The sequence below is a fragment of the Candida jiufengensis genome (assembly GCF_024610255.1).
Source record: "Candida jiufengensis strain CBS 10846 chromosome Unknown scaffold2, whole genome shotgun sequence".
NCBI lineage: Eukaryota > Fungi > Ascomycota > Pichiomycetes > Serinales > Debaryomycetaceae > Lodderomyces > Lodderomyces jiufengensis.
The window spans coordinates 933,561-1,786,748 of NW_026261561.1; the positions used below are offsets into that span (position 1 = coordinate 933,561).

The window sequence follows — 853,188 nt, forward strand, 5'->3', positions numbered from 1 at the left end:
AAACTAGAACAGCCTATAACTATGTTGTGATGCTGTACGAACCACCGTAGCGTGCCCCGTCCATTTCAACACTCTCTGGATAAGCTGTAAATATTTGGTGATGGGTAAGACCTCAAAATTGAGTCACTTATGGTCAAATCCAAAATCCCTAAAAAAAGTTGGGACATTTTCAGTACTTGAGCACACCTGACCAAACAAGATTTAATTTTGAAGCTTCAATCTTGAACCTGGCAGTTAGGGATACTATTCTTTTATCTTTTCATAAAGTTTGGTGGTGAAGACCAATTATGATGTGCTCAAAATCGGATTCAAAAAAATTACTTTTTTGAGAGATATTTTTTTATCCCTCCAATCCACCCAAAACAGCTACGATCAAACTCAAAATTTGATATTATATCTAAAATCAAGTACTAAAACTGCCAGACTACTCAAAATAAAATTTGGAAATTTTGAAATAGTTGAATCATTGATGTTTCAAATTTTTTGCAGCTAATTTAGCGCAATCTTTTTAATGTTTGTTAACTTTCGTCTTTAAGTACTCAATTTTGAAGCTAAATTGCTCAAAATTTGAATGAGGTTTTCTTGCTCTAAAATTAATCTAATATTGGTTATTTGAGGTCAATTGAACCAGTGGTTGTGTCTTTACCTCTAGTTTAAGTTCAAACTTTTTAAAAATGAAGTTGCCAAAGAAAAAATACTATATACATCCGTAACGCAGTATATAACGTGTGTACTCTTGTTACACAAAAGTACATCTGTGCGTAAAATTTTTTCAAAAATCAAGGTGTGCTTTTTTAGGTAGGTGTTCTAAAGTAGAGCAGGTCACTCTAACTGAACTTGAAATTAATACATTAGGGTCTTATAATACTACAATCAATTTTTTAATTTTTTTTGATACTTTTTTATTTTATTTAAATATATTGATATTGATAACCTATAAAGAAAAACGCTATATTATTATTTTTCCTATTAGTAGAAACTAGTAACTAATAGTAAGAAATCTCACAATTTATTAGCTAGTTATTTTGAAACTTTAGCAACGTGTTCTAATAAATCAACAACTCTTGTTGAATAACCAAATTCATTATCATACCATGAAACTAATTTAACAAAAGTTGGTGATAATAAAATACCAGCTTTTTGATCAAAAATTGATGAATATGATGAACCTAAGAAATCAGTTGAAACAACAGCATCTTCAGTATAACCAACAATTCCTTTTAATTCACCTTCTGAAGCTTTTTTAATAGCTTTTGAAATTTCTTCATATGAAGTTGGTTTTTTTAATCTAACAGTTAAATCAACAACTGAAACATCAACAGTTGGAACTCTTAATGACATACCAGTTAATTTACCATTTAATTCTGGAATAACTTTACCAACAGCTTTAGCAGCACCAGTTGATGATGGAATAATGTTACCTGAAGCAGTTCTACCACCTCTCCAATCTTTATGTGATGGACCATCAACAGTTTTTTGAGTAGCAGTCATTGAATGAACAGTAGTCATTAAACCTTCTTCAATTCCAAAATTATCATTAACAATTTTAGCTAATGGAGCTAAACAATTAGTAGTACATGAAGCATTTGAAATAATATCTAAATCTGGAGTATATTTATCTTCATTAACACCAACAACAAACATTGGAGCATCTGATGATGGAGCAGTAATAATAACTTTTTTAGCACCACCTTCAATATGTTTTTTAGCACCTTCAATAGTAGTGAAAACACCAGTTGATTCAATTACATATTCAACACCATTTTTACCCCATGGAATTTCTGCAGGATCTTTATATTGGAAAACTTTAATTTTATGACCATCAATAATTAAATTATCACCTTCAGCTTTAACTTCACCTTGATAAGCACCATGAGTTGAATCATATTTAAACATATAAGCAGCATAATCTGGAGCAATAAATGGATCATTAATAGCAACTACATCAATATCTTTTCTTTGTAATGCAACTCTTAAGACTAAACGTCCAATTCTACCGAAACCGTTAATACCAATTTTAATAGCCATTTTAAATTATTATAATATATTTAATTTGAATAAATTAATTTAATTTGAATCAATTGAGTAAAAAATTAAAAATTTCAACAAAAAATTTCAATTGCAAAGCAAAAAAAGTAATTGTTGACAAAATAAGGAGTTTAAATATAAAAATTAAAATAATGAAATTGTTGATATATTTTTATTTACGTAATAAATTTTTGGTAGTTATTAATAATATTAATTTAAAACAGTTACTTAATAACTATTAATCATATGTAAAAAAGCTACCAGGTGAAACATTTTACATCTTTTCATTGGTTTGCTTTTTGTATTATATACACTCCTTTACTTATAAAATTATAAAACGTTAATTAATTACCTCCGGGTCAATACCATCCATTTTAAATTAGATTTATGAATGATTAAATTTATTTTAGTAATGTCAGCAGTTCTGTAAAAAGAGTATCTGGCAAATACTTAAGTTCTTATCCGTTAGTATTTCTCCTCACACTACAATTATGTTTGAATCATACCACGCTTTCTTACTGAAACTCAATTGCTCATTTATTTATTATTATTATACAAATCTATTTCTACTATTTCCAACGGTATTTTATAGTCCATTATTTCCGTTCTATATTAGCAAGTTTCAGATTTTAAGTGCACGTTTCAGAATTTTGCTCAATAGAATGTCTTCTTCAAATCTTTTTACTTATGTAAGTCAATTGATCGAGTAAATACTCAATTGAACTGTTTTAATCAGATTTCATGTTGTTACCGCTCATATGGAATTAATAATACTCTTGACAAACCAATTTGTGTCATATGATCTATTCATGTTTTCAATTTGTTAGCGTTTTAAAAATTTAGTACTTCATGCAGGATTGTAAGAAAAATTTATATAGATGGATATAATCTTATTTACATTGCAAATATGGCTAGTGCAAATATTATAAATTGTATAATCTCAAATCTACTTCTTTTCAAATCGACTTATCGGTAGTAAAACCTCACTGAATAAATCCGTTTTTAAGCCTTTGATATATGTTAATTAAATTGCTGTACTTAAATGCGGAGCAAAGATAAGAAATTGATTTTAACACTAATATTTTATGACATATAAGTAAGTTAGCAATTTCTCAACTATCTTTCTATTCATCAATTCTTCATTAACAATGTCATATAGATTAATTACCCTAAATTCAGGTAATGAAATTCCAAGCATTGGACTTGGTACTTACAATATCCCAAGATCAAAAACTACATCTATTGTATATGAAGGATTAAAAGTAGGTTATAGATCATTTGATACTGCAGTACTTTATGGAAACGAAGAAGAAGTTATAGCAGGTATATCTAAATACCTTAAAGAAAATCCAAAAGTCAAAAGATCAGATGTATTTTATACAACAAAATTATGGAATAATCAAGTTGGAAAACATGAAACCGCTAAAGCAATCAATACAATGATGGAACAAATTGGGGATTTGGAATATATAGATATGTTATTAATTCATTCCCCCTTACCTGGAAAACAAAAAAGATTAGAAGCTTGGAAAGTAATGCAAGATGCAGTTGCTTCAGGTAAAATAAAAAACATTGGTGTATCAAATTATGCTCCAAAGCATATTGAAGAATTATTAAATTGGTCAGAATTGAAAATAAAACCTGCTGTAAATCAAATTGAAATAAGTCCTTGGTGTATGAGAGATGAAATAGCTGATTGGTGCTTATCCAAAGATATTCAAGTTGAAGCATATGCTCCATTAACTCATGGATATCAATTACAAAAACAAGAACCTGAATTTGCTTCAATTATGAAAAAATATAATAAAAGTGCTGCTCAAATTTTAATAAAATGGTCATTACAAAAAGGTTATATACCTTTACCAAAAACTTCAACTCCTTCAAGATTAAAAGAAAATTTCGATGTTAATGACTTCGAATTGACTTCACACGAAATGGAAGTAATTAGTCAGCCAGATGTTCATGATCCAACAGATTGGGAATGTTTTGATGCTGCTTAAACCCTGAACACCTGTCACTAATTGCAAATTTGAAATGATTTGCTTGCACAAAGTTAATTATAGAAATGTAGAAAATATTGTTAAATATACATAACGGCTGAATTTTTGAAATTGCTGTCCTGAACTGAGTCTTTTCGATCATTACCTTCTTCTTTTGCCTACAAACAAGATAAGAAGCAGCTGGAACTTCAAGGTGGCCAGATTGTAATCCGGAGTGTATACTAAAAACATTTTGCATAAAGAATTGTAAAGTATCTATGATTAAAATAAGCACCAGATCAGAGCCATAATATTCAACTTGTGCCAAGAGATAATCTATTTTGTTGTTGACTAAAATTCAAACTAAAGATAATCATGCCATTAGTCGTTTAAACATTAAAACAAACCTTATTGTTGAAATTAATCCGAATTTATAATCTTAATACAATAGATCATTTAAGCTATAAAAATTCGTAAATTTCTTTATTTTGAATTCTATTGTTGTATCTGATAAGGGTGCAAATTATATGCAAATCGATGTTGCAACAAATCTCAACCAACCTAGCAATTTGGTTTAAGAAAAGTAACTTAAGTTCGTTTTAATATTTGAGTGGTTCTTCACTTAACCTCTCGACTGTTTGATGAGCAGCCAAGATCGGTTGTAAAAATGTAGAGGTGATAGAGCAATGTATAGCTTCTCGAAGCTACATTGACACAAAATGAAATCAAGAAATTTATGCGGCTATAAACTGATTAATTCTTGTGCTTTGTAGGATTAGAAACTTGAAAAAATAGAATCATAGCTGAAAACCATAAGGTTTCGCAGGGTGAATAATTCACAAAACTTACATACAAGAGATTATTGGAATTTTCTTGTTCAAATTCAAGGTTACTATCACTTTTTTCTTTATTAATTTTAAGGAAATGCTTGGCTAATTGTATAACCGATCTTTAATTCATATTAAACACAAGCTCTTTTGAATCAGTATAAAAAATTTAAAACTTGAAGTAACATCAATCGAAAAGACTCAAAGATGATTGTGTAACTGATTTCAAATATAGTTTAAAACACAAGTTTAAAATTGAGTGAAAACCACTATGATTTTCACTCTCTCTTAGCAGGATAGATTTTCTTGTTGACAATTCTAGTTTTTGAGTTACAAATGAAATAGCAAATTGTTGAAAAAAAAAAACCAAACCAAAAAAGTTTATGCGTATCAAAATGCGTTACACAAAACAAAACTAACAATAAAACGTCTGAAAAAGTTAGTAAATACGAGTGGTATAACAAAACAATCAAATTTCTCGTATAAGAAGGGTAGAAACAAAGAAGAATGAAATAAATTGTGATAAAGTAACAAATGAAAACTCCACTTTTACTGAGGAAACGGCTGTAGAATAGGAACCAAATTGTTCAATATTTCAAAAATAGTTTATCAAAATACTGAAATTTCATGAACGAATTTAAATTTTAATGAGAGAATAAACTTTGACTAAACATAAAACGTTCTGATAAACTTTAATAATACTAAAATCAAAAATCGATACTTTACTAAATAAATAGTCCGAAGTCCCTAATTCTATGGTCCTAGGTTTTTTACTGAATAATTAGTCCGAAATCCATAGTTTTGAGAAAGTCATAGTATTGATTCTTTAGATATCTTAACAATTTCAAGGTTAAAATTGCTTGCGCAGTAATATAAATATATTAAAGCAATAATTGCTAAATACAATAATCAAAATTTTCTAATTTTTTTATCATCGAGTATAATGCAAAAGGGGTTAAACAATCAACTATTTTCATCGAGAGACCAAAATTAATTAATTGAATAATGGGAAAGGCAAGGTACGCATGAAATTTTATAAAAGTAAACAAACTCAACAAAGAAATGGATGAAGAAAACCGCCTCAAAATAGGTTTCAGGTTACGTCTACAACTTTATTTTTAGTAATTTATATCTCTATGAAATCTACCATTATTGACTTGTAAACTATATAGATTTGAATGAAATTTTGCAACCAGAAATTCTCGATGTAATCAAGACTGCGAAAGTAATTCCAAATTGTGACTAGAGTAGACTCTCTTTTTCTTTCAGATACTGCTAATTTAAAGATTTTGGCGTAATATTGTAATTGACATTGTTGTTGCCTCTGAATTCCATGAATGCGCTCTTCATCAAAAGATCTACAAATACTTGGATTATCTAACCATTTAAAATTAATTTTCAAATTTTGCTACATCATAAAATTGGAGAATCAATTGAAACTGATATGAACGTTTTAATAATTTGCACATAAAAATAGGCGTCCAAACATGGTTGCAAATTCGAACCTACTTGAATGTGATAATCAGTTTTTCATTACAATTTGTGTTATAAAGCACGAATTGGTGTCCACAAAAAGATTTGGCACATGTCCAATAGATTTTTTTTATTGATGTACAAAACGCTAACTGTACGCAATGTTATCATATTCTAACGCACATACTACGCAAATTTGAATTTTGTGTATCTACTGGAGTTTTTTTTTTAGCCCCTCATAAAAGTTGTAATCTCTCATACATCATTCTATATTTGAATTTGAAGAATATAGATAAGCAATAAACTCGATGGGAGTTAATTAATACATCTTTTTATGGCTCATACTAATTTGCTTGGCTTATGGTTATGGTTTAGTTTTAGTTTTAAATTTAACCAAAGTTAAAGTCTAGGCTTTTTTAAATTTTCTTTTTTTTGTTATCAATTTGATCACGGCTAAAAAAATAAAATTTTATAGCCGTTTCAGAATATTTATCAAAACTTATGGATTTCTCATGATTGAATTCTCACCAAAACTACTAAAAAGTATCAGTGCTCAAGAACAATTGCTTTTACAGAATAAATGACCTCACTATCAAGTTGATTATACATAATGGTATGTTTGAACCATTTAAGCCCTTTTTTTAGATTTGTAAATTCTATTAAAATCTATTCATATAAAACATACACATATTAAAAAAAAAAGATATACACACTCATTAAATTTGAATTAAACGTCCACATTGAAAGAACACTATCAAGAATTGAAAAAAATTATTAAAAAACAATAAAGCAAAGTTTGAACCAGTAAATTCAAGCAACATAATAAAAAAAAAGTGTCCTAAAATCTCTCTAAAAATGGACTATTACTATTCATAAATGGATCATAATTACCAATTAAAACATCAAAATTATTTGCATTACCTAAATTATAACCCCCATTATTAAATTCTGATTTAATCAAAGTGTTACTGTTATTATTCACATCAAATTGATTTATAAGTCCATTATTCAACAAAATATTTTGATCATCATTATCGAATTGATTAAATCCATTAAAATCATTATTTGGTATATTTGTAGTTATAATTGAAGATGAAGAATTTGGTTGATTTAATATAGTATTAGATGTTGAGTTTTCTGGTGATATTAATTCTTCATTACTATTATGTCTTTTCTTCAACTCTATTGAATTCATTCTATTATGATTTGCATGAATAGGTTTATGAACGTGATTATTATTACTTACACTCTTTGTACCTTTCATTTGATTTTGTGATAACGAAGTTGATGAAGATCTACGAATTGTTGGTATTGATTTTGGATTATATGTAAATATTGATTGTGGAGGAGAATTTGCTGAATTAGCTGAATTTGGTTGTGATATTGAAGTAGAATTTGTTGATACTGAAATTGAATGATTTTCATATTTATTACTTAATGAAGTCATCGATGAATTTTTACTTATTGAAGTACTTCCATTATTTGAAAATAATGAAGCAGCCGTTGGAACATTATTTAATGAGCCATGATAATGATATCCTTGTTGAGAATCAAGTATAAAAGGTGGTGAAATTGATTCCGGATTTCTATTTGGACTATCACTTTCAACATCAGATAATGTAGGATCATTCGAACATATTGAATATTTACCATTTGAATTTTGTAAATAATTATTAAAATTATTTGAAAAACTTGATTGATCAAAAATTGGTGAAGTTGATTCTTCTTTTATTTTCTTGTTTCTCTTGGTATTGGAAGAAGTTGGTTTTAAATTTGGTGAATTATTTGAATCATTTGCTAAATTTTCAGTTTTATGATCAGCAAATAATTTCGAAGAACTTGATTTATTTTTATTGTTAAATTTTGCTGCAATATTTGCACCTTCTTCCCATTCGATTGGTAAATTGTTTAAAAGACCTTTTTCTTCAATAAGATAATTAACAACTTTATTTATAGGAATAACATCATAATCTTTTATATCATCTTCACTAGATGAATCTTCATTTTCTTCATAAGGGATTGTTTGATCTTTAATTATATTATCAATAACTGGTAAATAAGGTCTTGATAATTCAATTAAATTTTCAAACAGTTTACTTAAAATATCTAGTCTTGTTTCTAATAATTCAATATAACCTTGAGGATGATTTTTTTCTTTAATTTTTTTCTTTTCAGTGAATACACAAATTTTATTATCAATTAAACAACGATTACATGGTTTTTTACCATCACATTTGGTTTTTTTAATTCTACATGATGAACAAGCTCTAACGACCCTTTTCTTTTTTATGTGATTGGTAGTAGTTATTGAGGTATTAGATGTTGAAGAACAATTTGACGAATTAGTATGGCAATGCTCCTCTGATTGCATAATGAAATTAAATGATTAAGGTAAAATTAATGATTTAAAGTTTTCACGGGTATTTGATTCCGGATGCAAAATATCTTGATTTGTAATAATGAAATAAAATTTTTGGGGGGTTTTCTCTTATAGTTGAGTGAATAGATAACTTAAATAATAAATGAAAGTGAATAAAAATAAATAGTAATGATCGATAATGAATAGTTAATTAGTAATGAATAGGTGAATATGTAAATAATAAATGGTTAGTTTAAATATAAAAATGAAGATATAAAAAAAATTCTGAAATAATTTAATTGTTTTATATTTTTCTATATTTTTTTTTATTTAATTTTTTTTGTTTAAATTGTTTTAAAAAGTATGATGACGGACTTAAAAAAAATAATCTAAAATTCGGTAGTAAAAAAAAAAAAAAAAATTTAATGTCAAAAATTTTCTATTAATAAAATTTAAATCTAATACTAAAAATATTATGTAAAATGTACCAATATTAATAATAATATTTAGACTTATATTTTGTTCAAGTTAGATTTAATAACGTATTAATAGTATTATTAAATCTTTTTTTAATTATAATGAATAACAGATATATCAATAACGCCTTAACTTTTAACTTTTGAGTAAATGTTTAAGATGTCAAAGGTATAATTATGAATGACTTGAGGAATGATAAATTGAAAATCGAACTGAACTGAGATCTTTTTTTATTTTAGTGGATTGAATGCTAATTGTGATTTGAAGTGAATGCTGAATATGGAGTTTCAAAAATTTTGAGATCTTTGAATAAAATTTGGTAAATTAATGGATTATTTATAATCTCAAAATACTTCTTTATGAATGAATTTGATAAAATTAAAATTATATGTTTAATTACAATTTACATAAAGGATATTCTATTAATAATTTATTAATAACTAAAACATAAAATGATTTACAATAATTGAAATCTTAATTAATCTTAAATGTTTTTTTTAATTTTATTAAAAAATCTTTGATTTTAAATCAATAAAATAATTTAATAATATTATTAATAATATTCAAACTTTAAGCGCAATGAATATAAGTTACAAAAATAATTTACAATAAGTTTAGAATTAGAATTATTACTTTAAAAATTAATTTATGTACAAATTCAAAACAAGTAGAATATATAAAACTAAAATTTTCATACCATGGAATAAATCACAAAAAAAGCCTAGATTTTTTTATGAATATAACGAATATGTAAAATGAATTTCTCGAAACTTTAAATTATTACAAGCTTTTGTAACTTAGTCTACAGCTTATGAACGGCTAAAATTAGAAGTCAAAACCATTAAAAATTTCAAAATGAATTAAAGTAAAGAGCAAATGATCCTAATAGAAAAAGAAAAAACATATTATTTTTTGAACGTTTTATCGACTCAACTAGTCAATTTCTTATTAGACGAATCTTATATTTGAATTGGATGTTTTATGCGACTAATGCATTTATGCCAAAATATAATTTTAGTATGGAACCTTAATTAGATGGATTAGATCTAACGGAGTTGTGTCTAGAATACTGTAGAATGCCTTTACTTTGTTATTCATTAAGAGGTTTCACATTGAAGAGATCTCGAAAAAAAAAATGATCCTGTTATGAGAATTATTTTACAATCAGGATCATGTATAATTTTTCATACAACCTAAAACACAAAACTATAATATTCTAACTTAGGAGAAAAATAGTTATCTATTAATTAAACACCTTGAAAGCGTTTCTTTTCGACTTCAAACCATTTTACAAATTACATTAATTAAATATGTTTTAGTACATTAGTACAAGAATTTATTTTAAATCCGTTTACTTATTAATTAATCTTCAATCTTATCAATCTAAGCATAGATGATTAATAGATTTACTTCCTTGGTCTTTTGCTCCTATTGGTGTTAATTGTAAATTAATCACATGTTGGTCAATTCATACAATAGGAAGTAAAAGCTCTTATTTTGTTGTGTTTGCATCGCTTGAATCTACTTGTATCTCACAACTTTGAAAAGCTCCACTTTTAAGTACAATCTTTAAAGTAAGTGATTGACTGATGGCTTAATTTCTTATCTATTGATAAGCAATCAACTTATAAACGTCTCAGGTCATTTTTAAGGATAGGCAAATCATGTGATAGCTTATATTCTTAAGTCAATTTAAACCATAACCGAATACTTAGTTACGAGCTGAGAAAATTAAATAAGGATTGAAGAATAATTACCGATGATTTGAATGATTCATTTTAAAAGCTTGTGGCTATTTCTCAATAATGCATTAATTTTTTTCTACTGCTTATTTTTATAGTGGTTTTCTAATATTATAAGCTATAGTGGTTGCAAGATTAAATGATTGCGGTCATTTAAATAAGGCGAGTTGAAAACGATGTCAAGTTCTGAAGATTTTAGCAATTTTTTGATACAACATCTAAATCATTTTTTAAAATTTCAACTTCCAAGGGTTCCCCTAGTAAATTGGTGCAACGGAGATGTACGTTTTGTAAGGATGTAAGTTGCATAACAAGTCAAATCTATAAGCATTAAGGTTTTATTTTATTGCCTTTTAATTTTGTCCAGATAGCCATATATGGCTGTAATACACCAATGTACTTTTTTATGTGTAACAGGTGGGTATACTTAGTGTTTCAATGACTGCGATTGATAATATGCAAAAAGGTTTGAATACTTCAAGTATATTTGTGTCAATAAATTAATTTCTCCGAAATCTAAAAATTTTATCTATGTATGACACTAAAAAAGTCTAAAATTTATAGTGCTCATAGTTGAACTATTTGAGAAAAGAATTGAGGCTGGATTTTTGATTCAAATTAATTCAGATTAGCAAAAGCACAAAAGAGAGTGTAAATTTACATTGGTTGAAGTTTGTTACAATTCTGGACAGATTTACGAGATTTGTGTAAGGTTCAAACTTTTGATTGTGTAAGAAATGCAATCTCAAGTGGCTCGTTTCTGTAGTTTACAATCAAAACACAGGGCCCTATGTAGGATATAGCTATTCGCAGCTGAGATTTTAATTTATAAAATTGGATTGTGATTCTGTTCTCTCCAAAAAAACCTAGGGCCATAAAACTTCCTTTCAACAAGCTCGTTTAATTAGGTACTAAGTGCTTTAGAATTTACACCTAAAAATGCAAAAAGTTGCCCCAACTTCTTTAGCTCTCTGCGTTTTTCAGTTTTAAGAGAACTCCCACAAGTGAGCTTAAAAGTTAGTTGAATTGCCATATCGAGTTAGGTGTGAATTTAACTTTTGTTCTTCTTGAAACAGAAAGAGATAATACTGTATTTGCTGCTTTTGATTAAAGTCGCCTGACTGAGGATTTTGTGTTTGCATTCAGTTTTGAAACAAGTACGTGTCACAAAATAATCACTTTGTTATCAAATAAAGTATCATTCTATACTTTTCTGGATATTTCAATAGACTCAATTTCAATAAAGTTAAATTTTGGAAGTTGGTTTGTTCAAAAAACAGAATTGGGAAACTGCATTTTATGTTTTTTAAGTTTGGCCACCAGATACCGTTTTTACAGCTTTTGCAGATAAAATTTGTGTCGACATTCTTTTTTGGGACAAAAATAATTTACAAATATATAAAGTTCAAATTTTGATCATTTTTATCCCAAAACAACAAAAGATAAAAAAAGATATCCGACTAGGCCCTGCTTGCAATAAAGCTCAATTAAATTTTGCCAATTTGATACTAAACTCCTATCTTTTACGATATAAGGACCTTAAACAATTGGCTACTGAAAAAAACGTTTCTACATTTTCGTGAGTGCATGAGTCTCTTGCATAAAGCTTAGATCTAGTTAGGTTCACTATAAATGTGAATACATATCTCAACTCTTTATTTTGAATTTAAAATTGTCGTCCATTTCATCTCGACTATACATTCCTTAATAGGGTAAAAACTATAAATATCTAAAAATGATCAATGTTTTTGAGGATTTCCTCATGTCAACAATTTTAATGTTTATAATTAGAGTGTTATTTTTTTATGTTAGGCGGCTAAATGTTTATTCAATTATAATGTTAATAATTTTTTTTGTTAAATAATTTATCAATTATTGTATCACTTGTACATCAATTGAACTTTGTCTGTTATCTCGCTCATCAACAATAAAAGACAAAAAAAAGAAATTATAAAACCCTGTATTTTGTGCCTCTTGCTAAAATTGTAATAATACGACTTATCAACTTTTTACTAATCAGCTTTTTTTTTGGTTTTTACAATGTTTTATTGTGTTGGTTGTCAATTGAAACCTAGCAAAGTTACTTAATGATGTAAATTATTTTCTATAAATAGTTACATTTTGTTTTTGTTTTTAATTTGATTTTGTCCAACTATTATCTTTTTAGGTTGATTTTATAACAAATAAATTATTAAGGTTATATTACTAATTTGTCGTAAATTTTTTTCCTGTAATAAATTTGGGGGGTAATTTTTTAAATGCAAAAAATGTAAAACATTTAATGTTTCATTTTTATTATTATGAACGTACGGAAGTTGTTTTCAACGGAAATTTTTTGAGGTTGTTGAAATAGTTTTTAAATTTATCACACAAAATAGAGTTATACTGGGCTGATTAATTTGGTTTTTATTGATGAAAATATGGCTAATCTGTTTGACATTTTATTGGCTGGTTAAATGCTAAATTCTTGTTGGAAGATCTGATTTTTGCCCAATAATTTTGTCAATTAGTACATTATGCTCTAATTAACCTTATTTGATTATCCAGCTTACCAGGTATCTTTTCCCACTTCGATTTGCTTTGGTCTCATTCCAAAATTGTGGAGTTTATGTATAGGATTTGTATAGTTGTTGAATGAACAACAATGTTGAAATTATAATACTTTAGGTCTTACAGCAATCTGATTTTTATTTGCTATAATCTAGAACATTGAAATAATCTGTTTACTTCTGAGCTTCAATTAATAAACCAATAAGAAATATGTGCTGGTAATAATTTGCAAGTAAGTCTTTTGCTTTTATTATTGCTGGAGAGAACAAAATCAGCGCCTTGTGATTTTAAACAACCTTCTAGATTTGTAAAAACAATTTTGAGAATCAATAATTAGTTTGCAGCATAGCTGGTACGTTTGAATTTATGTACTTTACCTTAGTTCTTTTCCAATTACTCTCAATTATGACTTACTTTGTTTTAAATTGAATGTATTTACTAAGATTTGGAACACAAAACTGTAGGCTAATTATTACCCCTAAAATAAAATCAAATATATGTTTCTTGCAAACTCAAATTGCAAGTTAGTTGCAAGTGCACAACACAGATAAGGCGATCAAAGCTTTAGATTTTTACATTAATTAAACCTGTTTAATTAGGCTAATATTAAAAAGTGAAGTAACTTAAATAACTTTTAAATTAAATCCTTTGTGCAATTAATTAGATTAGATTTAGAAAAAAATCTAAAAAATCACCCATCAAAATCGAAATATAATAAAGTTTTAGTATAGATTAATTGTTAAATTTAGATACATTGTTTTAAAACCTTTTAAATCTTGAAAATAAAGGGTGAAAAGTTCTAGAAACATAAAGCAAATTAACTTTAAATAATAGGAATTTATAATGTAATTAAAAAATTTACAATTTTAGGGAGTAAAGATATATCCTGATTATTTTAGTCTATTATGCCGGCGTTATGATAATTTATCGTGTAATTCAACTAAATATGCAAGTAATTTAGCAATTAATATAATCAAAATTATGGTTTAGATTATATGAAAAAGGAAAAGATTTAATTTTAGTAAATTTTACATAAATTAAGATAATTTTAAAAATAAATTACCCCCGAATTTTAGTACAATTATAATAAAGAATTCGCTAAACTTCATAGTAAAAACTTTATTAAATTATACCGAAAATGAAATTATACCAGATCTGCATTGCATCCATAATCAAAATCTGTAGATTTTACCCCCGTAAGTTTACAATTGTTATTGTTATAAATGTAAAATGTGTAAAGTTTTAGTTGTCTAATATTATAATATGAGATTAACCCCTAATATACCAGAAAGCTATCGGAATTAGTTTTGTTGCCTAGCAAAACGTACCATACAAATACTAAGGCGTTAACTATGAAAGTTATGAACAACAATAGAACTATTAATAGATAACAATTAATGTTTCACAATTTGTTGAAAAAATCAGATGATTTTTTGCTAAGTTCTTGACGTAAGCTACCCTTTGTGGTGAAACATAATTGAGCTCTATTGTTTTAAGTAATTTTTGTTGGTTGTAAAGTGATAAACGTACCTTAAACTCGCTTAGATCTGGTTGTCATTTGCAACGAGCTAGAATCAAAATGGTTGCAAAATTAAAATTAAGGGGCCGAAGAGAGAGATTTTAAAATAATTTTGGAAAAAAGAAAAATCCCCTTTACGATATTTTGTGCTATTTATATTATGAACGAAAAAAAAAAATTTATAGAGTGGTTCATAACCTTGAATTGACAAAATGATATTAATTAAGATAATTATTTGTCTTTTTTGTAAAGAAGATTAAGATGTATTATAATTGACCAGAGTTATTATAATAATTAAAGTTTACTTTCATCATTAATTAATTACGAGATACAAATCTTAATTAGTACGTTTCGAAAAATACAAATCTGGATTTCACAAATTTGTTTCAAATATTTATTAATTTTGGACTTCTATTAATGGCTCAATAATATTAAGATAAGGTTACTGGTGGATGCCTAATTTCTCAAACATAAGGATATATAATACTGGAAACGTGTAATTTGTAGATTTTTGGAAGTATATGCCAATTTTGAAACTTTGTAACCTTATCTATTGTCAAATTTGACATTTTGTGGTGTAAATATACATTCATTAATCCATATATGATATATTTCCGGTTATTCTTTTTCTAGCAAGTCTTTAGTATTAGATTTTCTTTATTGTGTAAGAGAGAAGGAAGTAAAAAAGTAAATTTTCACGCGGAATTCGTTTTAAAATAGAACATTTTTTTGTAACTGAAAAAATAGTGCGGAAACCTTAACTTTATTAAATTAAACTTTTTCATTTATAGTTTTTATCAAAATGAAACTAACAATGAGATAATTATAGTATTAATAATTAGTATTTGGAATATGAAGTTAACCATGGCAACTGATATACCTCAAATATGAAAGAAACAAGTCCTCCAAATTTAATATTGGTCTTATTTAAAACAACACCCTTAATTATTTATCTCGACATATCCGTTTCTGTGATCCAATCTATAGATATTTTTGTACACATTTTTTTTCAAAAAAAAAAAAAAAAAAAAAAAAAAAACATGCTAATTTCCATATTATTTATTATTAGTTTATTATTACTTCTTATTAATTGGAACACAAAGTAAATAAAAAATTATTGAGGGAAAAATCAACTTTAATTTTTTTCAATTAAGAATAAGCGATCTTACTGTTAAAAAGAAAATCAATTTAATAAAGTGAATTAATTTATAGAATTGTAATAGTTTGTTAAAGTTTTATAGTTGATGTTTTGTAATTCAAATATATAATGAAAGATTATAAATACTCTTCAATTTGTTATCAATTCCAAATTCAATTATTTTTTAATTCAATCATTACTTAATATTCAATAATCATTAATTATAATTATAATACAAAACCTTCTCAAATAATAAATTATTTTAATATGTCAAACTTCACTAATACTACAGTTTTTATGTGCAATTTCAAAACTAATTTACCAAATGATCCAAAACAATCAGATCAACAAAATCAACAAAATCAATCTAATGAAGTTCAAGAATATTCATTATTGTTTATAAAAGTCGAAACTGATGAAGAAATTAAAAAATTTTTACATATTACTAAACATTAAATATTTATCCTTGCGGTTATACTTGTTCAAATTCAGAAAATTTCAATTTTTTGATTTTTACAATTTTCAATTCTACTGTGTAATTGTTTTAATTCATTTTCATTGATGTTATTGATGCTTTAACGAAATCATACTTCAGTTCTTGATCATAAATTTATTTGGTGTTGGTTCAATCAGGAAATTACAAACATCAAATATTTTTTTTTTTAATTTGCATAATTTATTAATATAGAGGTAAGCATTAATATACATACATTCCATAATTAATACACAATCGTGATAATAAATAAAAATTTGAAAATTTGTAGAATTTTAACTCTGAGATATTCTTCATTTATTCACTACCTGAACCTCGTGCAAATTTAAAATAAGCTTGAGCTTTAGAATAAAAATGAATTGTGGAGAGAGATTGGAAAAAATGCGTTTTTGCGATAGTTGATCAGTTTTTATTAAGTGGATTTTAAATTTTTAAAATTTGTAGTACCATTCCGAATCTAAAACTGTAACAAGTCCCACAAAAGTAATACTTTACTGTGAGATGTCAAGTTTGCTGGGTCTAATTAACCTGTCACGTAGCATTTATATTATACATTTGATTTTCATTACCGTCACTCGTGAAGATTTTCATGTAAATTTTTGACAAATACTTTCAAAAGTTGGGCTCTCTTTAATTGGATTTCTTGCGTTTCAGAATCGTACTATTTAGTTTGGAAGTCGAGCCCAAAGGCAGGAAAAAAAGAGGCTTTACCAAATCAACTGAAATAATTACTTCAGGAAAGTAATACTATATAATCATTAATTACTCTACTTCCACATTATTTACCTTTTATTTTTTTGTTTAATTTCTGCTTCTTTTATAGCATGTAGTTTTATAAAATTTGGATAATCTGGTCTATTTCCCATATAACCTAAAGACCAATCATAACTTACAGCATAAGCAAAAATAGATCCATTTTTATTAAAAGCAGTAGCAGATATAGTACCTGGTAATTCTGGAAATGATTTTAATCTTTGTTTTGCATCTTTATCCCAAAAACAAAAAGTACCATCTGAACCTGCAGTACTAAAAGTTCCAAATATTGGATGAAATGAAATAGCATTTACTGGGTATGCTTGTGATTCACCTGAATTTGAAGTTGTTCTTGAATTTGTAGTTGGTCCTGATTTTCTATGACATTTAAAAGAAAATCCAAATTTTTTTTGTTCTGTTTCCGTTATATATTGTATAGCACATCTTCCTTCTATTGATCCAATTGCAAATCCATTTGCTTGTGGATAACATGCTATTGTTCTTGTTTGCCATTTTAATGGTGATTGACTTGTTTTAAAAACTTGTTGAGGATTATTTAGATCAATTATACTTATATGTCTATCTGCACATCCAACAACTAATAATTTTTGTGATGAATCCATACAATAACATCTTTCTGGTAAATTTATGGTACTTATTGGATTAGGAGTTCTCATATCCCAATATTTTAATGTTTTATCCCATGATCCACTTGCAACTACTGGGGTGTTTGTTGGACCACACTCAACATATCTTACTGCTCTTACAGGTGCATCATGTTGACCTATTTGTTGTTGTTGTTGTGATGCAAGATCAAATATTTTTACTTGATTATCAGCACCACCAGATATAACTTTTGTTCCATCTGTTGACCAGCGTGCTGAAAAAACTGGTGCATTATGTTCATAAAGTGCTTTTCCTTGATTGTTTCCTGTGTTAGGGTCTATTTCATATATTCTTACTTTTTTATCCCAACTTGCAACTGCTAATAGATCTTGTTGTGGTGAAAATGATAAATCTTCAATTGAATCTTCGGGTGGATTATTTATTGTTATGTCATTGAGTAATTCTTGTCCTGTTGCCGCACTTGACGTACTCACCGTTGATGACGAGCTCCCAAGAAATGACATTATATTGTGGTTGTGTGCTATTCATGTATTGGTAGTATTTATTTTTTTTTTGTATCAGTTTTGATTATAGCGAGAGATTTCTTTCGTTTGTCTATAAATTATTTCAATTTTCAACAGTTATAAAAAGAGTTGCACCTAAACAAGTTATCATTACTGCAAAACCCCAAATCACCAAGAATAATCCACCATATTTACAAAATTTTTCTAAATTATTAAGTTGAGTTCTATTATTATCCAAAGGTTTCATTAATAAATAACCAAATAAACCTGGTAAAATAAATGAAATAGATGTTGAGCCCGTACTTCCTACTAACGCCAAAACTTTTGCTAATGATGTAACTGATAATGCAACTGTATAACTTAAAACAACTATAACTGTTGTAATTATATAAAATTTAGTATTTGTTAATGGAACAATTATTGGATCATGACCATCTGTATCGTGCGCACCTTCCATTGGAGTTGTTGAAATAAATGATGCTTCCATTAAACTATTTTCATTTATGGAACTTAAACTTTCAATATCTGAATTCATTGAAGAATATCCTGATTCAATACCTGGATTTTCTAATAACCTACTAAATTTTTTACCATGTCTAAATTTTGAAGATTCAGCACCATTGGTTAAAAAATGTATAACATGATTCACTGATCCTCTACATGGGTGACATTGTAATGGAAATGATAAACTGACCATTATCACGATACATAATCTTCCAATTAATGTACTTATTGAATCACGAGGATACATTGAAATAATATTGGCATTAACTTCATTACCATAGGTTAAGTAACCAAAAATGGCCACTATCAAATAAGCAAATAATGCAGTAACAATAGCATTACGTATAATAAGGTTTGATTGTCTAGTTTGTGATCCATCTTTTTCATCTGGTCTTAATTCATTAATTATTGCAAACATGTTTTGATGACATGTATATGCAAAAACAAACATGGGAAAAGAACTTAAAGTTTGTTTCCAATCAAGTGGACCAAACCAATCAATATGTTTAGCAGGTACTGGATTGAATTCAGTAGCTAAAAAACTTTCACCTTTTTCAATTCCCAACCCAATTTCAATATAACTTTCAATGACTAAACAAATTAAATATGCAACTGAAAATAATGCTAATATACTAGTATATTTCAAGCTACTTAATTTTTTTAAAAATGATAATGGTGCAACAATAAATACCATAAATATAGTAATCCAAAAATTTCTACTCATGAAAATTGAATCATTTTTAACTTCTAATGTTTCCATAATTTTAGGCATTAAATCTCCAATAACAACCAAATAAGAAATTCCAACACCAAAACATTTTATAGATATAGCTGAATCAAATACAATTGATAAATTTGGATAAGTCACTTGGGCTAAACTAAAATATGATACTGATCCTCTTTGTTTTGTATATCTTGCAACTTTATTTTGTAAATATAGACCAAATGCTGAAGTACATGCAGACCATACTATTAATATTGATCCAAATAATAATCCATTTGCCCTTAATCCATAAGGCATAGCCAATATTCCTGCACCAATTATGGTATTTAAAATATTTATACTTCCTGATTTAATTGTCGCTCTGGCCGCCATTGTTGAGGTAGTAATTGAGTTGAATCGTTTTGGTGGAAAGACTTTGACTAGTTATATATAGTTCTTTGTCTAGTTATATTTTATCTATTAAAAAATTGCAACATTTAAAAATAATCAATATTTTATTTTCATTTTGCTTTAATCTTAAAAAAAAAAATATAATTTGAAAAGATAAACAAAATTTAAATTTTCAAATTTCTTTTACATTTTTGTTAAAAATTGTTTTATTATTTAACTACACTAAGACTAAAATTATAATAATACTCAAGAATTATTCGCTAAATTTTTTTAATTATACTAAAAACATGTTGCAATATAAGAAATAATATATCATCTTAAGACTTTTTTGGTCTTTTCAAATCTTGGAGCGATGTCTAAATTCTGATCTCGTAAATTATTTTCAACAATAGCAATCATTGCAAAAAATTTATGGCGGGAATTTATTAAAAGCCGCCTCGTTGACACAATTTTTTCATGAACAAAAAAATTTTCATGAACAGTAGATTATATGATGCTTTGATGCATCATCATAGAAGAACAATTTCTTGTTGGTCTAGAAAGAATTTAGCTCTTTCTAATTTAAACAAAATTTATTAAACATACAATGTATTGAAAAAAAAAATGGGCCAAAAACATGATCATTTTAGAAAGCAATCGCATTTTGATCTCTGTTAGTAGTTCGGATTAGATCAAGGGCTATTGAAGCGCTTTATACAACTAACTTGAGCTGCAGAGACATGACTCATAGCTCAACAATACAATGTATTTAAGTTGCATGGCTATTAAAAGTAAGAAAAGCAAATTTTATATAAATTTGCATCAAAATCCTTTAAAATTCTGTACAACTTAAAACTGTCCAAACACTTCTGGCTTACAGACCATTACATTCAGTGCACTGAGGAAATGCTCGCGTTAAAATTTTTATTATAAAATTAATAAAAATTTGTTTTCAACAATTAGGAAATAGTCTAGTTGTCAACACAGGAGCTGTGGCTTAGTTGGTAAAGCATTTGATTCCAATTCGCCTTGAAATAGGTCGAACGATCAAAGGATCGCAAGTTCGAGTCTTGTCAGTTTCAAATTTTTAGAGAACCAGCCCGAGTGGTGGTTTGTATCTTATTTTTTTTTTTGATTTTTAAAAAAAAACTAACCTGAAACAATTCGAAATTTACAAAAAACTTGCTATTCACCATTACTTTTTTCCGTGAGGACTTTACTAAACACGTCTTGATCATTCTGATCGGCAAGTTCGAGTCTTGTCAGTTTCAAATTTTTAGAGAACCAGCCCGAGTGGTGGTTTGTATCTTATTTTTTTTTTGATTTTTAAAAAAAAACAATCTGAAACAATTCGAAACTTACAAAAAACTTGCTAATTACATTGCATTTAGTACTATACGAGCCTCAATGTAGGTCGAACCATCAATGGATTGCATGCTCGAGTCGCACCAGTTTCAAAGTTTCGAAGCAACCAGCTTGAGTGGTGGTTGATACATTAATTTTTTTTGGTTTTTAAGAAAAAAACAATCTGAAACAATTCGAAACTTACAAAAAACTTGCTATTCACCATTACTTTTTTTCCGTGAAGACTTTATAATCATGCCTTGATCATTCTGTTCCCTCAATTATAGAATTTGTGTAGAGACCATAGAATTACACATTTACCCATTATCTATTAATAGATATATGAGTTTATCAATCCAGTGAGGAATACCAGTTATTATTTAACTCTAAAACCACGACAAGAAGTATCTGAAACAAGATCTGATGAGATACAAGTCTTTAATATTTTAGGTGCTGTCCAATAAAGGTCAAATCAGAATTACAAAAGTTTGAATCAAGTATAAGTTAAGCTTCAGAAAGTAGAACTTGTAAGTAATTTGCTCTTACTCTAACTTCTAAAATTTATTGTGAAGAATTCAGGACGAAAAGACCATTATTTAGGCATTCATATTTTTGCCGTTAACTAAATAGACTTTTTAACGAAATGTCTAATTATTTATTCTTCTTCCTAAGATAAATAATCTTTATTAAAAAGAATAATGGATATGTCCCACTCCGGTAAGTGCCTTATTACATGCTACAACAGAAGTGTTGGACCTAATGCTGGTTATTCAGAAGTTTTAATGGCTATTGCTGACGTTGAACTTTCTATATATTTCTATATAACTTCGCTGCAAATTATTAACTGTGTACTTTTAGCTGTAGCAGCAAGTAATATAAATAGACATATACTAAAGATAAGTAATGGTTGCATATGACTTCTTCGTAGTCGTTATACGAGTTCAAATCTCCAGAAAAAGAAGGGTATTTGATAGTTGTCAACTATCTCAACATAATAATACTAATATACTCTACTACTATATAAATAACTTCTCATCTAAGTACATGATGACCAATCATGTAGCAGTCTGTATATTATTTGGTAGCGCCGTATATTACAATTAGAGCAAGCTATTTGATTTCACATTTTTTAATTATTTATTAAGTCAGCTAATGAATTAAAAGAATCCATAATCTGGAATAAGAGTTGTAAAAAAGATGATGAACAGAACATTGCACATTGTGTTAACACCAAGTTTCTCATATAATTAAACATATAAAATAATCTAGATCATAAATATTTATCATTAGTATATTTAAATAGATTCTATTAAATTTTATACGAAATAGAAAATAAGAGAAATAACACAAAAATTACAAACCTGTCTCGAAAAAAGCAATATTAATTAATAAGAATAATAATAATATTTTTTTTTTTTTTTTTCTACTAAACAATTCTAGAAACCTCAACTAAATCAGCTTCATTTCATTAAATTTTTGATAAATTCCATATTTAACAAATCATTTTTTAAAATTGGTGCTACGTCATTAATAAATCCAAATCTATATGCTATGGATTTTGCAGTTCTCAAATCAATGAATATGGTTTCAAGCTTAGTCATTTTTTTCAATGAAAAGTCGTAAAAATTTTTAATATCAGATTTTTCATAATCTTTCTTTCTTGATTTGAATAAAGTTGATTTATCATATTCATCACCAGCACATCTAATCAACGATCTCAAGCATACCTCATTTTGACTGGTTCTAGCAACATACAATTTATCACCCACTTTATGGTAAATACAACCTTGCAGTCTAACATAAGCAAATCTTCTTTTGATTGGATCAAAATTAGCAAAATCTTCACCATAACCATCAATTATAGCAATAGCAAAATTTTTCAAATCCGGTTCGAAAACCGGATAACACTTAGCTCTAGCAGCAGCAACCACAACATCTGATCTACCATTGGGAACCTCAGCTATATTTCCTATATAATCTAATGGGATAAGTAAATTTCCTTCACTTTTAAAGATCCTGCAAATACTATGATTTTTGGGTTTTTCCCAATTCCTGTATAAGGAATATGGGATATTCAATGCCTTAACAAATCCAGTGAAGTCAACAGCATCCTGGTTGAATTTTACTTGAAAGTCTGGCTTTCCAAATCCTTTAGTGAAAAAAAAACTCAACAAATTTTTAGATTCATTATATTCTAAGATCGCTGTTGCTGGTGTATCTGCTTCTGTTGGACTAGTTGAAGTACCAATGGGATTTATTTGTGTTTGTGGATCATCTTCATTAATAAGTGGCTGTGATAAAATTATATCAGCACCTTTAATTCCAAAAAACCTCAAAATGATTAATGCTGTTTGTGGTGGAACATATGTCCCATTGAATTGCTGTTCACCATCACCAATATAAGACCTTTTTTTAATCGTGCGAATAAAGTTACACATTTCATCACGATCCTCATAAACAATTTTTAATAATGTATTTACATTGATATGACCCAAACTATTTTTATATATGGTGAAGGATTTATAATTTTCATTTGATGCTTGAATTGTTGATGATACATTTGATGGAGCTAATTCATTATTATTATTTGTATTATTTGATAGAGCAGTTTTAACATTAGTTAATGAACCATTTGAAGGTAATTTCAAACCATTATTTGTTGATGATACATTTGATGGAGATAATGCATTATTATTATTTGTATTATTTGATGGAGCAGTTTTAACATTAGTTGATGATTCATTTGAAGGTGATTTCAAACCATTATTTGTTGATGATACATTTGATGGAGATAATGCATTATTATTATTTGTATTATTTGATGGAGCAGTTTTAACATTAATTGATGATTCATTTGAAAGGATTTTCATACCATTATTTGAAACATTGGATTTGCTTGATGCACTAACAATTGTATTATTTGCTGAGGCATCTGGTATTAATTTTTTACATCCACTTTTAATTAATGCATTGATTATATCATTTGAATTTTTTGATGAATTTTTATTTACAACTTCTACTTTTGTTGTTGATTCATTTGATGTTGTTGTTGATTCATTTGATGAATTTAATAATATATTTACTATGTCATGGTTTGTTAATGAATTTCTTGGGGAAACTGGTTTTACAAAAACAGTATATTTAAAAAAGGTTTCGTTTCTCCTTAATGATTTTTCTACTGCTGTTGGTTTAATCAGTTGATTCATTATTTGTGGTTTTTCAATGTTGATTTTTTCATCAAACTTACCTCGATTGATGTTGATAATTTCATTTGAAACTTCTGCTATTTTCCGACCTTCCATCTTGCCGCAAAGGCAATGGGGGTCAACTTCCAAATATGTGTTTAGTACAGTTTGTTTATTATCTTGACATATAATTTTTAATTTATCTTCTTTATGACCTGGGGAATTGGTTTCAAAGTTCACTGACATAATTAGGAACTCATGTGTTCCATTCTTAATTTCCCTGGATTTGGTTAATTTTGTTATATGATAAGCACGTTCTTTATCTAATGAGAAACCATCAATAGTTGCACAGTTTTGATGCCCATGATTAGTTATAAAAATTGCTGATGGACATATGAACAATGAAGCAAAAACCAAATTTTTATTCATATAAATTTTTTCTAAAGCTTCATTTGATAATAATTCATTTGGACTTAATGGGAAGCTGAATAATTTTTGGTGATATTGAAACTGGGTGACGTTATAGTCACCCATGATGATACACTCGTTTGGAAACTCACTGATAAATTTGAATAAATCAAAAAAAAATTTAAAATTATCGTTTGAGTGTGTACTCGAACATGGAGCATATACACTGACAATTAATAATTCAACTCCATTGATTTCAATTATTGCTGCTGAGATTCGTTCAATAAAATCTTTGTAGTTAGTTAAATCATTTTTTAAATTGTCAATGACGGTTGTATCTTTCACAACATCAATTTTTGATTTTTTATTAACTGGTGGTGGTATTTTATAATGATTCAAGTCTTTAAGTGTTTTAATTGGTTTAGTTGTTGATGTGGTGATTGACAATATGGTTTTATTTTCACCCAAGACCAATCTATTTTGAACCAGTTTAATTACTGGTAATGATGAATTTACCCCATCTGTGAGATTTAATTCTGTTAATGAGGCAATATCCGTCTTGAGAAATGCTGCAATTTTATCTCTGCTGGTGGTTTTATGGATGTTTTTGGTGCTAAATTCAATATCTGATGATTGATGATTTAATATACCTTTCAACACAATCATTTTAAATTCAATTGAAAAACATTAATTTGATAAATCAGTATACTTGAATTGGTTGTTTGGATGGAGGTTGAATCAATAAATGGTTTCAAAGGTGGTGGTGATGAAAGTATGAATTTAATGTGAGATGTATAATTAATTTTTTTTTGAATAAAATGCTCAAAATTTTTATCAACAGTTTCTAGAAATTTTGATGTTTTCTATTTTAGATAATTAAGAAGAGTATTCAATTATAGAGATTATAAGTATATTACAATGAACGGTGGGTAAATTAAAGACTAAATGTAAATTTCGTAAAGTGTATATAGATACCAGATAATTACAATAAGTTATGATGATACGATAAGTTATGATAATACAATTAGTTATGTAGATACGATAAGTTTTATAATCAGGTTGTGAATACTGTGTATTGAGGAAGTGATATTCTCTATAAAGCTCTTTTATTACAACCTTAAAAGGTTTTTTGAAAATTGGTTGCCAAATTGGTTATGAATAGTATATAAGTATAAAATCTTTTATATTGAAATAAATTGAAGTGGGGCCTACTTCTCCTGATGGTACAAGACCTTTATACATTGTTAGAGCGTCACAACTTATGATATTGATGGTTTAAGACCTCCATGTTTCGTTGTTGGGTTGTGAATATGGTGGATTAGTGTATTAAAAGTTATAAAAAATTATAGATAATTTTGGTGATAATATAATTTACGCGTAATATACATATGGTAGTGTAGATCTATATATGGTAGCGCGTTGCCGTGATATTGTTTCAGATTCTGGTTGAGTATGTACAATTTTAGAACGCGTTAAAGTATTGTTTTATGGTCAAGGAAAAGCTTTCGTTCTATTGTGATTATATTATGTATTTATAATTAAGTGGAACTATATTATCAAAAACTCCAGTTGTGTAGTATGATTTAATCTTTATGAGATTGATTTTATCATTTGTAGTTACTATCACTCAATTAGCAGGAGAGAGAGTTATGATCTACAATTGATTACGTAATAATAATTATCAAATTCAGGAAATCTGAAACACACTAGGTGATAATTGTAACTCATAAATTCAAAAAAGTAAGTTCATGCGATATTTTGAACAAATTTTTAATCTACTTTCTTTTAGTACATAATCATGCAAGATTTTGCTTGTTAACGTAGCTCAAGTATAAAAGATTCTTTATGGGAAAATGATATTGTAGAAAATGATCAAGATCATTCAAAAGTTTGAGTACCACTTTGTTTTAGGTAATGTTATATAGTGAGCATAAAATACACAAAATTTAAACAACGCTAAAAAGAAGTTGATTTATAAATATATAATCTCAATACTAATTATTTACTGGGATATATATACTAGAGGTAAATCCTTTTGGATTATCTTTAGTTTCATCTTTTTTTTCTTCGTTTTCTCATCAGTGGATGATCTAAAAAAGCTTGAGAGGCTGACATACTTAACTTAATTCTTAAATGTATTTATACTCTACTTATAATCTAGCTTCTGATTTAAATGGAGGATTAGCCAATGGTTGATAAACTTTATCAAATAATTTATCAGCTGGAACAGATCTACTGAAAAATGAATTATGATCAATATATTGTGGACCTAATTGATCTATTGAAGTAACTCCTAATAATCTCATACTTGATACTAATTCACTTTTTAAAAGTTGAATGGCTTTTTGAACCCCTTCAACTCCATAAGTTGACATAGCATATAAAAATGGTCTACCAATTCCAACACCTTTTGCACCAAGACAAAGTGCTTTTAAAATATCAGTACCTCTTCTTACACCACCATCAATAAAAACTTCAAAATTTTTATCTAAATTTTTTTCTTTTAATGCTGGCATGACTTCCATTAAAACTTCAAGTGGAGCTCTTGAAAAATCTAATTGTCTACCACCATGATTTGTTAAAACAATACCATGACATCCATATTGTGCTGCTAAGACTGCATCTTCTGCTGTTTGTATACCTTTCAATAAAATTGGTAATTTTGTAATTGTTTTAATCCAAACTAAATCCTCCCAATTTAAAGTTGGATCAATATATGAAGTAACTGCTACTGACACACCATGTGAACGATCATTATGTTCTCCACCTGCAACTTTAACATCTTGATCAATAGTTTTTGATCTCATATCTTTTTCACGATTACCTGCTTGTGGTGCATCAACTGTAATGAATATACCTTTACATCCTCTTTTCTCAACATTTTCAATCGTTCTTTTAGTTAATTCCCTATCTGAATTAACATATAATTGATACCATTGAGTTTGTCCATCAATTCGAGCATCTGCTAAATCATCGAATGGAATACTTGCTAAAGTACCAACCATTTGAACAACATCTTCTTTACCGGCAGCTCTTGTTAAATTCAATTCACCATCTGGATGACCTAACTTTCCAAACCCAGTTGCACTAATATAAAATGGAGCTGAAGTTCTTTTACCTAATAAAGTTGTCCAAGTTTCAATTTTTGAAACATCACGCATAACTCTAGGTTTAAAAAATAAACGATGATAACTTGCATGATTTTCTCTTAATGTTATTTCATCATCAGCACCTGTACTATAAAAATTCCAAGCAGTACTAGGTATAGTATTTCTTGCAACATATTCAAAATCATATAAATTATACATTTGTGAAAGATCTGGTTTATTTTTAATGTTGACTAAACGCTGTTCATCTTCAGGAGTTGTTGAATCATTTTCTTTGGTAAGTGACATTTTTCTGTATACTTTGCAGTGGTATTAACCTAATGATACTCAAATTTTTCAATTTCAAAATGGACAATTCATTTCATTTATATTCAAATTGGCTAACATTTCACCCCTTTGTCATCAAGCTTTTTAAGGGCAGTTCGGAATGATTTATAACAAATTAACAGAATACATATCTATTGAGTTAATTTTAGTTTGCTCTTAATTGTATGAATACTTAATTAAATAATTATTTAAGTCCAACGCTTAAAATTAATCTAGATTTTTTTGAAAAGTTTTGAAATTTAGCGTCAAAAACCGCTATTTACCTATCGGTTCCTGTATATGATTATCAGCAATTAAATTCTCTAAAACTTACGATACAACTTTTGGACAAAATGATTATGAGAAATGAGAAATTTCCAACACGTAATCAACGATGCGGATAGCAATATACCGGCTTATTACCCATGAAGGGTACATAAACGGTTTGACGGTGAAGAAATGTTTTCATGTTTTCATGTTTGAGATCGGATTTATATTTATTAAAACCTGCAACTTCAGGATTCTGTTAAAATTGTCATTCTAGCAACCATAACCTACAAATATTTTAAAACTGAATTTAAGGTACACTTTTTGTTTAGTATTTTTAAATCGACAAGAAAAATTTATTTACCATATTTTCACTAAATCTGAAACAAGAAAGTGAAACGTTCTTCTATTTACCCCATAATTTTTAAAATTTAACAAATACGTTTGATACTTTATTGCTAAATTGTGATTAAATTGAAAAAAGTTCTGAAACTGCCACGTGACACAAACCATATACTTTAGGAACTGAGATTAATATCTTTCGAAAATTGAACCGTTGAACTCTAAATTTCAATTTCAGCGATATCTGGTCATATACCGATTTTGAAGTTATTCTCTCAATCAAAAGCCGAAGACTTTGAGCAGACAAAGCCGTCTCAAAATCACTTCAGTTAGAAATGAGTTCATTAATTTTCATTAAATATTTGAGCATATAACTTGAGATTTATTTTGTTTTAAAAGGCATTCGAGAGTTTGCTGAAAATGCTTATCATAATTATTGACGGGATGCATTGCAAACGTCAATCTCTTGCTATTGCTATGATCTTTGATAAATTAGCCTTAATATGCAGAGCCACTTCCTCTTATCTACGAAAGGCCATATGTAAAGAACTTGTGCTACATTCAAGTACACTTAGTTTCACTACTTATTTTCGCTCTACACCCACTTTTTAGGCTGCAATTTTTTTTTAACGAATTTATTAATCCAAATTAGTTTTTGGAAAAGATATTGCTCAAAATCTTAGTTGTAATTCTTTTTCAGCAGTCATGATGATATGAGCTGCAAAAAAGTGGACCTTAATTTGAAGTGAAGTTTATTTTCTTATTGCCTGGACAACGCTACCAATCATTACATAAACCAATGATAGAGTGAGAAAAATTGATTATGAGTGAAAAAAAATAGACTAAAAGATATTACGAAAAGAAGCTAACAACTTCAAGATCATAATAAGCTTCATCATATTTAATCAACCTATACATTTACTGATATCCAAAAATGTTCAAAATAATTTTAAGAAGTTCCCACAAATCAATCAAATTAATACGTCACAATTCATCAACTCCATCTACATCCATAACTGCATCTTTATCAAAAGCTTCAATAGCTAGACCAGAAGCATCACAATTAAATGAAAAAGATTTAAAAAATAATGAATTTGCACAACAAGCTCCAAATAGAGACGTAACATGGTCACAAAGTCAAGAACCAAGAATAGAAGTTATATCAAAATTCCCATATAGATTCACTCAAAGAGATTTAGCACAACAACCAAGACCATATGCAGCTATTGATTTAATTGCAAAAGAACCAATAAAATATTTAAGTTATGAAGAAGGAAATATTGCTGTTTGTGATGGAAATAGAGGAGATACTTTACAAGGTCATCCAAAAGTATTTATTAATTTGGATCAACCAAAAGCATCAACTTGTGGATATTGTGGTTTAAGATATGCAAAAGAAGAATTTAAGGAAATAATTGAAGCTGGTGAAGCAAAATAAGAAATATTAATGACATAAAGAAATTTAAACTCAATTGTATTTGTTCTCTTTATTTGCATTTTAAACTTACAATGTAGATTTAAGATCAATTATTTATATGCTGTGAGCGTTGAATGGTACAAAAATTTGATTGATGTAAGCTGTACCCTTTGATTCAAAGTGGTTGCAAAATCAAGCCTTTAAACGACAACTTTGAATGGAACTGCGTTGAGATTACATGAATATGGAATGAGGGGAGAGAAAATCATTCTGCATTTTAAATGTTTAAATGTCCTTCTCTGTTCGATTTTGAATCATTCGATTTATTAAGATTATGGTATTGTTTCCTCTAAATTAAACTAAGTGAGATCTAAACATTTGTCAAATCTCTTATCTTAATATCTCACATGTATAATATGACAGAAATTTCCCCAGAAAAAAAATTAAATTTAGAAAAGAAGTTCTACAAAATAATTCTATTCATAAATTCTTTATTAGATCTATGTCAATTAAAAGTTTAGATCAAACAAGTTTTTATAATGAGAAAATTCAATCAACTACTACCAAAAACACAAGCGGATTTTCAAAATTTATACGACTGATATGTTTGGGTATTTGGTACTCCAGAAAACATTTAATATTTAGTTATGTTATAATTCCATTTGGTATAATAATTATATTAATGATTCTTTATGGTTTTAATTATCTTTTGACTGATATAGCAAAAGTTAAATTTCCAGGATCAGTTTTGGGGTTATTAATAAATTTAATTTGGTTATGTTTATTAACTATATTAACTGATTTAAAAGAATTTCCTGATGAATCCAAAACTAGAACCAGAATAAGATCTGGATCTACTTGGATTTTAACAAATTATTTAAGATTAATAAAACCTTCAATGAATTTTACATTAAAATGGATAAATGTATTTTTTATACCTTCATTTATAATATTACCATTATCAGATCCCATAACAATTATTGAAGTATTAAAAATTGCTGGAGTTTTCGTTGTTGGATTAATTGCATTAATTGTGGTGGATGTTTATTTTATAGAATTTTTGAAATTAGTGTTAGCTAAAACTGGAATATTTATAGAAGAAAAAGAAGTTCACGATAAGGATGAAAGTTATAGTAGTAGTGATATTGAAAATGATGTTGGTAAAACAAATGTGTTTAGTAGTATGAGAGATGATATAACTACAATTGATTTGCATAGTCTTAAACCTGTAAATATAGTTCAAACAGCACCGGCAGCAATACCAATTAATGAAAATCCATTTGATGAATCACTGAAGATAGTAGAACCAGAACCAATATACCCCAAGACACATCATGTTGGTGAAACGTATCCTTTACAACAAGTCAACACGTCACCAGAACTAAAATCAAAACATTATGAACAATTTGATACACCACCCACCAAAGTGTCAAAGCTCACTTTATTTGTAACAAATTATATTGATTGGATTTTGTATGGTACATTATTTATTGTATCATTACCTTTGTATTATATAAAATCAATTCATACATTATTACCATATCATATGGGTATAACAATTTTAGCATACTATATAGCATTACTAATACCACAAAAATGGCCACAAACTAAAAAATTTGCTCATCCAATCTTGGTTTCAACTGGTGAAATATTATTTATTTGTTTTATTGGATCGTTAATTTACCATCACAACCCAAAAGGTTTTTTAGAAGATTTAAAATATTACAAGACTGGTAAAAATTATATCAACTTGTTTAATGGTAAGGCAATGAATGATAATTCAAAATCAACAACAATGCCAAGTGATGATTTTACTTCAACTCCTCAATGGCCAGGTTGTGGTGATTTCTTATCTTCACTAATGGATGTTTCAATTGTTTCATTATCTTTACCATGCTATACTCATCGTCGTGACTTTATTAAAAATTCACCAATTTTAATTCCAACTCTTTTAGTTTCAGTTGCATTAACATTTTTTGTTTATCCATTAGTTGGTAAAGGTATACATTTAGCGCCACCTTATTCTATTGGATTCATAGGTAGATCTGTTACATTAGCTTTAGGTACACCATTAATGCAAATGTTAGGTGGTTCAATTCCATTAATGCTGGTTAGTACAATATTATCGGGAATTATAGGAGTTTTATTAAATGAACCAATTTTTAAGTTACTTAGAGTTTCTCAGAATGATTATTTGACAAGAGGAGCAACTTTAGGGATAAATGGGGGAGCAATAAGTACTGCTCATTTATTAACTGTTGATCCAAGAGCTGCTTCTATAAGTTCATTAAGTTTTTGTATATTTGGTGCAATTATGATTATAATGGCTGCGGTTGGTGCAGTAAGAGAATTAATAAACTCATGGGTTAATTAAATAGACAATTCTAGCATTAAGAGAATTATATAGAATAACAGACACTATTAAACTACAGTGTTGATGAATTTGATGAATTTGTAACTCTCTATTAAAAATGGCTGCAAAAAATTTGTACTATTGACGCGTCTGATAGATCAACCAAAAAATTAGTTTTGTTTCACAATTTATTTTTTCAATTTTTCTTAGAACTACAACAAATCAATTGTCAAAAAATGAATGTGGATAAAGATACAAGAGTTATTATACTACCTAAAACCGAAAAAGGACATCAATTTTATAAAATTATAAACTTGCCATTACCATCAGATCTTACCAAACTTAAATCATACCTAATATACGAAAATGATAACAAAATATATGAACTTAATATAATAAAGGGAGATAATTCATCAGTCACACTTAAAAATGGAGATGCAGTCAAATCAATAATAATAGAATCAACAACCGGAAATGGTGGAGTATTACAATCAGCTAATATTTTAATTGGATCTCCATTTAATTTCACATATTTATTAATTTCATTATTTGAGAAACATTATAAACAAATCAACGTATTTAAAACAGTTGAAGATATTAGAGACTCGTTGGTGAGTTTAGAAAACGATTGGATTTATGATATTAATTCAGAAGTATTCACAAATAGCTTGAGTGCTATATGTGATGAAATTGAAGAAAATGAAACTAAATTTTTCAAATATTCTAATGAGAAATGTATTGAATGGATTAATTCAAAGATTTTAAATTTACAAAAATATATACAATCATCTAATAATAATTCAATTTTATCAAAAATTAAATCTGAGTTAAATGATTCTACTCAAATTAATTATATAATTGATGAAAATTTAATAAATGAAATGTCATTATTATATTCAATTGATTATATATGTGATTCATATTTACCACAATTGAAACAACAAATAATATCACATTACAATTACAATTTCTTCAAAATGGAAACACATTTATCAGAACTCAAACAAAAGCAAAAAAATTTAGAAGTTATAGAATCAAATATGAATGAAATAAATATGATAACTGCTAATGCTAATGCTGCAAATAAGAAGAAGAAACAACCACCAAAGAAACAAGTTAAAAAAGTAGCAATAGGTAAAGGAGCATTAGATGGTTTTCTCAAAAAAGCTTAAATAATATATATATTAATTGTATTTACATGAACCACCTAAACTTATTTAATTTCTTTATTCTGATTATTTAAATTTTTATAAATTGATAATCCTTGAGCCATAAAACTTGAAATATCTCCAACATTAGAAGGTATAATTACAGTATTTGATTTTTGAGCTAATTTACCAAATTCTTTAATATATTCTTGAGCAACTTGTAAATTTACTGCATCTTCACCACCAGGAGTATTTTTTATAGCATCAGCAACGGATCTTAAACCTTGAGCTATTGCATCAGCTTTTAATTTAATTTTTGTTGCTTCACCTTCAGCTAAATTAATTTGTTCTTGTTTATTTGCTTCTGATTGTAATATAATACTTTGTTTTTCACCTTCACTTATATTTATTTTACTTTGTCTATTACCTTCAGATTCTAAAATTTCAGCTCTTTTAGATCTTTCTGCACTAACTTGTCTATGCATTGCTTCAACAACATTTTTGGGGGGATGAATATCTCTAATTTCATATCTTAAACATTCAACTCCCCAATTTTCATTTGCTGCTTCATTTATAACTCTATTTATATTATTATTTAAAGTTTGTCTTTCTTTTAATACTGAATCTAATGTCATATTACCAATTTCTGATCTCATTGTTGTTTGAGCTAATTGACTTATAGCAAATTGAAAATCTTCAACTCCATAACTTGCTTTGTAAGGATCAATTACTTTAACATATAATACACCATCAAGTTCTAAAGAAACATTATCTGATGTTATCGCACTTTGTGTTGGAATTTCAATTGCAGATTCCTTGAGGGATTGTACATAAGTTATTTTGTCAATAATTGGTATCAAAAAAGATAATCCAGGTGGTAAGATTCTATTGAATTTACCCATTCTTTCTATAATCCATGCTTGTTGTTGAGGTACAAATTTAATAATAGTGTTTGTAGGTAATGTTTTACTTTGAAAAAAATTAAGTGATTGTTGGCCCGGTGCAGATAATTGTGAGAATGTGGAAAAAGTACGTAAATGCCTTAATGAAGGCTTCATTGAATTTTGAACCGACTTAGATAACATGATGGTTGTAAAGGTAAAGAAAGTAGATTTGGCCACCAATTTTTTTTGCAAAAACTAAATTTCGCTATGGAACTAAATTTCAAACACAAAACCGCTATTATTGAAAAATCAAAAAATTAGCAGCACAAGTATCAAAAGAAGATCATCTTACAACTAAAAATGTCAAGATCAATAGAAATAACTTCAAATGAAAAGAATTTTCTACATACAGCCCTCAAGAATGGGATCAGACTATCATCAAGAAAATTCAATCAATTAAGAGATATTGAAATATATTTATCACCAACTGAATATGGATATGTTGAAGTAAGTTGGGGAAAATCCAAAATATCAGTAAAAGTAAGTGCTAAAATTGTAAAACCATATGAAGATAGACCATTTGAAGGGATATTCAATATAAATAATGAAATTAGTCCACAAGCTTCTTTAAGATTCGATACAACTCAAAAAACTCAACAAGATGAAATTTTAATATCAAGAATAATTGAAAAATCAATAAGGAAATCAAATAGTATAGATTTAGAAAATCTTTGTATTATAGCAGGTGAAAAAGTTTGGGAAATTACAGTTGATTTAAATTATTGGAATTATGATGGAAATTTTATTGATTTAGGTTGTTTTGCAACAATGTTAGCTTTAAATCATTTTAAAAAACCTGATATTACTATAAATCAAGATCAAATTATTATACATGATTTAAATGAAAGACAACCTATTTCGTTGAGTATATTACATAATCCTATATGTTTAACTTATTCATTTTTTAATTTAAATTCAAAAGAAATGAATATTAAAGGTGAAGAAATAACCAATACAAATAATATTGAAGAAGAGCAAAATGAAGAAGAAATATGTATATTAGATGCAGATGGACAAGAAGAAATGTTAAGAGATGGGTCATTAACTATAACATTAAATAAAAATAGAGAAATTTTACAATTAAGTAAAAATGGTGGATTACCAATAAATGCAGAAAAATTATTAGATTTATGTTTTCAAAGTATGAATCAAATAGATTATTTAACTGAATTGATTAAAACTAAGATAAAAGAAAATGAAGAACAAAGGTATAAAAATGAAAATTTTAAATTATTAGAATCAAGTGCATCAAGATAAGTAAAAAAAAATATACATTAATTGCTATAATTATTATTTATACAATATTATCATTATATTTATACCCACTTTCCTTATCATTACTATCATTATTATCATTATCGTTTGGTTGTTTTTCTAAGTCATTATCTAAATATTCATCTTCATCTGAAGAAGATGAAAGATTTTGATCATCTTTCTTTAGTATTAAATTCTCTATTTTATTACTATTATCATCATCCGTTATTATAATTCCATCATTACTTAATTTATTTAATAAATCAATTTCTATAGGAATATTTGAATCTTTTCTTGACCTTCTTTTAATATTTGAATTTTTCAAAAATTTAAGTAAATTAATTTTCTTATTTCCATTTGATTTTTCATCACTATCACCAGAATCAACTGATTTATATTTCCATGAATCAATAAATTTATCTAAATTGAAAAACCTTAATATTCCAGTTAAAATCCACATGAAAAATCCTCCTATTTTCCCAGTACATTTTTTAAAAAAATTTGATATTATAAATGAATAAAATAAATATTCAATAGCTAAAATGGTCATTGCAATACAAAATCCACCAATTACAGCCAAAACTAAATGATTTGCTAAACTTTTTATAAAAGTTGCATCACTCATATGCCAAGATGATCCAGGTGCAATTGCAAAAAATGAATTTTTATAACCTTTATAATTTTCTGGCATTAATATTCTTACTTTACCTGCTTCTGGTACTCCCCATCTTTTATATTGTTTCCATATAACTGATAAAAATAATGGACCTGTTGATATCATAATAGTAATATAAGGTACTAACCAATTTCTTTGATAATTTTCCAATGATTCTATAGCTTTTAAAAAGAATGGATGATTTGGTACACCTCCCATAACATCATTTGAAATACCAGTTGGAATAGTTTTACGTACAAATGCAGGTACTGTCAAAAGGGGATCTAATTTTCTTTCACATCCATCATCTAAATCAATATAAACTCCACCATAATGATATAAAGCAAAATATCTAATAGCATCAGCTCTTTGAATATTATAATTATAATTATCCCAAGTTTTTAAAAACCATGGAAATTCTTCACTTATAAATTCTCTTGCCATTTCATCAGTCCATAAAATATATTGATAATCTTCATGTAAATTTATACAAGCTTCTTGTCCTGCTTTCCATATATCAGGTATATTTTCTGATTTATAAGTTTGATGAATAATTTTAGGTATTATTATTGGTTTATCTAATTGTTTATTATCTGATGGTTTTAATTCAAAATCTAAAAATGCATCAGCAAATGTATCATCATGTAATAAAGTTATTAAATCAAATGATAAATATACAAGATAAACCACCAAAGCTACATGAGCCCATATTATATATTTTAATTCTTTTCTCATAATATTCAAATTATTATTATGATTATTGTATTATATTAAGTTGTATAATTTTGTAAATTATTAAATGTGAAGATTTATATTATATGCAAAAAAATTTAATATTAATGAATTGATTATATTGTTTTCATATATTATAATTATTAAACAGATATCAATTATTGAATTGAGATGAAATAGTTTGTTGAATGCAAATTGAAAAAAATAAAAAAAAAGTAATGTTTATATTATTGATTAGATTATAATGTATTTTGATTAAAGGATCGATTGATGTAGTTAAATGATATATAGATTTGATATTAAAAATTGAAAATTATTAATTGATTAATTGATAATGATGATTTGGTTGTCAAATAAATTAAATTTTATAAAATTTGGTTGTAAATAAAAATTGATATATAAATAATTTAATTAATATTGTCTTTAATTAAAAAAAAAAAATTGTTTATTTTGTATTGTGAAAATAAAAAAAAATTTTAATACCAAATGGATAAGATTATTCAATAAAATAATTTTATACTGAATATGAAGTTGAAAATTGATTTGATGTTGTAATTAAGAAATGTAATGCTGATAATAATAATATATATACAATTATCTTATGATATTTATTGAACTATATTGATCTTGTTGAACTTAATATTAAATGATGATAAATATCCAATTTTAAAATTTTAAGTTATTGAAAATTCTGTTGAGAAATAAATATAATTATTATTATATTTGAAATTTAATTTAATAAACTTGAATATTATAATTAATATTATATGAATGATTCCTTTCTTACCTGTTTATAAATATGTTTTGTAAAAATCAACTAATTGCAAATATGAAAGTAATTATATAAATCAATTGTAAATGAATAAATATGAACAAAAAATACTAATTTGTGTATTTGTTTACTTTGATTATTTGAATTATTCAATTTTATATTTATAACTCTTAAGATGTTTTTAACTTAAGGGTGTCTTTGTGTTGAAAATATTATTATTTGATTTTTAAATGATTTTTGATGCAATTTGTATTAAAATAATAAATATTTATTATTTATTATTTAAAAAAGAAATAAAGTAAAAGATTTAGATGAGAAGAAATATGAAATTGACAGCCTTTATAGAGCAATAATTAAAGATGACATTATCTATAAACTATATATTTTTGAAGATATTAAAAGCACGTTTTAAATGATCCTGTAAAGCTAAGAAATATTTATTGAATTTATTCATTATCATTACTGATATTTTAATTTTGATGTTAGTATATTTATATATTATAAAGTTATATTAACTTACTTACCTTGTATAATATAAACGTAGTGTTTATACCAATTGATTTATTAAATTATTTAAGAATAGCAAATCTTCCCCTATTTTTTTTTTTTTTTTTTTTTTTTTTTTTTTTTTTTTTTTTTTTTTTTTTTTTTTTTTTTTTTTTTTTTTTTTTTTTTNATTAATTTGAAACGATTGTGAATTAATTTTATCATGTACAATTCCATCAGGCAACCAGACAACCAACAAAATTAAGTGAATCTAGTATGAATTCATGATTTTTTTTCATATAGATAGAAATAAGAAAATTTTGACCGGTTACTATTACTACTTTTCAACATTTGAAAATAATTTATCACCGATAAAACAAGGATATATAAGCCTTGTTTATGAAAAATCACATATTTTCTAAAACCTGTTTTGAAAAATCAAACATTTTTTAAAATCTGTTCCTACTTTGAAACTGGGGAAAATAATTTTTTGAAGTTTTAATTCATTATCGAACTACATTGCCTTGATTTATTAAGAAATATTCGAAACGTAATTAATTAAATTTAATTTAATTTAATTTAATATGTCAATTTCTTAAATTTGTTTTATCAAGGATTAAATAAATTGTTCCCGTCATACATGATTAATAAATACATTATTCTTTTTGATATTTAAGTAAGAGAGCAAATATCTTGCTGATAACTAAAAAAGATTTAGTTTTTTATCTTCTTATTGAATTAACAAGTAAAATTATAAGAAACATAAGCAAGATATAAAGCGAGGGCTGTGTCGATCTAAAAAGAAATTAAATCTTTTGTTAGATCTAACGATAATAAATATTTTGGTTTGTAAACTTTGACCCTCAAAACCATTAAAATGTTTTATTTACAGCCCCGAAAATTAATTTTATCTGTAATGGAAATCTGCCAGTTTATTCATTGTGGTCTAAACAAGAATTAAATCTTGACCTGATAAGAAACTTGATCCAAACTTACTTAATGTATCCTATAATGTGAGTTTTCCTTACCAGTGAGAGCAAGATTAAGGTTTATCAAAGAGAACAATATGAAATTTCAAACAATCAATTGTTAATCGAGAGTCAGTAATTTGCATAATCTAAAATGTAATATATTTACGATTAATATTTCGATTATTTAATCGCTTTACTTGTTTAATTAATGAATGATTTTCTCCTATTTTTCAAAACCTCAAAACCGCAAAATTACGTATGCAAAGTAAATTTTTAACAATTAGCACTTTAATTAATTGCTTTAAAATTTATAGTATAATCTGTCAAATTTTTAAAGTACATTAACTTAAAATAGTCAAGACCAAGTAATTTAGTTTATTTGAGACCAAAAAAATTGAATTATAATTATCAAGGATATAGTATAATCGATTTATTTAGCTATTGATTTTTATCTTCATTATTATGTCTTCAAAGTAGTACAATATTGCTGGTTTACAATTGAGCCCTGACATTTTATTAATAAAAAAAATTTAGCTAGTCGTGAATCTTGTGACACAAAATTTGATACAATTGTTTTTCTAATTCTATTTCTTCGATTAAGCCAACTTCTTTTATAAATGTTAAAACTTTAAATTTAGCCGTTAACCGTTTGTATATGAAATGACATTTTCATTAAATGAGTATAAACAAAACTATGACAAACGAATTTAAGATAGCAAAAGAGAATCGTTCTTTTCGTCTACTAAATCGTATTATAATTGTCTTTATTTTAGTTGTTTTCAATTAGATTTCAAATTTTGACCAATTGCTTAACCAAATATTTACTCATTCGAATTAAATCTGTAAACAATTAACTTCGTATTTTATGCAATAATTAATTGTTACGACAAATCGTTCTGTCAAAAACGTAAACTAAGTTTTTGTTGTGTTTACAATTCATATTTTACTGTGTTTCAGATTAGAAAATTCACAAAATTCACGGTATTTTAGAGAAATTGTATGATCATAATATTTCGGTTGTAAATTCAATGAAAACGAATAATCAAATCATTCGGAATCTAAGTTTTAGTGACTGCTACTATTCTTCTTGTAGATATGTGGATGTGGTATTGTTAAACTTTTGGAAGAAGCTATTTACAATTCACGAGCATTGAAATTTATTACTGCAAATTTAAACGAATCAATCTCTTTCTTGAGATTTAAATTTTAAGTTATTGCAAAATTTTGCAAGAAAACAATATGAGCCTTCAGGAACAAGAAGCCAATCAAATTTTTAAGCTTGATACTTGTATCGAACCTAAAACTATCCACAATGCTACGAGCGATGTTTTAACAATGATCAATTAAAATTGTTAAATTGGAAAACTTAAGATAGGAAATTGGTCAACGATTATTATTTTCCAAATTTCATATTATGTAAGACTTATATTTCTCGAATTATAATGATCGTTATTTGTCCACCTAACCTTTTAGCTGATAATTTTTAAGCACTACTTGCAGAAGTCCATTAAAAAATATCAACTCAAACGATGAAATATCAAAATTTTTATGTTTATTAGGTCGATCTAAGTATAGAGATGTTTTACATTGTTATTACCTACAAAAATAATAGACCTATACAATATACAAATACAAAACTATTCAATAATTTATAGTTCAAATCATCAAATTTTTTTATCATTCAAAAGCTCAAACAAGAGAATTATTGAGTCATCCCCTTCAAATCATCTTCTGTTTTTGAACCCACGATTCTTATTAAATCTACCTTTAAATCCACCTCTATGATTATTATTATTAAATTTTCTATCTTTTAAAGAATTATCAACTAATCCAATTTCTCTTGCTAATGAAGTACCTAATTCAACTCCAAATTTTTCAACTCTTTTTAAATCCTTTTTAGCTTGTTCTACACCTGAATCATCACCAAATTTTTCAGCTCTTGAGATTTTTTTTTGTAATAATTCAATTGCTAATTGTTTTCTTTCTTCTGCTGTTAATACTTTTGGTTCTTCTTTTGGTTTCTCTTCTGATTCTTCATTTCGTTGTGATTGATTTTCTGATAATGTTGACTCTTCTTCTTTATTTTCACTTGATGTTGTTGTTTGTTCTGGTTGTTCAGTTGTTGTGGTGATTGATTCTTCTACTTTTGGTTGTTCAGAGGTTGTTGTTGTTGTTGAATTATCTGACTCTATTAATCTTGAAACTAAATCTGCTTTTTTCCCCTCAGTACTTAATCCTCTTTCTTTTAATATTTCTTTTAATTGAGCTACTGTTTGTGATGAATAATCCGACATGTTTGAAAGTATTGATTAATTTATTTTTATATAAAAGCTAGAAAACTTTAATTTTATTTCATGTTTATGATATTTCTACGTTGAAATTAATTTTTTTTTTTTCTTTCGTAATTTAATAAATTTTGTGTAATATTTAAGTTCGTGTTTATATTTATCACAACGATAAGATGAAGAAATGTGTAAACCTTGATACTCAAAAGAACTACAAGGAAACATAAATTCCAATTGAAGTCAATGTATATTGAATTGGTTAAATATCTTTAATATATCAAAGTTTAGCGAAGCAAGTTCATGCATTTGTTGCTTTGACATGGAATATGTTTCAGCCACGCGAAATGTGATCACACGTATCGAAGAACCAAATATTTTGAGCTAGGACAGCGAATATTGACCTATAAATGGTACTTCAATGTCCTTGCAGATTCTCGTAAGTCATTATTCTCAATTAGAAATAAAATCAATTGTACCCGCATTTGCTAAAAAATTTGAAGATGAGTTTAGCTTCATGAGATTGACTTTAAATTAAATTAAAGTTTAATCTTCTCCCTCAAGGTTCAGTGATCATATGTAATAAAAGCTTAGGAAGTGTGAACAAAACCAAACTAATCATACTCACCAATTTCCAAAAAGCTTATCAATTTGTTCTGAAGGATAGCTACTCGTTCTTTATAAATCCACATAAAAATTTTAATTACCTACTACAAAACAATTTTAAAATTAATAACCAATAATAATATCAACATCCCAAGATTCACAATAATCAACCCAATAAGAAAAAACCTAGTAGCAGGAAATACATCATTCATTAAAAAAATTTGAACTTGTAAATACCTATAGAATCCCATAACAAAAGTTAAAACACCCATTATAATACACATAGGAGCTAATGGTTTACCTAACCTTGTTATTAAATCAACAGTATCTTTATCATATAATGATGACATTGAATTTTGTTCATTAGTTAAACTTGTAGGTAATGGACTCGAGATATTTGAACAATTTGATTTTTCTTCTAATCTAAAAAATTGTAAAAAACCTATACCAAAAGTTATAAAAATTAATGATGTTCTTATCCATGCTAATAATGTTCTTTCATTAGCTAAATGGTCTCTTGCTACTGATCCTTTGTTTTCTATAATTATTTCCCATTTAAATAAATCTTTAGTTAATGTTGATGGTGTTTTTAGTTTTTGATGTGATTCTGGTTTTAAGTGTTGAGGTTGAGGTAGTTTTTCCTCTTGGTTTATGTTGTTTTCTTTTGATTCCATATTTAGTTTTTTGTTATATCAGTGGCATTGCTTAGGTGAAGGTTGTATATATATAGTTTAAAATGTTTAAAATGGCTTTTACTAATTGCTTGATAACGTTTGAAATAAAAATAATTTTTTTTGCAGATAATGTTAAGAGGTATTTCAATTTATTAATGTTACATTCTTTTACTTTTATCAAATCTAAACAATTTTATATTAAAAAGTTTAATAATACATTTATTTTAGAAATTACAGTTACATATCTATTTAAAATTAATCTTCCATTGCATCATCATCATCATTATTTTCATCACCAGTGTTTGTAAACATTAAAGTTTCTCCATTATCAATAATTTGCCATAATCCAACCCCATCATATTCAAACATACAATCATCTAATTGTTGTTGTGTAAAACCTTTAGCAATAACTCTATCTTTGATTAATTGCATAGATAAATGTTTTTTCAAATTTCCTGTTGAATCATCTATTGATAAATTTCTAATAATTTGGAAAATTTTTGAAGTGGTTGATTCATCATCTCTAATTTCTTCTTGATCTGAAAATAATGAAGATTTGGAAACTTCAATTAACCTTAAACTTTCATCAACATCTTCCATTGTTACTATATTTGAAAATTTTAATCTTGCTGATGCTTGTGATAATCTTAATATACCTAATAAAGTTCTTGGTGTAATATGACTGAATTTTTTAATTGAACCTTCATTTCTATGAGATTCTTTTCTCATATTTATATATGATTGTACAACATAATCTCCGACTTCTTTAGGAACTATTGGTCTATAAGTTCTTGCTTTTGATATATATTCTCTTATAGTTTTTGAATCAATTGGTTCAAAATCTTCTTCTCCATCTTCATTATTTATAAAATTTGGTTGTTTATTATGCATATGAACATATGTGACATGTCTTGCTAACATTTCATCATTTTCTCTATTCGGTTGATCTAATATTAAAAACATTATATCAAATCTTGATAATAATGCTGCTGGTAAATTAATATTTTCATGTGGTGATAATTTTGTATTATATCTACCATATAATGGATTTGCTGCTGCTAATATTGAAGTTCTTGCATTTAAAGTAGTTGTAATTCCAGCTTTTGAAATTGAAATAGTTTGTTGTTCCATAACTTCATGAATGGCAGTACGATCATTTTCTTCCATTTTATCAAACTCATCAATACAACATATACCATTATCTGCTAAAACCAATGCACCACCTTCTAAAATCATTTCATCAGTTATTGGATCTCTCATTACTGCAGCAGTTAAACCAACTCCTGAAGAACCTCTACCAGTAGTATAAACAGATCTCGGTGCAATTTTATTTATTGCTTTTAATAATTGTGATTTAGCTACACCTGGATCTCCCATAAGACAAACATTTATATCACCTCTAATTTTTAATCCATCACCAATTTCTTTTGTAACACCACCACAAAGTAACAACAATAAGATTTTTTTAACATCTAAATGTCCATAAATTTCTGGAGCTATTGATTTTGCTAATTGATTATATATATCGACATTTCCATATCTTAATTCCATAATATGAGAATCTACATTACCTGATAAATCCATTAATTCATATTGTTTCTTATGTTGTTTAACATATTGAGCTTCTAAATATGTTTCAGTTAATAAACCAGCTTTTAAAGCTCTATACCCAGTATATGGAGATGGCATAAATATACCACTTACATCAACAGTATCACCAGGATTCATTGATCTAACTAAATCTCCATTTACATGAATAGTTAAACTTCTTGGAATATGTCCCACAGGAACTTGATTTGACATTTCTTGAATTTTAACTTCTTGAAAACTTGAAAATTTTGAAGCTCTTGTTGACATAAATAATTGACCTTTATTATTATCTGCTGAACAAACTGGTGAATTACATACAGTTAAAGGAGTGAAAACTTTTGAATTAACTTCTTGAAAAATTTCATAACCACATTTATCACAAGTATATGCAATAACTAAAACACTTGGTTTAACATCACTTACTCTTGTAACTATACCTCTTACAGTAATGTAATGCCCAACAAATTTCCCCTTTGTTTGTCTAACTGATAAAGATTTATCATATTCTGATACTGGTGGCTTAAAATATAAACAATATCTTCTTGTTAATTTTGCAGGAAATAAATGTAAATCTGATGGATCTTCCATATCAACATATCCATCAATTGGTTGAGATAATCCATCTCTTAACATATTAAATTCTTCATTTGATTCTTGTTGAATTCTTTGGTTTCTTAATTTTCTTTGATTTAATATAACATCTAATACGTCATCATGATAACTTATATCTTTCGTTGGTTTTGGTATTAATTTATCAATAACATCACTAAATACTTCAATAAATCTATGAGTATTTTCCATTACAGTTTGAAATAAACTTCTCAGTTCTTGATATAATGAAGTTGATTCAGCATCATAATTTATTAAAAATTTTTTAAAATCTTCTAAATCAATATTTAATTTTGTTTCATCTCTATTTGCAATTTTTTGTAAAATTTTCATATATTTACCTTGATGTAAATTATTAATTTCTTCTTCTTCTATATTTATATCACCATCTTCATTTTCTTGTATTTCTTCAATATCTGTTGTTGATAAACTTTTATAATTTTGAATAAAATCTCGTATAATTTCTTTACAATCTTTATAATTTACTTTTAATTGAATTGATGGTAATACAGCAGCTGTAGTTGTTAATGTTGCCATTGCTGATGATTAGTGATATTAGTTAAACGAATGTATAAGAAAGTTTTTAAGATTAATGAATTGATGATTAAAGTAAATTAAATAAATTTCTGGTTGTAAAAAAAAAATAATATCTAATATTAACAAAAATCTTTAAAACTTCAAAGTACGCGACGCGTGTTTTTTAAATTTAATTTACGCAATTAATAATTAAACTTAAATAGGAAAATTAATTAATTTACTGAGAATATACAATTAGAAGTTTGTATAGTTTAATCAAGTTATGAAGATTAAAATAAGACTTAAAAAAATTAATTGCATTAAAACAAACTTATACAATTTATTATACATAACTTATACAAAATTAAACTGACATTAAATTGACTAATGCAAAAGCAGCAGATTTTTCTTCTTCATTTACATCATCATTTGATCTATTAGATTTATTATTATTATTATTATTATTGACAACATTATTGATATTACTTTTATTTATAGATTTTGTTAATCTTTGTTGTCTTAAAAATTCTGGTCCAATACTTTGCCAATCTTCTTCATCAGTATCACTATCTTCAATAACAGATTTATTTGATTGACCATTTATAATTTTTTCTTGATTTAAAGTTGATCTAACATGTGATTCATTAAATGATGATTTTCTTCTATTTCTATTTGCTTTTGCAATATCTTCATTGTGTATATAATTTGAATTTTGTGATGATTGATGATTTAGACTATTATTATTTCCTAATGAATTTATTGGTGAACTACTTAATGCAGGATTTGATGAATTTCTTCCTATATCATCTTTTGAATAACTAAAACTAATTGCTGGTGGTGGTGAATTTATTGATACAGTTGAATTTCTAGTTGATGAAGCAAGGTAATTATCTAGATTTTCTATTGAATTCAATCTTGATCTTGTTTGATTTAATATATGTTGCAGTGATGGATGATGATGATAATGATAATTTCTTAATGTAGAAGGTTTTGATATTGAATTTGATGGAACTGAAGAACTTGATTTTCTTCTTCTTGAAGATTTTGAATCATATGATGATGCTCCCGATGCTGATATCGGTGGCGGACTTAATTTAGTTGGTACTCTTTTGGCAAATTTTATAGGTGGTGATGATTTATTGGATCTTCTTTGATTTGCACCTAATTGAGTAGATCGTATTGATTCATCAAATGTAAACATTTCTTCATCTTCATTTTCTTCAAGTAATGCATTATCATCCTCTTCCTCTTCTTCGTCTTCTTCATCATCATCATCATCTGAATAACTTAATCTTTCATCTTGATCCATTTGTTCACTTAATCTTTGTCTTTCATCACCCAATAAATTCTCATCTTCTTCATCTGAATCTTCATCACTATCTGAAGCTATTGCATTATCAATGCTTTCGTTTGGTAATTTCAAATTATGTAGATTTTTAACTTGATTTGTTATTGATTCTCTTCTAAATTTATCTAGATTATTATTTGTAGGTGTAGTAGTATTACTATTTTTCTTTTTTGACCAACCTAATTTCAAATTTGTTTGATTTCTTAGATCATTTATATTTATCATTTTTTTATCTCCTTCTCCAAAAGAATGTGAATGAGATTTCTTGGTTTTCTTTTGATTATTTTCTGGATTTAATAATTGTTGTAACGGATTTTCAGATTTTAATTGATTTGATGTCTCTTGTTGTTCTGTACCTTCAGTTACTATATAATCACTATCAACTTTTCGAACTGCCCATTGACCCCAACCAATTTTTTCAAATACAACATTATTTATTGGATCAGTTTGTTCCATTGCTGCCATAATTAATCTTCTTTGTTTACTTAAACTTAATAATTCAAATGATGATACTTCTAATGATAATTGTGAAGTTATATGTCTTATTGGTAAAGGACCTTTTCTAATTAATAAATTAGCTAATCTTGTTGGAGTTATTTTAGATGCAACTTGAATACCTTCAGGAGAACTTGTTGATAAAATAGATTTTTTATTATTTGTATTATCAACATTCCCGTCTATTCCATTTATATTCTCATCATTTTCTGATATTAAAGAAGAAAGTGGTGGAGATAAATTTGTTTGATTTTGTAAATGATTTGCTTTAGTGATGCTTGGATTATTTAGTAATTCAGATTTAATTGGTGGTAATTGATTATATTGTTGTTGTTGTTGTTGTTGTTGTTGTAAATTGTGTGGATTAAATGGTAATTGTGGGGTATTTTTATTAATACTATGAAGTATATGATTATTATTATTATTACTTGGAATATTATTATAACCATTTGAAGATACATTGTCAGTATTATTAATATAATTTATAGATGGCATTTTATTAATATGAGATTGTTGTAAAATTTGTTGTTGTTGTTGTTGATTAGTGGGGTTTGAAAAATTATTAGTTGTGTTATGACTATTATTACTATTATTACTATTTTGAAATTTATTATTATTATTATTATTAATTGTATTAGTATTAGTATCAATTACTTGATTAATAATATTTGATAATGAAGTTGGAGAATTAGATGACATTTTATACATTGATATTTTGAAATGAAATTTTAAAAAATCAAAACGTAATTTAATATGTTTATAAATATTTTAAATTAAATTAATTTGTTGTGTGTTTATAAATTGTATTATTTTTTTTTAATTTAATTTTTAAATTTAATTTTATTTTTTTTATTTTTTTATTTTTTATTTTTTCTGTTGAAAAATTTGAAAAATTATTTGACTTTTATTTTAAATTTATTCTTATTAATAAATAAATAAATTTCAGTTGAAAAGATTGAGTAATTATTAAAATAATACCAACAATAATGAATAGATGTTATAAATTAATTAAAATCAATTAATAAATTACATAAAATTCTAATTAATTCTATATTTATAATTGTGTTTGATATTCTTTAATGTAAAAAGTTCTCAATTAATTTTTGAGTACAAGATTAATTTTAAAAATATGACTATGATTTTGTGAATCTAAATATTTGAAAAAAGTGAATAAATAAATAAATTTTGATAAGATAAATTAAAGAAAATAGTTTAATTTCAATTCAATTGAAGTAAATAATTAAATAATATTGGACACCTTAAGGAAATTCAATTAAGCTAAATTTATTGATATAATTATAATTATTTTAAACCTTGTGTTCTTTCTAACAAAATTAAAATTTACCTTTACTACTAAATAAAATTAAATGACTAATTTAATAATAATAACCAGTGTGTATAAGGATAAATGAATAAGAAATTATTAACTATTTTAGTTATTTCTTTATTTTTCTCGAACTTACTTTGACCTTTTTTTTGTTTGTGTGTCTTACAATTCTTAATCGGATTTGTTCTCGTATATTTCTCTTATGATTGCTTTTAATTAAAAGTATTGTATTATTTGTTGTGTGGTTTTTAAATATAATTTAATTTAATATTGCAAATGAATAATGTATTCAAAAAAGTCAACTGTTATTCAAGTTTTTGTAGTATTATTATTATAATTAATTTGTTTCTAAATTAAGTTATAATTGTTTGTATTTATTTTTTAATTTTCGTTGTCACTTTCTTTAAAAAATTATTTATTATAAATTGACAATTGCGTTTATATATATAGTACGTAGATAACAGGGTAATGACAAAATATTATCAAGAATTTAAGAATCATTGATAACTTCAATAATTAGAAGAAATATCAACCTGTCAAAGGTGGTACATTGATACTTCCTTATTGATGCAATAATATGATACCAAGAAGTGTATACGTATTATTTTTCTTACTCCTATAATTATAAATCTAACTAAAAGAATTAAATAATCTAACTAAAAATTTAAAAATTTTAGTAAGTAGTACAGCCTAACTAAGCCTAACTACCAACTATCAAAATATATATAAATTAAATGACCAATTTTTTAATTACTTTAAATGTCAAAAAACAATAGAGTCATTACCAAATTTTTCAAAGAGTTTGCAAAATTAATCTACCCAACTACTTTGAGGTTTGTTACATTACGACTATAAGATTAACTTATCTACTAAATTTTTATTGTCAACTTATGTCATTAAAAAATTAGTGAATTGATTTCCCCCTCCTTTTATATAATAATTTATTTTTTTTAAATTAAATTAAGGTTTATGGGGTAGTTAGGGGTGGTTCACGTGAATTATTTTAAGAAAAAATAAAAATCTCTTCATTTTACTATAATTTGTTTAGTCTATTAGATTATACAATGATAAGTTGTTTAATGAGATCATTGATACATCTACTATATAACATATATATATCTATATATATCGATTTAATTATTACATCTCTTTTACTTTAAAAGTCCATTTACCATTCTCAGAATTATAACTAATAAATTCCATATCTGGTAAATTTTTTAAATTTTCAACATGTTTTTGAATTAATTTAGTGTTTTTTGAATCTAATATTGGTAATTTATCTTGTTGATTTAATGGCCAACAATTATCTAATGTAATTTTTGCAGGTAAATTTAATCCTTCACCTAATTGAGGTTTTAAATCATCATCTGGATAAACTATACATGATTTTATATCAAATATTACTAAATTAAATAATTCTTTTAAATTTAAATATGTTGATAAATCTATTGGTTCTAAAAATTCAATTTCTCCATAATTTTTACGACCAATTTTGAAATTAGAAATTGATTTTAATTCTATTAATGATTTTTTTTCTAATTCTTTTATTGATGGAATAGTATAATAACCATCTTCATTATCATTTTCTTCATTTATTATTTCTTCTTCTTTTGTAATTATGGAAGTTGATTTTCCATTTTTATCTTTGACTTCTACAGTTTCTTTAATTTCATCAATTTCTTTATCTTTATCATCTATTGTTTTATTTAAATTGAATGATACTTGCTTAGTTTCGTTGTCTTTTGAATCACCTAAAAGTTTTGTTGTTGAATTATTATCATTATTTTTTGACATTACTAATTTTTTAAAATTATTATTTGGTTTAAAAATATCTGATGTAATTATTGCTGAATCAGTTATTGATGAAAATAATTTATTTGATTTTGTTTTAAAAATTTCATCTTGAATTTCTTCAATTGGTTTTTTTGAAGGTAATACAGTTATTTTAAATAATGGTGTAATTCTTTGTGATGTACTACCTAATGTAACTGGTTTTTTATTGGCTTTAGATTTATTTAATAAAGTAGCTTGTGGTTTATTAAAACCATTTGATTGTTGTTGTTGTTGTTGAGGGTTACTCGTAATTGATTGAAATAATGGATTACTTCCATATGGATCTTGTGAGTTTATATTAGCTAATGATTGAGTTTGTTGTTGTTGAGTCTTTTGCAAAAACAGTGGTTGTGATGAATTTTGATTTTGTTGAAATTGTTGATTTTGTTGTGAGTTCCCAAATAATCCACCACTTGATGATTGATTATTACCAAATAAACCTCCACTATTATTTTGTTGTTGATTAGTATTATTACCAAACAATCCTCCTGATGTTTGAGTGTTTTGTTGATTACCACCACCAAATAAACCACCAGATGTTGTTGCTGGTTTTGATCCGAATAATCCTCCAGTAGTAGATCCACCACCAAATGCATTTGTACCTTGTTGTTGTTGATTTGAACCACCAAATAATCCACCTCCTGTATTAGATTGCTGATTGTTAGCACCGAATAATCCTCCACCACTTGGAGCTGCAGGTTTTGAACCAAATAAACCACCAGTGCTCGATTGTTGATTGTTATTATTGCCAAATAATCCACCACCACTTGGAGCAGCTGGCTTAGATCCAAATAATCCTCCACTTGTACTAGATTGTTGGTTATTATTTCCAAATAAACCTCCACCTGTATTGGATTGTTGAGTATTACCAAATAAGCCACCACCACTTGGAGCTGCTGGTTTTGAACCAAATAATCCTCCTGATTGCTGATTTTGATTATTATTTCCAAATAATCCACCACCACTTGATTGATTTTGATTTTGATTTTGATTTTGTTGTCCAAATAATCCACCTCCAGAAGTTGAACCGAATCCTGTAGATGGTTTAGCCCCGAATCCTGTATTTTGTTGTTGTTGACCTCCACCAAATAATCCACCTCCTGTATTACCTGAACCAAATGCCCCAGTTCCTGTATTTGATTGTCCAAAACCTCCACTTGTATTACCACCAAAAGCATTATTTGTATTTGAAGAGCCAAATAAGCCACCACCTGGTTGCTGTTGTTGACTATTGTTTTGACCAAATGGTGATGATCCTGTTTGACCGAATCCACCAGTAGTAGATGAACCAAATCCTCCTGCGGTACCAGTACCAAAACCTCCTGGTTTTTGTTGACCAAATGCATTACTTGTGTTTGATGAACCAAATAATCCTCCACCACTAGTAGTATTTGAACCAAATGCATTTGTAGCAGGTTTATTAGCACCAAAAACATTACTTGTACTTGCACCAAATGGTGAAGATTGTTGTTGTTGAGTTGATCCAAATCCTGTTGAAGTTTGATTAGTTGAACCAAATGGTGATGCAGGTTTATTGAAACTTGAACCAAATGCTGAGCCAGCATTAGCAGTTGAACTTCCAAATGGTGAAGTATTATTTTGAGATCCAAATAACCCACCTGATTGTTGTTGTTGTTGTGGTTGTTGTTGATTTGATCCAAAACCAAATCCTCCGGATGTTCCAAATCCAGTTCCAGTTGCACCACCTGCTGGCGGAAATCTTCTACCTTGTTCATAATCTTTTAATCTTAATTCTTCAAATGAGAAATTTTGATATTCTGGCATACAACATATATTTTGGAAAACATTACTTATATTTGCTGAATCCTTTTCTGAGAATGGTGTGAATGGTTTAACAGCTGTACCTTCATTAACCTTGGAGTCTGTTGAGGTTGTACCAAATGCATTTGTTGTTGATGAGCCAAATGGTGATGAAGTTGTGTTATTTTGAGCTGGAGATCCAAATCCAAACCCAGTTGAAGTGGCGGGTTTTGCACCAAATATTCCTCCAGATGATGATGAGCCAAATCCCGTGTTGGTATTGCTTGCTCCTCCAAAAAGTGATGTCCCTTGTTGTTGTTGCTGTGCTGGTTGACCAAATGGTGAAGCTGATGTTGTTGTTGCATTATTTGATCCAAATAATCCTCCACTTCCTGTAGTATTATTATTACTTCCAAAAGCCAGTGTAGTTGTATTATTTCCACCTCCAAAAACATTATTCGAACCAAAAGTTGATGTTGGATTAGTTGTAGTGTTATTACCACCAAATAAACCTCCTCCTGTATTTGTATTACTTGATCCAAAAGGTGATGCATTGGTAGTATTTGTATTTGTATTTGCACCACCGCCAAACGGTGAATTGTTTGAAGTATTACTACCAAAACCACCAAATGCTGAGGAAGAACCACCAAACATTACAATTGATTAATTCTAAAAGAATGATTATGTGGTAAAGGAGTAGTTTACAAAATGATATAGTTGTCAAAATGAATATTACTTTGTTTTTTTTTGATAGAAATCATATATAAAAAAGGGAAAAAAATATTAGTTGTCAATTGGTAGTGACTTTATAAAATAATGTTAAGTCCTTAAATATTTACATTTCATAAACGATCAACTCTATATCAAGATCACTTAGAGGCAACTTTTCTCTTTTTAACCAATTTTGTAATGTCTCCTTGTTGTTTATCCTCTTTGGCTTTCTTTTTATTATTCTTTGTTTCAAATTTTTTCAAATGTTCAGCTCTTTCTTTTTCACCTAATTTTGATAATTCTTCTCTTTTCACTATATACTCCGAATCTTCTATTGATCTACCTTCTAGCCATTCTAGTAAATTAATTTCTTCTCCATATATGTCATCGTCGTCATCTTTTACAGGTGTTTCTAAAACAATGGGTATGCCTTTCAATCTTTCACAATTTGCAATTGCTCTGAATACGTCTAGACCCAAAAACCCATAACCTAATTTTTGATGTAAATCTCTATTTGCACCTAATGGAGCTTTTGAATCATTTAAATGTATAGCACTTAAATACTCTGGACCAATTAATTCATCAAAAGTTTTTAAAAACTCCAAGAGCTTTGTTTCATCTGTAATATCATAACCAGCTGCAAATGAATGGCAAGTATCTAAACAAACACCAACTCTTGACTTATTTTCAACCATTGCTATTACTTCTTTTATATCATTTAAGTCAGAACCTATAAGGTTTCCATGACCTGCCATATTTTCAATAACAATTTTAACAAATTCAGTTGCATCAATTGCTTTATTTATATTATTAGCTAATCTTTTCAAAGATTCTTTATGATCACCATCTAAACTTGAACCAGGATGAAAATTATATAATCCAATATTTAATAATTCACATCTTTTTAAATCATCTAAAAATGAATCATAAGCTTTTGCTTCTTTTTCTGGATCTGGATTACCTAAATTTATAAAATATGATCCATGTGGTAAAATATCTGTTCTTGAATTATATCCATGTAATGTACATAAATCATGGAATTTTTTTATATCATCAGGTTTTAAATCTGGTGATACCCATTTTCTTGGTGATTTTAAAAATAATGCAAAAGAATTAGCTCCTATATTCATTGCATTTGTGACTGACTTATAAATCCCTCCTGACATACCAACATGAGCTCCAAATTTGTATTGAGTAGCTAGGTTTCTCTCATATTTAAATGGTTTTTCTACCTTAACTTTTGGAGCTTTGCTAAACTAAATTAGTATTCTTGAATTGCATCAGTACTTCAACCTTATAAGTTGATAACATACACTTTTGGTGGCATTATATTATGGTCCAAATATTCTGAAACACGTCCTCAATATATCTTGCATTAAATCAAATTGTGGTAAAAAAGAAATAAAAGTCAAAAAAAATTTCATTACGCAACATTAAAGTTTCTGACATAAAACGAAATCTTTAAAAAAATCACAGTTCTATTAGATAAAGATAACTGATTATAAACCACATTGACAATATATGAATTACTTATCAATTTCTATAACGCATCTTTGACTAACCCACACACATATCAGAACCTGAAATGTCAACTATCACAAACACAAGACTCAGTATACTTCGATATATATCAGCATTTTTCATACCAGATATATCATTACATTCTCGTCAAAAATGGTTTTTAGGATTAATAAATTTATCAGCAGTTGTTATACTATGGGTCACTTCAAGTTTTTTAGTCAATGAAATGGTAGAAGATAATTCATATAGAAAACCATTTTTTATAACTTGGATAAATACAAGTTGTTTTACATTTTATATAATACCTTATTTAAGATTGAAAAAATTAAATATTTCAAGTTTTATTACAAATTTCAAAAATGATTATGAATATAGTAAATTACCTCAAAAAGATGAAGAAGGATTAATTAGACATTATGGGTCTGATGATAATTTATCTTCAACAATGACATCAATTGAAGAAAATAATACTATTATAACGAATGATGAATCACAAAATAATTCCTTAGATATAAATATTTATGAAACTTTCCAATTATCAATACAATTTATAATATTGTGGTTTCTGGCAAATTTAGTAACAAATGCTTCATTATCATATACATCAGTTGCATCACAAACTATATTGTCTTCTACATCTTCATTTTTTACATTAATAATTGGTTACTTGGTATCAGTTGAAAAAATTAATCAAAATAAAATAATGGGAATTTTATTAAGTTTTTCAGGTGTATTAATTGTTACAAAAGCTGACACATCTGATTCAAATCCAAATAATGGAGGTAAACATTTTTCACCATTGCTAATTCTATGGGGAAATTTGTTAGCATTATCTGGAGCATTAATATATGGAATATATACAATTTTATTAAAATTTAAAATATCAATACCAAATTCTAAGAAGGAAAAAAATTTAAATACTCATTTATTTTTTGGATTTGTTGGTTTAATATGTTTAGTTGGTTTTTGGCCAATTTTATTAATTTTACATTTTACAAATGTTGAAAAATTTGAGTTACCTTCACAAAGATTAATGACAATTTTTTTAATATTAAATGCAGCTATAACATTTGTAAGTGATTTTTGTTGGTGTAATGCAGTATTGTTAACTTCACCTTTAACTGTTACTGTTGGATTATCAATGACTATCCCATTAGCAATGATTGGAGATTGGGTTATAAAAGGGTTTAATTTGAATTTGTTATATATATTTGGTGCAGTAATTGTTACAACTGGATTTTTAATAATTAATAAAGATGAAGAAGAAGATTTTGTAGTAGATGAATAATTTAATAGATATATTTATTGTATAATTTTTTTTAGGCATTGATAACTAAGAAAAATTTTGGTTCTGTGACAAACCATTAGATAAGTCGCATATTATAAACCAGTTTGAAAAAAATCGAGATCTAATACGAATAAAAAGTACCAAATAAATGAAAATAATATCAGTAGTAACACTACTACTTTTTAGTCTAACACATTCATTAGCTAACAATTACGATCAATTAGATGAAACAATATCAATTTCAGAAAACAATATAATACAAATTCATAATGGTGATTTATCAATTATAGATTCATTTAAACCAAGACCATTTTATACATTATTATACCTAACATCATCAAATCCAAAACATGAATGTCAATTGTGTGCGGTATTAGGTCCAATGATCCACAAGTTATCTCAAGTATGGTACAAAGAAAATTATATATATAATAAAGACCTAGTGTTTGTTGAAGCAAATTTAAAAGATTTTTCAAATGCTAAAATATTCAATCATTTAAAATTAACTACAATACCTCATATTTGGCTAATACCTCCACAATTTAATGAATCTTCAACTTCAATATTGGATGATACTCATTATCAATTGAATCCACCACCACTTTCTGAAGATAAACAAATACTTGCATTAAATGAATTCTTAAATGAACAATTATCAAAACAAATTAAATTACCTCAAAGTTCAAGTGGTGATCAAGCTTTTAGTACATTTTTCAAAACTTTTTTGATTACTTTTTCAGTTATAGTACTTATTAAAAAGAAAGGTCCTTCATTTTTAACATCAACTAAAAAGAAAACCGTTATTTCCATAATATCAATACTATTTGTGATTTTATGTACATCAGGTTATCAATTCACATTACAAAATAAAGTTCCATTATTAACTAAGAACAAAGATGATAACTCATTAATCTTCATTAGTGGTGGAACTCATTATCAATACGCTGTAGAAATTGCTATAGTAAGTTTAAATTATTTAAGTTTATTTATATTTTTTATCAGTTTAATTAAATTAGGAGATTACAAAATTACTGATACTTCCATGATCAAAAATGAAAAATTAAGGATTTGGTTCATTATTTTAAATTCTTTAATTATTTATATATTGATAAGTTGTTTAACTAGTATCATATTGAGAAAAGATGGGAATTATCCTTATGCATTTACAGTGCTATTTTAAAATAATGAATAAATATGATCAATAGTGAATTTTAAAACGTAGTTGTAAGATTATTATGTAAATCCTCCAAAACATTTTCGTAAATTTCATTTTTCAAAATTTGCAGCTTTCGGTATACTTATTACACAAAATTAACCAAACGCGTCATATGCAAATATCAAAATATTATTAGATCTGATAATGATATTAAGAAACACTATAATCAAACAAATGACGAAACGACCACCGATAACTTCCTACTTTGGAACTTCAAGTGAGAATAATGCAAAGAAACAGAAGATACGGACGAAGGAAGATAGTGAAGGTGATACTGATTTATTAATAGAAAAATCAGATCAAGATAATAAGTTAAGAATTTTGAAAGATAATAAACCTGTTGAGATTACACTAGAGGAACTTAAATTTTGCAAGAACTTAAACTTTGATAAAGAAAATTGGATTAATACCTTAACTGTAGAACAAAAACTTTTATTAAATTTGGAAATAAATACATTAAATATAACATGGTTAGCACTAATACATAAAGAATTAACAAAACCATATTTTCAAAAATTAAAACAATTTTTAAATGTTGAATCATCCAAAAAGACCATATTTCCCAAACAAGAAGATATTTATTCTTGGTCAAACTTAACACCTGTAAATAAAGTAAAATGTCTAATATTAGGTCAAGATCCATATCATAATCATAATCAAGCTCATGGATTAGCATTTTCAGTATTAGAACCAAATAGACCACCACCTTCATTAATTAATATATATAAAACCTTAAAGATAGATTATCCAGATTATAAAGTCCCTAATTTTAAAGCGCTACTGGAACAAGGTAAACCAGGTGGTGGGAATTTAACAAATTGGTCCAAACAAGGTGTACTATTATTAAATACTATACTAACTGTTGAATCTCATAAAGCAAATAGTCATAAAAAAAAAGGTTGGGAAATATTTACTGAAAAATGTATTGAATTATTAATTAAATATTATATTGAACAAAATCAAGGATTTGTTATAATGGCTTGGGGATCACCAGCTCAAAAAAGTATAGAACCATTTAAAAAATTATTAGATCAAAATCAAAATAAATTTTTAATTTTACGTACTGTTCATCCATCCCCATTAAGTGCTAGACGAGGATTTTTCGAACTGAATGTATTTAAAAAATGTAATCAATGGCTAGTTGAAAATGGTAAAACAGAAATAGATTGGAATGTTTTATGATAGAAGTAAAATAATTTAGTATGTAATACAGGTTTGGTATCATTGTATAAAATTTCTAACGAATTCTAGAGAATATCTTTTAAACCTTAAGTATATATAATATATTAGTAAACTTGTCATATAAATTGAGTAATTTATTAATATCATAAAAAAATATCACAAAAGAAATAATTTAAAGTTTTTACAACCACTTTTTTCTATTTCGAGAATATTATATCAAAATGTCAAATCATAATCGTGCTAACGGTGTAGCTAAAAGAATGGATGATGATGCCGACAATGCTGAATATACTGATGATACCGCTCATAATGAATTGAGAAATACAGTTCCTATATCAGAACAAAATTATTATTAATATAAAAATCAAAACCAACATCAAAATAATATAAATCATTATAAATCTCGAGTTTTACCCCTTAATCCTTCAGGTCAATATGATGTAAATGATCAAAGCTCAAATCAAAACCATAGTTCACAACCACTTAATGTAACATTACCTTTTAATGAAGTTTTACAATTGAAAAAATCCAAAAGTTTATTAAATGATTTATCAAATACACATATTTTAATTGATGATAATAATAATAAAATTAATAAAATTAAAAAAAAATTAAATAATTATAATAAAAAATTAAATATTCTTCAAGAAAGAAATGAAAGATTATTAAGTCGTCAATTTCAAATTATTCAACAAGTTACTAATAATGAAAATAATAATGATCATAATTGAAAAATTCAAATGTTATTGATATTTTAATTTTTCCACTTCTTAATGTTTCATAAACTATATACTATAATTATAGCTAAATTTAATAAGATAGTAAGATAAAAAGTTTTTGTTTTATCAAAAAATTTGATTTTCTCAATTAAAGTCTCAAAAAATTACAAAAGTTTTAATATACTTTGTATGTTTTAGATTGTCCATTCTCATTTTATCCTGTTTTTATTTTAAAGTTCAATTCATACTTATACCACAATCCCTGGATATATATGGCAACCCTATTGTGTCATAGTTTGTAAATCATTATTATATCAGAAAATCTTGAATATTAATCTTAAGGGGGTATTTCATAAAGAAATGTTTTAAACTTGTACTTATACATATTAATCCATTTATTAATGTTTATTTTTATATTGTATATTTATTGCAGTACTTCCTTGAAAATCTTGTACTGCTTGTTTGAATAGATCTTGAATTTATGATTAATTTGAGTGGTTATATCAACTACATTTATTGTTTATAAATGATGTTAAAATTAATATAAAAATTTAATAAATTTGAGAGAGAAAGAGAGATATTTCTAAATCTTTAGTTATTACTATTATTATTGTTTCGTAATAGTAATATATTTTTGTGTAATAATTGTTTTTGTAAAAAAATGAGCTACCATATAGTTTTTTAAAGATTTTATTTATAATACGATATTAATAATTGATTTTAAATCTATATAAAATTTATATAAAAAATTAAAATGTTTAAATAATATATTAATAAATTTCATCTTTCTTCACGTTTTTTTATTTCTCTTTGATCAAGTAGTACATAGATTTATTGTATTATTTACTTTAAAAAACCTATCATTCAATCTTTAAGCTTTTTAAATATTGTTTTGCAACTACTAGAAGTACTAATATAATACATATAAAAAATAATAAAAATAATTAATTTAATTTTAATCAAAAAAAAAAAAACAACAAATTTCAAAATTTAATTTAAATTTTTTTGATCTTACTTTTTAATTTATTTTTATTTCTATCATTTATATATCCCCTTTTTTTCTTCAACAAATTTATTATAATTATTTACAACCATTTCATTACAATTATTTTCAATTTCAATTTCAATTTTAAATTTCATTTTCAACTTTAAAACATTATTTCAGTAGTATAATTTCAAATCATTTTTCACATTCATTTTCATTAATTACATAAATATACTCACGAATAACAATTAAATGACAAAATTAAATGATGATAATATAGATACTGATTCATCACTTCCTAAAGAATCATTAAAAGAAAGGCAAAATAAATTTTTATTAAAAATTGATGCAAAACATGAATATAAAAATGATAAAGATGATGCAACAAAAAGATTTCAATATTTATTAGGTTTAAGTTCTGTTTTTAGAAAATTTATTGATTTAAATGCATCAAAAGATCCTGAATTTAAAAGAAGAGTTAGAGAAATTGATAATCAAAGATCATTTAAAGAAAATAATACTAAAAAAAAGAAACAAAATAGTAGTAGAAGAAGAAAAACTGAAAAAGAAGAAGATGCAGAATTATTACAAGATGAAGAACATCAAGATGATGAAGAAAATCAACATACTATTATAACTGAATCACCTAGTTATATTCAAGAAGGAAAATTAAGAGAATATCAAATTCAAGGATTAAATTGGTTAATATCATTATATGAAAATAGATTAAGTGGAATATTAGCTGATGAAATGGGTTTAGGTAAAACTTTACAAACTATATCATTTTTAGGTTATTTAAGATATATTAAAAATATTGATGGACCATTTATTATAATTGTACCTAAATCAACTTTAGATAATTGGAGAAGAGAATTTGCAAAATGGACACCTGATGTAAATGTTGTTGTATTACAAGGTGATAAAGATCAAAGAAATGATATTATAAAAAATAGATTATATACTGCAAAATTTGATGTTTTAATTACTTCTTTTGAAATGGTATTAAGAGAAAAATCTTCATTAAAAAAATTTAAATGGGAATATATAATAGTTGATGAAGCTCATCGTATAAAAAATGAACAAAGTTCTTTATCACAAATTATAAGATTATTTTATTCAAGAAATAGATTATTAATTACTGGTACTCCTTTACAAAATAATTTACATGAATTATGGGCTTTATTAAATTTTTTATTACCTGATGTATTTGGAGATTCAGAACAATTTGATGAAACTTTTGATCAACAACAAAATAATAACTCGGAATTAAGTGAAAAACAAAAACAAGAACAACAAGATAAAGTTATACAAGAATTACATCAATTATTATCACCTTTCTTGTTAAGACGTGTTAAAGCAGATGTTGAAAAATCTCTTTTACCTAAAATTGAAACAAATATTTATACTGGTATGACAGATATGCAATATGAATGGTATAAAAAATTATTAGAAAAAGATATTGATGCAGTTAATGGAGTTGTTGGTAAAAGAGAAGGTAAAACAAGATTATTAAATATAGTTATGCAATTAAGGAAATGTTGTAACCATCCTTATTTATTTGATGGAGCAGAACCAGGTCCTCCTTATACAACTGATGAACATTTAATATTTAATTCTGGTAAAATGGTTATATTGGATAAAATGTTAAAAAAATTTAAAAGTGAAGGTTCAAGAGTATTGATTTTCTCACAAATGTCAAGAGTTTTAGATATTTTAGAAGATTATTGCTTTTTCAGGGAGTATGAATATTGTAGAATAGATGGTTCAACTTCACATGAAGATCGTATTGAAGCAATTGATGATTATAATGACCCAAATTCATCCAAGTTTTTATTTTTATTAACAACAAGAGCTGGTGGATTAGGTATAAATTTAACTTCAGCAGATATAGTTGTATTATATGATTCAGATTGGAATCCACAAGCTGATTTACAAGCAATGGATAGAGCTCATAGAATTGGACAAAAGAAACAAGTTAAAGTATTTAGATTTGTTACTGAGAATGCAATTGAAGAAAAAGTATTGGAAAGAGCAGCACAAAAATTAAGATTAGATCAATTAGTTATACAACAAGGTAGACAAACTAATGCCAATAATAACGTTGGTAATTCAAAAGATGATTTAATTGAAATGATTCAACATGGAGCTAAAAATGTATTTGAAAGTCAAAAACAAAAAAATAATCTTGATGATGATATTGAATCAATTTTACAAAAGGGAGCAGAAAAAACTCAAAAAATGAATGAGAAATTTAATAAATTAGGTTTAGAAGATTTACAAAATTTTACATCTGATGGTAGTGCATATCAATGGAATGGACAAGATTTTGCTAAAAAGGATAATAATAATAATAATTTCAGTTGGATAAACCCATCAAAAAGAGTTAGAAAAGAACAAACTTATTCAGTTGATAATTACTACAAGGATGTTTTATCAAAACCAAATGTTGTTGTTAAAGAAAAAGCCCCCAAACAAGTTGTAATAAAACCAAAACAACCAAAATTATATCAAGCACAAGATCATCAATTTATATCAAAAGAATTGGAAAAATTATTAGAAAGAGAACAATTAGCTTTTAAAAAGGAAATAAAGTTCCAATATTCAATAGATGATTTTGGGGATTCAGATGAAGAATTTTTAATGGAAGAAGATAAAGATGAATTAAGTAGAGAAGAAAAATTAAAAATTGAACAAGATAAAATTAAAAATGTTAAACCATTAACAGAAGAAGAAATTGAATATAAAAATAAATTATTTAAAGAAAGTTTTTTTTCATGGTCAAGACGTGATTTTACAAATTTTATTCATGCAACTGCAAAATATGGTAGAGATTCATATAATAAAATATCAAAAGCATTAGGTAATAAGACTAAAAAGGAAGTTTCAAAATATTCTAAAAAATTTTGGGAAAATTATAAATTAATAGAAGGTTATGAAAAATATTTAAATCAAATCGATATAATGGAAAAAAAAAGAGAAAAATTATTAAATCAACAAAAATTTTTATCAAATAAAATTGAATCATTAAAAGATCCAATAGAAGATTTAATAATTCAATATCCTCCAAATAATTCAAAAAGAGTTTATTCTAAAATTGAAGATAAATTTTTATTAAATTGTGTTTATAAATTTGGTCTTAATGATGAAAAATTATATGAAAAAATAAAACAAGAAATTTTAAATTCTGATATTTTCAAATTTGATTGGTATATACAGTCAAGAACAACTCAAGAAATAAGTAGAAGAATTAATACTTTATTATTAGCAATATCAAGAGAAATTGAAGGTCCAGTTTCAAAAAAGAGAAAATTAAATAATAATTTAAGTTCAAATAATAGTTCAAGAATTGGTTCAGTAGAGCCAAACAGTAATGGTAATGGTAATGGTAAATAATTTAAAAACAATTTTATCTTATATTTTATATAAACTAATTAGTAATACATTATAATTTTTTTTATTTTTTTAATAGTGATACAATTTTCAAAGTTTCTACTTATTTATTGTCATTATCTGAATGTTGATCAGTTGGTGGAGTAGATTCGCCACCTCTTAAACTTTCATCATCAAAATCATCATGAAAAGCATTAAATCTTTTATGATCATCAATATCCATATCATCAATAGTTGAAGGTGTCAGATTTTGAATAGTTGATGGAGTTGTAGAACCTGATTGTAATTCACCACCAAACTTATAATATTCAGGTCTAATCTCTTCTTCCACCGTGGAAATATAATAAGGAACTTTATTAGCAGTCCAACTAACAGACATTAAATCACTCATTTCATGTTTTTCAACACTTAATCTATCAAATACAGTATCAAAAGTTGCTTTATACCTTGGAGATATAAAATTTCTTAAACTTATAATTTTAGTTCCTGGTTTTAAATCTTTTAATAATCTACCAACTGAAGCATTTAATTCACCATCAAATAAATAATTATTTATAATTAAAATATCAGAATCTAAACAATCTTGTTGCACTGTTAAATTATTTACAAATGATTGTTTTAATGCAAATTTTAAATTCAATTTTTTAAGTCCCAATACGGCTAAATGTTTTTGAATTAAATTTTCTTGTAAATTGGTTAAATAAGAAGCATGTTCCATTAGTTCACAACCACCAGAAATACAAGCTCCAAATTCTAATGCTGCTTGTAAAGTTGTATTTCCTACACCTGAACCTAAATCATAAAATTTTTGTTGTGGTTTTAATTCAACTTTCTCTAAAACTTCACTTGTAAATGATGGTAATAATTCTCCATAAACTTCCGCAGTAAATGCTTTATATGATCTTAATTTTCTTGAATCTGTTGACACAACTCTTGCATAAACCCTTAATAATAATTGTTGCATTGTATATCTTGATATTGATTCCTTTGTAGTTAATCTTTTAAAAAAATCTGAATTAAATTTTGATGGTTTAGCATAAACTTTTTCAACATTAATTGGTCCAACTTTGATTTCAGGTAATTCTAAATTTTTCATGGAAATATCTAATTTTGGTTCAATTAATTCTTCATCTGTTATTTCTGTTTTAATAACTGGTTCAAAAATTGGACTATTCAGTTCATAACAAATTTCATTATAATATATCTCCAAGTCTAAATCCTCCTTTTTAGGTACTCTGATTTCAGTATTGTCCAAAATTTCCCTAGCTCCATGATTTAAATCTTTATTTTCTTTTAGAATTTTGGAAGCTGATGATTCATTTGGTGTTAGATATAACATTAATAAATTCCATTTATCAATGACATATAAAAATTCAGTAAAATCACTATTTTCAATTGATGATTCTAGTTGATGACAATATTCATTTATCTTATCTTTTAATACTTCTGAATGTGAAAAATATAATGCATAATGAATCATAAATAGTTTCATAATTTCATGAACTGGATCTAACTCATTATCTTTTGGTTCAGCTAAAACATACAGTTCGCAATGTTCTGGATATAATAAAAAACGAACTTTAACACTTTGTTCATAATTAACATCAATTGTCTTTTTATTAAAATGAGTCGGAAATGATATTGGTAAATCTCTATAACATTTTATATGTGTTCCAACAACTTGTGCAGCTAATTCATCGTCATATAAAATTGAATCATCTTCCGAAGTCATTGCATCTTTAATAGTTTCATTTGCCTCTAGGCTTCTGAAATTTAAAGCCGGTAGTTGTGGAGTTTCTCCGTATATGGATTCAGTAAATAATTGACGATCATATAATGGAACTAATGTATCTGAATTTAAATCTGGTGGATCAAATTTACTAATATAAATTTCTTCTTCTTCTTCTCCAAGTGTTTCTAATAAATCATCATCACGTGGTTCTGGGGTCTCTTCATCTTCCAATGTAAATTTAGATTTACTCTTTCTCTTCCTAGATTGTTTCCTTTTTTTATTTCTCTCTTTTAATAATGCTTCTTTTCTTATTCGTAATCTTGCTTGTGCTTTTAAATTTTGTCGAATCTTACTTCTTTTAAATAGTGGTTCTGTCAGTGGTTCAAAAAATACAGCTTGAGTACGTTTTCTCTTAGATCCTTCTTCAATTTTTTGTCTATCACCAACAACTGTTTGAAAATGTTCTAAACCTGCATTTAAATCACGAAGTTCACTGTGTAAAGTAATGGGTCTAGCACCACCTCCTGGAACTCTACCTCTTGCCCATGCATCTTTAGATTTTTGTATTCTATCCTGTTTTTTTTTAAGTTTTATCTGATAAGCTTTTCTTGTTAATTCTCTTCTAACAGGATCAACATCTTCTGTTGTTTTAGTCTTATATAAATATCTATCTAGTTTTCTTGCTTCTCCTTGAATATCATCTAATTCTTCAATTTTAAAATCACTTTGAGTGCTCCTTCTTGAACTTCTTTTTCTTGAAGAATCAACTTGTACAGCCATACCTTGTTCATAAATTAATCTTTCTAATGAATTTTTAAATCTAGGAGTTCTACCACTTGCATAAACTAAGGCGTTATAGTTGGTTCTAATAGTCTGCTCATCTCTTAAGGGAAATAATGGAAGTATTTCTTCAAATGATTTCTTTTCCAGAATTAATTCTTTAATTAAACTTTTTTCACCTCTTGTTATTGTTTTAGCAAGTGGAATGAATTCAGGTTGTTTTTTAATATACTCATATATATCTTCAATATTATAATCTGGAAAATAATAATTTAAATTTTCAGCTGTTAAATCATGAAGAAAACATTCTTCATACTTTGAACGTAAATATTTATTTTCTTTTAATAATTGTTCAAATGGTAAAATCTTCTTGTTTTTCGTTGTTGAGCCGTTGAGTTTTGAGGTTTGTGGTTTCTGAGATAATCCATTGTCAGAATTTAGTAGCATTTTAATTTTTATGACTATTTAATGAAGTTTAAGATTATATTATTATTTTGTAGAAATAGTTTCAAAATTGTTTTGATTTTAAATATTGAAAGCTGACTTAATGATGTGGATTTTGTGAACGTTTGACTTAAGTAAATGAAAATTTAATGTTAATAACTCATATGACTTAATAGTTTTTTCCTTATGACTTCAAATAAAAAAAAATTGGTTTAATTTGAAACTTGTTTATTCTATTTGGTTGTAAATTTTAAAATCTATTTAATTATTTTTATTTCATAATATATTATTATTATTCAATATTATGTTATTTAATAATATGATTTTGTACTCAAATTCTATTATATTAACAAATAATTCTATATACTAACGCGTTTCAATTTTTGTTGCTACCAAATTATTTATAAATATTTCATAATAATTTATTTAAAGTGAAATGAAATATTGTATTAAATTTATTTGGTGGTCGAATAGTTTAGTGTTATTCGATTCTAGTAAGTTTTAGGTATTGGTATATACTTTTTTTAAATATCAAACGTTTTGACTCATACCACTTTCATATAACTCTGCAAACTCGAAATTATTAAATTGAGTTTTTTAATAACTCTGTTGACCAACAACAATATCACCAAATGCCTGCAAATTTATTGACGTGAAAATTAAGTTGCTTATATCAAGAACAATTAAATAGCATCAAAACGTAAGCTAGTTAATCAAACTTGAAGTTTAAGTTTTAAATTAAAATTTTCATATTTTGAGGATTGTCGGAAAAATGAACATGACGACATTAACGTTTCAAGTCAAGTTATACTGAAGTATGCTTTCGAGATCAATTGGTCACATTAAGTGAATGGGAAACTTTTTACTTACCCTTATCTTACTTTTAAATTGCGTCAATAACTTTAATTAGTTTGATCCACTTTCGAAGTTTTTGATAATATTTCCAGAGTCGACAATTATAAATTTTAAACTAATTATATATCTTACTTCTAATCCAGAAAAATAGTAGAGAGGTGAGGGATTGACTCCGGAGAATATATAAAAACCTAGAAGTTGAAGAGTAACTCCGAGAGTGACATATTGAAACTGTCAAATAGCATGTTCATGGGTAAGTTTTGAATTTTATTATAATATACAAATAGATTGTGAGCTAAACAATCAAACTAAATTGCCTAGGAATTTAAAGACATGCAAACGTAATTGATGAAACTGGAAAAAAGTATTGAATTCAATCGATACGCAGCTTTTGTCTTGATCAAATGCAGTAGCAGAAAGAGGGGAAATGGATTGATTAATTTTCAACAATTAATTCATCACAGCCCCAATCTTCGTAAGATCCATCAGGTAAATATCTCCTTATAACCAATGGAATTTTTCTTTGAGCTAATTCTTTCATTGCAATTTGTAAAGGATCAGTTTCACCTTCAATATCCACCAAAACAGGAGCATTTAAAGAAATTTGTAAAGCTCTTGTCCCCAATATTCTTGCTCTTTCATATTTCGTCATATATGGTGTTGTTGTTCTTTTATCTTTTGGTATAGCTAATTCTTTTACAGTTTTTTTACGTGATTGTTGTTGTTGTTGTTGATGTTGTGCATCATCTGGTCCTAATCCTCCATTTATTATTGTTCTACCATCATCTGCTTTTAATTGTACATCACCTCCATTTGGTTCATCTATTTCATTATCTGAAAAATGATCTGGTGCATCAAAATCTTCATAGTTTTCTGCTACTTCATTAAATGCATTATCTTCATAATCTGACATAATTGATATTGGATTAATTCAATAGATTATTCAAATCATCATCTTGAGATATTTCAGTTTTAAATTTTGAAAATTTTGTGTAATGTGTTTTACAAGTGTTTGGTAGCGTTGGAAACGAATAAATATCATTAGAATACATTAAGTCTACGATTTTTTATATTAACGTTATATATTATACGCTTAATCCAGCTTATTGTCATAACTTACTCGCCCTAAACCCATTTAATCTAAATTTTAAGTCTTTATAAATTTTTGTATCTGGTTTCCAGTTTTCAAAAATTTCATACAATTCATGAATTTCAGTAAAGCCATTATTAATACCTCTTTCATTTTTCTTTTCATTATAATTTCTATTTGGCCAATTTTTTTCAATATTGAATAATAACCCCCTCAAACACCAAGGTAATATAAATGGATTTGTACCGATTTTACCAACATTATATTCTTTAATATATACTTGATTTGAAACTGGTAATTCACTATTATCAAAATCATCATAGTCAATTTTACCATCATGTGGGATAACTAAATCATCAGTATCCAATACAAATTTAATACCTAAATCATAAACTTTACCATCATTATAAATTTTGGAATGTCCACCACCAGTTAATGGACCTGCTAATGATGTACTTAATTCTTTTATAACATTATTATCAAAAAATCCCAAATTCAAAATTTGTGAACATAATGAAACTAGCTTCTCGATAAATGTTGGGGTTGCTGATGCATAATCTATATAACATGCTCTATAAATATTTGGATGGAAAATATGTGATGCTAATGCTGAATATAATGGTACCAATTGATCATTAATAGACCCAATGAAACAAATTTTGACATTGACATTTATTATTGTCCTTATAGATTCCTTATAAACTACTGATTGAGGTGAATCAAATTTGGTTAATTCAAACAACTCATTCAAAGAATCATGTTCAATAGCAGAATAAGCCTTCATGAAAAATGATTTATCAACACCATAGAATGGTCCATTATTGATACCAGCCATTCCCAACAAACCTATCCTTTTATGTATCGGATCTTTTAATATCCCTATTCTAATTAATCTTGCTAATAAAATTATTGATACAACACAACCTTGAGAATGAGAAGCAATGAAAATAAAATCTGCATTATTTAATTCAGATTCCCATTTTTGTAGTATTTCAGTGAAAAAATGTACTCTATCAAAAATTTTACCTTCTTTTTCCAATGCAATTTTCTGTATACTAACATCTGATTGATCTTCATTTATTAAATTGTTCTCAACACAATATCGTATAACTGCTTTTTCTGCTTCATTCGCAAATTTTAAAGATGTACCTTTTGGTGCTCCAATAATTGGACGTATCATTCTTGTTGGGAAAAATCCATGAACTCCGATAATTAAAACATTTTTGATTCTTTTTAATGGACCTGATTTATAATTGACAATTTCGGTGTTGATTGATTCATGTAAAGGTTTTCGTCTTTGATTTGAACTGTTTATTAACAAATTGCCCATTGCATCATTTGTAATTGAAATAGAATTTGGATCATTTTGATCTTCTTCATATTGTGACGGTAAATCAGTTCTTATTGGTGAATCTATGTCACGATAGTATTTATTGTAATTTGGTAAACATGCTCTTTTATCTTCTGGTAACAATGCTAATGATTTTCCATATAATTTATATGATCTTTCATAAAGTAACCCAAAATCTTGTTCAGCTTTATCGTTATCACTTTGACCGGAAGTCTCTGAATCTGAAATTGGACCTGCTGAGAATCCAAATTTACTGGAAATCTGATTCAAAAATTGCTTCCAGTTTTTCAAATCTGTCCTTATAGTTTGGTTTGAGTTATTCAGATTTGATGTTGAAGAAGAATGGAAAAGGTTATGACCTTCATTAGCCAATGGTAAACAAGTCTTCCAATCAGGTACAATTACATTTTCTCTTAAATTTTCATTTTTATGAGTATTTATTTGATTAAATTGAGCAGCTTTATCATGAGGTTTATATAAAACTGCATCATCGTGTTGTACTTCATCAGGAACTTTTTTAGAAAAGTTACCCAACTCTTCTTTTGTCGGTATTGATGGAGTGGAATTTAATATAGTATTTGGTGCATTAACAATTTTATTCTCTTTGCCACCATTTTTATTTTGATTTTGACTTTGACTTGACTCATCATTACTCTCATTTCCAGAATTTGAGTTTGCTTTAGTACTAGTATTTCCATTCCAAAGCCAACTTATTCCCTTCTTTGCACTTGTATCTCCATCTCCTCTTACATGATCATCAACTTCATCCCCATTATCATCGGGTACTATATCATCTTCATTTGTTTCTATATCTTCATCATTTTCATCTCTTCTTTCATCATCTTCATCTATATGTTCTTGTTGATCTTTCAAACTTGAATTAACAGTATCTTTCTTCCAATTAAGCCAATTACCTGAAGTCATTGATGCTAATGATGTTGTTGAAGTTCTATGTCCTAGTCTTGACAGTTTTGGATTAGCTGTATTATTTGAATTTCTTCTTTTAGTTGGAGAGGCGTTCAAAAATTCTTTTGCCTGCATTGGAGGTGTTTTTATGGATGGTGGTTTCGTTACTACTTGCTCTGGTTGTTTTGTCGTAGCATTATCATTAACTGCATTATCCTTAATATTACCATCAGCTTCAATATTGTTGTTATTATTATTCCAAAAATTAAACCATGTGTTGGAAGTAGATGACATATTATGAAATGCTTCTTTTAATATAAACTAATTCCGGATTAAAATCTGGTTATGATTGGTCTTAATGGTAATTTGATACGGAGGGATGTCTAATTAACTCGTAATAGTGGTAATGATGTATTATTAATCTTATCTTGATGAATATATTAATGAATGATCTATATTGCTAATAAATTAAATTGTTTAATACGTATGTTTAATTAAGTAACTAAATTAAGTAAATAACAATAATAATAATACATTAATTACCCCAGCAAAAATTAATTTTAAAACACAACAGAAAAAATATTATTCTTCTTCTACATACATTAAGAAATTTATTTATAATATGACATGTGAAACAAAATATTAAATTTTTCATAAACTTAACTAAAATAAAATCTATAATCTATTATCTTTCTATATTTACTTACTATCTTTAATCAATTTTCTATAAAATTCTAAAGTCTCTTCATTTGCACTAGATCCACCACAAACAATAATAATAATGATATCATCTTTCTGCAAATTTTTAAAATTTTCAATCAATAACTCTTGTTTATCAAATATAGTAGAAACAGAAGCTCCGCAAGCTGGCTCAGTTATTATTCCAAACTTATCATAAAGATCAATACTACCCTTTAACGCATCTAAATCATCAATTAATCCTAATTTTGTTGGGTGATTTTTATAATTTTCAAATGCTTTTGGTGATAAGTATGGTGAACCTAATGATGATGCTAATGTTTTGATAGAACTTAGAGTAATTGATTTATCTTGTTTGACTGTTTCATGGAAAGTAGGAGCTTGTTCTGTTTCTATAACTAAAACTGGAATATCTTGTTTTTGATTTTTCAACCCTTCAACTATACCATTATAAAGTCCTCCTCCACCAGCTGAACAAACAATTCCTTTAACATTATTTAAATTAGGTAATTGACCTTCTTCTATAATTTCATCAATTATTTTAGAATGACCTTTCCAAATTAATTCATGTTCGAATGGATGACAATATACTGGTAATTCATCTTCATTGATTGATTTCATTACAACTTCAGTTAAATATTTATCAGCTTCACCCCAATGATCACCATGTACTATAACATTAGCTCCTAATTTTTTCAATTTTTCAATAACTATATCTGTTGAAGTTTTAGGTAATACTACAGTACATTCAACATTATAATATTTTGCAGCATAAGCAGCTGCTAAACCTGCATTACCACCTGATGATGAAAAAACAATGACTTTTGATTTACCTAGTTTTTTAGCTTCTTCAATTTTTTTCTGTAACATGTACCCTATCCCCCTTAATTTGAAAGAACCTGATGGTTGTAAATATTCATTTTTGAAAAATATTCTACATGGTGGATTTGATAATTTGTCTGTAACTTCTACTAAAGTAGTTTTTACAGATGGTAGATTGGTAGTGGCGGTCGTCATTGATTATATTTACTCTTTGAGTAATAATTTGAGCTTGAATTTAATAGTTGATAAATCATTGATGCATTTTTACGAAGTTGAAACTGGAAATTTCATATTGATTACAAATTCAAGATATTTGATTCCGCACCTAAACTCCGTTATCTAATATCGCAAATATAATACTTAACTAGAAAGATCTTTTACTTAAACCTGGAGTAATCATTAAATATAAATAATGCCACCAAAGAAGAAAAAAGTCGGGTTTGAACCATCAAAAGAATTTGACACTATAGATCCAGATATTGAAGATGAGATTATAGAAGCATACACCGATTATTTGGGTGAAGAATCTACTGATTTATTGCTAAGTGATTTACCAACACTACTTGAAAATTTAAAAATACCATCAATATTCACACAAGATATTACAACAGCGATTGAGTACTTTTATCAATTTCTAAATGGTAAAAATGTTCAAATAAATTCATTAAATTCCAAACAAAATATAACAATAAGTTTACTAAAATCATACACAATCACTTCATCATCAATAACATCATCTAACGAACTACTAGATATGATAGATCTAGATAAACTCATTATAAATTTAAACAAATTAATCAAGTTTAGAAATAACGAATCACATATCAGAGCAAGCTGGAAATTATTCTCAGATTCATTCAATAAAAACCCAGATAAGTTCGTTCTCACATTACCAGAACTAAAACAAGTAAAGACAAATTTAAACCTAGATAATGATCCACAAACTAAAGCACCTCTCAATGATTTATTCTTGATAGATATGTTAGGATGTTGTCAAGAGGATCCTCGTGGAAATTTAATAAATTTTTCATTTGAAAAAAGAGGAGCTAGTGTTACAATAAAAGATTTTGCTGAAATTCTAGGTAGGATAGGAGAATATGATAAAACTGATTGATGATAATTAAAAAGTTCTGTTTAAAAATAAAAATATCAAACATAAATTTAGCCAGGTCTATAAAATTCAAATAGTTATACATATATATGTAGCAAAATATCCTAAAAGAAATGAAAGTCATGAAATGAAATAAATAAATAAATAGCACACTCTAATATAAAAGGTATCTAGTCTAATGATCAACATAAAACCAGATGATTGTAAAAAAAAACAAATAACGATTTTGAAAAATAGCAAAATAGCAAAAAAAGAACCTTGAGCTTAGGGTAAATAAGGTTAACACCCATTTAGTTGATGCTTAGGAAAGGTATAACCACCGTCTTCAAAAGAAGTCAAATTAACATTTGAATAAATATTTAAATGTTGTTCAATATAATCAGCAGTTGGATACTCAACAGGATCACAACCAACATTAATATTATTTGAAGGTTGATAAACTCGAACATAATCAATATTAAAAATTGCAGGAAAACTCAACGATGCCCAATCAATATATGCCCAATTATTTGATACACCTAAATTCATAATTATTGACATTGGTTCTTTTGATAAATATCTCCAACCTATATTACCATTAGGATGTAATGCTTGAGCATATGCTGTTAAAGTTGGATTTTTACCAACAAACCATCTTAAATAACCATCCAGGTCCCCATTTAAATATTCAAAGCCATATGATTGAAAATTATGTTCTTGATTCTCAAGTCTGTTTAATTGATACCACGTTTGATTTAATGTTGTTGTACCACTAATAGCTTGTTGAAAAGGTCCACCTGCATAAGTATTCATTGTTGTGACTGATGCATTATAAATCTCAATAAAATTATAATCTGGCATGTACCAAATATCCATAGGTGCAATTTGTAAAGATTGTGAAGCAACTCCATTATTTTCTTTAGCTTTTGTTGCATCAGTCATTATTTCAGCTTCAATTACATCAATTTCTGGAGCTCCTCTACCGACACCTCTATTTGGATGAGATTCTCCTTGACAAGTGCATGAATTTAATCTTTGACCTGGTAAATAAGATATTCCATCTGGTGATGATTGATTTGGTGTTATACCTGCATCACATGAATCATAACTATATGGCCAAACACCTTCTGTTGTTGCTAAATAACCAGGTCTTCCTAAATTTCCCATTGTCCATAAACCAGGCCATAAACCTGAAACTGTCCCATAATTTGGTAATCTTGCCGAAATTTCAATTCTACCTTGAGTAAAACACATTTTATTCCAACTTTGTACCATACCAGATCTATAAAATAAATTATGATTCTTAAAAGCATCCATTCTTAATACTAAAGTACCATTTGCAGTTGTGACAGCATCTGGATCGTACCATTCTAAATCTTTTGTAGCATCGTAATGTAAATCTGGAGCAGTGAAAAATTGATCATCACCATCATAAAAAGTTCTACCTTCTGCATTGAATTCATCACTAAATACCAATTGCCATTTATCACCGTTTTTTGAATCTATAGTTAATGCCCCTTCAGGGGTATCTGGATCAATTAAAGTTGTCCGTATAGCACTCAACATTGGATATGAATAATGAGTTAATATTTCATAAGTTTCTGGAACATATTTATGATCAGTAACTCCAGTGAAAGTTAAAGCTGGAAGTATAACAAATACAGCAACTGCAGCAATTATCAATAGTAAAAAACTTAGTATTCCTAAATAAGATCTACTATCACCATTTTTCAAATCATACCAAAATCTATTTTTATCATATATAATATCACGGATTGGATCTGGATTATGTAAATCATCATCAGGTTCTTTTTCATCTATATTTAATGGGAATGAAGATGCCGGATATCCTCCAAATGGACTAAAATCAGTATAATTTGAATCATAATTATTTTTTTTCGGTATTTCTGATTTTTGTTGAGGAATAGTTGATGGATAAATTACATTTGCAAATGGTGAATTTCTCTTTTCTTCTTCTTCAGTTAATGAGGTTGACGAATTGTTTAATGAATCTTGGATAATCGGATATCTATCATAAGCAGGTGGTTTGTTGATCTTTAAGTTGTCATTTCTAACTGGGTTATTTTGATATTTTTGATAATTTATGTTTGAAGAATTGAATTTGTTATATTTATTAGTTGATGAAGATCTAGTTCCAATTGGTGGTGTAAAATTTGAAGATGATGATTCTGAATTTAATAAATTTAAATTACTATCACTTGAAGAAAATTCGGTATAAGGTTTTCCATATTGATTATTTGAAGAATGATTATTTTGATTATAATTATAATTTGAAGAGGTCGATGATGGATATTCAAGTATACTATTTGAACTTGAACTATGATTTATATTATGATCAGATTGTAAATTCAGTTGTTCAGTAAATGGATCTATAATTGAATTTTCATTCGAATCATTTTGATCTGAATTATAATATTTATTTGTATTAGTTTTTGAAGTTAAATCTCTAGATCGATTATGTGACATTTTTTATGTTGTGGATTAATCGGTGGTTATAGTGTGAAGCTTGGTGATGGTTTATTGATATCTATTTATATATATATGTATCTTATGATATATAAAATTCAAAATATTAAATTGTAAAAAGGATGTATAAAGTAAACTTCTAGCAACTTATTATGGAAATGATGGAATAAAGATAATCTGTATTGAATATTATCTGTAGTATTAATAAATAATAAACAATTTAAAAGATTTGATGTATAATTGAAATAAAAAACTTCTAATAGATTCAATAATTGATTTTATAAAAAAGAATTGGTTGCTAAATAGAATTAAAGAAGAATATAAATTTTTGTAAATAGAGTAGTAGAAAATATTTATATATATTAAATTACTATGTATATTACTTACTGTACTATATTTAATATTATAAATAAGTATATAGTAAATATAAATAGTAACACAAATATTAATTTAGTACAAAATTAGAATAAACAATAATATTATAATAACACATAATATATTTTAATGTGGGGAGATGTAGATTGAATAGAATTAATTAATAGAATTACTCGAAGGTAATAAATACTTCTCGAGGTTTAATTGGGGATATTTAATTAATAATGAAATTAATTCAAGTATTTGTTCAATAATTATTGTTGACCAATTATGAAATTCAATTATTTTTACTTTTTTTGTATTGTTGAAAAATTTAAATTATAAGAAATTACTAAGTAAATAATATAGTTTAAAATTTACGAACTTTAAAATTTTAAATTATATTTTAGTGTATAAATGTAAAAAAAAAATACATAATAAACAAAGTAAATGACAGTGGCTATGGTTTAGTTGAAGATAAAATCAAGTTCAAGGTTTTGGGAGATAGTTAAAAACTTTGATGATTTGATGTACTATATTGACTTCGGACTATTCGAGATATAATATATTATTATTTTACTTCTCTCTTTACATTGCTACGGAAAATTTTATGAAGCTTTTCTTTTTTTTTTTTTGTATTATATTTTCCCCTGCATAACAAAATCATTAAGATTATTTTGTAGCTAATTTGATGGAAACTCCTTTTAAATTATATAGGAAAGGCTGTGTGGAATATAGAAATTATATATTTACTCAACTTTCAATTATATTTATAAGTCAGTCTTTGAGAACCAATGTAAGATAAACGAGAGAAAAATATCTTTGAACCCCTGATATTATTATATTCGTATTTACGAGATCTTTAGAAACTTTGTTGAGACAAGAAATCGATAAAAAATAAATTATTTTTTTCTTAATATTATATTATAAAATATCTGAAACAATCTCGGTAATTTTTTTAATTATTACATAATTCTGGGAATTTGAGTGAGACATTATTATACCTCAAAGATGAAAAGTTCGACACTAACCCAGAATTTTGATACTTCCATTGAGTGAAACCTACGGGCTACTTAAATCAATTTGGATAAATAATATCTATTTTGCACAAAATTTATATGATAATAATATTTTTAAGTTCACCTTCTCATAACAATTTGATGCAAAAATTATAAAATTCTGTTTCAATTTTTTTGTACTCGGAAGTCCTTTAGTAGGTTACTATTGTCGATATGAATCATCATCATTCGACTCTTACATATAAATCACTATAATTAACCGAGTGGCAAATGTCGGAGTTATTCTACCGAGAGTTTGCACATACAAATAATCATAGTCATTAGAAGCTGATAGAAATATAATGATGAGATGGTCATCTCATAATTGTAAATAGATCTGATGAAATTACATTATATAAAGACCTAGTAATTTCATCTAAAAAGTAAATAGTTTATATAGTTTTTTAATCAATTGTTTTTCACATTATATTTTATATTAAAAAGTCTAGTTTTACAAGTCATAAAACTATAGTTACTACTACTTCTAAAACTAGATTTTATCACTTAAATGAACTGTTGGAGAGAAATTTTAGTTGCAAAAAATTGTATTTTGTAATTTATGAGTAAAATGAAACTTAATTTGACTTAATCTTCTCGGCCAAAAGTTAAATTTTATGTCGAAAAATAATACACAATAGAGCTGACTATATAAGTACTATATAGTAACAAAAACCAGAATTGGAGAGTTGACCGAGTTGGTTAAGGTGACAGACTTAAGTAAAGAAGGTTCAAACCCTTCGATAAAGACTTAGTAATCTGTTGGTATGTCTACCGCGCGAGTTCGAATCTCGTACTCTTCAGTCTTGGAGTATATCTGATCTTTTTTTTTTATTTTAAAGTTTTTAGAAAACAACTCTATGACTCGACCATCAATTTAATTTTTTAGCATCTCATGACAATAACGTAGCTAAATAGAATCATACTGTGGGATTTCCTCCTATACGAAACTTTCATTAAGAGGTTTAAAATTCTCAGATATATTAGGATTTATCAAAATTTTTTTTTTTTTCTAGAATTCAATATTTGTATACGCGTCTTCAAATTAAACTACTATAAATTATCACCATCAATTATGTCACAATCAACAGAACCTGTCGGAGGTGTTGAAATATCGGATCAATATCTACCTTCAAACCTATCATTACCGTCATATATTCCATTACATCGTTCATTAGAACATGATTTTAATAGAGTATTTAGGAACACTTCTATTTCAAATAATGATCTAACTGAACAATCAATAAGACAACATAAACAAATAGCTTTTAAATATATTGATTATATTTTATCACAAGAGTTACTAGAATTTAATGAAGATACTTTATTTAATTTTTTAAACACTTATACAAATTTAGTTTTATCAAATAGAAAAATATCAAAGATCGATGAATTAAAGAATGATGATGTTTTAAAAATGTATATATCACCAGAAAAGGAATTGAATTTATCAACAATTTCACAATATCATGAATCAATTATTCCAGATGTTGAAGATTATATCAATGCAAAGAAGAGAGAAATTTTATATTCAAAAGTTAGAACAATTAAATTTTTTGAAAACGATGAATTTTATAAACTTTTGAGAGGTTTAACTTTTGTTATGAAAAAACCGGAAGATCCAATACCAGATGAAGAAGATGAAGAAGATGATTCATTAGGAGTAAGTGGTGGTAAAGTATCTTTAAAAGATCCAATTACATTAAATATTTTTAAAGATCCAGTTATTTCTATATGTCATCATACTTTTGAAAAACAAAGTATTCAAAGACAATTAATGGAAAATAGAAATCAATCTTTTATTTGTCCTATATCTGGTTGTGATCAACCTTTAAATTCTAATAGTTTTACTGTTGACAAATTAATGAAAGCTAGAGTCAAAGCCTTTTCCAGGATGGAAAAAAATAGCAATGACCAGTTGGATATAGTTACATAATCCAATTAAGGTTTAATGAATAATATCTTAGCTTACACAGATCTTCGGAATAAGTCATACTCTACAAGCTACTCTCCCCTTTGGTTTATTATCACAAAGGTTTCGTTTTGAAGTAGCAGCAAATATGCGCACACCATGAGGAGATGATCGAAGAAACCTATAAGCATCAATAATTCGTACCAGTCCTATCACAACAGCGTTCATCCTACTTGTAAAAGGCATTATAGGGGCACTTGACCCCGTATCGAAAAATCTTGAGTACCCCATAGACCTTAAAAATCAGCACCAACATTTATGCATAACTCATTGTTTGTTTACAGAGAAGTGAAACCAGATTGAAATTCATATTGAGAAAACCGACTGAAATCCACAATTTATAAAATCTTTAATTCCCCAGATTTACCTTCAAAATCCCACTGCCGACTGACGTTCCAACCTTCACCTAAGTTCGTGAATCAATATCAAACTATATGTACTTACCCACTGGGATGAATTAATCATCCATGAGAATTGAAAAATTGAAAATGTATCTAGAAAAATTAGAGATTCTGATCTAATTTATTATAAATGTTCTTGAAAACGTCATTTAAGCAACAACTTTTTTGTTCCCGCATTAATCCATAATCAATTTACGTATTACTTCAAGTTTTTTAAGTATATTTGAGAATTTGTGAACCTTTATTTTAAAAATTCTTGATTGATCTTCGTCTAACTTTTTTATCACAAAACTAATTTCTTTGTTTTTTGTTGTGTTTCAGATCAAATTATTATTTAGATCTGCGAGAGGTGTGTATAAAAGTAATTAAGTATTATTTGCTCGTAAGACCAATTTTTTTGATAAATTTGTTTAAAGAACTCTAAGAAGCTAAATTTTAGATTTACTGCTAGTTCAAATTAATTAAACTTCATGAATTAACGATACAATAGTGTTGAAATAGTCAAGCTATCGTAATATTACTTTAAACTCAAAATGTGTATATATACATGGGTCGAAGTCTGAAAATTTGTTTTTTTTTGTGTATAATTGCATGTGTAAAATTAATATATACGTTTTTCTTATTATTTAAAAATCTGAAACACCTAATTAATTAATTATAATTTCAATTATAGATAAATTATATATAGTATATTAATTAAACTTTTTAATCTATGAACAAAATTTAATTTATATAAATACCCTTGAAATCCCCCCCTTTCAACAATAATTTTCATACACCTAAATATTTCAAATTTAAGCAACCACTTTTCAAAACTTTCAAAATTTTACAACCTATAAATATTCAAATGATTGCAACAACTTTTAAAAAACCATCGGAGATGATTCCAATCACTGAATTGGATAATGACGCGTTGGAGAAGTTAGCTGCTGTTAGTATTCCAAAAGACTTCAATAGATTAACTGCTAAGGGATATATTAAAGAATTATTACGTTGTTTCAGTATTAATACCACCAATTATCAACAATTTAAGAAAAAGAACTGTCAAGTTGAAAAAGAATTAGATGAAATCATAATTAAGTTTTTAAATCAAACAACAGCTTACTTTATCAATTATTTTGAAACTGCTGATTATAATTTAAAAGATTTAATATTATTCAATAAGAATAGAGATTTTATTTTCATCAAAAATGAATTTATCAAATCAATCGAATTTATCAACTCAAAATGTTCAAGTGAATCTGGGTTTGAATTAGATTTAGTTAAAAACCATTTATTTAATATTGGGAATAATATGAAGAAATTTATTATCTTAAATCCTGAATTATCAAATTTATATTTTCAATATAAATCATTTTTACAACCATCACAAGAAGAATTAGAATTGAATCAAAATGGGAACGACAACAATGACACAAATGATATTCATGATTATGATAATGAAATTAATCAAAAGGCAAGATTTAAATCTTATGAAGCCAAAAAGAAATTAAAAATATTTTATAATTTTATTTACGAAGATTTTTTACTTTTTGAAGAAAGATTAAATAAAGGTGAATTAAGAAAGTTAAATGTGTATCAATTATATAAAATTTTGGGTATTGATATTTCTATCTATAAGAGAATTGCTAGAGAATAAATTTATGTGAATTTGTATATAAAATATAAATAGGTTGGAATTATCTGTTGCTAAATACAAGCAGATTTAAAGTATACTTAAAATTAGATTTCCATGAATTCTTCTCTCTCATATCCGTTTGTATGCATTACCATGATCTTTTATTTTCTTTTTGCAATAAAGTTTGTAAAATTCTTTTGAAATAAATAATTTGCCGCAAATTTGATTCTTCTTCAAACCTTAATTTGCAATTGAAGCGCCCATGAATTTCAGATTCGAAAATTGAGATCTGGAAAATGGAAGATATATTCTGGAACGTATCTGTGTTAAGTTTTTAATCAATTTTGCAAAAATTAAATTTTTGTCAATCGTATAAAACTTTATTCTCGATTTATAAGAGAGTTGCTAGAGCATAATCTTATGTGAATTTATATTTTAGATATAGATAAGTTAGATTTATCTGTTACTAGATATAAGCAAAATTAAAGTATACTCAAAATTAAATTTCCATAAATTCTTCACTCACATATCCGTTTGTATGCATCATTACCTTTTATTTTCATTTTGCAATATATTTTGTAAAAATTCTTTTTAAAAAAATTACCTCGCCCCAAATCCACTTCTTCTCCAAGCTTTAATTCGGAGTTGAAGCACTCATGAAATTCAGATTCAAAATTTTGAAATCGGGAAGTCATGGAGAATATTTCTTGGAACGTATTTGTGTCTATTTTTGATCAATTTTTTACTCAGCACAAAATATGCAGCAGAGAATTCAAAAAGTTAGTCAAAAAAAGTATTACGTTTACGGTCACACATCAGATAGTTTACACAGAATTAATTTGACTCAAAGGTAATGCGTTGCCATTAACATTCAAATTTATTATAATAAAAGTAAGAAGATCATCCTTTGACAAATACAACTTATTCTGAAAATAGGAAGAATTAATTCATAGTAGGTAATATCTATTTTTAGATATTAGAAAAATATTTTCTTTTGCACATTTTTTTTTTAAAATAAAATCCGGAAATAAACTTATGCTTAATCTACAATTTTGAGAGTCAATGTTAACTTCGTCTATTTAAATCAACTTCATATGCGTTTACATGAAATTTACAAATCTGACCTTCGAACCGCTAGCTTTAACTTTAAATTAAGAAAATGCTATGTATGCTATAAAAATAAGTACGTTTTAAAAAAATAAGCGAAAATAAAATAACAATTCTTCTTTGTATTACAATATCGAAACAGTTATGAGCTTTGCATGAACAAAAACAATTAAAAATTAAAGAGAACCCTTTCTTCTGCTATTAATTTTATTTAACGACATTTTAATATATATTACAAGCTCATTACTGGTATTTTGTGTAATTTCAACATGAAATTTCAATTTCTTTGGCCTCAGCACACTTTTCACAATTTAGGGATTTATAAGAAAACATCATATGAAATTGCAATCAGAAAGGCGTAAGTTTTTATTGCTGTGTTCCAATAATCGTATGATTTATTAAGTGTCTGTACTTGACCTCAAACGAATTGAAAATTAGTTCTTGGTAATAAGTATTTAGAATGAAAGTTTAATTTTTTTTAGTTCTGATTTAAAAGTAAATTAATCATTACAGTGTTAAACTAAATAAGCAATTTTTCCGCGGGTATTGGTTGCTAACTCAAAATTAACGGAGTTTTTAAAAGTAATGAAGATTTATAAAGAGGGGAGATTACTACACGATTTTAATGAAGAACTGAGAATAAGTTGATTTTAGATTTTGATTGACGTTTGCTCACATAAAATTAATCAAAAAAATTATTTAAGTTATTTCTAGTGCAGATTTAAACAAAATAATCTTGAGATTTAATAGAGGCGTAATGATGAGTAAACCTTAACGTAATTGGATTATAATCGCTACATGTACTCAAATTAGGTGTTTTATTACATGAACTTTAGAATATATTTGAAAATATTTTATTATCAGTGGTAGAGTATGAGTTTAAGTCTTTTTGCAGAGAAGGAAAAAAAAGGCATTACTAATAAAAACAAACTACTACTAAAAAATTAGCTATGATACATTTTAACACAAATGTTAATACTAAAACAAGACCACCAATAGATCCGCTCTGCTATAACTTGAAGATTAAAGCATGATAGTATGAAAATAACTGAATGTGAACTATTTTTACCGTTAATTAGTTAAATAAAAATATAACCATAATTTTAAACGGCATCAAGAAAATAATTTTAAAAAATCGAAATTAATAAAATTTACGAAAAAACCAATACATGAAACAGAATATAAATTATTATTTTAAATCTTTTTTTACTGGACATCAATTGGTGATTATGCAAACCAATCAAATTTTTCCAAGATCCTTCTGCTCTCGGATTGGCTAACCTACAATTAGCTTCTGTTGACTTAATTGATTTGCCAATTGATATTTGACATATTTCTTGAATTGTATTTTTCAATCCCTGAAAAGAGTATCATATAGATTAATTTATCTTATTAATAAAATAAAATAAAAAACTTTTTTTCTTTCGCTTAAAAAATCATATTGTTCATAAATAATATGATTCAATTTAATTACACAAAAATACAATAAAATGATATAATACTTAGAAACTTATAAGATTATTAATAATCAGATTTATATTGAGCTAAAAGTTATATTTAAATACATAGTAACAAAAACTTCAGGTTTAAATTAACAATTGTAATATATATTATCATACAATAAAGCCTATATTAATATCTAAGAAAGTTTAATATGTACACCATATAGAATAAATTATGGTCATGAGCACCAAACTTTTATTATTTGTTCGCTTCAGCTCTTTAACTTACTACAGTAATAAATTGTTTATTTTATAATAATTGTAAATCAATTCAAATACGAATATTGAAAATCAGAATTGATTGTTTGTGGAATACAACAATGTAAAAGACTTTTTTATCCTCATAAAATATTTTTCGGTAATTTTCAGGCTCCGTTTGACATGCGTGTTCTTTCAATTTTGAGCAAATTGAATATTTAAACTCAGATTTGCCCTTATTTAGTACATAGTTTTGTTATAAGCAATAATTTTTTTTCCAAAGCCAAAAATTCGTATCTTTTTCTTGTGAATTGAATTCAAAAATTTTTGCTAGTCAAATTATTCAATTGCATCAATTGACTTTATTCCGTTTTTTCAACTTAATTTCGTATTTTGCTGTTGCTATGTATATAATTTGTACATAGTTGATCGTTTTGTTTTCTATGAATAAAAGTTCAAAGTCCAAGATTCCAATAGAACTGTAACAAATTCTTCAAACTTTTTTTCAATGATTTAAAGTTTATATTTTAATTTTCGATAATGTCGTTACATTTTGAACCCTGAATTAAAAAATAAATTACCCTTTCATGCTTTTGTACTACATTTTAGAATATAAAAAGAAAGTCTAAACTTTTTAGTTCAAATCTTTACGGTTTTGATCTTTTTGATCTTTTTAATCTTTTTTCCGATGAAATCAATTTTGCACAGTATTTTGTGATTGAAAGATATTACTATTATTGCGTAATGAAAAATTTGTTATTGCTGCTCAATATATTCTTGGTTTTATTATGTAGTTTTTTTATATTATTATCCTTTATTGCAAATCCTTCACGTAAAAACAGACTTCGCAAATCAGTGAGTTTCTAACTAATTGTTTTTTATTTGTGAATTCTTCGATTGACATGATCTTCGAAATAATCCATTTTTAGAGCAACAAAATTGCAACTTTGTATCATATTCTTAAACAGAGATGTTAAGTTTTCGAGCCACGGAAATGTCAAGTGCTTTCCTCATGGATTTCAATTCAAAATTCACTAGAGGTGATTTCGTATTAAGAAATTTTACAGCTGAAACTGATTATGAGAAATGCGTTTCTTTCTTAAACGTTGAAATCGGTTTGTCATAGATATTGAATCACAACTTTTTTTTCATTAATCGAAAAATCAAAAGTTTGTGATCAGATTGATTCCAAAATGCCGTAGCATGCCAATGTTTGTATATTGCTGTATTTTAGGCTCAGTCAAAAACGAAAAACGCAACTCTATTTCTGAATTTAAACTTTGATTTCTTTAGACTTTTACATATGGAATGTTCTATTACTTAACAAATGTAAATACTATTTTTCATTTAAGTTCAAGTGAAAACGACATATTCTTTCGATATTTCATTGGAAAATCCCAAAAATTTTTTTTAGCTCAATTTAAGATGACTTGCTTAGTCGAAGTGCTTTACATAATCGAAGAATATTTAGTATTGTAGCAGAATCTTAAGAAAATTTAATAAATTAAACGTCAAAACTTAATTGTTTTGTGAAACTTTTGCAACCTTTTTTATATTTTCTGATAAAAAAACCCTTTTTTTCATTTTTTTTTTAAAAGTCCCTATTTTTAATATACAATTAATAAATTATCAATCAAATAAATAGAAATAATAGATGACAAATATATATAAAGAGATATTTTCAAATTAATTGAACCCTTTATAGTTGATTTAAAATTTTCTAATTTACTCTGTTTCATCTAATTCATTTACAACTATTTACATCAAAAATCAAAACGCTTTAAAAAATGCTACCACACATTTTTTTCGCGATTATTTCATTTTTGACATTATGTCAATCTGCTCAAGTTTCAAATATTTTCACAAGTTTTAATAGTTTAGTATGGCAAAATGCAGCTAATTATCCAGTTCAAGCCCCTAATAACCCTAGTTGGATAGCCACTCTAGGATGGAGTATTAAAGGAGCAAATGTTAAACCAGGTGACACTTTTACTTTACATATGCCTTGCGTATTTAAATTTACAACTAGTCAAAACTCAGTTAATTTAGTAGCTGGTGGTACAACTTATGCCACATGTCAATTTGCTCCTGGTGATTTAGTTGTTACTTACTCTGAATTACAATGTACTGCTAGTAATAGTGTTCAAGCTGGTAGAGATGCATATGGTACAGTTTCATTTCCTATTACATTTAACATTGGTGGTTCAGCAAATAGTGTTGATTTACAAGATTCAACTTGTTATACAGCTGGTACAAATACCGTTACTTTTACTGATGGAAATACTAAGTTATCAACTACTGCCACTTTTCAAGGAGGTTCAAGTGCTAATATTCAGCAAGGAAAAAGCACTGATGATATTGTTTTTGGTAACCGTGTTATTCCAACATTAAATAAACAACAAAACTATTTATTGGCCGGTAATTGTCCGAATGGTTATTCAAGTGGTACTTTGGGTATATCTGTGAATAACGCTCAACTTGATTGTTCATCAATTCATGCGGCTATTACAAATCAGTTGAATGCTTGGTTCCGTCCTGAAACTGCATCAAGTTTTTCATATACTCAAAGTTGTAGTGGATCATCATATCAAATTAGTTATAATAACATTCCAGCTGGTTATAGACCATATCTTGATGTTTTAATGAGTGTTTCAGTTGGTAGTTCTCCTTCCACTTCATATACAAATAATTATTATTGTTCTGGTGATTTTGTTCAAAGACGTAATTCTTATAGTGTTACTTGGGGCTCTTATTCAAATAATGATGCTGGTTCAAATGGTCAAGAAGTTTTCCTTACTACTTCAACTTGGTTAGAAACTACAACTAAAGTTACAACATTACCTTTTGATTCAAATACCCAAAGTACAAAAACTGTTGAAGTTATTGTTCCGTTAACTTCACAATATACAACTACATGGACAACAACAAATTCTGCAGGTTCAACTTTAACTGACTCAGGTGTCGTTACACAAATTGGTAGTTCTTTAAATACAATTTCTACTTTCCCACCTCCATTTACCACTGAATATACTACAACTTGGACTACTACAAAATCAGATGGCTCAAAAGAGACAGATTCAGGTATTGTTAGTCAATCAGCAAGTTCTTTAACAACAATTACAACTTTTCCACCTCCAATCCAAACCGAGTTCACTTCAACATGGACTACAACCAAATCAGATGGTTCAAAAGAGACCGATTCAGGTATTGTTTCACAATCAGGTAGTTCATTAACAACCATAACTACTTTCCCACCACCATTCACAACTGAATATACTACAACTTGGACAACTACAAAATCAGATGGAAGTACAGAAACCGATTCAGGTATTGTTTCACAATCAGGTAGTTCATTAACTACCATCACTACTTTCCCACCACCATTTACTACTGAATATACTACTACTTGGACAACTACAAAATCCGATGGTTCAAAAGAGACCGATTCAGGTATAGTAAGTCAATCAGGTAGTTCATTAACAACCATCACTACTTTCCCACCACCATTCACAACTGAATATACTACTACTTGGACAACTACAAAATCCGATGGTTCAAAAGAGACCGATTCAGGTATAGTAAGTCAATCAGGTAGTTCATTAACAACCATCACTACTTTCCCACCACCATTCACAACTGAATATACTACTACTTGGACAACTACAAAATCCGATGGTTCAAAAGAAACCGATTCAGGTATTGTTTCACAATCAGGTAGTTCATTAACAACCATCACTACTTTCCCACCACCATTCACAACTGAATATACTACAACTTGGACAACTACAAAATCAGATGGAAGTACAGAAACCGATTCAGGTATTGTTTCACAATCAGGTAGTTCAATAACTACCATCAGTACTTTCCCACCACCATTCACGACTGAATATACTACTACTTGGACAACTACAAAATCAGATGGTTCAAAAGAAACCGATTCAGGTATTGTTTCACAATCAGGTAGTTCATTAACTACCATCACTACTTTCCCACCACCATTTACTACTGAATATACAACTACTTGGACAACTACAAAATCCGATGGTTCAAAAGAAACCGATTCAGGTATTGTTTCACAATCAGGTAGTTCGTTAACAACCATCACTACTTTCCCACCACCATTTACTACTGAATATACAACTACTTGGACAACTACAAAATCCGATGGTTCAAAAGAGACCGATTCAGGTATAGTAAGTCAATCAGGTAGTTCATTAACTACCGTCACTACTTTCCCACCACCATTCACAACTGAATATACTACTACTTGGACAACTACAAAATCAGATGGAAGTACAGAAACCGATTCAGGTATAGTAAGTCAATCAGGTAGTTCATTAACAACCATCACTACTTTCCCACATCATTCATCATCATCTGAAGTTTCATCATTAATTAGCTCATCATCTGAAGTTTCATCATTAATTAGCCCATCATCTGAAGTTTCATCATTAATTAGCTCATCATCAACACCATTTACTACTGAATTCACTACTACTTGGACTACAACCAACTCAGATGGCTCAGTTGAAACCGAATCCGGAATAGTTTCAGAATCAAACTCATACTTTACTACCATTACCACTTTCCCACATCAATCATCATCATTTGAAGCTTCATCATTGACTAGTTCATCATCAGCACCATTTACTACTGAATTCACCACTACTTGGACAACTACAAAATCTGATGGAAGTAAAGAAACCGATTCTGGAGTAGTAAGTCAATCAGGAAGCTCATCAACTACCGTAACAACCTTTCCACCAGTTACGTCGGGTCCTATTGTTTGTAAAAGAGGGGATTTTGATTGTCAAAGTGAAAGTGGTTCCAGTAAACCAATTGTACCTTCTTTAACAGGTCCTTATCAAAATTCCACTATGTTTTCATCTAGTGCTTTATCATCAGCACCATTCACTACTGAGTTCACAACTACTTGGACTACAACCAACTCAGATGGCTCAGTTGAAACCGAATCTGGAATAGTTTCAGAATCGAATTCATACTTCACCACCATCACCACTTTCCCACATCGATCATCATCATCTGAAGTTTCATCATTAATTAGCTCATCATCTGAAGTTCCATCATTAATTAGCTCATCATCTGAGGTTTCATCATTAATTAGCTCATCATCTGAAGTTTCATCATTAATTAGCTCATCATCTGAAGTTTCATCATTAATTAGCTCATTATCTGAGGTTTCATCATTGATTAGCTCATCATCTGAAGTTTCATCATTGATTAGCTCATCATCTGAAGTTTCATCATTAATTAGCTCATCATCTAAAGTTTCATCATTAATTAGCTCATCATTTGAAGTTTCACCATTAATTAGCTCATCATCTGAGGTTTCATCTTTGATTAGCTCATCATCTGAAGTTTCATCATTAATTAGCTCATCATCAACACCGTTTACTACTGAATTCACAACTACTTGGACTACAACCAACTCAGATGGCTCAGTTGAAACAGAATCTGGAATAGTTTCAGAATCAAACTCATACTTCACCACCATCACCACTTTCCCACATCAATCATCATCATCTAAAGTTTCATCATTAATTAGCTCATCATCTGAAGTTTCATCATTAATTAGCTCATCATCAGCACCATTTACTACTGAATTCACTACTACTTGGACTACAACCAACTCAGATGGCTCATTTGAAACCGAATCCGGAATAGTTTCAGAATCAAACTCATACTTTACCACCATCACCACTTTCCCACATCGATCATCATCATCTGAAGTTTCATCATTAATTAGCTCATCATCTGAAGTTTCATCATTAATTAGCCCATCATCTGAAGTTTCATCATTAATTAGCTCATCATCAGCACCATTTACTACTGAATTCACTACTACTTGGACTACAACCAACTCAGATGGCTCATTTGAAACCGAATCCGGAATAGTTTCAGAATCAAACTCATACTTTACCACCATCACCACTTTCCCACATCAATCATCATCATCTAAAGTTTCATCATTAATTAGCTCATCATCTGAAGTTTCATCATTAATTAGCTCATCATCTGAAGTTTCATCATTAATTGGCTCATCATCAGCACCATTTACTACTGAATTCACAACTACTTGGACTACAACCAACTCAGATGGCTTAGTTGAAACCGAATCTGGAATAGTTTCAGAATCAAACTCATACTTCACCACCATCACCACTTTCCCACATCAATCATCATCATCTAAAGTTTCATCATTGACTAGTTCATCATCTGAAGTTTCATCATTAATTAGCTCATCATCTGAAGTTTCATCATTAATTGGCTCATCATCAGCACCATTTACTACTGAATTCACAACTACTTGGACTACAACCAACTCAGATGGCTTAGTTGAAACCGAATCTGGAATAGTTTCAGAATCAAACTCATACTTTACCACCATCACCACTTTCCCACATCAATCATCGATTGGCTTACCAACTTCAAGTGTAGCAAGTCAGTCAAAACCTCAATTAGGATCTAACGGCCTCACTTCAACTCCAGTTTATGCAACAATAACGAATGGAGCAAACAGCAGTGTTTATAATACTATAACGCCTACTGGTGTCAGCAACGGATCAAATGATAGCTATTCTACAACAACGTCTCAATCAACATCTCAATCAAGTGGTCAAGGATCTGATAATGGTCAAGGTTCAAACAATGGTCAAGGATCTAATAATGGTCAAGGTTCAAACAATGGTCAAGGATCTAATAATGGCCAAGGTTCAAACAATGGTCAAGGATCCAATAATGGTCAAGGATCTAATAATGGTCAAGGATCTAATAATGGTCAAGGATCTAATAATGGCCAAGGTTCAAACAATGGTCAAGGATCTAATAATGGTCAAGGATCTAATAACGGTCAAGGTTCAAACAATGGTCAAGGCTCTAATAATGGTCAAGGATCCAATAATGGTCAAGGATCTAATAATGGTCAAGGATCTAATAATGGCCAAGGTTCAAACAATGGTCAAGGATCTAACAATGGTCAAGGATCTAATTACGGTCAAGGTTCAAACAATGGTCAAGGCTCTAATAATGGTCAAGGATCCAATAATGGTCAAGGATCTAATAATGGTCAAGGATCCAATAACGGCCAAGGCTCTAATAATGGTCAAGGATCTAATAATGGTCAAGGATCTAATAATGGTCAAGGATCCAATAACGGCCAAGGCTCTAATAATGGTCAAGGATCTAATAATGGTCAAGGATCTAATAATGGTCAAGGATCTAATAATGGTCAAGGATCCAATAACGGCCAAGGCTCTAATAATGGTCAAGGATCTAACAATGGTCAAGGATCTAATAATGGTCAAGGTTCAAACAATGGTCAAGGATCTAATAATGGTCAAGGATCTAATAATGGTCAAGGATCCAATAACGGCCAAGGCTCTAATAATGGTCAAGGATCTAACACTGGTCAAGGATCTAATAATGGTCAAGGATCTAATAATGGTCAAGGATCTAACAATGGTCAAGGCTCAACCAATTCAGTTCTTACATCAGTAGCAGCTCAAGCATCCACTACAACTTTAGCTCACGCAACTTCAACTATCTCACTGATTTCAAATACATTATCTCCAGGACAAGGTTCTCCAAGTGTCACAACATATGAAGGTTCAGGATCAATTTCAAGAATCTCACCATTCATTGTCGGAATATTCACCATTTTATCAATTTTCTTTTAATGAATCAAAATTAAATCAGATTGTATAAATTTGCTTTTCTTCGTTATTATTTAGCAGCATTTCAGTCTTGCTTAAATTAAAGTGAATTTGGTTATACTCAATACTCCATAATTATAGAGAAATATGAATAGAGGTAAAGAGTATTGAGTATATCATTTTTCGTTTTTCAGAAATTACACATCAGCTTTTGTATATTTTTACTCATTTATTTCTTTTACGTATGTTATTTTTATTACTTTCGGTTATTAATATAGATATTTTTTCGTCACATTTGTAATCTCTAATATCTTTAAAAATTGCATCAAAAACCAAAAAAGACTGTAAACTATTTATTAACTTGATATGAACTAATAGAATTTTTGTTTATATATAAGCTATAAAAATTATTATAACTTTTCCGTTTTTGGTTGAAAGTAGAAAAGAAGCTATTTTTTTTCAGATTACGAAAAATTTACGAACAAATTTATGCAGGAATTCTTTGTCCTATTAAGGTTGGGCAATTTTCTGGAAAAACTTGTAACCAAAATTACTATTTCTTTTTTTTTTCAATACTTTATTTGTAAGTTTAAAGAGACCAAATTTAACAAATAGTAGAATTTAATATTGAAAGATTAATAAGATGACAAATTGTTTTATCAATTAAAAGAATTGAGGTCTTTACACTAATATAGATATATATAATATCTCTTAAATGAATGTTCTTATGTCGATGATAATAATTGAGATCTCATACCAATCTAATTTTATTAAAAATACCACTGACGGGCTCACAATGAATTGAAAGGGGTCTAAACGACTTTTATTTTTAAAATCTGAAAACGTTGACAATTTCAAAATCTGGGATTAGAAAACCAGGTTATGAACAAAACTTTGTATTTAATAAAATATTTTAAAATTTCTGCAAGTCTAAATATGATAATTCCATGTATTTAAAATTTGGACTTATGTAGATCTGCTAATACAATACAAGTACAAATTTAAAATTTTAGCCATACAATTGAAAAAGATAATACTTGATTTGAAGGTAAACTTAGTCCAAGGCTTCTATTTCGAATAAATATATGATGCATAAACTGTTATACTTCACTAAAGTTGATACTCTTTAATTTGAGAAGAAAAGCTGAAATGCTGGTTGTAAACAAATCCATGGTTGGAGAAACCACGGAACAATCAGTTCGAGGAAACCCCCTCTCGTATTTCATTTAATTTATTTCTCAAACCTTCAATCTGATCAAGTTAGTCGGAACGAACTAACAATCAACGGAAATAGTGTTTTTGGTTTATTAATTTTTCAATTCCAAAAACATGTATGAACGGCTCAATGAAACAATACGAGTCTCTCCAACTCTCCATAATTCGACTGCCTCCAAAATTTTGGATAATCATGCTATAAATTAACAGCTAAAGGAAAATTTATTAACAATTCTTTTTGTTTTGAAATGTATTGTTACTTAGTTCAATTTTTTGCTTGGAAAATGAAACAAAAGAGAATATCTATTCAAAGTTCATAACGGTTTAAACAACAAATTCTTAGTTTGTAACCTGAAATTTTAATATTAAGTTCTTCGAATTTCCCCTATAAAAATCAAAGTGCATTATACAATAGAGATGATGTAATTAGGATCAGAAACTCGAACGACCCCTATTGTGAAGTTTATTGGAATTGTGTTTTGATATCGTAATCATGATGCTTGGATAAATATAATCAAGACTAAATACTTTAAGCTTGCAACAAATTTAAACTATGTATGATTTCACATTATCATTTGATATATTTTCGGATAATTTTTCAAGAAAAAATAAGTCTAGTTTTTTTAGTTTTAAGTTTCCACTCCATTTTCTAGTGAGATTAAAAATTAATGTTTCGTACATTTTGTTTTAGTAAGAAAAATGTAAAAACCTACAAGACCTGTATATAATTACATTCTATACATTAGAGTCCAGAATATAATAAGTTACTGACTTATGTTAATATTTAAATTCAAACCCACCTGTATTCGTTTAAATCAGCTCCAAATTATCGAATAAAATATGTTTGTATTTAGCTTATCAATAGATAATAAATTGACAGTTAAAGCACGAAAAAGGATAATAGCTTTCCATACGCTTTTTTTTACGCTATAACAGGTGACTAATTATTTGATTAGAGGTCATGGATCTAGAGGGTGTTGAATGAACCAACTTTACGAACTTTCTTGATTGACTATCTTATATTTTACACATATAAATCTAGCGGCAATATAAATTATTTCTGTGTCGTGTCAGTTTACAAAAATTTCTGACTCTAATAACACACACATTTATTCAAATTCACCAAAAGTATTGCTAATACTATCGAATTCTTCAGTTCTTCAAGGTATATTATCCATTGCTGCCGTTAGTTTTGTTCACTACTATAATACTTTAAAATATCACTACCTTTAACCCGAATCTTTAAAGCAAATTCAGGTTTTCAATACCCATCAATTCTGTAGTAAATAATGAACCACTAATTCTGGAATCAATAGACCAGTTTGTAATCAAAATGTCTCAAATTAATCAAATGTCTCAAATGTCTCAGATCCAAAGAAAAAACTGTGGCCAAAAGATTAAAAAAAAAAAATCAGCGGTGTCCGCTCCGAATTTAGTTTTTTTTTCCTTCTTTTTTTTTTTCAGATTTTTTAATTTTTATGATTGGTTCAACATGTTTCATATTAAAACTAATCACAGTTTTGACAACATAAATCAAATCTATTATATCTTACAATTGTTAATTTGGCCAAAGACCCTTCTTAATATCTTAAACGCGAACTTTTGCTAAGGCTTGAGCCAAACTCATATATATAATCAATTATTGATTCTGAATAAAATTCCATTTGACGTACTTGTGCCACAAACGTTCTTATCTTAGCTTTTAACGATTTAGAAAAAACTTTAATTTCGTTCGTCGTATCGTGTTTGAACTGACATCTACAAATCTCCAAATCAATTTAATAAATCAATTGTTTTATTATTGAAAAAAAAGTAATCGTTACATACAAAATTTAATGCCTATACATCCCAATTATTTATTAACTTTTGAGAAATATTCTTTTGAGTCATTTGGAGTGGCTTTGATTGTTTCTGAACCTGGTTGCCAGTTTGCTGGACAAACTTCACCGTATTTTTCAGTAAATTGGAAAGCTTCGACTAATCTTAATGATTCATCAACTGATCTACCAACTGGTAAATCATTAATAGTAATTTGTCTTAAAATACCTTTTGGATCAATTAAAAAGATACCTCTTAAAGCAACACCTTCATCTTCAAGTAAAACACCATAATCTTTTGCTAATGAATGATTAGTATCAGCAACTAATGGAATATTTAATTTTCCTAAACCACCATCTTTTCTGGCAGCATTATTCCAAGCTAATAAAGTATATTCTGAATCAGTTGAAGCAAATAAAACTTCGGTATCTTTATCAGCAAATTTTTTGAAAGCATCTGAATAAGCAATAATTTCAGTTGGACAAACAAAAGTCCAAGCTAATGGGAAAAATGCTAAAAGTACCCATTTACCTTTGTATTGTTCTAATGAAACTTCTTCAAAAACACCATCAACGACAGCAGTTTTTGTAAATGAAGGAGCTGGTTTTTGAATTTGTGGAGCCATTTTATATGAATAATCTGAATAAGTAAAAGAAAATTGATCAATTGACTTAAAAAATAATGGAAAAGAAGTACTAAAAGAAAATTTCACAGATAGAAAAATTTGGAGGGGTGGGCAGATTAAGTCCCTTTTATATTTTTGAATTATTAAAATAATTATTTATTTATTACATTATAATATGTTCCATTATTATTAATTAAATTAGTATGTATAGAACATTACAGCTACCATTTGATGGTATCAAAATGTCGTTATTTCTATAGTTTATCAAATAGACGTGTTTTCTTAACTCAAGAAAATAAAAATGCTTAAGTTCATAGAAGATAGGATGATAAAACATATGAGTTATATGTAATTGGTGACGAAGTAGCTTTTAAGGATAGAGTTTTGGGTCCATTTAAATGGAACTGAATAAAGTATTCTTTAAAATATGAAGTTTTATTAACATTAATTTTTTTTCTTTCAATTTTGTATAATCATATGAATCTCGATTTATCAGATCATTATTAATATAAAAAAATTTAATAGCAGTTCCAGTGAGAAAAATTTAATTCTAGGGGTGGTTCAAAATATGATACTGAAAATTTAATATTACTAATATATATTATCTAATTTATAAATTCTTATCCTATTAATAAAAGTTATAGTGGTTCTAAAATTAATTTTGTAAAGTTTACATTTTAATGTAATTTAATTATGGCTTTTTATTATATTTCTAATAATTATTTATACTTTTTATAACAGCCGAGGGGATATATATGTTTCAAATTTCTTAAAATTTAAAATATAATTCTATAAACGTAACTACACATTTACGTATATCTGTTTCATCAACTTTATAAACTCGCATTAATAGATAAGGTAGAAGTGAATAGAATGATTTGATTGATGTAAGTTGTAACCCATTTAATCAATTTTAGGTTGATTAGAAGAACGTTACTGTATCAACTTATCTTGAAGGGAATATGCTGATCTATGTATTATATTACAATTTAGAGTCTATTATAAACTTCTCAATCTCTTCATTTAAATGTTTAGCTTCTTTTTCCATTTCTTCATTAGTTCGATTTTTTCTTGCATCATCATTTTGATCTAATTCACTTTTAGAATTTTCAGTTATATTTATAAATTTCAGTTTTCTTTCTTCGAATTGTTTATAATGTGCATCTAAATCATCAACTTCTAATTTATTATATATTGAATCTCCAAATCCATCAGTTTTATATCTCGGTATTATATGCGTATGTAAATGTGGTATCAGTTGACCAGATTCAGGTCCATCTTGTATTGCTATATTTAATGAATCAGCTTTATATATTTTTGATATAAATTTATGAACTAATTGTAATGTATTCATATAATCAATTGATTCATCTGGAGTTAAATCAGCAAATCTTAATACTGAAGTTCTTAATGGTACAACTAAAACATGACCAGGGACTAGTGGTTTAAGGTTAACTAATGCGTATGAAAATTTTGATTTATAAAATACTTGATTATTGACTATGAATTTGAAAAAATATATATCTTTACCTGGCATTTGTACAATTGATTGTTAGTTTTATGATTTTCTATCTCTGTTTGCTATATGTTTTCAGAATCAACTTTTCTAAAGATGTCTCGGACATATAATACTATTTTTTGACAAACATTTCAACTTCAAAATCAATCATAATAAACATTATTGCATTGACTACATTCTTAACAGATCCTAAAAGTCATATAAAATATAATTGTTTTATTCAATTCTTCAGCTGTTTAATTTTTAAATAAATTCATTTTAATTAAAAAATAAAAATCCAAAGATCCAAGTTTGGGGAATAGAAAACATTCTAATTCGATTAACTTATGGAAGCATTAGACGAAATACAATGGAAATCGCCTGAATTTATTCAGGAGAGAGGATTAAATACAAGTAATGTTTTAGAATATTTTGCACTTTCACCATTTTATGATCGTACTTCAAATAATCAAGTATTAATGATGCAATTTCAATATCAACAAATTCAATTACCTAATAACATGAATTTTTATCAATATTTTCAATCAAGATTATCTGAAATGACTGGGATTGAATTTGTTATTGCATTTGTTAAAGAGCCTGATTTTTGGATAATAAGAAAACAAAAAAGATTTAATCAACAACATACTTTTACTATACAAGATTATTATATAATTGGTGCAAATGTTTATCAAGCTCCTAAGATTTATGACGTTTTATCTGGAAGACTACTAGCTAATGTTTTATCGTTAAGACAATCGATAGATACACTAAATCAAATGACAAGCTATCATATATCAGATGGTGGTCATTCATTCAACAACTCATTACATGAAAAAAATAATACAAAAAATCAACCTCAAGCAATGAAACAGGTGACTACTTTATCTGATACTTTACCTATTACTACTGATACTCCAATTTCAATGACTGATAGCCCTACAATTGGACAACCACCAAGTGTAACTTCAAATACCCCCCAATTAACAACAAATACTATATCTAGTGCAGCCTTCGATTTGTTATTGAATGAAGTTACGAATGAAGCCAGCAATGAGATTTATTTGGATGATATACCATTATATGGTAAGGGTAGTACGATAGAGTTGTTGAATTTGAAAACTAATGTATAAATTTAATTTAGTAGAGGATTTTAATGAAAAATAATGAGAAACATTCACTTGTATACTGAGCAATAAAATTTTGATAGTAAACCTATTTAAAGTTCATCTTTTTCAACTTCAAGTTTATTTTCCCCACTTCTTAAAATCTTGATTTCTTTTGTAGGACGATCAGCACGTCCTGTTTTAACACCTTCAATCTTTTTAACAACATCCATACCTTCAGTAACTACACCAAAAACAACGTGTTTTCCATCTAACCAAGAAGTTGGGACGGTAGTAATAAAGAATTGTGAGCCATTCGTGTTACGACCAGCATTGGCCATTGATAATAAACCTGGACGATCATGTTTTACTTCAAAATTCTCATCATCAAATTTGTTTCCATAGATCTAAAATTTTTTGTTAGTATACCAATAAAGTGATCTGATTATTGCTAGATCAAAAAAACATACTGATTTGCCTCCAACTCCGGTACCATGAGTAAAATCACCACCTTGTAACATAAAATTTGGAATGACCCTATGGAAAATTGAACCTTGATAACCAAATCCTTTTTCACCAGTAGCTAAAGCTCTAAAATTTTCAACAGTTTTTGGAACTACATCACCAAATAATCCAATGGTAATACGACCGATTGACTCTCCATCTTCTTCAATATCAAAATAAATTTCTTTTGTAATTTCTGGAAGTTCTGGTAAATCTTTGGCAGCTTTGGTTTGACCAATGAAATAAAAAATTACTGATAAAAGTAAGACTACGGAGGTGATAAGTTTCATCATTTATAATCGATTCAACTGTCAATACTTCTTTAAATTCTGATTGATTCAAGTAAATGTACGAATAATTGGACCAAAATTCAGGTGTGAAAATAATGTGTTTAAGCTCGCATTCTTTAGTCAATGTTGAAAAATTAATGTGGAAGGTTCAAAAGCCGCTCCAAATTCTCAAAACAGAAGATTGTTTCACAAAAGTAGTGCATATTGTTCATGATTAATTAGCGAGAGATTATTAAAGTAATTTGGCTGCAAAATCTTCAAGACATAAATTTAAAATTTATTTGTTGTTAATTGAACTGGTAAAAAAATAAAACTAAATTAATTAATTAAACAAAAGCTAGTAAGGGATTTACAAGAAAGCTAGTGAGTACTCACCACGGTTGTTGGAATAGCTTCTACCCACTCAGGTAAATCTTCTTCCTTATCATCTCTACTCATACGTCCAAACAGAGCCCAATCATTAAGGAGCCAAAGATCGTCATCAGCATTTTGTCCAAGACGGGTTATCCAGCAACCGTACATTGGCATTCGGTGACTAGGTTTCATCCAATCAAATGTGGTTGCAACAGTTCCATCTGGACCATCAAGAAGGCATCCTACAACAGCGGTACCCCAGTCGAATGATGTTGATGGTTCGTCAGTCACGGTATTTGGTGTCCAGTACGGATCGCAAAGGTACCAATTAGTTCGTGGTACAGTTTGTCTATTTTCACAATAACTTGATCTATCAGTTATAATTTCAGCCGTAGTCTCACTTTCTGTAATTAATTCGGTGGCAGTGTCTGTTGGGGCAGGAGTGATAGCATTATTTGAATCTTCTGTGGTTGATTGTGTTTCGAATTTAATAGATGTTGATGGAGAAGGAAGTGGTGTTGAAGCTTCAGAAATAGTATTTGCTGGTAAAGTGTCATTGTAATCTCTTCTAAACCAAAAAGGAGCAGCATCAATCAAAGCAAAAGCAGCAGCAGCTATAACAGCGGAGGAGAATTTCATCTTTTTGTATTTTATTCTGATTTTGTAGATTTAGTAGTTTGGACTGATAGATGGAAAGGTTTTACTTTTCAATCAAAAGAATTTTAGTGGCTATTTATATTTGAGAATTCCAAGATTGCCATTTCTCATCGAAACTAGCTATTTCACTTATTTGCAAACAAGAATAGGGAATCTATAAGTTGTTCAATCAACTTCCCATTGTTATTCCACATTCAAAGACGTTGTCAATTAATACCTAGGTATAATGAGGTAATAAGTGCTATTTTATAGATCACAGAACTGTTGAGTTTCCACCAATTAAAAAAAGACTCAAGTAATTGATTCATGCTATCTAATTTTGGGGTGAGCTTTAACTTTTGCCAAAACACTCCTGTTAATTATGCTAATTTTGTAAAATTTTGGGCATGTACTTTTCATCTGTTGAGTTAAATTCACAAATACAATTGATCAAAGAAACTCCCTTTCATTATAAAAACCATTAAATTCTAGTATATGATTAAGTTTTTAGATCAATACCTTATTGTTTCAATGCCGTACATTTCTTTTTCTTTGATTGTTTTTCTATTGTTACTACAAACAAATTTATGCGCATAATTAAAACTAAATTAAAATTTACGAGAAAGTTTTCTATTGAATTATAATTTTTTAGAGATGTATTTACGAAAAAAATTGATCTACGCTTCAAAAGAATCTATGTGTAAAGTCAATTTTTCTATACTCTCAAAGTTGAATCATTTGATATTTTGATCGCAAGAAATTTGTAGCAATTAAAATCGTAACAAACCTGCAACATGTATAAATTTTTGATAGGTATCAATAAAGTTCTGATAGTATATTTTGTTTAAATTAATTAATTCAAATTTTTATAACTTTGTACATTAATTACAAAATTATTCAGTTACAAAAATTACAATTTACTGCTATAAACATTTTTGACCTCCGAAATATTTTCGAAAAACTTATCGCTCAATTACTTTGTCTGGTCATTAATTGACTACCTTTTAAATTTGCCAAATTTGATCAATCTTTTCACTGGATAGTAGCCCTGGTCGATTTGATCTAAAAATTGAACTAATTTAAGATCATAATTCAATATAAAAAATTTCAAATGTTGAAATTCCTCATCATAATTGATTATATGATCAATGATTTACCGAACCTTTTACAGCGCAATCAAAGACTTCATTTGTTGCAAATAAAAAAAAAAATGCTCACTCCATCTATTTTTTGTAACAAATAACTAATATTAATTCAAAATCTGCAGGCGCTTGGAGTAATGTTTTTCCTAATTATAAACATCAAATTTCACAACAAATTGAATAATTATATGTGACATAACTTAAATTTGAACGATTAATTCATTTTATAGGAATTGATAGAAATGACATGTTCTAGATTAACTAGGGGCGATACAAAACATTATGTTGTTCAATTTTCGTTACCATGGTGATCAGCAACATTATGTATTTGTTTCTATAAATTTGGTATACAATTATTGACGCTTTTTCTTAGCTCTATCCCATGATGTTGTCGCTTTTCTTTTCCTTGAAGTACCAGAACTTAAATTCTTATCGTTATTGCCATTAAACATGCTCCAATCTTCACCGGCAAATTGATTAGCCATATCTCTTTGCTTTTGTTTAAAAGATTTTTTAGTTTGAGTTGTTGGTAATCTTGTGAAATTACTTTCTTCATAATTTTGAATTTCTTGGTCCTTTTTACGATCATGAGAAGTTTTAACTCCACCTCTTCCATGACCCACAATAGTTGAACCAATACTTGCTTCAGCAGTAGGTAAATCACTTTGTTCCTGTAAATACTCCTCCATACTTTGTAATTTTTGATTTTTTTCAGGTTTTTCAGTTGAATCTTTGAATGATGATGGTGGTGCAATAGCTGAAATTTTTGGAGGTTTATATTTTTCATTTGAATCTGATTTGGAATCTTTTAAATCTGATTTTGGTGCTAATTTTGCTAATGCTGACGCATCTGGTCTAAATGCTAACTCATCATCCTCATCTTCAGAATCTATTTGTTCTTCACCCTTTTCATTTTCTTCTATCTCTTCCTCGTTTTCATTTTGTTTTCTTTGGTATGAGTCGTTTTCTTTATTATAAGCTTTGAGCAAATTTTCTATCTGATAATTAAGTTTTTTCTCTAACGGTTTTACACCTTTCTCCAAGGTTACTCTTTGAACTATGGAACGAGTTATTGCATCTGATCTTATATTTTCGGAGTCGTCATTTTCTAGTCTATCTAATTGACCTAGCACTATTAAAGCTAAATTGTTTATATATGAAGTTAATGATTGGTTTTTTAATGAGAGTAAGGAGATGCCTTCAAGTTCTGATTGGTTTGACTTTTGTTGTAAATTTTTTATAAGTTCTGGAGTTTCAACATTTGATTCTGAATTGATTAAATCTTGAACTGCAAGATTGGCTGATCTTGTTGACGTTATGATAGAGTTTAATATACTATCTATATTTGACATTTATGAAATAATTTTAGTTGATAAAGCTATTGGTGGTAATTATATATATATATTTTTTTTGATTCTTCTATAATAAATCAGATACGGTATAGATTCTTTTTTGTGTTACTGGATTTTTATATTATTAAGATGAGATTAAGTGAGAAAATGATTATTTAATAAGTCAAAGAAGTAATCAACCTTTTTTTTAACTAATCAACAAATTCAAACATACAAGATGCCTCAAAACGAATATATAGAGCAGCATATAAAACAACATGGTAGAAGGTTTGATCATGAAGAAAGAAAAAGAAAAAGAATAGCAAGAGAAGGTCATAAAGTCGCAAAAGATGCTCAAAATTTGAAAGGTTGGAAGGCTAAACAATTTGCTAAAAAGAGATATAGTGAAAAAGTATCTATGAAAAAGAAAATTAAAGCTCATCAAGAAAGTAAAGTTAAAGGTCCATCAACTCCAAAAGAAGATGATGGTGAAGCATTACCAACATATCTTTTAGATCGTCAAACAAACAATACAGCAAAGGCATTATCATCAAGTATTAAACAAAAAAGATTAGAAAAAGCTGATAAATTCTCAGTCCCATTACCCAAGGTAAGAGGTATATCAGAAGAAGAAATGTTCAAAGTTATAAAGACAGGTAAACAAAAGAACAAGAGTTGGAAAAGAATGATAACAAAACATACATTTGTTGGAGAAGGTTTTACTCGTAGACCCGTTAAAATGGAAAGAATTATACGTCCTGCAGCATTAAGACAGAAAAAGGCAAATGTAACACATCCAGAATTAGGAGTTACTGTATTTTTACCAATATTGGGAGTCAAGAAAAATCCTCAATCACCAATGTATACTCAATTAGGTGTATTAACAAAAGGTACCATAATAGAAGTAAATGTTTCTGAATTAGGTTTGGTAACAGCTGGTGGTAAAGTTGTTTGGGGTAAATATGCACAAATAACAAATGAACCAGATAGAGATGGTTGTGTGAATGCGGTATTATTGGTATAGTTTGAATAATTCAGTTCGATAAAGGATCTAATAAATTTTGATAATATTTTTTTTTATAAATTTACGTAAAATCATTTTCAAATAAGTCTAGACATAAAATTGTCTTTTTACCAATTGATCTAAGACCACAATTTAAAATTAGTTTGGCATTTTCTCTAATAACTTCCCATTGACTCGTCATTAGTCTTGTACCGATTAGAAAACAAAGTCCAGATATATTTTGTTTATTTGAAATTGACGGTAAAAGCTCACAATACTTGTTTATAATTTCATGATGTTTTGTACCTTGATACAAGTTAATATTAAATTCTTTGTGTAAATTTAACTTTCTCAAATTTGTCAAAAATTCTTGTTTGATCCGATTCAAATATTGATGACCATCCTCTGCACTTAATTGAACTAATTTTTCATACGTGGTAGGTTTTTCATTTTCAATTTCTTGATGTCTTGAACTTTCTAAACCACAAGTTATAAAACAATAACTCCATAGTATTAGAACAGCGATACTTACAGCAGCTGAACTATCATAATAATCTTTATTTGGTTCCCATTCTAATGCATCACCATTTTCATCTAATAATAATTGCCATAAGAATATATAACAGTAAATAATACCTCTAAAATTTTCCTTATTATTTTTGTTTGATGACCATAATTTATTCATTTTTTGTTGAACTATATAATGATCTTTCATTGTTGCACTTACACTTTGATTTGCTGGTGATCCTCCAAATATAGCAATATCATAATGATTGATTTCTGATAACCCGATAATTTGAGTTAAGTAAAAAATTGGTAATGGAACTTTGTTGTGAGATATACTATATGTTGAAATTTTGTCATTTATATGATGATTTTGATCTTTTCCTTGCATAACTTCAAAATTCCAATGATCAAAAGCTCTAATTAAAATATCTTTCCAAATTTTATTATTTGATGAGTTTGTAGTGGTTGCAATTAATGAAGAATTATTTTGAATTTCAACTTGTTGCATTTGATGCATTAATGATGTTAGACCAGCCAACATAATTTTTTGTATGAAAGGAGAAGTAGACTTCAAATCTTGAGTTTTATCTTGTTTTATTAATCTTTTAAGTGAAGTTAAAAAACTTTCAGTTTTAGATTTTTTACGACTTGCATTGTCTTGAATTTTTCTTTGCTTCTTTACAAGTCTTTTAAAGGATCCATTAATATCTTTTGATTCCCAAAGATGTTCATCATTACATGGTAAATTTAATAATTGTAATTGATAAAACAAAATTTGAGGATTATGTCTAAATTTGACATAGTCAATTATATCTAAGTAGAAAGTCATAAAAGTAGCTCTCTTCATAGACTCTGATTCTAGCCATTGATTGAATAATTCATGATCAAGTTCTTCAGATGAAGTACTTTTAACTTCATCTAATTCATTAACATCACTATCTTCTCCACCGCTTGATGAAATACTTGCACCTTTTTTCTGCATTGTTGCTGGATTTCCTCCCATGATAGGACTTCTTCTTAACAATTGTACTGTTGTTCCATGATGTAAATGAGCTCTTTCATGCATTCTTCGAGACAAGAAATTTTTCTCAACCCATTCCAACATATTCAATGATTGTAAAATCCAAACTTTGACTGGTGATTTGAAATCATCATGCATAAATAAAGCAAATCTTAAAGGTTTAGCCAACTGTAAACTTAAATTAAATTCATAAGATTTTTGATGCTTATAAGCTCTTTGTTTGGCAGTTTCTGGAAAACTATATTGAGCACCCACAATGATCATTGATATCAATAATAATGGATTTGCTGTTTTAGAATTAAATGAAGGTTTATGCAATATAGGAAATTCTGGATGGAAATGTCTCCAATACAGATTTAAGTAATACGAGAATTTGTTTTCTAGATCTCGACCATTATCTGGTAAGCTCAATCTTGAAATATTAATTTGCATTAATATATCATCAATTAAGGCAGAGTCCACAAAAAAATTAGGGTTTTTCTCCTTGTTGAAGTTTTCAGAATGATGTAAAAATTTGTTTTCTTCTGATGAAATTGTATCTGAAACAATGGCGTTGTTCTCACCACTAGATTCCATAGTTGTCGTAGGTGAGTTTGAAGTAGTAGTATTAAATGCTAAATATGGATGACTCGCTACATTTTCTTCATTTGTTGGTTGTAATTGTCGTCTATTATTTGTAAAAGCTTGATAGTTTGTAAAAAATAAATCATCTAACGGATTAACCTCTTGCAGGAAAACATTCGTATCAAGTCCGTTACTATTCGAGACTCCAATATGATCATGAATTAAATTTTGTTTTACATTAGAATTTAGGTTGGTGTTATAAGTTTGATGATATGAGGGCGAAAAGTCAGAGCCTCCATAAGGTGATGGAATTTGGGGCATTTGTTGAAAATTGGGTACTCCAGGTATCAAATTTTCTAGTTGATTGTTAGGTGGCGATCTAAAATTATCGTATTGTTGATGTTTTGATTGTGAATTTTGATTTGGTTGGTTGTCATTGAAAAGCCATGATATTATATCGTTTTGAGGTATTGTTGTTCCATAAGTTTTGAATAAAGATGACAAATCTGCCTGGTTTGTTAAGGAACCGTTATGAGTTGCCATTGGGTACCTTGGTGAAGATCCAACTGAAGAACTTGAGCCGTAATTTTGAGAATTTTGATTTTGCGGTGGGATTGGTAAATTTAAATTATTGTATGGCGATAATTGTGGTTGATTTGGATATGATACTGGTGGATATTGTATATTATTGTTATAAAGTGGTTGTTGTTGTTGTGGTGGTAAACGTGAGTGATTGTTATTTTCCGAGCTTGAGTCGTTGCTTACTAAAGACTGTTTTCTTTTCCTTTTGTTGGTAATAATATTGTTTTTGATAACTCCATTTGAGTCAGACTCCATGAGTTCATAATGTCTTTTGATGTGTCTTTCTTTCAAGTCTTTTCTTACAAAAGTTTTACCACATTTTGTTGATTCACCATTTGTTGTTACTTGGAAATCACAAACATAAACTTCCTTAGGTTCATGATTTAAATTATGCCTCGCTAAATGATCTGACCTACTGAAAACTTTATCACAATGTTGACAAGGAAATGTTCCTAATGATCTTTTCTTTTTCTTTATTGGTTTCTGTTCTTGATTTAGATCCGGGCCGTTGTTATTAGTATTTTTAGAGCCATTTGATTGATCTGAACTTGTTGGTGTCAGAAACATTAATGTTAGCTGTAAAGTGGAATGGGGTAAAAATAATTGACAACCAATTTAAATGATAATATATAATAATATTTTTAGTCTCAAAACCCTTTTACTACAAAATTATTTTTTTAGATCCAGTAACGATTTTTTTCTTAATGATAACAAGAAAAGGAGACCGGAAAAATTCAAAACTCTACAATTGACCTTATTTGAGAATCTATACGTTGAAATAACCTTCAGATAAATCAAAATATGAGATCTAAGCTTTGAAAGTTCCTTGAGTTATGTTTATTCAATACAAAACGTTTAAATTACATCTATGTTCAATATAATTCGGAGTACAAATTTGTGTAATATATATGCTACCAACAGATCTCGTAAGTGGCTTTCAATAGCTGCAAAAATTATAAAAATGTAAACTCTAATATAATGCCAGCACGTATATTACTTAAGAACTAAATATCTATAATTAATTATCCTAATTGCAACTTTTTAAAAATTTTTCATATAAAATATGATCTACAGGTAAGTACCTATTGATTTTTATAATATTAATGTCTTCATTAAATCTCAAACATTTCGGCGTATGAGTTAATGAGTCTAACAGTAAATTTGAATCTATGCTATTATTTCTTGAATTGTCATCATAAGCTGATAATTGTGAGTAAGGGGTGCTCAAGTCTTCTTCATCTTCTTTTTTTTCTTCATCATCATCATCATCATCATCATCATCATCATCATAGTAATTTGAAACATCTTTTGTAAAATACGATACAAATCTTCTATAATTTATTAAAAATCCATTTTGTAACATTATATGCTCAACTGATGCTGAGGACTTTCCTGCGTTATTAAAATAATCTAAGAAATATTCTTCCTCATAAAATTTATAATCATTTATATCTAATTTCCAAATTTTATAATATTTTTCATAAAACAATGGATTATCTAATAAACTTGATTTCTTGAAGATATTTTGATTTTGATTTAAAAAATTGTGGAAGTAATCAATTAAATTTTCTAGTCTCAATTCAACAAATTTTTCTATAAATATTGATCGTATTATATCTGATAATTCGTTTTTGAATTTATGATTTATTATTTTGTTTAAGAATTTTTCAATATTATTTTCATTTTGAATTATTGAATTAACTATATAATTTCTGATTTCAATATATGTTTTGTCATCATTTATTAAATCTTTTGGGAAATATTCATTGATCATATTCTCAATTTTATTATGACACAAATGTAAGGACATACAGTAGCTTACATCGTCTGATAATCTTCTTGTTAAACTTCCTCTTCTTAATGATGATTTTGGTAGGTCAGTGGGTATTAAAATAGGACTTGGTGGTTCATGTTCGTAGTCCATAAGACTTTCTTCACTATCTGACTCATAATCGTCTTCATCATCATCTTCAAATTGGTGTTTGTTATTGTAGTTATCTTTGCTATTGTTGATATCATTTCGGGAGATGTGACTTGTTGAGTTTAAATTTCTACTATCTTCTATTTCAAAATCATGTAGGTTTAAAGTACCTAACTGAATAGTTAAATTGACTCCATGAGTAATCAAAGTATTTGTATCTTTTAAATGATCATTATTGCAAGTTGAGAATGGGAATTTTGAATATCTCGATTTTTTAACTTTACTCTTAATCATTATTATTGAGGAAACATTAATTCAAAATTAACTCAGGAAAGTAGATTAAATTTGAAACCAAACAAAACTTTACCGACTTGAAACATGAGATTTACGTACTTATATATTTTATATATTTACATTTAGTATTGTATTTTGATTGTTTAGCACATACAATCCATATCTTACAAAATTTGGTAGCATTAAGATAGCACGTTTCAATTTTTGTGAAACGTGGTGAGGTTCAAACTAAAAATTTGAATCATAATACTCTATCAATTTCAATCTTAACCGAGACATTATAAATAAACGTTTAATCTAAGGTCTATTTTCGGGACTAAAAAATAGTTAATCTAGTGTGAAGCTTTAAATTTATTTTAAAAAGTTTACTAAAAAAATAATGTCATCAATCTTTTGATGTTTGTGATTTTTAACCAGTTGTGGTACAAGATTAAATAAAAAATTGTCAGAACTTATTAAGATAAGGAAATAACTTGGAATCGAGAGTTGCAGCCCCTTTAGAGATTCAAATCCTTCAAAAAATGATATTGGAAATCTGTTTTCTGTAATTTTGTTTTAGGATTTGTTGTATGAAAACGGAATTGAAAACACTATAGCTATCAGGACTGTATATAAGTAAAATATAATACATCAAAAATTTATTAAGATTAAGTTTCTTAGTAATTAAAATTCTGATTAATAATTCAACACATAGAACTTTTGGTCCATTTCATTTAAGTTGTAAATATGTTTTATCTGCGTTACTGCTTCAATATTACGATAAATCATAAATGAGTTTATCACAAGTATTCACAACATCACTAACGATTGTATTTAAATTTGATGTTACTTTTACTAATACAAACGCATAATAGTAATAAGATAAATTAACAGTAACAAAACACGTATAAAAAATAATCAAAATTTTTTTTCTCTCACTAAAAGAAATAAATAATAATAATACGAGGAAGATAGTAACATAGAATTTTCATATTTCTCAGATAGAGTTCTTGATCTCATTTATTTAATATTTAGTTCCCTAAGTTTGCACCATAAATACCAATACATCATATGCTAAATACTAGGAATATAAGATTAGTAGTTGCAGTTTTAGCTATACTTGGTATAATAACATTTTTTGCAACATCAAGAAATTCAATCGGAGAATCTATTCAAAGAGTTAATAAACCAGCTGCAAACAGTGATATTGAATTAGGAAAGTCTTCTAGTAATAACAATGAAATAATTGATGATATATCACAACAAGAACCAATACAACCACCACCACAAAAAGATGTTGAAGATGATGAAAGTAAAAATACTTTACAAGGTTCACCTCATGTAGGTACAAAAGCTCCATATGAAAAAGATGATAAACCTAAAAAAATTATAGCAGAAAAATTAACTCCAGAAAATAGTAATAATGAAATTTCAGGATCAAATGATGTACAAAAAATTACAACACCAAAACAATCAAATTTTAAAGGAGAAGCATGTAATGACGTTGATTATGTTATAATGATAGATGCAGGTAGTTCAGGTTCAAGAGTTCATGTTTATGAATTTAATACATGTGTACAACCTCCAAGAGTATTATCTGAAGAGTTTAAAATGCTTGAACCAGGTTTAAGTTCCTATGATACTGATACTGTAGGAGCTGCAAAATCATTAGATCCATTATTAGAAGTTGCATTACAAAAAGTTCCAAAAAATAAACAAAAATGTACACCAATTGCTGTGAAAGCAACTGCAGGTTTAAGATTATTAGGTGAAGCTAAATCTGAAGCTATATTACAAGAAGTTAAAAGACACTTATTGGAAAATTATCCATTTGCAGTTGTACCAGGTGATGGTATTTCCATTTTAGATGGTAAAGATGAAGGAGTTTATGCATGGGTCACTGCAAACTTTTTATTGGGAAACATTGGTAATAAAGATAAATTACCAACTGCTGCAGTATTTGATTTAGGTGGTGGATCTACACAAATTGTTTTTGAACCTGAATATAAAGATCAAATACCAGTAGAAGGAGAAACTAAGCATAAATTTTCATTTGGTGAACATGATTTTACTTTATATCAATTTAGTCATTTAGGTTATGGATTAATGCAAGGTAGAAATAAAATTAATAAATTAATATTGGAGAAACACTTGAAGAAAGATAATAGTTTAACTTCATATAAATCCAAAAAGGAAGCTAAAGAAGCAGTTGCAACTACTGATCTTTTAAATCCTTGTATTGCTCCTGAAGTTATTGCTAAAAATGTACAAGTCGAAGTAGCAGATGATGAAATTTATGTTGTTAATATGAAAGGTCCATCACAAGCTTCAGGTGGTTCACAATGTAGATTTTTAGCAGAACAAATATTAAATAAAGAAGCATCGTGTGATTCAAAACCTTGTTCATTCAATGGAGTTCATCAACCATCATTAACTCATGCATTTAATAAAAATTCAGATATGTTCATTTTTTCATTCTTTTATGATAGAACAACACCAATTGGTATGCCATCAAGTTTTACAGTTGAAGAATTAAGAGATTTAACAAAATCTGTATGTTCTGGTGAATCAATGTGGAAAGATTTCTTTTTAGATGATCATTTGGTAAATTTAAATGAAAATCCTCAATGGTGTTTAGATTTAAGTTTTATAACTGCTATGTTACATACTGGGTATGACATTCCTTTAAATAGAGAATTACGAACTGCTAAAAAGATTGATAATAATGAATTAGGTTGGTGTTTAGGTGCTTCATTACCATTATTAGATAAAACAAATCCATTATGGAAATGTAGAGATTAAAATCACAAGTAAAAATAGACATCTTGGTTAATAAATAATTTTCTTATTTTACGAATCTCTTTGGTTGGTATAAATTTTATTCCATGATTTATTAGATTAATAATTATAAATTTCTCATCAATTGAATCTCTTAGGTTGTAAAAAAGTTCTATCTCCATAAAAATTTGATTTATTTTATTATATTTCCGATCCGCATTTTTTTCATAAAGCAAAAAAAAAAAGTATTTGACTTGCCCTGAATCGTGATAAGATCCAATAGATTTTAGAAAACTTGATTACATTACTTAAAGTTCAAAATAAGAACTATATTATACAAGTTTTAATTACAGAAATTACTTATTTGAAGTTAGTTAAAACAGGATTAGTGGAAGTCAAGGTACAAAAATATTTTTAGCATTCAAATTTTGGTTGGCTTTTTGTCAAGAGTTCATAATCTTAAAGCCTTAAAAACTGACCATATATTCCATGTCGGATTATACTCAAAGCCAATTGACGGCACAATTGAAAAATATGAATACTGAAGATTCTATCAACGAAACTCCCCATGAAATGCAAGATGTTTTTAACAATGAACCTACACTAATTAAAACTAATTCACATTCACCACGTCATATTCCACCAGAACTACATCCATTAACAAAAATAGTATCACCATCAGAACCAATGGATCTACAGCAAATTCGTCAAGCACATCAAAATCAAAATGGGTTATCACATACAAGTTCATCATCATCAATATCATCATTAGCAACAGAGGTAATGAATCCACAAATTCCGTCACAACAACAATCACAACAAAATCTAATACAACCTCAACCTCAACATTCATCATTTCGTCGTAAAAATTCAATACAAAAATTTAATAGAAGTCAATTTAGTTTAAGTTCAATATCAACAAATCCAACTTCAACTCCTCTAAATGGATCAATAGATAATAGTACTTGTTGTTCACCTAAAGATATATTTGTAAGAGAACCACCAAGAATACATTCAAAATTATATTGTGAAGAAGTTGGAATGAACAACAAAACCGCAAAAGATGTCTTGTCGAGATTATCATCAGATGAATTAAGATCTGTGAAAACTCATACAGAATTGGCAGAAACTGCTAATGGAGTAAGAATGTTGGCAAAAAATTTATCAAGAGCTACTATACAATTAGATGTTAAAGCAGTTATGATTGTTACAAAAGCTCGTGATAATTCATTAATTTATTTAACAAGAGAAGTTGTTGAATGGTTATTTACAAAGCATGAAGGTATTACGGTTTATGTTGATTCAAAATTAGAAGATTCAAAAAGGTTTAATGCAAAAACTATAAAAGAAGAATATCCAACAGCTAATAAACATCTAAAGTATTGGAATAAAAAATTAACTTATAAATCTCCAGAATTATTTGATTTAGTAGTTACTTTAGGTGGTGATGGAACTGTATTATATGTTTCTAATTTATTTCAAAGAATTGTACCACCAGTATTATCATTTGCATTGGGAAGTTTGGGATTTTTAACAAATTTTAAATTTGATGAATATAAATCAAGAATGAATCATTGTATTGATTCTGGTGTAAAAGCAAATTTAAGAATGAGATTTACTTGTAGAGTTCATACTGCTGAAGGAAAATTAATTTGTGAACAACAAGTATTAAATGAAGTTGTTGTTGATAGAGGTCCTTCTCCATTTGTTACTCAATTAGAACTTTATGGTGATGGTAATTTATTAACTATTGCACAAGCTGATGGTTTAATTATTGCAACTCCTACAGGTTCAACTGCTTATTCCTTATCTGCAGGTGGTTCATTAGTTCATCCAGGAGTAAGTGCGATAAGTGTTACACCAATTTGTCCACATACTTTATCATTTAGACCAATATTATTACCTGATGGAATGTTTTTAAAAATTAAAGTCCCACTGAGTAGTAGATCTACTGCATGGTGTTCATTTGATGGTAGAGTAAGAACAGAATTAAAAAAAGGTTATTATGTAACTGTACAAGCATCACCATTCCCATTCCCAACAGTTATATCTTCTAAAACTGAATATATTGATTCAGTAAGTAGAAATTTACATTGGAATATAAGAGAACAACAAAAACCATTTAGTTCATATTTAAAACCAGAAACTCGTAAAATGATTGTTGAAAATCAAGATGAAAATGGAACAAATTTTAAAGCAAGTAAAGTTGATGATGAAGAAGAAGATTTTGATATAAATTATAGTGATCAAGATATTATAGAAATAAAATCATCAAATTCAGATGATTCTAAAGAAACAGAAGAATTATGTTATTTACCAGCAAATGGTGGTACTGCAACTCCTCAAACATTTCAACATTCAGATGATAGATGTTGTTATGCTCATCCTCATGCAAGAATTTCTTTAAATGGTTATAAGTAATTTATTTAATTAAGGTATATAATTTAAAAATAGTAATGACACACTCTTTTTTTTTGGTTAATTTCTTTTTTATTATGTAAGTAAATTATATACAGGATATTCTACATACATAGTTTAATTTAAAGGTGATTTTTAATAAAACAGAGAGAAGAGATTATTATTGAGTAAGTAAGTAATTTTTCACACACACAAAAATTCTTTCTCTTTAATAATTAACAATAATAAAAAATTATTTTACATACTTTATTAGAGTAAAGATTAATTTTTTTTTTTTTTATAAATTTTTTTTTTATACAAATTTCAAATTAAAACCAAAGTTTTTTAAAACAAATTTATTTATCAAATTATAATTGATTAATTACATTCAGATTTAGTGTATTTTTAAATTAATATTAATCATATTTCATTATATTCATTAACTTTTTTTAATAGATTACTTATAGATTTTTATCAAATATGTCAGACATTACTCAACAGATGAACAATTTAAATGTACAAGATAATAACCCATCTTATCAACAACAACAACAACAACAAAATGGTAGAAGACAATATGTACCACCTCATTTAAGAAATAGATCAGCACCTCCACAACAACAAGATGATGTACAATATGGAGGAGGATCACGTCGAGGTGGATATAATAATAATTCAAACGGCTACCAAAATTCAAGAGGTAATTATGGTAATTCATCTCCTAATTATAGAGGTAATAGTAATGGATTTTCAAGAGGTGGATCAAGAGGTGGTAGTTTTGGTTCAACTGGTGGTAGATTCCAAAGAACAACTCCAGGAGTTGGTAAATGGGTTGATGGTAAACATGAACCTGCTCCAAATAATGAAAGATTAGAATTAGAATTATTTGGTACTGCTGATGATTCACATTTTCAAAGTTCAGGTATTAATTTTGATAATTATGATGATATTCCAGTTGAAGCAAGTGGTGAAGGAGTACCAGAACCAATTACTCAATTTACTGCTCCTCCATTAGATGAATTATTAGTTGAAAATGTTAAATTATCAAGATTTACAAAACCAACTCCAGTTCAAAAATATTCAGTTCCAATTGTTGCTGCAGGTAGAGATTTAATGGCTTGTGCTCAAACTGGTTCAGGTAAAACTGGTGGATTTCTTTTTCCTGTATTATCTGAATCTTATATGAATGGACCAGCTCCAATTCCTGAATCAACTGGTGCTTTTTCATCTCATAAAGTATATCCAACTATTTTAGTTATGGCACCAACAAGAGAATTAGTTTCACAAATTTATGATGAAAGTAAAAAATTTGCTTATAGATCATGGGTACGTCCTTGTGTTGTTTATGGTGGTGCAGATATTGGTAATCAAATAAGACAATTAGATAGAGGTTGTGATTTATTAGTTGCTACTCCAGGTAGATTAAAAGATTTATTGGAAAGAGGAAGAGTTTCTTTAGCAAATATTAAATATTTAGTCCTTGATGAAGCTGATAGAATGTTAGATATGGGTTTTGAACCACAAATTAGACATATTGTTCAAGAATGTGATATGCCAAATGTCGAAGATAGACAAACACTTATGTTTTCAGCTACTTTCCCAAGAGATATTCAAATGTTAGCTCGTGATTTCTTAAAAGATTATATTTTCTTAAGTGTTGGTAGAGTTGGTTCAACTTCAGAAAATATTACTCAAAAAATTTTGTATGTTGAAGATGATGAGAAAAAATCAGTTATTTTGGACCTTTTAAATGCAGATCCTACTGGATTAACCATTGTATTCACTGAAACTAAAAGAATGGCTGATAATTTAGCTGATTTCTTATATGATCAAGGATTTCCAGCTACTGCTATTCATGGTGATAGATCACAATATGAAAGAGAAAAAGCTTTAGCTGCTTTTAAAAATGGTGCTGCACCAATTTTAGTTGCAACAGCAGTTGCTGCAAGAGGTTTAGATATTCCAAATGTTTCTCATGTTATAAATTATGATTTACCAAGTGATATTGATGATTATGTTCATAGAATCGGTCGTACTGGTCGTGCAGGTAACGTTGGTATTGCAACTGCATTCTTTAACAGAAACAATAAAAATGTTGTAAAAGGTTTAGTTGAATTATTAAGTGAAGCAAATCAAGAAGTTCCAGATTTTTTAACAAAAGTTGCAAGAGAAAGTGCATTTGGTAAAGTTGGAGGTAGTAGAGGAGGTGCAAGAGCTGGTGGTTTAGCTACAAGAGGTTCCAATAGAGATTTTAGAAGAACTGGTGGTAGTAGTGGTGCATCAAATTGGGGTAATAATTCTTCAAGTGGTTGGGGTAATTCTTCAAACAATGGTGGATGGGGTAATTCAAATAGTAATGGTTATTCAAATGGTGGAAATGATTTTGGTTCAAATTCACGTTCAAGTTTTAATGATAATTCAAGTTATGGTAACCCATCATCAACTTCAAATTCATGGTGGTAAAACTCCACCAAAGGAAAATAATAATGCAAACAAATTTTACTTGTTGCTGTATATTAGAATAAATAAAATAAAGAATAAAAAGTATATATATTTTAGTTAAATAGTCTTTTTTGGGGTTAAATTTTTTTGGGTTATTATTTTGGTGTATATTATATAAATTAATTATTAAAATTTTAAATTTTCATCTCGTTTATCTTTTATGATTCACCAAATCAATGGGGAAAAGAAATTTGAAAGTAATACTACTAGCGGGGTCGTTAATACTATCATTTATCTACCTTTTGCGATCGTATGGATCATCATCATCTTATAAAACGGAATATAATTCACCGAAATTACAACTATATAGAGAATTAGAAACACATAAAAATTGGAAAACAAAAGGTTTAAATTTTCAATCCAACTCTAAAAATCTAGTGGTACCCTCAAATAAAGTATCTGAACAATTATCAATATATTTCCCCTACGACATAAATTCAGATTTTCCCAAAATTATATGGCAAACTTGGAAAGTTGGATTAAATGATGAATCATTTCCCAAAAGATATAAAAATTATCAATTAACTTGGGATGAAAAAAATCCAAATTATAAACATTATATATTACCTGATGAACAATGTGACATAATGATTAATGAATTATACCAAGTGGTTCCTGATGTTGCAAAAGCATATAAAATTATGCCCAAATCAATTTTAAAAGCTGATTTTTTTAGGTACTTGATTCTTTTTGCAAGAGGTGGAGTTTATTCTGATATTGATACTGTTTCTTTGAAACCAATAGATACTTGGCCAAGTGCACAACGAGAAATATGGGGTAGATTCAATCCTGCTGGATTAGTGGTGGGAATAGAAGCTGATCCCGATAGGCCAGATTGGGCAGAATGGTATGCTCGAAGAATTCAATTTTGTCAATGGACAATTCAACTGAAAAAGGGTCATCCAATGTTAAGAGAGCTTATCTCTAGAATAACAGAATTAACATTAACAAGAGAAATCAAACATCAATTAACAAAAACTCTTGGAAAAGATGAAGGTGGTGATATAATGAATTGGACAGGTCCAGGAATTTTTACCGATTTTGTGTTTCAATATATGAATTTAATTTTACAATCTACTGAAAATACTGTTAAAAAGAAAACAGAACAAATTATTGATTGGAAATTATTTTCTGGTATGGAACAACCGATTGTGATTGATGATGTTTTAATTTTACCAATTACTTCTTTTAGTCCTGATGTTGAACAAATGGGTGCTAAGAGTTCTAATGACCCACTAGCATTGGTCAAACATATTTTCGCTGGTGTTTGGAAGAATCCAAAAATTACTCAATAGTTTTAAATGGTCAATTTGTCATGGCTGATGATGTTTATAGATTGTAATGAATTTAATAATTGAAAAAAATGATTTCGATATTGTAGCACTCTGATTTCGTTGTCTTGAGAAAATTATGAAAATATTACTACGTGAAATACAATTTACCTTGAAACGTTCTCTACTTTGTAGAAATCGCATCAAGACCTTTAGAAGGTTGTATTAGTTGAAGAGTTATTGTCTTCACACTGATTAGATTTTTGTTCTAGTATTTACTTTATGTGGGTAAAAAAGATTGATCCGGCTATCTCGTATTAATTAATTTATGCACAGCAGCTAAAAGTAACCCCTAAACCTCGAAACTAACATTGAATATCGTAGTTCGTATCTTCAATTTGATCTATTAAAGAAAATCATTTGAAAGCATGAATAACTAAACTCGCAAGTGTTGCTTGATTGTAGTTAAATCTGTTACATTTGTAAAATTGAATTCGAGAAAATTCCAGCGTTCAAGGGTAAGTGGTCAGTTGTTATTATATTGTTCTAACTTATCAAAGATACCACTAGACGCGTCAATTTAAACGATACTAATATATCCCAAAGCTCTTAACAAATGATTTGCAACTTGATAATTCGTATCAATCATTTTATCAAGCTCTGTTTCGTAAACTCATTAAATAAGGTTTTAAATTTAAATTTTTTAGTCCTTAATTTCAATTTGTTTCAGAATTTTAGCCACTTAAACCTTAATTTTACTCGAGATAAGAATTATCAAAAATATATGGCTTTCATTTGCTACAAATAAATCGTCCCAACAAGTACAATATACCTTATCTGGAAAAAATAGTTATTACAAGGTTCTTCAATATTCAGGCGCTTTTACGATCTTTCATGAAGTGTAGAACTTTTTAACATAAATTCATTTATCTAGCACTTTATTTCTGTGTTTTATATTACGTAATTATTTATTTACAATTTAATTTCTTTTGCATCACAATTGTTCGTAACATGTATAATAAATTAATATTAATTAATCTGAATTCAGCCTTACAATAAGTATAAAATATTTAGAAATCCCTTTTAAACAAGATCTAGAAAGTATAGAACAGCACTCATTATGTGGAAACATATAAAATTTGTCATACTAGCTGTTCTACTTATAATATCTACATATTATTTATTCATACTATATGGTTCATCAATACTACCTTACACAATAGAAATAGATTACGTACCTCCAAAATCAAAACTACTGGAATTATTAAAAACACATGAGAACTATAGAGTTGAAGGTTTAAATTTCCAATCAAATGCAAATAACCACATATATACAACAGGAGTTGTTTCAGAACAATTAGCTTCAATTTTCCCATACGATATAAATTCAGAAAATCCAAAAACTTTATGGCAAACATGGAAGGTTGGATTAGAAGATAAAGATTTTCCATATAAATATAAAGTTTATCATGATACTTGGGTTGAGAAAAATTCAGAATATGAATTTAATGTAGTAACCGATGAAAAATGTGATCAATTAGTGAGTGAATTATATAAAGATGTTCCAGATGTTGTAAAAGCGTATCATACAATGCCAAAAATCATTTTGAAAGCTGATTTTTTCAGATACTTAATTTTGTTTGCTAAAGGTGGTATTTATTCAGATTTAGATACAGTTTCACTAAAATCTGTCAAGGATTGGCCAAGTTCTCAACTGGAATACTTAGGTCAACCAAATAATCCTGGTTTAGTAGTTGGAGTCGAAGCTGATCCAGATAGAGAAGATTGGGCAGATTGGTATGCAAGAAGACTTCAATTTTGTCAATGGACAATCAAACTGAAAGTTGGACATCCAATGCTTAGGGAATTAATTTCAAAGATTACAACTATAACGTTGATTAGAGAACTGACTGGTACATTAAATGATATTTTAGATGGTAAGGACGAAGGTAATGATGTTATGAATTGGACAGGTCCAGGAATTTTTACAGATCATATCTTCCAATACATTAATATAATTTTACAACTGAAAAGTAACAATAAGAAACAAAAAGTTGAACAAATGATTGATAATAATTTCTTTATGAAATTGGAACAACCTGTGGTAATTGATGATACTATGATTTTACCAATCACTAGTTTCAGTCCAGTTGATTATATAATGGGTGCTAAGGGTACCAGTGACCCCATGAGCTTAGTTTTACACGTCTTTTCTGGTAGCTGGAAAGACTCTGATCATTCTCAACTGAACTCAGTGTCTACAACAACAGCATCAGAAGTTAATAGTTAATTTTAAAAAGTTTATATAATTTAAGAAATAATTTATTCATGCTCCAGTACTACTTTTACTCTTTTGAGACACCTATTACTATTGAGTCTCTTTAAAGTAGAAGCCATTCATTTCTTTAATTGTCCCTCGTGTCGTCAATGTTGTTTTTTGGCAAATTCTAGACTATTACGTTTTACCACATTTTTCTGCATATAGACAAATTCTTGCCCCACGCTATTCTTTATATATTTTGGAACAAAAACTCTTGAAAAGCCGTGTTGATAATGTTTCTTAAACTGAAGGGTTTATTTTCGGTAAAGATTGATTAGGACTTTACATGTAAGAGGTAATAATTTACAGTCAACTTCTTGTTTTCATCAAACTTTGTTTGTTTACGTTTTGTGGATTTTTCAAAATAAAGTTTTTAAACGTTTACTTTAAATTTACCAAAATGTGGTATGTTGACAACTTCCTCTTAAGAGCTATATGAGACGACATTCAAGGATTACAATATTATCAGTGCTACTACTTTCGCTATTTGCAACTATAGTTGTGCTATATGTATCTTCGTACTCAAAAAGCTTTTATAATATTCCTCCCAAGATAAAATTAGCACAAAAATTAGAATTAAATAAGAATTATAAAATTGAAGGACTAAATTTTCAATCAAATTCTGGTCAACAAGTGAAAACAACTAATAAAGTTCTGGAACAATTAGCTATACTATTTCCTTTTGATGAAAATTTACCAATTCCAAAAATTTTATGGCAAACTTGGAAAGTGGGTCTAGAAGATGAATCATTCCCAGAGAAGTATAAAATTTACCATCAAACTTGGACAGAAAAGAGTCCAGAATATGAATATAATGTTTTATCTGATAAAAAGTGTGCTCAACTAGTGAATGAATTATACAAAGATATACCTGATGTTATTAAAGCTTATCATGCAATGCCTAAAATTATATTAAAAGTTGATTTCTTTCGGTACTTGATATTATTTGCAAAAGGTGGGACCTATTCTGATATGGATACAGTTTCCCTAAAACCATTTAAGGATTGGCCGAGCTCTCAACTGGAGTATTTAGGGGAACCAATTAATCCTGGTTTAGTTGTTGGTATAGAAGCTGATCCAGATAGAGAAGATTGGGCAGATTGGTATGCAAGACGTGTTCAATTTTGTCAATGGACAATTCTACTGAAAAAAGGACATCCGATGCTAAGAGAACTAATTGCTAAAATTACAACTATAACATTAGCTAGAGAATTAGCTGGTCAATTAAATGAAGTTTTTGATAAAACAAATAATAAAAATGATGTATTAAACTGGACTGGTCCAGGAATATTCACAGATTTAGTATTTCGATACTTAAATTTGATGTTACAACTGAAAGAGGTGAAGGATAATGATAGAATTGAAGAGGTTGTTGGTATAGAATTTTTCACTCATATGGAACAACCTATCGTAATTGAAAATATTATGATTTTACCAATTACTTGTTTTAGCCCTAGTGATACTAAGATGGGAGCAAAAGGTCCAAATGACCCACTTAGTTTGCTAGATCACGGCTTTGATTCTTCGTGGAAAGAGCCTTGATTGGAACATAGAGGTATATCGCTAAAACGCATGTACTTATTGTTGTCAAATACCGGCATTACATTGTTCTTGTGTTTTTTGAAATTCAATATTTAGTCATTTATATAAACTTTATTTATAGAACAATATAACTAGGGCCATATACTGGATGACTGTTGCTTTCATTTGACTGTAGGATTCCTCGACTCTACTGTTGTCATCTTTGTACTTTTGTCGCATAAATTCAAATTCCAATTTTCCGAATTTTTGTTGTTCTCGAAAACTTACATCATCATTAAGAAATTTTGCATCAAAAGGCGCCAATTCAACATTTTTGTAAAACCATGTTTAAGAAATGAAATATGAATAATCAATATGCTGCAAATACATAGGGTAGCAGATATTGAAGGATAGTTACAATAACAGTATTATAACACAAACTATCAGTTTTGTTCGTTCAAGAAAATAAGAATTTAAGTAAAATCAATAAAGTACTTTTGTTTACACGGAACTCTGATCCCTTATTTTTAATCTTGAGGATTCCTTTGACAATTTCAGACTAAAACGGGCCGCTAACCAGTTTAACCGACTGAGAAAATTCAAGGTTTTAATCTGAAGGTGAATTTGCTTTTTTTTTTTTTAATTGCAAGATTACTTATCAATAAGATTTTGTGATACAATTTGAATTGAAATTCTTTATCTCTTTATCAAAAAAAACTATTCATTATATGCAGTACAAAAATTGGGTGCAAAACGAGAAAAAACAAAAAGATATAAAATGAACAATTTCTTTGTTTGATTAGACTTTTGAGTTTATCTTCAACACCAATGTCAACAGATCAATATCCTTGTGTCTTCAAAGTCGATTTAGATAAACCAGCTGAACATCAGCCATTTCATAACAGGTGGCACCCAGAAATTCCGTCCGTAGCGACAATTCAATGCGGATCTGTCTATACCCTAGAGACAATTGAATGGACTGGCGGACAAATTGGTAACACAGATGACGCTAAAGATGTAAAGACCGTTGATTTATCCCGAATCCACTATCTTCTGGGTCCATTTGAAATTGAAGGTGCAGAGGTTGACGATATCCTTGTGGTGGAGTTGATCGATATACAACCATTAAAGAGGCAACCTTTTTGTTACACTGGGGTGTTTGCAAAGGAGAATGGTGGTGGTTTTCTCTCGTCATTTTATCCAGAAGCTGCTAAAATTGTGTATGATATTGATGAAAACAATATTGCTACTTCAAGACATCTTCCCCACGTGAAATTTGACGGACTTATTCACCCTGGTATTGTTGGAGTTGCTCCATCTGCTGAACAATTAAAAGAGATCAATGAAAGAGAGTTAGAGTTGAAGAGAACAGCAAAAAACACGGAAGATGTTTCAGCAATTGGTCCATTAGTGAAAGGAGCCCATGCAGGTCAAGCTAAAGGTGAACTATTTGAAAGGATAGCAAGAGAAGGACTTAGAACCATTCCAGGACGTCCAGAGAACGCCGGTAATTGTGACGTGAAAAATATCACTGCTGGAAGTCGCACATATTTGAGAGTTAATGTCCCTGGAGCTAAATTATCATTAGGAGATGCACACTTTTCCATGCTGGACGGTGAAAGTTCTTTTTGTGGTGCAGGGGAGATGTCACTGATCATCACAATAAGGACTTCTTTGATCAAGAATGGTGTTGATAGGATGAAAATTACAAATCCAATTTTTTTACCTGGTAAATTACAAAAAGAATACCCATTGAACAGATATTTAACTTTTGAAGGTTTTTCAGTAGACGAAACTGGCGAACAAAAGTACTTATGTGCTAATACAGCTTTTAAACAAGCATGTATTAAAGCAATTGAATATTTGAGAAAATATGGATACAATGATTATCAAATTTATATGTTTTTATCTAGTGCGCCTTTAGAAGCACATATTGCCAGTATTGTTGATGTACCTAATGCTTGCTGTACCCTTGGAATTCCAATGGATATCTTTGATTTTGATATTAGTCCTGAAGCTGAGCCGGTAAAACTTGATATGGGAAATTGTGCATTTGTAACTGGTGCTGATCACGAGGTTACTTTTGATTTTGATAAATTGCTCAAAAAGACAAAGTTAAAAAACAAATAGACTCTCAAAATAGTATTAAATAGAATTAAGTATATGTCTGTTGTGCTTGAGTCTTTGTTTTGAAAGTTATCTTTTCTTTATTTTTCGATGTATTGTTGCAAAATAATTTTTCTCTTGTTGCAAAAAATAATTCTCAACTTTCTCGCAACTAAATATTTATTTAATCCAACTAATTTTCGTGCTTAAAAATTTAGTCTTTTAATCTTTATCATATCCACTTTCTTGAGGAACGTAATAGTAGAAGCACGCAAAGTCTTTGAATTTTTAGAAGTTGAGCAGTCAATTGCTGAATATGAACAAAATTCGAAAAAAGCTTAATCAGGTTAAATCAAAAATTCAATTGCATGATCAATTCGAGCTAAATTATAGAGTAAATGACCATCAATGAGCTCCATAATTCTTTCGTCAAAATTTGTCTTTTTGTGGTGCAGGGGAAATGTCACTGATCATCACAATAAGGACTTCTTTGATCAAGAATGGTGTTGATAGGATGAAAAATAGAGATCCAATTTATTTACCAGGTAAATTACAAAAAGAAAACTTATTGAGCAGTCTTTCTCACACTTGGGGGCATCTCAGTAGTAACGTGATTTGGTCAATATAATGCTTTCAAACTAGTCACAAATGTATCGAAATTGATAAGTATTTTCGTAGCAAAAAAATTCTGAAACACAAAATTGTTGCATAAAATTATTTTGAAACTAAAACTTTGCACTAGCAAAAATAAATAAAGACAGTCAAAATTGGACATTGAAATATTAGGTTAAATTAAAAATTTGATATTCGTTTACTTTATAACTCGATGGATTTAAATAAGATTAATTTCGAGCTTCTACGAGGAGTAACGGATGTTACGTATTTATAATATACTTATTTAGTCTAAATATATAAATACTAACTAACAATCACTAAAAAATCTAATTCAATTTAAGATCTTCCAATTTTGGACCTAAATATTCTGGTCCTTCATAAAGAATATTTTGATCAGGTTTATTTAAATCTTTTAAATCATGAACAGGACGTTCACCTTTAGCAGCAACACGAATAATCAAACGCGGATCTTCAGTCTCAAAGTCCAAAATACTTGAGTGTGATACAAGACTGTTATTGAACACGATCACTGTATCAGGTTTGTACAGAGCCTTTATCTGAAAGTCGTGACCATTACTAATATGTTGGAGAAGGAAGTCTAATAAAAAATCGCTTTCCTCTGCTTTAAGTCCCACGATATTTTTTGTGAACCCACTATTAACATATAATACTTTTTGACCTGATGTGGTGGTTCTAACAACTGGATGAATATTCTCAACTGGATGTCTCCTGACAACACCACCTTTAACAATTGCTTGATTAGCTTGATCAACAGCACTATGCACAGCATATAAATCACTTAATTTTTCTTTAAACAATGGAGATAAACGGTTATAAGCTTCTCTATTATCAATAAATAAAGTATCACCACCACCAGATTTTGGATTATTTGTAACAGCCAAGAAAGAAACAACAGTTGGATTTAATTCATAACTAACATCGGAATGAATTTGAACTAAACGATTTCTATTAGCAAAAGGATCATTAGTGGTGTTACCAGTAAGAACACTATGAACATCCGGAACATCTTTTGGAGCACCTGAAGCTGGATGAATATGAAGTTCACCATAATATCTAACATAATCTGTAAATTCTTTTGGACCTTTACTTATTAAGTCTTGATCTCTAAATACTAAAACCCCTCTTTGGGAAGCAAGATAAGCAAGTTCATCTTTACCAGCATCATTTAATTCACTCAATTGAATACCTTTGATTTCACTCCCAAATTTAGGTGAAAGATTTTCTATCTCGTATTTGGAACCTTTTGGAAATAAATTTGGTAAATTTTTATCAGCTTTTAAGGCTTTGTCGTGGTATTCAACAAATTCGTATGGTTCATATTTTTCATTTTTATTCCATGTTGGTAAATAAGGAATTGATTGTTCATTTAATTTAGCTTTTGTTGATTCAGATAATGTGATTTTTCCCTTCGGATCAACATGGAAATTGTTTCCACCAGTTAAAGCACTAGGTAAGTTTTTATAAGCAACAGGCATTTTCGTTGTGGTTGTTGAATGACATGGTAAAATTCAAGCATTTTATCAAGTATTTATATACTTTTAAATGTTGTAAATGTTGTGGCTGTAAGTTGAAATAATAGGTCCACAATGATATCTTATCTTGTTCTTATCAAGCACAATTGAAAGTAAATCAATGGATGTTAACTTTAATTGAGGAGCCACAACATTTTTAACCTTGACCCGAAAAAAAATTAACAATTGAAACTTTAAATATTGTTAATAAATCTGAAATGAATCTGAAATGAAAAGTAGATCTCGGAATTATTGAGTAAGACCAACGTTTGTAGTTTTAAGTTGATACCACAAAAAACTTACCAGATTCCGTTATAGGAACTTCGCGCACTCGCTTAATTCCGTCTAAACAGCCTCGTCTTATTTTAATGTAATTACACTATGAAACTGGATGATAATTAGTACTCCAACTCCTCAGTTAAGCTAATAATGAGGGAGCGTGAGAATGTTCTTATATGCTACGTTTGAATTTAGTTTATTTTGTCTCATTTAATCTTAATTAATCGTACTAGAAAGTCCTATAAATTCTAAACAGTGGTATTTTCTAATCCTTTTATATATTTACATTTTGTTCAATACTTGGGATTTCAAAATCATTTGCACCTATTTGTGATTTGTATAATAGCCTTTATCGACTACGATTTTCAATTATTTATGTTTTACCTGATTTATCATGATCCTCATATAACGCTGTAAATACTATTTGATGTAAAAAATTGTTAAATCCGGTAGTTTCAACATTTAAAAATTGAAATTTAGGGAATTTGAATTTATCATTTTTAATATTTTGACAGTTTAGAAAAAAAAAAAAATGTAATCTCCATGTTTTGGAATTAATGTAATTCCATTATATGTAAAATATTTATATCAATATGAAACATTATAATATCAGTCGATTCAATTGTTTTACTTTTAAATATTATTATTTAAAATTCTGAAACAAGTAAAAAATTATTATAATAATTCTCCTATATTATAATTCAGTAGTATTAATTCTCTTCAGTTAATAAATTAAATTTCTCGTTCAATTTGTTTCAAATCAAAATGTTGAAACAAACAATAGCAAAAATATTTTGAAACATTGAATTATAATAATTTATTATATTTCTCATATTTCCACTAATTAATTCTAGAAAGATTTCAAATTGACTTAGATATATATATTAAATGTTTCAAAACCTTTGAGTCCTCATTTTCAAAATTTGTCATCAATTGATTTAAAGATGATGACAACTCCCAAATCAAATGATTCATTTTTAAAATGGGATCCTGCTCAAGTTTCAACATATATTACATCACTAATAAAAGATCGACTGGTTGGATCTACTTTTTTGGATAACAATATTGATGGATCATTATTACCTTTTATTACAACTGAACATTTAAAAGAAATAGGAATACAACCGTTGAGGATACGACTACAGATTAAAAAGGGAATAAATGAATTGATAGCAAGTCATTACAAGAAATATCAACCTCATGAATTCAATGATCAAGAATATACATTAAGTCAGATTAATATAAATAATAATCACATATCATTAGAATCATTAAATTTATCAACAGTTTTAATTCAAGATCTGATTAAAAAGTTTAGTAAAGACCTCAAAAATCAAACTTATGGGATAGACTCACCCTTATCACCAAACCAAAGTGAAATGAAGAAATTAAATGATAACTTTGTAAAATTAAAAACCGATTTGATTCCCTTGATAAGGTTAATGAAAGATACAAAACCACTACCTACACCAACATTAGATCCAGGACCAGCATCATCAATTGATTCACCATTAAATAATTCCCCATTATATGAAGAAGAACCAGCGATATCAAGAAGTGGAAGTTTACAAAGAAATAACAGTAACAATAGAATTTCAACCAATGTATCAAGTCCATCATCAAATAGATTTTCTTCTGGAAGTTTACTATCTATGGGAACAGGTAAAATTATATCCCAATCAGTTTCAAAATATTCAGATGGTAAGAATTCATCAGATTTTAAATTACAAAAAGTTGATCTATCAAAAAATGCAAATAGTGAACCAGTAAGGCCAAAATTAAATGAATATCCATCAAGTGGAACTACTACAACTAGATCGAATCATAGTCCATATGGACAAGCACTACAACAACCTGCTCCGATAGCTGCAAATTCATCAAATGAACCATTGAAACAATTAAGAGCATCGACTGATGATTCATGTTTGAAAATTCTACAACAAGCAATGAAGAGACATCATATACCAAGAGATGATTGGTCTAAATATGTTTTAGTGATATGTTATGGAGATAAAGAAAGAATATTGAAATTAGCTGAAAAGCCGGTTGTGGTTTTTAAAGAATTACAAGAACTTGGTAAACATCCAGCTATAATGTTAAGACAATTAGCTGATACTTCGGCGGCAATAGAGAATTCAGATGGTTTATTTGAAGATTCAAGAATAGGTTCAGACATCCCCGGTGGAATGTTATAGATAAATAGTAATAAAATTATGTTAATAAGACAATCGGTATGTATTAGGGTTATAACCCTTCTGCTCTTCTGCTTGTGCTACCAATTTAGTGCTACAAATTTTTGTGTTACAATCACTTAGTGAAAAAAAAGTAGATATTCAAATTTCTTCTCACTTGAAACAAATCCTTTAACCAAAGTAACATAACAACCACATCAAAATGCCTCCAAAATTCGATCCATCTGAAGTTAAATTTTTATACTTAAGAGCAGTAGGTGGTGAAGTTGGTGCTTCATCAGCTTTAGCCCCAAAAATTGGTCCATTAGGTTTATCACCAAAAAAAGTTGGTGAAGATATTGCCAAAGCTACAAAAGATTTCAAAGGTATTAAAGTTACTGTTCAATTAAGAATCCAAAACAGACAAGCCACCGCATCAGTTGTCCCATCTGCTTCATCATTAGTCATCACAGCATTAAAAGAACCAGTAAGAGATAGAAAGAAAGAAAAAAATGTTAAACATTCAGGTAATATTCCATTAGAAGAAATTTTTGAAATTGCAAGAAAAATGCAAGATAAATCATTTGGTAAAAATTTAGCTTCAGTTTCAAAAGAAATTTTAGGTACTGCTCAATCAGTTGGATGTAGAGTTAATGGTAAAAACCCACATGATATAATCGATGCTATAAATGCAGGAGAAATTGATGTACCAGCAAATTAAGGAGATAAAAGAGGTTCAACTTTTAGTAAAGTGTTTAATAGGGTTTAATTAACGATATTCAAAATAGAGTTATTTTTTTTTGAGAAATATTTTGTAAGATTTATAAACATTGCATATTTGGAGAACTTGATTTGAAAATTAGAAGATGTTTGCCAACACTCTGGTGCCAGATCATATTTTGTTTGAAAGCATTTATGTCATATTTGGTTCCTATTTTGGAGCAAACTAAATTAAAACTAGCACATTACTCACCATTGTATCTTTTTAAGATTTTAATACTATAGGTATAATAGGTCCATTTCAATTGCTGACATCTTAAAGATACAAAAAAATAAAATTCAAATTCAAACTTCAAACTTCAAATGCAATGTTCTATTCATCAATGCAATCACTAGTGTACTCTACTTAGTCTGATCTATCTCTTTATCAGTTTATCGATAACAACTAAGAAATAATTATTTAGTTTGCATATGATAACCTAAAAAATTCCCCACTAAATTTAATTTTTCTGTTGAACTTGAAAGCAAAATCAATACAAATTAAGGGTAAACAATAGAATAAACAACAGCAAAATAGAATAGATATGTCAGATAGTGTTGGTATGTGTTTTAATTCAATAACACTATTCTTAAAATTTATATACTAACTTACAATTTGCGTAGACCGCGTTTTCATTAAGGCGATTGAAACGATAAGAGCTTTATCATCAAGGTCTAATTATGGATCATTACCAAGACCACCAGCAGAAAATCGTGTAAAATTGTATGGATTATATAAACAAGCAACGGAGGGAGATGTCAAAGGTTTAATGCCACGTCCAGTTGGATTTTCTGCCGAAGATGAAGGTGCTAAAAAGAAATGGGATGCTTGGAAACGTGAAGAAGGATTACCTAAAACTGAAGCTAAAAAGAGATATATATCATTCCTAATTGAAACAATGAAAATATATGCAAGTGGAACATTAGAAGCAAGAGAATTATTACATGAATTAGAATATCTTTGGGATCAAATTAAAGATTTACCAATATCCGATGATGAAAATGATCATCATATACAATTTCCTTCAAGTGCTCCACTGTTTAGTCAATTAGATAGGTTTTCAAATAGAACTCCAAGTATTGGTGGAGGAAATACTATAAGAGGTGGTACCCATACTGTTGCACTGAATCTTAACACAATTTATTCACATTCAAGAAGAAATACCTCATTATCGTTAAATGATTATGTACAACAACAAAGACAACAACAACAACAACAACAACAACATGAATTTGGAGGTCCAGGTTCATTACATTCATTACCACCAAGAACCAACAATGTAATTGAAGACTTCAAAAATTGGCAAGGTGAAGTAAATACCATCATAAATAGATTAACAAGAGAATTTGTTAATAGTAGGAAAGATCAACAAAATCAATATTATAGTGATAATGAATCGGAAGAACCATTAGATGAATATGAAATAACGAAAAGAAAAATTTTGCATATCCTAAAAGTTATTGGATTCAACGCTTTAAAATTTTTAAAGAATTTTGCTGTTAGTTTATTTACAATATTATTTATAGTATGGTTTTTTAAAAAAAATGTAATTGTTAAAAGAACATTAGTTAGACAACCAATGACAAATAATGGTAAACAAAAGAAAGAATTGATTATAAATATGGTCTTAAATACTGATGAAAATAAATGGTTTATCAGATTATTAAGTTTTATAAATAGTTTTGTTGGATTTGTTTAATAAAAGAGACAATTAGAAATAAAAATATATCTTAGGATATAGCTTTCTATTTTTGTGTAATAATAATTGTATTCTAATTTATTTTATATAGAGATGAGTGATAAATTATTTTTCTAATTTACAACCAAAAAATCAAACAAAATGGAGGTACATAGGTGTCGATTTGTTGATTATACTCCTCATACGATCACATCATTAGTGTTCTCTCAACCTTCAAACCCCGAAAAACCAATTTCATCGGATTTAAAATTAGCAGTTGGAAGAAGTAATGGTGATATTGAAATTTGGAACCCTAAATATAATTGGACACATGAGTTAACATTATTTGGATCAAAGGGAAGATCTATAGAAGGTTTATGTTGGATAAGTACCAAAGAAGAATCAAGATTATTTTCCATTGGTGGATCAACTTATATTACAGAATGGGACCTAAAAACAGGAAAACCTTTAATAAATTATGATTGTAACGCGGGGATTATTTGGTCAATAGATGTTAATGAATCTAATGATAAATTAGCAGTTGGCTGTGATGATGGATCAGTGGTGCTTGTTGACATTTCTGGAGGTGTTGGCTCCTTGGAATATGATATAATTTGTCAAAGACAAGATGCCAGAGTTTTAAGTATAAAATGGTGCAAAAATGATCAAGTTATTGGAGGATGTGCAGATGGAAGAATTAGAGTATGGAGTAATCTCAAAGAAACTAGAGGTAGAATTTTAAGTACTATGAGAGTAGATAAATCCAAAACTGAAAGTACTTTAGTTTGGTCATTAAATGTATTGAAAAATAAGAACCAATTAATAAGTGGAGATTCCACGGGTCATATTAAAATATGGGATTTAAAATTTCACACATTAATTCAAAGTTTTAAAATACATGATGCAGATATTCTTACAATTGTCAGTGATGTAAAAGAAAATAAATTTTTTTCAGCAGGTATTGATAGAAAAATTCATCAATTTGATCTATTAACCACAAAAACTAATTCCAAGTGGGTGCATAGTTATAATAGATTATTACATTCAAATGATATAAGAGCTATGGCTATAATGGAGTCAAAAAATTTTAATATCTTGGTAAGTGGTGGAGTAGAGAGAGCAATAATTATTCAAAATATACAACAATTTCATGATGGTAAATACAAGAAATTATTAATAAATCAACAAAAGAGTAATATTGTGTTGGTACCAGAAAGAAAATTGGTAATAATGTGGCAAGATCAAATGATTAAAATATGGAAAATTTTAGAAAGTGGTAAACATAAATTAATATCGAAATTAGTTTTGTCAGATGATGAAAATATAACTAGTGTTGATTTTAGTGGTAACCTAATAGCAGTTGCCAAAATGACATCAGTAAAATTTTACGAGTTAGACGTAGTCGATGAAGAGAATCATAAATATATGATCAACAAAATAAGAGATGAGAAATTTGATTCACTAATATCAGGAGCTAAAAAAGTTAAATTTATTGATGACACCAGAATTTTAATTTTAACAACAGATGAAGAGCTTTATGAATTCAAAATAGATACCGAAAATAGTCATATTGAATTAATTGATAAAATTGAATTAATTGAACAAAATACCTCAACTGACTTCAGTTCAAACATTAACAATTTAATTCTTACACCAGATCATAAAACTATCATAATATCAAGATTCAACGGATCTGTGGAATCCTACACTACAAAAGAATCTCACATCATAACAAAATTATCCTCATACCCACATTTAATAACTTGCCACAACAACGACCAATTACTAGTTTTAACTGATGAAAATAAAATACACGAGTTTAATATCAGTAGCGACGAGTTATTAACACCTTGGTCAAAACGTAATAGTGAATTTTTACCACGCCAATTTCTTGCTTTAGATGATAAACCACAGGGCATGTTTGTTGATGAAAATAAATTATGGATTTATGGTACCAATTTTTTAAGTTACTTTGATTTGACCAAAAATATACCAATTAACAAGCTTTATAAAAATATCAACAACACCAAGAAAAGAAATAGAGATGGATTAAGTGTTGATGAAATAGACACTGAAGAAATATCACAAGCTGAAATAAGTATGAAACAAAGCGAGATTGATAAATTAAGACAAACACTCGAAAATGAAGAACCGGAAGAGAAAGTATTTTGGATAACTGAAAAATATAGACCAATCATGAAAGTTGGATCATTCGGTTCTGGGGAATTAATAGTTATAGAAAGACCTTATTTTGCATTACCTACTACGCCTGCATTTAATTTATCAAAAATTAGAATATAATTTATATATTAATTATTATTATTTTAATCAATAGAATATAATTTTTATATTAGTTATTAATATTTAATCAATTTTTGGAACTACTCTAGCACCTTGAAAAAAGATTCTTGCAGCTGATCCATAACCCATAAGACATTTTTGTGGTGAATCACCATTTTTATCTTCACCTTTTAAACCCCAACCTTTACCATCACCAAACCATTGATGATATTTTTGATCATAAACTTGTTTGTATGTGTTATGAGGTTCAAAACTTTGAATATACATTCCATCTTTTGGATCTTTCATAAATTCATAAAACATTATAAGATGTCTTTTTATTTCTTCATAAATTCTTTGTGGTAATCCTTGTGGTACATCATTACCAACATATAATAAATAATCAGCTAATCCTTCAATTAATAATTGTACAAAATATGAAGAATCTCTCCAATACCTCAATTGATCTGGGAAATCTCTATCGTAAAAGAAAGAATTATGATTTATACTTGCTTCTGCTAAATCATTGGCAATATCTAACCATTTTTTATCTTTTGTAACTTTATATAAATGAGCAGCTGCTGATAATGTAGTTCCAGTATTATAAGACCATTTCGCATCATCTACTTTATCACCATCATCACCAACACCATCTCTAATTAATTTATCTGAAGGATCTTGTAATACTTTAATTTGCCAATCAATACATTTTGCAGCAAAATCAATATAAATTTGTGCTTCATCTGGAATATATTGAGAAATTTGTAAACATGCTTTAGCAACTTCTGCAGTAGTACATGAATTCAATAATGTCTTTGATACGTGCCAATGCATACCACCTTTTGTAACTGCATTTGGTTTATCATTCCAACCACCCATTAAAAATCTAACTAATTCTCTGCCTGAATCTAAAAATTGTTTATCACCAGTAACTTCATAAGCTGTTAATATAGCACTTGCAACTTGTGCATCATCATCATAATAAATGTCTTTATCAGTTCCACTATTTTCCGCAGCTGAATAACCTTTGATACTGTTATTTTTATATTTTTGAAATATGGCAACTGCTGGTGCAATTAATGGTTGCATTTCTGGATAAATTCTTGAAGCATCAACTATGGCTTGAACGCCTACAGATACTGCCCAAACAACAAATTTAGAATCATCATAACATCCACTACATTTTTGTCTTGCAATAAAAGTTTTTTGGTGAGGATTATAATATTCCATCCACATTGCTCTTGTGATATGATACCCTTCCAAATTAGGGTTTTGTAATGGTGGAAATGACATTTTTGGTTGTGGTGTTTGAAAAAGAAATTAATTGAAGAAACAAAAGTGAATCAAATTTCGTTATATGTCAATTGATAGTTGAAACAACTAAAGTAGCAATCGTAAAACTTTGTCATGAAATTTACCATGTGTTAGTTCTCCTTGTTTGCAGCAATTTGAAACGGGCCTGCATATAATTCCTTGTATCTAATTTTATAATTTTCTTGACATTATCTTATCTACAAAATAACTACTAACAAAAAAAAGGCACAGTTACTTAAGTAATACAATTCCTAGATGTGATCTTAAGATATTAAACTTCCATCTCTATTAATATATTAATGTTTTATCAACTGAATTAAAATCAAATATACAAGCTTATTATTAAATGTTCCTTTTATAAATCTATTTAGCGTTTTCTGGTTTTCTAGCAATGTATAACATCATTGGTGTAAATAATTTTTTACGACCTCCTTCAACTAAATTAACAGCAGCATCTTCTAATGCAAAAGTAACTTGTTTTGAACCTTTTGGTGCAACACCTAATTTTTCCATTAATCCAACTGCTTCAGTTGTAATTAATCTACCTAATCTTGAAGTTCTGAAAACGGTATATAAATCACCAATTGATTGACAATATTTTAAATCACCTGCTAAAGGATAATACCAAGGAATATCATCATCAACATCAGCTAAATCTTTTTCATATTCAACTTCAAAACCAACGTTCTTCAAAGCTTTTTCAGCAACTTCACGTTTATACATTTTTGGAATACCATCACCAACTTCAATACCATAAGCAATTTTACGATGTTCTTCATTATTTTCATCATAAGCATCAGTCATAACCCATTCATAAACACCAAATACTCCACCTGGTTTTAAAACTTTATAAATCTCAGAATAAACACCTTCTAATACTGGAGCATGAACAGTTGCTTCAATTGCATAAACTGCATCAAAAGTTTCTGGTTCAAAATCCATTTGCATAAAATCACCTTTGACATAAGATAATTTATGATCTAATTTATATTTTTTTGCATAAAAATTAGCTCTTTCAATTTGATAATCATTATTATTTAAACCAACAATTTCACAATCAGTAAATCTTGTAATTTCTCTACCTGGTCCACCAACACCACAACCAACATCTAAAACTTTCATATTTTCATTTAAATTCATTTTATGAGCTAAATAATGTTCATGTCTTGCAGTAGCTTGTCTAAAAGCTTCACCTTTATAATATCTTGAAAAATGAAATGAAGAACCCCAACCATATTCATAAAAATCAGTAACTAAATTATAATAATGATGAGTTAATTGAGAATAATCACCTAATCTTTTTGATTCATCATCTTTTGTAACACCACCATCCCAATGTTTAAAATAACCTTCATTTGCAACAGATGAAGCATCTTTTGATTTAGCCATTAAAGCTGCTAAACCAGTTTTTTTATATGATTCACCATGTAAAGCTTTTGTAAATTTTTCATCTCTATTGAAATCTTTTTCTGCTAATTGAACAGGTGACATTTTATGTTTTGAATATGTACTTGAATGAGTTGAATCTTTTAAATTTAAATGAGTAGAATTGAATCTATCTATTTATCTATCTATATATATATATATATTAATAATAAGGTATAAATTGTTGAAAAAGAACTTTTTGAAGTTTGAATTATTTAATAAACTTTCTCGAATATATTTGAAAAATATTATAATTAGTATTTACATATGCGCGTATTAAATGATAAAATTATATCATATTAAAATTAATTAAACGAAGTTATTCTATAAAACATACTTTTTGTGTAATAATCGTTTTTATAGTCTTTATTTTCATCGTATAAAAATTTAAAATATACAGAACAGATTTATACGAGATATTAAACTGATTTTTAAATATTACTTAATTATACTTCACATTTATCTTTTGTACAAAGGTCTTTACTTCAAATTATTTTTAACTTCATATGATAATTTATTGAAAAACAATAAATTAAAAAGAGAAGAAAAACAAACACAAGATTAAATCGAAAGATTCTTGCCTATTGTAAACGATCTCAATTTCAATTATGATACTTATATCTAAACGATACCATTCAAATCTAGATCTTATCTGTAAAACGAAAAATGACAAATCTCTTGTTTCTTATTGTTCGTTCAGATCCCTTGGGATTTCATTAATTTACAATCGTGTGATGAATAATCTGGGGTTCCAAATGTAAAAGGTAGAATAAACGAAGTAAACATAAACCTTAATTGGTAAAATTGTACCAAAATTGGTTGCAAAATAGGTTAGAAGAATAGCGTCTCTGACAACTTTTATTTTACTTTGTATAAATGAACAGATGAAGTTATAACACTCAAAGAAATCAAGTTATGTTTAAATACACCAAATTATAACCTTTTTAGACTGGGAAATATGAAATTTGATACATATCTTTGTCATTTATCTTATATCTTTATCGTTAAGTAATGAGGTAGGGATTTGAAAAATCGTGCGGCTTTTCAAGAGGGGTTACTTAACATTTTGATACTCATTTCAGTATATTATTTTGTGCGGCTCATTACTAGGGGCCATTTGACTATTTATTTCTTAATTACAATTTATTATGTAGATCAAATTTATTTTTTTTGTTTGTTTACATTTATTTAAGCATACCAAAATACTACAGTTACAACCAAATTTCAGAATTTCATCATTGACACATAATTAACACTAAAATTAATTACATCTTATCCCATTATTAATTTCTACTTTAAATGGACAAGACGTGTCGTACCTATAAATAAAATCAATATTATTGCTTCCACAAGATGAGTAGACCCCCAAAACCTACTCTTGTATCAATCAAGAAAACAACAGATGAAAAGGATATAAATATAGGGATGACTCACGTATTTACAGATTGTCAATTTTCAATGGCGGGCCATAAAAAATTACTAGTTATAATGAAAAGTTTATTTGATAGATCAATTGAAATAAATAAATTAGATTATTTCTCTTTGAGGTTTTGTCAACTACTAAATCATTCATTAAAAATTAAAAAAGGAGAGCATAATGGTGATAGAATTTGTAAGTTTATTGCTCATTTTATTAAATTATTATCAGATGAAGTTACAAGAATTGAATCGAAAGAAGAAGATAAAGAAGAAACAACAATCACGGAGGAAATTGACGATACAACCAAAGTAGAAGCAAATTCTGGATTCTCATTATACTTGATTAATCATTTATTACGAGGAATAGATGCATCAAATAAAATAGTAAGATATCGAGTTGTCCAATTGTTAGCAATGGTTATAAAATATATGGGTGATATAGATGTCAATGTTTTCAAACTTTTAATTATGTCGTTATCAAAACGTTTACATGATAGAGAATTACACATAAGAATGCAAGCTATAATTGCATTATCAAATTTTCAACATTATGATATAGAGTTTGAAGAAGATGAGAATGAAGATTCACAAAATAAAATTACGAACCACACCATAAGTGAATGGATGATGACTTGTTTACAATTAGATGATAGTGCAGAAGTTAGAAGAACTGCTATGTTGAACTCCGTCAAAAGTAAATACACCATCAATTTACTATTAGAAAGAGTCAAGGATATGAATAGTATTAATCGAAGACTTGTCTATTCAAAAGTCATTCCAGAATTGGGGAGTATGGGAAATTTAAGAAACAAACAAAAAGAAATTTTGCTACAATATGGATTAAATGATAGAGATTTAAATGTCTCGAATGCTGCCACCAAACTTCTATGTGAAGTATGGTTTGAATCATGTAATGAAGATATCAAACTATTTTTAGAACAATTAAATGTAACTAAAAGTAATATTGCTGAAAAGTCAATGCTACTATTGTTTAAAACAAAACCTGAATTACCAAAAACCATTGAAATAAATTCTAAATTCTGGAAATCATTAACTGTTGAAAGTTCATTTTTAATGAGAACTTTTTTCACACATTGTAACAGCAATAGATTATATGACCTAATTGAATCTAATTTCCCAGATCCCTTGGAGTTATCTGATACTTTACAAAAATATTTACAAATGCAGAAAAAAATTAAAATTAATCAAAAAGATCTTCATGAGATGTATGAAAAATATACAAAAGAAGTTAATGAAATCGAAAATGAATTATTTGTTTGTGAAAATACATTGACAAATATAAATTTAAAATTACACGGAACACAAAAGAAATTACAAGTAATAGAACATACAGAAGGTAAAAAGACATCTCAACAAAAAGCCGATAAAAAGCGTCTCAAAGCTGAAATAAAAACATTACAACAAGAATTTAGAGAAAATGAAGAAATTTTCAAAAAATGTCATCAACGTAAAGCAGTTAAATTAAATGGATCAACAGCAGATCGTGAAAAATATGAAGAATATTCAGAAACGATGAAAGATTTAAATTTTATTGCAAACCAACTTTTAATTATTTGCATTGATTTCGATTTTAGTGATGAAGTTGGTCGTAGAGCAATGCTTAATGTTATAAGATCTCAATTACGAGAAGAAAATTTTCAAGATGAAATTATAGTTAATGCTTTGAAAGTATTGAAAAAAATTTCAATTAATGAAAAAGATTTTGTTTCAATGACTGTTGAAATAATTACAGATATTAGAGATATGAATGAAGATGGTGAAAATATTGCTGAAGATTCATTTGCAGAAAATGATACAAGACCACCACCAATAAGACAAGGTGATCTTGATATGGATGAAATTGATGAAGAACTCGATAATTTGGATCTGGATCTGGATGAAGACAATGATGGATTAAATAAACGAAGAAAACTTGAAGAATCAATGCCAAATGATGATATTTTATTACGTTGTCTTAAACTTACAAAACATACATTAGAATTAATTGAAGATGATTTGAGTCATTATTTATCATTAAATTCATTATACACTGGTATTGTTCAATATGCAGTAACTAAAACAAATAATGCTTCAATATTTCTTACTGCTTTGAATTGTTTGGGATTATTTGCTTTGATTGAAGAATCAGTAGCAAAAGAAGCATTAATTACGTTTTTTAATGCTATTAAAACATCAGCTGATCAAGTTAAATTTGTTTCTATAGTTGGTATAATTGATATAATTTCAACATTTGGTATAAACATTATTGCAGTTGAGAAAAGATTTGGATTTTTAAGACTATTTTATAAATTATTATTAGATGAAAGTCCTAAATTACAAGCAATTATGGGTGAAGGTATTTCTAAATTATTTTTAGCAGATATTTTTAAAATTAAAACTATAAATGATATTAATCCTCAAGATTCAAGAATTGAAGAAGATGAAGAAGAAGAAGAACCAGAATCTGATGAATCAGAAAAAGAATTATTCATTGCTTTATTATTAAGTTATTTCAATACAACAAACGCATCAAATCATGAATTAAAACAAGTTTTAGCATTTTGTATACCCGTATATTGTTATTCACATCCAAATCATCAATTAGGTTTAGCTACAATATCGGGAGATTTAATATTAAAAGCTGCTGAATCAAATTCAATCAAACCAACAAAAATTTTATCACAATTATTAGATTGGTGTAATCCATTAAATTTAGTTCAATTAAAAGAAGAAGATCAAAAACATCAAATGTCACAAGTTTGGCAATCAATGTATCTCTTGGAGATATTTGATGCCAAAGAAGTTACGAAAGAATTTAAAAAATCAATAATCAATAGTATCTCCAAAATTCATATCACTAAAGAAATGGATAATGATATTTTAAAAAAATTATTAGATTTAATTAAAAATGCATTTCAAGATTTACAAAATAATTCAAATTATCAATTAGATTCATTAACTATGAAAAATCTACAAAATTTTTATGATTATGTTTTGTCTTGTATAACTACTGAGGATGAAGTAATTGTTGAGGAAGAAGTTGTGTGATTAATAAATATCGATCTTTGTATACGATTTATTTCTATTTTTGGTATCTCTATTTGTAACTTGTTCGATCTAAGATTTAGTAAAGATAACGATAAAGACGAAGGTGACGATCAAATTAAAGACGATGAAGACCAAATAAAAGAAGAAGTACTTAACACATTCACGTTACATTAACACTTAATTAAACAAAAAAAAAAAAAAAGAACTAAAATTATATATCACTTCTCAAGATTTATACCTTTCTAATAAATTATTAACATCTTTTGTATTTATAACAACTCCCTTTTCTGAACATTTTGCTTTATTTTTTAATTCATTACATAATCCATCAATATCCAACTCAGTATATTTTGGATGTGCAGTTATTCTATCCCATATTTCACTACATTTTAAAGTTGATTGTGGAGCAGGTACCATTTCATTTAAATCATCATCATCATCATTATTATTATTATCTTCTTTTGTGGTATCTTTAGTTATTGAAGATTCTCTTCTTTCGGGTATTGAATTTTTTATAAAATCATTAAAATTAAAATTTGTATTTATTTCTTCTTTAATCATTGGATCATATATTGATTCTTCTGTTGTTAATAAATCTATTGGATCTTTTGTTTTGTTATCTTTAGTTTCACCAAATGCTAATGAAACGTCAAAATTATCATTATTTAAAAAACTTAAAGGATCATCCATATCATTTTTATATTTATTATCTATTAAATTGAAATTAAATTCTCCCATATTATTGAAAAATGGATCATTATATTCATTTGAATTTGAATCTATTGTATAATTATTTTGAGTATTTGGTGATATATTTGAAAATGGTGAATTATAATTTGATGAATTTGTTGATGGGAATTTATTTACATCTATTGATCTTCTTTGTTGTTTTGGTATTGGATTTTGTTTTGTTCCACATGCTTCACCTAATTTACTACAAAATGGATCAATTTCTTCTTCATATGTATGAGTAAAATCTAAATTATTTTTAGCTGTAGGTAAATCCGATGATGTTGGTGAAACTAATATATTATCATTTAATGGAGTTGTTGATGAAGATGAACCAGAAACTAAATCCGGTACATTACCATCACCATTATTATCATTTCTTTGTTCTTGTTGCCTTATGAATTTTAAATTATCTTTTGACCAAGGTAATCCAAATGATACATTATTTGCTGATACTGATGAACGAGTTGAAGCTCTATCTGATATTGAATTTTTATTTGAATTTGAACTTGAATCATCAGTATTATGACGTTCATTACTTGGTGGAGATAAATCTATACTATTAGTATTAGTATTAGGGTTTGGATTACTTAAATGACCAACTTTTTTTGGTAAATTTAAATCCAGAAAATCAGTTGAACCTCTATATTTTGATAATTCAGCTTTTAATATATTAACTTGAGCTTTTAAAAAATCAGATTCTGTTGTTGCTTTAACATTTTCATCTTCTAATGATTTAACTTTATCTTCTAAATCTTTCATTTTACGTTCTTTTCTTTCTCTATAAGCTCTTTGTGCAGCTCTATTTTGAGCAGTTCTTTTTGATTTTGGTTCAGTATCTAAAGGTTTTCTACCAGGTTTTGTATGTAATTTTTTTGGATCATTATAATCTTCATCAGGAGAATCAAGTGGAGAGTTAATTATCTCCGAATAGTTACGTTTAACTTCAGCCATTTTTGTTATGTTGTTGATGTGGTGGTGATTGTGGTTGTGGTTGTTGAAATAATAAAATTTTGAAATATATATGGAGTTAAATCTTTAAGTTTTGCGAAATGCGGGATATTAATTATTTGATTGAAATTATATGTTATTCTTTAAATTAATTACAGTTTGAATTGAATGTTATTAAATATGATATATGATTATAAAAATTAATAATAGATTTAAGTAAATGAATCAAACTAATGAATCTTGAAAAGAAGAAAAGTTTAATATAAAATTTAAAATCTAAAATTTAAAATTATCGATTATAATAAAATGATGTTTTTGTTTAATATTTAATTTATTGTATAATAATAAAAACTATTAACTCATAATTTAAAACCAAAAAAAAAAGAAATTAATTAGTAATCACAATTTGTATATTTGTACCCTTAAATTAATTAATTGAATCTAAAATTTGTACTCTATAATATTCTATTGAAATAATAAAATACACTACCTTCTTTTTCACGTGAGTTGAATAATAAGGCTTTTTGTTTTTTTTTATAAATTTTCCCCTCATTTTGAAACTTTGTCATGAAACAATTTCATAGATTTTGAATTAATGACATTATGTCAATAAAAACATTTTTGATTTGTAAAATTCAAAACTCTTCACTTTTTACAACCTTTTCGACATCTTTAAGGAGGTTAATCTTTCCAAACCAAGCGTAATTAATTCATTTTGTCTCAATTGAGATCACTGACTAATATATTAATCAACCACTCACCTATTTTCTAGAACATCAGAAGGGACTATCAAGGTAAATAAGCAAGCACTCGAGAAAATTCCATAAAAAATCTAATGTACACTTATTGTAAGACTTCAATCATCTCAATCTGCAAGATTTCATCAAATATTTTCGTTACAAATAAATTGTTTCAAGAACAAAATAAATTTATAAAAAAAAGTGTTGCAAAAAATTAATTTTTCAAAATGCACGTTATTATTAAATTTTTCATTTTCTTGATTTCAGTAAAAGATAAGGTTCAAATTGAACTTACAACAGAAATAGATTATGTCAATTCCAGATCTAGGTATGTAATGAACTTTGTAATTTATTATAAGATTTGGATACTAACGAATTGACAGGGATATTACGACTAGAAGAAAATAATGAAGATTTAGTAGATATAACACTGGAGGTTTTTAATTCTTTACAACATATAAATGATAATAAAGTTGTCAAATCATCACTTTTTGAACTATTGGAAGGAACAAGGGCTTTGGAAGTACTCAACCCAAAACTAGATACTGGATTGATAGAATTAAAGAAAGAAGAAATTGAATTTGATTGTTCAAAACCTCAATCATCATCAACTATTATAAATATACAAAATAAATTATTACAATTTTTGGTCAATTGGCTTGAAAGTGATAGTCTTCCAGTAACTGTACTTAGTTGTAGATATGTTCAATGTATATTGGAGAATTATTTAAATAAAAAAAATTCAGTATGGGAACAATGTTCATTTGATCAACCAAAATTATCAAATACCACTTATGAAGAAGATACAAATTATTGGCTAGTCCATAAAGTATTGAAAACCTATGTCATGGGATTATGCAAATTTATTGGGTTTACTATCAATATTGCAAAAACTTTTCTATATGAAGAAGAAGATTTAACGACCAGAAATATGAATTTGAATTATTTATTTGACGTATCTCCTCAATTCATCATCGAGAGAATCAATCAAGCAATAGAATGGATTGTAAGTAATGATATTGAAAACTCATCTATTTTAATAAGTCAACTCAAAATTATATTATATTTGAATCAATTTGAAGCATGTATAACGACACAAGAAATAAATTTTATGAAGGAATCCAATGACGAGTCAGCAATATTCAACTTTTGTAATGACGCCATAGAAGAAATTGAGAATTTAAAAAATCACCTTTATAATGAATCAGATATACCGATTGGGGTATTTTCAAAATTTATTCAAGCAGATATGGATAACAATAGTATACCAACTGAGATACCATCCACTGAGTCCACCACCACTTTTAACCATATCAATGGAATTTCTGAAACAGTTTATCATTATACCAACCAAGCAAATAAGATAAAAACCATGACTCAATTAGAAGATTTCCTACTATATAATATAAAATTTCCAATCTCAAAGTTCTCAGTATTTTCTAGAGGATTATTTCAATTGTTCTTTATAAGAGATGATAAATCAATTTTTGGATCACCGACTATAGACCTTACAAGATTATGTCTTAACATTATTGGTAACGTTGTTGGTATAAATTCAATTTTACTCGGTCCGCTTGAAGGACAATTATCTCAAGTCAAAGAAACAACAAGACAAGAAATATTATCTCAGAGAGCAAATTCCATTCTAGATTTAGAAAGTGCTATATATAATAATCTTTGTATTTATGGAGCTAATCCATGTAGATCACAACAGTTAATTTCAAGAGGATTAATTATATGGGATACTTTACAAGTTGGATGGGAGACTTTTGAACTTCAAATGTTTCAAAATTTTAACGTAGGTGATCAATTAAGTAATGAAGAACCAGCATTAAGTGTTACATCATATATTTATTACCAAAAGACTGAAATGATGATTCAATTATTATTAGGAGGATTTGAATTAGATATATATAAATCATTTGAATTATTTCTTATTTATTGGTACTCTGATATATTATTGAGTAATTTATTAGATCATTTACAAAATAGGGTTAAACAAATTATATTGGGAAAAATGTATGACATAGAAGAAAGATTACCTAAAAAGATCAAAAAGCTTAAAGCAGGTCCCAAGAAGGAATCATTGAAAAAACAACTTCAACATAATCGAGACGTTTATTTACCAGGGATAATCAAGACATACCAATATCAAGAATATTTAGTGGAATCTTATCAAAATTTAAAATTATTAATACATTGTTTTATTAAATTTTTGACTGTTTTGTCAAGATTGAATCTACTTGATTTTTCAAAAGGTCCAATTAATAATTTAACATCAATGGAGCATTTATATTATTTAAGAATGAAACCCTGGTCTTCAATTGGTGTCCCACAATTCCCAAAATTTGAAGATTATTCAAGAGCATTAATCATCACTAATCCAATCGAAAATAATCATACTAATTTGATTAAAAGTTTTGAATTTTTAACTAGTATTAAGAATGATTTAAAAGAAGTAGAAAGTACAATTGAAAAACTGTTGAATTATATCAAAAGAAAAGACACAGATTTTATAGAAGGTTCTTTAATACATCAATGGTATGAACAATTAGCTGATACTTCAAAAGATTTAAGTGAAAATGTTAGTAAAATTGGGAAAATACTATCTACAAATAAAGATGATTTGACCCAAATCTCAAAAATTCATAAAGTTGTTGTTAATAAAGGAAAGCATAAATACTTTGTAAATATTGATATCATACCTAAATAGATTAATTACATGACTAATGATATAATATATTTTTCTTGTGTAATAGATAGCTTTCAACTCGACTCTAAAGATTGTGATAAAAAAAATATTATAGTTTCGCAACCAATCAAACAAAAAATATTTTTGTATTACGCTAACAAACAACATAAAAAAAAGCACAATCAATTAAATCAATCACTACATATTCAATTAATATCTCGTAACAATGTCCACATCTATATTCCGTTTCGCGAAAAACATATATAAAAGTGGGTTCAAAAGAGCAGCATGGCAATTACAAGTACATAATGATGTAAAAAGTGGTTGGTTAGTAGGTACAGATGATTTTGGTAATAAATTTTATGAAACTGATTCACCAGAAGAAATCCATTTAAGAACAAGATGGGTAGAATATAGTAGTTGGCATCCAGATATGTCTCAAGTTGAACCAGGTTGGCATTATTGGTTAGGGTATGGTACAAATACTCCTCCAAATACTTTACAAGGTTCTGAAAAAACTGTTAGAGCTTATCCATTACCTGCAAGACATAAACCTAATTTAACTAATACTCCTGGAGCTTATGTATGTTATAATACTGCTAAACCTAAATGTGAAGCTTGGACTCCTGAAGTAAAGGAAAGAGTATAGTGATTATGGATTAACGAACAATAAACGACGTTTAACTTTTTTTTTTAAATTCAAACGGAAATGGAGCTTACCATGGCCAATAATGTAGAACTCATGTTTAGTACTGATCTTTATTGAATTAATGAGGTCATATAAATTTATTTGTATTGGTTTCAGATTTTTGTCTCTATCTTAACAAAATTTTTTTTTTCAGATATCTGATATTATTTGGAACAACTTAAAATTTTACAACCAACTCCAACAGAATAGAATAAAAATGGCTGATTCTGGGAAACTTCCGAATTTAGCTTCTGATGCTGTACTCAAACAGTCCGTACCAGTTCCTGAAGATTTTCAAGAAGTTAAAGGTATAGATTATTCAAAAGATAATGCATATAATATGACTGCAAAAGATTTAATATCATCCATGTCAACTATGGGGTTTCAAGCAAGTTCATTATCACAAGCATGTAATATTATAGATCAAATGAGAAGTTGGAGAGGTAAACATAAATCAGAATTAGAAGAACATGAACAAACTGGAGAATTTGATGATGATGGATATCAAAAAACAACTATTTTCATGGGATATACTTCAAATTTAATATCTAGTGGATTAAGAGATACTTTAAGATATCTTGTACAACATAAAATGGTTAATGCTATTGTTGCAACAGCAGGTGGGATAGAAGAAGATTTAATAAAAGTTTTAGCACCAACTTATATGGGAGATTTCACATTACCAGGAAAAGGGTTAAGAGATCAAGGTATGAATAGAATTGGGAATTTATTAGTACCCAATGATAATTATTGTAAATTTGAAGAATGGATAGTACCTATTTTGGATAAAATTTTAGAAGAACAACAAGAAGAATTTGAAAAAGAAGGTGTCAATGGACTAGATGCAGATTCAAATGCTATTTGGACTCCATCAAAATTAATAGATCGATTAGGAAAAGAAATAAATGATGAATCATCTGTATTATATTGGGCCCATAAAAATCAAATACCAATTTTTTGTCCTGCATTAACTGATGGATCAATAGGTGATATGTTATTTTTCCATACTTTTAAATCATCACCACAACAAATTCGATTAGATATAGTAAAAGATATTCGTAAAATAAATTCAATGTCAATGTCAGCTTTTAAAGCAGGTATGATTATATTAGGTGGTGGATTAATTAAACATCATATATGTAATGCATGTTTAATGAGAAATGGAGCTGATTATGCTGTTTATATAAATACTGGTCAAGAATTTGATGGATCAGATGCTGGTGCAAGACCTGATGAAGCTATAAGTTGGGGTAAAATTAAAGCTGATGCTAAATCTGTAAAAGTTTATGCTGATGTTAGTTTAGTATTTCCTTTAATTGTTGCTGCTACTTTTGCTAGTGAAAGACCTGTAAATAAAAAATTAGATAATTCATTGTAAATATAGAGATTCATAACCTGGTTATACTATAAGACTCTGAGTTGCTGTAGAGTTTTAAGAAAATCTGAACCCAGTTCATGTTTTAGTTTAAATCCCACTAAATTTTCATGAACAAGGTATCATTATTCAAAAAGAAGTCAAAAAAACTTGCATTTGCTAAAAGAAAAAGAACTATCAAGTCCATCAATTTGATTGTTTATGAATTTGTAACCAGTAAAACTAAACCCTATTTTTGTGTAAGGTACTAAATAATAAAAATTTATTCCGCTTTAAGTTTCATTTTTTTCTTAATCGGATTTATTAACCGATAAACATTTTAATTTATTTTTTTATCAATTTGAGGTAACCACACAAAAATTGGAACAAACCATAATTTATATTTATCCAAAAGTTGTGCCGTTTCGATTGTTTGGTTATAGTATATATATTTGTGGCAAATCACTCTTTTTTATCAAATTTATTCATTCATTTTAATCATCATCAATCAAGTCATTTTTGCATTAATTCAAAATGTCTAATTTTACTATAGATGATATTCTTGCTGGTATATCAGATTCATTAAATAAATTACAAGAACAAAAAGATTTAAAATTTAAAGAAATTTCAAATGATTCAAAAACTTCAGAAGATACTACTAATAATTCAGATTTAAGTTCAAAATATACTAAAGAATTTTTTATTAAATATGCTGAAGATTATATTGAATTTACTTATAAAAATCCAACAATTTATCATGTAGTTGATTATTTTAAAACTCAACTTGAAAAAAATGGGTTTAAATATATTTCAGAAAAGGATTCATGGACCGATATAAAACCTGGGAAATATTTCACTACAAGGAATGGTTCATCACTTTCTGCTTTCGTAGTTGGGAAAGATTGGACACCATCAAAGGGAGTTGGTGCAATTGGATCACATATTGATTCATTAACAACAGTATTAAAACCAAATTCAACAAAAGCCAAAGTTGATGGATATGAATTATTAGGAGTTGCTCCATATGCTGGTACATTAGGTAGTGTTTGGTGGGATAGAGATTTAGGTATTGGTGGTAGGATTTTAATTAAAGATGAAAGAAATCAAATTACTCAACATTTAGTTGATTCAACTCCTAATCCAATAGCTCATATACCAACATTAGCTCCACATTTTGGTACACCAGCTCAAGGTTATTTTAATAAGGAAACTCAAGCTGTTCCAGTAATTGGATTTTCACAAGATTCAGGACCTGAACCAACTGAATCTGAAAAAAAAGCTCCATTATATGGAAAACATTCTTTAAAATTATTAAGATATATTGCAAAATTAGCTAATGTTAAAGTTGAACAAATATCACAATGGGATTTACAATTATATGATGTTCAAAAGGGAACTATAGGTGGATTAAATAAAGATTTTATTTTCGCACCAAGAATAGATGATAGAATTTGTTCATTTGTTGCATTACATTCATTAATTGAATCATCAAATGATAACACATTGAAAAGTGATTCATTTTCAGTAGTTTCTTTATATGATAATGAAGAAGTTGGAAGTTTATCAAGAGCAGGTGCAAAAGGTGGTATATTTGAATTAGTTATAGAAAGAATTTTATCAACAGAATATTTTAATCCTGAACAATTAGCAATATCAGATGAATTAAGACAAACTTATGCAAATACTATAGTATTATCAGCAGATGTAACTCATTTATTAAATCCAAATTTTCAAGAAGTTTATTTAGATCATCATAAACCATTACCAAATAAAGGTATAACTATAGAATTAGATCCTAATGGAAATTTAGCAACTGATTCTATTGGATTATCATTAATTGAAGCTACTGCTAAAAAAAATAATGATGAAGTTCAATATTTCCAAATTAGAAATGGTTCACCATCTGGTGGAACTATTGGTCCTTCAATATCCACTCAAACTGGTGCAAGAACTATTGATTTGGGTATACCTCAATTATCTATGCATTCTATAAGAGCTACTGTTGGATCTAAAGATGTTGGTTTGGGAATTAAATTTTTTAATGGATTTTTCAAAAATTGGAGATCTACTTATGATGATTATGTTGATTTATAAAACTAAAAAGAAAATTTTATATATTAGAAGACAATTAAAAGTTTAATTATTTCACGAAATGTCCTTAAATTGTAGAAAATAAAAAAAGTAATGATATTTGAAAAGTACGTGAGTAAGGTGTATATGTATTTTTAATTTTACACTTAATTAATATTCTATAAAATGATTCCTCTATTAGTTATTTGTTTAAGCAAATATAAATTAGTTTGTTTAATTAATTAGCATTTAATAATCTCATTTCATTTGATGAATCAACACTTAAGAATGGAATAATTCTTTTGAAATAAATGAATTCATTAAAATTATCATCAATAAAATTTAATGAATTATTTTTTAATGTATCACCACTTGAACCACTTTTACTATTGTTTGAAGAATTTAAATTTAAATTTGACATTGATGAAATGGTTTTTTGAGTTAAAAAAGTTTCAAATTTTTGATTATCTATTTCTATTCTGTTCTTTAGGAAATTTTTAAATTCTTGAATTATGTAATTTAATTCATTTATTGATTTTCCTAAATTGATCATTTGAATTAAATTTTTACCATCATTGGCGTTTGTGGTGTTGAATATTGAATTTTTCTGTTGTTGTTGTCGTTGTTGTTGTTTATTTAATTCCTCTTCATCTTGGGTAGTCAATTCTTCAATAAAAATCCCATCGTCATCTTCTTCGTTCAAATAAAATTTATGACCATATATATCTGAATTTACGAATAATGACATGTATGGTAATTGTGGATTATTTGGAAAGTTGGTGGTGGACATTTGTTGATGTTGTTGATTATAATGATGATACTGTGGATTATTACCATTAACATTGTTATAGTAGTGATGATGATAGTGTTGTTGTTGTTGTTGTTGTTGTTGATGAAAACCATTAAAATAACTTTGATTAACTAATGAATTTTTATAATTTATAATTTGATATTTTTCATTCATTGATTCATGACATACAATAATATCAAATTTAAAAACAGGTCTAATAATTTCTGGTGGTAATTTTGATAATTCAGGTGGTTGAATATTATAGTTTTGTTGTTGATTCTTTTGAGATGATAAATCACTATCATCTTTTAATTTTAATGTATCTATAGTTAAAATTGATGATGCCTCATCATAATCTTCTGATTTTACTGATGACGTTTCTGTTATTGACGTTGGAGTGGATTTGAATGACATTATACTTGGTGATGATGATCTTGATTTATATGATGATGTTGATAATGAACTTGATGATTCTGAATGTTTTATTGGTGGTTGTGGAAATTTATCTTGATTATTTTCTTCATCTGATAAGATTTTTAATAATTTACCAATTGAAGTCACTATTGAATTATTTTTCGGTGGTGGAGACGCAGTTGGTTGAGCACTACTAGTGTTGTTATTGTTGGTCTCATTAATTGGTGGAACTGTTGCACACGTATAAATAGCTTCATCAAACACTTCATATGGATGAGTTTTTCTTAATTCTGAGGATTTTAATGATGTAGCAGATAAATAAACTTCGGATTGACTATTCATTCCAGTAATTCCATCACCACTTATTGATAAATAATCATCTTTTGCACTAATTGGTAAAATGCTGAATTTCCTATTAACTAATGGATTATCAGGTTTGAAATTTAATTCTAATTTACCATTATTTGCAATTGTATAATTCAGTAAAATTTCAAATGATTGATCTAATTTGGATTGTAATTTTCTTGTAGTTTGAATTGAAAATGATGATTGATAGTTATTTATTCCGATAACTCTCCAAATTAATAATTTAATATAGTAGGATCTAACTAATGGGTTCCAATGAATGAAAAATTTCTCAAATTGTTCATCACTAATTAAGTAATTTATAAAATTTAATTTAAATGATTCTTCAATATTTGTAATCCATTTGTAATTAACATCATCAATTGAAGCATTTGTAGAATTTGATCTTGTACTATTACTAATAAATGAACTCAAAACATCCGGTATCATATCCCATACGTTGAATAAAAATGCAAAATTTTTTAATAAACTTTGAATATGATCACAATGGTTTATCATCATATAATTACAACTTAACCAAAACTCCCAATTTATTAAATATTGAACTTCATTATTACAAGAATTAAAATCAATATGATTCACAAATTCATTTAATATTCCCAAAATTATACCATTCTTGTTGAAATCATATATTGTTGTTTCTTTGGCAATTGATATGAAACACAAATCGATTATTTTAACTAAATTAGCACTTATATTATCCAAATTTTGATCTCTTGTTGCAACATATGTAATATCTCTGATAGTTTTAAAAATTTTAATGATGGAACTATAATACATATCACTTTGTTTGATGTTCAAATTAAAAGATGATATAATTTCTTTTGAATTTTTCATATTTGCAGTAATTCTTGTAACAGCTATTTTGAAAATTTGGTAGATATGACTGAAAATAATGCTAAAACCTGGACAAATTAACAAAAGATTGTTATCAACATTATCTATAAATTTTCTTCTTATAATCTCAACATAATGACGAAAGAATGAATTAAAAACATTTGAATCTGATCCACACCATCTTCTAACCCAATCACCATTTGGATTTTTGATTCCATCAACTGGATGTTTTGGTGGTGGAGTACAATTCATATAACATTTTTGACCTCTTGTTGTTAAATTTTGTAATCCTTTAAAATTCAATAAGTGATGTAAATGTTTGGGAAATTTGGATTTAACAATATTTAAATTTTCATTTTTTTCTTGTTGATTTATATCTGGTAATATTTTTAACGAATTTTCTAAATTAATTTGTTTAACATTTAATAAAAATAATAATGCATTTGAAACATTTGGAATTTTGAAAAAACTATATGCAAAGACTTTCCCAACAAATGCTGCCATTGAACCAGTCAATGTTTTTAAAGTCGACAATTTATCTATGCAATAGTCTAATGTTGTTGTAAGTAAAGTTTGATAATCATTTTGATCATCATATAAATGCCAATCTTCTCTTGAAATTATTCTTGAAACACATTCCAAGTATGCATTTCTATCACTTGCTGGTATATTTGTATAATGTATCAATTCTGAATGATTAATTGAAGATATAATATTTGGATTTGGTTTAGTTGAATTTATAGTATATTTTAAATTTCCTATTAATGAATTCCACCATTTGATTAATACAGCTAATATTACACTAGTTAAACTTTTATATATTTTAGAATCCTTGTTGAAAAATTGATCTAATTGATTAGTACTTCTTAAAAATGGAATTAATGAAGTTCTTAATAAATTACCTTTCAATATAGCTCCATTATTCAGATTATTTGTATTATATGTATGGTTATATTTTCTTGAATTAAATTTATTTAAAGCTAATTCCAATTTTTTATATCTTTTCAATAAAGTTTTAATTAATTTATCATTATTATTATTATTGTTAGTTGAATTTATTGTAGATAGAGAAGTTGAACTTTTCATTGAATTCAATGAAATAGGAGACGAACTAGATCTTGAAGTTCGAGATATTGGTAATGGTGGAGGAGGTGAACAATCTGTTAAACTTGGTGATGATCTTAATAGTTGAGTTGGCAGAATAGGAGTTGGTGGTGGAGGTGGAAATTTTGACTTTACTAATTTTGATGGTGGAGTTTTTTGATTAGTATTAGAATTATTATTAGATGAAATTTGGTTGTTATTTGATTTTTGATTTTGATCGTGATTTAATGTAATGTTATTATTATTATTATCATTTTTGTTTGTACTATTATTATTATTATTATAAGTATAATTTTTATAATTAAAATATTTTTTACTTGATTGAGTAGTGTAACTAGAATTGTTATTATTATTATTGACATTTGTAGATTGATTTATATTCTCTTTTTCATTGTTATTTGATGATGATGAGGAAGATGATTTTCTTCTAATACTTGCAGCTCTAGCAAGAACATTGGTCATATTTTAAATATCGTTTTAAAAAAACAAAGATGCAATTTGTAATATTGAAAATGCAATGCTTGAGGAAATAAAAATAACAAATGTAGTAAAATTGATAAAATAATTAATATGAATTATAAGACATAAAGTAGAATTTAATAAGTTTTTTGAATTATTGTTTTAATTGTATTAGGATAAATCAATGAATATTTAATAACATGAAAAAATTGAAAAAAATAAGGGTGTTGAATAAAACCCGGTGTCAAAAAAGTGTTTTTCTTTCTTAATACAATAAATTAGTAAATAACTGAAATTGAATAGTTTAATGATATTAATAACGAATATATATGAATTGAATTAAATAATGAGAAATGAATAAAAACTAATGAATGATATTAAAATATAAAATTGTCTGTTGTGGAATCAAAATTGAATTCAAAATTTGGTTGCCAAATTATTTTAATAATTCTTAAATATTAATTGAAATTAATTGTGTGTATAATAATAATACTTAATATATTAATAATTATTATTAATTATTATTTCCTTTTTAATGTTTGATTTACGGATGTTATATTTTATTTTTAATAGATCTTGAAAATTTGGATTAAATTTAATAAAGATCTGTTGAATGATACGATATTATATGAATTGATTGATTATTTAAATTTATATATAGATCTGATCTATCTTCGATATAAATGATTTTTAGTTAATTGATTAAACGAATGTGATTAATTTATTATTATTTAATATTAAGTAGATAAAGTTATATTTATAATTTAAAATTTAAAAGAATAAATATTATGATGAAACGATAAAAGTATTATTATTTTTTAAACGATTTTGTTTTCACTTTATAATAAACTATTGTTGAGTATGAATTGTATAATATCTATCAATTGAATGAATGATAAATTGAATATCTTATTATTTATATGTAATGATAAATTGATTGATTAAATAAAAATTTGATAGAAGATTATATTAGTATATATAAATATCAATAAATATTTAACAGCAATAATTGAATTGAAAAAAGTAGAAGAAAAAAAAAAAAATAAATTTAAAAATAAAAAAAATGTAAACAACAAAAAAATATAATTTTGTGTAATAAATTTTTTTTTTCATTCATAATATTTTTTACGATGAGAGAATTTTTAATCATAACTAAACCTCGAGATTAAAATTATATTTTAAATCATCATCATTTAATTGAATCTAAATTTAACAATTAATTCATCAATTCAATTAACTTAATGTGATTTCAATGAAATTCTAAACATATCCTCAAGATAATTATAATATCATATGTTAAATAATAATCTGTCAATATTAATAATAATAATTACACAAATAAATAATCAATTATTTTTCCGAGACTACAAATATAATTTTTATTTATTCGAGGATTTTGCAACTACACAAAAATCTTATTGAGTTAAGTTAATATACAAAATTTACTAATTCAAGAACAACTGTTTTTTTTCCTCGATTAAATTAATGATAAAATTAAATTATATTATATGAATTCTTATCAATTATAATTATTATCATATATAATTGACCAAGGTTTTACATAATTGCTTCAATTTGTGAATGCTCTTATGATAGATTGAATAATCATATCTTTAATTTAATTGAACCCCTTTCAATAATTTTATTTTTAGTAGTAAATTAATATTATAATAATATTAATATTTTTAATGTTTTATGAATTCGAGGAAAGTTTACAAATACTTACAAATAATATTTACATTGAATAGAACAATCAAATGTATAACGTACAAAATGCTTAAATATTATTATTATTATTATCTGTCTACTACTTTATCAATAAATTTCAGGAACAAATCTATAATTTATTATTTTAATTGTTTGCTAATCAAAATTTAATTGATAGATAAATTTCCATTTTGTTACCCAACAAATATTTAGATCTCACTAAATTTAAATTTTAATTGAAACTCAGGGTATTGATTAAAAAATCAAGTACTTCTATAAACTTATCAATAATAAGTCTAGATTGTTTTGTCTTTATGAGAATACCATTGGAAAATGAGTTTATTGAAAATGAATTTCAAATTCTAAAGAAAATAAAAATAAAAACAAGTATCCGAGATCTCCTTAATAAAATAAATATAAAAAAATTAATAAAAATATATTTTTAAATTTTTAATAAAATTTAAGCCAAAATATTAATTTAAAATCTACTACTACTAATCTAGTTTTGGAAAATTTTAAACCATTTTTAGATTTTTAAAATTTATTCTATTTTCAATTATTTTCTAAATTCTATGTATAGATTAGCTTAAGAATTAAAAGAATAAATTCAAGAAATAATAAAGCAAATTTAAGTTTTAAAATATAATGAATTAAATAGAACGTTTATTTAAATCTTGGCTTATTTGAATATGAATATGATAAAGTACAATTTACTAATAGTCAGTACACTTCTTTATTTTTTGAAGATATTTCAGATGATTCTTAAACAATTAGAAAAACCGACTACAAATGCTGAAATCACAAAGCAAAACTTAATTAAGATTGGGATAATTAATTTAATAAGTTATTTGACAACGTTTTACTCCTTAAAATGTCTTTAATTTAAATTACGAATGTTTCGTATCATATTACTTTATAATTAAAGAATTCGAAATTATAAAATCATTACACTGTCTTTTTTAATTGCTTTTTTTTGTATCACTTTGAACTGAATCATTGTTGATCTTTTCAATTTGATTAAACTTTTATCTTTCTGATTGTTTATGCAATTAATTAAACATTAATGGATATGAAATTGATATTTTAAATACTTGATTTGAAATCATGCATAAATATTTAAAAAAGTAAAGTTGAAGCAATTATTTGAAAAACGAATTCTCCACTTTTTAAAGTTATGAGAACTTAGAAAAATGATAAGCAATATTTAAAATGTTGAATAACCTTATGATTAAATTTGTTTATTAAGTTTTACATAATGAAATTGTCTATAAAAGTTCATATTACGAAAATTGTTGTGAAGTCAAAGATGACTTTATTATTTTTTACTTTTGCTTTTCTTCTTATTCTTTTTTTTATTTTTATTCTTCTTTGGTGATGAATTATTACTCGTTGTCGTTGATGTTGTGGTATCATCTTCAATATCTTCATCATTATCATCTTCTTCTATATCCTGTTGATTTTCATTGTCTTTATCGTCATTACCTTCGTTTGTATTGTCTCCCTTTATCTTATTGTCTTGTTCTACCTGTTCTTTTAAATTGTCTTTTGCATCATCTTTCAAACTAGTATCTGGATTTTCTTTTAAAGTGTTTATTGGTTCATCTTTTGACTTATTGTTTGCTTCATCTTTTGATTCATCATTTGCTTCATCTTTTGATTCATCTTTTGATTCATCATTTGCTTCATCTTTTGATTCATCATTTGCTTCATCATTTGCTTCATCTTTTACATCATCTTTTGCTTCCTTTTCAGCTATGTCGGTAGTAGAGACTGATGTTTGACCCTTTCCATCAATTTGTTCATTATCTTTCTTAGTTGACTCGGTATTAAATATGTTTTCATTTAATTTCGTACTTTCATCTTTAGGAACTTCATCTCTACTTTTTTCAACATTATTACTTATCATCCCACCAGCAAATTTATCAGTTCCATCTTCATTTTTAATCTTCGGAGTTAAATCAATACTTGGTTTCTTTAAATTTGGATCACTACCAATACTAAATTTTTTAGATTCTGTAACTATTCCACCAATAGCTTTTGATTCAGTGGAATTATTATCATTTAAATCATCATCATTATTTTCATTATTAACATATTGTGATCCTGACTGTGGTCTTATCATTAAATCTTCAATATTTAAATTTTTGGATTTAGCAAGTTCTTCATTTTTTTTAGTTGTCTCTGACTTTTCTGGTTCTGTTACAAATCCACCTATTGCTTTTGCCGTTGACTTTTGTGATTCGGTTGTTTCTTTTGATTCAGTTGATTCTTTTGGTTTAGTTCCTAACCCTCCCATAATATTTGCATTTGTTTTATCAAACTCATCTAAGTTTGCTTGATTAATTTCATTAGGTTTTTTTGAATTGTCATCATCTTCTTTTCTATCTTCTTTTTTATCTTTTTTATCTTCTTTACCTTCTTTATCTTCTTTTAATTCATTATCTTGTTGATCCAACTTCTTTGGTTCATTAACGATACCTCCCATAATTTCTGCTGACGTTTTTTCTTTATCATCATTTTTTAAATCAGTTATATTATTAATCTTTGACTCATCTTTAGCAACTTCATCTTCTTTTGGTGGTTTGTTTAAAGATTTCTCAGTTGATGATGATGTGGGTTTAGCTTTGTTATCCGATGTAGTGGTGTCATCGTCTTCATCCAATTTTTTTGGTTCATTTACTATGCCACCCATTGTTTTTGCAGAAGTCTTCTCTTTTTCATCACTTTTCGGATCCTTTACAACATTGGTTTTAGTTTCATTTTTAGCAACATCTTCCTCATTTGGTTGTTTTTGGATTGACTCTTCATCCTGACTTGAAACTTCTTTCGTTGACTCTTCATCCTGACTTGGAGCTTCTTTTTTGTCTACTATGACATAATCCCCCTTACTATCTACACTATCTTTCTCATTAGATTCATCAACATCCTCAAGGTCATTTTTGAATCCTTCTTTTGTACCGTCAAATTCTCTTGATTTCTGTTGTTCTCTTGTGATTGACATTTTACGATACATATCGTCCAATTTGTTTTTTTGATCATTTTGATCATTAACATTTGATTCTGGTTTCTCAACTGGTTTCTCTTTATCATTATCCTTAGCTGAGTCATTAGCTGAGTCATTGGCTGAGTCGTTGGCTGCTTCATCATTAATTTTCTTTTCGTTGACTTTTGGATCTACATCTAATGGATCAACTCCACTACTTCTTGTTGGACTACTTTTGTCTAGTTTTTTATCATCTTCCACAGGATCGTTTGGTTTATCTTCTGATTTTTCTTCAACATCTTCTGGACTTGCTTTTTCTTTATCGAAATCACCGTCTTTCTCAGCTTCTTTTAGATCGTAATTTTTATTTAAACCTTGCTCCTGCTTTTCACTGGGAGAAATTGACTCAGCTTCTTCCTTAATATCACCATCGCTTGATTTATCATTTTGATCTTCCTTTTGTTCTTTTTCTGATGCCTCCTTCAATTTCCTATCAATATCTGGTAATGTTGAATTTGCTTCAGCTTCAGTATATTCTTCAGTATTGGATGGTTCCTCATTCTCCTTTTCATTTTTTTCTTCATCTTTATCAACAGATTTGTCATCATCATCTATAGGATCAGCAGATTGGTTTTCCTCTTTTTGAATTTGATTTTGTAAAATTTCATCAATTTTTGGTAATGTAGATCTTCTTTCCTCTGGTGTATAATCATCATCCAAGTTGTCTTCAGACTTTTCTTTTGTATCCTCTTTTGAGCTCTCTTTCAGTTCATCTCCTGGCTCGGTTACCTCTTTTGCTTCTGCCTTTTCTTGAGGATTATCTTCTTTGATACTTTTAAAGACAGGTGTAGATGCATTTTCTTCGATATCTTTTGCTGAATCATCTTGAGACTGATTGTTTAATTTAGAATCATTTGCGGAACTTTCATCTTTCTCCTGAACATCATCTATTGACTGAGACGGTATGCTATTAACTGACTCAAGTTTTGATTCATTTTGAGTAGTACTTGATGAGTTGTTATTGGTCTCGTTCAACGACTTGACTTGATTTTCATCTTCTTTACTGGATTCTCCTTCCTTGTTAGCTTCAATTGATGTCTCGCCTTTAGTCTTTGGTGCATTGTCGGGCAAATTTTTCGAAAGTTCATTTGTTGATTGAGATTGAAGATTTGAAGTTAGTTCCTCCACTTGCTTTTTGAGACCTTCAATTTCTTTTTGCTTCTTACTTTCATCCAATTTGTCATCTGCCAATTTTGATTTCAAAATATCTATGTATTCTTTAATTGCATTATAAAGAGGGTCTGATGAAGATGAATGTTTAGATTTAGTTAGTGAATCAGACTGTTTTTGATTTGCTTCACCATCTTTGTCACCTATACTAGCCCTGCGATCATTTTCAATATTATCATCATCATCTGATGACATTAGCTCGTAATTCTTATGTGCATCAATGGAAGCGATTTCTGGAAAGTCATTATCCTCTTCCTTCAAACTTTCCACTAGTTCTCTTATCAGATTGTAAAAGCCTTCTTGAAACAGTAAATTTAATTCCAAATGTTTAATGCTTGACTTTTTAATATTTAAATGTTTTTCCAATTTCTCAATTTTACTTATTGCTGCAACATGTTTATTTTTCATATCATTCAATTCATTATTTAAAGTATTTTCAGATATTCTTAAATTTTCACAAATTTTCTCAACATCAATTATAACTTGTTTTGAATCATCTAAATCATTTGTGACTTTTATTAAGTCAGTATGCATATTATCATACGAATCTTTTAAGTCATCGTATTTTTTAGTATTCTTATTGTTTCTTGTTATTTGTTTTTTATGATCTATTTCCAAATCGTCATATTGTTGTACTTGATCATCGTTTATTTGTCTTAACTCTATTATGATTTTGTCTTTTTTATTCTCTGATTCATTAGTTGATTGTTTTTGTTTTGAATATTCTTTTTTAACATCTGCTAATGATTGTTGTAAATCAGCAATAATTGAATCTTTTTCGACAACTAATCTTTCAATTTCTGTATTTAAATTAAATTTATAATTTTTGGCAAGTTCAACCTCCTTGGTCTCTAATCTTACGACATCTTTTTTGAAACGTTCAATTTGTGGAGTGATTTGTTCGATTTGCTTATTCAATTTTGAAATTTTTTGTTTATTTATTGACTCAATATCTTTTAATTTTTGATGATTCTCATTTAATTCATCGAATTTTTCTTGTAATTCTTTATTTTGCTTTTGATTATCAGATTGATGTTGTGTCAATTCGTTCTTTGACAATTCAAATTGTTTTTTTAATGTTGATTGTTGCTCTTCTGATGATTTTTTAAGATTTTTCAATTGATTATTTAGTTCGGACTTTGTTGTAGTCAATTCATTTGATTTACTCTCATATAGCTTGTATAGTACGAATGTAATTGAACACGATATCAACGCAATGTAAATTGAAATTGACATATATTAATGTTTGAATTTGGCCTGGTGGTATTGTTTAATTTGGTTCAATATTCTCTTCCTAAATTATATTATACAGTAAAAAAAATCTTTTGTTCGAATATTAAATTATTCGAATTGTTAAGTTAACTAAAGCAATAATAAGAATTTTATTTATGAATCCTAGATCTATTTTGAAAATGTTAAATAACGGCAAATGAAGATACAAATTTAAAAATGATCATTGAATAATTCATGATTTGATTGACTTATAAATAATTTGTATTTTGCAATTTTCATGTCTTGAAAAATTATTTTTTACTGCCTTAAATGCAATGGAAATCCGTTTTATATAGGAAATAAATGTGAGACACTCTAGACTGTATATAATTTTGTCATAAGCATATAGTGAATAATAACTTAATAGGATGCAAAAGTGTCTCACATTTTTTTAGGTTGGTTTCACATATCCGCTTGATTGTTCCACATTTCCATTAATCAAATATACCAATAAGATACTCATTTTGAGAAAATTATGAAAATAAAAATATTTTTTACCTTGGATGCATGTTTGTACTTAATTTCCTTAATATGAGTCCACTAATGAAATGACCAAAAAACCACCAAAAATTTTAAAATATATTGTGTGTACGCATTTGCAAAGATATCAAGACTCTTCTTTATAAGTTAAACTGAATAGGTCATGCTAGATCTGTCAAATGTGAGCAAACTAATTGCCAACCAATGAATTTATAGCTACCAAATTGTGTTTCAAATGAACTGTAATTTTTTTTTTTTTCTTTATACAGTTTTATAAATCTTCTATATAACTTCATTCATTAAGTAGTACACAATATTTGAACGTATTAATATAATGAGAGTAAAATGCTATGGCATACCACATAAGTATATAATTTAAATGTTATGTTGGCTTTGAAATGGTGAAAATGATAATTTTAGATAAACTTCTTAAAGTAGCGATCTATATTGTAAAGAAATTTTTGAAAAGATCTTAAGCACGGAATAAATCGATGCAGTCTAGAATTGACAAAAGTTCATAACTTCGCTGACAAAGCTTCTATAATATGATTTTTCACAAAAATTTATATTCTTTAGCCCGAGTTTTTTCAGTTTTTAAATAATCAGCATCAATTTTTAAAAACTAGTCATCCAATTTGTAATCACTTGTTAGTTGGTTTCAAATTGAAGTAAATGATCAAGTAGTTTTTATTTTGAAAACTTCTTCTTTTAAAGTTTTTTTTCTACCTTATCACTTAAGGAAAGTAATTAAAGTGTATCAAAAATGAAACCCCTGATCTGTTTAGTAAAACAAACAATTGGGATTTCTGTAGTAAATGCTCAAAAGTTATACATTATATAGATACTTAGAATCAGGTTGTCCATCTTAGTGTGTACCAAAAATTAGTATATATTCATCTAGATACTATGAATATATTAATATATTTGTATCTTGTAGCATCATAAGACCAAATACCGCATTAAGTAATAAAAGTTAAAATATTAGAGAGTCATGTGACTTTATAGTTAATGTGCTGAAAAAAAAACTATTAAAGTTAAAGAGAGTTTTTTTATGTTCATGATAACAAATTATTATCGTTATAATTTATTTTTTACAACATTTTAGGATTTACCAACAAACTGAATTTAATCATTGTTACGAGATCAAATTCTTCAAAGTTTTTTTTCGAATCATTTTACGACCATAGCATCTACTAGCATATCTCATCTACAACTTTATTCTCGATAGCAATTATTTCAAATCACAATAAAAGTTCAAACACAAACATGGAAATTACCCCAGCAAATCGTTCATCAAGGTCAAGATCAAGATCAAGAACTAGAAATTCAACAGCAAACACAAGATCAACTTCAGCTACTCGTAGACCAAGCTTATCATCTACAAAGAGATCATTATCAAGTTCATCATTGAATAAATTAACAGTTACATCAACTCAAATTAATCATGATAGAAATATACCTTCAATACAAGTTATATTAGATAATTCATTACCTGCTGATTTTTTTAAACAAGATATAATAGCATTAACTAAAACTTTAAGAATAAGTAAATGGCATAAAAAAAATTTAGATATAAAATATTTAAAAGTAAATAGAATTTCAGGTGCATTAACAAATTCGATATATAAAGTAGAATATAATGATGTATTACAAGATATAGTATTACCTTCATTATTATTACGAGTTTATGGGAAAAATGTAGATGAATTAATAGATAGAGATCATGAATTATTAACCTTGATTAAATTATCACAAAAGAGAATTGGTCCAAGATTATTGGGGATTTTTACAAATGGTAGATTTGAACAATTTTTAGATGGATTTATAACATTAAATAAAGAACAAATTAGAGATGAAGTTATATCACAAATGTTTGGTAGAAGAATGAAAGATTTACATTATAAAATTGAATTAGATGAAGAGGATTATAGGCCAATGCCTACTTGTTGGAGATTAATTGAAAAATGGATGAAAATTTTTGAAAATGAATATTTACCTGGATATTTGGCTGCGGGAGTTGATCCAAAAGATATTTTCATGATGGAATTTGATGACTTAAAAGAAATTGTATTTAAGTACAAACATTGGTTATTTTCAAAATATGATGATGATGGATTTACATTAAATTATAAATTTTGTCATAATGATACTCAATATGGGAATTTATTATTATGTGAAACTTTTAAAGCTGAAGATATAATAGTTGATTCACCAACCACTACCACAAAAGTAAATGATATAACAATAAAATCAACATCAAATAAAAAGGATTCAAATTTAGTAGTTATAGATTTTGAATATTCAGGACCAAATTTCCCAGCATTTGATATAGTTAATCATTTTAGTGAATGGATGACAGATTATCATGATCCAGTAAGATCATATTTTTTGGATGAAAAAAAATATCCAACAAGATTACAACAATTAAATCTTTTAAAATCTTATATTGAATATGATTTTCAATTACCTTCATCAAATTTAAAAAGTTCAAAAAGTTCAATAAATTTATTAAATGATCCAAATCAAGATGCTTTAAATATTATTCAATATGAAATTGAAAAAATGTATAATGAATGTATATATTGGAGAGGTTCAGTACAAATTTATTGGTGTTTTTGGGGATTAATTCAAAACGGTCCAATAAAACCAAAATTACAAAAATCAGCTAGTGAAATTGGAGTTGATTCAACTTATAATATTACAGTTGATATTGAAAATTTAAATCTTGATGAAAATAATGGAGAAATTAAACAAAATGAAAATAATGATATTGAAATTGTTACTGAAGAAGCTATTACATCCAGTGATGATGATTTTGATTATTTAAAATATTCAAATCAGAAAATTTCCTTATTTTTAGGTGATGCTTTACAATTGGGATTATTAACAAAAAAAGAAATTTCTCCAAAATATATAGATTTAGTTAAATACTTAAATATTGATACAATAGGTATGGTATAGATTATAATAATACAATACTTTGCTAGAACAAACCTAGATAATCTAAATCTCTTTACAAAAAATAATCAAACAAATGCATTTGAACTATTTAACTCCTATAAAAAAACTAAAAATTATACAAAATTAAAACATTACAAGAAACAAATTAATAAAATTATTCACAATCTAAAACAAAATCAATTATCATCCTTTTTCTTCAGTATCTTCAAGAAATATAACCAAAAAAAATTCCAAATAATTAATTAATCAAAAGAATAAAATACCCAGTAAACCACTATGAACAAGAATTTATTATTATTGCTAATATTTATGACCATTAATATTACTACTATTATACTTATATTTTTTTTATTACTTTAATGAGTTGTATGTCCTCTATGATATTTAAGACCATTTAAATTTTTATAACGTTTATTACAAACATTACATTTATATGGTTTATCTTTTTCTAATGCAGGATTATCCATTGGATTATTTGAATCAGGATCTATAACACTAACTGTACCATCTGGGTTTTCTCTTAAAGTTTGTCCCTGATGACCATGACTTCTATGATATTTTAAACCATTTTGATTTTTATAACTTTTATCACATCCAATAACATTACATTTGAAAGGTTTATGTTCATCATCTTGATAATATAATTGACGTGCTGGATCATCTATATATCCTTCATCTTCTCCTGTATCCATTTCAATATCTCTATTAGGTGATCCTGATTGATTGTAGTTTTGTTGAGGTATTTGTTGATTATTATTATTATGATGTTGGTTCTGCTGAAGTTGTTGTTGTTGCGTCTGGTTATGTTGTTGTTGATTATGTTGATTATGTTGTTGATTATGTTGTTGATTATGTTGATTATGTATATTGAATTCATTATGATGATTATTATTATTATTATGATTATTATTTAAAAATACATCAGTTGTTGAAACAGTTTCCATAACATTATGAATATTATTATAATTATTTCTATTTCTATTATTATTTATTAAATGTTGACTTGTATCAACAGGAGGAGAAGCAGAAATATGACTTTCTTCATAATGTCTTAATAAATCGTGTAAAGTTGGTAATATTTCGCCACAACAATTATAATCTTTACAATAATCAGCTTCTAAATTTGGTAAATATGAAGTTTGTTGTTGTGGTGACATACTTGGATGTACTGTATTTCTAAATGAACCTCTCCTTGGATTTATTAAATTTTGATGTTGATGTAATTGTTGTTGTATATTTGGTTGATGAGGATTTAAAAAATTATTATTATTATTAATATTAATATTATTATTTGTAGTTGTAGACATAACTTCATCTTTCAACCATGATCCAATAGTAACAGAACCCCATGATATACCACCCATACCTTGAGAATGAGCCACTGATTCTCTTCTAAACCTACTATTATTAAAAATTGAAGGTCGATGATTGAATGTAATATCTATTGGTTGCGGCTGTATATTATTATTATCTTGTTGATAATTTGATGAATCTATTGGTATATTATTTGATTGATTATTATTATTATCAAATATTTTGGTATTAAACATGATGAATATTTGATATGGTTGATATGATATATATATTTATTAATGATTTATTTTTTGTATTATTAATTATTAGATATTTAAATATAATTTAAATTTATTTTATTTTTTTCCCTTAAATAAATTTATTAATGTAAATATAAATATTAAATAATATAATAATAAGTATTTAAATAGTAATTTATTATTAATATTATATTATTATAGTATGTTTTATATAAAGAGTATATCCTTGAATGTAGTGAATAAGTTGATGAATAAATATGAATATGAACTTATTTTATGAATAAACTTTTGTTTGAATGAACTGTTTAGTAAAGGATTATGGGGGTGTATAAATTTACTTATGTTTTGGAAAATATAAATGTATATAAAAATGATGTTGTAGTTGAGATTAAATTATATTAAAGTTTTGTAGAATGTTTTACTCTTGTTAATGGTAGTAAAAGTATTATGTATAATTAACTTGATCTTGTGAAAACTAAATATTTCTAATAAGTCTCCTTTCTTTCTTTCAACTCCAATCAAAAGGTATAAATGATATATTTCTATTGTTTCTTTGTATTTATAAGTTTGTGAAAAAAAAAAGGGAAACAAAAGACATTTAATTATTTTATATTATTCTAAATTATTTCATAATTTTCAAGTTTAATATTATACTATTATACAATTATTATGAAAGTACATAGAGATATATTTTATTTAAATATAATAAATTATTATATTCTTATTGTAAAAACAGTTCAATGTACATAAACTCATTGATACAATTCAACCACTATTGACGACCTTGTTAATTAACAACTCTAGTCTCATCACTAAAGTAATGGTTATCATTATGCCGAAATTAAAACTCAATAGTCGTTGTTAAAAAGTTAATTTGAATTCCTAGTATTATATAGTTCATTACAAGACATTATGTTAAATGTATTACATATACTTTATGTAAAGATCAATATTAACTTTGAACTCAAAACTCTATTTCTTATTAAACTACTCGCAAAATTTAAAACCTAACATCGACTGATATCTATAACTTGGAATGTATTATTCATATTCAAATTTGCAACTTGTCTTCATACTTCTTCTTTAGTCTAAGTATGATGTGAAGTTAAATGTCTCCGGGAAATTGCGAGACATCGAACTACAAATGAATAGAACCAAATTCAATTTCCCTTTTTATGAGAAGAGTCTGCTTTTACTTATTTATAAGTGATAATACTGTAGCTATAAGTCATAACACTGTAGCCAAATGAACTACCGCTCAACAGTGATGCTGTAATCGTAGACAGCATCGTCTTACATGTTTATATCTAGTATCAAAATAAAAGTAGCTCAAAACCATAAAAAAGTCGTATTTTGAAAAATATGAAATTTCACCGTTTTACCAAACTTACACTACCCTCCTCCTATTGTTTATTAAATTAATATCGTGCGATGATTTTATATTTTAGTACAAATTTAAATTTTGTCTCACTTGCGATTTAAATTTAACCGTCCGTAAAATTAAAAGCAATATTTCATAAATTTTTGGTGAGCTACATAACTACTTTTCTTTTTTTTATCACGGTTACCATGTTAACTTAGTCAGGTTGATATACATGATCATTAAAAAATTTCCAGTCTTTAAATGTATCAATGCCGTGTTTTTGTTTTAATATGTGGTACCTTCCGCTAAATTTTTAGTGCTTAATGTTTCTGAAACAATAATATTTAATTTATATACAGGAACCACTACAAAAATAAAAGACAAGAAATCAATATTGAGAATTTAAAGTTAATTGTTAATTCACAAACTTACTTTTAAAAATCTTAGAATTTTGTAAACCATCGCTTAGCTTGAGATTAAGTTACAAAATCAATTGCGTTTTAGTTTGTTTGGATGATTATAAATTAAAAAAATATATTTCCTAAATTTATTAATTTATATCATATACATTAATTAGCTATTAACTTTCTTTAAAGCGTTTTTCCATCAATTATGGTGAATTTATTCGGTAGAAGTTGTTGTTGATTCTGATGTTGTTGTTGTTTTGGGACGAATATATTGATAATGACGAGAATCAAACCCACCAGATTCAGAATTACCTCGACCACCTCTACCTCTTGAACCCCTGTATCCTCTTATATATCCTCTATTACCTCTTGTACCTCTACCTCTACCTCTTCCCCTACCTCTTGATGAAATTGATACATTTGATGATTCTGGTTCTTCAATATTGTCTGATGTTGTTGTCGTTGTAGTGGTGGTGTCTGTTTGTTCATTTAAATTTGAGTCTGATTCTTTTGGTATATCTGGTTTTTTCTGATCTGTTAATTGATGATTTTTTGAGGTTGCTCCATTATTTATAATCAGATCTGGTAATGCCGATTTTATTTCTGATGGTACCGTTGGTTTTGGAAAAGGTTCAAATTTGTCTCTTGAAGAGGTTGTAGCATCTGCAGATACCGGTCTTATTTTAATTTCTTCATAATCTGATTGATTGTGATTATTGTTGAGATTTTCGTTATTACCAAGTTGTATATTGATTGATGGTGTTGAAACCAGATGTAGTTGAGAATGTTGGTTTATGATTTTAGATTGTGGTTGTTGTTTACGGAATTTTCTTGGTATATCACTTTCCTCTACTTGTTCTTCAAATTCTGAGGACAAAAATGATTCTTCTGGTTTTGATGGTTTTGATGGTTGTGTGTCATCTTTTAAAGAAATTGGAATAGATTGGGTAGTAGTAGATTCTTTTAATTGTTGGGATTGATCTTGTTGTGCTGGTGATGGTTCTTCAACTGCCTGACTTGCAGAATGAGATTCAGATTGATATGATGAAAACCCACCTCTTCCTCTTCCTCTTCCTCGAGCCCTGAATGTACCTCTACCTCTACCTCGTCCTCTTGTTGTTGATGATGGTGTAGCTGAATCAGTATGATCATTATTTACAGAAAGGTGTTCAAATAATTTCTTGAAATCTGGTCTTTTTTGATTTAAGTCATCTTTCGGTTGTTGTTGTTGACTTTGTGACTGAGGTTTAGATTCTGATTTTGTTTTCAAATTTTGATATTGTTCTTGAGGCAGCTGTATTGGAAATTGTGATTGATTTGTTTGTTGTTGCTCTTCTGTTTCTTGTTGTTGAAGTTTCTTCTTTGCCTGTTCTTGTTTTATAAAATCACCTTCTTTTATAGTCAAATCTACATTTTTAGATGGTGGTGATGCAACAGTCTTCTTTTTTAATATGATTGGTGGTTTTATAGATGGTGTTGGTGGAGTGTTTTTCCCACCAGTTGGAGGATTTGAAACTAAATCTGTTCTTTCACTTAATAATTGTGCTAATGATTTCCCAGTACCATTTGATGTATATTGATTCTGAGGTTGTGGAGCTACCGTATAACCTGGGGATTGCTTTGGAGTTGGTTGTGCAAAATTTGATGGTTGTTGTTGTTGCTGTGGTGGTGGTGGTGGTGGTGGTGGTGGTGGTTGTTGTAGTTGCGTAGGATGTTGATGATCAACTGAAGTTCTTTTTAATATTGCAATAGATGGTTTTTTCTCGGTTGATGGTCTTCTTGTGTATAAAGATTGATTTCTATATTGAGGTGATCCACTTTCGTGAAATTGTTTTATGGTGTTTTCAATATCAATATTTGTATCATCTCCCAAAGTTTGTACAGTAGTTTGATTTAAATTTATAAGTCTTTTCTCAATTTCTTGTTGTTTTGATAATGTATCAACTGGTTTTGCTGCTCCAAATGGATTTGACTTCGATTTTAACTGTGTAGGAAAAATTGATTCATGATGTTCCTCGTGATGTTGTTGTTGAGGTCCAGAAGCTGATTGTAATCCATGAAAATGTTGTTTATGTGGTGGAAAAGATGAATCAAAAGATCTATTTCTTTGACGAGGTGATGTATGATATTTTTCTGGTGATCTTGGACCTCCAAATTGTTGATTCATTGGTGGTGGTGGTCCTCTATTTTGATGATGATAATTCCCCCCTCCATAACCATGACTTAAACCAGATTTTTGATCTAATTCATCTAATAATGCCATATGTCTTGGTTGTTTTTGATGTTGTTTTTGAGCAATAAAATCATGTTGAATTTGTTGAATTTCGTCATAATGGTCTTGATTAAATTGTATACAATTTTGAAAATCATTAAAATCTGCAATTTCAACAATAACTCTTCTATTTCCTTTATAGTACAAATCATGCCATTTCAACACTTTTGAAACATCTTGAGGAGATTCTAATTCAACAAATGCAACTCTTTTTATAACATGAGTTTCCAAGATATTTGATGATGGATCAGTTACTATTTTAAATTTTATAAAATTTGTAAATCTACTTTGAAATAAATCTTGTATAAATGCATCATTTGCCGTTATTGGTAAATTGAGTAATTTTACAATATATGGAGGTCCAAAGTTCCCACTTGGTCCATTGCTACCTCTTACAGAATCATCATAACCATATGATTTTTCAATGGGTACTGAAATTGAAGCCATATCTATATCCGTATCTGCCCAGGATCCACCAAAAGCTAAACTGACGTTAGTAATTGAGCAAAGTTTGGTTATTAAAATATGTTTACATACATTCGTCCTGGAAGAATTCTTGCAAACTCATCTTCTTAGGTGGTGCTATTATTTAAAAGTTAGTATTCATCTCAAAAAAAAAGAAAGCAGACGAAGATTGTCCCCTTATGTCATTGAATTCAATACATACCCATCTTGTAATTCCACTATTTATATATTTGCTGATGAGATAAAGTCTTGAATTTGATGATGTCTTTTTAATAATAAATTAATTGATTTTGATATCAATTTTAAAATGGTTTCCTTTTTCTTTATTTTGTTTTCTGGTTTTCTCTTTTCTCTTTTTTTTTTTTTTTAATTACATAATCTAAAATTTCTCTTTTAACTAAATTTAATTTTAATATTTGGTCTTAGTATTTAGATAAAAGAGAATAGGAGTTTATTAACGAGACCTTGTTTAACAAAGTGTTAATGATCAATTGCTTTGATAACAAGCACTCACAAAAAAGCGTTCACTTCGATTTGTAGATTAAAATGAGTGTTTCATAAATCCTTTGTAAAATGCTCAAAATCAGAAACAGCTCTAATATTAATATTATTTCATTGAACTAAATACGTTCTTGTTTGATTTTAGGTAATCTTTTTTCATTTTTTCTTTGAATCTTTGAAATAGTTTTCCATAACATAGCATACCCAATGAGTACTGAAGTTGTACTACTTATAATCCAAAATATTAATGTTCCTAACACGTAAAAGAAATAATAATATTTAACCAAGTAATATCTAAATCCAGTCCATTTTATTTCAAACCATGCGAAACTTTCATTATCATCTATTATATAATTTTGAATATTATTTAATAATAATTTATTGTAATCAAATTCCGTACTGGTTCCAACTAGATTTAAAATTTTATTGTTTTCTTGATTTAACTTATCACCCATTATCTCGAAAATATCTAATTCAATTTCATTATTTTTTTGAAAGTTTATTATATTTGAAGGTATATAATTTTTAAAACCATATGGAATAAATTGATTCTTATTTGAATAAACGGAAACTGGATCACAATCTAATATAAATGAATTTTTCAAAGTTGAATTGAAAATATAGTCTATTTTATTTATACATTTTGTATGTTGTAAATTTTTTGAACAGTATAAGTTCAATTTTATTTTGAAAATATATGGAGATTTATCATCAAATTTAAAATTTTCAAAATTTGAAGTACTTATTAAATTTGAAATTAAAATATTGTCATTTTCCTGATTGTAATTATCAAAAATATTATTATTATGTATTTCATTAAATTTCAAATTAATAAAAGGTGAATTTGATATAGGAATTAAAGTATTATAATATTTATTATATGTAATAAAACTTATTGGTAAAATTATGAAAATGGAAGATAATATAGTAGTAGTTATATATAGCCAATTTCGTGTTAGTTTTAATGGTAAGTAAATTCCAAATATTTGAAAATATTTATTCATTGAATCATTACTTGGTAAAAAATTTATAAATGGGAAAAATTTATAAATTAAATATGCTAATATACTTGTGATAATCAATTTGAATGGGTTAAATAAATGAATGTATTTGATACTAATAATTAGATCTCAGGAAATGAATGAATCAATTGAAGGTAGTTGTATAAAAGTATTACTCGTGTTGTTAATATATTTAATGAATTTATAAAGTAAATAAATAAATTATATTTTTGATCTCCATTTTAATATAATTTAGCCGCTTTTGTATAATTAGAAAAATAAGAATAGAGTGTGAAAAAATTAAGAAATTCTATTTAAGTACTAACCATAAAATACAACTAGTTATTTATTGTTATTAACCACAACTTCAAATCTCCTTGATGCTATCGTATAGGACAAAAGGATATAATGGTTATGGTATTCAATATTCACCTTTCTTTGATAATAAATTAGCAGTAGCAACAGCAGCAAATTATGGATTAGTTGGAAATGGTAGACTATATATTTTAAATATTGAACCAAATGGTTCTATAATTGATCAAATATCATGGGAAACTCAAGATGGATTGTTTGATTTATCATGGAGTGAAATTCATGAGAATCAATGCGTTGTTGCAAGTGGTGATGGTACTATAAAATTATTTGACATAACGGTTCCTAATTTCCCAATAATGCAATGGAAAGAACATCAAAGAGAAGTATTTTCTATAAATTGGAATTTAGTTGATAAAACTAATTTCATAACTGCAAGTTGGGATGGTACTATAAAAATTTGGTCACATCAAAGGCAAGAATCAATGTTAACTTTAAATCCTGGTGGAGTAGATCATACTACGAAAGTACAACCAAATACATCACAACAACTACCTCCATTACTGCATCAACAACAACATCAACTAAATCAACAACAAACAAGTACATCAAATTGTATATATTCAGCACAATTTTCACCACATTCACCATCAACAGTTGTATCATGTACAGGTGCATCACAAATTCAAATTTGGGATATACGATCACCACAACCTTTACAATTACATTTTGTATCACATAATGGATTAGAAACGTTATCAGTAGATTGGAATAAATATAAATCAACTATAATAGCTTCTGGCGGAACTGATAAATCAATAAGAATATGGGATTTAAGAATGATATCAAAATTAGATCAACCAATACCACAAAAACCAATGCCATCACATCATAAATTTGGTCCTTCCCCATTAAATGAATTTTTAGGTCATGAATTTGCAGTTAGAAAAGTTCAATGGTCACCTCATGATTCTAAAGAATTAATGAGTACTTCTTATGATATGACATCAAGAATTTGGAGAGATGAAAGTAATGAAAGAGCAAGATTTTTAAGTAGTAGAGGTGGTGGTCAAAGTAAAATATTTGGTGATCATAGAGAATTTGTTATTGGTTGTGATTATAGTTTATGGGGTGAACCTGGTTGGTGTGCAACTACTGGATGGGATGAAATGGTTTATATATGGGATTCAAAAAGACTATAACAGTTTTAAAAATTTAATAGAAGATAGTAGTTGGAATTCTTTTTAGCATTAATGGCATGAATGTATTACTAGATTTAATGGAGTAAGAATTATAAATTTGCGATATCTGAATAAGGAGAATTTCAATTCTGAAAATATGGGGTTTGCATATTTTTTTGGGTGCTCTCCAAAAGTAAGAAAACTTATCATAGTAACAGATTTATTCGGACTTTTAATATAGTTTTGTGAAAAGAGCAAAGAGAAGAAATTCAGAAGTGCGTTTAGCCAGTCAAATATAATCAAACGTTTACTATTTATAGTAAATTTTTAAAGTTAGGTTGATCAAAAACGTCTCTATCTTGTTGATCCCTCTATTGTATTTAATAAAATTAAACGTATATGTTTAAAGAATTTTATTATAATTACTAAAAAAAGATAATTTTGATTTTGTGTATTCTATTTGGTAGCACCCTTCTATTATAATAATAATACTGAGATTTCTTAAATAGTTTAAATTAAAAACAATCAAAAGTTTAAAATTTAATTTATTCTGCATAAAATAATAATTAATATTCTTAATTAGGTAATTTTCAAATATAATAAATTTAATACATGATTTAATACTGAAACAAGATTAATAAAATATATGATTAATGATGGATGATAGATGATACTAAGTTCATAATTCTTGTAACTTATATATTGTTTCAAGATTGTCATATCTTTGGCTTAAATTTTTTTGGAAAAACCATATAATTAATTTTCATTCAAATTAATTAATTATCTACTATATTTATAATTAAATTATGTCAATATCAACTACCTTAAATCTACCATATACTTTTAAAATTGATCCAAAAGTAACTAAAAATTCAGTACAAACTTATTATGAAACTTCTATTGGATTATGGAGAAATCATTTTAATGAAACAAATGGGGAGACATATAATATAATGGATAATTTAACTGTTTTACAAGCAAAATGTAATCAATTAAACCAATTATCAAATAATAGAAATAATCACATTGAATTAATAAATCCACTGATGCAAAATCAAATGATCAATATTATAATAAATGGTGATTCACAATATCAAACTGATATCAAATCTCAAATTTTATACAATTTCAACTCAATTATTTCCAAAACAATAACAATTGATAATTCTGAGTTTTTATTAATAAATGAGAAATTTATAAATCAAATGAATAAATTATGTGAAAGATACCAAGTTGAAGTTATTTTAAATAATGATAAATTATCATTTGATAACACAACTAAATCGGAAATTGCTTATTCATTACATATGATTGGAAATCAAGATAATGTTACAATTTCTGAAACATCATTAAAAATATTGATTGATCTGTATTTATCTAACTACAACATTGATTCATTTCAAATTCCATTGAGTTTAATTCCGTTAATTGGTGGAACAAATTTAAATAATTTTAAAAAAATTGCAAAACAAACAAATTCAATTATTTATATACCTGATTTATTACCAAATTTATATAATTCTGAAATTTTAACCAATAATTATGATATGTCAATTTGGATAACTTCAAAAAATTTAATTGATTTACTGTTAACTAAAACAATATTGGAAAAATTAAATAACAATAAAGTTTCATTAATTACTAAAAAAATTACAATGAATCAATCTAAAATTGATTTAATTATAATGAATAATCAAAAAGAACTTATCAATTTAATGTTGAAACATGGTACTTTCATGCAGTTTCCAAGTTTAGGTGAATCAAATAACTCAACTATCATAGTTCAAGGTAGTAAAGTTGAAACAATTGACGAATGTATAACTGAATTATGTTTAATTGCGGCTCAGTATTATACAATCACTGGAATAACAACTCATCAACAAGAAATTATTCAAATGTGTCAATATACTAAAACCTGTACTGTTACCACTAAAGACACTTCATTCAAAATTATTGGTCATAATAAGGAAATTAAACAATTACTTAACAAACTTGCACAATTTTCAACAAATTTAAATATACAATTAGAATTAACTAATGATCAAAAAGAATTTATAAGTGGTAAAAAAAATGGTAAATTAATAAAAATTTTAAATCAATTGAATAATATTCCAACAATTTATTTCACTCCTTATAATGAATTTAGTTTTAATATTGATATAAATACCTCATCAACTTATATTTTACCACAAGCTATTGAATTAATAGAATTGGAATTACCATCAGAATTAAAATTTAACATTCCTGAAGTATTCCATAAATCTATAATTGGTAATGGAGGTTCAATGATTCAATCAATAATGAAAAAATACAATGTATTTATTAAACTTTCATCAATCACTGCTGATGTTTCATCAAATTTAAATTTTTGTTTCCAAAGAAATTCAAATGTATTGATAAAATGTCCAAGAAAAAATATGTCAAATATTCCATTAGTCAAAAATGAAATTGATAATTTAGTTTCAAAATATTGTATTAACGAGGTACAACAACAAAATGTTACTTTATACTACAACATCAAGTTTCAAATTTTAAAAAATCAATATTTATCATTACTTAGCAATAACAAATTAAATTTAATTAATAATTTAGAATCTGAATATAATTCATTTATAGATTTCCCAAATTCAATTGATAATTTTGATTCAAATGTTTTAGAGTTCAACATTAAAGGATCAGAATTGAAAATTAAAAATTGTGCAAAAGCATTACAAGATTTATTACCACAATGTTATGAATTCAAATTCACTTCAAGTTTCAACAAATTTAATGAAGTATTTGGTATTAATAATCAAGAAGATTTTAAAAATCATATTTTAATACCATTTAAATTATTATTAGGCTACGATTTAATAGTCAATGAACATCCAATTGACAGTGGTTTATCATATCATCAAATTATATTATCCTATTACGACAATGAACCGATCACAAAATTAAATAACGCAATTGAATCATTAACTTATTGGTTAAGAAACAAAGGGTTTTCAGTAATAGAAATGTCAAACTACATATTCAATTCAATTTTAAACACATCATTATCATCACCAATTAAAATCCAAAGATTTACATCAAATTTAAATCAACAATCAATGCCATTACAATTAATCACAAATTTGAACAACGGATCTCCTATAAAAAACCAAGTCAATTTAGAAAGTTGTGGTTCAAATTCAGCAACAAAACATTATATCGTATCACCATCAAGACAACAATTGATGATGTCTTCTCCAATTAAAAATTACCAACAATCATATTATTCTAATGTATCACAACCTTCATCCCCACAAAAACAATTTTATTACAATTCTTCTTCACCAAGTACTGTTGATCAGTCATTTTTTAATTCACCTTCAAAATATCATCATCATCACTATTACCAAAACCAACAACAATTTTTAAATTCTCCTGTTAAATTAAAACCTTTTGATTATAATCAACAAGGAGTTAATAATTTTGTTTATAATGTTTAATGAGATTATGTATTTTTTACGTTGTATAGTATTACTAACTATTTATTAATGAGATATCGAATTATACCCATAGAATATAATTTTGTAGTCCTCACTTAATCTAGCATTTCTAGAAATTGTCTGAAAATGAGTCGTTTTTGGCTAAGAGATTTGAAGTTAAAAGTTGAGATTTGAAGTTAAAAATATGTGTGTTATAAAATCGTTATAAATAAAGAAAAAAGTTTCTTGTAACAATACAATTTTCTAGTTTAACAGGCTTCGAATTGAAAGATTGTGTTTGGACTTTTGTTAATTGCTTGAAAACGGATCTTGGAACTCGAGATATGTTTCCATAAAATAAGCTGAGATCTGAATAATTCTATTCTCAAAAAGAAGCACTTTATTCCTCGGCAGATTTGTAAAATAAGAAATAATTATGTTTCTCTTTGTAAAAATAGAATTTGTGTTTTCGGAGTTTTAGGTAAAATGCAGTTACAAAATATAATCGGATATTTTTGGAAATAATGTTATTAAATCGTTGCATTTTCTCTGAAAGAACTTGAAAGAAAAGCATGTATAAGCCACGAAAGATAATGTATCTAATTTTGCATAGCTCTATAATTGGCTCAAGTACTATTTTCAAGTAATCAATCACTATCGCTGATCTCAAAGTATCATTAGTATAGTACAATAAATATGAAACGTAAAAAAACCCAACAAGATTTTAAAATTTTGGTAGCATTATTTACCCATAAAAGCAATTTCCGAGCGCGATGCATCAAAACTTAAATTTTCAAGTTATTGCAAAATAAAATTAAACATCTTTAATTAAATAATTCTTATTATTTATGCAAGCATAATTATACATTTTTCTATACTCGATTAATAGAACACAAAATGTTTTAGATAAATTATATTTATAAATAATCAAATATTCATCACAAAAAAATTGAAAGTAATTTTCCATTTACTCATAAAGATACCATAAATATTCCATCAAAATGTTAATTAAATTTGGTTTACCAAACGTTGATGTTTGGAGTACATGGCCAAAATTAGATACTCCACTTCCACCAAGTCCTTTTCAAAATGAATTCTTAACAAAATTATATGAAATTAGTATGCATGGTTCAACACCATTAACAATTGCAATAATTTATTTCACTTCGGTTCATTATTTTAATAATGTTATTAAAAATAAACAAATTAAAAAATCATTACAATTGGAATCAGAATCTAAAAAAGATAATAAGCCAATACCGAAAAGATTACCAGCTGTTCCATCATCAATTTCTAAAACTTCCCTTTTCAAAGTTTTTGTTATTTTACATAATATATTTTTATGTGTATATTCAATATGGACTTTTATTGGAATGACAGCAACAATAGGTTCAATAATGAATAATTTTAAATTTGAATTAATTCCATCATTTTTTAAATCAACTAAAATAGAAAATTACAATTTAAAAAATCTTGAATTATTTTTCCAATCTGTTTGTGATTCCAAAAATGGATTATTTTCAAGATACTTTACCAAATCCCAAGGTTTACATAATTTAGAAATTTTGGGATTTTGGTTTTATATTTCTAAATTTTATGAAGTTATTGATACTATTATAATTTTATTAAAAGGTAGACCATCTTCATTGTTACAAAGTTATCATCATGCAGGTGCAATGTTGTGTATGTGGTCAGGTGTAAGATTTCAATCACCACCAATTTGGATATTCGTCGTTTTCAACTCATTTATTCATTCATTAATGTATTTTTATTTCACTTTATCATGTTTACATATAAGAGTTCCAACAGTTTTTAAAAAAATTTTAACTTCAATGCAAATTACTCAATTTGTAGTGGGTGGGTCGATAGCGGTCTTACATGCTTGTGTTTGGATAGTTGATACTAATCATATTGTTTCAAAAGATCATTTAAAATTGATGAATTGTATAAGTTCTCCTGATCAAGCTTTACCTCTTTTAATTAATATTGCTTATTTAACTCCATTAACTGCATTATTTGGTGCTTTTTATATTGAAAGTTATTTCAAAAAGAATAAATAAAACTGGGGTATTGAAACTTCAATTGCAGAACAAGCATTATCATGTCAAAAAAATTGTATCAAGTTTACTGGTTAATTTATCACAAAAATATATCACGCTTGGTAGAAAGTATACCGATATTTATTTAGTAGACAATGATAAAACAAAATAGAGAAGCAATTGGCAAATTTCATAGGTTTGTGCATAGATCAATAAATTTATTTAGACTAATACGTATATATATAATAGTAATTATTGAATACTGAACAGACAACTCTTTTTAACTCTGGATTTTAAATCTGAAGGGTCTACTACAAAAATAAACATAATATGTCAAGAATTAAAATAATATGACAATAAACCCCAAGATTTTAATCACAAAATTACTACACAATACAATTCTATTTAAAGCAAACTAAGAGATTAATTTACTTTGTCAATCTTAATAATGAATTAATATACGAATATTTATTTTAAGACACTATTTATTTCACTGTCTCGATTAATTATCAACATAAAATTATAAAGTGTCATATTGAGTTTACATATACCAAAACATTAAAACATTCCTTTAAATTTCGTACAAATAGTCTTGGAATAAATTACAATTTCCAAAATATTCATTTAAAAGATAATAATTATTTACATATATATATACAAATATAACCAATGAATAAACATAATGTCATATAATCCCCTTCTGAATAATAATCAAGACCCATTCAGTGATAATATACTAACAATTGAACAACCAATTGCAATACATCGAGATCCATTTGAAGAAGAAACTATAGTTGATCACAATTCTTCAAATGATGAATCACCACCACAAAATTTACTTGATTTAAATGGTAATAAAAATGGAAAGACTGGTAGTTCGAGTTCTGATGGACATAATGAATTACAATCTGAAGATGATGATGAATTCGATCCAATACAATTTAAACAATCAGAAGATAATGAACAAGAAGATATTGATGAATTTAATAGAAGTTCAACTGATGATTATGATGATGATACTGATGATTTTGGTAATCATTACAATTTAAATTTTAATAATAAACAATATACTTCACAACTAAGTTTTAAGGGGAATAAATTAGTTTATTTTACATCGGCTTTTGTTAGTTTATTTGTTAGTTTATTTGGATATGAACAAGGTGTATGTAGTGGAATTTTAGCATTTGATACTTTTAATAGATATTTTCATGATCCAAGTGCTGCTACTATTGGTGTTGTTATATCTATATTGGAAATTGGTGCAATGATAAGTTCAATTTTAGTTGCTAAAATATCTGATGGATTTGGAAGAAAAAGAACTATTTTGTTGGGAACTTTTATTTTTATGATTGGTGGAACTTTACAATCTTTTTGTCCTAATATGTTTGTATTTGCAATAGGAAGAGTATTTAGTGGTATTGGTGTTGGGATTTTATCCACTATTGTACCATCATATCAATGTGAAATTAGTCCGAGTGAAGAAAGAGGGAAATTAGTATGTGGAGAATTTACAGGTAATATAAGTGGATACGCTTTAAGTGTTTGGGTAGATTATTTTTGTTATTTTATTCAAGATATTAAAGATACTAGATCAAAACCTCATTCATTTTTAGCTAATTTAAGTTGGAGATTACCTTTATTTATTCAAGTTGTGTTAGCGTTTGTTTTATTTATTGGTGGATTTTTCATTGTTGAAAGTCCTCGTTGGTTATTAGATAATGATATGGATCAACAAGGGTTTAATGTATTAAGTTTATTATATGATTCTCATAAATCTACAAATAAACCTAAAATTGAATTTTTTATGATTAAAAATTCTATATTAAAAGAGAGGAAATTAACCCCCAAATCTGAAAGAACATGGAAACATTTATTTATGAATTATAAAAGAAGAATATTTGTTGCTTGTTCTTCATTAATTTTTGCTCAATTTAATGGTATTAATATTATTTCATATTATGCACCTATGGTATTTTTAGAAGCTGGGTTTAATCAATCTGGTGCTTTACTAATGACTGGTATTAATGGGATAATTTATTTATTATCTACTATACCACCTTGGTTCTTAGTTGATAAATGGGGTAGGAGACCAATATTAGTTACAAGTGGATTAGCAATGGGGGTATGTTTAGTTTTAGTTTCTGTTTTCATGCTTTTAAATAAAAGTTATACACCAATACTAGTTGCAATATTAGTTATTATATATAATGCATCATTTGGATTTGGATTTGGACCAATTCCATTTTTATTATCAGGAGAATCATATCCATTATCAGTTAGATCAAAAGGTGTCAGTCTTGCAGTTTCATGTAATTGGTTAAGTAATTTTATAGTTGGATTATTTGCACCAATTATGAGACAAAATATTAAATGGGCAATGTATTTATTCCCAGCTGGATCATGTATAATTAGTGTAATTTGTGTTATACTATTTTACCCCGAGACTAAAGGTATAGAATTAGAACAAATTGATGAAATTTTTAATGATTTTTATTCAATAAATCCTATAAATAGAGCAATGGGATCTTTCAAAAAAATCTTATTAAGAAGAAGGAAATTTAAATCTAAGAATAAGAAAAATAAAATAAAAGATAAACAAAGTAGAAGATTACATTCAAAATATAATAGATTAGATGGTGATGATAATTTAGTGCATGAAAGTAAAGATGATTTATTTTTAGATAGACATCATGGTATAAGAAGTGATGATGTTGAATTACAAGCATTAAATGATTTAGATTATGAGCAGGCTTCATAAATAACGTATAGAAAAGGTATTTAATAAAAAATGATTTGACTTTTAGCTTAATTAAAACTTTGAATGTTTTGACTTAATGCCAAATATCGGCTGTTCTGTACTCGTTGTAGTTAATATCTAGACTTTTTGCTAATTAATAATTTTTTGCAGCCAAATCAAGTAAAATATTAGCATTTTCTACACAAAATCGATATTGAGTACTCAAAATTTTAATATATACAACCGTAATTAGACAATAGTTTGCTAGTGTATGAATTTGAATATGATTAATAATGTCTCATGATGGAAAGAGAGTACTTTTACACCCTAAATTCATCTGCTTCTAAAAATAAACTTCTAATTACATTTTTTCACAAATAATTAATTTTTAGATCAAAAACTTTTAGCCCAGAATTAGCCTAAAACAAGTCTTTCGATTTGAGTTACTTTTTCCATATATTCGGCATTTGTTCATATTACGATTTATCCTTATTTTTTGTCTGGTTTGGCAATTTTTTGGTAAAAGGGATTTCAAGGATCAAGTAAAAAACTAATTGATGATCTTATTTAATTTAGTAAACGCTACAAACGTCTAAATCTAGAATGGTTCATCAATTACAATAAACGTGAACAGCATTGTAGTGTCACGAAGCTTTTTTTTAATTTTTAACAATTAAATAGTAAGACAATCCCAGAAAAAAAATTCGTGACAATGTTTTATAAATGTACTTAATCATTCATCATCGTACGCACACATCCGCTCTAAACAATTCTTCGCAGACAAAACTTCTTCTGCATTAAACTGAATAATCTGGAGCTATTGTCTAGCACTTAATAAAAAAAGAAAAATTTTTTCTATTATTTAACAGATCCAAATATTACCAAATTTAGAAATTATACCCGTTTAAACCTCAAAATTTTTTTTCTTACGAAATGTCTATTGCATCGTAGTACGAATTCCATCATCGAACGGATTTTCTGATTCGGTTGGTTCCGCTAAGTCTATTAGGACAAATTTTTCCTTTCGAAACAGTTGCTGTCTACGTGTAAAATTTGAAGGATTGATGATACATTTGGGGGATCTCACGCTTTTTAGAGATAAGAAATTGTATACAGTGAGTATTGCTAGATTCACTTGCTGAAAATGTCACGAATACGAAAAGCTCAAAATATAATGTACTTTTAATTTTTGAGCCATTAAAACGGATGTTGAAATATTAAGAATTTGTTTGTTTGTCGCAAATCGTAATATTTAACTTTAAATATAAATTTCAGGTCGGATTTTTTTATTTTTATCACTGTGCACAATTCCGGAATTCCAAAATTGTATTATAGAATCTAAGTTAAGTTGTTAGGATGGAAAAACATGTTGAGTAATATCAACAAAGTCAAATGAAAGACTTTTACTCCTTTCGACTGTTGACCATAAGGCACGAGTAGCAGTACAATACTCTCATAATCCTCAACTATTTTAGTCGAATTAAATAATAAGTATACAAGAGGTTTTGATATTTTTTCAGTGTTTTGAAATTCTTATCTATTAAACATAATATTTAGAAAGCAAATTTAAACAATAGAAAAAAAAATAAAAAATGCCATATAAATCTATGGAGTAATTAACTAATATTAATACAATAAAATAATAATGTAATATACGTCAAAATATATCTTTAAATGTATAATTGATTAAATGATTAAGTATTAGAATACGAACGTTTGTAGATTATTTCTTTTTAATTTTCATATTAATAATAACTAACAAACACATATTACCATTTATACTAACCTGTTAAATTTGATTTTTTTGAATAAAAATTTCGATTAAATAAAAACAACATAACGTAATATTAAAGATGATATGGTAACTAAGTGAAACTCTCTTGCTAATCTTATTAAAAGAAGGAATTTAGCGAGAATCTTTTTATGTTCACTCATATAATTAATCCCATCTCAAGCAAAATAATAAATAAACATGACACTATTTTCAGGTAATAAAAAGATTATTTATCAATTATAGTTTATAGATTGAAAAGATATATTATTTGTTTCTTTTCGAAGTTTAAGTCAAATTGTATTTTCTTGATAAGGAAGGTAACATTTTTCAATATTACATTAAACAATTGGGTTATGTATAAATTTATCAACAATCTATTTAAAAGAAACTTATTAAGGTTATTGTATTCCATTAGTTATATTTTTTAGTAATTCAATTTAATTTATTTGTTGTAGACGATTATTACATTCTTTAATTATTATTTTTCTTAACTTTTTTTATGATGGATTTTTGAATTTGTTGATAAACTTAAGAAAATTAAACTAACTATTGTTGATCTAGATTAAATCTCTTTTTTATAATTATAATAATAAATTATACTTTAATCCTTAGTTAATGTTATATACTAATTAAAATAATCTATAAATTTAAATGGCAATTAAAATAAATTATTATATTATTTTTATTTTTAGTAATACATCTACAATATCAAATATTAAGCGTAAATACATTAAATGTATATCACACAAAATATTTTCAATGTTACACTAAATAAAATTAGAAATCGTTTAATATTTTAATATTGAAATTTATATATAATAATCAAATAAAATTCCATCTATATATTTTATTCAAATATATATTTTTACAACCAATTTATCAAATTATCGTCTACTTTTTTTTGTTTTAGAATTACTAAGAGAATATTTTCATTTTCATCATTTATTTGTCATTTGGATATAACCTAATCAGATTTTAATCACGTTTTCCAATATATTCGTTTTTTTTTCTTATCTTTAAAATATTTTTACCACATTCATCAATAAAGTTTACTTTCAATTTACTTATCAAAAAAAGGCTAAAGTTTAAAAAGACAAACACGTATTAGCATTTACAATAAGTCATTTATTTACATTATCTATATTAATATCAATTGTATTTTATACTATCACCTATTAATTTTATCAAATTCCCAGTATAATGTCTATATAATAACTTATTAATCATAATATAATTTAATATATTCAAAAATGGCTATAAATATGGAATTTGAACAATCTTTTAATCAAGATAATATTATAATGATATTATCAAATAATAATAACAATATAAATAATAATACTCACTATCAAAATTTTAAACCTACAATAAGTAATAATAAAGGTCATAATGACAACCACTCATTCACCAAAGATTCAGCAAATGAACCAAGACCTATATCCCCAAATTCAAAACCATCAAGAAAACAATTAAGAAAAACTTCATCATTGGTTGTATTACAAGAAACCAAAACTCATCCATTAAATAATAATACTAATACCAAAAATAATATACAATCAAATGAAGATATATTAGATGATGATTGTTCAAGTGATTGTGAATGTAATTATTCAGATGATCAATCTTCAGCATCTGATGAAGTTTCATATAATTCTTATTCCTCATCTCCAATAAAATCTTCACAATCGTTCTTAGATTACAATAACAATAATAGAAACTATACATGTTCAATTTACAAAAGTGATGAATTCGAAGATTCAAATAATATATCAATGTCTGTATCATCATCAATATCATCATTAATTACAACTCCTATATCATTTAATGAATCTATATCTTCTTTATCAACTTCACCTACTATAGTTTCAATTAATAATTCTACAAGATCTTCATCAATACCATCATCATATAGTACTTCTCCAATTTCAACAAAAAATTTACCACGATCATCATTAACAAGTTTTGCATCACAATCAATTTCTTTATCAACTGTTTCTTCACAAATTTCAATAAGATCATCACCACCAAATAATTCTTTAACATCATCAACAGATTCATTATATAGTATACTAAGAAATTCGAAATCTAAAGATGAAACCACCAAATCAAAATTTACAAAATCATTAGTTTCAAATTTAACTACATCAGTTCAAAATTTAAAAAATTCAACAAAAGATAAATTAATAAGTTTTATATCTGATTCACCAAGATTAACTGATGATAAATTACCATTTCATAAACAACAAAAGGAGGAATCAAAAGAAATAGAAGAACCGGTACATCAATCCTCAGAGGAATTAATCACATTCAGTGAAGTTGAACATGAACATGATACGATTTTACCAGAAAATGCCACCGCCATCAATAACAATAACACAGTAACAAGAACAATTTTCAAAAATAGAGATCAAAGAATCAACTCACAATTTTTAAGATTATACGCGTATGATTATAATTCAAGAATAAACACAAGAACATTACCAAATTCACTAACTCAAGAAGATTTATATTCAATGATACGAAAAAATCCAAATTTGAAAAAGTTTCATCAAATTCATAACATCTACAAAATTTCAAATTTATCTCGTGAGAAATTATGGAACTCGGTAGTTCTAAAACCAAGATTAGACGACTCACCACAAGAATTCATTGACTCAGAAAATTATATTTTCATAACTTCTAATTTGACATCTAAAGATAATCACAAAAACGCTGGCGTTTTAAATCGTTCAATAACAAGAAAACAAGGTAAATATTTACCATGGGATTTAAAACCAAGTATTAAACCTTGTGGTATATTAAAAGGTGGTAAATGGGAATTTAATGGTAAAGCTCCTAATTCTGGAGTTACAAAAACTCAATATACTGTTAAAGGGTGGTGTAATTCAAGATGGGTTGATTGTAGTTAAAAAATAAAAACACAAAAATCAAAATTCAAAGGAACAAAATTCAAAATATAAAAACTGTACTAGAACTACTCAGTGGTTCAATTATTTATTATTTATTCATATACTCAACTTTTCAGTTCAAATTAATTATTATAATTACAAAACATCAAAAAACTTAATTAATTGCTATGATGTTTTAAGTGGGCAGATTTTAGGTTATTTTTTATATAGAAATTTAATATTGATTTATTTTTTAATAAAGAACGATATTCTCTTCCTCTTTCTCATTTGCCTTAATGTATCGAATATTAAAAGTTCTTAAATGATGCAGTTTTATCTTCTATTCAACGGTTTTTGCTTTGTGTAGTTGTTACACCAGGGAGATCTTCAATTTGTACTCGATCTCATTAAAAACACAAAACAAAAATTCGTTTTCTCTTGCTCAATTCATTTGATGAAAAATTGGAGCTAATGTCGTGAAAAGCATTTGTCTTATAATATTTTTTTAACCAACGTCAAAAAAAATGGTCACATGATAGTTAGGGCTTTAAACACACCAAAAAACTTGTAATGCTACCATATCACGCACTAACAAAATGTTTAATATCATCAAAAACTAATTTTTCAGTTTTTCACATAGAGAATAAAGCTTAGTAACTGACTACAATAATAACCAAAAAATGGCTCCAAAAGGTAAAAAAGTAGCACCAGCTCCATTTGCTTCCAAATCCAAAACCTTTCAAACCAACAAAAACCCATTATTAGCATCAACTCCAAAGAATTTTGGTATCGGACAATCAATTCAACCAAAAAGAAATTTATCAAGATTTGTAAAATGGCCAGAATATGTTAGATTACAAAGACAAAAAAAAATCTTGTCTTTGAGATTAAAAGTTCCACCATCAATTGCTCAATTTAATAATACTTTAGATAAAAACACTGCTGCTCAAACTTTTAAATTATTTAATAAATATAGACCAGAAACCACTAGTGAAAAAAAAGAAAGATTAACTAAAGAAGCATCTGCAATTGCTGAAGGTAAAAGTGCAAAAGATGTTAGTGAAAAACCATTAGTTGTTAAATATGGTTTAAATCATGTTGTTTCATTAATTGAAAATAAAAAAGCTAAATTAGTTTTAATTGCAAATGATGTTGATCCAATTGAATTAGTTATCTTTTTACCTGCTTTATGTAAAAAAATGGGTGTACCATATGCTGTAGTAAAAGGTAAAGCAAGATTAGGTACTTTAGTTCATCAAAAAACTTCTGCTGTTGCTGCTTTAACTGAAGTTTCTTCAGCTGATGAATCAGAATTATCTAAATTAATTTCAACTATAAATGCAAACTACTTGGAAAAATATGAAGAAAATAAAAAACATTGGGGTGGTGGTATTATGGGTTCAAAAGCTAATGATAAAATTGCTAAAAAGGAAAAAGCTATTGCTAATGCTGCTTCTTCAACTGGTAATTAAGTAAATTTAGTAACCTTATAATTGTATATTAATTAATATCGAACATTTTTTAATTCATAGTAACTACTGAATAAAGTCTCGACTTATCAGTAATTCAAAAAACTCTAGGCATCAGTGCTCTTTCTTGATGTTTTCAAATTTGCGTCAAAATCGCGGTAATACTTATATATTGTTTCACTACTATGACACAAAATGATTGTCAAAAACTGGTTGCAAATTTTGTATAAATTATACAGAATAGTAATCAAGAATCAATAAAATTCATTTATATATTATAGAAAAAAAAAAAATCAAGTATATACAAATATTCACAAATATAATCTTACTTAACATTAAACATTTGATCAAAAGGTAAATCAGCAAAAAAATCAAATGATCCATTTTCTTCAAATCCAAAACCACCATTAGGTAAAGCAGTAAATCCTACACCACCATTGAAACTATTAGTTACACTATTAATTCCACCATTAGTGTTTCCATTAAATTGACTTTGATCAAAAGAAGTATATGGAGTTGAACCAGTTTGCCAATTTGTTGGAAATGGTGAATAGTTTCTACCACTACCATAAATGTCATTAAATTGAGGAGTTTGTGGGAATTGATTTGATGGATGCTGTTGTTGTTGCTGTTGCTGTAGAGGTTGTTGTTGTTGTTGTGATAATGGTTGTTGAGGTTGTAAATTTGCAGCTGCTGGGTTCTCTTGAGAATTTTGTGGGATTTGTTGTTGTTGTTGTTGTTGTAACATTTGTAACCAAATTTTATCAATTTCTTGATTTGTTGCAACATCTAATCCAAATTCATTTGTATATGTTCTTGCATCAGTAATTGAAATATCTGAATTTGGAGTTAATTTATTTAATGAATTTGAGGTAGTGGATCCTGATCCTGTTGATGATACACTATTTTGATGTTTATATTGTTTGTATGTAACATCTTTACAAAATTCGTTACCCAAAAGACCATCTTTACCTAATATTTTTAATGCCTTTTCACACATTACGACAATTTCTTCAATTTGAATTGTTGAGAAATCTGGTAATTTTAAAGTTGTTTTATTATCAACAAATTGATCTTTATAAAAATCCATAGTTGTTATAATTTTTAGTAAATAAGTATGTGACTTAGTTAATTTCCATGCATAAAAATATCTTGAACTTAATTTTGAAACGGCCGCAATTGAGACTTCTGCACATCTTGTTAAACAACTTGAAAATTTACATAACTCTTTATAATATTCATAATATTGAGTATCTGAATAACATCTTTTTTCATGATCAGGTTTTGATTTCAATCCATAAATTGATAAATTAACTCTAATAATTAATGCAAAATAAACTTGATTTAATTTATGAATAATTTGTTGTAATTTAGGGTTGATAAACATATCACAAATAACTTCTGAATTACCCATTAATTCAAAATAATGAGGCATTAAATCGATTGCTGCAATTTTTAAAATTTTTTTCAAATAAAAAAAAGCTAATCCAACATCTTTATGTTCATAATGTAAAAAAATATGAAAATAAATTGAAACAAAAAATGATTTTAAAGATATATAAAATTTTGCTTTAAAATTTCTTTCAAATATATGAGATCCTGGAGTTATAACTAATAAATTTTTTAAAGATGAAAAATTCTCTCCCATTGAAACTTCAAATTCACTTATTAAATTACAAATTTCACTGACTTTTGATGATCCTGCGATACATAAAACCCTTTTCAAAATAGCTCGTAACTTTTCATATAACTTTAAACTCTTTGGGAAAAATACATCAGTTATTTTCTTATCCAATTCGTAATCTATAACATTTGAATTTTCTTTATTACTAAATGGTATTTTTGTATCAAAACTATCAGGATCAACCAACATTGGACTTCCAAATGCATAAGCTTGATGTAAATCACCAAGTACTAAAACATGCCATATCTTTCTACCTAAATGATTCATCCTTTGATTTTGTAATATTCCTGGAAATTTTTCTGGTTCTCTATTTAAACCTAATGAATAAGCCATTTGAATTAAAAGTGCTGAAAATGCATTTGTATCTGATCCATCTCCATCATCACCATCCTCTGGTGCAAACATATAATAAAATCTTATATAAAATGCTAACTGTAATACTGGCATTGAAGTTCTTCTTAAAATATCAAATTGATATAAACAAAAAGTTGCAAGATTTATGGATATTATACTTATTGGATTTTGCATTAAATATTTAATATCTTGAGCTTTTTCAGATGGATCATTTGTAGTTAATCTTTCTTCATTCACTTGTAATTTATTTGAAAATAATGATAAATAAGTTATTCTCATAACAATTAATAACACTCCAACAATTGCTAAATCTAATCTTTTTTCAATTTTGAGGTTTTCGATAGGTTTTTCTTCATATGATCTTGGGCCAATAATTTTAATAACAGAATCCAAAAAATCTTGTTCATCTAAAAATGGCATGAAAGGATAACAATAAGTGAAAAACCTATCAATTAATTTCCAAATGACTTTTTTTGCTGGAAAAACTTGACGAATTCTATCAATTAATTGAAATTCACAACTAAATTGACCTTCATATAATGACATTTCTAATGGTAATGTATCTTTGTTTATTTTCTTTTTCAATTTTTCCTTTAATAAATCATAAGGTACAACATCGCTATAACCATTTGATTCTAACATTCGTTTTTTAAAACCACCTTCAGATTCATCACTTTCGTTAGTTACAATAATTGTATTTTCTTGATTTATTTCAGCATTTGCTGGACATATAGCTAAATCTTGAGTACTTTCTTTCTGTTTACCAACGTGTTTCCATAACAAACTCAAAACTTCATCTCTTCTCATCATTGAGGACCAAGCAAATGGTCCATAATTTATACGTTTATAATCTTTACAAAACACTGATGAATAATTTTCAAAAAAATTTATAGTTTCAGTATCATTTAAATATGGATTAATACCATCCATAGAATCATTTGAATTTGAATTTATCGGTGGATTATTTAATGGAGATGGCTTATTTGAGTTACTACTTATTGATGATTCATAAGGCGAGTAATATTCCTTAAGAGTTATAGGGGGTAATTGAACCGGTGGAGATCTTACTCGTGTATCTGATAAATTATATGATGTGGTATATTGAGATGGTTGAGATTGAGTACTTCCAAGTGTTGAAGCTCCGGGACTCCATGAATGAGAGACATTTGAAGATGGAGGTGGTAAGACTGGCGAAGGTACTGAATATAAAGTTTGTTGAGATATGTTATTAAAATTTCTTGAGTTTTGATTGTTGTGACTAGTTGGTGTTTGTTGATTTGAATTTGATTGTGATTGATGTAATTTTGATTCCATACTTTCAATTCTTTGCTTTAGAAATTTTAATTCTTCTAATGCTACTTGATCTTCATTCGCGGTAGTTGTTGAAGAAGAAGAAGATACTTTTGATTTTTTAGACTCATTACTATTAATACTCAGATTTGAATTTCTTTTGGATCCAATAAGTTTATTATTGTTTTGTTCTTGTAAGTTTTGATTGCCTTGTATGTAAGGTGGAGTTATTTGTTGATTTGCAAATTTTATTGGTTGCCTTGCACTTTGTTCATATGGTTGTATATTGTTTTGAGTTTTGTTTGATTGATCATTGGTTTTTGGACATTCATCATCATAAGTACAGACCACCTTTTTTCTAGATTTAATACAATTTGAACAAGGTAATTGACGATCACATTTAATTTTTCTTGACTTACAATTTGTACAAACAAGACTTGGTCTATTACGTTTTCTACTTGGTTGATTAGTTTGTTTTGATTTTTGATCTGATTGCTGCTGTTGTTGTTGTTGAGGTTGTGGTGGTGTTAGTTGAGGTATGGTTGACATTTTTGATTGTTGATTATATGATGTTATTTATAAAAGTATTAAATAATAATTTGGTTGCAAGATTAAAATATATTTTAAAATAATAATTTTATTTACCTTGAAAAATTAGTTGAGTGATAAAAAGAAGTTTTCAATATTGTAAATTAACAATGCTTTTATTTAAAATTATTCAATATATAACTACCATCAATTCAATCCTTTCATTCAAAAATGAGATTTCAAATTTAGAAAATAATATCCTTTAATGCTCTTTTCTTTTTAATATCTTTTTTTAATATCTCCTAATAATATTTTACTACACTTTTTTAAAAATTTAAAGTTTGAACGGCAAAAACAAAGAAGGGAATCAAAAACTCGGAGATATGAATAAACTGATAATAATTCGGAATTTAATTTTTTTCAATATAAATCATAAGTTTATAAAAAATTAATTGTAATATTATTAATTGTAATCTTAGTAAAGAATTCTAATAATTGATGATGAATTACAAATCATTATATATATAGGCAAAAGTAATGATGTTTAAAGTATTGAAAAAAAAAAGTTTAAATAGAAATAAATTAAGGGTTTTTTTTTGAAGAACAAAGTCTTTCTGATACTATATTATAGTACAATTATTATATAAATCTTCTCAAATATTTAAACTTAGTTTTTTTCCAAGAATTTAGTTTCTTTCTATCCATTAAATGATAATATACATATAATAAAAATTAGAATTAGTAGAAGTGTTTCACATTTATTAAAATTGAAATTTAATACAAAGTATAATTTTGATGTGGTATGTCGTGAACCTCTAGATCACGTCACGACTTTATAAGATTAAAATATTGTTAAATATGTCAATATTATTATTTCCACCTGAAAAGTCTTTAAAATATACATCCAATTCAATTTATTGACATAAAAGCTTTTAACAGTAAAACTTCCATCTGTTGAGAATTTCTGGTTTTATTTTCTGCCATACTTAAACTTTTTCAGATTCATTGGTTTTCGATTGATAAATAGAAATTAATAAAAATCAATATTGAATTTTTAATATTTCAACTTCACATACTAAAAATTCAACTCTCTATTCTAAAATTGACGTTTTGGTTGCTGATTATCTTTTGATTCTATCATAGTTTAGTAGAAATGAAATATTCGATATCTAATTATAATTATTTATTTTAGCGTTAATTTTCAAAAATAAGATACTATATATAAAGTTGAGATCAATTCATTCAATATAAGAATTATAATAGATATTTGTTTTTTTCTAATCTAGATCAAAATGAAGTTTAGAAACTCAAATAAAGTAAAATCATCAAATTTAACGAGTATTTTTCAAACCTTGATTAATCATGATCTTTACTTTGTCGGTTTTTATGAGCTTTGAAACATGTTTTAGAAAAATTAAGTATGTTTCATTTAAGATGAAATGTTCATTTTATTTTGACTTATTGAGTATAACATTTTTAAATTATTACAATTTTAAAACATGTAATGAAAATTTAAAGCAAATAAAGTGAGTAGATAGTTTACTTAATCTTTTTAACCAAATAAAATTATATATTGATGTATTATAAATTAATTAAAAAATTTGACTCATTAAATTTGTATATATGAATCGCGCGGCGCTATTCATTTTTTAATTCACCACTCTGACGTATAATAAAATTTGGAATGAGAAAAAGAAATATGAAAAAAAAAAAACGATTTAATTAAAAAAAATAGTTTAACTTAAATTTATTATAACTTTTTGATTTTGCAACAATTGACAACTGAGAAATAAACAAGTTACATATATTTATATATAAATGTTACCACCACCAGTAATACTAGATGCACAAGCAATAAGTGGTATAACAGGTTCTATATCATTATCATGTTGGATTATAGTATTTGCTCCACAAATTTATGAAAATTTTAAAAGAAAATCTTCAAAAGGTTTAAGTTTATCATTTATTATATTATGGTTAGCTGGTGATATTTTTAATGTATTGGGAGCAGTATTACAAGGTCTTTTACCAACTATGATTATATTAGCTATTTATTATACTTTTGCTGATATTGTATTATTATGGCAATGTTTAGTTTATGGAGATGGAGAACAAAAAAAATCAATAACTGATTTAACTCATTTATCACCTACTACTCCTATAAATGATGATATTTTAGAAAATGTATTATCACCATCAACAACTACATCATCATCACAAGATTTAGAAAATGGACAAACAACTAAGACTAAAGAATCATTAACATCATCAAATTCAAATATATCTACAATTTTATTAAATACTTTAATGGTATCATTAGTTGTATTATCAGGAGTTATTGGATGGTATATAAGTTATTTAAATGATTCAAAACATAATGGTCATGGTCATAAACATAAGCATGACTCAAAAAATCCTACAGATTTAATATATGACCCATTAGCTCAATTTTTTGGTTGGTTATGTGCCATATTATATTTAGGTTCACGTATTCCACAAATTATATTAAATTATAAAAGAAAATCAACTGATGGTATATCATTTATGTTTTTTTTATTTGCATGTTTAGGAAATTTAACTTATGTTATTTCTATAATTTCAATAGATATGAGTTGGTATTATTTATGGGTTAATTCAAGTTGGTTAGCTGGTTCTTTGGGGACTTTAGCTTTAGATTTTACTATCTTTATTCAATTTTTCTTGTATAATAAAGATGATTATGAAATAGATGATGATGATGATGATGATTTAACTAGTTGTTGTGAAAGTACTATATTAACTACTACTAATGGTAATGATAATAGTAATAATAATAGAAATTATGGGACAAATAATTAAAGAGATGGGTTTAAAAAAAATAGAATTTGAATTTTGTAGGTTATATTTTGTATATTTATTAGATTAGACTCAGAATTAAGAACAATTAATGAAAATTATTAGCAACGATTTTTTTTTATCTAGAATGAATAACTAATTTGTTTTTTCTATAAATGATATACAAAAGTGCCAGCACTTTACATATTAAAGATTTTATCTAATGGTAAATCTTGAAATAATTCTGAATAATTAAATAAATTAGCTTGTTGGTATAATGGATCATTATATTGATCATTTATAGTATCTATATTATTTATATTGTTAATATTATTTTGATTGAAATTTTGATTTTGATTTTGATTTGGGCTTTGATTTTGATTTTGATTTTGATTATTAGTTTGTTGATTTTGAATTGATTCATTTATAGGAATTGAAATTTGATCATTTAATCTTCCAAATGAATCATAAGCCAGATTGATTGCTGTATTTGAATCTATTATTCTTCTATCTGACATTGATTGACGTTGTTGACGTTGTTGTTGTTGCTGTGGTGGTGGTGATTGTTGAGATCGTTGTTGATATAGATTTTGATATTGTTGTTGATTTTGTTGTTGTTGTTGATTTTGTTGTTGTTGTTGTATATATGGATTTTGCAATGGTGGTTGCATGAATGGCTGCTGTTGTGGTTGCTGTTGCTGTTGTGGAGATTTTTGAGTATTACCATAACCATCTTTATCATCATTTTTGAAAGATAACATTTGTAACCAAATAGAATCAATTTCGTGACTATTATCAAACGTTAAATCATCAAATCCAGTAAAATAAAGACCATTCGAAGCTACACTACCTGGAGTAGCTATACTATTTGAAGGAGATGTGGTTGTTGTTGTTGTTGTTGTTGTTGTTGAACTTCTCTTGTTGTTTGTTTTGAGTTTCTTTTCAACTTGTTCATTTTCAGGTTTATTATAATGATGATTATTTGGAACCTCTGATTTTTTAAATAATGAAGGTATATCAACTTCTTGACAATATTTATCAACTTTTACTTGTAATTCATCTAATCCAGATTCAACAACATCTGATAATTCACTCATATGTTCAATAATTGAACTAGAAAATGAAAACTCTGAAGATTTTGAACTATTTTCTTTATAAAATTCATGACTTGTTACCAACTTTAAGTAGTAGTTTTGACTTCTTGTAACTTCCCATGCAAAGTAATATCTATTACTTAATATTGAAACAGCAGTTAAACAAACTCTACATGCTTTTTCCATCATTGTGATATATCTATTAGTTGAATCAAATTTCTTTTTATAATTTATATCATTTTTTATAAGATTTTTGTGTTCTGGATCATTCAGCATTTTGAATAATGCAAAATTACTCCTCATTATTCCAATTAAACAAATATCTGTTATTCTTGTTATAAGTTGTATGATTGTAGGATTCATATATAAATCTGCAGCTTCTCCAAATAATTCATGTGCTCTTACAATCAATGCAAATATACTTGGTAAAACCTCATTCATTCCAATTGCCAATAGTTTTTTTAAATAAAAAAAGCATAATTTATTGTTGATACTATCATAATAATGGAATAAGAAGCAATAATTCAACATTAAAAATGAGTACATCTTGAGTAAAATTGAAGCTTTCATTAATTTGTTTGTGTGATAACTACTATTTGTTTCTTCTAATGGGTAAATATAATCTCCAGTCTTGCCAAATATTTTCCTAACACCAAGTTCCAAACAATTTAAATGAGTAGTCAATTCATATAGTTTAATTTTTGAGGAAACTTTTGAATATAAATCAACTATTTCTAAAATAGGTCCTTTAACTAAAGCACTGATAAAAGCATATAATGAATATGATGTTTTATCTTGTTCTTTATCTATTAAATTTGAATTTTCATCACTTAAATATGGTCGTTTTGTATCATAAGAATCCAATCTAATCAGTGCAGGACATCCATAAGTATATGCTTGAAGATAATCCATCAGTAATACAAAATACCAAATTTTTCTATATAAATTTTTTAATTTCTCATCTTTGAAATCAGGTGTTTTATCTGGTTCACGATTTAATCCTAACATATAACTCATTGAGATTAATGTACTATTTTGAATTTGACTATTACCACCTTCAAGTCCATCACCTTCTTCTGGTGCATAAATCTTGTACATTCTTATGTAGGTGGCACATTGTAATATTGGTAAACTAACTGTACATAATTTTTCTAAATGAAACAAACAAGCTTGAGCTACACATATGGAAGCAACTGGTACTGGATTTAATAATAAATATTTTTTCTCATCTTCTTCATATGTTGGATTAGATTTAGTCAAAATTCTTTCATTATATGATCCTTTATTATGAAACAATGACAAATAACTAAGTCTTATAATTGCTAACAAGATTCCAATATGACTGAAATCTACTTTATTTTCAAATTTAACATGAGGTATTTTTTGCTCATATGATTCTGGTCCAATTATATTCTCTATTGATTTTCTGAAATCACCTTCTATCAAAAATGGCATGAAAGGATATAGCATAGTAAAAAATCTTTTTATTAATAACCAAATGACCCTTTTTTGTGGCATCACCAATTTTATTTGTTCTATTAATGTACATTCTCTATCTTTTGCACCACCCAATACGCTTAATCCTAGTGAGTATGTTGACATATTTATTGTCTTATGATACATTGGATCAATGCTAATACCACTTATTTTTTCATTTTCTTCAGTTTGAGTTTTTTCTTGAAATGATGAAACAATTTTATCATCTAGATTTAAAGTACTTTTAATTTTATCATCTTTTGGTACCATTAATTTTTTCAACCTTTCATACGTTATTCCAACTTTGAAATTATTCATTTGATGTTTTTCTCTTAACGCAAAATTTCTCAATGCTTTATAAGATGGAGAATTTCGTACTGAATATGACCAAGATAATGGATATAAATTCCTGTTTCTGGTTAAATCATTACTTCTATAAGTTTGTGAATAAGATTTAATAGAATCATCAGGATCATTATATGGATTTATTCCAATCAAAAAATTTTCTCTTTTGGGTAGTTCTGATAGTAGTATTTGATTTGTAACTGATAAGTTTGGATCATACATGAAATTTCTTTCTGATGTAATATTTTCAAATGGAATATAACCCGGTCTTGATTCTTCATGAGTTGTAAAAATAACATTTCTATAAGTATCTACACTATTATTAAATACAACATCTTCATTTTTATTTTCAATTTTTTTCTTTTGATTTATAATTATATGATTTTTCGGTATTTTATCATTTAACATTGATTCATATTTTTTAATTTTAGCTTGTAATGCATCCAAATCTGATTTTTGTAGTATCACACAAACGTCATTAGCTTGAGGTGATTGAACTGAATTTTTAGATTTCGGTGGTGATAAACTTGGTCTTTCTTCAGTTTTAACTTTCTTTTCAGAACCTTTTGACTTTCTTGATTTCTTGGGATTATTTAATCTTTCATCATAAGTACATTCATCAATTATACCATTTTTAATACAATTATTACAAGGTTTACTTCTATCACATTTAATTTTTTTCTTTCGACATGGGAAACAAACTAAACTTGGTCTATTTCTTTTTCTAATAATTCGATCTTCTGTTTCTGTATCATTTTTGCTAATCTCCGGACTACTTAATTGTGTTGGTATATCAGATTTATCATCATTTGTTGTCATTTTGAAACATTTGAATTATTCAGTGACTATATGATTTGTATATTAATACAGATTTGGAATATGTTTGATTTCTATTTAACGTTTATGATGATTGTAAATTTTGGTTGTAAAATATGAAACTAAATTTAGGACGTAAGAAATATAATTATTGTACATATTAAATTTTCTATTAATAATAAAATATTACTCGTTTTATGTCAAAACACTAATCTACTTTTATTTAACACACAAGCTTAATTCCGCGCAGAAACCGTACACTATATTACAATTTATACACTTTAACGAACTACCAATGATTTGTCAAGTTCTATAAGGTCCTTAACCACCAAGTCTCCAAATCGGATCCATTATGTATGCTGAGAAATTGGTGAAACATTAATTAGCTCAATTTGTATCATTTTATTTTCGCAATAATTTTTGTGATTAATAACTATCACCAATAGAATTTTAAGTACTAGTCAATATTTCTTCATATGGTCAAATTCTAAGTTTTATTAAGTTTATCTACTGTTTTTGTGAAGACTGAGCTTGATTTAGTAAAATAATATCAATTGGCGCAAAGTAGTAAATTTTAGCGAGTTTTTGCAGTAAAATTTGACAAAATTAAACTTTAAAACTTCGAAACACTCGTTATGATCATCTTTCATGCAGTCGTAAATGATTTCTCTGTCTGTCAAAATAAAGTCGAACCAAAATACAAAGTAGAAATTGGCAATATAGTCCATTCAATAAACTCTATATAATATATAAATAAAATAATCTAATTTTTTCGATTTCAGGGTAAACACAATCTATAATTTTGCAACTTGTTGTTTAGCACCATGAATTAAACTTTGTTCAATTTCATATAACTTATGTAATGCCTTAGCAAAAAACTTTTGAGCAATAGGTCTTCTTAATTTAAAAGTCGGAGTAACAACTTCTCTTTCAACAGTTAAGGGGTTAATTTCAATATGAATGTTATGTAATAATTCAAAACCATTTAATTGATTTCTTACATTTGAATTTAATAAATTTAAAATTTTTAATTTTACGGGTTTTTCATTTAGTATGGTTAATAATTCTTCTTGTGACATACCAATTTTATTTATACCAAATTCTTCATTTAAAAATTTTAAACCTTGATCGTAATCTATACCTGCTATACCAATAAGATAAGATTTTAATGAATTACCATGAACAAATAATTGATTTATTAAAAGATTTGCTGAAAGATATTTATTTTCAATTTTTTCAGGTGATACATATTCTCCTTGAGCCATTTTAAAGAAATTTTTAACTCTGTCAATTATACTTAATCTACCCAACTCATCAACAGTTGCAATATCACCAGAATGAAACCAACCATCTTCTGTCACTGCTTTATTTGTTTCTTCTTGATTATAATAATAACCTTTAAACATTTGTGGACCTCTTAACATAACTTCACCTTGTAAGTTTTTAATATCATAACCCATATCTGGTACACTTCTTAATTTAAATTCACCAGTTGTTGATATGGAACCACTAGAACCAGGTCTTGAATCATACATACAAGTACTAGTTATGGCTGCTCCTGATTCAGTTAATCCATAAAATTGCATTAATCCCATATTTAAACTTGCTTTTAAATAAGCGATTGTTGAAACAGCAACTGGAGCTGATGCAGTTTGTACCCATTTCATATTTTCAAATCCAGTCATTTTTTGTAGGTTTAGATATGGTGGAAAAGAATCTAATTTTGAGTTAATACCTTTTGAACCCATAAATTTACTTTGTTCTTGAATCTTATATTGTATGATTTCATTGACTTTTTGCTGATCAGATTTTGGTAATTCTTTAACCTGTTGCTTGATTAAACCTTCTAGTTTGGTTAATAATCTTGGTACAATTGACATATAAGTTGGTTTTAATATTCTTAAATCATCAAGCATTAAATCAAAAGGAACAAAATCTTTTTTACCAACGGTGGTTTGAGGTAAGCCCAAAGTATAACCAGTACTAAATGCAAATGCAGAGGTTTGTCTTTCTAATATATGAGTTAATGGTAAAAAGACATAAGCTATATCACCTTCTTTTGGTTGAGGTTCATAGCATAATAAAGTTGTAACATATGAAGCAGCACATCTATGAGGAACCATAACTCCCTTTGGTTTAGATCCAGTAGTACCTGAAGTAAATGAAATAGTAAATATACTATCTGGATTTGGTGGAATTTCTTCAATTGGATTTGATTTACCAATTTCTTCAATTTGATGTAAATCATGAATTTCAATACCTAATTCTTGACCTAATTTGATTAAATTTTTATCAATATATTTAATTGGATCCATTGAAACAATTGAAATTAAAGCTTCCGTTTCTTTTGGATACTGTTGTCTTAAATTTAATAAAACTTCAACTTTATCCATTGTACAAACAACAATTGGACTTTGAGTTAAGTCCAAGATATATTGTGAAACATCACTACCTAAAGTATCATATAAAGCAGTTGAAGTAATAGAATATGAAGAACATGCTAAATCAGTTAAAATCCATTCAACTCTATTAACTGCAAATAATGATAATATAAATGAACAATCTTTTTCAATACAATTATCTGGATTATTACGTAAATAATTTGGAATACCAAATTTATTATTTAAATGATTTTTTATTTTTTGATGAGATTCAATTTTATTTGGATTTAAAAATTTATTTGATTGTAAAGATCTAATAATACCAGCACCTATATTGTTTTTCTTGATAAAAGTTTCCTTATAAGTAATATAATCATATTTATTATTCAGTGATTTATTGTTGTAATCATAAGTTCTTGTACCTAAGCAAAGACGTGAAGAAAACTTTTTTGCAGCATTATTAAATAATTTTGCATGAGTATCTAATTCGGGATGAATTGAATCAATTAATCTTTCAGTTGATGCTTTATTTCTGAAAACTTGTGAAAATTGTGAGCTTGTTGCTGTATTTGGTATTTGTTGGGTTTCAAACACATCATCATTTAATGGTAATTTATTAAATGCATCTTCAACTGAACAATCAATGGTTGAAAAGTATGAATTTGTTGTCATCTTAATTATTAAATGAACTCTGGATATAGTAGTCGGCTGTATAAAGTTATGAATAAATTATGAAATGTGGAGAAATATAAAGCTATGATATTGCAAAATTGAATACCTATAATTTCAAGGAAAGTATAGTGAATATATATGAGAATAGATAGCCGTAATTGATTCGGTTATTAAATTGTTTTACCGTCTGAAAGATCAAACGTATTTAAAAACATTTTTTGAAGTTGGGTCTTAAATATTAAAAAGTTGGGGTTAAAAAACTATAAAAACGTTATCAATAATATTATACTTCATACATTGTTAATAAAATAATAGTAATAATAATAATAATAGACACAAAACAAATAGATTTTAAGATCAACATAATTATTTGATAACTTCAAAATAGTTTTACATTCACTCTTTAGATAGTTGACTTTTAAATACAACTATAGATAATAAAGCTACTGATGTTGTTTTCTTAAATTAAAAGTCAGTTCTTGTGATTAAAGTAAATTTAAAATGTTTATGTAATATTATTCAATATCTTTTAAGTCAAAATTTAGATCTATAAATGAGGGGTTGGTTGATACTTAAATAATTCTAGAAGAAGTTTAAGAGAATAAATTCAAACCATTAATTCAACTTATTAGAACAATATTAAAAGCTATTACAAATTTTGAATACCGTTTATTAGCGCTTTTTATTTTATATTTTATTGTAATTTTAAATTTTTCATATATTAATAATTTTTTCCCCACATTTTAAAAACCTTGTTTTATATTAAGAGAAATTTTTAAAAGAAAAAGAAAAAAAACTCCGATAAATAATACTAAATCTATTGAATAGATGAGGTAGATTAACATCTTGTGTTACAGTGATTATCGTTTATCCATTCAGTAATTTCCACTGTTACCCTATTTTTATATCGAAATTCTTCAAACCTCTCATATCGTCAAGTATATTACATGGATATAAATGATTATTTTTAGCTCGATTGGGTTTCCAATTATTACGAGACAAGCGAATCAATATTCGTGGTTGTGGTAGTAGCGCGAATTGAGCCATATTATTTCTACACTACCAATTCAAGTGCAAAATTTAGTTGATTGTTTTCAAGATAAGTGTTGTAATTATTACCTCATATTACTTTATCAAGTTCCCCAAAATGGTGATGGAACTTTTATAATTTGGCAGTGTTTTTCGTTAGCCTTGAACCTGATTTTATATTTTTTTAATTTTGACTTTACATACTCGACAACAATGATTTTGCTTCTCCCAAATCTTATGTTATTTTAGCATCATTTTCTTTTTCTATCTAAACATTTATTAATATGTTGAGCAAATCTTCCACCTGCAATTTTACGATTACAATTTTCACATTCAAAATATCTTGAAATTTCACTAGTTTTTAATTTAATTTTATCTTGACCAAAAATATCTTTATTCATATCCAATGTTTGAAAATTATAATTTTTTATTAAATTATCTATTTCTTTATTTTCTGTAATTGATTTTTCTATTGTTAGATTATTTGAATATTGATTTAAGATTTGATTTTTAATTATGTTTTGAATCATGTCATTTAATAATGATTCTGACTTTTTGATAAGGTTTGTTAATATATTTTGTAATCATTTTATTAGCATTTATGTTGAATACTTACTAGTAGACTAAAGGTGACATCTGATTGTGACATGTTTGAGGTGGTCAGTTGAATTGCGAGTGAAAATAATCTGATTATTCTAGCACCAATTATTGATTTTTGATACAATTGAACTTCATAATATTTTTTGACAGTATTAATTGATCTCTTTTCATTTACTTAAAGAGGAAACTAGTGCGGTTTAAAAAAAATTCTGTTACATATTTTAGAATTACATCTTGGAACCAGTTAAAAAATCATTTCAATCTTAGTATCTTCGACCAATGTCAAATATAGAAGATGACGAAATACCTACAGCAGAGAAATTAGAGTCCAATAAGGAGCTAAAAGATGAAATTGAATTAGAAGACGAAATACAACAAGATTGGAAACAATTTACATCAAATACTAAAACAACATCAAATAATAAATCATTAATACCCAAAAGAGGAGAAAAAGAATTTGAACCAGATGGAACAACAGTACAACTTACGTCTTTACAAGAATCTCAAAATGCCATGTATTTGGCCTTGTCTCAAGATCGTGGTCATCATTATTCAAAAAGATTAGTTGGGATTTGGATCAATTCTATTCATCAATGTATTATTCTTAATGTGAAAGGTAATTTTTTCAAAGATATGGGGAAAGTCAAAAATGAAATCATGTACTTGAATGATATTGAGACTGTTTACTTAGTTGAAAGAGGTAGTCTAATACTTTATTTATCAAATCAAGAAGTAGAGGAAATGCTTAACAAAAATGATCTAAAAAGTTTAAGAAGTTACAATATTGAAGATAGTTTGTGGAGTTTAGATTTAGAATATCTATATTGCTTGACAAAGATTGATGTTGCAAAATATCAAATTTATGCATATTTAAAAAGACTTGGTTACATACTACTAGAAGCTAGTTCTGATAACGTCAAAAAGAGTGAATCAACTATAGATCAAACAGGTAAAATTACACATTCAATCTTTGATGTTTCATTCTGGTTACTACCGAGAAAATGGGGACTTTTACCATACCCAGCTTTGCATTCATTACATTTCAAAACTAAATGCTACTTTAATTATACAAATATTTTCAAATCAATTGCATTAAACATTCAACAAATCGATCCAAAACCATCAAAAGATGAACTAAATATAACTTACAACGTATGGAGACCAACACCACAATTTTCCAAAAAAAACCCTCATTTACCAGATTATCAATTATGTGTGATTGATTCATCAAAAAATCCAGACTACTTGACATTCAACCAGATCAAAGATCTACAATCAAAATTATTAAAACCAAAAGATTCCGAAAAACCAAAACCTAAAAAATCAACCAAGACCCAAACGTCATCAAAAGTGGGAGAGTCCAAAAGAGAGATTAGAGCAAAGAAAGCAGAAGAAAGAAATAAAAAATTAGATAAATCGATTCAATTAAGAAATACATACTTAAAGCAAAGAGATGCTGGATTCAAATATGGTTCTAACCCAATAATTATTGGTATTTATAACTATGGTATATTAAATTTTATTAATATTTCTACCGGTAATTTTAATTGTGAGTTCAATTCAGAGAAACTAGATGCAATTTATCCAGATAGAGATCATTCAATAATATACAATGAATTTTAGAAAGAGTAGTTACCAATAAAACTTAATATTAAAAAACTGTACTTTTGAAAAAAAAATCTCTATAAATTAGAACTCTACTTACACCCAGTTAATTTATTTTTTGGAAAAGTATAACCACCCATTTCAAAAGTTGTTAAATTCATATTATAATAAATATTTTTATGTTGTTCAATATAATTAGCTGTGGGAAAATTATCAGGATCACAACTCATATTTATTTCATCTTCAGGTTGATAAACTCGAACATAATCTACTCTCATAGTACTTGGAAATACTAATGATGGCCAATCAATATATGCCCAACTGTTTGATATACCTAAATTCATAATTATACTTATTGGTTCTTTGGGAATTTGTCTCCATCCTATATTACCATTAGGATGTAATGTTTGAGATTTCATTGTAAAAGTTGGATTATCACCAACAAACCAAGTTATATATCCAGTGTCATCATTATTTAAATATTCGTAACCGAATTTTTGAAAATTATGTTCAACATCTCCAAATTGATACCATGTTTGATTTAACATAGTTACTCCAGAAACAGCTTGTTGAAAAGGTCCACCTGCATAAGTATTCATTAAAGTGACTGATGCATTATAAATTTCAATAAAATTATAATCTGGCATATACCAAATATCATATGGGGCAATTTGTAATGATTGTGATACTCTACCAACTACTCCATGAATTTCACCTTCTAATGCATCAATTTCTGGTGCTCCTCTACCAACACCAGGGTTTGGATGTGACTCTCCTGGACAAGTACATGAATTTAATCTTTGACCTGGTAAATACGAGATTCCATCAGGAGATGATTGATTTGGTGTAATACCTGCATCACAAGTATCATAAGTATATGGCCAAACTCCCTCCGTTGATGCTAAATATCCAGGACGACCTAAATTTCCCATTGACCATAAACCAGGCCATAAACCAGAAATATTTCCATAACCAGGTAACATTGCCGAAAATTCTAATTTACCTTGAGTAAAACACATTTTATTCCAACTTTGAACCATCCCAGATCTATAATATAATCCATGATTTTGAAAAGTATCCAATTGTAAAACTAAAGTACCATTAGCAGTAGTTACAGCATCAGGATCATACCATTCTAAATCTTGTGTAGCAGCATAATGAAAATCAGGAGCTGTGAAAAATTGATCATCACCATCATAAAAAGTTCTACCTTCAGCATTAAACTCATCACTAAATACTAATTTCCAAGTTTTACCATCTTGACCAATATTTGTAAGTGCACTTACAGGAGTATCTGGATCAACTAAATCTTGTCTTATTGCACTTAACATAGGATATGAATAATCAGTTAATACTTCATATGTTTGTGGAGGTCCAGTAGTATTTGACATTCCAGTAAATGTTAAAACTGGTAATAATATAAATACACACATTGCTGTTATGGATAATGCAATAAAAGCTAATAATCCACTAAATGATCTACTATCCATATTTTTGAGGTCATGAATAAATCTATTTTTATTATATTCAGAATCTAAAACTGGATCAGGATTATGTAAATAATCATCAGGTTCTTTTTCATCTATACTTAAAGGAAATTGTGATTCTGGATACCCACCAAAAGGTGAAAAATCTTCATAATTATTCAATATGGAAGTATTTTGTGGAGAAGAATTTGAATTAAAAGAATTATTTTCATGATTTAATAAACTTGATGTTGATTGTTGATTTGATGAATTAATATAAAATTGTTTTGGATATCTATCAAATGGTGGGATTGTTGATGATGATGATGATGATGCAAAATCATGTGGTTGTGATAGTTTTAAAAATTTACCTTGTTGTTGATGATGCTGATTTAATGATGGTGAATATATTGGATTGTTAACTCTATTATAATCATTTTGTATTAGTGGTTGAAACGAATGATTTGTTGGCATTACTGGTGAATGTGAGTACATAGATTGTGAATCTTGAGTTGATGGTACATATTGACTTCGATTTTGATCATTGAATACGAATGAACTGCTATGGCTTAGTGTTTGATTATTACTTTGAGATTCTAATCTCTGTCTGTTATAATATGAATCTGAATCAGAACTCAGTTGTTGTGGAGAATAATGTACATTATGATTTGATGATTCTTCAAAAGGATTTATAGGTGTTGTTGATCTATCTGGTAAAATATGATTTTCTTCAAAATCTTGATTATCATATTGTCCTTCTGAATTTATTAGATTTATAGTTGGTGGATTCTCAGTTAAATTTCTTTTCATATTATAACTTTAAGTGGTATGATATAAAGATTTTGTATAAATTTGTTTAAGGGGTTGTGCTAACAATTTGAAACGAATGGATTGATTTGAACAAAATATTTATTGATGAATCATTGACTTAGCAATATTTACTTCAAATCTGGTGAATCCTGTCAAATATTTTAATTTAAAAACAAAATTTATAAAAATATTATAATTAAACATTATATTACATTTATTTTATAAAGTATCAAAGTTAATGTTGTATTTATTCTTAATTACTTTTTAAATAATAAGAATAACTTTAAAAAAAAATAAATTATTTTTTTTCTTGATCTTTTAAAAATTGTTTATATCTACAACTTTTTTTTTTTCTTAAATGCTACAAGACGAATTATTCTTGGGACAATATATATTTCTTGGGTCTATAAAATGATTCATGATAGAATTAGATTGCTGGTAAGTTAAGTATCTATTACTTGTACAATTTATAACTTCTTGTGAGATTAGACTTTCAGTATGTCTTCAAATTTAACAATTGAAGTCAATATGCAACATAATGCGAAACCAAAATACTATGCTAAATTTAAAATATCAATAAGTTAATAACCAACAGAGAATTTTATCACGTACTTGTAAAATTAAACGTGTAAACTTGTTTGAAACAAATAAATTTTTTAAAGTCCAAACTTGACCAAGATTTAATAAAAAGTGCAATACAATTGTAGCGAAAAGCTTATAAATATTTATAAAAATCGTGTAGTAAGATCATAATAGTGTAAACAAAGTACAGATACACTAACAGGCAACTAATATAGTCTTCTGAAAGTTAAAGCTTACTTTTCGTACTAAATTTCAAATTTAAGCTATTAATACCTTAATTGAAGCTTTAATGTCTTTAAATTATTTCATTTAAAGACCTAAATAAAATTAAGTAAATTTTTATGCAAGTAGATCTCATCAGTGAATATTCATTTTATTTTATATTTTTGTTTAGAAAATTTTTTTTTTTTCAAACACTGCCTCGAAAAATTTATTTATTTACTTAATTTTAAAGTTTTTTAAATTGATTTATTTATAGCAAGCGAAATATTGATAAACTAAAAAATATACCAGTTCATAATAGAATCAACTTTACTTAAAAGCATTAAAATGAATTTGAGAACTAGCATCTTTATAAATTTCAACATGAAAATGTTAAGTACGCGTCTTAATAAAATATTATTAATTATTCAAGGACACATGCGTCCAATTAATCAATATAATTATAATATTTTATTTTTGACATATTTTAAAACAATAATAATTTATTATATTTAATTATTGATCCAGATTTGTATACAATTATAACTTATTTAGAAAATAAATTAACAGCCTCTTTTAATTGAAATATTAAAATTTGTACCCTTTTTTATTGTATTTAAATTTGTCTATTTTTTTGTTTAAATAATGATTTTGTGGCTAAGAGTTCTTTTTTTAGTTATTAATCTTCTGATTTTGTACTGTTTTTTACAATTCTCGACTTAAAAGTTACTTATTATATGCAGTATAATAATAATAATTTCGTGTTTTCTGTGTGAATTAAAATTTATTTATCGGTCGAAGATAAGTCAAGCCGAGTCAAGCTAAGTCAAGAGTTAATGGTTAATCGTTTAACAATTACTAAAATTTGAAATACGGTAAAATTTAATATACGTTATCTTTCTTATATGTTTTTTTTACTTTATATGCTTTATACTCTTCACGTAAATTAACTCAAAATTTTAAGTTACTGAATTATTTTGCTATAAAGTGTTGATTCGACTTATTAGATCTATATATTTTTGGATTTTATTTTAACAACAAACTATCATGATTTTTCTTATCATAAAACTTTCAGTATCTATAGTGTATACCAGACCCCGTAAAATTAGATAACATTTAATTTACTAAAAGCACTAATTGAATTATAAGTTTTAATACTTATAATAATAATGTCAATATTGAATAATTAAATAGTATAATCAAATAGTTACTAAAAATTCGTGGTACTATTTAAATTTTTTATTAAGCTAAAATTTATATACAGGTCATAGTATTGAATTTATTGCTCTTTCATTTTTGTTCTCTTTCTCCTGAATTTTTATTCTTTGTTTAACTTAACTTAATATATCTATGTATTTAATACAAATGTATTACATGTAAATATCTTTTGTACAATTTATTAAATAAATTACATAATTTGAATATGTTGTTGTTGTTGTTATTGATTGTAAATATATTATTCAATACGTATTAACTAGTTACAATTTTATGAGTAGTTAATAAGTATTAATTAAAGATATTTACAAGTGAGCAAACGATTAAACAAATCTAACATGACAGGAACTTAGTTCTATCTTCACTTCATCAATAAATTTAAATGTATTTTTCCTCTGGTTGTAATTAACTTATACCATCTTGTCATTTATTTATTTGATATATGTTTGATTGATATTTTTGATATTATTGAAAATCCATAAATATTATATAATATCTTACTATTTTCATTAATTTTTTACTTCACATACTTAATTTTGTACTTATTGTATATTAAATTAGTTTATTAAGTAAATAAAGTAAATAAATAATATTTTATAAAATAAAAAATAAAAATAATAATAAATAAAAAGAAAGAAATAAAAAAAAACTTTGACAACCAAAAGAGAAAGAAAAAATTAAATTTTATTTTTTACAACCAAACTATTTTTTTTTCCACTATATTAAAAGAAGAATTCACTTCAATAAATCATATCAACACTAACCTATCTGATCATTATACTTACTTCAAAAGCACCTAAAGATTATTACAAACATCACTTTCGTTAATTTATTCACTCACATATTTCTTGATATTTTTTAAGAATTTTTCGTATATTTATTTTGACAGATATAATTTAAACACATTTCTTGGAGATATAATAAATTTTTCTTTAGGGGTTCTAAAACATTTTTATTTTCACTTAAATCAAGATTTCATTCAATCATTAGCATTTATTAATTCATTAGCATATTATCATTATCATTATCATATATTACTTTAAACATATAGAATTTAAATTATCAATAATTTAATTAATTTCAACAAGTCACCAATTTTCAACAAAAAATAACGCACATAATTAGAATGGCATCTGATAGAAATCTTACCTCGAATACTCCACAATTTTCAATAAATAATGATAATGAAGATGTTTCATCAGATTATAATAATACTAGAAATCCTTTTGCTGATGAAGAAGGTGATATAAGTTCTTTTTCATCATCATCACAAAACCAAAGAATAAATAATCATAATATTACTGGGAATCAACAGCAAAATAATAATCAACATCATTTAGATTCAGAGTACGGAAAACCATTTAATGCATATAGTGGATATTACTCAAATGGTGGCAGTTCAAATTTATTAATACATGAAAATTCAAGTTCTGATGAAACAAGACTATTAAATAAAGATTATAATAATAGTAATCGATTAAATCCTTCAAGTCCTGCTGAATTCGATAGATATCCATCAATGGCTGGTTCAAGGGTTGTATCATCAACTTCATTAGCATCTCAATTATATAATCATCAAGAAAAAACCAATAGCAATACTAAACAACAACTGTATATGTTTAATTCACCTTCATCAAATTCATTAGATGATTCAAGTTCAAGTAAATCATCAAGTCCATATCCAAATGATTTCAGTCCATTTGGTGGATATCCAGCATCATCATTTCCATTAAGTATAGAGGATAAAGAACCAGATGATTATTTACATAATCCAGATCCAGTAAAAGATGCTGAATATGACAAGAATAGATTTATACATGACTTGAAAAATTTGGATAAAAGATCAACTGGTGGTTTAATTGGTTTAATAATACTAGGTTTAGCAGCACTAGTAATATTTATAGTATTACCTGCAGTAACATATTCAGGTGCAACAAATCCTTATCGTCCTCAAACTTATGAAATTTTAACTCATTACTCATATCCAATGTTAAGTGCTATAAGACAATCGTTAATTGATCCTGATACTCCAGAAGATGCATTAACTTTAAAATCGAAAAACGGTGATTCTTGGCAATTAGTATTTAGTGATGAATTTAATGCAGATGGTCGTACATTTTATGAGGGTGATGATCAATTTTTTGCAGCTGCAGATTTACATTATGATGCTACAAAAGATTTGGAATGGTATGATCCGGATGCTGTAACTACTGCAAATGGTACTTTAGTTTTGAGAATGGATGCATTTAAAAATCATGATTTATTTTATAGATCAGGTATGGTTCAAAGTTGGAACAAGATGTGTTTCAGTCAAGGTAGAATTGAGTTAAGTGCAAGATTGCCAGATTATGGTTATAAAACAGGGTTATGGCCAGGTTTATGGACCATGGGAAATTTAGGAAGACCAGGTTATTTAGCATCAACAGAAGGTGTTTGGCCTTATAGTTATGATACTTGTGATGCAGGTATAACACCTAATCAATCATCTCCTGATGGAATATCTTATTTACCAGGCCAGAGATTAAATTCATGTACTTGTCCAGGAGAATCACATCCAAATAGAGGTACAGGAAGAGGAGCACCAGAAATCGATGTTATTGAAGGTGAAATTATGACAGAAGATGTTAAAACAGGTAAAGCAGGTAACGGTGTTGCTTCACAATCTTTACAATTAGCTCCAATGGATATCTGGTATATGCCAGATTATAATTTTATTGAAATTTATAATAAATCAATTACAACAATGAATACTTATGCAGGTGGTCCTTTCCAACAAGCTTTTTCAGCAATCACTATGTTAAATACAACTTGGTATGAAAGAGGTGATGATTTAGAACATAATTATCAAAGATATGGGTTTGAATATTTAAATGATGATGATAATGGTTATTTAAGATGGTATGTTGGTAGAGATCCAACACTTACTGTTTATTCTAATGCATTACATCCAGATGGTAATATTGGTTGGAGAAGATTATCAAAAGAACCAATGTCAGTTATAATGAATTTAGGTATATCAAATAATTGGGCATATATAGATTGGAATAGTATAAGTTTCCCAGCAAATTTTCATATTGATTATATTAGAGTCTATCAACCAGCTAATGAAATAAATATTGGTTGTGATCCTGCAGATTATCCAACTTATGATTATATTCAACAACATTTAGATATTTATTCAAATGTGAATTTAACTTCATTTGAAGATGCTGGTTACACATTTCCAAAACATAAATTAAATGGTGGATGTTAAAGATATAAAAAGAAAGAAAAACAATAGGTGTTAATTTTTTGATTTATTTTATTCAGGTTTAATTTTTGATTTTGTTTCAATTTAGTTTTGCAAATTTTATAGACATATTTTTTTTTTTTAATACAATAATTAAATCAAATAAATAAACAATTGTACAAATTCAAGATCAAATCCACCACTATATGAGCTAATAAAAGTTTAATGGAAGTAATAATTTTTTATTGTGGATAAATAATATGTCAATTTTGATCTTAGTTTAATTAGTTTAATAATAACTTATTATTTTTCTTATCCGGTTCACTAGTCAATTTTTTCTACCGAAATAGGTGCCAGACTGTGGCTAACATTTTTTTCTGGAGACTTTCCCTTAATTTAAATATGAAACAATGCAATAAAAAGAATCCATAGTTAATTAATATATAAAGAGATTAAAGGATTGATTCAAAATTTTTGAGACTATTCTTTTGGTCAATCCTAGCTTTTTGGTTTAAGATAAACTAATATTTTTAATAAAAATGTCAACAACCACTGAAACAACATCTACAACAACTCCAACAACTCAATCAACAAACCCACCAAAAATCCCACAAATAGAATCAATCGCAATAATTGGTGCAGGCCCAGCAGGTTTAGCTTCATTATATGAATTCTTACATACAACAAAAGATGGTGAATCAACATTAACTAATGCCAAAAACACTTACCATGAAAATAAATTACCTTCAAACCCTGCTTTTTCTCGTATTGTTGCTTTTGAAACTAAAGATCATGCTGGTGGGATATGGGCACCAGCTACTGAAAAAGCAGATTTAAATGTCCCACCACAAGATATTTTAAATACTGAAAATTATAATAATCCTGAAATTATTAGACCAAGTAGAAAATCACCAAAAGATTTATCACAAACTAATGTTAAAAATCCTTTAAATGTTAAAGATTCAACAAATGGATTAGAAAATGAATTAGAATGGAATAGATCTGGTATTTTTCAATTTTTATTTACTAATATTCCTCAAAGATTTACTCGTTATTCTTATTTACCAGATGAAAAAGAATATTATTCTCAAAATAGAACAATTTATCCATTTTTAACTAACAAGGAATTAGCATCACGTTTTTCAAATTTCATTAAAGATGAAAATTTATTAGATCATATTAGATTAAATTCAGTTGTTGAAAATGTTGTCAAGAATGAGAAAACTGGGAAATGGGAACTTAGTGTTAGACATAAATTAGATAACGGCACTGATGAATGGTATAAGGAAGAATTTGACGCTGTTGTAGTTTCTAATGGTCATTACACAGTTCCTTATTATCCTCATATTAAAGGATTAGCAGAGTTCAATCAAAATTTCCCAGATAGTTTATTACATGTTAAATCTTTTAGAAATTTAGATGATTACAAAGATAAGGATGTTTTAGTAATTGGTAATTCAATCTCAACTGCAAATGCAGTACAATACTTAGTTCCTTTAGCTAAATCAGTTACTGTCTCCAAAAGAGGTGAACATTTAGTTTTTAAATACATTAATGAAGCCTTAAAATCAGAAGGTATAACTTCAAAACCTACTATTGAGTATATTGATCCTAAAACTGGTAATTTCCATTTCTCAGATGGTACAAGTGGTAAATTTGATAAAATTATTTTTTCAACTGGTTATCATTATCATTTCCCATTTTTTGGTAAAGATTCAGAATATTTAAAATTAATCAATCCAGGTAATTTATCAAGAGTTGAAGGACTTTATCATAATACTTTTTTCCAAAATGATCCAACATTAGGTACAGTAGGTATAACTGTATCACAATTAAATTTCCATACAATTGAAGCAAGTGCAGCTGCATTAGCTGGTGTTTGGTCAGGTTCTAAACAACTTCCACCACAAGTTGATCAAAAACAATGGGAAATTGAAACAGTTAAACAAAAAGGTGATTCTTTACATTTCCATTATTATACTCAACATACAGCTAAAGAATTTGTAGATGGTGTTGTTCCTTATTTTGCTGACAATAGATATAATCCATTAGATGTTGATGGTGAATTTGTTCAAGAAGTTGATATTGGTGGTGATTATTTAGAGAAATTATTTTATGGATTGAAAGAAGGTAAAATTAGTATAAATGACACTACTGATAATTTGGGTTCTAAATCTTTAGATGAAGCTTTGAAAACTAAGAATCAAGGTGAGAAAAGTGATCAGAAGGATAAGAAAGATGATGTTCAAGTTGATGTTGAATCTGTTGTTGATGGGGTTGAAGCTATTGCTGTTTAATCTTTTTGTTGCAAAATCATATCTGGTAATATGAATAGTTTGAGATTGTTTTAGAGTATTTAAATTTATACAATTTAATTTATGCAAGATTACAACATTTGATGTAATTTATTGTAAATACGAAAAAGATCTGCGTTTTTATTTTTAAAATTTTCCATGCATTACTTATTTATTATAAAAAAAATTTATCAATTCTATCTACTGACCTAGGAACAATAGCAAAACAATTTTTTCTATTGACTTTGAAAGAACAACAAAACTACACAAGAGTTATGACACAATTCTAGGTTATTGACTCCGACCCAAAACGTTTGTGGTTAACATTTGAAATTATCTATAATTATTATATGATATACTATTGTCTAAAACTATCCTCTGATTGGTCAATTGTATTTATTTGATTGATTTCAAACCATGTCCGTGAATAGTAAATTATAAAGACAATAACTTTAGCAATTCAAGTTGAATTTCATTTTGTGGATAGAACGTGTGTTAAGTCTGCATTGTTACTCTTTCACTCTTCAATTATTTATTATTGTAAATCAAAATTTATCAAATCTTCTACAAACCTTTGAACAATAGTAAGACTACACTACAACCATGACCATTTTCTAACTTATTGACTCCGACTCGAAACGTTTGTGGTTGACATTTAAAACAATTTACAATTACTATATGATTAACTATTGTTTGGAAATCTTCCTGCATAGATTGGTGAAGTATTTTAATAAGATTGATTTCAAACCATGTCCGTTAATAGTAAATTATGAAGACAATAACTTCAGCAATTCAGGTTGAACTACTTTTTGTGAACAGAACTTGTGCAAATTTTCTTAGTTGATTAAAGTTATTGCCCTTTAAATCCTCAGTTTTTGCAATAAATGATTCAACTATTTCACTCCCCACTTTTGAAGGTAATTATTTCATCAGATCAATCATCTGCAGAGAAGAAACAGTTCATCGATCTACGTTTGTTTCCTAAACTCCCCTAAAAATAGGAGTCATACTACGTTCAGGTGCTCCAAACCAAAGTGCATCAAATTTGAGAACAATAGAATGTTATTAACGGTATTATAACCCAACCACATAACCAACAAAAACAAATTCAACAACGGCCATCATAACAATAAAGATATAACATCTTCATATTTGCATCGGTACTATATATATCTTCAATTCTTAAAAATGACTATTTTTTTTCAAGTCAAAATCAACAACTTAAATTTCAGATCAATAAAGGAATGATACACCAATTAATTACAATTAGCACTTTATTCGTTGCTACTATTAACGCTATTTTTATTCAAAATCAACCAAGAAATGGTGTTGTTACCTTAGATTTTGAATTAGCAAGTGTTCCTGGTTTAGATAAGAGACAAATTGCGGAATTGGATTCTTTTACTGATCTTTACTTCAAATCAATTGTTGAAGTAGGTTCAAATCGTGATCCAGTCTTATTATTCCTTGATACTGGTAGTTGGTTAACCCAAATTCCTGATGTAAGTACTAATTGTACTAAATGTTTACTTCCAAATGGTAAACCTGGATTATTTAATTCAAATAAATCTACAACTGCAGTTAGAACAGGTAACCCAGCTAGATCAACATTTTATAAAGGTGCTGCTTATTTCTATGGTGAATACGTCCTTGATGATGTATGGTTTGCTTCAAATTTTAAAATTCCAAAAGTTTTATTTAATGATGTAAGTGAAATTGGACCAACTTGGCCATTTGGAATTTTGGGTTAATCTCCTGCACCAAAAGGATCAGAAAACGAAAACGTTGGATGGGCAGCTTATAAAGCAGGACTTATTTCAAAACCAATAACTTCTATATCTGCAACAAATTCAAGTGCTACGAATTTACAATTATACTTAGGTGGTTATAGTGAATCACATTTAGATGGGGATTTTGATTGGTATCCTATTCAAGGTACTCAAGTTAGCGCGTTGGTTAATTCAATTAATATAAATGGAACTAACATTCCGGTGAATGTAACACCACTTTTTGACTATGGAAATCCTGCTCTTTATTTTAAACAAGAAGTTTATGATGCCATAACAAATTCATTCCCATTTGATCCAAACAATAGAAGGGGATCTCGTCAACATGACGCTTCTTTATTTAAAGATAAATCATTTACTTTAACTATACATGGCAAAAATTATACTATTCCATTAGTTGCTTTCATTAAACCTGGTTGTACTGGCAAACATTGTCCACTGGTAATGTGGTCACAGACTTATACTTCGATTGGATCACCAATTTTACGATTTTTAAACCTTGCTGTTAACGTTGACATAGGAAACGAGTTTATCGGTTTGGCTAATTGGAAATCATCAGATACTAATAATGTTGTTTCATTCTAGAGAGTTGTAAAATGAAACTTGATTAGTTCTGTCGTAAGTAGTTTTTATAGTTTAAATTTATAATAATTTGAATAAATTTTCTGTCCAGATATAATTTGAATTATTGCTCAAAGAGTTGTAAAGTATGCTTTTAATTCTTTTCCTAATTACATTCTAAGTTTACGGGATTTTTGATTGAGTTCCACCACATGGATAAATGATTTAGGTAGAAAGACTTGCTGTATAATTATCTTTTACTCCTCACCGGTTCAGACAGAAAATATTCATGTATGGTTTGTTGCAAAATCAATTTTGTGTCGAGTTTTATAACCTTCGATGCATTTATTGTAATCAAAATGAAATCTCAGAACCACATTGTTTAAAATCAAATACTCAACAAATTATGAATAGAGTCAAAAATGTACTACAAATGATACATAACAATAGACAGCTCAATTGCTAATTACGATACTATCTTTCAGAGGAGTCTATATAAATTTTCGATGATCTTCAAATTTGAAATATGTGAAAGTTTTTAATTTTCAACCAAACATTCAAATGTTGAATAACTTGTTTACTGTTGGTGCATTATTTGCCGTTATTGCCAACGCTACTTTGATTCAGAATCAACCAAGAAATGGTGTTGTTACCTTAGATTTAGGTTTATCAGGTGCCCCTGATTTGGAAAAAAGACAAATTGGTGAAACGGATGCTGTTACAACTGTTCTGTACTTCAAAACAATCGTTGAAGTAGGTTCAAATCGTGATCAGGTTTTATTATTCATTGATACTGGTAGTTGGTTAACCCAAATTCCTGATGTAAGTACCAATTGTACTAAGTGCTTACTTCCAAATGGTAAACTTGGATTATATAATTCAAATAAATCTACAACTGCAGTTAGAACAGGTAAGTCAGCTAGGTCAACATTTAATGCAAATGCTTATTATTATGGTGAAGGTGTTCTTGATGATATATGGTTTGGCTCAAATTTTAAAATACCAAATGTTTTATTTAATGATGTCAGTGATATTGGAAGTACTTGGCCATTTGGAATTTTGGGTTTAGCTCCTCCACCAAAAGGATCAGAAAATGAAAATGTTGCATGGGCAGCTTATAAAGCAGGACTTACTTCAAAACCAATAACTTCTATATCTGCAACAAATTCAAGTGCTGTAAATTTACAGTTATTCTTAGGTGGTTATAGTGAATCACACTTAGATGGGGATTTTGATTGGCATCCAATTCAAGGTACTCAAGTTAACGCATATGTCAATTCATTTAATATAAATGGAACTGACATTGCGGTAAATAAATCATCTATTTTTGACTATGGAAATCCTAATATTTTTGTCAGCCAAGAAGTTTATGATGTCATAATAAATTCATTACCATTTGATCCAAACAACAAAAGGGGATCTCGTAAATTTGATGCATCTTTATTAAAAGATAAAACATTTACTTTAACCATATTTGGCAAAAAATATACTATCCCAGCATTAGCTTTCATTGTACCGGGTTGTACTGGCCAACATTGTTCGTCGGTAATTTGGCCAGAGTCCTATACTGCCATTGGGTCACCGATTTTACGATTTTTAAACCTTGCTGTTAGCGTTGAAGTAGGGAACGAGCTTATCGGTTTGGCTTCATGGAAATCATCAAATACTAATAATGTTGTTTCCTTTTAGAGAGTCGTTAAATCAAAACTTGATTACTTCTGTCGTAAGTAGTTTTTATAGTTTTAGTTTTTAATAATTGGAATAAATTTTCATCGAGAATCAAACATGATTGGTAAAAGAGTTTGTATAGTACGCTTTTAATCCACAAAAATTTTCCTTCAATACATTATAAGCTTACTAGATTCTTGGTTGAGCTTTAGCTCACGTATAATAAACTCTTTATGGGCAGAGAGACTTGCCGTGGTCATTCTCTCTTACTCCTTCCGGTGACTTACATAAAATGAATGTTCATGTATGGTTTGCAAACTCATTTTTGTGTCGAGATTCATAACTTTTGATATATTTATTGTAATCAAAATGAAATCTCAAAACCACATTGTTTGTAATCAAATACTATGAATAGAGTCAAAAATTTATTATAAATGATGCTAAACAATAGACAGCTTAATTGCTAACTACGATACTTTCATTCAGAGTCTATATAAATATTCGAGGATCTTCAAATTTGAAATATGTGAGACTTTACTAATTTTCAACCAAGCATTCAAATGTTAAATAACTTGATTACTGTTGGTGCATTATTTGCCGTTATTGCCAACGCTACTTTGATTCAGAATCAGCCAAGAAATGGTGTTGTTACCTTAGATTTAGGTTTATCAGGTGCCTCTGATTTGGAAAAAAGACAAATTGGTGAGACGGATGCTTTTACTTCCCTGTACTTCAAAACAATCATTGAAGTAGGTTCAAATCGTGATCAGGTTTTAGTAACCATTGATACTGGTAGTTGGTTAACCCAAATTCCTGATGTAAGTACCAATTGTACTAAGTGCTTACTTCCAAATGGTAAACTTGGATTATATAATTCAAATAAATCTACAACTGCAGTTAGAACGGGTAAGTCAGCTAGGTCAACATTTCATGCAAATGCTTATTATTATGGTGAAGGTGTTCTTGATGATATATGGTTTGGCTCAAATTTTAAAATACCAAATGTTTTATTTAATGATGTCAGTGATATTGGAAGTACTTGGCCATTTGGGCTATTGGGTTTAGCTCCTGCACCAAAAGGATCAGAAAATGAAAATGTTGCATGGGCAGCTTATAAAGCAGGACTTACTTCAAAACCAATAACTTCTATATCAGCCACAAATTCAAGTGCTGTGAATTTACAATTATTCTTAGGTGGTTATAGTGAATCACACTTAGATGGGGATTTTGATTGGCATCCAATTCAAGGTACTCAAGTTTACGCATATGTTAATTCATTTAATATAAATGGATCTGAAATTGCGGTAAATAAATCATCTATTTTTGACTATGGAAATCCTAATATTTTTGTCAGTCAAGAAGTATATGATGTCATAATAAATTCATTACCATTTGATCCAAACAACAAAAAGGGATCTCGTAAATTTGATGCATCTTTATTAAAAGATAAAACATTTACTTTAACCATATTTGGCAAAAAATATACTATCCCAGCATTAGCTTTCATTGTACCGGGTTGTACTGGCCAACATTGTTCGTCGGTAATTTGGCCAGAGTCTTATACTGCCATTGGATCACCAATTTTACGATTTTTAAACCTTGCTATCAGCGTTGAAGTAGGGAACGAGCTTTTTGGTTTGGCTCCATGGAAATCATCAACTACTAATAATGTTGTTTCTTTTTAGAGATTTGAAAGACTAGAGCTTGATTAGTCCTGTCGTGAGTTTTTTTTATGGTTTTAGTTCAAAATAATTTGAATAAATCTTTATCCAGATTCAAAATTACTGGTAAAAGAGTTTGTATAGTGCGCTTTTAATCCACAAAAATTTTCCTTCAATACATTATAAGCTTACTAGATTCTTGGTTGAGCTTTAACTCACGTATAATAAACTCTATATCGGCAGAGAGACTTGCTGTGGTCATTCTCTCTTACTCCTTCCGGTGACTTACATAAAATGAATGTTCATGTATGGTTTGCAAACTCATTTTTGTGTCGAGATTCATAACCTTTGATATATTTATTGTAATCAAAATGAAATCTCAAAACCACATTGTTTAAAATCAAAATTTTCTATGAATAGAGTCAAAAATTTATTATAAATGATGCTAAACAATAGACAGCTTAATTGCTAACTACGATACTATCTTTTGGAGTCTATATAAATGTTCGATGATCTTCAAATTTGAAATATGTGAAAGTTTTTAATTTTCAACCAAACATTCAAATGTTGAATAACTTGATTACTGTTGGTGCATTATTTGCCGTTTTTGCTAACGCTTCTTTGATTCACAATCAACCAAGAGATGGTGTCATTACATTAGATTTGGTATTGCCAACTAATGAGGATTTAGAAAAAAGGCAAATAGGTGAGACTGATTATTTCCTCAAAGGCACAAATTGGCCTAAAGCTGTTGTTCAAGTAGGTTCAAATAAAGACTCGGTATTATTGGTTGTAGACACTGGTAGCTGGTTAGTTCAAGTACCAGATATTAGTTCTAATTGTTCTGCTTGCTTACTTCCAAATGGTGAAGTTGGATTATTTAACTCAAACAAATCTACTACTATTGAAAGAACTGGAAAGCCTTTTAAATCAAAGTTTGACCAGAACGCTTATTATTATGGTGAGGCTGTTATTGATGACATTTGGCTTGGTTCAAATTTTAAAATTCCAAAAGTTTTGTTCAACGATGTTAGTGATATTGGAAAAGGATGGCCATATGGTTTATTAGGACTCGCTAAACCTCCTAAAGGCTCGGAGAATGAAAATGTTGTTTTGTCAGCATACAAGGCGGGTTTAATTTCAAAGCCTATTGCTTCATTACATTCCAGAAACTCTAGTGGTACAAGTTTACAATTATTTTTGGGAGGTTATAGTAAAGCGCAAACAATCGAACCTTTCAGTTGGCATTCAATTAGAGATAGTAATATACACGCGTATATTGATTCATTTAGTATCAATGGCAAAAACATTCCTGTGAATAGTAACGCAACTTTTGATACAGGAAATTCACGCATTTTTGTGCACAAGGACGTTTATTCTGGGATTTTGAACGCTTTACCAGATGATCCAAACAACGCTAAAGGAAGTAATAAAATTGATTATTCTTTAATCAAAGATAAAACATTTACATTGACTTTGTTTGGTAAGAACTACACAATTCCATTAATAGCTTTCATTGAACCAGATTGTCAGGATCAACATTGTGGATTGATGGTTTTTTCCACAGCTGCATATAATATTGGATCAGCACTTTTACGTTTCTTAAATTTAGCTATTGATTATGAAGTTGGAAATGAAAAAATCGGTTTGGCTCAGTGGAAAGCATCAAACACTAATAATGTTGTTTCGTTTTAGAGAGTCGTAAAGCTCGCTAAAACTTGTTTAGTTCTGTCGTGAATAGTTTCAATAGTTTTAGTTTATAATAATCTAAATTTTCTATCCAGTTACAGTTTAAATGATTGCTAAATGATTTTGTAAAGTATGCTTTTAATCCACAGAAAATTTCCTTAAAAAGATTATGAGCTAACTGTATTCTTGATTAAGCTTCAACACATGGGAATTACACCTCATATAGACAAAGAGACTCGTTCCCATACTCCATACCGGAACTTACAGCAATTGTTTAAGGAAGGTTTGTTGCAAATTCAATTTTGTGTCGAGTTTCCTAACCTTCGATTTTTTTATCGTATTCAGGTCTCAGAACCATTTTTATTGTTTGTAATCAAATACTCAACAAATCACGAATAGAGTCAAAAAGTATTATAAATGATACAAAACAATAGACAGCTTAGTTGCTAACCACGATGCTATCGATCAGAGTCTATATAACTGTTCGATGATCCTTAAATTTGAAATATGTGAAAGCTTTTAATTTTCAACCAAACACTCAAATGTTGAATAATTTTATAACTATTGGTGCTTTATTTGCCGCTGTTGCTAACGCTTCTTTGATTTACAATCAACCAAGAGATGGTGTCATTGCATTAGATTTAGTATTGCCAACTAATGATCATTTAGAAAAAAGGCAAATTGGTGAAACTGATTATTTCCTCAAAGGCAAAAATTTTCCTAAAGCTGTTGTTCAAGTAGGTTCAAATAAAGACCCGGTATTATTGGTCGTGGACACTGGTAGCTGGGGAGTACAAGTACCGGATGTTAGTTCTAATTGTTCTACTTGCTTACTTCCAAACGGTGAAGTTGGATTATATAATTCAAGCAAATCTACTACTATTGAAAGAACTGGAGAGCCTTTTAGAATAAAGTTTTACTCGGATGCTTATTATTATGGTGAAGGTGTTATTGATGATATTTGGCTTGATTCAAATTTTAAGATTCCAGAAGTTTTGCTCAACGATGTTAATGACATTGGAAAGGGTTGGCCATTTGGTTTATTAGGACTCGCCAAACCTCCAAAAGGCTCAGAGTATCAAAACGTTGTTTTGGCAGCATACAATGCGGGTTCAATTTCAAAGCCTATTGCTTCATTACATTCCAGAAACTCCAGTGGTACAAGTTTACAATTATTTTTGGGAGGCTACAGTAAAGCACAAACAATCGAACCTTTCACTTGGAATTCAATAAGAGATACTAATGTACACGCGTATATTGATTCAATTAATATCAATGGCACGGATATTCCTGTAAATAGTAACGCAACTTTTGATACAGGAAATGATCTAATTTTAGTGCACAAAGACGTTTATTCTGGGATTTTGAACGCTTTACCAGATGATCCAAACAACGCTAAAGGAAGTAAAAAAATTGATTATTCTTTAATTAAGGATAAAACATTTACAATAACTTTTTTTGGTAAAAACTATACAATTCCATTAATAGCTTTTATTGAACCAGATTGTCAGGATCAACATTGTGCATTGACAGTTGTTTCCACAACTGCATATAATATTGGATCACCACTTTTACGTTTCATAAATTTAGCTATTGATTATGAAGTTGGAAATGAAAAAATTGGATTAGCTTCATGGAAACCTTCCAATACTAATGAAGTTGTTGCTTTTTAAATATAATAAGTTTTAGATTTTGGCTTTAGACCTTTTTTGAGTAGTTTAGGTTTTTTTAATTTAATATTGTGTTTTAAAATTTATTATTAATCATTTAAGTTATCTCTTTTTTTTTTTTTAATTCGACATGTATAGTCAAGTTTTCTATATACTATGTACTTCATTTTGGTGAGGAAATATTAGAAACATTATGTTGTAAAAATTTTGACTTTCTTCTTGAAAGTTATCTCTTTTCATTTGAACCCCATAATTTAAATTATCAAAACTTTATCTCGCTTGGTAGCATGGAAACGCTCCAGAATATATTTACTAATTCTAATAGAATATGCATAATTTTGATTATTAAGATATCAATTCACATCCAAAATTGATTATCAATTAACATTTGACATTTCAATTTGTAATTACATCCTTTGTCAATCTCATTGAATAATATATTAACTACTCATATGATCAATTTGTTATCATGAGTGATCCAACAATAGATTTTCATATTCAAACACATCAAGCACAATTTAGAATCCCTATTGAACTAATTAAAAAGAACTTCAAATCAATTCAAAAACTAATAGAAAAACAGAAAAAACTAACAAATGAAGAAATTTCAAAGATTAAAAAGAATGATAAAATATCAAATTCAATGAAATTAGAAATGATAAAAAAATTGGTTAAAAATTTTGAAACATTTATGAAAAAACTAAACACATTGATTAAAAATGATGAAGAATATAGATCTAGATTAAATGCTAGATTGAGCAATATACAAGAGTTGGGAAAATGGTGTGTTAGTAATGGTAATAATCAAATTAGAACCAAAGACCCAATGAAAGGAAACGAAATACCTTTGCAATTGAAAAACGCCACAAGTGAAATAAATGGAGTATCAGATACTCAAAACCAAGATAATGATGATAAAGTACTTGATTTACATAACCCAAATCTAATAAAATGGTGTAGAGATCAAGCAAATTTATTAATTGTCGATTACTTAATTAAATCAAACACATCTCAAACAGAAAATATAGGAATAAATTTATTAAATTCATTAAGCTCAACTAATCCAAATTTACCAAAATTAATTGATTATGATTTATATCAAGAATTTAATCAAGTATTCATATCAATAATTTACAAACATGATTTATTACTAATTATATCATGGTTTAATGAAAATAAAAATGTATTAAAAAAATTGAATTCAAATCTTGAATTTGAAATTAATTATTGTAAATTTTTAACATTGATTGAGAAAGGTGATATCAATGAAGCAATTAAATTTTCAAGAGATAATTTATCAAGTTATGGAAATAAAGAAAATTATTCAAAAGATGATGTACAAAATCATGTAATAAATTTAGAAAAATTAAAAGGATTAGGTGGATTATTAGTTTTCAAATCAATGGATAATATAAATACGTCAATAAATAACTTGAATAATCAGTTCAATTTTGGTAATTTTAAAAACCAGGAAAAAAATTCAACTCTTTCAAATTATTCAAATAATATGATGATCCAATCTCAACATTTTAAAGATTATCAAAATTTATTATCAAATGAAAGATGGGAATCCTTATCTTTATGTTTTATTGAAAATTTTATAAAATTATATGGTATAACTAAGAATTATCCTTTATTTATTTACTTATCTGCTGGTTTATCAAGTTTGAAGACAAAATCTTGTTATTATAATACTGAAAATACTGTGTTTGAAGATATGTCAATAATTGAATTCAACAATAATGATATAAGTAGTAATGGACAACCACAACAACCACAACAGCAGCAGCAGCACATTCATAATACAAATGGAGCTAGTTATGTCAGGACTTCTTCAATAGATGCCACTCCCCCATTAATCACAACAAACTCAACATCAACTATCACATCAACAGATCCAAAATTAACATCATTAACAAATGTGAAATATAGAGGACCAAATCATTATTACAAACAATTAAATAAAGTAAATAATTGTCCAACTTGTTCACCAGAATTATTTCAATTAAGTAGAAACTTACCATTTGCACAATTAATAACAAATATTTTTAATAATCCTTTCAAATTACCCAATGGCAATATATACCCATTTGATAAATTATTATTCCCTAATGAAAAATATTTAAGTGAAAGAAATGGATTGTTAAGACAGGGACAAATTAAAGATCCTTTAACCAAAGAAATATTTTATATTGATAATTGTCTTAGAGTTTTTCCAGCATAGATTTGGTAATATTAAGAAATATGAAAATATCATTATTCTGAATCAGAATCATCTTCTTTCTTTTTACTATTTTTCCCATTCTTGTCATCAGTTTCTACTCTTTTTTCAAAGACATACAATCTTGCATCTCTTTCATTAGCAGGTTTAGTAGTATCTTGGGAACTATTTGTACGTTTATGATGATATTCAGGAAACATCCCCCATTCAAATCTACCGCTTTGTTCAACTTTATAATTTTGTTCTCTTGCTATAATTTTAATACCCCATGAACTATAAGGCTCTCCTTCAAATACAGTTAGAATAATTTTACCGTTTGGTGTCCAATCTTCTTCGTACCCTGCAAAATCGTTACGCGATTGATCTTTCTGATTTACTAATTGAAACAATTGATCACAATTTTTGAAATAGTTGATTATTAAGTTTTGATGATCTCGAATGTTTCTGTCTTGATCTTTTACTCCTTTTCCTGTATGTGGAAAATTGAACATTATATAATCTAGTTTTTTGTACTTGTCAGTGTTATTATTAGTATCTTCTTCTAAATCATCTTCATCTGTTTCATTTGGTTTTACATTCTCAAATAATTTCACTCTTTGTTTCAATTTTTTCTGCTTTGAATTGAGGTTTAGGTCCAAAGATTGTATCAAATTAGTAGCATCAACATTGAACTTTACTTGCCCTCCCTTTTCTTCTAAAAACTTCAAATTCTCCTCTACTGTGTTTGGGTATTTTAAAATTAATTCATCATAAGAATCAAAACTAGTTGCAATTAAATTTTCAACTTTTATAAAATTTTGTAATATTAATGATTTAGCAAATGAAAAATCACCTTCTCCAATCAACAAGACTGTATCGTTAGGTTTGAGCGGCATGAACCCCTTTTTCACAACTGTGTTGTTTTGTTTTAATTTTTTGGATGTTTTAATTGATTTTGATTTTAGTAGTTGATTATTCTTTTGAATTTCTGCGTTTTGCTTTAGTTTTTCGTTTAGTTTGTCTTGTACTTTGTGACGTGCTAATGCTCCTTTAAGACCTTTTGATTGTACATTTTTACCTTTTAGTTTTCTGGCCATTGAGTATTGTTGTAAATGGTGATTTAGTTGGTGATGATCTTCTAAAAATTTGGTACTGTATAGAAAAAAGTAGTTCGAGGCCTTTAGATTTGAAACATCGTAAATTTGTCTACAATTTAATCAGTCTTTTTAAATAATAAATTCTAAAAACTACGTAATAAATAGAACTAAATAATCTGTGTAATAATTTTTTTGACTTTCTCCTTTTTAAGAACAACTTAGTTTCTCATCATAAATGAACTTGAGCTTCCGCAATATTAAAATTAGTATCTTCATCTCCATTTACAAATTCATTATCTCCCATTTCGACATCCTTAATTGATGGAGTGTGTGATGCTAAACTTCTTATATTTTCGAAATGTTCGACACTTCCATTTTGAGTATTTACGTCACTTTCGTCCGACGGGGCCACTATATTTGTAGATTCGTTTGATTCTGTTTGTACTTTATTATTTGATAATTCTACTTCATCTTCATCATCACTATCACTTTGAGTTTGAGTTCTTTGTGAATCTTCTTGTTGTTGCTCTTCTTCCTCTACTTCTTCTTCATCATCAGTTACATCTTGTAAAATTTCCTTAAACCCATCATCATATTCATAAAATAACATAAAAGTACCTTGACCACCCAAAACTTCTTCTTCACTTACAACATAGACGGATTCATCACTTATTCTCCACCATGTTCCACGCAATTTTCTATAGCAGATATAGTGCCCATAATTATGAGTACCATAATGAATTATAACTGCTTTTAAATTGTATAGTAATGACGGATTGTTTGACACGGAAGATGAGGTATCAATAATTGATGCAGGTGTTTGAACAGACTCAAATTTTTCAGTGAATGAATCTGTCTTGGATGAAGATGACGATTCCACGTTTTCATCTTGGTTTTCTTCTTCAACTTCTTCGTCTGCTTCACCGTTTGCTTCACCATTCATATGCTGAGCTTGCTGTTGTTGTTGCTGTTGTTGTCTCAATCTTTGTTCATCTTGTTTTCTAAAAGGTAATCTAGCATCCATATTGATATCATTTGGTTCCAAAATATAAGGATTTAAATCTAAGACAGCTGGAAATGTAACATTACTAGGATTTTTCAAAATCATATAAGTTTTTGGATCAAATTGTGATCTGTTTATATGCATGCATAATAATGGTGGTGGTCTATCTATAAATATTTGCTTTGATTTCCTACTTTTTTTGATCTGATTCTTTGTAGTTAATTTTTCAAATGCTTCATCTGTAACTTGTCGTTTTTGTAATTCTAGTTCAATTGCTTTCATTCGACTTTCTATTTGCTCTATAATTTTGGAATTTTCTTCTTTTGATAATGTTGTTAATTTTGAACCTAAAAATTCATGAGTTTGTAATAATCCACATCTATTACAATTAACATCTTCTATGATTTCTGGTTTGATCCATTCATTTAATAAATCGGTAATATTAAAAGTACTTGTATAATATGATTGATTTTGTGGTAAATTTAAACTTAATCCACTATTTACTGCATACCTTATACCTCCGACTTCACCACATGTCAAACAACCAATTCGTTCAGTTGTAATTCCATCAACGGGTGTAATTAATTCTAAGGGCATTACTTTATATTCCGCATCAACAATGTTTGGATCCACTTGTGCAGCTGGAACATATACCGTACCTAATTTACCTAATCTATTGCAACCAGAAATAACGTCTTTAATATTTCTAACATCTACAAATTTATTTTCTTTTGGCTTGCTGTTATTTTCATCTTCTGGTTCTGGAGTTGGTAATCTACTAACACTCATTTTTTTAAATTCTTTTTCCAATATATTCATTATTAGTTGATAAAATTCTTGTGCATCTTCTTGGCTATACCCACTAAAGAAATTTTGTTTTGGTCCATTTGGCATTTTATTTAATAATTGCTTTGTACTGAATTCTTTACCTTTTGAACCATATTTACCATTAACATTATCTAAAAGATTTTTAAAAGTGTTTGTAAAAATTAATTCAGGTTTTGGTTGATTTGATTTCATTGTAATTTTTTCACCATTTGCGTTTGTATCAACTTCAATCTCTGAATAAAGATAAGAGTCAATAAATTTTATTAAAGTTCTTGATGAAGCTAATGATTGTATTACAGAATTCATAAAACATGTATTCCCATCATTACTTATCCCTCCTAATTCTCCACCATTTTTCAGAGCAAATCTCTTTTCTTTTGTCTTTTTGGAATTAAATCTATTATAATTTGATCTACCAAATCTTGATGAATTCATAATTTTATTAAAGATTTGTGGGATATTAAATGAAATTTTTTCTTGATTTTGATTTTCTGAATTGATAAATAAATTAGTTATATTGTTTATAAAATTATTGAAATAAGATGTAGTTGATAAATAATATAGTGATATAACAATTAAAAACGAAGTTGAAAAAGTTGATAATAATTTATTATTAGATTTAAATAAAGACAATTTGAGGATTAAATTAATAGTTGTAAAATTGAAAATGAAAAATAAAATTAATTTTTTGTTAAATATATTAAATAACATGTAAGTTTAATTTAAATGAATAATTGATAATAATCTGAACTTCTCTATTTCATTTAGTTCTAAAATAGAAGAAGGTATCTGTATAAAGACAATTCAATGATTCAATTTGATTTGGTAATGATGAATGATGATAATTGAAAAAAAAATATTATAATAATAAGAAAGAAAAAAAAAATATTTCAAATTCTAAAAATGTATAAATTATTATTATTAACTTAATGAAACTTTGATTGAGATGATATAATGAAAATATGATCTTCAATTGCTTTGAATTTGATATGATTCGAGCTATATGAATAATTAGTTGATTGAATTATTGATTCTCTAAGTTGATCATAAAACTAATACAAAAATAATGATATTAATGTTATAAATTTTTGTAGCCATTTCTTTTTTTTCCCCATATATAATAATTGCTTATTTTTTAGTATCAGTTTACAGAGAGATAAAAAGTAAGAAGAAACAAGAATAATTTGACTTCAAATGGTATAAAAAAGTGAAGAGCAGATTGAAGAGATCATAAAGTAAAGTTTGTAATTAATTTTATTTATTTATTTATATATTTAAAAAATTAATCATTTTCCCCAACCACATTTTATAGGTCTACCATTTAAATTAAAACCAGCTAATTGTATTATAGCTAAAGCAGCTCTTTCATGAGAATCATATTTAACAAAAGCATAACCTCTTTCTGGATGAAATTTGAAATCTACTATGTAACCGAAATTTTGTAATAATGGAATCAATTCTTGTTGTTGAGTAAAATGAGCAATATTACCTAAATAAACTGTTGTTTGCCATGATGGTGTTTGTCTTAATACTATATCATAAGATTGAGGTGACATAACTGTTATATTATTATTGTTGTTGTTGTTGTTGTTGTTGCTGTTGTTTTGTTGTTGTTGTTGTTGTTGATTTGACCCTATACCATTACCATTCAATTGTTGATGTGAAGATTGTTGTGAAAGAGTACCATTAGATCCTAAATCATGCAACATCAAACCATTTAATCCCGAGTTCTGTGGTGATTGACCATTTTGTGTATATTGATTTTGATATTTATTATTGTTGATATTATTATTTCTAAATTGATGACGATTATTATTCATATTATTATGACTTCTATAACCATTATTATAATTATTTTGTGAGTATCCTCCACCATTACTAAAGTTATTATTATTATTATTTTGTTGCTTATGTGATGCCCAATTACATCTTATTGCTCTACCACCTAACCATTCTCCATTCATTGTTTGTAAAGCTAATTCTGCATCTTCTTTTTTATTAAATGATACAAATCCATAACCCCTTGATCTTGAAGTCTGCATATCCCACATCACATGAGCCTGTTTTAGTGAACCAAATTTTTCAAAAGCTTTTTTCAATGATTCATCATTTACTTCTGAACTTAGATCTCCAACAAAAATGTTATATAAAGGATCTTCTAATGAATTATTATTTGTAATTGTTGCTGATTGATAAGCCCAATTTACTTTTATTTCACTATTATTAATTAATTTACCATTTAACGTACTTAATGCCATATCAGCATCTTGATTTTCATCAAATTCAATAAACGCGTAATTAAAACCCAAATTATTTTTATCATTTAATAATTTAATTGATTTAATGGGTTTTGCTACTGAAAACAATTCACTAATCTGATCTTCTGACGCGGATTTTGGTAAATTTCCAACATATAATATTTTATTTGACATTTCACGTCCACCATCAACAGCAGAAGCTACAATTTCTGGTTGTTGTTGTGGAGTTTGTTGTTGAGCTTCTTCTTGTGATTGTTCTTGTGATGGTTGCGATTCAGTGGTTGTGGTGGATTGTTCAGTAATGTGATTTGTTGACTGAGTCGGTTGATCTTCAAGTTTATTTGTGGTATTACTATTAGTTTCTGACATTTTTATTTAATATTGATGAATCGAGTTATAGATAATTTATAAAAAATGATTGATAAAGTTATGGATACTTTTTTGTAGCTTAATTGAAATGCAAAAAATTTAAAAATCGATCGTAACGTAACAAATACTTTTTTTCAGTATGATTTATTTGATATATGAATTAAAATTTATACTTTTAGCTAATTATTGATCTTTCGAGAATATTAATTATCAAATGATTGATTATGATATAGATGATATAATTGTGCTCTATTCTTTAAGTCTATAATTTAAGTTGATGAAATCAAAGCTTATTGATGAAAGAAACAATATTGTAAAAACTAAAAAGGTGTTGAAAATTAACTCTAAAAAAAAATAATAAAAAAAATCGTTGAAATTTTGTTGAAAAAAAAAAATAAAAAATTTATTTTGTGATTTTTGTCTTATGTTTCTTGTGTCTTATATTTCTTTTTTTGTTTATTATTAATTCAATAACTAAATATTTATCATTGCCTTGAAGTCCACAAAATTTGAGAGACTTGAAGTGTCACAATAGTAATAGTGGTTGAATTAATGGAAAGAGTTCGTCTTAAATTTTCACTTTGACGTTTACTAAATGTTCAATTTCTTACTGAATTGAATGAAAGACTATTTGCGGAATCAATTGATTTATATATCCGAAAACTAAAGTCTTATATTGTTTCAACAAGGTGGTTATCGTGCAACGATTACTGCCAATACCTCTTGAGTAAAATTTCCATGATAAAAACTCTCTCGATAAATTAATTTAAAGTCTTTTGATCAGAATTCAATTCATATTGTTCTTTAATACCACCGAGTATCAAAAGTTGTCCACACGAAACTTTGTGAAGTGAAAATTTCTGTCTTTTCGTTGTTTTTATAAAATTCACTGGGGTTGTTAGAATGTTGTTAGCGTTCCAATGAAAAAGCTAAATTTCAAACCTACCATTGCATGTATCAAAAAGTCTTTTCTATAATTCTTAAAATTTTGCAACCAAAAACTGTCAAATCTAATTAAACATTCAAATAAGGACTGATTTCAATCTCCCTTTTTTAAATTTGGGCTGACTCAAACTTTTTAAATCTACTGATTTCTCTTTGTTTGTACCCCTTCTAATTATCCCGCTAATGGTTGCATGATCTGTATTGAGTAATGTCTAAACAAGCGAATGTAAAAAAAAATGTGTTCAGCCGCTTAGTGTCTCTTTTTGTAAATTTTGAAAAAAAATAAATTCACTTACATAAAAAAAAAATAATGATCTGTGAAACTATATGATTAGAATAGTTATAAAAGAGGCAAGAGATATAAAACGAATTAAAACTTTACTAGAAGATAATAAATGGTTGAATAGGTCAAGAAAAATAGAGAATGTAAATGATCAATACTATGTTTATACAACTTTAAAAGAGTTACCATCAGAATTTTCAGCTTTTCAACACGATTATTATAACGGTGAAGATGACCAAAAACAGGAGAAGAAATGCACATTGGAGTCGATAGTAGAAGATTATAATAAAACTCACAACTCAAATTTAAATCTACCGAGAAGATGGTCAATATACCCACCAATGTTGTTATTTAATAACCCAAATACTTTGGAAACTACCAACAATAATATACCAACAGACCTTTGCCAATTGATACTACAACACCAATTGGATTTATTTGGAACAAACAACTTAACTCACATTGCAATAAATAAACCAATTACAGAATCAAATAATGTCATGAGAAAACCATTAAATATATTACCAATTTATGGAGATTTTGGACCCAATTTACCTAACGATCATTACCCAACTTCCAAAGATTTTCAGGAAGCATTTTGGTGTACTGTAACTCAAAATGGAATATATCAAACTTGGAGTCCTGAATATACAATGTTTTCAAGAGGTAATATCAAGGAGAAGAAAAGAATTCTTGACAATTTCCAAAATTTAAAAGGTACGGTAGTGATTGATTTTTATTGTGGTATTGGATATTTTTCGTTAAGTTATTTAAAAAATGGTGGGAAATTATTTTGTTGGGAATTGAATCCTTGGTCAATTGAAGGATTTAGAAGAAGTTTGGAGAAAAAAGGATATAAATATAAAATTATCAAGGAAAATGAAAAGGAATTTGAAATTAATAATGAAATTAATAATTATGATGCTTTTTTGTTTCTAGAGAGTAATGAGAATATTCCAATACGATTGAATAACGTTCCTAGCAATAGCTTAAATATAAGTCATATAAATTTAGGTTTATTGCCAACATCAAAACCAAGTTGGTCAATTGCTAAAAAAACGGTACTACAAAAATCCAAGATCAACAAAGTTAATGGTGTATCAACAATTATACATGTACATGAAAACGTTCATATAAATGAATTTGAAAATTTAAAATTTAAAATAGAGAAAGAGTTCAGTAGTAAAGTTATTCATATTGAAAAAATTAAAACTTTTGCTCCTGATATTTGGCATGTTGTTTTTGATGTCGAAATGTGAAAAAAAGGGGAAAATTTGTTTATGCAGATGCAAATAGGGAGCAAATTTTATAATCTATTATGGCACTTGATCTCGGAGTTATTTTAGTATAAATTTGAAGAATCTTTTCATAAAATCATGTAGGAGAATAAATATTAATACTTGAATGGATAATTTTATTGCCGTACATTAAGCTTTTCTCTTGGTTATATAATTCTCGTAATTAAGTTTAATTTTTTGAATTCTATTTTAGATGATAAGCCTATAGAAGAATAAGTTTATTTTGATTGAATTTAATGATTGAGGCTGAATCAAAAATGATTTTGAATGATTCAATGCTACCATCTATTGTTTAAAAATACGAAACTTTGCATTATATAGTCAAAAAAATAATACGAATTTTTAAATGCACTTTTTTACACAATTTTTCTTTTTATTTGGTAAGGGTTTATTAGTTTAATAATTTGTAGTCGTATTGAGTTTTTTCCATTGTATTACTTCCAGTTGTTGGTTCATAACTTGATCATTCATAACTGTATTTTATAATTAATTGGAATCTAGCTTGATAAATTATAGCTTGATAAATTATAGCTTGATAAATTATAGCTTGATAAATTATAGCCTAATGTACTTATTAATTATTGTCAATTTTCGATCGTAATAAATTATTTAACAATTATTATTATTATACAGTATAAATATAAAAACAATTAGTAATCTTACATGTCATTTTAATCACAATTCTACTTCATTTATTATATGGAATAACTGAAAATGTATAAAGACATTTAATTCTATTAATAGAAGAATAAAGAGATTGAAAAATAAGAAATTGGAATTGTAAAACTGTTTAAATTTTAAATCTGGGCATTAGAAATAAATCCCCTTAAGTTTCTAAGCTTTTTTTTCTTAAACACATGAATGAAAATTAGTAATATTAGTCAACAATTCAAATAACTTCAATACTTGAATCCTTGAATAAATTCAGTTGATTTAGAACCATTTCAATGATGATCATAACCTGCTATGTATTCTTGCTTATAGATTATTGATTGACAATTTAATGTATCAATTTGTACTGCGCCTATTTTTACGTTTTAACTATTTTATGATTATTTAGTGATTCATTTTTATTGAATGCACAAATTAAATTGATTAATACCATCATAGCTAATGTAATAATTCCTTTGTTGCTAATGCCGTATTATATAGTCGTGAATTTTCAAAAGATGATACTTTGATTTTAGTCTAGTTTAATTAAGTTTCCATACTTCAAAATCTTTTAAAAAGTTGTTTAGTTTTATAAAATTAATTTAGATTATTAAAGCACAATATGTATCAATTTGGTTACACAAGATCGGTTAATACTTTTTATTTATATTTCAATATGTTTATCTACAATACATTATGAACATTAGATATTATTATATATTTGACAATTAATGTCCCAATTTTTAATTAAATTGGAATTTATTTTTGTGGAGTTGATAGATAATTTAAAGTATCAATTACCAACCTGAAATTTGTTCACATATCAATTGAATTATATTACATTATAAATTCATAATAAATCATTTGTCATAAAATTTAAATTTAAGACAAAAGACACACAATAATACATTAAATTAAATTAAATTTTATTAAGTGTAAGGGGAAATATTAATTAAAAAAAATAAAAAATAAAAAAAATTTAAAGTGAGAAATAAAATTAAACAATTTATAAAAATCATATAATAAATTAAAATATATTTACAACCAATTTAGATATCTATATTCAAATAACTATTACATAAATTGTCCTAGATTAAAATTAAAAATTATACTATAAGTAGTCAAAAATCTATCTAGTATTTCAACTTGTTACTGAAAACTTCAATTTGTACTATCAAATTTTCTTATTGCAAGAAATACAAGTAATATATCATACATAATTTCACAATACACATACGGAAATTAGATACAAAGATGTCAAACAATTTAAATAAAAAACAAGAAGAAGAAGATTTTTTTAATGTATTAAATCTATCACCACCTTCAAATACGAATAACATAAATAATTATAATGGTCAACAATTAAATTCTGATATAATAAATTTTGATAATAATAATAATTTTGATAAAAGTTCAAATACTAATATACAATTTCCAAATGGGTTTTATGATAATAATGAAGTTAATGATATTGGAATGGAAAATCTAAGAAATTTTGATGATAATAATAGTGATTTTAATGATCAAATAAATTTTTTCAAATCTCAAATTGATGATCAAGATTTTAATGGTAATAATTATCCACACAATAATATTAACATCAACAACGATAATTACGAGAATAACAATTTGAATCCATATATAAGTCATAATGCTTCTGAGATTTCATTAAATACTCAAAATATTCAAGGTTACAATAACCACAATCAACACAATAACAATGGTCATAACAATGATATTCTACAGCAAAGTAATTTTTTACAAGTAAATCATGATAATAACTTTTTAAATCCACATTCACCTCACCAATACTCAACTCAATCATTGTACTCAGATAACTCATCACAACCAGCTTCACCTTTTCTTGATGCAACATCTCAATTTAGTAATAATAATTTGTTTCCTCCAGAAGTCCCTACTGCATTTTCCGATGTAGGTTCCATACATGGTGGCCATTCTTCAACAAATTTAGTACAAAGTAATTATGAACCTGAGAATAACAATAACAATGATACCTTTTTACAAACTGAAATTGCATTGGGAGAATCTATAAGTTCAACTAATTTAGCATCCATGCCGGACTCAAATTATCAAAATAATCAACTACAGTTACAACTTCATCAACAGCAACAACAACAGCGACAAATGCAATTGCAATCAATGGATCAATATGATGAATTCCAACAAGGTATAACGTTTAATTCACATCCCCAGTATTCTTTGTTTGCACAACAACAACAACAACTGCAGCAACAAAACCAACATCAACAGCAGAGTATCCAAGAAGATATCAAAGTAAAAGCAGAAAAAAATCAATATACCTTCACAAATAATCAACTAGGATTTGACTTTGATATTACTATAACACCACCAGCTCAACCTGACAACAGCAAAAATCAATTTGAAAATCAATTAGAAAACCAATTAACTGAAAACAATTTATCAAGCTATAACGATCAACAAACTAAGCAAGAATATATAAAAAAAGATCCATCAGGTATTGTAATATCCATACAACAAGCACCAGAAGAAATCGCCGCAAGAACTCCTTCATTATTTAGTAATTCATCAGCCAATTCCTCAGTCAATAATTTATCAAGACAAAATAGTAATCAACAAAATGAAAAACTGCCTAATAATAATAACTTGGTTCCCAATTCCCAAGTTCTACCGTCTTCGCCAAATTCAGTCAATGAAGAAGACAAAGATTTATTAAATCTTGATTATCAATCAATAAAAAGAGGTAGAAGAAAAAGTAGAAGCAAAAATTCAAAATCATCAAATAGTTTATTACCAAGACCAAGATCAAGATCATCTAAGTCAAGAAGTGGAGGAAGTATTAGTGGCAATGAAGATTTTGAGGATGACGATGAAGAAGGAGAAGAACACGAAAATCAAGATTCAACTTTACAAGTATCTTCAAGAGAGAAGATGTTGGAATTAGCATCACCAAATCAATCATCAAGAAGAACTCAAAAACATCCAAGTGTTTTTGCTTGTCATTTATGTGATAAAAGATTTACAAGACCATATAATTTAAAATCTCATTTGAGAACTCATACAGATGAAAGACCATTTATATGTAGTCAATGTGGTAAAGCATTTGCAAGACAACATGATAGAAAAAGACATGAAGATTTACATAGTGGTGAAAAAAAATTTCAATGTAAAGGTTTTTTAAAAAATGGTGAAAGTTATGGATGTGGTAGAAAATTTGCAAGAGCTGATGCATTGAGGAGACATTTTCAAACTGAAGCTGGTAAAGAATGTATAAGATCATTAATTGAGGAAGAAGAGGAAGAGAAAAGAAATGGAGGTGGAGGTGGTGATAGTTCAAATCAAGTGTTTTTAAGTCCTGAATCTACTTCTATACCTCAAGTAGCTATATCACCACCAGAATGAGTTTATGATTTTATGAATAGTATGATATGTATGAATTATATATGAATTTGAAATAGAGATGTACAATTATTTAAACGTAAGGTTCTTTAAAAATTTATTGTGTTAAATTTCTTAGTTTTAGATCAATACTGAAAAAAAATAAATATAAATAATCTATCAAACTCTTTGCAACAAAACCTACAAATAAAAAAAAATACCTGAATGACTTCAACAAAATGTCAGTATTTAGCCAAGATGAAGAGTTCATGGATAATATGAAAAAACAGCCACCAGCACCCACAACAGATCAAACAAAGGCAGAAAAAGAATTATCGAACCTACAATCTCAAAAACAACAACAATTAATAGACCAAAATCAAAATTTCTTGAAAGATTTATTCCATGATAATGCAACTCAACCAATACGTATTAAAAATGTTCAATTGACTAATGGAGAACAATACAGAGATTCTTTCTTGGTCGAACAATTCAAACCATTAATGACTGGTGAAGTGCTATCTTTAACTAATTATCTAGAAACCATTGATTCAATATCTAAAAATTTCTTGAAGTTAGGTATAGTGGAAAATATACTATGCAACACTCATCAAATAAATCAACAAACAAAGCCTAATTTTGGATTCGGTGTAAAACCTACCACCACAAATCAAAGTGCAATTAATGTTGTACCCGTTTTCAATGTAATACCAATCAAAAAATTCCTAGCTAAGACAGGTACAAATATAGGCAATGGAGAAGGGGATGGATATATTCAATTTCAATTGAGAAATATTCTTGGTGGGGCCGAAAATTTAACATTTGATGCTGTAACGGGATCAAGGACATCAAGTTCATTTTTAGTTAATTATAATCAACCTGTAAATAATGATGCAGATTACATATGGGATAATTCATTCAGTATAAATACTAGAAAATTGGATTGGATTCAAAGTAATTTACATTCAAAGTCAATTATAAATAAAATATATACACAATATAATAATTCCTTCTTGAATCATGAAATCATCTTGGAAAATTCATTGAAAAATTTAGATAACTATGGATCGAAATCATTTGCAGTAATGAAACAATGTGGAGAGCAACTAAAAACATCAATTGCATATAATTTGATTTATGATTCGAGAGATAACAAGCATCTACCATTCAAGGGAACTTTATGTCAATTAGGTATAGAATATAACGGACTTTTTAAATTTAATAAAAATCCATACTTTAAAATAGCACAATTATCACAAACAGCTTATGCATTACCATGGATAAATTCTCATTTATTATATACAAACAAGTGTGGTTTATTATATTCGTTAGCTAAAAATGGTGAAACTTCAATACTAGATAGATTTTATATTGGTGGACCAAATGATGTTAGAGGTTTTACGCTAAATGGTTTAGGACCAAAAGATAAAAACTCGTACCTTGGTGGAGATTTATTCTCAGTTGGTGGTGTTTCACTATTCATTGATATACCATACTACAAAGAATCAAATTTTAAATTTCATAATTTTTTAAATTGGGGTAAAATAGTGACTTACAATAAGAATCAGAGTTTTTATGATAATTTAAAAAAATTAGGTGGTTCTTATTGTGTTAGTTGTGGTTTTGGTATTTTGTATAATCATCCCATGGCCAGATTTGAATTAAATTTTGTCTTACCATTGGTGGCTAATGAGAAAGATAATATAAGAAAAGGTATACAGTATGGTATTGGAGTTTCATTCTTGTAAATAAGTTAAATAGAGTACGGTAGATTCGAAAAATTTATTATTATGCATGAGTTTTATTTGTATTTACATACATATATTATCGTCTATTATTTACAATTTATTTTGATGTCTTCTCTATCCATTTATCATGTAATGCTATAACAGCGGGTATCATTTCGCTTTCAATTTCAACGCCATTTTGTAACTCTTCATCAGTTAATTTTATCCATTTATCATCTTGTATAGGTGATACAAACACAACTTCTTTTTTTCTAGTCTGTAATAAATTTCCAATTACTAATTGATGATGATACCTTTCTAATGCACTCTTGGCTTTCTTGATCAATATAGCATTATCAGTTTCTAATTTAAAACTTATAATCATTGCACCTGAAGTCCAATTTGATACTAACCTAGATAAAAACTTAGGAACTTGAGCTAACCTTATAAGTAATTCACCATCTTGAGTTGCTGAACTTTGGATCTTGTGTTGTGGCATTCTATATTGTGGGATAAAAAAATCCGATACTGCTGCTGCTAAATAAAATACTACTTTATTTGAATAAATTTTTAAATCTTCTGATATTAATTTTAAAGTATAAAGATATTGATTAACTGTAGTGAATGGTATTAATAGTAATGAATTGGAAACTTGTGCTTGGTGATATTTTTTATAAACTTCCAACATCTCTGTACTGAATTTTGGGTTAATTTCAATTTTATTATCTTTTTCAATCATAAAATCTAAGAAACAATTTGTTGAATGACTGAAATGTCTCAGGTAAGGTAATAATGAAAATTCTCTATGTAAAAAAATAACAGCATATTCATTTCGTAAAAAATATTCAGCTGATGTTGCACCTCTTGTACCAGCACTAAAATTATCAATAAATCGAACAGTATTATTTTCTAATGGTACAGTTGTACCTCCCGACGTTACTAATGCAATTCTTTTACCCGTGTTTTCTTGATGATATTTGATAAATTGTTGTACTTCTTTTTCAATTTCTGGTAAATAAGTTGGTGGTTGATGATTTGCAAAATAATTATCTTCATCTGTTGGTTCAGCTGCTGCAAATTCAGGTAATGAACGATCAATTGCATATGATGTTTCTGGATTGGAAGTGTGGAAGTTTTTATGCTGTGCTGGCGGTGTCATTGTAGGTAATATATTAGTAAAATGAATGAATAAACCCGATGAATTGAGTTAGTTAATTGAATTAGTTTGGCTGAATTGTATTTATAATATCGTATTTTTATTTAATAGTCATTTTTTTCGAGACAGGTTTTAGAGTGAGACCATTTTTAAATCAATATTTTTTTCTTTTTTATAGTGTTTAGAATTGTTTAGATCAACTAGTTCCGAATTTAAGATTATGTTATGTTTCTAATAAATTTTTTCGAGACTTTCTGAGTCTTTGAGAAATCGGAACTACTCGGTACCACTGAGAGATTTCATTCGAATAAGATCTTGAATTTAGATCCAGATAAAGTCCGAATACTTATCTATTAAAAATTGACTGTCAGTATGTGTTTGTGCTACCAACTGAGGGTTGAAAAAATGACACTTAAAGTTTGAAATCTGGGGTAACAACTTTTGATTATTCTACTTCATTTAACAGCTACAATATGTAATCGATTCGTTGCCAGGATATTGAATGCTGGTCATTTGTGTTTCCCAGATGTCCCATAAATAGCTTTTTTGCTTGGAATAATGTAAAGATCCTCAAATGATCAACTAGATGGAAAACTAGCGTTCTTCGTTTTAGGAAATTATAGTAGTACCGCCGATCAATGCATCCATGATTGATACATATTTGTACTAAAAGATCTAGACGATATTTATATTAGTTGTAAATTGCTTCACATCGCATTGCTATATTATTTTGTCTCTTTAATTTGTTACATTAAATAATTTAAATTAATTAAAACTTAAAATTTACGAGACACAAAATTACCCTTTTGGGAAGTCAAATTACTACACTATTTTAAATTTTTTCTATCAATCTAATTCTATACAGATTAAATCTTCTAATCACCCCTTTAAGATACAATAATTCTACAGATGGTTCTGATATATAAAACTATAAGTAAAAGCCAGTTTCTAATTTCTTTTGAGCTTCACTTTTCTTTTTTTGGAAAAAGGTTCACAAACTATTCACAAAATAACCATTTCAAATAAGCCATGCATCAATTATCGCTCGTTTCAATAATTTCATTATTAATAAGTTCAACTCAATCATTATTTATTCCAACTGATTTAAATGAATTTGAAACTATAACTACTCAAACCAACCTCAAACAATTACAAAATCAATACCCACAAGGTAAAATATTAGATGATATAAATGATCCAAATGAAAAAATATTTGTTTATAATATAGAAACATTAGGTTCTTATACTCATGGTAAAAAGTCTAAAGAAAGTGTTGACGAAATTGTTAAAAAGGAAACTATATTGCTGGATGATGGGTTAATTTAAGATATCGTAGGAATTATACAGTTCATGTACATGTTTCAAACCACTGGTTGGTATATTTCTATCATACTGCATAGAGATCAATTCAAATACAAAACTTCAGTTCTTGTTCGGTTAAAATAATTTATACTTTAAGACCTCAGCATATAGAGTTTATATATCGTTGTTATTCAATAATATTCTTTGTATACTACAGTTGGTATTTACCACCTAATTTAAATCTCTGCACAAGTTAAACTTCTTCGTCATCTTTCAATTCTGGTACAAAAACTTTGGTAGCCCTAATACCAGAGCCGTTATCTTACACTAAACAAATCAAACCATTTGCGTTATCGAGTATTATTTTACAACCATCAAAATACGATACACTTAAAAAGTCATCAAAACATCGATACTTGTACATCATATGTCAGCAGATTATTGGAATTCAACACAAAGAACTCAATGGCAATTCACAAGAGCCTCACTACTAGAAGCAAGAAGGAAAATCATATTTTTAGAACGTAAAATGATTCAAAATGGTTTAATAAAAGATTATCCCAATATAATATATGATTATAATATGAGAATTTACTTGCATAATTTGTTACTAAAATTAGGTAGAAGATTAAACGTTAGACAAATTGCATTAGCTACTGCTGAAATTTATCTAACAAGATTTTTAACAAGAGTTAGTCTAAAGGAGATCAATATATATTTATTAATTACAACATGTTTATATGTGTCATGTAAAATTGAAGAATGTCCTCAACATATAAGACTAATAATACTGGAAGCAAGAAACATTTGGCCAGAATATATCCCACACGATGCAACAAAATTAGCAGAATTTGAATTTTATCTAATTGAAGAAATGGAATTATATTTATTTTTACATCATCCATACAAGTCATTAATACAATTCAAGGAATATTTTGAGTTAAATTTTGATAAATATGGGTTCAAATTAACTGATGAAGAATTTCAAAATTCTTGGAGTTTAATTAATGATAGTTATATAACGGATTTACACTTGTTATTACCACCTCATATTATTGCAGTTGCTTCTATTTATATTACCATAGTGCTAAAGAAGAATTTATCACATACAAGAAATAAGACAAATGGTAATAATGTTACGTCAACGAATGATCCAACGACTAATGCAAACATTAATAATAGTTATAATGATAAACAAGATAGTAAAGATTTGAATATTGATGAATTAATGAATCTATCCAAGACATCAGATCAAAATGATCTTGGTGTTACTGACACTAATGATACATCACCCCAAACAAAACAACTACTACAACAGCAATCCCAACTAAGCTCAAACTCAAACCAGAATAGTAACGATCAAGATACGAAAAGTTCTTCATCAAATGATATAGTAAACTTTGATTTAGATATTTTAGATGAAGATACAATAAAAATAAACAAATTCATGAATTTCTTGGAGCATTCTCATATAAATTTAGATGAAGTTGTTGAAGCAGTAAGAGATATGATGAATGTTTATGTTTTATGGAATAGATATAATGAACAAATTGTTAAAAAGGCTTTACTGAATATGTTACTAAAAAGAATGTGATTTTGAGGTGAAAAATAAGGTTAAATCTATATATAATAAAGTGGCTTTAATATAGTGTAAACGTTTCATCATTATAACTTACTCAATATTACTGTTTGTTCAAAATCTGTGAAGCCAATTAGAATTAATTATATATCAAGGCTTTCACACATAATGATACTTGTTTTAGAAATTTGTTTGGTAGCATTGTCAGAATTAGTACGTGTTCTAAATAAAGAAGTTTCATACAATTTATTGATAGGATGCAATGGGATAAATTTTAATTTATTTAAAGAGTAATTTTTTACTTAATTAAGACTTATCAACTAACAATTATTAATAAGTATATAACACGTCTAACACTGATTCAATAATCAATAAATTAATTAGTATCCTAACCACGTTATCAATTAATTATATAATTAATAAAGTTTTTCTCAATTTCTGCCTTTTTCTTTATTTCTTCTTCTCTTTCTTTTTTATTATTTTTTCTTTTCTCTCATTAAAATTTTAAATTTTAATTTCGTAAAATTTCTTTAATAATTATTTATCTTCTATTAATAGTATTAGACTAGACTATATAATTATTATTAGTACTAGAATTATTTTATTACTGTGTTGTGTTTTATTTATTTTACAAATTTTTCAATATTAATTTTTTTTTTTAAACAAAATCATTTTGTAATTTTTATTATTCGAATAAAAAAGTAATATCAATTGATGTTCCAGAATTAAAAATTATGGCTACCCTGACAAGAATAACAACGAAGAGGGAGAATAGACTGGGATCAAGTAATCTAAAAAGACATGAAAGTTTTAAATTAACTACTACAACAACCACCACAACAACAAATAATAATAATATTAATAGCACAACAGATTTTACAGAAGATGAAAATCCAGAAGAACAGAAAAGACGATATAATGAAGAAGAAATAATACAAAATGAAACAAACGAAGACCAAAAATATCATGATTCATTCTTAGCAAAAGTTGAAAGAAATCAAATACCAATAAGTAGAAATTTAATGATTTTATTATATTCATTAAATTTTTTAAGTTCAAATCCTAGAGTGATTTCTTTTACAAATAAATTTATTCACTTGCAGAATAGAGTAGGAACAAATCCAGAAAATAATTTACCAATTTATGATATTCATATTGATGACATATACTACGTAATAAATTGGGTAATAACAGTAACATTTTTAAGATCATTTTTAATGAAATATTGTTTTGAACCATTTGCGTCAAAATATTGTCATATTTATTCAAAAAAGGCTAAAACAAGATTTGCAGAACAAAGTTGGTCATTTGTTTATTATAGTTTGAGTTTTATTTATGGAGTTTATTTATATTTAGATGCTCCTTATTTTAATAATTTGGATCAAATTTATATAAATTGGCCAAATTATTTAATGGATAATAAATTTAAAAAGTATTATTTGGTTTCAATGGCTTTTTGGTTACAACAAATTTTCGTTTTAAATGTTGAAAAACCAAGAAAAGATCATTATCAAATGTTTAGTCATCATATTATAACTTGTTTATTAATAATTGGTTCTTATTACTACTATTATTTTAGAATTGGACATTTAATATTAATGATTATGGATTCAGTTGATATCTTTTTAGCAGCTGCAAAAATGTTAAAGTACGCTGGTTTTAATAATGCTTGTGATGGAATGTTTATTTTGTTTTTAGTTAGTTGGATTGCTTTAAGACATGGAGTTTATAATTATATTTTTTATCATGCATGGCATAAATCTGTACATTTAATGGAAAATGGTAGATGTGTTGAAGGTTTAAATCAAAAAAGATGTTGGACTCCAACTATTATAAATACCTTTTTGGGTTTATTAGGTGGTTTACAAATTATTACTTGTATTTGGATGTATTTAATTTTAAAAGTTGCTTATAAAGTTATCATTGGTTCTGGAGCAGAAGATGTAAGAAGTGATGAAGATGATACTGATATTGAAGATTTGGAAGATGAGAAAATTATAGACGATAAAAAGATTGGATAAGTTTTTAAAAGATAATTATTTTATTTGTTTAATTATTTAATAAATTAATTTAATTATTATATTTTTTGGGAAAATTTGTTTCATGTTAAAGTTTATAATTCTCTAGTATAAGTAATTACGATCGTGTTGAACTAAATCGGAAGAATAGTTGATTAAAAAATCCATCAATTTTGACATATCTGATATGTTGAATTTGGTAGCTTTGATTCCATACGCGTAAAACAAAAAGAAATTTCTTTTTCAGTAACTTTGTAAACAAACCAATTTTTTTATTTAGCTAAGAACTAAATTTATTTTATTGAAGTACTTAATAAAGTTATAGACTATACAATTATAATACAACAGCAAGGAATCAATTAACCAAATGGTATGGCAGATGAAAAAATAAATACTGCTTCACCATTTTCAACAACAACAACAGTCCCTACACCAACTACTAAACAATCATCAATAACAGTTGCAGTTAGAGTACGACCATTTACGGAAAATGAAATAACAAAATTAATCAAGACTGATCAAGATGATATTTTTTTAAGTGATGGAAGTTTAACAGAAAAGGATTCAATGAAACAAAAATTCTTAACTCAAGTGGGGATTAGAAAAATTATAAATGTTGTTGATGATAAGATGTTAATTTTTGATCCTCCAGAGACTAATCCAATAGTAAAAATGCAAAAAAATTTATTTCCAAAAGGTTCAAGAATCAGAGAACATAAATTTGTATTCGATAAATTATTTGATGAAGATTCTACTCAAGATCATGTATATCAAAATACCACTAGACCCCTATTGGAATCAGTATTGGATGGATATAATGCTACTGTATTTGCATATGGTGCAACTGGATGTGGTAAAACACATACTATTCTGGGTACTTTGGATAATCCTGGTGTCATATTTTTAACAATGAAGGAATTATATGAAAAAATCGAGGAATTGAGTGATACAAAATTAATTGATATAAGTTTATCATATTTGGAAATTTACAATGAAACAATAAGAGATTTATTGAACCCAGAAACTGATTATAAAAAATTAGTAATTCGGGAAGATTCGAACAATAAAATTACAGTATCGAATTTATCAACTCATAGACCAGACTCAGTAGATGAAGTTATGCATTTAATAATGGCCGGTAATGCAAATAGAACATCAAGTCCAACTGAAGCAAATGCAACTTCTAGTAGATCTCATGCTGTTTTACAAATAAATGTTGTTCAAAAGAATAGAACTGGTGATCTAAAAGAAGAACACACATTTGCAACATTATCCATAATAGATTTAGCAGGTAGTGAAAGAGCAGCAGCTACAAAAAATAGAGGAGTAAGATTGAATGAAGGAGCAAATATTAATAAATCTTTATTAGCTTTGGGAAATTGTATAAATGCATTATGTGATCCAAAAAGAAGAAATCATGTACCATATAGAGATTCAAAATTAACAAGATTATTAAAATTTTCTTTGGGAGGTAATTGTAAAACTGTTATGATAGTTTGTGTTGCTCCAAGTAGTATTCACTATGATGAAACTTTGAATACTTTAAAATATGCAGATCGAGCAAAAGAAATAAAAACTAAGTTAACACGAAATCAACATAACTTAAATCGTCATGTTGGATCATACTTAAAAATGATTACTGAACAAAAACAAGAAATCGAAGAGTTAAGGGCTAGAGAGAATAAAATTGTTGATATTGCAATTGAAAAAAGAAAGAAAGTGGAGCAAAGTACGTACAACTTACTACAAGATACTATCAGTTCAATACGGAAGAATATTGCCAAATATAGTCAAGAGAAATTCAAAAAACTATTCTTACTTGCTAAAAGAAAATTACTACTACTACAAAAAGTTGAAACTGAACAACTTTTACATATTGATCAGAATCATCAGCAAAATCAATACATATCCACAATCTATAACCTACGAGATCAAATCATTTCCAAAATAGAGCATCAAATTATTCAAATAGAGTCACAATATAGTCAACCATATGAAATAGACCACATATTAGGAGAATCAGCAAAACAAACGTTAAAAAGAATACAGAATGACCAAGGCTGGACCAATAATCATACTGAAATTTTTAATCAACTTATTTTATCCTTACATAATCAAATACAAATGGATATATTAGTCAAATCATCAGCATTATACGATAAATTAATTCATTCATTATATGACTATTATTATCCTTCGAAAGCAATAGCAAATTATTTATCAAATATCAATAACGACGATAGTAATGAAACTTTGCTCCAAAATTTAATTCAAGGTTTGGAGAACTTGGTCAATGGTAATTTTGAAACAGCTATTGAAAATCATGCCATAGAATATTTCAAAGCAAGATCATGGGAAGAATTTGAGGATGATATACAACATCCAATAAAAAAACCTAAATTTACAATGTCACCACCAAGAATAACAACTAACACAACTACTTTTAAAAGACCATCAATTAAAAGAATGAAAAGTTCACCAAATCATAGACCATCAAGAAAATCGAAACTACTTAATAATCATAACTACAATAATACTACTAATGGTAGACATCATTCATTAATTTTACCATCATCAACTACATTAGAACCAGATTCCTCAATGGATGATATAACATTTCATAATAATTCGGATATTGTAATGTATAATGATGAAGAAGAAAAAGAATCCCCAATAAACAATAATATTATTGATTTAGATTTACAATTAGATTTGCAATTAGATTCTCCACCTCCACCTCCACTATTAAGAAGCACTTCATTGAATGTTGATAAAAATTTGAGAAAGAATCACATTAGTGAAAAGTTAAATGAGAATGATAACATTGACTTGAATGATATGAATGGTTCACAAATTAATAATGTACTAAAATTTAATATGATTGAACTGAAATTACCATTGTTGAATACACTGGCAGCTTCAAAAATTACACAGAATGTAGAATAGAGTGATAATGTTTATACTGTATATATTGTAAATTAGAATTCTATAAGGTTGTTAAATCGAATCACTTTGCATTCAATTCAAGAATTTCTACAAATCTTATAATTGAAGTCTTTTAACAAAATAAATATTATTTTAACCACTTAAGGAACTGAAGTATTATTTGGCTAATTTAAATAACGGCATAATTACATGAAATAAAATAAAAGAAAAAACAAACCCCAAATCAAAATCATTTGTTTAAAAGAAAAAAAATCTAAAACAGTCACTCTCACAAAATCATCAGATTTCAAAATTTCTTTTATATAATAACTTTAAATTTTCTAAACAAACCGTTAATTGTTTTTCTCTTCTTATATATATAGTTGACACTTGAAACTAAGGACAATGTCAAAAACGCCAAACTTTTAAGTAAAAATAATATATTTTTGAAATAAAAATCAAAGTAAATTTCTTATTATCTAATCACTTTTAATAAAATTATAATTCTTTTAATACAGAAAAGACAAAGAAATAATAAATATTAATAACCCAGCATTCTTTGTATGTTTATATTTTCAAAAGAGCTGTCTATATTATATTAATAATATTTGATATTATAAGGGTTTGTTTAATTACTTTTTAACTTTTTTAAGAGATTTATTCAACTTGTTGATTTTGAATTATTAGTTAAATTTATAAGGTGATTTAATTACTTACAAAAACAAAGATTTACTAAAATGGAATTTAAAACAATTCATTTGGTAGTTGTTCGTCCCTAACAGTAAAAGAAATATTAAGTAGAAATAATAAATGATCCATACATAAGAAATTTATATTACACAATAAAAGAAAATTTTTAATAGTAATATAAAACTAGAAGTAATTTGCATTTTTTTACAACCAAATTTAAATTCATATAGTTTTATGAAACTAATCTTAAACATTTCAATATTCTATTCATACTATAACATATAAAAATATATAAATATTCAAAATAACACACAATGTTTAGATTAATAAATTCATCTCAAGGTCTAAGGCCAACATTAATTTCCAAAATAAAATTAGCTAAAAATCAAAATATAACACCATCATCATCATCAATTACAACTAATCCTAATATAGAATTTTTTAGAAATAATGCAACTATATCAACAAGTCATAGTAATAATAATATATCGCCTAAATTACAAGAAAGAAATATCACTAATGAATATAAAGAAAAATTTCAAAATTATCATCATAAATATCATAAACCAACTCATTTAAATCGTTGGAATAATCAAGATGATAAAGAATATAAAGATTTAGATAATTTATCAAATTTAATACAAGATGAATCTTTTAAAAATCAAATGAGTGAATTAAATTTATATAAATATTCTGCAAATTTATATAGTGCAACTATAACATCAAGAAGATCAAGATTAGGAAAATCAAGAAATAGAGATAAAGATCAAGCAGAAGCTTTTAATGAAGATTTAACTTATCAAACTGCTATAATAAATTTATCAGAAATGATTGCCCTGGGTGATTTCAATAAAATTTTATCAACAAGAATATTATTCAAAGTATTTGGTACTTTATTACAATTTAAATTATATAATGAAATCTTAAATTTATGGGAAAATGGAGTAAGTCAATCAGAACAAGAAAAAGAAAATAATAATAATGAAAATAATATTGGTCAATTATATTTAAGTCATGATGTATTATCAATTGTTTTACAGGTTGCTTATGAAACCAAGAGATTTTCTTATGAAGAAATTAAATCGATATATAATATGAGTGTTAATGAAAATGAACCAGTACATCCATTCTTATCTGATAGAATTGGTCAAGTGGCTATAAGTGAAGGTGATCATGGAAGAGGTTTAGATGCATTAGAAGCATTAATGAATTCATATGAAACTAATCCCGAAGAAAGATCCATTTTAGGTGGATTAGCTCAATTACATTTATCCTTTATTGGTAATTGTAAAGATACTGTTATTGCCAAAAGATTTTTTGAAAAAGCTATAGATAATTCAGATGGTTTACCTTATGTTGTTGTATTAAAAGCTCCTTATATGGTTTCATTTTTACAAAATTGTTCAGATGCAGGTGATTCAACTGAAGATATAATTGAATTATGGAGTCGTATTGCAAATCATTATACTGAAAATGTTAATGACCTTTCATCAAAATCTGCTACAATTAACACTGGATTGTTCAAAATATTTTTTGGTAAATATCCAAACCCGGATGAAGAATCTATAAAATTGTTAAAATTAATATTCACAAAATGTCCAAAAATTGATGAAGTGTTTTTAAATACATTAATTTCAAATATGACATGGAAAGATAAATCATTAATTCAAGATGTTATAGATGCATTTGATAAATTCAATGTTGAAAAAAGTATAATTTCAAATCGTGTAATTTTAAAACAAGCAGGTACAGTTGATTATTCATATGAAGAAATATTAAAACTTTGGAACAACTTGTTATTAAAATTAGATGAAGAACATTATAGATATATTGCAAATGCAGATTGGTCATCATTAAGAGCAGCTACTGTATTTTCAGAAAGTTTTAAATCAAAAGAAAGAGATGCATTATATTATTCACTTTTAAAACAATATAAAAATTATATGCAACATGATAAAGCATGTATAAATTTCTTACGTGGTTGGATTAAAAATGCAGATATATACAAAAATGTTTCAAGAATAACCACCGAAACAAATCCAAAATTTGAAAATGAAATTGATATTAAAATTCCAAATTTCAAATATTTAAAAGAAAATGTAAACTATCCAAAAATTACTCAAAAAATTACCGATGCTAATCCAAGATTAATGGAATAGATTTAAAAAAGTAAATATAAACAATATATAAAATAAAACAATATAACAATCATAAAATTATTATAAATGTATATAGAATAAACTTAAATTAATGAATAATTAATAATACTGTACTTTTTGTGAACAAAAATAAAAGCTTTTGAATTTATACCGAGTTAACGACGTCTTACAATCCGACCTTTATTGCTCCGAATTGTTATCTCATAATGGGGCTAATGGTTGCAAAAAATTACTATTAAAAAAGTGATGTCGTGAACTTTATGTCGCGGGTAATTTGCACAAAAATTTGTTTAAGTAAACAAAAATATAACTTTACAACCAAACCAATTCATATACCGATCAAACTACAACAATCCCGAAATGGACGCAAGGGTCCCATTATCTCATTCATTATGGTCACCTTATGACACCGTAAAAGATGCAGCAGATTCATTGGGGATAAACTTACCAGATGAACCAGCAAAAAATCTAGCAATGGATGTTGAATATAGAATTCATGAAATATTAGAATTAGCTATAAAATTTATGCGTCATTCCAAGAGAAAGATTTTAATGACTTCAGATATAGATTATGCATTAAAAGTATTAAATGTTGAACCATTATACGGGTATGATAATTCACAACCATTAACATTTAAAGAAACTATGGTTGGTGCTGGAGGTCAAACTTTATATTATGTTGATGATCATGAAATTGAATTTGAAAAATTGATTAATCAAGAATTACCTAAAGTACCTAGAAAAACTACTTTTACAGCTCATTGGTTAGCTATTGAAGGTATACAACCAATGGTTCCTCAAAATCCATTACCTTCAGAAATTAAGAATTTACCACCTGCAATAAGAGGTGCTACTTCATCAATGTTAGGTAATGATATATTATCATTAGGTGGAGAGAAAGAAGAAACTTCATCAACAACTACAACAAATGCAAACAAGAACAAAAAACCAACAACCACAACCATCGAGAAGGGATTTGAAACAAAACCATTAGTAAAACATGTATTATCAAAAGAATTAAAATTATATTTCGATAAAGTAGTTGAAGTATTAGTATCAACAGATCCAGAAGAAGAAAGTTTAAAAAATGCAGCATTACAATCCTTAAAATCCGATCCTGGATTACATCAATTAGTTCCATATTTTATCCAATTTGTAGCAGAACAAATAACAAATCAATTAAGACATATAGAAATTTTGTCAACAATGCTAGAAGTTATATCATCATTAGTTGATAACAAGACAATATTTTTGGACCCATATGTTCATGCATTAATGCCATGTATATTAACACTTTTATTAGCTAAAAGAATTGGTCCTGTAATAAATGAAAAGAACTCAGAAGAATATGAAGAAAATTTAAAAAATCAATTAACTATAAGAGAATTTGCATCAATTTTATTAGAACATATTATAAAAGTTTATGGATCTTCTTATTCAACATTAAGACCAAGAGTTACAAGAACTTTATTACGAGCATTACTAGATTCAACAAAACCGATAGGTACTCATTATGGTGCATTATTAGGTTTGAAAAATTTAGGTAATGAAGTTATTAAATTAGTACTTATTGGTAATTTAAAAATTTGGTATAAATCGGTAATTGAAGAAAATGATAATGAATATGAAAGAAATATTTTAATAAATACTGTGATAGATATACTAAGAAAGTTGAATGTTTCAAATAATAGAAGAATTAATAATGAGGATGAAATGAATGTTGATGAAGAAGAGCTTAGTGATGAAATAAGAGAGAAATTAAAAGAAAGAATAGGTGAACCATTAGCCAATATCGTACTTGAAAAGAATGATTCAAAAGATATAGTAAAAGGTATATTTTTCGGTGAAATATCTATTTAAATTCGTAATAAAATATTTGTATTATTATAATTATCTAATGGCTATTTTCTAAAGTACGTAGATTTTGATTTCTTTGTAGGATTTAAAATTTCATCAGAATCATATTCATAATCATAATCATTGTTATTACTCTTGTCATTATCATTAATGTCATTATCGTCATTGGAGTCATCATCATTAAATAAATTTTTGGAAGAATTATATGCGTTGTAAATTGGTGAATTTGATAATGGGATTGGATCACCTGGTTTTGTTTTTGGTGTTGAAGTTGGTTTTTTAATAGAAGGTGTAGCTACAACTTGTTTTGGAGTTCCATTAATTAATCTTTTCCTTGGTGTTGCTGCTAAAACTTTTTGTGGTGTTGCTTCGATTATTTTAGTTTGTTTTGGCGTAGCTTCAATTACTTTCGATTTTTGGGGAGTTGCATCTATATTTTTGCCTTGTTGTGGAGTTGCTTCAATTGTTTGATACATTTTGGAAGAATTTGATGGTTTTTGGGGAGTAGCTTCAACACTAACTATTGATTTTTGAGGTGAACTATTCACCACCAAACCTAATTCATTATCATCATCATCAGTTTCTTCAGTATGTTGAGCTATTGATTGTAATTTTGAAGTCATTGAATTTTTAGTTGTTGGTTTTACAAACTCATTATCTTTGTTGGTTGTTGGTGTGAATACCTCTAGTGCTAAATCTATTGTTCTTTGTTTTGCTGGAGTTGCTTGAATCTGTGAAAATGATTGGAATTGAGCCAAGTTTGTGGATGTAGTTGAGCTGGATGATAGATTGGGGATGCTTTTTGATTTCTTAGCTTTACTAAAAATTAATTGTGATGGTTCTTCAATTATTGATTTTGTCTTTGGTGATTTTAAATCTAAATTAATTTGCCTTTTGTCTAAATCTTTTGATTGTCCTAAGTTTGATTTCGACCTTTTGATTGAACTTATTGAAATGTCTTTGATTAATTGGTCATTGTCATTGTTCTTTGTCAATTTTGGTCTATCTATCTTTTTCTCTACTTTATGAAGATCAGCTTTTGATTTTTTTGAACTCGTTGTTAGTTTCATATTTATATTCTTTAAATTTTCAATTACGTATTTTGTCAAATGTGGTAAACTTTTGTGATAATATAATATTAAAACATGAGGTAAAATATTTTTTGAGTCTTTGTTTTTATTTGAGATTAATACTTCCCATAAGTTTAATCTATCTATTATTTTGTTCATATATATGTATGTGAAGAACTCGTTTGATAAAACTTCCATTACAATTGGTTTTACAGTTTTCTTCTTCTTTGATCTTACTAAATTTATTTTTTGACTTTCTTGACTCTTTTTCTGAATTGAGTTTTGTTTCTTTAAGTTTTTAGATAAAAATTCTTCTTCGTTTATATTTTTAGTTAAAAGTAATTCGAAAATGAGAATAATTTGCAATTGAGCTTCTCTAGTTTTCAACTCTAGAAGAATTTTCTGTAGCTGATCAGTTGTTATTCCTTCAATTTTATCATCAACCACTCTAATTCCGTTTTTGTCCATGAAATGCAACTTATGAGTTAATTCAATTTCACTTGTATTCGAATTAGCTAAAAAATTGACCTCATACCTCAAATCAAAACTCTCAATAGTCATAATCATACTAGATAAAATTTCAATAATTCGATCTTCATTAACACAGATATTTCTAAATCTCGAAATTGAAGTCTTTGGGAAATATACTAATGGTTCATTTAATGAATAAAGTGATTGATAATATCTATTTTGTAAAAAATGTAAGGGATCTTGAAATTCTTCTCTTATAACTTTACTCGGTGGTTTCATTGAAAAACTTGTAACTTGTGGTAAATTCAAGTTTCTGCTCAATTCCATATCTTTAGTAATTGTAAATAACCCTTCAGAATTTGTTATTTCTGGCATTTCCTCACAATCATCAGTTTCTGGTATCTCACAATCAACTCTGAAAATCCCAAATATATCGTTTACAACGGGATACAATACTCCAAATTTTTCAAATTTATCATCTTGACCAAATTTCAATTTAACTAAGTATATATTACGTCGTATTTTCACCCCAGATCTGAAAAAATGTACTTGTGATGTTTCTGATAGTAGGTTTGGTTGTGATTGATTTAGTGAATTCTCGGTGGGAATTTCGTTTAGGACTGATTTTAGACTTATTGTATATAGTAGGTGGATAATTATGGGGATATTGTTTTGATCTATTATTTCAAACTTGGTATCATCTTGATCCATAGTATTTTGGTTGGTTAAACTTTGGTTGTAAAAACAGTATAACAATTTATTTATGAACGGCATAGAATAAAACGCGTTTGAGACTCGCGACTGTCGCAAATACTGAAACACGACACACTTAATAATATTTAATATTAAAATCTGGTTATAAAAATAGGTATAAATTAAGTTCATAAATCCTCCAAATACAAAGCTGAAGTAAATCTCCAAAAAAAACTATCCCTAATTATTAAACACATAAATAAATATATAAATATATAAATTATTAAACTCTATTAATTTTAATTTAAAATTGTAGCCATTTATCTTCTACTATATCTGTAATAGTGGGTCTTTTACTAACATCTCTAATTAAAATTTTTTTTATTAATGAAACGCTTGATTCACTGATAACATATGGTATTCTTAATTCACCTTCCATTATTTCATCAACACTATAATATGGGTTTTCCTTGTATAACATTGTATATAATAATATCCCTAACGCCCATATGTCTTGTGGTTTGCCTTCATATTTTTCACCTCTTAAAACTTCTGGTGATGCATAATCTACTGTACCAACAAACACATCAAATGGTCCTTGTTTCACATACCCCGCAGAACCAAAATCAATTAGTTTTATTAGTCCCTTTTCATCAACTATGACATTTTCATCTTTAATATCTCGATGAACAATACCTTCTTTATGTAAATGATATACAGCAGAAACAATTTGTTTAAAAATGAATTTACATTCAAATTCGGTTAAATCTTTTTTAATTTCAATAAAGTCAAATAAATCTATAGCTGGTGGATTTCCAAAAATGGGAGTTTCAAGGTAATAATATTTTTGATCTTCAAAGAAATCAACTATTCTCATTATATTTGGGTGTGGTTCGGAATTTAAAAATGCCATTATTTGAATTTCACTAGGGATAGTACCTAATTTTCTATCTCTTACCCATGTATCAACTAAAATTCTTTCCTTGTCTATACATTTTATTATAATTTTATATAATGGATCTTCTTTATGTTGAGCTAATACTACCTTACCATATGCACCTTCTCCCATTTGTTTTATAATTTTAAATTCTGAAAATTTTTTGGATCGTCTATACAATCCAACTTCTGTTGGCCATTTCTTGGATTCTGATTTTATAGATTCAAGAGAGTCATTTTCTAGTTTTAGTATTTCTTCTTCTGAGTATTCTGAAAGTAGTATCTTGAAATTTTGTTCATGTTCTTCAATATCTTCTTGAGTAATATCCTTCAGTTCTATTGATTCAACATCATTTTTTAAATCAAATTTATTGGTTTTGTTAAACATAAAAGGTTCTAAATGTGATACTGGAATTGCAAATGACTTTGTTTTAACTCTTCTTGTACTCAGTGATCTTGTAATTTCTCTTGGTGAAAATTCCATAAGGTCTTTTTCTTTTTCATCGTCAAATAATTTTAGCTGTGATGGTAAATTATTTGCTGAATTTGTTCTTGTTTTAACTCTCTTTTTAAGGTTGTTTACTCTTGATTGTTTTATTGGTGGTTGTGACATTGTTGATGCTAATGATATAGCTGAAGAATTTGTTGATTGAAGTTTTTCTAATTCATTGGCTATAGCTTTATCTTGTTGACTTCTTGAATATGTCACCCAGACTATTAATGCATCATCGGCAGATACACGAGCTTGTACGTCAACAAATAACGTTTTACCATCTCTATGTATACCTTCAATACCTAAAGAATTGAGAAAAATATCTTCTTCAGTATTTACCAACCTAGTTTGATTTTGATATTTTAAAACAGCATCATATTTTCTGAAAAAATGTTCCGGTAATACCAACCCGTTTTCAACTTGTAATGTATCAATATTTTCTTCCAACCCAACATTTAAAATTTTAGTGAAGTTCGGTATCAATTCATCAATTGAATGATGTTTCAAATCTTCTAGTGACTTACCAAATAAATTTCTAGCTATGGCATTGTTACAAGACAAGATTTTAAAATTGCTTGCATTTATAACAAAGATACCAGCAATATACGGCATTGTATGGATTTTAAGTTTAATTTGTCCATCAAGTGGCACTGAAGTAATAGCACATGGTAAATTTTCATTTCCATTATCAACTTGTAATGTATAATATCTTGTATGATTTATAAACTCAACATCATCTTTCACCAAGTCACCACTTAATGTTTCACTTAATTCTTTTAGGTTGTTTGTATTAATATTATAATCATGTATAAAATTCCCCGCAATTTCATTAATTTTATCAATTATGTAACCATTCTCATTTACTATAATGTCAAATGCATCACACGGAATTTGATCAAACATACAAATTATTAAGTTACCCTTTTTTTTGGCCCATAATGAAGTCCAACTATAATTTTTATCACCTGGTCGTACTATAGCAACTATTTCACCTGCAAAAATTATACTATCTTTTTTACTATTTTCAAATGTATACTTTGTAAGTTTTCCTAGTACAAAATCTCTAAATTGTGGAGCTATCAAATCCATTAAAGTTAAAGATTTTATTATCTGTTTTGATAAACCAAACATAAGACACGCTAAATCATTGGCTGCTTTTACAGACCATGGCAAATCGGATTCTATTGTGAATACAGATTGTGGTGATGAATATTTACTATTAAGCATTGAATGGAAAGGTCTTTTGTTCGTAGTTGGTTTATTTAAGGAATTTAATGCTAAACTTGATTTTGCACTCGCCAAACTTTGTGATTGATCATCATTTCCTAGTAGTGACGATGTCAAGACTGAATTTTCTATAAATGGCATGGCTAATGCATATATCAATTTCTTCTTTAGTATATCATGTTTTATTTGATGTTGTTCATCTGCTGAGAATAAAGTTAAATCTTTTATAGTTGATGCTATATCAAAATTTTCTGAAACAGACTCCAAGTCATTCTCCAATAAATTTATAATATCTTTAAAATCATCTTTTGAATTGTTGGTAGTGGTGGTGTTGGTGATTGGAGTTATTTCTTGTAATGCTGGTGGTGCAGAAGTTTTTCTAACCTCTGATGATTCTGGTGGTAAACTATCAGATCTTTGTAGACTTGGTCTAAATAATGCAGCTAAAGCAGCTGATGATGCATTTGATTGTAATTTATATTGTTTTTGATCTTTTGGAGAACTTGTTAAATCTGAAAAATCTGCACTATGATTTGAGTGAGAAAATATACTTGACTTTATTGTAGGTGGATTTGAAAATGCTCCATCAATAGATATAGATCTGTTTAGTGCTAATTCATCTTCATTTTGATTTGTTATAGATTTGAATAAATCTGGTCTATCTTTTAAAATTTCCAAAGATCTTTTTAGTACATTTAATCTTAAAGCTAAAGAATTTGGTGATAAATGAGCATAAGAATAAGCACGCGATGATTCAAATGGAAATTTTAAAATATCTTCTTTAAACTGATCTTTATCTTCAAATATTCCTTTACTATTAGATCTCGGTATTGGTGAAGGAGCAAATTGTGCTGATGATGGGATTTTTACATGTAAACCAGGTCTTTCTGGTATAGGAATTTTGAAATCTTGTAAATCTTGAATATTTTGAAAACTTGGTGATTTAGATCTTAAAGATTTATTTATTTGTGGTTGTGATGATTGTTGTTGATTTGTTGAACTCATATAATTATCATTATTTAATTGAACTCTTTGTATAGTCATTAATTTCAAAATGAGTTGTAAAAATAATAAATGTAAAAAATGTAGATATAATAATTTCTGAAGAAAAAAAAAATTGGTTAATAAATTAAAGATTCAATAGTAACAAAATTGAAATAAAATAATTAGTAAGTGCTTTTGCTGATGTTTTCAACTAACAACCAAATAAATAATGAATTTTTAATTGTAATCTAATGAATAGAGACTTGTTGTTAATCTCAAAAAAATTTTGAGAATCTTATAATAATAAAATCTAATAAATTAAATGATTATAAATAAAAATAAAATGTAAATACTAATATTTAAATACAAAATCGTAAATTAATATTAAAATTAATTACTAGAATTATTTATAATATTAGTTAAATTTTATTATGTTACAATCTTAAGACAATAATTTGAGTATTAAAAGAAAAGCATATTACAAATAACCAAGTGAAGCTAAAAGAGATTACAATCTTATATATTGATTTAAAGTTGTAACAATCAGTTCAAATCACGATTTTGTAATCTATTTAATAATTTTAAAGTTGACTTTTTCAAAGATCTTATCTGATTAGATAAATAATTTTTCAATATATTTTAGTTTTCTTTATTGATAAGGCTGAACATTAAAAATCTTTAATAAAAGCTCCTTATTTTGGGGTATATAAGTGTAGTATCGATTGATTAAATTAATAATAGTTATGAACTTCTCACAATACTACGAAATTGTGAATAATTTCCTTTTATATTGTTAGATCAATAGATTAGATTACAAATTATAAATTACGTAACTGCTTTTTTACTTAAATTTTCGAATTAAATCAATACGAATTGGTAGCATTTAGGACATGCAATACTACACAAACGTACTTTTTAATACGTCAGTAAATTAGAAACAATACAATTTTATTAAATATGTGATATCCCCTAAAAATTAAACAATAATTGATTAATTAACTACAGCTACAAACTTGCTTGTGATTTATTTGTATTGATCAGTTTTATTTTCATTCACTTTAGTATCTAAATTTGTATTCAACAATAGATATTGTTAATTATAATTTAACTCTACTACAAACATATATATATTTGTAGAAAGTGGTACGATACTTTAATTTTAGCTCATTTTTTCAATTTTTTTCAAGTACTGTTTTATCAATAAGTCTAATTTCATATCTAAAATTTTGATTTTATTAAATCTATTAGATCTAGTATCTACATATCTCGATTTAAGAAATAGCTCTTTTCTAAATCTTTTGGGTGGATTTAAAAATAGGGCTTAAAATTGAGTCATTTCATTATATCATATATTTGATCTTATTACTAAAGTAATTAGTATTTAAGCTCTATAAATAAATTTCTGATCAATTATCTTCTTCTATCAATCAAATTTTCTAACCCAAATCTCACTACTCTCATGATTTCTCCAAAGTCTACTTATAACAATACCCAAATTATATTTTTTCATTATAATTTCTTCTTGTTTTAATTTCAATTTCTCGATAGCTTTATTTATTTTTGTTCTTGTATTATAATCAATTTCAACATTATATGGTGGTAATAATTGTAATAAGAATTCAATTTCTTTTTCAATTTTAATAATTCTAATTTCATATTGATCATATTTTTGTTGTGATTGTTTTAATTTACTTATTATTTCTACTTCATGTTGATCTGTAGTAGTTGGTGATTTTATGTCATTATTTTTAGGTTTTTCAATATTTTTGTCTGTGAATGAAAATTTAGATGACGTAGCTGAAGTTGGAGTTGGATTTCTTGAAGTCGTTGGTGATGATGAATTGGAACTTGAATTTATATTTACTGGTTCATGAGAGACTTTACGAACAGTAAATTTAATTGGTTTCTTTTTTTGAGGTAGTTGATTTTTATTTTTTTCATTTAAATCATTATAAAAATTAGTTTTGGAAGCAACTGATTGGGGTAATCTATTTGGTTTATTATCATTTGTAGTGGCCAATACTTGTCTGATTGTAGTAGTTGATGACTCTGTCCCTGATGTTGTGCTGGTTTGATCATCTTTAGTTGTTAATTTTGTTGATGACAAGGATTTTATAAGTTTATCAGTTGATGAATTACTCTCTATTGATGATATTGATGATATGGATGGTGATTTTGTAGTTGATGTATTAATATTTTCCAATATATCATTAGTTGAAATTAATTCTTCTTCATTTATTGGGTCATTTAATGAAACAGAAACAACAGTATTATTTGCTTCGTCAACTTCTGTCATTTATAAATACGTTCTCCTATTTGAATATATTATTGACTATTTAAATTAAGTAGTTTAATGGGTATGTTGTATGATAAATTGTAAAGTAATTATATAATAATGATAGTTCAAACAGTCGGTTGTTAATTAATGAATTTAAAAAATTTGTTTATTATTTTTCTTTTAATTACATAATAATTTTATTAAAAAGAGAAAAAACGCGTCCTATTATTTTTAAGCTTAACCGATTAAATTTATATACAGGTATAAAACAGTATTATTTATAATCGAGTTTACACAAATGGCCAAATATAGAGATAAGTATTTGGACTTAATTGAACAAAACTTACAAATTGGATTGCATATCTAGAGAATGAACAAACTAAGAAAAGATGACAAGGAGAGCTTAATAGCTTTTAACTCTTTAGCTGTTTAATCATCAGTTAGACCCAAATATGATATGTTGTGCCTAAATAAAGGAATTGATCTACGGGTGGGGCCAAATCAGCTAGATCAATTCAAATTGTCTTGCAACAAATTCATGCTAAAAATTGCTGTATAAGAGAGACTTAAGAACTTTGTAGCCCGTAATGCTTAAGCTGTAGATTTTGAGCTTCAATTCCCACGGATTTACTAATAATCTAATTTTACGAACGAAAAATTGGAAAAAAATCAAGTAGATTTGGTCCCAGGCTGTCTTTAATGCATCTCATAAAGCTTTCCTGATATTGGCCAGCGTATATTCTGTTAACTCCCAAACCTTTATTGAAATGCAAAATTAGTTGTGTAAATAACAAAATAGATTCCATATGATACTTACACAAAACTAAAAGTAGTACAAATATTGAGATCTCATCTATTAATTGAATCTATATTCTGTATAATACAATTGCAACATTTATCAATTGCACAGATAACAATGAGTGAAATACTAAATTTATCATATGGACAGTACTCAAATAATATAACAACTCATCTATATAATTATCAGGAGTCACTAATACCGTATACGAATGAACAAAAGCAACAACAAAAAAATGACCTAAATATATTCTTATACAGATCTTTACAACAAAATAAAACAGTCAATTATTACCCAAGATCCATAATATTTGAATTAAGAAGTGGGCTAGGCTCATTAAATAAATATGAATACTCAGAAAGTATGCCTAATTATGACATGAATATAATAAATAAACCAAGCATTACTAAAAATGAATACCAGAAAAGTCTTGATACAGGTAATTCAAATTCCAATTTATTAAATGTTACAAACACGAAATATTGGACTGATTTCAATAAATTGATTTATGATCCAAAATCATTAATAACTACTCCAAACTATATACACAACTATAATCAGTTTGGTAGCCATTACAATATTCCCAATTTGAAATATGAATTATTCGAAAACGGAGTAGAAGAATTTAAAAATTGTGAAACTGAAGTTGATGAAAATTTCAGGTATTGGTTAGAAAAATGTGATTTTTTACAAGGTCTTCAAGTGGGGACAAATTTAAATGATTCTTGGGGTGGATTCACTAACTCAATGATTGAATTTGTTCAAGATGAATTTTTTAACAGTAAGGGGAATTTTTGGATTTATGGAAATTTCCTTGCTAAACCAAAAACATCTTTGAGTAAAATATCCGAAATTAAAACATTTTTGGAGTGCTACAAGAATTCAAATTTATTCTTTCCAATAGCTCCAAATTTGGACTCCCCATTAATCGAGTTAAATAAAGATTCAGTTTGGCAAACTTCTTGTATTCCTTCCATTTTTATAAACTCAATATGGGGGTTAAATAATTCAAAAGATGATCCAATTAAGATGTATGAATTTTCTAGCTTAATAACAAAAGGAGATGAATCAAAAAAAATTATAAATGAGATTAAAATTGTGGATGATGGAGACTTTAACCAACCAATTGATATAAATTCATTTGACATAGACAATTTTGAGAATTTGGAACCAAGTATTAATTTAGGTATATCACTGTCACAAATTGAAGTCAAGTATTACTCCAAGAATATAATTACTAATCAAATAGATATGGAGATTGATGAAACTAATATTTTTAATAATCCTACTATAACAGATATACTAAATGTTGATACATTCCCAAAAGTACTAAAAACAAGGCAATTTCACGTTGAGTTTAATATTCATTCTGGTATTAAAACTTATTTGAAAGACCATAAAAAGTTTTTGCAAAGAGTTAGATCATTAAATACAGATACAAAGGAAGAAATGATTGAAGACATATCAAATATTATCCTGAATTATTCAACTGGATTTGAATCAGAAGATGATGAATTTTACGACTAGACTATTTTATATTACTCTACTATATATATATATTTTAAAGAGTTTTTTCAACTAAGTAAATATCGTATTCGTCTTTTAATTCTTTCATAATTGAATCATTGATATCAGAACTCATTGGAGCTAATAAACCCTTTTTATTTAAAGTTCCATTCAAGATTTGTTTTGTAGCAACAGCACATGGTACACCAACTAATTTAGCCATTGATGAATAACCATCTGGTTTACCATAATCAACTAATGTTGAAGTTCTTGTTTCTGTTGTACCATCTTTATTTTCAATACCAAATTTATGTTGTAAAATGACTAAATCTCTTTCACCTTCTTCATATTGCATTAAATCTTCCAATGTTGCACATAATGTATCTAATGGGTTACCTTTTGGTTTAATTGGATTTGTTGAGAATAAACCTAACCATTTGAAACCATCAAGAATTCTTTCTTCATCTTCTTGAGATTTGAATTTAGTTAATTCTTTAATTTTAGCTACTATATCTTCTTGAGACGATGATTTAGCACCAATTAAAGTGGCAGTGGCTTCATTCCATGGACCTTCCTTTGTAAAGATTTCAGTTTCTTCATCTTTTAAAAATCCAGTATCAACTAAAACTTTAACAAACTCCGGGAAACCTTGAAATCTTAAAGTTCCTCTTATAACAGTTTCAGCTTCTGGAATATTATATAATTCTTTATATGTTGTTGAATCTCTATTTGGGTAACAAACTAAAGCAAAACCCGGATAAATAAAATAAGGTTTAGCAGAAGCCATTAAATCTTCAGATTTAACATCAACAACATCACCATTTAACCAATATTTAGCAGAATTTCTCAAAGCCAATAAGACACCTCTTGAACTCCAAGAAAATTTATAACCTAAAGGATTATCTGAATTTTCAGGAGCTGGTAATCCACCACAATAACTTAAGAAAGATTTGATTTTTCCACCTTCTTTATGAACTTCTTCAATAGTTTTAACAGCATATAAATGATCAATACCTGGATCTAATCCGATTTCATTCATGACTGTAATTCCAGCATCTTCAATTTCTTTTTCTAAAGCTTTTAATTGAGGATTTATATATGATGTAGTAACAACGTGTTTCTTGTTTTTAATAGCTGCTTTAACAACATTTACATGATAAGTATATGGAATCAATGATATAACCAAATCAAATTTTGCAACTGCTTCATTTAATGCTTGTTCATTTGTAACATCTAAAGAAATGGCTTGAGCTTTATCACTAGCTAATTCTTTTGCTTTTGATAAAGTTCTACATGCAACTGTAACTTCAATGTTTGGATCTGATGATAAAATATCAACTGTTGGTTTGGCAACAAAACCTGAACCTAATAATAAAACTTTTTGAACCATTGTTTTGATCGATTGAGAATTGATAATTAGTTTTGAAAAATTAATTGAAAGTGTAATTTTTTATTTTTTCTTTATTCTGCTTTGATAAAACCTGGCGGTAAATTTTTCAGAATTTTCAGTCTGAATTAAGACACAAAGATAAGATTCCGTTAGATAAAGGCATTTTCTAAAAATGAGTCAATCATAAAAATTGTCGTAGATTTATGTGTCTGAAAATAAAAGTTCGAGTCAATAAAATGAAAAGTAGTTTACATCTCCATTGATAGTGCAAATTGAAATAACAAAATAATTCGGGGATTGAGATGTAGTATCATGAACTTTGTGTGGGATTAAATTATTCGCTATTGAACTCTTTTGAGGGGAAAAGTATAAAACCTAAAAATCTTCTAACTTTAATGAATTATATTTTTCGTTTTGCAAGAAAATATGAATTTTAAAGAGATCGACAATGAAACTATTAAGCTTTTAGGTTTATTGCCGAGATTACTGAAACAATTACTAATATAAACTCATTTAATTGCAATGTAAATCGTAGTATGGGTTTCACTAAATACTTTTAATCAACATCCAAAGATTCTCGTCGCAAAGTCTCATAATATGCAAATAGTAAAGTTCGTGCAAAGAAATAGTTTGTTGCCATAGTGAAGAACTGAACATTAGCTGAGGAATTTCGAAGGATAAGAGCATTCGGTTATACACAATTATTTATGGAATTGAATTTTGTGTTTGTGTACGTTTGACATGTATTTAATTTACGAGAAACTGTATAAATATTAGTTTATGTCAAATACTTTATTCTAGAAAATTGCACGGAAAAGAACTTGAACTATGATTATAAAGTAAGTGGACTATTATACCCGGATTCTGAAGAGCTTTCCAGTAATATTTCTCAACAAATAGCAATTTTAAACTTGGTAAAAATCGATTTTATACAAAAGTTCAAAAATTATCGAAAAAAATTAGAGATTTAATATAATTGGCAGGAAAACTTGAAATTGGGGAAAATAGCCTCAAATTCATGTTTCAATAATTTTCTTTTCTTCTATTAAGATTTAGATCTTACCATAAATTTTGTAAATACATACTTTGCTCAACAATTTGAAAATCGATTAAATTTGATAAAAGAGATTGATATTTGTATGTAGCCCCACCTTAACAATAAAATTTTTATTCTGTTTTAGCAAAAATGAACAATCAGAATTATAAAATTTTTGATAACTATTTTGGTTTTGAATTTATTAAATTGGGGGATCAGTAATCTTGAGTGGATAAATATTAAATTTCACTTAAAAACGTTTTATCTATGTAAAATAATTTAAAATATTTAAAATTGACAGAGTATTTTTCCCCACAAATTCTACAAACAAAATTTAAACTTTATGTCAAAGATCTTAAATACAATAGTTAAGAAAAAAAAACTAGTACCTAATCCTGTATATATAATAGCTAAATGGTTGCAAAATATTTAGAAAAAGATTTAAAAAAAAAATCAATATTCTGCCGCGTTTGAACTTATCTCAGTATTATCTATTGAAAAATTACAGAATTATAAGTAGTGAGTTGGTTTTGGTTGCTTTCAAACTTAAAGCAAGACAAACCGTTTAGATAATTAAATTTTCTTGAGAACACTAAGAGGCGAGACGAATTCCTTTGAATATTTTCCAATTCAATTACTTGACTATACGTTTATGAGTAAATCTTTAGAAACTATCAACCATCAGAATTAGATCAAAATGAACTGAATAAGCAAACAGAAATTCAAAAAAAGCAAGAAGTATTGATTTAGAATTAATCGTAAATTAGACAATTTAAAGAATATCTTCTTCCCCACAATGTAAAAATGTTTATTCTATTGTTTGTTTTTATAATGCGTCTAGTCCGAGAATAGTCCACAAAGAAACGTATGAACTAATTGTTATCTTTGAGTTTTAACAATAAAAAGATAAAGGGGGAAGTAGATATGTTTCATTTTTAAACAGTACTATTGTTTCTGTGATTAGTTACTTCGATAAAAAAGAATATATAAATAACCTTGTTGTTCCAGAATTGAGTTATTTATCAAAATATTAAAACTCTATTCCATAGCATATACTCACTTTAATTATCACATAAAACATCAATTAGTTATTGATATCTGGTCTAACAATAATCAAGAACTCATTTCAACTATCAACTACCTCACAATCGTTTATTGATATATAATTTTTTCAATGAAAGATAAACCAGAAGTTGAACATATTTCACCTTATTCATCTGAATCAAACACACTGAAAAGTCAAGTACATCATCATGATATTAACTTATATAATGAGAAGCCGGACTTATCATTACCTTCAATAAAAAATTACTTTGCTACTAGAATTTCAACATTATTAGATTTTCCAATTTATCATGAGACAAGAAGATGGTATGAAATTGTGAATCCAATCCCTGGGTTAAAAGAGATGACTCCTTACCATTGGAACCAGTACTTTATGGGATGGGCACTTTGGGTTTTGGATAGTTTCGATTTTTTTTGTGTTTCCGTTTTTGCAACGGATATTGCAGCTACATTGAAGGTTTCAGTCTATGAAATTACATGGGGTATGACGTTAGTCTTAATGCTTCGATCAGTTGGTGCTATTATCTTTGGCTCATTGTCTGATAAAATTGGTAGAAAATATCCTTATATTATTTTATGTTTATTATTTATTATAATTGAAACTTGCACAGGAATAGTCAAAACTTATCAACAATTCCTAGCTGTTAGAGCACTATTCGGGATCTGCATGGGCGGTGCATACCTGGTATCAGTCATTACATCAATGGAAGGTCAATTTTTGAGAGCAAGAGCTACTTTGTCAGGTTTATTTTTGCCTGGTTATTCAGTTGGTTATATGTTTGCAATGATTTTTGCAAGAGCTTTTTCTGGCACATACAAAAAGGGAGAATCTTGGAGGTCCTTATTTTGGTTCTCTGCTGGATTGAGTGTTCTACTAGTTATTTGGAGGTTCTGTTCACCTGAGACTAGAGAATTTTTAAGAATTAAGAAAAGAAAATTAAAGTTGAAACAAAAAAATTTAAATGGCACTACCAATCAAAATATGTTTCAGAAATTGGCAAATGCAAGTATCTTCAAGACCCTCAAAACTGACTATCTTGTTTTTTCGTATTTGGTGATAATGTATGCTTTATTCAATTTCACAACTCAGGCCTCTCAGGACCTATATGTTACTTTATTAACAGTACAATATAAAATGAGTTTAGATATTGAAACAGTGGTTATTGTGTTACAAGGAATTGCTGCAGTTATTGGAGGCTTAATTTGTGGTCCTTGTTCAGAGCTTGTTGGCCGTAGGTTCATGCATGTGAACAATTTGGTGCTCACTGAAACTTGTTGCATGTTTTGTTTCGCCAGTCTTATAAGATTTAAATTTCGCAAAAAATCTACAAGCTATTTTCTATTAAATTTATTAAGTATTAACTATTAACTATTAACTATTAATTCTCTCCATTAGCCAGCTAAATCTTTCTTGAATGCACAGTATACAAAATTTATAGAATCATTTGTCAATTTTAACAGGAACTTTAAACCTAACACAATCACCATTACTCAATTCAAATACTAGTTTCAAATGATAAAATCTAGCAATAAAACAATTTTGAAAATCAGGTACCAAATTAAATTTATCAAAAGATTTTAAATTGGAATTACCATTGGGTATACCTTTTAATGATAATTTATCTAAGTTGATTTGTAAATTAATTGATGCATTTATTGAATTTGTAGTGGTGTTGTAGGTCCAATTTAATGAGTTTTTAGGGTTGTAATTTTCATTATTTATTTTCACATCATTGCATACCAAGTTCATACATTTTTCATCCAATTGACATATTGATTTTATGTCATCAACTAGTTGTTTTTCTATTTTGAAATTTGAAGTACCCAATTGTTTCAAAAGTTGGTACAAAGTATTTGATTGATCTTGTAATGGTTTTACTATATTGTGATGGAAAGTATCTAAATCCTGAAATCCTTTAGTGTTGGTTGAAGGGTTGTAATACATTAACTCATGATTGAATTCTAATGGGATTGGTTTTGACATTGATTTTATTGTATGAACTACTAATTCACTAGTGATGTTTTTTATAGTCGGTGGATGTGATGGATCTTTTGAAGGTAATTGCACTGAAAAATCAACAGGTATATCTAGTTTCCAAGTAGATGCTAATTCATCAATTGAGCTATCTCTAAATCTTTGAGGTGGTATATATTTTATAGCATATTCTTGCTTTGGAGTTTTGATCAGCAATATACCTAAATTTTTAACTCCCGTTATTGATCTCTTAACTAATGGTAATGCACATTCATAATATTCTAAATTTTTAATATTGGTTTTTAAATCCCTTATTGAATCAGCTTGTTTATAAGACTGTGTAAATTTAGCAGCTTCAATTTCTAGGTGAGTTAAAGATTCATTGAGTTCTATAGCATCATTAAAGTTTGAATCCTCAATTGATTCAAGTAATTGTTTACCAACATCAATCTTCTCCTTAACTCTCTTTACAAAATTTTCATAAAGTAATTTATTCTCAACTTGTTTCATCAACTTCTCATTTTCTGTAAGCACTTTACTTTCAGGTATAACTCTAACAAAATTGGTCAATTCTTTTAAAATAATATATTCATCTCCCTTTGAATTTACTAATTTAGTGGTGTCTTTACTTCGAGGAATTTCAAATTTTCCAAATTCTGCTTCCCATGTAGATTTTCTCCCTATGAATCTGGCCATAACTCCATAGTTTATTGAAGAGTTTATTATAGAAAAATCTCTTAATTTTGTAGATTCTCTCTCGGGGTAGTGATTAGTTTCCCATCTTGATATTCCAATAGTTGGTGGTAATTCCACATGGTTTGATAAATTATGTTCATTGCATTCAGAATCTAATAAATTGTTTGGAATCTTGAATGAAAAAAACCTTTTGTATGTTCTATTTGGTTGTATAACTTTATTTGAACCAAAATATAAGTAAGTCCCATCAATTGGATCAGTTGTTTCGCCTTTAGTACAATAATATGGATTTTCATCTTGAGAAACTAATCTATTAATGTGTGCTTCATTCCAACTACCTGAAAAATCAAACATTTCCAAAAATCTTTTTGACTTAGCTGGTGTTAAATCCTTAGAATCTTTTGAATTAAATACCATAAAATTACCTTCAAATAAAAGATAAAACATTTCAAAAGGGATAGGTTTGTTTGATGTATTTTTAATGATTATATAACCATTTAATAAATCACCTTGAGTATATTCATATATTGAAGGATCGATTAAATCTGGTTTCTTGTTCATCTCACCAATTTCTTTCGTATAATATATTTCAATTTTGACGGAGTTTGATAATTCGTTATTTACAAATGTCATATTTGGCAATTGATGTACATTATCTAGTATTGTTTCTCTCCAATTTGTATTTTCATTAGCAACAATTAATGAATTATTATCGGAAGAGTTTGCCCCTATATTGCTTTCATTACTTATAGTATTTGTAAATGATGAAGTAGCAGATTGTAAATTTGAGAATTGATAACTATTTACTGAAGTTGAACATTCAATTTCCTCGTTTGAATATATGGGTGGTGGTCTATTATCTGTTTCATCCGGAACTGTCACGTTCATTCCAATAGTTTGAGTATACATCAAATATGATGGTAATATACTACCTACTGTTTCATCAAATGATTTTGATTTGGTTGTGCTAGGTTTTTGTGACATTATTGGTTGCAAATAAAGTTATGTTTGATGTTAGGTGATATGAAATATTTGAAACCCCTCTTAAAAAATGAGTATGGTTTTGATGTTTAATAATAATAATGAAAAATCGTTTGTAATTTGAATCTGTTCTATAATGTTTGATTAGAAAAAAATAGGGAAACATAGTCCTTTATATATTATAATTTTTTATATTCCTTTTTTATAAAATCATATGTAAAATGACTAAAAAATGATTAGTAAACAGATTTCAGTAACTGTTATATTTTGTAACGTTTGTAACGTTTTTATATTTTTTGGCTTATCTTAAAAGTAATAGGTTTACGAGTGATTAATTATACAGATCATAAACCTAAGGCTTTTGATACTACCAATGTCTAGCCTCAGGTATGAAAGCTATAGACACACTGACAGTAATATTTCTGATTGCAATTTTCAAGAAGATAAATTGTTACCAACTATTAATTTTGTTAGTCTAAATTTTATTGACTCATACTAAATTGTTTATACTAAAGTATGTTTTAGTACAAAATCCGATTATTCAGCCGTGTCGGATCCAACCTTCATTAATAACTCCATTTAAAGTTACAACACCAAAATTATCAAAAAAAGAGTCAATATTTTTACTCGTTTCATTTCATTTGTTCGTTCTATATATAATTGATTTATTTTAATCAAAAAAAAAGAAAAAATACTGTTCTTGTTATAATAATTATAATGTTTAGATTGTCTTAATACAATAATTCTTGTCTCTTTGTATTGTTTGTCGTATTTCAGTTCTGACATTTATATCAATTTAGCAAAACGAGATTCTAACAATTTAAGTACAATAATTTAGATAAGATATTTATAGAGAATAGATATCACGAATCATTCAAATTAAATAGAGAATACTACATTATTCACAATATATTATCAAGTTCATTTATTTAGCTACACAGCTCGTGTTCAGACCATAACCATTTCCTCCACATTTCACCAGCCTCACATAAAATCAGATCTATAAAATTTACTTTATGCTTGTTATTTCTTGAATCATTAGATATTATAATATTATTTATTGGTAATTTATCAATTGGTGTATTTATTGGAGATGATGAAGTTGATTCTACCACGGAGTTTGGGTCGCTTGATTTTTTTCTTGATTTTTGATTATACTTATAAGATTTTGATGGTAATCTTGATAAAAATTGTCTAATTTCATGTTGATCTAATTCAACTAATGTATTTTCTTTGGATTTTAATAATGATATTGATATGAATATTAATGCTATGTGAGGATCTATTTTTGAAAAAGGTATTGAAAGTAAAGGAGGAGTGTCTGTTGAATGTTGACTTGTTGGTGATGATGACGAAGATGATGTAGTTGGTGGTGTTGTATTTTTTTGATATAATTCTGATTTTGATATACTAAGTTCATTATTTAACTCAGAAATCAAATCTTTGAATGAACTTCTTTTTGGATCAACTATATCATTTTCTTCTGCATTAACTGTCCAAAAAATATCGGGTCCTAATTTTTCTAAAGTGTTTCTATTAACATAATTTAATTTTTCATAATAGTGATTAAAATTCCTTTTGGGGTTTTTCAATCTCCAACCCATCATAAAATCCCAAATTCTACCACGATCATGTTTTGACCAAACTTTTGTACCAACAAATTTTAACCACCATATTAACCATTCATCATCTGAACAACCAAATTTTGTTAATATTTGTTCTTCATGAAAACATTGTGATAATTCAGGTAATAATTTGCGAAGACAAAATATAAAAAATGAAACTCTTTCTTCTATGGTTCCTCCTTTAATTGGTAATGTACTATTGTTTACTTTTAATTGCTGCTTCTTATCAACTTCTTCTTCTGACTCTTCTTTAGTTGGTTCTGGACAATGCAATAGCACCAAAGCTAATCTCTCATAAACTTCATGAAAGGCCATATTTGAAAGATTTTCTTTTTTGTATATTAACTCATCGAGGTAATCTTTTAAACCTGGAACATTATCAATGTAGTTTGAATAATCTTCAAATACACTAGTTGTCATAGAACCACCAGATGAATAATTATCTCTTCCAACTAGCACCCAAGGTGTTTTTGGTACTGGTGGTAACCACTCCGCCAAATTCAAAGCCATCCATGATAATGAGGAATCATATTTTATAATTTTACTCCATTTTAATGCAAATTTTAATACTGCACTTTCTAAAACTGATATGAGTTCTTTTTCCACCTCCGAAAGTTGATAGTTGTGTAAATAATAAAGTCTTTGAATATATCTTGAAATATCCTTTTTAATCTTCATTTCAATATCTTTTGATGAATCAAGTTCTTTTTCGTTCTCACATTCTGAAAAACTTTTAGTGGATGATGTGCTTTTACTTGTTATAGAGCTAATTTCCAGATCACTGGAAGATTCATCAATAATTTCGTTATCTGGTTGAATAAAAGGATTTAAAACGAAAGGATGATATTTCAATAGTATTGGCCATATTTTAAATCTTAAAAATGGAGGTATTCCCTTCTGTCTTGCAACTAATGCTAATCCATGATGATTTTTACTATTTAGATATTCTTTACATAAATTAAATATTTCTAAGTCGTAGTTAAATGATGGTTTATGATCTTCGGGGATTTGCGAATTATTTGTATGATCAGGACTGGGTATTGGTTCAATATGATTTTTCAATGTGACTTGCTCTACTTCTGAATACTCTGATGGTGATGTTCTTGTTGATGTAGCAGTAGATGATATTGATGCTGATGAAGATGATGGTATACTTAATTTTGATAGGGATGTTTTTGAACTCTCTGTCATTATAATTATTGTGTAACTTGATAATATATTCTTTTGGATTTGATATTCGAAATCTTTATCACTAACTGATATATAATTTATTAATGATAATTTATTAAAAATTGACAAACCTTCTTGTCAAAATTTAAATTTATGAATTAATTTAAACAAATTGGAATTAAATACTAAAACATCTTGAGGTAATGATTATTGGAATAGAATTGTTGAAATTGAAAAGTAATTAAACAAATATTAGGGTATGCAATGGGAATATAGGATAGTTTTCTAAAACCGATAAGTCTGAGAAATTGCGGTGCAGTAAAAACGGATTATTTAAAGATTAATGAATTTACGTGAAAAACTTTGAAAATTTCTCTAGTTGAAACCTTGTTAAAAGTAGTTTTATGTAATTGTAATTGTTTGAATTAATTAATACTAAATACAAGGAATGATGATAAGTATTTTTGATTGTTAAAACAGGTAAAGATCTAAATGATCAAAATTAAATCAATATGTAATTTCATAAAAAAAAATCTAGTAAAATGATTTAGAATATTTTTTATACAATATTGATTGATTTTAATTTTAAGAGAAAAAATTAAACTAGAAAAAAAAAAAAAAAAAAAAATTGAAACCTAAAAATAAACTTAAATTTCTTTTAAATAGAATTGTAAAATGAATAAGTTATTTTACTTTGATATATTTCTAGAGTAATGCTTTGAGTTTTTAGTGAAATTATGATGATTAACTTCTTGTAGTTGAGCTACAATTGTTGTTTATAAACTGTGGTTAAACTTGTAGTATAATTAATTTTTAGCAAATAAAAAAATACATTTTTTTATTTTTAACAACAATTTGCACACGATAATTAAAAAAAAAAAATAAACTATAAAATAAAATTATATTATTCTTTACTTTATTTGATACTTGAGATTAAAGTTATGAATCATTAACTCAGAAGATTACCAAGTGAATTGATCATGTAAAAAGTAAAAATAATGTAACTATATTAATGAAGGATTTTGCCTCAAGACTTTACAATATTTTAATAATTTTTTGTTGTATTTTTAAAAAGATTTTTATTAACCTAAAAATATTTATATTTATTTTTTAATCTCTCTCTTTTTATTATGTTCAATTTTAATGGTAATGTGACTTTTAAATAGTTTTTTTTAGTTATGAGAGAAATATTACTAACCAAATTAAAAAAATTTTTGGTAGTGGTAGAAAACCTAATTAAAATTTAATTTTAATGTAGTTCGCTGATTGGCTAGAAACCAACTATTTATTAGGTTTTATTAGATGAATTCATATTGAAAACATTAATACAGTTTCACCTTTCAAAAGGTAATGAGGAAAAACTTCAATTTAATTTTTGTATGTAAATTTCGTTTTTCTCATATTTTCTCATTTTTTCTCATTTTTACAGTCTTAAAAACTATTGAAAAACTCTTTCTATTTTTTTGTTTTTTATATACCGTTTTCTCTCACTGTTTCGGTCACTTAATTCATTCAAATTTGATTGAAAATTCAATTAGCATTAGTATGAACAGTTTTGTATGTCTCACTTTACTTACCTTAGATTTTTTTTTTCACCTAATTTTTGCAACCAAATTTGTGGAATTTGACAACATAATTTTTCCGGAGAACAATTATATGGAAAAGAAAATCATATCGTATTTAAAAACCGCATAAGTGTAGTTAATATTTACTGTTAAAACTATGGATAATGTTTGAAGTCTTAATTTAAATTTCTCCTCAAATTTTGAACGATTGCTACGACTAGTAAAATAGGAGATAATCAATATTCTCGGACTTTTGCATCTCCTCGTCTTTAAACTTCTAAAATTTTGATCCCCGAGGCTTCAATACTGATATTTTCGTAAATTAGAGTTTAAAATAACAATCTCTCTACAGTCAATCACAACTAAATGATCAATCATTAGAATTCTGTATAGTTTCAGTATTACTCTATAAATTTATTAAGCGAATTCAATAAGAAAAACATTGCGCAAAATTTAAGGTAATAAAAACAAAAAAAAAGAAATTAAAAGTTGAGTTATTTTTATATTTTTACGAGGAATTTTCCCACTATGATGAAACTAAACTAAAATAAAAACACAATCTGAACATAACCTCTTAAAAGAAAGTTCGACCAATGATTTAATCAACTTGCAAAATAAAGATCAAGATGTGAGCTTGAGTATGCTGAATATATTCATTAATATGGGTATTAACAACATGTAGCACTAAGAGCAATTTTTAAAGAGATTAAATAGAGAGAAGTCTGTCGAGCCATATATCTTCGATGGTTTATAATCATCTTCTTCCTTTTTATTTCTTCAATCAATTAAGTTGTAAGGTAATGTTTATAAATTCATCAGTTTAGGACTAAAACGGCTGACTCAATCATTTACAAATTGGAGGATCTTTTCACAATAAAATTTCATTAATTTGCAAGTAAAATTTGAAACAAACTAAACAAAAAAAAAGAAATTTACAAAATTTAGTGTGGATTACGTAACTTCTATTATTGCTGATTACATAATACTACTAATAAAAAAGTCATGTAAGTAAAAATAATAATTTTAAAAGATAGGAGAATTGATTGGTAGTGTAATTTGATCAACATTATAAAAGTTATTAATATATAAAGGGTATAAAATAAGTTTGCCACTTATCTATCACTTTTTGATACTTATATTTATAATAAATCACATACAACCCAATTTCAAATTTACATCAATCAATCAATCAATCAATCAATCAACTTAATAACTAATAAATTAATACACAATGCAAATTTTCGTCAAAACTTTAACTGGTAAAACAATCACTTTAGAAGTAGAATCATCAGATACTATTGATAATGTCAAATCTAAAATTCAAGATAAAGAAGGTATTCCACCAGATCAACAAAGATTGATTTTTGCTGGTAAACAATTAGAAGATGGAAGAACTTTAAGTGATTACAATATTCAAAAAGAATCTACTTTACATTTAGTCTTAAGATTAAGAGGTGGTATGCAAATCTTCGTTAAAACATTAACTGGTAAAACTATCACCTTAGAAGTTGAATCATCTGACACCATTGACAACGTTAAATCCAAAATTCAAGATAAAGAAGGTATTCCACCAGATCAACAAAGATTGATTTTTGCTGGTAAACAATTAGAAGATGGAAGAACTTTAAGTGATTACAATATTCAAAAAGAATCTACTTTACATTTAGTCTTAAGATTAAGAGGTGGTATGCAAATCTTCGTTAAAACATTAACTGGTAAAACTATCACCTTAGAAGTTGAATCATCTGACACCATTGACAACGTTAAATCCAAAATTCAAGATAAAGAAGGTATTCCACCAGATCAACAAAGATTGATTTTTGCTGGTAAACAATTAGAAGATGGAAGAACTTTAAGTGATTACAATATTCAAAAAGAATCTACTTTACATTTAGTCTTAAGATTAAGAGGTGGTATGCAAATCTTCGTTAAAACATTAACTGGTAAAACTATCACCTTAGAAGTTGAATCATCTGACACCATTGACAACGTTAAATCCAAAATTCAAGATAAAGAAGGTATTCCACCAGATCAACAAAGATTGATTTTTGCTGGTAAACAATTAGAAGATGGAAGAACTTTAAGTGATTACAATATTCAAAAAGAATCTACTTTACATTTAGTCTTAAGATTAAGAGGTGGTATGCAAATCTTCGTTAAAACATTAACTGGTAAAACTATCACCTTAGAAGTTGAATCATCTGACACCATTGACAACGTTAAATCCAAAATTCAAGATAAAGAAGGTATTCCACCAGATCAACAAAGATTGATTTTTGCTGGTAAACAATTAGAAGATGGAAGAACTTTAAGTGATTACAATATTCAAAAAGAATCTACTTTACATTTAGTTTTGAGATTAAGAGGTGGTATGCAAATTTTCGTTAAAACCTTAACTGGTAAAACTATCACCTTAGAAGTAGAATCATCAGACACCATCGACAACGTTAAATCAAAAATTCAAGATAAAGAAGGTATTCCACCAGATCAACAAAGATTAATTTTTGCTGGTAAACAATTAGAAGATGGAAGAACTTTATCTGACTATAACATTCAAAAAGAATCAACTTTACATTTAGTTTTAAGATTAAGAGGTGGTATGCAAATCTTCGTTAAAACTTTAACTGGTAAAACCATCACATTAGAAGTTGAATCATCAGACACCATTGACAATGTCAAATCCAAAATTCAAGATAAAGAAGGTATTCCACCAGATCAACAAAGATTAATCTTCGCTGGTAAACAATTAGAAGATGGAAGAACTTTATCTGACTACAACATTCAAAAAGAATCAACTTTACATTTAGTCTTAAGATTAAGAGGTGGTATGCAAATCTTCGTTAAAACCTTAACTGGTAAAACCATTACCTTAGAAGTTGAATCATCAGACACCATCGATAACGTTAAATCAAAAATTCAAGATAAAGAAGGTATTCCACCAGATCAACAAAGATTAATTTTCGCTGGTAAACAATTAGAAGATGGAAGAACTTTATCTGACTATAACATCCAAAAAGAATCTACTTTACATTTAGTTTTAAGATTAAGAGGTGGTCAATAGATGTTTTATAGATTTTAAAAGTTTAATTTTTATAGCTATTTTAATATTATAAATTAAGACATCTATTAAACTATACAAATTACTTTTCTATTTCTACTTTTACAACATTAGACATTTCCAGCTTTGAGAAATTTGTTAGGTCTGTTTGTATTATGTCCTTACTTTGATCACTTAAAAGAGGTATTAAATCCTTGGATAATCTTATAAATTCAATTTTAACGTTTTCTAAGGAGTCTGTTTTCAAACAATTATTTTTCAAAACAGTCCAAATTTCCATTAATTCTTTTTCAATTTCAATTGTAGTAGTTTTTACCGACTTCAATAATTTTCTAAATAGTTTTGAAACTTCAATTTTTGACCTCCATGTAATATTTATACTAGAACTGAACAAGGTTCTGTAATCTTCCAAAATAAATTTAAACAATTTGAAATTAACAGGATCATAAAATGAATCAGTTAAATTATCCAATAATTTCAAGACATTTTCTTCTTTTTCCTTTGTTGAATTTTTCGAAGTTTCTTCCATTTCTTCATCACTATCGTCATCTTTAATTTTGAAATCTCTAGTCAAAATTTCACTCATGATTTTGATGTACTCATCTATAAGATCTTCATCATTATGAATTTGATTTATAAATTTACTTACTTGTTGAATTGCTAATCTTTGATACCTTTTATTTCTTCTGTTTATTTCAGTGATGATTGTTTTTTCAATTTGGGGAAGTAAATCTAATATATGATTTTTAGATAATATTGCAAAATCGATTAATGCTCCAAATACGTATTCTTTACCTTCCCAAGATTTACCTTTATTTGCTTCCACTAACAAATTAGTAATTTTTTCAATTGATTGTTGTGAAAAATGTTGTAAGTCTTTAAAAGCCTTACATAAATGTGATAAAGATTTAGCTAATGTAATTCTAATATTAAAATCATTTGACTTTATATGATGTTCAATAAGTTCTAAAATTTCAGTTGAATATAATTTTATAGCCGAATCACCACTCGTATGTTCTGTCCATTCTTTATCAAAATTTGAAGAAATTGATTTTAAGTTATCAAATTTTCCAATAAATGATAATGGTAAAAAAGCTGACGAGACTATACTAAATTTATCCCCTGAATATTTTGAGACACATTCACTTGCTATACTTGCTAAAATTCTTGATCTTTCATCACCTGGTTCTTTTGGTTCGAAATATAATTTAGTAATTTTTTCTGAATATTTTATTATAGCTTCAACTGATGCAATTCGACAGACATATCCAGCTGCTGCTGCATAACAAGAAGCTACTGTATCGTTTCTATTTTTAATTTGACTTGATGCAATTTCTAATAATTTTGAACTGTATGGTTGCATTTGTTGGTTATGATCAATCACCAAGGAGATCAAAACTTTTGAGCCACTGACTTTTGAAGGTAAACCCACACTATACTTTATTGAATGCTCCAATTTTGAAATAAATTGAGGAATAGATTCATCATCTAATTGGCTTAATAAAAATTCTATTGCATCCATTAATGGAGATTTTCCGACACTTTGTAATCTTTTGGAATCAAATTCATTATTATCAATATTATATTTCCCAGCATTTAATGCCAAATAATTAACAACTTCTGGCTCCAAAGATGAGAAAAGTCCAATAAAATTTTCAATCAACACTGATATATATGGTTTTAATGCTTTTGTTTTAGTTTTACAAAGTTTTAATAACGTGTCTATTGAAAAATCTTTTATATCTTGAGAATCCGATAATATCCCTTTGTTGCCCAATAAAAATTCAATTAATTTACCTAGTAGATCTTCATTTGATGAACCTGAACTTTTCTTTAAAGTGTTGGTCATAGTAGTCGACAAACTTTTAGTTAATCTCAACCCTTCCTTACGTACACTTTCCTTAATATCATCCATAGTTCTAAAACTCATATTCCAAATTTCTTCAATTCGATATTCATATTTTGAAATATCCACCATTTGTAATAAATCAGTTAATGCTGCTGCACTTGCTTGTCTTACTCTCCATTCCTTTTTACCCATACCAGATAATAATTCATTTAATATTGACGTAAAATTGTCAGCAATAGTCTTTGATGAATCTTTAACAATTGCATTCCAAATTGAGTCCATTGATTGTGAAACTGATGTATATGGATCATATCTGTATCTATATAATTTTGGAAATAATCTATTGGCAAAATTTGAGTTTGTTGACAATAATTGATCTAATGAAGATTGTGATAAAATTGATTCTAATCCGTATGCAATACCTCTTCTGGATGACCACAAAGTAGAAGATTTAGCTAATGACATAAATTTATAAACAAGACTCGGATCACCAGCATCTTGAGCTAAATTAAGGACATCTTTATATGTAGATACAGATCCATCATTAGTTCTTAATACGTCAGGTTCAAATAATTGAGTATCCTGTTCAACTGAACCAGAAGTTATGGAAGTTGTATCAGATTGCGTAAAAGACTTGAGCAATGATTTAACTAAATATTCCTGTAATTCAGTATCACCTAATTCGTAAATCAATGCTAATCCCCTAGATGCAGAATCTTGAACTAATTCATCTTTATCTGCTAAAAATCTCATAAAACAAAAATGTAAATCAGTAGCTCTACTTTTGATTTCTGGTAAATGACCACAAGTTTGTACCATTGAAAGTGCCCAAATACAACCAGCTTTTTTTAGTGAAGGTTTTGTATCTTTACATGCTGATATTATCTTATCTAATATGATTGGTAATCTTATGGTGCTTTGAGGTAAATTTGCAATATTGACATCAGGTATATCTAATTTTTTTTGTAATAATTTTGACTTCCAACCAGCAGAAGTTATTACAAATGCTTCAGCAGATGCAAAAATTGTTTCAATTCCCTTTGAGTTGTGAAATTCAAATATTGATTGTTCATCATCAGTTAATGATTCATCATTTGTTCTTTCATCAACTAGTGTTAAGTAACCTAACTCCAGAACAGATTTTTCATCAAATTTTTTGATCTTAGCTTTTGCAATTGCCTTTAATTCATCAACTAAGGAGCGAATTTCGGGAGATTCAAATTTATTCAAAACTCCATACATTGCCAATTGCGAAACACCCTCAGAAGCTAAAGAATATTGAGTATTTGAGATTTTTACTAACCTTTCCAACAAGCCTTTTACGCTTTCATTTGAAATTAATGTAGTGTCTATATTTCGAGCAAATATTCTAGAAATAATGTAGCATTGTGCTATTGTAACATTTTCAGTTTCATTTGTAGATTGTAAAAGATTTGCAATTGAATTATATGAAGGATGACTAGCCATTATCCCAATTATCCTGCAAATGTCAATTAAATTATTTTTGTCAACTGAGGCTAATGAGCTGACTATCCCATCAAGTATTGGTAATAGTTGCTCTACTATGTTATTTGATGATAATGAAAGTAGTTTTGCCAGTATTCTAGCATAAAATGGATTCATCATATTAGCACCTTTGAATTGACCAATTAATCCATCAAGACAAAGTTCTAAAAGCTTTACAACTTGTGGTTGAATAGATTGATCATTTTTCAATTTCGATATTACTAATTCTTTGACTTCTTCGTTCATCTCGATAGCTTTTTCTAATCTAACTGACCAATTTTCATCCATTTCAATGACTGTTTTCTTGTTATTTAATGGTTCCATTACTAAAACTTGTTCTGCAAATTCAATTGCTCTTGGCAAAACTTTCCAAACAGGAGATTCAGAATTCTCTAATTCTAACAAAAGCTTGTTAACGAAGTCAATAAAATTTGGGAATTTCACAGCTTGATCTGAACTTGTAAAAATGAACTCTGTTGAACTGTTTTCTTTAAGTAATTTGAACCAATATGGATGCAAACCCTTATTTGATTCTTCAATAATTTCAGGTGGGTTGTTCTGATCAGTTCCAATTATTGTCAATAACCTAGCAGCAGAACTCTCAAACGGGAATGCCAAATTGATATATTTCGTCAAAACGTATTTTGTCATTGAATTTGCATTAGTGGAACTCCAAGCTGATGCAATTAATTCATTTTTATTTGACTCACTTAATTTATTGAAATGTACAGTTAAACTTGATAAGACATTTTGAATGGACACTTTGACTTCCACATTTTCATTTTCTAATGCTTGAAGAAGGAATGTAATATATGACCAATCGTTAATGAAAATTTGAGGTGACGCAAGTAATAAGTTTCCCAAAGTCTCATATTTAGATTGTTTTTCAGCTATTATTGATGGACTATAATTTTCGGTAGTATTATCACCAAGACTTGATCTTAATTTGATAGCAATGTTTTCTGTAAATTCTTGTAAATTGCTACTTTTATTGGTCGTTACCAAACTAATGAGATCCGTTCCTAATTTTCTTAATTTTGTGGATGGAGATTCCAATGCAATTGATACAATATTGGTTAATTCTCTGTGAGATCTTATAGATTCAAGTTTTAAAAATACTTGTAAAATCTTTAATTTGAGATTTGTGTCAAAAGTACTATTCCCACTATGTGAATAAATATTAATTAAATAATCAACAAAGGATTTATCACCATCTAGTTGGATAGTTTCAAAATCTACTTCAAGCTTTTTAAACAACTTTTCTGATTCATTGATTGAAGATGATGGGTCTGCTGAAGCAATTAATAAGGGCAATACTAATTGTTCGTCACTAAATCCAGATTTTAAAAATTCTAAAAGTATAAGTTTATAATGAATTAATTCAGTATTGGTTTTGAATGTGACTCCAGCATCTGTAGTAAAAAACTTAACATCCATTGGACCTAAACCAGAAGAAGGGGAGTTTAATAAATCTAGTGTTAATAAAAGGAACTGACTTATTTTGAAAGCCAAATATTTTTCATTCTTTTCCAAATGTAATTTTGTTCTTAATTCTTTATAATCGTCGGATTTATATCCTGGTGCTTTCCAAGTGTTTAACAGTTTACATAGTATATTGAACATTCTTGATGCAATTGAAGGTGGTAAGTTTGAAATACCATCTACAATTGATGGAACATATGACTTCTTTTCTTCATCATTTATCCTATCTATTCCTCTTGATAAAAATAATGCAGAATACAACCTTACTGATGACGAATTTAGACCTTCTTTAACATTTGGATTCTGAATCTGTTTTATCAATGAGTCAATGGGTAGTTGTAAATTTCTTGCAGCTGTAATTCTAGGTATGATATGTTGAATGATTTTTAAAACTGAATTTCGAACTTCAGCATGAGGACTTGCAAGTTTTAATAATATTGGTGAAAGGTAAAGTTTTAATGAGTTTTCCAATTGAGTATCACTTTCTGCTAATGCTATTTTCAATTCCACTTTGTTCAACAAAGATAGTTCTTGATCTGCCATTTTTTAGTTAAACTCTTGTGGCAAAAAGTAATGTAATTTATTTTTTTTTGCAGTCAAATTTAATTTGTATTAAAAAGCGAGATTTATTAAAAATGTGAATCTGAAAATTTTTGAATCATAATTTCCGATTAGGTTTTGGAACTTCACTACTAAGAAAATGACGGAAGCAGAGGCAGCTCCTGTTGATGAGAAGAAATTGTCAAATAAAGAATTAAAGGAACTTAAAAAGAAAGAGAAAGCAGCAAAAAGAGCAGCTCAAAAAGAAGCAAGTGGTATAACACCTGAACAACAAAAGCAAATAGCAGAACAAAAGATTGAAAAGAAGAAACAGAAACAAAATACTGCAACCAATCTCAAAAAGCAATTAAATCAAGCAGTTATTAAAGATGACAGAAAAATCCCACATTTATTTGGTCATTTAGAAACTAGAGAACAAAGAAATGCATCATCACCTACCATATCTCACATTGTTCATCCTGCAATATTATCATTAACTTTAAAATATTCAAGTTATAGTATAGTTGGATCAGTGGCGAGATTAACAAATATGCTAAAAGTTTTTAAACAAGTTATACAAGATTACGAAACTCCAGAAAATACAACACTAACAAGACATTTAACTGGTCATTTATCACATCAAATAGAGTATCTTAAATCAGGTCGTCCCTTATCAGTTTCAATGGGAAATGCTATAAGGTGGTTGAAACAAGAAATTTCATTGATTTCAATTGATACATCAGAAAAAAAGGCTAAAGAAATACTTTGTCAAAAAATAGATGATTTTATAAAAGAGAAAATTGAATTATCAGATCAATTAATTGTTGAAAACGCATCAAAACATATAGCTAATGGCTCAACAATCTTAACATATGGACATTCACAAGTTTTGGAGGAATTATTTATATATTGTGCAGAACAACAAAAGAAAAATTTTACACTAGTGATAGTGGATTCAAGACCTTTATTTGAGGGTAAAAAATTATTAAACAATATGGTGAAAAAAATAGGAGATGATTTTCCAGATTATATCAACGTTCATTATGTTCTATTAAATGCATTATCTTCAACATTACTAGAAGATGTTGATTGTGTATTTTTAGGTGCTCATGCAATGTTATCAAATGGTAGATTATTTGCTAGAGTAGGAACAGCAATGATTGCAATGATGTGTCATACAAGAAATATACCAGTTTTAACATGTTGTGAATCAATAAAATTTTCAGATAAAGTCCAATTAGATTCAGTTACAAATAATGAATTAGCAGATCCAGAAGATTTAATAAATAGGAAACCAACAAAAAAATCATTTGCATTAGAACAATTTATTGGTAAAAAAGAGGAAAATAATAATGATGATGAACCATTACAAAATTGGAGAAAAATACCTGCATTAAATGTTTTAAATATAATGTATGATTTGACTCCTCCTGAATATATCAATAAAGTTGTTACAGAATTAGGTGCTTTACCTCCTTCATCAGTACCTGTTATCTTACGAGAGTATAAAAGTACATAGACTTTAAAAATAAAGGTACAGTTAAAACCACTAGACAATTTAACTCTATAAATCACTTAGTCCAATTTTCCGAGTTTCGTTGGTAGCGCTAATCAGTTCGTAAAAAATCTCGAAATGTATGTGTTGAAATTTTGAAACCAATTCACAACCAAATCAGTCAACAATCCACTAACTCACTCCCAAAAATGTATGTTCAACTTCCGTTTGACGAATTAAAAGTTGATCCAAATCAAAAGAAAAGAATAGCATATTTTTATGATGCTGATATAGGTAATTATGCTTATGGTGCTGGTCACCCAATGAAACCTCATCGAATAAGAATGGCACATTCATTAATAATGAATTATGGATTATATAAAAAGATGGAAATATATAGAGCTAAACCTGCAACAAAGCAAGAAATGTGTCAGTTTCATACCGATGAATATATTGATTTTATAAGTCGAGTATCACCAGATAATTTAGATATGTTTAATAAAGAAAGTGTTAAATTTAATGTTGGGGATGATTGTCCTGTTTTTGATGGATTGTTTGAATATTGTGGTATAAGTGGTGGAGGATCAATGGAAGGTGCAGCAAGATTAAATAGAGGGAAATGTGATATTGCAATAAATTATGCTGGTGGTTTACATCATGCTAAAAAATCTGAAGCTTCTGGATTTTGTTATTTAAATGATATTGTATTGGGGATAATAGAACTATTAAGGTATCATCCAAGAGTATTATATATTGATATTGATGTTCATCATGGTGATGGAGTTGAAGAAGCATTTTATACAACTGATAGAGTTATGACTTGTTCATTTCATAAATATGGTGAATTCTTCCCTGGGACTGGAGAATTAAGAGATATCGGATTAGGTAAAGGGAAATATCATGCAGTAAATGTTCCCTTACGAGATGGTATAGATGATTCAACATATAAATCTATATTTGAACCTTTAATAAGTAAAATTGTTGAATGGTATCAACCATCAGCTATAGTATTACAATGTGGTGGTGATTCTTTAAGTGGTGATAGATTAGGTTGTTTTAATTTATCAATGGAAGGTCATGCAAATTGTATAAATTTTGTTAAATCATTTAATATACCATTAATGGTTTTAGGTGGTGGTGGATATACTATGAGAAATGTTGCAAGAACTTGGGCTTATGAATCTGGATTACTAAATAATGTTAAATTACCAACTGAATTACCATATAATGAATATTATGAATATTATGCTCCCAATTATACTTTAGATGTTAGACCATCAAATATGTATAACCAAAATTCACCAGAATTTTTAGATAAAATTTTAACAAATATAATATCAAATTTAGAAAATACAAAACATGCACCATCAGTACAAATGAATATTGTACCAAATGATCCTGAAGATTTAGGAGATATAGAAGAAGATTTACCAGACGCTATAGATACAAAAGGTGGATCAGAAATTCAACGAGATTCGCAAATACAACCAGAAAATGAATTTTATGAAGAAGATGATAAAGATGTTGGTGAAAAAAATATAACAGAAGTTGAAATGGAAGATGTAACTGTAGAAGAAGAAAATTCAAAAGAAGCACCAAAAGAAGCACCAAAATTGACTGAAGAAGAACAAAAACAAATAGATGAATTGAACGAATTGAATGAAGTTGTATAGCATGTATTATTATAGATCATTATAAAAGTATTGTTTTGAAAAAGTGTAAATCTAATTTAGTTAACGTTACTTTAAATTTACGATATATTAAGTCTCTCCCGCAAAAAAGAATCACTCCACAAAAAAGAAAGAACGTTATCAATTTACATCTTTTCTTAAATACTTATATGTTTAAACCAACTCACAACCTACTAAAGAAATTAAGTTTCAAACAAAATTTTTCAATAATGTCAGAAATACGGCAACAACAACTAATAATAAAATCAGTAAATCAATTAAAAAATTCAAATTTACCAGAATATGAAAAATCACCAACTAATAAATTATATAATATTAAATATAAAGAACCATTGACTAATGTATTAATGATTAAAAAACCATGGGATTCAACTGTTAGAGAAGCAATGATTGAAATGATTAATCATCTACATTTAAATTATCCTAAAGTCAATGTTTTAGTTACTGAAGATGTTGCTGATGAATTACAAAATGAAAAAACAACATTAGATAAAATTTTAAATTCTAATATTGATCATATTATATATACTGGAAAATATAAAGAAATTATAAATAAAGTTGATTTAATGATAACTTTAGGTGGTGATGGTACTATTTTAAGAGGTGTTTCATTATTTTCTAATAGTAAAGTACCACCTGTATTATCATTTGCAATGGGTACTTTAGGTTTTTTATTACCTTTTGATTTTAAAAATAATATGGAATGTTTTAAAACAGTTTATGAAAATAAAGCATTAGCATTACATAGAAATAGAATAGAATGTCATGTTATAAGAAATGAAGATGATGATTCTATTTATGATGATCAACATTCAGAAAAAAAAAGTAATGAAAGAAGAGAAATGATTCATGCAATGAATGATGTTACTATTCATAGAGGCAGTTCCCCCAATTTAACTTCTTTAGATATATATATTGATGGTGAATTTTTTACAACAACTTATGCTGATGGTGTTATATTTTCAACCCCAACTGGATCAACAGCTTATTCTTTATCAGCAGGTGGTTCAATAACTCATCCATCAGTTCCATGTATTTTATTAACTCCAATATGTCCAAGATCATTAAGTTTTAGACCATTAATATTACCATGTACATCAGATATAATGATAAAATTATCTAAAAATAATAGAAATAATTATATAGAATTAACAATTGATGGTATAAGTCAAGATGATTTACATCCAGGTGATGAATTACATATAACTTCAGAAACAATAATATTAGAAAATCATAAAATTAGAAAACAAAAATCATTTAAGGATAAAATTAAAAATAATTTGAATATATATAATAATATTAATAATAATAATAATAATGATCAAAATGGTATATGGTGTGTTGCAAATAATGAAAATCAATGGGCAAAAGATTTAAATAGTTTATTAGGTTTTAATAGTTCATTTAGAGATCAAAAGGGTAAAAAACTGCATTTATAGTATTATGAAAATATGTATATATATATATATATATATATAATTGTTCAATAATAAGATCTTGTTCTAATACGTTAAAAACATTCTGTAGTGTGTAATATTAAAATAGAGAGTCAGTGATTTTAAGATATAAGGAAAAAACCATGTAAATTAGGTTGAAAGTTTCATGCGTTCCTTTTGTTAATTAATTAATTTATTAATAGAATAATTAAGAGAGTGAAACAATAAGCGTCATGACTTAACATTTTAAAATCCATCAAAATCTCAAAATTAAGTAAGTTTAAAATAAATAAAATCTTAAACAGAAAGAATCTAATCTAGTAAAATTAAAAAATTAAATCTTAGTAAAAAGATCTAATCTTTTAAATATATCTATATAATTTCAACTAATTTGGTTGATAACAGTAAACTGTACCACGATCTTTTTCAGCAATAAAGATCTATAAAATCTTTAAATGAATCTCAATTAAAATCTAATTTGGAATCTATAAATTTATTTGTAGTTACAGGAGTATAGTCTATTAGATACTAATAAATAATAATATCATAAAATTTGAGTAAATATAAATGGCAAATTTTTAATCATAATTTACACTACCAATTATCTCAAATTTCTACACAAGTTATTTTAATTTTTTAATATTTAATATTATTAGTATCTGCATATTAAATTCCTTTTTTAATTTTTTATTTACGAAGAATTATAATTTTATTTTTATTTTTTCCAGTTAAGATTAAATTTTTAACCAACAGTACACTTATTAATATCTTATAATAATAATAATAATAAATATGTCATAAATTTCTGAAACTTCAACTATATGATAAATTGAGGTTAAAGATAATAACATTAATAGTAAATACTTTAATTATTTGTTTTCTACTATATTCCATCTCTTAAATTTAATTTTACAGTATTATATTTAATTTTTACAGGTATATATAATCTTTTAATATTATCGTAAGTTAAAGATCAACATTTATTTAAGGTACATCTTGAACAGTCTTGATTAAAATGATAGATTATTTTAGTATACAAATGATGTTGGAATGTATTTGATAATCCTCAATTAATCCAATTGTCTACTTCCTCTAATTCAAAATTAAATTGAACTAATTTGTATTTCAACAAAAAAGAATACACCTAATTTACGTATATATATATAAGAGTAATATAACTCGTTAAACTGACAATATAAATAATATATTTCTAATATTCAACAACCAGAAAAAAAAAAATTAAAAAAAATAATTAAAAAAAAAAAATAAAAAAAAAAAAAAAAAAAAAAAAAAAANAAAAAATTAAAAATAAAAAAAAAGGTTTTAAATTTTATTATTTATTATTTTTTATTATTAACTCAAAACTCAAAAACTCAAAGAAAAAAAAAGAGAAAAAAAAATTCACCATTTAAACCACCAATCTTTTATAAATTTTTTCCTGTATTACATCACAAATATTTTTGGAACTATCATTTTTTTACAACCAAATAAAATATATATATACATCTGTATATATTATTACTATTCATTAATAAATTGTTAAATAAATCTATCTAGATATTAAACTCTGGAATATTGGAATATTTGATTATAATTTTGATTGATTATTTACTATTATTACATTGAGTTCACATACAAATTCGTATTTTGGAGTGTCTATAATTTATAATCATTTTTCAATAAAATTCAATTTTCAATAATTTTCAACTATAATATTATAATCATATGTATAATCCAACTCATCTGATTGCAGTGGGTAATAAACAACCTCCACCAGCTTTAAATGGTGGTGGATTACATTCTCATACTTTAAATCAATCTAATCAAGGTATCCAACCATTACAACAACAAGGACAACCTCCACAACAACAACAACAACAACAACCTAATAATCAACAATCTATTGGTTCAATACAATCTAATCAACAACCTCCACCACCTCAACAACAACAACAAGAACAACACGCAGGACCTGGAATTATAGTGGCTGCAGCTGCTCAAGCACAAGCACAAGCTCAAGCTCAAGCACAGGCACAAGCACAAGCTCAAGCACAAGCTCAACAACAATCACAATCACAAGTTTCAAATAATCCTGCAGCAAATGCTTTAAGTGATACAACTGCTTCAACTTGGTTAGCAATAGGTTCATTAGCTGAAAGTTTAGGAGATTTTGATCGTGCTTTAAGTTCTTATGATTCTGCATTAAGACATTTACCAAATAATCCAGATGTACTAATAAAATTAGCAAATGTTTATAGATCAAAAGATATTTATTTTAAAGCAGCAGAATTATATGAACAAGCTTTAAATTTTAATCCAGAAAATGGTGAAACTTGGGGTTTATTAGGTCATTGTTATTTAATGTTGGATGATTTACAAAGAGCTTATGCTGCTTATCAAAGAGCTTTATATTATCTTGAAAATCCAAATGTTCCTAAATTATGGCATGGTATTGGTATATTATATGATAGATATGGTTCATTAGAATATGCAGAAGAAGCTTTTGTTAGAGTTTTAGAATTAGATCCAAATTTTGATAAAGCAAATGAAATTTATTTTAGATTGGGAATAATTTATAAACATCAAGGGAAATTACAACCTGCATTAGAATGTTTTCAATATATTTTAAATAATCCTCCACATCCTTTAACTCAACCTGATGTTTGGTTTCAAATTGGTAGTGTTTTGGAACAACAAAAAGATTGGAGTGGTGCTAAATCAGCTTATGAAAAAGTTTTACAAGTAAATCCTCAACATGCAAAAGTTTTACAACAATTAGGTTGTCTATATTCACAAGCTGAACTGAATCCACCAACTCCAAGAAATTCTACTGGTCAGCAACAACAACAGCAACAACAAGAACCATTTCAACAAGATTTAAATATAGCTCTTAAATATTTAACACAATCTTTAGAAATTGATCAGAGTGATGCACATTCTTGGTATTATTTAGGTAGAGTTCATATGATTAGGGGAGATTTTAATGCAGCTTATGAAGCATTTCAACAAGCTGTTAATAGAGATTCGAGAAATCCAACTTTTTGGTGTTCAATAGGTGTATTATATTATCAAATTAGTCAATATCGTGATGCTTTGGATGCTTATACAAGAGCTATAAGGTTAAATCCTTATATAAGTGAAGTTTGGTATGATTTAGGTACTTTATATGAAACTTGTAATAATCAAATAAGTGATGCTTTAGATGCTTATAGACAAGCTGAAAGATTAGATCCTGGTAATCCTCATATTAAAGCAAGATTAGATCAATTAATAAAATATCAACAAGAGGGAAATACTCATCCACCTCAACCACCACCAGCTATTCAACAACCAAGATTACCACAAGGTATGGTTTTAGAAAGTAATCAACAAGATCAACAACAGCAACAGCAACAACAACAATTACCACAACAACAGCAACAATTGCCACCTCATCAACAACAGCAACAACAACAGCAACCTCCACCACCACATATGATGGGTCAATTAAATTCTAATCAACCACCACCTCCTCCACCTCAATTGATGGCACAACAACCACCAACTTCTCAATTACCAGCTCCACCTCAACATCAACAACAGCCTCCTCATTTACAACAACAGCAGCAACAACCTCAACAACAACCAGGAATAGCTGCAGGATTATCTCAATATCAAGGTTCTAATCCTAATTTACAACCTCATCATCAACCTTTACCACCACACCAACAACTTCAACAACAGCAACCACCACAACTTCAACAACAACCACAACAACATCAGCAACTGCCTCCTCAATTAGTTCAACCTCCTCATGTACAACCACCACAGCAGCAACAACAACAACAACAAACTCAACAAAGTCCAGCTTTACCAGCTATAACACATACAAAAGGTAGACCAGGTCGTAAACCAAAGAATCATCAACAAGAGCCAAAAAATGAATCACCAGCCTTAACTCCAGCTCCTGTTTCACAAGTTCCAACCCCAGCTCAAAATCACGAACAACCACCAGCTCCAACCCCATTACAACCACCCCATCAACAACAATATCAACAGCAACAACCACAACCGCAACCACAATCACAATCACAACAAGAAGAAAATGTACCGAAACGTGAGCAAATCTCAACAAAACCATCAACTACTGGAACTCCTTTACCTGAAACTACACCAGTTGTTGAAAATAATGGTAAACATGATTTAGAAAATAAATTTGATGAGGGTAAAATATTGAAGAAACAAAATAGCGCATCAACTCCAGCTACATCAACAAATGTAGATTCAGATAAATTAGGTGAAGAAGAACCAAAAAAACCAATTCAATCAGAACTCAAAATATCTTCAAAACCAGTAATTGATCATAGTACTGAATCAACAACCCCAATAGCTCAACCAAATCCTGGTACTCCATCTTCAGCTGATGTCCCACCTGTACCGCAATATTCAACAAATGTAACTGAAAGAGAAACAAAATCATCAGATGAACCAGATGATGTTGAATCTGCAGCTATTCCATCAGAAGCCAAAAATCAACAACAAAAACAAAATGAAAATGGAACAAATAATAAAGAATCAACCGATAAAGATCATCATCAACATCATCACGTACATGAAAATAATGAAAATAAACCTAATAACGTTAATGAAGTAAATAAGAATGAAGAAAATGTAGAATCAAAAGAAAAACAAGAAGAACAAAACAAACAAGATAAACAACAAGAGTCAAATGATGAAAAAAAACAACCAGTTAAAAAATTAGAAGAAGATCCAAAAGATGATAATCCAGAAGATGATGAAGAAGAACCGCCTAAAAAGGATGAAAATGTTGAACCACCAATGAGAAAAGTTGAAGAGGATGAAAATTATGACGATGAATAGAATCAATTCCCAAAAAATTTTAGAAACAATTTTTTTTTATTAAGTTTTCTATAACTCCCCTTTATTTTGTTTAATTTAATTTAATTTAATTTTTTTGTATAAATAAATTTTTAAAATATACATATTACAACACTACCTACTTTATTTACTAGTTTGGATAATTTCCAGGTATATCAACAAAATCCATACTTGATCTACCAGTTAAAATTCTTTCAAATTCTCCAGAAGTTGAAGAATCTTCATCTGTTAAATAATTTAAAATATCTTCATTATCATCTCGATTAAGAATCTTATTAGCTAAATTATTTAAAAATTTATTATTTTTAAAATCAACTGCTTCAATTTGTAATATTTGATTTACTTTCTTTTTAGATAAATATAAATTAATTATTTCTTTTATGAATGCAATAACTACTAATCCTAAAATATTTGCAATTAATAATCTTTTTTCCAAAACTAAACTAGTAGAGAATTTTTTAGTAAGTATTTGTAAAATTAATAAATTACCTAATTTTGAGCCAAAATATGGCCATAATATTGTAGTAATTGATTTGAAAATTGTATTTTGATGAATTAAAGTATTTGAATAATCGTATTTTAAACATGCTAACGTGAACTTGAAATTAGCTTTTATATTTAGTATAACGTAATTTAGCCAATTCATTTTAAGTATTGAATTGAAAAATAGTATATTATTGTAGATATATTTTGCAAAAGTTGAAAATGGAATATTATCGAGCCTTTTTGAAGCATCAACTCGTTTACTAATATTTTGATATAACTTCTGGTGGTTTTGTTTATACTCATTCAATTGACCATTTAAATCTTCCAATTGATCAATTTCTTCAGCACTTAAACTATTAGCAATAGCTCTAGGTCTTGATTTCATCGTGAGATTAAAATAAGCTCTGTTGAAAGTTAATCTATAAATCAAATCATATGACCAGCGTAACGGAATAATTAATGATATTATATTGTTAATTGTTAAAAAATTTATTCCCTTCAAAGGATTTGTTAATGTTCCATTTCGTAAACTATTCTTGATGTTCTTATATATAGCTCTAAACAATGAATGATCAGCAATTGATGATATATACCCAGAAATCATAAATTCAGTAATTAATGAACTTAAATAATCTTCACCTTTTTCTCCAAATATTAATTTTATAAATGATGATGATCTAGCTCTATACATGACTATAGGTAATACAGGTATACGTGAAAATTTCAAAGGATCAATTAATCCTTGAACTAATGCTTGTTCTAAATTATCAACTGCATAACTTGAATTACCAAATAAAATTTTTGAAAGTGATGAAAAAGAATTTGCAGAATTTATTAATCTTTTCTTAGTTAACATTCTAACTAATAATGCAGAAGGGATTATAGAATCCATCATTTTTAAACCTGTTGTAGTTAATCCAATATATCCCATAGATAAAACTCCAGTTAATGCAGATGTTAAACCTAAAAACACTCCTCCATATTTTATAATTTTAGAAATAAATGATCTAAAATGTGAATTTAATGATAGAATGATTGATCTTTTCATGGTAAATATAATATCTTTTTTACATTGTGGGCAAGGGGCGAATATATAAACTGATGTTGCTAAACTACTAGATGATGGTTGATGCTGATGTTGATGTTGATTTTGTGGTGGTGATGGTGGTACTGTTTGCTGTTGCTCATTAGTGGTATTCTCCGTACTACTACTTTCATTAGTGGTATTTTGTACTTCTTGTCCTTCGTTATTTGGTCTTTGTTGTTGAGTTATCCCAGTGAACCAACTCTCCAAAGCTTGAGTAGATAAATCAATTCTAATATTAGTAGTCTGATTATTTGGTGGAGAACCAATTCCAATATCACCAATATGATCATGGGAACCTCTAGATATAGAAGCTAAATTTATTGCTTTGTTGGCATGTATAATATGTAACTGATCACTTGGTATAGAATTAAACCAATCTAATAAACATTTTCTATGACAAATTAATGAACATGTTGTACATGGTTTTAACATATCTTGAGCATCTTTTAAAGACCCAAAAGATGGTATTTCCGTATCGTCACCAAGACAGAAACAACATAGTGTAGGAGTTGTTGTTTGGTCTGTCATTAAGTATATAAAGTTTTGAAATAAAGGGTTCTAGAAGTTTGACATAATATATTTTTTTTACTCCAACTTTTAAAAATTAGTTATCATAATACTTTATTAATTTTGTGTTATATTATGTAATTGATACATTATCATGTGCAAGATATTATTCAAACAGATTTACAATAAGTACGAAGATATTACGTTTATAAGTCATTTACATCTTATTTCCTCTTCTATGTGTATTTCTATATTTCTAAAATTTATATTGAATCTACAAATTCAACTCTTTTGCCAATTTTAATCCCATAGCAAAATGATATAATCTTGCATCAACAGTACATTTTTCTTCTTTACACATTTTTTCAATTTCTTCCAATAAATTATCCAATGGTAAACTAAAAGTTATAATAAATTCACCATCTTCAAGTTGAGGTTTTGGATTTTGATTTTCTTCTTTTGTTAAATCAACATTTACATAAGCTAATACCATATTTGCATTTGTTAAACCTGGATCACTATACGTTATAACTGATTGTTTCTCAAAAGTTCCATGATATCCTGTTTCCTCATGTAATTCTCTTACTGCTGTTGATTCTATTGATTCTTTAGGATCTATTAATCCAGCTGGTAATTCTATAACTACTTGTTCACAAGGTGGTCTAAATTGTTTTACTAAAACTATTTCTTTTGATTTATTTTTATGATCCAATACGGAAACGATTGATACAGCATCTACATTAGTAGTATCTGTTCTTGTCGTTCTTACAGCCATTTCCCATTGTCTATGGTTACCATTTGGATCATCATAATTTATTAATTTTGTTTGGATCCATTTACCTTGCTTCAAAGATTCAATAGATGTGACTTTTGCGTCAAATGGTGATCCTTTTGTTGACATTGCTCGACGTAGTATTGAGAAAGTTGTGAAAGCTCTTTTTAACATAAACTAGTTTTTTAAAAGTAATTATAATATTGCTAAATTGAATAATTGGAGTTTCAAATAACAAAATTAAATTCCGTGCGGCGGCTTTGATTTTTGTACGATATGTTGGGACAAATTTTTTGAATTGATCAAACAGATCAAACATCATTAACTAGTAACTAATCATTAACTAATCATAATTATGACAAAACAAGAAAATGAATCAAATCAACAAACAGAGCTAGATCAAATAAAATCTAAAATACAAGATCATCTAATAGCATCAGGAGAGTATGAATTAATAAATAAACAATTAAAATTACAATTATATGAAAGTGGTTGGTATGATAAAGTAGCTCAAATCACTAATAAACAATTAAATAATAATAATAAACAAGAAGAAACTTCAAATATTGGTGACTTGTATGCATTTGTAAAACCGAAAGCTGAAGAATTAGTACCTCAAGATATCAAAGAAAATATAATGAAAAAAATTGAACAATATCTAAATGAGATTATAGATTGATGAGAAGACCTTTAACAATCCTTAATGAGTAAAAAAACGATGATAGAAAGCCTGTTGACTACTGAGGTGTTAGAGATAAAATACATCGATTAAATTTTTAAGTCATGAATCTCGAGAAAAAAGCCTTAAATTTTTAAAGGAACCTGAAGCGGCTATTACAGTCCTAGAGAGCACCCATGCACTTTAAATGCAAAGTCCTTATATAGATATAGACTTATTCTTAAATAAAGGTTTGTTGTTGTTAGATACATAGCTTATTTGTCGCAATAAGTTTTGTTTTTGTGACAAGACATTGTATATATTATTTTTTTATCCAATCACCAATACTTTTTTTTTGCTTAACAAATTTTAATATTTTTTTTTTTAATTAAGAGAATTGTTTTATTAGTTGTTTTAAGTGAAGAGTTTATTTACAACCATCTATCCTTCCAATTCATCAACACCAAGAACGATCAAATATTAACCAAAAAGAGTTTTAGTCATTAATTCGGGCATTCAATTATCACATCTGAACTCAACATATTCTATTTTACAATTTAATTGCATCTTTACATATTCAAATCATATATATATATAGACATAAAATCACAACACACTAAAAATCTAAAAAATGTATTCTTTAAGTAAAAAAACAGCTTTAAACCAAATTAAACAAATAAGGCCAAACATTTCATCATTAATAATAGCCAACACAACCCCATCATATATATCAAAACGTAATGTTTCATCAAAAGAATTAACTCCACAACAATTACCAACTGATTTCCCATTAATGTCTGAAAAAACTGCATCAAGTCCAATAGATTATGCATTAACATCATTAGATACAATTGCCAATTGGGCAAGAAAATCATCATTTTGGCCAGTTACTTTTGGTTTAGCATGTTGTGCAGTTGAAATGATGCATGTATCAGCACCAAGATATGATCAAGATAGATTAGGTATTATTTTCAGAGCATCTCCACGTCAATCAGATATTATGATTGTTGCTGGAACTGTAACTAATAAAATGGCACCAGCATTAAGACAAGTTTATGATCAAATGCCAGATCCAAAATGGGTTATATCTATGGGTTCATGTGCTAATGGTGGTGGTTATTATCATTATTCATATTCTGTATTAAGAGGTTGTGATAGAATTGTACCTGTTGATATTTATGTACCTGGTTGTCCACCAACTGCTGAAGCTTTAATGTATGGTGTTTTCCAATTACAAAAGAAAATGATGCAAACAAGAATTACTAGGTTATGGTATAGAAGTTGATTTAATACATTATTTAATTGTAATGAGAAGTTCTGAGTAGAATGTTGTAAAATTCACTTTGTTTGAACTGATCCAATTAATTAAAAAATTGTGTCGAATACACTACCCTTTAAAAATTTCTTATCGCACTTGAAAAAGACAAGACACAAGTTTGAAACTCTCTCTCCTTTTTTCCAGTACAATACAAAAAATTAATTACATACAAAATCTCCTTATTAAATGACCAACAGAAAAAAAAAATTTCCTAGAGGAGATTCAATAATGAATTTTAATTAGAACAGATTAAATTTTAATTAATTGTTTTCTTCTCTCTCTCATTGTAAAATCTCGCACCACCCACCAAATTTTAGTACTCAAACTCAATTTCCTTGATTTTTTTTTGTCTATAATATCTCTATTAATTTAATTTTTTTGCCCCTTTTAGACACAACTTTTTCTTTTACACTTCATATACAATCAAACAACAAAAAATGGCCAGAACTAAACAAACAGCCAGAAAATCAACTGGTGGTAAAGCACCAAGAAAACAATTAGCTTCAAAAGCAGCAAGAAAATCAGCACCAGTTTCAGGTGGTGTTAAAAAACCTCATAGATATAAACCAGGTACTGTTGCATTAAGAGAAATTAGAAGATTTCAAAAATCAACAGAATTATTAATTAGAAAATTACCTTTCCAAAGATTAGTTAGAGAAATTGCTCAAGATTTTAAATCTGATTTAAGATTTCAATCATCTGCTATTGGTGCATTACAAGAAGCTGTTGAAGCTTATTTAGTTGGATTATTTGAAGATACTAATTTATGTGCTATTCATGCTAAAAGAGTTACTATTCAAAAGAAAGATATTCAATTAGCTAGAAGATTAAGAGGTGAAAGAACTTAGATTAGTAGTTTGGGGGTTTTTCATTTCTGATTTGGGTCTTTTTTTTTTTATTTATGTTGCTTCTTGAATTTTATATAAATTAATATATATTACGTTATTTTTTTCAAATAGAAATTGTAGAGAGATCAGTTTCAGAGGCAAATTGATTTTGTAAGATTGACTGTTTTTGAATCCATGTCTTAATTCTATACAACAGAGGTATCAAAAGATGACTCACTTTCTTCTGCACCAGGCGGTTTACTTGTAGAAGTTTCAGCTGAATCAGCTTCATCTGATGATAATGATTGATGTAATGTTTGATGTAATGATTGTGGTTGTTGTTGTTGTTGTTGTATATGACTTTGAAATGGTTGATATTGATGAAACAGATGTATTGGAACACCTAATGGATGTATTGGTGGAGGTGGAATATTCAATTGTGGAGCACCACCACTTAAAACTTGAGGAGGTAGTTGATGATGATATGGTTGTGGTTGAAATTGTTGTTGATGTTGAGGTGGTTGTTGAAACCTTTTATTATTCATTGATACTCTACCCCAACTTAATCGAACTCTATTCCCACCTATAATAAACCCTTGCATTGCAGCAATAGTTTCTTCTGCTTCTTCTCTTGTTGAATATTTAACAAATCCACAATTTTTACCTGGTGGAATTTTAATTTGTTGTATTATACCAAATGGTTTAAAAAGGGTAAATAATGTAGCTTCTGTAACTTCTGATGATAATCCACCAACGAAAACTGTAGTATTATTGGGATCTGAAAATTGTTGTAGTGGTGGAGGTTGATGTAATTGAGGTGGTGGTTGTAGTGGTGGTTGTGGCAATGGTGGAGATATTTGAGATTGTTGAATTGGTTGTGGTGGAGGTATACCTAATTGTAATGATCTTTGTAATTGAGGAGTATCTAAATAATTTGATTCAATATCTCTTTGTGAACCACTAGGATTATTTAATTGATTATAAAATCCATAAAGTGGACTTCCTGGAGGAGGTATAAACATCATTTCAGGAGGTATATTAGTATTTTCATTAAATTCATTTGGATGTTGTAAAAAAGGCAGTTGTTGTTGATTATTACTATTGAATCTACGATTATTATTATTTCTTGGTGTTGCTAAAGCAACTCTTAAAGGTCTACCAGCAAACCAAATCCCATTCATTTCAGTTAAAGCTCTTTGTCTTTCTAATTCATCTGTAAATCTAACAAATCCAAAACATCTTGATTTACCAGAAATAGGATCTGTCATAACTCTTACTGTTTTTATAGAATCAGGAAAAGATTTTTGAAAAAATGCTAATAAATGAGCTTCTGTTGTTGAAGCTGATAAATCACCAACAAATAATGAAAATTCAGGCATTTGTATAATTGGAGCAGATAATGTTGCACCACTTGCCCAATTTAATCTAAAATATTTTTTTTGATTATCAGGATTAATTGGAAAATGTTGTTGTGAAGGCATTGCAATATCAGGTAATAATTGTCCATTAAGACTTAAAGCTTGTTGAGCATCTTCAAAAGTTTCAAATTCAACAAAACAATAACCAGAATTTGTTAAACCTTGATAACTTAATTTTAAAGATTTTGGTTTTATAATTTTAACTACAACTTTTTTTTGTAAAATATTCCACCATAAATCTGTAATTTGTTGTTCATCTAACCATGAATCTAAATCTCCCATCCATAATGTCCTTGGTTGATCTGTTGAAGTGGTAGTATTTGATATATTTTCTTGTTGCAGTTGCAGTTGTTGTTGTTGTTGTTGTTGTTCGGTCATTATAGCATTTGTTGATTGTTTTGTAGAAACAGGAGGATTCGGGACAGTATAACTTGATAATAATTCTTGTTCTTGTTTATGTTGATGACTAGCAGTATTTGATACAGTATGAGGATTTAATTTTTGATTTGGTGGTTGTGGTTGAGATTGTGATTGTGATTGTGAATGTGATTGTGAAGCAATTGATCCATAATTTATTGATTGAATTTGATAATCAGGAGGATCCAGCGTATTAGTTTCACCTCCAACTTGATATGAATCAAGATTGGTTGGTGGATATGCCATTCTATAATAAATTGATTTATAAAAAAGACAAATTAAAAACTAATATAATATAATATAAATATTCAAATGGTCTCTAATATATTAAAATAAGTTCCTTTTTACTAATAATAATATTTTTTTTAGTATGATAACGCAATATAATAGTTAATAAAAGTTATGTAAAACTGGGGGGGTAAATTAAAAAGGTTTTGAAAAGTTATAACCTTTTTTTAAGAATTGATTTAATAAATTATTATAATAGAGAATAACATAATTGTTGTTAACAATGAAAATAATTGATGAATTAGATAATCTACAAACATTTTACTAAATTATCAAATTACAATTCTATAATTTCTAACTAAAATTTTAATCCTAAGATTCTGATTAATTATGATATATATATATATATACAATATTAACAATTAATTGGAAATAATTTAATACCAATTATTTTAGTTCCAATCATTCTTTTTGTAAGTCAATTAATTATCAAATGATTATTAATGAAGAGTTATTTGACTTACATCAACAAGGATTTTTTATGTCAATTGTAATGAATGAACTAATTTGATACATTTCGAAAAAGGGGGTTTTTATTTCCATCTTTCTTTCTATAATTAATTCACAATAAAATAATCTTAAGATTTTGTGTATTAATTATTATTATATGATGATATGTATAGAATTTACATTTGATAGAAGTATTCAACTATTATGATGATTAATTCATGAGTGAAACTAGTTTACTGAAAAGATCAAATTTATTAAAATTGTAATTGATGAATTATAAGAAATTTTATTAATAGATTAATAAATAAATTGTTCTTAATATTTAAATTAGTACTTAAATTAAATTAAAATTATGATTCCGGACTTATAAAATTTTAAGATTCAAGTATTATATAATTATATTTATTTACAAATTTATATAACTATTAAGTATTAACTATATTGAAATAAGTAAATTTTGGGGATTGAAACTTACAAAACTTATTCTCATCATTACTTAAGTTTTGTAATGATTATACTTGGACCAAATAACTATTGACAACATCTAGAATTTATTATATATATATGTATATTAATATCATCTCTTTAAATTTAACACTATCTACTTCTATTCTTGATTACAAAATTGATTTGATTTTGTAACTTTTCTTTTTTAATAAATTATTTTATTTTTTTTTGTTATTCTTTTATTTAAAAGTATTATATAAAATGTAAACAAATATTAATAATATTATTATAACTCTTTTTATACCATTTTTTTTACAACCAACAATTTGAATTATTATGAAAAAAGTAGTATTATAATTAATATGAATAATAATAATATTGATATTAATAATAATAAAGAGTTTATAAGTAATTTAAATAATACTTTACCAAATCATCATTCATCGGATCAATTATCAAATCATTCATTAAATCAACAACCAAAACAATTACCACAATTAACCAAACAAAAATCAATTAAACAAAATACATTTCTAGCACCGAGACAACAATCAATGTATCAAAAAAAAGTTGGATACACTCAAAATTATAATTTTTCTGGTAATAAAAGTACTTTTATTGAAGATAATATTAATAAAACTGAATTGTCTAATAAATCATTATTAGTACCAAATACTTTTCATCATAAATCTCATCCAAATGCAAAATCAAAAGAATTAGGTTCAACTTTTATAAATGATGATCATACAAATAATACTGATAATCAACATCATCATCAAATTAATAAAACTCCAAATTGGATGCCAGAAGAATTAAATGAAAATTGGCCGCAATCTTTAAATATTGAAAATCAACAACCTCCAACACCACAACAACAACAATCACAACAACCACAACAAATTGAACCAACTACTATCAACACTATAGTTCATAATTCAGATATTCAGTTACACAATGAATTACCATGGCAACAGAAAAGTCCTGCTCAAAAGAATCTACAACATATTTTCAGTGAATCAAATGAAATTACTGATACTTCATCACCATTAACAAAACCTACTTCTTCACCAATGAAAATATTTGGTGGGAATTATGATACTTATACAAAACAACAATTAAATGGAGTTTTGAAAAATATTGCATCAAATAAAAACACTCCTGCTCATATAACCTCTAAACAACCAATACAACCAATACAACCAAGAGCTGTTATAAAAGATTTTACAAAGACTGGTTCTTATAATGATAAATCTTATAAAAATCATGCAAATAAAGTTTTTTCAAATTTAGAAAAAAAATTTAAATCAAGTGATTTTAGAGTAGTTTCTGCAAGTTCAACTCCAAGACAAGAACAAGTAGTTGAAAGTGAATATGCATCGTATACTACTGGTTATAGTTCTGATGAAAAAAGTGAAGTACCAAATCCAAAATCTAATGATTATACAATGATTTCAAAATCAGAAGAAGAAGAAGAAGAATCATCTGAAATAGTAATTGATAAACTTAGGGAATTAACTTTTGAACAAGATCATGGTTCAAGTTATACAAATGAAAGTTTAACTCAAGAAGATATTCAAAATTTAAGTTTGGCTGATACCACCATCAATATAAAATGGAAATCCCCATCAAAATTGAAAAAAGAATTTCAATCACCAATAATTAATGGGGAAAGACAACCAAACCTAAAGGTGCCAGATAATCTTGGTAATATGGTATTTGATAGTGAAAATCAAAAATGGATTAATTATGATGAAAATTATACTTTAGATGGTTTGTCCGAGTTGAATGATGAAGCACCACCACCACCTAAAAAAGAAGTATCATTTTTTCAAGAACCGGCTAATATTACAAATGCAAGGGATGTTACAAATGTACATGACATTGAAGAAGTTACCTTTTCAGAAACTGAAAAAAGTTTGGTGTCGGTCTTAAATGATATTTTACTAGAAGAAAGCATTATTGATTGGGAAGTTGTTGAAGAAATTAATATTGCAAAAAAACATTTAATAAAATTAAAAATGTTGGATAAATTTTTACCAAATTTAAAAAAGCTAGATGCTTCACATAATCACATATCTTATTTATCAGGCATTCCAAGAAAAATTATTGGATTAAATTTATCATTTAATAAAATTGAAAATAGAACAACTTTTAAAGATTTTGCAAGTTTAAGATATTTAAATTTAGCAAACAATCAAATCTCAAGAATAAATCTTTGTTCAAATATTCAATTAACTTCTTTAAATTTATCAAATAATCAATTAACTAACTTTGAAGGTTTAAAACAGTTGAAATATTTAAATGAATTAAATTTATCTGGTAATCTTTTAGAAGTGTTAGATTTGAGTTCGTGTGAATTCTTTGAATTACAAAAATTAAATGTTTCAAATAACAATATTAAAAAGGTTACTGGTATTGGTCATCTAAAGAAGTTAAGAGTTTTAAATTGTGATTATAATAATTTGCTAAAATTTGATGCTGTGGGACATTTGACAAATTTATCAATAAACCAAAACCAATTAAAAGTGTTAGATGTTAGAGGTTTAAAATCTTTGAGATGTCTTAAATTTGATGGTAATCAAGTTGAACAATTTTTAATGAATAAAATTAATGGAATTGAAAAAATTTCATGTAAATTCCAACCAAATGAAATTTTCTTGAATGATTGTTTATACTTGAGGGTTTTAAATGTTTCTGGATGTACATTTTTACCAAGAAATGATAATATCACTCATTTAACAATGAATTCAATGAAATTCAAGTCATTACCAAATAATTTTGCTGAAGAATTTCCAAATTTACAATATTTGAACCTAAATTTTAATCATTTCACAAATGTAGAACCTTTGTTTGGGTTGAAAAAATTATATTGTTTATTATTAGTAAGTAATGATTTAACTGATGTTTATGAAATTATGGCTCATTTGAAATCGCTAATTGATTCATTAATGGTTTTAGATCTTAGATTAAATCCACTTACTAAAGATTTATATTCCTATGTATTTTTCCCAGAAGAAACTCCAATACAACAATTAAATAATATTGAAGATCTTGAAAATTTAGCAACTACATTACAAGAACTTTCAACAAGTGGTGAATGGCAAAAAAGAAATGAATTTATGGAAATAACTGATTATAAAGTTTTATTAATTTTGTATTTTCAACATTTGAAAAAACTTGACGGATTAAAAATTCCTGCTGCTGCTAAAATAGCCGCACATGAATGTTATATAGCTAAATAGTTTAATCTTTAATAAACATGAATGGTACTTTCAAAAAGAATTAGTATTCAATGGCCTCCAGAAGATGTGAAAGAAGATGCGGATGTTTTAGTTTTGACGACTCCAGCTAATTATTATGTTGATATTAGAAAATACAAAACTCAACAAGGTTCCAAATTTTACCAAGTTTTTGAATTATGTCTAGCAGGTAAAGAAATTGAGTTATCTCCTACAACCATTAAATTCGATAGCTTCATAAATTCACAAAGTTTAAAAGAATCATTGGATGGTAAAGAATTGATAATTGATTCAGATATTGGAGAATTTTCTCAAATAGGGTTAGATCGTAAAGAAGTTGGTAAAATGAAAAATTCTTTGGGGGTAGTATCTCCATATATTGAAATTTGGAGATCATTAGACCCAATTAAACATTCACCTAGTGAAGAAGTTAGAGAAGATTCAAGTGTGGATCCAAAAATTTATTATACTTATAAATTAAAATCAGGATTAGGTATGTTGGTAAGGTTAGATAATTGGAAACAAGGTTTGATACAATTGAAAGATGACCTTATAGTGTTAAGAAGTTGGTATAATGGTTCTGAATGGATAAATCTTATAGAATTTGGTGATATAACTCAATTTAATCTTGATGATAATTGGCAATGTATAGAAAAAAATAATTAGAGCAAACCAAATTAGAAGAAAAAAAAAAAAAATTGAATCTCTTTATCAAAACTCTCTTGTGACAACAACAACCAAAAATGACTGGAGAAGCATGGTATGTACGAAAAATCACCAGAACATACATCCTGTTAATTCGATTTTTACTAACTTATTCCAAAGGTTATTTATTCTTGCAGTAGTTGTCAATGCTGTTAATTTATTTTCACAAGTATTTTTCACAATAATGTATTCAGATTTAGAATGTGATTATATTAATCCAATTGAATTATGTAATAAATTAAATCCATGGTTTATACCAGAAGCTTCATTAAATGGATTTTTAACAACATTATTTTTAATTAATGGTTATTGGTTTTGTTTCTTATTAAATTTACCATTATTTGCTTATAATGTTAATAAATTTTATACAAAAAATCATTTATTAGATGCTACTGAAATTTTTAGAACTTTATCAAAACATAAAAAGGAAAGTTTTTTGAAATTGGGATTTCATTTGGTTATGTTTTTCTTTTATTTATATAGAATGATTATGGCATTAGTTAATGATGAACATTAAAATGGGGGAAGAAATAATTTACCATGAAATTGAGGAGTAGAATATACACAGTGATTGGTACAGAACTAATTTGAGGTCAAGTGTTATTGTTGTTGTTGTTGTAATAGTAAGAGTTAATATTTATATACAATCAATTACCTGGAAACTAATATATATTTTTTATACAAGAGAAATGATATAACTTAAAATTAAAATTGTAATTGAAGGTGAAGAAATGAAAGAACCTATGCCAGCAAATGTTGTACCTGGTTGAGTAGTTGTAGTGGCAGATAATGAAGTTAATGTACTAACAGAACTTGTCATTGATACAGCATCTACTGTATTTCTTGCTGTTGATGTAGAATTTATTGAAATTGTAGTTGATGGAGTTGATGGAGTTGTTGAATTTCTCATAGTTGTTGATGTTGAATTACTTAAGGTGGTTGATGATGTAGAATTCTTATAACCCGAAGTAGTTGAATTTTGATATTTTGCATTTGGAAAAGCTGAAACTTCTGGTCCACTTTCAATTGAACCTGTCCAACAATAATCTTGAAAACATTTAGCACATTCATCACTTTGTTGTTCACCTAATCTTTCTTGTTGTCTTCTTATAATTGCACATCCAACACATGTTGCCCAATTTTCATCTTCTGTCATATTACCTCTTGACATAACTTCATACCCATTTTGTATAGTACCTGATTTTTCAGCATTATCATAAGTTAATTTAAATGTTGTAAAATTTGACAAGTAAGATTGTTGATTATTTGACATATAAACGACTAAAGGAACATCTGTTTCATTCAAATCTTGATCATGGAAATCAATAATTGGACCTAATGAAGAAGCATTACAACCTAAAAATAATGGTCTATCTCCAAGTTTATCTTTAAGGAAAATATCAATAGTTGGTACAAATGGAAATGGTTTACCTCTACCTTGATCAGTAAATTGCCATTTATAAGTTTCAACCATTGAAGTACCATTTGGCCAATTATTTTGAGTGTCAGCACTATTATCAAATGCAAAAATAACATCAACTTCACGTTCTGGTTGAATTAATGGATAAAATGGAACATTTTGTTTATTTTCACCACCATCCACTAAAGATAAAGTAGCGTTATTTACAATGTCATCAATTTGTGCTTCTTCTAATTCAAAAAATGGATTTGGTTTATAAATTGCAACATCTGTTTTTTCATCACTTAAATCACTTAATGCTAATTCAATAACTGGTCTAAGTAAATAACTTGCTGAATATTCACTTAAATTTGCAAAAACTTGATTAAATAATGAAGATGAAGTACCCAATATAAATCCAGCATTATCGAAATTTCTAACACATTTCAGTGTGTTTCCATCATTTATACTTGATCCTAAAAATTCAGTATCTGCAAATGCATGAACACTATCAAAATTACCAAATTCATAAGGTGAAATTTCAACAATAAATGTAGAATTTTGATCTATGATGGTGGTTTGTTCAACTGTTTTACCATTTGCAACAGCGAAAGCAAAAGGCATACTATGATCTTTAAATGAAGTTAAGTTTTTAATACTTGACCAAGTAACATTTGATCCACCACTTGAATCTTCAAAAAATTGATGACTTAACGCTCTACCCCAAAGATCAGTTATTGAAGTTTCAAACCCAGCATCATTTTTAGCTTTTATGGCAGTTCCAATGCCAGTATAATATTTAGCTAATTCTGGTAAATTCATACTACTTGGATTTATAAATGAATCTTCTAATTGCCAAATTGATGATGATCCATTTAAAATTTCTTCAACTGATAACCAATTATTTAAAACTAAAGATCCAACTAACCATGAACCACCAGATAATCCTGCTAAATATGTTGATGACTCCAATAATCCACCCAACGCATTTGTATTTGAATCTTCAAATCTACCATCCAAAGCTAAAATATTTCCAGCTCCAGCTAACATTGCTCTATAACCACCACCAGAAAATGCTAATCCAATACTAATATTATGTTTAGCTGAATTATCATTAATGAATTTTTCAGCATCAAAATCACTTAAATTTGCTCTATTATTTAAAAAACTAATTAAAAATTTATTTGTTTGTTCATGTTTTGCATTTACATAATTTATTTCATTAATTGATAATCCATCAGCTTGACGAATTATGGGGTCTCTTGGACATGTGACATTCACGGGAGAATATGGATTGGCAACTCCATCACCATCAGTATTACTTTCTGTTTCATCAGTTGTTTTGGCTGTTGAGTTTTGTGATTGAGTAGCTGAACTACTTACTAAACTCGATCTACCACCAAAAAATCCACCAATTAAACTTTCAATTGCATCTTGTGAAGTTGTTTGAGAACTTGCAGTTGTTGATGTGATTGAAGCTATAGTACTATTTATTGATAATAAAGTATTTGAAATTTCTGAAAATACCAGTAAAGCTCTGGAATTTGTAGTTGTAACTTGTGGCGGTGCTGTAGTTGAAGCTGCACCCAAAGAACTTTTAGCTGTTCCGAAAAAATTTAAATACCATGGTGCTGATGATGAACTTAGTGCTGTTGTTGTTTCTGCTGCAGTTGGTAAGCTTGATTCTGATGAACTTGTAGTTGCACTTCCAAATAATCCTTCCCACCATGCTGATGTTGGAGTTGCACCAACTGTATTATCCTCGTTTTGAAATGGCCATAATGCTAACACTACTGAGAATATATAAAATTGTATTAGTATATGTAAGTACCTCATTACGATTAATGTGGACCTTTTTTGGTTTGAAGCATAACTAGATAAAAACGTATTTTTGAATCGGTTTTATACAACTTGGAACCCTTCATGTTATTCTATTCTATCATATATGGATTAAATGACTTATCCAAATCAGGGAATAACTTTTGAAGTAAGTTGCTAGATTTAATGCATAATTGACAATAGAAATCTGTATGAAATGTTAAAACAGTCCAAATTATATAGTAAATTATTTACGCTAATAATTATTTTTACGTACATTGTTTTAAATCACCGTACTAAAACAATTTGGGGAAACATTTTAGTGTCGATTTGAAAGCAATCAAAAAATGTATTAGCCCCAATTGGAATTAAAAACTTAAATCCTTATGTAAAGCATTCGCCTCATGTTTTGTATTTTCTTTGACTTGATAATTCATTTTCCGTCTCTTTCTGGTTATTTACATTAGTTTCCGTCTTCCATGCAATGTATCTGGAGAATAATAAATAAAACTTTCGCTTTTAATAAGGGTAGATGCTATTTATTAAACTTCAAGTTCCTGAAAATAGAGTCTAGAAGTATTTATCTACGTTTTGCTGCAAAATACCAAACATCTCATGATAAATTTACATATTTTACTTTTACAAGGTGACTTTTCTATATATCGCCCTTCCATAAGAAAGTTTACGTCCTCTAATATCTGGAAATCGGACAAAACAAATTAAATATGCCTTTCACTTACTTCTTAAAAGCAGCCATTTACTTCATAAAAGTGTTGTCAAAACATTAAATGTTGTAACTCTTAATTCACGACTTCAAAAAAAGGCTTTGCCCTAAAACTAGTACTTTGCACGTGATTTTTTAACAAGTAAGTAAAAGAGCTATTCAGGGGCTTGTATAGACATAGTAGCATTTGTATTACTATTACAATGCTCATGTTGAGTGTGGTTATGCTTACAGACAGTTTACGGCTGTTGCTAGCTATGGAATATGTTGACTTGAACTGTTTCAAACATCAATTTTTCTTGATATTTTTCCGGTAAACATCATCGCGCAATTTGGTAGTGCTTCTTCGATATTTGCGTAATTTAAGTCTACAAGACTCAGTGAAATTTTTCATATACCTTTTTTTTAGTACATTTAAATCATCACAGATAGTAACGACAAATATATAGTTATATTTTGAACTATTTCGATTAAATATCATTTTTAAAATCATTTATTATTAACTTCATCAATGTCAGATTCAGAAATCCCACAACACGAAGAAGCTGCACCAGCAGTTGAAACTTCTTCAGTCAGCATTGAAGATGCTCTTAAAGTTGTTTTAAGAAATTCTTTAGTACATGATGGTCTTGCTCGTGGATTAAGAGAAGCCTCAAAAGCTCTTTCTCAAGGTCAAGCTCAATTATGTGTCTTATGTGATGCTGTAACTGAAGATTCAATTATTAAATTAATTGAAGCTCTTTGTAATGAACCAGAAGAAAAAATTCCATTAATCAAAGTTTCAGATGCTAAACAATTAGGTGAATGGGCTGGTTTATGTAAATTAGATCAAGAAGGTAATGCTAGAAAAGTTGTTGGTGCTTCATGTGTTGTTGTCAAAAACTGGGGTTCAGATTCTGATGAAAGAAACATCTTATTAGAATCCTTCTCAAACTAATTTAACTAATTTTTAGATTCTATAGTTATTTTTTAATAAATAATTAAGTATTTAATTACAAGCTCTATTATTAAGTTCATTACTCTTTGTTTTAAGTTGTGTCTTCATAGTCTTATGTTAATGTATAGTGTTTTTATTAATCATGGATACTTATAAAATTGGATCTGATAACTTGAAAAGAAAAATAATTTAATATTATTGGTTCTTAATTAGCATCTAAAAATATTGAAGTATTTTGCTTAAAAAATTAAGAGCAATGGACATAAATTACAATTTCACTTACATTTTCATTCGAGTGTTGTTAAGACTGACTTATATTTGCAAGAATGAATTATTCATTACAAACGATTAATTGATGATAATGAAAAAATCATTGCATCTAGTTTTTTTTTCACAAAAAAAAGCTAGAAGTGAAATAATAAGGCAAGTTGTTTCATAACTTTATTGAAAATTTTACTGAATCTTAAAGTTTGTACTGTTAAATCATGTGTTTCAGATTGTTTCTTATATGCAGGCTGTAGTTACGAGGTACTTGTATGTGCTTAAAAAAAAATAAAATTATCAGAGAACTATTTTGAAGGGACAAATAATGTGAAATACGTATGATATTCATTACTTTATTTATGCGTTTTAAAATCTTTTGCAACAATTACTCAACGAGAAAAACAAAACCTGTTATACAATTAAGACTATTTTTGTGGAAGGTCAATGTAAGGAGAACGATATAATAATTATATGAAAGTGTGATTTAGAAATGGGAATTAAGATCTGACAATATTGAAAACATTAAAAAAACTAATTTGAGCAGAGCTTTCTATATGATGCTCTAATGCTTCCCAGATGGCTAGAAAATATGAAGAAGTTCTATTGAAAATACAAGAACAATTCAATTTGAATAAATTAAAATAAATTAAATTTAAATAAATACCACTATAAAATTTACCTTCTTTTCGTTGTATCATATAATCTAACAATTTTATCTTGATCTTGACCTTCAGCTTGTGAAAAAGCATAACCTCTAATTTTTTTCAATCTTTGAACTTGTCTTACTTTTCTTATAGCTTTTTGGAATTGTTCCATTCTTGGTCTATGATCTTGAATGTTAAATTTTTGAATTTCTTGGACATAATGATAACTTTCTGGGTCCATTTGTCTCTTGTAAAATTTCCAAGCAAAATCTCTTAGTAAACATAAAGTAGAAACACCAAATATCATTGCCCAAAATGTTAATAAAGGATAAGTTTTACTTAAAACACCTCTATATTCATCAGATACATTAATCAATGGTGCAATAGTTGCATAAGCAGGGAACCAACATAACCAAAATATAAAAGATCCAGGTATTGCTATCAAGGTAAATTTAGTCCACATAGTAACAATTAAAGCAGCCTTACCTAAAGCAGTTAAAGTACAAGTTGTATAAACAGCAACACCCCAACTCCAATTATCAGTAGTTAAACCATTAGACATAACATTACCATACCTATAAATAAAAAATGAACAAATGAAAATAACAGCAGAGTGATAAAATCCATTGATAATCCAACTCCAGAATACTGGAACATTAAAAAATTTTCTTTGTTGACCTAATTGATATAATTGTGGATATTTATCTAATAATCTCGCACTAACAAATTGATCAAAAACACCTAAAACAATCGGTGGTAAAACAGTAAATAAAACATTATAAAAAGTTAAAGTCCATGATTCTGCAATAGATTGACCTGAAAATGCATTCGTGAAAACAAACCAAAATTGAGTCATGTACAATGCAATGTTTTTGTAAAAGGAATACAAAATGGCGTTCGAAATACGACGATATGACCAAGAACCATGCACCAACAATAATTTCTTTAAGTATTTGAATTGTCCGATAGATATATCAGCACTTCTTGCTGCTTGCATACCTTCCATACCACTGATACCAACTCCAACATGAGCAGCTTGAATCATTGAAACATCATTCGCACCATCACCAATAGCCAACAACAAAGATTGTTTCTTTTTACGTTTCACCATTTTTACCACCAATGCCTTTTGTAATGGGGATACACGACAACATATAACTGCTCTACATCTTGAACCTAATTCAATAAACAAATCTTCTAAATCCGGTTCCAAAGCGAATGCTAATGAGTGACCATCTATAATCAAAGCTAATGAAGATTCTAAAGATCCATCATCAGCATCAAACTGATGTTCTTGTATAGCAGTTAATTTTTCTTGTAAATTTAATCTGGTGTCATTTTTAGTTTCTTCATTGATTATTAGCAAATTCATATCTTCACTTAATAATTTACAAGACATACCAATGTTTATAGCAGTTTCTTGACGATCACCAGTTAAAACCCAAATTTTGATGCCTGCACTTTGTAATGTGTGTATTGTTTCGGGTACTCCATCTTGTAATTTATCTTCAATTGCAGTAGCACCTAACAAAAATAAATTGTTTTCAATTGTTTCAGCAACTTCATCCATTTTATCACCACGATCCTGTAATGCAGTAGAGGCAATGTAATATTTTTTAGCCCACTCATTGTATTCTTGTTCTGGTATAATTCTTGAAGCGATACAAAGTGTTCTTAATCCTTCAGCAGCAAAATCTTCTAAATGTCTTAAGGTAGCTTCAACAAAAGGTTGTGGTTCATTTTTGGAAAGTCTCTCTAGAATAACTGTATCAGCGCCTTTACAAAATAATCTTATAACACCATCTGGACATCTAAATATAGCTGACATTCTTTTTCTTGTGGAGTTGAATTCACAAATGTTCAATAATTCATATTCTGATTGATTGTTGGTAATTGTGTTCTCAATTGTTACTGTTTTTGGACGACGTATTATGAATTTGTATCCTAAATCTGCAGCACCTTGAACCAACGCACCTTCATCCGGAGATGCAGCTTGATATTTTATTGTACCGTTTTCAGTATTTTCAGGTATGACTGTATGACAAGTACTAAGCAAAGTTAAAAACTCATTAATTATTGCGGATTGCTGAGAATTTGTATTCATTACATCTGACTTGAGTTCATCATATGTATGAAAACCAATTTCAATACCATCTATAATTTGAGCATGACCATCTTCTGGAATATCTTCTATGTAACATCTACCACCAATAGAACAAGATTTAAACTCCATAACATTTCTTGTCAATGTACCTGTTTTATCACTAAAAATATAATTAATTTGACCTAATTCTTCCACCAACGATGATGTTCGAACACCAGTAGGTGTATCAGTTTCTTCATAGTACATATCTAAATCACTTCCAATCATGAAAGCTTGATAATATTTGATTAACTCCACAGTAACAAATAAAGAAATTGGAACTAAATTTGAATATAAAATCCAATAAGTTAATAAATCTTGGAAAAACAATTTTGCCATTGATGTACCTTCTAAGTACAAATAACCCAAATCACTACTACTGGCCTTTGTTTTGATAACATTTCCTATTGATGAAACTAGAGCTAACACAATAAGAACACAAAATAATGCAATAATTTGTAAATTTATAATTCTTTCAACATCTGTTCTTTTTATAGGTGTTGCAGTTGCATTTCTCATTAATTTTGTTTCATGACCTGTGAATATTACAATACCATTAATCCATTGTGTATTACGTAATGTGGCACCTCTCAAAAGTAGTTGTTCAGGACTCAAAGGAATATCAGGACCATGTTCAAAATTTTTTAAATTACCTTCATATGTATATAATGATGAGTTTGGTTGTTCTGATAAAATTTCAACATTACTTAATCCTCTTATCAATTCTGAAGGACTTTTTAGGGTGGAGGTTTCTTGTTTGGCTTGTTTGATTTTTAAATTTGTTTCCCCATCTAAATTTGCAGTCTCTATGTAACAGAGTCCCTCTGGTTCTGAAGAGCTCACAAGTACCAAATCTGCTGGGAATGGCTCCTCGTTATTTACTTTAACAACATCTCCAACTTGAACTTTTACCCATTTTCTCAGCACAAAATCACCCAGTGCTGGATCTAGCACTAAAACTCTTGTATTATTCAAGTCTTTATCTGCATTTGCTCTTTTCAAATCTTCTGATATTTCTTTAACTGCTGAAACAAATAGAACTACTATCAATGTACCTATAGTTGTATATCGATTTGTCGGTGATACATGTGGAACTTGTTGTATAATTGATGTGAATAAAAAGAATAAGTTTGCATATTTACTAAATTGTTCAAATAAAAATTTGGGTAAAAAAGTTGCTATATTATATTTGGTAGTTGATATATGATTTCCAAAATATCCAAAAGATGAGTTGGCTGCATGATCCATTATGAATATTTCTCTAGGTTTTCTTGATTCTATTTTGGGGGTTTTCTTGCCCGTTAGTTTACTTTTGATTTTTTGATACAAATGGGTGATGTCAAAATCTCGTGGTTTTTCTGTAGGTTTAGAAGGTTCATCTCCATATGGATTGTAATTTGTAGGTCTAGGTTTTGATGGTGTAATTATTGGTCTTTCCTCTATTTCTTCGTCTTCATCGTCTGATATTACAAATCGATCATTGAATGGATTATTTAGCGTGTGTTGTGGATAATGATGTTGAGGATCAAAGCTATTTAGGTCCAAGTCTATTAGAGCACTTTCATCTTCAAATGGGTTAGGTTTTGATTTTGACATTTGATTGATTAACTGTGCCTTACTGTTTGTTTTTTTGTTGCAGAAAAATAAAAATATAAGAATTCGTGTTGCAAAAAAATATCACCGTACTTGAAGATCTATAAATAGAAGTGTAATTGTAGAACGAAGAGGTTAGAATATTACAAGAATGCTTTAGTACATTTTAATTCTTATCAACCTCGAAACGAAATTTAATATGTTGTTTTGAGACTAAGCTTAAACATTGATCTGTCAAATATGCGATTTTATATTTTTTTTTGTCACTTTCTTATGACTAACACACCATCAAAATGTCAAGTGAAACTATTGCCAAAGATGCTAACCTTTCTTTCTCAAAATTAAAAACACTTTCCAATGAAGAAAGATCACAGGCATTACAAGAAATTTACAACACCTTAAAAGAAAATAAGTCACAGATCCTCCAAGCTAATGAAATCGATTTGAAAAATGCTGAAACTCAAAATTTATCATCATCACTTATCAAGAGACTTGATTTATCAAAGGGTGGAAAATTTGATTCTATGCTTCAAGGAATATTAGATGTTGCAAATTTACCAGATCCAGTAGGAAAAATTACATTAGCTAAAAAATTAGATGATGGATTAAACCTTTATAGAGTTACTGCACCAATTGGAGTTTTATTAATTATTTTTGAAAGTAGACCAGAAGTTATTGCAAATATTACCGCATTAGCAGTTAAATCAGGAAATTCTGCAATTTTGAAAGGTGGTAAAGAATCGTATCAAACATTCAAAGTTATGAGTGGAATTGTAAATAAAGCATTATCAAATACTAAAGTTCCATCAAAAGCTATTCAATTAATCGAAAGTAGAGAGGATGTTGCAGATTTATTAAATCAGGATAAATACATAGATTTGGTAATTCCAAGAGGATCAAATGAATTAGTGCGTCATATAAAATCAAATACAAAAATTCCAGTATTAGGTCATGCTGATGGTATATGCTCAATTTATGTTGATTCAAATTATGATATAGTAAAAGCTAAAAGAATTATTGTTGATTCTAAAACAAATTATCCAGCTGGGTGTAATGCTGTGGAACAATTACTAATCAATAAAAATATTCCAGAAGAAGAACAGAGAGAAATTTTACAGACATTGATCGATAACAAAGTTACAGCTCATGTTACCCCAGATTTAAAACTTATAGAGTCAGAATATGTAAAAGATGCTAAAGATGACTCATTTGATAAAGAATATCTTTCATTTGATATATCCGTGAAATTAGTAGATGATGCTGATGAAGCTATTAAACATATAAATGAACATTCATCAAAACATACTGAATGTATAATAACGGAAGATGAACCAACTGCCAACAAGTTCTTAAAAAGTATAGATTCAGCCGGTATTTACTGGAATGCTTCAACAAGATTCGCTGATGGTTTCAGGTACGGTTTTGGTACAGAAGTTGGAATAAGTACAAATAAAATTCATGCAAGAGGTCCAGTGGGATTAGAAGGTTTAATGAGTTATCAATATCAATTAAAGGGTGATGGGCATATAGTCGGAGAGTATGTTGGTGGTGGTGGTTCTAAACTATTTATTCATGAAGATATATAGGTTTGAAATTCATCGTATTGTTTAGGTGGAAAATCAGGAAAACATTTTATGATCTTATCAGCTTGATTTTGAGTTAAATGTAGTAAACTCCATTCTTTTACTGTGAAAAAATCAGTCAATGCTTTAATCCAGTTCATTCTTGTATCTATTGTAACTAGATCGTCATCTACCAATATTAATTCCCTTAATCTAGCTCTAACTAATCCCAAATTTTCTATAGCATTATTCAAGTCTACTCCAACAAATTGTTTTGCAATATTATCTTTTATTAGTTTTGATAATCTTGGTGACTTACCATTTGTGCTTATCATTATTTGTAAACTTTCTTGATTGATCATACTTCCAAAATAAAAATCGCATAATGGTGGTTTATCTGCAATATTAACTGGTAACCTCAACAATTTACATTGATAATAAATTTTTGCACTCAATTCATAATCATCAATACAACATAAAACACAAGCAAAAGTTTCGTCAACTAATTGACTTATAGCGGAATAAGCTGTAGTATTTAAGTTTTTAAAATCCAATTGTGGTTCCAATTTTTCATACATTTTCAAATCTTCATCTTTGTAATTTCTATTGTGCAATGTAATTTCCCCAGTTTTAGCTAAATCTAAGATCTCTTTATGAATGTGTCCATCACCTGATATAACTGTAATCTTTGCTTGAGCTATTACTAAATGATTTATTCTAGATAATGCAACATCTCCTGACCCAATTACCAAACAATGTTTATCCTTAACTTGCCAAGCTAACAATAATGAACCCTTCATATCATGACTCCCGAAAAGAAAAAAACGTTATAAAAAAAATTAATTAATAAAATAAAATAAAAGAAAAAAAAATTTTTTAATAATTTTTTATCAACACAACCACAATCACCAGCTAATGAGTTTTCAAAGATCAGAAAGACGAAAGTCAATGGCTGAACGTAGACCATCAACAACATATACACCACCAGTTATTCCACATCTAGCCGGATTGGAGAAACCTCAAGACCAATATTTAAAAATGGATAATTGTGACGTATTAATCATAGGTACAGGATTACAAGAAAGTATATTAGCAGCTTCTTTATCATGGCAAAATACTCAAGTATTACATATAGATAATAAACCATATTATGGAGATTCAACTTCAACAATGACAATCGAACAATTGAAAAAATGGTGTGCAGATGTAAATACAAATAAAATTCCACATTTTCAAGAAGCTCAAATATATATACCTGGAGGTAAATTAAATAATCAATTTCATTCAAAAGATTATGGTATTGATTTAACACCAAAGATAATGTTTTGTCAATCAGATTTATTAAGTTTATTAGTAAAATCAAGAGTTTATAGATATTTGGAATTTCAATCATTATCGAATTTCCATGTTTTTGAAAATGATGATTTCCAGCAAAAGATTAATTCAACTACAAAACAAGATATTTTCATTGATAAGTCCTTAAGTTTAATAACTAAAAGAAATTTGATGAAGTTTTTAAAATTTATTTTGATGGATCCAGATTATAAGTCAAAAATCTCAAAACCTAATCAACCAATACAACAATTTTTAAAAGAAGAATTTAAATTGGAAGATCCTCAAATAAATGAGTTAGTATATTCAATTGGATTATCATATAAAGAACAAATAAGCACTAAGGAAGCACTTATAAAAATCAAAAGATTTCTTTCATCATTTGATGTTTATGGTAAATTCCCATGTATGGTATCAAAATATGGTGGGCCAGGTGAATTAGCACAAGGATTTTGTCGAAGTGCAGCAGTTGCAGGTACAACTTATAAATTAAACACTAGTCTAGTTGATTTTGATCCGGTATCAAAAATCGCTCATTTTGATGATGGGTCCCACATTAAAATTAATGAAAAAATAATAGTTTCACCAACACAATTACCAAAATTTTTGAGTTCAAGTTATAGTCAAATAACGGATCAATTAAAACCTCATTATGTAACAAGATTAGTCACAGTTGTTAGACGTGACTGTAAAGAATGGATGTCACCTAACGAATCACTGGCAATAGTTGTATTTCCACCACATTCTTTACCAACAGATAATGAGTATTCAGTACAAGTAATGATCCAAAATGGTAATTCCGGGGTCTGTCCTGAAAATCAATCCATATGGTTTAGTCAAACTGTTGAACAGGATTTAAGCCGTGCTAAAAGAGATTTAGAATCAGCTTATTCAAAAATGGAAGCATCACTATTAAGAGAAACTTCAAATGATATAGATGATCTATTGGATGAAACCGATTTTATATTGAATCAACAAGGAACTCCAGTATTAGCCAACTCATTCAAATTAGGTTCACATTTACAAAATTTTGTACCAAATGAAAAACTTGAAGTTGTTTGTAAACTAGGATATGTTGAAAAGACATTTATATCAAATGATTTATCAAATATTTTTAAACCAACTAAAGAAAATAACATTGTTTTGAAAGATGTGCCGGATGCACAAGATCAAATTATTTTCACAAATACTCCAAGTGCGGAATTATCTTATGATGGTATAATAACTGATGTCAAATCAATATATCAAAGAGTAACGGGCACTAGCGAAGATTTTTTCGATGTTGATTTTGAAGATGAAGAAGATGAATATGATAGAAATAATCAACCAATAATTCCACAAAAGAGATCTTCAGTAATTGGTGGAATTGTCGGTGGAGGTTCAGGTACAAGTTTAGCGGCCTTAAGAGAACAACATAATGAGAACATGAGTGATAATGCAATAGATAGTGATGATGAATTAAGTGGTGCTTTTGGTGCTGAAGAAATGGAGCTATAAGTAGTATTAATAATGACAAATTTAAAGGAATTTGAAATGTAAACTAAACTCTTGAAATGTTGAACCTATTATGGATTTCAATTTACTCTTATACTACATATTCTTCCCTTTCTCTTCTGACTCTATTTTTATATTCAGCCAATTGATCATTTAATTGATTTTGTAATTCAGCATTCTCACACCATCTTTTATAAACATCTTCATTAACTTTAAAGTTAATCCCATTTTTAAAACCTGCATTAGCAATTTTATAATTTATATCAATTGGTAAAATCCACTCCAAAATAGAATCACCAAATACTTGTTTGAAATTTTCTCTAACACCTAAATCAAAAATGTTGGCCAATCTTTTTTGTTTACCGTTTCTATCAAATTCATAAACGTTTCCACCTCTATAATTCCATCTTTGTTCTTGGAATTCTATAGTTGATAAGTTTTTTGAGACTAGATATAATGAAAAACATACAAAAAAAACCACTGCTAATGCAAATGTAAACGATATAACACATAATAATATTAAATTAATAGTTAAGTATTCGTCTTTGTATTTTTCAGTAACCAACAAATTATAAATTATATATATCGTAATGCCCAATATAATCCATGAATATATAGCAACATATGATAAGAATTGTATGAAAAATTTATAATTGAAAAACCCAATACATGTAGAAAACCATGGACAATAATGATCCATTTTAAGTATACATTTCCCCGAACTTGAACAATGATGAGTTCTATCTGGTTTCCAACATTTACATTTATTACAATATCTAAAACCTTGATTTAATTTTAATGTGTGTATTGTCATAAATTCTGGTGGTTTTTGTGCTGGTTGATGATTTGAATCAAATGGATTTTCTGAATTATTTAATCTTAATTGTGGATAGTCTAAAGGAGATCCAGGACCGTTGTATATAATTCTATAATATGTTATAATACTCAATAAATAAAGTGAATTGACCACAACGAACTCAATTACTAATAAAATTTTGGATTCAATATATTTTGGCATAGTTATCATCATTGCTATTGCTGACCAAGTTAACACCAAAGTACAAAATACTTTGGGAAATAAGGATGCGAATATGCAACACCATTTTTCACATGATAGTACGAACGTATTTTGTTGAAGAATAGTCATTGTATTGGCATTGGTGGCTAATGCTTTTTGGCATTAATTCATATAATTAAAAATAAAATTAGCGAGAGATCTCGAACTTTGTATATACAAATTATTTTAAAATCGTATTGTTTTACAAATCTATTAATATCTATTCAATTTTACTTTTCTTTTGATTTAATTTAACAAAAGCTTCATATCCAATCCCACCAAAAACTAACAAAACTCCAATCCATTGATTAACATTTAAATAATGACCAAATAAGAAAACACTTAATATCATACTTAACATTTTCCTAGTAACAGTAGCAGTAATTAATATGATTGAATCAAATTTCTCCAAAATTATAAAAATAAAAACTTGACCTATAGCTCCACAACCTGCAAATATTAACAAGTCATATACAAATTCTGGATAATTTGAACCAAATGTTAAAGTTTTTGTAATTTCATCAAATTGGAAAATTACAACGTACCCTAAAGTTATTACAAATATGAATAAATTCAAAATACACATTAAATTTGCACCTGTGAAATTTTTATTCTTTTTAAATAATTGATCTTGAGTTGAATTTGTAAATCCATCAAGTAACATACTTCCAATTAAATAAATTAATCCTAATTTAGTGTTTCCATCATTTATTTTAGTTGTTTCTTTTGAATGAGCCAATGTGAAAATTGTAACTCCCAAAGTAACCAACCCAGCAACTGCATATTTGTAAAATGGAAATTTAGTTTGGTACAATATGAAATGTACTAACATAACTGGAATTAATTTACAAGATTTTGCCAAAAGGTAAGCTAAATAATCTAAATGTCTTAGTGATTTATAACCAATTGGTGATGCAATACTTGAACATACTGATATCAAAATCATTGATTTGAAAACTCCAGGTTGTGTTAGCACTCCGAACGGTGACTTTTTAGTGGTTACATTATTATAGATTAATCCCACTATTGAAGCTAACAAAGCTTGGACGATATTTATAATTAATGGTGATTTGAAATATTCATTGTTACCATATGGTTTAGTGTTTATACGTTCTTGTAATATTGACCAAGTTAAAAATGTACTATATAACCCAATAACACATATTATTAATGTTACTAATTTATTCATGAACAACAAATAACTTGTTAAGTTAAAAAATTCAAAACACTACAGAGAAAAAAGTTGAAAAATTATATTTTATTACGTATTTTTTACACAAACTAGTCAACTATTATTTATTACCACTAAATAAACCAAAAAATCTACTTTTCTTACCTTCAATTTCATGTTCAACTGCTTGCTCTGATTTCACTGGTTGTACTGGCTTAGTTTCAATAGCTCCCTTGACTTCACCGTCATAATTTATGTAATTGAATGCAACATCAAATAATACTGGTTTACACAAGATTGGTTCAATTTCATTAATATTAAATATGTTTAAACCTTCAGGATATTTATTTAAATTTTCAATTGCAAATTTAGAACATGCTGATTTTTTATTTTCTTCAAATTGTGAACTTATTTGTGATTGTAATATTTTCTTCTTGAGATTAACTTTGAAAAATGCAACTTCTTCTTTAGTACTTACATCAAATGGGAAATCAACTTTATAAAACTCTCTAATATCGTCATCTGATAATTTGTTGTCAATGTATGTATATATTTTCAAACTCTCGGCAAATTTACTATTATATTGATATGCTTCCGCTATTACTGAATCCTTTTGATATTCGAAAAATTCTTTCAAGTGTTGTAATGAATAACTTAAATCTTCATCATTGTAAACACCTGGTAATTCATTTAACTCATCAACCAACTTAATAACTCCCAAAAACAATTTTATTATATCTCTCTTGTCTTCAATATTGTTTTTTGAAACTAATTGACCAATTAATAACAAATCTCTTTTCAATTTTGTAAACAATAAATTGTAATTTAAATAAGTTAACAATATAGCTCTATTTTGTACTTGATCTAAGTCATCATCATCTTGGTTTTTTTCAGTATCTTGTTTATGCAACTCCAAAATTTCGATCCATGCAGCAATAATATGGTCAAATTGATTTGTATCATTTGATTTTAACCATTCTTTGTTATTTGTTAATTCTTGAATTTTGTAAGCTACTTCATCATTATAAATTTCTGCAGTATGACCTCTCCATTCAATTTCTTTTTGTAATTCCGTAGTTGGTATTTCTTTTGTAAAATTTGAATCAATGAGTTGAAGTACTGGTGATATTTCTGGAAAATTATTTTCATGACAGTATTTTCTAGACAAGGATTTCAAATCACTGCCTAAATCCAATTGTGATGCTGTTAAATTCAATGCAGGATCAATAGTATTTTCAATTAATTCATTAGATAAATCTGTATAGTCTGTGTTAGTTGATTTTAAATACTCCAAACAACATCTTGCAATTGAGTATGCATTTAATGCTTTTGACCATTGTTTTCTTGTGATTGATAATTGTCCGGCAATTAATGATGCATATATAAAGACTTCAATGCGTACTGGGTTTGTTTCATTTTCAGTTAATTTTATTAAATTATCAGCATGATTTAATGCTCTTTTGATTTTAGTCTTCAATAATGTTGCATATGAAGATGATTTCTCATTATTTATATCTAATTTGGCTTTAATTTCATAAGCGTATAATAAATCTCTCTCTGCTAAATATAATTCAATTAATCCATATTTACTATTATCCTTATATTGGTCTGTTGTTATGGATTTTGGTTTATATTCTTTAGTATTCTTCGTGATTATACTCAAATCATGACGTAATTTTAATAATTTTTTATTAATTCTATTTCTTTGACGCTTGTAATCTGATGCAGTAACCAAATAAGCACTCAAACGGGCTTTTAAAGTAGTTTTCAAGGGTGAATCCATGTTGTGGAATTGATTCGATTTTTTGATGATAATTTGAAAGTTCTTTAATTATTTTTTTTTTCAACCTTTTTTTCTTAATTAAATTCACACGACACTATTAAAAAATTTGAAAATGGTTGCAAAAAATTGAGAAGTCGAAATGGTTGAAGGAAATTATATCAAAGTTTGAGATTTGAGTGATATAAATAGAATTATAGCTTGAGGTTAATTTTCCTTGTGGCTCAGTTCGCTAGAATTGGCTGTTTGATATTCAAGATAAGCAATGAATTGCTCAAAATCAAGTGTTTCAACTCCATTTACATCATTAGAGTGAGGAAAGACAAAGCTAGCAGAATTGACCCTGGTATTTACTCATTTGTAATTAGCTTTCACTTTACTGACCAAAATACCTGTTCAATCTCAGAGCGATTCAAATGCCAATTGAGTAAGTGGCTCAAAGCTGGAGCAAAAACAATAGCACAATTTAAATATGTCAAACTTGAGACATTACGCGGAGTAATTACAACGGTTGATCGATTACTAATTACATTCAATGATGTAATTAGTGAATAATATATCAATTTGCTATGTTGTTGAATTATACACTACAAATCAACAACTGAACAATAGTTAACTATTGCCACACATGCAAGAATTTGGTAGCTTAAATCCCCCACCATTTTATAGTTTATTCCGTTTGATACCTTTATATAAATAGTTCAAATTCCCACAATTTTCAGGCTAACCATTTTTCAACAGAATTACTCAATTACATTTCAATCACTTAGTTCAATTTCAATCACTCAATTAAACAAATTAATAATACACAATGGCAGCTAAATTAGAATTTAACACTACAGAATTTACTTTAAATAATGGTCATAAAATCCCAGCCGTTGCTTTAGGTACATGGAGAGCAACTGAAAAAGATGCTGCTAAAAACTCAGTTAAAACTGCTTTAACTGAAGGTCATTATAGACATATTGATACTGCTGCTATTTATGGTAATGAAGAAGAAGTAGGAGGTATGTGAAGAATAATCAATTGGGAATATTAAAATTTGTAGATTAATTAGCTCAAATTACTAACACTTACATCTCTAGAGGGTATAAAAGCTGCAAATGTTGATAGAAAAAATATCTTCGTCACCACTAAACTTTGGAATTCAGAACATAAAAATGTTGAAAATGCATTAGATGAATCATTAAAAAAATTACAATTAGATTATGTTGATTTATATTTAATTCATTGGCCAGTTTCAACAAATCCAGAAACCAAAAAACCATATGATGATCATACATTTGTTGATACTTGGAGATCATTACAAAAAATTTATAAAGAAGGTAAAAAAGTTAAAGCTATTGGAGTATCAAATTTTACTATAAAAAAATTAGAAAAATTATTAAATTCAGAAGGAGTTGATATTGTACCTGCTGTAAATCAAGTTGAAGCTCATCCATTATTAACTCAACCAGAACTTGTAGATTATTTAAAATCAAAAAATATTTATTTAGAAGCTTATTCACCATTAGGTTCATCAGATTCTCCATTATTTAAAAATCCAACTATAGTTGAAATTGCTAAAAAATATCAAGTTGAACCAGCTCAAGTATTAATTTCATGGGCTATTCAAAGAAAAACAGTTGTATTACCTAAATCAGTAACTGAATCAAGAGTTATTTCAAATAATAAGACATTTGTTTTAGAAGATGAAGATTTTGAAAAATTAAATAAATTATCTGAAAAAGATGGTGTTGTTAGAACTTGTGATCCAGATTTTAATAATTTCAATGATTAGATTTAGTGGGTTTTTCCGTAGTTTAGATCTGGTTATAGATATAGATTTTATTATAGAACAATAGATTTATTAAGACTTTTATTAATATTGATGTAGATTTTGATGACAGCCCTAGCCAGTAATTGATGCAATCAGGAGATTAAACAATAATGCAACTATTGAGCATTATGTAGCAAGTCTATCATGTAGCAAGTTCATCATGTAGGTTATCACCTATGAATTTTGGCAGCTTGCTTACTTAAAAATCTCATCCAAATGGAATCAATTACGAGTAAAAAATCAATTAATCAAAGAAAGTGTAGAAAAACCACATGATCTTAAATCAAAGTTTTATACGTTCTCAAGGCAAGTAAGTCATAGAAATTAGAAATGATCTGTCATACTTTAATAAAATGGAAGTTTTTATTTATCATATGTCGGCAATTGAAAAACAGTAAAGAAAGTATAAGTCAAGCGCTTAATCCACGTCGTCTAATAAAAAATAAAATATATCAGAGATGGTTTTGCAACCATGAAGAGCAATGGATAAATTATTAAACATGATGATAAAATATTTCATTAATCTTAGTATTATGATTCCGGACTTGATTTATTATAATTCCACCTACTAAATCATAAATAATATTTTATAATCATCATTCTAATTTGATATTATTAATTATAACCATGATCAAATTAATAACAATAAAAAATTTTAGTCTAATTGCCCCTTAAGCTTAGTATAATAGTTTTGTTTGTTATTTTTAATATTCCGATTGATAATTTATCCGTTGATAATGAATAGAAAAAGGGGACCCTAATTTTTATTAATCATTAAAATTCTTATACGATTAATAACAAAACATTTTAAACTAAAGACTGATATTTATAAATACTAAGTAATCTTTTCTAGCTTAAATAAAAATATAAATTGATGTTCGCCTTAGTCTAGTTCTAATCAAACATGACATACGTTTAAGTCATTTCCGTCGACACAATACAAACAAAAAACAATAGAATATTAGTATTATTAATGACTTTGTATCATGATAATTTGTAAACGAATGGAAGGTTAAATTTGAGAAATGCACAATGTATGTTTTATTAAAATATGATTATTATTATTAAAAAATTTATAATATTTATATTAATAAAAAAATATTATATAAATTGAAAAAGAAAAAACTCTTTATTCATTCATTACTTTTATATCAATCACAACTATTCAATACAATAAATCAGGTCAATTATCATTTAAATATTAGTTCAACTAAATATTATTCATTCAGATATATTACTATTACTAGTACCAAGGAAATAAAAGACTTATAGAACCCCAATTGAAAAAAACAAAATATAGAATAAATCAAAATATGATTTTATAATGGATATACCCGTTAATATATTTTATATTGAAATTATACTATCAATTATATTCCTTGTATCTATAATATTAATTGGATTAAATTTAAAATCTCAATCAAATCAAGAAGAAAATTCTTATTTGTTTCAAAAGAATGAAAAATTTAATTCAATTGAATTAAGAAATTTTAAAAATTCTACTTCATCTTCATCTTCAACTTCAACTTCAACAGCTTCAGATTTTATAAAGATAGAAACCAATCCATTATGCGAAATTGTTGTATCACTAGAAATCAATCATAATATTACAGCTTGGTCTCCCATCACTAAAGAAAAACATATATTAACTAATAATATTTGGCCAGTAAATCATATATCAATAAGTGATGATGGGTTTGATATAATATTAATAAATTTTAATAAAAAAATAATTTATTGTTTTCAAAACTACAAGTTAAAATGGACTAAAATATATAATGATTTAAATCGTGAAACAAAGGTGTTAGAATCATTTTTCAGAAAAAAAACTGTAGCTGGTTATTTAACAAGGAAAATAATGAAAGATAATCATAAATCTGGGAATTTTCCGGCTCCTCCATCACCAATATTAGCTCCATCTACATTATCATCATTTACAATTCCAAGAGCTACATCAAGAAGACCACTGCATCCTCAATTACAACCACCTTTACCATCACTACTACAACAACAACCACAACAACAGCAAGTAAATAAAGAAATAAAACATTCAAATAATGATTATATACTAGTGCTAGAAACTGGTCAAATAATAGTCATATCATGTGATGATGGAACAATGAAAATTGAAAATTTCCCCAAATTATCAGCTGCTGCTAAAATAAAAACTCCAAGAATTAATGACAAAATATTATGTAAAAAGCAAAACGGAGAATATATAATAGGGACAGCAATCAACAATAAATTTATATTCAAAGAATTAAAATTAAAATTCATAAATGGACAAATTCCACCACCAACACAAAAATTTTTAAATACTCCTGCATTAATACCACTTGATTTTTTAGGTATGATAGTTTCAGTTCAAGATTTTACAGCAAGTCTAATTGATGTTCAAACAGGAGTAGTTTTGAAAACTTTCAATATTGGATATTTCAAAGCTGGTTCTTTTAAAGTTGCACATTCCGAACCAACACATTGTAAATTTTGTGGTTGTGTTTCAATCAATTCGTTATCATTAATTTATAAAGATGATTCGGGTATATTAATAATACACACTTACAAAATTGAAAGTAAAAGATCAAAAAATAGTATATGTCTAAGAGTCGAAAGAGATGTTAGAGAAATTAGATGTCTTGGATTTAATTCTATTAATGAATCTCAATATTGGTATGAAAATTTAAAATGTTGGCAAGTTACAGATGTAAATATGATTATTGGATTTGAAAAAATAAATTACATCAAAATTAATCAATCACTGTTAAAATCAAAATTACCTAAAGCATTAACAAACAACAATTTATTTTCATCATCATCATCAACAGTATGTACTTCGTCATCAGCTTTAAACCAAGACTCGCCAAAAAAACACAAACAACAACAACCAAATTTAAATAATCACACTCATGGATTACAATCAATAAGATTAAGAAATGTTTCAAAAGAAAAAATACAACAAGAAAAATATGAAGGTTTTATAATATCGTTAACAGATGGTAAAAAGGATAATTACCCATTAAATAATATATCCACTCCCAACTCATCATCATATTCATCATCGTCTTCAAAAATTGTATCAACTTCAAAATATGGATTTAAATCAATCCTTATTAATTTTGGTCAATGTTTTAAAATTTTTTATCAAGGTCATAATAAATTAATTGAAAATGATTTATATTATAATAATTTAAATAATACTTCTGGAAACAGTTTATTGTTTATTAATAAGAGAAGAAATAGATCTGTTGATGCATAAAGTTTGTGAGTAATTAATGGTTTTTGGTGTTTGAAAATTTGGTGATTTGAGTATGTTCACTACAATAGCATTGTTCATTTGTTTTCTGGTTTTAATTTAGTTCAATTTTATGATAAAATTTATATTGATTATGAAAGTATATATTTATATTATTAAATTTAATGTTTTTAATATGATGAATTCCGGTATGAGTGTAGTTTGGGCAAAAACGAGAAGATCTAAGGTACAATAATAATGAGTAAATAGCCAAAATTACAACGGTAATTGTTGCGTTGTTTGTAAACTCAAGAAAGCTCTTAAAATTTTTTTTGCAGAAATTAACTCCTGGTAGCTTAGTTGGTTTAAAGCACAAGACTGTAATATGTTTTCCCATTAGTCATCTTGGGATCGGGCGTTCGACTCGCCCCCGGGAGAGTTTTTTTAGTCTAAGTGATTTTTTTGATTTTTTTTGATTTTATTTGTCTAATTGAAGAAATCTTGATTTGAATAATCAAATATGGTTCATTATGATCGATTGATTAGTTGAGAATATGTGGTAAAGTCATATTTGTTTAAACTAGTGTATTACTTTTTGTTTTACTTAAAATTTTGGTTATTTTTTTTGAAAGCGTTTTTGGAAAATTGTAATATTTTGGTTGCCAAACGAGTAGAGAAATTCATTTCAAAGACTACAATTATTATTATTGATGATAAAAAGTGAATTAATTGTCTATTACCGTGCTAATTTTCAATCTTGTAAACTAATTGAAACTTATTAAAAATGACTTAATAATAAATAACAACTCCAAATACATCCAATTAAATTAAATCCAAACCCAAACCAAATAATCCAATAATGAAATTTTTCACCATAATTAAATCTATAATATAATAAATTTATTGAAATTAAAGAGAATGATAAACTTATAATCATCCCAAACACTAATATAATGAAAATACTTAAATTATCACGAATTAAAAACTTTGATCCAGTAACAGCATCTATATTGTTGAATATTGAATAGATCATACCTAATTGTATACCCATAAGAAATAAAGAAATGATATTTAATGCAAAATAAATATATGATAATGTCTTGTCATAACTTAATTCGTATTGCTTCTTGAATTCATTTCGTTGTAAATAACTCATTGGTTCTTCATTAATTGAATCATATGTCGAATTATTAAATATTTGATTTTGATAATTTTGATTAACATTCATTATACTTAATAACTTAGTATATGGATCAATATCTTCATTTTCATATGTATAAAAATATGGGTTTTCATAAATTGGTAATGGTTTTTCCTCTGGTGATTGATTAGTGTTGAAAAATTTCTTTTTAAGGTTGTAAATGGAAATCAAAAATTTATTAACTTGATTATCATGTAAATCATTAGTATTTTCATCTTCTGTAAAATTCATTTCTTGTGGTGATACACTTTCAGCAGAATCATGTTGAGTTTGTTCAAATATACTTGATCCAAAACTATTTTGCTGATTTGGACATTGTTGTGATATTGATAACTGTTCGTTTTGAATTGATTGAATTGACATTTTGTGTTTTATTATGTTGTTTGATTTTTTCTTTATGATGTTATCTTCTTCGTTTAATTGTTGATTTATTATATCTACATTTTCGAAGTTTTTTAATAAATTTAAGTTGAGCAAGTTTGTATAATGGTTGTTTATGAATTCATTGTTTGGGATGATATTGTAATAACAACTTACTTGATATTGATAAAAATCAAACTTTTTGTACAAGTTAATGTAGTTGTTATTTAATATTGATTTTAATTTTCTAGGAAATCTTCTTAAACTTGATAGATTGAAAGTATTATTGATTATACCATTTTTATTAACTTCTGTATTTAATGACGATTCAAAGTCAAATAAATTAGTATCATTAGAGTAGATACCTAAATGATTATGTGGGAAAACATCGAATTTTTCAACATCAGTTGGGAGAACTATAGTGTTGATATATTTATATTTGTTAGTTGTGTAAATCTCACTATCAAGTGTAATAAAATAATCATTTTCCTCTTGAAAATTTGTATTTGTTGTACTATGAGTTTCTTCTTCCTCTTCATTTTCTTCGTCCTCGAATTTTTCAATTTTAAATCTTGATCTTTTACAAATTAATTTTGAAGTTGGTAAATAATCATTTGCAACTATAAAATTGATTGTCTTTTTAGTTAATTGAGTAGAATCTTGAAATGCTATTGATAATTTATTTTTGTAATTTTCATTTGATCTATTTTGTAAATGTAATAAAAATGTTTCTACTACTTCATTATCCAATATACAATAAGAATTTTTTCTTAATCCACCAGTTGGTGCAATAATTGTAGATTGTGAATTTTTAGAACTTGTTATAATCTTTGCCGGATCTTTTAATAAATCATGATTTAAATAAATTACTGAAATTAAATCATCTTCAATACATTTCAAGTTTAAGTAGATATTAAAATTTATTATTACATCATTATTTAAATCATTTGGAATTAGGCAGTGACATTGAAAGTTCTTCTTAAGTTGTGTTAATAAATCAAAGTATGAACCGGGGGATGTAGGTAATTGTTGTTGGTTGCTATTGTTACCACAATTTGTTGAAGGTAATATGGAATTTTGATAATCTGATGAAGAATTTAAAGTTGAAGTTATTGAAAATAATGAGTTTTTTCTATGTAATTGATTAGAATGAGTGTGATTGTTGTAGCTATTATAGTCTTGATCAAAATGTTGTAGCAATTTTCTTTCATATTCAATCAAATTAATAAAGTTTGTTAATTTTAAAGTTAATTTGGTTAAATCAAAATTTATAAATGATTGAGGATTAGTCAAAAGATAGGTTTTTATATTTAAAATAAATTCAGTACCCAATTGTTTGTATTTATAATATTTTAAAAACTTTTTAAATATCTTTTTCAATGCAATTTTTTGAATTAATATAAATTTTGATAAATTTTTTAGTATAATTGATAATTCTATCGCTTGATAAAATAGTTCATCAATTTCAATTAAAATTGATTTTATATCTACTGAATCCTCATATGATTTTGCAATGGGACGCTCTCCCTCAGACTTGTGATCAACACTACTAGCAATAGCATTATTGTTATTTGCATTATAAACTTTTGATCTTATATTATTAAAAAATCTTTCAAGATATTTAAATTTTCTATTTAATTCACCATATTTTGTTTGAATAAATAAATTTATATAATCAATATTTTCAATAAAATTTTTGTTCAATTTGTTCAAGTCTTTCGAATTTGATTTAGTTATATTTTTAATTTTGAATTTCAAGTCATTATAATCTATATTATAACTTTTCCATTCAGGTATAGATAGATATTGTAAGTTATTTCCAAATTTCATCTATATATAATTTGAATTATTGATATTTCAGATGAATGTGTATGATGTGTATAATGTGTATAATAAATCAATTTGAATAGTGTTTAATTAAAAGTAAGGAATGTAAATCTTAATATGAAAAAAGTAATAATGTTTTGATAAAGGTAAAACTTTGATACAATGCTATAAATGATTGAAAAATGAATGCTAATTGATAAGATAATTTGTATAAAACTATTGATCTCCAGTATTAAAGAATTTGATAAGACTTAGTAAAAGATAATTATAATTGAAGCAGGTAGTAAAAATGTTATGAAACTAATAATTAATGATTAATGATTATGTATAATTAAAATGAAATGAAAATATTAAAAAGTAAATGTCAAATGTGTCAATGCAATAGAAGAAAATAAAATAATAATATGATACCAAGAATTTGATTTATTATAATAATAATATTAATTTAGTTGAAATGAAAATAAAATAATTAAGCAAACGATGGTTCTAAACGGTTTACTAATATTGATCTATGTAATGATGAGCTAACTTGAGTAGAAGGGGTATTGAAATATTTGAAATGAACAAAATAAAAAAGATAATTATTGGAATTAAATAATAAAATATAAATTGATGGTGGTTGTAAAAAAAAAAAAAACAAAAATTGATGATTATTAAAATAAATAAATAATTTTAAACTCAGGTGGAAAAATGTAAAATTATATTCTTAAAATATTTAATATGTACACAAAAATATAAATTAAAAATAAATGTAACACAACTTAATTAAAATTAAATTAATATTGTTTATTTAAATTTATTGAATACTAAACCAAATGATTTTTAAATAATCAGTAGAATACTCAAAGGTTGATTTGATTTATTGAATAATGAAAACAACTGAAAATATGATGTTGTATATATATTCCTATGTATATCTCACTAAAAGTTATGGTGTGGATAGTAGTTATTAAATTTTTAAATTGACCAATTAATATATTGAATATTTTTTGTAATGTGTAGAATTTATGTTTAATCAGAAGGTGAAAAATGTTAAATGGAACCAACTAAATGAATTATTTTCAACGTATATATTCTTTTTTCAGATAAGATAAATATGATCTTATTTTGCTTTCGATTAATTTTTGGTCCGCTTTGGGATAGATCTTTAATAAATTTTTTCCAGTTTTATTATTTAGGAGGATTATCATTTGTATTTATATTAATGATTAATGATTAATTTTAACCTTTTCAAATAATATAGAGTTTTAAGATTCTAAGTTTAGATACCTAATGGTTATGGTTATTATGAATATTTAACTATCCCCCCCCATTGAAAAATCATTTTAAATTTAGTTTTTATTTTATCATCACAATATCAATTACTTAATTTGGAATTTGTGTAATTAAATAGATTTTTTTTTAACTTTTAAATTAAACTTTTTTTTTATTTCTTTTTTTTTATTTCTCTACTTATATACAGTATCTCTCACTATTTAAATATTAAAAAAAAATGTAACCTTGAAAGAAATATTCAATTAGTTCAACTTTATCAGTTAAATAAATTTCAGTATTAATTAGCTCAATTTCAACATTAATAACCAGATAATCTTTATAAATATACAAATAAACAATTGTAGGAGATTTTAATCATTTATTGAAGTCAAAATTGCAGTTTCTTCATAAGGATCGATCAGATCTACGTTTTAAGCTATTAAAAGAATCAGAATTTCGCTTTTCTATTTATTACTAAAATGCACAATTATTAAATTAGTTATGAAATTCAAATTTTTAGTTTGAATTTATAAAACTAAAATTACAAATTTAAATTAATTCAATTTGCATTTACAGAAAAAAAGTATACTATAATTTGTTTCTTATCATAAATGAAACTCAAACGTTTGGCAAACTACTATTTTAGACAAATAACGAACATTCAGGGCATTAAAGTACCTAATGGTCTAAATCAGTAAAAATGAAAAATATTGGTATTATAGTGTAGATCTTTGTTTCCAGTGTATTAAATATGTTAATGCGAATTTAAAGTTTAGAACTTCTAGAACAACAAGTACTAAAATATTGGACGTACTATTAACTAATATCATAACTGTGTAAATCTAAAAAAAGGGATTTTAGGTTAATTCATTTAATAGAAAACAATAGAGTTTATCATTTCTAATTTATTGTAAAAATTAAAGCTCGTGTGAGTGATTATAAATTTAGAAATTATACTTTTTTTTTTCAATTAAAGATTATTACTTTATTTTTTTATTAAAAAAGTTTAATCTTAATATAGAATCGATTTAAAATCAAAGTTTCAAATAACCATTACAAAATTTGAATGGCAAAATTAGTCACTAATCCATACACTGAATCTTAGCAATTTATTGGTAGGCATTATAAGACAAAATTCAGTAGATAAATGTTGGATCTCCTTCCTTACTCTTTAGTAATTCAAGAATTAAAATTTATTACAGTTCCAAAATGGATGTGCCGTAGTGCGCAAATTCAAGTAATAGTTTTTTATAGATTTGACTTCTAATTTTTTATTTATTTTTATTTTTTTAAAACAATAATACGAAAACCCTAAAATATAAAGTTTCGAAATTGTTTTTAAATTTATTTTAGTTAAATTGATATTAAGTTTTTTAATATATTCATTTTGTGTGTGTTAATTGATAATTGGTCTAGCTCGTCATATACGAAATTTAAATTAATTGAAGATTGAAAACTATATGTACGCTCAAGAGCCCCTTCATCAAAATGATTTACATCTTGTAAAATATATTCAACTAAATCATTGAAGGACTATGGCTTTTTGAAGTATTTTCTGACACTTTTTTATTCAAAATTTCGGTTATCAAATCTCCTTTATTTTTACATCTTAACAAAATTGTCTAAAAAAGTTGATACTCATTAGGTGAATTTGAGAAACTAGTTCACTGAATTAAAGTTGTTTTTAGTAAAATTTTGGACAACTTTAATTTTAAGACATCAATGACTTTTTAGTCAAAGTTGTTTAGTTGAAGAAGAGAAAAGATAAAATCTTAAAATCTTGCACTAGCTAATGTGGTTAAACGTAGCTTAACTTTAGTATTAAAAAACTTTATATTGAAAAACTTTCTCCACTTCGCTATTAGTTTTAATTTGATGAATAATTGTTTGAACAGATGAAATATAAATTCTATTCTAAAATGTCTTTTCTTTTCTTTTGTTCAAATTTAGTAAAAATAATGTAGATCTGAGATCGCTTGCAAATGACACAATCTGATGATGATACCCAGGTAAACTAAATCCAATTTTATTTCTGTTAATTGTAGGTGATTGTTTCCTTATATTTTTCGTATATCTTTTTGACTCGATCGAAAAAGAGGACCAAAGAAATAAAGGAAACAAAAACAATTTTTTTTTTGTGTGAAACTTTAGTTCGTAAATGTTTGTTTTGTGCTAATTTATATTTTGTGCACCATTCTGAAGACAGATGAAAGGAAGTTACTTTCTCACAATTAAATTGTAGTATTATAGTCAAACAATAGAATAGTTAACGCTCGTGTGAGTTTTGATTCAATATTATTTCAAACTCGACCCCCAATTTTATACAAACTGAATAAAGTTTTAGAGTCTAAAATACTGTTCCCTGTAAAAATTTTTTAGAAAATCTCAAACAGAACAAGTTGACATCCTCTTAAGAAAAAAATAACTAGTTCTTGACCCAAGAAAAAATATCAAAGTTTTAGTTTTTATCAAATTTGAGAAAATAGAAGAAATTTGGACCAGTGAGTAAAAAATGAAAATGAGCTGGATTATAATACCGACAATATCGAAACAATTGTTATAAATTGACATAAGCCATAAAAAGATCTAACAAGTAAGATCAGTAAGATGACCTTTTTGACTCTTGGTTAGTGTAAAGATATTTAAAAAAAAATTGGATTTAGGGGGTGAACATGAAGCTAAATTTAGTGAATTATACTAAAAAGCGCAAACTTGCATAGAACCGATGCTTATCATATTTGAAATTAAAGTTTTGATTTGTTAGAATTAAAACAATATTCATGGAACAAAACTTTAACAATTAAAAACATTCAGATCTTGGCCAATTACTCAAGGGCTACATTTACTGATACATATCGTTTTGAGATGAATCAAAACCTTGGAACAAACTTCACAAACTTTTATTGCTGGTTTTTGTAGCATGTGATAATAATACTTGTTTGATAATACAAAATGCATCTTTTATTAAATTTTTTTTTTTTTACTTTTGATGCAGTTTGTAACTTCATCTCAAGTTTGTAACTTTTGATATTTTTTTAATCGCTTATGTACTTATCCAAAATATGTTATAAAACCGTTGAATTTTTTCGTAAGCGAATAACGGTACTTCGATAGCTTCAATTTTTTTAAATGTATCACTAAATTCAGTATGTTTTTATAAATAGGAGAACGGACATTCATCAAAACTGTTTTCTGCAGTTTAAAAAACCCTTGATTTAGACAAGGTAAAGAATTGCCGTTACAATGCATAATAAATAGTAAGAGCATGCTTATTTCTCTTCCATGAATATCATCGATGGAGATTCTTAAGTCCTTATTTACATTTTTAAAATGTGGGGGATCTACATAGCATTTTGTTGGACCAAATAATACCGTTATTCATGTATTTGAGCATTAGAAATGTTGGTTGCAAAACCATTTAAACAAAATTCAGTAGCACATTTTGAGAACAAGCAGAAACAAAATTATTTTAATACTTTTAGGCAACAACTAAAACCTAAATTATTTTAAATTTTCATTAAGTAATTATAAAACCTTCTAAAATCTATAAGCAATTGTTCATTTTATATTTCTCATAATTTACCATCAATAGCTATTTTTTGCATATCTTTGACTTGTTCTGCTGCTTTTTTCCAACCATCAAGTTTTGTTAAATTTAGGTAATACTGATATAATTCAGGATAATCATTTTTCAAACTTGTGTAGTTATCAGACATATCATCTCTAGTAAAAGCACTAAGTATTGGAAATGATAACATTATATCAGCAGCTGATAATTTATCACCAACTAAAAAATTTGAACCTTTTTTATTTTGTTCAGCTACAATATTGTTCAAGAATTTTAAATTTTTAAGTAATTCTGTTCCATAATAACCTTTATTTATTTGTCCAACTATTGGTTTAACCAAAAATCTTGCTGGGAACGGGGCAGTAGTTGCAGCAACATGATTGACTAATAATCCAACGAGCATTGGTTGTATGGTACCTTCGGAATAATGTAAAAAATAACCAATTTGATTAGCATCTTGAGAAGTTTCAGGTTTAAATTTGTTCTCCTTATCATAATTTTCAATTAAATATTGAACAATCCAGCCAGATTCAGCCAATGTAAATTTTTCACCATTTGGTTTTATAATTTCCAAAAGTGGAGATTTACCTAATGGATGTACATTTTCAAATTCTTTTGGAGCTCTTACACTTTGAACCCTTTTGTGTTTAATTAATTCATAATTTAAATTTAATTCTTCTAATAACCAAACTATTCTTTGAGCTCTTGAATATGGTAACCAATAAAGTTTTATTATATCTTCTTGTGACATTTAGCTTATTGGTAAAGTTCTAATGAAAATTTTTTGAGTGGGATATTTAAAATTGAAAAATAATATACTTCAAATAAGTATAAATACTTTTGCGGAGAAATTTAAAATTCCTAAATTGTTGCAAAATAATTTTAAAAAATTATGATATACGGAACGGATAACAAAATTCAAAATTATTACTTCAACAAAACTTATCCAATTACAAATACTTTAATTTTCTCCATTTTTTGAAGGACTCAGCATTATAATTCAATGAAATCTGAGAGTCTATTAGTTGCGGAGTTTATGAATTCATGTTGGTCACCGAGGTAGTTTCAGCCTTTCAAGTTTTCAATTTGATTTTTGACAACATTTCAATGAATAAGCAACTTTAATAATAAATCACGTGTCAAATTCCTCAGAAGTGGGTGGCTATTTTTGGAATTTTAATGAAATTTGTGCCAATAGCTCTGGTGGTCACTACAATCGTTTCAGATTCTTAGATACCCAGATCGATTCGTGCTACTAGCATTTTGAAAATATTGAAAAAAGTTTATGTATTTTCATGATGAACAAAAATGGATGAACAATTTCTGAACTTCAAATAGCGATATTTGATAATTTGATTTATAAATTCTGCAAGCTTTCCTTCTGAAAGAATATGTAAATTTCAATATCTTTAAATTTCTTTATTATTTTAAGTTATTGATTTTTTTTGTCATTTTAGTAATGTCAACCGTTAAAATCTAGCCACTACAGACGGAAATTATCGCATCATCAATAAGTTATTCTTTCTTTGTATCAAGAATGGACTATTTACAATGCTTCGAAATCTTTGTCACATCGAAAGATTGATCTCTAGATACAACAAATGTGTTTATAATGGCTGTAGGTCGAATTTCACGGGCCCGTTGTAAAAGACAATAGAGGACTTTTCAGACTAAGTTAATTCTAAGATTAACTTGATGGTCAAAGGAGGACAGAATGATCTTTTTCTCTTTTATATCTACGAACGTTGAAACATGTTATATAAATTCTTATATTAAACTCGAGAAACAGAACTATAATTTTTATTTTGTTTCACAAAAATAAAGTCGAATTTCAATCATGTTTCAGTCTAAGTTCCTAGTTGATGCAATCACTTAACAATTCAAAAATAGACGTGTTATTTTTCTTCAAATCAGTATAGCTGGATTTAATACATAATCTTTCTAGGTATGTATGAAATAAATATTCTCCAATTGCCGCTTCATAAAAGTTGGGCTAGAAATAAAATTAATACACTCATAAATTTAATAGCTACGAATGCATGATCAGCGTCTATTCTATGTCTATATATGTATAAATATTTTTTGATTTAATCTTTCACCTCAATATGCACCTTCATCATTTGGATCAATTTTAAAAATCTTATCAGGATTTAAAATTCTTTTAGGATCTAAAGCCATTTTAACTTTTCTCATCATATCAATAGTATCTTCACCTAATTCCAAAGTTAAAAATTTTCTTTTCAGTATACCAATACTATGTTCTCCAGTACATGTCCCATCATTTTCTATACCTAATTGGATCATTTTGTTAACTAATTGTTCAACTTCATTTCTTTTTTCCTTTTTGTAGAAAATATCTGCATGGAAATTCCCATCTCCAACGTGTGCTAATATTATAGAATTGAATCCGGAATTTTGCATCCATCCATTTATTGTATCTAATACAAAAGATAATCTTGATATAGGTACTGCAATATCAGTAACCCAAATTCTTACATCTTCATCAATTTCACTCCTACCCCAATCAATCATTGCATAAAATGCATTTTTTCTTGCTGAAAATAATTCATCACCTTCTTCTTTATTTTTAGCAAATATGAAACTTTCAGCTTTATTTTTAGTTGTTATTTGTTTAAGAATTTTAACATTTTCATTAACTACTATTTCGTTAATACCTCCAATTTTGAAAAAAATAGTTGGTACTTCTAACCATTTTTCAGTTGTATACCCACTATAATTTAAACAATGTATCATATCACCATCTAACATCTCTATAGCTGATGGTTGCATTCCCAGACGAAATACTTGTTCAACAGTTTCAGTAGCCAGTTTAATCAGTGGGAATTGTACAACAACTACAGTTTCTGATTTTGGAATAGGATAAACTTTAACAACTGCTTCTGTAACAATCCCTAATGTACCTTCACTACCAATAAATAAATTTGTTAAGTTATATCCAGCACTTGATTTTCTTGGTCTTTGTCTTGTTTTTATAATGGTTCCATCAGCTAATACTGCAGTTATTGATATTACATTTGCTGACATTGCACCATACCTTGAAGCATTAATTCCACTTGCATTAGTTGCAATCATCCCACCAATTTGTCCATTTGATCCACAATCTGTTCCCAACATTAAATCATAGGGTTTTAATTCTTCATTTAATTTTTGCCAATTAACTCCACATTGTAAAACTACATCTAGATCATTATCATTAATTTGTAAAATTTTATTCATTTTAGAAGTATCTACAACTATTCCTTGTCTTGTAGAATGGAAATGGCCCTCTAGACTACTACCTCCAGAAAATGGCACCACTGGAATTGAATATTTGTTACAAATTTTCAAAATTTCAGATACTTCTTCAGTTGTTTTTGGATATAAAATATATTGTGGGATTTCACCAGGTAATGGTTTATGAGTCGTAAATTCATTACCAGTATGGAATTCAATATCTGGTTTACTATTTGACACTTCAATTCCTAAATCTTTGAACTCCTGTATATGACTTGAGATATTTTTGCAATATTTTGGTGGTTCAATTGAGTTTAATTTTGTTGTTGATGTCAATGGAAATAGATTTAATGAAGATTTTGCATTTGTAGAGTGTTGACCATATTTATATGCTATTGTTGAAATCACTGCTGCCCCCGTGAGACTCGCCAATATTGGTCTAAACGGCACTTTCTTCCATGACATTTATGAATTAATCTTTTCAAAAAATAAAAGATTATTTAGTGTTAATCGAAACTGAAAAATTATTTAAAGTTTTGTTTAGTAGAAACGCGGAAATTTAATATTCCATTGATAAAATAATATTATGTCAAAATTCCGCACTAATAAAATTTTTTTCTTATGATTAAAAAGAAGAAATCTACAAGATATTGAAAATTAAACAAATTCAAAACTATTTCATTAAAATATACATAAAAATTGAGAAACTAAGAGAAATAATCAATATCAAACTGATTTATTCTTCCAGCTTTAGATAACTTATCTTGATAAAATTTCACCAGCTTCTAAAGTTTTTTCGTTTCTTTCTCTATCATTTAATGATGGTCTATTCAACATAGCTTCTAATGCAGCTGAATATGGAGCTTTAGTATTCTTTGGTGGGTTTAAGTTTTTAACTAAATCAAAGTAGTTTTCATAAATATCACCATCGTAATTACCAATTGGAGCATTGATCATCATGTCTGATTGTTGGAAACCATCAGTTAAACCAACAACATTTGGTCTGATTTCTCTACATAATTTTGGAATTTGGTCTTTGGCTAATTCAGCAATAGCATTGGTTGAAGCAACATTGAAAGCTAAGAAAAATCCTGAGTATTTATCTAAAACAACTGCAGCTGCATATAATTGACCTAATTGGTATAAGTATGGTTTAATATCAGTATATTCTGTTTCATCAACTCTTCTAGTATATTCAGTTAATAAGTAATGATGAGCTTTTAATTTTGAAATAATAACTAATTCTGCACCAGCATAATCAAATGATTCTTTTCTTACTGTTTTAGAAGCTTCATAACCTAATCTTATAATAGTAACTTCAATAGCTTTAATGAATTTTTTAATATCACCAATATCTGAAGCATTATTTAAAATAACTTTATCAGCTCCTGAACCAGTATATTCTTTTAATTGATTTAAGAAATCTGATGAACCTTTAACAACTTTTCCATCTTCTTCAATAGCTATTATATGTTTAACTAATGGTTTACCAATGTTAATACCTAAAACATTGTTATCACCTTCCCAAGTACATTGGACAACCCAATCATTATAAGCTCTTCCAAAACCATTATAACCTGAGTAACCATGACCACCACATGCTTGTCTACATTGATCAATTGCTTCAGCGGCTAACCAAGTACAAGTTGATTTTAATGAACCAGAATCAATAAATAATGATTTCATTGAATCAATAGCTTTCATAATACCAGCTTCATCATTTTCATCAACTGCATCATCTAATTCTAATAAAGTATCACCAATAGTTGATTCAACTTTTAATGCACCTGCAGAAATAACATAAGCAGCAGCTAAGTATGGTAATAATCTCTTTTGATGTAATGGATAATCTAATAATTGAGTTTCTAATGCATCTTCATCATCTGGATCAACATTGTCACCTTTAAATTGTCTTCTACCAATAGCATATCTTAAAGCAATAGTGGCAACTCTTGCAATCATTCTGTATGAATCTAAAACCATCATAACTCTACCACCTAATAAAGCTGAATATGATAATTGTTCTAATGGTGGTAAAATAACATCACCATCTCTGGCAACTTTACAGAACTTTTGTAACATAAAGAATCTTGGAATTCTAACTGATGAAAATTGAATCCAACCGTTATCAATACCATCTCTACCCATTTTAGCACCAATATCACCAACAGTAACACCTGGCATTATATCATGATTTGAATCTCTTAATGGAACAACGAAAGTTTTAACACCATAATCTTCACCATCGACAATTAATCTGGCATAAACGGTACAATGAGTAGCTGAATGAGCAGCACCACCAATCCACCATTTAGTTGCACCAATGTGAGGAGTATTAATAACAAATTCATCACTTTCTTTGTCAAAAGTAGCAGTAGTTTCAATACCCATAACATTTGAACCATGAGCTAATTCAGTCATACCAAAACAACCATAAATACCTTTAATATGAGCAGTTTCTTTATCTAAAGCCCAATATTTTAATTGTTCATAAGTACCATTACCTCTAATACATGAAATGAATAAACCTAAATTAACACCAATTCTTGTTGAAACAGCTGGATCAAAAACACCAATTAAAGATAATCTTCTATTGAAAGTATCAATAGAATCAGTTTCTAAATATCTTGAAACTCTATTTATTTTTAAAGCAGTTAAAGCTCTTAATTGATCTTTTGACATATCATAATATGAACCATCAGTCCATAAAACTGGATCTCTTTCCATTTGTTGTTGTAATGATTTAACTAATTCAGCTCTTTCTTTTGAACCTTCTAAGAAATATTGTAATTCTTGAACATTTACTTTTTGTGCAGCTCTTTCTTGTTGAATAGAACTTCTTGGATCAGGTCCTTTTGATAAATTAACATTTTTTTGTGTAAATACCATTTTGACTTTTGTAAATTATATTATATTATATTTGTGAATATGTTAATATGTGTGTAATAATTAAATTAAGATTGTAAATTGTAAATTATATATATGTATAAAATAAATAAGTAAAACTAATGATGAAAAAAAAGAAAAGAAGTAAAAAAAAAAAAAATGAAAAATTTGAAATGAAAATCTGGGGGAATAATTTGATATTTTTATATAAATTTAATAAGTAGAATAATTAATATTTAAATTTTAACATTTATTTTAATTTTTCACAGGGGAATATTTAATTTTTATGGAGAAATTTAAAAATAATGTACTAATTTGGTAGCATCTGACTCTTATATAATATTATTGTTCCATAGGATTATTATTTATAAATAATATGATACACAAAAACTATATTAAATATATAATAAAATACTCCACTAATTTTTAAATATCACATTGAAAAAGTAATATTCAATTTAACTCCGTTTCAGACAGATTAATTTGTAGTGCAGTTTAGTACGAATAATGAAATGTTACTGAATTTGATCTCAAACTGACACTTTTTGTCATTTCATTACGAGGTATGAAATTGACTACTAAATTTGTCTACAAAAACCTTGATAATTATTCAAGTAGCGGTATCGAATACTATACAATTAATCTACTATATAGTAATAATTAATGCACATGCCAATATTGATCATATGTAAATTAAATCACCTGTTTTTATTAATCTTAGAAATCAATGTAAGTTTAGGATATAGATTTAAGAGTTGAATTTTAATTAGATCGCTTATATTGAATTGGTTACCATACTAATGAAAAAAAAGTCCGAATGAATTAATAAAGTCATTCTCGTATTATTTTCAATCAAAACCAATAGAGAGGGGAGGATTTTATAACAATATAAGTTTCATTTTTATCTTATTACCGAGGAATCAATTTTCCTCGGTAAATTTTACACGTGACTGCACATTCATAGTGTATTTTGTTCATTTTTGTTTCTGTACTGAATTCCAGAATGCGCGACAATAGTTGTTTAAATTTATTAATTTTCAAATTTCAATAGTACAGAAAGTGTCTCACAATTATCGAAGGCAAATAGAACTGAATACTTTGAGTATCACTCACCTCGGTCAGAGAGTGAGACATGACCCATCACACCTTTTGATGGTCTCAAGAATCATCTTTGGATTTCTGTAGAATGTTAAGATGTAAGCATGATCTTTCAATTAGGTGGTATGATTTGCAAAAATGAAATAAAAAGTAAAAATTAAACTAAGAAAAATAAAAAAATTCATCGGTTTCAAAATAATAAATTTAAAAAAAATAAAAAAACCGTTTTATTTTATTTCATTTTAAAATAAGAATTTTTTTTTAAATTCTTAAATATGTCATAATTATTTTTATCAGTTTTATTGATGTTAATAATTTAATTGTCTTATAGATATTAGTTTCTAACTATTGATAAATTACTTGATATATTAGAATTTTGTTTATTATATAATAAAATTCATCTTAATATTAAAATTGTCTAAATATTATACAATGTACTAATTTCTGAAATGTGGGGTACATTATTATAGATTAACGTAGATTATTTGAAAAATTAGAAATCGAAATAAAGTCAAATCATGAACTAATTCATTTGAATCATATTAAAAACTTATCCCTTAAATATATTTATAATTGAAGATAAGTCAAATAGGGTATGGAGACAAAAATCAAAAACAAATAAAATAATTTTTTAGCGGTATATGAAAAATTGTCCTGTCAATTATTCGTTAAAATTTACCTACCGTTTAAGTAGATATTTTTATAAGTCAGTAGTGTAAATTAAATAAAAAATTGCGTTCAAAATTAATTACAGAATTTCTTTTGATCATTTTTTTTGCAACCGAATATTATCAAGAGAACCTGAAACAGCCGCTGATGATGAAGTACTGAATCTCTTGACAAACCCAGCCGTTTGTCAGTGATTTGCGACTGACTGAACTTTTATCATTACGCTTATATATTTAACAACTTTTCACCAGGAGGTATTAAAAAGATCCATCATACACCCTTATGAGGCTTATCTATTGTTGAGACGTGGTATAGTCTATTTCTTGTCTTCTCATATTAATTATCTTTTTATTATTTGAAAACACACCTTGTAAATAAATAAAATTTTTTTAAATTTCAACTTTTTTATTTAAATATGCTCATAATTGTCTAAGAATAATTTTATAATCTACTTCTATATTTTCGTATGGTGTTAATAGAATTTGTTCAGGAGAGAGCTCATTTGGCGTTGATTCTGGGCTTTATTAGATTGATATAAAACAGTTGAGTCGGTCAAACCTATAGTACATTCGTTAACAAAATCAAGAGCAGAGTCCATTAATATTATCCCATAATAAATACCGTGGTAAGAATTGATCCACTATTTGATAGAAAAATTTGTATCAGATGTTACCCTACTTTTAAATCTCATATAAAGATGTGTGAGTAGTCTATCCATCACAAGAAACAAAGATAGAGTAAAATACAACGAATGGGTTGCAAGAAATTTATCGACGAAGTTCATCAAAGGTAGATTGTTGATTACAACACAATTCTTATAAAAATCGTTCCATCTAATCACAAAAAAAGTAACATGGATTTTGCAGCTCACATAAGAATCAAAGAATCGAGATTCAGCATTAGAATCTGGAATTCTTTGGTGCATTTTAAATAAAACATGTCTTCTAACAATTATTAAATATTTATTATTCTCTATGTACAACGTTTGAATGTATGATGGATGACTTTATCAATTGAGATTGTTCCGGTATAATTAGGTATAATTAGTTGATAAATTCAAATTTAGAAGCATTTATCCATTTCTTCCAATGATAGTTCCCATTAAAACACGAGTTTTCTTCTATGATGATAAGACAATCAATATGAATGACTGTCCTATAATTGTGGTACTAACATATCCATTAATGGAGATTGAATAAATAAAACACCTAAACCAAATAAAGCAACTTGTGTACCAATAGTAAAAGCTGGTGAGTTTCTGATTTTTTCAAAAGTTGAAGCTTCTTTTTTTGCTGCTGGTGGAGCTCTTGCTTGAAAATTCATAATTATTTGCTGTGAAGTGATATATTAACTAATAGTACTTTTTTGTTGCGTACTAATATTAAATATGTTTAATGTTTCGTGATGAAAGTTTTTTTGTATTTTTGACCTTTTTGCACATCATCAAAATATCAAAGTCTGTTAGTAATACACAGAAGAGAAAATAATAATATAATATACGTGGAAAGAATAAAGAAGTGTCTTATACCCAAGATCAGTATATATATTTGAGAAGATAACATGAAGTTCTGCCATAGGAAATGCTTAGATAATTAACTATCATATTTAATGTAAATATATCACATATATGATAATAGAATTACATACAATTCACGTGACGCTGCACGTGATTGCGGTATTTGATAATAATAAAATACTAGAAGACTTGTTATACAACCACAGCATATATTAAATGACGAAATGACGTAAAAATGATAATTAAAATAAAATTGCTATTAAAGACCCGATGTGTGTAAACATAGACTAAGGATACAAAAAACAGAGGGAGGAAGAGGTAGGCAAGAATATATATACTAGTATGGTATGTAGTTCACGTGATAAGTAATTATTATAACTACCATCTCGTTTTTGGTAACAAAGTCAATGTTTAAATAAATTCTATTCAAACTAGTATATCAACAAGTACTGAATAAATATGTCATTGTTTGACTCAGAGTTTGATATCAAACCAGAAAATACATTTTCTATTGCAGGAAAGCAAATAAAGTTTAATACAAAAGAAGATATTGAACCATACATCAAAAAATTGAATGAAGTTTCCAATTTACAAAAAATAGATTTTTCAGGAAATACAATTGGTATTGAAGCATCAAAAGAATTAAGTGAAGCATTAGTTAATCATAAGGATATCCTTGAAATTAATTTCTCAGACTTATATACCGGTAGATTAAATACTGAAATCCCACAATCATTACAATATTTATTACCTGCATTATTAAAATTACCAAATTTAAAATTTATAAATTTAAGTGATAATGCATTTGGTTTACAAACTATTGATCCAATTGAAGAGTATATTGCCAAAGCTGTAACTCTAGACCATTTAATTTTATCTAATAATGGTATGGGTCCATTTGCTGGTGCTCGAATTGGTGGATCATTATTTAAATTATCAAATGCTAAGAAAGAAAAGAAATACAGCTCATTAAAAACATTCATTTGTGGAAGAAATAGATTGGAGAATGGTTCAATAAACTATTTAGCAGTTGGATTAAGAAATCACGAAGATTTAGAAACTGTAAGATTATATCAAAATGGTATCAGACCAGCAGGTATTTCGAAATTAATCGAAAAAGGATTAAGTCATAACAAAAAATTAAAAGTATTAGATTTACAAGATAATACAATTACTACATCTGGTGCTATAAAGTTAGCTGAATCAATATCTAACTGGCCAGATTTGGTAGAATTAAATTTAAATGATTCATTGTTGAAAAACAAAGGTTCATTAGAAGTTGTAAGGGCACTTTCAAAAGATAAAAAGGAAAAATTAACAATCTTAAAATTACAATATAATGAATTAGAATCAGATAGTTTAATTGTATTAGCTGAATTAATCAGTGATAAATTACCAAATTTAAAAAGCTTGGAGTTAAATGGTAATAGATTTGAAGAAGATTCTGAACATCTTACTACAATTACTGATATATTTGAAGAAAGAGGATTTGGTGAGTTAGATGAATTAGATGAATTAGAAGAATTAGACAGTGAGGAGGAAGATGAAGATGATGAAGATGAAGATGAAGCAGATGCATTAGAGGAAGATCTTGATTTAGATCAATTAGAACTTGATCTTTCTGGAGTTTCACTTGAAAATAAAGATAAAGGAGTTGATGAAATTGCTGATGAATTATCCAAAACTCATATTGATTAATAGATAGAGTTATATAGATACTGTTTATAATACATACGTACATTATTTTCCCCATGAACATTATTAATTTCTATTGTTACAAATCTGAAACGCACACTTTAAAATTACGAGGGCTAAATTTATAATGCGAAAATTTAATTTCTTATAAAATCTCTACACGTCTATATATATCAATCTTTTTACAACCAAAGTCAATTCTTGCATGTCAAGTATCTACAAACTATCAATAAAAGGGATTAGAGCATTTGAACCAGAATCAGATGAGACTATACAATTTGGGTTTCCTTTAACTTTAATTTGTGGTCAAAATGGTTGTGGTAAAACTACAATTATAGAATGTTTAAAATATGCAACTACAGGTAATTTACCACCAAACTCAAAAGGTGGAGCGTTTGTACATGATCCAAGTTTAAGTTCTCGTGTTCAAACTACCGGTCAAGTAAAATTAGCTTTCAAAGATGCAAAAGGAAGATCAATGATTACAACAAGAACAGTTCAAGCTAGTAATAAAAATACCAAAAGTGGAGCAGGTGCAGGAAATGTTACATTTAAGACCTTAGAAGGTCAATTAGCTTCTATTGAGCATGGACAAAAGATCAGTATATCATCAAAGAATGCGGAATTAGACTCACAAATTCCCGCATTTCTTGGAGCATCACCAGCTATATTAGATAATGTTATATTTTGTCATCAAGATGATAGTTTATGGCCATTAAGTGAAGCATCAGTATTGAAAAAGAAATTTGATGACATTTTTGAAGCTTCAAAATTCACAAAAGTCATTGATAATTTAAAAACTATTAGAAAAGATATGGCAGTTGATATAAAATTGATTGAACAAAGTGTAAATCATTTAAAAGTTGATAAAGATCGTGCAAAAAAGATTAAAGAACGTTTAACGGGAATGGAAGAATCAGCAAATATTTTTGAAGTTGAAATTAGTGATTTAAGTCTTAGAATTGTAGAAAAGCAAAGAGAAGCTGATAATTTATTTGCTACTAACCAAGAATTTCAAAAAATTTTAAGTGATTACGAAAATTTATTAATGAAAAAATCTTCATTAGAAGATAACATTTCAAACTTGGAAAAAACAATTGATATACTACCAGATACTAACGAAGAATTATATAATAAACAAGAAAATTTTGCATCTTTAGTTGATGAAAAAAATAATTCGATCGAAAAATATCAAATTGTTGGTAAAGATTTAGAGTCTGACTTGAAAGTTGAAACTAATCATTACAATGAATTAATTAGGTTGGACGGTTCATTAAAAGCTAAAAAGGCAGAATATGATGTTAATGTTGATAAAATGAATGAGGTAGTCTCTGATAATTCTGATAAATTAAAAGTAGAATTGACACAAGATGATTTAACCAACAGAGGTAATTTCAAAAATGCTCTTGAAAAGCAAAATACTCAAATTCAAAATAGTCAAAAAGAATTGGTCCGTCAAAACAAGGCAAATGAATCTGAAAAGCAATCACAACTTCAAGAAACTATCAATTCCATTTTGAAAGAAGAACAAAATTTAGAATTTGTCAATAATGATTTACAAAAGAATAAACAAAATTTATATGTTTTAAAGAGAAAATTAGATTCGAGTACAAATGATGAATCAGAACTTATAGCCAAAAAGGAAGAATTAACTCAAGCAACTCAGGCATTAAATGATAAAAAATCTAAAAATGAATCAAAAGATCTTGATATAAAAATGATGGACTCAAATACAGAAATTTCAAAATTAGAATTTGAATTAGATGAAATTTCAAAAAAATTACTGACTAGTAATAAGCAATCAGAATTAAGATCGAAATTGACGTTTTTAGAAGATTCAGTGAAAACTAAAAATGAAGAAATTGTAAAAACTTTGCAAAAATTAAATGATGATTATAAATTATTGATTGGTGAAGATATTGAAATTGAATTAGCTGAAGCTAAATATAATGATAAATTTTCAGAACTTTCAACTGATGTTGACGATCAACAAAAGAAAGTCTTTAGTGTACAAAGTGAGCTAGAATCATTGAAAAGTTCAAGAGTCAAAATAGATAATGATAGATCTGAAAATGATGCTAAAATATCCTCTTTGAAAGATGAAATTACCAAAGTTATTGATGATGATAATGTTGATGCATATGAAAGTATTGTTCAAGAATTGGAAGATGATTATAGAAATGTTACGGAAGACGTCAATACATTTGAAGTTACTAAAAGTTATGGTCAATCTGCAATTGATATGGCTGAAAAAAATAAATGTTGTTTATTGTGTAAAAGAATGTTTGATAATCCAGCTTTGAAAAAATTTATTGAAGAATTGAAACAAGGGTTTGATGAATCTAAAATTCAAGAAGTTAAATCAAGGGCTGATGAAATTGGTAAAGAACTTAATGAAGTTAAAAAAATTGGATTAAAGGTTATAACTTATAGAGAATGTGTTGCATTAAAACCTACATTTGATAATCAACTTGTCGAACTTAATAATAAGCAAAACGCTTTGAACGACACCCTTAAAAAAGAAGTTAAAAAACTTGAAAACTTAAAAGCGTCCTTTGATTCAGCTTCAATATTGAAAAAGCCTTTAGCAGATGCAACTAGATTAAATTTAGAAGTTCATGATCTCGATTTACAAATTGATGATCTTAATGATGATCTTGGAGGTTTTGGAACTGCTGTAGCTTCAATCGGAGAATTACAAAAACAACAACAAGATGCAAATACAAAAATTAGAGATTTAAGACATGATTTAAATGCTTCAATGGAAGAGAAAAATAAACTTCAAAGAGAGTTACAAAAGTTGGAAAATAAAGTCAAAGATACTAAATTAATCATAAGTAATCTCGAAAGATCATTAGCTGATGTGCAAAATATCAAAAAAAATATTTCTGATTTGGATTCAACTATCTCAAACGATGAAACAAAATCAAATGAACTTCAATCAAGTTTGAAAGATAGAAAAGATAAAAAAGATCAGCAGTCTCATGAATTAAAACAAATACAAGATGAAAATAATAAGCAAGAATATAAAATTCAAAAGGAAGTACAATTTTTCTCAGACTTGCTATCCAAATTCTCATCACTTGATAATGCTATAAAAGGTTTTGAAATGAATGTATTATCAAAACTTCAAGAGAATACATTACAAATGGAAAAAGTTTTAAAAGAATGTGAATCAATCAAATCAAAAATTACTGATAATTCAAGTACCATCAAATCATTAGAGAAAGAAGTCATGGATTCTTCACGTATTAAACATAATATAATGGCAAATATCGATTATAGAGCTCAAGTAAGTAGATTAGATGAAACAGATTTTCAATTGAATGCATTGGATATTGATAATGCACATTTGAAAAAACAAGAATATCAAGAAAACTCAAATAAAATTAGAGGTGAACTTACCGATTTAAATACTCAACATGCTGGTAAAGTTGGTGAAGTTAAACAAATTAAAGATCAAATTGCAAATATGAATAAAGAATTAGCAACAGAATATAAAAACGTCGATAATTTACATCGTGAAGAATGGATTAAATTACAAACTAATTTATTAGTTTCAAATGATATACAAAATTATTCAAAAGCTTTAGATAATGCAATTATGAAATTTCATAGTATTAAAATGGAAGATATAAATAGAATCTTGAATGAATTGTGGTCTCAAACTTATAAAGGTTCAGATATTTCAACAATTGCAATAAAAAGTGATGTTAATTTACAAGCAAAAGGTAATAGATCATATAATTATCGTGTTGTAATGGTTAAAGATTCAAACGAATTAGATATGAGAGGTAGATGTTCTGCTGGTCAGAAAGTTTTAGCAAGTATATTAATTAGATTAGCATTGGCTGAGTGTTTTGGAGCAAATTGTGGTATGATTGCATTGGATGAACCAACAACAAATTTAGATAATGAAAATGCAGAAGCATTAGCTGCAGCATTAAATAAAATTATTGAATATAGGAAACAACAATCAAATTTTCAATTAATTGTTATTACTCATGATGAAAAATTTTTAACTCATATTCAAGGTGATAGGTTTACTGATCATTTTTATAGAATTGAAAGAGATGAAAAAAGTAAATCAAGAATTTATTCGATACCAATTAGTAGAATTCAAGAATTTTAGAAATTTAAATGGTTGTGTTTATTTAGTCGGTTTTTTCTTTTTACTATGTAATCTAATAAATGAAGTTGATGAATTTTTAATGTTAAGCTCATTATTAGTATTATTATTATTATTATTATTATCACCTGTAGCACCTGTAGCAGCAGAAACTCTTGAATTATTATAATTATTATTCTCAGTTTTAATTTGAGTAATAATTTTATCCTTATGAACCCATAAATGTTCTAAATACCTTTCTAATTTTTTTCTTTTATGAGGTATTCTACCTAATGATCTAATTTTAACATATACTAAAATAGTAATTGGTTTTGAAGAAGCAAAAATCTCTGATAATGTAGGAGGCTGATAATTTAATTCAGTGGAGTTCTCACCAGGACGACAATAAATTAAAGTTAGATCATATAAATTTGAAAACGGATGTGGTTTGAATTTAGTTAAAGCAGTAATAATATTATAAAAACTCGAATACCTGGGGTACAATAAATTATCCAATTTTGGTAGAAAGTACTTATGACCAACTTGTCTTTGTATATTGTAATTATTTTCACTCCATATATTAACTTCAGGAAATAAAATAATCCATTCAAAAAATTTACTTCTTAAAAATTGTGCAAAAATATAAAGTATAGATTTTTCTTCAATTTCCCAATTTTCATCAGTTTTTAATAAATTGAAAAGAATTTTAATATTTGGTATTCTCCAAACTAGGAACCATGAAAAAAAATTTACAATTGGTAATGATAAATCCTTTTGATTTGATCCTATGAATGAGTCTTTATCTGATCTTGTTGATAACCTTGATAAATGTTGGATGACAAAAAAATCAACTAATGATGAATGATTACTTAATAATATTGCAGGATTTGGACTAATTTCATCACCTAAAACTTTTATTCTAACTTTATTTAAATGCTAAAACCTTGAGTTAGTAAATATCTTTTTGCCGTGACTGCTTTAATTTTGTTTCACTTACAATTAAATAAAGACTTAAATCCCAAAAATAATTACCAAATCTATTCTTGATATAATTTGAGGAATCTGGAAAAATGGTTGCCAAAATAGTTGTAAAAAATGCAATCATATGATAAACAATTAAATAACTAGTTAATAGTAAAATAGTTGTAAATCCTTTAAACCATATTTTAAAATTAACTCTTTGATCTCTTCTTAAACCTAAATGATCTATCAACTCCATTATTTTAATTGATCTTGTGATAACCAAACTAATTTAATGATACAACCCCTTAACAAAAATTGAAAAAATTGGTTGTAAAATAAAAATAATTGACAAAAATAAAAATCATTACACAAAAATGCAAGATTAATTAAATAGAGTACAAATATAAAACTCATCTCTATACATTTGATTTATAACTTAATTTATTAAATTATCAATTAACAAAACCAATTTTCAAAATGTCACGTTTGATAGTTAGGGGATTACCAAAATATTATACTGAAGATAATTTGAGAAATCATTTCAATAAGCAAGGAGAAGTTACAGATGTCAAATTAGTTAAACAGAAAAATGGAGAATCAAGAAGATTTGCATTTATTGGTTATAAATCAAATGAATCAGCTGAGAAAGCAGTTAAATTTTTTAATAGATCATTTATAGATACAGCAAGAATAGATGTTGAAATTGCAAAATCATTTTCGGATCCAGATGTTCCAATTTCATCAAGAGAAAGAAGAAGAAGAGATAATGAAAGATTGAAAAGACAACAAGAACAAATATTAGAACAAGAAGAAAGAATGGCTAAGAAACAAAAGACAAAACCTAAATCAATAATAGAACAAGAAATGGAAAACGATCCTAAATTTAAAGAATATATGGAAGTGATGAAGCCTTCTCATGAAGTTAAATCTTGGGCAAATGATACAATAGCTGATGGATCTGGTGGACCTTCAAATGCAGAATTGGAGAAGGCATTAAATGGTGAAGTATCTGAACCAGTAAATAATTCTTATAATGTGATAGAAACAAAAGAAAATGAAAGTGATGATGAATATAATGATTTCAATGAACCACAAGCAGATGAAGTTGAGGAGGATGAAGAAGAAGAAATGATACCTTTAAATGAAGTAGAAAATGAAGTTGCTAAAGACGAGAACGTCTCAGATTTGGATTGGTTGAAATCTAAAAGTATACGTATAAAAGAAAATGGAGAAGTAGCTGAAGCTGCCAAAGATGATCAAGAAGATACACAAGTGGACGAATCAATACAAGAAGAAGTCGAAATACCCAAGAGTGAACAAGAAAAATCCCTTGAAAAAATACAGGAGACTGGACGTTTGTTTATCAGAAACATACTGTATGATGCAAAAGAAGAAGATTTTAGAAATCTATTTCTGAAATATGGATCGTTAGAAGAAGTTCATGTTGCAATTGATACAAGAACAGGTAAATCAAAAGGTTTTGTATATATTCAATTCAATAACACTGAAGATGCAGTAAATGCATTTGAATCACAAGATAAACAAATTTTCCAGGGTAGACTTTTACATATTTTGCCAGCTGATAAAAAGAAAAGTCATAGATTAGATGAATTTGACTTGAAAAATCTACCTTTAAAGAAACAAAGAGAGTTGAAAAAGAAAGAACAAGCTGCCAAAACACAATTTAGTTGGAATAGTCTTTATATGAACACAGATGCAGTGATGGAGTCAATGGCTGCAAAATTAGGTGTTTCCAAATCTCAATTGATTGATCCAGAAAATTCAAGTTCAGCAGTTAAACAAGCATTAGCAGAAGCTCATGTTATAGGTGATGTAAGAAAATTTTTTGAAGATAAAGGAGTTGATTTAACAAGTTTTAACAATAAAGATAGAGATGATAAAATTATATTGGTGAAGAATTTTGCATTTGGTACAACTATAGAAGAACTAGGTGAAACATTCTCACAATATGGACCAATTAAACGAATGATAATGCCACCGGCAGGTACAATTGCAATCGTAGAATTTAAAGATGCACCAAGTGCAAGAGCTGCATTCACTAAATTAGCATATAAAAGATTTGGTACAAGTATACTATACTTGGAAAAAGGTCCAAAAGATTTATTCACTCGTGAACCAACATCAGTTGAGAGTGTGGAAGTTAAAGAACCAGAGACTGAAAATGTTGTTGAAGCCAAAATTTCGGTCAATGATATTATGGGCGAACCACAAACCGAGCAAGAAGAAGCAATTCAAGGATCTTCAGTTTCTATTTTCGTTAAGAATCTTAATTTTTCAACTACTGTTCAACAATTATCAGATCTTTTCAAACCATTACCAGGGTTTGTAAATGCAACAGTTAAAACTAAACCAGATCCAAAAAACTCCGGTAAAACTTTAAGTATGGGTTTTGGATTTGTTGAATTCAAATCACAAGCTCAAGCTAATGCTGCAATTTCAACATTGGATGGTCATGTATTAGACGGTCATAAATTACAATTAAAAATATCACACAAGCAATCAACCTCATCAACTTCATCCACCACATCAAAATCAAACAAATCTACTAAAATACTTATCAAAAATTTACCATTCGAAGCTACAAGAAAAGATCTTTTGGAATTATTTGGTGCTTTCGGTCAATTGAAGTCAGTTAGAGTACCTAAAAAATTCGATCAAACAGCAAGAGGGTTTGCATTCATTGAATTCAATTTACTTAAAGAAGCAGAAAATGCAATGAAACAATTAGAAGGTGTTCATTTATTAGGTAGAAGATTAGTTATGCAATATGCTGAAAAGGATTCTGAAAATGCTGAAGCAGAGATTGAAAAAATGACCAAAAAAGTTAAAAAACAAATGGGTACTCAAAATTTAGCTGCTGCTAGATTAGCTGGGAAATCTAGAATTGAACTAGAAGAGAAAACTAATGAATTTGATGAATTTTGAAATAGATGAAAATTATTGAATAGTAATTTATAGAATAATCTAGTACAAAATAAACTTTATCAAATTTCGCAACAATTAAAAAAAAAATTGTACAATTGTTTTATTATTATATATAATAGTAGGCACATTTCCATTAAAACTTACAATTCCAAGATAAAGCCCTGACCACTTAAAAATGTATCAATCGTTAAGAATTTTTCTAAAACCAACGACAAGTCTAGCAAGAAAACAGTTTTTTCAAAACAATAGTATACTAAACAAGATACGACAACAAACACAATCCAATCAAAATGTACAATTGTTAAAATCATCAATGAATCCATGGGAAAGAATGAATCAAATAATGAATCAACAAATTAAACAATTACAAGAATTACAAAACTCACCATTAACCAATTCATCTACTTGGAAAAGTTACAATCAATATTATAATAGATCAAATTGGGATAAATTGAAGAAACCTTTATTATTTACAGTTGCATTTTGTGTAGGTACAACATTTGCAACTCCATATTTATTTGATTATACACCAATGTCAATTTTCAAACAATATCCTCAATCTATTGTATGGACAATAATTGGTATAAATGCATTAGTATTTTTCCTGTGGAGAGTACCTCAATTACAAAAATTTACAATGCAATATGGTATATTATTTAAAGATAATATTCAATCACCATGGACTCTTTTAGGATCAGCTTTTTCACATCAAAGTTTTGCACATTTTGCTATAAATATGCTTTGTTTCCAATCATTTGCAGTTACTTTAGTTGCAGTTTTAGGAGTATCAAACTTTACTATACTTTATTTAAATTCAGCAGTTATATCATCATTTGCATCAATTGCAATTCCAATGTTATTGGGTAGTTCATTATCAGTTGCATCATTAGGTGCATCAGGTGCCATATTTAGTGTTTTTGGTTGTTTTTCATATCTTTTCCCTGCTTCTCCTGTTGGATTATTCTTCATACCTGTACCAGGTGGGGCTTGGGTTTTGTTTTTGGGAACTGTTATTTGGAATGCTGCTGGAACTGTATTGAGGTGGGGAACGTTCGATTATGCTGCTCATTTAGGTGGTTCATTAGTTGGAATAGCTTATGGATATTATTTTAATAAGAAAAGAAAAGAACAAATTAAGAGAAGAAGATTAATTTTAGATTTTTAGAATGTAAATAGTCCACAATAGAATCAATTCTTTTATTTTTTTGAAATATTTACAGAATGTTCTTATTTTTTAGGCAAATGAAACTTTCTTCCTTTTAGGTTTTGAAGAATCTTCATTTTCTTCCTCAAATTTTCTTGCTTTTGCACTTTTTCTTCTATTAGCTCTTGCAACTGATGCTTTACTTCTTAATTCATCCTTTTTACCATCTAATTTATCTTTCTTTTGTTGTTCTTTTCTCTCAATTTCTTGTCTTTTCAAATCTCGTATTTCTTCTAATCTTCTTGATTTTTCTAATTTACTTTCATTTACTTGATCATATTTATCATTTATACTTTTAACTAATCTATTCATCGTTAATGAATCATTATCATCAACGAATTTTTTACCTTTTTTCCCACGTTTGGCTTTTACTCCAGGTACTATTGCTCTATTCAAATCGGGTATATTTAATTGTTCTTCTTTATATTCTTTACCATTTTTAGCCCCATATAGTCTTATTTTAGCTTGTTGTTTTTTGACTTGTAATTTTGATGGTTTCTTAACTTTTGATTTTGGGGTTAATTTTGGTTGATCTGCTAATAAATTTCTTGCATGAGAATCAGAGTATACCTCTGATTCATTTTCTCTTGTCTTATTTTGAGTTTTATTTCTTTTAGCTTGTTTTGATTGTCGTGGGGCCATTTTCTTTCCTATTAATATTAATTTTGTTATTGTTTACTAAAATATTTATTTAAGTTTTAAATTCTTAATTGAAAAGAGATGAGACATATTTTAAAAAAAAGAACTTATACCAAAAGAACTAATTTACTTTGATCTTTTCGTTATACAAGAAAAATAAGAAAATTTGATCTGATTGGCGTTAAGATCAATGATATGCTTATATCTAAGATTTGTAGTTAAAGTTAGTCTTTGTAAGATTTAGTAAAGATCTGAGTTTATAGATATCATGAGAATTTACTCCACAAAAAAAATCAAGCACATGATATTAATTTTTTTTTTTGCAACCACTTTCCTAAATTTTTTTACAACCAAATTTTGCCTTTTTTAAAAAATTGGGTTCTCATTCATATGTATAACTTGCATGCTTCAAACAAACTAGCTTGTAATCAAGTCAGTAAATTTAATGAACGAATGTAAAAAAAATTGTGCATACACATCACACATCATCATCAACCTTTGAGTAGGTTATCAAGACCTATCCGAAAAAGCGGTTCTAAACAACAACAGCATTCTCATAGTAAACAGATTTGTTATTAGTTTCAATAAATCAATTTATTCAAAATTTTCTCCAAAATTAAATTCCTCAAATTTAAACTTCATTCATCAATTTTAAAATTCAAAATTCATTTTAAATTAATGCCCAAACCAAAACATTCACCTCATGATTCATGCCCAATATGTTTAGATGATTTTGGGGATCAAGTAAAATTTTTAACGTGTTTGCATCATTTTCATATTGATTGTTTAAATGTTTGGACTCAATATTCAACAACTTGTCCTACTTGTCGTCAAGAAATGTGTTTTTTAGAAATTTGATGAATGAAGTTAAATAAACTTTAGAGAAGAAGAATTGAAGTTAATTTATCATAAAGTCGTTCCACAAGCTGGTAAATATTTTCAGCTAAACATGACTGACTAATCAAAAATAATAAGGATTGCAAAATCAAAATACCGCTTAAAAATTTCTGTACTAAAACTACAGGGCTTCATTCCAACTCAACAAGACTCCGAAAATTGTCGAAACAATCAAAAATTTATGGTCCACTATCATCAATGTTCATTGGTGCAAGATGTTGTTAACAATTTTTAGGATCTTTAACTTTGTATTATTAGGCAATGGACTATACAAATCATTGACAACAAAATTACCACCTCACTTAGCAAAATCGGGTCAATTTCAATTTTTAACTAATTGTTCCCTACTCACTACAGTTATCTACTTAACATTATCAGTTTTTGGATTAGCTCCGCTATGGTTATATAACTTATCATCTAATTTAGAGTTTAATGTCATAGTGTCGTATTGGTCAATGGCTCTAATTTTTCCACAAATGGTTGGTGAAGCTGAAGTTGATAGAAATTTATTTATGGATTTACAAGTTCATGCATTTCCTTACTTATATTTAATAATTGACTCGCAACCTAGTCTCGGTTTATTTAACTCCTCGATGTTGACTTGCTTGTATGTTTTAATATATTGGTTCTATTTTGAATGGGAATGTGGTAAACATTTAAATGATGGTGTGAGTGGATACCCTTATCCTTTTTTAAAAGGCAAAAATTTGGTAAGTAGATTTTGGTGCATGTTTATATTTGCTTTTATTGGGTGTTTGAATTGGTTTGTACTAAATCTTCGAAGATTAATGTAAATTTATAAACTCATAATGTATAGTTGAACAATTTTTCCAACTGCTTTTACATTCATAACTCTGAAGCACCTGTAAGATTTGATATATGTTTAAAGTTAAAAATAGTCTACAATAATCATCATTTCACAAAATACAAATCATACATTCATACATTAAGATAAATTCTATATACATATAAATCCATAAGTTTTTTAAGATTGGAATATGAATCCAATTCAATAAAATTTGTAAACGCAATCAAAATAAAAACATTTCAGAAAATGACAAATAACTTTGAATCCAGAAACAATTTTCAAGAATGTGGATAATTTCAAATTGAGAAAAACACTTGAAGTCCCAAATCTAAAAAGTTATACATTAAACTTTCATTCAAGACGAAACAAGCCAATTTGAAAATTATTCACCTTGAGATTTTAAAATACACAACTGATATAATAGATGAATGTTCAAATTAAATCATCCAAAAAAATTTCACGAAGTAGATAGCCTTTTAAACAATGTAGAAATCCCATTATACAAAAAGAATATAAAACTAAATTAAAATATCGGTTTTTTTCTCTTGTATTTATATTAAATTTAACTGAGATATTAATATGCTGATTATCAAAGGGTGCGATTTTAATATAAAATTGTAGCAAAATTATTATGATAAGGGCTTTACAGAAGTAAAACTGTAGCTAATGAGCTAGAAAATTTCGTTACATTCTAAATTAAAAAGGAAAGTAGGATTTACAAAACCCATTTTTAATATTACTTACATCTTTTTCAATATTTGTTTAAATTTGTATATTACATTCAAGTAATAAGGAAAAACACTATAATTTTATATGATTATGTAAATTCAAATTAAATTATTTTGATAAAATTTTACCAACTTCAATAGATTTTTCATTCTCTAACATCATTTGATGATCTATTTAACATAACCTTCTAAAACCTCATAGTAAGGTCCCGTTGTCTTATCTGGCTTACGCCGGTTTCAAACTCTACAACAACCGTAAGAACTTGTTATTCAGAATTGATAGTTTACAAACTTTAGTATTCAACAAAATACAAATCATACAGTTATACATTAAAAACAATTCTATAAAAAAACAAAAATATATAGGTATCTCTTAAAAACTGACAAAATACATACACATTTCAAGAAAAGTTCTATAATTGCAACCAAACAAGCCAACATTTAAGGAGTACTCGACATGTCCGTATCAAACGATAATAATGATCAGAAGTGTGATTAATTTCAAATTTAAACGAATTCTTGAAGTCCTAAATTTAAAAAGTTATACATTACACTTTCATTCAGGACGAAACAAGCCAATTTGACAACTATTCACGATTAACACACTAAAGCTTAATGCTTATGAACAATTCTATATGAATTCATCAAATATTTAAATATATCAACAATCTTTACTAGAAAAGAACAAAAAAGCCAGGACTGAAAGTAGTAAAAAAATGTATAAAATTTATTTCAAAAATTGGGAATTTTCTCTCTATTTATAAAAAAATAATTTTGATTTTTGATATGCTGATATTTTTTGTATTAGACTTGAAATTTAAAGTACAATCAGGTTGCAAAATTCTAATAACAAGATTTAGCATTATTACAAGAGTAAAAATTTGTATCTGATATATTGAGCAGCATAAAACTATCGTTAAAATCACAAATTAAAAGAAAGAATTATAAATTTATATTTAAGTAGTAAGGGTTAATAATAAAAATTTATATAATTTTACATTCAAGTTTTTTACATTCAAATTATTTTGTTAGAATTTTAACAACTTCAATAGACTTTTCAGTTCTTTCGCTAACATCAATTAATGGTAATTTATTGTAAATTTTGAAAGCCTCATAGTAAGGTTCCCTCTTCTTATCTGGCTTACGATGGTTTTAAACTCTACATTAACTGTAAGAACTTATTATTCAGAATTGAGATAGGTTACAAATTTTAGTATTCAATAAATACAATTTATACAATTATACATTAAAATAAATTCTATATAAACATAAGTCTCTAAGTGTTTCTTAAAAACTCAAAAGCTGTATCTACTTCAATAAAATCTGTGAATGCAAGCTGAATACCCAAATTATCAAACAATAAACTCAACTTAAATACGGTGATAATCAAAAATGTGAATAATTTCAAATTTAGAAGTATTTTTGAAGTCCCAAATCTAGAAAGTTATACATTGAACAATTATTCAAGACAAAACAAACCAATTTGAAAATTACTCACATTGAAAGATTTTAATTTCTACCACCATTGATGAACTAGATTGAAGAACTAGATTGAAGACTAGATTGAACTAGATTGAAGAACTAGATTGAAGAACTAGATTAAATACTAGATTCAAAGAATTCAATGATTGAAATCATAGATAAGAAATCTATTATGAAGGAGTAGAACAAATAAAATAGAAAAAATATAAATTGAAATTGAAAGATCGCTTTTTTTCTCTTGTATTTATATTAAATTTAATTTAAGTTTGATATGCTGATAAATTAAATATAGATTAACAAATTGAGCGAATTTAGTGTAAAATGGCTGCAAAATTTAAATGGTAAGATTTGCCATTACAAAAGTAAAATTATATCCAAATTTCTTTATATTTGCAAATTAAAGGAAAGGAATGATTTGCAAATCAGATGTTTAGCTTTACTTACATCTGCTTTAATGATTATTTAAAGTTTTTTATTTTATATTCAAGTAATAAAAGTAAACACTATAAATTTATATATTTTATGTAAATTCAAATTAAATTATTTTGATAAAATTTTACCAACTTCAATAGATTTTTCATTTCTTTCTCTAACATCAATTGATGGTCTATTTAACATAGCTTCTAAAGCATCAGAATAAGGAGCTTTAGTAGTTGCTGGATTATTTACAAATTTAACTGAAGTTAAATAATTATTATAAATATCACCATTATAATGACCAATTAATGAATGAATAAAGTTATCTGGTTGTTCAAAAGAATCAGTTAATCCAATTACATAAGGTCTAATTCTTAAACATAATTCTTGTGGATATTGTGCTGTAATATATTTAGCAACGTTAGGTTGAATAACCCCATATCTAATGAATTCACTAATGAAAGGACTTAAAATATTTGTAACATAATATAATTTTAAAACATTTTCTAAATGTGGTCTTGCTGGAGATTTAGCTTTTAAGTGAGTATCTAATCTTTCAATAAAAGTTTCTAATAAATAATAATGACATCTTAATTTTGATAATATAACTCTTTGTGGTCCAATAGCATCCCAAGTTTGATGACTAATTGGAATTAAATCAACAGCAGATTTTGAAATTAATGCAGCAATAGCTTTTAATACTCTTTCTGGTTCATCAACATGATCTTTAATTCTAATTACTGCTTTTTTATTTTTAGCTAAAATTGGAGCATCATTTAAAAATTCTAAACTTGAATCTTTTAATTTTTTACCATTTAAAATTTGTTGAACATTTTTAATAATAGTTTTACCAGCTGACATAGCTAAAACATTATTATCACCTTCCCAAGTAGTTTGAACTGACCAATCATTCCAAGTTTTACCAAATGCATTATATGATGAATAACCATGTCCACCACATGCTTGTCTACATTCACTAATTAAATCTGAAGCTTCCCAAGTTAATGTGGATTTCAATGATGCAGAATCAACAAACATTGATTTAGTTGATGCAATAGTATTTTTTAATAATAATTTATCATTTTTAGCTAATCCTTCATCTAAATTAGATAATAATTGATTATGTTCAATTTCTAATCTATCAGTACCAACTGCAGCTGCATAAGTTAAAGCTAAATATGGTAATAATCTTCTTTGATGTAATGTATAATCTAATAATTGAGTTTCTTCTGAAGCTCCATCTTTAGCAAATTGTCTTCTACCAATAGAATATCTTAAAGCTATAGTAGTAAATCTTGCACCAATTCTATAAGAATCAGTAGCCATACCAACTCTACCTTCAATTAATGAAATATAACTTAATTGTTCTAATGGTGGTAAAACAACATTACCTTGTTTATCAACTTTACACCATCTTTGTAACATAAAAAATCTTGGAATTCTAACTTCAGTAAATTGAATCCAACCATTATCAACACCTTGTCTACCCATTTTGGCACCAATATCACCAACTGCAATACCAGGTAATAGATTATGTTGAGAGTCTCTTAATGGAACAACAAATGTTTTAACACCATAATCAATATCTTTAACAATTAATCTTGCATAAGCAACAGTATGAGTTGCAGAATGAGCAGCACCACCAATCCACCATTTAGTTGCACCAATATGAGGAGTATCAATAATAAATTCATCAGTTTCTGGATCAAAAGTAGCAGTAGTTTCACAACCAGCAACATTTGAACCATGACCTAATTCAGTCATACCAAAACAACCATACATAGATTTAATAATACCATTTTCTTTAGTTTTAGCCCAATAATTATATTGCTTTGTTGTACCATTACCTTTAATACAATTTAAAAATAAACCTAAATTAACTAAAATTCTAATACCTAAAGAAGGATCAATAACAGTCATTAATTGTAATCTTCTTCTAAATTTTGCATAAGGTTCAATTTCAATATATTTAGACATTTGTTCAATTCTTTCAGCAACTAATTGTCTTTCATCTTTCATACTAATATTAAAATGTTCAGGTCTTGTTTGTAAAATTGGATCTCTTTCAATTGATTGATATAATTTTATAACTTCATTTGATTTTTTTTCACTACCTTCTAAAAATTCATGCATTTCTTTTAAATTCCAATCAGTATTTGATCTTTCTTTTGCAATATCTTTAGCAGGATTTGGTGGTAATTTTGAACTTATAACATTTTCAGCAATTTTTGGATTAGTATCAGGATCCTTTTTATGTGTTCTATTAAGTAATTTATCTGATATAATAGCCATTTTTGAATCTTATTTGAAAGTTGATGATTTGAATATATAAATTTCTAAAATAAAATAAAAATAAAAGTGGTTGGCAAAATGAATAAATAAAAAAGTAAACTAAATAATTGAAAAATTCAAAAATTATTTGTTGAAGTTAAAAATATTCTATTAAATAATTTATTTGTAACAATAATATTAATATAATTTGTGTGTCTCTACTTAAATTGAATAAGGAGTGAATAAATTTTTATTACGGTTATTATTTAAATAAATTAAATAATTAATAATAAATAATTATGCATATATTGAAGGAGTTAAAGAAGTTAAATATTAATCTACAAAAAAGAATATGATGATCTACAAACAATAAAGCATTTAGTTTCCCGCCAATTAATCACTTATATCAATTTATAAGTTCTAATTGAATTATTTATAACAAATCATCAATACTTTTGTATTAATATTCATAAGTTACCAATAGATTGATTAAGTATATACTCTTAGGGTATTATTAAATTTAATATTTAATTTTTTTGTGGGGTAGATTATTTAATTTTTAATTTTTATTTTTTATTTTTTATTTAAATTTTTTTATGCCGATAAAATGAAAAAATAGTTAATAACTTACAAAATTAGGATCAAGATATAATAAAAATTATTTATCTATGTAATAGATTTATTAATATGGTATGATTCAAATTCAAATTTCATAACTATAACTTTGAATCATACGATTAAATGTTGGTTGAAAGTTTCATTTGTAATTATTCAAACTTTCAATGAGACTTACTACTAATATTATCCTTTGTTTTTTTCATATGTAAATTTAAACTGCACTCAAAATTTACTTCACGTTAATATTTTTAGTGGGTCTGATATCTTGTACTATTGAAAAAGTAAATATGGCTTAAATCGTCTTTCTTTCTTATATCGTTATTTTAGGTCGAGGAAAATATTGTAATTACCGGGGATATTAAACAGTAGATTTGAATCTTTTATCTATTTCTTTATTCCTCGGTAAATTTATTTTAAAAACCATGTCTGAAAAAATAAAAAAAATGCGCAAAAAATGATGCGTTTTTGAAATCTGGGGAAATATTATGAAACATTGAATTAATAAGTTTGCAAAGAGGTTTATGCAATTCACATCATATTCATTTCGCATCTAAGAACTTATCAATAAAAGTCATCAGTCTATTCTACATATATCACTAGCTTGTACTTCTATTTCTTTTTACGATACCATTTTACAAAATTATTGAAATTTTTATTTATTTGTCTCATTTTGCTGCAAAATTTATAGATTTTTATTAATGCTAAATTTTAACAAAAAGTTTTAACGAATTTATCTTACTAAATTAACGATAGGGTTTTTATATACTATCCCATCAAAGCACTAATTGCATATTCTGCACTTTTACTAAATAATCCCATAACCAAAATAGCAAATATTGAAAAACCCAATTTAATCCAACCATCGACTGTAGTTAGATCAACACGAAATACTAATTCTGAATGAGATTTTACTTGTTCTAATTGTGATGTTGAAGTATCTCTCGATACATGCCTACCCGGTGAAGATACTTTTTTAAAGTCGAAATGGGTAATATCTTTGATTACATATTCACGTTGTTGAGTTGTTGTTCCACACTCACTTTCTGAAATATACTCGCTTTCTGAAATATAATCAAGTTCTGTAAAACATTCGCTTTCTGAAATACACTCAATTTTTGAAATATACTCGCAAAATTCAAACAATTGACAAATTGTATAAATTATAAGGTATATGGTTAACAAAAGTTTAATTAATCTTAACATTGAAATTCTTGTAAATAATTTTTAGATGATATCTACGATGGAGTGTGTTAGATTTATCAAATTTATTTAAAACTGTTATATTGAGAAAGAAAAAAGAGATATAAGAATGAAAATTAGTTCAAGATACGAGTGCTAGACTTTCCTTACTTTTAATACACAGTAATTATACACGATTGATGACTCTACAAAATCATTCCTGAAAACTAGATTACGGGTGAGTCAGCTGGAACTTGAAATTGAACTTACATGGCAACTACTTTACGGTTGAAATCTAAAATATTAAAGATTGATGTCAAGATTATTGTCTTTTGGTTGCAAAATGTTGGAGCTGAGTAAATTTTCATTGTTTCAAAATTCCACGCCATATTTAGAAGGAATTAAATACACGAATTTTTGCGTGTAGGTTTTTTCTATAACAATACTAAAATTTTTATTTCTAGAAATTACTCCTGGTAGCTTAGTTGGTTTAAAGCACAAGACTGTAATATGTTTTCCCATTAGTCATCTTGGGATCGGGCGTTCGACTCGCCCCCGGGAGAATTCAAGATGAATTTTGTATCTTTTTTTTAGTAATACAATCAAAAGTGATATATACTTTAATACAAGTGAAATAATCTCAGGAAGTTTTCTACAATAAAATCTCAAACGGTTTTTTTTTATATCTTCTACAATAAAACTATTTAATCAATAACTCTCCAATTCTTTAAAATTTTGTTTTTTACATATTGTATTACCATCATTATCAATAAATAAAACATCAGAACCATCTAAAGCAATCATTGGACCATTTAAATCACAAATTAAATTCGGATATTCATAATTTGTATTAAATTCTCTTCTTTCATCTAAAGTTTGATTATTTTCATTATTTTGTTGTTGTTCTATATCTAATAAATTATTAACGGATTGATTATTTTCTATTGCTCTTAAAGCTATAAATGTTGATAATGGTATATATTGATTTTCAAAACACCATAAAAAATACATTGTTATCACTGGTAAAGGAGCTAGAAATGCTGCACATATGAATGCTTCTTGTAATGCTAGAGTCCCAACCATTGTGATTTGAAATATTAAAAGTCCGAGTATTATTCTTCTAAAAATCATAACCAAAATTCTACCAGTTGAATGAGGGGAATGAATACAAGCATAAAGTAATAAATATTTACTCACTCCATAACCAATAATGAATGTTATAAAAGCACTAATCAAAACTTTTGATGAAATAATTGAATAATTTAAAGTTATAATGAATAATAAAATAGGTTGAGGTAATTGTAAACCAAAATTAAAATCAGGTGGTTTATATAATTTTAAATAATCTCTTGGAGTTTTACATGAAAATAAAGATTTCCATGAAAATTTGATTAAGTTTCCCAACAATAACAACTTAAATGGGAAAATAGCCAACCCTTGTAAAATTATAAAATCAACATAAAATAATGATAAATCCCTTAAAGATTGAGCTAAATCATAAGCTATTTTAGTTGTATCACTTAATGAAGCAGTACCAAAAGTTGTGAAAACTAAAAATAAATTAACAAAAATATAGAAAAAATTTTTGGCAATTGAAGATAATTCTTCATCACTATGAGATGAAAATCCTTGCTTTTTTGATATCCAAACGTAAAAAAATGGTATAATTATATTTAAAATTGTAAATAAATAAGTAGGTAATAATCCTGTTATCAATGTTTTGGCCCATTTATGATTTTTAATTGCTTCACCTAATGATGGCCAAATTTTACTTATACTTTTTGTATTTAAAAAACTTGCAATATATCTTACTGGGAATACCAATAAAATACTTATCAATCCAATTAGTAAAGTCACTATGAAAATCCTTGAGTTTCTTTCTTGTCTTGTTAAACATAAATTATCCCATCGTATATCATGAGGTGCAGGTGCTAAACTTGTAATTAAATGGTTGACTTTTGGATCTAATACAGCTTGAGCCAACATTTGAGCTTGAGCTACTGATTTTATAGTTAAAAATGCAGTTGAGGTTGGAGCATATTCTTTTCTTCTCGATTTTTCAATTTGTGTATCAACAATTTTTAACTTCTCAGTAAAGAAATTAATTGCATCAATTTTTGGACCAAATAAACCAAACCAACCTTTACGAAATTTTGGTCTTGTCATAATATTACTCTCAGCTAAGTACAAGTCATTTATTGAATTTGAATTTGAAGTAGCTTCCACTATCTCTGTAATTTGTTGTAAGATTGTTGAATTAACTGATCTTGCATCATCATCAATTGGTCCATTACTACTTGGTAAGTTTATCAGTTCTCCTAAAGTTGGCAGTAAATCAGCAGTTAATAAATCTGACTTATTCTCAATCCCATTTTTTTGAAAATATTCAACCCAATAACTTTCTAGTTTTTTCAAGATCTTATTTCTTAATCTAAAAAGTTTGTTTAAGTTTTGCCATTCTCTAACAATTAAAATTGATTCCACCTCCCCTATATTTAAATTGTTGATATGTCTTTTCAATATGATCTCATCCCTTAGTATCCCAGGTATACCGGATATTTTTACAGTTCTATCTGTAATTGAATTCTGGCCACCAAGGTATTTTTGACGCATATTTACAACTTTGTTTGTTTCATCAAATAAAAAATACGCAGTGACAAATGTAAAAACGTATGTGAATATTGTATAAAGCCACAAGTAATGTTGATATGATTCATTTTCATTCAAACTTGTACCATGTAGTAGTTGCCTTGAATGAATTGAGGTTCCATTATTTTCATCATCATCATCTGGATAATCTTGATCTAATCTCCCAGTAAATTTATACCTAATTGGTGAAATAATTGTAATAGCTAAAATCAACATAACTCCAATAATCTTAATACACATCTTGAAAAATCCCAAGAACACAACAGCATCTAATCCAGCATGTTCCAAAATCTCTGATTCATTAATTTTAAAAACAATTGGAATCCATCCAAAAAGAGAATTTGACAATTTAGGTAAATTTCTTCTTGTCTTTGAATGAGTACTAAAATTCAAATTATTAAAATTTGCAATATATATTTTAGGATATTTAATTCTTAATATTGAAAATGTAAATAAAGTAAATAAACCTAATGATGAAGCAATTAAAACTTGATAACTAGCTACTCTAGTTGAATGTGGTCTATATAGTCGATCATCATCATGATTATGACTTTGATTGTCATATAAATTTATATTGTTCATATGTTATTGATATCATGAATTGAGTAAATAATAATTGATTTATGTGATAAGTTCTGATCTGTTTAATATTATGTTTTATCTTTTTGTTTTTATTATTAGATATTAAAAAAAAAATAAAAATAAAAAATAAACTTTTTTAAGAATATTATAATTAATTACGATAACACAAAATTCAAAATTAAAGTTTAGTTTGTTGTTACATATTGAAAAAACCACTTAAATGTTCTTGTTTATAATTTCATTTGAAACTAATTTGTGATATTAAAGTAATGAAATTTCATACTTTCGAGCTGAAATTTAATGACCATATTGTTCTTCTATCATTTACTTTTCCTTCAAATTATCTTTTTCTTCGATACTTTTTCCAAGTGAAGTACTTATAAGTAAAAAAAAAGCATCTTCGGGAAAAGCTCGATTCTTAGCTTCGTGTAGAGCCCGTTTCGGCTCTACATCGAGTTGATGGATTTCTCCCACGCATTATGGCTTATTAGTGCACCGAATAGCTTAGTTTGCATCCGATTTTAGAATTTATAATCATGCTACCAAAATCTGTTCCATAATTTGCTACAATCTGATGGTCGTTTTACTAAATTAATAGTCTTTTACAATCAATCAATGTCACAGTAATAAGGCAGTCATATGACCTATAATTATATAGTTATATGGATAAAGTTTATGCAATTAAATAGATATTGAATCAGAAAAGAAAAAAGATAAGATTAAGCTAAATAGACAGTTAAACATATAAAGTATTGGGAAAAAAAAACGTTTTAAATAATTGGGAGTTTTAGAGTAAGTTCTAGCCGATTTTAAAAATTTTTGAAGTGAAAATTACTACTTTGGATTATTGTAAACGTTAAGAAAAAAGTAGGCATATTTATTGTGTATAAAAACTCTCTATTAATGAATCATTCTATCATTTTAAATAAATAATAATCAAACGTTTTAACCAGAATCACTTGATATCGTATCTTGATGACTTAAAGACTCCCTATCAATTGTCATATCGTCATTCGATCTAGCTCCCTTTGATGATGATAATGATGATCTTCCTTGTTGTGAAATGTTTATTGACTGTTGATTATTTATTAAGCTCGTCAAATTTTCAATTTTATTTACAATGTCAGTTTTAAAACTTTGTAAATCCTGATTTAAATTCGCAATTTGTAAATTGTTTTGGTTTTGTAAATTTATCATTTGTTTTAATATTGATTGTAATGCATTTTGTGGTGGAACTTGTTGTTGCAGTTGCAGTTGCAGTTGTTGCAGTTGCAGTTGTTGAGGTATAAATCGAGATTTGCTTTGTTTCTCTGAATGATCGTGTTGTTGATATTGTCTCGCTTGCCCTTCTAGTATTGGATCATTTTGCATACTATTTTGTTGATTTTGCTGCAAAGATTGGTTTGATGATAATGAAGAAGACGCGTATCTTGGATGTTCGAAAGTTGGAGTTGAGATTGATAAATGCCTTGACCTTATTTGCCTCGGCTCGTCCTGATGTAATTGTTGATTTGAATTGAATTGAGAAGCTAAAGAAAATTGAGTTTTAAAAATATCTTGTTGATAATTGTCATTATTATTTGGAAGATTTATTGATGAATTAAAATTTTCAATTTGTTGAGTGGTCAATTGAGGAGTTTCAACAAATTGTTGTTGTTGTTGTTGGTGGTGATGCTCCTGTTCTTGTTGGTGCTGTTGATGTTGATGATTGTGGACTTGATGCTGAAATAAATTATGGGGTAGCTTAGCTTCAGTCACTGAGTCCAAATTATGCAATACATATTGATTTTGTTGATCATTTGTAGGTATTCTTGAAAATTGATTCTGATTTGAAGTAGTACCTGATAAATTTTCACTAGAATAATCTTGTTGATTATCTCCACTACTAATTGGGTCTTTGTTCTCTTGAACATTTGATGATGATGACGATGATGAATTTAAATAATATGGATTTGTTGAACAAAAATTATTTGTGTACATATATTCCAAAATATTAAGTACTAGTCTTTCATTTTCATTTAAATTAATTTGATGTATAGGATGGCTTTCATGAATTAATTTATTTTTTAAATTTGACTTTAATGTTTGAAATCTATGATTGATAGTTCTGCTTTGTATGATGTTAGAATTAAATTTCAAATTGAATTCATTTAGTACTTTTTCCCAAGTTTTGATTCTATTACCCCTTGTGAAAATATCTTCTTTATATTTATAAATTAAAGAAAGTAAAAAATTTTCTGAATCATAAGTGAATTGAAAATTACTTCTTTTATTTGTAGTTGAATTTGTATTAGATGAATCAACTTCATTTTGATTCATTTTTTTTGTTGTCCCGTTTACAATTGAGACTATGTTTGTCCCCAATTGCTTCAAAATTCATGAAAATAAAGTAAAATAGTGAAATATTAAAAATATATCGAGAAAAAGTGAAACAATATATATGTAGATTTATCAATTTTAATAATTAAATACTTTACTTTTCCATATAAATTTATTAAGTATAAAAAATACTTATTAACATCATAATATTAATAACAATATTAAATAATTAAACTAAAAAAAAAATAAGAATTATGCATCATGTGAGTTTAAGTATATGATTTATGATGCAAAATGAAAATTTCAAACCATCTAAACGTTAATTAATTTTCTGTATTATATTACTGTTGAAAAGTTAAATTTGTATCATGTACAAATTATTAAATTTAAATAAATTAAAATTAAATATTAACTATGTGTTTCAAAAAAAAGAATTTAAAATTTTTTATGTTTTTATTTAATTTTAATTCCGATTGAGTAATTACTTATTAAATTTTATTTTTCTTAATTACTTCTATATGTGAATCTTGCAGTATTTACTGATTTGATTATGAAAGTTCAGGACCTATTCCTTCTAGTGTTTGAAATCAGAATGATTACTTACATTTAGCAAGCTAGATGGACAAGTCTGTAACATGAAAGTATTGAAAAATAAAAATGATCTACTACAAAAATTATCAAAAAGAAATAAATAGATCCCGATAAGCTTTAATTTGCTAAAAGCCGCTTAAACTTCAACATGTTCCTGATTCTTTAAGCATCTTTGAAATACACTTTATGGGTTCCACTCTGACCTGTAACTGCAACAAAAAGTACCGATTGATCAAAAATGTCATTGTTTAGGCATAAGAAATATGAAAAGGAAGATATTTCTTACCGTAGTTGAGAACTGGAGATATACTCAAAAATTTAATGTTTAATAATTACAAAGTAATCGGTAGGACGGTTACAAACTCGATATTATTGTTCCAATTAGTATGGGGAATAAACGAAAGTGCGGACCACATTGTTGGTATGTTTTGAAAAAGTTAATATATGACATAAAGTTCTAGGATATTGTAGAATCCTAATTAGGGTTATAAATACTTTTAAGTTCTACTCAAGAATACTTGGAGATCTTAATTCAGATTTAATCGCTATTAATTTTACTATCATAAATTTAGTTTATGACATAAAATTTTAGATTTTGGGCATGATCAATTTAATAATTTTTTTTTTTTACGAGTATAATTATATTTAAGTATTAATAATATTAATAATAAATTAATAACCGATTTTGTAATACAATTTAAAGTATTTATGAAACATTATTAATTGATGACCTATTTATTAATTAAATATGTAAGGGTCTTCCAGTGATATGAATTTGATGCTTTAAACTGTTAATTGAAGTACTGAACAACTTGGTTGTCCGCCTCACTGAAGTATACTGATCAAAATGATAATAAATTTGAATTGTATTTGTGTCATTTAGTCGTCACTTGCATACTATTAAAACCTTGGAAAATTAAAGTCTTATACATTGAATAGATGTTGGGAAAAATATAGGAGTTAATCACTAGAATAAAGCCAGTACGGTTAAAAAAGGGTCAATAAGAATATATATATTGAATACCCCATATAATTAATATAATAGAACAATTAGTTTGAAGGATAACGGTTGCATCGATCGGTTTTATAAAATTAATATTATTTAATTTTATTTTTATTTTTTATTTTAATGATAATTTTTTTTATTTTTTTTATTTTTTTATTTTTTTTATTTTTTTTATTTTCGTTTTTTTTATTTTCATTTTTATTTTTTAACTCTCTCAATTTTAATTTCTTTTCTTTCATGAGTTATAAAAATTGAGTTATGAAACCTACTAGTTATTAGAATTTCGCCAAAACTAATTACCATATGTACTTAAAATTATATCACTTAATTTAAATTCGGATTCGAATAATGAATCCCGTTTTTTAAATTTATATTAAGACAATTTATAGTCCAGTGAATTAGTTAATTAAAATGATACTAATTGAGAAATCTTAGGGGGTATTATACAAAATTATAACAATTGACTTTGATGATTGGTATACCTGTTTAGAATGAGTCTTATACACCTGTTTTGTTAACGGATTGAATTTCTAATGCTTCGTAGTATTAATACCTCTAAAACTTATAATATGATAAACAAATTTACTGTATAAACGAATTATATAATAAGTATCAACATAATTGCTGATAAATAGAATATCTACGAAACATATGAGTAGCGTCTCTATCAACCGAAATGTGAGATAACACATCTTTTTGTAAGTCATTGAATTTATTTTGGACATTGAAATTTCTGTCTATTTTCCTGATAAATTTGCTCATAGAAAATCCAACCCAACAGCAAAGCTTTAGGATCTTGGAATAAAGCTGAAATATTTGGAACTGAAGCACCAGAAATGAGTATAACAAAAACAACTAAACTTGAAATTGTAAGAATTTTCAGAAATTTTGCCCATGTATTTTAGTAAAGCTTTCTTTTTATGACTTCGTTTTACTCCAATATGATCTTAGAGAAAAATGTAAAAAGAAATAAAGTAGTGATATCTTGGGTAATTAATTTGATCTTTTCAGAGCATTGCTCGTACAAACTTTTTACGCAATTCATATTTTATTTTGACCGTAATTATACTCAATCTTAGCTCTTCCTAACTTGGTTCTGTTATAAACTTGAAATTTTATTTCAATTTTGATACCATTTTGAGTTCGCGTTAAAACATTTCTACATAAGAAAGACAATATTTTATTATTAGTTTTTTGTATTCAGTTGTTTGATTATAGAATAATATCCAAATATTCAAATAGTATAATAACATTTTAAAATGAAAAAACAATTTTATATTTTAATAGCATCCTTAATCGAATAAACCGAAACCCATATCATCATCAGATTCTTCTTTTTCTTCTTCTTTTTCTTCTTCAGCAGCTTCTTCAGTTGCACCACCAGCAGCAGCTGAAGCACCTGAACCTGATGAAACAGCAGCACCACCTGATGGAACTGAAGCTAATTTGGTGTTACCTTCAGCAATTAATTCATTGATATCTTTACCTTCTAAATCTTTTAATAATGAATTTAATCTTGATTCTTCAACTTCAATACCAACTGATTCTAAAACATTTGAAATATCTGAAGCAGATGGGGATGAGTTACCACCTTGAACTAATAATAAATAAGCAGCTAAATATTTCATTTTTTATATGTTATTAATGTAATATTATGGAGAATAATCACTTTTAAGCAAACAAACGGCAGACTATCCTTTGGTTGTATTAATATATTAAATTAAGTTAAATTTAATTTTTCAATTTTTGATAATGTCTCTCGTGATGAAAAAAAAAAATATTTATTACACTTACAAAACAGGTGACATTCACGTGCAACACGTTAGGGCTAAATGTGACTATTAAAACATTACCTTATATACAGTATTTAGTACTGTAAAGTATTACGCAGAACAAACACAGGTGGTAGCCGTTTTGATAGTACAAAGTTATTACAGAGAGAGAAATTTACACATAGTAAATAATAATAATAAAATTATTAGGTAAATTAAGTGAAAAATTCAATACTAACAAAACAAAGAGAAAGAGAGAAAAAGATTTTTATAATTTTCAATTTTAAACCTCTTTCACATATATTAACAACAAAATTATTATAGAACATGGTTGATGCTAGTATGTTTAATCAACTTTAAATAATTATTAAATATGTCAATGATATCAGAACTGATAAATGTAATACAATACAAGAAGGATCATTTGGGGATTATTACTGTTTAATGTTAAATTAAGTATTGGGAGAATACATCAAAAATTTAATACTACCGTTCACCAAATACTTTTTCACTCAAGGTTACTACAAACTACTCAAAAATATCAAGAAACTCAAAACATCATCAAGAGAGTTCAGCATATCAGACATATGACAAATCACTAAACATATGAATACTAACCAATTTTATAGCTGAAAAAAAGAAGAGAACCTTCAAACAATTTTCCTTCAAAGGAGTTGATTTAAAAGATTTAGTTGAAATGCCAACTGAAGAATTCACCAAATTATGTGGTGCTAGAGTAAGAAGAAGATTTTCAAGAGGTATAGATGCTAAACCAATGGGTTTAATTAAAAAATTAAGAGCTGCAAGAGCTGCTACTGAACCAAATGAAAGACCAGCTACTGTCAAAACTCATTTAAGAAATATGATTGTTGTTCCAGAAATGATTGGATCAGTTGTTGGTGTTTATAATGGTAAAGTTTTCAATACTGTTGAAATTAAACCAGAAATGGTTGGTCATTATTTAGGTGAATTTTCAATTACTTATACTCCAGTTAGACACGGTAGAGCTGGTAATGCTTCATCAAGATTCATGCCATTAAGATAAGTCAATTTAACAAAACCTACAATTCCACCATTCTTAATATCATATCATTTTTCATACAACCTACAATAAATATATAATTTAAAAATTGAGACGCTAGAGAACTCATAATTGATTTATATATAATCATTTAAAACTTTGTAATTTATAGTTCATAGTTAATCAACACACAAATTTAGTAACGATTTAAAATTATTAATGGTTGTAAAAAAAACATCGTAGTATACACTCTCGCACGGCTCTTCGACCTAAATTCTCAAAGTGCTAGAAATTTTTCAGATCAAGCGAAAATAAAAATTACGAAATGCAATAGAACAAGAAAAAATAATATTACTCTTATAAATTTCCGAATTCAATCAATTGATCAAACATTGAACTTGCAACAACAATGGCAGGAGAGAAAGCAGATGCAGTCGCTTCAGACTTATTTGCCAGCTTGTCATTAGACAAACCAGCAACATCAAAAGAGGACTCAATAAAAAATGAAGAACCATCAAAAGAAGAACCATCAAAAGAACAAGAAACTAAATCAGAAACAATGTCAGATACAAATTCAGAATCAATAACTGAAGAACCAAAACAAGAAGATACAAATTTAATATCCAACAAGTATGAAGTTCAAGTTAAATTAGCTGATTTACAAGCAGATCCAAATTCACCATTATATTCAGTAAAATCATTTGAAGAATTAGGATTAAAAGAAAGTTTATTAAAAGGTTTATATTCAATGAAATTCAATAAACCTTCCAAAATTCAAGAAAAAGCATTACCTTTATTAATATCAAACCCTCCTACAAATATGATTGGTCAATCTCAATCAGGTACTGGTAAAACTGCAGCTTTTTCATTAACTATGTTATCAAGAGTTGATGAATCAATTAAAGCACCACAATGTATATGTTTAGCTCCTACAAGAGAATTAGCAAGACAAACTATGGAAGTTATAACAACAATGGGGAAATTTTCTAAAATTACATATCAATTAGTTGTACCTGAATCAGTTGAAAGAAATAAAGTAGATTCTCAAATTATTGTTGGTACACCAGGTATAGTTAATGATTTTGTGAATAGAAGATATATTGATACAAGAAATATTAAAGTATTTGTTTTAGATGAAGCTGATAATATGTTAGATGCACAAAATTTAGGTGATCAATGTATTAGAATTAAAAATAAAATGCCAAAAACATGTCAATTAATATTATTTAGTGCTACTTTCCCACAAGATGTTCGTAGATTTGCGGAAAAAATGGTACCTAATGCTAATTCATTAGAATTAAAACAAGAAGAATTAAATGTTGATGGTATTAAACAATTATATATGGATTGTAATTCTGAACAACATAAATTTGAAGTATTATGTGAATTATATGGATTATTAACTATTGGTTCATCAATAATATTTGTTGAAAGAAAAAATACAGCTGATGAAGTTTATTTAAAAATGAAACATGCAGGTCATAAAGTAAGTTTATTACATGGAGGTCTTGAACATTCAGAAAGAGATCGATTAATTGATGATTTTAGAGAAGGTAGATCAAAAGTATTAATAACTACAAATGTATTAGCAAGAGGTATAGATATTGCATCAGTTTCAATGGTTGTAAATTATGATTTACCAACAACTCCTCAGGGGCAAGCTGATCCTTCTACATATTTACATAGAATTGGTAGAACTGGTAGATTTGGTAGAGTTGGTGTATCAGTTTCATTTGTTTCAAACAAAAAAGATTTTAAAATTTTGAATGATATATGTGGTTATTTCAAAATTACAATGACTAGAGTACCAACTAATGATTGGGATGAAGTTGAAGAAATTGTTACAAAAGTTATTAAAAATAAAAAATAAGAGGCTAACTAGGAATAGTTAATATAAAATAAGTGTAAATTATTTTAAATTTAAACTCTATTTACAATTTTTATGATCTCTTTATACAGTTATGGCTTGTTTAGATCTAGGAGGTAATCTATTTAAAACAATATCCCAATCAATACATTCCCAACAATTTTCTAAATATTTTCGTTTACCAAAAACTCCATAATCTAATAAATAATTTTTTGGTGATACATCAATACATAAAACAGGTATTAAATTTTTATTTAAATAAGAATTTTCAAATTCAGAATCTTCAATCGATCCTAATTTTAGTGGATTTTGTTTTAGCTCTTCTTCATTTTTTTCTTCATCAAGTAATGATTTTAATCTTTTAATTTGTCCTGATCTTTCAGAATCATCAATTATTCCACCATTATAAGTAGCTAAAACTGATAAATTATGATAACTTGGTTTTTGAGCAAATGAATTTCCCAACCCCAAATGTTTTTGAAATTGTGACATTGTTGATTCTGCAACTAACCATACATTACCATCACCTTTTATTGATAAACCAATATTTAAAAATAAATTACGAAATTCAGTTAATGATCCAAATGATTGATTTATCCAATCTAATAAGTTTTCATCAGTAGGGATGTTTCCGTATTGAGATGTGGGAGTTTTTAATAAGTCTGATTGTGTTGGTTTATTGATTTCTATTGGTATATTTGATGGTCTTATATTTTCGAAAAATTGAATTAAATTATATAATTTAGAAGCATTTTTATTTATATGATATAATTCAGATTTATTTATACTTAATTTGATTATTTCTTTTAAATTTAATTCTTCTCCATCTTTTTGTATAGAAGATTGTGAAATATATTGATTTAAATCTTGTATTAATTGTTGACCTTGATTAAACCATAATTGTGTAAGAGCTTTGTTTGAAAATAAACCTTCGAAATTTGCGTTTGTTGCTTTTAAGACTTCTAATGTTTTGTTTACTGGAAGTGAAGATAGACTTCGTTTTGATATTAGTGATCTAAACATATTGATGTTTAGGTTTTTTAAATTTGGTTGTAAAAATTGAAAAATTTTGTTAGATATAATTTTTTTTGCAGTAAGTTGTTGTACAAAAATAGAGTATGTACATTTAAAGAGATAAATATAATACATACAAACACAATTGTTTATTAAATTAAAATAAATTGTATATTTCTTATAAAATAACTGTTACTACGTAGATTCTCTTATTTAGTTCTTATTTAGTTCTATGTTTCAAACTTTTAACTCTTCGAAGGAATGAATTTTGTTGAGATGGTGGAGAATTTTCATCATCTTTATAATTTGTTTTTGCTGATCTACTTAAAGATTTCGATCTTATTGGTGCAGGAGCTGGTGCACCATCAATAAAAGTAGTTGAACCTAACCCTTCAGTTGAATAACCATGTACTGGTAATGTTTTTGCTGTTGCATCAAAATTTATAACTGATGGATTATGTTTTGGAGTATATATACTTGAAGGATCATTTGATACTCTATTTGTCTTTATTGCAGGTGTTTGTTCTTCCACAATAGAAGATTTTCTACCAACAATTTCATTTTTATCATTTTCATCATAATTTCCAAATGCTAATTTCATTTGTGCATCTTTACTAACATTACCACCTGATCCTGCAATTGAATTATTTGGTCCATCAACTGGGAAAGCCATTACTGGTGCTTGTTTTACATTTTTATTTCTATGAGGAGTACATGCATCAAATGGACCATCATGATGAAATCCACCTCCGAAAAATCCAGTAACATCTAATTTATCAATTGTATCTAAATTTTTTGCAGGTATTTGTTCAACTCTTTTTTTAGATGGTGATTTATTTCTTGAACTTGATGATTTACGATGACTTCTGGATGCATGATGTGATGATGAACGATGTTTATTTGGATCTGAACCTGAACGATGTTCTCTTGAACGTCCATTACTGGAGGGATTATTATTGCTGGAACTACTACTTCCATTATGTTCTTTTTCTCTCCTATATTCTCTTTTTGCAGCTTCTTTTCCAGCAGCTTCTTCATATGATGGTGGAGCAAAATCATCTTGTTGTGGTTTTGGAGGTCTTGCTGGTGGTGTAGATCTTGGTTGTTGTTGTTGTTGTTGTTGTTGTTGCTGTACTGGTGGTTGATATAACGGTTCTCTCTCTGATGTTGAATATATATCATCTGAATCATTAATTGCAGATGCAAATGGATTATTAGATTTCATATTTCTGTAATTGTATTAGTTAGTATTTTACTATATGTTGTAATGATGAATAATGTTTTATATTAGATTTTTAAAAAGAATAAAATGATTAATATTAATCCGGTTGTTAATTTAAAGATAATACTTCAAATATTAAATGATTATTTTTTTTTTTTTCTCTTGTTTTGTTAAACTTTCTCTCTCTCTCTCTTATTTTAAATTTTTAATTTCCTTTCTCTCTTATTATTTTGATTTTTTTTTCCTCTCCATGTTTTTAATTGCTATAATTCATTTTTTATATTGTTTATATTTAAATATTTAATATTGACTAATACCACAATTTAACAATCAAATTGCAATACTAGATTTAATTTTATTTAATTCATTGTACTTTTAAACATTCGCTAGAAAATAAAATAGTAAATAGTAAATAAACAATTTGTTCCCCTTTTTTTTAATTCTCTCTTATTGAAGGCTATGATTTTATGAAGTCATATAACTGCATTAATCATATTATTATTACTAGCCTTATTCCATTATATTCCTGACTTATTGAATTTATCATTCTAATATAAAACATTAAATTCATAGTATATAAGTAATACTATTGCTTTCAAAACGAAAAAAAAAAAAAACATACCTATTATTATTGTTATTATAATTATAATTTACACTTGAATCACTATCAGCTCTCATTGCTTGCATTTGAACTGGTCTTGATAAATTCGAATTTTTTCTTCGAATTTTTACATTATTTGAATTATTGTTGTTAATATTATTATTAATACTATCAATTGAAGTATTATTATTTTGATAATAACTTAATATCTTGTTTGGACTAATTTGTGAATCTTGATCATTATCTTTACTACTTCTATTAACTACTTGAGCAGTATAACTATTATTGTTGGTGTTGAAATATTCATCATCATTATTATCATCATCACTTGAATGATTTTTCATAAAATTTTTATTTTTTTCAACCCAATCATCAAAATGAGAATTTGAAGTATTTAATGTATTTAAAGTTGAATTTGTTGATCTTCTACTTAAACTTGGTGATTTTTTTAAAAAATTATTTGTACTACTATTTCTACTAGTATTACTTGTATTAGTATTATTAAAAGAAAGATGTTTTGTTTGTTGATTTGAATTTTGATTTGCGTAAGGTTGTAAAGGTTGTAAATTTAATGAAGGTTGTGATTGTATTTGTGATGATTGATATTGTCTAAATGGATTATTTGATGATAATCTTCGTAATGAATCTGTTGAAGTATATGAATGATTAGGTTGTTGATACATAATAAAAATATTGACTTAAGTTAAAGATAGAAAAGTATATATTTGTATTAAAATAATAATATTTGAAGAATTAATGGAATGAAAAATATTTGATGAAAAATATTATTGATAATAAGTTGATAATTTTTAATTTTAATTTGTTTGTTTGTTTATGTGTTTATATCTTTTCGTTAAAATTTTAGTCAAATAATCTAAAAATTTGTAATAATTACTTTCAAAAATGGTTTTATAATAAAATAATGAAACGTTTAATTATTTCTTGGTTTATAAATATAATATTTTATTATAAGTTAATAATATTGATTTATGTATAATAAATCCCCAAAATTGAATAAATTGATACTTCTGGTGTTTAACTTTGAATTTGAATTAAATTAGATTGATTGAACTCTAATATTTTGGTTGTAAAGTAAATATGTTGAAAAATTTGTTGATTATAATTGATAAAAGAATAAATAATATAAATCGTCAAAAATTTTAATTGACTATTAAATAAATTAAATATTGAATTAACTGAAAAGTGAATCGAAATTTAACACGCGTTTTTATCGCACGGCTAATTTTATTAATTTATTATTTATAGTTTATTATATAATACTATTCAATTGAATTTATGAGTTTATTGGTTATCAAATTACAAACCTGCCAAATAATAGCATATTGACTAATGATATTAATCTAGTCTTCAATTTTGGTGGAAAACAGAATTTTAGGAAGATAAATTTGTTATACTTTATTTGTACCTTTACTCCATATGTCTTAAACAAAGGGCTAGAATCACGTAAAGAGTCGTGCCATGTTTATCAATATACGCGTAATTAATTGGTCTATGTACACAAAAAGAGTATAATTGATTTATCGGATTAAATTAATTACATGAATAGGATTTTAAGAGATAAAGTAAGTATTAAACTTCTGTTACTTCTAGATTATTTACGAAGTACGTTTTCAATCTGTCAAAAATGATTAATGAATAAAATATAAGTACGAATATAAGTATGAATTCTATAAAATTTATACAAATTTAATAAAATATAAAAAGAATCTAAAATAACCCAGAATTGAAATAATAACAACTAAAACAATTAAAATAAATAAATGAATAAATAAATAAATAAATAAATAAATAAATAAACCTTATGACGGAAATTTAGTCTAATAACATTTTGAAATACTCAAAGTAAAACATCAAACAAAAGTAATTTTTAATTCTTATTAAACTTTCAAAATGAACTCCAATTCCAATCATTTGATAAATCATTAACAACAAAACTACTTTTTCTACCACCATTTGAATCTCTTCTATCATTAAAAGAATTGTTATCATTAATTTCATCATCTTCATTAGATCCCAAACTAAATTGTTTAAATCTTAAAATTGTTGAATCATTATATGCTTGACTAAATGAATGATATAAATTTGGATTTTCTACAAGTAAAAACCATTGTTTTATATCTGATAATTTTAAATTTTTGAAATTTTTAGGTTGAGTTATTTCTGTAGTTAATATATCATATATTGAACAACATTTTTTACATATTTTAATGGATTCATTAGTAACATTTTTAGGTATATGTGATTTAATGGGTATAATAAAATTTGCAAATTTATCAAGTAATACATTATTTGAATTTTCAAGACAATCTAAACAAAATATTAATCCACAAAATCTACAATGATGTCTTTTTGGTACATCATAAATCATTGTTATTAATTTTGAATAAAAAATTGTAGAACATCCATAACATTGTTGAGTTGAATTATTTGATTTCCAATGTATATGAGTTGGTTCTGATTTATAATCTAATGATTTAGAATCAATGTTTAATATAGTGAAAATTTTTTGATAATTTAATTTATTTGTTGAACTTAATATTGGAGGTGGTCTTAAAACAGCTGGTGTCATCATTGGTCGTTTTTTAAAATCTTGAGTTTGTGTTTGAGTAAGTGGTAAATTGGTAAGAGTATTTGATCTTTTTGTACTTGGATTCGGTTCATATATGCAACAATTATTGGAGGTATATTCTGATAATAATTTAAATTCATCGTTTGATTTATCACATTTTTGAGGTTCTGATGATCTTCTTATTGGTTGGTTTAAGTCAAATATTGCTGGGGTATAATCGTTATGATTATTGTTATGGTTGTTGTTGTTGTTGCTAGTATTATGATTATTTTCTTCTTGTATTATTGAATTTTTATTATTAGTATTTTTTGCTGATTTATTACTATTTAATGATTCAAACGATTCTATTCTTTTAGGTAAAATATTATTTTTATCTTCATTTGAACTAAAAGAAGATTTTTTAGTTGAATAAGTATAAGTATAGTTTTTACTATTCATTCTTGGAAATCTAATTTGTTCATCATAATCAAAATCTTTAAATTCAATTTGATGATCTGATTTGGGACTATTATTAACACTATTATTAGTTGATGATTTATTTGACCTTCTATTTTTATTATTATTATTTATCTTGGAGGTGATATTTGAAATTTCATTTATACTTGATAAAGTACATGGTTTTTTTGAGAATGAAAATGGAGGTAATGAATCATCAGGTGTAGTTGTGGCAGTATTTATATTATCTGAATTATTGGAATTACTTGAATTATTTAAATTATTTGAATTATTTGAATTATTGGAATTATTAGAATTATTTGATAAATTTGTATTTAATTTAAATTGTTGTAATATTTTAGATGGAGTAATTGCTGATGATTCTTCTTTTTGTTGATTAGTTGATGATTGTAAACTTTGTGATAGTAGTTTTGTTGATGACATCTTAGATTTTGATATAAGAATATGATTGATTATTTAAAGTTATATCATGTGTATCATTAAGAAAAATCCAATAATAAAATTGTTTGTTGAATAAAAGAAGACAATTGAAATATATTATATATAAAATTTGAATTGTTTTAAAAACAATTAATTAAAGATAAGAAATAATATATAAATGTTGTATTACTTAAATTTTTATTTTATTTTAATTAATAAATTAAGAGAGAAATTTTTTATTTCTATACATTATAATTATAACTATTTAATTAAGTAGAATTAATATAATAATAAATTTTCATATGTACTCACGCCTGAAGAGTAAAATAAATTTTGATTGAAATGATGTTGATCTTGTTGTAAAGTAATGAATAAGTTATTAAATAGTGTGTGAATTTAATATCTCTCCCCGCTATAATAACAATCTACAATTTAAAACAACAGGATAAAATTAAACAAAGTTATAGAGATAAAAGTAGTAACAAAATGTAAAAATTGGACATTTGAACTATTGATAAACTTTCAATAATTATCACAAAATCTAAGAAGTTAATTTAACGAGTTGATATCTTTAATTTTTAATATTGTAAATCTTAACTTTTCCCTAAAAATTAGTATACACAAATTATTTTTTAGTATGGAATAATTTTCAGAATCTTTAATTATTGAATGTACAATTGATTAAACATTTTATAACAATTATAAAATAGAAAGATTTAATTGGACAATGATATTTATTTTTAAGTTAAGGGTGCAAGTCAAAATCTTTCGACAAATTGATTAATAAAATGGTTAGAATACCCTATACCTTAGTGTTGAAAAATTTTCTATACTCTATGTATCGGATTTCTATTTTTTTATCATTTATGAATATAGTTAACCAAATGGTTAATTCAACCGACTAGATTACAACTTTAAATTTTTTTTCTTAATTAATATTCTGGAAAAATTCCAAAAATTATTTATCTATTACTTTCTTGTGATAAAATAAAAATATTAATTTATAAAATATAAAAATGAAGCCCTTAAAATTACGATATGGAATAAAAATACTAAATTTTGATTTTTTCAACTAAATTATTTATTATTATTTTTAATATAAAGTCTAGAATGTTAAAGATATCTCAATTTGCATGAATTAAAATAACTATGATCATGTTTAAAAATTATTCTTATTGTTATTTCAAAACTTATACCTCGAAGTAAATATATAATTAATATAATAAATTGACTAGAAAAAAGAAATTCAAATATTATTTTTGTTTGCTATTTCTTTTTATTATTATTCCGTTTCAAAGTTGTCTTGAATGATTTGCAATGCTTCATAGATCTCGAATAAAACATCCGATTCAACAAGGCGTGAATACATAGTTGAAAATATATCATTAGCTACTGAACTGATTTTCTATATTTAATGCAAGGAAAGAATGTTCCTAATTTCAAATTTAATTAAAATTCAAATTTCTTTAAATTTCTTTAACCCCTGAATTCCCCTTAATGATTTTTTTTTTCTTTTTTCTCTCTTAAAAATTTACGATTAAATTTAAGAGATAACATTTATCATTTTATATTATATTGTGATAACTATCAAAAATTTAAACTAAAAATTAGATTTGTTTTTTAGTGAGTTTATTATAAAGTTTAGACCAATTAAGAAACTTATATACTTTGGTCTATCAATTGAATTAATTGTTTTGATTAATCTACTAAGCCCTTTTAGTAATAATAACTTGAATGTTCAAATATTTATAATAAATTCCTTTTGATCTTATCTAATGATTGGACTGACCAAATTTTGAATATAATTTACTTTATAAAGCTATCTACATATCGACAGATATAGCAGTTTGAAATAAATCCGCAACGTGTGACTATTTAATTTTGTATAATAGAATAACTTTCTTTTCGGTTCAGATTATTCAAGTACTAATTGTACAAAGTAAAAGCTAAATACTGCGTTGCACTTCAGATGAACTTGTACTCTGACATACGAAGCATTGATCAATAAGAGCATATAGCTTACAGCTCAGAGATAAAATACCATAGAATTTTAGAACTGATAATGATATAGCTTTTCAATGCTGGTATTAATATTTGACACTGGAACTAAATAAAACTTAACTAATAAAATCATTCTTGGAACATATACATCTAATGAATCTTACTCTTCATTATGATACAAAAAACAATCCTTAAACAAACATAAACTTGAAAAAAAACTAAATGAATACAAAATCCAAATTTTTGTCGATATATCTTTCTCCTCAATTTTTTTAAAACCAAAAAACTCACTTATTGTAATTAAGCAGTGGGATCAGATAAAACAACATATAAAGCATGTAAAATACCTGGAAACCAGATGAAAATACATAAAATTAAATTTAACCAAAAAGCTCCACTTATTCCTTTAACCATAAAAACAGCTAATGGTGGTAAAAATATAGCTAATATAACAGCAACAATTTTTTCTGAATTCATCCTCGTTTTTTTAAATTATATTGTGACAACTAATGAATAAGTTCAATCCAATTAATTTTGAAAAATAAATCTGGATAAATTGAATATATAATTGAATTATCAATTGATTGTTGTTAGTTTATTAAAAGATTATTAAAATTTGGTTTGTTGAAATTAATTAAAGTATTTATAATAATAATTAATTAAGTTTTATTTAATTAATATTTTTACTTGCGTAAATTAAACTACGACATATTTATTTGATAAAACACCTATAAAAAGTCGTGACCAGCACTAACTAAATATTTTGTAAACTAATTTCAATAATCACTACGAATTATTCGTAAAATTATTAATCTATTGATCAAATCAATTTTTCATAATCGACGTCATATTGGGGTAAAATAAAAGTTTCTCGGAGACTTGATGTTATGTAGTTTGTCAACGTCAGATCAATAAAATGCAGGTTTCAGGTACAATATAATTTGAAAGCCGTGAATTTTTATCATGTTATACTCGATGACTTGGACCAAAAATTTTATACGATTCGTGAGAAATTAGTCTAAAATTAATTTGGATATTCTTCTTCCTTCTCGACTCTAATAGCCCAAAATTTATCTAAGCCATTTATCTTTTGTAAATAAAGGGCTGCAAAAGAATCCGATACTTATCAAATGTTAGACGATAAGGTGGCTTGTTTATTTTTTGAGAAGAACTATAAAACGAGTGTCAATTTTAATTACATAATTTACTTTCCAAAATAACAAATTGGTAATGATCTCAAAACTTATTCTTATCTTTGATATATTTGGCAATTTGATATGAGATTGTATCAGATATATACGACATTTGCGGTTTCAAATTGAATAGAAAAAATGGTTTTAATTTTTCGTAAATTTAATCACTGAAATTTGGAGATCTCGGTATCTAGATCACTAATAGTATTAAAATTAGACAAATTTCAAATGACCAAACGTCTTACCTTTAAAAGAGAGGGATTTAATTGAAATTATCACAAGACTACTAAATGAGAATACTATTTTCATTAAATATGTATTTTACAATAGATTAATCTAAAATTCTATTTCTTTATATAACCTAACAAGATATAATTTAAACAACTTAAAGTCCAAAATCCAATCATAAAACAACATCTTGCAACAATTCCACCTCTATTCAAAAACGGGTATGCAAATTTACTAACACCTGAAGGATCTGTGCCAACAATCAATTCAATGTATGACCAATATAACCCAATAGTTAATCCAGTATATAATAAACCTAATTTATTTCTTTTTTCTTTAACTAGTAAAAGATATAAATAAGGGAATAAATGAATTTTAAAATCTAATGTGAATGTTGATGGTAATGATTTGGTATTTAATAAACTTGGTAGGATGTAATGTAATGTCCAATACCCCGATGTTACTATGAATTCTAGATTTATTACTATATTATATAGTATAATTGTATCTTGAATGTTTAATAGTACCGTTATGATATAAATTATTGTTAAAATCAATGAAATATTAGTCAAAAATTGGAAATGACCACCTCGTACCAAATACGGTGGTAATTGTTGATTAAAACAATCATATAATCCACTTGAACATATTGCTAGTGAGAATAAATTGAATGAAATCGAAATTATTGATGATTTCATCTATTAGTTGTACATAGAAATAAAGTTTCGTAGATGTATTGTAGATAAAATGTAAAACGGTTTTTTTTATCGTCAAGTTAGTAATTAAATTTTAAGCTACAAGTAATAGACAAAAATTATCATTTATCATTATTGCAATCATTAAGTCATAAATTTATTAAAATAATTAATACCTATATTCAGAGACAATAAACCTAATCCAATATTGAAACTAATTGTAAAATAATTCAAATTAGTGATAATATGTAAAGACTCCACGATATTAAATATTGCAATTATTTCAAATATATTTTGTATAAGTAGGATATCATTTAACCAAATTAATATTAGAATTTTAAATAGTTTAATTGATCCTGATACTATGACTGTTTTCAAAAGTACTAAGGTTTTTTCAATAAAATTGTAATTGTAATTCGATCCCCATCCATAAAACACTCTCAAATTAAATTGAACTATGAAATTAAAAATTATACTCTTTAGTATCGTTTGTAATATGAAGAACCAATACTGATAAACAATACTCTTACTAAACAATTTAATTTCATCATTATTGAATTTATTGTACTTTGTATAATTTTTCTCAAAAACAGCCCAGTTTAAATAAACTTCAAATAACAAAATCAAAACCACCAACTTGATAAGATTTAATTTATACCATTTTTGATTCTGATTAAAATCAATTTCAATTAAGTTATAAGATAAATGTCTATATGCTTGTTTTTTCAATAACAAAATATCTAAAAATAAAATGACTGAATCGTATTCAATGTATTTATCACAAACTTTATTGCATGCGGGACAAACTGTTAATTTAACGTATTCACTTTTATATTTTGAATATAGATTTTGAATATTTGGTTGACCACATTCTATACAAATCATTAATTGAAGAAAAGAAAAGAAAAGGAAATAGTTTTAGTATTTTTTTTTGTGTGTACTTTTAAAGATCTCGTAAATTATCATTAACTATTTATTCTATAAAAATTACATCATTTAATCACAGAATAAATTGAGGTGGTGGTGGTATATCAGGCACTTTACCCAACTCAAAATGAGCAGATTTGAAAGCTTCTATTACCACAGCACTTAAATTTGCAATATCAACTGCAGTAGTAGTATCTGATTGAGTATTTGTTGTAGGTTTTGTATTAAATGGTGATGGTTGAGCTTGACCAAAGGGTGACGGGTTAGTTTGTGGTTGACCAAATGCAGCTGTGTTTGTCGAGGGTTGACCAAAGGTTGAAGAAGTAGTTTTTGGTTGACCAAAAGTACTTGTTGTTGTAGTTTGACCGAATGGGTTTGGTTTATTTGATGATTGTGCAAAAGGATTTGGCTTTTCTGGAGTTTGTCCAAATGGGTTAGATTTTTCTGGAGCTTGACCAAATGGATTAGGTTTCTGTTGTCCAAATATACTATTAGATTCTGTTTTTGTTTGACCAAATGGACTACTACTATTATTATTTTGTTGGAATGCATTAGAACTTGATTGTCCAAAAGGATTGGCTTTCTGTGTTCCAAACGGATTAGAAGTATTTGTAGTTTGAGCAGAAAACCCTCCAAATGCAGAAGACGTAGTTGATGTATTTGATGAACCAAATGCTGATGTGGTTTGTGGTTGATTATTTAATGATCCAAATGCAGATGGTTGAGATGTAGATAGTGAACCAAATGCTGATGCTGGTTTATTAAATGCTGATGATGTAGTTGTTTGATTTCCGAATGCTGATGTTGTATTTGTTGGTTTACCGAAACCTGAACTTCCAAACCCAGAATTTCCAAAACTTGATTGATTATTGTTTGTTTGTGATCCAAATGCTGATGATGTTTGTTGTGAGCCAAATGGTGATGGTTTCGCTTGACTACTTCCAAATCCAGAACTTCCAAATCCAGAACTACCAAAACCTGTACTAGTTGATTGTTGTTGTTGAGGTTTATTGCCAAATCCTGATGATCCAAAACCTGAACTACCAAAGCCTGAATTTCCAAAACCTGATGAAGTTTGATTATTATTAGATGATGAGCCAAATCCACTACTTCCAAATGCTGAGCCGGTCTTTGTACCCGTGGCAAATGGGTTTGAGCTTCCAAACCCCAGTGAACCGAACATTTGGCTGATTAGGAGATTATAGGTGAGTTTTTGATGCAATAATCTAGATCGTTATTTATTTTTCTCATTTATTTTTTTTTCACGAAACAAATTAAGGGGGTTTTAGGAGGCTTTTTAGTTTATCAACTCAGCGTTACATGGTTTTTTACTGAACTATTTGTATATTAGCTATATTATTACTACAAACTTTATAAGCATCTGAATATATACGTTTCATTTCCTCAACAACTTCTTCTTTTCTCTTAGTACCATCACAAATTTCTTGTAAATTATTCTCCAAAGTTTTTCTTAAAAATGGTTTTGACAATGAAATTCCATTAAAGTCCATTTTATCAAATCCTTCAATTAATCCCATACCTAGTTTAGAAGGTATAATATAATCTGTTTTACCTTTTTTCTCTTTAATAACATATTTCCTACTTATGATTTTATCAATATGTTCTGCAATTGTTGCATCTGTTCCTATACCATTAGCATCCATTAATGCAATTAATTCAGTTTCTGTCATTAATTGAGGTGGACTTGTTTTACCTTCTTTCATTAGCCCACTACTTATTTTTACAGTTTCACCTTCTTGAAATTTTGGTAACAGTTTGGAACTTTCCCATTTCTTGTATATGAAAATATCTAAATAATTTCTTTCAGTAACCATTAAACCTTCTGCTGTGAAAAATTCATCACCCCATTTTAAAGTTGCCAGTGTTTGCATTCCTATTGCATCTTTTGAACAACAAGCCAAAAACCGTCGAACAACATATTCATATACTTTTTTCTCATTTTGTGAAGTTAAAGAATCAATTGATACATAATTTACTGGATGAATAGCTGGATGTGCATGATCATCATGTGAACCAGATCTTGGTGGTTGATGACCTTCATTAACTAATTTAGTACTCCATAATCCCCATCTTGAATCTTGTTTTTGTTTTTCAAATATTTCTTTAAAATTCATTGATGATGGATATTTATCAGTTTCTGTTCTTGGATAAGATAAAAACCCACGATTATATAATTTTTCAGCTGCTTCTAATGTTGCCTTTGCTGACATTTTAAAATATTTTGCACAATCTTTTTGTAATTCAACTGTAGTTAATGGTAATGGTCTATAATTTGTTGTTTGTTTTGTTTCTAATTTTGTAATTGTACCATGTTCATTTTTTAAACATTTTTCATATAGTAGCATTACATATAATCTATCAAATATATGGCCTCTAACCCAGTTAAAATTTGTTTTTTTGTTTTCTTTTCGTACCATTGGCTCTATATACCAAAATGGTTCCGGTTTGAAATTTTTAACTCTTTTGAATCTATCAACTACAAACCCCAAAGTTGGAAATTGACAAGTACCATAAGATGCAACTTCTTTATCTTTTATTATACTTGATCTTTTTAAATTATCTGTTAAAAGTCTTGTAAAACTTAATCCAACTCTTAAATCCACTTCCATACGACATTGTACTGCGTTTGCAGCTTTCATATCTAATTCAATTGGTGAATTGGCTGCTCTTACAACATGATTTCTTTCTAAATGTGAAAATTTACTTCTCCAAACATTATTGATAGTAATTCTTCTATTTCCCTTATTGGCTGCATCGAATATTTCTTTACCAATATATTCACCTTCTCTATCACAATCAGTCCAAATCATTAATTTATCTGAATTTCTAGCTTCATTTGATATATTGTCAAATACTTCTTTTTGAGTAATTTTTGTTATAATATTTGCAGAAAATAATTGACTTGGAGAACATTTACCCCAAGCATAAGAACTAGGAAAATCAAGATTAGTTAGATGCCCCAATACAGAGGTCATTGTAACATCACATGAACCAGTATTTGAAAATGAAAATCTAAAATCATAATTTTTAATATATTTATTTTTTGATTGTCTAACTCTAATATTTCCACCACCCAATATGTTAGCAACTTCTTTTGCAATTGATGGTTTCTCTGCCACACATAAGATTTTCATGTAATAATGGGTGGTTGGTTGATTATTGAGAGGATGACAGATCTATTTAAATATATGATGTATTATTATTAATAATTTTTATAAATATTACTACACGCGTTTTGTGTTTTAGATATTAATATACATTAATCATAAATTAATATCATCATAACTAAGTAAAGATAAGAAGAAAATGATAAGTATCTGATGACTGAATGACATTAAATGGTCTTCAAACTACACTTTTGTAAGTATTGAGTGATTTATTGTTATTCTTACTATTATACTTATTGTGGATTCCCCACAATTTATAATCATTTGAATAATCTAGTTTAGTATTTACCACATGCCTTTCTGTGATCAACAGAATTAGCAATCAGACGTTATTAATGACATCAAATTAATGTAACCAATTTTTCTCTAGTAATAGTTTTAATTTGTTGTGTCAAGATCGATAGATCATCATCACCACGCAAGCGTTAAAAATAAAAAAAAATATATATTGTGTATGTATTTGATTATATAGATAAGATAAGAAACCACACAAACTCGATGGAAAATGATTATGATTCAATAAATTTAGCATCTACAGTTAAAAGTCAAATAATAAGTAATTTAGGTAATAATGAACCAACTTCAAATCTACTAGTGTCAGTTGCAAACGATGAAAATGAATATGAATTAGATCCGGAAGAATTTATATCGAGTAAAGAAGAAGATAAGATAGACGAAGATCAACTTATTGGTTCATTAAGTAGCGTATTAGAGTCAGTTACCAAACCGCCGGTAGTGAATCAAAATTACAATGAACCAATACAGCATCTAGCTAAAAGAATCCAATATTTGCAACAAGACTTATTGGAAAAGTCACATAATTACCCTAACTCACTAAGTACTGGGGATAATATAGATCAATTAAGAAAATCAATACTACAAATATTTCATCAATTATCAGAATGTCATTACTCATTAAACGAACTATATTTAAAAGATGCAACATATACTCGATCAATAGAAGATTATTTCAAATCTTGGGATATTAAACGTGAAAAAGTTTTGAAAAAAATCAAACATATTAAAAGTGATCAAAGTCAATATGGATCTAAATTAGTTAAATTAATAAATGAATCAAATGATTTAGATGAAGAAATAGATGCATTACAAATGAAATTATCAATGATGAAAGAGAAAAAATTATTGCTAAATAAAGAAATTGAAAGTGCCACAAGTATAATTGAAAGTAAGACATCGTCATATATAGAAGGATTCAAGAACCTAGAAAGTCAAGGAAAAGACGTGCTATATACATATTTACAAAACGATGGTATATCTGAAGCTCAAATTGCCACACTCGTTAAACAAACACCAATAGATCTTTCATTCCTGGTACCTGTGAATGTTACTAAAGAAAACCCAATATCAGCATCAGAAGCTAAGCAGGAAGCTCCCGGACCAGTCATGGGGATGCAGCCGTATAATCCAGAACCTAATACCTCAACAACTCCACCATCAGAAATGAATCATGATCATGGACCAACAGCATACGAAAAAGGTTATATACGAGGATCTCAAAATTCATCAATACTAAAGCAACAAATTCAAGACATACTCAACAAATTTGTACATACATCAACTCCCAATGCCAATAATAGAACAAACTCAAAACTTAATGAATATTCAAATACATTAGTGTCTCAATTGGATATAGATACAATAAAAGCGTATCTTCTACATAGATTTCAAGCATTAAATGATCAAGTTTTGACTACATCTCGACAAGCTGCTATTTTTAATGAATACGATAAACAATGGTCAAATGTACAACAAGTACTCACATCACAAGAAGAAAATCTCGAGTCAATCTTAAGTCAATCAACTACAAATAGTGATAAAACACCTATATTAAAAATTCTAAAATCAACAAAAGAACTGCTTATAAAACTTTGTAATATAAATGAAGATGCTATTTTTTCAGACTTTATAAATGATGAAATTGAAGCTATAGAGAAAGGTATAAGTTTGATATCAGAAGAAACAAATCATGTTGCTAACAGTAAGAAAAAGAATTAATTATTGTAAATAGTATTATATATATAGATGCAATTTTTTGTAATACTAATTTATATATATATATCATTATTATTCGTTTTCATCTTTGATTGAATGGTTTTCTTGGTATAAATAAGCTTGATTTTGGTTTAGGTTTTGGTGGTAATACCATTCCCGATGACGTAGGTTTCCTCTCTGTAGTATTAGTTGATGGAGGTTTGTATGGTTGATTAGATTGTGATGGTGGAGTTGAATTATGAATATAAGGTTTTGATTTATACTTCTTTACATTGTTATTATCGTATTGTTTTGTTCCAGTAGATGCCGTAGTTGAATTGTGAACATATGGCTTAGGTTTGTTATTATTGAAATTGTTGGGACCAGCTGAATTTGTATTGTTTGTATATGAATTGGTGTTTCTGTTTGGTAAAGTACCTGATGATGTTGGTTTTCTCTCACTAATGTTGGTGGTTTTATTGGATATTAAAGGTGATCCCTCTTTATCAAATCTTGAATTAGCTATTGGAGTTGAGTTACTTCCGCTTGTTGAAGATTTATAATCATTCATCAATGGCTTTCTTGGTATTGCAAGATTGTTATTGACTGGTTTTTTAGGTATGGAAAGGTTGTTGTTATTCAGACTCTTTGATGATACATTTGTTGGTGTCTTCGGTATTGTACCAGATGAAGCTGGTATATCATTGCCTTCGGATTCTGTCCCATTGTATTTTGTCTTTTTCATCGGTTGAACTGGAGTGCTCTCACTAGCTCTTTTATGTTGTGTATTAAAAGTATCATAGCTGTTTAAAAATCCAGAAGTAGCTTCAGTAACGGAATTTCTATCTTCAGCATCTTTTAATAATCTTTTCCAAACTTTATTTGTTTCTAATGATGTTTTATTACCTAGAATCCAAAGTGTTGTACAAGCACGAGTTAGTGCAACATTCATACGACGTATATCACTTAAAAATCCAATATTACCTGTAGAACTTGCTCTTACACAAGACATTATAATAATTTCTTTCTCTTGACCTTGATATCCATCAACTGTATTAAAATCAATTTCACCTAAAATATTTTTACCATATCTTCTAATAAATACATCTTTGATCTTTTTAATTTGTTCTTTATATGGTGAAATTATACCTATTCTACCAGCAAAAGTTGCTTGTGGTATCATTGTCATTAATTTTTGTACTAATTGTAAACAGATATTTGCTTCTTCTGTATTGAATAATGAACGAGTTAACTCATTTTTCTCATGTCTACTTCCAACAATGTCAAAAAATCTATATGGCGTTAAATGATTAGTTGAATGCCATGGTCTTGAATTTTTCTGTTCCATACCTGGTCCGTTGATTAATTTTGAATTATAAAATTCTGCACTTGGGAATTTTGAAATCATTGGATGCATTCTATATTGAGTATTCAACAAATAAACACTATCTGGATGATTTTGTTGCATTCTTACGAATAGACTTTGCTCATAATTATACGATGCGGCTGCTTGAGATAATACAGTTGGTGGTAATTGATTTGGATCTCCCACCATAATACACTTTTTACATCCATATCTTAAAGGAATAATTGCTGACAATTCTAAACATTGACAAGCTTCATCAATGATTACTTGATCAAATTTTACTGAAAGATTAGCAATTAAATCGTGAGCTGAACCTGATAATGTGGAACATAAAACTTGTGCGTCAGCTAAAATTTGTGCTTGAATATTTCTTCTATCAATTTCTCTAGTTCTATAAGCAATAGAAGATTTTTCTCTTTGATCATCCAATTTCTTTGCCAAATCACTTCTTTCTTTATTTACTTGGCGTAATTTAGTTTCCAATTCTTCAATTTCACTAGCGCTTAAACTTTCAGTATTTAATCTTTTTCTTATTTGATCTCTTTCTTGTATTTTTTTAGTATGTTCTTCTCTAATGTTTGGATCAACTCTGACATCAACTTGAGTTGATTGTAATCTTTTATCGACTAATTCTTCTAAAGTTAAATCTTTTACTGCGGCATTGATAGCGTCACTTCTACCAAGTCTGACCACTTTCAAATCCATATGTTGACCTTTGGAATTTTTTACACCATCTCTTAATCTTAGAACCAATTCATCAACAGCGGCATTACTAGGAGCACAAATGAGGATTTTTGACTTTTCAGAAGCAGGTGTCGGTTTCTTCTCTGGTGCATCAAGTATTTTTGCGTCTTTATCATGAGATAATGAATAACCAACAATACCCAAAATAGTTTTAGTTTTACCAGTACCAGGAGGACCTTGAATTAATGAAAATCCATTAGTTCTATATGTTCCCATAATAGCTTTTGCTTGAGATTTATTTACATCATAAACTTTGTACATATGATCAACTTCTTCATCTCTCATTTCTACTGGTTTATTTGGTTCAGCTTTTATTATTGAATCGGCTAAATCATAGTATTCTAATCCTTTCAATGAAGAAAATTCTCTTTCAACTGTTATCATTTGCATTACTTTCATACCAAGTAAAGTCATTTTAGGAGTTAATGCACCCATCATAGCACCAGTTGGATACACTCTTATAGTTACATCACAAGATTCTGGATTTGCTGATTTGATCAGTCTGATTTTGGCCAAACATGTTAAACTACCTTCTGCTTTCATGTAACGTCTTTGTTCAGCTGGATCAGTTATGGCTTCATTATTACATGCTAATACTATTAAATCGGATTCTGTTAATTTTCTATCTTGAATTGTTTTTTTGTTCATTGATGTGAAAACGTCAAAAAAGTTGTCGACACTTGTTCTACTACCAATAAATACTTCAAATGGGATTTCATCGATTGTTTTTTTAGCAGCTTGTATACCTTGCCAGCATTCCAACATTAGCAAAGGTTCAGTAACTTTGACATATTCCTTAACATCTTTATAAGTAGGTTTTGTATTTTCATAAGCTGATCTATCTTTTGTTGGAAATTCAGAATTGGAATTATAGTTCCATTTTAAAACAATTTGATATAATGGATTAAGATTAACATTTAATCTCTTTCTCATTCTGTCCCTATCTAGTTTTTCTTGATCAACTGGTTTTAATGCTTTTGGTTTATTGATCGAACTTATTTTTTTACCATTGAAATCAAGTTCCGTAATCTTAACTTTCTTTCTCGTACGACCAAATAATTCATCCACCTCCGAATCATCTTCTTCTGATGATGAATCTGTTTCTGTTTTTTTGGGTTTATGTGCAGAAGAATTTAACGACCTTCCAATAACTGGTGGTGTCTTTTTGGAATTGAAACCTGCTGGTCTAGCAGGTGCTGGAACTTTCTCAGTCTTGACTGCTTGTCTTGATTGTTGTAATTCTTGACGCAATGAAGCAATAGTGTTTGTACCTTTGGCATCTTTTTGTTGAGGTGGTGCAACCGGTGGTTCACTTGTTGTTCGAGCAAATCTACCCAAAGTTTGTTGTTGTTTTTGATGAGATGTAGCTGGTTGTGGGGGCCTGTAAAAAGATTTTGGAATTACCACTGGTGGTTCTGGTGATACATATTTTTCAATAAGTTCAATTTTACTTCGTGATTTGTGATCATGATTAGCTTGCACAATAGATTCAACTAAAGCATCATTAAATTCCCTGGCTTTTGCTAATATTTGCGATCTTTGACTTTCTGATAGTTTATTATTAAATCTTTTAGCTTTTACACCAAATTTTGCAAAAGTTTCTATTACACTATCATCTATTGGAAAACCTTGTTCAACGGCTAAATCAATCACTTTAAAAACCAAATCAACACAATAATTCAAAAGAACAGTGTCACCCAATTTTAACCATGCTAAAATATTTTTAAACGCATTCATGTACACACCAAATAATCTTATTGATGAATCTTCTCCAGCATATGGAGCAATTCCGTCTGCAATCAAACGAAATGATTCTAACAAGGAATGACTTAAATCCAAAGTATCTCTTGTAAATTCAACCAATTCATGCATATGATATTTACCGGCCCAAACCATAGCTTTTTCATAAATCATAATCAAAAATGATAAACATGAACTCCAAAATTGTTGTATTTCCATATAAGCTTTTGATACCTCACTTGAAGATAAAATCGAGCTCAAAGGATCGGTTAATGCTTTTACGACATCCATTAATATTCTAACAGCTCTTGGAGTTGGTTCAAAAGCTTCTAATTTAGTTAAAATAGTGACACGTCCATTTATTGATCTTAAAGTTCCATTCAAATTGTTATTTAAACACTCTTGAATAGATTCAAATCTACCACCACCATCAAAAATACCATCCAATATATCTAATGCTGCTTGAGCTGTAGGTGGGAAAAATATACAAGACCAAATTGATTCTAAACATTTAGTATCCTTGATAATTTCGTTTAATGATGAAGAGGATGCAAGACTTATATTACCAAAAATCAGATTCACAAATTTAATTATTGAATCAATATTCTCATTATGTTGTAATCTACTATCCATCAATTGTTTATTTGTGTCTGGATTTTTAGTTGGATAAAATCGAATTGCAACAACTAGTCCACTAAAGCATTTGATTATTTCTTTAGCCATGAAAATGTTGGCATTAAGTTTTGATTTACTAACAGCAGCCCAAAGCATCGGAAATGTATCGTAAATGACAGGAGTTTTGAAATCAAGTAATAATATACTATTGTGAGATAGTAGTGCAACATCGTATTTCAAACATTTAATAATAACGCTCAAAGCATGTGACGAAGTTGATGACTCATCACCAGTATTGGAAATTGCTAAACTTACCAATTTATCACCAACATGTTCAATTTTAGCTCTAAGATCTCTCAACGCCATCAATTTTACGGCAAAATTCGAATCTGATCCGTTACCATTATCAACAAAATCGAGAGCCACGTCACCGTTATCAACAAAATCAAATGCTATGTCTAGAAATTTACAACCTAAACCTTGTAAATACCTTTCTCTGTGTACTCTCAGATCATTTAAAGATCTAACATCATTTGATGAGAACTTGATCAAAAAAGAAAATAGTTTCAAACTTAATGCTTGTGATTGAGAAACTGGAACTGATTTTACTATTGCAAACATCCACTGAATTATGTCATTTAAATTCCAGTCATACATTGATTGTTCTTCCATTGATCCTTGTTCTAGTAATTTATGATAAGCCGGATTACTTATTATTGCATGATTTATTTCTAAATGATTTGTAGGAATTGTTAACGACCAAAAAGTTGATTGTAATTTTCTTAACAATTTTGTAAATACTTTCAATAAAATAGGTAAAGGTTCGTCAACTTGAGACATTAAAGTGTTCGCAAGTACTTTGGTGACTGAATTGAATCTTAAATTGTTATGTTTACTCATCACTTCTATATCACTGGGGGAATTAAATCTTGAAACAAATGCATCATCATCAATAAAATCTATTATTGTGTTGAAAACTTCCCAGAATCTTATAGCCCTTCGACTATTATAATATTCAGCGTCTTGAATTCTGTATAAATGTTTTGAAAATTCTAAAATTACTGATTCATTTAGTCCCACTTTGTCATATAATACTTGACTTTGTTTTAATTTATTTATCCATTGATTAGCCCATGCTTTTGCATCAGCTGTACCTTCAAATAAAATGTATATTAACCCAGGTAATAATGATTTTGGTTTGGATCTAATTATACCAAGTTTAAGCTGGCTTACTATGTAGTCAAATTGCTTTTTTATATGACCGTTTTGTATTAATATATCTGTATTATTTAATAACCAATGTATCACAATATTAGCTTGATCTTCATCTATTAAATCCCCATCTGAAAATTGTTGACAAGTAGTATCCAACAATGGAGCTAAGTTTGTTATTTCCCATTGGGTAATTGCATTGATAAATTGTTGAACATTTGATATTGGTAATTTTTTTTGAATTGCAAAACTTAATCTTAATTCAGCTTTACCCTTATTAAAAGATCGTAGACAATTTGTACAAGTTGTAAGACTTTTTGTGAAATGAGGTAGTAAATCTGTTTTATAAGTTGTTTCTGGAAATGAAAATAGAATTAATGAATAAATTGATATTGGATATAAATGATCATTACAAAACCAATGACCTTCTGATTGATATTGTAGTAGATAATTATGACTTTTTATTATTGCTTGTTCATGAACGCGTCCATCGACATCACCCGCTAGCGACTTCTTGATTAAAGTAACCAATGCATTATATTCATCGACATTTGAAGACATCAAAATTAGATGTTTAAATTATATTAAAAGCAAAAGGTACAGTTAAGAATCTAATTTTTACTATAAAATGTATAAACATTTATAAACTCAAATGAGCGATTAGAACGATTATTTTAATAATTCTATCTGATTAATAGGGTTTTTTATTCTAATGATATACCTAAAGGTATTTTATTAATTAAAATTTGTGTATTTATAGATTGATTAAACACTTATGATAAAGATCAAATTAAATAAATATCATATGTATAATATAATGTTTTTTTTTTTATTATATACGTGATGTTTTATATAAAAATAATATTATAGATCAAGACGCTACCAAATTCTTGCCTTTTAAACCTTGAATTACCATCACAAGAACTTCAAAAGAAATTTACTTCATTATAATACTTTTATTTATTCTAATATATCTATCAAATACCCTATTAAAACAATGCAAAGTCAAGATCTAAAGTTTTAGCAGCTTCAATCCAATCAACTCCCGAATCCCAACATTTTCTCATAATTTGTAAACTTTTTCTTGCATTGATATTACCTAATTCACATAATCCATTAAATCTTTCTTCAAAAAAGTTTTGTAAATCTTTATTTAAAGTTTCACAAGCTGCTGTGAAGAAGCAGAAAATTAAACATATTTCAGTTGGTGATTTTGGTGGAATTTTTTGTTTTGCTAATATTCCAATATTTGTAGCTGATTCTTGAACTAAATGAGATTCTCTAGGGATTAACAACACTCTTCTATATAAATGTATAATACCTGCATCGCAAAATATTTTATTTGTATACTTTAATATTTCAATTTCTTGAATTTTGGAATTTAATTCATTATTGATGAATAATTTTTCTTGATTCATTTGTAAAAAATCATGATCTTTTACACAGGTGTCCTTTAATGCTTCTTTTATTTCTAATGCTTGACATACTATCTCCAGTGGAATTGCTTTTCTATTTGCTCCTGGTTTATTTAAAAATTCTTTAGTCTTTCTTGCAACTAAAGTGATTTTAGCAAAATGCGATAAATATTTTAAATCAAATCCTGTTAAGCAATCTATTTGCTCAGCCGCATGTACGTCTTCAACTTTTAGTATATTATTAAATGAATTTATTGGTTCATAATTGTTTATATCGGAAATCAATAAATATTCTTCTGAATTTTTGGTTGTTGATAAAGCTCCGATAACATCCATATATACAAACCACCTTAATAAAAAAAATTTAATATCTTTTTCACTATTTGATAATTTATTTTTAGTTAATGGTTCAAATGATCTTGCTTTTATAATTTGTCTAGCTCCAACAGTATGAGCTCTATGTCGACTAAAATCTTTTGAATTAAATATTTCAAAACAAGATAATAATAAAGCCGTAGCTAATGCTTCATCTGATGTGGCGGTTTTCTTATCTTGAAGTAGTTTTAGTAGTTCATTACATGATCTTGATAATAACACATCGATAATTGATTCTGGTATTCCACTATCACCAACTAATTGTGCTTTTATTTTGGCTGAAAATGCCAATAGAACTGTAAGTATAGAAGGAACCAGCATAGCCATTTGTGGTAAAATAGATTTGAATGGATTATCAGTATAAATCTCTGTAGGGACTGGAACAAAATGAGTTGATGCAATATTAACCCAAAAATGTAATAAATTTCTATAAAAAGGTATGTCTAATAACAACGACGGCAAGGGATCGAGTTGCGTTGGAATATTGTTGAGAACTTTTTCTATAAGTTCATATTCAGTTAATGTATCGTTTGACTCATTATCTAGATGTCTAACGGAAGATGGACGGTTTATCAAAGGCATTGTATCTAATATGTTCGTTGTTGTAGGCATATATTCTTCAACTTTGGCCAAATCTTGTGAATAGTTATCAAATAATGAATTCTCAGTAGGACCATTATTGTTTTGCGGATGTTGAAGGTAATCTTGAAAAATGTCCAGATTTTGAAGTTGAAATTGTATTTCGCCTGCTGTTATTCTTCCAATTTCATTCGAGAGTTGATCAAAGCCTGGAGGGAACGTGAAAAATTGAGACTGATCTGTAACTGGGGTACTTGTTTGTTGAACATATTCATATTGAGGTTTAGTTGTATAATCATCTTGTAATATTGAGTACCCACTGGGCGTGAGAAATGAATTCTGAGGTGAAGTAGCCATTGATTGCTGGTCGGTTGTTTGTTTTTTTAGTGGTTGAGATTCATCAAATTCTTCCTCCCGTCGCCTCTTATCAATGGACCCGTTTATTGATATTGGTGTTGCGTAAGTTTCTGAATAGTTTTGATTATTAGTCGTGAAATTTTGATGAACAAATTTAATACTTTGATTTCCTTTATTTTTATGATTATTATATTCATGAAATCCATTACCTGGAGATTCAAATTCTGATTTCACTTTCTTTGATTTAAATGGTCTTCCACCCCATATTAAAGTTTTTGAGTAATCACATGGACATCCTTTTTTGAGGCAATAATCACAAGATGGTTTCCCTTCATTACACTTCTTCTTAAGTCTTTTGCAAACATTACAGCCAAATCTACTTCTAGTAATTTTAGCTTTTTTCTCCATTTGAAGTTTCAATGTAATTACGAATCGGAAATAGATGCAACTGTAACACTAAATTAAACTTCTATTTTGACTTGTAATAGAATGTGCAAATATGAATGGTGAATTTATATGTAAGTGTATAATATATAATAATAAATATGGCCTTTAATTGTAAAATGGAAGTATGACTTTAATCTTATTATAATAATTTAAATTTTATTTTGTTTTTCAAATTTTAATTCCTATCAAATTAACACAAAATAAAAGAGCGGAATTAAGAGAGTAACATGATTAAAAGTCAAAGTCCAAATATCAGAATATTAGAAGAGTATTAGAAGAGATATAAGTAAACTATAGTACAAGTTTATGCTATTCTCTATATTACAAAGTTATCTATTTTTAATTTATAAGTCCTGCATCTTTTTTTTCTTTACCTTTATCAACATATTTTTTACCAAATAATATTAATAATAATTTTTCATATAATTTAAAAAAATATCCAGCTGCAACTAATAATCCACCAACAATTGTACCTAATTTGGCAATGAATTGTAAAAAGGGAATTCTTTTTTCTCTAATCATTAGTTTTATTGGTTCAAATTCATATCTAAAATAAATTCCAGGTACACCTTGAGCTTTTTTACTTGTTTCATCAATTGTAACAGTTAAATGATTTTCAGTTAATGAATATTGATTTGTATCAACTTCAAGTCCTAATTTTTCATAAATTGTTGGTACAACTTTTGCATAATATCCATAAATTTGTAATTTCTCTTCAGTTATTTTACCAGTTGCATCTAAAGGATTGTTTAAAAATGGGAAAAATTCACCAAATGAAAATTCTTGTATAACATGACTAAAATTAAAAGCTTCTAATGGCACTTGCAGTCTATCCATATATCCAAAACCTTTTGCTGTTATTCTAAAATCTCCTTTAACTTGATTTACAGGAATTTGACCAAAAATATGACAAGCTGGTGCACCTTGATTTACTCTTTGACCACTTGATCTAAATTCTGCTCTCAAACTTTCTTGCATAACTTGATCTAAATCTGGAGAATCATGAAAATCATTTGGATTATTTATTTTAAAACCTTGTGGAACAAAAAAATTAACACCTTCAAAATTTAATGTTTCACCTGCTAAAAACCTATCTCTCGTTATATCTTCAACATTAGTATGTAGAAATTCACATGGCATTGCAACTATTAAATCTAGATTTATTGATAAATCACTTCGTATTACATCATCAACTATAAATTGTCTATCAATATAACCTCCAATAAATCCACCAACTTCAACCCAAAGTATTAAAAGTCCAAAAAAATATGTAAGTAATGTTGATAAACCACCTCTTTGAGATCGTACTTGATGTTGGGGATCTACTTTTGGGAACGCATCAAAAGTTTTCACTTTATTCGAGAACGAATCCATTAATTTTTGAATGGACTATCTATTGTAGAATTAATATATTAATTAATATGTGCTGTTTTTGTTCAGATTCTCGTAAATTTAATTTTATTACTAAATGAATTTTGATCTCTTGTACTAAACAAATTGAATGCAAAAACCAAAAATAATACAACCAAATTACTTTGATAAGACTTTCATTACCAAAACAATAAATCAATCAAGACATTTAAACAGAGTCTCGGTACTTGTTAATAAAAACGTATCCCCTAAGAAGACAACTTTTATGTATAGCTGAAACCGACTGTCGTTTGGTAGCTAGAACTCCACCGTATTTTTTTGCATGAGATCTTCGCTTAATTTATTTATTGTTTTTAATCTTTACAATTAGTGAAGTCGATGTCATATTTTCCAGCACTAAAGATATGCCATAGGTCCAGATGATATGACAGAAGATATTACATTTTCAGATGATCCAACTATTCAAGAATTACAATCTTGCTGTTTAATATATGAGAATTTGGAAGTAGATTATGAGAATTTAAGTGGATCCATAAATATTCCTATCAAGATTGAACAAGGTAAAAATTTAAATTTGTACCAGAAAGATCCGAAAAACGAGAAATTAATACTATTGTCGACTAAGGAGATACATAGTTTGCCACCTATCAACTTGAAATTTAAACTTCCAAATGGGTACCCGCATGAAGTTCCGCCAAGTATAACAATTAGCTCTTCAAGTTTAAGCATAGACAATGCCACTAAATTGAAAAGCAGCCTAATACAGTTGTGGGATGACATCAAAGACACAGTCATATTCAACTTTATAGATCATATCCAAGATATAGTTCAAAATTCATTAGACGAATTATTGCCCTCCACAATCGACGTCGAAGATTATGAAGAATTCAACACAATATTAAAACTTGATAGTAAATCCAAAACGGACGAGTTCAATTCTCAAACTTATACCTGTGAAATTTGTCAAACTGAAAATAAGGGACTTGTATGTACAAAATTTGAGGAATGTAATCATGTATTTTGCAATGAATGTTTAACTGGATTTTTCACTTCAACAATTCAAGAAGGTGATATAAATAAAATTCATTGTCCTGAATATAATTGTATGAAAGAATATACTAAAAAAAGAGATGAATTAATTAAATTAGAGTCATGGATGTTGAATGATAAAAACTTAAAAGATGTTGTGATTAATTTATTTACACCAAATGTTCCAATAAGTCAATTAAAAGTGTTATTATCACAACAACTTATTGATAAATATTTACAACTATTTAAAAAATCTCAATTTGAATTACTTAAAAAATTACTACCAAACAGATTAGTAGAATGTCCAAGAATAGGATGTGAAGAAATCATATTCAGAGAAGACCTTAATGAAAAATTAGTAATTTGTAAAAAATGTAAATATGCATTTTGTAATGATTGTAAAAATTCTTATCATGCAAGATTTAAAAAATGTATTAAATTACAAGAAAATGAAAAATATGAAGGTATACCTATAGAAGATTTAATAAATTATCAATTTATGCCTCAGGGATCTCATGAGAAAAAAATTTTACATGCAAAATTTGGTAGAAATAAAGTATTAAAAGCTATTGATGAATATCAAATGGATAAATTATTTGAACAAATGTTAAAGGAAGGAACTGAATTAAAAGAATGTCCTGGTTGTGGAGCAGTTATTGAAAAAAGTGATGGTTGTAACAGAATGAAATGTAGTGAATGTCGTACTTGTTTTTGTTTCAATTGTGGTGTTCAAATAGATAATACTTATGATCATTTTTCTGATCCTACATCCCCATGTTATAGACTATTATTTTTTGGAATGGCAGGTGTAGAAGATTAAATTAAAATTAATAAATTACTACTATAAAATTTTTATTCTAAAAACTTTTTGGCTTTTTATGAGGTCTACCGTATCGATAACATTCTCTATATAATCTTCTTCTTCTAAATTCATAAATAATTTCCAGATGAACAACATCTTTCATATTATCATAAATCCATCCGTCTTCTTCTCGGTTTTTAACTATAAATAGTTCAGGATCTAATGATCTTTCTTTTATAAATTCTTTTGGTTTTAAATCTAATACCCATTTGTTCACAAATCCCATATCGAATTTCCAATCTTTTGGTGGTAATACTTTATTTAAATGATCAACTCCTGTTGGCCTTTTACCTGCAACTCTATTTTTGTTCTCTTTATCATACATTGTCGTTGAATATCTATAAAATGACCAATTATTTTTTAATATACTTTTAATTTGTAATTCATAAACTTCAACAATTCTAACTTCTGGTTTATCGTCAACTATGATATCATTACGATCAAATTGTTTGATATCTTTTGTAATTGTACCAGCCGTTGAGACTTCTGGTTCTTCCACTTTACCTTTTTTTTCATCTTCTGCTTCTTTCTCTATTTCTTTCCTAATTTTATCATACTTAGCTTTTTCTTTTCTTGATTTACTCATTTCTAATAAATATTTTTTTGCTTTTGGATGGCATAAAATTAATCCTATCCAACCAGTATTAATGAAAATTAATCTCCATGGAATGAATTGTCCAAAAAACAATGTAGCAAAAGTTGCAACTAGTACTCCATAAAATATAAATGTGGATAATCTTTCATCTTTAAACCCTGCAGTTTCATAATAAAAAGTTTCAGTTTTATCTAAAGCTTGAATTAAATCAGTTGTTAAATTTTGAAAATCTCTTAAATTAATTAATAATGCAATATTTGACTTTCTCCTATCTGAAGTATCCTTTTTATCATCTTTACCAGTTCCACTTGTCGATTTACCTGATTGTGGTTGAGAAGAAGAAATAGTCACATCTGAGGCTTCCTCTGAAATGGAATAGGTAGATGAAGCAACTTCTGCATCTTCTCTTAAATATTCTTCATCAACCATATCCTCAACTATACTTGTTTCTGGAGTAGCGTTCAAGAAGGATAAAAATGATTGACCCCTTTTCTTAACTTTAATTAAATCCGACCTCATTGGTGGGTGTCTATAAACAAAACCGGGGATCATAATGCCAAATAAGATGAAAATTAATGGATATGCTAAAATTAAATGTGGCCAAAGACATGCAGCTGTATAAAGTACTAAAACAGATAAAGTTTTGTTTGGTTGTTTCCAAGTAATTATATGAATTAATTCATACTGAATGGCAAAGAAATTTGTCATTTTACCTGCTAATTTTTTAACATTTGAAGTTAAAGTACCAACTGATAATCCAGGTCTTTTATTTCTTTCGGGATCATTTAATCTTTTTTCAAACATTTCTCTTTCTGGTATATCTTGGGGTAATGAAGATTTCATTAATTTTTCAATCATACGATCTGCAAAATGATTTGTTGTTGAAGATTGTGATTTTTTAATTTCATCGTCACCTGCTGAATCAGCCATTGCAGCTATATGACTAATTTGTTCATCGGTCAAATCAATTGATCCTGATCTTGATGAAAAGCCGGTTTTTGCATATCTATCTAATCCCATTTCTAAAATAGTTGATGCTGTACTTGCTGCTATAGCTCGTTTACTACCAGGATTTTGTTGTGCTAAAGTATTACCTTTTTGAACTGCACTATTAACTAATGTCACTGCTAAGTCTTTATAGTAGGCTCTTGTTTGATGATCTTGAAAATTAGGTGATGAATTATCTACAAATTCAGTCAGATCTTCTTTACTCATGACATTAATTATGTAAGTTATTTATCTATTTATTGGTTGATTGGTTGGTTGGTTGTAAAATTTAGCTAAAATGTGGAGATTAATGTATGAGAGAAAAAAAATAAATGTTGTACAAAATAAATTTTTAATAAAGGCATATGACAATCAAATATCAAATCAAAGAGTTTTATAAATTTACTACAAAACTACAATAAAGAATAATAAGTTAATCAATGTGATATCAAATTTTTTGTATGTCATTTATTTTTGAAAAGTAAATCGTCAGTTAATTTGAAATACGATACATAATTATAAGAATTTTAAATACAACTATAATTTAAATACTATGGTTATTATTAATTTACAAAGATGGGAAATCTTTTTCATTGAATGATTTACCTCCTTTGAAATTACCTCTTTTTTCATTATTACCTCTAAATCCACCTCTGCTTCCACCCCTGTTTCCACCTCTACCTCTGTTACCACCTCTACCACCTCTAAATCCACCTCTTGATGATTCTTGTGGTTGTTCATCTGAGAAAGTAGCTTCAATATCTAAGAAAACTTTTTCTTTTGGAGTTTTGGATTTACTTTTCTTTTGATGAGTTGAAGCAAAAAATTCTTCTTGATGTCTTTCAATTTTTTCTTCTGAAGTCCATTTTTCTTCAGCACCTTGATTAGCTTGTCTTAATTTTTTGGCACCAGCTAAATCTTGTTGTTTTTGTTGTTGTTCAGCAAGATATTCTTGTAATGATTTTTTTGGAGTTTCATCAATTTTTTCTGAATCTTCTGTTGATTCTTCATCTAATTCAGCAATAGCATCTTGAGTACCTTCAACTTCACCTTCTAATTCTCTATTATCACTATCACCCCAACCTTGTTTTAATTTCTTTTGAGAATCAGTTTTACCAGATCTTGAATGACGATCAAATGGTTTTTTTTGATGTTTAGTAGCAGTTGATTGTGGTGGTTGAGTTTCCTTATTATTGATTTGAGTTTTTAAAGCACCTTCATTACCAGTTGGTTTTGATTTTTTTTTAGCTTTAGTTGGATCAGCTGAAGGTGGAGCAACATCAGCTTTTTTTGATGAAGTGTTTTTTTTAACAACTTCTTTAACTGGTAATTGAGCTCCAGAATCTTCTTCAACGTCGTTACCTAACAAATCATATAAATTCTAAAGAACATTGTTAGTATTAAGGTATTGATAAACCACAATTACTGTCACACGAGCAATTAAAATATAAGATTTGATCAAAAATTATTGAAAAATTAGTGTATTTGTGATCAGGACTATCCAAGCCTATACTGGATTTGATAATTCAATCATCATTTGTACTTGCAAGTAGACTCCCCACTTCGAAATTTGGCAATTTCATTATAATTCCACAATTTTCAAATTAATTCATACTCCGAAAACTAACCGAATTACAGCTCGCAATTGACATTGATATCTCAATTAAACATACTTTGTTTTGGAATGACATTTTTTAAAGTATTTGTCTCTCAATCTGATATAAATTTACTTTATTTAAATAAAAAATTTTTACCAAAAATAACTTGAAATTGAAGTGAAAAAAAAAAATAGCAAAAAGGTTTCGTTGAATAATTTTGCAAAAAAAAAAATTTTCTAGGACATGGTTTATATACAGGATATTTTATAAGTACAATATGATCTAAAACTGTACCTTAGTATAAAAAGGTATAAACTGTCAAGAGATTTAGATTGGGCCAGACATCTTAAAATTAAAAGAACCTTCATTTTTAAAAAACTTTTGATTTAATTATTATGTATTATTATTATGCATTAATTTTCTAGACTAACTCATTAAATTATTCTTTTATAAATTCTTCTCCAACTCTTGTTAAAAAGGTTTTAATAGCAACTCTTAAATCATTTGACATGTTTTTAGTTAATAATTCCAATATTAATCTATACATCAGTGGTCCAAATTTTCTAAAATCATCATCATCTAATTCAACATAGCCTTCATAAATTTCAATTATTACTGGTTTCCATGATGTTATATTTCTTTTTTGATTTGTTTCATCAAATTTTAAGTAGTTGTCAATGATTGATATACATAATGGATGGATTTTACTTAGTATAGTTTGTTTATCTTCTGAATTTGATTTGTCGTCATCACAATATATTCTAAACATTATGTTTATAAACACTGCTGATGATGTAGACTCTTGTTTTAGCAAGTTTGGTAATCTCTCAATAACTCCAGCATTCCATAAACGAACTCTCAAATCATAATCATCATTGAAAGATTTAGCAAAATCATATGAATTATATAAAAGATCTGCTGTTTTGATTAAATATTTATAAGGTATACTTTCATAAAATGTTTCATTTTCAAATAAATCAGATAATGTTTGGATAAGTAATAATTGTAATACACTTTTCACTACTATGGAAGATTTTTCTCTTGATTTTTTCAATCTCATTTCATTATCATCAATTACTTGTTTTTGAAACTCAGAATTGTTGCTATCTTCATCAAGTGATTCAGTTGTAGTATTTTCTTCTTCTTCTTCCTCTCTCATTGGATCTAATGTAAAAAGTTCCTTGGCGGTAGTTAATTCAAATAAACTTGCGAAAGTTTCCAATATTTCATTCCAATGTTTTGATTCAAATTTTTGACAATTGTCCAATAATAAATTGGTTAAACATTCACGTCCAATTCTTGCAATTGTATCATTTTCTTGACATATACATGATATTATAAGTTTCAAATATTCATCTAATAAATGATTTAATTCATCAAAATAATGACTAAATAAATTGATCATACTTTTCAAAGCTTGAATTAATGTAGTTGATAACCACACTGATAAATTATCATTTAATTCATCTAAACTCAATTCCCAGTGATTTCCTAATACTTTAAAAATCGGGAACAACAATTCTTTACAAATTAAATCCCAAAATTTTTGATCAAAAAATTTACCATATTTCATGAGTAAATCGAATAATGAATTTAATGCTCTAGATCTAACTTCTAATTCTTCTCCTGTCATTATAATATCAAAAAATCCATTTAATACTGGGAACCAAAGTTTTCTTAAATGTTCATCTTTTTCTTCTGGCTCAATTTGTTCCTCACTTTCATTGAAGAAACTGTATTGTGCAATTTCGTAAATTAATCTTGATAATACATCTAATGAAAGTAAACTAATTTTTTGAAATCTCTCATTTTTAGCAAGTGCTGTGAAACACACAACCAAATCACCAAATGAATCTTGTCTTCTAACTTCTTCAATATATTCCTTGTTGATCCAAATTGCCATTTTGTATGATTTCATCACTAATGATTCTTTATTTTCTTTAGCACCAGCAGTACAAACGTTGAAAATAGTTTTCCAACCTGATTTAATCTGACTTGCTCTTGCTAATATCATATTGTTCATACATTCAAGAACCATATCTTTAACTTCCAAAGACCTGTTGTGTATAATTACATATTCAAATGGTTTCAAAAATTCCTTTTGAAATTTGAAATGAGCTAATTCTTCAATTTCAAGAAATCTCATTGAAAGTTGTCTCAATGAATCTAATGCAAAAAATGATATTGATGGGTTTGAATGACAACCTAATGCATTAAAAGTTTCACCCATAGTAGCCCAGAGATGTGACCATTCCACACGAATTCTATTCATGTTATAATAACAAATGTCAACAAATTTTTGTAATGAAAAAGTTCTTGGGTTACTACTTTGGCCTGATGAATTTATTTCTTCTTTTGAAACTTCAGAAAGTGCTTTAACAAATTCAACTATACTATTACCTGTTAAATTGGCACTATTTGTGAATACTTTATCCATTGAAACTTCTAAATCTGTCTTCACTAATAATCTTGCAACTTCTGGCGAAAGATGTTGGTTATGAAATTTACTTGCGGCTGATTGTGCAGGTGTTTGTGATGCAAATGAACTAAAAAAGCTGGTGCTTGTCCTTGTACTTTCAATTGAATTTCTTGTAATCAATTTAGCTGTTGTAACATCCGGAATCGAGTCTTGATCAACTCCTTGTGCAATTAATTGTAATCGCTCAGTTTGTGAAATTGATCTTAAAATATGAATCCATGAACCACCTAAGTTATCACCTTCAGTTACTGCTAAATCTAACATAATATATATAGCATCAACATTTTTAGGTTTCATTTCTTCGTAGTTGTTTAAATTTTGAAATTGTACTAATGCTCCTATAAATGATGTTCTTGCATAATCTAAATCAAACATGCAAGCAATTCTTATGGATAATTTAATGCCTTCTAAACATGCTTTTGTGACATAATCTTCATCATATTCTTTAAATGGCGGAGTTAAACCAGCTAATATTGACATCCACAAAGTATCAAATATTGATTTTACATGCAAAACACTTGTAGCTGCATAAAACATCCCATCATCATCAGCTCTTGTTTTCTTGCCCAAATTTTTCATTAACTTTTCAGTCTTTTGGGACATTTCTTTTGATGCAAAGATATATGCTTCACGATTTTGATCTCTACCACTGAAGAATCCTACTGATGGGGAAACTGTTAAATCACCCGCCAATAAAGCGGCATGTTGTTCTGATTGTAATTTAATTTCATTGTTTAAGATCTCATCATATATTTTTTGCAATAATTCTTTGGGGATGTCTTTACCATCATCAATTCCTGAATTATTCATAACAAAACTATCAAATGTCATTCTGCTTTTTATTTGTGGTGAATGTAAATCTGTATTTAACATTATTACAGAATAACCCAAGACATATGCTGTATCAGCGTTGGCAAATAAATTTGGGTTTCCCATAGTATATCTTTCAGCAAATTTTAACATAAATCTATCAATCTTTTGAGCTTCACCAGGTAACCTAAATGATTGTAAAAATTTTCTCATTGCATCAACAAATTCTGCATTATCAAATTCCATCTGATCAACGAAAGCATGCATTATGGCTATATTTTTTTCATCACCGTCGCCAAGGTATTCACCAATAACTGCTTTGTCAAGTCCGTCAGTCTCCAAAAGAAACCTTGCTATGTCGGCTGGTGAATCAGATGAAATAAACCCGTTATTTATGAAATATGATACTCCCTTTTTGGCCTTTTGATTAAATTGTTTTATACCTTCTAGTAATGCTTTCTTCCTTTGTTTTTGATTTTCAAATTGTTCTATTTTATCTGATTCCTTTGAAGAATCGTCACCATTGATGAAAGAAGGGTTTCTAGTAACATTTGTGGAAGTAGTATTTGAATCTGATCGATTTCTTGATAATGATAAAAATGATCCATTGACTGGCAGTTTTAAATTAAGTCCCTTTTGAGCCCATGAATATAAAGAACGTAAAAATGCAACTGAACAACTTATTGATGTCATTTTCAATGCATACTCTACGGGGAATAAGTTATAAATTTCTGGATCTGGTGGTTTTGATGACATTGTACTTGATGTTAAATTTGCAATTTTACCGACATCATACACCGATATACCATTTCTCCTATTTTCTATAAATGCATATTTTTGTTGAGTAGTAACTTCAATTCTTTGTAAAGATAATTTTGTTAAGTGGTCGATTAATTTCTCACAAATATTGGGCATGTTACTGTCACAATCATAGTTGAGGTAAAATTCAATAATACATCTTGAATCGTTACACAATCTTTCAATAATTGATAAAAGATATCTCTTTTGGTGAGCACTTGAAGATTTCATTTCTCCAACAGGAAAATAAATCTCATCCCAAAACACAGGTATTTCTCTTTTAAATTCTGATCTTAAATTTGATATTATAATCCAAAAAATTTCCAAGGATAATTCAAATACTGGAGCTAAAGCAGATGCTGCGTTTTTAGAAAGTGCTTGATTTATATAAGGTCTAACTGCATTGATTAGTCTTTCACTTGAATTTGATGATAAAAGTACAACATCATGACTTAAAAATATTTCAATATGTTCTCTTAATATTGTGTGAATTATATGAAGTGATAATAATTTAGACCTTACTGAATGAGCTTTCATATCAATAGTTGTTGAATCTAATGATTTAATGGATAATTTACACATAGCTCGGAAAACTAAAAATGCATCTTTAACCGCCAAGTCTTCATCGCTTTCACTAGCAGATGTAGCTTCATTTACTTTGTCGGTGTCATTTATAGACGTATTAATTGTCTCCAACTCAGTTAATGTTAATTTCGTTTCTGGAAGGTTTTCAGCAGACTCTAAAACTAATCTAGTTGAACTATTTGTTTTACTTTTTGATTTCATTGTATCACGAACTCTTTGGAAAATTGCTCCAATAACTTGTGTTAGAATCCCCTGAGCAATTGCTTGATTTCTTGCAGTTAATGAAAAAATAAATACATTATAAATTTGTCTAACTGCTTGTAATAATGATGCACCATGACATGGCATTAATAAAATAGAATGCATCAATGCTCGTACTACTTGTAACTCCAATTCTGGATCTGTACCTTCTCCATCAAAACATTTTGATATAACATTTACTGACTCATCTGTTAATTTAATTTTTTCTATAGGATCATTAAATTTAGCATAATCAAATAATTTTGCGAATAAATCAACTGCTTTTGATTTCAAATCGACATTGTTTGTTTCGCAACATGTTTTAAGGGAGTCGAATATTATATGGGGGTTTCTATCATCTATATTATTTATTGAATCAAGTGCTTTTTGTATTTTGTTTCTGAATGCTTCATTTTTTTTAGCCTCTTTTGATGCTAGAATTAATTCAAATGTTTTTTTAAAGATTTGGGTGTTGTCAACGGTTGCATTGTTATTTAACGATAGCGTTGATGATCTACTATGACGTGAACCATTAGTAGTTGGAGTTGGGGTTGAAGTAACAGAAATTTCAATTTCTTGTGGTTGTATTGGTGCTGGTGGTTCTGTTACTGGTTCTGATATTGATTCTTCTGTAATATCCTCTTTAGATTCTTCTGTGGGTTGTTCTGTGTCTTCTGGTTCTTCTGCTCTTTCTAATTCCGTTGATTCTTCAATTGGTCCTTTATCGGGCGTTGATTCTCTAATTATTTGATCTTTATCAATTCCATTAACATTTAATTCTAGGACTTGTTCTTCTTGCTTAGTTAGCACTTCGGGCAATTGATCATTACTTATTTCTTCTTCCGTCATTGATATATGGGAAGTGATTGTTTTTGAATCTAAATTTGGTTGTATTTCGATACTATTAATATTAGATTTGTTGTTTATTATTTTTTTTCTGTTGAAAATTATAAGATTAGTTTTTGTGCCGCATTTATTAGAGTAGATCTTGGCTATGAATAGATATTACAACAAAATTTTGAATTATAAAGTGACTACTCTCATATATGCTACAATCTCAAGTCAGACACGGCCTACAGTTGTGTTTAAAAATGAAAACAATCTCATATATTCAATTCTGCAATATTCTCTCTATAGGTATTTAAAATTCACTTAATGCAACAGCAGTAGCTTGAAAATCATCATGAGAAATAGAAACATTAACAGACTTAACACCAGCTTGTTTAGCAGCTAAAGCAGCATCACCTTTTAAGTTAACTTTTGGAGCACCCTTTGAATCTCTCAAAATTTCAATATCAATTAAACTTGCACCACCACCTTGAGATTGAACCCCTAATGCTTTAAAAGTAGCTTCTTTTGCTGACCAAGTTCCTGTAAATGAAGCTTGTGGGGATGATGAGTTTTTACAGTATGTGATTTCTTCCTGGGTGAAGTTTCTTGATATAAATGTTTCATTTTCTAAATTTAATTCTGATAATAATTCAACATCTACACCGACACCCTTTGACGATTTATTAAGCTCAGATAATGCTTTTGCTGTCTTTTGGGATATTTCACTAACATAGGTTCTATTTGATTGAATATCCTTTGCAACGAATTTTTTAGCATCGTTAACTCTTGCTAATGGATCTAAATAAACTGGTTGTTCTAATTCATCATCATATGGAGCTTTATCTTTTGCAACGAACATTGTGTTTCTAGTTATAGCATTATGCATATATCTATAAGTTCTCTTGTTCCTTGCTGAAACTCTTAAAGCGTAATCTTCATAAGTTGATTTATCTAATACAGCATATAAATAATCAGGATGTACAACGACTGCTTGTGCACCCTTTTGACCAAAACCGAATGATGTTACTGACACTGCTTTTATACCATCAGTTTGAATTGATCTTGATGGATATAATACATATTCATATTGTTCTAAAACTTTATCAACATTATCCGCATTTCTGTTACCTGGAACAATACCACTTTCTAAGATTTGTATAGCACCATTTAACATCCAAGCACCAGCTGCACCTTTTGGATGACCAGTTAAATATTTTTGGAAAACACCAAATACTGGATTACCTTCGGATCTACCTAAATGTTTCATCATACTGTTGATTGTAGCTGATTCATTTTTATCGTTTGCAACTGTTGAAGTACCATGGAATGAAGCAACATCAATATCATCAATAGTTAAATTAAAAGCAGCTAATGAACCTCTCAACGGTGCAATTCTTGGATCAGATTTATAAAATGAATTACCCCATTGTTTTTTGGCGTCTGAAACCTGTCTTTTAGATTCTCTATAAATTTCTTCAGTTCTTTCTTTAAGGAATTCGGAAATAATAAATTCGGATCCAAATTCTTCTTTAGCTAATTCAGCTTCATCTTGTAAATTAGTTAATTCAGATTCCTCCCACATTTTAATTTGATCTAATCTTTTAGTGAGTTGTCTTTTTCTATATCTAATATTAAGTAATGGTGATGGATATTTCAAATCTCCATGATGTTCTCTTGCAGTTGTCAAAATACCTTTACCTGGTGCAGGAACTGATCTACCAATTTTGTCAGTGGCAGTTGCTGTCATAGCTAAAACTGCATGAATAGGAACACCCATTCTCAAAGCTAAATCAGCAGTCATAATAACTTGTATACCTGAACCTTGAGCTTCCATAAATCCATTTCTGGTGGTTGTGGTTGGTCTTGACATTTCTTTTGGTGTTCTACCATGTTTAAACTCTTCTTCAGCATTTGATGTGGCATTCATGTTGGCAAATTCATAAGAACCTTCTTCTTGGAAATCATCATAACCACCAACCATAACAACTTTAGCTTTACCTGATAAAATAGTTTCAATACCAATATCAACTGATTCAACAGCAGTTGCACAAGCCCCAACGGGAGTCTTGATAGGACCTGAAGAAGACAACAACAACATATTAACCCAAGCAGCCATTGTGTTTATGAAAGATTCTTGTAAAATATCATTTTGAACAGGTTTATCAGCGTACCTGTCTTTAAACATTCCTCTAAGTGCACTAACACCACCCATACCTGAACCTGAACAATTACCAACTTCAGAAACATGAACATATTTATAAAATTCATATGGATCAGTAATACCTGCTGATAATAATGCTTCAACTGTTGCAACAAGTACATATAATGTAATTGGATCAACTTGATTTATAGTATCTTCTGGAATACCATAAGTTTTAGCATCCCAACCAGTTGGAATTTGACCTGCAACTAATCTATCAAATCTTAAAGCTTTTGGTACAAATAATGTAGCACCTTTCAATATTCTAACAGTGTACTCACCACTATCTTCAATTTCAAAGATTTCACATTTATCTCCATGTTCATGTTTATATTGATCAGCAGTTTCCTTTGAACATTCAAATGGTTCTAAATCATGTTGAATAACAATTTCTTGAATCATTTGTTTCTTTTTAGGGTCGTATCCATGGAATAATTCTGGTTCAATTAATCTAATACCCGAGTGTTCTAAAATTTCTTCTTCATATTTGGATTTAATATCTTTATCTTCAACGGGAGTTTGAGTCTTGGCATCAATCCATCCGGTATATTGTTTACCTTTTAATGGTCCATTATGATATTTAATCATACCCATAATCCATGCCATTTCAATAGCACCTTCCAAAGAAAATTCACCTTTAGACTCCATTTCCCATCTTGTACGTGAATTACCCCATGGACCAACTTCTGCAAACCCAGTAACAACAATAACATTTTCTAAATCTAACATACCTTCTAAATCAGGTGCAATTTGTTTTATTTGGTTGTATGATTTAAGACCTGGGAAATCAAACTTCATGTTTGCTCTTGGTTGAACAGTGACTTTACTATAGTTAGCATCAACATTATCACCATTAATTACTTTTTGTTCAATTGCAGTTTCAATAGATACAGCTCTTCTAATATCTGCATTTTCAGTTAAATCATTTCTTAATTTGGATGTGAATTCTTTCAAGTTATCAATAAATTGTAATCCACCATTAAGATCAGCCATAACGGGATTTTCTTGACATAATTTAATAATATCTGGAGTTAACAATCCTAAAATGTTGAAGGCCATTTCCTTTTGTGAAAAAGTTCTAACACCTAATTTTTCAATACCTTCTGCTATAATGTTGTTAGCACTCATCAAACCAGTACCTCTTGTCCACCCAATGATAGCACCACAAACAGTTAATTTAGTACCCCAATCTTCAGAATACCATCTATTAAATAAAGTTTCCAAAGAAATTTTAGATTCTGAATATAACCCATCAAATCCAAAAGTACCATGATTTGGAGATAATGGTAAGATACATTGAGCCGGTCTTGTATCGGTAGTTTTCTTAGATTTAACAGCTCCTAATAATCTCAATAAGTTGGTCAACATAATCCTATGAGCAAATTCTGATTTTGAATCAATATTATCTAAGCCATTTCCATTTTCTGGGATTGCAGCAAATGGAATAATAACATCTAAATCCCAACCAAGACCTGATTTTTTGTCATAAATATAATTTACTAATGCATCAACATCTTGTTTTGAACCTTGATTGAAAGGAACAACAATTAAAGTAGATCCAGCAGCACCATATCTTGAATACATATTTTGATAATATTCAGTAACTTTTTTGGAAAAACGTGAAGTTGTAACAATCACTTTAGCTCCACCACTGATTAAACCTTGTAAGATTTCTGCACCAATAGAGCCAGCACCAGCACCGGTAACTAAAACATATTTATCTTTGAAAGTAAGACCGTTTATAGCCGCTGACTCTAAACCATCTAAGTAGATAGAAGATAATTTACGATCATATTCCCATTGTCCCAGTACCAAATTTTTACTTTGCATATGTAAGAATGGAATAGTTTGTGGTGGAACCGTTGATGAAACTGGTTGAGCAATACAAGTTTTATCAGGTAATGAGGCAATTTCATCATCATCAGAAGCAGTTGACAATTCGTCTTCTGGAGTATTTGTACCAGTTGGAATAGCTAAAGCATCTTTTGTTGTGTGAGAAACTTCAATTTCTTTTGATCCATCAACTACTTTCAAAAGTTGTTCATAAACTTTTTGTAATTCTAATTTACTATCTCTTGAAGCTTGCTTGGTAATGGCTTTATAAACTCTAGCTAAATCTTCTTGAATAGTTGGTTGTTTAATCTTGGTCATTGAACCACCTTGAGCCATTTCATATACATATTGTTCAAATTTTCTAACTGAATCCTTGTTTACTTCTTCATACAAGACGGAACCTTTAGCACTGACAGTAGTTTTAGGGCCGGTAATTCTTGTAACATCTTTATAAACTGGATTTTCTCCAATAACTTGTTTACAATTATCCATCAATTGTTCACCTAATCTCTTGGCTAATCTATAAGTCTCCCCACGATACTCTGGACAAAGATCAATGTGGTATTGCATAAATTTAATTAAAGTTGGATTTGATCTATTCATAATTTGAATACATTGATTAATAGTTTCTCTATCAACTGAAGTTAATTTTCCAAAAATTATATCATACCACATAGATAAGACATCTTGTCTTGCCCAATTCCAATATGAATCATAAGTTCTTGATTTTAGTGGTGAAAAAGCTGGTTTTATACCCTTTGCATAAAATTCTCCATGTTCTGCTTCCCATAAATCCAATTCTTGTTGAAGTACTGCAGATGCTTCTTTTTCTTTGATAAAAGATTTTTCCCCCTTGTTAAGATCAACTTGAAGATATCTTGCTAAAGTTTCTAATTGCTGTTTAGCTAATTTTTTATTTTCAGCAGTTAATGCATCTAATGCAGCAGAATCTACTGTCGAATTTGAGGTGGTAGAGGCACCAACACTTTCCGAATTCAAGGAAATACCTGCTTGAGTTGCATATTTTGTAGCAACACCGTCTAAAAATGTTTTAGCATCAGCTTCTGAACCTAATCTTACTGCTGGTTCATTACATAAACAAATTAACAAGGTAGAATCTTGTCTACCACTACCAAAACCATATCTTGATTCTAAATACTTTCTTGCAGTTGTAATTGAAAATCCACCAGGCATTTTTGATGACATTAACCTACTAATCAAAGAAGTTGAAGTTTTACCTAAGACCCCCGAAAATGTATCTTGAAATTGTTCTGCTAATTCTTCTAATGGAGTTTCTTCTGGTTTTTCTGGTGTTGAACCAAATTCTTTACCTAAATCACCAAGAATTTCATTTTGAACGGTTGATTTACCATTAACAAGATCTTTAATAGCTTTTGACATTGGAACACTTTCTAAAGGTTTTTTCAATTTTTGTGCAACTAAAACATGAATCAATAATTTAGCCGAAACGGGTTCATCTGGGATAGAAGCAGTAGGGCCAGCTTGTGGTGGTTCAGCAACTTGAACTTGAACTGGTTGAACTTGTTGAGGAATTTCTTCTTTAACAGCTTCCTCTTTTGTCACTTCCTCAATAGGGTCAGGGGTATAATAAATTTCTTTAGCATCTTTTGAATAACATAAAACTTGACGTTGTAAAGATAATGCTGCATCATATGATTGATATTTTGCTTTAATAGTTCTTGAAGCCATACCAGCTAAAGTTGGTGAAGGACCAATTTCCACCACTCTTTCAGTATTATGTTGTTTTAAAAATACATCTTGAGTTTCAATCCATCTAACAGGTGAAGCAAATTGATAAGCTAAAAGCTCAGTTAATAAAGTGTGAGATAATTCTTGTTCAATCTCTGGTTTCATTTTGCTTTGGTGAAGTGAATTGAGTTGTAAAATAAAATTAATTAAGAATTATTTAAATTAAGAGATTTAAGGATTTAGGCTCTGTTTTATATTTTATTTACTAAATGATTACCCAAAAAAATTAGTAGTGACACAAAACCAAACTCCGAGAGAAAAGTACATAATTTGATTTAAAAAATTAAAATTACATTTGATTAATTCAGAGGCCCATTAAATATCTGATTGGGGGTAATACCTTTTCAATGATACCAATAACATGAGTCAATTCATCTAGTGTTGTTGTTTTATTTCAATCCCAACGATTTTGCAACCAACAAAAAATATTAAAAGTATAACGTGTTGAGTTAACAAAAAAAAAAAAATTATTTTACGAGAAAGATCAAAAGGAAAAAAAAATAAAAAACAAAGAATTAGAAAATAAGAGTTGAGACAACATGGCACAAAATGAAATCAGAAAGTTTCATAAAGATGAAGAAATTTCATAGATAAAATAAGGAACTCAAACTTTGATTAAAGCATTTACGATTATTCTATCACAAATATAGATTATGCCTTGAAACAGAGCAATTAACTTACAAGTTTATCAAATTTTCAAAAATTATTTATACTAGTTATTTTCTGTTTCAGATTGTTGCAAAATATAAAATATTTTTTCTGTACAAAGAAGTCAAAATAAAGCTTATTATATACTCTGCTTTTTAAGTACTCTTGTCATCTAAGTTACTCTTTATTCGATTTTATGGAAGAAACGCTCAATGTTGCAAATTCTGCATACGATAAAAATTTAAGATTTTCTATCAAAAAGAGTCTACGCTATTAAGGAAAATTAAAGAGTTTTTATTAGTGACGATGTTTCGAATCCAAAGCACTAACGTGAATGATTCCATTAATTTAATATATTTATCAGAAATTTTTATACCACTGATATGAAGATCTGAACAATAGATTTACCTTGAATCGATTTACCTCGTCAAAATAAAACTGCAAGGAATCTGATTTTTTAATCTCTCGAAATATTCTTGCAAAGGACTCTCACATTTAGTAGAAAAACATTATTAACTTTGAAAATAATTATTAACTTCAAGATCAAATCGCTGAAATTTCTCTCGCAATCACTTTACCTTTATATAATTTGTGATTTAGTCAAATTAAATTAACCTAAGTTGATTTTGACAAAATTTAAGTCTTAATAAACGTATAACGTTTCGAAAAAAAAGACGATGATTATTAATTCAATTCAATTTTTCAAAAAAGGTTTACTATTGCTCTTCGATGTGATGTCAGTCTCGAGCAGATTCAAAATGATAATCGATTGTCCAATTGTTTGATGTGTGCAAAATTTTAGAGTGAATAGGCCCCCATGTACAGAGAATTATGATTTATGATCTATGAATGTTATATATTGAAATTGTACTTAACTGGCTCGTTGTGCAATATATGGTATTTTCTAAAACATGCGAGGTATCGAATGACAATTCGAGACGCCCTGTTACTTTTTGAGAGGCTCTCAAAGGATAATAAATAGATGTAATATTTACATTAATGACTCACAACTAATCTATTCCGCTGAAACATTGATTATATAAATATAAGGCTTAAATGTCATGAATTTGTAACGTTTTTGAATGCACTATTTTTAATTATGTCATATATTTGACCATCATCGTGTATGACAGCTACTGTTTTCAATGTTATTGTCGATATTGGTTTTACTTTCATCCCTTACTTTTTCAATTGCCGCTGAATTCAGCGCAACAAAATTAATTGAAGCTTTACAAAAATGCTACAAATCTGGAAATATACATGACAAATACAATATAACCATTTTAGAGAATTCCGAAACTACAACTGAAGGTCCTAGTGAGCAAGTTGTCCATATTGAACCTTGGGAAATTAGGTCTTTTGAAGGTAATGGAAAGGATTCTGAAATTAGAAAATGTTTATTGGAAAATCTCGCACTTGTTCGTGCTGTTCTGTTGTCCCCGAATTGGATTTATTTTGCTAATTGTGTCCCTTCTGATGATGAAGATTTGGATATTGGAGAATATGATCCCTCACATGAAGAGCCATTTGGGTACATAAGGCCCAAAAATCTACATTCTGGACTTTATCATATAAATTTTTGCCTAAATTCAATTCTGCGATTTCACAATGTTTTATCGTTATTAGAAATAGGGCCATAATTTATTTATGATAAAGTTGATTAGATACATTTGATAAATTGACTTATGAATTGATTAAGTCTCAACTTATAGATTATTTGAACCAGAATGTGAATATTTCGTGCGGCTTACTTTTAATATTTTGGTAGCTTAGTCAAATCAAACATTTTGAAAAATTAAAATTTTTTTCAATTTATTCACTTTTCTTTATTCAAAACTCATCAGTATAGAATTCATTAATATACGACCATCTCGATTAATCAATTTATATATGTAGTTTCAAAAAACCCAAAGCTTATTGCCTTCTCGTCTACCCTGATTATATTCGTTTATTTTCAGTTTAAAATGGTAAAAGAGAACACTTTTGCATATTGGAAAAACAACCATCAGATCACCTCCACCCTGAAAAAACCAGAGTTAATGTTATTTTAGGACTATTTTAAATGATCTACATTAATGCATTTACTATTTTTAGAAAATATACTTCAAACCCATCTCTATATATCACGTTACCATCACATTCAAAAACGTATTTGTTGTTGAACATTATCCAATAATTTTTTTGATAACGACGATTATATTCTAATACAAAATCTTGAAATTTCAATTGCTTTTGATCTATATTTGAACATTCCCAATATTCATTTGCAATTAGACAATTATTTATTTCTGTTACTTCTAAAATATTGAAATTTATAAATCTTAATGATGATGGAATTTACGGTAATAATTCGAGTATATCTTTTTCCAAAATTGTGATATGTAGGTACTTTAGTTCAGTAAAGTGTTGTAGTTGTTTGAAATCTGAAATTTCCAATTTTGAGTCAATCAGTAGCAGCATTAAGTTTTTATTGAGGAGTTGTAATGGAATTTTTGACGGTGAGCTTATTTTCAAGGTGCTCAACTGATGTTTTGATAAGAATCTGGCAAGTGTTGGATCATCTTCAACTTTGATTTGTAAGTGTCTTAATTTTGGGAAATGTTGATTTACCAAAAAATCTTTTTTGTATGTACAATTGTCTATAGTCAAATCTATAACCTCCTCCAAATCAATATTTTGTAGGTCCATATTTCTCAATAATAATTTTGATGCATTAGTTTTAGCATGTTTAGTGAGTACCAATTCCAGCTTTTTTGAAATTGTAGCTATATCGGTTTCAATATGACCGTTCAATTTCTTTAGTTGTTTATTATGCTCCAAATAACTTAATGGAATTGATGCATGATTCCAATAAAACTCCTCCAACTGAGTCATAAAAGGTAAAGCATTTTTGATCAATTCAAACACCTCCAAATCGGGTATATCTGGCATCTTCAGAAAACTCAATATCTTAACTTTAGGTCCATATCCACACTTGAGAACTTGTTTGAACAATAATTTTATACTGAACACCGAACTTATATTTATTGCTCTTATAAATTTATTACCCAATTTGTAGTTATTAAAATGAAAAGCAAATTCTTCTAGCAGGTCCGAATCATGTTGAAATAATTTTGGAGTGGAATCAACATTGATCACAGTATATAATCTTGTATGCAAAATATTATAAAAATATGAATTTGCAAGTAATAATGACAACACATCATTTTGATATAAATGATTTCCTATTTTCTCAATGATTTCTTGTGGTAAGTTTGACAACATTTGTAGTTGGTGTTAATGTTTTTAACATGATCATCATAACTCGACCAGTGTCAGTATTTATACTTAAAATTGTATAATCCGTTTCGGATTGTTTCTTATTATAGTTACACAAAATAAATAAAAAAGTTATCTTTTCGGATCTATAAGACAAATATAAAATTTAACTTAAAAAAAAAAAAAAAATTACAAGCATATAACACAAAATAAAAAAGTTTAATATAGAAATCAATGTTTGATGAATTTGATATACCGACACAATTTGGTGTTCCCAAGCCATAATTAGTACAGCCATATGTATCATTAGAATACGAAGGACTGAGCAAAGTGATTTCTTAATACATGGCCAATTCCAATGTGCAATATTTGAGCGGTCAATTACACAATGTACAAGGTAATGTTTACAAACAGATTGATTAACATCAAGTTTGCAACACTCCAACCTCTCCATACATAAAAAGATTTAATGACATTTGAATCTATAGCATATGATTAGTAAAATATTTAAGTCAACATCCTGATGTTTTCCATAGTTTTTTCACTATTTTGTTATTTTGTACAGATATATCAATGATTCATATTTTTGTATGAATTAAACTTAAATTTGACAGGAAAAAAAGAAAAAAAAAAACTTATTTTTCACAGTGAAACTGATATCTCACCTAGCTTTAAGAATCAAAAAAAAAAAACAGCCCGACGCGGGAGTCGAACCCGCAACCTTGAGATTAAAAGTCTCACATTCCACATAAGTGGGAATATGTTCTTAAGAGTCCCACGCTCTAGCCGATTGAGCTAGCCAGGCTGAACAGTTGCGTCAAACAACCATTTTTGTTGTGCAACTACGGCCCAAAAATGTAAGTTGATTTAAAGTTTGACTCATTACAAAAACATCCCAAAATCCACTAAAGAAAACAAAAATCAACACTATGTGGTTTTTTTAGGCTAAAATTCTTACGCTTTAATTTTTCCACCAGAGCTTAAGACACCATGTGCATCAGGTGTCCCTTATATAGATTTAGTATTATAATTACATGTTTATAATTGTATACAAAAATATATATTGATTACAAGAAAAAAAAAAAGTCAATTTAAAGCGTTAGGAAAAGCATTAAACATGACAAAAGTGCTATAGTATAAAGGCTCACTATATCGCTAATTAATGTCTCTCTAATGAAATATCAGTTTACTACAACCGTGCTGCTAAATTTTTGTAAGCTTTTGCTCAGAAATCCTTTAGTGCTAAGCTATTCATGTATTAATGATAAATAATTAAAACAAATTTTTTAATGATTTATTTCGATGGAGTTACAAAAAGTTGCAAAAATCTTGTTTTGAAAATTGCTGCAAAATTTGATTAAATTATATTTTTTATTTTGAGAATTTTTTGGTACTATGAACATAGCTAGAACATAAAGCGGAAGTGCAAGTGGGCCAGTTAAAAGTCAGTATTTTTGTTTTGAGGGCTCAGCTATACGTCAAATTTTGTTTCAAAGTATTTCCAGGGTATGACACACGATGTTAAATATGTGTGTACGAATGTAAATAATCAGACATTTGAAAACTCAAGAAACAATCACAGAAAAAAAAGTGTGCATACTTTAAAGACATAACTCAGCAAAATTATTGTTTTGACGTCAAGTAACTGAACTAAAAGTCAATTGAATTTATTTAATAAACATTTTAATAAGAATTGAAAGGAAAAGTCTATAGTGACACTACCTGTCTTTTGTAAATTAAATAATGCGACCTACTGTCACAATTTTTGGTAGCGTAACTAATATGAAACATTTATTATCCAATTATACTTTGTACACAACGATAAAACAGAAAAATAGAATTACAAATAAATTTTTTAACTACGGATAATGACCAATTCTTGGACCGAAATAACCATCTGGAGCATGTAAGGTAGCATTGTACCTTGCTCCTTTAACTCTTAATGCATAATCCCAACCTTCAAAAGGAACATTATTTCCCCACCAATCAATATCAACTTCTTTATATTGAACTGCAAAGAACATAATAATTGCAGCAAAAGAAATACCTGAGTCAATACCACTACCTAAAAGATATGAATATCTTCCAAACCAAGCTTCATATTTTCTTCTTACATGATGCATGAAAGCATAACCTAAATATAATCCACCAGTGGAATAAGATAACTGAGAAAGTTGTTAGTATAAGTTCTACTTTCGTAGTGTTTTTTGAAAAATACATACGTTTCCTGGAGCCCATGAAAAAAATGCAGCAAGGAAGATAGCTGGTTCAAAATATTTTGTCCATTTTCTTGGTGCGTATTTTTTAATAGCAATACATAATAAACCAGCTAAAAATCCTATTAAGAAACAATATTTTAAAACTGGATATAAACCATCAAATACTCTTTTTGGACCAATAACACCCCATAAAACTGATGCATTAAAGAAAGTAGTTGTACCAGCACAAATGAATTTTTGTTTATTTAAAGGATCACAATAATCTTTAATACCAGTAATTTGATAATTCAAAATTCCTAATTGAATAAAAGCAGTCACCAAAACAGATAATATTTGAGTTCTAAACATTGATCTTGGTGGGATTTTAGCATAATGACCTTGTTTTAAATCATTGATAAAATTATTGGCTTGACCATCAATATTATATCCCAAGGCTTTAATAAATGCTAAAGCTAATCCATTACCTGGAATAGCATAGCCAACAATTAATTCAACCAAGACATTTAATCCAAATGAAAATCCAGTTCTTGCAGCAATTGAAGTTAAAGGAATCAAAAATACAAAATTGATAGCTAATGCAAAAAAGATTCCCCAAACAGGAGTTTCAGCAGGGTATACTTTAACACATAAAATAGCACAAACTAATGAAAAAACTAATATAGCTAAATACCACCATTCTGGAATTTCTTTATAAGCTCTCATCATAGTTGAATGTGGATCATCGAATCCCTCATAACTCGATTTTTTCCAATTTCTCAATCCTTCAAATAATGATTTAAACCCATCATACATCGTTGTAAAATTTGTACCAACTTCATAAACAAAATGGAATGGATAAATAGCGAAAAAGGAACCATAATTTACCAAATTACCAGCTGAATAAAATGGTGGACCATATTCATCATATTTTGCTTGATCAAACAAACTTTGCTCATTAACAACAGCAGAAACTTTATATCTTTCACCTTTATTTGTATATAAATAATTTGAATTAATTGGAATATATGAAGTCCAGTACATATTACTAAAATAAACAGCAACAACCACCAACAATGAAACCAACATACCAATATAATTAATTAAGGTTGAATAAAATGGATAGTAAAAACCAGCAGTACCAATAATATTGAAATCAAATGAAGGAATTGGATTCACACCTAACCCACCAAAGCTTCCAGTGGCAATGGCTAAATTCTTATTTTCTGGAGCAATCCATGTCATCCAATTAAATTGAGAAAGTGCTGCAAATAAATAATTTGGTACCCAAAAATAAACGAAAGATATTGCTGATGTTATGAAAAACAAATTATAACCAGAAATTTTCCATCCATTAATAGTTTGTTTCTTTTCTGGAGTCAATAAAGCTTTATTTAATTTCAAAGTTGGTAAAAATTGTGGCCACATTGCTTTAACTGGATAAACTGCAAATCTTCTCAATATACCACATAATGCAAAACCCATATATTGAGTTGATAAAGTTAATAAAATTTGATAACCCCAATCTACCCAAGTATTACCATAAAATAATTTTTGCATTAAAATATTTGTACTAACATAACTTGTACCAGATGAAACACCACATGTGATTGTAGCTAACATTTGCTCTTTATAATTATATGGACCGGGATTTAAATCAATTGAAAATTTCCATAACTTTAATTTCTTTTTTGGTAATAACCATTCTAAAAATTTACCACTTGGATACAAGAAAACTTGAACAACTGACATACCTAAAGTAATACTTGGAAATCTTTCAGAAAAAAATTGATTAATAACAGCACCTAAACCCACCCAAACTAATGAAATAAGATAAACTCTAATGGTTTCAACAGGAATAGTTGGATCATCAAATGGGTCTGTAACAGCTCTAACTTGAGGATATGGTGACCAATAAGCAATAATAACAGCTTCTAATCTAACTTGTAAACTCCAGTCAGTGATCTTATAGTAATCAATTTTGTGTTCATGAATGTCGTTTGTTTCATCATCGGATGACTTATCGTTGCTTGAAACAGGTTTTACTGTGTGAACAAATTGACCAGATTTCTCCTTGGTGCTTTCTTGTTTTTTGTTGATATGAAAAACTGAACCTAATTTTTTGGTAATACCACTTGATTGTTCAACTGTTGTAGCATCAATATCATCATAATCTTCTCTTTCTGGTCCATGGTAAGCAACTAATGCCTTCCATAAATTTAAATCATCGTCAATAATATTGACATCATTTTCATGTTCTTTTATAGCCTTTTTTAAAATTTCAATACTTTCTGGAATACTAATTTCTTCAATTTTTTCAAAAATAAAAGTAACTTGTGGAGGTAATTTTTCAAATGAATTTAAAACATCAAAATGTAATCTATGTAAAACAATATCTTTTTGAGCATTAGTCAAAGTAGTACCAACTTCACCAATAGACAATGGATTTGAGTTTAAAGCAGCTAAATCAACTTCATGATTCTCTATATTTGTATGAGAAGCAATACTTGTAACATTTATTTGTCCTTGTGTTTTTTCTGACATTGTTATACTTAAACCAAGTAAGAGAAATTAAACAAATAAAATCGTGAATATACATGCTTTATATATTAAGTTTTAAATTGTTGAATATTGATCTTGAGATTTTCAAAACTGTGATTTTTATCTTTTTGCACCCATTTTTTTTGTACAATCAAATTTTATTAATTATTAATTACATAAAACAAATTTTGGTTGCCAAACTTAAAAAAAAAACTTAAAAATACCCCCAAACAGGAAAATGAATTATTAGAAAATTAAAAATTGTCTGACAGGCATACGGCATCAAAAAAAAACTAAAATAAATTACACTTATTGTACTTTAATTAATGAAAATTGAATCCACTTTTTATGTTACTTTACCTTACAACCATAGTTTTTGAATCTTATATAAAACGGATACTAATTAAAAACCTTAGTTTAAATGAGATTGTGGTTTCTGAATTTGTGTTGAAGAATGATAATGTAATTCTAAATTTCTAGCGGAGGGAGATTTTAGAAAAAATTTCAAAATATTTTTAAGCCATGACTATCATCAAAAGTTTATCGTAAAATTAGAAAAAGCAAAAATACGAGTGATTTCTTCACTAATAAAGTTTTTGACATATTTTGTCGAACCTAAAAATTCTTATCTTTTATTTAACTTCAAAAATTCTGAAACTTTCATATGACAATAAGACGAGCGCACACAAAAGATATAATTGGAGAATATTCCCTCAAGGCAAATTCAGAGGCAGTTAGATAATAAAGAATAATCCTGATATTATGCAATACAACCAATGAGTTGAAATTAGACGAGATTAAAGGAATAATGGTTGTATATTCAGTAAATTATATAAAATTTCACTAACTTTAATAGGGTTTCAAAACCACAAAGCTTAATCAACTTCTAACTTCTCTTTATCTCGGCAGCTGTTTAAGATAAGTAAAAGACCTGACACAAAAATTAAGATACCAATGAAAATAGTTTTTAAATCTACACCATCTTTAGTTTGAAATTTATCCGCGATCATGAATACAACAGGAATTAAAGAAGTGACGGCTAATGAAGCCTTGACAATAAAAAGTTTTTGAACCATAGTTTACAGTGCAAATTAAAATTTTGCATTTGACGTCGATAATTTAATATTTATATAATGCATAAATCCAAAGTCTTGTAAAACTGTGGAAAGATAGGCTCCAATTGTTATTTTTGATTTTAAACTGATCAACACAATAGAATATAATTAGTCTGATAGTAATTACTATCTGATCTAAAATAAAATAGTGATGTTCATGCATAAAAAGGTAAATTAGTTGCGTTTTAAATTAAACAAGAACAAATGTTGGTTATGGTACTTTGTCGCTATTCGATATCTATTTTTAGCAATTATTATGGGAGAAATGCGTTTTTGCCTCACCATAGCATGGAAATTGATTTTAGATAAAAGGAAGCTGAACCACACATGCAACTTTTAATTTAGTAGTCTAAATCTTATCTTTTTCAGTCCGTTTTGTTTGATGTTTTTGTTATTAGTTGTGATTTTCAAAATCACTTCAATCATCAGTTAAGCCTATGAATCATTACGGGTGCTGAATACTTGTGAGTGGTCGATAATTGTTTTTTTAACAACAAGCAAAAATGATATAATAATTTGCGTGTTTAAGTGAATTTAAACTAAAAATTAAAACAGAAGTCTAAGGTACAAGAAGAAGAATTATGTCAAAAAGTTTATACAATTAGAGCGCCAAGGAATTAAAGTCTAATTTTAAAATCTGATTTTGAAGTTTCCAAATTATTCTTATTTTGGAATCAATTTTGAGCCATTTGATGAAACTTGTCAGTGTTTAATTTTTAAGAAATTGTACATGACACAGGAATATGATGAATAAACTGTATATATATTATACAATCATCAAGTATTTTAAATTAAATACTCTTATCTTATTTTTTTATGTTTATATAATCAATTTGCATTATGAATAAAAGATTTTAAACAACGTTTTTATTACAAATTAAAAAATTAAACATTTGTGAGATATAAAAACCCTACAAAATCTCACACTTTTGTACCACAAAGAATACCCTAACATTATCACAAGTTGTAATCAAAATGTCGTTATCAAAATATATATTAGCTATTACGTTCACTTTTAGTTTAGCCTTGGCTGCTTACAGTGTGATTACAGCTGATATTGAAGGTGCTTTAGTTGACAAAAGGCTTGATCCAGGTGGAATAGTTGTTGGTGCTTCTTGTATTATCGGTGGTGTTGCCTGTATCATTAGAGCTTGTACCAGAGATGCTGCAGTGTATAACTAGTTTATACTACATTTACAAATATACAACTTAACAAATACTTTTTGTCGTTTTCAAAATGTTTTTGTCGTTTTTCTAAAGTTTGCAAATGATTCTTTTTCTTTTTCGTTCCATGAAATTAATTTTTTTCGTCAAGGCCGAATTAATTTTGGTTCCATAGAGAATTATTTCGCGTAAAGAAGGACCAAATTTTATTCGTTTTCAGTATAAACTAAATTTCGTAAATTTCGTAAAATTTTAGATTTTTTTTTTTCTTAAAATGATTGCCGCAAAATTTCTATAAATATTACGTTTCTAATTCATCAATTTAAAAAAGTTATATTTTTACATAATAAAAATTTAAATATCATCAATATAAAATCAATAACAAAACTTTCAAAATTAAATTAGAAAATGATTTTTATATAAGTCCATTAAAAGGAAAATCTTTCGATAAAAAACCTTATCACAAACTTCATCAAGATAAGCCATGTGAAAGCCCAAGCACCCGCAGCGAATAAAACACAACCAGGAATAACCAAACCAGGATCGACCTTTTTTCCTTTAAAATCTATTGATAACTGTGTAAGATTCGAATTAAATAATTGCTCAGGTATTAAATAAGCTAATTCTTCACCTGTAATTCCTTCTTTCGATTCCAAATTTACATTTGGATTAATTCATATCCACTAGAATAGCATCATCCGAATTTCCCAATGAAACATTTTTATCAATAGCATCACCATGTGTTACAAAATCCTCAGCTGTACAGCCTCTGTAATCACAGTTAGCTCCAGCAATGATACAGCAAATACCAACTACAATCTGAGTAGGATCCATACGCTTGTCACTTTATTTGAATTTGATAGAAAATCTTATTTGAGATTTTTGAGATATTTGAGATATTTCACCTATTATTTATTTGTTTTGAGTTTCATTAATCCTTGATCTTAAAATTAATAACTTAGTTTCAATTTTAGTGAACTTACCCCCCGAAAAATAAAATAATGAGTATTAATATTAGTCTCTCCTACATAAATAGACACATACACACAAAAATTGAAATTCTTTCAAAACAATTGCTGATTTTTTTTAAGAATATAAAGAGAGGCGCAAATTTAATTTCAATCTAAATTAATATAGTTTCAAAAGTGATGGAGGCTTTGACCAAAAGTAAAATAATCTATATATTAATAATAATAAGGTAACAGGGGGTAGTTCTACGCAGATAATAATATAGTCTTGAAGTACAATTTGGCGGTGCGTGAACTTCCACAAGATTCTGTATTGGTTGTACAAGATTCAGATCGAGGGCCAGAACAACAACTTTAGCTAGATATGTGGATCAAAAAGATAACTTTGGAGCTCTGTGGGTTTAAACTCTTCCGTCATATAGATTTTTTGTTTCATATTTTTGCAACTTTTAGATTTTTTTGCACAAAAACCCGGGTTTCCAGTCCGAAAGACTAAATCACTGACCCAGTGTACTTTTAAAGCAATGCTTAATACCTTTATATTTAAAAGAGTTCAGGGATGTGCTCAATGTTTCCAAGTTACAAATTGACTCATAGTGTGGTTCAAGGTAGTTGGGTTTAAGTGAATAAATATTCCATATATCACAATCCTCATCAAATAATGTTTTAATAGTTAAAGTGCTATCAAAGAGTATTGATATTCATGTCCTGACATTAATTTTATTTTATTTAAATAACATGTATAAAACTTATAAAATTTTAATTAAATATTTAAATTATTCCACTATCTTTTAAAGTATTTTCCATAATAGTTTCTTTTACAGCAGCCATAACTAATTCAATATTCTTTGTATCAGTTGCTTGAGTCACATGAGGATAAATATTTAAACCCAGTCGATTTACTTGATTAAATCTCCATAAAATATATTTTGCTGCTTTATTTATATTATTACCACCTTGATAATCGGGGAAATGTTTTTCTAATGGTGAATATTGTAATTTTTCAGCAAATACATCTATTTTATTTAAAAATAAGACAACACTTGTTCTTGAAAACCAACGTGAATTTACTACTGAATCAAATAATGCTAATGATTCTTCCAATCTATTTTGATTATTTTCTTCTAATAAAACTTGATCATATTCACTTAATGCAACACAAAATATTATTAAAGTAACATTATCAAAACAATGAATCCATTTTTTCCTTTCTGATCTTTGACCTCCTACATCAAACATATGTATATTTAAGCCATTCCCCATATCAAAATTAAAATCAAATATCCCACTTGTCTTTTTTCTAGTTCTTAAAATGTCTGTTGTAGATGGTATATAATTTGGGTCAGCTATTCTCATTATGTTGTTCATAAAATAGTCAGTTGAATCTATAAGATAAAATTTCCCCTGATTATGTATTATAAAGTCTTTAACAATTTTAGAATCATAAAGTTTATAAATCTTTTTTGCAATATTTTCATCAAACAGATTATTAAATTGATCTAAATCTATTTCATAATCTAAAATTTGATCTAAATTATCATAATCCAAAGAATTTTCTTCTTTTATAAGTGATGGTTCTAGATCTATTATTGCATTTATAATATTTTTTATACAATCCAAAACATTTTTATAAACAAAAGGTCGATATTCAATTAATTCTTCATCTGAATAACCTTGGGTATGTAATATTTTCATTTGTTTTATTATAGTTGATTTACCACTTTCTCCACTACCCAAGAGTAATATTTTAACATTTTTAGTTGAATTTGATTGAATTGCTGCATCAATTGGATTTGAATGTGGTTGTTTTTCATTTGGTACTATACTATTCAGAATTGATTGATTATTACGTGATATAGTTGAACCATTTGATTTTTCTGTAGGTGGTGGCTGTTGTTGATCTTGCTGTTGTTGTTGTAGTATTTGTTGTTGCTGCTGTTGTCGTTTTTGAGATTGTGCTGGTTGTGATTGTGACTGTGAAGGTGGATTAGAATCTTTTGAAGTACAAGATCCCATGTTAATTGTTGGATAGTAATGGAAATAGTTTTTAAATTCTAAAAAGCGGGTTTTAACATAATTTTTATTAATAATAAAAATAAAAAATAAAAAATTAAAATAAAAAAAAAATGAAATTTTAAAAATAATTTATTATTATTAAAAAGAGTATTTAGAAAAGTAAAACAAAACAGAGTAATAATAAAATAATATCTTTATTTGAGTAAATTAACCAGCAGGTTGCCGAGGCAAATTCTTAACTCAAAATGTAATGAAAATGGGAGTTTTATCTAGATGTTGAAGAAGAACGTATGAAAAGGGAACAAATTGTCAGATTACCGGGGCTACAAATTAAATCTCAAAGCAATTGTAAATCAAATGAAAAGTAAGAAACAAACTTAAATTATTAATTACATTTGATATTTTTAATTTATTATATTAGGTTTAAAGGATTAAAGTTTTGACAATTTGGTAACAAAGATTGAAAACTTTAATTAATTGACATTGAAATATGGAATGAATAAATTTGATATTTCTTATATATTAAATCAATCCTCTTTGAAATTTTTCATCGCAAGAGCCGGAAGATTGTAAAAAGTTTGTGAAATATTATACCTTAAATTAAGCATATATTGAGAAAAGGGAGCTATGGAAGTCTGAATTTAGTAGCTTATTAATCAATGTTGTAGTTCTACCAAAAATCATATGTAATTTTATAAAGTTCCCAAATAAGCAAATAAGCCGCATCTTTTTGTGTAAATCGTAAATGGTTCCTCTTTTGTAAAAATAAACTTCATAACAAATTAGTTAAATTATAATTTTTACATTCAAAATGATTTAATTTCTCTAAAGACCAAATTGGATCACTCACTAAGTCAAAACAATTTTCATTAATATATGAAAGAAATAAGCAATCACAATATTTGGTTTTTTTAGAACAACTATAATGTTTTTGTAAAAATTGAATTTCTATATTTTGTAAACATGCAATTGCATCTTTATTGAATAAATGTTTGAATGGTAATGTGTATATGAATTCTTCTGTTGTTGTAGTTATAGTTTCTGTTGATGGAGGATTTGGCAGATAACCCGAAGTAATTATTGTTAAACTCTTGGCCACCAGTAAAAAATACATCAAAAACATTGTTAGACTTGTAAAAAAATTAGTTTCCAATTTAGAGTGAAGCTTTTTAAAATGTCGAGGCAAAATTTTGAAAGAGCTAAAATAATTTATTAATATATATCTAAATAGCAGCATCTTCCAACTCTTTTAGTTTTTTCCTTTCTTCTCGTCTTTTCTCCTTTGTTTCAAATTCATGCCATTCATGTTTGAAATCAGCCAAGAATTCCAAAGGTTGTGGTTGAGGATCATTTTTGAAATATACATGTGCTAAAGCTTCTTCTGCACTGTATCTTTTTTCTGGATTTAATTGTAATAAATTTTCAGCTAATTCAAAAGCGTCAACTCCCAAAATATCTTTAAATTTTGTTTTTAGTTTTGAAGTTATATTAATTTTCGGTTTTAACATTTCATACCATGGAAGGGAAGCAATTTGTGGCCAAGTTTCAGTGGTGGGAGTTCCAACTAAATTAAAAATTGATTGTAGTTGACTTATTTCATCCATCCCTCTGAAAACTGCAATTTTAGTATATAATTCCAATAATAAACAACCTATACCCCATATATCAACATCAGTACTATAATTGGTTGCACCTAATAATAATTCAGGAGGTCTATACCATAATGTTATAACTCTATTTGTAAAATCATGTACTTCTCCAATTTGTATAGTTCTTGCTAATCCAAAATCTGCTATTTTAAGTTTACCTTTTGAATCTATTAAAATATTTGAACCTTTTATATCTCTATGAATAATCCTTTTTTTATGTAAATAATTTAATCCTTCCAATAGTTGATGAAATAAATTTTTTCTATGACCATTATTTAGTTCGACTTGACTTAATAACCCTGTCAAATCATGTTCCAAATAATCAAATACCATATATATATAATTTTTTTCAATCATTAATTCTAATAAACTTACTATATTTGGATGATCAAATGATTGTAATAATTTTATTTCTCTTATAGCTGTTATTGGAAATCCTTCTCTTTCATTTTCTAGTTTTAACATTTTCATTGCAACAATTTCCTTGGTGATTGTATTTGATGCTTTATAAACTTTACCATAAGTACCTTGTCCAACTTGTTTTATTTTTTCAAATGATGTTGATTTTGAAGTTATTGAATATATTTGTCTTTGTTCAAGTTGATCTTCTTCTGGTGGTGCTTTTGGAATATATGAACTTCTACTGCTGTATGAATCATCTCTTCTTCTTTTATTTGATGGACCAGTTGGGAAATTCAGAGGTCTTTTTGGTGGTTGTTGAAAGTTTCTAGGACCTTTTGGTGGTCCACTATTATAATTTCTACTATTTGAATAATATTCATCTCTATCTCTATAATCGGATTGTCTTTGACGTGATTGTTTGTGATGGTAGTTTTGATATGGTTGTTGTTGTCTAGGTCCTCTTGGTCTATTAGACATTGATTTTCGATGTATTGGTTGTAGTTTAAAATTTTGATAATAAAGTAATTTTTTCTTATAATTTTTTTTTTCTAAATATTCAAAGTCAAATCAAAAATGAATTAATCTTGACCATCCCTATCTCTCGCATTTTGTAAAAAAAGAGGTTAGAGTAATAAAGACGTTTTTTTACAAGAGTAGAGATGATCAAGTATAAAAGTCCAAAATTACCTTGAGCAACAAAGAATCAGCAGTTGAATGACAAAATTGTTGAAATGACATGCACAAAAAAAACAAACTTTTGACTTAGTCTTACTCATTTGTCTAATTTTTCAATCAGTACTTTCTATGTAAAAAGTGTTTTGGTTGTTGATTGTAATTTATGCATCATTAATCCCATAATATATTTATAATTTTGAACTAATAAAAAAAAATTGTGCAGTCTATATTAAAACAAATGAATCCTTGTACCTGTAACATTCTAAATTTTATCATGAAATCAAGGTTTAAGTTGAGCGATACATTATTGATAATACCTTATTGATTAAAGCTAATCAAAATCCTTTAAAACCTTTTAGTAAATAAATATAATTCTTTGTTGATAAGAAAGTATTAAAATGTAAAAAAAATGTTGAGAATGCAAAATTATAAATTAATACTTAAATATGGTAAGTAGTGTAAATTATTACAAAAATAAATTAAGTGTTATATTAAATCAAATAGTCTATATAATTAATTAATATAGATAATAATAAAATTTACATTTAAGGATAATTTGGAGAAGAAACTTTTTCTTTTCAATTTACTTATTAATTCATTACATTTTTTTGTTCTGTTATTCTGATTAATTTATCATTATATGATATTAATGGATCCTTATATTGATTCTTACAAACAATTTATATATTTGTAATTGAATTGATTGGTTTTTAATTAAAAATGATAATTTAATTTGATTTCACGATGTATTATGCATCACCACATAAATGAGGGAAAGCTATAGTATAAAATGTGTACTTTGGTATTATGTTATTGTGTTTTTCTAAATAACTGTTGATTCAAGCAGCCATATGCAACAAAACATCTACAAATATGTTCTTTACCAAGTTAACCATAAAAGTTTTTTGCTGATACTTGTATAACATTTGGGTTTTTATAAGGTCAATATCAATATTCATTTATTGATGTTTGATCTTTAGGATCTAAATAATGAAGTGTGCCTTAATGATTAAGTCTTCATTCTTGAATTAAAGTTCATTCTGTTTTAAGGTGTTACTTATAGGTAGATGATATGGATATCAGCATTTAGGTACGCGCTTTTGATATCAGCTTGGTATAATTAATGGTTTAAATATAATCCTAAACTTAAACAAGACGATTACTTACTAGTAGTTTATAAGAGAAATAAGCTATTTTGTATTTAATAAATATTTTAAATTGTATTTGTATGATATTATATCTTGTAGCAGAAAATTAAATTACTATCTCTATTGGCGAACAAACTCTACATTTATAAATTTATCTTTATCACTTTTATCATTTCATTCCCAAATATGATCAAAGCATTGATGTATAAGACTATAAAATTTCAATTGTCTATATAAGAACTGAATTTGAGAGTCTTGATTTACGTCAAAGTTCAATGTTGCCTGAAATTTAAATAGTAACTTTAATATTAAAATTATATAAGTAGTGTAAAACAGTTCAAAATATTAGGACATGTTCAAAAATTAAAAATATTGTACAACTTTTCAAAAAACAAAAAATGAAGAAGTCTTTATATCTTGCAAAATCAGGTGATTAGTCTAAGTGTGCAATTAGTTATACTTATTGGTCGAAAATTCGATGTTATATTACAATTTTAATAAAATTATCATCATTATACTAATGGATTCCTAATCTGATTTTTACAATCATATTGGCTTGTATTTAAATTGGTTAGTTTTTGTTAGATATGATAAAATTTATTTAATTTGTGAATTAATTAAGGTACAGCCACATCTATAGCAGATTTGTGATTAGAGGCATTAGCTTACTTGAACGTCATGTCATGCAATATGAAAATATCTTTATACTATTAAGATATTTGTTGGGATTTATAATGCACTTTTTAAACCGAACTTTTGTACGTTCCTGAATTTCTTGTGCTGCAAAAAGATCATTTCTTAATTATGTCAGTTTTATTATCGAGAGTCAATTTGTTCGTGGTTCGTTTGGAGAACTCCTGCCCAACTACCTTTTGAAGCGTCGCAATGGAGGGAATTAGATTTGTTAACAGTGTAATGGAAATTATTACAATAACATTTTGAAGCAAATTTTACTTACTTTTTCAAATATTTGGTAAAGTATGATAACACGTTGGTTTATCATATTATTATTGGCGATATTTGTTTACTGACTGGATGTTATTAAATCATTTTCAATATCATTGAATATGATTGTTGGCATTTACTAAGGGAAAGGTATTTCGAAAAATTTGTAAATTAAACATAGTATTGAAGTTTGGTGCAAAACGAATGTCTTTGTCGGTTATGATTTCGTATGGTGAACTCCAATAGACACTATCTATTGACAAATTTTTACTTCATAATGTATAATTTTGTATTTGTATGTTAAAATGTTTGATTTGTAGGAAAATGTTTGATTACTCTAAAACAAATCATTCTCAATTCAATTTCTTCTATGGAACAATAATTGGATGAATACTAATGATCTTTTAACTAATCTCTTTCTATTGATCAAATTATATTAGGTAGAGTACAGTTTCTACAAAGCTTAATAGCTTGAACAAACAATTTTTATTATTCATACTTTTTTTTTAATAGTTCTAGATTCTAACAAAATTTGGTTTATTATTATCATCAATCCATAATTCAGGTTGCCAAATTTCAATTAATTCTAAATCATATTCAAATTTACCCATTGCAAATTTTTCATATTCTTCAAAGATACCACTTAAACACCAACCTTGTAATAATTTTCTCATTAATCCTACCAATAATCCAGTTCTATGTTTCCCCTTATTTGAATGTATTAGAATGGGATAATTTTTAGGATTTAAAATTAATTGTAATGCTATTGTTAATGATTTTAAACTTTGTAAATTTTCTGAATTCTTGTTGAATGGTTCTTGTGATGAATTTATTAATAAATTATGGAAAGTTATATTTTGTTGTTTATCTATCCATTTAAGATATTGATTTAATATTTCAATTGATCCATCTTTTTCCTTTTTCTTTTTCTTTTTTGGATTTTCATCTAAATTATGACCTAAATCTCCAAGATATATTATTGTTTTAAGATTTAATTGCAGCAAAAATGGGTAATTTATTTCCATGGGGAAACCAGATCTATAGATTCCATCTTCAACCAATGCAAAATTTAATGGTGGGACTAGATTTATTGATATTTGTGGTTCGATTATGACTTTATTTTGTTGAGCTTCTTCTTGATTCAGCCGTATTTTGGAATTATCCTGTATAATGTCTGACATGATTTAGGGTATATACTTGATTCAGTTTGAAGAATAGGATACTAAATTCTTTGTTTAGTAATTGAAATCCTGATATTCACAAAAAAGATTTATATGCAGTCCTTTTGAGTATTGATATCGTAAGACGAATATGTCAATCAAACAAATGACAGTAGTAAATTTACAATTGACAATTTGTCAAGTCATAGTCTCATTATATCTTGAAACAATTTTGACCTCTTTTGACCTCTTTTGAGCTCTCAATTGCTTGAATTTGTAAGTCATAAGCTGACTAGCTTTCTGGAGAGTAGAATTATTTTAAAAATAGTTCATGTGACAAATGCCATTGTAAAAAACAACAGATCAAGGACTGGAATTGAAACTTAGAATTGACATCAATTGATCGAATAGTAGGTAATTTTTGCGAACTTTACTTCAAAAATTTGAATTTGCCATCACATTGGTACTTACGAGGATAATGAAACATGCTACCAAAATAATTCAGCTCAAACACCGACCAAAGTACAATAAGTGGATTCATTTACAAAATTCTCGAAGGATATAGCTACCCCGAGACACTAAAGTATCAAATGTATGATCATTTTTCGTTCCTAATGAGATTTTTTGCAATAATTTAATAATTGTTTCAATAGATTCAGATTATAACACAAAGAAAAATTTTCAAAACCGATTTTTTTTTCTTAACATACATAAAATTTTTAATAAAGTTATAAGTAGAATAAACGTCATTATTTTATATATCATTTGACAACCATCATCAATAATAGACCTTCTACCCAAGACAGTCATAATCATTTAAATAATAGGTTTATCAATTTAACATATCATTATCATAATTAGTTCATTCTGTACATATTATCATTTAAATAACTAATTCACCCATCATATACATATAAAACCAAAGATGTCTTGGATATTTGGAAAACCAACAACTACTCAAACCACCACGACCACACAAGAAAACGAACAATTGAAACAAACATTAGGTTTTGATCCACAAGAAATATCTGATGTTTCAACAATAATATCATCACCAACACCCAATTTAACAAATTCTTATGCATCAAAATTACATCCATTAGCAGGATTAGATAAAGGTGTTGAATATTTAGATTTAGAAGAAGAAAAATTAAATACTGTTGAAGGTTCTAAAGGTCTTATACCAAGTAGATCATGGACTGATGATTTATGTTATGGAACTGGTGCTGTATATTTATTAGGTTTAGGAATTGGTGGACTTAATGGTTTAGCAAAAGGTTTAAAAACATTACCAGAAAATGTCCCATCTAAAGTTAAATTAAATCATATATTGAATAATATTACTAAAAATGGTCCATTTTTAGGTAATTCATGTGGTGTATTAGCATTAACTTATAATTTAATTGATTCAACATTAGATGGTTTTAGAGAAAAACATGATGATTTAAATTCAGTTGTTGCAGGTGCTTTAGCAGGTGCTTTATTTAGAAGTTCAAAAGGTTTAAAACCAATGATTTATTCAAGTGTTATGATGGCTGGTGCTTCTGGAATATGGTGTGGTTTAAAAAGAGTTATAAACCCAGAAGAAAATGAAGTCAAGTTATTGTAGGGTTGATGGTGTTGTAATTATAATTATGTTTAATGTTATTTGTATATAAAATATAGAATTTAATCAAGGGCAAATGAAGAGAAAATTTGTGATGTAGTTTACATCTGGAGAAAAACAGAGGTTATTTGAAGGATTATAAATCTTTTTTGTTCACTCATCAATTCATTAACCAGTTCTATAAATCCCCTTTATCTATTAATATTATACAGCTTCAATTTTTTGTCGTTTATTTACATTACCATTTCTATTATTTTTTAATTTATGTTTAGGTATTTCCATAGTTCGTTTAGTTGGGGAGTCATTCAAATCTAATAACATAGCGTCTTCTTTCCAGGCACCAAAAAATTTCTCAACTTCTACACTTCTTTTTTCCATTTCTTTTACAAATTCTTCCTCATTGAAAGAATTCAGTTTTTGACAATTTTTATTTAATATCTTGTAAATTTTATCATTTTTCCATTGTTCTATAGTTTTATTTTCATTCATTTTTATGATTTCTTGTTCCATTGATTCGAAGTTCTTACATTGTGAAAAAATTTGATAATATTTTGATTTACCTGGGATCATATTCATTATTAAAAATTTCGTACCTGAATAAAGATGATATTTTTTACCTAACTCAAAAATTTCAGTAATTAGTTGATCTTGAGATTTTGGAACTTCACTAAATACTGAAGGGTTTGCTTCTGCTGATTCTGCCATCATTATACTTATTTTATCGTTATTTAATGCTTTTTGTATTGCAATTAAATCTGACTTTGATTGGAAATTCCCATTTAGTATTACACTAACTCCATTTTTTTCAATTAAGGGTATAAGTTTAGGTAAATAATTCCAAAATGGATTTTGTCTATTTCTCATATTAGGTGTTCTACAATGTATAGTCAAATTTGATATTCCTGTAGTGACTATTTGCTCCACTAATTTGTAAGTTTTGTCGAAATTTGCTAACATTCTAATTTTACAACTTATTGGTTTGTTGTTTGGTTTACCAATTTTTTCAACTAGGTTTCTTAGTATTGAACATAATAATTCCGGAGTTTTGAGTAATTCTGCCCCCATTCCTGAATGTGTTGAAAATGATTTTGGACAACCACAATTTAAATCTATTCCATCTACATCTTTTATAACTTTGGAACTTGCCTCAACTGCTAGTTCTGGATCTGATGAACCTAATTGTAGTATTAATTTCCCCGATTCTTGTGGATGTTTTCTAAAAATTATTGCTTCGGTTGGTGGTTTCTTGGAATTTTGATGATTATTATTTGCTGCAACAAAGTCTATTGTATTTAATTGTTTATTTTCAATTCTTGTTGTAGTTATTAGCTTTTTATCAATTAGTTCTGGGGTCCATAATAAATCACAGCCATATTTGTCTGCCATTAATCTCATAGGTAGTTCTCCACTTCTAACCATTGGAGCTAGACATACTTTATTTGTATAATCAAGCATCATCTTTTTGATCATAACACTCTGATGGATTATAAAGTATAAATTTGCAACATACTTTAAATTTTTTTTTTAAAGATGGAACTGATCTAATCAGTGTCTCAAAAAACTAAATTGTGTAACTAAGAGATCAACGACACAAGTGATTCTCAAATCGTTTTTTTATCATAAAACATTTGTGGGGGTCAACTTGCATTATAACTTACAATTTACAAATTGTAATACTTGGAACTATTGTAAAACTACTTGAAATTCCTAACAAGGCTAAATAATTTTTAATCCACTAACTGGTTAATTTTTCCTTTCGGTAAAAAAATCAAGTAGAGAATTGTCATTATCTTCATCTTGATGTTGTACCCTTTCTGCTTCATTCTGTATAAGTCGTGATCAAATTTTCTTTTAAATGAGAAATTGTATCAAATTATGATAGTTGTTAATTGAATCATCATTTTCTATTTACAAAATTAATAAGAAATTTACTGATATTATTTTCTGCTACCAATTCATCATTTACTTTTGATCGTTAACAATTTTAGGTGAAAGTTATCATCAAATTATGTTTTTGACTAGTATGAGTTTTGATTATTTGAATTTTAAAAGTAAAATTTGTCTATTAAAAGGTTCTATTCAGGTTATATTTTAATAAATATTCGGATCTATAAGTGCGAGAACCCTTTTTCAAATTTAAGATTCGCATTTAAAATTGTAGTAGAGTAAAGATAGTTTAGTAATTGGTTTTAATTCAATCTATCTCTAACAGGTGTTTACAAATTCTACTAATTTGTTAATCAATTAAAACTGTCAAAATTTATTATTTTAGTCTTTTGATCAAATCTAGTTGGTTTGAAATATATAACTTGACTTTAAATTTGTAAAAATTAATATTTGTTTCAGAATTGACGCAGAAAAAAAGAGAAAAAAAGTGTCAAAACCAAAAAACCTCGGATAAACATGAACATTTCTTATATTAGTTGATTGATCTTCTTTAATCAAAAAGAAAATGATTCAAAAGAAAAAGGAAAATGAGTCAATTAAGCCTTCCATTGTTTTTACAGCAGCCATTAAAAGATTCAAGTTATGGAGTGGTAATTAAAAGTTCGGTTTCGCTTTTTACAAATTAGTAGAAATTCGGTGTGTCTGGTTTAAAAAATAAAGCGGACTTACTAAATGTAGTAATTCCAAGTAGCGGATATGAGTTAAAAGCCGAGCAAACAAAAAAGAACAAAAAAAAAGTTTCTTACTTTAAAAATTTATTTCGGTTATTAAAAGTAATAATAAAATAATTAAGGGGATTGTTTGAAGAATTGACAGCAATTCAATCAAGTTTTAGAGTTGAAAGATGAAAAATATCGGATATTTTTAATTGCAATTGCATACTTTATCAAAAGCGGTTACTTTTGAGTCTGAAAAGATATATAAACAACCAAAATCCCATGATTGATTTTTGAAATTATTTCCAAGTTTCCATACAATTCGAAATTAAAATAAGAACTATATAAATATCCAATTATTATTAAAATCTTAAGTAAAAAAAAATGTCATCATCAACATTAACAGCAGATAATAAAAAAGTTTTAGATCAATTTGTTGAATTTTCTTGGAAAGGTTTAAGATCACCAGTTTATAGAACACCAAAAGAAATTGGTTTAGAATAAGAAGAAATATATTTCCCATCTGATGATGGTGTTAATTTAGAAGGTTGGTATATTCCTGCAAAAGATAAAAATTCCAATAAATTAATAATCTGTAATCATTTTATGCCAGGAAATAGATATGGATTTGCTGGACATTTACCAGGTTTGGATTCATTTGGAGGATTTGAAGTTAGTTTTTTACCTCAATATAAAGCATTAGTTGATGCTGGCTATAATGTTTTATGTTATGATTTAAGAAATCATGGATTAAGTGATTCAGCAAATGGTAATACAATTGGATTTGGAACATTAGAATGGAGAGATGTAATTGGGTCAATTAATTATGCTAATTCAAGATCAGATACTAAAAATATGATTAAAAGTTTATTAAGTATTTGTTTAGGTTGTAATTCAACATTTTTTGCAATGTATCATAAACCAGAAGCTTTTAAGGATATAAAATGTTTAGTTGGTGTTCAACCTATAAGTTTTGGTAATTATATTAAAAAAAATGCAGAAACAATGGGTATGAATGTTGATGAAGCTATTATATATTTTAATGAAAATTTAAAATCTAAAAATGGTTTAACATTGGATAATTTTGAAACTTGGGAATATGCTAAATTTGATAAATTACCAACTAAAATTTTACAAGTTAAAGCTGATACTTGGACTTATCCTGAAGATGTTGAAAAAATATTTGATGAAATTGATAGTAAGGAAAAAGAATTATATTGGATTACTGGTACTGATAGAAGATTTGATGGTTATAACTTTTTAGGTAAAAATCCAGAAGTTGCAATCGAATGGTTTGATAAATTTATGAAATAAATTTCAACATGAAAGAAATTTAAAAGAAATAAGTATAAAAATTATAATATATATTATAGTATAGAAAACCCTTCTTGAACATAAATTTCCGTAGATCAAAAAGTTAGTTTTCATTATTAATAATTGATAACTTTAATCATAAGTGATTTCCTAAATGTATTAAATCAATGTCTCAGACATCTAATTTATGTGTGAATTATACTTTACGACACAATAGTTTTAGTAAACGTTTTCTATCAAATTTAATTTAATATGTAAGTGAAGCTGCATATCTTTACTCGTTTGATATCGTTAAAAATTTACTAAACGATCGAAAAGTGATCTATCATCAATCGTCGTAGCAACCTGACCTCATTTCTTTCATTAGTGATCTTTATCCTGCAAATTTACTCTTTTGACAGTAAAAAAATCAACTAAAATTAAACCCCAAAGAAAAAAAAGAAATTTTTGGTGAGTTTTATTGTTTGGTTAAGTAAACTTTTGTAAGCAGTTTTAATCAAAATGAAAAAGAGTTAAAAAATTTTTTCCGAGCCAAATTGAAGTACACCATATTGTGAAAGAAGTAAAAAAAGATCAGAATCGACCCTGAAACAACAATATTTGCCATCATGAATAGTTTAACATTGGTATCAATCGGAAAATCGGAAACCTTGAGTAATTAAAGTGAAACATAAACAAATAAAAAGGTGTACATGATGTAAAGTAATAGTATTAGACAATTGAATCGGAAATATAATAAACAATAAGAGCACTACTTAAATTATATTACTTTTTTTAAATACAGCCAATAGTGAATAATTTGAATGTAATAAGAATTTTTTTGTATATGGTCCTGTATATAACTTAGAAAATTTAAAGTCATCACAAATGAAATTTTTTTTTTTTTTTTTTAAGTTTTTTAATTTTTTTATTTTTCCATCTGAAACATTTTTTAAAATTTTTTTTTTTTCATTTATCAGTAAACTTGAAATATTATTGTTTCTTTTTTATTATTGATTTAAATTATTAATCTTTAGGAATTGAGCTTTTTCAAATACTCAATTGTATTTAGGTTGCTAACAATGCCTAAGGTAGTCACTTCAAAATTAATAATCTCATTTTTCATCATTAATCCATTACTTATCTTATCAATTATCTACCCCACCAAAAATAATTTTTTTTTTTTTTTTTTTTTTTTTTTTTATCTTGTGTAAGGCGATAANCAAAAAATTAAAATTTTTTTTTTGTTTAAGCGGCTTGCGTATACTAAAAATTAAAAATTTTTTTTTATCATCTGAAATTTCTAAAATTTATCTTCAATGGTGAAAAAGAAGTAATTATTATGTGAAACATATGATATTAATAATAAACGAATAGGCTAGAAGAACGTATGCATACTTGATTTGCCTTCCTTTCTCCTATTTTCACTTAAATAATTATACTTAAACGCATATACGTTGTTTCAAATTAAATTAATAAAATAATTGAATGAAACAAAATATTTATTAAATCCGATACGTTTTTGGCATAACAAAGGGAACTACGATTATTATAACTGAGTACCAGGAATTTCAAATATTCAATTAAATTGCTAGATTATACTTTAATCGTTCATCTAGTCATATTACAATTTAGCTTCCATTTAAACAGTTTTTAAAAGATTATTTAGTCTAATCAAAATCTGTCAAATTTCTTTTTTATAAAGTAGCGGAAATAAAAGAAAAAAAATAATAAAACTTAAATTTGATTTATTTGGTCTATTTAAAATAATTGTAGGAAAGTAAAGTTCAATTAACAACCTAATTAAGTTAAATTATTGTTATATTACAATTTATAATAAAACTGATTTTCAAATCTTGAATCTACTAAGGTTTACTTGACTACTAAATAATATTCTTAAGATTTCACTACAACTATTCATTCACGTCTTCAGAATATTTTTAGACTTTATAAAGTATTACTAATTTTTTTTTTTTCAATTATTACTAACATTATATTACTCACACTTATCTAATAATAGTTAATTTCTTTTTCATAGTTTGTATTTTTATTTTTATTCAAATTAAATTAAAAAATTTTAAAACAATATTTACATATTAAAATTTCTTTTTTCTTTAATTGTTAATAATATTATCAGTACTGTATATAAATAAATGTGACCATAAATACTGTATATAAAACCAAAATTTATTTTTACGCATATTGTGTTATTTCTAATTTAAATTTATTTATAAAAATAAAAAAATAAAAATAAAAATAAAAATAAAAATAAAAAAAATAAAAAAAAATTGAATCACTTTTTTATTTAAAAATCATCATCATCATTATACTATCTTCAATAAGAAGTTTTTAATTAAATATTATAAAACCCTTTTTAAATAATCACAAAAGTTTTTTTTATCTTTTTATCTTTTTTTTGTTTTTTTTGTAAACTTTTCTTTCTCCATATTTTTATACAATCAATCAATTGAATATATCAATTATTTCATATACTAGACTTATTATTACTCAATTGCATACAATTACTATCAATTACTATATTAGAATTTATTACAACTATTAATTATGTCTTATTTATATCATCCAATGAGTTCAATAACTAACAATCATAATAATATTAATAATCAACAGATAATACCCAATTGTCCTACACCAAATAATTTTGATGATCATATTATACCAAAATATCATCCACCTTATACATTAGATTTTGAAACTAATAATACCTTAAATCAAAATGAATTTACAAAATCTTTAACTTCATCATTTGATTCTACTACTTCAACTACAATAACTCAACAACCATTATCACCACCATTATCTCCAGCTCAAAGAAATGTTGAATTAAATATTATACCATATAATAATAATAATAATAATAATAAAAATTCAATAGCTAATTTAAAAACTACAAAAAGTTTATTACCACCATTTCCAACTAAAGAAGAAGTAACAAAACCAAAAAAGTTTACTAAAAGTTATTTGAATAATTCAAATTTAGAATTTAAATTAGAAAATTATAAAAATTATAAATTATCAATAAATATAAAACCATCAAAAAATTATTATCAAAATCAATTTGAATTTTTAGATAAATATTCAAATTTATCAAATATAGAAAATAAAAATTATATAACCAATAATTATGGATTACCAATTAGAAAATATAAGAAAAAAATAAATTTATTAAATTCAACTGATGATGAATATTCAGAAGTTGAATCTACAAGAGGTACAAGATCAAGAAGAACTCCAAAACATTTTGATAATTCAATATTTATAGGTTCAGATTCTGAAAAACAACAAACTAATTCTGGTTCTTCAACTCCACCACCTAAAAAAAGAAAAACAATACCAAAACCACCATCATCACCTTCAATTCCAATTGCAATTCAACAACAAATGTTAATTGATGAATCAATTCCAGATTATTCACCAAATGCATTTGAAACATTACCAACAAATAACGCTAAATGTCTTAAAATTGAATGGAAAGGTCAACCAATGGATTTATCACAAGATCCAAACCTAAACAAATTTAAATTACATCAAGGTGAAATTTTATTAGCTTCAATATTAAGATTACCTTTAGCGGTTTATATGGATTCCAAAAGGAGATTCTTTTTTGAAAAAGTTAGTAAAATAAAATTAGGTAAACAATTTAGAAGAACTGATGCACAAAAAGCTTGTAGAATAGATGTTAATAAAGCTTCAAGATTATTTGCAGCTTTTGAAAAAGTTGGTTGGTTAAATGATGAATTATTTGAAAAATATTTATAAATATAATTAAATAATTATGTGGTGGTTAATTATACTTATTTTATTTTTGGGATTTTCAATATTTGGTTCAACAATTTCATATTTCATATTTCATATTTCATATATATTTTTATTTGGTGTTTTCATGATATTATTTTTATTTCATTTATTAATTTGTTTTTAGATTGGTTTATCAGAGAGTTTTAGTTTTAGAAAAGAGAAGTGGGAAAAGCATACATTCATTATAATATATTATTATTATTATTACATTTTGCATTACAACATTAATTATTTATTTCAATAGCATTAAAAATTTAGAAAAAAAAAGGTTTTAGGATGGGATTAGAAATGGGAACAAAAGGACATAGGACAAAGTGTATAATTTTCAAATTTTTTTTTTAAATTAGAAAGAGTGATAAATGTATATTTTATTAGACTTCTTAAAATAATTTTACCCATCGTAGTTGTTTATTCGTATTTTATTATCTTGATCCATTCAATCGATAATCATTATCTGAATGTGTCAAATTAATTAAACTTTTAAAGTTACAAAACCATAAATTGTTCGATGAAGATAGTAATGCGCGGTAAATTTTTAAAATATGTAGAGAAGAAGAAGAAGAAGAAAAAAAAAAAATTTTTGTTGCTTTTAAAACTAATTTATCAATAGAAAAGCATCAGCATCTTTTTAATCAAAGTAATTTCGACAAGATAGTATCATTAGCTAATAACAAGAAAATGTTGGGACTAATAATAACAAATTTAATAACTACCAAAGAAATGTCACAAACATTACATTATAAAATATCAGGATTAATGGGTTCAACATCATTAGCGTGTTGGATAGTTTTATTAATGCCTCAATTAATTGAACAATGGAGATTAAAATCAGCAGAAGGTATAGCTATTGGATTCATAAGTATTTGGTTTTTGGGTGATTTTTTTAATTTAATTGGAGCCATATGGGCAGGATTATTACCTGAAGTTATATTTTTAGCTATTTGGTTTTGTATTGCTGATTTTTTAATGATTTTTAGTTATTTTTATTATACTAAAATATATAAGAAGAAATTACATAAAAAACATCATCATCATAGTCATCATCATTCACATCTTGAGGGAGAAAGAGAATTTATTGATGTCAATGAAACAACTCCATTAACTGATAGTACCAGTACAAGAAGAAGAAGAAGAAGTTCAACTTTAACTGATATTGCAATGGAACCACAATATCATTCAATATTTATAAAATATATCTTACCTATTATATTTGTTGTATCATGTGGAGTTATTGGATTTTTATTATCTTCTTCATCAATGTCAGATAATCAACCAGTTGATGATTTACCAATTGAAAATCCTATAAAATTAGGTCCACAAATTATGGGTTATTGTTCTGCATTTTTATATTTAGGTGCAAGAATTCCTCAAATTTTACAAAATTACAAGAAAAAATCAGTATTTGGATTATCTTTATTATTTTTTTTATTTTCAACTTTAGGGAATTTAACTTATGCTTTACAAATTTTATTTTTTAGATTTGATAAAAGTTATATCTTGTTAAATTTAAGTTGGTTATTAGGTAGTTTAGGTACAATTTTAGAAGATAGTATTATTTTTATACAATTTTATATGTATAGAGATAATATTGTTGTTAATGATAATGATGAACATTGAAAAATTTATTTAAAAAGTACATTTTAATTGCATATATATTAATGATTCAGACATTTATTCTATATATATTTTGTAATATAAATCATTAAAATTTGAATTTGACTCGTTTGTTATACGGTGTATTTCAATATTTGTCTGTTTCATTAAGTCTATCAATCTCTTTAAGGCGAGTTGAGTTAGTACTAGAATATAACTGACCTGTGTAGATGTTAGTATTGAAAGCTAGAAAAGTAATGACATATTATCAACTCATTGGCTTTAACACTTCTTTTCAACTATAATAAAACTTTGTTTGATGTATCTTGTACGGTACCAGAATGACTAAAAACAAAAGGTCCGCGTTAAAGCGCAACAATAACTGCGCTCTTATCTTATCACTTGTGACAACGCACAAAATCAATTAAAAATAATTATCATCAATATTTAAGGGACAATTTAAAACTTAGAAATAGGATCACCATTACATAGAATCCACATAGATAATGCCTTTTTTTAGTATGTAAATCAAAAGTCAAGTTTTTAGGTTATTTGTATCATCATATCGAAGTACCATTCTAACAATGTTCATCTAGCAATACCTGCAATTCCATTTACAGTTAAAGTGGCAATAGCAGCAGGTACAGCAGTTGCAATTATGAAAAATAAAGAAACAATATTAGAAAAATCAATAATATTATTTGAATCAGCTACTGAATTTTGTAAAAGGCAATTAGAAGAATCTAAGATTAAAAATGGAGAAGTTAAATTTGCTGATGATTTAAAAGATCATGAATTTAGTAATAATAATCATGAAGAAGAAAAAAGTTATGGTAAGTCAACTAGTTCAAATTTAAGAGATGGTGATAGTGATTTTGAAAATATAAGTACACCTGATACTACTGATTTTCTGGAAATTGATACGGATTATGAACCAAATGATTATGATGATGATGACGAGGGATTTGATCACAAACAAAATCAAAAAGATAATGATAGCGATAGTGAAACTGTTGCTTTTAATCTGGATGTCGCAAGTTTAGATTAAGGAATAGGTTGTATTTGGTTTTTTTTTGGTATTCTGGAAATTAGGGTTATTGTTTTTCTTCACTCTCAATTAATTTATTTACATACTATACTTCAATAAAATGTTGTTAATTTTAACGGATTTTTGAGTTTTGAACTAATTTCTGCATTTTGAAATGTTTTTGTTAGAGAGTTTAGTCTCGTATTACTCCGTGGTACAAGAGTATTGGATTATTTTACCCTAGTAACCACTTATTTACAATTAAAATTTAATCTAATTAAGTAAGGAGAACAAATTAATCATTTGATTGTCTTTACGACAAGATTTAATCATCAAATAAATTCTTACTTTTAACTATACACATATAATCAAAGAGTATATTCTTCTCAATCGATAAAACTAATTTATTCACAATTGGATATTAATATGCCTCAAAAAGAAAAACAAGACAAAGAAGAAGATCTATATCTTGTTTACAAAAGTCAAAATGGTTCAATTTCAATTGAAAAAAAAGGTTTAGTTAAATGTTTGATTTTATTTACCATGATATTTTTAGTTATATTCATTAAACTCATTGTTGGTGATGAACTTTTACCGTTTTATGATTATTTTGGTAAGAATAATGACAGAAATTAAATGAAGAAGACGATTGTTGAATCTCATCATTGATGATTAAATATTGAGTTTACAATAATGAGGGTCAACTGATAGTAGATTTTTACTTAGTTGATTAAATAAGTGAAAATATAAAGAGAGTGGATTCAAAAGTGAAATCCTAAACTCACTCTTCGGTATTATTGAAACGAATAAATGTGGGATATTGAACAATTTTTTCTATTGTTAAGAACATTTAAAATTCTCACAGACCAAGCAATAGATCAATGGGTAAATATTCAAATACTTCAAGAAAAAGGAGGATGAAAATTAAAAATCATCTAGAACAACAAAGAATGAATGGACAATTTTCGCAATAATTAGTTTAACTATACTTTATCGATAGTAGAACAAATCTTGAATTAAAGTTTATTTTTGTTGATATCATTATATAAAGCCAGGTTAAGTTATTTTGTAGTAATTCAAAGATTTTATTCTAGAGATACATTTTCAATTAAGGATTCCTTTATTTTTATCGTCATGAAGTAAATCAACAACTCTCAAAATAACTAAGCGCTTATCTTGTAAATCAATACATATAATATTTGATATAAATCCGTTGTATTTAATGACACAAATTTACGAATGACACATAAATTATAAATTTTATTTGATAGATCAAATTTGAGAATTAAAGATAAGAAAATAATAATATATATTTATTTAAATATTTATAATAATATTTTATGCCGTTTAAACAAATACAACATTATCTCGAGGACAAGAACAAACAACCGATAATTTGATAACTATTCCTTAATTGACATTTTCTCATTATCAAACTAATATATGTTATCACTTGATTCAATAAAATATGGTCACATGCTCTGATATATCATTTATATCAAGTTCATTTAGTATAATATCATGTATAAGTTGGGTATTTGCACAATTACCACAAATTATAACTAATTACACATTAAAATCAGCAGAAGGTATATCACCACTGTTTTTATTATTATGGTTCTTGGGAGATTTTTTATCTTTTACGAGTTGTTTAATTAACAAGGAAACTTTAAAATTTCAATTATATTTAAGTATATTTTTTTTATGTAATGATATTACTTTATGTTTTCAATATTATTATTATAATAGTATATATCCAAAACATTTACCACAATTATATACTCCAATAGATCGGATTGATATTAATAATGTCACCACAAATGATATTGAAATTCATCAAAATGATGGGATTGATATTATAAAACATAGTACTCCAATGCAAAGATTAAATTCAGAAGATGGGACTTCGAGTACTCCAAGTAGTTATAATTCGACTGATGAAGGTAAATTTCCAATAATTAAAAGTGTAGCAGGTGCTGTTTTAATGAATGCTAGTAAAGTTAATGCTTTGTCTACAAATACACAAACTATAACATTATTCAGTAATTTTCCGATAGGTAGAATACTAGCATGGGGTTGTACTATAGTATATTGTAGCTCAAGATGTCCACAATTATATAAAAATTATAAAAGAAAATCAGTTGAAGGTATATCACCATTATTATTTGGTTCAGCATTATTAGGTAATTTAACATATACAATATCAATTTTAACAAGTTGTTCATTTGTGTTAGGTGAAAACAGATACTCTTTTATTTGGGAAGAATTACCTTATATTTTGGGTAGTTCAGGTACTATAATTTTCGATGCTGCTTATTTTTATCAAAAATATTTATATAGAAATAGTGGTATTAATACTTCTACTATGACTTTAGAACCTTGGAATGATGATCATACAGTATAGAGTTTATACATACTTTTGATAGATTAGACGATTTTAATAATATAAATATATTTATTCATTGAATGGTTGTAAAAAATTTGGTGATGTTTTGGAACAACTCTATTTTTGCAACACAATATTGTAAAAAAAAATTTATTTGAAAAATTAATATAATAAAGTGAATAAAATATGCAATAGTAAATCAATCCAAAATGCTACGACCAACTAATATTATAAGTTGTAAACAAGTACGACTAAGGCGGAACTTAGCAACTTTGGCAACTATACAAGAACCAACCACATTTAACACATTTAATCCATCTATACGGCATGATCCATTCAATTCAATAATTAAACCATTGGAAATTCCATTAAATACAAAACCACATCCTTTAATTCAAATGAATTTAGAGACGATAAGTAAACTCACAAAGAAAGAATTAAACCATTTGAATCAAATCAACTATGGAGACATAAATGAAAAAGCTGAATTATGTTTCAAATTATCAAATATTTTTCAGGAGTTGAGTAGTACGAAACAAGCGTCCTGGATTTATAATTCAATAAATGATGAGGAAATAAAACAAGTAATATCAACAAGTATATCCCAAAGGTCATGTGCATTAAATTTTATAATTGATTCTACTAGTCATATAACTCATTCAGAATTTACAAAATTAATCATAACAATAGCGAATGATGGAAAACCAGATAAATCAGATCGACTACTTAACTTATTCTCAAGCATTGCAAATACAGAAATGGTAAATACAAAATTAATACAAATAAATACATCAGTGTTTCAAAATATACTAAATATCATAGATGGAAAAGATTATCCATTATTATATTCATACATGATTCAAATTAACTTTCGACCAAAATCATCGAAAAAGTTTCAAGAGTTCAAACAAAGACTACTAAATGATTCAATAAGATCAAAATTCATAGCACATACAGGTTACATTAATCCAAAATGGCTCGATTTAAACAAAACCGAATTTGGTCAAACTCATACTTTAAGATTAATAGAGTCCTTTGCAATGGAAGAATTGGAAATATCAACTGAATACTTCATATTACAAAATGAACCAGCAAAATCTTCATTATTCTTAAATTTCATGTTAATGAAGCTAGAAAAAATAAGTTCCACTAAAAACAAACTTTACATAGATCAACAAATTCAGAGAATTCTAAACACCGTAATAAAGTTAGTAATAAAATTCAAAGATGCATCAAGTGGAATACAAATATTGAACCACATGGTTTCTGAGAATTTAAAAATTGATTTTCAGATATACTTGACATTTTTACGTCATTTAAGGTCAATCAATCAATATGATGAGTTTATTTCCATATTAAATGATATGAACTTGCAGGATTTAAAACCAAATGACAAAAAATTATTGGCCAGCGAGATTCTTTTATTAATGAAACAAAAATTCCCGTCATCTTCAAAAGTTATAATTGGGTATATTGGGGCATTGTTTGATAATGGACTTGAGACATTAAACGATTTGGGGATTTTAAGTTTACCTTATGAGTCAACTATAGCCAACAAGATTTCTACTGTGGATATTGTTCAAATTGCGAATATTGATCAAAATTTAAAAGGCTCCAAAATAAATTCAGAACATCTTGCTCCTGTTTATGATGTTTTGTTGAATTCTTTACATGAGAATAATGATGCTTCAACTATTATGAAATATTATGAAAAATTTGTTTTAGCAGACAGTGAATTACATACAAATGATAGAACCGTTACAGTATTTTTGAATCATTTATTGTATAATGGAGATGAGAAACATTCAACTCAAATACCAATCAACTATCAATATGCTAAACATATATTTGAATACTACAAGCAATTCAAAATTAGGAACATTTCAATGCAGAGTTTCGAGCTTTTAATAGAAGTAGCTTTAAAACAATTCAATGACGTAGAATTTGCATCAAAAGTGATGGCATACACAAGAACTTGCAATAAACAGTTCACGTCAAATCAAATCATATCATTTATTGAAAAATTCACTAAAGATGGAGATGAAACAAAAGTTGAGTTATGGTTAAATCAATTAAAATTAATTGGTATTGAAAGAACAAATTCTAGAAAAATTGTAAATTCATTAGATTCAAAAGATGCATATTTATATAAATGGAGTTTAACTAAAAAGAAAAGAAATGATAAATTAGCTTTAGTAAAATTAAATAAAGATAATTTGATGTTTGAAACTACAAATAATAGTTTAGATGAAATTACTGAAGAAATAATTAATGATTAATGAAATAAATATATTAATGTCATAGATTTTACCCCTTAAACAAAATCTTTAACCCTCTTAAAAATTATTTTTTCTGTGTATAATTTCTGTTTACATTTTAAACCAATTTGGAAATCTAATTTAAACATCAAAATGTTCTTCTTAATCATTTATAAAAAATAGAAAAATGAGACAAAATCAAATAATCATTATCAAAAGAGCATACCAAAGATCTATGGGTCATTCTGGAAATCTACCTAATGATATACTATATCAAAGACAGAACAATTATAAAATGAATGAATCATTACAAAGTACACCAAAACCTAAATCAACAATACATCATAATCATCTTCATCAAAACCAAAATCACCACAATCATCAACATCAATTTAAATTTCAAGACCTAAATAGCACAACAACAACAATGAACAATTACGACAATGAAATACTGCTGGCAACATTAGTGTCAGATCATAACGATATATCCACTACAAAATTTGATTCAATTGAAAATAATATAAATGAAGCAATTCAAGAATTAAACTCCATATATAAAACTATAGGTTATTCATCTTCAGAAACTTCACAAAAGAAATCAGAAATATTTATCATTATACAAGATACAATAAATAATTTTGCAACCAATTTACAACGTGAAAAGAATAATATTGATAATGAATGTGAATGGTTAAGACAACAAATTCAAATTATATTATCTATGATTAATGATATTCGTGGTGATAAATGTTTAAATCTATTACAAAAGGGAATGGTGTTTAATAATCAACAACAATATGAAGATGGATATAAGGAGCAAATATTATCAACTATGTCGAATCCAAATTTTAAATTATCTAATGATAAAGAATTAACAATTGAACAACAATACGATTATATGGTCAGAAATATACCACAACCAACACTACTCGAGAAACGATCAAAATTGAACTACATATTCATTGACGTACTTAAAATATTTGTTAAACTATACAAACAATTTAATTCTTTAAATCTAGAATATTCATCATTAGTTGATTTTATCGGATTCTCAGAATTTGACTCAGAGATAATAAAAGTCATACCATCAACTGATGTAGCTGAACAACATAAGGAAATAATAGATGAATTTCAATCACTAATGAATGAAATAAACACTTCGAAAAAATTAGCAGATGATGATAATGTGTTTATACTAGCGAGTCCTGTTAAAACTTCATCAAGAGATACACCAGATATTCCAATGGATGATACATTAGAACAAAACGATATTAAAAGATTACGAGAAGTTAATTACCAGATTGTTAGAATAATAAGAAGTTTGAAATTCACCAAAATAACTACCGATTTTATACAGAATATAAAAAATGAAATCGAAATTGGTAAAGAACTGTTAGATATTAGAAAGACGACAATGTTTGAAGTTATTGAAAAATGTTTGGAGAGTATTGATTTTTTACAATTAAGTAATGATCAATTACATGATTTACAACAACACGACGTATTATATATAGAAGATTTAAAATTCATATTGGAAAATCCATATAAGTTTGGATTACATGATGATAAATTAGAAAAATTGATAAAGCTCCAACACTTGTTAGAATCAAAAATTAATGAAAAAAGGGAAAAATGGACTTCTTATTCAGAAACTTGTAAAACATTATGGTCAAAATTGGGAGAAAGCGAAGAATATATTTCTGATTTTTTGTCAAAAAACAACAACTTATCTGATTTATCATTACTCAATTTCAAAATGGAATTAAATAAACTATACATCAAGAGGTCGGAGTATATAGAGAATTTCATCTCTGACACTCGATCAGAAATTGAAAAGAATTGGGATAAATTATATTACTCACTAGATCAAAGACAAGAATTTAAATTTTATAATTATAATTATGAGAATGATATGGATATAGATAAAGAAACAATCTTATCAGAACATGAACAATACTTGAAGCAACTAGAAGATGAATTCGTGGAAAAATCCCCAATCTTTGAAATATATAACGAATTAAACTCATTAATAGCCGATCAAACATTCTTAATTGAAAGTTCAAAAGATTCATCAAGATTATTAAGTAAGAATTCATGTAAGATTTTACTAAATGAAGAAAAAATTAGAAAGAAAATAAATAAAAGAATGCCTCAAGTTTTCACTGCCCTTAAAAATGAAATTAAATCATACAATAACCAATCCTTAGCTCAAGGTAAAAAAATAATAATGATAAATGGTAAAGATTTTTTTGAAGACGTTTTAAACTTAGAATCACAACAATATAAATCATCAAATGTAAAATTCAACAAAACGTCACCAACTAAAAAACCCGTAAGAAAAACAAACTCACCAGAAAGAAACTCAAGACCGTTTACTTCCTCAACCAATTCCTCAATCACCAAGTCAAAAGTCTTCAAATCTCCAACATCAAGAAGACTAACATCTTCATCATCGTCATCATCAACAATAACTTCATCAACTTACAAATCCAATCAAAAATGTTTCAACGCATCATCTTCATCAACATACTCAACTAAATACAATACATTACCAAATTTAACAATGAATTCATCAACATCAACATTACTAAGTAGTTCCACCGTATCAAATCATTCACATAATTCTTCACAAAAATTTAAAAATGTCGAATTAAAACCATTATTATCACCTTTAAAAGTATCAACCAACAATATTAACACTACTAGACAAAATTCACCAATTAACAAATCTCCAAACCAACGAACAAGTTATAAAGAAAATCCTGTTTTTATGACGAAAAAATACGACATTCCAACTCATAATATTTTAAATGAATCAATAACTTCAAATTCATCATCATCATCTACTACAAATTTCAGTTCGAATTTTAAGGTTAATGCTAATGATACTACTTTCTCAACTATGATTGGGACTGAAGATTACTTAAATTGGAGAGAAGAAAAAATTAAACAATTAAATAATGAAAATTAAATAGTTTTACGAATAAATAATGTTGTAATATTATAAAACCTGATTATGCAATTAGTTCCGTATTGACTTCTACAACTTTCAATTATTGTAAAAAAAAAAAAAATTGAGTTAAATTATTATATTAGAATATTACTTACTATTAGTATTAAACTTTTTTAGAACTTAAATCTAATTGTACTGATTGGGGTTGTTCATGTTCATGTTTTGAATTAGACGTTGATGACGAATTTATTGGTTTGTCGATACTATTATTATTAATACTTTCGATTGGTCTTTTTACTTTAAATTGGATTTGACTATCTTCATTATCATCTATTTCTTCTTTTTCTAGTTCATCATCTTCAAATTCCTCTTCGTCGTCATCTTCGTCATCATCATCATCATCGTCATCATCATCATCGTCGTCATCTTGATCTTCTTCTTCATCATCGTCATCATCTGCAATAGCTGAATCTTTTTCTTTATCCGACAAATTTTTGGCATCATTTTCTTTACTTGTCTTTTTTTCTTCTTCTTCTTCCTCATCTTCCTCATCTTCTTCTTCAATTTCAGGAAATCCACCTAATTTCATAACGATTTTGTTTACAATTTCATTCCAATCCATCATACCACCTAATCCAATATCTCCATAACTACCAAAAACTTTCTCAGAAGGTTTTAAAACTTCAATCCATGGCATTTCTTCTGCAATTAATCTTAATTGTCTTTTTGTAGTTATAGCATTATATGAATAACTTACCATTGCTGGAGCTAATAATATTGGATATGAAGTATTCCAAGCTCTTATAACATTTGTTAATAAGTTATCACATATACCTAAAGATATTTTTGATAAAGTATTTGCAGTTAATGGACAAACAACTAAAATATCAGCCCATCTTCTTAATTCAATATGTAATACAGGATCCAGTCTTGATTTCCAAGTTGTCCATTCATCATTATCTTTCCATACTCTAACACCTTTAACATTTTCTAAAATATTTAAACTTTCTTGTAATAAAAAATTTTCACTTGATTTTGTTAAAATTAATTGTATTGCAATTTTATTTGGAGTATGTATCTCAAATAATTTATTAATAATCAATTTTATTTTACCAGTTGATAAGGCACCACAAACTCCTAATAATACATGAATTTTACCATCATCTTGAGGTAATCTTGGATCTATATTTGAATTTTGTTCAGACAGTTGCATTTTACTTAAGTATGAAGATCTTTGATTCCCTAATGGTGGTTTTTCGAGAATATTATTGTTGCTGATACTATTACTTGATATATTATTTATCGTGGGTATTTGATTTTTCAGTGATGTTACAGATGTATCTTTAAGACTTTCTTGACTTTTACTACTTTCCCTCAAGAAACCTGGTAATTGTTGATGTTGATTTGATATACTAGAATTTGGATTACTTGGATTTGAATGATTTGATGCTGATCCACTTCTTGATCTATTACCTAATTTATTTGGTTTTACAGCTTCATCTACATAAAAATGTGCATGAACTGATGGTGCTTTATGATGTTGTGGGTCTTCTGGTGGCAGAATCAAATGATTTTGTTGTTGTGAATTTGAAGATAATGAGAAATTTGAATTATTTTTATCTTCAATATTAATTTTCGGTGATGATTGAGTAGATAGTGAATTCAATGTCATTAAATTTGAATCAGAATTTATTTGATCTTTTAGATAAGCTCCACCAGCCATTACAATTTCCTTTTTGTTTTGTGATTGTTGTTGTGGTAGTTGTTGTTGTTGTTGTTGATGATGTTGATGGTGATTTTCTTGATGAATCATTGAATCATTTGAAGTTTTAGGTATTATACTATTTGAAGAATTTATTCTTGAATTTAATGGTAACAGTTGTAATGATCCAGTTTGTGAAATACCAGGATGTTTTAATTGATGAACTTGAGAATTTGAATTAGTTGGTTGTAAAGGATTTTTTGTTAATATAGAAGGTGGCATTTCTTTATCATCATTTTTTGATTGTAATTGTAGTTTCTTTTCTTTTGTTGAGGAAGAATTTGCTGGATCTGAGGGCATTTTTTGATCAATTATTATACTTTTTATCAATTTGAGGTTAATTTAAAAAAGAATTTGTTTGATGATTCTCGAAATATAAATGATAAACTAAGATTAAGTATTTTCGAATAATGATGATGAATTAATGAAATGATTCCAATTAGTAATAATTAATTACCTTATTTTTCAAAGAATAAAAAAATATAGATCAATATTTAATATCGATCTAAATATTAATATATTCTCGAAGGTAAAGATAAATTTCTAATCTATTGCCCTTTATTAGATTGAGTTTTGTTTGTTGAAATTTGAATTAATATTTATTATGAGATAATAAAAAAATAAATTTGGTTGTAAAAAAAAAAAAATTACTTAAAATGTGAAGAAGAATTTATTTATTATTTATTACTAAAGATACTTAGAGATACTAAGAGATATTTTAAATATGAGAGAAAAAAAAATGAAAACTTTAAACTTGTTATCTTTTAAACAATCACTTATGGAAAAAGTCAGTTGTCATGGTCTACTAAAATAACAGTCAAACAACAACGCTTACTGTAAGTATATTATTTGAAAACTCTGTTTACTACTCAAATATGATAATTTTTTAGTTGCTTAATTTTTGTAAGTAAATGAAAAAGAAGAAAAGGAAGAAAAAAAATTGAAATTATAAAAAAAATTACGCTACCAAATTACGATTTAGGGTTTTTAGTTTACAATTTTGTTTATTTTTTATTGTGGTAATAAAAAATTAAAAATCAATTACGTAGTTGATGATGTTATTTAGTGATTATATAATAAATTATTATAATCTTACTTGATTAAGATACTCGTAAGAATGGCTAGCCAATTTGAACGAATATATTAGCTTTGACTACTATAACTGCTACTATATTGGACTTTCGTCAAATTCTAGTATTATCTGTCTAATTCGTCTAATTTTCAATGGGATTTATCCGAATGGCTTATTTTTCTTGTTTATTTGTTTATTTGTTTATTTGTGCATTTGTTTATATTAATTTAAAGTTTTCGTTTAATAAAATACATCAAATTTGTAACATAAAAAGAAATTCCTGAATTTTTGGTGATTTTTATAGCCAGTTAGCTTATAATAAGAAATATTAATTAAAGGTAGCTAGAGTATTGGAGTAAAGTTGCAATTAATTCAAAACTATGATCGAATAATTGGAGGAAATGATAGAGAGTAATATCAGCATTCTATATCTCTATAGTATCATGATTGATTTGTTCTATCTAAATCTACTTAATATAAAATATCCAGCCATAATAATCCATTATTCATGTTTTACTTGGATTTATTGATAAATCTTGAAATAATTCTCTTGCTTTTTCATCTTCTTCAGTAATATCTTTTTCAATAGTATCATCAGTACCTAAAACATTTTTAACATTTTTTAAGCTTTTCCTATCATTATCATCATTATCAACATAATCTTTTTCTTCTTCTTCTTCTTCGAATTCATCAAATTTTGGAGTATGATAATTTGGTTCAAAATCTTGATAATTATAAAAATTGTTTGCTAATTGTGGTTGAACATGATGATGATGATGTTGAACATGATGTTGGACGTGATGTTGAGGTGGTAATTGTTGATGATAACTATATGGGTTTGGGGAAAATAATCCTGGACCTGTTGGTGGAGTTGTTTGAAAATAATATGGCATTACGTAATAACCTGGTGATGATTGATTTATATTTGTTGTCATTATTGGAGGTTGTGGTTGTTGTGGAGGTTGTTGAGATTGTTGTGAAGTAGTAGTTGGTTGTTGTATAAAATTTGTTGACTGTTTTTGAATTGATGATGGACCACTTCCATAATAAAACTTTTGTTGTAATGAATTTCTTTCAAATGCTAAATTACTTAATAATGATGGACCTCCAGGATTATTTGGTGGATAACTTGATGATATATTTGAAGATTGTAATTGTTGTGTTTGTGGTGGTGGTTGCTGTTGTTGATTAGATATACTATAAGGTGTTGGATATTGTTGTTGAGATATTAAAATGGGTTGTGGATGCAATTGTGGTTGTGGTATATAATTTATTGGTTGTTGAGGATATGTATGTTGTTGATTATGTAGTGGTTGGTTCTGTGAATATGCAGAATGAGTATTTAGATTATTAATATTTTTATTTACATTATGATTATTATTAATTATATTAGTTGGGTTATTATTATTTGAACTTAATTGTTGTAATGTATAATTATTATATTGTGGGAATTTATCAAATCTAACAGTTAATGATCTTCCTTCAAATTCAATATTATCAAACATTTTAATTAATTTTAAAGATGAAAATTTATTTTTTGTTGTTATTATAGCAAATCCTCTACTTTTTGATACAATTTGTTGTTGTGGTATACCTTGTCTATTAATAAATAATCCTTCATTAAAATTAATTTGTTGTATTGGAATTTCAACTCTTAAAATTTCAATTTTATTATTTGGTTCAATTTCTTTTGATTTTTCAATTAAGAATCTTTTAAGAGATGCCCAATTTGATGAATAAGGTACATTACCAACAAATAATCTTGTTGCATTAACTTTTATTAATTCATTTGGATTTTCTCCTTCTCCAATTGGAATTTCAATATACTCATTATCATCATCATACTGATCTGGTTCTTTTGGTTCTTCCTCAGGGTAATTACTGGGTATTTCCTCTTTTACTTCCTTCTCCTCTTCTTGAGGCGTCTGTTCTTCATGTTTTGATGTGGCAGTCTCTTCTTCCACTACTTCTTCCACATCTTTTTCCTCGACGTGAGTCTCCTCTTCCTCTTCTTTAAATTTATGATCGTGTCTATCATGAACCATGTTCATTATAAAAGATGGAACAGGTTGTTTACCCAGTGTCAGATCACGAGAACCTATAGATGATCCAGATGAACTAGTCCTACTATCTCTATTGTAGTTATGATTTGAGAATATTGAACTACCTCTACTAATTGAACTTCCTCTTGAACTTGAATTTGTCGATCTTCTTGAGTCTGATGTAAAAGGTTGTTGTTTTGAATGTGAGTGATTAAATCTATTATTGTTGTAGTAAGAATTTGAATTTCTATGTAGTGATGGATGTCTATATTGGTTCGGTACAAATGATTTATTAAATTCTAGTGACGATGATGAAGCTGATGATGAAGCTTGACTATTTGTGTTTCTTCGTAAACTTGCGGAAGATGGAGTTGAAAAATATGATGATTTAGGTTGGTCATGAGTTGTATTTAAATTTATTGTCAATACATTTTCTTGCCATTTTGACCCATTTAATGCTTGAGAAATCTTATGATAAATTGATAAGTTTTCAATTTTAATTAAAACTTTAGATGGTTTATTATCATCTTTTAGTACAAATTTTACAATTTTATAAGAATCATAATCCACTAATGGTTGTAGTAATTGATCAATATCTTCTTCTGTAGTTTTTGAAGGTATATTATAAATTTCGATTACGTAAGGTTTTGGAGTAACTTCGGAATTCCCTGGTGATAATGAACTTGTATGTTTTTTATTTACAAATTTTGAAGTTGGAGGTTTTGAAGAACTTAATTCTATGGCTTCTTCTTCTATTTGTGGTTTATCTTCTTGTTGCTTTGAATGTTGTTGATGTTGTTGAAATTGCTGTTGCCTAAATTGTTGCTTTTGCTGCGGCTGACTTTCAGTTTTATTATTAAATGAAATTGAAGATTCTAAAGATTGTTTAGGTATAAATGGTTTTGCATCTTGGTTATAGGATAATTTTCTTCGTTGTGGTTCAGGTTTAGTCTTCTGAGAATGTGTTTGATTATCTTGTTGTTGTTTAAATGTATTATTATTATAATTATTATGTCGTTTCCTGCTAGATTCTGCATCAACCTTTGACAAATCTCTTTCTCTCATATTTCCTCTATTTTATTTTTAGCTAGAAAAGATATTTCCTTTAATAATAATTTTAATTCCTCTAATTTTATATAATAATGTCAAATTGATTTTCTTAGTTATATATACATAATTTTTGATAATATTTGAATTAAATTGACATTAAATGCGTTAATGGAGATTTGAATAGTTTGAAATAGTAAGATTTTTGATAATAATAGTGAAAAAGTTTTGAAAATAAATAAAATTAACCTTTATTTTTTATTTTTAATTTCTACTTTAAATTATACAACTTTAAGCTATATTTTTAAACTGTTTTTTTAATATAAAATCAAAAATCAGTCAATGATTAAACTCAAAATTAAACTTATATAAAATAAGTTCAACTGACAGCAATTTAAAAAAAAGATATAATTCAAATAAATTTTCAAATTAAATTTTTTAGTTTCATAATTTTTTTTTATTTTTTTATTTTTATTTTTTAATAATAATAATAATAATAATAATTACATAAATTACACAAAAGTTTAAATGTATTACTCTCTTTTATTGAAAATCTCTTAATTACCAAAAAACTTTAAATTTCATTGAACAAATTTTTATAATTCCTAAAAAGATAACTATAGTTTTGAATATTAGTAAATGTTGGAAATATGACTTATGAATTTTTATTCCAGCGAGCTTAGAGTCAGTTTAATGAAGAGTTTATTAATGTCAATGAAAAGGAAGGGCAATTATATCACATGTACTAAAATTATTTTGCTACTAAATTTGCCAGTTTTTATAAATGATGTAATGTAATTTTTGTCTTGGAAAAATTAACATTAAGTATTATTAATAACAATAATTTGTCTCAGTGATCGTCACTCATATTATATAGAAACAATCTTATTATCAATAAAAAGAAAAGTTATATTCTAGTACTAAATTGTTTTTGTATTATAGATGCTTGCTGATCTATGTAATTTCGCTTAGTTTTAATTGGTAAAATTATATTAAAACAATTTGTTCTTATACGTTTCAAAACCTTGAAGTTTATAGCCCAATTGAGATTAATAGGCTTTTAAGAGAATGTAAAGACCAGTTTACTTTGGGCGTGAAATGGCTTGATTAATACATTCAAATTATGAGAAGAAATTTGGATTAAATTTTTTGAACAATGCTTTGGTAGGTTGTATTTACGAAATTGTTTTGATATTTTAGATTAAATATATTATATAGATCTCATGGTACGTTAAACTAAATTAAATTTAAATTCTTAAAACGGTGTGAAATTTAGTAAAATACTAAATGAATCTCTATGTATCATTTTTATTGTACTTATTGTGGTACATTTTTTAAAAAATACGTATACTAACCATAAAAGCAAATTTTAAAAAATTTTAAGACGGTGATGAGAAATCTACGCAATTACCAGAACAGAAACAGGGAATTATCAAAAAAAAGTTAGTGGTCTCACTTTTTCTTTTATTTTTAGACGAATAAGTTTCGATTAAATGTTGCAAAATTTTAGGAGTTTTTCATTTTCGAATAAAGTTACACAAATACAAATAAGGGAGTCAAAAATTTCTGCTTTTTTTTTTGGTCCAATACACATAAAATTTGTTAGAACCACGGCTTTCGCTTGTTTTGGATTCTTTAAACGATTTTCTTTTAGGCTTGTTATTACCTTTCTTTGTAATTTTTTAAGATTATTAAATCTTTAAGTAGAGTTTGATAAGATTTGAATCAAAATTTCATAAAATTTTTCAACTTACTTCAACTTTATAGAAATAAAGTTAAAATTTTTTTCAATTTTGTATAAAAAAAATTAAGTTTTTTGAAGTGCGAAGGTAAAACTTTATTATTATGGAGTTTTAATAACTTTAAATAATTAAAATTATATTTACGAGTCTGTTCCTGAACTTTAAATGGAATTCCTTTATTTAAAAAGTAAAACGAGCAATGCTTTCTTTCTGGAGACGGTCTTGAAATCGTTGAACTAATAATGTACACAAATAGAGCACTTCTTAATTCAATAAACCCTAGTTTCTTTTACTACAAGTGGTAACAATTAGGACAAAAACAGAATACTTTAAAATTGGCTTTGACTTTCAGACCATAAAATTGGTTTTGGTTTTGGTTTCCAGAAGCTAATCATGCGATAAATAAGTAGATGACCTTTCTCCCTCCACAACTAAGTATATTTCGTTATATATAGTAAGTAAGTTGAATAACTAGCAAATGTATGACTCTACTGAGAAATTACAAATTGTGAAGAGAAGCCCACAACTAAGTATATTTCGTTATATATAGTAAGTAAGTTGAATAACTAGCAAATGTATGAGAAATTACAAATTGTGAATTGTATACCCCGATTTAAGAGAGCATATTCCTTTGACTCTGGTGGTTTACATAATTGTGTTTCAGATCAAATCTCTATTACTCATTCAAATAGCTAATGATCTCAATGCTAGTCGTTAAGCATTAAATTAGACGATTCACAAGCAATTTAAAGGTATCAGATTGAACACACTTCGAGCCTTAAACACCAAGGAGGATTTGTACTATTAGGTTTGGGTTACCAACTTCTTGGATCTAGAACAAAAGTCATAGGACAGAAGTTTACCTCTCACATTTAGTTTATTTCTCTATATTTAGCAAGCTAGATGGACATTTCATAAACAGATAAGTCTTGAAAAAATATATGAGGGGTAGCCGCTTATTGTGGATCATCAATACAATTATTAACCATGTAAACATGACAAAGACCTAGGATTGAGGTTATATAAACAACTCCATATCAGTCTGTTGTAACAGATACTGCTGAAGCTCAATGTTTGATATTTGCCTCTATACTACTTCATTAGGAACTAATGGAGCTTGCAGTCAAAACGATCTATCTACAAAATGGGACAAATGTTGGTACAATCATAATCAAATAAAAGAGAACGCATGTACTTTTTAGCTTGAAATCATAATCAAGTAAAAGAGAACGCACGTATTATTCAGCTTGGTGTTAAGTTTATTTAGTAATATTGTTAGAGTCATCAAATAATTGAAAAAATCGACAAAAAAAAGTATTGTATTACGAGCAAACAAGAACAAATATAATAGAGTAGGGAAATATATAATTTCTAGATATTCAAGAAATGAAAATCGTTCATAATCTATTGTCTTACGTTTAGCAATAAAGACAACAATCGCTGCAAAAAAATTCACTTAACTTCACATGACAACCTAATAATAACAATATTCAAATCTTTGATGTTCAACCCAAAATAAAAAATGTTTTTTACTTTTTTTTTTTTTTTTTTTTTTTTTTTTTTNCATATAAATAAAAATTATAAATGTTCAAAGAGCATGCGGAAAAATGTCAGATTTCCGGAATCTTTCACATTTTGTTTTTTTGCCTCTTCTCCCCTTAAAAATAATTTGTTAAAAAATAAAAATCCCTGACTACCTTTGTTTAAGTGCTAAAAAAAATAATTAAACCTTGCTATTGCCAACTCTGCAAGACAAATGAATATCATTGTGGGAAGTTTAATTTTTTAAACTGTATTTTTTGATCTGACCAAAGTACCTGATTTATCGAAAATAATAACAAGTTTCGTTAATTCTTTCCATTTGTTCGAGACTAAAAATAAATTTAGTAAATTTATTTGGAATAGCAGTACCTGATAAACTTTGACAATAATCAAATACCTTAAAATTTTTTTAATGCAACTACGAAGTCTTGATTTTGTGGCGATGCGTTATTATCATTTGAATTATAATATTTCTCATTTATACTTTGCTTTTGATTTTTTACGAAATATTATTATTTTTATGTTGATCATTAGTCGAAAGGTTAGGATAACAATTGTAAACGAAGTAAACACAACCACTACGTAATGGAAAAAGCAATTTGCAATTATTGATCTTCATAATACAAATCTACTTATAATAACTCGGACCACGAAAAATGAAAGTTAATTAAGTAATGAAAAAAATTTTCAAGCAAATTCTAGAATGTTAAACTCGAGATTTAATTCGATTCTTAAATCTAAAACCTTAATTTTAGTAAAATTAGGAACAAGGGTGTAATTACTAGCGAGTTTGATCAAAAATTTTCATAGTAATTATAAAGGCAAAACATAGTATTATACTTATGAAAGATAATTGCATAAACTGTTATCGGTTTTAAATCAAAATGTTAGGTAAAATCTAAAATTTCAATAGAATAATAGAATTTTCAACATGCAAAGTTTGTTAAACAGATTTAATTCGGTGATGTAGTTTTTTAGTTTTTGGTCCTATTCTAGTTATATGATTTTGTGTAAAAGAATTAGATTGATTTTTTACAGCTAAAAATGCAACTAACCGAGTGAATTAGCCAAAATAACATCCAAATTATCTCAAGTTAGACCTATTTTTTTAGCTCATCGCAATTAAACTAAAGTTTGTAAGTTATGAGCTTGTTGCTGTGAATCAGAATATATTCTAGAAAACATATTTTATTCGATTCCAAAACTTTAAAAGTATAAGGCGCATAGAAACTTCTACGATCTTTATGCTATTGTGTTTTTCATATTTAGTCTATTTTTTTAAATCATTTTTTTCGATTCTACATATATTGAAAAGACGCTTAATCGTGAATGTTTTCAAAACTTGAGGGCCATCACTCTGTTTATGCATAAATTTCTTTTTAAGAATACCAATGCTTGATATGAAACACTCAATGAAAAAGATCGAAAAATGTCTCGGATTAATGTATAATTTTGAACAAGCAAAAACATAATTACTGGGCATTTCATCAAGGGACTATTCATAGAATTCCATCATCTAATGTTAGATGATTTATAATAATAGTATGATTTAAAGATACCGGATAAAAATAGAGATTAGAAGTACCTTAAATTGATCTGTCAATCAGATCTCAAAATATTATTTGCTAACTCGGAACAGTTTTCAGAAACAAAAAAATTGTCCATATTTTTTTTTTTTTCCACATTTAAATTTATTTTAAATTTAATAAGCGAGAATTTAAATATTTTAGAAAAAGAAAATTTTAAAAAATGAGACTTTTGTTTTAGCGGTACTGATCAAAGAATGAATTTGCCTACCAGATATAATCTAGAATGTGTCAATTGGCTTTAAAAGGTATAAAATAGCATCATTTTATGATTATTTTGGAAGATCTTCTGCAATTGCAATTATTAAATCAAGCATTAAACAATTATGCAAATCATTTTATATGGCTTTTTTTTTTCAATTATTTTTATTTTATTTAAATTAATTTTGTGTAACATTTATATGCAATTCTAAAACCTTAATTTCTTTTTTGTAACTTTAAATTCTTTTAATTATTTTTTTGATTTCTGTTGATATAAAATTTCGAAGAATTGTTTATTGAAATCGAAAACTTTCTTTTATTAAGTGCAACTTTACTTAAATTGACATATAATGTATTGTGATTAATTGTTTATTATTAGTTTTTTATTCAATACGAGAGGCGCATTAGAAACTGATATAGAATTTAAAGATTCAAAAAAAAAATAATAGAAGAATAAGGAAATATGAATTTTAATTAAAACAAAACAAATGATTAAAGGCTATTCTTTCTATTAACAAAATTTAAACAATTTTTAAATCATGTATTTAGAAAGTATACTTAATGTATTTATATTTAGTAATTATTCTCTCTTAATCATTCTTTATTTAAATAATTTTGTCTTCATTCAACATAAGAATTTATTCAACATATTCAATAATTAAATATTTTGATAATTTTATAAATCCTCTTCTTATTAATTTAAATTTACTGTTTAAATATACATTAAAATATATAAAGAATATTATATTTCATTAAATTATTTTGAATTTTTGATTATTTAATTATTAAAAATTCTGAAAGATTAATAATTTATAATTTCACAAATCATCTTTATAATTCTACTACAAGTTTGTTAATACTAGCATACTAAAATCACTTAATTATTCGACACTTTCATTATCACACTGAGAAAATTCAATAATAAATATTTTATAAATTATAAGCATAAAACCCCTAATAAATTAATATATCAAATCAAAAAGTCAACTAAAAACTATAAATTTCATACAAATCAATTAATAAAACAATTATTGAAATAATTATCACATACATTGTTTCTTTCATTTACTATAAAATAAGGTCTTTTGGACTAAAAATTAAATACAAATACTTAATTAAACATTTTCAAACTAAATTCTATTTTAGTTGATAACAAAAAATTTAATTATTATTAAATAAGTTTAGTGATATTACAATACGATTTAAATTATTAAAGGATCATTAATAAAATTTATTTAAGATTTCAAGTAAAAAAAAAATTAGAACTTCAATAACTATATAACTATTCATTTGTAACTCAATCATAATCAAACACATCAATTACACTCGAATTAACTACTAGTAAGTGGTTACATTGACAACATTGCATCAAATAACAAACTATATCGAGTCTTTTTATAGTTGCCAAACAAAAGAAGAAAAAGAGAAAAATAAAATTTAAATTTTTCCAAATTTTTTTGTTGCAAATTTTAAACTTGGAATTTTAATTTTAAAACAACAACAATTTTTTAAAAACTGTACCTCAAAAAAATTATATTACAATTGGATCTATAACAAACTAATTTAGTTAATCAATTACAATATCAATAAATAAAATTATCAAGTCTTTTAAATATTCAAAGATTATTATATGTAATTTATATTTATCTCGGAGCATAGTTTTAAAAAAAAAAAAATTAATTGAATCCGTGAACATATCTAATTTTCAAAACATCAAAGAAATTCATGACTTACTACTACCGGCAAATACTATATAATAAAATAATAAACCAATTATGGCTAAAAAAAATCCTCATACTAAGTTTAAAAGGAATAGATCTGGATGCCTAACGTGTCGAGATAGACATATAAAATGTGATGAAAAAAAACCCATTTGCAATAATTGTCTCAGATCAAACAGAAAATGTTTCAGAGGCATTAGATTGAATTTTACCCAATATACTTTTTTAAACCCACTAGAAAATTTAACAACTGAAAATAAAAGACAGTTGAAATTAAACTATAACTTAGAAAATTTCAGAATTTTAGATCATTCAATAACTGTTGCATCAATTTACAATCATAAGATTAAATATAGCAAATACTTTCATCTACATTCACCTGAAGATTTAAAAGAGTCTGATATTCAATTTCAAAATGATATTTATTTCTCACAATTGCCACTACCTACATCTTCAATCAATTCATCAGAATTGGCTTCACAAATTCAAATAGCTGCATCAAGAGAAGGGATTAGTAGTGGCACTCATACTAATGAAGAATTATTAATTCAATCAAGTGTTGGTAGTGTCAAATCAACATCTCAAATATTACCTACTAATGACCCTGATTTAGGAAAATATGATCAAATTTTCAACTACATGAATTTTTTGCAACCAAATTTAACAAACCAACCGCATTTACAAATTTCACAACCGAAACAACAACAACAAACAATTTATTCACAACCTGTTCTACAGCATCAACAACTTCATCAACAATATACACAAAATTATCAAGGGCAACAACAACATTTATTACATTATGATCAACCATATATACAACAAAGTAGTCTGGCCTATTCTAATCAACTTAAATCTCATCTGCCACTACCTCATCAAACATATCAACAACAACAACTTGCGGCCAACCCAACTTTACAACCACCAGGCACTCTTCCTTTCGCATTAATTCCACAACAACATCAGCATTATCATGAAATATCAAACCCCGATCAACACATACCAATTCTACATCACATTCAACCAATTGATCAATCAAATAATTTCAATTACACACTTAATATTGAGAATCTTGTACAAAAAGAACACTACTATTGGTTTTTGGACTTGTTTAATGGCCAAAAAATCTATCAAAATATTATACCAACAATCTGTTTAAATAATTCAATGAATAATAAAAATTTGTTGATGTTAAGCTTGATGAGTTGTTCAAAGTCCTCAAATATTGATATAATGGCATTAACAAATCTTCAATCCTATTATTGGGATCAAATAAAGAATATAAATTTTACCGAAAATGAGGATGAAGAATTTGCCAAAACGAATTTAGAGTTGCTTCAAAACTTTCTTATAAGTATTAACTTAATAATGTTCGGAATTTATCTAAGATTTAATAAATTTTCAATAAACAATTTTTTGAAATCCATTTTACAAACTCAATCAATTTTATTTGAAAAAGTTTTGGGAAAAGTAGAAAATTACGTAAACTACTCAGCTTCATTCAACTTACTATCTAATGTTTTCATAACAATAGTTCAATCAATTACAATTTTAAAATTTTTCATTTCGAAATCGTTTGATTTTTCATACGAGTTTAAACAACAAAAACTAAGAGGTTCTCTGAGGCAGCAACAAAATATTTATGAACAAGTTGATACATCAAGTTTCATTTCATTAAATAAACATGAGATAGCTTTATTGGATCAATCATATTATGAAACGACAACAATAACACCGACAGAAACTCAAAAACTAAAAAAATTAATCTGGCATTTAATTACAATTGATTACATTATAACAAACCCACTAGATCAATTAAACATAAACTCAATTTTCACAAATCTAAACCTGTTTATAATAGATGAATCAACACCAGATTTAGAAAATTTACAATCACCACTTCGAATACACCCAAATGTAATTGTTCGAACGATTTTACAAAATTTTTTAATAAAATTAATTAATATGAATCAATCAAATAATTTACAATTATTACAAAATTTAAATTTGAAATTACAATTTTTCTTCCAAAATTTAAATCACTTATTTGGTGATAATAATGATATTATGATATTTTATTGGCATAAATTTTTTGAATGGACTGAACGTTACATAAGTTCATAATTACTAGACATGTTAGACTGAAGTATAAGTAAATATTATTTATTGCACTGCTTTTTGGTATATAGTTTTAGTTTATAATTTGAAACAACATGTATTAATAAAAAAATTAGAGTGACCTTACAAAACTTGTGGTGAAAATTGTTAATGAAATGCGAGTATTTTGCATTTTGTGCAGCTTTTGCTAACAGAAAGTTACATTGGATACCCCGTAAGTATCTGAGACATTCACATTTCATTTTACACCCGCTTCCTGAATATGATTAAACATGATTCAAATTTGTAACTTGTACACACCACTCAGTTTCAAAAGTGTGTAAATAATTTACTTGTGTTGAACTGGTAGCAATTTTCTCATCAAATTTAGCGTTTATTCAATTTCAATTTTTAAAAACTTTCACTTAAAAATTTTTTCCAGTTTTCAATCCATTTCAATTCAAGCAAATATGTCATTAGGAACTTTATATGCTACTCAACAAACAAGAAGTTGGGTCCCAAAAGCTATAGTTAAGCATTTTAATTTAGATGTTAAATTTAGTGATAAAGATGAAAAATATCATTCAAATTTTCCATTAAATAAAATTCCTGCTTTTATTGGACCAAAAGGTTTCAAATTGACTGAAGTTTTAGCTATCAGTCTTTATTGTATGTTATAGACTTTTACTCATTTGAATCAATTGATTGATTTTGAGACGCATTTTTTTACAATGATGAGAAAATTTTTCATATTATTATACAGTTATCCCTGTCTTAATAAATTATGTCGAGAATTTTTAATCTGACAAACTTGAATTGATGGATCAATTGATATCTTCAAATGTTTAAATACTAACAAAATTTTTAAGTGATCAATTTAGCTGATCCAAAATCTAAATTATTAGGTAAAAACGCTGCTGAATATGCTTCAATTCTCAAATGGTCATCACTTGCAAATATGGAATTATTACCAACTGAAGCTAAAGTTTTCAGACCATTAACAGGACAAGCACCTTACAACAAAAAACAAATTGATGAAGGTAATGCCTATTTAGATAAACTTAATGGAGTTTTTGAAGAAAGATTATCAAACTTCACTTACTTAGTTGGTGAAAGATTAACTTTTGCTGATTATTTTGTTGCCACTACTTATGTCAGAGGTTTTGAATTTTTATATGGTAAAGAATGGAGAGCTAAATTTCCAAGTGTCACAAGATGGTACAAAACTGTAATTGAATCAGATTTCTTAAAATCAATTGTACCAGAAGTTAAATTCAGAGATGCACCAGTTGAATATCAACCACCAAAGAAAGAAAAGAAAGAAAAAGCTCCAGCTGCTGCCGCTGCACCAGCTGCTAAGAAAGAAGCTGCTCCAAAGAAACCTGCTGCCGAAGAAGATGCTGAACCAGCTGCTGCTCCAAAACCAAAACATCCATTAGAAGCTTTAGGTAAACCAAAAGCTCCATTAGATGAATGGAAAAGAGTTTATTCAAACGAGGAAACTAGAGAAACTGCTATCCCATGGTTCTGGAATAATCAATATGATCCAGAAGAATGGTCATTATGGAAAGTTGATTATAAATATAATGATGAATTAACTTTAACTTTTATGTCAAATAATTTAGTTGGTGGATTCTTTAATAGATTATCAGCTTCAACTAAATATATGTTTGGTTGTATGGTTGTTTACGGTGAAAATAATAATAATGGTATTACTGGTGCCTTTTTAGTCAGGGGCCAAGATTATAAACCAGCATTTGATGTCGCTCCAGATTGGGAATCTTATGAATTTACCAAATTAGATGGTTCAAAAGATGATGTTAAAAAATTTGTTGATAATATGTTTGCTTGGGATGAACCAGTTGAAGTTAATGGTGAAAAAAGAGAAATTGCTGATGGTAAAGTATTTAAATAAGCTAGTTACTATGATGTTTAATATATACTTCTATAGTTTTATGATTTACTTTATATATGATCAATTGATTTGATTCGTTTTATGACTTGAAATTAGAATTCATCTAATGTAGAAAAAACCTCTACTCTACTATTATTAAGTCTAACTAATCTATAATAAATAATAAATTTTGACAGAAAAAATATTATATTTCGAAAACTTATAAAGAAAAAATCTTGATAAAAAAAAACACGGTTGAAAGATCAAAATTTAAAGAACAAAAGGTTTTATACTTCAATCTATAAGATCAATTATTCATTCACTTTTATTATCCATAAACAATTGTATCATCTTCATATCAATAATCACTACAAAAACTCTATCAGTCCTGTGAAAACTTAGCCTCAAAATTTCATAGACAATCATGGTGCATTATAAAAATCCATATATAAATTACATACGAAGAAAACCGTTGGCATTACTAGCTCCAATTACATTACTAATTATAATTTATTTTTATTTTTCATCAGCTTCATCATCAACTCCAAAACCAAAATATAGTTATAACAAAAAATCAAAAGGTTGGTTTTCAAATAATAAAGATTCTTCACTTATATTAAAAAATTTACCAAAAAATCATATAAAACATTTTGATTTAAATAAATTAACTATATCACCTGATGCTTTAGCTAAAAAGGAAGAAATATTAATTTTAACACCAATGTCAAAATTCTTACCTGAATATTGGGAAAATTTAAATAAATTAACTTATGATCATTCATTAATTTCTTTAGGTTTTATATTCCCTAGAAATAATGATGGTGATGAAGCTTTAAAAAGTTTAGAACATGCTTTAAAAGTTTCAAAAACTAATAATAAATTAAATTTCAAAAAAGTTACATTGTTGAGACAAGATTCAAATTCTTTAAATAGTCAATTAGAAAAAGATAGACATGCTTTTAAAGTTCAAAAAGAAAGAAGATCAATGATGGCATTAGCTAGAAATTCTTTGGTGTTCACATGTTTGGATCCTTCAACTTCTTGGGTATTATGGTTAGATGCAGATATTGTTGAAACTTCACCAAGTTTAATTCAAGATTTAACATCTCATGATAAAGCAGTATTATCTGCTAATGTTTATCAAAGATTCTATGATGATAAATTGAATGCAGATTCAATAAGACCTTATGATTTTAATAATTGGGTAGAAAGTGAAGAAGGTTTAAAAATCGCAAATGGTTTAGCTGATGATGAAATTATTGTTGAAGGATACTCAGAAATGGCAACTTATAGACCATTAATGGCTCATTTTTATGATGCAAATGCTGATAAAAATACTGAAATGGCTTTAGATGGTGTTGGAGGAGGTGCTGTATTAGTAAAAGCTGATGTTCATAGAGATGGTGCAATGTTTCCTTCTTTTCCATTTTATCATTTAATTGAAACTGAAGGATTTGCTAAAATGGCTAAAAGATTAGGTTATGAAGTTTTTGGGTTACCAAATTATTTAGTTTATCATCATAATGAATAATAGCTTACAAGCAAAAAATTTAATATATTTAGAACTTTTAATACATACTAGTTACAAATCATAGATAATGATATATAGACGATGCTAATTATTTGTTAAATCGGGACGATGAATAAATACAATGTGAGATGTAAAAAAAAATGTGTTAAAGAAGATATAAACTGATTCCGCCCAGGATCGAACTGGGGACGTTATGCGTGTTAAGCATATGCCATAACCAACTAGACCACGCAACCAATTTAATAAAAAACTTTGTAAATTGCTAAGCGGTTTTGTTGAGCTCGTGATTTATATTCAAATAATTGATGAGAAGAAGAGAGTGTTTCTCGTATTAAGTGGTAGCCCCTTAAATTCTTTTTGTGTGCAAATATTTTTTTCTTTTCAACTTAATCTCATCTTGATAAAATTATATTAAATTTTATAAAAATAAAATAAGTTTTATTCCCATATTAATCAAATATTATAGAACAACCAATACCCTTGAACAAATCATATCAAAAATGCAATTATCGTGGAAGGATATACCTCCTGTCCCAACGTCAAATGATATGTTGGATATAATATTAAATAGAACTCAAAGAAAAACACCAACAGTTATTAGACCAGGTTTTAAAATAACTCGTATTAGAGCTTTTTATATGAGAAAAGTTAAATTCACAGCTGAAGGATTTGTTGAAAAATTTAATGATTTATTAAGTGGATTCCCAAATATTAATGATGTTCATCCATTTCATCGTGATTTAATGGATACCTTATATGAAAAAAATCATTATAAAGTTTCATTAGCTGCTGTTTCAAAAGCCAAAACTTTAATTGAACAAGTTAGTAGAGATTATAATAGATTATTAAAATTTGGTCAATCATTATATCAATGTAAACAATTGAAAAGAGCTGCTTTAGGTCGTATGGCAACCATCACCAAAAAATTAAAAGATCCTTTTATTTACTTAGAAGAAGTTAGACAACATTTAAGTAGATTACCATCTATTGATCCAAATACTAGAACTTTATTAATTTGTGGTTATCCAAATGTTGGTAAATCATCATTCTTGAGGTGTATAACAAAAGCTGATGTTGAAGTTCAACCTTATGCTTTCACAACTAAATCATTATATGTTGGTCATTTTGATTATAAATATCTTAGATTTCAAGCAATTGATACTCCTGGTATATTAGATAGACCAACTGAAGAAATGAATAATATTGAAATGCAAAGTATATATGCTATAGCACATTTAAGATCTTGTGTATTATATTTTATGGATTTATCAGAACAATGTGGATTTTCAATTGAAGCTCAAGTTAAATTATTTCATTCAATAAAACCACTTTTTGCAAATAAATCAGTTATGATTGTAATGAATAAATCAGATATTATAAAAATTGAAGATTTAGATCAAGAAAAACAAGATTTACTAGAAACATTAAAATTAGTTCCTGGTGTTGAAATTATGCATACTTCATGTTACGAAGAAGAAAATGTTATGCAAGTACGTAATCATGCTTGTGAAAAATTATTGACTGCAAGAATTGAACAAAAATTAAAGGGAACTGCTAGAGTAAATAATGTGTTAAACAAAATTCATGTTGCTAAACCACAACAAAGAGATGACGTTGAAAGATTACCGCATATACCAGATGGTATTAAAGATTTAAGTAAATATGATGTAAATGATCCAGAAAGAAGAAGATTAGCAAGAGATTATGAATCAGAAAATGGTGGAGCAGGTGTATTCAACATAAACTTAAAAGATAAATATTTGTTGGATAATGAAGAATGGAAAAATGATACAATGCCAGAATTTTTGGATGGTAAGAATGTTTATGATTATTTAGATCCAGATATTGCAGCAAAATTACAAGCATTAGAAGAAGAAGAAGAAAGATTAGAACAAGAAGGATTTTATGATTCTGATGATGATGAAGAAGATGAAAATATGGATAATGAAGAAATTCAAGATATAAAAGATAAAGCACATTGGATTAGAAATAAACAAAAGACAATGATAATTGAAGGTAGAAATCGTAAATCATTGAAAAATAAAGCAATAATGCCAAGAGATCAAATTAAAAAATCTTATGGAGAATTTGAAGAACATATGTATAATATTGGTCATGATACTGATAAATTAAAAATTGGTAAAAAAAGAAAATCAGAAGATTCTTCGGTTTCAGGTGTTGATATATTAAGACAAAATCAAGGTATAAAATCAAGAAAATTAGCTAAGAAGAAACAAGCAGCAACACAATCAGATAGATTGAATGATGGTGTAAGTGATGGTGCATTAAGATCACAAGCTGAAAGATTAGCTAAAATTCAAAGAAGAGAAAGAAATAGAATGGCAAGACAAGGTGAAGGTGATAGACATTCAACTGCTGCTTTACCAAAACATTTATTCAGTGGTAAAAGAGGTATTGGATCAAATGATCGTCGTTAGAAGTAATTCGCATATTCATTTGTATAATAATAATAAGATAAAATTTTTTTGAAAATCATTTGTATAAACTAGTAAAATTCGGGGTTTATTAATTAATTCTTCTGATAACCCTTAAAGTATTTATAACTATAAAATTTAAAGTTTTTTAAAAGCATTCTTCTTAGGTGGCATTTCTAGCCGTTAAAAATTGATCCATCTTTTAATGACAAAGTTAGTGTGGAACACATAGCCCTTTTTAGTTATAACTTGAAAAGCTTCAATAGACCTAAATTCTGACGACCAAACAAGGATATGGAGATCAGGACAATAATTTTGCATAAAGTTTGCGCAATAAGAAGTAGAGAGTTTTTTTCAACGGTTCTGTCAACAAACAAAAATGGTTATGTTACTTATTGTTCCCCTCCTATTTTTGCCTTCCTTCTATCAATAATGTGCTCAATATCATTAATAATCAAGTAAAAATTAAGGGCATATAATGAATAAATATCTAGTTAAAATTGTAAATCTAATTTAAGGGGGGGAGGGTTTAGTTAACAATCCAGAGGTAATAATAAAATACTTAATAAAAGTTATATTTTCACGCCTTTGAGTGCAATCGTTCATCAATTATCATAATATGGTATTGACTGTAATTAATATATGAAGAGACTGAAACCCCGATTATAATTAAGCCACTACAATCCTCGATTTTATAAATTCTACTACTTGACTCACAATATTTATTGTAAATATAAATAAATATTAATCAGTTTAATACTTATCTTATCTACAAAATTAAAAAAGTATTACGTAATAAAACGTTTATTATTATGTAAGCATTACTTAATACAAACTACTTGTGTTACATAACATATTACGTAAGCTTTTCCACAATTTCTTATCTTTAAAGAAATAATTCATCTATTAAAATCAAATCAAATAAAATGCAATAAAACAAAAGAGTGTAGTAACATTGATTATTATGATATAATACTTTATACATTAATTATTGATTCAATATTATTAACATTCTGTTGAATTGAGGTATATATTCTTATTCTTATTCTTACAATTAAAATTAAAAATTGAATATATATAAAATTTATTGTGTAAATCGTTATCTATTAAATTTTTTATTATTATTAATCTCTCTTTCTTTTTTCTCCTTATCCAAAATTTTATTTCAAATTTCAAGTTTTATCAACTTTTCTTTCAATTTTATATTTATATTAATCACACGAGTTATTCTTATATCTGACTATCATAATTGTCAATAGTTATTCAATTATAATAAGTTATTCATTATTAAAAGAAATCAAATATAAATATATTATTACATTCATATTCAGATCTAAGTTTTGATATAAAATAAATCTTAAAATAAAAAAAAAGTTTAAAATTTAAAGATTCCATTAATTATAAATAGAATTTGATTTCTAGAAATATAAAAAGAATTTAAATTTACAACCAAATTTTTTTATTTTAAATTTAACAAAATATTAAACAAGATCTATATTTAACATATCTATTGGAAGGTTTAAAAGTAAACTAATATTGAAGGTATTATACCTTCCCTTCATTTCAAAAAAAAAATTATTACTATAATTACTTTCCTTTTTTTTTTTCGTATCAATCAATATAACTACTACATAAAAAATAATGAGAGCAACGCCATACTATCAAGATAATAATAATTTCCACAATTTTATTAATTCACCTCAACAACTTCCTTCAAATTCACAAATTTATAGTAATAATATTCAACAACAACAACCACCACCATCAACTCAATCTCAACCTCAACAACCTCGTCATACTTCTTCGAAATCTTTTGATTTTAGTTCCTTAAGTGCAGAATTACCCCCAAACACTGGTCCACCAGGTTCAGTACCAATTACAAATGGTTTACAATCTTCAAATAATAAAAATTTAAGTCATGTACCTTGTAAATTTTATAAACAAGGTATATGTCAAGCTGGTGATTCATGTCCTTTTAGTCATAATATTGAAGGTGCTTTAGCTGCTGATAAAATTCCATGTAAATATTTTTTAAAGGGGAATTGTAAATTTGGTTTGAAATGTGCTTTAGCTCATTATTTACCTGATGGTACAAGAGTTAATCCAAAAAATTATATTTTCAATCAGAATCAAAATAGTAATGGTTATAATAATTATACTCATAAACAACAACAACAACAACAACAACAGCAGCAACAATATCTGCAACAACAATTTTTGCAACAACTGCAAATCTCTCAAAAACAACCACAAATTTATAACCAACAAAATATTAGTAGTACTTCACCAGATCACTATCCACAATCTCAAGAAGAGTATAATCCAATAAATATTTCGCCAACTATAAATTATAATCATATATCTTTTAAGAATGATTCACAAGTAAATAATAGTCAAGGTCCAATTACATTCAATTCAATATCAAATGATAGTCTTGCAAGATCAAGTTCGTTTAAAAGTTTTTCTAATAGTAATAACAATAAAGATTCAAGTTTAAATTCGTCACCTGTTGCTCAAACAAGAACTAATACTAATCAATATAAACCAATAACTCATCAAAATAATTATCAACCGTTTGGTTCTAATCCAAATTCAACTTCAAATTCATATTCAAATAGTTTTAATCTCAATAGTTCTAATTTTTTCAATAATGACAATTTAAATCCAAATTCAAATATTCCAACAAATTCTTTGAATCAACCATTAGCAAAATTGAGTAGATCATATTCAACTGGATTGAATAATTCAAACTCAATATCACCACCAAATCAATTCTTTAATTCAAGTTTAAAACAACAACAATTTCCATCATATACTCAACAACTGCAAGATTTTACTCCAACTTCGAGATATTCCTTCAACTCTCAAACTTATAGTGGTGAATTTGGTTCATTTAAGAATTCAATTCAAGAAGGTCAACAGTATAATTTTAGTTCGTCAGCTGTGTTTGATGAAGATGATGAAGATCAATCACACAATAATCATACAAACCAAAATGAAGACGATGATGATGAAGACGATGACGATGATACTCATTACGATTTACACAAGGATAATGGAGGAGCAAGTAGTACAAGTAACAATAGTAATGGTAGTAGATCAACAAACAATGTTGAAAACGGTAACAACAATATTTTTGAAGAAGATTTTTTACCAAGCTCATTAGCTGATGTATTATTAACACCACAAGAATTACAAAGAAGAGATTCAAGATCTCAAAGTGGTACTTTGAATATTAGACCAAATTTCAATAACTTTAGAAAAAGTTATATTAGCAATAGTAATGTTAAAGATGATGATAAAATATTAAATCATGAAGATGTATTTTTAATGGAATGAAGAGAAAAATAGCTGTATTATAAATAGATATAAAAAAGACAATACTTGCAAAAAAGTTAAAAAAGTAGTACATTTGGAAAGGTTGTACTCATTTATAGGGTTGGTTGTACTAGAGGTGCGCTGTTTAATATATGATAGAGTAAAAAGTAAAGGAAATAAATAGACTTTTGTTAGCTGGTTAAAAAGGTTCAGATTTTGGTTTTTATGGTTAGTTCGGTAAATGATTTTTTTATAATTTCGATTCTTGGTTCAGGTGGGTTTGTTTGGTTATTCAGTTAATTTTGCTTTCTTTATATTTAAATTTTAAATTTGTTAAATGTTTGTTTTTTAGTTTTAACTTCAAAAAGTTAGGTTCTTTATCTTAGGTTGGATAGATTTCTGTATAGAAAAAAAATGAGTATAAAAAATAAAGAACTCTAAATTATTAAGTAAATTTAAAAAATACTGTTATATCTATTTACATTATATACATGTTTAATCAGTTTTGTTAATTTTTAAATTATTTGGATCTTCACGATAAATATCAGCTGCTTTTAATACAAATTTTTGCATTTCAGAAGGATTAAAAACGTCTAAATCAGGTTTTAAACCTCTTTCTGAATTACTTTCAAATAATTTACCAACTAACAAAATTTTATCATTGAATGGATTCATTGTATATACTAAATAATCATCAACTTTAGTTTCATTTTCTTGTATGATTTCATTTGTAGATTTATTTGTAATTGTTACAACTTGAGTTGTTCTTAAATTCATTATATATTGTACATAACAACCAATTCCATCTTGATCTGGTATAACGTTAAACATAGTGATTTTAGGGTTTGAATCAATACTTTTTAATTCCCAATTGATTTTCCCATTTGGATAATTAAAATTTTCTGATCTTTTAATCAATACTTCAATAAGATGTTTACCACAACATTGATCTAATTTTAAATTTACAAATTTTGACAACTCCTTTGACTTATTATTTGATAATGATGAAGCTTTATTACATGATTGTGCAAATATTTTATTTGTCTTGATATAATTTTCAATACTTTGATCTTTCCATTTATTAAAATTTAAAGGTTGACCAATTTCTCTTTTGAATTTTATAACATTATATGTATTAAATGCAAATACCATAATTCTACGTAATACAAGTTTGGGCCATTTTAATGGTGAATATTTTGTTAATTTGGGAGATACGTATAAATCTGACATTACTCCAATATATGAAATGGGAACTTGTGCTATGTTTAATTGTTTTTTTTTCTTTTTAGGTTCTGGTGTTTCATTATCTGTTGGTGTGGTTGCATATGATCGTATTAGTATAGGATGAATACATGGTTTTGTGAGGAGTGACTTGGATATTGTTGGAAGTGGTTTAATTGATCTTCTTATTCCAATCATTATTTTTGACTGATTTAGTACTTGTTTTAGAAAGTGAAAAATTGAAAAATTAATTTTTTTTTATTTGTTTGATCTCTTTTTTGCAATAAAAATTATCAAATTGATCATACAAATAAAAATATGATGACTAGGTGTAGCAAAGTAGAGTCATTCGAATAAACCGCTTCTTTCAAGCTTTTTGCAGAAGATAACAAAAAATTGATCAAAAATTATTTCAAAATGTTCTAATATAATTCATTCATTCAACTATACATTGATTCATGTCGTAACTTTTATATGTCTAATCTATAGGTTTCATGACAATCAAGTATTATTTAAATCTTTTTTATTATAATTAAGATGACTATATTTTGTTTTAGATAACAGATATTGGAGTATCATACAACTTTATACCAAATACCAATTTATTCATTATCATATATTCATTTAATTTATACTTATTTATTAACTATCATTTATTATTTAATCAACCTCGATATCATTAATCACTTATAATGCCAGCACAAACTAAACAAATACCAGAAAAAGAAAGATTCATACAATGTTGTGCAGATATATCATTAGAATTAGTATCATCTCTTAAATCTTCAAAGGACATAAATTTAAATGGATTAATAACAAGATATGCCAAAAAATATAAACTAAAAAATCAACCAAGATTAACAGATATAATATCATCAATACCAGATCAACACAAGAAATATCTTATACCTAAATTAAAAGCCAAACCAGTTAGAACAGCCTCGGGAATAGCTGTCGTAGCAGTTATGTGTAAACCTCATAGATGTCCTCATATCGCATACACTGGGAATATATGTGTTTATTGTCCTGGTGGACCTGATTCAGATTTTGAATATTCAACTCAATCATATACTGGTTATGAACCAACATCAATGAGAGCTATTAGAGCAAGGTATGATCCATATGAACAAGCAAGAGGTAGAGTAGATCAATTAAGAAAATTAGGACATTCTATTGATAAAGTTGAATATATTATTATGGGTGGAACTTTTATGTCTTTACCAATAGATTATAGAGAAGGTTTTATAACACAATTACATAATGCATTAACTGGTTTCAATGGTACTAATATAGATGAAGCTATTGAATTCAGTCAACAATCACAAACTAAATGTGTTGGTATAACTATTGAAACAAGACCAGATTATTGTACTGAAACTCATTTAAGTGATATGTTAAAATATGGATGTACAAGATTAGAAATTGGTGTACAATCAGTTTATGAAGATGTTGCAAGAGATACAAATAGAGGTCATACTGTTAAATCTGTGTGTGAAACTTTTGCAGTAGCTAAAGATGCTGGTTATAAAGTTGTTAGTCATATGATGCCTGATTTACCTAATGTAGGAATGGAAAGAGATTTAGAACAATTTAAAGAATATTTTGATAATCCAGATTTTAGAACTGATGGATTAAAGTTATATCCAACATTAGTCATTAGAGGTACGGGACTTTATGAATTATGGAAAAAGGGATTGTACAAGAGTTATAATGCAAATGCATTAATTGATTTAGTTGCAAGAATATTAGCTTTAGTACCACCATGGACAAGAATATATAGAGTTCAAAGAGATATTCCCATGCCCCTCGTTACTTCAGGTGTTGAAAATGGTAATTTAAGAGAATTAGCATTAGCAAGAATGAAAGATTTTGGTACTTCATGTAGAGATGTAAGAACAAGAGAAGTTGGTATACAAGAAGTTCATCATAAAGTTGTACCTGATCAAGTTGAATTAATAAGAAGAGACTATTATGCTAATGGTGGATGGGAAACCTTTTTGAGTTATGAAGATCCAAAACAAGATATCTTGATTGGATTATTAAGGTTAAGAAAAGCAAGTAAGAAATATACATATAGAAAAGAATTCACAAAACAACCAACTTCAATAGTTCGAGAATTACATGTTTATGGTTCCGTTGTACCTTTACATTCAAGAGATCCAAGAAAATTCCAACATCAAGGTTTTGGTACATTGTTGATGGAAGAAGCAGCAAGAATAGCAAAAGAAGAACATGGATCAGAAAAAATTTCAGTTATTTCGGGAGTTGGAGTTCGAAATTATTATGCTAAATTAGGTTATGAATTAGATGGTCCTTTTATGTCTAAAATGCTTTAAAGTGCTTAAAATTTAATGATAAAGTTTTTATTGTATGTATTTTTCTAAATAGTTGATAATATATTTATTATTTATTTAATTAAATGAAGTCTATAAAATTATACAAAATGCAAAAAATAAATGTGAAGTAGTAATATGATAATGAATTGAATTTTAGGAATTTAACGACTATTGAGGAAATTCTTGTTGACTTGTTGTAACCCACCTCTATGTAAAGCAGGGGCTTTGACTTTATTTCTTAATAATGATTGAACACTTTCATCCTTGTTGGCTTTTTGAGGAATTGAAACTGCTGCCTTGTTTGAAGCACCACCAGATTTTTCATTTTTCAATTCTGCTATTCTTTCTTGAACCATTTTGTCTAGGTGTTGTTCTTTACCTCTTGAATTAACTAACCAAGGATGTTGTAATAAAGCTGAGTAGGAAGGTCTTAAATCTGGGTTCTTGTTGAGACATGATTTCACAAAATATTGAGCATCTTTTGAGTAAATTGAAGGATCTAATTTTGGTGGCTCTCCATCTACTATTGCACTCAATTGTGAAAATATATTATCATAAGTTTCTGCTGGATAAGGATAATGTCCCACTGCTAATTCTAATATAGTTAATCCTAATGACCAAATATCTGATTGTACTGAATATGTAGCGTCATCTGGTTTTAGACTTTTGATTCTTTCTGGCGCCATATATGATTGACAACCAATATTTGTTTTAGCTAATGAAGCAACTAAGTTACCAGAAACTCCAAAATCACAAAGTTTTACTTTCCCAGCTGAATTCACTAAAATATTTGTTGGTTTAACATCACGATGTATAATATTATGATTATCTTTTAATTCCTTTAAACCTCTAACAACTGATTCAGTCATATAAGCTAATGCAATTTCATCTTTAACTCCAATATTATTACCAAATATCTTGTCTAATGAACCACCATCCATATATTCAATACACATATAAACAGCACCTTCAACAAAAAAGGCGCCATAAAAATCAACAATATAAGGTGAATCACATTTATGTAAAATATCCAACTCCATTAAAATTTGAGTGAATTTAGTTTCATCTAATTCTAATCTAACTTCTTTCATTGCCATTAAAACACCAGTAGGTTTATGTAAAACTTTTGACACTGATCCATAATTACCACTACCTAATTCATCTAAATATTCAAATTCTTCTAATGATACTCTAAATGATGATCCAGTTGAGAAATCTATCCCCTTTGAGTGTAAACTTGCCTTTCCAGCAAAATTTAATTGTCCTGATTTTATATCTATATATTTTGAGTAATTTGCAAATAATCCTTGCAATTGAGGTTCTGATTGACTATTTCCTGGAGTGTTATCATTATTTTGGTCAGAATTTATTGAACCAGGTGTTGAACTTTTACTTAAACTATTATTTCTTGAAGGTAAATTACTATTTGAAGAATCAAAATTTAATTTTAAATTTGGTTTTTTCTTTCTCTCTGATAATCTTCTTGATAATTCATTAGGGGTACCTAGTTTTGGATTTGTTTGATGATTTGCAAATAATTGTTGTCTTGATGAAGTTGATGAATGAGTTGGTTCTTCACCCGGTGATCCCACTGCTGATGATTCAAAATTTATTGGTGGATTTAAAGTATTTAATTTTAAATTTAGACTTGATGGTGGTGGTGATGCAATTGTTGTTGATGATAATGATGGGGTATTAGAAGGTTGAGATGATGATCGATTCATTGGTGATGCATTTGTATTTAGTTTCATGCCTCTTCTTTGAGATAATGGTAATTTTTTAGCTGGTGCTTGTTGTTGACCTCCTTGTTGAGATAGTTGTGGACCTGCTCCATTAATAGAAGCAAATCTATTTGATAACGGGTATCTATTTGGCATATTTAATTGTGGTGGAGTTATTGATGGATGAGAATTTGCATTATTGTTTATTATTGTTGTTGATGATGATGATGCTGGTGTATTTAAGTTTTCATCATTCGTTTGGTTATCTCCTGAATCAAGTGATGAATTATTACTATGAATTGTTTCAAGTATAGAATCACTATTGAACTGTCCAGGTTTTAATGGATTTGCTTTTGGAGTTGATGGTAAATTTGGTTTATATACATTTAATGGTTCAGATGCAGGTTTTGAACGTCTTTGTTGAAATGCCATTAATCTTGCTTGAATATCACCATTTATTGGGGTATGTACTGAAGTTGTTGTTGAACCTGGGGTAGTTGCTGATGATATAGGGGGAGATGCAATTGGTGGTTGATTATTTAAATTCAATGATTTATCTGAATTTGTCGATGAAGTTGAATTATTTCTTGATGGTTTTGAAGATGATGATGATGACAAATCGCTCTTTGTATCATCTAATGAAAAATGATCAAATTGTGATTCAATATCATTTTTTTCTTTAATGTTATCTATATCACTCATAATTAAAGGGTTGTTGATCTTTATATAGGTATCAATTAACAATAAACTTAATTTGTAAAAGGAATGAATAAATTTAAATTTATATGATTTCTAATATATTTCTTTTCGTATTTTAAAAGAACATTCAAAATTATATATAATTGATTGTATTATGATTTAATATGAATAATCATAAATATAATGATAATAATTTTCTATTTATATAATAATGTTAATGAAATAATAATTTTAGTCTAGTGAATATATAATATAATATTTTATCAATAGAATATTATAATTATTTAAATCTTGTTGATTTCCTTTCTTTTATTTCTTTCTTTCTTTTTCTCACACTTTATTTTTACTTAATAATAATTTGATTGTTAATATTTAACAAAGCAAATTAAGATCTATAATTAAAGTAAATGAGAAATAGTGAAAATGTTGAAAGAAGAAAGAAAATTTATATTTAAATTGATCAAGAGATGTTTTCTCTTCAAATATATATATATATGAGAAGGAATATATTATTCTATTAAATTAATTAAATTAAATTAAAAGGTCATATACAGTAATTGGTACATTAGATATTATTTATTTAATACATCTTACTTTAATAATTAATTATAATATGAATATTAATAATTTTTACATTCCATAATCTCCTTAAAATTTGGATTAATATATAACAATTAGTACTTAATTCGTTTTTGAGGCAAATTAACTTACTCGAAACAATAAAGGTCTTCTTTTCGAGAATACAACCTTAATACACAATTGCTTTTCCATTTTCATTCAAACTTCTTTGATTCTCCACTAAATGTAAGAGGAATTTATTTTATAATCTGTTGGTTTAATTGAGAAATAGACCACCAAGATAATAATTTTAAATGCTAGTCGAGTGAAATCATTAGCCATCAGTTCATAACCTTTACTCAAATTATATAACCTGATTTAAAGATCTAAAACATACGAATAGAAAAGTATATGAGAGAATAATTATAAAGTATGCAAAAAGGAATACCGAAGTTGCAAAATCAATTTATTATCAATAACTCCGTGATGGTTTCAAGTTGAAGCCTATGTTTTAAATAAAACCGAACATATTTAATCAAGACTACATTCTTTGACATCATCTCTTGGAATGCAACAACTAAACTTGCTTTAAACATGTCAAAGTAAATAATAGTTCTCTTTGTTAATCCAATTCAAATTTGAAAAAATTTTATGAAGTTTCAAAGCAAAATAAATAATATAAAAACCGCCTTAGTTCCAATACTTGTACAAATGCAAAAAGAAAAGTAAAAGGAAAGATTTACCAACCTTAGAGCTATATACCTTCTTAAATTCATGTTAAAAATTACAACCGACTATACATGTAATGATATACGATTTTTTATCGAAAAGACTCACTTTCCCAATGATCTTTGTAGTAAAAGTTCTGAGCTGTTTGATGATTATTAAATAAACTTGAGTATATACGGTATTTGGAACTAAATTTACGAAGACCGGTCTTAAAACGAAACATTATTTTTATTTGCGCTTTTTAAAGAATACATAAAAAATACTTGTATGAATTGAAATTTTACAAAGAATTATTAATAATGTTTAAATTAAATTTACTGAATTAATTTTGCAGTCGGTGCTAATCCAGAATACCTAAATAGAGCTTTTTTAAATAACATTTTTTTACAAAAAATAGTGTGTTTGAGTATCAAGTGTTAATAAATATATAAAGTATTGGAAAAAAAAAAGTGGAGATTTTTACAGATGAACAATTGTATTAAAAAATTTGAATTGGCCCGTCTTTGTCAGACTAATCTCGAAACGGTTTGAAAAGCTTTTTAGTTCAAAGCTATTGTAATAAATTCACAGATGTATTATATGTAAAATTAATAATTTTTGTCCCCTGCAATTTGATTGAAACTTCCGAAATCCGTTACACATAATCATATATATATCTAAATGTTTCAAATCATTTTTATTTTATGTATTATTGGAACCATGATATCTTAATGATACTTTTCAATCGTCTGTATCTAGCAATTATCAAATTTTGTTTTGAAATACTTATCTCCGATTGAAACTCTGAATAATTTGATGTCAAAAAGATGAATCTTAAATATTGAATGAGATTCTTTTTAGTTGAAAGAACTTATAATAATTTACAACTAAAATATGGGAATTAACTGAAGTGTTAGATAAGCATTAAGTAATTCTCCCTCTTTTTTCAAGTGAGACTTTGTCTTTCCAGCCAACAAATTAGCTCTACAAACTTATTACTCTGAGATCTTTGCTTGAAATATTTGTTGTGCAACCGATTAATTTCATGTGCTCGTATTCAACTATTGTACACTTAGTAAGTTCGTAATTTATATGATCAAGGGCTCAAATTCTCAACTTTAAAGCATTTATTTTAACAGTTGTAAAACAATGAGGGAGATATCAGTTCAAGCTAAGTAAATCAGCTCTTGATCTTTACATACTTTACTTGGTTTCAAGTGTTTCAAAATATTAAATTTTGAATATAATAATTTATTTGAAACGAGAATTATTTTGATAAGGAAAAAAAATGTATGTGTAAATATTTAATGCCAGTAAAGATATCAATCAAGCAACCAAAATTAATGAATATAAAAAAAAGATATAGATGATTAATATATATGATTACTAAACAAAGTCATGATGATACAACTTTAAATAACTCAACATTTGATGTAAGTTCAATAAATTGGTCAAATCATTCGACTTCGTCATCACATTTAAAGATTCAAATTAATGATTATGATACTTATCAATCATTTCCAACAAAGTTAGATCAATTATATACTAAAGTTTCACAAGTGCCCGTAATTAGAATATATGGTTCTATAAATGTTGAACATAAATCACCAGGGCTTGAATTATCACCAAGTAAAAGAAGGAAATTAAATAATGATACACCAGCCACAAAATCTTCTGTGTTTAACGTGATTATTCATGTTCATAATTTTTATCCTTATTTTTACGTTGATTGTCATGAAACGGATTATGTTAAGTTGCAAAGTCAGGAATATTTGGACAAAGTTACAAATTATTTGGAGAACATTATGAAAGAATCTTTTAAAAAACGACGCGGTAGGAAAGGTACTGAAGAACAAGAATTAGAGATTGATGATGAAGAGGAAGAGGAGAATAAAGTTGAAGCGGAAGGTGATGATGAGAAAGATGAAAAAGTAGAAGAGGCAAAGCAACCGAAAAGATTAAGAAAATATATTGCAAATGTTTCTATGTGTAAAGGTGTACCAATTTATGGGTTCCAATTAGGTTATAAAATATTCTATAAGGTATCAGTGTTGTCTCCATTATATAAAAACAGACTATCCAGAATGTTTCAAGAAAATAAAATAAGTTTACACAAATTTGATATGAATGATAATGACGAAAACAAAGGGAAACCTCCACCATCGTACGTTTACGAGGTTCATATTCCTATCCTTTTACAATTTTTGACCGATTTTAATTTATTTGGTTGTGGTTGGTTACTTGTTGACAAAGATCACATTAACAAAGGACCTGAGACCCGTGGATTATACTTTAGAACTCCCTTATTCACAGATGTAAGCCGTGAAGCTTATAATCAATCTCAAATTTATTCACTTATAAAATTTTTACAAAATTTCATAACATCAGATAATGTGTTGATTGATGGTGGTAATTTACAAACATTTACAAGAATTGGTAAGTCAATGTTGGAAATGGATATAACAACTAGTGCTATTGTTAATAGATCTTGGTTAAGTGCTAGAGAATTACATGATGATTTCACTGAGAGAAATGAATTTAATGAATATCAGAGAGATTTAAAAGTTTTTGGTTATCCCAAGCATGGTTATAAACATGAATTAGATGGGAACCCTAAAATTTATTTGTCCTCTTTAAAACATATTTACAATGATTTAAAATATCAATGTCATTTGAAAAACTCCAAGTATGATGTGTCAGTCGATGTTTTGGAGTCAAAAACAAGAAATTATTTTGGAACTGGTTCAACTAAATGGTCAAATCAACAACAATTAGATGAATTATTAGCTTATTTGATACAAATTAATGGATCACTGAATTCAATGGGATTTGACAAATATTCTAAAGAAGTGATAAAAGATAGACATTCTCAAGAAGCTTTCGATTTTGATATATTGGAAGATTTTTATACTTCTTTTAGTACGGTAGACATTGAGAAGAATAAACAGTTTCATGATCAAAGAATGAAATTTGGAGACAATTTATTAATTTGGGGAGAATATAATGATTTATTTAAAATGCTGCAACTGATAACAAGTATACCATCACCAGAATTAAATCCCAAACCCGAAGTATCTCGTGAAATATTTGATGATTCAGATACCGATACAGAAAAGGCAGAAGTTAACTTAATGAGTGAAATTGGAGTTGATGTTAATGAAATAGAAGATCAAGAAAACCTAGGGAATGTAAATTTCGAAGAAGATGAAGACAAAGAAGATGAAGATAAAGAAGATAGTAGAAGTCCTAAAACAGATAATTTACAAGATGAAAATGATGAGATTGAAGATTTTGACTCTGCTGAAGAATTTGATGAAACAATAATGAAAACAATGACTCAGTTTAAGACTCAAAGAAATGGAAATGGTGCCATAAAAGCTACTAAAAAGCCAAGTATTGATATTTTATCATCTATTGAAGATTTTTCATTCACTCCAACTCCAATTCAACCAACTACCAAAAATTTGATAAATATGAAACCAGGTAAAAATGAATATGATGTGGTAATTCCTGACCTGTTAAAAAAGGAAAATTATGCAAAACTGTTTCAAGATTCTGGTATTTTAGAAATCAATTATACAGATCCTTACTATAGTAAAAAAGATGATATACCATTAAGGCCATTTATATTTGCGAATCAAAGAATGCATGTTCAATTAAAGAATGAAGATACAGTACCAAAGTTGGACATGGTAGACCCTACTATTAGTGGTAAATCTCCTATAGTCAATTCTTGTCGAACTTGGCAATATCAATTAGAACCACCAAGTAAGAAAAGTATATTAGATTGGCTCAAAAATGAAGAATCTAAAATTATCAAGAAGAAATTAAAATATAGATCTCAAATTGAACCGGGAGTTACCCAATCAAATGACTATAAATTTAGTTATAATTCAGAAAAAGTTACGAGAAAACCTGATGAATTCAATTATTTAAGTGATTTTCATGTCGAAATACATGTTAGTCCTCCAAATTCAAAATTAGCTGCTGATCCTTTAAGAGATCCTATTTCTTTTATTTTTTATTCATTTGAAGATGCTAATGAAATGTTTGATAAATCTAAAATTAAGTCAGGTATTTTGGTATATGGTGCTTTTGATTTGAAATTGCTCAATAGTTTAAGTAAATCATTAGGTCAACATGTTGAACATTTTGATGAAGAGAAAAAAATGGTTGAAAGGTTAGTTGAATTAGTTCAAATTTTTGATCCTGATATTTTATCTGGTTATGAAGTAAATTCAATGTCTTGGGGTTATATAGTCGAGAGATTTCGTGAAGTTTATGAAGTTAATATTATGAGTGATTTAAGTAGAGGCACACATAGATCAAATGGTAAATTTGGAGATAGATGGGGATATACACATACTGCAAATATTGAAATAAGTGGCAGACATATTATAAATGTTTGGAGAATTGTGAAATCTGATTTAGCATTGACTAGTTATACTTTGGAGAATGTGTGCTATCACTTATTACATAAATCATTACCCAGGTATCTGCTTCATCAAATTTCAAATTGGTTGAGTAGTGGTAATTTCCAAGATTTGTACGTTGCTTTATCTTATTATATGAAAAGAATTGAATTAACTTTGAAAATTATTGTTGTACAAGAATTAATCACTAGAAATGTGGAACACTCAAGATTAATTGGAATTGAATTTAATTCCAATTATTATCGTGGTTCACAATATAAAGTTGAATCAATTTTATGCAGAATTTCAAAACCAGAAAGTATATTATTGAATTCACCTTCTAAAATTCAAGTTCATGAATTAAGACCTATTGAGTGTCTTCCATTGGTGATGGAACCAACAGCGAATTTTTATAAGTCTCCCTTGGTTGTTTTAGATTTTCAATCATTATACCCTTCAATTATGATTGCTTACAACTATTGTTATTCTACATTGATTGGGAAATTACATAACTATAAACCGAAGAAGAATAACATTGGTTATTTAAAAAGTTTGAATCTACCACCTGGAATAGTAGACTTACTAAACCAAGACGATGCTATAAACATATCACCAAATGGATATGCTTTTGTTAAGAGTCATGTTAGAAAATCAATTTTAGCCAAAATGTTGGAAGAAATTTTAAATATTAGAATCAAGACAAAAGCAGTCATGAAAATGTTTAATGATGATAAAGAATTAAAAAAATTATATAACTCAAGACAGATAGCTTTAAAATTAATTGCAAATGTTACTTATGGTTATACTTCAGCCACATTTAGTGGTAGAATGCCCAATTCAGATATTGCGGATGCAATTGTATCAAGTGGTAGAGAAATTTTAGAAAAATCAATTGAATTAATTGAAGGTGGTGGATATGGTGCCAAAGTTGTCTATGGTGATACAGATTCTTTATTTGTTTATTTCCCAGGTAAGTCAAAAGCTGAAGCATTCAAACTGGGTAGAGAAATTGCCAATCTTGTTACTGACTATTTTCCAGATCCATTACAATTAAAATTTGAAAAAGTATATCACCCCAGTGTTTTGTTAGCTAAAAAGCGTTATGTTGGCTATTCATATGAATATGAAAATCAAAAAATACCTAAATTTGATGCCAAGGGTATTGAAACAGTTAGAAGAGATGGTGTACCTGCACAAGCAAAAATGACTGAAAAGGCCCTAAGAATTTTATTTGAAACAAAAGATTTATCAAAAGTTAAAGAGTATTCACTAAAGCAATTTTATAAGATTTTTTTCAACAAGATCTCAATTAATGACTTTTGTTTCGCAAAAGCAGTCAAATATGGTGATTATAAAGATGAAAGATATCTACCACCTGGTGCATTACTTTCAAGTAAAGCAGCCGAAGAAGATCCAAGAAAAGAACCACAGTATAAGGAAAGAGTCCCATATTTAGTTATTAGAGATTCAACAAAGAACAGAATCAAAGATCGTGTTATGTTTCCCGAAGACTTTATCAAAACTTTGAGTACTTCAGAACCATTAATGTTGGATTATGAATATTACATCACAAGAGTATTAATACCACCACTAGAAAGAATTTTCAATTTAATTGGAGCAGATGTAAGAGGCTGGTACAAGGAAATGCCAAGATTCACAAGAACAAATGTAATAAGTATTTATAATGATTCATGTTTAATCTGTGGTAATAGATTAGATGGAAGTGAATATGTATGCTCAAATTGTTCATTTGACAAAGAACAATTATCGACTAATGTAATGATGAGTTGTAAAACAACAGAATCAAGAATTATTGAAATTGAAAATACTTGTAGAAAATGTGTTTCAAATGTTTTTTTACCTGGTGGGTCAATGAATCAATATACTAACAATTGTGTTAATCGAGATTGTTCCGTGTACTTCAATAAGGTCAAAGCTAATCAAGAATCAAGACAATTATTTGATAGAAAAGATAAAGTTTTAGAAGAAATAGATTGGTAATTCTTAATGTATATTAATTAATTGAAATATTTGATACCTCTTTAAAACGCGTATCCGATTTTGTGTTTGTAAATTATTTTTCACCAAACAAATTTAGAGTCAAGTTTAGTTAACAACATTTTGGATTATTATTTCAACAATGGCCAAGAATGGTCCCATATCTCAAATAAATCCAAGTGAAGAAAGACGATATAGTCTAAAAAACATTTGGATATGTTCCTTAGCATTAAAACTACTATTAATGGTTGGTTATCATTCAACTGATTTTGATGTACATAGGAATTGGCTAGCTATAACTAATAAATTACCACTATCTCAATGGTATACTGAAAATACTTCACAATGGACATTGGATTATCCTCCGTTTTTTGCATATTTTGAATGGGTACTATCACAGTTTGTACCAACTATTGTCAAAAATGATGGATGTTTAGACATTGTATCAAAAGGTCAATATGGATTACCAACTATATATTTCCAAAGAATTACAGTTATTGTTAGTGAAATTGTATTATTTTTAGCATTACAATGGATAATAGATACATCATCTTCATATTCAATGAAGAGAAGAATGTATGTAGCTACTGCAAGTTTAGCACTATCACCTGGTCTTTTGATAATTGATCATATCCATTTTCAGTACAATGGAATGATGTATGGAATATTATTTCTTTGCTTAAATAGTGCAAGATTAGAGAAGTATTTGTGGTGTGGATTTTGGTTTTCTGTTTTGCTTTGTTTTAAACATATTTATTTATATTTGGCACCTGCTGTATTTGTATTTTTATTAAGATCTTATTGTTTGAATTTATCATGGAATAAGAGGAAGAATATTTTCATTAATTTATTGAACTTGATACAGTGGAGAAATTCAATAAAGTTGGGTGTGGTAGTGATTGGAGTTTTCGCAATTGCATTTCTACCATTTTATAATACATTACCTGAATTATTTGGCAGGTTGTTCCCATTCAGTCGTGGTTTAACTCATGCATATTGGGCTCCAAATATGTGGGCGATTTATTCTTTCGTTGATCGAGTTTTAATCCAAGTTTACAAGAAAATACCAGTCAGTCGATTCTTTCTTCTTAAGATTTTCAAATTTGATTCAAGCCTACTACAAAATGATGAATTATTGAAAACTTCAACAAGAGGTATAGTTGGAGATATTGAATTTTTCATATTACCTCAAATTACAGCAAAACTAACATTCTTATTAACTTTATTTTATCAAATCATGGCATTAATCCCCTTATTCTTACAACCAACATATAGAAGATTTATAGGAGCAATGACATTATGTGGGTATGCTTCATTTTTGTTTGGATGGCATGTACATGAAAAAGCCATATTGTTAGTGAATTTTCCAATGACTTTAATAGTATGTCGTGATGTTAAATTATTGCCTGCTTATAATTTATTAGTCGCTTGTGGGTATGCGTCATTGTTTCCTTTAATTTTCACATGTAATGAATGGCTAGTTAAGGTGATATATACCTTTTTATGGTACATTATTTTTTACTTCAATTTTAAAAAAGTTACAAGAATACCGAAAAACAAGACTAGTGGAGTTATTGTTGATAGAATAGTTAATGGATACATACTAAGCTTTATATTGGTACTTACAATAACTACATTGATTGATTTATTAAAAAATAAATATCATGTTTTGAAGAAGTTTGAATTTTTGAATTTGATGATATATTCAACTTACTCCGCTATTGGAGTAATAAGCAGTTGGAACGGTATGTGTTGGCTATACTTTGTTGATGATTCTATTTGGAATGATAGCACTTAATAGATAATTCTTGTCTTATTTATAAAAGTATAAGATTTTAGCATCTTTCACTATAGTTTGTTTTATTATCTTCTACTTTCAACATCGCGCTCAACAAAGTCCTTAGCCCGTATCAAATCGTAAAGGTATTGACCTCGATTCAATTGAGAACTACGTCCATCGGCTTTTTCTGTATTTATTATTTCGCAGCAAGTTGTTCAATTTGAATGAAATTTGCTGCAAATTTTTGAAATTTTAATTGCTCTGAAAATTTGAAGAAAAGTCAAAGTTTACTAGCTTAAGCAAAGAAGAAGAGGCAAAAAAAGTCATCAATCATAATTTAGGTCAGTTTCCCCGATGGCAGAAGCTTCAAGAGTTTGATATAGTCAATGGTGAATCCTTTAATTTTTGCGGTAGCAGTAAATGACTTAGAAAACCATGCAATTTTTTACACTAAAAATTGGTTCCGTGGTCTAGTTGGTTATGGCATATGCTTAACACGCATAACGTCCCCAGTTCGATCCTGGGCGGAATCATTTACCCAAAACCTTCAATTTTTTTTCTTAGTATTCAATAGCATTATTCAATACTTTATGTTACTTTTTAAGTCATGTCAATTAATTGTTAATTGTCAGTCTCGACGGGTCATAACAACTCTCATTTTTTGGTGTAAAATTATGTCTCGAAAATAATGCTTGAGAATTGGATACACAAAACCCGTATTTAACTCGTCTAATTACACATTGTGATAGACATGAAAGAAAATTAAAAAACTACCATAAGTATGAAACTTGGAGAATATACGTATTGACCTCTCAGTTCTGATTGTGATACTCTGCTTTTAATGTTTCTCATCAATCTTTCTTGAATTTGGGGGAAATAGAAGGACAAAATTAACATAACCTATTACCTTTTCGATTAAAATTTCGTATCTTTAAATATTTCTGTTTATTAATCAATTTCTGATTTTGTTATCTATTGATGCAAAATTATACTTGAAACCGAAAGCAAAAATTAAGGATCAAAAGATAAGAAAATATTCAGGAGTCAAAAAAATTTACAAAATTCGGTTTTGCTTACACCTTTTGTTTCGAAGTTAAAAACTCTTTCATTGTCAATCTAAATCTCAATTGATAATGGAGAAACACATCGTATGATCTGGCGATTACTTATTATATTGTTTAATTTTGGCTTCTCCTTATTATTCTCTAGATTTGATTACTTAGTGAGGGCTTTGATCTGTATGATTGTAACGTTGTTACAAAAGATTTTCAATGGCTTTTCAATGGATCTTCGATAGATGACTAAAATATTTGGTAATTTGAAAAATTCCAAACTAAAAAATTAAACTTAATCTAAATATCTAAAAATTTGAAAATTAAGTAGCCGAGGGTATATAATGAACATTTCGAAATTTCATATCAGAATATGTACGAGCATTCATTTCATATCCTGCAAAAATACAAGTCACTGATCTGCTGGATCTGTTCATATGTTTCAAGATTTGCAACCAAAATTAAAAGTTAAAAAATAAAAGTAGCACAAGATTTTGAAACATTCCAAGAAAAGAAAAAGAAAAAGTTCGTAAATATCAATTGATATTATGTCAAATTTAAAAATAGAAGCAAAATTAAATTTAAAAATTTTTCAATTTTTAGTCCAAATAATTTAAACTTTTATATGTCTTAAAGATTGACAAAATATAAACCACACCAAGCTCATTGATTAGGGTTTTTAACCTTGAATCTAAAAAACCTTAATTAGTTTGGTTATTAAAACCTAACTCCATCAAAATAGCTACAAGTCATCAAATATACCTCAGCTGCAATTGGTTAAGACACTTCTCAATATAATTCTGAATTTTTCAATAAGCGCATCTATTTAATTGAAAAGATGGATCCTTTCTACTCTTCACTTCGTCTATACACATCGTTAATTGTTCTTAAAATTTGTATTTACTTTACAACATCAATTGTGTTCCACCAGGACAATAAGTACCTTGATGATATGTAATATATTGCATTATTGAAGGGCGTCTTTGCATAAGAAGTAACAATCACTCAATCGGCAATAAACGTTAGAAGAAAGAATTTTGTTCGATTAATTTAGAGTTTTTAAAATTGTGGAGTAAAGCAATTTTGTCACTTTTCAACTTTTTAAGTATTTGACGTTGACTTGTTTTGAGTTTAGGCTGCGGTTATGTGACACAAGAATATTGTTTCTTTGCGCTATTGATGAATAACTTCTCAAAATTATTTTTTCTAACAACCACCATTCAATTGCAAATATGGTTTCTCAATTATTGCCCAACAATATTCCACTATGTTATTACTTATGTACTACATCATCTCTGGTTCCTTGAAACTCAGCAAAACAATAGGACCAAGTATTGATATTTGTCATACACACTGTCCTTGAAAATTGACAATCAATAATATTTATTGTATTTTGATCAGACGCAATTTTACTTAATAATCGAGAATTTAAGAGAACAATCGGATTTATTACAAGTCTACTAAATCCACAAAATTGATTTTAGACAATTTTCAATAGTTTTTGTGCTTGAACTATTTCCCAATTGATGTAATTGTCATTACTTGTAACCGCCTTTATAGGAAAGATATAATTGACAACGAAACACTAATTTTCTCAATCAGATAATAAAGCAACTGTTATTTGATAATTAGAGATCATAGAACCAGTAGCTCAAAAATATTATGGTGGAGTGAATAATTTTGACGTTGTTTACCGAAACCAAAGTTCACAACTTCTCTTTTGAAAAAAAATTAAAATCGTCAATCATCAACTCGACTAAAATTTGTATTTTCATTTAGACGTATAATAACTTAAGCTTAAAATTTATCCACACTTATTTTAGTTTTTCCTAAACGATCTTTGAGGAAATTCAAGAATCGATATTCCCCGAGATATAGGACTTCAAGATCTTAGAATTTTAATCATTCAATTGAATTTTAAATCATCTTAGGTTCTTTATAATTGATTTCAAGATTTCGTTTTAGATTACTCTCAATATAAAGATAAGACACTTATATTATTGCTATTTTACGATACATATCTATTGATGAAAATGGTTTGTAACAATTCCCCCTTCTTTTTATGATAATTTACAATTTGAAACCTTCTACAATTTTTAGTTTTTCTTAATGATTAAGATTTAAGTCGTTATACTTATTCTTCTAACCCACAATTAGGCTTACATGTATGATGGCTTATCAAATGGTGAGATATAAAATTTATTCTATTCAATTACTAATTTTGTGTAAAAAAATTCAAAATGCCCTACGAAAAAATGGTGATTCAATAGAATATAACCTTCTTATCTATTAAACACTTTGATTAAATTAATTTATAAGTCATAAGACTATATCTATTTTGAAGGTTTGTTAAAACATTTGGATGACTAGTGATCATCTTTATCTCATTTTATAATTCATTCCTTCTTTATTACTTCTAAAAATAAAACAATTTTTTTCCCATTGGAATAAAAGAAAAAAAAGAAACTTATTTGAAAAATCTGTCATCTCGGATAAAATATACTTTTCTTTAATCCGATGCATATTAATATTTATAATATTAACTAATAAAAATTCAAAGTTAAACTGTGGTGGTGGATATCAATAGAAAAGTGTTTAATAGTAATTTTGACAGTTTTATTGGCTTGATTATTTTCAATATTAAATTCATAAGTCTAAAATAAATACTTCAAATAAAACTTTAAAGAATTCTAAAATATTTTTCGTACGGCATCAAAAATTTGGTCTTTTTCAAAATTAAATTTATAATAATATTTATAACCTTATTTACATTAACATAATACTTTATCTATTAAGATGAATCAAATTAAACATCCAAACAACAATAATCTGTTCTGTTAAATTCGCTTTATTTGATGATCAACTTGATGTTAATTGTATTAAATATTTAATTTCCTTTTATTGTTCTTCTTCTTCAATTTGATTTTGTATTGTTATTTTAATTGTCGTGATTTTTATTTTTAGTTTATCTTTCAAAATTAATTTAGAATAAATTTAAAATTAAAAGGAGGGTTTAATAGAAAGAATAAAATTGTGAATAAAGAAAAGTTTCATAATCTTTCAAGTCAAATTTAAACTAAAGAATTATCATTTCTCTTTGTTATTTAATTATCCATTATCACATAATATCTAATTAATTTAAATACAATTATTATTATTTGATTAAATTTATAATAAATAATAAATATAAATCAATTTTTCAAATTTTTTATATAAAATATTTTTTTATATTTGAAACCTTTTTGGAACTTTAATTATTTCAGTTCATTCAACATCTTATTTGAAAAAAGAGGAGATACTTTTAGAATTTATCATTTAAATAAATTTGATCATTAATATATATCATCCATATACTTTATGTCAACTGTATAATTAAAAGAATATTTTATTCTCATATTTCATATATAATAATTTTGAAACTTTTCCCATATTAAAAAGAAATTAATTTATTATTTGAATCAATCGCTATACAATTATAACTGCAAAATTTTTAAAAAAGTTAATTAATAAAACACTTTAACTCGTCGACATTCAATTCACCTATTCAACTAATTATTACTATCAAGTTCGACTTTAATTCTATTCAAATCAATAAAATGTCAATATTATCAATAGGATTATTTAAATCCTTTTCAAATGAGGATTTATATACTATTTCAAAATCATATCCAATAAACTCATCAATTATATATCAACCATTTACGTCAAAAAGTATCTTAAACTTACAATTCAACATCCATAAATTTTTAAATAGATTAATTTATGGTACCAAAAGAATTAATGAGTTATTTCCATCAATTAAAAAGATAACTAATATCAACAATCAAAAAAGATTATTTCCTGTTTCAGCATTTCCAATAAATTGTGCTGCTGATGATTTAGATTTAGGTTTTGATGGTGGTGATCAAATTCAATTTTTCAACAATAATAATATAACTGATATACAAAATAATCATCCAGAAAATGATTTACATCATGATAACTTAAATTACAATAATTATTCTTCAAATTTTAATAACCCAGGCTTTAACACCAAAGGTGGATTTAATGATGATATTGTTACTCCTTTATACCAACATCAATATCAATATGAAATGCAACAACAACATCAACAACAAATGCAACACCAACAACACCACCAACAACAACAATATCATCAACAAAACCATATTCAAAATTTACCAATGTTTGATGATTTCTTTGAAGCTCATCAACATCACAATCACAATTACATTTCAAATAAATTCAATGAAAATATTTTTGAAGCATCAACTAAAAAAAGAAACACAATGGATGTATTTGATATAATGAATAAATCAACAATTTCATTTTCACCAAAGACAAGTAAATTAAGTAAAGATCAATTAAATAATGTAACATATGAAGAAACTTATCAAAGATATCAAGAATATCAAGAATATGAACAACCACCATATTTCGATGATTTTCAGAAACCAGAAAATGAATCAAATGGTATCAAAATTCCAAAATTAAATAACCACCAACAAAATCAAAAGTGTTACGAAAATTATTTACAACAAAGTATTGGTGGTACAACTTCATCTATTTCTTCAGCTGATTCATTTTTAAGTCCCTTGGATGATGAAATTTTTGGTAAATTCCTGAAGTCTTCTCCAGAATCTTTCAGTTATGATAATAATAAATTAACTTTACATTCTCAAAATCAAAATCAAAATCAATCTCAATCATTGCCAGCACAATATCAAATTAAACAAGAACCATCAAAAAAAGTTAAAAAGAGAAAGTTAGAAATATCATCACCAACTATGTCATCATCCTCATCAAATGACACAAATGATTCAGATTTACCTATTTCACCAACAAACACAATCTACAAACAACCAAAACAAAAATCCGAAAAACCATCACCACCAACTAATAAAAAAGTAAAATTATCAACAAAACCAAAAACCAAAAAAATACACATCAAAAAGGAAAAAGATACCTTATTATATAACGAAGAAATGCCAACAATAACAACCACAAGAACAAATAATCAAACAGTTCGTAAATTATCATATACTACAAAAACTGGTAAAATAGATCATACTTTTGAATGTCCTCATTGTGAAGCAAATTTTAAAGTAAAAGGATATTTAACTAGACATTTAAAAAAACATAATTCATCAAAAGCATTTATGTGTCCATTTTATCAAGAAAATGGTAAAAATGGAACAAAATGTCATCCAACAGGAGGGTTTTCAAGAAGAGATACTTTTAAAACTCATTTAAAAGCATTACATTTCATTTATCCACCAGGTACAAAATCAAATGAAAGAAATATGTATAGTGGTCGATGTGCAGGATGTTTTCAATTTTTTGAAAATAATTTTCAATGGTTAGAAAAACATATTGAAACTGGTCAATGTCAAGGTACAGTACAATCAAAAGAACAAATTAATGAAAGATTAAATTCTTGTTCTTCTTCTACTACTAGTGATGATTTAGCTGAATTGATGGAAGATAATGGAGATGATGAAGAAGAAATTGATGATGTTGATGATGATGAAGATGAAGATGATTTATAAAAGTTTTGAAATTGATTGTTTGGTTTAATGCTGGTCATTTTGTTTAATAATAATTTCTTAAAAGCTTTGTTGTGAATATTTTTAAAATGTTTTAATTTTAATTAATAATAGTAATAATTTTTATTTATAGATTTTTTTTTTTTGAAATTTAATAAAAGAAGTTCGATTTTTAAAGAATTATTGATTTGTAAGATTCGTTTTATAAGATATTCAAATTTAATAAATTAATATCTAGTAACATTACCCTGCTTTTCATTTTCTAGACGATGTTGTATTTGTAATGAATTAAATATTAATCAAATTTTCGATTTCCCTCGTATTTTTGTAACAGATTCTCAACAGGAAAGTCATAAATTCAGATTAGTAAAGCTTAGGCCCAATAAAAAGCATTTGTCATAATATTTGAACTAAACTTGTCCATTCTTAAAGTTTCGTTACAAGTTAATTGATTTTTTTCGTCTAAATTTGGTTGCCAAAATTGTCAAAGTAGTGATTTCTAACTGCAAAAGATTGACGAGAGAACATCTCTAAGACTATTTACTTTAGTCAAAAACCCTCAATTTATTCAAAAGCTTTCCTCTTTTCCACTCCTGGGACTTTATGGTGACAATTTAGTTGCTTCAATAAGTTTTCTTCATTTCGCTTAAATTTTGCAACAAAATGCTCGTTGCTTAATTGCATAATTTTACAGTTTCTAAGTATCAAAGTTTTTCAATAAGAGCAGCATCAAGTAGCTCAAAACTACATTGCTATTACTTCATTTACAGGGTTTACCAGAACATACTTACATATTCACGATTCAAGATGTGTTGCGAAATGTAGTAAAAAAAATCAATTTATTGATAACAACATGATCAATAAAAATTTAGAACTTTGAAGCGATGGTGAAACACTACATTATCTCAAAATCTTTTACTGATTACTAGTATTTATTTATCCTGAATAGTCCCATAATAAGACTAATGTTACATTCTAAAATTATACTTCGTAATAAAATAATAATAATTTTCAGTTGAAAATGTAAATAAATAAACTTAAATAAAGAAAATATTAAATAGAAAGAATGTAAACAATCTTAAAAAATTAATTAGTTACGAAAAAAAAAAAAAATAAAAATAAACGAAATCAATAAAAAGTTTTTTTTTTTTGTCTAAGACATTAAACATATTTAGAAGATAACAGACCGAATATAATCAACTTAATCAATCATCATCTACATTTATACTTATTATTCATCTTCATCATATCTTTTAATACTGTTGTTTCCATTTATTTAGTTTTATTAAGCTAGCCATTCTTTTAATTACACAATTTATCATCACTTTTTATTACGTCTTCATTTCATAAATATTTCATTTTTTTAATTGGTTCATTTTATTATTCATTTATTATATAGGTTTACAGTCATAATTCATTTACAATTTCAAAATATATCAACTACAATTTTATAAATAATGTATGATGAAAAATATCAACTGAATTTTCCAAATTCAAATTATTTATCAAATTTAAATAATTTAAATGGTACAAATCAATCAATACAATTAAATAGATTACCTACTTTAGGAGAAATATTAGCTAATAAATCCAAGACACCAGTTGATTTATTTACATTTTATCAATTTATGCAAGATGTTGAAGGAAAAGTTGATTATTTAGATTTTTGGTTTGATTTAATTAATCATTTAAATTTATGTAAACATTATGTTAAAGGTTTAAGAGATTCAATTATTAGACAATCTTCACATTTTAATAATTCTTCAGATCTACATAATCAACAATTAACTAACCCTACAAATCAACAACAAAATACAACTGGTTCATCATCTGATTATAACAGACAATCATTTTTCCAATCTCCAAATGATATAAGAAATTCAAATCCTATAAGTGAAAAATCTCAAAAACATAAATCTTTAAGTTCTTCAATATTATTGGATCTTATTATAAATGATAATATTTTAGAAGAAAATGATTCTCATAGATTATCTGCATTTTTAAGAGGTGATATAAATTTAGATAATATTGATCCAAAATTAAAAAATTTAATTGAACAATATAATACAGAAATTGATCAACCTGCAACAGCCACAAGTCATCAAAATGTGTCATCACCACCAAACTTAAATAAGACACCGCCATTATCAAATTCACAATTTAATTCATCTCATAATAGCTTAGCAAGATCATCACCAAGTTTTTTACAATCAACATCATATAAGCCACCACAATATAATCCTGAAAAAAGAATAAGTTCAAACTCTGGATTATTTACAGATTATGATGATTCAGATATTGATCATCATCCTCATTCAAATGATTCATTATATGAAAATCAATTGGATATTGGACAAGCTGATCGAGTAGTTAATGCATCAAATTATGTTTCATTACAACAAAATAGTAATTCTAATTTATTACAAAATCATCAAAACCATAGTCCACAACAAATACAACTAAATAAAAAAAGAGAATCAACTATAAATCCATCACTTTTAGAAAAATTAATTAAAGATTCACCTGCATTATCAACAAATAATAAATCATTTATAACAAGAGAAAATTTAAAAGAAAGTTCACATAATTTATTATTAAAATATTTTGTAGAAGATTCAGAAAAAAACTTAAACCTCCCATCAAATTTGAATTCATATATTATAAAATCTATTGAAATTGATGGTAGAGATGATCCTGATATTTTTAATTATGTTAAAAATTATATTTTCAACAAGTTGGAAAATGATCATTTACCTAAATTTTTGGATTTTATGGCAACAAGAAATATAAATCATTCCAACTTTATAAGAATAGTATTAGGTTTTTTCTTTTTATTCATTGGATTTTGGATAAGTTTTATATTCATTTTCTTAAATTATAGAAAGGGATTAAGACCAGTTATAGTTGTACCATTTTTAATTGGGTTTTATTTCATAATGTCATCCATATATTTAGTTGATCCAGTAATGGCTTGGTTTGGTATACTGGAAACTTTCTCAAAAAGTAATGGTAAGTCATTGTTAAGGATAAGAGAAAAATTCATATATAAATTTATATTAAAAAGAAGTTTATGGGTTTTGTTTTTAATATTATTATTTACTGCTATTTTAACTACTTTGTTTAGTTTAGTTCCTGGTCATCGTTTATAATTTCAATCTTTAGTTTTTTAATATATATGTAATTTTGTAATATGGTTTTATGAATGAGTTTCAATTTTAGTCTGTAATTGATGAACTTCGCTTCTAAATCCTGTTGTACTATGACCTAGCAGTAATCGAGTTATACTGACGAAGAAGTGACCTTTCAGAGCCAATTTCTCATACAAATTACATTCACTATTTGATCATTATCAATGTGAGAGTACTTTTCAACTGATTGGAGGTAAGTCAAAAAAATTTGAAATTTCGAAATTTTCATCTATGAGTCTATTATCAACCCCATCTTTTGGTTATATTATCTTTTGGTTATATTATCTTTCTCTCACATCTAATTTGTGAATTAACAATTCAACTAATAAATTTTAAACACAAGTATCAGAGTAATGAATTACAACAACAAATAATTTTTCAGAATGAACTATTTGTATTTATAACTAAGATAAAATGCTATTTTACATATTTCCCCAGTTGAAAAAAATTACCCCAAAGTCTGTTAAGACCAAAACATCGTATTTCATATTAAAACTTTCTCTTCAAGTACTACTCTCCTCAAATGATATTTAAAACAATAACAATAATGAATAATATTTACTTAACAAACTAAGAAATTTATTCAGCATCATCAGCCAATAAAGCTTCTCTTTTATCAGCAATTCTTTGTTGTCTTCTTTCTCTAGCAGCTCTATTTCTAACTCTTCTTGCTTCAGCTTCATCTTTAAGAGCTTTTTCACGTAAAGCTTCAGCTTTAGCAGTAATAATATGTTCAACTAATGATCTTTTATGTTTAAAAGTATTACCTTTAGCAGCTTTATATAAATTATGATATAAATGTTTATCAATTTTACCGGCATCTCTATATTTTGCTAATAATCTTCTTAAAACTCTTAATCTTCTCATCCATAAAACTTGTGATGGCATTCTAGCATCTTTTGTACCTTTTCTTTTACCATAACCCATATGTCTACCAGCTGATTTTGATTCTTTTAAAGCTCTTGCTCTTGATCTAGAATGAACAGTATCTGGTTTTTTGACAATAGTACCATTTTTATATAATTTTCTAATTGCTTGTCTTGAATTAGCATTGGCAATTTCTGATGATTCATTTGGATCTAACCAAATTTTTCTTTTACCAACACCAATGACACTAGCAGCAAGTCTTTTTTGAGTTCTTAAATTAGCCCTGAAATTAAAAATGTTAGTATTTTAAAGTTTTAAATAAGATGATATTAAAGATGAATTGGGATGGGTGAAATTTCAATGACTTTTGAGAATATATAATATGTCCCAAATTATGTTCTATTTGAATACACAGATCCTAAGTTTGACATTATGATTTGTTTCATTTATTAGTCGCTAATCGGCTGAATACTCATTTTGATGACTTTTGCCGTTGATTGAAAGTTGAATAATTATCTTGAGTTTTTGATCCAAACATTTAATACTGTTTTGTAGAAACATTCAACATTCTGATTAATCTTATTCACTCCCATGTAATCTTCCCATTAAGATCCCGTCCAATCTTTATATTTAATCTATTTCAAACATACATTTTTACTTGGTTTAATGTATTGTAATAATACTATTTTAACTGAAATTTTTTTTCTCTTTAGAAGATTAATTTTTTCACTGAGTTTGAGTAAGAGAGAATGAGAGAGACAATAGTTAAGAATTTTTATTACACAATAATGACTCTTACTAACAAATAAAATTATTAACTATGTGCGAGTTTAATTTGTATGTGATTATGTAATTTATTACTTGAACATAAAAATTTTAAGCCCTATTAAATAGCAAATGCACGTGGTTTGCACGAGACCAAAATATACGAGTTATCAAATATCATCAGAATCATTAAAGTATCACAAGATCATCTCATCTCAAATCTATTGAACCATTCAATTAATACATAATTAATTGATTCATCTATACCAACATAAGAAATGGCTAAATCATTAAGATCAAAATCAAAGTTACAAGCCAAAAGTGTGAAGAGAAAAGGAGAATTTTCAAAATTTGTAGATGATAGAAATAAAAGAATAGCAGATAAATTATTAATAGAGACTGCAAAACAAGAAGAAGCTAAAAAACAAAAGAAAGCCAATGAAGTAAATCAAGTTGAAGAAGAAGAACCAATAAAAGAAGAATCAATGGATGTTGACAATACAAAAGATAACAAAAAAATAAGTACATCTGGGTGGAGAGATTCAAATTCTCAAAGATATAAACAAAGAAAACAAAAAAGTGGTAAAATTAGAAAAAGAGGTTAAACTACCTCAAAATTATCTTAATCTAGTATTAAGGTGTTCATTTTTAATCGAAGGGTTGACAAGTTTCAAGAAATTTAGACAGATTGAGTAGTCAAGGACAGTACTTTACTCAATGAACGGATTCATAAGGATTTAATTTTAGCTACATTGCTTCTTGAAGGAGACATAAATTAATCAGACTTAAACACTATACTAGACGAATAAGCAAAAGTTACGGCATAGCATTTTCAGTTCTATAATTTGTACATTATTTTACACAGTTAATTTTACGAAAAAGGTCATAATTAATACATTTATTTCTTAGTCTATACAAACTTTCACTCTCCATAATCAAGCTTTTTTCAATTTATCAGTTAAATAATCTTCATATCCAATTTCTTCCAACGTCTCAGCTTTACTTAAAACTTCCAGTTCCATATCACTCATATATTTACTCATTTTATCAAACCATTGATTATCATAACTTCCTAAAATTCTAATAGCTAATAAAGCAGCATTTGTACTATTATTTATAGCAACAGTAGCAACAGGTATACCTCTTGGCATTTGAACTATAGAATGTAATGAATCAACACCATCTAATGTTGATCCTTTTACTGGAACTCCTATTATTGGTAATGGAGTCATTGCTGCTAACATTCCTGGTAAATGTGCAGCTCCACCTGCTCCTGCTATTATACATTTTAATCCACGATTATGAGCTTCAATTGCATATTGTGACATTCTATGTGGTGTACGATGAGCACTTACTATAGTTAATTCAAAGGGAACACCAAAGTTTTTCAATATTCTTGCTCCTACTGACATTACTGGTAAATCTGAATCTGAACCCATTACTATTCCTACTAATGGTTGTTCTTTTGGAGTGGTTAAAGATTCTGGTATGGTTGATGAATTACCTAATATATATGATAATCTATTTTCTGCATCATCCATTGATGAAGTTACTATATTTATATGACCCATTTTTCTTTCTGGTCTTGTAGTTTTCCCATAAAGATATACTGAAGAATGAGGAGTTTCTAAAGATCTTTTACATATTTCTAATTCTTTATTTGGAATTTTAGAATCTCCTAATACATTCAACATTATTGCATTTGTTATAGTTGTTGAAAAATCAGTGAATCCCTTTGGCATAGGTAAACCCGCCACAGCTCTTACATGAGCTTCAAATTGTGATGTTACACATGCGTCAATAGTATAATGACCTGAATTATGAGGTCTTGGAGCAATTTCATTGATTAATAATTCACCATTTTCTAAAAGAAACATTTCAACTCCAAATATACCACAACCAGGAAAAGATTTTACAGCATTTTGAGCTAATAATGATGCCTTTTTAGCTATTGTGTCAGTAACTCTTGCTGGTGCATATACTAAATGACATATATTATTTTTATGAATTGTTTCAACTGTTGGATATGCAAATACTTCACCTTTCATTGATCTAACTACCATTACTGCTAACTCTTTTGTGAATGGACACCATTTTTCTGCATAAAGTGGACGATTTGATAAAAATTCTAAAGCTTTTGGAATTGTTGATTTATCTTTTACAACGAAATTTCCTCTACCGTCATAAGCTAAAGTTCTTGATTTTAACATAAAAGGATAACCATATTCTTCACCAATTTGTTCCAAATTTGTAATGGTGTTTTCAACAACTGGTTGTGAATCTATAACTGATACTTTATTAGAAATTAAATGTTCTTTTTGTAAATATTTATCTTGAATTAATTTAATAGTTTCAGGTAAAGGGTAAATCTCTAGGTTAGGAAATTGTGATTGTACTTTTTTCAATGCATCAACATCAATATGTTCAATTTCAACAGTTATAATATCTACTTTCTGAGCTAATTTTAATATAGATTCATAATCAGTAAATGATCCATCAACATGAGAATCTAATGCATTTATTTGTTTTGCTGGTGAATTTGGTGCATCTAAGATTACTGTTTTGATGTTTAATCTATGAGCTGCTTCTACTATCATACGACCTAATTGGCCACCTCCTAGTATTCCAATTGTTTTACTTTCCATTGTTCGTTGTGATGTAGTAGTTATAATTTGGGGTTGTAAAATAAAATAAAAGATGAGATTGACTTGAAAAATATTTGGTGCGATAAATACTTTATTTTGAGACACAATATCAGAGTCAGAAAAAATTATATTATCAATTTATTATCACTTACCTCCTAAGAAGTATCTTAAGGAAGAAGCACTTTACGAAAAGATTAAATAAGAATAATTATAATGATAGTAATAATGATAATGATAATGAAGTAAAATAAACCGTTTATTAAAAATACATAAAATACATAAAATACATGAGGGCCAAAAGAATTGAAAAGTAGAAAGTTATAAATACATAGGCATAATTGAATTATTATTGTAATCTTGATATTGAAATTGTTGTTGTGACATTTGTTGTTGTTGCTGTTGTTGTTGCTGTTGTTGTTGGGGATGTACACTTGGATATACTACTTCGTTGTAATATGAATAATCATTTGTTGTAGAGAATCCACTGTTGATTGGTAAATCGTTATTATAACTTGATGCATTGTCAAAATTCATATTGTTTATTGTAGTTGCATTTGAAGAAGTTGATGGTAATCCGTTCCAGTAATTTGACTTGTTAGTTGATATAGATGAAGCAGTAGTTAAGCTATTAATTTGAGATACATCATTATTTGAAACTTTTTGTTGATTTTGTAACAAGATATTTTCTTCATATTCAATCATTTGAGCTATAACGTTATCATTAGATGAAGTTATAAAATTAAAATTTTCATTTTGATCATCACTTATAATTTTTTTAGATTTTAATTGTTGTGGTATAATAATTTGAGTAGTTTTAGTTAATGCATCATTTAAATCAATAATTTTAGCAAATTCCCATAATATTAATAATTTTATATCTGATTTTGATAATCTTTGTTGTTGGAATTGTAAATTTACTTCATCAGAAGTTGATTGATTTGGATCATATATGATTTGCTTGATTGTTAACCCTTTAAAAGCGTTTATAACTTCTATTTCTGATTTATTTATTAATTTACTTAAAAAGATTTTCCAAAATCGTGGTATGAATTCTATATCTTGATTTAATTTTATATTTTGTTCTTCATATTTAAAAATTTCAACTCCATAAGAATAAATAAATACAAATGATTTATAAGTTTTATTTAATATTTCATCATTTGGATTTTCAAATTTTATCATATAATTTGAATTAAATCCAGTTTCAATACTATGAATTGAAGTTAAAAATTTAGTTGGGAAAATTAAATTCACCATATTATGTAAAATAGTAATATGAGAACAATTTTTAAATAAATTTAAACCAGGAAATCTAGTTGACATATTTGCACTTTCATTTAATTTAACTTTTGAAACTTTTTCATTATTTTTTTGAATAGATAAAATTATTGAATTATTTTCCCATTGATTATTTATTGACATGAAAAATTTCACAAAATTGAAAAAAATAGGTAATTGAGTTGGTTGAACTGATAATTGATTATTTGATTTTGATTCTTTTCTTGATTTTTCTTGTAATGGTACGGCCATTTTTCTTTTTCTTGATTTATGTGAGGTTGTATTTACTAATAAATTATTTGAACCCTTTGAAAAGTTGACATTGGTATATTCATTTTCGTTGTAACTAACAGTTGTTTTATTTATATTTGATGATTTTTTAATTCCACCTAAAGTTTTTTCTAAATTAATTTTATGGAAAATTTCTTCAAAATTTTTATTTATTTGATTTTCTTCTTCTTTTGAATTAGCTAATGGTCCATTATTTATTAAATTAATAATTTCTAAATTATCTTGTAAATTTTTTATAACTTGTATATGTGATGAAACTTGTTTTCTTGTTCTTAATTTACCAGTTTTACATTTTATATAATCTGATATTAATTCATTTCTACCACATGATCTACCTGCAATTTTGATTTTAATTAATCCATTTTTGGGGATTATATTTAATGCTTCTTTGAATGCTTGTTCAACATCATTTGACCAAATATTATCATCACCATTATCAATATTTAAATTTCCAACGTCGTTATTCGATTGTTTTGAATTTTGTTTTTGAATTTCATTTTCATCTTCTATTGAAACTGTTAATTCATTATGTAATTCTGGATTTTCAGTAAAATTAGTTGATCTAGGCATTTCTTTTCTAGTTGAATTTGAAGATTCATGAATCTGATATAATTGATTACCCTTTTGATCTAATGCTACATCAACAATTAATGGTAATTTACTGTTGTTGTTGTTCAAAGAAGTCAGTTGTTTGGGCGGCCTTTGTTGTTGGTTGTTATGATTATTATTATTTGATTGAATTAACATTTGTTCTTCCAATTCAATATCTTTTTGAAATTGTTTTTCAAATTTATCAAGTATGGAATATTGAGTATATGATGAATGTTGATTGGGATCCATTATAACCATTAATAATTTTGCTGTAATATTTAAATAATTGTTTGTGAGAATTTTATCAGTCTTGTAATGAACGTATGAAGTTTGTTTATTTTTTGAAAAGAAAATTGATTAAATTATTAATAATATATATCTTTAATAATGAATGTATAAGGGTGAGTAAAATATATAATTAATAATCTATTAAAATTTGGTTGTTTAAAACAAGAGGTAGTATTATAGCAAATATAATTTATTTGATAAATTCAAAAAGAGGAGAATTAATTTATATTTATTTTATTATTGATTAGAGAAGAAAATAAGAATAAATATTTATTCTTATTTTTTCGTGCCTTGCATATTATTATTTATTATTAACAGTAAACATTACATATTATATATACAAATTATAAGCAATTGGAAAATATAATAATCTAAAGGTAAAGTGAATACTCCAATTAAGTCGAAATCAGGTTAATCATCATATTATAATATTCGATTATATTTTATTTACTAGCAAGAGAAGGAGCTTTTTTTTCAATTTTATTCTTTACAAATAAAAAACAGGCGTGTTTATTGTTTTGTTTTGTTTTGTTTTGTTTATTTTAGTTAAATTTTGTTGTACCTTAAATTTTGATTTTTACACTACTTTGTTTTATTTTTTAAATGGTCTAGATTTAATATATATTTATGATAATCTTTTAATTATTACAACGTAATGATATATACTAAAATTGAAGTACCGAATTCTTTTGTCTAATCTACTCAAAGTTTAATTCATTGCTTGGCTTAGTCAGGTACCTTATTAATAAATTATTCCTTCTTTATTTGAAACATCTCAAAAGTTCTTTACAAAGAATTTTGAAAAAAATAATATTTTGTTGTACTGCATAGGACTACCATGAAAAATAAATTAAAAACAGACCATAATTTTATTATAAGACCAAATGTAACATTGAATATTATTTTTAGAATGAATATTTCAAGATTAGAGATACAGATAAGAGATAAGAGCTTATTTATATAGCTCTACGCTGAAGTTATAATTGACAAGTATGGATGCTGTTTTTTAAGTCTTACTTCCTAATATTTTCAAAAAAAGAAAGTTTTGAATTTTGACATCTATCATTTTTAGACTTGCATATTTATTTTTATTTTTTATTTTAAGGTACCACAAATTTATTTTGCTATAAATAAAGAATAAAGAATTAAACTAAAAAAAAAATTCATATATGATCTTCGTTAAATCTAGAACAAAATGTATTTTTTGAAAACCATCATCTTGAGCTATAACATTTGACAAATTTGTGCTATTTACAATTTCACTAATTATAAACGGACTTGTGCTATACTTATAAATCCACAAACAATATATTTATTCCTCACTATATCTAAAATTACCTATTTAAAAATTTATTAAACATTAATTGATTTTCATCATTTGTAGATACTTCATCAATTTCAATTTCACTTAAATCATTATCTTCTAATACTTGTCTATAATCATATATTTCTAATTCATAATTTTTTTTCCAAATTTTCCATCTCTTTACAATATTAAAACTTAATTTATTTTCCGATAAAATTGCTTGACCTAAATTATTGATATCCTGAGTTAAATGTTCTATTGATTTGTATTTGTATTTTAAATTTTCTTGAATTATTTCTTTCAAAGTTTTGACCAGAGGTGTCTTGGGTTGATAATTTAATATTGTTTGATTTTTATCGTACCTCATATTTAAATTATCTAGTAATTTTTCAACCTTTTTAGAAACTGGAAAATTTTCCAAATCTTTTATATCCAAATCAAGTTCCATTGAATCTTTTTGTAATAGTTGTCTATCAATAGTTAACGAATTAATTGAAATCAATTTATCTAAATCTTGTATTAAATTATTTGCAAAATTCAATTTTTCATTAATTTGTTGAGTTTCATTAACATCACTCATTTCATTTTCTAAATTTGATGAATCATATAATATTGAACTTGCTGATATTAGGTTATTATTTTTAGAAACTAATGATGCACCATTTTTCAATTCTCTTTTTAAACACCAATATCTACATATTTCATTTGCAATATTTTTTAAATCTTTAAAAATTTGTTCTCTTGATCTATTAGGTAATACTTTCAAATCCAATAATTGATTTGTTGATTCTTCTGGTAAACTTATTTGATTTTCAACTTTTAATTCATACATTATATTAATTAATTTATCACTAAATAATTTTGGAGCAATAGGACTATTTAATTCAGTTTGCCATTTGAAAATATTTAATTTATTTGCTACTTTCTCATTACTACTTATTCTTTCATTTTGTTCATTAAGAACTTTTGTATCTTTAAAATATTGTCTTGTCTTGTGTATTCCTTCTAATATTAAATTTGTACTTGTTGTTGAACTATGTTTTTCACAGTATGATCGTATAGTGGATTTGTCATTTATAGCACCCTTTATACCCTTTGTCATTTCCATTTGTAAACCAGCTCTTTTGGCACATGTTACATGATAAGCTTGAAAACAGTTTCTACCTGCACATTGTATACAAGCACCAACTCTTTGTTTACATATATAACAAGTTAATTTCCATCTACTTTTTGGGATATTATCAATACCTTCAATTGGTTCCATATAAATAGGGTTTGCAAAATATAATTCATTAATCCATAATGCACATATAACATGACTCCATAAACTACTATCTGATTGTTTAAAAGCTCCAGTTGTACTTGGACAAAATACACATTCAGTAGTTTTGTTTTTGTTGATCATACATTTCCTACATAACCATTGACCTTCGGGTATAAAAGCAACTCCATAACATTCTTGATGAACTGCAATATCACATCCATCACAAAATACTATCGCATTTGTGTTATCACAATCACTATCGTTACAAACAGCGCATCTTTGATCATATATTGATCCAGGTACTATTCCATCATCATTTCCATATTTTGAATTGTTATGACCTATAGTTAAATATTTCTTATTTGTAATATCGTTTTTTTGACTATGTTGTGAAACATTAATTAATTTCATTTGATTTTCTAATACTTTCCATTCATTTTCTAATAGACTTATTAAGATTTCAAAAATTTCTGGAGTTATCTTGATAACATTTCTAGGGTTGGAGTTACGATCTTTTAAAAATAAATAGTCTTGTTCATCCATATCATAATCTACTAGTAGTTTTTTTTTATTCAAGAATTGTTGTATTGTTGACTCTAAATCATTTGAATTTTTGATTAGGTTTATAGGTAGTTGAAATGGTCGTATATATGTATTTTGGGTATTTTTATCATTATTTCTCGTAGGTTCTTGAAATCCATATTCTAGTAGTTGTTTATTGAATTTGATATTTGGATTGGGTATTACTGGTTGTATTTTTTCAAAAGTTGGAGCTTTCAAATGAGTATTTGTGGAAGGTGGTTCATCGTTTTGTTCAATTGATAGTGACTGTTGTTGAGAACCCGAATGTGATTGTGGATGTGGGTCAGGTTGTACTTGAGGTTCATTATTTATTATAAATACTGGTAATAATGCATTTTCATCTAGATTTGGATATAATTCATCTAAGTCTCTTTCTTCTCTTGGTTTTTGTAAATGATACGGTATTGTATAATCAGCTTGTTTTACTGAATTAACTTTCGTTGATCCATTTGATATCATATAACAAATTTATTGATTATAAATTTAAATTTTTGATAAGTGTATTTCGATCTGTTGTTTACGTATTATTGATTCTTTGATTTTGTAATACAAATATATTTTACTATATTTTTACGAGAGTCCAGTTCAATGTCGTGTCACAGAATTTAATATGTTTCAAGACAATAAATTTGAAATATAATAAATGATGTAAAACTGCATATTGATTGAAATGAATAAGAAATTTATTTTGCAACAATATTTTAATGATCAAATTCCAAAACTTTCACGATAGCTTATTTAAGTAAGTCGAGTAAAGCTTTTATTAAAATCAGGCTATCATAAAAGTCATAAATTGCAAAAAGAAATACTACGTAATCAATTGTCAATGCTACCACTAACTAACATAAAATTGTTTTTTTAGCAATTTAAGAAATTAACTTTATTATACATAATAATTTAATCTGGAAAAACAACGTGTAAATTGAAATTTCAAGTTTACCCCGTTCAATTTTAAAACGAACCCCCTTTTGTGACAAGTTTATTTGGTCATGTTAGGGGCAATGGAAAAAAATAATTTAATATGCTAATAATATATAGTATACTATATATATATAAGTACAATTTCAACATCAAAAAATAGGTTACATCAATTAACGCAAGATTTTATTAACAATTTACACTTAAGCATATCAATTAAAGTTAAAAATGTCAAATAACGAATATTACTCATCAGGAGATCAAGGTACTTATAACAAACCAAATGAAAGATTAGAATCCAATCAAAGATCAACTTCAAATCAACAAGGTGGTGAACAAGGTGAAAGAGGAATGTTAGGTTCAATTGCATCATCAATGCTTAGCGGAGGTAATAATAACCAAAGTCATGGTTCCGGTGGAGCTTTAGGAGCAATTGCAGGATCTTTATTGGGTGGAGGATCATCAAATCATGGATCGAATAATTATGGACAAAATCAACAAGGGAATCAACAAGGTGGTATGTTAAACAAAGTTGAAGGTTTAGTTTCAAATTATTTATCAGGAGATAAAAAACATGGACAAGGTCAAGGACAATATACTCAACAAGGACAAGGAAATTATGGTTCACAAGGTAGATATAATGATTATTCATCATCACAAGAACAAAGATATGATAATATAAATAGTGGTAGAAATGATTATGGTGGAAATAATTATGGTGGAAGAAATGATAATTATGGAGATAGAATGGATAACTACGGAGGAGGAAGAAATGACAATTACGGTGGTGGTAGAAATGATAATTATGGTGGTGGAAGAAACGAAAACTTTGGAGGTAGAAACGATGATTATGGTCAACAAGGTGCAGGATTTGGTTCATCACACCATAAACATCATGAAAACAGTCATAATTCAAATTGGAATACTAATGTAGGTCAAAGAATGGAAAATGATACAAATCAAGGAAGATATGGTAATGATGGACCAGGTAATTTTGGTTATGCTGGAGGAAATCAAGATAGTTATGGTGATCGTATGGAAAATAGAGGAAATTATGGTGGTCAAAGTTATTCTACTGATTATGGAAATAGAATGGAAGGTGGTAGAGGTGGTGATCGTTATTAAACATTGAATAAATATAGGTTTGTTTAGTAACGAATTTTAAAATGAATTAGTAAATATATTGTTTTGTAAATATTGTAGCAGAATTGGAAATAATGTCACTCTAGGAATTATCTAAACTGAATTGATTTGATTTGAGTTTTTAAATTGTCTCCGTAAGCATAAAGTGTTAAACATCTTATAAATCATTTGAAAGAGACCTAGACAAATCACAATACAATCATTAAATCGTGTGTTAACTTTTAACTAAATTATATAGCTTATTAATCCTAATAACTAATTTCAATTCATTAACCAATATAGCAGCATCTAATATAGCTTCAATTACAATATCATTAATACTATTAATAGAATTTGGATCAACCAATTCTTCAACAGTTATAAAATTTAATTTACTTCTTCTATCTTCATTTTCATCATCTTGTAAAGCTTTATTTATTATTGAACTTCTATCAAAAATAGATCTTACTCTGGGACCAACATTTGGTGCTGATAAATCTTCACTTTCTTGATAAGCTAAATTTATTTGTTCTTGATCATTTTCATCAAATTCTCTATCTTCAACAATATTTAAATCTGAATATTTTTGTAAATCTTCTTTTTTTATTTGTCCTTTGTTTATAAAATATATGAATTCTTCATATTCCAATCTTTGTTCCGAGCTTAGATTTGATAATATTTGATCTTCTTTTCTTTTTAAAATAGTAATTAAAATTTCTAATATTGAATCATAAAGTAATGGAATTTTATAAAATTTTGAAATCATAAAATTATCTAATAATGTTGGAGCTAATGACCATTTACTTCCAATTTGTCCAGTATAAAAAAATTCACAAAATGCTTTCACACTATTTGTTGAAAACGGAAGATATAATTTTCGAGGCACTAATGCTGGTTCCATTGGATATGTCTTTTTTTCATAATCAAGAATGTCTGATTCAGTATCTGATTCTATTTCTTCTTCCTCTTCGTGAGCTCCCTCTTCTTCATCCTCTTCATCATCGACATCAATTTCTGATGGATGTCTTGTTGAATCACTCATTTCAGAACTACCAACTCCAGAATCTATTGAAGAAAGTTTTAAATCTGATGATGCACTTCCAAAATTAGGTCTTAAGTTAGGAAATGGTGAACTTCTTAATTCATTTGAGACACTACCTTGACCAGAATATGAAGCTCTTGGAGATGAAAAAGGTGATTCTCTTGGTGATTTTCCTGTAGTTGGTATATTTCTCAAAACTGATAATGTATGCATTAAAGATGATCTAGGTGAATTATGATCTTGAGAACCAGCTCTTGATGTATTTTTAAAAGTAGTTTGAGAAGGTACTGCAGGTATTGGCTCAGTGGGTACTGGTGGTTGAGGTGGTAATTCATTTATTTGAGGTTGAGTAATTTTCTTCTCTGTTTTATTAGTTGTTGGTTTATCCAAGGATTCTTTTGATTCTTGAAATGGAATTCTAAAATGTGGTACTTCACCATAAGATTTTTTGTTTAAATCCTCACTTGAATCATTTGTTAATTTTGTCCAATCACCCTTTAAATTATTTGAAAGTCCAGCTTCAAAATTTTCAGCAGCTAATACATAACTTCTTGCTAAAATCAATGCAAAATATTTACCCCACCTTTTTAATAATACTGCCATTGATACAGGAATTCTATCTCCATTACATGAAATAACTTCAAAATCAGATACTTGATCTCCATATCTATCAAATGCATTTCTACCTAAAGTTACTGCTGCTGGTGGATATAGTGATTTTATATTTGAAGATTTTGGTGCTGCATAATGAACATAATCATCAAATGATATTGTTGTATGTATAGGAACTGATGCATTTCTTGTTGGTTGTTTACTTAGTGGACGTGAATGAATACTTGATGTTTCTGATATTGAAAATTGATGTACTTTATCTTTCATTATGATTAAAGCATAATAATCTTTGATTAAAAGGCTGTAGTATTATTATTTAATGTATTAAATACTGGTTGAAATTATTTTAATAATTAACATATGGAATTTTGTTACAAGTAAAAATTACGAGATGGTAGCTTTTTTATATGGTAAGAGAATGCTTGTGTTTCTAATTCTTGGATTCCGATCCGATTTTATCAACATTTGTCAATCTCTTGAGCTCACTAGATCTAGGAGGTTTCATACGTTATGACATATTAAAGTAATAGTAATTATATTGAATATAACCTTTGTCAAAAAAAAGATGTCTCAGATTTGATCCGTAATTTAATGGTTATTGCTTTTTCGGATTTCAATTGCTATTGTGGACTCAGAATTGTGTGAAAAATATACAATTAATTTAAATCATAGTAGACTTGCTATTTGTAATCATGATGTATAAGAAATTAAAGTTTGATATGTTGCTGTGGAGGATCCACATTGAAGCTTATAAATAGTCGACAAAGATTCAAACTTATTAACAAGATTCACCTCTTTTCAATAATTCAACTCTTTTCAATAATTCAATCAAAAACAAATACATAAATTCATAAAATGGCTGAATTAAAAGTTAATACTAAAAAATTTAAATTAAATAATGGAGTTGAAATTCCAGCAGTTGGTCTTGGAACTTGGAGATCAGAACCAGAAGATGCTTATAAAGCTACAAAATTAGCCTTAGAAAATGATTATCATCATATTGATACTGCAAGTGCTTATGGTAATGAAGAAGGTGTTGGTAAAGCTATTTCAGAATCAAAAGTTCCAAGAGAAAATATTTTTGTAACTACAAAATTATGGAATACTGATCATAATAAAGTTGAAGAAGCATTAGATGAATCATTAAAAAAATTAAAATTAGATTATGTTGATCTTTATTTAATACATTGGCCAGTAAATACTGATTCAGAAGATATTAAAGATCCTTCACAATATGAAGATTATATTGAAACTTGGAAATCATTACAAAAAATTTATAAAGAAGGTAAAAAAGTTAAAGCAATTGGTGTTTCAAATTTTACAATTAAAAAATTAGATAAATTATTAAATGCTGAAGGTGTTGATGTTGTACCAGTTATTAATCAAATTGAAGCTCATCCATTATTAACTCAACCTGAATTAGTTAAATATTTAACAAGTAAAGATATTTATATTACTGCCTATTCACCATTAGGTTCAAATGATTCACCATTATTTAAGAATGAAACTGTTTTAGAAATTGCTAAAAAGAATAAAGTTGAACCTGCTCAAGTATTAATTTCATGGGCTGTTCAAAGAAATTCAATTGTTATTCCAAAATCAGTTCATGAAGAAAGAATTAAATCAAATATTGAAACTTTTACTTTATCTGATGAAGATTTTAAAGCATTAAATGAAATTAATGAAAAAGATGGTCCTAAAAGAACTAATGATCCAGGATTCAACAATTATGATGATTAAATAAATAATTTTATGATTATATTTATAGAACTGTTTAGACATAAATAAATCAATACATGAAAAAATAAATACGAAATTTGCAACCATTTAATTTTGTGTCATTCTTTCTCTAGAATCTTTTTTTTTTCCCTCAAAGAAAGTTTCAAAATTTAAAAGTCTCAAGATTTTAAAAAAAACTTTAATTTTAATTATGAGATTTATGACCAGCATTTTTTATTTTTACAAATACAACTTTATTCTTGTAGATATATCCACAACTTATGAGAAATTTAGTTTTTTCTCTACTTTAAATAATACTGACGTCAATTAAACAATTGTAAAATATTGTAGAACTAAAGATTCAAGCATCGTAGCCAAGAATTACCGAGAGAGTCCTCTATTAATTAATTTCTTGATAAATGTAGATTTAGAACTCCAAATTGTTATTATCGAATTTTTAATAAAACTTAATCTAACCAAAATTAAAAATACAAATTTAAAAGTCTACAATCAATAATACAATATGTAATAATGTAATAAAATCAATAATTTTTGTGTACTTAAAAATTCTAAAAACATTAAATATTTAAACTAAATTGGAAATAATCAAAATAACTACAAAAGAGAGAGAGTACTAATTAATAAAGATAGCAAACTAAAAAATATAGTATGAAATATAATATGTCAATTCTTATATGTGATATATCAAACAATTTATAGTATTATCAACAATCTAATATTAAAAATCTTTGGTCGTTGTTGACCAAATTGAGTATCATGAGCTCATTTTTCATTTTCAATCTAAAATATTTAATCTATTTATATTTCTTCTATTCAAATTGGCTACATGATTAGAAAATTAAAAATTAAAATAATAATGCGGCTCAATTTTAATTTTTATTCTTTAATAGAATTTCATCCTTTTTTTAATTTAATTTCAATAGTAAAGTAATTAAATAAAATTTATCAATAATTAAATGAAGAAAAGGCAAGCTTAAACTAAATTTTTAATTCTAATTCTATTTCTATTTTAATTTCCATTTTAATTTATTAATTTAATTCTTTTTTTTTTTACAACTTAATATCAATTCCAATTTCAATTTAACTACTACTTTATTTCAATTCTATCAATTAATCCCCTACTTTTGAATAATTATTATATACAATGTCAGAGACAATTGATTCAAGAAAGCAACCACCACAAAGTAGGTTAAAACAATTGACTTCTGGTTCAAGTTGGGTATCACCTTTTAGAAGTACTGGAGAAGATGAAAATACTCAATCTAAAAAGAAATCAAATTTACATCAACAATTTAGAGAAGATAATAAAATGGAACATATTAAAGTACCTGCTAAATTTGCACATCATCCAACTTTAGAAGCTGAAGCTAAAAAGAAGAAACAAGCAGCTGCTACTACTAAAAAATCTACAACAACTAATAAAACTACTACTGCTGCTACTACTAAAAAACCAACTACTACAACCACCACTACAACTACAACTAAAAAACCCGCTGATACAGCTAAAAAAGTTGAAAAAAATCTTGATGATAAATCTAAAGAAAAATTAATTACTGATGAACCAAAGGAAAAATTATTAACCGACGAACCACAAGAAAAATTATTAACTGATGAACCACCACAAGAGAAATTGATTACTGATGAACCACAAGAGAAGTTGTTAACTGATGAACCAAAAGTAACAAATGGTGAAGCTGAAGAAAAAAAATTAGAAGATTCTTCAAAAGAAAAATTATTAACTGATGAACCATCAACTACTAAAGCTCAAGCTGAAGCAGATGAATTGGAAGACACCTCAAAAGAAAAATTATTAACTGATGGACCCGCGGTATCAAAATCAAAACCAACTGAAGCTGAGAAATATGAAGAAGCAGCTGATAAACATGAACAAAAAGCTGATAAACTAATTAGTGATGTAAAAGAAGATATTAAAAAATCAGCAGAAGAGGCTGAAGAAGATCTTAATGGTGATGATAATATCAAAAAATTAGTTAAAAAAGATCCAATTGAATTAAATGTTGCACCAGAAGCTAAATTTGAACCAGTTGATAGACCAAACAAAGAAATTTTAGAAAAATTAAAAGATAAACCAGTTTTATTAAAACATTATCAAGAATTGAATGCTACTGCAGTTGGCTCAATTGCTAATGATGTTGATGATCCAAAAAAAGTTATTGAATTAGGTTCAGGTTTAAGAATGACTCAACAACAATTATTAGATTTAGCAGCAAAAAGAGTTGCACCAGTTATTACATCAATTAATAAAGAAGTTTCCAAAACTAAACAAGAAGATGAAATTAAAAAACAACATATTTTAGATCAAAAAGTTAAAAAACATGAAGTCAAATTAAGAGGTGAATTTGAAAAATATGCTGCTAAAGTTAGTACCAAACAAAAGACTTTTGATCAAGAAATTAAACGTAAATTAGATGGTATTGAAAAACAAAAACAAACTTCAATAACAACAGCTAAAGATTTCGACAAGCAAACTAAAAAGGAAATCGCAACCGCTAAAAAGGATTTTGAAGATCGTGAAAAGAAAGCAGTTGAACAACATAAAACTGATAAAGAAACTCTTGAAAAAAATCATGATGAATTACTTGCTACTAAAAAACAAGAATTAGAAGATTCAAAAACTAATCAAGAAAAAACAACTCAAGAAATTGAACAATTACAAGATAAAAAAGTTGAATTAGATAATAAAAATTCAGAATTATCTGATGAAATTGAAAAATTATTAGCTTCATTAAATGAAGATAAAATAAAATTGGATGAACTTAAAACCAAATATGAAACTGAAGCTAAAGCTATTGATTCAAATGATGTTCATACTAAAGAGTTAAATGATAAATTATCTGGTTATGATAAAGATCTTGAAGCTAAAAAATCAACTCATAAAACTTTAACTGCTGAAGTTGCTGCATTAGGTGCTGTTCTTGGTGCTTATGGTGCTAAATTAACTGATTTACATTCTGATAAAGAACAAAGAGGTCAAAGATTAACTGATGCTAAACAAAAATACAATGATTGGCAAACTGAGAAAGATAGTTTAGCAGCAGAAGCAGCAAGAGAACATGAAAAACAAAGAGTTCAAGCTACTCAAGAATATGAAACAAGAAAACATCAAGAAGAATTAGAAAGAAAAAGACAAAAAGAAGAAGAAGAAAGATTAGCTGAAGAAGAAAAACAAAGAAAATTAAAAGAAGAAGCTGAAGAAAAAGAAAGAATTGCAAAAGAAGAAGAATTAGCAAAACAAAGAAAACTTGAAGAAGAACAAAGACAAAAAGAAGAAGAATTAAAAGCAAAAGAATTGAAAGAAAAACAAAAAAAGGAAGCTTCAGTCACTTCAGCTATTAAAGATAGAGAAGCTAAACAAAAAACTTTAGAAGAAGAAAGAAACAAACATGATAGTCTTTACAAAAAGGGTTCATATGAAGGTGATGAAACTAAATATCAAGATGCTCAAAAACAAAGATTAGAAGATGAAATTGTTAATTTGAAAAAAATTAAACATTTAAGAGAAGAAAGATCTACTTATACAGGCGAAGATCCAAAATCTTCTGAACTTGATGCATTAATTAATGAAAGAGAAAGAGCAATTTCTAAAATTGATAAACAAAAACAAAAAATCTTGGATGAAAAAGCTGCTGCTTCTAAAAAGGCTGAAAATGAAAGATTAGCTGCTTCCAAAAAAGCTGAAGATGAAAAATTAGCTGCTTCAAAAAACGCTGCTAACTATGAAGCATTGGGTGGTTCAGGTGCTGTTGGTCTTGATTCTGCTCATGAATCTCAATTCAAACCTGTTAAAAAAGATGCTACTTATCAAGAACCATCAAAACAAATTCATCCAAATGCTGAAGAAGAAGAAAAACAAACTAGTAGTAGAAATGTTGGTAAAAATGTAACTGCTGGTGCTCTTGGTGGTGCTGGATTAGGTGCTGGTGCAGCAGCTTTAAGTGGTGGTCATAATAATCCAGCTGAAGATTATAGTTCTAGTAAAATAGCTTCAGCATATAATCCAAATGATGCTGTTCCAAATTTTGATCAAGGAATAGGTAAAAGTAAAGATGTTGATTTTGGCTCATCAACAACTAATAAAAACACTGGTGTTGCTTCAGGTGTTGTTCCAAAAGGTGATCAAACAGTTGGTGGAGTAAATGCAAAAGATGTTGAACCAAAGAAAGATCATACTAATTCCAAAACCGCTGCTGGAGCAGCTGGTGTAATTGGAGCAGCAGGAGCAGCTGGTTATAATTCAGGTTCTCGTCGTGATGATGCATCTTGGGAAGTTCAATCAGTTTATGAAATTATTTCTGATGCTGAATATGAAGCTCATAAAAACAATCCAGATTATTTCGAAATCAGTGAAGCTGAATATAAGAAACATAAAAATTTGGAAGAAAAAGTTACTTTAATTGAAGAAATTGCTTAAATTCAATTAATGAGAAAAAAAAAAAGATTCGTTTTTCCATTTAGTTAGTTTTGTTTTGTATTTTTATATCTATTACTTTTAATTTTAATCAAATATTTACTTTAAAGTTTTTTTAATCAAATGTAATTTTCTTACCTGATGATGGAACTATAGCAGCACTTGCTCTTTGAGCAGAAGCTAAAGCAACTGATGATTTTGGTCTTGATTGTGGTTTTTCTTGTCTTTCTCTATAAATCTTTTTAGGTTGTGGATGTGGTTGTTGTTCTTGTTGAACTTGAGGTCTTGATTCTCTTTCTACATTTTTAAAACTTTCAACTTCATTTGATTCTTCTCTCATATGAGATTTAGGTCTTCTTTTAGATCTATCTTCACCATATTCCAATCTTAATTTTCTATTAAGCATCATTTTAGTTAATTTTGATTTCATTGCTTGTATAGCACCATCTTCATTTTTAAAATCTATAAAAGCAAAACCTTTACATTTTCCAGTATCTTGAAAAGTAGCCATTCTAATTCTAGTTATATCTCCACAATGTCGAAAATGTTCTTCTAAATTATCTTGAGTTGTGTCGAAACTTAAATTACCTACAAATAATATTCTACTTGGTGGATTTTTTGATTCTGTTGTTTCCGTGGTGGTGTCTTTTTCTGGTCTTCCTTCAAATGAAGTTGCGTTTTTAATTAACAAATTTCTTCCATTTAAATGTTGTTCACTTAATTCTATTATTTGACTTACTTGTTCTTCATTTTGAACATCAACGTAAGCAAATCCTTTAATTTGAGTACCCTTTTTAGGTATATTAACTCTAGTTATTGAATCTTTTTCTAAATTTGATTTCCCCACTATAAACCTTATAAGATCTTCTTTTGTTGTATCAAATGATAAATTTCCAATCCATACTCCAAATTTTGATTTTTCTAAAGGTTTTTGTTCAGCTTCTTCTTGTACTGTTTTAATTTTTGGTTCTGGTTTTGGTTCTAATTTTCCCTTTTTAATTAAACGTTTTTGCTTTTTAGATAATGGTGTTTCTGCATTAAGATCAATTTCTAATTCTTCTTGTGATTCTTCTGCTTTTCTTTTTCTGCTGGACTCGGATTTTTCTTCTTTCTTTGACATTGTTTGAAGTACTTCAAATAGATAAAGCAAAGGCATCGCTATAAAACAAATTAATTTTTGTGTACTATTATTTATTTTAATTTCCTTTTCTTTTTTAAATTATGCAGCAAAAAATCAATGTAATATGATCCATGTTAAAAAAATATGTTTCACTTTGATTTGAACTCTGTCTTGAACAATTAAGTAAGTTTAAACGTTCATCATGAGGTAAGTCATTTTTCTTTTTCGTCGTTGAAAATATTAAAATGTCAGAATTTCTCCGTACTCCAAAATACTTATCTAAACAATATCCAGGATAAGTATGCTTATTCTTTTTCAAAGATTTGTGAAATCCGATGTTCTCAACAATATATCATCAGTACTTCACTCCAAACAATCCGCAAATCTTTTCATATAAAGAATGAGGTTGAATTAAATACTCAACACCAGAAATGTGTAACATCGAGAATTTGAAAGAGAATCTAGAAATAAGTGAAGAGTTTGTTTGAAACATGAAAAGGACTTGAAGAAGTTAAAAATTTTTCTGATGATTTAGAGAGATAAAAAATAGATAGTGAAACATTACATGATTTTAATTTCCAAAACTATATGAGTCAAAGAATAATTCATTACTGTCGCTTTAATTAAAGAAGAAGATCAAAGAGAATATAATTTAGTATACCGTTTAAGATCTATTTAGATTTATCTTAAGTATTATTTAGCACTAGGGGTATTTCTTCTAATTAATTTATTGTTTCTTACTACAATTGATTAATAGCACTGGATTGGTTTGATTACTTATCGAAAACTTACGAAACAAACTTTTTTAAATACTTTTAAGGCTTTCATAGACTTGTATATATATTCATACATCATTTATATTTTGAAAATGACCTAATTATTGTAATTGAAAAAAAGTTATTTGATAGTATGTATTAATAATAATTAATAAAGGAATTATTCCGTCAAACGTACTCGATTAAGTAACTATATCAATACCTCAATCAGTACATTAATGGTTTTATCAATTAGAACGGTCAAACTTTTCCTCTTCAATGATTTTAACTGTAATTTCAACTTCACAAATTGATGTGCTCTTAGCTTTCTAAAACTTATACAAAGTCAATACGACACAAAAAAGATAAATTCTATTTATTTGGTCCACTTAAGTAAAAAAGTTTGTGTAATGTGTTACATATTTTTACGATAATCAAAAACCTGTTGTAATAAGTTACAAAAAGCACATATTTAAGATCTACAGTAGACAATTTTATTGTATTAAAAAAAGTCGATTTCATTAACGTTAAATGCATGGGTATTAAAACTATATAAATTTGTAATGTAATTAATTTATAGACCTTGTAATTCAATCATTTGTTGAACTTGAGTTTTTAATAATTCTTTTAAATCTAAAACATCATTTTTTAATTCTTCAACTTGTTCTGATTTTTCACCAATTAATTCTAACATTGTTTGTTCTTTTTCCGATTTTTTCGATATCTCAATTTCTAGTTCATTTATTTTGGATTGTAAGCTATTCATTTCATCTAATTTTGTTAAATTTTCTAAAAGATTTTCTTCAATTTGTTGTTTATCATTCATTAATTTTGAATATTCATCTTTCATTGTATTTAATTCAATTTCTAATCTTCTTATATTTGAACTCATTTTATTTATTAATTGTAAATTATTTCCATTATTTTGTAATGTTAATGGTATACTAGTGTTCCCATTATTACCAACAAAACTATTATTACTTGTTATTATTTGACTTGAATTATTATGCATATATGATATTTGATCACTATAATCTTGTTCTTCATCTTCTCCAACTTCCGTGAATGAAGATTGTGACTCAAACATTGGATAATCTCTATGTATTGCTGGAGTAGTCGATGATTCACCTAACCTTATATCATTCCAACTTAAACCTGATCCCATTGAATTATCTCTATTTCTTGAATCAAGTTTTAGTGGGTCTGGTCTTTTTCTTAATGATTCTATTGTTTCATTTAAATTATCTATTTGTGTATTCAATTTGTTTGTTTCGTTATTGTGTATAGATTTAAATTTATCTAACTTATCATTTAATTCTTGTATATCATTGTTTTTGAGCTTTATTGAAATATTTAAATCATTTATTTCAGATTTTAGTTTTGAATTTTCATCTTTTAATGATTTAATGTCCTTTTGATGTAATGTTATAGATTGATTTGACTTGATCAAATCATTGCTTAATTTATTTTTTGATTTCTTAAATGATTCTAAAGATGTAGTTAAAGTATCGATTTTCATATTTAAATTAGATTCAATTAATTTGAAATTTTCTTGTGATGACAAATATTGTTTTTGTAAATTATGATGAGTTTCTGATAATTTCTTAAATTCATCAAATTCAATTGAATCTTTATTGTCACTTATTTTTAATGTTGACGAATTATTAATTCTTAAATTTTCTATTTTATCTTCCAACCTTCTTAATTCTTCATTATAATTTTGCTTTAATTCGTAAATTTCATTTTTTTGAGAATTTATTGTATCTTCTTTTGATGATAATTCTAATTCTTGTTGCTTCTTTAGCATATCATGCTCTATTTTTAGATTACTCAATTCTCTAGTGGTTGAACTTTTTGATTCGTTAGTTTCTTCATTTAATCTAATTAATTCATTGTATTTATTTTCTATGTTTTTTAAAGATTCATATTTTTGAGTTGTAGATTCTAAATTTTCATTAATTTCTTTAAATTTATTAAATAATTGTTGATTGGTTTTGAGTTTATTATTTTTCAAAAAATCTTCAACTTCCTCATATCTAATTAATGATTCATCATTTTTTTTAATTAATTCATTTAAATCATATTCTAAATCCGAATTCATTGTTTTTAATTTCTTAATTGACTCATTTAATTTTAATTCTTTATGTGACAAAGCCTCACCTTCTTTCAATAATTGTTCAATCTGTTCATCTTTATTCTTGATGATTTTGGAGAGATTCTTATCTGTTGAGCTAGTTTTTGTATTTTCAATTTGTTGTAGTAGTATATTGTTCTCTTGTTTTAGTTTTGCAATTTCTTGTTTATATCGTTCTACATCTTCGTTTAAATCATCATTATTTATTTCTTCCTCCTTTTCTGTTGCTTTAATACTTGGTATATCGTCTGTGCTTACGTTTTGTGATGATATGATTGGAGATGGTGTTGATTCTTCAATTGGTTGTTGATTTTGTTTATTAGATTTCTTTTTGCCTTTCGCTGCTAATGCTAATCTTTCTTGTAACGTCAATCTCTTTTTATTCTTTGGTTGTGATGGTTGTGGAGATGCTGGGGGGTCTGGTATTATAGTTGAATTCTGGATTTCATTGTTATTTTCATTCGTTGATTCATTCGATTTAATTACTTTCAAATTTGGATCTTTTTGTAAGGCTGTTTCTTGTTCATTCACCGAACATGGGTCCATATTAGCCTCCTCCTCGCTCCTTGGCGTCAATTCAGTAATGCGACTTCCATTATTACTATTATTTGGCTCTTTTTCAGGTTGTGTTGGTTGAAAAGATACTTCTTTATCATTACTGGACTCTTGATTAATTGTATTGATTAAATCTTCATTATTCACTTTTTCCTCTACTTTCTCTTGAATGTCTATTGATGTATTCGAAGCATTATTTACTTCATTCCCTTTTTCCATTAGATCTAGGTTGAAAAAAATTATTGATTATTCAAAAAATTTATATTTGATTTATTTTGGTTGTAAAAATCTAAAAAAATTAATTAAATCAATAATTCTTTTATAAAATTTAAAGATTCATCTAAATAGAATTATAATAATCACGAGATTATATACAGGAAACATTATCGATTTGAAAATATTGGTAAGGCTGAAATTTACATAAATTTAATGATCATTATGTCAATCCTTATTATGTGTTTTAAACTTGAAACTGAGATACAATTTAAGAATTTTAATATAATTTTGATCAGCAGATCACGGATCAGAAGACCAAAAATGAACTTAGTACAAACTTTAAATGAATTAATTCTCTCGTATTTCATGAAACAAATCGCAATAAATTATATTTGGTTGCGAAAAAAAAACTTTATTTCATTCAAACAAATTACAAGAAACACAATAAAATAATTTTCAAAATTCAAAATTCAGAAAATTCAGGGTCTCAACTACACCTAGTTCCTTTTTATTCGTTATTACTAATTAATTGGGGCATATATTTTGGGGGGGTGGTATATATAAAATTACATAAATAAATTCTCATTAAAATAAATACTATTAATGAAAATTTGGAAAAAAAACTAAAACAATACATTTGAAAAAAAAATAATTAAATTAAAAGCAACAGATTTTCTCGAATTTTTCATTTAGGCAGTTGTTGCAGTTGCGTAAAATGTGATGAAGATGACATTTGACCTTGTTGTTGTGGATAAAAATTTTGTTGTAAATTATGTTGAGGAGATTGTTGATAAAATTGTGGTTGTTGTTGTAGATTTTGTTGAGCTTGTTGATTTGATCTCTGTTGAGTTTGTTGATTTGATGATGATGGTTGTTGTTGTTGTTGTAAATTATTTGGTGGTATTCCTCCGGCTTGATATCCTTGATAATACATATTTGTTGATGATTGTTGTGGAGGGATTTGATTATTTAAACCAAATGACGATTCATTTGATGATGAAGTATTTGAAGGTCTCAAGTTGGGTGCAGCTGGGTAGCCATACCAATAAGCTGCTCCTGAATAATCATTAGCCATATATTGTTGCTGTTGTTGTTGAGGTGGTTGTTGTTGGGGTTGTTGGGGTTGTTGCTGTAAATTCAAAAGATTAGCATTTTGATTTTGTTGTTGAGGGGATTGTTGATTAAAATTCTGATCAATTTTATTTTCGTCCTTTGATTGTTGTTGAGGATTTTGAAAATCAGCTTTTGCTTTACGATGACCATGTTTTTTAGAAACAATATGAGTATTTAAATGATTTAATGATCCATAACTTTTCATACAATTTGGATATGAGCATGGAAATCTTCTATTAATTTGATTATATCGTCTTCTAAATCTTCTTCCCTTTTTATTCTCTCTTTGAAGTTGTTGTTGATTATCTGTTTGATTGTTTGATGAAATTGAAGTAGTTGTTGTCGGTACATTAGCAGGATATTGATATCGTATATTTGAACCACCAGTAGAAGATCTTGCATTTGATTGATATTGTTGTTGGGTTGTATATTGAGGTATTTGATTATAAGTATTTTGAGGCTGTACCATATTTCTTTGTTGTAAATATGGATCATAATTTGATTGTTGATAAGCAGAATACATTGAAGGTTGTGGATTATACTCATAAGCTTGTGGGGGTTGTGATTGCTGTGTTTGTTGCTGTTGTTGCTCTTGTTGATCACCTTTCATTGTACCTAATGGTGGTAATAAAGTTTTAGCATCATTAACTGCTGAAAAACCGCCTAAGTTTTGATTTCTATTTTTTTGATCATCATGATCATTAATTAATTTATCAGTTTCGACTCCCATAATATGAATATTTGTAATGATAATATGCAAAATTAAATTAAACCACTTAAGAAATTTTTTAGTATAACGTTTTACCTTTTGTATAATTTTTCAAATATAAAAATAATATAATATTTTTTTTTTAATTTTTTAGTAATTTTTTAAGTAATAATTTTTAGTTGAAGATTAAATTATTATATTTAATGAATCATTAAAATTATTTAAAATCTTGTAAAATTTAGGTTGGGAAATACTTTGGTTAAATAATGAACTTATATTTTTTTAGTCTTAACGAATTAGGACCTTAATAAGATATCTGAATTTTATGTTGAAGACGTTGATGTCAAGGTTGCAATAAGGTAGCTTGTTTCTTATTTGAATGCTTATGACAGTTTCTTTTTATTTAAAAATGACTTACTTTTCCGATTTATATTAATTAGGATAAATACTTTCCAATTCTTCGCCTTGAGTTTATGAAAAATATTGTAACTGTATCGGGTAGTTATTGGGTTGATAACCTTAAAAAACAATACTCTTATGATGACTTTTTTTTTGATTATATATGATTGAAATATAATTAAAAATTTTTGAGGTGAAAGAAATTTTTAAGTTTTAAAGTTTATTTTTATTGAATAATAAACTTTATAAAATCGCTTATGAAAATTTATTTTAATTGTAGTTTTGTTATTTGAACGTTTGTACCTGTATTAGTTTTTGTAATTGGTAATCTTTCAAGTGAATATTAATGATATTTATTAAGTGAAATTGTGAAAAAGTTTTATTAAAGATCAAATATCAAAAACAATTTACTTTGGCCCAGTAACTTGTGATAATAATCAAATAGATTTCTTTTTTATAAAATGTAATCAAAATTTCTTTTTTATAAGAATAATTTGCCTTCAATAAATTTAAGAATGGAAAAGCTTATTTGATAAACTTTTTTTGATGGAACCCTATATTGATTTTTTGTTCTTCAAACTGGGGATATAAACTTTAAAGTAGGAAATGTGGTGAGGAAATAAGGAATTAATTATATTATGCTTATGGATAAATGTTTTTAAAAGATATATTGATTAAACAGAAACACGATAAAATTGATGGAATAAAATGCAATTAAGATTAAAAAAGTTATATTGAAAAATTTTGAATGATATGATTAATTCAAGTGTTATTATGAATAAATTTAGGATTGAACAATTTCTTTCTCCGTTATTAATTAATTAATTTAATTTAATTTAATTCTTTTAAGGTTATGTGTTGAAATGAATTTTGAGTTTAAACCTCAATGAAAACAGGTAGTTGATAAAAGGAATGAAAGTAGTTGAATATGTTGTTGTTAGTTTAGTTTATTTAAATTTGAATTTTTTATTTAATAAAAAAAAACTGATAAATTTATGTGACTTTTTTATAATACAGAATTAATTAATTTATAAATATTAAAAAATAAAAAAATAAAATAAAAAATTATATATAATAATAATTTATTTTATAAATTTAATATTTGATACTTTATAAATTAATTAATTTAAAAAATACAAAACCACTACTGAAGTATTAATGATATTTATAGAAATTATTGATTTACGAGTACATTAGAATATAGTCTATATACTATCAGAAATTAGTTCTTTATAGTCTATTTAACTAATCTTATAGTATTAATTTATTCATATTAGTTTGTTTATTTTACTACTAAAATAATTTATAGTTCAAATTCATGTTGAAATTAAAAATTAAAAATTAAAAATTAAAAAAAAAAAACTTTAATGCTCTCTATTTATATATAAAAAATTTGTTAATAAGATTTTGTGTGACTAAATATTTTATAATGATAATAATAATAAAAATTAATACGATGAATTGATGCGTAAAATACAATTATAATATTTTATTATATATTCAAGTACAAAATAGATGTAATATATATTAAAGAATATATGTTTAATGAAAGTAGTTTGATTAGAAAACCTTAAACATTTTCAGCGATGAATTTTTAATTGTTTGTTGTGATTTCATTTCAATATTTTTAATTATTACTTATTATGTTAATTAATTAATTAGAACTAATTTTAGTTTTTAGTTTTTAATTGGACTAAAAATTTTAATATTTATTAATAATTTTAATTTTTTTAGATTTTTTAGTAATAAGAAAATTTATTATTATTAATCAATAAAATAAAAAAATAAACTATAATAATTATTTCGTTAATATAAATAAAATTGTAATTATATGCAGTGTTACATATACTAAAAATTTTATTATTATTTATTTGTAGAAAAGTAGTGTAACTTTACTCAAAATAATTGTTTAATTTGAAGTACAAAATTAAAAATTAACTCGCTATACTTTGATCTAAAAAACTTAATTAATCAATTCTACTTTTAATTGGAAAATTGAATTTATGAAATTCGAGTTAATATAAATAAAAATTTGATGAATTTGATCAACGACTCTTTTATTAATAAATGATATTCAAATTAAAATTAAAAATTTTTGGATCTTGTGATTTTCTTAACTTACTTCCTCTCGTAAAAAATCATTATTGACATATTATATTTGTAAATGCTTTGTTCCCTAGATCTTGGTACCCTTTATTTTATTTTTCTATGATTCAATATAATAATTTATTATTATTTGATATTTTGGATCGAATTATTTTTAATTAGTTTAAAATCAAGATTCAAGATTTGTTACCTAGATCTTAACTACATTTATCTTTTTAGATTGATTAGATTAAGAATTGAAACGCAAATATTTGTTAATTTGAGCCATGTATAGACTAAAGTGAGACAAGTGGCATATTTATAATCTACGAATTAGTGTAAACCAGAATAATGAATAGGTTTGATATTGATTTAGTTCAACTAAATTTAATTTTAGTTTGAAATTAACATACAATAAAAAAATTTAAGTCCAATTTATCAACTAAAATAATTTTCCAAATTATTAGACCATATTTCTAAATTTAGTAATTATTTACAAAAGATTTAGTCTCTCAATTATTTACATTTTCGATCAAACTAATGAACTAAATTTAGGGAGAAACCAAACACTAAAACAAATTTTATTATCCTTATCAAGTTTATCAGCTACCAATATAGAATAATTTCATTTGGTCTGTCAATCCTATCGTTGATGAAAAAAATTGCAAATAAAAAACTTAAAAAAAAAAAAAAAATTATGTTGCATTTAAAGTTTATTCTTTGAAAATTTCACTTTTACCCGAGTACAAAAAGGGGGTATCAAAACTTAAAAATAAAGTTAAAATTTTCAACGGTTTTGGATTTCCTAATTTTAATCAAAAATTTAAGTTTTGAGAATAAATAAATAAATCCGCAGGATATTTGTATCAGTGTTGCCCTATTTTTCATTCAATTAAATATATTTTGCCCAACACGAGGCTATCAAGATACAGTTTTTTTTTCATTACTTCATATGTTTATTATTTATAATCATATATGACATCATGTTTGGGTGTAACTTTTCGTCTATTGTAACCTAATTGTATTTCGACTGAATATAAAAAATTCCGTTCTATGTTATTGTTTTAACGTATTAGTTTACGCAAAAGTGCCATGAAAAATCAGAAGTTTTTTTGTTTTATAACAACGTGAAATTCACTTTGCAAATTCTCGAACGTTTTTTTTTTAATTTCTCCCAAGTTTTGAGTTGCACTCCAACTTTTGTGCAGAGTTTTTCTGTTTTATAGTCTTACACAAATCACTTTTATAGTATGTAATACATTATACGTAGTGAACTTAGTGTAAAATGCTTCAATAATCAGTAATTTCCGTTATTTTTTAATTATTGATCAATTTTCACATTTACAATCATGTATGAAACTTCAAATTTTTTTAGTGCGCCTGTATTGCCTCAAGTTCTTCAAAAATACATTTCATGCTAAATTTCATTTGTAAATTTTTAAGGCAGTCGTCACTGGTATGAATTCAAGTCTTCTTATAACTTGCATATTGTCTTTAAAAACTTAATTTAGGTAAAATATGCTTGAACTAATTTCGAAAGAATCTAAAAATGAATTAAAGAAAATTTCGTTAAAGAACCAGGGGTATGTTTTGTTAAAATCATTCGTCAACGTTAAAATTAAAGATTCGATTTCATTCTTTTAATTAAAGATTTAGATTTGTTTGTTGAGATTTAACGTCTCAAGATCAAAACAACCCTATTGCAATCTTTTTGCGATATTTTCGCCTATTTATTATATAAATCTAATTTCTTTTTTTTCAAACATGTTCGAGTCTTTGTAATTGAAAATAAATTTTACGAGTTAACTTCACCCGAATATAATAGCAGGTGCTAAGCCTTACTTGAGCAAATTATTTACTTCTTTTGCCTGCACCTTGTAGCAACAACAGCCTCGTAATTAAGTTACCTCAGACTGACTTTAATTGAGCGATTGAGATCATATGAATCTCAGTATGCTGATGTTACCGTTCAGTATCTTCAGTAAATTTGAAACCACAATATTTAAGCGATCGTAAATTATACTCAATTAGGAAGGGGGTTCTTAAATGATTTACATAAACATGATGTAATATCTTTAGTAAGCGTTTGAAACAATCAACTGAAATACGCTAGTTGTTTTTTTATGTATCTTCATTTATTCAACATTTTTTTTGGGCAATTTGCATTTAAATAATAATTGTAAAGTCTTACTACTCTGTTTTCAATCTAATCTTCAAAATTTGAGTAAATTTGACAAGCCAAATACTGAGCTGAATTTTCATATCAACAAAATAGATGCATGTGATTAGTGCGTTTTAATAAAAATTCAATTGTTAACTAAAATTAATATTCCACCACCACCTCATTAAATTAAATAAAAATAAGCTTTAACTAAAAACTTAAAAAATTACACAAACTTTAAAATACAACAATAAAATTTCAAAGATAACACGACTTAATCTTTTATATTACAAAAATTTGTTGAGTTTCAAATGACAATAGTTTCAGAAAATTGACTTTTTTTTTCTTCTGAATCCCTTTTTTTTCTTATTTTGGAATTACAAATAATTCTGAAAGAAGCACTTAGTTTGAGAATTTATTATAAATTTGTTTCATCTGTAATGTGGTCTAACATGATTGTATCAGGTCTAATCTAATATTTACATTAAATATTATAGAACATTCCATTAAGTTTAAGTTGCATATTTAGTATGTCATCTAAAAAATTTCTAAATAAGGTGACTAAAATTTTTTAATAAAAATTGATCAAGCGGTCCACGCAATTACAATTAACTAGTAGTAAAAATAGTGGAAGCAATGTTATGCCATACAAATTTATACAAAACTAAATTTAGCAAAATTAATCTTACAAAGAATAAGAAAATGGAAAAAAACATTTCGTGTTTTTGCATTATTTTTGTTGGTAAAACTCATGATCTAAAATTTAGACAAAAGTATGCTTCATTAAATATTGAAATAAAATAAAACAAAAAATAAATGAGTTTCGTAACCTTTAATTTTCGAACGGATTAAGGAGGGAAGAAAATTAATTACAAAACTTGTTCTATTCCCTGCAGCATATGGGTCAAATTGTTAGTTACAATTGTTCTGTATTTTCAATTAAATTAAAGCCGCCATATAGGTTCAATCAACGCATTATCGGCTAAACAACTGTAGTATATACAATTGCGACAACATCAAGAGAAAATAATTATATGTGCAATCACTATAGGTACTGCAAATATATTATAAAATAATTCAATTATGCTCTTTATGTTTCTTGTTATCTTTTAATGTTGTTAAACTAATTAAACTGAATTACAGCTCTAAATTTTTCAACAGATTATAAAATTTAAATTCTTTAATCACGAAATAGTGAGAATTTTACTAGTTTTTACTTAGAATTTCAGACTAAACTATATTTTTAATCAATTGTTCCCGAAATATTTAAAAGATGTTTTAGATAAACTTTAATGAGTTGAAAAGAAATGCTGAACCTACACAACTGCAAATTTTTAGTATCCAACTATAGTAGTTTTTAGCAAAATTAAAAGAATTTAGTCTTTTAAAAAATTTAGTGTTTCAATACTACGAATTTAATCATAGCTTTTTAGCTGTGCCATTTTATAAATGGACTATATTCAAGTTTTTAACCAGCTTCAACCAAAACTGCAAGAATTAAAGTCTTTGATGCTAATAAATTAGTTAATGATTATAAACATTAGTACGATCTTTAAAATCGAAATAGACCGTGTATTAATCTAAAACAAGAATCTTAAGGGGTATTTCACCTACTCTACTGAGACCTTGAAAAAAAAATTGTTGCAATATTATCACCACGAGAGCAATTGATGTGGCAAAGAATTCAAGAATTTAAATTTGTTCAATTACTCCAATTATCCAACATGAAATTCAAAATCAAAAACAAATATATCAAATTTCAGAGAAAAATGTAAAGAAATGTTTGAATCGAAAGGCAAAAAAAAAATCAAAATTTTAAACCTTAATCTATAAAACTTTATTTTATTAACTATAATTTTAGATCAAACATTAAATTTTTAAACTAAAACTTTTGTACTTTACAATTAAAAGAAAAATCGAATTTAAATAATAAGTTAGTCTTCAGTTTTAGTTGATGCTATTATAATTCTTTTTATTAATTCAAACTTTTTGAGATAATCCAATAACAGAAGTAAATAATACCAATCAAATTTGAACAAACTTATGCAAAGTTGAGTATTCAATGGAAAACAAAAGACAATTTTGAACCTTAACGCTTAATGCCGACTCGGATATGTGGGTAAAGTTTTCTTGCCGAAAGGGTCTTCTTTACAAACGCCTTTAAGAAAACGGTGATCGAAAAATAATAGAAAAAATCGGGGTTGCAAAATAAAAAGATATGTAACAACAAATTCTCTCAATTTTATCAGCAGAATAAGGACTTAAAGTTGAGGTTGTATTTTCGTTGAATTCCCTGAAATTCATATAGAGTTGAAAGCTATAGCAAGTCATGCACAGTTGAGCAGTTTTCGGTTTCCAGTCTAATACTTGGCTCTCTGTTTCATGTTTCAGAGCTGACTCAATCTTTCGAAATTATTTAATATTTCTTAAATTCTAGTAACTCTTGATTATAATCCATGCCTCAAACTTAATGTTTCTGCTCGGCATTTGACTTAGATTTTTAAGATTTATAGCTTTAGAGTCTCTGACAAAAAATTCGAAACACCGATACTAAAAATAGGTACTAAGTAAAAACTCCCTCGTTTAACTAAAATCACTCACCACCTACCATGGACACTCAGAAAACAGTATTCCTTATCGAGTTTACAGTCAGTTAGTTAGTTGACAAATTTAGAAGGGAGCAATACATTATACAGTTTTGAATTCCTATTCTGATCTTGTAGGATCTTGAAAATTCTTGATCTTCTTTTCAATCCAGGTCAATTAAATACTACAAAAAACAATTATAAGGCAACCAAAGTTATTGTTTAATTATTTTGGAGCAATTCAAATAATTGTTAAAGACTTATGACTTAGCAATAAAGACATTTTTTTCAGAATTAGGAATGGGACTAAAAGCTAAAATAACAAACTTAAGATCCTTGAAATCACCACTCAATTACTACTTTCTCATTCACTTAAAAGCACAAAATTGATAGTATAGCAAATTCAAGCGATATTTATTGATATTCATCTAAATTCAATACAGCTGCATTAGTTCGCAAACTCAACAATGCTGTCAGAGCTACAAAAATATAAGGATGCAGTTGAACAGAATTATTCAAAATCAGAAAATTCAATTTCAATAAATAAAAGTAATTTGCTAATGACATGATAGCTTAAGAACTCAATTGGATTGGAGAAAAAATTGGAAATTGTGTATTGACTTGCCAGCGTACTCACGAGGTGGTCAGAATTATTTTTTTCAAGTTGTGCAAAAATTGTTGTTAAATTTTTGTTTTAGTTGTTGAGCTTGGAGTATCATCGGGACGTTCACCAGGTTTGTTGATTCAAAACGTTACTTTACAGTGAATTTGGGCTTGTGCAAAACTATTATACTAAAGCTTGAGAAAGTCAGGTTTCATATTTTCAAAACTAGCTAAGTTTCTGCTTAATCAATTAGACATTAGAAGCTGCAAAGATTTAATTAAGTGGTATTTGATAAAAATGGGGTACCAAATAAGAAGGTAACACAACTTTCAAAATAATCATCTTCCCATCATTTCGAGCATTATTAAATAAAGCTTTTGCACCAGGGTGTTAGTTATTGTGAGTTGAAGAGCACGGAGTCATCCGAAGGTAAAACTGAGCTTGATACTTATAACTCATCAAATGTAATAAAAAAGCGGTGCACTTTTGTTAAAAGGAGGACTCAAATTACGTATAAGCAAAAAAATAAGTAAGCTTACATCAATGCAGCAAAGCTCATCATTGACACACAAAAAACTTAAGATTGCATTTACTTAGTAAATGTAATCTGCTGCCTCAAAATATAAAACCATTGCAGATACTGAGTCAGTGATGTAATTGATCAACGTTTTTGCTCGAAAAGAAAGAAAAAGAAATTTTGATGATATTTACAACTTGATCTCTTGATTGATCAAGCGTCTTAACAAACAAACCTTGGGACCTTGGACCTTATTGAATCAGTTAAAGTGTCACGACTATTTGTTGACTATAATTGCTTTTAAAACTGATATATATTTGTAGAATAGATGTGGTCAGTTTGAGATTTAGTAAATTATCACTAATTCTAGAGAAGCTCAAAATTCACTAAACTTGTAATTCATTTATCTTTGAGTCTGTTTTTACCCAAACTGGTTAAGTCTTTTCCATGAATTCTTACAGTATGTATAATCAGAAAAAAAGTCTTTCGTATATTTTGAAAGTCCTGATGCAAATTTATGTAAAAATTTTGTAGTCTTTTAAACAAGACTTTAAGGAAGAATTACATGTAAAAATTAGAAATAATATCTATATTAGTTTTTTTTTTGAGGAACCTTTACTGCTCTAAGAATCAAGCTAGTTATAAAGGTTCAAAAATTGGTGAAATACCATTAAAATAAGTTTCTTGTTTTGTGAAATTGCTATAGAAATGTAAAACATCCAAACCGCAATACAAATTTAAAAACATAAAAGTTAACTTATATTTTTTCGAAGACGAAACCTATATAAAATCCAACTGCTTCTTTTTCATCACCTTCGGCACCATATTTACCATCACTTCTTTTCAATCCATCAATTAGATTTTTGTTTAATCGATTGAAAAAATGAGGAATTTCCAGATTAAAAATATCAACAAAATTCTTTTTGTATTTTAATATTAGATTAAACTCTTCACATAATGATCTTAAAGTTTCAAACGGCACGACATATTCTGGGACGTTGTCTACTGCATCCTTTAACCAATATACGTATCTATTGCCAAACGGTGGTCGGAATACTCCATCTTCTGGTGGCAGTTTATCAAATGTGACTGAATATAATTTGTTTCCAAATTTCGATTTACCCTCTTGATTTTTGTATACTTGATTACTTGTAATTTTACTTTGTATAAAATCTGAAGAAGGAATTGTTCCAACAAATTTACCACCACTTTTTAAAGATCTTGAAATATTTGTTAATAAAGTCCTAACTTTTTCCTCAGTCTCAAAAGCATAATGTAATGCAAATTGTATAGATACAAGATCAACTGGGAAAGTTTTATCTATAATTCCTGGAAAATTTGGTTCTAACATATCTGGTACAAATTGAGTGAAACAATCACCTGTAGCAAAACAAGCTTCGAAATTATATCTATTTTCATTCCTTTGTTGCATTTTAAATCTTGCTTTCTGTTTTGAGTATCTATCATAAGCTTCACGTACTGAAACGTCCGAGATGTCTATCCCTATATATTGATCTATTTTTATAAACTCACATTTGTTTAAATCACCACCTTTCCCACAACATAAATCTAGTACTGAAAATAATTTGGAAGGAGTTGATTCATCTTTAACATATTTGCCCCAATTGGCTAATAGGATATACTTTATTGTGTTATTGAAATTTCTTAATTTATAAATTGGAGAATTCACTCTTGACCCTTGTCTCTTCGATTGTTGAGTTCTTTGATTATAATGCTGCCTGACAATACTATTGATATCACGGTTTTCCCTATTTGTTATTTTACTTTGAAACGTGTGATAATTATCTTTTCCTTGTGAATGTATATTTGATGGATTCGCAACGTCTAAGTGTAAGTAGGGCTGTATTGATGGATCTTCTTCCTCCTCTTCCTCCTCTCTTCCATCTCTTTCATGTCGTTCCTCCATTTTATCTCTTGAACGTTTCAATCTATCTAATCTTGAATCTTGTTCTTTCTCTTTTTCTTTTATTGATGACGAGGAATTAATTGATGAATCCCCTCTAGTTCCGTATTTTTCATATTTCAAATTTTTATCTTCTTCTTTCTTCATCCATCCTGGTGTTTCAACATTACTAAATGTTGAAGTTGTCTTAACCCCAGATATAAATTCACGACGAGATATTTCTGATCTTTCTCTATTTCGTTCACTTCTGAATTTTTTATTGCTGCCATCTATATCATCTTGTTGACTTTTCGGTACGTATGAATCTGTCACTTCCGACATAAGTCTTCAAATAATTAGTATTGTTATCAATGTTGTAAAATTAGTTGTCAACTTAATTCAAAATTCTAAATTTTTGTTTCATCTATTATTTTATTACACAAAATATTTTCAAAGTATTAGAGTAGAAGAAGTAAGCCTAATTTATTCATTTCATACATTAATTTTAATCTAGTCTATTCATCTATATACTCTAATATCTAAATGTCTATAATTTGCCATGATTGACCTTTTGATCAAACAATTCAGATATAGGTCCAACAAATTTTTTATCATTTGGAACTAAATGAGCACCATCATGAGGAAAAACATGAATATTTTTAGAATTATATAATGTTGTTATATACTCCGATCTAACTGGAGTTACAATTGCATCATTTTTGCCATAAACTAGTATGATTTCAGTATTTAATACTTTACCATAACTTTCATTTGTTTTAGGATCTATTAAAAATTTAGCTGGTTCTTCCGAAATTTTAACATCATCGCAATATTGGTTTAGATTACTTAGACTATTAATCTTTTCTCTATTAGTTGCAGAATTATCACCGTTTTTAGCTTCCGTTAACACGAACCCAGATACAAACATACTTATTTTAAAATCTGGGTGTGCTGGTAACTTGTTCTTTATACAATTTGTAATCATCACTGCCATTGCAGCACCTTGAGAAAAACCTATTATTCCATCATATGGACCATTCTTGTCAATGTAGTCTATAATATGATCGATTGATTGACTTAAACCTTTGTTGTCATTTGGACCTAAATGGGCAAACCACCTAACATTATTTTCATTTTCAACTACTTGATCCCATACTTTATCACTTTCTTCTTCTGTTGAAGCTAATGGAAATCCTAGTTCATGTTTTGAATTGATCTTATGACAGGGACTTATATAATCTAATTGAATATTTAATTTCTTGGATAAAACTTTACGTAAACCAGATGATTTTCTAGCAAATGTTGCACCACTTTGTAAATAACCTGGTAAACATAAAACTTTTGATATTGAAGACATTTTTCTTTTTCTTTTTATATAAGATTTGATTTTTGTATAAACTTAAAATTTTGAATGCAGAACACAAAATAGAATATTATTGAAAAATTATAGTTTCTATAAACAATTAATATATGTTATCATATCATCTTGTTTATAAAATAAGTGAATACTAATGTCGACTAAGTTATTTTATTTAGACGAATTTTTTGAAGATATAAGGCAAGAAATAGCAAAAGAGTACGTGTTGAAATGAAATTTTCACTTTATTTATACATCAATTTCTAACATTTAATAGTGTAAATAAGAAAGCATTAATACAAGAATTAGAAAATAAATTTGATTTATCAATCATACCGTATCAATCTCAAATAAATTCATGGTTGTCAATCAGTCCGAATCAATTGAATCAACACTTCCAAAATACCACTAGTTTTGAAAAGGAAATACAACTCAATTTAAACAATTTTTTGACAGAATTATCTAATTTAGATTGTAAATCAAGCCAGAAGGAAAGATTATTAAATAAATTTATTGAAGATTCAATTTACATATTGTTGGTCAATAGATACTTCTGGATCTTATCATCATCTTTTACTAATGATCCCATACACATAAGATTGGTTTCAAGTAATGAAGAAACTGGAATTATAGAAACTCCAAAAGAAATATTCACCACATTAAATTTAGATAACATAAATTATCAAACTTACTTAATTTCATTATTGAAATTGATTGATATAATTGTGAATTACACAACTACAACTGTCATCAATCAATCAATTGGATCAACAAATGAAAAATCATCAAATTATACTTTAGGTATAATTAATTCACAAATTGTCTCCAAGATTCAAAATGGATTTCTGTTGTTGGATTTGAAAAATGACATTTTGAGAAAAAGATATGATAGTTTGAAATATAATTCTCAGAGATTAAATAAAATTGTGTACGATTTGTCACTTCGAAATTTGGTTACAACATCAGGAGAAGTAGAATAAAGGTACTAAATGGAAAGATGTTTATATCTTATATGCTGCAATTCTAATTATTAGGTTTCTTGGTTGGTGGTTCATCATCTGAATCAATAACTATGATTTCATCATTATGTGGATTGAATGCAAAAGTTCTTTCTAAACTCCTTTTAGCTGGTCTTGCTGGACTTGGTTCTGTTGGATCAGAAAGATCGTGTCTTATAATTTCATGTTCTGCAATAACATTTTGACTTGATATTTGAGATGGTCCAGTCTCTATTAATGTACGCCTTTCACTAAATTCTTCATCAATTGGACGGATATTATCTGAAATTGTTCTTCTAGTACCACTATTATCAAGTAGTTTATTTGATGATTGATTCAATACTATAATTCCATCATCGCTTGATTCTTCTTCTTCGACTTCATCATCTTTAGGTATATCACCAGTACATCTCAATATAACAATACCATTGCTACTGTCAGTCTCAAAAGACTTCTGACTTTCATCTTGAATTTGATCCTGAGCATCATTATAAATTTTATTTTTGATTTCATCCTGACTTGCATTTTCGATACTATTTTGACTTGCACTTTTGATACCATTCTGATTATCATTGTGATTGTCATTGTGATTGCCATTGTGATTATCATTGTGATTATCATTGTGATTGTGACTGTCATTCTGATTGTCATTCTGATTGTCATTCTGATTGTCATTCTTTTTGTCATTCTGATTGTCTTTTTGATTGTCTTTCTGATTGTCAACATGATTTTTCGTATTCTCAACCTCATTAACAATCATTGCGTTAGCTTCTTCGTTGATTCTTTTCTTCTCCAACTCTTCCTGCTGTTTTCTTAACTCTTCAGCTTTCTTTTGATATACTTCATTCAAAACAGCATTATAACCATTATCAGAATCTTTTAATTTTGATTCAACATCTCTTCTACTTAACTTTAATAAATCATTAGTTAATGGAAAAATATCTTTCTTAGCAATCTTCTTTTTAGTACCTGGTGAATTAATTGATGTTGCAAAATTTGTGTCGCTATGATAATAAGTATAGACTTTGAAAAATAAACTAACTATCGTGTCATCTATTAATGAAGTTGGTCCATATCCATTGTTTGATTTTTTCAAGTCATTTATACCATACAAAAAGCACAAAATTGGTATTAACGTTGATGGGATTTCTTTATGTTCCAAAAAATCAAACATAGATTTTTGATTCAATGAGAACGTCAGGTATGGTAAATTGTTTATGAAATTTTCAGTATATTCAAATGAATCTTCAACGTTAATTGAATCTCTTATTATTTTACAAATTGAAGAACATAGATATTCCCATGCACCATATAAATTTATCATAATTGAACTTGATCGACGTAGTTTTGGAATCATTATTATCAAATTATTCAAATCTTTCTTCTCTTTCAAAAGTTCAATGTAAAATTTGATATATTGAAACGTATATAAGAAATGCTTTCCTGGTCTTTCTGATTCTGGTTTCCAAATCAGCACTAACTGTTTGTTTGTTGATTTCAATGATATGAAATTGGACATGAGTTCAGCTGCACCCTCGACATCATTAAATTCTTCATATAATATCTTCGCCAATCTATAGGTGGATTTGTGTTGCCAATTTTTCTTGTCTGCTGCATCAATTTGTTTCAAAGCAGAAACAACAAGTCCATAAAATTGTAGATTATCCTCGATTTTATCAACATCTAATTCAACAATTGACGTTTTCTTCAAATAAGATTTAGCTTGGTCAAGTGTAATTCGATCTGATTTAAAATACTTCATGCACAAAGTTACCAAACTATAAAATGGCTCTAGAATATTTTCATTATTTTTCATTTTCAGAGCCATAGCACAAGCCTTACTCATGGTATCAAGAACTAGTTTGGGAGATTCCCTACACTTTCTTTGGACTTTAGATAAATAATAGTAGTCAGTCCAATCTTTGTCATTTGATTTTATAGCTAAATGTAAAGCTTGCTTGATTAATTTGAAACAAAATTCTTTGGATAAAGTACCTTTTTCGGAAACGTTAATGAAACTTGCACCACCAGGTCTATTAACAAACTTTGGGTGTGACTGAACTTTTAATGCCAACATGTCCATTGGCTTCATTATTGCTCCAAATAATTCTTTAGCAAAAGAAGACATTAGATTCCCAACTATTGGCTTAACTCTATTTTTAATATTTTCATCTAATGTACAATTAATAGTCATAAGGTAACAAACCAAGGATTTTCTTTGTAAATTTGCTGTACCATTTTTCCTGTCCGCGACAGTTAATTTATCAGATGTCCAAATTAAATCATCTTCCACCAAATACCCATAAGCTTGACCCATCAAAAACCAACTTTCCATTCTATTGCTACCGCATACTAAATCATTTGTAAATAAAGTAATAGCATTTTCAATTTCAACTGCTCTTCCTTGCATATTTTTCTTACGTTGTTTGTAAGATGAAAAAATTAATAAACCTTGAAGATAATATAATCCACTTGAACTAATGCCTGTATCACTTTTATCCAATTCTAGTTTCATCAAGCCATGAAATGTATCACGAACAAATCGGGGAGTAAGTCTGGTACTTTCCAAGAAATAATCAAAAAATGCTTTATTTCTACCCAATTTTGAATCTTTTTCATAATCTGGATCACCAAAAACTTCATACATTTCTTCAATTAATATTTTCATATCATGCTTTGGAACACTCTTTATGGTGTTCGTGTTAAAACAAATAGGTAAAACAAATTTTGCCAATTCTTGACAATCATTCTCAGCTAAATCTTCTTTCTCTTGAGTATCATGCTCGAAAGGTACAAATCCATCAATGCTAATATTATAATGATATCTACATTTAATTAATTGACAAATATCTTGATCAGCTTCGCTCATTTGCGATAAATACTCTTGACAAGCTTTCAAAAATATCCCACCAGCTGCATCACATATACCACTGGCTCCTAATTGTGCATGGAATAATTTAATAGCTTTGTGTAATACGTCTTTTGAATAATCTTTTGCAATAATTGCTAGTATTACAACAACTGTCTTCAAAAATAAATCTTTGAATGAATTATATGACATTTCTGATTGTGATTTGATCGATGTTTTTAAAGAACTAATGCTACAAGCTTCTTCATGAATTTCAAAGAATAAACAAATCTCAAATAATGGTGTCAATGAAGATATAGATATCAGTTGATTCATTCTCCAGTCTTGTTTTTCCAAAACTTCAACAATAACTGATAGATTGTTATTGTAAAATCCCAATATCTTGCATAAAACATTATTTCTTAATTGACCAGATAGATTTGAATAATCATTGCTTAACAAATAATTGTTGAAAACTTTTAAACTTTCACCAAATCCAACAATCAACTGATCATTCATGTCCAGTGATTTATAAAATTGTAATAAAATATTCCACAAACTTAATTTCATATCAAGTGAACTTGTTTTCATAAATAATCTAATTGAACTAATTGCTTCATTTTCAACTTTATTCAGGTCTAATAAAATGTCCTCTAGTAAATTAATTGCTTCTAAATTTCCAGATTTTTTGTTTGCAACTAATATTTGCCAAAATATTGTTGATACTGATACTATAGTCAATTGTGTTTGGATGTTTTCTAACGTTATATCTTGAAAATTTTTATAATTTGGAAATTTTATATTTACCTTGTGAGGAGATTCCGAGATGAAGTTCAAAAACTTCCTCAAATATAATTGAGTAGTTTTAGTTTCATCCATCGAACCAGCTTGTGACTTTACTTTTAATATTTTACTCCATTTGAATCTACACTGTAGTATAAATTTAGCTTCATCATCTTCATCTGCGTTGAGTAATTCCTCCACGATTGTTGACCACTTCGAGATTTTATCATCGAATTTCATTAAATCTTGACACATGGAATTAACAACTGCTTTGTTGAACTTTTTAGAATTTATTGAGTCCTTGATTTGACGTTCCAAAGTTATTGAAGAATCAATTAATATTTCTAAGACACCAATTGCAGCTTGTGAATCGCGTACCAGACTCGATAAATAATTTTCAAATTGAAAAATCCAGTCATAGAAATTTGACACCAATTCATTGTCCCATTTGTAGTTTAATATCAAAGGCGATCCCGATGCTAATAAGCGATGAATAATTTTTGTTTTAATGGTTATGTAATCATTAGTTTGAGTCGTTGCAATCATTAAGTCGTTATTTTCTATTATAGATAAATTTGGAACATTTTTCGAATGTGAATCTTTTTGAAAATTATTGCTGAAACCTTCTAGTAATTGAGACAATTTTGAATTATCGTCCGCAGATTTTGAATTCTTTGAATTGAATGAGTTAAATTGTGTTGTATAATTAGGTTTCCAATCATTTATAATTTTGATGTAATCTTTTACAAAATGGGGTACTGATGAGTTTTCCAGTACTGTATTATCAAGATAAACGTCTGAAATTTCTGCAATTTTAAAATCAGGAATTAACGAAGTTAGTTCTGAGATTGAGTAATCCAAACCAAGAAAATGTGATTTCTGAAGATAAATTGCTGGTATTTCTGGCTCAGATTCAACTCTTGATAACCTCTTCGATGCTCGTTGTTGTTGTTGTTTAGTATCTGCTTCAACTAATCTCTCCTCTTCTTCTGTTGCTTGTGTTGTTGTTAGTTCAGATTGCTCTGGTTTTTCATCATTCTCCATGTCAAATTCTATTGGTTTTGGTACCTCTTCTTCGGGTTTCATTAAATCAGTATCTTTACCCTTCAAGGATATCAACTCTAGTGGTTCGTCTGTAAGTAAGTACGGTTCAGTAAATTTGATTTTGGGTCTGTGAACATCTTCAATCTTACTCTCATCTTGATGCTTTTTAATCTTACTATTGATTGACTTTATAAGATCGTTCCATGATGCATTATACTCTATCTCATTTTGATTTTTGTATGCCAATCTGATCTGTTCATTGTGGAATTCATTTTTTATGATTTCTAGAAAATTGAATTTTTTCAATGACTTTTCATTATTCAGACTTTTGCCCTGTTTGATATAACCTAGTTTGTCATTTAGTTGCTTTAGTTTAAATTTTGCATCTTGATCAATAGGTAGTAAACCAGATAAATCATCACTTTCAATTTTACTACTTAGTATGTATTCTAACGTAAATTTTGCTAATTTTTCCTCTCCAAGGTATTTATAAATGTTATATAATACTTCCAATAATTTTTCATCTGCTTCATTGTATAATAACGCAACGCAAAAATCGTCAATCATCGAATAGAATAAACTTTTAAACTTCTTCTCCACAGTGGTATCCTCATCTATTAGTTGTTCAAGAATATCATATTGCTTTAGTATATCCATGTACAAAAATCCTCTATTTCTGAATATAAGATATCTCAATGATTTAACGTTAGGTGATAATGTAGACAATTCATCTATTATTGTGTTCATTGAACCATTTTGAATTCCTCGAGTAAAATCTACTTCTTCATAATAATAATTGGCAATAATGTCTATTACAAACAATTCTTCATAAGTTTTGTAAGATTCAATATACTTTTTTTGATTTTGATATTGTAATGCTTTATTAAATAGTTCAAATGCTTGTTCAACTTGTAATTCTCTTGTATGTTCTTCTTCTAAATCTTTCTTAGAATTGATATCATCTAGTAGATTGACCGGTTTGAAAGTAGACTAGCAATAGAAGTTAGTAGCTAATTCTTAATTAGTTTCTCATCTAATAATTAACATACCATTAATATTTTGTCATAGCCTGGTCGAGTATTTTAATCCTTAGCTTTGACAACCAAATGTTTCAAATAAACATAAATAAAATAAAAGTTGCAACATTAAGGAATACGCGCGCGTCACAAGGATTTAGAAGAAAATACATTTGAACTAATAACTACTGTTTGTTTTGATTAATTATTAATTTAAGTGTCTATACATCGCATAAGCTTTATATACGGATCATCAGTATATTCATAACATTGATTTGTATTTTTCTAGATCTAGAAATAAAATTTATTTTAAATGTCATATAACTTCATTTGATTTTTTTGATTCAATTTTTGAAATTAATTGTTCGCCATCATCAACATGTTCACCAACATATTCAATAGCATCAACTGAGGAGCTTTCATTCCCAACTCTTCCTTCCCGCTCTTCGTCGTATTCATTGATGCTTTTCTCCAAATCATTTGATTTCTCTAAACCATGTGAATTAGCCTTTGATCTACTTAATTCTACTTCTAAATCTAATTCTTCTTTTGTCATTTTTCTACCATATCTAAAATACCAAATTGTATGACTTGTAAAAATACCAACCTCCAACGCAAGTACAACTGCATATAATACACAACTCATGACATCCATATGACCAACAATAACACTTAATAATGAAACTATAGCACCTAATGAGTCCATTGATAAAAATATAAAATTTATTCCAATAACTCTACCTCTTCTTTTCCCCAATTCAAAATATGGTGGAATTAATCCAATACCTAATAAAATTGAAGCAATTATACCAATTATTAACATTGGCCATGTAATACCTCTTCTATGTAATGGTCTAAGTGCAAAAACTAATCCAAGTTCTAATCCAACACTAATTAATACAAAGCCAGATATTATTAATAATAATTTTTTTCTTGTGACATGATGAGGAGGATAGTATAAAGTTTGGAACCAAGTATTTAAGCAAAATACAGTAAACAATTGAGGTTGAATTCTTAATGGTATAGAACCATCAATTCCCAAAAAGTAGATACTGAAAGGTACACCACTAACCGCCCATAAAAACATCATTAGTGGTGGTAAACCAGTACAATCTTTAACTTTGTAATTTCTTATAATTTGTGGAACTAATTGAATAGACCAAAGAACAGCTCCTAGTGAACCAAGCACATTTTCAACAATTTCGTTATACATCAGTAAACCTCTTTTAATAAAACTTTATCTACTTTAATATGAAATCAACAAATTTAAAATATCAACAACACTTTCTATGAATTTGAATTTTTGTAGACGAATGAGTTGCAAATGAATATAAATATACCTTTAAATTACTTATATAACTCTTATATAACTCTTTCTTGTTCAACTAATGCTTTTCTTATCAAAATAATATATCCAATTATCAGAAAGATCAACATAAACTTCTTATTATATTTTTAGGAATATATATGATTATTTATAGGATTGTAATTCTAGTAATGAATTAATACACTAAGATGAATATCAGAAATTTTAAATTATTTATATATCATTCTAATTTGAATATAATAATTTTTATAAATGATGATGATAAAATTATTATTATAAATAAAATAAATATTTATTTTATATTTCCTTTTTACTTTCTCTAATTATAATATATAACTCCTGTATATAGTAACCGTTACATTTTATTATAATTTTAAGTTTGAATTTGCGTTTTCTCTTTTTTGATCTAAAATTATTGGTAGCATTTTTTTCTCAAGTAGGTTTTATACTATTTACAAAAGATTTGTCATAATACAATCACAATAATACTTCTAAATGGTCATGTTAAATATAATTTTGCAAATAAAAACCCAATTATTGATCTCATTACATGATTTTCAATACTAAATTAATTCAAATTGGGATATAATTGACAATGACACAAATAAAGTTTATAGTTCATATTTGCGCAATCAATTTTTATTTTTCAGTACAACTTAACCTAAAATGGGAAGTTAATTACGCCCTATACAACATTTTACTAAAAAAATCATTCTATTTCAAACAATTCGTCTACTTTTTTAAGAACGGAAATTCAATAAGCTTTTAGTGCGACCTTGTTTCAATCCATAATAATACTCATCATCTGATATCCTATCTTTGGTCTACTCTTCTTATATGGTGGTAAACTACTCTTCTTATATGGTGGTAAATTCGACTTAATTCTTTAAGTTTAGCCGCGATCCCATAGAATCACAGAATCAAAATTTTTTTTTTCTCTTCTTCTATTTCTCTCGTTATTTAGACTGATAACAAATATCCCACACTTATGGCAGTTCGAACGTAAATTTTTGCGCTTTAATTGTCTTGTCAAAATTGCTAAAAACTGTTGTTACATACGTCAATTTTGAGTTTATATTAGTAGATCATTTTAGTTTCAAGTCGTATTATTGTCTGAAATTGTGGTTGTAGTATTGCATAAAATTATAAAAAAAAAAAAGAATTTAAGTACTCTATTCACTTTCATAATCAAATTCTAAACCTTCTTCTTCTTCGTCGTCCTTACCTTCTTCAACATTTTCATCGTCAACATATTCAGCTTCTGAACCAGAACTATCGGAATAAATTATTTGATTCTTGGATTTCATTTCATCATCGTCATCATCATCTACTACTACTTCAAATTGCTCATCTGTATATTTTGGTGAAGTAGTTCTAGTTCTTCTCGCCTCTCGTTTTGACTTTGTATCAGTATCTTCTATTTCAATTTTATCTTCATTAACTTCTGATCCAACTTCCTCATTATCTGACACAATAAACCCACCACCAAAACCATCGTCATCATCTTCATCGTCACTGATATTCTGACCACTGTAGACTGGAGCACTATCAGCCATGAAACCACCATCTTCATACTCAGCCTCTTCGTTTTCTGCAAATTCATTACCTACTAATTCCACATCTTCATCTTCATCATCATCTACTTCTCCATCAATTTTACCATGTGTTCTGTTCAACCTTTGATTTAATCTTAACTTTAATAAGAAATATCTCCAATTTTGTAGAGCATTTATTTCAACCATTAAACGTCTTTGCTCTTCTTTCTCTTCTAACAAATGTTGAATTGTAATTCTCATTGCCTCTTCATGATCTTTCAAAACGACTATACCACCTTCTTTTGCGTTTGGCGCGTGCCTTCCTTTTTGTTTAAAATCAAATGATGTTATAGCTTTGGCAAAATCTATACCTAATAATGTAGCGCATCTAATTAACAATTTCATATTCACCAGGTCATTTACCTCAATTAACGATCCGTTTTCAGGTATCATTGTCTTGGTATATATATCTATATTACCATATTGATTTTTGGGAATCTTACCTTGTTCAATTCTTAGCGGTATAAATAATTTAGTTTGAAATTCAGCATACAATCTAACATCTTCTCCTTCTTCAATGTTGTTTCCCTTCTTAGCTTTCAATGCAACAGCCCCAATTTTCAAGACTCTTCCTCTCATATACCAAGCTCTTGCTGACCTTAGTCTATATACATTTGATCTCTTATAAACTTCAATCAATTTTGTTGAATGATTTTTAGGTCTAAACATTCCATAAACACTTGATCGATCTTTTGGGTGAATAACTTCGTTTTGTCTTAATTGTGATTCTAATGCATATAATGGATGATCTTTAAATGCTTGAATATTATTCGGCATACCCTCTGCTAAATCTCGTTCATGAAATTCTTTCAGTTCATATATATCTGGAACACTTTTGGATTTCTTTTTCTCACAGCTGGTCAATATACTATAGTACCATTCCTTATCATCACTGGATCTAAATTCTATTCTTTTTCTTATAGTTCTTGCATTATAATTAAACGAATATCTTCTAGTTACATCTCTTACCCTTCCAAATTTGTCAAATGCAATAGCATATAATAGTTGATTTCTTTCATCAGTACTAGGAGGTTCAAAAGCTGACTTTTTTCTCTTCGGACAAACTTCAATTGACTTTAAAACTATTGGATCAATACTTATCCATTTTTTACCAAATTTATCCCAAACTTCAATCCAAAATATTGGGTAATTTGAGTCCTCTAGACTTAATTTCCTCCCATGTCCTTTATCTTCGTTAGTGTCATTTTCCGTTATAAGTGTATAATCAGGTGGTTGTAACGACAACACTAATCTTGCATTCAAACCTAATGCTCTTAATAATGCAACAAAACCTTGAGCAGCTACATCTCGACTCCCCCTAAAATTAGTTACCAATTTTTTAAATTTCTTTTTAGTCACAACTTCTGCAGCATCTTGAACAATTTCTAATTCCTTCCAATTTTTTCGAATTAAACCTTGAGATGTAATTCTATATTTTGAGAGATATATAGTCATTAATTTTTTTAAACCATCTAATAACCTTCGTGATCTGACCATATCCAGAGAGTTATCGTCTTTGAGAAGTTCTGATATCTGAGGAGTTACACAAGCATTTTTCAAGTGTTTACCAATTTCTTTATCATTACACCATGAACTTCTAATGGTTCCATGAACGATTAACATAATAAGATACAATTTATGTATCAATACTCTTCTATGTCTTTCTTCATTTGTTACGAATTTCACTTTTTTCTTCTTCTGAGGTGACTCTTCATCTTTTGATTGTATTTGGATGGATAAAATATCATCTTGAACTGGTTTTGGTTGATTTAAGTCATATGACGCGTTTGAAACGTCAAATTCGACATCTTCGAAATCATCTGAATCGTCGTCTGAATTATGAATCTTATTTGTTTCTACTTTATTCTCTTGCGCACTTAAATTCACGTCTTCAAAATCATCTGAATCATCTGAATTTTCATCAATTTCGTTTACTTCATGGACTTCACTTTCATCACTTATGACAATAACTTCTGGCAGTTCTTTTTTCCTTCTTTTTAATGGTCTTTCCTCTGAATCCACATTTCCATTAGTTTGATTGTGTCTATTTTCCTTAAATAACTGTTTATGTTGTAAACTAGGAAAGTCAACCATTTATTTGTAATATATTGAACCAGTCTTAGTGCAACCTTTTAATAAACGTAAGTGATAGAATGTACAACCAATAGTAATGCATTTGCTATCTATTTAAAAGTAACTGGATTATAATTTGATACACCTAAAAGAGTTTGTCAATCAATGATGTAAATAAATAGTTTGCTTGTTCATTAATTTTGTGTAAAAAAAATATTTCAGAAGTTTCAAATTAAATTTTGTATTGAAAAATTTATTTTAAATCTCTTGTGATGTAAACAAGTTAAAACAGTTCATAATTACACCTACAACTACATCAAATATATTGAAAGAAATGAATAAGATATGACATTATGCTTAACACGACAAAGAATTGGTCTATTGTCTAGAATCTACCCAACAAATTCATGCTCACTACGGCACAATTCCACCTTATTTCGACGAAGTTTAGATAGAGTGCCAACCAAATTATACAACAAGATTACAGAACAAGGTCAAAGTGAATTAAGATTACAGCCTAAGATTCAATATTTACCGCTATTTGCGAAATCCTTGCAAAGTTTTGGTAAAAATGTGAAGATACAGACAAAATATTCACTTCGATTTTCACAAGAAAAATTAAAGGGAGCATTAGAACCAATTGTATTTCACATTGTTTGCGTAATTGAAAGCTCAAATCAAAGGAAGTCGTTGTCATCATATCATCGGGAATTTTTCAATCATTTATTGAGCAAAATTGAGGAGCCAAAACAAGCTAATTGCAACGAGCTAGCCACAAGATTTAAAGTTAAAGTCAACAAAGACTTGGAGTTAGGAGTTCAGTGTTTTCAATCAATTTCGGGCTTGTTGAAAAAACCTCACACAATTAAAGATTTGGGTGATTGGATAGAATCAATTATGTCCTCTTCAATTTCTAAAAGTACACCACTTCTTTCGAAGACAACACCAGCATTTGTACTATTGGATGTCGTTTCAAGGAACTCTCCCTTCAAAGAGCAATATAAGACTCAATTTGAACTATGGACTCATAATTTGAGAATTTTGCTAAGAGACCGACAAATAGATGATTACATAGTCAAGTCAGTTTTTGAGAATTTAATATATTTCGCTATAATGTACGAACCAAGTGATTTAAAACAATTGATCAAATTAACATTAGATACAAAAAGTGGTGGGTCGAAATCAGAATCAAAGTTTTTATCCGATTTAATATGGAAATTAGCGTATTTTGCGTCAAGGCACCAAAAGATTGATTATATGGAGATAGCTAACGCTCAAGAAGTCTTAGTTGGGCGTATAAAGCTGTCACATTTTCAATTAACTTTGAATGGGTATTTAGGAATTGCATTGGTAATGTCCGAGTTGTCTCCAGCAAAAGCATTGAAGTTATTAGAAGTTGCTGAAAGAAAATTTTTAAGTAATACAAATTCCAATAAGGATTTAGTAAACTACAATATGACAAAAATTTGGTTAGCTAAAGATCCCGAAGAAGCTACTAACAATTTCAAATTTGCAATCGATGAATTCATTACATCTTCAAAATTGTGGTCGATTTTTATTAAGAAATTAAAAAAGTGTAATATTTTGACTGAATCAAGAGCTATGTTACTTTTCAAAAAATTGATAGATTCCAAAGTTAAAGTAACAAGCGAATTGATATCGGAGATATTGTATCCAATCAAGGATTATTACCATATGGAAGAAATCTATCATTTGACAAAGAATGAACTCAATAATGAATGTGGTAAAATATTTCTTCCTAAATACATTGAGTTACTTCAAAAATTCAGAAATGACAAATCACTTCCTCAAACTATATTTCCATGGGATGAACCTTTACAAGTAGCCGCCAATGGTAAATTCAAGGGATTTAGTTCAGTGCAAGAGTATTTGGATGAGCTTTACCACAAAAATTCAAATAAGTCAATACAATTCATAGCATCATATATGAAAAGTATAAATAATCCAAGAGAAGTTTTTGAGTTTTATGAAAAAGAAATCATAGACAAAAACCATTCACCAAATGCACTTTGTCTTGGAACTTTAATAAAATCGGCAAAAAAATTAAATAAATTTGATCAATACACACAATTTGCAATAGATGAATTTATAAAAAATGTTAAAAAAGATAATTATTCAACCGGAATTACACCAGATAATTTACTTTGGTTTAATTATATCTCACTATTGGCAAAATTTAATAATATTTCCGAATTATCAAAAATTTTAAAATGGTGGTTAGATATAAATTTTCAACCTAAAAAAATTACATTAATGCAATTGCTTTATGTTTTGCCACAAGACTTTTCTTATAGACATATAAAACATCATGAAATTGCAAATCTGCGAAATGATTGGGATTGGCCAACTGTTGAAGAATATAATAATTTTAAAGAACTGAAATCTCATCTGTAAATAGAATTAAGTTCAAATAATGAAGTTTACGAAATTTTTAATATTATAGAGAATTATTGATAGTTTGTTCTGTGGTATTGTAGTAAAAAAAAATTAATGATATGAGCTTATATGTTTAAGTTGTTTCATAAATTTTGTACCCGGGTATAGTCTCATTGAACCAATCAAAATATTTAAATTCCTAAAAAATCCGAAACACTCTTTAAAAAAATTTAAGTTACATGAAAATAAATATTTATATATCACAAAACCGATGTTTAATTAGATTTCATAAATACTCTGGGGTTTGTTGAAAAATTAAATTTTGAAAAGATTCAATTCATAACAATACAATTGAACTCAATCTCTTCCCAATTTACTATATTCACAATGTTAAGATCAATAAGTAAAAACTCAAGTAGTTTAAAATCAATTTCACAGTTCAAAAACTTTAGTGTTTCAACAGTTGCATTAAATGGTACAAGAGTTGAAACTGATGCTTTTGGTGAAATTGATGTTCCAAATGATAAATATTATGGTGCTCAAACCGCTAGATCCAAAATGAATTTCAAAATTGGTGGTCCAGCTGCTCGTATGCCAACTCCAGTTGTCAGAGCTTTTGGTATATTAAAAAAATCAACTGCAAAAGTTAATGAAGAGTTAGGTCAATTAGATCCGAAATTATCCAAAGCTATTCAACAAGCTGCTACAGAAGTTTCTGAAGGTAAATTAGATGAACATTTTCCTTTAGTGGTTTTTCAAACCGGTTCAGGTACTCAATCTAATATGAATGCTAATGAAGTTATATCAAATAGAGCTATTGAAATTTTAGGTGGAGAGTTGGGATCAAAAAAACCAGTGCATCCAAATGATCATTGTAATATGTCACAATCATCAAATGATACTTTCCCAACTGTTATGCATATTGCAGCTGTGACAGAAATTAATAATTCATTAATTCCAGAATTGACTAAATTACGTGATTCATTACAAGCAAAATCTGATGAATTTAGTGATATAATTAAAATTGGTAGAACTCATTTACAAGATGCAACTCCATTAACTTTAGGTCAAGAATTTTCGGGTTATGCACAACAAATTACCAATGGTATTGAAAGAATTGAAAAAGCTTTACCAAATTTGTTATATTTAGCTCAAGGTGGTACTGCTGTTGGTACAGGTCTTAACACTAAAAAAGGTTGGGATGTTAAAGTTGCTGAAACTGTTTCAGAAATTACTGGATTTCCATTTAAAACCGCACCAAATAAATTTGAAGCGTTAGCTGCACATGATGCAATTGTTGAAGCTTCAGGTGCTTTAAACACTATTGCCGCTTCATTATTCAAAATCGCAAATGATATTAGATACTTAGGTTCTGGACCAAGATGTGGTTATGGTGAATTATCATTACCAGAAAATGAACCAGGTTCATCAATTATGCCTGGTAAAGTAAATCCTACTCAAAATGAAGCTTTAACTATGGTTGCTTGTCAAGTATTTGGTAATAATGCTGCTATAACTTTTGCAGGTGCTTCAGGTCAATTTGAATTGAATGTTTTTAAACCAGTAATGATCGCTAATTTATTATCATCTATAAGATTAATTGCTGATGGGGCTGCTTCTTTTAGAGAACATTGTGTTGACGGAATTGTTGCAAATAAAGATAAAATTGAAAAATTATTACATGAATCATTAATGTTGGTTACTGCTTTAAATCCATATATTGGTTATGATATGGCTTCAAAAGTTGCTAAAAATGCTCATAAAAAAGGTTTAACTTTAAAACAATCAGCTTTAGAACTTGGTGCTTTAAGTGAAGAAGATTTTGATAAATATGTTGTACCAGCTGATATGATTGGACCAAAATAAGTATTTAGTTGTTTATAGAGATGTTTTTTAATAGAGAAAAAATGGTCACGCTGTGTCAAAAGGTAAACTTGAAAAATGACTTTCAACTCTTACATCTATTATTTGTAGAGTATCTCATGAAACTAATTAGGTATTTCCAGTGAGCCGCATAATACCTAAATTTGGAAAAAAGTTGACAGATCTATAAAATTCTGAGAACATGAAACAAAAGTAACTTATAATAATTCACCTATCATAAATACATTCTTTATCAAAACTTTATGGGAGTGTCATCCATTTTACAACGACTTGAAAAAAGAGGAAAACCAATTAATTTATCTATACCACAACAAAATGAACAATCAGCTTCATCTACTAGAACAACGAATTTATCTAAGAATAACACATCATCATTTAATAAACCTATAGATCCAGTTGTAGCAAGATTAAAAGAGAAAAGACGACTAGAAAGAGAACAATTGGAGGGAGCAAAGAGTAAAAGCAATGGAGCAGCTAAATCAAAAAGTACCAACTCCAACAATCTAGCGAGATCAAGCTCAGCTACTACATCAAAACCAAAATCACAACCAAAACCTACATATCATGAAAGACCTCAACCACCCCCCGTCAAACCAAAATTAAATTTCAATGCATTAATGAAAAAAGCAAATGAAATTGATCATGATAAATTATCTATAAAATATCCACAAAAAAGTAAATCTCCAGAGTCTGAAAAACCAAAAAAACCATTTTCAGCTGTACCTGAAAAAAAATCAATTCTTACAAATAACAAATCAACACCACTTGCAAAATCAAAACCACTACTTAATCGACAATCTAAGGCTTTTTCAAAACCCACACCTCCAATTAAAAAAGTAGTATCAAAAGTTCCAATACCGTCTAGACAGCCAAATGCTAAAGTACAAGAGAAAATTCAACAACATAAAAAGACAAAACAAACACAAATGCCTTATAAAAACGGACACAGAATAGAAGAAGAAGAAGAAGATAGCGATTTGGACGATTTCCTCGTATCGGATGAAGAAATTATTGAGGAAGACGATGAAGAAGGATATGATAGAGAGCAAATCTGGGCAATGTTTAATAAAGGTAAAAAGAGAGGGTACGCCACATATGATGATTATTCAGATGATGATATGGAAGCTACTGGTGCAGATATTTTAGAAGAAGAATTCAGATCAAAAATGGATGCAGAAAGGGAAGATCGTAGAGAAGCAGAAAATGAAAAAAGAAGAGCTTTAGAAAAACAAAAAAGAAAAAAAATTAGATAAATTAAACTGTATAGTTTTATATACTACAATTTTGTTTCAAACTAAATGAATGGATTCAACTATCATATTTAATAAAAATAATGATATTAATTTAATAAACAAGGAATTGAAAAAATCTCTGTTGTCTTTTAAGAATAGATTACAATCAATTATATACGATTCAAAATTTGTACAATTAGTTCATGAAAATTTAGAATATCCAATAATCGCAAATGAAAGGTGTGGATTATGGTATACCCCCACCAACTCGGATACTTGCTATTTCAAATCAACTGATGGTCATACTAATGTATGGAGCTTTTCCACTAGGAGATTAAATTTACATTTATTACCTATAATTCAAGATAATGGTGGGATTATGATTGTGGATTCTACAAGAAGAGGTAAACCAATACCTGATGCATTATCAAAGACTATTCCCATTTGGTGCGCCGTGTTGAATACAATTCTATACGAACCAAAAGAAGATTATTGGTTAAGGTTACCTGATTTAGTTCCTAAAAGTGAGTACAATTCAATATTAAACTTAATACCGTCGTTTATAGAGGTTATAAGATCAATGAATTTATTCACTAAAGAAACTCATAAATTAGACAAACCTTTATTACCCAGATGGTTTTACCCAGGATGTTCATCTCAAGATTTGGACGATTCAGTATATAATATATGTTTAGTATCAGCTTCCAAACAAGTTCCCATACATAAAACTATGAATGTGAAGACTAAGAATGCTTCAGTAATTCAATTTGATTACGTTCAAGGGTCAGCGGACGATCATGAATTATGGGTTCCTAAATCGCTACAGTCATCTTTTGGACCAATTCAATTTTGGAAGATTTTCGATCAGTTGGTAGATAAATCAACTGGGTATATTCCTTCATGGATGAATCAAAGAGAACTAGAAGAACTGGTTCAAAATTTGTTGCCAAAGCAAGACGGGCCAACTGACTTGGATCCTAGACCAATTGGAGATACGGGTATTTATTTTGGGTCAATTAATAGAAATATCGAGGCTAGTGAATTACTGAGCTTCAAAACTGCTATCATTCTTAGTGATGAGTACAAAGTCATTTCTATTCCAGGAAATAAAGAGGAACAGACTTCAAAAATACTACAGTATAATGTGCCGAGTAATAAAAAAGGTTCAAATTTGTTGAGAACAATTTTACCAGATATAATGTCCAGAATTGACTTATCAAATACACCGATAGTATTACTATGTGGTTCGGGTAAAGACATTAGTGTTGGTGTAGTACTAGCAATATTATGTACTCAATTTGATCTTGATTGGAATAGGCTAAAAGCATTAGATTCTACTAAACCTTCAAAGACATTGGTCAAGCAACATTTAAGTAAAATATCAAATTTATATAAAGTAAATCCTCTGAGAAGTACGTTACAAAGTATAAATAATTATTTATTTTCCAATACATAACCTAATACTTAAACATTAGTTGTACTATAAAACACGTTGAAATTTTCTTTAACATCGGAATTATATTTATTCCAAGAATCAAATTTCAATTGATGTTCATTATAATCATTTGACATATTTTCAAATACTAAATTAACTTTTTTGGTTAATTTTATTATTGATTTTATTCTTTCTTGATGATTTTCGGTATCTTGTGATGATGCTTTCGCTGATAGCTTTTTAGCTAGTTGAGTATTTAAACCTGATATTAACTTTGTTACTGTGTCATTGTCATTTTTAATTAGCTCTCTTGCTTCTGGTTCATGTAAGTCAAAGAAATTTATCAAGTTAATACATGCTAATACTATTATATCTGATTGTTCATCCAACAATCCTCGTTCAACAATCTTTTGTGCTATTAATTGTAAATCGATATCAAATTTATCTAATGAATTTTGATCTGTAGCCATTACCGAGTATATGAATTCATAGCAAAGTTTTCTTATTTCTAAACCTTGATCTAAAACATACTTGTAAGGGCCCATTGTAATAATCTTTTTGAACTTATCTTCTGATTTTAATTGTTTAAATAAACTTGGTAAAACTAATTGATTTAAAATTGGTACAATTATTGAAGGTTTACTATGAATACCGGTTAATAAATTTCCAACAACAATTTGTCTTATATCAACATCGACTATGTCCATCCATGGTATTGATGATTTTACCAAATATGTCAATAATTTATCATTTTGATTTGAAATTTCTAAATTGCTTATTAAAGATTTGGATATGACTAAAATTAAATAAATTCTTCTTTCATCTGTTTGATTTTCAACAACTTTTTTGATTGTTTCTTCACCAATTGAAAAAGCAATAGTTCCTAAAAGCTCACCAGATGATCTTAACTCTGGAATTGATGAATGATCAAATTTAGTAGGTAGATTGAAAATTGTTTGCCATATCTGTAAGCTTTGTTGTGGGGTGCAGGATGAGATTAATTGTTTTAATGATTTGACTAATGATCCACGTACAATAGTATTATCTTCTTTAGTGTAGGCATCCAAAATTGTTGGAACAGTTGATTTGATGTCTCTTTTGGCGATTAAACCTAAAGCAGTTGATGCAGCTTGTATATTGATTTCATTTGTAAAATCTGGTTTTTGTAATAATTCAATAATTGAGGTAACACTTAAGTCATTGATTTGAAGTTGGGAATAGCCCAAAAATAGAATAATAAATGCAAAATGAGAATCGTTATAATTTTTGAAAGTTTTTAATTCATCAAATCTTTGTGCTGTTAAGGTTTGTTTATCACTATCATTAGCACATAATGCTAGTATTTTTGGTGTAATTTCTAAAGATTTGTTTAATGAAGCTTCTAATTGTTGATAAATAGATGAATCTGATTGACATATTTTATAGATAAAATTGAAAAAAGCTTGATCATTAATTTCAACTTTGTTTTCATTGACTAGTTTAATAATTATCTCTAGTAAATGAGCTCCAGCTTCGTTTTGGGAAGATGATGATAAGTTGTTCAAAATTTCAAATACATATTGATAATTCAAGGGACTTGTAACAGGCAACAATTGAATCAAATTTTTAATAATCAATTCATCGTTTTGAGGCTGAGTTTGTTTCACCACTTTGTCTAATAAAACCAAAGCAGATAATGAAGTTGCTTCGTTGCTTGATAGTATATAACTTTCGGCCAATTTGTCAATGATAAATAAAGAATAATCAGATGGTAATTGTTTTATAGAATATAAATTATTTAAAACATCGATTGTGACTTTACTTGTTCCATCATATACTAATGATAATTTTAATATTTCAAGTATTTCTTGTTCATTTTGTAAGTTATTTGATAATGCTTCCCCAAGACATAAAATTGAAAGTCTAACCAAATCACTTGAATAATTTTTACTATTTTTAACTTTGTCAACCAAAAGATCTATGATCTCATCCAAATTTGAAATCTTTTGAACTTGATTTGTATGTGAAAATAATATTTTAAGACATTTTAATGATTCTTGTATCATATTGAAGGATTTATCATTAAGATTTGTGGCAAGATCTTTCGCAATTCTAGTAATAGTTTCATCATTCAAATTATCATGAAATTTCAAAACACTTGAATAGAACTGTAAGTAATCTGTTGAACTTGATGAATCGATATCTCTGGTGTTCAAAATGTTAAATGTAGTATCAACTAATGATTGATTATTGAATCTGTTTAGGCTTTCAACAAGGTTCAAAAATATTGGTAATTGATCTTCTTTAACATCGGCCAATCTATTGCGTATTATTGGTGATAATGATTGTAAATTTTGTGCATCTCTTGGTGAAGTGGCTTGAATGATGGAGATGCAAGATTTTATACTTTCCAAAGTAACTTGATCGTCTGAATTTTGAAAATTTAATAATGGTAATATTTCAGTTGATAAGACATCTAAAGTATCAGGAAAACTTTTCAATATAGCTCTTATCAAAATTGCAGCTTTAGCTCTTACTTTCCATGAACCATCATAGTCTTCTTCGTCTACTGCTTCAATTTCATCATCACTAAATTCAATATCATCTTCATCAATATCAAAATCATCATCCTCTGAATTTAGTGGATCATATTTCAAGTATTTCTTTATTATTAAAATTATTTGGTTTTTGTGTTCTGCAGGTAGAAAATTTTGTTGGATAAGATCTAAAAGTGTTGTGAAAGCTTCATCTTTTAATGCATTTTGCTGTTCCAATAAATCATAATCAAGATCTTCATCTACTTCATGACTAGTTGGTGCTTCGATTATATCAATGATGATATTGTAAATTAGATCTATATTTGATGGACGTATATTCCTTTGTAATATCACGGAAAATAATTGGAGTAATACATACACTTTGTTTTTAGAATTTGAAGTGGATAATTTTGATGAAACTAACTCCAATAATTGATCAATTGCTTCAGTCGTTTTAATCAACACTATTACTCTTTCTACTCCAACAATTGCCTTCTTACCAATAATTCCCTGTTCTGCAAAACTTACATTAATGAAATATGACCCCAATTTTAATAGTTCATTTTGATTTAATATGTGTCCCAACTCATTAACTAGATCAATGAGTAATTCGATATTATCAATTGTCGTTTCACCATCCAATATTTGAGGAGTCAAGTAATCCATTAAAGATTTTGATAACTGTCTATCAAACTTAAAGTTTGAAGATGATAGTTTATCCAACATAAAATCAGATTTATCTCGTGAGTTAGACTGTGCAAATAATGATCTTAATGCCATGTTTGGTACTGATACCGTAAAGCTTTTTAAATTTGATCGGTTTGATGAATCATTACTCGTATTTTTGTTTGATTGAACTAATTGAAACAATTTCTTTACTAATTTGAAAATTGATTCATTATTTAAGTACTTTATCATTGGTTCAAATGATTTTATAGCTTGATTTTGTACATCTGGATTGGCATCATTTAACATGTTTAATATCTTTGGTATCAATTTATCTAATTGATTATTCATTGACATTTTATTAATAGTTATGGATTCATCAGTTAAAGATTTACGTAAATCTTCTAACGCCATAAATCTAATATCTGGATCAACATCTAGAACTTGATCATGTAATAAATTAAAATTCACATCTGGCATTGTTACTGTGGTAAAATAGTTAAATAAAGATGAAGAATATAAATGAATAGTTTTTTACAACCAAAATTAAATTTGTTGTGGAAATTATAATTAATAGCAAAATCAGAAAAATTAAAAATTCAGTGCGAGATCAGTTTTGATTATGTTTCAGATTTTAGACTTTGAAGACACTAGCAAATTAAAGAGATCAATTAGCTACAAATGACTTAATTGTTGTTGAAATGAAAGCTTTGGTTAAACTTCAATTTCGTTTATTATTAAATTCGAAGTTGGACTTTTATCTACCTCCCCATTTTTCAATTTTTTTGTTTTCTTTTCTTTCTTTTCAGACTTGTCTTTCTTAGTTTTCTTTTCCTTCTTATCCTTTTTGTCTTTATCGTCTACTTTCTTATCCTTCTCTTCTTGCTCTTTTTTGTCTTTCTTTCCCTTTTTATCCTTCTTTTGTTTCTTATCTTTTTTAATCTCTTCTTTTCTCAAATCTTCAGATTCCACTTTAATTTCTTCTACTCTGTTCTCATCTTGTTCCTCGTCCTCTATTTCTTCATTTTTCTCGGGCACTATTTGTTCTTGTGCTTCATTGTCATCAACTTCCTCTAAACCTTGAACAATTACTTCATCATCCACTAAAGTTTGTAGTATAGCTTTGCACCTAGTAACATATTCCAAATTCAACCCACGTTTATCTTCTTTATCTTCTTTCTCTTCATCTATTTTGTCTTTCTCTTCTTTACTGTCATCTCCATGCAACAATTTTTTTTCAATTTTTCTTTCCATTTCTTCATAGTTTGTATTCCATTTTTGAATATCTTCTTTCAATTCTTCAACCAACCTATCTCTTGAACCACCTTGTAAACTTCCCAAATATAAAATTAAAGCAGATTCAAAATCTTGTGGTATATTTTTTATATTTTTCAAAATCCAATTTTGTTTAGATTTATTGAATTTCCAATTTGAATTGTCATCTTGGTATGTTTTTAAATACACTAGTTGATCTTTTATAGGTGGTGGTTTTCTTTCTGATTTTGGTAACTTTATACGTTTTGGAGGTTTTTTATTTTTGGTATGTGATAAATCATCTTGTAATTTACGTTTATTACTAACTTTTTTAATTTCTTTATTTGATAAATTTGTTGAATCAATTCTTTTTGTTTCTAGTAAATCGTCTTCATTATTATTATCGGTTTTATTTACTGACAAACCTGCTCTTTTCCAAGCGGGAATTGAACTCATTGTGGTGTTGACGTGATGTGAAATTATCAAATTAATTTGATCTAACTCTTCTCAAATTAGATAATTACACTAAATAAAATTTATACAGAGAAACATTTTTAAAAAAAAATTGTAAGACATAAATGATCAACTTTTCTTATACCAACAACTTACCAAATAAAAATTGAGTTAAGCATAGCCAACTATATATTTTAACTAGAATATACGAAATTGTTCTTCATTAAACTAACTTTCCAATGTAGAGAATGTGCAAAAAAAAGTTGATTTAATTTTATCACCAATAACTAAGTCAATAGAGTAAATTCATTTTACTTTCATACTTTTTGCTAAATTAGTAATATACATGGTTTGAGTCTGTTATAAGCTAAATTTTATACTTTTAATAGATATAAGGATTGTATACATTTTCTATGAACTTAACATATCTAATCAAATTTATAGATATTATTTTTTTTCAATAGTACTTGAGCTTTTGTCATCCGTAGAAACTGAACTTTTTTCATCAGTGGTTGAAGAACTAGTTTCAGTTGAATTCTTCTTCTGTTCTTCAATTTCCTTTTTCTTATTATTTGCCCAATTTTCAAATCTCTTGGTTAAATCATCAGCAATTTCTTTTGCAGTTGCATCCTTATCATTAGTATTTTGCATTTTTTGTATGACATCACCAATATAAGACATCGTTGAATTAATATATTCATTCATTTGAGGATTTTCATTATTTGGATTTAATATATTTTTTGCTATATCTTCGATTTTATTTAAGTCTTGTTTATCTAATTCATCTTTTTTCAAGAGTTCGTTTGTTTCTTCTACGTATGTTTTTGGTTCTGTTGTAGAATTTGATTCTGTTGAAGCAGTTGGTTTTTCTTGTGGTTTTGAATTTTCTGAACTCATTTGGTATTTAATAATTGTACGTTGATATATTCAAGGTTAATGGAAAGTATCTATGAAAAACAAGTTGCCTATCGAATTATAAATATATATACAAGAATAAAGAGGTCATAAATTTTATAGTTTATTTATAAATGATATGCTGTCAAAATTAATTATTCTATTAATAATATTCTTAATGATTCCGTTTAAATGAATATTTCAGTTTACGGTAATAAATTAATTGGTATGCATATTTGTTATATACAGAACTTTATGAAAATGTATGATGTAAATTTATTATTGAATTGAATATGAAAATCATAATCAATTCGGCTACTATATTGAACTCAGCTCTATTTAAGATTGAAATTCCTATTACTTACCTATCTAATGTCTAAATTACAAACATACCTCACGAAATTTAACATCATGTCAAGTCAATCATCTATTAATTTATTTTTTATCACCTTCAACTTTTCCGTAATTACCTTCAGCTTTACCAGCATTACCTTCAACTTTACCAGCTGAATTGGTCTCTATTTTAGTTTGTCCTTCAACTTTTGATTGTCCTTCTACTTTACCTAACGTATTACCTTCAGCTTTACCTAAATTACCTTCTGATTTACCTAAATTACCTTCTGATTTACCCAAATTCCCCTTCGTTTCACCTTCTGTTTTACCTAGGTTGCCCTCTGTTTTACCTTCGGATTTCCCATATTCTCCTTTACCTAATTTTAACTTCTCCTCATCTGATAATTGATCAAATTTTGATTTGTTTGAACTGTCTACTTGTTGTAGTTTTTCCTTCTGAGAAGATACATCACCCAAATGACCAAATTCTTTGTTTGAATTCATGAATGCTTTATACCGTTCGGCAATTGATAATAATTGTATTTAAAGAAGTCTGAACTGACTAGAGTTCTTTGCTAAAAATATAAAAATTATTAATTTTCCCCTTAAAAATTTCGGGGTTGAAAAATAAATATTAATTTTGACATAATCTAATATAATAACTCTTTTATGACAATTAGACCAACAATTAGATTGTTATATACTACCACTAATTACTCACATTATATGTCAATTAAAGATTTAGCAGACAAAATACGACCAAAATATATAATATCCGACTGGGATGAAACTATAACTACAGAAGATACAATCCAATATGTTGGTGAAGTACCATACTTAAAGAATCCAAATTTACAACCACCTTTTAAACATTTTTCAGAAATATATTACAACTCATACAAAAACTACAAGTCTAAACATAAATTAGATACAATTGATGATTATGTGGAGTTTTTAGAGGGCATGAACCCTATAGAATCAAGCTCAATTGATCAGTTACAGCAGCATAAAATTTTCCAAAATTTATCAAAACAAGACTTTTTGAATCAGTCAACTAAGATAAAACTTCGACCTTCAGTGATTGGATTTTTTCAAAAATGCAACTCACTAAACATTCCTGTATATATATTGAGCACAAATTGGACAAGTTTAATTATAGAGGATATTTTAACGACTCAAAACAATTTAGAACTTGCTGGTGTAATCACTAACGACTTTGTATTCCAAGATGGTAAAACCACCGGAAATTGGGACACTACTAGAGATCAAATTAGGACGTCAGTTGACAAATTGAGCTTTGTCCAACAATATATAGAGAAAGACTCTGACAAAAATGATATCATGTATATAGGTGATAGTACAAACGACTTGTTACCAATTTTAGAAGTTGATTATCCTTGTTGTATTAAAGATTCAAAATTAGATACAATTCTTGATGATTTCAAGATTGATCATTATAGTGGAGATTGGAAAGAATTTATAGATCTAATAGATTAATAAATCAAACTTACCTAATTAGTATTCGTATTAATGCTCTCTACATAAACAATTACTCTCAATTTTAAATATTTACTAATACACTAATATATATGATGATAATAAATCTATGAATTAAATATTAATAAATGAGATTTTTGTTCTTCGTCACTTTTCTTTTTATCATTACTTCGTTAACAAAAATCTTAAATAAATTATCTTCTCCATGAATTTGGTGATGAATATTGCAGTGGTCCATTATGTACAACTCCACCTGGAATAGGTAAATATTGACCATAAGGACCAGCTGGTGGTGGTAAACTTCCTGGGGCTGCTCCAGCGATTGAATAAGGAGCTGGTGGTGGGACTGGTGGTCCTTGTTGCTGCTGTTGTTGTTGTTGTTGAATATTTGGAATCATTTGTGGATGAGAATGTTGTGGTGGAGATTGTTGATGTTGATGTTGAGGTGGTGGCTGGGACTGTTGTTGATGTTGTGGTGGAGGGGGATAGTAATATTGTTGATTTGGTTGTTGTTGTTGCTGTTGTTGTTGTTGAGATGGTGGATAATAATATTGTGCTTGTTGAGGCTGAGGTTGTTGATTTGTTGGTGCTCCTCTATATGGTGGTTGAGATGGGGTTTGTTGCTGTGAACTTGGGGGTTGTTGTTGATGAGGAATATGTTGTACTTGTTGTGGTGATTGTTGATATTGTGGCGGATAATGTTGAGGTTGATGTATTGGTTGTTGTTGCTGTTGATGAGGTTGTGGTGGTGGTTGATGGATTTGATGCTGTTGTTGCTGTAATGATGGAGTTTGTTGTTGTTGCTGTTGTTGTTGAGCTTGTTGTTGTTGTTGTTCTTGTTTAACATGTTGAGTTCTCTGAGTTTGTGTATATGCAATTCTTTCATTTGGTGCTAATGCAACTAAATCTCTAAGCAAGAAACTTGGAACATCTGGTGGTTGTCTTAATTCGGGTATTGGACCTTCATTTTTAGCAGCTTTTGCTAATTGCTCTGATCTTATTTCAAAATAATTACTATTTTTCAAATCTCCAATTGCTTTAAAACATAAACCTGCTCTGCCACATGCATCTGAAGCATCCATTAAATGATCGTCGCATCTCTCATAAACACAACTTAATCCATCCCATGCTGTTGCTGTACCTTGAGATCCATCTTCAATTTGTAATTTTAATGCTTGACTATAAGCTGCTAATGCATCTGGTAATTGTTTTAATTCTAAATATAATTTTCCTACTGCTAACCAAGTAATTGGAGAATTTGATGCACATCTTAATGCAACTTGATAAGAATCATATGCTAATCTTGGTCTATCAGTTAATGAATAAGCTCTTCCCAATAAATACCATGGTAAAAAATCTGTTCCTTCATTTATAGTATTTTCATCGTCTAAATTTATTATTTTGTTTAATAAACTTATAGCTAAATCTGAATTTTCTTTTGGATTTAATAATAATAATAAATAAGCTCTTGTCATTATAATTCTTGGAGAATCTCCAACTGCAACTTCTGCATCTTCACATGCTTTTATAGCTCCTATTATATCATTTGCTCTTTCCTTTGCTGTTGATAATGCACACCATAAAGCTATATGTTCATCTATTCTTGATAATGGTGGTGGTGGTAAGGATAATGTTGAACTTAATTCTGCAATTGATGTTTCTATATTTCCATCAGCTGCTGCTATTGCAGCTAATTCTGCATGAGCAGCTCTTGCGGTTTCAATATCTTGTTGAGAATATTTTCCATTTTGTGGTAATAAAGATAAACAATGAGTTAATGAATTTGCTGCATGAGCTCTTGCACCAACTCTAATTAATGTTTGAGCACTTAATAACCATAATGAAGCATCCTGTGGTGACAACAGTATAGCTGATTGAATAGCTTGATGAGCTTGATCATTTAAACCAATCAATAAGTAACATTCTGATAATTCTTTGAAAATATTTGAATCTTTTAATAAATTTGGGAAAGATTCAATTGATGAGTTTAATCTTTCAATAGATGATTGAGAACCAAAAGTTTCATTATTATTAATATCATTTAATCTTAATGATAAACTTAAACCACATAATGCAGCTATATTTGAAGGATCTCTATTTACAGCATTTTCAAATGATTTTATTGCAGCTTCATTCAAGCCTAAGGTATTTGCACATTCACCACATTTTACCCAAACTTCAGTGGCTGCTATATCATAACTATTCATTATAGTAGGTTTTTTAACCATTGGTGAAGCTTTGGGAGTTTTGGATCGTTTTGGCATTATTATTACGAGAAGATTTTGTGGTAATTGTTTAAATCTTTTTTTAAAATAGTGGATGTAGATTTAGTAGATTTAGTTTACCCGATGTGGAAGATCTTGAAAGTTTTCGTAATTACTAAAATGACAAAGTAATAAATGAACTCTTTATTAATTAGTGATTAAAGGCAAGTGATAGGTTGTATATGATTGTTGAGCAATTTCAATAAGTCACTTGATTTTTAAAGTATTCAAATTAATATGTTAATATATTAAATAGTAAGTTTAAATGAAAACTTGAATAATCAATTATTATAGTTTGTATTGTGTATATATAAAATTTTGATTAATAATTTAATGTAAAGGTTGTTTTAACCAAGTACTTGATGATTTAAAAGTGAATATCTTGGAAAGAAAAATCTATCAGCTGGAAAAAAAAAATTCAATTCAAAATTGTTGATAATTTTAATTTAATAATAAAAAAAAATCCAATTTAAGTTTTTTTATTTTTATTTTTTTATTTTTTTAAATTTATTTTTTTTATTTGTGTCATAGACTTCGTTTTAAAAATTAAATTAATAATAAAATTTAAGAAAATATGCATAAACAATAAAAATAATATTTTAAGCTTTTTTAGTTTGTACTTTATTATTTTAATTCTTTATTTTTTAATTATTTATTTATTTAAATATATTAATGTTTTAATATTTATACCACTTTACTACACAAATAGTTGATCGTTAATTGATTTTTATGTAATTTAAGTTATTTGAAACGAACTTTATGTTATTTATGTTATTTAATAATTTAATTTGAAGATTATGAAATTAACAAGACATCGTAACTAAGAAATTGAGACAAATAGTAAAAGATCATAAAATGTAAAAATCTACGTGTTGATGAAATATTTCATAGCTTCTAAATCAAATCAAATTTATACTGATAATCTGCTGAAATCTCGAATAATTTGATTTCAGTTACTATTATAATAATTTTTGAAATGTAAAACAATAATCATTATAATATTTTATTATTTAACTAAATTTTATTATTATCCGATGAATAAATCTTGTCCCCCTTTTCTATTGAAATTTTATTTCTTAATCGTTTTTTTTTTTCTTCTATTTAATATTATTATAACATTCAAAATGCAATGTCTAGGTATGTACGTAGAGCTATGTAACCACAAATTTACACAAATAATTATCAAGATTGACAACTTACAACTTAAAATGGTACGAATATGTGATTCTTTATTTAATTCATTTCATTCTTTCCTTTTTCTTCTCAATACTGAAAGTGTGTTACTTATTGAATCAAGCTTTAAATACTTTAAATTTTTTTGGTCTCAAAAACCCAAATCAATATCTGGTGAAATTGCTGGTATTGTGATGTGTTACATGCCAGAACAATGTCAATAATTAATAGTTGGATAAATCTTTGGGGACTCAGTCTACTTGTTCCTTATTACAAGCTAGCTTTCTATCGTTCATAATTAAATAAAGAATGGTGTGAGTATATGCAATGATAAGAAACGCATATATGGAAAAAATTGATCTAATACCGTTCAAAATATATAACCATGTGTTTCTATCTCATTAATTTCTCATATTCTTTATTGTAGAAGAATTAAATTAAAGTTATTGAAATTGCTTCACTCCATTATTGACAATTGCTTCTTTTTCCAAAATTTTTAGCTTTAAATTTTAAAAATTAAGGACAGGATTTAAGTTATACTTTACCTTATTTATATATTTAAACATCATTAATTTTAATAATTTAATAAAAATAATTTTTACGATTAATTTTAAATTTTAAAATTTAAATTTATTAAAAAAGCTTAATTAAATAAAAATTAGCTTGTCATGCATTTTTATTCAATCAAACTATTTTTCCATGATTTTTATTCTTATTGCTTTAGAATTCAAAAATGAGGTACAAACTATGGTCACATATTGAAATGATTTTAAAAACCAATCTTGATTCAATATCTAAAAATTGGAAAGATTATCTTGTTATCATTCACATATTAATAGTTGAAACATATAAAAAGATAGAGAACAAAATCAAAAAATGATCCTAAATTAAAAATAAAAATCAAAGATGTAATAATTTATTATTTTTCCTATAATTTACACCGCAAATTTATTATTAGCCTTCGTAAATTCATTTATTATTAATTTATGCACTCTTTATTAAATTTAAAAATTTAAAAAAAAAAAAAACAATTAAAATTATTATGAAACAATAAAAAAAAAAAAAAANAAAAAAAAAATATTATGTATTATTCTTACTAAAATATTTATTAGTTTAAACATAAAAATAGATTATTATCAAAAATTCTAAAAATAATTGTGAGATTAATTCATGACAATCTTATAAATTGTTTTTATTCATAATCACAGATTGATTACAATATCATGTGAACTCCACTTACTCGTATGGCAAAGAGAATTAGTGTTTGAAGTGTTTACTGACATGTTTCCAATAACACCCAAAATTATTAATGATTCAACTACTTCGATAAAGATGTTTTTGAAAAATACGTATTTTCAAAATTTCATCTTGAAAAAAATAAAAATTTTTAATAAACTGTCATATTTATATAATAAACATTATAAACAATAAAACAAACAGAATTATTAATTTTAATCTTTTTAAAAATTTAGATTTCTCCTTAAACAATTGATTAAATCTAAATTATTTATTAGATCATGCATAAAGAAATGTATCATTTATAATTTTTTACTTGGATCTAATTAACTTTAAATACATAAATAAATATAGATTTACCGAAATGATTGCTAAGTAAATAAAATTAATTTTTAAATTTTTTTTGTTTTTCATGAGTTTATTGCGAGTAAATCAATAAGTAATAAATTGTTCAATTTATTTGAGCAAATAATTATATTGGAACAAAGGAAAAAGTTTATAAATAATTGCCGATGAAACTTTAAATATTTTTCCCATCTTATCCAGCATTTTTTCTTTTATAAATCATCTAAAATCTTCCTATACGTCAGAAATTATTCTTTTATTTACTACATATTTTTAGATTCTTCACTAGCAGGACAGTATCGTGACATTTTTATATCAAGCAAAATTGTACTTGAAATTGCTTTTGGTAATTTTGTTTTTCTTTAACGAAATATTATTGTCTCAAGAACAGCTCATCAAAAAAAAATTATACGTGCATCTGTGAATGATTTAAATTTACGCATAAAATGGTAAAAATAATTTTTTTTATCTTTGTTCTCCAGCATAATTATTTACACAAAATAATCCACGTACGTAAATAATAAATCATTTTATTATATTTAACCTCTTGTGTAGTCAATAGATGTTTAAATGCGTTTTAGTCCCGGCTGAGTTTTAGGTGGTCTATCCAAATTGTTTATGCTTTAATTGTTGTCTCATAATTCAATATCCACGGGCCCCTAGTGATTTTCTTTAATTCTCAAAATTCATCGATAGGTCGTAACTTGTTACATATACATTGTGATAAAATATCTACTCAGCTAGATTTAATTTTTTTATACCAAAGCACAGCTAATTTAATTCAACAATTTGCTAATATTCGATAACCCCCTAAGAGTGATTCGCGACCCCCTTTTTTTCTATTTTCTGGTTGTAAAGTAGTTTTTGTGTCATGCTTTATGTAAATCATCATAAAATTTAAATTGTTGATCTCAAACTTAAATAAAACTAACATTTTTTTGTTGTATTGAAAATTTTTATTCCTCCAAGTAAAGCATAAAGCTAGAATCTCATCAACAACAGCCAATTCAACATGAGCTTTGACAATAAAAAAGATTAAAACTCATTTGATCATTCAACCTTACTAATAGAAAGTTAAAAGGATTTAAAAGCTTTTCTTATATTTTCTATATTCAAACAAAAAAAAAGACGATGACGATTTGTTTATTCAAATAAAATTACTTCAAATTTATTTAAACTTGCATAAAAGATAAAAATAGAAAACTTTGAACAAAATGTATGATTTTACATGAAATTTTTAGTAATTAGAAAAATAACAATCGATTGTTTGTTTTAATTGCTTTGTAACTTTTTTTGACTTATTTTTTTTTTTAACAAAAGAAAAAAAACGATGTAAAACTTTACAAATTTAGTTGCACCATCAATATTGTAGATAACAAGATATTTGTTGAATATTTATGGGCCGTAAAATAGTGATTTGTAAAGCTTACTTAATCTAAGATAAAGATAGGTTCAATAGTATTAAAATTGTCATGGTGAGTTTTTAAGATCGATCTATTAGAACTCTGATATTTAGCACATGACCATTTAAACTTATTTTTGAAAATATAGTTTTTGTAAATTCATAAAATCGTCATTAATGGTTTGAAGAATATTTAACCTTATATTATGATTAACGAAATTTTCAAATATAGTAGTTAATTTCCTTATTGAAGAATATGCAATTAATGTTAAATCATAAAAGAATAAGATATTAAATTAATTAGTGTTCAATTGTAAATCAAATCTTGTATTACAAAAACAGCCGCTAAAAAAAAAATCTATCATTAAATCCGATGCGTATTTTGTTTCTTTCAAACATCGTTACACATAATTTTTACAACCAAACTATAAAACATACACTTTAAACAGACTAATGTTACTGCTACGACGTTTACAAAAATCTTCAAGATTTGTCTCATTTATAAGATACCAATCTAGTATAGCATTACCATTTTTATATAATTTAGATCCTAAATGTAGATCTTGTGGAATCAAATTGCAAGATACAGACTCTGCAAAAGCAGGGTTTTATATAAAAACATTAGACAATTCAAATACAACCAAAAAATTCATAAAACATGAAGATCAAGTATATAATTCACTAATGCAAGATCTTAATAAAGAAGATCAAGATTTATTGACTACAAATAACTTTAATGTATCGAAAAATGATTTAATAATACCTCAATCACTTAACAATAAAGGAGAATCGGTTCGTGAAGTCATTGAAAAAACATATACAATAGATCCAAAAGAAAAAGAATTTGATTGCATTAGATGTAGAAATGCAACTTATAACTCAGAATTTAAAATGAATAATGAGAATTTCCCAATCAATGAATTATCAAAAGTTTTATCACATATTCCAAAAAGTGCACCATTAGTTTATTTATTTAATTCATCAGATTTTCCAATAGGTTTTAACCCGCAAATTTTGAAATTTAGAAATCCAAATGAAATTTATTTGGTTATGACCAAATTAGATAACTTAATAAATAAACCAAATAATGCAATTTATAATTATACAAAAGAATTTTTAAATGATTATTTTGGTAAAAAATTTGGTATTCCATCACAAAATATTTTCATAACTTCATGTAAAGAAAATTGGAAATTAAAAGAATTATATCATTTTTTACCAAATGGTTCATATATTATTGGGAATACAAATTGTGGTAAATCTACATTAATTAAATCATTATTACTTGAAGAAGATTTAGAATCTAAAAAACAAAAATTAAATATAAATTTATCAAATTCATTAATTAAAAATGCTAAAAATAAATATATTAAATCATTTAATCAAAAAATTGGTCCTGGAATATCATATTTGCCTGGTTTTACAAGAGATCTAATTCCAATAAATATAGGTTTAAAAACATTATATGATGTACCGGGGTTCACAGATTCAAATAATCAAAACATACATAATTTATATGATTCTATCACTAATTCAAAAAATATAAATAGGTTAATTAAAGGCTCAAAAACGTATAAAAATGGTACATATAAATCAGAATATAAAACTTATAAAGGACCACAAGTATTAAATTTTGAAGGATTGGGATTTTTGGAATTACCAATTGGATCAATGTACCAAATTAAAAATGTAACAAATATTGAAATTACATCATTTAAGAACGTTGAAAAAATCAAACAAATTACTTCTGGTGAAACACCACCAAAAGAACTATCCAATCAGTTCATAGTCTACAATCAATTAGGTAATTACAACAAATTTGTCATACCACCATTTTATGGTCCAATTGATTTAATATTTGAAAACTTTGGTTATATAAATATAAAACCAGTTGGTTCAAAATCAACAAATGAACTAATAAAATTTTTTGCATATCCTGGTTTAAATTCAATTATTCGTCAACCTATAGTAAATTATATCAACAAAAGTTTCAGTGGGTATGATAAAAACGGAAACATTTTAAGAAAAGAAAATTTGTTTAAGAAGAGTACTTTTAATTTGAAAAAATTCAATGGTAAATCACCATTTTATAGTAATTTAGTACCTTGCGAGAATCAATTTGATAATGGAGACTCAAATCAGGCTTTGACAGATGATGAGAAACATGAACATATAAAAAATCAAGAATATTTAGCCTTAAACCATTGGTTAAAAGGTAATAATAAATTTTTTTATAATGATGAAATAATAATTGATAATGATAATAAGTATGAATTTTGGAAAGAATAAAATTGTATATAAATACCCAAAAATTTAAAAATGTATATAGAACAAAATGATACATGGCAAAAACTAATAAGTATCATAATCGTCAGAATCAAAAATGTATAAGTTATGTAATAAAAAGCTTAATAACGGACTTCAATTTTTATTAAAACTTCAAAGTTAAGGAATTTACAATTAAAAAAGTTAAGAGTGTTATGCCCATTTCGTCAAAGAGTCGTCTTCTGAAACATTCTTTTTATCTTATCACTTCCTCTTAATATATTTCATTCTTGCGGGGTATGGTCATAGACGAAAGATATTTTAAATAGATCTAATGAAATGATTAAGAAATATAGAAAAAAATATAAAATAATCGTATCTCGAAATTATTATAATTAAAATTGTAGATCTTTTTAAATCTGCATATATATTACGTAATAAACATATAATTGTTACATAATTATTACATAATAAAACTCGATTATTACATAAATTGTTACGTAATTATGTGAGTGGTTGTTATGTAATGATAATTAGAATGTTTACAATTTCAACTTAATTAGTTAAATAATTATTTTATTTATTATTTCATAATCGCGTCAAAATTTATATATGAAACTCCTTTTGAAATTAATATAAATAAAAAATGAAACAATTTTCAAAAATGAATTTAAAATAGAATAACATCTCCTTTTTTCAATCTTTGACTAGATTTATAAATCTTTAAACTTTACTTCATCTTCAATAATTTTACATAATACCCTTTACAAGCTTATAAATTTTATACTTCTTCCTTACAATCATTTCAATTACAAACTACACAAAACATGTTACGTTCACAAAGTATATCAAATATAAATGAAAAGAAATCTTCAAATTTTTTTAATCCATTCAAAAAATCATCATATAATAATTTAAATAATCTGTCAAATAATTCATCACCTTCCACAATTGAAAAAAGAAAATCAAGACCTTTAAGTACAAGTATATCTGCAATAAATTTAAAAATCTCATCACCAATACTTCAATCTTCAAATATATCTGTTTCAAGTAATTCTAATATTATTAGTAACGATGAAGATAAAGAAAATATAAGATTGAAAACAAGATCAAGTACTCCCAATTTATCAACTAATAATTTTCCAAGAACTTCTACAAAAAATATATCAACAACAACAACTGCAGCAAATAGATTGAAAAGACTTTCTTATATAGGTTCACCAGTAAAAGAAGATAATATAAGTCCAATAACAATAAATTCTCAAATAGATTCAATTTTCGATCAATCATCAATAACTTATATTGATAGTGATATAGAAGAAGATATTTCATCAACTATTTCTTCAACTGAAAAAGATTCAAATTATACTTATTCCAAAATTTTACCAAATTCAAAATCATCAAATAATATTTCAAATAATAATGATCAAACTAAAAAATTGCATAGAACAACAAACTTATATAATTTAAACGATTTCATTAAAAAAATAAAACATGATAATTCAACAAATAATCGAAAATCAATGGAACTAGAAAATAAAGAAATCTCAATATTAAATGAAAATTTAAATGAATCAAGTGAAATTTATAATTCAAAAATATCAATAATTGAAAATTTTATATTTTTATCAACTACTATTAAAAAAACAACATCAGATCAAAATTTAATAGATTTAAATCAAGATATAAATTGGACTAATGTTTTTAAATTAGAAGAATATAATAATGAACTGGATTTTTTTGAAAATGATGGTGATCAATTGTATTTGATGTATTAAAATTAGATAGCAAAGACAATATATAGGTAACAAAGAGTAGGTGATATTACTTACTGAATTTAATTTTGCAACCACATTTTCATATCCTTACTCAAAACTTTATTTCTGATTAGATTGATGAAAATTTATGCCTTGTGTTTACATCTATTATATAGTTTCATTCTGAGACTTTTAAAATTAGAGATTTGCTTTAGATAGCGACATAACGATTCTGATTGCAATAAAATAAAAAAAAGTTAAACCTCTTCAATGCAGCTTCTGTGGCTCGAACACAGTACCTCCAGATCTTCAGTCTGACGCTCTCCCAGGTGAGCTAAAGCTGCAATTATATAGAACCCACGCCGGGATTCGAACCCGGAATCCTTTGATTAGAAGTCAAAAGCGATAACCATTTCGCCACGCAGGCTTATTTGATGCTCAAAAAGTAAGCTGGTTTAACTAATAATATTATTTTACGAAATCTTGCTTAAACGAGAGTGGTCGAAGATCGAGTTAAAGTTGGTTTTTAAAAAAGCTTAACATAAGTTGATGCTCAGCAGACAGAGCAAATAGAGATTAATGAAGTATCTTTGGTTGCTTGCACTTATTTTTCTATCAGATTGAGGTGCTTATGAAGTTATTGATTTTAAACAAAAGTCATTATTTTGGCAACCAATTTTTTACAAAATTTGTTAATTACTAACTTAAACTGTAAAATTATAATTCGCTACAACCAGCATCTGAACTATACTCAAACATGTACCTAGAGCAAAGCAATAGACTAAGCTACTGCTCAGAATGTCGAGGGATAGTTTCTATTCTCTTGCGTTGGAATAAAATTTGAACATAGCAAATTATAAGTCATATAAATTACCCCCTAAATAAATTATAAACTGTAAAACAAAGCCGCTTAAAGAACGTTAGAATATTTAGATTCTAGGTCGTGCGTACGAATTTTTCAGAATCTCATCCCGAATATTCTTTTACCGTTCTGAAACTTTTAATTAAGATCATCACCACTAACTAATAAATTTACCAAAACCTAATGAAATATAGCATACAAAAAGATCGAATAGCAAAGCTAATTTCACGTAATGATGAAAATAACGAAATTCAATTTTTTACTATTGACATAAATGGTGAATTAAATTTAACTGGTACTGTTTTGATAGATGAACCAATAATTGATTTTATATGGTCAAAACAAATAGCGAATTTAAGTAATGGGCATAGTAATGGTCATAAAGCTTTAAAAAAGAGGAGCTTAAATGGTGAAGAAAAATCAAATACACATGAAGATTTTGATGGAAAACTAATAGCATTAACTAAAGAATCAATACTAATTATATCACCAACATCAAATTCAATAATAGAGAATAAATCTAACGACAGCAATATTTCTAGTTTGGTGAAAGCAGAGAATGGGATAGTATGGGGAAACACCGCCAAGAATGATACAATAATCACCTTAAACTTAACCAATAGTGAAATAAACAGAATAAAAGTACCCAAATTTCAATCAATTCTTATAAATGAGGAAAAAGTATATATTGGAACCAAAAGTAACCTACAAATTGGTCAAATAGAGAGTAACAAATTTGTTGAGCAAAATGAAATTGCATATAAAAAAGGAGTACAAGAAATACAACCATTAAAAGATCAAATTTTAATTGAATCAAATAATCAAATTAACCTTATATCTAATAATTCAACCAACAATACAATCTATAAAGGAGATGACATTATAAAAGTTCAAATACTAAAAGTTTACGACGAACCACATATTTTTATTATTACATCAAATTCAATCAAAATAATTTCTTTGGATGGGAAATTATTAAATGAAATATTTACAACACAATCGATAGATGAAATATTACAAATAGAAGATGAATTATTTATCATCTGGCATATAGATAATGAAATTAATTTTCAAAAGTTTACACTTATTCAAAAAGACATTGTGGTGAATCAACCTCAAACCCAACCAACTAAATCACATCCAGTCATTATAGATTATGAAGAATCAATACCTATAACAAAACAAACAGAAGAAGAAATTGAATCTAATATAAATTCAATAGAAAAATTAGATTCAACCATCCTAATTGAATCATGTTCATCAACAGACGATTCTGACCTTATTAAAACATTAGTCATAAAATTATCAACTCCACAAATGGAAAAATTATATCAAATTATATCAGAAGAGATATCAAAAGATTCAACAAAAAATTTCAATTTAACCATATGGCTTAAATGGATATTATTAGTTCATGGAAATTTTATTGCCAAAAATACAAACCTAGAAATAAAATCATTACATAGTAATTTATCAAATGGACTTAAAATTTTACCAAGTTTATATTCAATAAAAGGTAAATTACAATTATTAAAATTACAATCAGAAATTAGACAAAAACCACAAGAAGAATCAAATGATATAACAACAACAATAGATGAAGATGGTATAATTTTTGCAAATGGTGAAGTTGATGATACAAATACTACAATTGCATAGACACACAAAAATAAATATATATATAGAATTTAAAAAAATTTAAATTTTATTTAAAAACTTCTAAAAAGTCTATTATTATATCACTTACAATTTGTGGTTGTTCACGTTGTAAAAAATGACCACAATTTGGGATAATTTTAATTTGAGCTTGTGGATAATCCTTTTTAAGTTTCTTTTGTTCTAATAATCCCAATCTAAATGACATACATCCATCATTTTCTCCCATCATTATTAATGTGGGAACTTTTTGAAAATTTACAGGCCATCTTGATTTTATTAGTGATAATGGTCTAAATAAATGTCTATAATAAGCAGTTATTGCATCACCTACTCCAGGTTTTTTAAATGAATCTTTTAATTCTTGAATTTCTGTGGTAGTTGGTTCATAATCAGGTGACCAATATTTCCAAATGTTTTTAAGGTATGGATTTGAATCATTTGTTAATTTATCTTTATAAAAATATGGATATTGCATTGTTAAAAAATATGAACTTAAATAAATTTGTTCAGGTACATTCCATAATAATTCATATAATCTTAAATTTGTTAAATAAGGTATAGCTAAACAACACATTGATGTTATTAAATCGGGATATAAATTAGCAGTTTTAAAAGCAATCAATGCACCCCAATCATGACCTATTAAATGTACTGGTTTATCTTGATTTGGTACTAATTCTAAAATCCAACCTTTAACATCTTTTGCTAAATTAGGCATCATATAATCTTGTTCCTTACTAATACTTGATTCTTCGTAACCTCTTAATTTTGGTGCAACTAATAATATTTTTTCATTTTGATAATGATTAAGTAAAATTGGCCATACTTTGTTAAATGTTGTATTTATATCTGGAAAACCATGTAGTAAAATTATAAGTCTATCGAATTTTTGATTTTTAATTGAATCTGATGATAAATTACTTAAGGTTGAAAATTCTTTATTATCTTCACTATGTAATTTGATATCAAATTGATCAAGAGACATCTTTAATTTGGTAAAAAGACAGTTTTTAAAACATTGATTGTCAGTTTCATTGTTAGTTATAAAATTGGTTTGTTAATAAAATATGGGGTATTGTTTATTCTACGCATGTGATAAAGGAAAAAAAAAAAATTTAGAATTTCAGAGGGAATTATTTATTCAAAAGATATCATTTTCAAAAGGACAATTTATAGAACTATGACCATCTCTTTCACATAATCCACACCAATCTGATTTACCAGAACTTGGATCTGTTAAATTGTCACTTTTGTAGATTGGTAAATTTTGTATAGTATCTTCTTGACTATTTAATTGTAATAAATTTGATGATGTAGATGGTGGATTTAATTCTACTGATTCTATATTTTTAGTAACATTTTGAGTCTCTAATTGTAAGATTCTATCTTCCGATTGTTTTATTATTTTTTTGAGTTCATCAATTTCGGAAGATTGGTTTTTGAATGTTTTCAATTCTTCATTTGCTTGTTGTAATTGTTTTTGTAATTCTTCTACTTCTGATTTATCTGTTTTATTTTGAATTGTATTTTTTTCCTTGACTAGTTTATCTATTTGTAAATTCAAGCTTATAATTTCTTTTTCTTGCTCTTCATTTATACCTTCTAACTCCAAAATTTTCTCTTCAAAAACTTGTATACCTTCTTGTTGAACAGCAATTAAATCATCCATTGCCATATGCCATTCTTCTCTTTGCTTACCAAAATTTTCTAGTTTTCTGTCTTTGTCCTTTAATTTTGAATTCAAATCTTTAACTATTAATTCATAATCTTTGTTATTTTCCGATTTGATTAATTGATTATTTAGTAGATTTAATTTAGCATTTTGATATGTATTGATAGGACTTAAGGGTGATCTTATAGGGGTGGTATTTTGTTGCTGATGTTGTTGATGTTGATGTTGATGTTGATGTTGATGTGGATGTGGATGTTTTGTAGGACTCCTATTTTCTGATATTGGATTGAAATGTGATCTAATTGGAGTTATAACATTTGTATTCGTATGTAGTTTAGTTTCATAATTTTGTAAATTTAATTCTGGTAATTTTATATTACAACTTTTAACTCTTTCATAAGGCAAAAATAATCCACTTTTTGGTACATTAACTTGAAAATATTGAATTCCCTCAACTGATCCAGAATTTTTACCTCTTGTTTTAGCTACTGTCCCAATTAATTCTAATCCAACAAATAATCCGGTTTTATTTTGGATTGGTCCTAAGTATTTGATATACCCTTGACCTGCTGCCCCTGGTACTGCAACTTTTTGACCTAGTAGATCACAATTCATAGATTGTCTTTCTGGTTATTAAATTGATATGATTTAATCAGTTGGAATTTTTATTATGCATTTTTTATTTGTTTATTATTTTGAATAGTACTATATTGATTTTGTGTAAGTAACCAGAATATACATACGGTTTTTCGTAATTTCTACGAATGAATCATTACATCTTGAAGAGGTAGTTCATTTAGCTCATTTCCCAATTCTCTTTTAAACGATCAAAAGAAATGATTATTAAAGTAAACTTGACTTTGTATCAAGAAAGCTTTTGTTTTTATCTTCATATCAACTTTTTTGATCTTAAAGTCCTTCTGCTCAACCCATCTCGAATTAATATCATCAGTGCAACACGAGCTTTATAGAATTGGCCAGTTTGTATTTCCGACTTTACGTTTAGCAATTTTTGCAAATAGTCAATAAGCATGTCACTTCAGCACCTTTAAATTTGTTGTGTTTGAAATTTGCAACGCAAAAAAATAATTAAAACAAAAATGAATCCATCGCATATATATGAAAGAATATTTAATACTATTTGCACAAGCTCATCCAAATTTCAGGCAGGCAGAATTAGAATCACTTGCAAGTATAAATAAAATATCGGTAGATTTATCACATCATGACGAGACAAAACCATTTTTAAAAATTTCACTAAACAACGATGATGAAGCAAAGCAATTAATATCAAGATCAATTTTGACAAGAGCCATTTATGAATTATGGGCAGAGGGAACCACTTATGAGGAATTACATGAGCAAATCAAAGAAAATTGTCAAGATTACATTGAAATATATAGCCATTGTTCATTCAAGTTTCAATTTGAGGGATATAAAGGAAAACAAACCAATTCATCAAAAGTAAAAACCATCGAGTCTTTCAAATATCTAGATTTTAAAGGTAAAATTGATCTCAAAAATGCAGATGAAACATTCACAGTGTTGGAGGACTATGAGGTAATACAAGAAGGAAAATCTAAGAAACCCATATATATTTGGTTCGGTAGACAAGTTGAATTAAGTGAAAGAACCAAGAATAATCTTGTTGAAGTATTTGATTTGAAAAAAAGAGGTTATATTGGTACTACATCATTTGAAGCTGAATTATCTTTAGTTACTTGTAATTTAGCTCAAGTTCAAAAAGGAAGTATAGTGTACGATCCGTTTGCTGGTACTGGTTCATTCATGGTGACTGCTGCTTATTTTGGTGGAGTTGCGATTGGATCAGATATAGATGTAAGAATGTTAAATGGTAAAAATGGACCTCAAAACATTAAGACTAACTTCAAAGATTATGGTTTATACTCACAATTTCTTGATATACTAACGATGGATTTCACTCATAATGCTTTAAGAGATGATTTTGTGATAGATACAATTGTTTGTGATCCTCCATATGGTGTCAGAGAAGGACTTAGAGTATTAGGTGCTAAAGATGAAGAAAAAGCAGCTGGTAGAGAACATAATATAGTCGAGGGAGAAATTGCACATTTAAGAAGAGATTTTGTAGCTCCTAAAAAACCTTATGAATTATCTGATATGTTACATGACTTGTTGGAATTTGCAAGCAAAAGATTACCAATTGGGGGTAGATTAGCATTTTGGATGCCAACAGCTGATGATGATTTTAACGATACAATTATACCTCAACATCAAAACTTAAAATTGAATTTCAATTTAGTGCAAAACTTCAATAAGTGGTCAAGAAGATTATTAGTTTATATAAAAATGGATGAATCGTATATTGGTGAAACAACTGACGGTTTAAAAGAATTGAATATTAAAAATTTTAGAGAAAGGTATTTTAAAAAATTTAGTGAACAAAGTCGGTAAGAAGAAAAGTGGAGAAGCAATAAATTTTGTAAATAGATTAGATTTTTTAATAAACGTGTAAAGATTGTAAAGATTGAGAGGCACTGATATATTTTGACAGATAAGGGAAGTTTTTAATGAAGGTGTTATCCTTATGCTTTTAAAATTCCTTTCCTCAAGTTAGCACCTGCATATAAAGGTTTTTTTGACAAGTAAAACAAATTGTTTTAAAACACAAAAACGAGAATTCTTTATGCGTTTATTTTTTCGATAAGCAAAAACCCTTTTCTAATTTAAGACAACAATACCAGATTCATATGCGTCAAAAAAACCTGAATGAAAATTAGTATAACCTATAAATCTTATCGAGAAAGGGGTATGCACTTAAATTGTAGAGAAATTGACGGGTCAATGAGATCCAAAATTTTACTATAAATTGGGGACGATTTAGTTGAAATTATTCAAAATATTTTATTAAATTATAACTCATAAAACAACTCAATTAATTCACTAGAACAAAATTAATTATCAAAGATGACTCCTCCAACAATGTTACAAACTGCTCAAGTTGATACTTTTGACTTAAGTCCGATGAAGAAAAATATCATCAATTTATCATCAAATGCCTCCAATGGTGATGTCAAATTTGCAGATTGGGATAAGTTTGACTTCACTCCGATTAGGGAATCAACTGTTTCAAGAGCTATGACTAGAAGATATTTTCAAGATATGGATACCTATGCAGAATCTGATATTGTCATTATTGGTGCTGGATCAAGTGGATTAACTGCAGCTTACGTATTGGGAAAGGCAAGACCAGACTTAAAAATAGCCCTCATAGAAAGTAACATATGCTGTGGTGGTGGATCATGGGTATCAGGTCAATTACTTTCTGCACAAGTTTTTCGTAAACCTTCACATGAATTTTTGGATGAAATCAATGTGGAATATGAAGATGAGGGTGATTATGTTGTTGTTAAACATGCTGCTTTATTTATCTCAACATTAATTTCAAAGGTCTTGCAATTTCCAAATATTAAATTATTCAATGCTACTACGGTTGAGGATTTCATTACTAGACGTGATGAAGTTACTGGTGAAATTAGAGTTACGGGAGTTGTAACCAATTTTACACTTGTTACGATGCATCATGACGATCAAAGCTGTATGGATCCTAATACAATCAATTGCGACGTTGTTCTCTCGCTGTCGGGACATGATGGTAGGTTTGGAGCCTTTAGTGCCAAGAGATTAGCAGAGATTGTTAAACCAGTGAAGGATTTCAATGGTAAAGAAATTCCAACTGCTACAAAGTCTTCAGATTTTCAATTACACAATATGAGAGGATTAGATATGAATTTAGCTGAAAAAAATGTTGTTAAGGGTTCCCAAGAATGGTTTCCTGGTGTTGTTTTTGCAGGAATGGAGGTTGCAGAAATTTCGGGTTGTAACAGAATGGGTCCGGTATGTGTTATAATTTTTTTTAATACTTTTTATCCAAATAAATTACTAACTTTTGAATTAGATTTTTTCAGGAATGATTGTTTCTGGTATCAAAGCTGCTGAATCAGTTTTGAATGTTTATGACAAGCGTAGGGCTCAAAATGAAAAATGTTACGGAGGTAGAACTCACGCGACTTAGTGACAAAGATCGAGACCAGGTGATTTTAATTAGAATCAATGTAAGATATAGTAGGTTTTATAATATATCTATTTCTGTTATTTTGGTGTTGCGATTATTGTATTCTTCTAAATTTTGTAGTCAATGATTTGACTTTGTTCCGTATTAGGCTGTAATTTTTGGCTGCAAATCATTTTTGAAAGTTTACACGAAAAGTGTCAAATTGGATGTGTTTGCAATGAAAGAAATGGCAGTTTAGTTTTAGATAAAAAAATGTAAACAATTTAGAAGTCGTTTTCGATTTACTTGTTGATAAATGGAAGCAAAAAATTTTTAAAAATTAATTTTAAATTGCATCTATTTTGAAGTATTATATCACGTCGTAAAATAGCTACAACTTTGAATAAAACTCTACATGGTTCTCTTGACTTGCAAAAATTTGGTAGCACTATCTCCCACTAATAATTATCAATAATTAAACCATTAGTTTCAAAGAAGATATTCCAAGCTGCTTCAACTTTCACATATCATGGCTGAAATACTAAAGTATGTACGATCATTTTCAAATAATATTGATCAATTACTAATTGATTATTGATAGACCTAAAAATACAAATCCTCGTGGGATTCCAGAAGCTCCATTTATTGAAAAAGTTGATAACATAATTAAAGATCCGGAAAATGAATTTCAATCAATAATGTCTCAATTTCAACAGAGATTACAGCAATATAAATATATGGAATTATCAAAACAACAACAATTGGCTGATTTGAATATCAAAATTCCAGATATCGAGAAAAATTTAGCCGTTATTGATCAAATAAAAGAAAGTAAGAACGATGAAGAAAATGATGAGGTGACTTTTAATTATGAATTGAATGATACATTATATAATGAAGCAACCGTTGATGTCAAAAATTTAAACTCAGTTTATTTGTGGCTCGGAGCAGAGGTAATGTTAGAGTATCCGTTAGATGAAGCGGTCACATTATTAAATGAAAGATTAAATAAAAACAAAGAACAAAAGCAGATAGTAGAGGAAGACTTAGATTTTTTAAAAGAAAATATAACAACAATGGAAGTCAATACAGCAAGATTATATAACTGGGACGTGGAAAGAAGAAAGAAAGAAAAAAGTAAATAAAAACATGTATAGAATTTTTAATGACGAAATGTATCTAGAAATTGACTACCTAATGGTCTTACTGGGGTTTCTGCTCTTATTTGACTTTCTTGTTGACGAGTTTCATCTAAAACTTCGTCGTTATCATCTGGTTCTTCACTCATTATTCTTTCACCTCTGGATGGTAGTGGCTGATAGCTGCTGCTAAATAATCTATATCGTATTGACAGAATTATTTGAATTGTCTTTTTAGCTGGATTTGTAAAAAACTGAAATATTGATTTTGGTAAAAGCCATGATGTTCCAAAAAGTAAATCGAATGTATATAATTTACCAATTAAAAGACCAACAATACACGGGATAATTGATTTAGTGCCATTATTTAACACCAACAAGATGTATAGTATATGAATAGGAAATTTATTACTTAAGTTTAACTCTTTTGAGGATTTTCCAAAACCGAGTGGTTCTTCTTTTGCAGTTGGCTTTTTGAGTAAAATTTTGAAATAGTATGATATGGGAATATTTACACCATAAGTGACGTATAATGATGAAAGAATACCTAATGGACCAGGAGTAACTGTGTTTAATATAGTCGATTCATAATGAATTGAGTTTGGACCAAACCTGAAAATATAAACTTTTATGGTAAATGATATATAATAAATCAATAATTGACCAACACTCATTACAAATAGACAAGTTATAGCATTTGCAAGGGCAAATGATGTTATTACAGATAAATATTTTCTTGAACCATAAAATCTTTCCAAGACTTTGAATTGAAACCACAATAATACAATTAACAAATAATCCGATTCATTTATAACTGACATTTGATACGTTATTAGCCTCCAGAATTGGTGATATTCTATTATATATGGATCAATACTTAAATTCACATAGTATTTGATTGATAAAATTGATAATAGGATGGGCACAATTGTTGATATTAAACATATTGATTTCGTTACCGGAGTATTAGTGAATCCTCTTATTGGCGTTAATTGAGCCATTATTACTAGATGATTAGATTAAGATTCAATGACACTGTTTACACAAAATTATAATCAAGATAAAGATTCACGGAAGATGATGTGCGATTCACATGACCTACATACAAATTACTAGCAAAAATCAAAAGTCATCAAAAATACATGATTTTTGTATAGGTGAACTCGTCTAATGTCAAGAAGTGTTTCCTTGTCTTTTGAGAACAAGTTTATCATTATAATTGATGCTTTTAAATCGAGTTTATAATTTATCATACTAAAGAAAAAAACAGTCACAAATTAATAAAAGATTAATTCGAAAAAAAAGAGCTACCAAACACATACAAATTGTACACCTCGTAACACAAAAACAATCAATTAAACAAATTTATTGAAATTTTTCAAATTTTATTTTTAATTATTTTTTCACATCATCATCATCATCATCAACATAAAACATTAAAAATGGGTAGAGATCACACCACTAAACAACATATCAGATCAGGTCACAGAACCGCTCCAAAATCAGACAATGTTTACTTAAAATTATTAGTCAAATTATATTCATTCTTAGCTCGTATGTACTTATCAACTACAACAAAATTATCAGAAGATGTCATCTAAGAATTGGTACAAACAAAGTCCATACCCCCAAAGAAATGTTTTACGGATTTTTGTGGATTCTATTGGATAGTAGACAGACTATCGAATCAATAAGTATTCCTAAAAGGCTAGTGAAATGTTGAATGTTTCTCCACTTTTAAAAGTGTGATTGAAAGTATAATCTGCGAGTACTCCATTGGATGTGCGTCTTCTGAGCAGATATTGTATGCTAAAGCTTTGTTTAATATACTAACAATTCTTTTTACAGGTAGAACCGATGCTCCATTCAACAAAGTTATCTTAAGATCATTATTTTTATCAAAAATCAATAGACCACCAGTTTCAGTTTCAAGAATCTCAAGAGCTTTAAATCAAAAAGGTGCTTCAGAAAAAACCATTGTCGTTGTTGGTACCGTTACTGATGACAACAGATTATTAGAATTCCCAAAAACTACTGTTGCTGCTTTAAGATTTACTTCAGGTGCAAAAGCAAGAATTGTCAAAAATGGAGGAGAAGCAATCACTCTTGATCAATTAGCTTTACGTGCGCCAAAAGGTCAAAACACTTTAATTGTTAGAGGACCAAGAAACGCTAGAGAAGCCGTAAGACACTTTGGATTTGGTCCTCATAAAGGTAAAGCTCCAAGAATTCTTTCAAAAGGTAGAAAATTCGAAAGAGCTAGAGGTAAAAGAAGATCAAGAGGTTTCAAAGTTTAGGTTTAGTTATTTTTATAGCTTTCTTTCTAATAAAATTTCTTCATTTTTTTTGAATAAACAATTAATGATAATGTATTTTTAGTGATTTTATTAGGTTATGATTTTTGTAAGTTATCGTTATACTTCTCTAGCTCAAATTAAGTGATCTCTTAATATTAATAAGCCACTAATCGCAAATTTGAAAGTTTTGAAACAGAATACTCTTTGTCTTGGAGAAGGTGAATTTACTGCAAATTTGAAATTCCCAAAAACAAGTGAAAAGACTCACTTACATAATGTTCATTAGTTATATCAAGAAGTAGATTAAACAACATTACTTTGAAACAATTCTTATATCGTATTTGAAATATTGACATTTCTAGAAGAAAAAAAATAACCAATAAATAATATTTAACCGATAAGCATATACTATTATATTCTTTAAAACTAAAAGCAAATTCATATGATTGTTATCAAATTAGATTTAAATTTCATTACTTTATTTTCATGGATGTACCATTTGAAAATGGTTTAAACAACCCTAAAGCAATATCTAATACTCAGTTACTACAATTTGATCAACTACCACTGGAAATATTAAATAACATAATTTATTGGCTTTCAAATGGTCAAATTTCATTAGATTCAAATTCATCTAGGTTTCCAGAACATACATATATTATAAATCGAGAGAGATGTGGAGATTGTTATCAAAATTTGTTATCATTATCTTCAGTAAATAGTAATTTGAGACAGTATTTAAGTGGTGTTTTATTTCAAAATATTAGCATAATTCGTAAAAATCAAATTGATTCATTATTATGCAGCCCTAAAACTCAAGAATTGTTTAGTGATAAAATGACATACCATAGAGAGTTTTTTTCGGAATTAATAAATAAGAATATTGAAAGTTGTAATAATAGCGAACTAGCGAAATCTGGGTTTAAAAATCATTATATTGGCGATCATAGGTTTAAGAGTAGGTATCAAGAAGTTTTATGTTTATGTAACTATGTGAAGTATTTGGAGTGTGATAATTCCATGCTATCTAATGAAGACTTAAAAATGTTTCCGAGCTTGAACGAGTTGAAGATACTAGATGAAGCTATTGTTACTACTATACCATTACAATTCAATTTACCCAAACTTTCATATCTTGCAGTTCATATTCAAACTTTACAATTAACACCAATGTTATTACATACATTACCAAGCTTAAAACGACTAGATTTATTTGTTTGCTATGGAGATATTCCAACTAAACAAGGTCTTGATGTACTAATTGACTTCATAAACTCAAATCAAATTGAATTGGAGGAATTTGTTTTGTTTTTAGATAATGCTTTCACGATTGCTTATACCGAAACAATACGGTTATTGGAACTGATTGTCACCCTAAATTTGAAGAAATTGACGATAAGAGTCAACAGAAGGAAACTTTCACCAACTCATTATGATAATGATCATGCACTTTTTCCTGGTTATGCCGGTGACGAACTATTAAAAGTTTTCCTGCAACCAATAGACATCTTACTTGATGTGTCTATTTTAGAATTTATAAAATTCCATCCTGATACTATAAATAATTCAGAATATTTCGACTCAACTATATCAAAAACATTAACGATAGTAGATCGTACAGTTACTGGTCCACAAATGTCTTTCAATCTTCGAGAAACCTTGGGAGTAATAGTAAGATTATCTGGAATAAATCAATTATCTTTCCAATATGGTGAGACATTAGAAGAAAGTCATTTGCATGTCTTAAAAATTGTTACAGATTTTGTTCAATGGATGGTCAATCCTATACTAAATAAAAATGTAGGATATTTTGGATTACATAAAATATTGATCGAAAAGTGTTGGAGTTATTCAGATGATCTGATTATTAGAGAATATCTAATGGATATGATTGATAAAGAGAAATACAAGTATAAAATCAATGCATCTACAATCTGGACAAAAACAGCTTTCAATTCACCTAGATATAGAATTAAAGATTCTTATGATATAAGTTATGGGAAACTGTCTGGGTATTCAGTAATGGATAATAACGGCTATTTTGTTGGAACATCACAACAATCGATTGATAAAGCTAATTTTATAACCTCAAATGACAAAAAGGATCAAAGACTTAAAGGTGATTATTTTTGGAGTATTGAAGCTTCTTTATGTGATTTTGAACAGTATTGTACTCATCAAAGAAAAACTTTACTATCTCCATGAACTAGAAAATATATATACAGTGTATAGAAATAAATGTGTTACACTACAGTGGATTTTGGTGATAAGATAAGAAAAGATAAATTGTCGTGTCTTCAATTGTATAACTCTGACTTGTAGGGCTATAAACCTATTTGATGGAGCTCGTAAATTTTGACGTTACACAAAACTCATGTATGATTATTTTTAATAAAAGTGAAAAAAAAAGAATTAGTTAATGTAAGTTCATATAATCTTTACCTTTAATCAATACATCAAAACCATTAATAACAATGACTTCAGTAAGGTATGAATTAATATTCATTGGATAATTGGGTTTAGTTCATATTTGGGGAAAGTATTTAAGAAAATTGATTTAAACTGTCGTGGTGGATAGGAAGAACATTTTAATATGTTTTTCGATTGATATTGCATTCAAAATTTGAACAACAACTTCTAAAATTGTTTGCTGAGATTGAAAAGAGAACTTCCAAGACACCAGATTGTAAATCGATTTTGACTTATTATTCTTTCACGATGGAACTAACCAAATGAAAATTTTCCTAGTATACTAACAATCAAAATATCAGAGACGTTCCAGCACAAGATTTCATAAACGCTTATGCTATCTTTTTACAAAGACAAGGTAAATTAGAAGTACCAGGTTACGTTGATTTAGTCAAAACTTCAGCTGGTAATGATTTACCACCACAAGAAGCTGAAACTTGGTTTTACAAAAGAGCTGCCTCAATTGCTAGACACATTTACTTAAGAAAACAAGTTGGTGTTGGTGCTTTAAACAAATTATACGGTGGTGCTAAAAACAGAGGTTTCAGACCACATAAACATGTTGATGCTTCAGGTTCAATTAATAGAAAATGTGTTCAAAGTTTACAAAAAATTGGTGTCTTGGAAATCTCACCAAAAGGTGGTAGAAAAATTTCAGAAAATGGTCAAAGAGATTTAGATCGTATTGCCGCTCAAACTTTAGAACAAAACGAAGAAGCATAATTTAATTAACTAAGTTTTAACTTTTGTACTATAGATAAAATTAATATATGTAATTAACGATAGGTTTACATTTTTGGGATCAACTTTATTTATTTTATTTTTCTATCAAATAAGCTCTAATAATTTTGAAACTTGCTTTATTACATTTTCGGCCATTTTCTCATCTAAAGATTCTTTAATGCTGCTGTCTAATCCTAGCCATGTAATAGACAATTCGTCTGGTAATTCATTTATCCATTTAATATAATTATCAATATTATTTCCCTCTGGTAAATGAAGAGTTTCAACTAACTTGAAGTCCAGATCTAGTGAACCTTTTGTAAATAACGAGGAAGCCAATCTTTTGATATATTCTTGATCTTTTGGTTCATCAATTTTACCACCATAAACTATCACACACACCATAAATGTAATTTCCTTCCATTGAACTAACGATTCATCCTCTGTGACATCACTTAATATTTTGTCAATAATATAAACACCACAGATGAAATCAGACTCATTTAGATCATACTTTTTGCTGAAAGTGTAAGGACAGTATTTACCACTTTCCATCAATATTCTATGAAACCAAGTATACAACACAAAAATATGCAAGTGTATAGCACCTTTCAAATACTTTGATTGTATGAGTTTGAATGTTTCTAAAAAGTTATTGTTGAATGATCTATCATTTGCAAAATGAAGAACTTGACTAGTAGCTATTAACGTAGGTGGAATAATTGATGTTTCATTACATGTTAAAAATAATTTTGAATCTTTGTGTAGTTGAAAATTTAATGATTCTAATCTAATAAGCCAACTAGGGGACATTTGAACATTTTCAATAACAAGCCATACTGGCGAATTCGTAGCAACCTCTAATTGCTGATCAACGAGTTTTGTACTTTCTTTAGCGCCCATTGCGATTACCACTGAAGTTTTATCATCTTTTATGGCACAATCCATAATTTTGAAAGTAGCATCATAATCTTGAGGAGAAATTATGATAAATTTATTATTTGTAGTAAGCAATTGTCCCAAATTATAGTCTTTAGCAGCCACATTTGTAATTAAATGATTCACTAATGATTTTGAAGTATACTTTTCTTTTAAAAAGGAAAATTGATTTAACAATTCATTGCCCAAATTCTGCTCAACCAAGTCATTAAACGATAATTCAGGTTCTGATACGATAGAACAATCACTTAAAAAATTACCTTCATCAAAATTACCAGATAATAGCATTTTAATATTCTTTGCATAATTCTCTCCATATTTAAAAATATTCAAAAATATTGATAGTAATACAGCCAAAATTAAACTACTTTCCTTAGTTAATGATGGAGCTACAACTTCAAACGCATTTGCATATAAAGAAGCAATTAACAATTCAATCTTGTCCAAGTCTTCAGATTCAATAACAGATTTGTAAATGCTAATGAATTTACTCAATGATATATGATAGAATGTGGAAATGTTTTCTAAAACGTGTAAAATTTCAAAAACTTTAGTAGTTTGATATGCCAACTCTTTGTATTTCTCCCTCACTTGATTAACATTTAATATTATACTTTCTGCGTTGTTTAATTTTTCACTCAACTCGTTACCTTCTTTCTTCAAGAATTCCAAAGTATTTAATACTTTATCATCATCAACTATATTTTCAGTAGTGGTATTTAATGATTGTAACAAATCATCTTCCAAATTTTCTATACGATAAACCAAATCACTTTTGCTAAAAACCAATTCTGATCTTTGACTTTCTAATTCAGGGTCTGATTTTTTGAGTGCAATATTCAAAGCAATGTTTTCTAAATTACCACTAGTGACGGCAAAATTAACAGTTGTAGTACGAGCCTTGACAAAATCTGATAATTCTAATGTAGATCGTTTAGTACACATGATTAATTTGAAACTTGGATTATAGTCAACCATTTGCTCTTCAAGTTTAATAACCATTCTTCCTCCTAATTTTTGTACACCCAGTCTAAACAAATTATCTAATATTGGATTATAATATTCACAATCTTCGACAATCAACATTCCACCGAATCTCAATGAATTTTCTAAATTACTCATAAAATTTGAGTTTTTAAAACTTGTTCTAGTGATCATTCTGTTCGAATTATTTTTTTGGATTAAATTAACAATTGTGCTATTTGGATCTATTAAAATTGGATTTTGATTTTTCTCAATTGCAAGTATATTTGAAGTAAATGTTTCATCGTTCACCAGTCCAATTTCAACCCAATGCTTGATATCTTCTCTCTTAAATGTAAAGTTTGAAACAGATAATGCTGAATCAAAGAATATTCCTAATTTCTTCAATTGCTGACTCCAATCTTGCATCAACAATTCACGTCTTTTTTCATCAAATTTACTAGCATATGTAAGATACGACGCACATAGCAAAACATTTCCAACTAATTGACTATTTTGTTTTTCAAATGATACAATTGACTTTTTCCATCTATTTCTTTCCGTTTCAAGATTCTTAATTAATTTCACACTTCTGTCTAATTTTTGTTTGACAACATCTGAATCGATTCTAATTCTTTCACTTTCTCTTATTAATTCACTATAACCATTTTTACATTCTTCTATCTTTTTATCTAATTCCTGAATCATCTCATCAATTGCAATTAATTGAGCTTTTGTTTTCAAAGTTTGCTTCTCTAGGTGACGAACTTCTTCACGTAATGGTCCAACATCTTTTAGAATTTTCGAATATGCCAATTGAGCTCTTACCCATTCTAGCAAAGGACCGCATGCCTTACTTGCTCTATGTACAGCTTCAAATGTGAAGTCATCTCTTGATAAATATACCTGTTCCATGTATTCACGTAATTCTGGTGGTAATTGAGTCTCACAATCAAAATTAACAATATTTGCGATAAAATCATCACTTCTAACTACTGATTGAACTTCTTTCCAATTTGAAACATTATAACCTAAAATGATACAAACAGATTCCATAGTCAATTTAACTCCATTTGGAGGGTTAATCATACTTCTGATTTCAGTAAGATGTTGCTTCTTAATATTTTGAACCCCTCTTTGAGCTTCAAGAACTGCCGGTTCTACATATCTCAATTCATTCAAGACATACTCTCGTCTTTTTCTTATTTCAATTTCTTGTTTTTCTAATTCTGCTTGAGTTTCTATTGAAAATTCTTGTTTTCTTTCAGCTTCATTTTGATCAAGTAACATTGTGTTTAGCATTAATCTAGCTTCATTAGATTTAACTTGTAAAGCTTGCTCCTTAGTGGCAAGATCAGCTTTTAACTTATCTATTTGTATCATCGATTCACGAAGTTTATTTAAACCAATAATAACATGTCTTTGATTTTCCTCGTATTCTACTTGTTTCTGTTTGTATAATTCAATAAAAGTATTTAGTAGTGTTAAAAACTCTTTTGGAAAAGTTGTAGCTGTTTCTAGACTATTACGATGAACATAAATCATATATGATACAATTCCTTCTTTATGATCAATTGTAGAACCTGATACAATTTCCATTGGTGAAGCATCGAGAGGTACCTTATTCAACTCACTAGAAGCAATCTCTTGTAAACAACTGTCTGACCAATCTCCCATCCAACTCAAAACACATCTATTAAATAAAGCGGGGGATGATATAACATTACCACTTGCACCTGTGGGAGTTTCTCCAATTGTGAAAATAACATGTAAATTCTGTGATAGTTGTTCAGTAAACCAATTATTTAACTCTCTTTCCGACTCAAGTGCTAATCCTTGAGATTGGGATTTTTCTAAACATTTCTTCATTAATAACTGGTGCGAATCACCTTCAAATAATCCAGGTATCTCTGCATTAGCTAATAATATATTCATTCTTTCAACAAATGAAGCTTCTACTATGCTTGATTCATCAATCAATAAACAAATTTTCTCACCATCTGCACATCGTAACAACAATTGTCTCAAAGTATCATCAAAAGTATCTATTGTATATCCAGTTCTGACATTTAGTTGAACAACTTTTAAACCATTAATCCAAGCGACGAATTTTGAAAGTGTGGATTTCCCACTCGAGCTTGGACCTATTAATATCATATGACCTTGAGATTGCTTAAGCACTCTATCAATACGCAATATATGGTCTAACATATCTTCATGTAAAATTAGATTTGTAGTATTTTCTTCCTCACTATATACCCTTAGTCTTTCTTTGACAAAAGTCCTTAAAGAATGTTCATCAACAGATTGAAACTTCAAACTTAACCAATCACTAAAAAAAATTGGGGTTTTGAAACAATCACTAAGATTGATACTTGGGAAAAGTTTTCTGGCATTATCGTGAAATAAATTTTTGGTCCAATTTTTATCATCTTCATTAGAAAGTCTATCATGAAATAATCTCAAACCTTCGTGATACCATAATCGTAAAAACTTGTGTAAGTCATCATAATTATCGCTTTGTAAAGCATTAAATAAACCTTTACACCACCTAGTTAACTCACGAGGAGAATATACATAATGAGGAGCTTTGGAAGAAAAGTGTGATTTTGAAACTTCATAAATTTCTATACTTGCATGAGTTGTATTCGTAATAAACGGTTTTAAATCAGGAGCACATTTGAAAATAGCATTGTTAAACGTTTGATAAATTTGAAATAATGAATTCTTACCAGGATAATCAACCATTATCAACGATACATGACGTAAAAATCTTGAGCTTAAATCATGTCTACCTGGATCTTTTGGTGAATTACATGCTCCAACAAATTGAATATTCTCCAATGTAACCCATTGCATATCTTTCGTTCTCCAAAACCCATTGAATTTGATCATTTGATTAATTAAGGAAATTATATTTTGTGAACCATAACCATCTAACTTTGGTAGATTAATTTCATCACAAAACACCACTAACCATCTACCTGTAGATTTAGGACGTAATTTTAATTTACCATTTGCTTTTACATATTGACATGAATTTTCTATTGCATCAATTAGTGACTTGGATGTACTTTCTTTTGAAAAATTAAGTGCAAGCATTTCCAAATTTTTAGCTTTTGTGAGTGCTTTTAATAAAGTCATCGTTTTACCCGAACCAGGTGGACCACAAAGAAGTATTGATGTGTGTTGCTTAAGCATCGAGTAGATAAGATCTTCATGTTTGAGTGTATCAATTGTTGGAACAATAATATTTGGATTATTTATCTCATGTGGATGTAAATCTAATACTTCGACTTTTAAATTAATATCAAACCATTCACAATCAGGAAGACTAATATCATAATCTAATATATCACCATTAGGAATATGTAGGAACATGAAGGCGTTATTAGATGAGACAATTTTTGCAAAATCCGACTTTTCTTTAATATTGCAATCACCGGCGAAAGACCAAACTAAGGATTTAATTATGGACATAGCAGCATACTTCTTAAAATCGAAATTTAAGGTGTCTATAGTTACTTCAATGCTTACTAATCTGTCAATAAACGTTTTCAACATAGCTTCCAAAAATGAACTAGCCCTTTGAAACAGATATAACATAATATGATTCAATTTAGTACTTTCAACAAACAATTCTTCCATTAATGATGACGTTAAAATCTCCTTCATTTGATCAACTAGTTGATTTTGCAATCTCATTGTTTGTATTAGTCTACCATTTTCGTCATTAATTTGCAGAAGGTGATTCATCAAGTTAAACATCATTTTTTGATGTAGATGTTCCAAAGGTACTAAAGATTCATCAAACCAAATCATTCCACATCTACTAATTGTTGCAGGAGTAGTATATTCCGAACTGTTAGTTTCAAATACAATGGTGACATTTGGAGGCAACACTAATCTTTCTCCAGTTGGCAAAGTATAAACTTTATTATTGTCTAAAACACTGTTTAGATTTTCAGCCCAAATTGGATCAATATCTCCATCAAACACAATCCAAATTCTTTTTTTTAATTCACCTCTTGCATTGTCAATAATTTTTCTCAAATGACTCGTGAAAAGACCATCAGTCCATTGTTTGGTAAGACTATCAAATTTACCAAATAAATGTTCTTTTGACATGACTTTTGGATCAATGAAAATTGGCAAATGCTCTACTTCATCAACACTGGATAAGGTCCTCATTACCATTTTTAAAACAGTTGATTTTCCTGAGCCAGACTCACCTACTAACATAATACCGTGATTTGAAGCTTGAATGTTGATCAACTGCAAACACTTTTTCATAAAAGCCGAGCCTTCAACTAATCCATCCAATTTAAGATTTTCTGCAAGCTGATACAATAAGGTAGTTGCATCACCATGAGGCTTCATTATATTTGGAAAATATTTTGATTGCAACGATTCAAATAATTTCAAGTCGGAACTAACTAATTTAGGTAATATCATTTGTTCGATACTTTGTAACACAATCTCACTTTCTTTGGTTGAATCAACTGCAACCAGATCTCGTATCAATTTACCACACAAATTAATTACGGATTTTATTGCCCTCAATCCAAAATCATAATGCTTTTGTTCTGTGGAGTTTAATGATATATCTCTGAAAAATTTGTAGATTACTTGAGACAATTCTTTCGAGCAATTGAAAGATTGAGAAGATAGTAAGACTTCCACTATTATTTGAATGTCTGGCTTTGACATCCAAAAGCTTCTGAATAATTTTCTTAAATTCTCAGGCAATTCATTTCGCCCAACATAACCTGGATTCATAGTAACAAATAAAGCTGTTTCTGAGTTAACTTTACAATCCCTACTTGATAGTTGAATCACTTCTTCGACATTTTTCAATCCAGATTGAATGGTTTCTATTTGTGTAGAAACTGCACTTAAATTATGATCATCTAATCTATTAAATTCATCAAAACAACCCCATGCTCCAACTCTACATAATCCAAGAAATATTCTACCCATTGAATCAAATTCAAATTTTTCATCACAATTGAATACAATAACCATTTTTCCCAAATTATGACCTAATGCTTTGATAGATTCTGTTTTACCTGTACCAGCAGGTCCTTTTGGAGATCCACCTAATTTTAAGGCTAATGCTTGAGTCATTGTTAAGTAACAGTTATTAATTAATGGAGTATAAGCTAATTTTTCAGTCACACCCAAATATTCAAAACCATATTCGAATTCACAACGTGCTTGTCTCATAATTACTTTTCTCCCACTATGATAGAATTTTTGTTGAACTTGCCAAATAAGATTTAAATCTGATGATTCAAGTTGATTGATGGTATCTAATTGATGCAAAATTTCAATAATCATGTTTTGAACGATTTTCTGTAATAAAGTAGATTTTGTAGTTCTCAAAATACTTGGAAGGATTTGAAGCACGGATTTTATGTTATTTTCATAATTTTTAACCAAATCATTTTCAACTTGATCCGTAAACATCACCTGCAAAATTAAAATAGATAATTGACCAGGTACTTCATCCAACAATTTCATAAGCTTGTTTTCATCAAGATTTTCAACTATACTGGACCATTTTGGATAATTCTTGCTGAATGAATCAATTAAAGAATTTTTGATTTGGATCTCCAATTGTGTAAGCCATTCATGGAGCATTGTATACTCGATTAGTGACACCTTTTCAACGAATTGAAGTGTTTCACCTTCTGCACTGATCACACCAACTATTGAATGACTATCTTGATCAAATTTAAGTTCACCAACACCAATGAACATTTTCTTAATGTGCCTGTTAATCCTACTAACATCATTTGAAGCTCCAATTAATTCTAGTAAATCTTCATTTCCAAGAAAGAAAAACCTTGGGAATAAATCTCTTTGTTTTTCTAGATATTCTGATAATGAAATTTGAATTGTAGATAAAGTTTTCAAAAATCTCACCATTAATGTTTGCAAGTCAGTTATTTGAATTATCTCAATGACTTTATCAAATTTATATATCCTTTTTAAAAGTGTCATGAACTCAAAACTTAGATTCATAAATCTTGAATATTCAATAGGTAGTAAATTTTTGACTTCATTATTTTCATTTCCAAATACTCCATCCAATTGAATCCATTCTGATTGTGCATCAACCCATGAATCTAAAATCATATTTAGTGAATTTAGTTTGTTTTCAATTTCCAAAATTTTTCTTTCAAAATTGCTCAGATAAGTTGATTTCTTCATTAAATTTATTGTATCTAAATCTCTTTCAATTTGATCAAATAACTTTTCCCATTTTTTCACTAACCTACATTTGTTTTCGAAATTGAATAATTCGAAATAAGTCTCTGACCAGTTTTCCTCGATCTTTGTCAAGCTTTCTTCAATTGTTTTCTCATTTCTTGCTTGCTCTAAAATTTCGGTAACAAATTGAATATTTAGTGCTAGGTTGAGATTCCAAACATCACCAAGTGTTATTTCTTTATTGACTTTTAGACCAAGTTGGTCAAATAATTTACTCCAATGTCTTTCTTTTAATGAAGCACCCTTCAAATCAACAATTGTTGAATGATCATTTAAATTATTTTTTATCAAATTTTGAATTTCATTTATAGCTGAATATTGCCGCATACTAAAAGGTAAGTTCTTAATAGATATTAGAATTTCATTCAATTCTTTACGTAACAGTAAGGGTTCTAAGTCAGACCATGTAATACATTTCAATTTTTCTAAATCTTCCCAAAACGAATTTACTGAGGCCCAAACTTTTTTTAAATTTTTAATATCGTCTAATGTTTTCAAAGAATTATTGAAACTCAAATCTTCAATTCTCAACTCACTTGCAATATTAGATATAATAGTTATATAGGAGACTAACTCTTCATGCTTGTTGTAAAATTTATTTAACAAATTTAACGCTTCGGCGGGATTTAATTCACCAGAGATTGGTCTGCTAATGTTCCAATCTTCCTTTAATTTCACTAAAGAACTTGTTGACTCTTTGAATTCTGATCTTAGACTGGCTGACAAAAATTCTAAGTTTTTCAAAATCAAAACTTGTTTCTCTTCTAGTAATACTTTCACCTTGGAAAGATCTAAGTCTAATTGATCAATAAATAACCAGTTTTCTGGAAATTCGAATTTTTGTTTTGTCAAATAATTCTGTATTGTTGAAAATGATGTTAATAAATTATCCCAAATTTCAACTTTGTTTCTTCCATCAAATATTTTTCCAATATATTTGATCACTTGACTTACTTCGTAATGGAATCTTAGTGGTTTCTCAAGTACTGATCTCATTTGTAAAAGTTCATTGCTAAATAGTTTAACCTCCTTAGTAAATAGTTTTGAAAATTCGATGAGAATAGATTTTTTGAATGAAGCATACAAAATTGAGCTTTTGGCTTGAATTTGTTTCGTATCAATGAGGATTAAACCACCTATATGTTTTTCAGGTTCATCTAAGAGCTTTTCGTAACCACAACATTCCTTCAAAATATCAAATGACTTGCTTAGATCATCAACAAATAAATTCTCAAAAGTGTCCAACACTAAAATTGTCTGAAAAGTTTTCCACCTTATCAAGTATGCTTGAGCTTCATCGTAACATATTGTAATTTGATCTACCACGTTATTGCACGCATTATTAGCTATTTCAACTGACAAAATATCTGAATAAGTTCTATTCAACGAGATGTATTTCTGTTGTGCAACTATTTTCATTAACTGATTGATAATTGAATACAATTGATTTTTGCCGTCAACCAAGTTTGGACTGATCTCTAAAGAACCATCTACGATTATTATTTGATGAGTTATCTTTTCAAACTTAACTTGATAACCTTCAAGTTCGACAATTTCCAACTTTTGAGCTATGGGATCTAAATTATTTGTAAAAATTTTTAATTGAGTTTCTAATCTGCTTGCTAAAATTAATTTTATTTCATCATTAACACTTTGAACTACTTTAAATCCCGACTTTCCCAAACTTGATATTTCAAATTTTCGTTCAATAGTCCTCATTATTAGTCGGATAACCTCATAATCATAAAAACAAAGTTGTAATTTGTGGTATTGCTTTTTGATAAAATTATGAAAATTCTGTAAGTCTGTCAATTGAGCATTTATCTGAGTTAAACTTTCGTTTAATTTCTGCAATTGTCTAATTGATTGTATTTCAATTAAGTTTTCACTACTAAGTAATAAAGCATCATTTTGATTTATTAAATCTATGGCATCAGATAAGTGAGACCACGTAATATTAGAAATCAGTAATATCAATTCAATTAGATCTTCAATTGAGTCTGGAATATAATTCAATAATTTTTCTGGAGTTGCTTGAAAAATTTTATTAAATGAAGTTATTTGATCAGCAATATCATAAGCCATATTAAGTAACATCAAATTCTTTTTTTGGGCCAACTTGAGACTGATCGGGAATTTAAAACCTAATGATTCCAAGGCATATATACTCTCTGCGGTGTTAAATATTGAGAAATCGACATTTAAAGTGACGTTATATTTTCCATCTTTGTTTAAAACTTTAATAATAACACCTGATTTTTTCATTGGTGTCAAATCAACAATTTTCGAAATCCAACTTTCAAATGCTAAATTGGAATTGATGGTTGTCAACAAACTTTTAGTGATTGTGTCAATCTTTTGACCAATTGAATAATTTAGCCAATCATTACCTAATATCCTTTGTAAATTTTCTGTATAAAATTGAATTTTGTAGGTTAGTTCTGTGTAAATAATAATTTTTTCGTAATCATCATTAATAGTTGTAGTAGCAGAATCTTTTAATATTTGAATTTCTGCTAATGCAAATTCCAAAAATTTTAATTTGTAAGTATCATTTATGGGCATGAAATTTGAATCATACTTTCGATTTGGGAAAAATTTATTGAAAATGTTTAAATAATCAGAAAACAGTTTAGCATTGTCAAAATATAAATTTATTTTTGTGAACCAGTAAGTGAAAACTGAATTGTAAATTTTCATGTATGAACTTTCATTCATGAGCCAATTTTTTTGAGCTTCATCTGAAAAATCGGCAGCATTAATTGATAAAAGATAGGTACCATATGCTTCATAAAGGTCCAGAATGTACCTATTTTTTTCTTCTCCTTGTAAGGTGTTCAGCAAACTAGTCTTAAGGTTCTCATAATTATTTCTTAATTGCTTAACCTCTGACAATCGTGCGATAAGATTGGTCAAATTTGTTTGATGTATTATTGATCTTACTTTTTCTTGTTTCTTTCTTGCTAACTCTCGAAGCATATTCAGTATGTATTTTACATTTTCCTCTACTAACTGAATGATATCAAAACTTTCTTGTATTACGTGTTGAAATTTACTGTATGGAACAGACATTATTTTCAATTGAGAATATGCATTTTTAAATTTAATTACCAGATCGTTTAATAGTAGATTAGTCATTTCAACAGCATCTGAAACGGACAACAATCCCATTTTTTGTTTCAAGTGGTAAAATAAATCCGAAACTGCCCCATAAATTTTTGAAAAATTCACTTCTTCATCTATGTCAATCAATTCTTTCATTGGTATGTCTTTTAAGAATGAATTTTTTGTGATTGAAATTTTTTGTATATCATTTAAACCAGTATCATTTTCAAAACTTAAAATAACGTGAAATCTTTTAGCTTGATTTAGTATTTCCAATGTTTTTTCAACTTCTGGACTTTTCATTTGTTTTTGAATTAACGATATCGCTGAATCAATAGAGTTCCAAAATTCAATTTCTTCTTGTAGACTTTTGGATTTATGATTTATTTTAGTAATGCTTTGTATTTGTTTTATCCAATCGTTAGTTATTGAAGTTAACTCATTAAAAAATGCCATATCATTAAGTCCTTCAATTCTTGAATCGTTTGAATTTAATAATTGTTTAATTTTAGGATGCGTTGAAATTATTAGATCTGGAGGTTGTATGCTAAGTGATTGTAATGACGATGATAATTCTCTGAACTTTTTAATTGTATTTGATGAATCTTCATTTGATCCATTGGTTAATTCATAATATGGCAATAATCCTAAATTTATAGTCAGTTTTATCGTATCTATTGAATTGTTGGCAACATTTTTTGAGTTAATGGGTAGATTGATAATATTTAATTGTGACTTTAATGAAACCTCTTCATTCAAAATTCCTTTACCTTTAATGATTAGTGTCAACAGAATTAGCTGGTTTGGTACAATGGTAGCCAAATTGTTGAGTACCTGAAAAGAATCATCATCCGTGCATTTTAGTATATAAATTAAGTCTGGATTACTTTTGTTTATAAAAGAATTAAGTAACTCGTCATTTCTAAAAATCACACTTTCATCCATATGAATTGATCTAATAATATCTGAAACATAATTGTAAAATGTAATTGTCGGTACATTAGATGCTGTTGTCGTTGGTTGCATTCAAGTATTTGTATAATTGGTTGTAAAATTTAAAAGGTTTTTGTTTACCTTTTTTGTTAAATTTTGATCTATGATAATAAATATTTTTTAGTTTTTTTATTGATCTAACGCGTTTAAAGAAAGCCGCACCGTTGTAAATTTTGGTTCTTTCACGATTCAAATATTTCACAATTATTATTTCATGATTAAATATTGATAGTCTAGTAGATAAAGTAAGAATCGATTGTTATAATTAATACGTCTTTATAAAATCAAAGTTTTGAATCTTCATTGTGGAATACCATAATTTACTTTTGAAAATTAGTAGTTTACTCACCTAAAATTCCTTTCGTTAAATTAAATTGCGTAACCCAATCAATAAACATTGGTAGTCAACATTACTAGAGATGATAATACTTTTAATACAATTTATCAAATGTTGTTATTCCTTTTTAGTAATAAATGCATAGTGAAATTTCACTTTTCTTGATTTGTCTGGAGTTTTCATACTGTTTTCAAATGTTTCATTCTCTTTACACAGGATCCTATAAGGTATGGTAATATTCTTAGATTCTCATGATTATCTATTCCCTTTGGTACAATGGTTTTTCTGATCTATCTATCAATATTGTAGAGAGAAAAATGATTTTTGTGATATTAAATTATTCACTTTACAAAATTCTTATACAAAAAATAAATTTAGATAGTATTAATTAAATATTAAACTAAATTAATTCTGTCAATTGCAATCAATCTACTAATTAATACAATAGGTCACACTACTTAAAAATCATTTATAACAGTCAGATTAAGTAGCTATTCATAATTAGAAAAATCCGAAAGAGAGAATATGGATGCAATTGAAGAAGTAATATCAGAAGATTTTGGATTTAAAGCTAGCTCCAATGAATATCAAGTGTTTGAGGATCAATTTAATTTAAATAGTGATGAATTCAGCAAAAATACATTAAATTTACTCTCCATTCATAATGAGTCCAAAATTGCTGCAGTTTCAAATTACAACACCTTAAAATTTTTGTCAATTGAAAATTCAGTTCAAGACGAATACAAAGTATTAGGAGAAATTAATAATGTTAAAATTACTCAATTGTTTTTTGTTGACTCTACATTATGTTTATTGAATGATGGAAAAATCCAAACCTTGTCCTTACATCAGATTCAAAATAAAGACTACACGTTCAATACATTAAATGATAGTCACAAATTTATAAGTTTTAAACCAATAAGTTCTACAACATATCTAGCATTGGATTCAGATCACAACTTGTATCATAACTCAGACGAAATCCAAATAAAAGTATCAGCATATACTTGGTTCAATGGCTATCCACTATACCATTTGACGTCGAATTCAAAGTTCAAATTATCCAACGGATCAGTCAATCTTTCTGAAGATACTATTGAAGAATTAAAAGAACATGAATTGAAAGATATCATAGTATTACAAAATGAGTTTTTGTTGTTGATATATGACTCTATAACTGCTGAACCTGATTGTCATGACTCAAGAACTTTTTTATTGAAATTTGATAAAGAGTCGAAGTCATATACACCATATCAAATTGATATTGCACCTCCTTTCGGCTCAGGATTTAGATCATTAACTTATTATACATCAACTATAAATAATTGGCTACCCAAAAATGATTTGACGTTTATAACATCGTCAATATCTACAGAAATAGGAATATTAGATTATTTAAAATCTGATAAAAACTTAGAAGTTATGAGTCCAAGTGAAGACTCAAATAGAGCTAATTTCCCAATCGATGAAGACACAGGTGATGATGTATCACCTTTAGGATTTGCAGTTTTCTTAAAAGGTAATGATGAAAAAATTATTAATCCATGTGTTGGAGTTGAAGAAGTTTCCGGTAATGTATTACCTAAAATATATACTTTATTAAGCAATGGGAAATTGAAAAGTTGGTTAGTATATCATAAACTGGGGATTTTGAATGATGAGTTATCGTTACAGAGAGCTTTGGATGCTTCAAACGTAGATGAAATAGATGCACCTGTCTCAAATGAAAAAGTGGAAGAAGCCAAAGCAGCTGAGGAAAATCAAGCGCAACCACAGAATCCGTTTCAAACTAAAAGTAATCCATTTGGGTCCACTACTGCAGATGTGTTCAAATCTCAACCACAAACTACCACTTCAAATGAATCACAAACACAAAAATCAGCATTTGGAGCCACCGGTTTTGGATCATCAGTATCAACTAAATCAGAGTTATCAACTACAACGACAACACAACAAGCAGGTGGATTTGGTTCCACTGGGTTTGGCTCAACAGCTTTTGGCTCATCAGGTGGGTTTGGTTCAACAGGATTTGGTAAAACCTCATTTGGTTCAACAAGTTTTGGAAATCAGTCATCACAACCTCAAACTAAAGTATCAGGATTTGCCAAATTTGGTAATACAAACACCACTAACACTGACACTAAATCATCGCCATTTGCAAGGTTAGGCAATTCTAATAATTCTTCACCATCACCTTTTGCTCTGCTTGGTAATAATAATTCGAATCAACAACCAAAATCAATTTTTGGAGACAATAAATCTACAGCAACAAATTCGATATTTGGAGATAACAAATCAACTACAGCTACTTCAATTTTTGGAGGATCAAAACCACTTCCAAAAACTACAATGGGCACATTAACTAAATCAACTCCATTTGCAGAATCAGTAGAGACTTCAAAAGAGCCAACCCCTGAAACTTTCTCAAAATCTTTTAGATCACCACCACCATTATCACAAGTTGAACAGCCTCCACCACAATCACAACCGCAATTTCAATCACAATCACAATCACAATCACAATCACAATCACAATCACAATCACAATCACAATCACAATCACAATCCTCCAGTTCAACTTCATTTTCTGGATTCAACAAGCATGAGACAACTACCAATTCATCACCTTTTGGTCAATTTCAAAAACCTCAAACATTTGGCTCACCATTTGACAATTTAAAAAAAGCAAATGAACCGTCTCCATTTGCACAATTTAGTAATCCCAAAACACCAACAACTGAATTTTCTGACAAATTTTCTTCAGAGGAAGAAGCTGAAGAAGAAAATTTTGATGACGAAAATGATAATGAAGACGATGAAAACGAATTCGATGAGGAAGCAGATGAATTTGAAGAGGTATCAGCAGAAGATAGTTATTTAGAAAAGTCATATGGTGAACAAAATCAAGATCAAACAGGGTCATTTGATGATGAAGAGGAAGAGGAAAAATCTCAATTTGAGAAGAACTTGGATAAATTTGATTCATTTGTCAATATAAGCAAAAATGATATTGAAGAAATTGAAATACCTGATGATGATGATGATGATGATGATTATGATGCCGAGGAAGAAATAGCTCAAACTAAAAAAGAAATTGAGCAAGTACAAGGTCATGAAGTGGAAGAAGACGAAGAGGAAGAAGAATGGCCAATTGATCCTGTCCAGTTTTTAATATTTGATGGTTATAGTAAGTCAATACCTAAAACCGATAATCAAGTTGAAAATAAAATCAGAGAAATGATGTTGGAAACTGATGGTAATGTTGAAATTTTGGAAATGAATGTTGACTTATTAGGTGACTTTGTCGCGGAACACTCTGCAACACCAGGTAGTTCTTATTTCAAATTATCAGATATATCAAATTTGAAATATGATACTTTACAATACAAAAACAAGTTACATTACTTAAAACAAATAGAAGAGGAAACTGAATCATTAAACTCAACGGTAGTATCAAATCAAAATGAAAGAGTAAAAATTGATAAATTGTTTACTCAATTAAAATCATTGGAACAAGGATCAACCAAGAACTTAAAATTTTTAAGAAATAGACCATTGGAGATTTCAAAATTAGAAACTAAAAATAAATTAAATTCAAAATTATCAAATATCAAGAATTTGGAAGCAAAATTGATTTCTCAACTAATGCCCTTAAAATTAGCTAATTCTTTAAATTTGGAGACTATAACAAAAATTGAAAAAATCATTTATCAATTAAATAACCAAATCTTGGATCATAAAAGTACTGTTGATGAATTAATTGAAGAAATAGAAACCTTAAATTTGAGAAATAACGAAAAGGATAATAGTCAACTTGGCAATAAAATAGCCCTTCAATCAAAGTCATCAAATAATGGAAAATTACTTTTTAGAAAGAAGTTAAAGAAAACAGACACTGTATAGATTCCAATTAATATTTTAATTTCATATCTAGTTCCAAATTAAACGCATTCGTAATTTAAATCACCTTTTTGTCTTTTACACTACTTTTTGCATTTCTCCTTTTTATTAACTTTTCTGGTTGTCAAAAATAATTTTAGATTTTCAGCTATACATCATTAAATAATCTACTCCAACAAATACTAACTTCTACAGGTGTTATCACTTGATTTTATTCAAATAACTTTTCATAAATTAAGTTTTTGTTTATATATTTTAGGATTTAAGAAGATTTCAACTTGACTGATTGAGATTTTGAGAGTACATTTAATAGTTTTTCAAATAGGTATATTTTGTATAATTTATACATAGTGTGTTTATTTCCTTAATAAACTTATCAAATCCTTATAATAACAATTTCAATTCATATTTACCCTAATTTTTCCCCAGTGTTTAGTTTGTACCTGTTTAGTTTCGTAACTTAAACGTATATTTGACAAAGAAAGTTTATAAATTATATTAAAAGAAATAATGTCGAATTTAGATGACGATGAAGCTCTTTTCGAAGACTTATATGGAGATGATGAAAAGGATACAAATGAAGTTAAAGAAGAAGCGACAAATGATGCTAAAGATGAAGGTCCAAAACAAAGTCAATTAGAACAACAATTAAATTCCACCCCTGAGGTTCTGACAATACCTTTACCTCCACCAATTACTTCAACACATGATTCAAGTCAAACTGAATCAATTCCACCACCACCACCATCAGATCCAGATCAAAATGATTCAGTAGCTGCTACTGCTGGAAGTAATGATGCTGCTTCAACAAATCAAATGCCAGTTCCACCTCAATTTAATTTTGATCCAGCTCAATATGCTCAATTTGCTGCTGGAATGTCTCAAATGCCACAGATGCCTCAATTGTCTACTCAGATGCCACCGCCTCCTCCTCCAGTTCAACAAAATACAGTAGCTGATTCAGGTGGTAAAATGTTTATTGGTGGTCTTAATTGGGATACAACAGAGGAAGGTTTATTGACATATTTTGGGAAATTTGGTGAAATTATTGATTACACAATTATGAAAGATAATGCAACTGGTAGATCAAGAGGGTTTGGTTTTTTAACTTTTAAAAATCCAGCTTCAGTTGATGCAGTTATTAAACAGACTCATGAACTAGATGGTAAACTAATTGATCCAAAAAGAGCTATATCAAGAGAAGATCAAGATAGAGTTGGTAAAATATTTATTGGTGGTATTGATCCAATGGTTACTGAATTTGAATTTAATGACTTTTTCTCAAAATTTGGAGAGATTATTGATTGTCAATTAATGATTGATAAAGATACTGGAAGATCAAGAGGATTTGGATTTATTACTTTTAGTTCACCAGATGCTGTTGATAAAGTATGTGTAAACAAATATTTAACTCTTAATGGTAAAGCAATGGAAGTTAAAAGAGCAGCACCAAGAGGTCAACATAATCAACAAGTTGCATTACAACAACAGCAACAACAACAAGCCGCTGCAGCTCAACAAGCTCAACAAGGTCAATTTTATAATCCTTATGCTGCTCAATATGGTTTCCAACAAATGAATCCACAAGATTATATGAAATGGTATCAACAATGGTATATGTTTCAACAAGCTCAACAAGCTCAAGCAGGTGGTGTTGTAGAGCAACAACCATCAGTACAACCACTTAATCCACAACAACAAGCGGATGTAGATACTGAACAAGCTAATGCTACTACAAATGTTCATTTTAATGGTAATGGTAATGATATAGGTAATGGATCATCAGCTTCTCCTGATTCCTCAAATGTTGCTCCAGCTTCATCAAGACCAAATATTCCAAGAGGTCCAAAAAGATTGCCACCAAATGGTCCATCTGGAGGTTTCAGAGGAAGAGGTGGTTATAGAGGAAGAAGTCGTGGATTCCATCCATATCGTGGTAGTGGAGGAAGAGGAAGATATTAATTAGTTTAGTTTTTAATTTATTTGTGTATATTACTATTGAAATTAAATTACCTTCTTTTACTTGGACGAGCATTTTTAGCTCTTCTTTTCTCTTTTAACGCTCTTGCTTTTCTAATTTGTTCAGTTGATTTAATTTCTTGTTGTTGACCTGGTTTATGATATCCTTTAACATTAATACCCGAATCCATAGCTTTTTCAACTTTCTTCTTTTGTTTATGATAATCGTCTCTAAATTTATCAGGTAATTTTGGAGTACTTTGTTTCCTATGTTTAAATCTTTGATTAGATTCTGATGTTGTTGATGAATTAAGTGATGTTGATGGTTTAAAGTTTCTTTGTTTTTTCCATTCATCGAATTTACCGGATCTGAAAGATGCTGGAATTTTGGTACCATTTTCACTAATAATGAATCTTTTATCAGTTGATTGAGAATTTATGTATTTACCTTTCTTTTTATCCCATTTCATGACTTGTGTATTCTTTTGAGATTTATCATCATTATCCAAATCAAAAGTTGCTGCTTGTGCATCATTTGCAAATGATGAATTTATGGATAACTGTTGGTCTTGAATCACTGAAGCTGGAGCATAATGACTCATGAAAAACTGTGGATCTCTATAAGATTTCTTTTTATCACCATCTTCAAAGGTATTTTGTAACTCATCTTCACCGACCAGTTGTTGATTGTAACCGTTTCTTTCATCATCAGCTTTTAATATTTCATCTTCTATACCATGAGTTAAGCCTGCTAATCTTTCTTTTTGTAATAAATCACGACGTTCTTGGGCTTTCCGTTGAATCGGGGCAATCTGTCTTCTTCTCTTGTGCATAAATTCAGCAAGACTATCATTTTCTTTAATTCCCTTTTTACGTAATTCAAATACAGTTTCTTTAACATTTCTATTCTGTAATTTATTTAAAAATTCTTCTTTTTTCCTTTCTAAATTTTCTCCAAATAAAAGATGTTGATCATCCCATGAACCAGTTTCCATAATTTCTTTGCTTCTCTTTAAAGATTCATGTGATGCTGCTTGTCTTGTTCTATGATATAATTTTTCACCTTTTGCTGCAACATCTTTTAATACTTTTATTTCGTAATTGTTTCTTAATAAATTTTCATAAAGCTCTTGAAAGGTTTCAATATCTATTCTCGGTACTGATCCAACAACTAACCTTTCTGTATAATTGACTCTTGGTGGTATGTATGAATCTCCTTGTTTCTTTTGTAACATTTCACATTTAGCTTCATGCATTGATGTTAATAGTATTTTTTTACCTAAGAATAATTCTAAATCTAATAAGTATGGTAGTTCTTTTGAGTTGACAATTGAATAAGCCCAACCTTTATTACCAGCCCTTGCTGTTCTACCAACTCTATGAATGAAAATTTTTGATGATCCTGGTAATGTGAAATTAACAACATTTGCTAAAACGGGTATATCAATACCTCTTGCTGCAACATCTGTAACCACGAGGATCTTGGTGAGACCTATTTTGAATAAATATAATTGATTTTTTCTCGCATGTTGATCTAATGTACCATAAATGTAAGATACTAAATATCCAGCGTCTCTTAAAAGTTTTGTGACATATTCAACATGATGTTTGGTGGGCACGAATATGATTGTTGATTGTTCTGATGGTAATTGATTAGCTGAAGGCATTCTCTCCTTTTTGAATTTATACTTTTTCTTCTTCCCATCTTCATCTTCATCATCACTATCGTCTATTTGTCTTTTATCCATAGCTACTAATTTTTTAATTTCTTCTTGTGTACCTAAAGGCATTTTAATGACTTCTTGTAGTATGTATAATAAATTTGCTTCTCTTTCATTTCTTTTGGTTGTAAAATACGCCATTTGTAAATTTTCTGATATCTTCGATTCCGCGTCTAATCGTACCAATACTGGGTTACTTAATCCTGCTTTTGCAAAATCAACTAATGATCTTGGTAATGTGGCTGAAAACAACAACGATTGTCTATTTGGTGGTAATGCTAATAATAATTCATTTAATTGTTCTGCAAATCCCATTTCAAATAATCTATCAGCTTCATCAAATACTATATATTGAACACTCCCCAAATCATATTGCATTTCAACTTTTAAATGTAAAAATCTACCAGGTGTACAAACAATTATATCAGGTTTACTCATCATTTTACCAAAATCTTCTTCTAATGAATTCCCACCAATTAATACGATAGATTGTAAATTAGTTCCATGACTGAATTCTTTAACTTGTTTATATGTTTGTAATGCTAATTCTCTTGATGGTGATAATATAACTGCTCTTACTCCACTTGTACTACGAGTTTTTAATTTTTCAATTAAAGGTAATACAAAAGCTGCTGTTTTACCTGAACCAGTACGTGCCATCCCCACAACATCTCTATTATCTATGATCAATGGGATCGATTTTCTTTGAATTGGTGTTGGTTGTCTATATCCCTTTTTGGCAATGTTTGTTAAAATGAATTTTGATAATCCAAAAGATGCAAATGAACCATTTTTGGCTTTTTTAGCTGTTGGGTTGTTTGTTGCAAAATATGAACTTATTTTATTATCATCTTCAGCTTCGTTCTCATCATCTGATAACTCTAGACTTGGAAATGCAGCTTCTGAATTATTTAATTTGGTTTTCTTTTTCGGTGGTTCTTTCAGTTTTTTTTCTTCTTCATCCAGTGATATTATTTCATCTTGGTAATCTCCTTCTTCGTCAGAGCTTTCAGATAGTTCTTCACTTGACTCATCATCCAGTTTGGCTACTAATGAAGTTGCGATATCAAATTCTTCTTCTTCTGACATTATTTCTTTGATGGTTGCAAAATGTTGTAGATAAATTTATATATTTATCTCATCTGCATCTTAAAACAAATTTAATCTTTTGTCTCAAGAAAGAGCATGTCGTAAAAAGTTATCTCGTGATTTATTTCAACATCCGTACCCCAGTGTAATTTTTATCAGATGCATTTGTATATTTTATACCATATAAGATATTAAAAAAAGGACGAATGGGTTATAAGCTAAATTTTCTTGTATTTAGATTCTAAAGGTGACTAAGCAACGCTGAAACACGAGAAGTTTGTATATTTTTTTAAACCTTTGAATTTAATTAAGCTTGATTTTGAAACCAAAAAAATTAAAAGTAGTTGGTCTATTTTGGCAAAACCGTGCTGATCTATAAGAGTTTTTAAATTCAGTCATCAAGAGTTCAAAAACACTTACATTGAAGACATGATTAATCTTTGCAAAAATATTATACGATCAATATAAAGTACTTAAGTGCTTTCAGAGAAACTAATCTAACCCTATGTGCGCGAATTAATTTTAAAACTAAACTTCCTTAATTTTTCAGTGATTTGAAAAACTTTTGTCATAAACATGGAAAAAATTTGTAGGGGTTAAAGGCTCAAAACCAATAAATTTAGTTGAATTTTAGAATAGCTTAAGTTTTTTTACGCTAACCTGTAATTCTTCCTCAACAAGCACATCACATAATTTGTTCAAAGTGTTATGTTCTTCTATTGAATTGCTATGTATTAAGATATCATCCATATATATTACAACTTATGTTTTTGTAAAATTTCCAGAAGTGGTCAATATAATTGGATAAAGCTTTACAATTTTTTCCGTTAGTCAGGATAAAAATTGAGACGTGTTGTTCAAGGAATTGAGTTTTATTTGCGATTGGTACAACCTAGATTGTATTTAACATTGTTAGGACTTGATTTCAACTCAATATTGGTCATTTTTGGGAGTTTACGTGTTAAGGAAATTGTGATAAAATTAAGTTACTAAATTGACTTACAGTGTTTGTCCAAATGGATCAATTTTCAATGGGTTTGGAGTTTAAAATTTAATGTTGCGTTAAGCGATGTTCCCAAATTTTTGATTTTTTTGAGAGCTTGATGTACCAAAGCCCGTTTGTGGCAGGTATTCATGAAACTGATCAGATATCATGTAGGTATGCTTTTACAAATGGGAAGTTGCCGAATATGTTTATTAATATACTGGAATAAAATTTAAGTTTGATGTTCATTAGAGTCAAATTCATCAATTGAAGAGTTTGAATTATGGCATTTGATTGCAATTTATGATTGATGAAGTTTTCATATCTTTATCTACGAATAAATTTATGAATTTGTCAATGATTAATTGCTAGGTTTTATTAAAATTTCATTAAAAAGTGGACCCATGATAATGATATCATCGATGTAAAATATGATTTTTTGGAAAGGTGCTAGCAATACCTTTTTTAATGTATATTTCTTGTGTATCGTGTATTTATTTTATTGTCTCTAAAGATTGTTTCTTCTACACTGCTTTTTAATAATGAAAAGAAAGCTCACAGTCAAGTTTAATTTTATAAAAAATTTGTTGTACTAATGAGTTCAACTTTTGATACTACAATTTAAACAGAGTGATCTTTGAGAATAAAATTTAGAGAAGACCCAAGTGACGCAAAAATAATATTTGACTCAAATGTATAGAATCTCCAAAAACAAATTAAAGTATTGATTTTAAGTGAAGATTATAAATATGAGATAAGTTAGCGAAATAAACAAAAAAAAAACTTTAGAATTCAACTATTACCACTTTTTCTTTTTAAAAATTTGTTTTTCAAAAGTGAAAAAAAGCGTTCCAAGAGCGACAGGTATATACGATGAAGTTCCATGTATGCATTGAGGACATGGTCATAAAGGTCCAAAGTTTACCAAATTGATTAAAGAATAATATTCTTCAGGTTTTTTTTTTTCATCCTGAAAAGAAATCAAGAATGTTACTTTTTAGAGTTCGAATTTTATTTACGATTTATACAATATGAATTGTATTTAATATCGCTAGGATTTGAATGTTAAAAGATATGGTGATTCTTGTGGCCTTTAAATGTTTTTATAGCCCCGTTTTTATGATTATAGTCCATAAGCTCGTTAAGGTTTCAATTTCCAAAAATGATTAAAAAGAGGCAATGAGATTTCTGTTGGATGTTCATCAAAGTCATATTCATCTTAGGATAAATTTGATTTATGGCATTTGATTTTCATAATATTATGGTTGAAATACTCATAGTTTCAGCTGTCTGATCAGGTTCACTGACCCAAAATTTATTTTTGCAAGTCAATTGCATTGAAGTCAAACTCAAGGACGACTTTCGAACAAGTGGATAAACATTTACTAAATGTATAATCTTCTCTGGATTTTTAATTTTGATTAAACAGTCGTTTATCCGTTCTTTGAATTGTGATACTGATATTGGGATTAATAAGTAATGTTCTTGTACCACCTATTAATGCAATCAACATTTTTGAAGCTTCCACATAAAAAAGTCTTGCCCTAGGCGAATTTTTACGATTTTTGTTTGTTTCAAGCATTTACTAATTTCAGTCTAACAGTCGTCCTATTAGACTCTTTTAAAACAACCATATTTACATTTTTCCGAAGTTTTAATGAAACAAAAAAGTCAATAATTAAAAAGAAGGTTTATTCCAACCATTAAGAATTCTGAATTTTTGTTTGTTTTTTTGTTGGATCTTTTTTAATGTATAAAATTTGTATTATGTATGTATTCATTTGATTTTGAATGTAGAGAATTTCTCTTTAAGATACTCATTCTGACGACAAAAGCTATGAAAAAGGTGTTCAAAAAAACAAAGAATTCATTGTAACTTATTTTTTATTTTAAATTTTTGCTATATAAATTATACAAAAGAGATTTTACTCTAAAGACCTGGAGGACCAAAATTTCCAAAATTACCACCACCTGGACCTTGATTTGGATAAAACGGACCACCACTTGGACCTCTAAGATTCAGTGGTAAACCTTGACCCAAATTATCTAAATTATCTTCTGAATAAGGATCATCAAATCTTGCACCTGGTGGTACTCCTCTTCTACCACTATTTCCACCTTGTTGTGATCCAAAAATTGGATGATTTGAAGTTGGATACATTCCATCTCCACCAGAACTATTTGGAGGTTGTAAAGGATCCAAATAACCTCTTAAAGTTGGATTTGACGGTATACCTGGAGGATTTAAATCATCAGCCCCAATTGGTGGTAAATTTGAATGACCTAAAGTATCATGAGTTGGAGCACCAGGATCTTTAATTTCATATTCATCTTCAAAATCTGGCATATCTGATGGTCTATTTTGTTTAAAAGCTGAATTATTTGCAGCTGGAGCAGAAGGGTTACCACCAGATATTATTGGATTTGATGGATTATATGGAACTTCAGGAGTTGGAGATCTTGCATCATTTTCAGTATCTGTATGTTCTTCTATTATTGGACCAGTATTAATATTTTTTGATTTAGTTGGATCATCAAATATTGAACTTAATTTTTCATCATCAACAATTAATCTAAATTTCTTATTAAATTTTTCAACTAAATCTTTTGATAAATCTTCTACTCCTTTTATTGGAAATTTAATTTCATCTAAATCAAACCATTCCCAATTTATTAAAGCATTATCTAATCTACCATCAAGATTTAATAAATTAACTAATGATTGAACATTACTAATTTCTGTAAAACTTAATATCAAAAATTTTTCTTCTTTAAAATATATTTCTAATTGTTTTAATTTATTTTCATCTGTTGTTTGAATAATTTTAAATCCAGAAGATTTTGGATAAATTGAATCAACATATTTTGAAACAAGATAAAAAGTTAATTGAAAATAACTATCAATTGACATTTTTGAATTTCACAATTTTCTTTTGTGTATGAAATTTGATGTAAAAATTAAAATAAAGGATAATTAAAAGCTAGTTGTGGATAATTTGAATAGATATAAATATCTCGATATTGAATTGATCTTTCTTTTAGATTTTAATTTTCAAACTAATTAAATACTCATACTATAATTTAATGAATTGATATTTTAAATATTTATTGTAATGAGTTAAATATATTATAATGTGGTAAATTAGTTTATGGCAAAATAGAATTATTTAGAATAAATTTATTTTTTTTTAATTTTATTTTTTTAAAATAAATAAACCCCCTTATCATAATGAATAAGAAACTTTGACAGTTTCGCAGAATTAGATATCACGACTTTGACAAGCTCACGTTATTTCTTACAATCAACCAACAATCTATAATTTTAAAAATTTAAGTATACGGCTACTAATTTAATAATATAAGGTAAGTCTTTAATAAGTAAATTAATAAAACTGCAAGTCCAAATCAAATGCGTAGCTTTGAACGTTCTGAGATAATTTTATTAAGAGTATTAATGTATAGATGTCCGAAACAAGCTATTATTAATTAAAGAGTAACAATACAAACTAATACTTAATAATTTTATCCCTAATTTTAATTAAGCCATAAATGTAGTGTGATGCTTAAATTTAAAATGACCAATTTAGAATCAATCGGCTAGGACCTAATTTTTATATCTATTGTTTTCATCAATTTGCATGATCTATCGTTAATTTATAAGCCATTAACCATCGAATTTTAACAAATTCATTGTAACAAGTGATAGTTTAGCTGGGGATAAATTATTGAAGTTTGCAACAATAATAAAACTAGTCACAGATTAATTTGAAACCAATTGTGTAAAATTATTGTTAATTATTAATGTAAAACTAAAAAAGTTAAGGATTTTCCCCGCCTTTTTATCATTTTTTCCTTTTTTTTGTTGTTTAAGTGAATTTAGTCAAGTAGAATTAATCCAGTGAACCTACGTTTACAAAGAATACATCCCTCGACTAATTTTCCATTAACTCTGAATGCTATTCTGTTTTAGATAATTTTTCTGGTATTGATTACTCAAATTAAATTTTAATTTTATTATTATAATTGCTACTTTATCTATTGATTAAAAAACTTAATAAAAAATAAAATCAGAATTTGTTGAACGAAAATTCTAGTGTTGAATAGTAGAATAAATTTCTTTCGAGTTAATTTCTTTTAAATTTAAAGAAAAGTCTTTGATAATTCTTATTAGTCTTATTGATTTAGTATCTTACAGTTCAACATTAATAGTAATAGAATATTAATTGTTCTGTTTAAATGATTACTATTATTATATCATAATTTTTGTTAGTTAGTGATTTTAGGCGTAACCTTTTAATTTTGTCCCTTTTAATTAATTTTTTTTAATTTTTTATTATTTTATTTTTTATGATCAAATTTTTTTTTAATTATTAAAACAACAAAAATTTTTTTAAGTTAAGTTTTCTATTTCCAAATTTTTTATACTAATTAACATAACATTTTATATAACAAGCATAACTAAAATATTTATTCATCAATTGAATTTATATATTCATTTTTACATTATTATTCAATAAACTCATAATTTATCATTAACGATTAATCATTTTATTCAATATAAAATTATAAACATATAAATTATCAACAACAATAATTGTTTTTTATTTTTTTTTTCCTTATCATTATCGTCAGTTTTCCGTATTGAATTAATATAACAAATACATTTATATATCTACACATTATCAATTATATATAATGACTACAACTGTTCCTTTAATCTATTCATTCCCTGAATTCCTAGGAGTTGCAGATGCAGTTGGAGATTTAGTAATATCAGCTCAAAATCAAACTTTATATAATACGACTGATCAAAAACAAATTGAATTAATAAAATCTGGTCAATTAAAAAGACCACTGGTAAATAAAACTAATAGTTCAATATCTGTATTAAATCAAGCAACAAATGGAAACAATAGTCTAAGTAACACCAATAGTAATGGAGCTTCAAATATAAATACACCAAATCATTCACCAAGTCATAGTCAAAGTGGATTAAATATAAATAATCCAAGTAATTTAAACCCTAATGCATCTTCATTATCATCAACAAATTTATCAAATAATAACAAATTTAAAAAGGAAAAGAAAATCTTAAAAAAGCAAGAAGTAAGATTTAAAATTGCTATAAGTGGTGGTTCATTAATTAAAATTTTAAATCAAGGTTTATTACCAAGACAAGAATATATTGAATGGGATAAATGGGATATATATTTTGCAGATGAAAGATTAGTACCGTTCGATAGTCCTGATTCAAATTATGGTCAAGCAAAAATTGAACTTTTTGATCATATAAAAGGTGATAAAAAACCAAGGATATTTCATATTGATGAATCATTAATTGATGATCCTCAAGAAGCAGCAGATGATTATGAAAAACAATTGATACAAAATTTTGCCAAAAAGGATTCAGTGAAATTACCAATGTTTGATTTATTATTATTAGGTTGTGCACCAGATGGTCATATTGCTTCATTATTTCCAAAACATGGTGAAAGTTTGAGAGAAAAATTAGCTTGGTGTATACCTGTATCGAATGCTCCTTCAGGTCCATCAAATAGAATAACTTTAACTATTCCAGTTATATGTCATGCAGCAAGAGTTGCTTTTGTAGTGGAAGGTTTAACAAAAGCTCCAATTATTAAAACAATAATGGAGAGACCAGAAAAGGGTTTACCTTCCTCGATAGTTAATGAGGGAGCTGCTGGAAGAGTAAGTTGGTTTGTTGATGATGCTGCATTAAATGATTTATATGATATAACAAAAAAGAAATATAAATATTTATCAATACCTGAACCAAATAATGAATGAAAAAAACAACAACATCAAAGAAAGAAAAAGAAACTTGTATTATAAATAAAAGATTATATATATATGTATAAGTTTCTTATTATTATTTTAGTTTCCTACTGTTTTAATTAATAAATAAATAAATTTTGAAAAAAAATAATTCTTCAGACATCTTTAACTATGTACTTATCAGGAGCTCTCATTGCCCATTCAGTCCAACTTCCATCATAAAGTTTAATTGGTGCTTCAATACCAACAATTGATTCAAATGCTAATTTCAAAATACATGCAGTTACTCCAGTTCCACACATTACAATTAAACCTTTTGGATAATCTTTATTTAAAGTATTTAAATTTATCCCAATAAATTCTAATTCCTTTGTAATTTCTTGTTTAGTTTTAAATTCATTATCTTTATTAGAATCTAATAATTTAGTGAATGGTAAATTTTTAGCAGTTGGAATATGACCAGAACTTAATCCTGGTCTTGGTTCTGGCAGTTTACCAGTAAATCTATCATTTGATCTTGCATCAATAATTAAATAATCTTTAATTTGATCATTTTCTATCAAAGACACGAGATCTTCATATTCAATTACTTGATTATTATAATTTTCTTCGTATTGATCAATTGAATTAGATTCAATTGGTTCTTCATCTTTTGGTTGCGATTCATCAATTGATGTAGTTTCTAAACCCAGTTTTTTATAAGTATTGAAGTTATCTAATAAATAAACATTTTCATGACCACCCAATTTAAAAGTAAAAGCACAACGAGGGCTTGAAAAATTCCCCAATTTATCATAAACAATTAAAGAATCAGTGTGAGAAATTTTTAAATCTTTATACGCTTGATTAATTATAGTTTGAGTAGGTAACATATGAGGATATGCTGAATCTCTTATATATTTATCTAAATTGAAAAATTTTGCTTGTGGGATATGTTCTTTGTCAAATTCTTGTTGTGCATTTCTTGAAACATTTGGCATAAACCATGTTGAATCAATTGGTATAATTCTATTTTTGGTTAATGACGTTAAAGTTTTTAAGTATGATGGTTTTATTATTTTTATTGGATTATATGACATTTTTTTGATGGATTTGGTTGTCAAATTTGCGGTTGAAGAATCAATTGAATCAATTGAATTAATTGAGTTATTTGAAATCATAAGTTATTTAATTTCACGGGTTATTAATTTTAAACATTGTACGTAAAACCGAAAAAATACCGGAAAAATGTGGAGTAAAATTGGTAGCATCTAGACCCGATTTTGTATGAATATTCTCTATGAATTGATTGAACTAGCATTGATGTGCTTCATTTTTCAATTAAGTTGTGAAAATATTCAAAAATAAAAATTGTAAGTGAACTTCTTGATAAATTGTACATCTATTTTGACTTATTTTGTAAGAATGCTTAATTTCAATGGAAGAAAAGAAAGTCTGATTTATGCTAGTTACAACCATCGTTTCCCTCAACATTATATTTTTCAAAGGCAAGGCAAGTGAATTTGAAATAGATCCGTAAAATCTCAAATTTCGAGATTCTCAGTCTTTAGAGGGCGAATTTGCTCTCTTTAATTACCAATAACATGAAGTTCAGAAAGTTATTTTTTTTAAGAATCATTTAATGCTCGTATTTTTGAATTTATACTAAAATTTTCTGTCAGCAATTCTGTCAGATCAGATCACCGAGTAAACTTAAGACAAATGGCGTTTCATATTCTATAAACTTTCAGAATTAATAGTCAATAGAGCAAACGTAATTTACGAATAAGTCGGGGTTTCAAAACCAAAAGATTTGCAGAATTATAAATGTGTGTGAACAAATGCCACAGGTAATTCAAATAAATAACGGTTGTCAACTACAAATATGAACATTTAGAAAAAGTTAGCAATATGTTTCATCCACAAATGTTGAGAACTTTTTTTGCAGCAATTTTTAATTTAATCTGAAAAATACGAGATTGATTCAAATTTGAAAAATTATAAAAATATATGACACAAAATAAGTCAGTTAAAAATAATCTATATTTAGAAACATTTAATAAGAAAGTATCTTTCTCGTATTTAATAATCTTCCCTTCAGTCTAATTCAAACTTTAACCGTCTAAATGAGTGTTATGTTATTGAATTTTGATTTTAAGTATATTCTTCATTTGCATGTTCATACATATTGATATTAACTATTCTAGTAAACCAAGATTTTAAAATTTGGTCCAAGATTAAAAATTTAAACTACGCCATAATTTTTAAAATAATTAAACTTTTAACATTATTTCCTCGAGAATAAATATTTTATTATAATTGTATAGTGAATGAATTAATTAATGTAATACGGATTTATAATTATATAAAGTGAGATGGAGCTTAACCCTCAGCCTCCTCGAGTTCAACAACAAGTCAAACAAATTTTTTCCATTTATTGTATACAAATGAAGTGGTATTCGATTTGCCATACTTTAACCGTAATCTCCAGAAGTTTCCAGTTCAAATTTGTTACTTAATAGAAATTAAATTTATTTGTTTATTCATATTTAATTTAATATTTGTGTATTATTCGTAAAAAAAGTAAATAAATTTAATTTATTAAACCGCAGTTTCTTTAATAGTAAACGTTTTTAAAATTGAAGATGTCCTTCGAAAATCCTTTACGGCATGAGATCGAAATTATTTCTAGTTACTAAAAATATTAATATCCGTGTATATATATAATCTCGAGAAATAGTAGAATGTACAATACTTGCTTTTCGTATAATTATTTTTGATTATTCAATATTTTATGTCATCTATTAATTATAAATTATAATATTATTTCATCCACATGTAAAAGAAGAAAAAAATAAACAAAAAATAAGCGCATAATAAATTGTATTGCATATTCTTAAGTATTATTAATAAATAATTCGATTGTTGATACTTTGACGTAATATAATATTCAAAAAACTCAATGTTAGATATCAATAGATAAATATCAAAACATATACTTTATATACTTTTACTTTTCTATTAATCTTTTAATAAACCCTTTTTTTTTTAAATTGAAACCTGAATCAATAATTTAATTAATTAATTAATTAACCATTAAAAGTAATTTAATTTTATACTATAAATAACTTTGTTAAATTTTATTATATAATAAATGTCAATTAATTTAAGAATTGACACGTCTTGAGAAGAATTAAATTTTTGATTTTTCTTTGTTTTAAAAATTTTTTTTCAACCACAGAATTAAATCTTCTTCTCTCCTTTGAAATAAATCCATCTTTAAATGCAATTTATAAGTATTTGATTTATATATACATTATACATTAAATATCCAACAGACAAAGTTGGGTTATTCAAATTGTTGTAATCAATTGAATTGATTGTTATATATAAATATAAATTACAGAAATTGTACAGATAATTAATTATTTTATAAAATGTTGTTGTAGTAGTAGTAAGTAAACAGATTTAAATTTAAATATTTACATAACAAAAAAAAAAAATATTACTTTTTTTTTTTTCTTTCTTTTTTATTTTTATTTTTTTTTTTAATTTCGTTATTCTAAATTTGATTTTTTTTTTAGTCTATAAAATTTTTTTTGATTTAATTATGAAAATTTATTTTAGATCCTTAAAATTTAATTATTAGATAGAAATTGAGTGTTACATGTGTTACATTGATTACTTAAGAGATTGGAAATTGATCTAATACCAATTTTTATTCCAAAGACAAGAGTTTGTTTTCAATTATTATATTAATTTATAATAATTCTAAGACAGACATAATTTATTTTATTAATTTTTATTTTATGTACGTAGAAACGAAAATTAAAATTAAAAAAATAAAAATAAAAAAATAAAAAAATTTAACTTTTCAACAAAAAAATTTATTTTCTAATAATTAAAGAAAATTTTATAGATTCAATTCTTATCATTCTTTTTTTTTTATTGTTTATATATTGGTTTTTTAATAATATCCACAACAGATACTAAGTATCAAATAGAATAAGAATCAATCAATCAATCAATCACTCGTTTATTAACATTAATTATTTTGTTTCATTAATTCAGACATATTTTTTAACCGAAATCAATTTTGTTTCAAATTAAAATTTTTATTTTTAATTCAATTATTCACAAATTTTTAATATACTAAATGAACTAATACTAAAAGATATTTCTAATAACAATTTTAATTAAATTATATATATATTTGCATAATGAATTCTACTACTACTACAACTAATACTAATACTAGTCATCATTCACATCCTTATCGTCAAGTTTCATCAAATAGTAATAATTCACAATCATCATCAACTCCATATCCTTTACTGGATTTTAATCAAATTAGTCAAAGTGATAGATCTGATAGTTCACCAAGTATGACTGAAGTTACTTCTGGTTTAGAAGATTTACATTTACCTCCAAATCTTAATAAACAATATATAATATCTCCTCATCTTCAACAACACCAACAACCACCACCACCAAATCAGCAACAACAATATCAGCATCAATCTCATTCTCAGCCACAATCACAACAATATCAACAACAACCTTATAGAAGTTTACTAAACACTACTACTACTTCTACTAATAATAATAATAATACTAATTACAACAATAATAACAACAATCATGGTAATGGACAAACATCAAGAGTTTCAAGTTTACCAGAACATTTAATTCCTCATTTAAATTTTCCAGATCAATCCCCACAACAACAAACTGTACAAGAATCACCACAATTTCAAGGACAATTATCTCCAAATAATCAACAATATTTTCAATCATCAAATTTCCAACAACAACAACAACAACAACAACAATATAAAGATTCACCTAAAATTGGAGTTGTTAAATCACCAAATTCTGCTCCATATCCAGTATATAATTCATCAACCCCACCAGCTGCATTTGCATCAAAGGATAGTGTTATTGCATCACCACCTTCAAATCCTTTATCGACAACTTCATCAGTTGTTAATTTAAATTTAAATAATAATAATAATACCAATAATATAGATAATCAATTATTTACAAAATCAGATACAAATTTAACAACTCCATCAGTTTCAAAATATGGTCATAATAGATCAGTTTCTTCAACTTCATCCTTTTTTTATGATAGGAATGATAATAGTTCAATGATTGATTTCAATCAAAATGTTATTCAACTGTATTTAGGTTCAAATTCTTCAACTTTAATGCCAAGAATTAAAACTTTGGAATTATATCGTAAAAATGCTAAAAAATCAAATGATCCAAATGTTTTATTTCAATATGCTCAATATATGTTACAAACTGCATTATTATTAGCAGTTGAATCTACTTCAACAACTTCATCACAATCTTCAGGTAATAATACTCCACAAAGATCAATTGAAAATTCACCAATGAAGAAACAATCATCAAAAAAATTTGATTTATCAAATGTTGAATCAATTGAAGGAAATGAAAAAAAATTAAGAAAAGCTTTATTAAAAGAAGCTATATATTATTTAAAAAAATTATCAGATAAAGGTTATGTTGAAGCTCAATATTTATTAGGTGATGCTTATAGTTCAGGAGCTTTAGATAAAATCGATAATAAAGATGCATTTATATTATTTCAAGCAGCAGCTAAACATGGTCATGTTGAAAGTGCTTATAGAACTTCTTATTGTTATGAAGAAGGCTTAGGTACTGGTAGAGATGCAAGAAAAGCTGTTGAATATTTAAAAATTGCAGCATCAAGAAATCATCCAGCTGCAATGTACAAATTAGGAGTTTATTCATTTTATGGTAGAATGGGATTACCAATAGATATGAATACTAAAAAAATGGGTATAAAATGGTTAACAAGAGCAACAAATGTTGCAACTGATTTAACTGCTGCTGCTCCATTTGAATTAGCAAAATTATATTATAATGGATTTGAAGATATTATAATAGAAGATAAAAAATATGCTTTAGAACTTTATTCACAAGCTGCTGCATTAGGTCATACACAATCAGCTTCAATATTAGGACATCATTATGAAATTGGAGAAATATTACCTCAAGATTCAAATTTATCTATACATTATTATACACAAGCTGCTTTAGCAGGTGATCCAAATTCAATGCTATCAATGTGTGCATGGTATTTAGTTGGTTCAGAACCTTATTTACCAAAAGATGAAAATGAAGCATTTGAATGGGCTAAAAGAGCAGCAACATGTAATTTATCAAAAGCTCAATTTGCATTAGCTAATTTTTATGAAAAAGGAATAGGTTGTATAAAAAATTCACAAGAAGCTCAATTATGGTATAAAAAAGCAGCTGAAAATGGTGATGAAAAATCTTTAGCAAGAATTAATGATAAAGAATTAGTTAAATCAATAAGTAAAAATTTAAAAAGGAAACCAATTGTTAAAAATTCTGAAGGTATTGCTGCTCAAGAAAAAGATTGTATAATAATGTAATTTACCAAAAAATTGGACAATACTAAAAGTCTCAAAGTTTTGAGATGATGGGGTTTTTTTTTATAGGGATAAATTTTTTTAATAAATATAATAATATATATATTCATAGAATTTGGTTTTTAAAGTATATTTAAACTATTGACTGTATTTTCAAATCTTCAAAACTATATAAATAATTTTTTCAGTAGACGGTTAAACGCGATTGAGAAGTTGATCTTGAAATTAGGGTTATACGACAATTTTTATATGCAGAATTTCAGGCAATTTAAACTTTTTATTGTATTTTTTAATGTTTCAGATTTTATTTTTAAATTAATTGTAATTACGTTTAAAATTTGACATCCCCACAAATAAGAAAAATTTTTGAATTTAGCTTATGATTTTTTTTAAAGTCGAAAGTAGTATAAATAGTCATGATTTTTCCAAAATTTAGTATTTTTTCAGTTAATCTTTTTGCAAACTTCATAAGGTAAATCTTCCTTTTCAATTGTTTAATGAATTAAGATTAAGATCTAAAGTTTTATCAACTATTACTTGAATATTGAATTTTTGTTGCATTCTTTTCGAAGTATACTTTTTCAAAAGTATTATTTTGTTTAGTTTGTGATGTGAATATATTAGATCTAATTAATCAATATTCAAGATGCGATTATAACCATCTTCGTTCTGCTGATTATAAAGTTAACTCGAATATAATTTGAAGAATTTCTGTATCAATTAATAAATATCAGTTTTAAATTTATTTTGTTTAATTCTGGGATTCCCCACTTGTAGATTGAACTCTCTTGGTGCCAATTAATTCTAATTTCTTATTTTTATAATAAATGTCCTACATTCTTTTAATGTGCAGTGTGCAATAAATAATGGGGTTTTTATTGTTCAAATCGTGTTTCAGAAATTATTATATTTAAATAAAACTGTAGATCAAGAAGGCAATTTGTCCATATTATTTCCAGGCAAATTTTATCTTTTTATTCTCAAATTTATCATTTGAATTCACCGGGAAATGATTTTAGACAAACGTTAATTTCAATCTTTTCATATTTTTACTTTCAATTTTATCATAACTATCGAACAGATAATATTGAATTTTAAGGTTGACGATTCAACACGACAATTGAGAAGTTGATCTTGTATATCTTAAATCTAGAGATATACGACAATTTTTATGTGCAAGATTCTAGGCAATTTAAACTTTTTATTGTATTGTTCAATGTTTCAGATTTTATTTTTAAGTCAGTTGTACATTCAATTTGAAATTTCCACAAAAAAAAAAAATTTGGATTTAGCTTATGACTTTTTCTAAAGGACAAAAGAGGTATAAATAGTCATGGATTTTCCAAAACTTAGACTTTTTCTTTTAGCAATTCTCATTAGATAAAATCCTTGCTTTTATTAATCAATCTGAAATTCTTGATTTATTGATCCATCTAGGTGTGTATTTAGAATTTTATGAATGATTATAAATATATATATTTATTTGATACTTGAATATTGAATTTTGTTGCGTTCTTTACGAACTATACTTTTTTTAAAGTATTATTTTGTTTAGTTTGTGATGTGATTATATTAGATACAATTAATCAATATTTAAGATGCAATGAATACTTTCATTTTCGTTTCATCAATTCTATCTGAATGATTCATTTCCCAGGATAAAAATTTTAGCCAGAGTGTTTTTACTGTATTAAGAAATTTTTCGTGTTTTAATAAACGTTAGTCATATATGTATTTTGTATTTAATTTTGGGATTTCCCACTTGTAGATTGAACTCTCTAAGTACCAATTAATTCTATTTTTATAATCAATGTCCTACAATTTTTTTTTATTGTGCAGTATTCAAGAAATAAATAAAGTTTTTATTGTTTAAATCGTGTTTCAGAAATTATTATATTTAAATAAAACTGTAGATCACTAAGGCAATTTGTCCATATAATTTCCAGGCAAATTTCATCTTTTTATTCTCAGATATATCATTTGAATTCAATTGAAAATACTTTTAGAGAAACGTTAATTTCAATCTTTTCATGTTTGTACTATCAAATTTTTCAGAACTATCGAGCCCATAATATTGACTTTTTAGCTTTAACCATTACGCGCGACAATTGAGAAGTTGATCTTGCATTTTGAATCTAGAGCTACACGACAATTTCTATATGCAGAATTTCAGGCAATTTGAACTTTTTCTATTGTATTTTTTAAAGTTTCAGATTTTATTTTTAAATTGTACATTTAATTTGGAAATCCCCACAAAGAAAAAGTTTGAGTTTGGCTTATGATTTTTTTTGAAATTCTAAAGTAGTATAAATAGTCATGAGATTTTACAATATTCAAATTTTTTTTGATTATTCTCTTATCAATTTTGGTTAGATGTTCCATAGCCAATTCCTACAGTTTTTTTGTGAGATTTCAATACACCATTTATAATTTGCGATTTGTGGAATAAGTATCAAACTATATACTCATCTGATTCTTAAATATTGAGTTTTGTTGCATTCTTTACGAAGTATACTTCTTCAAAAGTATTACTTTGTTTAGTTTGTGATTTGATCATATTAGATCTAATTAATCAATATTCAAGATGCAATTTTTACCATTTTCGTTTTGCAGATGCCAATTTGAAACTTAGATTGAAAATTCATTGGTCAGTAGCTTTATATTAATTAATGAACATTAATTGTATCTTTATTTTGTATTTAATTTTGGGTTCCCCCACTTGTAGATTGAACTCTTATGTTGCCAATTAATTTCAATTTCTTACTTCTATTGTCAATGTCCTACAATTTTTTATTGTGCATTATGCAATAAATAAATAAGGTTTTTATTATTCAAATTGTGTTTCAGAATTGTTTATATTTTAATAGAACTGTAGATCATTAAGGCAATTTTATATTTATTTCAGGCAAATCTCATCTTTTTATTTCAGATTTATCACTAGAATTCACTTGAAAGTAATTTTAGACAAACGTTAATTTCAATCTTTTCATATTTGTACTTTCAAGTTTTTCATAACTATCGAACCCATAATATCGATTTTTTCAGTAGACGATTAAATGCGACAATTGAGAAATTAACCTTGTTTATTGAAATTAAAGCTATACGACAATTTTTATATACAAGAATTTAGGCGATTTAAACTTTTTATTGTATTTTTTAATGTTTCAGATTTTATTTTTAAATTAATTGCTCAATTTGAAATTCCACAATTGAAAAATTCTGAATTTGAATTATGATTATTTTTTAAGTCTAAGTTAGTATAAATAGTCATGGTTTTTACCAAATTTAAAATTTTTTTAATTATTCTCTTAATAATTTTTCTTAGATCAACTTGGTATCATGTTTTAAACGTCTGTATGCTCCTTTAATAAATTGCATATGTACTGAAATACATTTTATTTGACAATTGAAAATTGAATGTTGTTGCATTCTTTACGAAATATATTTTTTTAAAGTATTATTTTGTTTAGCTTGTGATGTGATTGTATTGGATCTGATCGATCAATATTCAAGATTTAATTTAATATATTTTTTTTGCTCTTCTTTTGGAGATCGGATACTTTTCGTTATTTTTTAATTCTACATTTGTATTTGTAATATATGTGAGTTATGTTTTTATTGTGTATTTAATTTTGGGAGTTCCCAGTTGTAGAATTAACTCTTTTACAGCCAATTAATTCTAATTTCCCACTTCTATTGGCAATGCCCTTCATTTTTTTATTGTGCAGTATCGAATAAATAATAAAGTTTTTATTGTTTTCAAAAAATATTATATTTGAATAAAATTGTAGATCAATAAGGCAATTTATTTAGATTAGTTTCAGGCAAATTTCATCTTTGTATTCTCAGATGAATTCACTTGAAAATACTTTTAGAAAAACGTTAATTTCAATCTTTTCATGTTTGTACTATCAAATTTTTCAGAACTATCGAGCCCATAATACTGAATTTTTAGCTTAACGATTACACGCGACAATTGAGAAGTTGATCTTGTATTTTAAATCTGAGAGCTACACGACAAAATTTATATGCAGAATTTTAGGCAGTTTAAACTTTTTATTGTATTTTTTAATGTTTCAGATTTTATTTTTAAATTAGTTGTACATTCAGTTTGAAAACCCCAAGAATAAAAAAAAACTTTGAATTTAGTTTTTGGATTTTCTCTAAGGCTGAAAGTAGTATAAATAGTAATGGATTTTCCGAAATTTGAAATTTTTAATTTTTTAATTTTTCTTTTAAGTAATTTCTATCAGATCGATATGACTATTTTCGATCTTCATCTTTGATTTTTCTTTGATGAGTTTAAGGCTTGAATAGGACTATCATCATTTGATACTTGAATATTGATATTTGTTGCATTTTTTACGAATTATACTTTTCCAAAAGTATTATTTGTTTAGTATGTGATGTGATTATATTGAATATGATTAATCAATATTTAAGATTTAAGCTCAGAGTAATGAAGCAAAGATTAAAACTTCACTAACTGCAAATAATAAGAAACCTTATAATTTGCTGTTGGTTGCCTTTGCTTTTATCTTATATTATAAATATACCAGCATACAGTAATTCAAATGTGTTTAATTCTACTAAATGATTTAGTTCCCAGTATGAAAGTTTTTAGCTAAAGGGTTTTTGTGTATGAAGAAAGTTGCTGTGTTTTAATAAATGTTAGTTTTATGTGTATTTTGTATTTAATTTGGGTTTTCCCATTTGTAGACTTATCTCTCTTGGTGCCAATTAACTCTACATTTCTTACTTCTATTAATGCCCAACATTTTTTTATTGTGCAGTATGCAATAAATAAATAAGCTTTTAATTGTTAAAATTGTGTTTCAGAAAATATTATAGTCTATTTAAATAAAATTGTAGATCATTAAAGTAATTTATCCATATTGTTATTCAGGCAAATTTCATATGTTCATTCTAAAATTAGTCTTGTGAATTTACTTGAAAGTTTTACAAAGACAAGCATGAATTTTTAGAAAATATAAATAGTGATTAATTTTCTTTGAAATTTGATCATTTTCATATTTTCTCTTTTTTCTGTGTTTATCTATTGATCTGTTTTTCATGCACAAGCCTAGAACTAGTAATACTTATACTTTTTGAAAATTTAAGATCATTTATTACGAAATTATCAATCAAACATTGGTATCTTTTGTTTAGTTTGTGACCCAAGAAATTTTTGAAGATAGTATTGTAACAATACAAGTTTTTGGATAATTTTCAGCTAAAGAAGGAAATCTAAATATATTTTACATTGTTGTGTGCTAATACCGTCATAATTAACAGCGATAATGTATTAGCTATACTGCAATAACATACACATGGATGATAAATTTAAGAATTTTAGTTTTATTTAATCAAGTTTTCAAAAAAAATGGCTACTGAATCTTTTCTGCTTTGGCTTTACTCCAAGTTTGTAATTTGTTTAAACATGTCGTGCAGAGTGGTTTTGCTATGTAATTTAATAAATTTAAATAATATTGTATTTGGTGTATCTTAAAATTATTTTATGTAGAACTTAACTCCTACAATTTTGCCCGTATTTCACAAGGTTAAATTTCATCAAATAGATTGATTTAAAACGATTCAAATTCACAGCTATACTTTTACTTGCAACACAATGATAAAGTAATCCCCTAAATACTATCATATTGTTTCAAATCTATATTGCAAATTTCATATTACAACCAGAACAATACACTAAATGTTGAACAATACCCACTTTTTATCTAAGGTAACATTGCTATGATTTATCTGATACTTACTGTATTACCTATTTTTGGCAACACAAATGTCAGCTTATTTAAATTAAAATTGAGTAAGTTAAATAGAGATGAATTTTCTTTTTTTATTAGTCTTTTCTTCATCGGTACAATTAAGATTAAATCAAAATAAATTTAAAGAGAACTTTTCTAATCTTCTTTTTTTCAATATCATAAAATCGGTCTAGAAGTAATATTTGGCTCTGATAACAAAGCTTTTTTAGTTGTGAAAGACCAGGTTAATCTATTATTCTCGAAAAGGTCAGGCTGTTATAATGTTATTTCTTTGGTTTGAACATGGAGCTTTTTTTTATGATTTCATACAAAATCATAATAAAAAGTTGAAACTTCAATAGGGTTGGTCTCATCAGTCGGATTATGAGTGTTTCGAATATAGTTGCACATTTTTGCTACAACTTGTTTGGATCTGTTAAATGTATAACTTTATTTTGTATCTGTATTTTCAAATGTTTGGTCAATTAGACTTATAAATTACCTTCTTTCAAAGCTCTTCAGATATGACAACTGGCAAGACATACTTTCAAAATGTTACTTATGAAGTGCATTTGAAAAAAAGTCTATAAATTAGAAGGAAAAGATTAAATCATTAAATTAAGAGTCATTAATTTCGTCTATATACTGGGGAATTTTCAATGAAGAAGGCTCTCTTGAACTTTGGACTGACGCCAGAGGTGTATTCAACTCCGTGACAGTTTCCGGCGAATGACACATATCACCTTGATGAGTATTCTCATCAGTTTTGAAATTTTTCATTTTTGGATTAGCAGCCTTTAAACGTGAGTTCTTATTATTTGATAGTATATCCATGATTTGCTTTTTTTGTAACGATGAAATATTTGGTCTTATGGAGGAAGACGAGGATGAATTTGTTGACTTAGAATTCGAATTTAGTTTTGAAATTGAAGGCGGCATATATTGACTAACAAATGGTTCTTTCTTTAACGTTGCAAGCAGCCTTCGAGCTGTATTTCTTTCAAAACATGAATTTATAAATTGTTTTATTTCTTTTGGAGTATCTTCCCAGTATTCTTCAGGTTCAAATAAATATTTCTTGTTTGTAATAGCATCTTTAGTTTCATCATCAGTTTCACAATCAAATGGTAAGTAGCCAGATAACATAAAATATAATACAACCCCCATTGCCCATATGTCTATTTCCTTACTATAACCTTTCTCTCTATCAAACATTTCTGGAGCCATGTAACTTAAAGTTCCCAGTATTTCATATAGTTTTTGATTAGATTTAATCGATCTCGCTAATCCAAAATCTCCTAGTAGTATTGAGTTTGAGTCTTTTGATTTGAAAAATATATTCTCTGGTTTCATATCTCTATGAACTATTCCATTTTCATGCAAAAAAGCTAAACAATCAATTAATTGTACTATAATCTCTTGTGATGTGTCTATATCTAATTTACCATTTGGTGATTCGTTGACAATTTTATTGAATAGATCTCCACCTTTTGCTAAATCAGTAACTAAATAAAAACTTTTATCAGTTTCAAAATAATCTATTAATGATAATAATTTTGGATGATTTTTAGTAATACTTTTCAAAATTTCAAACTCATTAACTAATGAATCCTCCATTCCATAAATTATTAATTTCTTGTATTTCTTTGAAGCACATAACTTTTTAGTTGATTTATTTTGACATTTATATACAACTGAATATGATCCCTCACCTATTGGAGTTTTCGATAGTATGTACTCAGAAGTCTTAGTAGTAACTGTTGTTGTAGATGATGGATCTGAAATTGATGATCTACCCCATGGTGTGAATTGTTTGAAGTTTGAGTTACCCATAAAGGATCTTGCTTTAGTTAAAGAAGAACTATTACGAACATTTTATATGATTTTAAATTGAAATCAAACCATTTTTGTACCTTTGCTATCAATTGATATTTCGGAGTATTCTCTTTAACCTTTTCATGTAAGATGTATTAAATTAATTTTATAGTGTTCCTAGATTTAATATATTTGCGTAGACTTCCTAATTAGGTAAGTTATAAATTTTATTGAAGATGGTCAACTCAGACATCATTTCCTGTATATAAACTAAAATCTCATCTTACTATTAAAAAATTATTTATTTTTAAAACCAATTTAAATATCAGTTGCAACCATTTTAAATTTATAACAATCAACAAGTACAATGAGTTCAATCTTAAACCTTTCTGGGTTGAAAGATAAAATAACGAGTAAATTAAGACAACAAAAACCATCGAAAAAGGAGAAGAAACAAGAACAGAAACAAGTTAAAAAACAACAAGAAGATAAAGTGGAGCATAAATCAGTTAGTACAAAAAATTCGAAACCACCTAAAAAAGATGTGAATACCGAAACACCAATATCAATTTCAAAGAATAACAAGAAACAAGCAAAGGTAACAGATGAGATACTACGTCAAGAAGCATTAGAATTGGGTGCAACAGAGGAAGATTTAAAATTATTACAAGATTTTGAAAGTGATGATAATAGTGAAATCGAATTTAATGATGATGAAGCAAATGGTTCAAAAGTAGATCTGACATTTGGAAATGATTTAAACAATTTTATGAAAAATATTGGATTAGGAAACGGAGAAGCTCTTGTGATTGAGGAAGATGAAGAAGATGAACAAGAACCAGAGAATGATGAAGTCGATGATGAAGAGATAGAGGAAGATGAGGAGCAAGAATACACATCATTTTCAGAGTCTGAGGAAGAACCAGAAGAATTTGAAGAGGAAGAAGAAAATGTCCCTGAATTAGTTTTTGATGATGACAAAAAGAAAAACAATTACAATAACATAGATGACGAGGTAATAGTGAAAGAAGCCAAATTAGAAAAAGAAAAACCCAAAAAACCAACGACGTCATCAAATGAAGATGAAATAACTGATTTTACAACCGTTTCAAGTGACAAATTAATAGTTCCAAATCAATTGGATTGGTATAATATTTATGAAATACCATCGGATCAACCTCCAAAATTAGATAGATTCGCAAGAGAAAGATTATTAGATAGAGGTCAGGCCACATTAGATAAAGATAATAAAACATATTTGGAAGAATTTTCCTCAAACTCAACACAAAGAAAGTTTTTATCACAAATTTTATCAGATGGTACATTAAATGATAAAATTTCAGCATTAACATTATTAGTTCAAGAAGCTCCATTACATAATATTAAAGCTTTAGATACTTTAATAGGATATTGTGATAAAAAATCAAGAAATGCAGCTTTACAATCAATTAATGCACTCAAGGATTTATTATTAAATGGTTTATTACCAGATAGAAAATTATTTGCCTTTGATAAACAACCTTTAGTCAAAGATGCACCAGATGCTCAATTAGCTGTTTATTTATACGAAGATCATTTGAAAAAAGGATATTTCAAATTAATTGTCATATTAGAGAAATTATTACAGGATCCAATTGTTCATGTTAGAATGAATACATTAAATCATGTATTTGATTTATTAAAAGCTAAACCAGAACAAGAAGTCAATCTTTTGAAATTAGGTGTCAATAAATTAGGTGATACTGATAACAAAGTTTCAGCAAAAGCTTCATACTTGATATTACAACTAGAACAAGAGCATCCTGCAATGAAAAAAATTATTACAGATGCAGTTATAGATGTCATTTTCAAAAGCAATAATGATGATCATTCTAAATATTATGGTGTCACAACCTTGAATCAAACTATCATAACCAGAAAAGAAGAGGAATTAGCTAACTCATTGGTAAAGACATATTTTGCATTATTTGAGAAAGTTTTGATTGAAAGTAATACATTGATCAAAGAGGAAGACAAAGATAAAACTATTGGAGAATCTGAAAAAGGTAGAAAAAATAATAGAAAAAACTTTAAGAAAGGTAAAAAAGGAGGCAGATCAGTTAAGGTTGAAGACAAATCTGATCAAGAAATTATTGAAGAAAAAAATTCTAAAATGTTTTCAGCTTTATTAACCGGTTTAAATCGTGCATTTCCATTTTCAAATTTACCAAATGATGTATTTCAACAACATTTAGATACATTGTTTAAAATTACACACAGTAGTAATTTCAACACCGCAATTCAAGCATTAGTTTTAATCAATCATATTGTTTCTCAACAAAATTTAAATTCAGATAGATATTATAGAACATTATATGAATCATTATTAGATTCTAGATTAGTCAATACTTCAAAACAAGGAATTTACTTGAACTTATTATATAAATCATTGAAAAATGACAAGTCAAATATACCGAGAGTTTTAGCATTCGTCAAAAGAATATTGCAAGTTATAGCTCATTGGCTTAATATTGGTGCTATTGCTGGTATGTTATATTTGCTTAGTGAATTATCAAAATCAATGCCGGAAATTAGTGATTTGCTAATTGATGTAAATTCAAGACCAGACGAAGAAACAAAAACAATTGAAGCCACAGAATCAACTCCATCAAAGGAAGCCAATGAAGAATATGATCCAAAGAAGAGAGATCCGAAATTTGCAAATGCTAATAAATCTTCATTATGGGAAATTGATTTATTCTTAAAACATTATCATCCAACAATTGAAATCTATGCACAATCATTTATAGATAATACACCACAACAAAAACCAGATCTAGGATTATATACATTAGCCCATTTCTTGGATAGATTTGTTTATAAAAATGCAAAAGCAAAACCACAAACAAAAGGTTCATCAATTATGCAACCTTTAGGAGGTGTTCATACTGGTGATTTATTAGTTAAATCGACAAATTCAATTTACAAGGAATTACCAGCAAATACAGAAAATTGGCTTAATAAGAAAGTTGATGATATAAAAGCTGATGAAAAATTCTTCCATCAATACTTTACCACAAAAGTTAATAAATTAAAGAATAAGAAAGCAGTTAAAGCAGGTGATGGAGAAGACGAAGATGAAGAAATTGATGAAGATGGAGATGAGCAAGATGGAGCTGGTATGGATGATGAAGAAGTTTGGAATGCATTAGTAAAATCAAGACCAGATGTTGAAGATGATATATCAGATGAAGGATTTTCAGATTTTGACGAAGGAGATTTCTCAGATATTGATGATGAAGAAATTGGAGAAGAAGAAGACGATAATAATGATGATTTTGATGATGGAGAAGGTCCACTTAGAACTGAAGAAATAAATGAATTTGATATGCCATTAGGTGGGGAAGAAGGAGAAGAAGCTGCCGAAGATGAAGATGATGAAGATGATTTTGGTGAAGAAGAACTCAAAATGTTCAGTGTCAATGATGACGATGAATTATCTGATTCAGAGTTGGAAATTGATGAACAAGACGAAGATGAAGAAGACGAGGAAGAAACCAAAAAATCTAAATCATCTAAAAGTAAAAAACGTTCAAATTCCGATGATAATAGTAATAAGAAGAAATCAAAAAGACAAAGAATAAAAGATTTGCCATTATTTGCACCAGCTGAAGATTATGAATAGCATTTTAAATAGGTTTTTAATTGCATGATTTAGATTAACAATTCTTTTCCGAGTAATACTTGTAACAGCATATATTTTATTCAAAAAGATAAGAAGTCTAGCATGAAACTCTAATATATGAAACAAATATATTATAGATTAAAAACTTTACTATACAGGAATATTCCGAAGTTTTGTTCCGGATAAGGTTTCATATATAAGAATAATACGATTTATTAAAAAAAACTCGTGTATTTTCTGAAACAAGGAATCCCGTAACTGGAAATAATTTTGTAACATTTATTAGGGAAAGTAAAAAGAAAAAAAAGAAGTGATAAAGCCGTTTTGTGTACTTGGGGTTTTGTGCATTCAAAAATAACTGTTACCACCGTTATTCATCTGCATATAAATGTATATAGATCACTCTTAGCTTATGTGTACATAACCAAATGATTTGTATTCAGTTATTAATAAAATTGCTGTGTAACTAGAGTGGTGATTGAAGTTGGCTTTTAATTACAACGGTCGGTTAGAAATATAACGTTGAGGGGCCATGGGGAAGCTAGTTCTTAGTTGTTGAATAAGTATGTCGTCATATTTAATTTCAAATATTCCATGAACTTGAGGGGGACTAGTTGATAATTCATTTTTATTTGTTTAGTGATTTTGAACAGTATATACAAATTTAATCAGTAATTATTGGAATATAATATGATTAGAGAAAGAAATCGTGTTGTAGTAAGACTATACTTTGCATGAGAAAACATTCAATGTTAAAAATCTCTTGGTTAACTAATTTGTTGAATATTAGTATTTTATTAGCTACTATTTTTTGTTGTTAGCAATTATATATCATTTAATTATTTTATTATAATTCAACTGTTTTATAATATTCATTCTCATTATAAAGTTCTATAAATTGTAAAAGAGTATTAGTGTATTTGTGATTATTATAATATATTATCCTTTCTCTTTTAAACTGTGTATAAATATTTTAATTTATAAAAATATAATAAAGTTTTTTAAAAAAACCGTTTTATTTCAAAAACTAAAAAAATAAAAAAAAGAAATTTCGCTTCTGCACAAATTAAATTTAAAGATAAATATATAAATATATAGAAGATTTACATATGTATACCCTTTTCTTATAAATTACAAAGTAGCCATATAAAATAATCAAACCATATCAAAGAAGTATATTCAAGATACCAATAGACTAATAAATTTACTATCGAGAATTCCACCCACTTATTACCTTAACTATTGACTATAGAAAACCTCCTAATTTTGTCACATATAGCAACTTATCATTTAAAGATAACAAGCGTCTATAACAAATCAACAGACGAATTAATTAATAATTTATATAAATCATCCGACTCAAAGTGATGGAGAATTATCGAGATAATCTTCATGTTCTAACAACGAAATATGATGTATGTGTAATAGGAGCTTCAGATGTTGGTAAAACATCACTAATAAATAGATATATGTATGGAAAATTTGATGAAAATGAAAAATTAGAAAATGAAGAAATATATATTAAAAAACAATATGATCAAAATCAAAATCAAATTAAACAATTTATTATATATGATTCTGATTTTCATGAAGATATGTATTTAAATTCTAAAAAAATTTCAATATTAAATGCATCAAGTTTAATGTTATTATATTCTATAAATAATTTAGAAAGTTTTATGATGGTTGAAGAATTTTTGAATTTCATTAAAACCATTTATTCATCATCTGATGAAGAAGATACAATACCGCCATTTATTTTAGTGGGATCAAAATCAGATTTAGAAAATGAAAGAATTATTGAATATGAACAGGGAGAAGAAATGTGTAAACGTTTAGGGGGATTAAAATATTTTGAATGTTCTTCAAAACTAAACGTTGGAGTCAATGAATGTTTTGAAGAATTATTAGAATTAAATAACAAATTAAACAATTACAATCAAAATCAAGATATACTAAGTAACGAAGACGTAAGTAAGATTAATAATTCAGAAGATAACAGTAGTATTGATTATGAACCTTCAATATATGAAGATAAAACTCATTTAAAACCACAACAAGAACAACAAAAAGAAATTTTAATCCCATCAACATCAACAAATATACAACAACCAAGACCAAATCCAATAAAATCAAATTCTTCATTAATTAGATTATCAAGTAATATTCAAGATTATCAAAAAAATTTAAATTTAAATTCTGAATCTTCAACTTTAGCTAATACTCCAATTTCTGTTTTAAATCAGAAGTCGGATTCTGAAAAATCATCAAATTCGAAAAGAAATAAACAATATAAAAAATCGGGAAAAGATGAATTAATAAAAAGTGGTTGTTGTATCATCACTTAGATATTGTTCACGATTTTTGTTTCATTGAATTAATGATTTTTTAATTTATTTAATGATGTATTATTATTATTCATGACGTTATTAATGAGTTTTTATGTTTTTTTATTTTTTGACATTTCAGTTTTGTTTTTGGGTTATAGATTTTATAAAGGATAGAATATAGATAGACTATTATGAATAAAGTTCAAAACTGTAGAATATACTTTTCTCAATTACTAATTATGTATTAAAAAATTTCATAGAATTACATATAAAGTTTTCTAGACAAAGCAAAAACTCCCTTTCTAAACCAGGGCACCTTCAGAAATATGACTAAATCCTCTAAATTGTTCTTGCATTTCTGAAGTTAAAACAGTTTCAACAGGGGTTAATCTTGGAGTTTCTGAAGTAAATTCTTGATCAAAATTTGAATAATCATGTTCTGAACTTAATTCAGGAATATAAGGAGGTTGAATTCGACAATTTAAAACATCATCAAAATTAACATCTTGAAAATATGAATGTTCCATAATTTCTTCTGCATCTCTCTTAGATGACCCCAATCTTTGTAAAGGGTCTTTTGTTAATAAAGCTTGTAATATTAATACAGTAGTTCTTGATAAACTTATTGGATATTTAACTTCATCATGTTCAATAGCATTAAAAATATCATCTTCATCATCACCTTTAAAAGGAGATTGACATAATAACATTTGAAATAATAAAACTCCAAAAGCCCACCAATCAACACTACGATCATAATGTTTTCCTGCAACAATTTCAGGAGCCATAAATTCAGGAGTTCCACAAAATGTTGAAGTTTTGTTTTCAAACCACATATTTTCTTTACATAATCCATAATCACCAATTTTAATATGACCTTTTGTTGTTAATAAAATATTATCTAATTTTAAATCACGATAAACTATACCATTATCATGAAAATATTTTAATCCTAATAATACTTCACATGCATAAAATTTAGCTCTTTTTGCACTAAATCTATTCTTTTGTATATGCCACATTAAATCACCACCTGAAATATATTCCATTACAAAATATATACGATTTTCTGTTTGGAAACAACAATGTAAATTTAATAAGAATGGATGCATTTGTTTATTTGCTGTTAAAAATACTCTTTTTTCACTCTTGACACTTTCTGCTTCATCATTTTCAACAATAAAATCCTTTTTCAAAACTTTTATAGCACATAATTTTGTTGTATGTCTTGATTCTGCCAACATAACTTTACCAAAATTACCTTTACCTAACACTGCAAGGAATTGGAAATCATCTAATCCAACTTTTCTTCTACGACGTTTTTGTTTACTTGATTTACCACCTATGGAAGTAGTAGTAGCTGATGAATGATTCTTTTGATGCTGTGGTCTTGTTTCAACTTGATTATCAATTTGCATTTGATCGACTTGGTTTTGTAAATCGGGAATTGCTTGTTGATGTTGATGTTGTTGTTGTTTCAGTTGGTTTTGATCAATAAATGGACTAACAAGTTCCTTGGTGTCTTCTTGAGATATAATTTGATGTTCAGTATTTTGATTGTGATAATCAAAATTATTAAATTCATCTCCTGTAATTGCAATTTCTGGAACTTGGGATTTCTGTGATTCAATTTCTCTACCGTAAGGATCATACTGTTGTTGTGAATCTGGTGTATGGGCTGTTTCATATTGTGAGGATGAAACTTGTTCATCAACAGGTGGACGACGTCTATTCATTCTTCCCGTTGGATCATATGATTCAGTCATTGGTTGTTGATATGATTTTTGAGTTGTTGTTGGCAATTTTGATTCATAATCTTTCTCAGCTTCATCATCTGATAAGTTTTTTGATGATATAGTTGAATCCAAGGAAGGATTAGTATTTACTGGAGGTTTAGGTGGTAATGCCTTTGTTGGTGGTTGTTGATATGTTGGATAAGGTAATTGTTCTTTATTTTCGTATGAACCATAAGATGTTTCTTGTGAAATTTGTTTTGGTTTCTTTGGTGATACTTTCGTTGATTTAATAGTTGCGAGAATTTCATTAGCCATTTGTAATGACATACCACATAAATCAGGTACCAAATGTGTACAATGAGCGTGACACATTACACCACATTCCGAACATTTTCTTGCATTTTTTTTACCCCATGGTAATAAATAACCACAATGACAACACCATTTTGTACCATGATTTGTAATAGCTTCAAATCTATGAGGTATTCTATGTTTCAATTGAGCAGCATCATAATCTGCACCAGATTTTGAAATACATTTTGTAACAACTTTTTGATAACATTTTCGATGACATAAAAATTTACAATCTTGACATTGGAAACCAGTATAACGTAAAAATTCTCCACAAAGTGCACAACACATAATATTATAAAATTGTTTTTGTACAAATTGATGTCCTTGTTGTTCAAATACTTCTTCTTTCCTTTGACGAATAGCACCATGACGACCTAATGGACCTCTAAATTGTTTACCTTGAGATATTGATTTTTCGAAATTAAGATTAATAAGCATTTGTCCACAAGGTTCTAAACTTATCCAAGTATTAACTGAAATTTTTTGATTGTTGTTACTGTCATTATGATCACCATTGGAATCATGTTTATTGGGGGATCTTGATGGCGAAATATTATTTTGTTGTTGATAAGGTAAAGGTAAATTTGAACCATCATTTGGACCTTGATAACCATTACCTGCACCATTAGTTTGAGGTAGATTACTAGCTGGTAACCAACCACTCGCACCTTGATCTTTTGCTACTTTCTTCTTACGAATTTCTTCAGCTAAATCAAATAATGAAAGCCAATTCACAGCAATTGGAACTAATAAAGATCCTTGTTTATCCATTACTGATAATTCAACTTCATGACTTTTATCAACATTTATAATTAATTCCTCATTCCAATTGTCATTTTTTGAAGGTTTTGTTCTTGCTTTTTCAACATCATCAATTTTAACTATAATAACAGTCTCTCTTTTTTTAAAAGCTGCAGTAGCTATATGATCAACATCTCTTACACAAGTAATACCAATACTTAATTTACCACTTAAAGGTTTTCTTGCATGTTTTGGATTATCCATAATTTCATAATTTCTATTAAAATCTTCAGAATTAATATTAAAATTTTGATATTTTTTCAAAGCTTTTTCCAATAATTGAATTCTTTGATCACTTTCTGCTTTACCACCTTCTGCTGCATTTGATGAAGATTTATCACCATCCATTAAATATAAATGAGAAATTTTTTGATTAGCTTCTCTGTATTGATTTTCTACTTGTAATTTAAATTGTAATTGTTGAATCATATGTTGAATTTTATGACCTAATGAAGGACATTCATATTTAATTAAATCAAATCTTGAATAATTTGGTTTATATTCAGATATAACAGAACTTCTATCATCTGATGAATTATTATTTGATCTTGATTTTAATTTTTGCAGTTGTTTAATTAATTTATTGATAGATTCTTGATAATAGTCAATTAAAGTTTGTGATTCAATAATTTTTGATTTACATTTTTGAATAACTTCAGAATTTTGAGAATTCTTTTTAACGTCTTGATAACCTTGTATAATATTTTGTTCAATTTCGATTTTACCTCTTATATCTTTAATTACATCATCTAAATTTTGATTTGAATTTTGACTTTGATTTTGATTCACAATATTTTGACTTTTATTATTACCTCTATTTTGATTTTGTCCTTGCCGTGACATCTTATAATTTTAGGAAATAGTTTTTACTTTAATCAAGATTCAATTAAGATTTATTCTAATATAATTTTATTTTAATGAAATTTTTGAGTCTTTCAAAATTTTAATTGATTCAGATCAATTTATAAAATTTAAAATTTTTTTTGTGTAAACGAAAGAACTTTGATCTGAAGTAATTATTTTGATAAATGATGTTTGTTTGACCCCTGGTATTAATATCTGAAATAATCAATATAGTAATATTTGAATTGACTAATATCTTGGTTGTAAATATATAAATTATTGGTTGTAAAAAAAAATATTAAAATAACAAATTTTTAGTAAGTAATAAAAAATATTAAATAGTGTTGTTGATATTTTTTATTTTAAATTGATTTATAATTAAATAAAAAAAAATAAAAAAAAAAGACTATCACATACGAAAAAATATAAGATAGAGAAATATATACATTAAATGAAGGCATTAGTTCATTAGTTTAATCGATTGGAATTAACCTAAATTATAATTGAGTTGAATTTTGTAAGTTACAACTATATATATTAGATGTACTAATATGTAATTAACATAGTAAATAAAAAGAGATTATATATATATGGTGTGAATAATATATTTAAGTGCGATCGGATTTATGTAATTTATAATAGTTCGTAATTTAAACATATGTTTTATTCTTCATATTATTATCCTCAATTAATAATTCTATTTAATAAATTCATTTTGATATTAAATATCAATGATTTTCATGTTAAATTAAAATACAATTATTCTCTTTATCGATTAATTCAATTCTCGTAAATAATTACTTGAATTTAATGTTTATTTATAAAAAACTCGTATATTTTTTTGGTTGTTCGTTGTAATTGCTTTTTTTTATTTTTGTTGCAATCATGTAGTAAAAATTTTACATAAAAGTTGCAAAAAAATATAAATTTGTTTATCATTCATTTCCTTTCATTAAATTATATATAATACATAAGATTATAATCTTAAACTATTTACTATTACATTGACATTCACAATCAGGTACAGGACATACATAATGAGTTGAAAACCATTCTTCTGCGTGTAATGCATGATAACAATGATTACAACTTAAACAAAAACTAAACCAATTTTTAAAATTTTTATCAATTTTTTTTATAATTGATGAAGAATTTAAATTATTATTATTATTAATTTCTTTATTAATATTTTCTTTATTATTATTGATATATGAAGATGATATTATAGGGGATGATGCAGTATCAGTTTCAATTTCTGAACCTAATGACATTAAACATATTGAACATCTTGGTAATGGAGCTCCACAATGAGGACACAGATTTAATAATTCATTTTTTTTATTATTAGTTTTTGAAAATTGTTTTAATAATACTTGATTATTAACTGTATTATAATTTGAAACCAGTGTTGAAGAATTTGGATAATTTGAATTTGATGATGATGATATTGAATTATTGTTTAGTGCAATATTTTTTGGTTTTGATATATTTTTATTACATCTAATACATTGTAAATAAACTTGTTTAGGAGTTGCTTTTATTGATATATGACCATCAAATGTTTTAGATAATTTTGTTCTATTTACATCAAATTTTGCTCTATAACTAAACATACTCCAACTATTCATCATTGATCTATAACAATCTATCCAATGTTTTATTCTATCATCAACAAAATATCTTGGACATGCAAAAGTTGAAACTAATGCTGCTGTTTGTACATCACTTGTTCTATCAACACAACTTTGTAATAAATCTATTCCTTTAGGGGTTATACCAGTTAATATTAATCCTTCTAATTCTCCCTTTTGAACAACAGTATCTGCTATTCTATTAAGATATACTGTTAAATCTTTATCTGATAAATTTCTAATAGCTACCCCAATTCTTTCTCTTAATGGTAATGAATGTTCATCTAATACATCCCACCAATCATCATCTGCTATAAATGCAAATATAGCTCTTAAATAAGGATCATCTAATTCTGATGCCATTTTACGACATTGATCTTTCCATGGACTATTTACATGAGAATTTTTATATGCTAAATAACCAGCAACTGCAGTTGCCATTAATCTTAATTTTTCTCTTTTTGAATTACTTAATATTTCAATTGCTTTATTAACATTACCATGAAATACTGCCCAACCAGCTGCTTTTGATATAAATCCCATTGAAATTAATAATTGTAATTTTTCTTCAAATTCTGATTCAGTTAAATACCAACCTGATACAATTAAACATAATTTTCTTTGAGATTTTTTTTCACTATCTTCTGGTATATTTATACCTATAAATTTTTTACCTTTTCTAGAAATTATTGATTTTACAGCTTGAGTAAACCAAGCTTCATTAATTTTATCACTTTTTGATATAACTCTACTTTGATTATTTAATGCATCAACTCCATTCCATATTCCTTGTACTCCTTGATAACCCAAATCAATACCTTCTGAAATCATTGTTCCTTTTTCCAAAGATTTTTTAGCTAATGAAAGCCATTTCCATGCATGTCTTAAAGCTTGTTGGTTATCATTTGGATCTAGTTCTTCTAATATTTCAATATTTTTATCTGGATCTATCCCATAACCCATTGAAACTCTTTTTCGTATTATTACACATATATCATTTTTATAAATTGCATTAGAATCAACATATGCATTTAATGGATAATTATAACCATCATCATATGATAATCTATGATTATTTATTCTGTTATTTTCAATCATACTACCATCTTCAATTGTACTTGTAGCAGGATCTAAATTCTCATCATCATTGTTGCTACTGTTCTCTCTATATCTATCATCTAATGATAAATTTCCAAATTTAGTCTGTGTATCAGTTTTTCTTGTCTTTTGTAATATATCATCTTGATTACTATCATCAGTTGATAAAAAATTTGTCATGAGTCCCTCTGGACCAACAATAGTAAATTCATTTCTAGGATTGAAATCCATTGCTTCAATTGATTCAACCACTGGCATTCTAAATACAGTACCCGATTGTCTCATACAAACAAAATTATTTGAAGTTAATGATAAAATATCTGGTGAATAATCAAAAGAAACAACTTTTTCATAATCAGTTTTATTATCTAGAACCATTGACACAAATAATGATTCTTCATTTGGTTTATACAATTGTGATGATTGTTGATTTAAACTTTGTAAAATTGATGAATCTGCTGATTTTGAATTTGCAGTTGAAGAAGAAGTTGATGTTAAATTTGATTTACTTGCGGGGACAACACCAGTATGCCATCTTCTTATTAAATCTCCATTGAAAATAGCAGAAAATTCACCTCTTCTTGTAGTTGAGTATCTTACACATGGATTAATATTTTTGTTCAATGAAGAATCATTTAATAATTTACTAAAATGTAAAACTGGACTTTCAACAGTACTTGATGAATTTGAACTTGATGATTTTTGTTTTTGATTACTTCCTAACTTTCTTCTGTCCCAAATTGATAATGATCCATCATCACTATATGATTGGAAAAAATGAGATTGAAATGGATCTATAATTATACCCATTGTACATTTTGTAGATAATTGAAATACTGGTTGTTCAATCCTTGTATCTATTTCTCTTAAGTATTTGTTTGTCCCACATAGTATATTTGATGAACTATTTGTATAATATATTGCTGACAATACACTTTCATTTGAAATATATGACGACACGGGACGTTTATCATTAGATATACCATGTATATTATTTAAAGTGTTTGATGAATATTCTTCAATATCCCATATCTGTAATGCATTATCATTTTTACCCTTTTCATATCCAACAACAATATTATTAGAATTATTAAATGAAATTGAATTACATAATCTACTTTGTTTTGGTCGTAGATGTAAAGTAGGTAAAGTAGGTGAATTTATATCAAATATTGAAATTGAACCATGTTGAGAACCAACTCCAATAATACCATGTTTTGTTATCGAGTAAGATGAACATGAAATATTATCAAACCCAGTTCTTGACAGTAATTGAATCATTGAATTCGATTCTGATGTTGTATTTTCATGGTTTGTTTGATATAATATTACTTCATCTCCCTGGGGTGTGACTGCAATAAATTGTTGTTCATACACATTATCCCAATTAAGGGCTCGTGTTATTGAACCTGCCATTTGATTTTCAAGTGAAGGCTCTATTTATTTGTTTAATTGCAAAGTTTAATTGATATAGATTTAGGTGATAAATGTGTAAATATAAATCGGTTTGTATATAAAATAATAATAAAAAATGCGACATTGCATGTCAGAAAATAAGAAATCTGACTTTCAACGTCTTTGAAACATTTATACAGTGTATTTGTTCGAGTAATTCCATACCGGTGAATACAGATAACATATAATTCCCTTAAATTTAATCATTAAAGCCGTATCATTATCAGTACGTAATGAAGTACAACTATTTACCATCTCCTTGGTTGGTGTAATCAAGAATAATCAGAAATCTTTTCTTTTTGTTACACCAACATCGTTTTGCTATATCCTGGACATCTAAACGGTTTTACAGGTGATGGATACCAAAAGTCTAGATCTACTAAAAATCATAATAACTTGACTAAATTACTTTTCATGAAAATTTTTTAATTCGACACTATTAGATTACAATATGAAAAGAAATTTTGTAACGTGAGGGCATATATAAGAATTTACAGTTTTAGATCAAGTACTGCATATTACGAATTGTCTTACTTTTTTTGCAACCACTATCTAAAATCGTTTGATACTGTCTGGAATGTTAGATAAGAGTTTACTACAAATCAAGTACAATTATCTTCAATTAAATTATAATATTCAAAACTAGATTCATTCCAAATCATAAACTGTATTATTGAACCATATTTCGAACAATCAATGTACTATAAAATTTCTTTCCATAATGAATCAAATTATAAATCAATAATCTAATGAAAATTTTAATGAAAAAAGTAATATAAATACACATATAAGGTCACTCTAGATGTAATTTTTGTCTTAACTCTTATCAACATTAGTATTTGTATCAATTATGGTTTCTATATCAATACTTTCATATTTGACTATTTTCATAACATCAACAATTGCAAATCCAGTTGGGAAATGTACATTTCCAAAAGATCAAGGTTTAGTTGAAGTAGCAAAAGATGGTGCCAATAAAGGTTGGGCAATGAGTCCTGACGAATCATGCGTACCAGGTAAATATTGTCCTTATGCTTGTCCACCTGGACAATTAATGAATCAATGGGATAGTTCATCCAAAACTTATTCGTTTCCAGGTTCATTGAACGGTGGATTGAAATGTGGTAATGATGGTAAACTAACTAAACCTTTCAATGACAGAGGTTTATGTGTTGATGGTAAAGGTACTGTATCAATTTCAAATAAAATGGAAAAAAATGTTGCATTTTGTCAAACTGTTTTACCAGGTAATGAAGCTATGTTAATTCCAACAAATTGCAATGGGAAACAACAACAAACTTTGGCTGTACCAGGTGTTGAATATTATGCAGGTACTGCTGCTCATTATTATATAAATCATCCTGGTGTTTCAAAAAAGATGCTTGTGTTTGGGGTTCAAGTGATAAATCAAAAGGTAATTGGGCACCATACATTGCTGGAATGAATATGGATAAATCAGGAAATACATTTATTAAAATTGGTGTGAATCCAAAATATATTGATGATTTTAATAATCAAAAAATTAATTTTGGTGTTAAAATTGTTTGTGATGATCCAAGTAAATGTAATGGTTTAGGTTGTGAAATCAATCCAAGAAATGGATTTAATAAAGCTAGTGGACCATCAGCTGGTAATTCATTAGGTGCTGCTTATTGTATAGTTACTGCTACTGATCATTCAAAAGCTAAGATTGAAGTGTTTGAAGCATGAATAAATTTATTCAGCAATATTGTATCAAAATGTCTTTAGAAGTTTCTTTAGAATTGTTTTTGTTTTATTATTTTTTAATATTGTACTTTATTATATAGATATTCAATACACGTTGTTTTTCTACAAATAACTTCTTTATTAATCTTACATTTTGAGTTTACTTATTTGACCTTTTTTATTAATTTTTAATTACATTAAATAATTTATTATATATATATTGTTTTAATATTTAATGAGATTAACCCACCATTAAAGTTTCATCATCTGTGAAATCATAAGCTGGAATTTCTAAATTTAATGGAGCTGGACCTTTTCTAATTCTACCTGAAATATCATAATGAGAACCATGACATGGACAAAACCAACCACCGAAATCTCCAGCTTCACCAATTGGTACACAACCTAAATGAGTACAAATTCCCAACATAACTAACCATTCTGGTTTTTTAACTCTATCAGCATCAGTTTGTGGATCTCTTAATTTTGATACATCGACTGCATTAGCTTCTTCAATTTCTTCTGCTGTTCTATGTCTAATAAATACAGGTTTACCTTGCCATTTAACAATAACATTTTTACCTTCTGGAATTGCACCTAATTTAACTTCAACTTTAGCCATAGCTAAAACATCAGCTGATGCAGCAAATGATGAAAGAAAAGCATCAACTGTTGATTTTGCACCAACTGCTGATAATAAACCCATTGATCCAACCATAAAATATGTGAAATTTCTACTACCTTGTGGAGTTTTGTGATTTAAATATGATGAAAAGTCTGGTTGTTGGTAGTTTGATAATTGAGATGAAGTAGACGATAAGGTTCTAATGGAATCTAAAGAATTATTAGTTAGTATTTAAGTTACAATTTTGAAATAAAATATGAGTTTAGGAACCACTGGGTTCCGGAATTTATTCCAAGTTTATGAAATGACCATGTTTTGGTCCATATGGTTCAAACGTGAGCTTCTCGTTGATATATAATGGTACTTAATTTTGCTGTTATAGAATTGGTTGTAAAAATTCATCTCATGGCAATTGACAATTCTTGGTGTTTGGAACTCGATATTTTGTATGATTTTCGAATCGATTAAAACATACTTTTTAAATTCAAACCATTTTTCAAAGATCTATAAGTAAGTGATGACATGGTTGTGGTATGATGATGGTATATTGATATATATATGTGCTATTAATTAATTCAATCGTTAATAATAGGTTTAAGTTTTTTTCAATTGTAATAATATAATTTAATATACAGGTACATAGTTAACTTTATATATACATACATTAAATTATTATAATACTTTTTTCAACATTTTTTATTGGTTTAATTTTTATATAATATTTGGTAGCTCACACATTTAACCATATATTACTTAATACAATCTCAGGTTCATTCAAATAAGAACTACGATAATCTTTGTACTTAATTTGTTCATTACTACTCTAATATCTATAAATTTCCTTATTTAATACCAAACCCTGAACTTTCTTCAACAGCTTTATCTAATTTATTAATCAATTTATCTTTACTACCATAATTGTATAATGCCAATTCGTTAAAACATGTATGAGCTAAAGGTAATCTGTCACTATCATACCCATTGTTTAGTAAACTGATTTTGAAAGGTAAATTTTGTAATCCTGTTGCTGGTACTCTATCTGACCCCGTGACAAAAGTTAATATTTTTTTACGTTTTCGATCATTTGACTCATTCATGTATTCCCAAAACCACATAATTATTTTTGAATTTATGGCTTCTGAACTTGATCCCCATCCTATATATTTTGTAACTGATTTTAATATATCAATATCTATTCTATGATCATCACTACCACACAACAAAAGTTGAATTTCATCTTGCAGAAATAATGATACTGCATTACCTCCTATAACATTGTTGAACCCTTTTATAAATGATTCAACTTGTCTTCGTATTCCATCTCTCATGAAAAACATCATATACTTATCAAGATATGCATCTAAATTGTGTTTTGTTACCAAAACATTGTCACCATTGGAAATTAATTCTTTAGTATGGTATGAACCAAATACATCAGCATAACTTACCTCAAATGTCATTCTTAATTCTGAAAATTCTGACTCTGATAGTTCTTTCAACTTCATCAAGTTTTTATAAGACTCTGGATATAATTGAGCATAATCAGCTCTATTTAATGATCTACCTAATAAAATTTTGTACAATGCAGTAGGAAATTGTAACTCCAATATTGTAGAATTATAAATTGCTAAGCCCAATACAGCTCCAAATAAATAATACATATCTTGATTGTCAATAGGTACAGTATTAAACCATAAAAGATTAGAGTCTTCAACATTATAAAACATTCCCGTTTGAGGATTAAAGATCTCTTTAACCAACAAGATAAACCATTCTTTTCTTAACCCTCCAGCATCAACACCAGGTTCATTTACAAATTGAACTCTTAAACTCTTTTTTAAATTTTCCATATTTTGTTTTATTGCTTGTAAAGAATCTTGTACAATATGATCCCTTCTAATTTTTATGCGTAAATAAACATCAATGACAACTCTTTTATCTAATGAATTAATAAAAGCTTCTTCGGCTTTCCTCTCCATTTGTCTTCTTGCTTCATATTCTAATACTGATATTTTACTCCCTAAAGAAATTAAAAATGGGTATTGACATAAATAAAATGATGCATCACTAAATAAACTCTTGTTCCTACTTGTACCATGAATGTAACCAATGATGGACTTCAACTCAGCTTGACTTGAAGTTTTGGAATTTTGTACATTCTTGTTGCTTTGCCAACTATCAAAATCTAATTTAATATTAACATAATCAACTAATGAGTTATAAAATATAGAAACTGGTAATTGAGATTCTCCTCTTAATTTATTCGCTTTAACAAAGAATGTTAATGCTTTTAATGCTGATTTGATTCTCCAATCATTACCATATTGATGTACTTTGATTTTATTTTCTTGTTTTGAATTTCCTTTTTTAGCTTTCAACGGAAATGGATCACTTGAAATTTGAGTTCTTGGAAATGTCAAAGGTTCTGCTAATGAAAACAGAGGCGATGAAGCAATTTGATCTTTTAAATTTACATTTTGAAAATATTCTTGATCTTCCGTTTCAGTTTCATTTCCTGAACTTGGTGGTGATAATGCTGATGGAGATGGTGCTAATTTGATATGTGGATTATTTGCTAAATAAAAATACTTCTTTAGTTGAAATGTAATGTACAAATTTATTATGTCTAGTCTTTGATTGAAATATGATAATTCCAAATTTGAAATCCAAGCTGACCAATATTTCAATACAAGGTCATTATCAATGCATGAAACAATTCCCAAGCATCTTTTCAAAATGTCATAACACAATACTTTGATTTCTGGTTCGTCTTTCATTAATTTTTTCTTTGATTTATGCCTATCATCGTACACTAAAGAACTTGACAAAAAAGGGATATGAAGTAGAATATAAATCCAATTATAATATAAAACGTCATTGGAATTGATATAAATTCTTTTCAAACTATCACTTGCTCCTTTTAATGCTAAATATAAAGGTCTTTTAGTTGGTAATTTTGTTAATAATGTGAATAAATCTTGAATTTCTTGGTAGTTAATGTTAGAACTATGATAGTGAGGTCGATGACTAGAGCGCCGTATTTTAAATGAATTATTCAATATTTTGAAAGATTTGAAATTATCGTATAAATACTTTGACAATGGCTGAAATATTTCATGTAGTGATTGAGATTGTCCCTGAGCTGATGCTGCAGTCTTAAAACATTGATCCACTAGGTTATTAACATCTTTCAACGAAATTAAATTGTGCTTTTCGAGATCATTATCCAGTTGTATGACTTCAATTATATTTGTTGTATGACATATAGAGCATTTATATTTTTTGGCTTGATTTGGAAAAGTTAATATAGTACCACAACAAAAACATTTATTCACACTTTTGAAGCTACTGGAGCTATTGGGGCTACTAATACTAGTATCGTTTACCATCTCAGTTTCAATTGCATTAGGTAACTTGATTGAGGATTTTTTAATATCATTTGATTTTTCACCATATGAGTCGCTTAAATTTAATATCCCCTTTAGACTCCATGAATTTTTGATCGAGGTTTGTTTCTCTTTGGATTTAATCTTAGTCAGACTCAGCATAAATACATTGAAATCAAATTTTTAAAGGAGTTATTACTGAATTAATTGTTTCGGATTGTAAGGAAAAATGTAAATATGAATTTGTGAATTAGCTTTTTAATCTGAATTTTTGAACTTGTGAAGAATTTAATGTGTATTTATTTATTAACTCTAGATATTAAATGAAAATTTTCAAAACAGATTTAACAGCAGAACAATCAATTATTATTATTGAATTGCTAATCTAAAAAATAATTTTGTTATGCCATATTTAAACATTTCCTTTAATTTACGAGATTTAAAATTATAATTTATTTATTGTACTATTAAAGATCTTACTTTAGTTTTTTGTGTAATTAATGTTTTTTGTATGTATTCAATACTATTTTAAATTTTTTACAACCAAATTCAAATCTTTTAAATATTGAAGAAATCAACTAGACCTTGTGTCATCATAATTAATTCAATTCAATCGTAGAAGACAAATCAAATGCCTTTGCTGAACAATACTATAACATAAGATTTTCACAACTCATTATTCAAAGGATCTCGTTTAAAATATCAAGAAACGATCAGAACAATTAGGGTCACAACAGTATTTAACGCATCATGTATTTACTAACAGAGGTAACAAATTTCAAAGCCATATCAAATTCAATTAGCTTAAATGTTCATGATTACAAATTTTTGTTGGTCAATGCGGGAAATTCAGTACGATTTTATAAGTATGCCAATAATGAATTAGTTTTTAAAATGAGTTCCAATCTAAGATCAAATATACTATCATGGACAAATTTTACTTATAAATCTAAACAATATATCCTTTTAGTTGATGATATATACTACTTACATGTAATGGATATCAATTCAACCAAAATTGTTGATGATCTTACTGTCACGATTAGATGTATAGCCCAACTTTCAACTAAAGGTCAGCAACAAGCACCAGATATTGAAAAGCCAATAATGATACCACTGAGTCCAACAGATCCTAATTTTATTTTATGCCATTTATTCCAAACTAATATTCAAATGATACCAGTCTCTGATATAGCTAAATCTGCTTCAGATTCACAAGAACCATTAAACATTCTTTCTGCACCGATTGGTAATATTGATATTAAACAGATTGTATCATTAAATGATGGCTCAGAAAAGAACAAGAGCCCTTCATTTGCTGCATTATATAAAGATATAACATCATCTTACTACATAAGAGTTCTACAATACAATCCAAAAGAGAATAATTTTAACATAAGTAGACAATTTTCAAGTTTTGATGAAAGTCCATCTTTAATATTTTCATATCATCAAAAACTAGGTGGGATATTTGCTTTAACAGATTCAAGTTTATTTTATTTTCCACCCGAACATTATCAATACGTATCATCATCAAAACTAATTAAAAATGTCTTCATTCTGACCAAGTCAAAAGATAATTACTTGGTCCTAACAGTCAGTAAACCGAGTAGAGGTAAAAACGTTATGATATATAAATCATTTGAATATATTGATGAATACAGAACTTTATTAGTCACTGCTGATGGTAAATGCTTTATGCTATATATGGATGTTGAAGTATCCTCAAGAAATTCATTAGTCATAAATCAAATAAATATGATAGATTTGGGAGATTTGACTATTCCTTTGTATGGTGGTTTACACCATTTAGGATCTAATAAATTTATTCAATTTTCAAAAGTTTCTAGGTCAGTACTATTTGAAATTTTACCAAATAGACCAAATATTAATATTCTTGATTATATTGAATCTAGTCCACCCGTATTGGATATTAAAACCGGCTACAAACCAGAAGAAATTTATACTTGTCAAGGTGGTTGGGAAGGTAGTGAATTAAGAAAATATGCAGAGCCTATTTGTGATTATAAGATTTTAAAATCAAACAAAATTGAAAGTTATTCACCATTTAAGATTGGTAGAGTAGACAATAAATTTGTCTTTGGAGATCTATTAAAAAACACCACTCCCCGTAAAGCGATTTATATTAATGATGACCTTGAAGCAAGTATTGAAGAGCAAGAATTTGACTTAGAAGTTTTGGATATGCTTCGTACACCTGAAACTGAACTAATAATTACATCTAAAGCGTTAAAGCACAACACAAATACAATTTTAGAAGCTCCGATACAATTTGGAAAGATAATTCCTGAATATGGTGTAGTTCTTATGGTTTCTGGTGAAAAAATATATCTATATGATTATTTCAAAGGTAAAATTGAAGAAATTAAGCTCAACGTAGATGATGGAGAAGTTTCAAGTATTGATGCATATCGTTCAAATGATGAATTCTGGATTATCAGTACTTTTTATTCGGGTTTATATCAAGTGTGGCATGTCAATGAAACTTCCAAACAATTACAACATTCAGATTCAATAAAGGGTGAAAGTCCATCGGCTATTTACTCATGTTGCATCGCGAAGGATAAAACAAGTGACAGTCTCACATTTAGAGTGTTTTTGATGTCCTTAAATGGCTCACTTTTACAGCTCCTATTTTCCTTCCATTCAAATACATTTAAACTAATTTATTCAAACCTATCAGTATTGAATCAAAGCTTACCATTACTTATTATAAGAAAATTTGATGACATAGTAATTTACAACTCAAAAATGGTTTATATTCCACAAATTCTCTGTCCTTCTAGAAATTATTGTTACACTAAAATCCCCAAAAAGGGTATTGCAAATATAGAATTTGTCGAAGGCGAAGAAGACCAAGTTATTGTTTTCTTTGAAAATGGTTTAATTGAAAAATGGGGAATCGATTTTCTTGGAGTAACTTCTCGTACAATCGAGCCTCAATCAATATTTTCAAACAAATTATTTGTAAAATGTTTACCCATGTCTGGTGGTGAATACATGGTTGCTGTCTCTTATGATCAATATAATCCTAATACAGATTTCACAAGTGAACTTTTACTCGTTGAACTACATTCCTTCACAGTTGTGGATAGATTTAAGTTATACAATAATGCAGAGGTGTCCGATTTGTGTGAATTTGAAGGTAAAGTTGCAAATCTAGTGCATACTGATTACAAAAAGTTTGTTTGCTTAACGTCATCAGATAAAAGTTCTTTATATATATTTTCAATTCAAGATCTGAAATTAAAATTGATAAATAAAGAAGCTATACCAAAAGTGGATTTAAATACCGAAGTCAAATTTCTGAGCATAAGTCAAATTCCTCATGATCCAAATAAATTGGATAATGGAGTACTTTTTTTACTATCAGGAAATATAATTATGCAAATTCAATTAATAGTTGAAGATCGTACCTACAAAGCAGTATTACATCAGACAGAAGATATTCAACCCGCTGCTTCATTTACAGTTGCTCAGTCATGTGTTAGTAATAAAGTAGCATATTTGGCTGATGCTTTAGATGGTATATTTGAATACAATATTTCACCTAATATATCGTTGTCAAAAGCTAAGATTGAAAATGCACCCGAGGAGAATTATAGTGACTTAAACCAGTTACTTACTTGTTTGTCAGTTGCTAAATCAGACGAAATCTCAAATATTTTAATATCAGGAGATTCACTTGGAAATATCAGAATATTTGACAGAGATACTAATACTGGCGTTACCATACTTACCTCCAAATTCAATATTGATCTTGGACAAATCAACGCAATTACTACCGTGAACCGTCCATTCAAATACGGCCAACATTTAGCTACAATTGGTAATTTATCAGGTGGACTTTACAATTTATATGATATCACATCTCAAGAAATGAAACAAATTTTAATACTGTGTGATCTTGAATTAGATAACTACGGAGAGAAATTTAGAATTATGAATATGGATTACAAAGAAATTGATGCAGGTAACATCTTAATACCTGAAACTTCTGCGTATTCTAATATAATTGACGCTAGAGCTATTAAATCATATTTGGGAAATTATGAAAAGATACTGAAATCATCGGAATTTGAAACATTAGCCAAGTATAAAGATAAATTGAGTGATCTTATAGACCATTGCAAATAACTATAAATTAATTGTGTACGACTTTGTAGCTGGAATCGGATTTTTAGCTAGAGCCTGTCTTTTAGAACTCTACAAAACTCTTTTTCTAATACTTATAATGGCATTTTTTGATTAGAAAGTACAACTCTTGCAAAGATATTGAATTATGATTAAACATTTTTGCACTGAAAAAAAAAAAGTAAACAAGAATCATTATACACAATTGCAACAACAAATAAATATATCACACAGTAATGGCAGAGGCAAGTGGGTTGAATAGAAGATTTGAGGACATAGAGATGTTGGAAGTCCCTGATGATGATGATGAACAAGAGGGAAATTATTCAACATCATCAGAAACAGAGGGTATATTAAGTGATTCATCAGACTCAACTAAAGATGAAATAGATGCAAGCGCAAGTCAATCACAAGATCAAAAAGATGCAAATATGTCTTCTAATTCCAACATTACAATATCTGCATTCTTCACCGGTAAGAATGATTATCCAGATTTATCACAATGGTTGAATTCCAAACAACTTTTGCATTATCAATACGATCAAAAAAGGTACTTATCAAGTGTGAATAAGGAATCAGAAATAGATCAAAATTATATCTCATACCTCAACAACAATTATAAAGTGGTGGAACAACTAATAACCAACATTCAATCAATTGAAGATGAAGATCAATTTACCCAACCAATAGGTCTCATAACTAATTCGAATACAACTGCAGAAAAGACCAAAATCAATTGCATAAACCAGTCATTCCATTCAATACTAGAAAATCTAAGAAACCTTAATCGGCAAGATAAGTCAATAGTTTCAGATGACAAAAATCAATTTTTATTAATGATACTTTCATGTTTACAATCTTCAGAATTTTATACAGATATGAAAGGAATACCAGAATTAATTATTGAATGGGTGAATATGTTTGATCCTGAACCTTCAGTGGAGTTAATTGACGAAATCATGATAAACCATCCCCTGAGTTATACACATCCTTCATTCTGGAATACATTAGTTTCTAAAATGGTATGCAGAGGGTTATTTCAACAAGTTGATGAAACCTTAGAGCATTCAAATTATTATGAATTAGAAGAGAAAAATATTACTTTATTTGAAGTTATAAATGATTTAAGACAATTATTAGCTGATTATTCTACATTTGCATTAAAAGGTCAATTCCCTCAATGGAAATTATCAGCTTGTGAATTTAGAGATTCAATTGCATTTTCGAAACAACAGATTGGTGATGATGAAGATTCCAGTAATTATCAAATTATGTTGAGTCAAATATATGATATTGCTTGTATAATGACTGGCTTCTCAAAAACTATAACGAATTATTGTGATAGTTGGTATGAAGTATATTTAGCATTTTCATTGTATCAAATACGAGACAATAAAGAAATTTATCAGGACTTTTTCCAAAAAGCTATCACTGAAAAACCTCCAACACCTCAAATACTAACTGAAGGTCAAGATAAAAATTATGATGATTTAACAGAGTCATGCTTTATCAATATTTTGGAGAAAAAATACGTAAAGGTATTGGAAACTTTATTTACATTTGATCCTGCCACAACTGCATATATCTCACTACTATTAGAATTTAAAGGAGTATTAAACAATTATTATTTTGATCATATAAATGTGAGTGATAATATAACTGACTTATTCAATAAGAAAACAATATCAGAATATTTTTTACTACGTCATGCGTATGATTGTTTAAATATACAAAGTTTAGTTCCAATTGGAATAGGTCTTTTATCAAACGAAATATTAAACACATCAACCAAAAAAATGGAAAGAAACAAATCAACCATAGCTCAATTTTTACCACATTATAAACTTCAATCGAATGATGATTTAGAATGGGCATTAACTATATGTGCAGATTTGGCTTTAGTATCAACAGCAAGAAATATATATTATCAAGCTGGTATTCAAGCATTAGAAGACGGCTATTTATATGATGCATTAAATGATTTTGTAAATTGTTATGATCCAGAAAAGGTCTCCGGGAATTATCATAAAGAAGGTATTCAAAAAATACATTATATAATATGGGATATAATTTTCACTGATTGTTTGGTTAACAATAAACCAATTCAAGATGAATTGATAAACGACATAGTTGATCAAAAAATGGAAGTTAATATTCATCCTATTATTCAACAATGCATATCACCATACGCTGTTCTAAAAGAATTTTACAATTCATTAGCAAATAATGAATCAACGAATGAAATGTTAAACTTTTCAAGAGTTATTCATTTATTGAAATTTGAATATTTACCAAAGAAATTTAAACCACTATTATTGAGTCAACTTTTATTATTTTTGAATGATGTTTCTCCATTAAAATTACCTGATTTGATTACTATTATTGAGATGATAGATAATTATGAGAATGAAAGCACTCAAGAAGAGAAAGATGAAGGTGAACAAATTTATGCATATTCAACAACTAACATAGATGAGAGTAACCTTGATGCATATGATTGGCGTAAAGTAGTAGAGGAGTTACCAAAAGATGTTGAGTCATTGTTAAAGTTTTTGAGAAATAAAGTCACTGTCAAAATAAGTAAGGCATTTATAGAGAAATGAAACTGTAATATACTTTATTAAATCACTTAAATTATTCTACATGTATGGCAACTGTCTTTACAATAAGTAACAAATTTTTTAAGTTCAAATGTTATACATTTAATTAGAACTAAATTCTAACAATAAAATTGTGTTAATTCAAATTTAATTTTAAATAAAAACTTTAAATATACCTAATCAAAGTACTATCGATTTTTGTTTAAAGAATACAAATTTTGTTGTTATTTATTGTTAATACTTCTAACAAGTAACATCTTGAGAAGCTCTTGAATTTAATAATAAAGCAACAATTAAACCATATAAACCTAAAACTTCAGCGAAAATCAAAATTAAAATCATACCAACGAATAATCTTGGTTGTTGAGCAGTACCTCTAACACCAGCATCACCAACAATACCAATGGCAAAACCAGCAGCTAAACCTGATAATCCAACAGATAACCCTGCACCTAATTGAATGAAACCAGTATATAAAGCTTGTTTTTGAGCCAATGAATCACTTACTAAAACTGAAACAACTAATCCATAAATTGCAATAATACCTGCCATAACAACAGGAACAACATTTTTAACTAACAAATCTGGTCTTGTTACACAAGTGGCACAAATACCTACACCTGATTTAGCAGTACCATATGAAGCACCAAAACATGTGAAGACTATAGCTGCTGCACACCCAATTGAACCAAAAAATGGTGCATAAACTGGACTACAAATTTAAAGTTAGTAATAAATTCTCATACTAGTCCAGTAAAGGTGCTTGTAATTTAATCGAGTGGAAATAAGGCTTTATATTGATGATTCTCTTAGTAGATTGTCTTCAAAATTGATTGTCATAGTCAAGATTATTTTGTAAATAAATTTTGATTGAAGCAACCCACTGAAAAGTGTCCTTCGAATTCAATCAATTATTACTCCCATTATACCTCCACAATATACGGTGATTTCTCAAGATTGTTGAACATACCATAAATCTGACATATTATATTTAATGTATTGTTATTAGTTAATATGGATTTGAAATTGATTAAACTATATAATCTCTATAAGATATGGACGATCTTTATTCCAAATGTAATTTTTGCTATTGAAATTTAATTTGAGAGTACCGACAAACTTGCACTACCCTATGCATGTCCATTCTTTTATATGTCATTATATTTTCAAATGCGACACTCACATTAATACTTAGTGCATTGTTGTGAAGTTTACTCCATGAATTAAAACTTCAACCTCTACATGTATTATCCTCATGTCTAGAACCAAATAACCGATAGTTGCACTGAACTTGACTATCTTTCACAAGGTAGAGAAGTTGAAATTATTTAGTAAGTAAAATGTAGAATCACTGCCTAAATTACGACAAAGTATTATTTCACTTCGCCTTGAACTACCAAATGATTTTGATTGAAAAATTTAAAACAAAAATCTCATCTTAGAAGAGGACCTTCCTTAATTCTTTTTATTTTTACAAGTTTTACAGATTTAAACAACGAAATCAAAACTTTACTGGCGAGCTTATAAACATATTTGCAAGGAGCCTTATTCACATCAAATTATATTTAATTCAATAATCGAGTACTACAATGTCTGCCCCCAACCCAAAAGCTTTCCCATTAGCTGATTCAGCTTTAACACAACAAATTTTAGATGTTGTTCAACAATCACAAAATTTAAGACAATTAAAAAAAGGAGCCAACGAAGCAACTAAAACTTTAAACAGAGGTATTTCTGAATTTATCATTATGGCTGCTGATACTGAACCAATTGAAATTTTATTACATTTACCATTATTATGTGAAGACAAAAATGTTCCATATGTATTTGTTCCATCAAAAGCCGCTTTAGGTAGAGCTTGTGGTGTATCAAGACCAGTTATTGCTGCTTCAGTCACTTCAAATGATGCTTCATCTATTAAAAACCAAATTTATGGTATCAAAGATAAGATTGAAACTTTATTAATTTAAGAGTGGTCAATTCAAAAGGTTTTATATTTTGATTATCAATTTGACAATTTAATGTATACTAGATTAGTAATATAAAATATAAAATTTTGAACTTTTTGATATATTTCAACTCTTTTAATGGCATACTTAAAGTAAAATCGTTTTGAGACATCTCCATCATCTCGATGCTCCTATATAATTTACAAAAAGCCGCTCTAAATTTTTTATACGAAAACATTCAGTGAAGTCCAGTATATGTCAGATCAGCAACAACTACTACAAAAAAGCTCATCTGAAGCAGTCACTAAATACCTAAGATCAAAGGATGAAAGCCTTTCATACATAATAAAATTAGCTCATGAGGTGCTAGACAAAAAATTAAATATATATTTCCCAAATTATAAGGTTTTCATACTAAATTTGTTGATTGATAGATTAAATGATAAATCAACTTCTCAATTTGGTAAATGGAAATTCAATGAAGATGTCTGGGGCTTGTTAATGAAAACTTGGGGTGAGCTTGAAGCAGATTCCAAAATTAGAGATGATACAATCTGTAATCTCAAGACCATAGACATCTTGATTCAAGTATTAAATCATAACGATAATTCCTCAAGGAAATGCCTTGAAAGCATATTCGACTTACTTCAAGATATGGAAAATAGTACTTTTATAGAGATAGATGAATCGTCGGGATTGTCATTGCTCAAATCTTATTTAACATATCTTCAAGATACCACTGCAGTCGATGATATTTGGACTCAAATAATTCAAGATTTATATTACAGATCATGCATGATTGAAACTCAAGATTTATCAAAAAAAGCATATTCAAATTTTATGGATGAAGTTTTAAATCCTTTAATTAGCGTGCTATCATCACCAACCATCAAACCACAGACATCTTCCAAAATGAAATTACAAGATATTTTCAAGCTAATAGTTTTCAATTCAAATCATATACAACATTTAAGAAGAAATTTGGAAAAAGTACTCAAAAAACAAATTACCAGTGAACATTCATTACTATACTTTTATAAAATAGCAGTTCAAGAGTTATCCACCAAAAACATGAAACTTTGTGAAGAAATATATACTTTAATTACAACTACATTTCCATCATTGTCTGAGCCAATGTTATTAATATTAACAGAATCCAAGAAACCAATATCACCAGAATTCATAGCATCATTATACAATGAAGAAGTAGATAAAAAGAATTTCAAAGACCTAAATTGGTCAATGGTGAAATATATTTTTGAAATAGATAGTGAACTAGCATCAAAAAAATCAAGATTTTTATTTGAAAAATACAACTCAGATTTTGGAATTGACGAAAAAGTTTTACCAGTTGGTAAAGTCATATTGGCATCATATATCGAGAATAGAGAATTAGTTGAATTTATTACCAAAGTTTGGCCAAAAGCTATTTTGAAAGATGAACTATGGGATAGTAAAGAATTCATAATTGATGTATCTCGTGGAATCAAATCATTATCTGAAAGACAAATTATGAAAATTATTGAAGACTCAATTGGATTTGAATTTGAAATTACTCGTGCTATCTTTGTCGCTATAACTATTGGATTAGCTTTTTCATCAACAAGAATTGTTGAATCATTAAGAGGTGTATTTGAGAAGAACAAATCATTTGTTGATTCAAAGGATGAATTTTGGCAAGTTCATTATAATTTGTTAATTTTATATGGCTCTGAATTCAGTTTACCAGAAGATAAATTAAAATTAGATTATGATTTATACTATTATTTTACACTTTTTAGACTTTTGGAATTAGGTACTGCAACAGAGTTTAAAGAAGATCAACAACAAAAATTTCTCAAATTTTTAAACGATAATAAAAATTTTATTCCAGTGGTTTTCAAAAGATGGTTTATTATATTCAATAATTATTTCAGTAGAGTCAATCAAACCAAAATTTTGGAGTTAATTTGTTCATGGGACGATCATAACGACAATGAGGAATTACTCAGCTCAATCAACAATCAATTCTATGAACAAAGAAGACTAACCACAACTTTAATTGATTTATTAATTGAAAATCCAAAACTAAATTACTCAGCTATCAAGTTTATTCCAGTCAACTGTTACCATAAAGGAATGAGGAAAGATTTAGTAAATTCTTTGACTAAAAGTTACCTTAAGGATCAGAATATAGAGAGTCTCCAATCATTGCTGTCAATATTAAATGAACCATCATATCAATCAGACATTGAGAAAAATTTATCAGTTTTGATACAAGTTCTTGAAGTTTCACAGGATGACAATTTAAAAAATCTTGCATTTGAAATTGCTACAAAAATCTGGAAATCTCATATTGATAGTAAGCGAGTCAAAGATACGTCAAGTCAATCATATATTGAAAACTCCATTGATCTATTGACCAAATACTTAAAACAAAATCAAGCAACTCAAGTAAGTCCGAAAGTTGAGTTATGTTCCATTATACTATCACAGCATATCCCAATAGAATTTAATAAATCATTTCAAGATCAATTTAATTCACATTGCATACTGGCTATAACTACATCTATCAAAAATCAAAATTTATCCACTTTGTATTGGTATTTATGGGCTTTAGCTTCGATTGATGAATTTTATACCCTAAATTTTGAATCAGTACAAAATATCATAAAACAGCTTGACTCGAAATTGCTGGAACACGCTCAGATCAGAAAGTCTATTTTCAAGTTAGTTTGTAAATCGGCTTATCTTGATATCGATGCTGCTAAGTATGTCATGAGTCTTTTTATAATCAATACTAATATATCCGATACAGACTTAGACTTTTATTACGATAATTTGGTCGCATATGCTGAAAAAATTGCAACAGAGGAAGGGGAAGTTTACAATCAATTATGTGAATATTTAATACATTCGTCAATTGATTTGAAAGAGGACAGGATTTATGTTAATTCAATTTGTTTAATAATTTCGGCTTATTCGTCAAAATCATCTAAAGAAACTAGCTCTATTATAATTACTGGATTGTTTGCAGTCTTAATAACTTATTCATCAAAAATCGTAAAAGCAGATGCTTCAAATGAAATTTTAGTTACCATCAAAACTTTATTAACTGAAAATCAATACATATTTAATCAGCACTTGTTGGAAATGACGTTAGTGTTAGTACAAAAAATTGCAACCTCACCAAACACTGATTCAAAAGTTTATATCAAATCAACTCAAGTTATTTCAAACATTTTATTACATCACAGATATAAATTAAGTACTCGTCATCATCTTTTGATCAATATCATGTCGTCTTTGTTGGAATTATTAGCTAGTTCGTTTCCATTAGGTAATGATATAGCATCAGCAAAAGCATTCGCAAGATTAATGACCAACTTATGTGAACCACAGGAAAGGATCAATGAACAAATTCAAGACTCGAATAATTTGACTACTTCGGCAAATTTTTTCAAAAAGAGTTTGAGAAATCACCTACCTATATTAATGAATAATTTTATTTATTTTAGTTTGAAATACAATTATAATAAAGAAGTTAATGATATTTTAATTGATGGTATTTATTTGATTTTTGACTTGTTATCGTCAGGTGAGTTGCAAATTATCAATTCTTCATTGGATTATGGTGGTAAGGCTTTATTTAAAACAATGTATCACAACTATAATGAGTTTTGGAAATGGAAGGATCAGTAGAAGAATCATTAATATACAACTTTTTCTGCAATAAAAATTATCTATAAAGCTACGTATCTATTTGGGTCATTATGAAATATTTTACCTATATTTTTCCGTATTGATAAATTAATCAATTTCATAAATTCCCAAACTTTAGCATCAGTTTCATCTTGTTTGTTTTGTAAATTTGAATCCTTGTGTATTTGGTGTATTGAATATTCATACCTTAGTATATCTTTTCTTGTAATTATACCTGCTAATGATCCATTTTCTTCTATTAATATATACCTTGGCCCTAGTTTTACAAATATATCTAGTATGAATTCTAATGTTGTGTTGACATTTACTGTTAATGGTGATTTATTGATATATTTACTAAAGTCTATTTGATCAAGTGGGTTTCTGTTCTTGGTGTTGAAATTACATATTATATCATCATTAACAATTCCATCTTGTTGTTTTAGTACATACTCTAGTTCATATCGTGATATATATCCTTGAATTTTTGGATTATTACCTGATTGAACGATTGGGAATCCTCTATAGTTTGTCTTTATTAACGTATGTTTCAATTGTTCTAAAGTTAGTGAGTCATTTGAATCGCTTGAAAAACAAACCATCACTGATGTCATTGCTGATGATACAACTGTACCAAATGAAAAGTCCTCTTTTGAATCAATCAATGGTAATCCATTGAATTTAATCATTTGATCTGCTATACCACCTTTACCCCATTTATCATTTATACTCTTTGTAATAGCAACAACTATCATAGTTGGTATAATATAACGAATTGCACCGGTTAATTCAAACATTATAATAACAACAGTAACAGTTAAATCAGTAATACCACAAAGTCCAGCAGCGGCACCTAAAAATGCATAAGTTCCTGGTATAATACATTTTTCACCTTCTTCACAAGCTGAAAAAAAGAATGAGTTTGGATGTTGTTTATAAATATGATCAATAATTATACCTAAAGCTCTTCCAAAGGTTGCACCAGCGGCCATTGATGGGACAAAAATTCCAGCTGGGACTTTACATCCATAAGTTATTATTGTTAATCCCATTCTTGCAAAAGTTGCAAATATTAATGACACCAATATACCTGTCTTATTTTTATTGGGATCACATATTGGATTTTCAAAGTTCTTTTCACATTCATGGAATAGTATTTGCATCGATTCAGTCATATCAATTCTTAAAAATTGATTGAAATATGAAAAACTAGCAGTTAATAAAGTCAATAGTAAAACTTCTCTTACTGCGAATGATGATAAATATTTCTTTCTAAATGCAACAACTCTGATATTAAATTTTGATACAATTATTCCATAAACACCTCCAAATATTCCTAGTATAATGTATATTGGGATCTCAAAATAATGCCAATTTGTATCGTACGTAACTTCAAAAAGTACTAATTGGCCAGTTCTAAATGGATTTATAGCGGCTAAAGTAGTAACCGCAATTAATGAACAAAAATACGATTTCCATAATGTTGATAATTGAAAAATAGATGATATTTCTTCAATTGAAAATAATACACCACCCATGGGTGAACCAAATGCAACAGCCACTCCAGCAGCAGCAGTAGCAGTTAAAAATTCTCTACCTTTTGATGCTGATTTTCTATACTTTGTAATTAATCTGGCAATAGAATTCCCCACACATACGGCGTAATGAACACTTGGACCTTCTTTACCAACACTTAATCCAGAGCCAATAGCTAATGGTAATCCTAAACTTTTTATTAATAAGGTCCACCAACCCAAAAAACCATCCATTACAAATCCTGAAACAATACATTTGATTTCTGAAATACCAGATCCAGCAGCAAATGGAGCATAAAATTTAACCAATTTAGCAGCAATAAATGACATTAGTATTGAAATCATGACGAACACTAAATAATTTAAAAATTCAAAATTTGACCAGTTGGACCAATTTTCGCAATGTTCATCGGATTCACCCCAACAACAAAATCTTTCATTTAAGTAAAAACCAGATCTACAATGTCCAATTCTTAAACTTGATAAAAACGAAGTTATAATATTTAAACAACCTGCAATTAAACCAATTATGATCCCCATTATACCCAAGATAATCCAATTTAAAATCTGAGATAAAACTTTATCTTTTATATTGGTAGATCTACTAGTAAAATGTTTTAGCTTTAGTAGTCTTTGTTTTTGTTCATCTAATTCATCTTCAACCCAATCAATGGTTCTAAAATCATTAAATCTTTGAACTTCTTGTATTTTATCTTGATTAATCCATACTCCTGTTCTGGTATTTCTTATAATTGTTGATTCTGGTGTCAGTTGAATTAATGTGTCATCAAATGATTCATCAAATTGTTGAAAAGAAGATGTCATTCTATTATCTAATCATGATCTTTTATGGTTTTGATTTTCATATATCTAAAAGATCTGGAGATCGAAAAAAATAAATTAATCTGGAGAGGCTTTTTGAAATATTATTTTGAAAAAAAAGCTTAGACCAAAAATATATCTTATCTGTTAATTACGCTTATAGAGTTGATTGATCAATCCCTGTACATTCAATGGAATAAATTGAATTGAAATAATTATTAGTTATTAAAAGTTGGTTATCTATCCAACATAATCTATAAAAGTTGTATAAAAATCTATCTCCTCTTAATCTGTATCTGTTCTAAAATCAGATCTTGACCAATCTTCAAGTTCGAAATCTCAATTAACCTCTAGTGAATACTTAATCATATTGTCATGTAAACTTTCAATCAAATGATCAAAATTATCGTACCCTTCAAAATCATCAAAGGAATAATCAAAATAACTCAAAACAAAATTTAAACCACCAGGCAAAGTTGAAACAACGCTGAGCATAAAATCAGAAGCATAAGGAGCCATATCTTGAGAAAAAATCATATCTTTTATTTGCCAATTTTTTTCAGGGTTATCGGATTTGTATGTGGGAGTTTTGATTAATCCTAAATTTGAGATTTTTACAGCATCAGCTTTTGCTTTATCTAGTTGTGAATAAAATAATTCTTCATTTTTATAATCTGTTGGGTCTGCTTTATCCAAAAATGGTTTCAATGCATTTAATGCTCTTTTGTTATTACATCCATCTACTATAATTTTATTGGCTTGCGTCACCAAATCCCATGAAAATTCTTTAATTGGTGGTAAATTATTTGAAAACCCCATACTTGCCAGTGTACCAAAAATTTTATAATTTGGATCATCTAAAATTTTCTTATATTCTATTGGTGCTTTTGAAGAATCAAAATGTCTTCTTAATGCCATTGCACATCTATGAGTTGTATAATTTTTATCACCAAATACTGGTTGCATTGTCAAAGCATGAATGATTTGAATATATGAAGTTAATGAAACTTTGTTTTCTTTACATTTTTTCAAAATTTGTTTGGTTTCTTCTGGTGTAAAATTGATCAATTTGAAAGCAATATCTTTTGTAAATTTTGCAGGGAATCTTCCTTTCCATTTCGTTGGATATTTTTTTGGTATGATTTTTTCATGATAATCTGGATCTCCATGAGTATAGTCTAATTCAATATCCTCCATGAAAAGATCAACTGGTGGTGGCAATGAGTTTTTGATGTATTTTTTATCTTTTGAAAAAGTAAATAATTCGGAATCCAATGTAACTGTTGCATCTTTGTAGCAACCATACTCTGATTCTAAAATGTCCCAATTTGATTGTTTTTCAACAAATGCTAAATTTTCCACTAAAATCTCATGAAAATAATTTGTTACTATACCATCAGCTATTGTATGTTCAAATGAACAAGATAATGTATTTTCTCCAACTAAAATTAATCTAAATAATGGTTTTTGAGAATACAATTCAAATATGGTTGTATCATTGACGTATTTCATAAAGTTTTCATTAATTCTACCATTGGTGATATAATCATCAGGATTTAAAAATTCCAAAACATCTCCTAATTTGACTGAATTCAAAGGATGGAACACAAATGAATTTAACTTTGAATCCAATTGAACATTTGAAACTGATATATGATAATCTATTATAGTTTTCCTTAATGCATTAAAAAATAAGTTCAAGTTCTTCTTTAGGTTTTGATTATATATTGCAGTAACTTGAAAACTGTTAAAACATTTTGTTGCAGTTCTTGATCTAAAAAAATGTTCGGATTTACTCAACGGTCTTGAAATTATTATTTCTTCTTGTTTTTCTTGATTATTTGACTTTGACATATTTTTTAAAGTCAATTGATCTAAATCAATTTAAAGGTGATTGGATGTTTGCTAAGCGATAATTTTCATAGGATTCCAATGATATAAAGACATCACTAATAAAATTTCATCAATTGGATGGTCTGAGTCATATAACGAGTAAAAGTTTATTGATTTTACGAAAATACGCTAACTTCCTAATACAGAAGTTTGTTCCCCTATAATTTATTTTCTGCATTTTTAAACGGAATTATTCTGTTAATCATTAAATTAGATGTTTGACAGATTTCATAAAAGAGAATATTGTTAAATCTTAAGTAGTATTCAAATTATGTAGCTTGGAGTATACTTCTGGTATCCAGATTTTGATTTCAACTTTCTACATGGAAGTGCTCGATTTTGTGAAATTGAATCTTCCAACAAAGTTGTTGTCTCAACTCAGAAGGCTCATTAACCTTATGAAACAACGGAAAGATGAATTTTCAAAAATTCTCTTTTCAATTTTAGTATACAATTGAAAAGCAGCGGGGTAGATTAGATATTCAATTCTGAAACATAGATTTTATATGCAGGTACTGCAAAAATCAGTATTTAGTCTTTTTTCATTTTGCATAAACTGCTGCAAAAATACATTTTTCATTTGCTACATGATGAGGCAACAAGTTATTGAATTTGAAACAAGACTTTTCAAATCATGAATCTTTTGAAGAGAAATTGAAATTTTTAATTTTTACTACAACTTTAACGCAAATTTAAATTTACTTTTAAATACTAAACTAAAAAGTTTAGAATAGAACCTACTTCAGCCTTTTTTTAATATTTAGTTCTCAATAAGAGTACACACTAAACTTCGTTATGAAAATTATTACATTAACACAAGTATTTATCAAAGTATCCTATTAAATTATGCTATTAAAGTTGTAACTTCGTGCATTAAAATCCGCAATCACGTGCTACTTATATAAAAAATTGTGGAATCAATATTATTAATTTGCCATATTGATTTACTATATAATCATATTAATACTTCAATACTACATAATAATATATATTAATTGTAATACTATATTGAATTTTTACTCAAAATAATAGTAGTAAATTAAAGAGGAAAATAGAGAAAGAAATCAAAGTTGTATTTGAAATTTATATCATTATATTAGGCCTAAGTAGAAAAAAAAAAATTATATGTTTATATAATTCTAATTAATTATTTATAATTTAATTAAACATTATAAAAAAAAATTACAACATCAGCTTCATTTAATAAAATTTGGCAACCACCAAATTTATATCATTAAAATCAAATACCAAAAGAGATTTAGAGAAGTAAGTTTCGTATTCAATGTCTAAAATTATTATTCATATACATTTGATTTAAATTATTTTTTTATAACATGTAATATATTTACAAGATCATCCATTAATAATGAAAATAATAACATTTAAAACAAGTATGCAAAGAACTCCAAATAAATTTCATCATTCATAAAACTAAAACTAAATTTCAAACGGCTTCAAACATATAAATTTTACGTAACCAAATTCTCGAGGTTTCCAACTAAATTCTAGGCATATTTTCATGTCAAAATTTCTACCATCTTTACTGTGGCTGTTTTTTAAAAATTATTATTATGTTTTGAAACTTGAGCCTAAAATAATCAACAAAACTTAATAAAATAAAGAAGAAAATACCGAATTTAGAATAAAAACCTTTATAAAATATAAAATAAACATCAAATGTCATATGAATAATCAAGAATTGAAAGATAATAGAAATACTAACTATTATAATAAAGGAAAACCATTAATTACAAATCAAGATCAAATAGATACGTCTAATAATAGAATTATACTACCGTCTCAAGATCATCTTTTGAAAACAGGAAATCAAAGAAATAGAAATACAACATTACCTTTCATAAGACAACATTTATCTCATTCTCCAATTCTACAATCACATCAAAATCAAATATCACTACAACCACAATTTCAAAGAACCCCATTACAAATAAATGAAAGAAGAATGAGTTTTACTATGTTTTCACCTAATGCAACTACAAGTCCCTTGTATCCAATTACTTCAAATACAAGGGGATCAAATAATAATAATAATAATATTAATAACTCCACAAATAATGTAAATTCACCACCTACTACTAAGAAACTAAAACAGGATGATTATCTTTATCATGCATCAACATTACCACCATCTCCATTAGCAGCATCCTCATTACAACCAAATATGAGTTACACAAGAAGATCTAATCCATTGCTAGCATCGTCATCGTCGTCAAATTCAAACACAACTCCCCTAAAAAAGGAAACAACACCAGAAAATGAAAATGAAGATGAAAGATTCTTAAGACTAGCAAGAGATGCATTAGTTGCAACAGCAAGAGGTATAAATCAACAAAATAGAGGATTAGTTGATCCAACAATACTGGATTTATTAACAAGATTACAATATGCATCATCACCACATGGTAATCCTATATCAAAACTGGAAAATTTACAAACTAATTTAGCTGGACAATTAAATATTCAAGAATTTTATGAGCTGTTTCCAAATCTAAGCAATGATATTTTTTTAAATGAAAATAATAATAGTAATAATAATAATCAGAAAGCAAAACCAATACCTCAAAATAATAATTCAAGTGGTAATATTGGTGGATTATTAAATAGTAGACATCATCCATCAGGTAATGAATCAGGTTGGAATTTTTTAATTGGAGAACCATTACAATTAAAAGCAGATAGTGAGAGAAATCCATTAAATAATGGAAACCAAAATAATAATAATATATCAGAAGAATTTCAAACAATAGATCAAAAAAGACAACAAAAGCAACAACTACCGAAATCCAAAATTACCAAACCAACCAAAAAGCCTAAATCACAACAACAACCAATAACTCAAGCTAATGATCCATCAAGAAAATTTTTATGTAATAAATGTCAAATGTCATTTAGAAGATCATCTGATTTAAAAAGACATGAAAAACAACATTTAAGTATTCCTCCAAATATTTGTGAACATTGTGGTAAAGGATTTGCAAGAAAAGATGCATTAAAAAGACATATTGGTACATTGACTTGTAAAAGAAATGCTGATAAGAAATTATACGTTGATAACTTAAATTATTTAAAAAATAAAATTAATAATAATCAAAAAGGTTTGAGTAATCCACAATATATTAAACATCAACAATTACAACAAATACAAGAACAACTGCTGAAACAAGAACAAGATGAAGCAAATGATGGGGATGATGATGGTGATGATGAAGACGAAGATGATGAAGATGAAGAAGACGAAGATGAAGAGGATGAAGATGAAGAAATGGAAGATGTAGAAGATGAAGAACGTCAAATCAAGAAGCATAAAATCAATAATATTAATAATTCTACCACCAGTACTAAAAAAAATAATACTAAAAATAACGAAGATAGTCCGAAATTCCCAACTTATGGTTACCAAAAAGAAAATTGGTAGATTATTGAAATATCTAGTTTTTTTAAAGAAATAGCATAAATTCCAGTAGCTTTAACAAATATTCGATAATTGTTTGTGTAAATTTGACATTGTATAAAAAAACTGAATTCTCTAATTAATTTGGCCGATAGAAAAATTTTTAACATTTTTTTTAATTCACATTTGCCCGTTTATAGAACTAATTATAAATGACGTATTGACTCTTGAAAAAGGGCCAGATGATTCAATTAAGTCAATCTTCCACTCGGATTAATGGACTAATGGATTAATCAAAATAAAGTTTTTAACGACAAAACCGTTGAATTAAATCTTTTTAAAAATTAATTTTAATTCCGATTAATGCATAATTTTGAAATTTTAGAAAAAATATTAATTGCTTTATTCAATCAAGATTAAAAAATTTATCACACCGAATCCAACTCGAGTATTATTAAGCAAATAGATGATTGCTATTTATTACCCTCAAAATTGTTCGTATCAGTAGTATATTCGAGTATAAAATCTGGGGTAACATTTAATTTATTTATTTATTTATTTATTTTTTTATTGAAAGTAAATTATTCATGTATGTATGATTGTGAAACAATTATTAATTTTAATATTTGTAACATTTTTAATTATAAGTTTTCAAAATATAACCGAGACAGCATCATTAAATTAAGCTGTATTGTGAATACTTGGAGAAAACTTTCAATTTATCAGAACGAAAAGAATATAGTTGCCAGTATGATGTATCGAGCTTTAACTAAGATATGATCTATATCATAATTCTTTTAGATGTAGTAGTTTTGAAATCTTACACTGAAAAAAAAGAAATTGCATTAAGGCAGGCAAGATTTGGATCTCGTTGGACCGGTAAGTTTAAGGAAGAAAAGAAAAAAAAACAATTTGTTGAACTAAATAGAAATTCTATAAATGATTTATAAAATCTCCTCTTACTGGTAAAGAGTAGATCTAAGCTCAAATCTAAGCTCGACAATCTTCACTAGATGAACAACAACAACAAGTCGGTAAATTAAACAAAATTAGAAAATCAAAATTTACTTTCACTATTAAATTCTCAATCATATAAATTTTCCTCGGTTTCAATAAACTAACAAAAAAATTCTTAAAGAAAGAGTTTTAAAAAATACAACACAAAAAGTTAATAAATTAAATTAAGGAAAGATACATTGCAGTTCAATCGATTAATTAGTTTAAAAAGATTTAATCATTTTCTAAAAATTTCACAGCTTAATTTTAAATATATAAAAAAGATATCGAATCAACTAACTTTATAAATATTCAAATATTTTCAATTTTTTCAATTCTATTTTCAATACTCACAAACTTATTACAAAGTTTTACTTTTTTATTTTGAAATTCTTATCTCAGAATTTTATTATCATATTAGATTTATAGATTAGATTTTTGTATTTCATATAATTTAGATACATATTCATATTCAATTATTCATAAAAATTTATATATTCCCCGTTGATTCAATTCCGTTCTATTCGTACAATTTATCAACACACATCAATTCTTTTTCCACAATGTCATCAGCTCAAAATAGATTAAAACAAGTTGCTAATATATTAACACCAAAAACATCACCAAATCCAAAAACTTCATTAACTCCAGATCATCCTTTTAAAATTTGTGTTATAGGATCAGGTAATTGGGGTACAACAATAGCAAAAGTATTAGCTGAAAATGCATTAGCAAGGCCTCATTTATTTAGTCATTATGTTAAAATGTGGGTATTTGAAGAAAGAATTGATAATGATAAAAAATTAACAGATATTATAAATATTCAAAATGTTAATATAAAATATTTACCAGGAGTAAAATTACCAAGTAATTTAATTGCTGAACCTGATTTATTAAAAACTGTTGAAGGTGCTGATTTAATTGTTTTTAATTTACCTCATCAATTTTTACCAAAAATTTTAAAAACTTTAAAAGGTAATGTACCTCCTACTGCAAGAGCTATATCATGTTTAAAAGGTTTAGAAGTAAATAAAGATGGTTGTAAATTATTAAGTACATATATTACTGAAGAATTAGGTATTACATGTGGTGCATTATCAGGAGCTAATTTAGCACCAGAAGTTGCAAGACAAAAATGGTCAGAAACTACTATTGGTTATAAATTACCTTCTGATTTTAGAGGTGCTGGTAAAGATATTGATCAATATGTATTAAAAGCAGCTTTTCATAGACCTTATTTCCATGTAAATGTTATACAAGATGTTGCTGGTGTATCAGTAGCTGGTGCTTTAAAAAATATTGTTGCATTAGCTGTTGGTTTTGTTGAAGGTTTAGGATGGGGAGATAATGCAAAAGCAGCAATAATGAGAGTTGGTCTTTTAGAAACAATTAAATTTTCAGAAACTTTTTTCCCAGAATCAAAAGCTGAAACTTTTACTGCTGAATCAGCAGGTGTAGCAGATTTAATTACAACTTGTTCAGGAGGTAGAAATGTAAAAGTTGGTAGATATATGGCACAAACTGGTGCATCAGCAGAAGTTGCTGAAAAAAAATTATTAAATGGTCAATCATCACAAGGTATTGTTACTGCAAAAGAAGTTCATGAATTATTAGAAAATACTGATAAATTAGATGAATTTCCATTATTTGAAGCTACTTATCAAATTATTTATGGTTCTGAATCAATTGAAAATTTACCAAATTTATTGAATAATAATGCTTAATTTTGGCAATGACGGTTTTTATGTATTAATTGTATTTATACCTGTTTAGAATTTTTAGAAACTTATAGAGAGAATAAACGATAGATTTAAACTTAATAATTTAATTTTATAATAATTAATACAATAAATTTTTTATTTGATTCTATCAATGAAATTTTTACTTTACTTTATTCGAGTTTTGGTTTCTTTAATTCTATTTTTTCCATATCCTCAGGTTCGTAAGATCCATCATCGTATTCTTTTTCGAATTCTATATTTCCATTAGTATGACCATTTTCTAATTTTCTTTTACTTTGCTTTTTGGCTTTATATTTGATTAAGAATTTATCCATATATGATGTAGAATAATCTTTAATCTTTTTTAATTTGTGCTTATCTAAATCTTTTGGTATTGTATCAGCCTCTGAATTTTTTTTGATTTCTTTCAATGCTAAATTATTTACAATTTCTTTTGCACATCCTTTAACGTTATCTTTACCAATTTGTGATTCATATGTTTTAATTAAATTAGGGATATGTTTTGCCAATATATGTTTCCATTGTTGTTCTATTGATACTTCTTTTTTAGGTTTTGATGTTGTTGGTTTGTCGCTTCTATGTTCTTTATGCTTATGTTTATGTTCTTTTTTGTGGTCTGGTTTTGAGTGGTGATGGTTATGACTATGATGACTATGACCATTTTTTTTAGGTTTTTCTTCAGGTTGACTAGATTTAGCTAATTCAATCAATTCTTTTAATTTTAAATCTCTATCATAAATTTCTTTTGCTTTTGCTTTTCTTTCAGTTTGTAATCTTTCTTCTTCTCTACGTGCAATTTCTTCTTCATAATTTTGTTTAAATTGTTGTTGTTGTTGTTGTTGATATTCTTGTGATGTTGATTTTTGATAATGTGGTTGTTCTATACTTGGACCTATTGGTAATTTTGGTCTAATTGGGATTGAACCATATGGTAAATTCCAAGTTGTTTCTTTTGTTTCTATATTATAAAAATAAAATTTTTGAGTATTTTCATCAAATGTTGATCTCCAATCTTTTGGTAATCTATGACCATCATGGATTTCTAATGTATTGTCTTGTGTTTGTGGTTGATCTTCATTATACTCACTTGTATTGTTATCAAATTGATAACTAGATGATTGGAAATCCGATTGTTGAATTTGATTTTGGTATTCATCATTTGGTTGATGTTCTGGTGATCTTGAAATCCTTCCGTAAGATGCCATTAATGATTTATCTGTTGTTTGAACTTTAGGGATTCTATATGCAATTTCTAATAATGACCATTGATCTAACAAACTACTGATTAGTTCTTGTATTACTTCATTTTCATTTATAGCTTTTATTTCCTTTATTACATCCTCTATTTGTGATGATGAAATTTTGTTTTTTGTCATTGCTGGCCATTTAGATAGTATTGTTAAAATCAGTATAATTAATTCATCATCATTTGTATCTTGTAAAACTCCAGCCATGGTCTTGTACCCGTGAAACTTAATCAATAATGAATTTACATGCTTATCTTCTGTTAATTCCATTCTACCAATTAATTTTTGTATAATTGATTGTTGTTGAGCTTTCATTAATGCAGCCATTACTTTAGAAACATCATTTTCTTGCATTGGTTCAATTTCCAAACTTTGTACAAACATTTCATTTATAGTAGAATCATCTTTTTGATATTTAGATCTTAAATGTTTATTTTCTTTCAACCAACCTTTTTCAATTTTGGATGTCACACCTAAAGCCTCAGCAAAACCTTCAGGCAATAATAAAGCAGCATCAGTTTGAGTTTTACCTCCCATAAATTTTAAACAATTTGGTTCACCACAATAACATGGTTGTGATTGTGCTCCATATCTATCTACATTATAATCAAAAGTAATTTCTTCACCTGGTATAATTTTTCTTTTAGAAAAAATACCCATTCTTAATTTTTCTCCAACTACCCATTTATCAACATATGCATTTGGGTTACATGAATGATTTACAAATCTTGCTAATGATCCCTTTTCAGTGGCATCTATGAATGAATCTTGTTTCAACATCATGAAATAAAAATGTTTATATTGTTTTTGATCATATTCTATCATTTTATTACGAAATGTTGGTTCATCAATAACTTCTCCAATATATTCATAAATAAATTGACCCTCAGTGATAGTTGAATTTGCTCTTAATCCATACCCCTTTAATTCTGTTTGAAATACTGATACATCAGCATATTCTCTTTTTTGAAATCTTTGATTTTGACAATCTTCACCACATAAACAATGTTTATTGGTACATTCAATTGATGTAATTCTATTAATACAATTTGAATGTTCTCCACATGCCAAATTTTTTTGTAAAGAGCTATTCCATTCTTCTTCACAATCACACGTTATATATTCTGTTTTCCTTTTGGTTTTTTTATCATTTGAATTAGTTTTAGCTGAGGAACCTAATTCTTTTCTTATATATGTACAGGCCGGTAAGTTTTCGAATTTGGTTAAAGCTTCTTCTGTCTTGTCTTCTTTATCTAGATATAGTTGTGGAGTATAGTCTCCATTTATTTTAGTCTCATTCATTCAAGCTCTTCTATATGATGTAATTATAATAATACATTCAAAAACAATAGGTTATATTGTAAATATTGTGTTTTCAATCAATATTTATACTAATAAATTTTTTTTGTATGTTTTGGTTCACAAAAATTCTTTTTTTTTTTCACTTTTCCAAGTATCAATAAAACAGAAAAGTACATCAAAGCTTTCCTTTTTAAAAGTGGCGAAAGTTGTAATGATTATATCATTAATAATAATACACTGTTGCTATATAAACATTTAAGCTGTTGTTTCTTTTCGCTTCATCCAAAAAGTGTTTCAGACCAAACAATTTCTCCTATATCAATTTCACAAACTTCAACAACACTTGAAGAACTTTCTGATAACCCCACAGCAATATCAAAAAGGGGAAGACGCATCAAGCGATCAGCTAAAGTTTTAGAAAATGATAATCATAAACAAAGAAGAATTTTTTCAATTAATCAAGTATCGACAATAAAAGAATACAGTCAAGAGGACGCAATGCAGGACGAAATAAACAAACTAATCAAATATAAGGTGTTCCTGATCATAGATAAACCACCAAATACAAAAATTATCACAACGAGATTTGTGAATACATATAAACCTTACGACATTAAAGGCAAATTCTTTAAACTGCGTCTTGTCGTTCAAGGTCACAAGATGACAGCTTTCGAAGATTATGATCCTCGAAACATTTATAGCCCAGTTATAGATTTAAGTTCTTTAAGAACATTATTACTAATAGCTGCAAAATTAAATCTCAAGTGTCATATGTTGGACGTGGAGCTGGCTTATTTAAATTCAGATATTGACAAACCAGTTTTAGTTTATCCACCTAAAGAACTAAAAATAGAAAAGAACAAAGTATGGATGCTTCACAAACTGTTATATGGGCTACCTACCTCATCAAGAAACTGGTATAATGAGTTGAAACTGATTCTTACAAATATTGGTTTAGTTCAGAATGAGATAGATGCTGGTATTTTTCAAATCATTAATGCACACGAAACCCTAATAATTGGGGTTTACGTTGATGACTTGATTTTGTTGTCAAAGGACGAGAAAACTTTAAAATGGTTTAGAGAGGAGTTAGAAAAGAAATTGGAAATAAAATATTTCGAGGAGATTACAACTTACCTAGGACTAACTATTACTAATGATGAAAAGGAAATAAGGATAAATCAGAATGCTATGGTACGAGAATTATTAAAGAGAGAAAATATCAGTGAAAATAATATATCTAATTTACCATCATTTGTTAGAGAAGAAGACGAAGATGAAATCATCAGTGAGGAAAATAGACTAGTACTAAGGATACAAAATCTTAAGGATCAAATAAATGACAACAAACAATTTTCATTTGGAAACTCAAAGATTACGGATACTGAAATCAAGGACCTCAAAATAGATAAAGAAAAAATAGATGAAATTATACAAAAACTAAATGACAATAAATTATCAAAAGAAGACACCACCAGGTATCAGTCAATTGTCGGGCTGATGTTATGGATCAGTCGAAATTCTAGGCCAGATATACTGTTCAGTACAAATCAACTTGGAAGTAAATGTGCCAATCCTAGCCAATTAGATATGCTAAGAGCAAGAAAAGCATTGGGTTATCTATACATCAATCCTGAACTAGAACTAAAGTTTGCAAAAGATAAAGGTGAGCAAGACAAACATTGCCAAATTGAAATTTTTGTGGACGCATCATATGCACCAATGCTGGACAAGAAATCAGTAACTGGATATGCAATTTTTGTCAACCAAGATTTGCTTTCATGGAGTACAAAAAAGCAGACTAAAGTTACCAAAAGTGCTTTTGAATCAGAGCTTGTTGCATTAAATAGTGCTTTAACAGAAGCTGAGTTTATAACAAAATTGTTGAAATCATTGGGTTTAACTGTAGGTAAAATAAAAGTGTGGGAAGATAATAATGCAGTCATTAGTACCTGCTATCAAGACAATTTAGGTCATAAACAAAGATCCATCGATATAGACTTAAGAATCATACAAAAGAAATTAGATACTGGAGAAATTGAGATAAATAGAATTGACTCTATTGACAATATAGCTGATACCTTCACCAAACAATTGGGGCAGTTGGGATTCGACAAAATGAAGGGAGCATTATTAAACAGGAAGGAATATAACTTCAGAGTGAATGTTAAATCAAACAATGATTGAAAATTCAGGGAAGTGATGAAGTTATCGGAAATTAAGGTCCGAAAAGGAAAGGAATAAAAAATATGGAAAATTTTTCACGAAGAAAATAAAGAAAAAGGAGAGGAAGCGACCAGCAAACAGAGATCAATAGAACCATATAGTATAATAAAAGTTTTGTAACCTGTATTTGTATATTATAACTAGATCATCATTTGACGTCATACCTTCTTCATCTACAAAGATTCATCAGATTAGAAGTATATCACACTTTTTCCTCTTCTTCTTCTTTTTCATCTTCTTCTTTATAATCAGAAACTCTTTCTTTATTCTTTGAAGCAGCATGAACTAATTGTACAAAAGCATTAGAAGCAGCATTTGGTTTAGTATTTCTTGGAGTTAACAAAGAAGCTTTTGAACGATTTGGATCTTGTTTTTGATTAGAAGAATTTAAAGCATCACTAAATTTTGACCAATTTGATAATGCATCAATATTTTTTTCATCATCTTTTTTAGTAACATTACCTTCTTCATTAAATAAATTAATTTCACTTGGATCATCATCTTCTTCAGTTTGCATTTGTTTTAATTTATTAATTCTATTTTGTAATTTAACAAGTTCAATAGCTTGTCTAAATTTAGCTTTAGCATCAAATCCTTCTTTAAGATTAGGTAATAAGTCAGTTTCTTTATGTTTTTGAGCTATAGATACTAACCATGGATCATTTAATAATTGAGTTGCTGTTGGTCTATTTTCTGGATTATATTGTAATGTTTTTATTATAAATCTTCTTGCATCTTTTGAAACATCTCTCCAATAATCAGCATGAAATATTACTGCATTATTATTTTTAACTTCACTTATAAAATCTGATACATTTTCTGATCTAAAAGGTGAATAACCACAAAGTAATGTATATGTAACTACACCTAAAGACCATATATCACAAGGTTTCCCATGACCAGTACCCAATATAACTTCTGGAGCAGCATAACCAAATGAACCAGCAGAAGACGTCAATTTTTCACTTGCATCTTGTAATCTTTTAGCAATTCCAAAATCTGCCAATACTATAGGACTATTGTCTTCTTCAGTTAAATATAATACATTTTCAGGTTTAATATCTCGATGAACAATATTTTTACTATGTAAATATTCAATTGCTTCCAACATTTGTATAACAACTAATGAAGCATCATGTTCGGTAAATTTCCCTTGTTTAATAATTCTATCAAATAATTCCCCACCAGTTGCCAATTGAGTTACTAAATAAAATTTATCTTTACTTTCAAACCAATCTCTAAATCCAACAATATGAGGATTATGTAATTGTTCCAATAACTTCATTTCATCTAAAATCATTTCTTCATTTCCCTTTAAAGCTTTTTTTAATATAATTTTAACTGCAACATCTTCTCCAGTTTCACGATCTCTTGCATATCTTACTATACCAAACGATCCAGCTCCTAATGTTCTACCAAATACATATCTTGTTTTTCTTTCATATGAATCTGGTTGACCTTTTAATTTATTTACAAAATGTTTGAAACTTTGTTCTTTATGAGGATGTAATGAAGGATCTTTTGAATCTGACGGCATTTGTTATATTATTTAGTTAGGTTCTGCCGCGTTGAAAAAGATTGAAGTTAATTGAATTTTGTCAATATATTTATGAATAGTATTTATCAAATATGAAATTCTTAAAAGTTAGATTAAATATAAATTGTAGATAATTATAAATAATTTAATCTGTTGCGCTTTTTTCTCCTTAATTATTATTTATTATTATTTTAAATACTTAATTATTAACTTTTTGGTATTTAGAAATTATCAACTTCTATAATTAGAAGAAGAAAGAAAGAAGTAAGTAAATAATATTGAACCCTTTTTTATTTTGATTCTATAAAAAAGTTAGAGTATAATAATGTTGATGTTTTCAATTTGATTTATAGATAAAGTTCACCAGAAGAGAATGATTACATCGATATTTTTAAACGAAGAATAATTTGTTACTATTTTTATCTTATATTTGGGAATTTCATAACCATAAATTTAATTTAAAACATTCTTCCAAATTTGAAAAGTTATTAAATGTGAAGCGTATTATAGTCTATTTTCATATTTCAAGATGGCAAGGCTTTAATCATTTTTTCTTTTACTTTGGTCACATAGCCATGTTAATATACGATTTTATTTTTGTCGATCTATATTTGGTATTTATTTGCGATTATAATTATAGTTTAGGTATTTGAAGTAAAATTAAATTGCAAATGTTTTAATTGACTATAATTACTCAAAGTTAATCTAAAAAACTAAATGACTATGATTTAAATGATTTAAATTAAAAGTCACACGTAATCTTAATAAATTCCAAAATTTACAAAAATCAAGAAGTGAAGTGTTATCTACAAGATTGTTGATATTCTTAATAAATAATAAATTATTATTCTTAAAATTCTCTATAAATATTATTAAACTGTTGTATCTAAATATTTTGTGATTATTATTTTTACATTAATTGATATTGAAACTAAATTTAAAACATTATTTTAAGTTACTTTTTAAACACATGAAACACGCGCGTTATTCACAAATTATTAACAATCACTATACCACTTTATTATTGTCTATTTCTCATCACATTAAAACTTTGTTGCATTTACAAAATCTTCTTCAGTAACATTAGATCTTTCACACATTTGTTGAAAAATTGAACCTTTTGAATTAAATAAATTCCAAGGTTTATCAAATTCTTTAATTTCTCCTTTATCTAATACTAAAATTCTATCATAATTTATAATAGTTTTCAATCTATGAGCAATACATAATATTGTACAATTTGAAAATTCTTTTATAATAGTTTGTTGAATCATTGAATCTGTTTTTAAATCAACTGCTGAACTTGCTTCATCTAAAATTAATATTTTGGAATCTCTCACTAATGCTCTTGCAAATGCTATTAATTGTCTTTCTCCTAATGAAAAATTTGATCCTTCATCTTCTACTGATTGATCTAAATGAAATTTATGTAATGTTGAAGTTTCTGTTTGATCAGATGTGGTGGTTGTGGTTGGTTTTTTCTCATTATCTTTGGTTTTGGTGGTGGTGTTGTTGGTGGTTGTGGTTGTGGTAATTTTTGCTGGTTTTATTTGTTTTTTAACAGCTTCTAATCTTGTTTCTTCAATTAATCCTGTTCTTCTTAATGCTTCCCATAATTTATCATCTGAATGTTCATTAAAAGGATCTAAATTTTTCCTTATAGTTCCTTTAAATAATACAGGATCTTGTGGGATTATAGCTAATTTTGATCTTAAATCTTGTAAACCTAATTTTGAAATATTAATACCATCAATTTCAATTTTACCAGTTTCTAATTCTGATAATCTATATAAAGCAGTCATTATTGATGATTTACCTGCACCTGTTCTACCACAAATACCTATTTTTTCCATTGGTTTAGTATTAAAATTTATATTTTTTAATACTAAAGGTAAACCTGGTCTATAAGCTAATGATACTCTATCAAATGATATAACACCCTCAGATGGCCAATTTGGTGGTGGAGCATTTTCAGTAATAACATAAGGAGCTTCTTCAGGTAAATTAGAAGCATATGAATTCAATCTTTCAGCTGAATTCATTTCATTTTCAACTTGAGTAAAAGTTCTTATTAACATTGAAAGTTGACCAGCAATTTGTAATACATAAGATAAAATTAAACCAGTTGATGCTGCACTAACATTAAAAATTCTATTAACACATAATAATGCAATTAATAAAGCAAATAAACAAGCAATGAAATCCATATGTATAGCTAACCAACGTTGATTTGCAATTGTGATATAATAAGCTTCATTCATTTTATCAATAAGATAATTATTTTTCTCACCAAATCTTTCTGTTGCATGATATGCTTTGATAGTAGCCATACCACTTAAAGTTTCATTAAAATTATTATAAACTAATGATCTTTGAATAGCTTCTAATCTTTTAACTTCTCTTGCTGATGATTGATAATAATTTGCAACTGCGACGAATAACATACCAAGGAATGGAATTGCAATAGCAAACCATGGTAAATAAATAATACACAATATCAAAACACCAATAATGTTACAAAATACAAACAAAAAAAACCTTAATTGATCACCAATTTCATTATCTAAAACATCAGTATCTTTTGTAAATCTATTCAAAATCCTACCCATTGGTGTAGTATCCATAAATGACATTGGAGCATGTAAAACTTTTTTGACTGCTAAAACATTCAACATAACTGAGGCAGTATTTGTAATATAAACCAATATAACAAATTCAATAGTCAACAAAATAAATGATAAAAATGTAAACATAATATAAAGACCAATATAAAATTTATCAGGTCTATGGAATTTATATTCGGTCCAAAATGATAACCAAGTATTTGTAAAAATTTGTGTAAAAGTTGTAATAATCATAAGTGAAACTAAAATTGGAACAATAACCCAAGGTCCATACTTACCTGAACCTAAAGTAATATATCTTGAATAAACATTCCAACTAATAGCATTAACTGCTCTTTCTTCATCATCAATTAATTTACCACTTGCATTTGCATCAACATTGAATTCTCTATGACGAGCTTCTTCATCTTCTGGTTCTTCCCCATCTACAGTGGTTGCACCAGATTTATAAGTTCTTGTTGATCTTTGAGTTAATTGACGTTCAATTAATCTTCTCTCTTCTGCTAATTCTTGATCTTCAACATCTTCAAATTCTTCAACTTGTTCTTCTTCTTCTTCCTTTTTAGATTCATTATTATAAGCCATTAATGATATAAACCCTTCATTATTAGCTTTTAATTCTTCAAATGTACCAACTTGAATTGATCCATCACCATTTAAAAATATAATTCTATCAGCTTCTCCAATTAATGATAATTGATGAGTTGCCAAGATTCTAGTTTTTTCTTTTAATAAACCCATAATACATGTATTCATTATATGTTTACCAACACGAGCATCAACTGCACTTAATACATCATCTAATAGTATAATATCTTTATTTGCGTAAACGGCACGAGCTAAATTTATTCTGGCTTTTTGACCACCAGATAATGTAATCCCTCTTTCACCAATTTCGGTTCTATCACCAGCCGGTAAAATTTCTAAATCGGATTCTAATGAACATGCATAAATGACTTGATTATATTTTTCTTCATCATATTCCAAACCAAATAAGATATTTTCTTTCACAGTAGTGTTTTGAACCCATGGATATCCACAAAGTAATAATGAACCATCAACATAAACTGAACCACTTGTACGTTTCATAAATCCGGACATAGCAGATAATAATGATGATTTACCTGAACCAATTAAACCTGTAATAACTACGAATTCTCCCTTTTTAATTTTAAAATTGATATCTCTTAATCCTTCAAATTTAGTTTCTTCTTCACTTGATACATCAGTAGTAGAATCATCTAAACCTTTTGAAGATAATTTCTCACTATTTAATTCTTCATGATATAAATCAGTTTCATCAATACTTTTCTTCTGATCCTTATCATCTTTTTTCCCCTCCTTTTTTGGTTTTCCATCTTTATCAAACTCTTCTTCTTCATCATCATCATCAAATGTTTCCCATTCAAAATCGGCATGATTAACTTCAATCGATAAATGCTCTTTATCCATAATTTCCTTTACACTTGGTGGTGCAACAATTGAATTTTCTTCAGGGTTAATCTCACTTTGTGACATGAATTCTCCAACCCTTGAAATACCCATGAAAGCATCAGCACCAGTAGCTAAAGCCATTGGTAATAAAAACACTTGTTGAGTTAAAACATTATATAATGAAAGTGATGAAAAAATAGAAGCTGGATCTCTTCTTCCATTTGCAATAGCATAAAGTACCAAAAATGCAGTCATTGATGCAAATAAAGTTAATGACATAGCAAATGATGTAACAATATTTCTTAAAACTTGCATTCTATAAATAATTTTCATTTCTTTTCTTCTAATATCTGAAATATTTTCATGATATGGAGGTTCCCATGAATAAAATTTAATAATTTTTAAATTATTTAATGCTTCCTTCATATAATTAACTCTTGAATCTGTAAAAAAATTTGCAGTTTTTCTATATGCAAATAATTTACCAGTAGCTGCTGCAATACAAACCATGAAAACCAATAAAATGGCTACACCTACTAATGAAGCAACACCGATGTTTACCACCAAAATAGCTATGGCAATTGCAATTGGAATTGGGAAAACAAATAAAAAAGGTTGAAAACCTAAAGCAAAATCAATTCTTGATAAATCAGTACCCAACATTGAAGTAATTTTACCAACTGGATATTTATGTTTTGCTTCAGCACTTAATTTAAATGATTTATCTAGTAATGCTTTAGTTAAAACAGCTTTTGCTTGTGCACCAGTAATCATTGATCTATAAAAAAAATGATTAATTGTTACACCCACAACAAATATTAATGCAGTAACACCAAATGAATAACCAAGACCTTTACCAATCCCCAATTCTCTTCCCATAGCTTTATATTCAACATATTGAATTAATTTTTTAGTTAATAATGGCATAGTTGTTTGAGCAGCATTTGATAATGCTAAACAAGTACAAGCAAATAAATATTGCCATTTAAAAGTTTTAGCTAATGCCCAAACAGTTATAAATTTACTTAGTTTAAAATCTTTTAAATCCAATTCTGGATCAACTGTTGAATTTTCTAAAGATTGACCTCTTTCTTTACATTTTTCTGCAATATGTTTTGATCTTGCTGAATCAATATCTTTTATCATATACCCATAAAAATCATTTGCCATTTTTTCAACTTTTATATCATCAGTTAAATAAAATAAATCATCAGGTTGTAAAGTTCTCTTGTAACCAGTTTTCATTACTGGTGATAACCACCAAAAAAATAATTGTGATATAAAATTAGCAGTTGATTGTGGATAAGGTTTTCTTTCATCTTGAGTTGGAATATGAGGTACTTTTTTTGAAAACATAAAACTTAATAAACGTTTTTGTCGTTGTAGACTTAATTGTTGATCTTCTAGTTCTGTTGAAGTCATTTTGAAAAATTTGATTGATTAGATCTAATAGTTAATAGGATTGAAATTTTTGATTTAAAATTGAATAAATTATAAAATGAAATAAATAAATAATAAAATGAAATAAATAAAATTAATACAAATAAATAAAATATTTTGAAGTAACTTTTGTTTAAAAACTGTTAAGGATATATATTATCAATAATATTAAATGAATGATATTGTTGAATTCATAAAAAATTAAAAATGATTCAAATAATATAAGATAGATATAAAAGAATAGAATATAAAGAATATATTTATATGTTCTTATAAGCAAGTGAAAAATATTTAATTTTATTTTATTTTATTTTATTTTAGTAGTACAAAAAAGTCGTTTTGCATTCTAGTTAGGGCCGTACGAAATGATAATATAAAGAGGATGCGGATTTAATTAAAAACCATTTTAAATATGATTTTGTATTAGTCTAGTACTCGTTTGTTTGTTTACATTCATTATATGATTCATTTTATTGAAGTAATACTTTGTATCTATCTCTCTTGAACAATAATCTTAAATTTATCTAATGTAATATTGACTAATCTCAACTAATTTCAGCCTTGTTTAGATATATGATAGTTGATTATAATCTTTATTTATTTTGATTTACAAATTTCAATTGAGTCATCTACATATTTTATATTGTATGAAGTAATTTAATACTTTAAATTAATTGCTTCTTATTTTAAAATCAATCATTTATTCAATTGATAATTACCATTTAATATTATTTATTAATTTTACTTGGTTAAACTAACTTGACTATTTCAATTTCTAATTTTTTTCTTTTCTCCAATATTATATACGGATTTAACAAACAAAACATGTGCATATAATTTATATTCCAATTTAGGCCTTAATTCCAGTGGGAATAATATTATCCTCTTCTTTTCAAAAGAAAATTACAATGTCGTAAGTAGTACAAAAATTTGATTCAGTTCATTAAAAAATAAAAAAATATTACGAACAAAAAATTTCAATCAAATGTCTTGAATTGCAAATCGTAAATTAGTTACTTAAGTATAAATTAAAAAACAATAGATTTTTATTAAAATTCCGTTAATCTTTTAGCAATCACCGTCTAAATTATTTGAAACATCCGCTTACTTAATTTATTTATATTGAGATAGATTTACTATCCTATCCTACTCTTCGTACTTCAAGTTTTTTATCCTTCATTTTCAAGATTGTTCTGATGATCATTCAAATACTTAAAGTGTAACATGTGTTTCATTGATATTTTTTTTTTTCTTAACTTATTATGAAAATGATTATTATATATTTCAACTTGTCTTAGCCGTTTGAAAATACGGCTAATTTCTAGAATATATAAATTATTATCCATAAAATTAAAAACTCAGAAAAAAAAAATACGCATTTAAAATGCTAGTAAAAATGTTTCAATTTGAAAAATAGGGCTCATTTTCAGTATTAAAAATTGGATATAGGCTAAAAAACTGGGAGATATTGGAGGTCATTCGAGTCATTGATATGATCCTCTATGACAAGAACATAAAGTTATTTAGTCAATAAATTAGATCTGAATTAAAAAGTATAATCTGAAAATGTCGTTATTCAAATCTTCGGAATTCAAGTTTTGAATAAAATATGTTATACCTAATACCATTGATAATGTAAGATCCAAATAAATTCAACTAGCATCAGTTGAACAATCAGGGTTTGGTCTACTCTTATTCATAAAACAAGTCAATCAAAGATTAGATGCAATTATATGTAAGTTTGAATCAAAGATTTTGACACATTTAATGCATAATTTATTAAATTATTTGAAACTTTATTTTTTTAGTACTAAAATTTTAGATCTAATACGAATTTATATTGTAGATCATTTACATGAAGAAAGAATGTCGATTTAATATTGTAATACTTATTTATAAATAGTTTTTTTATCTAGCTATTGACTATAAATGATTACGTTCATAATGACGATTGAATCCCTTTAAATCATTATATCTTTTAGGACAATATTTACATTGACGTCTTAATTTATTATCAATTTTAATATTTATAAATTTTCCTAAATATTTTGGAGTATTTGAATCATTATAATTTATATGGAATTCTTTATTCTTAGTTGTATTTGTTGTGATTGAGTTAATGTTTTCTTTGTTTTCATTTTCTTCTTCAACTTCTTCTTCTTCATCTGATTCCACGTATTTTCGAATTGGTTTGTTTCTTTTTGATCTACGATTATGATCATTAGGTAATTTCCGTAATTTTAAAGGTCCAGCTGTTGATCTATTTTGTACAATAGATGAAGATTGTTCAATATTGGAATATGATAAAGGACTTATGACCGTCGGTTTTGAACTAGTAATTGAACTGTAAACTGTAGTTAATCCTGAGTTTGAGCGTGTAATAGGTTTTGTAACTGTGCTTGGTTTAGCTTCACGTTGTTTGGATTTAGTTGATGTTTTTCTATTTTTTTCGATAATTGACCAAGAATTGACCATGTATGTTGATATCTTATCAGTTTTTGAATCATGAGCTACTAAATTTGTATCTCTCAAGGCATTGTTGAATTGAACTTCCGATCTAATAGATCGCCTTAAATCTGAAACTCTATGATTGTTAGATTGACACTGCCTTATTGGCTTATCCCGCTAGTCTTACTTTACCTTTTATTCAACATTTTTGATTGTGGTATTAATTGTTAAATTGTGACAAAAATATTATAATCTGATAAGATAAGGAAAAATCTATAATGTGCGTATAATCGAAAAGGATTAATTAAATTTATTAAACAGAATAGACAGTTGTACGATTTTTTCAAATTTAGTTCATCATACTCGCATAAATTTACTAATAGTCTACACTAAATTGCAAACAATATGTTCAAAATTACAACTTAAGGGATCCAAGACTTATTATTATTTATTTGGATCGGAATCTAAACCAAACGAAAAGTTATAATGATGCCACAATTTTTGAAAAATTTGGAAATCGGTCATAAAAATCAATCAAGATCCCAATTAAAATCATGATTCACCATTAAATTCATTAATTTGTTTACAACTTTCACTCAATTAAACCCAAAATGACTGTTAAAAGACAAAAGAAAGAAAGAAAGCCATTAATTATCAATGCATTTGCAATGTTAACTCCGATATTACAAAGTAATACATTTGCAGTTCCAGAAAATCAAGCTCATTTATATAATTCATTAGATTATTGGATTGAATTAGCTAAATTATTAGAAAAGGGGAAATTTAATGCATTATTTCTTGCTGATGTCTTGGGACCATATGATGTTTATAAATCTGGTGGTACTCCAAATAATTCAAATTTAGGTCCAGTAGCTTTAAGTGGAGCTCAATGGCCTATTAATGAACCAAGTGCATATATTTCAGCAATGGCAGCAGTTACTAAAAATTTATCATTTGCTATAACTTTTGCAACTATAAGTGAAGCACCGTATCATTTTGCAAGAAGATTAGCTACTTTAGATCATTTAACAAAAGGTCGTATTGGTTGGAATATAGTTAGTTCTTATTTGAATACTGCGTGTAAAAATTTATTAAATGGTGAACCATTACCTGATCATGATGTTAGATATGATAAAACTCAAGAATATTTGGAAATTGTTTATCAATTATTTTTATCTTCATGGGCTGATGATGCTGTTAAATTAGATAAAATAAAAAGAGTTTATACTGATCCTGAAAAAATTAGAGAAATTAATTTTGAAGGTGAACATTATAAAGTCCCAGGTCCTTTCATTTGTGAACCAAATCCATATCAGAGAATTCCTGCCATTTTACAAGCTGGTGCAAGTACAAAAGGTTTAGAATTTGCTGCTAAAAATGCTGAAAGTATATTCATTAATGGTACAACTCCTCAAGGTTTAAAAAGTAAAGTTGACAAGTTAACTACATTATTAGAAAAATACGGTAGAAAGCGTGAAGATGTTAAACTTGTTCAATTGGCTACAATCATAACTGCTCCAACTCATGAAGAAGCAATTGCAAAATTAGAACATTATAAAAAATATACAGATTTAGATGGAGCACAAGCATTATTTGGTGGTTGGACAGGTATAGATTTAGATAATTATGATTATGAAGAAGAGTTAGATCAAGTTGAATCAAATGCAGTTAGATCAATGGCAGAAATGATGACTAAACCATTTCCTGGAGATCCACCAAATTTAAAAAAGACAAGAAAATATATAGCTGAAAAATTAGCAATTGGTGGTTCAGGTATTGTTTTTGTAGGTACACCACAAGAAATTGCTGATGAAATTGAAGAATTTATTGATATTTCAACAATTGATGGGTTTAATTTTTGTTATGCTGTTATGCCAGGTAGTTTTGAAAATATTGTTAATTTAATAATCCCAGAATTACAAAAAAGAGGATTAGTATGGAAAGATTATCCAAAAACTGAAAATTTAACATTTAGAGAAAATATTTTTGGATTAGGGGATGGTACATTTGATCCTACTTATTTAAAACCGAATCATCCTGCTTATAATTTAAGATGGTTAGAAGGTGAATCCAAAGAAGAATTTGAGAAGAAATTTGAAAGGACTTTAAAGGAAAATTTCTCAAAATAATTTTAATTCGTAATCGGTTGTATAATTTGTATATTTTGTTAGTATATTAATAGAGGTTGTTTCATAATTTTTCCCGTACCGCAAAATTTTTTTTTTTGCAGCCACAGTAGTCCTAACAAAACCCGATTAATTAATTTAATGCAGCAATTAGTAAATGATAAACAATAGATTTATCCACAACTAAGGGGTGATATTGTATAAATATATATAGTCAAACGATTGATTTATCTTGCAATTTTTCACTGAATCTGAATGTAATCAACTTATATATAAAATGCCAGTTCAAACAAACAAATACAATTTAAGACCATTTAAAGAAGCACCCTTATCTAAAACAAACATAAAACCAGTTGAGTTAGAACACCTTGATTTGTCATTGTACAAAGAAGGGCCAGAAAATTTAGAGTCTAGAAAACAATTAGCTTCTAAAATAGAAAAATCTTTATCAACTTATGGTTTCATATCAGTAACAAATCATGGATTTGATTTATCTAAAATAGAATTTTTGAAATCTATAGCTCAATCTTTATTAGAATTACCAGTTGAAGAGCAAAAGGATTATTTAGCAGGAGCTTGGAAGTCAGATTTAGAAGATCGAACTAAATCATCAGGTGGTGAAAATGGTTCAGGATTTAAACCTAAGAAATATTGGTCAATGAGAAATGGAGTTGAAGATTCTATAACTCATTATAATTTTAATAATTTAAATCATGATAGTTTTTTCGATACTGATAAAAATAATTATCCTGAAATTGTACGTGAATACTTAGATAAAATTGCTGAATATTATCGTTTTTTACATTCTGATACTTTAAGAAAGATATGTAATTTGACTGATTTAGCATTAGAAATTCCTGAAGGATTTTTATATAAAAATTATTATTCAGTAATTGATGGTGATTATAATAATTCTGGTGGTGGTACTGGTAGAATGATGATGTATGATCCAATGGACCCAGAAGATTTGAAAAAAACAGGAAAAACTACCCTTCGAGGTCATTCAGATAGTGGTGGTTTTACATTCATAACATCACAACCTATATTATCATTACAAATTAGAAATTATTTCACTGGAGAATGGAATTATGTTGGTCATACTCCTAATGGATTAATTGTAAATATTGGAGATGCAATGGAATTTATAACTGGTGGATATTTTAAATCTTCAATTCATAGAGTTGTTGCACCACCAGATGATCAAAGTGAATATAAGAGATTAGTATTAATTTATTTTTCTAAACCTAAAAATACATCAATTATTGATCCAGAACCATTAAAATCCCCCAAATTAAAAAGATTAGGGTATAATAAACCTGAAATTTGGGATAAAATAAATTTTCAAGCTTGGAATAATGAAAAAGGTAGATTATTTGGTAAAAAAACTGTTAATGATACAAATACTGAAGAACCAAAATTAGTCTTGATGTATGGTAGATTACATGAAAGATGGCATCAAGTTGAATCTAATTTTAGTGTTGATGAAGCTATTAAAAAATTTGATGTTATTAAATTAGAAGAATTAGTTGAATCTAATATTAGTGTTGATGAAGCTACTAAAAAATTTGATGATATTAAATTAGAAGAATTAGTTAGTCAATAAATACTACTGGTTTAGCGTTTTTATTGAAAAAAATTTATTTTAAAATTAAACTATTAAAAGAAACTAAAATAACATTAAATACTCATTATAATTCATCCAAAAACTCTTATCTTTTTGTACTCTAAACTTCTATCCCACTTCTACCCCACTTCTTCTAGCTACTGTAGTAGTAGCACTAGCAAAGACTCTACCAATTCTATCATTGCCAACCATAACATTACCCAAAGTATTTCTAACAAAATCTTTTATAAAATCAATCTGTTTAAAATTATAACCAAATACATAAATCATTAAAAATGTTCCCAAAATAATTACTAACGAAGGAATCCAAAAGAATACCAACATTTTATCATTTTCAACTGATTTTCTTGGATGATTTATATAAGATATAACCATATCCTCCGATGAATCTGATGCTATTCCTGAATCAATATCTTCATGATCTTTTGTTCTCGTGTTGGTGCTGGCAGTGAGTGACGAACCTGTTGTGGTAACATCATTTGCTTTTGTTTCTGATGTACTATTCATATGTTGTTCAATTGTAGATTTTGGTTTTGCTGTTAATTGTGAAGCTGGACCAAATGGGAATAAATCATCATAATTGGGTAATGCATCACTTTCTTCTTCTTTGTTAAATACATTCTTCATCTTTTGCCATAATCCTGGTGATGGTGGCGGTACTCCTAGAACTTTTTGTTGTGAAGCATTTATAGATTGTGTTTCAATCTTTGGCACTTCTTCTGATTCATCTTCACTCATAATTTCTTCATCTGCAAAATCATTTTCACTGAATTCATCATCACAATAATCTGCTTCTTCTTCATCATAATCATCTTCTGATTCAAATTCTGAATCTGCAAATTCTGATGAATAACTTCTATCATTACCCGAAGATAATTTACCCTCTATACCATCTGTAAAATTAATATCATTATGTTCACCTATATTTTTAGTTTCATTATGTCCACTCTCAAGAACCATTTTTGAAATATGACGACCACAATTATTCTCAAACATTGAATTCAAAGAATCATATGAATTAGATTTTTTAGCTACTGGAGCATCACCAACTTCACTTAATTCAGTCTCTTGCACTTCTTCTAATTTATTAAAAATATCAATAACATTCAAATCACAATAATCTTGCAAATATTTATCATTTGATAATTTTAAATTCCAATTTGATTTACATTCAACAAATAATTCAATTAATTTACGATGTCCACACATTGAAGCCATAAATAATGGAGTCAATCCTTGATTATCTTGAACATCAATTTTACAACCATGAGTTACTAAAAATTTAATAAGTTTGTTATAGTTCTTCAAAGTGGCTAAATGTAATAATGTTTGACCTTGTTTATTTGTTAATTGCCAGTTTGGAATTATAATTGGGCAATTTGGTAAATCAACTAATGATAATAACCTAACTAAAACGATTTGAGTGGATAAACCTGAACTTGTTAATTTTTTCAAAGATTCATGAGCACTATTAAACCATTCATCAGCATGTGCTTGATTTTGTTGAACATGATTATTTGGTGAAGCAGTTGTACTACTTCCTAATGATGGAGTTCGACCATTTGTATTATTATTATCAGTTCCAACAATTCTTTTGGCAATATTCTTTGCATCTTCTAATTTACCATTCATTTTCAAACCTACAATTTGTAAGGCTAATTCAATTAATTGTCTATCAGTATCATCAGTGTATGTGAAAATTTGTTGTTGTTGTGGACCACCCAACATTGCTGTTTCATCATTTTCAAAGCTGACTAAAACTTGTCCTGGTTGTGAAGCTGGTGGTAAATATGTAACGATTGTAGTTTCGGACCAACAATGAGTTGCTAATGCTAAATTTGGACCGAATTTAACCAGTAAACCAGGTTTGAAATTAAAACCTAGTAACGTTATTTCAATTCCACCTCTTATTGGACCTTGAGCTGGTATAATTCGTTGTATTGAGGGTAATTTTTGATTTAATGCTTGTTGAGATTGAGATGTTTGTAGTTGTGTTGGTTGATGATGATGTTGACTTAATGGTGAAAATCCACCAAAGTTTAATGATGGTTTCATTAAATGAATATTTGTTGACGTATTTGTATCACTATTACTTAATGGTGAATAACCATTAATACTTCCATTATACATTGGATTAGATGAATTATTATATGAATCATCAACTGATAATTTCTTCCTTTTCAAACCTCTACTTGATTCTGCATCAGTATTTATTTGTATCTCTGAATTTGATTCATCCAAAGAATTAGGTGATAATTGATTTAAATAATCATTAGAAGATTTTTGATCATTCTCAGAATCTGAAGTTGATAATTTTTTCTTCTTGCTATTACTTTGTGATTCACCAAGACCTTGTAAATTCAACGATGAACCAGCAACTGAGTTTGGTAAAGAATCTTTTGTTAGTGGTATGTTTTTCTTTCTATCCATAATCATTATTGGTGAAGATATTTGTTTACCAACTACTTCCCCTTTATTATTCTTAATAACCACTAAAATTTTAAATCCAGCCAGTTCTTTATGATGTCTACAATAACAAATAATTCTTGCAGATAATTCAATTGATTTCGAGTCATTGTTCAATCCAGTTGGTGATGGGAACGAAACTATTTCTTTACAATTGAAAATTATTGCTTTTTTCATCATTTTTTCATCTGACCAACTACTTGAATTATTTTTGATTGATCCATTTTGTTTTGTGAATTGATTATCTTCCGTTTCTCCTGCAGCTTTACCACGAGATGCTCTTTTCTGTTCTCTTTTAATACATCTTGAACAAATATTACATGATTTTTTCAAATCTGAAGTTAAAACATAAGCATCTAAAAATAATAAATTTTCTTTTAATCTTGGATGTAATGATTCCACAGGGTCCGAAAGACAAAATTTATTCTTTGATATTAGATCTTGTGGTACATATAATAAACTTTGACTTGGAGCAGGACTTAAAGTTATATCACATTTGATTTGAGTTTCAACTCTTGAATAAGTAGGTAAACTTGATAATCCCATTTTTAAAGGTAATTTAGATATTGCTTCAGGAGAGAAATCTAAATATGAAGAATCAGGTACTGCAACTGATTTGGGAACTGCATTCATTCTATGACAACCAAATTTTAATTTATTTAATTCTTCTCTGATAAATTCATAATCTGATAATGGATTGTTTAGACGTAATGGTTCAGTCTTTACTATTGATGAAGTTATATTTACATTTTCTGGTGAATTGATTGAATTAGGGGTATGAACTGAAGTATTATAAATTTGTGATGGTTCTTGTTTAGTATTAGTTGATTTCAAGTCATAATTTAAATTTACTGGTAAATGAGAAAAATTTTGATCTGGTATATCCATGAATAAATAATCTTGATCATTAGGTGATACTCCATTAGTGTCATTATTATTAAATTGATTTGTATTATTATTTATGTTCTGATTATTGTTATTATTACTAGAATTATTTATATTAAAATCTGAATACTGTTGATAATTATCATTATTTATATCATTCTCTAAAGTTTGATCATTCGTTAAAGCATATAATGAATTTAATAAATTTTCATCATTATCTGATTTTATTTTATTATTGTTATTTATAGGAGTATTAGTTCCAATTGAATCATAAACTCTTTGATCTAAAAATTCATCTAATATATCATGATCATCATTTAAAAATCTTGAAGTTAAATTATCATTTTCATCTTGATTATGATCTATATTATTATTTATTGCAAAAGGAGTAGTTTTAATATCATCCTTGATAACAAAAGTCATTATATCTAAATCTGATTGATACTTGTATTATTGATACAAGTCTCCTTTTCTCTTAATATATAGAATGAATGTGTTATACAATAAAAATTTTGATACGATGAGCTTGTGAAATTTGCAAATATATATGATAAAATATTTCAATTATCAATAATCTTAATGTGTGGTTGTAATAATAGTCAGTTTCAATAAAGTGTTGTAAAGTTAATTCTAATTTAATATGATAAAATTTATTTTGGTTGTCTATTAATTTTTTTTAATTAAAGAAACAAAAAATTTTTTATTTTTTAATTTTAATTAAATTAATTCTATCTAAACTAATTAATTATACCAAAGTAATTAAAATAGGATAAATTTATAATTATGAAATATAACTTTAAAGTTTTAGAATATTAATAATTCAAGGGCAAAAAGATAAAGATCAATATTGAATTTAGAAATCGAAGAATGAGTGTTACTATAATTTTATAATTTTAAAATTTTATATCTTCTTTATAAATTACTTTTTATTGAGCGGAAGCCTTTAATAATTGTGTTGTTACAATTATAATTATATTTGTTTGTTCGTTAACGAAATCAGGTCCTTCACTATTCTATTAAAAAGTAATAAAGTACTAAGCTAAAAGAAGGTGAAAATGAAAAAGAAATTATACTCTAATTTAAAGTTGTCATTTTGTAAAATTAATCAATTATTATAAAACGTTTAGGGTCGTTTTTCAAGGGTCATATAAGTGGTTACATTACTTAATTCTTTAACATACTTCAACTTTCATTTGCTTTTCTATTTAAAATCTGCAGTCTACAACGATTGATATTTAATAGATTTGAGGAAGGTTCATTACTACACTGGGTTTCCCAATATCAGATAGTTACTACTTACAATATCACAACTATAAAATTGTTTAATAATTTAAATTAAGCTCCTATTTTTGCAATAACTTTAAACTTTTTGTAAAATGCCATCACGGATTTTAAAGAACTAACTGAAATTATTTGTAAGATTTACTGTACAATAATCCATTTAGTCACAAAGAAATGTGAATAGAAATTATGCGTTGTTATCTTTTCAATTATCTTAAAAATGATGTATTATAATTTATATTTAATTATATTTAAAATTGATTGCAAAATAAATAAAGAGAACAAACAAATAAATTTAAAATTTGAAACACTCAACAAAAAAAAAATAAATAAAAAAATTAATAATTTAAAAATAAAAAATGTTGGGGTTAATATCAGATTATGTAATTCAAATTGTAGTTGTTACGTAATAGTCACGCAATAGTTTAGACTTCCTAATTAAGAATAAATATTAATTGAAAAATAATTTTTCTGTCACTTTTTTGAATTAATGTCTTGAAATGAGAAATTGAGAAATAACTTTCAAAATAGGTAGTGTACAATTTAACAATTTAACAGATCGATTTTTTTACGAAAATTAATCTCAACGTTTAACAAATTAACTAATTTTTCATTCTTACAACCAAATTTTAAAACTATTAATCAATCAATATACAATGCCAAAAAATACTTTATATGTTACTGGGTTTACAAGAGAATCAAAAGCTGCTGATTTGGCACCAGAATTTGAAAAGTATGTATCAACAAATTAATTTTCATATCAAATAATTTTCGATTAGATTCATTCATTCATTCATTCATTCATGCAACTGAAAAAATAAAATTAAATTCATTGAAAGATTCAAAGATTTGTTCAATCACAGTCAATGATTATGTTGTTACCACATAGTATCAGTTCCAAGCTATATAGCTAGTATTTTTGCCACTCGTATCAAATAATGTCACCAAATTTCAATCAAGTTCAATTTATAAGCTCATTAATTTCAATTGAAATATTATTCATACGATTTCAAGATCAAAACCACTAGTCAGCTCAAGAACTTCATTATAAGTTTCTCATCAGATTATTAACCTCAAAAAGTCAATTATTATTCATTTAATCCCAGATTCAATTCAACATTTTCTTTTCTAGGATATTTTCATCAATTCATGATCACAATGAAAGTGTCAAATCAAAATGTTCAGTCATTTGTCCCTTTTAACCCCATTACTGTTCAATTCCTAATCATACCAATTTTTTCAAATCATTTTATTCAATTCTTGTCAATTTCAATACATCAATTTCAACCCCATATTACAAAATTTATTGAGCCCAGCTCTAAAGACTATAGTCAAAAATTTGTCTCATATTTCATTTTCTAGTTTTAATTTCTACTACTTGAAAAAAACAATAAATATCATTGAACTATCAAAAGAAACAAGCATTGGAACAATTCAGAATCATTTCAATAAATCAATTTCAATAATTAGAATAGAAAGAATAATCAATGTGTCAAAGTCAAAATCATTTTCAAAATAATATCATCATATAATGTTCAAATCACTAACAAATAATCAACTTCAAAGATATGGAGATTTAGTAAGATTAGATATTCCACCACCAAGAACAGATGATGGAGAAAAATATGCTTTTGTAGAATATAAATATGCTGAAAGTTGTGAAAGAGCTTTAGATTTAGATGGTCAAAAATTACCATTTACTATAGGAACTGGATTAGTTGTTCAAGTTGCAAGATCAGATCCTTATCAAACCAGACCAAGAGGTGGATTCAGAGGAAGAGGAGGCTATGGTTATGGAGGAGGTCACGGTGGTTATGCTCCAAGAGGTGGCTATAGAGGAGGATACGGCGGTGGAGGTTATGATGATTATGGTTATGGTGGTGGTAGAGGAGGCTATAGTAGAGGAGGTTATGGCGGAGGAAGAGGTGGTTATGGAAGAGGTGGGTATGGTGGTGGATATGATGAAGGATATTCAAGAGGTGGTTTCAGAGGTGGTAGTAGAGGAGGATATGGAGATTATAGAGGAAGTCGTGGTGGAAGTGAAGGAGGATATAGATCAGGAGCTGGTAGGGAGAGAAGTTCATATGAAGGTAGAGGTGACTATCGTAGAGAAAGCAGAGGAGAAGAAAGAGGTAGATACAGTAGATCACCATCAAGAGAAAGATCACCAGGATTCTAAATGACAAAACTAAAGTAATCCGAACCATTAATTTAAATAGCCAATTTTGTATTATATATACTCTTTACTAAATTACAAATAAAAAGTTTTCAAATTTTACAACTAAGAGATCAAATTGTGTAGGTTAAACGTAAATGAATAAATTGTCTATAAATAATAAATAATAAATAAGTATAATGTATAATAAATAAATCATAAAATTAAAACAACGGAACAACGCAACAAAATCACTCTAAAATTATCAATAATTTTACTCTGTTTTCATCTCTTGATTGTCAAATTTTAGAATCCCATCAACTAAATTAAAAGCATCAGGTTTCTTAGCAATTACTTTAGGCACCAATCCATGTTCTTGTATTAAATATTCTTCAGTAGTTGGTCCAATACTAGCTAATTTCCAATTTTGAAATATTTTCTCTTCTTTTTCTTTAATTTTTAAATATTCTATGATTTTAGAAGTACCTTGAGGACTGAAAAATACAATCCATCCATTTGAACTAGTTGAAAATTGTTCAATAAAATTATCAATTATTTTTGGTTGTTCTTCAGTTTTATACATTACATATTCTTTAAAATTCAAATATCCTGATTCAATTAATTTTCTAGGTATGATATCTTTTCTAATTTCACCTGTAAAAAAAACAATATTTGTAGATTTTGAAATTTCGTTAATTATAATTTCTGAAAGTTTTAATCCATTTCCTGCATCAATTCCACCTCTCACATTCGTGAATCCAATTTCTTTTAGAATTTTATAAGTTGCTGGTCCAACTGTATACCCTATTTTTTCAAATATTTTGTGCTTAATTTCTGATGATAGTTCAGATATACATTCTCCTAACATTTCTACAGCTCTTTGACTAGTGATTATAAAAATTGAGATATCGTTCAAAAATTCATAAGATTGTAGATATTTTATAGTGGTTTCTTTTTCTGGTGAATGAGTATGAGATAATAAAGGTATGAATACAGGATTATAATTTGATTGGGATTGGAATAAGTCATTGTAGGGGTCTTTTGGTGTGCTTGGATTTTTTAGTAGGATAACCTTTTGAGTCATTATTGAATGAGATATGAACTATAAAATTAGTTTTGGTATTTTATATGTAGTGGTTGATTTGTAATGTTGTTTGATTCATTGGTGAATTTTGCAGTAATTTGATTTTTCTTTTTTCAATTTTTTTTTTTTTTAGTTTTGTGGATCAAATTGCTTAATTGAGAGAAGATACTGAGAGGTGATATTAGTGATAAATAGTACAAGTAAATATTAGTGATTAATTTAACTCAAGCTCAGACTTTACAAATTTCAATCTTATTATAACACTATTTTTTTATATTTTAATATAGAATAAATAAATAATCAGAACTATAAATCAAATATTAAATAAAAACAAACTAATAACAACTTTAAAGTTTTATTTTAATTTTTTTTTATTTTTTAAAAGCTTCATGAACAACATCAATAATTTGTTTAACAACTTGAGGATTCGATAAAGTACTTATATCACCTAATTGATCTTCTTCACCAGCTAATACTTTTCTTAAAATTCTTCTCATAATTTTACCTGATCTTGTTTTTGGTAAATCATCAATTAACAAGATTAATTTTGGTGCTGCAAATGGTCCAATTTCTTTTCTTACAGTTAAAATCATTTCCTTTTTAATAGCATCTAAATCATCTGTTGATGTAGATAATCCTGATCCATTTGAATGTCCATTACTATGACCATTACTTGATCCATTAGTAGATTTCTTTAATGAAACATAAGCAGCAACAGCTTGACCAGTTAAATCATCAGCATAACCAACAACAGCACTTTCAGCAACTAATGGATGTTCAATAAGAGCAGCTTCAATTTCTGCTGTAGATAATCTATGACCACTAACATTAACAACATCATCAACTCTACCTAAAATCCAATAAAATCCATCTAAATCTCTTGCTGCACCATCACCAGTGAAATAATGATTTGGATATGGTTTTAAATAAGTATCAATAAATCTAGCATAATCATGATAAATACCTCTTGTAATTGATGGCCAAGCTGATTTAATAGCTAAAACACCTTCAACATCATTACCTTTTAATTCTTCACCAGTAGTTGGATCTAAAATTTTTGGTTCAACACCAAAAAATGGTAATGAAGCAGAACCTGGTTTAGTTGGAGTAATACCAGCTAATGGAGTTAATAAATGAGAACCAGATTCAGTTTGCCAATAAGTATCAACAATATGAGCTTTACCTCTACCAATATTATCATTATACCAATGCCAAACTTCAGCAGCAATTGGTTCACCAACAGAACCTAAAACTCTTAAAGAACTTAAATCAAAATTTTCAACATATTTAGTACCAGCTCTTTTTAATAATCTTAAAGCAGTTGGAGCAACATAAAATTGATTAACTTTATATTTATCAACGATTTCCCAATATCTTGAGAAATTTGGATAGGCTGGAGTACCTTCAAAAACAACAGTTGTTGCACCATTTAATAATGGACCATAAACACAATAAGTATGACCAGTAATCCAACCAATATCACCTGCAGTAAATAAAATATCATCTTCATGAACATCAAATACATATTTAGTAGTTAACATAGCACCTAATAAATAACCAGCAGTAGTATGTTGAACACCTTTTGGTTTACCAGTTGAACCTGAAGTATATAATAAAAATAATGGATCTTCTGAATTAACTGGAGTTGGTGGATAATACGAACCATATTTAGCCATTTCTTCATGCCACCATAAATCTCTATTTTTAGTAAATGGAACATGAGAATTACCAGTTCTTTTAAATACAATAACATTTTTAACATCTGGACATTCTTTTAAAGCATCATCAACAATTTTTTTAGTTTCAACAGTTTTACCACCTCTTTTAGATTCATCAGCAGTAATAACAATTTTTGAATTAGCATCTAAAATTCTATCTCTTAATGAAGCACTTGAAAATCCTGCAAATACAACAGAATGAATAGCACCAATTCTAACAATTGATAATAAAGTAATAATAGCTTCAGGAATCATTGGTAAATAAACAGCAACAGAATCTCCCTTTTTAACTCCCAAATTAATTAATGATTGAGACATTTTACTAACTTCTTTTAATAATTCTCCATAAGTAATAATTCTACCTTGATTAATTTCATCAGCTTCAAATATAATAGCAGGTTTATTTGGATTTTTAATAGCCCATCTATCAACAGCATTATAACAAGCATTAATTTCACCATTTATAAACCAAGCAGGTAAATCACCATTTTTAAAATCATCAATTGAAGATTCAGGATATCTTGCTAAATCAAAAGGTTTAAACCAATCTAAATTTTCTTTAGCTTGTTGACCAAAAAATTCATTTGGATTTTCTATAGATTGATTATATAATTTTTGATAATTTGTAAAATCTTTTAAAATTGTTGAATGTTTTGATCTTTCAAAAAATCCTTTTGGTGGTTGTTGCATATCTTCATGATCTATTGAAAGATGAGAATGTTTTGTTGATTCTGGCATTTTATTTATATATTTTTTAAAAAAATTATTTATTAAAGTAATCAATTTTTAAAGTTATGTATGAATTCTTAAATTATTATAATATTATTAAAGTATAATAATTTATTTTATTAAAATTGTTGAGTCCTAAAGTTTAAAGAAGTATACTCAAACGTATGAACTTTTTTGTTATTAATGGATACTCCGAATGTAATTTGAGTGACTTGTAATAGTTAGTAGAAGTAGTTATGATACTTTCTTCTAATCTCTTCAATTGGTAATTGTCTTAAAATTTAATAAGTTAAATTTGAATGATGAGATTTCCTTTATTAATTTAAAATTTATATCAATGGAAATTCAATGAGCGGTATTATTCTATGTTTTAATGTAGGTGAATAGTTTCTTTGTAAAACTAAAAATCGAAAGATAATTATTTATTTAATATTATTTGATACAATTTTTTACAAAATGAAGAGTTATTCAAAAAAGTAAAGATTATTTCAACTTCTATTTATATTTCTAAAGTTGTTTAGTCGTTTAATTATATTTGTGATCTGGTTTAAGTTTTAATTACTTTGACTTACTTATTCAAACATGAAGAAAAAAATTTAAAAATATATATTAAATGGTATGTTTTTTTAACAAGTTCATATTAATACATGTATAGATTGTTAATTATTATTTATTATTTATTATTTTAGTTCAATTATTAAATGTAACATTCAAAATTTTAACCGATCAAAAAAATTACTTTTTGAATTCAAGAAAATTTTTAGATTCTAAATTGAATTATATAATATAGATTTATTATTTATCTTTTTTAAATTATTATTGTAAGTATAATAATTTTAACTCGATCTTTCCATTTGATGGTTCAAGTTATAATTAATATAATTAAAACGGGAATAAATTAAAATCTGTCAAATATACTTCATCATTGACTCAAATACTTTAATTATGAATTTAAAGTTATTTAAAACTTGAGACCAACAATTAGATTATGTGAATAAATTAACTTATAATAATCTCATTTACGAATAAATTAACCATGACTCAAACCAAAATCGGGTATTATCCCTTAAAAATCCTATTCATGTTTGTTATTTTCTTTATATACATTATGTTTCTTATTGTAATATAAAAATGTCTTGAAAATCTATGCAATGCATACATATTACAAAAATAATTTCATTGGCTTCGTCATTATTTGTTTGGTTTTTGTGGGGTAGAGAATTATGAAACGATATCTAATTTAATTATTGTGTTTCAATTCATCAACTAAGAATATTTTTTTTTATTGGTTTAAATTAGTAATTAATACATACATATATAAATTTTCGTTCAACTGCTTGACAAGTAATAATTCCATTTATGCATAGATTAAAAGTTTGCAAAAGTCACAGTTTTGTGAAAAATAGAACTAAAATGTTTATAATTGAAATAATAATTAATACATTCAGGTATTATAATAATTTAGAGATTAAAAATAATTATTATTATTATTCTTCAAAGTCCATAATTTTTTCTTGTCGATAGAATTTAATTTGGAAAAACCATCAAAATTTTGGTTTTAGTCAACACTCATAAGAAATTTTGAACTTCTCAGTAAAGTTGTTGGTGGAGTTGATAAATTTGTGGTGTAATGAATATTAGTCTGAATAGGAATCGTTTCTCGAGAAAGTTTACTAGTTTACGTTAGTTTTATAATTTAATCTAAAATTAGCACAAATTATTACATTTCTTCACGACTGTTTCGCTGACTGGATCTACTTCAATGTCCATGTTACGCCACTGCTGATACATGAAAGAACTACTGAGCTTAGATAGTCTTTGCCATATCCATTACTGTAAATGTTTAAATGTAGTTTAGTGAAAAATAAACAAACAAAGAAACTAAAAAAAATTAAAAAAAAAAACTCCGAAGTATTTTGTGTAATTAAATTATTTATCGAAAAATTTATATTGTGGGGGAAAAACCATCTTAAAACGTTTGTTCTTTAATCTCAATCTCTTAATAGTATGTTTAATTAATTAAGATTAAATAATATTGAAATTGAATAAAAGTCCGAATTTTCTACTTCAATTCAATTAATCCTTTGTAATGACTAAAACAATAAATATGAATAATAATAACAAATTTATTATATAATATTTACCAATCAATTTGCAAAAAAAATAAAACTCCGACAAATAATAAAAAAGAAAAATTCATGAAGTTACACTAACTTGAAGTATTCAAAGAAAAAATTGTATGTCCCTGAATACTTTGATGATAATTTTTTTTTTTTTCATTCTAATTGGTTATAATAAATTTATTAAACTTTTTATTATTGATCGAAATTAATTTTCAGAGTCTTACGATAATAAAAATTAAATGTTTTTTTTTTGTCATCAGAGTCATAAATTCTCAAAGACTTTTTTCTTTTATTAAATTATTCTAAAACTTGAGATAATTGTATTCATTCAGTACAATATCATCCGATTGCGACTTCTCAAAAGCTCTAGATTGTTTGGTATTTGATACTTTAGCGTTAAACAATATATTTTTATAATCCCAATAACAAAATACTGAAGTATTACCGACTAAACCCATATTTCCCATATTTCTTGACAACTTATTAAAAGAATGACACTAATTTTCTGGGGTAATTAAGAACTTAAACGTTTCTTAAAATAAAATTGATTATATATTTCATCCCTAATGCTTGGTATATTTTTCTAATTTTTACCCCGGATTTTTGTTACTTTTGTGTTTATCTAGCTTTGTTTTCCTATTGTACTTTGAACTTTTTAGTAAAACATAGATTAATAATAGTCACAATAATGAAACATGTTGTTTAGTTTGTGATGGCTAACAAAACAATACAACATCTTTGTCACCCGTGCAATACGGTTTGTAAACTGTTGGGTTTAGAAATAATTAACATCAAAATGGGAATATTATTAAGCCTCAAACTCAACAATAGTTAAATCAGTTACTCATTCTTTGTTTTTTTTTTTTTTCAATACTTTATATGTTTATTAAGTGTCCATCTAGCTTGCTAAATATAAAGAAATAAACTAAATTTGAGAGAGAGAAAAGTTATATATATAATTCACTTCTTTGTTCATAGCTCTTTATAACCAAAACCCATTTTTAATATATTTTGTGTTTGTTCTTTTGTTGTTCTGTTTTCATAATGAATTCTTATCATTATGTGCTTGTATGCATTATTTTAAGTACCATTTTTTTAAATTCTTCGTCGGAAAGTTCATCACTTTCCGGCCTCGATCGTCGATATGCGGATACTTTAAATAATATTTTTAGGTACTTGTTGGATTTAATCATTTGAATTGGTGTTAGGTCGGAGTTGCATATTAAATAGTTCAGTCTAAGTCGAAGTTCTCGTGCTCCTGCTATCAGCCAAATAATATTTGAATAGCGACATTTGAAAGTTTGATGTGTGCTATAGGCTCTTGCAGGTAATAATTGACCACATTGAGTACATTTTATTCTTTCTCTTGTATGGTATCTGAATATACCGAGGTTAAATTTGTGATAAAAATCTAAGTCGTAGGGGTATTCATTTTTAGCTTCATTTAATTTCTTAAAAAATGTTTTCCATTGGTCTTCTTGGTAATGTAATTCTCTACTCCATCCCTTTGGTATGAGGCATGATCTACTTGTAAGTTGATATTTCCGAGATTGTTGTTGAAAAAAGGTCTTGTCTAATAAATCTAAATCCATTTGAGTAGGTGGTCGACCTTCATTAATTAGTTTTTGAGCTTCTTCTTGTGTGTAAGTTGTGGTAGTAATTTCTCCTTTTCTTATCTTTTTCGTTAGGTGAAACCATGAGTGAAGGCATGTCTTTTCATAATCATTTAAATGTTGAGAATCATTAATTATTTTTTTGATGTTTGTTGTTGGATCTAGTTCTAGCTCTGAAGTTAAGAAATCATACCATAATGGTTACTTTAGTCTCTTTCGACTCTTCCTCTTTGGCTGACTGGTCTGGTTTTGGGGAGTTGTCAATTGTGTTAGTATTGATTAATGGAAGATATTGAACTAAATTATCAACTACAGGTTTTTTAATATGAATATCATTATTATTATTGTGTGAATTGTTGGTGTTATCATTGTTAGTGTAGTTACTGGATTTTGATGAGTTTTCTTCTAACATGATTAAATTTGCTAAAAAATGACATATTATGATGAGTTACTGTAAAAATTTAATTGAATGGCTAACTGTTGATGTGAAATTTGCATAGAAACTTGAAAAAATATAAATTTATTCAAAGGCAAGCTTCTCTCTTGATCAACTAAGATCCTAAATTATACGTAACTCTTATGTTCGGATCGTTTTGATCTCAAAAATTATTTTGAGTTTCTTCCATGTAGTCAATTAAGTAAAATTTAGCATTTTATTGGACTCATCTATCATAACAAAAAAACTTTAAAATTGGAATGATGAAGCACGTATCTATGATAGTTACTATCACAATGAAATTTAAAGCTTATATTTCGAGTGTTTTTCCTTTAGTTCTTAGTAATCTCCATCATGGCTAGCCTGCTGAAGTCTTTAAAAAAATCATAAATTTAATGACTACGTCAAGGTTAAGAATGTTAATAGCACTGCAATGTGGAAAAATCAGGAGTGCAATTACTACTGCTTATTAGATCTAGCCATGCAGTTCTCATCTGGCAGATTTTTGTATAAACTATTCGAGATCTAATTCGACAACTACCAATCATATACACTGAAAATTTGAAGACAAAATAGGACTTTATAATATTTCTATAATATGGTTTAAAAGCGAGAGATTAATAAGATTTTTGACCAAAATTTGCACTTTAATGTTATTGTAAAATTGACTGCAAAAAAAACAAAATCTGATACAGCAAAGCTACCAAACATTGATAATTTTGTGTAACAGAATTTTTTTAATGAGAAGACCATTCTTAAAAAATTGTATTGGACTTGACAAGACGTTGGTTACAAACATCAACAACTCATACAAGGCTCATTTTCGTCCATTCATTCATAAAACTAATATATACATACAACTATGTCATCAGCGAGACAAGGAATACCACAAGTACGAAATCCAACATTAGCATCACAAACAACTCCTGAACAAAGATATTGGAGAAGTTATATAAATCCTCAATTAATTAAAGAAAATCATCCAATAAACCATGTAGAGTTCAATCCACAATCACCACAAGATTTTGCCATAACTTCATCAACAAGAATTCAAATTTTTTCATCAAAAACAAGACAAATCATAAAAACTTTTTCAAGGTTTAAAGATGTTGTCTATTCTTCAAACTTTAGATTTGATGGAAAATTATTAGTTGCATCAGATGCCTCAGGTTTGGTATCGATATATGATAGTTATCAACCAAGAAACTTATTAGTATCAATAAATCCATCAAGTCATCCAACTCATGTTGCGAAATTTCATCCAACTATTGGTACACAATTATTAACAGGATCAGATGATAGAATATTAAGATTGTGGGATATTTCACAAACTTCAAAAGGTCCAATACTACAATTCGATGAATCACAACATAAAGATTATATAAGAAGTATAAATTTCATACCTAATGATCCAAATCTAATAATTACTGGTTGTTATGATGGGATAGTTAGATTATTTGACTCAAGAGATCCAAATGGTGTTATAACTCAATTTAATCAAGAAAATCCAGTTGAAGATGTTTTAGCAATAAATTCAACCACTGTAGTAAGTTCTGGAGGATCAAATGTTAAAATATGGGATTTAACTAGAAATTCACAAATTCATCAATTAAATAATTTCACTAAAACTACTACTTGTTTATATGACACTAAAGAAAAAGGGTTAATGGTTGGTTCATTAGATGGTCATGTCAAAATATTCGATTATAATACTACAAATTGGGATGTAAAATTTGGTTGGAAATTTGGTTCAGGAGGAGTATTATCATGTGCAGTATCTCCTGATTCATATAAACATTTCGTAACAGGATTAACATCAGGATTAATATCAATAAGAACAAAACAAACCGAACCAAAAATCAAACAAGGAATTAAACAAGAAACATCAAATGCATATCAAAGAATGATGAAAGGAAGAGATTATAAAGGTGAAGAAGAATATGAAATTATAAATAATACAAGTGGACCAACAACTAAAAAATTAAAACAATTTGAAAAATGTTTAAACGCTTTTAAATGGTCAGAAGCTTTAGATTCTGCATTTGTATCAGGATTACCAAAAGAACAAACAATAACAATATTAAATGAATTGAAAAAAAGAGGTAAAATAAGAATATCACTTATGGAAAAAGATGAAATTGCATTATTACCAATATTACAATGGTTTACTAAAAATATAGAAGATATAAGATCTTTTAATTTAATAGTTGATTATTTGGCTATAATAATTGAAATGTATGGAAATTTAATTGACAAGAGTGTGGTCTTAGAAGAATGTTTTAATAATTTACTTAAAAAGATAAATGAAGAAATTAAAAAATGTACAGAAGCTAATGAAATTAATGGAATGTTAGATTTATTAACTGTATAATTACCAAATATATAGATATTTAATTTTTACCATTTCCGTTTTCTTTTCCTTTTCAAAATTTCTAATTTTTTTAATTTATCTTGTTCACCAATTTCTCGACAATGATCTGAACAATACCATGATATTTTTCCCGTTGTGTATTTTAAAGCATCTACTCTATTTAATAATCCAACACATTTATAATGAAACCATTCTCCATTAGGACATGATTTTTCATTATCACAAGATATCATATCGCCAAAAGAAGGTTGATGACAAAAACAATATGTTTGTTCTATTTCTTCGTCTTTTTGTGCTTCTTCTATATTTTCTTTTAGTTCTTCTTTTAGTTCAACTTCAGTTTCTACTTTCTTTATATGTTTGATTTTTTTTGGTTCTTCTTTATTTTGTAATTTTGGTTTGATTATCGTTTTCAATTTAGGATGATTTTGTTGTTTTACAATTGCTGATGAAGAAGAAAATCCATTAATTTTTGGTTTTATAACTTTATCTTGTTTAGGTAATTTTAAAATTAATTTTAAACCTGATTTTGTAGTTGTTGAGATTTTTTTTGGTGTTGTTTTACCTTCGTTAATTGCTTCAATTTGAGATTTTAATGGATGATCCATATAATGTTGTCTTAATTGAGATTTTAATTGATCATATTTTTTAAAATTGTTTACATTTGTAACTTCTTGTTTCTTATCTTTTATTTGAGATAATTGATTAATTTCATCATGTAAATATAATTTGTGAGTAATTAATTGATTATTCAAAGTTGTTGCTTCTTGTATTGTCTCATTTGATAGTTGTATTATTAGATGTTTTAAATTATATATTCTTGATAATTCATCATCCAGTATTTGACTTGTTAATTGATATTTTTCCAAAATTTTTTCCAATTCTTCTTTATATGTGTTAATCTTAATATTACATGATTGTATTAGCCACAATGATCTTATAATATCACAAGGTAAATGATCTATGGTTGATATAAATGAATTTTGTAATGAATATGATGGATATACTAATACTTCTTCTTCAACTATTTCATCGCTTTCTCTATCTTGATCTTGTACTTCCTTGGCTTGATCAAATTGATTAGTCAGTAGTTCTTCTATTCCCAGCATTATCTCAATATCATTATCATTCTTTAATTGAATTAAAATAAGACTTAATTATGTATGATTTGTGTCAAAAATTTGTTTTGATAATATAAGTTTTTGATCTTGTGACACAAATTATAAAAATTGTCACAGTCTTTTTACGCGTCACAGAAACTTTTTGTGTCTGATCTTAAGTGTCGTAAAATCAAAGTCATATGATCAATCTATTTTTATTTTAGAGGATTTAGTAGACTAGAATTATAATAAGATGGTTTTAATGGGAAAGAAAACGCTGTATCATAGTTCTCATACATTGATAGAAGTCTCTAGGTTTCAGTTTATGAGTGTTGTTTACCTTTTTAGCTTCTGCCAAAAACTCGTCTTAAAATTTAAAATTCAAATCTAGATTTACTTTCTATGCAAATTATAAGTCTAAATAAAAATTTAAGGTTGCAAAAAATAAAAGGGTTACAAATTTACGATAACAATTAAATTTTTTGCAATCATTTTTGAAACAATAATAGTTATATCTACCTTATTAGTTAACTACTTCAATTATCTCAATACAAAGTTAATGAAAAACCATTCAAATATTGAAGTTTTGATACCAACAAAACTAGGAACCTCTTCTATCTTCGGGCTATGGTCAATAAAATTACAAATATAAATAGATTGAAAAAAAGCCAAGCAAAATAATAATATTCTCATATACAAAATTATAATAAATTTCAATTTCTTTTTTAACATCTGAAATTTAGCTAACACACACATCAATTTGCAAGAGATACATACATTTTATATAATATTTCAAATTATATAATAATTTTTAATTCATTCATTATTCATTATAGAAAAATTAACTCATTTTATAAACAAACAAGTTTTATATAATTTTTATAATCAAATTAAGTTATAGACTTTCCAAAATAGATTAATTATTATAATAAAGTTATTTATCACATTCCCAAAACCAGTCGATGTAAATATCAAATTTCTGAAATACCAAAAATAGAAATTTTTCAAATCAAAAAAGTCCTGAAATTATCAAGAATACCTCCTACAAACGAAGCTAAAGTTTGCAAACAAATAAGATGGAGAATAATTTTGATGTACTTGAGCATCTAATATTTATTAGAGAAGATGATGTTTGTTTAGATTCAAATCCATATAATGGGAAATATTTTGTTGCAAGAATTACAGCAGTTCCCGTATTATTCGTGGTATCAGCTTTAGGTTCATTCGCTCCATTGATTGCCAAATACAATAAAAAGTTTAAGATTCCAAATTGGTGTTTTCAAGCAATAAAATTCTTTGGTAGTGGAGTTATAATAGCGACTGGATTTATTCATTTAATGGCTGAATCATCAAGAAATTTAACAATGAAATGTTTAGGTTCACCATTTATTGATTATCCTTTTGCTGAAGGTATTGCATTAATTGCATTATTTATTATATTTTTCTTTGATGTTATTGCTCATCATAAATTAAGTCAAAAAGCTAAAAGAAAAATTGCAAATTCAGAGATAAGTGAGGTGAGTTCTACTACCAATGTTGGAATAGATACAAATAAGGTTAATGAATTTGAAAATAAAAATAGGGATATTGAAGCGTTAAATGGTTCAGAAAATAACAATAATAATCAAGATGATGTAACGCTAGAGAACAATTTATATAATAAATCTTCATCTTCAACACTGTCAATAAATTCAAAACAAAGCACTGCAATAATTCATCAAAATAACTATAAAAATTTAGAATCAGTATATCAACAAATTTTGAATTGTATAGTTTTAGAATGTGGTATTATATTCCATTCTATATTTGTTGGATTATCATTAGCAATAGCAGGTGATGAGTTTATAACATTATATGTCGCAATTTGTTTTCATCAATGTTTTGAAGGTTTAGGATTAGGTACAAGATTTGCAACAACTCCATGGCCTAAAAATAAAAGATATATACCATGGGTAATGTCATTAGCTTATAGTTTTACAACACCTTTTGCATGTGGTATAGGATTAATAGTAAGAAATTCTTATCCACCAGGTTCAAGAACCGCTTTAATTACAACTGGTGTATTTGATGCTGCTTGTGCTGGTATATTAATTTATAATAGTATTGCTGAATTAATGGCTTATGATTTTATGTATTCAGGAGATTTTGAAAATGAACTGATTACAAAAATCCTTATTGCATTTTTTTATTTGACTTTGGGTGCTTTTGCAATGGCACTTATTGGTAAATGGGCATAATTAATTAATCGAAATTATTCATAAATTTCGGAAATGCATTTATATAGACTTTATTTTACTTCGTATTTTGTATAGCACACCCGTATTTTGTTTTCATTTAATAAATAAAAGTTATCAATCTATTTCTTTATATACAAGTTTTATAATCTAAACTATTTAATCTATATATGTACAATTATCGTAAACGTCATTAAAATAAAATTTTTGAAAAGTGGACTATATGTATTCAAAAATTAATTCGTTTTCAATTATGTCAATCTTTTTTAAATGTAATCTTGAGTTATCAAAATATTCCCCAATTTTCAATATATTCTTGTTAACATCGTCCAATAATGCAGAACTAACTTCAACGTGAGAATGTATACTTGAGAAATTTTCTATTGTAACTGAGCACCATTGACCTTTTTTGGGATTGTTTCTCAATTTTAATTTCAAATTTAAACTTGATGCTAAATCTTGATTTTGATCATTATATAATTTTAAGAATAATAATTGATAAAAAGTAATTGATTTTCTTTGTAAATTTCTAACAATATCATTTTGTGCATTTAAATGAGATATAATTCCATTTATTGCTTCATTAGGTATTGTTTCTCTTTTTAAAAAGAAATCTTGAAATTTCCATTGATTTATCATATCTATATATCTTCTTAATGGTGATGTTATATTAGTATACATATCTAAACCCATAAGGAAATGTTTATTTGGAGTATTATCAATCATACTTCTAGTCAAAAATGAATAAAAATTTAATAAAGTTTCTTGATTTGTTTCAGTTGATAAAGTAATAAGTTCATTGTACTCCTTTAATAATTCAGGTGAAAAATTTGGATCTAATGATCTATATAAAATTGGAATTTGGTTATCTTTTGCAAATTTTGCAGTTAAGTGATTTGCAATAATCATATTTTCAGTAACTAAAACTGTTGATCTTTTTGAGTCTTGATTTGTCGTAGATGAAATTTTAATTGATTGATTTGAATTTGGTAAATTTAATTCATATTGAGCAGTGGAATAAGGGTTTTGATCTCCAATTGTTAATTTATTATTTTGATTGTTTGAATAAGCATTATTGGCGTCTCTTATTGACCAAAGTAATGAGGAAATTTGTTCAAGTTTATATAAATTATTAAAATCAGCATCTCCTGAATTACCTGACTTAAACTCTTCTAATTTATTTTCATCTGCAAGTAAAGTATTAACTGCATCATATGTAAAACCTTGACGGAATCTTTTAACAGTTGCAAATTTGACATCATTGTTTTTATATATTTGTTTTTGAATCTTTTTAACAAATTCCTTATTGGCTTTAAAATCTGAATCATTGGTTTTTTGTCTAACATATTCATCAACTTCAGTTTTATTTAATTTATATTGAATAACAAAAGTTCTAGTTTCTTGACCGTTAATACCTAATCCTGCTACTTTTGATATAATTTGAGGTAACATCGGGAAAACATCTTCTGGTAAGTAAGAAGTTGATGACATACCAAATGCTATTGAACTGATAGCTGAATTTGGTTTAATATAAGAGCTTGGTTCAGCAATATGAATAGATACAACATATTTATCATTTTCTTCATGTAAAGATATACCATCATCAATTTCATGAGCTGTTGGATCATCAATACAATATACAGGAATATCTTTCATATCAATTCTGATATCTTCAAGTGGATCTTGTTCATAAAAATTCAAACCTAACGAATTCGATTGAACGATATCCTTACCTCTTGCGTCAGTTATCTTATCAATATAATTGTAGTAGTTCTTTTTCAAATCTGCTTTCATGGAAATTTCTTCTCCAGGTAATTCAGCCTCACTTGACCATCTATTAGGGTTTTCAATTTTATTCTCATTTAATTTAGTTAATAAGTCATAGGCTTTGGCAAATGAATATTCGAATTTGTATAAATCTCCATTTAGAACAACACCCTTTTCTATTAATAGTTTATCAATTTTTCTCAATAATGAAACAAGAACAGTTGAGATCTTTGGATTATTTTCATATTTTCCATTAACATATTGTTTTAATATATTGATCACACCATCATAATTTTTTGGTTTCGTCAATTTGTTTTTTTCAGTTACTTGGTCAACACAATACTTAGCAATAACATCAATTCCTTTATCATTTAAATCTTGAATTATCCTGTCTTCATGGGCAACTTGAGCTAATGGCCATATGATAAGTTTGGTTGGTGAGTAAGATACTTTGTTCTTCTGTAATGTCCATAATTTACTTTGTTTCTTTAATGCAAATAAAACGGCTAAATAATTAGAAACAGGGAAATTTTGAGAATCGTAATCAATCATTTGTGATGGAGTGGGACCTAACTTTATATCTACTTCCTCGTGTTCAGCTTGTGAAGTTCCATTTTGTAGTTTGTGCATTATTTCAAATATTGATATTGATCTAGGTGCATTGATTTCTCCAGTTATGTCATTTTGTAATATTCTATGTAAACCTTCCAATTTTTGATTCATTTCGTGTACCATTTTAAAAGCTGTTGTTGAAATTTCAGTTAATGCTTTATGATATAATTCTCTTGCAGAATTTGGAATTATGAAAGTTTGAACATTTGAATTTGTTAACAATTGAGAAGAAGCTTGTGCAACTATCAAATTATTTGGTTCATAATCTGACTCATCTCCCTCAATTTCCTCGTCTTTCTCCTTTTGATTTTCAACGTCATTTTGTTGTAATTCTTTTGGCAACGCTTTTTCAGATTTAGAAAATTTTGCATCAGGTATACCGATAGGTGGAGTATTTAAGATCTTATGCTCGAGTTTGATAAAATTTTGAATAATTGATGAGTACTTTTCAGGTATTGCTTCAGGTATTCTATATCCAATATTTGAAAAACTTGCAAATATTATTTCACCTTTATCAGAAAGAAAAGTGGCAATTTTTGAATCAAATGATTTTGGAATCCCTGCAACTATATATAATCTTAAGCTATCAGTACCTAATGTGACTAAATCTCCAACTTTTATGGGATTATTCATTAATTTACCATTCACTTTTAAATTTTTTGGTAATTGACCAAATAAACTTCGTAATCCATGAAAATTGGTAACATTCTCTTTCCAATTGTTGGAGGGCTCTTTATATCTTAATTTGTTTGAAAATTCTGCTTTTTTCTTGATACCTTCCAAAATTAGTTTATTTGGTCTATCTAAATCAAATTCAGGTTGTTCAATATCGTATATTCTTTTTTTGGATTTAATTATATTTGATAATTTTGATAAGTCTATTTTTGAGTCAGTTTTGTATTTTTTATCATCTTTATTGACTAAATTGTTTAAAAACGATCTATCTATTACTTTTGGTGATTTACTTTTTGATGAATGTTTTCCTTTTTCATTTATTAATGATCGTATAGCCAGAAAATCAGTTGTAGTCTGTTTTTGTTGATGCCGTATACAACATGTATGAAGTAATTTATTTCGTAGTTTACTATTATGAATTAGTAGTCGTCTTGTTCTTAGCATTGTAATTATTGTTTGATATTGATATAGATGTCTTTTTGCAACTAATCTATTCATCTGATGAAAGATCTTTTAAAAATTCGCACTTAAAATGCGTCCTGATAACGCGCACTTTTAATCACACAAAATCAAATAATAATAAAAAAATGTAAACAATAATCTTTTGATCTTTTTAATATTAATTTTACAACCAACTTTAAATATTAATCACTCAAGTAGAAAAATTCAAAACCAAATTCCATTTTAATGAAAGTTGATGAACTTATCATTGACGGGTTTAAATCATATGCAACGCGTACAGTAATATCAGGATGGGATCCACTGTTTAATGCAATAACGGGTTTAAATGGTTCTGGTAAATCAAATATATTGGATGCAATATGTTTTGTTTTGGGAATATCTTCAATGCAAACAGTTAGAGCCTCAAATCTACAGGATTTAATATACAAAAGAGGTCAAGCTGGTGTAACAAAAGCAAGTGTAACTATAGTCTTTGATAATTCTGAAACAACTAAATCACCAATTGGATTTGAAAGATGTAGCACGATAAGTGTTACAAGACAAATAATATTAGGAGGAACGTCAAAGTATTTGATAAATGGTCATAAAGCTCAACAAACTACTGTCTTAAGTTTATTCCAAAGTGTTCAATTAAATATAAATAATCCAAATTTTTTAATTATGCAAGGTAAAATCACAAAGGTTTTAAATATGAGAGCCACTGAAATATTATCATTAATTGAAGAAGCAGCTGGAACAAGAACATTTGAAGAGAAAAAAATCAAAGCCAAAAGAATAATGGTTAAAAAAGATCAAAAATTAGCGGAAATCAAAACTTTACTATTGGAAGAAATTGAACCAAAATTCGAAAAGTTTAGAAATGATAAACGTGTTTATGTTGAATTCAAAAATACCGAAACTGCTTTAGAAAAACATAGAAGATTTGTCATTGCAATCGAATACTCAAAATTGTCGCAATTATTTAATAATAATGCTGAATTCGTCACAACTCATGAAGAAAAAATTTCCCAGTTGCATTTGGAAGTTGATAGATTGACTCACGAAATAAATAATTTAAACGAGGATTTAAAACAAGTAAAAGCTGCGAGAGATGAAAATTTGAAAAGAGATGGTACGCTAGGTGAATTAGAAAGACAAGAGAATAAATTAGCAAATGAATTGGAAAGATTGAAAACCAACAGAAGTTTAGCAAAAGAAGAAATCACTAATGAAACTGACAAATTAGAGCTGCAACAAAAGAAACAAATACAGCTAGAAAAATCATTGAAAGAAAGTGAACAAGCATTTGTTAATAATGAAAGCAAATTGGAAAACCTCAAAAAAGAGGTGGAACTAATAAAGAAAGAATTTGAGAGAAAAGAAGAACTATTGACCGGATTAAGTACTGGTTTATCTACAAAAGGTAATGCATCAAGTGGTTACACATCTCAATTAAGCGAAGCTAAAAACAAATTAAGTACTTCCAAAAATTTGATAACACAACATAATATGAAGATAGATCATTTACAAAGTGGGTTAGAATCTGATAAACCTAAGCTATTAAAAGCAAAACAAGAATACGATGAATTTATGAAAAACATAGCCAAATTAAAAGATGCCATTCTGGGTAAACACAAAAATCTTGATTCTGCATTAGGATCTAACCCTCAAAATCTTAACGAGCTTCGAGACAAAGAAGCTCAACTAAAATATCAACAAGACAATTTATTAAATGAACTAAGCAATATGAAACAAAGTTTGAGAGGTCTAGATTTTTATTATGAACGACCTTATAATAATTTTGATGATAGTCTAGTCAAGGGGGTTGTTGCCCAATTATTTGATCTACCCGAATCTTCATATGATAAAGCTATTGCATTACAAACATGTGCTGGAGGTAGACTATATAATGTTGTGGTTGAATCAGCTGATGTTGCTTCTCAATTATTAGAAAGAGGTAGATTAAGAAAAAGAGTTACAATGATACCGTTGGATAAAATTAATCCAAATTTTGTCGGAGCTGCAGCTATAGAGCGTGCTCGTAATATAGCACCAAATAAAGTTGAATTGGCAATAAATTTAGTTTTGTACGATGAAGAAATTCATAAAGCTATGCAATATGTGTTTGGAACTACTTTCATTTGTGCTGATCCAGATGCAGCTAAAAAGGTAACTTTTGATCCACAGGTCAGAACTAGATCTATAACTATTGAAGGTGATACTTATGATCCAGAAGGTAATGTATCTGGTGGATCAAGAAGAAATAATTCAGCAATACTTTTAATACTACGAGATTATAATAAAGTTTTAAAAAAATTAAATGGTATAGAAGAAGAATTATCATATATAGGAGATCAAATATCAACTTGGGAAAATACAATGAAAGCTACCGCAGGTATGAGGAAAGAAATTGAAATGGACAAATACGAATTATCAATACAAGAAAGAAAATTACAATCAAATCAAGCATCGTCAATAATTAAATTAAATGAACAAAGAACTAAGGAAATTGAAACTTTAAAGACAGATATTGAGGAGAACAAATCTAAATGCAAACAATACGAACTAGATATACAACAAATTGAACAAGATATCAAAGAATTTAGTAGTGATAAATCAACCAAAATTAATGAATTAAAAAAGGAAGTTTCGACGTTAAAATCAAAAGTTGAAAAAGGTGAAAAACAAATGGCATTGGAAGTTGAAAATTTTCAAGTTTTACAATGGGAAATAGATCAACAAAAAAATGAAATTAAAGAAATTATACAAAATCTTGAAACTTCTAGATCGCTGATAGAAGATTTGAATGAAAAAGAGAGAAATAATGAACAAATTCAAACAAACTTAGAAAAAGAGTTAGAAGTAATTAAAACTCAAGTAGAAGAAGAGAAAACAAGATTGGTTGGATTAGATGATGAAATGAATGAATTAACAAAAGTTATATCAACAAAAAATAAAAAATCAGAAAGTGCAAAACTTAAAATAAGATCTATAGAAATTGAATTAGAGCAAGCTAAAAATGCAACAAGTAATTTAAAATCAAGATTAGATAGTTTAATGAGCGAATATGAATGGGTATTAGATATGAGAGCTGTTGAAAAAGAAATTTCAGAACATAATAATACAAATCTTGAAGAAGCAAAAGATCATTTACATCAATTAGAAGAAAAATTTCAAAGTATAAGAAGAAAAGTAAATGTAAATATAATGAGTATGATTGAAGAAAATGAAAAAAGGGAAGCGTCATTAAAATTAAAAATTAAAACTATTGAAAAAGATAAAACTAAAATTGATTCAACAATTGAAAAATTAAATGGAGAAATTAGAAAAGCTCTAGATGCTACATATCAAAAAGTTTCAGAAGATTTTGGTCAAATTTTTGCTGATTTATTACCAGGATCATTTGCAAAATTAGTACCGATTGATATGTTAAATGTAACAAAAGGTTTAGAAGTTAAAGTTAAATTAGGACCTGTTTGGAAAAATAGTTTATTAGAATTATCAGGTGGTCAAAGATCTTTAATTGCATTATCATTAATCATGGCTCTATTACAATTCAATCCTGCTCCAATGTATATATTAGATGAAGTTGATGCTGCATTAGATTTATCTCATACTCAAAATATTGGTCATTTAATAAAAACAAGATTTAAAGGCTCACAATTCATAGTTGTTTCATTAAAAGAAGGTATGTTTACAAATGCAAATAGAGTATTTAGAACAAGATTTCAAGATGGTACTTCTGTTGTATCGGTACTTTAAATGTAATTATGATTATATATATGTATATGTGATGCTAATATAATATTTGTGATCAAAATTTGTTGTACTAATGAAAAGTAGTTACAAAGTATATCTTCTCTGTTAAATAATATATCAAAATGTACAATTATTCTAATTATATATATTTCTTACATGCAAATATGATACACGTATTGAATCGAGAAATTAAAATAATAAATAAATAAAGAAATAAAAAATAAAAATTTATTCAAGAAAAAGAAAAAAAATATTTAGAACTAAATTTCTAAAATATTTAAATCTTAATTAAGGAGTTTTTAAATCACATTACCAAGAATCTCTTAAGTCATATAAGATTTGTTACTTATATTAAGATCAGACTATAGGATACTATCTTAGTAAAAAACATCAGCATCAGAGATCATTCATTGGAAATTCAATTAATCAATTATCATATGGTTAATTCAAAGTCAATATAATATACAACCAAATTTTTTTTTTCTATCAATTTCATCATAATTAGAGAAACTTACAACACTAGATCAAGATAGTATTATACATATAATTATAGACTAAAAGAATTCAATTGATCATTTCATAATAACTAGAAAAAGACAATCATTAATAATCATATATATTTTCATCCTATCTTTCATTCATTTAAACTTTGCATAATAAAAATCTCATAGAATCGACTAGCATAAATGTCTTCAAAATCACCTACACCAAAAATTCAATCAATACAGGTAACTCCATACGAATACCAGGAGGATGATGATAAATTCAATAAAAAATTCAAATTTAAATCAACTTCATCATCATTAAATTTCTCACTATCTAATACATTAAGAATACTAAAAGACATAATATATAAATTTCGAAATATAATAATTTGTTTCATCTTTCTACTTTTTTTTATTTCATTATTTATAATAAATGGGTTATCATCGAATTTATATTCACCAAATTTATCAGGTTTAGATAATGTTACATTTTTTGATTTATCAAACTCAAAAGGTTCGGCAAATGGTTGGCAATATGATGAAAGAGTATTATTTTGTGTGCCGTTAAGAGATGCTGCAGCTCATTTACCAATGTTTTTTGGTCATATGAAAAAACTAACTTATCCTCATAGTTTAATTGATTTAGCGTTTTTGGTAAGTGACTCAAAAGATGATACAATGGGAGAATTGTTAAAACAATTAAATGAAATTCAATCAGATTCAAAATTAAAATTTGGAGAAATTGAAATATTTGAAAAAGATTTTGGTCAAGTTATTGGTCAAGGATTTAGTGATAGACATGGATTTGCAGCTCAAGGTCCAAGAAGAAAGCTAATGGCAAGAGCAAGAAATTGGTTATGGAGTGTTGCTATAAAACCTCATCATTCATATGTTTATTGGAGAGATGCTGATGTTGAGACTGTTCCTCCAACAATTTTGGAAGATTTAATGCATCATGATAAAGATGTTATAGTACCGAATGTTTGGAGACCTTTACCAGATTGGTTAGGTAATCAACAACCTTATGATTTAAACAGTTGGCAAGAATCTGATGGTGGTTTACAATTGGCTGATTCATTAGATGAAGATGCATGTATTGTTGAGGGTTATGTTGAATATCAAACTTGGAGACCACATTTAGCTTATTTAAGAGATCCATATGGGGATCCAGAAGTTGAAATGGATTTAGATGGTATTGGGGGTGTATCAATTTTAACAAAAGCAAAAGTTTTCCGTACTGGTTCTCATTTCCCAGCTTTTTCATTTGAAAAACATGCAGAAACTGAAGCATTTGGTAAGTTAAGTAAAAGAATGGGTTATTCAGTAGTGGGATTACCTCATTATGTTATATGGCATATATATGAACCAAGTTCAGATGATTTGAAACATATGGAATGGATGGCATTAGAAGAAGTTAGACAACAAGAAGAAGCTAAAATTAAAAAAGTTTATGATAAAGTTTGGGATAAAGCTTTTGAAGATGTTCAAAAAGATTGGCAATCTGAAAAATCAAGATTTTTAAAAAATACTGATATGTCAAAACATAGAAAAATTCATGTTGATTGGAGTGGAGTTGATGATTGGCATATTGATGAAAATATAAAAGATGAGAAAAAATTAGCTGATTTTAATCCGTAATTAAATAATTTGAGTTAATCATATCTTTGCATAGTTAAAGTAAATATAATGTTAATTAATTGTCACAATTAGAAAAAGCTGTATTTATTTTGTTTTTCAGTAGTAATTTTGTAACACCTAGAAATTCTAAAATTAAAATTCTACTTCTCCTTCATAGCATTCTTGACGTAAGATTCTGCTAGATAATGCAAGTGAAAGAACCCTAGATAGATTAAGGTCAAATATGAGATACACTCTGTCATTCTAAGAGATGTATTGTAATACCTTCATGTTTTATACATACTCTATTATTGAAGAGTCTACTCTTACTTGCCTTTCACAATTTATATATGTGTTTTTGATCTAATAAATTTAACAATTTTGTGTTGTATATAAGTTTTTTGTTTATTATATTAAAGCTATAGATTTACTACAGGTTTAACGAGCAATAAGACTCTGAAGACTAAACAAAGAGTCTAAAGTAGAGTAACAGTTCTTCAAGTTTCTGAGACAAAAGTATGGAGATCGAGGATTTTTAGGGAATTACTATACTTTTTTCCTGGATTTTCCAAATATTTCAAAAAATTTGCACCAAAATTAATTTGCAATTTCTACAAGATCAGAAATAATTGTAAAAATTTTAAAATGAATTAACTCACCCGATTCAAAGAGATTTTGTTTAAACCATTATTTTATACATTGTAACAACTTGAAAAATAGGTTTTAGCTTTAGTGGGCTGGAACTTCTTTGTTTTTGCCGTCAATTTTGGCTCTTATGACATGGTTTTTCTCTAAAAGTACGAAGTACGGAGGTACGGATGTTATGCTCATATAGTTCGTTTTTTGCGTACTTTTCATTCACAAGTTTTCATTATCATATTCAGATTCAGCGCATTATTACCACGTTTCATTCAGTTTGGTATAATAAGATTAGATAGAGTATTCGTTGTAGTGTTTCTCAATCAATATTTTTGTTCTAATTATGGAATTAAGAAACGTATAGAAGCAATTTAACTTCACAAGTCTAAGTTTGTATTCTCAATTAGGGACTTGGACAACCCTTTATAGAACAAATACAACCTCAAGAAATTTTGTTTAAAATTTTAGTATGTTAATTAGGCTAAGAGAATTTGGAATGTATTCTGTTGTTGTTTTAGTTGTTGCAATTTCAATCTAAAAACTTTTTTTTTTTTGGTGAATGGCACCTTTTTGAATTAAATCTGGAATAGTTCACAGAGTGATTACAAAATGATGATTTAACTGATCTTTTTCATCTTTAATGATAGCAGTAGTAAATAACTAATTTGACCCAATTGAGTTAAATTGATTTGATCTACGATGCAAAATTTAATTTCAAATTAATATAATACAAACAAATAATTTTTTTTTTTCACACGTTCTTTGTGTAAGGAACTATTTAAATTTTTATAAACTAAATTTTTCAATTTGACTATTTCAAATTTCATTAAATTAAAATAAATTAATTTGATTTAAAATTACAAAGAACTTTAAAGGTTACTGAAGGGGGTACAAAATTGATAGTCTGTTAAGTTATGAATGATTCAAGGTCTGAGAAATTCATATTTTTCACATTGATTTTGTACCTTCTATTTTGTGAATCTAATGTACACACGTTCGTCAATATCTGATATCTTCGCATTTGGTCGTATATTTTAAAACGATGGCATAATTACTTCGCAAAATACCTCAATTCATCTAGATCTACTGTAGATCTAGCAATTGTCATCGTTATCAATAACATGAAAACGGACTTCAGTATCTTCAGTATATGCAATTTGGTGTTTACGTTTCTAAAATTCATAAATTACTAATAACCACACGTTGCAACGGTTTAAAATAAAAATAAAAAACAGTTTCATAATTAGGCGTGGATAAACTTTATCGCTGATCTTTTTATAATTTTTATTGTATTGTTAATTTGACATTCATTTAAATTATGTAGAAAATCAAATGTAAGATCAAACCACAAAATCATATTTGATCTTGCTCTCAAAGATACACATATCGATAAAAATTATTATTGATCAGCTAGATATGCTGTATTGAATCTTTTTGATATAAACAGAGAAGGCAGTGTAAACCTAATACCTCATTAAACGACTTCTGTAAATATAGTTTATAGCTAAAAATAGAATTAACATTTTTAAACTTCGATGCAAAAATAGATCTATAAACTTTAAAATAAACTTGAAAATCAATTGCTACCCCCTAATAAAATTAAATGGAACAATTTAAACAAAGAATTGATAAGCTTATCAAAATCAAATAAAGAAATGTAACATTCCGTTGAAAAAATGAAAACAATATCAGAAAAAAAGGGGGGAATACAAAGTGAGGAAGGAAAAAAAGAATAGGAACACAATTCAATCAATCAATTTGACTAGAACCAAAAATTGATAAACAAATATTCTATTGTTCTTGAAATTATGTAAGTAATAAAAAACGTTTTCTCTTACTTTTACTATGTAAATATGGAATACATTCATGTTAAAGAGGTTATGAGATAAATAAATTGTTGGGAGAAGGAAACTTCATGCCAGTATATTACACAATTATATAATTTAGTAGGAGAAAAATTAACAATATTACAGATTTCAAATTGTAAATTCTAAGAGAGATCAACATTGGGATTGATATATGCCAAAATCGGTTTCCTATTGTTTGTGATATTTTGCTATTTCTTTTAGTTTTTCTTTGGTTGTATTGAAGTGATAGTGAATTTGACTTTTGCAAAAACATCAAGTTCAGATATACGAACATCTGTACTTGTGCTCTTCAGTTTAAATTTAGCATAATGAGGTCTTGCCCTATGCATCATACCAGATATAAATTCCGCATTTCCTTGTGAATTCTAGTGGTCAAATATATCTGTACATGACAAATGTAAGTTGTACTAAAAAATTCGTACAATAAAAAAAAGTTTTTCTAATAATCTTTATTCTCAATACCTCCATTTGTCTTCCAAATAACAATTCACACATAATTCAAACCAAATAAAGCTTTCAATTTATTAGATCTAAGACATTTTACTTGCTGTAGAGCTTGCTTGAGATCTAGACTCGAGTTTAAATCTCAAAATTTAACGTTGTATCTTGAGAGGAGAGGAAGTTAAATCACCGCTGTGTTATATTTAATTATTCTAAATTTCGAGATTTTAAGCTTTCTAATCACCATGTGATACCGATGATGACCACACTTTACAATCTAATCTAACCTTTATAGTTTAAGTTTATTTTTTGGTTTGGTTCTAAACTTCTAACATGAAATTTAGTATTTTTTTTTTTTTTAAATTTAAATTTAAAAATTTGCTGGTTGAAATTTATCATTTTGGTAATATCAATTACCTAAATTGTTATTGATGTAACTGTAAACATACGCATAAGCATTAGTTAAATTAGATATATCACGTACCATCGATACGTTCATTAAAACCTAAACTACATTGACCTTTTGCATTACCTCAAAGTAACTTACATCGTACTTTCGTAATTGACAATTGTAAAGTAGTCAATTATATTGTAAATCCTAATCATGCATTGTAGATCATTTGAGAACCACAATCTCGTTTCAGACTTATAATAAATACAAATCACAAATCAAATTCCCAAAGTGGATTAATTTAATTTTAAAATGGGGGATTTAATTATAAATATTTAAAAAACATTCTATTTTAGTTTTGAGACAATTAATTAACTTTTGTATATAAAAATCTAATTTAAGCCAATTATACAATTTAGATTTAACCAATCTTACTTGTGAAGTTTAATTACCAAATTATTAAAGTTGTTCTCCTTAATCCTAATATTACAATAGCAAAACCCAAAAGATAGAGCTAATTGTAGTGAACTTTACAGACAAAAAATCTTGGTATTTATTTATCAACTCTAATTTGAGATAAATAATTTTCGTATAACTTTAGTTTCATTTAAACTTAAAAATCAAATTTATCAAGTTAAAACTATTGGAAGCTCTTGAATACAACCTGAAGCGCGTTCTTACTGTTCAAAAAACTCAAATATAACTTATTGGCTATTGATCTTAAACTAATTATAAGCTTAATTAATTGCTTCGTGAATCAAGCTCTAAAAAATAATAAACTTTCTATTAAATTTGAAACGAAAGATTTATTATGAATCAAGCAAATCAGATTAGAACAAAGAGTGCATCAAGATTTTCAAATAAAGAGTATATGCAATATATCGTACAGATTCGTTGTAAATACTGCTGAAAATGAAAAAAAATTGTTTGATCGACTTACCATGTGGTACTTCACCCGAAAAATTTCGAACAGAATTTTAACTTAACTAATTAATTTAATTAATCATTTGTAATTACATCCTAATTGTTCGTATTTGTCAAATTGTAGAATTTTTTTTTGGCAATAATATTCTTTAGGTCTTTAATATCATCAATTTATGAACAACTTCACTAGATCATTGAAACAAAAGTGATGATTTTACTGTGTGTTAAAATAAGCATTAAAAATAATTTATCAACATTCCATGTACAAGAAATTGGCGTTTTGATACTTCAAAATTTAGTATTATTACGTCGTATTTAACACTTATCACTTTTTATATTTAGTTTGTTCAGCAATATTAATTTAAAACACAAACAAAAAATATTACACAAAATAAAGTTTTAAATTAAAACAAAACACCATAATTTTTTTATTTTGCATTGTTTCATAACCCAATTATTTAAATGAAACTTAATAAATTTGGCATTACACTAGTTACAACAATAATCAAGTCTTTATTCCGTAACAACAATATAAACAAATACACTTTTAATAATTCAATTATACTTTTATTACTTTTGTAACTAAAAAGAATATTTAATTTAAGTTTGTAAAATTTAAATTTAATTTAAATTAATTTTGTACAAGATTTTTAAAATTTGCAATTTCTATTTTGTATTCTTAACTTTTTTTAAATATTGTAATTTCAATTCATAGGTTTTGAATTGTATAAAACCAGTATAATATTCCTTGTTTTACTCTATTCATTTGCCTTTTTTTTTGATTTATATTTTTTATCAGTTTATCAGTTTTAGAAATCTTATTTACCTTTACAACTCAAACCTTTTACATTCGCTTAGGAAAAACCAATTCACATATAAGAAAATGAGATTCTCAAATATTTTAGCTGGTTCATTAGCTTTATTAACTGCCAGTGTTTCCGCTGTAGATGTTGCATGTTTGGTAGACGGTGTTGCAGTCGCTGTTGTTGATTTAGATACTGGTGTCTGTCCATTCACAATTCCAGCTTCATTACCACAACCAATTTTTGAATTTACTTCAACTGAAGATTACAATGTATTATTTTATTACTCATTAGTTGAATTAGTTAAATATTTTACTGATATTGTTGAAGCTGGTAATGTTATTAATATTCCAGCTAGACTTTTATATGGTACAAGCGGTGCTCCATTATATCAAGTTGCTGCTCAACAAACCCCAGCTTCAAATTCAACAGCTGGTATTAGAAAAAGATTAATGAAATCAACTCCATTAGTTAAAAGAGATGAAGCTGATGATTTTGCTGAATCATTAAAAGCTTTAGAAGGAACTTTCATTGGCGCAAGTGCTTTTGAAGTTGTTGATGTTAATGCTACCTCATCAACTGGTCCTATTGCCACTGGTCCTATTGCTACTATTCACTCAACTACTGTTATTACTGAAACTGTTTCATGTTCAACTACTACTGGTACTTCAACTTTAGCTGGTGGAGAAACTTCAGTTTTCACTTCATCATCTCCAATTTTATCAACTCACACCGCTATTATCACTCAAGTTGTAACCATAACATCATGTCATGAAAACAAATGTCACTTAACAACTGTTCCAGCTACTCCTTCAGTTGGTACTACTACCGTTCATGGAGTTGAAACCGTTTACACAACTTATTGTCCATTATCATCAGTTGCCCCACCACCATCAACCAAAGCCTTAACTACTACTGACGCTCATGGTGCTCCAACTACCGTTCAAGCTACTGCTTCATGGACCACTAAAACAGTTCAAGGTGTTGTCACTTCATACATTACTTATTGTCCATTAACTTCAACTACCCCAGGTCATGCCGCCGGTGTTACTACCACTACCGCCACTGTTGGCCATGGTGTTGCTACTACCGTTGCTAGTGCTGCTCATTCTGGTGCTCCATCAGCTGGTCATTCAGTTATTGCTTCAACTTCAGTTTACACTTCAGGTGCTTCAACTGTTACTACAGTTGTTTACAAAACTATTCAAGCTTCAGCCGCTTCAGGTGCTGCTACTCACGCTGCTTCAGTTCCAGCTGCTGCTGCTTCACACGCCACTGGTGCTGCTTCACACGCCACTGGTGCTACAGTTGCCGCTGCTTCACACGCTTCTGGTGCTGCCGCTGCTTCACACGCTTCTGGTGCTGCCGTTGCTTCACACGCTTCTGGTGCTGCCGTTGCTTCACACGCTTCTGGTGCTCCAACTGTTGCTGCTCAATCATCAGGTGCTCACTCATCAGCTATTATTTTAACTTATGCTGGTGCCGCTTCATCAAACGGTGCTACTTACTTAGCTTTAGCTTTAGTTCCATTAGCTTATTTCATTTAAGTAAGTTAGTTTTGAATTCATTTACTAATAGTCATAAAAATCATCAACTAATTCAACCAACCTCATGAAGTAATATTTTAATTCATTCATCCAATTTCCTACAACCACCATAGTACAAATTCGGTTATACTAAATTTACTAAATAAATTTCTTATTTCGTTTTCAAAAATTAATTTTAATTTTTGTAATTATTTTGCATCATACTTCCAACAAAAAACTTCAAATAAATTCACTAATGCATTAGTTCATAATGTAACAATAAATTTCGGTTTTACAACAAACATTACAGAGAAAAAGGAAGATTTATCATCAAATTTCTTCGTCACACTATTAACTATTTAATTTTATTTGTTATGTAATATATGTTTAATATTATTCAAAGTTTCAAAAAAAAAAAGAGATAAATATCAATTGAATTAAATAAAGAGATTAATTTTATATAAGTTCTTATTCAATTCTTAGCTCATTTACTAGTTTTGCTGTTTTATAATTTTTTAGTTCTTCTTTTAAATATATTTTATACCCATATTTTGAATATTCTCAGCTATTATATGTCTCTTGCATTTTTTCTGAGTCTAATATTATTTATTGAAGAGTTTCTAATGTATTTGCAAATTTTATTATTGGAATTTGCAATCAGAATAAAGTAGATTTTGATGGGGTTTCAATAAAAATTAATTACCCCTTAATTCTTTACAAAATCTCGTAAATTATAATTCTTTAGTTAAACTGAAATTGAAGGTGAGAGAGCGTTTTTTAGCATTTTTCACCGTGAATTTACTTCCAAAATTTTAAGCCTAACCCGTGGTAATAACATAAAGATACTACTTTTAGCAACAATTCTTTCACTGTATCCTTAGCTTTGATTATTTCGTTCTTATAGCTTAGTTTGGTGTGTATGATTGGCAAGATGCTAAGCAACTAGAACTTCAAAGTTTTTGGCTCATGTTAAGTTTAGTAAGCATTTGAGATTTTAGTTGTATATTGGTGATAACAACAAAAGTCAGTAATGTGAGGAATTTGCTAAAATGTGCAATATTATTCAGAATTCAATATCAGCTTCTTCATAATATGTTAGTATTGTATATCTCTGCTCAGCTAAATAGTAAGAAATTACTAGGGATATACTTTGTCCATCGTCCTTGCTTATGAGACATGAACTTTCAAACTTGTTCAAGAGTAAAGCAAAAGCTAAATTTGTTTTAGGACAATTATTATAGTATATTTTTATTATTCTGTTTTCCTTTTCGGTTAATTCAAAATGTTAAGAGTACATCAAATAACAACAAAATATTATAGAATTAAATATTATAATTGTGAAGAACTCTGGTCTTAATCTTCCATGCATTTTCCTAACCATACTGTACAATCAAGAAAATCAGATCGTAAGAATTGAACCTATATACGGAATTTCATGACAGAATATTATTTACGAATCTGAAATTGAGATTTTTTTAAAAGTTGACTACTCATTACGAATTTCAAATACTCGAAAATTTTGACTGGCATTTAAATTATTTTAGATATTCTATTAGTATGTACAGTTGAAGTGTTATAAAGAAGAATGATTGATTAGTTGTAAATCATGCCTTTTCGGCACATGTGTCTACGTAATCATATACATAGTGATGAGAGAAATTTTCCAAAGTTGAATGTCGTAGGAAAAATCTAGATTCAGTTACAATTTAAATGATTTGAATACTAGAATTGAAGAGCTTCCAACTCCAATTATTTTTATCACTTAAACGATTTTAAAAAGAATGTTCCGTATAATTAACGAGAAGTGAGTGAATGTAGTTAAAATTATTTTCTTTGTTTATTGTTTATGTTCTTTTAATAAACGGAAATCTAAAATTGATTTTGTGAATACAAATACACAAATAAAATATGCAAGTGTTAATGCCCTTGTTCAATAATTATTATTGTTGAAGTTAAGATACAATTTGGATCTAAAAATTTAAGTTCTTCCGTAAACCTAAAATCCGGATTTGTATAATTCATGTTCAAATTCTGAAAATCATTTCTATTTTGATATCTTTTACAAACAAAAGCTAAAACCATTCTTTCAGGTCGTTTGAGTGAAAGAATTAAACTACCTAGCAAAAATTGGTGAGTATCTGGGATAATTAATTTTTAAAAAGTAAGGCAGTTTCTGAAAATGTGTACATTCTTTCCTCCAAAGCTTACAATTGGAGCAAATATGCATAAACTTGCCAAACTAAAAGAGGAGAAGTAATTTAATTCCTATTTGTTCCAATTGTTAGACTGATTTAGCTTGCCAAGATTTGCTATCTATTCTTTAGTAACAATTTACTAATTTATGTGCATAAATTAACTCCTAAATTTCAGTTGTTTGACGAGAAATTAAATTAAAATAATTTATTATAACTAATCTGAACCGTCAAACTGAAATATATTAATAAATTATTATAATCGAATAATCAATAAAGTTAAAAATAGAAACAAAATGGAAAAAAAATAACTTAAAGATTAGTAGCAGGTTAGCACCCACGAGAACGAAATATAGATTATTAAAAATTGAATATACAATATATTAAATGAAATAAAATTTAAAGCCAATATATATACGAACCAACAAGAAATGCTCAATAGCGAACAAATTGGAAAATAAGAAGCTAGACTGAGATTTTGGATAGAGAATTCGTCTAAAATGATTATAATGAAAATATAAATTTGTACAGACTATAGAAATAAATGTCTTCGTAAATTTACAAATTTTTTATTTTTTGAAAAGATTACAAACAATAAGATTTATTCGTTTCAAATCAAAATTTTCATAATAAATTGAAATCTGCAAATTAATGATTAATTGAACTTCATTTTTCATGTTGTCCATAGGCGTTCATATGCACTCAAAATTTTTATTTTTTTATTTTTTATTTAATATATATAGTATACAGGTAGTGTAATTTTATTAATTAGATTATTTTCTATCGTCAAAAATTTTTTTAAATAAAATTAAAAAAAATTATGAAACATCTCCATTCTATTGTTCTTTTTTTCTTTGTTGAATAATCAGATAATGTTTCGTTTAATTTATGATCTTCGTGTTACGGCAATTATTCAATCTCAACCTCAGTCTCATTATACCAATATATCGTTATGGGTGCCTTTACAACCGCAATTTCATCTCCTTAATCTATAAATTGTTGACCCATGCTTTTGTCCAATCAAGAACAAGCAATGAATATTCATGAGGACTGAGTTTTTTCCAATTAGTAGTTGTTTCAGAATTGATCAACATACAATTATTATTTATGTACAAATTTCAAAATAATTTATTCATTTTTAATAAGGTGTCACGCGTTTAAAATTTTATTATTTAAGTGAATTTCATATGAAATTGTTATCGTTAACTAGACGATGAATATTTAATATTAATATCATAATTCAGAAAAACAGTCCATTTTCATATCAAAGTAAGATCGAATCATTAAACCGTATTACAAATATATTTTTTGCATTTTTCATTTAATTGATATTCATACAACAAGTGAAGACAATAATCTAAACTTTGAAACAGCAGATCACTTTTGGCTTAAAATGAAAGGAATTTTACAACAAATTAACTCACTGAAAAAGAAATTTACATTTTTATTATATTATTTGTTAATGTTAATTTCATTAACCACAAATGTCGTTTGAAAAAGGGTCCAACAAATGTATGAGATCTTAACTTTAAAATTAGAACACAAAACTAGAGTTCAAATAATTTTAATTTGGTTGCAAACTTTTATAATATTTCAAAATATAGTAAATATTATTTAGACGATTTAATAATTCTAGAATACAAATCTGAAACAAATTTAACAATGGATCATTAAATTATCATATTGAAAAACACGAATAATTGCAATTATAAAAATATTCCAAGCATGTTGAAGTAAAAAAATGTTGTCTATAAATATACTTCAACTTTCCTCAAAATATATTTTATTTCAATTTTACAATTTTTAATCATCAAGTTAATCTTCATTATTCATTCGCTTATATTAAACATACTTTGCTAATTCATTATGAAAGTTTCTTGTGTTTTATCAACTGCTTTATTATCTTCAATAGCTTTAGCTCATTTTGGTAAAGATCATGGTAAAGATGCAACAACTTCACCATTAAGTACAGAATTTACTACAAAAACAGATATAAAAACTACATTGGTCACAGTTACGTCTTGTTCAGAAAATCGTTGTTCAAAAGTTACTCATGCCACGGGGGTCACGACAATTACTGAAGATACAACCGTTTATACAACTTATTGTCCTTTCACTTCAGTTCCTTCCACCACATCAACTACATCAACATCTACAACTCCTTCAACTACATCAACCTCAACAACTCCTTCAACTACATCAACTTGTACAACTCCTTCAGCTACATCAACTTCAACAACTTCTTCAACTACGTCCACTTCAACAACTGCAATCCCATCAAGTTCATCCTCATCGACTTATAAATGTTTAACCACAGTCACTGAAGGTAAAAAAGTTTTCACTACTGATTGCTCATACACTCCGATTTGTTCAACAACTACTACTCCAGCTCCATCAAGTTCAAGTTCAAGCTCATCAATTTATGTTTGTTTAACTACAGTTACTGAAGGTTATAAAACTTTTACTACTGATTGTTCATACACTCCAGTTTTATCATCAAGTACTCCGGTTGCTTCTTCAAGTACTCCAGTTTCATCATCAAGTACTCCAGTTTTATCATCAAGTACTCCAGTTTCATCATCAAGTACTCCAGTTGCATCATCAATTTTATCCTCAAGTACTCCAGTTGCATCATCAAGTGCTCCAGTTTCATCATCAAGTACTCCAGTTGCATCATCAAGTACTCCGGTTGCATCATCAAGTACTCCGGTTGCATCATCATCAAGTGCTCCAGTTTCATCATCTAGTATTGCAGTTTCATCATCATCTACAACTCCAATCTCATCATCATCTACAACTCCAATCTCATCATCATCTACAACTCCAATCTCATCAAGTCCAATTTCATCAAGCTATGTCTGCATAACTACAATTACTGAAGGAACTAAGTGCTTCACTACCGATTGCTCATACACTCCAGTTTCATCTTCATCGTCCACTACTCCAAATTCATCAAGTTCAATTGTTAGTTCAGTTTCATTTTCATCAAGCTCAGTTAGTGCTCCAGTATCAAGTAGCCAATTTAGTTCTTCAATTTCAACTACAATTTCATCTTCATCAAGTTCAGCATCATCATCTGCAAGCTATTCTAGTGCTTATTCTTCAAGTTTAGTATCATCAGCATCAAGCGCTTATTCATCAAGCTCAATTGATTCATCATTATCTAGTATTTATTCATCGAGTTCAGTTGCTTCATCAGTTTCAATTTCAACCTTATCAAGCTCATTTACTTCAAGCTTTTCATCTGTTTCAACTTCTGTTGTATCATCAGCTTCTAGTTCAATTGTTAGCTCAAGCTTTGTTGCTTCTAGTTCATACACACCATCAGCTTCTACTATTTCAGTTTCATCAGCATCTACCACACCAATTTCATTCAGCTCAAGTAGTATTCCAGCTTCAAGTTTTGTTACTTCTTCAACAAGTGGTAATTCAACTTCAATCTCACCAACAGAATCAGTTCCTTCATCAATTGTATCAACTCTGATTGAAAGTGTTAGCTCCACCATTATTACTACCACATCATACAGTGGAGAATCTTCAATTGTTTCTACTTTAACCACTGGATTAACAACAATAACATCTGGTACTACAGTTTACACTACTTATTGTCCTTTAACTCCATCATCAACTTCAATTTTACCAACTGAAGTAACATCAACTACTATTCCTGGAGTAAGCTCAACTGTTATTACTACTACATCTGAAAGCGCTGGATCATCATTTGTGTCAACTTTCACAACAGGAATTACCACGATTTCATCAGGTACTACAGTTTACACTACTTATTGTCCATTAACTACTGAATCTATTTCATCATCACCATCAATTCCAGAAGTTAGTCATACTGTTGTAACAACTACATCTCAAAGTGCTGGATCATCATTCGTTTCTACTTTCACTACTGGTGTCACTACTATTTCATCAGGAAATACATTTTACACAACTTTCTGTTTATTAACTTCAGCTATTCCATCTGGTGGTAATGTTGTTTCATTTACTGCAACCAGTGGACAAATTATTACTACAACTGCTTCAACTCCTCAAGTTATTGTTACAACAGCATCAAGTGAAAGTTTAATTACTAAAATTGGAGCTAAAGGTGTAGAATCAGTTTATACCGTATCAAGTGGTCAAATTATTACTACAACAGCATCAAGTGGTCAACCAATTGTTACTACAGCATCTTATGGTCAAGTTATTGTTAATACTGTTCCAGCTGAAAGTGTTGAAGCTTCATCAACATCAATCTCTGAGTCAAATGAAACTGCTCCATCTCCTGTCGGTTCAAATATTGCTATTGATACTACTACTACTCAAGGTTCTAATGTCCCAACATCTATTGAAGCCGTTTCAGTTACAACTGCTGCTCAAATTACTGGTGAAAGTGTTGTTCCTTCAATTAGTCAAGCTTCAGAATCTACAAGTATTTCAATTGGTCAAGCATCAGTCAGTTCAGTTACACCATCTCATACTATATCTACATATGAAGCTTCTGGTTCTTCAACAAAACAACCAGTATTTGCATTAGCCATAATTTTATTTGCATATTTCATTTAATCTCATTATTTCGTTATTTCATTATTGATTTTTTTCATTTCAAAACTTTCATACCCATTTCAAATTCCTTCAACAAAAAGAGGTCTAATTTCGGTTTTCGTATTTCGTTTTATACTTTTTGATAAATTTATAATATATGAAAATTCAAAATGTAGAATCTCTATGATTACTAAGTTAGTATTACTTCTTCTTTTTCCCTCAATTAAAGCATAGTCAAATATATAACTAATTCATGTAGGTGTTAATTGATTTCAAATTACAACCGAAGACATTATAAAGTGGTTGTAATCATGACGATAACGCATGTATAATTCTAATCATTGTAGTTAAAAAAATATATATATTTGTATTCTTGACTTTCTTCGTAGAATGTTGTAACATACTAAAATTATAATCTTTATCTTCATAAATGATCTGAAATATGTAAATAATAATGTTGTAAAAAAAAGTGAAAAATTTCTATTGAAAAAAAAAAAAGATTATAAATTTACGAAGATTAAATTGATAATATTTTACACTACTTATATTTAAATCAATTATTTGAAACAAAGCAGACATAAAACAACAAGGAAACTTGGACATTGATATAATGATTTCATATATAAGTCTTTGCAGGTAAAAAACATTTTTTGATTTAGTATTTGAATAAGTTTTCTAGGATTTAGTAAAATTACAAACATCTTAACCGCTAGTTCTGCCATATAAGCAAAATTTTAAGATTCAAAAAATTCGTAAAATTGGAGGTTTCAAAATTAAACAATCAGATTTCATAAAACTTTATACCGTTTGTAACCGCAGACTGAAACATCTCTATTTATTATTTGAAGTAGTTGAAATTAATTCGGTTAATTTCAATTTAAATTTGAACCTGAATCGGAATATTTTTTATTTATATTTGTTTTATGTGGAGTGAATATACATTATTACACAAAATTATTAAACATAATAGAAAATTTTCAAATTATTATTAAAGTCATATTTGAAAAATTCAATTTGAGTCATCATTATAAAATTAACATTAGTTATTATTTGAATTTATTTATTAGATCATTTTATTTATTTATTAATCAAACTAATCATTCATCATAATACTACCATTTTCAACAATCCAAAATGCCTATGTTAAAAGATCCATCAACAAAATATAGGAAATTTCCACAAATTAATTTACCAAATCGTAAATGGCCTAATAATTCATTAGATAAAGCTCCAAGATGGTTATCAACAGATTTAAGAGATGGTAATCAATCATTACCTGATCCAATGTCTATTACTGAAAAAAAAGAATATTTTAAAAAATTAATTGATATTGGATTTAAAGAAATTGAAGTAAGTTTCCCATCTGCTTCACAAATTGATTTTGATTTTACACAATTTGCAGTAAAGACAGCTCCAGAAGATGTAAGTATACAAGTTTTATCACCATGTCGTGAAGAATTAATTAAAAGAACGGTTGAATCATTAAAAGGAGCTAAAAGAGCTACAGTTCATATATATTTAGCCACATCAGATTGTTTTAGAAATGTTGTATTTGGATTAAGTAAAGAAGAAAGTAAAAAATTAGCTGTTAAATGTACTAAATTAGTTAGACAATTAACAAAAGATGATCCTTCAACTGCTGGAACAGATTGGGATTTTGAATTTTCACCAGAAACTTTTTCAGATACTGATTTAGATTATGCAGTGGAAGTATGTGAAGCTGTAAAAGAAGCTTGGGGTCCAACTGAACAAAAACCAATTATATTTAATTTACCTGCAACTGTTGAAATGGCAACTCCAAATATTTATGCTGATCAAATTGAATATTTTGCAACAAATATAAGTGAAAGAGAAAAAATTTGTATATCTTTACATCCTCATAATGATCGTGGATGTAGTGTTGCAGCAGCTGAATTGGGGCAATTAGCCGGTGCTGATCGTGTTGAAGGTTGTCTTTTTGGTAATGGTGAACGTACAGGTAACGTTGATTTAGTTACTTTAGCATTAAATTTATATACTCAAGGTGTAACTCCACATCTAGATTTTTCAGATATTACTTCAGTTATTGATATAGTTGAAAAATGTAATAAAATACCAGTTCATGCAAGAGCTCCATATGGTGGATCATTAGTTGTTTGTGCATTTAGTGGATCACATCAAGATGCAATTAAAAAGGGTTTTGCTGCACATTCAGATAAAATTAAAAAATCAGAAGGTAAAAAAAATGTACATTGGCAATTACCATATTTACCATTGGATCCAGAAGATATTGGTAGAACTTATGAAGCTATTATTAGGGTTAATTCACAATCAGGTAAAGGAGGTTCAGCTTGGGTTATTTTACGTAATTTAGAATTAGATTTACCAAGAGGTTTACAAATTGCATTTTCTAAAATAGTACAAGATCGTGCTGAAATTAAAGGTCAAGAATTAACAAATCAAGAATTATGTGATTTATTTAAACAAGAATATTTTATTGATTATGATGAAGATGATAAAGAATCTGAAGATCAATACTATAAATTAATTGATTATTCAATTACTACACCTGAAAAAGGTATTAAACAAATTGAAGCTGAAATTTCAATTGATGGTAAATCAGTAACTATAAGTGGTAAAGGTAATGGTCAATTATCTGCATTTAACGATGCATTAGCTAAACATTTGGGTGTTGAAATCGATGTTAAGCATTATCATGAACATTCTTTAGGTGAAGATTCAAATGCAAGAGCTGCTACTTATATTGAAGTTTTGGTAAATAAGAAGATTAATAGATGGGGTGTTGGTATAAATACTGATGTTTCACAAGCTTCTTTCCTTTCATTAATTTCAATTCTTAATGGTTTAAAAAGAAATAAAGACATACAATAAACAATTTAAAAAGTTTGTTTTGTTAATTGTATATATATTGTAAAAAAAATGTAAAAGTAAATATTTGTTTAATTATCCTAGCTCTGACGGTTTGTATTGTAGAAAATAGTACACAAAGAATTTCTATACAACAAAAGTACAACGCACTTTTTCCACAACATCAACCACGATAAATTAGATATTGAATTATAGATTTATAGATAGACATGACTCAAGAGAATCCAGTAGATATAGCAAATACGTACAAACAAATAACTGAAGCTGAAAATCAAGCAACAAATTTGGAAAAAGCTTTAGATGCTTTTGAAGCAAAATTAGATTCAATTTTAAAAGAAGCAGAAAGTATAAATAAACCAGATTCTACTGATAATACCAATTCAAAGAGTCCTTCAAAATCAATAGAAGAATCAAATTAGAAATTTTTTAGAATATATAAAAAAAATTAATTATTACAATATTACATATTACATATTACATACATTCTACAAATTAATCCAACATTCCTTCTAAATCATTAACAGAAACAAATTCTGGCTCATTTGTTGGAGCAAATGGATTAATTGGATGAAATGGGTTAATCACCAAATCTTTGTCATCATTTAAATTTGGAATAGATACTTTTGCAGCTCTACCACCATCCAACCACCATTTAGATTTATCAGAACTTGGAGGAGGCAAATTTTCATTATCAAAATCCATATTTTTAGTATCAACATCAAATGAAATTGAAGAAATATCTTGTAAACCACCATGTTTTAATTTAAAATTATCATATAAATGATTTGAAATTTGTTTTTTTATAGATTGATTTATTAATTGTACAGTTATATTAAATAATGCATAAACTGGTCTATGATCTGAAAATACAATATTTTCACAAGAATTATATTCAATTGGTTTCATTAAATTTTTTCTTGATAAATATAATATACGATCTGTCCATGCTGGAATTCTTTGTTTTTCACTTGTATCATATATTTTTGTACCATTATCAAATTTATAAGTTGGTGGGAATGAAATTTCTTGTTCTGCAAAAAATGGAAATGCTTCACCACTTGCCATTTGTTGATTTAATTGATCAAATTCAAATAATTTATTATATGATTTTGTTAAAATTAAAGGTTTTACTTGATCATTTTGTAATGGTGCTATTCTATAATTTAGATCTCCTAACCATATAACACAATCATGATTTGGAATTCTTCTATTTTTAGAAAATTGTATACCTTTAATTAAAGTTTTATAATTATGATGTCTTTCTTCATTATTTGTAACCCCAGCTGCAAAATGTGAAGATACAAAACATATTGAAGTATCTGAAAATGAAAAACTAACCGCAACTCCTCCTTTATTAGCTGCAACTCCTCCAAGACCTGTTTTTTTGAATGAAAACTCGGCATCTGATATATATTTCATCTCGGATTCTTTGACAAAAAATAATAATACTAGTCCTCCTAATTGACCACTCCACATGACCACGTATTTATCTCTTTTTGATAGACAATTTAGAATTTTTCTTTCCCATTGAGTTTTATTTCTGGAGTCAGTATTTACCATTTGATTAGGTTTCAATTCAACAATTTCTTGTAAACCAACAAATACAACATCATATGATTTAGTTCTACAACGTTCAGGATAAATCCATTCTTCAATATCTCCATCATATAATTCACCATTTAAATTAAAAGTAGTAGCAAAAACAGTTATTTCTGATTGTGATGTGAATTGTTTACTATGTTTACTTAATTCTCTAGCAACATAATCATGAAGTGGATTATGCAAATTGATCGGTGTTTGATCCTGCAAACGACCTAGTAATTTCAATAATGCTAATTCATTTGGTTTTGTATTATCTACAACTCCATTTAAATATTTTTTAGTTATATGAGATTTGACAGATGAAGCATGTGACATATTACTGGTTTGTAACTTATCAGTAGTAGATACGAAATTCATTGTGAGTTTTGTTAAAATGAGATCGTTTTCCTGCCATAATTTAGCATGCTTTATATATAGATCTCTTTCCAATTCAATACCAATATCTCCAAATGCTAATTCAATAATTTCTTGACTTATGATTTTGGATAAAAAATTGGCTTTACTTAAACTATCAAATGAATTAATTCTGAAAATTCCTAATTGTTTACCAATAAAACTCATTGATGGTTTATCATAAAATAAAGCACCAAAATTAATAGCCGATGAAGAAAATTCATTAACGATATCTGAAGGATTTTGAGCAGTGTAACCAACTTTTCTGATCCTTGAATGAGGAATGGGGAAATGAGTATATTTTAGTTTATATTCAATATTTGATAGATCTCTGTGTTTCAAATAATATTTCACTTGCTCTTCGAATGACATATTTAATACTCCTTTGTAAGATTTATCTGAAAGCTCGTTGATTATATGTACATCCCCGTATTGATATGCTAACCTTTCTATATGTCTTGTGAATGCTTCTTGAGATGCTTCAAATGATCTTGGGAAAACTATTTTTTTACCACTTCCTGCTATTAAACTTTTTGTCGTTGAGTTAATATTTAATTCCCAGTACATTGGTACATTACCTCTTGCAATAATGTATGATAAACAAAACTTTTCAGTATATATGATTATCTCTGATTCAACATAATTTGCTACACTGCCGTTACCATCGCAACCCCAATCTCCAAATACTGGACCTTGTTTTGCACAACTTTGTTTTGAAATTAAAGTCATCAATGCTTCATTTTTAGCTATTGTCGTATTTACAGTTTTAGCATAGCCTCTCGCAATGATTATAAGGAATCCAGATTTATCGATTTGTTTTTGTTCATTCGCTGATAATCTATTCCTAAATTCCAACAACTCACCCATCATAAAATTATTCCACAGAAATCTCGTGAAGTAAGAAATGTCAGCCACTAATTTAAATTCATATGTTCCAATACCTCTCTCTTGTATGTTTGACGTTATATCAAATGTTCTAGAGTAAAAAAATGCTCCACTCGATAGCAATTTTCTTACAGATGCTGCTGGAAACTTTATTCTTTCACTATCTTGATAACTTAGTTCGTCATAATCTTTATCATAAATATAGTCATATTCGTCATTATTTAAACAATGAAATTCAGTTCCTGTGATTTTATAAATTTGATCATCCATTGTTGGTGATGCAACTAATTCGTCTCTACGTATAAACCCCAAGAAGACTTTATTTTTCAAACTTAATAATCCAATAAATCCAATTAATTTATTTCTTTTAGGAGTTACGTCTCGATAAGTACTTAAATCAATATAATCTTTTCTTACAAATTCCACTAGGACTCTATTTTCATTATCATTTTCCTTGGATTTGTGTCCATGTATTAGTCCTCGAATACTTCTATGTTTATATGTTGGAAATGGATGTCTTATAATTAATGCATGAGTCGATGTTGTTATGATAAAAGTTCTTGGTTTTTCTTTGAGATATAATCTCATTTCTTGCGGTTGAATAGTTTAGTTATATAAATTTCATGAAATACTAATGAATTGAATATTTAGAATTGAATAGATGAAATAATTATTGTTGTTAAATTTTGATATGAAAAGTTGTTGCAAGTTTCAAATTAAAAACATAAAACATAATATTTGATAATAAAAAGAAATTGTAAAAATAATACAAAATTGATAGATATAATTTGTCAGATTATACAATTTTGTAACACGACAATAAAAATGTAATTTTAAAGGAAGAATTGAAGAAATGCAATATATTTTTCATTAAATAATTATACAACATTAAAAGTATAACTTAAACAATTAAGCTACTTTTTTAGTTTTCTTTTGTTTGATATGACCTTCTGGAATCCAATTAACATCATAAGTTGTATTTGTAGCACCAGTAGTTGTTGAAACAGCTGGATCAGTTGAAACACCAGTTTTTTTAACTTTAACAACTTTTACAGGAGCAGTACCTTTTAAATAATTTTTACCCCAAATTTCATAAGCTAAATAAATTAAACCAAATAAAGAAGCTAATAAAACAATTTCTAAGAAGATTAATCTTGGATCAAAAAATGAAATTGATTTATCAATAATTGAAGCTAATTGACCACGACATGGTAAAACTTTAATCAATTCTTCATGAACAATAAATACTTGAGGAATTAATTCATAATTGTTTGGAATTAAATCAACTGAAATTTTTTGTTCAAAAATTTCTGATCCACCTGGAGCAATTGGAATTGGTCCAATTCTACCTTGAGTCAAATTTGTAACAACTTGATTTGTAACAGGATTAGTAAAAGATCCAGTAACTCCAATCACAGTAATTTCTTCTTGTTCATTATTATTTACAGTATATTGAATTGTAATATCATCACCATTGACCCAATTAGCAACATCTTTTTGAGTTATTTCAGGAGTTTCTTTAATGTTATAATCAATTAAAATATCAACAGTTTGTTTGCCAGTAGTTTCATAACCTACAACTGATGCAATTGATGCTGATAAAGCAGTAATGATAGTAAATAACTTCATTGTTGATGATGATTTGGTAATTAAACAAAATTAGCACTTTTAAAAAATGTTGGAAAAAAAAAGAATGATAAAATAAAAGTTAGTACTAAATTTTGTGTAATATTCTATTCCATTTAGTGAAAAATTATTCAAACTTGAAAATGCAATTAATCACATCAGTACAGGTAAATTCTCGATTGCAATCTCACAACTGAAGTAGTCGAACAATGAATGAAATATAGCATAACATGATGGATTTTATAAAATTGTCTAAGAAACTACCATTTAGAATACGAAACCTCAAGTTAAATTATGTTCAATCACGGTTTTCAAGCATATCAACCAAACTAAAAGATTTCGAATCAGAAACAATGTACAAAGATGCAGTTAAAAGAACTAATCGACGAATTCATGAATACGAAAATTTGATTGAACTATCAAATCAATATGAAAAACATAGAACCAATATGATTGATATATTAAGTAATAAAGATAATATTAATGCAATATTTGGAAACGAAAAATTCAATACATATTTGAATTATGATGAAGTCTTTAAAAGTAAAGAGAATGAAGGATTGACATTTAATGAAGTAGAAACGCGAAATACTATGATGTTGATAAGCTCATTATTGCTTGAAAATGTTTTACAAGAAATAAAACTTAGGAAAGATAAAAATAATGATATGAACTCAAGAGATTTGATTGATGAGTTGAAACATTCAGACGAATTTGTATCGCTTGAGCAATATAGAAAATATTTCAATTATTATAAATCCTCACAATTTTTGAATGAGAATAGAACAGATCGTACCATAAAGAAGCCACAAGTAGTCACATTCAAACTGAATAAATATGACAACTCAGAACTATTGAATTCATTAAACTCCATTTTTAAGAAATGTCAATCCAGTAAAGACAAACTAGCTCATATAACATTAGCCTTAAAATTAGTACAAACATTTTTATCATCACATACCACTATACCCACACTTCAAACATTTGCATTCTTACTAGATAAATTTGGCGACATGAATTTGTTAAATTATCAGAAAATAATATATTTATCGTTATTTCAATACAAACATCAGCCAACACTATTAGCAACTCCAAAATCTGATTCTGGTAATAGATTTCCACAATTGATGCCTGATCATTTTTTACATTTAATTATTGCATACCCTAGAATCTTGGAGTCATTATTAAAATATCAAGTTTTAAGACAGGATAAATTTATGTTTATTGAATTATTATCATTTTTAAAACTAGACAAATTAGCTGGTGAAATAATGGTTATAAAGTCTCCACTTTTATCAAAATCAAAATATAAATTACCTAATTATATTCCAACTTTCAACTTTGATAATAAACTATTACTTACAGTTCCGAGATCTACAATATATGAAATAATGAAACTAACTATCGATTTAGAAATATACGAATATTTGGACTTATTATTCAATAAGATTGTGTTGCATTCAAAAGACGAATCAAATATAGAATTGAACTATATTGAAGCTAGTTTAGTCGAAGGAAAAATATTTGATACTGAATTGTTTTTAATCATGTTGAACGCGGCTATAAGCTCAAATGATCCAGGTAGAGTTATGTGGATATTACCATTTTTTGATGAATTTGTTAAGGACAACAAATACAAGATAGATGAAGAATTAAAGAGTAAAATGTTAAATGCCTTAAAATTATTTGGTCTTGAAGGTAAGTTAAAAACATACGAAAATTCATTAGAATAAAACTCAACCTATTGATTTTATTTTTGTTCCAACAACAATTTGGCAAAATTTTCACCAGCTTTATCCCATTTTTCTTTCAAAAAAAATCCCTTTGCGGTAATATCAAATGCATTAATTTTTTCATTTTCTTTAATACTGTTAACAATCTCTATCGTAGCTAATAATAATGATATTTTACGTGTTAAATTGAAATAATGATTATTCAACTCTTCTGATTTAGCAAAATTAAGTGCACTTTGTAGCTTTGTATTATTTTTTTTCATTTTAGTTTTTAATTTTGCAGTGATGTTTTACTAGATTTGGTTTCAACTGAAATTGATTTTTCAATACTGATATTAACACTTCTCTTTTTATTCTTTTCTTCTTGTATTTCACTAACAACTTCAGCCATCATTGAAGCTCTTATAACGACTAATTCATCATTTGATAATCTTGAACTACTTTGACCTGAACATATACCACTTCTGTTTCTTGTCATGATTTTGTTTGTTTTTGAATGAAGATAATAAATGTGTTATAGATAACAGATTAATTTAACTTTTTTTTTTTTTTTTTTGATCTTGACGATTTTATTAAAGAATAATTTAAATCTGAAACAAACACAAAAACAAATTGAACAATAAAGTTGTATTGATAAAGCCGTGTAGGAAAGCTAACAATTTTTGTTTACAACTTTTACCTTAAAAATTAGCTTATGCAATTGTCTTCTATCTATTAGCAAGCTAGGATCAAGCAGTTTTGTACCCACAGTTTATTTATGACGATGAAATTTGTACTTTTTTTAGGCGTCTCTTTGTAAACCAAAGTCTTAAAAATTTTGGATTCAATCTTGCCACTAAAAGACTTGACTCGAGCTTCTCCAATGGTGGCTTTTGTGACTTCAATTTTCTCAGTCTATATTAAAGATCTAGTTGTAGCGTGTTAATCTCAGAGTAGAGCGATTTCAATCGGGAATTTTCGAGACTTGTTTTCAATTTGTGCAAATTTTAATATCTCATATTTCAATTCTCCATTCCTTAGCAAATTGGTGATATCCCGCCCAGAAAATGTTTTCCGTTTGTATAATTCAATGCTATACTAAGGTTTTTTTTCTTGAATAACCACAGTTTATGAGTTACTTTCCCAGGGCATTAGAATCACTTCAAGTGCTTGCTTTATTGGTAAGCAGTTTAAAAACTTATGAGTTAGTTTATTAATGTCACCTTTAAAAACACCGGATTCGTTGAATATTTTAATAGGTGAGTCCAATATTGATACCATTTTCAGGTTGAGTTTTAAATGAAAAAAGGCGATAAATGGTGAATGGAAATTGTGAAAATCTATTATAGATTTTTATTTTTTAGCTACCACTTGGGTGTTTCAGATTTTGTATATATTTTAGGTATGATGGGATAGGATAGTTTTAGCAAGTTGTTGTTGTCATTTACGTAAATAACATAACGAATCTGACTAATATACGCACAATCTTCCCAAAGGGGACTCGCTATAGAATCTACTTACTACTGGTTGTAATGTTCAAGACATTGTGTTGAAATAACTGAGAATAATCTTAAAAATTCAGTTCCAACGAATCATGAAATTTTACTATTCTCAAAGCACTGATGATAAACAAACCTGGATGTTATTTTTGCAGTGGATGCTAGATGTTCAAGTTTTGAAAAAGGGAATCAACCAGCTGGAATCACATGCTTGACTTTAAAATTCAATATTTTCTTTACATTTGAACAACTCACGTGGAAATATGATAAAGTGACAAATCTCCGAATTGCCGTATATGTCCATTCAAAAACAATTTATTTTTGGACTAGTTTACTTAAATTCCACAAGGCAGATTCGGAAGAAATTGCTGCTTCGCTTATTGACGGTATATTGTCAAGTTTACAATATAAAACTACGAACATTAATTAGTCAAATTATTGGGCAATTGCTCCACACGTTTCTTTCTTTTAGGTTTATATCATTCTTCCTTCTTCTAAAACCCCTGAGGTTTCTCCTAGTACACAAAAATAAAATTTCATATACAAATTAGTAATGGAATTATACGAGAAAAAATTTATATAAGTTGGGTCAAGTTTTCCAGTAATTTATGGGCTCTTGGATGATCAATTGAATGATATCCTAAGCAAATATGTCATTACCAATTAAATTATATACTTTTGGAACTCCAAATGGACATAAAGCTAGTATTTTTTTAGAAGTTCTTGGTTTAAAATATGATACAATCAAAGTTGATCTCAGAAAAAATGAAAGTAAATCGGATTGGTTTGTTAAATTAAATCCAAATGGTCGTATTCCAACTATTGAAGATCCAAATTTCAAAGATGGTCCATTAATTTTAAGTCAAACTGGAGCTATATTACAATATCTTTCTGATACTTATGATAAAGAACATAAATATAGTTATCCATTTGGTACAAAAAATTATTATAAAACTTTAGAATATTTGATTTTTCAAGTTTCTGAAAATGGTCCAATCCAAGGTCAAGCTGAACATTTTATAAATTTTGCAAAAGAAAAAGTTCCTTATGGAATTAATCGTTATACAAATGATACAAAAAGAATTTATGGAGTTTATGAAGATATTTTAAGTAGAAATAAAGAAAATGATTCAAAATATTTAGTTGGTGATAGATTAACTATTGCTGATTTTGCTTTATTTAGTTGGGCTGATAGTTTAAAACATTTAAATATTGATATTTATGAATGGCCATTAATAGGAAAATGGTATGATGCAATTAAAGAAATCCCTGCAGTTCAAAAAGGATTAAAAGTACCAAATTGAGCTTAAAATGTAAGCGATATATGAAATATAGTGTGGATAATCGTACACATATATAAAATGTTTTAAAATATATATACATAACTCTATGTGTATTCAGTGACTTCTACAAGTTCAATAAATCACCAAGATGGAGAGTATGTGTCGCACCGATCCATTTACTTTACTATATACTATTTCGATTTTTTTAAATTGTAGCTCTTTTAACAGAGTATGCGTTTTTTCGTGCTGACTTTGGAAGCATTCTGCAAAAATTTAATAAGTGATTCCAATATTGAACCCTTTAAGCACATTGCTTGCAGAGCTTTGGAAGTCAAAATGCTAGTTCTGAATCAGGTTTCAATTGAATGGAGACTGAAATGTGGGGTTAGGAGCAAAATTTCAAATTTTTCATAATCTTAGATTTTAGTAGAGATCAAAGCATAAATGGTTAAATGATAACGATCTAAAAAAAATTGATTAAAGTTTTAAACAATTAAATTTCATGGGTTAAGCCGCTATTGATATGAAATCTAGTTTCGTAAATAATACAATAACTTGAGACATTTTGTTTGAATAGAATTTGACCAACGGAGTAAGCGAAATCAAATTATTATATCTAAAATTAGTAATTTTGCGAATTCAACCCGCGTTGTTGCAAAATATCATTAATTTCAAATTATTACAAAAACTTAAGAGCCAAGAAAATTTTTAGTCAAAGTTTCAAATTTAAACTTTAATTAAATTAAGAAAAATTGATATAACGTCAAAAGTATATTTAAAATTTCTTGAAATTTATTGATAAATAATTATCAAAAGTTCAGATCTTTATGCTCTGTTTTTTGTGAAGATATAGTCCACTTTTGATAAGACTTTGAAGACATTAATAATGAACTAAACAATTCGAAGAATTATCAACATTGCAGGGTTTTGATACATTCGTATATCTAATTTTAAGCACAAGATATTAAGAACAATCGATAATTTTGATTCAATAAGATTTTTTAAATTATTAATAGGAATATAGAGTGAAACAAGAAGTGACTTAACTATTGTAGTAAAGATTCTTCCTATCTGTCAAATTGCCAATTTAATCTACGGCAATTTTAAATTTTTTTTTTTTTTTTTTTTTTTTTTTTNNNNTTTTTTTTTTTTTTTTTTGTATTTTTGACAATTTTTTTCAGTTTTGCATCCTTTTACTATGAAAGTAATTCAAGATTTAATGCCTATCAAGTAGATTAGACAGACTCTAGACAACACTATTTATAAAGCTTAAAATAAAATGCTTTTACTTTCTCACAACAATTTCAAAGGAAATGTATTTTTTGATTTAAGAGAACTTCATTAATAGTTGATTTTTACATCTTCCGATGGAATAAGGCAATTAGATTAGAAGATAAAGAAACGGATTAAAAAAAAAACGTTAATAATTTACTAAAATTTAAATTTGACTTATCTCTATCTTAAAATTAAATAAATATTTATGCATCTTAAATTACATTTTTATATTGGGCAGACCCTCATTTAACACATTTAACAGTTAATGATTTTATTTTCTTACGCCTTTTATAATTTCATCACTTAACTAATAATTTAATAAATAAAAAAGAAACTTCTCTATTATTCGTTTAATACAGAATATTTGATTGTTATATATAAAGATTTAAGTAATTCAACATATATTGTTAAAATTTTGAGCCAATTCAAAAGAGAAGAGATTTTTATTTTTATTTTCTCTTATCATTAAAATTTTTCAAATCTCAATAAATGAAAAGATCTACTTTTTTTATTTTATATTTCTATTATCTCTTTGTTTTCTTTCTATCTGATATACATTTGGATTTATCAAATCTACATATCTTCAAAGATATAAAAACTATTTAGAAACCCTGGATTTAATTTTTCAAATTTCACCTTTTATCTAATTTTTGAATATCAAACCATTTAATACCCAATTCAAATCATCTACTATATATTTACTTTTAAATTTTAATTTAATCAATAAGTAAATATAAACAATCCATCTTCATCATATATATTTCGAAAAATTATTAATTTAAGGAACAACTTGAAAAATTTAATATTAAATTATTCAATTATAATAAATTATTATAATACAAAGTATAGATATATAATAAAAACATAGAAAAATTCACAAAATAAAGATGGATGAAAAGAATATGACAGTTAATGCTGAAAAAGCATATTCATATGATGATGTAGATCATCCAAGTTCTGGAACAGCTTCAGATACTGAAGTTCATGATACAAAAGTCAATTTTGTTGATCGTTGGGCTTCTAAATTAAGAGCTGAAACAAAAGGTATAGATATGGTTACCGATGAAGAAAAAACTGAAGATTCACTTTGGAATGCTGCAACTATGTGGTTTTCAGCAAATTTAGTTATTGCAACTTTTTCATTAGGTGCTTTAGGTATTACTGTCTTTGGATTAGCTTTTGGTCAAGCTGTTTTAGTTATTATATTTTTCACTGCAATTGGTGCTTTTACAGTTGCTTATTTTTCATGTTTTGGTCCTGTTTCTGGTTTAAGACAAATGATTTTGTCAAGATTTTTGATTGGTGATATAACGTGTAGAATTTTTAGTTTTATTAATGTCATTGCTTGTGTTGGTTGGGGAGCTGTTAATATTATGGCTTCTGCTCAATTGTTACATATTGTCAACAATGGTGCTTTACCTCCATGGGCTGGTTGTTTAATTTTGGTTCTTTGTACCATCATTGTTACATTTTTTGGTTATCATGTTATTCATCTTTATGAAAAATGGTGTTGGATTCCAAATTTAATTATTTTCATTATTATTATAGTTAGATTTGCAATGAGTGGTAAATTCCAAAGTGATGGATTTATTGGTGGTGAAACTACTGCTGGTAGTGTTTTAAGTTTTGGTAGTACTATTTATGGTTTTGCAACTGGTTGGACTACTTATGCTTCTGATTATACTGTTTATCAACCAAGAAATACTAATAGAACTAAAATCTTTTTTGCTATTTTTGCAGGTTTATTTCTCCCATTAGTATTTATTTTAATTTTAGGAGCTGCTTGTGCGACTGGTATTAAATCTGATGCAAGATGGTCTGAATTATATGAAACTAATTCTGTTGGTGGGTTGGTTTATGCTATTTTAGTTGAAGATTCATTACATGGATTTGGTCAATTCTGTTGTGTTGTTTTAGCTTTATCAACAGTTGCTAATAATATTCCAAATATGTATTCAATGGCTTTAAGTGCTCAAACTTTCTGGAGTCCATTAGCTAAAATTCCAAGAGTTGCTTGGACTATTGCAGGTAATGGTGCTACTTTAGCTATTTGTATTCCAGCTTATTATAAATTCGAATCAGTTATGGAAAATTTTATGAATTTAATTTCTTATTATTTAGCAATTTATGAATCATTAATGTTAAGTTCTCATTTAATATGGCATAAAGGAAATTTCAGAGATTATCCATATGAAAGATATAATGATAAATCAGCTTACCCATTAGGTTTAGCAGGAACTTTTGGTTTCTGTTGTGGTGTGGCCGGTGTTGTCATAGGAATGAATCAAACTTGGTATGCGGGAGTTCTTGCAAGACAAATTGGTGAGTTTGGAGGTGATATCGCACCTGAGTTAGGCTTTGCCTTTGCATTCATTGGCTTTAACTTAAGTAGGGTGATCGAAAAGCGTTACATAAGGTGATTGGTTGGAGAATCATTCGTCATTCATTATTAATTTATTTATAATTTGTTTGTATTTAATTTTTTATAAAACTTGTAACTTTAATATAGATTTAGATCTAAGTCTTTTGGTAAATATTAAATATTTGTAGAACAATTTGATATGTCAACGTCTTCAATGAATATTTGTAGAACGATATTATTTGTCAGTGTCTTCAATCAAAGTATTGGGAATTAACCTCTTTATTGAAGCTTTCAAACATTTCATTCAATGAATACGCTTGGCAAAACACTTACTAGTTAATTTGAAAAGTTGTTATCATTAGCAAGTTCTTTACCATTTATATAACCATTCGATATCATAGGTATAGCTATCCTACATTTCTCCATGCATAAGTTTATGTAGAATAAATGCCTATTTTAGAAAAAAAAAGAACATGTTCTGAAACATAAATTGGTAGCGGATGTTATACACTTTAAAAAAACTCGTACAATTAGCGGAAAATTTCGCCATATTGTGTAAATGTAGTCCTGTAAAAATTAAATATATACAAAGAAATAAATTCTATAAACCCAAAAAAATATATACGAACTGATTAAAGTACAACTAATATAAATCTTTAGTTGTACCTTTTTCATAATATTTTTCATAAAAATGAAAACTTTCAAATCCAACTTCAATCATAATTAATAATATAATTATCCATTCTAATCTAGTTGATTTTTTTTCATTTAAAACACTTAAAAATGCTCTTTGTTCTTCTGTAGCATAATCTAATTTTCTATTCATTATTGAAATTCTTGAATTTATATCTAATATTTTACTTACTGAATTATAAATTTTTTCTAAATCTGGTTCACTCCAATATAAATCTGGTGTTTCAATTAATTCAGAATACAAATTTAATTTTCCTCTTAATAAGAATAACCTACCTGTGATTCTTAATAAATCATGTTCAGTAGCTGTTATTCTTTTTCCTAATGATAAAATTTCTGAATTATTTCTTGTTAAAGTCAAAAATTCATCTAATTGGTTTTCTAGAATCGATAGTCTAGTTGATCTACTTAAACCAATTGCAAATGCTGCCATATCTAATAATCTTTTATCAGGATTTAAACCTTGAACAACTAAAATTTCTCCATGTAAATAACTAGATCCATTATTCAAAGGTTGTTCAGGTAATTGTTTTAATTCTATCCAGTCAATTTCTTCACTTTCATATTCACTATATTTCGAGTTTATTGAATTTACTATATTTGGTAAAAATTTATCAATAATTTTATCTTCTGATAAATTCCACCCAACTAAAGTACCATTTGATAAAACCATTAAATTACTTATTGGTGATACATAGATATTAATTACCTCCTCAGGAACTATAATCTCACAATTGTGCTTACTGTTCAAATCATCTTGAATTTTATCAAAATTGATTGAATCTCCAACAGTGACTGAAGTAACAATTGATAAATGACTTTCTAAAGTTTTTGTCTTTTCATCATCTCGATTATTTTCATTTAGTAAGGATAGTATATAACTCGTAGATTCATTTTGAAATTTTGGATCAGTTCTTCGTAGTTTTTGAGCTCCAATTTTCTTTTTCGGAATATTTTTTGGTCTTATTGCAGCAGTTGTAATTTTTGGTGTAGATAATAATCTCTTTTGAGTAAATCTTATATAATTGTTACAAGATCGTGATACTATTTTGAACATTGCATTTGGTAAATTGTTATATCATTAAGCAATTGATGTAAATTTAGTAAGAATAAAGTTTAGTAAGAATAAATAGCTTGCTTTCACTCAAAGATTAGATATGATTATCAAAAAAAGTGGTCTTATTATAAATTATAAATTCTGATTCAGATATGAACTGAATTTAAAAATCATGGGGTAGTGTATAAAGTAACAAATAATTTTTATAGAATGTCAAAAAAAAAATAAAATTTAAGAATTTAAGAATTTGTGTTTTTGAAACCAATTTAAGATTATTAAAACATATTGAAATTGAATATATATAAATATTTCAAATAATGGATAATCAACAATCTGATTTTCCATTATCATCTGGTGATTCTAATCTACCTTCTCAACAACCTCAACAATCCCAACAACAACAATCATTCTCACAACCACCACCACAACAACAACAACAGTTTCCGCAACAACAACAACAACAACATGGTGGAATTCAAATTACTCCTCAGTTTCTAGCGTCTTTAACTCCACAACAATTACAAAATATGAGGGCTAATCCTCAAGTCCAAGAAATGATTAAACAAATGATATTAAGACAACAACATCAACAACAATTACAGCAACAACAACAACAAAATAAAGGAATGAACATGCCACAAGCACAACAACAACAATTTCAGCATGAACAACAACAACATCAGCAGCAACAACCACAGCAGAATCAACAACAATCACCCATGGATTTTAACAATGATCAAAGACAACAAATGCTAGCTAATAAACAAAGACTACAAAATCAATCACAAGGATCATCATATCAACAACAATTGGAGAATTTCCCACAAAATCTGCCACCGTTACCAAATCAAGGAGGTCAAAAAGAAGCCATTTATAGGCAAGATGTACCTAATCAAATGTCACCACATAATATGCATCCACAAGTTGGTGGATTACCTGGAAGTTTACCAATAAATAATATGCCTAGTAGATCTTCAATGGGAAATGGTGCAGGTACATCAGTAAATCCAAATCCAAATTTCACAACTGAACAACCAAAAAATAATCAATTACCTTTTAATGGTGTTACTCCAGTAGTTGGTGGTCAATCAGCTGGAATGAACCCTCAAACTCAACTTTTCAATCAACAACTGCCAAATATAATAAGGAATCCATCAATAAGTCAAGCTCAAAAAATAAATTCAAGTTTAAGTGTACCGCTCTCATTGGCATCAAGTACTTCTCAAGAATTAGCGAGTAAAATGCCTATGGTTCAATTGAAAAGTTTTAATCAATGGTCATCAAAATTAATTAGTGAAAATAAACCAGTTCCTTTAGATACAAAAGTTTATGAAAACATTATTAAAAAAGACGGTGATTTTCTAGCAAATTCTGCGAAACAAAATAATGATATAAAATCATCAATAGAAGATTTAGCAAAAGATTTACAACATTATAATCAAGTAAAACAATTAAGAATGGCTTCAATCCAATTAAGCTCTAAAAATCAACAAAATAATAGTATATGGGGAGAAGGTTATCAAGGATATGGGAATGGCGTAACTAATACGAGTACAAAATTAATATTACCAAGACGTGATTATACTGACAGAGAAATAAATGAAAAAATTTTACAACAAAGTATAAATGGGAAACAGTATGTACCAATAAGATTAGAGTTTGATCAAGAAAGAGATCAATTTAAATTACGTGATACATTTTTATGGGATTTAAACGAAGAAGTTATATCAGTTGAAGAATTTACAAATCAATTATTACAAGATTATAAATTTATACCAAAAATTCATTATCAAACAATCTTAAGTTCTATAAAGGAACAAATTGCTGATTTTCAACAAAAACCAAATAAAACAACTGGAGAAATAAGAATACCAATAAAGATAGATATTGTAATTAATAATACTCAATTAACGGATCAATTTGAATGGGATATTTTGAATTCAAATGAGAATGATCCTGAAGAATTTGCCACTACAATGTGTGATGAATTATTTTTACCTGGAGAATTTAGTACAGCTATTGCTCATAGTATAAGAGAACAAAGTCAAATGTATCATAAAGCATTAATTTTGTCAGGTTGTAATTTTGATGGTACACCAATAAATGATGATAGTATACGTAATCATTTATTACCACCATTACGTTTAGTATCAAAAGATTATCAAGTTGTTGATGATTTTTTCTCCATATTAAGAAATCCAACAAATGTATCAGAATTTAGTCCACAATTAATAAAATTAACTGAATTAGAAGTTGAAAGAAAAGATAAAGAAATGGAAAGAGAAAGTAGAAGAAAAAGAAGACATAATTATAATGAAGATGTACAAATTAATCTTAATGGTGGTGTTATAAATAGTGCAGGAAGTTTTATAAATGGTAATATTGGGACAAGTTCAGGTACAACAAGTTCTAGAGGTTTTACATCATCAAGAAGAAATGCAGCTCATGTTGGTAGAGGTAATACAGCTCCAGATTTATATACTGTTCCTAAAACTTTTAGAACTCCTGCTCCATCAAGTATTCTACCAGGTGCAATTGATTTAGGAGTACCAGAAATTTATCAATATGATGAAGTATTTGTAAATAAAATTCAAGTTAGAAATCCAAATTATAAACCTCCATTACCTGAACCAGTTGATAATGATAGAGTTGATTATGATCATGATCCGTTAGAAGGGACTTTTATGGTTACAATAAAAACTAGGTAAATGATAAAAGTTATATATATATATAAAAAAATCGTGATTAGATAGATATAAAAATATTTGTAATATTATATTAATTTTGAAACTTAGTATTACACTTGTAGATTGAAATTAATCTTATAAACTATTCTTTATGAGTAATTTACTCGTAAAATTTTTTTATTACACAAAATATGCTATTTGTGTACTTTACATTGAAATATGGAGTTGTGAAAAATTTATATAGATTAATAAATTCTGAAACATCAATTACATATACAATGCCCAATGTTCAAGTACGTATATAAGTATTAGAAAAGAAAAGTCTAGAATTCAAATATTAACTCAAACTACCAAAAGCAAAAAAAAGTAGATCCATATAAATCTTTTATAGCAGGAGGAACAGCAGGTGCAATTGAAGGAGTTATAACTTATCCTTTTGAATTTGCTAAAACCAGATTACAATTAATAGATAAATCCACAACCACAAAAACATCAAGAAACCCTTTAGTATTAATATATAACATAGCTAAAACTCAAGGAATATCAAGTTTATATGTTGGATGTCCTGCTTTTGTAGTTGGTAATACAGTAAAAGCATCAGTAAGATTTTTAGGCTTTGATTATATAAAAAATTTATTATCTGATAAAAATGGGAAATTAAGTGGTCCAAGAGGAGTTATTGCTGGATTAGGTGCTGGATTATTAGAAAGTATTGTAGCTGTAACTCCTTTTGAAGCTATAAAAACTGGTTTAATTGATGATAAACAAAATTTAAAACCAAAATATCAAAATGGATTGGTGAGTGGTACATTTAAATTAATTAAAGATATGGGGTTTAAAGGTATATATGCTGGAATTATACCTGTAAGTTTAAGACAAGCTGCAAATCAAGCAGTTAGATTAGGTTCATATAATGCAATAAAAACAATGATTCAACAAGCAACTGGTACACCACCAAATCAACCATTAAGTTCAACATCTACTTTTTTAGTTGGAGCTTTTGCTGGTATAATTACTGTATATACTACTATGCCTATTGATACTGTTAAAACAAGAATGCAAGCTTTAGGTTCAAAAAAATTATATAAATCTACTTTAGATTGTTTTATTAAAATATTTAAACAGGAAGGGTTATTAACTTTTTGGAAAGGTGCTACACCAAGATTAGGGAGATTAGTATTGAGTGGGGGTATTGTATTTACTATTTATGAAAAAATGTTGGTAATATTAAATTAAAATTTTCATTAGAGATTGTTATTTATCATAATTATAATTCTTGTATTAATAATATATATAATAAATTAATTATAAATAAATTTTATCTCATTTCAGTTGGATCTTCATTCGGTTCGGTACCTTGTGGTGATTCATTATTTTCTTCTTGTTCATTATGATTTTCAACTGGGTTTGTGGCACTTTGAGTTACACCACTATTAGAAGAACCATTTGGACGTAAAATACTTCTTTCTAATTGTTTTACTTTATAAAAATCAACAATACTTTTCAAAACTATGAATAATCCAAATGAAATAAGACCATAAGCAATATAAGGAGTAGTATTATAATTATCATAATTATCATCAATATGATTGTTTGAATCTTGTATAAAAAATCCCAGTGGTGAATAATTATCAATTTTATTACTTTCTATTTTAAAATGTTTATCAATATCATTAAAATCATTTGGATTATCAATTATATATTTTTTAGGTATTTCTTTAGGTGATCCCATATTTAATGGTAATATATTCCATCCATACATTATTAAATTGATTCCTAACCCCATTCTAGAACCTTGTTTTGCAGCATGAGATGTATGTAAAAGATAACATAATATAAATCCAATAAATTGAAAAGCAATAGTAACTAATCCATTCCATATAAAATTTGCAATATTTCCAACCGGTAATCCTTGAACAAATACTTCATCTTCATACATTGGACTAATCATTGTAGATTCCCAATATTCAGGACTTGCATCTTGAGCTGCTTCCTCATAAGTTGGTGGATGTAATTCTGCTTCTCTTTGTTGAATTGTTAATAAAGTATCTGGTTTTGCCATTAAATTTTGGAAAACTCCATCAGTACCTTGACCAATAAATCTTCCTGGTGCATTATGTTGCATTCTACCTGTTTGTATACCATTATTTAATCTTTCATAAGTTTGTTTTAAAGGGAATAAATGATTGAATACTCGAATTATTCTTTGTTTAGGAGTTAATCTTGGTGGGATTTGAGATTCTAAATCTAATGATGATGAACTTATTGGATTAGATGATGATGATGAAGTTGGTTGTTGTTGTGAAGTTGTGCTTGGTGATGTATTAGTAGTTTCATTTTCTTCAATATCACTATCTATTAGTATATTTGAATTTAATTGTGAATCTGATAATAAATTTGAATCATCTTCTTGTGTATTTATCTAATCCGGAAATATAGTTAGTATAAAAAATAATATGTAATAGTAATCATTAATTTTTGGACATACCCTTTCATAATTCGTCATTATTGTTGATTATTATATGTGATGAATTAAATGAGTTGTTTTTATAAAATTTTTCAAGATCTATGTCTAATGTTTGATTGACTGAATATGTATTAGATTTTGAAAATCTTATGTGGATTATTATTTATTTTTTAATCTTTAATTTATTATTTATTTTCAAAATTAAATTTTGTATCACTTAAAAATAGAATGTTACTCAAAAGCTGTTTTTGTGACAAAAGATTCAGCGACACAAATCAAACACTGCGCCTTTGTATAAAATTATCATTAACTTGAAGTCAAAGTCAAATAAACATAATATATTTATAATACATTAATCTAATAAAACATTATATATACATAGGTAAATAAACATCAAAACAAAAAATAATAATTGTCTGACAGTAAAAGAAATAAAACTAACAATAAAACGCCGGTAAAAACCCAAATGGAACCAAATTTAAATGAAGAAGTAAAAACTAGTGTGAAAACGACAAGAATGCAACTAAATATTCTCAAATAATCAACTTAAAAACCATTTTGCTTTAAATTACTCAGGATTTGCAACTTGTAAAACTTTTCTCGAATAATCAGCTTCATCAGCTAATGATCCTTCACTTAATCTTCTTCTACCCATCATTATTGGATTTAATCTTGGATCAATAAAACCACCATTTGAAGTTTTTAAACGACCTAATCCAAATAATGAATTTCTATTACCACTTTTTGATCCCAGTACTAAATCATCATTTGGATGTTGGAAAGGATTTACCATTGGCATATCTAATGGTGATATTTTTGTATTATTAGTCTTTTTAGAATTTTTTCTTGAATATTTAAATGATCCATTACTACCACTTCCTAAATTATTTCCATTATTATTATTTGTAAAATTAGCATTATTATAATATGATTTATTACTATTTTTATTTTTATCATCATAAAATTCTTCTTCATCATCATAATCATCATCATCGTATGCATTTCTTTTTCGTATAATGAAAAATGCTAATAAACCAATTAATGCAGCACCTATTACTCCACCAACTACTCCTCCAACAATTGGTGCTACTGATTTCTTATGATTATTATTATTTTTTGATTCTGAATTTGAATTTGTAGTATTCGATGAATCGTTTGTAGTTGATGAAGAAGTTTCTGATGTAGTTGATGACGATGAAGAATGAGTTTCAGTAGAATCATCAGTTTGAGTTATTGTTTTATAAAGAACCAGTCCATTATTATCACTTGAAGTAACTGTACTGGTAACTCTTTCTTGAGTTTGACTTGTTGCTTGAGCTGTTGTTTCTGTAGTAGTTCCAGTATTTGATGTAGACTGTTGTTGATTTGTTGAAGATGAAGCTGCATTAGCATTATTAGAATTGGCAGTACCTGAAGGTGATGATGATGAAGGAGAAGATGAAGAACCTTGACTAACAATAACAGCATTGTTATTATTATTAACACCAAAAAATATGGAATAAGATGATGAACCACCACACATTTCAGAATCATAACCAGCACATGGTACATTACAATTTGAATCTGATAATTTTGTATTTGAATTTGGTAAATTATTTAAACAAATACATTCTTCTCCCTTTATAGCAACATACATACTATTTGGACAAGAATTATGAGAACAATAACCAGAAGATTGAAAATTATAATTACCTTGTGATTGGCTATTTGTATTTGAAATAGAAGAATAACAACCAACTAATTTAGCAGCAGGATAATATTCAGCATTTGTAAATGTGATTAAATTGATTAGTAGTAAAAATGAAAATAATAATGAATAATTATTATGATTGTAATTAAATTTTAAAAATGATATTGAAAACATTATTGGTATTTTAATTTATGAAAAAGTATATTTTATGGCTTATATTGTTAAAAAAATATTATAACGAATGACTTTATCTTTTTAAATTAATGAATGTTTAATAAAATATATATATATAATTTATGTAGTTGTTGTTAATGGAAATTGGAATATAATTTTAATTTCAATAATCTATTGAAAATGAATGAATAATACAAAAGTAAAATTAAAATATTCAAATAATTTATCAAAGGAGTACTAGATTTAATCTTCTTTAATATACTAAATATAAACAAATGAAGTATTTCCAAATGTTGATGAAAAACTTTATTCTAATATTTGATGAAATAAAGTTCCAATAATAAATATTATTTTTTAAAAAAGAATATTCCCTTCGAAAGTTAAAGAATAAATGATTTTCAAAAAATTTTATTTAATGTATTTGAAACGAATGTATGATATATTTTTGAAATAGTCAATAATATCAGTTGAATAAATTTAAATGAATGTAAATTATATGAAATGAAATGAAATGAATGTGTTCAAATGAAGTTGTCAAAAAAAAAAAAGAAAAGCGTTAAAAAAAAAATTTTGATAAAAGAAATTTAAAATTAAAATTAAAATAAATAAATAAAATAAATAGAATAAATAAATAATTTTTTATCTTGGTAATTTTTTAATGCTACCATATTTTAGAAATATTTTAAATTTCAAGTCTAGAATAAATAATTTCTTGTTTAATCTCTAATAGCTCATGTTGTATTATGGTAAATATTAAATAATATTAAACATTTAATACTGTTTGAATCAATATCAACTACAATTATAATTGAATATGATTTTAATTGAAATTAATATAGTAATAGAAGTTCTTTAAAAAAAAGCTAGTTAATTATTTCATTGATCTCTATACAATGATTAGTAAATAATGTATTAGATTAGTAGAATAATATAGTAATAATATGGGGAAGATAATGAAAATTAAATATTTATAGAGACCAAATAAAATAATCGATGTCAAATTGTAAAGTTATGACGATTTTGTACCAAACATCAAATGTAACATCCGTACCGCATTATTAATTATTAATTATTAATTATTATTATTATTATTCTAATTATTTTTTATATATTACGCGTAAAAATTAAAATTTATAAAAATATATAGACGCGTAATTTTGAATAACTAAGAAATCTCCTTTCAAAGAAATTTTGATTCTTTTCATCTTTACTAATTTGTTGTAGTAATTATTCTGCTAATTGTTTGACTCTCATGTATATAATAACTTCAACTAACAGTAGTGGTGGAAATTGACAACCAATTCAATATAATTATTATATTGTAATTAAATAAACTTTTTTTTTTAAATATAATACTTGATACAGATCAATTTGGTTTCCTAATATCTTAAGGTTGAATTAGTATTAAATGAATATATATATATATATATATATATAGATTACATTCTTTTTCCTTTTACTATTCACAGATTTTGATTTTATATTTCAAATATACAAAAGATAAAAGATTATATTTATTTTTATACTATAAAGCAATTATTAAAATTAAATATAATTTGACTTTTAATTTATATTGTAATAATAAGTTTATTATCACAATGAATTAAGCTATAGCTAAAGGTATTTAATGGTTATAAGAGAAGTCTATTTTAATATGTGGAAAATGAAATTATGAAAATTGACCAAATATTTTCTTTTTTTTCCTTCTTAAATTTACTATCAATTAATCTGAAACAATTTTGTCAGAGATCCTTTTTTTTTTGATTGTAGAACAATTAATTTTATCTACATTTAAATAATCAACTACACAGTAAATCAAATTATATAATTAAACTTACGTCATTGGTTTGATTTACAAATTAAACTATCTATACAATTAATATATTTCTTTAATTACACAGTTTAAATATTTAAAGCAAATATAAACTATATTTTTGAAGAAATAATCAATGTAAAGCAACAATTGAAAAATAATAAACTTACACCTTACTTTTTAGATAGAACATTTCGAAAATTAAACTTAATTAAATCTTGTCCTCATGGCTTAATTAAATTATTCGATAAATAGTATAATAGCAAGAATAGTATCGAAATTATTCATTGAATTGATTCTGATTCTAGTTGAGATATCAAGAATTTTGGTACATGTTTACTATAATAGCTCTGAGAAATGATGATTCCTTTAACTTATATATTTGAAACCTTATTTAATTCTTTCTAATAAATTTGTAATATGAAGATAATTCCAATTAATATTCAATTGCTATTCTGTTAATTATTTGTGTTTTAGAATTTAGAATTTGATATATTTATGTGAGGCTCATTTTGTTTTATATTACGGAATTCGGAAATATAACAAATTACTTGAAAAATATATCAATGTTTGCTCTATTAATATTAAACAACTTAGAACTCCGATTAATATAAATACCTTCAACAATTTCTTACTATCCTTAAATCAATTATATATTTTCATCTTTATAAATTCATTAAATAATTTCAAATTACGATTTTAAATACAATTAATAATTCAAAAATGGGTGAAGTTACAGATGCCACAAAAGTTCGTTTAGATTTAAATGATGGTCATAAAATTCCTGCATTAGGTTTAGGAACTGTACCATCAGGTGATCCAAGTGGTGTAAAAGATCAAGTTAAAACAGCCATTAATGCAGGTTTTAGAATGATTGATACTGCTTGGTATTATGGTACTGAAAAATATGTTGGAGAAGCATTAAAAGAATTATTTGATGAAGGTGTTGTAAAAAGAGAAGATGTTTTTATTACAACAAAAGTCTGGCCATCTTATTATCATAGTCCTGAAAAATCATTAGATGAATCATTACAAACTTTAGGTTTAGATTATGTTGATTTATTATTACAACATTGGCCAATTGCTTTAAGTGGTGATGAAAATGGTCAACCACCAGCACCAAAAGATAATGAAGGAAATTTAAAATATGATGATGATCCAGTTAATGGAACAAAATTTATTGAAGTTTATCAAAATTTAGAAAAAATTTTAGATAATACAACCAAAACAAAATCAATTGGTATTTCAAATTATTCAATTTCAAGATTAAATAAATTATTACCCCATGTTAAACATATCCCAGTTATAAATCAAATTGAATATCATCCACAATTAAGTAAACAACGTGATTTAATTGAATTATGTGAAAAAAATAAAATTGTTGTTGCTTGTTATTCAGGTTATGGAAGTGAAGGAGCAGCAGTATTAAAATTACCAAAAATTCAAGAATTAGCTAAAAAATATAATGTATCAACTAATGAAATTGCAAATGCTTATCAAATTTTAGAAGGTAGAGTTATAATTCCAAGATCTTCAAATTTAGAAAGAATTAAATCAATTACTGGATTACCTCAATTAACCAAACAAGAATTAAATGAATTAAATCAAATTGGTGAAGAAAATCCAAAAAGATATATTAATGATCCTTGGGGTTATGGTATTGGATTTAAAGGTTGGGAAGGTGATAAATTAAGTGAACCATTATAAATAGTTTTTATTAAAATATATTAAGATCGTGATTGTGATAGAGAAACCTCTGTAAATCTTGAGAAAAAAAATCTTACAAACTAATTAATCTACAAGTTACGTTCAATTAAAAATTTTATTAATATTCTCTATAAATTATCCAATTAACCTTGATCTATACAGCTTGCTTTTTATTTGCAACATCTGATTGTTGTATTCCGTCTTCTAATTCTCTTTTTAAAACCTTTTGTTTTGCAATATCTGAAGTAATCATTAAATCAGTTTCTCCTGCAACTTTTAATAATCTTGTATTTTGTTTTTCTCCATCAACTTTTCTAAAATATGGTTGACATCTCCAATATGGTACAATTTTATAATGACCTCCCCAATTTTCAGTATTACCTGATGTTATAATATCTAATTCATTAATTTTTGGATTCTCATAAATTTTCGCAATAATTTCTTCAACTTGTATAACAATTTTATCCCAATCTTCAAATGATGAATGTACACTTGTTTGTCCTATTATTGGTCTTAATTCTTTATGTATATTTAAAAATTCATGCATTAATTTAAAAAAATGAGCTTTCATTGAATGCCTTGAAGCAGGACTATCAACTTGCTTAACAATTTCAAAATATTCTCTTAATATTTTATCAATTCTTGGAAATTGTTTTTCAATATCATCATTTTTAGTCCAAAATACTCCGGGATTATATAGATTACCTTCTGCTGACATTACTGCATCACAATTTGTTTCTTCCATACATCTTTTTAAATCCATTGGATATAAGATATTACCATTTGCAAAAAATACTTGATCATTAGGTAAATTATCTCTTAAATATTTTAATATTTTCCAATTTGCTAACCCCGTTTGTTGACCTTTCATTTCTCTTGTTCTACCATGAATAGTTATAAATTGTGCACCGGCATCTAATACCATTTTAGCATATTTTAAAGATTTTTCCCAATCATCATATATCCTTATTTTAGCAGTTACTGGAATTGATAAATTTTCATGTAAAATTTTAATTAATTTATGTACTAAATCCCAATCATCCATTAAAAATGCTCCATATTTTCCCTTTTTAGCTATACCTTGTGGACATCCTAAATTTAAATCTACTGCATCACATTGGTTTTCAACTAATTTTGCTGCTTGTAATAAATAATCTGGATCATTAGCACAAAATTGTACAATTAATGGTCTATCATTTTTTTTATCACCATCTTTTAAATTCCACATACTTTGTCTATATTTTTCACTAGTAACAAATAATTTTGCATGAAACATTGGTGTATAACATAATTCTGCTCCATATTTTCTAGATAGTATTCTCCATGCTAATTCTGATTGATCAACCATTGGTGCTACTATGGTTTTAGGTTGTCCTATTGAATTATATAAATCACGTCCTTGTAGTTTACTTGATGTTGTAGTTAATGATGATGATGGTGATGATGCAGGTACTGTCATGATATCTTCAAATGAATTAAGTGATGTTTGTCTAGTTGATATAGTCGGTTTTGAAATAGACTTGAGACTGGTATGTGTGACTAGTCGTTTAAAGAGCATATAACTCTTGAATCTTAATATATGATATTTTATTAGAAATTTTTTTATCTTATCGTAATGGGGTTTTACAAGAGAAAAAAAAATAAATTTAAAACAGTTTGGTTATTTCTTTTTATTATTCTATATGCAGTATTATTATTATATTAAATCACTCGCATTATACAAACACGGGTATGTATATTGAGATGTCTGCCTCTTCCACCCTCTACACATATCTATGAATACACTTGTCTATATAAAGTAATCTCTTCTCCTCGGGGCAATTATAGTACGCACTTTCCCGGTAATTATTACTATATTCTCGCTCCTATAGTTTCGGTCGATTCTTGGATACCAAACATATTATGGATGCAAATAATGTCCTTTTAAAAATTCATACTTCAAAACTGGCAAACCTCCTTTGGGAGACTGATATTCAAAAATTTTTATGTAGAGCAAACTATGAGCCAAGATCAATTCTAGAAATTTTTTGTTTTTAGAGATATTGGCCAGAAGACTAAAAACAACAATCCTTGTCTGGTTTGTTCAAATCAATCTATGATTACTCCATATAGAAATAGAATGTGACTTAATTATGAATATTCCATACACAACTATTTTTTTCAACATACACTTACTTACAATAAATGAATAATGAATCAGTTCAATTAATCAATAATGAATGAAAATAAGGAACTAATAGATGATAGTTCATCATCGTTAAATACACAAACCCAAACAAGTAAAATACGAAAGAAAAAACGAAGAAAGAAAAAGAAAAAAATTAAAATTAAAGTTAAACGAAAATAATGAAGAATCTTATTATAATGGTGAATAATTAGTACATGCTTTTAATACTTTACCACAATCAGTTTAAAAGTTTTGTAGTAGAAGACATGAGTTATTTTCAAAATTTAATGATGTAGAAAGAGTTAAACCCATAATAAGCAAACCCAAAAATTTGTTAGCGTTTGCTAAATTATGAGACTCCTTTCGTTGTCATGTGTTAATCCCTTTTTCAATACGATAATCTTTGAAATTTGATCTATAGATGAAATACTAATAAAATCGTATATGCATCAAATTGTATTTTTCAAAAATTATTGTAAATCAAACACATCACTATAAAATATGAATAAGTAAGTCTTCAAAAATTTTTTTTTTTTTTCAACTAAAGTTAAGTTTATAGGTACTGAAATGATAGATTTTTTGTATGTTAAAAACCTTTTAATCAATAGTTTATCATAAAATAAGAGGATAGTTCTTATTCTCAAAATAAAAAATAATATATTCTTGGATTAAACTAATCTAGTTTTTAGATTCATTTTATTTCTTTAAACCATATATTGAATTTAAAATTTAAAATTGTCACAAAAACAATAAAATAAAGTTTATGAAATTCTGAAACACTCAAGAACAATAAAATAAAGATCTTGGCACCTTTATTACATTTTTCATATTTTATACACATTTCTTATACAGTATATATTTTATTTAATGGATTATACGAAAATATCTTTAATTGGACGATAAAGATCTCTCCACACAATTACAGTAAAATTTCAGAATAAGGGTTTTGACACAAAATTTAAGATAACTTAAAGTAAAATTAAATACCACAATTAAGAGTGTAAAATTATGTGATAAGATAAGATGACCCCACAATATCGTATCTATGTTTTACGTATTTCAAATTAATAACTGGTTATTTTTATTGTTAAATTTAAAGGATCCTCAATCTAAGAAAGATCTTTTGTATTTTAGATCATCAATAGTCAAATTTGACATAGAATAAAGCTTAAATACATCATATTTACAACGTTATTTAAAAGTCTATAATTAGATTTAAGGTGAATTTAATATTAATTTTTTTTCAAATGAAGTTCACGAACGGCAATTTGATTAATTTCTTTTGGAATAAAATATGGACAAATTAAGTAATGATAATATCAGTAAATCAAAAACAAAACATTGGTGTTTACACGCTAGCTCCTTATAAGTATTAATTCATTTTAGTATATGCATCAATTCATATATAGTTTAAAATTCTTATAAACTATACATATTATTATTAAGATAAGATGATTTTTATTGAATTACAAGTAATGATAATGAGATCTAGATCCAGCACTAATTTTATTACACACAAAAGAATATGAAAAGAAAAGAATAAAAAACATTTGTATTAGATATATATTAGTAAACACAGTATCTGAAATAATTCTTATTCTTCCTACTAAAGTACATCCAGATAGGTGGGACTGTAAGTAAAGGAACAAAAACATTTATTGGTAAGTTTTAAGATAATGATTATAATCTAATTTATACAAATTTAAAATTGAGTATATAAAAGTATATGACAAATGAAAAAATCTCAATTAGGGTAAATGAGTTTAATGATAAGAAAAAATAGATAAATTAGATGACACAAATTTAATATAAAAAACCCTTAAAAGTTTAATTTGTTTTTCACTTTATTGATACGTTTGATTAAAGAATTAATAATAATTACTGTACTAAAAATTTACTATATTTTATGTTTCAAAAAAAATATAAATAGGACCTAATTTTCCTGAATTTAAAATATTTTTTGTTTTACTTTTTCTCTTTTTCTTCTTTTTCCTTTTCCTTTCCACAAAGCTTTCATCATCATCTATTATTCATAATTCAATATCAATCAGATTGTTTAACTCAGTCTTGACCTGATTTATGGTGAGTTGATTAATTGATTTATTCATTTATTTTTTTATTCTTATTACTAACATGTATACTAAGTCATCTACACATAGTTTATTATGGATATGATGTTATGGAACTTTAGTTATGGGTATTTGGGGGAAATGGGTTTAGGGGAAATGGGTTTAGGGGAAATGGGTTTAGGGGAAATGGGTAACTGGTGCAAAAAATAATTTTTTTTTAATGGAAATTGATGGTTGATGGTTGATGGTTGATGTCTATTTGCTATTGGGTATCTGTTCTGGTGCAAGCTTTTGGGCAATTGGTATATTAGTTTTCATCTTTCAATTAGGGGTTTTGGTGATGGTGCTCCTAGGATATGATCGAAAAAGGTCTTTTTTTTAAGTCTAAATTTGATTATTTATCCAATGGGGTTGGATGCATATGCGGTAAAATCCGAAGGCCAGATTATGCAGGTGAAGGATCGGGTCTGAGTAGATCCACTTTTGATTTTGAGTCTGTTGGCTGGAGGCATACTGCAATCGCCAATCCCCGTCTTTGGTTTGTTTTCGAATCGATCTTTGTACGTGATGGAAAGAGTCTGTGATTGATTGATTCGTAATCTTTAATTGATTGATGTGAGAACTAATGCCATTGCCTGAAGTCGAGGGTCGCAAATAAGACGTAACTAACTACTAAAGAATCTACGTATATTAGATTTTCGGTCTATATACTCATTAGATGTCTCATAGTAGGTCTACCATGTGGACAATTCCAAGGTTTATCTAGTTTACTTAGATTTTTGACAATATCAATCATTTTATTTCTTGATAACGATGTACCAATCATTATACTACCTCTACAAGCTTTCATTGCTAAAATTTTTCTTATTTTCGAACATTTTATATTTTTATTACTTGGTTGTTCATTAATTAATGTTATTAATTCATAAAAATCATTTGTATCAAACATTATATTTTTATAAACTGGTAATGAATTTAATGAAATCTTTGATCCAGGTTTTAAATCATTATTAATTGTAATTTTGAAACCATTTTTATGAAAGACTTGCTCATGATCTTGTACTAACATTTCATCAATAACATTTAATTCTAATGTTTGAGGTGTAATTAATGGTTGATAATTTATATGATACTCTTGCATTAATCTTTCAAAATTATATTTTTCATCTGATGCATGTTGATCTATTATAAATAAGTTTGATCCATGATTGACTAATATAAATCCTAAATTAAATTGTCCAATAAGTTTCATCTCTAAAAAATCAGATTTTGATATATGATAAATTTCTTTATCGTCAAGGTTTTTATTAACACTTATATCTTGTGAATTATTATCTTCTTCTTCATCGTATTGTTGTAGATTTGATAAATTTGCTAAGATATCCTCAGAAGATACATATGCTTTTCTACAAAATAAATTTGTATCACGTTTAAATCTTTTTGCTGGACGTTCTTCAAATTCTTCATCTCCAATCATCATCTTTATTGGTTCATCTTCAAGTGTTTTAATAACAGGAAAAAAATTGACTCCATGTTGATCTTCAACAATATCTGATTCTAATGTGTCTTGTCCATCATATACATATGAGGATATTGATTGGGATTTTTGAAATGGACTTTCCTTGATTGTTTCAACAACACCAAAAGTTGATGGAGTGGAAGTTCCTTCATTTATTGGATCGGAAAAATGATCAGTTTGAGGCAGTGAAGGTTGATCATCCATCATTTCTTCATCAACTTGTTCATTATTCACATTTTGAAAAGATTCTTCCTCATTATCTTGAATCTTGTCTTTAAAAGAAACGTCTGGCGCCTCCTCATCAGCGTCTTTTTCTTCATCGACCTCCATTTCATCATCTTCCTCTTCTTCTTCAACAAATAAAGCCCCCACGTCAATTTGCTTCTCACCTTCATTAATATCGTCATCTACCTCTTCATTCTGGTCTTTCCCTTCTTCTTGTTCTTCTTCCGCTTCTTCCTCTACATTCTGATCCTCCTCATTTTTTTCATCTTGGTCTTCATTTTCCTCTAGCTCTTCCTCTTTTACCTCTTTTTTTATAAATTTTGAAATAGTGTCTTGCATTTTCTTACTTGTTCTTTCTTCTTCTTCATTTTCCACATCAATGATTTTCAAACTATCAGAAATCAGTGTTCGAGTACTTCTGGGTATAATTACTTTATCTTGCGTTTCATAAAAGTCAATTAATTTTTCTCTTATTTGCTCCAAGACTAGAGCTTCATTATGTATCAAAATATTAGTTTTATCAGGTATTAAATTAACATCAATTAATTCAGGATTTATATCAATATTGATAACATATACTGGGAACTGAACATGATTAAAAGATTTATAAACTTCATTAATCAACATTGATAATTTTTTGAAATTTATTGGTCTTTTATTAATAAATAAAAATTGTCTATCTGGGGTTGATCTTCCTAAGCCAAATGAATAAGATGAAATATGACCTCTTAATATTATGTCTTCATTTACATCTATGTTTAAGTCTAATAAATTTGTATTGCCATTGTTTCCAAATATTGATATTAAGTTCTCAGTTATTGTATTATTTTCACCACCTTTTGATGACAAGACTAATTGTTTTCTACCATTATTATTATTTGTAACTTCAAACTTAATCTGAGGATATATTATTAAATAGTTTATTATAAAGTTTATAGTCTTATGAAATTCTCTTTTTGAAGTTTTAACAAAGTTTTTCCATCTAACTGGTAAGCATTTAAATAATTGTTCAATTATAATTGATGTACCACTTTTATTACTCATTCCTCCTAATTTTGAAGTTTCTTCTATTAGTTTCCCTAGTTGATCATAATTTAAAGTGTAATTTCTAGGATAAGTTTCCAATGTTTGAGTAGTTATTGTTATTTTGTTAGATAATGCACATATTGAATTTAATGCTTCACCTCTAAATCCTAATGTTGTTAAAGTTGACAAATCCTCAAATTCGTTAATCTTTGAGGTATGATTCCTCAAACATACAGTTTCAAAATCTTCCTTATTTATACCTTTACCATTGTCCAGTACACTTATTGTATCAATTCCATAATTAACAAAACTTATTACTATTCTTGTTGCACCAGCGTCTATTGAATTTTCCACTAACTCTTTTATAATTGATCGTAGATCTATAATTACTTGACCAGATGTAATCTTTGAGATGTCAGTAACACTAATATTTTGTATAGTAGACATAACCTTTAAAAAGTTGATCTAAGTAGTTTGTAGTTTGTATTTGTAGATAAAACGCGGTTCAAATATAGTTTGAAAAAATAATGTTGCAATCGAAATCTGGGGTTAGAATTATCATCAGCTCACTAATTAGCAGTATACATACAAACAATGATAATAATACTATCAAAGCCATGTCACTAAAGAAGAAGAATCAAGATGAAATGATGAATCTACCATTAACAATAAATAATTTTTTAATAGTTTTCAAAGAATTTTTAACAGTTTGGTTAAATCAAATATTATATTATAATAAAATATACGACCCATTAATTTTTGATGAATATAAAGCATTTGAATTAATTATTAAGAAGAATAGACATCCTCAATTAGATCAGTATGTTGATAAGCTACTACTAAACATAATAAATAATTTAATTATAGGTAAAAAACAAACAAATGGTCTAAATAAAATTTCATGTTTAATTTATAATACAAAATCTGATAAAGTGATCAAAAGTTATTCAATAAAATTCTATCAATTTGTAATTAATTTGGAAAAAACTATTAATGAATTGAAGGAAAGCACAGATTCTGAAGATACATCAGCAATAATAGATATACCAGACATAACATGGATTGAAATATACACTCAATTTCAAACAGTACTATTTAAATTGATACAAGAATTGAAAAAAGAAACCTCACTTGAGGATATTCAATATGAAGTTGGAATGTCGATGAATTCAACAATGCCTGACAATGATCTATTTTTCAAAGTTATAGTGGACTTGGACGAACTGATTTATGCATCAGCGGAGCATTGGATTAGACTCAATCAGAGTGAAAATACTACTATAGAGACAGTAAAACCTTTAGCACAATTAGATTTGGATATTATGAATTTTGATATAGTTAATGAATATTTTCAATGACAAATTTAATGAAATAAATAATTTTTTGAAATTAAAATGACTCTTAAATCTATTTAACTACATTATGCAATCCCATTAGGTTTACAGTTTTTTCATATATAAAATACGATATTGAAACAGCTGGAGCAACTTTTGCTAAATTCGGTACTAAACCTTTAAATAAACCAGCATAACCTTCTCTTGCAATTGTCTTATGTAATACATCAAAGAATCCATTATAAGTATAAGGATGAGCATAAGTACCTTGAGCTTGTAATCTTGTTCTAATTAAATTAATTGGATATACAACAGTTGCACCAAATGAACCAGAGAATGCACCTAATGATAGCACTATAGAATTTGGTAATTTAACGTCTTCCTCTCTTATTTTTGATTTTTTAGCTTCTCTTTTAATCAACCATGTCTTTATAGTTGAAAATGTTCCTAAATCTAATGCTGCATACGGGAAAATACCACTTACACCAGCCACCCCACCACGATAAAATACTCTTATTCCTCCTTCTTTAAATAAATCCTTTGCAGTCTGAATTAATAATGCATTACCTTTCACTGAACTTTCTAAATTTGAACATTGAAGTCTAAATTTTAAAGTATCAATTGGATAGACAGCAATTTGAGATACTACCCCACCAATACCACCTGATATATAAGTAGATAATTTTGAAATATCTGCAACATCATCTTTACCTTCAATTCTTGCGAAGAATCTTTTTGCTGCTTCGAATGAACCAAATTTTATGGCAGATTCTGGGAAAACTTTTGCAACATTCAATCCATTCCCGACATAAAATGCTTTTATACCACCTTGTAGCCATAAAGTTCTAGCTGCTTGTATTATGGGTGATCTAATTGTTTTTTCTTTTAAACTTGTTGCTTTACTTTGTTCTAAAAATTGTTCAGCTTCAGCATGAGCTAATTTTGCTCTTAAATGATCAATTACAGATTTTTCAGCACCTGAAGCTATTTCTCTTGCTATTTCCTTTTTCGAATGTAATATAGTTGATGATAAATCGGTTCTTGCAATTAAAAAAACTTTTATTCTATCAAATGGAGCAGTACAAGTTCTTGATACAACACCTGCTAAACCACCAGCAACAAAAAATCCAAATCCATTAAGAAATTGATTTATTAGTGTAACATCACCATCAGAACTAACATCGAAATTTTCCACAACAAACTCAAAAGCAGTTCGTATTCTCGAGCCATGTAATCTTGGCATTAATATTAAAAATTCTCTAAATTCATCATATGTTATATATCCGTCATTTTTGTAATCAATTTGTTTAAATAATAAATCAACATTTACTTTACTTGCATTATTCAAATTTAAATGATGTTTCAAATATTTAACAAAATCTGCTTTATTTAGTCTTCCATCATTATCTTCATCAATCTTATTAAAACCTTTTAAAATTTGATCATCTGTTGTATTTAGGTATCTTTTAAAATCATTGAAATCTATAACCTTATCACTATTTGAATCAAATGAATTAAACACTGTTCTTAGTAACTCCGGGTTTTGACTTATTGGATGATTTAATTTTTTCATTGCTTTTGTAAAATCTTTAAAAGTTATATGACCTGTTGATTCAATATCTAGTCTTTTGAATAATGCTTCATAATCATTTGGTTTTGCTGGTATTATTAAATCTAGTTTTTTGGTATCATCATCATCTTTTGTAGAATCGTTTGAAATATATGCAGACTGCGATGTAATGTTCAATCGCATTGTTATAATTATTTATAAGATATATGAATTTTATAGAATGTATATTATGATATAGTATTAAGTGAATGTGTTTTAATGAGTTTATAAGTGTTTATAAATCATTCAATTAAGTTTGTTATATATGCAAGTGAAAATTGTTTGAAATAATATTGGTTGTAAAAAAAAATAATAATTAAAATACAAAAAAAAACTTGATGGATGTACTTTTTCAGAATAATTATTTATAAGTCTATTAAATTGATACAATTGATTTATAATTCTATAAGTTGAACCATTAAGAAAAACCTTTGATTGTTCAATTGATGTTTATTAAGTTGTTTCGAAGTAATTGAAAATGGGGAAGGGACTTGTTGTAATAATTTTTTTTATTATTTTTATTTTTGTTTGCAAAAGAAAAACAAAAAAAAAAAAAAAATTAAATATTTTATAAATCCGTCTCAATTAGTAGCAATTTAGCGAGATATTTAAAACTCATTTCTTGATAAATATAATTGTAATAACACCATAGAGATAAAATAAACTGAGTTAGTAGAAATCTTAATGGTATACATGCAACAATCAATTACCAGATTATAAATAAATATATTAATTTTAAATTAACTGACACTAGATCTATGCACCGTAATTCTATATAGTCATGAAATCAAAAATTGAACCCATGTTAACATAACGTCTACCACATTCACCAAGGTATTTGTTTACAACATCTTGACAGTAACCAAACATTTCTTTATTTTGCTCAGCTAATGCATCAACTTGACCTGAAGCTAATTTTATTATTTCATCATCTTTCTTATTATCATTTTCTAATGCATCAATTATTGGTCTTAATTTCCCGTTCTTAGTTTTTTCCACATCAAATATTGAATTAAAATATAATAATTGATTATATAAAGCTTTATCTGAATAACGATATTTCATTATACCTTTACAGTCTAAACCTTTTCCTGAAGCTCCAATACACTTTTTACCATAAACTGAGATTTGTCTTGTTATTATACCACAAGAATTATCATCACATGTTAACCATCCTGAGTAATATAATGTTATATGTTTTCTAATCGTTGTTTCTAATTGTGCAGTCAATTTTAATATGGGGAATGTAAAATCACATTTATTACAATTGATACCATTAAAAGTAACTTTATAATCCTTTGATGCTTGTATACCGCCAAATCTAAATTTATGACCACATTTACATGTTAAAACTAAATAGCTTGATTGTCTAAATCTTTCAGAATCAGAAATGTTTGATTCAATTGGTAATATTTCTCCATTAATACCTTCACCATTTTTAACTCTTAAAATATATCTTTTACTATCAATACCTAAAGAAGTTGCAACTCTCATCATATCAATTGATTCAATTCTTTCTAACAATCTTTCAACTGGTGCAAATATTTGTTTTTCTAAGTAATAAGATGAATCTGGTGTCAAATTCAAATTCTTTTGATACATTTCTTGTATGGCTCTTGCTCTTTCTGCAACTGTTGATTTATCAGTTTCATCAGATGGTGATGTTATTACATAAGTTATCACACTCCCTGCTTTTATAACTTTACCTTGATCTTTTAATCTTAATGCAACTTGAACTTGAGGCATAGATTTACCATTTGGATAATTAGATGGATCTTTTGATAATTTTGTATTAATTTTAAATTTATCAACAACAATTTCATTTGATTTAATTTTATCTCTCATTTCCTCTAGGTATGTATAAATTTCCATTAATGCTTCTTCGGGATCTGAATCTGATAAGACTTTCATTAATACAAATGTTGATATATCTTTTGAAAGTTGACAGTATTCTCTTCGTCTCATATCTAAACCTTTTACTTCTAAATTTGAAATTTCCTCTCCATTTGATTTATTTATCGAAACATTCATTGCAGCATATTTCTTTTTAGCATGTAATAATAATCTTTTGAAAACATTGTCAATATCAATTTCCAATAATTTATATCTTTCATTTACTTGGATTTTGAATTCTTCTCCGATTTTTATAGCATCTTTTAAATTGTTTGCACCAGTATCAATCATAACAGAATCTGTATCACCATATACAACTCTTAGACTTGAAGTTTCCGCAAGTTGTCTAGTATCCATTAAAATTTCTCTACCTTTATTAGTAACCAACATAGCTAAAGGTTTTGCATAAAATCTGGAATTGACATAACCTAAACAACCATACATGGAATTTGCAGTTAATTTCAAAGCTTGTTGTTTAATATCATATTGAGCATTTTGAAATGGAGTATTTTTAGGATCTTTTAATAATTTTTTAACTTCACGACGACGTGTAACTAATGTATTCAATAACCTTGGCAAAACTCCTACATCTGATTCATTATCTGGTAACATAGGCATATCTTTATCTTCATCCATAGTTCTATTGAAACGATCCCTATTAACTGTAGTGAAACAAATATTATATTCTTGAATAATACTCGGATATAAAGAATTGAAATCCATTACCAATACATAATTTTTATGTAAACCTTTTTCCGGGTCAAACACTAACCCACCTTGATATTTAGGTTTCTTGTTAGAAGTTGTAGTTTGAACATCTTCTTCCACATTTTCTAATTTAGCTTGTTGTTCATAAGTTGCATTTTTGTGTATGCTATCAGCTTTATCTGGTACGATGTAGTTATTTTTTTTAAATTCATGTAATAAAATAAACTCATTTCTACCAGCTCTTGTACCACTTAAAGTATGAGACCAAGCATTACCAGCTATATTAGTTAATTGTTTTGATAATGAAAGAATTTGAATTGCAAATGCTATTTCACCAGTGATTTTACCATTAAACTCATTTTCTTTCAAAGCAAGGTATAATAATGTAGCATCTTCTGAGAATTTTGAATTCTGATAATTGATCTCCAATGGTGTATGATTTTTATGGCAAACAATATCATACATTTCTGTTAAATCCCAGGATTGACATTTCATTGTTAATGATTGACCCATTTCATTTCCAATATCACATAATAATCTACCTCTAAATACTTCTCTGATCAATAAATTGTTATTAAAACCTTTTCTATTATTATTAATTAATGTTGGCCATTGTTTTCGACTTCTTCTACCTAATGCTGACCAAGTAATTACTTGATTGTCATGCATTCTATGAACTAAAACATCTAATGATATATTTTCTAATCTATGACCAATGAAAATATCTGGATCTAAAGTTTTGATTTTTGCAGCTAAAGCGTTTAATAATACTTTTTCATTAGGACACATCTTTAATTGAAAATTATCCTTCTGTGCTAATTGACTCAAACCTGGTGGGAATGAAACTGATCCAACTGGTCTTACCAATGTAAGAACATCATTTGGTTTTAAATCTTCACGAATTGGTGCATCTTGTGGTAAATCATAATATGTTAATAATGAAACTGAAACAATCTCTTGCTTGTTATGTTTTGGATTCATTACTGTTTGTATAGATATTGATGTACAAGTTAAATTTGGAGCTGGTGGTGGATTTTTATCTATACCAGAAACTTTTGAAGGCAGACTGATCGCTACTTCTACTTGACAATGAGTTGAATTTTTAATGGCATCAAAATCTCCGCCTTGAATTTCCAACCAGCAAGGACCCATTATACGTCTTTGAGTTACAAATGCTTCAAACATGTTTGTGTTAGTTCCAAATATATGATTAAAAGTTGTACCTTCAGCATCTGCTGGTAAAATCTGTTTATTTGTATTGGTGTTATATGGTAATAATACTTTCAAATACTCAGCTTCTTTAGGAATGTCGGCTAATTCGAAAGCATACTTCTTTGTTTCAGCCTTAGCTTTTAAAGTATCCAATTTGTAATTATCCATAAAAAATGGAGTTATTTCTTCAAGAACATCATCTGTCGTAACTTCTTCACCATCTGCAGTAGTTTTTCTTGGTAAAATGAATAATTCTCTACAAAGACCATTAATTTGTACAACACCTGAAACTAAACTCCCATCTTTAGTTTGAATTTTACCAAATAACAATAATGAGTTTTCAACTTCTGCATAGTCCATCCAAAACATTTTAAACAGTCCTGATTCATCACTTATTTTTTCTTGTTCTAATTTATCCGTATGATTTGCAAATTTAGCATATGTTGGTTTTGAAGGTGATGATGATAGCGTATTAGCTTTCACAGATGTAATTGTCTTGGTATCTATCTCTCTTTTCACGGCAGTAGTTCTCGGTCTTTTAGCAAATATAACATCGTCTTCAGAATCACTGGATTCTATTTTTTCTTCTTCTTTATCTGGTTCTGAATTTGGAATTTCGTCTTTTTTGGTTGTGATTGTTGTTGGTTCTGTCTCTATCGTGGTATTAATTGGTGATGAAGGTTGTTCAAAATCATCAAAATCTATCGTGTAATCTGATGATGCATTAAAAGTGTCAAATTTAGGAGTTCTCTTTTCTTTTTTCATGGTTGCAAAAGTGAATGAGGTATTTTGTTTCTTCTTCTTTACCTCTGTGGTTGGTTTTGAAAATGTCTTATTTTTTCGAGGTTTTATGTCCTGAAAATTATCAAGAATATCATCAAAATTTGCATCCACTTTTTTATTTGGTTCTATTCTAGTTGAAGTCTTGAAAAAATTATTAATTGGAGCAGTTTTAGCTATTTTGACTGGTTTTGAATCTTTAGAATTCTTCTTTCTTTTCTTACTTGAAACTTCTTCATCTTCATCGGAATAATAATTTGGTCTTGAAGAATCATCCCATTCATCTGCTCCGTTGTCAACATATCCTTCTCCATTATCATCAACTATAAAATCATCCTCCATTAATTGTTTTCTTTTATGTTCTCTAAATGCTTCTTCATCAACTTCATCATAAATTTCATTTAAATTTGTATCTTCATCTGAATCAATAATTATATTTCTACCAGTTCTTCTTGCTTCTTTCAATAATTTCAATTTCTCACGCCTTGCTTCCCTTGACAGCATTATGAAGGGTTGTGGTTGTGGTATTTGATGTAATTGTATAATTAATCAAATGAAATCTTAAGAATACAAAATCATTTATTTATTATTATTATTTACAATAAAGACGTGTTTACAGCTACCAAATTAATTTTAAAACTATCAAGACGCGTTATCTTTTGTAATTTTGTTTTTTGGCTGCAAAAAGAAATAGAGAGAACAAATTGTTACAAAATATTTATGATTAATTATATCAATTCATGATCACTAATACTTTATAATACTTTCTTTTTTTGTCAAAATCAAGCAAATTCGTTACCCAAGTCTCATGGATCTAGGAATTTTTGAGGTATTAAACCATTTTTGACTTTGTCTACAATTATGCCTGCAAAATCTTTAATCGTTTGAGGATTACCTAATAAATCTTTAAAAACAGTGGAAAGTAAACCAGATTCTTTTAGGGCATTAATTAAATCAACAATATTTAATGCATGAGATTGTAAAATTGAAACAACAAAATGAGCATTTGCTGAAGCTAATTCTGGTGATGTTAAGATATGTTTTACTACTGCGATAGCTAAACCTGATTCTCTTAATGATATAAATAATTGATCTAATAAATAACTGTCTCTTTTTGAAAATTGTGTAAGTTCTAATTTTGAGGTGGGTTGATCTGACTTTTTAAATTTTCTTTTCTGCAGTAAATCAACTTGACCTTCTATTTCTTCCCTTTTATTAAATAAATTCAAATTTTCAATCTTTAATCCACCTTGTTGTATAACTTCTCTGGTAATTTTGATTAATCCTGGTAAAACATCTGGATCGTTTAAACTCAACGTTAAAGTATCTATTGCCAATCCAGATTTTTTAATAGCAATTAATAAATTTGTTAAATTGATTAATCTTAATTTTATAATCCATATCGTAGTATTAATTGTAAGATCTAATAATTCAGGTTTTAATAATACAAAATCAATTACTGTGATTGCAATACCGGAATTGTCAATCATTGCTAAAATCTTATCTAATATTGGGAAATTTGATCTTACTTCTAAATTATTAATTTGTTCTGATCTTGGTCTTGATCTCGCACCTGTGAAAAAATTTGGACCGTGTTGATGTGCATTAAAATCTTGTAAAGCCATTAACATATTTTCAACTTGATTTGTATTGAAATTTTCTGGATCTTGAACTAAACCAATTGTGTCATTGTAAGATGTTGTTGGTGATGCAAAGACACTACAAACTGAGGTAAGTGTGAAGATTATTATAAATCTGAGGTTCATTAGTGAATAATGGGGTTTTTCACAAAAAATAATTTAGTTGAGGAGCTTTGAGGAGTTATAATCATATTTATAATATTGTATAATTAGAGATCTCGATCTCGGATCAGACGCAAGTACATATAGTACAATGGAATAGAAAATTCGGCAAGTATAGTTATGAAAAAAATTTTCATACATTAACAAGCATTGAAGTCATCAAACTTTTAAGATAAATAGTTGAATATACAAATTGATATTTTATTCTTTCCAATTGTTTAAAACAAATTCTTGAATTTAATGTAAGTTACATACAAATTTTCTCGTCTGAAACATAAGAAAATTAAAGGCAATTCCAATAAAGAATATTAAATAACTTAATTAAAAATAAAAAATAATAAATAACTTAGCTTCAAAATTACTTAAAACTTCCAATCAATTTGCAATATTATGTCATTTGCTAATATAGACTTAGAAGCTCAAAAACAACCTTTATTAAAAAAATCATCAAAATCAAATTATACTTCAATTGATACAACAAGCAATGAAACTAATAATTTAGATAATATAATAGATAAAACCTCACAACAATTGCAGTCTTTTAATTCTCTAATATCACAATTTGATCAACAAAGAAAACAGCTTGGTTCCAAAAGAGACTCTATTCAATTAAGAACGAATATTGATAAATTAGTTGAAAATATAAATGAATTATACAAGGCTATACAACATTTAATCTCAAATTTATCTAATCTAATAAATAAATCAGTTGATGAAAGAAATCGAAATGAAGATGAGGATAAGTTGAAAGTTACAAACAGACAAGTTGTTATCAAAGAAAGATTAGTTGGAGAATACAATGATTTGGATAAAAAATTTAAAAAATTAGTTAAAATATATAATGAAAAGAAGAAAATAACGCCAATTACCACTAGCCCTACTTACAAACTGAAAGAAGAGGATGAATCAGTACAAAAACAACAACAGCAATTACAATTACAACAAGAACAAGAACAAGAACAAATTGATCCAGATTTAATTGAACAAACAGAGTTACAATATCATTTACAGCTTACAGAAGAAAGAAATAGAGAAATTGAACAAGTTCACGAAAGTGTAATGGAAGTTAATACAATTTTTAAAGATTTAAATCAACTAGTTCATCAACAAGGAGAACAATTAAACACTATAGAAGATAATATACTACAATTGCATGGTAATACTCAACAAGCATCTCACGAATTAACTAAAGCTAATGAGTATCAAAAGAAAAAGGGCAAATGGACATGTATTTTATTGGTGGCCCTATCTATTCTTGCATTGATCATAGTGTTGATAGTTATTAGCTAGATTACAGAAATTATATTATGCATTCCCATCACATCGGAATTATCTATTTTAGGTCTTATATAATGTATCTAAAAATGCTACAATTACTCTATCAGCTATACCAGCAGTATGTATACTTCCTGCTATACCATACATTGCAGCTGTATCACCAGTTTTGCTACCATGTTTATGTGTTAATTCAATTGCTTCTTCAGTAGATGAGACAAGATCCGCAATCAATTCATCAAGTACTGGTACAGTTAATCTTGTAAGTGCAAAATGTAAGGCAGCAGGATTTTGTAATGTTGCAAAATGCCATCCTTTCTTACTCAATAAATCGCTTAGTTCATAAATTGATAAGTTTTTTTGTTGACTTGATTTAACTTTGAATGCAATTACTGAACCTAGTGGATCTCCTATTACTTCTAAATATTTTGATAATATTGGATTTTTTTCAATTTCTTTTTTTAATTGCATTGTTGCTGATACTATTGAATAACAACTTTCTCTATAGCCATCTTTACCTATATTAACTAAAGTTGCCCAACAACCAACCATTAGTGCACCAGGTCTTGATCCAGCTAATGTTGGAGATCCATACATACCACCAGTCCAATCGCTGGATATATAGTATTGATATTTTCTTAATTCTGGAGATCTATACATTATTATTGAGGATCCTTTTGGTGCAAATCCATATTTATGAGTATCACATGAGATTGAAGTAACTCCTGGTAATCTAAAATCAAATAATGGTAATTTTCTATCTCCATGAACTTTTGACGATTCTAAAAATGAAACAATGAAAGATCCTAAACAAGCATCAACATGTAGTGGTATATTATATTTGACAGCTAATTTCGATAACTCCTCTATATCATCAATTATACCATGAGGATAATTTGGAGCTGAACCACAAAGTAATACTGTGTTACTATTGATTAGTCTCTTAACTTTTTTTATGTCAACTTTGTATGTTTTTGGATCTACATTAACTTTATGTAACTTCATTCCAAAATAGTAACAAGCTTTTTCAATACCTGCATGGATTGTAATTGGTGCTATTACTTCTGGTTTAGTAATACCTTTAACTCTTCTTCCAAATTCTCTAGCAGCTAAACCAGTTAACAATAAAGATTCAGTGCCACCTGAAGTTGTTGATCCACAACCAGTTTTTGGAGCATTAAAAATGTCTAAAACCATTGCAACTACTTCTGCTTCCATTTTTCTAACACCTGGAAAAACATCTGGATGTAATTGATTCGCTACACTATATTGATTATATGCTTCTGATTGTAATTTTAATAATTCATTTCCTCCATGATAAACAGCTCCACTTACTCTACCATTATTCCAATCTGAATGTTTTAAGTTTTGAAGTTTAATTAATTCTGATTCTACTACGTCGGCTGATAATCCATTTGTTGGTAATTCTTTAAATTGTTTTAAATCGTCACTATTCTTTATTATCTCTTTTTCAATTTTGGTTATAGTATTATTTAATTCTTTAGCAATTTTTGACTTTATAAATGGTAACGATAAAATTTTTGGTGATATATATGAACTAATTGATCTATATAATTTGTTAATTGATCCAAACAAACCATAACCCCAAATAGTTGTTAGAATTTCAAACAATTTTGAATAAATAAAATAAATAATAAATAAATCTCTAACTAAAAAAAATGAACCCCATACCTTATCATTTGCTGAAAAGTATTTGATTAATACATATAATTTAATTTGGTGACGTAAAGTCCATAAAGCTTGAGGTATTTCATCTATACTATTTGGCCAACTGAATACTACTTCCACTGGTGGCATTGATAAAATGAATATATACAACTAATGTAACTATTAAGTCAATTGAAATAATTTGTTAAGATTTAAATATATAATTGATATGAATATGTGTTAATTTAATATATTTAATAATTATATTTAAGCTTGTAATTAAAAAAATAGAACTAAACTTTCGGAAAAATAATTTAATAGAGAGATCGAAGTTTAATTTTAATTTAAGGCAAGGTCGGAATTAAATCTTGCTTATTGCAATGGTTTTTTTGATTTGTGCCGTACTAAGATTCACTAGGTATAAGTCACAGACTGCTGTTCTTGTAATTTTGAGAGAACAAAATTCATTTCAGGTTCTTTTCAAGTCGAAGTTTATTTAGATTTTCCTCGTAAATCAATGAATTCTATGATTATAGACTAAAAAGAAGATTAGAATCTGCAGTAACTAATACAAGAGATATTATAGAAGTACCGAAAGATAATAATAATAAAGCCAGCTTATATTTAAAAGTATATAAATCACAAACAAATTCCAATTAAGTTGTACCATTAGCAAATCAATTCTAACAGAATATTTTGCACCCAAATTTCTATCAACTACTAAAATTAGTCTAAGGATAAACCTAAAGCTTCCCTTTGACTTTTTGAATTTGGATCAAAATATGGAACTTCAGCTAATGAAGTAACTCTAGTACCATGACGACCTTTAATAGATTCATTTGAATGAATAACACTATGATTACTTGCACTATTAAGCCATAAAACAGATGTACCACTATAGCCTTTCTTTCCTGATTTGATTTTCTCTCCTTCAAATGGTGACCATTTTACAGTAACTTGAATATCTCTATTTGTTTCAATAACATTATATAAATAATTTAAAATTAAATCACTTTCTTCTTTTGATAAACCAACAATTCTATCAGTCATTGATCTATTAACGAATAACAGCTTCCAACCAGTTGTTGGGTTTGTTCTAACTAATGGATGTTCTCTTTCAATATGTTTTGGTCCAAATAATGGTCTTTCACGATCTAAATAATAATGAGCACTTCTATAAATTGCAGTTTTACCATCCAAGAATTTTTGGAAGGCTGGAGAAAGCTTATCATACGCTCCGTACGCACTTGACCAAGTAGTCTCTCCACCTGGACTTGCATCTTTTGGGAAAGAATCCAAATGAAGATGTGTGATTCCTGCTGTTTGTTTTTCATGAACTAAATCACTATGCCATGCTGAATTACCTAATTTTGATCTTTTAAAAGTTAAGTTCAAACCATTTCTTTCATTTTGATATTCTTGCCAAATAGTTGTAACACCATCTAAATTTTCACCAGCACGAGCTGCTTGTGGATGTACTTCAACTTGTCCCCAATAATGACCTAATTCTAATTGTTTTTGTGGTGATAAATCTTGATCTCTGAAAACTACAACAACTCTTTCAGCAATTAATAAAGCCAATTCATCTTTTTGTTTATCATTTAATTCAGATAATTGTAAACCGACAATTTCAGTACCAATATAAGGAGTTAAATGAATAATATCAGTTGCAGCATCGAATAATGCCTTTTTTTCAGGATCAGCATTTGAACCACGATCAATATAAGGATATTCTTCATTTCTAATAGCAAAAGCTTCATCAACAAATTTGGGAATTTTGTCGGTTGTTGGAATATATGGATAACCTTTTGAAATATCTACTCCATGTTTCGCAAATCTTTCTTTTGTAGTTTCTGGTAATCTATCAGCCCAAACTGGATCATGTCCTGTAATTGGTTGCTTGTTTGATTTTGCCCAACCTATTGGTTTAATTGAAGCTAATTTTTCAACTAATTCATTGAAATCTTGTTCATTTGATGCAGCTATTTTTTCAGCTTTGAAGGATTGAATATCCTCTGGTTTATTAATAATTGAAGTTGGAGCCATTTTTGTGTTAGTAGACGAAATGTAATCTATTTGGTATATTGTTCAGAAAAAGCTTGTTTAGAACTTATAGACCTTCTAGCTTATTTATATACCACTTTTTACCCCTTGTTGATCCCTTTTCTGATTATTAATCAATTTAAAAAGCCACAGATCTTTCAAACAAAGGTATGGTTGCAAAAATTTTGAAAGCTACCAATCTGATCCGAACACAATACTGCATAAAAGGATCCAATTTGACATATTACAATCTGATAAATTTGATAAGCGGAATTTTAAATTGAACTAAGATTGTGGCTACTAGATTATTTTTATTGTTTCATCACTATTCATTAAAATATTTAAAGGGTATAAAATTCGTTTTCTAACTACGAACGATAATTAATTAATTTATAATACATATTAACACCGATTTACCAATTAGTAATCATTATCAAAATGATTAAATCTTATGCATATATTCACTCACACTCACACTCACACCACTTAACCACAGTCTTTACTTTTTTAATTACTCTTTGCATAATCAAATCTTGGATTTAATGCAATTAAATCTTCAACTTCTTCATCCATTAATTGATTTACTTTTTTATAACTTGGAATATTTTTTATCATTCTACTCCATTTTGCTAAATTTGGCCAAACTTTTCTTAAATCTCTTTTATCATTTGTACAATCTTTAACACCTTCTAGATTATCAAATATATTTTCAAAAATTGGAAAACTTAACATTAAATCAGCAGCTGTTAATTTATTACCAACAAAAAATCCAGTACCATTTTGCGCTAATCTATCATCACAATATTGCATATTCATTCTCCATTCATGAATATAATAACCATTATTTAAACCTTTTGTAACTAATTTGGCAACTCCTTTCAAACCAAATGGTGCAATATGTTTTGCAACTGAATTTATTAATAAAGTCATTTGAATATGTTGTAATGATCCTTCACTATAATGTAACCAATAATCAACTTCTAATTGTTCATTTGGATCAGTAGGTGTTAATATATAATTTGGATCATAATTTTTTAAAATATATTGCATAATAAACCCACTTTCTGCTAATTTCATCGGTGGTCTACCATCGCCGTGTATTATTTCCAATACTGGCGATTTACCAGTTGGATGAACATCAAATAATTGCATCGGACCTCTCCAAGTTTCTGGATGTCTTAAATATATACGGACCTCATAATCTAATTGTAAAATTTCTAATAACCATAATATTCTTTGAGCACGAGATTCATCAAGCCTATAAAGAACTTTTGTTAGTATTTGTTAACGAGAAAATTATCATATAAATGTTTAACATACCAATGTAATATAAATCTATCTTCTGGATGACCTGTTGGACGTAGCATTGTCATATTATTCTATATAATTAGTTTTATTGGAATAAAAATTTTATAAATAGATTTAAAAATAAGCCATGAAATTTTTTATAAAAATGATAAGATGTACTCTTTAAACTTATATATATATATATCTAAGACCAAGTCTCTAATTTAATCTAATAACCATGTTTGGATATTTAATTTAATATTTTTGTTAATTGATAAAATTTAATTCTGAAACTACAAAAAAAATTATTTTTTAAGGTAATATTAAATTTTTTACTTAATTCGGAAACAAACACAAAATCTAAATTTATTTTTAAATTTTACGAGGTAATATTACAATACTACAATCTTTATTAACATATAATTAGCCTGAAGTACATCAAAGGATGTCTTGCAATTGTTGATGTGAATTGTATTGACCAAATAGGTAAAACAGATGTGGGGTATATATTGCTTCAATCGATGTCTTATATACTTTTTTAGATGCAGAAATATTTCAAAGTTAATCTGAGTTATTGATGCAAGATCCAAGGTACAGATTTGGTAAAAGAACTGACAAAAATACTAAATGAGAAGTAATTTACAATGATTAATGCTTTAAGTACCTGATAATTTCCTTTATCGTCAAAATCTTGAAAATATTAAGGAAAACTATTTTCTTATCCAGTAGACCTACTTTAAATAGATCTTTCATCCCCTCAATTTTAAATTCAATTTTTAATCCCTGCATTTTTACTTCCTTTTTGATGTCAATTTTTGAGACTTTAGTCTCAGTTCGTACAACGTCTAGAATATCCTAGATTGACATTTAAGCTATGACTAAGATAATGAATATGGATCAAAAAAAAACTGTATTATTATCCTCACTTCGAAATTCATTGCGTAGACGGCAAAGCTGTAAAATAGTCTTGTTGTATTAAAACCATAAGCCATAATTTTAAATGGTTCTTTACTGAAGATATTTGTATATTAACTATATAAAATTATATATTTGGAGTACTAGTTTCATATTTTGCGACTAATTCATTTGCTTTAATAAATTTAGGTTCTTTTGCAATATTTTCACTCCATTCATTTAAATTTGGCCATCTTTTATCTAAATCATGAACACCTAAACCTCTTGCAGCATCTTTTGAACTAAAAATATTTGTAAAAATTGGGAAACTTAAAATTATATCAGCACCAGTTAATTTTTTACCAACAAAATAATTTGAATTTAATTCTGATTTTTGTTTAATTAAAGCAGTTTCCAAAAAATCTAAATTTTTCTTTAATTCTGGTAAATAAAATTGATCATCAATACCTTTTACTAATAATCCCATTAAAAATCTTGTACCAAATGGAGCTTTTTGTTTTGCAAATGAATGAACTAATAAAGTAACTAATAATGGTTGTAAAGTACCTTCAGAATAATGTAAAAAATAATCAAGTTGTTCCAATTCTTTTGGATCAGTTGGAGTTAATAAATGATTTGGATCATAATTCTGTAAAAGATATTGAATTATATGACCAGTTTCTGCTAATTTTAAACTATCACCATTTGGTTTTATAATTTCAATAACTGGAGATTTACCTAATGGATGAATATTATCTAATTCTTTTGGAGCTCTAAATTCTTTTGTTCTTTTATAAGTTTTTAATTCAAATGGAATATTTAATTCTTCTAATAACCAAACAATTCTTTGTGATCTAGAATAATTTAACCTTTTATTAGGAAGTTAGTACAAGTTTTGATACAGGAACTAAATCAGCGGTTGATATCTAGTTTATACATACCAATGAACGATAATTCTATCAGGTTGAGACATGACGTTTAGTTTATCGTATTTCTTTTATTTGAGTTAATTGATTTTGACTAAAGAGCTTAAAAAAGAATAAAATTGGAAAAAATGAAATAAGGGATATTTATTTGTTTATATAACACACATAATTTTTAATTTTTAGTGTATTTGACATCACCAGGTTTTTAGAAATTTAAATTTAAGGGTATATGCATTTAATTGAATAATAATTTAATTTTTGTACAATAACGCATGTGTTTTTTTTATATTTGATTTAACCGTTAAAGTAATATTCATACAGTTTTCTAGAAACTATTACATTTGACGCCATTAAAGCTTTAACTGGTTCTTGGGCTAGATCTTATAGGATAAAATAAATGATACGGTTTGACAACACAGTTAAATTTGGTTCTTATAACACATTTTATCGGTTATAACTGAGTCACCTCATAAATCATTCTCCACAAAATCTAAAAATAAATACTTTAGATCCGGTAGAACTAGATTTTCCAGATTGTTAAACGGCTAGTACAATATCTATTGCTCAACATCTCAAACAAAAACGTAGACAGTTTTTACAATTGACGAGAACTAATGTTCTAAATGACTCCTTGCCAAAAACGTGGCACGAAGCATATTGCTAACAACTTTTTCTCCTCTTCACATAGCCTTTTAAATGGGATAGATTTGTACTTTCTTAAATCCGAAAGAGTTTAGATTTAGACAATTTATATAGTCAGATCTAAAAATTGAACTATAGAGCAAACTTTCAAGCTTCATGCAAAAAAATGTTTTTTCATTAAGTGTATCAATAAAATTCAACTTTTCCTTTTGATTTACATCTTGTTTTTACCACCCTCCTTTTTAACTGCTTTAACGAAAACAGGTATCATACCACCAGTTTGAACAGCAAATGATCTATGACCCAAAACCATTAGTTGAGCTCTTATACTACCACTATGACTTGTAATTAATATAACATCTTCATTTTTGGAGGTATCACTGAAAACATTTTGTAATTCATTGTACATTCTAAATGCTTGTTCATCAATTGTTTCTCTATAATCATCTTGATATAATTCATCTTCTTCAGTTAAACTATCTTCTATCTTAAAACCTTTTGAAATAAATTTTTCATCAATTATTGATCTTGATGATCTTTTGTCACAAGTATGAACTCCCATTGTTTCTCTCCAATTTTCTTGAATTAATGGATTATTTGATTTTAAATCTACAATTTTATTCCAAGTATGATATAATGTATCAATTGCTCTACTTAATGGTGATACATAAAATTTCTTTGGTAATATTAATTCTTTATCATTTTTAGAATTGTTTTGTAGTTCTTTTGCAATTTTAATACTATTTTGTTTAGCTATTTCAATACTTTCAGGCGTTAGATTTGCGTCAGGTCCCCATATATATTCATCATCGCCATTTAATTTAGACCAATGATTATTCCATGCATCATCTCCATATTTAAGGTGAGCTAAATTATGAAAACCAGTATAATGACGAAATAAAAATAATATTTTGTAACATTCATTTGGTGAAGCATGATTATTTAATTTGTTTAGTTGTGCAATTATATCATCCCACTCTCCTATTTTACCAAAATGTTCATCTAGATAATTAAAATTGGATTCATCAGTATCTTTTTGAGATTGTTTGAAAATATTTGGTACAACACTATATTCCCAATATGATTTTGAATTATTCTGATAATTTTCAAGTTTTTTCAAATATCTCTTTCTAGAATTTGAATCAATTTGTGAATCTACTATATCCAAGGGATTAGGAGAAGACGCCATTTGTGGGAATTTAATAATCAAATGTCTTTTTGTTGACTCCACGTTGTTAAAATTCATTTCTTTGAAAGTAATGTGAAAAAAAATAATTATGATTGTATATAATAATTTTGCATAAATTTATAGTTGCAGCATTTACTATATAATTTTATATGATTTTTTACATTAGTATTTGTCTAAAGTTTTTAATAATCCGCTTGGTCATTATCATCTTTATCTCAATTCCTCGCAAAAAACTTAGCTAGATTGACTAATTCAAGAATTGATTTCTCAGTATTGTAATCCTTTAGTAGTTTTGTAAAAGACATCAAAAAAAAACTAATACAAAACAAACTAAAAAAAATAAAACAGTACCAACTTTGTTTAATTTCTTAAAATACAAACTAATGTCACTAATATGTTCCATATCAGGAGAAATCACTAAAAATCCGATAGTATCACCTAAATCAGGAGCATTATTTGAAAAGAAATATATTGAAAAATATGTACAAACAACCGGATCAGATCCAATAAATAATAAACCATTAACCATTGAAGAATTAATACCATTAAATTTAACACAGAATACATCTCAAGTTTCTTCAGTACCGCCATCAGTATCAATTACGTCAATTCCTAATTTGTTATCAACATTACAAAATGAATATGATTCGATGGTTTTGGAAATCTTCACATTGCGAAAAAACTTACAACTGTTAAAATTGGAACTAAGTTCAAGCTTGTATAAAGTTGACGCAGCTGTTAATGTTGCATCTCGAGCATTAAGAGAAAGAAATGAAGCAAGAGAAGCATTGGAAAAACTTATCTCCTCAATAGAAAAAAATAATGAAAGACTAGATAATGAAGAAGAGAAAGTAAAACAATCAGATGAGAAAGTAGAAAATGTCAAAGATTCTAATGGTAAAGATGAACCAAAACAAGTTGTCATTGAAGATATAGAATCAGCGAGAGAAAAATTATTTCAATTACACAAGTCACAGAAAGCTAAGTTTCCATACAATAAATCAAGTTCATTCCAATTGGAAAAAACTGATGATCACAAACAAATCTTTAAAGACAACAAAAAGCTCTCCATCACCTACAACTACTCAACAAAACAATTAATAGCATTCAACTCCAAAAAAGTTTTCACCCAAGATATTGAAACGAATGAACTAAAAGAATGGGATCCACAACTATCTAATATATCTCATGCCACGATCAACAACAATGGAATACTACTAGCAGCTACAAAATTGAAATTAAAGTTTTCAAATAACGATACAATCACTGTTAAAAGTCATATACAATCAGTCGTATGTCATCCTTCCTTAAATTTATTTGTATTGATTGACAAAAATCATATAAATTTAACAAATACCAAACAAATTTTAAAGACATACGACTATATCAATGTAAAGAAATCAGATATACATGTTGATGGAGAATTATTTGCAGCTTACGATGAAAAAGAAATCAAAATTATAAGTTTAGTCAATGGAGAAGAATTGACTCAATTTCAACCAACTTACAAAAATGTTATTGAACTAAAATTTGCATTAAATGGATACTGGTTTCTAATTTTATCAAATAATAATAACAAAAGTAGTTTACAAATAATCGATCTTAGAAAAAATGAAGAATTCAGTAAAATAGAAGTTGACGATATAATTGGTGATATTTCTATTGATTTAACATCGAACATTATAATTTTGAAACAAGATACTTCATATTTATACTCAATTTATGATAAAAAGCTTAAAAAATGGAGTGATCCTAAAGAATTACTCGAAATCGAAAATGATGAACAATTATACAATTACTCAACATATGATGACTTAATAAAAGATGGTTATTTAAAAGTAGTATCCTTCAATTTAAATGATTTAGCAATATATAAATTAATAGATAAAATATAGGCTTAATACTATTTAATATAAAAGTTCAACTAACTGTATTATTTTTTTGCAACAATTTCAATAAACCCGTGCGTAGAAATTCAATACGTCATTTCTTTCAAAAAAGTCTATTAATCAACCAACTACTTAGATGTCAATATCGCAAGATAAACTAAAGCAATTGGCTCAAGATTGGATTTCAATTGATCCAAATCCTACTACAAGTAAAGAAATCAAAGATCTACTTGATAATGAAGAATATGCAAAATTATCTTCAAAACTATATCCAAGAATCGCATTCGGAACTGCAGGATTAAGATCATCAATGGAGTCTGGTTTTGCTCATATGAATGATGTTACAGTATTACAAGCATCTCAAGGACTAGTTGAATTTTTAAAATCAAAATTTGATAATCCTTCAATTGTAGTTGGTTATGATCATAGATATCACTCACAAAGATACGGAGAATTATTAGCAAGTGTTGCATTATTAAAAGGATTTACTGTTTATTACTTGGGATCAGTAAAAAATTTATCCAAAGAATCAATTGAATTATCTCAATCAAAATATGAAAATGATAATAATGCTTCAAGAGATTATGTACATACACCACTTGTACCTTTTGCAATTGACACTTTAAAAGCATCTGGTGGAGTAATGATTACTGCTTCTCACAATCCTGCAAATGATAATGGATATAAAGTATATTACAATAATGGATGTCAAATTATTCCCCCTATAGACTCAGACATATCTGATTCAATTGAACATAACTTAAAACCTTGGAATGATCAAGTTTGGAATATTACAGGAAATTTTACAAAAGGCTTGGAAGATGGGAGATTGAAAGTAGTGAGAGATGAAATTATAGAGCAATATGTTTCTGGAGTCAAGGAAAAATTACTAAAACATAATGAGTTGAATTTTAAATTTGTTTATACTCCAATGCATGGAGTTGGTTTAGATACTTTTGCAAAATGTATGAAATTATTCAATAAATCCGATTATACAGTTGTACCAGAACAAGCACATCCAGATCCTGCTTTCCCAACTGTTAGTTTTCCAAATCCTGAAGAAAAAGGTGCTTTGGATTTAGCTATTAAATTAGCAAATGAAGACAAAATTTCTTTAGTTATTGCTAACGATCCAGACGCTGATAGATTTAGTTGTGCAGTAGTTGATAAAAATGGAAAATATAAACAATTAACAGGTAATGAGATTGGATTTTTATTTGCAATGTATATAATTGAAAATACTCCAAGATTGGACTTATCAAATACTTATTTATTGAATTCAACCGTGTCTTCACAAATTTTAAAATCAATGGCTAATAAAGATGGATTCCACTACTTAGATACTTTAACAGGTTTTAAATGGATTGGTAATAAAGCAATTGATTTAACAAATGAAGGATACAAAGTTCCATTTGCATTTGAAGAAGCTATTGGGTTTATGTTTGATTTAATACATGATAAAGATGGAGTTTCTGCAGCTATAGTGTTTTTACAATTATATCAACAATGGTTTAGTTCCGGTAAGGTAAATGTATTTGATAAATTAGAAGAAGGTTATAAAAAATATGGTTGGTTTAAAGATTTAAATGGATATTATAGATTAAATGATTTAAGTTTAACTAATAAAATTTTCAAAAACATAAGAGAATCATATTCACCAAAAGAATATCCAATTGCAATTGGAGATTTTAAAGTTATAACATGGAGAGATTTAACTGTTGGATATGATTCAACAACATCAAATACTAAACCAATATTACCAATAGATCCACATAATCAAATGATAACAGCAATATTAGAACCCATAGAAAAATCAAATAAAGATAAAGATCTTTCAGTTAGATTTACATGTAGAGGATCAGGTACAGAACCAAAAATTAAAATTTATGTTGAAGGTAAATCAACTATTAGTGAATCAGATGCTATAAATATAGCTGATAAATGTTGGGAAACATTGAAAAAGGAATGGTTCAAACCAAAAGAATATGGTTTACAAGAAATGAAACCATGACCAATCAAGTTTAACGAAGGTGATAAGGTGGATATAGAATTAATAGATTGAAACAGACTAAAAAATGGTAGCTTATAGATTAGATTGACTTACATTTGACTTTATTATTTTATTTATTCTTTTGTCTTTCTCTCTCTCTCTCTTTGTATAAGCCTTTGTTAAACTATTTTGATTATAATTATAATTATAATTATAATTATTATAATAAAAAATAAGAAATCAATCAAAAATTTGAAATATAATAACTCAAAAAAGAAATTATTTTATTTTTATTTTTTGTTAATAAAAAAAAAAAAATTAAGGGAACAACACATTTCAATTGAGAAAACAAACAATCATTATATACTAGAATCACTAGATTAATTAATTACTATAATCCATCCTTCACATTAGCATAACAATACACCAACTACACAATCATTCAATTATTCAAGATTAAGAAAAAATAAATGTCATTTAGAACTTTGACACCGGATTTATATGGTTCGAAAAAGAAAACTGATCTACCAATGTATGTAATAATACTTTTACATTTTGTCCCTTAATCAAAATCCCGAGATTTTTACGATATGATTGTTCAGGTATACTAACTAAAATATAGATTTAATAAACTATCACCAAAGAAACATTCAAGTAGGTTACTTTTAAAAAGAATACTTTACATAATAATTGCTTTGATTATATCATATACCATATATTCAAAATTCATAATAAGTCCGAATTTACCACTAAGTCAAAATTTAAACGTAAACAGTGAACAACAACAACAGCGACAACATCAACAACAATCACAAGAAGATGCAGAAATATATAGAGTAACAAAGGAAGGAGTAGAGATACAAGATGGAGAACAAATTCAACAGCAACAACAACAACAGGAACAACAGCAACAACAGGAACAACAGCAACAACAGGAACAACAACAACAACAACAACAAGTCATACTAAACCCTGATGAAATATCGAATGAAGATTTAAGAAAGAGTAATGTTGAGTATTATGATTTAAATGATTTTTCAGGTTCATCTGATGGAAATCAAAAAGGAGATAATGTACTATTTTTAATGCCTTTAAGAAATGCTGAACACGTTTTACCGATGGCATTCTATAATTTAATGAATTTAACTTATGACCATTCTTTAATTGATATTGCATTTTTAGTATCTGATTGTTCACCAGATGATACTACTTTAGAAACTGTATTTAGATATTCCGTTGCATTACAAAATAGTACTTTAGTTGATTTATTAAAACAAGAAGAAGACTCCAAAAATGGTCAACAAGTTAAAGGTTCAAATGATTTATATCAATCTTATATGGAACCTTCTTATATGGAAGGAGTTAAAAAGGCTTATAGTAATCCTGAAACTCATCATAAAAATTATAGAACTCCATTTAGATCTGTAACTATATATAAAAAAGATTTTGGTCAAGTCATTGGTCAAGGTTTTAGTGATAGACATGCTGTTAAAGTACAAGGTATAAGAAGAAAATTAATGGGTAGAGCAAGAAATTGGTTGACTTCTTCTGCTCTAAAAGCTGATCATTCCTGGGTTTATTGGAGAGATGCTGATATTGAGACTTGTCCTGGTAATGTTATAGAAGAATTAATGTCTCATGATTATGATGTAATGGTCCCCAATGTTTGGAGGCCATTACCAACTTTTTTAGGTAATGAACAACCTTATGATTTAAATTCATGGATCGAAAGTGATGCAGCATTAGATTTAGCAAAAACTTTAGACGAAGATGATGTTATAGTTGAAGGTTATGCTGAATATCCAACTTGGAGAGCTCATTTAGCTTATATAAGAGATGCAAGTGGCAATCCAAGAGAAATTGTTGATTTAGATGGTGTTGGAGGAGTATCAATATTAGCAAGAGCAAAAATTTTTAGACAAGGAGTTCATTTTCCTGCTTTTACATTCTTAAATCATGCGGAAACTGAAGCATTTGGTAAAATGGCAAAAGAAATGGGGTTTAGAGTAGGAGGATTACCTCATTATACAATCTGGCATATTTATGAACCAAGTGAAGATGATTTACAAAAGATATCAAAACTAGAAAGAAGTAGAAGAAGAAAAAAAGGTAATTGATAGGAAAAGTAATTAATTAATTAATTGATTGTTCATAAATTAATAGATTATGTCATTAATTTTATTTAATTCATTTTTTTAATTTTTAATAGAGAATTTTTATTTTGCAATATTACATAAACTTTAAATGTCTTGTAAGACGGTTACTTACAAATGCATTGTAGTATATGACTTTTACGTTTGTTGTGACTCTTGACTTAGTTCTTACATTAGTTAAGTTACAAAAATTTTCATCGACTTTCAATGCAAAATTTTTAACAATTTCAATAATACATAAAAGTACTCGTATAAAGAATACTCTACTCAAAAGAGCATAAAACTCATTCAAAAAATATGGTCTAACTTGGCTACAACGTTTCAATGACATTTGTTATGCATTTTAGCCCAACAATAAACCTTTGATTCAACCCCAGTCAGAGACATCCGTACCGCAAATTTCTGAAACTTAAAAAAATCAAGACTTTGGTAGCATATCAAGTTTGTGTAATTATAACTCATCTTCTTGTATTCTTCTATTTAAAATTAATATAATCTAGCATATTCAACCTCATAAGACAATACAAACAGACCCAAAATGTCAAATAAGCAAATAGAAACAGTCATACTAGATGCCGGACCTTTGATTACTCAACCTGCTACTACATTGCAACAATATGCTAATAACTTCTTCACAACTCCAGGAGTTTTCTCAGAATTAAAAGATGAGACCGTAAGACAACAATTAACTTTATGGGGATCATCATTAGAAATTAAACAACCAAAACAAGAATATATAGATAAAGTTATAAAATTTGCAAAATTAACTGGTGATTATAGTGTTTTATCAGCAAATGATTTACATATAATTGCATTAGCTTATGAATTTGAAATATTAAATGGTGGAATCTTAAGAAGTTTTCCTGGAGAAAAATTAGGAAATGAAGAAGAAAATGAAAATTCTGGTGTATCAACATCGAATAAAGATGATGATGGATTTTCAGTTGTTAAGAAGGGACGTAAAAGAGGTGGGAAAAGACAAAGAGAAAAAAGAGAAGCAGAATTAAGAAAATTGCAAGAAGAACAAGCAAATCAATCAAGTGAACCTACAAATGGTGAAAGTAAAGACCAAGAAGGAGAAGAAGAAGCTGATATAAGTCTGAAAAACCAAAATGTGGAAGAAACAAAACCAGAAGAGCCAGAAGAATCACAACCGAAAAAATCTCAGCCAGAAGAACCTCATCCAAAAGAATCACAACCAAAATCACAATCAAAAGAATCACAACCTGAAAATACATCAACTACAGAGCAACAAGAAGTTGATGAAGAATTTAATGAATCAGATGATGATGGAGACTGGATAACACCAGAAAATTTAAAAGAAGAAATTAGCAAGGATCAAAATGAAACAATTCAAGATACTCCAAATTCAGGTCCTACTATAAAAGTAGCATTAGCAACAGGAGATTTTGCATGTCAAAATGTAGCAATGCAATTGGGTATCAAATTATTGAACACAATGTCTGGAAAGCAAATAAAAAGAGTGAGGAATTATATGTACAGATGTCATGCATGTTTCAGATTAACACCGATAAACAAAGATGGTAAGCCAAAGCATTTCTGTCCGAAATGTGGTGGAGATACTTTAATAAGATGTGCAGTATCTGTTGATAATAAAACCGGCAAAATAATACCCCACTTAAAACAAAATTTCCAATGGATCAAAAGAGGTGAAAAGTATTCATTACCTTCACCATTAAGTAAAAATCAACAAAAATTACAAGGTAAAGGAGGTTATCAACATAACGTACAAAATAGACATAAATCTCAACAAAATCCTTTAATTTTAAGAGAAGATCAAAAAGAATATCAACAAGCTTTAAAAAATGATGAATGGGAAAGAAGACAAAATGAAAAATTACTACAAGATTGGATTGGAGGTGGTAGTGCTGATAATTATGTAAGTCCATTTGGTACTGTAAATACAATTAGACCTTCAGGTGTAAAAGTTGGTAAAGGTCGTTATGTTAATTCATCAAAGGGTAAAAAATAAGTATAATCAATAAATAGATGGTGATAGATTTGATAAATTGTAGTTGTCTGTTCTGCCTTGTTCATAAAATTGTTTGAGGTGGTTGGTAGCTCTCTGATCACCACAATATTGTAAAACAATTATAATCTATCATACATAATCTAATCAATAAAAATAATAATAACATTAGTATAATTGTTAATCAGCCCAAATTGAATGGCAGCCAATTCTACTGCTGCAAATGCTGCTGCTCTAGCGGCATTTAATGCTGGAAAGAAAAAAGACGATTCCAAATCAAATCAAGAAATAAACAAACAACAAACTAAACAAATTAAATTACGAACTCCTTCATATCATAACTCACCAAGGATTAGTACACCAAGTTCAATTGCACATAAAAAGTATGGGAATTATGCCTCAGATATGTCTTCACCTTCATCAGTACTATCTCCGCAAGTCTCAGATTATCTAATAAGAAACTCAAACTCATCATCAGATATAGATCAACAACAACATCAACAATTACAACCAGATTATTTTGCATTATCCCCTCATAATTATTCAAGAAGCGACCTACTAAAACAAAACAGACATCTGCCACATACACCTAAAGACATGATCAATAATGTCAAAAATTCGATCGATTCAAAAGCAATAATATATGATGCAAACTCAAAAAGATTATCAATGGATTATTCACCACAAGAAATGTTGAAAAACTTGAAAAACTCTTTAAATAATAAATCAAAAGCTCAAGTTCAAAAACCTAAAATACAAGAAAATAAAGGTCAAGATTTTGTAAATGATATGAGAGAAAAAATTGATAATACTATGAAATCAGCTTCAAATAACTTAAACAACTTAACTTTATCACCTGGATTAGAATTTGAAAATCCAGTTGGTATTAGCAAGTTTGACGAAGGTTTGAATAGTTCGTACTCATCATTTGAATCACAATTAGAAAACCGAAGTGGAAACTATAACAATGATAGAAACATCAATCACAGTACTCATGATATTAATAGAATAACTAATTCAGATAGTCAAATACCCAAAAGTCATGGCATTGATATTAATATAACTGATCACGATGATGATATGAATCCAACAACAACAACTAGAATAGCACCTAGTGGACAGGAAGATATTATTGTACCAGTAAAATTAAGTGACATTGATAGATCATCAGTATCTTCAAAAGTAGCAAGAAGGAAACCTCCACCATTATCTAATACCGAATACCCAAGTGATTCAGATGTAGAATATTCAAGCACTGGCGAGAATGATGAATTTAGAACAAAAATGATGCTTAATGCAAAATCAGCGGATACTTTTTCAAGTGGAGAATTTTTACCGTCATCAACCGATGATATAATATCCTTAACTGATAATGAAGAACCAACTTTACAAGAAGAGCAAGTACAATTGAAAGGGGATTCGAAATTTCCACAGTTTCCTGAAGTTAAAAAGCATCATCATCACCATCATATACATAACGAAAAACATTTGTTCAGAAAAAAAAGAGGTCCTGAATTCCCAAATTTTCCAGATCTAGATCAAGATAATAGTGATGAAGAAATTAATCTTTCTCAATTATCAAACCAACCTAATCAAAAATTAAATCATTCGCAAACTTATCAATCACCAGTTCAATTTAAAAAGACAATGAGAAAAACAAATAAAAGAAAAGAAAAAAAATCAAAATTTGATGAATATAAACCATGGAAGAATCATAATGAATTAAACTATTTAACAGATTCCGAAAGAAAAAGATATGAGGGAGTCTGGGTAAGTAATAAAGGTTTATACATGAATTCGGTAGTTACAAAATTGAATGGAGTCAATTATAAAATAACAGATTCAAATAAAGTAATGACTGAACATCATGAAGATTCAATGAAAGCTGCGTTGATTTCAACAAATTTAAATCATGAAAATGAAGAAGTAATTAAAAATAATAATAACACAAGAAGTAAAAGTTCAGAAAATTTTGAAGATCTTACTATAAATAATCCTAAAAAAATCATTTCAACAAAACAACAAGAATCAAAAAATAAATTACATAATTTAGATGATGTTGAAATAAATCAATTAATATTAGGTTGTGTTGTTAAAAGAATTTGGAATAGATCAAGATTACCAAATGATATATTACAACAAATTTGGAATTTAGTTGATTTTAGAAGAGATGGTTCATTAAATAAAAATGAATTTATTGTTGGTATGTGGTTAGTTGATCAATGTCTTTATGGTAAAAAATTACCAAAAAAATTAGAACCAATAGTATGGGAAAGTTTAGGTGGAATTGGAGTTAATGTAAATTTAAAAAAAATGAAATAAAGTTGTATATATGTAACAATTGGAAATATTCTTTAATACATAATAATAATTTGAAGTGATTTTAAAATGTAAATAAAAACAAAATTGAATATGCGGCTAAATTTGAAGAGAATTTTTAATTTTTTTATATTTAATTATTTTTTCTTCAATTATAATATTACTACAATAATTTTATGATCACATATCATGCTAAAAATTTTAGATCTTCCAATTGTAATGGATAAAATCTTTGACTAAAATACAAAAAGATTGACAAGATAGTTCAATTTAGAAATGAAGTTTAACGTATTTTTAAGTTTAAACTTCCAGAATTAAAGTTTTTTAAGATTCTCTAAGAATTTTGAAATAATGAAAAGATTTTAATTGTTTTAAAGCTGTCAAGTTAATTAAAAAGTAAACCTTGTAAAGCTTTTATTTCATCTTTCTTTTTATTAATTGTCAATAAAATAATCCTAGTATTTAATATTCTACTACATCATTTAGTACTTTGATCTCATATTTGATAAATTAAAGAAGATGAATTGTCAGATCCAAAATTAATGTATGTAATTTCGTAAATTGATTACAGTTTAATTTCTTTTTCAGTTTGTGACACTTTTTTATTTTTTTTTATTTTTTTATTTTTTATTTTTTATTTTTATATTTTTTTTTTTTTACTTTTTTTTTTTTACAACCAAAATTCAAATACAAACCAAAAAAAAGGGTTTCATAACTACTTATTTTTATTATTTACAATAGTATTATAACATTATTGACAAGATGAATTTAATGGATATGCTATCGGTAGATCCACCATCTACTATATATGGTAAAATAAATGAACCTTATGAAGATACTTTATTATCAACATCAACAACAAATAATACTTCAATAAATGGAAAATCTTCAATTAATTCTTATTCTTATTCAAATATTAATAATGACAATTACTCAAATGAAATTATTAATAATTTTAGTGAAACACCAGAACAACAAGTACAATTTAATTCAGAATATATTAATGCATCAGGAGTATATTATATACCAACGAAATTAACAAGAATACAATTATCATTGATTGAAATACTACTACATTTATTTAGTGAAACATTAATAGATCAATTTAAATTGAAAAAGAAAAAAACAAGTATAGATAGTTTATTAGAAGTTTCAAATTTACAAACAACTTTAGAACCATCTTCATTAGATCATTCAAATAATTCAAATGATTTAAATTTAAATTATGAATTAATATCAATTTGTTTTAATAAATTAAATTTAATAAATAATCACCCTTCTTTATTGGTAGATCATTTTATACCAAAAAAATTATTATTATCAGAAACAAATGAAATGAAAATTTCAATGTCTGGAAAATTTGAATTATTTAATAGAATTATTGATTCATTAATTGAATTAAATTTAACCAAATATTACTCAATATTAGTTGTAAGTAAGAATAATAAAGAATTAGAATTAATTGAAGGAATGATTCTAGGTAAAAATATCTCATATAAAAATTCAAGTACATTGAAATTATATAATGAAGATAATAAAACTAATCAAAATGGAATTTTTATAAATTTAATTCAAACTCAACAATTATATAATAATTATATGAATTTATCATCAAATACAAATTATAAATTTATTTTTTCATTTGATTCAAAATTGGATTATACAAATCCAAGTATTGAAATGTTAAGATCAAATAAAAATTGTCCGATTTATATACCAATTCCAATTTATTCAATAGAACATTTAATTTTACAAATTCCTGAACCAAAATTAAATGGTTATAATGACTCAATTTCAAATAATCCATCATTCGAATGGAAATTAAAAATTTTAAATACATTAATTGTAAATTCATTTAATTTGGATAATAATAAAAATCTGGATTTTTATTTAGAAAATTATGAAGCAAATATGAGATATTTTATAAACAATTGTGTTGATTATCCATTAAAATTGGAGAATTTGTTCCAAAAATATAATGATAATTTAATAATTAATTACTCAGATGAAAAATTATTAAAAAAATTAAATCAATCGTATAATAAATTTATTTCTGGTAAATTAGAAAATTCAATACCATTAAATTTGGAAAATTTTAATCGTCAGTTTATCGAATTATGTAATTTGAAATTAAATTCATTAAATAATAAAATTAATGATATTAACACTAATCAATTACCAATGAAAAGAAAATTAGAAACTTCAAAACAATTACATTTTGATGATGATGAAAAATTAATTTGTGAAAGTTATTATAAACTAAAAAAATTAAATAATGAAGCAACTACAATTGATAAAAAATTAAATAGATATGAATTGGATTTAAATAAACAAAATGATAATAATTTAGAATTAGAAAATCAATTAAAAGAAATAAATGAAATTAAAGATTCAATTAATGATGAAATAATAAATAAACAAATAGAACAAATTACTAATTTAAAAAATGAAATAAATGAATTATTAGAAGAATATAATAAATTAATAAAAGAAACAGAAGAAATAAGAATAAATTATCAAAAATCATCAACAGAAGCAGTTACAAAACAATCAAAATTAAATAAAAAATTAAAAATATTAGAAAATTTAAATTCAAAATTAAATTCAAAAGGTTTACAATTTTTACCTAAACTTATACAAATTAATTCAATAAAACAATATGAAAATTTATTAAATCAATTAAAAAATCAAAATAAATTTTTAAATCAAGTACGATCATGATGTATTCAATAAATGTAATTAATTAATGTTCATTGTATGTATAAATTAATGTATAAACGTAAATTCTTCCATTCAAGTTTATCAAAGTAGTAAAGTACGAATCTCTTTGTGATACAATATGTGATAAAGTCAAAGAGTTGATCTAATGATTTTTTCATTTAATTATTGTTAAAATTGAATTAACAAACCTAATACAAATTATTTTGACCCACAATAGGTAAGAAAAAAGAATTACTTTGTACTATTTAATTAACATAATAACATTAGAAGCAATTAGAATTATTATCACTCTAAAGTGTTACCTTCAAAGAAAAGAATATGTTAGATCACAAATTAAAACAATATTACTGGTAAGAATCGGTTTATATATCAGAGCATTAATAAATATGAATATGAATATGATATAGTATAGAAATATAAATTATTAGATTTTGTAACTTTGAACCCCGCCTAGTTATTAATAAAATAATCGTAATCAATTGCTGTACGATATTTATTTTTTTTCTTTCATTAGCCCTGTAAATAATAATACTGATTAAATAATATTTGATCGTATAGTAAAGAATCAAATCTCATCGTTAAATGATACATTTTCTACTAAAGTAAAACTTATAATGTTGTTAACATATCAGCGATGCCGCATCACTAGTTTTATCAACTACTACGTTCAACTATTAATTTAACCTGTAGATAATAATTTGATTTAGTTTTAAATGAATAAGTATATAATAATTGAATTCATGATAAAGTAAAATTAACAATTAATATATATGTTTTTTCTTGAGTTATTTAATCATTAAAAAGTTCTTACCTTTATTAATTAATTAGAAATCGTTATCAATAATTAAAGTTGATATTATTATCTAATAGATTTAAATTTTCAACACTTCTCTCTTACTCACTCATTCACTCTTTAATTTTTTCATTTTTCATTTTCATTTTTAAACAAAAAAAAAAAAAAATTTGTTGATTCAATTTTATTAACACTTGATTTTTTTATTTTTACAACACACTCCAAAAATTCTAAAAGAATTAAAAGATACATTAATCAACTACTTATATTATCAACAACTATTTCATTTCAATTCATCGTATTGTTATTTTTTCATTAATTACGAAAGTATTATATATATTTTTAATAAAGTGCCAATTTTTATCTTTATTTTTCAAATTTAATGATTAATTTTTGAAAGTTTTAATATTAAATATTATCAACAACAACAATATTAAATAACTTATAATTCATTCAATTCAATATTATTATAATCAACGTTATTTTCTACTAGTACCAGATTCATTTATTAAATAGATTCAAATTATTCATCACTATTACAATTTTACTATTTTACTATTACATAAATATAATTTAATTATTGAAAAGTAAATTATTTTTTTTTCCTTTTGCCTTAAAAATAATAAAAAAAGAAATTTAATTAAACAATTCAAAAATCTTCCATTTCATAAAAGATAATTATTATTATACTCAATTAATATTTGATAATAATCAATTAATCAATCAAAGTGATATCAGAAGAAATTAATCAATCAATCATTGAAATAACTAATTAAATACTACTGAAGTCATATATTACTATAATAGCAATTAAAAACATTTAACCAACCAAATCATTCAACAATCACTCAATCAACATTAAGAGGACTGAGAATTTAAATCAGTTTTTATAAATCCAACTTTTCCAATTTACATGTCTAATAGAGTAGCATCAAGTACAAATCCTGCAGCATTGGCGGCTGCTCAAGCATCTCATAATCCAATAATATCATCAAAAAACGCAATGATTAATCAACATCATCATAATACAGTAAATGGTTCAACAAATCCAAATATAGTGAATTCATCATCAACATCAACTACAAATAATAATTCAAATTCATCAGTTGTTGGATTACATTATAAAATTGGTAAAAAAATAGGAGAAGGATCATTTGGTGTAATATTTGAAGGTACAAATATAATAAATGGAGTACCAGTTGCAATTAAATTTGAACCAAGAAAAACTGAAGCACCACAATTAAGAGATGAATATAGAACTTATAAACATTTACAAGGGTGTCCTGGTATACCAAATGCTTATTATTTTGGTCAAGAAGGTTTACATAATATTTTGGTTATAGATTTATTAGGTCCATCATTAGAAGATTTATTTGATTGGTGTGGTCGTAGATTTAGTGTTAAAACTGTTGTACAAGTTGCAGTTGAAATGTTAAGTTTAGTTGAAGAAGTTCATCGTCATGATTTAATTTATAGAGATATTAAACCTGATAATTTTTTAATTGGTCGTCAAGGTTTAAGTGATGAAAATAATGTTCATTTAATTGATTTTGGTATGGCAAAACAATATAGAGATCCAAGAACAAAACAACATATACCTTATAGAGAAAAAAAATCTTTAAGCGGTACAGCAAGATATATGTCAATAAATACTCATTTAGGTAGAGAACAATCAAGAAGAGATGATTTAGAAGCTTTAGGTCATGTATTTTTTTATTTTTTAAGAGGTCAATTACCATGGCAAGGTTTAAAAGCTCCAACAAATAAACAAAAATATGAAAAAATTGGTGATAAAAAAAGAACAACACCAGCTGTAACATTATGTGATGGTTTACCAAATCAATTTGCTGAATATTTAGATTCTGTTAGATCTTTACCATTTGATGCTGAACCACCTTATGAAGAATATAGAATGTTATTAATATCAGTATTGGATGATTTAGGACAATCATGTGATGGAGATTATGATTGGATGCATTTGAATGGAGGTAAAGGATGGGATTCACAAATTAATAAAAAACCAAATTTACATGGGTATGGTCATCCAAATCCTCCAAATGATCGTGAAAGAAGACATAGAGATCAAAGAAGAAGTAGACAAAATCAACAAGCTCAACAACAGCAACAACAGCAACAAGCTCAACAACAACAAAATCAATTACAACAAAATCAAAATCAACAATCACAATCACCACAAAACCCACAATTATCACAAAATCAATATCAAAATTCAAATCCACAACAACTGCAATCACAACAACAATTATCAGCTGCTCAATTACATCAACAAAAATTACAACATTTAGTTAATAGACCATTACCACCAATCAAACAAGAAGGATCACATTCTCAAATACCAAATCAACAAGGAGGTGATTTATTAAATAATACAGGAGATCAAAATGGAGGTAATAAATATGAAGGTTATAATATGAATCAATATCCACAACAACAGCAACAACAACAAGATCAATTAGAAAGTGATGAAAATAAAGGTTTTTTTTCAAAATTATGTTGTCATTAGAAATTTTTACATTATATAGTATAATTAATTAATAATAATACAGTCTTAATAATTTAATAATCCATCAATGAAGGACATACTTGTCAATTGGAATTAGAATGATTCACTTCTACAATCAATTACCCAGTAAAGCAATTTATTTAAGAAAAATCAATAGGTACTTTGTATCAAACAAATACCTCACAAACTTAAACTAAAAACAATCATCAAAAGCTAGCCACTACTGAAAATTTAATCATTTTTGAAACATTTTTGCCATTTCTTCTTTACTGATCATCATTTCTTCATAAGTCTTTTTAACATAAGCTTCAACATCTTTTAATTCATTTGTAATTAAATCTTTATCAAATTGATCACTTTTCAAAACTTTTCCATTAATTAAATCCATTTTTTCTTTAATTAATTCACATCTATAATTAATCCATTGAAAATAAAATTCATTATATCTCGAACCAAAATTAATTTCAGGTTTAACAGTTTTTAAAATTGAAGTATCTTTTAAATTTGGATTTTTAGCTCTAAAACTTGTAACCATTGTCATTCTTTCTGATAAACCTAATGGAGTTGGTGCAATATGTTCAATTAATCTACCTTGTAATACTGATGCTGAACCTAATTGAGGTGATGGAATAATAGCAACTTGATTTTCACCACATGATGTCCCCATTCTTAATGAAGTTTCACCACCAATCATTTTTGAAGTATCACTTAACATTAAAACACAAACAAAAGGATAAGAATCATAATGCCAACCAACAACTGCAGGAATATCATCACCACTGTTTTTTCTTTTTGGTTCATCAATCATTAATCTTTCATGTTTAATTAATTCTTCATTTGCTGCATCATCAGATTTTATTGATATATTAACATGACCAATTTCATAATTCATTATAATTTCTAACTCAACTCCTGCCATTTTAGATATTAATTCCATTGTTTTTGGATGAGTCCAAGCATCATATATAAATGGACAATTAATTTTACCATTTAAAGATTTAACATAACCTCTTAAACAACAATCTAAACCTGAAGTTGAATTAAAACTATATCTTGCATTTTCCATAAATACTTCTTTAGTTAATAATTCTTTTTTCATTATATTTATAGCTTCTTCAGTAAATAATGGAAATGGATCACTAACTCCAATTGGTGAAATTTGTTCTTTTGGATTTTCTAAACCTAATTCTTTCATTGTAATTCTTCTTGTATTATTATATTTAGTTAATGATAATTCATTTGAATAATATTGTAAATGTAAATCTGGCTTAAATTTTGGAATTTCTGTACTTGTTGCAGGTAACAAAGATTCTAAATTTTGTAAAGTTGGTTCTAAATTGGATTCATAGGTTGATAATGGAATTTTTTTGTGAATGTTACCATCTAAAATTTGTTGATGAACTGAAGCTGTAGCCATACTGTATTGAGATTTTGAAGGTGAGGATAATTATAATGATAAGAGTGTATATGTAGATCTATTTGTTGAAAAGAATAACTTTATGTTATGTAGATTTGATCGGATTTCTTGAAGTATCAAAGGGGGCATAAATCTGTATATTTATACTTTTCATAAATAATTTAGTTGCGAAAAGATACAGTTTTGTTGCAAACTTACACAAAACCAGTGGTTTTAGAATCAATAGATAAGACATAATTTATTATGAAGAAATATAAAATTTTAATACACAAATATAATCTAGATTTGATAGATAAGACTATAAAATTAACAATTATTTCTATAATTCTATTATTGTTTTCTCGAAGTAGCGTAGGTTATTGATAGCACCATGTACATTTTCAATCGATTGTTTAATTGATTTTGTTCCTATTTTTGGTCGTAAATTCCATTAACACAATGTGTCATAGGGCATGAATTTAAAATTGTTATGGTAAATTTGATCAAAATTGGAAATTTATAGTTCAAGCATGGTAGACTTGACCATTGCTGAATATTTTATATAAATAAGATATAATTTCCTTAATTGTTTTTACAGTAACTCCCTATTTTTATATGTAATGAAGATAGTTTTTTATATGGAATTACTTGATCATTGCGATGTAATGTAAATTTACTTTATTTAATGTGCTATTTTTGGTCAATTGATCCATGTAAAAGCTCATTGTTACATAACCCTATTTTCGCTGACAACAAGCTCTAGTGGTATTTCTTCTACAACGCAACTAAATTTATCCTTCTCTCCTCAATTTTACGCCAGTATAATGGCATAAAAATCAAATTTGAAAGGGTTGTCAATATTTGTTTTTCAAGTTTCAAGTAACTCGGATTATTAAACATTTTAGCGGCTTAAAAATTTTAACAAGGCCCGCTCAACGTAAAGAGATTATTCCTCCTTTAATTCAAAGGATACTAATACGTATAACCTGTAAAAAGATTGATCTGAGAAGCTTGATAACTTTTCATAGAGTAAATTTTCATCCTTAGTCTTATTTTTGAAAGATCGTAGTAAAATTAGAGTATTTGAGCATATCACTTCATATATTTTATAATTCAGTTTCCCCAACTTTTGAAAAAAAAATAAAACATGAGATCAAATAATAAACTTCGATATAATGTTAATAACTTTCAATTGTTTTTCCACCATTCATTCCACCATTCACCAATTTAAATGACAGCTGAAGAAACTCATAAAGATGCAATTGCAGCCAACAAATCTTTATTTAATGATGAATTTGCTGCTAAATATGAAAAAAGGGAATCACATATTTCATTAAGTTATTTATTTGCAAAATATTTATTAGAATTTGATCCAACAAAACCTAGAAAAACAGATGAAGAATCTTCAAAACTTATTGGTGATCCATATAAATGTTGTAATGGTTTAACTAAAGAAAATACCTTACCTAATCCATCAACTTATTCAAAGGATTTCTCACAAGGATTATTTAAACCTGGTATGAAATTATTAGATTTTGCTTGTGGTACAGGAATGGTTACTGAATTATTTGTTCCGTATTTAAAAGAATCTGGAAAAAAATCTGAAATTGTTGGAATTGATATTGGTCCTGCATTTTTAAGTTATTTCAATAAAAGAGCTCAAAATTTCAGTGATGATGAAGTTTCAATAAAATCTTATGAATATGATATATTAGATTCAAATTTAAAAACAGAGTTAAAAGAAAAATTTGAAAATCAATTTGATGTTATAATTTGTACAATATCTTATCATCATATTCATAATTATGAAAAAGTAACTGAAAAATTATCAACTTTTTTAAAACAAAATGGTTGGTTATTTATAGTTGATTTTTATAATGAAGATGTTGAAAAAATAGAATTTTCCAAAACAGATATTAAAATGAGTGATGCAGTACAACATATGGGAGGTTTAAAAAAATCAAGTTTAAATAAAGTTTTAAATAATTTATCAGGTTTAAAAAATGTTTCAAGTGCAAGAGAATTTAGAACAACTTTATGGCAACCAGCAAATTTTATTGAGAATCATTGTGATGATGAACAAGTTAATAAATTAAAAGAAGGTAAATTGGAATCAAAAGATATTGATGGTGAAATGAATTATTTGATTGAAGTTAGTTTAATTTATGCAGTTGGTCAAAAACCATAAATTTTAAAAGTAAAAGATTAAAGTTATAAATTATGTAAAAAAAATTTTTAGAAATAGAAATTTGTAAATTAAATATGAATGTATATGAATTAATGATGACAAACTTTCAAAAGATCTGTAAAAATACTTATCTTAACTAATAAGTTTATGATATGATTTCATTATATCATATAAATATCGTGTGAATTATAATTAACTGTTACATTATAAAATATATTTGTGATAATCTATTAAAATATATTATTACGTAATTTATTAATAATGTAATATATAAAACTAAAATAAAGATAGAATAATAAATGATTAACTACTTCTTAAATATTTTACATTTTTCAAGAATTTTTTTACAACTATTTATACCTAATACATTTTATATTATAGATACTTACATATTCAACTCATTACTACTATTATTCCATTTAATATTATCAGGAGTGATCATACATTACATTCAGAAAGGTCGGTTTATAATTTAGTTTCTTTAAGATCTTGATAATAGAAAAAAATAGATTTTGATACCCAACATTCCAAATTTTGCTTCCACACACCCCTATTTTTTAATACTAATTATAGAATAGAATTCATCCAAGACTTATCTTTACAAAATCATTTTACAACAAATTTCTAATAATCAAATGGCATCAAGACAGTCACAAAGACGATTAACTAAAGAATATAAATCTATACAATTAACACCACCTCCTTATATTACAGCAAAACCAAGTGATGAAAATATTTTGGAATGGCATTATATAATAACTGGTCCAACAAATACTCCATTTGAAAATGGTCAATATCATGGTATATTAAGATTTCCACAAGAATATCCTTTTAAACCTCCTTCAATAACAATGATAACACCAAATGGTAGATTTGCATGTAATACAAGATTATGTTTATCAATGTCTGATTATCATCCTGATACTTGGAATCCTGCTTGGAGTGTTGCAACAATTTTAACAGGATTATTAAGTTTTATGACAGGTAATGAATCAACAACAGGATCAATAAATACTTCAGAAAATGTTAAAAAAAAATTAGCAAAATCAAGTAAAAATTGGAATATAAAAGAAAATCCAAGATTTATAAAACAGTTTCCAAATATTGTAAAACAAAATAAATTAGATTTAGAAGAAATTAAACGAAAAGAATTAGAAGAAGAAGAAAAAGCTAAAAGACTAGAGCTTTTAAATAATAGTAATAATAATACTATGAAAACAAATAATAGTAATATGATTGGTTTTAGTATAGGAGAAAGTGGTGAAAAAATGATTGATTTTTCACAATTAGATAAATTAGATCCAGAAGATAGAGCAAGAATATTAATTGAACATGAATTACAACAACAACAATTATTACAAAATAAAAGTAATCAAAATTTTATAAAAAATCTTTTACCAGGTGGTGGATTAACTGCTATAGCAGGAGTAATTGTTGCAGCTTTTGTTGCAGCATATTTTAGTATAATAAAGAATAAATAAAAAGATTTAATAATAATAAAGTATAGATGAATGATTAATTAATGAAAATAAGATGTTATATGTTCAAAAAATTTAGAATATAAAATTGTAGTAAAATGAAATAATTATAATGTGACCTTAAATTTGTTATTAAGCTACCATATTAAACTTAATAATTATAAAAAACTCTAACGGTTTTGTATGTTTCAATAGAAAACAGTATAAACGGCTATAAATTTTTAGGTGAATTTATACCATTTTTTTTATGAAAGCACTTACCTTTTGTAATTTGAATTTTACTCCTAAGATTAAGTTTTGTTGTATAGTAATACAATTTAGATATAGATGAAACTTAAAAAATTTAAAAAATTTAAGGGAGTGTAAATTTGGTCTAGTTTAAATTTTTAATTTTTTTTAGTATTATCAAAAAAGGAAATAAGATAATAAAAAAAATAGAATATAAATGAAACTACTTAATTATTCTATAAAACTTTAGTTTTTGCCACTATCAACTGATTTATACAACTACATATTATTATTAGTCATAAGTTATTATCAAGCTTTTACAATCGAGACTCTATTGGATTTGAAAACCAAAATCTCAAAATAATTATTTAATATAAATAAGAATCAACATAATATAATTACAATTTCATAATACAAAAATGATTGGTAGATTAGCACATATAGGTGTTGATTTAGTTTTGATATCAGGAGTTTTAGCAGGTATAAAAAGATCAACTGGTGTAACACCAAATTTAGATTTAATTGAAAATAAAGATATAAGATATTATAGTTCAAAATATTTAAATTTTGGAGAATCATTTTTAGATTCAACTGGTGCTTTCTTAGGTTCAAGTCAATTTTTTACTAGAAAATAGAGGATAAGAAGGTTCCAAGATTATGGTAGAAAGAAGTAGATTTACCGACGAATCAATTTTTTTTTCGCAATTTTCTCCTGGTAATGTATGTTTAATTCTTAGTGTATATATATTTTTCAAGTAAAATAATTATAATAATTATCCAAATTTATAATTACAACCTAAGAAGTAGAGTAATTTTACATTTAGCGAAAAGTCTCATTAACAAACCGATCAAATTAAATTAAATTATCAAAATAAACACAACTAAATAACATTAACATATAAAAAATTTTATTTCTTTTTTATAAATTGTCTCATCTATTCAACTGTAACTGATTTTGCTAAATTTCTTGGGAAATCAACATCAATTCCTCTATTTACTGCTAACCAATAACTTATTAATTGAACAGGTATAACATTCAATAAACCTTGTAAACAATCAACTGTTTGAGGAACTTCTAAAGTTAAATGAACTTTATCATTTGATATTATAGCATCACCTTCATTACATATAACAATTGGTCTACCATCTCTTGCAGTAACTTGTTCAATTGCTGACATAGTTTTTGGAAATAATGAATCTCTTGTTGCAAATGCAATAATCGGTAATTTATCATCAACTAATGCTAAAACACCATGTTTTAATTCACCTGCTAAAACACCTTCTGAATGCATATAAGAAATTTCTTTAATTTTTAAAGCACCTTCTAATGCTGTTGCAAATTGATAACCTCTACCTAATAATAATAAAGATTTTTGATCATTTAAATCATCATTACATAATTTTTTAATTTTTGTTTCTAAATTTAATACTTTTTTAATTTGTTCAGGAATTTTTTGTAAACCTTTTATAATTTCTTCATGTCTTTTAGTTTTTGATATTGAATCATTTGATAATGATAAAGCAAACATAACTAAAGCAATATATTGTGAAGTATAAGCTTTTGTTGATGCAACACCAATTTCTGGACCTGCATTAATATGAACACCACAATGAGTTTGTCTTGACATTGATGAACCAACTGAATTAACAATACCTACAGTTAATGCTCCTCTTTCTAAACAATATTGTAATGCTAAAATCGAATCTGCAGTTTCTCCAGATTGTGAAACAAATACACAAGTATCATCTCTAAAAACTGGTGATCTTCTATCTAAGAAATCACTTGCTAATTCAACACTTACTGGAATTTCAGTTAATTCTTCAAATATAGATCTTGTTGCTAAACATGAATGATATGATGTACCACATGCAATCATTATAATTCTTCTACATCTTCTTATAGTTGGTAAAAATGCTTTTAATCCACCTAAAGTAACAATACTATTTTCAAAATCAATTCTACCTCTCATTGTATTAAAAGTTGAATCTGGTTGTTCAAAAATTTCTTTTTGCATAAAGTGTTTATAAGGACCTTTCATAATTTCATTTAATTCCATTTCTAAAGTTTGAATTGGTCTAACAGTTGATTCTCCTGCACTTTTTGTTGAAGCTCTATGAATATGTAATTCACCATCATAAATATGAGCAATATCATCATCTTCTAAAAATAAAACTTTTTTAGTATGTTGAATAACTGATGCAGGATCTGAACTTAAAAAAAATTCAACTGGCATTGGTAAATCATCTTCTGATAAAAATGCTCTTGATTGTGAAGTTCTTAAATTTTGTTCACCAGGTGCAACTGGTATGAAACCAGAATCTAATGAAGTACTATGATTATTTAATAATGATGAATGACCATTTGCTTGTTGTTGTTGTTGTTGAGCTGCATTATTTTCAAATTCAACATCAACAAAATCAACTTTTAATTTTTTATCAGTTTTAACTCCAACTAATAATGGTGAACCTTTTCTTGTACCACAAACTTCTCCTGGATAATGATAACTTTTAACTAATAAACCATAAGAACCTTCTAATTCATGTAAAACTTGTTTTGTTAATTCATTTAAATCTGGTGATACACCAGCTTTTAAATTTAAATCATAAAAATGTTTAAATAATTTTGCAATACATTCAGTATCAGTTTCACTTTCAAAAATATGACCTTTTGATAAAAGATATTTTCTTAAAGCAGAAAAATTTGTTATAATACCATTATGAACAACAATAAATTCACCTTTTGTTGAATCAGATCTATGAGGATGACAATTTTCTTCTTTTGGTTGACCATGAGTTGCCCATCTTGTATGAGCAATACCTGCATGATTATCAAAAATATCAGTTCTATTAATTTTATCATCAATAACTTTTTGTTTTAAAACTTTAACTTTACCAGGAGTTTTAACAATAATATTATTCATAATTTCTTCATCACCATCTTTAATTAATTTCCCATCAACTGCTAAACCAGCAGAATCATAACCTCTATATTCTAATCTTTGTAAACCTTCAATTAAATTATCAATAATTTCTCCTCTTGATTTATCAACTAAAAAATTAACATAACCAAATATACCACACATTTTTCTTTACTTTGTTATATTAATTGATTGATAATTTTATGAAAAATTGTTGTTAAAATATAAAAAATATATAAAATATATAAAATTAATGTTCTTGAAATGAAAAATACTAAAAGCGAATGAAAATTTGATTTTTTTTAAAGTAATATGCTTGTGTTGTTTAAAAATAAATAAATATAAATTGATTCAAATATTAAATTACTTTTCAATTATATATTAATACTAAAATTAAGTTATCTGTAATCAAATGAACTTGATTTTGAAATTAAATGTAAAATCAATATTTATATAAAAATTAAAAAAATTTGGTTGTAAATTTTCTTCTTCTTTTAAATTTAAATTTTTTTTTGTATTATTTATTTATTTTTAAAATTTAATTAAATTTATTTATAGAATTAATTTTATTTTGTATATTGTTACTGTATATTATATTATATTAAATATTATATTAATTAATCTATTTTGTAACTTACGTGTAATAACATACATTTAATATATTATATTTATATATTTTTACATATGATTTTTATATTGATTTACCTTATTGAACTTATAAGTTTGAATATTCAAACTAATAAGATATTGTTAGTTGAAGAACTATTCTCAGCTGGATGTTGTTTAAAGAAATTTGTAATGAATATAGAATACAATTTAAAGGTTATGTTAAAACTATATTATAGATCATTACACTTCCTAATTAGGACAAATTACAAATAGATTAATAATAGAATTGATTTACGAAAAAGAAAAGAACAAAAAATTTATATAACACTATTACTATTAATCATCATAATAACATTCAATCTAAAGTATAAATTGATTTATATAAAGTATAAACTTGGAATAATAAAGGTCATTGTAAATTCAATTATTAAATTTTACTTTTATTTGTTTCCATATTTACATTAATTTATAGTCCATTGAAAAAATAATGAATAATAATTTTTTCAGTTTATAATAAATTTTGTAACTTTGCCTTCAAGCAAATAAAAAAATTAATATTCAATTTTATATACTTGATTATTATATACAATTATAAGAGAAGAGATTAAATACTTATTTATTCAAATTTTTATATATTCAGCTTTGATTTATTAGTATTATTATATTAATACTTTCAACTTCCAAATCATTCTCTTTAAATGATATATAAATTCTCGATACTATAACTTTTAAATTATTTAAAATAATTTGTATAGCCTACTTTTTTTTAAATATTGCTGATTTGTACAAAAACTGAATCAAAAAAGAGTACAATATTAATAATAATAAAATACTTCTTGTAAGATCATGCGAAGTACGCATCAGAAATATTCAATTGAAGTTTATTTAAGATACTGTGAGATAATTAGTTTATTGAGTTTTACGGTTAAGTGCAAGATTGAATTCTAAAATTTTAAATATAACATTATTGTTTTAATATATATCAATGTTCACTATTCTTTAAAGCTTTGAAATTTCCGATTTGACTGTATTAAAGCTTTTCACTGTTAGACTATTATTAATTAGAAAACAATAAAGAAAAATCTGAAACACTTTTTTTTTTCTCATTAAATTAAATAATTTAAATTATTCATATCTATAAATTTAATAGTATCAAGTAACTTCAAATTTATAAATACGATTTATATGTATTGACATACTAGATATTATATAATAAATAGCACTTTTGTTCCTTAACAATTATTATTATATATTACTAACCCATCGAATTAATTATGTCATAAATTCAATAACTTAATAGAATGTCTAATAATATTATTTCTCGTTTTCCATTGTCACAAATTTTATTATCAATACAAATTATATGACAAAGATGACTTTAAATCATTCTAATATAATAATTAATTAATATTTAATGGCTAAGAAGACCAAGTCAAAGGTCGAAGAAAAATCTACACCTATAAATTCAACTAATACAAAAAAGAAGATTGACAAAAATGCATCAACGTCAACAAGTGATGACTTAAAAAAACCATCTCGAGGATTAAATATTGGTGAAAATTTTGGTTGGACAGGTAAATTACCAGTCACCTTATTAAATGAACATTGTCAGAAACAGAAATGGAATAAAGTACAATATGATATGATTAAAAGAGCCAAAGGTTTTATTGGAATTGTAACATTATCATGGGAAAATCCAAAGACAAAAGAATTATTATCAATAAAATTTCAACCAAATTATTTACCAAAAGAAACAACAAATGAAGCAAGACATATGGTTGCAACTTATGTATTATATCGTATTAATTTTATAAAAAATATGAAAATGTTATTACCAATTCTTTTTAGAGATTATTGGAATGAATTAGAAATTGAAAGATTAAAAATTTTAAAAGAAGATAAATTAAAACATGATAAAATTTATAATATAAATCCATTTACTGTATTATTAGAAGAACAAGAACTTAAATTGAAAAAATCAAAGGAAACAGAGGTTAAAAATAATCAAGATTTGAAAATTCAAAAACCTACAATAAGTATAGGACAACAAAAACTTGTAAATAATAATTCCTATACTAAACCTATCAGGAGTGCATTTCCTCCAAAAGCTTGGGAAAATGCCACATTATTTGATATACCTTCAGAAATTAGGTTAGATATTGAAAATTCAGTTAAAACTTATCTTGAATGGGATTTTACGAAAAAAAAGGAACTTCAAAATTTAAATCAAGATATCATCATCAAATTAACTAATTTGGGGTTTAGAGAAAGTCATGTAAAAGAATCACTTCAATATACTTCATCAAATTTTATTGATGCGTTAGAATGGCTTATATTTCATATTCCAGAAGATGATTTACCTCCCCTTTTTTCAAAATCTTCTAAAGATTCAGATGTTACGTTTACAATATCTCAAAATTTAAAGACTGAATTAGCTTTGAAACGATTAAAAAATTCAGGTTTTGATGATGATAAAATTTTAGAGATATATAAAGAAAACAATGAAGATGAATTTCAATCTAGTATCAAACTTACTCAGTTACTTTCCAATAAATCAAATTTAAATGAAGTTGTTTCTGATAGTCAAGAATTATGGGATCAAGAAATTGAAGCACTTCAACTGACCCATGATATCAAGACTCATGACAACAACTCAGTCATAATACCATTAAACCCAGAAGGTCTTGATGAAGGTGTAATCAATGTGAAAATTTTTAAAAGTTCTAATTTTCCAAATGAAATACCTGGAATTCAATTGGTGGTATCTGAAAAATATAAATTAGCAAGTTATGTTAAATTATCAATCTTAAGATATTTAATTAATGAATTATATTTAGGTGAATGTATGATTTTTTCAATTATTGAATGGTTAGAAATTAATATGACGAATATTATCAAAGATCCTGGTCCATTAATGGTTTATGATAAAACCAGCAAAGTGATAAATGATAATGATACTTCTACAGATAATTCCACTGAAAAAGTGAAGAGGATTAGAAATAGAGCTTTACAGAATGTTGATGCTATTGAATCGTCATACAAAAAAAGGGAAGTGCAATTAAAAGTACTGGAAGTAGAGAGACAAAAACTACCAGCGTGGAATAAAAAAGATCAATTGATAAAGTTGATAAACGATAATCAAATTACTTTAATTACAGGTGAAACAGGTTCTGGTAAATCTACCCAAATAGTCCAATTCATATTAGATGATTTAAATTCTAAAGGTGATTTTTCAACTACAATTCTTTGTACTCAACCAAGGCGTATATCAGCTATCGGTTTAGCCAGCCGTGTATCTGAAGAGAGAGCTGATTCAATTGGTGAAGAAACTGGATATATTATCAGAGGCGAATCAAAAAGCAATTCAAGTACAAGAATTACATTTTTAACTACTGGTATATTATTAAGAATGTTTCAAAATATTTCAAATAACAACGATGATGATTCTTCGTTTTTTAAAAACCTTGGTTATTTGTTCATAGATGAAGTTCATGAAAGATCAGTTGATGGAGATTTTTTATTGATCATGTTGAGAAATTTATTAAAAAAATTCAAGAACTTGAAAGTAATTTTAATGTCTGCTACAATTAAATTAGATAAGTTTAATGATTTTTTTGGTAAAACTTTAGATCATGAACATATTGAAGGTAGAACTTTCTCAATTAAAGATATTTATCTAGGTGATATACTACAAGAGACAGACTACACTATGGAAGTTGGTGGTGAAATGATAAGGCCTAGAGCTGATTCAGCATTTTTTGCTAAAGGTAACATAAATTATAATTTGATAGCCAAATTGGTATCTCACATCAACGAACAATTAAAGGTTGAAAAAAACAATGGATCAATTTTGATTTTCTTACCTGGTGTTCCAGAAATTAACAAGGCTATTAAAGAAATTAATCAAAATTTGACAAACGCTTGGACACTACCATTACATTCATCCTTATCCTCTCAAGATCAAAAGAAAGTGTTTAAATCACCTCCATCAGGGTTAAGGAAAATTGTAGTTTCAACAAATATTGCAGAAACTTCAATTACAATACCAGATTGTGTAGTTGTCATAGATTCAGGTAGGTCAAAGTCAATGTTTTTTGATAATTCTTTAAATTCCACAAAATTGATTGAAGAATGGTGTTCACAAGCTGAAATTAAACAAAGAAGAGGTAGATCAGGTCGTGTAACTAATGGTACATGTTATCATTTATATACAAAGGAGACTGAAAATGCAATGTTAGTTGAACCAATACCTGAAATTAAAAGAGTACGTTTAGAAAATTTATACTTGGTTGTAAAATCAATGGGAATCAATGACGTTGAGAAGTTTATTACAAGTGGATTAGACTCGCCTGATTCAAAATCTTTGGCTTCTGCTAAGAATCATTTAGAAGATATAGGTGCATTAGACGGGGAAACATTAACAAACTTAGGTAAATATCTTTCATATTTACCAACTGATACTCACACCGGCAAATTATTAATTTTGGGATGTATATTTAAATGTTTAGATTTTGCAGCAACTTTGGCAGCAATAAATTCTATTGGAAGTATATTTCAACATAACATGGAGAATAGAGACAAAATCAAAACCATTTTAATTCAAAATTCCGATAATCAAGGTGATTTAATTGCAATGGCAAATATATATGAAGCATATATTGACAATCCAAGTAAAAAATTCATGAATGATAATTGTTTATCGTACAATGCAATAAAAGATATTAAAACCACCAAAGCTCAGTATCATCAGTTATTGTTAGAAATGGGATTTTTTGAGGACACCAAAGTTAAACTTGAAACAAGAACAAAATATAATTTGATTAGAGCTATCATTGCTGGTGCGTTTTATCCTAATATTTCAAGAGTCCAATTACCTGCTAAAAAGTATATTAAATCGACGGTTGGCTCATTAGAAGTTGATCCTGATGCAAAACTTATCAAATATTGGGTTAAAAGAGATCCAAAAAATGAAGAAAATGAACTTCCAGCGTCAAGAGTATTTATTCATCCATCATCAGTATTCTTTGATACAAGCAATAAAACTTTTGAATTTGATGAATCAACTATAATTGATCAAGACGGTAATGTGGTTTTTGATAAAGCTAGATCTTTGACTACTACTGCAAACAAAACTATGGATAGCCCTTCAAAATTTCCATTTATTACATACAGATCATCACATCTTTCATATAAATTATATATTAGAAATATCACACCTTTAAGTACATTATCCACTTTATTATTTGGTGGGAAATTTGAATATGATTTAAGTTCAACCAATGGTGTACCATCAAAAGGTATTATTTTAGATAATTGGTTACCAATAAGAACTTGGTGTAAAAATGGTGTGCTAGTCAAACAATTGAGAAAATTATTGGATAAGTTAATTGATGACAAGCTATCCAGAATAAACTCAAAACCTAATGAATTTGATGATCATATTATAAGTATTATAGAAAAAGTGTTATCATTATAAAATTATTTTATAGATTGTAATGATAATGAAAATTGAAATGTTCAGTATAAAAAAACCTCTTAAAATATTTGTTTACACTCACACGACCAAAATATTGTATGTTAATTGTTTTGAAAAATATAAACTTAAAACAAAGCACAAATAAATAAGTTGTTTTATAATAACATTATAAATTATAAAACATTAATTGTTACCTAATCAATATCCAATAACAAACACATTATAATGGACAATTCAACAGGCTCTCTGGCGCCTAATACAAATACACCGACCCCTACTCCAGAAGTAGAACTTAATCCACAAAGAGTAAAAGCACTTATGAAGAAACTAAAAGATGAATTAGAAGCAAGTAAAACAGAAACAGACCCAGTAAAAGTTAGAGAACATTTATCAGTAGTTGAAAAAATTAAAAGAGTTTTGGTGGCATTTCAAGAAAAGAAACAAAATCAACAACAACAACAACAACAACAACAACAACAACAATTAAGAAATAATAGTGTAACTAACTCAGAGAATACAGTAATACCAAATAATGAAAATCAATTAAATTCAGCTTCTACAATAGCGAATCATCAAGTGAGTCAACGTCCAAATTCAATTTCAACTTCTCAATCACAAACTCCAATATCTACTCCTTCTCATACTCCATCTGGTCTCACACAACAACAATCCCAACCACATTCACAATCTCAATTTCAATCTCAATCTCAACCTCAATCTCAACCTCAATTTCGTCCTCAAAGCCAAACTTCCACTCAAGCTCATCAATCAGCATCTCAAGTTCCATCACAAGTAACATCACAAATACAAGCTCGAGGTTCACCTCAATTACAACCACAATCACAATCACAACCACCATCACAACCACCATCACAACCACCATCACAACCACCAATACAATCACAAAGTCAAGTCCAATCACCTCAGTTATCGCAAATTCAATCACCAGTTCCTCAAAAGCCCACCACTACTACCAACTCAAATGAAAATCAAAAAGTAACCATTGAAAAATATCAACAAGTTAAAAATGTGTTAAAAGATTTAGTTGAAAAAGTTCAAAACTTAACAAGTGCAAAAGAAAAAGAAACTGATCCAATTAAGAAGCAAAGTTATGATAAATCAATAGCTGAAAATAGAACTTTACTTCAACAATATCATAGAGGTGCAATATATATGAGATCAGTTTTAGTTGAATCTGGGAGATTATCTGCAAATTCAACTCCAGTAAATGTATCATCTCCTAAAATTGCGACTACAAATACAGCAAACCAATCAGCTACTCCCCTAACCCAATTAAATGCAAATAAAAACACAAGTAATGAAATAACTTCAAGCTCATCATTGACTGATTTGTCTGGAAAATCAGAAAATTCAACTGCATCTATTGCAAATTCAAACATTGTAAATAAAAAATCCACATCACCAGCTGCAACAATTAATTCATTAGCAAAACCTCCATTAACTACCACCACTACTACTCCTACAATAGCTACTCCCGGTATTTTGTCATCCACTGCCAATGTTAAAACTCCTACTGTATCAAGAGTTGCAAGTTCAGTGAGACTATCAACTCCAAACCAACCAATGAATCCAACATCTACTGTTAATTCAGCTATCAAGCGTCCTTTACTTAATAATAACCCAATTAATCTGACATCAACTACTAATCTAGTAAACTCATTAAATTATTTTCAAGATTCTACAAGAACTCCAACCAATATACCAGATAATGAGGGTAGAGTTTTGACTAAACGTAAATTAAATGAATTAATAACAAATATATCGATTGATCAAGGTGATTCTAAAACAGCAGTTGATAATGATGTTGAAGAAATTTTCTTAGATTTAGCTGATGAATTTGTACGTAATGTTACGGAATTTTCATGTAATTTAGCAAAACATAGAAAATTAGATAAAGTTGATATAAGAGATGTTCAATTAAATCTTGAAAATAATTGGGGTATTAAAGTTCCTGGTTATATGTCTGATGAAATAAAAGCAGCAAGAAGATGGACTAAGAAATCAGATCAAAAAAAATAAATAAAAATCATGATCAAAAGTTTAAGAAAAGTTATTTATAGGAAATATTTTTTTTGTATCCTTGATCATTTATATATTCATTAATTGTATTATTCACAACATTTTCAATTTTATAAACCCAGATCTTCAACTTCTTCGTCGTCTCCATCGTCATAAACTTCATCTGATTCTTCACTAGATTCTTCTTTTGACTCTTTTTCGTCTAATTTATTGTAATCTTCGTCATCTTCATCGTCATCTTCATCAACTTGTTCGTCGTCTGTTTTTTCATCTTCATTTACAATATATAAGGTTTTAGTTAATGCAGATAATATACCTTCTTTTTCCCAATATGCTAACCCTTCAGTTACTAGATAATTGGGCATATTTAAAGTTTTTGAAATAAAATCAACTGATAATTCTTTATCAGTTTCATTGAATAAGGAAATAATCGATGCTTCATGTGGATTAACTTGATAAAGTTTCTCTTTTTTATTTCTTAAATTTAATCCTAATGTAACCTTACCTAAACTTGGTATTAACTTCAATGTTCTACCTTGTTTCTGCCTTTTGAAATTCTTTTGGTATTTCTTGAACATCAAATCAATTTCTTTAGGTAATTTGTATTCCGAATCTGAACTTATACCGTCTAATATAGTTGTCCAATAAAGTTGTGATAAAACAACAATTTCACTTTTTACAATTTTATCATTTACAATATTGTGATCTTTGGCCATTATTGCACTAGTATGAAAATCTTTCAACATTATATCCAAAATATGAAAGTTATTTTTACCAAACCTTAATTTTAATAAATTTAATTTTGATTCAATTTCACCAACATTGAAATTATCTGACTTAATTAATTGATCACCAAATAATTTTGTAAACTCTTCTATGAAAATATCTTTGGATTCAAATATTGATAGTAACGATTCTATAATATCATTTATTTTATCCTTTTTAAAATCAGGTAATGCATCAATTGGATCAGGAGACCAATTCAAATCCATTGAATCTTCCATTACATCTTTTATATAATTTGCAGAATTTGGTTGTTTATGAGGGTTAGATAATTCTTTTGGTAGTTCTTTTAATTTATTTGTTTCAGACGTATCCAAAAGTCCATGTACTAATTTTACAATGATATCATCTCTCAGTTTTAAATAATCACGTATTGGTCTTACAACTTTATCTAAAAGTACACCCTTTGGATCAATTAATAAAAATGATTTAATTGTTTTGGTGTATGCAGTTATTACATCAACCGTATTGGCACCAGCGTGAAGTAAATTTTCTTTGCATTTAAAAATAAAATTCTCAACTAATTTTAATCTATTAGCAGCTTGAGTATTAGATGAAATTTCATCAACCATTGATAAAATTGAAGTTGTGGATATGTCTATCTGATTTTCTTGTTGATATTCCATTTTATTTTTCAGTAAACATATGTGTAATTCTTTTAGTGCATATTCACTGGTAGGATATACCAACACTAAAGAATAAATTTCTTTAATTCTTTGAGTTATTAACTCATTATGAGCAATTTTCATTAATTCATATAAATATACATTATTCATTGAATCAGTTAAATTGGATGAAGTTGTATAACTAACAAATATTGAAAAATTAGGATAAATTTCATTTTGAATAAATGAATCAATTAAATTTAGTAATGGTTTATCCCAAATTCCTGAACATGATTGTAAAGTGTAATTTTTTATCTTGAATATTGATAATTGAACTATAATTTCATTTAATTTATCTGATAAATTAATCATTACCAATGTTGAAATAACATCAATTATATTTAAAGTCATATTTGATGAATGAGGATCTGAAAAAGTACGTTTATAAAATAAAGAATTCTCCAAGAATTTTGTCAATTGAATTATAAAATCTGTACGATCAAATAAAAATGAAGTAACAATTGAATAAAATTTATTATTAAAAACAGTTTTAACTCTATTTGTAAAATTAAAATGATCAATATGATAATCATAATGATGTAAAATAAGTTTTATCATATCCATATATTCTGCAAATAATAAATTTGATATTATTGATGAAGGTATTTCGTTTAATTTTTTACTAAATGAATTAAGATAAAGATCAATAAATTTGAATTGATCTAATTCATTTTTGAAACAACTTTTTATTGCTAATTTAATTCTATTTGATGGTTCTGAATAAGTTGGTAATAAGAATTTAGGTTCAATTGATTCTTCATAATTTAAATGTTTTCTAGATCTTAAAACTCTATAACGATGTTGAGGTATAGTAGTTACAGTTACATTGTGATTTTTGTTATTATTCATAATTCTTTCAGGTAAAATTGGTTGAATCCAATCTAATAGTATCTGAATATCATTATCAATTTCTGATGGTGAAGTTGATAAATCATCTAAAGTTGGAAAACCAATAATATTTTTAATTTGATTAATTGAAATCTTTTGAAATTCATCATTCATATCAACATGTTAATAAAGTTGTGAAGGGTAATTGAAGTTGATTTGTTATAAAATTGATTTCTTGGTTGTAAAATAAATTTAAATGATAATAGAACTCAATAAATTTAATAATATTATTTACCATTTTTTTGATATTTATTACATATTGTTGGGGCTACCAAATTTTTGATACTTTTAAAAGATTTACTTATTACTTGATAAGTCATTTAAAGTGATGATATACAAGATAATTGTCCATTTCATCGATAATTTGATATAATCTTTGATAAATTCAATTGTTCACTTAAAAGTATATTTGATCCATAAATGTTAGATTTTTGTTCATATTACTAAATAGATATTACAATATATTATAAATTCTATCATATATCTATCTTTTATTATAAAATTATTTACACTAAAACGAAATTCACATATTAATAATAATAATATTAAAATCAAAGGATTACATAAAGTTTCAGACTTTTAAAATTTAATAATTTATTTTAAATTCAAAACTATTAGTTTTTTACAACCAAGTTTATCACAACGATAATTATATATACATTATTCAAACTGAACTACTATTTTGATATAGTCCAATGGAATGAGAAGATAAAGTGAGGGATGGTATGTATAGAATAGAACATTTATTCAATTTAATCAAGAGAAAATATGTAATATATATATATACTAACTTGTATAAGGTGAATAAAACTCAATTAAAGAATCAATTTTGTGAATTAACAACAACTTCATTATCAACTGCAACTAAATATTTAGAAGCAAGTAATTATGATTTAACAAGATCTATTGAATTATATTATGATAAACAAGCAGAAAAAGAATTAAATAATAATAATAAATTAAATAAATCAACTACAACAACGATAAATTCAAAATTAAATAAAATTTATGATAAATATAAAGATTCTTTAAATCCTAATCAAATAGATATTGAAGGTACATTAAAATATCTTGAAGATTTAGATATTGATCCTGATGATCCAAAAGCTTTATCATTAGCATTTTTATTAAATTCACCAAAACTTGGAATATTTAAAAAAGATGATTTCTTAACAATTTGGCAATATTATAAAGTTTATGATTTATTGATGATGAAAGTTTTTATAAAAAATTTTTATAATGATATACTACACAATAAAAATAATTATATTGATTTAAAAACAAATCAAACAATAAATTTTAAAAAATTTTATGATTTTACATTTAAATTTTTAATTGAAACAGAAAATCAAAAAGTTTTAAATATTGAATTGGCAACAGAATATTGGAAATTATTATTACCTTTAGTTATTAGTGTACATAATGAAACTGAATCAAATTTAAATAAAGATAAAATTGAAGAAAGAATTAATCAATGGTATGAATTTTTAATTAAATTTGATCAAAGAAAAATTATTACTTTTGATACTTGGTCAATGTTTTATCAATTTTTAATTGAAATTATAATTAATGATCCAATAAATTTATCAAAATATGATGAAATGGCTGCTTGGCCAAGTAAAATTGATGAATATATGGAATATTTGAATGAGAATGAATTAATTTAGCTATATATAAGAGTAAGTAGTAATATATAATCTACTTATTTACAAGTATAGATTAATAATTATTAAACTCAATCTAAGTTCGCGATATATATATTTCTAGTCTATACAAATACAAAAATTGTTTTGGAATTTTAATTAAGTAAACTATCGATACTTGATTTTCTTAAAGCTAATAATGTTTTTGAAGCATATTGATCAGTTAATTTTAAATTTTCTTCAGTTCTTTCCTCATTATCATCTTCATTTTCATCATCTTCATCATTATTTCTTTTACAATTAGATGATGATAAAAACATTTTATTTTGAAATACTTTATTAGTGTTATTAATATTGTCTCTTGGAATATCATTTTGAGGATTTATAGCTGGATCAGGTAAAGAAAACTTTGAATTGTTATTGTTGTTATTGTTAATTGTATTCAGATTTATATAACCTCTCATTGATGGTGAAGTAGAATTTGGTAATAATGTAGATTTTAATGGTTGAGTATATGGTGAAGGATTTGCAGATTTTAAAATAAAAGTTTGAGGTGATATGGGATTTGATAATTTTCTACTTCTCATTTCTTGAGCTGTTGAAGTTGAATATTTATTAAGCATTGATAATATTGGTGCCATATCTGGTGTAAAATCTGGTGTTGGTAATGAAGGTTTAGTAATATTAGTTTGTGATATATTTGGTAAAGTTGTTGATGATGGATTTGTTGGAGCTAAACTTGATGATCTACTATTAAAATTAATTGATAATTCATCTTCTTCACTATTTTGTTTTTCACTTTCTAAATCTATATCTTCATCATTTTCTTCATCTTCTTCTTTAATTATTTGATGATGATTATTATGAAGTCTATTAGAAGATTTAGATTTGGGTTTTTTCTCATTTTTTAATTTTTGTAGTATTGGTTGTTGTTGTTGTTGATGCTGCTGATGTTGATCTTGTTGTTGATCAATATCATTATTGTTATTATTATTATTTTCATTAATTAAATTTTTAAAATTAAAATCAATATCAATATTTCTATATTGATTAACATCAAGTGGTATTTTAGCAAAATCTATATCAAATGATTTTATATTTGAGTTATCGTTTACATTTGAATTATTTATTAATAATTCATGTTGTTTTTGAATAATATGATGTAAATATAAAATATATTCAACTGAACTTTTTAAAATTGTTAATTTGTACATTCCATCAATTTTACTACCATTATTATTATTATTATTATTATTATTGTTATTTGATCCAATATTCGGTTTCTTTGATGATGGACTATTTGTAATTGATGTTGATGAATTATTACAATTCCTACAAGCAGGTATAATATATTTTAATGCTTCAAATTCTCTATTAATTTTAATTCTTCTTCTTTTTTCAATTATTGAATGTAATTGTTTTGTTTCATTTTTTCTTTTAGCTAATTCTTCAGAATCAATATTTGCAGTTGATCTTCTTCTTTTCTTTTTATTTGGTAATTGACTTTCTAAATTTGGTGAAGTTGGAATTAAATCATTACTATTTGAATTCTTAAATTTTGATCCATTATTATTAATATTAGTATTATTAATTATATTATTTGAATTTCCTAAATTATTATTATTACTATTATTATTATTATTATTATAATCATTAGTTAAAATTTCATAATTATTATTATTATCTTCAGGATCTAATTCTTTATTTAATTGAATAATAGTAGTTTTAAGTACTGGTGGTGATGGAAAACTCATTATTTATTTAAAAATTAATTAAATAGTTGCAAAATTTGATTTATTAATTTGTTTCACAAAATACTTCTGATTTGTTATTATAAAATAATTGATTGTATTAAATTCGACTTGATCGATTTGTAAGAATCAATTTGATATACTTGTTCAATTAATTATAGATACTTGATAAAATAAAAACAGAATATAAGTTGTATATAAACAATTTAAAAAAAAAAATAGGAATAAATTAGATTCATTTTATATAATGAAGTATTTATTAAAATTATAAAATTTAATTTAATTTATTATGTCTTTTGATCTTTAAAAAAAAAATATAAAAATTAAAAGTAATATTACACAAAATTAGACATGATAAAAAAACCCACGTTGATCTCTCAAAATTTAAAAATAGAATTTACATAAAGAAAGATTAAAAAAGAGAGACAAGACACTTTACTTTATACAATAGTAGACATATCCAAGAAGGAAAGATACCTTGTTGTATAAAATTGATATATTTTCAAATGTATCAATTTAATATTAAGCTGTTATTTAATTAATAGAATTATGGAATTATTCAGAAAATATTGTAATAAATTTGTAAACAGCATTATTTAATGATTTTAATATACTATTAACTACAGCCACATAGTATCTTGTATCAAGTAAATATCGATATATTTTAGATAATTTTATATATATGATTAGTGATAATTATGAATATTTAATAAATTTTATAATTTTTATAATTTTTAACCCCACGTAGTCAAAAGACTATAAATTCGGATTAACGTATTATTATTTAGTTAACTTGTACATATAAATGAATTATTATTCTATATTCTTTACATTTCTTACCCGTTTTCCTGATTGTTTTTATTATAAAACGTTGTCTTGGTTAAAACGTGGATAATAAATAATAATAATAATTGATGTATTATATTTTTAAATTTTAAACTTTTTTAATTTTTAGACATCGTGTGAGTTTTAAAATTATTTCTTTAAAATTATATTTTCAGGACCCATGTGGGTTTTTTTATATATATTTTATCTATCCCCCTTTATTATTATTATCATTTTTATGAAGAACACAATTATTCGATTCAATGAAATACTTAAATAACAACTTATTAATTATTTTAGGTGTTTTGATTGTAATTATATCACTTCAATTTAATAAACAAAATATTCAATTTTTATTATAATTAATAAATGAATAATGTAAAATTTTATAAAAGAGTAATTCTTTAAATTTTATTATTATTAGAAAAATATTTTATAATCACAAGACAATAAAAATACTTGTAATTAATATTAATAAATTATTTTTAAGTAAATAAAATTTAGTAATTGAAATTATTATTGATGGAATTGAAAACATTTACTTTCTAATTAATAATAATTTTATTATAGATGTTTTAATATCATATCGAATGTCAAATATACTGAGTTTATTAAATATACCTGGTTTATTAAATTTACTAAATATTGATATTTTCGTATCTAAGAATGTATTATATGATTATATTGATACTTATATTTTGTATGATATGTACAGTAATATAAAATCTAATAATTTAAAGATCACACTACCTTTAAATTTAAGTGAGAGAGATTTATCAATGTTATTAATTTTTTTTGCAGCACTTTTTTTTATATGGGGGTAATGTATGATAATATATTCAAAAGTAAAATAATATAAGTTTATACTAGATAACAAATTTTAATTAATTAAAGTATAACAAAGAATTAAAAAAACATGTTAAGACTTATTTATAATTTCTTGATAATAATTGTATTGGTATTTCAATCCTAATCTTATTGGATAATTTATTTAAATGTTTTTGGGGTATTTTTGATTATAGATTTAATTATTTAATATGAAATCTTTATATCTTATAATAAATATTTATTTATAATTTTGAAACATATCTAAAAAATTATTAATATTAGTTTATATTCTATTTATACTTTAAATATAATATATTTAAATTTTTTACAACCAAAAATTATATAAATCATAAAATTTTAATAATTTGTTACTTTTACAACCAAATTTTGAATAAATTGTAAGTTTTTCAGATAAATAGCTAAGAAAATGTCAGGAGTTAAAAGATAAACACCAGCACCACCTCCTCAAATTAATGAATGGGAATTAAATACTTTAATTAAAGAAAATAAAAAATCAAGAGATATTTATAATAATTATAAGAATAACAGTATCAATACTCATGATGTTAGTAACAAAACTCAAGTAGATAATTATGTTTCAAACAATGACAATTCTGCGAATGATACTAATAATCCAATTGAACTTAAATCCAATTTCCAGGAACTGTTAATGCCTATACCTACTATTTCAAATTCTTCTTCGTATAATCAAGATAATGATGATTCAAATGATTCTTTAACTTTAATTATTTCTTCAACTTCAAGTCCAAAATCAAATCATAGTCAAAATCAAAATTTAAAACATTTTAAAATTTTAAATAATGATACTAAAATTAATAATGATAATAACAAAAAAGATATGTTAGTAAGTGTTGGTAAAAATTTAAAAATAAAAAAGCCAATTTTTCCAAAATCAAAAGATAAAAATATTAAAAATGATACTGCTACTGAATTTAATAATTTAAATAATAATAAAAAATTACAAAATCATACTCATAATCATAATCATCAAATGTGGCCAAATTCCCCACCACCTTCATTACAACCTTTTAGTCCTTTTATTCATGAATTTAATAATAATAATCATATATTAGAAATTCAATCACAGCAGCAACCACCCCCTCCACCACCTATATCTTTTATATCAAATGGTTTACCATCACCATTTTTAATACCTTCATCAAATAATAATAATTTACCAAACTTATCACAATCTCCTCCAATTTTCCCACCACAAATGATTTATTGTAATTTACCTATTTTTCAACAACAAAGACCATTGACTCCAATACCATCAAATATAATGAATCAACAAAATTTATTATATACTTCTAATATTGCACAAGAAAAAAAATTATCAATTTCATCAAAGGATAAATTAATTATTAAAAAATCAACTATTAAAAAACAATTAGAATATTATTTTTCAACTGAAAATTTATGTAAAGATACTTATCTTAGATCATTATTTGATTTAAAAGATGGTAAAATTGAATTATTAAAATTATTAAAATTTAAAAGACTTCAAATTTTAACTTCAAATGGTAAATATAATTATTTAATTATTGAAGTAATAAATGAAATTGAAATTTTGGAATTATTAGATAATAATAAATTTTTAAGATTGAAAAATTGGCAAAATTGGATTTTAAAACATTGAATTGATGATGAAGAAGTAGAATTAATTTAAATAGTTGTTGAAAATAAATTGTTATTCACCAATCTTTTGTTTTTTGGGTGCTTTTTGATCTTCTGTTGATTTAGTTTCAGTATCAGTATACATACTTAATATAGCTTTACGCTTAACAATTGATTTTTGTTTTGCTTTTTCTTTTTCTTGATTTGCTTTTAACATCATTAAAGTTGGACTAGCTTCAAGACTTAAATTTAAATCAGAACCTATTTTTTCTTCTTTTTTATTTTCATCATCTTCACCATATGAATAGGAGTTTTCATTGTTATATTGATTCTCTATTTGTTTTAATTTTTTAATCTGTAAGTCCTTTTTATCTAAATCCCATGCAAAATTTTGTAGAATTTTTAAATCTTTTGCATCACCTTCAACTTTTTTAATAAATTGATTTTTATCATTTAAAAACCCTCTAGTTAAATCTTTTGCTAATCTTGATTTTGGATCATATTCTATTTTAATTTTATCTGATAATCTTGAATTTATATTATGAATATATGCTGGAATATCTTGTCTATCTCTTAACATTTTTTCCATTGGATCTTCTTTTACATTTTGCATTATATCTGATTTTTGTAATCCTAATTCATTCAATTCTAAATCATAATCAGAATCATCAGAATCATCATCATTTTTATAAATAGGTTTTCTAGTTAATTTATTATTTTTCTCATTCCAAGATTTTATCAGTTCCAACCATTGTTCATTTGAATAACCATACCAACGATCTCTTTTTGAATCATAATTTGCATTATCTTCAGTCGAAGTTCTAACACTACCAGTAAATTCGTCTTTAATACCTTCTCCAATTTTAGGTAGACTATGATCAATAATTTCTGATGTTTTCCTTTGATGTGATAAATAGTCTTTAGGTTGTTCTTCGTCTACTTTTTCTTCGGATTGTTTCTCCTCATTATACCATGGTTTTGAAATTATAAACTTCGGAATATATGGATTTAATTCCTTTTCAGTAGGATTTGACATTATATCTTCATCGTGGTTGATATAATATATAATTATTGAACTATGATAAATAATGGACTATTCTTTAAAGATAGTACGATTGAAAAATTGTTAATTATATTTACGCGCGCTATTTTGGCATACTTTTTAATTAACTAAAAAAAATAAAAAAATTAAAAAGATTTAAAATTTTTCAGACCAAATTTTGTTTCAATTATCAAAATATATATATATGAAATTACTTTAACATATGCTGAATATTATAAAAAATGGATCCGTACAGAGGAGACTAATACATAATTGTCATAGATCATATACTTCAATCACTATACCATTAAATGAAACGAACACTACCTCAACCACTACCAACAAATCGGAAATAATTACACAAGCAAAATCTTCATCAATTAAAGATATACTAATAAATCTACCTTCGAAGAGTCTCATTGATTCATATCGAATAAGTTCAGTCTTTGCTTCAAACATACGAGGGACCAAAGAGAAACAAATTAAAAATGAGTTGATAATATTAGCAGAACAAAAAAATATTGAAAAATTAGGTCAAGTATTAGAAACTTGGTCAATGCATGATATTAATGGAATGATTGAAACATTAGGTAGAGATTTGATTTCAGAGTATTTAAATTTAATGATAAGAGAAAATAGAAGTTATTTTGTTTCACAATATAGCACGATACCGGTAAATAAATCAGCAAATTTTCAAAGACTAACAGATAAATTAAATCAGAAAGAAACTATTTTAAAAGATCAATTAACAAAGCAAGTTAGAAATATTTATAAAAACATGATATATTCTAGTAAAAAAGAAAATCTATATAAAAGGGATAAAAGAAATGATATTTATTTTAGTAAATATCTTACGGGGCATAAATTGACAAATAAGGATTATGAAAATTTGATGGAATTAGAATTATATAATTTTAAGTTAGACTTAGCATCAAGGTGGTTTAGATTATTCAGATTATATAATCATACTAATTGGATGAATGAAATGACACCAGAAATGTGGAAATTAGCATATAAAATTGATGGATTTGGAGACGATAAGGTTTGGATTTTAAGGGGTACAGAGTTGTCAGACTATTATAAACAACCCATAAAATGCAGATTTGAACCATCCATTGAATTGTCTTTGGGGGATTTACAAAGTCAAATACAAGATTTTGATTTGGAAATGCATACCATAATAATACTTCATTTAGCTTATAAAAAACAATTAACTGTATTACAAAAATATATTGAATCTATTTGGGGTATTGATGCTAAAGGGGATTTGACTTCTCCTGAAAGTAAAATAGATAATAAGAATCATTTATATCCAGATCTTAAATTTCTAACTGCATTATTTACTTCATTAGCTTCAAATGGAGAGTTTTTTATGGGAATTAAATATATTAATAAGTTTCAATCAGTGTATGACGAATTTAAAGAGTCGGATAGGGATAAGAAGGTATTTTGGGAGCAAATATTTAAATGGGCAAACATAAATACCATGTTTGAAGAAGATAGGGCATTAAGATTCTTCTTAAATAAAAGTAATTATTCAAGAGGTAATACTATCTCATTAGATGATGCTAAAAATGATGTAAACTTTGATTATGAAGGGTATTTACAATTTATGGAGAAATTAAAACTTGAAAGATTTAACACATTTGATCAAATATGGAATATAGTTAAAAAAGATCCACCAGTAAATTATTCAAATTTTATTTATAAAACTTACTTGGACGTATTACAGGAACAAAAAGATGAAATGAAAATTTTCGATTTTTTAAATAGATTATTGTATGAATATGAAAGGCATAATGTCGATTCAAAATCATTCACAGAAAGACAAGGGTCTGGGTTTTATCCATCTAATGACAAATGTTCATCCATAAGAGTTTTATATTCGGAAGCAATGAGATGTTTGATAGATTTAAAAGGAGAAAATACATATATAGGTCAAATTTATCCATTAATTGAGAAATACAGTATTGATAATTTAATGAAAAATGATTTGAAAAAATGGGTTAAAACAGAGAGAATTGATAAATATAGAAAGCAATTAGAATTTAAAAGAGAAAATTTTATGAATGAATTGAAAAACGAAGAAGAAGAAGAGTCTTTATTAGAATTAATGTAAATTTGAATAGAATTTAATGAATGATAAATTTAATGATTAAATTCATATTAAATATTGTAGTATGAAAAATGCGTGTTATAAGTTCAAATATCGAAAAAAGTAGACCACGTAAAATTATTGAAAAAAAAATTAAAGTTGACCAAAAATAATCAGATAACACTTTCCAGATAACACATATATAAGACAATCAAACCACAACATATAATGGCAGCAGAAGGTATTGAAAAAATAACTGAAGTTCCAGTAGAATTTTTCAAAGATGGATCAGCTTTTGTTAAAAAATGTCAAAAACCAGATCAAAAAGAATATTTTAAAATTATAAAAGCAGTTGGTGTAGGTTTTGTCATGATGGGAGTTGTTGGTTACGCTGTTAAATTAATTCATATTCCAATTAGATATTTAATTGTATAAGAGTGGATAAGGAGTGTTTTTAAGAGTGATAGGAATGGAGAAACTTTGAGAGTGAAGTATTATAATAACGTCAAATTTTTATTTTTTTCAATTTGATAACAAGTCTGTATAATAAATTAAATAAAATCAATTTAAATTCATTAGAATAAATCATTCAATAATTGGATTATAAAGTTGAAGAATGTAGAGTAATGTTAATATTAATTTGTTATTTGATGTCGCGACATTGAATAATTAATGACACAAAATTGTTAGGTCTCTCATCTCTATTGAAACATCTATGTTTTGAAAAATTAAAGTTCACAACCCAATTTAAATCAAAAAATTAAAACAGCAGATTATAGTTATGTCGCTGACCTCCACATTTGTGAAAAAACTAGCGTCAAATGATAAACCAACTAGAGATGCAGCTTTAGAATCGCTAAAAAAATATTTACAATCAAAAACATCATCTAAATCAAACTCACTTACATTATTGGATATGGAGAAACTATGGAAAGGTTTATATTATTCAATGTGGTTTTGCGATCGATCAAAAGCTCAGGAAAGATTGGCTGAGAATTTGGGATTACTATATTCAACAACTTTAAAATCAAATAAATCATTTATACTATTCACAAAAGCTTTCAACTTAATAATTATTAAAGAATGGCCAAGTATAGATCAATGGAGAATAGACAAATATTACTTATTAATTAGACGTATATTGAGACATAATTTCAAGTATTTAAAACAACAAAATTGGGATCTGAATTTGGTTGAAAAGTGGGTTAATATGATGAAAGAAACAATCTTAAGTGGTGATTCTAGAATACCAGTAGCTTTACCATATCATTTATGTGATATATATTTAGATGAATTAGAATTAATAATATTTGAAGAAATGGAGGAAGAGGAATTGGATAAAAATGCATCAGATTATTTAGAAAAATATCAGGATTTACTAAGACAAAAAATAGAAATAGTAGAAGACATACCGGTTGAAAAACTAATAGAACCATTTACTGAATTGAATAAAAATGCAAAATTGAAAACATTGAGGGAAAAATGTAAAGAAGATATTATGGATGATGAAAGATTAGTTGATTGGGCTGTTGTAGACAGTGAGGATGAAGATGATGAAGATGATGAAGATGACGGAAAAGGAAGTGAAGATGATGATGTAGAAGAAGAAGAAGAAGAATGGAAGGGCTTTCAAAACTTTTATAGAGAACTTTAAGTATTTTCAGTTCATGTAACATATTCAGCATGCATAATAAATATATAAAACACAATGTCCAATTTGTATTAATGTTATGTCGAGTAGAGCAATTGGTTTGTGAGAAATGTAAAAGTGTTTTGGAAGCTGGTTTTAAATACAAAAATAAAAATAAACGTATTGTATTAATTACTCTAACCAATTCCTTAATTCTTAATCTATAATTTCATCTTTGAACGTGTAATATTAACAGAATTAAACTTAGCAATATCTTTCAAACCTTGTTCATGTGTAGTTCCTTCTAAAATGTCTTGAATATGTTTTTTGGTTCCTTTAATAGCCCATGCTGGTGTTGAAACAATTCTTTCACCTATACTTTTAGCTAATTCAATCCCTTCATCAACTGATTTAACAACAGTACTAACATAACCTAAATCTAAAGCTTCTTTGGCATCCCATACATCACCTAATAATGCATGCTCCATTAATTTAGATTGATTATTAATTAACTTTGGTAATCTTTGTAAAGAACCAATATCTGCTGCAATTCCAATGTTTACTTCAGCAATTGAAAATCTAGCACCTTCAACAGCGATTCTAATACTATAACAACTTGACATGTCTAATGCTAATCCATAATTAATTCCATTTAAGATTCCAATAGTTGGTGTACTTATTCTTGCTGGTGTTGATATGGCATGTTGAAATTCAACAATATGTTTATGTAATTCACTAATTTGCTCCTTTTCTGATAAATCTGCATGTTTTCCCATCATTTCTGTAGCTGCTTTTAAATTCAAACCGGATGAGAATGATTTTGGTACTCCAGATGATACTAATATTAAAGTGACATCTTCTTCTTTATCTAATCTTGTAAATATTTCTCCGTAATCAATCCAGTTTTGATCTTTAAAAGCATTTAAAGTTTTTGGATTATTATATTGAACATGAATGAAACCTTCTTCAATTTCTGTAATTGAATAAAATTCATATTTTTCATAACTTTTAGCATCAAATGGCATCTTAAATTAGGTGGTTTTGAGTTGTTAAAAGAAAAGGTTTATAAAGAAATCAAAAAAAAAAATGTTAAATTGAATTTGTACCGTGGAACTAATTCATTAAACACAAAATAAAAAAATGTGGGGGAAAAAAAGTACTATTTAGATATCTTTATCTATTTATATAACAGAATATTTACCAGTTGTACCATTTTTATTAATATTATTACTACTAAGTGATTCAATACCTTCTATCATTAATTGTTTAATAATTGTATTTGCTTCTTCAACTGATTGTTCTGTTAATCCTTCAACTAGTAAATATAATTTAGGTTCTTCATTGGGTTTTGGTTGTTGTCCAGATTGATAAAATTTACCTCTAGTTGTGATTGAAGTTCTACTTTCATCTATAATCCTTGTTAAACTTTCTCTTTGAACTATTTTCCATCGAACTGATTGCGGTAAATCATTGATTGTAATTCTACTATGAAATTTACATTTATCTGGACCTGAAGTTTCTGGTGAATTTCCTTTAATTATTTCAAATGTAGGTAATACAAATCCAATTGGTGATGGTGATTGTTGTTTGGCTGAAACTTCTTCTTTTTCTTCTTCAATTGTTTCACCGTACATTTTCTTTTCCATTTTTAACTTTTTATCTCTAACATCTTGTAAATTATCTAAACCTTTACCACCAAATCCAGAATTTGTTTTAACATCACCAGATTTAACTTTATTCGAAAATTTTTCAGATATTTTTAATAATTCTGGAGGTATATCTTTTGAACTAGATTTTAAAGCTTTCACCAAAATATTGATTTCTTTTTCTTGCAGTCTAAATACAAACGTAATTGCTTCACCTTTTGCACCTGCTCTACCAGTTCTACCAACACGATGTACGTAATCCTCTAAATGACTTGGTGGATCAAAATTTACTACCAAAGATAAGTTTTTAACATCTAATCCTCTTGCAGCAATTGAAGTTGCAATTAATATATTTACTCCACTATTTGGTGATGAAAATTCTTTTATAGCATATTTTCTATCCAATTGATCTTTACCACCATGTATTGAAACACATGGAATTTTGTGAAGTAAAAGATTTGAAATCATTTTATCAACATCTGATTGTTTTTCAACAAACACTAAAACTTTATCATTCTCATTAATGGCGGATAACATGTCATATAATTTTGAATTTCTTTCATCTTCACCATCATTAAACAATACAATTTTTTGATCTATTTCTTTAGCAACAACACCAATACCACCAACAACTACCTCGATTGGATCTTTTAGTATATGTTTAGCCAATGCCTCTAATTTTTTAGGAAAAGTAGCTGAAAACAATACTGTTTGTCTATCAGGTCTAATTTGAGATAAGATTTTATTTATTTGTGGTTCAAAACCTAAATCAAACATTCTATCTGCCTCATCCAATACAACGAAAGTTGTATTTTGTAAAGATAAAACTCTTCCATTGTTTGCTGCTAATAAATCAATCATTCTACCAGGAGTGGCTACAATAATATCAACTCCTCTTTTCAATTCACTAATTTGATTTTCAATTTTAGAACCACCATAACAACAAACAATTTTTTTATCCATTTTTTTGGAAAAATTTAAGACTTCTTGTTCAATTTGTAATGCTAATTCTCTTGTTGGACATAAAATTAATGCACTTGGACCAGTATTAGCAGCATTGATATGTCTCATCAATGGAAGTACATAAGATAAAGTTTTACCAGAACCTGTTTTTGCAACTGCAATTAGATCACGTCCTGATAATGCAATAGGAATGGATTGAGATTGAATTGGTGATGGTTTTGCAAAATTTAACTCATTTATAACATTTATCATATTTGAAGGTAGTATTAGTTGAGACCATTTTGTAAAAGGAATAGGAATATTATCACCTTTAACTCTTATGTTATCTAGTTCCAATCTTAAAAGTTCTATTTCTTCATGTGACATTAATGACATTTCAAATGGGACTTGATAAAAATTTTTTTCAAATGGTTTATAATTGATTTTAGACTGATCTATTTCTTTTAGTGTTTTGGTATTTCCCAATTTAGCTAATTTTGAATCTATTCTATTTTGTAAATCTTCTTCTTTTTCATCCTCTTCTGTATCTGAATAAATTTGTACTTCTTCTTTTTCAATTAATGTTGGTTTTGAGTTGTTGTTATTATTTAATTGATTTATGAAAACATCCAATTCATCCACAGTTTCTGAAGTATCTTCTATTAATACATTGTTCTCAGTTTTAGGTATTTCAAATTTTGGTTTCTTTCTCAAATTTGAATGATCTTCTTCTCCTTCAAATTCTATTCTTTTTCGTAGAAGTGGTTTAACAGTTGATGCTTTTTTAGAAATTGGTATTGCGGTTTTATCTTTTGAAAGTTGATGACTAATTATTGTATTTTGTTGTATTTTTGATGAAGATATATCTTTTGGTAGTTGTTGTTCTTGCTGCTTCTTTTTCCTCCATGCTTGTAATTTTTCTCTTCTTTTCCTTTGAGTTTCATCTTCAATCGTATCGTTGATTTTCATTGATGGCTTTTGTTCTAATGGAGGTTCAACTTGTTGCTTTTTCAATCTCCAAGCTTCCAACTGTTCACGTCTTTTTTTCAATTTCTCATTTTTATCATCTTCGTCAATTTTTAAGTTAGTATTTTCAATAGTTGAAACAGAATCATTGGACATGATATTGTTATTTAAATATATACCTTTTAAAATATTGAAATTTTGATTATTAGGGTAGTGTTTGTAATATGGTAATAAACAATCTAAACATAAATAATAATGATTTGGTTCAAAAATAATTTAGTGATGTATTTTTTTAATTATGATAAAAAATGTTGTACTTAAAACGCGCGTTTTTTACATTTTCTATTTTAAATTTTGATATAATAATTATGATTGATACTACATACTCAAATACTAATCTTCATCTTTTCAGAAACTTTGTGGTTCAAAAAGGCAGTTGAATTATGCTAGTAAATCGATTAACAACATTAGAAAAGTAACAAAATTAAAAAAATGAAGTAAAAAAAATAATAAACTTTAGATCATTCAGTTTAACAACACGGAATTATTAGATGTTTATTTCATATAAATAGTAATGTTTAGTATCATTTTATTCAAAGTTGTGTGAATCTTGCACTAATTATTTCAAGTATAAGTATAAATGTTTGAAGAAGCTATGTAAAGTCAACAAATTAAATTTCAAAGTTATCTTAAATTTTTTTAATAGATAAATTATTTAAGATATGATTTACCATAATGAAATAGAATCAAACAAATTAACACTATTAACTAATCTATTTAAAAAAGATTTTAATTAATTGAATTCGAAGAAAAAGTCTTATTCTAAATTGGTTTTATTAAATAATTTTTTATCTAATATATATAAAACTAGAATCACTATCAATAAAAATCTGAAAAAAAATACATTGAATTGATAAATTGAAAACAGTAAACATTATTTTATTCAAATTATCATTATTAAGAAAGTCTAACTTTAAATATACCGTCTTTAGATGCATAAAAGCAGCAACCATTTTTCATTGAGCTAATTTTGTATTTATGTACTTAAAGTATATAGAAAATAAACATATTGTAGACTAAATTTTAATACAAATTTGCAGCTAAAAGTAATTAGATTGATAAAGATTTTGACATTAATCAAAATTTTAATTAACTATGACATAAAATTGCAACATTTTTATTTAATTATGCTTGAGTGTTTTAAAGCCTATAATCTATTACATTATTGATCGATTACGATTAGAAGATAGATGTAGTATATTTTTATGAGAAAATTTAATAATAAAATTTAAATTGGTACGATTTTGAACGAAGATTTTAATACAAAAATTAAGACAAAAAATTCCATAGAAATCAAAATATACAAAGATTAAATATTCCTGCAACTTCAAGAGTAAAAACAAATTTACCGGAATACCTATATTTCTTGATGAAAGAACATACATGGGCAAACAAAATATACTAATCAAGTATAATTTATATAGATATAAAACTATTTAATTCTATTAATATACTTTTATGAAATAAAATTTAATTATTGACTATTTGAATAAATCTTGATTAATCAAAAATTTGAAGTAATGAAATAATTTGTACAAGATATATTAAGTATATGATCAATAATTCTCATTTTTAAAAATCCCCATAATCTAATCTTAATGTCTTAATTAATTACTTGAAATATTAATTACTATGAGTTCCATCTTTTATAGATATAATCTAGTTGTAAATAGTTGAATCAATATAGTTAAATTTGTTGAATTGAATTACCAAATTTTAATTTCACATATACGGTTTTTGATAATTAAACAAAACTTTTTATGATGAAATCGATGAATCCTTTGATTATATTATTTAAATCAACAATCATCAACTTGTAATAAAATATTCATTATTTAACTTCTTTAGGATATTTTGATGAATAACTTTCAAGTTTTTAAAACCATCGATTGATTATTAAGGAGATAAAAATCAAAAAAATTTATTATTGAAATTTTATTTAAGAAAAAAAATTTAATAAATTGATAAAAGATAATGTACTATAACTAGTACTTTGAAGAGATTATTCTTAGGAAAATCCTTAATTTATTACTATCTAAAATAGACTACTTTTCTATATCTATATATAATATTGAGTAAGTCGTACATTTAATTGCGACTTTGACTTTACTACAGATAATTCATAATAAATTATGAAATTTAAATAATTTTGCCAAATTTCTTTACTATGAAAATAATTTTACTTGATAGTAAAGCTCATGATGTAATAGAAATCATAGAAAGTTTTAAAACTTAGTTAAAAAGAATATCTAATAAACATTGTGTATTTAAAAGCTTCAACATTAAAATTATATTTAATAATTACTTTTTTTTTTCAATAATTCAATTAAATTTGAGACAAATTTGTTGACAATATATAGAAATATTTTATAAATAGTGCTAAATATTACAAATATTTCGAATTCAAATAACAACAGTCTTATACTATTGTGATCTTTACTTGATTATTGATAAAACAAATTCAATTAATTTAAACACTACAAAATTTTGTGAATAATCATTTATTTAAAATGAAATAAGTATTTGATTTTAAACAGGTGTTCCTGACTTTAAAGGGGTATAAATTTTGATTTCATACTAAATTATTTTCGCAATTCTCAAGAGAAAAACTAACAAATTTGTTAGCGAGAAAATTTTCAAGGGAAAAGAAAAATTCTCAAGGGAAAAAAAATCCAATTCTCAAGGGAAAAATAAATTTTTGTTAGTAGTGTAATAAACTCAAAATTTATTTTACGCACTTAGTGAGTGTTTTATATGTCTTAAAAATTTAAGTCAATAAAATTGAGATAGTATAAAAAGTTTAAAACAGATAAAATTCAATAAATTTATTTAATGAAAATATCAATTAATTAGTTGAAATGAAATGTTATAAGATGGTTTAATAATCTGAAGCTTTATTAATAATTTGAACTGTTTTGATGAGTACATTTCTATCAAAACTTTTTTTAAATAAAATATAATTAAAATGTATAAATTAACAACATATTTAATTAAATCTATCGTTCACAAGTATATTGGACTTATGATCAATCAGTTTGACTTATTTTGTCGTTGAAAAATTAGTATATATTTAAGAATTTCTTATATGTTTTTTAAAATTGGTGTGAAAATTTTGTGAAAATTTAAAAATTTCTAAAGTAAAAATATTCTTAGTATTACTTCATACACAATAAAATAAGTCTTATGTTGGAAACTGAACTTTCTACAAGTCTGAAGATCATCAATCTCATACAACTAAATTTATACATTACCTAAATAACATGATCTATTATATCTTTACCATCTTATATATAAATATATATCCATAATACTTGACCATCTAATATCTTAAACAATAACTATTTTGACTTCTATAGCTTTTATCATCTAACAATATATTCAATATCTTTTCATAAAACAACCTTAACTTCTATATACACAAATCTATCTTTTTCGGACAATCTATCTCTATTTATATTCTTGGAAGTCTACTAAACTATCTTAGACTTTTAACTAATCTCCATACTATCTATTGGAGTTCACTATCTTTAATATTGCACCATACTATCTTTTGGAGTTAACTATCTTTCTTTTCTCTTCTCAACTATCTTATAGAAGCTCTAAGAAATTNACCATACTATCTTTTGGAGTTAACTATCTTTCTTTTCTCTTCTCAACTATCTTATAGAAGCTCTAAGAAATTCTATTGTTCCTTTCTCTTCTCAACTATCTTTAGAAGCTCTAGGAAATACTATACTATTATAATCTCCTGATCTATCTTAAGGAGTCATTCACTTTAATCTTTTTGTTCTATCTTTTTCTATATCAATCTTTTGTATGACCGTAAACTAATTTCTTATTATAAAACCCCTTATTATATTAACACCCCTTAACTTATTACACAAAATCATGTAAGACAAAATCTAAACTATGAAGTCTAGAACATTCAAGATAAGTCTTGAATTATACCTTACAACATCTCCCCTTAATTCAAGACTTCTTCTTGTAAACAACTCAATTATGTTTATGACTAATTCTTAACTTTTGTACTATTTCTTAATTATAATTTGAATCTATCTTAAATCTAATATAGTAACTTCACACAAATCTCAAGTGACACACAGACAATATTTTGAGCAAATTCTTAAGCTAAATAAATATAGTTAGTAATTATAGAATCCACTAGATAAACTTTGATTTCTATTTCCAAAACTTGAATGATTGGATTACATCATCCAACATCCCCTCTTAATCCAAGCATTTTAAACTTTTAAACTTTGAACTGAATAATCCCCAATTATCTATATATCCTCATTGACAGTATAGCACTTGAGTTTTATCACTTTTCCATATCATTAGCTAAACCAACAGTCGTTCTAATAAGTGTAATTTTATCCAATTTAGATTCATCTGCAGTAACTATTTAACAGAACCAACACTTGATCTCTTTTGTACTTTCTTACCTTTATTGGTTAATGCTTCTCCTTCTATGATTTGAAAACTGTAAATCTGACCACTTCATATCCTCCCTAGAACCAATAAAAATATTTTAGATTAAACTTGTACAACTTCACACCCTTAATCAGTATCATTATCATCTATTTTCAACTTTTCCTCCCTTAATCTGAAATATTTTTTATTAATAACATCTCATTCAAATATTTTTCTAGAATACATTTTAATATATTTTGACTAATTTTCAAACACTTTCTAGCTTTAATTGAAATTTGTAGGTGATACACGATATTCGTAAAACAAATGATGAAATTTGATAAGACTTAAAAATTCTTAAACAGAATATGAAATACAATGTAAAGACAATCCACTATAATGGTAGCTTGAGCTAAAATGATTCTTCCATAAGGTGAGAACGAGTTAAATAATGTTTAGGATTCATACACCTAGATCCTGCAACTGATTTTAAATCACATCTATTTTGATAAATTCATTTAGACATGAATTAATTTTCCTTTTCTTTATTATATGTATTATTTTCTGTTGAGTTGATTCTCCTGATGAAGTTGTAGTTGTAGTTGATTGAGCAATTGGATTTCTAGTTTGATTGTTTGAGTTATTTGTAGTATC

General features: G+C 27.1%; 330 protein-coding genes across 330 annotated transcripts; 171 read left to right on the forward strand and 159 right to left on the reverse strand. All coding sequences in view use genetic code 12, as the record gives it.

Annotated features, from left to right (window-relative positions):
• Positions 1-1,020: 1,020 nt before the first annotated feature.
• On the reverse strand, positions 1,021-2,028 carry TDH3 (glyceraldehyde-3-phosphate dehydrogenase (phosphorylating); the record flags this gene model as incomplete). Its single annotated transcript, XM_051764046.1, has 1 exon — positions 1,021-2,028. The coding sequence occupies one exon, from the start codon at positions 2,026-2,028 to the stop codon at positions 1,021-1,023; it is 1,008 nt and encodes a 335-aa protein (XP_051619516.1).
• A 1,148-nt stretch (positions 2,029-3,176) lies between these two features.
• KGF54_003457 (aldo-keto reductase superfamily protein) lies at positions 3,177-4,028 on the forward strand (the record flags this gene model as incomplete). The annotated part of the gene is made up of 1 exon (XM_051764047.1): positions 3,177-4,028. The coding sequence occupies one exon, from the start codon at positions 3,177-3,179 to the stop codon at positions 4,026-4,028; it is 852 nt and encodes a 283-aa protein (XP_051619517.1).
• A 3,117-nt stretch (positions 4,029-7,145) lies between these two features.
• FCR1 (Fcr1p) lies at positions 7,146-8,678 on the reverse strand (the record flags this gene model as incomplete). The annotated part of the gene is made up of 1 exon (XM_051764048.1): positions 7,146-8,678. The coding sequence occupies one exon, from the start codon at positions 8,676-8,678 to the stop codon at positions 7,146-7,148; it is 1,533 nt and encodes a 510-aa protein (XP_051619518.1).
• Positions 8,679-17,367: 8,689 nt separating this feature from the next.
• Positions 17,368-18,468, reverse strand: GLE2 (RNA export factor; the record flags this gene model as incomplete). Its single annotated transcript, XM_051764049.1, has 1 exon — positions 17,368-18,468. The coding sequence occupies one exon, from the start codon at positions 18,466-18,468 to the stop codon at positions 17,368-17,370; it is 1,101 nt and encodes a 366-aa protein (XP_051619519.1).
• A 103-nt stretch (positions 18,469-18,571) lies between these two features.
• On the reverse strand, positions 18,572-20,068 carry KGF54_003460 (uncharacterized protein; the record flags this gene model as incomplete). The annotated part of the gene is made up of 1 exon (XM_051764051.1): positions 18,572-20,068. One exon carries the CDS (start codon positions 20,066-20,068, stop codon positions 18,572-18,574), a length of 1,497 nt encoding a protein of 498 aa, XP_051619520.1.
• A 2,801-nt stretch (positions 20,069-22,869) lies between these two features.
• Positions 22,870-25,668, reverse strand: KGF54_003461 (uncharacterized protein; the record flags this gene model as incomplete). The annotated part of the gene is made up of 1 exon (XM_051764052.1): positions 22,870-25,668. One exon carries the CDS (start codon positions 25,666-25,668, stop codon positions 22,870-22,872), a length of 2,799 nt encoding a protein of 932 aa, XP_051619521.1.
• A 1,484-nt stretch (positions 25,669-27,152) lies between these two features.
• Positions 27,153-28,397, reverse strand: KGF54_003462 (uncharacterized protein; the record flags this gene model as incomplete). The annotated part of the gene is made up of 1 exon (XM_051764053.1): positions 27,153-28,397. The coding sequence occupies one exon, from the start codon at positions 28,395-28,397 to the stop codon at positions 27,153-27,155; it is 1,245 nt and encodes a 414-aa protein (XP_051619522.1).
• Positions 28,398-29,958: 1,561 nt separating this feature from the next.
• Positions 29,959-30,462, forward strand: KGF54_003463 (uncharacterized protein; the record flags this gene model as incomplete). Its single annotated transcript, XM_051764054.1, has 1 exon — positions 29,959-30,462. One exon carries the CDS (start codon positions 29,959-29,961, stop codon positions 30,460-30,462), a length of 504 nt encoding a protein of 167 aa, XP_051619523.1.
• Positions 30,463-30,943: 481 nt separating this feature from the next.
• KGF54_003464 (uncharacterized protein) lies at positions 30,944-32,815 on the forward strand (the record flags this gene model as incomplete). Its single annotated transcript, XM_051764055.1, has 1 exon — positions 30,944-32,815. The coding sequence occupies one exon, from the start codon at positions 30,944-30,946 to the stop codon at positions 32,813-32,815; it is 1,872 nt and encodes a 623-aa protein (XP_051619524.1).
• A 215-nt stretch (positions 32,816-33,030) lies between these two features.
• Positions 33,031-33,966, forward strand: KGF54_003465 (uncharacterized protein; the record flags this gene model as incomplete). Its single annotated transcript, XM_051764056.1, has 1 exon — positions 33,031-33,966. One exon carries the CDS (start codon positions 33,031-33,033, stop codon positions 33,964-33,966), a length of 936 nt encoding a protein of 311 aa, XP_051619525.1.
• Positions 33,967-34,007: 41 nt separating this feature from the next.
• Positions 34,008-35,027, reverse strand: SLP2 (Slp2p; the record flags this gene model as incomplete). Its single annotated transcript, XM_051764057.1, has 1 exon — positions 34,008-35,027. One exon carries the CDS (start codon positions 35,025-35,027, stop codon positions 34,008-34,010), a length of 1,020 nt encoding a protein of 339 aa, XP_051619526.1.
• A 159-nt stretch (positions 35,028-35,186) lies between these two features.
• KGF54_003467 (exosome non-catalytic core subunit) lies at positions 35,187-36,143 on the forward strand (the record flags this gene model as incomplete). The annotated part of the gene is made up of 1 exon (XM_051764058.1): positions 35,187-36,143. The coding sequence occupies one exon, from the start codon at positions 35,187-35,189 to the stop codon at positions 36,141-36,143; it is 957 nt and encodes a 318-aa protein (XP_051619527.1).
• Positions 36,144-36,180: 37 nt separating this feature from the next.
• Positions 36,181-37,530, reverse strand: KGF54_003468 (glycosyltransferase family 32 protein; the record flags this gene model as incomplete). Its single annotated transcript, XM_051764059.1, has 1 exon — positions 36,181-37,530. One exon carries the CDS (start codon positions 37,528-37,530, stop codon positions 36,181-36,183), a length of 1,350 nt encoding a protein of 449 aa, XP_051619528.1.
• Positions 37,531-41,480: 3,950 nt separating this feature from the next.
• Positions 41,481-42,050, reverse strand: KGF54_003469 (uncharacterized protein; the record flags this gene model as incomplete). Its single annotated transcript, XM_051764060.1, has 1 exon — positions 41,481-42,050. One exon carries the CDS (start codon positions 42,048-42,050, stop codon positions 41,481-41,483), a length of 570 nt encoding a protein of 189 aa, XP_051619529.1.
• Positions 42,051-42,748: 698 nt separating this feature from the next.
• On the reverse strand, positions 42,749-43,318 carry KGF54_003470 (YidH family protein; the record flags this gene model as incomplete). Its single annotated transcript, XM_051764062.1, has 1 exon — positions 42,749-43,318. One exon carries the CDS (start codon positions 43,316-43,318, stop codon positions 42,749-42,751), a length of 570 nt encoding a protein of 189 aa, XP_051619530.1.
• A 255-nt stretch (positions 43,319-43,573) lies between these two features.
• CDC47 (DNA replication licensing factor MCM7) lies at positions 43,574-46,054 on the reverse strand (the record flags this gene model as incomplete). The annotated part of the gene is made up of 1 exon (XM_051764063.1): positions 43,574-46,054. One exon carries the CDS (start codon positions 46,052-46,054, stop codon positions 43,574-43,576), a length of 2,481 nt encoding a protein of 826 aa, XP_051619531.1.
• Positions 46,055-46,397: 343 nt separating this feature from the next.
• Positions 46,398-48,584, reverse strand: STB3 (Stb3p; the record flags this gene model as incomplete). The annotated part of the gene is made up of 1 exon (XM_051764064.1): positions 46,398-48,584. The coding sequence occupies one exon, from the start codon at positions 48,582-48,584 to the stop codon at positions 46,398-46,400; it is 2,187 nt and encodes a 728-aa protein (XP_051619532.1).
• Positions 48,585-50,343: 1,759 nt separating this feature from the next.
• On the reverse strand, positions 50,344-53,451 carry KGF54_003473 (FG-nucleoporin; the record flags this gene model as incomplete). Its single annotated transcript, XM_051764065.1, has 1 exon — positions 50,344-53,451. One exon carries the CDS (start codon positions 53,449-53,451, stop codon positions 50,344-50,346), a length of 3,108 nt encoding a protein of 1,035 aa, XP_051619533.1.
• Positions 53,452-53,666: 215 nt separating this feature from the next.
• Positions 53,667-54,835, reverse strand: APN1 (DNA-(apurinic or apyrimidinic site) lyase; the record flags this gene model as incomplete). Its single annotated transcript, XM_051764066.1, has 2 exons — positions 53,667-54,759; positions 54,822-54,835. The coding sequence occupies 2 exons, from the start codon at positions 54,833-54,835 to the stop codon at positions 53,667-53,669; spliced, it is 1,107 nt and encodes a 368-aa protein (XP_051619534.1).
• A 258-nt stretch (positions 54,836-55,093) lies between these two features.
• KGF54_003475 (uncharacterized protein) lies at positions 55,094-56,317 on the forward strand (the record flags this gene model as incomplete). Its single annotated transcript, XM_051764067.1, has 1 exon — positions 55,094-56,317. The coding sequence occupies one exon, from the start codon at positions 55,094-55,096 to the stop codon at positions 56,315-56,317; it is 1,224 nt and encodes a 407-aa protein (XP_051619535.1).
• A 148-nt stretch (positions 56,318-56,465) lies between these two features.
• KGF54_003476 (dolichyl-diphosphooligosaccharide--protein glycotransferase) lies at positions 56,466-57,497 on the forward strand (the record flags this gene model as incomplete). The annotated part of the gene is made up of 1 exon (XM_051764068.1): positions 56,466-57,497. One exon carries the CDS (start codon positions 56,466-56,468, stop codon positions 57,495-57,497), a length of 1,032 nt encoding a protein of 343 aa, XP_051619536.1.
• A 210-nt stretch (positions 57,498-57,707) lies between these two features.
• On the forward strand, positions 57,708-58,715 carry KGF54_003477 (uracil-DNA glycosylase; the record flags this gene model as incomplete). Its single annotated transcript, XM_051764069.1, has 1 exon — positions 57,708-58,715. The coding sequence occupies one exon, from the start codon at positions 57,708-57,710 to the stop codon at positions 58,713-58,715; it is 1,008 nt and encodes a 335-aa protein (XP_051619537.1).
• Positions 58,716-58,936: 221 nt separating this feature from the next.
• Positions 58,937-59,446, forward strand: KGF54_003478 (uncharacterized protein; the record flags this gene model as incomplete). The annotated part of the gene is made up of 2 exons (XM_051764070.1): positions 58,937-58,961; positions 59,145-59,446. The coding sequence occupies 2 exons, from the start codon at positions 58,937-58,939 to the stop codon at positions 59,444-59,446; spliced, it is 327 nt and encodes a 108-aa protein (XP_051619538.1).
• Positions 59,447-60,671: 1,225 nt separating this feature from the next.
• ISW2 (DNA translocase) lies at positions 60,672-63,812 on the forward strand (the record flags this gene model as incomplete). Its single annotated transcript, XM_051764071.1, has 1 exon — positions 60,672-63,812. One exon carries the CDS (start codon positions 60,672-60,674, stop codon positions 63,810-63,812), a length of 3,141 nt encoding a protein of 1,046 aa, XP_051619539.1.
• Positions 63,813-63,912: 100 nt separating this feature from the next.
• On the reverse strand, positions 63,913-66,768 carry DOT1 (histone methyltransferase; the record flags this gene model as incomplete). The annotated part of the gene is made up of 1 exon (XM_051764073.1): positions 63,913-66,768. One exon carries the CDS (start codon positions 66,766-66,768, stop codon positions 63,913-63,915), a length of 2,856 nt encoding a protein of 951 aa, XP_051619540.1.
• Positions 66,769-68,056: 1,288 nt separating this feature from the next.
• On the reverse strand, positions 68,057-68,533 carry RPO26 (DNA-directed RNA polymerase core subunit; the record flags this gene model as incomplete). The annotated part of the gene is made up of 1 exon (XM_051764074.1): positions 68,057-68,533. One exon carries the CDS (start codon positions 68,531-68,533, stop codon positions 68,057-68,059), a length of 477 nt encoding a protein of 158 aa, XP_051619541.1.
• Positions 68,534-68,729: 196 nt separating this feature from the next.
• KGF54_003482 (uncharacterized protein) lies at positions 68,730-71,261 on the reverse strand (the record flags this gene model as incomplete). Its single annotated transcript, XM_051764075.1, has 1 exon — positions 68,730-71,261. The coding sequence occupies one exon, from the start codon at positions 71,259-71,261 to the stop codon at positions 68,730-68,732; it is 2,532 nt and encodes an 843-aa protein (XP_051619542.1).
• A 405-nt stretch (positions 71,262-71,666) lies between these two features.
• Positions 71,667-72,683, reverse strand: KGF54_003483 (L-serine/L-threonine ammonia-lyase; the record flags this gene model as incomplete). The annotated part of the gene is made up of 1 exon (XM_051764076.1): positions 71,667-72,683. One exon carries the CDS (start codon positions 72,681-72,683, stop codon positions 71,667-71,669), a length of 1,017 nt encoding a protein of 338 aa, XP_051619543.1.
• A 217-nt stretch (positions 72,684-72,900) lies between these two features.
• KGF54_003484 (uncharacterized protein) lies at positions 72,901-73,602 on the forward strand (the record flags this gene model as incomplete). The annotated part of the gene is made up of 1 exon (XM_051764077.1): positions 72,901-73,602. One exon carries the CDS (start codon positions 72,901-72,903, stop codon positions 73,600-73,602), a length of 702 nt encoding a protein of 233 aa, XP_051619544.1.
• Positions 73,603-73,878: 276 nt separating this feature from the next.
• Positions 73,879-76,065, reverse strand: KGF54_003485 (SKN1/KRE6 family beta-glucan synthesis-associated protein; the record flags this gene model as incomplete). The annotated part of the gene is made up of 1 exon (XM_051764078.1): positions 73,879-76,065. The coding sequence occupies one exon, from the start codon at positions 76,063-76,065 to the stop codon at positions 73,879-73,881; it is 2,187 nt and encodes a 728-aa protein (XP_051619545.1).
• Positions 76,066-78,549: 2,484 nt separating this feature from the next.
• On the forward strand, positions 78,550-79,410 carry MMS21 (SUMO ligase; the record flags this gene model as incomplete). Its single annotated transcript, XM_051764079.1, has 1 exon — positions 78,550-79,410. One exon carries the CDS (start codon positions 78,550-78,552, stop codon positions 79,408-79,410), a length of 861 nt encoding a protein of 286 aa, XP_051619546.1.
• A 1,284-nt stretch (positions 79,411-80,694) lies between these two features.
• Positions 80,695-81,486, forward strand: KGF54_003487 (uncharacterized protein; the record flags this gene model as incomplete). The annotated part of the gene is made up of 1 exon (XM_051764080.1): positions 80,695-81,486. The coding sequence occupies one exon, from the start codon at positions 80,695-80,697 to the stop codon at positions 81,484-81,486; it is 792 nt and encodes a 263-aa protein (XP_051619547.1).
• Positions 81,487-86,059: 4,573 nt separating this feature from the next.
• On the forward strand, positions 86,060-91,969 carry KGF54_003488 (uncharacterized protein; the record flags this gene model as incomplete). Its single annotated transcript, XM_051764081.1, has 1 exon — positions 86,060-91,969. One exon carries the CDS (start codon positions 86,060-86,062, stop codon positions 91,967-91,969), a length of 5,910 nt encoding a protein of 1,969 aa, XP_051619548.1.
• A 3,043-nt stretch (positions 91,970-95,012) lies between these two features.
• On the reverse strand, positions 95,013-95,603 carry KGF54_003489 (peroxiredoxin; the record flags this gene model as incomplete). Its single annotated transcript, XM_051764082.1, has 1 exon — positions 95,013-95,603. The coding sequence occupies one exon, from the start codon at positions 95,601-95,603 to the stop codon at positions 95,013-95,015; it is 591 nt and encodes a 196-aa protein (XP_051619549.1).
• Positions 95,604-96,585: 982 nt separating this feature from the next.
• HNT2 (bis(5'-adenosyl)-triphosphatase) lies at positions 96,586-97,140 on the reverse strand (the record flags this gene model as incomplete). The annotated part of the gene is made up of 1 exon (XM_051764084.1): positions 96,586-97,140. The coding sequence occupies one exon, from the start codon at positions 97,138-97,140 to the stop codon at positions 96,586-96,588; it is 555 nt and encodes a 184-aa protein (XP_051619550.1).
• Positions 97,141-97,448: 308 nt separating this feature from the next.
• On the forward strand, positions 97,449-98,234 carry KGF54_003491 (mediator of RNA polymerase II transcription subunit 6; the record flags this gene model as incomplete). The annotated part of the gene is made up of 1 exon (XM_051764085.1): positions 97,449-98,234. One exon carries the CDS (start codon positions 97,449-97,451, stop codon positions 98,232-98,234), a length of 786 nt encoding a protein of 261 aa, XP_051619551.1.
• An 86-nt stretch (positions 98,235-98,320) lies between these two features.
• On the reverse strand, positions 98,321-99,004 carry CYP5 (peptidylprolyl isomerase family protein; the record flags this gene model as incomplete). The annotated part of the gene is made up of 2 exons (XM_051764086.1): positions 98,321-98,614; positions 98,678-99,004. 2 exons carry the CDS (start codon positions 99,002-99,004, stop codon positions 98,321-98,323), a joined length of 621 nt encoding a protein of 206 aa, XP_051619552.1.
• A 357-nt stretch (positions 99,005-99,361) lies between these two features.
• Positions 99,362-99,994, reverse strand: KGF54_003493 (uncharacterized protein; the record flags this gene model as incomplete). The annotated part of the gene is made up of 1 exon (XM_051764087.1): positions 99,362-99,994. The coding sequence occupies one exon, from the start codon at positions 99,992-99,994 to the stop codon at positions 99,362-99,364; it is 633 nt and encodes a 210-aa protein (XP_051619553.1).
• Positions 99,995-101,486: 1,492 nt separating this feature from the next.
• On the reverse strand, positions 101,487-102,485 carry KGF54_003494 (uncharacterized protein; the record flags this gene model as incomplete). Its single annotated transcript, XM_051764088.1, has 1 exon — positions 101,487-102,485. One exon carries the CDS (start codon positions 102,483-102,485, stop codon positions 101,487-101,489), a length of 999 nt encoding a protein of 332 aa, XP_051619554.1.
• A 217-nt stretch (positions 102,486-102,702) lies between these two features.
• Positions 102,703-103,488, forward strand: KGF54_003495 (uncharacterized protein; the record flags this gene model as incomplete). Its single annotated transcript, XM_051764089.1, has 1 exon — positions 102,703-103,488. The coding sequence occupies one exon, from the start codon at positions 102,703-102,705 to the stop codon at positions 103,486-103,488; it is 786 nt and encodes a 261-aa protein (XP_051619555.1).
• Positions 103,489-103,549: 61 nt separating this feature from the next.
• KGF54_003496 (uncharacterized protein) lies at positions 103,550-106,708 on the reverse strand (the record flags this gene model as incomplete). Its single annotated transcript, XM_051764090.1, has 1 exon — positions 103,550-106,708. The coding sequence occupies one exon, from the start codon at positions 106,706-106,708 to the stop codon at positions 103,550-103,552; it is 3,159 nt and encodes a 1,052-aa protein (XP_051619556.1).
• Positions 106,709-107,168: 460 nt separating this feature from the next.
• KGF54_003497 (uncharacterized protein) lies at positions 107,169-108,356 on the reverse strand (the record flags this gene model as incomplete). The annotated part of the gene is made up of 1 exon (XM_051764091.1): positions 107,169-108,356. The coding sequence occupies one exon, from the start codon at positions 108,354-108,356 to the stop codon at positions 107,169-107,171; it is 1,188 nt and encodes a 395-aa protein (XP_051619557.1).
• Positions 108,357-109,406: 1,050 nt separating this feature from the next.
• GDA1 (guanosine diphosphatase) lies at positions 109,407-111,137 on the forward strand (the record flags this gene model as incomplete). Its single annotated transcript, XM_051764092.1, has 1 exon — positions 109,407-111,137. The coding sequence occupies one exon, from the start codon at positions 109,407-109,409 to the stop codon at positions 111,135-111,137; it is 1,731 nt and encodes a 576-aa protein (XP_051619558.1).
• Positions 111,138-111,602: 465 nt separating this feature from the next.
• KGF54_003499 (NADH/NAD(+) kinase) lies at positions 111,603-113,534 on the forward strand (the record flags this gene model as incomplete). The annotated part of the gene is made up of 1 exon (XM_051764093.1): positions 111,603-113,534. The coding sequence occupies one exon, from the start codon at positions 111,603-111,605 to the stop codon at positions 113,532-113,534; it is 1,932 nt and encodes a 643-aa protein (XP_051619559.1).
• A 456-nt stretch (positions 113,535-113,990) lies between these two features.
• Positions 113,991-115,973, forward strand: DED1 (DEAD-box ATP-dependent RNA helicase; the record flags this gene model as incomplete). Its single annotated transcript, XM_051764096.1, has 1 exon — positions 113,991-115,973. The coding sequence occupies one exon, from the start codon at positions 113,991-113,993 to the stop codon at positions 115,971-115,973; it is 1,983 nt and encodes a 660-aa protein (XP_051619560.1).
• Positions 115,974-116,188: 215 nt separating this feature from the next.
• OCH1 (Och1p) lies at positions 116,189-117,307 on the forward strand (the record flags this gene model as incomplete). The annotated part of the gene is made up of 1 exon (XM_051764097.1): positions 116,189-117,307. The coding sequence occupies one exon, from the start codon at positions 116,189-116,191 to the stop codon at positions 117,305-117,307; it is 1,119 nt and encodes a 372-aa protein (XP_051619561.1).
• A 1,096-nt stretch (positions 117,308-118,403) lies between these two features.
• Positions 118,404-119,573, forward strand: KGF54_003502 (glycosyltransferase family 32 protein; the record flags this gene model as incomplete). Its single annotated transcript, XM_051764098.1, has 1 exon — positions 118,404-119,573. The coding sequence occupies one exon, from the start codon at positions 118,404-118,406 to the stop codon at positions 119,571-119,573; it is 1,170 nt and encodes a 389-aa protein (XP_051619562.1).
• A 465-nt stretch (positions 119,574-120,038) lies between these two features.
• KGF54_003503 (glycosyltransferase family 32 protein) lies at positions 120,039-121,145 on the forward strand (the record flags this gene model as incomplete). The annotated part of the gene is made up of 1 exon (XM_051764099.1): positions 120,039-121,145. One exon carries the CDS (start codon positions 120,039-120,041, stop codon positions 121,143-121,145), a length of 1,107 nt encoding a protein of 368 aa, XP_051619563.1.
• An 807-nt stretch (positions 121,146-121,952) lies between these two features.
• Positions 121,953-123,254, forward strand: KGF54_003504 (uncharacterized protein; the record flags this gene model as incomplete). The annotated part of the gene is made up of 1 exon (XM_051764100.1): positions 121,953-123,254. The coding sequence occupies one exon, from the start codon at positions 121,953-121,955 to the stop codon at positions 123,252-123,254; it is 1,302 nt and encodes a 433-aa protein (XP_051619564.1).
• Positions 123,255-124,171: 917 nt separating this feature from the next.
• On the reverse strand, positions 124,172-125,341 carry KGF54_003505 (uncharacterized protein; the record flags this gene model as incomplete). Its single annotated transcript, XM_051764101.1, has 1 exon — positions 124,172-125,341. The coding sequence occupies one exon, from the start codon at positions 125,339-125,341 to the stop codon at positions 124,172-124,174; it is 1,170 nt and encodes a 389-aa protein (XP_051619565.1).
• Positions 125,342-126,600: 1,259 nt separating this feature from the next.
• STE50 (Ste50p) lies at positions 126,601-127,851 on the forward strand (the record flags this gene model as incomplete). Its single annotated transcript, XM_051764102.1, has 1 exon — positions 126,601-127,851. The coding sequence occupies one exon, from the start codon at positions 126,601-126,603 to the stop codon at positions 127,849-127,851; it is 1,251 nt and encodes a 416-aa protein (XP_051619566.1).
• Positions 127,852-128,050: 199 nt separating this feature from the next.
• Positions 128,051-128,548, forward strand: RPL12 (60S ribosomal protein uL11; the record flags this gene model as incomplete). The annotated part of the gene is made up of 1 exon (XM_051764103.1): positions 128,051-128,548. The coding sequence occupies one exon, from the start codon at positions 128,051-128,053 to the stop codon at positions 128,546-128,548; it is 498 nt and encodes a 165-aa protein (XP_051619567.1).
• A 583-nt stretch (positions 128,549-129,131) lies between these two features.
• On the forward strand, positions 129,132-130,286 carry KGF54_003508 (uncharacterized protein; the record flags this gene model as incomplete). Its single annotated transcript, XM_051764104.1, has 2 exons — positions 129,132-129,147; positions 129,211-130,286. The coding sequence occupies 2 exons, from the start codon at positions 129,132-129,134 to the stop codon at positions 130,284-130,286; spliced, it is 1,092 nt and encodes a 363-aa protein (XP_051619568.1).
• A 141-nt stretch (positions 130,287-130,427) lies between these two features.
• Positions 130,428-132,566, forward strand: UTP4 (Utp4p; the record flags this gene model as incomplete). The annotated part of the gene is made up of 1 exon (XM_051764105.1): positions 130,428-132,566. One exon carries the CDS (start codon positions 130,428-130,430, stop codon positions 132,564-132,566), a length of 2,139 nt encoding a protein of 712 aa, XP_051619569.1.
• A 63-nt stretch (positions 132,567-132,629) lies between these two features.
• KGF54_003510 (uncharacterized protein) lies at positions 132,630-133,838 on the reverse strand (the record flags this gene model as incomplete). Its single annotated transcript, XM_051764107.1, has 1 exon — positions 132,630-133,838. The coding sequence occupies one exon, from the start codon at positions 133,836-133,838 to the stop codon at positions 132,630-132,632; it is 1,209 nt and encodes a 402-aa protein (XP_051619570.1).
• Positions 133,839-134,222: 384 nt separating this feature from the next.
• ERG6 (sterol 24-C-methyltransferase) lies at positions 134,223-135,350 on the reverse strand (the record flags this gene model as incomplete). Its single annotated transcript, XM_051764108.1, has 1 exon — positions 134,223-135,350. The coding sequence occupies one exon, from the start codon at positions 135,348-135,350 to the stop codon at positions 134,223-134,225; it is 1,128 nt and encodes a 375-aa protein (XP_051619571.1).
• Positions 135,351-136,637: 1,287 nt separating this feature from the next.
• YCG1 (condensin subunit) lies at positions 136,638-139,751 on the forward strand (the record flags this gene model as incomplete). Its single annotated transcript, XM_051764109.1, has 1 exon — positions 136,638-139,751. One exon carries the CDS (start codon positions 136,638-136,640, stop codon positions 139,749-139,751), a length of 3,114 nt encoding a protein of 1,037 aa, XP_051619572.1.
• A 225-nt stretch (positions 139,752-139,976) lies between these two features.
• On the reverse strand, positions 139,977-141,434 carry CAP1 (DNA-binding transcription factor; the record flags this gene model as incomplete). Its single annotated transcript, XM_051764110.1, has 1 exon — positions 139,977-141,434. One exon carries the CDS (start codon positions 141,432-141,434, stop codon positions 139,977-139,979), a length of 1,458 nt encoding a protein of 485 aa, XP_051619573.1.
• Positions 141,435-142,480: 1,046 nt separating this feature from the next.
• Positions 142,481-144,884, forward strand: KGF54_003514 (uncharacterized protein; the record flags this gene model as incomplete). The annotated part of the gene is made up of 2 exons (XM_051764111.1): positions 142,481-142,499; positions 142,573-144,884. 2 exons carry the CDS (start codon positions 142,481-142,483, stop codon positions 144,882-144,884), a joined length of 2,331 nt encoding a protein of 776 aa, XP_051619574.1.
• Positions 144,885-145,089: 205 nt separating this feature from the next.
• On the forward strand, positions 145,090-145,512 carry KGF54_003515 (uncharacterized protein; the record flags this gene model as incomplete). The annotated part of the gene is made up of 1 exon (XM_051764112.1): positions 145,090-145,512. The coding sequence occupies one exon, from the start codon at positions 145,090-145,092 to the stop codon at positions 145,510-145,512; it is 423 nt and encodes a 140-aa protein (XP_051619575.1).
• A 256-nt stretch (positions 145,513-145,768) lies between these two features.
• On the forward strand, positions 145,769-146,929 carry KGF54_003516 (deoxyhypusine synthase; the record flags this gene model as incomplete). The annotated part of the gene is made up of 1 exon (XM_051764113.1): positions 145,769-146,929. One exon carries the CDS (start codon positions 145,769-145,771, stop codon positions 146,927-146,929), a length of 1,161 nt encoding a protein of 386 aa, XP_051619576.1.
• Positions 146,930-147,439: 510 nt separating this feature from the next.
• LAP41 (metalloaminopeptidase) lies at positions 147,440-148,999 on the forward strand (the record flags this gene model as incomplete). Its single annotated transcript, XM_051764114.1, has 1 exon — positions 147,440-148,999. One exon carries the CDS (start codon positions 147,440-147,442, stop codon positions 148,997-148,999), a length of 1,560 nt encoding a protein of 519 aa, XP_051619577.1.
• Positions 149,000-149,213: 214 nt separating this feature from the next.
• Positions 149,214-152,948, reverse strand: KGF54_003518 (uncharacterized protein; the record flags this gene model as incomplete). The annotated part of the gene is made up of 1 exon (XM_051764115.1): positions 149,214-152,948. One exon carries the CDS (start codon positions 152,946-152,948, stop codon positions 149,214-149,216), a length of 3,735 nt encoding a protein of 1,244 aa, XP_051619578.1.
• A 3,019-nt stretch (positions 152,949-155,967) lies between these two features.
• On the reverse strand, positions 155,968-160,101 carry USO6 (Uso6p; the record flags this gene model as incomplete). Its single annotated transcript, XM_051764116.1, has 1 exon — positions 155,968-160,101. One exon carries the CDS (start codon positions 160,099-160,101, stop codon positions 155,968-155,970), a length of 4,134 nt encoding a protein of 1,377 aa, XP_051619579.1.
• A 1,782-nt stretch (positions 160,102-161,883) lies between these two features.
• On the forward strand, positions 161,884-163,578 carry KGF54_003520 (bifunctional choline kinase/ethanolamine kinase; the record flags this gene model as incomplete). The annotated part of the gene is made up of 1 exon (XM_051764118.1): positions 161,884-163,578. The coding sequence occupies one exon, from the start codon at positions 161,884-161,886 to the stop codon at positions 163,576-163,578; it is 1,695 nt and encodes a 564-aa protein (XP_051619580.1).
• Positions 163,579-163,934: 356 nt separating this feature from the next.
• Positions 163,935-165,128, reverse strand: SFP1 (zinc-coordinating transcription factor; the record flags this gene model as incomplete). The annotated part of the gene is made up of 1 exon (XM_051764119.1): positions 163,935-165,128. The coding sequence occupies one exon, from the start codon at positions 165,126-165,128 to the stop codon at positions 163,935-163,937; it is 1,194 nt and encodes a 397-aa protein (XP_051619581.1).
• Positions 165,129-167,115: 1,987 nt separating this feature from the next.
• KGF54_003522 (uncharacterized protein) lies at positions 167,116-169,844 on the reverse strand (the record flags this gene model as incomplete). The annotated part of the gene is made up of 3 exons (XM_051764120.1): positions 167,116-169,655; positions 169,711-169,755; positions 169,841-169,844. 3 exons carry the CDS (start codon positions 169,842-169,844, stop codon positions 167,116-167,118), a joined length of 2,589 nt encoding a protein of 862 aa, XP_051619582.1.
• A 414-nt stretch (positions 169,845-170,258) lies between these two features.
• Positions 170,259-171,143, reverse strand: KGF54_003523 (uncharacterized protein; the record flags this gene model as incomplete). The annotated part of the gene is made up of 1 exon (XM_051764121.1): positions 170,259-171,143. One exon carries the CDS (start codon positions 171,141-171,143, stop codon positions 170,259-170,261), a length of 885 nt encoding a protein of 294 aa, XP_051619583.1.
• A 377-nt stretch (positions 171,144-171,520) lies between these two features.
• On the forward strand, positions 171,521-172,654 carry PEX7 (Pex7p; the record flags this gene model as incomplete). The annotated part of the gene is made up of 1 exon (XM_051764122.1): positions 171,521-172,654. One exon carries the CDS (start codon positions 171,521-171,523, stop codon positions 172,652-172,654), a length of 1,134 nt encoding a protein of 377 aa, XP_051619584.1.
• A 785-nt stretch (positions 172,655-173,439) lies between these two features.
• Positions 173,440-176,106, forward strand: KGF54_003525 (uncharacterized protein; the record flags this gene model as incomplete). Its single annotated transcript, XM_051764123.1, has 1 exon — positions 173,440-176,106. One exon carries the CDS (start codon positions 173,440-173,442, stop codon positions 176,104-176,106), a length of 2,667 nt encoding a protein of 888 aa, XP_051619585.1.
• Positions 176,107-177,086: 980 nt separating this feature from the next.
• On the forward strand, positions 177,087-178,145 carry KGF54_003526 (uncharacterized protein; the record flags this gene model as incomplete). Its single annotated transcript, XM_051764124.1, has 1 exon — positions 177,087-178,145. The coding sequence occupies one exon, from the start codon at positions 177,087-177,089 to the stop codon at positions 178,143-178,145; it is 1,059 nt and encodes a 352-aa protein (XP_051619586.1).
• Positions 178,146-178,806: 661 nt separating this feature from the next.
• HGT5 (Hgt5p) lies at positions 178,807-180,882 on the forward strand (the record flags this gene model as incomplete). The annotated part of the gene is made up of 1 exon (XM_051764125.1): positions 178,807-180,882. One exon carries the CDS (start codon positions 178,807-178,809, stop codon positions 180,880-180,882), a length of 2,076 nt encoding a protein of 691 aa, XP_051619587.1.
• A 3,003-nt stretch (positions 180,883-183,885) lies between these two features.
• Positions 183,886-185,544, forward strand: KGF54_003528 (uncharacterized protein; the record flags this gene model as incomplete). The annotated part of the gene is made up of 1 exon (XM_051764126.1): positions 183,886-185,544. The coding sequence occupies one exon, from the start codon at positions 183,886-183,888 to the stop codon at positions 185,542-185,544; it is 1,659 nt and encodes a 552-aa protein (XP_051619588.1).
• A 659-nt stretch (positions 185,545-186,203) lies between these two features.
• RPL8B (60S ribosomal protein eL8) lies at positions 186,204-186,995 on the forward strand (the record flags this gene model as incomplete). The annotated part of the gene is made up of 1 exon (XM_051764127.1): positions 186,204-186,995. The coding sequence occupies one exon, from the start codon at positions 186,204-186,206 to the stop codon at positions 186,993-186,995; it is 792 nt and encodes a 263-aa protein (XP_051619589.1).
• A 322-nt stretch (positions 186,996-187,317) lies between these two features.
• On the reverse strand, positions 187,318-190,869 carry MRR1 (Mrr1p; the record flags this gene model as incomplete). Its single annotated transcript, XM_051764129.1, has 1 exon — positions 187,318-190,869. The coding sequence occupies one exon, from the start codon at positions 190,867-190,869 to the stop codon at positions 187,318-187,320; it is 3,552 nt and encodes a 1,183-aa protein (XP_051619590.1).
• Positions 190,870-192,666: 1,797 nt separating this feature from the next.
• On the forward strand, positions 192,667-193,686 carry KGF54_003531 (cationic amino acid transporter; the record flags this gene model as incomplete). The annotated part of the gene is made up of 1 exon (XM_051764130.1): positions 192,667-193,686. One exon carries the CDS (start codon positions 192,667-192,669, stop codon positions 193,684-193,686), a length of 1,020 nt encoding a protein of 339 aa, XP_051619591.1.
• A 176-nt stretch (positions 193,687-193,862) lies between these two features.
• Positions 193,863-197,396, reverse strand: ZCF35 (Zcf35p; the record flags this gene model as incomplete). Its single annotated transcript, XM_051764131.1, has 1 exon — positions 193,863-197,396. The coding sequence occupies one exon, from the start codon at positions 197,394-197,396 to the stop codon at positions 193,863-193,865; it is 3,534 nt and encodes a 1,177-aa protein (XP_051619592.1).
• Positions 197,397-198,187: 791 nt separating this feature from the next.
• FAA2 (Faa2p) lies at positions 198,188-200,446 on the reverse strand (the record flags this gene model as incomplete). The annotated part of the gene is made up of 1 exon (XM_051764132.1): positions 198,188-200,446. One exon carries the CDS (start codon positions 200,444-200,446, stop codon positions 198,188-198,190), a length of 2,259 nt encoding a protein of 752 aa, XP_051619593.1.
• Positions 200,447-202,354: 1,908 nt separating this feature from the next.
• Positions 202,355-203,698, forward strand: KGF54_003534 (tRNA splicing endonuclease subunit; the record flags this gene model as incomplete). The annotated part of the gene is made up of 1 exon (XM_051764133.1): positions 202,355-203,698. One exon carries the CDS (start codon positions 202,355-202,357, stop codon positions 203,696-203,698), a length of 1,344 nt encoding a protein of 447 aa, XP_051619594.1.
• Positions 203,699-203,772: 74 nt separating this feature from the next.
• KGF54_003535 (SKN1/KRE6 family beta-glucan synthesis-associated protein) lies at positions 203,773-205,956 on the reverse strand (the record flags this gene model as incomplete). The annotated part of the gene is made up of 1 exon (XM_051764134.1): positions 203,773-205,956. One exon carries the CDS (start codon positions 205,954-205,956, stop codon positions 203,773-203,775), a length of 2,184 nt encoding a protein of 727 aa, XP_051619595.1.
• Positions 205,957-209,080: 3,124 nt separating this feature from the next.
• On the forward strand, positions 209,081-211,207 carry KRE6 (beta-glucan synthesis-associated protein; the record flags this gene model as incomplete). Its single annotated transcript, XM_051764135.1, has 1 exon — positions 209,081-211,207. The coding sequence occupies one exon, from the start codon at positions 209,081-209,083 to the stop codon at positions 211,205-211,207; it is 2,127 nt and encodes a 708-aa protein (XP_051619596.1).
• Positions 211,208-211,722: 515 nt separating this feature from the next.
• Positions 211,723-213,480, forward strand: KGF54_003537 (uncharacterized protein; the record flags this gene model as incomplete). Its single annotated transcript, XM_051764136.1, has 1 exon — positions 211,723-213,480. The coding sequence occupies one exon, from the start codon at positions 211,723-211,725 to the stop codon at positions 213,478-213,480; it is 1,758 nt and encodes a 585-aa protein (XP_051619597.1).
• A 1,241-nt stretch (positions 213,481-214,721) lies between these two features.
• On the forward strand, positions 214,722-215,849 carry KGF54_003538 (pepsin-like aspartic protease; the record flags this gene model as incomplete). The annotated part of the gene is made up of 2 exons (XM_051764137.1): positions 214,722-215,223; positions 215,287-215,849. The coding sequence occupies 2 exons, from the start codon at positions 214,722-214,724 to the stop codon at positions 215,847-215,849; spliced, it is 1,065 nt and encodes a 354-aa protein (XP_051619598.1).
• Positions 215,850-216,386: 537 nt separating this feature from the next.
• On the forward strand, positions 216,387-217,514 carry KGF54_003539 (uncharacterized protein; the record flags this gene model as incomplete). The annotated part of the gene is made up of 1 exon (XM_051764138.1): positions 216,387-217,514. The coding sequence occupies one exon, from the start codon at positions 216,387-216,389 to the stop codon at positions 217,512-217,514; it is 1,128 nt and encodes a 375-aa protein (XP_051619599.1).
• Positions 217,515-218,053: 539 nt separating this feature from the next.
• On the forward strand, positions 218,054-219,178 carry KGF54_003540 (pepsin-like aspartic protease; the record flags this gene model as incomplete). The annotated part of the gene is made up of 1 exon (XM_051764140.1): positions 218,054-219,178. One exon carries the CDS (start codon positions 218,054-218,056, stop codon positions 219,176-219,178), a length of 1,125 nt encoding a protein of 374 aa, XP_051619600.1.
• Positions 219,179-219,718: 540 nt separating this feature from the next.
• On the forward strand, positions 219,719-220,849 carry KGF54_003541 (pepsin-like aspartic protease; the record flags this gene model as incomplete). Its single annotated transcript, XM_051764141.1, has 1 exon — positions 219,719-220,849. The coding sequence occupies one exon, from the start codon at positions 219,719-219,721 to the stop codon at positions 220,847-220,849; it is 1,131 nt and encodes a 376-aa protein (XP_051619601.1).
• Positions 220,850-221,385: 536 nt separating this feature from the next.
• Positions 221,386-222,516, forward strand: KGF54_003542 (pepsin-like aspartic protease; the record flags this gene model as incomplete). Its single annotated transcript, XM_051764142.1, has 1 exon — positions 221,386-222,516. The coding sequence occupies one exon, from the start codon at positions 221,386-221,388 to the stop codon at positions 222,514-222,516; it is 1,131 nt and encodes a 376-aa protein (XP_051619602.1).
• Positions 222,517-222,982: 466 nt separating this feature from the next.
• KGF54_003543 (glucose-induced degradation complex subunit) lies at positions 222,983-224,737 on the forward strand (the record flags this gene model as incomplete). The annotated part of the gene is made up of 1 exon (XM_051764143.1): positions 222,983-224,737. One exon carries the CDS (start codon positions 222,983-222,985, stop codon positions 224,735-224,737), a length of 1,755 nt encoding a protein of 584 aa, XP_051619603.1.
• Positions 224,738-224,769: 32 nt separating this feature from the next.
• KGF54_003544 (25S rRNA (uracil2634-N3)-methyltransferase) lies at positions 224,770-225,810 on the reverse strand (the record flags this gene model as incomplete). Its single annotated transcript, XM_051764144.1, has 1 exon — positions 224,770-225,810. One exon carries the CDS (start codon positions 225,808-225,810, stop codon positions 224,770-224,772), a length of 1,041 nt encoding a protein of 346 aa, XP_051619604.1.
• A 229-nt stretch (positions 225,811-226,039) lies between these two features.
• On the reverse strand, positions 226,040-228,076 carry UBP1 (ubiquitin-specific protease; the record flags this gene model as incomplete). Its single annotated transcript, XM_051764145.1, has 1 exon — positions 226,040-228,076. The coding sequence occupies one exon, from the start codon at positions 228,074-228,076 to the stop codon at positions 226,040-226,042; it is 2,037 nt and encodes a 678-aa protein (XP_051619605.1).
• An 851-nt stretch (positions 228,077-228,927) lies between these two features.
• KGF54_003546 (uncharacterized protein) lies at positions 228,928-230,268 on the reverse strand (the record flags this gene model as incomplete). The annotated part of the gene is made up of 1 exon (XM_051764146.1): positions 228,928-230,268. One exon carries the CDS (start codon positions 230,266-230,268, stop codon positions 228,928-228,930), a length of 1,341 nt encoding a protein of 446 aa, XP_051619606.1.
• Positions 230,269-231,540: 1,272 nt separating this feature from the next.
• TRM12 (Trm12p) lies at positions 231,541-232,755 on the forward strand (the record flags this gene model as incomplete). Its single annotated transcript, XM_051764147.1, has 1 exon — positions 231,541-232,755. One exon carries the CDS (start codon positions 231,541-231,543, stop codon positions 232,753-232,755), a length of 1,215 nt encoding a protein of 404 aa, XP_051619607.1.
• Positions 232,756-234,699: 1,944 nt separating this feature from the next.
• CRZ1 (DNA-binding transcription factor) lies at positions 234,700-236,847 on the forward strand (the record flags this gene model as incomplete). Its single annotated transcript, XM_051764148.1, has 1 exon — positions 234,700-236,847. The coding sequence occupies one exon, from the start codon at positions 234,700-234,702 to the stop codon at positions 236,845-236,847; it is 2,148 nt and encodes a 715-aa protein (XP_051619608.1).
• Positions 236,848-237,062: 215 nt separating this feature from the next.
• On the forward strand, positions 237,063-238,571 carry SAM50 (SAM complex subunit; the record flags this gene model as incomplete). Its single annotated transcript, XM_051764149.1, has 1 exon — positions 237,063-238,571. One exon carries the CDS (start codon positions 237,063-237,065, stop codon positions 238,569-238,571), a length of 1,509 nt encoding a protein of 502 aa, XP_051619609.1.
• A 97-nt stretch (positions 238,572-238,668) lies between these two features.
• KGF54_003550 (phosphopantothenate--cysteine ligase) lies at positions 238,669-239,709 on the reverse strand (the record flags this gene model as incomplete). The annotated part of the gene is made up of 1 exon (XM_051764151.1): positions 238,669-239,709. One exon carries the CDS (start codon positions 239,707-239,709, stop codon positions 238,669-238,671), a length of 1,041 nt encoding a protein of 346 aa, XP_051619610.1.
• A 1,026-nt stretch (positions 239,710-240,735) lies between these two features.
• KGF54_003551 (uncharacterized protein) lies at positions 240,736-241,032 on the forward strand (the record flags this gene model as incomplete). The annotated part of the gene is made up of 1 exon (XM_051764152.1): positions 240,736-241,032. One exon carries the CDS (start codon positions 240,736-240,738, stop codon positions 241,030-241,032), a length of 297 nt encoding a protein of 98 aa, XP_051619611.1.
• A 403-nt stretch (positions 241,033-241,435) lies between these two features.
• On the forward strand, positions 241,436-242,602 carry SSN8 (cyclin-dependent protein serine/threonine kinase regulator; the record flags this gene model as incomplete). Its single annotated transcript, XM_051764153.1, has 1 exon — positions 241,436-242,602. The coding sequence occupies one exon, from the start codon at positions 241,436-241,438 to the stop codon at positions 242,600-242,602; it is 1,167 nt and encodes a 388-aa protein (XP_051619612.1).
• A 719-nt stretch (positions 242,603-243,321) lies between these two features.
• LAC1 (Lac1p) lies at positions 243,322-244,608 on the forward strand (the record flags this gene model as incomplete). Its single annotated transcript, XM_051764154.1, has 1 exon — positions 243,322-244,608. The coding sequence occupies one exon, from the start codon at positions 243,322-243,324 to the stop codon at positions 244,606-244,608; it is 1,287 nt and encodes a 428-aa protein (XP_051619613.1).
• Positions 244,609-244,977: 369 nt separating this feature from the next.
• KIP3 (tubulin-dependent ATPase) lies at positions 244,978-247,551 on the forward strand (the record flags this gene model as incomplete). Its single annotated transcript, XM_051764155.1, has 1 exon — positions 244,978-247,551. One exon carries the CDS (start codon positions 244,978-244,980, stop codon positions 247,549-247,551), a length of 2,574 nt encoding a protein of 857 aa, XP_051619614.1.
• Positions 247,552-248,534: 983 nt separating this feature from the next.
• On the forward strand, positions 248,535-250,379 carry KGF54_003555 (uncharacterized protein; the record flags this gene model as incomplete). Its single annotated transcript, XM_051764156.1, has 1 exon — positions 248,535-250,379. One exon carries the CDS (start codon positions 248,535-248,537, stop codon positions 250,377-250,379), a length of 1,845 nt encoding a protein of 614 aa, XP_051619615.1.
• A 360-nt stretch (positions 250,380-250,739) lies between these two features.
• Positions 250,740-252,239, forward strand: TAF60 (Taf60p; the record flags this gene model as incomplete). Its single annotated transcript, XM_051764157.1, has 1 exon — positions 250,740-252,239. One exon carries the CDS (start codon positions 250,740-250,742, stop codon positions 252,237-252,239), a length of 1,500 nt encoding a protein of 499 aa, XP_051619616.1.
• Positions 252,240-252,280: 41 nt separating this feature from the next.
• Positions 252,281-254,488, reverse strand: KGF54_003557 (uncharacterized protein; the record flags this gene model as incomplete). Its single annotated transcript, XM_051764158.1, has 1 exon — positions 252,281-254,488. The coding sequence occupies one exon, from the start codon at positions 254,486-254,488 to the stop codon at positions 252,281-252,283; it is 2,208 nt and encodes a 735-aa protein (XP_051619617.1).
• Positions 254,489-254,774: 286 nt separating this feature from the next.
• Positions 254,775-258,170, reverse strand: FUN31 (serine/threonine protein kinase; the record flags this gene model as incomplete). Its single annotated transcript, XM_051764159.1, has 1 exon — positions 254,775-258,170. One exon carries the CDS (start codon positions 258,168-258,170, stop codon positions 254,775-254,777), a length of 3,396 nt encoding a protein of 1,131 aa, XP_051619618.1.
• Positions 258,171-259,533: 1,363 nt separating this feature from the next.
• Positions 259,534-260,406, reverse strand: KGF54_003559 (uncharacterized protein; the record flags this gene model as incomplete). Its single annotated transcript, XM_051764160.1, has 1 exon — positions 259,534-260,406. One exon carries the CDS (start codon positions 260,404-260,406, stop codon positions 259,534-259,536), a length of 873 nt encoding a protein of 290 aa, XP_051619619.1.
• An 898-nt stretch (positions 260,407-261,304) lies between these two features.
• On the forward strand, positions 261,305-262,714 carry KGF54_003560 (uncharacterized protein; the record flags this gene model as incomplete). Its single annotated transcript, XM_051764162.1, has 1 exon — positions 261,305-262,714. The coding sequence occupies one exon, from the start codon at positions 261,305-261,307 to the stop codon at positions 262,712-262,714; it is 1,410 nt and encodes a 469-aa protein (XP_051619620.1).
• Positions 262,715-262,748: 34 nt separating this feature from the next.
• LYS9 (saccharopine dehydrogenase (NADP+, L-glutamate-forming)) lies at positions 262,749-264,083 on the reverse strand (the record flags this gene model as incomplete). The annotated part of the gene is made up of 1 exon (XM_051764163.1): positions 262,749-264,083. One exon carries the CDS (start codon positions 264,081-264,083, stop codon positions 262,749-262,751), a length of 1,335 nt encoding a protein of 444 aa, XP_051619621.1.
• A 2,210-nt stretch (positions 264,084-266,293) lies between these two features.
• JEN1 (Jen1p) lies at positions 266,294-267,553 on the forward strand (the record flags this gene model as incomplete). The annotated part of the gene is made up of 1 exon (XM_051764164.1): positions 266,294-267,553. One exon carries the CDS (start codon positions 266,294-266,296, stop codon positions 267,551-267,553), a length of 1,260 nt encoding a protein of 419 aa, XP_051619622.1.
• A 72-nt stretch (positions 267,554-267,625) lies between these two features.
• KGF54_003563 (BUL1) lies at positions 267,626-269,839 on the reverse strand (the record flags this gene model as incomplete). The annotated part of the gene is made up of 1 exon (XM_051764165.1): positions 267,626-269,839. One exon carries the CDS (start codon positions 269,837-269,839, stop codon positions 267,626-267,628), a length of 2,214 nt encoding a protein of 737 aa, XP_051619623.1.
• Positions 269,840-270,765: 926 nt separating this feature from the next.
• KGF54_003564 (uncharacterized protein) lies at positions 270,766-272,652 on the reverse strand (the record flags this gene model as incomplete). Its single annotated transcript, XM_051764166.1, has 1 exon — positions 270,766-272,652. One exon carries the CDS (start codon positions 272,650-272,652, stop codon positions 270,766-270,768), a length of 1,887 nt encoding a protein of 628 aa, XP_051619624.1.
• Positions 272,653-275,427: 2,775 nt separating this feature from the next.
• On the forward strand, positions 275,428-277,257 carry UBI4 (ubiquitin; the record flags this gene model as incomplete). The annotated part of the gene is made up of 1 exon (XM_051764167.1): positions 275,428-277,257. The coding sequence occupies one exon, from the start codon at positions 275,428-275,430 to the stop codon at positions 277,255-277,257; it is 1,830 nt and encodes a 609-aa protein (XP_051619625.1).
• A 79-nt stretch (positions 277,258-277,336) lies between these two features.
• ECM29 (Ecm29p) lies at positions 277,337-282,634 on the reverse strand (the record flags this gene model as incomplete). The annotated part of the gene is made up of 1 exon (XM_051764168.1): positions 277,337-282,634. One exon carries the CDS (start codon positions 282,632-282,634, stop codon positions 277,337-277,339), a length of 5,298 nt encoding a protein of 1,765 aa, XP_051619626.1.
• A 157-nt stretch (positions 282,635-282,791) lies between these two features.
• On the forward strand, positions 282,792-284,150 carry GCD2 (translation initiation factor eIF2B subunit delta; the record flags this gene model as incomplete). Its single annotated transcript, XM_051764169.1, has 1 exon — positions 282,792-284,150. One exon carries the CDS (start codon positions 282,792-282,794, stop codon positions 284,148-284,150), a length of 1,359 nt encoding a protein of 452 aa, XP_051619627.1.
• A 185-nt stretch (positions 284,151-284,335) lies between these two features.
• Positions 284,336-285,799, forward strand: RPD31 (histone deacetylase; the record flags this gene model as incomplete). The annotated part of the gene is made up of 1 exon (XM_051764170.1): positions 284,336-285,799. One exon carries the CDS (start codon positions 284,336-284,338, stop codon positions 285,797-285,799), a length of 1,464 nt encoding a protein of 487 aa, XP_051619628.1.
• Positions 285,800-286,026: 227 nt separating this feature from the next.
• On the forward strand, positions 286,027-287,256 carry POS5 (NADH kinase; the record flags this gene model as incomplete). The annotated part of the gene is made up of 1 exon (XM_051764171.1): positions 286,027-287,256. The coding sequence occupies one exon, from the start codon at positions 286,027-286,029 to the stop codon at positions 287,254-287,256; it is 1,230 nt and encodes a 409-aa protein (XP_051619629.1).
• A 1,722-nt stretch (positions 287,257-288,978) lies between these two features.
• SSN6 (transcription regulator) lies at positions 288,979-292,113 on the forward strand (the record flags this gene model as incomplete). Its single annotated transcript, XM_051764173.1, has 1 exon — positions 288,979-292,113. The coding sequence occupies one exon, from the start codon at positions 288,979-288,981 to the stop codon at positions 292,111-292,113; it is 3,135 nt and encodes a 1,044-aa protein (XP_051619630.1).
• A 148-nt stretch (positions 292,114-292,261) lies between these two features.
• KGF54_003571 (uncharacterized protein) lies at positions 292,262-294,232 on the reverse strand (the record flags this gene model as incomplete). The annotated part of the gene is made up of 1 exon (XM_051764174.1): positions 292,262-294,232. The coding sequence occupies one exon, from the start codon at positions 294,230-294,232 to the stop codon at positions 292,262-292,264; it is 1,971 nt and encodes a 656-aa protein (XP_051619631.1).
• A 253-nt stretch (positions 294,233-294,485) lies between these two features.
• Positions 294,486-295,112, reverse strand: YSA1 (ADP-ribose diphosphatase; the record flags this gene model as incomplete). Its single annotated transcript, XM_051764175.1, has 1 exon — positions 294,486-295,112. One exon carries the CDS (start codon positions 295,110-295,112, stop codon positions 294,486-294,488), a length of 627 nt encoding a protein of 208 aa, XP_051619632.1.
• Positions 295,113-295,338: 226 nt separating this feature from the next.
• Positions 295,339-295,662, forward strand: KGF54_003573 (uncharacterized protein; the record flags this gene model as incomplete). Its single annotated transcript, XM_051764176.1, has 1 exon — positions 295,339-295,662. One exon carries the CDS (start codon positions 295,339-295,341, stop codon positions 295,660-295,662), a length of 324 nt encoding a protein of 107 aa, XP_051619633.1.
• Positions 295,663-296,272: 610 nt separating this feature from the next.
• FESUR1 (Fesur1p) lies at positions 296,273-296,926 on the forward strand (the record flags this gene model as incomplete). Its single annotated transcript, XM_051764177.1, has 1 exon — positions 296,273-296,926. One exon carries the CDS (start codon positions 296,273-296,275, stop codon positions 296,924-296,926), a length of 654 nt encoding a protein of 217 aa, XP_051619634.1.
• A 470-nt stretch (positions 296,927-297,396) lies between these two features.
• Positions 297,397-297,807, forward strand: HHT1 (Hht1p; the record flags this gene model as incomplete). Its single annotated transcript, XM_051764178.1, has 1 exon — positions 297,397-297,807. The coding sequence occupies one exon, from the start codon at positions 297,397-297,399 to the stop codon at positions 297,805-297,807; it is 411 nt and encodes a 136-aa protein (XP_051619635.1).
• A 185-nt stretch (positions 297,808-297,992) lies between these two features.
• On the reverse strand, positions 297,993-299,867 carry KGF54_003576 (uncharacterized protein; the record flags this gene model as incomplete). Its single annotated transcript, XM_051764179.1, has 1 exon — positions 297,993-299,867. One exon carries the CDS (start codon positions 299,865-299,867, stop codon positions 297,993-297,995), a length of 1,875 nt encoding a protein of 624 aa, XP_051619636.1.
• A 1,301-nt stretch (positions 299,868-301,168) lies between these two features.
• Positions 301,169-304,711, forward strand: KGF54_003577 (uncharacterized protein; the record flags this gene model as incomplete). The annotated part of the gene is made up of 2 exons (XM_051764180.1): positions 301,169-304,031; positions 304,125-304,711. The coding sequence occupies 2 exons, from the start codon at positions 301,169-301,171 to the stop codon at positions 304,709-304,711; spliced, it is 3,450 nt and encodes a 1,149-aa protein (XP_051619637.1).
• Positions 304,712-304,788: 77 nt separating this feature from the next.
• KGF54_003578 (cornichon family protein) lies at positions 304,789-305,267 on the forward strand (the record flags this gene model as incomplete). The annotated part of the gene is made up of 2 exons (XM_051764181.1): positions 304,789-304,805; positions 304,871-305,267. The coding sequence occupies 2 exons, from the start codon at positions 304,789-304,791 to the stop codon at positions 305,265-305,267; spliced, it is 414 nt and encodes a 137-aa protein (XP_051619638.1).
• A 159-nt stretch (positions 305,268-305,426) lies between these two features.
• Positions 305,427-307,985, reverse strand: KGF54_003579 (uncharacterized protein; the record flags this gene model as incomplete). Its single annotated transcript, XM_051764182.1, has 1 exon — positions 305,427-307,985. The coding sequence occupies one exon, from the start codon at positions 307,983-307,985 to the stop codon at positions 305,427-305,429; it is 2,559 nt and encodes an 852-aa protein (XP_051619639.1).
• Positions 307,986-309,202: 1,217 nt separating this feature from the next.
• On the forward strand, positions 309,203-309,628 carry RPS12 (40S ribosomal protein eS12; the record flags this gene model as incomplete). The annotated part of the gene is made up of 1 exon (XM_051764184.1): positions 309,203-309,628. One exon carries the CDS (start codon positions 309,203-309,205, stop codon positions 309,626-309,628), a length of 426 nt encoding a protein of 141 aa, XP_051619640.1.
• Positions 309,629-310,567: 939 nt separating this feature from the next.
• Positions 310,568-314,275, reverse strand: KGF54_003581 (aminophospholipid-translocating P4-type ATPase; the record flags this gene model as incomplete). The annotated part of the gene is made up of 1 exon (XM_051764185.1): positions 310,568-314,275. The coding sequence occupies one exon, from the start codon at positions 314,273-314,275 to the stop codon at positions 310,568-310,570; it is 3,708 nt and encodes a 1,235-aa protein (XP_051619641.1).
• Positions 314,276-314,565: 290 nt separating this feature from the next.
• Positions 314,566-315,791, forward strand: PRO2 (glutamate-5-semialdehyde dehydrogenase; the record flags this gene model as incomplete). Its single annotated transcript, XM_051764186.1, has 2 exons — positions 314,566-315,686; positions 315,755-315,791. The coding sequence occupies 2 exons, from the start codon at positions 314,566-314,568 to the stop codon at positions 315,789-315,791; spliced, it is 1,158 nt and encodes a 385-aa protein (XP_051619642.1).
• A 51-nt stretch (positions 315,792-315,842) lies between these two features.
• On the reverse strand, positions 315,843-316,634 carry MET8 (bifunctional precorrin-2 dehydrogenase/sirohydrochlorin ferrochelatase; the record flags this gene model as incomplete). Its single annotated transcript, XM_051764187.1, has 1 exon — positions 315,843-316,634. The coding sequence occupies one exon, from the start codon at positions 316,632-316,634 to the stop codon at positions 315,843-315,845; it is 792 nt and encodes a 263-aa protein (XP_051619643.1).
• A 115-nt stretch (positions 316,635-316,749) lies between these two features.
• Positions 316,750-318,663, forward strand: KGF54_003584 (GTPase-activating protein; the record flags this gene model as incomplete). Its single annotated transcript, XM_051764188.1, has 1 exon — positions 316,750-318,663. One exon carries the CDS (start codon positions 316,750-316,752, stop codon positions 318,661-318,663), a length of 1,914 nt encoding a protein of 637 aa, XP_051619644.1.
• An 88-nt stretch (positions 318,664-318,751) lies between these two features.
• KGF54_003585 (palmitoyltransferase) lies at positions 318,752-319,690 on the reverse strand (the record flags this gene model as incomplete). The annotated part of the gene is made up of 1 exon (XM_051764189.1): positions 318,752-319,690. One exon carries the CDS (start codon positions 319,688-319,690, stop codon positions 318,752-318,754), a length of 939 nt encoding a protein of 312 aa, XP_051619645.1.
• Positions 319,691-319,937: 247 nt separating this feature from the next.
• On the reverse strand, positions 319,938-320,906 carry HUT1 (Hut1p; the record flags this gene model as incomplete). Its single annotated transcript, XM_051764190.1, has 1 exon — positions 319,938-320,906. One exon carries the CDS (start codon positions 320,904-320,906, stop codon positions 319,938-319,940), a length of 969 nt encoding a protein of 322 aa, XP_051619646.1.
• A 103-nt stretch (positions 320,907-321,009) lies between these two features.
• KGF54_003587 (signal recognition particle subunit) lies at positions 321,010-322,671 on the reverse strand (the record flags this gene model as incomplete). The annotated part of the gene is made up of 1 exon (XM_051764191.1): positions 321,010-322,671. One exon carries the CDS (start codon positions 322,669-322,671, stop codon positions 321,010-321,012), a length of 1,662 nt encoding a protein of 553 aa, XP_051619647.1.
• An 808-nt stretch (positions 322,672-323,479) lies between these two features.
• Positions 323,480-324,448, forward strand: KGF54_003588 (GCY1; the record flags this gene model as incomplete). Its single annotated transcript, XM_051764192.1, has 2 exons — positions 323,480-323,675; positions 323,754-324,448. 2 exons carry the CDS (start codon positions 323,480-323,482, stop codon positions 324,446-324,448), a joined length of 891 nt encoding a protein of 296 aa, XP_051619648.1.
• Positions 324,449-325,811: 1,363 nt separating this feature from the next.
• Positions 325,812-327,743, forward strand: KGF54_003589 (uncharacterized protein; the record flags this gene model as incomplete). The annotated part of the gene is made up of 1 exon (XM_051764193.1): positions 325,812-327,743. One exon carries the CDS (start codon positions 325,812-325,814, stop codon positions 327,741-327,743), a length of 1,932 nt encoding a protein of 643 aa, XP_051619649.1.
• Positions 327,744-328,497: 754 nt separating this feature from the next.
• Positions 328,498-331,110, reverse strand: KGF54_003590 (uncharacterized protein; the record flags this gene model as incomplete). Its single annotated transcript, XM_051764195.1, has 1 exon — positions 328,498-331,110. One exon carries the CDS (start codon positions 331,108-331,110, stop codon positions 328,498-328,500), a length of 2,613 nt encoding a protein of 870 aa, XP_051619650.1.
• A 4,823-nt stretch (positions 331,111-335,933) lies between these two features.
• KGF54_003591 (glutathione S-transferase) lies at positions 335,934-336,680 on the reverse strand (the record flags this gene model as incomplete). Its single annotated transcript, XM_051764196.1, has 1 exon — positions 335,934-336,680. The coding sequence occupies one exon, from the start codon at positions 336,678-336,680 to the stop codon at positions 335,934-335,936; it is 747 nt and encodes a 248-aa protein (XP_051619651.1).
• A 1,349-nt stretch (positions 336,681-338,029) lies between these two features.
• Positions 338,030-339,628, reverse strand: DLD2 (D-lactate dehydrogenase; the record flags this gene model as incomplete). The annotated part of the gene is made up of 1 exon (XM_051764197.1): positions 338,030-339,628. One exon carries the CDS (start codon positions 339,626-339,628, stop codon positions 338,030-338,032), a length of 1,599 nt encoding a protein of 532 aa, XP_051619652.1.
• A 294-nt stretch (positions 339,629-339,922) lies between these two features.
• On the reverse strand, positions 339,923-342,052 carry POX1-3 (acyl-CoA oxidase; the record flags this gene model as incomplete). The annotated part of the gene is made up of 1 exon (XM_051764198.1): positions 339,923-342,052. One exon carries the CDS (start codon positions 342,050-342,052, stop codon positions 339,923-339,925), a length of 2,130 nt encoding a protein of 709 aa, XP_051619653.1.
• A 3,739-nt stretch (positions 342,053-345,791) lies between these two features.
• Positions 345,792-347,030, forward strand: RNA1 (GTPase-activating protein; the record flags this gene model as incomplete). The annotated part of the gene is made up of 1 exon (XM_051764199.1): positions 345,792-347,030. The coding sequence occupies one exon, from the start codon at positions 345,792-345,794 to the stop codon at positions 347,028-347,030; it is 1,239 nt and encodes a 412-aa protein (XP_051619654.1).
• Positions 347,031-347,232: 202 nt separating this feature from the next.
• Positions 347,233-351,159, forward strand: RAD50 (MRX complex DNA-binding subunit; the record flags this gene model as incomplete). The annotated part of the gene is made up of 1 exon (XM_051764200.1): positions 347,233-351,159. One exon carries the CDS (start codon positions 347,233-347,235, stop codon positions 351,157-351,159), a length of 3,927 nt encoding a protein of 1,308 aa, XP_051619655.1.
• Positions 351,160-351,177: 18 nt separating this feature from the next.
• Positions 351,178-352,298, reverse strand: KGF54_003596 (uncharacterized protein; the record flags this gene model as incomplete). Its single annotated transcript, XM_051764201.1, has 2 exons — positions 351,178-352,071; positions 352,296-352,298. The coding sequence occupies 2 exons, from the start codon at positions 352,296-352,298 to the stop codon at positions 351,178-351,180; spliced, it is 897 nt and encodes a 298-aa protein (XP_051619656.1).
• Positions 352,299-352,575: 277 nt separating this feature from the next.
• On the forward strand, positions 352,576-355,044 carry KGF54_003597 (RNA-binding ribosome biosynthesis protein; the record flags this gene model as incomplete). Its single annotated transcript, XM_051764202.1, has 1 exon — positions 352,576-355,044. The coding sequence occupies one exon, from the start codon at positions 352,576-352,578 to the stop codon at positions 355,042-355,044; it is 2,469 nt and encodes an 822-aa protein (XP_051619657.1).
• Positions 355,045-355,219: 175 nt separating this feature from the next.
• Positions 355,220-356,209, forward strand: KGF54_003598 (rhomboid protease; the record flags this gene model as incomplete). The annotated part of the gene is made up of 1 exon (XM_051764203.1): positions 355,220-356,209. The coding sequence occupies one exon, from the start codon at positions 355,220-355,222 to the stop codon at positions 356,207-356,209; it is 990 nt and encodes a 329-aa protein (XP_051619658.1).
• Positions 356,210-356,278: 69 nt separating this feature from the next.
• Positions 356,279-356,890, reverse strand: KGF54_003599 (uncharacterized protein; the record flags this gene model as incomplete). Its single annotated transcript, XM_051764204.1, has 1 exon — positions 356,279-356,890. One exon carries the CDS (start codon positions 356,888-356,890, stop codon positions 356,279-356,281), a length of 612 nt encoding a protein of 203 aa, XP_051619659.1.
• Positions 356,891-357,565: 675 nt separating this feature from the next.
• KGF54_003600 (uncharacterized protein) lies at positions 357,566-358,578 on the forward strand (the record flags this gene model as incomplete). The annotated part of the gene is made up of 2 exons (XM_051764207.1): positions 357,566-357,608; positions 358,043-358,578. The coding sequence occupies 2 exons, from the start codon at positions 357,566-357,568 to the stop codon at positions 358,576-358,578; spliced, it is 579 nt and encodes a 192-aa protein (XP_051619660.1).
• Positions 358,579-361,342: 2,764 nt separating this feature from the next.
• On the reverse strand, positions 361,343-363,511 carry PXP2 (Pxp2p; the record flags this gene model as incomplete). The annotated part of the gene is made up of 1 exon (XM_051764208.1): positions 361,343-363,511. The coding sequence occupies one exon, from the start codon at positions 363,509-363,511 to the stop codon at positions 361,343-361,345; it is 2,169 nt and encodes a 722-aa protein (XP_051619661.1).
• Positions 363,512-364,873: 1,362 nt separating this feature from the next.
• Positions 364,874-365,311, reverse strand: KGF54_003602 (uncharacterized protein; the record flags this gene model as incomplete). The annotated part of the gene is made up of 1 exon (XM_051764209.1): positions 364,874-365,311. The coding sequence occupies one exon, from the start codon at positions 365,309-365,311 to the stop codon at positions 364,874-364,876; it is 438 nt and encodes a 145-aa protein (XP_051619662.1).
• Positions 365,312-365,995: 684 nt separating this feature from the next.
• Positions 365,996-368,518, reverse strand: KGF54_003603 (uncharacterized protein; the record flags this gene model as incomplete). Its single annotated transcript, XM_051764210.1, has 1 exon — positions 365,996-368,518. The coding sequence occupies one exon, from the start codon at positions 368,516-368,518 to the stop codon at positions 365,996-365,998; it is 2,523 nt and encodes an 840-aa protein (XP_051619663.1).
• A 945-nt stretch (positions 368,519-369,463) lies between these two features.
• Positions 369,464-370,837, reverse strand: KGF54_003604 (uncharacterized protein; the record flags this gene model as incomplete). The annotated part of the gene is made up of 1 exon (XM_051764211.1): positions 369,464-370,837. One exon carries the CDS (start codon positions 370,835-370,837, stop codon positions 369,464-369,466), a length of 1,374 nt encoding a protein of 457 aa, XP_051619664.1.
• A 2,889-nt stretch (positions 370,838-373,726) lies between these two features.
• RPP2B (ribosomal protein P2) lies at positions 373,727-374,062 on the reverse strand (the record flags this gene model as incomplete). The annotated part of the gene is made up of 1 exon (XM_051764212.1): positions 373,727-374,062. The coding sequence occupies one exon, from the start codon at positions 374,060-374,062 to the stop codon at positions 373,727-373,729; it is 336 nt and encodes a 111-aa protein (XP_051619665.1).
• Positions 374,063-374,533: 471 nt separating this feature from the next.
• RPS15 (40S ribosomal protein uS19) lies at positions 374,534-375,251 on the forward strand (the record flags this gene model as incomplete). The annotated part of the gene is made up of 2 exons (XM_051764213.1): positions 374,534-374,546; positions 374,836-375,251. 2 exons carry the CDS (start codon positions 374,534-374,536, stop codon positions 375,249-375,251), a joined length of 429 nt encoding a protein of 142 aa, XP_051619666.1.
• A 385-nt stretch (positions 375,252-375,636) lies between these two features.
• Positions 375,637-377,097, forward strand: DBP5 (ATP-dependent RNA helicase; the record flags this gene model as incomplete). Its single annotated transcript, XM_051764214.1, has 1 exon — positions 375,637-377,097. One exon carries the CDS (start codon positions 375,637-375,639, stop codon positions 377,095-377,097), a length of 1,461 nt encoding a protein of 486 aa, XP_051619667.1.
• Positions 377,098-377,178: 81 nt separating this feature from the next.
• KGF54_003608 (mitochondrial 37S ribosomal protein mS43) lies at positions 377,179-378,117 on the reverse strand (the record flags this gene model as incomplete). Its single annotated transcript, XM_051764215.1, has 1 exon — positions 377,179-378,117. The coding sequence occupies one exon, from the start codon at positions 378,115-378,117 to the stop codon at positions 377,179-377,181; it is 939 nt and encodes a 312-aa protein (XP_051619668.1).
• Positions 378,118-378,328: 211 nt separating this feature from the next.
• Positions 378,329-380,614, reverse strand: KGF54_003609 (uncharacterized protein; the record flags this gene model as incomplete). The annotated part of the gene is made up of 2 exons (XM_051764216.1): positions 378,329-379,337; positions 379,953-380,614. 2 exons carry the CDS (start codon positions 380,612-380,614, stop codon positions 378,329-378,331), a joined length of 1,671 nt encoding a protein of 556 aa, XP_051619669.1.
• A 1,223-nt stretch (positions 380,615-381,837) lies between these two features.
• On the reverse strand, positions 381,838-383,400 carry KGF54_003610 (uncharacterized protein; the record flags this gene model as incomplete). Its single annotated transcript, XM_051764218.1, has 1 exon — positions 381,838-383,400. The coding sequence occupies one exon, from the start codon at positions 383,398-383,400 to the stop codon at positions 381,838-381,840; it is 1,563 nt and encodes a 520-aa protein (XP_051619670.1).
• A 3,535-nt stretch (positions 383,401-386,935) lies between these two features.
• Positions 386,936-387,517, reverse strand: KGF54_003611 (uncharacterized protein; the record flags this gene model as incomplete). Its single annotated transcript, XM_051764219.1, has 1 exon — positions 386,936-387,517. The coding sequence occupies one exon, from the start codon at positions 387,515-387,517 to the stop codon at positions 386,936-386,938; it is 582 nt and encodes a 193-aa protein (XP_051619671.1).
• Positions 387,518-388,514: 997 nt separating this feature from the next.
• KGF54_003612 (FG-nucleoporin) lies at positions 388,515-389,624 on the reverse strand (the record flags this gene model as incomplete). Its single annotated transcript, XM_051764220.1, has 1 exon — positions 388,515-389,624. The coding sequence occupies one exon, from the start codon at positions 389,622-389,624 to the stop codon at positions 388,515-388,517; it is 1,110 nt and encodes a 369-aa protein (XP_051619672.1).
• A 145-nt stretch (positions 389,625-389,769) lies between these two features.
• On the reverse strand, positions 389,770-391,596 carry KGF54_003613 (DNA topoisomerase 3; the record flags this gene model as incomplete). The annotated part of the gene is made up of 1 exon (XM_051764221.1): positions 389,770-391,596. The coding sequence occupies one exon, from the start codon at positions 391,594-391,596 to the stop codon at positions 389,770-389,772; it is 1,827 nt and encodes a 608-aa protein (XP_051619673.1).
• A 531-nt stretch (positions 391,597-392,127) lies between these two features.
• KGF54_003614 (uncharacterized protein) lies at positions 392,128-393,645 on the forward strand (the record flags this gene model as incomplete). Its single annotated transcript, XM_051764222.1, has 1 exon — positions 392,128-393,645. The coding sequence occupies one exon, from the start codon at positions 392,128-392,130 to the stop codon at positions 393,643-393,645; it is 1,518 nt and encodes a 505-aa protein (XP_051619674.1).
• A 79-nt stretch (positions 393,646-393,724) lies between these two features.
• Positions 393,725-399,859, reverse strand: SEN1 (putative DNA/RNA helicase; the record flags this gene model as incomplete). The annotated part of the gene is made up of 1 exon (XM_051764223.1): positions 393,725-399,859. The coding sequence occupies one exon, from the start codon at positions 399,857-399,859 to the stop codon at positions 393,725-393,727; it is 6,135 nt and encodes a 2,044-aa protein (XP_051619675.1).
• Positions 399,860-400,287: 428 nt separating this feature from the next.
• Positions 400,288-402,432, reverse strand: ZCF32 (Zcf32p; the record flags this gene model as incomplete). Its single annotated transcript, XM_051764224.1, has 1 exon — positions 400,288-402,432. The coding sequence occupies one exon, from the start codon at positions 402,430-402,432 to the stop codon at positions 400,288-400,290; it is 2,145 nt and encodes a 714-aa protein (XP_051619676.1).
• Positions 402,433-402,810: 378 nt separating this feature from the next.
• On the reverse strand, positions 402,811-403,845 carry KGF54_003617 (uncharacterized protein; the record flags this gene model as incomplete). The annotated part of the gene is made up of 1 exon (XM_051764225.1): positions 402,811-403,845. One exon carries the CDS (start codon positions 403,843-403,845, stop codon positions 402,811-402,813), a length of 1,035 nt encoding a protein of 344 aa, XP_051619677.1.
• A 421-nt stretch (positions 403,846-404,266) lies between these two features.
• Positions 404,267-405,691, forward strand: KGF54_003618 (RBR-type E3 ubiquitin transferase; the record flags this gene model as incomplete). The annotated part of the gene is made up of 1 exon (XM_051764226.1): positions 404,267-405,691. One exon carries the CDS (start codon positions 404,267-404,269, stop codon positions 405,689-405,691), a length of 1,425 nt encoding a protein of 474 aa, XP_051619678.1.
• Positions 405,692-405,728: 37 nt separating this feature from the next.
• Positions 405,729-407,543, reverse strand: KGF54_003619 (uncharacterized protein; the record flags this gene model as incomplete). Its single annotated transcript, XM_051764227.1, has 1 exon — positions 405,729-407,543. One exon carries the CDS (start codon positions 407,541-407,543, stop codon positions 405,729-405,731), a length of 1,815 nt encoding a protein of 604 aa, XP_051619679.1.
• Positions 407,544-407,883: 340 nt separating this feature from the next.
• Positions 407,884-409,006, reverse strand: KGF54_003620 (uncharacterized protein; the record flags this gene model as incomplete). The annotated part of the gene is made up of 2 exons (XM_051764229.1): positions 407,884-408,696; positions 408,989-409,006. 2 exons carry the CDS (start codon positions 409,004-409,006, stop codon positions 407,884-407,886), a joined length of 831 nt encoding a protein of 276 aa, XP_051619680.1.
• A 346-nt stretch (positions 409,007-409,352) lies between these two features.
• Positions 409,353-414,674, reverse strand: SEC7 (Arf family guanine nucleotide exchange factor; the record flags this gene model as incomplete). The annotated part of the gene is made up of 1 exon (XM_051764230.1): positions 409,353-414,674. The coding sequence occupies one exon, from the start codon at positions 414,672-414,674 to the stop codon at positions 409,353-409,355; it is 5,322 nt and encodes a 1,773-aa protein (XP_051619681.1).
• A 292-nt stretch (positions 414,675-414,966) lies between these two features.
• On the reverse strand, positions 414,967-420,564 carry FAS2 (trifunctional fatty acid synthase subunit; the record flags this gene model as incomplete). The annotated part of the gene is made up of 1 exon (XM_051764231.1): positions 414,967-420,564. One exon carries the CDS (start codon positions 420,562-420,564, stop codon positions 414,967-414,969), a length of 5,598 nt encoding a protein of 1,865 aa, XP_051619682.1.
• A 1,688-nt stretch (positions 420,565-422,252) lies between these two features.
• On the forward strand, positions 422,253-422,747 carry KGF54_003623 (uncharacterized protein; the record flags this gene model as incomplete). Its single annotated transcript, XM_051764232.1, has 1 exon — positions 422,253-422,747. One exon carries the CDS (start codon positions 422,253-422,255, stop codon positions 422,745-422,747), a length of 495 nt encoding a protein of 164 aa, XP_051619683.1.
• A 697-nt stretch (positions 422,748-423,444) lies between these two features.
• KGF54_003624 (uncharacterized protein) lies at positions 423,445-424,371 on the reverse strand (the record flags this gene model as incomplete). The annotated part of the gene is made up of 1 exon (XM_051764233.1): positions 423,445-424,371. The coding sequence occupies one exon, from the start codon at positions 424,369-424,371 to the stop codon at positions 423,445-423,447; it is 927 nt and encodes a 308-aa protein (XP_051619684.1).
• A 1,853-nt stretch (positions 424,372-426,224) lies between these two features.
• On the reverse strand, positions 426,225-429,104 carry KGF54_003625 (uncharacterized protein; the record flags this gene model as incomplete). Its single annotated transcript, XM_051764234.1, has 2 exons — positions 426,225-426,530; positions 426,588-429,104. The coding sequence occupies 2 exons, from the start codon at positions 429,102-429,104 to the stop codon at positions 426,225-426,227; spliced, it is 2,823 nt and encodes a 940-aa protein (XP_051619685.1).
• A 2,087-nt stretch (positions 429,105-431,191) lies between these two features.
• KGF54_003626 (uncharacterized protein) lies at positions 431,192-431,398 on the forward strand (the record flags this gene model as incomplete). The annotated part of the gene is made up of 1 exon (XM_051764235.1): positions 431,192-431,398. One exon carries the CDS (start codon positions 431,192-431,194, stop codon positions 431,396-431,398), a length of 207 nt encoding a protein of 68 aa, XP_051619686.1.
• A 1,721-nt stretch (positions 431,399-433,119) lies between these two features.
• GPA2 (guanine nucleotide-binding protein subunit alpha) lies at positions 433,120-434,364 on the reverse strand (the record flags this gene model as incomplete). Its single annotated transcript, XM_051764236.1, has 1 exon — positions 433,120-434,364. One exon carries the CDS (start codon positions 434,362-434,364, stop codon positions 433,120-433,122), a length of 1,245 nt encoding a protein of 414 aa, XP_051619687.1.
• Positions 434,365-435,587: 1,223 nt separating this feature from the next.
• Positions 435,588-436,892, reverse strand: KGF54_003628 (cyclin-dependent serine/threonine protein kinase; the record flags this gene model as incomplete). Its single annotated transcript, XM_051764237.1, has 1 exon — positions 435,588-436,892. The coding sequence occupies one exon, from the start codon at positions 436,890-436,892 to the stop codon at positions 435,588-435,590; it is 1,305 nt and encodes a 434-aa protein (XP_051619688.1).
• A 2,806-nt stretch (positions 436,893-439,698) lies between these two features.
• Positions 439,699-440,364, reverse strand: KGF54_003629 (uncharacterized protein; the record flags this gene model as incomplete). Its single annotated transcript, XM_051764238.1, has 1 exon — positions 439,699-440,364. One exon carries the CDS (start codon positions 440,362-440,364, stop codon positions 439,699-439,701), a length of 666 nt encoding a protein of 221 aa, XP_051619689.1.
• Positions 440,365-441,268: 904 nt separating this feature from the next.
• Positions 441,269-441,952, forward strand: TIM23 (protein transporter; the record flags this gene model as incomplete). Its single annotated transcript, XM_051764240.1, has 1 exon — positions 441,269-441,952. The coding sequence occupies one exon, from the start codon at positions 441,269-441,271 to the stop codon at positions 441,950-441,952; it is 684 nt and encodes a 227-aa protein (XP_051619690.1).
• Positions 441,953-442,153: 201 nt separating this feature from the next.
• SMM1 (Smm1p) lies at positions 442,154-443,419 on the reverse strand (the record flags this gene model as incomplete). The annotated part of the gene is made up of 1 exon (XM_051764241.1): positions 442,154-443,419. The coding sequence occupies one exon, from the start codon at positions 443,417-443,419 to the stop codon at positions 442,154-442,156; it is 1,266 nt and encodes a 421-aa protein (XP_051619691.1).
• Positions 443,420-444,936: 1,517 nt separating this feature from the next.
• Positions 444,937-445,866, forward strand: KGF54_003632 (alpha/beta hydrolase family protein; the record flags this gene model as incomplete). The annotated part of the gene is made up of 2 exons (XM_051764242.1): positions 444,937-445,045; positions 445,097-445,866. 2 exons carry the CDS (start codon positions 444,937-444,939, stop codon positions 445,864-445,866), a joined length of 879 nt encoding a protein of 292 aa, XP_051619692.1.
• A 2,565-nt stretch (positions 445,867-448,431) lies between these two features.
• On the forward strand, positions 448,432-449,625 carry KGF54_003633 (uncharacterized protein; the record flags this gene model as incomplete). The annotated part of the gene is made up of 1 exon (XM_051764243.1): positions 448,432-449,625. One exon carries the CDS (start codon positions 448,432-448,434, stop codon positions 449,623-449,625), a length of 1,194 nt encoding a protein of 397 aa, XP_051619693.1.
• A 717-nt stretch (positions 449,626-450,342) lies between these two features.
• KGF54_003634 (uncharacterized protein) lies at positions 450,343-451,281 on the forward strand (the record flags this gene model as incomplete). Its single annotated transcript, XM_051764244.1, has 1 exon — positions 450,343-451,281. The coding sequence occupies one exon, from the start codon at positions 450,343-450,345 to the stop codon at positions 451,279-451,281; it is 939 nt and encodes a 312-aa protein (XP_051619694.1).
• A 482-nt stretch (positions 451,282-451,763) lies between these two features.
• On the forward strand, positions 451,764-452,305 carry KGF54_003635 (uncharacterized protein; the record flags this gene model as incomplete). Its single annotated transcript, XM_051764245.1, has 2 exons — positions 451,764-451,776; positions 451,854-452,305. The coding sequence occupies 2 exons, from the start codon at positions 451,764-451,766 to the stop codon at positions 452,303-452,305; spliced, it is 465 nt and encodes a 154-aa protein (XP_051619695.1).
• Positions 452,306-453,752: 1,447 nt separating this feature from the next.
• Positions 453,753-454,688, forward strand: KGF54_003636 (PQ-loop repeat-containing protein; the record flags this gene model as incomplete). The annotated part of the gene is made up of 1 exon (XM_051764246.1): positions 453,753-454,688. One exon carries the CDS (start codon positions 453,753-453,755, stop codon positions 454,686-454,688), a length of 936 nt encoding a protein of 311 aa, XP_051619696.1.
• Positions 454,689-454,879: 191 nt separating this feature from the next.
• Positions 454,880-456,949, forward strand: KGF54_003637 (uncharacterized protein; the record flags this gene model as incomplete). The annotated part of the gene is made up of 1 exon (XM_051764247.1): positions 454,880-456,949. One exon carries the CDS (start codon positions 454,880-454,882, stop codon positions 456,947-456,949), a length of 2,070 nt encoding a protein of 689 aa, XP_051619697.1.
• Positions 456,950-457,163: 214 nt separating this feature from the next.
• Positions 457,164-459,899, forward strand: ASE1 (Ase1p; the record flags this gene model as incomplete). Its single annotated transcript, XM_051764248.1, has 1 exon — positions 457,164-459,899. The coding sequence occupies one exon, from the start codon at positions 457,164-457,166 to the stop codon at positions 459,897-459,899; it is 2,736 nt and encodes a 911-aa protein (XP_051619698.1).
• A 145-nt stretch (positions 459,900-460,044) lies between these two features.
• Positions 460,045-461,943, reverse strand: KGF54_003639 (phosphopantothenoylcysteine decarboxylase complex subunit; the record flags this gene model as incomplete). Its single annotated transcript, XM_051764249.1, has 1 exon — positions 460,045-461,943. The coding sequence occupies one exon, from the start codon at positions 461,941-461,943 to the stop codon at positions 460,045-460,047; it is 1,899 nt and encodes a 632-aa protein (XP_051619699.1).
• Positions 461,944-463,221: 1,278 nt separating this feature from the next.
• KGF54_003640 (uncharacterized protein) lies at positions 463,222-465,822 on the reverse strand (the record flags this gene model as incomplete). The annotated part of the gene is made up of 1 exon (XM_051764251.1): positions 463,222-465,822. The coding sequence occupies one exon, from the start codon at positions 465,820-465,822 to the stop codon at positions 463,222-463,224; it is 2,601 nt and encodes an 866-aa protein (XP_051619700.1).
• A 6,828-nt stretch (positions 465,823-472,650) lies between these two features.
• On the forward strand, positions 472,651-474,720 carry AHR1 (Zn(II)2Cys6 transcription factor AHR1; the record flags this gene model as incomplete). The annotated part of the gene is made up of 1 exon (XM_051764252.1): positions 472,651-474,720. One exon carries the CDS (start codon positions 472,651-472,653, stop codon positions 474,718-474,720), a length of 2,070 nt encoding a protein of 689 aa, XP_051619701.1.
• Positions 474,721-475,163: 443 nt separating this feature from the next.
• CAM1 (translation elongation factor EF1B gamma) lies at positions 475,164-476,608 on the forward strand (the record flags this gene model as incomplete). Its single annotated transcript, XM_051764253.1, has 2 exons — positions 475,164-475,362; positions 475,563-476,608. The coding sequence occupies 2 exons, from the start codon at positions 475,164-475,166 to the stop codon at positions 476,606-476,608; spliced, it is 1,245 nt and encodes a 414-aa protein (XP_051619702.1).
• A 403-nt stretch (positions 476,609-477,011) lies between these two features.
• On the forward strand, positions 477,012-478,118 carry MNN9 (mannosyltransferase complex subunit; the record flags this gene model as incomplete). Its single annotated transcript, XM_051764254.1, has 1 exon — positions 477,012-478,118. One exon carries the CDS (start codon positions 477,012-477,014, stop codon positions 478,116-478,118), a length of 1,107 nt encoding a protein of 368 aa, XP_051619703.1.
• A 500-nt stretch (positions 478,119-478,618) lies between these two features.
• On the forward strand, positions 478,619-480,556 carry NOG1 (putative GTPase; the record flags this gene model as incomplete). The annotated part of the gene is made up of 1 exon (XM_051764255.1): positions 478,619-480,556. One exon carries the CDS (start codon positions 478,619-478,621, stop codon positions 480,554-480,556), a length of 1,938 nt encoding a protein of 645 aa, XP_051619704.1.
• Positions 480,557-482,194: 1,638 nt separating this feature from the next.
• Positions 482,195-483,892, forward strand: KGF54_003645 (uncharacterized protein; the record flags this gene model as incomplete). Its single annotated transcript, XM_051764256.1, has 1 exon — positions 482,195-483,892. The coding sequence occupies one exon, from the start codon at positions 482,195-482,197 to the stop codon at positions 483,890-483,892; it is 1,698 nt and encodes a 565-aa protein (XP_051619705.1).
• A 474-nt stretch (positions 483,893-484,366) lies between these two features.
• Positions 484,367-485,290, reverse strand: KGF54_003646 (uncharacterized protein; the record flags this gene model as incomplete). The annotated part of the gene is made up of 1 exon (XM_051764257.1): positions 484,367-485,290. One exon carries the CDS (start codon positions 485,288-485,290, stop codon positions 484,367-484,369), a length of 924 nt encoding a protein of 307 aa, XP_051619706.1.
• Positions 485,291-485,784: 494 nt separating this feature from the next.
• ELP3 (Elongator subunit) lies at positions 485,785-487,428 on the forward strand (the record flags this gene model as incomplete). The annotated part of the gene is made up of 1 exon (XM_051764258.1): positions 485,785-487,428. One exon carries the CDS (start codon positions 485,785-485,787, stop codon positions 487,426-487,428), a length of 1,644 nt encoding a protein of 547 aa, XP_051619707.1.
• Positions 487,429-487,589: 161 nt separating this feature from the next.
• PBS2 (mitogen-activated protein kinase kinase) lies at positions 487,590-489,851 on the reverse strand (the record flags this gene model as incomplete). The annotated part of the gene is made up of 1 exon (XM_051764259.1): positions 487,590-489,851. One exon carries the CDS (start codon positions 489,849-489,851, stop codon positions 487,590-487,592), a length of 2,262 nt encoding a protein of 753 aa, XP_051619708.1.
• A 2,642-nt stretch (positions 489,852-492,493) lies between these two features.
• REV3 (Rev3p) lies at positions 492,494-497,527 on the forward strand (the record flags this gene model as incomplete). The annotated part of the gene is made up of 1 exon (XM_051764260.1): positions 492,494-497,527. The coding sequence occupies one exon, from the start codon at positions 492,494-492,496 to the stop codon at positions 497,525-497,527; it is 5,034 nt and encodes a 1,677-aa protein (XP_051619709.1).
• Positions 497,528-497,666: 139 nt separating this feature from the next.
• On the forward strand, positions 497,667-499,322 carry ALG8 (dolichyl-P-Glc:Glc1Man(9)GlcNAc(2)-PP-dolichol alpha-1,3-glucosyltransferase; the record flags this gene model as incomplete). The annotated part of the gene is made up of 1 exon (XM_051764262.1): positions 497,667-499,322. The coding sequence occupies one exon, from the start codon at positions 497,667-497,669 to the stop codon at positions 499,320-499,322; it is 1,656 nt and encodes a 551-aa protein (XP_051619710.1).
• Positions 499,323-503,952: 4,630 nt separating this feature from the next.
• Positions 503,953-505,905, forward strand: STP1 (Stp1p; the record flags this gene model as incomplete). Its single annotated transcript, XM_051764263.1, has 1 exon — positions 503,953-505,905. One exon carries the CDS (start codon positions 503,953-503,955, stop codon positions 505,903-505,905), a length of 1,953 nt encoding a protein of 650 aa, XP_051619711.1.
• A 1,454-nt stretch (positions 505,906-507,359) lies between these two features.
• On the forward strand, positions 507,360-509,051 carry RAX1 (Rax1p; the record flags this gene model as incomplete). Its single annotated transcript, XM_051764264.1, has 1 exon — positions 507,360-509,051. One exon carries the CDS (start codon positions 507,360-507,362, stop codon positions 509,049-509,051), a length of 1,692 nt encoding a protein of 563 aa, XP_051619712.1.
• A 618-nt stretch (positions 509,052-509,669) lies between these two features.
• RPL19A (60S ribosomal protein eL19) lies at positions 509,670-510,388 on the reverse strand (the record flags this gene model as incomplete). Its single annotated transcript, XM_051764265.1, has 2 exons — positions 509,670-510,228; positions 510,369-510,388. The coding sequence occupies 2 exons, from the start codon at positions 510,386-510,388 to the stop codon at positions 509,670-509,672; spliced, it is 579 nt and encodes a 192-aa protein (XP_051619713.1).
• A 612-nt stretch (positions 510,389-511,000) lies between these two features.
• Positions 511,001-511,327, forward strand: KGF54_003654 (uncharacterized protein; the record flags this gene model as incomplete). Its single annotated transcript, XM_051764266.1, has 1 exon — positions 511,001-511,327. One exon carries the CDS (start codon positions 511,001-511,003, stop codon positions 511,325-511,327), a length of 327 nt encoding a protein of 108 aa, XP_051619714.1.
• A 330-nt stretch (positions 511,328-511,657) lies between these two features.
• On the reverse strand, positions 511,658-513,367 carry ADE2 (phosphoribosylaminoimidazole carboxylase; the record flags this gene model as incomplete). Its single annotated transcript, XM_051764267.1, has 1 exon — positions 511,658-513,367. The coding sequence occupies one exon, from the start codon at positions 513,365-513,367 to the stop codon at positions 511,658-511,660; it is 1,710 nt and encodes a 569-aa protein (XP_051619715.1).
• Positions 513,368-513,685: 318 nt separating this feature from the next.
• Positions 513,686-515,776, reverse strand: TEC1 (transcription factor TEC1; the record flags this gene model as incomplete). The annotated part of the gene is made up of 1 exon (XM_051764268.1): positions 513,686-515,776. The coding sequence occupies one exon, from the start codon at positions 515,774-515,776 to the stop codon at positions 513,686-513,688; it is 2,091 nt and encodes a 696-aa protein (XP_051619716.1).
• A 1,373-nt stretch (positions 515,777-517,149) lies between these two features.
• On the reverse strand, positions 517,150-519,426 carry KGF54_003657 (uncharacterized protein; the record flags this gene model as incomplete). Its single annotated transcript, XM_051764269.1, has 1 exon — positions 517,150-519,426. The coding sequence occupies one exon, from the start codon at positions 519,424-519,426 to the stop codon at positions 517,150-517,152; it is 2,277 nt and encodes a 758-aa protein (XP_051619717.1).
• Positions 519,427-520,113: 687 nt separating this feature from the next.
• On the forward strand, positions 520,114-521,010 carry KGF54_003658 (uncharacterized protein; the record flags this gene model as incomplete). The annotated part of the gene is made up of 1 exon (XM_051764270.1): positions 520,114-521,010. One exon carries the CDS (start codon positions 520,114-520,116, stop codon positions 521,008-521,010), a length of 897 nt encoding a protein of 298 aa, XP_051619718.1.
• A 232-nt stretch (positions 521,011-521,242) lies between these two features.
• Positions 521,243-522,928, reverse strand: MDS3 (Mds3p; the record flags this gene model as incomplete). Its single annotated transcript, XM_051764271.1, has 1 exon — positions 521,243-522,928. The coding sequence occupies one exon, from the start codon at positions 522,926-522,928 to the stop codon at positions 521,243-521,245; it is 1,686 nt and encodes a 561-aa protein (XP_051619719.1).
• Positions 522,929-523,516: 588 nt separating this feature from the next.
• KGF54_003660 (aldo/keto reductase) lies at positions 523,517-524,401 on the forward strand (the record flags this gene model as incomplete). Its single annotated transcript, XM_051764273.1, has 1 exon — positions 523,517-524,401. The coding sequence occupies one exon, from the start codon at positions 523,517-523,519 to the stop codon at positions 524,399-524,401; it is 885 nt and encodes a 294-aa protein (XP_051619720.1).
• Positions 524,402-525,545: 1,144 nt separating this feature from the next.
• SLK19 (Slk19p) lies at positions 525,546-528,833 on the forward strand (the record flags this gene model as incomplete). The annotated part of the gene is made up of 1 exon (XM_051764274.1): positions 525,546-528,833. The coding sequence occupies one exon, from the start codon at positions 525,546-525,548 to the stop codon at positions 528,831-528,833; it is 3,288 nt and encodes a 1,095-aa protein (XP_051619721.1).
• A 112-nt stretch (positions 528,834-528,945) lies between these two features.
• On the reverse strand, positions 528,946-529,950 carry NOP13 (Nop13p; the record flags this gene model as incomplete). Its single annotated transcript, XM_051764275.1, has 1 exon — positions 528,946-529,950. One exon carries the CDS (start codon positions 529,948-529,950, stop codon positions 528,946-528,948), a length of 1,005 nt encoding a protein of 334 aa, XP_051619722.1.
• Positions 529,951-531,279: 1,329 nt separating this feature from the next.
• KGF54_003663 (uncharacterized protein) lies at positions 531,280-533,613 on the reverse strand (the record flags this gene model as incomplete). The annotated part of the gene is made up of 1 exon (XM_051764276.1): positions 531,280-533,613. One exon carries the CDS (start codon positions 533,611-533,613, stop codon positions 531,280-531,282), a length of 2,334 nt encoding a protein of 777 aa, XP_051619723.1.
• A 682-nt stretch (positions 533,614-534,295) lies between these two features.
• Positions 534,296-535,453, reverse strand: WOR4 (Wor4p; the record flags this gene model as incomplete). Its single annotated transcript, XM_051764277.1, has 1 exon — positions 534,296-535,453. One exon carries the CDS (start codon positions 535,451-535,453, stop codon positions 534,296-534,298), a length of 1,158 nt encoding a protein of 385 aa, XP_051619724.1.
• Positions 535,454-544,540: 9,087 nt separating this feature from the next.
• ABD1 (mRNA (guanine-N7)-methyltransferase) lies at positions 544,541-546,028 on the reverse strand (the record flags this gene model as incomplete). Its single annotated transcript, XM_051764278.1, has 1 exon — positions 544,541-546,028. The coding sequence occupies one exon, from the start codon at positions 546,026-546,028 to the stop codon at positions 544,541-544,543; it is 1,488 nt and encodes a 495-aa protein (XP_051619725.1).
• A 205-nt stretch (positions 546,029-546,233) lies between these two features.
• On the reverse strand, positions 546,234-547,043 carry KGF54_003666 (putative serine hydrolase; the record flags this gene model as incomplete). Its single annotated transcript, XM_051764279.1, has 1 exon — positions 546,234-547,043. The coding sequence occupies one exon, from the start codon at positions 547,041-547,043 to the stop codon at positions 546,234-546,236; it is 810 nt and encodes a 269-aa protein (XP_051619726.1).
• Positions 547,044-547,197: 154 nt separating this feature from the next.
• KGF54_003667 (uncharacterized protein) lies at positions 547,198-548,023 on the forward strand (the record flags this gene model as incomplete). The annotated part of the gene is made up of 2 exons (XM_051764280.1): positions 547,198-547,262; positions 547,321-548,023. The coding sequence occupies 2 exons, from the start codon at positions 547,198-547,200 to the stop codon at positions 548,021-548,023; spliced, it is 768 nt and encodes a 255-aa protein (XP_051619727.1).
• Positions 548,024-548,066: 43 nt separating this feature from the next.
• On the reverse strand, positions 548,067-553,768 carry KGF54_003668 (uncharacterized protein; the record flags this gene model as incomplete). The annotated part of the gene is made up of 2 exons (XM_051764281.1): positions 548,067-553,706; positions 553,766-553,768. The coding sequence occupies 2 exons, from the start codon at positions 553,766-553,768 to the stop codon at positions 548,067-548,069; spliced, it is 5,643 nt and encodes a 1,880-aa protein (XP_051619728.1).
• A 280-nt stretch (positions 553,769-554,048) lies between these two features.
• Positions 554,049-554,945, reverse strand: KGF54_003669 (uncharacterized protein; the record flags this gene model as incomplete). The annotated part of the gene is made up of 1 exon (XM_051764282.1): positions 554,049-554,945. The coding sequence occupies one exon, from the start codon at positions 554,943-554,945 to the stop codon at positions 554,049-554,051; it is 897 nt and encodes a 298-aa protein (XP_051619729.1).
• Positions 554,946-556,231: 1,286 nt separating this feature from the next.
• KGF54_003670 (uncharacterized protein) lies at positions 556,232-558,748 on the reverse strand (the record flags this gene model as incomplete). Its single annotated transcript, XM_051764284.1, has 1 exon — positions 556,232-558,748. The coding sequence occupies one exon, from the start codon at positions 558,746-558,748 to the stop codon at positions 556,232-556,234; it is 2,517 nt and encodes an 838-aa protein (XP_051619730.1).
• A 324-nt stretch (positions 558,749-559,072) lies between these two features.
• Positions 559,073-561,142, forward strand: KGF54_003671 (uncharacterized protein; the record flags this gene model as incomplete). The annotated part of the gene is made up of 1 exon (XM_051764285.1): positions 559,073-561,142. One exon carries the CDS (start codon positions 559,073-559,075, stop codon positions 561,140-561,142), a length of 2,070 nt encoding a protein of 689 aa, XP_051619731.1.
• Positions 561,143-561,511: 369 nt separating this feature from the next.
• Positions 561,512-562,990, forward strand: FUM12 (Fum12p; the record flags this gene model as incomplete). Its single annotated transcript, XM_051764286.1, has 1 exon — positions 561,512-562,990. The coding sequence occupies one exon, from the start codon at positions 561,512-561,514 to the stop codon at positions 562,988-562,990; it is 1,479 nt and encodes a 492-aa protein (XP_051619732.1).
• A 260-nt stretch (positions 562,991-563,250) lies between these two features.
• KGF54_003673 (uncharacterized protein) lies at positions 563,251-564,261 on the forward strand (the record flags this gene model as incomplete). Its single annotated transcript, XM_051764287.1, has 1 exon — positions 563,251-564,261. One exon carries the CDS (start codon positions 563,251-563,253, stop codon positions 564,259-564,261), a length of 1,011 nt encoding a protein of 336 aa, XP_051619733.1.
• Positions 564,262-564,310: 49 nt separating this feature from the next.
• RIT1 (tRNA A64-2'-O-ribosylphosphate transferase) lies at positions 564,311-565,696 on the forward strand (the record flags this gene model as incomplete). Its single annotated transcript, XM_051764288.1, has 1 exon — positions 564,311-565,696. One exon carries the CDS (start codon positions 564,311-564,313, stop codon positions 565,694-565,696), a length of 1,386 nt encoding a protein of 461 aa, XP_051619734.1.
• An 8-nt stretch (positions 565,697-565,704) lies between these two features.
• TIP120 (Tip120p) lies at positions 565,705-569,337 on the reverse strand (the record flags this gene model as incomplete). Its single annotated transcript, XM_051764289.1, has 1 exon — positions 565,705-569,337. The coding sequence occupies one exon, from the start codon at positions 569,335-569,337 to the stop codon at positions 565,705-565,707; it is 3,633 nt and encodes a 1,210-aa protein (XP_051619735.1).
• Positions 569,338-569,571: 234 nt separating this feature from the next.
• On the reverse strand, positions 569,572-570,567 carry KGF54_003676 (uncharacterized protein; the record flags this gene model as incomplete). The annotated part of the gene is made up of 1 exon (XM_051764290.1): positions 569,572-570,567. One exon carries the CDS (start codon positions 570,565-570,567, stop codon positions 569,572-569,574), a length of 996 nt encoding a protein of 331 aa, XP_051619736.1.
• Positions 570,568-571,011: 444 nt separating this feature from the next.
• On the reverse strand, positions 571,012-571,461 carry KGF54_003677 (uncharacterized protein; the record flags this gene model as incomplete). The annotated part of the gene is made up of 1 exon (XM_051764291.1): positions 571,012-571,461. The coding sequence occupies one exon, from the start codon at positions 571,459-571,461 to the stop codon at positions 571,012-571,014; it is 450 nt and encodes a 149-aa protein (XP_051619737.1).
• A 432-nt stretch (positions 571,462-571,893) lies between these two features.
• Positions 571,894-572,295, reverse strand: KGF54_003678 (uncharacterized protein; the record flags this gene model as incomplete). Its single annotated transcript, XM_051764292.1, has 1 exon — positions 571,894-572,295. The coding sequence occupies one exon, from the start codon at positions 572,293-572,295 to the stop codon at positions 571,894-571,896; it is 402 nt and encodes a 133-aa protein (XP_051619738.1).
• A 222-nt stretch (positions 572,296-572,517) lies between these two features.
• Positions 572,518-573,288, forward strand: KGF54_003679 (uncharacterized protein; the record flags this gene model as incomplete). The annotated part of the gene is made up of 1 exon (XM_051764293.1): positions 572,518-573,288. The coding sequence occupies one exon, from the start codon at positions 572,518-572,520 to the stop codon at positions 573,286-573,288; it is 771 nt and encodes a 256-aa protein (XP_051619739.1).
• Positions 573,289-573,482: 194 nt separating this feature from the next.
• Positions 573,483-575,552, reverse strand: TCC1 (Tcc1p; the record flags this gene model as incomplete). The annotated part of the gene is made up of 1 exon (XM_051764295.1): positions 573,483-575,552. One exon carries the CDS (start codon positions 575,550-575,552, stop codon positions 573,483-573,485), a length of 2,070 nt encoding a protein of 689 aa, XP_051619740.1.
• A 4,609-nt stretch (positions 575,553-580,161) lies between these two features.
• KGF54_003681 (uncharacterized protein) lies at positions 580,162-581,997 on the forward strand (the record flags this gene model as incomplete). The annotated part of the gene is made up of 1 exon (XM_051764296.1): positions 580,162-581,997. The coding sequence occupies one exon, from the start codon at positions 580,162-580,164 to the stop codon at positions 581,995-581,997; it is 1,836 nt and encodes a 611-aa protein (XP_051619741.1).
• Positions 581,998-582,800: 803 nt separating this feature from the next.
• On the forward strand, positions 582,801-583,751 carry KGF54_003682 (uncharacterized protein; the record flags this gene model as incomplete). Its single annotated transcript, XM_051764297.1, has 1 exon — positions 582,801-583,751. One exon carries the CDS (start codon positions 582,801-582,803, stop codon positions 583,749-583,751), a length of 951 nt encoding a protein of 316 aa, XP_051619742.1.
• Positions 583,752-584,775: 1,024 nt separating this feature from the next.
• On the forward strand, positions 584,776-586,251 carry UTP9 (Utp9p; the record flags this gene model as incomplete). Its single annotated transcript, XM_051764298.1, has 1 exon — positions 584,776-586,251. The coding sequence occupies one exon, from the start codon at positions 584,776-584,778 to the stop codon at positions 586,249-586,251; it is 1,476 nt and encodes a 491-aa protein (XP_051619743.1).
• Positions 586,252-586,297: 46 nt separating this feature from the next.
• Positions 586,298-587,236, reverse strand: KGF54_003684 (uncharacterized protein; the record flags this gene model as incomplete). The annotated part of the gene is made up of 1 exon (XM_051764299.1): positions 586,298-587,236. One exon carries the CDS (start codon positions 587,234-587,236, stop codon positions 586,298-586,300), a length of 939 nt encoding a protein of 312 aa, XP_051619744.1.
• Positions 587,237-587,392: 156 nt separating this feature from the next.
• On the reverse strand, positions 587,393-588,538 carry KGF54_003685 (uncharacterized protein; the record flags this gene model as incomplete). Its single annotated transcript, XM_051764300.1, has 1 exon — positions 587,393-588,538. The coding sequence occupies one exon, from the start codon at positions 588,536-588,538 to the stop codon at positions 587,393-587,395; it is 1,146 nt and encodes a 381-aa protein (XP_051619745.1).
• A 504-nt stretch (positions 588,539-589,042) lies between these two features.
• On the forward strand, positions 589,043-590,359 carry KGF54_003686 (tRNA (guanine-N2-)-methyltransferase; the record flags this gene model as incomplete). Its single annotated transcript, XM_051764301.1, has 1 exon — positions 589,043-590,359. The coding sequence occupies one exon, from the start codon at positions 589,043-589,045 to the stop codon at positions 590,357-590,359; it is 1,317 nt and encodes a 438-aa protein (XP_051619746.1).
• Positions 590,360-590,872: 513 nt separating this feature from the next.
• On the forward strand, positions 590,873-591,980 carry THI4 (thiamine thiazole synthase; the record flags this gene model as incomplete). The annotated part of the gene is made up of 2 exons (XM_051764302.1): positions 590,873-591,802; positions 591,864-591,980. The coding sequence occupies 2 exons, from the start codon at positions 590,873-590,875 to the stop codon at positions 591,978-591,980; spliced, it is 1,047 nt and encodes a 348-aa protein (XP_051619747.1).
• Positions 591,981-592,488: 508 nt separating this feature from the next.
• KGF54_003688 (tubulin-binding prefolding complex subunit) lies at positions 592,489-593,104 on the forward strand (the record flags this gene model as incomplete). The annotated part of the gene is made up of 2 exons (XM_051764303.1): positions 592,489-592,505; positions 592,561-593,104. 2 exons carry the CDS (start codon positions 592,489-592,491, stop codon positions 593,102-593,104), a joined length of 561 nt encoding a protein of 186 aa, XP_051619748.1.
• A 17-nt stretch (positions 593,105-593,121) lies between these two features.
• KGF54_003689 (uncharacterized protein) lies at positions 593,122-594,099 on the reverse strand (the record flags this gene model as incomplete). Its single annotated transcript, XM_051764304.1, has 1 exon — positions 593,122-594,099. The coding sequence occupies one exon, from the start codon at positions 594,097-594,099 to the stop codon at positions 593,122-593,124; it is 978 nt and encodes a 325-aa protein (XP_051619749.1).
• Positions 594,100-594,540: 441 nt separating this feature from the next.
• Positions 594,541-595,395, forward strand: RPL18 (60S ribosomal protein eL18; the record flags this gene model as incomplete). The annotated part of the gene is made up of 2 exons (XM_051764306.1): positions 594,541-594,652; positions 594,947-595,395. The coding sequence occupies 2 exons, from the start codon at positions 594,541-594,543 to the stop codon at positions 595,393-595,395; spliced, it is 561 nt and encodes a 186-aa protein (XP_051619750.1).
• A 486-nt stretch (positions 595,396-595,881) lies between these two features.
• KGF54_003691 (uncharacterized protein) lies at positions 595,882-597,600 on the forward strand (the record flags this gene model as incomplete). Its single annotated transcript, XM_051764307.1, has 1 exon — positions 595,882-597,600. One exon carries the CDS (start codon positions 595,882-595,884, stop codon positions 597,598-597,600), a length of 1,719 nt encoding a protein of 572 aa, XP_051619751.1.
• A 269-nt stretch (positions 597,601-597,869) lies between these two features.
• Positions 597,870-598,587, forward strand: RPS19A (40S ribosomal protein eS19; the record flags this gene model as incomplete). The annotated part of the gene is made up of 2 exons (XM_051764308.1): positions 597,870-597,883; positions 598,167-598,587. The coding sequence occupies 2 exons, from the start codon at positions 597,870-597,872 to the stop codon at positions 598,585-598,587; spliced, it is 435 nt and encodes a 144-aa protein (XP_051619752.1).
• Positions 598,588-598,692: 105 nt separating this feature from the next.
• On the reverse strand, positions 598,693-610,896 carry DYN1 (dynein heavy chain; the record flags this gene model as incomplete). Its single annotated transcript, XM_051764309.1, has 1 exon — positions 598,693-610,896. One exon carries the CDS (start codon positions 610,894-610,896, stop codon positions 598,693-598,695), a length of 12,204 nt encoding a protein of 4,067 aa, XP_051619753.1.
• Positions 610,897-611,725: 829 nt separating this feature from the next.
• On the forward strand, positions 611,726-615,103 carry NUP159 (FG-nucleoporin; the record flags this gene model as incomplete). The annotated part of the gene is made up of 1 exon (XM_051764310.1): positions 611,726-615,103. The coding sequence occupies one exon, from the start codon at positions 611,726-611,728 to the stop codon at positions 615,101-615,103; it is 3,378 nt and encodes a 1,125-aa protein (XP_051619754.1).
• A 507-nt stretch (positions 615,104-615,610) lies between these two features.
• Positions 615,611-617,062, forward strand: KGF54_003695 (uncharacterized protein; the record flags this gene model as incomplete). Its single annotated transcript, XM_051764311.1, has 1 exon — positions 615,611-617,062. One exon carries the CDS (start codon positions 615,611-615,613, stop codon positions 617,060-617,062), a length of 1,452 nt encoding a protein of 483 aa, XP_051619755.1.
• Positions 617,063-617,109: 47 nt separating this feature from the next.
• On the reverse strand, positions 617,110-619,869 carry KGF54_003696 (putative ATP-dependent RNA helicase; the record flags this gene model as incomplete). The annotated part of the gene is made up of 1 exon (XM_051764312.1): positions 617,110-619,869. The coding sequence occupies one exon, from the start codon at positions 619,867-619,869 to the stop codon at positions 617,110-617,112; it is 2,760 nt and encodes a 919-aa protein (XP_051619756.1).
• A 2,915-nt stretch (positions 619,870-622,784) lies between these two features.
• On the reverse strand, positions 622,785-623,765 carry KGF54_003697 (uncharacterized protein; the record flags this gene model as incomplete). The annotated part of the gene is made up of 1 exon (XM_051764313.1): positions 622,785-623,765. One exon carries the CDS (start codon positions 623,763-623,765, stop codon positions 622,785-622,787), a length of 981 nt encoding a protein of 326 aa, XP_051619757.1.
• A 1,784-nt stretch (positions 623,766-625,549) lies between these two features.
• On the forward strand, positions 625,550-626,662 carry KGF54_003698 (uncharacterized protein; the record flags this gene model as incomplete). Its single annotated transcript, XM_051764314.1, has 1 exon — positions 625,550-626,662. The coding sequence occupies one exon, from the start codon at positions 625,550-625,552 to the stop codon at positions 626,660-626,662; it is 1,113 nt and encodes a 370-aa protein (XP_051619758.1).
• A 143-nt stretch (positions 626,663-626,805) lies between these two features.
• KGF54_003699 (thiosulfate sulfurtransferase) lies at positions 626,806-627,810 on the reverse strand (the record flags this gene model as incomplete). Its single annotated transcript, XM_051764315.1, has 1 exon — positions 626,806-627,810. One exon carries the CDS (start codon positions 627,808-627,810, stop codon positions 626,806-626,808), a length of 1,005 nt encoding a protein of 334 aa, XP_051619759.1.
• A 3,039-nt stretch (positions 627,811-630,849) lies between these two features.
• CHS4 (Chs4p) lies at positions 630,850-633,078 on the forward strand (the record flags this gene model as incomplete). The annotated part of the gene is made up of 1 exon (XM_051764318.1): positions 630,850-633,078. One exon carries the CDS (start codon positions 630,850-630,852, stop codon positions 633,076-633,078), a length of 2,229 nt encoding a protein of 742 aa, XP_051619760.1.
• A 6,380-nt stretch (positions 633,079-639,458) lies between these two features.
• Positions 639,459-640,673, reverse strand: CMK1 (protein kinase; the record flags this gene model as incomplete). Its single annotated transcript, XM_051764319.1, has 1 exon — positions 639,459-640,673. One exon carries the CDS (start codon positions 640,671-640,673, stop codon positions 639,459-639,461), a length of 1,215 nt encoding a protein of 404 aa, XP_051619761.1.
• A 349-nt stretch (positions 640,674-641,022) lies between these two features.
• MAK21 (RNA-binding ribosome biosynthesis protein) lies at positions 641,023-644,319 on the forward strand (the record flags this gene model as incomplete). Its single annotated transcript, XM_051764320.1, has 1 exon — positions 641,023-644,319. One exon carries the CDS (start codon positions 641,023-641,025, stop codon positions 644,317-644,319), a length of 3,297 nt encoding a protein of 1,098 aa, XP_051619762.1.
• A 1,367-nt stretch (positions 644,320-645,686) lies between these two features.
• RAS2 (Ras2p) lies at positions 645,687-646,667 on the forward strand (the record flags this gene model as incomplete). Its single annotated transcript, XM_051764321.1, has 1 exon — positions 645,687-646,667. One exon carries the CDS (start codon positions 645,687-645,689, stop codon positions 646,665-646,667), a length of 981 nt encoding a protein of 326 aa, XP_051619763.1.
• Positions 646,668-646,951: 284 nt separating this feature from the next.
• Positions 646,952-650,383, reverse strand: PKC1 (protein kinase C; the record flags this gene model as incomplete). The annotated part of the gene is made up of 1 exon (XM_051764322.1): positions 646,952-650,383. The coding sequence occupies one exon, from the start codon at positions 650,381-650,383 to the stop codon at positions 646,952-646,954; it is 3,432 nt and encodes a 1,143-aa protein (XP_051619764.1).
• A 989-nt stretch (positions 650,384-651,372) lies between these two features.
• Positions 651,373-654,528, reverse strand: KGF54_003705 (uncharacterized protein; the record flags this gene model as incomplete). The annotated part of the gene is made up of 1 exon (XM_051764323.1): positions 651,373-654,528. One exon carries the CDS (start codon positions 654,526-654,528, stop codon positions 651,373-651,375), a length of 3,156 nt encoding a protein of 1,051 aa, XP_051619765.1.
• An 889-nt stretch (positions 654,529-655,417) lies between these two features.
• Positions 655,418-656,277, forward strand: KGF54_003706 (uncharacterized protein; the record flags this gene model as incomplete). Its single annotated transcript, XM_051764324.1, has 2 exons — positions 655,418-655,898; positions 655,946-656,277. 2 exons carry the CDS (start codon positions 655,418-655,420, stop codon positions 656,275-656,277), a joined length of 813 nt encoding a protein of 270 aa, XP_051619766.1.
• Positions 656,278-656,515: 238 nt separating this feature from the next.
• RIP1 (ubiquinol--cytochrome-c reductase catalytic subunit) lies at positions 656,516-657,423 on the reverse strand (the record flags this gene model as incomplete). The annotated part of the gene is made up of 2 exons (XM_051764325.1): positions 656,516-657,108; positions 657,375-657,423. 2 exons carry the CDS (start codon positions 657,421-657,423, stop codon positions 656,516-656,518), a joined length of 642 nt encoding a protein of 213 aa, XP_051619767.1.
• A 318-nt stretch (positions 657,424-657,741) lies between these two features.
• Positions 657,742-660,447, reverse strand: KGF54_003708 (putative E3 ubiquitin-protein ligase; the record flags this gene model as incomplete). The annotated part of the gene is made up of 1 exon (XM_051764326.1): positions 657,742-660,447. One exon carries the CDS (start codon positions 660,445-660,447, stop codon positions 657,742-657,744), a length of 2,706 nt encoding a protein of 901 aa, XP_051619768.1.
• Positions 660,448-661,035: 588 nt separating this feature from the next.
• KGF54_003709 (uncharacterized protein) lies at positions 661,036-664,443 on the forward strand (the record flags this gene model as incomplete). The annotated part of the gene is made up of 1 exon (XM_051764327.1): positions 661,036-664,443. One exon carries the CDS (start codon positions 661,036-661,038, stop codon positions 664,441-664,443), a length of 3,408 nt encoding a protein of 1,135 aa, XP_051619769.1.
• A 233-nt stretch (positions 664,444-664,676) lies between these two features.
• NUP85 (Nup85p) lies at positions 664,677-667,043 on the forward strand (the record flags this gene model as incomplete). Its single annotated transcript, XM_051764329.1, has 1 exon — positions 664,677-667,043. One exon carries the CDS (start codon positions 664,677-664,679, stop codon positions 667,041-667,043), a length of 2,367 nt encoding a protein of 788 aa, XP_051619770.1.
• Positions 667,044-667,283: 240 nt separating this feature from the next.
• CUP5 (H(+)-transporting V0 sector ATPase subunit c) lies at positions 667,284-668,024 on the reverse strand (the record flags this gene model as incomplete). Its single annotated transcript, XM_051764330.1, has 3 exons — positions 667,284-667,702; positions 667,787-667,830; positions 668,011-668,024. The coding sequence occupies 3 exons, from the start codon at positions 668,022-668,024 to the stop codon at positions 667,284-667,286; spliced, it is 477 nt and encodes a 158-aa protein (XP_051619771.1).
• Positions 668,025-668,629: 605 nt separating this feature from the next.
• KGF54_003712 (RNA binding protein) lies at positions 668,630-669,010 on the forward strand (the record flags this gene model as incomplete). The annotated part of the gene is made up of 1 exon (XM_051764331.1): positions 668,630-669,010. One exon carries the CDS (start codon positions 668,630-668,632, stop codon positions 669,008-669,010), a length of 381 nt encoding a protein of 126 aa, XP_051619772.1.
• Positions 669,011-669,244: 234 nt separating this feature from the next.
• Positions 669,245-672,670, forward strand: KGF54_003713 (uncharacterized protein; the record flags this gene model as incomplete). The annotated part of the gene is made up of 1 exon (XM_051764332.1): positions 669,245-672,670. One exon carries the CDS (start codon positions 669,245-669,247, stop codon positions 672,668-672,670), a length of 3,426 nt encoding a protein of 1,141 aa, XP_051619773.1.
• A 41-nt stretch (positions 672,671-672,711) lies between these two features.
• Positions 672,712-675,030, reverse strand: KGF54_003714 (uncharacterized protein; the record flags this gene model as incomplete). The annotated part of the gene is made up of 1 exon (XM_051764333.1): positions 672,712-675,030. One exon carries the CDS (start codon positions 675,028-675,030, stop codon positions 672,712-672,714), a length of 2,319 nt encoding a protein of 772 aa, XP_051619774.1.
• A 336-nt stretch (positions 675,031-675,366) lies between these two features.
• ATF1 (Atf1p) lies at positions 675,367-676,881 on the reverse strand (the record flags this gene model as incomplete). Its single annotated transcript, XM_051764334.1, has 1 exon — positions 675,367-676,881. One exon carries the CDS (start codon positions 676,879-676,881, stop codon positions 675,367-675,369), a length of 1,515 nt encoding a protein of 504 aa, XP_051619775.1.
• A 1,723-nt stretch (positions 676,882-678,604) lies between these two features.
• Positions 678,605-680,356, forward strand: KGF54_003716 (uncharacterized protein; the record flags this gene model as incomplete). The annotated part of the gene is made up of 1 exon (XM_051764335.1): positions 678,605-680,356. The coding sequence occupies one exon, from the start codon at positions 678,605-678,607 to the stop codon at positions 680,354-680,356; it is 1,752 nt and encodes a 583-aa protein (XP_051619776.1).
• Positions 680,357-681,891: 1,535 nt separating this feature from the next.
• Positions 681,892-683,052, forward strand: GPD1 (glycerol-3-phosphate dehydrogenase (NAD(+)); the record flags this gene model as incomplete). The annotated part of the gene is made up of 1 exon (XM_051764336.1): positions 681,892-683,052. One exon carries the CDS (start codon positions 681,892-681,894, stop codon positions 683,050-683,052), a length of 1,161 nt encoding a protein of 386 aa, XP_051619777.1.
• A 167-nt stretch (positions 683,053-683,219) lies between these two features.
• SET2 (histone methyltransferase) lies at positions 683,220-685,619 on the reverse strand (the record flags this gene model as incomplete). Its single annotated transcript, XM_051764337.1, has 1 exon — positions 683,220-685,619. One exon carries the CDS (start codon positions 685,617-685,619, stop codon positions 683,220-683,222), a length of 2,400 nt encoding a protein of 799 aa, XP_051619778.1.
• A 498-nt stretch (positions 685,620-686,117) lies between these two features.
• Positions 686,118-687,806, forward strand: KGF54_003719 (Ty1/Copia family ribonuclease HI; the record flags this gene model as incomplete). The annotated part of the gene is made up of 1 exon (XM_051764338.1): positions 686,118-687,806. One exon carries the CDS (start codon positions 686,118-686,120, stop codon positions 687,804-687,806), a length of 1,689 nt encoding a protein of 562 aa, XP_051619779.1.
• A 241-nt stretch (positions 687,807-688,047) lies between these two features.
• On the reverse strand, positions 688,048-689,382 carry CMK2 (calmodulin-dependent protein kinase; the record flags this gene model as incomplete). The annotated part of the gene is made up of 1 exon (XM_051764340.1): positions 688,048-689,382. The coding sequence occupies one exon, from the start codon at positions 689,380-689,382 to the stop codon at positions 688,048-688,050; it is 1,335 nt and encodes a 444-aa protein (XP_051619780.1).
• Positions 689,383-690,425: 1,043 nt separating this feature from the next.
• Positions 690,426-694,862, reverse strand: KGF54_003721 (uncharacterized protein; the record flags this gene model as incomplete). The annotated part of the gene is made up of 1 exon (XM_051764341.1): positions 690,426-694,862. The coding sequence occupies one exon, from the start codon at positions 694,860-694,862 to the stop codon at positions 690,426-690,428; it is 4,437 nt and encodes a 1,478-aa protein (XP_051619781.1).
• A 1,941-nt stretch (positions 694,863-696,803) lies between these two features.
• KGF54_003722 (uncharacterized protein) lies at positions 696,804-697,534 on the reverse strand (the record flags this gene model as incomplete). The annotated part of the gene is made up of 2 exons (XM_051764342.1): positions 696,804-697,449; positions 697,521-697,534. 2 exons carry the CDS (start codon positions 697,532-697,534, stop codon positions 696,804-696,806), a joined length of 660 nt encoding a protein of 219 aa, XP_051619782.1.
• Positions 697,535-697,939: 405 nt separating this feature from the next.
• On the forward strand, positions 697,940-699,457 carry KGF54_003723 (uncharacterized protein; the record flags this gene model as incomplete). The annotated part of the gene is made up of 1 exon (XM_051764343.1): positions 697,940-699,457. The coding sequence occupies one exon, from the start codon at positions 697,940-697,942 to the stop codon at positions 699,455-699,457; it is 1,518 nt and encodes a 505-aa protein (XP_051619783.1).
• A 274-nt stretch (positions 699,458-699,731) lies between these two features.
• KGF54_003724 (uncharacterized protein) lies at positions 699,732-701,057 on the forward strand (the record flags this gene model as incomplete). Its single annotated transcript, XM_051764344.1, has 1 exon — positions 699,732-701,057. One exon carries the CDS (start codon positions 699,732-699,734, stop codon positions 701,055-701,057), a length of 1,326 nt encoding a protein of 441 aa, XP_051619784.1.
• Positions 701,058-701,186: 129 nt separating this feature from the next.
• Positions 701,187-704,852, reverse strand: SPT23 (Spt23p; the record flags this gene model as incomplete). Its single annotated transcript, XM_051764345.1, has 1 exon — positions 701,187-704,852. One exon carries the CDS (start codon positions 704,850-704,852, stop codon positions 701,187-701,189), a length of 3,666 nt encoding a protein of 1,221 aa, XP_051619785.1.
• Positions 704,853-707,241: 2,389 nt separating this feature from the next.
• On the forward strand, positions 707,242-707,889 carry SLR1 (Slr1p; the record flags this gene model as incomplete). Its single annotated transcript, XM_051764346.1, has 1 exon — positions 707,242-707,889. One exon carries the CDS (start codon positions 707,242-707,244, stop codon positions 707,887-707,889), a length of 648 nt encoding a protein of 215 aa, XP_051619786.1.
• A 250-nt stretch (positions 707,890-708,139) lies between these two features.
• HEM4 (uroporphyrinogen-III synthase) lies at positions 708,140-708,949 on the reverse strand (the record flags this gene model as incomplete). The annotated part of the gene is made up of 1 exon (XM_051764347.1): positions 708,140-708,949. One exon carries the CDS (start codon positions 708,947-708,949, stop codon positions 708,140-708,142), a length of 810 nt encoding a protein of 269 aa, XP_051619787.1.
• A 371-nt stretch (positions 708,950-709,320) lies between these two features.
• On the reverse strand, positions 709,321-711,405 carry ACS1 (acetate--CoA ligase 1; the record flags this gene model as incomplete). The annotated part of the gene is made up of 1 exon (XM_051764348.1): positions 709,321-711,405. The coding sequence occupies one exon, from the start codon at positions 711,403-711,405 to the stop codon at positions 709,321-709,323; it is 2,085 nt and encodes a 694-aa protein (XP_051619788.1).
• A 3,172-nt stretch (positions 711,406-714,577) lies between these two features.
• KGF54_003729 (uncharacterized protein) lies at positions 714,578-715,544 on the reverse strand (the record flags this gene model as incomplete). The annotated part of the gene is made up of 2 exons (XM_051764349.1): positions 714,578-715,195; positions 715,326-715,544. 2 exons carry the CDS (start codon positions 715,542-715,544, stop codon positions 714,578-714,580), a joined length of 837 nt encoding a protein of 278 aa, XP_051619789.1.
• Positions 715,545-716,430: 886 nt separating this feature from the next.
• On the forward strand, positions 716,431-717,939 carry UTP15 (snoRNA-binding rRNA-processing protein; the record flags this gene model as incomplete). Its single annotated transcript, XM_051764351.1, has 1 exon — positions 716,431-717,939. The coding sequence occupies one exon, from the start codon at positions 716,431-716,433 to the stop codon at positions 717,937-717,939; it is 1,509 nt and encodes a 502-aa protein (XP_051619790.1).
• A 26-nt stretch (positions 717,940-717,965) lies between these two features.
• On the reverse strand, positions 717,966-719,048 carry KGF54_003731 (uncharacterized protein; the record flags this gene model as incomplete). The annotated part of the gene is made up of 1 exon (XM_051764352.1): positions 717,966-719,048. The coding sequence occupies one exon, from the start codon at positions 719,046-719,048 to the stop codon at positions 717,966-717,968; it is 1,083 nt and encodes a 360-aa protein (XP_051619791.1).
• Positions 719,049-720,115: 1,067 nt separating this feature from the next.
• On the forward strand, positions 720,116-721,276 carry KGF54_003732 (uncharacterized protein; the record flags this gene model as incomplete). The annotated part of the gene is made up of 1 exon (XM_051764353.1): positions 720,116-721,276. One exon carries the CDS (start codon positions 720,116-720,118, stop codon positions 721,274-721,276), a length of 1,161 nt encoding a protein of 386 aa, XP_051619792.1.
• Positions 721,277-721,492: 216 nt separating this feature from the next.
• On the reverse strand, positions 721,493-724,771 carry MSU1 (Msu1p; the record flags this gene model as incomplete). Its single annotated transcript, XM_051764354.1, has 1 exon — positions 721,493-724,771. One exon carries the CDS (start codon positions 724,769-724,771, stop codon positions 721,493-721,495), a length of 3,279 nt encoding a protein of 1,092 aa, XP_051619793.1.
• A 243-nt stretch (positions 724,772-725,014) lies between these two features.
• On the forward strand, positions 725,015-728,530 carry SMC2 (condensin subunit; the record flags this gene model as incomplete). Its single annotated transcript, XM_051764355.1, has 1 exon — positions 725,015-728,530. One exon carries the CDS (start codon positions 725,015-725,017, stop codon positions 728,528-728,530), a length of 3,516 nt encoding a protein of 1,171 aa, XP_051619794.1.
• A 683-nt stretch (positions 728,531-729,213) lies between these two features.
• Positions 729,214-730,650, forward strand: ANP1 (Anp1p; the record flags this gene model as incomplete). Its single annotated transcript, XM_051764356.1, has 1 exon — positions 729,214-730,650. The coding sequence occupies one exon, from the start codon at positions 729,214-729,216 to the stop codon at positions 730,648-730,650; it is 1,437 nt and encodes a 478-aa protein (XP_051619795.1).
• A 5,125-nt stretch (positions 730,651-735,775) lies between these two features.
• Positions 735,776-737,242, forward strand: KGF54_003736 (uncharacterized protein; the record flags this gene model as incomplete). The annotated part of the gene is made up of 1 exon (XM_051764357.1): positions 735,776-737,242. One exon carries the CDS (start codon positions 735,776-735,778, stop codon positions 737,240-737,242), a length of 1,467 nt encoding a protein of 488 aa, XP_051619796.1.
• A 4,037-nt stretch (positions 737,243-741,279) lies between these two features.
• On the forward strand, positions 741,280-743,970 carry KGF54_003737 (uncharacterized protein; the record flags this gene model as incomplete). Its single annotated transcript, XM_051764358.1, has 1 exon — positions 741,280-743,970. The coding sequence occupies one exon, from the start codon at positions 741,280-741,282 to the stop codon at positions 743,968-743,970; it is 2,691 nt and encodes an 896-aa protein (XP_051619797.1).
• A 1,113-nt stretch (positions 743,971-745,083) lies between these two features.
• On the forward strand, positions 745,084-747,236 carry KGF54_003738 (2-isopropylmalate synthase; the record flags this gene model as incomplete). Its single annotated transcript, XM_051764359.1, has 2 exons — positions 745,084-746,791; positions 747,025-747,236. 2 exons carry the CDS (start codon positions 745,084-745,086, stop codon positions 747,234-747,236), a joined length of 1,920 nt encoding a protein of 639 aa, XP_051619798.1.
• A 73-nt stretch (positions 747,237-747,309) lies between these two features.
• INP51 (phosphoinositide 5-phosphatase) lies at positions 747,310-750,285 on the reverse strand (the record flags this gene model as incomplete). Its single annotated transcript, XM_051764360.1, has 1 exon — positions 747,310-750,285. One exon carries the CDS (start codon positions 750,283-750,285, stop codon positions 747,310-747,312), a length of 2,976 nt encoding a protein of 991 aa, XP_051619799.1.
• Positions 750,286-750,606: 321 nt separating this feature from the next.
• On the reverse strand, positions 750,607-751,326 carry KGF54_003740 (uncharacterized protein; the record flags this gene model as incomplete). The annotated part of the gene is made up of 1 exon (XM_051764362.1): positions 750,607-751,326. One exon carries the CDS (start codon positions 751,324-751,326, stop codon positions 750,607-750,609), a length of 720 nt encoding a protein of 239 aa, XP_051619800.1.
• Positions 751,327-751,553: 227 nt separating this feature from the next.
• Positions 751,554-753,056, forward strand: KGF54_003741 (uncharacterized protein; the record flags this gene model as incomplete). The annotated part of the gene is made up of 1 exon (XM_051764363.1): positions 751,554-753,056. One exon carries the CDS (start codon positions 751,554-751,556, stop codon positions 753,054-753,056), a length of 1,503 nt encoding a protein of 500 aa, XP_051619801.1.
• Positions 753,057-753,327: 271 nt separating this feature from the next.
• On the reverse strand, positions 753,328-753,534 carry KGF54_003742 (uncharacterized protein; the record flags this gene model as incomplete). Its single annotated transcript, XM_051764364.1, has 1 exon — positions 753,328-753,534. One exon carries the CDS (start codon positions 753,532-753,534, stop codon positions 753,328-753,330), a length of 207 nt encoding a protein of 68 aa, XP_051619802.1.
• Positions 753,535-755,184: 1,650 nt separating this feature from the next.
• On the forward strand, positions 755,185-755,838 carry KGF54_003743 (glutathione S-transferase family protein; the record flags this gene model as incomplete). Its single annotated transcript, XM_051764365.1, has 1 exon — positions 755,185-755,838. The coding sequence occupies one exon, from the start codon at positions 755,185-755,187 to the stop codon at positions 755,836-755,838; it is 654 nt and encodes a 217-aa protein (XP_051619803.1).
• A 2,141-nt stretch (positions 755,839-757,979) lies between these two features.
• FCY21 (purine-cytosine permease) lies at positions 757,980-759,512 on the forward strand (the record flags this gene model as incomplete). Its single annotated transcript, XM_051764366.1, has 1 exon — positions 757,980-759,512. One exon carries the CDS (start codon positions 757,980-757,982, stop codon positions 759,510-759,512), a length of 1,533 nt encoding a protein of 510 aa, XP_051619804.1.
• A 585-nt stretch (positions 759,513-760,097) lies between these two features.
• On the reverse strand, positions 760,098-761,204 carry KGF54_003745 (uncharacterized protein; the record flags this gene model as incomplete). The annotated part of the gene is made up of 1 exon (XM_051764367.1): positions 760,098-761,204. One exon carries the CDS (start codon positions 761,202-761,204, stop codon positions 760,098-760,100), a length of 1,107 nt encoding a protein of 368 aa, XP_051619805.1.
• A 317-nt stretch (positions 761,205-761,521) lies between these two features.
• On the forward strand, positions 761,522-765,127 carry KGF54_003746 (SNF5; the record flags this gene model as incomplete). Its single annotated transcript, XM_051764368.1, has 2 exons — positions 761,522-763,891; positions 764,219-765,127. The coding sequence occupies 2 exons, from the start codon at positions 761,522-761,524 to the stop codon at positions 765,125-765,127; spliced, it is 3,279 nt and encodes a 1,092-aa protein (XP_051619806.1).
• Positions 765,128-765,209: 82 nt separating this feature from the next.
• Positions 765,210-766,397, reverse strand: KGF54_003747 (uncharacterized protein; the record flags this gene model as incomplete). The annotated part of the gene is made up of 2 exons (XM_051764369.1): positions 765,210-766,313; positions 766,380-766,397. 2 exons carry the CDS (start codon positions 766,395-766,397, stop codon positions 765,210-765,212), a joined length of 1,122 nt encoding a protein of 373 aa, XP_051619807.1.
• Positions 766,398-766,926: 529 nt separating this feature from the next.
• WSC1 (Wsc1p) lies at positions 766,927-768,222 on the reverse strand (the record flags this gene model as incomplete). The annotated part of the gene is made up of 1 exon (XM_051764370.1): positions 766,927-768,222. One exon carries the CDS (start codon positions 768,220-768,222, stop codon positions 766,927-766,929), a length of 1,296 nt encoding a protein of 431 aa, XP_051619808.1.
• A 2,536-nt stretch (positions 768,223-770,758) lies between these two features.
• On the forward strand, positions 770,759-771,742 carry ARA1 (D-arabinose 1-dehydrogenase (NAD(P)(+)); the record flags this gene model as incomplete). Its single annotated transcript, XM_051764371.1, has 1 exon — positions 770,759-771,742. One exon carries the CDS (start codon positions 770,759-770,761, stop codon positions 771,740-771,742), a length of 984 nt encoding a protein of 327 aa, XP_051619809.1.
• A 154-nt stretch (positions 771,743-771,896) lies between these two features.
• Positions 771,897-773,300, reverse strand: KGF54_003750 (tRNA dihydrouridine synthase; the record flags this gene model as incomplete). Its single annotated transcript, XM_051764373.1, has 1 exon — positions 771,897-773,300. One exon carries the CDS (start codon positions 773,298-773,300, stop codon positions 771,897-771,899), a length of 1,404 nt encoding a protein of 467 aa, XP_051619810.1.
• A 3,381-nt stretch (positions 773,301-776,681) lies between these two features.
• Positions 776,682-779,195, reverse strand: PMS1 (ATP-binding mismatch repair protein; the record flags this gene model as incomplete). The annotated part of the gene is made up of 1 exon (XM_051764374.1): positions 776,682-779,195. The coding sequence occupies one exon, from the start codon at positions 779,193-779,195 to the stop codon at positions 776,682-776,684; it is 2,514 nt and encodes an 837-aa protein (XP_051619811.1).
• Positions 779,196-779,365: 170 nt separating this feature from the next.
• Positions 779,366-780,106, forward strand: KGF54_003752 (uncharacterized protein; the record flags this gene model as incomplete). The annotated part of the gene is made up of 1 exon (XM_051764375.1): positions 779,366-780,106. One exon carries the CDS (start codon positions 779,366-779,368, stop codon positions 780,104-780,106), a length of 741 nt encoding a protein of 246 aa, XP_051619812.1.
• A 49-nt stretch (positions 780,107-780,155) lies between these two features.
• Positions 780,156-781,835, reverse strand: KGF54_003753 (Ca(2+)-binding ATP:ADP antiporter; the record flags this gene model as incomplete). Its single annotated transcript, XM_051764376.1, has 1 exon — positions 780,156-781,835. The coding sequence occupies one exon, from the start codon at positions 781,833-781,835 to the stop codon at positions 780,156-780,158; it is 1,680 nt and encodes a 559-aa protein (XP_051619813.1).
• A 627-nt stretch (positions 781,836-782,462) lies between these two features.
• POL1 (DNA-directed DNA polymerase alpha catalytic subunit) lies at positions 782,463-786,788 on the reverse strand (the record flags this gene model as incomplete). The annotated part of the gene is made up of 1 exon (XM_051764377.1): positions 782,463-786,788. One exon carries the CDS (start codon positions 786,786-786,788, stop codon positions 782,463-782,465), a length of 4,326 nt encoding a protein of 1,441 aa, XP_051619814.1.
• A 302-nt stretch (positions 786,789-787,090) lies between these two features.
• Positions 787,091-788,050, reverse strand: KGF54_003755 (uncharacterized protein; the record flags this gene model as incomplete). Its single annotated transcript, XM_051764378.1, has 1 exon — positions 787,091-788,050. The coding sequence occupies one exon, from the start codon at positions 788,048-788,050 to the stop codon at positions 787,091-787,093; it is 960 nt and encodes a 319-aa protein (XP_051619815.1).
• Positions 788,051-788,476: 426 nt separating this feature from the next.
• On the forward strand, positions 788,477-789,376 carry VAM3 (SNAP receptor; the record flags this gene model as incomplete). The annotated part of the gene is made up of 1 exon (XM_051764379.1): positions 788,477-789,376. One exon carries the CDS (start codon positions 788,477-788,479, stop codon positions 789,374-789,376), a length of 900 nt encoding a protein of 299 aa, XP_051619816.1.
• A 48-nt stretch (positions 789,377-789,424) lies between these two features.
• KGF54_003757 (sphinganine-1-phosphate aldolase) lies at positions 789,425-791,179 on the reverse strand (the record flags this gene model as incomplete). Its single annotated transcript, XM_051764380.1, has 1 exon — positions 789,425-791,179. One exon carries the CDS (start codon positions 791,177-791,179, stop codon positions 789,425-789,427), a length of 1,755 nt encoding a protein of 584 aa, XP_051619817.1.
• A 576-nt stretch (positions 791,180-791,755) lies between these two features.
• Positions 791,756-793,075, reverse strand: KGF54_003758 (TauD/TfdA dioxygenase family protein; the record flags this gene model as incomplete). The annotated part of the gene is made up of 1 exon (XM_051764381.1): positions 791,756-793,075. The coding sequence occupies one exon, from the start codon at positions 793,073-793,075 to the stop codon at positions 791,756-791,758; it is 1,320 nt and encodes a 439-aa protein (XP_051619818.1).
• A 504-nt stretch (positions 793,076-793,579) lies between these two features.
• GTT13 (Gtt13p) lies at positions 793,580-794,445 on the reverse strand (the record flags this gene model as incomplete). The annotated part of the gene is made up of 2 exons (XM_051764382.1): positions 793,580-794,330; positions 794,393-794,445. 2 exons carry the CDS (start codon positions 794,443-794,445, stop codon positions 793,580-793,582), a joined length of 804 nt encoding a protein of 267 aa, XP_051619819.1.
• Positions 794,446-795,401: 956 nt separating this feature from the next.
• KGF54_003760 (glutathione S-transferase) lies at positions 795,402-796,226 on the reverse strand (the record flags this gene model as incomplete). The annotated part of the gene is made up of 2 exons (XM_051764384.1): positions 795,402-796,122; positions 796,195-796,226. The coding sequence occupies 2 exons, from the start codon at positions 796,224-796,226 to the stop codon at positions 795,402-795,404; spliced, it is 753 nt and encodes a 250-aa protein (XP_051619820.1).
• Positions 796,227-797,035: 809 nt separating this feature from the next.
• Positions 797,036-798,010, reverse strand: KGF54_003761 (putative phosphomutase; the record flags this gene model as incomplete). Its single annotated transcript, XM_051764385.1, has 1 exon — positions 797,036-798,010. One exon carries the CDS (start codon positions 798,008-798,010, stop codon positions 797,036-797,038), a length of 975 nt encoding a protein of 324 aa, XP_051619821.1.
• A 383-nt stretch (positions 798,011-798,393) lies between these two features.
• Positions 798,394-799,905, forward strand: KGF54_003762 (E3 ubiquitin-protein ligase; the record flags this gene model as incomplete). Its single annotated transcript, XM_051764386.1, has 1 exon — positions 798,394-799,905. The coding sequence occupies one exon, from the start codon at positions 798,394-798,396 to the stop codon at positions 799,903-799,905; it is 1,512 nt and encodes a 503-aa protein (XP_051619822.1).
• A 130-nt stretch (positions 799,906-800,035) lies between these two features.
• Positions 800,036-801,910, forward strand: KGF54_003763 (phosphoribomutase; the record flags this gene model as incomplete). The annotated part of the gene is made up of 1 exon (XM_051764387.1): positions 800,036-801,910. One exon carries the CDS (start codon positions 800,036-800,038, stop codon positions 801,908-801,910), a length of 1,875 nt encoding a protein of 624 aa, XP_051619823.1.
• Positions 801,911-802,359: 449 nt separating this feature from the next.
• VAN1 (Van1p) lies at positions 802,360-804,006 on the forward strand (the record flags this gene model as incomplete). The annotated part of the gene is made up of 2 exons (XM_051764388.1): positions 802,360-802,421; positions 802,512-804,006. 2 exons carry the CDS (start codon positions 802,360-802,362, stop codon positions 804,004-804,006), a joined length of 1,557 nt encoding a protein of 518 aa, XP_051619824.1.
• Positions 804,007-804,580: 574 nt separating this feature from the next.
• HBR3 (rRNA-binding endoribonuclease) lies at positions 804,581-806,035 on the forward strand (the record flags this gene model as incomplete). The annotated part of the gene is made up of 1 exon (XM_051764389.1): positions 804,581-806,035. One exon carries the CDS (start codon positions 804,581-804,583, stop codon positions 806,033-806,035), a length of 1,455 nt encoding a protein of 484 aa, XP_051619825.1.
• Positions 806,036-806,230: 195 nt separating this feature from the next.
• Positions 806,231-808,354, forward strand: IRS4 (Irs4p; the record flags this gene model as incomplete). The annotated part of the gene is made up of 1 exon (XM_051764390.1): positions 806,231-808,354. One exon carries the CDS (start codon positions 806,231-806,233, stop codon positions 808,352-808,354), a length of 2,124 nt encoding a protein of 707 aa, XP_051619826.1.
• Positions 808,355-809,113: 759 nt separating this feature from the next.
• On the forward strand, positions 809,114-811,072 carry KGF54_003767 (uncharacterized protein; the record flags this gene model as incomplete). The annotated part of the gene is made up of 1 exon (XM_051764391.1): positions 809,114-811,072. One exon carries the CDS (start codon positions 809,114-809,116, stop codon positions 811,070-811,072), a length of 1,959 nt encoding a protein of 652 aa, XP_051619827.1.
• Positions 811,073-812,778: 1,706 nt separating this feature from the next.
• YCK2 (serine/threonine protein kinase) lies at positions 812,779-814,389 on the forward strand (the record flags this gene model as incomplete). The annotated part of the gene is made up of 1 exon (XM_051764392.1): positions 812,779-814,389. One exon carries the CDS (start codon positions 812,779-812,781, stop codon positions 814,387-814,389), a length of 1,611 nt encoding a protein of 536 aa, XP_051619828.1.
• A 235-nt stretch (positions 814,390-814,624) lies between these two features.
• On the reverse strand, positions 814,625-815,806 carry KGF54_003769 (uncharacterized protein; the record flags this gene model as incomplete). Its single annotated transcript, XM_051764393.1, has 1 exon — positions 814,625-815,806. The coding sequence occupies one exon, from the start codon at positions 815,804-815,806 to the stop codon at positions 814,625-814,627; it is 1,182 nt and encodes a 393-aa protein (XP_051619829.1).
• Positions 815,807-817,016: 1,210 nt separating this feature from the next.
• KGF54_003770 (class I SAM-dependent methyltransferase) lies at positions 817,017-817,973 on the forward strand (the record flags this gene model as incomplete). The annotated part of the gene is made up of 1 exon (XM_051764395.1): positions 817,017-817,973. One exon carries the CDS (start codon positions 817,017-817,019, stop codon positions 817,971-817,973), a length of 957 nt encoding a protein of 318 aa, XP_051619830.1.
• Positions 817,974-818,608: 635 nt separating this feature from the next.
• On the forward strand, positions 818,609-819,454 carry KGF54_003771 (E2 ubiquitin-conjugating protein; the record flags this gene model as incomplete). The annotated part of the gene is made up of 1 exon (XM_051764396.1): positions 818,609-819,454. The coding sequence occupies one exon, from the start codon at positions 818,609-818,611 to the stop codon at positions 819,452-819,454; it is 846 nt and encodes a 281-aa protein (XP_051619831.1).
• A 644-nt stretch (positions 819,455-820,098) lies between these two features.
• Positions 820,099-820,314, forward strand: KGF54_003772 (uncharacterized protein; the record flags this gene model as incomplete). Its single annotated transcript, XM_051764397.1, has 1 exon — positions 820,099-820,314. One exon carries the CDS (start codon positions 820,099-820,101, stop codon positions 820,312-820,314), a length of 216 nt encoding a protein of 71 aa, XP_051619832.1.
• Positions 820,315-820,614: 300 nt separating this feature from the next.
• On the reverse strand, positions 820,615-822,762 carry GFA1 (glutamine--fructose-6-phosphate transaminase (isomerizing); the record flags this gene model as incomplete). The annotated part of the gene is made up of 1 exon (XM_051764398.1): positions 820,615-822,762. One exon carries the CDS (start codon positions 822,760-822,762, stop codon positions 820,615-820,617), a length of 2,148 nt encoding a protein of 715 aa, XP_051619833.1.
• Positions 822,763-824,620: 1,858 nt separating this feature from the next.
• KGF54_003774 (putative helicase) lies at positions 824,621-828,682 on the forward strand (the record flags this gene model as incomplete). The annotated part of the gene is made up of 1 exon (XM_051764399.1): positions 824,621-828,682. One exon carries the CDS (start codon positions 824,621-824,623, stop codon positions 828,680-828,682), a length of 4,062 nt encoding a protein of 1,353 aa, XP_051619834.1.
• Positions 828,683-828,907: 225 nt separating this feature from the next.
• On the forward strand, positions 828,908-830,722 carry KGF54_003775 (uncharacterized protein; the record flags this gene model as incomplete). Its single annotated transcript, XM_051764400.1, has 1 exon — positions 828,908-830,722. One exon carries the CDS (start codon positions 828,908-828,910, stop codon positions 830,720-830,722), a length of 1,815 nt encoding a protein of 604 aa, XP_051619835.1.
• A 110-nt stretch (positions 830,723-830,832) lies between these two features.
• Positions 830,833-833,172, reverse strand: KGF54_003776 (anaphase promoting complex subunit 2; the record flags this gene model as incomplete). Its single annotated transcript, XM_051764401.1, has 1 exon — positions 830,833-833,172. The coding sequence occupies one exon, from the start codon at positions 833,170-833,172 to the stop codon at positions 830,833-830,835; it is 2,340 nt and encodes a 779-aa protein (XP_051619836.1).
• A 306-nt stretch (positions 833,173-833,478) lies between these two features.
• On the forward strand, positions 833,479-834,725 carry KGF54_003777 (NEDD8 ligase; the record flags this gene model as incomplete). Its single annotated transcript, XM_051764402.1, has 2 exons — positions 833,479-833,491; positions 833,767-834,725. The coding sequence occupies 2 exons, from the start codon at positions 833,479-833,481 to the stop codon at positions 834,723-834,725; spliced, it is 972 nt and encodes a 323-aa protein (XP_051619837.1).
• A 131-nt stretch (positions 834,726-834,856) lies between these two features.
• Positions 834,857-836,455, reverse strand: TRY6 (Try6p; the record flags this gene model as incomplete). The annotated part of the gene is made up of 1 exon (XM_051764403.1): positions 834,857-836,455. One exon carries the CDS (start codon positions 836,453-836,455, stop codon positions 834,857-834,859), a length of 1,599 nt encoding a protein of 532 aa, XP_051619838.1.
• A 1,412-nt stretch (positions 836,456-837,867) lies between these two features.
• On the forward strand, positions 837,868-839,765 carry SLF1 (Slf1p; the record flags this gene model as incomplete). Its single annotated transcript, XM_051764404.1, has 2 exons — positions 837,868-837,977; positions 838,676-839,765. 2 exons carry the CDS (start codon positions 837,868-837,870, stop codon positions 839,763-839,765), a joined length of 1,200 nt encoding a protein of 399 aa, XP_051619839.1.
• Positions 839,766-839,816: 51 nt separating this feature from the next.
• On the reverse strand, positions 839,817-840,779 carry SLU7 (mRNA splicing protein; the record flags this gene model as incomplete). Its single annotated transcript, XM_051764406.1, has 1 exon — positions 839,817-840,779. One exon carries the CDS (start codon positions 840,777-840,779, stop codon positions 839,817-839,819), a length of 963 nt encoding a protein of 320 aa, XP_051619840.1.
• Positions 840,780-841,008: 229 nt separating this feature from the next.
• Positions 841,009-842,904, forward strand: KGF54_003781 (uncharacterized protein; the record flags this gene model as incomplete). Its single annotated transcript, XM_051764407.1, has 1 exon — positions 841,009-842,904. The coding sequence occupies one exon, from the start codon at positions 841,009-841,011 to the stop codon at positions 842,902-842,904; it is 1,896 nt and encodes a 631-aa protein (XP_051619841.1).
• A 204-nt stretch (positions 842,905-843,108) lies between these two features.
• On the forward strand, positions 843,109-843,315 carry KGF54_003782 (translocon subunit; the record flags this gene model as incomplete). The annotated part of the gene is made up of 1 exon (XM_051764408.1): positions 843,109-843,315. The coding sequence occupies one exon, from the start codon at positions 843,109-843,111 to the stop codon at positions 843,313-843,315; it is 207 nt and encodes a 68-aa protein (XP_051619842.1).
• A 346-nt stretch (positions 843,316-843,661) lies between these two features.
• KGF54_003783 (uncharacterized protein) lies at positions 843,662-844,534 on the forward strand (the record flags this gene model as incomplete). Its single annotated transcript, XM_051764409.1, has 1 exon — positions 843,662-844,534. The coding sequence occupies one exon, from the start codon at positions 843,662-843,664 to the stop codon at positions 844,532-844,534; it is 873 nt and encodes a 290-aa protein (XP_051619843.1).
• A 197-nt stretch (positions 844,535-844,731) lies between these two features.
• On the reverse strand, positions 844,732-845,535 carry KGF54_003784 (uncharacterized protein; the record flags this gene model as incomplete). The annotated part of the gene is made up of 1 exon (XM_051764410.1): positions 844,732-845,535. The coding sequence occupies one exon, from the start codon at positions 845,533-845,535 to the stop codon at positions 844,732-844,734; it is 804 nt and encodes a 267-aa protein (XP_051619844.1).
• A 156-nt stretch (positions 845,536-845,691) lies between these two features.
• Positions 845,692-848,220, reverse strand: PRP5 (DEAD-box RNA helicase; the record flags this gene model as incomplete). Its single annotated transcript, XM_051764411.1, has 1 exon — positions 845,692-848,220. The coding sequence occupies one exon, from the start codon at positions 848,218-848,220 to the stop codon at positions 845,692-845,694; it is 2,529 nt and encodes an 842-aa protein (XP_051619845.1).
• Positions 848,221-853,188: the final 4,968 nt, after the last annotated feature.